Raw genomic sequence first — 1153433 nt, forward strand, 5'->3', positions numbered from 1 at the left:
ATGAAGTGTATGATATTTAATGATTCGTGTATATTGAGCCATCCTTGCATTCTAGGGAGTACTTGATCATGGAGAATGATCCTTTTAATGTGCTGTTAAGTTTGGTTTGCTAGTATTTTGTCAAGCATTTTTGCATCTATGTTTATTAGGGATACCAGCTTGTAATTTTCTCTTCTTGTAGTATCTTTGTCTGGCTTTGGTAAGAGCATAGTCTAGGTCTTAGAATAAGCTCAGAGTCTTCCCTCCTCTACATATATTTTAAAATAGTTTGAGAAGGATTTGTATTAATTCTTTAAATGTTTAGAATTCACCTATGAAGGCATCTGGTCCCAGTCTTTTCCTTGTTGGGAAGTTTTTGAATACTGCTTCAATTTTTTCTTTTTAACTTTTATTTTAAGTTCAGGGGGTACATGTGCAGGAAGTTCAGGTTTCTTACAGAGGTAAATGTATGTCATTGGAGTTGGTTATACAGATTATTTTATTACCCAGGTATTAAGCCTAGTATCCATTAGTTATATTTCCTAGCACTCTCCCTCCTTTCACCCTCCACCTTCCAAAAGGCCTTAGTGTGTGTTGTTCCCCTCTGTGTGTCCCTGTGTTCTCATCATTTAGCTCCCACATACAACTGAGAACATGCCTTATTTGTTTTTTTGGTCCTGCACTAGGTTGCTAAGGATAATGGCCCACAGCTCTATCTGTGTCCTTGCAAAGGACATAATCTCATTTTTTATGGCTGCATACTATTCCATGGTGTATACATACCACATTTTTTTTATCTAGTCTATCATTGATGGGCATTTAAGTTGATCCCATGTCTTCACTATTGTGAATAATGCAGAAATTAACATATGCTTGCATGTATCTTTATAATGCAATGATTTACATTCCTTTGGGTATATACCCAGTAGTGGAATTGCTAGGTCAAATGGTAGTTCTGTCTTTAGGTTACTGAGAAGCTGCTCCACTGCCTTTCACAATAGTTGAACTAATTTACACTCATATCAATGTTGTATAAGTGTTCATTTTTCTCCACAACCTCACCAGCATCTGTTATTTTTGACCTTTTACTAGTAGCCGTTCTAACTGGTATAAGATGGTATCTTATTCTGGTTTTTATTTGCATTTCTTTAATAATCAGTGATGTTGAGCTTTTTGTCATATGATTGTTAGCCACATGTATGTCTTCTTTTGAGAAGTGTCTGTTCATGTCCTTTGTCCACTTTTTAATGGGGTTGTTTGTTTTTTTCTTGTAAACTTGTTTAACTTCCTTATAGATGCTGAATATTGGATCTTTGTCAAATGTATAGTTTGCAAAAATTTCCCCCCATTTTGTAGGCTCCCTGTTTACTCTATTGATAGTTTATTTTGCTGCGCAGAAGCTCTTTAGTTTAATTAGATCCCATTTACCCATTTTTGCTTTTGTTGCAATTGCTTTTGTTGATATTGTCATGAAATCTTTACCAGTTCGTGTGTCCAAAATGGTATTTCCTAAGTTATTTTTCAGTGTTTTTGTAGTTTTGAATTTTACATTCAAGTCTTTTATTCATCTTCAGTTTATTTTTGTGTACAGTGTAAGGAAGGGGTGCAGTTTCAGTTTTCTGCATATGGCTAGCCAGTTCTCCCAGCACCATTTATTGAATAGGGAATCTTTTCCCCATTGCTTATTTTTGTCAGGTTTGTCAAAGATCAGATAATTGTAGGGTATGGTCTTGTTTCTGAGTTCTGTATTCTGTTGCATTGGTCTGCATGCCTGTTCTTGTACAAGTTCCATGCTGTATTGGACTGTAGCCCTGTAGTATAGTTTGAAGTTGGGTAGCGTAATGTCTCCAGCTTTGTCCTTTTTGCATAGGGTTGCTTTGGCTATTTGTGCTCTTTTTTGATTCCATATGAATTTTAACATAGTTTTCTCAAGTTCTATGAAGAATGTCATTGGTAGTTTAATGGGAATAACATTGAATCTGTAAATTGCTTTGGGCAGTATGGCCATGTTCATGGTATTAATTCTTTGTATCTGTGATCATAGATTTTTTTTTTCATTTGTTTGTGTCATCTCTTATTTCCTTGAGCAGTGGTTTGTAGTTCTCCTTGTAGAGAACTTCTACCTCCCCTGCTGGCTGTATTCCTAGGTATTTTATTCTTTTTGTGGCAATTGTGAATGGGAGTTCATTCATGATTTGGCTCTCAGCTTGACTGTTGATGCACAGGAATACTAGTGATTTTGGCACATTGAGTTTTGTATCCTGATACTTTCCTGAAGTTGCTAAAGAAGGTTTTGGGCTGAGAATAGGGTTTTCTATATATAGGATCATGTTATCTGCAAACAGGGATAGTTTGATTTCCTTTTTCCTGTTTGACAATCCTTTATTTATTTTCTTTGTTTGATTGTCCTGACCAGAGCTTGCAATACTATGAATAGGACTGTTAAGAGAGGGCATTCTTGTCTTCTGCCATGATATGGTTTGGCTCTGTGTCCCCACCCAAATCTCATGTCGAGTTGTAACCCCAGGTATTGGAGGAGGGGCCTAGTGGGAGATAACTGAAGCATGGGGGCAGACTTCCCCCTTGCTCTTCTCATGATAGAGTTCTCACAAAATCTTGTTTGAAACTGTGTAGCACTTTCCCCTTTTCTCTCTCTTACTTCTGCTGCCATGTGAAGAAGGTGTTTGCTTCCTCTTTGCCTTCTGCCATAATCGTAAGTTTCCAAGGTCTCTCCAGAAGCAGAATCCTGTATACCCCTCAGAATCATGAGCCAATTAAGCCTCTTTTTCTTTTCTTTATAAATTACCGAGTCTCAGGTACTTCTTTGCAGCAGTGTGAGAACAAACTAATACATTCCGGTTTTTCAAGGGGAATGCTTCCAGCTTTTGCCCATTCGGTATGATCTTGGCTTGAATTGGTCACATACGACTCTTACTATTTTGAGTTATGTTCCTTCAATACCTAGTTTATTGAGAGTTCTTAACATAAAGGGAATTTGAATTTTATCAAAAGACTTTCTATATCTACTGAGATAATTACATGGTTTTTATCTTTAGTCCCGTTTATGTGATGAATCATATTTATTTATTTGCATATGTTGAACCAACCTTGCATCCTGGAGATGAAGCCTACTTGATCATGGTGGATACGTTTTTTGATGTGCTGCTGGATTTAGTTTGCCAGTAGTTTATTGAGAATTTTTGTATTGATGTTCATCAAAAATATTGGCCTGAAGAGTTCTTTTTTTTGTTTTATCTCTGCCAGGTTTTGGTATCAGGATTATACTGGCCTGGTAGAATGAGTTAGGAAGGATTCTGTCCTTTTCAATTTTTTGGAATAGTTTCAGTAGAAATGGTACCAGCTCTTCTTTATGCCTCTGGTAGAATTAATCTATGAATCTGTCAGGTCCTGAGCTTTTTTTCATTTCATAGGCTATTTATTACTGCCTCAATTTCAGAGCTTATTATTGGTTTATTCAGGGATTCAATTTCTTCCTGGTTCAGTCTTAAGACCGTGCATGTGTCCAGGATTTTATCCACTTCTTCTAGATTTCCTAGTTTATGTGCATAGAGGTGTTTGTAATATTCTTTGATGGTTGTTTGTATTTCTGTGGGGTCAGTGGTGACATCCCCCTTATCATTTCTGATTATGTCTATTTGAATCTTCTCTTTTTTCTTTTTTATGAGTCTAGCTGGCAGTCTGTTTTATTATTTTTTCCCAAAAATCCAGCTCCTGGTATTAGTTTATCTTCTCTATCATTTTTAGTGCTGTATCTCCAGTTTCTTTCTGATCTTGGTTATTTCTTGTCTTCTGCTAGCTTTGGGATTTGTTTGCTCTTGGTTTATTTGTTCTTTTACTTGTGATGTTAGGTTGCTGACTTGAGATCTTTCTAACTTTTTGCTGTTGGCATTCAGTGCTGTGAATTTTCCTCTTAACATTGCCTTATTGCCTTATCTGTGTTGCAGAGACTATGGTATGCTGTATGTTTGTTCTCGTTGGTTTAAAAGAACTTCTGGATTTCTGCCTTAATTTCATTATTTCCCAAAAGTCATTCAGGAGCAGTTTATTAGGTTTTCATGTAATTGTGTGGTTTTGAGTGAATTTCTTAGACTTGAGGTCTAATTTTATTGTGCTGTGGTCAAAGACAGTTTGTTATATTTTCAGATCTTTTGCATTTGCTGAGGAGTGTTTTACTTCCAATTATATGATTGATTTTAAAGTAGGTGCCATGTGGCAATGAGAAGAATGTATATTCTTTTGTTTTTGGATGGAGAGTTTTATAGATATCTATCAGGTCCATTTGATCCAGAGCTGAGTTGAGGTGTTGAATATCTTTGATAATTTTCTGTCTTGATGATCTGTCTAATATTGTCAGTGAGGTATTATAGTTTCCCACTATTATTCTGTGGGAGTCTAAGGTTTTTTGAATGAGTCCTCTAAGAACTCGTTTTATGAAGCTTGGTGCTCCTGTTTTGGGTGCATATATATATTTAGGATAGTTAGCACTTCTTGTGGAATTGAACCCTTTACCATTATATAATGTCCCTCTTTGTCTTTTTTGATATTTGTTGGTTTAAAGTCTTTTGTCAGAAAGTAGAATTGTAACCCTTGCTTTTTTTCTGTTTTCCATTTACTAGGTAAATTTTCCTCCATCCCTTTATTTTGAGCCTATGTGTGTCATTGCATGTGAGATGGGCCTCTTGAAGACAGCATACCAATGGATCTTGGTTCTTTATCCAGCTTATCACTCTATGTTTTTTAATTGAGCCATTTAGTCCATTTACATTTAAGCTTAGTATTGTTATATGTGGATTTGATCTTGTCATCATGGTGTCATCATGGTGTTATTTTGCAGACTTGTTTATGTGGTTGCTTCATAGTATCACTGGTCTTTGTATTTCACTGTTTTTGTAGTGGCTGGTAATGATTTTTCCTTTCCATATTAATGCTTTCTTCAGGCAGGTCTTTCTTCAGGCAGTGCTTTCTTTTAAGGCAGGTCTGATGGTAATGAATTCCCTCAGCATTTGCTTGTCTAAAACAAATCTTATTTCTCCTTTGTTTATGAGGCTTAGTTGGGCCAGATATGATATTTTGGGTTGGAATTTCTTTTAAGAATATTGAATATTGGCCCCCAATCTCTTCTGGCTTGTAGGGTTCCTGCTGGGAAGTCTGCTGTTATTCTGATGGGACTTCCTTTGTAGGTGTCCTGGCCTTTTTCTCTGGGTGCCCTTAGCATATTTTCTTTCATTTCAACCATGGAGAATCTAATGATTATGTGTCTTGGTGACGATCTTTTCATGGAGTATCTTACTGGAGTTCTCTACATTTCCTGAATTTGAATGTTGGCTTGTCTAGCTAGGTTGGGTAAGTTCTCATGGATGATATCCTGAAATATATTTTCCAAATTGGTTCCATTCTCCTCATCTGTTTCAGGTGCACCAATCAGTCATAGATTCAGTCTTTTTACATAATCCCATATTTTTTGGAGGCTTTGTTCATTCTTTTTCATTCTTTTTCTCTGTTCTTGTGTGCCTGTCTCATTTCAGAAAGATTGTCTTCAAGCTCTGAGTTTCTTTCCTCCACTTGGTCTATTCTGCTATTAATGCAAGCAATTGCATTGTGACATTCTTGTAGTGTGTTTTTCAGCTCTATCAGGTTGGTTATGTCCTTTTCTATACTGGCTATTTTGTCTGTCAGCACCTGCAATGTTTTGTCATGGCTTTTAGCTTCCTTAGCATTTTACAATATATTCCTTTAGCTTCATGAAGGTCGTTTTTGTCCATAAATAATTCTTCTTCTGTTATTTTAGCCATCTCAGCCTCAACCCAGTTCTGAACCCTTGCTGGAGAAGTGGATGCTGTCATTTGAAACAAAGAGGACACTCTGGCTTTTTGAGTTTTCAGTGTTCTTGTACTGACACTTCCTCATTTTTGTGGCTTCATCTACCTTCAGTCTTTGAGGTTGTTGACCTTTGGGTGGGTCTTCTTTTTTTCCTCTTAACAGTCTGCCACTTTTCTGTAGAGCTTCTGTGGTTTGATGGTGGTCCATACTCACGTTGGGTTTTCCAATACCTGGAGGTATCACCAATGAGGCTGCAAAAAACAAAGACGGCAGCCTGCCCCTTCCTTTAGCAGCTCCATCTCAGGGGGATACAAACCTATTGCTGGCCTGAATGCTCCTGTAGGAGGTGGCTAAAGACCCCAGTTGGGAGGTCTCAGCCAATCAGGAGAAATGAGATTGGGGACATGCTTAAAGAAGCCATCTAGCCATGCTTTCATAGAGCTACTGTGCTGTGCTGGGGTACCTCTTCTGCCCCTGGTCAGGTTGGACTCTTTAAAGGCTGGAGGCTGGAACAATAGCAAAAAAGCCAGCACATTCCTCCCTCCAGGAGCTCTGTCTCAGGAACTTTTCAAATCTTTGTTGGCCAGAGAACATTGGCAGGAATGCCTGGAGGTGCTGCTTGGGAAGTCCTGCCAAGTGAGGAGAAACAGATCAGGGTCCTGCTCAAGGAGTAATCTGGCCATGCTTTTGTAGAGCAGCTGTGCTGTGCTGGGGTACCACTTCTGCCCCAGTTGACTTGGGCTCTCCAAAGGCCGCAGGCTGGAACATCTAAGTTTCCCAAACAGCAAAGATGGTGGCTTGCCCCTCCCTCTGGAAACTCTGTATAGGGAGAAATTAAATCTCTGCTGGGCCAGACAAAACGGGCAGGAGTGGCTGGAGGCTCCAGTTGGGAGGTCCCGCCAGTGAGTAGGACTGAATTGGGGACCTGATTAATGAAGCAGTCTGGCCACGTTTTGATAGGGCAGCTGTGCTGTGCTGGGGGATCCCTTCCATGCCTGGTTAGTTTGGATTCTCCAAAGCCCATAGACTGGAACTGCTCAGTCACCCAAACAGGAACAATTGCAGCCCGCCCTACTCCCCAGGCTCTCCATCCAGTTCCAGGGTAGGCTCAACACTGTTGATGGGGGCTGGTTGGACTTCCAATTCAGTGGGTCTTCTCCTATGAGGTGCCATGGAAGTGGGGCCCACCGACTTGCTGATCAGTCCTCTGGATTCAACCCCCTTCCCAGGGGTAGGTACAGAAATCCAACCTCCCACCTTGCCTGAGTTACAGTCACCTTTGCTGGGAAGCACAGAACCAGAGTATGTAAAGCTCCTGGGTCTTCATGTGTTCCTAAACAGCTGCTCTGCTGAGACTCCACACAGGTCTGGGTCAGACCATAGGCCCTGGTGCATTGGGTTCACTAGGGAATCTCCTGATCCAAAGGTTGCAAAGATCTGTGGGAGAAGTGTGGTTTCCCAGGGTTGCAAATTTATTCACTGCCTCCCTGGGTTGGGGGGGTAGGTCACCTTGGCTCCATGCTACTCCCAGGGGAGCCATTGCCTGCCCTGCTTTTCTTCCTTCTCTGTGGGTTGAGCTGTTTCCCTAATGAATCCCAATGTGAGTACCTGGATGTTTCAGTGGAAGGTGCTGTATTTACTTGCCCTTTTCATTCCTCTCCGTGAGAGCTATGCACTGTAGCTGCTTCTCATTGGCCATCTTGGCTCCCTCCCCAGACATTCTTCTGCTTCAATTTCTTTACTCATTATTAGTCTCTTCTGCTTTAATCTCTTTATTCATTATTGGTCTGTTCAGATTTTCTATTTCATTATGATTCAGTCTTGACAGGTTACATTTTTAAAGAAATGTATTCTTTTCTACTAGGTTATCTATCTTGGTGTATAATTGTTCATAGTAGTCTGTTATAATCCTTCACAATTCTGTGACATCAGTCATTATGTCTCCTCTTTCATATCTGATTTCATTTATTTAAGTTTTCTCTCTTTTTCTTCATCAGTCTAGCAAAAGTTTTGTCACTTTATTTTTTCAAAAAACAATGCATAGTTTTATTTATTGATGCACATTTATGGAGTATATGTGATATGTTGTTACATGCATAGATTGTCTAATAATTAAGTTAGAGATTTAGGGTATCCATCACCTCAAATATTTTTTATTTTTATGTGTTAGGCATATTTTAAGTCCTCTTTTCTGGCTACTTTGTAATATACAGTGCATTGTTAACTGTAGTCACCTTAATATGCTTTTGAATATTATAACTTATTTCTTCTATCTAATTGTAGATTTGTACCCTTAACCAATCTCTTTTTATTCCCCTTTCTAACCCAAAAACCATTCCCAGTCTCTAGTATCTACCTTTCTACTCTCTACCTCCATGAGATCAACATTTTATCTTTCACATGAGTGCAAATGTGAATGTGATATTTTTCTCCCTGTGTCTGCCTTATTTCCCTTAATATAATACCCTCCAGTTCCATCCATGTTGCTGCAAATGACAGGATTATATTCTTTTTTGTAGCTGAGTAGCATTTCATTGTGTATATATACTACATTTAAAAAATTTATTCATCCGTTGAGGGACACAGGTTGATTCCTTATTTTGGGTATTGTGAACAGTGTTGCAATAAATATGGAAGCGCAGGTATCTCTTTGATGTACTGGTTTTTTCTCTTTAGGATAAATACTCAATACTGGAATTGCTGGATTGTATAGTAGTTCTATTTTTAGTTTTTTTGAGAAATTTCAATTTACATTCCCACTAACAGTGTGTAACAGATCCTTTTCCTCCATTTGATAACTAAAATTTTCTTTTCAGAAATCCAAGTAAATCCAGAAACATTTTAATGTTGACATGACTAAAATCTAATTGGAAAAATTTGAAATTCCATTTTATCAACATGTAGAGCTGAAATTTTACTACTTGGAAAATGTGATGTGAAAATGGGATCCTAAAGGGTTTGCTTGTGTTTTCATTGCTTTTCTTTTAGAGAAAATTAAAAGAATTCACCATGACTGAAGAAAAATAATTATAAAATACTATTACTAATGAAAACCTTGAGTTCACTAATATTGTAATCTTCTGTAGGGAAAGTTATTGAAGGTATTGAGGATAATTTTTTTAAAAAAATGTCTAATCTCTGATTCAAATGACACACATAAACTGAAAATATAAGCTTTCAGGGCACATTTTGACAGAAATGAATAATACAATTTGCTGCCAGAACCAGTGTATTGAAAAAAGAAAATAAGACTACCTGCCTTCTGGAGCCATTAAAGCAAAATTTATTGTTCTGTTTAAACAAGTTTGTGTTTTATTTTGCATCACCACACATCTGCATATATAAAATACTACATCCTTTTGCCCACTTTTTAATGGGATTGTTTTCTTATTGCTGAGTTTTTTGAGTTTTTAAAAATGTTCTCTGAATACTAATCCCTTGTCAGCTTCTTAGTTTGTGAATATTTTCCTTGTTCAACAGGTTGTCTCTTCACTTTGTTGATTGTTTCTTTTACTTTGCAGTAGCTTTTTAGTTTAATATAGCCCCATTTATCCATTTTTGCTTTTGTTGTCTGTGCTTTTCAGATAATTAGTCATAAAATCTTTGCCTAGACCAAAGTCTTGAAGTGTTTCCCTTAGATGTTCTTCCAGTAGGTTTATAGTTTTGAATCTTACATTTAAGTCTTTAATCTATTTTGAATTGATTTTTGTATATAGTGAGAGATGAGAGTATAGTTTTATTCTCCGACATATGCAGATTGAGTTTTCCCAGCACCACTTATTGGAAATGGTGTATGTTCTTGGTGCCTTTGCCAAAAATCAGTAGGCTGTAAAGACATGGATTTATTTCTGGACTCTATTCTGTTCCACTGGGTTATGTGTCTGTTTTTATAACAAGATCATACAGTTTTTGTTACTATAGCTTTGTAATATATTTCGAAGTCAGGTAGTGTGATGCCTCCAACTTTATTTTTCCTGTTGAAAATTGCATTGGCTATTTGGGCTCTTTTTGTTGTTCCACATGAATTTTAGATTTTTTTTTCTGTTTATGTGAAAAATGATGATGGTATTTTGATAAGAATTGCATTGAATCTATAGATTGCTTTGGGTATTATGGTAATTTTAACAACATTAATCCTTCTAATTCATAAGCATGGGATGTCTTTCCATTTGCTTGTATCCTCTTCAGGTTTTTAAATCAGCATTTTATAGTTTTCCTTGTAGAGACGTTTAACCTCCTTTGTTAAATTTAGTCTTAGGTGTTTCATTTTTTAGTAGCCATTGTAAATGAGATTGCCCTCTTTATTTTTAGCTAGTTTGTTATTAATATATGGAAACATTATTGATTTTTATATGTTGATTTTGTATCCTGCAAATTTACTGAATTGTTTATTAGTTCTAAGAGTTTTTTTGGTAGAGTCTTTTGGTTTTTCTAAATATAATATGATGTCATGTGTAAAGAGGAACAATTTGACTTCTTCATTTCCAATTTGGATGCCTTTTATTTCTTTATTTTGCCCAATTGCTCTGGCTAAAATTTCTGGTACTATGGTGTGTAGTAGTGAAAGTGGGTATCTTGTCTTGTTCCAGGTCTTAAAGGAATGTTTCTCTGCTTTTCACCATTCAGTATGATGTTGTCCATGAGTTTGTCACATATAGCCCTTAGCATGTTGAGATATGTTCCTTTATTTTATTTTACTTTAAGTTCTGGAATGCATGTACTGAATTTGTTACATAGGTATACATGTGCCATGGTGGCTTGCTGCACCCATCAACCCATCATCTAGCTTTTAAGCCCCACATGCATTAGGTATTTGTCCTAATGCTCTCCCTCCCCTTGTCCCCCACACCCTGACAAACCCTGGTTTGTGATGTTCCTCTCCCTGTGTTCCATGTGTTCTCATTGTTCAACTCCCACTTATGAGTGAGAACATGTGGTGTTTGGTTTTCTGTTCCTGTGTTAGTTTGCTGAGAATGATGGTTTCCAGCTTCATCCATGTCCCTGCAAAAGACATGAACTCACTCTTTTTTTATGGCTCTATAGTATTCTATGGTGTATATGTGCCACATTCTCTTCATCCAGTCTATCACTGATGGACATTTGGGTTAGTTCCAAGTCTTTGCTATTGTAAATAGTGTTGCAATAAACATACGTGTGCATGTGTCTTTATAGTAGAAAGATTTATAATCATTTGGGTATATACCCAGTTACCCAGTAATGGTATTACTGGGTCAAATGATATTTCTAGTTCTAGATCCTTGAGGAATTGCCACACTGTCTTCCACAATGGTTAAACTAATTCACACTCCCACCAACAGTGTAAAAACATTCCTATTTCTCTGCATCCTCACCAGCATCTGTTGTTTCCAGACTTTTAAACAATCATCATTCTAACTGGCGTGAGATGGTATCTCACTGTGGTTTTTTTTGATTTGCATTTCTCTGATGATCAGTGATGATGAGTTTTTTTCATGTTTGATGGCTACATCAATGTCTTCTTTTGAGAAGCACCTGTTCATATCCTTTGCCCACTTTTTGATGGGGTTGTTTGTTTTTTTCTTTTAAATTTGTTCAAGTTCCTTGTAGATTCTGGATATGTTCATTTTATATTTAGTTTGTTGAAAGTCTTTATTATGAAGTTATGTTCAATTTTATCAAAAGCTTATCCTGCATATTTTGAGATTATTGTAGGATTTTGTCCTTCATTCTGTTGATGTGATATATCACATTTATTGATTTATGTATTTTTTTTTTTTTGAGACGGAGTCTTACTCTGTCACCCAGGCTGGAGTGCAGTGGCACGATCTTGGCTCACTGCAAGCTCCTTCTCTGGGGTTCATGCCATTCTCCTTCCTCAGCCTCCCGAGTAGCTGGGACTACAGGTGCCCGCCACCACACCCAGCTAATTTTTTCTATTTTTAGTAAAGACAGGGTTTCACCATGTTAGCCAGGATGGTCTCGATCTCTTGACCTCGTGATCTGCCTGCCTCGGCTTCCCAAAGTGCTGGGATTACAGGAGTGAGCCACTGCGCCCGGCCTGATTTATGTATGTTAAACCATTCTTGTATCCTTGGTATAAATTATGCTTTATTATGGTATATTATATTTTGATGTGCTGTTGGATTTGGCTTGCTAGTATTTTATTGAAAATACATATGTCCATGTTCATCAGACTTATTGGCCTGTAGTTTTATTTTTATTGTATGTGTCCTTGTCTGGTTTTGGCATAGGGTAATGCTGGCCTTATAGAATGATTTTGGGAGAATTGCATCTTCTTCAGTTTTTAAGAATAGTTTGAGGAGAATTTGTATTAGCTCATTTATTTTTAAAATTTTTTGTTGGTACATAGTAGGTGTATATGTTTATGGCACACATGAAATTTTCATACAGGCGTGTGATGTGAAATAAGCACATCATGGAGAATAGGGTATCAATCCCCCTGAAGCATTTATCCTTTGAGATACACACAATCCAATTATATTCTTTAAGTTACTTTAAAATATACAATTATTGTTAACTATATCACCTTATTGTGCTATCAAATAGTAGGTCTTATTCATTCTTTCTAATTTTTTTTGTGCCCATTAACCATCCCCACTTTCCCCCCTTCTGCCTCCCCTACTATTCTTCCTAGCCTCTGGTAACCATTCTACTGTCTATGTCTGTGAGTTCAATTATTTTGATTTTTAGATGCCACAAGTAACTGAGAACATGTGATCTTTCTGTGCCTGGCTTATTTCACTTAATATAATAGTTTGGTACAATTCAGCAGTGAAGCCATCCAGTTCTGAGCTTTTTATTTTTTATGTAATTCAATACATTCTTAATTTTCAGGATTTCTGTTTGGTTATTTTTATGATATCCATCTCTTTTGTAAATTTCTCATTCATATTCTGATTGTTTTTCTGATTTCTTTCTATTATATATCTGTGTTCTCTTGTACCTCACTGAATTTACTTAATATTTTTATTTTGAATTCTTTTTACGGCACTTTGTAAACTTATTTTTCACTGGACTCTGTTGCTGAAGAATTTTTGCGTTCCTTGGAACTGTCAAATTTTTGTTGTTTTTTCATGTTTCTTGTGTCCTCTTCTTGATATCTGTGCATCTGGTGTAATTAATGCTTCTTCCATTTTTGAGGGGATTTGCTTTCTTAAGCAGAGTACTTTTTATTGAAGAATTATCTAAGGTGTGGGTCAGATACGGTACATTGGCTGTGATTGTGGGTGCATGCAGTAGTGTTGTTTTTGTACTATTTCTTTGGCTATAAACACTGTCACTAGTGTCTGTAATTTTTTTAAATTTTTTAATTTTTATTATTATTTTGTTTTTTGGGTGGAGTAGGTTGTGGTGGTTGTGGAGGCTGTGGTGAATTTTGCTGGAAATGGAAATGCCAGGTGAGTCAATCCTCAGGTCCCAGTGGGGGCAGCAGTGGGCCAAGTGTGACTGTTGGGCCCCAGGGTGGTGTAGTAGGTTCAGATGAGCTGATTTTTTGTCCTCCAAGAAGTTTGCTTGGGTGCCAGAAGTGGCAACAATGGACTGAGCATTTGGGTGGGTCCTTGGGCCTCTGAGTAGCAGGCATGGTGTGGGCAATGGTAGTAGCTGTGGCATTATAACCCTCTGGCTCCCAAGTTGTCCACACTGATGTTAGCAGAATCTGTGATGTGCTGAGCAGGCTATTCCTCATGCCCACAAGTGGTGCATGGGGGTGGATGCCAACTGTAATGGTATCTGCTGGCTGGGTGGGCCCATACGCAGGAGCCAGGAGGAGTGTTCAGGTGCCAATAGGGGTGGATGAGGCAAGGCAATCCCCAGGCCCCCAGACAGCATGCTCAGATACTGATCATGGGGGGCTAAGCCAGGTCAAGTGGATCTGTCACCAGGCCCCTCAGTGGTACATATAGGTGCTAATTGTGGTGTGTAAGGGTGGGGTGATCCCCAGGCACCCGGCAGAGTGCTTGGGTGAGGGAGGCTGCAGCTGGACTGCTCACCTTCTGCTGGGGATGGTGGATTTGCTTTCATTGGCCACAGTGGTTGGCAGGTAGTGGCAAGCATGTGCTTCAGCCCCCACTTCCCAACTCTTAGTTTTATTGACCATTTTATTGCTTTTCTAGTCTTTATTTTATTTATTTCTGCTGTGATGTTTATTATTTTCTTTCTTATGCTGATTTTTGTCTTAGTTCACTCTTTTTTACTGGGTTTTCGAGATGTTAGTTTAGGTCATTTACTCTTTATTTTTTTGATGTAGGTGTTTATTGCTATAAGCTTCACTCATAGCTATTTTCTGCTACATCCCATAAATCTTGGTATTTTTTTTTCTACTTTACCTTTGTCTCAAGGTTATTTTTCATTTTCCTCTAATTTCTTTTTTTGACCCAGTGTTTTTATAGAAGCATGCTTAATTTCCATACATTTGTGAATTTTTTAGTTTTTTTTTCTGTTATGTATTTCTAGTTTCATACCATTGTGGCCAGAAAAGAAATTTGATATTTGGTATAATTTCAATCTTAAACTTGTTAAGACTTCATCTGTGACCTAATATACGATCTATTCCATAGAATGTTCCATGTGCACTTGAAAGGAATGTGCATTCTTCAGCTATGTAATAGAATGCTTTGTATATGTCTGTTAGGTTCATTTGTTTAAAAGTACAGTTTAAGTCAAATATAGCCTTATCGATTTTTTTTGGATTATCTATTGTAGAATGTGGGATAATGAGGTCCACTACTATTATTATATTGCTGTCTACTTTCCCTCCAGTTGTTAATATTTATTTTATATATTTAGGAACTTGACATTGAGTTAATATATATTTACAATTGTTATATTCTCTTGATCAGTTGATCCCTTTATCATTATATAATGATCTTTATCTCTTGCAACATTTTTTTACTCAGATTCTATTTTACTTGATATAAATGTAGTCACCACTACTCTCTTATGGTTTTTATTTGCATAGAATATTTTTTCCATTCCTGCCCTTTCACCCTTTGTGTGTCTTTGAAACCAAGATTAGTGTCTCCTAGGTAGCACATAGTTTGATTTTTGTTTTATTATTCATTCAGCCACTTTATGTCTTATTAATTTAATCCACTTACATTTAAAGTACTTTTTCATAGGGAAGGCATTAGCAATGCCATTTTATTGTGTTCTCACAATTTTTAAAGTTTCTTCACTCCTTTCTTACTGTCTTGCTGTCTTTCTTTATGAGTCACTGGACCTTTTTTAGTAGTATTCTCTGAATTTTTGCTTTATTTTTGTGTATCTACTATATGTTTTTGTCTTGTGATTACCATAATGCTTATATAAAACTGCTTATAGAGATAACAGTCTAATTTTAAGCACACAAATTAATTCATTTTTTTGCATACAAAACTATATTTATACTCTCTCCATCATATTATGTGCTATTTATGTCACACTTTACATCTTTTTTATCAAGTATCAAATTACTGTAGTTTAGCTGTTTTTAATACTTTTGTTTTCTAACTTTTATGTGTGTTAAAAGTGATTACACTCTGCTATTAGAAAATTAGAATATTCTGAATTTGATCTTATCTTTATTTTTAGGCTTTATACTTTCATGTTTCACACTGTTACTTAGTATACTTTAATTTAAACTTAAAAAGCTCCCTTTAGCATTTCCTGTAAGGTAGGTCCAGTGGTGATAAACTCCCTTAGCTTTTGTTTGGTCTAGGAATATCTTTATCTCTCCTTAATTTCTAAGTAATAGCTTTGCTGAATATCATATTCTTGGTTGACAGGCTTTTTTCTCCCCTCTGTCAGCACTTTGACTGTATTATACGACTTCTTCCTAGGCTGCAATGTTTCTGCTGAGAAATCTGCTGGATGACCTTATGTTATTTTTCCCTTGTATGTGAAGTGTCCTTTTTCTCTCACTGCTTTCAAATTTATCTCATTTTCTTTGACTTTTTACAATTTGAATATAATGTGTCTAGGGCAATCTTTGTGTTGAGTTTGCTTGGAAACTTTTGAGATTCATAAATCTGGATACTTATATCCCTCTCATGACTTGGACATTTTTCATTCATTATTTCTTTAAGAAATCTCCTGTTCTTTTCTCTCTCTCTTCTCTTTCTGAGAAATTCATATTGTATATATTCATTCATTTAATGAAATGCCATAGATCTCATACTTTCTTCACTTTTTTCATGTTTTTTTGATCCTCTAACTGGCTAATTTCCAATGACTTTTATTTGATTTTGCTGATTCTTCTGCATGATCAAGTCTACTTTTGAAGCTCTCTATTAGGTTTTTTAAGTTCCATTATTGCATTCTTTAGCTCCAGGATTTTCATTTGATTCATTTTTATGATTTCTACTTTTTATTAAACGTTTCATTTTGTTCTTGTATTATTTTTGTAAGTTTGTCTAGTTGTCTGTCTGTATTCTTTTTCATCTCATTGAACTTCCTTGAGATAATTATTTTAAATTTTTTTGTCAGAAAATTCTTTGATTTTTTTTTCTTTGTCATTGGTTACTATAGCTTTATTGTTTTTCTGTGGGTCATGTTTGCTTGATTCTTCATGATCAGTGTAGCCTTGCAATGGTATATGTGCCTTTGAAGTAGAAACCGTCTCTTCCAGTTTTTATTTACTATTTTTAGTAGTTAAAGATCTTTTTATCTTGGGTTCCTAGGCTGATGGGATAACCTCCTCAGTTGCAATCAGGAAGGATTAGAGTTAGGTTGCACAGCTACTGCTGGGTCCACAGTAGGGTCTGTGATTTGTGGACCTGTTACCAGGGACCTGAACATCAATGATCCTGTCTCATCCCTAGGTGAACTGGACTGCCTTTAGTACCTTGCCCAGAATGGCTGGTGCTAGGACAAGGATCTATTTCATGGTCTTCAGTTAGAAGACAGTGAGCCCGTTACTGCATGTGCAGATGGGTGTGGCTCCTGCCAAGTCCCAGAGAGGGCTCCTTCCAGTTCAAGAAGTGGTCCTTGAGCAGGCAGGACACATCATTGTCTGAGGATTAATGGGGCTGGAATTAAGTTACTGGGCTCTTTCAAGATCCTTATTTGGACTGAGGTTAGTAGGCCTGGTTCTGGGGGCATATGCAGACAATGTGCTGGATTACCTACAGATGAGTGTGTCTCCTGCCTTGTCCTTGGGTGGGTAGAGCTGCTCTTGCATCACAGCTGAGAAGGGCCAAAACTGAGTTACAGAGTTATTTCTAGTTTCAGAGTTGGACTAAGATCAACAGCCCTGCCTCTAGAAACATGGACAAGTGTGTCCCCTTCCAGGACCCTGGGTGGGCAGGACTGCTTATGTACGGGGGCCAAAGCCAGGTCATGGTCTACTTTAGGGTCCAGAGCTGGGATTAAATTTGGTGGGCCTCTTACAGGATGCATGGGAAAGTGTGGCTCTTAGATCTCTTGGTTAATGCTGCTGGTGATGAAATGAAGGCCAAATTGGGCTACAGCCAAGCCCCCAGTGGGATAAGGCAACTTCTGGGTTTGTAGTCAGAACTATGGTCAGTGAACCTGGACCTGGGTGCAGGCCTGCTTTCTCAAAAAGGTTTTCCTTGGTCTTAGACTTCACGAGGGATTTGTAAACTCCTATCTAGATCCCAAAGCTCTTGGAAAGGCACTTTTATGTGGGGATGGGTGCCAAATTATTGTTGCTGTGAGGGGATACAAGCAGGAGACCTCATATGCTGTTATATTGCTGCCATTACCCAGACTTTTGCAATTCTTAATGAATTAATGAATTTAGGCAATTAGGTGAAAAGCCATTGGTAGAAAGGTTGATGGGATTTTTATAAAGATTTTATAAAGATTAATGGGGAAATCAGGCTAACAACACTTGCCTATTGACCAATATTAGCATCACTAAAATTGAAAAAGACATATCATTAAGTGGCTTATTATATTTAATATTACCTTTGAAGTATTCTTACCTAAAAAATTGAATCTAAAATCTAATCATTCTTCTAATTATCAATTTATAGTAAACATGAGGGAAAGATCAACAGTCTAAAAGACAGCAGAAAAATACAGAATTTTTTGGGATAAACGACTATTTCTCTACAAATCAATGTCATAAAAAGGGTAAATATTGGTTAAGACTAAAGAAAATTTTAAAAAATTTGCTGGATAACTTGCAAAAATGATCATGGACAGGGGACGTGATTTTTCTTCTTATCAAAGAGTAGAGTTTATTGTTTTACTCTTTGTATTTGGTTTGGCCTTGTAACTTGCCTTGACAAATAGAATCCAGCAGAATTCACAGTGTGCAAGTTCTGGAGCCTACACCTGAAGAAGGCTTATAGATTATATTCTTGCACTTTTAGAGTCTTTTTTTTTTATTTTTTGTGATGGGATCTTGCTCTGTCACCCAGGCTGGAGTGCAGTGGTGCAATCATGTCTTGTTGCAGCCTCAACCTCTTGAGCTCAAGTAATCCTCCCACCTCAGAGTCCCGAGGAGCTAGGACCACAGGTGTCCTCCACTATGCCCAGCTAATTTTTTTTTTTTTTGGAAGATAGGGTCTCACTGTATTGCCCAGGCTGGTCTCTAACTCCTGGGCTCAAGCTGTCCTTCCACCTCAGCCTCACAAATTGCTGGGATTACAGGCCACCACACCTGGCTCAACTTTTGGAGTCCTGAGACTGTTTTACTTCATAAGCCCAGGCTAACTTCCTTGAGGATAAGACTATGTGGAGAGAAAGACCCATATGACAGCTGCATCATTCACTAGATAGGTGATGAAGCCATCTTGGACTATCTGTTTTTGCTAAAGCTACCAGCTGGCTGCTACCACATAAAGGACCCTAGGCAACATTTGCAGAAGAACCACTCATCTGAGCCCAGGCAAAATTGTTGACCTGTGGCATACAGAGCTAATAAATTATTCTTGTTTTTAAGCCACTGAATTTAGAAGTGGTCATTATACAGTAGGAGATTGCTAAAGCAGAGTTATAATAATCAAATACAATATGTGGATCCTACTGGATCGACATTCAAACAAATCACCTGTAAAAAGGATCTTTTGAGATAAATAAGGAAATTTGAGCATGGATTGCATATTAGATAATGTCAAAAAATTATTTTAATTTTATCAGTTGTTTTATAATGTAAACAAAAATGATATAGAGATGCACACTGTAGATTTATCAGGGAAATGCCCTGATATATGGGATTTGTTTTAAAATAACCAAAGAAAGAAAGGCATGGGAGACATAGATAAAACAAAATTGGTAAGATGTTGATAATTATTGAAGTTGAGTGATGTGTTCATGGTTTATATGATATTCTCTCAACATCTCATTTTGTTTTAAATGTCTTTTGTATTAAAGATTTTTTAAAGAAAATATCAATTGTTCTTAGTAGCCTCTCAACAAGCATTCATTTTCAACCTGTGGATCCCTTCTCTGCCTTTTCCAACGTTTTCCAGGGTTGGCTCATTTGGAAAGATCTCTGGGTGAAGCTTCTCGTGGACTCTGTTAATTGTTGTATTAATAGGGTTTAGGAACCATTAAGACTGTCACACAGTAGGAACTGCCAGTTTTATATTAATTTCAGCAGGGGTGCTGGGAACCTTCATATAGGAGCTGTCCACAATCCTGGCAGCCCCATTATTCATGTTTTTATTTTTAAGAAAGAGGTTTTGTTTGACATCATAGAGGAATAAATTAATGTGACCCATCTGCAGTCTAATTCCTGTAGAGAATCTAGTTGTTAGCTAGGTAATAGTCTAGCTCTTCGAGGTGACTAAAGTCCTTAAACTTGTTAATTTAGCTGAGGAAGAAATAGCTGCAGTGAATTCCCCTTTAGGAGTGTTATAGATGTGAGTCTGGATCATGTCATCTTAGCAAAAGCAGGTTTGAAAATTCCGTCGAGGGCTGATTTGTATGTGTAGAAGGTGGCCAGTCTGGTATAAACAGGTTCTCTGGTATGGAAGTGGTGTACCTGAACATCGCTATGTCTAGAGAAAGATGAAGTGAGAAATAATGCCATTATTGAGAATAAGCCACCAAGAGACCTGGATTTTTATAAAATATAAAAATAGAAAGGAGTGAAGCAAAGTAACCTATAAACCTCTTTACTTCCCCATCCCCCGGCTTCCTACAAATTCCAAACAGACAGCTACAACATACTTTGGGCCTGCTGCAGGCCATGTTCCATGTTAAATATTCCACATGCCTGATCTTATTTAGTTCTTACTAAAATCTGCACAGTTTGCATTATTTGTTTCATTTAAAGATGAACAATCTTAGGGCAGAGAGGCTACCTAACTGTCCCAACTCTTCCTTATTCCAGTACTACCTCATAAATACAGAATGGGCTCTGAGCTGAGTCATTTTGCAGAAATCAGAGATCACATTTATTTGATTAAAGCCATAAAATCAAGAGGAGCTGTTCCAATGTTTGGGCCATCCCAACAATCAAGGAAATCATTATCAGGCTTTACTGAAGATGATTGATTTGATTACCGTATATAAACCCATGCAGATTATAACTAGAATATTTTGTGGTTTCACATCCAATTTGAAAAAAATGCTACTTTTTTCAACATATATGACTCACATATATGTATGTAAAACATAAGGCAGGGACAAAAATACATCAAAGTTGGTTGTATTTCTTCTAAACCAGTCCTAATAATAATTAAATAACACTTTGTACAAAATGCTTTCACTTTTGGTTCACCTATGGGCTAGGATATTTTAGGAGAAAGATAAGCTTTTAAATCAGAAGGAAGCTGAGATTCAGTTCTAGCAATGTTCCTTTTCAAAGCGGTATTTTGATGAATTAATATCTCTGAGCCTTGGCTTTTTTATTTGTCTAACAAAAATAATGATGTTTGTAACCCACGAAGGAAGAAATGACATTTTGTAACAAAGCTTCCTGCACAGCATCTGACAAAGAATTTTCCTCTCATTGAATGGAAATATTTGATTTTTTATGTATTAAACTTTATTTCTATCCCATGATCAATGTGTTGTTGGACCATTTTGTACAACTTAATGAACATTGGTAATAACAAGGTTATAGCCAATGATGGTAAGATTAAGGGATGTTAATAAAATAGAATTTTGTGGAACATGTTGATTCTCATATTTGAAGTGAGAATAAAGGTGGTAAAAATAACCCAGGGTAGGCTACTTATGATGCGCCACCATGTAGTCAACTTTCATACATTGGGAAGGGGGTGTCTATCTTTTCCCAATTTAGCATTCCTTCAAGAGTGCCATGCAGACAGTGGAGCAGGTGAGTCAATATGAATGGGCAGCTGCTTGACTTACCACTTGCACTGACTTGAGCAGAGTCTGGTGGAGAAGCACAGGCACAAATTTATCATGATATATGTCACATTCTTCTTATTGTCGATGTGATTTAAAAAATGACAACCTTTTTCCAAACTCCTCAGAGTTTTTCCCAAGAGGAAGCCAAATAGAACATATGGCCATGTCTTTTTCTCTTTCTGTTTTTACACTTTATTTGCATGTGGTAATTCTTATTATAATGCCTTTGAATTTTGACTAAGACCTTTAATCCTATTTCATCAGACCGCTACCGTGTTTTTGGCTTCCTTTAGTGTTGTGGTTTAAAATACTACAAACCTTCCCACATTTTTGCATGTTTTCTAGCCTTATTCGTCTTTTTCTCTCCTATAAGTTCTGACTATTTCATTTGATGCTGACCAGCAACTTTCCTTTAACTTGAGATTTTTCCATATTCTACAAAATAGATCCTCTGATTTCTGTTTAGCATTTCCTACGCAAAATTATGTGGCTACTATACCTTCGAAAACCCAAATTCTTGTTCTCTCAAGTTGCCATTATACATCATAAAATTCTGAAAAAAGATCTTTTTAAAAATTGGGCAACACAATGCAAAGCATAACTTTATTGTTATCTAAGGATGTGTTTTCACACCCCACTCCAGAGGTTCCAGGAGATAGGCAGGTTATGAGGTGCTTCTCATTCTCTTTCTCCTGGGAAAAGTCAGCTGAAAACTGTGACTAAGAGAATTCTGATTTCTGAAATATGGCTCTTTCTTTTTGACCCTCTTGTTATCACTTGCACTTTGAAAGGAAGTGGGGAAATGAGGGGTGAGGGAAACAGAAGAGAATAGACTCGAAATCAAAAGACCTACTTTCTTTCTTTTTTTTGCATTTATTTATTTATTTTACTCTAAGTTCTGGGGTACATGTGTAGAACGTGCATGTTTGTTACATAGGTATGCACGTACCATTGTGGTTTGCTGCACCCATCAACCCATCATCTACATTAGGTATTTCTCCAAATGCTATCCCCAAGCCCCCCACCCCCCGACAGGCCCTTGTGTGTGATGTTCCCCTCTCTGTGTCCATGTGTTCTCATTGTTCAGCTCCCGCTTATGAGTGAGAACATGCAGTGTTTGATTTTCTGTTCTTGTGTTAGTTTGCTGAAAATGATGGTTTCCAGCGTCATCCATGTCCCTGCAAAGGACATGAACTCATCCTTTTTTTATGGCTGCACAGTATTCCATGGTGTATCTGTGTCACATTTTCTTTACCCAGTCTATCATTGGTGAGTATTTGGGTTGGTTTCAAGTCTTTGCTATTGTGAACAGTGCCGCGATAAACATATGTGTGCATGTGTCTTCATAGTAGAATGATTTATAATCCTTTGGGTATATACCCGGTAATGGGATTGTTGGGTCAAATGGTATTTCCAGTTCTAGAGCCTTGAGGAATCGCCACACTGTCTTCCACAATGGTTGAACTAATTTACACTCCCACCAACAGTGTAAAAACATTCCTATTGTTCCACATCCTCCCCAGCATCTGTCGTTTACTGACTTTTTAATGATTGCCATTCTAACTGGCATAAGATGGTATCTCATTGTGGTTTTGATTTGCATTTCTCTAATGACCAGTGATGATGAGCTTTTTATTATTATTATTATTATTATTATTATACTTTAAGTTCTAGGGTACATGTGCACAACATGCAGGTTTGATACATAGGTATGTATACATGTGCCATGTTTGTTTGCTGCACTCATCAACTCATCATTTACATTAGGTATTTCTGCAAATGCTATCTCCAAGCCCCCCACCCCCTGACAGGCCCTTGTGTGTGATGTTCCCCACCCTGTGTCCACTGATCTCATTGTTCAATTCCCACCTATGAGTGAGAACATGCGGTGTTTGGTTTCTGTCCTCGTGATAGTTTGCTCAGTATGATGGTTTCCAGCTACATCCATGTCCCTTCAAAGGACATGGACTCATCTTTTTTATGGTTACATAGTATTCCATGGTGTATATGTGCTACAGTTTCTTAAGCCAGTCTATCATTGATGGAAATTTGGGTTGATTCCAAGTCGTTGCTATTGTGAAAATGCCGCAATAAACATACGTGTACACATGTCTTTACAGTAGCATGATTTATAATCCTTTGGGTATATACCCAGTAATGGGATTGCTGGGTCAAATGGTAATTCTAGTTCTAGATCCTTGAGGAATCACCACACTGTCTTCCACAATGGTTGAACTAATTTACACTCCCACAGACAGTGACAGTGTAAAAGCATTCTTATTTCTCTACAACCTCTCCAGCATCTGTTGTTTCCAGACTTTTTAATGATTGCCATTCTAACTGGTGTGAGATGGTATCTCATTGTGGTTTTGATTTGCATTTCTCTGATGACCAGTGATGATGAACATTTTTTCATGTGTCTGTTGGTTTCTTTTGAGACGTGTCTATTCATATCCTTCGCCCACTTTTTGATGGGGTTGTTTGTTTTTTTTTCTTGTAAATTTGAGTTCCTTGTAGATTCTGGATATTAGCCCTTTGTCAAAGGGTAGATTGCAAAAATTTTCTCCCATTCTGTAGGTTGCCTGTTCACTCTGATGGTAGTTTGTTTTGCTGTGCAGAAGCTCTTTAGTTTCATTAGATCCCATTTGTCTATTTTGGCTTTTGTTGCCATTGCTTTTGGTGTTTTAGTCATGAAGTCATTGCCCATGCCTATGTCCTAAATGGTAGTGCTTAGGTTTTCTTGTAGGGTTTTTATGGTTTTAGGTCTAACATTTAAGTCTTTAATCCATCTTGAATTAATTTTTGTATAAGGTGTAAGGAAGGGATCCAGTTTCAGCTTTCTACATATGGTTAGCCAGTTTTCCCAGCACCATTTATTAAATAGGGAATCCTTTCCCCATTTCTTGTTTTTGTCAGGTTTATCAAAGAGCAGATGGTTGTAGATGTGTGGTGTTATTTCTGAGGCCTCTGTTCGGTTCCATTGGTCTATATATCTGTTTTGGTACCAGTACTTTGCTGTTTTGGTTATGGTAGCCTTGTAGTATAGTTTGAAGTCAGGTAGCATGATGCCTCCAGCTTTGTTCTTTTGGCTTAGGACTGTCTTGACAATGCAGGCTCTTTTTTGGTTCCATATGAACTTTAAAGTATTTTTTTCCAATTCTGTGAAGAAAGTCATTGGTAGCTTGATGGGGATGGCATTGAATCTATAAATTACCTTGGGCAGTATGGCCATTTTCACGATATTGATTCTTCCTACCCATGAGCATGGAATGTTCTTCCATTTGTTTGTATCCTCTTTTATTTCATCAAGCAGTGGTTTCTAGTTCTCCTTGAAGAAATCCTTCACATCCCTTGTAAGTTGGATTCTTAGGTATTTTATTCTCTTTGTAGCAATTGTAAATGGGAGTTAACTCATGATTTGGCTTTCTGTTTGTCTGTTAATGGTGTATAGGAATGCTTGTGATTTTTGCACATTGATTTTGTATCCTGAGACTGCTGAAGTTGCTTATCAGCTTAAGGAGATTTTGGGCTGAGATAATGGGGTTTTCTAAATATACAATCACGTCATCTGCAAACAGGGACAATTTGACTTCCTCTTTTCCTAATTGAATACCCTTTATTTCCTTCTGCCTGATTGCCCTGGCCAGAACTTCCAACACTATGTTGAATAGGAGTGGAGAGAGAGGGCATCCTTGTCTTGTGCCAGTTTTCAAAGGGAATGCTTCCAGTTTTTTGCCCATTCAGTATGATATTGGCTGTGGGTTTGTCATAAATAGCTCTTATTATTTTGACATATGTCCCATCAATACCTAGTTTGTTAGCATGAAGGGCTGTTGAATTTTGTTGAAGTCCTTTTCTGCATCTATTGAGATAATCATGTGGTTTTTGTCATTGATTCTGTTTATGTGATGGATTACATTAATTGTTTTGCATATGTTGAACCAGCCTTGTATCCCAGGGATGAAGCCTACTTGATCATGGTGGATAAGCTTTTTGATGTGCTGCTGGATTCAGTTCGCCAGTGCTTTCTTGAGGATTTTTACATTGACGTTCATCAGAAATATTGGTCTAAAAGTCTCTTTTTTTGTTGTGTCTCTGCCAGGCTTTGGTATCACGATAATGTTGGCCTCGTAAAATGAGTTAGGGAGGATTCCATCTTTTTCTATTGACGGGAAAATTTTCAGAAGGAATGGTACCAGCTCCTCTTTTTACATCTGGTAGAATTCAGCTGTGAATCCTTCTGGTCCTGGACTTTTTTTGGTTGGTAGGCTATTAATTATTGCCTCAATTTCGGAGCCTGTTATTTGTCTATTCAGAGATTCACCTTCTTCCTGGTTTAGTCTTGGGAGGGTGTATGTGTCAAGGAATTTATCCATTTCTTCTAGATTTTCTAGTTTATTTGCAGAGAGGTGTTTATAGTATTCTCTGATGGTAGTTTGTATTTCTGTGGGATCAGTGGTGATATCCCCTTTATAATTTTTTATTGTGTCTATTTGATTCTTCTCTCTTTTCTTCTTTATTAGTCTTGCTAGCAATCTATCAATTTTGTTGATCTTTTCAAAAAACCAGCATCTGGATTCATTGATTTTTTTGAAGGGTTTTTTATGTCTGTATCTCTTTCAGTTCTGCTCTGATCTTAGTTATTTCTTGCCTTCTGCTAGCTTTTGAATGTGTTTCCTCTTGCTTCTGTAGTTCTTTTAATTGTGATGTTAGTGTGTCGATTTGAGATATTTCCTCCTTCCTCTTGTGGGCATTTAGTGCTATAAATTTCTCTCTACATACTGCTTTAAATTTGTCCCAGAGATTCTGGTACATTGTGTCTTTGTTCTCATTGTTTTCAAAGAACATCTTTATTTCTGCCTTCATTTTGTTATTTACCCAGTAGTCATTCAGCAGCAAGTTGTTCAGTTTCCATGTAGTTGTGTGGTTTTGAGTGAGTTTCTTAATACTGAGTTCTAGTTTGATTGCACTGTGGTCTGAGAGACAGTTTGTTGTGATTTCTGTTCTTTTACATTTGCTGAGGAGTGCTTTACTTCCAACTATGTGGTCAATTTTAGAATAAGGTCAATGTGGTGCTCAGAAGAGTGTATATTCTGTTGATCTGGGATGGAGAGTTCTGTAGATGTCTATTAGGTCTGCTTGTTGCAGAGCTGAGTTCAAGTCCTGGATATCCTTGTTAACCTTCTGTCTCATTGATCTGTCTAATATTGACATTAGGGTGTTAAAGTCTCCCATTATTATTATGTGGGAGTCTAAGTCTCTTTGTAGGTCTCTAAGGACTTGCTTTATGAATCTGGGTGCTCCTGTATTGGGTGCATATATATTTAGGATAGTTAGCTCTTCTTGTTGAATTGATCCCTTTACCATTATGTAATGGCCTTCTTTGTCTCTTTTCATCTTTGTTGGTTTAAAGTCTGTTTTATCAGAGGCTAGGATTGCAACCTGTGCTTTTTTTTTGCTTTCCATTTGCTTGGTGGATCTTCCTCCATCCCTTTATTTTGAGCCTATGTCCGTCTTTGTATGTGAGATGGGTCTCCTGAATATAGCACACTGATGGGTCTTGACTCTTTATCCAATTTTTCAGTCTGTGTCGTTTAATTGGGGTATTTAGCCCATTTACATTTAAGGTTAATATTGTTATGTGTGAATTTGATCCTGTCATTGTGATGTTAGCTGTTATTTTGCCCATTAATTGATGCAGTGTCTTCATAGTATCGATGGTGTTTACAATTTGGCATGTTTTTGTGGTGGCTGGTACCAGTTTCTTCTTTCCATGTTTAGCGCTTCCTTCAGGAGCTCTTGTAAGGTAGGCCTGGTGGTAACAAAATCTCTCAGCATTTGCTTGTCTGTAAACGATTTTATTTCTCCTTCACTTATGAAGCTTAGTTTGGCTAGATATGGAATTCTGGGTTGAAAATTCTTTTCTTTAAGAATGTTGAATATTGGTCCCCAATCTGTTCTGGCTTGTTGGGTTTCTGCCAAGAGATCCACTGTTAGTCTGAAGGGCTTCCCTTTGTGGGTCACTCGACCTTTCTCTCTGGCTGCCCTTAACACTTTTCCTTAATTTCAACCTTGGTGATTCTGACAATTATGTGTCTTGGGGTTGCTCTTCTCGAGGCATATCTTTGTGGTGTTCTCTGTATTTCCTGAATTTGTATGTTGACCTGCCTTGCTATGTTGGGGAAATTCTCCTGGATAATACCGTGAAGAGTGTTTTCCAACTTGGTTCCATTCTCCCCATCACTTTCAGGTACACCAATCAAACATAGATTTGGTCTTTTCACATAATCCCATATTCCTTGGAGGCTTTGTTCTTTTTTTTTACTCTTTTTTCTCTAACCTCGTCTTCTTGCTTTATTTCATTAATTTGATTTTCAATCACTGATACCCTTTCTTCCACCATATCAAATCAGCTATTGAAGCTTGTGCATGCATCATGAAGTTCTCATGCCATGGTTTTCAGCTCCATCAGGTCATTTAAGTTCTTCTCTACACTGTTCATTCTAATTAGCCATTCGTCTAATCTTTTTTCAAGGTTTTTAGCTTCCTTGTGATAGTTTTGAACATCCTCCTTTAGCTCAGAGTGGTTTGTTATTACTGACCTTCTGAAGCCTACTTCTGTCAATTCGTCAAAGTCATTCTCCGTCCACATTTGTTCCATTGCTGGTGTGGAGCTGCGATCCTTTGGAGAAGAGATGCTCTGATTTTTGATTTTTCAGCTTTTCTGCTCTGGTTTCTCCCCATCTTTGTGGTTTTATCTATCTTTGGTCTTTGATGTTTGTGACCTACAAATGTGATTTTGGTGTAGATGATCTTTTTGTTGATATTGATCCTATTCTTTTCTGTTTGTTAGTTTTCCTCTAACAGTCAGGTCCCTCAGCTGCAGGTCCATTGGAGTTTGCTGGAGGTCCAATCCAGACCCTGTTTTCCTGGGATAGGGCAGCTGTCTATATGAGGTGTCTGTTGGCCCCTACTGGGAGATGTCTCCCAGTTAGGCTACATGGGGGTCAGGGACCCACTTGAGGAGGCACTCTGTCTGTTCCCAGAGCTCAAACACCATGCTGGGAGAGCCACTGCTCTCCTCAGGGCTGTCACACAGGGATGTTTAAGTCTGCAGAAGTTGTCTGCTGCCTTTTTTTCAGCTATGCCCTGCCCACAGAGGTGGAGTCTTGAGGCAGTGGGCCTTGTTGAGTTGTGGTGGGGTCCACCCATTTCGAGCTTCCTGGCCGCTTTGTTTACCTACTCAAGCCTCAGCAGTGGCAGATGCCCCTCCCCCAGGTAGGCTGTGGCCTCGAAGTTGGATCTCAGACTGCTGTGCTAGCAGTGAGCCAGGCTCCGTGGGCATGGGACCCACCGAGCCAGGCACAGGGAAAACCTCCTTGTCTGCCAGTTGCTAAGACCTTGGGAAAAGCACAGTATTTTGGCGGGAGTATTCTTTTTTTCCAGGAAGTCTGTCACGGCTTCCCTTGGCTAGGAAAGGGATATCCCCCAACCCCTTGTGCTTCCGGGGTGAGGTGATGCCCTGCCCTGCTTTAGCTTGCCTTCCATGGGCTGCACCCACTGTCCAACCATCCCAATGAGATGAACCAGTTACCTCAGTTGGAAATGCAGAAATCACCCATCTTCTGTGTTGATCACACTGGGAGCTGCAGACCAGAGCTATACCTATTCGGCCATCTTGGAATGCTCCCCAGTGAGCTTTTTTTCGTATGTTTGTTGGCTGCCTAAATGTCTTCTTTTGAGGAGTGTCTGTTCATATCCTTTGCCCACTTTTTGATGGGGTTGTTTGTTTTTTTCTTGTAAGTTTGTTTAAGTTCTTTGTAGATTCTGGATATTAGCCCATTGTCAGATGGATAGATTGTGAAAATTTTCTCCCATTCTGTAGGTTGCCTGTTCACTCTGATGATAATTTCTTTTGCTGTGCAGAAGCTCTTTAGTTTACTCAGATCCCATTTGTCTATTTTGACTTTTATTGTCATTGTTTTTGGTATTTTAGTCATGTGATCTTTGCCCATGCCAATGTCCTGAATGGTATTGCCTAGGTTTTCTTCTAGGGTTTTTATGGTTTTAGGTCATACATTTAAGTCTTTAATCCATCTCGAGTTAATTTTTTTATAAGGTGAGGAAGGGATCCAGTTTCAGCTTTCTGCATATGGCTAGCCAGTTTTCCCAGCACCATTTATTAAATAGGGAATCCTTTCCTCATTGCTTGTTTTTGTCAGGTTTGTCAAAGATCAGATGATTATAGATGTGTGACGTTATTTCTGATGCCTCTGTTCTGTTCTATTGGTCTATATGTCTCTTTTGGTACCAGTACCATGCTGTTTTTCTTACTGTAGACTTGTAGTATAGTTTGAAGTCAGGTAGCATGATGCCTCCAGCTTTTCTCTTTCTGCTTAGGATTGTCTTGGCTATGCAGGCTCTTTTTTGCTTCCATATGAAATTTAAAGTAGTTTTTTTCAATATTCTGAAGAAAGTCAATGGTAGCTTGATTGAGATAGCATTAAACCTATAAATTACTTTGGGCAATATGGCCATTTTTATAATATTGATTCTTCCTTTCCATGAACATGGACTGTTTTTCCATTTGTTTGTGTCCTCTCTTATTTCCTTGAGCAGTGGTTTGTAGTTCTCCTTGAAGAGGAAAAGACCTACTTTCTTACTCTGGTCACATGGTGCTATGTACAATTATCTGTGTCGTATTGGGCATGCCATTTTATCCTTGGTAAACCTGTTGCCTCATCTGCCAAATGGATTGGACCAGAACATTTTTAAGATATCTTCAGCTTCCACACTCCATGACTATAAGAAAGGGAAGTAGAATGGGAGGATAGAGAAGAAAGGTGGGGTGGATGGGACTTCCCTGAAGAACAGAGAAAACAATTTTTTTGTTGCCCCTTTCTTCCACCCAGAGAATTTCTTGTGCTTTACTGGAGGATGTGTGACTTAGAACAACCTATTGGAAAGCACTTTGACATTATCTTGTACAGCTGAAAATTCTCATGCTCTAAGACCCAGCAATTGTCCTTCTAGGTTTATACCATGAGAAATCATTTGCATGCAGAATAAGAGACACGTACAGGAATGTTTATAGCAATACTAGTGTGGAAGGAAAAATTTGGGAACCTCTCAAATGTCCATCTGAAAGACTAGAGAAATAAATTATCCCAAAGGAAACAATGGCTTCTGATTGTTATTGTAGCCAATTTGAATTTGTTCATGTGGAAAACCTATTGAGTATGTTCTCTTTGCCTGTCACTGTATCAGCTTTGGGTGTTCAACATATCTCTATGGCTAATGCACATTTCCTGCCCTTGTAGAATCCAATATCCTTTTGCTTTTTCTCACAGTATTGACACACTAGTTCAATTTTTCCATTAGTTTTAGAAATAAGGTACTAATATATCAATAGAGTATCTGATCTTGGTGACACTTTCACTGAAACTGTGAAATGCATTATTGTTTTTCATTTAACAGACTAAACTAATTCCTTCTTTTCTTTCCACCTACTTTTTCTCTACATATTTACCTATTTTGGATATGTCATATAAACGGAGACATATAATATGTGGCATTTGGTGACTAGTTTTTTCACTTAGCATAATCTTTTCAAGTTTCATGTGTGTTATACTGCATATCAACACTTTATTTTTATGACTAAATTTTATTTTATTGTTTTGATACACCACATTTTGTTAATCCATTCATCAGTTGATGGACATTTTCATTGTTTCCACTTTTGGGGTATTATGAATAGTGCTGCTATGAACATTTGTGTACAGGTATTATGTGGACAGACATTTCCAATTCTCCTGGGTAAATACTTAGGAGTAGAAGAGATAGATCATATGATAAATCTGTTTATAGCTTTTTGGGGAATTTTCAAATTGTTCTGTAAAGTGGCTGCACCATTTTACAACCCTATCCTCAATATATAAGAACTTCAATTTCTTCACATCTTTTATAACACTTATTATTGTCTGGCTGTATTTTAATCAGTCTATTGGGTGTGAACTGGTATCTTATGCTTTTGACTTGCATTTCTCCAATGTCTAACAATGTTGAGCATCTTTTTATATGAATGTTAAACATTAAGCTTTTGAAAATGTTTAATTTTATTTATTTTTTTACTTGTATTGCAAATTGACAAATTAGAGTTGTATATATTTATACAATATGTAAATTGTATAAAAAGTAAAAAGTGATGTTATGATTCATGAACACACCGTGAAATAATTAAGTCAAGATAATAAACACATCCATCATCTAATATACGTATTCTTTTGGTGAGAACATTTGGAATTTACTGTCTTAGTAATTCTGAAATTTATAATACCCTATTAACTATATTTACCATACTGTGTAATAGATATTTGAAAAACTTTATTTCTTCTATATAACTAAGGTTTTGTATTTTTTGAATATCATATCCCCATTCCCTCCACCACCAGCCTCTGGTAATCACCATTCTATTCCCTGCTTCTATGAGTTTGATTGTTTTAGGTTCCACATATAAGTGAGAGCATGAGGTATTTGTCTTTCTGTGCCTGGCTTATTTCATTTAGGATGATGCTCTCCAATTCTGCCCATGTTGTTGCAAATGGCAGAATTTCTTTATTTTTAAGGTTGAATAGTATTCTCTTGTGTATATATAGCACATTTTTTGATCCATTTACCTGTTGGTGGACACTTAGATTGATTCTATAATTTGGCTATTGAGAATAATGCTGCCAAAAATATAGGAGTGTAAACATGACTTCGACATACTGATTTCAAAAGTTTTGAGTGAATACCCAAAAGTGGGATTGCTGTATCATATGATAAAACTGTTTTTAGTTTTTTGAGGAACCTCCATAGAGCTTTCCATAATGGCTGTACTATTCCACATTTCCATCAGCAGCACACGAGTTCCCTTTCCTCCACATATTGGCCAACACTTATCTTTCATCTTTTTGTTGATAGCCATTCTAACAGGTGTGAAATTATATCACGTTGTGGTTTTAATTTGCATTTTCTTAATGGTTAGTGATGCTGAGATTAAAAAAATATATATTTCTTGGCCATTTCTATTTATTATTTTGAGAAATGTTTATTCAAGTTCCTTGCTCTCCACTTTTTTAAAGAGATGGTGTCTTGCTCTGTTGCCCAAGGCACAGTGCAGTAGTGCCATTATAGCTCACTGTAGCCTCAAACTCCTGGGCTCAAGTGATCCTCCTGAGGCAGGAGAATAGAGAGTTGGAGTAACCAAGGGTTAAGGAAGATGAAAAGAACCAAGGGTTAAGGAAGATGAAAAGAACCAAGGGTTAAGGAAGAGGAAAGCGTTAAGGAAGCAGGTGCAGCCATTTCGCGTAAGTGAAAGAATAGCAGGTGCAGACAGTTCTAGGCAAGATTAGGCAGCATATAGGCCCCATCCTTGCTCTTGTGATAACAAGACAGAAGTTGCCACTTTAGCCTCTGATTGACTGTAGGCCAAGCCTCCACTTCAGCCTCAGATTGGTTGCAGGTCAATCCTTCATAGGGTGAAACCAATTGGAGGCCTTTAAAAGGCACCTGGGGGTGTTGTTAAGTTCTTTTGGCTTTATAAAAACCTCAGGAGCATTGCAATTCAGAGGCTTTTGGGCCGCTTGCTGGAGCCTGCTCCTACTCTGTGAATTGTACTTTTGCTTCTTCAAAGAATCTGTGTCTTTGTTACTCTGTTCTTTTGTTACATTGTTTGTCTTTCGTTGCTTTGCTCTTCCGTTGCTTTGTTTGTGTGTTTTGTTCGATTTTTTGTGCAACACGCCAAGAATCTGGAAAACTCACAGTCAAGACCTTCTAGCTGACATATTTTGGTGAGCCAGCCAGGAGGTAAGCCCAAATTTTGGCATTTATTTTTCCTTCTCTTTCTTTATCAAAGCCATCATTTACAGACATGGATTGGGCAGTTAAAAGCCAGTAGGGCACCTGCTGCTTGAAGTCTCCCATGATAGGATAACTTGGTTATGGAACAGGACATTTAGGTGCTGCTGAGTGCAAGACAAATCCATGCAACAGACAGGTTTTTGTTTGTACGGTGAAATGTCTTTCAGGAGGTTAGAACCCTCCTATGTTCATTTTTAAAAAAATTTTATTTAATTTTATTTTTTGAGACAGAGTCTCCCTCTGTTACCTATGCTAGAGTGCAGTGGCATGATCTCAGCTCACTGCAACCTTCACCTCCTGGCTTCAAGCAATTCTCCTGCCTCAGCCTCCTGAGTAGCTGGGATTATGGCATGCACCACCATGCCTGGCTAATTTTTGTATTTTTAGTAGAGACGTGGTTTCACTATGTTGGCCGGGCTGGTCTCGAACTCCCAACCTCAGGTTTTCTGCCCGCCTTGGCATCCCAAAGTGTTGAGATTACAGGGGATTACAGCCACCGCGTCTGGCCTCTATGTTCGTTTTATTGATGATTTGTGGGGAAAGCAGTAGTGCAGAATTACTTCTTTTTCTTAGAGTGGGGAAAGGGACTTCTGTTTTATGTATTTTTTTTTTCATGAGAACCCATAATTTTTGTTTGTAGAAACAAACCCCGGACTTTGTTAATAGTTTTAAGCTACATTGCAGGGTCCCTTTTTTCATAAAGGTTACAGGATGAAGAAGCTTATTTCACTTGGTAGGAGGCAAAATAGCTGAGTATTGCATCCTGAGATTAAGGGAGTCATAGTAGGTCCATCACTTATGGAGGGAAAACATTCAGAGTAGTGCAATGGCCCACATAATGTCAGAGACATACATCTGACACTCTACAATCAGAGATATCTGAACTAGCTAAAGACTGAAGGGGCCCAGGGCCTTCCTCACTGCCTCTGTCCAGGAACATTCATTACTACTGAGGAGCCCCAGGTAACTCTGGATGTAATGGGTACACAAATTCAGTTTCTTTTTTATACAGGGCTGATTACCCTGTCCTTACTGTTTATGTGGGAAAATGCTCCACTAGGACCACGACTGTTGTAGGAATGGAAGAAAAAAAATAAAGTCAGGCATTTTGCCCCTTCTTTAACCTGATGATTTGAAAAACAAATCTTCCAGCAGGAGTTTGTTACAGAACCAAGCTGCTGTTCACCCTGTTGGGAAGGGATATTGTGGTTAAAATAGGGACACTGCTACAATTTAAGCACTGCCAGGGTCCAATTTTTTTTTCTGCATATGGATATCCAGTTTTCCCAACACTCTTTATTGAAGAGACTATTTTTTTTCCCATTGTGTATCCCTGGCAACTTTTTGAAAATTGATTGACCATACATGTGTGGGTTCCTTGCCCAGCTATCTACTTTGTTCCATTGGACAATATGTCTATTTTTACATCAGTACTATGCTGTTTTAATTACTATTGCTTTATAGTATACTTTGAAATCAGGTAGTGTGATGTCTCCAACTTTGTTCTATTTGCTCATGATTGCTTTAGCTATTCAGGGTTTCTTTTGTGGTTCCATATAAATTTTAGAAGTTTTTTCTATTTCAATGAAAAATGACAATGGAATATTTATAAGGGCTGCATTGAATCTGTAGGTTGCTTTGGATAGTATGGACATCTTAGCAATATTCTTTAAATTTATGAACACAAGATGTATTTTCATTTATTTGTGTCTTCTATTTCATTAACATTTGTAGTTTTCAGTGTACAGGACTTTCACCTCCTTAATTAAATTTATTTCTAAATATTTTTGTAGCTATTGTAAATAGGGATTGTTCTCATGATTTCTTTCTCAGAATGATCCATATATATAGAAACACTAGTAATTTTGTGTGTTGATTTTTATATCCTGCAACTTTACTATCTTTATTTATTATTTCTAACAATTTTTGATGGAATCTTTTGGGTTTTCTGTATATAAGGTCATGTCATTAACAAACAGCAACAATTTTACTTCTTTCATTTCTATTTGGATGATGTCTTTTATTTTTTTCTCTTGCCTAATTGCTCTGGTAAGGACCTCCAATACTATGTTGAATTTGAAGTGGTGAGAATGTGTATCTTTGTTTTGTTTCTGATCTTGGATAAAAGGGTTTCAGTTTTTCACTGATTAGTATAATATTAGTTGTAGGGTCTATAAATAGCCTTTATTGTATTGAGATACATTTGTTTCTGTATCTAATTTCTTGAGAGTTTTTTTTTTTATCATGGAAGGAAGTAGAATTTGGTGAAATGCTTTTTCTGCATTTAGTGAGATGATGCGGTTTTTGTCCTTCAGTCCGTTAAAATGATGTGTCACATGTATAGATTTGTGTGTGTTGAACCATCATTACATCCCAGGCATAAATTCCACTAAGTCAAGGTGAATGACCCTTTTAATGTGTTGTTGAATTCACTTTGCTAGTATTTTGTTGAAGATTTTTGCATCTATGTTCAGTAAGCATATTGGCCTGTTATTTTCTTTCCTCATTATTGACATTTAAAAAACTTCTTTGGAAAAATGTCTATTCTAGTCGTGGTCCATATTTAATGAGCTGCTTTGTCCTTTTGTTGTTGAGTTGTATGAATTGTATATATGATAAATTCTGTATGAAAGTATATGTCTGATTAATTCTTATCTGCTATGTCTGATAATGTTCTTATCCGACGTATACTTTGCAAATATTTTCTTATTCTGTGGGCTTTCTACTACCTTAAAGTGCCTTGAAGCACAAAATTTTTTAACATTAAGTTCAGTCTGTTTTCTTTTGTTGCTTGTTGTTTTGGTATTATATTTAAGAATCCATTGCCTAATCTGAGACCATGGAGATTGAATGCTAGGTCTTCTAAGAGTTTTATAATCTTAGTTGTTACATTTAGTCTATAATTTTTGCTTGTGGTGTGAGGTAGAGAAACAACTTCAATCTTTTCATATTTTATTGTTGCAGTACTATTTATTAAAAAGACTATTCTTTCCTCATTGAAAGGAAAGAATATTTCCTTTATTTCTGGACTCTGAATTCTGTTTGGTTGAATTATATGTTTATCCTTATGCCAGTGATACACTCTATGGGTTACTGCTATTTTATAATAAATTTTGAAACCAGAAAATGTAAATTCCCAACTTTGTTCTTTGTCAAGATAGTTTTGTGATTCCGAATTCCTTGCATTTCTATGTGGATTTTAGGATCAGCTTGTCAATTTCTGCAAAAAACGAAGTTGAAATTTTGTTAGGTATTGCATTGAATCTGTAGATCAAATTCAGCAGTATTGTCATAACAAAATTAAGTCTTCCAATCCATGAACATGGAATGTACACCCATCAATTTAGGTCTCCTTCTAGTTCTTTCAACATTGCTTTGTTGTTTACACTGTATAACTCTTGTTATTCTTTTTTTAAATTTATTCCTAAGCATTTTGTTTTTATTACGTGATGATAAAATGGAATTGCTTTCTTAATTTCCTTTTGACATTGTTCACTGCTATCTTTCAACCTTGCTCAGCTTGTTTATTAATTGTAATATATATGTATATATACACACATATATATTTCAACCTTGTTCAGCTCATTTGTTCTAATATACATATTTTCTATTTTGGGATTCCTTAGTATTTTTTATATATAAGATTCTGTCATTAGCTGGGCATGGTGGGATGTGCCTTCAGTCCCGTCTACTTGGGAGGCTAAGATGGGAGGATCGCTTGAGCCCAAGAGGCTGAGACTGCAGCTAGCCCTGATGGTGCCGCTGTACTCTAGCCTGAGTGATATGAAACCCCATCTCAAAAAAAAAAATAAAATAAAATTCATGATGTCACCTGTGAATAGACATAGTTTTTCCTCTTCATTTCTAATCTGGATGGCTTTTATTTCTTGTTGTCTAATTGCCCTGGATAGAAACTTCAGTACAAAGTTGAATGGAGGTGACAATCAATAATGGATATCTGTGTCTTGTTTTTGATCTTAGAGGAAAAAAATTCAGTATTTCAGTGTTAAGTATGAAACTAGTGGTGAGTTTTTCCATATATATCCTATGTCAAGTTGAGGAAGTTCCCTTTGTTCCCAGCTTGCTGTGTATTCTTTATTATGAGAGTGTTGTATCTTGTAAATGCCTTACCTGCATTGACTGAGTTGATTTATATGGGTTTTGTCTTTATTTTGTCAACATGGTATTTTACACTGATTGATTTTCATAGGTTAAACCATCATTGCACTCTTGGGATAAAACGTACTTGGTCATGGTATATAATCTTTTTTTTTTTAAATATGTTTCTGGATTCTATTTGCCGGTATTTAATTAAGAATTTTTGCATCTACATTCATAAGGGATATTGCTCAATAGTTTTCTTGTGATGTCTTTTTCCGGTTTTGTAGAAGGTCAATAATGGCCTTATAAAATGAGTTTAGAAGTATTACCTTCTCCCCTTTTGGAAGAAAGTTTTGGAAGAGTTCTTTAAGAATTGCTGTTCTGCTTGTGGGAACTAGGTGAAAAACAAATGGTGTTAATTCTTTAAACATTTGGTAGAATTTATCAGTGAAGCCTTATAGGCCTTTGTTTTTATTGTGGAAAATTTTTGATTAGTAATAAAATCTACTTTTCATAGATGTATTTATATTTTAATGTTTGAGTCAGTTTTGCACTTTTTTCTGATAATATACTGTATTTACATATTTCCTTAATATAATTTAATAAAAATATTTGCTTAGGTGTACCTAACCTTCTGTGTATACCTAACCTTATTTTTTCCCTTCCTTTTTTCCTTCCTTCCTTCCTTTTCTTTCTTTCTTTCTTTTTCTCTTCCTTCTTCCTTCCCTCCCACAAATATTCATTGAGGGTTTATCATATACCAGTATGTGTTTTGAGTACTGAGTATGATGGTAAACAAAACCAACAACATTTTTTACCTTAAAAAATCTGCATTCTCTGTGGAGATATAGATGATACACAAACAAATGAATACACACACACACACACACACACACTCGCACACACTAATGAATGCCAGGCAGTGACATGTGTAATGAAGAAAACTGTCAGAGCTCAGGGTAAAGAGACAAAGAGTTAAGGAGGTGATGGTAGGAAAGCACTTAACCATAAAAATTTAATTAATAGGTGATAGACACAAAAATGGAAAGAGAGATAAATATTAATACATGAGTACTGATATTTGCTTGCTTGTTTGTTTTAAAGCAGAAAATTATTTACTTTTTGGACCAATTTATTAGATTATTTAAAAAGACTTTAAACAAAGTTACTTATACACATTCTTATTGAACATAAATTTAGCTGAATTTATTTAAAAATAAAAAATTGAAACTCTCCTTAGCACTAATTTAGTGTCCCCACTGTATGCTGAGATGAGAGACATGAATCTGAGATTTTAGCAGTTGTCTTCAGTTCTCATGAGCATCTCAAAGTTTGAGCATTTCACAAAGATGACTGCTTTTAATGTTTAGAGTTGCTGGAAAGTAGTATTTTCAAAACTAATTCTGAAGGTACAAAATTTTCACCATGTGTTCTTACTTTAGAATCTAAGGAAACTTTTCCATGTTTCTTAAGGCACAGATTGTATCATTAATGCCATATAGCTTCTCAAGTTACATTGGAGAGTTGTGGACCCTCTGATAGCTTCCCAATTTTATTCCTGTTATTTATACAACTTTAGCTCTCTAAGATTAAATCCAGGTTGATGTAATCCATTGCTCAATAGATATATCCAGCTGGGAGAAAAGAATCTCATTTGAACTCCATGAAGTAAACAAACAAAATAATGAACAAGAGAGTTGATTGAATGGTGGATTATGCCAGTGGTACCTAGCAGGACAATACTGGACACATAGGAAAGGTTAGTGGTTGGTTGAATGACAGCCTGTGAAATGGTTCCATATATAATGAGCTTTATGAATATTTCTGCATGTATGCTTTTACTTCAGGATGAAGGCCCTTAGAGTCATGTTATTTCTCAGTAAAAAACAGGAATGAGATTCCAAAGTAATTTTTTTGATTTTTTTTTGTACAATTTATACCGTAACTAATTTTGATAAAGAATTGTTTTAGAAAGTAGCAACTGAGTACTTCCTGCCATATTGAATACTTCTTAAGAGGTTTAATTGACAATATTGGTATACTGCCAAAGGCTGTTGAATATAGTAGCTCCCTGGTGAACAGGGCTGCAACTTGAAAATTAGGTCTCTATCAAAAGCTAAAGGGTATATTTTTCTAAATTCTATATTTCAAATGCTACATAATTCTCTAAGCTTATTGTTAGAAAAGAAACTCAGAGGCCCTAAACCTCATTTGCTTTGATTATTATGTGAAGAAAATTAGTATTTGAAAATACCACAATCACAGTCATTAGACCTTTAATTCAGACTTTGGATTACTCTATGCTATATCTGCCCCTCTCAACAATAGTCTTGGGTGTTTTGCCCAAGCCTGGAATTGCAGGATTTTGACATTAGAATACACCTAGAATGAACTGCCTCAAAGTAAATCTTTTGCAAGATGGTATCGAGCCCATGCTTGAATACTTTGGGGTAATGAGAAACTTATTAATTACCCAGAATTCATTTCACTTTTGTGGGGCTCTGAACAATGAACCAAAACATACCTCAATGCAACCTACAACCATTGGCTTATTTTTGCTCTCTAGATACATGTCTTCCAGATATTTAAGACAGCAATCATTTTCCTCTAGATTCTCATTTTCATCCTAACTAAATGTCACTCAAAAATTTATAAAGTTTCTAACTTTTAAAGCAAAATGTTTCCCCTTATAACTGAAACCCAAATTACATTTATTCTTGTGTAAAATGTGGGACAGCTGAGTCATACAATTACAGTGCTAAAATCATCTGAACGAAGAGATGGGTCTTCAAATAATCTAGCCAAGTCATTCTCATCTCTTGTTAATAGGTCACAGTGGTTTGTTGATTTCATTTTCTGATGTGACAGAATATGATCTCATTTCAACTGCATGATGTGGGGAGAATTGACTGTGCTTCCAGATTTGCAGAACCAGATTTGAGAGGGAATCCTGGCTTTTGGAGACTCATTTATCATAGGGAATAGAAAGTTTCACTTTCACTTTGGCCCTGTTCTAGATGTGGAGTTTTTCCTCCAAGCCTACTCCAACTGTCACAAAAATGTGATGGATCTAAGACAAGTTTATACTAATGATCTATGGAGGTTAGGGGGAACAGCTGAGCCCATAAACCCTATTCTTCATTAACCACTTTAAAAAAAATCAAGTTTCAAGTCATTTAACCTTCTAGCATGTATGCACATTGTAGCCACACAATTACAAGAGCTAAAGCAACATAACTGTGAGGCTATATCATGGCAAAGCAACTAAAAGCTCAGTGACTCCATTAAAATTTTAAAGGAGTTAATCCTCTGGGAAGTGTTCCTATTAATTAAGTGAAGGTAAAATAAAATAGGTTTTACATTTATTCTCTGCAAGGAAGAAGGAGAGCCATAGCCTGAATGCAGAGGAGCTGTGTGATCATAGGTAAATACATCACCTCCTCAAGCAGTCGAAGGGTGAAAATTTTAGACCATTTATCTGCAAAGCAAACTAGGCCAATATTTGTTCATTCTTTCCTGGAAAAGTGAGGGTTTCATTCAAAAGTTTTTCACAAGGTCATAGGAATTTAACTCTTACAGACCCAGAATGCAACATAGGAGACAGAAGGCCAAGCCTCAGTTGATACTGAGTTCAGTAATGATGCATCATGGAATGAATTAGAGAGGGAAACATTGTCTGGTGGAGTAGATCAATGGCCATCCCAAAAACAGATTTTGGACCTTCTGTTCCCAATCCCCACCACATGTATATCATCTAGATATTTTGCATGCAATTTTTGAATTTATGGAGTAATAGAGGGGGTATCCAATGGAGAAATCTGGTGTGCATGGGTTTCTCAAACCTGCTTGAAAAGATAACCCCTTTGCCAAGGTGTACAATACACAGACCATATATATATATATATTTTTTGAGACAGAGTCTAGCTGTCACCCAGGCTGGAGTGCAATGGCAGGATCTAGGCTCACTGCAACCTCCGCCTCCTAGGTTCAAGTGATTCTCCTGCCTCAGCCTCCCAAGTAGCTGGGACTACAGGTGTGTGCCACCACGCCAGGCTAATTTTTGTATTTTTAGTAGAGATGGGGTTTTGCCATATTGGCCAGGCTTGTCTTGAACTTCTGACCTCTTCTGAAATTTTTCAAGGAAGAAAGACTGCAAAGAAAATGATCTATATTTTCTGTTTACCGTTGGTCTTTGGAGAGAGGAAATGTGTGCTCTATCAGTTTTAAGATGAACAATTAAGTAACAAATGAAATTTAAAAGTGAAGGCAAATGTTAATGAGGGAAAAATGTTGATGGAATGTGTCTTAGTTCAGGTTCCTTAAAAATAGTGTGAGGCAAGGATTCTTAAACAGTTGATTTATTGAAGTAGAAATGTGTAAGGAAACAAGGGAAGCAGATACTACAAGGAAGAAGCAGAGATGTGGGTATAGCTGAAATGAAGCCCCAACCTAATTCATGGGGAGGTGTGAGGTGTAAATGCCACTGCAAAATTGGCCTGTCTCAAGACAAGGACACTGGCCTTTTGCTCCTGTGCAGTGGCCATTCACTGACTACAGGACATCCCACAGGGAAGGCATAACCTTCCAGATATTTCTGAGTGAGGCAGCCTCTATTAGCAAAGGGAAATTTTCAGAAGGGAGTAGTTAACAGCTAACACTCACAACAACTGGGAGATGGGTGTGCTGGCCTGTTAAAGGAAGTCTAGATGCCTCATAAGAGCAGAAGAGTCAGGCAAGCAAATTTATTAGAATATAGATACAAAAGGAAACAGTCAAAATCAAAGTGAAAAAATAATGAATAAAAAGAAACCACGGGGATCAAAACAAAAGAAAGAGGAAGATGTGTCTTAGAAAAGTCGTGATTAAAAGAGTATAGAAAGAAGCAAGTAGCAGAGTAGACAAAAATGAGAGACAAAGAAGGATACAAAGGTCTTGGGGACAGGACCAATATCTGTACTGTCACAGAGAAAGTGAAATGGTCGTTTGGAGGAAAGTAATACTGTTTTCTTTGTTTGTTTTTTTCTTATTTTCAGTTTTTGAGACAGAGTCTCACTCTGTCACCCAGGCTGGAGTGCAGTGGTGTGATCCTGGCTCACTACAGCCTCTGCCTCCTGGGTTCAAGCGATTCTCCAGCCTCAGCCTCCTACGTAGCTGGGATTACAGGTGTGTGTCACCACACCCGGCTAATTTTTGTATTTTTAGTAAAGATGGGGTTTTACCATGTTGGCCAGGCTGATCTCAAACTCCTGGCCTCAAAGTGACCCGCCCACCTGGGCCTCCCAAATTGCTGGGATTACAAGCATAAGCCACCATGCCCGGCCAATGATACTGTATTGTATACTTGAAATTTGCTAAGACAATAGATCTTAAATGCTCTTATCACTCATACACACACACACACACACACACAGAGGCAACTATGTGAGGTGATGAATCCAAGTAAAAAAAAAAAAAAAAGAAATTTGTGTGAAATCCTAGAAGGAAGAGAATTCTAGATTGAACTAACATTTATTAAGAGACAACCATCTGCCAACTGCTTTCTACAGCCACTATCCTATTTTACGGAAGAGAAAATTGAGGCTTGAAAGAAGTTATGTAAAGGACGCAAGAAAGTGGTAGAGTAAGAAAGTGATACTATGTACTTGAACTCTCAGCCCTGGACTTTTTGCAGTTTGCCCATCACGTGATTGATTTAATAAGAACATATGAGCGGTGAAAGGGTTACCTGGTGTGAATTAAGGGTAGAGGAACATGAAGGTTGAGAGTGACCTTGGTCTACAAGGAGAAGGGAGTCTTAATGTAAATTGGTAGAGATCAACATGAAGCAGAGAGGCTGTAGAGGAAGAGTTGTCCATGCCACTGATGTTTTTATGGGAGGATGGCACTCTCTTCATCTTTTGTAATCAAACCAAAGAAAATATATTAGAGAGGGTTGTCAGAAAAGATACCTACATCAGTCTTCTGTTGGATGGCATTAGTTAGGAGCTAGGTTGGAGGCCCATGCTGCTAAATTAATGAATATATCTTAATGATTCTTATCCAGGAAAGAAACCCAAACACTGATTTCAGTGGAAGGATCTTGCAGTAGTAGAAGATGAAATAAAGTGGTGGGCCACAAAGGAATGACTGGATGCTGACATCCCTGGGAGGCATTATGGAGTAGAAGATTGATCTGTAAAGTGGGACAATTCAAGCACCAAAAGGCCAACTATTAACCTGCAAAAAGAGTCATAGAAGTTATATTTAAAATCCCTTGCAATCTAGAGCATATAAGAAACCACATAAACCTTTCTAGGCCAGGCATGGTGGCTCACGCCTGTAATCCCAGCACTTTGGGAGGCCGAGGCGGGCAGATCATGACGTCAGGAGATCAAGACCATCCTAGCTAACACAGTGAAACCCCGTCTCGACTAAAAATACAAAAAATTAGCTGGGCATGGTGGTGGGCGCCTGTAGTCCCAGCTACTTGGGAGGTTGAGGCAGGAGAATGGCATGAACCTGGGAGGCAGAGCTTGCAGTGAGCCGAGATCATGCCACTGCATTCCAGCCTGGGCGACAGAGCGAGACTCCATCTTAAACAAAAAAAGGGCATATAAAACTTTCTAATAAACACTTAAATACAGATTGAGAGACATACCTTCATTCAGGCTATATATCAAATAGTGAGGGCCTCTTGAGAGAAAGTGGATGCCTTACATTCATTTTCTCTCATCATTATGCAATGCCAAGTGGATTCTTAGCTAATGTTTAGTTTTAACCAAACCATCACTCACAAAATGGCTCCTCAAGACTTCTGCAAAGTGTGGATTTAAGAGGATTCTAATAATATAAACATAATAAAGAATGACAAAATAGATGACATGCATTTTTATTTTTAAAATTTTATTTTGAATTCGGGGGTACATGTACATGTTTGTTACTTAGGTATATTGTGTGCTGGTAGGGATTGGACTTCTAGTGAACCCATTACTTAATGAGTGAACTTTGTATCCGATAGATAATTTTTCAACCCCCTTCTCTACTTTTGGAGTGCGCAGTATCTATTATTTCTATCTTTATGTCCATATATAGCCATTATTTGGCTTCCACTTGTAAATGAGAGCATGCAATATTTAATTTTCTGTTTTTGAGTTAGTTCACTTAGGGTAATGGCCTCTAGTTCTATCCTTGTTGCTGCAAAGGACATGATTTCATTCTATTTTATGGTTATATAGTATTCCATGATATGTATAGATGTATAAATATATGTATAGATGTATACACATGTATACATCTATACATACACACATATGTGATACATGTGTATACACACAGATTTTCTTTATCAAGTCAACTGTTGATGGACACTTAGGTTGGTTCTGTGAATTGGCTATTGTGAATAGTGCTGCAATGACGATACAAATGCAGGTGTCTTTTTTATATAATGATCTATTTTCCTTTGGATAGATACCCAGTAGTGAGATTGCTGAGTCAATTAGTTATATTTTTAGTTCTTTGAGAAATTTCCATACTGTTTTCCATAGAAGTTGAACTGATTTATATTCCCACCAACTGTGTATAAGTATTTCCTTTTCTCCACGTCCACACCAACATTTGTTGGTTTTTGATTTTTCAATATTAGCCATTCTGTCTGGTATAAGGTGATATCTCATTGTGGTTTTAATTTGCATTTCTCTGATTACTGATGTTGAACATTTTTTCATATGTTTATGGACTACCTGTACTACTTCTTTTGAGGTGTCTGTTCATGTCCTTTGCCCAACAGTGTATAAGCCAGTTTTTAATAAGGTGTTTTTTTCTTTTTTCTCATTGTTTGAGTTCCATGTAGATTTTGGATATAATCCTTGTCAGAGGCATAATTTCCAAATACATTCTCTTGTTCTGTAGATTATACGTTTACTCTGTTGACTATTTCTTTTGCTGTGCAGAAGTCCTATGTGTCTTTTAAAAATGGCTGTTGCATTTGCTTTTGTGATCTTCATTATAAATTATTTTTCTAGGCCAATGTCCAGAAGAGTTTTTCCTAGGTTTTCTTCTAGGATTTTCATAGTTTCAGCTTTACATTTAAGTCTAATCTAATATATCTTGAGTTAATTTTTCTATATGGTGAGAGATAGGAGTCTAGTTTCATTCTTCTGCATATGGCTGGCCTGTTTCCCAGTATCATTTATTGAATACGGTCTTCTTTCTCCATTGTTTATTTTTGTCAACTTTGCTGAAGATCAATTGTTTGTAGGCATATGGCTTCATTTCTGGCTTCCCTATTCTGTTACATTGGTGTATGTGTCTATTTTTGTACCAGTACCATGCTGTTTTGTTTATGCTAGCTTGTAGTGTAGTTTGAAGCCAGGCAATGTGGTGCCTCTGGATTTGTTCTTTTTGCTTAGATTGCTTTGGATATTCTGGAGACATGAGTTTCATTCTTACTTCTTTACTGGTATTATGATATTTTTAAAAAACTACTCATATTTAAAAAGTGACCTAAAATAATTAGAACTTTATATATTGGGTATCTAGATTATTATAGGTATGACTAATCAGAAAAGTTAAAAAATTATTGGTAGAGCACTATTCACTATCCACTGTTTGCCTCAAGGGCAGACAAGTCTGTGGTGCTGTTTATGACCCAGCAGCTCCCTTGGATCAAACCAAGTTTGACTTTATCCTGCTTCCTTATCTTCTACTACTTAGCTCCCTAAGCAGAAAACATTGTATAAAAAAAGACACCTGCACTAGTTTGCCCCAGGGTCTGAGTTTTAAGTAACCTAGGACAAGTTAGAGAGCTTCTGTGTACTTCAGTTTTCTCATCTGTGAAGTAGGGACAATAATCTCAGATCTTAAAAGAGGTAAAGTTTTAAAAGCACATAGGTTGGTTCCTGGCACAATTGGTATGTAAAAATAAATTAGCTCCCTTTGTTTTCCTTTCTAGCCAGTCCAGTATTGAATTTTATCATGTTTTTGTTTCTCTAATCCAGTATTAAGTAAGCAATGTAAATTAAATCCCAGGAAGATATCTGTAATTTAATTAATTTTTGTCTCATTTCATTTGAAACTAGAATGGGGGCCAGCAGTCATCATGAAATGCATCCTTTATACTGGAGTCAGGCATAAAGAAATGGGTTAATAAGCTTGTATCATTGAAATCAATAATTGCTAGTAGTGTGTTGCCATGCTTGCTGCACTTTTTACTGATACTAATACATGCATAATATTTGACTTGTGGAAACAGACTGAAAAATGTGGGTTTCATCAGATTTCAGGTTGGGTTCTCCAAAAGCAGAGCCTTACACAAGGATTTTGTGCTTGTGGCTCATTGAGGGTATTTTCACAAAACAAAAGACAACCAACAAGCCAGAGAAGAAAAAACTCCCATCATCATAAGGAAGGGAGCTAAGTAGAATAAGGCAGGGGAAGGGACAAAGCAAGGTAAAGTCTAAACATGGTCTGTTCCAAGGGGGGCTCTGGGTCATAAAAGCACCACAGAATTGTCTGGCCTTGAGGCAACTAAATAGGTCAGTAGCCAATAAGATGGCTACTTATTTTGGGGGAGGGAGGTGAGGGAGGACTATAACTTCCCTCCCCAGGTGACTGCTATCAGTCTGGGGTGAATTTTTCAGAGAAGAAGGCAGCTGTGAGCTGCTAGTAGCCAACACTCACTGCAGCTGAGGAATTAGTGCCCAGGTCTGTTAAAGAGGGTGTGGGTGGGGCACACAGTGTCTTCAACCTACCATCAGATGAACAAATCTAAGTTTTCAGGAGAACCTTCTTACTGTCATATGTATGTATCGGCAACACGATGTATTGTGTTTAGTGCAATAGTAAGCCTCCTCTTCATAGCCCACAGTATTGCTGTCCAATAGAATATAAAATGGAAAATAAAAGTATTTTTAAATTTTCTAGTTGCCTCATTAAAAATTAACATGAAACAGATGTACTTAAATAATATATTTCACTTTAATTCAATATATCCAAACATTATCATACTAATATGTAATCTAAAGCTTATTAATGACATTTTCATTCTTATTTTAGCAGTAACTGTTCAAAATCTGGGGTGATTTTAAAATGTAGTTGAGGGCTATTATATTGAACAGCACTGGACCTCAGAGTCTATAGGAGTGGTCGACTTCAAAGCTGTTGCTTTGTTGTCAGATCTTAAGCAATAAATTCTGATTTTATTCTTCATTGACAGCATACACTTGAGGAAGTAGGGTAAAGTGATAGGCATACCTTTTAGGAGAAGTAGGGAAACATGGGCTTTGGAGTTAAGTAGGCCTGGTTCTAAATTCTCATTCTGCTACTTCTGATCTTGGCTAATGTATTTGCCCCAATTTATTAGACTCTGTTTCCTCAAATGAGAAATAGCATAATATTTACACGGCAGAGTTAAGCATTAAAGAAAATGTGCCCTAAGTTTCCAACGCACACCTGGTCTGAAAGAGGTGCTCAGTAAGCCAGCAGTTAGTGCCTTCTCCTATGGCTGATGGAGTGTGTGTCTCCATGTGGAGAAGAAATGTAGATTAATCTTCCTCCATTTTCTCTCACTTGTGTGCTCTCCATCTCTTCATTACTTTTATTTTTCATTGCGTATTCTCACTTTCTGCTTTCTTTCCTATTCTGTATCTTTTCATTCAAAAATGAATTTATTATCATTCTTATGTTTATTTAGAGATAGTGTCTTGCTATGTTGCCCATGCTGAATTTGAACACCTGTGCTTTAAGTAATTGATCCTCCCACGTCAGCCTCCTGAATAGCTGGGACTATAGACGCTTACCACAACACTCAGCTTTCACTCACAAATTTAAATAAAACATTGTTTTGAGGCTAAATTATTTTATTACAAAGATTTTCAAAGATTAAAACTGCCTTAGAGGCCTAGTTCAAGTCCCATCTTATTTTAGAGATGAAGACACTTGTTTGAATGCTTCTTTCCTTTCTTGTTTCCTTCCTTCCCTTTCTCTGTGTGCTGGCTCCCCTCTGTAAGCTCATGGTCTTCACTATGAAAATCGTCTTGGGTTTTGATGTTGGTTATTTTTGCAAGGCAGACCACTGGAACCATAGTTTAACAAATAAAAGATCAGCTCCTCTTACACTTTATGCCAAAACAAGCCTTGTGAGCATTACAGAAAAACAATCAACAAACATTACTTCCATGATTAATCACTGTAATGAATATTAATAACACAGCTGATATGAGCTCAGCTTTCTTTCATTTACTAACATTGAAGGTTCTTAAATGTTTGCAATTTAGTTCACATGCTTCTTTTTAAGTTAATTTTTTGCTTGAGTAATGCTCTAGGAAAGAACAACAGCCAAATCTGAGTGGCTTTGCAATTGGTAGTGGTCTTATGTAAACAGAAGCCTTCATATACATTGTAAATTTGCCCATGGTTCACACTTATTAAGTGTTCTCAGTGAACTATGAGCACATTTACAACACTGGGCAACACTGTCCAATAGAAATATAATGTTGATCACATGTGTAATTTTAAATTTTCTAGTAGCCACATTAAAAAGTAAAAAAAGACAAAAATTAATGTAAAAAATATATTTTATCTAACTTAATATGATCCAATAAGTAACATATTTTCTCAGTACATCTATAGCCAACCCTCCTAGGTTTTCTTGAAGAAAATGAAAATTGTATTCTGAATGATTTACAGAAGTCAAGCCCCATTATAGTAAGCAAAACTTGATAGACAACTTCTCCAACTCTGAACATGAGATGGTCAAAGCAAGGTTAGACCTATGATAATTAGGGTGGTCGGGTTCAGATATATCTAACTTCTGGAGGTTGTGTAGGAGGGCAGGAAGTCATGCTTAGACAAGGAATGAGCTAATTAATGATCCTATTTAAAGGTCAGCCATTTACTTTTTCAATAGCCTAGTGACATTTATCCTAAGTCACTTAAGAAATGTTATAAAATGTCACAGATTCATGTAGCATTGCCATATGGAGGGCTTGGATCCTAAAATTGGTCTGCACAGGACTGTGTCTCTATATTGATAATATAATCAGAGGAAGCTGTTTCGGTTAGAACAGGAATTGCAAGTTAGCATCCGCATTTTGACAGCTTAATTTTATTCAGTAGTCTAATTCTCTGCAGAACTTATAGATCCTCATACTGATTTGCCAGAATGGGGGAATTTTGTCCATTAAAATGTGATTTAGGATTGGGAGCACAAAGTGGCCTTCTAAGATCTCATGCCAGAGACTGACACAGATACAAGGGAATGGATGAATTTAGGGTGTCAAATTGTTGATGCATTCACACTTTTAATATTTGACAGGACTACAAACAAAAACGTTTTTCTGTGTAGTAAATTAGTTCTATTACTAGATAAATTCCCTTAAGTAATGGAGATTGTGAAAAATGTTACAGAAATTCTAGAGGAGGATCAAAGTTGAGGAGGAAGTAACAGTGACCAGAGTTGGAAAATAACTATTAAGGTGGAACCAAAAAACTCAGAAGATTGACAAAATGTCAGACTAGCAAATGTGGTAGACATTTTCTGTGGCCATCCATCATCCTGTTTATCTTCTTTTGGCAGTATTACCCTGAATTCCATAGGAAAAATATTTCTTCCCCATTGCATAGTATCTGTGGTAGGATTGTCAACCGCATGTTCTTGCACTGCACTACCCTAGGAAAGTAGTGGACTCATGTTCCAAGCCATGTTGATTGGTCTTTCCATCCTGACTTTCTGAGTTCTGAGTGGACAGATTCAATGGCAGAAAAATGACTTGGAACTGATTAATTCTGGGAGCATGCTCTGAAGAGACCATAATCATTTTCTTCCTAGAACCCCTGTTCTGTTCAGTTTCAATTCCAGTTTCTAAGTTTTCCTTTGACTAAGAGTTACACAGTATCCTTCCAATAAATTCCCTTTTGTATACGGCAACTAGAGCCATATTATTAGCTTATCACAGGAGTAAGCAAACCATAGCCCAGGGTTCAATATGGCCCACCACTTATTTTTTTGCAAATAAAGTTTTATTAGAACCCATAAATGTACATGCATTTAAGTATTATCTATGCTTACATGCCATAACAACTGAAGTGAGTAGTTGTGATAGAAATCTTATGACCCAAGAACCTAAAATATTTAACACCTGGTCTTTTAAGAAAAAAATTGCTTACCCCTAGCTTATCAAATGTCTTAGAATGAGTTGTCTCAGAAGCAGACCCTGAAACAAACATTTGATTGCTAGTAGTTTACAAGTTGATCCCATGAGGAGTGAGGAAGTGAGATAAGGAAGAAAACGAAGCAATGAACCCTACATTCCCAAGCAGGTTCCTGCAGTGTGCAAATAGCTCAATACCATTGGAAAACAGCGTAGAAATGTTTCAGAGTTTTTCCACCTGTCGATTGAGTGAGACAGGGTATTTACATACTTACTCCTGAGGCCAGCTTGCAAAGTCATTAACTCTCCTGGGCCTGCCTGGAAATTAGCAGAATGGGCTCCAGCAGACAGGACAAAAGCTCTGTGGCACACACCATCTCTTGCCCCAATTATAGAAGCCTTAGAGTTATAATGCCCAGAAATGGTGAGTGCTGAGAGCTTTATAAGCAGGGCACGAATAGTGTCTGCCACTCCAAAAATCTTAGCTGGTAGGCAAGTTAGAAAACAAGCTCTTGGTGAGATTAATGCCCCTTCTCTTTTCCAGGGAACATAATTGTGTTAGTTCCATCATGATGAATGCAACTAACTCCTTGGGGAGGATGGAGTTGGGGAATATGTGTATTAGAAAAAACATTAGCATCAGAGCCTAGGAAGTTGGATTTTGGTCCTGCTTTGGATTCTATTATTTATTGGCTATGGTAAACTTTAACCAAGTTATCTTTTTTCTCTGGGTATCTCAACCTTCAGCAAACTGGTAGGGGTTTATTTACAGAACAGTTCAGCAGGATTCCAAGAGAATGAGCAGAAGAATGTAAACTCTTGAGGCCTGGGCTCAGCTCTGGCACCCCAAAACTTCCATTGTATTCTACGGCTAAAGCAAAATACAAAAACCAGGTCATATTCAAAGGAAGGGGGAGATAAACCACATTGCACACCACTATTTTGCAGTTATACTTCATTGCAAAGGGGTATGGACACACAGAGAGATGGAGAATGGGAGCTATTTTGCAGTTTGCTGTACAAGCCACGGCAGACTGCACATGGATAGTTGCACCACTGCACGCCCTAGTGTGTGAGTACAATTTCTCTTCAAGTTCCTTTTCTGCTGAACTTTTTTTTTGTTCTTTGTTCTTTGTTCTTTGTTTTTGAGACACAGTCCACCTTCTGGGTTCAAGCAATTCTCCTGCCTCAGTCTCCCGAGTAGCTGGGACTACAGGTGCACGCCACCACGCCCAATTAATTTTTGTATTTTTGGTAGAGACGGGTTTCACCGTGTTGGCCAGGATGGTCTTGATTTCTTGAACTCGTGATCCGCCCGCCTTGGCCTCCCAAAATGCTGGCATTACAGGTGTAAGCCACTGTACCTCACCTGCTATGAGTTCTTCTATTAAATACTTTGAAAATTTAGGAAGAGACAGCAATCAGGTTCATGGTGTTCTCAATAGGGCAGACTTCTCCAACTGTCCCCTGAACCTTGTAGTTATGTGATCAAAAAGCAAATATTTTATCTTTTGACCCTCTAACAGAAATATTATGTGTATATATATATATACACACATAATATTTTATAAATATTAATATATATAAATATATGATGTATATAATTATATAATGTATAATATATAAATAATAACTTATATATATATATATTATATATAAAACCTTTCTTCTTGGGGATATCTTTCCCCTTGTTAATAGAATATGGAAATAATCAGAACAAATAGTTTCTCCTTACCAGGGATCTAGCATTTGAGTGCCAGAGTTAAGGACCAGAAACTAGAAGTTTTCAGTTCATTGGCACAGTTATACCTAAAATAAGAAGCACTGAATTCATTAGTCATGCTTCCTGGCTGTCATTTTTGATTTGGGCATCCAGTTTCAAGGAAAGAGGTAGCATGGCAAGGAAACTGGAAAACACATGGGCTGTTGAGTCAAATGGGCTATATTCCATCTACCCCTTGCTAGCTATTTACTTTGTAGTGAAGGGAACATTCCATCTTGAACCCCAGGCTGGCTGACATTTTAGGGTGTATTAGGGGGAGATAGTAGAGCAGGAACAATTCAGGCATGTCTGTAGGGAAAATTTATCCTAGGGAAGTTGAAGTTTAGATCCACAGGCTTGGGCCCAAATTTATTCTAGGGATCCACAGGCTTGGGCCCTACTGATGATTTCATTGTAAGAGATAGGGGATGTCTTGAATGGAAAGCTCATTGTCCGTACTTAGACTTGTCTTCCTGCCCAGCACTATGGACTTAGAGCTAAACTCCATGGAGAGGAGGCTTCAAGTAAAATTCTGAGGGTTGTTATCCCCTATCTGCAAGACATTAGAGTTTCTGGTAGCAATGCTGGTAATTCTCTAATAGGAGAGGCACAAAAGGAAGATGAACACAGCATAACTTGCAGGTGGAGAGGGCTTCAGATGACAGGCCAGAGCAAGAAGTGTGGAGAAAACCGAGGAGTTAGAAAGCAATGGATACCAGCTTTTTCCTAGAAAATGGCAGCAGCAGAGTAGGGTCTGGGGACCTTGTCTAGCTAAGATGTCAGCAGATGTCACTGAGAGTATCCAGATAGATTGAGGAGGAATAAGTCAGCACACATGAGACACTCTCTGGGGGCTAATTTTCAGTAAAGTTTTTGTTAGAAGAGGGCATCCTTCATTGGCAGCTGGTGCAACTGGTGTTAACGTCAGAGAAATATGGATTCTGAATGACTATGTCATGCCAGAGGAAAAAGGCATGGAGCTCGTGCCAACATGTACAGCACTATAGTTGGCAAGTCATTATACCTACCTAAAAAGAGTCCAGAGTCCAGTGGGAGAGACAAGATTGCGAGAGATCTATTCATTAAGGTTGGCAGCAAGGGCAGGGGGGTGGAAAGGAGATCAAGGCAACTCCACCTGGCTGGAAATGGGATGGTCAGGCAAAGCTTCAAAGTGCAATGTGGGCACAGTGCTTGAAGGGTGAACAGCAGTTTGTCAAGCAAAAGAGGATCTGCGAATGTGTGCATATGCATGTGTACACACGTGTGCATGCTCTCTTTTACTTCCCTGTGCCTAAGTCTTATCTCCAGCTTGGGGTTATTTATGCTCTATATGTTGGTTGTGAGAATGGAGCACAATAACATATGTAAAAATTCCTTTGCAAATGATCAAGTATTAAAAAGGTCATTTAATGATGATAAAAGTAGTACAGTGAAAGCCTTGTTAATACTGTATCATTCAATCAAGTCTGTGGCAATGGATAATATTACTGAAGCGTTTAATATGTCACAAGCTTTATTCTGAGAGCTTTATATGAATTAATTCAAATTACTCCTCACAATATTCCTTGATAGGGGTACTAATATTATTTCCATTTTGTAGATGATACAACAGAGGCACAGACAGGCTTACTCAGATCACATTGCCAGTGAATAATGGATCCAGGATTCAAGTTGGCATTTTGACCCAAATCTGCAGCCTTAACCATGATGACACACTGTCCCTGTATGTATTATTTCTAATGCTGCCTGACGCACATATTCTAGCTACCACATAATAAACATTCATTGATTATTACTACCTGTCTGTAATTCTAATTACTGCAGATATTGCATTGAGCAAAACAAAATTTTTCCCTTCAAGGAGCTGACTCTATCTTCTATCCTAATGAAGGATACATATAATTAGCAGGTAAATAATATGTCCAGTTGTGAAAAATTCTAAGAAGCAAAAGCAAAGCAGGCAAAGGGCAGAGATGGAGAGAATGTGATGTTAGCTAGAGTAGATAGAGGGGCTGTCTCTCATGTGATGAGGAAGGATAAAGAAGGGTTGAAGGAATTTGTCTGTCTAGAGAAAGAACATTCCAGGCAGAGGAATGGATGCTAAGACCGTAAGATGGGATGGTGTTTTTAGTGTTTAAGGCATCATATGATGGCAAACATGGATAAAAGGGAGGGAGCGGCTGGGTGCAGTGGCTCACACCTGTAATCCCAGCACTTTGGGAGACCAAGGCGGGCAGATCACCTGAGGTGGGGAGTTCGAGACCAGCCTGACCAACATGGAGAAACCCTGTTTCTACTAAAAACATAAAATTAGCCGGGCATGGTGGCACATGCCTGTAATCCCAGCTACTGGGGAGGCTAAGACAGGAGAATCACTTGAACCTGGGAGGCAGAGGTTGCAGTAAGCTGAGATCACGCCATTGCACTCTAGCCTGGGCAACAAGAACAAAACTCCATCTCAAAAGGAAAAAAAAAATAGGAAAAGGGCAAGGACAAGAATGATAGGAGATATGAGAGACATAGCAGAGGCAAGATCCTGCATGTCTGCGTGGTTAGATTTTTATTTTTATTCAGAGTGATATGGGAAGCACTGAAAGTTATAATGACCTGGCATGGGTTGCTTTTTTTTTTTTTTTTTTTTTTTTTAAGATGGTGTCTCGCTCTGTTGCCCAGGCTGGAGTGCAATGTTGTGATCTCAGCTCACTGCAACCTCTACATTCTGGGTTCAAGCAATTCCCCTGCCTCGGCCTCCCCAGTAGCTGGGACTACAGGTGCCAGCCACAACACCCAGCTAATTTTTTGTATTTTAGTAGAGACAGGGTTTCACCATGTTGGCCAGGATGGTCTCGATCTCCTGACCTTGTGATCCGCCCACCTTGGCCTCTCAAAGTGTTTGCTTTTTTAAAGGATTATTCTGGCTGGTATTTGAAGGAAAACTACAGGAATGCTGAGGTGGAGCAGGGAGATCAGTTAGGAGACAGTGACAAAAGCCCTGGAAAGAGATGATGGCTCAAATTCAGAGTCATATTGGTGGAGACGTAGAGAAATAGGCAGAGTCTAGGCGTACTCTGAAAATAGATAGCAAGACCAGATGGAGGGATAAGTGGGGAAAGAAGGGAATTAAGGGTGCCTTCAAATTTTCGCATGAGAGAAATTCCATGAAACATGGAATTGCAATTTATTGAGAGGTACGGCTGATGGACTAGGAGTTTGATTGTGAATATAGTTAGGGCTTATATGTATACAATTTGAAATGTTTCTTAGTTATGGAAGTGGAGGCAGTAAGTAGGCAGCTAGAAATAAGGATCTGTACTTCAGAGGAGAAATTTTAAATGTGTGTGTCATTTCTTGTAGACGGCACTGAAGTAATGAAACTAAATGAAATTACTTAAACCCAAGGCCTGAGCTTTGAGACATTTTGGTGTTCATAAATATGGAACATAAGGGGCAGCCAGCTGATGAGATTCAGAAGGAGCAGCCAAGGAAGGAAAATGAGAACCAAAGGTGACACTTTGGAGGCAAAAGGAAGAACATGTTTGAAGGAGAAGAGATGACTGAAAAACTGTATTAAATATTGCAGACAAAATAGATAAGATGACATCTAAGAGTTGATATCTAAAACTGGCAACACGGAGATCACTGGAGGCTTGATAAAAGAAGTTTTGTGGAGAGCATAGGAAGAAAGGTTGAGGAGGCAGCAAACTTTTGAGGAGTTTGCCATAAAAGAAAAGAGAAAATGGGTCAGTAACTGGGGAGGATTTTGAGATCAAGGGAGAGGTTTGTTGTAAGATGAACAACTTTAATGAGAATATTTTAATGCTGATGAGAATGGTTCATGACAGAGGGAGAGAGAAAGAGATTTCCTATATTGCAGTAGAGAAGATGAATAATGAAAAAAAAAAAGGATTCCTTGAGGAATAAGAGGGAATGAAATCTAGAATAGAATGGAAGAAATGGAGGAGGTATCTTGGGTAAAGCACAAATATATTTTCTATTGTAACAGGGGGAAGAAAGAGTATATACATACAGATGTGGGTAGACTGACTGACTTGTAGTAGCAAGAGAAAGTTCTATACTGCTTGCTTCTGTTACTCAATAAAATAATCAGCCAGAACATTGGCTGAGATTAGGGACATGGAAGGAAGTTGGAAATTTAAGGAAAAACAAAGAGTGAAGGGAATTTTAGGAGCATGAATGAGTAAATTGTATAAGAAAATATCGTAGGATTGATGGGCAGCTAATGGTCCCTAGGTTTGCATGAGACCAGTCAGTGGCCATTGTGGGATTTTTCTCTAGCTATATTAAGCCATTGAGATGCAGATGCAAAGTAGTCGAAGAATTAGACTCAGCTAAGAAGAGTTCTTTATTTCTAATCAGATGAGTATAATGGAAGGAGATAGGAAAAAGGTAGTTGAAAATGTAATCAAAAGAACAATTAGAATCACCTATTATATTTCAGAAATAAAATAGATAATTTCAGCTTGATGACTGGGTGATTATTACTGGGAAGATAACTATTGTTATTAATATTTTTGTCTGTTGTTTAATGGTATTTTGCCTAGCATGTGTTAGGTGAGGGGAGGCGACAGGAAGCCCTCTTTCTCACTTTTTAAAAAAATAGACAATTCACAATAATTCAATCATTTTAATGATGAATGTGGTTTAAGTTCTATGGATATTTGTTGAATACTTAAATGTGCCAGATGCCATCCTAGGCAGTGGGAGTACAGACAGATACAATATCTAGTGAATGAAGTCAAATGAGTGTATAAACTATAGTGTGGTAAACACAGTGGAGGAGGTATGTGCAGGGGCCTTCTGGTAGAAACTGATAGAAGGGATTTAGATATTCCTGAGGATGGAGAAGGCTTTCTGAGGGTAATGATTAGTGAGATGAATGTTATGAATAGGAGACAACCAAGTGGGGAATATTGGGATGGGGGAGTTAGAAAGGGCATTTCTAATTCAGGGAATGTCATAAACCAGGGCTGAAGGTTTGTAAGAATGGAGTCAGTTCAGGGAATTCAAGGTACAGTGGTTTGATGGCTGAAATGTGGAATACTGTAAGTTAGTGATGACATGTTAGGCTGAAGAACAAATGGGCCCCAGATAATGAAGGGCCTCCATATGTTATACAGAAAGGCTTGAATTACTGTAAGGACAGTGATCGGTCACTAAAGACACTTAAGCAGGGAAGTGACGTGGTCAGCCTATTTTGCATTTTAGAAGTGTCACTTTGTGCTGTGTGAAAACTACATTGAAGAGAATGGTAATACTTTAAGCAGAAGCCAAGTTCAGAAGTTCCTAAAACATTTTAGGTAGAACATGGGCTCACCCAGTGGATCTTTGAAATGGTTAGAAGGGAAGAAGCCAGCTCCACAGATGTTCAGTAGAAAAAGTCAACAGAACTTATGCATATAGTGGCAGATCTGGAGGAGTGGGCAGCCAACTCTGAGTTCCTAGCTCAGGCTGACTGGGCTAGAGGTCCATTCATCCAGGCAGAGAGTGTAAGAGTGGGCTCCACTTTGTTAATGCTCGTTGTGACACAGGCTTCCATGTATTTCCCAAATTTCTTTCCTTTTCTTCCTGTACATAGTTAAACTCTATTTTTCATTCTCTCCTGAGTTGGGTGGGGCCATATTACAGAATTTTGGTCAGTGGAATACTGTTGGAAGTGATATATGTCACTTTCAACTCAATTAGGTATGATCTTCCATGCACGTTCTCTTTTCCATCAGTTCACTAGAGGCAATGGATTCAGCAGAACACTTTGAGCCTAAAGGATGGTAGAGCCACCGGAAAGAAGAAATCTTCCATTGATATAAATTACTGTATAGAGCAGAGACCCTGGACCCTGTTACTATCCCTAACCTGGACTGTGACATTAGTGTGAGGAAAACCTTTATAGTATTAAGAAATTGAAATTTTGGCACTGTTTGTTTTAGTAAGTAGCCTACCATGACTACTATGACCAATAAACTTAGATTCACACAGTTAGAAAGTATGGTTCTGAAGATCATAAGACTGAGAATCAACAGCTTTATTTCTTTTCCACCCCCTACCTTCAGGTTACTTTTGAACCCCTGTTAGATATCATTTAATTACCTTTCTTGGTGGACTATACAACTTTTTATTTAGTTATTCAAGTCAAAATCCTGGTTCTAGTTCTCTACTTTTCTCTTGCCATCCAAAAGGGAGTCCATGACTAATCCTGCTACTTCTGCCTCCTTCACCTCTTGTGTATCTGCTTTATTGCTTCTTTATTTCCAAGCTACCTCACTCATAATTTTTTTTACAAGGAAGCTAAATTTCAGTTGGTTGAGGCAAAAAAGAGAGAAAGGGACTGAAGCTACCAAGAGAGAACATATCTTTTAGGAGCCTGGCTATGAAGAAGAAAAGGGGCTATAACTGGAAGAGGACAGAAGGCTAAGGGAGTTTTATAAGTTGGAAGATACATACACATTGATTTGTTTGGGTAATATCAAAGATGTAGGCTTAAAGAGAATAACTGCTGAAGTACAACTTCAAATTAGGTAAGAAATGGGATGGTGGAATAGGTCTTGAATTGGAGCCAAATAGCGGGAATGTGGTAGAGATGAGCTCAATTGCACAAAGTTTTAGGTATGGATAAGAAGATGAATGATTGAAGACTGATGCTTCAGTATATTCTTCTTTGAAGAACAAATCCAAACCATCTGATGTGAGTGAAAATTCAGAGTGGAGAGTGGGTCAGGATAGTTATTTATGGTGACATGGGAGAAAGAGGTGTTGGGGGGAGAAAAACATGAGCTGAAAAAGGGAGGAAATAATAAACATCTTTGTTGCTGATGCCAATATTTTTGTTTGCAATATTTTATCTTCCAGTTGCTCAGGAGCCTGGGTAAAAAGTTGGGCAAAGTAGAAAATTAGGTTTATCTAGAGGCAGAGATTATTATAAAGAGGATGCTGCTAGCATGAGACCAAAGGAAATTAGTGGGTACTGGTAAGAAATATACAAATTATCCACTATGTTTTTCATTTAAGTAGGAAATCAAGGGATGGTGAGAAGAGTTGATTGGCATAAAAACATAAAGGGGAGAATGAGGTAAAAGAGCAAGTGTAATGATACTAAGGGAGACAGTGCTGGGAGTAAGGAAGGTTGCAGTCAAGGAGCCCATATACTGACATGGATTTGGTGTGAGTTGCTGGAGTGGAAAGTGGCACTAGATGTCTGGAGTTCAAGCAGTTATGGAATTTAAAGGACAGGCTTGTCCTTGGCCTTGGCGACTATTTACTATTCCAGAAATTAAATTTATACTTAGAGTTTCTCAACAGCAGTACTATCAAAATTTTGGGTCAGATAATTATTTGGTGGGGGTGGGAGAACTATGTATACGGGATGTTTAGCAGCATCACTGGCCTCACTAGATGCCAGTAGCTCATCCCCCTCTGGTTGAGACAATAAATGTCTTCAGGTAGTGTCAAATGATTTCTAGGGGCAAAATTGTCCCCCAGTTGACAACTACTGTCATAGACACCACTGACTTAGAATGAGGATGAGAGGGTCTCCATTTCTTGGGGCATTCAATAGGGTTCTTAGGCTCTAGAAGCAAACAAATATCAACTATAACATAAGAAAAAGTTACCCGCTTGTTTGAAAATGCAAGCTTCATTGGAGTAAGTATAATTTTAAAGTAAATTTTTATAGGAATTATTTCTGTGGAGATAACACTTATTAGGGTATATGTATTCAGGTATATTTGTCAAAATTATTTCTCTTTTCTGTACACTTCACTTACACACCTGTATTTTCTGACAATCTCACCTACAGGAAGAGCAGAGTGGCTTCAATACTGGGATAATTACCAAGTTCAGCCTAGGACAGTGGTGGCTGAAGCCTGAAATAGTAATTGTAGTCTCATGAGGTTTGCCCACATGCCTGATGCTGGATGTCCCATGTCTTTTCTACCTTTGCAAAATCTTATTTTCTTGTCTTTGTGCTGACCAGTGGAAAGCAGATTACATTTGGACAAGGAAAGAAGCTAAAACTCTGTAGAGTTAATTAACTAACACTGACTTTGAAGCTGAGTCTAGAGAAGTAATCCTACACACCTTACTTCACGTGAACTGCCCTCTAATTGCCTTGCCTGTGCTTATGATTTCCTCATTTAATTGAAGCTTGAGTCAATTTTTTTCAGTGCTCCAGTTAAGAAATATTACTAGATGTAGCTGAAAGGGATCATCAGGTTAAACCATACAGAATAATTTCTGGGATAAAATTCCAGCAAAGCTGGGGGTAGCAACTTTCTCATACTTTCAAAATGGAAAACAGAAAGAACTGTTGATTGTCAAACTTGTTAGGTAAGCATATGAAAATTGCCTTTAATGGTGCCCTCACTAGGTTCTGTAGGAGGCAGCCTCAGCCTTGCCCCTCAGCAACATCTCCTGGTACCACCCTTTGATTTAGTCATGCCAAGGTCCTCATATATGTTAGAATACACTGTGCCTCTTTTCCTGTACCTTTTATCATGCTGTCATTATCTCTTCCCACAACTCCTGCACCTCTTATTTGCCTAGTAAATTTCAGTCTTTATTCAAAAAACTTCCTGTGCTTCCTGCTCACTGAAGCATCACGGTCTTCCTTTTGTATTTGCTTTCTTCTCTGGTTTCCCACAGCACCCAACTTGGTAACATATCAACTATCTTGAAATTATTATTTATCTGTCCATTTCTAATGCTGGATTGTGCACTCTGAAAATGGGCATCACATTTTGTTTCCCTTTGTATTTCTTTTTAACATTATACCATCAACTGGTTGCGTTAATCAATAATTAACTATATTTTCCTAGATAGAGGACACTAAGGGGGCCCACCGGCAAAGAGTAGGCAAGAAGTTCTACGTGCATCTTGAATTTTCTCCCAGAGAAGAATAATGTGGCCATATACCTCTACTAACTCAACCATTATGTGATGCAATTACAATTTCCACACACACAACATCAAAGTAAACTAGTTCTACCATGGACCCCATTCAGCAGGTTTGAGTCTGCCCTTTGGTCTCTGTCATTAACTTCAGCTATGCAATTGTTGCTGGAGAACACAGAAGCAGGCAGGAACAATGAGGCATGGACATACACCTACTTGTGGGGCAAGTTTAAGGAGACATTTTAATTTTCACTCTTTCTTTTTTTAAAACGTGATGCTATGAGAATTTTTATAAGAATCTAGATGGGTGAAAATGGCATGCCTCCCTTATGACCATACTTGCACGTGGATACACATGCACACAGCTTCATAAATACCCACCCAAAGTTCCCTTGATTCATTCTGGCAGCTGTTTTTCTTCTCCGGGCTTAGGAGTAATTCAGCCAGCTATGACAGAAAACTGCTGCTGATAAATGCAGCCCTGGGCTAGTGACCTTTACCAGGAATCATCTATCACCATGACATGAGCCAGCACATGTGGAAAAGTCTGCATATGAAAGTGTTGGGGAGAATGGAACAGAACGGAGAGAAGAGAGACACCAATCAGGAACACAGTGAGGGCAGGATGTTTGCTCCATGGATTTGGAGGGTTACTGATTTCCTGGACCAGGTGACTCGGGAGAAAATAAAAAAGAGGTCAAAAGGACAACATACTATCCTCCCACTGCTTGCTCTATCACTGGCCAGTCCCAGTTACTAGCATACTTTTTAGCTTTTTGTTACACACATACTATGTGAATCATGTGCTACTCAGGCAAAAGGAGGATTTTTTTTTTTTTTTTTTAGTTAGAAGCTAAATTGTTGAGAAAAAGCTCACCCCTTTGAATTAAGGGGTGGATTTAGGCTTTGCAGGGTTCGATGCTTATACAGTTTGTGTGTGTGTATGTGTGTATAGCTATGTCACAAAACATTTTAAATACAAAATTAGGTATAAAATGAATATTTACCTCTAATGAGAAAAATTATATAAATGATAACTTTAGAATTGCAGAAAAGTACTACAAACACACAAAACCCATAAAAACATACATTTTATTAAAAACTTACCAATTCTTAACTAATTTTGTTGAATAACTGCCATTGTATTTATGTATATATATCAATATAGATATATATTTCAATGTTTATATAAATCAATGAAATTATATAAAACTATTATATTCTGAAATTAATTCTGTAATAAATACAAATAAACATATCCAAGTTGCTGCCATATTATATTGAGATCCATAATTATGTAATCAAATAACATGCTGATAAAGATGTGTAGAAAGTTTGTCATTGAAACCTTGTTTCTTCAGGTGGCTTTGCTGTGTAAGATACCATTTTGTGTGCCTTTTATCCACGGTTACTAGACTTTGTCCCATGTATCAGGAATACTAAGGTCCAATTGTTACACTGGCATATATAAAATATGCAACTAGACTCAGTGATGTGCTCACTCTTTATTGTACTGCTTCATGTTTATACCTGACAGACACAGGAATTTGGTTTGATACATTCTATTTAAATGAACATCATTAATAAAGCATGCATTTATGATTGTTTGAGATACCTTATCAAGTATATTTCTGACAAGATACATTTCTCATTTTGACTTGGAATTGATTAGAATGAAATCCTCTGCTTATAAATGTACATGTCCATTGACTGGAAAAACTTTCCACAGTCTAGCTTCTGACTCCACATATTTTAAACCTATTTAGACTCTATCACCCACATACTTCTGTGGCAATAGCTTTGAGACATGTTTATATTATACTTCCACCTCAAGCCCTGTGTCATGATGCCCAGTGAGCTAGCACAACAGGTGGTAAGAGTGTTCCTAGAAGTTATTCCACCTTCTTGAGCAATAACTTAACCACACATGAAAGGGACTATGAGCCACATAAATATGTCCCACTGAACCCAAATTATAAATTATGATGTAAATTTATATTATGTATATATACTCAACCTCTTCCTTAGCGGATCTAAAAATGCACATGGCCACTCTAAAGTCACTTCACATGAATGCAGAGACAGCAGTTTTAACCTACTGTGATTTAAATTTCTCACTTTTGCAATTTTTTTTCAAAGTTTTGGGGTCTTGCAAACACATTGCTACAGCTCCTGCCAGGGCCTTGGAAGAAACCTTAGAAGTAAAGTTTTCTGAAATTTAAGTTTCATTATTATCATTGTAGACCCTTTTGGCCTGAGCTAGAGTTCTATGGATTGTCTGACTTGCTGGTTATAGCTTTGGGAGAGATTTCATTCATTCATTCATTCATTCATTCATTCATTCATTCATTCATCCATCTGTCCATCCATCCATTTGTTCAGGCATAATTATTCTCTCATTTATTCATTTATTTGATTATCTTGCATTTATAAGCTATTATAGCTGAATATATGCTAGTGCCTGTGTGTCATGGAACAGACAGATGGACAAAAACCTGTACAAAAGTTCAGAGAGTCGGCTGGGCCTGTAATTGCTACACTTTGGGAGGCCGAGGCGGGTGGATCATGAGGTCAGGAATTTAAGATCAGCCTGGCCAACATGGTGAAACCCCATCTCTACTAAAAATACAAAAAATTTAGCCAGGTGTGTTGGTGCACCCCTGCAATCCCAGCTACTCGGGAGGCTGAGGCAGGAGAATCGCTTGAACCCCAGAGGCAGAGGTTACAGTGAGCGGAGATCATGCCACTGCACTCCAGCCTGGGCGACAGAGCAAGGCTCTGTCTCAAAAAAAAAAAAAAAAAAAAAAAAAAGTTTATTCCTGCGCTCATAGCTGATTTGTTCTATGGGGTTCAGGCACCTTGCATTTAATCATCTTCCCTTCCAGTGAATCCTGTTTGATCAGCCCATCTTCCTCCTCCAACCACCAAAACAATCAGAAGTTCTCATACATTGGGAAGACAGTAGAATTTTGATAGAAGGAAAAATAGAAACTTGTACTCATTTGAGGATCTCTAAGAACTTGAAATAAATGGTGCTTCCATCTACCACTCCAAGTCATGGGTATGTGAGACTTCCCACGAGGGACATAATCCATTCTTGAAGGTTTATAATCTCACCACTGGAAGCTTTTCCTTTTCTCCTATAACCATGGGAAAATTACTTATCTTGATAACCCTCTTCTGTATGTATAAAATCTGGGTAGAATGAGGGAAAATGATAGAGCATTTGTGGTGTGCTTGGCAAGCAGGGAGGTGTGAATAAAGATAATTTCCTTTTCATTAAAACTTTGGATTTCAGGACAAAAGCATTCTGAAAGAAGATGAGAACAAGTCTTCTTCACAATGCTGTATCTTCATGCAACCTCACATTATTTCATTTATTTCTCATAGCCCCTTGACTTTAATTGAGTGGGACTTCTATGTACAGTTGAGGAAACAGGAGAATGGATAAAAACCAACAAACATTGAGCATCTACCTGTAGTCAAGGTCCTGAAAGCTATATATTGAAATTCCCCATCTGGCTGGTTATCCAGCATGTGACACATCTTTTAGTAAATCTGTTAATTTAAAATATCTTTCTGGAAATTAAGAATTTTCTGAAGAAAAGGAAAGCTTAGACAAATTGGTAAAATTATTTATTTATTTATTATTATTTTTTTTTGAGGCGGAGTCTCGCTGTCACCCAGGCTGGAGTGCAGTGGCGTGATCTTGGCTCACTGCAAGCTCCGCCTCCTGGGTTCACGCCATTTTCCTGCCTCAGACTCCCGAGTAGCTGGGACTACAGGCGCCTGCCACCACGCCTGGCTAATTTTTTGTATTTTTAGTAGAGACAGGGTTTCACTGTGTTAGCCAGGATGGTCTCGATCTCCTGACCTCGTGATCTGCCCGCCTCGGCCTTCCAAAGTGCTGGGATTACAGGTGTGAGCCACTGCGCCCAGCCAGTAAAATTATTTAGTCCATGGCCTTGCTCCTTGTACCAACCCAGGTACATGGGATTGTCTGTTTATCAGACATATAGAAAGAGCATACTGTTATTTCCCATTTTCTTCGTTGAATACCAAGTCACCTACAATGCTTCTATTAGGGCAGATTGTATAATATTTGGTCCATATTGTACCAAAGAGAGGGATATTAATTTTCATTTGGGTTGGATCTGAAAACTGCTATGCACACACTGAGTGACATCTCATTTTTCCTGATAATGATGTTGATATGTCTCTGGAATACCCATATGCTCAGCATTTGCTGTTTCAAACTTGTTCTTCATTAATTATGGCTATACATAAGCTGCCAAAAATTAAGTTCTATGGAGGATTTAAATTTGAACTCAGAAAGAGGGTGGAATTTATATGTAGATGAAGAAACAGATTAAAAGAGATGAAGTTTCCATAACCAAGAAGTAGCAGAGCTAGAAATGAACCATGTTGTTCTGATCTTGAAGTGTGTTTGGAGTTTCTATGACACCACACTGCTTCCCATCTCAGAGGAACTGATGGGTACAGAAAGTTTTTGTGGTTTCTGAATGAAGAAAAATCAGATAGAATTTTGCAAGTTGCTATTTCATATGCAAAAGGTTAATTTCAGCTGTTGCAGAGTTTAATCTGGGAATATAGAAAGGATTTGCTTTTAAAAATTTGTAAATATCACCATATCTACATTTTAAGCCTGAAATTATGAGCTTTTACTTTAGCTTGCCTAACATTTTGGGAAATAGATAAGAGAAAGGATTTAAGTGAAGGCCAAGAAACAAAGATAATAATACATTCCTTTTTAAGGGCCCTATACTTTCAGGCATCATTTTTATATACATTATTTCAATGTTTGGTAAATGCTTTTTTGTAAAGGGCTACATAGTAAATACTTCAGTCTTTCTGAGCCACATATAGTCTATTTTCCCTCCCTGTCTTCTTTCTTTTTTCCCTCCCTGTGCTCTTCCTCCTTCTTTGTCTTATTCCTCTTCTATTTCCTCTTTCTCTCTTCTTCTTCATTTTCTCTCCTTTTCCCCACTTCCTCCTCCTCCTTCTCATTCCTTACAACCCTTTAAAAATATAAAAACCATTCTTAGCTCAGTATCTTTACAAAAACTGGCCACAGAGTGGATTTGCTGCACCGGTTATAGTTAGCTGACCCTTGCCTTATTTCATCATTTTCTCGTAATCCCTTGACATTCTCAGTGTGGGATTTCTAGTTACAGTTGAGGAAACAGAAGAATGGATAAAAACCAATAAACGTTCAGTATCTACTTATTCAGTAGAGATAAACTCTGTATATGGTCCTTCTTCTTTCTGCAGAATAACCTTGAAAAGTAGGTATTATTTCCCCTTTAGAAGTGAAGAAATGGAGAGCGAGAGAAGTTAAGTTAACATACTTCCCTACAGTTCCAGCCATTTCATGAGTGTTCATTGCCCATGACATCTCTGAATCCAGCTCTAATTGCTGGACTTCTCAGTGGAAGTACTGAGAGCTGAAATAAGTGTAGGAGTTACTTAGGTGGAGAGCATTCCAGGCAGATGTAATATCAAGTGCAATCACTATGGCATAATGAAGCACAGAACATTTAAGAAATTGAGAGAAAGCCAGTGAGTTAGACCAGAAACAAAACAATGAAGATCTTGGTGCAAGGTGAAGTTGGAGAAGAATGTGGGGACCAGACCATAGAGGATAATATTAACGATGCTAAGCACTTATAGGTCTTTATCCTAAAAGCAATAGTTTAAGTAAGTGAGCAACATGAAAATATTTGTTTTTTGAAAAGTTATCTCTGGTTGTAGAGTATATAATAGATTAGAAAATGCAAGTGGTCATGGCAAGATCAGTAAAGAGGTTATCTTACCAATATTTATGAGAGACAGTCAGAGCTTGGACTAGGTTAGTAGTCATGAGATGAAAGGAAGTAGATAAAATTGAGAGATATTTACTTGGAAGCAAAACTCACAGAATTTGATGGTGAATGAATTAGATGTGGGCACTGAAGGCAGAAAGGAATTAAGGATGATTTAGTTTTCTGACTTGGACATTTGAGATGATGTTGGTGTTTATTGAGGAGGAAAATATAATACCTGGGGAGATACATGGATACGTAAAAAGCTGCTATTAATGGGAACTGAATAATTAGGTTAGAGGTGAGGAAAGGAGACTTACATTTTTAAAACCACTTTCCCTTTTACAAGGTTGTACCACCGTTCTTTTCACAGTACTCTGATGTAGATAAAAATATGTTGAAATATATTAAGCACTTAAAATGTTTAAGTTTGCCTCATTTTCTGCTCCTTCCCCTTCTTTCTCTTTTCCTTATAGTGGTTAAGAGCATGGCCTCTACTGAAAAAGTCTGAGTTTGGTTGGGTAACGTTGGGTCATTTAATTAATCTCCCTAAGTTTCAATGTTCTATCTAAAAAATGAAACCCACTCATAGGGTTGTTATAGAGGTTAAATAAGTTAATGCATGAAAACTGTTTATGCTCATGCTTGACAGATGATAGACAAATATCTCCACTTCCCTACTCCTCATCTTTCTTCTCCCCTTTTCTATCTTCCTCTTCCCCTTGTCTTCTCCCTTTCCTCTTTCTCTTCCTCCTCCTCCTCCTCTTCTTCATTGCATAAACAGTTATTCAGGTGCGGTTTTTGGTTTTATTTTTTCTCAAAACCAGAGAGCTTTGTATTCTCAGAAAATTAGTTTATACCTCAGTAATGTTTTTCCAAGGGATAAATTTTCTTCCTATTTTCTCCGACATAAGTGCATATGGTTCACATGTGCATAATGTAATATGGCTAAGTGTTTGCTCAAGGTAGAACCCTCTTAAGGGCATATCTCTTAGGGCCTTGACATAGTGCTCTGGATAGGTTCATCTTGGATGTGCTTATCTCTCAAACATCCTTTTATTCGTGAACCAGTCATTCTTATCTTCTGCTGGATCTGAATTAGTTTATTAGTTCAAAAGATCTATAGCACACCTACTATTATCCTTATTTTTTAAGTTTACACAAACATGCATAATATTAGTGTATTCCCAAATGATTTATTTTATTTTATTTTTTTAGTAACAGTCTTGCCATGTTACCCAGGTTGGAGTGCAGTGGTGTGATCATGGCTCACTGCAGCCTTCAACTCCTTGGCTTAAGCTATCCTCTTCTCTCAGCCTCCCAAGTAGCTAGGACTACTGGCATGTGCCACCATATCTGGCTAATTGTAAAATTTTTTGTAGAGATGGGGTTTTGCTATGTTGCCCAGGCTGGTCTTGAACTCCTGGCCTTAAGAGATCCTCCTACTTTGGCCTCCCAAAGCTCTGGGATTACAGGCAGAAGCCACTAAATGTGTCATATCCCCAAATGATTGAGAATAGAGTTCCTTAACAATTTTTTTTTTCTTAAACAACATTGGTGGTGATGAGGTTAGTGGTATAGTGAACATGCGTGAAATGACAGGCTCAGAAAACCTTGAGTGAGAGACTGATTCCTGATAAACAGGATTGTTTGTGAAAGTTTCACCATAAACTTCCCAAGGGAAGACCACAAGATGCTGGCCAACCATACTCCTCTCAGGACAAGCCGTGTCTGATCTCCACTAGTAACACATGGAAACAGGAGGTCAAGCAGACGGGAATGTTCACACACAAAAAGAGCACTGGGGAAGTTGGCAAACTCATCTTTTCTCTCCTGCAGCTCTTGCTTCTGTCTTTAACACATTGATTGGATCAAGCTTGAGTCTCTTTGATCCTCCCGACACCCTGCTTACTATTGTTTATTTAGCTTATGATTCTTCTGCCTCTAAGGTAAATCTTTATACTCCATGAATCAATAGGCTACAGGGGCCTTAATTAAAGCTGAAGAATAAAATTGGTACTGGAAACTAAATTCCTCCCATGTCTAGAAAAGCAGGAAATGTTATTACCCGTGGAGGCCTTTATATTGCTTTCCATTGTCACTTCTGAAGTTCAGTGAAACATTAGGTATCCCATGGTAGATTTCTTGGACACAGATTAGATGCATAGATAGCCATGTGAAGAAAAATGGGGTCTTTTAACAAGTCTCCTGGATACTTAAGTGTCTCTCTAGAGGAATCAGCATCCAGTATACTGGTGGGTGTTAATATAAAGTCTGAATGCTTCTTGAACTGCAAAAGAAACCACAAATCAGGGTTTTAGGTCCTGTCTGAGGTACAGAAAGATAAAATTGCACAACATGTGGGAGCATAGTATGCAAAGATTTTGATTTCACGAATTTAACTATCTGTAGAGGTTTTATTTTATTATTATACTTTAAGTTTTAGGGTACATGTGCACAATGTGCAGGTTTGTTACATATGTATAAATGTGCCATGTTGGTGTGCTGCACCCATTAACTTGTCCTTCAGCATTAGGTATATCTCCTAATGCTATCCCTCCCCCCTCCCTCCACCCCACAACAGTCCCCGGTGTGTGATGTTCCCCTTCCTGTGTCCATGTGTTCTCATTGTTCAATTCCCACCTATGAGCGAGAACATGTGGTGTTTGGTTTTTTGTCCTTGCGATAGTTTGCTCAGAATGATGGTTTCCAGTTTCATCCATGTCCCTACAAAGGACATGAACTCATCATTTTTATGGCTGTATAGTATTCCATGGTGTATATGGTGTATATGTGCCACATTTTCTTAATCCAGTCTATCGTTGTTGGACATTTAGGTTGGTTCCAAGTCTTTGCTATTGTGAATAGTGCCGCTATAAACATACGTGTGCATGTGTCTTTATAGCAGCATGATTTATAATCCTTTGGGTATATACCCAGTAATGGGACGGCTGGGTCAAATGGTATTTCTAGTTCTAGATCCCTGAGGAATCGCCACCCTGACTTCCACAATGATTGAACTAGTTTACAGTCCCACCAACAGTGTAAAAGTGTTCCTATTTCTCCACATCCTTTGCATATGTCTTTTGAATGAGCCATTTATCCTCCGTGCTGGTGGTAGGACCTGTCCCCAGTCATGGTACTGAAAGGAAAGATGACCTTAGGGATCAGGATAAATATGATCAGAATCACAGGACAGAAGGAGCTGTTTCTACTGAATTCTATTTAAACACACAAGAGCTGGGAGTAAAGCTCATATGTATGCTCACATACTCTGCATCCAACTATTCTTTTCCTTCTATCTAGAAGAGATCTCATTTTTAAGACCTGGCCTGGTTCACAAAGATAAGAGTGGAGTTAAAGGTGAGATTCTACAGGCTCTCATCACTTGTATCTTGATAAAATTGTTGTAGGTACATGCCATAGCAGGCCCTGAGCTTGCTATTACCTGAGATGACTTAATGCAAATCTAGTGGAAGTCGTCTTTGTGAACCAGGTTAAAGTTGGTATGCATGCCTGGGTCTGTTCAGCAGGATGAATGAATGCAGACCTACTCTCTTCATTCTTTCACTTATTGATTCATCTTACATACATTTATTTAGTTTGCATCAGTGTGAGAAATTCTCTACTCTGAAAATATTAAGGAGATGTAGAGATGAATAAGTCAGGGCCTCTTTCCTCTAAATGGTTACGACGTAGCGGAGATAATGACTCTAAATTACTTAATTATGACACAAGGTGAAATGATACAAGTAGAGGCACACACATCATGCTCTAAAAGTGTAGAGAAGTGTATTGGAGAAATAAATGACATCCTTTGAGCATTTATTCCATGAACGACGCTAAACGTTTTATTTATATTATACCTTCACATTCATGAATAATCCTGGCAAAGAGATAAAATAGTCCTTATTTTATTGTTGAGAAGATTGAGGCTCAAGAGTTTAAGGAGGTAAGGAGGCTCAAGGTCACATAGTGAGCTTTAAAGCTGGGCTTGTAAGCTCATCTAGGGCACACCTATGACTTATTCCCATGGGTTCCCCACAGCAGCCATTCTCCAGTGAGTAGGTGAAAACAACATTTGGTCTGATAGTCAATTTCAGTGAGGAGTATGAAGAAAGTGTTTATTGATTTCAGATTTAATAGGCTAGTTGCCTCAAGTGCTTTGATTAGAATCCCAAACCTCTAGAGACACCGAATCTTTTTGGGTTAACATACAGATTTGTTTTCAATCTTGAGTGTTTCATTTTTGGATTCTCTTGACGATAATAATTGTCTTAAATAATATGTCCCTCAAACATTTGCCCCCTCAACATGATCCTGGAGGCACTGTGAAGGAGAAATGAGGCATAACTGGTGAAAGATGATTGATTTTTCTGGATTCAGTGTCCTTGTTCTCCCAAAGTAGCCTATTGTTTCTGCTTGTCAAAGTGTCTGAAAAATCTGGGGTGACAGGTACTGGGAATAAGATAACACTTATCTTTTGGGATGATAGGGTCTCAGTGTCTGATCCAGATAGCAGTCCTCATCCCAGTTAGGTTCCAGGATCTGCATTAGCATTCTTCCTTTATTCTCTGGTGCAGACACTAACTGTACTTCAGGGAGAATCTTTACCTTCCGTTTTCACAGTACTTTGGAAGCACATCTCTTTGTTTGTGCTTTATTCATATTGTGCACTCCTCAAAACCTCTGTCTGATTAACATGCAGATTCGTTTTCACCCTTGAGTTTTTATTTTTGAATTCTCTTGACAATGAAAGCCCTCTTTATTTTTAAAATGGGAACTATCAGTTTAAAATATTCAAGTGACAATGAATCCTTCCTAGGATATGATTTTAAACCTATGAGAAGGAGTGGAGAGTGAGAGCTAGGAAAGGAAGTGGTTGTGACCTCTTTTTGAATTTACATCCAGTGAGATCTGGAGTTTTGTCCTGGCTAAAGCTCACTGATACGAGCATTCCAGTCCTATTTTATATTTTCCTTACATTAAGAAGTATTCGTTCATCATCTATTACTAGTGCTTAACTCTTCCACACTCCCTGACCTCTAAACTTGTACATCTGAATATTTGCTCAGCATCTCCCCTTGGATCTATGCACACCCTGAGTTTAATGTAAACAGAACAGAACTCTAGACTCCACTCTCCACAGTCCCTGATACGATTCTCCTCAGTTCCTCTCAACCTCAGTAAAGGGAATCTTCAGTTACTTACTTGCTCAGAAAAAAAAAAAATCTAGGCATCATCCTCTTATTTTTCTCACATCCCATCTATCAGATAATGGTGTCAGCTTTACCTTCAAAATATATCCCGTTCTACTCTTCCCACTAGGTCTAACATATTCCACCTTAATTCCAAACACCATCATCTCTCACCAGCATAATTACCATAACCTACTAAAACTGGACTTGTTTTATCCTTGCTGGTCTATAATTCATTGTCTGTCTGCTAAAGAGGTTTCTTATAGTCCCCATCATTATTAGTAAAAATAGACTAAAAATCTGTAACATAACAAAGCCCTCCCTGATCTGGCTTTTGGCTTCATCTTGAACTTCATGTCCTTTCATTTCTTTCCTTTCAATGCTCTCTTTCAGCCATGCTTTTTTCCACCTGAATTTCTATCATACTGAGCTTCTTGACCCAGAGTCTTTGCATTTCTTGTTCTTTTTGCCTGGGAAGCTCCTCCACCATATTTTCACATATCTGCCTCTATATCGTCATTCAGTCTCTGCTCTAAAGTGCCTTCTCTGAAAGCTCTTCTGTGACAAACCAAACTAGAGCGTCACCTTCCTGTCGTCATCACATTCCCATTTCTCTACAACCTGGAATTATCTAGTTTATGTATTTGTTTGCATGCTTATTTTCTATTTCCTCTGTAAAAATGTAAATTTCTTCAGGGAAAAGACAATGTCACACTTGTTTATTGCTGAATTTTTGTATCTAGAACAAGCTGGAATATAGTTGGTGATTAATACATATTCTGGTGAGGGAGAGGGGCAACAGTTTGAAAACTAACTATTGGATACTATACTCACTACCTGGGCGATGGTATCATTTCTACCCTAAACCTAAGTATCACCCAATATGCCAATTTAAAAAATCTGTACATGTACTTCTTGAGTCTAAAATAAAAGTTGAAATCATAAAAAATGCAAATTCTCTTGATAAACTATATGGCCTTATATTCATCACTTTATTTAATTCTGACAGTAATTACTTTTATTTAGCATCTTGAATATGCCAGATGCTGCACTAAGATCCTCATGTAATCATCCATTTAATCTTCAAAAGATACATAATATAGTTTTTATTATCTACTTCAGTAGATTATTGTTATAGCGCTAGGAGAAATTAAGCACAACTTGTTTAAGGTGTCTCAGCTCATAGAAAAGCTTGTGTTAAAAGCCCACATTGTCTGAATTTAAGGTAGCAATTGCTTCCTTAGCAACGCTCATTGATGTCCCAGTAGTCCAAAGAGACACTAATAGGGGAGAATTGGATCCTTCTGGCTGATTTTCAGTGAGTGTAAGAATGGGGAAGGAGAGTTCAGGTCAAGTCACATGTACTGGTGAGGTGAAATTTGATTCAATTTTGATTCAGATTCAGATTTTGATTTTTGATTTTGATTCAGAAGGGGCAATAGGATTTAGTCAGAAAATAATCATCAAAGACATAAGAAAATATGGCCTACAGTCAAGAGAAAATTTAGTCTATAGCAACAGACACAGAAGTGAACTAAGTGTATGAATTAGCAAATGAGGGCTTTAAATAAAAGTCATAGTTATATTAGCTAATCTCTAGGAAAAAAAGAAAAATGGGATAAGAGTTTGGGAATTAATACAAATTAAAGCAAGGAGAGGAAAAAAATAAGGAAAAAACCCCCCAGAGTTTTATGACCTTGTAGAAAGATTTAAGTACCTTATTATGTGTGTGTATTAGAGGAGAAGGGAGAATGGATGGGGCAGAAAAAATATTTGATGACAAATTAGCCAAACTTTTTGAATGTAAGGAACAGAAAACCAAATAGCATGTAATCTCACTTGTAAGTGGGAGCTAAACATTAAGCACACATGGACATAAAGATAGGAACAATAGACACTAAGGACTACTGCAGTGGGGAAGGAGGGAGGGGCAAGGGCTTAAAAACTCCTTATAGGTACAATGTTTACTACCTGGGAGACAGGATCCACACCACAAGCCTCAGGAGCACCTAATATACCCGTGTAACAAACTTGCACATGTACCCACTAAATCTAAAATAAAAGATGCCAAAAAAAGCAACCCATAAGTGTAGGATGCTCAGTAAACCCCAATTAGGATACTATCAAAGACATTCACACTTAGGCACATATTATTCAAAATACTGAAAGCCAAAAGTGAAGACAAAATCTTAAAAGCAATCATAAAATTAAGAGTTTACCTAAAAGAGAGAATAATTAGTTATAGATGATGTGTTAGTTTCGTTTTGCTGTGTAACATATTACCAAAAACTTAGAGGCTTAAAACAATGCTCATTTATTGACTCAGTTCTGTAGGTCAGACTACATGGCATGGTATAGCTAAGTGGTTCTTTTCTTAGGTTAAAATGAAGGTGATGGCTGGCTGCATCTTCATTTGGAGCTTGAGGGTTTTCTTCCAGATTCATCATCGTTATTGGCAAAACTCAGTTTCTTGTGGCTATAGGACAGATGCCCTCTTTCATTGAAGGCTGTCACCTTGGGGCTATTCTTAGCTTCTGGGGGCTGTCTGCATTCCTTACCATGAGTCTTCCTCCCTCTTTAAGTCAGCAATGGTGTGTTGAATTCTAGTGCTTCCCATTTCTCTAACTTCCCCTTCTGCTGCTAGCTTGAGAAAACTCATGTAAATGGGTTCAACTCTCCTGATAATATCCATATTTTAAGATAAACTGACTTAGGACTTTTATATGTGCAAAATCTCCTCACAGCACTAGCCCTACCAAGATTAGTGTGTGATAGAAGAAATATGAAATAATGTTAGGTGGGGGAAATCTTTCGATATCTACCTACCATAGAGTATTTTTTATCAGAAACAATGTTCAGTCAGAAGGCAATGGGATAACATAGAGCAGCTTTGTTCATAACAGCCAAAAATTATAAAAAACTCACGAAGAGAATAAATAAATTATGATCTAGTCACTATAATCTGATTCGACAATAAAAATTACCTAAATGCTGAAAAGGTTTAGGGTATGACAGAATGGAATAAAGTATAAGATCATTAGGTGACAGGAGGTCAAGGAACTACATTTATTTCCAATAATAAATGGCTCACCAAGGATTATGACAGGAGCAGTGGTAGAGCTAAGCGCTAAAATCATCAAAGAACGGAGCGTTTGGTACTGGAGTTTATAGGTGACTGCAACAAAGAAGGTAGTTGGTACTGTATTTCTGTGTCTGGAATTTATTCCTTCTTGTGGGTTCTTGGTCTTGCTGACTTCAAGAATGAAGCCGCAGACCCTCATGGTGAGTGTTACAGCTCTTAAAGATGGTGTGTCTGGAGTTTCTTCCTTCTGGTGGGTTTGTGATCTTGCTGAGTTCAGGAATGAAGCTGTGGACCCTTGCAATGAGTGTTACAGCTCATAAAGGTAGTGTGGACCCAAAGAGTGAGCAGCAGCAAGATTTATTGTGAAGAGCGAAAGAACAAAGCTTCCACAGCGTGGAAGGGGACCCAAGCAGGTTGCCGCTGCTGGCTCAGGTGGCCTGCTTTTATTCTCTTATTTGGCCCCACCCACATCCTGCTGATTGGTCCATTTTACAGAGTGCTGATTGGTGCATTTTTACAGAGTGCTGGTTGGTGCGTTTGGAATCCTTTAGCTAGACACAGAGTGCTGATTGGTGCATTTTTACAGAGTGCTGATTGGTGCATTTACAATCTTTTAGCTAGACACAGAGTGCTGATTGGTGCATTTACAATCCTTTAGCTAGACACAGAGTGCTGATTGGTGCATTTTTACAGAGTGCTGACTGGTGCATTTACTATCTTGTAGCTAGACACAGAACACTGATTGGTGAGTTTTTACAGAGTGCATTTACAATCCGTTAGCTGGACAGAAAAGTTCTCCAAGTCCCCACTCTACCCAGGAAGTCCAGCTGGCTTCACCTCTCAATCCCCCCTCTAAAAAGGACACCCCAACTGCTTTTGGGAATTGGGTGATGACCACTCTAGCTACTTCCTGCTGGATGGGGCGAAGTAGGGGCCCTGCAGTTGTAGTGTCCTCCGGAGGGGAACTCTTTAGGCCAGTCAAAGGGCCAGCAGGTTGGTCCAGGGGTCCTTGGTAGAAGTTGTTAGTTGAGCTCATTTGGGGTTCCATTTGTAAGACCATCTGTAGCTTGATGGCCTCGATCCTACAGGAAACAAATTTGACAAGGAGGTTAAAAATACAGGGCCTAAAGGTGAGTAATAGCAAGATGGCTGTCACAGGACCTAGAAAGGGGAGAAGCCATGTTGCCCAACTCCAGAGGTTGGTATAAGAGTTTGAAACGTGTTGTCTGATTTCAGAAACCTTTTCTTGTAAACACTGGGCAGCATCTCATACTATCCCTGACTGGTTAGTGTAAAAGCAACACTTTTCTCCTAAGAAGGTGCAGAGTCCTCTTTTCTCAGCAGTGAGGAGGTCTAGGCCTCAGTGGTTTTGGTAGCAAAATTTACTTTTGTTGAAAACTTTGTAAGTTTGGGATTTCAATTATTCTTCACTATTAATAAGACCTCGTTCAGTCCATATTAACTTAGAATTGGTATAGGTGGCTCCTTCCTGATTCTGTAAGTACTTTAAGGTTTGGCTGAGTGCAAACAGCTTTCACATTTGAGCAGACCAATTGTTAGGCAATTTTCCTAACTCTGCCTCTACAAGAATTTCCTTATCACTTACTGAATACCCATTGTGTCTTTTTCCCTTAATTGCCCAGGAGGAACAATCTATCATCCTGTCCTGAAGGGAGTTCCTCCTAGGTCTGGTGGAACCTTTGTATGGCAATTAATTAAGACATAGATCCCTTGTTAGGAAACCTGCTGGGTTAAGAATTTTTGATAGGAAGGCTACAGGTTGTCAGTGGCCTCAGTGCTTTTGGGCTATGCTCTTGTTTACACTGACAACAAGGTGGTATTGGAGTGTTATAGGGTTACAGAGAAGACCTTCAATTATCAATTATAGATTTTACATTTACCCTGGCTTTTAAAGGAATAGGGTACACTGTTTCTTCTTTACTACTTCTGTCTCTTTCTGTCTCTTTGACTTCTTCTTTCTCTCTGACTTCATGTCTGTCACTTCCTCTCTTTCCTTCTCTCTTTGACTTTCTGCCTTTCTGTCTGTCTTTGACTTTGTCTCTCTGTCTCTTCCTCTCTCTGTTTCTTTCTCTCTCTCTCTAACTCTCTGCTGGTCTTTCCCTGCCTCTGCCAGCTGCTTATGCTGCTGTTCTCCCCTCTCCTTCCCTTTGGATGGCTTCAGCAGTGTAAGACTGCCACCTCTTTGGGTTTTTGCACTGCATGCAGTAACTCCATGGTTTCCTTGTGATATTTAATGGGGGTTCCCCTAGAGGTTAGAAACTCGCTTTTTTCCCATATTGCAGCATGGGCATGTAGGATTAGATAAGCATACTTACTGTCTATAGCAAAATCTCCCAATTACAACTCAGGAGGTGGGAGAAATATCTGGTTACAGGCTGTCCCAGGATTCCTTGGATGGTAATGGACCTTGAGGACAGTCATCCAGGACAGGAGTTTCACACTGAGAAAGCCATGCTAGTGTCCAGGAGGAAGTCATTTTCCTGGCCTTCAATGGTTACACGTACCCGGGGCTCAGTGGGGGTGATTACATGAGTTGTCGCTTGCCCTGGGCACTCTCAGTCCTGTTGTTGGATCATCTGGTTGGGGGCTTTTGGCCCAGAGCACCTTTGTCCTCTTGGGCAGTGCATCTTCCAGTGATTGCCTCAGCATAGTGGACAGGGGGCAGCTGGTTTCTTGTTGGATAATCTTTTTTAAAGTGTCCTTGTAAACCACACTGATAACAAGCCCTACTAGGTGATTGGCCTGCTCCATTTTCTATCCTCTCTGAACCACCAAGGTTTGTTTGTCTGAGGGCCATGGCTAAGGCTGTGGCCTTTCTCTGATCTCGCTTTTCCCTTTTGGCCTGTTCCTCTTGGTCTCTATTATAGAACACTGAGGTTGCCAGGTTTAATTATGCCTCCAGATTTTGTTCAGGGCCTAGGGCTCACTTTTGGAGCTTTCTACTGATATCTGTGGCTGATTGGGAAATAAACTTACCTTTTAGGATCAATTGACCCTCAAGGGAGTCAGGTGACAGGGGAGTATATTTTCTTAAGGCCTCCCATAGCCACTTGAGGAAGGCAGAAGGATTTTCTTCCTTTCCCTGAGTTATGGTGGACATCATTGAATAATTCATGGGCTTTTTCCTAATTCTCCTTAGTCCTTCTAGAACACAGGTCAACAGATGTTTGTGACTCCAGTCCCCATGATCTGAGTCAAGGTCCCAGTGGAGATCCATACTGGGGACAGCTTGCTGACTGGTAGGGAATTTGTCCCTTTTTTCAGCTGTCATTCTATCATTTACTTGACTAAAATACCAGGTATCTCCAAACTCTCAGGCTGCAGCTAAAGCCACATTCTTTTCATTAAAGGCCAGGGTTTGATCTAACAATAGCATGACATCTCTCCAAATGAGATAGAAGATTTGCCCTAGACCCTTTAGGACATCTATATACCTATCAGGACCATCTGAAAGCTTCCCCAGGTCTGCCTTGATCTGTTTTAAATCAGAGAGGGAGAAGGGGGACATGTACCCGAGTTGGGCCAAATTCCCCTCCCCCTATAGCTTGAGGGGGACATAACCAATAGTCTGGGGGTTTTTGTGGTGTTTTGAAGATTTCTCTGCTTGTTTCCTTCTGGGTGGGGGAGATTAGAGGAGGCTTATCATTAATAGGAAGGAGAGCTATAGGGAGGCTAGGATATGGGAGTAAGCTGAGAGGTCCTCCTGTGGGATGTAAATTGCAAGCTTTGTATAGTTGTGTATTCTTCAGTGAAAAGAAAGCTTGGACATAAGGTATTTTACTCCATTTGCCTTCCATCTTACAGAAAAGGTCAAGCTGCAGGATAGTTTTGTAATTTATACTTCCCCCAGGTGGCCATTTTTCCCCATCAGAGAGAGAATACTGGGGCCAAGCTGTAGTGCAGAAAAAAATGAGCTGCCTCTTTTTCAGGGTTTGCGGGTCAAATTGGTCCCAGTGGCTTAAGATGCATTTCAAGGGTGAGCCTGTTGATGTCTGAGTGTTTCCCATCTGAAAGACAAAACCGCCCACGGTTTTGGTTTGTTTGTTTCTCCCCTACCCAAGAACCCGCATTGGTCCCTGGATCCTGCTGATCGGAATAGTTGCACTCACTGACACAGCAGCAGAAATACCTCTTGCCCAAGAACCTGCAACAGTCCCTGGACCCTGCTGATTGGAATAGTTGCGCTCACTGATTTAGCAGCAGAAACACTAGTTTTCCTCCTAGATCACAAGGAGGACTGAGGAAGGTCAGATTTAGTGGCCCTTACTGACACATTCTCGAAAACCTGCACCCTTGCCTGTCCTCCTAGACCACAAAGAGGACCAAGAAAAATTGGATTTAGTGGCCCTTACCAATGCATTCTGAAAAACCTGTTAAGAGTCCTAAGCATTCTCCTGTTAGTATCGGGACCTTACCCCTGTCCTATAAAGGTGTTATGCCCCAAAAATGAAGTGGAGGGCCATACCCTGAGGGAGGGAAGGGATCTCCAGGGTTAGAAGAGTGATGCCTTTGTCCTCACTTCTCATCATATGAATAGGAAGGATATCATTTCTGAGGCTCCTCATATCCTAGCTTCAGTAATAGCTTTTGTTAGGCCTGATAGTCTGGAGGGCTCCTAAAATTCCAGATAGTCCCCCCAACCCAAACAAGGCTTTGGGCAAAAATTATGTCTTTCTGATTGGTGAGCCTGGGTGCCTAAACAATGGAACAGAGTCCTGAAGTTTATACTAGAAATAATTCTTATAGGAGAAACTAGAAAAGCACCAGTGACAGGGAGTGGTTTTTAGAAGCTGGACCAGCCTCGGAGAAGAGACGTGAGAGGAAATTTGTCTGACAGGCATTAGGACCCAGGAGGCAATGGTCAGGATAGATAGGATAGATGAGCGAGTCTCACTTGGGCGACATGACTTTGAGAGTTCTGCCCATGGCCGCAGGGTCAACCAACTTGTTGTCGGGACCCCGGAGCTGAATAGCTTTCCTCTCTGTCGACCCTCAGCTCAGCCTGGAAGTACAGGAAAAGCGGAAGCTGGTTCCAGGCAAACCAATGCTCCCAACTCTGAAGAGTTGGGGGTTGTTAGAGAGCCCTTTCCCAGAAAATCTGACACCTGTGTCTTTAGTCCAGTAGCTATGCTATTTGCTTTTCACTGGCTGACATGTGCCTGGTATTTAGCCCCCAAATTCTAAGGAAAAATAGGACGGAATAGCAAGTGAAAGGGGTCCGATGGTACTCACTGCTTGGTGATAGGTGATAGTCCTTTCATGGTCTCCAAAATATGTCCAGAATTTATTCCTTCTTGTGGGTTCTTGGTCTCGCTGACTTCGAGAATGAAGCCATGGACCCTCGTTGTGAGTGTTAAAGCTCTTAAAGATGGTGTGTCTGGAGTTTGTTCCTTCTGATGTGCAGATATGTCTGGAGTTTCTTTCTTCTGGTGGGTTCATGGTTTTGCTGATTTCAGGAATGAAGCTGCAGACCCTTGCAATGAGTGTTACAGCTCATAAAGGTAGTGTGGACCCAAAGAGTGAGCAGCAGCAAGATTTATTGTGAAGAGCAAAAGAGCAAAGCTTCCACAGCGTGGAAGGGGACCCAAGCGGGTTGCCGCTGCTGGCTTAGGTGGCCAGCTTTTATTCCCTTATTTGGCCCCATGCACGTCCTGCTGATTGGTCCATTTTACAGAGTGCTGATTGGGGCATGTTTACAGAGTGCTGATTGGTGCATTTACAGTTCTTTAGCTAGACAGAGTGCTGATTGGTGCATTTACAATCCTTTAGCTGGACACAGAGTGCTGATTGGTGCGTTTTTACAGAGTGCTGATTGGTACATTTGCAGTCCCTTAGCTAGACAGAGTGCTTATTGGTGCATTTACAGTCCTCTAGCTAGACACAGAGCGCTGATTGGTGCATTTTTACAGAGTGCTGATTGGTGCATTTACAATCCTTTAGCTAGACAGAAAAGTTCTCCAAGTCCCCACTCTACCCAGGAAGTCCAGCTGGCTTCACCTCTCAGTTCGAAGACGTAAGAATCTTCTTTCATTGCAGAATATGTATTTAAATCCTGGGTCTCTGGACTTGGCCATTTCACAGATAAATCTGGTGGAGATGCCTTGTGATTTGACAGTCTATAACTATCCTTTGAATTGCTTTGTCAACTCCCCTATTTTCCTGAAGAAGAAAATAATAATTGCAACAAAATGTCTCATTTTGTAAAGGGGAAAATGAGAAACAAGATCAGTAGGAAGTGGTATGTATCAAACATCATGCCAGCTGGAATAACAAAGACTCATGGCCTGGGTATTGGAGTGAGATTTTTGATCTTTGTTTTCTTGCTCTTAGGAGGGAAGAGCTTCTCATTCATTGCCTTCCATGGCCATATCTATGAGGGGAAAAATGAAGACTCCTCTTCTAGGAGTGGTACTATTTAGAAGATTCAGGTCTCTAGAGATTACTTCTTTTTGAGCAATCCAAACTGTAAACATTTTTGGAAGTTAAAAAAGAAACTTAAAAACTTGGTTGAATTTCTACTTAATTCCATTAGCTAAACTTCAAGAGCTAGTAACCAAAGCTGGAGATCCCACAGAACCATCATTTTTGGTCTGGAATAGGGCCATACCCTGTCCATTCCCCTAGCCTTCAGCCCAATGGTTTGCATCTTGGCAAACTTCTAAAACAAAAGGATGGGTAAGAAAGGCACCATTAATCTTCTCCTGGCTCTCAGACTGCAGTAGTTGTCTATTTTCCACAGTGGGAACATATATTCCTTTCCTCAGTGTGTGTCTGTACACTGTAATATACAGGGGAGGGCTCTTGATGTTTGGTCTCTCTGAATCTCAATGCTCTTCTTTTGTTTTTACCTCCTTATCTTTGTAGTCACTAATCCTAGGCTCAGGCAGAGAATTTATCTTTTCCAATTTTGCTCGGATCCAAGTCACTAGAATCATAACCATTTGAATTACAATCATTCAGCCTAAAGAGTCTCTGATAGAAATGCAGTTTACCTTTCCCCAACCTTATTTTTCTAGACATGCCAGTTTCAACTGAAAACGTCATAATGTGGGAATTTTATCAATATCTTCAAGATCTAAGTATCACACTTCAACATTCCCAACTTTTCTTACTAAATTCCCTAAGACCTTCTGAGATTTACCAGCAGAACCTTTAACTGAATGTTCACTCAGTCATTTTAAAGGTTACCACCTCCTCAGACTAGATTACGTGGTCTCTGCTCTCATTCCCCTGAGACTTGGGATTTACTTCTCATCCACTCTTTCTCTTGCATTAGTGAGTAGAAGTGTGAGTCTTAACTTCAATTTCAAGAACTGCTATCCCATAATAGGTTTCTCCATTACTGAAAGCCCATGAGTATCTGTGGCTATCAGTAGTTTTGAGGGTCTCTTTTGTCTTTCTCCACTTGCCTATCTGGACACCACCACTGGGCAAGGACAACCTCTCTCCCTCCACAGCCACTGCTTCTTCCTGCTGCAGCTCACAGTCTGTCTGCACCAAGACTCTCCTTTCCTAAGGTCACCCCTAGGTCCTAGCCCTGCCTAGCCTGCCCCTCTCAATTTCCTCTCTGGCTTTCTCAGAACATGACAGAGGTTCTCAACATTATCTATTCCTCCAAGCCTTCCTTTTGGTCCACTCTGACCCTGCTCAGCACAGCCACACTCATTTTTCTAAAGCAAAGTTTATTTCATAAATAATAAAGCATGAACAGTAAATAAGTAAAAGAAATAAATATAAAACGTAGCTATAACAAAAGTTAAAAATAAGTACGTAATATATAATAATTTAAAATAAATAAAATAAAGGGACAAAGGATGACATTTGTTTCTTGATATTTCATTTGCTCTGGCTTCACCTTTTCTCTGTTGACAAAGTGCCTATAATACTTTAGGTATAGACTTAGTCCACACAATTCTATTTTTTTGTGGGACAGTATCTTTTTTCCTTGTATAATCATAAAAGTTCTTGTATTTTTGTGTTTTCTGATGCTACTGTGCCTCATGCCTTTATTCTTAGCCTTCCAGAATCTCCCTTACTCAGCCCTTCTCAAAAGTTTTATATCTTTCAGGTCTTTCTTCACTAAGACTTTCTTCACATATGCATGTTTCTTTCTCCTTTAACCTCAGATTCTTTCCCTTTTCCTATCTGATTTCGCCAACAAAGAATATTATTTCAGGAATTGGATTAAATATCTATGTTTTACCTCACCAACAACTGAGTTGAAAAATGAAATTTCAGAAATAAAGTTGGACTGCAACTTTGGCTGCATCATTACTTAAAATATCTCATAAGACTCAGCTTACTCATAAATAGAAACAGGGCTTTTTCTTTGCCCTGGAACACTGAGAATACACACTGACAGTCCTTTAGATACTTCCCACTTATTTCTATTTTCTATATCTCAGCAGAATTCCAAAAGTCACACAGGAGAAGAAACATCCAAAGTGGAGTTTTATTTTAGCAAACTCTCATGAAGACCTTACTGGGTCCAAATCAACACAGTAGTAAAATACCAGCAGGAAGTGTCTTGGTGGTATGTTTAGAAGCCTTATCCGAAGCTGGATAATGAGATCTTGAACTTATACCTGCCCCCTTTGTTTCATTAGGAAAGCAACACCTCAGCCCTGCTTGTAATTAGGTGTAATTATTTTCTTACAAAAATAATCAGAGTGACTTAACCAGTGATCTGTTTTTGGTTTGGATAATTCATACTGCTGTTCCTCTTATGCAGTGAGGTCTGGCAAGGGGTGGGACGAGAAAGTTGATGTGTTTAGTTTCTTAAAGCTCCTAAGTTTCTTATGAATTCCATTCTTTGCTGCCGATTTAATCCCATAACTACACCTGCACTGCAATTACAATGTAAGAACTGGGTGGTTGTAAGGTAGTTTTTCTTCAGAAGAAAAGAAATTCTATCTAGTAATTTTGGCTCAAACTGATTATTCTAGAAACATGGAGGTAAAGGAAGCCCTTTTTTTTTTTTTTTTTTTTTTTTTTTACATAAAGTTGTCAGACAATACCAAGTAGTTATTTAAAAGCAAAACTATTTAGTCCACAGTTTGAATGCTTCCATGGTGAAAATTTGATTTAACATAATAAATGACCCAGTAATTACTCAGAACAAATTGTGTGCCTTGAAACAAAATTTCCGTTTAAGAACAGATTATACGTTGATTCTTGACAAACAAGAATGGTAGCCCTCTATCTCTACAGACCAGAGATGTTTTCATACTGCTAGCATGCCTTAGTTCTTTATTTTTAAAATTAAGACATACAACAGGAAAAAGGAATGGGCAGTGAACTAACATAGTAATTTAACAGTGACTTGTTGCTCTATTGCCATCACCATAGGAGAAAGCACAAGAAAGACAATGCCCATGCCCATTCCAAACATCACAGGGCTGCTGGGTGATAAATTAGCATAAGCATGACTATGTATAAATGCTCTTCTCACTCCTTTATGGCAAAAATAATTCAAATATAAAATATAAAATATAAAATATATTTTATATTTATATAAATATAAAATATATTTTATATTTATATAAATATAAAATAATGGTTTTATATAAAATAATGGTTTCAAATAGAGTTTTAAATCTGCATGCCAATGTCAAAAATAACACAAGAGATAATGCATAACGTAAATACATTATAATAACCTATATTCCAAAATTAAATAATAAAACTTGGGAAGCTAAGAGAAGAGGTTAGGAAAGGAGGTTTGTGTTAAATTCTTCCTTTTGCGTGGGTGAACTTAACAGATATTAGTTTATTATTTAAAGATATTAGAAAATTGTAGGTTCAATTACATTTGATAAACCTTAATGGTAGTAAGGGGCTGAAACCAGCTTGCACTGACTTCTGAGGGCCAACTGTGCACAGCTTTTTTTAGCTGTGTGTTCTGTGATATTACGGTGGTAGCTTGAAATCACTGGCCATGGTGCGAATATCTATACCATCAATTTGGCAAATGCTACAAATCAGGCACTTTTTAAAATTTCAGACAGCCTGTTAAACACACCTAAATCTCCCTAAAGATTACTATTAATAGAAGTGTACCCTCACAGTCACTTCCCCAATGTGACCAAAGACACAATTAAAGAAAAAAGAACATATGGAAACAGAATAAAACAGGATGATATTAGTAAATAGTAGTAAAACAAAGCCTCTCAATATAATGTGAGTGGAAAAGAAGAGGGAGAGGCAAATGTTCTAGGCACAGGAGATAGCCTCCAAAAGATCTGGAGATAGAGACTGAGGTGTGTTTGAGACACGGAAAGCAGCCTGATGTTGAAAGAGACAGCAGTTCAGAGAGACTGATTGGGTAAACAGCCAGATCAGGATGGTCTTTTATGTCACACTATGGAATTCAGCTTTCTTCTTAAGGGGACATGGGAAATCTCTGAATGCTTTAGGCAGGGTAGAGAAATAATCAGATTTGGGTTAAATGAAGATTTAACTAGAGAACAGAAAGCAGTTGAAGCAGAGAGATTGTGAAAGAGTGGTGGTAAGAGCCCTCCCCTCCCCCCAGCCACTGGTACGAAGCTGGTGCATACTCCTAGAAGAGTCATAGCCATAAAGTGTACTCTACTATTCAGTCAACCACTGAAGTTTATGGTTTGGCAATTGAATGATTGCGGTGCTCCTATAAAAGGAAGAAGTGAATTGCAGTGGGCTTTGGATATGTTGAATATGACCTATCTGTGATAACCCAGTGCATATGTCCAGAAAAGAGTAAGATATACGGGTCTCAAAGTCAAGTGGGAAAATTTGGATGGGATATAGATATTTGAGAGTCATTAGCACACAGATAGTATGTACACTGCAACAGGAGATAAAGATTTGGAAGTCCTCAGTATAGAGAGACTATATAATAGTTATGGAATTGGATGAGATTTCCTAGAGACCTTTGAGTAAGAGCAAAAACAGATGTAGAACAGAATCCCAAAGAACACCAAAGTTTAAAAGTTGGTTAGAGGAAGGGACTTTTGCAAAAGTTCTCCGTATATTTAACACCTAGCATAGCGTTCTGCCCAAAGGCACTCAATTAACTATCTAGTAAATGAGCAGGTAAGAAAGTGAGGTTTTCATGTCTGCTAACACAATATCCATTTTGAAGCCTATGAATCAAGGAGTAATGTTGACTTTGAAATCTTATTTTGGAAATACATTTCGTAAGGCTGTAGCTGCCATAGATAGTGATTCCTCTTGCAGATCTGGGCAAAATAAACGGAAAACTTTCTGAAAATGATTTATCATTCTGCATGTCACTAAGATAATTTGCGGTTCATGGGAAAAGGCAAAATATCATCATTGACAAGAATTTGGAAGAAGTTGATTTCAACCCTCATGGATAACATTGAAGGATTCAAAACTTCAGTGGAGGAAGTAACTGCAGATGTGGTAGAGTAGTAAGAGAACTAGAATTGGAAGAGAAGCCTGAAGTTGTGACTGAATTGATGCAATCTCATGAAAAAACTAATGGGTGAGGAGTTGCTTCTTACGGATGACCAAAGTCCATGGTTTCTTGAGATGGGATTTACTTCTGGGGAAGATGCTGGCAACATTGTTGAAATGATAGCAAAGGATTTAGAATGTTTTATAAACTTAGTTGACAAAGCAGTAGCAGGGTTTGAGAGAATTGACTGCAATTTTGAAAGAAGTTCTGTGGATAAAATGCTATCAAACAGCATTGCACACTACAGAAAAATGTTTGGTGAAATGAAAATTCAACTGATGCAGCAAGCTTCACTGTTTTCTTGTTTTAAGAAATTGTCATAGATAACCTTCAGTAACTACCTCCCTGATCAGTCAGCAGCCATCAATAACAAGAAAAGACCCTCCCTCAGCAAAAAGATTACTACTCACCAAAAGCTCAGATGATTGCTAGAGTGTTTTTTAGTAATAAGGTGTTTTAAGTTGAGGTATGTATATAGTTTTAGACATAATGCCATTATACACTTCATAGACTACAATATAGTATAAGCATAACTATTATATGCACTGGGAAGCCAAAAAAATCATGTGACTCCTTTATTGCGATATTTGCTTTATTGCAGTGGTCTGGAACCAAGCCCACAATATCTCTGAGATATGCCTGTATTACTTAACAATTAAAAAAAATTCTTCAAACCACGCTCACTTTGAAGATAATAAAAATGCATATTTTAGTATACTTAAACATAATGGCTAACAATAACAATACTAGTAATAATACTATGTATTAAAAGCCATATAAGACAGCCATTGCTTACATTAATAAGAATAAAGGAAAACAAATATACAAACATCTATATCAAGAAGTTAGTGAAAAGAAGAGCAAGTAACTGAGAAAAAGCATGAGTAAGGGAATAATCAAATTAACACAGAAATGGGTTTCTTAGAGAATAGAACACAGCTGACTTAGTAACTAAACCTAAGAGCTTATTTGGAAAACCAAGTGAAACAATGTAGGTAACCCCATGCTTACTCAGTCAACTAAATTAAAAAGGGGTGGGTAAAGAAAGAAGTGAATATACACAGAATTAGAAATAAGAAATAACCCTTAATACAGAGGCAAGCGTGGGAATTTTAAAAGAACATTTTACAAAACTCTCTTCAGATAAATTTGAAATGGGTAATTTTCTAGGAAAATACAAACTACTAAAATTAAACCTGGGAGATATAGAAGACTTCTGCATGTGCAAACATGCAAGATATCGAGAAACTTTTAAAGACTTCTTCCTCAAAGCAGTGCCAGGCACAGATGGTTTCTCGGGTGAATTCTTTCAACCTTCAAGGAACAGAAACTTCAATACTAGTTAAATTGGTCCCAAGCAGAGAGATAAAAGGAAATCTTCCAAATTATTTTTCAAAAGCCAACATAACATTGATTCCAAAACCTTAGAATAAGAGCGCAGAAAACAAAACTTGAGACAAATCTCAGTTACGAATATCAGAGTTGAAGTTCCAGAGAACACGAAGGAGTCCCGAGTCACTTTAGTTCAACTTCTTAAAACTGCCAAAGGAGTTGGGCACATCAGTAATCATTCACATGAACGAATTTGTATATAATTTTCTTATATTAATGGATAGATACAAATATTATTTTATGGCTAAATATGATTTAATTTTTCTTTTTAAAGATTTTCTATTGCAATGACAATAATTAAATATTAAAGTTCATTTTGCATTCCTTTGTTGCTGGGCCCCATTTTAAGGTCTTTTGCAAGGATTATCTCATTTAATCACCTCCAAAACTCTGAGAGTTGTTATCATTATTCCTTTTTAAATATGAGAAACCTGAGCCTCAGCAAAGGCATTTTATGGCTAGGGGGTGGTACAGTTTTATTTTGGACCAAAGCAGTCTGACTCTGGAGACACTTCTCATTTTTCTAATGAATTTTAGTTTGTAAAACCACTATCATGTGGCATCCTGAGGAACGTTATGTGCTGTGAAGACCCCCAAGTGCTGGAGAAAACACATTTTCATAAGATCTAGGGATGACATTTGTGCTCCCCTGTAGGAAGCATGTCTGCTGTAACTGAGTAGTGAAAAATACAGATTGGTAAAGGGCAAAGCTGTCAACCAAAGCCAAGAGAGTAGAAACCAGAAGAGGGTGAGCTGAGATCAGTAAACAGCAAGGGAATGAGACAGTGACATTTGCACCATTAGTAGAAGGACAATTGTGTGTAGATCTTAGGTCAGAGGATTTGGGCCATGGCACAACTGATGTAATAGACAGACTTTTGGATGCCTGTGCGTATAGGCATGTCTGAAAATAATGCCTGTGACTTTCAAAAGATTCTCAAATAGACTTAAACATCCACAAAAGGTTAGACATCCCTGCTACAGATGGGAGTAAGGTATCAGAGGGTTACATTGGGTTTGGGAAGCAGAGGAAGTGGCCTGGACAGCTGCCCATGTCCAGGCTGTGCCCACCTAAGGGAAGGGTATGTGAAGCTCTAAAATCTTCTACTTACCCATACGCCTCAGGGGCCCCACCTCAGGTCTCTGTTGTCCCGCTCTCTGCTATCTATTCCATGGATATGGCAATGAGGCAAGGGAGTACGTTTTTCTTGTAGTTTAGCTTTTATGCCTGTGCTAGTGTGTTTGTGTACATGTGTGTATCAGGGGGATTTGCCAAGAACCTGGATTATGCAAGTGTTCTGGTGGCTTCTGCCTGGTCCGGACACGAAAGCAGATTAAGAACAAGTAATACAAGCAGGAGACATGCAGGGGCTTTCCTCAGGTGGGAAGAATCAGCTTTCCAAGACTGAGTAGAGACAGATGCAGAGATAGAACTGGGATAAAGGATGAGTGTGCACTTCTTTCACCCATTTAAAATCACAGAGCTTCTCCTATTGACCTGTGTCTTGCCAGGACGAATTATTCACTTATAAGGTGCTTCCATGTTCTGACTCAGTGCTTTTATATAGAACCATACTTATTTGGGGTTAAAAGAAAATGAAGGGTATGGCTGGATGCTCACAAGAGTTATCATGTAGGGTGGGTCATTGGGTAGAAGATTATCTCTTATTGAGGAAAATTTTCTTTTCAAAAATTCTCAGTGTGAAACTTGATATGCATAGCCAGAGAAGGAGTGCTGTGTTGCTAATGCAACAAAAATTAACCATTAGAGGTGGGGTGTGGTGTGCAGTGTATTTATTTTAACCAATACCATATCCTACTTGGAAATAATGGAGCTGAGAGCAGGAGAGAAGGTGATGCAAAAAGTAACAGGAGGAAAAGAATCCAAGCAAAAGTGAAATTGCCTACACTAAGAGAATAAATAAAAAACCATAGGAATTACTTATTTGTGTAGTCTCAAAGGCCTCATAGAAAGTAACTCTTTGATTTACCTCCCTTTTTTCATGGAGTGCTGCCAGGCAAAATTAAAAATGGGCCCATGAAACTAGCGAGACTGAGACAGACATAAAGAATGCTTCAGAGGCTCCAGTTTTTAAGTGCTTTTCACTTAATTGTCTGTGGTTGCCAGCTATGGAGAGATGGAGAAAAAACATGCAGGGCTGGCTTGAAATACTTGCAGAATATATTGAGACTGAGCACTGTGCAGGGTGCATGCTAATGGCTAGCCTCTGCATTGTAGCTCTACTCTGACACTGTTATTCTCCTTCCAACTGTGCTTATGCCAAGACTCAGATATTGTAGATTGTTAGAGCAGGGAACATTTTGCAGAGGTCTATTAGTGTAATTTCCTCCAGCAATATCGATGATTCCAAACTTTTTGATGTTGCCTTGGTTGGACATACTTCTGAAAATGAGAATGGGGAATAAAATTTCTCCTCTCTGCTTCAGTGCTGCTCTTTCATATGGTGTAGTTCTCTGCCTCTTTGGTGATATAACACACTGATTAATATGCAATAAATGTTCATTGCATATCTACTATGACAATTATCTTACCACAATAATGATATAAAATGATCACAAATCATAGTGCTGTGCAAGAATAAGTGATTATTGTTGTGTCTGGGATCAGCTGGAACACAATTAAGTGACTCTGTTGATCTTGGCTGGGCTCACTCATGAGTCTTTAGTTGGTTTGGCTGGCTGTTGACTGATCTAGAATGGCTTTGGTTGGGACATCTGGGATAAATTGGCTCTCCTCTGTGTGTCTTTTATTCTCCACTGGGATAGCCTCACAGTGTTTTTTTCATTGTGATGGCAGAGGCTCAATAAAGCGGATAGAGACACATAAAGCCTCTAGATGCAGGCCCAGAATTGGGACACTGGAACTTCTGCCACATTCTCTTGGCCAAAGCAAGATACAGATTAGTTCAAATTCAAAGGATAGGAAAGTAGACCCTCTCAGTTTAGTGAGAGAAACTGCAGTGTCATATGGAACAAAACAAAGACACAGGAGATGACTAAAAACCAAGTCATCATGGTAATGTACTACACATACTATATGCCATGCCTGTAAGGTGTTTGTAGAAACCCAAACATTCTTTCACCTCAAGCCTATTTTCCTTTCTAGCAAGTGATACACGTTGTCACCAGCCCATCCTTGTTGCTAGGAAGAAAGAAAAATCCTATTTCACTCTATGTCATTCTCATGTTTTCTGGCTCTTTGTGGAAAGCAGTAGTGATGTAAATGAATATAGCAGGAGCTCTTTTATTAAACCTTGCAACCTGGGCTTTAGGCCGAATGACACTGAACTCCACAGAGTGGGGATGCTGTTGATGCCCAGGTCAGATCCTCTTTTCTGAGCTAGTGAACCTATTCCCCAGCTTCCCTGAGTGTTGGCTGCTAATGGCTCATACTTGCCCCCTTTTTCAGAAAATTGCCTTCATTCATACAAAGGCTGCCTTGTTCCAGGGTTTATGCACATACTCCCTTACCCTAGCAGCCTTTAGCCAATGTTGAAATGAAATGGCTATATAAGAGGCTACCCTTTTGCCTCGAGGGGGAGCCAACTCAGTGGGGCAGTTCGCACCAGAGCACCCCATTGGATCAGCATGAAGCTAATCTTTAACTGAAACTACATCCTTGCTCAACTCCTTCTCCTGCCCAATCCTAGTTACTGCACTCCCCTTCTCCTGAGAACACTCCATCAATAAATCAGGTGCAACTGAACACCTGTTTCAGGCTCTGTTTCTAGAAACCCAAACTAAGATAACCATCTAGCATAACATATGTCAAAGGGAAGAAGGCATTCTCCTCTTGTTTTTCAAAGACCTGCTTGTAGCTCTGGCTCTAGGGTAGCACTGGTGTAATAGAGGTGGTTTCTAGTTAAGGGGAAGCAGTGCCCAGCAGGCTATGGAGGTGATGTCTGGCCTAAAATGTTTAGAATTGTCAGTATCCCCTGTGAGTCACCCTGAAGACTTTCAGACAATTGGCTGTGACTTGGAGAAAAAAGAGAATGAAATCCTGTGTAAGTAAGAGAGAAAAGAAATCAGTAACATTGGGGTTGTTAATATTTATGTGAATCACCTATACTAACAACCCAATTCAGTAAGATCCAGTAGAGCTTGAATTACACTGGTATCTTTAGTAAGCCCAGTAATTTTGTTTCACAATTGCCGGACTAAAGCATGTGTCTCCGTATGATGCCTAATGGTGAAGACACATTGGAGTACACAATACGTCAAAAGAGCTGCTGCCTATCTCCAAGTCTCCACAGGGGCCTCAGAAAAGCCCCTGTGCAATTAACAGTATTAGGTCTGCTATTAAGGAGTACTTAAGCTTTGATATTTCCCATCAACCTTCTACCTAGCATTCTGCCTCAGTTTTTATCCTCTAATTCGTTCTCCAAACTTTGGTAGATTGATCTTGTAAAAGTTAATTCTTATCTTGCTATTGCTCTGATTAAATACTTTCTACAAGTTAAAATTCAAACTACTTACCATGGCATAAAAGACATTTACAGACATGGTCTCCATTGTATTTCTAGTCTGCTCCTTCTTCAATTTTGCAGGGTCTAGACTGAGCGACTGGCTGTTTGCTGAGTAGTCCAGGAGTCTTGCCCTACTGGCCCTGCACACACGGTTTTCATTGACTTGGTGTGTCCTTCATATTCTGTGGCTAGTAAACTTCTAATCATCTTTCATGATTTACCTTTACCTTCTGCTTTTTGTGCAGTATCTGCTGGTCATATTAATGTCATTTTTACCTCAGGATAAATTATACACTCATTATATTCATTCTGGGCACCCAGGGCACACTGAACCTCCATCTATTATAGAAATTCATTGATGGATGAATGAATTAGAATGCATAATTCTTCTAAAATACAATCCTAAGCTCTGAAAGCACCATAAACAAACACAAAATACACAAAACGGTTCAAGAGTAGTAAGCCACATAGACTTTCCATTAACTTCAGGCCACAATGACATTTTTATTAATAAAAGATAGATGTTATTACTATTTCAGAGGATTCTTGCCCACCTAGTATGCCTCCTTGATGTTACTTGCAATTTAATGTCTGAATTGCAGAACTTAGAAAAGGTTCATTCCTTCTATATTTACTTTTTGAGATTTTTTATCATAAAAGGATGTTAAATTTAATCAAATGCTTTTTCTACATCTATTGAAATATTCATGTGATTTTTATCATTCATTTTGTTAATGTGATGTATTACATTAATTGATTTGCATGTGTTAAACCAATAGTGCATGCTAGGAATAAATTTATATGGAATTTCAAAAGACTCTGAATAGCCAAAGCAATTTTAGCAAAAAAGACAAAGTTGAAGGCATCACATGCTCTGATTTCAAATTCTACTACAGAGTTATAGTGATCAAAACAGTATGGACTTGAATAAAAACAGATACTTAGACCAATGAAACAGAAGAGAGGGCCTAGAAATAAACCTAAACATATATGGTTAATTAATTTTCAATCAGGGCACCAAAAAGATACAATGGAGAACAAAAGATCTAAACAGGCATTTCTCCAAAGCGGGGGAAAAAAAGGCCAACAGGTAGACCAAAAGGTGCTTAACATCACTAATTATCAAGGAAATCCAAATCAAAACCACAGATCTATGATCTTGCACCTGTTAGGGGTGCTTACTAGGGCAAGGGAGTGGGAAAATTAAGAGATGCTGATTAAAGGTAAAAAGTTGTTATATAGTATGAATAAGCCTAGAGATATAATGTACAGCATGAGGACTATAGTTAATAATACCATATTGTCTACTCAAAATTTGCTGTGAGAGTAGATTTTAGGTACTCTTACCAAAGGAAAAAAGAAAAACAGAAAAAGAGAGCGACGTGAGATTATAGATATGTCAGTCTGCTTTACTGTAGTAATCCCTTCGCTATGTATATGTGTATCAAAACATCATTTTGCATGCCTTACGTTTACACAATTAAATAATGGATTGGAAACAAAAAACATATGCACAATGGTTTGAAGGCAATTGATTGTAACTAACAAAGCAGGTGAGGTCCCCACTCACTCCAGCTTTTTCACTGTGGGCAGTTTTCAATTTTTTATGTGTGGATAAAGAGCACAGAAAGAGGCAGTGGTGCAGGGCCAGTGAAGCCTATGTTGAATCTCAGAGCTTTCAAGATTGTGGGGACTTGAAAGGTGAAATCCCAAGAAAAACATTTTTATCTTTTCTTCTCAAAATAATTCCCTTGACTCTATTTACCTTAAACATCATCCATGAAAGTGCACATCTTGGATGTTCTTTCAAAAAAGAAATTACTGAGGGTGCATGTAGTTCACAAATTTCAGCTGCAGCACCTTCAGGGTCTTCCTCAGTTGTCTGAACCAAGGCTCTGCTCTTTGCAGCCAGACCCCAGACAGAGACTTAGCATGGTGGGGGTAGTTAGGGGCCTGGCCATTTTTGTATAGTATGAAACTCCTGTGTAGGCAGTCATTTCACCACATCTCTCTGATGGGCTAGCTGGGACTTTCTAAGCTGTACTGCAGTCTGAGGCTCTTACTATGTAATCCTCCTTTCTTCCCCCTCTCTTTTCATAGGTCTCAGGCCTGCATCATGGCATGAAGATTCTCTCTGTCTAGTTCTGCTTCCTTTCCCATTTATATATCACAGAAGATACTCAAAATAAATCCATTTCACTTCTAACTCTATCTTCGTATCTATTTCTGGAGACCCAATTGACGTGACCCACCAATTATTGCCTCTATTCTTTGTTCCCTTTTATAGGAAAATGTCTTGAAATAGTTATTAAAGCCACCATCTGTAAGTCCCCTCCTCCCACTGGCTTTTAATTCACTTCAGTCACACTTTAACAACCCCACTACCACTTGCCACATATACACAAATTCATATACTACTTGGAAACTGCTCTCTTTAACGTCATTACTGAGGACTTCTCCATTGCTAAATCTAAGGATCAGTTCTCAGCCATCAGCTGATTTGCCAAAGTTAATCACTCCCTCCACCTTGATTTGATGTGCATTTTTCACTTGACTTCCAGAACTCCATTCTCTCTCTCTCTCTCCTTTGTTTCTTCCCTCTCTTCCCCTGTCTCTCTCTCTTTCTGTCTCTCTTATTCTCACTTCCACTCTCACCCTTTTTATTCTCATAGCTCAGTGGCAACTCCTTCTAGGTCTTCATTATGATTCTTTTTCTTAAGGTTAGAGTGCCCAAAGCTCAATCCTTGGACCTCTTTTCTTGCTTTATTGACATTTTCTAGGCGATTTGAGCCCAGTGAAATACTGATAACTCCCAACCAACCAACCAACCAACCAACCAACCAACCAACCAACTCAGCTCTTTATTTGCTCAAACTTGACACTCATATGCCCACCTGCTCTCTACTTGGAGGTTTGAAAGACCCCTCAAACTCAATGTCCCATTTTCCTCCTACTCCTCAGCTTTCCCCCTCTTAGATTATGACAATTACATCTTTCAACCTGCTCAGGCCCCATACCCTTCAAGCCACTTTTTCTCACAATCTGCATCCAATCCAGTTAGCACTACCTTCAAAATATCCAGACTATATCTAGAATTGGTCCTTCTTTACTTCCTCTACCAATACTCTTCTTGTATGAGACAAATACTATAGGCTTCTGGTATAAGAATAATGCACCAAATGATTCAAGTACAGGGAGAAGTGGCATGCAAGCAAGGAAATTTGGCGCTTTTTTTCTCTTACATATTTAGTGTCTGGTATATAGTAGATGCTTAGTAAATATTTAGTTTAATGAATGAAAAGTTGTTAATCTAAGGGCTCTAATCAAGATGGCTAAATAGCAGATGAATATGGCCAAAAGTGTCTGACCAAAGACTTTTCCACTAATGCATAGGTCATGGGCTTGTTCATTATATTTAGCCTCATCACCTCCTGCTAAACGTCCTCAGCAGGCAACATCTGTTGTCTTTCTAGCTTTTTCTAAAATGATTTCTAAATATATTATCAGTCTGGCATTAAACATACCCAAAGCTTCTAAATAAAGTAATATGTATTTTTGCTGTGTCTATGGGTTATTCAAGAAATAATAACCTTTCCTCATTACTGCTAGATACATAAGATTTGCCAGGAGTAAAGATAATCATAAATGACAATGCAGTAGGTGCTTTTGTTTCATGTTGAAAACTGCACAACTTTCAAAATTCAAGGGCCTTTAGCATAATTTTGAAATGATGATAATGATAATAATATCACATTTATTAAGGAACAAAGTGAGGATTAGATAAATCTACATGTGGAAGCCTTGGTCTGTTTCTTGGAACACAGCAGGACTTTCATACATGTTAATGTCATTTCCTTCCCATAAGAATAAAGAAAAATCTGTACTACTCCCTACCCCAACCCCCTTATCTCATGTTCTTCTTTTCAGGAAGGCTTTCTTGGGATGATAATTTATTTCATCGCACATGGCCTTCCCTTTGGCAGAATGAGTGCTTTTTTATTTGTCACTAGTAATTAAATTTCTTCCACATTTTATCCTTGGAGTGTGCTACGAGCCACCTATGTTTTTCTCTGTTGTTTTCTTACTTTGAACTTGGTATTATAGTGGAACCCCATTCATTTGTTTGTTTATTCATTAATTTAGTCAGCAACATACATATTTATTGTGAACCTATTCTGTGTCCAGCTCTGCACTAAAGTTTGGAGATGAAAATGCAAAGATACAGTTCATGTCTTCCAGGATTTTCTAGTCTAGAGGAGGAAAAAAGGCAGACATTGTAGATATATGAGACATTAAAAACATCATAGAAGAATAACAAAATGCAATAAAAGCCTCAGGGAATTCAAAAACAAAAACCGAAATTGCCTAATTCTGTCTGGGGCTGTCATGAATACTCAGAGAAAGCCTGATCTGAACCACAATTGGAAGAGTAAGTGATTTGCCACAGTGATCAAGAATGAGAGTGTTGGAGAGGGGAGAGGCAAATGAAGGCAAAGGTGTATTAGTATGAACAACCTGGTCAACTAGAAAATGTCCAAATAAATCAATGTGGCTAAAATTAGGGAATATGCAGTGTGGCCTGGACTGGTCATGAAAGCCCTGGAATGTCATCTACCATTTTTGCTTTTCTTCTTTGGGCATTAGGAGCCATGGACAGAAGAGTCTCTGAACTATTGCTTTGGCTAATTGTACCAGAAACTTTAATTATTGATTATATCTACGTCAAAATTTATATTTATCTTTCAAAAATATTATAAATATATAAGAATCTCCTTGTACTATATAGTAAGGACAATGACAAAGGCTCATAAGTATAGGGAAAGGAAGAGTAGTAATAAGAATATAAGAAAGCAAGGACAAAAAACCAAACACCGCATGTTCTCACTCATAAGTGGAATTGAACAATGAGAACACAGGGACACAGGAAGGGGAACATCACACACCGGGGACTGTTGTGGGGTGGGGGGAGGGGGGAGGGTAGCATTAGGAGATATATCTAAGGCTAAATGATGAGGTAATGGGTGCAGCACACCAACATGGCACATGTATACATATGTAACGAACCTGCACGTTGTGCACATGTACCCTAAAATTTAAAGCATAATAATAATAAAAAGAATTTACAAGGGAAAAAAAAGGAATATAAGAAAGCAACTGTGAATCTGAGGCTTCATTTTGAGTTTTCCCCCAAAACAAAAAGGGGAAAACTAAAAGCCTGATAGGTTACCTTTTTCTAACAAGGAACAACTGTCTCTACTTCGGGTTGCATGCTTTCTCAAGTTTGAGTTTAGACAGACCACTCTTTTGTGAATCTTTGCATAAAGGGTCATTGAATAATGGTCAGAGGCATTGTCTTTGAATGTTTTACAGATATGCTGAGGTTTGTACTTAGAACTTCTCATTTTACATTCAGCCTTTCAGTGAAAGGCGAACGTGAAGCTGACATTTTATAATGGCAAAACTTAGGGGGCCAGAGCTATAAGACATGTTCAGAAGACAGGGATATGTGTCTTTTTTTCTCTTGTATTGCTCATGGTACCTAGCACAAAGTTGGAGATGTGATAGACTCTTTAATACAGGTATTCTTATATGGTTTACCATGGCAAAATCAACTTTCAATTTTGTTTGGTTTTCAGAGTACTTTTCATGATAAAAAGGTTCATTTGTTTTACTCTCAGAGCATGCTCTGAGCTGAGAATTATAAACTAAAGGAGAAAATAATGATGAGCAAATAATTGCCCAGGCTCCTATGGAGAGTTCTCAGTAGAGCTGGATTTGGTAACTTGATGAGTTGTCACTGGCAAATTTAGCATTCACATGTCAGACCTAGAATAATGCTAGATGCTTATCCCTCTCGTATGGGAGCAGCCAGGAAGTCAGAAGAGGACCACAGACAGAGCGTTTGTTGGTGACAAGGGCTTTCATATCTTCAGAACTTGGCAATAAGTATTTTTAAATAATGGGAAGAATGAATTATTTGATTTCTGTGAATTTAAATTGCAAAAATGAAATATGTGGGAGAAAACAGGTGCCTCCATCTTTAACTGGAATTGACAAAGCAGCATTCACAAAGTGGCAACAATTTCCTTTGACATTTATGATTGCCCTAATGCTGTTAATCAGTGTGAGATTATTATTTTTCCTTTCACAAATGGAGAAACTGAGGTTCTGAGGGGTGAAGTGAGCTTACCCCATTCCACAAAACTTGTAACTGCTGATTCCCAGTTCTTTGTTCATTTTATTAGGCCATGGATGTTTCCTTAAATATATTTCTCTGGGAATAAAATTCTCTTACAGATCTTCTAGAAATGGGGATCTTGGCTTTCTGAAATGAAATTATGTATGGGCCAGAAGCCAGGAGATGGAACGTGTGCTTTCTTACGTGTTTTCCTTCCAGCTTCCTTAGTCACGATTCTTCATTATAACTTTGGTATCTCTGATATTGAGTTAACTTTGACGATGGTATGGATGATGGTGGATGGGTGGTACATACAACTTTGAAGCACATGATGACTCTCTGGCCACCTACTTTATTCTCGTATTTCCCAAGAGGAGGTAAATACTTCATTTTAGAGAAACTGGACTCTAACCTAAAGTGGCCGAGAAGTCTAACCTGCATTGTAATCTTCATCAAATGAAAACACTTTGTTCTTAAAAGTACACTTGTTCCTTCTTCTTGCCCTTGACAATTTTCTGTTTGAAGCAGCAAGGAACAGAGGAAAGATAACATAGTTTATTCTATGGATTTCTACCAGTTCAATTTTTAAAGTGTTAGCCTCTTAAAATAAATGTTTTCATAAAAGATCATGAAGAAACTCGGATTTTTGTCACTCCATCAATATGTAGGAGGAGGGTATGTCTGGGTAAGAGCCAAACAATTAAGGTGTTACTGACCAGAAGTCTCTTGGTTTGCTGTCATAAAATGTCACAACTATCAGCAACCACAAAATCTTCAATAAATGGCACTGCAGACAGAAATTTTTCTTAACAGTCTGGGTTTGTGAATTCTCTTTTTTCCTTTCTGGTTTCCCTCTGTAGATGTCTCTTTCTTCCTTTGTGCTTGGTCTCTCTGTTTCTCTTACTAACAACACACATATTTCTCCATCTCTGTATCATCATCTTCTATTAGTTTTTCACAAGTGTATTTCTGTGACTAAAAGGATCAACAGATGCTGACTTCAATATTGTGAAGCATCCAGAAAAAGAACAATTAATTTATAACAAACCTGCTTTGCTCTAACACTGACAGCTTTTGAAAATGTATACTGTATGTGAGATCCACATCTCATTTTGTTTTCATTTAGATGGTCAACAGCATTTAACTCGAAGTTAGGTTTAAATTCCCCCCATGAGACTTGTCAGTTTTTGTCAGAAATAAAACCAATGAATATTTCCATTTTAAATATTTAAAAGACCTTTTAAATAATGTGTTGATATTTTTGCTTGCATTTTTGTTATTATCTTAACACTCTCTATTGCTATCTGCTTCAATATAGGAAAAATGCAGTTACAAATGTTTCCTGGTTATAGTTATTAAGAATTATCCCTAATCTTAGGCTAGATATATACAGAAGATAATCGTGTTCTAGAGTGTTCCTGCTGAATAAAGTTGCCACTTAATAAGAAACAGATATCATGACTAGGTTGCCCTTGGAACTAACTGTCCAAGCGTGAACAAATATATATACTACATCACACATACACTCACAGTGCACAACACACTTATACACTTCTCACATACTCGCCTTTCTTTTACAACTTTCTGGCTCAGCATGCCCATGTCATGAGCTAATTCTGACCTAACAGAGAGGCTGTGCAGTCTTTCAGCTAGTGGAGGCTGAGAAAATTGTGCAGCAATAGGTCCAGTCCCTGGAAGATGAAGTTAGTTAGCATTTGGTGCCCAGCCAGCAGCAATGTGACTTAGGCTTTTCGTCCTAGTAGGTATGGAGTTCTGCTCTGAGCAACAATTCATTTATTTTGTGCCAATATTCTGACTAGCTCATTCTAGAATCTTCTATTTTGGTCAGAATCTGTCCTATATTCTTGGCTGTGGTTCAATTCTTTCAATCAAAGATCTGCCTAATCCTGTTTTCCCATAGCTAATGTTGACAGGGTTCACCACGCCATCTTCATCTCCGCCCCCACTTCTCATCTTCAGCCCAAACCAATCTTCATCTCTATCTTCATCTTTACTTCCATCCACACAGCAATCTTCAACTCCATCTACCAATACCAGTCTTAAGCTCCTGTGCCCCACCATCCTCAGTCATAGCAGTGCTCGATGTGATAACCTAATCAAAAATTTCAAACCAAACTGCCCAGCATTCATGGTTGTAAAGGACATGTAGAATCAGTCAACTGATAGATACAAAGTAACACTGAAACTGATTGAGCAATAATCAGAAAGTTGGCGCTGCAATAGCTTCCTCAGTTGTACCTCTCTGTCCACCGCCCAGCTCTTTCCTGTTGCTTCCAGTTCCTCTCACTTGTACTTCTTTATTAACTATTTGTTAACATAACTTTCTATGGTTTTCTTTCACCTAAGACCCAAACCTCTTCTCCTGGCTTGCATTTCCACGACTCCCTGCCCAAGCCTGAGGTTGCACAAGAAACATATCTCTAATTAATGTCCCCTGTTCCAGGAATTTGACTCATTGGGCCTGCAAAAGATTTTCGTGACAAATGAAATATTTTTCTAAACCAAGGACTTGGGGATAACTTCAGGGTCAAAGACATCTTATCATATTTAAGGTGTGACTCTTATCTCTGTCTGTTGTGTTGTAATGTGTCTGTTAGCATTTACTATTAATAAGAAAGTTTCTAAAAGCTATGTAGAAAATTTTAAAAAAGAATGATAAATTTTGCTGTAATAGAATCTGCTCAAGATAGAGCATTGAGATTAGCTGGCACACAAAGAGATAAAAATTTGTGCTAAGAAAGTCATTTAGTAGATAATAAATCTAACCCAAATGAGGCCTCTGGGTCCCACCCCAATGGATACAATACCCTAATTTCAGAAATGCAAATATTATGGGATTAAAACAAAATGGAATAGTGAAAGAAGATTAAGCATAACCTGATGCACTGTTAATCTCAACCTTCCTCTGAGAGTCATGTTTCAGAGAACGTAGCAAAGAACTCCCTAATGAAAGTATTTATGTCTGGGAGGCTATTCAATAGACGCAAACAAGTCTTGCTTAATATGTAGATGTTATGGAAGGGAGACTTGTATCTCCATTCTCTATGGCTTTCTGGAGGAATCATTGACCTATGTCATAGCCAGAATATATCAATATTGTTGGTAATCACAGCTCCCATCACACTACTGACACTGCAGCACCTGTTAATCGAACTTAGAAACACAAGACAAATTATACAATTTGTGAGGTGCCCAGAAAACAGCTACTGTGGAAAGTTAACATTTATAACAGCCTCATTACAAGTTTAGCTTATTCTAAGCTACACTGGATCTTGACTTTCTTACTGATTTATTATATTCTCTATTCTGAAGATTATTTAAATGTATTAGAAAACAGTGGGCTTTTTCAATAACAAAAAGCATTAAATAAAAAAGTGAAAAGAATGACACTTTATAGAATTCAATGATTTTTACAATGCTTCACATCAATAGGGAATCATCAATACTAGTCAAATCCGCACTGAAATTTCCAACAACTGAAAATACAAATTCCAGCTGTCCAATTTCAAGTCAACACAGCTTGTCTAAATTCAACCCTTTGACATTAAAAACAACTTGAAATTTATTGAACTCCTTTAAGCTGCAGTTTAGACTTGTCAGATACCCATAGAGCACAACTGAGCTGAGAAAATCCAACTTCTGTCATATATAAGGATTACAATCAACCAAATTTTCCTTTTATGTCTTCCAATCAGGTTCCTATTCAATGCACTGTTTGGTTCCTGATGTTACTGAGATTCGCAGGGCACCATTTTTATGCACAGTGGGATCAATTTTTTTTTCTAGCCCAACCTAGAATAGACTTTTATTTCTAGAACTTAAGGCCTTTTGGGAGTCAGAAAATAAGATTGTTTTAATTACTATTTGCCTCTTTGAGTACAAAAATATTCTGGACAGGTTAAAATCTTTCAGGCAATATATTATCAAAAGAATTGCTGACTTTCCTATTATAAAGCATCAAAAAAAAAGGAATAGGCAATATGTTATCAAAAGAAATTTGAATTCTCATTTATGGATCTAAAATTCAAGGCTTGCTACATGCCATTGTGTCATAATTTCTAATTATTTTGATATTGTAGGTTCACGGATTTTTCTTTACCTCTGAGTCATTCTGTAGAGCAGGAGTCTTTGGAAACAAAAATTTTATATTTTGTTCAGCTTAATAAACATATTCTTAATATGTATTTTGGACTAGATCTGGAGTGAGGCTCTGACAAGACAGAAATGGAGCAATCCTTGCCGTCATGAAGTGCACAGTTTGGCAAAAGAGCTAAAATAAAAAAGTCTATGAACATGAAGCTCCTAGGATAGAGGGAAGAAAAGATGCTAGACAGTGGATCTGCTGCCTCCCAGCATGATAATGGTGGCTGCACCAACTTCTTTGTTTTTTAAGGCATGAAAACACCAGTCTTGTGTGTGTGTGTGTGTGTGTGTGTGTTGGTGGTGGTGGTGAGGGGTGTTTGAGGGTGGGGCGGTCAGCTTCTATAGATCAGTAAATATCTCCAGATCTCATCCTGCTTAGTCAAGGCTTCTTTCCCTTCCATCTGCCTTTGCCAAGACACTGAAATGTAAAGCAATGGCATGTATAGTTAGTCCTCTCTATTTGCAGATTTCACATATGTAGATTCAACCAACTATGGATTGAAAATATTTGGAAAGTAATTAGATCTTTAGTGAACATGTACAGGCTTTTTTTCTGTCATTATTCTCTAAACAATATGGTTTAACTGCAATTTACATAGCATTTACATTGTATTAAGTATTATGAGTAATCTAGAGATGATTTGAAGTATACGGGAGGATGTGTGTAGGTTATATGCCATTACTATGCCATTTTATATCTGAGACTTGAGCATCTGTAACTTTTGGTATATGGGGGAGGTCCTCAAACTAACTCCCTTCGAGGGACAATTCTCCTGTTAGAGCTTTTCGATAACCTACAGTGGCCATAAAGATTTCTTGTGTGTATATCATGGGCTATAGAGTGTGTACTATGTGCAGGGCATGGGCACTGCATTACATGTGGAGGTAGAGAAGCAAAAAAGTCTCAATCAGTTCTTTTAATATTAAAACTCATAAAGCCAACTATTTGGTGGTGAAGACAGGAAAAAAACAAGTAAAGGAAGAAAATATAGTTTTTTATTGGTTCTATGAAGAAAAAGAACAAGGTATGGCAATAGAAAATGGTCTCTGTAAGGCAGAAACATTAAAAGTGGGATTTGACACATGAGGAGCAAGCCACACAAGGCTATGGAGGAGAGAATGTTTCAGACCATGAGGATGAAGCTAGAGGGAATGGAGAGTGAAAATGGAAGAGAGTAGTAAGAAATGAGGTTTGGTGTTTGGTTAGGATATTGGCAAGGCTTTGTGGGTTGTGACTAAGAGTGAGGATCTTATTCAGCTCCCATATGAAGACACTAAAAGTTTTGAAACTTCTCATATGTCACCACATATGATTTGCATGTTTAAAAAGACTCTTCCAATTGCTTCATGGGAAATGGAGATTTGTGTCCAAGGGATGAGAGGAATACCAGCAGTTGCACTAGCCTAGGCTGTTGCAGTAATTTAGACAAACATTGCTGGTGGCTTGGCCTGGGGCAGAGATCGTGGAAATGCTAATCCTAAGAAACAAGAATGTGGCAACTTATCCTACGTGGTCTGTTTTTCATGTCAAAATATACTCCAGCTTTTCCAACAAAACTGTCCTTCATGAACCTGTTTATTCCTTCAGCCAAAATAGGAATGTGTAGTTGGCACTGCATTACATGTGGAGGTAGAGAGGCAAAAAAGTCTCAATCAGTTATTTTAATATTAACATTCATATTCAAATGGGGGAAGATACAGACTTACAGTTTATAGTGGACTAACAAGGGCAGCTCTATAAGCTTAGGCAAAATGAATCAATTGCATGTAGAAGAGGATGATCTCCCATTAAGAAATGTTACTCTACATTGTGTGTGTGTGTGTGTGTGTGTGTGTGTGTGTGTGTGTGGCAGAATTTTCCACTGAGGAGAGCACCTGGAAATCTTAAAACATCTAACATTCCAGGGATGTTGGGATCTGTTGGTATGTAAATGGCCTCAGCCATCACCTCCTTCACTTCTTGCTCTTAGAATACAATTTGACATAACTGCTGACTAAAAGATTATAAGGCTGTACTTTATTATATAGTTACAGGAAAGAAGCAACACACTGAAATGTTTCATGGTGGAGACTCAATGAGAATGATCAGAATTTAGGATACTCTTTGCCAAGTTATGTCAATAGAAAGTTTATTTTATGAGAAAATGAAAGATGTGGAATCCAGTGATTTATCTCAACAAGTTGCTAGTTTATCAGAGAAAGAGAAATCCCAAGAGAATAAGTAGCTATTAGTGAAATGGAACTTGTGTCTGACTTAGATGCAGTGTCCTCTTGTAGAGTGAGGACAAAGAACTGATTTTAGCCACCCATTCTACACCTCCAAGATACCATGGACAGTCTCAACCCATGGGGCATCCTAATGCCTGGTAAGGGATCCTAGAGAATCATATGATTTGGGAAGCTGTCACTTACCCCATATAATCCAGAGGACTGGAACCTAAAATATTTTTGAAGTGCTGGTAGCCAAAATCAGTTCTCTCATGAGCCCCCTACCATGCTCCCTGTCTTTGTCCGTTTCAGACTCATGTAATCGTGACCTAATTTTTTCCCTCTTGCTACTGAATTTACTGGAGAAAGAATTATTATTGATGCTAAATTAACAGGAGGCAATTAGCACGGGCTTTAGAAATGGCCAGATTTTTATTTGCATCCTAGCTTTACTACTTAGTAGCTGTGTAAGTTTGACCAAATGACTCAAACTCTGTCAGACTCAGCTTTTTTTTTTTAATTAAAAAAAATTTTTTTGAGACAGGGTCCTGCTCTGTTGCCCAGGCTGGAGTGCAGTGGTATGATCATGGCTAACTGCAACCTCAACCTCCCAGGTTCAAGCAGTCCTCTCATTTCATCCTCCTGAGTAGCTGGGACTACAGGCACATCACACCATGCCTGGTTAATGACATGATCTTATATATAGAAAATACTAAAGAATCCCAAAATAGAAAATATATATATTAGAATTAATAATTAATACATGAACTGAGCAAGGATGACAGATATATATTACAAATTTTGAATTTCTTTGTAGTGACAGGGTCTCACTGTGTTGCCTAGGTTGGTCTTGAGCTCCTGGGCTCAAGTGATTCGTCTGCCTCAGCCTCCCAACAGCTCCAGCTTTTCACATCAACAAAATGAGGATAACGATTATGGTTTTGGGAATATTGTGAGGTTTACACTAGATAATGAACGTGAAGTGCCTAGTTAGTCTGATGCTTGGTACATGGTAACACCCAACACATATTAAAATAATGCAATCAGATTTGGCTTTTTCCTAGGCACAAGATATGGCATTCTGTACTCTATTGCACTCCATCTCTCTGGACTTCTTGTCCTGTTTGGACTTCTCTCTTACATCTTGGCCCTTTTGAAATCTATTCTAATTATCCCACAACCCAAACTGTTATTTTGAATCGTTTCAGACACAGAAAAAAGTTGCAAAATAAAGTAACCATCTGTACTCAGTGACGCTTGTAATCCCAGAACTAAAGTAGGCCTAGGCGGGCGGATCACAAGGTCAGGAGATTGAGAATATCCTGGCAGGAGAATGGCGTGAACCCGGGAGGTGGAGCTTGCAGTGAACCGAGTTCGCGCCGCTGCACTCCAGCCTGGGCAACAGAGCGAGACTCCGTCTTAAAAATAAAATAAAATAAAATAAAATAAAATAAAATAAAATAAAATAAAATAAAATAACCATCTGTATACCATCTAGATTCAATAATTAATATTTCGCCATATTTGCTTTAATTTTCTGTATATTTCTGCTTTTTTGTCTAAGCATTTGATACAGACACCATGAGCATTCTCCCTAAATGTTTCATTCAGCTTATATTTTCTAAGAATAAAAATATTCTCCTTCACCACTACAATAACATTATGACTCTTAGGAATATTAACACTAATTTCACATAATCACTTAATATCCAACTCAGAATCAACATTTCTCAGCTGTCCCCAAATGTCTTTTATAGCTGCTGCTTTAGTCTTTAAAGCAGCATCTAATTAAGGTGCATACTTTGCATTTGGTTATATCTCTTTAATCTAGAACAGTTTTCCCACTTTTTTTCCATGACATTAATATTTTTTAGCACGCAGACTAGTTTTCTTGTAGAATGTCCTAACTTCTGAATTTATCTGATTAAAACCCATTCCTCTGACTCAAACCCACATTTCTTACTCAGTGCCCCAATGTTTTTTTGAGTTGCCACCTTGTTGCTATAATAGATGTTAATAACCTTGAAACCTTCTTCTAGCCTGCAAGAAAATCATCAATGGGTCTTCAATATTAGTATTTTTATATTAATTTGATTGAGGGAAGTTCCAAGGTGGAAAGTCAGGCTTGGAGAAGACACTGAGGAGAACTCTGTGCTCTTTCCACCAAGAGGACTGAAACCTGGGAGACAGCCCCCCTTGCCAAGCATAAGGGAAATGCTGCCCTGGAGAAGGGCAGATGGCCAAAGTGACTTCTGGAAGGCCCTTATAGGTTACAGAGTCCACTGAGAGGTGGGCCCCTCAGCAAATTGCTCCTGCAGCACTCACCAGACAGCAGAGAGTTTCTCCTTGTGGTGCCTTGACTGAGGGCTGCAGAATTTTCATAGGTCTAGAGAGGCTAGTTTGCAAAGGGTTCTAATTGAATCCCTTGTGGGACTTTCATAGTTTCCAGACCACATTAAAGTCATGATCCTTGCAGAAGCAGCTCAGGAAATTTGTCTGGCTAGACATATTAAGTTTTGTTTCTGCCTCTTCCCTGTAGACCAGCAATGTCTAATGGAACTTTCTGCAGTGATTGCAATCTTCCTTTCCTTTTGCTGTGCAGTCCAATATGGATCTAGTAGCCACATGGGACTACGAACACTTGAAATGGGCTAGTGTGACTGGGGAACTGATATTTACATTTAATTCAATTTTAAATAATTTTCTTTTAAATATAAATAGCTATGTGTGGCTAGTGGCTACTGTATTGAACAGCACTGCTGTAGATGGTGTTACCACTGAAACCTAATTTCCAGATTTGGAGACAAGTGGCTACTTTGACTAGTTCCATTTTCTTTCTCTTCCCCCTCCTCATTGGTACTATAGGGAAACATACATTATTTTCAACTTCCCAGGTTCTATTTTCTCCTTTCCTAGAACAGCCACAGGATGTCTAGGAGCCAGCAGAGGGGCCAGATATGCTGCAGTTTATGCTGTAAAAGGAAGCCTGCCGCCGTGAGTGGTCCAGTGGGAGCTCTTGCTTTGTGTCCTCAGCCTTTCACCTTTCCATCTGATGACTTGCTCTGAATCTTCACTTCCTGGGCAGGTGAGCTGAGTCCTAGAAAGCACAGCTCACAGGAACTCTGCTTCAGAGTTGACAGAGATTTAATTTTCAGGACTAAATTTCTCTGAGAGAAGGTTAGCAACACTCTGGCTTTGTCTTAATAAGCTGTAGTTTGTGATGCAATTGCTGGATAAGACATGAACCATATTAGAACAGAATGGCAATAAAAATCACCACAAAATGAGAAGGAGAGTAACAATTACATTTTATTATGTGTGAAGTGCTCGGCACTTGTGTATTTTACATATATTTAATCTTTATAATAACTAACATAATAAGTATTTTGACTTCTTATAGATGAGGAAACATGATGTTCAGAAAGGTATATGACTTGATCAAGAACCCACAACCAGGCAATGAGAGGAATATGAGGCAAAATCCAATCTACTTGATTCCACAGGTAGATTCCACAAGCACTTTCTAGGGCTTCTAATTGTGACAGTGATTTTCTACTTTGAATCTGCCCTACCTCCTTCTCTGTCTCCGTCTCTCTCTTCCTCACACACACACGGTCTCTTTCACACACACACACACACACACACACACAAACACACACATTTGTGAATTTCCCAAGTACAAAAATTTACTCCTTCAATTTCCAAACTCTTAAATGGAAAATAACTTATCTTGACAGAATTGCCAAATACATGTATTGACTTACCTTGTCCTACTAAAAAATTAATCCTTTCTTGATGCACATAAATTATTATAGAACTGCAGTGTGATATATGCAAGTTTTAGTGAGACAAGTAGAACAGTTTGCCATACATGAACCAACTGCAGATCACTACAGTGTTTTTTTTAATATTGTGCTAAACTATACTTAACGTTCAATTTACCATTTTAACAATTAAGTGTACAGTTTAGTGGCATTAAGTACATACACATTGTTGTATAACCATCTCTATTACCTATCTTCAGAACTTTATCCAGCATTCCAACTGAAATTCTGTACCCATTAAATAATAACTTCCCACTCTCCTTTCCCCCAGCTCCTGGTAAGTATGATTCTACTTTCTGTCTTTGTGAATTTGACTTCTACATACATGGGCTTGGAGCTTCTTAGTCTGCCATTTTGCTGATATTACTTCTGAAGTCACCAAGTTTTTAAGGCCAATGCACTTCTTGTCCACAAGTGGTAGAGGTAAAAGATGAATTTAGGGTGTGCGTGTGTGTGTGTGTGTGTGTGTGTGTGTGTGTGTGTGTGTATTGCAGGAGGCAGGTGTGGGATCTATAAGGCAGACACAGTAAAACTGAAAATCCTTCATGGATTTAGTTCCTATTTTTCAAAGAACAAAGTAAGAGAATAGTTACCAACTACATATTCAAAATTACACTTTTCTTTCCCTCCTCCTGCCCTTCCTCCTTCCCCAAAAGGCAAGTTATGGTAGTCTCAAAGAGTAGAAACCCAGATAATTCAGGAGACAGATTTTTTTTTATTACTGGAGAAAATCAAGACTTGGTAATCATACTCATGAAATTTCCTATTTACTTCAGTGCCAATGGGGAACTGAATTTTGAAGACACCTGGGCATATTCAAATATCAACTGGTAGAACAAGCTGGGCTCTACTTTAACTCAGACTCACTAATTCGTTTGAATATTCTCTGACTTCTGTGTCCTCCCCTTCTCCCAAGAAATATAGAAGATTAAAAACCGAGTCTTATCCCTAAGATAAGAAGCTGAATTCATAAATTTTTGATTTGGTATATTATTTAATACTTCAGGATCTGATGCACTTTCAGTGAAAACAAGGCTTTTGTAATTTAGAGATACATGAAATTCTCATCACACAAGAAACGTTGATCCCTTTGAGTTATGCAGGGAGGAATAAATATCTAATTATTTTAACCTAATAATTGTCATTCCTTTTCATCTTCCAAAATGCTAGTCATTTCTCATTGTTTTCCCCCACCCCATTGGCTCTTTTAAAAAGTTATCCTTTTGAGTTCAGCAGGGATAAAAGAGGCTTAAAGATAAGAAATAACAGAAGTCCCTGCACTTCATGGGGATTACAAGTAGAATTAACATGGCTATATAAAATGAAGCCACAGCTCAGGGGTTGGGAATGACAAGGTTACTTATTCTCCTAAATCCTGGGCACCGGTTAAGTTGTTATTAATCACAGTGAATTCATGGCTGAGCCCAGGAAACTTCATTTGTAGCTGGCAAACTATTGGGCTTTTGAGTCTCTATCAAAGTATTCTTTCTAAAAGCAATATCTAAACATGGAAAAAATCTAGTTTTTGAAAACTGTCTAAAATGACGTTGTAAAAGTATCAATCTTCCCCCACCTCCATCACCACACCCCAGAGATAAGTACCTTTTAAACATTTTCTTTCTTCATTCTTTTGGCACTTCCCATTAGAATTTTAAATGTTTTTATTTCTGCTTCTATTTATTAAGCTATCAACTTTAGACAGCAACAGTCTACCTTATGCAATAAAAGATGAAGAGAGCCAGGCACAGTGGTGCATGCCTGCAGTCTCAGTTACTCAGGAGGCTGTGGCAAGAAATTGCTTGAGCCCGAGTTCAAGTCCAGCCTCAGCAACATAGCAGTAACATATTTCTAAAATTAAAAAAAAGAGATTTTAGAATTTTTAAAATTACTTTACTGTATATAACTTATCTTTATACTTCAATGTTGCCAATTATATTATTTTAGTTCTTCTAGTAATTCCCTTTTTAACTGTAAAAGATATATATTCATATTTGTATTTCTTGATTTACCAATGCTAGAGATTGTTAGAAGGTAGAATAAATACATATTTAATTGTTTCTATTTCTTCTCATTTCTTCACCTATTAATCTTTGTTGTTGTTTTCCTTTTTGTTTTTTATTCTTTTTTCAAATCAGAATTTCCACAAATATTCGTATTTATTTATTAATACCATATATGTTGTCAAGGCTTATAACATTTATATTGTTCTCATTATACTTGTTTTTTTGTGTGTGTTTTGTCTGTAGGCTGATTTTCAAATTGAAGTTCTCCAAAATAGTATTTACAGTAGAGTCATGATTATGTGACTGTTACTCATTTTGAACCAAGTGAGCAACTCTTCCCACAAAGGAGGACTTTTAATTCTGTGTCATTAAATCCTGCTACCTCCACTCCCAAAATAAATACTTTAGTGTGGAGACCCAGGAGGTTCTGTTTTGGAGCTTTTTTTTTTTTTAGTTTTCTGGGTACAATCCAATGCTGCTGTTCCTTATAATTCACTTCATCTTCTTTTTACATTTTTTCCCCAGAGTACCCTCTTTGATGGGTTGTTTTTAAATACAATTATCTGATTTTAATGCTTTATGAGAGCTTACATTCCTGAAAGGTATTTTGTCCAATATTTGTTTAATGGTTTGGCTGGGTATATATTTCAAGGTTGAAAAAACAAATGTGAAAAAAAATTGCTACATTATCTTTCAGTGTCCATTGTTTATGGTAAGAAATTTGATGTTAATTTGTGTTTCTCCAACTGTGGAAGCTTTTATAATTTTCTCTTTGTTCTAGGACTTCTGAAATTGCTGGAACATTTTTCCTCATTGATTTTGCTAGTCAATCTGAAAATACATTATTTTTTAACTACAAGAAAACTTTCTTCGAGCTTAGTCTTGGTATTTAATGCTATCTATTCTCAATCCAACTACTGAGTTTTTTTTTTTTTTTTTTTTTTGCAATAAAATGTTTATTTTTTTGAAAGTTTCTTTTTTCTGTTTGCTTCATTTCTCCAGAGGCCCATTTTTGGTTTTGGGAGAAAAAACTTTTTGTTCTTTCTGAAAATTACTTACTAGAATAATTTATATTCTAATAATATTATATTCAGAATATTTTATTCTGAATATGGTTATTATTTTATTCTGAATATGCTTATTAGAATAATTTAAATGTTCTTTTCCTTGATCAACTCTAATTTAGCTGGGATCAGATAATTCTTTTTTTCCACTTTAGGCTTCTTTTTTCATGCTGTAAATTTTCTTCAAATGTCTCAGGTCCTTGTGGTTCAGTTTAATGACTGACTGTAACAGATAATTTTTGTGACGTATGCCATGTTCTGTGATCTCCTTTTGGTTTTAGCTGCCACTCTGGTGGACATGACCCTGGCACTGCCAATGACCTACCTCAATTGCTTGCTATTTCTCTCTACAGTTTTGCCTTCTGGGTTTGGAAACATGCTAAGTCTTACTCAGTTCATGGGCCAGAGAGCATGGACATATTCATTGGATGATGCCTCCAGGGACAACCCTACCCATGGTGGGACTGGCAGGGGGATCAATGGATAAATGCCTCCGCTTTCTGTTTTTCAGGGAAACAATTCTGGGTCATGTTCTATGAGGTTCCTAAAGGTTCCCAGCAGGATGGAGTCCTAGTGGCCTACAATGGCAATCCTCAAATAACACATCCTTTATTGAGTTTTCTTGTTCCTCTCTTTTCCTACTGTTGCTGTTCTTCATACCTGCTTCCTGGGATCACCTCCCATATAAATCATGTTCTTGTTTAAGTTTGATTTTGTAGGTATCTAAACTAAGTCAGGGTAATTAGGATATGTAGGAGGCTTGGAATAAGGAGTTTCTCTGGAACTCTGTAAATTTCCCTCTCCAACAACCCTTTTCCTTGGATAGGAGAACTGACTTTGAGTTCTGTGTGTACCGTGGGGTGTTTTAACAAACAACTTCCCTGTAGAATGCCTAGATGTTTTCAGGTGTGTTTTTCTCTCTTCCATTTGCCCTGTCAATATCTTTTATCTATTTTCTATCTACTACAATTTCCTCTCATTTTCTAGTCCATGAATGGCACCTTTTTTATTCGCTTAAATAGACCATGTATTAGGTAAACATACATATGCTGGGTCTATCATCTTGAACAATTTCTCTTATTTTAGATGATGAAATTATAACTGACTTAAATGACTTCTTTAGTCACATAGACATGGAGCCTCAGAATCTAGTAAAACTAACTTCTTCAGATTCTAAATCTTGTGTCTTTCTGTTTCATAATTTTGCTTAGAGCTCTGAGTATAGATGAGGCAAACTTCACATGGAAAAGAAGCCATATTTTGAAAAAACTACACGGAATCAAAGAGAACTAACTCAAAGAAGCAAAATTTTGGAGATAAAACAAGGTATCTGATAGCAGTAGTGATCTCAGGGTGGATGACCCCCTACTGTTGCTCCTTCTTTTAAATAAAACTCTTACTTGCAGGAGACATACTGAATGTATTTGACCTTGGTGGCAGCTGGAATTCAAAAATCCTGGGTTGTGTTAGTTGACTAAGACAACATTGTAGTACTGGTAGAGAATTCTAAAATCAGAAGAGCTTCAATCTCTTCTAATCTAATTGACTATGGAGATTCAGGCAAGTTATTCTGCCTCTGAGCCAGATTTAATTTCCTTATCTATAATGTAAGGAGAAAATCAATAACTTTAATATTCTCTGATTCAAAATGTAAGCAAACAGAGGAAGGTGATTGGCAACTTAGTTAATTGGCAGGGTTATTGGTAAAGAGTGAACACTGGGCATTATCCTTAAAGGTTATGACATTTGGATAACCATCTTGCATCTTGGTCCAGTAGGCCAGCTACAGTAATTGCTGTGGGTTATGCTGAGTCTAGGACTGGATTCCAATTAAGCTGTGATTTTTCACCAGTGCTAACTGTGGAAGGGCAGATCCATACAGAGCATTCCTCAGCTAGGTAGTTTGAATTATTCCTAGACAGATGCCTCCCATTGAAGAGCACCTGGCATTTTTACTAAGAGGAGATCTAGCCATTCTAGCAACTCTGATTCACTCTCCTTTTGTTCATCATCTATATTTCTCCATGGCTATCCTTCCAAAGAGAAGCTATTGCTATAGTACACCTAACCAGAACAACTTTACCTCAAGGACACAGCTTTATTATCTGCTGAGGACCCTGATCTAATACTGTCAGGGTAGAGCCTGGTGTTCTGGGGAAAATTTCAGGTTATTAAAGCCAGTCCTAATGGTTGGCTTAGATATGGCCTCTGTCTTGATTTCCCTGCATAGAACTTCTATCTTTTATTAATTTGGTGCCAGTTGTATATTTTAAAGGGAGAGCTGTGGGTCTTGATTTAAACCTGTATATACATACAAGTACCTTGTTTTGTTAAACTACATTGTCTTGCTCTTGTCAGTTTTATCCTTAGAGGTCTGGACGTGCCCCATCTCTGTACTTGATTCTGCTGAGAATACAGAGGTTGACAGTACCATCATGGCACACTACTCTGTGTGCACTGACCTAGGGCCTGGCACGCCTCATATAGATACCTCCTATCCCCTTTGTGCCTGCATTTGTCTCAACCACAGGCCACAGTAGCTAACATTCTCAGCTTTTGACCCACTAATTTTTGGCTTTTGCCCATCCCCATTGACTCCCATGTAGACCCTATGTTCACCAGAAGGATCCTCATGTCTGCAGACTACATTAAGAGGGAGGATATGCCTCTGTGAATCCAACTGATAGGTATCTCCTGTGTGCCAGGGAATGGCAGGGCCATGGCTCTCTCAAAGCCATGCTCATAAAAAGCCTCCTCTGCATCGACTTCCAGTCCCATTTGATTCTCAAGCAAGGAGTTCCATCCGAGAAGGAAGCTGTCACCTGTCACTCTTTTATGAATTCTTAAGGACAGTGGAAGAGTTGAAAGGTTGGCAATCACAATGACAATAGGCTATTACAAGCAGGTGAAGAGCCTTCTTCTTTTGCTCCTTACCCCCAACTGCTGTTCAAATAATCAAAAAAGGGTCCTCATTGAAACTGATTTAATTCTCAAGAGGAATGAAAGACATTTAAAGGGCAAGCCAACTTCATAAATGACATTAAAAGGTTTTAAAATAGTGTTTTGCTTCTAAAGGGTGTTTGTAAATGTCAGAGGTAACATATTGATTACAGTCCTGGCAGTTCTTGCTCAGGGCTTCTTAGCTGTCTTTGGCTTAACTCATGCTGTTGACTTATGCTCATGGTATGAAATATCTCAGCCATCTTACTTTGTTTGCTTAAACTTTTCCAACCTACCAGACTTTATCCACATGTGAATAAAAGGTACCATCAAATTAGTGGTGTTTATAATTTTTGTGCTTTTTAATGTCTCGTGAATTATATAAAGTTACGAAAATGGCTATAGGAATTGGCCTACAAACTCTTGAGATGTCCTATAAGTTCCTACAAGATATTGAAAGTTGGTTGCTTTGAGGATATAATTCTGAATGTTGAAGCAAATTAAAAAGCCAACTTGGAAGGGGATACATAATCCTCTTTAAGTCAAGATGAGGGGTATAACCTCCCCCATATATTCTGGGCCCAGTCGTCTGTGTTGAAAAGAACTCTGATAGTTTATTTGCTGATACTATTAATGGGAGCCAAAAACATTGTGGAGAAAGGTGATATTGTCATCGTGAATCTCTCTGAACTCCTGTTCCCAATTTGTAGCCAGTAAGAGAGCATGATTGCTCTGACTACAGGATTATACTAAGTCTCTAAGGAAATGAGAATAGTGCACATGTGTACTCTGATTTATAGTTTGCAAAGGCCATTCAATAATTGGTAAAGCCGAAACCAATGAATTTCCTTCTGATTTTCAGCACCATTCAGAATCTGGACATATAATATGTTTATGGCATTTAACCTAGTCAGACAGTAGATATTGCTCTAAGTCATGGCCTACACCTGTGAGCCTACTTATATCAGCATTTGCCAAATGTACTTGTAGCTGTGGTACTGACCTCAGAGAACTTAGCCAAAGAGCAAAGACTGCCTAATTCAAGAAGTACTGGTAAGTAATAGATATATTTTGGTTTACTGTTCTAAGAATTTTATACAATGTGAGGTGGGATAGGATAGACACTTCTTATTTTTATTATAAAAGTGATAACATTCCCATGATAAACTATAACAGTAATAAAATGTGTAATGTAAAAATTAAAATCCTATCCCTGATCACCCTCTCATTCTCTATCGGTAATCACTGTTAACAGGTTTTTTTTTTATATATATTCTCCAGAACCTGTATATTTTGCTAGGAGTAAACACCCATTCATACCCTTCTGCTTCTTTCTCCTCCCTTCTTCCCTTCCTCACTCCCTTCCTTCCTATTTTTTTTCATCTATATCATATAGGACATTTTCTTCTATCTGTACATGTATTAGACCATTCTTGCATTGCTATAAATAAATACCTGAGACTGGATAATTTATAATAAAAGTTTACTTGGCTATGGTTCTGCAGGCTGTACAGGAAGCATAATGCCAGCATCTGTTTCTGGTGAGGCCTCAGGAAGCTTTTACTTATGGTGGAAGGTGAAGGAGGAACAGGTGTCTCACAGGGCAAGAGGAGCAAGAGGGAGCAGGTGGGGATTGGTGCCACACACTTGTAAACATCCACATTTTGTGAGAACTCACTATCTCAAAAACAGCACCAAGCCATGAGGAATCCCTTCCTATGACCCAAACACCTCCCATCAGGCCCCACCTCTAAGATTGAGGATTATATTTCAACATGAGATTTGAGCACGGACAAATATACAAACTATATCAGTACATATAAATGTACTTCCTATTTTAATGACATTACATGGATGTGACATAATTCTTCAATCATATCCTTGTCAAGGTACATTTAGATTTTTTAAAGTTCTCTTTTGTTTCTTTGTTACTAAAAACAGTTCTGTAAATACCCTTAAACACAAAATTTATATGATTTTGCAATTTGGGTAAAAGCCTTACTTTCTTTTGCCCTAATTTTTTATTAAGACATTTCCAAACCTACAGTAAAGTTGAAAAAAAGCATCAAGAATGCTCAGATTACCAAAACAGATATATAGACCAATGGAAAAGAACAGAGCCCTCAGAAATAATACTACACATCTACAACCATCCGATCTTTGACAAACCTGACAAAAACAAGAAATGGGGAAAGGAGTCCCTATTTAATAAACGGTGCTGGGAAAACTGGCTAGCCATATGTAGAAAGCTGAAACTGGATCCCTTCCTTACACCTTGTACAAAAATTAATTCAAGATGGATTAAAGACTTACATGTTAGACTTAAAACCATAAAAAACCCTAGAAGAAAACCTAGGCAATACCATTCAGGACATAGGCATGGGCAAGGACTTCATGTCTAAAACACCAAAAGCAATGGCAACAAAAGACAAAATTGACAAATGGGATCTAATTAAACTAAAGAGCTTCTGCACAGCAAAACAAACTACCATCAGGGTGAACAGGCAACCTACAGAATGGGAGAAAATTTTTGCAATCTACTCATCTGACACAGGGCTAAGATCCAGAATCTACAAAGAACTCAGACAAATTTACAAGAAAAAAACAAACAACCCCATCAAAAAGTGGGCGAAGGATATGAACAGACACTTCTCAAAAGAAGACATTTATGCAGCCAAAAGACACATGAAAAAATGCTCATCATCACTGGCCATCAGAGAAATGGAAATCAAAACCACAATGAGATACCATCTCACACCAGTTAGAATGGCAATCATTAAAAAGTCAGGAAACAACAGGTGCTGGAGAGGATGTGGAGAAATAGGAACACTTTTACACTGTTGGTGGGACTGTAAACTAGTTCAACCATTGTGGAAGACAGTGTGGCAATTCCTCAGGGATCTAGAACTAGAAATACCATTTGACCCAGCCATCCTATTACTGGGTATATACCCAAAGGATTATAAATCATGCTGCTATAAAGACACATGCACACATATGTATATTTTGGCACTATTCACAATAGCAAAGACTTGGAACCAACCCAAATGTCCATCAATGATAGACTGGATTAAGAAAATGTGGTACATATACATCATGGAATACTATGCAGCCATAAAAAAGGATGAGTTCATGTCCTTTGTAGGGACATGGATGAAGCTGGAAACCATCATTCTCAGCAAACTATGGCAAGGACAAAAAACCAAACACCACATGTTCTCACCCATAGGTGGGAATTGAACAATGAGAACACTTGGACACAAGAAGGAGAACATCACACACCGGGGTCTGTTGAGGGGTAGGGGAACGGGGGAGGGATAGCATTAGGAGATATACCTAATGTAAATGATGAGTTAATGGGTGCAGTGCACCAATGTGGCACATGTATACATATGTAACAAACCTGCACGTTGTGCACATGTACCCTAGAAATTAAAGTATAATAAAAAAAAATGCTCAGATTTCCTTTACCTAGAGTCACTAATGGTGATTCATCCTTTACCACTTTTACTTGCACTCTCTCCTCTTTCTCTGCATATATATTGATATTTTTATATATTGCAGAATCATTTGAATGTAAATTGAAGATATAATGACATATCATTCCTAAATAATTCAGCATGTATCACCTAGTAACTAGGCCACTTTCCTACATAGCTATAATACCATTGGCACATGCAGGAAATAAAATTCACCCAATAATGTTATCTAGTATACTCAAGCTTTCTCATATTTTTTCAAAAACATTTTTATAGATGTTATAACTGTTGTGAATATCAGATCCAGGCAAATGCCATTCACTGCATTTTGTTGTTAAGTCTTTAATTCTATCTCCTTCAATCTAGCACAGTTATCTTGGCATTTCATGTTGTTGCTGTTGTGACATTGACTTGTTTGAAATATTTGGGTCATTATTTTACAGAGTACCCCACATCTGGACTTGTCTTTTTGTCCCCTCATGATTAGATTCAGGTTAAAGATTTGTTGCAAAAAAATATTGCACAGATAATGTTGTGTACTTCCCATTGCATCCCATCAGAAAGCAATGAGATTTCAGTTTGTTGGATAATGGGTGATGCTCAGACAATCACTTAGTTAAGGTTGTCTCTCTCCAGATCTCTCCATAGGAGTTTCTAATTATGCATTATATTAACATGTTTATTTTTAATAAGTAATGTATGGTTACTTTGAAGTTGTATGACTGTTCTATTCCCCAACATTTACCCAGCTTTTTGTTCTTCTATTGATGAACACTGCATGAATTAATGATCAGATTCCAATATTAAAATGGTGATTTTGTAATTCTACCATTTTTTCATTGGGTACCACTCATAGATTTCCCTCCCCTATCCCAGTATATTGTAATCCATCACTGTGCTCAAAGTGTACTAATTTTGCTGGTGGAGGCACTGTCTTTTGTCTGTATCCTATGCTCTGATACTTTTTTCTTGCTTTCTAGAGAAGATGTTCCAGGATTACTTCATGCTGTCCAGGTCCTAGACATGGAATCGTTTGCTTCTTCAAAAGTCTGGATCCCTTTAAGATACGAAATGTATTTAGAAACCAAAGTATGGATGCTAGGTGTGCTCATGGCCATTGGAGTGTGTTTCTAGACCCAGGAATAAGCAAACAATGGCCTGTAAACTATATCCTGTCTGTGGCCTGTTTTTGTACATCCTAAGAACTAAAAATTATTTTAAAAATTGTAAATGGGAAAAAGTCAACAACAACAAACAAATCAACAAATAACCCCACAAATAAACAGTTTCTTAAAGACCAGAATGACCAAGAAATCTATGAAACAGAGACCGTATACTGCCCAGAAAGCCTAAAGTATTTACTGTGTATCCCTTTATAGAAAAACTTTATCAATCTTGGTTCTATTTTTAGTATACAGAGCTAGGAAAAATTATTTCATAAATAATACTGAGTTTATAAAGAACTTAAAGGAGAACTACCATTTGATCCAGCAATACTATTACAGTGTACACATCCAAAAGAAATCATTCTACCAAAAAGACACCTGTGCTTGTATGTTCATCATAGCACTATTCCCAATAGCAAAGACGTAGTATCAATGTAGGTGTCCATCAACAGTGGATTGGATAAAGAAAATGTGGTATATCTATATAATGGAATACTACACAGCCATAAGAAAGAGCAAAATTAGGTCCTTTGAAGCAACATGGATGTAGCTGGAGGCCATTATCCTAAGTGAATTAAGGCAGGAACAGAAAACCAAATACTGCATGTTCTCAGTTATAAGTGGAAGCTAAACACTGGGTACACATGGACATAAAAATGGGAACAGTAAATACTGGTGACTCTAAAAATGGGGAGGAAGGGAGGAGAGCAAGGATTGAAAAACTATCTGTTCGGTACTATGCTCACTATCTGGGTGATGGACAGGATCATTTGTATCCCAAATGTCAGCGTTCATGCAATATACCCAGGTAACAAACCTGTACACATACCCCCTAAATTTAAAATAAAAGTTAAAAATATATTTTAAAAAACCTGTTACACATAAGTTTGCATAAATTGTGGCCACTTTAAAAAATATTGAGTTTATAATACCTCAACTTCAATTCTAACATCACAACTTTTTCCTATCCTTCTCACATTCTGTATTATTAATTTCCTTCTCCCAATTATCAGCAGAATTTCAACAACAGCAATATATTTTCTCTTTCCTATAATGTGTTCCAGTTTCAGAAATACAACATCAATACCAACTATTAGCAGAATTTCAACAACAGCAATATATTTTCTCTTTCCTATAATGCGTTCCAGTTTCAGAAATACATCAATACCATCACTAACAACGAATCTACTAATTCAAGTTCAAGATTTATTTACTTATTTGTTGTTCTTATATGCCATTAAGACTGTACAGTCAGGTTACTATGTTTAAAAGTAGGTCAATTAATCTCTGTGCCTTTTTCTATCAGTGTAGTATGCATTAGGTTAATTAGTTTCTTTTTGTATTCAATTTTTGGGTATTCCTTTTTCATACTTTTAAATTAATTTATATTTGAATATTATAAAATATTTATATGATTCAAACATTGAAATAATGTATCAAGCTAAACTTAGACTAATCTTATCCATCCCCAGAAATATTCTTTCTACCCTATTATCCACCCCTACATATAACTGTTTTAATTAGATTTAGCCTTCTGTGTTTACTTTTGTAAAAATGATAAATGAGTATATATACACACACATATAGAAACATATATACAAACATATTGACAATATATATTTCTATATTTTAAATCAGTGTACAAATTAATATATAATTAATATATAATCTGCTATGTATTTTTGTATATACATTTATTTTTATGTCATCTTTCTTATACAAGATGTAACATATTATATGTACCCCTTTATACCTTGACCTTTTCACTTAAAAATATACTTATGGATAGAAATTAATAAAAAAATCTTTTTCATTTTTCATGGCTGCAAAGTACTCCACTGTTTGGATGTATCATGATTTATCCAACCATTCTACTAAAGACAGGGTTGGATTTTTGTTTGTTTCTAATATTTCACTGTTACTGTGAATAATCTTGCATATATCATTTTTTATGGTGGAGGTGAGACTTCAACGTAAAATTTTCAGGATTGAGAAAACTGTCTCAAAGGGTCAATGCATGTGTAATCTTAGCAGACATTTCAAATTGTTCCTCCATGGGGGTCGTTCCATTTTTTTTTTTACTACCACCAGCCATGTATGAATATTCCTGTTTCTCCACAGCCTCACCAACTGAGTGAATTGTGCTTGTTAATCACTTGACTTTTTGCCAAGTTAATAGGTGAGAAGTGATTTCCCAACTTAGTTTTGGTTTGTATTCCTTTTTATTATAAGTTGAACAACTTTTTGTATGTTAAAGGACAGTTTATATTAATACTTCTTTTTTATATAATGACTACTTCTGTTTTTTACTTACCTTCCCACCAGATTTTAGGTAAATGACCTTATTCTTCATTAATTACATCTATATGAGAAGTCATGATTTGAGTCTGGCTCCATGCACTAAAATAAATATATGTTGTAATTACTCTTGGTCACTATGGCTCAGATGAAAAACAGTTTCCCTGCAACAAACAAATGCTTACTTCAGCGATAGAGTTTTGGGCCTGAGCTGATGTGCTAGGACTCATATAAATCAAGAATAATGCAATTGACAGTGATTGTAGACTGGGTGAATGGTTGCTGAGTTAAGATGTTATGAAAATCCACATTGAGAAAATGAGAATGATCTCATGACACAAGGAAAGTGGGAGAGTAGATATTAGCTGCAGGATCAAAGACTCAACTCAGACCCTCGTAGAATAGGTTCAAAACTGCCAGGTCCCATGAGGTTTGGCAGCTGCCCATTCCTGTGAGAGACGCCTAACAACCAGAGACAAATGGCTGCTACTGATTCTAGAAAGGCCTTCATTTTACTTCACAATGCCTGGAAAAATACATTTATCAAAGGACTCAAATCCAGGCAATAATAATGCCTATAAATCATAACAAAAAAGAAAAATACATTAGAAAAGTGGGAAAAAGTCTTAAACAGAAACTTCACAAGTAAGAGTATCAGTGTTTAATAAATAAACATAAACATGTTCAATCTCTTTAGTAATGCCAAAGAAAAATTGCATCTAATGGAGTCAAACAGGCAAGAAGACTTTATTCAAGACTATTGCAATAGGGGAGAGAGATGAAATTCAACTCCTCTGAAACTAAAGGCTGGACAGTTTTCAAGCACTGGGGTGAGCTAGTGGAAAAGTGCTGGAAGACATTAGTGGGGAGCGAGGTCCATATGATTAGGTCATCTGTATTTGCTAATTGGCACTTAGGGGAGTTAGGATTCTACCCTCCCACAGAAACTATAGGAGATAGAGGCTCCATCTTTCTTGATGATTGCATTTCAAAGGGATGGCTCCCAGGTCCTTGAGAAAGACATTTCTGGGTTTTAAAACTGGCAAAAGACAGGAAGAAAATGTAATTCTTAAAGAAGGAGAACTGTTCTGGGGCCTAAAGAAAAAGTGGTTCTGGGACCTAAAACCAGGAAGAAACTTGTCTAAAGTTTAATCAAGTTGAAGGGAATGTTAGTTCATCTTGATCATTTTCAAATTATTCAGTAATCTTTAGCTTATTATTATTTTACTCTAATGCTACTAATGAAGTTCTGAAGTTGGTGGTAGAAATCTAAATGAAATAATACATGCCAAAGTGCCCAACACAGTATGTTGTCTACATAGCATGTGTGTTAAATAAGTGAACGAATGGTTGGATAAGAATTGGGTTCCTGGTGAATTTGTACCTACAACTTAATAGCAGGATGTGAGTTTGGATGAGTAAAGTATCATAAATGAGTGTGTTGGTTAATCTCCCAAGTGTTACCAAATGTGAAATTATATCCTCCATATAAAGTGTAATTGAAGTATAAAACTGAAGGAAGGTCATGATTTAGTTGTAACTGCCACTTCAGGTCTCAAGAATGCAGCTTCACTCACATTATAAATACTAATTGGAGTAACGAAAAGCACACACACAAGACATATTTAAGAATTGACATCTTATCTATTGAAGGATAACAAAAGACATTCCCACCTTCTTGCTTTCAACAATTACTCTACCACTGCTGAGGTGTAGTTAGGGTCATGGCCGAGATTGTGAAAATATAATATTACTTTAAAACTGACATTAATCTGGAAAAGAGGTGGTTTTATCCCCCTATTAAGAAAATCATTGCTCAAAATATTATTTTTCTTACTACACATCATGTAACAAGGTTAAATATGTGTATTTGAACCCATAACTGTCTGACTCCAGGCTAATATTCTTTCTTTGTAGATAGAAAAAAAATCTTCAGTTCTGTTTTGCTGGGGGCATTTGCAAGGAAAATTAGGAAGTACTCAATGTCCCCTGTAATGTTATAGCTTAAAATAAAGTGGGAAAATTCAATAACCACCAACTCCAGCAAGTTATTTGCTCTAATTTTAGATTGCCTACAATAAAACAACAACAGTAACAAAAGTGACTGCTGTCATCACCTTCACTGTTGGAGTGATAGTTCTACATTTGTAAAACAAGGAAATGTGATGATTATTCAAGGACTGTGCTTTTTTATACACAAATGGCCTGCCTGCCTGTCTGTGATAAAAATGAGCTGACAGCCTTTGGCTGTTTTCACATAACATTTGGGTCCAGAATGTCCCTAGTTAACAACAGGCCTCCCTACTTTTAGTTTACGTGCATTTTTTTTTTTCCAGTGTAGGAGTAGGAATTCCTTAAGACTCACCAACTTCTACCAATCATTTGGAGCTCTCTTAAACTTCTCTAGCTTCATTTTTGTGCTATCACATATATACAGAAAAGTGCACAATTCATAAGGGTAAATTTTCACAAATTGTAAACACATTTAGTGATTTTTTTTAAAAAGCCAGATCAAGAATAGAATATTAGAAGAACATAATGGCCTCTCTTAGGCCCATTTTGGTCATGACCCTTCATCCTTATTAAAGTGTGTTTATTATACCATACATTAGTTTTGACTCTTTATTAACTTCACATAAATGGAATCATAGCATATACTCTCTTGTGTCTTGCTTTATTTCCTTCAATATTATGTTTAGGTAATTCACTTATTTACATTACTGTATTATATTTTCTTACAGAAATCCACAATTTAGCTACCATTCAACTATTGATAAATATATAAGTTGTTTCAAGTTTTTGGCTATTATGAACAAAACCTGTTATAAACATATATATATATATATAAAAACATATATATGGCCGAGTGCGGTGGCTCATGCCTGTAATCCCAGCACTTTGGGAGGCTGAGGCAGGCAGATCAGAAGATCGAGACTATTCTGGCCAACATGGTGAAACCCCTTCTCTACTAAAAATACAAAAATTAGCTGGGCCTGGTGGCACATGCCTGTAATTCCAGGTACTCTGGAGGCTGAGGCAGGAGAATCGCTTAAACCTGGGAGGCGGAGGTTGCAGTGAGCCGAGATTGCGCCATTGCGCTCCAGCCTGGGGGACAAGAGCAAAACTCTGTCTCCAAAAAAAAAAAAAAAACAAAAAAAATGTGTACATACATAAGTTACTGGAAAGGGGGTCCCAATGCAGACCTCAAGAGAGGGTTCTTGAACCTCATGCAAGAAAGAATTCAAGGTGAGCCCATACAGTAAAGGGAAAGCAAGTTTATTAGGAAAGTAAAGGAATAAAAGAATGGCTACTCCATAGGCAGAGCAGGGCATGGGATGCTCAACTAAGTATATTTAGTTATTTCTTCATTATATGCTAAATGAGGGGTGGATTATTCATGGATTTTCTGGGAAAGGGGCAGGGATTTCCCAGAAACAAGGGTTCCTTCCCACTTTAGATAATATAGGGTAACTTCTGGACATTACCGTGGCATTTGTAAACTGTCGTGGTGCTGGTGGGAGTGTCTTTTAGCACGCTAATGAATTATAGTTAATATATAATGAGCAGTGAAGACAACCAGTGGTCACTTTTGTTGCCATCGTGGTTTTGGTGGGTTTTGGCCGGCTTTTTGCTCTGTCTTGTTTTATCAGCAAAACCTTTGTGACCTGTATCTTGTGCCGACCTCCTATCTCATCCTGTGACTAAGAACACTTACCCTCCTGGGAATGCAGCCCAGTAGGTGTCAGCTTTATTTTACCCAGCCCCTATTCAAGATGGAATTGCTTTTGTTCAAATGCTTCTGACACATACATATATTTACTTAGTATACACCTAAAATATATTTAAAAATACACAGCTGAGTCATAGTATATAGGGATGTTCAGTTTTAGTAGATACTTCCAAATACTTTCCCAAAATGCTTTTGTTGTTTCATACTTTGATCAACAGTTTTGAAGCATTTCAGTTGCTTCATATTCTCACTGACACTTGATGTTTCCAGCCCTTTATTAAAATAAATTTTAATCTTTCTAATGAAGTAGTAATAAAACATCACTGTAGTTTTAATTTTTCATTTCCTTAATGACTGACCAAGATAGCTTTTTCATTCCCCTGAGCTGACTTAAACTTTTGACAGATTTCTTCCTGGTCTTAGGCCCCAGAACTGCTTTTTCTTGGAACATTTTTCTCCCTCTTTAAGATGTACAACTTCTTCCTGTCTCTTACCAGTCTTAAAACCTAGAAATGTCTTCCTCAAGGATCTGGGAGCCATATCTTTAAAATGTAATCATTAAGAACAGTGAGGAACAATGAGGCCTCTATCTCCCAATTTCTGAGGGAAGGTAAAGTGCTAATTAGCAAACACAGATGACCTAATCACATGGACTCCTCTCCCCACTAATGTCCTCCAGCACTTTTCCCCTAGCTCACCTCAGTGCTTGAAAAGTGTGCAGCCTTTAGTTTCAGAGGAGTTGAGTTTCATCTCTCACCCATCTTGCAAGTCTTGAATAGAGTCTTCCTTTCCTGTGTGACTCCATTAGGTGCAATTTTTCTTTGATATTACTCAACAGATTGAACGTGTTTATGCTTATTTATTGAATAATTGGATACTCTTTTATTTGTGAAGTTCCTGTTTGAGACTTTTTCCCATTTTTCTACTGTATTTTTAAATTTTTAAAAATTATTTGTAGGTGTTATGACTACCTGAATTTGTATCCTTGTTTGATATGAGTATTTCTCTCACTAAATTACAAAGTCACATTTTTACATAAATCGTGACCATATGTATACATGATCTGGTTCTGAACTCCTCTATTCTGTATAGCTTGTTTTCTTGCCATATACCAAAGCCATTCTATTCTTAATTCTTGGAACTTTATAAGATATTATATCTGTTAGTGTAATTGTTCTAAATTTGTTCCTTCACCCCAAATGGTCTTGGCTGTTCTTGGCCTTTTGCTTTTCCATATACATTTTAGAATCAGCATGTAAACTTATGCAAACACACATTAGCTGAGGTTTTAATTGAGATTACATTGAATCTACAGGTCAATTTGGGAGACATATTTTTAAATATTTCACCTTCCATTTCATAAATATGGCATGACCCTCCATTATTTTTAAGGTTTTGACTTTGCCATAAAAGTTTTTAGTTGTCTACAGAGAGATGTTACATGCCTTTTTATAGATTGAGTCCTAGGTATTTGGCATTTCTGATAGTATAGATAATAGTATTTTATTATTTTCATTCTCTAGTTGTCTATTGCTAGTATATATAAATATACACTTTGCAAACATTGACCTGTGTACATGCATGTATGTATTTTTAAATTTATATACATGTAAACATTTTCCTCTCTATATAACCATGCTGTATTAAAATAATGGTGATTTCATTTCTTTCTTTTGCAATCTCTCTGTCTTGCACACACACACACTTTTTGCTTTATAGTATTGACCTGAACCTCTAGAACAATACTGAATGGCATTCCTTCTTGATCAGAAGGAATCTTTAAATATTTAACCATTAAACATGTTTTAGTTTTTAAATTTTATTTGTTTTTGTATATATTCTTTATTATATTAAAGAATTTTATTCTCTTGAATTGCTAATCTGTTAAGATGTTCTAATGAGGACTACTTGAAAATCTGCTTTTTTGATTTTTTTTTTCCTTGATAAGGGCTTGTCTCTTTTCAGTTTGCTTTCACTTTTGTGGTACAATATATTAAAGACTCTGACTCAATTCTTTCATGTTAGTTCATATTTTGAGACCATTGAAAGCTGTACATGGTGTCTTAGCCATTTAGCTGCAACTCCCTTCTGGGCTGCTTAGATTCTTGTCTTATCATCAGGTAGAAATCACAAAAGGGGAATTTCTAGAGGAAACACTGAAAAGAATTTTAGGCTCGTAGCAATGTAGTTCCCACCTCTGGGATCTTGACTCGTCCATTTTTAACTGCCTTTGTTACTTTTAGATCCCTTCAGTAGACTTTTTAAAATGCAGTTTTTCAATTTTCTGAAGGTTTAGTGCTAGAAGCAAATTCTACCATTTTATTTAATTGAGAATTATATATGCTTCTACTGTAAATTCACCTCTGTGTTAGATACAGTGAATATTTAAAGACTAAGGAATTTTCCCCTTCCCAAGAAAGTTGTTATGCAGTAGGGGTATAAGAAACACAATAAAATGCATTACGTGCAAAATAGCATTGCAATCAGAGATTACAGGATTGAGTCACCCTGCTGGGAACACTTGTTAGGACACATGATTTTTACAACTATACTTCTTTGCAGGCTGAAAAACAATGGTTGCCTAGCTCAATTGATGTCATAGGTTAGCAACACGAACACCCTGAATTTGAATCCCAAATCTCACAAAATATTCTGTGTTCATGAACAAGCCAGTCAAGTAGAATTATATACTATGAAGGGTTGTAAGAAACTTAACAGATTATACTATTCAGTTCTTTCACTGAAGTTTCACACAGGCTAAAGTCACATAGCCAGTAGGATAGAAGCAGGAACAAGAATCTGAGGCTTAGCCTTCTTATGTTGTGTTTTCAAAATATTTTAGGTATGTAGTGACAATGTGTAAACATCAAAGGGAAAATCACATTTACATGTGGACTGAAGTTTCATGTCTTGGGAAATATTGATTGATTTCGCAATATTGAAGTGCAAATTCAAGCACTTGAAAACTGGTGATAGACTGCAAGAAAAAACAAAAAAAACCCAAAAAAACAAACAAACACACACACACACACCAAAAACTCAAAGTAAAATGGTTCCTCTAGTTTAATTAGAAACAAACCAAGATAAAACTACTCTTTCAGATTCCAATATGGTAAGCACTTTGTTCCTAGTCTTCCTATCACTGCACTTTGTCTCGCCAATTCATTTTTTCCCAGTTGCTATGGTTTACATTCAGAAATTTTGCATCTGAGTCATTAACATGCAGGCACACACACTCGTAATATATATAGAATCAAAATTTCACAAAGTGATATTTAGTCCTCCAGTATATGATCCAATTTGATATAGGTGATCTCATTTTATTTATTCTATTTCATTTAAAAATTATGCTGGCCTGGACTTACTACATTGATCTGAAGCAGGCTCAGACCTGCTGTCTGGAAAATACTGCTCTATATACTAGCCAGTTGTCTTTTCCAAATGTCAAAGGGTTGATTATATCAGCTCTGAATTAAAAACTTCCATTTTTAATCTCATTCTTCCCAATCATTGCACATATTGCAAAGTCAGAATCATTCCGTATACAAGGCTTTCTATGATATGGCTTCATCCCCCTTGCAGTCCTTAGCTGTACCATTTCTTCCAGCTTGCCTGATCTGTTTGATACAGTTTTCTACAAAGCCCCTTCCTCTCATCAATCTCAATATGCCTTTCAGTATTTGAGTTATGCCACCTTCTTTGGGAAACCTCCCATACTATCCAATCTGATTTTAATTTTCCTCCTTGTAAACTTACCACACTATAGTGGAATATTTAATGATGTTTATGCATTGAACACATAGTTTGTATCAGAGGCTGTTTATTGTGTAGTGCTTTGGTATAGATACTGATATAGTCCCTGTTGATTTGACGAGGGAACTGAGGCTTAGAAAAGTGATACAGTTGACTCAAGTAATGCTGCTGGTGAACTGAAGATGGGTGGCTTGAACCCAAGCACTCTGATCTCAGAGCTCTTTTAAACATCAAGCTATTTGAGGAGGTAAGGGGGTAAAAATGACATTGTGACCTTTTTGGTACTGTCAATCCAAGCTCATAATTTAACTTTCTCTCCGTAGGTTTCTTAGCCTCTGATTAGATGTGTCAGGAATTTTTTTTGTTTGTATTTTCTGAGTTCCATGGTTTCTCTCTATACTTCTCTAGTATGTTGTTTGCATATATGTGAGATGCATAGCCTAAGGGATCTGTATGGTATTATCTGAAGAGGTATTAGGTTGCTCATTGGACTTGTGGCTTTTAAAGTATGGCTAGTCCCATTCCTGGCTATTCTGGTGTTTGCTGCTGAAGTCTTTGCTGGAACTGGAGGTTTGCCTTCTTAGCTCAATCAGAGATCAGTAATTTTCTCTTATAAACTAATCCCCACAGCACTCTTGGATGTTGCAAAGGTCTCTGATCTTGGCTGTGTCTAACAGCTTGCTCTGGGCTCATCTCTAATGTCAGGTTATTTCACAAGAAAAAGCCACTGACTTTCAGCCATATTATTGTTTGCTTTATCAAGGGTCACACAGGAACTTCTCTAGGTATCCAAGCTATGTGAAAGCCAAGAGAGGCTTGAAGACCTAACAAGGCTTCTTTCTGTGTGACTATGTTATCAATGTCTATTTTTTATATTCTAGTGAACACTATTTGAATTCTATTTTAGAAATCTTTTCCTACCCAAGGGTTGAGAAGATATTCTCTTGTTTCATTGTAGGAGTTTATAGTTTCAGTATTTATATCTGGGTCCATGATCCATTCCCTTCCTCTATGCTTCCATAATTCTTTAATCTAGGAAGGCCAGGTTTAGGGCTTCCTACTTCCTCCTTCTTCTTCTTCTTCTTCTTCCTCTTCCTCTTCCTCTTCTTCTTCCTCTTCTTCTTCCTCTTCTTCTCCTCCTCTTCTCCTCCTCTTCTCCTTCTCTTCTTCTTCTCCTTCTCCTTCTCTCCTCCTCCTCCTCCTCCTCCTCCTTCCTTCCTCCTTCTTCCTTCCTCCTTCTTTCTTCTTTCTTCTTCGTATCCTTTGTCTTTACTTCAGGCATTGTGTAAAATTCTTTATGATTTTATCCACCAAGATGCTCTCTGGATATGTTTACAAGAGAGATAAGTGAACTTAGAAAAATTCCTTCTCCTTTGTAATAAAACCTGTCTGTTACATCTATTATCTTCCTATAAAGCTTTTTGCTTGTTTTAGATAACAAAAGCTATTTTAAAACTATCTTTTAAGATATGCCTCTTGCTCAGGCTGTCCCTTGTTCAAGGAGAAGGGAATGTAGACAGAATTTAAAAGAGAAAAAATTTATTTATATTTTTATACAATACAACCTCTATTACACAGAAGTTCCCCAGCATTTGTATAATGAAATAATTATTCATAAATGAAGATATCTGAAGGAGTGTATGAGAATCTGGCTGCACATACTAAAGGATAGTAGAATATAAAAATAGCATGACGAATAGAAACTCCATGGTGGAAGTAGAGCTACAGCTGGAATAATTACAGCTGTATTGGAAAGAAGGAGAACAGAAAATCAGCACTGATGGATAGTAATAGAAAAATAATTTAAGACTAGAATTAGGAGGCTAGTGTAATTGTGAGACAGAAAAAAAATATTGGAACAAGGTAGAAGCCAGGAACCTTACTTCTTCTCTAAAACCAATCTAACTGAAGTTTTCACATTTTTCTGTGTATTTCTATATTTCTATATATATTTCTATATATCAGTTTTCTGATATACAAAAATAGATATTATATTTTGATTATACCTCCAGAAAGCATTGTAGTGCTATAATACAATATAATGCTATTTATATACTAAGAAGCTAAAATGATGGTCATGGATAATATATTTTATTATTTTCATCAAATAAAATTTCAGCTTCTTTAACTCATTTATTCCAGAAATACTTGTGCATTTATTTCTCATCGTATAAGTGCTAGACCCATGAAATACAGAGTGATTTTAAAACATTGTTTCTTAACTGAAAATCGAAGAACCCTGCTACACAACTGGGCAAAATTAAATTACTGTACAAAGAGGTGTGATAAATACATTTATAGGTTATTAGAGCAGATTTCCAGAGTAGGGTATGATTAAATTGAGTACTAACTAATACATGTGAATTTGTCAAGTTTCTCCCCAAGTGCGTTTGGGCTGCATAGCTCTCCTGTTCCTATAATCACTCAATAATTTGAATCCAGAAGTAGCTATTTAGGTGGGTTTCATCATTGGTCAAAGGGAGATTCTTTGCAGTAGAGGAGCTAGGGAAGAAGGTGATGAGAGAAAAACTTGTTTTGTTGGGGGAAACATGATACTTAATTTGGAAATGAATATTGAATAACTAAATTTTCTCACCAAAATGAGTAAAGATAGAAGCTAGGAAGTATTCATGTGATAACTCTTTGGGACAGAAAATGTTATGTGATACACATAAAATATTATTTATATATATAATATTTTATATGAATGTTTCATATATATTCGCTATATAACAAGTGTCCCAAGCCTTTGGAAGATTTGAGTCAGCAAGGGAGTCCTAAAACAATAAAAGATATTTTTCTCTGTGTATAGATTAAAATCAGATTGAGAATGAAATTTATTTCTGCTTCTCTAGAATCATGACAGCAGAGTTTCTCTGTGGTTCAGAAATATTTGAAAAGAACAATAAGAAAGAATTTAATTCCCAAGTGCTTGCTTAGCAAGCATGATGCCAGTTAAGCACTGTTCTTGTGTCGTTGTGCAGATCCCCAGTGGACCAGAAGAGAAACTTCTTAATTAGATTTAAATGGTCCTTGTTTGCCAAGGTGCACTGTTCGGGAATATCTGGTGACTGGCTAGCTAAGCATTTGTTCTAGTTTTTGCCTCTTCTCTGTAGTATTCTGCTGAGATGTGACACTCTCTTGTTACTTTGCAGTTTCCTCTGACAACAGGTTAAGTTAGTCTGCCCCTGTCATATGTGGAACCTGATGGATGTCAAGGGATGAGACCAAATTAATTCAACAGGTGGCAGAGAACCCTGGGGGAGGAGAAACCTGCTCTGCGTGAATATGCTAATACATATTTCAGTGCATGATTATCATTCTGCAGTTCAGGAATAATTGAATTTGCATATCCCCAACGTTTAAGAATTGATTTCCTAAATGAGGAAATCTGGGGCATAATGACCATGTGCCTATGCATCACTGCACATTATTTCAGGATCCAAAGGAATCTGCAGAGAGTAAATTACTTAGTCCCCTTGGATAGATGGAATTTTCATGTTGTTTTAGGAAAGTTGTGGGCATTTTTTTCTCCTAATCAAATGGAATCATTCTCTGTTCTAAACATAGGATCGGAAGTGCCTTGGAGGCAGCTGCGAGGGTAAATAATTAGCTACCCTACTGCCTAGAGAAATAGTTTAGAGGTTTTTAGAGACTCTGCACAAATGGACTGGGATATTATGTAAAATTCGTTTTGGTTAGACTTTAATTTATCTAACTTAATATAATTATTGAGAAAAGCAAACTGTGGACAGTTAGGAACAAGGAATCAAGAGCTTGTGCAAAGGAGATTGGACATGACAGTTCTACTAAAGAGATAATGACAATTAAGTATGGCTGGATTTATTGCTGCCTTTTAACATAGCATATGTAGAGTTTGTTCTATATCCACCCCACTGTATCTTCAATTGTATCTTTATTATTCATAAACTTCATCTTTATCAGGATCAAAGTCCTGTGAATAAAGGTAAATAATCATGTGATATCATCATACTTCTACAGCATTTCCACATATGGCAAAATTTGATTCTGAATCTATTTCTTTAAACTCCCTGGCCATAGGCAGAAGATAACAAACCAGGACTCTGAGGCAAGAAGATTTTATGCTTTAGAGGACATGAAGGGAACAAAAATTTTAGAAGGCTATTTCTAACCAGCCTGGTGCTCCCTTAAGTGTGGTTCAGTTGACTCAAGCAGCAATGTAAGAAAACACGGTAAGGTTTATTATGGGCTGCTGTAGGATATTTAGGTTCATTCAGTGCCTCTGATGACTTTCAGACTTGTTAGGGAAGTTGAGTCACAGGCCTCTGTGTTGTAGGAGGCATGAAGAATAGATTTTGAAGGGATTGGAGATGGGAAAATTTGAAAGAGATATGACATTTGATTAAGTCATAAGTTAACAAAAAAATGGCTCTTGAGACTAACTCATTGGGAAGTAGCTCAGGTTGGGTGGAGATCTAATGGAGTTTAGTCATTAATATTTCAACTGAGCTTTAGTCACATCAGCACTCACATCAACCTTCTTTCTTGTGAACCACAAAACCATTTATTAGGCGAGCCCTTGCCAAGAGAGCTATATCATCTGTCTGAGAGGCTGACATTTAGTAGGTCTTTGTGACATATTCTTTTTTAAGTAGTTCAAACTACAAGTTGAAAACTGATCATGTTGTGGGGCATAGGACCTGCTGAAGAAGCTAGGGGTATTAGAAAAGGTGGGAATGGGCAGGGAGCCTAAATAAACATGCAGAGTCCCAGAAGTCAAATTAGAAGAGTGAAATCTGGGGAGTAGGAAGAAGGATGAAGTGCAGACAAATGATCTGTAGGGGGAATCAGATATTCAGCCCAGATTTTTTGACTGCCTCACAGGTAGAAACATTAAAGAGATGCACTCCTGACAAAGTTCCTAAAATCAGGCTCAAATAAGGTGCTCCCTTTTTTGTCCTTCTCAGTTCTTGACAAGCTTAGTGTTAAGATCAGATGAGGAGGATGACACAAGTAAGGTGTTCCTAAAAACCTTCTTTGACCCTATCTCACTTTCCAAGCTATCTCCATTTTCTCTGCCGTTCTTCATAGACAAATGTCTAGAAATAAGGAGTTTCTGCCTCCAATTCTCTGATTACTCAATATGCTCAGAAGCCTACCCCTTTCAGTTATCAGCTCATTCCAATTTGATGTCTTGTCACCACTCACCTGAAATTGGTTTTGAGTTGTTTCCAGACCCAAAGCACACTTCTTGATCCGTATCCTATTTAACATTTAGGTTGTAGTTAATATAATTTACCAGAACTTTGTTGAAACAGTTTCCTTTCTTGGGCTACACATCACACTTTCTCTCATTTGAGCTCCATTAATCCTTCACTAATCTCCCAGTTTCAGGGCTCTCTGAGCAATCTCTCTTCAGGTGATTTATTCATTCATTAGGTGTGAAAACCATCTGATTGTTATGAATTCCCAAATATATATCTCAAGGTAGAGCTGATTGTCTCAGTTTCAGACTCATAGTCAGTTTTTAATTTTATTTGCATTTGAATAGCTTACAGATATTTCAAATTTAACAAATCCAAATTTCTGGTGATGAATCCACCATTATGACCTCATTTAAACTTAATTAACTCCCAATGGCCCCACATCCAAATAACATAACATTAGAGGTTAGGGCTTCAACATATAAATTTGGGGAATGGGGACACAAACTTTCAGTCCATAACAATTGAATAGCTCAGACACAAGTACAGCATCAAGTTACCCAAGAACAGAACTGTTAGTTGGAAATGAGAGATTCCAGCCTCTTCATTAAGTTAAGGAATATTTCTTATTAGAAGTAGAGTTGGAGAAAGTTGGAAAAATGTGAAAAAAGAGACAAGTGTCTAATATTACTTTTAGACTCAGTGCAGTTGGATTGAGAAGCCACTAAAACCAGGTAGTGCCTTTACTCTTGTGAAACATTCTTTCTTTTAGAGAAATAATTCATTGTGATTTCTCAATGTCTTCTCTTCAACTTTAATTCTATTATTCATCTTTGTAACTTACGTGTGTAGTATAGTATATGGGCATCACTCTTCCCATTTTATAGTGGAAGAAATGGATATCTAGAAAAAGGTATAAATAACTTATCTGAGTTTTACTTTACATCAGAGACTAAGTTGGGAGGAGAATTGACATCCTCTTTGAAGCATGATACAGATTTTACCACTGTACGTTTCTCTCCCATAGTCCTTGACCATAGTCATGTTTATGATCCTGTCAGTCATTCCCTCTTCAGTGCTACTCAGGTTTCCATTGTCATATCCTGGACCTGGTTTCTTCCTCACTAGGACAGGGAAAACAACTCCAGATATCGTTATAGCTGTGCAATCTTGGCTAAGATATTTGACTGCTCTTAGATTTAATTTCTTTATCTGCAAAAATAATACTTTCAAAATGTTATTGCTGGTGCCTGATTTTCTATGATCCTGAAAAGTGACTTGGGAAAGGAAAAGTGTGGTAAATATGGTATTTATTACATCATTAATAACATTATTGACTGCCATCAGTGCCAATATTTGTGGTAATAACCATTTATATCAATACAAATTCAATAAGTACCTACTCTATGCAGAAAACTGGAAGACAAGAGTGAGTAAAATCTAGTGCCCCTCTAAATTAGGAAAATGCAATTACTCTAACACAGTAGCTGGCATTACAATTCCTCTTTGAAGAAGAATTAGAACTCATTGCTGGAGACATGGGTTTTTCTGATTAGGGATTCAGTTTGAACAGAGACATTGGCTAGGAAAGTTTCTAATATGCTCAGGGCACACAGATGAAAGAAGATGGACAGGTGGATGATTTGAGGTGGTTTGACAGTGATATGGAAGCTGGGTCTGCTTCATAGAGAGTCTTGTAATAAAGAGTTAGAGCTGTGGGTCTGTGCCTCTCAATCTGGACCACCGGCAATATGCCAGATAATTTGCAAAACCATGGTACATACCTGGCACATTTTCTTGAAGAAGCAATTTTATGTCATGATAAGCAATTTAAAACATTACTTTCAAATGAAAAATAATATTTTGTAGAAAAATACAATTAAAAAATTTTTTTATTACAGTATGTGTGAAATGTCAAAGTACTGTTGCAGCTGTTGTAAGCTAATTCAAGCTTTAGTCTGAGAAATGCTAACCATAATTCCTTTCCTACCACTGGGGACATTTTGATTAAAATTATAGGAAGCCTGCCAGGAAAACAGAAGATAATGGAGAATTTATAACCTGGGTTTTGAAGAAAGATGAGGGCTAACATAAAGGATGGTGTGGAGGTGCAGGGGAGTTGCTGGAGACAGGAGGATGATATGTTTATAGTGCACAAGTCCAGGCAGAGGCGGTGAGGGTTTTGATTAGGTTATTGCAATTGAGGTGGAGAAGAGAAGCTGGAAGTATGAGACAAGGCAGAGGTGGGATCTATGGGCTGGACTGTGCAGTTGGATTTGGGGAATGAGAGTTAGTAAGATAGAGGCACTGATAATGTTTCAGTTGTAGTCAGCCTTTATGGTTGGAAGATCAAGTCATCTATATTGAAATAGGTTAAATAAAAGAAAGTAGAATACTAAGGTACTCTAATAATCAAAACCGTTAGAGAAGAGTCACTAAAAGATAGAAATTCAGACTGCATCTGAAGTAATACATTTGACTCTATCAATATAACAATAAGCTTGGCTCTGTTTCAACTTTTGAGCTTCTCTCTGCCTCAGTATGATCAGAAGTCCTGGGCCATATATATATTTTTAATTCACCCTATCCTTCCAATTCAGGTTTTAGCTTGATCACAAGAGAGACTGATTGTACTCACTTCATTCTGCCATGAAGCCAGCATCAGGACTATGTGCTGGCAGGGAACATATTGGCAGCTCCTTGCTCATACATGTTTGTGGAATAAGTAAAGACCACTCTAACATCTTCCACAAAACAATTTGTCGAGTTTCTACTGTGTATAGTAAACTGTGCTAAATGGTTGGTATCTGTTAGCTCTATTAATCCAAATAGTGATTGTTATATCATTTTACAAAGCCAAAGATAGTAAGGAATTTACCTGACATTAAACAGTTAGTAGGTTCAGTCCCCTTCATGGGAACATCATATGGGGTCAATATATATATCCTGAATAAATAGATGAAGAAACATTACATGAAAGTGTATGGGCATATACATGAATGAAATAATGGTAAAATTCAGGTCTGTACAACATGAACATACTCTTCCCATGCTAATACAATTCTTCAACAATTATTAAATAAAGGGATTAATAAGTAAATAATAAAATGAACAACATGTTTTATAGTTGCAGAAACTTTGGCTGTGAAGCTGAGTGGCTATATCTGGAATCACTAATGTCATTCATTAGTTATGTGATCTTGTGCAATTTACTTTAATTCTGGGATCCTCAGTTTGATCATACATAAAATGGGCTAATAATGCTTACTGCCTTTACTAAAATGGTGAGGATCTGTTCAGACTAAGGTTGTACCATTAAAATGAGAAATTTTCAGGACTTGAGCTTCTTAATTTGGTGGCCAACAGTGGTCCTAGAGTAGCCTATGTTCCTGTGAATAGTCTTTCTAGACCTAAATTTATCAAAAGGAGGAAGTTCTCAGCACTCAGTATTTGTAACTATCATGTGTTAATTACTTCTCACTATGCTTCAGTGAGTAGCCAAGTTGAAACATTCTTATTTAACACGTGAAGAAACAAAGTTTAAATGACTTGCCTAAATCTACATAATGCCCTTTATTTACAATAAACATAGGCCTGAATGTACAGTATTATACCAGGTTCTAGAAATTTTTGTCCTCAAATTTTGGCAGAGTGCCTCCCTGATTATAACCATAAAAATCGTAATGCTTATAATTTATACAAGTGAAAATAAGTCATAGAAATTATAAGAACTCACCCAAGGTTAAGAAACTAATCAGTGGTAGGCACTGCATTCTAACCTAGACAGTCTGGCTCCAGGGCCAATGCTCTCAACTCCTACAATTTACTGCTTATGCTAATATTTTACTTGATGTTTTATAGACTTTAACATACTTTCTCATAAATTAACTCACAGATAACTCACTTATCTTCATAGTGATCATGTGAACTAAATATTATCCTCACTTAAATTTCATGAGGACATGAAAGCTCTGAGAGGTTAAGCAATTTGTCTTAGGTCAAACATATGGTGACACATGAATCTTCTTACTGTAAATTCCAGATTCTGTCCACTAATTCATTAGGATGACAAGCTGTATATGTTATTAGTCATTTATTGACAGCTGTGCTATGTAAATTAGTCAGCTTTCTCTCTGAACTCTTGGGTAGTGGGTTGCAAAAGACCACAATCCCCCACCCCTGCTTGCAGCTATGTCTTTTGCTAATGACTTTGCAGCTTCTCCCATCAAGAGATGAAATCTATTTCTCCACCTCTTGAATCTGTACTGAACATAAGACTTGCTTTGATAGATACAACACAGCAAAATGATGTGACAGTTGCAAACCCAGGCCTCAAGAGGGCTTGCATGCTTGAGATCCCTCTTCTTGGAGCTCTTCCCAGTTGCCATGTAAATGAGTATGGGATAGTCTGCTGCAGGACTTTCCAAGACAGGGCATCCTAGAGCAGCTACTAACTAGTCAACCAACTGTATAGCTGGTTGCATATGCATGACTGAGTCCAACCAAGACTAGAAGAACCACACAGATGAACTGAGCCCAAATTGCGGACCTGCAGAAATATGAGCTAAATAAAGGGTTATATATTTAAGCCACTAAGTTTTGGGGGTGGTTTATCATGTGCCTTGGTTTTCTTGATACCTCTATGTCTGATTCTTCCATCTTTTACTATGCTCACTGAAGGATTTCTGTTCTTTCAGAGAGATCCTTTAAAATTTGATCCCACTTCAAATGTATGTTGAAAGCATCTCATTCAAAACAGTTTTGAATCAGGGGGATGTCTAAGTTTTGTCTTTTTAAGAAATTTAAAACTCTGCTAAGCTAAAGCCTACATAGAGTCACTTCTTCTATTTTGATTTGCCAGCAAAGTCCAGTTATAGTGGCAAAAAGATTCCTCGAAGGCAGAGAGGCCATGGAGTAAACAGTGCCTCAAGTGTCACAGAAGAATGTGTTTGGTAGTGACATGTGCTTACTGCATATTTGTGCTGGTTGCTGCCAAAGATTAGATAGATAGATAGATAGATAGATAGATAGATAGATATACAGACAGATGACAGATAGATGGATAAAACAGTGCATTTTAATTGTACTAGAATCATGTAGTTATACAATTATTGACATTCTGATTGTACCAAAATAACTTAGATTTTTATCCAACAGCAAATCACAGTGGAAGGTGATGTGATAAAAGCCTTAGCAGTGCATTTCTATTTTTCTTTTTTTTTTCTCTAAAAGTGGATAGTAAAATCAATGAAAGCAAGTGACTATATCCTTTACTTAATAATGCTTCTAGCATTAAGTCATGCCTGGCTTTGTAAAGAACATTTGCAAATGAAGGCAAATTTCCTATGAGGTCACTTGAAAAAATAGGTCTATCTGACTCGGCTTCATTTATTATTTATTGACTTAGTGGTTCCCTTATTCATGCGTTTATTAAATACATATTTACACAGTGTCTCTCATATTCTACTAAACACTGGTAAATCAAAGAGAAATAAAATATACTGCCTAATATAAAGTCATTTATAGAATGGTATAGGATACATCATATATGGTACATATAATAAGAAAGAACCAACTATAATGTATGAGCAAGGATTGGTTTGTGCAAAACAGATCTGCAAAAATAATATTAGACATAATATTTCAAGTTTCTATTTCTTCTTGAACTTCCTGACTCAGACTTGTTTATTCTGGCATTAAAAAAAAAATCACCATATGTTTATTTTTCGTTCCAAATATCATTTCCTCTGTAGCAGTACCCTGAATTTACAAGGTGTTTTTTCCCAGCTGGTGTTACAAGTGACTTTTCGATAGGCCACTTTACCATTCTATGAGGCAAGCTACTTCTAGAAGAGGAGGTACATGAAAAAAAAACCTATTGGCATTAGTTTTCTAAATATCCATTGTATTATAAGTTTTTTGATGGAAAGCATCATTGTGCATGCTACCATATTAATGTTATAAGGATTTGTATGACATTAACAGAAATATGTTTAGCAATTAAAGAGAATTTGAGTCCAATACAAGTGTCATTTAGCATGAGGACAAATTACTGGCTCTTCCATAATTGAAAGGATCCCATGTAATCACTTTGCCACCAGGAGATGAACTGATCATTTTTAGAATCTGTTACCATATTTGGGGCTCCTGGTAGGTCACTACTCTTAGTGAATTACCACTAAGCAAGGGTGGGATTCAGATGAGAATTAGCAAAGCAAAAACAAAAATTAAACCAACCTTTTTTTTGTTTTTCTTCAGGAAGTATAGTAGAACTAAAGAACAACCTTTTAAAAAAGCCTATTTACAATCACCAGCTCAGTTACTATGGCCACATTTTAAGAATCTCAGTGGGGGACTGGGGAGAGGAAGCCAGTTGGCAGACTCAGAGAAGACTATCTTGTTATTTAACAGCCTCTTCTGCAATGGGATCCAGCCTCTTCTGCAATGGGATCCAACCTCTTCTGCAATGAGATCCTGAGGTCCATTGAAAGTGGTACATTCACATATATTTTCCCCAAATCTCCTTGTCATCAGTCTTCCAAACTTGCTCCTTCCAAGGACATGACCTTGTAATCATGTCTATGTGGATCATTACTTCAGCATACCTTGTCTTCTAATCCAAGTAGGAAATGAGTTGTAACACTTAAACTTATACCTACTGGGGATATATCCCTATTCTAAACTCTTTCACATCCAATCCATCTCTGAGTGTGGTTGCAATGGTCCAGCCGTACACTTTTACCTGGTGTTAGCTTATCATGCAGATTTTTTTATAAATTGATTTTTTTTCTCTTTTAAACCAAGTAGTTATAAAAAGGTTTCTCAATCTCAGCACTGCTGATATTTTAAGTTTAATAATTCTTTGTTTTGGGGGAGCTGTTTAGGTACATTATAGAATGTTTGGTAGCATCCCAGACCTTTACCCACTAGATGCCCATAGCATACCCTCTCCCAATTTGTTACAACCAAAAATGTCTCCAGATACTGTCAAATGTTTTAATGGATGGGTAAGAATCACTCCTAGTTGGAAAGTACTGAGTTATAGGTAGGGTGAAAATGCCTAATGATTTGGCTAGGACAGTCCCATTTTAGGCCTGTTTTCCTGGCCTACTTTTTAGCTCAAAAATGTCCCTGTTTATGATAATTACAGTTACTGTAGTCAGAAGGGACTCTCCATGAGATCAAAAGTGTGGGTTGATAGAGGGGAGATCGTGTGCCAAGAGAAGACATGCTGTGTGTGTGAGCCATCTGCTCATGTAACCTTCTTATGCTTTAGGAACTGCTTGGGCCTAGTGTCATATACACCTCTTCCTTTTGATAAAGGTGTGCTGCTGTGTGCATCTGACTTCATTGTTTGGAGTTTCTAGGTAATACACAATTCATGATGTCTAGCTCAGTTTGAATGGGCACATGGATTAGCATCAACTAAGAAAGAAAATGAAGCAAGAGTATTCTTCAAAATAATAGTTACTTTGTAAACAGTGTACAGGCTTTTTTTTTTCCTTGCACAGGATTTTAATCCATAAATCCTAGGAATTGTGATTTTTTTTTCTATCAGGATTGTCACAGGCTCCAGGCAGCATCCCACTGCCACAGATTTCAAGCATCATGGAGTCAGCTGGGTTGTGAGAACCAAGTGGCAGAACTTCTGACATTGCAACCTGGACCAGCTAAATAACTTCCTTTACTCTTGAACTCACTCAAAGATCAAAACATTTTTGATAATCCATTAAATAGATTGGAAAAGCATACTTAAATATGGTATAGGTTGCCTGTAAAATTCCAAAAGTCCACTTGGCATCTTCCTCAGTAATAGGAAGTGAAAGATTTAGGAATCTGTCTTTCACTTAAAGTATATGCCAACATGCTCAAGATTACTGGTTACCTTAAAACTGATGTCTATATTTGCAAGGGATTCACCTCCTAACCACTATCTTGCAAGTGTTTCCAAGATATCTTGCAAGTTGTATTTGCTATTTTCAGCTCCATAGATCCACTAATATGATGAATCAGTATGGTATATTGAGATAGAAGTTCAAGGTTCTTGCAAACCAAATTGTGATACCGAACACTGAAATATGCTAATTATGAAGGGCAAAGCTGTATAGTTATTTCTGCTAGGTGAAAACAATGGGTTCTGGTAACTCTTCTTTTTAAGATAAGAAAAAACAGTTGTTAGATAAATAAATAGCAGCATACTGACTATTGCAGATTAATTAATTTCTTCCAGCAAGCAGACCACATCTAGCAAAACAGCTTCAAATGGATTCATTACTTAATTAAACAAATGACCGTTCATTGTTATTATCAAGGATCTTCATCTTCTGTATTAGCTGAATTGGTGAGTTAAATAGAAATGTGAGAAGAATCAACACGTTGCATCTCTTGAGTCCTGAATGGTTCTGAGACTTCTCCAGGGATGCCATTGTGCTTTTGGTTCAGAATTTTGGTTTATAAAGGGAGTTCTAGATCCTTTCATTCACCTTTCTACCAAAATAAACCTTGGTCCATGGGTCAGATTACAATTTTGATTATGCCAGTTGCTGAGGATATATAGTCTAAAATATACTTGGGAATCAAGGAAATATACATGATATAGGTTCAAGAAACAACTTGGACTGTGAGATAGACTGGAGTTACAATCTATTGAATATTTGACCTCTATAAAGACTTTATTATTTTCTGTACATCACAATGACATTCTACGTCCCTAGGGATTAGCTTTCATTTAAATTCAACTTTAACCTCCAAATGTCTAAATACATCTCTTTACCCAATTCCCACTTAGCTTGGTAAATGGCCACAAAGCCATCTGGGGAATGCTGGAAGGAAGATCTATGATAAGTACCCGTGATGTTATTGCAGAGTCCTCCCTCTAGGTTATCCAGCTTTCTCTTAGTTAAAAAGGGTCTGAATCTGGGAAGTAACTCAAGTGTGAAAGGGTCCTATCGTGAAGGCTTAGATATTGCCTGTGCTAAGCACAAAATTTTGAGGGCTATAAATGTCAAGCAGAATTTTAGTAGACTGCTCATCCATTCCTGTCATGTAGAACCCCGTTTTTAATTAGCCATAACCATATATTCCTGTGAGATGTATGTACAAAACATTTAGTATCCAAATAGCAAAACAAAACTTATGAAATAATTAGTTGTTCTCTGCATCACCTTCCATTCTCTCTCTCTCTCTCTTTAAATTTTAGGTTCAGAAGTAAATGTGCAGGTTTGTTATATAGGTAAATTTTTTGTCCAGGGGTTGGTGTACGGATTATTTTTTCACTTAGGTAGTAACACAGTACCTGATAGGTAGTTTTTTTATCCTCCCCCTCCTTCTACTCTCCACCCTCAAGTAGGCTTTGGTGTCTATTGTTCCCTTCTTTGTGACCACGTGTATGCAATGTTTACATCCCACTAATAAGTGAGAACATGTGGTATTTGGTTTTCTGTTCCTGCATTAATTTGCTTAGGATAATGGCCTCCAGCTCCAACCATGTTGCTGCAAAAGACATGATCTTGTTCTTTTTTATGATTGCATAGTATTCCATGGTGTACATATACTACATTTTCTTTATCCAGTCTACCACTGATGGGCAGTTAGGTTGATTCCATGTCTCTGCTATTGTGAACAGTACTGCAGTGAATGCATGCGTGCACATGTCTTTTTGGTAGAACAATTTATATTCCTTTGGATTATACCCAATGATGGGATTGCTGGGTCAAGTGGTAATTGTTTTAAGTTCTTTGAGGAATCCCCAATCTGCTTTCCATAATGGTTGAACTAATTTACATTCACACTAGCAGTGTATAAACATTCCCTTTTCTCTACAACCTCACCTGTATCTGTTATTTTTTGACTTTTTAATAACAGCCATTCTGACTAGTGTGAGGTGGTGTCTCATTGTGGTTTTATTTGTGTTTCTCTAATGATTAGTGATGTTGAACATTTTTTAATATGCTTTTTGGCTGTGCTTGCATCTTCTTTTGAAAAGTGTCTGTTCATGTCCTTTGTCCACTTTTTAATGGGGTTGTTTCTTTTTTACTTATTAATTTGTTTAAGTATTTATAGATTCTGGATATTACACCTTTGTCAGATGCAGTTTTCAAATATTTTCTCTCATTCTGTAGGTTGTTTACTCTGTTGGTAGTTTCTTTTTCTGTGCAGAAGCTCATTATTAATAGTTGAATTAGGTAGCACTTGTCAATTTTTGTTTTTGTTGCAATCGCTTCTGGTATCTTTGTCATGAAATCTTTTCCAGGGCCTATGTCCAGAATGGTATTTTCTAGATTATCTTCCAAGGTTTTTATATTTTTAGGTTTTACATTTAATTATGTAATCCTTCTAGAGTTGGTTTTTGTAAATAGTATAAGAAAGGGGTCCAGTTTCAATTTTCTGCATATGGCTAGCCAGTTATCCCAGCACCAGTTAGTGAACAGAGAGTCCTTTCCCCACTGCTTGTTTTTGTTAACTTTGTAGAAGATCAGATGGTTGTAGGTGTGTCACATTATTTTTGCTCCATTAGTCTTTGTGTCTGTTTTTGTACCAATACTATGCTGTTTCAATTATTGTAGCCATGTAGTATAGTTTGAAGTCAGGCAGTGTGATGCCTTCAGCTTTGTTCTTTTTGCTTATAGTTGCCTTGGCTATTTGAGCTATTTTTTCATTCCATATGAATTTAAAAAATTTGTTTCTAATTCTGTGAAGAATGTTACTGGTAGTTTGATAGGCATAACATTAAATGTATAAATTTCTTGGGGCAGTATAGCCATTTTACCAATATTGATTCTCCCTAAATATGAGCATGGGGTGTTTGTGTCATCTCTGATTTCTTTCAGCAGTGTTTTGTAATTCTCATTTTAGAGATCTTTCACCCTTCTAGTTAGCTGTATTCCCAGATAATTTATTCTTCTTGTGGCTATTATGAATGGGATTGTATTTTGATCTGGCTTTCAGCTTGGATGTTATTGATGTATATAAATGCTATTGATTTTTGCACATTGATTTTGTATCCTGAAACTTTGCCGAAGTTGTTTATCAGAACAGGCAGCCTTTAGGTAGAGACCGTGGTGATTTCTAGGCATAGAATAATATCATCTGCAAACAGAGATAATTTGACTTCCTCTCTTTCTATTTATATGCCTTTTATTTCTTTTTCTTGCCTGATTGGTCTGGCTAAGACCTCTAGTGCTATTTTGAATAGGAGTGGTGAGAGTGCGAATTCTTGCCTTGTACTTGTTTTCAAGAGGATTGCTTCCAGCTTTTGCCCATTCAATATGATGTTTGCTGTGTGTTTGTCATAGATGGCATATTATTCTGAAGTATGTTTCTTCAGTGCCTAGTTTGTTGAGGATTTTTAACATGAAGAGATGTTGAATTTTATCTACATCTATTAAGATAATCATGTGGTTTTTGTTTTTAGTTCTGTTTATGTTTATCGATTTCCATATGTTGAACCAACCTTGCATCCTGCCTGCTTGATTGTAGTTGATTAGCTTTTTGATATGATGCTGGATTTTGTTTGCTAGTACTTTATTGGGGATTTTTGCATATGTGTTCATCAAATATATTGGCCTCAAGTGTTTTTGTTGTTGTTGTTGTGTCTCTGCCAGGTTTAGGTATCAGGATGATGCTGGCCCCATAGAATGAGGTAGGGAGAAATCCCTTCTCCTAGTTTTTAAAAATAATTTCAGTAGGAATGGTACCAGCTATTCTTTGTACATCTGGTAAAAATTGGCTGTGAATTCCCCTGGTCCTGGGCTTTTTCTGGTTGGTAGGCTTTTTATTACTGATTCAATTTTGGAGCTTGTTAATGTTCTCTTCAGGGATTGAATTTCTTCCTGTTTCAATCTTGGGAGGTTGTATATTTCCAGGAATTTATCCTTTTCTTCTAGGTTTTCTAGCTTGTGTGCAGAGAGTTGTTCATAGTTGTCTCTGAGGGTTTCTTGTATTTCTCTGGGGTCAGTGGTAATATCCTTTGTCATTGCTAATTGTGTTTATTTAGATCTTCTCTCTTTTTTTCTTTATTAGGTTAGCTAGAGTTCTATCTTATTTATTCTTTCAAGGAACCATTTCCTTGATTCATTGATCTTTTGTATTTGCTTTTTCAGATCATAATTTCCTTTAGTTCAGCTCTGATTTTGGTTATTTATTGTCTTCTGGTAACTTTGAGATTTGTTTGCTATTGTTTCACTAGTTCCTCTAGGTGGACTGTTAGGTTGTTAATTTGAGATCTTTCTAACTTTTTGTTGTGGGTGTTTTGCACTATAAACTTCCCCTCTTAACATTGCTTTAGCTGTGTCCTAGACATTCTGGTATATTGTATCTCTGGTCTCATTAGTTTCAAATAATTTCTTGATTTCTGCCTTAATTTTGTTGTTTACCCAAAAGTCACTCAGTAGCAAGTTGTTTAATTTTCATGTAATTGTATGATTTTAAATGATTTTCTTAGTATTGATTTCAATTTTTATTGCACTGTGATCCAAGAGTGTTGTTGTTATAATTTTGGCTTTTCTCGAGCTTGTTTTAGGATTGCTTTATGGCCAGTTGTGTGGTTGATTTTAGGGTATATACCATGTGGTAATGAGAAGAATGTATATTCTGTGGTTTTTGGGTGGATAATTCTGTAGATATCTGTTAGGTCTATTTAGTCAGTTATTGAGTTCAGGGCCCAAATATCTTGGTTTGTTTTGTAATAGATAGATAAGATGATCTAGCTTATACTTTCAGTGGGGCATTTAACTCTCCCAGTGTTATTGTGTGGTTATCTAAGTCTCTTCATAGGTGTCTAAGAACTTGCTTTATGAATATGGGTGCTCCTGTATTGGATGTACATATATTTAGGATAGTTAAGTCTTCTTATGGAACTGAACACTTCACCATTATAGTCCCTTCTTTGTCTTTTTTGATCTTTTTTTATTTCATGTCTGTTTTGTCTGAAATTAGAATATCAACCCCTGCTTATTTCTGTTTTCCATTTGCTTGGTAGATTTTTCTCCATCTCTTTAGTTTGAGCCTATGGGTATCACTGCATTTGAGATGGGTCTCCTGAAGACAGCATAACCTTGGGTCTTGCTTTTTTATTCAGCTTGCCACTATGCTTTATAATTGGGATATTTGGCCCATTTTCATTCAAGGTTAGTATCGATATGTGCAGACTTGATCCTACCATCATGTTATTAGCTAGTTACTATGCAGACTTGATTGTGTGATTGCTTAAGAGTGTCAGTAGTCTATATTCTTCTGTGTTTTTTTTGTGGTGGCTGGTTACAGTCTTTCCTTTCCATATTTAACACTCCCTTAAGGATATCTTATAAGGCAGGCACGATGGTAACAAATTCCCTTAGCATTTGCTTGTCTGAAAAGGATTTTATTTCTCCTTCACTTATGAAGCTTAGTTTGTTTGGATATAAGATTTTTAGTTTGAATTTCTTTTCTTTAGTAATGCTGAACACAGGCTTCCAGTCTCTTCTGGCTTGTAGGATTTGTGCTGAAAGTTCTACTGTTAGCCTGATGGGGTTCTTTTTATAGGTGACCTGCTCCTTCTTTCTATCTGCCTTTAACATTTTTTTTTCCATTTCAACCTTGGACAATCTGATGCCTATGTATCTTGGGGATGGTCATTTTATATAATATCTCACAGGGGTTCTCTTCATCTTGAATTTGAATGTCGGCCTCTAGCGAGATTGGGGAAAGGTTCATGAACTGTATTTTCAAATATGTTTTCCAAGTTGCTTGCTTTCTCTTACTCTCTTTCACAGATACAAATAAGACATAGATTTGGTCTCTTTACATAATCTTATATTTTTCAGAGGCTTTGCTCATTCCTTTAAACTGATTTTCTTTATTTTTTTCTGACTGAGTTATTTCAGAGAACTGGTCCTCAAGCTCTGAGATTCTTTCCTCAGCTTAGTCAATTCTGCTGTTAATACTAGCAATTATATTATGAAATTCTTGAGGTAAGTTTTTAGCTGTATCCGATCAGTTTGGATCCTTCTTAAAATGACAATTTTGTTTTCATCTTCTGTATCATTATATTGTACTCATTAGATTCCTTGGATTGGTTTTGACTTTCTCCTGAATCTTGATCATCTTTATTCCTTTCCATATTTTGAATTCTATTTCTGCCATTTCATCCATTTAATCCTGGTTAAAAACCATTGCTGGGAAACTGGTGCAGTCATTTGGAGGTGAGATGACACTATGGCTTTTTGCATTGGTAGAGTTCTTGAACTGGTTCTTTCTCATCTGTATGGGATAATGTTCCTGCAGTCTTTGAAGTTGCTATCCTTTGGATGGAATTTTTTTTTTTTTTTTTTTTTTTTGCTCTTCTTTGATGCTCTTGGGGGTTTGATTGTGGTGTAAGGTGGGTTTGGTCAAGTGGCTTTGTTTCTGGACGATTTTAGGGGGCCAAGGCTCAGCTCAGAAATCCTGGGTTATGTGCTGTAGCTCTAGGGTGCTGGTACTGGGCCCCAGGCTTTGTTCTCTGGCCCCTTTAGGTTAGGAACATGCTGTACTAAAGGGGCTGTGTTGTTCCCAGTCCACTGGCCATAACACTTTGATGGGTGGTGGCAGTGAGATCCATGCTCACTCATGCATGCCAGCAGCTGTGGAAGTGTGGCCAGGTGCATAAGCATTGGCTGGGGTGAGGGACTGACTGTAGTGGGACTGCAGTGTTCCTACATGTGCTTGTGCCAGTCATGCTCTTTACTCCTTCTCCTTTCAGGATCAGTGAGAAGGCTGGTGAAGCAGTCTAAAGATGAAAGTCCTGGTGGCAAAGCACTATCACCATCTCCCTATTGGAACACTCTCTTTAGTAAGCCATGCTGGGGCACATACCCTTGGAGATATGTACCAGGGACAGAACCACCACAGGAATTATGGACATTGACTACATGTGCTACTGAGTTCTGCTAATCATGAATAATTGCTACCTTGCCATTTATTTGGCTTTCAGTCATATAGCAGTCTAGGTGACAAATCTGTAACTCAACCTGTGCTTTTACATCCTACTCTAGAAATGCAGGGTCGCAGGTTACAGCACTCAACATACCAGGTTTAGAGCATGAGTCCACATATCATGTGCTAGGGGGTGGTGAAGGAGATGTCTGCATTTCCTGAAACTTACATCATAGATGGAAGGACGCTGCCTGAAACTTATCTTGAAGTATTGGCTAGGAAGCAATAATTATGTATGTTCACAGTAAGAAAGTAATGGTATTTCTTTTGTCTTTTTCAGACTGGTGTAGTCAAATCCAGTTTCCCTTCTGGCCAGGTGGAAATGTGAAGAAAAATTAATAAGGGTTTATGGCTATTTCTCCCTCTGCTTTGCACTGTAGCATAAATGTGAGCCCTGGGAGCGTATGAGGTCTTCAGCTCTGAAATCCAGGTCATGGTGCAGTCTTAGATCTAGAAGGGTGGGTTTCACCTAGTGTTTGGCAAGAGCTACATATCTCCTGCCTGGAAGAAAGTGATAGTACTGACTTCAAACTTGAGCCTTGAGAAGAAATGCTTTTGCTTTTCCTTATCTACGTCCCCCAAAGAAAGGTAACTGGCCAGGGCAAGTCTGAGATCAATGGTCATGAACCAACTACATGGAATTTGAACATATTATTGGCCGTAAACCACCTTAGTCTTACCACATAATGTAGACATCCTTTTGCAGTAAACCCAGGAAGGCAAGCTGCATATGTATTGACTGTCTCCTGGGTCCTATTATACTCACCACTGAGGCATATAAAGAAACAGAAACAGCCTTAGAGTGTCTAAGGGCTGTTTGGCTTTAAACATTTTTTATTTTCCAATTGAATTAGAGTAAAAACAGTAGTTAAAATATACCCTTGGCTGTTGTCATGAAAATTCACAATAACAGATTAGCCCAAAATAGCCAATTTTCTGTAGTTTCCAAGGATACAGCCATAGTTAGAAGTGTCATCTGCCAATTTAAAAAAAAATTTCAAGAGACATTAAAATAAGACAATGGAAGAAGAAGGGCCAGAGGGAAAGTTTTTTTTTTTTTTTTCTAAATAAAGGTTAGAAGAAAAGGATAAAGAATAAAGAGCTCTAAAGCAGATTATTTTGATTTTCTTCAGGCTAGTTTAAGGAAAATGACTGAAATGACTCTTAAATTGACTCTGGTCCCTCAGAAGTTTCTTAATTGATAACAAAACAGGATGGGTCATGTTTCTGCTTTACAAAGTCAGGATTGCCAAGTCCTCTAATTTACCAGACCATAAAACCCTTATCTTTCCCCTGTCTGATTTTAGCCTTCATTTATTAAGTGCTCTACTGACAGTCTCTAATTTAATCCCCATAACAAACTTATGAGGACATAATGTTAGACGCTTCTTATTTTGGTCTACTAAACATCCACTCAACTATTTTTTGGCAATATCACCTTGATGTTCTTTTAGAAAATTACCTTTTTCCCATCTGATAGTGTCCAATTAGACAGTAAGTTAAGATACCCTAGCCACGGTAGAAATGTGAAACAATCAGGCCACTTAGAGTCAATCCTGAGTAGATAAATCTTGACCTGAGCTTTAAGATTACTGAATACTGTTCAACTTATTTGCTTTGTGGAAATCCTAGATGAGGCTATAGTGTTCCTGCTAACTTGCCCACAGTGTTGTCGTATTGATTCCCATGTTCCTTTGTTAATTCTGTAAATTAGTAATATGCTTCCACCAACTGTCAATTTTTGTTTGCATTAGCAAAAACTAAAAATAATACCAAGTGTTATTCCCCTTTTTAATTTGATAAAACTGAGGCTCAATTAAATTAAATCATTTGTCCAAGGCTAGTCAGTTAATGATGTAACCTGTACGCCAGTTTATTCCTGCTTCCCTCTCCTCTGCCTCCACTATTTCCTTTTATGTGAACAAACAAGTTACCTCACTGACTACTCCCAAAGTCGAGGACTCCCTTTGCAACAGTGAAATCAAAGGATGACTCTTTCAGAGAAAAATCTCATCGTTCACACTAATCTTTTTTTTTTTTTGTGGTGAGTCTTTTCACATGTTTGGTGATTTTTCTGTTTGGTCTTTCCACCTGAGTAGGGGAAGAATGACAATGACTGTCATGAACTAGGATCAGATACAGTTTATTCCAGAATATACCAGTGTCTCTTTTCTCTCCTCGCCTTTTCTCATCTCATCTCATCTCCGTTTTTCTTCTTTTTTGCCCCAGTGTTCTTACCTAGGATGTGAGCATAAGAATAAACAAAAACAACAACAACAAAATTGGAGGATGGGAGGATGCTTAAAATGAAGAATATTGGAAAGAATATGGGCTTTAAAGTCAGGTAGAGCTAAGTCTAAATTCTAGCACCAGAAGTTTTTAGCTTGTTATTGAGGAGATTTACTTTTCATTTATGAGAACTTCCGATTTATTGTAATTTTTTTATCGATGCCTTAAAGACTCAGGAAGATAGCTGCATTTACAGAGAGGCAGTTCAACTGTCTAATGGCTACCTCTGGTCTGCTTTGACATCCTAGAACCCCTACAGTATTATTGCCTTTGTAAATGCCCACTGTTACTTAGAAGAAAACAAATTCCAAAGTATAGCCACTTCCTTGCACATGTAGACCTGCCTTAGGCAGGCTGTGAATAATCTTCAGTTTTTTTTGTGCTAGGTGAACGTGGTATCCAGATTAGAGGCTCCAAATGACTCTAGGATTACCCCAACTACCTGCCCTGTAGTTCCAGCAGGATTGTTTGTATGATTTGGTTCAGGGGAGAAAGAGGGATGGGAGACAGAAGAGCAGGAAGGGGATCAGGATAATCTTGCTGCTGTGATCCTTCTTATGTTCTTCAATTCAAAGTACTCAGCATGCCAAGGTGCCACACTTTGGGGTATTGTATTCTGAACTCAATAGGAGGAGGAAAACTAGGAAATTACAAATTAAACTGCCACCATACTAAGCTATTTAATTCCTGTTCTTCAAATAGCACTTTGAATTTTTATTGCAGCTATTTCATTGGTCAATATTAAAATTATTTTATGTAAGCTGATAACATTTAAGGGAAGTTGCTCTCAGAGACAAACCCTAAAATCTTGATGACTTAGTATTATAGGTGTTTATTTCTTGCTCATGTTAAATTCAGTTGACAATGGGAAGCAAGGGGAATGGCCAGGGGAGGGGAGCTTCGCTTCTCATGGTCGTTCTGCCATCTTTAACATGCAGATTCCAAGATCACCCTGGGCCTTAGCATTCAGTAGGCAGATGGAATAAAAGAAATAAACTACATGTTAATGCAGGAGATTTTTATGAGCTATATCTGAAAGTGGCACACCTGGCTTTAACCCACTCCCACTCACCACATTTGGTCCTATGGCCACATGTAACTGAAAATTAGAAGTTAAAATGGAATCCTCTTCTACGCCTAGGAGGAAAAGGAACCAGATTTGGTGAAGAGATAACCCATCTTGTCCACAACATATCCATATTTTATGTCAGTTCACTGGCTCTGTCAAGGCAGGGTGAGAGTTTTACTCACGTTTATCTGCCACTTAGTTTAATATAGAAACTGGAGATAATAGCAGTTCAATGAGTGTGCAATTTAATGGGTTTTTTGTTTTGAAATTTAATTGGAATTATTTAAATATTCTCTAATTTTAATCATGGGAAATGCACTTCTAGCAAGGACTTGCAATGGACAAGGTTACCCTAACACAAAGAAGAGATGGCAGATGGACAAAGTGGACTAGGTATGGAACAGATTTTTCCTGAGGCTCTATAAACTGTGAAAAAGCCCTGCTTTATTTTAACTCATCATGTAAAAGGACACATATGTTTAGCTAGGTTAGATCAGACAGAATATGGTCTGTCATCTGCCATGATCCCATGCAGTGTGATGGAGAATAATCCAAGATGACACTAGTATTGCCACTATATTCATACTTAGAATAAATACTTTGAACAGATAAGGCATTGTGTGTATGAGGAGGGTATGGGGGGCTGTTCAACATTAAAAAAATTGCTATTAGCATCTCGAAGTATTATATTTTTGTGGTATTGTCATATTATCATCTAAAATGATGTGGCATATAACACAATGTGTCATTATTTTTAATGATGTGCATAATCTCATTTAGAATAGGCCCAATTTTGGGCAACTTCAGCATGATAATCTCTTACTGAGATACAAATTACCAAGTGACATGGAATTCTTGAATTTTCAAAAACTAAGAAAACATGTAGTTTAACTCTCTTAATTAGGAGATCAGGAAACATGTTCATAAGTTTAAAGATTTGTAAAAGAATACATAGCACAGTGGGGACTGGAAGCAAGTTTTCTTCTTATAGAAGCCAATATTCCTGTGGTCTCATTGGTAGGTGAAGGACCACATGATGTGAGAGTCTCATAAGGTTACAACCAACATGGTTCTCTTGGTGGCCTGTCCTGTGTTCTCAGTTACTCCTGATGCGGAAATCTTTAGGATTTAATCAGAAGAGGCTAGACAAAAGGGCTCTGGAGTCAATGAGTCCAGATCAAGCGTCCTTGCTCCCCAAATTACTTTATTGTTGAAAATTTATTTTCTGATTTTTTCAAAGTCAAAAAATAATAAGCAAGAAAAGAGAGATGAGGGAGAGAAATTGAGGAGAAATTAGAAAGATTTAGACTAAACAGCTATCTCTTTAGCAACTTACATATCACTGAAACTTGTGTTAAATACTTGTGTTAAATAGGCATGTTAAAGACTAGCCTATTTCTAGAGAGATAGAACTATTATTATTTTTACTTCTTTAAAAATTAGCTTTGGTTATTTAGAGAAAATCCTACATCGAGAACTGGAGTTGGTACAAATCAAAATCACAATGAGATACCATCGCACACCCATTAAGATGGCTACTATAAAAAAATCAATAAGTAATTTGTTAGCAAGAATGTGGAGAAATTGAAATTGTGACAGTTGTGCACTGTTGGTGGGAATGTAAAACAGGGCAGCCACTATGAAAAATAAGTATAACAGTTTATCAAAATATTAAAAATAGAGTTACCATATGGTTTTGATTTGTGTCCTTGCCCAAACCTCATGTCAAATGGTAATCCCCAGTGTTGGTGGAGGGGCCTGATAGGAGGTGATTGGATCATGGAGGTGGATTTCCCCCTTGGGTGCTGTTCTCGTAATAGAGTTCTCATGAGATCTGGTTGTTCAGTGTGTGGCACCTTCCCACTGTTTCTTTTTCTCTTGCTCTGGCCATGTAAGACATGCCTGATTCCCCTCTGTTCTATGCCGTAATTCAAAGTATTCTGAGGCCTCCCTAGAAGCCGCTATGCTTCCTGTACCGCCTGCAGAACTGTGAGCCAATTAAACCGTTTTTCCTTATAAATTATCCAGTCTCATGTAGTTCTTTATAGCAATGCGAGGACAGACTAATACACTATATTATATAGCAATTCCATTTTGGGGTATAATGCCCAAAAGAACTAAAAGCGAGGGTCTCAAAGAGATATCTGTACAGCCATGTTCATAGCAGCATTGTTCACAACAGACAAAATGAGAAAGCAACGTAAGTGCCCATTGACAGATAAATGTATAAAAAAGGTGGTATATATATTTACACACACAAATACCCTCATGTGCACAATGGAAAATTATCTAGCCTTAAAAGGGAAGGAAATTCTGACACATGTTACTACATCTGTAAGCCTTGAGGACATTATGCTAAGTGAAATAAGCCAGTCACAAAAAGACAAATTCCGTTATATTCCACTTCTATGAGTTATTTAAAGTAGTCAAATTCATAGGGACAAGAAGTAGAATGGTAGTTGCCAAGGGATGGGGAAAAGGCATAATGGGGAATTGTTATTTAATGGGTATAAAATTTCAGTTTTGCAAGATGAAAATAGTTCTGGAGATTGGTTGGACAACAACGTGAATGTACTTAACACTACTGAGCTGTATACTAAAAATTGTTGAGATGGTAATTTTGATATTATGTGTATTTTACCACAATTTTTTAAAGGTTGAAGTTGAAGGTAAGTATGAAGTCTCATGGTTGACTCCCATCCCCTTTTGAAATAGTTCTGAGACTTAGCTCAGAATGACTTTGTGCCTAAAACACATGAAGGTTTTTAGCATCAGCTAAAACTAAACATCAAGGAAGCAGGCAACTTGTATGAGCTGCTGGTGTTACTACCGCTGTCTGACACAATGGGTTTTAGTGTATGTGTGCATGCATACACTAGTCAGTTTGTATTGAGCACCAGTCTTTACATGCATTCGCTCAGACCTCACATTAACCCAATGATTTGGGCACTGTTATTATGCCAAGCAAACTTTGAAACCTGTGTCTGTCTGATTCCTAAACTCAAGCTTTTAATTACTCACTGTCTTCAGTTCTTCCATGTCAGAATTCCCAATAGATAGAAGGAGTCACAAACCACAGATAAGCCCCAAATCCTCAACTTGTCAATGTTAGTTATCATTATCCAGCATTCATGACACTTTCCTCACTTTTTCTTTCCCCATGGCTGTTTCTCCAAAACTGCACTTTTCTCCTGAAGTTTTTCTTCCCATTGTTCATACTTCCTTTCAATCTTGTCAGGATAGCCACTTCAAGGACCATATAACAGGCATCACCCCAGAGCATGCTCATGTCCCTGCGTCCCTCCTTCACCATTCATCTACATCAGTGCACATCTCTCACTCCTTTACTTCTCTCTTGAACAAAGCTTGGACAACACCTGTGATCTGAGTTACATTTTGCTTGACTCCTGATGATTTTTGTTCTGTTGATTAAAATAATTATAGTGCTTTGAAAACTGACTTATTGAGGTGTAATCGACATACAATAAATTGGTTATGTTTGAGTTGAATATTTAATTAGATTTAACATATGTATACACCCATGACGTCATGACCACATTCAGGACAGTGAGTATATTCATAGCTCCCAAAAGTTTCCTCATGTTTTTAAATAATGCCTCCCTAAAGCTCCTTCTTAACTTCCCATCTCTGAGCAATCACTGATGTATTTTCTGTCATTATTGATTAGTTTACATTTTCTAATATTGTATATAAATAGTACAGTATGAACTCTTTTAGTCAATGGTAAAGGGAGATGATATTTAATGATAAAAGGATTAATTAATGAAGAAACATAACAGTCTTAAATGTGCATGCATCTAACAACAGAGCTTAAATAATGTAAAATAGAAACTGATTGACCTGAGAAAAGAAATAGACAAATCCTCAGTCATAACTGAAGATTTCAACATGCTTCTCTCAATAATTGACAAAACTAGACAGAAAATCAGTCAGAATATGTGAAAACTAAAAAACAAACTTAACCAAATTGATATTTATAGAATATTCTCTCCAAGAAGAGCAAAACATGTTTTTCAAAAGTGAATATGGAACATTTAAGTTAGGATATATCTTGGGTCATTAAACAAACTTTAACACATTTAAAATAATTGTTGCTTATAGTATTTCCTTGTAAATGACAACTCTAAGCCCGTGTTAGTCAACAACCTAGCTCAAGTCCTTGAAACACACAACCTACTCAAAGTCATACATGACAAAATAGATAAACTGAGTAGCGCTATACATTTTAATGTAAATGAGCTCATAGTTCAAAATCTCCTAACAAAGAATACTACAGATCCAGGTGGTTTCACTGGCAATTTCTACCCAATATTTAATAAAGAAACTTTATCAGTTTTACAAAATTTCTCCTAGGAAATTGAAGAAAACACTTAACTCACTTTAAGAGACTAGAATTACCTTGATAGCAAACCAGAGAAATAAATATACAGAAAAAAACTATAGACTAATATTTATTGTAAACACAGATATAAAAGTCTTCAGCAACATATCAGATTGAATCAAGCAATTTATGAAGGGAAAATATAGGACAATCAGGTAGGGTTTATTGTGAAAAAGCTTTGTTTAATATTTGACAACTAATATAATAAACTATATAAATTGTCTAAACAATAACTACACAGTCATATTAATAGATTTAGAAAAGGATTTCAACAAAAGTTACACTCTTAATATGATAAAACCTCTCAACAAACTAAGAGAAGGGGATATCCTTATTCTGATAAAGGGCATCTACAAAAAGCTAACATCATATTTCATTACACTTAGCATCATACTTAATGTCTTCTCTCACCACTACTGTTCAACATGCTACTGAAAGTTCTAGCCAGTGCAATAAGTCAAGAAAAAGAATTAACAATATATTTGCAAGTTAGTAAATAAAACTGTCTTTATTTTCAGCCATGATTTTCTTTGTAACAAAGATCAAAGAATCTACAGAAAAGTTTGTAGAACTAATGATTGAATTTAGCAAGGGCACAAGGTACATAATCAGTACACAAAATTCAATCATACTTCTATATAATAGCAATGAACATGTGGAAACAAGTTTTTTAAAAAGTATTATTTATAATAGCTTTTCCTACAATTTTAAACTTCACAAAATATGTATGGGATCTATATGCTGAATAGTACAAAATGCTGAGGGAAAAGATCAAATAAGATGGTAAATCAATAGAAAGATATACAATATACCATGTGTTCATGGATTGTAAAATTTAATATACTCCAAATGTTAATCCTCCTGAAATTCATTTATAGATTTAACACGATCCCTTTAAAAATTTCAGCAGGATTTCTTTTGCAGGTATTGACAAAATGATTCTAACACGTATATGGAATGTAAAAAAGGAATAGCCAAAATGATTTTGTAAGAGAAGAACAAAGTTTGAGGACTCACCTTATCTGATATCAATACTTAATGCTACTTTAATTAAATCAGTATGTTATTGGTAAAAAGCTAGACATATAGCTCAAGAGAACAGAATATCAAATTTAGATATTGACTGACACATATATGGTTCATTGATTTTTGACTAAGATGTAAAAGAAAATCAATGAAGGAAAGATAAAATTGTAACAAATAATGCTGGAACAAGTAGATGTCCTTATACAAATTAATGATTCTTAATATATCCCTAATATCTCAGGCAAAAATTAACTCAAAATAGATCCTAGACTGAATGTAAATTCTAAAAGTATAAAACTTTTAGAAAAAAACTCTTTATGATCTTTGGTTAGGCAAAAAAAAAAAAAAATAGATCTGATGCAAAAAACCCCTCAATGTATAAAAAAGTAATAAATGGGAACTTGTCAAAATAAAATATAGTTGCTCTGTGAAAGAAATTGATAAAGGGATAAAAATACAAGTTATAGGCGTGAAAAGAGAATACTCACAAGTCAGTTTTCTCAAAAAGGACATATTATGTAACCAACTCTCAAAACTCCATAATAAGAAAGTATAGAACCTAATGAAAATAACAGGCAATCATTTTTACAGACACTTCCACAAAGAGAATGGGAAAATGGCTAATAAACACATGAAAATATACTCTTCATTGTTCGTCATTAGAAATTGCAAATTGAAACTATAATGTGATACTGACACATTACTTAATGCAAAAAAAAAGAAGCAACCAAGTAATCAAATGAAAACTGAAAAAATAGAGAGTTGTTGAAAATTCAGAACAACTGGAACTTTTCTACATTTCAGATGAGAATGCAAAATGAGAGAGTGACAAAAAATATTTTACAGTTTTTTGAAAGTAAAACATATTTACCATTATAATCCACTAATCCCACTTTTAGGTATTTACCATAAAGAAATAAATATTTGTGTTTGTGCAAAAACTAGTACATGAGTTCGTATTATATAAACGAATGTTTATAACATTATGTTTCATAATTCCAAAACTGAAAATAACCCATATTTCATTCAGCGGGTGAATTCTAAACACTCTGTGATACATCCATACAATGAAAACTGTTCAGCTCTGTCAGGGTAATGTATATCACAACATAAATTAAGCTCAAATGTATTGTGCTAACTGAAAGTAGCTGTACTCAAAAAGTTACATGTGGTAGGATTCTATTTATGTGATATCTGGAAGAGACAAAACAGTCAGAGAAAACAGTCAGTAATTGCCAGAGATTGGGGTGGAGAGAGGGGTGTGACTTCAACTGAGTATCATGAGGGATTTTTTTTTTGCTTCGAGAGAACTATTCTGTATCCTGATTGTTATGGTGGTTACATAACTCTACATATTTACTAAAACTCATAATACTATACAACCACCACAAAAAAACTTTCTAGTTTGTAATTTTAAATATTAAAAAAGTTTTAAAGAGATCTTGTCAAAAGATCTCTTGAAAAATAATATTGTCTTTTTTTGAAAAAAGAGAGCAAGCCCCCAGTTTGTGAGATGTTAGAACATTTACAAGGTAAGCTGTATATTATTTCCGGAGTTATGAATGGTTACATTCTAGTTTCCCTTATATGTAGATAAGACCCATCAATGTGATTATTAGAAAAAATAGATGCATTTTTGTCAGAGAAGTGATATGGACAGGATGCAGGGAAATACTAGATAGAAAAGGGTGGGGTCCCTGGCAAGGGCTCCACCCTCAAACCTGGACCCGCAGCCCTAAATGAGAACATGCATTCCTGTTTTCTTTCCTGAATGTTGCCTTTTCCAAAACCACCCTGGCCTGCCACTCCCCTGACCTTGTACCCATAAAAACCCCAAGCTCCAATGGCAGAGGAGCAGAGTGGAGCAGCAAAGAAGGAGAGAAGAGAAGCAGCAGCCAGACATAGGAGAAAAGCAGCTTGACTTTAGAGGAATGGCCAAAGTCCAGGGGATGATTGTCTTCCCGCTCCATCCCCCTTCCAGATCCCCTTCCTGCTGAGAGCCACTTCCATCACTCAATAAAATCCCCCACATTAACCATCCTCCAATTTGTTTGCACTACCTCATTCCTTCTGGACACCAGACAAGGACCTGGGTGTGGGTGCAAAAGGCTGTCACAATGACTCTCCACTGAGGTGTTTAACACTTCAGCCATCCATAGATGGCAAAGCTAAAGGAGTACACTGTAACACACGCCCTCTGGGGCTCCAGGGTTTGCAGGCAACCCCTAGATGTTACCACAGGTCAGTATAGGGTTTGCACCTGTTGGCACCGAAAGGCACTTGCCCTGGCCCCTGCACCTGCTTACCTATATGCTCTCCCTCCTGCAAGGTGTTTGAGCACTGCAGGCTGAGTAAGAAAGCCACTCCTCATGTGAAGGGGTCAAGGGAACTATCCTGTCTCAGAAGAACCCCCAGAATGACCATAAACTTCACTTTTAGGCTGCAAGCACAGTTTATCAGGAAGATGATAATCCATACTGACAGATCAATTAAATGATAGAATCATGCCCTAGGCCCCCAAGAATGCCATAATCAGAGAACATTCAAGGAATATTGGTGGTAACTGGGAGTTTAGGAGCTGCTGGCAGGAGAGTGTTGGGACTATCAATTCAAGTTTTTCAGACCTGCTGGGGGCTATTAGCTACATCACTGGAGATTGGTGTATTTTTTTTCTGAAGCTATCAGCATATTTAACCCCAAAGCTATATATATTATTGCCTTGCTGGATTTCAAGGCCTTTCTCATTAGAGGCATTGAAAATGATTAAAAGTTGTTTACCAGCTCAGGTCCTTTTGCCATAGAATAATTCTTGGCCTCCCTAATAGTAACTAGGAAGTCCAAGACTATAATTCAGATTAATTGGAATAGTATGGAATGAAAAACCTGAGGGAAGCCTCGTTGCTTGAGGTATCAAAGTAAGCTATTATTTCCATCTTACTTTCCCACCCTCCTCTGACTCCTCTCCCTTAAAAGGGCATTGACTACAAACAGAAGTGATAAACCCTCCCTTAGACTGGCCAGTACAGGGATTATTTCCATGAATCATTACCTGTGACCACCTATTTATTTTTGGTGAGCAGTCCTAACAGAAGTGAAGGCTTGATAAGCTCAGGCTTGTGCTGCAATAGTGTCTTTGGAATGCTGGCTCTGCTTCGTTCTAAAAGTATGGCAGAGCCTTTGCTGCCACTAAAATTGACCAGACCGGAAATGTACTCTTTACTAATAGGGTATTCAGTATGGCTGTCCTTCTCTTTCATTGGCTTCTGGTTTCCATCCATTTTGTGATGGAAATGGGGCAGAACCCCACTATGTACCTTCTGCCTTCTTCTGATGCCTAGATATCACCAGTTCTAGGCAAGATGATCGCAGAATCATTTTTTGCTCATATACAGCAAGACTTTTTCTACTCTGTCTAGATACAAGTTGTGTTTTTCAGGAATAATGGTTTATCTGGTTTCCAGTGCAGTTAGCTCACATAAAACTGAGCAGAGGGTTTGGCTGTAGGTAGCGTGCTGTTTGGGGAACTTGAAGAATCTGTGTAAATATTCTTTTGAGGATGAAGAGAGAGAGAGATGAAATCTGAGTTATAGTACTAAGCTTAACATAGCTCCATATGCCATTTCATTGACCTCAGGGTTGCATTGAGAGCATCATCAGGGACTTCTGAGGCCCTTAGTAGAGGGAATTTCAACGTCTCTTATGGAAATACATCTGAGAAAGCACCAGATCCCCTAAGCAGACTGGTGCATCTGTTCTCCAGCTCTGTGAATGTTGGCTGCTGATGACTTACAGCTGCCCTCCTATGGGAGAATTGCCCTTGGCTGATAGGAAACCGGTTTACTATCAGAGGTTATGTGCTGCTGTCCAACTCAGGGGCAACTGGGGCAATGACTAAGTGATATCAGGGAGCATAATTCAAGCCCACTTGTCTCAACTGGGACTATCTCTGTGTTGAGATTTATGTTCCAGAGCCCCTGTGGATAAGACTTTACCTGAGACCACAAGTGTGATGGTTAATTTTATGTGTCACCTTGACTGGGTTCTAGGATGCTCAGATATTTGGTGAAGCATTATTCTATATGTTTCTGTGAGAGTGTTTCCAGAACAGATTAATATTTAAGTTTGTAAGCTGAGTAAAACTCTATCCAATGTGGATAGATATTATTTAATCTCTTGAGGTCCTAAATAGAAGAAAAAGGCAGAGAAAAGGTGAACCCACTCTCTCCATATGACTATTGAGCTAAGATACTGATCTCTTCTTACCCTTGGTACTCCTGGTTCTCAGGCCTTTAGGCTCAGATTGGAATCTATAACATTGGCTTTCAGCTCTCGGGTCTTAAAATATACTACTGGCTTTCCAGGATCTCCAGTTTGCAGATGGCAGATTATGGGACCCCTCAGCCTCCATGGTCACAAGAGCCAATAGCGTCTAAAAACGTCTTTATAGAGATATAAACATTTATATTTATCTACAGATAACTTTATATCTTTATATAACTTTAATTCTAATCTATCTCTCTCTCTGCACATACATACACGCACACACACACACACTCACACACAATTTGTTCTCTTTTTCCATAGAACCCTGACTAATGTAAGTTTAGCCTTTTCCCCGTACAATTCTTCTCTTCTTTTCTCTTCTCTTATAGGATTGTCCTGAAGGACACTCCCTCAGTAAATCCTGTGCACCCAAATTGTTATCTCAAGCTCTGCTTTCTGAGGAGCTTTCCCTAGCCACCAATTCCTTAGAGTTATTGGCAACACCTATCTTACCTGGCTTTGTTTCTCACCTCTTATCTTCTGGCACAGTTTTGAACATTTCTCAGTCTCTCTCAGTCTTTTTTGAACATTTCTCTGTCTCTCTGTTAGCCTCTCTCTCTCTCTCTCGTTTGCGTAGCAGCTCCTCAATTTTATTAAACACATCAACATTTATTCACTATTAAAGGGAAACAAACACTCAGGATGTATAACAATAATAAAAGTGGTTAGATTGTAGATGTTTAAATTTTCTTTGTGTTTTAGGTATATATGTCCCTGTTTTCTTTGTAATGAAGAGGTATTGTCTTTTTTAAATTATTTATTTTTATACTGTCAACTTATTTTAGATTCAAGGGATACATTTGCAGGTTTGTTAAATGGATATACTGTGTGATGCTTATATTTGGGATATAAATGATCTTGTCACCCAAGTAGTGAGCATAGTACCCAACAGTTAGTTTTCCAATCCTTCCCCTCCTGTTTCCCTCCCCTGACTAGTAGTCCCCAGTGTCAGTTGTTCCCACCTTTGTGTTCATGAATACCAAATATTTAGCTCCCACTTATAAGTGAGAACATGAGGTATTTAGTTTTCTGTTCCTGCATTAATTCACTTAGGATAATGGCCTCCAGCTGCATACATGTTGTTGCAAATAACATAATTTCATTCTTTTATTTATGGCTGTGTGTATTTATTATTCCATGGTATATATGTAACACATTTTCTTTATCCAATCCAAAGTTGATAGACATCTAGGTTAATTCCATTTCTTTGCTATCGCAAATAGTGCTATGACGAACATACACATTAATGTATATTATTGGTAGAATGATTTATTTTCTTTTGCATATATACCTAGAAGTGGGATTGGAGGGTTGAGTGGTATTCCATTTTAAGTTATTCGTGAAACCTTCAAACTGCTCTCCGTAGTGGCTGAACTAGTCTACGTTCCCACCAACGGTGTACAAGTGTTTCTTTTTCTCTGCAGCCTCATCAGAATCTGTGGTTTTCAACTTTTTAATAATAGTCATTCTGATTGGTGTGAGATGGTATTTCATTGTGATTTTGATTTACATTTCCCTAATGATTAGTGATGTTGAGTATATTTTGAGGTTTATTGGCTGTTTGTATATCTTCTTTTGGGAAGTGTCTATTCATGTCTTTCGTTTGCTTTTTAATGGGGTTGTTTTTTGATTGTTGATTTGAGTTCCTTACCAATTCTAGATATTAGACCTTTGTCAGATGTGTAGTTTGAGAATATTTTCTCCCATTTTGTTGGTTGTTTACTCTGCTGTTTATTTCTTTTGCTGTGCAGAATCTCTTTAATTAGGTCTCATTGTCAATTTTTGTTTTTGTTGCAATTGCTTTTGAGGAGTTAGTCATAAATTCTTTTCCTAGGGCAATGTCCATAATGGTGTCTCCTAGGTTTTCTTCTAGGATTCTTATAGTTTTAGATCTTAACATTCAAATCTTGTATTCAACTTGAGTTAATTTTTGTATATGGTAAAATGTAGTTTTATGCTTCTTAGTCAGTTATCCCAAGACCATTTATTGAATAGTATCTCCTTTTCTTTTGCTTATTTTTGTCAACTTTATTGAAGATCAGCTGGCCGTAGGTGTGCAACTTTATTTTTGGGTTATATATTCTGTTCCATTGTTCTATGTGTCTGATTCTTTGCTAATACTATATTGTTTTGATTACTGTAGCCTTGTAACATAGTTTGAAGTCAGGTAGTGTGATGCCTCTAGCTTTGTCTTTTTTGCTTAGGATTTCTTTCACTATTCAGGCTCTTTTTTGTTTCCATATGAATTTTAGAACAGTTTTTTTTCTAATTCTGTGAAAAATGACACTGGTAGTCTGATAAGAATAGTATTGAATCTGTAGATTGCTTTGGCCAATATGGCCATTATAACAATATTGATTCTTCTAATCCATGAGCGTGGCATGTTTTTCCGTTTGTTTGCATCATCTATGATTTCTTTCAGCAATATTTTATAGTTCTTGTAGATATCGTTTACCTCCTTGGTCAGATGTATTTTTTTGTGGCTATTGTAAATGAGATTATTATTATTTTTTTTTTTTTTTGGCTGGGGGTGGGTGGTAGGAACAGAATCTTGCTCTGTCACCCAGGCTGGAATGCAGTGGTACGATCTCTCAGCTCACTGCAACCTCCACCACTCAGGTTCAAATGATTCACCGGCCTCAGCCTCCTGAATAGCTGGACTACAGGCGCATGCCCATCACGCCCAGCTAATTATTATATTTTTAGTAGAGACAGCTTTTTGCCATGTTGGCAAGGCTGGTCTTGAACTCCTGACCTCAAGTGATCCTCCCACCTTGGCCTCCCAAAGTGCTGGGATTACAGGTGTGAGCCACTGCACCTGGCCGGAGATTGCATTCTTGATTAAGCTTTCAGCTTGAATGTTATTGGTTAATAGAAATACAACTGATTTTTGTACATTGATTGTGTATCCTGAAACTTGACTGAAGTCATTTAGCTGTTCCAGGAGTCTTTTAGCAGAGTCTTTAGGGTTTTCTAGGCGTAGAATCATATCATCAGTGAAGAGAGGTAGTTTGACATCTTATTTTCCAATTTGGATGCTTTTTATTTTTTTCTCCTATGTGATTGTTTTAGCTAGGATTTCCAGTACTGTGTTGAATTGGAGTGATGAGAGTAGTCACCCTTATCTTGTTCAACATCTCTTTAGTCCTGGAGGTGGTCTTGGAGTTGTGGTGTGTATGGCTGTCTTTAATCTGAGTCAGATCTAGTCCCTTTAGGAGGCATCAGACTAACTCAAACTCACCCACAATATGATATACAGAGATCACATGGAACTGTTTAGGCAAAAGGTGAGGGGCAAAAAAAGATAGGAAATGATATACATCTTTGTTCATAAACTAGAGAACAATCAGTGCAACTAGGAGCTATTCTGGAATGTGTCAATTCTGAGAGAACAAGAGCCCAAAATGTTTCTAGAGAAATGCTCTTTATAGGAGAGAAAGATGCATAATCTCTTACTGGTAGAATTATATATGATATTCATTTCACATAAGGCACAGCAATGTAATAATGTCTTAGGTTGTTATTTATTGTGGATCCTTCAAATCTCCACAAATCACTACAGCTCTTTCTAGCTAGACAGATATTCCCTATTGTATCTTTATTGATCACTCTCCTTCCTCTTTCTTTGCTTCAAAAAAAGATGCTTGGTTTTATCCTTTGTATTTTGGTTATTGCATTTTAATCCATTCCTAAAATATTATTTGAGTCCTACAATTCCTACCCCCTGCATTTGTCTAGACTTTCCTGAATGTGTTGTATTGGCAAGTATTCAAAAGCTTTTGTGCTAATTATAGCTTGACAGTTCATTGGAGAACTTAATTAATAAACCATACACGTGTGTAAGAGACATCAATTAGACCAGAATTCATATACCTATTTTTATGCTACCCTTCATACTAGAAAGCAGGTGATAGAAAGCCCAGGGTAAAAATGCATCAAGAAAATATGCTATTTCTGGAAGACAGTAAATGTATGGGGTTGGGAGAAGAAGGCAGAAGTTCAGAGTGACAGGCCAGCAAGCAGGAAATGTGAAGACCTAAACCATTCATTGACCAAGTAAGCAATACCTAAGAATTAAAAACAAATACATTCTGGTCTGATGAGATGGCTCACACCTGTAATCCCAGCACTTTGGGAGGCCGAGGCAGGTGGATCATTTGAGTTCAGGAGTTCGAGACCAGCCTGACCAACATGGTGAAACCCCATCTCTACTAAAAAAATACAAAATTAGCTGGGTGTGGTGGCACACGCCTGTAATCCCAGCTACTTGGGAGGCTGAGGCAGGAGAATTATTTGAACCTGGGAGGCGGAGGTTGCAGTGAGCTGAGATTGCGCCATTGCACTCCAGCCTGAGCAACAAGAACGAAACTCCATCTACAAAAAAATTAAATAAATACATTCTTTTAGATTTTGTTTTTCTAATTGCTAACATGCTATCTAGTCTACTTTTAGCATTCACCCTTCAAAGGCATGAAGATCATGGGCTTTTAGGTATGTTTTTGTGGTTGTCAACTCTTCACAATGATTTTGAAAGAAATATTTTCTTTACACTCCCAAGAAGATTTAGTCTAATCACATCAATTTTTTGAAGATCAATAGATATTGAGGTGAGAGTCCAGAGAAACAAACTATAGAATTATTAATCATATGCTCTCATTACACAAGCACAGAGGTGCTTAATTAAATAATGTTTCTGTGTGGGTGAAGGTGGGTCAGGACCATAGATTTCTTAGACACACTAGCCTTGATAGACTAGTGAGTAAAGAAAGGAGAGCATATATATGGAACAGTATCACACACCTCTGGGACCTTCCTGACTCCTATCCTCTCAAAATCACCTCTGATTTCAACTGTTCTCCAGTGGCTAGTTCCTTGTGGGCTTCATGTACTGCATTTGGATGTTTCACCTTCAGCATATGCCACATGTGTTCCCCTTTATGTCCCAGGTTTCTCTAATATGTTGGACACTGTCAGGAGCTCATTAGTTTAAGTACATGTACATTAGTTTAAGTCTGGAAGTGCAGAGAGTGAATGACCCAGGACAGCCCTCAACAAATGTGTAATGGGATGGGAGCTGATGATTTAAAACTTCTGGTCAGCTCTCTGGTGGAAAATTCTGTGAGGCAAACTATATGTTCCTCAAAGTCTGCAGTAGAGGATCTTGCCCACTACTCTCAGTAAGTGATCAAGAGTGTAACTTTCTACTGAAGCTTTCTTTCTCCCTCAGTCTCTCAGCTCCTTTACTCCTGCATCCAGGAATAAATATCTGCCCACAAATCCTTGTCACTGACTGCTTTTCAGGAGTACCCAAATTAAGATAGTTAGTGTCAGGAGTGACTTTAGAAATCAAATGCTTACAATGAAATTGAGCCCAACTTCCCACAGCAGTGGACTAAGGAACATGACTTATTGTCTTTTCCTCCTTCCTTCATTCTCTCCTGTTCTCACTCCTCCTCCTTGGATCACCTCCTGAGTCAATGTTGGACACGAGTTCTTACTCAGGGTCTGCTATTGGTGGAAACCCAAACTTAGGGACTGAGCAGGAGTAATAAGAGAAATGGAGCTGGTAGTTTCGCATAAGTCAAAGGATAGACAAATTTCAAAAACAGTAATTAGTAACATCAAAAGCTATAGAGAGGTTAAATGAGATGAGAACTAGCCCGGGGGTGGTGGCTCATGCCTGAAATTCCAGAATTTTGGAGCAGAGAGGATTGCTTTAGTGCAGGGGTTTGAGACGAGCTTGGGTAACTTGGTGAAACCCCAGCTCCACAAAAACTACAAAAATTAGCCAGGCATGCTGGCATGCATCTGTAGTCCCAGCTACTGTGGTGGCTGAGGTAGGAGAATCACTTGAGCCTGGGAAGTCAAGGCTGCAGTGAACCATGATTGCACCATTGCACTCCAGCCTGGGTGACAGAGTGAGACCCTGTCTCAAACAAAACAAACAAAGATGAGAATGGAAAAGAATCACATTTAACAATTGGAAGGTTTAAGGCAATCTTGGAATAGAGCTGTCAATGCAATAAAGAAAGTAGATTTTTTTTCTATTGTTGAATTTTTTCAAAGTCTTCATTTCTCTGGTTTTGAGCTACAAACTTTCTCATCTTCCTGAACCTCCAGGCTATAAACTTTAACACTTCCAATCTACCCAAATAAATAATCTATGTTGAAACATACGAGTTAACCCTATCCCTTTTGTCTCCACAAATTTATTTTGCATTTATTTTTTGACAGCCCAAACACCCACTTCCTTTGGAGTTGAGCCAGTCCACTTCTCTCACTTTAGCCTATACTTTCTGCCTCCTTTTTTCACTTACCTGTGACCCTCTAATTGTTTGATTCCTCTGATTTTACATGACTGACAATGACTTGATTCCTTCATAATCAAAATTGGTTTTCTTGCTTTTTTTTGAATATGTAAATCATCCTTTTTTAAAAAAGTCTTACCATTAAGCTTCTCTAAATTCTGGAGTTTGCTATGCATGTTAGAAGAATATTGAAACAAAATACAGGCTGAGTGTGGTGGCTTATGCCTGTAATCCCAGTACTTTGGGAGGCTAAGGCGGACGGATCACTTAAGGTCAGGAGTTCGAGACCAGCCTGGTCAACATGGTAAAACTCTGTCTCTACTAAAAATACAAGAATCAGCCAGGTGTAGTGGCGTGTGCCTGTAATCCCAGCTACTCAGGAGGCTGAGGCAGGAGAATCACTTGAACCCAGGAGGTGGAGGTTATAGTGAGCCGAGATCATGCCACTGCACTCCAGCCTGGGTGACAGAGTGAAACTGTGTCTCAAAAAACAAACAACAACAACAACAACAACAACAACAACAAAAATCCAACAAAATACATTGGTAAAGGTTTTGATTCATTTTTGGCGTCGAGTAATGAGGGTAAGGAAACTTATTATTTATTAGAAGGATCCAGAAATGGCAGACTCAATGAATAAAAATTATTTTGCTGGTGTTAAAATGCATGTTCTTTAGAATTTTATTTTAATCTTTAATTTGAAATAGTCTTTTCCTTCACAATGTCTCAGACATTATTGTCGATGTCTGAATCATCTATAAATTCCCAGCATACACTACATTGTCCTTTCTGAGCACAGTCAATTCCATTGGCAATATGGATAATTATTCTGATTATTGTAGGTGAATCTGTTCAGTAAGCAATTATGCAGCTTTGGAAATTTTCTAGACACTCTGAGAATGTGAAGTGTAAGAAGTTCATGTGGATGTGGTCTCAGAAGTCAAGACAGTGTTTAACCTTGGGGAAATGGATGCTTGTGACTGAAAAGAGGGTTCAAGGGGACTTCTAGTGTCTTGTAAATGTTCTCTTTCTTGATCTGGGTACTGATTACATGGGTATATTCAGTTTGTGAAAGTTCAGTCAGTTTTACACTTATGGTTTACATACATTTATGTATGTATTTTATACTTAAATACAAACTTAAACATTAAAATGATACCATAAATTTATTAGATGTGAACATAGAATTATTTTAAAACTTGACATTGAAGAAGTTCTTAACTATTACTCATAAATCAAAAGTCAATAGAAAAATAACTAACTAACTTGAGTAAAAAAAAGAAAACATACCATACAAGGTCAAAAGTTAAATGCCAAATTAGAAAATATAGTTGCAACTTACATTATGACAAAGGGCTAAATCTTCTAGTATAGAAAGAGTTCCAAGAAATCAGTAAGCAAAAGAACTACCTAATTAAAAATGCATCTAAGAGATTAAGTCTGTTTTCCACTGTTTAAATCTGGGCTATTTCTGGGACTTGCTTTGGTCAATAAGATGTGGTAGATGGGAGGCTGTGCCAGTTCCAACTCTAGGCCAAGAAGACTTGCATGCTTCCTTTTATTTATTTATTTATTTATTTATTTTTGAGATGGAATCTCACTCTGTCACCCAGGCTGGAGTGCATTGGCACTGTCTCAGCTCACTGCAACCTCTGCCTCCTGGGTTCAAGCAATTCTCCTGCCTCAGCCTCCTGAGTAGCTGAGACTACAGGCATGTGCCACCACGCCCAGCTAATTTTTGTGTTTTTAGTAGAGATGGGGTTTCACCATGTTGGCCAGATGGTCTTGATTTCTTGACCTTGTGATCTGCCTGCCTTGGCCTCCCAAAGTGCTGGGATTACAGGTGTGAGCCACTGCGCCTGGCCTAGGACTTGCATGCTTTTGTTCACCTCCTTGGAACTCAGCTGAGCCACCATGCTAATAAGCTCAGGCTAGCCTATAAAAGGATGAAAGACCATATGGACTAGAGATGAACCCTCCCCTACCCAAGCTGAGTCTGGCCTCTGCTCAACCAAGGATGTGACTGCAGACTTACGAATGGGCCCAGATTAGGTGATCTGAGCCAGGCCAAGTTCTGTAGAATTACCCAGTTACTCAACAGATACAAGAGCACTAATAAAATGTTGTATGAAGCCATGCATTTTGGGTGCTCATTATGCAGCAAGATACAACCGATACATGAGACAAGAACTACTTTTATCTATTGACAAGTCTCTACCTTTCTTCCCAAACACCACACACACACACACACACACACACACACACACACAGAGTTGTGTGTGGTGGTGGGGGAGGCAGAAGAATGTTTCTAACTGAGCTGCACTTAGAAACTCTACACTGCAGTTCTCAATCAAATGAATGGCAGTTCCAGCACCTTTATGAACTTGCCAGTAACCATTAGTACAGCTCTAGGAAGCTGAATTTTTTTTTCATATATTTTATGGCTCACATTCTGCCACTGCAGCCATCATTGCCATCAGAATGCCACAGTGCATGGATTCTCACCTTCAGCATACATTTCCCTTCTGAGAAAAAAAAGGAGATTGACTTACACAATGATTCTGTTGATTTGAAGGAGAAAAAGAAGTCTGTAACTGAGACTATGCAGACAGTGCCATCCAGACTCACGTTTGTATTCTCAGCCCTAATTAGCTCTTTTGGAGCAGATTGTTTGCAATGAGCTCCAGAAAATTGAGTATGATTTACTCAAGGCAAACAAGGTTCAGTTGTTAACCTTCCAGTATTTAATGAGGTAATATCTTAAGGATGAACAACAGTTAACAAAGAATCTCATCAATAAGAATCAAGACTGTGCCAGAATTCAATTTTACACCAAAAAACGAGTCTCTGGAGAAAAATAAATTCTATGGCATGAAGTGAGTGCAGGAAGTGCTATAAAAAAGTATCATTCTAACTTGAAGCCGATAATTTAATTTCAGGGTGTCCAATATTGAAAAGCAAATATAAGGAAAACAATATTTTTATTCTGCTGCAGAAGGCAATGAAAAAACGATGAAAAATGTGACAAAAAGCATTTCTGACTTCATAGAGAGCATTATTCTAAAATTGTGAATTTTAAATACTGTATAGTCTTAGCTATGAATTATTTCATTAATAAAACAAGTGATCAGAGTGAGGTGTGGGAGACTACTCAGACATTTTTGCATATGGTGGGAGGATTCCCGTGCTCCGCCCTAGGTGAGAATGAATCTACAGCCATTCCCACAACTCCTTGTACTCTTCCAACTTAGCTTTCCACACTAAATACTCACTCTTTGCTGAGTATGCTTCGTATTGCTGCAGTTTCTTATCCTTTACCATCCTATTCTGTTTACCTGGACTACCTTTCCTGTCTTTCATGGTCTGCCAAGTTTTAGCTAATTTTTAAACTCCTAATCAAATTATCTTTTTACCAAAGAAAAATGAATCTCTTCTTCATATGTGTTTCTCGGATGCATTTTACACGGAGGTTTCTGGAGAGACTCTGAGCCACTAATAGGTAAAAACTGAACTATTATTTCTGTATTTTTAGCTCTGAGATCATAGCTGCTGGACTGAATTAAAAGAATTTGGAGTACTGGCACCTTCCATAAATCTCAGAATGTATTTTACATAGGTGCATAGAGAAAAATTTGCACAAAGAACATGTAGACACTAAGTAAGAATAAAAAGATGCATTTTAATCACACCTCTTAGGACATCCCAGATACAGGATAGAAATTCAATTTCTGATTCTTGCTTAATTTGAAGAATGGGTTAGTGGAGTGATTGCAAAAATGGCTATAATTATTCCTTTCCTATATCAACACCCCCTTTATAATGTGATTTTCTAGCTTCTATCAACAAAAGGTGACATCTATGTCCCTACTCTGTGAACCTGGGATGACCTTGGAACTTGCTTCAACAATGAAATGCGTAAGTCATGCTGTGCGAGTCCCAAGCCTACACTTCAGAAGACCTTGAATTCTTCTGCTTCCTCTCTTAGGAATTTGCCCAGCTATCAGGTGAAACATCTTAAGCTAGCCTACTAGAAGTTGCCAGACCATATAGACTAGAAACAAGCCATCTCAGCTGGGACCATCTGAGTCCAGTCAGCCTAAGCTAACCTAACAGCTATGCAGAGATGCATGCGTGAATGCAGAGAAGACCAGATAAACCATTCAGCTGAGTCCTGCCCAAATTGCTAATCCACTGAGTAGTGAACTAAATGAATGGTTGTTGTTTAAAGTATCTGTGTTTTGACAACCCCATAAAAAGTGGGCAAATGATATGAACAGACACTTCCTTTGAGAAACTTCTCAAAAGAAGACATTTATGTGGCCAACGAACAAATGAAAAAAAGCTAAACATCACTGATCACTAGAGAAATGCAAATCAAAACCACAAGGAGATACCATCTCACACCATCTCATAATGGCAATTGTTAAAAAGTCAAGAAACAATAGAGGCTGGTGAGGCTATGGAGAAATAGGAATGCTTTTATACTGTTGCTGGAAATATAAATTAGAGCAACCAACATGGAAGACAGTGTGGCAATTTCTCAAAGATCTAGAACCCGAAATACCATTTGACCCAGCAATCCCATTACTGAGTATATACCCAAAGGAATATAAATCATTCTACTATAAAGACACATGCACACGTATGTTTATTGCAGCACTATTTACAATAGCAAAGACATGGAACCAACCCAAATGCCCATCAATGATAGTCTGGATAAAGAAAATGTGGTACATATACACCGTGGAATACTATGCCACCATAAAAAAGAATGAGATCATGTCCTTTTCAGGGACATGGATGAAGCTGGAAGCCATCATGCTCAGCAAACTTTTGCCCATTTTTAATAGGGGTGTGTGTGTGTGTGTGTGCACGTGCTATTGAGATATCTGTGCTCCTTTTATAATCAGGATGCTAATTCCTTGTCAGGGGGGTAATTTGCAAATATTTTCTCCCATTCTGTGGGTTGTCTCTTCACTGTTGATTGTTTCCTTTGCTATATGGGAGCTTTTTAGCCTCATATAATCCTATTTTTCTATTTTTTTGCTTTAGTTACCTGTGCTTTGAGATCTTATACAGAAAATCTTTGCCCAGACCAATGGCCTGTAATGTTTCCAAATGTTTTCTTCTAGTAGTTTTATAATTTTAGGTCTTAGATTTAAATGTATAGACCATTTTCATTTGATTTTTTTGTGTGTCTAATAAAAGATTGTGTTTCCGTTTAATTCTCTGCATATAGATATTCAGTTTTCCTAGCACAATTTATTAAAGAAACTGTTTTTCCCCATTTCATCATTGTTCGACAAAGATGAGTTGGCATAAATGTGTGGATTTATATCTGGGTTCTGTATTCTGTTTCATTTGTCTATGTATCTGTTTTTATGACAGTATGATGCTGATTTAGTTACTATAGCTTTGTAATAAATTCTGAAATCAGGTAGTGTGATGCCTCTAGGTTTGTTCTTTTAGCTCAGCATAACTTTGGCTATTCTGGCCATTTCTGAACATAGGGTTATATTAGTCTGTTTTCATGCTGCTGATAAAGACACCTGAAACTGGGAACAAAAAGAGGTTTAAATGTACTTACAGTTCCACATAGCTGAGGAAGCCTCAGAATCAAAATGGGAGGCAAAAGGCACTTCTCACATTGGAAGCAAGAGAAAAATGAGGAAGAAGCAAAGGTGGAAACCCCTGATAAAACCATCAGCTCTCATGAAACTTATTCATTATCATGAGAATAGCATAGGAAAGACCAGCCCACATGATTCAATTACATTCTCCTGGGTCCCTCCCACAAGATGTGGGAATTCTGCGAGATACGATTCAAATTGAGATTTGTGTGGGAACACAGCCAAACTATATCAAGGGTGTTAAAGTCCCCTATCATTATTATATTGCAGCCTATCTCTCCTTTTAAATTTATTAATGCATGCTTTATATACTTAGGAGCTCATATGTTGGGTGCATAGATACTTATAATTGTTATATTCTCTTACTGAACTGACCCTTTTATCATTATATAGTGACCTTCTTTGTCTGTTTTTATAGACTTTTATTTGTAATCATCATTTTATCTAAGTATAGCTACTCCTGCTCTTTAGTGGTTTCCAGTTGCCTTGAATACATTTTTTTTGCACCCCTTCATTTTCACTTTATGTGTACCTTTATTGGTGAAGTAGATTTTGTGTAGGTAGCGTATAGTTGGGTTTTCTTTCCTTATTCATTCAGCTTCTCTATAGCTTTTTATTGGAGAATTTAGTCCATTAACATTCAGTGTTATTATTAAGAATTACTACTGTCATTTCTGGATTGTTTTCTGGTTGTTTTGTAACTTCTCTCTTCCTTTCTTTTTTCTTCCTGTCTTTTGTGATTAGTGGTTTTCTCTGGTAGCATGTTTTAATTCATTGCTATTTATTTTTTGTGAGTATATTATAGGTTTTGCATTGTGGTTACCATGTGACTTATAAAAAACATAAACATAACAAGTTGTCTTAAAGAGATGAGTACTTATCTTAGATCACACAGAAAATAATAGAAATAAAAAAGAAAAATATTCTACCCTTTAACATCGTACCCCCACATTTTGACTCTTAGTTGTTTCAACTTATTTTTTATTATGTATCTCTTAATAGGTTTCTATAACTATAGCAAAATGATATATTTGCATTTTGGGCTTCATAGTGGAATTATAAGTGGATTACACACTACAATTCAAATATCAGAGTATTTTAGTTTGTCCGTATGTTTAATTTTACCAGTGGGTTTTATACCTTCAATTTTTTAAAGTTCATTTATTTTTTTCTTTAAGATCGAAGAATTTCCTTTAGCATTTAGCACTTCCTGTAAGACAAATCTGGTGATGGTGAATACCCTCAGTTTTATTTGTTTGGGAAAGACTTTATATCACTTTAATATTAGCAGGATAAGCGTGCTGGATACAGTATTCTTGAATGGCAATTCTTTTCTTTCAGCACTTCGAAAATGTCAAGAATATCATTCTGCTCCCTCTTGGCCTATATGCTTTTTGTTGAAAATTCTGTTGCCAGATGAATTGGAGCTCCTTTATATGTTATTTGCTTCTTTTCTCTTGTTGCTTTTAGTATCTTCTGTTTGTTGTTGACTTTTAAGAATTTGATTAATTTAGGCTTGGGGCGGTCTCATTTGGGTCTAATCTGTTGGTATTCTCTGCCCTTCCTGTACCTGGATATTTAAATCTTTATTGAATTTTGAGAAGTGTACTCTTATTATTTATTTGAATAAGCTTTCCACTTTGTGCTCTTGCTCAACTCCTTTTTGAACACCACTAATTCTTATATTTGGTATTTTGATCTAATTTTCTGTATCTTGTAGGTGATCTTTGTTGCTTTTCAATTTTTCTTTTTCTCCTCTCACTGTATTTTTAAATGGGCTGTCTTCAAGATCACTGATTCTTTCCTCTGCTTGATCCACTTTGCTGTTGAGATCCTTTAATGAATTTTTCAGTCTAGCAAATGTATTTTCTAAGTTCCAAAATTTCTGTTTGCCTTCTTAAAATACTTCAATCTCTTTGTTAAATTTCTGTGATTAATTTCAGAATTATTTTTCTGTGTTATCTTGGAGATCACTGTTTTCTTAAAACTGCAGTTTTGAATTCTTGGTCAGAGAGCCCACATATCACGGTCTCTTTAGGGTCAGTCACTGATTCTTTGCTTTGTTAATTGGGGAGATTATGATTCCCTGTTTGCTGTTGTTTCTTGTGGACATATATCTATGTCTTTGCATTGAAGGATTAATTATTTATTCCAGTCTTCTGTCTGGCTGATTTTGTTTTTTATTAAATATGTTTGCTTAGATGTTGTTTGCCACTAGATCATTGCCTCCTTTTTGGCTCTAGGTGGCATCTTAAGCCCAGGTTCACTTCAGCTCTAGTAAAGGATAGGAGCACTGGCCTTCCTCATTGCGGAAGCTCAGGAAGGGGATACCCAGCAATGTGGGAAAACTGGAAAGGGGCTTGTGTCCAGAGGACTTATGGAATAAATCTACAGCGTGGTGATGCTGAACAGCCACTCTGACTGGGCATGTCCTTTGACTGAGTTATAGAGCAGAAGTTCTAGGACTGGGGATGGTAGTCCCATCTTCTCTTTTTGTCTTCCCTGTCCTCAGTGATGCTTAAGGGACTCATGATGCTTCCTGTGGATTAAGGCATGAGCAGATTTCCTGCCAGCAAACTCAAGATGGTGGTACAACACCGTCTTGAGGTGGCCGTCCACCTCAATACGTTTTGTCCTTTTTAAAAATTGTGAGTTGGACGAAAATTTTCCTGGTGCTTGGTGCTTGGCAGAATAGGGGGAGGGACATCACAGATATGCAGGTTACATTCTTTTACTGTCTACCTGGAGTTTTCTCACTTCTCCGTGGCCCTGGGAAGTGTCTCATCTTCATATTTGAATTGTCTAATATTGCTAGTGATGATTTTGGTGCTGTATGTTAGTTTTTGGTTTTCTGTGGTGGGTAGTGAAACCAACTTGCTTCTATTTTGCCATTATGGAACCAGAAGCCAGTCTTTTCACTTTCTTGAAAATGTCCTTTTATGAAAAAAAGTTAGTAACTTTGATGCAGCCTTCAATTTATCTATATTTTGTTTTGATGCTTGAGCTTTTGGTGTCATATTTTAAGAATCTTAAACTAATATAAGATTATGATGATTTAACCCTATGTTTTCTTTTAAGGGCTTACAGTTTTAACACTTAAATTTAGGTTGTTGAATCATTTTGAGTTAATTGTTATATATGGTGTGAGATAGAAATTCAACTTTATTCTTTAACTCTGCTGTCCCAGCACAATTTGTGGAAGAGATTCTCCTTTTACCATTGAACGGTCTTGGCACTCTTGCTGAAAATCAATTGGCTATAGATGTATGAGTCTATTTATGGACTCTTGATTTTTTTTCCTTTGGCCTGTATATCTCTCCTTATGCCACTAAAACACTGATTTGATTGCTAGAGCTTTGCAGTAATTTGAAATTGGGGAGTATGAATCTTCCAACTTTGTTCTTTTTTAAAAGACTGTTTTGGTTATTCAGGTCTCCTTGCAATTTCAAATAAATTTGAGGACTTCATCAACTCTGTAGATCATTTTGTGCAGTATTGGCATATTAGCAGTATTAGATTGTTGAATTTGTGAATACAAAATGTCTCTTCATTTGCTCAGATCTTTAATTTCTTTCAGCAATGTTTTGCAGTTTTTAGTGTACAGATCTTTCACGTCCTTGGTTACATTTATTCCTAGGAATTTTATTCTTTTGGATGCTATTGTAAATGGAAATGTCCTTTCATATGTTAAGGCTAACCCCTTATATTCTTAATTTTCTGAAAGTTTTGATCATGAAAGCGTGTTGAATTTTGCCGAATGCCTTTTTCTGCATCGATTGAAGTGATTATGATTTTTCTTCTGCTTTGTTCTATTTTTGTGGTGCGTTGGATTGATTGATTGTCTCATGTTGAACAAACTTTTCATTCCTGGGGAAAATTCTACTTGTTCATATTCTTTCAATATGCAGTTTAATTTTTTTTTCTGGTATGTTATTGAGAATTTTTGCATATATATTCATAAAGAATGTTTATCTGTAATTTTCCTTTTTTGTGATGTCTTTATCTGGCTTTGATATTCTGGTAATGCTGACCTCATACAATGAGTTAAGCATTTTCTCTTTTTTCATTTTTTTAAATAGTTTGAAAAGAATTGGTCTTAATGCTTTTTAAAATGTTTGCTAGAATTTACTAGTGAAGACTTTGGGTCCTTGACTGTTTTTGTTCAGAGGGTTATTTTATTATTATTGATTAAATCTACTTATTTGTTACAGGTCTGCCGATATTTTCAATTTCTTTTTTAGTCATTTAAATTAATTTGTACATTTCTAGGACCATTCTCATTTCATCTAGTTTATCTAATTTGTTGGTATATAATTGTTCATCTTTTTTCCTCATGATTTTTAAAAATTTCTGTAAAGTCAGTAAAATGTCCCCACTTACATTCTTATTTTATTTGTTTGCATAAACTACCTCTCTTTTTATTTTCAATCCAGCTAGGGGTTTGTCAAATTGTTGATTTTTTTTTCAAAGAACCAGAGTTTGCTATTATTGATTTTCTCTATTGTTTTTCTATTACCTATTTCATTTATTTCCACTGTTACCTTATTATTATTTTTTTCCTTGCTAGCTTTGGCTTACAGGAAAATTTTTTCAAAATTGTTAAGTTGTAAAGTCAAACTATTGAGATGATTTTTAATGTGAGCACTTATAGCTATACATTTTTCTTTAAGCATTGCTTTCTATACATGTTACAAGTTTTGTTCTGTTGTGCTTCATTTTTATTTACCTCAATTTTTTCCTAATTTCTCTTGAATTTCTTTAACTCATTGGGTATTTAAGGCTATGTTATCTAATTTCCAGATATTTGTGGATTTTCCAGTTTTCCTTCTGTTAATAATTTTAACTTTAGTTCATTGTATTTGTAAAAGATGATCTGTATAATTTCAACGTTTTAAAATTTATTGAGACTTGTGGATTAACATACAGACTATCCTGGAGAATGTTCCATATGCACTTATGTGTATTCTTCTACTGGTGAGAAGAATGTTTTATATATGTCTTTTAGGTCTGGTGATATATATTAATAGTATAGTATAGTGTAGTATTTTTGATCTATATTGACCCATCTAGATCTTCTGTCTATTTTTTAAAGTGGGTATATAAAGTCTCTAAATATTATTTTAGAAAAGCCTATCTCTTCCTCTGGTTTTGTCAACATTTGCTTCATGTGTTTTGGGGCTTTGTTATTTGATGCATATATATTTACAATTGTTATATCTTCTTGAAAAATTGACCCTTTTACCAACATGTAGTGTAGTTCTTTCTTGTAGAAGTTTTGCTTATGTCTATTTTTCTGAATTTAGTATAGCTACTCTAGCTCTCTTTTGATTATAATTTGCATAAACATATTTTCAATCCTTTCACTTCCAACCTATTTGCGTCTTTGGATCTAAAGTGAATGTCTTATAGATCTCATATAGTTGGATCCTTTTTAAAATTCCACTCTACAAATCTTTGCCTTTTGATTAGAGTGCTTAATCCACTTACATTTAAATTAATTACTGGTAAGGAAAAACTGCCATTATGCCATTTATTTTCTCTATGGTTTTTACCTTTGTTGTCCTTCATATCCTCTATTGTCATTTTCTTTGTGTTTAGTTGATTGTAGTAAAGTATTTTGAATCATTCTCTGTTCTTTTTGTGTCTATTTTAAAATACACATTTACTTTTGTAGTAACCATGGGGGCTGTCTTTAATATCCTATGTTTATAGGATATAGTTTGAATTAATACCAACATAACTTCAATAGCAGACAAAAACTCTGCTCCTATACATATTTGTTCTCCCCCTTGTTGTGTTGTAGTTGTCAAAAATTACATCTTATAGATTGTATACCTAATAATATATATTTATTATTATTATACATTTGACTTTTAAATTATTTAGAAAATAATAAATTTGAATTGCAAACCAAAAATATAAGAATACTAGTTTTTATATTTGCCCATTTAGTTGCTTTTATTGAAATTCTTTATTTATTCATAAAGAATCAAATTACATTCTTAGAGTTACTCATTTGCCATTTCTTCCTCAGCTCTTGTTATTCTGGGAATGTCTTCATTTCTCTCCATATGAAGCACAGTTTTGTTAGATATAAAATTATTGGTTGACAGGTTTTTTCTTTCTTTTAGCACCTTAAATATGCCATCCCACTGTCTCTCCTGCCATGGTTTCTGTTGAGAAATTGGCTTTTAATTTTATGAAGTCTGTCATATGTGATCATGTTACTGCTCTGTTGCTGCTTTCAAGAATTTCTTGTAGTTTTTGTTTTTGATTAGAGTACATCTCAGGATGGATCCTTTTAGGTTTATCAGAGTGGAGGGACTAAGTTTCTTGAATTTATAGATTTAAACCTTTCATCAGGTTTGGGAAGTTTGTAGCCATTCCTTCAAATATTGTTTATGCACATTTCTCTCTCTTTGTTTCTGGGTTTCCCATTATGCACATGTTAGTGTACTTGATAGTGTTCTATAGGTTCCATAGGCTTTTTACTTTATTTATTCTTTTTGCTCTTCAGATTGGATGATGTCAACTTTGCTGTCTTCAAATTCATGATTCTTTCTTTTGACTCTTCAAATCTACCTGCTTAACCTCTCTTATTTTAGTTATGGTACTCTTGGAACTCTTCAGTTCCAGCATATCTATATCTATATCAGTACATATAGATACAGATATAGATATAGCAGTATATCTATATATACTATATCTATATCATATATATCATATATATATCATATATATCTATATCAGTAGATATAGATATATCAGTAGATATATATATATAGAGAGAGATATTCAATCTTCTTTTTAGCATTCTAATTTTGTTCACATATCTTTTTTTCTTATTTCCTTTGGCTTTTGTCCATCTCTATCTCCAATTTAGTTCTTTGAATATATTGATATTTGACAAAATCTTCGTGTACTAATTCCAATGTCTAGGTTTCCTCAAGGGCAGTCTCTGTCAATTTATTTTGTTCCCTTGAATGGGTCATGCTTCCTGTTTCTTTGTATACTTTGTGTTTTTTTTTGTTTGTTTACAATTGGGCATTTGAGTATCATATTGTGGTAATATTGTATTGTAAATATCATATTGTGTAAATCAGCTCCCTCTCCTCTAGAGTTTGCTTTTTTTGGATTGTTGATAGTTGTGGTCATCCATTTGTTGATTGGCTTTCCCAAACCGCAGCATTTGTGCAAAGTCTGTTTTTTTTTTTTTTGTCGTTTGGGGGTCCCTTATGCCTCTTTTATTTTAGCTTGTGTTTAGAAAGTGCTTTGACAGATATATATATATATATATATATATTTAACATGATGAGCCATACGAGCAAAAACATCTCTCCCAGTCTTTGCATATCGGCTTTGTATTGGAACACTCCTTCAACACTCAGCTGGTACTGCACTGAGCCTAAATATATGATAGATATGAAAGCTTAGCCTCTTTTCAGTACTTTTTTTTAATTATGAGGTCTTGCCCTGGACATGTTCGTGGCTTTCTAAATTCTCTAGTGTACCTGGGTGCTTTTGAATGCCCTAACTTTCCAAATAAACTCTCCCTAGCTTTTCTTCCCATGCTTTTGATAGTTTATTGAATGTCTCAATTGTATCTTTTGTCACAGGCCACTGTTGGTTTTTCATTAGCCTTACAATGTTTTCAAATATTGTTCACCAACTTTCCTTCCTGAATAAGTTCCCATGTTAGGCAAAACAGAGATGACACCTTTGGTCAATCCTTCAGGTATCCCCCAGGCAAGTTAGGACAGACATATTGAATAATCTGTGAATAAGGTATTTTCTGCTTTCCCTGGAAACACAGACTAGGTTCCACACTAGGAATTTGGCCTGCAATCTTCAAGACTGCTGCTGAGCTTGGGAGAGAATGAAGTAAGTTAAATGCCACAAAGCTTTTCTACCATTTAATAGTTGCCTTTACTTGATTTAGTACTTACTGAGTTGCTACAAATCTTTAACTGTTTTCTGTAGTTCTAGCAAAGTTAGTTCTGACAGTTTCTGCTTGGTTCTCAATGTTTCTGTGGAAAGGAAGAAGCTTAAAGTTGCTTACTCTGATATTTTGCTCATATACCATGGGAGCAGTAGAGTTTTCCCGTGTATTTTTGTAATTACTTCTCATCTACAGAGGCAAAAAATAGTATCTCATTGTTTCTATTGTTATTTCTCTGATAATTTGTTAGGTTGTATCCCTCTTCATAAGTTTCTTAGGCACTTTGCTGAGAATTTAGGTTTTTTGTTTCTTACTGGTTTGCAGAATTTCTTTAGATAGTCTTCATATGAATTCTTTGTTATATATGTTGTAATTATTTTCTTCTCCCTTCCATTTTATTTTAATACTGTTTATGATGCCCACACTAAAAAATTTTTATAATTTTTATATAGTTAAGCTCAATAATATTTTCCTTTATGGCTTTTGAGTTGTATGCCTTGCTTAACAAGGTCTTTCCTAAAAATATTTTCTAGAGCAAATCTAATTTTTATGTATTATCTTTTTAAATATTATTTAAACAATAAAATATTTATTAAAATACTTGAATAAATAAAAATTTATTTACATTTTTGATTCCATTACGTTGTACTCTAAATTTTTGCAAATGTCTTTTTATTTTGATTTTTTTTCAACTGCTTTTGACTTTGTTTCAACATTCTTTCTGAGATTTCACTTTTCTTGCATGCTGTAGCCTGCTTCCACTAATTAGAGAATGGCATGGAACAAGCTTATCTGGGTCATTCACCAGTGGCTTGTGTTTGGAGGGAGCATGATCTTGTTCCTTCTGGGTGTCACCACTCACCTTGACACTTCTTGTCCTCTTTCATACAAGTATCCACATCTCTGCCCTAAAGTTTGTGTCACCAAAGTATGAAAGAAAAACTGGTGTAAACTTAGTTCCACCAAAATTCATCATGATAATTCTCAATATATATTCATTTAAATTAATTACATTTAAATTAATTAATTTACATTAAATCAATATATATTTATTGAGAATTATGATGAATTTTGGTGGAAGTAAATTTATATATTATATGCATATATATTTGAAATAGATATATATTTATATACATATATTTCTCTCTATATATGCTTATTGCATCCTTTACCTTTGATTTGGAGAATTTCTAATAGTGTTTCTGCCCTTGGAAGCTGTCTCTTTCTCTTTATGTCCTTTAATCTGTGGTCTTCCTTGTCAAGCTGATTGTTTCTGCATTTTACTCTCATAGATTCTTTAACCAATTTGATTCACTGAAGATAATCTTTTTTGTTTGTTGCTAGTATTATAATTTTGTTTGGTCTATTACATTTTTTATGTCTTCTCTAGGGAAGCAAAAGATCTAAGCATTTGTTCTCAGACTAATATCTTGATCTAATTTTCTATGTATCTTTTTGTTCTTATCACACATTTTTATAATAGGATTTGAGGCTCTTTGAAAGAACACATTTGGTAAAATATAATAAAATACTTGAGGGAATGAGAAGATATGAATAAGTAAAAATGGAAAGAAAACAGCAAGAAATTAGTCTGGTACTTGTAGGAATTTAGACCTTTGGCAGGCTTGGAGCTTAGTCCTGATGAGAGATGGTAAAGCTAAGTGTATACTGGGAAACTCACCTTTGACTTGCCCAGAAATAAATTTCCTAGGATTGGTTTTGCACAGTCTCTAGAACCTAGTGGATAGAAAGGTGTTTAGCCAGAGTTTCCAAATTGTAAATCTTCCACTAGAATGGAAAAGTGGTAGTTCTGATTATGTTCAGGATTTTATTCCACCAAGACAGAATCATTGGCAGCCGGGCATCTCAGAGAGAACTGATTATACATTAGCTTACACATTCTGTGAGAGAAGGTCGTATGCCAGACTTTTCTTCAAGTATTCTGAACCACAATATAATAATGCCAGTACTAAGGAAGTGATAAAGAAACAACCACTGAATTTTCTTGACAGAAATGAAGAGTTGATTATGTAATCTTTTGTGAGCATTATGGTAAGGTTCTCCAGCTGCCTATCTTTGCCCTAGGGCTTTTTGACTTGGCCTTTTTGTGAAAGCAACAGAACTTAGTTGGACAGAAGCTCCAGAGGGCTGGATGATATAGAGAGAATAAAAAAAGATAATCTATGATGAACCTCTGATTCACAGCATCCTTTTATTAATAGTAAGGCATAATAAAATGCAAGCATCACCCAAGGAATTAAAGGATTTTTTGATCAGGAATTATAGATTCTAATTATAGATCTTTAGTTATTTCCTGAGTAACCCCTGGAAATTCAATTATTCTTTTATTTATTCTTCTATGAAAGGGAGTGAAAGGAAATTCTAATATTTTTTAATAGTGTTAAAAAGAGTTAAGAGAAAAATTGGAGGCAAATGAAACTTTTGAAATGGGAAGTAATTCAGATATCATTCTTGACATATTCATGTTCATTTAACAGTAACTCACCCTGTTCAAGTCTTAGACTACTTTCAAGTATGGCTCAGTGTTTTCAGGACTCAGTAGCTTTATGATTTATTATTTTTTCCAGGTCTAATCCACATCATATCCCAGAGTTACTTCTGAGCAAATGTCTTTTCTGTTCTGTGCTTCAATAAATCCCACCACATAATTGAGTTTACAGTAGAAACTGCTTGAAAGAAGAAATGAGTTTAAAACTTGAATTAAGTTTCCTCAGATAAGAACAAATTTTTTTCCTCCCTGAAGAACCTTATGAGCATGTGCTCACTCTTAAGGAAAGTAGCCTGGACTTGGTAATAATTGACCAAGCTGTAACTTGAGGAACTGTCTAACCCCCAGAGGAAAATCAATCGAGGACTATTGTAAGGTTGTGATGTGCTTATTTCTCTTGTGGGGTGTGGAGGGTACTTCCTGAATCATAGTGGGAGATCAATTTTTTGTTCATTCTTTTCAGTGCAGATCCTTAAGAGTATAATCAACACTTTTTGATCCTCCCTGAGCCAAATTGATTGCTCCTTCTTCTACATCCAACCAAAATTTTGTATACTTCTTATTTTAGCCTTCCTGAGATTTAGAAATACAGCAGACTGTGGGCTTTAGAGACAGAGAGATGAGGTTTCAAGTACTGTCTCTGCCACTAATTAACCATGTAACTTAAAACAAGTTGTTCATCAGTAGAGTAGGGATAATAACAACTATTTCTTTGGCTTGGTGTGAGAGTTAAATATGCTACTGAATGTAAATTCCACAGAGAAATGTCTGGCACCTTATAGACACACAGTCAATTGCAGGATGGCCCATGTGTGGTAAGATAAGAGAGAGAGAAGTTAGATCACAACCTCCATCTATATACCATAGTATGAACAAAAATAGATGTCCTATTGCTGCACTGGCCACCATCAAACACATAGAATGGTACTGTTTTACACAGCAGTCTTTAAAATGTGTAAGCCAGAGAAAGAGGAGTACAATAATATCCAAGACTTTGCATGGTTTGTCAATGCTCCTAATAATATTTCCACCCCATAAAGAATGCAAAAAGAAAAGTAGATGGGTGGACAAATTCTGATAAATCTTGTCTATATACTAAAGTAAAAAGTAGGTTCGGTCCAGAGGATGTCAAAGAGGTTGATTATCATCAGTATTATTGTTTTGAATGTCTTAGCTAGTATAGTTATATGAGAAAAAAAGAACTATGAAAGTGAGAATGAAACACATAAAATTATTTTTATTTGCAGACGATATGATTGTGTACTATTAAAATTCAGGAGAATTGTCTGAAAACTATTAGAAATAAAAAACAGAGTTCAGAAAATTCCCTGTTTGCAAAATTTATATTAAAATCATTGGTTTTTCTATATGTCAACTATAAACAGAAAATTTAATAAAGAAAATATCCCATTTATAATACCAGGAAAGAAAAGACTTAAAAAGCTCGTAAGAAGAAATATTCAGGGTTTATGTGAAGGAAACTTTAAAACTCTTTTGAGAGATATAAAAGAAGACTTGGAAAATAGACATAACTTATTCTTAGAAAGCCTCAATATCATAAAGATGTTATCTTGCAAAATTAATTTATGAAGCCTATGCCATCTAAAATAGAATACCAATGAGATGTTTTAGGGAAAACTTTACAAAATATTTTCTGAGAAATATATTTATATAATTGCTACAATTCTGAAAAAAAGAAAAAATAGGGTCAGTGGAATAAAGTTTAGATTCTAGAAAATATTCATCCAGAAATATATGGAAGTGTTATCTATAATAAATATGGAATTGCATCAGTAGGAAAGACGGGTTAAATGAAAAATAGTGTTGTGAAAGTTGAATTGACATTTGTGGAAAAAAATAAACTTGGATGGCTATGATTACTTCAGTTTCAAAATGAATTCGAGATCTGCTAATCATGTAAATACAAAAAATAAAACCTTAGCAATATTACAACAAAGCAATGACAAATGAGTCATTTAATTTATATGAAATATTAATGAAGTAGTTAATTAAAAATGAAAAACTAGAGGATGGCCACAGCATGGTAGTATGAAAAATAAAAATAAAACTTCACAAAATTCTTGCAATATATACACTGGTTTTGAAAAATTATTAATAAATAAATATTGCACCCATAAAATGGGCAATTATTTTACAGAAAATGAGACAAAATATAAATAAACATAAAAATTCTAGTTTTCACTTATATTTAAGTGAATAGAAATAAAATGAGATAGTATTTATGTCTATTTAATTGGCAAAAGTGAATACCATAAATAATACCAATTTTAAGAAGGTCTTGGAATATGGACATTCTCCTTTGATTGAAGTCCAAACTGATTCCACTTTGGAAGTAATTTATCAATATCCAACACAATTTTAAATGTGCACACCATTTCACCCAACAATTTCATTACCAGGGGTTGACCTAGGGACACTTTTTTAAAACTACACAATAATATGGAAGATAGCTTTCTAACAGTTAAAAAAAACTATATAAGTTATGATGCATTAAATAAAATATAACACTGTATAGTCAAGCAACAAAATTCTACACAGTTTAAAAAGTGTGCTACATTGGTATTTACTGTTATCAGTAGATCTTCAAAATATATTATAAAACTGTAAAAGCAAGGTATAGTTACACTGGGTGATCTGGTGATCTTTTTTGCATAGGTAAACTGTGTGTGTGTGTTTGCACATGTGTGCATATTATATTACTTGCATATTTTAACTAAGAGTTAAGAATATTTTGGTACTTTTTTGTTATGTTTCTAATGTTATTGGGGATTGGATAATGAGAAACTATTTTTTAAATACAAACTTTATTTTTTAGAGCAATTTTGGGTTAATGGTGAAATTAAGTGGGTAGAACAGAAATGTTCCACATACCCACTGCCCCAAAACATGACGAGCCTTCTCACCATCATCCTCCTGTACCAGAACGTTACATTTGTCACAATCAATAAACCTACATTGAAACATCATTATCACTCAAAGTTCATAGTTTACACTAGGATGTACTCTTGGTGTGTATGTTCTGTGGGTTTGAACAAAGTATAATGACATGTGTCCACCATTGTGATATCATACAGAGTAGTTTCACTACTCTGAAAAATCCTCTGTGCTCTGGCTGTTCATCTCTGCCTTCCCCTTATTCCCTGGCAATCATTGATTTTTTTTTTTCATTGTTTTGCATTTTCCAGAATGTCATATAGTTGGAATAATAATATATAAAGCTTTGAAGACTGCCTTCTTTCACTTAGCAATATGCATTTAAGATTCCTTCATGTCTTTTGTTGTCAACATCTCTTTTCTTTTTGCACTGAATAATATTTCATTGTATGGAATTCCCATAGTTTATGTATATATCCATCTATTAAAGAACAACTTGGTTGCTTCCAAATTTTGGCAATTATGAGTAAATTTGCTATAAATACCTGTGTGCAGGTTTTTGTCTGAACATAAATTTCTAAATTGTTTGGGTAAATACTAAGACGTGCAAATTGCTCAACCATATAGTAAGTATATTTTTAGTTGTATAAGAAATTGCCAAACTGTATCCAATGTTGGCTGTACCATTTTGTATTCTTACCAGGATTGAAGAACAGTTTTTGTTGCTCTATCTCCTTGCTAGCATTTGGTATTGTTTGTTTTTTCAGTTTTAACCATTCTAATAGGTATATAGTAGTAACTTGTTCTTTACATTTACAATTCCCTAATGATGTAAAATGTTGAGCATCTTTTCATATGTTTGTCATCAACACATTTTTTTGGTGAGGTGTCTTCAGATCTTTATCCCATTTTAAAATCAGATTGTTAATTTTGTTATTGTTGAGTTTAAGAATTCTTGTTTATTTCAGATATAATTTAGATAAATTCTTGTTTATTTTAGATAGTCATTTATCTTATGTTTTTTTTTTAAATATTTTTTCCCAGTCTGTGGCTTGTTTTCTCATTCTCTTGGCAGTGTCTTTAACAGAGCAAAGGTTTTTAATTTTAATGAAGTTAAATTTGTCAACTTTTTGTTTCATGGAACATATATCTTTGGTGCTGTTTCTGAGAAGTCATTACTAAGGTCATCTAGAATTTCCCCTATAGTATATTCTAGAATTTTTATAGTTTTGGATTTTACATTTAGGTCTATGATTTATTTTGAGTTAATTTTTGTGAAGGGTGTAAGGTCTGTATCTAGATTCACTCATTTTGCCTGTGGATATCCAGTTGTTCCAGTTCTATTTGTTAGAAAGACTGTATTTTTTTTCTATTGAATTACTTTTACTCTTTTGTCAAAGATCAGTTGAGTCTGTCTGTGTCTATTTTTGAGCCCTCCATTTTGTTTCATTTATCTATGTTTCTATTTTTTTCTCTAATACCACCCTGTCTTAATTACTATAGTTTTACACTCTGTCTTGAGATTAGGTAATGTCAGTCCTTTGATTTTTTTCTTCAGTATCATGTTGGCTATTGTACTGATTTTCTGGGGTTGCCATAACAAAGTACCATAGACTAGGTGGCTTAAACAAAAGAAAATTATTCTCTTACAGTTCTTGGAGGCTGGAAGTCCAAAATCAAGGTGCTGGCAGGGTTGGTTTCCTCTGAGGCCTCTCTTAAGCTTGTCGATGACCACCTTCTTATTGCCTCTTCACATGGACTTTTGTCTGTACAAAGACATCCCTGGTATCTCTAGTATGTCCTAATCTCCTCTACTTATAATGACACTAGTCAGACTGGATTTGGACCTACTCTAAGATCTCATTTTAACTTGTCTACCTCTTTAATGGCTCTATGTACAGGTATAGTCACAATCTGAGCTATTGGAGATTATGACTCCAATATATGAATTTTAGGGGAGGACACTTCAGTTCACAACAGCTATTCTGGATCTTTTGCCTCTCCATCTAAACTTTAGAATTACAGTTGACCCTTAAACAACATGAGTTTGAACCATGTAGGTCCACTTCTATGCATATTTTCTTTTGCTTCTGCTACCCATGAGACAGCAGGACCATCTCCTACTCCTCTTCCTCATCCTATTAAATATGAAGATGATGAGGATGAAGACCTTTATGATGATTCACTTCCACTTAATAAATAGAAAATATATTTTCTCTTCCTTATGAGTTTCTTAATAACATTTTCTTTTCTTTAGCTTACTTTATTGTAAAAATACAGCATATAATAAGATACAAAATATGTGTTAATTCACTATTTATGTTATTGGTAAGGTTTCTGTGGTCAATAGTAGGCTACTAGTAGTTAAATTTTGGGAGAATCAGGCTGGGCGTGGTGGCTCACGCCTATAATCCCAGCACTTTGGGAGGCTGAGGCAGATGGATCATTTGAGACCAGGAGTTCGAGACCAGCCTGGCCAACATGGTGAAACCCAGTCTACTAAAAATACAAAAATCAGCCAGGCATGGTGGCATGTGCCTGTAGCCCCAGCATCTCAGGAAGCTGAGGCACGAGAGTTGCTTGAACGGAGATAGAGGTTGCAGTGAGCCAAGATAGTACCACTGCATTCTAGCCTGGGGGACAGAGCGAGACTCTGTCTAAATAAATAAGTAAATGAATGAATGAATGTTGGGAGAATCAAAAATTATACATGGATTTTCAGGTATGTGGGTGGGTGGTGCCCTAACCGCTTTGTTGCTCAAGGGTCAACAATAGTTTGTCAGTATCTACAAAGTAACATGATGGGTTTTAAAAATTGATATTATGTAGAATGTATAGATCTGGTGGGAAAAGACTGACATCTTGAGAATACTGAGTCTTCCTATCCGTAAGCATAGAGTATTTCTCCATGATTTAGTTTTTCTTTGATTTCTATCAGAGTTTTGGAATTGCCCCCATATAGATCTTACACTTATTTTGTTAGATTTACATCTATATATTCTGTTTTGGGGGGTGTGATGTAAATGGTATTATGTTTTTAATTTCAAGTTCCAATTATTCATTGCTGTTCTCTAGGAAAACAACTGAGATTTGTATATTAACCTTGTGTTATGGGATGAATTGTGCTCCTCACCCCCCAAAATTTGTATTTTGAAACCTTAACTCCTAGCACCTTAGAATGTGATTATATTTGGATATAGGGCTCTTAAATGGATAATTAAGTTAAAATGAGGCTATTAGGGTGGGCTATAATCCAATCTGACCAGTGTCCTCATGAGAGGAGTTTTTTTTTTTTTTTTTTTTTTTTTTTTTAACAGTCTCACTCTGTCATCCAGGATGGAGTGGCGTGGTGCGATCTCCACTCACTGCATCATCCCCCTCCCAGGTTCAAGTGATTCTCCTGCCTCAGCCTCCCGAGTAGCTGGGATCATAGGTATGCACCACTATGCCCAGCTAATTTTTGTATTTTTAGTAGAGACAGGGTTTCGCCATAGTGGCCAGGCTGGTTTCGAACTCCTGGCCTCAAGTGATCAGTCCGCATCAGCCTCCCAAAGTGCTGTGATTACAGGTGTTAGCCACTGTGCCTGGCCTAAGGAGATTTGGAAACATTGAGAGACACCAGAAATGTGTGTGCACAGGGGAAAGACCATGTGAGAACATGATGAGAAGGCATCTCTATGCAAGCCAAGGAGAGAGGCAATCCTAATGACACTTCATTTTAGACTTCTAGCCCCCAGGACTGTGAGAAAATAAATTCCGGCTGAAACAGGGAAAGTTCCCTTGTCTCCCTAGCAGGCTGTGCAGTGGGGGTGTGGCTCACTTCTTCAGTGCCTCGCTACTCAAATCCCCAGGGGGAGCAGGCAGATAGGCAGGTTGTGGAGCTCCGACTCGACGGCAGCATCTGGGGGTATATGTTTACAGTTCCTGAAGCCCCAGTGGGCATGTGTTACAGTGTGCTCTTTTAGTTTTTCCATCCGTAGGCAGCTTGTGTTAGTCAGCTCAATTAGACCCTTTGCCTTATCACAATGACAGAGGGCTTTCTGTATCCTGGGGTTTCTTGCCTTGGTGTACTGGAAGAATTGGATCACACATGGGCTTGGAGAATGAGTGCAAGGTTTTATTGATTAGAAGTAACTCTCAGCAGATGGAGGAGCCAGAAGGGAGATGGAATGGGAAGGTAGTTTTCCTTTCTGAAGTCGGACCACTTAGTGGCCTGGGCTCTCCTTCGACTGCCCTGGCCAAACTCCGCATCAATCCGCCGGTTGATGGCCTGCCGGCCTGCCGCTGTCTGTTGGTCTGCTCCTGCACCGGTGAGTTCCTCTCCACGTCCAGCTGCTTGTGTGCCTGCCTGCTAGGGTCTCAGGGTTTTTATAGGCACAGGATGGGGGTGTGGTGGGCCAGGATGGTCTTGGGAAAGACAACATTTGGGCAGGAAAACAGAAATGCCTGTCATCACCTAGGTCCATGGGGACAGGCTGCGGGGGGTGGAGCCCTAGCCAGAGACTACACCCTTCCTTTCCCAGCACGTCCCTGTTGTTTAAGAAGCACAATCTGTGGTATTTTGTTATGGAAGTACTAGCAAACTAATAGACCTTATATGCTGCAACTTTGCTCTAATTTCTTAGTTCCAAGAAGTTGTTTTGTTTTGTTTTTTGTAGATTCTTTTACATTTTTGACTTTTGCTTTGAGTGTTTTCTGCTTTATAACGTAAGAAAAACCTAATGTGTATTTCTAAAATATATAAATAATATACATCATTCTTCTTCCATGAATTGCAGTGATGTACATACCCTCCATATAAGAATGTACATATTTAGGACAGCAGCATATGGTTAGGTCATAAACATTATGCACTCAATATTTGTTTAATGAATAAGTTAGAGTTTAAATATACTGTTTGCTCCTATAATTTTCTAATAAGTTTTAGAAAAAAATGACTCCTCAAAATAAGAAAGAATTGTTGAGATATGAAATAAATGAAAAGAGGAGAAAAGCTAATTGCATAGAGGGAACTGTCTTCTGCCAACTGATCCTGGAGAGAAAATCCTCCCAGGAGCTCCATTCACAGATGAAAGAACAAGATTGTCTAAGATATAAAAAAATTGAGGCTCTACTTGATAATCTTCTCAAATTTACTCCATTCTGTTTCTCCAGTTTTTAAATGTGTTCTTGGCCAAGAGGGCACTAGCTGAAGAGTGTGCAATTCCTGCAAGATTTCCTCTATGATCAAAGACAAAAATGAAATATATCTGGCACTTACAGAAAGAAAGTTATATTAGAGGTCTAACTTACTATATGATTTTTTCCTCTTTAAGTGAATTGTTTCTATTAGAGCTAGGCTGTATGTATCCTTATTATCAAAAGTTAATAGTTAACTGGAAAGTAGCCCAAGGTTTGACACATCGTAAGTGCTCAAAATGTATGCATTGGCATGTACGTGGATGAATTACCAGTGCAGGAACAATGCATGTTAGATTTGGGCTTTTAACTCCTTGAAAGAGATCTGTCCAGCTTTGTTGCCTGTAGGACTGAACAAAGAAGCCTGTTTTTATGGGCTGATGAAGTAGACATCCCATAGTTTGTCACAGATGACTAAAATAAATGTCTGCCTTAATAAAAAGAGAAATTATTTATATGGCTAAAAATAATCTATAAGCTACAAAATTATTTCCTGGTGAAGAAAGACCTTATAAATTATTGTTAAATTGAAGTGTCTTTATTACCCCTTCCCTGCTTTTGAGAGAGCAAGAGAGTAAAAAGAATATAGCATATTAAACAGCTGTCTTTATCTATGGGGCTAACTAATGGTGTTTTCTAAAACATAATTCCCTGGATTTTGGAGGTAATGCAAATTAAAAATTAAGTTTGGTTGAAACTTTTCTGGCTAAGGCAAATTTTAATCATAGAAAGTCAATACATATCTGCAGAGTTCTGAAAAGGAAATCATTCGGTCACCTGGCCTCACACATCTACTTCTATGTCTTTTGTCTAAGAAGCCAGGCATGACCTAACCCTTGAAGAGTTTAAAGCCTTTTCTCTGCAGTCCACTCTCTTGTCTATCAGTGGAAGTAAGCATGTACTTAAAAATATCCTATTAATTAAACTGAGTGCTCATGAGGTGCAAGCATCTGTGCTAGATATTTCTAGGAGATGCAGAGTAGATCAAGATAGAATGAGGCCTCATCACCTAAGAGACTTGCAAGCTAGGTGAAAAGTCAGTTCATCTAACTTCTAATAGCTGGTACCAGAAGGAAAGGCTTATTCCTTAGGGGATTGTAATATTCTTTAGAGGGATGTAGTAAGATAATATTAAATTTCTATTGGTACTTATTTTTATCTAATGTCTAAAATTTCTATTGTTATCTTCTTTAATAATGCATATGTTATGTTAATATACTAGCAAATGTTGGTATAATAAACATGAATTGGGTGTATGGGCTTATTTCATGGAAAGTTTATTTTGTAGATAGAGGTAATGTTAAAACCATTTTGGAGAGTACTGGATATACCTGGTACTTGGTCTCACACACTTTAAAAAAATTATCAGTATTTAGCAGAGGACCTGGGACAGTGTAGTACTCCACCAGATGTATAAATAGGGAACAACATTAGAGAAAGAGGTTGTTGAGGCTCATTTTCAGAGTTATGAGATAAAAATACCAAAAAAAATCTAGTGCTAATAGAGTACTTGCAATCAAAATTTTATCTGGTAATGATGCAGGGCAGGCAAGCCCCCATACTGGGCTTAGCGTGGGAGGGTTCTTTGCTTCATCCGGGAAAGAATTCAAGGGCAAGCTGGTAGTGTTAGGAATTTTTATTGAAGCAGCAATGTATAGCAGCAACCGAGGAAGTTCTCCTTGTGGAGCAGAGCTAACTCATAGGTAGTGTGCCCAGAGTAGCAGCTCAGGAGCAGTTCTATAGTCATATTTATACCCACTTTTAACTACATGCAAATTAAGGAGCAGATTATGTAGAAATTTCTAGAAAAAGGGTGGTAACTTCTTGGTCATTGTGTCACTGCCATGGAAAGGGGCAGTAACTTCTGAGTGTTGCCATGGCAATGGTAAACTGACATGGCACTGGTGAGCATGTCTTAGGGAGAGGTACTTTCGCCTCTTCCCTGTTTCAGCTAGTCTTCCGTCTAGTCTTGAGTTCAAGTTCCCACCTCCAGAGTCAAGTCCTGCCTCCTACCTTAGTAACAGCAGAATTATATGCAAAGCAAAACATAGACATTATTTCTCTTGGTATTTAGGTTGGTAACTGGAAGTTCCCTGCTCCTCTCATTCACTTGTCTTTTTTACAAAATTGTAGGAAGCTACTAATGTGTATATAATGTTTTGCTTAGGGTTTTTGTGACTTTTGTGCTAATTATCTGATTCTGAATGCAAAAGTTAACAATACATATTTTTCTGCAATAGAGATTCGGAATTATAGATACCAACATGAATACTTTATTGCTCATCTGTGATATTTCTTCAAAGAAATGTCATTACAAGCACCTTTTTATGCTGGTAGATACAACATTTGGAAAATTGTTATCAGTAATTCAACAGGAATAAAGTGGAAAAAACCACCTTGATCTAATTTTACATAATTTAAAAAATATCTATTCTCTCCTCTATGTAATTGAATCCCTGTGCCTCTTGCTTGTTCTTTCTGGAAATTCACATCCTCTTCATGAAACACAAAAGTTTGGTTGGGCTTAACGCTAAGTTTTCTTTTGCTCTAATGTGCTATGTTTCATGACAACACTTACAGATATTTGTTCCATATATATAAGGAATATTATTCTTGGCTGTATTTCAATTGGTATCTAATACCTTTTTAAGTCAAAAATAATATTTTGCTAAGTGTTTAGGTGCTTCAAATATTGGTAGAGTAATATTGTCATTCTTTTACTCCAGACATCATTTGGCTAATGTAACCATTTTTATTTCTCTTAATATTTCTTGATAAGTCAATTATTCCTCAGCAAGTCTTTTTTATTCTCTGGAACCCTGATTAATGCATCAGAATCTTTCTGTAAGTCAGGTAGAAGAAGAATTCATGTTGATTGTGATTATGTGGCCTTATTAGAAATATGTGTATTTGATGATATCCTTATATCTGAAAAATCATATACTGCCTGATCAGATGCTGAGAGAACATGGTCCATCATTTTTCTCTCAATGATTAATCATAATGTTAAGAAACATTAGCTTATCTGAATCAATTGTAAAGTGTGTCATCATTGACTGATGACAAAATACTTTGCAAAAAATATTAAAGCAGATTCTAGTTGTTTCCTATAATAGAATCACTTTCACTCACACACCTCCATATGCTTTCTTGAGTGGGAGAGAAAGGATTGGAATTATGGGTGTTGCGAAGATTTAAAGATACATTGCAGAACACCTATTAGAAGACATTGGTTAGATTTTAAGCATCATTTCTGAGTGTGTTTCCCGTATGTATAGGTGGAGAGGGTGGGGAATTAAGAATTAATGATCCATATAATATATTATCACGCTCAAGTTTGTGTCATCAGTATTGCCATAATTGCTATGATAGCCTACAAATTTATTTCCCTGTTCCTATTCTCCTCCTTACATGTTTTCTACCTAGCAACCAAGGTGATCTTTTATAAATATGTCAATTAAGCCACCTTCCTCTTTAAAAGTGCCCAGAAGCTCATCATTGTGCTTAAAATAAAATCCATACTTATCATGGCCTATGGCTCCTTAGAATTTGAACTCTTCTTTCCTCTTAGACTTAATCTTTACTAGTTTTCCCTTTGCTCACCATCTGTAATTCAACCTCAAACACATCTCAGCAGATGCTGTCAGTGTCACATCCATACTCTCTGACACTTACATTTGTATACATCCCAGCTGGACTTCGAATTATCAGCCTGTGCATTTATTTGCCTGAAATCTTTCTTTGCTACAAGAGGCTGCTAAGTCTGCAAAAGAGGCAGTCTGGAAGTTATAGGGAATTAATACCTCTTAGAAATAACCCTCAATCAAGAACTGACCAAAGTGAGTATATAAATACACCTAACTTCTTTATCCTTCAGGTGGGGTAGATGTGTATTTTACACTGCCTCCCAGAGTTGCACAGCAGGACGAAGTTGTCATTGACCACTGTAGTAACTTGCTGAGTTATAAAACCTTTACTGACATCTTTACCTTCACTGCATCACCTCTCTTTCATGCGCGTCCATGTGAAGAGACCACCAAACAGGCTTTGTGTGAGCAATAAAGCTGTTTATTTCACCTGGGTGCAGGCGGGCTGAGTCCGAAAAGAGAGTCAGCGAAGGGAGATAAGGGTGGGGCCATTTTATAGGATTTGGGTAGGTAAAGGAAAATTACAGTCAAAGGGGGTTTGTTCTCTGGCGGGCAGGAGTGGGGGTCGCAAGGTGCTCAGTGGGGGTGCTTTTGGAGCCAGGATGAGCCAGGAAAAGGACTTTCACAAGGTAATGTCATCAGTTAAGGCAAGGACCAGCCATTTACACTTCTTTTGTGGTGGAATGTCATCAGTTAAGGTGGGGCAAGGCATATTCACTTCTTTTGTGATTCTTCAGTTACTTCAGGCCATGTGGGCATATACGTGCAAGTCACAGGGGATGCGATGGCTTGGCTTGGGCTCAGAGGCCTGACATTCCTGCCTTCTTATATTAATAAGAAAAATAAAACAAAATAGTGTTGAAGTGTTGGGGCGGCGAAAATTTTTTGGGGGGTGGTATGGAGAGAGAACGGGCGATGTTTCTCAGGGCTGCTTCAAGCGGGATTGGGGCGGCGTGGGAACCTAGAGTGGGAGAGATTAAGCTGAAGGGAGGTCTTGTGGTAAGGGGTGATATTGTGGGGATGTTAGAAGAAACATTTGTCGTATAGAATGATTGATGATGGCCTGGATACGGTTTTGTATGAATTGAAAAACTAAATGGAATAACAGAAGGAGAAAAACAGGTATAAAAGGTCTAAGAATTGGGACGACTCAGGATGTCTGATTAGAGAGTGCTTAAGGTGATTTGGCATAGTCCTGCCAGCAAAGATTATTTATTTACTTCAAGAGTTAAGAGTGGCAGTTTGGGGATAGCATCAGGAGATATCAGCTGTGATGGCTTGGAAAAACAGTGTAAACTGGCAGTGTAAACAAGAGTAGGGCATGTATGAGTAGTTGAGAATGGTGAATAGCAGTATGACTAGACAGAAAATAGTAGGGATGACAATTTTTTTTTTTTTTTTTTTTTTTTTTAGTCACAGTCTAAGTTGGTCTGGTGTCTGTAATGAGACTGGGGCCTAATAAAAAGGAGCGTCCATACAGGACCTTAAATGGGCTGTACCCTGTAGCATTCCGAGGACAGGCCTGCATTCTGAGAAGGGAAAGTGGTAAAAGTATTGTCCAGTCCTTTTTAAGTTGGTGGCTGAGTTTGGTGAGGTGTGTTTTTAAAAGACCTTTAGTCTATTCTACTTTTCTTGAAGATGGAGGACCATAAGGGATATAAAGGTTTCACTGAATACTAAGAGCCTGAAAAACTGCTTGGCTGATTTGACTAATAAAGGCTCGTCTGTTATCAGACTGTATTGAGGTGGGAAGGCTAAACTGAAGAATTATGTCTGACAGAACGGAAGAAATGACTGCGGTGGCCTTCTCAGACCCTGTAGGAAAGGCCTCTACTTACTTTGAGGGCCTCTAAAAGTATTAAAGCAGCGGCAGCCACTGCACGCAGACATGAGGGCTAGGCTAAAACAGTAAGGTCAAGTTGTTTGGACAGAAAGGCTACAGGGTGTGGTCCTGGCTCTTGTGTAAAAATTCTGACAGCGCTAACCATGCCTAGGAAGGAAAGGAGTTGTTTTGTAGAAGGTGCTTGGGTTTGAGAGATCAGTCGGACACGATTGGCAGGGAGAGCACGTGTGTTTTTATGAGAATTATGCCGAGATAGGTAACAGATGAGGAAGAAATTTGGGCTTGATTGAAGTAATGGGGGCTGGCTGTGAAGCTTTGCGGCAGTACAGCCCAGGTAATTTGCTGAGCTTGACGGGTGTCAGGGTCAGTCCAAGTGAAAGCGAAGAGAGGCTGGGATGAAGGGTGCAAAGGAATAGTAAAGAAAGCATGTTTGAGATCTAGAACAGAATAATGGGTTGTAGAGGCAGGTATTGAAGATAGGAGAGTATCTGGGTTTGGCACCACGGGGTGTATAGGCGAAACAATTTGGTTGATAAGGCGCAGATCAGATTGTCTACTAGGTAGGGTGCTCGTACTCAGTCCTTTTCTTTGGGTCTGCTTCTAGAGGGACCCAGACTAAGATAACTGAGTTAGTTTCTACAAAACTTTCTTTTTTTAAATTTCATCATAAATAGCATACCTTTAAAGAATGTCCTTGTCTCCAGTCTAAAGTAGCAACTTAATTATGCTCTAATATCAGTATATTTTAATCTCTACATATCAATTACTATTATGCTTTTTTCTTGCTTGTGTATCTGTTCATTTTCTTACTTTCCAGTAGACAAGAGCTCTGGGGGAAGGAAAGGCCTTTTTTTTTTTTTAAATTATTGTTTACTGTGGAAGCACCACAGAAATAATAAAGTCCATGGAACACTGGGGACTTAATATATGTATTGAGAATTAAGTATCAACTGTCAGTTCTCAGATTTAGTCAACTTCTGTTTTTGTTTGTTTTGGTTTTTGTCAAACAGTTTTGAAAAAGAAATTGCACAAAGCATTGCTTATTTAGAGGCATGTTTTCAAATGGATATTTTTGGTTTGCTTTTTAACTTTCAATTATGTATCTTTGAATGGCTTTCCTAAAAGTGGGACACATTTGTTTGAGCGTATTGATACTTAGCTACCTAGAATGATAAAAATAATATATAAAAATTACATTTTAGAAATTACCTAATTATTTTTCTTACATATTCTTATAAAATCATAAAAATAATATGAAGCTTATTTCTACTTTATAGGTCAGAAAATAGAGGCTTTGCTAACAATAACAAATGTCAGTAAAATCCAAAACTGCTGTTTTAAAAAGATCAATACATTTGGAAAACTGCTAGTCAGATTAATCAAGAGAAAAAGAAAGAACATCCAAATTCTTATCAGAAATAAAGAGGGCTCATCACTATTGATCCCATGGATACTAAAAGGGTAATAAAGGAATATTATGAATATTATGAACATCACTCTGACCGCAAACTTGACAATTTAGATACAATGTACCAATTCTTGCAAGACACAAACTACCAAAACTCATATAAGGAAAAACAGGCAATCTTGATAGGCCTATATTTATAAAAGAAATTAAATCAATAATTAGTAATCTTTTAAAAGAAGAACCAGGTCAAGATGGTTTTATTGGAGATTTCTATTAAATATTTTAAAAAGCAATGATACAAATTGTCTACAATCTCTTCTAGAAAAAGAAAGCAAAGAAGAAGAAACAGAACAACAACAAAAAACAGACAGCCCTAATCTATCTATAATTACATCAAATGTGAATGGCCTAAATATGTTAATTAAAAGATAGGGATTGGCAGAAAACTCACATGATCATATCAGTTTATGTAGGAAAAGCATTTTATAAAATTCAGTACCAATTCATGACTGAAAACTCTTTGAAAACTATGACTAGAATGGAATTTTCTCAAATTTTTAAAAAGAATATTTACAAATACCTACAGCTAACACATTATACTTAAGGATCAAAGAGTAAATGTTTACTCACTGACACTAAGAACAAGGCAAGGAGGTGTACTGTCACCACTGCTCTCCAACATAGTACTGAGTTCTAGCCAATGCAATAAGACAAGGAAATAAAGAGATGCAAATTGGAATGAAAGAAATTAAATTATTTCTTTGTGAAATTGGTATGATAGTCAACTTAGAAAATCCTAAATAATCTTAAAAAATAACTTCTAGAAATAATAAATGATTATAGCAAAGTTGCAGGATATAAAGTCAACCTACAAAATCAGTTGCACTGTTATATATTAGTAACGAGCACCTGGAAAGAAGAATTAAATTAAAATTATAATATGATTTATATTATCTCAAGAAATGCACACTTAGATGCAAATTTAACAAAACAAGCATAATAATACTTCATTATACCTGGGTATTAGTTCTGTAATATCCCAAGAAATGCACACTTAGATGCAAATTTAACAAAACAAGCATAATAATACTTCATTATACCTGGGGTATTAGTTCCAGGACTCCTGAGTGGATACCCAAATCCATGAATGCTCACATCACTTATATAAAATTATGTAATATTTGCATATAATCTATATACTTGCTCTTCTATGCTTTTAACTATCTACATTATTTGTAATACTTCATATAATCTAAATGCTATGGAAATACTTGCTATAGTGTATTTTTATATTTGTATTCTATTTTATTTTTGTATTAAATTATTTTTTCAATTATTTTTGAACCACAGTTGGTTGAATCAGTAGATGTAAAACCTGCAGATATAAAGGACTGACTGTACAGCACTTGCATAATGAAAACTACAAAATACTAATGAAAGAAATAAAAGATGATTATCTAAATAAATGGAAAGCTCTACCATGTTTGTGATTGAAAACTCAACATTTTAAAAATGTCAATTCTCCCTAAATTGATATAGAAGTGTAATGCAGGCAAAATCTCAGGAAGCCATTTTGTAGATATAGACAGATTATTGTTAAAATTTATCTGAAAAGGCAATGAAACTCGAAAAGCTAAAACAATTCTGAAAAAGACCAATACAAATCACTCTATTCAATTTTAAGACATTATTATATAACTCTGGTAATCAAAATCTTATGGTGTTGTTCGAACAATAGGGAAGTAGATCAATGAAGCAGAAAAGAGAAGCCAGAAATATCTCCATACATATACAGTTAACTCATTTTTGACAAAGTTGCAAAGGTCATTCAATGAAGGAAGGATAGTCTTTTCAACAAATGGTGCTGGAGTAACTGGATATTTAATGGCAACAACAACAACAACAACAACAACAACAAACAAACCTTGATCTAAACTTCACGTTATACAAACTAACTAGAAATTGATCATAGACTCAAAATATAAAAGTATAAAATTTTAGAAGATAACGTAGGAGGAAATCTTAAAGACCTAGGCATGAGGAAGAGTTCTTATACATAAAATCCAAGCACAGTCTATACAAGGAAAAACTGATAAGTTGGACCACATTATAATTAAAATCTTTCACTCTGAAAAATATTTTATAAGAGGAGGAAAACACAAACTATTTAAGACTAGGATAAAAATTTGCAATTCAGATATCTGATAAAGGACTTGTATCTAGAATACATAAAGAAGTCTAATAACTCAACATTAAAAAACAAAACAATCCATCTAGAAAATGGGCAAAATGCAGGAGGAAACAATAAACTTATAGGGATATATGGATGGCAAATTAGCATATGAAGAAAGGTTCAGCATCACTAGCCATTAGGAAAATGCAAACTAAAACTGTAATGAGTTATTGCTATACACTTATTAAAACAACTAAAAAGTAGTAACAATAGTAAATGTAAGAAAGTTGCTGAGGGAATGGATTATTCATACATTTCTGGTGGTAATTTAAAATGATACAGCCACTCTGAAAAATAGTTTGGCAGTTTTTTATAAAACTAAATAGCAGAAAAATAAAACACAAACACAAGGAAACTTTTGGAAATGATGGATATGTTTATTTATTGGGTTGTGGTGATGGTATCAGGCATATTTGCATATGTCCAAACTTATCAAATTATATACATTAAACCTGTGTAGCTTTTTGGCATACAATTATACTTCAATAAAGCAGATTAAAATGACAATAACAACAATAACAAAACTAAACATGCAAACATACCATATGACCAGCACGATTGCACTCCTGGGCATTTATGCCAAAGAAATAAACACTTATGCTTGCATAAAGATGTATATATGTTTATTCACATCAGCTGTATTAATAGCCCCAAACTGAAAATAATACAAACATCCCTCAATAGATGAGTGTTTAAACAAACACTCATCTGTTACATCTGTAACATGGAATACTGCTTAGCAATGTAAAGGAATAAACTCTTGGTACATACAAAACAAATAGATCTCAAAAGGTCTCATACTGTATTGTTTTATTTATATAATATTTTGGAAATGACAACATTTCAGAGATGGAAAAGAGATTAGGGGTTTTCAGCAGTTAAGGATGGTAGGGAGGTGGGTGTAGGTGTGATTATAAAGGGGAACATATGGGCGGTGTTTTTGGTGATGGGACAGCTCTGAATCTGGATTGTGGTGGTGATTACATGAATATACACACACAAAATGACATAGTACTATACACACACATGCCAATGTAAAATTTCTAGTTTTTAATATTAGTATAATTATATAAGATGGAACTATTTGTAAAATGAAGGAAAGGTACATAGAGCCTCTCAACCATCTTTGCAACTGCCTGTGAATCATAATAACTTCAAAATAATTTTAAAGTGTTTCAGTTTGTTTAGTAACTGTTTCATAAGAGTCTTCTTCAAAGAGTTAATATCAGTGTTTCAAGTAAGTTGAAACTGGATATTCTAAAGATGAGTAACTAGTAAGAAACATTATTTTTAGTTTTAACATTTAAATGTTAACATTCTACATTTCATAGGTAAATATTTGTTTGCATGCGTTTGTGTGAACAAAATTCCTAGCCTTTGCTAAGCTTATAGTTATATCGTGTCATAAAGAGTTTTTTTTTTTTTTTAAATACAGAGTCTTGCCCTGTCACCGAGACTGGAGTGCAGTGGCTCAACTATAGCTCACTGCAGTCTCAACATCCTGGGCTCAAGCAACCCTCCCACATCAGCCTTCCGAGTAGCTACAGCTACAAGTATGCACCACCATGCTTGGCTAACATTTTTATTTTTTGTAGAGACTAGGTCTCACTTTGTTGCCTAGGCTGATCTCAAACTCTTGGCCTCAAGTGATTCCCCCACTTGGTCTCCCAAAGCTTTGGGATTACAGGCATGAGTCACCACACCCCACCATGTGTTCTTTTATCTATTAATAGTAATGTGAGTGCCTGCAGTTTCATATACAGACATTCACATTTGCACAGCCGTTACAAGTAGATGGCAATTAGATATGATATAGTACATCTATGGTTTCATTTAATTATGCAAATAGAAATAAGTTTAGATACATAAAATATTCCTTCAAGAAATCTGTAAATTTCTACAATAACACTCACATATATTAAGTAGAATTATTTTTTATATATTCATTTTATTTTTAAATTTTTAATTATGATTATATAACAAAATTTATAATTCTAAACATTTTTAAGTTGTGGTTTGGAATTAATGCTTTTAAATTATTTTTATTTTATTGTGTTTAACATTAACCTGAAGAAGTGCCAGAAAGTATATCAGATTCAGCAATCTGAAATAGATTTCATAATATCTCTCTAGAATTAAAGAATTTTTAAAGGTGCCTAAAGGTATAAAAGATAAAAAGAAGATGGGGAGAGATTTTTCTGGAGATAGAGCCAATTTGTTATTGTCCTAAGAGGAATTTGCATAAATTCAAAAGACAAATAGATTAGATAAGAAACAGGAGGACTTAGGAAATAAAACAAAACAATGACCATTAGTAGAAAGCATTGACCTGCTGCTTGCTCACCCTAGCAAATTTTACGGCCTTAAATTACTGTGCAATTTGCAAAACAAAAACCATACTTTATTCATAAATATAATTAGTCAATTTAAAGTGTTTAAGGAGTACTATTTCATATATATAAATGTTTGCTGGCTATTTTTAAAAATATAATGATTTTTTCCCCTCATTCTTTCTTTGTTGTTGCTAAACATCACTCTTTAGATAGATTTCACTTATGAGGGCTGGAAAAAAACAGGGCAGTAAGGTAATTCAATCAATCTACCAGTTTCCTTTGAAATTTGGTTCCCATGTAGTTGTTTATCTCAGGGATTAACACGTTAACTTTGAATATGTGACACTAGCTTTCATCTAGATGGTGATCAAACTATAGTAATGTTCGAAGACAAAAGAAGTTGTACTCCAGGAACAGACTTCAAAGTGTCTTCCTCTGCTGGCATCCTTTGCTTATTCTAGTGCTCATTTCCTTTCTCTTAACTACACATCAACCGAGCAAAACATAATTTGGTAAGGCAGCCTGAAGGCTAATGTAAAGACAAGGAAAATAAAAACTTGTAATCTGCTAAGCTTTGTTTATTCAGTTTGGGAATTATTCATACTAATTACTTTCTTCTTTCGTCCATCCTTAAGATGCCTTCTGACCATTAAAGAGCTCTGAAGTATAACTCAGAATGGATTTCTTTGCTTCCTATTAGTAGCTGCAAAATTATGGAATTGCTGGCTAACAAACCATCCAAAACATAGTGGTATTGTCTGAATATTTCAGTTGAAACTGAAGAACGTACCCCATTCAAAAAAGAAGAGTTCAGCTTAAAGAGAACCACAGGAACATTATAGATAAATTAGAAGTTAATAGCTCTGATTTCACACGTAAGAATTTGAGAAGCCAGGTTTTTTCAGATTAGAATCTCAGCTAGGAAATTTTAAATTCTAATCTGGATTTTAGTAACCAGAGGAATGTGATTAGAGGACATTGATATTAGATATTTTTTTAATTTATGAAACAGCAACTTACATTTCAAGGTTTAATTTACTAGATTGTTTCAAGTAACATTATTAAATCTTATTTTAACAGCAATTCTGGGTCATTACACATTATTATTTCTGTTTTCTCAAGAGAAAACTGAACGTCAGGAAAATTGATTTGTCCCCAAGTCATATAACTAGAGACCTCAGCCCCTGTTGTTTTGACTCTTAATTCAGTGCTCCTTTAATTAAAATATGGTTGTCTCATATTTAGTATTCATTAAATCAGAATATCAGTTTCCCTTTTAATAAATATATATTGAAACCAACTTTGAGGCTGATCCATGACTTCTGCACATCCACACAAAGTAAGTAAGTCTCAATATCCCCTTTCTTTAGGTTTTCTTAATAATTTGTTCACATAGCTATTACAGCAGATGCTTATCACTTCATTTTATTGTTAATTTTGTATATGTTTCCCTCCTTCAGTAAGGAAAGGAGCTTTGCATTGCTTATCATTGTGGCAGTGCCTAGCATAGTGCTTGAGCCATACTAGGTTCAAGACGAATATTTGCTGAACTTCATTTTCCGTAACTACACAGTTATCATTAAACTCAGATTGACTCATAAAGTTACCATTAATCATCAAAGACCAATGAAATTCAGAGTGTAATCCTGATCAAGGCAAGAAAGTTGGATAATTTAGAATTACTTGCAGCAGTCAATATTATGTAATGCTCGCTAATCCCCGAAGTATTTGCTACTTTTAAGGTTAAACTTAAATTAACCAAAACTACAAATTATCCATCTCTGGTCATTACAGTTCAGTAAGTTTTCTTATTTTGAAAGGTTTTAGCACATGAAAATAGATCATTTGATTGAGGGACTAAGTCAGCTTGTTAAATTGACTTCTCAAGGATGAAGTTGTTGGCCTTCTGAGTATTGCTGGCAAGAGGTCCCTAACCTTTAGAGTAACAAACTGAAGTGTGGTAAAATACCAAATCTATGTTAATGAATCAGCACATCAGTTCTGAGTATCTCCAACTTTAACCTCACACAAGGTTAAAAAACGTTGAGAAGAAAAAGAAGTGATGATAAGGAAGGAAAGGTGATAGGAAGAAGCCAGAATCATAAAGTTATAAAGAATAAGAGAACTTGGACAGCATCTAGTTCATCCCTACAATGTTAGGGATGTCCAGTCCTCTTTCATCTCCTTTCACCTGGAAATCCCCAACTTAGAGTCCATCGGGATGTATTGTCTGTCTTCAGAGTTTAAAACTCAAGTCTCCATCCATAACAGCTAGGAGAACTGACAGAAGGCAGTTCTGAAATTTGGAATGAATGAGGCTCCCTCTCAGAAGGTGGCCCAGATGACCAGACACAGAGATTGTGGAATAATGGTAACAGATTGGCAACTGGCCAAAGCAGTCTGCATCTGGATTGGTGCTGGCTGGATCGTCTATTCCAGGAGCTGGAATAGGGCACAGTGCCCATTTTGGCAGCCAGTTTCTGGGCTAGCTCAATCTGATATAGAGACAGAATGGTGATGAGTTCAGGCATTGTTCCTCTGCGGATGCGAAATCCAGCCTAGTTTCCTTTTTCTAACTAACTTCTCCTTTTAGGGTTCCGCCATCTCTACTCTTAAGTACCTGATGGCAAAATATCATCTTCTTTCTTAGAAAGCACAAATGAAAAGACAAAATTACCTTGTATTTATTTAAATTTTTTATTGGTTTACAATAGTTGTTCATATTTTGGGGGTCAAATAATATTTAACACCTGTATACAATGTGTAATGATAAAATCAGGGTAATTGGTATTTTCATCACTTCAAACATTTATCTTTTCTTTGTGATGGCAACATTGCAAATCTCTTCTAGCTATTTTGAATTATATAATAAATTGGTATTAACTATAATTTTCCTACTGTACAATTGAATTCAACCCTAGTTTCCTTTCTTTCAAGTTCCCCCTTTAGGGTTCCACTATCTCTACTTTTAAATAATTGATGCTAAACTATCATGTTCCTTCTCAAAAAAGAAAAAACAAACAAAATTACCTTTTGAAGAACTCAATATTCATGACCCCAAAAGTTTGGGGGAGGGAGATTGGCTGGTAGCTCACTTGACATTTTCTCTGTTTCTCAGCTTAACACAGAAGCTAATTATTTCCCATTCTCTCTCCCATGGAGCTCAATTGCCTTGACGAGGTTCTTATCAAAGAAATACCAAAGAATTTTCTAAAAATATATTTTATTTTACACTATAGCACAAAGAGAAAAATGCATAAAACATACGTATATATATTAATGAATTATTATATATCAAACACTCATGTATCATGACAGAGTTCAAAATAACAGAATATGTTCTGTACCCCAGAAGGCCTCTCAGTACTCTTCATAATCACAGTTTTACTGTTTAAATTGCCTCTTTCAAAACTAGCAAATGCCGTCAAAAGGAAGTCAGGCCCCCATCTAAAGTAAACAATTCCTCACCACCATGTGACAGTGCTCAGATGTCTTCAAGGAGATGTTACTGGTCCAGTTTTTAAATTGCCTGCAATGAGAAAATCAGTTCAAATAATCTAGTACTCTGTTATTAAAATAAAACTCACACAAGTCTCTTCTTAGTATTTGATCTTTTTGTGGCTCAGTTATTCTTTCTCCCAAAGATAATCAGAATGTCTCTTTGACACGTGTTTTGCTAAGGCAGTAACAATAACACATATTTTAGTCTATGACAGGGCTTTCTATCACCTGAATAAGAGAAAATTAATGTCCAGAGAGATGTGGTAAAGTGACTGTTTTTATAGAACTCATATTTCCTGATTCCTGAGGACTTCATAACTCTGTAAAAATCAATCAGAGTTTGAAAAGTAAGATTAAATTTGCTGAAATAATTTAAATGGCGTTCTTTGACTTGCCCCAAATCTGGCTTTGTGGAAATGTCCAAATGTACAGTTAGCCAGGCATATCCAAAATTTCTGTATTCTATTTCCTATTTGTGATAGAAATCTAGAACAGTATTAGGATAGGACAAAAGATAAAAGGCTTTGGGTTATCTGGGGTTCTCCTAGATGAGGTTCTAAAGAGTGACGCTCTGATTATTTTGCGGGAGAAAAAAGAAAACAGTGCTTCTTCTTAGTGCTTCCACTAGTCCTAAACTTAGGGAGTTTACAAAACTGGCGATTTTTTTCTGAGTAGGCTGCTGAACTCTGTAAAGGTACTATAGAAAAAGCTTCACTAAGCTTAATATTGAACTGCGGGTAATACTGGATGCCCCTCCATCTTCTTCCCGAACTTTGAAAGGAGAGAAGAGGAAATTAGTTCCAATTCTATTAAGAAATTTTGCATTGCAATTTTGAGGTGAAGCAATATGTGCATGAAAAGTTGTAAAATGTACCTTTACAATTTAAGTTTATACAGTGTTTTCTTTCTGCTTGCCCATTTTTGGATCTTCTTCTTTCTTCTTCCTTCTTTCTTCCTCCTCCTCCCCGTCCCGCTCATCCTTCCCCTGAAGGGAAATGTTTCAAGGAACTGATAGGGCTAACAGGGTCATTTACACCTTGCTGGTTCCAAAGCCATATTTTCTAACAACTGAAATTAAGTAACATGTGGGATAATTGGTTAATACTTTCTAAGTTTTTAATTACTTTTGTCTTATTTGTAGAGGTTTCTCTTTCATTTTTAACTTATTTGTAGCTGTCATTACTCTGTATTGTTTTATTGTGTAGAGGTGGAATAGTCTAAATATCTGTTGAAAGGGAATTTCAACAACCTGAATGTCCACTCATTCACTCGATGATTAAATAAATTAGGATAGACCATAAAGCAGTAACAATGATAAGAATTTGTATACACAAATGTGATCAATTTATATATAAATCATATCATATTCACATTATAAATGTTCCATAGGTAAGCATATATACATATATGCTTAGATATAAGTAGATATAAATATATATAAATTTATACATATAACTTTTTTTTTTTATTATACTCTAAGTTTTAGGGTACATGTGCACATTGTGCAGGTTAGTTACATATGTATACATGTGCCATGCTGGTGCGCTGCACCCACTAATGTGTCATCTAGCATTAGGTATATCTCCCAATGCTATCCCTCCCCCCTCCCCCGACCCCACCACAGTCCCCAGAGTGTGATATTCCCCTTCCTGTGTCCATGTGATCTCATTGTTCAGTTCCCACCTATGAGTGAGAATATGCGGTGTTTGGTTTTTTGTTCTTGCGATAGTTTACTGAGAATGATGGTTTCCAATTTCATCCATGTCCCTACAAAGGATATGAACTCATCATTTTTTATGGCTGCATAGTATTCCATGGTGTATATGTGCCACATTTTCTTAATCCAGTCTATCATTGTTGGACATTTGGGTTGGTTCCAAGTCTTTGCTATTGTGAATAGTGCCGCAATAAACATACGTGTGCATGTGTCTTTATAGCAGCATGATTTATAGTCCTTTGGGTATATACCCAGTAATGGGATGGCTGGGTCAAATGGTATTTCTAGTTCTAGATCCCTGAGGAATCGCCACACTGACTTCCACAATGGTTGAACTAGTTTACAGTCCCACCAACAGTGTAAAAGTGTTCCTATTTCTCCACATCCTCTCCAGCACCTGTTGTTTCCTGACTTTTTAATGATTGCCATTCTAACTGGTGTGAGATGATATCTCATAGTGGTTTTGATTTGCATTTCTCTGATGGCCAGTGATGATGAGCATTTCTTCATGTGTTTTTTGGCTGCATAAATGTCTTCTTTTGAGAAGTGTCTGTTCATGTCCTTCGCCCACTTTTTGATGGGGTTGTTTGTTTTTTTCTTGTAAATTTGTTTGAGTTCATTGTAGTTTCTGGATATTAGCCCTTTGTCAGATGAGTAGGTTGCGAAAATTTTCTCCCATGTTGTAGGTTGCCTGTTCACTCTGATGGTAGTTTCTTTTGCTGTGCAGAAGCTCTTTAGTTTAATTAGATCCCATTTGTCAATTTTGGCTTTTGTTGCCATTGCTTTTGGTGTTTTGGACATGAAGTCCTTGCCCACGCCTATGTCCTGAATGGTAATGCCTAGGTTTTCTTCTAGGGTTTTTATGGTTTTAGGTCTAACGTTTAAATCTTTAATCCATAAAAAGGCAGGGGTTGCAATCCTAGTCTCTGATAAAACAGACTTTAAACCAACAAAGATCAAAAGAGACAAAGAAGGCCATTACATAATGGTTAAGGGATCAATTCAACAAGAGGAGCTAACTATCCTAAATATTTATGCACCCAATACAGGAGCACCCAGATTCATAAAGCAAGTCCTCAGTGACCTACAAAGAGACTTAGACTCCCACACATTAATAATGGGAGACTTTAACACCCCACTGTCAACATTAGACAGATCAACGAGACAGAAAGTCAACAAGGATACCCAGGAATTGAACTCAGCTCTGCACCAAGCAGACCTAATAGACATCTACAGAACTCTCCACCCCAAATCAACAGAATATACATTTTTTTCAGCACCACACCACACCTATTCCAAAATTGACCACATAGTTGGAAGTAAAGCTCTCCTCAGCAAATGTAAAAGAACAGAAATTATAACAAACTATCTCTCAGACCACAGTGCAATCAAACTAGAACTCAGGATTAAGAATCTCACTCAAAGCCACTCAACTACATGGAAACTGAACAACCTGCTCCTGAATGACTACTGGGTACATAACGAAATGAAGGCAGAAATAAAGATGTTCTTTGAAACCAACGAGAACAAAGACACCACATACCAGAATCTCTGGGACACATTCAAAGCAGTGTGTAGAGGGAAATTTATAGCACTAAATGCCTACAAGAGAAAGCAGGAAAGATCCAAAATTGACACCCTAACATCACAATTAAAAGAACTAGAAAAGCAAGAGCAAACACATTCAAAAGCTAGCAGAAGGCAAGAAATAACTAAAATCAGAGCAGAACTGAAGGAAATAGAGACACAAAAAACCCTTCAAAAAATCAATGAATCCAGGAGCTGGTTTTTTGAAAGGATCAACAAAATTGATAGACCACTAGCAAGACTAATAAAGAAAAAAAGAGAGAAGAATCAAATAGACACAATAAAAAATGATAAAGGGGATATCACCACCGATCCCACAGAAATACAAACTACCATCAGAGAATACTACAAACACCTCTACGCAAATAAACTAGAAAATCTAGAAGAAATGGATACATTCCTCGACACATACACTCTCCCAAGACTAAAGCAGGAAGAAGTTGAATCTCTGAATAGACCAATAACAGGCTCTGAAATTGTGGCAATAATCAATAGTTTACCAACCAAAAAGAGTCCAGGACCAGATGGATTCACAGCCGAATTCTACCAGAGGTACAAGGAGGAACTGGTACCATTCCTTCTGAAACTATTCCAATCAATAGAAAAAGAGGGAATCCTCCCTAACTCATTTTATGAGGCCAGCATCATTCTGATACCAAAGCCGGGCAGAGACACAACCAAAAAAGAGAATTTTAGACCAATATCCTTGATGAACATTGATGCAAAAATCCTCAATAAAATACTGGCAAACCGAATCCAGCAGCACATCAAAAAGCTTATCCACCATGATCAAGTGGGCTTCATCCCTGGGATGCAAGGCTGGTTCAATATACGCAAATCAATAAATGTAATCCAGCATAAAAACAGAGCCAAAGACAAAAACCACATGATTATCTCAATAGATGCAGAAAAAGCCTTTGACAAAATTCAACAACCCTTCATGCTAAAAACTCTCAATAAATTAGGTATTGATGGGACGTATTTCAAAATAATAAGAGCTATCTATGACAAACCCACAGCCAATATCATACTGAATGGGCAAAAACTGGAAGCATTCCCTTTGAAAACTGGCACAAGACAGGGATGCCCTCTCTCACCGCTCCTATTCAACATAGTGTTGGAAGTTCTGGCCAGGGCAATCAGGCAGGAGAAGGAAATAAAGGGTATTCAATTAGGAAAAGAGGAAGTCAAATTGTCCCTGTTTGCAGACGACATGATTGTTTATCTAGAAAACCCCATCATCTCAGCCCAAAATCTCCTTAAGCTGATAAGCAACTTCAGCAAAGTCTCAGGATACAAAATCAATGTACAAAAATCACAAGCATTCTTATACACCAACAACAGACAAACAGAGAGCCAAATCATGGGTGAACTCCCATTCACAATTGCTTCAAAGAGAATAAAATACCTAGGAATCCAACTTACAAGGGATGTGAAGGACCTCTTCAAGGAGAACTACAAACCACTGCTCAAGGAAATAAAAGAGGACACAAACAAATGGAAGAACATTCCATGCTCATGGGTAGGAAGAATCAATATCGTGAAAATGGCCATACTGCCCAAGGTAATTTACAGATTCAATGCCATCCCCATCAAGCTACCAATGACTTTCTTCACAGAATTGGAAAAATCTACTTTAAAGTTCATGTGGAACCAAAAAAGAGCCCGCATCGCCAAGTCAATCCTAAGCCAAAAGAACAAAGCTGGAGGCATCACACTACCTGACTTCAAACTATACTACAAGGCTACAGTAACCAAAACAGCATGGTACTGGTACCAAAACAGAGATATAGATCAATGGAACAGAACAGAGCCCTCAGAAATAATGCCGCATATCTACAACTATCTGATCTTTGACAAACCTGAGAAAAACAAGCAATGGGGAAAGGATTCCCTATTTAATAAATGGTGCTGGGAAAACTGGCTAGCCATATGTAGAAAGCTGAAACTGGATCCCTTCCTTACACCTTATATACATATAACTTTTAAAGATATATCTGTTTAAATTTTGTTCAATATATGAGAATATACATTAAAATGTAAAAATTAATTATCTTTGATAACTGAAATTCTATCTTTCTAGGCTTATGGTTTCTCAGCTATATTTTTCTCCTTATTATGTTATTAAATGCATCAGGCTTTTATAAATAAAATAACTTTTAGAAAGTAATACATGCCCATAAGTATTAAAATGTTAAATAATAACAGTCTTTTTCTCCATTCTAAACATTCCAATCCCAATCCATAGAGGTTACAAAAGTCAACAAGTTATTGTGTATGGCTCTGAGCACTGTCTAAATACATATAAGAGAATGTGCATGAATGTTTGTATTTACACAATGTATTTAATAGAATATACATATGTTATAAATACATATATTTGCATATAAATATGTATATGATATATACTAAAATAGGAATATACGTGCAAGAATATATGTTTTATATATATTATTATATGCATATATACTCACAAATATGTTTACACATACACTAAATGCATAGATTTGATAGCTCCATTACAGATCCTGGCTCGCTCTCATCCTATCTGATGATAGAAAAGTTACTTTGTTATGCCTCATTTTCCTCATTGGTAAAGTGGCAATAACAATAATTACCTCAGGGTTGTGTTATGATTACATAAGAAATTAATATAATAATGTACTTTGGACCCTGCTTATCACATAATAAACATTTAATAAATACTAGTTCTTAATCATTAGAAACAAATCATGAGAATCTTTTACCATTTTCATCACCGACAATGTCTACAATTCAACGTTTACCTTTTGCCAACCTAACAGATGAAAATGGTATCTGTTTGTTGTTTTAACTAATTTTGCATTGGGCTGCACATTTTATGGGTATTTGTTGAATGATTTCATTTTACATAGATTGCCTTTTATGATTTTTATGATTTTTTCAACTTTCATTTTAGGTTCAGGGTTACGTGTGTAGGTTTGTTATATAGGTAAACTTGTGTCACAGAGGTGTGGTGTATAGATTATTTCATCATCCGGGTACTAAGCATAGTACTCGATAGTTATTTTTTCTGATTCTGTCTCTTCTCCCACCCTTCTCCCTCAAGTAGGCCCCAGTGTCTGTTGTTCCTCCCTTTCTGTCCATGTGTTCTCATTATTTAGTTCCCACTTATAAGTGAGAACATGTGGTATTTGGTTTTCTCTTCCTGCATTAGTTTGCTTAAGATAATGGTCTCCGACTCCATCCTTGTTCCTGCAAAGGACAAGATCTTGTTTCTTTGTTTGTTTTTTTTTTTTTTTTTTATGGCTACATAGTATCTCATGGTGTAAATGTACCACATTTTCTTTATCCGGTCTTTTGCTGATGGGTATTTAGGTTGCTTCCATGTCTATGCTATAGTGAATAGTGTTGCAATGAACACATGAGTGCATGTGTCTTTATGGTAGACCAATTTATATTTCGTTGGGTATATACCAAGTAACAGGATTTCTGCGTTGAATGGTAGTTCTGTTCTTTTACCATTTTTATTACATTTTCTTTTTTATTCTTAAGCTATTAGAATAGTAAATTAGATTTCTATGCTGCAAATATTATCCAGTTTTTTATTTATTCTATTATTAATAATTACATGCACTATTCTTTGATGGGCTCTGAGTTTTTACTTACAGTTTAAAACACCATCCCCATTTTACCATAAACATGTTTACCTGTGTGTCATCTTTAGTTTTGATATTTTATATTTACATTTTTGGTCAATGTGATTTTTATTTGCATGTAATAAATTTTGAAAAGCAGTATGAGGAAGTAATTTGATAATATCTAATGTATTTAAATTTTTGCATACCCTATGGCACATAGGAATGCACTGTATGACACAGCAATTCCATTTCTAGGAACATTACTTATTAAGCTCCATTTACGTACTATGAGACAAGTTTGATGATTTTTTAAAAACATTATTGAAAAATAGAAGAAATCTAAGTGTCCATATGCACAAAAGTGGTTTAATTATGGTGCAGCCATAAAATTAAATACTATAAACCTGTGAAAATCAATGAATCAGAGTATTACTTACAGATACTATATTAAATGAAAAAGTAAGTTGAATGTAATGTGATGTTTATATGGTTTTAATCATGAAAAATAAAAGTAAAAAATGTTTAGGAATACAATAGCTCCTTCTTATCTGTGGAGGATACATTCTAAGACCCCCAGTGTATGCCTAAAATCATGTATAGTACTGAATCCTGTACATACTATATATTTTTCCTATACAAACAACTATATGGTAAAGTTTAATGCACAAATTAGGCACAGTAAGAGATTAACAAACATAATAAAATAGAACAATTATAAAATGTATTGTAATAAAACTTAGATGAATGTAGCCTCTCTCTCTCTCAAAATGTCTTATTGTACTGTACCTTGGGTAACTGAAACTGTGAAGGCAAACCAGAGATAAGGGGGAATACTGTACATACTTATATTGTGGAATTATAAAAGGATTCATGAGAATGTTAAACACCAGCATTAAGATAATGCTTACTTCTCAGAAGCCATGGGAGAATGTGATTTGGGAGGGGCACGGAAAGCTTCCACCAAGGTTATGATGATTTAGGCCAGAAGATGGGTACATGAATGCTCACTATTATTCTATGTACTCTTTGGGGCTTTTTGCATTTGCTCCAAGAGTGAGATAGGAATGCACTGCTCTTTTGCAAATGATTAGCCAATTTTATTCTCAAATAATATTTACTAAATAATCCCTCCTACTAATTTGCATCAAATCCTTGAATGTACATTAAATTCTCCATGTGTATTTGAGTCTATTTCTGAATTTTCTACTCTATTGATCTCTTTGTTCTATTCTAGCATCAAATTCTATTACTCTTGTAGCTTCTCACTCCCATTTAATATTTATAATTTTTTTCCAGAATTTCTTGGATGTTTTGAAGTGATGATTTTATCAGATAAATTTTAACACTTTGTCATTTCAAAACCTTTCTGTTACATCTGAATATACAGATTAATTTGTAGAAAATTTTGCATTCCTACTCAAATAGCTTTGCATTTATTTTTCTTCTTTTATGTTCTTCTATAATATTTTGAAGCTTAGTTTCTATCTTTCTATAGATACAATACATTTCTTGCTATATTTATGTTCAGAAAATGTACCATTTTATTTATTTATTATTTGAGACAAAGTCTAACTCTGTTGCCCAGGCTAGAATGCAGTGGTTCAATCTCAGCTCACTGAAGACTCTGCCTCCCAGGTTCAAGCAATTCTCTTGCCTCAGCCTCCTGATTAGCTGAGATTACAGGCATGCACCACCACGACTAGCTAATTTTTTTGTACATTTAGTAGAGATGAGGTTTCACCATGTTGGCCAGGCTGATCTTGAACTCCTGACCTCAGGTGATCTTCCTGCTCAGGCTCCCAAGGTGCTGGGATTACAGGCGTGAATCACTGAGTCTGGCAAAGGTATCTTTTTTAAAGTTATTGTAAATCAGATTTTTTTTCTTTCTTATAATTTCTACCTGGCCATTATTTTAGGAAAGTTTTTCATTTTGTTATATTAAATCTATATAAGCCATTTTATATGTTTCTCATTGTTCTAATAGTATTATAGTTGATTTATTTGCATTTTCCAGTTATATAATAATTTCATATGCAAGTTGATTATTTTGCATCTCACTTTTTGTTTTAGTACCTCTTGTTCCCATCTTGTATATAAGTATCTAGCTACCATTTCCAGAGCAGGAATCCTTGTCTTGTTCCTGACATTAGTTAGAATGGATGCATTTTTTTTTTTTTTTTAGACGGAGTCTCGCTCTGTCGCTCAGGCTGGAATGCAGTGGCGCAATCTCGGCTCAATGCAAGCTCCGCCTCCCAGTTCACGCCATTCTCCTGCCTCAGCCTCCCGAGTAGCTGGGACTACAGGCGACTGCCACCACACCCGACTAATTTTTTGTATTTTTAGTAGAGGGAGTTTCACCATATCAGCCAGGATGGTCTCGATCTCCTGACCTAGTGATCTGCCGCCTGGGCCTCCCGAAGTGCTGGGATTACAGGCGTGAGCCACTACACCCGGCTGCATTGTTTTTACAATGAGAAAAAAATAAACATATAAAAGATGAGAAGTTGACATTTTGTATTTTGGATAATTTGTTGGTATTTAATTATTTTTTATTTGTTGGCATTTTACATTTTTTTCTCAGTAATAAAAGATATTTATTTGTTCCTAATAATGCTCTATTTTGGAACATTTAGAGAAGGCATTATTTTTCAATTTGAGAGAAGTTGGATCACATTTGTGGGCTCCAGTGAAGGGCCCATGGAGGTTGGTGGATTGCTTGAGCCCACAAATTCAAGATCAGCCTGGGCAAAATGGCAAGACCCCATCTCTATAAAAAATTAATAAAATAGATAATTTAAAAAAAAGAAATAATGGATGGAATAATATCCTAGGCTTAGGAAGGGTTTATTCAAAGACCTCAGGTTACTTGGAAAAGAGAGAAGGCATTCTAGAGAAGGGAAGGAAAGTGAATGCAGACATTAATAAGATTTCACGGATAGGGATGGGAAGCAAATGGAATTTGTACTGGACAAATATTCTTCCATGAGAATCAATTTCCTGTGCTGAGTAGGAGGCAAGGTCACTTACTGAGAAACAAAAGATTGGATGGGCTAGGAACCTTGATGAAAAGCCTGAAAACTTGAAAGGCACTTTTAAGATGAGAAGGGTCAAGGCCAGGGGATTGTAAATAAATTGCCACTTGATTACAGGGAAGACTTTTTAATGGCCACTGTCTATATGCTTATGATATTTTGTTTAGTACAACTTAAAATTTGGGATAGTGGAGAGGGTGATTGGATTCATCTAGAATGGGACCATTTGAGTACATGTCAGAAGAGAGAGAAAGGAAGAAAGAGTGAGGAAGGACAGGATGCCAATGGCAATACCTTAGTTAAAAACATATATTGTGACATATATGCTGGGTAGAAAATAAGATTACTTAGGCCCAGTTCCACTTAGTCTCTACTACAGAAAAGATGACACAACTATAATATAATGCAGGATGTGATAAATGCCATAAAAGGTAAATACATGACGTTTTGAGAATACAATTTAGCAAGAATTAAAGCTTTGCTTATGGGATAAGAGCAGGGCAGAGATCATGGATAGAAGTTAAAGGGATCTTTAAAATGTAGATAAATGTAGCTGGACCTGGGACCTCTCTTAATTTGAAGTTGGCTACAAATAATCATTCCTTTGACAAATATTTAATGAGCATGTACTATGCCAGATAGTTTTCTATGTACCTGGGGAGAATATAATGACAAAAATAGCCCCTTTCCATGGTGTTTACATTATTCTACTAAGAGAAAAACCAACATAACGTGATAAAAACCTAACAATATGGTATATTAGAAGATGTGAAGAGCTAAAAAGAAAAAATGGATAAAGAGGAAAGGGGGATGTTGGTGCTGGTAATGGATGGTGTGGATGCATCACTCAATTGATCATGTTCAATAGACACAGCACACTCCTCAAACATGTTGATTCCCATGTCAATGCAGATGCCTTATCTTGCTCACAGCACTGACCTGAAATACAGAGATGTTTAATTTGTTGTAGAGAATACCACAAGATACTGTATAAGTTATAGAAACTATTTTGAAAGGTAATCAATGTCCTTTGAATGACTATAACCTACTAAAATGGGGAACCCCTAAGCTCAGTTGTGCAACTGTTTTAACTCAGAGCTATAGACTATTAAAGATGGAAGGGATGTTGCCCATGACCTGATTCAACCTTCTCATCTTAGAATGACTTGTGGGATTAAGTGGCTTGCTCAAGGGTATGGAGATAGTCGGTGGCAGACCTGATGTTCAAGTCCAGATTGGCTGCCTCCAAGGCCCCTGCTGCTTCCATTAAACCAACTTTTCACTTTACCTTAAGCAGAGAGGCAGAGGCAGAGAGGCCTCAGAGAGAGGAAGCGTGACCTGAAAGAAATAGTACCGGACCAAGAATCATGAAAGAGCATTTAATAAGGTGTCAATTTGTGTCAGGCACAATTTGAGAATTCCCACATTCATTGTCTTATTTCATCTTCTTAACAACAATTTAAGGAATATTTTATGATTCTATATGTCCTTCTGATTTTTTAAAGAATGAAAATATTACATATTTTAATTGAAGACCCCTAAGTACCACTCCTTAATTCCATATTTCTTCTTTTCCAGAAAAAAGTATCATCTTGAAACCTGATACTTCTTTAGGCCTTGCATGATTTTATATTATTACACTTAATAAGTATACATGCAAACAACAAATAGCATATTTTCAATTTTTCTAATACTAATTTTACTCTAGTGTAGATTTCTGCAGTTTTTCACTTACATTTTGAGATTTATTCAAATCCATACATGAATCTATACATTCTATTATTTTTTCCCCTTTAAATATTTTTTATAGCAGTTTTAACTTCACAGCCAAATTGAGCAGAAACTAGAGAGGGTTCTCATAAGCCCTTTCATCAGAATCCTGCACCAGAGTGGTACATTTTTTACAATTGATGAACCAGTGTTAATACATTATTATTAACTAAAGTCTGTAGTTTATATTAGATTCATTCTTTGTGATCTGCAGTTCTGTGGTTTTGACAAGTGCATAATGTTATGCATCCACCATTACAGTATCATAAAGAATAGTTTCAGTGACATAAACATCCCTTATGCTGGGCCTGTGTATCTCTTCCTCTTGCCCTTCAAATTCCCGGCAACCATTGATCCTTTTCCAGCCTCTATTGTTTTGTCTTTTCCAGAATTTCATATAGTGGAAATACCATAGTATGTAGGTTTTTACAACTGGCTTCTTTCACTTAGTAACATGCATTTAAGGTTTTCCATGTCTTTTCACAGCTTGATAGCTCATTTCTTTTTGGTGCTGCATAATATTTCATTTTCTGAATGCACACAGTATATCCATTCACCTCCTGAAGGATATCTTGGTTGTTTACAAGTTTTGGCAATTATAAGTAAAGCTGTTATAAATATTCATATACAGTTGTTTGTATCAACACAAGTTCAAATCATTTGGGTAAATACCAGTGAGCATGATTTCTGGATTTTTATGGTAGGAGTATATTTGGTTTTGTAAGAAACTGCCAAACTGTCTTCAAAATTGATTTACCATATTTAATTCATGTTCACCATAGCTTAGAAATCTATTATGTAAATATTTCAAAATTTATTTATCTGTTCTTTCACTGATGGACAGTTAGGTGGTCTCAAGTCTGATTGGTATTGGTTAATATATCTTCTTTAGTAAATTATGAATTTTTCTAAGTTATGGCTATAGATGCGGAATTTATAGGTTATTAATGCACATTTTCAACTTTATTACATGTTCTCAGAGTGATCTCCAAAGATACTGTGTCAATTTACTCTTCTTCTGCCAATATATCAGAGTTTTATATTTTATAAATTATGATCCTGCACTTGGTATTTTCAGGCCTGATTTTTTAATTCAATTAAAGATTTGTGAACTGGGAATTCAGTGTTCTTTCACCTTGTATGCATCTGATTATGGCGGGTTGAGCATATTCGTGTGTGTATTTGTCATTTTGTCTATATTAAAACCGAGACTGCTTATATTTTTCTAATTGATCTGTAGGAATTTATATATTCTGGATAATAACAGTAATAGCTAACCCTTATTGAGCTTTGTCCCTGGTACTTTCTGAGCATTTGAGATATATGAGTGCGATAAATTGTCTCAACCTTTTAAGGTAGGTAATAACTCCATTTTACAGATAAGAAAACTGAAGTACTAAAAAAGTAAGCTACTTGCTCAAGCTCAGTTTTAAGTAATGCACAATTTCTAACCAGCTCAGCTGGCTCCAAAAGGGTTTATACTAGAATAAACATTTGTCTTTTATGTGAATAGCCACAATCAGTGACTTTCCATTTCAGTTGCTTTATGGTGTTTCATATTATTCAAAAAAATAATTTGAGATTAATTGTATTATTTTATTTCTTTATGATTACTTACTGTGTTTTGTTAAAATATTCCTACGGGACGTCAAGCTTATAAAGATATTGTCCTACATTCCCTTCTGAAAGTTTTAAACTTTTAAATTATGGAATTTATTCTCTCTGTAATTTAATTCCTTGTACTGCGTGAAGTAGTTATTTTACTTTTGTTCGATGTGGATAGAATTATACTGAAGAGTATATACTTTATCCATAATTTATAAAGTCAATTCTCATCTATCTAGTTATGATAGGTCTTAGTTTGAATTTTCTGTTCTATTCTACCAATCAATTTATTTTTGTGCTTTCATTATTCTGGATTTTTGTTATACTTTGCAAAACTTTGCAAAAAGGTTTTATAGCTGGGATGTTTCCCCCTGCCTTATCCTTCTTCAAATACATCTTAGTTCCTATTCTCTTAATTGACACATAATAATTGAATAATACATATTTATGGGGTACAATATGTTGTTTTGATCCATGCATACATTGTGTAATGATCAAGTCATGGTAATTAGCATACCCATCACCTTATTTTTTTGTTCTGAGGACATTGAAAATCCTCTCCTCTAGCTATTTGAAACATACAATGCATTATTGTTGGCTGTAGTCATCTTCCTGTGCCACAGAGTACTAGAACTTATTCCTCCTAACTAGTTATCTAATATTGTACCCGTTGAGCAACCTCTAACAATGTTCCCCTCCTCTCTACCCTTCTCAGGCTGTGGTAATCACAGTTTTACTCTCAACCTTTGTAAGATCAACTTATTTGTTTATTGATTGATTGAGTCAGAGTCTCGCTCTGTTGCCCAGGCTGGAGTGCAGTAGTGCAATCTCGGCTCACTGCAACCTCCACCTCCTGGGTTCAAGCAATTCTCCTGCCTTGGCCTCCTGAGTAGCTGGGACTACAGGTGCCCATCATGATGCCTGGCTAATTTTGTATTTTTAGTAGAGATGGAGTTTCGCCATGCTGGCCATGCTGGTCTTGAACTCCTGACCTCAGGTGATCCACCCACCTCGGCATCCTAAAGTGCTGGGATTACAGGCATGAGCCACCATGCCTGGCCGAGATTTTAGATTGCACACATGAGTGAGATCATGTAATATCTTAGTTATTCTTGAGGCTTTTCTTCTCTGTGAATTTTAGGTTGAGTTTATTAAGTTTCATGAAAACCCCTGTGTAATTTTGAATGGAATTATATTGAGATTATATATTATTTAACATTTAGAAATTTTATGTTTTTATCACATTATATCTTCCCATCCACAAAATAGTATATTTATTATTTTATTCGAGTTTGCTGTAATGACATTTTGTAACTATCTCTAAATGATTTTTCATACATAGAAATATATTCAAACATATCTGATTTTATTCATCTTTTTTTGTTTTCAGAAAGTTATGTTCTTTATTTCTATTCACTATGCAGCAGTGGTCCCCAACCTTTTTGGCACCAGGGACTGGTTTTTTAGGAGTCAATTTTTCCATGGTGGGGGGATGGGGCATTGTGGGGGGTGGGGATGGTTTCAGGATGAAACTGTTCCACCTTAGATCATCAGGCATTAGATTCTCATAAGCAGCATGCCACCTAGATCCTTTGCACGCACAGTTCACAATAGAGTTTGCACTCCTATGATAATCTAATCTAATCTAATGTCCTGCTGATCTGAGAGGCAGAGCCAGGTGGTAATGCGCTCTCATCAGCTGCTCACCTCCTGCTGTGCTGCCTGGTACCTAACAGGCCATGGACAGGTACCAGTCCATGCTCCCAGGGTTGGGGATGCCTCATTTATACGATGTGTCTTTTTCATTATTGTATTTTAAACTCTTCTCTTAGATCTCTTACAGATGTTTCTCCAGGAAGTAGCATATACCTTGACTTAGAAACAATAAACCAATGGGCCAGAGTAGTACTATCATTTTTTATAATATGAAAACCCCTAATTTTTATTTATTTGGTGATTTTAATCCATTTGTATGAATTATAACCACAGATATATTTGGACTTACACCATCAGTAACAGATATTTTTTTGTTTAATTCTCCAGCTTCTTTTAAGTTGATTTTTGTAAAATTTTTCTCTAATGATGTGGAGTGTGTGTGTGTGTGTGTGTCTTTAGTTGTTAACCTTAAATTTAAAAAAGCATCAAATGTGTAAGTAAGTATACTTTCTCCTAACAAGAATAAAGCATTAGTTCTATCCTAGAACATGAAAGGAAAGGTGGGGTTGATGTATAACCCTATCCTCATGTTTTTAAGCTATAGCATTTTAATTTACATTTCTTTTATGCTTAAGGTCCAAGTGTTCTTCAGTTGGCACATGATGAATCCTGCCATGACTGGTTCCTTCCTTTCAAGGCAGCAGCTTCCCTTCTGGCCTAGGGTGTGTCTAGAAATGTCATCCAGGAGCTAGGGACTGGGATGGGGGATCTCATGACTCTCAGGAAGAGCCAAGAGGTTATGACTTTCCTTATGCTTAAGATAAATGTAAATTAAAATGCTACAGCACGATTAGTTTCTTGATGGTCAACAATGTAGAGCACCTTTTCATTTGTCTATTGGCCATTTATGTATCTGCTTTGGAGAAATGTTTATTCAAATCTTTTGACATTTTTAAATTGTCTTTTTATTATTGAGTTGTAATATTCTTATATATTCTAGATACAAGTCTCATCACATATATAATTTACAACTATTTTCACCATTCTATGATTTATCTTTTTACTTTTTGATGTATCATTTGAAACACAAATATTTTTAATTTTGATGAAGTCCAGTTTACCTATTTTTTAAAATTGTTGCTTGGCTTTATTCTGTTATATAAAAGCGTATGCCTAACTGTCATGAAGGTTTTCTCCTGAGAGCTTTAGAGTTTTGGATTTACATTTAGATCAATGATCATGAGTTAATTTTTTTTGTATGATGTGGAGTGGGAGTTCAGTGTTTTGAATGTGAATAAAGTTTCCCAGCACTATTTGTTGAAAAGATTATTCTTTCCCCACTGAATTATCATGGCGATCTTTCTGAAAATCAATTTAATGTAAAACTAAAGTTTGTCTCTGGGCTCTCACTACTATACCATTCATCTATATGTCTATCCTTATGCCAGCACTATGCTTTCTTAATTGCTACAGGTTTGTAATATGTTTTAATATCAGAAAGTATGAGTCTTCCAACTTTGTTCTTTTTTCAACATTATTTTGGCTATTTTGGATCTCTTAAATTTCAAAATGAATTTAGAATCAGCTTGCCTATTCCTGCAAAGAAGCCTGCTGGGATTTGCATTGAATGTGTATGTTAATTTGGGGGTATATTACCACCTGAACAATATTAAGTCATCTGATACATGACCATGGAATATCTTTCCATTTATTTAGTCCACTTTAAATTATTTCAACAGATGGGGGAGGCTGAGCAAGATGGCCAAATAGAAGCCTCTATTGATCATCCCCCCTGCAGGAACACCAAATTTAACAACTATCTGCATAAAAAAGCACTTTCATAAGAACCAAAACTCAGGTGAGCAATCACAGTACCTGGTATTGACTTATTCATATCACTGAAAGAAGCACTGAAGAGGATAGAAAAAACAATTTTGAATCACTAATGCCACCCCTCTTCCATCCGCACTACTATGACTGTGTGGCATGGAGAATCTGTGTATTTGAGGAAGGGAAGTCTCAGTGCCTGTGAGACAGTGCATTGAACTCCTTGCTGCCCTGTCACAGCGGAAAGCAAACCCAGCCTGAACTCAGTGGATGCCCACTCATGGAGAGAGCATTTAGACCAGCCCCAGCCAGAGTAGAACTGCCAATCCCAGCAGTCAGCAATTGAGCTCCAGCAAGCCTCACCACCATGGGCTAAAGTGCTCTGGGTTTCTAAACAAACTTGGAAGGCAGTGTAGGTTACACGGACTACAGTTCTAAGGTAAGTCCTAGCACTGTCCTGGGCATGAAGACAGTGGATGTTGGGGTCACATATCCTAATGAGACACCAGTTGGGGCAGCTAAGAGAGTGCTTGCACCACCCCTCCTCCAACACCAGGCAGCAGAGTTCGCAGCAACAAAACCGACTTCTTCCTTCTTGAGGAGAGAAGTGGGAAGAGTAAAGAGCACTTTGTTTTGCATGTTGAATACCAGCTCAGTCACAGTCTAATAGAGCACTGGGAAGAGCCTTGAAGTTCCCCATCCCAGCCCCTAGCTCCTGAATGACATTTCTAGACACACTCTGGGCCTAAAGGGAAGGAAGCAGTCATGGCAGGATTCATCATTTGCCGACTAAAGAAAGAGCACTTGAACCCTGAATAACGAGCACTGATACCCAGGTAATACATACCCTAGGCTATGGGTGAGACAGACATGCTGGCTTCAGGTCTGACTCAGCACATTCCCAGCTGTGTTGTCTATAGGGAAAGACTCCTTCTAATTGAGAAAGGCAGAGTATAAAGTAAAGGAGACTTTGTCTTGTACCTTAGGTACCAGCTCAGCCACAGCGGGGTAGAGCACCAAGCTCTTGGTGTGCCCAGTTCCAGGCCTTGATTCTTGGATGGCCTTTCTGGACCTGCCCTGGGCCACAGGGGAGCACACTTTCCTGAAGGGTAAGTGTCAGGCCTAGCAGTATATACCACAAGCTGACTGAAAAGATTTGGGGTCTTAAGTGAACATCAGTGGTAGCCTGATAGTACTCACTGTGGGCCTGTGGTAGTGGTAGCCACAGGGAGAGACTCCTTGGTTTGTGGGAAGGGCAGGAAAGAGTGGCCTTAGCCATGGTAGTACGGAGCACCAGGTAGATTTCTAAGGTTTTTGACTCCAGTTTCTGGCTCCCAGATAGCATCTCTGGATGCAGGAGGGCCTGGGAGAACTCACTGCCCTGAAGGGAAGAACATAAAGTCTGGCTGGCTTTGCCACCTGCTGACTGCAGAGCCCTAGGCACTTAGCAAACATAAGTGGCTGGTACGTAGTGGTTACAGCAGGCCTTGAGCAATAACTAAGTACTGTGCTGGCTTCAGGTCTGACTCAGTGCAGTCCTAGTGACGGTGGCCACAGTGGGGGCTTGTGTCACCTGAATCAGGACAGAGAGACAGACATCATCTATGTGGAAAAGTAAGAGTCTCTGCCTGGTAATGCAGATAATTCTTCTAGATCTTATCTAAAACCACCAATGCAGTATCTCTACAAGTCTGCAAGAACCACAGTGTTACTGGGCTGGGTGTGCCCTCTAATGCAGTTTGGCTTAGCTTACAACACCTAAGTCACTTCAAGTGCATAGAAAGCCTTTTGAAGAAAGATGGCTACAAACAAGCCCAGACTGTGAAGACTATGATAAATACCCAACTGTTCAATGCCTGGACACTGACAAACATCAATAACCATCAACATCATCCAGAAAATGAACACCTCACCAAATAAACTAAATAAGGCACCAGGAAAAAATCCTGGAGAAACAAAGATATGTAACCTTTCAGACAGAGAATTCAAAATAGCTGTTTTGAAGAAACTTGAAGAAAGAAATTCAAGATAACACAGAGAAGAAATTCAGAATTCTATAAGATAAATTTAACAAAGGGATTGAAAATTTAAAAAAGCAGCACAAATTCTGCAATAGAAAAATGTATTTGACATACTGAGTAAAGCATCAGAGTCTCTCAATAGCAGAATGGATAAAGCAGAATTAGAATGGATAAAGCAGAATTAGCTCGAATAGAGGCTATTTGAAAATACACAGAGGAGACAAAAAGAAAAAATAATAAAAAACAATGAAGCATGACTACAGGATCTAGAAAATAGCCTCAAAAGAGCAAATCTAAGAGTTATTGGCCTTAAAGAGGAGGTAGAAGAAGAGATAAAAGTAGAGAGTTCACTTGAAGGGATAAAAATAGATAACTTTCCAAACCTAGAGAAAGTACAAGAAGGTTATAGAACACCAAGCAGATTTAACACAAAGAAGACTACCCTGAGGCATTTAATAATCAAACTTGCAGCTGGGCGCAGTGGCTCGCGCCTGTAATCCCAGCACTTTGGGAGGCCGAGGTGGGTGGATCACAAGGTCAGGAGTCCAAGACCAGCCTGGTGAAGATGATGAAACCCCATCTCTATCAAAAATAAAAAAATTAGCCGGGCATGGTGCCTCTAATCCCAGCTACTCGGGAGGCTGAGGCTGAGGCAGAGAATTGTTTGAACCCAGCAGGCGGAGGTTGTAGTGAGCCGACATCGTGCCACTGCACTCCAGCCTGGGTGACAGAGTGAGACTCCACCTCAAAAAAAAAAAAAAATCAAACTTTCAAAGGTCAAGGATAGGTAAAGAATCCTAGAAGTAGTGAGAGAAAATAAATAACAAGCAATGGGGCTCCAATACATCTGGCAGTAGACTTTTCAGTGGAAACCTTATAGGCAAGGGGAGAGTGGCATAACATACTTAAAGTCCATAACATACTTAAAGTCCTAAAGAAAAAAAACTTCTACCCTTGAATAGTTTATCAGGTGAAAATATTCTTCAAACATGAAGAAGTAAAGACTTTCACAGACAAAAGCTGAGGGATTTCATCAACATCAGAACTGTCTGACAATAAATGCTAAAGGGAGTACTTCAGTATGCAAGAAAAAGTTTGTAATGAGCAACAAAAAAATCATTTGAATGTACAAAACAGAAAATCACAGACTATTATAACATTGTAACTGTGGTGTGTGAACCACGCTTAAGTAGAAATATGAAAAGATAAAATAATAACTACAACAACTTTTCAAGACATAGACAGTAAAATAAGATAGAGACAACAAAAGTTATAAAGCAGGGAGATGAAGTTAAAGAGTAGCATTTCTATTAGTTTTCTTTTTGTTTCTTTTTTTTAGATTTTTTAGTTTCTTTTTGCTTTTAGTTTTTATTATTTGCTTGTTTGCTCATGCAATCAGTGTTAAGGAGTCATCAGTTTAAAATAATAAGATATGAGATACTATTTGCAAAGCTTCATGGTAACCACAAATCTAAAAACATACAATGGATACGCACAAAAAAAAGAGCAAGAAAGTGAAGTACATCACCAGATAAAATTACCTTCATTATATGGAAGACAGGAAGAAAGGAAAGAAGATCACAAAACAACCAAAAAACAAATAACAAAATGACAGGAATCAGTCCTTAACTCATCAATAATAACATTTAATATAAATAGACTAAACTCTCCAATCAAAAGACATAGAGTGGGTGAATGGATGAGAAAACAGGACCCAATGATCTGTTGCCTAGAAGAAACACACTTCACCTATAAAAATACACATAACCTGAAAATAAAGAGATGGAAAATGATATTCCATGTTAATGGAAACCAAAAGAGAGCAGGAGTTGCTCTACTTATATCAGACAAAAGAGATTTCAAGACCACAACTATAAGAAGCACCCAGTGGCTCATGGCTATAATCCCAGCACTTTGGGAGGCCAAGGCAGGTAGATCACCTGAGGTCAGGAGTTCAAGACTAGCCTGGCCAACATGGTGAAACCCTGTCTCTAATAAAAATACAAAAATTAGCCAGGCATGGTGGTGGGTGCCTGTAATCCTAGCTTCTCAGAAGGCTGAGGCAGGACAATTGCTAGAACCTGGGAGAAAGGGGTTGCAGTGAGCCAAGATTGCACCATTGCACTCCAGCCTGGGCAACAAGAGCAAAACTCCATCTCAAAAAAATAAAATAAAAAGAAGAGACAAAGAAGGTCATTATAGAATGATAAAGGGGTCAATTCATCAAGAGAATATAACAATTGTAAGTCTATATGCATTCAATTCTGGATCACTCAGATATATAGAGCAAGTATTACTAGAGCTAAAGAGAGAGACCGTAATTCAAAAAAGCTGGAGACTTCAACATAGTGCTTTCAGCATTGGACAGATCTTCCAGAAAGAAAATTAATACAGAAACAGCAGACTTAATCTGAAGTGTAGAACAAATGGACCTAATAGATATTTACAAAACATTTCATCCAATGGCTGCAGAATACACAATCTTTTCCTCAGCACATGAATAATTCTCAAGGATAGACAAAACAAGTTTCAAAACATTCAAAGTAATTGAAATAATATCAAGTATCTTCTCTGATAACAATGGAATAAAACTAGAAATCAATAGCAAGAGGAATTTTGGAAACTAAAGAAACCCATGGAAATTAAACAATATGTTCCTAAATGACCAGTGGGTGAATGAAGAAAATAAGAAGGAAAATGAAAAATATCTTGAAACAAATGAGAATGGAAACACATCAGGGATACAGAGAAAGCAGTACTGAGAGGGAAGGTTATAGCAATAAGTACCTACATAAAAAAAAAAAAAACTTCAAATAAATACCACGATGATGCATCTTAAAGAACTAGAAAAGCAGGAGCAAACCAAATCCACAATTAGTAGAAAGTAAAAATGATTGAAATGAAGAAAACAAAAATAGATCAATGAAATGAAAACTTGGTTTTATGAAAAGATACCAAAAAATATAAACCTTTAGCCTGACTAACCAAGAAAAATAGAAGACCCACATAAATAGAATTAGAGATAAAAAGCAGACATTGCAACCAATACTGCAGAAAATCAAAGGATCATTACCGGCTACTATAAGCAACTATATGCCAATAAATTGGAAAAATTCTAGACACATACAACCTACCAAGATTGAATTATGAAGAAATCTAAACAGACTAATAACAAGTAATGAGATTGAAATAATAATGGAAAGTCTCTCAGGAAAGAAAAGCCTGGGATCTTGTGGCTTTACTGCTGAATTTTACCAACCATTTAAAGGCAGATTAATACCAATCCTACTAAAAATATTCTGAAAGGGAGAGAAGAATGGAATACATCCAAACTCATTGTATAAGGCCAGTATTACCCTGAAAACAAAACCAGAGAAGGACATATCAAGAAACAGAAAACTACAGACCAATATCCTTGATAAATATTGGTTCAAAAATCCTCAATAAAATACTAGCAAACTGAATTCAACAATACATTAAAAATATTATTTCTCATGACCAAGCGGGATTCATCTCAGGGATGCAAACATTGTTCAACATATGCAAATCAGTCAATGTGATACATTACACACATAGAATGAAGGATAAAAAAATGATCATTTCAGTTAATGCTGAAAAAGCACTTGATAAAATTTAATATCCCTTCATAATATAAACCCTCCAGAAACAGGGGATAGGAGTAACATAGCTCAAGATAATAAAATTCATGTATGACAGACCCCACAACTAGTATTAAACTGAATGGGGAAAACCTGAAAGTCTTTTCTCTAAGATCTGGAACATGATAAGGATACCCACTCTCACCCCTGTTATTGAACATAGTACTGGAAGTCCTAGCTAGAGCAATCAGACAAGAGAAGGATATAAAAGGCATCCAAATTGGAAACGAAAAAGTCAAATTATCCTTATTTGCAGATGATATAATATTTTATTTATATAAACCTAAGACTCCACAGAAAAACTATTAAAAACTGGGCCGGGCGTGGTGGCTCACGCCTGTAATCCCAGCACTTTGGGAGGCCGAGGCCAGCGGATCACGAGGTCAGGTGATCGAGACCATCCTGGCTAACAGGGTGAAACACCGTCTCTAGTAAAAATACAAAAAAATTAGTTGGGTGTGGTGGCAGATGCCTGTAGTCCCAGCTACTCAGGAGGCTGAGGCAGGAGAATGGCATGAACCCGGGAGGCAGAGCTTGCAGTGAGCTGAGATTGCACCACTGCACTCCAGCCTGGGTGACAGAGGAAGACTCCATCTCAAAAAAACAAACAAACAAAAACAACAACAACAAAATAACCTACAATATGGTATCATCGTATCCCAGTTAAAATGGTTTATAGCCAAAAGACAGGCAATAACAAATGCTGGCAAGGATGTGGAGAAAAGGGAACCCTTATACACTGTTGGTGGGAATGTAAATTAATACAATCACTATGGAGAACAGTTTGGAGGTTCCTCAACAAACTTAAAGTAGGGCTACTCTGTGATCCAGCAATCCCACTGGCTGAGTATAGACCTGAAGAAAGGAAATCGGTAGGGACTCCTATGTTTGTTGTAGCACTGTTTACAATAGCTAAGATTTGGAAGCAAAAGTGTCCATCAACAGATGAATGGTTAAAGAAAATGTGGTACATATACACAGTGGAGTACTATTCAGCTATAAAAAAGAAAGAATGAGATCCTGTCATTTGCAACAACGTAGATGGAACTGGAGATCATTATGTTAAGTGAAATAAGCCAGGAACAGAAGGACAGACATTATATGTTCCCACTTATTTGTGGGATCTAAAAATCAGAACAGTGAAACTCATGGGCATAGAGAGTAAAAGGATGGTTACCAGAGTTTGGGAAGGGTAGTGGAGGGCAGAGAGGTGGATGGTTAATAGCTACCAAAAAAATAAGAAGAATGAATAAGACCCACTATTTCATGGCACAATAAGGTAACAATAGTGAATAGTAACTTAATTGTACATTTTAAAATAACTTTAAAAGTGTAATTGGGCTGTTTATAACTAAAGGATAAAGGCTTGAGGGGATGGATACCTCATTCCCCGTGATGTGCTTATTTCACATTACATGTCTGTATTAAAACATCTCATGTACCCCATAAATATATACACCTACTATATACCCACAAAAATTTTAAAAAGAAAAATAGAAATGTGCATTTATACTGTCTTTAAAACTTACATTATTTTCCCCAAATCCCTACCCTTACTAGATGTTTTTTTGTGACTCTTTGGTCAATAACTGATTACATAGCCACCTTTGTCTATAAGGGAATCTAGACAAGCTGAGGGCAGGTTTAACAATATTGGCTTAGACAAGTCATGATTTGTCATCACTGGGTGCTGGGCACTTTGGTGCCATCCATACTCTCATTCTCTCAAGTTGTAATTCTATTAACTAGGAAGATAAAGGGGATTGTATGTTAGGTAAGGAGAAAATAGTGCCAGATATATTGTTCCTTAGCCCTCTCCTCCCACCCCCAGCACATAAACAAAACATACTGTGTACTATATAGTCTTAATTTCACCTAGAGAAAATCCATTTTCTAATTGTTTACTGTTCTACTCAGTAAGTGAAACTTACTTCTCCGTAACAAAAAAGTTCTTGCTCAATTCTTAACCATAGTCAATTACTTCATTTACATGAATTCATAGCATACCACTGGTTTTCTCCTTCAAACCACAACTACTGTTTGGAACTGGTATTGAAGTTATTGAGTAAAATTATAAAGAGCATGTAGAAGACTTATGAACCGAGTCTAACTTTACTTAGAGAAGAGGAAAGAGATTGCTGGTCCTGGTTGGGATGTTTTACATTAAAGGCAGGCAGAAGTGCAGAAGGACTGGGGCTCTTTGGAACACAGCTACCTTTTCTTTTTTGTGAAAGAACCAAATGTGTTACATTTCCATTAAAATGGAAAAGTGGGAACACAAGGAATGAGACTTCATTAGGCTATTAGTTTTATACCTAAAATGTTCATACAGTACACTGTGTCTCTACATACTGCCATACCGACCCATTTATTTTAATACCATCAATGTTTGAACACCAGGAGTTTGATCCTGTGGGATATTTGATTGCACACTTGCAAATACCAGCAAGCAAGGTTTATAATTAATCAATTTCAATAATGACCCCCAATTGTTTACTTCTTGTATCCATGTCCTGTGCAGTGTGATTTGCTGCTCTTACCATTAAGAGGTGAAATCTCTTTCCTCGCTATTTGAATATGACTGTGCCTGGTGAGTGACACTGAACGAAAGAATGCAGCAGAAGTGATGGTGTGCCAATTCCAAGTCCAGGCTTTACTCTCTTGAGATTCTTGCAAACAACGATGTGTGCAAATCCAGGATGGCCTGCTGGAGGGAGACAAGTGAACCATCACCATCTTCACCCTGACCAACAGCCAGCCAATCATTAGACAGGAGTGAGGACATCCTAGGCCAGCCACTGACCTGATGACTGCAGATCCATGAGTGAGCTCTGCTCAGATCAGCTAAATATGGCTGGCACCAAAAGAATGACTCAGCTGACCCACAGATTCATGAGTTAAATATGTCCCTTTTGTTTTAAATCACTAAGTGACTTAATGAGTGATAAATGGCATAGGGTTTAAACTATCTTGTTATGAAGAAGAATAGTTGAACCACTTGCTCTGAGTAGAAGTCAATGTAAGTCACATTTTCAATAAAAAATACAGGTTTGTTGTTATATAACTTAAGGTAAATGTGCTGGCCTAAATTATCTTTCCACTCTACTCAAGAGAAATTACAGTCTGTATTTCAAGGTCATTCTGATCAAATTCTCAAAGCCAATAATGTCTCAAAAGTACTTGCAAATATTAATATATTTTTATTTGATTTTATTAGTCATATCAAAAATCACTAAATACTTATGAATATTATAAAATTCTTGAGCTATTTTCCTTTTAAATTAAAACTTTTTAGTTTTAAATATATTACATGTTCATTAAGAAAGAAAAATGCAAAAAAAAAGTGCAAAGAAGAAATTTTTGAAAAAAAGCCTATAATCCCATTGAGCCACAAAGAATTGTTTGACATTTTAAGCTGACTTAGAGTTTCCCTAAATGGTTTCCAAATACAGACAGGGTCCAACTGGCCTCCTGCAGATAGAAATATACTCTATATGCAAATGAGAAAACTTCTGAATTTAGTCTAAAATATAGTATAGATATCTATCATGCATACACACACACACACACACACAAATTCACACAATTACCTCCTCACAGAGGTTCCTCATAGACCTTTTTTTTTCTTTTGGGGGAGGAGGGGTGTTTGTTTGCAGCAGTAAATCAGAATAGAAAGCAGCAGCAGTAAAACGTTTTATCACCTTCTGCCTGTGATTTGAGTGCCAAAGATAATTTTCTAAGTTTTTAATCAAAATTTTGAGGGTTTTGTCACAAGCTGACCCACAAGTTCTAGAATAAAATAATGTCAATAACTATGTTATTTATTTTTTGAGTGCATAGTATACACTAGATCTTCTGTTGCAGTCTCTACATTTATAATTCTGTTTTTCTCTAACTAACACTCTGAGATAGGTAATGTTATTTTTATTATTTCTTTATCTTATAAAGGAAATGAAGCTTAAGAAGGCTGAGACACCTTTGAACATTTTATTTTTAGTAAATATTGGGGCAGGGACTTCACCCAATGCAACTCATTACCAGCCTCATTCTGTTTGCCATTCAGCTACAGGGCTTCTGGGGGTCCCAAGATTCCAGAGGGGTGTCATTGTTGAATTTTGTGTGGTTCTATTTAACAAAGAATGTAGGATTGATGCAGAATATATCTTATCAATCTTATTATGAAAATTCTTCTATTCAGGGTGCCTAATACATTAACTAAACATGTGTGATCATAACTATATATATATATAAAGTTTTGTATTCATATAAAACATCATGTTTTTATGCTTCCTTTGGATGACAGTAGGTAGATCTTATTTCTATAGCCTAAGATCCAAAATGCATAGTAGAAATAATACTGGACATGAAGTTGCATGGACCTGGGTTTAATTTTTAATTCCTACCAGTTCAATGAGATTATGGGCATGTGTGTTTGTTAACTTTCATAGACATTAGTCCAACAATAGATGCAACTCTTAGAACCCTGGAGGTGGATTCTCAGGCACAGTTTTATCTCAACCAGAAATCACAAACCAGTTGACTTAAATTTGCATAATTGCTTGGTTTCAGCATTTAACTTTGACCTATTTGATGTTAAATAGTAAAAAAGAAAGAATAAAAAGAAGGAAGGTACATAAAAGGAAGGAAGGCAGGAAAGGAGAAAGGAGGGAGAGATCTTGAACATATGTGGAAGCTCTAGAGATTTCACTTAAACATCTGTGTGTCTAGGTTCTCTTGAAATACAGAATATCAAACAACACAAGCACACATTCCATTAGGCAAAAAACAAGTAGAGAAGTGGCCATTTCCCTAGTTTGGGCATATGATCACTATTGTGTCACATTCTTCACTGGTTCCTTTTATCTCCCAGGCCCTAAGGCTAAGTGGTAAATGTCAGGCATTGCCAAGTGTGTGCCTAACACCTCTTCTGGTGTTCCAGGCCTTAGGGTTTGAGACATAAATCCTAGCTAAATCCAAAATGAGTAAGAAAAGGGTTATATTACTGTCTTACTGTAAGTACAGTACTTTCTCCTTTCCTTAGAATTATTAATTACCATTACTTAGAGAGGTAATTGATCTTTTTTCTGCTGCTCCTCCCAACCTGCTCAAATAGAAATTATTTTTATTTAAAGACTGGCCCTTGGTTTCACAAAAGAAGTACTCTATTGAAGAAGGAATTAGTGAAATCAACAACTCTAACCTAATAGTAGTAGTAATAGAAATTTTAAAATCCTCTTAAAGTTGCTGCAAAGGGTGACCCCTCCTTACACTCAAGTTAAAAGAGAATACTAACAGCCTGTCTTCTCTCTGTGGACAGTGGACCTTATCTATACTCTCCACCTCCACATTCCTCAGCATTTATTATGGGCCCAGTGAGTTCCTGCCTGGCTGCAGGGTCACAAGACTGATAAGTTTAGGTTGCAAGACATGTTTCTCTCAAGATGTAAGAAATGTTGTAATGCTGCCTTTTTTTCTTGCTTCTATAACTTGCATCCCACCTCACGTAGTTCCTGCCTTAAGATGTTTAAAAGTAGGAAAAGTCCTTTGTTCGGGGTTCAGACTTTCTGGATGTATGTCTGGCTGAGTCAGTGATCACCTTGATTTGATAAACTCTCCTGAACCTTTTTCAGTTTCTCCAGTCTTTGATTGTCCCATAATATTTCTGCGGGCCCGTTTGGGATTGGAGATGGCCTATTTTCTATCTTCTTTGCCTGTGGGCTAGAGCCCCACGATGCAGGAGACCTGGGGTCCTTGGTGCCACCAGGAGAGTTTCAGCCTGGAAGGGGAATGTCCCTCCCTCGTTCCAGAGCCCTCCCCCGACAGCACAAATGGAACTGGTAGAAAGGGTTGCAGGACAGTCACGGGAGCAGCACATAGACATCTGAACCGTGGTAAGGTTTTGGCCCTAAGGCAAGACCTGTCCCATAAAGATGGAAGGGGAGCCTGATCACCTGCCAGGGTATGAGGACTAGTCTGACCTGAGGGGGTTGGGACAGTTGGAGAAGGCCATTGATTTGGATGAAACTCACACCCTAACCGACACCAGATGTGGGTGGGGCTCGTGAGTCGGTCAGAAAGAAAAACTGTTTCAGGGATGGGGAGGTGTGTGAAAGTGAGTGAAAGAGATGGTCCTGGGAGAGACCAATGTGGGGCGTGATGTGGGGAGACACAGATCTCTTAGTGTGTACTGTGTGCTCCAAGGCAAGTGTGGGAAAAACCAGACCTATGACACTGCATACAGCCCATAGGACCAGCTCTATAGCTGCAGCTAGCTGTGACAGGCATGCTCCTGGCTAAGCAGAGTCTGAACCTGCTGTAATAGGACCTGGTCTGGTCTGTCCAGGAGTGAAAGTGAGAGTGAAAGTGCATCACAAAGGGTGGAATGGGAGGAAAAGCATCAAAGCCTACTCCATTGGAGTGGATGTTGGAGAATTTCAAGAAAGGTTTTAATGGATATTATGGAGTTAAATTAACCCCTCAGAGATTGAGAACTCTCTGTGAAATAGATTGGCCTTCTTTTAGTGTTGGGTGGCTGGCCTAAGTAACGATAGACAGAGAGATAATTGGCCTTGTGTTTAGGGTCATAACCAGAGTCAAAGAACAGCCTGGGTACCTGGACCCGTTCCCATACATTGACTCCTGGCTGAGCATCATTCAAACTCACCCCAAGTGTTTACAAGCCTGTTATGAGACTTCCTGTAAGACCCTGGTAGCTCGTGCCAGATCTGAGGTAGCAAAAGAACCTAAAGGGATGGTGGAAAGAAAGGAAAAGCCTTAAGGAAAACATAAAAAACCTGTTCTGCAGGCCTTGCCCGAGAAGAGGGAGTTTCCACCTCTCTATGTCCCAATCTATCCATCTCTAGCAAGGCCAAGGCAAGATGCTGCACAAGCGGCCCCTGAGGAATCAAGTTCAGAGGAGAGTGAGCCTCAGGCATCACCCCGCAGGGAAGAGTCAGAGCCCCCTACCTATAAAGACTAAAGAAGCACTTCAAGGTGACGGGGCAGGCTGTCTCAGATCCGGCCGCACCCAAGCCATGCAGATGTTTCTCCAGGAGACAAAAAGCCAAATTTATCATGCTAAATAAGGTCAAGTACAAGGAGAGCAATGCCTTTTGGTTTACAAGCCTTTCTCCACCACTAACCTCCTTAACTGGAAACAGCATACACCCTCCTACGCAGAGAAGCCCCAGGCCCTCATGGACTTGATGCGGTCCATCTTTGTGACTCTTAACCCTACCTGGCCTGATTGTCAGCAACTACTTTTAACATTGTTCAATACAGAAGAATGCGGGAGAGTTGCTCAGAGAGCCTTACAGTGGTTAGAAAGCAATGCATCTGAAGGCAAAAATTATGTCAAGTGGTATGCACAGGAGAGGTTCCCAGAAGCAGATCCAAATTGGGATCCAACCAGGCAGAACTGCAAAACCTGCAGAGGTATTTGGAGGCACTTCTTAATGGAATAAAGGCTGGAGGGAAAAAGGCAATGAATATGGGAAAGGTCTCAGACGTATGCCAAAAGGCTGATGAGAGTCCCAGTGAATTTTATGAAAGACTCTGTGAAACATTCCAGCTTTATACACCATTTGATCTGGAGGCTGTAGGGAATCAATGCATGGTTAATGTGGCATTTGTGGGCCAGGCACAAGGTGACATTAGATGGAAGCTTCAGAAGTTGGAAGGTTTTGAGGGTATGAATATTATCCAGCTCATTCAAGTAGCTACTAAGGTGTTTGTTAATCAAGAGGAGGAAATCAAGAAAGGGGCAAAGTGCATAAGCCAAGGGAAAGGCTGATTTGTTGGCTGCTGCTCTGGTTGAAAGAGAGACTGGTTTTGTGAGAGGACGTGGACATGGTCATGGATGTGGTCACGGGAGAGGACAAGCTAGGCCAGGGTTTGAAGGCTGGCCTAGGCTTGAGAGGGATGAATGTATGAGATGCAAACAGAAAGGGCATTGGAAGGATAAATGTCCAGAAAGAGAAAAGGAAGAAAGCAGCAGCCAGGGACCTGATGCCCAGCCAAGGACTGCAGCCTCTAGCCATTGTTCTAAAGCCAGACGCTGATCTGGTTGGCTTAGCAGGAGTTGAGGAATATAAGGACTGAGACAGACTGGGATCCATCTCTCTAGGCCTCCAGGAACCCCTGGTCTCCATGAAAGTGGGAGGCCAACAGATGGACTTTATGGTAGATACAGGTGCTGAACACTCGGTGGTGACATGGCCCATTGGGCTGCTTTTTAAAAACTATGCTACTATAGTTGGGGCAACCAGACTATCAGAGAAAAGGCCTTTCTGTCAATCCAGAAGGTGTGTCATTGGAGGACAAGAAGTCCAACATGAATTTTTATATTTGCAAAATTGTCCAGTGCCCTCGTTAGGAAAAGACTTGCTCCAGAAATTGTAAGGACAAATCTTTACACCAGAAGGGGACATGACTCTAAACCTAGGTCAAAGAAAAGCCATGATAATGACCCTTACTGTCCCAACAAGAGAGGAATGGAGACTCTATGAGAGACGCAAAATTTGTAAAGATGCATTTTGACAGTGGGGAAATGAGGCAATATATGAGGAATTATTTCTCAAGCTGCCAGGGGTCTGGGCAGAAGACAATCCCCTGGGGCTAGCCATAAATCAGGCGTCCGTAGTGGTGGAACTGCTGCGGGGCAATTACCCAGTGTGAATCTGTCAGTATCACATGCCAGTAGAAGCCACCCATGGGATTATAAAGCATATAGACTGGCTCCTTAAATTTGGATAATAGAAAGATGTGCCTCTTCTTGGAACACTCCATTGCTACTGGTGTTAAAGCCCTCTGGGGATTACCGGCCACTACAGGATTTGCAGGCAGTAAATAAGGTTGCAGCTACATTATATGCCATTGTGCCCAACCCATATACAATGCTTGGGCAAATTCCTGCTGATGCTGCTGGGTTTATGTGCTTATACATAAAGGATGCATTATTCTGCATTTGACTAGCTCTTGAAAGCCAGGGCATCTTTGCCTTTGAGTGGAGCTCATCACAGTATACTTGGACCAGGCCTCCCAAGGATTTAAATGCTCCCCAACCATTTTTTTGAGGAAGCACTAGCCTCAGACCTGAAGGCTTTCGTGCCACCAAGTGACCGCTGTGTCCTCTTTCAGTACATGGATGATTTATTGTTGGCTGCACCCACAAAAGAAGAGTGCTTTCAAGGCACAGAAAGCCTCCTTCGTGTTCTGTGGAAGGCTGGCTATAAGGTATCTAAGGAAAAGGCACAAATCTGTGGCCAAAGAGCAAGGTATCTTGGCTTTAACATCTCTCAAGGGCAGTATGAGCTTGGACTTGAGCAAAAAGGGACTGTGTGCGGCATTCCTTGACCTGACACTAGACAACAAGTGTGGGAGTTTATAGGGGCAGCTGGTTTCTGTTGCATTTGGATTCCAAATTACTCGCTCTTGGCAAAAACATTGTATGAGGCTACCAAAGTGGGGGAAAAGGAACCCCTCCTGTGGAGGAAAGAACAGGACATGGCCTTCAAAGAAATCAAGAAGGTTTTGATCCAGATCCCAGCATTAGGACTGCCAGACATGATAAAGCCTTTTTACCTATATGTCCATGAAAGAAAAGGAATAGTTACAGGAGTCTTAGTACAAACACTAGGGTCATGGTATCGGCCCATGGCATATTTGTCCAAGCGACTGGACTTGGTGGCTATGGGATGGCCACCCTGTTTCAAGGCATTGGCAGCCACTGTCCTGTTAGTGGAAGATGCTAACAAGCTCACATTTAAACAAAGTTTAATAATTTGGATGCCCCATGCAGTCGTCACCCTGATGGAGCAGAAGGGTCATGGCTGGCTTTCTAACACTAGGATGTTAAGATATCAAGGGTTTTTGTGTGAAAACCTGTATATAACCTTGGAGACTGTGAATGCTCTAAATCCAGCCACACTGCTGCCAATAGAATGGGTGGAGCATGGAAAGTCCCGTTGTGTGGCCCAGGGTATCACTGTTTTGTGGAAACAGTGGATGAAGCTGAAAAGACTTAAAGAACCAGCCCTTAAAGGACCCAGATGTTGAATACTTTACTGATGGAAGCAGCTTCGTATCTGAAGGAAGACTGGCTGGATATGCAGTGGTAACACTGAATTCAGTAGCCAAAGCCTGCCCTCTGCCGGTTGGAACTTTGGCCCAAAGAGCTGAGCTAATAGCTCTCAATAAAACATTGCTCTTGGCCAAAGGAAAGTCGGTATACATCTATACTGACTCAAGGTATGCTTTTGCCACTCTGCATGCCCATGAAGCCATATCTAAGGAAAGAGGATTATTAACAACTGAAGGAAAGGAAGTCAAAAATAAAAAGGAAATAGAGCAGCTCTTAGAAGCTGTATGGGCTCCAAAAGAAGTAGCAGTCATCCATTGCAAACGGCATCGAACAGGAGGAGGTGATGAGGCTAGAGGAAAAAGAAAGGTGGACAGAGAAGCCAAAAGAGCTGCAATGACAGACGTAACTAAGAAGGAAGAGGAAACCCTTACCACGCCCTTACTGGAGCTTCCCCTTACAGAACCCCCTAACTACTCCTCTAATGAAAAGGCTTGGTTTGAGCAGGAGAGCAGAAGTTACCAGAAAGGAAGTTTGTGGAAGTTCTCAGATGGGAGACTTGCCATCCCAGAAACAATAGCTCCCCAGTTCATAAAGCAATTTCATCAAGAAACGCATATGGGAAAAACCGCATTAGAGACTCGTGTAGGATGGCATTTCTATGTGCCGTGCCTAACTGCCATCACTCGAGCTCTTTGTGAGCAATGTTTAACTTGTGCCCAAAACAATCCACAGCAGGGGCCAACATGGCCCCCAGGGATTCAAGAAACTGGAGCTACACCCTGTGAAAACCTGCTTGTGGACTTTACCTAGCTGCCTCGAGCCAGAGGTTACCGGTACATTCTAATGTTTGTCTGCACTTTCTCAGGGTGGGCCGAGGCATTTCGCACCAGGACAGAGAAAGTTCGGGAAGTAACCAGAATCTTATTAAAGGACATTATTCCTAGATTTTGACTGCCTCTAACTTTAGGACCAGACAATGGCCCAGCATTTGTGGCAAAAATAGTACAACAGCTAACGCAGATGTTAAAAATCAAATGGAAACTGCCAACAGCTTATCTATCGCCCACAGAGTTCTCAAAAGTTGAAAGAATGAACCAGACACTCAAACAGCTGTTAAAGAAGTTTTGCCAAGAAACTCATCTAAGGTGGGATCAGGTGCTGCCCATGGTCCTTCTCCGAATCAGGTGCACCCCTACTAAATTAACTGGGTATTCACTCTATGAGATTGTTCAGCCGACCACCCCCTATCATAACTCAGATAAAAGGAGATTTAAAAGAAATTGGGGGATTAACCTTAAGAAGGCAAATGCAAGCCTTAGGTGAGGCCGTGCAGGAAATACAAGGGTGGGTAAGAGAAAGGATACCTGTTAGCCTCACAGATGCAGTACATCACTTCCAACCTGGAGACTCTGTCTAGATCAAATGATGGAACCCATCCACTTTAAGGCCTTTATGAGATGGTCCCCATATTGTGATCTTGTCTACCCCCACTGCTGTTAAAGTTTCAGGTATCACACCTTGGGTTCATCATAGCTGGCTGAAACCAGCAGTAGCCACCTCCCAGGACCAGTGGACCAGTCAACAAAACCCAGACCACCCGACACGGCTGATCCTGCAGTGAAACCAAGCTGCTGCTGACAAGGACAACTGCCCTGCTCCGACCACACTGGAGGCTGGTCGGTCCATGCATGGCTGAAGCTTGAGGAAACATGGAGCCTTGTTCTAGTCACACAACTGGAAGCTGACTAGTCTATGCACAGCCAAAGCCTGAGGAAGTCAACAATAGACAAGAAAATGTGGATTAAATTTACAAACATAGTTATATTCTTACTTGTACTGATTGTTTTGCTGTCATGATATCTTTGCAAATGCTGCCAAACTTGTTATCCAGAAGGGTGCCCGTGCATAGTATAAGTAAGTTTAATTATATTAGTAATACTGAAGCCACTGACACTTTCACCTATGGTTATAAAAGGGGACCAGGATGCCTGTCATCACTGTATGATAGTCACACTTTTTCCAGACCAGCTTCTAAAACTCTGTTATACCAGACCTACTATGAGTGTACAGGGACTCCTACAGGAACTTGTGTCTATAACCAGACTAGTTACCTGGTCTGTGATCCTGGAAATGGGCAGCTCCAAGTATGTTATGACCCAGAGTTCTTGCCCTGTGACTTCTGGTTTGAAGTCCAAATTGGCGAACCCCTAATGCCATCATATACAAACCTCACAGAAACCGGGGTCTGTAAACTTGTAAACAAAACAGACGTATTCCCTTACTCACATAAAGGGCCTGTCTCTGTATATTTTGATGCCTGCCAAGCTGTACATCTCAGTAAACTAAATAATATTGGGACCATCTGTAAAAATCTAGGACAAGACAGTCAGCATCAGAGCCTCCAAGGACATACATACCACCACCCGAATAATGGCTCTGCAAAAGTACCAACCAGTATCCCAAGATGAGTATGTACCCACTCAAGAAGAAGTAGCTAACTATTGTGCTCTTTACTAATTTACATTTGTGTTGAGCACCAAAAAGGAGTAATGAAGAAGGAATTAATGAAATCAACTATAACATAATAGTAGTAGTAATAGAAATTTTAAAATCCTCTTGAAGTTGCTGCAAATGTGACCCCCAACTTACACTCAAGTTAAAAGAGAATACTAACAGCCTGTCTTCTCTCTGTGGACAGTGGACCTTATTTATACTCCCCAGCTCCACATTCCTCAATGTTTATTACAGGCCCAGTGAGTTCCTGCACTGTTGCAGGGTCACAAGACCGATAAGTTTAGGTTGCAAGACATGTTTCTCTCAAGATGTAAGAAATGTTGTAATGCTGCCTATGTTTCTTGCTTCTGTAACTTGCTTCTTGCCTCATGTAGTTCCCACCTTAAGATGTTTAAAAGTAGGAAAAGCACTTTGTTTGAGGCTCAGACTTTCTGGACATATGTCTGGCTGAGTCAGTGATCACCTTAATTTAATAAACCCTCCTGAACGTTTTTTGGTCTCTCCATTCTTTGATTGTCCCACAACACTATATTCTAATAAAATTCCTCATTTAAATTATAATTTTGTAGTTGGGTGTGGTGGCATGTGCCTGTAGTCTCAGCTATTTGGGAGGCTGAGGCAAGAGGATCCCTTGAGCTCAGGAGTTCAAGGCCAGTCTGGACAACATAGTGAGAGCCAATCTAAAAAAATTGTTGTACTTTTCTCTAATTGATTCGATCTGTATTACTTTTTAGGGCACAGGGAATACTATATTTTAGTTGAACCCATTGAGCTGAGTTAGATGCAATAGGTCAAATATGTTAATGTTCATGCCTTCAAAATTAAAATTCTTTCTACTTCCCTCCTCCAAAATGTGGGGCCTATAGATGAGGTGGGTGAAATTAAAGTATCTTCACTTTTTATTCTAGGTGTTTTGATCTCATCAGTGGTGTTTCTGATCTTGCTGGTCTTCTAGGTATTGGTCCCCATTATGTGCTTACACAGCTTAAGTTTCCAGACAGTGGTATGCTAGAGCCAACTTGTACTAGCTTATGAAAGCCAATTGTGTACATCTTGTCCCAACTCTATATTTTGTCATTTTGGCTTGTCACTTGGTAGTTTTAAAGGGCCATGCTTGGAGTATTTATAACCTGGAAATTGGCAAATGCTACAAATCTCAGCTGTTTCTCCTGAAGAGTTGATTGTTAAATATTTACAAACATACCACTCCCTCCAGATGAAGTGGAATTCAAGCTGTGTATTGTCCTCTTCCATTTCCACTGTGGGCTTGTATAACTTGCTTTGACCAGTTTGACATTAGCAAGTATCGTGTCAGCAGATTTTTGTTAAGCCTTGCACAATGGAGATAGTCCTCTTTGGAACCTTGTAACTACCATGCTATGAGGAAGCCAAAGTCACATGAAGAAGCCATATGGAAGAGAACTGAGAAACATAGTTGAGAGCTAGAATGAGAACTCAGACATAGGACCTAAATTTAGCAATCCCAGCTAGCAGCTGTCAGTGTAAGCTACCTCAGGAGAGGTCCCAAGCAGCTTGGAATAGAGATGAGATGCTCCATTTTACCCTTCCTGAATTCCTAACACACAAAATTGTGAGAAAATAAGCTGGTAAGTTTTGGCGTGGTTTCTTACACAGCAATAAAACACTTGAATGAAAATGTTTTTCAGCTTTCTCAAAGTCTCGTGGCTCTTGATAGCTGACTCAATTTTACCTCACATTTTGTTCATATTACATATGTGTCTGAGAATCCTCCATAATTTCCACTTGGTAAATGTCTTAGGCAGTTATGCCATTTCTCTTCATCTAGATCACCAGCACTCAATTCTTTGGTTGTCCTATGCTCAACAGAACCAAAACACCTCAGAGAAACTAGCCTCTGGTCTTCTAAGAGCAGACCACTCTTACTTGCAGGTATCTTTGATTGCTATACCCAGGTTGATGTGAGGACAGACAATAACACAATATCTTTCTAGCACCCTCAGAGTGATTTGGGTATAAAATTTCCTGCCTAAGATAACTCACTTGACTTTAAGATACCATTTAATTTCTGGGCTAAATTTTAAAAATAACCATTTAATGACAACATGTTTGAGAAAAGTCCAAGAAACCTATTCCTTTTCAAATGAAAATGATTTTATAACAGTACAGTCACATACTTTTAAAAAGCTAATTGAGGCTGATAATCTAAATTACTATGCCAGTTATACTGAGAAGTGTAGTCTACAGTAACTTGCATTTGACATGGAGTTGATCTTCTGCTGACTTGATCAATAACTTAGCAGCCAAACAGGTGGCTCTATTATCTTACTTTGATGCTAAGAATCTGATTTTAATCAGATTTTAATTAGTTCCATGGATAAAATCAATTTGGACATGAGTTTGACAGTGCTACTTTAAATCTAACATTATGAATTAGAAATATTGGACATGATTTCTGTAATGTGAAGATTTTAATGCAACCTTATTTTCCCATTATTTCGGTTCATGATTTTAAAGTATACTAAAAAAAAAAACTTGGAGAATCTTAGAAATATTAAACACTGTTTTTTTCTGTTGTTCTTACTATTTTAGGCTTTTGGATGGGAGGCTAATGATATCTCACTGTGGTTTTAATTTGCTCTATCTTGATGACTAATAAAGTTCAGCACATTTTCTCATGCTTACTGACCATTTGGATATCCTCTTTTGTAAAGTTTCTATTCAAACTTTTTGTATATATTTTTTCTATTTAATTACCTATTTGGACTGACTTCTAACATTTTTTATATATTTTAGATAAGAGCCCTTTTTCAGATAGATATATTGCAATTATGTTATCTATGTGGCTTACCTTTTTCCTCTCTTAATGGTATCTATTGAAAATTGAACTATATTAATAAAATTCAGTGTATCAGATTTTATGATTTGCACATCTTTTTTCTGTTTGAAAAATCTTTGCTTATATCAAAGACATAAAGATATTCTCCTATGCTTTCTCCTAAAATAATTTCTTTATATTTCACATTTAGATCTGCAACCCATCTGTAATAGCTTTTTTTTTTTTAATGGTTTGAGGTAGGGAACCAAGATTTTTTTTTTTTAATTCAACAAGGATATTCAGTTCATCCAGTACCATATTGGAAAGGCCACACTTATGCCACTGCTCTGTAATATTCCCTTTGTCATAAGTCAATTGACAGAGAGCCATGTAAGTGTGGTTCTCTGCACTCTATTCTGTTTCAGAGTCCTTTTGTATCTCCTTATGCCAATATCATTGTCATAATTGCTGTAACTATATAATGAGCCTTGATATCGTGTAGTGCGCTTAATTATTTTTGACATTTATATATATATTTTCTTTTTGTTATTTTATTTTTAAATTGACATATAACTATATGTATTGAAGGAGTACAGTGTGATATTTTGGTACATATATTCATTCTCTAATATCAAATCAGCTAAGGAGAGGAGGGGGAAGAGGGAATGGGAAGAGGATAGTCAATTGGTATAAAGTTACAATTAGGAGAAATAAGTTCTGATGTTCTTTTAGAACTGCTCCTGCTGGTCTATGGATTGCATTTTGGGTTGTGAAAGGCTTTTTTTTTTTTTGAATTTACAGACTATATTAATTTATTTATTTGTATTATTTATTTATTATTTTTATTTCCATAGGTTTTTGGGGAACAGGTGGTATTTGGTTACATGAGTAAGTTATTTAGTGGTGATTTGTGAGATTTTAGTGCACCCATCACCCGAGCAGTATACACTGAACCCAATTTGACTAAAGGTCTTCTTAAAATGGCATCAGGACCCATTAGGTGGGTCCTAATTCAATATGACTTGCATCTTTATGAGGAGATTAAGATACAGATACAGCGAGGGAAGACCATGTAAAGACATAGAAGATAAACATCTGCAAGCTAAGGACAGATGCTTCAGAAGAAACCAGCCCTGCAGACACCCTTGATCTCCAGAACTATGATACATTTCTGTTGTTTAAGCTGACCAGTCTGTGGTACTTTGTTACAGCTCCAACAAGGTAATACAACTATTGTTACTTTCTTGTTCAATAATTTCAAAAATGCATTTTTCAATATGTACTCGAGGCTCACTGGGTCACATTGGGAATATATATATATTCCCTATGTATGTGTATATATACAAAATTATTTTTAATCTTTTAATATGTTGGCTTCATATTTTGGTCACTGTAGCTTTGGATTATTTTATCATTTTATTAATTCACCTTTATTCAGAGTGTCAATCTTAAGTTTTCAATGAGATTTTAATATACCTATTGATAAAAGAAGAAATAGGTATAATTAGGGTGAACAAAAAGAAGTCGTTTGGACAAAAAATATAGAGTAGACAAAAGACATGAGTATCCAAGGTCATGAATACTGTAATAGCAGAGAACGGAGGCAGCCTGTCAGGTAACACTGAGCAGGAACCAAACAACAAACTAAAACTTTACATACGTGTCACTTGGGGATTTTGTTTTGTTTACATGTGGATTCTGAATCAGTAGCTCTGGAGTGGTGCCTACGAATTCAGGTGACATGGCTGCTGGTGGTCTATTGATTGCATTTTGAGTTCCAAAAGGCTAGATTATCTGCTTCTTCATACTTTTATCGACTTCCTAGCATTCTCTGGTGCAGACCTGTTTCTTCCACCTGGCTCACACTCATCTCATTGATGTACTTGCAGCTACTGTACATTTTGCCCTCATCTTATTTGCTTAAGTTATACTTGAAAGACTTTTATCTTTCCTGACCCAAGTGAAACTATTTTGTCAATCTGAGTGGGTTTAATAGCATTTCCTGGTGCTATCTCCAGCACCATTCTATGTTGCCAGTCCTCTTCAATGAAACCAGAAGTCACTTTCTGTTTATTTCCAATATAATTGGGCTGTACTTAATGAAAACCTGACATACAATTCTACAATTTTAAAAAGGTTACTTTAAAAAAAGGTGGATATATATATATATATATATATATATATATATATATATAAAATGATGAATTTAGAGGAAAATGTGAGTTATTGAAAAATGAATAATGTTAGATATTCTAGCAGAAATACAAAACATTACTATTTAATAGTGAGCATCCTAGCTTTCATGTTGTAATTATTATATAAGAAGATATTCCTAACATTTTAGTTATTTGTCATTAAAACTTAAAAATTTATTGAGTTAATATGCTATTAGGCAAAGAAATATAGGTTTCATTGTATATAAGTAATATCTTTTGAAATAAATAGTTATTGATATGCATCATCAACTCTTTTGACATTTGTGTTATCTCAATAATGAAGAATAAAAATGGAAATAACTGACATTTTAACTCACTAGTTATTATAGTTAACTGATATTTTAACTCATATATGTATATTTATATATATATATATTTAACTCATATCTATCTATATATAACTCATAATTTTAATTATAATAACTATATTTTGAAGTCTTAACCCCAATATGATCATATTGGGGGGGGGCTTTGAGAAGTAATTAGGTTTAGATAAAATCATGATGGTGGGGCCCCCCTGATGGGATTAGTGTTCCTATAAGAAGAAGAAAAAATTGATCTCTGTCTCCCTTCTTCCCTCTCTCTCTCTCTCTGCCATGTGACAATACAGTGAGAAGGCAGCAGTTTTCAAGCTAAGAAGAGGACCCTTATCAAGAACCAAATCTGGTGCCACCTTGATGTTGAAATTCCAGTGTCCCAATCTGTGAGAAATACATGCCTTTTTTTTGAGTTGTGGAGTCTATGGTATTTTGCTGTAGCAGTTTTAGCTGACTAACACAGAAATTGGTACCACAAGTGGGGTGCTTATTTAACAAATACCTAAAAATGTGGAAGCAGCTTTGGAACTAGGTAATGGGTAGAGCTTGGAATAGTTTTGAGGTACATTATAGAAATGTACACAATGAGGACAATTATGATGAGAGCTCAGAAGAAAGGAGTTGTAGAGAAAGTTTACATCATATATAAGTAGTCATAGACAGAATAATGATAGAAATGTGGACAATAAAGCCCATTCTAGTGATATCTTATACAGGTATGAGGAACATGTTATTAGACAATGAAGAAAAGGCAATCCTTTTCATAAAATGGCAAGGAACTTGGCTGAATTGTATTCATGTTCTAAAGTTTTATAAGAGATAGAACTTTCAAGCAATGAAATTGGATATTTAGCTGAGGACATTTCTAACCAAAGCATTGAAGGAGTGACTTGATTCCTCATGATTGTTCATAATAAAATGTGAGAAGTTAAAAATAAATTGAAGAAGGAATTGCCAAAAAATATTTGTAAAATTCTGAGCCTATGCACATTGCAAAAATTGAGAAAATTTGTTTGGAAGATAACCTCAAGTGTGTAGCTGAACAACTATTTGATAAAAAAAATTTCTGTGGGTATGAGCTATAAACCTAATCAGCCATCTCAACAGAAACCAGAAAGAGATACCTCGCAAGAATTGGACCACGCCTGCACACTGTTAATGAACTCCCAGCCTCCATAACTGTGAGAAATAACTTTCTGTTATTTAAGCCACCCAGTGTATGGATTGAAATTGCTTTCTCCAGCTTTCTTCTGAAATATACACATTGAACTCAGCATAATATTTGCTTCTAACTGGCATCATTTAATGTTGTGTGCCAGGGGGACCTCCTATTCTTACTGTATATTAATTAATTTTGGTTATACAGAAGGGGGCTCTGTGAATCTTGACTTCCTGCCAGTACAATCAAATGTGAACTGTGGTAATGGAAAGCAAATGTTACCTTCAGAATTCTAGTAAGGAAGATATTACTTACAACTTATTTAAAAAGTAAGTTATGTTTTAGTTTAATGATGACAAACTTCTTTAGTGGTTACAGGGTCTGAAATGAGCACCCAGTTAGTATTCTGCTCTTTCCTGGTCCATGCACAATGCAATTTCAAAATTTCATTTTTTAACAGCTTCATTGTTATTGATTACATCATGCCTCTACCCTTCATATGTTGAAGCCCTAACCCTCAATGTGACTGTATTTGAATTTAGGGCCTTTAATGAGGCAATTAAGGTTACATTAGGCCATGAGGTAGGGCCTAGTCTGATAGTACTGGTGTCCTTCAAGAAGAGAAATAGATACCAGTGATCTCTCTCCTTTTGTGCATGCACAGAGGAAAAGCCAAGTGAGAAAACAGAGAAGGTGGCTGTCTATAAGCAAGAAAGAGAGGCTTCACCAAAAACCAACTGGACAGCATTCTCATTCTGATCTTGGACATCTAGCATCTAAAACTGTGAGACATACATTTCTGTTGTGTAAACCTCCCAGCCTGTTTTGTTATGACAGCCCTAGCAGATGAATATGCCTATTTTCCACATTTTATTAATTTTAGAATGACTCTTCTTTCTTTTGAAAGCAACTATTGTGAAAAGTTGAGAGTAAAAGCAAGTGGAGATGGAAAGAAAATGACTGAGAAAATAAGCTTGTTCTTAAACTCTGGCTTGTATTTACTAGAGTTTTTACTAGCTAGAGTATTTACTACACAAGAAGATACCTGCAGACTGCTGTGGTTGCACAAAAGTCTGATTGTAAGGTTTTCTCTTGGGCTGAAATATTTCTTATCCTTCTGCCCCACCATGTATAGGGAGCTAACTATAATTTATAGTCAGAATGTATGCGGTATAGTCAGCTTATATACATTATACATATATGAATATTCATATTGTTTATTAACATATTTAACTAATTTTCACATTGGAATAATTTTTGACATATTTGCTAATGTATCTCTCCCCTCCAAGATACACAGACACCACAGACAAAGACCACACACACATTCACATACACTTAAAACCCTTTTAGGGCCAGAATTTTGTTCTTTTCTTCTTTTCCTTCCTTTCCTTCCTTCCTTTCCTTTCCCTACCTTCCTTCTTCCCCTTTCCCTTCCCCTCCCTCCCTCCCTTCCTCCTTCCGTCCTTTCCTTCCTTCCTCCCTCCCTCCTTCTCCCTTCCCCCTCCCCTCCCTTCCCTTCCTTTCTTTTTCTTTCTGCCTTGCCTTTTCCTTTCTTTCTTCCTCTTCTTTTCTTTTTTTTTTTTTTTGAGACAGAGTTTCGCTCTTGTTGCCCAGGCTGGAGTGCAATGGTGCGATCTCGGCTCACCACAACCTCCACTTCCCGGGTTCAAGCGATTCTTCCGCCTCAGCCTCCCTAGTAGCTGGGATTACAGGCATGCACCACCACACCCAGTTAATTTTGTATTTTTAGCAGAGATGAGGTTTCTCCATGTTGATCAGGCTGGTCTCGAACTCCCAACCTCAGGTGATCCACCCGTCTCGACCTCCCCAAGTGCTGGGATTACAGGCATGAGCCACTGTGCCTGTCCAGAGGAGCTTTCTAATACATAGTTGAATAACAAAATGAATAAATAAATAAATCATACTCCAGTTAAATCTGCTGGAGAGATTTCAAAGTATGTGACCTGCATGAAACAGGTCTAACAATGCAACAGAGTATGATGAACTTGAATAATTTGGTGGGACCACCATGACAATGTTATGACTCTTGATGTGAATCCTACTATTTTCAATGTTTATTATGAAAAGGCCATGACTAAAAAAGCCCTGAAAATTAGCTGGCCAAAAGCTACATAATTTAAGTATACTTTATTCATGTTCAAATACTAAATTGTTATTTCATTAATACTTGACCTTAGGTCAAACACATTAGCCTGCCAAGTAAAGTCTATGTCAGTCAAGGTCCCATGTTCCCCCTAAAAGATTTATAGAATTGTGTGGTACCCCAAATAAATATCATTTCTAAGGTCTTCTCTTTTTCTCCATCTGTTTATCTGTCATCTGTCTCTCTCTCTTTTTCTCTTAAAAAGAAAATTCTCAAGATGCTATCAAAACGATTAAGTTGTATGGAACAAGAACAGCATTGCGATGTTAGTTGCAAATTATATTAGGACTAGGGCATCAACATGAATCAATCTCTTGTTTTACTCTTTATAATGTAACTGTAATGAACAATTAATCTTTGCGTGTTTTTTTCTCCAGTGGAATTAATGCTTAGGCTTGTGTAGAGCTCCCCTCCATACAATAAAGATATACTCTTTTTACTTCTGTTTCAATTGAACTCCTTTATAAATCCTTAATAAAGGATATGCTGATTATGGGATTAAATATTTAATGTTTTTTGCCTATCTGGAATTTCTTTCTCTGAATTCAACAATAGGGTAAGAACCCTAATAAAATAATCTCTTTTACAGAACACCTGTTCCAGGAACTACAGTAGTTTCTTTATATATGGGAAACAATTTAATCCTCATACCCACACAGGAAGTTGAGCATGAGTATCTCCATTTTCCAGATAAAAGACTGTGAGGACTATGCACATTGTCACCCAGGTTGGAAATGCTAGAGCTGGGATCAATATCCAGATCTGTCTGGCATCCTTTTCAGTCTAAATACATAAAAGAAGTATTTCATGGGGATACAGTGAGGTGTCACTAATATATTAGGTGTCATAAGGTTTAGATTTATGATGAATTTAGCCTCCACTTTGCAAATTTCCATTTAAAAAAAGAAGTTGTAATGAATTATTGTCATAACCTTGCTATTCACTGAGTACTTCTTTTGGTGTGCCTGGAAAAATGGGTTAAGCACTTTATATGCATTAGTTCATGTGATCCTCAGAAGAAATTATGTAGGTGCTTTTATTTGTATTTGACAGATGAAATAAGTGCAACTCAGAGAAGTTTATCAACTTGCTCCAGGTTACACAACTTTAAGTGGCAAAGTTGGGGCTCAAACCAGAGCCACATCCTTAACCACCACCCTTTTCTGTAAAACAAGCTCGGAATCCACTTAAAAACTGTTTTTTTACAGTTTTATCAGAGCCTAAGATCAGCCCTGGGAATGAAAGGACTGAGGCTGGAAGTAGGGCTGAGACAGTGTTGTGTTTCTTTTTTCTTTGGTACAGAGTCTCGCTCTGTTGCCCAGGCTGGAGTGCAGTGGCGTGATCTCAGCTCACTGCAGCCTCCACCTCCCGAGTTCAAGCAATTCTCCTGCCTCAGGCTCTAGCATAGCTGGGATTACAGGTGCATGCTGCCACACCCCGCATTTTTTTTTTTTTTTGTATTTTTAGTACAGATGGGGTTTCACCATGTTGGCCAGGCTGGTCTTGAACTCCTGACCTCAGGTTATCTGCCTACCTCGGCCTCCCAAAGTGTTGGGATTACAGACGTGAGTCACCGTGCCTCCCTGGTGTTGTGTTTCTACTAAACAAGCAAAAGAGGAAGACCTTCAGCATACAGTCTTTATGGTAGTGTATGCACCACAGTAAAGGAAAGTTTTTACACTTATTTTCACTTTGTGTGCAATGAATGTCAATTGGGAAGACTGTTTTTATAGGCGCATAGACGCAACCTCCAGACTGGTAAAGTCATAGGGCCATGCTAACTCTTGAAATCTGAGAAATCCATTTTGTCATTCTAGGTAGTCATCAGAAATTTCAAAACACAGACCTTGTCCTCATTCTTGCTTTTGGGGAGAAATGTTCTTTGTATTCATTCCAGAAGCACATAGTCATTTTTCATTATTTAAAAATGTTTTACAGGGTCACGTTAACATTCTGCAATGTCACATCAACATTTTAAAAATATTTTTTAAGCAACCAGCTCTCTTTATGGAGGTATTTGTCAAGAGGAAGTTCTGTTTCGTCACTAAATTCTTGTCACCCATGCAGATACTTTATTGGGTGATTTCCCACTACTTCTCCCATTCTATTCTTTCTCAAGCATCATTATCATGATTATTTTATTTAGGATCTAGTAGTTATCTTTTTTTTTCTTCTCTATATCCGAACCTTAGAGTAGGGCTGTCCAATATAGTAAATTTAAATTTAAATTAATTTAAATTATATAAAACAAAAAATTCAGTGTCTCAGTTTACTAGCCATGTTTAATGTGTACAATAGCCTTATGTGGCTTGTTGCTGCAATATTGAACATTGCAAATATATTTATTTTATTTCTAAAAGTTCTAGTTGTTAGCTTTAGAGCTTTGATTTCCTAAAAAAGATATCTCTTAATGAATATTGCAGTAGATTGCATTAATTTTCATGATATATCTTGTACCTCCATTGTATGTCTCTCCATGGAGTTCCCTGAATATGATGCCATTCCTTGCAAAAGGATTGTATATACCTTTGCCCCATTGTCATCAAACTTGAATAATGGCTTGCTTTGTCCAATGAATTATAAGCACTAGTGATGTGTGTAACTGATAAGAGGAAGCATTAGTGGCCAGTGTATACTTCGCCACAATATCTTTTCCCTCTGTCGTGAGAACAACACTGTTTGAAAATAGAGTTTCTTCTGAGTCCCTGAATTAAAGTGGCACTAAACAGATTGGAACACATCCATAATTAATATTTAATATGGAAGAAAATAACCCTTTATTGTTACAATTACTACTTTATGTATCATTTATTATCACATGATAACTTGACATAAGCTGACTGATACAAATATGGACACTTTTCAGTATTCTAGAGATGAAAACAGGGATACTAAGTGTTTTTCATCAGTGATATTTTGTGCAGGGCTGGGCTCCAAGCCAATGTAACAGTAATAAACCATACAGAAAACACAGTTGCCTATCAAGTTCACATATCATCCAGAGAACAAAAGCTATGCCTCCGGGTGAATTGGTAAAACCATGTAATAGGACGAGAGCTAGTATTTTTGGATTTCATTCTATTATCAAGTGCCCAGAATCTGAGTGGTTTTATCCCTAGGGTGTGAATAGACCTCAGATGAAGAGCTCTCTGTGCTAAATGTGCTTTCTGCAGTCGAGTGACTCCATTTATACTAATGACTTCTCTGGTGTCTGCAAGGGAGAGGTTTCTCTCTTCTTATTTCTAGGGTATTTGTCCTACCATTTCAATACTACTTTTATATTTTGCAGTTAAAATAGGGGAGTAATGACAAGTATGAATACACAATAAGTGATTGAAGAGTTAGGAATAAAGTAGGTTATTAGTTAGTGACCTGCCCTGCCTGAGGAGATGTGGGAGATGAGGGGACTCAAATTTTCAGTTTAATATTTTATTTTGTTATGTGTATTTTGATGCTTGGATTTGTGTATTGAATGAAAAGAAAAAATTAAAAATTGTCATTCCTTGCAGATTAGATCCTGCTATCCATAGTGACTTAGATAATGTTTAAATAAAGAAAGTAACCTATGGAGAGTTAGAGACCCATTTAAATGTCTTGTGTGTCTTAGTCAATAGAATTTTGAGATCATCAATGATGAATCTCTCTAAAAATGAATTCTGGAGCTAAAATACCCAAAAGAAAAGACTATTATCCCATAAGATTGAAAGGGCACTGGCCTAAAGATGTCCTAGCACTGATTTTAACAGCATATTAAAATTCCCCCATATTGGGGGAATAAATTCCTCTTTATGGCCTCTACCCTTCCAGTTTGCTTAGATGAGATCAGTGGCTCTAACTTGTGGGTGGATTTTAAGAAAATCATCTATGCAGTTTAGAAATACATATATCATATGCCTAGGTGTAAAAAATGTGTAAGACTTTACCTGGAAACTAACAAAGTTTATCAATACATTGAACCAAATTTTTGTACATGCTTGAAAATGAGGTAGTATTCATCTAAACCACATTGTCTTAAAATAAGATGCTAATTGTTATGCCCAGGGAAACTGCTAATAAAATAAGTAAAAATATATAGTACAAGAAAAAGTAAGGAAATAAAATGGGATTCTAGAAAGTATCTATTTTACAGAGACAAGGATAAAAATTGAGGGATAGAGGAACAAAGGCATAAGATATATAGAGAATAAAAAGCAAAATGGCAGATATAAGTACTATCTTATAAGTAATTATATTGAATGTAAAGTGATCAAACATTCCATCAAAATGTAGAAATTGGCAAAATGGATAAAAAACAATGATCCAAATTATGCTTCTTATAACAGACACACATTATATTCAAAGACACAAATAGGTTGATATTAAAAGCCTGAAAAAAGATATACCATGAAAACAGCAACCTAGAGAGAACTGGAATCACTATACTAATGTCAGAAAAAATCAACTTTAAGACAAAAATAGTATTAGAAGAAAAAGGGATATTTAGGATGATAAAAGGATCAAGCAAAAAGAAAGATTTGAAAATTATAAACATCTATGCACCTACAAATACAGCCCCAAATACAAGGAGCAAAACCTGAAAGAATTGAGGGGAGGAAAAGACAATTTAATAATAATAGCTGGATATTTCAATACTTCACTTCCAACAATAGGTAGAATAATTAGGAAAAATTTAACAGGGATGTATATATTTTTTTGAAAAGTGTCCGTTTATGTCCTTTGCCCACTTATAACAAGTATATGAAAAAAAGCTCAGTAGCACTGATCGTTAGAGAAATGCAAATCAAAGCCACAATAAGATACGATCTCATACCAGTCAGAAGAACTATTATTAAAAAATAAAAAAATATCAGATGCTGGCAAGGTTGCAGGGAAAAGGAAATGCTTATAAACTGTTGATGGGAATGAAAATTAGAGCAACCAACATGGAAGACAGGGTGGCAATTTCTCAAAGATCAGAGTCAGAAATACCATTTGACCTAACAATCCCATTATGGGTATATACCCCCCAAAATGTAAATAATTCTACCATAAAGACACATGAACATGTATGTTCATTGCAGCACTGTTCACAATAGCAACGACATCGAATCAACCTAAATGCCCATCAATGGGAGACTGGATAAAGAAAATGTGGTACATATACACCATGGAATACCATGCAGCCATAAAAAAGAATGACATCATGTTCTTTTGCAGGAACATGGATGGAGCTGAAGTCTACCATCCTTAGCAAACTCACCCAGGAACAGAAAACCAAATACCGCATATTCTCACTTATAAGTGGGAGCTAAGTGACGGACACAAAGAGGGAACAGACACTGGTGCCTACTTGAGGGTGGAGGGTGGAAGGAGGGAGATCAGAAAAAAATAAGTAACGGGTACTAGGCTGAGTACCTGGGTGATGTGATAGTCTACACAACAAAACTCCATGACACATACCTGCACATGTACCCATGAACCTAAAATAAAGGTTAAAAAAAGTAAATATTTTGCACACAATCTAAAAAAATATTCAACAGGGAAATAGAAGACTTGAATAGCACTATAAATCAACTAGACCTAACAGATATTGTATTAGTCTGTTTTCATGCTGCTCATAAAGACATACTTGAGACTGGATAACTTATACAGAAAAAGAAGTTTAATGGACTCACAGTTCCATGTGGCTGGAGAGGCCTCAAAATCATGGTGGAGAGTGAAAGGTGTGTCTTACATGGTGGCAGGCAAGAGTGAATGAGAGCTAAGGGAAAGGGGAAACGCCGTTATAAAACCATCACATCTTTTTAGACTTATTCACTACCATGAGAACAGTATGGGAGAAACTGCCCCTATGATTCGATGATCTCCCACTGGATGGATCCCTTCCATAATATGTGGGAATTATGGGAGCTACAATTCAAGATGAGATTTGGATGGGGACAGAGTTAAACCATATTATTCCAAGCCTGGCCCCTCCCAAATCTCATGTCTTCACATTTCAAAACCAATCAATGCTGGGGCATTGGTGGTATAGTGGAGAGCATAGCTGCCTTCAAAACCAATCTTGCCTTCCCAACAGTCCCTCAAAGTCTTAACTCATTTCAGCAGTAATGCAAAAGTCTACAGTCCAAAGTCTCATCTGACACAAGGTAAGTCCATTCTGCCTATGAGCCTATAAAATCAGAAGCAAGATAGTTACTTCTTAGATATAATGGGGTGCAGGCATTGAGTAAATACACCCATTTTAAATGGGATAAATTGGCCAGAATGAAAGGACTAAAGGCCCCATGCAAGTCCAAAACCCAGCAGGGCAATCAAATCTTAAAGCTCTAAAATGATCTCATCTGGCTCCATGTCTTACATCCAGGTCACACTTCTGCAAGAGGTACGTCCCATGGTCTTGGGCAGCTCCACCCCTGTGGCTTTGCAGGGTACAGCCCCACTCCTGGCTGCTTTCACAGGCTGCTGTTGAGTGTCTGGCTTTTCCAGGTGCACTGTGCAATCTGTCAGTGGATCTAGCTTTCTGGGATCTGGAGGATGGTGGCCCTCTTTTCACAGCTCCACTAGGCAGTGACCAAGTGGGGACTCTGTTTTGGGGGCTCACACCCCCACATATCCCCTTCTGCACTGCCCTATCAGTGGTTCTCCTGAGGGCTCCACCCCTGCAGCACACCTCTGCCTGGACATCCAGGTGTTTCCATACATCCGCTGAAATCTAAGTGGAGGTTCCCAAACCTCAATTCTTTACTTCTGTGCACCTGCAGGGCCAAAACCACCTGTAAGCCACCAAGGCTTGGGGCTTGCATCATCTGAAGCTATGGCCTGAGCTCTACATTGGCCCCATTTAGCCATGGCTGTGAATGGAGGGCACCAAGTTGTAGGCTGCACACAGCAGGGGGTCCCTGGGTCCTGCCCAGGAAACCATTTTTTCCTCTTAAACCTCTAGGTCTGTGATGGGAGGGGCTGCCACCAAGGTCTTTGACATGCTCTGGAGACATTTTCCCTATTGTCTTGGTGATCAACATTTGGCTCCTTGTTACTTATGCAAATTTCTGTAGCTGGCTTGAATTTCTCCTCAGAAAATGGGTTTTTCTTTCCTACTGCATCATCAGGCTGCAAAATTTCCAAACTTTTATGCTCTGTTTCCCTTTTATTTTTATTTATTTATTTATTTTTTGAGACAGAGTTTCACTCTTGTTGCTCAGGCTGGAGTGCAATGGCACAACTTTGGCTCACCACAACCTCCGTCTCCTGGGTTCAAGTGATTCTCCTGCCTCAGCCTCCCGAGTAGCTGGGATTACCGGCATGCACCATCATGCCTTGGTAATTTTTTATATTTTTAGTAGAGACAGGGTTTCTCCATGTTGTTCAGGCTTGTTTCGAACTCCTGGCCTCAGGTGATTCACCCACCTCAGCCTCCCAAACTGTTGGGATTACAGGCATAAGCCACCACACCTAGCCTCTGTTTCTCTTTTAAAACTGAATGCTTTTAACAGCACCCATGTCATCTCTTGAATGCATTGCTGCTTAGAAATTTATTCTGCCAGATACCCTAAATTATCTCCCTCAAGTTCAAAGTTCCACAAATCTCTTGAAAAGGGGCAAAATGCCACCAGTCTCTTTGATAAAACATAGCAAGAACCACCTTTACTCCAGTTCCCAACAAGTTCCTCATCTCCATCTGAGGCCATCTCAGCCTGGATTTCATTGTCCATATCATTACCAGCATTTTGGTAAAAGCCATTCAACAAGTCTCTAGGAAGTTCCAAACTTTCCCACATTTTCCTGTCTTCTTCTGAGCCCTCCAAACTGTTCCAACCTCTGCCTGTTATCTCATTCCAAAGCCACATCCACATTTTCAGGTATCTTTACAGCAGCTCCCCACTCCCGGTACCAATTTACTCTATTAGTCCATTTTCATGTTGCTGATAAAGAAATACTCAAGACTGGATGATTTATAAAGAAAAAGAGGTTTAATGGACTCACAGTTCCATGTAGCTGGGGAGGCCTCACGGTCATGGTGGAATAGCAAGGGAAGTGTTACCTGACATCAGAAAAGAGAGAATGAGAGCCAAGGGAAAAGGGAAACCCCTTATAAACCATCAGATCTCTTGAGACTTATTCATCACTACTTACTCCCCGAGAACAGTATGAGAGAAACTGCCCCTATGTTTCAATTATCTCCCACAAGTTCCCTCCCACAACATGTGGGATTTATGGGAGCTAACATTCCAGATGAGATTTGGGTGGTGACACAGTCAAACCATATCAGATATCTATAGAACACTCCACCGAACAATAACAAAATACATATTCTTCTGTGTGAGAAAAGATATGGTCAGTGGCTCATTCTTTCAAGTGCACATGGAATATTCTGCAGGATAGTACATATGCTAGGCCATGAAGGAAGCCTCAAAAAATTTAAAACAATCTGAAATAAAATAATTACATAAAGTATGTTTTCTGACCATAATGAAGTTACACTAGAAATCAGCAGCAGAAAAATTTGAGATTTGGATACAGATGACCAAATAAGGAACTCATTGCATATGTTATTCTCATGGCCAACAGACTCCTAATTTGATGTGAATATCTCTTCCTTTGAAAATTTTTCATATCTATGTGTGTGTGTGTATATATATATATTTTAATGTATATAAATATATATAAATTTTTATTTATAAAAATTAATATATCATTATATATAAATATAAATTTATATATGTATATTATATATATTTATATATTATATAAATATATACAAATTTTATATATATAAATTTTATAATATATAATATATTATACATAAATTTTATAATATAATATATATTATATATAATATATACATATATAAATTATATATAAGATATATTATATATAATATAAATTATATATAAGATATATTATATATAATATAAATTATATATAAGTATATATAATATATAAATATAAATTTATATATATTTATGTATATTATATATAATATAAATTTATATATATTTATGTATATTATATATAATATAAATTTATATATATTTATATATTATAGAGAAATATAAATTTATATATATTTCTATATAATATATATACATTTATATATTTCTATATAATATAAATATAAGTTTATATATAAATATAGAAATATATAAAATATATAAATATATATAAATTATATTTATATTTATATATAAAAATTGTATATATTTGTATACAAAAATATATATTTTATATATAAATATATACATATATAATATATAAAAATATATAAAATATATATTTATATTTATAAAAATTTATATTTATATTTATATTTATATATTAAAATATAAATTTATATTTACATATTATATATTTATATATAATAGATATATTTATTTATTATATATAATAGATATATATATCTATTATATATAATAGATATATTATATATAGATATATTTATTATATATAATAGATATTATATATAGATATATTTATTATATATAATAGATATTATATATAGATATATTTATTATATATAATAGATATTATATATTGATATATTTATTATATATAATGTATCTATTATATATTGATATATTTATTATATATTTATATATAATAGATATATTATATAGATATATTTATTATATATATCTATTAAATATATTTATATATAATATATCATATATTATATATAATATATCATATATATTTATATATCTATTATATATATTTATATATATTTAATATAAATGTATATTTATATTATATATTTATGTTATATTTATATTATATAAATATATATTTATATATATTTATATTATATATATTTATATGTAATATACATATAATTTATACATAAATTTTATATATAAAAATTATATATATAATTTATATATTAAAAATTCATATATAAATTATATATATTAAAAATTTATATATAAATTTTATATTAAAATTTATATATTTTATATATTAAAAATTATATATAATTTTATATATTAAAATTATATATACAAATTTTATATGTATAAAAATTATATATATATTATATAAAATGTATATAGAAATATTATATAAAATGTATATAGAAATATATATTATATATAGAAATATATATACTTATACATAAATATATATGTTTATATTAAATACATATTATATATAAATATATATAAATATATACTTATATATATTTATCAAATATGTGTATATTTATATTATATATATTTATATAATATATACATATTTATATTATATATTTATATTATATATAAATATATATTATATATAATACATAAATATTTATATTATAGATATTTATATTATAATATAAATATATATAAATATGTTTTTATATATTATATATAAAATATATTATATAAAATATAATATATGTTATATATAAAATTATATATAAATTATATATAACATGTATTTTATATATAATATATATTATATATAACATGTATTTTATATATAATATATATTATATATAATTTATATTATATATTATATATAAATATATATGTAAATATATATATAAATTTTTGATTAGCTTTACTAATCAGCTCAGATCATAAGGTGTGCACTTAGAGAGTAGAGAATAATTTCCATTTTTGGTTTTCTAGGATTTACGTGGCCTCTCTGCCTAATGTTCAACTGTGTTTTAAATGGCCTCTCTGACTAATGCTCTATTTAATGTTGATCATTAGCTACAACAACTGGATATCAAATGTTCTCATAACAGTAAGAGGCAGACAGGAAGATAAGTTGTTCAGGATACCTGGTTAGAGTTAGTACAGTTATCAGCTAAATGAAAGAGAGAGAAATAAAGCCATGGAGGACTTAATCATGGTTAAAACAGTTTTAGAGTAACCATAATAAAAATAAATTATTTTCGATTAAGGTTATAATTATTATAAAGCTAGACATATTTAGGAGTGGGGAGAAGGGTCCTTATTATTTCATTTTTTTAAAGAAAGACACTGGAATTAGTGACTTATACAACAGACTTGCTTCATCTATGTAACTGAGGACTGGATTAAACCGTTTATATCACTTCTTTTCACTCTTTTTTTTCTCATTATCATTCGTGAGAGAACACTTATAGTTTGAGGGGAAGGTTTATTCCTGAGCCTTTACTTCTGGGCTTATTCTTTGATCCTCTTAATATTACCCTGTACACTCTATGGAATTCAAATTAGAGGTAAAGGGAATTGAGTTCCTTCTGCGACCTTTTAAATAATGAAGTGTCCCTATGTTCTGTACCTTAGACTTTTCAGTCTGAAAAAAAATCTCATCATCTCTTAGCACTCATTCATCTGCCACACTTCCCCAGAATAACTTTAGGGAAGATCTTCAGTTATTTCTCTAAACTAAAGAATGCAATTCCTTCTGGGAACATTTCTGGGTACAGTGAAGCCATCGTATTAAGTAATGCTCTCTTTCAAATTTGAGAAGTAGACATTTCTCTCTCCCCTTCTACATTCATGAGGCTATTATTATATAAAAAATTCATTTAAAAATACAAATGGAATTTTGCCCAAAAGAAAAATAGGAATTAAAGCAATTTATTCATATATATTTTTTCTTTCATTTACAGTACACGACAACCGATCCTCCTAATCTGCACTTCTTATTATTCCTTACATTTACCATATACTCCTTTACAGTGTTTTCATTCCCACTTCCTAAATACTTAAAATATGATTTGAGTGACTATCATGTGGCAGCTACTTTTATTATATTGTTTCTAATCATTGCTAGAGTCCTGTCATTTGTCTACAATGGTCTTTACTCAACAGATGAAAGAATAGCGCTTCAGAAATGTTAGTCACTAGGTTGAAGTGGAATAGTGAAGAGTCATAACTGGGATTAAAACATAGGCTGGCAAATGCAGAAGATTGAAACTAGACCCTTTCCTTACACCATATACAATAATCAACTCAAGATGGATTAAAGACTTAAATGTAAAACCCAAAATTATTAAAATTCTGGAAGACAACCTAGGAAATACCATTCTGGACATAGGAACTGCAAATATTTTATGACAAAGACACCAAAAGCAATCACAACAAGAGCAAATATTGACAAATGGGATCTAATACATCTCAAGAGCTTCTGCACTGCAAAAGAAACTAGCAAAACAGTAAACAGACAACCTACAGAATGGGAGAAAATATGTGAAAACTATGCATTTTACAAAGCCCTAATAGCCAGCATTTATCAGAAACATAAGAAAAAAACAAACAACCCCATTAAAAAGTGGGCAAAGGACATGAACAGACACTTTTCAAAAGAAGACATACATGCGGCCAAGCATATGAAAAGAAACTCAATATCACTGATCACTAGAGAAATACAAATCAAAACCACTATGAGATACCATCTCACACCATCAGAATGGCTATTATTAAAAAGTTAAAAAATAAGAGATGCTGGCAAGGATGTAGAGGAAAGGAAATGCTTATACACTGTTGGTGGAAGTGTAAATTATTTCAACCATTGTGGAAAGCACTGTGGTGATTCCTGAAACAGAATTACTATTTGACTCAGCAATTTAATTACTGGGTATATACACAAAAGAATATAAATCATTCAAATTTAAAGATATAAGCACAGGTATGTGCATCACAGCACTATTCACAATAGCAAAACCATGGAATCAACCTAAATGTCCATCAGTGGTAGACTGGATAAAGAAAATGTGGTACATACACACCATGGAATACTTTGCAGCCATAAAAAAGAACAAGATCATGTTCTTTGCAGGAACATGGATGGAGCTGGAGGCTATCATTGTTAGCAAACCAACCCAGGAACAGAAAACCAAATGCTGCATGTTCTCACTTATGAGAGCTGAACGCTGAGAATACATGGACAGAAGGAGGGGAAAAACACACACTGAGGGAGAACATCAGAAGATTAGTTATTGGATGCTGCACTTAATACCCAGGTGATGGGTTGATTTGTGCAGAAAACTACCATGGCATATGTTTACCTATGTAACAAACCTGTACACACTGCACCCCAGAACTTAAAGTTGAAGAAAAAAAAATACCAGTGTCTGATCATTTATTTAAAAGATCCGTGAAAAGCACGGGCAACTGCAAAAGCATGGTAAGAATTTTGAGAATCTCCTATAAAGAACTGGCAATGTAGAATAGGAAATAGCACTATAGGGTGTTCAAGAAGAATAAGCAAGACTAAGTAAGTGATTAAATAAGAGTTAAGGAAGAAGAGGGAGAGTAAGATGATACAGTGAACATTAGCTAGATGATCATCAAGTCATTTTCTCTCTCTTTGAACAAAGTTAATTGATATTTATTTTATGTACCTTGCAGTTGGGTGAAGCCACATGAAACACTTTTGCCAGTGGAATATAAACGTAAATGATTTGTGGGTTAGAGAGTTAAAGTACATGTCTTTTCCAAGCTCTCTGATCTCCCAGTTATTGAGGTGGATGATGTCAAAATGACTTGGTACCACATTTTGAAGATGGCAGATTCATTAAAGTATCTTGCATCCCTGAATGATTGCATGGGTACAAACCACACCCCACTGATCCACATTTGACTCAAATGTGAATGAGAAATAAATGGAGGGGGGTGTGCATGTGTGTGTTTTGTGCACACTAACACTTTAAGATTTTGAGGTTTTTTTTTTTTTTTTTTTTTTTGGAGATGGACTCTCACTCTGTCACCCAGGCTGGAGTGCGGTGGTGCAATCTTGGCTCGCTTCAACCTCTGCCTCCCAGGTTCAAGTGATTCTCTTGCCTCATCCTCCCATGTAGCTGGGATTGCAGGTGTGCACCACAATGCCTGGCAAATGTTTGTATTTTTAGTAGAGACACGGTTTCACCATGTTGTCCAGGCTGGTCTTGAACTCCTGATCTTATGTGGTCCACCCGCCTTGGCCTCCCAAAGTATTGGGATTACAGGCGTGAGACACTGCACCTGGCTTTGAGTTGTATCTTTTTAACAGAAGTTAGAGATACACTGACTAACACAGCTATCATTTATATTTCTTGCTTGATATTATGAACAGATGAATAATACCTTTCACTGAACTCTGGAATATGGTGTAAGTTTTTGGAGAGGAAGATGACTTCAGATTAATCAACTAATTTTGATATGCCTATGGTTTATGAAAAAGCGCATGCCAATTGAAGGTCTGGATATGATTCTGGAGCTCAGAAGAAAAGATAAGGCTGGACACTTAGTAATGAGAGTTATTAGCATAGATTAAAATTGAAATTGAAATTATGATAGTGAATGATAATACCCAAGAGTTTTTATGCTATGAGAAGAGACATTGTCCAGGACCAATACCTTATGAATATAAACACTGAAGAAATAGAGAAAAAATAACTTCCAAAGGACCCTGGAAGTGGAGTTGAGGGGTGCAACAAAATGGTTGAAAGGAAACCCAGGATAAAGGAGCATCTATAATACACAGAAGGACAGAGTTGTGCAAAGAAAGTAACAGCCAATAAAGTAAATATTTGCAGAAAGGTCAGGGAGTAATCAGTTTATTATTTATTATGTGTGTTATGGCCATATGTCCTATTTGTTTAGAATAGTCACAGTTTATGCTTAATTATTAACAGTGCTCCTTTCACTCTCAAAAGTATTCTGGTTTAGGTGATAAGAAATATATTCACTTTAATCATGAGACTCTTTGGTAAAAATAGTTTCACTAGTGATGGAATGGGTTTGCTGCAGGTTGAGAAGTTAATGGATGAGAAAGTGAGAAGGAAGAAATACATGTTACTGTGAAGAAAAAGAGAGAATTGAGAAGGTTAGTTGAAGACTTGATGGGGGGATTTTTATTTGTTATTTTTGTACTCAAAGGAAACGTGAGCATATTTTGTGCCAAGAGGAGGAAAATAACTACAGAGAGAAACAGATTTCTTGGTAATAAAGAAAGTTTCTTAGATTTAATTCTAAATAAGGCAATATGAATTAAATATCAATTTTTTATCTCCTTTGTTAATCATTGGTTCTCCTTTTTGCCACTCAGGATCACAGATATAACAGGTTTTAGGCCTACATTATGAGTGATATTCCCTTAAAAATGAAACCTTTTAATCAAATCATGGACTATGAAGCCAACACTACTTATTTAATACCTAGAGTATAACCAGAAGCCTATTTATTATCAAATATATTTTTATTTCTTCTCTTTTGGGGATTGTAATCACTATTTGATATTTGGCTATATGTTAATGACCTCAGAAGTCTGTAAATATCCAAAATTTGCAATATAGAAGTAAAGAATAATTTATCCACAATATGCTACTAAATAATCAGTATTAACTGTACTACATATGAAGAAAAGGTCAGAATTAGAACTGGTAAGATAAAGTCAGAATAACCGCAATTAGGATTCTTATCTGCTTAGAAACATGAGGAAATGCAACCTTCAGTATCATTCAATCATGCATCTCTAATTAAATATTTTGTTTAGCAAAGAACTTTATTGCATAAAGAACCATTTTTTAATGAAAGATGTCCTTCTCTCATGGAAGAAAATGAAACTGTTTTAAAACAAATAAGATTTTTTTTTAAGTTTGAAAAGGTAATGCTGCTAGAATTGGTGACAGGCTTATGGGCAAAGCAGGCACAAGCTCAGTGGTTCATGTATAATAGCAATCCAGGAGACTTAGCTGTAAAGTTGAAGTTGAGATCTCATTATAAAAAGGAACTTACTGCTGTTGAAGATCTGTTCCACTAGAGTTAATATTCGGCCCAAGAGAAGCCATTTTTCAGAGAGATGTCAGTGGTAATTGTGATTTTCCCAAAGTAGTAACATTCTATATAAAAGATCATCTCTCATTCTCACTATGAGACTGCCATATTAAAAAATATTTTAGTTTAAGAACTATCTGACTCATCTACTTTAACAGCCAAGCAATATTTGTATTGGACTTTCCTAACTTATTTTTTCCCCCAGGTCTCTGTAAATTTAGACTTGTTGGAAAACAGTTATGTATTTCCTCATGGAGATGAGTGAAACTTGGAGAAAGGAAGTAGGGTCTTAGCAAAACTAACATTAAATAGCATTGGATAGAAAGAAAACGTTTGTCTTAAGTGGACAGGAATATACAAGTTAACATACGAGAGAGGGTAGCAGGCTTGGTTATGCTGAGATAAGTAGACAAACAGAGTCTTTGGGAAAAACACGAAGAGCAATCAGGCCTGCCTGTATTTAGAGGAGCTAGAGGTAAGATTGCAAGATGTTGGAGTGGAGCACCATATTCACTGGGAACAGAATGGAGCTGTACTTAATATCAGACTTTACTGTGGGACTGTAGCAAGCTTATGAATCCTTTATTTCTAGAACTTGCACTTAAGCTACATTTGATATGTTTCTCCTGGGCACTAACTTGGTGTTCCCATTAAACTTGTTTTCTCCCAATCTTGTCCATCTTGTTGAATGAAAGAACCACCCAGATTCCAAGAAAGAAACCTGGGAGGCCGGACGCGGTGGCTCACCCCTGTAATCCCAGCACTTTGGGAGGGCGAGGCTGGTGGATCACGAGCTCAGGAGATCGAGACCATCCTGGCCAAAGTGGTGAAACCCCATCTCTACCAAAATAAAAAACATTAGCCGGGCGTGGTGGTGCAGGCCAGTAGTCCCAGCTACTCAGGAGGCTGAGGCAGGGGAATCACTTGAATCCAGGAGGCGGAGGTTGCAGTAAGCAGAGATCGCGCCACTGCACTCCAGCCTGGTGACAGAGTGAGTCTCAACAAACAAACAAACAAACAGACAAACAAACAAACAAAAACTTGGGAATCATTCTTAATTTCTCTCTTCCTTGTTCTTTTATATCTAACCAATGCCCAAGTTAAGTAAATTGTTTCCTATAAGTATTTGAAATACATGCACTTCTAACCATCTCCATTGTTATGATGCTATTCTATGTCCTATCATCTCTTAACTGGACTTCTGTAACTATCTTTTCACATTTATTCTTATCTTCTACCATATACTCTCTAAATAGCATTTGCTCTAATGTCTGGACAATAAAAATCTAATCATGTTAACTCCCTTCTTTTATTTATTTTTTATTTTTTTGGAGACGTAGTCTCACTCTGTTACCTGGGCTGGAGTGCAATGGCATGATCTTGGCTCACTGCAACCTCCCCCTCCTGGGTTCAACTGATTCTCCTGCCTCAGCCTCCCGAGTAGCTGGGATTACAGGTGCATGCCACCACGCCCAGCTAATTTTTGTATTTTTAGTAGAGACGGGGTTTCACCACGTTGGCCAGGATGGTCTCGACCTCTTGACCTCGTGATCTGCCCGCCTCGGCCTCCCAAAGTGCTGGGATTACAGGGGTGAGCCACCGTGCCTGGCCAACTCCCTTCTTAAAGCCATTTGTTTCCCATTTTCTTTACAATGCTGTGATGGTTAATATTGTCAACTTGATTGAAGCATCCAAAGTACTGTCTGTGAAGGTGTTGCCAAAGGAGATTAACATTTGAGTCAGTGGACTGGGAAAGGCAGACTCTCAGTCTGGGTGGGCACCATCCTATCAGCTGTCAGCAGGCAGAATAAGGTGAGAGAAGCTGACTTGCTGAGTCTTCCCGCCTTCATCTTTCTCCCATGCTGGATGCTTCCTGCCCTCAAACATCAGACTCCAAATTCTTTGCCTTTCAGACTCTTGGACTTAAATCAGTGTTTTGCCAGGGGCTCCTGGGCCTTTGGCCACAGACTGAAGGCTACACTGTCGGCATCCCCACTTTTGAGGTTTTGGGAGTCAGAATGAGCCATTACTGGCTCCCTTGCTCCTCAACTTGCAGACAGCCTGTGTAGCACTTGATGTTGTGATCGTTTGAGTCAATTCTCCTTAATAAACTCCCTTTCATATATCCATATATCCTATTAGTTCTGTCCCTCTGGAGGACCCTGACTAATACAAATGCTTTCTAACATCTGTACTACATGGCCTTCTTCTTTCTGTATTGTGTCTGTCTCTGGAACATTTTATTTCATTTATATATTTATTTATTTAGAAACAGAGTCTTGCTCCTTTGCCCAGGCTGGAGTGCAGTGGCCTGATCTCAGCTCATTGCAGCCTCCGCCTCCCAGGTTCCAGCAGGTCTCCTGCCTCAGGCTCCCGCTATGACCCCTGGCTAATTTTTGTAGTTTTAGTAGAGACGGGGTTTCACCATGTTAGCTGGACTAGTCTCGAACTCCTGACTTCAGGTGATCCGCCTGCCTCAGCCTCCCAAAGTGCTGGGATTACAGGCATGAGCCACTGCCCTGGGCCATTTTTCTTTTTTTAATGCAATTCTGCCAGCCAATTTATATTTACCCTTCTGGTCTCAAATTAAATGGCATATCCATATGGAAAATCTTCCTGCATGTCATTCAAGCTAATAAAGAATCTCCTGTTTTATATTATAACAACCTGTCCACAGCATGTATTATAATGTAATTAACTATGTTTGTTATTTGTGTAATAACTGGGTTAGTCTTTTTCTGTTAGACTATAAAATCCATGAAGGCAGGCTCTATGAAATGTTGGATTCCCTAGCATCTACAATAGGGCCTGGAAGTTGATAGCTACTCATTGTTAAATTAGCAAATCAATGAATACCTGACTAAAGAGTTTAATAACAAAAATATTTTTGTGACTCTGAAATTATTTTACACAATAAGAGTCACTTTGACAACGATTCAAGATTAATCTTATTTATATTTGAAAAAATGTCTGCAGTCATTCTCTTGTTCTGGACCTCTTAACTTCTTAGGATGAAAACACATATTTTTATGTCCTAAAGAGCTCCCTGGCTCTTGTTCAACTTATGTGTGTTTGTGTGTTAGTCAATGTGTGTGTAAATGCTAAGGGTGGGTTTACAGGATTTTCACAGGTTTCTCTCTGGATATAAAGATATTCTAGAAAAGAAAAACTGAGAGAGAATCTCCTCAAAGCCAATCACTTTCCAGATGTTAAGTGACTTGCTCAAAGCCATAAAAGACAGTTATAAGTAGGACTTTCCACTCCAAGAACAGTGCTTTTTTTCTAAGGTAGCATCCTGACCTTCTTTATATTGTCTTATACATATAGCTACATATAGATATTGTAGATGCATGGAATAATAATCTCATAAGCCAAAAAATAATGCTAACTGATGACAACTTTAGAAGCCACGGTATAGTAATTGTTTTAGCACATTGATTTGTTAATGTGGAAAGCACTACAGGCCTAGAATCTGGGACAAACTGGGCATTTATCCTGCATTGAGCACATTCATTTTTGTTATATTTCTCTATTTTTGAACTTAAGTACAAAGTGGTGTTTCTCCTTCTCCTTAGTTCATAGCACATTAATATTATTTGTCCAGTAAATTCCCCCCTTTTAATTTTATTTTACTTCATGTTTTTTTCCTCATTTCTCATTCTCACTCCCACTCTGATTATCAATTCTGTTGTATTTGATATTTATCTTTAGATATGTTTCAAGATCATATATTACTGTTAGGTTATAAATCGCATCTGATGAACAGTTTCTGCACCCAGAACAGTAGTTCTTTACTGAGGGAAATTTTGTCTCCTCAGGAGATGTACAGTGCCTAGAAACATTTTTGGTTGTCACAAGCCAGAGCATGCTACTGGCATCTACAGGTGTGCTGTGAAATGTCTTACAATGCCCTGAACAGACCCCTACAACACACTTATCAATAGTGCTATGGTTGATAAATGATTACCTAGAATAGGAATAAAATTATGTGTAACATCCAATGCTTGAATGTAGTCTATCGTTTACCAGCACTGTGATCTTGGGAAACTTACTTTTTTCTGAGTCTCAGTTTTATCAGAGTGGAAGATTATACTGCTTGCTCTGAAGGATGACAATATATGAGAAGTGAAATGAAGTGAGTATTCAGCAAAAAGTACCTGTTACTGCTTTGCTCTTGACTCTTTTAAAATAAATGTAGGAAAAACATATAAAAATTATTCTGTATATTATGCAGCTGTGCTGTGGAATACTGTGTCCACTGTGTAACTTCCTATCTATGTTTATATAAATTTTCACATAACTGAGGAATTTCAACCTGTTCTTAAGAACATTCTCTGACTGAGAATTTCCTTAAATAATACTGACCTGTTAATTATCTTCTATTACAATATTTCTACTTGGATATGTCTGTTTGATCCTCTTACAATTGGGAGGATTAAAAAACACATTGCATTAAAAAGTTATTTTTCTATGTAGACTTTGTCTCTTTAATTGTGCTGTATGGTTTCATAGCACTTGAGTTACACATTGGTGTTAATATTTATCACTCATTATTCTGATTTATTTAATCAGTTTTCTGTCTTCTACAAAAGTATGTGAATTCATTAAGTGATTTATGTATCTGTAAGTCCCTGGAAATTAGTATATGGAAGGAGGCAGAGTCAGTGCTACAAGGGAAGGGCTCAGGGTGGCATATATAAGAATTGAGGAATAGGCACATTTGGAAGAAACAACGTTCTTGTGAACTAATGGATATAATATTGGGAAGGGTGACTGTGGGAAAATAACAGAGACATGAATATCAGTTAGAGTAAGGAGTCGAAGATGTATCTGATAAGTTAAGGAAAAAATGAATCATTCCAAGGGATAGACATGGTAAAAATGTAGATATTTGGCAAGGCTAAAGTGATTGCAGTATGCAGGGCAGTGTGATAGGGGAAGAAATTGAAAGATGAAGGACAAATTAGGGAGTTAATTAATACAGTAGGTCACACATGAAGCTCCAGTATATCACAGAGAAGGTCACACAGGGGACACTGTGGCAATAGAAGTAGTAATAGGAGCTAGTGACTGATCACTTATGGCAAAGAAGAAAAAGCCTCATTTATAGCATCAAAGTTTTACCCCTGAGAACATAGTGCTGATGACAGAAATACGGAAGTCAGTGGGTGAAGAGAGTTTTGGTATAGAAGACAAAAAGTGAACTAACATGCTTCTGTTGCCTGTTGTAAGCACTGGGGTAGATAGTTTACAGAATATACTTTCTTCTACAAAGATATTTGTAATTCTGAAATTTTGAATTTCAAATTTTTACAATTAAGTGTAGAGTTTATTCAAGCTCAAAGCTTGAGGATGGCCACCTGGGAGCACAGATTCAAGTTGTCCTGAATATACCCTTCCATTAGCAGTAGTTACAAGTGTGTTTTTACGGAAAAAAGAAGAGTTCCTAAGTTGTTACCAATAATTTACATTAAAATAACATAAGCTATTAACTGGCTATACATTGTTCTTTGTAACATAACTTCCAGGAACATGAAGATAACGAGTGAGACAGCTAGTGAGCAACCAAATGTCTTTAACAACTGCCTCTGAGCATGGGGAATAGGGGAGGAAGTGGAGGCATGACTGTCGTCCCATACTCCTGTCTCTCTGGGCTTGATAACAGTTTGGCATACCCCACAGAGCTCAGACTGCTCTGTACTATTTTTCTGTTCTCATTTCCCCCTTTTTGCCAAGATCTTTTGAAGAAAGCATTGTAGATGAACCTAAAGGGTTTTGGCTTCTTTTATGTTCAGGAGCTTAGTCCACCATTGTTAGGAGGACTCCTTCCCAGACAGCCCTGTCCCAAAGCTGGGGTGAGGGGAGGGAATCTAAGTATGGAGAAGCTATCCGTGTGGATATTTATAGCAGATAAATAGAAATGTGGCACAAAAACTGGATATGGCTCAGAATCATTCAGCATAGAAATGACAGTTAAAGCCCTGGGCATGGATGAGATTTTCTAGATAAAAAGTAGAGAGAAAGCATCATCAAAATTAGTTTGGACATTGGAAAAACCCACAATTGAAAGAGGCAGGGAAGGAACATAATATATAAAATTTATTGAATACTTACTATGTACCAAGCATTGGACTTGAAATTTATATATTAAAACATTAAATGTGCCTGGCACAGAACAAGCAAAAATAAATATATATGTTTTAATGAAGTAATGAATTTCTATGAGAACTATTTTATTAAGTACATACTATTTTTGCTTCACGCCAGATAGAGAAACTGAATCTAAAGATGTCTAAATAACTTTGTCATCACATACTTTAACTGTTGTCTTAACATTTATTTGAAGCCAGATTTGTTTGAGTCCAAAATGTGTGGCTTTTCTATTATGCCACATTGTCACCTTAGATATTTCTATGCCAAGACAGGAGGAAGTTTCAATTAAGAGAGGATGACCAAATATGTAAAAATGCTGAAGTGAGGTTAAAAAAAGTAAACACTAAAAAGGAGACAGGGGAAAAATGTTCTATGGATTTGATGATTAACTGCTAGTCTCTTTTTAGTGTAGTATCATTAGTTTTGTGGCAACCAAATATGTCAGAATCAGGATCAGAAGGAAAACTTAAAATCAAGGACTTGGGTGAGGGTCATATTTGTCACCATCACCTCAATGTTTCCCACATTTTCTATTAATATATTTAATCTTCTTGCTAACATATATTCTTCAATTTTTTTCACTTGAAGTCTGCAAATGGTGACATCTCTTTCTCTTTTATAATGTGTCTATTTTGTGCTTATATTGAAGAATAGTTTAGCTGACTGTAAAATTTTGGGTTGAGTTATTTTCCCATAAGACAGTTTCTTTTGATATATATTGTTGCTGGCGGGTAGTCTGCTTTCATTCTAATTATTGTTTATTTGCTCTTAATCTCTCCCTTCTCTCTTTAAATATTAAGATTTTTCTCACCCAGGTATTAAGCCTAGTACCCATTAGTTATTTTTTTCTGATCCCAAAATAATCTATACGACAAACCTCCATGACACAAGTTTACCTATGTAACAAACCTGCACTTGTACCTCAGAACTTAAAGTAAAAGTTAAGAAAAAGATTTTCACTGTAACATGATACCATGCTGTTTCACTAAGATGTTTTGGGATGTAGATTTATTTTTGTTTATTTTAATCTGTACTTATATGACACTTTTTATTTAAAAGGACTTAAGGCTTTCCTCAATTATAGGAACTTATTAGCTTTTTTTTGTCTTCTCTTTTTTTTGTTTTTCTAGGATTGCAGTTGTATGTATGTTGAAGCTTCCTAGCTTATCTATCATATCTCTTCACTCTACTTTTATAATTTTTAATCCCTTGGTCTTCCTGTGATACATTTTGTTTCCATTTCTCAGTTTTATCTTTCACTCTGATGAGCTAATTTTAATTGATTCCTGGCAAGATATTTTTTATATTGAGGATTTTATGTTTTCTCTAATATATTTCACATCTAACTTCTGTCTTAAGTCTTTTTTGTATTACCCTGTATATTCCGATTATCTATCTTCTAATCAAAGCCATTTCTTTACTTTTCTCCAAGTGCACAAAATATATTTTTCATTAATGTCTTTTTCAGATATTTCAATAAAAGTAACTTCATACAAAATAAATTTATTTTTAGATTAGTAATGTTTTGTTCTTGTTTTTAGTGTACCTTAAGTGCGTTTTTTAATTTTTTATTTTCAGGCTCTTTTAAAGAGTCTTAAAGGGTTTTTTTGTTGTTTTCATTGTCACTCAATGTTGATTTTTTTCTGAGTTCCTCTATCAACTCATTCACAATCCAGAAAAATAATAGTTTTTCAGAATTTTCATTGGTAATATTAATCAATAAACTTCATAAAGCATTCAAAACTGATAAGTGTTCAGTACTATTGGTACAATATTTACATCAAAAACTTTTAAGCATTTACATACATATAACCAGGTAAAAATTACAATGAAAAAAGAAACATCATTTTTAACAAGTAACAAGAAAAAATATATGATACTTAGAACTTTACCCAATGACTTTAGGAAAAATAAGGCTTTACTGAAGAGCTCGAGTATATAGAGCTCTAAGTAATATTCATGCATGTGAAGCCTTAATATGTACAATATATCAGCTCTCCAGATATATTCACAGATTTGATGCACTTTCATCTAAAAATCTGAAGGGTTTTTATTTGGTGGAGGTTGCTTGACAAAATGATATTTAAAATATGAAAGAAAAAAACAATTAGTAGCATTTACATTTTGATCTAAAACTTGGGAAGATAGGACTTATTTCTGCTAGATATCAAGACATGTTCTAATTGTATTTTAATTAACAGAGTGTGGTATTTGCATAATAGAATATAACAGAGCACCCAGAAAGAGACCCAGTAATATATGGAAGTTTAGTACACAGTAGATGTTGTATACCATTCCATAAATTATGTAAGAGCATTGACTATTTATATAATCCATACATTCATCCTCACCTTATGCCATATACCAGAATAAATACCACTGAAATGAGGATTTAATTGTTTGGAGAAACTACAGGAGATATTATGATCCTGAAGTAGAAAAGTTTTTTCTAACTGGACACACACATGTGCACATACACTACCACCATGAAGAAAATGATTGAGGTATCCCATTACCTTACATTTATCTTAAAACAATATCATAAAATATGGTTAAGCAGAAAGTCGCGAACTACACAGAAGCTTTGCAGCCACATATAACCAAAACACATAAATTCAGTATCCTTGATTTTGTAAGAACTTCTAAAATTTACTGTGAAAAACAAATCGTTTACTTAAAACATAGACATTGGTTGTAAACAAAGCGCAGAAAAACACTCATGAATGTTATGTATTTGGAACAGCAGAGATTCATAAAAGTGTAATATTTCTGTATCATTTTAAATAGAAGTTTCCTAAATAGAGTCAACAGAAGAACAAGTGATGGAAATGGCTATCACTAATGGAGTCATTCGCAGCTGCTACTCAGATGGGTAAAAAGCTGAGAAAAGCAAAGTTGGAAAAGGCACCAGGCAAAGGGCATTTTTCTTCAGTGTGGGCCTCTGAAGGGATCACTTTGGAAACATGAAAAAAAAAGAAAAAGGCTAAAAGTTATTTGGGATTATTCTTGGGTTGGGGAAAAACAGAAGAGATAACTTGGTGTTGTGAGGAGAGAAAGCCCGTGGAGCTTGTACTGGAGCCTGTTTTGACCATCAGATAGCAGGCCCAGGTGCTTGCTGCTGGACCATGATGATAAGAATGGGGTGGTGAAGAAGCATGGCTGGTGGAAATGGAAAGGCATTAATAGAAATGGACATTAAGGGTAGATGGAAACTTCCAGGAAGGATAGGCATGCCACCATTGCAAATACTCATAATTTGAAAAAAGTCAAGAATTGTTCAGATGTCCTACTTCAACACATAAGATGGTCTGCTTGACAAAGAGTGTCACAAACAGTTTTTAATTTTAATTTTTTGGGTACATAGTAGGCATATATATTTATAAGGTACATGAGACATTTTGATACAGGGATGTAACGGGTACTAATCCCATCAGGGTAAATGGAGCATCCACCACGTCCAGCATTTATCCTTTGTGTTACAAGTGATTCAATTGTACTCCTTTGGTTATTTTAAAGTATACAATAAATTATTGTTTACTGTAGTCACCCAGTTGTGCTATCAAATACTAGATCTTCTTTATTTTATCTAACTTTTTTTTTTGGTACCCATTAACTAGTTTCACTCCTCTCTTGCTACCTTTTCCATCCTTTAGTATCCATCCTTCTATTATCTCCATGAATTCAATTGTTTTAATTTTTTTTTAGCTCTCACAAGTAACTTTTTTTCTCATGGAAGACTGCTAGCATTCTGTTGAATGTTTTGGTAAATATTCATCTAGATTATAATTTGTGTCCTGGAACACTGCCAGGGCTCAGAAAGTGTCAATTATATTTTTAAAAATCTATGTTTAGATAAAGTCTTACAGTAATAGCATTTGTTCTGTGTGGGCCTTGATTTAATATATAGATGGGTGATAAAGGGATTAGCATTATGATAACTCACTGAATCATTGAAAGCATGTGGGGCTGGAGTAGCCTATTTTGGGTGAGGCCAAAGAAGCAGCACTGGTTTCAGTGGAAGACCAACTGCACTTTCTAAAGATATGATCCTATCAAGCATGTGAGTGAGTGTAGAACTGGCTTGGATAAGGTGAGTAGCATGAAGGTAGTCTTTACAGAGAGTGCAATATGATTTTCTCTGTCAGAATAGTGAATTTATTTGATATTAATAACATAATGATCTTTATTAGGTTAAAGATTATAAGGTGATGGCAAATCTATTCCTTTTTATTTTAATAATACTGTGCATAATTATTGGGTTCACAAATAACATAAACAACTTAACTGAATAACATAAATCAGATTTCAAAATGGAATAAAAAGTGATTTGTTGACCTAGTGTAGAGTGTGGCCATGCACTAAGTCCAGCAGAAGACATGATCTCATTCATTTCTGAAGTGTTTGGAGTCAACATCAAAGTGATGTTTGTCATGTGATTGAGGACTTGCAGTGTGCCTCATTGGTCCCAGGTAAATACACAGGAGCATGGAAAAGGATGTGAGAATCATTTTGATAAAGACATACTTGCCTTTTATAACATGTGGATATTCCCCACTCTGACCTCCAGGGGAAAGAACATTCTTTCTTCCCTCAAATTACCTAATTAATCTATTAGCCAGAATAGCCCCAATCCTGGCTAATCATTGGAATAGGTCTAGGTTATTAGGAAAAAGAACCCATAGCAGTGGGATGTAAGCAACAGCTCTTTCATCTCCTCAGCCCACATTCCACGGAGGAGAGTTGGTGAAGGTCAAGGCCAGAGTTGTTGCTAATTTATGCTTCATGGGCATATAATCTATGCAGTCACCTAGGACCCATACCTAAAAGAACCCATACTTGGTTTAACGCCCTGCTGTTGCCATATTGAAATTCTTCATCATTTTCAAATGAGGGTTTCCTGCATCATTATTTTGCATTGAGCCCTGAAAATTATGTAGTCAGTCCTGACCATAGTGTAACACTTGCACATTTCTGTGTGCCTAGGGATTTTGGAAGCTCTTGAGTCTTCTTTGAGCCTTCTTTTTGGATATTGCTGATTGTAGATCATGAATTTGAGGTGATAAGAGAGGCCAGGGACCCCTAATTATTGATAGGAAAATCCAGTAGAAAGGGAAGAAAAGCTGAGGAAGAGGAATAGGAAAAATTAGCCTTACAATATTGGGAAATGAGAACAGACATCCTTTTGAAATGATGAGGTAAGATTATCTGAATTATTCAGCCAAGTCCCTAACGTACGCACATAAAAACACAATTAAATTAGCCTAAATGTTTACTAGTGCTCAGTCTTTAAATACAAACTCCAATATAGAACTCCAGCAATCTAGACTAGTACCTATGGAAAACTGTCCCCCAAACTCAGACTCAATCGCAAAGTGCCCCAGTTTGAAAGATCTCTACATTTCTCAGCATCAGGAGAAAATTTATCATAATTTTATTGATAACTCAAGAATGTGAGCTTTGTATTCTGACCAATAAGACTAATACTCCTTCTTGAAGGTAGATTAATTAGGTAATTTGAGGGAAGAAAGAATGTTCTTTCCCCTGAAGGTCAGAAATATACTTTTCAAATATACATAATTTTTAAAAGCTCCAGTTGTTACCAATAATAAAAATTTTATAGGTGACTGCATTTCTTTTCTCTCTGCAGTCTAGTAGCTGTAGTCCAGAAGTTGGAGGAAGTTTCCCTAAGGGCTAAAACCGTTAGGATCACCAAACAAGAATGTTCAATGTGAAATGCAGTGAGCTCAAACAATTTACAGCTTTCATTCTCTCTTTCCATAAATGGCACTTCATTGTTCCTCAATAGGCTGGAGGGAAATGGGTTTATTGCATTCATTTTAAGAAATATTCCTTCACCTCTTTTGTGGGCCTTCCCACAATTTCAGTTATATTTCATCTTCTTAGAAGTTTGCTAAATGTAGCTTCAAGCAGCTCACTCTGGTAGGTGTGCTCGAGCCATTATCATCCATTTTTCAATAAAGTTGTGGGTGAAAGTGTCATTGATTCTTTTTCACCAGGAGAGAATATTAGCTTTTTATCCTCATCATATTATCTCTCTGCTTGACTGATAAAACTGTCATGCTAGAGGAAAGGTCAGGAATTATCGAGTGGGTGTTCATTAATTCATCTTTCATCCCCTTCTTCCAACAAATGTATTGGGAATGTAGCAGAAAATTTGTGTTTATAAGATGAAAATAGAAGAGAGATAAATAGATGAAGTCCTCATGGATTAATGATTTCATTTTGCTGCCTAGAAATATGTGTGAGCTCTAAAGGGTGTTCATGTTAAAACTTATAGTTTCCCCTTATTTCATTTTCTTATTTTGAGAAAAAGATCTCTCAAATGACATTTAGCTGAGCAATACGGTTTCTTTTATGGGTTAAAAATTCCTGGCCATGGGAGGGGGAGGGAGAATACGAGACGACAGATGCTTCGGATGCCAGGAAAAAGATGTTACCATTCTCATTATTCAACGCACTCAATGAAGTCATAATTAGTGTGAGTTACTTCTAATTATATTTTATTTTCCAGGCAACATTGATTAATGCTGTGATGAGCAACTTAGGATGAGGAGGATCAAAACAGAAAAGATTTGTTAGACCACCAGTGGGTAATTCAGAGGAAACCAAACAGTAAACATGGATAATAACACTAATGGACCAGCTCCAGGTGCCTCTTTACTTTCCATTCCACTTTTTAAAAAATTTTTTATCTTGCCCTATATTTTTCAGATGATGAGGCTGATAGTTTAGGACTTTTTCCACATGCTAATGCTACTCTCTAACTTTAAAACAGCAATCTCACCAAACACCTGGGAGAGAGCATGCTTTTAGTTAGCAAGATCTAGATTGAATCTTAAATTGGCCATTTAATAGTTATATGACATTGGGCAAAATACTTGACTTATCTGCAGCTCATTGTTCTCATGTAAGAAAGGAGAGGAAAGGGTGATAGGTGATTATTCTACAAAGTTTTACATTGTCTCTGAAGTCAGAAACTTAGAAGTCATCTTTGATTTGACCCTGTTTTCCATCCCTCACATCTAATTGACCAGTAAGCCTTCTCCAACTCTATCTACAAAATATCTTTTGAGATTATCACCTGCTAATTTTTCTGTAGACCAGAACTTCACCACATCTGATTTGGACTATTGAAATGACCTTCTAGTTGGTTTTTCTTCCTCTAGTCTGACACCCTTTTCCAATTTATTTCTCACTTATTCAAGATAATATTCTTTCCAGTTCCATATCTTATTCAATTCCTGGCCATTCATTGTAACCAAAAAAGTGACAGTAAAGTCTAGATGGCTTTTAATGATATGTGACCTTTTCCACAGTCTGGCTGTAGCCTGAAACTCTAATTGTTTCTTTATTTATCTCTATAATACTTAATTAACCTTGTTGAGCCAGCTATTGAATTCCTTTGTGCAGGCTTGTCCCTAGGGCTATGGAGTCACTCTACAAGGCGTTGCTTTACTTGTCCAGTAGCTTTACTGTTTACTTTTTATCTACTGAAGCACAGCTTAAACATTTCTTCTCAACCCTTCTTCCTCCTTTGAATAATCTTTATTATTTGAACAAACTTGTATTATTACATTTATTGAACTATATAGGATTTGTTTTACATATACCCCTTTTTAGAGTATATCTTCTAAATGGAAGAGACTATCCATATAATCCTTGTATACTGAGTCTAGAACAGTGTGAGGTTTAGGACATGAATGAATGAATGAATGAAGTCATGAGCATTTGATAGGATCAGTTATGTAAACTGTCATGATCACAGTCCATATTAGGTGCCCAAGGTTAGTCTCCCTATGTCCTCCCCTTTTCTCCTTTCTCAATGTCAGTGCCGTAATTTTTTAAATGTTGTGGAAAAGCCAGGAAAATACCCTTGACAAAGGCTTACTTTAGGAAAACTAAGTACAACAAATTCCATTGCAAGCAGCAGCAGAATAGGTTCATGAAAGCCACCAAACGTGAAGTGAATGATAACGAGTTAAATCATTTACATTAACTTCTCATTGCTGTAAATCTTCATAGGAGAAAATCCATCTCCCATCTTTCACCCCTGAATTTTACCAAGCTATTTGGAAGTCCACTGAAAGAGCCTTACTGTAAGCTGCTTTCTCTTTCTGGGATAGTTTTCTCTCTCTCTTCAGAGAGATTATTCATTTTCCCCTTTCTTCTGGGAAGCAACCCAAATGCTCCAAGGCTGGGTTAATTACCTCTTTTCTGTTCTCATGTCCTCTGTGCTTTCTACTTTCCACACTGTCTTGTAATAATCGATTTACACATTATTCTTCCCCATTTGACTGTCAGCTTCCTGAAAGCAGGATTGATGGTTTATTGATTCCTTTGATGCAATGCCTTATACAATGTAGATATTCACTAAATATTTGAAGTAGTTAGTGAGTGAAAAAATGACTAAATCACTGAGGGAGGAATTTTTCTCTTATTGTTTTATATATACCTCTTTCTAGAGTTTATCCCTCTAGGTGGTAGAGACTGTTCTACATAATCTTTGTATTCTGTGTATAGAACAGTGGTTCACCTGTTACTCAGGACTGATGGGAGACAAAAGCTCTAAATTCAAGGAATACTGAGCCCAGCCTTTCTCCACTAAGAGAAGTGGAAGATATAAAAGGATTAATCAGGAAGAATTCAGAAATGTAATCACACCCTGACAATCCTGACATTCACCTGCAAACATTTGTATTGTCCTCTTTTCAGTTTCTCATTAAAACCTGCAAAAATGATGGGGAAGTTAAACAGCACTTGCCTGGCACTTAATTTTTTCCTCTTTTAAACCTGCAAGTTCTAATTAGCTGTTGCCCACATATGGGTCAGAGTTCACCTCTCTGCTGAGAACAGCCTGTCCACTGATCCCAGACACCCCCACTCCTGCCTTTCTGCCTGCATTTTTAGAATGCCATAACACTTAGGGGAGCTTCTCCTGATTAAAAGGTTTAAAAATGAGTCAAGATGGAAGGCTAAAAATAACTGAAATGCCCCTGCTGTCCCAGTTATTAAATGATGGTCTGGCAGTTAAACCCCCCAGGCAGTGCCTCGGGCAGACTAAGTCCAGCACCTCATCATTATCCTCCCGGAAATCCTTGGGTTGGATGAATCTGCAACCATTAGCTAGAATGGAAAGGTTTTGACCTGTCATTTAAACAAGAAAAATCAACCAAGCCAAGTTCTTCAATATTGGGAAATTTTTAGTGTTATAAGAAACCATGCATGACCTTTAATTTGTACAGGAATATTAGGGGAGCAGGAGCATCTTAATGCTTCTCTTACTGTCTACCTTCCATTTGTGCCATTGCCAGTCTGATGTAGGTGGTGTTCTTGTGCCTTTGAAGACACCTCCACATTCTCTGTGTCATAGCTCTTGTTGTTGTGGGAGGTACCGCAGAGCGGTGGCCAGGAAGGCAGCCTCTGGTATCAAGTTGTTCAGGAGAGGATGTCAGGTCTGCCATTTACCAGCTGTATTGTCTTGAACCAGCTACTTTACCACTCTGTACTTTAGTTTACTTATTAATAAAGTGGAGGTAAATGTAATCTCTACCTCATGGGGTTGTGGTGCAAAAATTAAATGAGATAACACATGTACCTAGTTCCTTTAAGACTGTCTAGGATACAATAAATGCTCAATACATTTTAATGGCTATTATTACTGTAATGTTATTTTTATAATTATTATCATTTTACTCTTTATTTGCATGCCTGCCTTTCATACTGGATTGTGAATATCCTGAGAGGAGGAATGCCATTTTTTGGCTCTGAATCTCCAGGAGATAATATAGGGCTCTGCTCGTAGTAGAAACACAATGAATGAATGTTTGAGTACTTAAAAGAACCTAATTCAACACCTTCATTTTAGAGACAAGAAAACAGAGACCACATATCAGAGAGCAATTGGAATTATAACTCAGATTTTCTGGGTGCTATTACTGTGTGATTTCCTACTACAACAGGAATATCTGTGCAAGAAAAAAAGAAAAGTGAAGTTGGCTTCATATTCAGTGGATTTGGCCAGTGATAGAACTTGAGAAGAGAAGGAGGACTTGAATGTCATACCTATGCAGGGTGTTATCTAAATTCTATTGTGTTAGTGTATTATCTATACTCCAGACAAATTTTCTAGAGATTTCTGGGTCATCAATGTAAAAATCATCTAATTTAATAATGCCTTTTAAATATGTATAGAAAGATAGATATACATTTTAGATATATCTATACACACATATGACAACATAGAAAACCAAATGGTGGCTCACACCTGTAATTCCAGCACTTTGGGAGGCCGAGGAGGGTGGATCATGAGGTCAGGAGTTCAAAACCAGCCTGGTCAACATAGTGAAACCCCGTTTCTAATAAAAATACAAAAATTAGCTGGGTGTGGTGGTGCGTGCCTGTATTCCCAGCTACTCGGGAGGCTGAGGCAGGAGAATTGCTTGAACCCAGGAGATGGAGGTTGCAGTGAGCTGAGACCACACCATTGTCCTTCATCCTGGGTGACAGAGTGAAACTCTGTCTCAAAAAAAAAAAAAAAAAAAAAAAAAAAAAGAAAAGAAAAGAAAACCAAACCAATTGACTGATCCTGGATAAAAAGTGAAAAACTGACTCAGTCAACATAGGTATTAAAATCTGACTCCTATTCAGGGCTCTTTTCCCCAATCATACAAGTTATCAATTATTGAATACCCATTAAATGACATATATTTTCTTAGATTACTTACGTTAATAATCTTACTTTTTTCTTATGCACCTCCCCATTTAACAGATAAGAATCCTACAGCTTACAGTGATTAGGTAAACTTCCAAGGTTATGTAAATAGAAAGTGGCAGAGATGAACACTATGACTCATTAGCAGAATGCCTCAAGATCACTCACTGTCATATCAAACCACCTCTGCAACCATGCTTAGAAACTTTGAACTTGTGTGAACTAGAAGAAAAACTGACATCAATGATAATCATAAATCATATCCGATGTATAAGTTGAACTTCATGTTACTTTGCTTGTTTTCAAAAGGAGCTTTAGATTTCTGCTTTTGGCAAAGATGGAATAATGGGACTGGATTTACTCTCCTGCCTGCAACAACCAATAAAAAAACAAAATATATATTTTTAAGATACTGAATATTAGGCAAGGAAAATGATCTCTGAGAGACAAAATGAAAACATTCAGCACACTAAAAATAGAAGGGAACTTCCTCAATTTAAGAAAGGGAACCTACAAAAACCCACGGCGGTCAACACACTTAAAGACAGGTCAGGACTTACACCAGACCATCTGCTCTTAACATTTTATTAGGTATTTTACTGGAGGTTCTAGCCAGTGTAATATGGCAAGAAAAAGAATAAGTCATTTCAATGGAAAATGAAGAAGTAAATCTGTTTTTATTTGCAGATAACAGAATTTCTACATAGAAAATCCAACAAAATATACAGAAAAACTATTGTAAGTAATAAGTAAATTTAGTAATACTGCAAGAAAACAAGACTCATATAAAATATATTTATATGCACTAGTCATTAATAATCAGAAATTAAAATATAAATAATACCATTTATGAATATGAAGTACTTAATATCATTCAAATATGAAGTACTTATCTTTCAAAAATATGAAATACTTAAACATAAATCTGACAAAGGATGTGAAAGACTTATACACTGAAAGCTATAAAACAGTACTGAAAGAAATTATAGAATATCTTAAAAAATGAAGAAATATACCATGTTCATGGGATAAAAGACTCAAGATTGTAAAGATATCAATTCTTCCCAAATTGGTCTACAGACCAAACAGAATCCTAGTAAAAATTTAAGTAGGCTTGTTTTGTTTGTTTATATAAATTGACAAGTTAATTTTAAAATATATATGGAAATACAAAGATCTTAGAGTAGCTGAAAAATTTTGGAAAAAGAAAAAGCAGCCAGGCGTGGTGGCTCAGGCCTGTAATCCCAGCACTCAGGGAGGCTGAGGTGGGCGGATCATGAGGTCAGGAGATCAAGACCATCCTGGCCAACATGGTGAAACCCCGTCTCTACTAAAAAAAATACAAAAAATAGCTGGGCATGATGGCACATGCCTGTAGTCCCAGCTACTTTAGAGGCTGAGGCAGGAGAATCACTGGAACCCAAGAGGCGGAGGTTGCAGTGAGCCAAGATTGTGCCACTCGACTCCAGCCTGGCAACAGAACGAAACTCCATCTAAAAAAAAAAAAAAAAAAAAGCATGAAGGGTCCAGTCATGATGGTTGAATGGCTGACTAGAAGCAGCTAATATGCACCACTTCCATGAAGAGAAGAGTGGTGACTGGAACCTTCAAGTAGACACACTGGGATTCATCAAGGAAACAAAGTGACCCACAGAGAATGAAGAAGAGCAAGACAGGACAGCAGCCCACCTGGGAGTGGCATAGAGCTTTCTGGACTAACTTGGTCATACAAAAAGAAGAAAAAACAATAAAAAAGAATGAATAAAACCTCCAAGAAATTTGAGGTTATGTAAAGAGACCAAATGTATGATTGACTCCTTGATGTCCCTGAAAGAGAGAGAGAGAAAGCAAGCAAGTTGAGAAACATATTTCATGATATCATCCATAAACATTTCCCCAACCTCACTAGAGAGACCAATATTTAAATTGAACAAATGCAAATAACCCCAGCAACATACTGTTCCAAAAAATTGAGGAGGAAGGACTCCTCCCTAAGTCATTCTATGAGGTCAGTACAGTATCATCCTCATACCAAAACCTGGCAGAGACCCAAAAACAACAACAAAAACTTCAAGCCAATATCCTTGATGAATACAGCTGAAAAACTCTTCAAAAAAAAATATTGGCACACCGAATTCAGCAGCACAGCAAAAAGCTAATCTACCACAACCAAGTAGGCTTTATCCCTGTGATGCAAGATTGGTTCAATGTACACAAATCAACAAATGTGGTACATCACATAAACAGAATTAAAAGAAAACCCACATGATCATCACAATCATTTCAGGAAATGTTTTTTATAAAATTCAACATCCCTTCAATGTTAAAAAAACCATCAACAAACTAGGAATTGAAGGAACATAATTCAAAATAATAAGAGCCATCTGTGAGAAACCCACAGCCAACATCATACTGAATAGGCAAAAGGTTTAAGCATTCTCCTTGAAAACTGTAATAGGACAAGGATACCCTCTCTCACCACTCTTATTCAACATAGTACTGGACATCCTACCCAGAACAATCAGGCCAAGAGAAAGAAATAAAAGGCATCCAACTAGGAAGAGAAGAAGTCAAACTCTTCTTGCTTGCAGACAAAATGATTCTGTATCTAGAAAACCCCATAATCTTTGCCGAAAAGGTCCTTGTTCTGATTAACTTAAGCAAAGTTTCAGGATACAAAATCAATGTACAAAAATCAGTAGCATTCCTATACACCAACAACATTTACACTGAGAGCCAGATCAAGAATGCAACTCCATTCATAATAGCCACTAAAAGAATAAAATGGCTCAAAATACAGCTAGATAGGAAGATGAAAGATCTCTACAACAAAAATTACGAAACACTACTCAAAGGAATCAGAGATGACACAAACAAACGGAAAAACATACCATGCTCATGGATAGGAAGAATCAATATTTTTAAAATGGCCATACTGCCAAAAGCAACTTACATATACAATGCTATTGCTATCAAATTACTAATGACATTCTTCATAGAACTAGAAAAAAACTGTTTTAAAATTCATATGGAACCAAAAAAGAGCCTGAATAGCCAAGCCAATCCTAAGCCAAACAAACAAACAAACAAACAAAGAACCCAAACCTGGAGACATCATGTTACCTAACTTCACACTATACTACAAGGCTACAGTAAACAAAACAGCATGGTATTGGTACAAAACCAGATATATAGACCAATGAAATGGAATGCAGAGCTCAGAAATACTACTACACACCTACAACCATCTGCTCTTTGAAAAAGTTGATAAAAACAAGCAAGGGGAAAGGACTCCCTGTTCAATAAATAGTATTGGGATAACTGGCTAGTCATATGCAGAAGATTGAAAATGGACATGTACAAAAATCAATTTAAGATCGATTAAAGACTTAATGTAAAACCTAAAACTATAAAAACCCTGTAAGAAAAGCTAGGAAATATCGTTCTGGACATAGACCCTGGCAAAGATTTCATGACAAAGAGACCAAAGGAATTGCAACAAAAAATGAAAATTGACAAGTGGGACCAAATTAAACTAAAGAGGTTCTGCACAGCAAAAGAAACTAATGAGGTGTGGTCAGAGGCTCCCAACGAAAAGAACCAAAGTGGCAAGTGAATCCTGCACTGGCAACTGAGGCACCCAGGTTCTCTCATTCGGACTGACTAGGTTGGTGTGATTCATGGAGAGTGAGGAAAAGCAGGGTGGTGTGATGGCCCACCTGGGAGCCACATGGGGCAAGGGGAGCTCCTACCCCCAGCCAAGGGAGGCGGTGAGTGATTGTGCTACCCTGCCTGGGAAACCACGCTTTTCCCACAGATCTGCGGAACCCACAGATCAGATGTCCATTGTGAGCCCACGCCACCAGAGCCTTGGGTCTCCAGCACAGAGTTGTGCAGATTCTCAGTGGCTACTCGGCTGGAGACTGTCTAAGACTACCGAGTTCTTGGGATGGGGCAGGGGCGGGGGGTGGCCATCATCACTGTGGCTGCCTGTTGCCTAAGAAAACTGAGCTCCCTGGGGGAGGGGCGGCAGCCATCACTGCAGCTACAGTCTGCCTTTTTTCTCCTACTGATGCCAGGGAGATTGGACAGTTTGGATCCAGGAGGAATTCCCTCATAGTGCAGCACAGCAGCTATGACAGATCGTGGCCAGACTGCCTCCTTAGGCCAGACCCTGACCCATCCCTCCTCACTGGGTGGGGCCTCCCTGCAAAAATTTCAGCAACTCCAGCCCAGGGTTTAGGGACAGAACTCTGATCTCTCTGGGACTGAGCCCCTTGGAGGAGGGGCGGCCAAGGTCTCTATGGATCAGCAGACCTAGTCGTTCCCCCTGCTGACTCTGAGGAATTTGGGCAGCCCAGATGAGTGGGATTCCCCCAGTGCAGCACACACCCTCCTCCAAGGGATAGCCAGAGTGCTTCATTAAGTGGATCCTGGATCCTGTGCCTCCTAACTGGGTGAGATGAGACCCCTCAGCAGAGGTTGACAGACACCTTATACATGAGCATTCCCTCTGGCATCAGGTCAGTTCCCCTGGGGACAGAGATCCCAGAGGAAGGAGCAAGCAGCCATCTTTGCTATTCAATAGCCTCCACAGGTGACACCTTCTGATGCAGGAGGGAACGAGGTGAATAGAGTCTGGAGTGGACAGCCAAAAAACCACAGCAGCTCTATGGAAGAGAGACCTGACTGTCAAAAAGAAAAACAAACAAATAGAAAGCAGCAATAACAATAGCATCAACAAAAAGTCCCTATAAAAACCCCATCCAAAGGTCAGTAGCCTCGAAGATCTAAGCTAGACAAACCCAGAAAGATAAGAGTGAACGCAAAAATGCTGAAAACTCAAAAAGCCAGCGTGCCTCTTCTTCAAATATTTGCAAGACCTCTCCAGCAAGTTCACAGAACTGAACAGAGGCTGAGATGCATGAACTGACACAAGCGGGCTTCAGAAGGTGGGTAATAAACTTTGCTGAGCTAAAGAAGCGTGTTGTACCCCAATGCAAAGTAGCTAAGAGCCATGATAAAACACTACAGGACCTGTTAACCAGAATAACGAGTTTAGAGAGGAACATAAATGACCTGATGGAACTGAGAAACACAACACGAGTACTTCACAAGGCAACCACAAATATCAATAATCAAATAGACTAAGCAGAGAAAAGAATTTTAGAGCTTGAAGATTGTCTTGCTGAAATAAGACAGGCAGACAAGATTAGAGAAAAAAAAAAGAATGAAAAGGAATAAACAAAACCTCTGAGAACAATTGGATTATGTAAAAAAAGACCTTACCTGAAAGAGTCAGGGAGAACGGAACCAAGTTGGAAAACATACTTCAGGATGTCATTCAGTAGAACTTCCCAACCTAATAAGACAGGCCAACATTCAAATTCAGGAAATCTAGAGAACCTTACTAAGAAACTCCATGAGAAGATCAACCCAAAAACACAAAATCATCAGATTCTCCAACGTTGAAATGAAGGAAAAAATGTTAAGGGCAGCCAGAGAGAAAGGCCAGGTCACCTACAAAGAGAAGCCCATAAGACTAACAGAGGACCTGTCAGCAGAAACCCTACAAGCTAGAAGAGATTGGGGGCCAATATTCAACATGCTTTTATTTATTTATTTTTTAAGATGGAATTTCACTCTTTCATCCAGGCTGGAGTGCAGTGGTGCAATCTCAGCTTACTGCAACCTCCAGCTCCTGGGTTCAAGTGATTCTCCTGCCTCAGCCTCCTGAGTAGCTGGGATTACTGGCATCTGCCACCATGCCAGGCTAACTTTTTTGTATTTTCAGTAGAGACGGGGTTTCACCAAATTGGCCAGGCTGGTCTCAAACTCCTGGCCTCAAGTGATCTGTCCACCTCAACCTCCCAAAGTGCTGGGATTATAGGCATGAGCCACTGCGCCCAGCTCAATGTTCTTAAAGAAAATAATTTTCAAACCAGAATTCCATATCTGGCCAAACTAAGCTTCATAAGGAAAGGAGAACTAAAGTCCTTTTCAAACAAGCAAATGCTGAGGAAATTTGTCACCACCAGGCCTGCCTTTCAAGAGCTCCTGAAGGAAACATTAAATATGAAAAGGAAAAACCATTACCAGCCACTGCAAAAAAAAAACACTGAAGTACAAAGACCAATGATACTATGAAGGAACTACATAAACAAGTCTGCAAAATAACCAGGTAGCATCATGATGACAGCTGGCATCAGGATCAAATTCACACATAACAATATTAACCTTAAGTGTAAATGGGCTAAATGTCCTAATTGAAAGACACAGAATGGGAAGCTGGATAAAAAGTCAAGATCCATTGGTGTACTATATTCAAGACACCCATCTCACATGCAAAGACACACATAGGCTCAAAATAAAGGGATGAGAAAAATTTACCAAGCAAATGGAAAGCAGAATAAAAGCAGGGGTTGCAGTCCTAGTTTCTGACAAAACAGACTTTAAACTAACAAAGATCAAAAAAGACAAAGAAGTGTACAACATAACGGTAAAGGAATCAATTCAATGAGAAGAACTAACTATTCTAAATATATATGCACCCAATACTGGAGCATCAAGATTTATAAAATAAGTTTTTAGAGACCTGCAAAGCGACTTAGAGTACCACATAATAATAGTGGGAGACTTTAACATCCCACTGTCAATATTAGACAGATCATTGAAACAGAAAAATAACACAAATATTCAGGACTTGAACTCACCTCTAGATCAAATGGACCTGACAGACATCTACAGAACTCTCCACACTAAAACAACAGAATATACATTTTTCTTGGTGCCATATGGCACTTACCCTAAAATCAATAATGTAATCCGAATTAAAACACTACTCAGCAAAAGAACTGAAATCGTAAGAGTCTCTCAGACCACAGTGCAATCAAATTAGAACTCAAGATTAAGAAACTCACTCAAAACCACACAACTACATGGAAATTGAACAACCTATTCCTGAATGACTCCTGGGTAAATAATGAAATTAAGGCAAAAATCAACAAGTTCTTTGAAACCAGTGAGAACAAAGAGACAACAACATTCCAGAATCTCTAGGATGCAGTTAAAGTACTGTTAAGGGGGATATTTATAGCACTAAATGCCCTCATCAAAAAGCTAGAAAGATCTCAAATCAACACCTTAACATCACAACTAAAAGAACTAGAGAACCAAGAGCAAACAAACCCAAAAGCTAGAAGAAGACAAGAAGTAACCAAGATCAGAGCAGAACTGAAGGAGATGGAGACATGAAAAACTGGTCAAAAAAAAAAAAAAAAAAAATCAATGAATTCAGGAGCTGGGTTTTTTTTTTTTTTGAAAAAAATCAAATAAATGGCTAACTAAACTAGTAAAGAAAAAAAGAGAGAAGGATCAAATAGACACAATAAAAAATAATAAAGGGGATATCACCATTGACCCCAGAGAAACACAAACAACCAACAAAGAATGCTATAAACACCTCTGTGCAAATAAACTAGAAAATCTAGAAGAAATGGATAAATTCCTAGACACATATACTCTCACCCAAGGCTAAACAGGAAGAAGTTGCATCCCTGAATAGACCACTAACAAGTTCTGAAATTGAGGAAGCAATAAATAGCCTATTAACAACAACAACAAAAAAAACCAGCAGCCCTGGAACAGAGGGATTTGTAGCTGAATACTACCAGAGGTACAAAGGGGAGCTGGTACCATTTTTCTTCTGAAACTATTTCAAACAATTAAAAGGAGGGACTTCTCCTTAACCCATTCTATGAGTCCAGCATCATCCTGACACCAAAACCTGGCAAAGATACAACAAAAAAAGGAAACTTTGGGCCAGTATCCCTGATGAACAATCCTCAATAAAATACCAGCAAACTGAATCCAGCGGCACATCAAAAAGCTTATCCACCATGAACAAGTGGGCTTCATCTCCGGGATGCAAGCCTGGTTCAAAATATGCAAATCGGTTAATGTAATTGATCACATAAACAGAACTAAAGACAAAAACCACATTATTATCTCAATAAACACAGAAAAGGCCTTCAATAAAATTCAACATCCCTTCATGTTAAAAACTCTCAATAAACTAGGTATTGAAGAAACATACTACAAAATAATAATAGCCATTTATGACAAACCCACAGCCAATAACATACTGAATAGACAAAAGCTGGAAGCAGTCCCCTTGAAAACTGGCATTCCCCTTGAAAACTAAAACTGGATGCCCTCTCTCAACACTCTTACTCAACAACACAGTATTGGAAGCTCTGGCCAGGGCAGTCAGGCAAGAGAAAGAAATAAAGCATGTTCAAATAGGAAGAGAAGTCAAATTGTCTTTGCTGATGACATGATTCTATATCTAGAAAACCCCATCGTCTCAGCCCCAAAGCTGCTTAAGCTGATACGGAACTTCAACAAAGTCTTAGGATACAAAATCAATGTGCAAAAGTCACAGCATTCCTATACACCAACAACAGACAAGCAGAGAGCCAAATCAAGCAGAGAGCAATTTACAGTTGCTAAAAATAGAATAAAATGCCTAGGAATACAGCTAACAAGGGAAGCAAAGAACCTCTTCAAGAACTATAAACCACCACTCAAGGAAATCAGAGAAGACACAGAAAAATGGAAAAACATTCCATTCTCATGGATAAGAAGAATCAATATCATGAAAATGGCCCTATTGCCCAAAGTAATTTATAGATTCAATACTATATTAAATTATCATTGACATTCTTCACAGAATTAGAAGAAACTGTTTTAAAATTCATATGGAACCAGAAAAGAGCTTGTATAGCCAAGACAATCCTAAGCAAAAAGAACAAAACTGGAGGCATCATGCTACCTGACTTCAAACTATACTAAAAAGCTACAGTAACTCAAACAGCATGGTACTGGTACAAAAACAAACACATAGACCAATGGAACAGAATAGAGACCTTAGAAATAAGACTGAACATCTACAACCATCTAATCTTTGACCAACCTGATAAAAACAAGCAATGGGGAAAGGATTCCCTATTTAACAAATGGTGCTGGGAATACTGGCTAGCCATATGCAGAAAAATGAAACTGGACCTCTTCCTTACACCTTATACAAAAATAACTAAAGGTGGATTAAAGACTTAAATGTAAAAGCCAAAACTATAAAAACCCAGAAGAAAATCTAGGCAATACCATTCAGGACATAGGCATGAGCTATCATGATGAAATTGCCAAAAGCAATTACAACAAAAGCAAAAATTGACAAATTAATCTAATTAAACTAAAGAGCTTCTGCACAGAAAAATAAACTATCATCAGAGCAAACAGACAACATACAGAATGGGATAAATCTATTTATCTGACCAAGGTGTGATATCCAAAATGTACAAGGAAGTTACATAAATTTACAAGAAAACAAACAACCCATTAAAAAGTGGGCAAAGAACATGAATAGACACTTCTCAAAAGAAGACGTTTATGCGGCTAACAAACATGAAAAAAAACTCGACATCACTGATCATTAGAGAAATGTAAATCAAAACCACAATGAGATACCCTCTCATGCCAGTCAGAATGGCGATTACTAAAAATTCAAGAAACAACACATGCTGGCATAGCTGTAGAGAAATAGGAATGCTTTTACACTGTTGGTGGGAAGGTAAATTATTTCAACCATTGTGGAAGACAGTGTGGAATCCTCAATGACCTAGAACCAGAAATACCGTTTGACCCAGCAATCCCATTACTGGGTATATACACAAAGGAATATAAATCATTCTATTATAAATATTTATGCACGTGTATGTTCATTTCAGCACTATTCAAAAGAGCAAATACATGGAATCAACCCAAATGCCCATCAATGATAGTCTGGATAAAGAAAATGTGGTACATATGCATCATGAAATACTATGCAGCCATAAAGTGGAATGAAATCATGTCCTTTGCAGGGACATGGATGGAGCTGGAAGCCATTATTCTCATCACACTAACACAGGAACAAAAACCAAACACCACATGTGCTCACTTATAAGTGGGAGCTGAACAATGAAAACACATGGACACACGGAGGGGAAGAACACACACTGGGGCTTGTTGGTGGTGTGGAGAGCATCAGGATACATAGCTAATTCACGCTGGGCTTAATACTTAGGTGATGTATTGATAGTTGCAGCAAACCATCATGGCACAAATTTACTTATGTAACCAACCTGCACATCCTGCAGGTGGAAATAAAATAAAATAAAATAAAATAAAATAAAATAAAATAAAATAAAATAAAATAACATAAAGTAAAAAAGAAACTATCAACAGAGTAAACAGACAACCTACAGAATGGGAGAAAATCTTTGCAAACTTTGCAAACCTGCATTCAACAAAGGTCTAATAGCCAGAATCTAAAAGCAACTTAAATAAATAAATAAGAAAAAATGAAACAAAACAAAAAACAAAAAAAAATGGGCAAAGGACATGAATACTTTCTAATAGGAGACATACACAGGGCCAAGAAGTAAATGAAAAAATGCTTACCATAACTAATCATTAGAGAAAGGCAAATCAAAACCACATTGAGATACCACCTCATACCAGTCAGAATGGTTATTATAAAAAGTGAAAAAACAACAGATCCTGTTGAGGCTAGCAGAAAACAGAACACATACACTGTTGGTGGGAGTGTAAATTAGTTCAATCACTGTGGAAAGCAATTTGGAAATTTCTCAAAGAACTTAAAATAGAGCTACCATTTGACCCAGCAATCCCATTATTGGGCATATACCCAAAGGAAAATACGTTATTCTACCATAAAGACACATGCACATGTATGTTCATTGTAGCAGTATTCACAAGAACAAAGAATCAACCTAAATGACCATCAATAATAGACTGGATAAAAAAAAATGTGGTATGTATACACCATGAAATACTATGCAGCTATAAAAAAGAACAAGATCATGTTTCTTGCAGCAACATGGATACAGCTTGAGACTATTATCCTAAGTGAACTAACAAAGAGATAGAAAACCAAATACCAAATGTTCTCACTCATAAGTAGGAGCTACACATTGAGAACACATGGACACAAAGAAGGGAACAACAGACACCAGGGCCTACTTGAAGATGGATGGTGGAAGGAGGGAGATGATAGTTCAAAAACCACCTATCGGTTACTATGCTTATTACCTGAGTGAAGAAATATTCTGTACAGAAAACCCCCATGACACACATTTTATCTATATAACAAACTTGCACAGGCACCCCGAACCTAAAAGTTATAAAAAAAGTATAAATTTGGCAGACTAACATTACCAAATTTCAAAACTTATATTAAAGCTGTAGTAATCAAGAAAGCCATCAATGAAAACAAATAGATCAATAGAAAAGAATTGAGAATCAAGAAATAGAGCCACAAATATGTGGACAACTGATATTGGACAAAGATGCAAAGACAAGTCAGTGGAAAAATGATAGTCTTTTTTTTTTTTAACAATGTTAGTACTATGATTGGATATCAATATGCAAAAGATAAAAAGATATTTGATGTATGCCACAAATTGCATTTAAAAATTAATACTAAATTGATAATATACCTAAATATTAAACCAAAAATATAAAACTTCAAGAAGAAAATAAAAAATGTTTGTGGCTATTGGTTAGACATAGGCTTCTTAAGATATTACACCAAAAGCACTATATATAAAGTAAAATCTTTACCAGTGGGACTTTCTCAACATTAAACTTCTGCTGTTTGTAAAACACTACTAAGAAAATAAAAAGGCAAGCCAAAAATGTAAAAATTATTTCATGTGTCATCAAGAATTTGTAATCAGATTATATAAAGAACTCCTAAAATTCAATAATAGGAACACAAAGACCCAATAAAATATTTCAAAGGGAGCTGGGCATGGTGACATGTGCCTGTAGTCTTAGCTACTTGGGAGGCTGAACCAGAAGGATTGCTTGAGCCCGGGAGTTTGAGGCTACAGGAGTTAAACGATCACGCCCCTGGATCCAGCCAGGATGAGAGAGCAAGACCTTGTCACAAAAAAAAAAAAAAAAAAACCACAAAACAAACAAAGAAAAAAGATTCTTGAAAAATATTCAAAGGATTAAACAGATATTTCTCTAAAGAAAATATTCATATAAGAGATAACATAAAAAGATGCTCAACATAGTCTTGAGGAAAGTGTAAGTTAAAACTGCAATGACATTGTGCACACCTATTAGAAATGCTAAAATTTAAAAGACTGATCATAGAAAATTTTGGTGAGAAATGTAAAAGAACTGGGACTCTCAGTCTATGCTGGTGGACCTGTATGATGGTCTGACTACTTAGGAAAATAGTTTTTTAGTTTTCTAAAAAGTTAAATATACATCTACTATATGAGCCAGTAATCCTATTTTTAAGAATTAACCCAAGAGAAATAAAAGCATATGTCTATAAAAAAGACTTGTGTAGGAACTCAGAACAGCTTTATTTGTAATAGCCAAAACCAATATCCATCAAAAGGTAACTGTATAAACAAACGGAGATGTATCCATACAATGAAATATTATCCAGTAATAAAAAGTAATGAACTATTCATAACATGGATGAATTTCAAAATAGCTATGCTGATGGGAAAAAAAGCCACACAAAAGACTATATATCATGTGACTCCATTCGTATTAAACTCTGAAAAATGTAAACCATTCTTTAGTGTCAGAAAGACAATCAGTGGTTGCCTGGAGGATAAGGAAGAGAGGAACTTCAGGTAGGAAGAAGGTTCTAGAGGTAAAGACTGTGTTCACTCTGTTGATTGTGATGAGAGTTTCATACACGGAAATAAATTATATATTTAAAATATGTTCAGTTTATTGTATATAAATTGTATCTTAATAAACTTAATTAAAAAAAGATTTTGATTCATGGCCATAATATCAAGGAAAACCTGAGTCCTGTCTAAAAATCAGATGTACTATGTCATGGGCTAATCAGGCTTGGATGGGGTACCTGGCAGAGGTTTCACTACCCAAGATGATGAAGATGCTAAGATCTGAAGCCCTTTTGTTATAATTACGTGGTCTAGCTTGTTTTGCTTTTCCTCACTTATTCGTAACTCATTATCTGGTAACCTAAATGTATAGTGACTGGCTGGATCCTGGTTATTGGCTCAAAGATACATGCCTACACTGATGACTAGAGCCTGATGGCTCTTGAGAATTGCAGCTAAACCCAGCAGCAGTGGCCTTGGTGGCTTCTGGTCAAACATGCACTGAGTTTAGCTCTGAGGATTCCTGGTTCCATGAGGGATTAAGATAAATATTGCCTGCTCATCAGAGGATGGCCCAGTGAGAGCCCATAGAGCCTGAATTCACATGCACAACACAAGTTGCCCTCCAACTAAATTTTGACCTGGCTTCTAAAGCAGCCACTAAAGCTACAGAAACAACTTTAATTCGACACACAACTACCAGAGCCAGAGACATACACTCTCACTTGAGCGCCGACATTTTTCCATCTCTGAGGGATGCCACCCCTTGAACTTTTTAGTGGCATGCAGATTTGAGGAAGTCTGATGAAGACACCAGTGTTCCAAAACTGATAATACAGTCAGTTGAAAAAGACACAGCAATCAGGCAGCTGCAGATCAAAATATCAGATTTATTGAGTCTAGATAGGATGATGTGGAGTCTAATGGGGTGGCTTTAAGATTGAGCACTAGGAATGCTGTTAGGGTAAACTGAAAACTTTATAAAAACCTAAAAACCTGAAAAACAAAACTTCAAAAAAGCCTTTTTGTTTTCATCTTAAAACCCTCTCAGCATAGTTATATGATTCAACCAGAAGAAATAAATTTAACTTTCAACAGCTTTCAATCAAGTGTTTGTGGGAACACAAAACATGGAGTTCACAGCACATCACACTGGAAAACTTCTGTATTCCTTTCTCATCCATTTCTTCCATCAGAGCTCTGTAATTTAAAGCAGCTGCTCTACTTTTCACTGACTCTCTGTGTCTCTCGCTCAATCTCACTCCCTCTTTCCCCTGTCTGCCTCCATTGTTGCCTGCCTCCCATTTCCTCAGAGACTTGTGTGCCCTTTCCTTATCGATTATGTGGTTCTAGTAGCTACCCTGCTCCTTCACTCCTTGGAGAATAGGAAGGGTGAAAATCTGTGAATGTTTAGTCTCTGATATTTTCTTTCATCCTTGTTTCTTCACAGCAATAATGTCCCTATATCAATGAACATCTCCCGGACACCTTCATAATCTGCAAATCTCCAATCCTTGACATGAACTTTTCCCATTGCTTGATTTGTTTTTCTCCTTAGTACTTAACATTGTCTAAGTTACATGTATATTTTGATAATTTTATTTATCATCTGTTTCCCGCCCTCCACAGCCATAAATGTAAGCTTGAAGAGAGCAAGGATTTTTGTTTGGTTGTTTCATTTTTGGACTTCCAAAGCATTGAAATGAACTTAGCATATAGCTTGGTTCTCAGTAAATATTTGTGCAGTGAAGATGTAATTATTTCAAAGAGGCACACTGTTTGGTCATTTTGCCTTTCAGAGTGAGTTGCCACCATAGTATCCTTGTGCTCAGTTTTTGGCTGGGAGCCACCTGTGGGAAGAGTGTCTTTGGTACAAATGGCATGATGGATTTCAGCACATAGCAGCTGAGAATTTGAACAAGACACTCCCCAGAGTCAGAGTCTGAAAGGAGCCTTCCCAATGCTGCCACACACAGCATTTTCCTTTGATACCTTGAATCCACACAATCTTGGGATCCCCGAGAAGGGTCAAACACTTTCCATGTCTGATCATTACCCTTGAAATAATGACTTCATTCTGGAAGAAGGTTAAAGTTCTTGAAATATTTTCCATCACATCAACTGATCCTAGATACCAGCTTGTGGAATTAGAAAAGAAGAGGAGATGCCCAAGTGAAATTTTATAGGAACAAAATGCCCCCCACAGACCTTCTGGAAAACTTTCTGAAACAAAATGTAACACATCCTGTTCCTGGCAAAGAGCCTACCTTAGAGGCAGCCCAGAGAGAAGGAAAAAGCACACCCATTGTTCTGACACCTGGTCCCCTTCCTACTCTGCCTGGAGCACCTGGGAGCCCATCTCTGGGCTTGTTTCTTCAAGGTGAGAGCCTGAACTCAATAATCAATATTCACACTGGGCTCAGCCCAGCTCAACGATCCGTGCTACCAATGCTGTTGACCTTTAACTGAAACCATCATTTGGATTTAATTGTAATTTGGCACTATCCAACTCCAGAGGGAGGAGAAGAGAATCTAATTTTTTCATTGTATGCACTTGGCAAAAATTGGATCAGAATGAGAGGTTGTTTCCTAGTGCTGCAACCAGGTCGGACGCTAAGTTAATATATAGAATGAGCATCTGCTCTGCACCAGACACTGTGCTTGCTGGTGATAAAATAGGAATGGATAAGACATATTTGGGTGATGGGTACACTAAAAACACAGACTTCACCACAACACAGTATATCCATGTAATCAAACTGTGCTTGTATCCCCTAAATATATAAAAATTAAAAAAAATTAAAAATAAGACATAGGCCATGCACTTGGGGCATTTACAATGTTACTGTATAGTGTCTTCTTCTGTTGCCATTTTGCTACTTGATCTCATTTCTTAAGGGACAACATTCTCCATGCTAGCCAAGGCCCTCACACTGGAAGACAAATATCTTCACTGCAGTATCCACCAACATCTTCCTTCCCCATATAGCAAAGCACAGAGGAAAAACCATAGGCTCTGGAGTCAAGTCCTGATTTCCTAAAATGTGAACTTAGGCAAGTTACTGAACTTCTGCAGTCATCAGTGTCCTACTCTGAAACCTGAAAAAACAAGCCCTACTTTGCTGGATGTTTTGAAGATTAAAGACAATCTATACAAAGCTATAGTCTAAGCTCTTGGCACATTTCAGGGGCTCTCACTATTATTGTAATACTTTTGCTCTTATAAAATGTTACTGGATCTGCCTGAACCTACTCCTATTATTATGGTAGAGAGTTAAGAGGTTAACTAGTGACAATCTGCTTGCTCTTAATCACCATATGAAGTCACAGTGGATGTGACAGAAGAATCAAGCACTGTAAACACTGCACCCCTTACAAGACTTTGAGTTTGAAATCTGGAATATCAATGAAATCATAGCTACATTAGTCAGCCCTATGCACAGATTTTATGCTTCATTTGTATAATAAGAACATTCAAATTTACTTCTCACTCTCAGTGTTAACAACAGTCCAACAAAACCTTTAAATGATCCATTTGACCATAATTATTTTCTACACTTTGCTGAACTGATTTCTTGATTGATTTATTGATTATTTTCCTCAACTATTTCCATATCATTGGACATTTTATGGAGAGCTACCTCTTTTTTAGAACATCCTCTTTTCTTATGTGTCTGACATTGAGAATACTTAAAAATTCTTTTTATTACCTCTCCTCTGCCCATCCCTGATATCTGTGGCTTGGGGGACCTAGTCAGGCCCCTTCTCTCTGTACAAAATCTCATTATATTCTTTGGTGTGTAGATTACTTATATATTTATAATTTCAAGAGCTCTATCTTCACTTGGGCCCTCTCTGATGAGCTCTTTGCCCACATATTCTACAACTTACCACAGAACTCTAACTGGTTGTTCTTGTTGCCTAGTCAACAAAGACCAGGCAATAAGAAATACACCTATAGCCAAATAAGCTACAGATTTATTTACAAGCTACAATATTTATTTAGCTTGCTGTGGCTCAGGAAATGCACACCACAGACACCATCAGAATTAAATCTAAATTGTGTGCTGTCAAAGACAAGTTGATAATTGTGTATCCTGGTAATTTTTACCTAGGAAACGTGATGATTAATGTGAGGCCTAAGTCACCATTAATAAAGAAGAGTGACCGCTCCTGTCAGTTGGATAAGGAGACATTTAGCTATTTTGGGGTTTATAGGGTAACGTTGACTCTATCTTCTTTTAGACATGGTCCTGGAGTGGCCTTGTCTGATTATTATTTACTTGGCATGAACATAGTTTATACTTGGTTGGGAAATCCTGACCTAGGGCCACTTTCACATCTGATTCCATGGGAACCTCAAAAGCCCCTATCCTTGTTTCTCCAGCAATTTCATTTACAAAGTTACCTCAGTGAGCCTCCTGCACTTTTATTCCCACCTACCTAAACCAACAAGTCTTGCCTCCCATCTCCTCATTCTGACAATTGCTCATTTCAGAAACTTGACACTTCTGTCTTTAATACAAAGATCTTTTAAAAAGTGTTCCTATACCTTTCTATTATCAATAAAATACCCCTAACTTATTTGAATACTGCTAACATAATGAAACTTCTAAATATAAATTTGATCATGCCACCAGCTTGTTTAACAATGTTCACTGGTTTATCTGGCACGCAGGGGATAAACCTAATCATCGTGTATTGTCTTGAAACCTTCTTGATTTTTTCCTTGCCAATCTACTTTGGAAATACAGAGATAGTGCTGCCTAGCCCATGCCCTCAGGCAGAAATCAGTCTGCAAGCCACAGAGGTGGCAATTCTCCCCAAGTATGAGCTTGTTGCAATCACATTTATTAGGCTATGAACATCCCATGAGTGAAAGAAAGATCTGATGAAAAGTTAAATGGATGGAAAGATGGATAGTGGAATTTACATATGGATACAGACATAGAGTAAGAGGTGGGAAAAAATAAGAAAAATTAGGTTGAGAATTGGAAGGTGAGAAAAAAAGTGAAAAAGGGTTTGAGAAAGGAAGAATGATGAAAGTATATGGGAGAATAAGAAAAATATGTGCATTTGTGTCACAGGTATATGGGTTATTTAATGATCACCATCCTATTGCCACAGATGGGCATGGGTTAAGACCCTACCAGGTTGTGTAGAAGGGCTGGTGGCAGGGAGATGTCAGTACTGACTATAGTGTCTGCTTCAGGGTGTGGAGGGGCTTTTTTGACAACCAAACTTTTTAATATCATAAAATTAATCTTCCTTAGTACTGGTACTACTTGCTATGTCATTTCCTTGCAGTAATTTACACTGAAAAATTAAAAAGAAGGAAGGTGTTCTGTACTACACTATTAAATTCAGCTAAAGAGTATGTTCTGCTGAGTGGCTGGCTAATAAAAATAGCCCCAAAATGGTTCAAAGAAAATGCTACTCTGTAGGTCAAAAGTAGTCTTTGAACAGAGCATTATTTTTTCTTACCATCTCAAAAATTTTTTATCCTTGAAAATAAAGTGAAGGCAGTGAAATAGATTGGGTCACAACTACTAAACATGTGCTAATCCTTTGAACATTTTGACATTCTATCAGAGTCTATGAAACATTTTCAAAATGCACTTGTGAGAATAAGGAACATAGTACCATCCAGGTCTCCAAATGTGTGATGTGCTACTGGCTGGAAAAATAATTGTACCCTCTTAATAATCCAAATTAACATGAGATTTAATAATTTCACCTTTTAAATAATCTAAATTAACATTGTGAGCTGAGAAAACTGCTAATTGTTAAAATTCATACAGTATCATTTTCTCTCACTGAAACGTGTACTTCTTGGGAAAATACCAGAATCTTTATTATCTAGTGCAGTAAAACAAACAAATCAAATTGATGAATAAATGCTGCCACGTCTTCAATAGTTTATTGTGGAAAAGATCAATTCCATTTTATCACATATTGTCTGGACACTTTCTTTATGCAAGATGCAAAGTCAAGTTCTGAGGGAGGTAAAGAGCTCTTCTTAGGAATTTATTAACTATCAGAGGGATAGGCACATTTATAAATAGCCATGGTTGAGTAATCTAAAGGATGCAAGAGACACACGAACTAGGGAGCTTCAGAAAGAGGAGACTGTTTCTTTGGTGACCAGGGATCAGGAGAGGCTGTATAGAAGTGGTGGGACTGAGACAAGCCCTGAAAGGCAGAGACGATCTCCATTCTCCCTTTCAATGGTTCATATAGCATCTAGGATGAGCTTTCTAAAATGTATACCTGGTATCATGATTATTTTCCTGCTTAAAACTCTTCAATGGGTTCACATAATTTTCTTTATGATAAAATTAAAGCTCCCTGGCATGAATAATGAGATCTTTTTTTATATGGCCTTTTTAATGCCTTTTCAGCCTCAATGCTTGCCGTTTATCTCCAAATTATCTTTATGCACCAAAAAAGGAACTGTCTAGTAGCCATGTGTGGATACTAACATGCGATGATAATATAAAAGAATGAAGAAAGGTCATATTAAATGGGGACAGGCCTTTCATTAGAGGTCCTGATATTATGGCTTAAGGTAATAGGCAGAGAAAATGATGACAGGACCTAGAGGAATGGAACAAGATCTAGAGCAGTGGTTCTCAACCTTTATTATGTATCAAAATCATCTGATTTTTGACTGTGAGTTTTTGACTCAGAATTTAAATTTTCCATAAGTTCCCAGGTGGTGCTAACGCACTACAATTTGAGAACCACTGATCTAGAATAATATGCAGAGAAACACTGGAGGAAGATTTTCCTAGAAGGTGTGCTATATAGGTGTAGGACATTTTGGAAGAAGGCTAGAAAGTGTGCAAAACCACCACTGTGGATCATTGCCAGGAATCCGTTGCTTTGATTACATCTCTTATTTTGAATGATGGTAGGAAATTACTCTGACATCTAAAACTAAACTCCTTGAAGGAAAGCTCATGAAGAAAGATCAAACTAACATTACCTAACTCATAGTATGGCTGTTAACTTGAAATGAATCAATGCATAGGAATCATCTAGCACATAAGCAGACAAATGTGGCTCTGCAAAAGCAAAGGTCTTCTCAATACTATGAGCTATATCTCAACATTTTCATATCCTAGGTTCTTAGAATTACCATTACACATGGTAAACACTCATACTTGCAGAATGTGTAAAGTAATCTCAATCATGTACTTAGAACAATCTTGGTCCAATTTAGCATCTTTTGTCCTTCTACCAGCCATCTTCAACTCAAATTCTGTCTTCTACCAACCCTTCTCTACAATGCCCATTAAAACTAAATTTTTCTTTATCTACCTGCCATCACCTTGTCCTAGAGCATAAAGGCTGTATACAATTGTTGTACACAATCCCACTGTAACCACCAATCCCCTACCCTCTCTCTTTCTGACTCTGTATATTGCACTTAGTTCTCAAGGCACTAAAGCTGAAAAGCATATTTAGTGGTTCTCATCCCACATTTCATGGATCATCAGTTCAAGGGAGAAGATAGTAAGTAGCCTTGGTGGGATATGAGATTTATTGTCAAAAAATGCAGCGATCCAAAATTAGAGTATGAATATTCAAAGTACTTAGTATATGCTTGACTAAATACTTGTTTTAGCCTAAGTTCTTTGAGGATGTAGAGCTTGAACTCAGGAAGCAGGGACTCCTATGCAGGTAATATAGTCTGGGAAGTGATCCCAGGAAACAGGAATGAGACTGAGAGAGTGAAACAGGAGGAGAGAAGGTCAGGGATAAATGATCAGGTTGAAACCTCCAAAAGATGGCATGGGACTCCAAATTTTTTTTTTTTTTTTTTTTTTTAGATGGAGTCTTGCTCTGTCGCCCATGCTGGAGTGCAGTGGCATGATCTGGGTTCACTGCAAACTCCACCTCCCGGGTTCATGCCATTCTCCTGCCTCAGCCTCCCGAGTAGCTGGGACTACAGGCGCCTGCCACCACGCCTGGATAATTTTTTGTATTTTTTAGTAGAGACAGGGTTTCACTGTGTTAGCTAGGATGGTCTCGATCTCCTGACCTTGTGATCCAACCCGCCTCAACCTCCCAAAGTGCTGGGATTACAGGTGTGAGCCACCACGCCCAGCACAATTTTTTTTATCTCCAAGGGACATAAGAGCATTCACCCACTAATTTCCACTACCTATTGGTTAAGGCTTTCCAGTAGAACTTCTAGGTTGTGTATATACAAGCACCTAGAAAGTTGCAGCAAGGATTCCTTTACTCTATATGTCAGGGATCACTTAGCAAGAAAGTCAGTGATATACGTAGAGCTAAGCCAATGTGCTCCATTAAACAACTGTGTAATGTTGGATGTTGTAGTAATGGTTACAGTAAATGTTAGAAATTATATAAATTAGGGGAAGAGGTGTCCCTTCCAGTCCTTTACATAGGTGTCTCATTTGGCTTTTCAACAATCCTATGAGATTGGCTTCATTATTACAATTTAACAAAAAGTATCCTAGAGGATACATATGGCCACCCGGAGTTTTATATAGCTAGGATTGTAATGCATATATCTAAGTGCAAAGTCTATGCTTTTTCACTGTCCCTATACAAACCTTCCCATACTTCAATAATCTTCAGCCCTGTAGTAGTGACATGCTCTTCATTGTTGACACTTCTTGCCATCAGCCCTCGTTTTTATTTGTGACAGTTTGGCCCATGAGGAGTATTCTGGAATATTTAGAGTTGCTCAGATTCTAGACACCAGCTCATCTCTGCCAAGCGTATTCCTTCTGGATGTCTCATCATGAGTCTATCACAGTGTTATGAGTCTGCCCTAGCCCTGTCCACCTGGGTACCTAGAAATGTCTTTTTTCTTCCAGTGATCCCATGTATGCTACATTTATGAAAATTGAAATTTAAAATTATCCAGTGGTAAAATTTATACTAATAAGATAATTTTATTTCTATTTTATAAGGGAATCATTATTTTAGTTTGCATTTTAGAGCTAGAAAATATAAGCAAATTACTGTTTATTCACATGTTATGCAAACTTAGTAAGTGATAAACAACAGAATAAATACAATCATCCAAAGACATTTCTCAGAAAAGTGAGGTTTTTGACTCAATCTTTCCAGAATCCAAAAATTGTATTGAGACTTCTGAGGCACAGATTAAACAGAAAAATGCAGAATTAAATTTTCTGTCATAGAAGAAGGCAAAGAGAGCCAGGAGAGGAATTTATCACATTTCCTTAGAAGTTACCAGTTAGACTACCACAAAAACACACTCAAGCACATAGCCCAGAGACAATATAAAGCAATTACACCATCAAGTCTACAAAACAAGCAGCTAACCACCTTCTGGCATGATCAAAATCTCACATGTCAATATTAACCTTGAATGCAAATAGTCTAAATACCCCACTTAAAAGACATAGAGTGGCAACCTGGATAAAAAGACAAGACCCAACTCTCTACTGTTTTCAGGAGACCCATTTCACATATAATGACACCTATACGCTCAAAGTAAAGTGATGGAGAAAGATCCACCATGCAAACAGAAAACAACAAAAAAGAGCAAGAATAGCTATTCTTATATCAGATAAAACAGATTGTAAACCAACAACAATCAGGAAGGACAAAGAAGGGCATTACCTAATGATAAAGGATTCCATTCAACAAGAAGACTTAACTATATTAAATATATATGCACCCAACATTGAGACACCCAGATTTATAAAACAAGTTATTTTTGACCTACTAAAAGACTAGGGCAGCTACACAGTAATAGTGGGGGACTTCAACACTCCACTGACAGCGTTAGACAGATCATCAAGGCAGAAAACTAATGAAGAAGTTCTGGACTTAAACTCAACACTTGATCAAACTGACCTAATAGACATCTACAGAATACTCCACCTGACAACCACAGAAGATACATTCTTCTTATCCACACATGGAGCATATTCTAAGGTTGATCACATTCTCAGTCATAAAGTTAGTTTCAATAAATTTAAAAAAATTAAAATCATACCAAGCACACTCTTGAACAATAATGTGATAAAAACAGAAATCACTACCAAGAAGATCTCTCAAAACCACATAAAAACATATAAATTAAACAACTTGCTTCTAAATAACTCTTGAGTGAACAATGAAATTGTTTCTTGAAAAATTCATTGAAATTATTGAAAACAGAGATAAAACCAAAATCCTTAGGATGCTGCTAAAGCAGTATTAAGAGGAAAGTTTATACTAAACTTTCCCTCCAGCATAAACTAATGTTTAGTATATACTAAACTTTCCTTTAGTATAAACTGAAGTTTATACTAAATGTCTTCATCAAGAAGTTAGAAAGATCTTGAATTAGCTGTCTGAAAGTGCACCTAGAGCAACTAGAGAAAAAGGAACAAAGCAACACCCAAGCTAGCACAAGAAAAGAAATAACCAAAATCAGAAAAGAACTGAACAAATGAAATTTGAAAGTCCAAACAAAAGATGAATGAAATCAAGACTTGGTTATTTGAAAGAATAAACAAGATTCATAGACCACTACTAGCTAGATTAAGAAAGGAAAAAAAAATAGAAGATCCAAAAAACACAAGCAAAAATGACAAAGATGACCTTACAGCCAATTCTACAGAAACAAAAAGGCCTTCAGAGACTAATATGAACACCACTATGCACACAAATTAGAAAATCTAGAGGAAATAGATAAATTCCTGGAAACACACAACCTCCTAAGACTGAACCATGAGGACAGTGAAAACCTGAATAGGCCAATTATAAGCTCCAAAATTGAATCAGTAATACCAAACCTACCAATCAACAAAAATCCCTGAACCAGTTAGATTCACAGCTGAATCCTACTAGATGTACAAAGAAGAACTGGTACCAACCTTGCTGAAACTGTTCCAGAAAATTAAGGTGGGGCTCTTCCCCAACTCATTTTCTGAAGCCAGCATCATCCTGATGCCAAAATCTGGGAAAAAACGCAACAAGAACAAAATTTCAGGTCAATATCTCTGGTGAACATAGATGCAAAAATCTTCAACAGAATACTAGCAAATCAAATCTAGCAGCACATAAACAGAATTAAAACAAACATTGTATGATCATCTCAATAGATGCAGAAAAATCTCTAGATAAATTCCAACATACCTTCATCAAAAAAACTCTTAACAAACTAGGCATTAAAGGAACATTCCTTGAAGAGCCATCTGTGAAAAACCCACAGCCAACATCTGGGTAAAATCTGGAAGCATTACCCTTGAGGATGGAAACAAGACAAGGATGCCCACTCTCAGCACTCCTATTCATAATAGTATGGGAAATCCTAGCCAGAGCAATCAGACAAGAGAAAGAAATAAAGTGCATCCAAATAGGAAAAGAAAAAGTCAAATTATATTTCTTTGCTGGTGATATGATTCTATACATAGAAAATCTTAAAGTGGCCTGCACAAGGCCACTAGAACTGATAAATAACTTTAGCAAGGTTTCAGGATACAAAATCAGTAGTATTCTATGCTCCAATAACTTCTAGGCTGAGGATCAAATCAAGAGCACAATTCCATTTGCAATAGCCACAAAGTAAATGAAGCACTGAGGAATATAGCTAACTGAGGACATGAAAGATCTCTACAAGGAGAACTACAAAACACTGCTGAAAAAGATCAGATACTACATAAATAAATGGAAAAAATATTCCATGCTTATGGATTGGAATAATGAATATCATTGAAATGGTCATACTTCCCAAAGCAATTTACAGACTCAACACTATTCCTATTAAACTGCCAATTTTTTTCTTCACAGAATTAGGAAAAAAACCTATTCTAACATTAATATGTAAACAAAAAAGAGCCCAAATAGACAAGCAATCCTAAGCAAAAAGAACAAAGCTTGAGGCATCATACTACCCAACTTCAAACTATACTATAAGCCTACAGTAAGCAAAATAGCATGGTATTGGTTCAAAACAGACACATAGGCTAAAGGATCAGAATAAAACACTCAGAAATAAAACTGTATACCTACAACTATCTGATCTTTGACAGACCAACAAAAACAAGCAATGGGGAAAGGACTCCCCATTCAATAAATGGTGCTGGAACAACTGGCTAGCCATATGTAGAATAATGAAATGGGACCCTTACATTTCACCATTTACAAAAATCAACTTAAATTGGATTAAATATTTAAATGTAAGCCCTCAAACTATAAAAATCCTAGGAGAAAATCTAGAAAATACCCTTCTTGACATTGGCAAGGTTTTTCTTTTCTTTTCTTTTTTTTTTTTTTACTAAGTACCCAAAAGCAATTACAACAAAAACAAAAACTGAGAAGTGGGATCTAGTTAAACTAAAGAGCTTCTGCACAACAAAAGAAACTATCAACAAAGTAAACAGACAACTATAGAATGGGAGAAAATATTTGCAAACTATGTATCTGACAAATGTCTAATATCAAGAATCTACAAGGAACTTAAAGAAATCAAGAAGCAAAAAACAAATAGCTCCATTAAAAATGGGCAAAGAACATGAACAGATACTTTTCAAAAAAAGACATACAAGCGTCTGACAGACATGGAAAAATGCTCATCATTGCAAATTATCAGAGAAATGCAAATTATAACCACATGAGATACTATCTCACACAAGTCAGAATGGCTATATTATAAAAAGTCAAACAAACAAACAAACAAAAAAAGCAGATGCTGATGATACAGGGGAGAAAATGGAGCACATACACTATTGGTGGGAATTAGTCATTGTGGAAAGTAGTTTGGAGATTTCTCAAAGAATTTAAAACAGAGCTCTCATTTGACACAGCAATCCCATTATTGGTTATATACCCAAAGGACAATGGATCATTATACCAAAAAGAGACATACACTTGTATATTCATCGCCATGCTATTCCCAATAGGAAAGACATGAAATTAATCTAGGTGACCATCAATGGTGAACTGGATAAAGAAAACATGGTACATATACACCATGGAATACTACACAGCCATAAAAAATATTGTATCCTAAGTGAATTAATGCAGGAATAGAAAAAGAAAGCCACATATTCTCATTTATAAGTGGAAGCTAAACATTGAGAACACATGGGCATAAACATGGGAACAATTGCCACTGTGGACTACTAGAGGGGGAAAGTAAAGAGGGAAGTGTATGTTGAAAAACTACTTATTGGGTACTATGCTCATTATTGGGTACAATATATCCATATAACAAATGTGCACACAGACCCCCTGAATCTAAAATGAAAGATGAAATTTACAAAAAAATAAAAATAGAAAAGGAGATTCACCAGAAGGAAGACAGACCCTGGATTTGTGTCCCAAGTTCAACACTAGGCTTAAAATTTTGCAATTCTGGAATATAAAACCAAGGCTGGAAATTCCTAAAACTTAGCTACCCCTGGATGACTTCAGGAATAGTGATAAAGCAAGTGATAATGAAATAGTTTACCTCACACACTTCTCTCACTCCATGTACCAGTCTGGGTCTTCTGAGTTTCTGAGTGTCAAAAACAAAAATGGCTTCCACTTGATTTCTATCCTCTAAGTCTTACCTGAAAATATTTTCACATTTCATATTTCATCATATTTTACCACAAAGCAATGTCAAAGAATTAGTGAAAATTTTGAATGCAAGAGATAACAAGGACTTGATTCTTGTCTTTCACAATAAACACACAAGTTGCAAGCAAACACACAAATACAAACAATTTTATCTCAAATTTTCATTTGTGGAAGGGTCAGAATTGCTAACTGACTTTAACTACAAAGATTGTCTCCAGCTGCCTCCTCCCAAACCATGGTTTGCTATAAGATGCCTAGAATAGGGAATTATTTACCAAGAGACAGTACACCAGTATGCAATCAGAGATTGCTTAAACTGGATGACATTGGGGACATTCTGAAGTTTAATTGCAAACAACATAGAAAGAACTTCTTTTAAAAACCTGAGAAATTACCTTTTATTATCAACTATGACCTTGAGTCAATATTCTTCATATACTAAGTGTAATTGCAAATTAATTAAAGAGGGAGATAGGGCTGGACATGGTGGGTCACACCTCTAATCCTAATGCTTTGGGAGGCTAAGGAGGGAGGATTACTTGAGGCTAGGAGTTTGACCCCAGCCTGGGCAACATAGTGAGATCTCATCTCTACAAAATAAAATTTAAAAATTAACTGGGCATAGTGGTGCATGCCTGTAATCCCAGCTACTCATGAGGGTTTGGCAGAAGAATTGCTTGAAACCAGGAATTTGAGGTTACAGTGAACCATGATTGTGTCACTGTACTCTAGCCTGGGTGACAGGGTGAGACTCTGTCTCAAAAAAAAAAAAAAAAAAAAAAAAAAAAAAAAAAAAAAGAGGGAGGGGATGGAGATAAATATAAAAATGAAAAAAAAATGTTTGAAGACAAGAAGAGAAAAATCACAAGAGAAAAACTGTAAATGGTCAATAACAAAATTATAATTCCTACGTTTAATCAAATAAATGCAGATCATAGTGCTCTTATCCTGTCACACTAGAAAAGACTTTATAAATCTTAATTTTAACAGAGGTTAAAAATCATGACCTCTATTGATGAAAGAAAATTTACATATTTATATAGAGCCAGTGGGAATGTAAATCTGCACAGTATTTCTAGATAGTAATTTGAGGAAATACATCAAGTGTCTTTTTTATTCATTTACTTCATATTACTAGGAAGGCATTGAAAGTATATCTTTGTGGATTAGTGCTTACTGTGAGGAAGATGACATTCATCTGTTTTTGTTTCAATGAAGCATCCAGAAAATGGCCTCAAATAGATAACTAGGTGTTAGCAGACAAGAAGGGAATCAAACAAGTTGAAATCACACATCTATGAAAGGGAGAGTACGAGTGAGTACAGAGTAGCAGGGAAAGACGGAAATTGATCGTTGAATGACTGCTAGAATGTGCAATGTAAAAACTCACCTGTGGTTTTATGCGTGGGATAGCATTCAATTTGACTTTGTTTTGTTTGTGGTAAAATATGATATATATGTAAATAAAAAATAAATTAATGCATAAATGAAGTCAATAAGGATGTAATAGATTCTTCCCTTTTTTTTTTTTTTTTTTTTTTTTTTTTGAGACGGAGTCTCGCTCTGTCGCCCAGGCTGGAGTGCAGTGGCGGGATCTCGGCTCACTGCAAGCTCCGCCTCCCGGGTTCACGCCATTCTCCTGCCTCAGCCTCCCAAGTAGCTGGGACTACAGGCGCCCGCCACTACGCCCGGCTAATTTTTTTGTATTTTTAGTAGAGACAGGGTTTCACCGTGTTAGCCGGGATGGTCTCGATCTCCTGACTTCGTGATCCGCCCGCCTCGGCCTCCCAAAGTGCTGGGATTACAGGCGTGAGCCACCGCGCCCGGCCCAGATTCTTCCTGACTGTTAACTACCAAAGAAGAGTGATCAATTCCCTTCCTGGTTCTTTTTGCCCTTTCCCATGATAGAAAAATTTAACTCTCTGTTTTTCTGTGTAATCTGTGCCTCACAGGTCTCAACAAAATATTTTGGTTCCTGTCCTGTGTTTGGAATTTAACTCTTTAGTTGTGAATAGCTCTTTTTCTTCATGGAGATAATCGAGGCTGTAAGTCACAGAATTGGATTTTTTTCTATGATTTCAGGTGGCCATTCTCCTAATGTTCATTCTTCAAAAATGAAAGCCTCTTCTGTGGCCTAGATTTTGGATCCTGAAGTCCTGGACAGATGTTTCTTCTCCTCATACAACTGTCACACTGAAGACTACTGTGAAGGAGGACCTCAGCTTCTAAGGCTTGCTCGCAAAACCACTCCTCCATTTTAAAGTATTGTTCTGGAGCTGAATTAGATCAAATATTTTCCGGCTCTTCTCTCTTAGTACCTCTATTGTGAATGTATTCAATTTGTCCTCAGTATTCATCACTATTTTCTATATTTAGCCAATCATGGCTTTGGTGATTTCTCCTTTAGGCTTTCATTTATTTTTTTCTTATATTCTACCCTATGTGTCCTCTCTTTCTCTCTATCTCTCTCATTCTTATCTCATTATTATGTTTTTTTCTTTTAAAAACACAGGGTTATTTTTTACTATACAAAATAGTTTGAAATATGCACTCCAGGGCATTTAAAATAACTTTCACTCAGAATATTGAATTGTATGGATATATCATAACAAATACAATTTTGCTAAAAGTAAAATTAGTGCATCAATGGATTTTTAATATACAACACAAAATTTCTCACTGAGTTTTAACTTTTACTAACCATATATAGAGCTGGTGGCCTATTTTCCCACACTCTTATCAACACCTTTAAAAAGTCTTGTCAATAAAATGAGGTTCAGTTGCACACAGCAAAAATGCCCAAATTTATTGGTTAAAACACTGTAAAACTGTATTTCTCTCTAAAGTATCAGAAATTTGGAACTATACAATCCACTACATGTTAAGGGTCTCTGATTTCTGTCATCATCTTCACAATTCTAGAGCATGACTCTAATACTTCAAGGTAAACCATGGTACAAACATCTGCTAGAGCTCCCGCCATCATTTCTGCATCACAAAGTGGAAGGAGGAAAAACGAGGGGACAGAAAAGAGGCCCTTTCAAGTGACTTAACTTTCTTTTAGGACTGCTCCCAGAAATTTCATACTAAGCCTCCAGTTACATTTTATTGACCAGAATACCACATGACTATACTCAGATACGAGTGAGATTATGAAATACGGATTTTTTCTTGATGGCAATATTGTCAAGTAAAAAGCAAAATTTTATTGGTAGAGAGGACGAAGAGAACAGATATTGGGGTAGACAACTAACAGACTTCACTACAAGAGAAAAATATAATGTTATCACAGTGTATTAGTTACTAGGCTTTTGATTATCAGTGATAGAAGTTTATTTTTGTATTTGGTGGACTTTTGAAGTTATTCTGCATATTGCTCATGCATATTTTTGGCCATTTATTCTGTTGGGAAGGAATATGAGATATTCTCGTGAAAAGACCTTGACAACAAAAGATACTTAAACTGGATATGAACGGTGAAAGCATGAAAACAAAATTGATTGTGAGTATTGAATTCATTTAAATATAGAACAAAGACTAAATTTCTGTCAGGAATATAGTTCCAGGAAGTAAATATTAGGAACTCTGACAATATAAAAGTGAAAATGACAAAAACAAAACCTGGAGGTGGATGATAAAGGAAGTTGTAAGGAAAGATTTGCATATTTTCTTACAGCTTCTCAAAAAGTCAGCCAATTTCTTCTGCTGAATTTAGATAAGTCTACAATAGGAAAAACAAAATTATAGAGTAAATCAATGGAAGAAGCAATAATACAAATATATTAATAAACATAATGATCTAAAAGGAGTAGGGAAGGTGATAGATGTTATTTTTTCTCCTGCCATAACAGGAACTTTATAGATATGTTGTTCAAAGATGACACAGAGAGTTAAATACACTACAAAAAGTAAACTTATGCACTTAAAAACAAGAGAGACAGTAGATCTTCTAAAATATAAGAAGGAAATTATACACAAACATACCTCATATAGCCTAAAATAATACATACACACATAGCAAAAGACAGAAAACATTAAAAACAAAAGCTAAATAAGAAGACACTGGAGAGGCCAATTCTGTTAATTTAGAAAAATGATATAAATTTTAATCTATTGAAAAGATTAAAGGCTCAGATTTCACAAAAAATTCCAGTATGCATCATATACAAGAAACATATTTAAAATAATGTGAACCAAAAATTTTAAATGTAAAATGACAGACAAGTATCTGCAATATCTTAGCAGCAAAAATAAGTGAAAGATAAAGAGACATTAATATAAACCTAAGTATAAGGGGGAGACTTTATGATGCATCCCTGTTAGATGATACTTTCAAAATTATTTTAACTGACACTCAAAACGTTATAAAGAGTGCAACAATATGGAAAAGTATGAACCAACTTTGCTTGTGAATATTAAGGTGAAACTTTAAAAATCGACCACAGCAGCCAAGATGGCCAAATAGAAACAGCTCTGCTCTTCAGCTCCTACCGAGAAGGATGAAAATGGCAAGTGAAGATACCAAGGTTCAATTGAGATACCAAGGTTCTCTCATTGGGACTGACTAGATGGTTGGCGTGACCCACGGAGAGTGAGGAAAAGCAGGGTGGAGCAAGGGCCCAACCAGGAGCTGTATGGAGCAAAGGGAGCTCTTCCTCCAGCCAAGGAAGGCAGTGAGAGACTGTGTTACCCCTCCCTGAAAAACCACACTTTTCCCACAGATGCCTTCAATCCACAGATCAAGAGGTCTCCTCATGACCTCATGCCACCAGGGCCTTGGGTCCCAAGCACACAGCTGTGCAGACTCACAGCAGCTGCTCGGGTGGGCGGCCACTTGAGCAGGCACTGAGACACAGGAGTATTTGCATACTCCAGCTCTGGGAACTCTGGTGAGGCATGAGATCCATCCACTTCTGTGGGAAGGGGGCTAAAGCCAGGGAGCCAAGCGGCCTCACTCTCATGGAACCCCACAAGCTAAAACCCACTGGCTTGGAATCCCTGCTGGCCAGCGCAGCAGGCTGGAGACTGCCTAACAAGAGCGAGTTTGGCGGCGGGGAGGGGTGGCTGCCACTACTGCAGCTCCAGTAGGCCTTTTTCCCCTGCCACCAGTGCCAGCAAGACTGGGCAGTTTGGACTGGGAGCAGTTACCCACAGTGCAGCACAGCGGCTGGGTCAGTTTGTGGCCAGACTGCTTCTTTAAGTGGAACCCCAATCCACTCTTCCTCATGCACCAGGGCCTCCCTGTGATAATTTCAGCATCCCCAACCATGGGTTTATGAAAAGAACTATGATATCCCTGAGAGGATCCCCTAGGAGAAGGGGCGGCTATGGTATCATGGATCAATGAATGGTTTCAGTCTTTTCTGCCTGCTGGCTCTGGAGAGTCAGGGAAGCCCAGACAAGTGGGATTCCTCCCAGTGCAGCACACCCACTCTGCCAAGGGGCAGCCAGACTCTTATTTAAGTGTGTCCCTGATCCTGCTTCTGCTCCTCCTGACTGGGTAAGACTTCCCAACAGAAGTCTCCAGACACCTCATACATAAGCATTCAGGCCAGCATCAGGTCAGTGCCCCTCCAGGACAGAGCTCCCAGAGGAAGGAGCAGGCTGCCATCGTTGCTTGTCGGCAGCCTCCACTGGTGCAGACAAGCAAAGTGCTTCAGGGGCAGGAGGGAACCAGGCAAATAGGGTCTGGAGTGGACCCCAAACAAACCACAGCAGCCCTACAGAAGAGGGGCCCGACTGGTAACAAAAAAACAAACAGAAAGCAACAACATCAACAACAAAGATCCCCAAAAACCCCATCCAAAGCTCAGCAGCCTCAAAGATCAAAGATAGATAAACCCATGAAGATGAGAAAGAATTAATGCAAAAACACTGAAAACTCAAAAAGCCAGAGTACCTCTTCTCCTTTAAGTGATCACAACACATCCCTAGCAAGGGAACAGAACTGAGCAGAGGTTGAGATGGATGAACTTCAGAAGAAGGGTAATAACGAACTTTGCTAAGCTAAAGGAATACATTCTAACTCATCACAAAGAAGCTAAGAACCATGATAAAACATTACAGGAGTTGTTAAACAGAATAACAAATTTAGAGAGGAACATAAATAACATGATGGAGCTGAAAAACACAACATGAAAACTTCAAAATGCAAACACAAGTAGCAATAGCCGAACAGACCAAGCAGAAGAGATATCAGAGCCTGAAGACTATCTTTCTGAAATAAGGCAGGCAAACAACATTAGAGAAAAAAGAATGAAGGAATGAACAAAACCTCTGAGAACTATGGGATTATGTTAAAAGACTGAACCTGTGACTGATGGGGTCCCTGAAAAAGACATGAAAAACAGAACCAAGTTGGAAAACACACTTCAAAATATCATCCAGGAGAACTTCCTCAACCTAGCAAGATATGCCAACATTCAAATTCAGGAAGTTAAGAGAACCCCAATAAGATACTCTACAAGAAGATCAACCCCAAGACACATAATTCATCAAGGTTGAAAAGAAAAAAAAAATGTTAAAGGCAGCGAGAGAGAAAGGACAGGTCACTTACAAATGGAAGCCCATTAGACTAACAGCAGATCTCTAAGCAGAAACCAGCACAAGCCAGAGAGATTGTGGGACAATATTCAACATTCTTGAAGAAAAGAATTTCCAATGTAGAATTTTATATCCCACCAGACTAAGCTTCATTATGAAGCTTCATTTATGAAGCTTCATAAATTACAATCTTTTCCAGACAAGCAAATGCTGAGGGAATTCATCACCACCAGGCCTGCCTTGCAAGACCTCCTGAAGGGAGCACTAAATATGTAAAGGAAAAACCCATACCAGCCACTAAAAAAACACCCTGAAGTACACAGACTAGTCTGCAAAACAAGCAGCATCATGATGACAGGATCAAATTCACACATAACAATATTAACCTTAAATTAAGTGGCCTAAATGCCCCAATTAAAACACACAGAATAGCAAGCTGGATAAAGAGTCAAGATCCATTGGTGTACTGTATTCAAGAGACCTATCTCACATACAAAGACACACATAGACTCAAAATAAAAGGGTGGAGGAAAATTACCAAGCAAAAGAAAAACAGAAAAAAGTAGGTGCTGCAATCCTAGTTTCTGACAAAACAGACTTTAAACCAACGAAGATAAAAAAGACAAAGAAAGACATTACATAATGCTAAAGGGATCAATTCAACAAGAAGAACTAACTATGCTAAATACATAGGCACCCAATACAGAAGCACCCAGGTTTATAAAACAAGTTCTTAGAGACCTATAAAGAGACTTAGACTCCCATATGATAATAGCAGGAGACTATAACACCCCATTGTCAATATGAGACAAATCACTGGGACAGAAAATTTAAAAGGATATTCAAGACTTGAACTCAGCTCTTGATCAAGTGGACCTGAGAGATACCTACAGAACCCTCCACTACCAAACAACAGAATATATATTTTTTTCAGTGCCAATTGGCACTTGCTCTAAAATCAGTCACATAATTGGAAGTAAATTCCTCCTCAGCAAATGCAAAATAACTGAAATCATAACCAACAGTCTCTCAGACCACAGCATAATCAAATTAGAACTCAAGATTAACAAACTCACTCAAAACCACACAACTATATCAAAAATTGAACAACCTGCTCTTGAATGATTCCTGGGTAAATAATGAAATTAAGGCAGAAATCAAGAAGTTCTTTGAAACCAATAAGAACAAAGATGCAATGTACCAAAATCTCTCAGACACAGCTAAAGGAGTGTTAAAGAGGGACATTTATAGCAGTAACTGCCCAGAGCAAAAAGCTAGCAAGATCTCAGATCAACAAAATAACATCAAAACTAAATTCCAGTACACTTAATATCCTCTCAATACTGAACCAGGAAGAAGATGAATCTGTGAATAGAAGAATAACAAGTTCTGAAACTGAGGCAGTAATAAATAGCCTACCAATCGCAAGAGCCCAGCACAAGATAGATTTAAACCTGAATTTTGTCAGAAATACAAAGAGGAGCTGATACCCTTTCTTCTGAAACTATTCCAAACAATTAAAAAGGAGGGACTCCTCCCTAACTCACTCTATGAAGCCAGCATCATCCTGGTACCAAAACCTGGCAGAGATATAACAAAAATGGAACACTTCAGGCCAATAACTCTGATGAATATCGATGCAAAAATCCTCAATAAAATACTGGCGAACCAAATACTGCAGCACATCAAAGAGCTTATCAACCACAATCAAGTTGGCTTCATCCCTGGGATGCAAGCCTCTTTCAACATATGCAATTTCAATAAACGTAACTTATCACATAAACAGATTCAAAGACAAAAACCATATGATTATCTCAATTGACACAGAAAAGGTCTTCAATAAAATTCAACATCCTTTAACCTTAAACACTCTCAGTAAACTAAGTATTGAAGGAACATACCACAAAACACTAAGAACCATTTATGAAAAACCCACAACTAATATACTGAATGGGCAAAAGCTGGAAGCATTTCCCTTGAAAACTGGCACAAGCCAAGAATGCCCTCTCTCACCACTCCTATTCAACACAGTATTGGAAGTTCTGGCCAGAGCAATCAGGCAAGAGAAAGAAATACATGGTATTCAAATAGGAAAAGAAAATATCAAAGTATCTTTGTTTGCAGATGACATGATCCTGTATCTAGAAAACCTCACTTTTTCAGCCAAAAGCTTCTTAAGCTGATACGCAACTTCAGCAAAACCTAAGGATACAAAATCAATGTGCAAAACTCACAAGCATTCCTATACACCAACAACAGGCAAGCAGAGATCCAAATCATGAATGAACTCCCATTCCCAATTTCTACAAAGAGAGTAAAATACCTAGCAATAGAGTTGACAAGGGAAATGAAGGACCTCTTCAAGGAGAACTACAAACCACTGCTCAAGTAAGTCAGAGGGGACACAAACAAATGGAAAAACATTCTATACTCACAGATAGGAAGAATCAATATTGTGAAAATGGCCATAGTGCCCAAGGTAATTTATAGATTACTTCCATGTTATTCCCATTAAACTACCATTGACATTCTTCAGAGAATTACAAAAAACTACTTGAAAATTCATATGGAACAAAAATTTTAAAAAGCCTATATTGCCAAGACAATCCTAAGCAAAAGGAACAAAGCTAGAGGCATCACGCTACCTGACTTCAAACTATACTATAAGGCTACAATAATAAAAACAGCATGATATTGGTACTAAAACATATATATAGACCAATGGAACAGAATAGAACATCTCAGAAATAAGACTGAACATTTGCAACCATCTGATCTTTGACAAACTTGACAAAAACAAGCAATGGGGAAAGGATTCCCTATTTAATAAATGATGCTTGGAAAACTGGCTAGCCATATGCAGAAAACTGAAACTGGACCCCTTCCTTACACCTTATATCAACATTAACTCAAGATGGATTAAAGACTTAAAGGTAAAATCTAAAACTACAAAAACACTAGAAGAAAATCTAGCAATACCATTCAGGACATAGGCATGTACAAAGATTTTTTGACAAAAACATCAAAAGCGCTTCCTGCAAGATAGCCAAATAGGAACAGCTCCAGTCTACAGCTCCCAGTGTGAGTGATGCAGAAGATGGCTGATTTCTGCATTTCCAACTGAGTTTTGAAGAGAGTAATGGTTCTCCCAGCATGCAGCTGGAGATCAGAGAATGGACAGACTACCTCAAGTGGGTCCCTGATCCCCGAATAGCCTAACTGGGAGGCACCCCCCAGTTGGGGCAGACTGACACCTCACATGGCCAGGTACTCCTCTGAGATAAAACTTCCAGAGGAACGATCAGGCAACAACATTTGCTGCTCACCAGTATCTGCTGTTATGCAGCCTCCGCTGCTGATACCCAGGCAAACAGGGTCTGGAGTGGACCTCCAGCAAACTCCAACAGACCTGCAGCTGAGGGTCCTGACTGTTAGAAGCAAAACTAACAAACAGAAAGGATATCCACACCAAAACCCCATCTGTACGTCACCATCATCAAAGACCAAAGGTAGATAAAACCACAAAGATCGTGAAAAAACAGAGCAGAAAAACTGGAAAGTCTAAAAATCAGAGCACCTCTCCTCCTCCAAAGGAACACAGCTCCTCACCAGCAATGGAACAAAGCTGGATGGAGAATGACTTTGACAAGTTGAGAGAAGAAGTCTTCAGATGATCAAACTACTCTGAGCTACAGGAGGAAGTTCAAACCCATGGCAAAGAAGTTAAAAACCTTGAAAAAAATTAGATGAATGGCTAACTAGAATAATCAATGCAGAGAAGTCCTTAAAGGGCCTGATGGAGCTGAAAACCATGACACGAGAACTACGCGACGAATGTACAAGCCTCAGTAGCCGATGCGATCAACTGGAAGAAAGTGTATCAGTGACTGAAGATCATATGAATGAAATGAAGTGAGAAGAGAAGTTTAGAGAAAAAAGAATAAAAAGAAATGAACAAAGCCTCCAAGAAATATGGAACTATGTGAAAAGATGAAATCTACATCTGACTGGTGAACCTGAAAGTGACGGGGAGAATGGAACCAAGTTGGAAAACACTCTGCAGGATATTATCCAGGAGAACTTCCCCAATCTAGCAAGGTAGGCCAACATTCAAATTCAGGAAATACAGAGAACGTCACAAAGATACTCCTCGAGAAGAGCAACTCCAAGACACATAATTGTCAGATTCACCAAAGTTGAAATGAAGGAAAAAATGTTAAAGGCAGCCAGAGAGAAAGGTCAGGTTACCCACAAAGGGAAGCCCATCAGACTAACAGTGGATCTGTCAGCAGAAACTCTACAAGCCAGAAAAGAGTGGGGGCCAATATTCAACATTCTTAAAGAAAAGAACTTTCAACCCAGAATTTCATATCCAGCCAAACTAAGCTTCAGAAGTGAAGCAGAAATAAAATCCTTTACAGACAAGCAAATGCTGAGAGATTTTGTCACCACCAGGCCTGCCCTAAAAGAGCTCCTGAAGGAAGCACTAAACATGGAAAGGAACAACTGGTACCAACCACTGCAAAAACATGCCAAATTGTAAAGACCATCGAGGCTAGGAAGAAACTGCATCAACTAATGAGCAAAATAACCAGCTAACATCATGACAGAATCAAATTCACACATAACAATATTAACCTTAAATGTAAATGGGCTAAATGCTCCAATTAAAAGACACAGACTGGCAAATTGGATAAAAAGTCAAGACCCATCAGTGTGCTGTATTCAGGAAACCCCTCTCACATGCAGATACACACACAGGCTCAAAATAAAGGGATGGAGGAAGAGCTACCAAGCAAATGGAAAACAAAAAAAGGCAGGGGTTGCAATCCTAGTCTCTGATAAAACAGACTTTAAACCAACAAAGATCAAAAGAGACAAAGAAGGCCATTACATAGTGGTAAAGGGATCAATTCAACAAGAAGAGCTAACTATCCTAAATATATATGCACCCAATACAGGAGCACCCAGATTCATTAAGCAAGTCCTTAGAGACCTACAAAGAGACTTAGACTCCCACACAATAATAATGGGAGACTTTAACACCCCACTGTCAACATTAGACAGATCAATGACACAGAAAGTTAACAAGGATATCCAGGAATTGAACTCAGCTCTGCACCAAGCAGACCTAATAGACATCTACAGAACTCTCCACCCCGAAACAACAGAATATACATTCTTCTCAGCACCACACCACACTTATTCCAAAATTGACCACAGTGTTGGAAGTAAAGCACTCCTCAGCAAATGTGAAAGAACAGAAATTATAACAAACTGTCTCTCAGATCACAGTGCAATCAAACTAGAACTCAGGATTAAGAAACTCACTCAAAACCACTCTACTACATGGAAACTGAACAACCTGCTCCTGAATGACTACTGGGTACATAACGAAATGAAGGCAGAAATAAAGATGTTGTTTAAAACCAATGAGAACAAAGACACAACATACCAGAATCTCTGGGACACATTCAAAGTAGTGTGTAGAGGGAAATTTATAGCACTAAATGCCCACAAGAGAAAGCAGGAAAGATCTAAAATTGACACCCTAACATCACAATTAAAAGAACTAGAGAAGCAAGAGCAAGCACATTCAAAAGCTAGCAGAAGGCAAGAATTAACTAAGATCAGAGCAGAACTGAAAGAAATAGAGACACAAAAAACCCTTCAAAAAATCAATGAATCCAGGAGCTGGTTTTTTTTAAAAGATCAACAACATTGATAGACTGCTAGCCAGACTAATAAAGAAGAAAAGAAAGAAGAATCAAATAGACACAATAAAAAATGATAAAGGGGATATCACCACTGATCCCACAGAAATATAAACGACCATCAGAGAAAACTATAAACACCTCTATGCAAATAAACTAGAAAATCTAGAAGAAACGGATAAATTCCTGGATGCCTACACTCTCCCAAGACTAAACCAGGAAGAAGTTGAATCTCTGAATAGACCAATAACAGGCTCTGAAATTGAGGCAATAATTAATAGCTTACCAACCAAAAAAAGTCCAGGACCAGATGGATTCACAGCCAAATTCTACCAGAGGTACAAGGAGGAGCTGGTACCATTCCTTCTGAAACTATTCCAATCAATAGAAAAAGAGGGAATCCTCCCTAACTCATTTTATGAGGCCAGCATCATCCTGATACCAAAGCCTGGCAGAGACAAAACAAAAAAAGAGAATTTTAGACCAATATTCCTGATGAACATCGATGCAAAAATCCTCAATAAAATACTGGCAAACCGAATCCAGCAGCACATCAAAAAGATTAACCACCATGATCAAGTGGGCTTCATCCCTGGGATGCAAGGCTGGTTCAACATACACAAATCAATAAACGTAATCCAGCATATAAACAGAACCAAAGACAAAAACCACATGATTATCTCAATAGATGCAGAAAAGGCCTTTGACAAAATTCAACAACCTTCATGCTAAAAACTCTCAATAAATTAGGTATTGATGGGTCGTATCTCAAAATAATAAGAGCTATCTATGACAAACCCACAGCCAATATCATACTGAATGGGCAAAAACTGGAAGCATTCCCTTTGAACACTGGCACAAGACAGGGATGCCCTCTCTCACCACTCCTATTCAACATAGTGTTGGAAGTTCTGGCCAGGGCAATTAGGCAGGAGAAGGAAATAAAGGGTATTCAAGTAGGAAAAGAGGAAGTCAAATTGTCCCTGTTTGCAGATGACATAATTGGATATCTAGAAAACCCCATCCTCTCAGCCCAAAATCTCCTTAAGCTGATAGGCAACTTCAGCAAAGTCTCAGGATACAAAGTCAATGTACAAAAATCACAAGCATTCCTATACACCAATAACAGACAAACAGAGAGCCAAATCATGAGTGAACTCCCATTCACAATTGCTTCAAAGAGAATAAAATACCTAGGAATCCAACTTACAAGGGATGTGAAAGACCTCTTCAAGGAGAACTACAAAACACTGCTCAATGTAATAAAAGAGGACACAAACAAATGGAAGAACATTCCATGCTCATGGGTAGGAAGAATCAATATCGTGAAAATGGCCATACTGCCCAAGGTAATTTATAGATTCAATGCCATCCCCATCAAGCTACCAATGGCTTTCTTCACAGAATTGGAAAAAACTACTTTCAAGTTCTTATGGAACCAAAAAAGAGCCCGCATTGCCAAGTCAATCCTAAGCCAAAAGAACAAAGCTGGAGGCATCATGCTACCTGACTTCAAACTATACTACAAGGCTACAGTAACAAAAACAGCATGGTACTGGTACCAAAACACAGATATAGATCAATGGAACAGAACAGAACCCTCAGAAGTAACACCACACATCTACAACCATCTGCCCTTTGATAAACCTGACAGAAACAAGAAATGGGGAAAGGATTCCCTATTTAATAAATGGTGCTGGAAAAACTGGCTAGCCATATGTAGAAAGCTGAAACTGGATCCCTTCCTTACACCTATACAAAAATTAATTCAAGATGGAGTAAAGACTTACATGTTAGACCTAAAACCATAAAAACCCTAAAAGAAAACCTAGGCAATACCATTCAGGACATAGGCATGGGCAAGGACTTCATGACTAAAACACCAAAAGCAATGGCAACAAAAGCCAAAATTGACAAATGGGATCTAATTAAACTAAAAAGCTTCTGCACAGCAAAAGAAACTACCATCAGAGTGAACAGGCAACCTACAGAATGGGAGAAAATTTTTGCAATCTACTCATCTGACAAAGGGCTAATATCCAGAATCTACAATGAACTCAAACAAATTTACAAGAAAAAAACAAACAACCCCATCAACAAGTGGGCGAAGGATATGAACAGACACTTCTCAAAAGAAGACATTCATGCAGCCAAAAGACACATGAAAAAATGCTCATCATCACTGGCCATCAGAGAAATGCAAATCAAAACCACAATGAGATACCATCTCACACCAGTTAGAATGGTAATCATTAAAAAGTCAGGAAACAACAGGTGCTGGAGAGGATGTGGAGAAATAGGAACATTTTTACACTGTTGTTGGTGGGACTGTAAACTAGTTCGACCATTGTGGAAGTCAGTGTGGCGATTCGTCAGGGATCTAGAACTAGAAATACCATTTGACCCAGCCATCCCATTACTGGGTATATACCCAAAGGATTATAAATCATGCTGCTATAAAGACACATGCATACGTATGTTTATTGTGGCACTATTCCCAATAGCAAAGACTTGGAACCAAGCCAAATGTCCAACAATGATAGACTGGATTAATAGAATGTGGCACATATACACCATGGAATACTATGCAGCCATAAAAAATGATGAGTTCATGTCCTTTGTAGGGACATGGGTGAAGCTGGAAACCATCATTCTCAGCAAACTATCACAAGGACAAAAAACCAAACACCACATGTTCTCACTCATAGGTGGGAATCGAACAATGAGAACACATGGACACAGGAAAGGGAACACACACACCGGGGACTGTTGTGGGATGGGAGGAGGGGGGAGGGATGGCATTAGGAGATATACCTAATGTTAAATGACGAATTAATGGGTGCAGCACACCAACATGGCACATGTATACATATGTAACTAGCCTGCACGTTGTGCACATGTACCCTAAAACTTAAAGTATAATAAAAAAAAAAAATCAAAAGCGATTGCAACAAAAGCAAAAATTGATAAATGGGATCCAACTAAACTGCCGAGCTTTGCACAGCAAAAGAAACTATCAGAGTGAACAGGCAAACTACAGAATGGGAGAACATTTTTGCAATCTATTTATCTGACAAAGGTCTAATATCTGGAATCTACCAGAAACTTAAATTTAAAAGAAAAAAACAAACAACCCCATTAATAAGTGGGCAAAAGACAAGAACAGACACTTCTCAACAAAAGGTATTTGTGTGGCCAAGTAACCTATGAGGAAAAGCTCAACATCACTGATCATTAGAGAAATGCAAATCAAAACCACGGTGAGATACCATCTCATGACAGTCAGAATGGCAATTATCAAAAAGTCAAGAAACAACAGATGCAGGCAAGGTTGTGGAGAAACAGGAATGCTTTTACACTGTTGGTGGGAATGTAAATGTATTCAACCATGTGGAAGACGGTGTGGTGATTCCTCAAAGATCTAGCACAAGAAATACTATTTGACCCAGCAATCCCATTACTGAGAATATACCTAAAGGAATAGAAATTATTCTTTTACAAAGATACATACACATGTATGTTCATTGCAGCACTATTCACAATAGCAAAGACATGGAATTAACACAAATGTCCATCAGTGATAGACTGGATAAATAAACTGGTACATATACACCATGGAATAATATGCAGACGTAAAAAAGAATGAGATCATGTCCTTTGCAGGGACATGGATGGGACTGGAAGCCATTATTCTCAGCAAACTAATGCAAGAATAGAAAACCAAACAACACATGTTTTCACTTATAAGTGGGAACTGAATAATGAGAACACATGGACACAGGGAGGGGAAAAACACACACTGGGGCCTGCTGGAGGTGGGGTGGGGGTAGGGAGAGCATTACAAAAATTAGTTAATGCATGCTGGGCTTAATGCTTAGGTAATGAGTTAATAGGTGCAGCAATCCCCGATGGCACACTTTTACCTGTGTAACAAACCTGCACATCCTGCATATGTACCCTGGTACTTGAAATAAAAATAAAAATTAACAAACAAACAAAAATAACAAATGTACTGCTTTGGTAGGGGGTGTTGGTAATTTGGAAATCTATATCTATGCATGTGTGAGGAAAATTGTGTATGAGAAATGTGTAAACCTTCCCTAAATTTTGTTGTGAACCTAAAGCTGCTCTAAAATATAAAGTCTACTTTAAAAAGAAAAAAAAAAACTTTAAAAATCACATATAAGAAAATGTAGTTCAGTGTATGTTTAAAATAAAATATACCATGATCTAAGTGGTAAGTGTGCAAGTGAGGTTTATTGTTAGACTATTTGGTTCATTCAAAATGTATGCCAGCTTCCTTAGGATGAACATGTTGATATCGAAGAGGATGAACTGCTAAAAATCTACATTTTTCACACTCCTCATGGAGAGAGAGGCAGATATGACATTGTGGATTTGGTTGACAAGACCAACAATTATGGAGGTGGTTCTCTCTTATCCAGACCTCAGCATAAATGGTGATTTCCTTCAGCTATCAGGTGTGGAAACAGCTCTCTCTGATTCCAAGATTTCCACTAAGGTGGTGTGATATTGAAACTGGCAGCAGTCACAGAGGCTTCCTGATTCTCTGGCTTCCTGCTATGGCTAAAGGTAGCAGCTGCCTTGATGAGCCAGTTCTGCACAGTTGTTCTAGGAGAGTCTGGAGAGCTAATCTGAAGCTGAACTCCTGGTTTTAAAGACCTTTCTGCTTAAAATCATCATATTGGTTTTGACTATATGCAGTGGTATTCTGACTAGATATTAATAAAAGAAATTATTGTCTATAAAAATTCTTAAAATCATACATTTAGCAAACAAGTATATCTTTGTGTACACTTAAGCAATAGGCAGAATTTTTATAAAGTCACCTCTAAAATTCCAGTGGAGTAAACATATACCCACACTCAGATACACTTACAGACACAAGATTTAAATAAATAGAAAGCCATTATACTTGCAGAAGACTTATCATTGTTTATTAATTTAATTACCTAAAAGTTCTCCTGAATTTTCTGATTGTTTGTAGTAGCATTTTTTAGATTGGAGTTTTACCTTGTTTCTTATGCCCCCAAAATTTTCAGTTAGATCAAATTCTAACCTAAAAAATAAGCCACAAAAATATTAAAATTAAGCATGACTGAATTTACATATCATCTTGAAGCAGACAAAGCATTGTATGTAAGACTCAGAATTTACAAACTCTAAACTAAAATAATAAATATAGTCACATAAAAACTTTGAACTTAATAACATCACAATCGAAACACAAATGAGAAACTGGACAATAAATATCTTAACATATATTTTACCAGGATTCTATAAAAATCCAAAAAACTAGTAAAATACAATAAATGAGAAAGCATCTTAAATGTGTCACAGCTAAACAAATACAAATAATGAAAAAATAAATAAAATATGCTAAAGCATACTCCTAAAGACATTTAAGTGAAAGAAAAAATCAGATACCGGATTTATCGATTTAATTGGCAAAATTTTAAATTTGATAATATTAGTACTGGAAAAATTTGTAGAGTTTTGTTTCTTATCTGAGGAAAATAAAAGTTAGTGTCCTTAGATTTAACAACACCAATCTTTTGATTTGCACCTAAAAACATTGGCCAAGTTATTTCAACTTGAATGCACAGCAGAGCTTTGATTATTATAACAAACAAACAAAAACCAAGCAGTGCATTCTTCACTAGATACTTGTCAAATAAAATATTTTTAAAAATGAAAATAAATATCACAGGAAACTATTTTATAAAAATTAACATATAATAATGGTGTTATGGTTTGGCTGTGTCCCCACCTAAATCTCATCTTGAATTGTAGCTCCCATATTTCCCACATGTTGTGGGAGGGACCCAGTGGGAGACAATTGAATCATGAGGGTGGTTTCCCTCATACTGTTCTTGTAATCGTGATTAAGTCTCACCAGATGTGATGGTTTTATAAGGGGAAACCCTTTTCACTTTGCTTTTATTCCTCTTTGCCTGCCACAATGTAAGACATGCCTTTTGCCTTCCACCACAATTATGAGGCCTCCCTAGCCATGTGGAACTGTCAGTCCATTAAATCTCTTTTTCTTTATAAATTACCTAGTCTTGGGTATGTCTTTATCAGCAACAAATTGTACTGGTAGAGTGGGGCACTACTGTAAAGATACCCAAAAATGTGGAAGCAACTTTGGAACTGGGTAACAGGCAGAGGTTGGAACAGTTTGGAGGGCTCAGAAAAAGAAAGGAAAATGTGGGAAAGTTTACAACTTCCTAGAGACTTGCTGAATGGCTTTGACCAAAATGCTGATAATGATATGGACAATAAAATTCAGGATAAGACGTTCTCAGGTGGAGATGAGGAACTTGTTGGGAACTGGAGTAAACGTGACTCTTATCATGTTTTAGCAAAGAGACTGGCGGCATTTTATCCCTGTTCTAGAGATTTGTGAAACTTTGAACTTGGGGGAGATAATTTAGGGCACTTGGCAGAAAAAATTTCTAAGCAGCAAAGCACGCAAGATGTGCCTTGGGTGCTGTTAAAAGCATTCAGTTTTAAAAGAGATACAGAGCATAAAAGTTTGAAAAATTTGCAGCCTGATGATGCAACAGAAAAAAAAATTTTCTGAAGAGAAATTCAAGCCAGCTACATAAATTTGCATAAGTAATAAGGAACCAAATGTTAATCACCAAGACAATGGGGAAAATGTCTCCAGGGCATGTCATAGACCTTGGTGGCAGCCCTTCCTATCACAGGCACAGAGGCCTATGAGAAAAAAATTATTTCTTGGGCTGGGGGCCAGAGCCCTCCTGCTGTGTGCAGCCTAGGAACTTGGTGCCCTGAGTCTCAGCCACTCTAGCCATGGCTAAAATGAACCAAGGTACAAGGTACAGCTCAGGCCAGGGACTCAGAGAGTGCCAGCCCCAAGCCTTGGCAGCTTCCAAATGATGTTGAGCCTGTGAGTTCACAGAAGTCAAGAATTCAGGTTTGTGAACATCCACCTGGATTTCAGAGGGTGTACAGAAATACCTGGATTTTCAGGCAGAAGTGTACGGCAGGGGCAGGACCCTCATGGTAAACCTCCGCTTAGAGCAGTGTGGAAGGAAAATGTGGGGTTGATGTCCCCCACAGAGTTCCCACTGGGCACTGCCTAGTGAAGCTGTGAGAAGAGTGCCACCATCCTCCAGATTCCAGAATGGTAGATTCACTGACAGCTTGATCCGTATACCTCGAAAAGCTGCAGGCACTTAATACCAGCCTGTGAAAGCAGCCAGGAGGGAGGCTGTACCCTGCAAAGCCACAGGGGTGGAGTTTCCCAAGACTATGGGAACCCACCTCTTGTATCAGCATGACTTGGATGTGAAACATGGAGTCAAAGGAGGTCATTTTGGAGCCTTAAGATTTGACTGCCCTGATGGATTTTGGGCTTACATGGGGCCTGTAAGCCTCTTTGTTTTGACTGATTTCTTCCATTTAGAATGGCTGTATTAACCCAATGCCTGTACCCTCATTGCATCTAGGAAGTAACTAAGTTGCTTTTGATTTTACAAGCTCATAGACAGAAGGGACTTGCCTTGTCTCAGATGAGACTTTGGACTGGACTTTTGAGCTAATGCTGAAATGAGTTAAGATTTTGAGGGACTGTTGGGAAGGCATGATTGGTTTTGAAATGTGATAATGTGAGATTTGGGAGGGACCAGGGGCAGAATGATATGGTTTGACCATGTCCCCACTCAAATCTCATCTTGAATTATAGCTCCCATAATTTCCACATGTTGTGGGAGGGACCCACTGGGAGATAATTGAATCTGGGGGTGGTTTCCGCCATACTGTTCTCATGGTAGTGAGTAAGTCTCACAAGATCTAATGGTTTTATAAAAGGAAACCCCTTTCACTTGTCTCTCATTTCCTCTTTGCCTGCCACCATGTAAGACATGACTTTTGCCTTCCACCATGTTTGTGAGGCCTCCTCAGCCACATGAACTTTGAGTCCAATGAAACTCTTTTTTTTTGATAAATTACACAGTCTCAGGTATGTCTTTATCTGCAGCATGAAAATGAACTAATGCAAGAGGATGTATACGTATGCTGTTATGGAAAGAGCTCCTATATATTATTGAGTACAATAAACAAGAACAAGTAGACATTTTATACTATGATCTGTTGTGTAAATATGATTATATATTAATATCAAGTGTACACTGACTGACACATGCACAAAAATTATCTTGAAAGAATTATATGAACCTATTATCTTGGTTACTTTGTGCCAGAGGAATTGTAATGTGGGGAAGGACACTCTGCTTCACCATATTTTTTTATATTATTTGAGTTTTCCAAAATTGTCCCCAAAATGTTTTTCTTACAAAATATATCCACACAGAGTGTGATATATTTTCTGTGAGATCACAGGCATTTTTGCCTTTTTTATTTTATGTAAAGTTTAAAGAGCCTTTTAAGTGTGTACAGAGGGTTGGAAGGCTCTAACCTTTCTTGAAAACTTACTGTGACCATGAGCCAGTTTTTCATACATTCTCTTTTAAATCTATGACACAATGATGCGAATCACACAAGACAGCCACTCTACGTGTGAAGCTACAGAGACTCAGAGATGTCAATAGGACTTGCTAATGCCACATACAAGGTAGCAAGAGGAGTAAGGATTTCAAAATGCACATTTTATTCTCATATTGTATTTCTTCCAACATCTTTCTCTTCCTATCAACTATGACAAGATGTGTATATTTTCTTTAAACAATACATTTCCAAAGTTAAAATATATTTTAATTTCAAATATGGGTGAGTGCTCAATCTTCCTCTATGAATACAAATGGAATATAATATGCTGAGATGACACTGTATCAATAAAAAATGATAATCTATTATTATAGCATGTGTAGGTGTGTTATACCTCCTTTTTAATGACTTGCTATGCATGAGTGCCAGGAGATGAATTTGACACTTGATACTGATACAACTGTAAGGAGAAGACCTTGTATTATGGCCTATTGTAGCTTCCTTAAGGTTTGAAGAATTTTGTATTCCAGAAATGGAAATACAGGGTTAATCTCAGTCAGAGTAGAGAGGTCAATAGCCCTCTAATCTTTATGTTCTGCCTACCCCCCCCTTTTTTTTCCCTGTCAAATGATCCTACCATCTACATTTCTAATGCTGTGTGCCTCCTTTCCCATCAATCTTTTACAACCTCAGGGTCTTGAAAGGGGCAGTGGCCCTACACAGGATCATAGTAAAATTAGGAGCGCCTATACACGGGATTAAAGTGATGCTTTAATTTGAACCTACATTAACATTCTGTGGTAGCAGTTGTTTGAATTTTAAGGCACTCTTTCATCCCTCATCCAAAGGGCTTTAGGGCAAAAGCAAGGGAAAGAGGTTTGTTTGGAGCTGTAGCAAAGGCATCTGCATGGGCCAAGGGCCTAAAACGCTAGAGGCAGCTTTTGTCTAACGAGTAATTGCTTCTGCTTCAACCTTCCTATAGCCTAGGCATGGAGGTTGGAGGGTAAAACTGGGCTTGGCTCACAGACCATGGATGGGATGGAGTCTGGGCATTACTTACCCTTATGTTCCCTTCAGTCTCACGTTCATATGCTCTTCTCTCGACCACAGTACCATCTCAAATGCCACCTCTTCCAATAGGCCCTCACCTCAGCTGGCAGGAGAAGAAAAAGGAATCAGGAACTGCTCTCTGTAAGCACGCTTTTAGCGACCTTCCTAGCATAAGGTTTCTTCTTCGATGTCTTGGTTAAAAGCCCCCAGTGCCTCCTGCAGCACCTGACTCGGGTGTTCTCCTGATTAGGCGTCCTGTTCTTTTAGTGTCTTGTTCTTCTGATATCCTAACCCCACCCTCTGCCCTCAAACATTATGCAGAATCTCCTAAGACCTAACTGGATAGACATGCCTCCTCCGCTCATGTAAATCAAAGGACCCTCAGGACATCTTTCATTTTTTTAAAAAAGTAATTACATTAAATTGATTCTATAGATTTACATCATGAGCCATCAGCCACCACTTAGCAGTAATATATAATCTCCCCTTGGGATGCTCTAGTTCAATTTCTCTGCGGTGATCAGCAATGCATTTATCACTGTAGACCATGTCCTGTGGTAACCGGCATAAACATTGGTTCTCCTCTAGTGTACTGCAAGTTTCTTGAAGGCATGTCATTATTTGGTTTATGTTGAATGGCATCCCCTCTTTACCAGGGCCTTGCAAATGGCTAAAGAAATATTTGTACATTGGAAATGATTAATAGGAAATAAAGTTCCTCTTTATGCTTAGTGAGGGCCACATTGTGGCCTTCTGCATACAGAGGACATTCTTAGAAAGACCCAATTTTCTGTGATTTTTCTCAATTTCAAAAATTATATTTTAGTGTCATATAATATGTCTTGATTTTGGATTAAAAATATGGTGACATTAGTGGATTTCATCTCTCTCATGTGAAACATACTGCTTAATATGAGAGAATCATTTCTGCTCTGAATTCATGAAACAGTTTTTACCTTTTCTAAATTTTACTTGACTTGTGGTTGCTCCAGCTCACATACATGCACACACACGCAAACACAATTTTGATGTCAGTGGTGTAGTCGCTGAAAATGGCTTTGAAATAAACCCGTTTCATTTTACTATCTCAAATTACCTTTGCTGCCATTGCTTCCCATCACCATTTCTGTAGTTCCTTCCTTAAGGCATTTATGTATGTAATTTAAGCTGCATACCTAGGGGACATAGGTCTCCAACTCTTGGCATTAAAAGCTCATAACCAAAAAGAGAAACCAAGATGATTAGAGTTAATAATAACCATTTCATTTAAAGGTTTTCTAAAGCCAACCATTTTAGCATCCTACAGAAGCCAAGAAGAGAGAGAATTTTTTCTCCCAAATCCCAAAACTGTAAACTTAATGAGGTTAAACACTTCTCACAAATCAATGTCTTAAAACAAAACATCTTCTGCTAAATATAGAAGTGGGTGCATTTTGATATTCATTTCTCTCTTTTCCCCATCCTCTTCCCATCGTCCTTCCCGTCACCTAGCTTCTGCTGTCCCTAACATCCCCAACTTCAGCTCTTTCTTTACTAAACTGCAGCACTAAAGTCGCACACTTTTAAAGGCAGAATTTGGGGCTTGACACAGTGGAAGGGATCCAGCTAACTGCAGAGAGAATCTAATTAGGTAGACGGGATTTGAGAAGCTGGAGTTTTTCTAGGACACCTGGCTCACCCTTCTGTGTAATGGAAGTTGTCACTGGCCTTTTGCTGGCAGCTGAGGCATCAGGACGTGGGTGTCACTTCTCATCTGAATTAAATGCTGCCTCCAGCATGACATATCAGGCAAACAGGAACTGCTGGGTACTCAGGCATTGGGATTTTTACCCAAGTTTCTTTTCAACTCGGAGACACTGTAATTTTGCACAGGGGGAAAGCTGTCAGCTAAGAATAAGGAAGAACTCCTAAAAATCAGAACTACCAATACCAAGTAGACTTTTGCTGAGTAGTGGGGTCTCCACTACCGGCCAGATTCAAGCAGAGGCGTGGCTTGCTAGGAATAGGAAAGGAGGGTTAGCCTCAGCAATAGAACTTGCAACATTAAGCCTCAGTCTCACCCATAACAAAGCAGATACTAAAAATATTAATTAATTCATTTATTTAATAAATGTTAATTGAAAATCTACTGAATGCCAGGCACTCTTCTAGGGATAAGAATGCAATGCTTCCTAAAAGAGACAAAATGTCTACTACCCTCATGGAGTTTGCATTTTAATGAGGAAAGACCAGAAACAAGCAAATTAATAACTGTTTGTCATGTAACAGTGCTATTAGTGGGTACAGAATGATGATGGAAATGGAAATGCTGCAGAATTAAATGAAATTTAGAAATTTCTAACGAAAGTTAAATTAGGTAATAATGAATAATATGTATGAAAAGTTTCTGGGTTCCTGGTACAATAGGCAAATCACTATGCCTTAAGTAAACCTCATATCAACATATCAACATGAGCTAATACTGTCATGTTACAGATACTGCAACTGAAGTTTTGAGTAGCTGTGTAGTTTGTCAAGTAAATGTAGCTAGTTAGAAGTGAAGCTGACAAAGGAATTCAAGTGTGAGCATCTGACTCATAGCAAGCACTCAATTAACGGCGTTGATGAAATTTGCAAATATTTTTACCCTATTGAGCTCTTACGAAGGTTAAAGTTAACATTTTGTATATTTAACAAATATGGCACATAGCACAATGCTAGAAGCTATGGTATATACAAGGAAATAGGGGATGATCCCTTTGCTTTGTTCTTACTTTCCACCTAGTTTGTGGAGCACTGTCCCAAGAAAAAAATAAAGTAGCACGTGACTTAGGGATATAACATTTTCAGATAACAGAAATCACTGTTGTTATTGGCAGTGGGGAAATAAATGGAGAAAGGTCACAGTGGGGTTTTCATGGTTGGAAAATACATCTTGGCTTGGCTAAAGTCTTGAGGGTGATAAATATGCAAGAAAATGGTGGGAAAAAGAAAGAGGGTAAAACAAGTGGAATGGCTTATATGCAAAAATTAATGAAGCTTTAGCAAAAAACTGGGAAGTACTCAAATGTTCATCAACAAGACATTGACTAAACAAATGGTAGTATATTCACCCAATGTGATACCATTTTCTGAAAAAAGATATAAATTACTGACACATACAACAACACTAATGAATCTCAAATGCATTATGTTGAGTAAAAGAAGCTAGGCACAAAAACATACATACTGTATGATTTCATTCCTATGTAGTTCAAAATTAGGCAAAATTAACCTATGGGGATAGAAGTCAGAAAAGTGATTCACTCTTTGGGTATACAGGGACTTAATTGGAAATGAGTATAAAGGAACACACTGGGATGATGGAACTGTTCTATATCTTGATCTGGGTGGTAATCATATAAGTACATGCATTTATATAATGTAATTGAGCTTTACACTTCAGATTGTACAATTTGCTGTGTGTGCATTAAACTTTAATAAATCAAACACAATAGAAAAGATTTGAGTGAGAATATTCTATACATCAGATGCTGTTTGTTATGTTATATATGATAGATATTACAGACATACAATTATTTTTGATGGCTATTTTAACTACAAATTTTAAGTGTATCATAGCTTTTTTTTTTTTTTCATGCAACAGCGTAGGTCCTGGAGAGTTTCTTCTATCAAAATACTGTATATAAATGAAACCTATTCAATTGTAATAGCTAAGTGGCATTCTTAACATCAGTGTCTCTCTAGTTTTTATAATAGTTATCCTATTTGTTACTATACAAACATCTGCACAGAATATCCTTGTGCTATGCATCTGAATGCATACATGTATTTTTCTTGGAACAATTCTAAGAAATGAATTTACTAAACTATATTTACAATTGCAATATATCTCTTATATAATATTTCCCTCAAACATGGCTGAACCAAGCTTGACATTGGCAGATGTCAAGGCAGCACATAAAAGTGCCTGGCACATTTCACAAATATCCTATTTTTATAATTTTCCCATGAGTCTGTGTTTTCCCTAATAATAGAAACATTACTATTAGCTTAGTAACACATAGAAGACATACTTTTTGTCCTGCAAGACCTTACAGTCAACATCTCAGAGGCTGACCGAAAAACAATGGAGGTGATTGAAAGTTAAAGAAGACTGGTCAGGTGTGGTGGCTCATGCCTGTGATCCGCCTTGGAGCACTTTGGGAGGCTGAGGTGGAAGTATCACTTAAACCCAGGAGCTCAAGACCAACCTGTCTGGGCAACATAGCAAGAATCTGTCTCTACAAGAAACAACAACAAAAAATTAGCCAAGTGTGGTGGCACATGCCTGTGGTCTCAGTTACTTGGGAAGCTGAGGTAGGAGGATCACATGAACCTGGGAGGTTGAGGCTGCAGTTAGCTCTGATCATGCCACTGTACTCCAGCCTGGGTGACAGAGGGAGACCTTGTCTCAAAAGAAAAGAAAAAAAAACGACAATAACGAAATTTCCAGAAAAAGAAAAGGAAGGTAATGGTCATTTTTCACAACTTTTTGACATTGATTGAAGCTTTCATTCTTTGGTGATAAAGTCTGCCGAAGTAAGTTGCATCATCAGGGATCTACATGACTAAAAACCTCTGCCATGAATTCAAAGGTATTCCTCTCGGCTGTAGGCATGATGACTGTCCTGTCAACAGCATGGAGTGGTGGAAACACCACTTGTCACTGATGCAGCTGCTGGTTCCAGCATTTCTGTTAATTAGCTGGTTATCCTGGCCATGCCATATATACTTTTGAACCTTAGTATCCTCGTTGAAGAAAGTTGAGAGTTCTCCAAAAATCTTTATACATGTAAAGTTACACTATCCCCAAAGCCAATAAAATAGGTATTTAAATAGCATATTCTTTCAGTATAAATTTTAGTATGCATATGAGTCACCAGGAAAGTTTTTTGAAACAAATTTCATCCCAGCACTTTGGGAGGCTGAGGCAGGTGGATCATCTGAGGTCAGGAGTTCGAGACCATCCTGACCAACATGGAGAAACCCCTTCTCTACTAAACATACACAAAATTAGCTGGGTGTGGTGGTGTATGCCTGTAATCCCAGCTACGCAGGGGGCTGAGGTAGTAGAATCACTTGAACCCTGAAGGCAGAGATTGCAGTGAGCCGAGATCATGCCATTGCACTCCAGCCTGGGCAACAACAGCGAAACTCCATTTCAAAAACAAACAACAACAACAAATTTCGAGGTCCCACTATAAGAGGTGTTAGCTGGGGCATGGAAATTTGCATCTCTTAAATTTGCATCACCACTTCCTGGGTGATGCTGATGCTGCTGGTCTTGGAACCACACTTGGAGAACTACTGCTTTAGCGTGCTTCTCAGGAACTTAAGGAATGCAGGTTGAAAAACAAAGCCTGGGAAAGAACAAACTATTGAGAATTTCTAAATGTCAGTGTGATAGGCTTTAGAGGCAGTGAGTGTGGAACCAACTTGTGTTTTCAAAGAGGCTGTATGGATTTGTAATTCAGGGCAGACATGAGCAGAGTTCAAACTAGGGTGACATTGAAGGGAAAGGATAGAAAGATATTAATTCAGAACAATTCAGGAGTTGGAATCAGAGGATCTTGATTGTATGCTGGGGATAAAGGCTAGGGAGGAGTCATTGATGCCTCACAGATTTCTGGTTCAGACAATAATGAGAATGATGGTAACATTAGGATTGCGAAACAAGGTAAGGATCTTCTAAGAAGGCTAGTCAAGATGGGTATGAGTACTGGAAGAGGGTAGCATCATGGGCAGCCTCATGTACCTACACAAAGACCAGAAAACTACGGGAACACATAGGAATAGTATCCAGAGGCCTACCTAGCGTGACCTTAAGGTATGAATAATTCTGCCAAAACTGATACTAAATCTGAGGATCAGGGAGAAGAAAGTTGTTCAAAAATGGAATTGGTTTTATTTTCAAATTATATAGTTTACTGTATGGATTTTGAGAAATACTCTGGAACATACGTAAATAAATAATAGCAAGGTTTGGGGCATTTATAAAAGAGTGATAAACAGCTAACTGTGGCAGCAGCAGCTAAAAATTCAGAAGATAAAATAACAGAGTCATGAACAGGTCAGAAGCATACACACATGTACTCATAAGATAGAAATGGAGAGGAAAAAAGGAAGGTGGGGTTCTTTAAATAATCTTCTTAAATAGTAGCAGCTTAAAAATCATAAATAGATAAACTAGATGAAGGGATGGAAAGAAATATCTTAATGTCTAAGCAGTGAATATATCTGGGTGTTAGGTTTACGGCTCATGTTTATTTTCTTATATAAACCTTTATTTCCTCAATTATGTATGATCAACATATTATACTTTTAAGACTTGAAAAAGTTACTGAAATGTTTTATAAAAACTTGTTTTTGAAAAATAGAAGAAAAAAAGCATTATGAAATCCTTCAGAGAACAGATTAGCATTTGGTTTCCTGGTTCTGCTCTCTGTGCATCCAAAGACAGATCTAGGCAGCCCCACAAAGAACAGTCTAGAGCTTTCTTTGCTGAATGATTGGCAGGCTAGGGCCCTCTGAGAGTTGCAGCCTCACAGGCAATCTGATCCATTCTCATTGGGAAGCCTGGGGCTAAGAGGTAATATTTAGAGTAACACTTACTGTTAAAACTACTTGAAATACAAAGAAAAATTGTTAGTAATGCAGAGCAGCCACAACTCACAACATCTGCTGTCCCTGAGAAACCAGGACAGATGGAGGTGCTCTGGCAAATTTTCTTTGGGAGCTCTGGGCTCACTTCACCTTACTAGGACTCACAGTAATGGGGAAACAAAAGGCTCAAATCAACACTGATGGATGCCAATAATAAAAGCAGAAAATTTAAATAAGAAATTAACAAGATAATTTCCTGCCTTGATCCTTGCCAAAAAGTAAAATAGGTAAGTCTGATTTTAAGACCCATTCTTTATATGAGACAAGCCATTAGTGGGAAAAGAAAAACAAAGAGGCAGATTTTGCTCCCACCTCACATTGATCCCTGTCCTTTCTTTCCATGGATCAGTTGGTTCTGATTCTGTGGCTTTGTGACTTTAGAAATGGAAACACAGGTGTTCAAAGTTATGTGGAATGCCTTCCCTTACTGATCCGTGTCCTCCACCTTCCTTTTCTCTGGAAGGACTAAAGCCAAGAGCCTGCCTCTTGGGAGCCCCTTCCTACCCAAACACATGCAGCTGCTAATCCTCTCCTTCCCTCTCTTTCTTCCATGTACTCTCAAAAGTGACTCACAGAGTGTTTTAAAAGCTTTATTCATCTGCATTGGATGATTCTCACTTAGGTTGACACGGACATCATCTTCAGTCTCTATTTAAACTCTGTATACTTTACATTTTATAGAGAACATGAAGTGGCTGGCCCACTTCTATTTCTCTTTCAACATGGTCATAAGAGGTGTGAAGTGGCTGTGATCACACAAGGATGAGAAGTTGATGTGGGAAGTTTTTTGCCTGCTTCTCTATAAACAGAATGCCTTTCTAATTTTCACTGGGTCTCAGGCTGGGCTTTACTTCAGCATGCCATTAGGCTGAAATAATAGAAGAAATAGAAGAAATAGTGGTTACCAGAAGGAGAGTTGTGTCTGTAGCCTTTGGTGGTAGAGGAACACTGCTACCAAAAACCACAGAGCAACAGGAAGGGAGCCAGGGGAGTAAATACCCCAGGCTCCCCCTCCTCCTCCATCTAATCTCTAAGTGGTGCCTCCCCTTGGCCTAAACAGGAATCTGGAGGGGTTTCATTGCATATCTGTACTTATGTGCATGAAAGTACATGCACATAGCTATATAATTTTATTTTACCTAAATATTGTCATTATATTTTGTTTTTTGAAATGTTCTTTTTCATCTTAAAATATATGAGAGAAATCTCTGTGATCTCCATTGTAATGGAATGGGACTTGACCAGCAAATACTGATAATTAGTCTGTGAAAAATTTCTGTAATAGTACAAGAAAGTCAACAATTAGGGTAAAGCTGAGATGAGGCCTTTTATTAGGTTCGCGTTTTATCCAGTAATATAAATTCACATAAAGAAAATAAGGTGTTAAAGTATTTCAAATCATAAGAATGTTAGATAATATTTTGGTTATTATTTAACACAGATCATTTTCCCAGTTTAAATATAGAAAAGGGAACTTTTCTGGTTACAAATGTCATTAGGTAATCTCAGTTGAGCAATTTACTGAAAACACAGAAACAAAATATTTCTGAGCTGTCTCAGGGAGCTGAGTAATTTCTGAGGAGTTCACTTGAGCTAGAAAAAGAAGTTGCCTTTATCTATAAGTAAACTGAAAAGGAGTCATGAGTTTAAATTTTTGGGGGGATGGTAAAGAATCATGTTTTGAATATTTTATAACATTTTATATTCTCCACTTCACTTCAGTGTCTTACCTTAGTATCACAGTGCTTAAAAGACTGGATATTATTCCATGTTAATTATGCACTATAAAGCTATTCATCACTAACATATTGAAGGGCATTTACATTTGTTCCAATTTTTCCTTATTCTAAACTGCTTGAAACACCCTTTTGAAAATTCTATTGCATCAGTATAGAACACACATACAAAAAAGTACACATAGGGAGTTCAATACATTCTTACTAGGTAGACACGTTTTAAATAACAGAGCATTGAGAGTCCCAGAAGCCTTCCTCACACCCCCTCCAAAACAGTCTTCTCTCTTTCCTCTTCCACTTTACAAGTGTCATGGCTTCTAACATTGTCTATTAGCTTTTCTATGTTTAAACTTTACATAAACTGAATGATCTAGTTAGTAGTATGTTACATTTGAACTATTTGGCTCAAAATTATGTTGTTAGATATATTTATCTTTCAATGTGTAGTTGCAATTTAGTATTTTCTTACAGTACTTTATCATTTGAAATGAATAGATATTTGTGTGGTTACTAGTTTGTGGTGATTAATAATTCCATAAATATTCTTGTATATTCTTACACACAAGAATGCATTTCTGAAAGATATTGCCAGAATACATTGTATGTTCAAATTGATTAATGACAATATGTTTTCTGAAATATTTGAAGCAAGTAGTCAGTATTAAGCAGTATCCTTGGCTGAGGTGGGTGGATCACTTGAGCCCAGGAGTTCAAGACCAGCTTGGGCAAAATTGCAAAAACCCGTTTGTGCAAAAAATACAAAAATTAGCTGGGTGTGGTGGCGCATGTCCCATCTACTAGGGAGGCTGAGGTGGAAGGATTGCTTGAACCTAAGAGGTTGAGGCTACAGTGAGCCATGATGGCGCCACTGCACTTCAGCCTGAACAACAGAGCAAGATCTTGTCTTAAAAATAAATAAAAATAAAATAAAAGTATCCTACTGTTCCACGTTCTTACAAATTATCAAAATTCTTATTTTTAGACATTTTGGTGAATGTGAAGTGATATCTCATGATTGTTTTATTTTTTATCTTACTGACAATAACTTCATGTCATTATTTTCCACCTTTGTATTCTTTTGTGAAGTATTCCTAATTTCTTACAATTTTTGTTAGATCATGTTACTGCTTTGTAATTAATTTTTAAGTTAAAATTTTTATTAATTTGAAAGTGTTCTTTATATGTCTTAATGGAAGCCCTCCTTTGTTTGTATATATTGAAAACAATCTTTTTCTACTTTGTTTTACTGAATTCTCATGATAAACAGAAGTCGACAATTTAAATGTAGTCCAATTTTAAAGCTTTCCCCTATGACTGGTATTCTTAGTTTTATTTAAACCTTTGTTATTTTGCAAAGTTATATTCTTTTGAATTCCCCAATTTTACTTTTTACCACTTAAAGATTCATCTGAAATTTATTATTTCTGAGTTGTGAAATAGAGAGTAAGACTTTTATTCACATGGACATTCAATTTCCCAAGAAGGGTTATTGAAAACAGTTATTTTCTTCATTGTTCTTGAGTACTACCGTTATCATAATCAAGTGGTTATATATGCATAAGTCTGTTTCTGTTCTGTCATTCTGTTTACAGCGTTTATTTTACTACCCTGATGCTAATAACACAATATCTTAATCATTGTAGCTATAAAATAAATTATGAAAATTAGTAGGGTATGTTTTTTCATTTTCTTCATTGTTCCCCTTGTCCTTTTTCAGTAATATCTTGCTTCTTTTTGATACAATAGAATGTTGAATGGAGGTGCTGTGGGTAGGCACAAATGGCTTTAACCCTGATATTAAATGTTTTACTTTGCATCTAAAATTTATTTTCACGCCTATTAGTTTATAAATATGCTTTACAAGTTTTCTTCTTTTTCTAGTTTGCTAAGAGCTTTCTATCATAGATGTTGACTTTGTCATACTTTATCTGCATCTCTTGAGTATTCATATATTTTTCTTTTATTTTGTAAATATGGAAACAATATATTTTTGAATGTTAAACCAAACTTTCATTACTAGAATATTTTCAATTTAGTTATAAGGTATATAAAGATACAGATATGGATACGGATATGGATAGATTTAGATTTATACATTTTTCGCTATCAATAGCTTCTGTTATTAGTATTCTTTGTATTTACATTTATAAAAAACAATTTTCCTTTCTCATAATGCCCTTATAAGGCTTTGGTAAGAAGGTCATGGAGGCCTCATGTAAATATCCAGGAAATATTTATTTGTAGCTGTACTGGAAGAGATATTGTTAAGTCAGTTGTTTTATTCTCCCTCATAGATTAGGAAGGTTTACTATTAAAACTACCTGTGCCTGGTATAGTTTGTGAGAAGTTTTTTTTTTTTTTTGAATGTCATAGATTGATTTTTTCTCACTAGTCATAGAGCTATTGTATTTTTCAATAATTTTATATTAATTTTGATAAGTTTTACTTTTTCAGGAGTCAATTTCAACTAATCATTCCTCATTATTTTAATGCTTTTATCTTCTTGAACATATGATTCCAATTTACAAAAGCTGTGTGATTATACTCATATTCTAATTCTCTAATCTCTGTCATTTTTAGGTCTGTTTCTATTAATTTTTTTTCCTAGTTATGGGCACATACTACTGTTTTGTTATGCCCAGGAATTTCTGACTTTTGGATACTTCGAATTTTATATTGTTTGGTGCTAAATTTTGGTGTATTCCTTTAAATATGGCTGGACATCTTTTCTGACTTACAGTTACTAAAGATCACTGTATTCTTTTCCATGCATGTTTTCATGCTTTGTTATTGTGAATGTAATCTTTATCACATAAGGCCAATTTAATCTCACTACTAAACCAATCATCATCTGAAGACACTACCCAATGTCACATTTCATGATGTTCTACTGATTTAGCTATGAGAGTGCAAATTATCTCCCACCTGTGATCCTAGATAGAAAAAAGAAGAAAATGAAGCAGTTTCCAGGCTACAGCACAGGGAAGGAAGAACAATCAAAGCCTGGTCATCTTGCTGAGTTGATTAGAGAGATCAGAATTAAGGGCCCAAATTGTTAGATTTTCCAAAGAAGAAAACAAAGGAGAACAATCTGCACAGAGAAAGACTTTCAGAGATTACAGTCCTGAGATGCTATTGCCCAGTGACTAAAAGTGATTGACTCACATAATGTGTTTCGTTTTCTAGTTGTTTATTGTAGGAGTATATAGATCTGGCCCTTCTTACTCCAGCATGGCTCAGAGTGGAAGTCACAATAACCTTTTTTTGGCAAATTGATTCAATTAAGGATCCCATTTTGCACCCAGTTGCCATGTAGTCTCCTTTAATCTGGAACAATTTCTCAGTGTTTTTTCTTAGCTTTACAACCTTGATGTTTTTGAAGATTAATGCCAGTCATTTTGTAAAATGTTTCTCAACTTGGGTTTGTCTAATGTTTATTTATAATGTTCCTTTAGTTATGCGTTTTTGGACAGAATATTACAGAATTGATACTATATTCTCCTTGCATTCTCTTCTGTGGTACACAATATTGATTTGTCCCTAACTGGTGGTGTGAACTTGCTGCCTTACTTAAGGTTGTGCCTGCTAGATTTCAACATTGTAGAGTTACTTCTTTTCCCATTGTAATTAGTATACATTGTAAGAGGAGATACCTTGAGACTATGTAAAACTTTTCTTTCTTATGTCAGTATCACTCACTATTGACATTTCTTGTCTTCATTTATTATAACTATGTGGTTACTAAATGCTGATCTTATAATTCCATCATTCTTTCTATATTTATTGCTGGAAATTCTTTTTTTTTTCCTTTTATTTTTTTGAGGCGCTCTGTCACCCAGGCTGAAGTGCAGTGGCGCGATCTCTGCTCACTGCAAGCTCCGCCTCCCGGGTTCACGTCATTCTCTTGCCTCAGCTTCCCGAGTAGCTGGGACTACAGGCGCCTGACACCACGCCTGGATAATTTTTTTGTATTTTTAGTAGAGACGGGGTTTCACCGTGTTAGCCAGGATGGTCTCCATCCCCTGACCTCGTGATCGGTCTGCCTCGCCCTCCCAAAGTGTTGGGATTACAGGCGTGAGCCATAGCGCCCGGCCTATTGCTGGAAATCCTACTGTAAAAAAGAATATTTTCTGTTTATCTATTTATAGCCATGTGGATTGATAGACTCTTAATTTCTTCAGTGGGTAAGAATTCATTACTCCCATTAATTATTTTGATACATTCCTTCAGATTTGGCCAGTAATTTTTGTGCTGACTTCTGTTCTTTTTAGGTGTCCCCATCATACTTTGTGCCTACTTCCCAGCATAACATATTCCAAATTCATTTTTAACTTTCTTTGCCCCAGCCTTGAAATCAGCCATTTCACCAAAAGCCTGTAGACCTTTCAGTATGGAGTCATTTTACATGTATCTTATACATACGTAATTATGTGCATATGCACATATATATCACATACATTACCTATACATATATGATGCATATGTATTATGCATGGTGCAATGATACATATATGTGTTTACATGTGTATATATATATATTTCTATATCTACATGTATTTATTGAAGACCGTGTGTTTACACTGATACCTCTAACTAATGCAACACCACAGGGTTCATTCTAGCTTTCCACATTTTCATATTTGTATTTTCTTCTCTGGCATTAGAATCTTGGCTTTCATTTTCCTTAGTGTATTTATTTATCTGTTCATTTTCCCTACATATAATAAATCTTCTAACCTCCAGGACTGCTTCCCCTCTTAGAGGACTTCATCACATAAGTTCTGACTCTTTCAGGACCACAAGCCAGCTCTGGCAACTTTCTTGGACATGCCTTAGCTCCTGGTGGGCTGCCTTACTGCCCTGCTCCATTTCCCTCCTCGGTACAGCCAGGAAAGAAGAAAGGCAACCTCTCTGATGATGATGAGTTTAGATTTTGATTTTGTGAATTTTATTAGTCAACGTGCCAGTCATTTTTTAAATAAAGTTTTTATTTTAGAGTAGTTATTTTATATTTACAGAAAAGCTATATGTTGATATGGAGAGTTTCTGTATACCATACCTCATTCCTTTACCCTATTTTCCCTAACCTTATCATCTTGCATTTTATTATCTTACAATTCATAGTATATTTATCACAGCTAAGGAACTAATGCTAGTATATTACTTTTAACTAAACTTGTGGTTCATTTACGTTTCACAAGTTTTTCACCCACTGTCCCTCTGCTGTTCCAGAATTCCATTTAGCATATCACATTACATTTATTCATTTTATTTCCTTGGGCTTCTCAATACTGTGACAGTTTTTGATGACTGACAGTTCTAAAGAGTACTGATCAGGTACTTTTTAGAATGTCCTTCATTTTGAATTTCTCTGATGATTTTCTCAAGATTGGACTGGAATTATTGGTTTAGGGGAGGAGGATCACACAGGTAAAGTGCCATTCTCATCACGTCACATAAAGGGTACATTCTATTGATATGACTTATTACAGATGACGTTAGCTTTGGTCAACTGACCAGGGTGGTGTTTGCCCATTTTCTCTATTGTAAAGTTACTGAAACCACCCCTACAAACTTTATACAATTAATCAGGGAAGAAGGGAGGAGGAGAAACAAAAATAAACCAAGCTTGCAGCACATCAGAATTGATCATTAAGTCAGCTTATTCTCTGACCTCCTTCCTCATAGTTATTTGGTGCCCCTATTGTCCCAGAATCAGGCAGACTCTGTTACAAGATTGTAGTTCTTTTTAGCTGCTCTTTAGATAACAACGTGAACGTTACATAACATTAAGCTTTCCCTTTGAGATATTCCTTCAGGTCTTGCCTACTGATAAAACTACTGACACCAGCTGGTCTGATGGATCTTGCTGACATCAACTGGTCCAAAGGAGCCCACAGGAAGCTGACTCACCAAAAAAGGCAGTTTCCACACCCTGATGTCTGCATCCCCCTTTCCCCAATAATTCAGCATCCCCAGTTTTCTAGCCCATCACCATCCATGGGCCCTTTAAAAACCCCAGCTCAGAGTCCCCTGGGGAGATGGATTTGAGGGTCTCCTGTCACTCAGCACGCTGTGATCATTAAATTCTTTGCTGCAGACCCTGTTGCCTCAGTGTAATGGGTCTGTTACTGCACAGTGGGCATACAAACCTGTTGGTCCTATAACATTACTTTTCACTCCTTTCCACTCTGTACTCTTTTGAAGCAAGTCACTAAGCAGAACCTGTAGCTAAAGACAGAAGGAGTGCATTAAGCTGGAGGGAGAAGCATGTCCATAAATTAGATGGAAATCTGCTGTTAGGGTTGTTTCTCCTTTCATCACGTGTGGTGATTTTACACATGCCTCTTAAATGATGCCTGATTTTTTTTTGTCACATACATTTTCTTGGGTTTTATGTTGGTTTGTTTGCTCTTCCTCATGGTGTTTTGCATTTTTGTGTTTTGTAAATTTTCGGTGCAAGTGTACTATCAGTGGAATCTTATCTGCGGTAATCATGTGCACTATGGTATAGAAGACATCACTGCTGTTCCATTTCAGAGCCTTTCAGCCTAAATTGCTTTTTGTTTCCATTGCCATTGTGGTGACCAGATCTCCTATGAGTCCTACCGGCTTCATGTAGGCACACCCAATATCACCCACCATCACACTCATACCACTTGTCTCTTGCCTGTTGCCTGAAACTTCCCTTTTGATGCCAGGGTTGAGAACATCACAGACCTGGCTCAGTAAACACTGACACAGTAGGGTAGCTAATACCTTATGATGAAAACCTTTGACAAATTAAAAGATAGAGCTGTCCTCTTGCTTCTTCTGGGAAGACTGCCAAGATAAGTCATATGGTTACTTGGAAGAAAGTCCTGTGGGATCAATAAGAAGTCGCACTACCCCAAAACACATCCTTATACTGGCAGCTTTTCTTCCTTTCCAGTTTAACTCACTTAGTCTCTCACTTACCCTAGTAAAATAGTAGCCCCAAGTCCTTTGCCACAGACTTGGCTTCTAAGGAATCTAGGCTAAGACAACTGCCTCTGCAGAGTCCTCTTGAGATATTACCAGCCTAGGACCACCTTTTGTCTAAATTTATCAGCTTAGGGTTTCCTGGGCCATGCAGGCATTGCAAATTTAAATTTAAACTTAAACTCTTACGAGCAGAGTATTACGGTTATACATTCTCAGGGGATTTTTTTTTCTTTTTCTTATGTAGAATTTATGGCAAAATAAACAAGTTATTTTTTCTTTATCTCTGAGGTGCCATTTTGTAAAAGCCTGGTCCATCTCATAACTGAAGATGAAGCATTATCAGCATCACAGGTTTACATGGGGATGTTAGTATTGGTCCAACATTTTTCCTTCTAAACATATATGGCTTGTAAAACTCTAACTCTCAAATATTTCAGCCACCTCTAAAGCAGCAGAAACCTCAGTGTCTACTCATGTCTGATTTCAGATTCTTCACTTTTCATTCCTTGATATTTCCCTTACATTCTTTAGAGCCCTGCTGTGCGTTTAAAATCATGTTTATCATTTCTTCATACAATTTTTTCTAAGTGTTTTATTGGTAGGATGTTCACGATATATTGTCTTCTGTATTCTCAGAAATAGAAACCCTAAGTATTTGCAATTCTGCCAGGCTTGGTGATCTGGTCTATAAATGCACATCAACTTCTAAGCAATAATCAAGAGGGGAATTTTCTACAAGTAAGCACATGTCTTTCCTGATAAATAATATGGAAAAAGAGAATACAGAAAAAGTAGGTAGAGGAAAAGTAGGATGCATTGCAGTCTGAGAAGAGTTAGTGCAGGGACAATCAGCACTATGTATTTCTGTATACCAGAGGGTCATCCATGTCCTAGGCTTAAATTATTATTATTGTTGATAATGTTGACATGGAGTCATCAAGGAAATGCAACATTTAAAAAAGATTCACCATGTTGAAGATAGGAACCCTACATAAGTATATTTAATTCTACTTTTAAAAATAATTGTAAATGCCGTTATTTAAAAGACTGAATAATAAGAAGATAACCAATTATTGAGCTTCTAATAGGTGTCAGGTACAGTGCTCTACCTTTTAACTAGCTTGAACAGCATTAGCCTTAATACAATAAATCTTCAAGATAACTATTATGAGCTTTGCTTTATAATAAGTGCATTAATGATACATAATTAGTAAGTGGCCTAGACAGAATTACAATTTCTCTGCTCTATTTTCCTGCACTGCCATTCTTTCCATCCAGGAAAATCTCTTACTCTGTATACACATTCTCAGAATGTCCCAGGCAGTGAAGGCATTATCATACTTCCTTGCCTAGGAGATTTCCTGACAATCCAGAAAAAGGCAGCATGTCCCCTATGTCTATCCTTTGGCCCCCATTTATGACCCCTCTGTAGCAGGTTCCAGAATGGTCAGATCCTCCATCTGTAATGGAGCTATTTTGTCACACTTGCCAAATTTGTGGCATTGAAACTAGTGAGGAGATAAAGAAAGGGCCTGAGTAGTGATTCAAAAATGACAAAAACAGTAACAAACAGGAGGGACAAGTTTTCAAATATGATAATTCAGCCTGGACAGTTGACAAAGAACAAATGCTCCCTGGATCCCTGTGGAAATGATAATTTTTAAAAGTAGACTGGGGAGCTTCAGATAATTATTTAGTCCTTTTAAATATTTATGAGTTCCGTGTGCTACATACATTTTAAAAGACAGTTGACAACTGCAGCATATATCATCTTGTTCCCTTTGCAAGCTAAAAATAGTCTCTCTTTTTAATGTAAAAACAACACTTTCAGTTTGTTGTTCATGAAATAAAAGACTGTAAAATGCTAATTTACAGGCATGATGGTAAAGATTTTTATAAGACTTTCTTCTTATAAACTCAGATGAGTAATCAGGTCTGTCACTTTTGCCTGAGAGAAAGACAACAGAGGCCACTCTTGATGAGTAGTCAGGACTGGGGAGGTGGTTTTAAGAGCCTGAGGTTAAGACTTCTAGTCTCAACCCATGGGGCACTGGAAGCTTAAGGAATGAACCTAGTCATAGCCCGGAGGAGCAAACTTAGAATCTATCCAGAAATGAGAACCACAAACATGAAAGCATTGGCAGGAGCAGGAGTAAAAGAGCAGAAAGGAATCAAACTGCTGAGAAGTCAGTCTTGGGCTATTGTTTCAAACAGGGCTCATATTTTTATTCCACTTCCAGAGGGCAGATGTACGCATGTAGGTAAGTCTAGCAGATTTAAAGGGACCACGGGGTATACCTCCCAGCCTCTTCTGTGTCTTACTGAGGTAAAAAGCATCATAGATGCTGTCAGTGCCCCGTTCAGATCCACTTTACCAGCAGATATGTCCACTCTCCACCTACTGAGAGTATTGGCTGTTAGCATCCTAGAATCCTTGCTTTCTCAAAAAAATTGCCCTTGGCCTAAAAGGAGCTATCTTGCTTGATAAGCTGCCCACTGCTCGAGTCAGGATTTGATCAATGATTGATTGACACAGGGTACAAAACGCCACCCCTTTTCCCTCAATGTGGGACTTACTCTGCGAGGCAATTCATGCTCCAGAGCTTCCCATGGGATCGGGATGTTGAGAGCACATCCTTACTTAGCTTCTTCGCCTGCTTCATCCTGCTACCTTTATTGCATTCCACGTTTCACCAAAGAGCATTCCCTCAAGAAATCATTTGGATGAGGATCCCCATCTCAGGCTTTTTTTCTAGGGAACCCAACTAAGCCAGAAGGATGGGGGGATACTTTGCTCATCAAACATTAGTGATGGGCCACCCAGAACACAGCAGGAGCTCAGTGAACTGAACCATTCTCCATGCTTAAACTTTCTTTCTCCTCCTGAACCCTGGCCTCGTGCTTTAGATCTCACTTCTATGTCACTCTCTGAGTGAACACTTCCTGCTTGTCCTGACTCTTCTCCTCAGCTCTGGGCTGATCCAGTTTCTCCTTCACTGAGGCTTACATGGTGATTTGCATTGCTTTATGTTATAGACAAATTACAATGTATCATAAAGTTGGCTCTAACTTTTATCGAGAGCCCCGTAAAATTTCTAGCTTGTTTTACCTAGAGAGGATGTGGCAGGGTAGAGTTCCATACTTGAGGTTTTGTTTCTAAGAGTAGCAGTTTCTCCCCACCTCCTTCTGCCAACTGAGGGTACCAAGTTCTCCATTTACCACCTATTTCACACTGTTTGAGGGTGGCAAGAATGTCCAGAATCAACAGGCATGATATCAGGTCTGTCTGGAAGTCAAGTCTCTAGAAGTCTGTCTTACAGGTGGATGTAATGATAGAAGGGCACTGGGACCATCAAGGGAACACAATGTCTCCCCAGACAAGACTGGAGAAGTGGGATGGCTCCAGGCCATCCTCATGACTTAAGCATTGTTGCTAAATTCTGTGCTGAGTCATATAAACAAACCATTTAAAAAAGCAAGGATGGTATACCATCATGGAGCCAGTTATAAAATTGCCAAGGTGCCGGGTTGCCTTGTTACCACCCGTGGAGAAGCTTCCAGGCCTGAGAAAGCCTGAGCCATGGGCAGAAATGTTGCAGCTGGACTAGTTGAACAGACTGCAGAGGGGGAGCTAGACCCTACATATTCCAAAGCAAAGAGCTTTGAAGCCTCATTGAACAACAGCTGGCACATCCCCTTGAGCATCACTGTGCCCTGAGGAGCCTCCACAGACTGGGAGACACCTGTATACAAAAGCATTTGCAGGCATATGTACACACTGAGGAGCACAGGAAGCCTGCCTGCAGATCTGTGCTGAGACCTGGACGTCTAAGTCTGCTGTACTGAGTAGTGGAGAAAGCACCTAGGAGGAAACACAATAAACCTGGCTCAAAGGAGCTTCCCTCGACTCAAAAGTGGAGGTCCTGAACTTGTAGCTACTCTTCCTTCTCACATCTAGGCCAGGAGCCTCCAACTAAAAGCCCTTGATCCAAAGTAGCTAAAGAGTGTTAGGCACATATCAAGAGTCTGATGGGTGGATCAAAAGTGATGGGTAGGCCCAAGATACCCCAGGAACATCTTCTCAGGCAGAGGATAGGGCTCGATGATGGATAGAAGCAAATAAAACTGTAAGAATCCAACACGCACAGGGATTAGCCCTAGCATGGTGGAAAGGCCATACTCAGCCTCAGCTAGCTTATGATTCAGACACAGTCTTTCTGCAATTGGTCCAAAAACCAAGAGAAGAAAAGGTTTGGTAAGTGTATGGAAAAGCACTCAGAGAACATATCTCTCATGTGGGAAACAATGAAAAATGAAAAAAAGTCTGCTTTTGTCCACACAGCAGCTGTGAGAAGTGAGAACTTGCTCTCCTATTCAATTATAAAAAAGAGATTATTTCCTGAGCATAATGCTGTCTTTCTCCCAGACCTATAGTTCTTAGTCTGAGACCCATGCAGTGCAGATCTGCAGCTAGAACCAGTAACTTGAGGGATGGGACAGGGAACATTCAGGACTTACAAGTCATCTAGGTTGCTGCAGAGGTGGGGGAGGGGGTGGTGGGCGTGGTGTTAGATGCTGTGTCAGGACCCGGCAGATTCAACCCCTTTCCAAGCCTGAGTCTCCATGCCAATGTCCACAGGCTTCTGATACCATGAGGAGAATATTGGATTTAGAGACAGAAGACTGAGTATGAATCCCGCTAATAAGTCCAAGTACTAGTTGTCAGGTTTTAAGCAAGTAAATTTAGCCTGTTTTCTCATTGATAGAAAGTATACAATGAGGCCCATGTTTCAGGGTTATTGCGAAAAAGAAATGAGATTGCTTGTAGAAATGTACTCACTATTCTGCCAACTACAAAGTTAAAAATTGAAGCTGTTTAATAAACATCTATTATCTGCTAAATATTTCATTAAGCAAAGTAATGGACATACTAAAATGGAGATAACAAAATCTCTTCCTTCAGGTAGCTCACAATCCTGTTTAGGAGAGATGGCTAAGACAAGCTGCATGGATCAGATCACAGGCAGAATGGGACATATTACATGATATTTAAAACCCTGTAACAGCAATCCCAAATATGCCTTGAGCACAGAGGTCCTACTCTGTTTATGTCCACATCAGTGGCATTAACACCAAGTTAGGTTGCTCCCTTGTTGAAAGAAATAATAAATGAATGCAGGAAAGATTTTACTCTACTTACTTAGTTATATGTTTGTTTTCTTTACTATATTACAAGCCCACAGAATGTGGGGACTACATCTTATTCATCAATACCCACATCAAATTGAAGACAAAAATATTGGTTGAGTTCTGTTGTTGTTGAATGAAGCTATGTATAAAATGCTTTGCCAAGACTGCAAAGCCAACCCTTAATTTAGACTGGAAGGATAAATAAGGGTAGAAAAATAAGCTGTTTAATGTGAAAAGATATGCATCATATAAAATCCACTTAATCAAAAGTAACATGTGAACAGAGGTGTAAAAGATGTTAAGGTTTTCATCAAGTACATGAAACAAGATCAGTTGAGTAGTCACTTTTACTGAAATTTGTGCTTTAAAATTTCATATTGCTTAGTCTTTACACTTCTATCAGGTTCAAATTTAGGCAATTATTTAACAAATGGGGAAACTGACACCTGGAGAGGTCAAGAAATTACTGAAGTTTATCGAATTAGTTGCCTAAAATTTAGGATTAAACTCAGGTTCATACGAGTTCAGAGCTGGCCCTCCCCCTCCTTCAGGCACGTGGCTTATTTAGTGCTACAGCTGGAACTAGATTCGGGTTTTTAAAATCCAAGCACAGAGGTGTTTTCACTACATTGCATGTTTTTGTTTTTCCATCAACACTAAAGCAAGTAATTTTGGTTTCAGAATCTAAATGAAAGCATTGGGGTTGACCCCTTGGGAACCTAGTATTCGACCAAGTCCTTGTTTTCCAAAGCATCACTGGATATTTTTCACAAGCCTAGTTAGAGTTATTTTATTGTGGCCTAATGGCAAAGCACAGATTCCTAACAGATTTCTTTCTTCATGATCTAGGAACAAGTTTTCTGAGGCCTAGTTAGGTTCAAAATGTAGTTCCTTCTCTCCAGAGAAAACAAGAGCACTGAATCTAAAAATCCAGCTTTCTGGTTTGGGAAAAGGTGATTTCTCCTATCAGGCAGTAGAATAAGCTGAGTAGCAGAGTAAATGTCCTAGTTCCTCCTTTGGAAGGTTGGGTGCTGCCCCAGTGGAAATGTGCTATAATATGTCATTTTCTGCCACAAATTGCTCCTGGAGGCAGAAAGGCTTTGAATTCAAAGAAAACCACAGTCGTGGCTGATTTCCCTTGCCCAGGTTGTCTGACTGATCAGTGTTGTTTATCCAAAACCATAAATTATCTGTTATGTTCTTCATGTCTCCTTCCATTACCCTAGAAAGTTGTTCAGGAATAGAAATGAGGTGGCTTTATAATTAAAGCAAGATTAAGAATAATATTTAAAACTGATAAGAACAGTTCAGCCAAATGAAAGGCTGCTGAGCACTTTTGACACTTTCTATTATCATTCACATGGTGGCTTTTGCTTGTGTTAATTAAGAAAAATAAACACTGCTCCATGTTGAAGCATAATGTCAAAGCAAATACACAGTAGGAAGCATAATCCATTTGCCTTGCTACAAGTTCATGCTACTGAGCCAAGCCTTTTGAAGAAATCATTTAGCTCAGCTCAGGGCAACTGTATCAATTTCTGATTCTAACCCCCAATGCTAACATTTGTTAAGCTTCTACTTGGGCCAAAAACTATGAATATGAGGAAAGAGAAAACTCTCCATTTCTTGGGTGTCTTGCAACCTAACTGGAAATTTTCATGATGTACACATTGCAAGCATTTTAATTTTTTCAGTCACTCAACAAATATTTATTAAGCAACTAATATTCTAGAAGGTGGGGATCGAGACTGAACTTAAAATAGACAATTGCTACACAATTTCTTAGGAAAGAACTTTGGACTGTAAACAGATAAATAAAATTTGTACTGTAAAAGAAGCTGATAAATGCTATGAAGGAGAATAAAGGAGTAAAAGAGGGATATAGAGTATTGAGGTTGGGCCTGGGAGTGCCATTTTATATTAGAGTGGTTAGAAAAGTCTTCATTAAAAGACATTGGAGAAATTAGGGAAAAAAGTATGGAGAAAGCAATGTGTACATGAGGGAAGAGGTGTTTTAAGCAGAGAAAACAGGTGAACAGGAAATGAGAGGACAGTGTGCTTGGTCCTAGGGGTCAAGGACCAGCAAGGAGGTCAGTATGGGTCAGAGGGCTATAAACAATGAGAGAGAGGAAGGAGAGCAGTCACATCAAAAGGGACCATGTAGTATTGCTAAGGCCATATCTGTTGCTCTGAATAATTTGGGACATATTGGAGGGAATCAGCAGAGGAGGGATGTGATCTGGGTAAGTTTGAAAAAGATTATTCTGGGTCCTCTTAAAGAATAAATGGACAGTGACAAATAAGCAAGGAAACTAGATAAGTAACTATGGCAATAATCCAAACAGGAGATGAAGGTGGGTAGGATCAGGGTGATAAAAAGCGAAGAGGTTGGATTTTGAATGTATTTTTAAAGATAGAAACAATATTGTTTATGAATTTGCTATAGGGGTTGAGAGAAACAAACTGAGAATGACTCTCGAAGGTTTGGAAGCCTGAATAAATAGAAGTATGGATTTGCCATCTAGGAACCAGTGAAAACGTGAGGAGTGTAGATGAGGAGTGAAATTATGAGTTTAGTTATTAACATAAGTTTCAGATGTCCTATGTTAGTCTGGGGCTCAAGAGAAAGATCTGTGTTCCTGATGTAAATTTGGAAGACATTGACATAAAGGTGTTTTGTTTTGTTTTTATTCTTACTATCATTAAAGAGAACTAAATATGGCCTGAGAAGGACTCAGTACTTCTATATTTGAGTCCTTGTGGACAAATGGTAACCTAGCTTAATAGGCAGACAAGATTGAAAACCTAACTTAGGAGTATGAGCCTATAACAATAGCTGAGTGTTGGCCAGTCCCAGTGGGCATACTTCAACCACTCATAGACTGCTGAGTGTTCAAACTGTGTTCAAATAAGGCAAAGGCCAACCAGTAACCAATCCAGCTGTTTCTGTATCTCACTTCTGATTCCTGTACGTTACTTTACTCTCTCTTTGTTTCTAGATTTTTTTCTGACCATGAGGCACCCATGGAGTCTCTGAATCTGCTGTGATCTTAGAGGCTGCCTGACTCGTGAATCATTTCTTCTTTTTTTGCTCAATTAAACTCCATCAAATTTAATTTGTCTGAAGTTTTAACAGATCTGGCATCAGTAGCGGGATTTGAAGTAAAACTCCAGTGACCCCAGGAACACTAGGTGACCAGGAGAGGTGCCTGCCAAGCCTGTTATGCTCACTGGTCTCTTGATTATAACTGGAGGTCATGGGTGAGTTTTATCTCAGATTCCAAGCTCCACTAACTTGTGTTTGGAGCTCTCTCAGTTTACTTGAGAAATACTTAGACTGATCTGAGTCTCAGGTTGAATTGGATTCAATAATTAACTGGACTGGATTCAGTTAGAGGCCTTGAACCTCCAGTAGGTAACTTATTTTAATAATGGGATCGTCTCCATCCAAGGAGTCTGGGACTCCACAATATGGGACTCCAGCTAATTTTATGTATAATAATTATGGGCCCAGAATGTGTGCATTTTTAGAAAAATGGGTTAACCTAACTAAAGAAAACTTAGAATGAAGATGGCCAAAATAGGGAAGTTTTAATTTAGATAAAATTATTTATTTGCGAGGCATATTAGAAAAAGGGGGATCAAAAAGCCCACAAAAACAGTAGGATGCGTTCTTTCATTAGTTTGCAGAGGGCTCTAAAAGACTAAATGAATCAAAAATTGCCTCCTTAAAAGATTTTTGCAAAAAGCAAATGAAAAGCTTAAGCAAGAGACTAAAGACATGATGAAAGAGGACTGTACTCTGAATTAACCTCGACTATTCCTTCTCTTTATATGTCTCTACCTACGTGCTCTGAGTCCACTAACCTTTTTGCCAAGTTACCCTTTCACACTGAAGATGATAAAATAAAGGAAGTTAGACAGATGCCTTACAAAGTGAGACCTGATCAGGCAGACCTGCCTGCTGTAACTACTTTCACTCCATGTTCTAAAACTAAGCTTACAGTCATTGTGAAGGACTTCTCTGATCCAAGGGAAGACCCTCAAAAATTTACTGAGGATTTAGAATCCTCATAGGAGCTTATGATTGAGGACTTCCTGACCTTTACCAGTTTATTCACATGATATTGGAGCCTGGTGAAGCTCAGAGATGGATGGCAGCAGTAGACTGGGACAAACCTGAGGTAGATATTAAAGATCCCTCCCAAAGCTCCTTATGAGAAGGACCAAAAGTAGCTAGAAAAATTGCTGAAAATCTTTTAAATTCAATTCCTAAATTTTTTCTGCCAAAAATTGATTGGTCCTTCATACAATCGTGTAAACCAAAAAAGGATGAACCAGTTTCAGATTACAGAACTTGCTTCAAATTTTGTTTGTGAAACATTCGTGGGCTTAAAGTACAGCAAGGAGTATTTCCTGATAGGAACTGAAATGACATTAACTGCTCGATTTATAAATGAACTCCTAGCAGTTTAATTAAAAACATAAGTTTGGATAGGAAGTTACAGATATGACTGAATTGGTGGCCTTAACTGAACATTTTGACAGGACTCTACAGCAAGAAAAAACTCAAAAGGCTAACAAGCTTATGCCCCTTCAATTAGAACAGTTACAGGGACCAGGACCAAAGGGACCAAAGGAACCTTCTTGTTCTCATTTTAAATCACAATCAAGAGGTCCTAGAACAAGAAGTTCTTTACCCCAATATGTTTGGCTGTGTTGCAAACAACTAGGGCACTGGAAAAGGGATTGACCATTTTTATATCCATCTGCCAATAGGCCTCCCTTTAAGCCAAACTGTTTCACCACAAGAGGGATTCTAAGAGACCAGCAAGTATTCTCCAGTAAATTGCTCCCCGAAATAACTTTAAATGAACATGGAGAAACAGAGGTTAAGGTAATGGGGAGTCATGTAGGGTCCTGGTGGATACTGGAGCTACTCTATCTACCATAAACCTCACTTTAATAAGCCAACAAACTCCTCGGAGTAAAAAGGTCATTTCTGTGGTAGAGTTGTCAAATCAAGTTCAAGAGGTTCTCATATCTGAACCCATCCAATTAACTTTGGGGCTGTTTTCAGAAAAACACTTTTACTATGTGATATCACTCCAGTAAACTTGTTAGGGTGAGATCTACTTTCAAAGCTAAAAGGGCACATAAAATTTTGCTCAGTAGGAAAAATAATCTTATAATTTCCTGATTCTCCTGAACCAGAATTGTTATACTATCTACAGGTAGAAATTGATAAGATTGAAACTCAGGCCTGTAATACCCCTGATCTTTCAAAAATACCTAAATGTTTATGGGCCACTTCCCTAACTGATATAGGAAGAATTAAAAGTGTGGAACCTATAAAAGTCCAAATAGATCATCCTAAATCTTGGCCTGAATTACCCCAATATCCACTAGAAACTGAGGCAATTCAAGGGCTCTCTCCAATTGTAGAAGATTTAATTAAACAAGAACTCATAATCCCACACACCAGCCCTTGTAATGCTCCAGTCCTACCAGTTAAAAACCAGATGGATGAGGCTGGAGATTTGTTCAAGATTTATGGGCAATTAGTAAAATTGTAATACCAAGATTTCCTGCAGTCCCAAATACTAATACTTTATTATCTAACATACCAACTAATTCCAAGTGGTTCACAGTAACAGATCTCTGCTCAGCCTTCTTTAGCATTCCAATTCATAAAGTAAGTTAATACTTGTTTGTCTTTTCTTGGAAAAATCAGCAGTACACCTTGACTGTAATACCACGAAGGCTTACTGAAGTCCCTTTATATTTTTCTCAGGCATTGCATCAGGGCTTAAAGACACTAGAGTTTCCTCAAAATTTTACTGTCATTCAGTACATAGATGACTTATTGTTACTCTCTCCCACTAAGGAGTGTGCTAAAATTGATTCAATTTACCTTTTATAGCAACTTGCATATAAAAATCACAAGGCTTCAATGGAAAAACTTCAGTTTTTAAGATAAAAAGTCCACTATTTGGAACATGGTTTGACTGCTGACAGGATTTTCCAGTCACCTGAGAGGAAAAAAACTATTCAAAGTTTTCCTCAAGCAGCAACCAAAAATCAGTTAAGAGACTTTCTTAGACTTGCAGGATATTGCAGATCCTGGGTTCCAAATTTTTTCTTAATAGTTTCACCATTTTATGAGCTCACTAAAAATGCCATACCAGAGCCTTTACCTTGGGGAGACAGTCATGAGCAGGCTTTTAGCCTAATGAAGTTGACCTTACAACAGCACCCAGGTTTAGGACTTCCAAATTACACTAAACTTTTCACTTTGTCTGTTCATGAGTGTAAAAATCAGGCATTAGGAGTCCTTACTCAAGAACATGGTGGTGAACACAGGCCCATTGTATACTATAGCCTGCAATTAGACCCAGTCGCTAAGGCATATCCTAATTTGTTTAAAAGCAGTAGCAGCGGCAGCCAAGCTGGTAGAAGCTTCATAAGATTTGGTTTTAGGAAATGAACTTAATTTGCAACTCCCACACACTGTGGAAAGTCTATTACACTCCAACCGAATCCAGCACTTTTCAGGAAGTAGATTAACATCTTATTAATTACTTCACCTATCTCCTTCTAATCTTCATCTAAAATACTGTAATCAGCAGAATGCTGCTACTCTTGTTACCTCTGTCTGATGATGGTGAAGACCACAACTGTGTAGGTGTAGTGTCAGAAATGGTGGCCCCTCATGTTGACTTATAAGATACTCCACTGGATAATCCTGAAGAAATTAATACTTTTTTAAATGGGTTCTCTGCAAAAATCTTAGAAGGAAAATATCAGGTAGGATATGCTGTTACCACTCAAAATGAGTTAATAGAGAAGGGAACTCTTCCTCAATTTAAGTCAGCCCAACCTGTGGAGCTTTCTGTCCTCACCAGAGCTTGCCATATAGCTAAGGATAAGTCATTAAATATTTATACAGATAGTAAATATACTTTTGGAGTAGTACATAATTTTGGCATAATATGGAAACTAAGAGGGTTTCTCACCTCTAGTGGGACACCCACCAAAAATAGACTCTAAATGAATGGGCTCTTTTCTGCTATCTTGTTACCATTGCAGATTGCTGTGATTAAAATTGAAGCTTATACTTGTAGAACTGAACCCAAATAACAGGGAAATGCTTTGTCAGATTTTTATGCTAAATTAGCTAGTGATGAAACTCTTAAGATATGCAATTTGAATGAACCCCATAAGATTAATCCAAGCCAATTCCTTATGATGACCTATTTAATAACTAGTGCAATGCACCTGATTTGGAAAAACAAAATTGGTATCTAAAAGGATGTAAATTTAATGTGAAGTGCAGCGTTACAGAAGGCCAGGATGGCCGCCTAGTCCTTCCTGAGTCTTTGAAGCTTCCATTGTTGAAAGCTCTGCACTCCACAACTCATCATGGAACAGACAAAATGATTCAAATTATGAAAAAATACTCGTGGGGTGACTGTTTCAAAATTGCTAAAATGATTTGTAATCAATGTTTGACTTGTCAAACTCATAATCCTGGGAAGATAATCAAAACTTTAGGTGGTGTATTTCCACCACCTGATGGACCATTTGAGCATTTACAATGGACTTCATTCAATTGCCACCCATGATGGGGTTATCAGTATGTTCTTGTAATAGTTTGCATGTTTTCTGGTTGGATAGAGGCCTTCCCAGGTAGGAAAGCTGATGCTGTGATGGTAGCATAGAAATTATTAGAAAATATTTTTCCTTTATGGGGGATCCCTCTAAAAATCTTCAGTGATAGAGGAATTCATTTTGTTGGGCAAATTATAAAGCAGTTAAATAAGGTGCTACTGACACAGTGGCACTACCGTTGTCCCTATCACCCTCAATCTTCAGGAAAGGTTTAAAGAACAAATGGCACATTAAAATTGAAATTGAAAAAGTTAACTGAATCAATTGGGTTGCCTTGGCCAAAGGTACTACCTTTGGCTTTAATGGCAATCAGATCCACTCCCATTGGAAAGCGTAAATTGACCCCTCATGAAATAGTCACTGGTAGGCCTCTCTCCCTAATAATACCACCTCATGCTTCTCCTGCTCTCTTAAACTCTGACATGACTAAATACTTCAAGACTTTAATACATTATGCCAAAGTGCACTTCTGCTAGGTAAAGGAAGCTTTTGGAGATCCACCAACTGAGAATAATCAAACCCTCATGGTCTGGAACCTGGAGACTGGGCCTTCTGAAAATGACATAAGAAGAAGACTGCTCGTGAACCTTGATGGAAGAGACCATACTAAGTTCTTCTCACCACCCTCACTGTAGAGAAGCTTCAGGGCCTTGAACCTTGGTTTGACATCTCACAACTCAAATGAGCCCCTTCAGACTCCTGGAACTGTACAACTGTTGGAGGCTTGAGGGTAAAGCTGACCAGGGAAATCTCTCGACCCTGAAGCAGATGACATCCTAGTTGTGGATAGCTTTCCCAAGATCACAGATCAAGACTTCTTTACCATCACGAAAGTATCATGTGTTTTTCTGTTTTCCTAATTTTTTGTACTATTTCTTTCCTTTTCCCCACAGGAAAATCCATGGGACCATAATCAGTGGATGGTGTTAGCTTGAGCTTATGGTCTAGCACAAAACCAGAGTAATTGTTGGGTTTTTGGACTAATTCCAAAAAATCAGGAAATGATTCCACTGATGCCAATGCCTCTCCATGTTCTCAATGACAGTCACCTTGAAGCTCCAAGAGAAGAATGGAAAGCTGTTCCTGATATTCTAAACATCACTGCTACTTGCTTTTCTACACTCACTGAAAACAACTCTCTAACTTTTTCAACTTATAACTCAGTCATTAGCAAACATAAAAAACCAATCCAAGTGATGCCTGAAAAAGGCATAGTATGCTTCCAGGCATCACGCACTCAAGATTTGGGAATTACTTATGTTGATACAAGTAATTGCTGGTATAATGTAACCAGATTAAATCCAGTAGAGTCTCTTTTTACTAGATATGGTTATACATCCTTACAACATGCCATAAAGGGGCCACAAAAAGGTAAATTTCTCACTGGATTTTGTTCAGGAGTGATGCAGATTTGCGGTCAAATCTGACTGATCCCTGCTCAAATGCAACTAGGTGGCCGTCCTTTCCAACCTCTGAGGGTCTACACTTGGTCTGTGGAGAAGCTGTGTATTCAGTTGTTCTGCCTCCTTGTTGGCTCAGTTCTTGTTATTTGGCCTGGCTTTCTCCTGCCTTTCTAATGCTTTCACCTAAAAATTCTTGTTTTTTTAGATGGAGTCTTGCTCTGTCACCCAGGCTGGAGTGTAGTGGCATGATCTCAGCTCACTGCAACCTTTGCCCCCTGGGTTCAAACAATTCTCTTGCCTCAGCCTCCCTAGTTGCTGGGATTACAGGTGTGCACTACCACACCCAGGTAATTTTTGTGTTTTTAGTAGAGACGGGATTTCACCACGTTAACTGACTGGTCTCGAACTCCTGACCTCAAGTGATCCACCTGCCTCAGCCTCCCAAAGTGCTGAGATTACAGGCATGAGCCACAAGCCTGGCCACAAAAATTCTTATGATAGCCCTTATCATCAGAGGCCAAAATGATCAATAACTAAAATTAGCACTAGCCTTGAAATAGATGAGGATAAGCTGGTTTCTACTGAGGACAGATTCGAGTGGGGTTCCTGGGGACTCACCTTTGGTTGTAATGGGGTATCAGTTATATGGAATTTAAAGCTAATTCATAAATTGGGAAAAATCTTGGATTTTGTAGCCAATCAGAACTCCCAGGGTTTCAGACAGGTAGAAGCTTCTCTCAGGTAGATGACAACACACATATTCAACAAAAACACGTGGTGGAACATCATGCAGCCTTAGATCTTCTTTTTGCTCAAGCTAGAAGCCTATGTTTGGTGTTAAACAGAACTGAATGATGTACTTATCTCTCCCCTGATTTTGTTACCAAAGAAAACTTAATTAAAAAGGTGGCTGATACTGCTGTTTCCTTAGACACTGCCACCAAATACATTAAAGAACTTTCTCAAGAGAGAGGAACCTATGATGTGTTTACAGGATCAACTAACAGTTGGTTTGCAGGCATCCTAAGTGGTGGATGACAAGCTTGGGTTTTCCAAGCATTTCTAATCTTTATATTTCTTCTAATATATTTCCAGGTTATTATGACTTGTATTACCAGGGTAACAATGAAAATGAGTACCTCTTTGAGTCAGGCTACTTTACAGTGAACTATGGTCTTTAATCGCTATCACACTCCAAAGGAGGACTATGACCAATTAGAACCTAATACTGTTGAACTGTCTATATTGTCTGAACCTAAACTTGGCCAATTGGGTTTGGTTCATTTCATAAGAACTCCTGTTAAGGAGCACGTGTTGGCATTTTGATAATATTATTCTCTTGATAGTCATAATAATAGTCCCCTTGGCACGCTATATCCTCTCAAGTCTTAAATGTTGTGTAGGCAGACATCCATTGAGAGTTGAATGGTCTCACTCCAACTGGGTCAGCAAGAACATAAAAATCATTCAGCTGGTACAAAGCTGTGACTTGTGAATTCCATATTGACACCAAAAACTTGTGAAACTCCATACTGAAACTAAAGAAGACTTGCGACTTCCACACTGAGATTGAATAAGTCTTTATGATGGTGACAGAGAGTGGCATCAATTCCTAAAGTTTTGGTTAATCTCTCTAAATTGAGAGGCTGACCAAAAGGGGGGAATTATTAAAGCAAACTAAATATGGTCTGAGAATGACTCCATACTTCCATATGTGAGTCTTATGGATGAAACCTAACCTAATAGGCAGATGGGATTGAAAACCTTCCTTAGGAGTATGTGCCTGTAACAATAGCTGAGTGATGGGCAATCCCAGCAGTCATACTTCAATCACTCATAGACTGCTGAGTGTTCAAATTGTGTTCAAATAAGGCAAAGGCCAACATGTAACCAATCTAGCTGTTTCTGTACCTCACTTCTGATTCCTGTACGTCACTTTACTTTTTTTTTTGTCTATACATTTGTTGTGACCACAAGGCACTCCTGGAGTGTCTCTAAATCTGCTGTGATTCTGGAAGCTGCCTGATCCACAAATCGTTTTTTTTTTTCGGTTTTTGCTCAATTAAATTCCGTCAAATTTTATTTGTCTGAAGTTTTCTTTTAAAACTGTTGAATGAGATTGTCCAAAGGTTGGGTTAGTAGAGTCAAGAATGAGTCAATGATGATTACTGAGGCCTGGCAATGTAGATTGGAAACAGAAAAACAAATTAGCAAAGGAGATGAAAAAGAAGAGGTTAGGAGGCAGGGCAAAGCCAACAAAGAGAGCAATGTCAAGGAATGCAAGCAAAGTGTTTAGCCCAGGGAAAGAATGGCAAAGAATTGTGTGTGTGTGTGTGTGTGTGTGCATCATGTGACCCAAATACCTGGAATGGATCACACATACCCCAGGAGTTCAGAGGAAATAGTTCTTTTTAAGGCTGGAATATAGTGGAGGAAGCTTCATGAAGATCTTATTTAGAATACAGCTGTAATTGCGAGAGAGGTAGACATTTTATATAAGAGATAGTGTATATTACAAATGTTTAAAAAAGTGCTTACCACGTGCCAGATACTATTCTAAAAATATGTATGTTTATTAACTAATTTAAATATTGAATCCTTAATCCCAGCATTTTGGGGGGCCAAGGTGGGCAGATCACTTGAGGCCCGTAGTTTGAGACCAGCCTGGCCAACATGGTGAAACCTCATCTCTACTAAAAGTACAAAAATTAGCTGGGTGTGGTGATGCATGCCTGTAATTCCAGCTACTCCAAAAGGGTGAGGCACAAGAATTGCTTGAACCCGGGAGCCAGATGTTACAGTGAGCTGAGATCACACCACTCAACTCCAGCCTGGGAGACACAGTAAGACTCTGTCTCAAAAATAAAATAAAATAAAAACAAACAAAAAAAAATTGAATCTTTTTAAAAACCTGTGCTATATACCCCTTGAACAACAGGGGTTTGGGCTGCTCAGGTCCATTTATATGCAGATTTTCTTGTGCCTTTGCAACCCCTGATACAGCAAGACCAACCGCTGAGCTTCCTCCTCCTCAATGTGAAGACAAGGAGGATGAAGACATTTATGGTGATCTATTTCCACTGAATCAATTGTAAATGTGTTTTCTCATCCTATAATTTTCTTAGTAACATTTTATTTTCTCTAGCTTACTTTATTGTAAGAATGCAGTATATAATACATATAACATAAAAATGTGTGTTAATTGAATGTATATGTTATCTGCAAGGCTTCAGGTCAACAGTAATTTAAGTTAGTTTAAGTTCTGGGGAAGTCAAAAGTTATAAGCCAAGTTTCAACCGCTTGCAAATGTACCCCTAAACCCCATGTTGTACAAGGGTCAACTGTACTGTTACTGTCCCCTGTTACAGATGAGAAAACAGACTTGAGGCAGTGGGAGGGAATCCTTGTTTGAGATTACAGTTTTATGTATAGTCATTTCCCACATAACACCATTTCAACCAACCAGAGACCACATATACAATAGTAGTCCCATAAGATTGTAATGGAGCTGAAAATTTGCCTAGTGTTGTCTTGATTATCCTGACCCCATGTAAACCTAGGCTAATGTGTCTTAGTTTTTAACAAACAAAAAGCTTAAAAAAAAAACTCCAAAACCCCTCAAATTTTTAAAATAGAAAAAAGAGCTTGTAGAATGAGCATATAAAGAAAAAATATTTTTACACAGCTGTACAATGTTCACTGTATTTGTGTTTTAAGCTAGTGTTATTACAACAGTCAGAAAAATTTTAAAGATGTTAAAAAGCTTATAGAGTACAAAAGTTACACTAATTTATTACTGAAGAAAGAAAAATATTTTTTGGCTAGGCATGATGGCTCACACCTGTAATTTCAGCACTTTGTGAGGCCAAAGTAGGAGGATCACTTGAGGCCAGGAATTCAAGACCAGTCTTGGCAACATAGTGAGATTCTCGTTCCTACAAAAATATTTTTTCAAAAATTTGCCAGGCATGGTAGTGCATAGTCCTGTAGTCCTACCTATCCAGAAGGCTGAGGAGGGAGGATCCCTAAACCCAGAAGTTGGAGGCTGCAGTGAGCTATGATTACCACTGCACTCCAGCCTAAGCAACAGAATAAAACCCTTAAAACCCCGTCTCTTAAACAACAAAAAAAAAGATTTTAAAATAAATATGTTTCCTAAATGAGAGGGTTTATAAAGTCTACAGTAGTGAATAATATCTTAGGCCTTCACATTCACTCACTATTCACTCACTGACTCACCCAGAGCAACTTCTAGTCCTGCAAACTCCATTTGTAGTAAGTGTCCTATACAGGTATACCATTTTTCATCTTTTATACCATATTTTTACTATATGTTTATGTTTAGATATGTTTAAATACACAAATACTTACCATTGTGTTACAGTTGCCTGCAGTATTCAGTACAATGGCATGTGGTTTGTACCTTAGCAGCAATAGGTTACAACCTATAACCTAGGTGTGTAGTAGACTATACCATCTAGGTTTGTGTAAGCACATTCTGTGATGTTCACACAAAAATGAAATTGCCTAATGATGCATATCTTCGTCCATATCCATGTTGTTAAGTGATTCCTGTCTTTGGTAGTATGGCTCAAGGTTGCATTTTCTTGATGTCTTTATTCTGCTACATCGTTCATGGGTAAAGACATGAAGTCAAGAGAAGATGTAGCTAGATTGTTAAGCCATAAATAGGCTCCTTTGACTGGGGTGGAAGATTGTCTTTTTTTTTTTTTTTTTTTTTTTTTTTTTACAAAAGTGAGTGAGTTCAAAAGCAAGGTTAGGGCTATATCATATTAGGGTGGACAAATCTTGGTGAGTTTGGACTTTATGGTCAGTGGAGGGTCATTCATGTTTGTAATTGGTAAGGTTTTCAGTTAATATTTTCCCATTTTGTAAAAGATATATGACAATTTTACAATGACAGACTGTTAGTCATGAGTTTGAAACAGTCTTAGAAATTTTAAAAGGATGGAAACTGAGAGAGGACATTAACTTCAATTCTCCAAGCTTATTTCCAATAGTTATTTTCAGAGCACTGAGCAGGACCAGACCCAATTCGTTTGCAACTTACCCCTATACTTTTACCAATAGACCTTGATGCTTATGCAATAGCTAACTTAAAACTGGCAAGATTATAGCAACAGAGGTCTTGTTCTTTTATTTCATTTAATTTTACAGTTATTTTATTGTGAAGTATTTCAACATAAAATTCTTAAAACAATAGACATCCTAGTTTCAATTTAAAGCTTTAGGTCTAAACCTTTTGAGAACGTAAGCAATCCAAGGACAATCACCTATAAAATGTTTAGTAGGGATAGCAGGCATAATCAGTGCTCTATCCACATCCTTTCTGATCCATGCACACCAATCCATTATCTAATGGTCATTCCTGCATTTATTTTTGGAGTGTTGCCTTTAGATTTTCAGAACCTATTTCCCTCATGCACTTGGTAGGTTAGAGAGTCCAGGGAGATAATATTTTCCAGAGGCAGCCCTTAAGCAGTGACTTCTGGATGTGTAATATAGATATTGTAGCTCCCTCACCCCAGCTATGACAATTAATATCCCTATATGATTAATAATGCACTCTTTATGGGCTGCCTTTCCTTTTCTTTCCTTTATCATTTTTTCATCTCCCTACCAGTGTGTTATGAGCTGAATTCTTTTCCTCAAAATTCGTATGTTGAAGCATTAGCCCTTACACCTCAGAATGTGACTATATTTGGAGATAAGGTCTTTAAAGAGTTGATTATGCTAACATGAGGCCATTAGGGTTCAACCTAATTTAATCTGACTAGTATCATTATAAGAAGAGAAAATTTGGACATCCAAAGAGACACCAAGGGCACATTCACACACAGGAAAGACCACATAAGGACACAGTGAGAAGGTAGTCATCTACAAGTCAAAGAGAGACCTCAGAAGACACCAAAACTGATGGGCCTTGATTTTGGACTTCCAGTCTCCATAATTGTGACAAAATAAATTTATATTGTTTAAATGACTCAGTCTGTAGTATTTTGTTGTGGCAGCCCTAGTAAACTAATACATAATGTGACTTTTACTTTCTCAGTAAACTTTTTGGACAATCATGGTCTCAGCATTTGCTTCTAGAAAAAAAACTATGACAGTAGATATAACTTATAATGGAGATTAGATCATTTCTGGTGCCCTTTTATATAAATAGAAGTTCTGTTCTGTTTTTTTGCTGATTATTGCAGTGTTGACCTGTAAGGTGGTGGTGAATATGCCAGCTCTAATTTTTAATTTGCATTTCCTGTCACCCAGAAGATGAATGCAGGTCTTGCCTTTTTTCATACATTCAGGAAAAGTCACTAATTTGTGTTTCTTTGTCATCTCATTTCAGTGGTAAGGGCTCAGGTCACTGGGCCTGATGGGGGCACAGCTATTGTTAGCAAGGGGCAACAAAGCAATTTCACTTTCTTTTTTTTTTTCCCCAGGGAGAAAGCACACTAGAATTGCGAAGGTAACTCTCCAGTTTTCATTTAAATCAAAAAGCATTTGTATCTTTGACCAAGTTCTTGCAACCAACCTCTTGGAGTTAGCAATGGTGGGCTATGCAAGAAGAGTCCCTGATGTTCTGTACTCTCCTCTTCTCTGTATGATGACCCTCCATGATCAACACTGGAAATCTTAGTGTTCATCAATGGACAATAATATCAATACCAAATATTATAAGATAAAAATTCTTACTGAGAGAAGAAGAGCAGATCTTCAAACATGATTTATTTGAAGCGAATTTAGGGACAGTAGGTTCATCTCTGATGACGAGTTACACAGGCACATGATTGAAGAAATAAATTGATGAGGAAGGGAATTTAGTTTTCTTAAGCACCTACCATCTATCACGCACAGCTTTAGGCTCTTTCACATACCTTATCTTACACAATCAGCCTTTATAATTTACTGATAGAAAAAAAAAAAACAGGGCTCAGAGAGGTTAAGTGACTTACCCGAAGCAACATGTTATTTAATGATGGAGCCAATATCTGAACAAAGATCTCTGACTTCAAAGCCAGGCTTTTATAACATTATCTTGCCAAAAAGTAGAGGGTGAAGAGAAGAAATAACCTAGAATTTTTTTTTCTACTTTTTATAAAGTGAAGAGAGGCTGAGACAAGGTGTCAGAGGACTTATTAAATGAGAAAGAATGGAGTGTTTTTTGTCTTTCTCAGTTCCAGGAGGCATTCAGAAGCAGACAAGAATGTCTAAAGAACTAGCTCTAATTAAAGGAGATATTTGGCTGTCTCTTTGACACAGAGCTTAGCATAACACAGGTCAGAAGACATCTATAACTATAATCCAAGGAGGAGGATGTTATCAGAATCTTGAGTTTCCCTGAACAGCAAAAGAGCTTACAGCTTTCTGGACACACAAGCCATTCCTTGTAATTCTGAGAATTTAGCCCAGAGGGTGGTCTCAAAAACTTGGGAAATCAGGGAACTGTTTCAGGCTCTGTATTAGATACTTTTTGCTGCACCCCCCTCAAAAAAAAAAATCACAAAACTTGGTACTTTACAACACTGTCTTGATTATTGTAACTATCTTAAAATTGAGTAGGCTGATTCTTCTAGCTTTTTTCTTTTTCAGAATTATTTTAATTATCCTATTTTCTTTGCATTTCCATATACATTTTAGAATAATGTCTATAACTATGTAAAAATCTTTGTGGGATTTTGATTGAAATTGTGTTAAAACTTTAAAACAATTTTGGGACAATTGACATTTTTGAGCCTTCAGGTCTATGAACACTGCATGTTTTTCTGCTTATTTAAATATTTTGTCAATATTTGATACTTTTAAACATACCAAAACCTACACCACGTTTTGTTAGAGTTTTACAGAAGTATTTTATGAGTAATTGGTATTGTGCTTTTAATTTCAATGTCCAAATGTTAATTACTAGTGTGTGTGTGTATATATATATATATGCATATGTGTGTGTATTATATATACACACACAATTGATTTGATTATTTTTCATCTATCTTGTGACCTTGCTGAACTCAGTAATTAGTTCTAGAAATATTTTTTGGTAGATTTTTTTTTAATCTTCCAATGCAGATAATGATGTCATCTAAAAATATGGAGTTTGATTTCTTCCTTTTTTATTTATCTTTCATTACCTTTTTTGCCTTGTTGCACTGGCTAAAACCATCTAAAACTATGTTGAATAAGTGTGGTAAGAGCACATATCCTTGCCCTGCGCTCCATCTTTGGGGAAAAACAGTCTTTTACCATCAAGCATCATGTTAGGTTGTACATGTTTTGATTAAGTTGAGGATATGCCCCTCCATTTCAGTTTCCTGATAGTTTTTCAAATCACAGATTTGTGTGGAATTTTTGTCAAATGCCTTTTCTGTATCAAATTACACGATTTTTTTTTAGCCTATTAACATAATGAATTACTTAGAATAATTTTTGACCATTGAAACAAAATTTCATCACCAGAATTTACCTCACTTTGTCATATAGGTTACAATTATTTTGAGTGTATTTCTGCCTTCTATTTCTTATGTTCGGTTAAAAATTGTGTCTATTTTAATTTTAAAAGTTGATCTTTTTTTTATACAGTTTTGTTTGGTTTTAGTAACAAAGTAATACTAGTTTCATAAAATACTGAAAATCCTTTTCTCCTCTTTGAATTTTTGAAAATGTTTGTGTAGAATTGGTGTTAATTTTTTTGTTTAACATTTGGCAGAATTCTTCAGTAAAAACATCTGAATTTGAAAATGGTTTAATTTATAAATGGAAAAATATTGAACAGACATCTCATCAAAGAAGGTATACAGACTGAAAGTATGCCTATAAAAAGTTGCTTCATATCATGTTATTAAGAAATTGCAAGTTAAAACAAGAAAATATTACACAAAGCCCTACACATCAATGTTTATGGCAGCTTTATAGTTGTCAAATCTTAGAAACAACCAAGATTTCTTTCAATAGGTGAATGGATAAACAAATGAAGGCATATCTATATAATGGAATTATAAAGCCACAGAAAGACATGGAGGATCTTTTAAAAGCATATTTCTAACTAAAAGGAGTCATCTGAAAAGGCTACATGCTATATGATTCAACTGCATGACAATCTAGAAAAAGCAGAACTATAAAGAGTAAAATATGTTAATGGTTACCAGTGTTTTGGGGGGTGGAGGTGGGGTCAACAGGAATGAATAGGTAAAACGTGGAATTTTTAGGGCAGTGAACTATTATGAATGATACTGTAATAGTGGTAGCTTGTCATTAAACGTTTGTCAAATCCCAATGAACATACAACATTAAGAGTAAACTCTAATGTAAACCATGGATTTTATTATAAAAATACTGGCTTGTCAATTGTTATATATCTATCAAATAAAGCAAGATTTTAATTAGGGAAGCTGTGTGTAGGGAGTGTTTGGAGGAGGGGGCAAGACGGGGCATATGAGAACCCTATTTTCTGCTCAATTTTTCCACAAATCTAAAACTGCTCTAAAAAATAAGGTGTATTAACTTTTAAATGAAACAGTTTATTGGTAACACACACACAGACACACCCACACTTGGATCTGTAGTTTTCTTTTGTGGGAGTTTTAAAATTACAAATTCAAGCTTTTTAATATGTATAGCACTATTTGTCAATTTCATGTTCCTTCAGCTGTGGTATTTTGTGGTTTCAAAGAATTGGTTCATGTTATCTAAGTTGTTATTTTTATGGTGTACAGTAGTTCACACTATTCTTTTTTTTAATCCTTTGATGTCTATAGGATCCGTTTTTATATTTCCTGTTTCATTCCTTCTTTTGGGAATTTGTGCCTCATTTTTTCTTTGTCTTGCTGGAGGTTTGTCAATTTTATTGACCATTCAAAAAACAAGCTCTTTATTGATGTTCTCTATTGTTTTTGTTTTCAATATCATTTATGCCTTTTTAAACTTTTGTGATATGATTAATAAAAATTGTATATAGGGTATACATATTTTAATATATACACATTTGTAAAATGATTACCACAATTGAGCTAATTAACATAGCCATTACTTCATACCATTACCTTTTTATATATGTGTGGTAAGAATACAAAAGATAATTTTTTTGAGCAAATTTCAAGTATGTAACACACAATTACCAACTAAACTTATTGAACTTTGTATTTGGTCTCTAGAACTTATTCATCTTATAACTGCACATTTGTACCCTTGACCAACATTTCCCCATTTCTACAATGCCTAGCCCCTGGGAACCACTCTTCTATTCTACTGCTATCTGTTTCTATGTATTAGAAACTTTTAGATTTCATATATGATGTGGTTTGGCTCTGTGGCCCCAACCAAATCTCACCATGAATTATTATCCCCATAATCCCCATGTGTCAAGGACAGGACCAGGTGGAGGTAATAGAATCATGGGGACAGTTTCCCCCACACTGTTCTTGTGATAATGAATCTCAGGAGATGTGATGGTTTTATAGGCATCTGGTATTTCCCCTGCTTGCACTTCTCCTTCCCGCTGCCTTGTGAAGAAGGTGTCTTGTTTCCAACTTCTGCAGTGATTGTAAGTTTCCTGAGGCCTCCCAAGTGACGCTGAACTGTGAGTCAACTAAAACCCTTTCCTTTAAAAATTACCCAGTCTCAGGTATTTCTTCATAGCAGCACAAGAAGAGACTAATACAACATATAGGCAATATCACGCATTAATTTTCTTTCTATATCTGGCTTATTTCAATTAACCTAATGTCCTCCATGTTGTCACAAGTGACGGGGTTTTTTAAGGCTGAATAATACATAGATAGATATCATCTTAATTCATCTGTCAATAGAAGCTTAGGTTTTTTCATATATTGGCTATTGTGAATAATGCTGTAGTAAACATGGAAATGCAGATATCTCTTTGACATAGTGATTTTATTTCTTTTGATATATTCCCACAAGTGGGATTAATGAATCACATGGTTTTATTTTTAATTTTTAAAGCAACTTCTATACTGATCCATAGTGGTTGTACCAATTTACATTTCCAAAAACAGGATACAAACTTCCTTTTCTTCACATTCTTATTAACACTTATTAACTTTTGACTTTTTGATAAGTTATCCTAGCAGATATGAAGTGATATCTCATTTTTTTTATTTCCACTTCCCTAATAGTGATGGTGAATGTATCTTTTCATATAACTTTTGGCCATTTTTATGGCTTCTTGGGAAAAAATGTCTATTCAGTTCCTTTCCCCATTTAAAAAAATTTTTTAACTATTAAATTGTATGGCTTTCTTGTATATTTTGGTGATCATGCCCTTGTCCAGGTATACGACTTACAAATGTTTTCTCTCATTCTGTAAATTGCCTTTTTATTTTCTCAGTTGTTTCATTTGCTGCACAGAAACTTTATTTTTGCTTTTCCTGCCTATATTTTTGGGGTCATATCCAAAATATCAGTGCCAAGTCCAGCGTCAAGGAACATGACATCTAAGTTTTCTTCCAGGAGTTTTATAAATTCAGGTCTTAGGTGTAGGTCTTTAATCCTTTTGAGAGGATTTTTGTGCATGGTGTAAGACAAGGGTTCAATTTCCTCTATTTTGTATGTGAATAGCCAGTTCCCACACCACTTATTGACAAGACTACCTTTTCTCCATTATGTATTCTTGGAACTTTTGTCAAAAATGTATTGACCCATGCCTTAGGTTATTTTTGGGCTCTCTATTCTGTTCCATTGGTCTATGTGTCTGTTATAATTCCAGTACCACACTGTTTTAATTAATATGGCTTTGTAATATAATTTGAAATCAGAACGCATGATGCCTTCAGCTTTGCTCTTCTTGCTTGACATTGCTTAAGCTAGTCAGGGTCTTTTGAGATTCTATACAAATTTTAGAAATTTTTATTTCTGTGAAAAATGACATTGGAATTTTGATAGGGATTAAGTTGACTCTATATCACTTTGGGTAGAATGGATATTTTAATAATATTAATTCTTTCAATACATGAACATTGGGTATATTTCCATTTATTTTTGTTCTCTTCAATATCTTTCACCAGTATTTTATTATTTCTAGTGTACAGCTCTTTTATTTCCTTGGTTAAACTTATTTTTCTTTCTTATATTACTTATAATATTTTATATATTTATAACAATTTTTATAAAATATTTTAAATTATTTATAATTTTTTTTTAAATTGGTAGAATTGTTTCCCTAATTTCATTTTCGGGTAGTTCATTGTTAGTGTATAAGAATGCAACTATTTTTGTAGGTTGTATATCCTGCAACTTTACTGAATTTCTTCATTAGTTTTAACAATCTTTTAATGAAGCCTTTAGCGTTTTCTTTGATGAACCTTTAGGAAATACAGAAGACTAAAGTAAATGGAATTACAAATGAAAGATTAAAATACAACTGATATCACACAAACATAAAGAATCATAAGAGAGTACTGTGAACAATAATATGCCAGCAAGTTGGAGAATCTAGAAGAAATGGATAATACTTAGTAACATGCAATCTACAAAGACTGAATCATAAAAAACTACAAAATAATTTGAACAGCATAGTGATGATTAAGGAGATTTAATCGGTAATCAAAAGTCACCCAATTAAAAAGAGTTCAGGGTCAGACATTTTCACTGGTGAATTCTACCAAGCATTTAAAGAAGAATTAATACCAATCCTTCTCAAACTCCTCTAAATAAATTGAAGAGGAGGGAATATTTCTAAACTCATGTAAGAGTTCAGCATTACCTTGGTACAAAAGGCAGACAAGGATACTACAAGAAAAGAAAACTACAGGCCAACATTAATGCAATGATTTTTCATCATATACAAATCAATATTATATACCACATTAGCAAAATATAGGATAAAAATCATACGATCAGCTCAATAGAGGCAGAAAAAGCATTTCACAAAATTTACCACCCTTTCATGATAAAAATTCTCAACAAATTAAGCATAGAAGTAATGTACCTTAACATACGTTACAAGCCCACAGATAACATCGTATGCAGCAATGACAAGCTGAAAACTTTTCCTCTAAGATAAGAAACAAGTCAAGGCTGCTAGGTCACAGTGCTACTTCAGGATCTACATACAGTTGGGACTGACATTGGCAGGCATGTTACTGGGAGCACAGATAGTTGTGTCTTTCACTGGATCCCTGTGCAGGCAGGACTGACTCTGGAACAGTGGTATACTAGGGCTGGAGCCATGGCATAGGGTGGTTTCAAGATCCACAGTCAGGTATACTATGGGTGATGCCATAACCAGGGGCACAGATGGGCATAGTTCCTCCTGGGTTCCTTGATGAATGGGGCTTGTTGCAGGATCATGGCCAACTGGAGCTGAGGCCAGTTCCATAGAGTGACTGTTGCTTTGGCCTTGCAGCTGAGACATTGCTAACCCTGGCACCAGTGTGTGCCTGCCTTCTCAAGGAAGCTCTCTCCAATCTTGGGCTTCAGCAGAATTTCATAATCTCCTACAGGCACCCAAAAGCTTCCACAAAGATACTTCTGTTCATAGATGGCTGCTAGATTTTTGTGTGTGTTGGAAGCTATAATCTGGGGACCTATTATTCTGTCATCCTACTGACATCTTTCCAATGTTATTTTGGTTCTTACCTTTGTAATATCCTTCCTTCTGCCTCATTTTTCTCTTCTTTTTCTAAGCTCTTAACATCGAAGTTTAGATTTTTGACTGAGACTTTATTTTTTTAGTTTCTTTTTTTAAATTTTAACTTTTTAGATACAGTGGGTGCATGTACAAGTTTTTTACATGGGTAAACTGCATGATGCTGAGGTGAGGGTGCAGGTCATGCTATCCAGGTAGTGGGCATAGTACACAAAGGTAGTTTTCAGCCCATTTCCACTTCCCTCCCTTCCCCCTCTAGTAGTTCACAGTGTCTACTGTCCCCATTTATATCCATGTGTGCTCTTTTCTAATTTATGTTTTTATCACTGTAATTTTGCTCTCCGAAATGTATCTGTGTCCCACAGATTTTGATATATTGTATTTTAGTTCATTTAGCTTCATGTTTTTAAAATTTATCTCCTGACTTATTCTGTGCTGTTTAGTTTCTAAGTGTACAAAGATTGTTCTGCTATTTTTCTGTGATTTATTTCTAGTGCTCTTATTCTATTGTAGTTAGACAAGTCACTCTTCATCATTCCATTTCTTTTAAATTTGTTGAAAATTGTTTGATGAGCTAGTATACCACTCCATGTTCTATGGGCAGTTAAAAAATGTGCATTCTGCTGTTACTGGATGGACTATTTATTCATGTGTATTAGATTATATTGTTTGATTATGCTTGCTAGTTTTCTGTCTATAAATTGTTGAAAGATTGAAATCTCTGTATAATGTAGATTTGTCTGTTTATTCTTTAATTTATATCAGTTTTTACTTTATATTTTGCAGCTCTGTTTGTCAGTGCATACACATTTAGGATTGTTCTTAATGAACTGACCCTTTTATCATTATGTAATGGCCCTCTTTGTACCTGGTAATGTTTCTTCTCTGAATGCTACTTTATCTGTTATTAATAGAAATACTCTTGCTTTATTTTGGTTAATATTCACATGACAGACTTTCTTCAGACATAATTTTAATCATAATGTATTATTGTAGTTGAATTGAGTTTTTTTCTTGACAGTATACAGCTGGTTTATGTCTATTCCACTCTGCCAATTTTTGTCTCTTTATTGCTTTTTGAAACCTTTTGCATTTGTGTAATTATTGATACGTTAGGGCTTAAGTCTGACATCTTTTTCTGTTGTTGGGGCTCAGAAAACAATACCTCAAAATGAAGGCCTCAGAAGCAGCCTCGGTAACAAAAGTTTTTCTTGGACCTTCTCCTGCCTTCCTGTCTCTCAGATCCATTCTCTCCCTGAGGCTAGACATAGAAACTAAAATTCCTCTTCCCCAAGGTGGGCCATAGAAACTAGAACCTTTTTTTCCCAAAAGCCACCCATAAAACCTAAAAATATTACTCCAATTTTCCCTTTGACTTTCTGTGTAAAAAAGTGGCCATTGAGAAATTATCTGACCTATACCTTGTTTGAATATAGGTCTTATGACTGCCATTCCAGAGGGTCCTGTTCCATAGCTAGAAAGAAGAAATTTGTACTCAGAGTGGCCAAGAAGAATCTAGATAGACAGGCCTTGCTGAGTTTCCCCAATTAGTCTATTAGCATTAGCGTATAACCTTTTTTCTCCAATCATATTTCTACATGGTTATCCACAGTTTGTTGAACTTAAGCATAAAAATGAACAATTTCCCCTAGATCTTCGAATCTTCATTCTGAAGGTTGCTGTGTGTACACATTAAATAAATTTGTATGCCTTTTCTCCAATTAATCTGACTTATGTGAGTTGATTTTTCAGCAGACCTTCAGAGGATGAAGGGAAACTTTCCCCTTGGCCACTACATGCTTTTATTTCTCTATTTTTCTTTTCTCTCTCTAACCTTCCTGTGCGTAAAATGAACATTTTTAGAATATCATTTTAATTTACCTATAGTGTTTTAGAGTGTAGCTTTTTGAATAATATTGTGTGTTTGTTCTAGGAATTATATATTTATATAACTTATGACATCCTACTGGTGTCATCATTTTACCAATTCACATGAAATGTAGAAAGCTTTCTTCCCTTTACATCTTTATATCCCACCTCCTACCTATTTATATTTCTAAAAATAATTCCTATATATACATTTAGGACCATATCAAACATTCAGTTTTGTTTTAAGCATCAAACATAATTTAGAAAACTCAAAGAGAGAATAAAAGTCTATTGATTTTTGCTTATCATGTTCTTTCTGATGTTCCAAATTCCTTATTTGTTTCATTTCTATTTTAAAAAATGTCTAGTCATTTCTTAGGGTAGTATGTTGGTGAAACTTTTTTTAAGTTTTCCTTCATCAGATCATGTCTTTATTTCTCCTTTCTTCCTGAAGTATATTTTTGTTGTACATAGGATTCTGAGTTAGCAATTTTTTTTTTTTAAGCAATTAGAAAAATGTTACACCATTTCCATCTGGCCTCTGTGTTTTCTGATTGGATATTTGCTATCTTTTGAATTACTTTTTATTATATTTAAGATGTTATTGTTCTCTCATTGTTTTCAAAATGTTTTGTCTTTTGTTTGCAGCCATTTGCCTATGATGTGCTTTGGAATAAACTTCTTTTTTTTATCCTATTTGAAGTTTAATCACCCCCTTAAATTCTGTAGGTTTATGCCTTTTGCCAAATACAGGATTTTTTTTAGTGGTTATTCGAGTACTTTTTCAGCCCTGTACTCATTCTTCTTCCAGAAATATGTTGGCAAATGTTCGTTTTTTAAAAAATTCTCATAGGTCCTGAATTTCCCATTTATGTTTTCGTCTATTTTGCTACTGTTAAGATTGAGTTATATCTGTTGTTCTATTTTCAAGTACACTTAGTCTCTGCTTTGTATCTTCCGTTCTGATATTAAGCTTCTCCTTTGCATTTGTTATTTTTTAGTTCTAATATATGCATTGGGATTTCTTTCTATCTTCCATTTCTTTGCTAAAGCTTTCTGTTTTTTTCCCATTGGTTTCATGTATATGTGCAATTGCTTGTTGAAGCTGTTTAAAAATCTGTCAAATAGTTCTATCTTCTCTGCCATGTCAGTGTTGACAGCCATGATGTATTTTTGTATTCAGTTTGAGATCTTCCTTTTTCTTGATATAATGAGTGATTAAAACATGGATATTTTGGATATAAATTTGTGAAACTCTCAATCTTATTTAAAACTTCTGTTTCATCTCTTTTCTTCTTACACATCTCTTACAGGAAGAAAGGTACCCTCTTGTTACTGCCAGGTGGAATAGAATGATATTTTCTATTCAGCCTCCATTGGCATCCAAATGCCGAGAGTTCTTGTCACTGCTTAGCAGGGATGGGAGTTGTGGCTCCCCACAAGTCCTCTGTTTATAACTCCCTGGCTGGGAAGTGCTTTATTATTGCCCGTCACATGACCTCCATTGATACCATTGGGCATGACATTAATTTTATTTACACTAGGAAATGGTAAAAGTTCTGATTCATCACAAGGCCTCCTTTGAAACCTCCCAGTTAGGGAGAGGGAAGAATACCTTATTACTGCCAGGTGAAGGTGAGAAGGTAGAAGTCCAGACTCCCTACATGGTCTTCGCTGACAGTGTAGGAGTGGATGTGTCAGTGAAGGTGTGATTGCTACTGTCAACGATAATAATTTCCAGCTCATTGCTCATCTTCTATAACACTATAGCAACAGAGGCACTCAGGCAACTTGTCTACAGCCTGTCAAAGTTGTGAGTCTAGACTGCCCACTTGTCCTTCGATGGCATGGATGGGGCTGGCATCACAGTTATTACTGTGGTGCTTGGATGGAAAAAAAGAGTGGTTGTTGATTACAAGTTTTCTGCCTTGCTAGGGTTCCCTTTCCTTGTCCTTTGGCTACAGAAGGCAACTTGTTGTTAGAATTTTTGTCTGGGCTTGTTGGCATGTCTCGGTTTCTAGTTTATTCAGCCTCAAGTCTAAGGATATCTGAGGCAAAAAGATAACCCAAGGAATTCACCACTGTGTAATTCCTTCTTTAATTTTTATTTTTTGAGATGGAGTTTCACTCTTGTTGCCCAGGCTGGAGTGCAATGGCACGATCTCAGTGCACCGCTATCTCTGCCTCCCAGGTTCAAGCGATTCTCCTGCCTCAGCCTCCCAAGTAGCTGGGATTACAGGCATGTGCCACCATGCCCAGCAGTTCTTAGCCAATACTGCTACTTCTTTCCACCTTTCAGAGTCTTCTTATAATTCTTTAAATAAATAATGTTGAGGGTTTTTACTGGTACATGGTGGGAGGGATAGGGAAAAGCACATTCATTCCATCTTCCTGTAAGCAATAGTCCCATATGTACGTTTAAAGTCTCTGCTTGTGTAAGGTAGCTATTGTCTCACTAGTCATACCTAGTTACAAGACCAACCCTAAGTGGTGGAGAAACAGACGACATGCTTGATGGGAGAATCTTCGAAGTCACATTGCAAATGTATAGACACAGGAAGGGGAAGAATTGCCAGCCATTTTTATAACCTATTGAAACCTGTCTTATGAATGAAGGATGAGGAGGCACGAAGAGAAATGTGGACCAAAAGAGATCAATAGAAAAAGAAAGAAATAGAGAAAGAATGGGGGTGGGGGAGATCAACAAAGCTGTTGAAAAGATCAAAAGGGAAACCATTAATAACACCATTGTTGAGAAAAAAAACTCTATCAGTAAAAACTGCAGTATTACACAAGGGAATAATAAGAAAGTGTAAGAAGCAATTGAAAATGTAAAAGTGTCAAATTGAACAAACACGTCATTTCACATGGATGGTAAAAAGAACATAAGCACGCAGAGATAGTATGGCCAAGGCACTCTTATGGTCTTTTAGTTTCTTATTCTCTGGTGTGATGAAAATGTTTTCCTGTTTCCAATGTTGCAGAAGAAATGAAATAAGGATTAATTTTACATACTTTAGAATAAATTCTGACTTTTTAATATTTCTGAGATCTATTTTTTTCCCCACTTATGGAACATCCATGTTCTTCCATGTTATGTCTATCAGTGACTGGGAATAATTATGATATGGGAGTGCTGGGAAGGGAAGAACATGGTCCCTTTTAAATGATATGGAAGGGGGGAAGGGGGGAAGGGAAGTGCTGGGTAGAAGAGAACGTGGTCCCTGGGTAGGGCTCCATCCTCACCGACCTAGGTAAGGACAGGTCATCCGGCTTTTCTGCCAAAATGTTGCATTTTCCAAGACCATCCTGGCCTCCCACACCCCCATCCTGGGCCTCTAAAAACCAGAGACCCTAGCGGGCAGACAGAGACAGCTGGAGATTAAGAGGAGCAAACCGGCGGAGGAGGAAGACACAAGCAGCTGGTTGTTGACAGAACATCAAGAGGAGCATCCCCACAGAAGAGCACACAGACAGGCACTGGCACCCCAGTAGGCCATCCACCAGCAAGAGGAAATGGAGTTTGGCCCGGGCCATTGGAGGAGAGCTAGAACCTATGAGCGGCCCAACTCCAGGGGAAGACCATCTCCCTTCTGGCTCCCCCACTGGCTAAGAGCTACTTGCACTCAATAAAACTTTGCATTCATTCTTCAAGCTCACCTGTGATCTGATTCTTCCGGTATACCAAGGCAAGAACCTGGGATTCAGAAAGCCCTCTGTCCTTGCAACAAGGTAGAGGGTCTAATTGAGCTGGTTAACACAAGCCACCTATAGACAGCAAACTAAGAGAACCCTGTAACACACACCCACTGGGACTTCAGGAGCTGTAAACATTCACCCCTAGACACTGCCATGGCGTCAGAGCTCCACAGCCTGCCCGTCTGTATGCTCCCCTAGAGGTTTGAGCAGCAGGGCACTGAAGAAGTGAGGCATACCCCATCATACACCCTGTGAGGGGGACAAGGGAACTTTTCTCGTTTTAATTAAAGTTTGAGATTTCTTGCAACTTTCTCACTAAAAACAAACCGCAATGCTCAATCAGTACGTGGATAAGAAAACAGAGGAGATATATATGTAAAATGAAATACTACTCAGCCACCTGGATGGAGTTGGGGACCATAATTCTAAGTGAAGTAACTCAGGATATGTTCTCACTTACAAGTGGGAGCTAAGCTATGAGGACGTAAAGGCATAAGAATGATACAATGCACTTTGGGGACTCAGGGAGAAGGGTGGAAGGGGGGCGAGGGATAAAAGACTAAACATTGGATACAGTGTACCCATCTTGGGTGATGGGTACACCAAAATCTCAGAAATCACCACTAAAGAACTTATCCATGTAACTAATCACCACCTGTTCTCCAAAAGCAGATATAGTTATCTGCTTATATATGCAAAAATAAATATTGGAAAGTGAAACCAAAAACAAAAATAGTTACATATTGGGTCAGGGAAGGAGGGAGATGGAGGGGAAGGGGTAAGAATGAAGGCAAGACTTCTTTGAATATAACTTATTACAAAACTTTGACTTTGGAATCATGCAAATGTGTTATCTCTTTTTAAAAAAATCCAAAAAATAGGATGAACATAAGCAGCTTCCATATTCAGACTATTTTTCACTATTACTGTCATCTAACCTTCATGTCAACTGATTGCAAAACCTACAATAAGTGAACACAATAATCATAACATACAAATAATAAAAATAAATTATTGCTGTTAAACCCCGAAACCTCAAACTCCTTTTCTATTGATTCATTCATTTCTCAAAAACTGGCTCTAAGTTCAGTGTGCAAGAGAAGCAGTTCTGCAGAAACTGAGGAAACTCACTCCAAGTGAAAACTAACCAACCTTACCACAATGTAGCCTAGACAGTCATATGAAGGAACATCTCCGCACCCATAACACACCAACATGTGATTGTAAAGTGCGAAGTCAACTTCATTCTGTTTCTTATTTCATATTAGGTGTTAAGAGCTTTCCTTGTATTAGATACTATGCTACATATTCTACATAAATTATTTGCCTACTTTGATGTAAATATTATAATCACCATTGTACAGAGAAAATTGAGATGTAGAAGAGTTAATGACAAGCAGAAGGTCACCCTGATAGTAACAAAATTAGAAATTAAACTTAGTTTTTTCTAGTTCAAAGGTATGGCCACGTGACCATAAAGTCACATTGTCTCCCCAAATAAACCTCAAATGGCAATAACAGTGAGGCCAGAATCCTGGGAATGAGGGAATTGATGCCACCACTGTTGGAACTTTTGGCATTAAAGCAAAATTTGTGATGCTGAAGTTGAACATGGAAAGACTTCACACTTCTCCAAGGATGCTCAAACAAGCCACTTTAATAATAAAGTTTTAAGAAGAGTTTGAGAGAAAAATTGTGTTAACATGTTTAGCAGGTAGTGTTAGATTCTTACAAACGCTGCAATGCTTTCTTATTCTGAGCTTAAATTAACCAACACTAATATACTGTCCTGAGATACTAGATTCAGAGATACTTTGCAAATAAAAATCTTTAATCTTGTTTCCTTTCATCAATTTATCCTGCTTAGCTAGTACTAGAGCAAATACATTTAACCTGTGACATCTTAAATATCACATATTTTATTAAACCAATAAATACTAACATGTTTGAAATTAATAACTCAATAGGATGTCTGAAACTTAGCTCTACACCTCTATGAAAATAGACATTCCTTACAACTCTGTCCTGCTATAGTTATGAGAGCATCAAAATTGTGAGAAAGAAAATCATTCAAACAACAAAGCACAAATTATCTTAGACTGATTGACACCACTAGGAATCATCTGCATATATGTGAAATATAGAACTGTCTTTTCTCCCAAAGACCCATTGACAATGAAGATCCTATAGTAGGTCATAGTTTGGAAGAGGAAGAGGAGAAAATAAACTACCAAGAGTTAGGAGATGAAAAGACCCTAGAAATTACGTTTATTCATCCATTGCTTCATTTATCAGAATGTGCAGTTATCATTGAGCAGCATGCACAGTGAATGGAGTGAATTTTTGATTCATGCAGACTATGTTTTATACCCAACTCTTCTACTTCCTGGTATATTGTTCATTCTCTATAAGCTTCAGGTTTTCCATCTATACAATAGATTTTATTAAATTATTTTATTATGAAATGACCCTATTTATGGTGATACACATTCAGCATCCTTTGAAAATCCCCAATTCAAAATGTTCCACAATCCAAAACTTTTTGAGTGCTGATATGGCTCCACAAGTAGAAAGTTTCACACCTCATGTAATAAGGTGCAGTAAAAATGCAGTCAAAACTCTTTCATGTTGAAAATTATTTTAAAATATTTTATAAAATTACCTTTAAGCCATGTGTATAAGGTGTACATGAAACATAAATGAATTTTGTGTTTAGACTTGGGTCCCATTTCCAAGATATCTCACTATGTATATGCAAACATTCCAAAATCTTTAAAAAATCCAAAATTGGAAATACTTTTTGTCCCATTTTAGATATATTATACTTAATCCATATTTTTTGTCTTGAGCACTACAATATTCGATGTTAATATAGCAGCACCTGCTTCTTTATGCTTAGAGTTGGAATGGTATATATATGTCCTATCCTTTTATTTTCAATCGTTTATGTCTTTGTATTTAAAAAGTGTCTGCTGTAAATAGCATGTAATTGGGTCTTGCTTTTTGTCTACTCTGAAAATCTTCACATTTTGAGTGTTTAGACTATTTATATTTAATGTAATTATTGCATGGTTAGAGATGTCTACTATTACATTCTTTGTGTTTTACTAGCCTTTTTTTGTTGTTTTGTTTTCCTGTTCTACTCCTGTCCTCCTTTGGGTTAACTGAGTATTTTATATCTCCTTTCCTGGCTTTTTAGGCCAAATAAGGCTTTTTGTTTGAAATATTTAGCTCAGTGATTGGAACTCAACTTATGACAACTATCTCTCAGTTTTGGATAGCTATCTCTTAATCGTTAATTACTGTCAACATAATGAATAATCTACTATTGCTGACATCATGTAAAATCTATATGTATGGAGCATTGTTTTTGCCCTGAAGGGGACTTAGAATTTAGTGAGGAAATGTAATACATGGGTTATATACAAATGACATATGTCAAATTGAAAACACATACAAGCATGTTCAGTAAAGCATTGAAACAGGGTAGGTAGGATTTGGAGAAAAAGCATGAAAAATACATTTTCAATTGAGACATTGAGAAGAAAGGTAGTTTATTTGCAAATATTCATGTGTATTAAAAGAATGGTTATGTTAGCCAACTTTGATTGCTACAACAGGATTGAAATACAATCTACATATGTGACTATGTGGAGAAGATTGGACATAAAAGTGAGTGGATTCTGGATTAAAAGGTACTCTGTGCTCCACTTAGGGAATTCGAACCTCATTTTAGTGGCAATAAGGAGTTTCTAAATGATTTTAAATCATTTGGGCAACAGGATTTAATACATATTTACAAAAATCACACTGGTGGTTGTGTGAAGGGTATTTAAGTGGACAGAGAGAAGCCTGGGGGAAGAGAAGTCACACTCCATTTGTAATTTAAAGAAAATGGGAGTCAAAGAACTGCTGTGATATATCCAAGCCATAAACTATTAAAATTGGGGCATGACATAGACAATCCTGATCCCTAGTACATTTTTAATATGGTTACCTTTACCTGGAAGTTTTAAAAATTATCTATCGTGTACCCACATAATTGTTTCTGATGATATTAAAATGATGATTTCATAATGAAGTTGATATTTGCAGTCAAAATTATACTAACCTGAGTGTGAAATATGTCTCTCTCTATATATTTATATGTAAATTTTAAAGGGAAGAGGAAAAAATCGTGCATCACCTGAGTTATTTAGTGGCTATTTTAAGAGGACAAACTTTCTGTTCCAAACTTAACTGAGTATTACAAATACATTTTTAACCTGTTCCCTGAATAGGTTTCATACACATTGTGTCAGCCGAGTCATTTTTACTGCTTTTCCCTCTTCTCCATCTTAACCTAGACACATGATTGACTGGAGACTATATTTGACTGACAGATATAACAATTTAAATACAAACACTTATTAACCCTGCAAGAGCATCTTAATAAAAGAACATGGAGATAGACATACAAGGTAGATATGCTGATTTTGAAGCCAATTGCATTGTACCTTAATGTGACAGAAGCAATGAATCAAATGAAAGTCTGTGTGAAATAATTCCAAAGATTTTTTTTCCCACACATTTAAATCAGCACCTCCATGTAGGCAAGCAGTGCTAAAGGATTATGCAAAGGCTTAATACTCTCTTTTGCACCATATAGTATTTCAACTTAGACTCCAATTCTCTTGTTATTTTTTTCCATTCTTGCAAACCTGAGATGTCTTCAGGAATTCATTCATTTTAATCTGTTCTATGACCATGGTTGGACCTTGACCCTGCTAGAACGACTTATAAATCTGAGTCATTATTTCTGGGTAAGACAATGGGCAAAAAAGGTATATGATAATAACTGCTAACCATGAAGATGGTACTATATTAGATCCTTTACATTATTAGCTCATTTAATCTTCACAAAAAACAAATGGCATAGGTAATATATTGCCTTTATTTACAGATGAGGAAACTGAAAGTCCAAGATTTTTTAAAATTTGTTTTTTTTTTTTAGATTCAAGGGGTACATTTGCATGTTGTTACATGGATATATTGTGTGCTGATAGAGAGGGCTTCTAGTATATCCATTACCCAAATAGTAAACACTATACCTGACAGGCAATTTTCAATCCTTGTCCCCTTTCCATCTACCCCTCTTTTGGAGTTCCCAGTGTTTATTATTTCCATCTTTATGTACCTGTGTACCCATTGTTTAGCTCCTACTTATAAGTGGCAACATGCAGGATTTGAGAATCTAAAAATTTATGCAATTCCTCTAAGAGCAAACATTTAGTAAGTAGAATCCCAAATTAGAATCTAGGCATCTGCTCCAGTTCCCAAACTTTTAAACTCCAGGGCTCTACTACATATTGGGCATCACGACTGAACAAGTATTTTCAGATGCAAGTTCTGCTGATGGGTGATGGGAAATGACTTTCTAATGGTAGCCATCTTTCATAGTTGCATCTCCATGGAATCTAAAATTCTTCCACATGACAATTTGTTAAATCTTTCTAATAATCTTGCAAAATAAGTATTATTCATATTTCCAATAAACAGTAATAGAAAGCTGAGAGGCTAAGTGAGTTTTTCAAGACTATTCAGGGAAGAAGCATAATTGGTTTTTCCAATAAGTTAGACTTGTGTTCAAATCTAGACTCTGCCCTCTACAATGCAGAAAACTAAATTCAGTGAGCTGAATTTTTTCTTTTGCCTGTGAAATAAATTCCTCTTTAGACAAGTATTCTACTCAATACAGTGCCTGCCACTTGGTATCTGTGCAATACATATTTTTCATTTGTTCAATCTGTGGAATCTTTTCATATCGTCTAATTTGTAGGACTAGAGAAGCAAAAAAGGAAATGCCAAAATCCTCAGCAAGGACTGTATTGTCATAGCCAAACATTCTAAAGAGGATTTCATAACCTTAGAAAAGCAAAGACAAAAAAGGCGAATTTTAGTAAGTGGCACTGTCCTTCATGGACTAGAGAAGACAAATCATCTTAACATTTTTCTATTGTTAGGGTGACTTCAACTTAGTCCAGTTTTAAGTCTAGCTAGTAAAAATCATTGAGCAAGGGCATTCTGCTTCCAGGAAGGTGGAGTAGATATACTTTTCTCTAGTCCTCCTTCTAAGTACAACTAAAAACCTTTGATATTGTAAACAAAGCAAATATCAGAAGACTGAAAGGTAGAGAGAAGACGACAAACCAACCAGGGACCTTAGGGCGTGAGGAAAAGCATAATGATAATTTTTTTTTTTTTGCATTTTTTTCCTCATATACCCCAGACTTGGAGCTGAAGAAGCAAGCAAACTAGAAATGCCAATAGGCACAGGAAAAAGAAAAAAGCTCCAATGGAAGCCTATTGTCTCTAGGCAACAGACCAGGAAAGGAACAGTCTAGGAAGACAGACAACTTTTAGATGGTAACTGTTATACTCTATATAAATACCACAGGAAAACTCATGGCTCTGACCTCCATCCACGCCATTAGTTGGGTAGGGATCTTGGACTTGTATCCTTATAAAGCTATAATGATGTGCCCAACAACCCTGATGTGTTGACATCAATGAATGCCAAGTGGAGACCATGGATGTTCATCTTCTTAGAGTGGTAATAAGCTCCCCTTTTCCCCTCATCCCTGGGTCCTGTATTCCATACCCATACAACTGTAATGAGGTGCTCCTTCCTTCTCTTCTGGGGTTGTGTCAATGGAGGCCCAATAGAGAGTCAGAACTTATATCATTTGGTAATGAGGCCAAACATACCAGTGTCAGGGAAGACCATGAGGAAATCTGAAACTCCTGCCCCAGTGCAGACCAGTGTTTGAGATTTTTCCAACATCAGGAAGACTTCCTGCAGCTGTCTCTTTCTCTGTTTCTGAAAAACTGGCTACCCTACAGTTTAGCCTGTATCTCCAGTGAATCTATAAATCTCCTCCCAACTGTCTTTCAACATGAATTCCACTGTTTTTGAGAGTACTCATAGGCTTGATCTTCTCTACACTTTTGTAAATGAGGTCAGTTGCTTTGGGGAAGTATTTGGAACTCTGTTCTATGGCCTGTAATTTCACTTAGAAAATATCTCTGAACTAGACTCTGGTGCTGGGGGTAGGGAAAATGGCACGCTTGTGTCTGAGTGACAACCTCAGTTCGGGAGCTGAGGACATGGTGGATGAGGGAGTCAGCAGCCCCAAGTCTCCTTGGTTTGCCTGTGTGGAACCTCCAGCCTTTAAGGGCAATTAGGGCCCCAGTATTCCTAGTGGTGCCTCATCCAAGGTAGAGTTCTGTTCTCATGAGTAAGGGGCAGGAGAAGGGATTCCTGACCTCTTGACTGTACTCATCTGAAACTTACTTTCAATGGCAGACAGTGGGGGCATGATAAGAATTTGCTGACATTCTGCCATTCTCAGAAGATAGCCCTCATATTGGGAGCTGAGGAAATTGGGATTCCTACATTCTTGGCTGTGCCATTCTGGCGTGGAATTTCTGTCTTGCTGAGTTGGGAAGGGGAAGTAAAAGAATAGATTTTGGTTCAAATACCACAAACTCTCATAATTCTTACAGAGTTTTGTAGATTTTCTTGATTTTTTTTTTGTTTTTGCTGTATACCCTTAGGATCATTTCAAAAAGCATTAATTTAGTTTTGATAGTTTTCATCAATTTCACTGGCAAGTGGCTCAGCAGAGATCCTCACTGTGTCATGCCAGAAGTGGAACTCCTCTCTATTATTCCTTCCAACTACAATCTACCTGATCTCAAAAGAAAATAACTTAAAAAACTGAATAGTGTCTTAGATTATCTCCAAGACAGGATATTTTTGTGCAAGTGATTTTTGGGGAGAGGCTTTTAGGAAAAGGGGAGTGAGGAAAGGAGAAGGGGCAGGGAAACGCACTAAGCAAGGTTGTGGTCTCAGCTAGAACCCAGCTTCAGGCTGATCCCCTAAGAATTATGGAACACAATTTTTCACTACAGATTGGCTCCATCTTGAGACAGGTCAGTCACTCATTAAATTCAGGTTGTATCTGGGGGATGACTGCCTCTTTGGCAAGGTGGTGTGTAGATACCAAGGGCAATTACCTGCAGGAAAGGCCAGCTGTGACCAATTAGCAACCAACATTGACAACAGGTGGGGAGTGGGTGCACTTGCCAAATAAAGAAGATGTGAGTGACACACCAACAGTACCTATTACTCCTAACCATTCATTTATTCTGTCATTCATGTATCAAGGTGAACACTCTTTCAGGGGCTGGAGATACCAAGATAAATGAGAATCAATCTGTGTCTTCTGTATGTCAAGAAAGTGATTGAAATAACAAATTGTTATTGTAAATGGGCCATGCCAGGTAAATGAAATAATCACTTTGTCCATGGCATATAAAACAATACAGCTGACCCAGCAGTTCTGAGGTGCTCCCTTCCCATTTGAGGAAACATATTCACAACATTGAAATAATTTGTTCAACATCTCACATATTGTTTTCTCATTCATTTTAACAAAGAGCTATTAAGCACCTTGCTAGGCACTATTGTTATAAGGAGAAATAAGCCAAGACCTAAACTTAAGGAGCTAACTGCACAGTGGGGAATTGAGAAGTAGATCAGTGAATGCAGAACAGTCTGGGAAGTGCTACATTAAAGGTCAACTGAGGAACAATGGATTCACAGGGGAGGCTTTGCTTCCAGGCTGAGAATTTGCTTGCCTTTCTTGATTTCTAATTCAGTTCTCCTTTACTAAGCTACAGACAGAACCACTGGAGGGGAAAGAGTTCTTGAGGAATTCCCGAGGGTTTACATTAAATCATAATCATGTTAAATGTATCAGTCATTCCATTATGCACTGCTAGAGTAAACTCACTATTAAAATTTATCATGGTTATAAATAAAAATAGTGTGTTGTTTTGCTTCCATAAATTTAACTATGTGTTCTAAAATAAATATAATCACATTTATTGGCACACTTAGAATGGGTAGCCTTGTGAAAATTATTTCTACATGTTAAAAGAGAGCAGGGGAAAGAAACTATCAGGAAGAACATACAGAGTATTATAACAATTGGAAAATTATTTTTATACTTAATAGAAAACATTATGAGAGCATGTTTGAAAAAATCTTACTTCACAGCACTTTGATTATGTTGCCCATACACTGGAACGCCTCCTGTTATTTCATCATCAATTAAATCAGAGAAAACATTACAAAAATGAAAACATAGTACAAAACAAGAAAAAATCTTTATGCTATGCTTTTTTTCTATTTTATTGAAAATAATAGCACATTTAAAAAAATTTCTTAGACATTTTAAATATCTTCTGATTCATCATGTTTCCTGATTTTAAAATTACTATTTCAGGACTGGGCACAGTGGCTCTGGCCTGTAATCCCTGCACTTTGGGAGGCCAAGGCGGACAGATCACTTGAGGTCAGGAGTTCCAGACCAGCCTGGCCAATATGGCGAAACTCCATCTCTAATAAAAATACAAAAATTAGCTGGGCCTGGTGGTGTGTGCCTGTAATCCAGCTACTTGGGAGGATGAGGGAGGAGAATCTCTTAAGCCTGGGAGGCAGAGTTTGCAGTGAGCCGAGATCATGCCACTGTACTCCAGCCTGGGCAACAGAGTAAGACTCTGTCTCAAAAGAAAATAAATAAATAAATAAATAATAATAATAAATTGCTATTTGATCATTTGGGAAATTTTGAAAATATAAAAATGTATATGTATTATAATCAGATGTTTCTAGGGTTTGACTTGTATCAGGCAAGCTGTTGAGCAGTTATTTTTTGTCAGAATATGAGAGTAACTTTTACTAGTTTGTAAAAAGTATTGCTTTTTGCTAAATTTTAATTGAATTTAGATAAGTGTCTATCATTTGATGTAAGTATATGAATAAATAGATGTACTGGTACAACATATCATATTGCTGAGTTTGGTAAAATTACATTGCTGTTTGTCACGTCTTTTATCCCATCGTGAACTATGGCAGACTGTATCAAGTAGCCTACATTCCTTACTCCTCTTCACAGCCATATGCTTTGCCATGTGACTTTGAAGTATCTTTTAGTGAAGGAGTATCATATGTTTCCCTATCTCTTGATTTTGGGTATAGTCATACAACTTGTTTTGCCAGTGGAGATAGAAGTTATTGGAGCTCAGGACACATTACCCCAAAATATGACTGTAGGAAACCAGAATATGCCAACCCAATACCATACTTTTTTGAAATATTTTGAGCTGGTTATTTTTGAGAAATTGCATACACAGGAGTAGCTCTGAAAAGCTGTTCTTTTGTAAAATAAAATGATGTCTATAGGAAATCTACATTAAAGTATCTGTATCATGGAGAAGCCTGTTTTATCCGCGTCCTCTGTAAACAGCCACAACTGTAGCCAAACTTTAGGACTAAGTTTGTGTAAACTGATGTATAGTCTGCTCTCTGAGTGATGGTCCTAGGGAAGAGGTCCATGCAGACCCTTGAAGTGGGCTTTGGGCTATTTGAGCTTGGAATTTATTGGTCCTAGGTACCTGGATGGTTTAGAAGGAGGGTATGTTTCCTTGACTTTGTGGACTGTGATCTCTGGAGGCTGGTATGGCTGGAGAGAAGAAGAGGTCTCCAGAGTGTGTCATCTGAATCAAAGCCCTGCTTTCCCAAATCTAATAGTAATACTGATGCATACAGTTTGATATACCTATTAATTTATTAATTCTATTATAAGCACTGTATATAAGAGATCTATTAAACGATGAGAGCTGTATTACAATTTCTCACTTCTATTGCATTGCTGTGTCTTACTTTGTTTTATTTTCTTTTGAAAAAACAAATTCTATCACCTTCATATCTGATGTTTGTACCTGTTTTAATCATATTATGAATTATAATAGGAAAAAATATACTCTTCTCCATGGGTACTGTTTTGGATAAGACGAGAATGTGTTTTTATTATCACATTTTATTTTCAATTTGTAAAAACTATGGAGAAGAAAGTTCAGGTGCATTCACCTTGAACTATATCTAATAATGTATTCTAAATACAGTTAAAATAAATAATATGCTGCAATTTCTTTTCTTCCCAAATGGCATAAGTAGATTAAACATGGGCTGGGGCTGCCATAACAAAAAATACAAACCATGTGTCTTAAAACAACAGAACTATATTGTTTCGTACTTTTTCAGGATAGATCTTTAGAATCAAAGTGTCTGTAGAGTTGGTTCCTTCTGAGGGCTCTGAGAGAGAACTGCTCTTGATGTCTGGCAATTCTTGGTATTCCTTGGCTTGTAGATTCATCACTCTGGTCTCACCTCTTTCTTAAGATGATATTCTCCCTGTGTCTTCACATGACTATTTTCTTATAAGGACTCCAGTCATACTGCACTCCAGTATGACCTATCATCTTAATTAATGCGTCCATAATGCCCCTACTCCAAAATAAGGTCATAGGTACTGGAGGTTAGGATTTCAATATACCTTTTCTAGGGAACATAATTCAACCCATAATGACTTTTCCTCTGGCTCACAAAGAATTCATGTCCTTCTCACACGGAAAATACATTCACCTCATCCAAACAACCCCCAAAGTCTTAATGCAACTAAAAAATGTCTTTTTTTTTTTTTGAGACGGAGTCTCACTCTGTCTCCCTGGCTGGAGTGCAGTGGCATGATCTCGACTCACTGCAACCTGCGCCTCCCAGGTTCAAGCAATTCTCCTGCCTCAGCCTCCCGAGTAGCTAGGATTACAGGTGCCTGCCACTATGCCTGGCTAATTTTTGTATTTTTGGTAGAGATGGGGTTTCACCACGTTGGCCAGGCTGGTCTTGAACTCCTGACCTTAAGTGATCCACCCACCTCGACCTCCCAAATTGCTGGGATTACAGTTGTAAGCCACCATGCCCAGCCCTAAATGCCATTTTTAAAACACAACTACATCTGGTCTGGGTGACACTCTTGATACTATTCATCGCGGAACAAAATTCCTTCCATCTTTCAACCTGAGAAACCTAGACAACAAGATATCTGCTTCTAAGATAAAATGATGTGACAGGTATAGGACAGACATGTCCATTCCAAATAGAAAACGTTAGAGGGAAAAAGCATCACTGGTCTAAAGTAAGTTTGGAACTTAGTGAGGCAAATTCTGTTAGGTTCCGAGACATGAGGATAATTATCTGTGCCTTAATGCTCTTTCCTCTGGGATTTCTGGGATGGCTGCACTCATTTGGCCCCAGGCAGTGGCTCCACCCTCTTGGACCTGGGTGGGAGCCCCATGCTCTGGAACCTAGGAAGTCCCATTGGCCCAGGCCTCTGTATCCATGACTGTTCTAGGAGTTGTTCTTCCTTCATTTCATCCCATATCTATTCTTTCAGTACAGGCATGCAGTGTTTTTCGTTTTTGTTATTGTTGTTTTGTTTTTGCTGGTATAAAATTCTCAAAAACCTTGTGGGTCATCTGTGGATGTTGAAGGTATTCACAAAGCTAGACACCAGGGTTCTCAACAAATCCTTCCTGGATAACCACATCTCTATTCCTGGCTGTTCCTGAGATGATTGACTGAATCCGTGAATCACACGCCTTTAGCAATCTCTTTGATAAATGTCTGTCTAGCCATAGTTTTGGCCCTTTTTCCAGAGCATGCTATCTGGATAGTTGAGAATATTGCAAATTATCAAGTTGAGGACTAAATTCTGACCTTGAATTTCTCCTGCCCCAATTCCTAAAAGATCTGAGGAGCCAGACCCTACAAACCATAAAATCTCTTTAGACGGGTTTTTATTAATGCTATATAATGTGACTTACTTTCTAACCTGTCTCTGGTATAGCATCTCATGACCGATAGCAAACCCTGAGGAAAATAAAAATATTTTACCCCCAAATATATTTATTTGACATATTTTGAAACGGGTGCCATAGGGCCACGAGATTGAAATGGCCCTGCAAAGCTTCTTGTTGAAGAAAGGTACACCTGTAGAGAATCTTTATGAATGCAAACAGGCCTTCCCCTTCTAGGCATTTCTCAGATCTAGGAGAGATTAACTGAGAACCTGACACCTTTAGAGTTTGAAAAGAGACATCTGGCATCTATTTTCTCTGAGGGCTACCACCAATAAGTCTTCAACTACAGGACAAGGGTTTGGTCCCCACTCCCTTAACTCAAACGTTCTTTTCTACTGACTTCAAGTCTTTAGACAATAGCTGACCTCTCTCAACCAATTGTCAACTAAAAAAATCCCTAAAATCCACCTGTGACTTGTAAGCCCCACCCCTATCCCCAAATGTCCCACCTTTTCTGGCCAAACCAATGTATAGCTTCCATGTATCAATTTATAATTTTACTGGCAACTTCTGTCTCCCTGATATGTAGACTATGAAACTGTAACCTAGTTGCCTCAGGTGCACTTTCTCAGGACCTCTTGAGATTGTGTAAACCTGGGCCACAGTTGCTCATATTGGCTCAGAATAAATCTCTTTAAATATATTTTGGCAGAATTTTTTTTTTTCACTGATCAAAGTGCTGGTTCCTTTCTGTTAGTAGTTTCTTCTTTGATTTTTCTCTTTCCTTTCACAGTTTACTATTAGCAGAAAGGAGAAATCAGGCCACACCTTCCACTCTTTGCTTGGAAATATGTTTAATATTCCTGTTTGTGACTCAGCTACTTCTACATGTTCCATTGTTTTACAACATCCCACTTCCTTGTACCAGAATCTATTAGTTTCCTAGGACTGCTGTAATGAAGTACCACAAACTGTCACTTAAAACAACGGAAATGTATTGTCTCACAGTTCTGGAAGCTAGAAGTCTGAAATCAAAGTGTTGTCAGGGTTGGTTCCTCCTGGAGGATCTGAGGGAGGATTTTTCCATGCTTCTCTCCTAGCTTAGGTTTACATTGCTTATCTGCCAATCCTTGGTATTTGTATTAGTCAGTTCTCATGCTTCTACTGGGTAATTTATAAAGAAAAAAAGGGTTTAATAGACTCACAGTTCATGTGGCTGAGGAGGCCTCACAATCACGGCAGAAGTCACAGGAGGGGAAAGGCATAGTGTTATACCGCGGCAGGCAAGAGGGAGCTAGTGTAGGGGAACTCTTCTTTAAGAAACCATCAGATCTCGTGAGACTTATTCACTATCACAAGAAGCATATGGGAAAGACCCACCCCCATGATTCAATTACTTCCCACCAGGTCCCTCCTATGATACAGGGGAATTATGGGAGCTACAATTCAAGAGAGATTTGGGTGGGGACACAGCCAAACCATATCAGTACTTATAGATGCATCACTCCAATTTCTGCCTCCATCTTCCCAGAGTTGCTCCTGTGTCTCTGTGTCCTCACATGGTGGTCTTATAGGCTCTTTGTCAAATTGGATTAGGGGCTCACCCTACCCCAGTATAATTTCATCTTAACTTGTTACACCTGCATCGACCCTAGTTCTAAATAAGGTCACAGTGTAAAGTATTAGGAGTTAAGATTTCAACATATCTTTTGGTGGTACACAATTCAATAGTTTCGGAGAAGAGAATACATTTTTTAAATCACTTTTTTTCTGTTTATAAATCTATGGAGAAGGAAGTACAGTATCTTGAACTGTGTAAGGAAGTATATAGTACCTTGAACTATGTATCTAAGAATGTGTTCTAAAATCTGTTAAAAAAGACAGCAACAACAACAATAGTAATTCCCTTTCTTGTTAAATGATATAAGTGGATTAACCTGGGCATTTATTTCTATACTTTTCTGAAATCTCACAAAAATGAAGCAAAGACATAAAATAGAAACGGTTCAGAGTAAAGAATATAAGGAAGGCAATGAGAATTGCAAAACTCAGAAAACTGGAGAGCAGACAGGCAAATTAAAAACCGATTTAACACACCTGGGAAAGCTGGCCCCTAATTAACAGTATGGGAAATCTAGAGGCCAGGAGAGTTATAACAGAGACTCCCTCACCACATGCATAAACAAATCTTAGTGATTGGGGGCTGCAAGAGCGCTGAAATGGGGAAGCAGGTGAAGTTAACAATTTGGGAAATGAGTGAAAGTGTATATTAGAAATAGGTGTCCCAGATCGCTTCGTTGATCCTTTTCAACTGGGCAAATGCCCGTCCCTTATTTCAGCACAGAGCAACGTGCTAATTTGCCTGCAAGTTTGAAACAGAGGGACTCTGAGCATGAGGAATCCAACACAACCGTGAATGTAAAAGCATAGCATGAAATCATAGAGATGAAGAGAAAGTCAGAAAATGGTGACAAGTCAACTTACACCCTCAGTCAAGAGAGGATTCTTCTCTGGAGAAACAAGAAAAAAGACGTTGAGTTACAGAAAGTTGAGGAGTCTCCCCCAAAATGAAGGAGTCAAAGGATCATCCAGGAAGCCACTCCTAGAAAGGCCACAGCTTCCTTCTTACCATATGAATACTAAGGCAAGGACCACAAAACAGTTGAGGAAAAGCCCTAGCATCACAGACAGAGGCCAAAACAGAAACAAACAAAAACCAATAAAAATAATCAAAAAGAGGAAATGGAGATAATGTGGAAAGCAGACAGCAACCTAAAAAATAAAAACAATAAATATCCTCAGAAAATATAAAGGCTATTTTACTCTGAAACAAAAGTAAAAGCAAAGAAACAGGAGCATTCAGATTTATAAAAACAGATCAATGAACTTGAAAATATGATAGCAGAAATTAGAAGGACTAGAAGAGAAAAAAACACTCCAATTAAAAACTAAAAAATAGGTTTTAAAAGTAGAGAGCAATTCATGGACTTTAATATCTGAAAAACAGGAGTTTTAGAAAAGATACAACTAAGAACTAATTCAAGAAAATATTCTCAAATGAAAGGATAAGACTGTTTAGAATTTAAGTGCCTAAATTGTGGCAAATGAATGAAAAGCCACATATGTTAACTAACATTGTCATAATGTATATTTGTTCTCCCGAACACTTTAGAGAAATAAAATATCTCAAATTCCCACAGAGGGAGTAAATTAGTAATATATACAGAATTGGGAATCAGATGACCTGGAACTTATTAACGGCAGCACAGGAAGCAATTACTTCAGAATTTTGAGTGATAAAAAAAAATCCACCAGACATCTATAATTATTCAAACTATGAATCAAATAAGAGAACAATTGATATTTTTATACAAGCAAGTTCTCAAAACTTGTATCACCTCATTTTTATTAGGAAGATACTGGATTATGTGTCATAATTTTGTATCATCAAAATTATGGAATAAGTCAAGCTACAGGAAAACGTGGAGTCCGAGAAAAGGGCCGCAACATAGGACCAAAGAGAAAGACATTGTTGGGTGATGTTAATAAGGGAGTTGCAAAATAGAGAGCTGTGCAGCAGGTCTAGAGAGATGGAGAGATGTGGAGCTATGGGACTTTTGGGATCTGAATGAGGGCATAAGGGCAGTGTGCATCATTCTGGGGAGTAATCTGCCTGGACTTATTCAGATGTACAAACTGTGACCCAGCCCTTTTGCTCCTGGGTATATATCTCTGTGGTGTTTTCACAAAAGACTAGAAGGGAGATGTAGATGAGGCTGATCTATGCAGTGTTTATGAAGGTAGAAGTTTATGAAGGTGTCCATGTCTGTGCTACATCTTAAGTAAAACAAAGTAGATCTGCAGCAATTAGCAGTACATTGCTAACTGCACACATAGCAACATAGATTTTATAAGGAAGGTGCTGAGTAGAAAAAAGTGAGAAACAATGAGATTTAAAAGCCTATACTATTTATGTAAGTTAAGAACATGTATAAATAGAAAGATATACTTTAAACATGTTAGAACACACCAGTAAGTGGTGTAGAAAAGAACTGTGGAAATAAAAGGAAAAAACAAATGAGCAAATAAAACCAGAGAAGGATCTTCTTACAGGACTAGTGCACTCTGTCTTATTCTCACTTCCTTCAACTCTAGGTAAAAGCCCTGTGAGACCTACCCACTGCCTGGCCTTGAGCTTCATCCTGGATCCTCCACTATACCCATGAAGAGAAGACAGCAAAATCTCTTCTTCCCATTCTCTAGAAACTCTATGACACTATTTCCCAGATAACTAAAGGAATTTTAATGAACTTTATCACTGACAGAATTGAGAATGTAAAAGTTTCATCTTTGTAACGGAATTGCATAATCCAATAGCTTAAAAATATAAATAGAAAATGACACCTCTAGGCACATACATAAAATATTTGTTTCCTAACATATAAAACGATAATAAAAGCTTCTGCTTTTAGGGTTATTTGAAAATTAAAATGAAATTATGTATGTAAAATGCTCACCATAATACCTGGCCCAGGGTAATGCATGCAATAAATAGTAGATACATTGAATGAGTTCATTGCAAAAATGTGTTTCGAAGATGGTTTAACTGGAATTCTAAGAAATAATGTTAAAAGAGATGGCTAGATATCTAGGTGAGGGCCAAAACACAAATTTAACCCTTAAATGACTGGAAGTATAAAATTCGAATCCCTAATGACATCATTGTTAATTAATTAACATTTATTAAGAGCCTGCTACTTACCTAGTAACTAATCTCCAAGAGAAGACAATGTGTATGGAGTGCAAAAAAAGGCTTCAGATTTCAGAGAATGTTTCCTTGACCAGCCTATGTATAAGTTACTGTCCAAGCATGGTCTGAACACAGAGGCCTCTGCAGTCTCTCTTGTTACTGATCTGTGTTGAAATTAGAATAGTAATTGAGAGTAAACATTTAGATATTTTTACAACTATTTCATGGAGTAATTTCATTTTTTTATCTACTAACTGTAAAAACTAAACTTGCATTTTTGTATTATTTTTCTGGTAATATATTCATATAATATTTTATAGAAGTTTTGTCCAGTAATGGATTGGGAGAAAATAACAGTTCACATCTCACTTAGACTATGAATAGTTTGGAAAGTGTGATCCAAAGTGAGTCCCTATTTCAATCACTCTATCAGATCATCCTACTTTATTTTCCTTATAGAAATTATAACTAATTAAAATTAACACATTTGTTGAATTTTTATCTTTTCCTTCTCCTTTTACTAGAGGGTAATCTTCTCAAAGAGGGGTATCATTCCTCTTATTCATTAACTAGAACAATGTCCAACATATACTAGATGCTAAATAAATTTCAGTTGAATGAATATATTGATTAAATTTCAGCTGCTGTTTTTATCACGGTAACAACTGTTGTCAGCCAGAGGCCGACTGGCAAAGCTGTATGTGGGTGTAGCTTCTAGCAGCAGTGAGGTGATAAAGACAGTGGCTTCACTCTCCAAACCACAGGACTCTCAGAATCTGTGACTCCAGAAAGCCTTTGGGATTTTATGAATAATTAACTTCTCCGAATGACAAAAGTCTACTTTCTCACCAGTTTGTGGGCTAATTATAAACCTTTTTTAAACTAAAGCTTTCTAACATCTATTGTTAAAGTATCTGAGTTAAATATTCTATATGCTTGTGGTAATAAACTATATTTGAAAAAGATGTTTTTTATTCATTTTCAAATCATTTTCTAATTCAGAACAACCTCTCTTGTCCTATTAGTGTGAATTACAGATTCTTCACTGTCACTGTCATGGTTAAAAGAGAGTAAGTTAATTTAGATTCCTGGATGACTAAAGCTGGAAGGATATTTTTAGTGACTCTAATGACTGGATCTTGTGGCTTGCTGCAAAGACAGTATTAGAAGCTGCTATTCAAGTTAGAAAGGGGTGATGAAGAGATATTGCAAAGGTTTGGGGGAAGATGGGGGAGAGATGGAAAATAGGGAAAACTGCTTTCCAATTACGTAATAGCAGATACCATTCCTGTCCTTACAGAAGGTCAGAAATGCAGCAGCTGAAGCCATCACATAATAGACAATTTGATGATAGTAACTAAGAAAACACAAAAGGCGTCTAATCTCCCCCCTATTGATAAAGCTGTCTGAGGTAGATCAATTTAGTCATGGTTGTTGTTAGGAAATTGCTCTTGTTTGATGTTCCACAAGCAGATCATGTAGTTTCCTAGGAAACATCCTTTTTCACTTAAATCTAATTCTCCCACGTTGCGGGATCTGATGACTCACTCAGCCTGACTTTTCTCACACTTCTCTCTGCCCATTAAAAAGGACCCACCAGCTGGAAATCCGCTAAATGAAATGAATTTATTAGCTCTTTTCACCTTGTTCTTCACTTAACTCTTGTGTTCTTTCCTTATAAGTCTAACTGCTTCCCTGATGTGAAGGGTTAGAAATAAGGAAGGAGCTAGCTGTGTGATGTGAGCAAGTGTTGAGCACTGAGTTCTGTCAATTTCTTGGTTATTAAGCTATATTTCAGCTTCTAGCTTTAAATGGAAAACATTACATGCACAGAGACATTTTTTCCTTGTACCCAGTAGTGGAATTTGATAGCAATTTCATTTAATTTCAGATTCCCAGTCACACTTTATGGTAATGACAGAAAAAGAGAAGAAAGGGAGGGAGAGACAAAAGAAAAGAGTGGGGTGGGAAATAAGAGAGGAACAATGAAACTAAGAGAATTTGAACAGGTGTTTTAATTCTTATCGGAGTCAATATAAGCAATGCCACACACACACACACACACACACACACACACACACACACACAACTAGACACTGAAGCTAATAGAAATATAATTTTAATTTGTTGGTGAAGTGCAGCTATACAACACATTTTTAAGAAATTAAAGCAGCATGTTCACATCTCCTAAATATGCTGAGTCCACAGTTAGTGGAGCTGGCACATTCGAAGCTTAGTTGTTTCTATGGTAACATGGGCAAAGGCATGGGTGATAGAGGGAAGTCTGCTGAGATTTAATGTGAATAAAGGATTTTCAGAGCAAAAAAATCAATGACGTTTTGCTCAGATGGTAGCAGAAACCCACAATAGTGGAAGGCTCAAACTGCTGACAGTGGGTACTCTCTTGGCTGATCTGTGCTCTGCAACAGTCATACTGTTTTTATCCCCCTTTTTGCTATACTCGTTGAATCTTCGCTGTATGCCAGAAACCATACTAATTGCTTTCCTTATGTTATCTTTATGTGATATGAGGTATGGTATCATTACCATCATTTTACAGATAAGAAAACTGAAATCTAGCATTGGTAAACGTTTTGCCTAAACTCATACAGCTCAGGACAGTTTTAGGACTTGTTCTCAGCTCTGATATCCATGATCTCTGTCGCTTCTACATTCTTTCACTCACAGGTAAATTAATTGGTTTTCTTTAGGATGAGAGATTGCAGAGGCTTGTAAAATGCCTGTGGCTGAGCCACCAAGCCACTATTTCATTCAAACAACTGTAAATATATCTCAAGCCTAGGTGGGTCTCACCAATGTGATTCTTAACAAAAGCATGATCGATATAGTCAGGACCTACACTTTTGCAGTAAAGTTACTTGGAGCAGAGTTGTCTGGAAAAGACTTTCCAATATAGCATCATGCAATCTCCAGAAATCATCTTCATTCCTAGGATATGGAAGTAGAGATGACCTGTTTTCCAGCCATCTCCTATGCTGAATGTTCCTAATGCTGTCTGTTGTATCCATATGGAGAGAAGGAGTTGTGGTGGGACACCTTTCACTGGATGACTAGCAGTGAAATCACCTTTGGGTAGAACCATAGCAACAACCTGTATGAATGATCACTTTTATCTGCTTCCAACCTTAAGATTCTCAGTAACACTGATATGTTGAATAGGCTCCATTTATAAGACTCTTCTTGAAAATCAGTTGTCTAGTTCCAAGACCATGCATATCAGTCTTTAATGCATAACAAACCACCATAAAAATTCAGTGACATGCAACAATAAACATGACTATGGAATTCAACCGAACTAGGGTCAGGTTTGGGGCAGACTCACATATCTGCAGCTGTCTAGAGCTCTAGACTCCATCTAGAATTAGGGAGACTATATTCATGTGTCTCTCGTCTTCTTCCTGGGTTCAGTGGACTAACCTAGCCATTTTCTCCTTCATGGTGATAGAAGAGAGTTCGGAGCACAAGTGGAAACACACAAGGTCTAGTGAAACACTATTATTTCCACTGAACTCTATTCGAAAAGCGAAGTCATGCAATAGCACCCAAAAGATAAATATCTTGCTCCCCACAGTGAGAAAGTGCCACAAATTTAAGTGGCAAAAGGTGTAGGTACAGTGCAGATAAAGAATCGCAGTTAATCATGCAATCTACCAGAGACAATGTGACACATTTGAAATTCTATGTCTGACACTAATGGTGTCAAGTTAGGCAATCTATTTATAATCTGAACCTTAATTTCCTCTTTTGTTAAACTGTGTTATTCCTACCACATGGAGTGTTTGTGATAATTGAATGAAGAAAACTGTGTGAAAGTCACAGACAAGAAGATGGAAATGAGGCTTGTCCAGGGCTACAACAAGCTTCATCCTTCTTTCGCTCTGCCTTTCCTATTTCTCTTGTGTTCCCATTTCAGAGATGTTCTCTTTTTTTGATATTCAAGGGGACCTCCTCCTGAGGTTGGGAAACTCAATTACAAAATTCTATATTCTCCGTTTTAGCTTCATTTTAGGCCCCCACATGCTACCATATGACAATAGACTATACAAGCAATTATTTTCCAGTAGGCACAGATGTTGTTTGTTTCATTTGAGAACCCAAATTCTTATTGTTCCTACTTTTAAGGTCCATTTCCCAGGAAACACTTCATGCACAGAACAATAAAGAGCAGCAAATGACATTATTAATATCTAAAGACTCATTAAATTCTACTCAGTATTAAAATGTTTTAAACTCTCTGGAAAGTTCTGAATACAAATGTTCATTTAATGTACCTTTAAACTTCAGTATTTCAACAGAAGGAAGAATTCAGTTTTGGTCAGCAAATGTTAGGTTATAGCTGCTTTCGGAGGGCTGTTGTGTGTTCCCATTTTTTTTTTGAATGCCTGAATTTGCAACTTGAGGAAGAATGCTTTATTTAGGTATAAGATTGCCTTTATCTTCAGCCTCAGATCAGATTTCCTCCTTGCTTTTCGGGGACAGCATTGTATACGGTTTCTGTGTCTTAAACATTAGTGAAAACCCTCCTGGAATCCATTAATGACAGCTGTCTTAGGTGATGTACAAAAAATTAAGTCGGAAAGAATAAGTAGCTGATTGTATATTTTGACATCTAGCTAGGGCATCTTGTGACCTAGATGGATTTGAAGGAGGTTTTTTTTGGTTCTTTGTTTGTTTGTTTTTAAGTTTAGGTGTGTGAATAGGCTCATATGTACTTTTCAGTTTGAGGTTGATTTCGAATGTGATGGAAGAAGGCCAGTAACAGACAGCAGAACGTGGCTCACAAAGCCATGCAGATGCCCATTCAGTAACTTAGGGAAATTCAGTAGGGGTATCTATATTACTCAAATATTGGGTGGATAGAACTTTGTAATGGGAAATAGGAGTGGGATATATGCCAGTTCATAGAAATATGTGGTAAAGGGGTGGGCTTATACCAGGGATCAAGGTTAGGATCTCGCTCATAAATCAAGCCAAAATGTATTCACTAAGCCCAGGATACAAGGCTACAATTAGATTAATAGTCTTCATATCCATTTCGCTTGTTTTGGTGCTGAGTCAAACTGCCCTGACCTCCAGCCCTATTACACACTCATTGGATAGAAACAGATATGCATACATGTGACTTCCTCTCCATCCATCCTCACTTCTGGTAGAGAATATTTGGCACCATTCATTCCTAGTACTGAGACAAAACTGAAAAGTGAGCTGTGGGACTATTTGTGATCTGAGATCTGCATATATCTGACAGGATCTTTAAATGAAAGAGAAATCTTGAATTTGTAAAGGAATATAATTAAGTGACTCTTTATAGAGATGAGGTAGGGGAACACAAATAATGCTGAAACTCTGAGGTACTGGCAAAAGTGGAAAACCGTTACCACCCATGGGCCTGAAGGAACAAGCAGAGGGAATGAAGCCTGGGAAGTGCAGGAGCTGAAAAATTGAGACCACTACACATAAATGTCATTGTAGAGGTGCATGGTTTCTACTAGAACTGAGATACTGAGACATGGAGACAGCTAGGAGACAAGCGCATTGACCTGTCTCTGTCAGAAACTCCTGTTATAGATGCAAATTAGTGAACCCGATCAGGACCCAGAGGGCCAAGAGACCCTGATGATGTAAGGGGTCAGAACGAAGGGCATAGAGCCTGGCAAAGCAGGTGGAAAATGGCTACGAGTGAGGACACGTGCAGGATGATATAAAAAAAAAATCTGTGACATAACTGAGGCTGCTGAAAATCATTTGGTCTATCAGTGCTGACTTTTCTCCTTCAATTGAATTACCTCATTGCCTTTAACTGTCTCCTACTTATCAAAGCTGACGTTTTAGAGATGCAATATTTCACAAATACCTTCATGTTGTTTTAGTGATTTCTTAGTGTAGCATCTTAGATATTTGTTGGTTGCATTGCTTAAAAAAAAATCCCAAACCAAAAACCAAACTGTGTATACTGACATATAATATGATCTCCATTTTACTGAAAAGGAAGCTCAAAAAGCTTACAGGAGCTGAGACCTGTCCACATCCCTAACGTGAAATCACAGTGTGATGCAATGCTTAGGTTAAGAAACACTCTGACAGCTAACACACCTTGTTGCTTCCATTAAGCTCCGTAAATGTCATGGGACTAATTACAATTCAGATTTAATGACCGCCTAACATGTCCTAGGCACTGGGCTAGGGGGATACAATGGCAAATAAGATCACAGAATCATAAATGTTAATCCTTTTAGTGATCTGCCTAAACATGCTTGCAATTGCCATACTATTGTTGTGCCATGGATAATACTTTGCCTGTTTTTATAATAATGGAAATCTAGAGTTTACTAATTTGCTTCAGTAATCCTCTCTTTTATATTTTAGATCCTTCCATGATATCATTTTAACTCCTCTTTTCCACCTCTTCCTTCCTCCCTACCCTGTCTGCCTTCCCACAAATGTGAAAGTCAAGATTTTCAGAGGCAGCCCTGCCCAACTCAAGAATCAGTGCAGTCCAGGCATGGTGGTTCGTGCCTGTAATCCTAGCACTTTGGGAGGCACAGGTGGGAAGATCACTGAGCTCAGGAGTTTGAGACCAGCCTGGGCAATATAGTGAGACTCTGTCTCTACAAAGTATTAAAAGTTAGCCAGCTGTGATGGTGCACACCTATAGTCCCAGTTACTTGGGAAGCTGAGGAAGGAAGATTGTTTACACCTGAGAGATTGAGCTGAGATTGTGCCACTGTACTCCAGGCTGAGCTATAGAGTGAGACCCTGTCTCAAAAAGAAAAAAAAAAAAAGAATCAGTATACAGGGATGAAACTGACTTCTTGATACAAAAGATTTGGGATATTTTTCTCTGAGAGACATTGGTCCTCTGATTGTGACACCGTATAGTTACTTACCAAACATTTCCAGGTATCTGGTATGGAAATAAATACATTATACACAAAATTTTTCTTAATTTGTTCCTATGTGTGGACTTTGTACACATTAGTTCTGTGCTTATATTTCTGCTGTTACTAAAATGATTAATATCATGAAATTAACAAAAAGCAGAACATTTGTGAATTCTAACTTTGAAAGCCCTTAGCCTGTCCGCTCAGGTCTATGTAGTTCTCATTTGTTTTACAATATAGAAATCTGAGCATACAATAAAGCAAACATGGTTAAGTGGGAGAAAAGCCCTTGAAAAGAGAAAATAAGGGATCATGTGGCATGTGCTAGACTAACCTTGAACAAGTTGCATGAAGACAAATAACACTGTTAGGGAGGCAGCCCCTGAAGAGCTGCACTGCAACACTTGATATGCTCCCACAGACCATTATTCTTAAGCACATCTCTGACGGGATATTTCTTTTTCCTTCTGGCTTGGATCTTCTTTCTCTGTAAATACATTTTTTGTCTTTCTGCCACTTTTTTTTTTCTGTACTTTTAACTAAGCTTGGCTTTGGGGAGGGTATGCTTAGCAGCTTTGGAAAAAGGTGCATTCTATTACAAAATCTTAGCAGTTTAGAGTCGAGAGGCAGTTTGGAAATCACCTAGTTTGACTTCCTCCTCTCACCTACCTAGAACCCACAGTCTAGCAATGCAGAAATATAAATTACTGCCATGACAAAAATTTTCTGTATACTATATGCACTGTCTGATATGGTATCCACTCCCTGAATGTTGTTGTTACACACTTTAAATCTGGTTAGTTTGACTAAGGCTAGCAATTTTAAACTTTAATTTAAATTCAAACAGCCACATCTGAATAGAGTCTCCCATATTGGACAGTGTGGGTCTAGAATGTTCTTGCGATGTGACCAGTGTTATATAGCTTTTAAGTGGAAGAAATCACCTTGCTGTTCGAGACTTTTGGCTCAGTGCATGGATCCCTATTGATTTTCAAATACTGGAAAAAATCAGCCAATTAAGCACAGAACATATAATTAAGGTAGGATAGAAGTGTCTGCTGTCTTGGCAATGACAAAGCAAAATGGGAGCTACCTGAAGCTGGTGGCGGAGCGGGGAGGTGGGGGGGTGGTGGTGCACTATTTTCTTTTCTTATAATATGGGTATTACAGTTACATTGCACAAATTGATGAGAAAAGCTTTGGCACATTATTTAAATTTATCTAATTTATTTAATTTTATTTAATTTTATAGAACCATAAAAATTAGGGGGAAAGGCATGAAAGACAAGATGGGGTTGGTATAAGAATGTTAAATTTATATTGAGCAGAAAGTTAATAGCAAATGTTCTAAAATGGAAAATTAAAGAACAAAAAATTAGGGGGAAAGGCAAGAAAGATAAGATAGAGTTATATCTTATCTTAAGATATATCTTAAGATTAGATATATCTTATCTTAAGATATATCTTAAGATAAGATATATCTTATCTTTAAGATATATCTTAAGATAAGATGTATCTTATCTTTAAGATATATCTTAAAGATAAGATATATCTTATCTTAAAGTTAACATGGTATAAGAATGTTAAATTTATCTTGAGCAGAAAGTTAATAGCAGATGTCCTAAAATGGATGAACTAAAGAACAAGGTAGCATAAATAGCCACAAAAACAGCTGTGAGTAGCAAAGGTTAAGGCTGTTTCTGTGTGGAGTGAGGCAGTGAGTAAGGAGAAATAGACATGCAGGGAGTTAATGCTTTTCTGTATTTTATTATTTTTGGCCATGCCTGTGCTTTTTATTTTTTTAATAAATAAAAGCCATTTTTCCAAGCTTCGTGGGTTTGAAATTAAGGCAGAAAATAAACTTACCAGGTACATTTTTTTCTTTTTTAATGAAAAGATGGTTGGAAACAACACTTAAGGAACAATTAAGTCTATCACTGCTTTCCTCTTGTACTTAGCCAGATATACAAAATATTTACTCACAGAATCATTTGTATTTGTCTGATACATAAAGCCAGTAATTTTGTCTGGCAATCTGAGACTCTTGTTGTAATAAGTTGGATCTTCTAAATAATTATTAAATTCAATCAAAGCAAGAAAAAATAGGCTGGAATTATACAAATTCAAACACAGCTCATAACACAGTACAGTCAAAGAACAAGGAACATAAATGCAGAGCTGGTGCTGCCTGATGGAATACCCCAGGCAGAGTGCTCATGTACACTGTCCAGGCTGGCTATTTGTTACACATGCTGACAGTGAATGGAGTAGAGCCAAGAAGGAGCTCATTTATCAGAATTAGGGGAAACAAGGCAGAGATGCCTAAGCAGTTAAGATCTATATTTGAGGTAGGTGTTGGAAATAATAGATATTGGGTTGTAGATAAGGGTTGAGGATGGGCAGATGACCTGCCGCAGAGTGGAGACACAGACATGAATGGACAGCCTCAGAGTCTGGTGAGCCTATGAATCCTCACAAGGCATGGCCACCCAGGCACAAGGTTCATGGGCAGGCAAGACCAAAGTGAAGAGTGGGCCCCAATTATCCAGTGAGCATGTAGAAAGGGCTTGCCAAGAACAATCAGACTGGGTAAGTCCATCCCTACTTTGCAGAAGCTCACTGTCTGATTTTACCTTTGAGAAGGAGTAAGTGGAATACAATGAGGTATAGCATAACATGACCCCCTGGACAATAAGAAGCTGACCTTCTGACCACAGTCAGGTAGAACCATAGATATAATGCTAAATTTATTTTTACATGTTGCTTATACTTACCTTTAGAATCTCCATTTTCAAGTCTCATTCTCTAAAATTTCATCCTGAGTCATTTCATCTTCTTAAATATAACCTATACATTAAACCTCCTACAAAGCCGTTGTATATCTGTAGTCTACATGGTTGCAGAGTTCTCTTCATCCAGGCCCTACCTGGGCAAAGGAAGCACAATCCCTACTAGAAATGAATTCTAGAGCAAGTCTCAGTCCATTGTCACTCTATGCTCGACTGGCTTGCAGACAAAAATGTTCATCCTTAGTAATTCATTCTTCCTCCCTAAGTTGACTACAGGCATACAATCATGTCAAACAAGTGTGCAGTACATTCACCTATTGGACATTTTTATGGGTCTTCAACACAAGATTTTTTTTTTGCCAAAAATTTCCAAGAAAATTGTAAGCTAACCCTCTGTTTCTGATGGAGAGTAGGATGTCAAGGCCTCCTCTCCATCTTCAATTTCTATAGATTCTTTCTATCAAGTGTGGGTCTTTTTTCTAGAAATCCCCTTGCTCTTTTTCCAGGCCCATTACTCTTGAATGATGTCAATAATTACTGCAGGTGTCCTAGTGATCTCAAAACTGATTATGCAAAAATTTGTGCCTACTGTCTTAGTCTGCTCAGGCTGCCATAACAAAATACCATGGACTGGGTGGCTTAAACAATAAAATTATTTTCTCACAAATATGGAGGCTGGAAAGTGTAGCCTTCAGATGCAATATACTGGCAGACTAGACTTCTGGTGAGGGCTCTCTTCCTGGCTTGTAGATGGCCACCTTCTCAGTATTTTCTCACACGGCCTTTCCTTGGTGTATGCATGCTGAGGGAAAAAGAACACTCTCGCTGTTTCCTTCCTTCTCTCTTTCTCTCTCTCTGTTTCTGTCTCCGTCTTCTCCTTCTTGTAAGACCCTAAAAATCCCACTATGAGAGCCCCACCTTGCCAACCTAATATAATCCTAATTACCTCCCAATGGCCCCATCTTCATATATAATTTACAAATTGGTGTTTAGAGCTTCAATATATGAATGGGAAGGTTCACAATATGTACTTAGCATGAATATGAGTATGCTCCTTGCTCATAGAACTGGCCTGCCTCAGAGTGGATCCAGATCATGTTCCCTTGATTTATTATCTAATGCTTTGATTAGGCTAATACATCCCTCTTTATTGGTTTTCCTCCAGCCCCTCTTAGTGTGCATGAGCTTCCATCACACCATCCATCGGAGATGTAGCATGCATTGTGGTCTACACAGATAATTTATGAGTGTAATCACTTTTGTGCCTTCTCTAGAATATATTTCACCTCAAATCCATCATATATGTTTTTCTTCCATTTCAATTACATCTGTTGGCCAGTGTAGAGGTTTCCTTTGTTTGCTGAGAAATAGTACAGGGCCAGAATTCAAGCATGCTTGACAGGTGCATGGTATTGCTAATGAGAATGCCCCTAACAATGGGGTGATCATGGGGTCAGCCTGCCTCAGATTTTATATGAGCTCTGAATCTTATGTTTTCTATTAACTCTATATTATAGTCTCCTGCACTCTGTGTTGCTTGCTTAACTTCTGTCATTCTGACTTTAGTGTTCTGGCCATTTAGAGGTTGGCTCCACCCAGCCAGAAAGCCATCTGACAGTCTAATTTCTTTCATGCCGCCTCTTCAAGTGTCTTCTGATTTGAAGCCAGAGGAAATGTAACACTGATTTTTTTTTCTGTAATTGCTGACGTGTTTAAAGATGTGATGTACATCTTCAATATCAAATGAGAAAGGCTTCCAGCTGGCTAGGACTTCAACAGAACAATTCAAAGCTTAAGTAATGGACCCATGACACAACTCTGCTTTTTAAAGAGAAATACTAATGAGGGAGGTACTATCTTAAAAATTGAGGTAGGAAGGAAGCAGATGAGAGAGGGCAGGGGGAGGAGATGGGCATAGAAAGAGAGAGCAAATATTTGTATACATGGATATTTTATTATTATTATTATTATTATTATTATTATTATTTATTTTTTTTTTTTTGAGACGGAGTCTCGCTCTGTCGCCCAGGCCGGACTGCGGACTGCAGTGGCGCAATCTCGGCTCACTGCAAGCTCCGCTTCCCGGGTTCACGCCATTCTCCTGCCTCAGCCTCCCGAGTAGCTGGGACTACAGGCGCCCGCCACCGCGCCCGGCTAATTTTTTGTATTTTTAGTAGAGACGGGGTTTCACCTTGTTAGCCAGGATGGTCTCGATCTCCTGACCTCATGATCCACCCGCCTCGGCCTCCCAAAGTGCTGGGATTACAGGCGTGAGCCACCGCGCCCGGCCTATTTTATTATTTTAATAATATAGAAGATATGGATAATTTTTTAAATTATTGAATCTGCCTCTGAGGTTAATCATGATTTTATATTAGTTATTGGTTACTGGACATGAGTACTTCATATTTATCTTTAACATCAGGGAAGTTGTGATATGCTATGGATGGAATTGAAAGAACACATGTAGTTCAGGAGGTTTTATAAGTAGGTTTTCAAATATGGAACATTTTGGAGTCAAGAAATTTCTTTCAATTCTAAACCTTTCATTTAATGATAATGATGGTATATAAACTATGTAACCTCTCAGTGCCTTAGTATTCACATTTGCCATGAAAAGATTTGACTAAATAACATCCAAAGACTTCTAGAACTTCTAATAGAAATATTCTTTTTATTCTGTTCTTTGGTATTACTAAAGTTGATCATAGATGAGAAAATCATATAACTTATCATCAAACCAAGGACACTTTTGAAATTCTCCCAAATCAGAATAAAATATAGCTTTGTTAAACAAGTGACCTTTTAAATGTTTGAAAGACCACAACCAGAGATAGGATGTAATTCGGTAAGTTTTCTTGTGAACTCTAGAAACAAAAGTTCCATTGCTCATAGAGGGTATTTTATTTACACGTATGGTAGCACATCTGCACCCTCTTTCCTGACAGTGCCTGGAGTTTCCATTCAAGGAACTTCTTTGCTAAGAATCCACCTTCTCCACTTTTCATTCAATCCTGCCTCCCACTCACTCACGGATTTGAGAATCTTTCCTCATGGTTCCTGCAGCACTGGCTCAAACCTTTATCACTAGTCAGTGCACCATTTGATAATTGTTCATTGCTGTGCCTGTCTCTTCCATAAAATTGAGGGCAGAATCTGATTATTTTGTTTCTGCTGTCCCAGGACACAGGCAGCAGGGCTGAGACTAGAAAGAGACAAGCAAAGCACCAAGATTAAGTGCAGGGCCAGCACTTGCACAAACCTCAGAGTGAACCCATTTCTACATTTCACACATTAGTTACCTCACTTCCTCGCTCTAGTTAAGTGTTGATGAGTAGAGTACTTAGCATGTAATAAATCTCTAGCAAGCCAGTGACATGAAGAAGTACTACAATTTGGAGTCAGGCTTTATTTTAAAATTTGGATTTAATATTATTTTGAAGTCAGCAGGCCAACAGATTAGACAACTGCTATTTGAAAGATAGTTTGTGACTTAGAGTTTCCAAGAGGAGGTGGCGTGCCCTTCCATGCAGGTGCCGTGTTGGGAAGCAGCAGAGTCAAGAGGCAGAGGGAGAAAGGGGAAAATGTGGGCAAAATGCTTTATTGTGATTTCTACAGAACAAAATGGGAAAGCCAGGGCAAGTAGTTTTAGAATTAGCTGGTTTGAATAATTTCAGCAGGCTCAGGAGTTAAGAGCCTGTTTCTAGTTAACTGGTACCTGGCCCTGGGATGACTAGGCAGGCAAATGGTAGCACTGAGAGAACCTGATAAAGGAGGTGGTTGGGATACAGGCTCTGCATTGATTGGTTGGCATGAGAAAGGTACACTTGTGGGGCAGTCTTTCACTATTTCTGGGAATTGACTAGCCAGGAAGGGACAGTCCCTCCAGGGTCAGCAAGTCTCCCAGATGTCAAAGCATCAGAATAAAAAGACATGCTAAATACAGGCTTTCCTGAATTTGAATTTGTGCTGTCATATACAAGTCTCATGGCCTTAGGCAAATCAACTGATTCTGTAATGTGACAACCTTACTGGGTTGTTACGTGGATTAGAGCAAAGAGCCTGGTACACAGTAGGTACTCAATATTGGACAGACATTAGTCAATGACTGAAGTATGCACAGTAAAATCTCTATAACATGACTTATACATGTTACATATTTATGCACCCATGACTAGACAAATCTCAGGCAATAAATACTTCAATTTGTGTGGAGGGGTAGCTTGTTTCATTGCTGTTTTGAAAATTACCTTCACTTTAGGCCACTTCTTTGAATATTATTCTGAATAATCCTGCAAAATAGACTAGCTGCTTCTGGCAACTTGAATCTCTCTTTGAGGCTCCTGAAATCTCTAGCTTTGAACAAGGCTAAAAATAACCCAAGTACCTTCCTTCCCTCGGGGATGGTGGTGCTACAGACTTCACAGAAGTCAGGAAATACAGGGGACGATGTATGTGGATTCCAAAGTAAGCTTCTAGAACTTTCCAAAGCTTCAAGGAAAAATTAGTTTCAGCTGCCTTGCAAGTTTCAGAAGAAGCTCTCTCTAGTCTGGTACAGTGACAGCAGCAGCAGGGATTTTTACAAACATTAGAGCACATTAAAGAGAGGCCCTAAATATGGCATATGGAAGCAGCAGCAGACAAAGGATAAGATTTGTTGTGGAGCATTAGCTCTCCCTTGCCAACGTTTAGGGATTGGAGGTGATATAAGGCTATTAACTTCAGACCTTTGTCTCCTATACCAGGGAAAACATCAGTGAATTCGAAGAGAAGAGAATCACAAATGATGTGTTGTGCGAGTTGCAAAGAAGAGTTAACTGTGTTAGCAGGAGAGACAAACATAGCAGCTTTCTCCGGGGACTTCCTGCTCTTCTTATGCTGTCATTCAGTGTAAAATAGCATTCTGATCAGGCATCCTATGACAGTGAGGAACTTTCCCCTGGGCCTCCTTCAGGGGTTGGAGTGGGTCTTTGCCAGGAAATGTTAGAAGACTGACACTGCTTAAACTTAAATGTATAAGAGACTAGAATGTGGGCAGCATAAACATGCTCTTAACGTTTCTCATTATAACAGCTGAAACATTTCTTTGGAATCTTCCATTTCATTCCCTCCTGAATGAAGAAGCGCCAATGTACCCTGAAACAGTTACATGAGCCCATATACCACTGTATCCTAGAGACTCTAAAGAAGCTGGTCTTTTCACTATTTATAATTTTTTTGTGTATTTCTATAAGAAATAACTAAGGTAACATGTAACTTTTACATAACTAAGGTTAATGTAACTTTTGCATTGTGGAATTTATTGAAAGAATATACACTATGGCACCGACATTTGGAAAATTACTTTCCTCTATGAGAGAATTTATAACCTGTAGAAAATAGTAGGGATCTTAACGTTTTCTTTTAGTTTCTTAGTTTTTCACTTTTTTTAAAAAATTGCATTAAGGAGGTCCAGTACATGCTAAGCTTCTAAGGTAAACAGCTGTGTATTTTTCAAACAGCTTCTATAGAGTAGACTGAGATACAGTACTGAGCTATACCCACTGAACCTGATTAGCCTCATGTTGTTCAAGGAGAGCTCTTAGTTAAGGTAAAAAAAAAAAAAAAGAAAGAAAAGAAGGAAGACGTGGTAAAATAATAATAACATTTTGTTGCTTTTTACTGAATACCAGGTATCTACCTGTGATTTTTACTTATGTTCATGACAATTTCATAATAACTAGATGAGGTAGCTGGTATTATAATCTTTGTTTTATAGATAAATATACTAGAACATAGAGAATTATAAAAATTGTCCAAGGTCAAACTACTGAATCACCCAGAAATTGAGCCTAATTCTGATTGAAACTATTCAGTTAGTTTTCCTTATCAAATATACAAGCAAACTGTTGTTAAAGTCAAATGGCACTAAGGGCCTGAAAGTGAAAAAATTCTCCCCATTTTTCAATCCTGCTCCACAGAAAAATACATTTTTAATGATTTTGATTTTTTCCTGATATATTTCTTCATATTTCTGAAAATGTGATTGTATTGGGTGTTTTAATTTATTAAGTTTAAACTTTATATACTTTGTTATCATATATATAAATTTATTTTGCCAATACATATCCTCATTGCAATTACTCTTTCCTCGTTCTCCCCATTATAATTTTTATATTATGTCTATGCAAATGAAGTCTTCTGCCAAATTAAGTGATTCCTTTTAACTTTTCCCCATTTTTTTAAATGTTGGACTAATATTTGTTTATTACTTAATTGACTTATTTAACTGTTACTTCCTACAAGTTTCTTTTCAAATGTCCTAATAGATCTGTCAAACGTGGAAAGTCTTTATATGCTCTACTACATCACTCTCCCCAGAGGTCATGCTTTCTCTTTTTGTTTCAAGAGAAACCGGTTTCAGTTAGGCCTGACCTCTAACTATCATCTGAAGACCTCTTCTACACAGTTCTGTGTTGGGTCGCATCCTTTCTGCATCCATCTCTTTCTCTTTCTATGCTTATTTACTAATTTTGGTAGTGAAATATCAAAAATACCATATCTCTAGTAATTTCTCTAGAAAGCATATGAAAAGAAAGGATGTTGAGTTGTAGGACTTTGTTATATTTTTTAATAATTAACTTCTTATCAGATATATGGTTTGAAATTACTTACTCCCATTCCATAGGTTGTTTTTTTTCACTCTCTAAAGATGTTTCCTCTGTTGTACAGAACCTTTTTAGTTTAATGTAATACCAGTTACTTATTTATTCTTTTATTGCCTGTGCTTTTGGTCTCATATTCATGGAATCATTAACAAGCCCAAGACCTTGAGGTTTTCTTCCAGGAATTTTACAGTTCATGTCTTATGTTTAAGTTTTTAATCCATTTTGAATTGGCTTTTGTGTATGATGTAAGATATGGGACTAATTTCATTCATTTGCATGTGGATATCCTGTTTTCCCAGGACCATTTGTTTAAGAGAGTATCCATTCTCCAAATCTTAGTTAACACTCTTGTCAAAGATCAGTAGACTGTATACGCATGGATTTATTTCTGTTCCATTGGAATATATGGTTGCCTTTATGCTAGTCCACTATTGTTTTGATTACTGTAGGTTTGCAATATAATTTGAAATCAGGAAGTGTGATTCCTCCAGCTTTGTTTTTCTTTCTCAAAATGCTTTGTATTTGGAATCTTTCCTGATCAATATGAATTGGAAAATTGTTTTTTTCTATTTCTGTAAAAAATGCTATTGGGATTTTGATAGGGAATTCACTGAATCTATAGATCACTTTAAGTGGTATGAAGATTTTAAAAACACTAAGTCTTTCAATCTATGAACATTTTTTTTTCATTTCTTTGTGTATTGTTTAATTTCTGTCATCAGTGTTTTGTAGTTTTCAGTAAAAGTCTTTCACCTTCTTAGTTAATTTTATTCCTAAACATTTCTTTTTGGTGATGCTATAGATGGGATTGTCTTCCAAATTTTCTTCTTAGATAGTTTAATTTTAGTGTATTTTATAAAATGAGCTAAGGACTTGAATAACATTTCTCTAAAGAAGACATGCAAATGGCCAATAGATATATGAAAAAATGCTCAATGTCAGCAATCATCAGGAAAATGCAAATCAGTACCACAATTAAAAATGACCTTATACCTGTTAGGATGGATATCATAAAAAAAGATGACAAATGTTGGCTAGATTGTGGAGAAATCAGAACCCTTGCACATTATTGGTGGGAATGAAAAATTGTGCATTTGCTATGGAAAACAAAATGAATATTTCTAAAAAAATAGAACTACCATGTGATCCAGCAATCTTACTTCTTTGTATCTATCCAAAAGAATTAAAAATCAGGATCCCAAAGAATATTCACAATAGGCAATATGCAGAAATAACCTAAGTGTCTATAGAGAGAAGAATGGGTAAAGAAAATGTTGTGTATGCATACAATGGAACACTAGTCAGCCTTCAGAAAAGGAAATTCTGAAATATGAGACAACATACATGAACTTTGAGGACATTATGCTAAGTGAAATGAGCCATTTACAGAAAGACAAATACTGCATAATTCCACTTACATGAGGTATCTAAAATAGTTTCATAGAATCAAAGAGTGGAATGGTGGTTGCCAGGGAGTGGAGATAGGGGCCAGTGGAATTGCTAATTTGCAGGCACAAAGTTGCAGCTAAGCAGGATGAGTAAGCTGTAGAAATATGCTATACAGTATCGTGCCTATAGTTAACAATAATGGATTTTATAACTTAAAAACTTGCCAAAAAGGTAGATATCATGTTAAATATTCCTATCATAATAAAACATAATTTTAAAAAGGAATATGAAAACAGATTTTTTGTTGTTATTTTCGTTAATTTTGAATGCTCTGTTCTTTACTCTTACATTGTTGAGTAGTTTGGCTGAGTAAGAATTCTAAGTTGAAATCAGAATTTTAAAAATGATGCTTTATTTTTCTTTAGTTTTCTTTGCTGTTATTAAAAAATTCTATGCTATTCTGAATACTGCTCCCTTACATGTGACTTAACTCTTTTTCTTTAAAATATTTTAGGATCTTCTCTTTATCCTCACTGTTCTGAAATATCACTATGATGTCCATGGGGGGATGTATGTGTGTGCATGTGCGTGTGTATGTGTGTTTGTGTAGGAAGGATTTTTTTTTTAATCTTGGAACTTTAGTTAATCCTTTCCTTCTGGTGACTTCTGTCCTTCATTACTGAAAATCTTTATTGTATTATATTCAATAACTTCCTGCCTTCTGATTATTTTGTACTCTTCTTCTGGAATTCTTACTATTAGTTGAAACTTCTTCATTTATTGAAGTATGTCTTTATTTTTAATCTCTCTCTCTCTCTCTCGCGTGTTCTCTCTCTCTCTCTCGCGTGTTCTCTCTCTCTCTCTTTCTCTCCCTCTTTCTGTTGATTGCTGTAGTTGTGCTTTTTGGGAAAGCCCTTAAAATTTTTTATGTTTCTATTTTTTTGAGAATATTCTTGATATAAAATGTTCATATCTATGAGGTTTTAAAAATTATTATTTTTCAAAATAGCCTTTTACTCTTGTAATATATTTTCTAATCTCTTATGGGATATAATAGTTTTTGTTTTAAATTTGTTTTTATTTATCTAATTTATGCTCACTAATTTTCCCCCTGTTTCTTTTAGGTTTCCACCTTTCTTTTTGTTTTGGTCTCTGTGTTTCTTATGTTGAAAACTTTTTTCAATTGTTAGTGCGCTTTGGCTGTCCATTTTATTTTTAAGAAGGAGGAACAAAAAAATTTACTAAGAGCTCTATGTGTAGGCACACAACCTGTAAACTTTGTGGCTTCATTCTAAGATGATTTGGATAAGATAAAATTTTTATTGGGGAATTATCACTAAATGTCACAGTCTGGTGATATTTTCTATGGGACCATTTTGTTCTTATAGAGAGGAATCTTCTCTTTTCCTGGGGTGTGGAGTGGGTGATGGCCTTAGTTTTTAGTTTTCAGATGTGCAGGTAATCCACTGTGTCCAGAGGCATGCCTCATCCAAACTTTACACATGGCCTGGATCCTCCCAGTCCTATACCTTTCTCCGTTCTAAAGGTCAACTGCCCTTTCTCAGTGGTGTCTCCTGCTGCAGAAGCTTTACTTACAGCCGCCATCATTCTGTTAACTGTAATTCTTAATTATCCATTTACTTTACAGCTTCCAAAAGTTTTGTTGAAATACCAATCCCTCGTCTACTATTGTCTTTTCTGCTTTTCCTTTTGGTCTTCTTGGAATGTTATGATGTTAAATTTGTTATTTAATTATAGTTAATTGCAGAAAAAGAGATAAACACATATGGCCTACCAACCACGTTTAACAGTAATCCTTATTGTTTCTCATTGTGTTTTAATATATGCTCTCCTTTTGCTGTACCATATTATCATTACAATTTTGTGTGTATTCTTCATTAAGTATAAGGTTTTACATCTCTTTGATTCTTTACTCTTAATAAGTACATTCTCAGAAACACTACCTTACTTTATTCATATAGAAATGCTTACTATACAGCATAAGTATATTATTCACCCTTGACAGATGGAAGAAACTACACTCTGAGAGTTTAATTAGCATGCCCAAGATCACACAGTCAGGTTTGCAGGCTTCTCCTTTATAGAATTTTGCCTCCCAACCCCTCCAACTCTAAATAGAGTCTAACTTGTGGCAACTTTATGAAATAAATAAAGAGAAGAAAAAGGTGGATTTCAAACACTTAGTTTAAACAATTCTTCTCCCGAAAGAAACTGCGAATTCTCAAAATTAGTTTGGGGTAATTTGATGATTTTAGTACATTACATGATACACAATCACTACCACAGTGAACAATTGAGATTTGACTGAAATAACAGAAAGATGTACACTGCACTGATGTTTGTAGAAACATTTAAAGAAGCAAACAATATGCTGGATGGTGAAGGAGAACTCCAAAAATGAGGAGACACAGTTCACACATTTAGGTGCTTTCACAAACAATGTAAGGCAGGACTGCTCTGTGGCATGAACAAAATTGACAGCCACATCTACAGGGATTTCTCTACCTCTGGACCTAATTTAATGGAACTAATGCATATTTATTACAGCATGGCTCTCATTAAACGACAGCCTGGCCATTAGACATAAAATCCCTGCAAGAGACATGATCCATTTTCTACAAAGGACCTTTTCTGGCCACTGAGACCCTGCTGCACTTACACTGACAACTTCATGTGCTGTGAACTGGAGGGATACGAGGCAGGGGCTCTCGGCCTTCTGTAGCCCAGTCTGTCTGTAAGCCTTCTGGTGGAGTCTAAGGAGGCCTGTATTGCTTTCCTGGAGGCAGAGACCAAGGCTTGTCAGGGCTGACACCTACCTCCCAGGTCCCTTCTTGTCAGATGCTTGGGCTTTGTCAGCTGAGCTCTAGCTGAGATGACAGCTGATACCTTTTGCTTTGGAGACGGCTTACTGGGCTACAGAACTGACTCTGTGAAGGGTGCCCTGACACGCCTTTACCAGCAGTCCCTAAACACTTGTCTCAGTCTCACTGATTCTCAAGCTTTTGCATGATTCCACAAGTCCTTAATCAAAAAACATTCCTTATCTTGCTGAATATTTAGCTAGCCAACCAGTCGATTACATGTTCTCTGTTAGGCTTTGCTTAAATACTGTCACCTCTATTATTACTTTTTCAAACCCAGAAAGACTTAATCTGCCCTATTCTTGTTCCTTTAGTGTGTTATTTGTACTCTAGTACTTATTAGACTGCGGCTTATATGATGAGGATGGTAATGGTGTTGATGTCAGTGGTGCTGTTGCTAGGATAGTATATGCTTGAGAGACAATCTTCTTTCTGGCCTTCACTTGGTCAAATTGCTTATCATCTTAATTTCTTCGTCTGTAAAAGGGTGGAGACAATAATACTCTCCTTTCCAATTTAAAAGATTAAGAATAAAAATGAATTGCATAAAGTGCCTGACACTAACATTGTTTTTATTTCCTTTCTCATTTTTGTGTTACTTGAAAATTATTTGATTTAGATTATACATTTTCATTATATGTGGTATTATATTTAATATGAGAATCTTCCCTTTAAAACAAACCTAACTTTGTAGATCTTATGTAAGTGTGTATATATATAAATGTGTGTGTGTGTGTGTGTGTGTGTGTGTGTGTGTATCTTTATGAGTTTATCTTCTAGTAGAAAAAAATGCTGCTTTATCCTACGTTGGCTGCTTTCTGCCATGGGCCCAGGGTTGGGCTGGCTCATCTTCATTTCCCTATGAGTTCCTCTTTTGGTCAGTTGCCATAATTAGTTTCAGCTGTAGGTTATGGTTGGTGATCATAAGATCAAGCTGGGGCCATCTGAGCTCATGATTTATATGCTCACCAGCCAGGGAGAAGTCTTTTGAGAATTACAGCTTTATTCTCAAAAACCCTGATGCTTAGGTCTCAATGATTTGCCCTGGGAGAAGATGACTGGGTTGATGCTGTCTACCATCAATATCAAGGAGTGGTTCTACCCAGTTATAGTCATAACTACCACTTGTCTTGCATTTTACAGTTATTATAATGCCTTCAAAGGTGCTATCTATTGCAATCCACACTACTGCCCTGGAGGTGGGTCACATACCCATTTTACATATGGAGACACTGAAGCTCAGAGGTGTATGAGATTAGCCCAAGAACACTCAGCTGACGCCAGCCTAAGTCTCAGGTTTTCTGACTCCACATGGGTGCATAGTCTTAGTCTTCTCTATGCTGCTGTAGTGGTTTATATTTCTGGCACCTTCATCTTCTCATACTAATCTGACAGAGTCAGACTCAAAGAAACTCACAGCACACTTGAAGGAAGTGAGTCATTCTCCTTGGAGCAAGGTGACCAAAAAGCATTTTAATTCAGACTATTTTCTTAGAGATATTCATGCCTAACGCTACCCTAGGGGCATGTTTCAGAAATGTGAGGGAGGGTTATAGCTTGAAAAAGCCCCCTTCGTGACTGTTATACACACTCTAGGGGCAGCTCTCCCTCCACTCAATGCTTTTGGCCTTTTAGGAGAACATGTTTCCCCAATTACTCAAAGGCCAGGTCCTTAGAGAAAAATGTACTGCTGCGCATAGTGAATTATATTGATTCTTCCAACAAGTTGTAGAGAAGACTCATTTATCTGTTGGATAGTTGGGAGTTTATGGGGATTTTTACATTTTACCAAAGAGTACCTTTTAACCACTGAATTCTATTATTCTGTTATTTTTACTTCATCTCTTTAGGAAGGTACTCTCTTGTTGACTAAGGCTGTTTGCCACTGTTTACAACATATTCTCATAATTACAAATGGAAGTGTAGGTTCCAGAAACCATGGGTCAGTCTGAAAAGGAAACCCAGGTCCAGCTGGGGAACTGAAAGTTAGAAAGAATCTCAAACCCAGGCTTGCACCAGAGACAGGGGGCCAGCAAGGCAAACTGGAAGCTCCTCAAGCACTCCGGACATGTGTGAATTTCTGTGAGTCTCTGGGTTGATGTCTGGTGAGACATTTCATGTCAGGGTTTAAGGTGACGGCTGGTGTTTGAAGCCTGTGTCCATGGGCACAGCAAGGATATGAGACATTGGTGAATTGGCCAGGGGACTCCTAATAGCCTTGACCAGAAGCCAGTCACAGTTTACACTATCCTTATTAAGAAAGTAAGTTAGGAGATCACCCCAGCTGGTGTTCTGGATTCTCAGTGGGTGTTGAGCTTTATAGCCTATGTAAAGCCCAGCCTCCAAGCCCCATAGGCCTTTGCCAACTAGATTTCTCAGAGATGCTTTTATCCGTTTTGTTCATGGATAGCCTCTGTGAGATGGTGTGTATGAGGAATCATGAGGCCGCATTCTAAACATGGCAACCTTTATATGACCAATAAATACACCTGCTTGTCTGAGGCCAAAATTGGTCTCAGTGGATGTAATTGAAGTTGCTTTGTGTTTTTGATTTTTCATCACTTTTTTTTTTCAGTATGGCTAGCACTTACAGATAGTTTTAGTTGTATCTGACTTTGGGCCTTTAAGGGAGAGAAATGAGAAATAATTCAATTTTACTTTTGCTGCATAAATGAGAGCTGGAGCTTTGGGAATGTGTTAAGCAGTAATAAAAGACAGCACTTGTTTCCTAAAAAGGCATTGCTGGAACAACAGCAACAACAAAACTATTGTAATGGAAGCCTGGGGTGACTTTAAGAAAGTGCTATGCGGGTTTTAGAAGAGTTTTGTTACCTGTAGTTTGAATGAGCAGTAAAATACAAAAACTTGCTTTTACTAATTCCCCAATCTGTGTCTGTTGTTAACTGGGTTGTTCACAAAGATACATCTGTAGCCGAGCCCTTTACTGCTCCATTTATGTGCATCTGAATTCTGGCAAGCATATTTGCAGCACAGCCTCCTATCATTTTCAATAGAACCTTGTCTGGGCATAGAAAAAGAGCAGAAATGTGTTTTTATGAATAAATCCTAAAATATCTGCTTCTGTGACCCATCATCCAGAGATAACCTCTTCTCCCTCCATTGCCTCATTTCCGACCAATAATAGGACCAGTCAGATATGCTAATTCATTATCTTAGAACTACACCCCAGAGGTTAAAACTTACTGAGTCCTTTTAAAAAAAAAGCCCCCTAAATACTGAGAAGCAGAGCCATATCTCACCACTTTGGCTGGAGAGAGAGAGAAGCCATTGACTAAAGTTGAAATGAAGGAAAAAATGTTAAGGGCAGCCAGAGAGAAAGGTCGTGTTACCCACAAAGGGAAGCCCATCAGACTAACAGCTGATCTCTTGACAGAAACTTTACAAGCCAGATGAGAGTGGGGGCCAATATTCAACATTCTTAAAGAAAAGAATTTTCAATCCAGAATTTCATATCCAGCCAAACTAAGCTTCATAAGTGAAGGAGAAATAAAATCCTTTACAAACAAGCAAATGCTGAGAGATTTTGTCACCACCAGGCCTGCCCTACAAGAGCTCCTGAAGGAAGCACTAAACATGGAAAGGAACAACCTGTACCAGCCACTGCAAAATCATGCCAAATTGTAAAGACCATCGACGCTACAAAGAAACTGCATCAACTAATGAGCAAAATAACCAGCTAACATCATAATGACAGGATCAAATTCACACATAACAATATTAACCTTAAATGTAAATGGGCTAAATGCTCCAATTAAAAGACACAGACTGGCAAATTGGATAAAGAGTCAAGACCCATCAGTGTACTGTATTCAGGAGACCCATCTCACGTGCAGAGACACACATAGGCTCAAAATAAAGGGATGGAGGAAGATCTACCGAGCAAATGGAAAACAAAAAAAGGCAGGGGTTGCAATCCTAGTTTCTGATAAAATAGACTTTAAACCAACAAAGATCAAAAGAGACAAAGAAGGCCATTACATAATGGTAAAGGGATCAATTCAACAAGAAGAGCTAACTATCCTAAATATATATGCACCCAATACAGGAGCACCCAGATTCATAAAGCAAGTCCTTAGAGACCTACAAAGAGACTTAGACTCCCACACAATAATAATGGGAGACTTTAACACCCCACTGTCAACATTAGACAGATCAACGAGACAGAAAGTTAACAAGGATATCCAGGAATTGAACTCAGCTCTGCACCAAGCGGACCTAATAGACATCTACAGAACTCTCCACCCCAAATCAACAGAATATACGTTCTTCTCAGCACCACATCACACTTATTCCAAAACTGACCACATAGTTGGAAGTAAAGCGCTCCTCAGCAAATGTAAAAAAACAGAAATTATAACAAACTGTCTCTCAGACCACAGTGCAATCAAACTAGAACTCAGGATTGAGAGACTACAGATTCTCATCATCTTCCCCTAGGTTATCTACTTATTGGTATCTTACTCGTGGGCCAGCAATACTGGTTTCCTTTTTCCTTCCTCCTACAATCCAGCTGCTGAGATAGCTTCTCCCATTCATCTTCACTAATTAATTTATTTTTATAGTGTGATCTGTCAGTTTTTCATCAGCCTTTCCAGAACATTGCCTTATTCTTTTCTAAGAACAACTATATTATTTCTTCTCAGGAACTTCTATGTTGTTAATTTTTCTATTCAAAACAGTTACGTTGAATATAATAACTACTTTTTCGTGTAATTCTGGGCAAATATGCAGGAGGAAGGTGAGGGTGTTGTATAGTTCTAAACACGGGAATTCAGGTACTTTGGAATTCCTCAAATAATCTGTATTTGCACCTGCTGGAATGCTGCTCTTCCCTCTGCAATATTGCTAACTCCTAGATTCATAGGGTCCCAGAGTCTAGAACTAGATAGATTTGACAGAGGATTACAAGCTCTGAGAGGCACAGGGTGCAGGTAAGATAAGTAACTATCATTAATAGCTTTTTCCATGCAAGAAGATGTGAGAGACCTTCCTACCATGTGGATTTCAATACCTTCAAAAGCTGCATTTCTCAAATCACAAAGCGAACACAAATCACCTGGGGATATTATTAAAATGTAGATTCTGGTTCAGATCCTAGGTGATTCTGATGCTGGTATTCCAGGGACCACATTTGGAATAGTAGGGTCTAAAATTTCATTGTCCAATATGGTAGCTACTGCCACATGCAGCTATTAAGCAGTTGAAGTGTAACTAGTTCAAATTCGGATGTTCTATAAATGTAAAATACAAGATTTCAAAGATTCATTTAAAAAAGCATGGATATAAAATTTCTCATTGGTATTTTACATTGATGACATGTTGATAATAGTTTGGTTATATTGAGCTTAATAAAGTATATAATCAAATTAATTTTAGTTGCTTTTTAATTATTTAAAGGAGAACTACAAACTTGTAAATTACATTATTTTATAATTTTAATCCAGTGCTTCTCAAATTTTACTGTGCTTACCAACTACCCAAGATTCTTGTTAAAAGCAGATTCTGATTGCTCATTTTATATTTCTATGAACACCACTGCTTTAATGCTCTTTTCCCTCCATTTCATTGGCTATTGATAGCATTTAGCATATTTTATAACAGTGGCTCTCAAGCTTTATTGTGCTTAATAGTCACCTGGTTGGCTTGTTAAACCAATGATTGCTGTTCTACTCCCAGACTATAATTGAGTAGTTTTGAATGAGGATCCAAGAATTACTATTCCTAACAAGGTCCCAGGTGATACTCATGCTGCTGCATGGACCACACTTAACAGTATTAAAACCCTGAAACTCTTTCCTTTCTTGCCTATTCAGTAGCATTTAGCATCTTCTGTCCCTCTGTTTTGCAGAGTATAGTTTGTGAACGTATTTTTGTATCTTCTGCTCTACTCACACCGATGTCCATTCATATTGCGGCAATGTCCATTCACCCTGTGACATTGTAAAGTCTTTGAAGGGAAACGTTGTGCCTGTTTGTCTTGGTACCACCAGAGCATCTACTTCAACAATTGGCTTGTTAAATTGAAATAAATTGGATTTAATGAAGTAATTCACCTTTTTTCTTCTTTATTCTCTTACTAGGAGTTCTGACAAGCACAAAAGATTAAAATGTTAATGAAAGAAAACAGGTATAAGGGTTGATCTGTCAATTAATCTATTGATTTACTAATTATTGGGTAAATTGTTTGCTTTCTGTTCTTTTTTATTAGTTTAATTCAATGCATATTTTTAAACACTGAAATGCTGATGATTAGGGCAATGAGTTAGTCTGGTTTCAGAAGATAAGTTAATTGGAAGGTCAGAACAACACTATCAAGTACACCTAGGAAATTAAAGCTATGACGTCATGGTAGCCCAGAGGTAGGAGAAAAGCTACCCTTTAAATTATGCTGATTAAAGCCTTACTAACCAAAAAGTTCTCCTTAGACCAGCAGCATCAGCAGAGTGGAGGTAAGAGAAGTAACTATCACTAATAGCTTTTGCTATGCAAGAAGATGAGAAATAACTTCCTACCATATGGATTTCAATACCTTCAAAGGCAGTGTTTCTCAAATCACAAAGTGCACACAAATCACCTGGGGATATTATTAAAATGTAGATTCTAACTCAGATCTTAGGTGATTCTGATGCTGGTAATCTGGGGACCACATTTGGAATGATTCCTGAAACATTGTTACAAATGCATAATCTCAGGCAAAATACCTGAATATATCAATCAGAATCTGCTCGGAACAACTTGGGTAATTGGTAAGCACATTAACATTTGAGAAACACTGGATAGAAAGATAAGGGCAGAATCAGGTGCTATATAAGCCTGAGGTTGACTCTGGGCCTCTTTCCTCCCTTCCCTAAGAGAAGTCTCAGCACTTGGCCTAAGACAAGTCAGATGGCAGAATGGAGGAGGCAGATGCCCCATGCAGATGGAAATACATTGCATGGGGATATGCAGACCACAGCAGAGCTCCACCAATCGGCAACAGCCTTGTTCACAACAGGACCAAATCTCTCAAAGATTTGTGGCTAGGGGAATTAAAAGAAAAAGAGACTCTTAATATGATGGTAAGGCTTTAGCTGTCAAGCAGCAGGATGCTGCTCCTCCTTGACAGCATGAAAGGAAGCCCAGCTCTACCAGCCTACCTGTCTGGGAGCCACCTGTCACATAGGAGTAGGAAGCAGATTTACTGCCAGAATTTGGGCAAAACTGCATCCCCTCTCTCCAAAATCATGGGGATAAGTGAAGTGTAGGACTGAGCTTGCAGGGATGATGCCATCATGTAAACATGTAAACATCTACCTTAATTCATCTTTTTTTTTTTTTATAAGAGGGAGGCATGTGAGGCAACTTCAGTTAAGTTGAAATCCTTGTTATTTTGAAAGGTAGTTGTAATGGTGGCTCTGATATGTGAAAGTTAATATACTTGACATAATGTAATATTTGAGTGTTGGTACTTTGGAGAGGAGTCCATTAAGTAAACCACACACTTTTTAAGTTATTGACCATAGTAACCCTGGGTCCTCCATTTGATGAGTGGAGATTACAGATCTCAGTCCAAATAGATATTCTTGAACATATCCTTTCAGAAATTGTTAAACAGGTTAAATATTCTTTCCTTCTGTAAGTCCTCTAATACTTTAATATGTTTGTTTTCCATTCATTCAATCAGTTGTATAAATAAACATTAATTAAGCAATGGCTATTTAGGCACTAATCTTGGGGCTAAGGAAATACATGTGGACAGGCAACATCTTTGACCTTGAGCTATTATATCATGGTTCAGAGAGAGTGACAAAAACATTAACAGGCAGCACAGAGCTGTCAGTGATAGGATAGAGGACATACTGCCTAATGTGAATATAGGCATAACAGAAAATGATGATGATGTTAACATGTGTCAAATATTTATTACATGGCAAGAACTATGCTAAGTATTATCCATAACTAAACTCATTTATTTTTTATCATAACCATATAAAGTAAATATTACTATTTCCATTTCTTAGGGTAAAAGTAATAAAGCACAGAAAGGTTGAGTAGTTTGTGCAAAGTCACACAGCTAGAGTGGCAGGAATAGACAAACTTTAAAGCTAAAGTGATATTGTTTGGAAATAAGATACTGACGTCCAGAGATAGAAAATTAAATGCATAAAATTACATTAAAATGAACATTTACTAATGGCCTGCTATTACCAGGAACTGTGCTAGATCTGGAAAGTAACAAAGATGGATAAGACATTGTTTCACTAATCAGGAGTTCATCAATAGGACATACAGGCCGGGCGCTGTGGCTCACGCCTGTAATTCCAGCACTTTGGGAGTCCGAGGCAGGCAGATCACGAGGTCAAGAGATCGAGACCATCTTGGCCAACATGGTGAAACACTGTCTCTACTAAAAATACAAAAATTAGCTGGGCATTGTGGCCTACACCTGTATTCCCAGCTACTCAGGAGGCTGAGGCAGGAGAATCACTTGAACCCGAGAGGTGGAGGTTGCAGTGAGCCGAGATCCCGCCACTGCACTCCAGCGTGGTGACAGAGCGAGACTTCGTCTCACAAAAAAAAAAAAAAAAAGATATATAAACACACATAGGGATATATTGTGGTAAACTGTTCTAAGTTTGCTGATGCATGTATGTGCAAGGTACTGAGGACATAAAAATAAGGGAGTGATTGACTCCATTCTGGATGTGGTCAAGGAAGACTTAAGAGGAGGTGATATGTCAGCTGGGCTTTGAGTTGTGAATAGAAATTTGCCAGGTAGAGGCATTTCAGGGAGAGGAAACAACAGGTTAAAAAAAAGCAAGGACACTAAAGAGCAAAGTAAGGGAGGTTTCTTTACACAATTCAGTTGAGTATCTACTTTATATAAGCAGCTGTAACACCTGGTACAAGGTGTAAAACAATGAGGAAAAAGAGTCCTTGGAGTCTGCAAGGAAAGTTACTATTCCTCATCTTTATGTCTGGCAAGGGTGCAATGGCAGAGTGTGGTTAGACACTGCACATGGAATACAGTCTTTCATCTCTTGAACCTCCTGATCCTAGTAAAGTAGTGGTAACATATTATGAACAGATAAACACTTAGAGAAAAGGAACAGAAGACAGAATTTCAGGGAACATAGGACTATAACAATAATTTAAAGATAAAAAAATGTACAAGAAGTGGTACCTGATTGTTACGAGTGAAGATACAACCCACTCTCCTGTAGAAGGAAAGCATGGGACGAGGTAACATGGTGCCCAATCCAGGAAAGTTTAGTGATGAGAATATTCCAATTAATGTAAATGGAATATCTGAATTGAGCCTCATACAGAAGACATCTAATGAATTGTAAAAGATATCCTCAACATTCTACATTAAATGTCATAGGTTTCTTCTAAGTCACATCAACTAGAAGCTGAAACTCTAAAACCAGAATAAATTCCCAGCAAGCAAGAGGAAACTGATCTTCATTCCTTTTATGATAAAATAAGAATTATGTTTACCTTATCATTCAGGCCTTGAGGAAGGACAGAGGCAAATGTACAGACCAACTCTAGCAACTTACAAGACTCTAAGACCATGTTGAATATCTGTATTGAATGTATTTTCTCTAGCTGTGGACATTCATATGTGTATATATATATTTCTTTCTGATTTTGATTTTTACTCATATTTAATACCACGTTAAGATTGTTATGTATTTAGTGGAATGAAGCAATTCAAACAAACAGGCACTGGGAGGGCTACGGGGGCACCACATGAAGTCAGGTGTCCTGGGATATCGGTGAGGAGAGATCCTGGCTGGGCCCTGGCTGGGCTGACACCTGTGGGCGCTGCCATGGGAGGAGTCTGGGACTCGGTGAAGGTTGCCCCGGGAATGTATCGGCTGGCACAAGGCAGCTTGAGGGCCTGTCATCCATAGAAGTGCCAGTCAGGTGTCACAGAAACAGCCCAGTGTGGCCAGGGTGCAAAACCTCAAGTTCAAGTGAAGAGGAAGCTGAAAACTGGAATATTAATGCTAAACATGGGAGGACCTGAAACCCTCTGACACGTTCATGACTTCCTTCTGAGGCTCTTTTTGGACCAAGACCTCATGACACTTACTGTTCAAAATAAGTTTACACCATTCTTTGCCAAATGCAGAACCTCCAAGATTCAAGGGCAGTACCACAGAACAGGAGGTGGGTCCTCCATCAAGATGTGGATTTCCAAGCAGGGAGAAGGTATTATGGTGAAGCTGCTGGATGACTTGTCCCCCTACACAGCCCCTCACAAATAATACTTCATTGGATTTTGGCATGTCCATTCTTTACTAAAAGAAGCAAATGAAGAGATGGAGAGAGATGGCCTGGAAAGGGCTATTGCTTTCATGCAGGATCCACAGTATGCTTGCTGTACCACAGGCGGCAGCTTAAATGCCATTTAAAGATCCTATAATAGAGTGGGACAGAAGTTTACAATGAAGTGCAGCACTATCAGTAGGTGGCCCACCCATTGCCTCCTCACCCACTGCTTTGTTGACTACATTCTGAAAGAGCTGGACCATTTTCCACTGGAGAAGAGAAGCGAGTCGGCCATTCTCTTTTCTGCTCACTCACTGCCAATATCCGTGATCAACAGAGGAGACCCCTATTCTCAGGAGTTAAGTGCCACTATCCAAAAAGTCATAGAAAGGTTGGGTTACTGCAACCCTTACCAGCTGGTGTGAGGATCCAAGGTTGGTTCAGTGCCCTGGATGGGTCTTCAAACAGATGAAATCTATCAGAGGGCTTTCTGAGAGGGGAAAGAAGAATATCCTCTCACTTTTGATAGCATTTACCAACGATAACACCGAAATGCTGTAGAAACTGGATATCGAGTACGCTCAAGTTTTAGACAATGAGTGTGGAGTTGAAAACATCAGAAGAGCAGCCTCTTAATGAAAATCTAGTGTTCTCTAAGGCCCTGGCTTACTTGGTGCACTCACCTATCCAGTTAAACGAGCTGTGCTCCACAGAGTTGACTCTGAGTTGTCTGCTCAGTGTAAATCCTGTCTGCAGGGAGATTAAATTCTTCACCAATTCTAAATTGTCTGCAGAGAGATCGGATTCTTCACCAACTGGCAGCTGTGACTCCCCCAAGGTGGATTCCATGGGATTAGGCACATGACCAACCTCTAGCTCCTGCCCATGTGGAGAGGCATGTTATTTAGAGATCAAGGAAGGAAGTCATCTTAGTATATGTAGTCTTTGGGCACAAATTATGTGTTTTCTTGAGGATTGGACTATTGTGATGAATTTCTGTTTTTATATAACTATACAGTGGGCATTGATATTTCCTCTCTCTAGGTATAAATTACTAATTTGTAATGTTCAATAGGACAGTCAATAAATGAGTGGAAAAATTTATCTTATGAGACACACACCTATTTTAAATATAGATTTTGGTTTTATTGCCTAAAAAACTCCTGAAAAGATGCAGAGTCCCCTCTGTGGGCTTTCAGTGTGAACAGGATCTGTTCAGTCTTGTGCATATAATTGTAGTTATTAAAATAAACATAGTTGAGTATTTGAAATGAATTCAAAAAAGAAATGTTAATCTTTCCCTAAGCCCGTGGGTTATAGAATGCCAGTAAGGCAATTTGGCTACCTACAATGGCTGCTGTTGCCAGCGAGGCCGCCATTCATTAGTCATTTGATATTTGTGTGTCTCTTACTTTCCTCAGTGTAAAATTGAATCAAGTACAGATTTCAGAAGTACTCTGAAATTCCCTAGGCACCCAAGGCTAATAAATGTTATACATGCTTTGGTGGGTGTCTGTGGTTGCATAGGAAAGGGGTTCCTATCTGCAAGGGCAGCACTGCTGGGAAATGGTAAGGATGGTGTTCATCCTTACATCTCCTTCAGGGATCATCACAAGCATTTGCATCCAGCATCTTGTTTCTCTTAGTTGAATGTCTCCTTTCTGTACATTTGTTTTAAGAATTACTTTATATGGTCAACTATACTTTGTAAGGTTGAATTCTTTCTTAATTTACTATTTTTTGTTATAAAAATTATATAGCCAAATAGGACATGTGAAAAATACAGAAAATAAAAATAACTGCTCTAATGTAACACTATTATCATGTTATTGCTTTTCATACCAATCTTGTCCTGTAGATATTTTTAATGCCATTGTCACCTTGGATTTGTGAGTGAGAAGTTGTTATAAAAATGTGAAAATAATGTCATATCAGAATATGATCTTCTATATTTGGATTTAAGTAGGTTAAAAGATCCTTGATGGATCTATGAAGAATTTTTAATGATCACTTTCTCTTTCCTCCAAGCCCTAAAACTTTGTTCTTCAAAAAAGCACTTATTTGATTTTGTATAAGCTAGCTTACAAAGTGGAAATATTTGTGAATTCATAGATCTTCTATATTGAGAATTTGCTATGTTAATAAATATTATGACACCAATCAATAAATAAACATATGAAAGTGGAGATATCGCTAGGCTCGTGGCTCATGCCTGTAATCCCAGCACTTTGAGTGGGGGAGGCGGGCGGATCACTTGAGGTCGGGAGTTCAAAATGAGCCTGGCCAACGTGGTGATACCCAATCTCTATTAAAAATACAAAAAAAAAAAAATTAGCTGGGTGTGATCTCAGCTACTCAGGAGGCTGAGGCAAGAGGATTGCTTGAACCGAGGAGGTGGAGTTTGCAGTGAACCGAGATGTCACCACTGTGCTCTAGCCTGGGCAACAGAGCAAGATTCTGTCTTAAAAACAAAAAAAGTGGATACATCACTGTGGCTAAAAACTTTTTAAGAGAAGAAGACGTTTTCAAAACTGTTTCAATGTAATGGAGATGTACAAATCAAAAACATAGCAAAATAATCAAAGTAGATAGCAATGGCAGAAAAACAACCTAAAACAAAAAATAGAAATTGTGCTTTAATAATATACATTAAATTTCCTGAGTCATTCTAGACAGCAAATAAGTTATTAATATAACTGATAGAAATATTCATTTTTATCAATATACTTTTGGAAGTTTTACCTATAAACATTTATTCATCCAATCATGTGTTCATTTATTCAGTAACTTTTCAATAAGTGTCTTTGACGTGCCAGTCACCAACTGTTTTGAATACATCAGAGGACAAGACAATGCAATTGTCCTACATTTGCAGAGAAACAGCTAATAAATAAATAAACAAACAAAGAAAATAATAACAGGCTATGGTAGATGATAATAAAAAGGAAATACAAAATGTACTTATTAGGTAGTTATAACCACTTAACAAGTCACCCTGAAACTTAGTGGCTTAGAACAACTAGAAATTATTGAATACACAATACTGGGGTTTGGCAATTTGTCCTGGGCTCCGTGAAACAGTTCTGCTTATCTGGGCCAGGCTCAATGGAGCTTGGCCATATCTCATTCGTGCTTCTACAGACAGCTGCGACATTGGTTTAGAGCTAGCAGGTCCAAAACAACTCAGCTGTGATGGCTCATCGGCGTTCCACATGGTTGTACATCCTCCAGCAGGCTACCTGGGACTTGTTCATTTGGTGATGGTGCTGAAATCTCAAAAGAGAGGATGAAAGTTTGCAATGCCTCTTGAGGCCCAGACTTGAAACCCAATAGACTCCAGCTACTGATGGCAGAAGTTCCTAAGAATTGAGGTCATTTTTGCAGTTAACACATTAGGACAGAACACCCAGGACTAAGATGATAATTTTGATGTTTGGAGTTTGGTTATAAAAGCAGCCAGCAAAGAAATCAGGAAACGATGATGTTCTAGGAGTCTCTAGAGGAGAGCTAGAAATAAAATAATTGAAACTAATGAAGTGAAACAGATACAAAGAGTACACATAAGGAGCTCAAAATCAATGATAACTTTTATAGGCTATAAAGGATAAAAAAATATAAAGTACAAAATGTTGGAACATTGTCCTAGAGTTTGCTAAAATTACCAACAAATAAAAACTCATTGGTCCTTCTGGTCTTTTATTTTTTCACCAAATCACCTGTATTAAAACTGTGAATTAGTTATGTTCTTGTATTTTGCACTATTTATCAAAAAAGAAACTATATAACTACTCAAGGGAGAGGAGAATGTTCAAGTGTATCCAGGAGGAAAAAAAATGTCAGTAGGAAAGAAAAAGCTTTTTTAATTTGATTCATTGCCTCTGAATTTAACTGAAGAATTTAGAAATTTAAAATATTAGACTGCTCCAAAAGTTGCAATCTGTTATCTCCTTTCACATTTATTATATATGTGTGTGTATATATATGTATATGTATGTATATTTTTTTCTAAACATATATACACATATAGGCATACCACATGTATATGTATATGTGTTATATACATATAAAACCCTGCACTGTGTTCCCAGAAAAGCCACAGACTCTCAATGCCAGCCTGTGAATGCAGCTGAAATGGGGCTGCACCCTGCAAAGCCACAGGAGCAGAGCTGCCCAAGGCTGTGGGAGCCCACCTCTTGCATCAGTGTGACCTGGATGTAAGACATGGAGTTAAAGGAGATCATTTTGGAAGTTTAAGGTTTAATGACTGCCCTATTGGTTTTCAGAATTGCATGGGGCCTGTAGCCCCTGTATTTTGGGCATTTTTTCCCATTTGGAACGGGTGTATTTACCTAAAGCCTGTAACTCCATTGTACCTAGGAAGTAACTAAAGTGCTTTTGATTGTACAGGCTCATAGGCTGTAAAGTTGTGCTATGTTTCACCTTGGCTACATCTTCCTAAATTTCTCACTGACATATTGCCATGTCCACATATGCCCAAACTTTAACGGACCCAGAAACCCAACAGAAATGCCAAAGCCAATCATGTAAAAGTTTTCTTAATGTCAACCTACCTTCTAAAAGACATTTTTTCAAAAGAGCAGAATCCAAAGGTAAATAATTATTTACAAGGCAGGGACTTGCCTTGTCTCAAATGAGACTTTGGACTTTTGAGTTAATACTGAAATGAGTTAAGACTTTAAGGGACTGTTGGTTGGAAGGGCATGATTGTGTTTTGAAATGTGAGGACATGAGATTTGGGAGGGCCAGGGCGGAATGATATGGTTTGGCTGTGTCCCCACCCAAATCTCATCTTGAATTGTAGTACCCATAATCCCCATGTGTCATGGGAGGGACCTGGTGTGAGGTAATTGAATCATGGGGTGGTTACCCTCACGCTGTTCTCATGATAGTGCATGAGTTCTCATGAGACCTGATGGTTTTATAAGAGGCTTTTCCTTATAAACTTCTCTCTCTTCTGCCACCATGTGAAGGATTTCTTTACTTCCCCTTCCACCATGATTGTAAGTTTCCTGAGGCCTCCCCAGCCATGTGGAACTGAGTCAATTAAACCTCTTTCCTTTATAAATTACCCAGTCTTGGATATTTCTTAATAGCAGTGTGAGAACATACTAATAAATATGTGTATGTATATATGTATGTGTATGTATATATCTATTTCTATACAAATATATGCATAACACATATATATGTGTATGTGTGTATATCCCTTTAATTGAATACAATTCATTTTGGGAAATGTACAATTACTTTTTTCTAGCCTTCAACTGGTCTACTTTATTCCACTTTCCATTGTGATTTGTTGGTGGTGTGACCTATTGCAGACTGCTTTCAGAAGTTTGATCACTGGTATTACTCAAGCATTATGACTGAGCCCAGAATGATGTGTTCTGTGTTGTTAGACATCCAATATGATGATAAATAGCTCTGTGCTCTAAAAGAGAAAGAAACATTTCAATCCAATATAAATGGAGAGACCCTGGCCTTGCCTGATTTTCTAGATAAACAGAGTTTGCTTTCTAGCTCTGATGAAAAGGCAAATTTTGAAATGGAATTAAGAAGCTGACATACACACCTGAGTCAGACTCATACCCATGCTTCAGTGATTTAACCATAATGGAGTTCCTGTTGCTTATATTGCGTGTTCACATACAAGCTAAACTTAGTTTATTCTAAACCCTTTGTGTCAGAAAGAATGAAACAAATGTATAGAACTGAACTCTATGGCCCAAAATAGTTCCTCCTATCTTCTAAAAGATAAAGATGTAGATTCCTTGTTTAATAGTTCATCTCCTGTCACAACTGAAATGAAGGAAAAGTAACTCCATTTCTCTGACAATTTATATCTATAATATTATGCTCAAATAGTCAAAGCTTCTCATTTAAGCATCATATAAATTTTCATGAAGATACTCATGAAGCTATTATTTGAATAAACAAATAATTGAATAATTTAGCACTTCCCAATGTGTTATATTTGTTTATTATACTCTCCATGAACAAAATAAAGTTTCTATCATTAGAAAAACCTGAGAATTTCTGTATAGTACACATTGGCATAATAAAAGTTTTAAGAAATTCCTTATTAAAGAAATCTGATAAATATTATATGTTAGAATGTTTATATGTTTTTTGAACATAGAGCTCTATTATTTCCACAAAATATCATTGTGATTGTTTGTATTACTCGGTGGTCTGCAGAACACAACTGGAAAATTCTGAGTTCTATTTTTTTTTTCTTTTCCTGAACCAAACACTAGCTATCCGGGAAAAGGCCAAGTCGTGAAAGAATTACTGGAAATGTGTGCACACCTCCACACCATTTACCTGAGCAGAAGTGCCTGTCAGATCCACATAGTCCTTGATAGTCCTAGAAGAAAACTACAGAAAACCATGATTATTAGGAAAAAGAGTCCAATGCAAAGAGAGCATCTAGGGATCATGGAAATACAGAGAGAGGCAAGACGCTGTTTTAAAATCCTGAAAAAAATAACACTATAGAGACTCAGTGCCACTTAATGGCACAGAGGCGGGTTCTTTTGATCATGTTGCAAAATCTGCAAGACATGTCGCTGACATCCCCAAGATTTGTGACCTCTGCCAAGTTATTTAACTTCCTTGAGCCTCAGTTTCCAGATCTCCAAAATGGGGTGAATCTGATACCCAATTCAAAAGATTGTTGTGAGGATTAAATTATGACAATAATATCTGACATGTAAGAAGAATTCAATAAATATTACCTATTATTTAGAAGAAAGAAAGAAAGAACTTTCTTGTTTCACTTAGGGTAGATTTTGATATCTGTGTCTATTTTGTCTGAGACTTATTGACAAGGATAGCTAGAAGGGAACTTAAGATCACCTGGCTAATTCCCATTTTTTAACATATAAATAAACTGAGGCCCAGTTTATTTAACTGGGCTGGAGGCATTTAGGTCTGATACATTTAGCTTCCCACTCATGGGACTACAGTAATTTAAATGACTCAAATTCTCATGCATAAAATTAATATTTTCCTTTTGAGCATATATTGACTTTCCCTTTTAATTCCCAAATATCCTAAATACTTCTCAAATATAGTTCTGAAATCAGACATTTCAATTTTTTTTCTGCACTTATTGGTAATGCTTTAAGCTTTTTGCCAGTTAGCTTGAACTGAACTGGATGTCAATTTGAATTGAATATTATTGTAAGGGAGACTCTATTCTCATCGCAGAAGAGTTTTAATTGGGAATGGATGCTAGTTATTTCAGCTAATCTACACTGGGTATCTGGATCTGTCATCTGTGTTCCATAACACCTCTTCTCTAATTCTTGTTCTTTAGCTTTCTCTGTCAAATTCTAGGACACTGCTCCCATTTGTCTCCTATTGCAGTGATACAATTTTCTGCGGTATCAAGTTACTATTCTACATCCCCATTCTCATTTTAAATTCAGCTCTCAGGTTTTCTTTACTTCGTACATATTTCTGACACAGCTTATTTATAACAACTTGGCTTCATAAATACATGAATCTTTTCTCTTTAACATTCTGAGAACAAATTTTTCTAGTTTTCTCCCTTTTTCTTCTGTAACTCTTGTTAACTTTTTTCTGTTTTTATTACTATTTTATTGCTTTGAGTCAAAGAAAATGTCCTTCACATTTCCCAGATCTTGTAATTTTTTGAGACTCCATACATAGTTGATGTAGGTTCATGTTTTAATAAAATTTCAAATTATTTTTATGGTACATGTAGAAAGCACTATTCAACCACTAAATGATTATTATTGGCTACCTTATTATAAAGTTTAGTAGATTTATTTTGTTTTAAACATTTTTGAAAGATTGAGATTTACAAGTTTAAAACTATCATTATTATAAATTTGTCCCATATTTTTATTTTTTCCTATATATTTTTCCTAATTGTCATATAACTATGCAGTCTACTTTTTTATTGAAGTAAACAGCTGCTCTTTCTTTTGCATAATATATTTATTTAAAGCTTACACTTTGTGATATTCATATTGAAACCACTTTCTTACCTTACTATTTTCTAATCCTTTAAAGGTAAAATTTGAGGGTCAGATGTGTCCTTTTTAAGCAATGCATAGTGACATTTGTCTGATGAAGTTAGGTCACACAGTACTGAGGAGTCTGTCATTGGCTGGTGGCTCACTTTCACCTTTACACCCACAAGTTCTCACTGACACCCACTCATTACTTTAAATGATTCTCTTTTGCAAACTAGACCTTCTGAGTATCGTTTCTTGGCAAATTGCACAGGAGTCTAGCCAATTAATGAGTAAGAAAAATTTCCTTTCCATTAAGTCTTAAGATAATAGGTTTTTGAATCTGTTCTATCTAAAAATTAGCTTTTAAGAGAGGTGTTGATATAAATATAATGAATTAATATATCAAATTTCTTATTAAATGTTCTTGATACTGCTGAATATACTGAAAAAAGTATGAAACGCCTCTATGAAAATTTATCCTTGTGACCTCATACAAATCCTTTGTGCCATCTGAGGCTTACTTACTGCATCTGTACAATGAAACATTCGCCTATCTTAGCCATAACATCCCCTGCCCTACTCAGAGGTTTTGCAACTCTGTGAACTCTAAATATAAGGCAGATCCAAGTACTCAGTTAGGATACAAGTATTTGGGGGATGATGCATAAACTTTCAGAAACATGCTTTAGAATTTAGTATGGCTTACCAATAAAATAAGTGATAAATAGTTTGAATAAACAATGATATTCTGTTAAATTCTTTATTACAGTGTACTTTATTGGATTTTTTAATGATGCAAAAATTCCAATGTGATGAGCCAATAACTCAAGACTTTTTTCAGATAAAATATGTATTTTCAGGTTCTAATCAGTTGCTTATGCATTTATCCATTCATGATTATTTACTTAAGTAAAACTGCAAGGTAGATGCAGTGTGGTGATATAAAAATGGAAACATGAGTCCCTGGAGACACTTGTTTGATAACTGTCACTAAGATTTGTTTCTCTGATACCAAAGAAAAGAATTTTGATTTTGGCCCTAACCAAGAGATATTTCATTAAACATTACTTTTATAGGGCACTCTAGGTGTTAGGTCAAAAATATGATATATGTATTTAATATAACAAAGTTCTTTTTATCTTCAAGAGAAATGTATAACGTTCAGCATAACTAATAAAGAAGTACTTTTGTTGTTGTTGTCGTCGTTGTTGTTGTTGTCCTTTTGGCAGAATATCTTGAGGAACATGTGTTCCATGGGAAAGTTTTGGGGATATGATGTGCTTGGTGGGTCTATAAGGTGGAGTTCAGTTGACCACCCTCTCTGGCCAAATGTTGAAGAGCCTTTTTTTATTTAAACAAACAAACCAACAATATCATGAAACAATTGTTTAAACTAAATGGAAATGACTTTTGGCTGATATCTTCTTTCAATGATTTGAACTATAGTGTCCTGCAACTATGAACTAAGAGTTTAATGAAAACATATAGTTAGACTTGTGGTAAACTTATGCAAAATTTCTTCTCTGAGTGGGTCACCAATTATTTTATAGGAAAGCAGGTTAATATCACATTTTTCTTGCTGTGTGTGCAAAACAGTCTAGAAATAAGTGCAAAAATGCCTACTGTACCCCTTTCACACTGGCCCTCAAAATAATTCTGAATAACATAATTAAAAGAAACTTGACAGAGAAGACAGAAGTCATTTTTAAAATATTTTAGATTCTAGGGTAATGCTGAATTAACTTTGTCCTTTCTATGTTTTTGTCCACGATGCCAATCCGTAGATATGATGTTGGCCCACATACTCCATACAGTTCTGCTTTGCAGCTGCAAAGTAGATGAGGGGCCAGGAGGGGGAGTAGAAGTTAAAATATTGCAGACAGAGCTACCCTAAAATTCATGATAAAATGATTAATGCTGATGACAGATGGAGAAGTAAGCAAGGCCAGCCAGAAAACACCACCAACTGGTACCTAAGGACAAAGAATGAGGACTTCCAAAATGACAAACAGAACAGTAATTGAAAAAAAATCACATGTGCAATTATTAAAAAGGGGAAACTGTAGTAGGAGACAAACCATTTCTCAAATATAAATGCAAATGGTGGTTGTATATGTTTCAGCCAGACAATGGTGCTTCAATGTATCACCGTCATGAAAGAACAATGAGGCTTAGGCTAAGTTTGTGTGTTGATTTTCCATGAAATCCACAAAAACAGGCTATAATTTTCAAGTAAATAGCTCTCCTATGGTAAAATACTAATGCTTTTCTTGCATACCTTTTCTTTTTTTTTTCTCTCAGAAAGCACAAGATAGATCCAGGTAGCCTTGCTGATGAATGTCAGATATTTTAAGCTTCCTTTATTATTTTTTATTTCTACGAAGAGTAAGGCAAGAGGGAATAGTGCTCCACATGATGATATCTGCTCCATTCTGAGCAAAAGTGCTTTTAAATCCCCCAAGCCTGGTCTCAAAATACTCTCCTATGTAAAATACCAAGGGAAAAAGAAAACCCTAGGGACAAATAAAGGATGAACCAGATGATGACATTTTTTCTTTTGATATTTTTTCCCTTTCTAAGGTTACATATGCTTGCCTTCACTGTCCATTACAAATATGCTTTGTCCTTTAACTGAGTCAGAATGCCACCTGGGTGTGCCACTTCCTCACAATTATGCTGTAAATATGTTGATTTATGCATACAATTATGCATCTTATATTATATTATGTAAATGTGGCTATAAACCTAATGTAGACCATTCTTCAGAAAGAAATTTTAAAAATTCCTTGTAAAAGTTATCATATATTATCAAACTTTTTTGTTTCTCCACAAATATATGTAAACATTGAAACCCTTAAACGGCCTGGTACATGAAAGTTACTCAATACTATTGACTTTGTTTCTTCTTATTCCTCTTTCCACCTCAGGCAGCAGACAGGAAAAGAAAAAAAAATACAAAAAGAATCCATGGAGATAAGAATTGTATGATTATTATAATGTTAACATTTGTATAATATTTTGGAATGGTGGCTTTTATGGCAAGTTTTACGCATGCATCAGCAGTTAATCAATCATATTAGACAGAACAGTATGAAGGGTAAAGTATTCAGGAGTCTCAATTGCTGCTCTCCACCTTTTCCCTCAACATTTCCCCACACTGTCTGAGATCCTTGTTGCTGTATGGATAATACAGCCCATGATTAGGAAAAAACATTCATCTTGACTGCAAAGTAGTATAGGGTTAGTTTCCAAAAACGAAAAATATGGAGAAAAGGAACATGCATTTTTGCCAGTTCTCCCTCTTACTGAATTTCTTGCTTACCTCAAGCATAAATTTCCTCTTTTGCATAAGAGGGATATGAATGTTTTGAAAATTCAGCAGGTAAAACATTTCAGCATATTTAGTTTGGGCCCTGGCACAGAGTAACTTTTGTAGCTGCTATTTGATTTAATGTCTAGAGAAAAATTCAGTATCACTGCCCAAAATGGTTATTCCTTAAAACGTCTTTGTTTTATTATAAAAGCGGTAAAATCTTGTGACAGAAAAATTGGTAAGTGGAGAATATTACAAAAATAGCTCCCAGTTATATTTTCCATAACACATATAATTTTGGGGTACTTTTTCTAGTTTTTTTCTTTTTTAATCTCATGGTGTTTCATTTTTGTCTTGGTAATCATTCTGTACACACAATTTGGCATACTCCATTTTTGTACTGTTTTTCATATTATTTCATAACCATGAAATTTTAATACCCACAGAAAACTTTATGTAAGAAAAGTGTATTTAATTATTTTAAATTGCCTCATTTAAAAATTTAAGAAAATTTTTAAAGCAAAATACGCTTGTAACAATTATTCTTAGGCAGCTATTAAAATAAGTTTATTGATTACACTATGTATGGGTGATATTAATTCACATCCTTGCCACAGAACTTTTTTTTTTGTTTATCATCGTTTCAGCATGAAGGGATTAGTGAAGTACCTAGTATTCAAAATATGCTATATTTGAATTACTTCTCAGCTAGAGTAAATGCAGTATGCCAAAAAGATAGCCCAAAGCCCTGGATACACTAACAAATGCATTGTATGTGGAAATGATAGATTTTTTCTGGAAGTAAATTATTCATCTGCCTGGATCTCTGAAAATATTAGCCAAGCAAAAATAGTTGCTGAGAACACAGTAAATTTTACAGTATATTTTTTCCCCTGACAAAATATTTTGAGAAATTTGTTGGTCAAAGAAATTTTTATTTCTCCTCCCATTCTTATTAAACATTATTCATAGAAAAAAAATTCATTATCTAAGTTCCATGGACCGCACTGGAGTTTCATGGATGGACATTGGGAGTTTCATATGTTGCTTAAAATTGTGCACCAAATCTAGAATTTTCGAACCTTTCTAGATTGGTCTTGGGAGACGGGCTTTACTTTTTTCATAGCATCTAGTGCTGGACATAACGATGTCAAAGTTTCCTTCCAACTATAAAGAAATGTGTTTTTGATGGTCTGCTGATATGATGGTCTCAATGTCTCCCAAAATTCATGTGTTAAAACCGAATCCCGGTTGTGGTGGTATTATGGGGAGGGGGCCTTTCGGGAAGTGATTAAGTCATGAGGGCTCTGCCCTTATGAATGTATTCGTGCCTCATAAAAGGGCTTGAGGGAACTAGCAAAGATCCTTTTTACCTTCTGCTTTGTCATATAGAGGACGCAGCAAGAAGGCTCTCAGCAGACAGCAAATGTTTGTGCCTTCATCTTGTACTTCCCATCCTTCGGAACTGTGAGAAATACATTTCTGTCCTTTATAAATTACCCAGTCTGTGTATTCTGTTATAGAAGCACAAATGGACTAAGAAATTGGTGCTGAGAAGTGGGGTGTTGCCATAACAAATACCTAAAAATGTGGAAGCAGCTTTGAACTGGGTAATGGGTAGAGGCTGAAGCAATTTTGAAGGTCATGTTTGAAAACATTTAGAATGCCATGGAGCATTAAGGGTGACTCTGGTGAGGCTTAGAAGAAAAGGATAGGTATAGAGAAAGCCTCAGTCTTAGAGATTATCTAAGTGGTTGTGAACAGAATGTTTGTAGATGTATGGACAGTAAAGGCCATTTGAATGAGGTCTTAGGTGGAAATGAGGAAGGTGTTACTGGAAACTGAAGGAAAGGCCATCCTTGTTTCAAAGTGGCAAAGATCATGGCTGAATTATGTTTGTGTCATAGTACTTTGTGGAAGGCAGAATTTAAGAGCAATGAACTAGGATATTTAGCTGAAGAAATCTCTAATCATTTGTTTAGGATACTAGATGGCTTATTTTAAACTACTTTTAGTAAAATATAAGAAGAAAGAAATGAGTGAAAGACTGAATTAATAATCAAAGAAGAAGCAGAACATGAAAGATCTGGGAAATTCTCAGCTTGACTATGTAAAGAATAAAAAAGCATATTTAGGAGAGAAAACTAAGGAGGTAGCCAACGGTCCCGTTGATAAGAAGATTAGTACGGATTGAAGGAAGCCAGATGCTATTCATCAAGACTATGGGAGAATGACCCTGAGGGCATTTTGGAGATCTTCCAGGCTACCTTGCCATCACAGGCCCAGAGTCAGAACACTGAGTGCAGAATGGTTTCAAGGGAGAGACCCAGGTCACTACAGAGTTCCAGGGTGCCTGTGGGACTGCAGGGATCACTGCCCAGGCTGCCTCAAGTCTCAGCTGGCTGCATTCTGGCGTAGCACTCTTTGGCTGCTCCAGATGTGACTCAGGTGGGCTCAGGTGCAGCTTGGGCCACCACTGCAGAGGGCACGAGTTGTAAAGCTTGGTGGTGTCCACCTGATACTAAATCTGCTGGCACACAGAGTGAACAAGCATTGGATGCACAGCTACCTCCACCTAGATTGCAAAGGATGGCTGAGAGTATCCCCACTAGGGAAATGTCTAGTGGAGTTGGGAGAGTGGGGCTGCCCCCAAGATCTTAGAACTGCAGAGACAAGAATGTGATCCCAGCCGCATAGATCTTCAGACACCTGACTCCAATCAATAAGAGCTGCTGTGTGAATGCACCCCACAGAGCTGTGAGGGTGGGCCCCTTCAGGGCCTTAGAGGCCCAACCCTCAACCCAGTGTGTCCAAAAGGTGGGATATGCAGCCAAAGAATATTATTCTCAAGCCTTAAAATTTAATGTTTTTTGCCTTATTGGATTTTTAACTTATTTGGGACTTACTCCTTTCTTCTTTCTTATTGCTCCCTTTTGGAATGGGAATGTCTAAACTATGTTTGTCCCATCACTGTATATGTAGTACATAACTTCTATGATATCACAGTTTCAGAGCTGGAGAACGATTTGCCTCAGGATAAATTGTACCTTTAGTCTCATCCATATCTAATTTAAATGAGAGTCTGGAGAGACGACTTTTGAGTGAATGCTAGAATTAGTTAAGAACTTTGAGTTGTTGATATGAAATAAAAATATATTTTCCATGTGGGAAAGACATAAATGTTGGGGCCAGGGCAGAATGCTACGGTATGAGTGGCCCCCTAAATTTATGTGTTGAAACTTAATCTCCGTTGTAATCGTAGTAAGAGGTAGGGCCTTTTGGGGAATGATTAAGTCATGAGGGATCCACCCTCATGAATGGATTAGTTCCTCATAAAAGGGCTCAAGGGGACTATCCTAGGTCCTTTTTGCCCTTTTGTCTTCTGCCATGTGAGGACACAGCCAGAAGGCCCTCAGCAGACACCAAATGCCAATGCCTTGATCTTGGACTTCTCTGCCTCCAGAACTGTGAGAAATAAATCTCTGTACTTTATAAGTTACTCAGTCTGTGGTATTCTCTTGCAGCAGCACAAATGGAATAAGACACCTGGCTCACCCCTGTGTTTGGAAATACGTGCTCCCATGTGGAGACCAGTCCTAGCTCTCCCACTTCCCTCTAAAATAGCTTAACATTGACAGGGCTGCATAGAAATAATCTGAATGTGGAAATTACAGGTGGTGGGAGATCCTTGACATTTTGAAGACATAAATTAGACAGGTTTGACATGGGGTGCTAGAAACAAACAAACAAACAAACAAGCATATAAAACATAAACCAAACTCTTTCCCCAGTGGTAGAATGCCCAAGCCACAAGTTGTTCCATTTTTCCTTCCTCAGGCTAAAAATAGTGGTTCTGTTTGGAGGGGCTCACAGCTTTTAAAATGTGAATGTGCCCAGTTATTCTAACATTCTGTTTTCTTCTTTATAACCAGTAAGATGCCTTAGAACATTCTACCATCCAGAAATTGGGACCAAATCAATAAATTGTAAACACTTCACAATTCCTTTCCCTTATTCTTTTTCACAAATAATATCTGTGCAAATAAGTAAAATCTTACTAATGCTTTTCTTCTTTTTCCATTTTATACTTTTAAAATGTTTAAATTTCTATGATAGTCACAGAAAAATGTTTTCTAAAAATCAGAGAAGCTGCACTACATTTCTAGAATATAAAATCAGATCTGGAGATTATCAATTTTTATTTCAGTGCCTAAATTTTTCAAAACTGTGTAAAAGGGAACCAACATATGCATGCTAGTGACGTACCAGAAACTGAGCTAAGAGGATTACTTACATTATTTCATGTGATCCTCAGAGCAACTTCAAGTTGCTATTTTCAACTTATTTTATTTATGAGGAAGCAGGCCCTAGAATATTAGGTAACTTGTCAGAAATCCCAAAGCTGGTATACAGATATACTAGTCCATTTGTGTTGCTGTAATAAAAATATTATCAACTGGGAGGTTTGAGCAATGCACATTTATTTATCAGAGTTCTGGAGGTTGGGAAGTCCAAGGTCAAAGCACTGGCAGATTTGGTGTCGTGTTAGGGCCCATTCCTCATAAATGACATTGTCTTGCTTCATCCACACATGATGGAAAAGGGAAAGAGAACTTTGTAGGATTTTTTTATTAAGGGCACTAATCCCATTCAGGAAGGCTCTACACTCATGACCTAATCATTTCCCAAATGCCCCACTTCCTAATACCATCACATTGGGGGTTAGGATTTCAACACATAAATTTTGAGAGGACACAAACATTCTGTCAATAACAATGGCAAAAATGAGAGTTAATCAAGAGTTTTCCTATTTCATCATCATTCTAAACCTTACTTTTTTATTACAGGGACTAGAGATTCTTTTATAATCACATGTCAGAAAATGAGTATGACAGTATGCTTCATTGGAATAAAACTGGCAGAGAATAGCATGATTATGCTGTGGTTTCTATTTGAGATTGGAAAGATATTGCTGAGAATAAGCCATTTTGATCAATACAATATTGGGGGGATGGTGTGAAGAGCAGAAGCAATTGACTTGAAGGTCTACAATGCCATGAATTTACCACCTAATTAAGGATGCTTGAGTTATGCAAATTATTAATCTAAAAGAATCACATCATTAATATTTGAGCCATATTTATTCGTTAGGCAAAATGGATCTACTTAGATACAACACTTACCATTACTTCAAATGTAGATGTAGCAATGCTTTCATTTACCTCAAACTTCTCTCCACACTGACAACTCATTCAGTCTTAATGATTCTCCCACAGATTTGCTTATAGGTGCTTTCAGCTGTGGGGGGTCAACTGAGACACAAAGCTTTAGTGAACACTGGTATGCCATTTCCTCCATTACAGTGAGCAAATGAGGCGCTTTGTCCAAGACAGTTTACTAAATGTGCTCGGTGTAATGAGCTCTGCATTATAATACACTGAGCATGTGGCTACTTTTGGCTTAGAAAAGAGCCCTATCAGAGCTGGTGGCTAACCTCAGTAGCTTTCACAGTGGTGCTGTGATATCACAAGGGCTCAGGATAGCCTGGCAAGACATTTGCTTTTGCCAGTGCTAAATTAAGGGCTACTGTTCTTATTTTTATTGAGTGTTAGGGAAATAAAAAGATACACACCTTATTTTCTTCTTTCCTTTCTCCATTCCATCTCCCCTCCTTCACTTCCTTTTTTCCCACAACCTAAACCGAAACCCTTTCTCATGCTTGCTCTTTCCCTCCCTCCCTCCCTCCCTCCCTCCCTTCCTTCCTCCCTTCCTTCCTTCCTTCCTTCCTTCCTTCCTTCCTTCCTTCCCTCCTTCCTCCCTCCCTCCCTCCCTCCCTTCCTTCCTTCCTCCCTCCCTTCCTTCCTTCTTTTTCTTTCTTTTTCTTTTCTTTTCATTTTTCTTTTCTTTCTTCTCCTTTTCACAAATATGTTTTATATTAGAAGTAAGTGTGGAAAGAGCATGGTCTGGTCCAGGGACTGGTACTCTTTAACTATAAAGTGTCAGCAAATAGTTTACTTTTGTGGGCCATGTGATCTCTGTCACAATGACTCAACTACGCTTTTGTGACATAAATGCAGCCATAGACATACTTGTAGGTATTAGTGTGGCTGTGTCCTAATAAAATTGTATTTATGTGTATTATGTGTCCTAATAAAATTGTATTTATGAGTATTATGTGTCCTAATAAAATTGTATTTGAATTTCATACAAATTTTATGTATCAAGAAATATCATCCTTTTGAATTGTTTCTAACAATTAAAAAATATAAAAAATAGAAATCTTAACTCACAGACTTTACAGAAAGAGGCATCAGTGTAGGTCTCTGGTCAGAGGCCAATTCAGCTCTGATGTCTGCCTGGTTCCATATGCTAAAATTTGGCATTTAATGTTTCTCTCAAAGACATTACCTCTGTCTAAAAGATCACTTTCACAATTTCTACTCCATGCTCAAAATTCCCAGACTTATCTTTTATTCTCTGACTCTGCATACCCTTTGACCCTTAACACTAAACTCAAGTGATTTATTTTTCATGAAATCTCTTCTTATCTTTCTTCTTTCCATTAGCTTTTCAGCTGAGGCTGTCATAACATAATAACACAGACAGGGTGCCTTAAAGATCAGAAATGTATTTTTCACAGTTCTGGAGGCTGGAAATCCACGATCAAGTTGTTGGCAGGTTTGGTTTCTCCAGAGGCCTCTCTCCTTAGCTTGCAGATGGCTGCCATCTTGCTGTGTCCTCACATGGCTTTTCCTCTTTCTGCGTGCATGCCTGGAGTCTCTCTCTTATTCTAAAGACCCTACCCTTATGACCTTGTTTAACTTTGATTATCTTCTTAAAGGGCCTGTCTCAAAAAACAGTCACATTGGGGGTTAGGACTTCAGTGTCCTAATTTGAGGGAAAAGGAATTCAGTCCATAACACTCTCAATTAGATGTATGAAACTTAAGGAGAGCAAAAAACTCAGCAATCAAGACAGATAATATTTTAATACGATATTTTAAAAATAAAAATCAATGCAAAAAATCAATGATAAAAAATCAAAATTTTAAATAAAGGCAGGATCAATATTATTGATTTTTCTTTTTGTCTCAGACTTTAATATGGCTCAGCATAACACTGACTTCTTCCTCTTTGCTACTTCAGCCTATCCTTCATTTTGGTCCTGTTTTCACTTATGATATGTAGCATCCCCTTCCTTGATTATGCATTTTTGAAATCGGGGATTCTAACTATAATTACTTCCTCAATTTTTAGCACACTATCTAGCATATAATAAGTACACAATAATGTACTTTTAAAATGTGTACCCTCTGGTGTGGCATAAGGGTCTAATGTAGCCACTCAAATATTTGGAATACTTTTAAAAATCAGAAATGTGTAAAGAAGTACACTGCAAGGACCTTTCTCATGATGTTTATGATGAAAACATTTTGTGTTAGGCAAACATTTCTGGAAAGTGTGAAGAAAATGGAAGAGGATGCAAACAATGTGAATGATAATATGATGGTACCTATGAGATAAGAGGAAGAGCAAAATCTTTTCGAGAAATATACTATGCAGCAAAGTCATACACGAGGCTTGTCATATGGGATACTTCCTTTAAACTTCACATCTTTAGTTTAAATTTATAGGTGAGAAAACAAAGGAGTTAAGTAGTTAAGTAACTTATAGCCCATAGCCAAATGCAGATTAGAGAGGATTAAATCATTCTGAATCCCGTAAGACTCACTTCCTAAGATTCTATTTTGGTACATATTAAGGAATAGACATTATTTTTCTCTCAAGGGATTTACATTAACATAAGAGAATAACAAAGAGTAATGCAAATCATTAGTGACTTGAGGATTCTGGCACAAAATTATCTCTGAAATTAACCATACTGCTCTTTCAAATTTCTCCTACCAGACAGTGAGCTGCTGGAGCATAAGCGCTATCCTACTAAACTGTATTCACCATGACGCCACAGATTATAACGAATGCATTTTGACTTTTTCATTACAGTCACACTTGGTTTGCAGCAAACAGGGAGTTCATCAAGTCTGGAGAAAGGGACATTTCCCAGATCAGCACAGTGTACCCACACTTTGGAGGTACTCAGCCACAAGACCTCATGAAGTACATCCCAACTATGCTTATAGTTGCTGTGAAGAATTTATACCCCATCCTCCAAAAATCTGGCAATATTACTATGATTCTACCTTGATGTCCATTCACCAGAGGACCTGTTCTTGGTCTTCTGTTACCCTGCATTTATGTGTTACAATTTTGTTATTTCCAGCCTCATAAACTTTTCACCACCACTACCATTCAGAAGTCTGAATGTAATTGCTCTTTGCTTCCTGTCCTACAGCAAAAGTCTTCTCTGTGTTGACAGAAAATTTTTGACATGGGTTAGCATGTTAACATGCCCAATGCTGGCTTCTAAGACTAAATTCTTAGACTTACTGTTTACCTTTGCCTACATGGGTGGGAAGATGAGATAGAGGGGGGATCTAGAAATATGAGGTCACCTGCTGTTATAACTTTGATAACTGTGTTTGTCAGATAGTCATCACCTTCTTATGGGGGTGGGATATTTCAATTCTCAACAGGTTCAAGAGAATGAGAAGCTTCCCCATGTGCCCTTTAGTGGCAGCAGCAGAACCTGAAAAGAAACTGGGAAAAAATCATATTCATGATGTGTATAAATATTGAGAAAGAAGCAACTGAACAAATAAGGTAATCTTTGGAATCCTGACTTCCTTTCTGCCTATAAGGATAGAGGCAGCTGGAATATAAAGGTAAAGGACACGGGCCTTAAATCCAGAAAATTTGGGACAAATCCCAGCTAGATTGCTCAACTGCCTATGTAGCCATTAGCATGTTATTCCATGTTTCTTCATTAGTATGTGGGGGATAATAACAAGCTCATTTTAGGATTGTTGAGATTATTAAAGGAGATGCTAATGAAGCTTAAGCTTCAAGGCCTCTCACTTGCATAGGTCTTGTAACTCATTTTATACTAAAATTGTGTATTTTCTAAAAATGTAAACATTTTAGGTTCTAAAAAAATCTGAATCCATGCTTGTTTGAATCTTTCTCTTTTTAAAACACATTTAATATCAGATACTAGCAAGAGGAAGACAACAACTTATGGCAAGAAATGACATACTTATATTTTTAACCAACTCTAAAATAACATAAAAGCATATGAGGTATTTAGGTAGGAAGAAATTTATTTAGAAACCTAACAGCATAATAGAAATTATAGTGATTTATTCCATTTACCTTACTATTTGTGTTAATCTATATATACGACATTTTCTATACAGTTCTTGTTATAACTTGTTTGCATTTTGGATTTCAGCATGATCTGTTGAATGCAAAACTTGGAATTAAATCTGGAGCACAAGAGGAAGAGTTGGCTCTCTGTAGCAGCAAGGACAATTCCCTCATTTTAATAATGAATTAGTAATATGTCTAATATTTAGTAATCACTTACCATGTGATGGGAATTGTTCTTAGGATCTGAACAATATTAACTCACTTAACTTCCAGAAGTAATTTGAGAGGTAGATTCTATCACTGTTTTCATTTTACAGGGGAAAAACAGGGATACAGAGTAGTTAAGCCACTCCCCTATTCTCACAGATCTCAGCTATTACATAGAGGAGCCAGGACAGAAAGCCAAGATGTCTTACTGTACAGGCGATATCCTCAACCATCATGACAGACTGCCCTCTGTAACTAAGGAGAAGGCACATTATAAGAGTAAACATGAGGGCTGGGCATAGTAGCTCACACCTGTAATCTTAGCATTTTGGGAGGCTGAGACAGGAGGATCACTTGGAATGTGGAGCTTGAGGCTGCAGTGAGCTATGATTTCACCATAACCTGCGTGAAAGAATGAGGCCTTGTCTTGAAAAATAAATTTTTAAAAATAGTAAAGATGAGGAGGATCCAGAGATTTGGAGTTGGGAAGAGGATAATACTTTCATGTTATGATATTGATTTTGTAAGTTAAAGATAACACAAAGTCAATAGTTGAGTACATTGGGACAAAAAGAAATATGAAGTAGTCATCTTGGATTAAAAAATGAATTTACTAAGAAAACATTGGGATTTTGGGGTAGTTTAGTTTAACGTTTGTGGCTACACATGTAAAAAGAGATCAGCACCATTTTAGGATTTTTCTTCAACAACCTTTAGCTCCTTTCTTATCTATTTGTCCTAGGTTGGTGTATTAGTCTATTTTCACACTGCTAATAAAGACATACCTGAGACCGGGTAATTATAAAGGAAAGAGGTTTAATTTACTCACAGTTACACATGGCTGGGGAGGCCTCACAATCATGGCAGAAGGCAATAAGGAGCAAGTCACATATTACATGGCAGCAGCAGAGAATGAGAACCAAGCAAAAGGGGTTCCCCCTTATAAAACCAACAAATCTTGTGAGACTTCTTCACTACCAAGAGAACAGTATGAGGGAAATCACCCTCATGATTCAATTATCTCCCACCAGGTCCCTCCCACAACACATGGGAATTATGGGAGCTACAATTCAAGATGAGATTTGTCTGGGGACACAGCCAAACCATATCAGTATACATTTGGATTTCATTCATGATTGGTTGTTTTCTCATGAGTGTGTCAAAGTGGAAACTAAAGAAAACGTATTAAAAGTATTTGCAAGGAGCTGGTTACAATTCTGGCCCATGCATTCTATAGTTCTGTGTTAGTAAAGAGGACATAACATGTGCAGACATGATAAAGTAATAGTTCCAATGAGGATAAAGAGTTATTGGAATAGGAGACTAGAGTAAGCAAGCTGGAAAGACCAGAGTTAGTGATCTAAAACTAGAATTTTAGCTTTCAAGGCTTTGAAAGAAGCAATGTTATTGTTGATGACAATGTCTAAGTTTGAACCATTCGTGTGAGTGACTTAAGTAGGAGTGCAGAAAAAGCATGGCTCTTGAGGTAGTCGAGGAATTGAAATGCTAGGGGTTCTGTGGTTATCAAAAATGGTGGAAGGACCAGTAATGGAGAGCAAATTAGTGAGCTAGTTTGTAATGCCATCAAAGGATTAAAGGGAAATAATCAGAGAATGGTAAATAATAGCAGATTAGCTGTCAGAATGACTAAAGTGTCAAAAGGCATAAAGTTTTCAAGGAAGAATGTAAAACAGTGACTTAGAATAGGGACTGGCAAACTATGAACTGTGAGCCAAATCCTTCTCACACTTTTTTTTGCAATAAAGTCTTATTGGAACACAGCTAAGCCCATTCATTTATGTATTGTCTATTGTTGTTTTGGAGGTACAATGGCAAAGTTAGATAGCTGCAAATATTTTCTATACGTATCATTACAGAAAACATCACAGGCCTCTGATCAAAAAGTAGTATCAGGACACTTACTACACATTTAAAGTCCAAGATACATGGAGGGGGAAAACGCTATTTATTTGAGAGAACTGCAGGGAAAGCATTGTCCACAGAATCCCTCCAAGTTTTTCTTCAATGAGGTGGTATAGAGTGCAGAGTATAGAGTTATAGTTTTATCACTTAGAGTTTTCTCTGTATAACGAACTCTACAGCTAGAGAGTTACTGACACAAGTTCAGCCATCTGCCAGTATCATGACCTAATATGTTTTCTGGCATTCTTCTCTGCCATCCTTGGCAGGTTTGTTTGGGGCACTTAAGCTTTTCACTGCATGATCTCAATATTATAATAAAACAACATTGAATCCAGGAAGCTGGAGTTGGGTGTGGGGCAGCTAGAAAGTGGCCTTTTCCAAGTAGTTCTTGCTTTATGATAGTTAAGTAAATTTCTCAAAAGTCTTTTAGAAGACATCATGAACTAAATCAATGTCAAGAATTGCATCAATGTCAATAACTGCAAGAATTGCATCGATGTCAATAATTGCAGTTGATGCAATTCTACTCTACATCTGCTACAAATAATGCAGGGAAATCAAGTACTTTTCTATATATGTCCTGGCAAAGGTGAAGGTGACTATCATGACTGACTTAGACTAGCAATGATTCATTTGCTTCCCTAAACAAAATGGGAAGTTAACAGCAAGGGAAAGATGGAAATGAAAATAGAATAGAGACCTTAAGGTGTGCTGCAAACTTTAGAGGAGTTTATTGTTCTCTTACACCCTGAATTTCAGAGAGCACACGGGAGAGGTTGGGTAAAATGGAAAAGAATGAGAGAGGTAGTCAGATCATTGAATATATAAAACCTTATAGGACTAAATGATCTGGATAATGGTTGGTGACCTGGGTGGCTTAGATTAGCGGTACTGATTAACATAATGGGGGTGTGAAGTGTGGTGGAATTGGTCCTGTTAGACTCTCAGTTGATGGCAGACAATTCGTGTGATAGCCTAAAGCAGGGCTACTCAAAGTGTGGGCTAGTTTGTTGCCCATTAAAATGAGATACGTACAGGAAGCCAGGTTAACATTTAGAATCTTATATTACAACTTGACACTGCCAGATATTTTTATTGTATTTCCAAAAGTAATGATCTACAATAGACTAATAGGAGCAACAACAAAACAATAAGTAACAAAACAAGACACTGTTTCTTTACTATAGGAGTTTGAAAAGACTAGCTTACTTAAACTAGGAGAGTCTGGGTTGTACTACCACAATTTTCTTTTGGGGTGATGAAAATATTTTAGAATTAGATAAAGGTGGTAGTTGCATAATTTAATTTATTTATTTAATTTTATTCTATAATTTATTCCTTCATAGATAACCAAAATTTTCTGTCTGGAAATTTGTGGGAATTTAAAATAATTCTTGCAATTCAAAAAAATTTCCGTATGTCTGTTTTTATTTCTCTTTATTTTATTAAATTTGCCAGAGTAGATGTATTAGTTTACTATGGCTATCATAACAAAATACCAAAGACTGGGTGGCTTAAACACCAGAAATTTATTTTCTCAGAATTTGAGAGGCTAGAAGTCTGAGATCAAGAAGTCAACAGAGCTGATAATTCTGAGCCCTCTCTCTTTGGCTTGGAGGAGGCCATTTTCTCCCTGTGTCTTCACATGGCTGTCCCTCTGTGTGCTCCTGTGTCCTTGTTTTCTTTTTTATAAGGACACTAGCCACACTGGAATAAGATCCACCCATATAACCTTATTTTTCTTTAATTACCTCTTTAAAGGACCCAATGTCAGATACAGTCACATTCTGACGTTCTGAGGGTTAGAATTTTGTTATGCTAATTTGAATTGGGAAGACACGACATAGCTCACAACAATAGGGTTAAGCCCTTTAGAAACAGTTATATTCTAAAACTGAAAATTTTTCCTGCACTGTTTCAAATTTTTGTTCATTTTATAATTTTTCCCTTTTTCATCAGTTCAACCATATTTGTTCCATTGGATTCCCACCTGCACTTTGTACCAATTATTCATATGCTTTAAATTTCTTTAAATTTTGATCCACATACAAAATTCTCAGATTTGAATTACAGATGTATGGCTTAACTTTTCTATGTATGTCTGCTTAAAGATTCCAATGTACTGATATGAATTTTAATTCTCATACTGTAATTATCTTACGGCAAGCATACCTTAACTCAGCCTCATTAGGTTCTCATTCTGTTGTGTAGGTCATATTGCCATTTTTTTTCCTTAATCTTAGCCTGTTTTAGATTTAAAGTTTTTGTGTGGTTCACAATGTCTTTATTCATTATTTTATCTGTCTATCTACCTACTTACTTATTCCAATTTGAGGTGGTTTCTCATTTTCTTTTAGAATTTTCTCCTTATACTACAGGAGATAGTATTAAGATACATTATTCCGGTGTCCAGGTCAGAGTTCCCAATTCCATGTTCCAATCTCTTCTTTGGTACAACCCATAGTGACTTTTTTCCCCTTTTTAAGATGAGAATTCATCTTGGCAGGTATAATTTTTTCAGCATGCAGGTAGGGATATGGATCATACTTCCAGGGTCTTTTGGACTCTGGCTATTTCACTTTCTAGTCTATAGTTTGAAGGGTGTTAATTTGCATAGTTTCTAGCCCAACTCCCAGTGTCTAGCAGGATTCTTTCCATAAGGCTCTGGCCATTTGAAGAATTGTCTCCTATCCTGATGTTGATTAAACTTTGAACCAGTGGGCACATTTAAATAAATCAGCAGTCATCACGCATTGCTGCCAGGAATCTTCCAATCTCCATGTGCTCATAATTCCCTCACCACCCTGCCCCCCAGGGGATTACGGCTTTAAGGATTTAACACACAGCTTCAACTTCTCTGAAAGTGTCTTAACATTTATTTTCAAGGAGTTACTTTCTCTAAATATATCTGATAAAGATGAGATAAAAGAGGAGAAGTATCTTTTCAGCCCCCCAAAATAATATCCCTGCTTAATTTTTCCATTTGGTATAGTGACTGCTGATAACGCCAAGTCCCTCATGGTAACTTGTCCATCACTGAAGGGAGCTGATTCATTAAAGAATAAGCACCCTTCCTGGAGACAGCCAGGGTACAATGACTGATGAGTATGGGGGTACAAAAGCCCTGTTCCCAGTTCAGGACGTCTCTGTGGAGCCATCCAAGCTCCAAAGCTGATAACTAAATTACAATTAAACTCATCTCCTTATCTGAACCTATTTCCCTCACTCCCTTGCTGGTGTTCTTCTAAAAATTCTTCTGTCTAAAGCTCCTGCATGCAAATTTCCATTGAGGGAAACCTGACTTAGGAAAAATCTTCCTACCTTCTTCCAGCTGGTTGACGTAGTTTTATCTCTGGTGCCAAATGTATGTTTACATTGCCATTTCTTTTCCTCTCAATCCTGTTCTATTGTTGGCATTAGTAAAATTTTTTCCTGGTATTTGGTAGTAGATGATTTTCTGATTTTAGTGTTTACTCTTATGAATTTTGCTTTGGCGACATGCCTTTATGGTACATTAGCAGGATGCCAGATGAGGTTGCTCCAGGTACTACTAGCTGGTTGACATTTCAAACTCATCAATTCCATCATGAGTCTCCAAATGGTACAAAATATGTGGGGACTCATGGCAGTTTAACACAGTGGAAGTGTTAAGAAGTCCTAACCAGGTGTCGATTTTAGTCATTTTCTTTTGTACTTCTAAACTGTCCATGAAATTTCAGAGTGTGTGCGTAAACCAAACTCCTACTAGTTTATTTCATAGAGATTGTTCTACACCTTAATAAAGGCAGGAAGCTGACTAATTCAAACTTAAAACTTTAGTTCTAGTAAGTTCCACATGTAGCCAGCCCTAAGACTTACTGAGTGAAGTGTGGGCTAAGGAATAGTCACGCACTTCTTCTAAAATACTTTTACATGTGTACAGAAAGATACGGCATAATGGCTTATCCAGGTGAAAGAAGGTAGAAAATTTTCCTAAGTCAGTTTTCCTCAATGGCAATTTGCATGCAAGAGCTTTACAAAGTAATCTAGTGTGTTGGAGCCTAAGGGGTAAGGAGTAATTAAAATAAAGACCTGGGTTCAAATTAAAACTGCATTGACTAGCTAAATAATTTGGGGCAATTTTCCTAAACATTATAATCCTCCATTTCTTTATCTGCAATATGAGAATCACAATTCTTATGTTATTGGTTTACTGTGAGGATTAAATGATATAAGGTAGGTAAAACACCCAGGACAATCATACTATCTTATTTTTATATAATAGGTGTGGGATACATTAGAAACAGGAAGAAGCTCAAGGTCAAAAATTGTAGGCATATTCTGGGTCAATCTTTTCACTCTTCCTGGCCTAATTTTTCCATCCTTATACAGGGGGAATTGGGATTGAGTGAGTTTATTATTTCCTAGGACCTTTCCAGCTGTAAGTTTTTATAAACATATACAAGAATATATTTGCATATATACAATTATGCGCATTTTTAACAGGACACTGATAAAACTAAAAACCCAGGTAATTTGCCCATAGTCACACAGATAGAAAGTACCAGAGATATAGTTGGAAATTAAATTTTTGTGCTTCAAATCCTTAGTTCTCTGAAATGTATCTTGCTTAGTGTGTATATGATACATTACATTCTTATTGAACAATTGGATATTCTTATGTGTCTGCATTTATCTTTGGTTATTTATTTATTCAGTTGCACAAATTTCAATCATGCCCATCTACCTGGAGGACTTCAGACAACGAGTACATAATTTTTCAAAATAGGGGACCTTTTCTTTTTCTTTGTCCAAAAGCACACCATTAATAAATGAAGCTGCCATTCTACAATTTCCCTACTCTCCCAGTATGTGAGTTATATGATTTGCTGCATCAGGCAAAACTGTAAGTGACTTGCCTCATTATGTTCTGTCCTGAGATGACAGCACAAGTATCACGGGAGCATGAAAAAATGAGGTAATACATTTGTGCTTTTTTCTTTTACCATTAGTATCAGCACTTTCGTTCAATTCACAATTGTACCAATGCAGGTGTGTGTGATTCAGGAAATGGCATTTAGCCTATCTAAACCTTCACTTCCCATTCTGAAAACAGATATTTCAATTAATAATCAATTTATCCTGACCTCATAAAATATCAATTTTTTTTTTTTTTTTTTTTTTTTTTTTTTTTTTTTTTTTTACTTCTCTTAGAATAAAGGCCAGAATCTTAAGCTTAAATGATGGTGCTTAATCTGGCCCCTGCCAACTTCCAAAATGGCTGAACATGGCCATTTCTCCGTTACTCACTATGGTTCAGTTACAGTGACCTTCCTCTTTATCCTTGAAATCCCCAGGCCACCTCCATCTGCTGGACCTCTGCATCTGTGTTTCATGTGCCTGGAATATCCTGGATCCCTTTCTTGCCAACACCTACTTATTCTTCCTGCCTAAACTATTTATTGGAATATATTCTCTGAGCACCAAAACTAGATTAGGTTCTCATTTATAAGCTTTCAAAGCATTCTGTAATTCCTCTTCATAATATTCATAGACCTTTAATTATATTTTCTGTGACTGTCTTCCTAGCTAACTTTACATTCTAAGGTTGTAGATAAAAAGTCTGGCTTGTCCATCCATCATTGCACTCTGATTTTCTTTCATGGTGCCTTTTGATGAGTGAATGAATAAATGAGTAACAGCACAGTAGAGGGGGAAAAACAGTAGAAAAAAATAGAGAATACTAGAGCACCTAACCACCAGCATCTTCAAAGAGAAAATTAATTAACATTCATTGAATGGCAAGTTTTTAGATTAGCATATCATTTAATTTTCCTAATAACTTGTAGATATTAGGTGAAACTAACGCCATTTTACAGACAAAGAAAAAAAAAGCCCTCGAAGATTATAAATCACCCAAAATCACACAACTCACAAGTAGCAGAGATGAGCTTTCAGCACAGCTTGGCCCAAGTTCAGTGTTTTTCTTCTTTCTACTATTTCTTTAAGGCTATGATAATTATAATGAACTGAGCTGCTATCATTTATTGTACATTTTCTAAATGCTAGTGTTTACTCTGAGTGTAATGTTCATTTTCTTACTTAATACTTGCAATAATCCTTTGACATTAATTAATTTTTCAGTTCATAAATAAATCAACCGAAGACTACTGAGTACTAAGGGACTGTAACTTGCCCAACATCACAAATATAGCAAATGTTAGAGCCAGAATTGAAATCTACATCTTCCCGATTCCAAAGCATATGGCCTTAAACGACTATACTGTATTACTTTTCAATAGCTTTGGAGCTGTTACATTGATTTCCTCGTTTATTTGTTAGCAAGTTGAGACTCAGTAAGGAGTAATGTCTTGGCCATGATTCCACCAGATTTTATAAAGTACATGAAACATATTCCAGGCAGTAGAGTCAGCAGGATGTAAGCATTTACATTTATTGGGTAACTTCCATGTAGAAATAAGTTATATTTCTCCCATGTCCTGAGACATACCTTGAGTTAAAGACAGGCTTTCCAGGTGTTGTGGGCACTGTGCCAGAAATGATGCTGGAAGTGTAACTTGCATGATAAACAACTCTGATGATCTAGCTTCTTACATTAATTAGCAAATCCACTCACAGAACAAATGTTTACTGAACATCCACTTGAAACACTTTCTGATAGCTAGAAACCAGTTCCCTCCTCATGGAACTAAATTCTAGAAATGGAAGCAATTTTTTTGTTGTTGTTCAGTGTGAACGAGTCTACAGTCAATTAATCAATAATGAAGTCTACAATATGCCCAGCAGAATGATGTGTTAGACCTAAAACAATATAGGTAATATGGATATGAAAATGACAATAACAATAATAACATTAATAATAATTAGAATTTATTTTATGTCTCTTTTTTTCTTTTAGTAGAGACTGGCTTTTTCCATGTTACCCAGACTGCTCTTGAACTCCTAGACTCAAGTTATCCTCTCACATCAGCCTCCCAAAGTGATGGGATTATGGGCATGAGCCACTGCACCCAGCCTATTTTAGTATATTTTGGTTTCTGTCTTCATTCTGTATTCTAGATATTTCAGTGAATAGTAGAGATAACAATTATGAATCTCATCCTAAAGATGGTGGTGCCAGGACTCAGAAAAGTAAAGTTACTTTCTAAAGAATGTCTCTTGGCTATTTTATGACTGAGCCTTTTTTGTACAGCTGGGTACCAGGATAGTGCTGCCAAAGTCAGGTCCTCCTTCCACTATATGAAGATACTCTCTAGACGAGGTGTTTTAACCAATTATAGCATTGATAATTAACATTTATCCTCTCTCATTCTTACTCTTTCTCTATGAAATGCTATTATTTTACTTTTATAAAAAAAAAAAATAACTGGCCAAGAGAGATGAGTTGACTGTAGCGTCATAAAGCTGGTTAGTGACGGAGCAATAATGCCAGCCAAGGCCTGTGTGACTCCACAACCATAGTCTTTCCACTGTGTTACATTGCCTTTCCAGTACAAAGTGTGAAATCTGTATCTTTTCAGGACAATAGGATATTCATCAGTTCACAATGGCAGGCACTAGCGAATGAATTTCTACACACTGACAGTGCAGATGTGTCCTATAAAATGAGTCACAGAAAACTTGCAGAGTTACCATTATTTTGAATAAGCGTTGAGTGAATTATACTGATTGATTTTCAAATGTTAAATCAACTTGCTTACCTGAGATAAACAGTTCAATTTTTATGTATTGTCCATTCTCGTTATTACTGTATTTTATGTAGAATGTTTGAATTTATGTTTATAAAGGCTATAGATGTGCAATATTTTTCTTGTAATGTGTTAGTCTTGTTTTGCTATTGGGACTATTCTGGCATCATAAAAATTTGGAAAATAGTCCTAACTTCTTTAATTCTTTGAACAATTGTGTGTAAAGGTATCATTATCTCTTTCTTAACTGATTGATAAAACTTAGTCTTGAAGAAAAGAGTCATATTTTTTGTGGAAAGTTTTTAATTTGAATTAATATCTTTGACAAATACAAGACTGTAAAAGGTTTCTATTTGTCTTTTGTCAATTAAATCAGTCTGAGTTCAATCAGAGAAACAGATGCAGCAGACTATACATATTAAGAGATGTATTGTTAGGAATTCTTTTATGTGATTGTGGGGACCAGGAAATTTCAATATTCTTAGGCCACAAGGAAAGACAGACTGTAGCCTTAGGCATAAACTGAAGCTTCTGTCCATGGGGGGATTTTATTCTTTTTTGGGGACACCTCAGGTCTGTTCTTAAAGATTTTCCACTGATTGAATCAGGCCCAGAATGTCTAGAGTACTCTCCCTTATTTAAAGTCAATTGATTCTGGACTTTAATTAATACAAAAATGCATGGGAGTTCCAAGATGGCCGAATAGGAACAGCTCCAGTCTATAGCTCCCAGCGTGAGTGATGCAGAAGATGGGTAATTTCTGCATTTCCAACTGAGGTACTGGGTTCATCTCACTGGGGCTTGTCAGACAGTGGGTGCAGCCCATGGAGCAGGGCGGGGCATTGCCTCACTGGGGAAGTGCAAGGGGTTGGAGAATTCCCTTTCCTAGCAAAGGAAAGCTGTGACAGACGGTAACTGAAAATTGGGACACTCCCACCCTAATTCTGCACTTTTCCAATGGCCTTAGCAAACGGCACACCAGGAGATTATATCCCATGCCTGGCTCCGAGGGTCCCACGCCCACGGAGCCTCGCTTACTGCTAGCACAGCAGTCTGAGATCCAACTGCAAGGCAGGTAGCAGTGAGCCTCGGGGAGGGACATCCACCATTGCTGAGGCTTGAGTAGGTAAACAAAGTGGCCAGGAAGCTTGAACTGGGTGGAGCCCACTGCAGCTCCAGGAGGCCTGCCTGCCTTTGTGGACTCCACCTCTAGGGGCAGGGCATAGCTGAACAAAAAGCAGCAGAAACTTCTGCAGACTTAAACATCCTTTGAAGTAAGTAGTGGTTCTCCCAGCATGGAGTTTGAGATCTGAGAACGGACAGACTGCCTCCTCAAGTGGGTCCCTGACCCCCGAATAGCCTAATTGGGAGACACCTCCCAGTAGGGGCCAACTGACACCTCATACAGCCAGGTGCCCCTCTGAGACAAAGGTTCCAGAGGAAGGATCAGGCAGCAACATTTACTGTTCTGCAGTATTTGCTGTTCTGCAGCCCCTGCTGGTGATACCCAGGCAAACAGGGTCTGGAGTGGACTTCCAGCAAACTCCAACAGACCTGCAGCTGAGGCTCCTGCCTGTTAGAAGGAAAACTAACAAACAGAAAGGACATCCACACCAAAAATCCATCTGTACATTGCCATCATCAAAGACCAAAGGTAGATAAAACCACAAACATGGGGAGAAACCAGAGCAGAAAGCTGAAAATTCTAAAAAGCAGAGTGCCTCTTCTCCTCCAAAGGAACATAGCTCCTCGCCAGCAATGGAACAAAGCTGGATGGGGAATGACTTTGATGAGTTGAGAGAAGTAGGCTTCAGATGATCGGTAATAACAAACTTCTCCAAGTTAAAGGAGGATGTTTGAACCCACCGCAAAGAAGCTAAAAACCTTGAAAAAAGATTAGACGAATGGCTAACTAGAATAAACAGTGTAGAGAAGTCTTTAAATGACCTGATGGAGCTGAAAACTATGGCATGAGAACCACGTGATGCATGCATAAGCTTCCGTAGCTGATTTGATCAAGTGGAAGAAAGGGTATCAGTGATTGAAGATCAAATGAATGAAATGAAGCAAGAAGAGAAGTTTACAGAAAAAAGAGTAAAAAGAAAGGAACAAATCCTCCAAGAAATATGGGGCTATGTGAAAAGACCAAATCTACGTGTGACTGGTGTACCTGAAAGTGACTGGGAGAATGGAACCAAGTTGGAAAACACTCCTCAGGATATTATCCAGGAGAACTTCCCCAACTTAGGGAGGCAGGCCAACATTCAAATTCAGGAAATACAGAGAACGTCACAAAGATAATCCTCGAGAAGAGCAACTGCAAGACACATAACTGTCAGATTCACCAAAGTTGAAATGAAGGAAAAAATGTTAAGGGCAGCCAGAGAGAAATGTCAAGTTACCCAAAAAGGGAAGCCCATCAGACTAACAGCGGATCTCCTGGCAGAAACTCTACAAGCCAGAAGAGAGTGGGGGCCAATATTCAACATTCTTAAGAAAAGAATTTTCAACCCAGAATTTCATATCCAGCCAAACTAAGCTTCATAAATGAAGGAGAAATAAAATCCTTTGCAGACAAACAAATGCTGAGATATTTTGTCACCACCAGGCCTGTCTTACAAGAGCTCCTGAAGGAAGCACTAAACATGGAAAGGAACAACTGGTACCAGCCACTGCAAAAACATGCCAAATTGTAAAGACCATTGATGCTACAAAGAAACTACATCAACTAATGAGCAAAATAACCAGCTAACATCATAATGACAGGATCAAATTCACACATAACAATATTAACCTTAAATGTAAATGGGTTAAATGCTCCAATTAAAAGACAGACTGGCAAATTGGATACAGAGTCAAGACCCATCAGTGTACTGTACTCAGGAGACCCATCTCACATGCAGAGACACACATGGGCTCAAAATAAAGGGATGGAGGAAGATCTACCAAGCAAGTGGAAAACAAAAATAGCAGGGGTTGCAATCCTAGTCTCTGATAAAACAGACGTTAAACAAACAAAGATCAAAAGAGACAAAGAAGGCCATTACATAGTGGTAAAGGGATCAATTCAACAAGAAGAGCTAACTATCCTGAATATATATGCACCCAATACAGGAGCACCCAGATTCATAAAGCAAGTCCTTAGAGACCTACAAAGAGACTTAAACTCCCACACAATAATAGTGGGAGACTTTAACACCCTACTGTCAACATTAGACAGATCAATGACACAGAAAGCTTATAAGGATGTCCAGGAATTGAACTCAGCTCTGCACCAAGCAGACCTAATAGACATCTACAGAACTCTCCACCCCAAATCAACAGAATATACATTCTTCTCAGCACCACATCACACTTATTCCAAAATTGACCAAATAGTTGGAAGTAAAGCACTCCTCAGCAAATGTAAAAGAACAGAAATTATAACAAACTCTCTCTCAGATCACAGTGCAATCAAACTAGAACTCAGGATTGAGAAACTCACTCAAAACCGCTTAACTACATGGAAACTGAACAACCTGCTCCTGAATGACTACTGGGTACATAACAAAATGAAGGCAGAAATAAAGATGTTCTTTGAAACCAGTGAGAAAAAAGACACAACATACCAGAATCTCTGGGACACATTTAAAGCAGTGTGTACAGGGAATTTTATAGCACTAAATGCCCACAAGAGAAAGCAGGAAAGATCCAAAATTGACACCCTAACTTCACAATTAAAAGAACTAGAGAAGCAAGAACAAACACATTCAAAAGCTAGCAGAAGGCAAGAAATAACTAAGATCAGAGCAAAACTGAAAGAGATGGAGACACAAAAAAAACCTTCAAAAAATCAATGAATCCAGGAACTGGTTTTTTGAAAAGATCAACAAAATTGATAGACCACTAGCAAGACTAATAAAGAAGAAAAGAAAGAAGAATCAAATAGATGCAATAAAAAAAGATAAAGAGGATCCCACCGATCCCACAGAAATACAAACTACCATCAGAGAATACTCTAAACACCTCTATGCAAATAAACTAGAAAGTCTAGAAGAAATGGATAAATTCCTGGATACATACACCCTCCCATGACTAAACCAGGAAGAAGTTGAAGACCTGAATAGACCAATAACAGGTTCTGAAATTGAGGCAATAATTAATAGCCTACCAACCAAAAAAAGTCCAGGACCAGATGGATTCACAGCTGAATTCTACCAGAGGTACAAAGAGGAGCTGGGACCATTCCTTCTGAAACTATTCCAATCAACAGAAAAAGAGGGAGTCCTTCCTAATTCGTTTTATGAGGCCAACATCATCCTGATACCAAAGCCTGGTGGAGACACAACAAAAAAAGAGAATATCCCTGATGAACATCAACGCAAAACTCCTCAATAAAATACTGGCAAAGTGAATCCAGCAGCACATCAAAAAGCTTATCCACCACAATCAAGTTGGCTTCATCCCTGGGATGCAAGGCTGGTTCAATATATGCAAATCAATAAACGTAATCCATCATATAAACAGAACCAAAGACAAAAACCACATGATTACCTCAATAAAAGCAGAAAAGGCCTTTGACAAAAATCAACAGCCTTTCATGCTAAAAACTCTCAATAAACTAGGTATTGATGGGATATATCTCGAAATAATAAGAGCTATTTATGACAAACCCACAGCCAATATCATATTGAATAGGCAAAAACTGGAAGCATTCCCTTTGAAAACTGGCACAAGCACAGGGATGCCTTCTCTCACCACTCCTATTCAACATAATGTTGGAAGTTCTGGCCAGGGCAATCAGGCAAGAGAAGGAAATAAAGGGCATTCAATTAGGAAAAGAGGAAGTCAAATTGTCCCTATTTGCAGATGACATGATTGGATATCTAGAAAACCCCATCACCTCAGCCCAAAATCTCCTTAAGCTGATAAGCAACTTCAGCAAAGTCTCAGGATACAAAATCAATGTGCAAAAATCACAAGCATTCCTATACACCAATAACAGACAAACAGAGAGCCAAAGCATGAGTGAACTCCCATTCACAATTGCTTCAAAGAGAATAAAATACCTAGGAATCCAACTCACAAGGGATGTGAAGGACCTCTTCAAGGAGAACTACAAACCACAGCTCAACGAAATAAAAGAGGACAGAAACAAATGGAAGAAAATTCCATGCTTATGGATAGGAAGAATCAATATCATGAAAATGGCCATACTGCCCAAGGTAATTTATAGATTCAATGCCATCCCCATCAAGCTACCAATGACTTTCTTCACAGAATTGGAAAAAACTACTTTAAAGTCCGTATGGAACCAAAAAAGAGCCCACATTGCCAAGACAATCCTAAGCCAAAAGAACAAAGCTGGAGGCATCACGCTACCTGACTTCAAACTATGCTACTAGACTACAGTAACCAAAACAGCATGGTACTTGTACCAAAACTGAGATATAGACCAATGGAAGAGAACAGAGCCCTCAGAAATAATACCACACATCTACAACCATCTGATCTTTGAGAAACCTGACAGAAACAAGAAATGGGGAAAGGATTCCCTATTTAATAAATGATGCTGGGAAAACTGGCTAGCCATATATAGAAAACTGAAACTGGATCCCTTCCTTACACCTTATACAAAAATTAATTCAAGATGGATTAAAGACTTAAATGTTAGACCTAAAACCATAAAAACACTAGAAGAAGACCTAGGCAATACCATTGAGGACATAAGCATGGGCAAGGACTTCATGACTAAAACACCAAAAGCAATGGCAACAAAAGCCAAAATTGACAAATAGGATCTAATTAAACTAAAGAGCTTCTGAACAGCAAAAGAAACTACCATCAGAGTGAACAGGAAACCTACAGAATAGGAGAAAATTTTTGCTATCTACCCATCTGACAAAGGGCTAATATCCAGAATCTACAAAGATCTTACAGAAATTTACAGGAAAAAATCAAACAACCCCATCAAAAAGTGGGCAAAGGATATGAACAGACACTTCTCAAAAGAAGACATTTATGCAGCCAACAGACACAGGAAAAAATGTTCATCATCACTGGCCATCAGAGAAATGCAAATTAAAACCACAATGAGATACCATCTCATACCAGTTAGAAAGGCGATCATTAAAAAGTCAGGAAACAACAGGTGCTGTAGAGGATGTGGAGAAATAGGAACACTTTTACACTATTGGTGGGACTGTTAACTAGTTCAAGCATTGTGGAAGACAGTGTGGCAATTCCTCAAGGATCTAGAACTAGAAATACCATTTGACCCAGCCATCCCATTACTGCGCATATACCCAAAGGATTATAAATCATGCTGCTATAAAGACACATGCACACGTATGTTTATTGTGGCACTATTCACAATAGCAAGGACTTGGAACCCAGCCAAATTTCCATCAATGATAGACTGGATTAAGAAAATGTGGTACATATATACCATGGAATACTATGCAGCCATAAAAAATTATGAGTTCATGTCCTTTGTAGGGAAACCATCATTCTCAGCAAACTATCGCAAGGACAGAAAACCAAACAGCGCATGTTCTCACTCATAGGTGGGAATTGAACAATGAGAACACTTGGACACAGGTTGGGGAACATCACACACTGGGGCCTGTAGTGGGGTAGGGTGGGGAGGGATAGCATTAGGAGATATACTTAATGTAAATGACGAGTTAACGAGCATAGCACACCAACATGGCACATGTATACATATATAACAAACCTGTGCGTTGTGCACATGTACCATAGAACTTAAAGTATAATAATAATAAAAACATGCATGGGAACATTTTGATTAGCATTTGATTGGATAACTGAGGACTGCAGCCCAGTCAAGTTAAACATAAACTGATCATCACTGCCTATCCTTGGTCAACTTTGCACCCATATACATCTCGTTAAACCATACATAATCTCCCATTAAAGACAATACCAAAGTTGTTCTTCCACCTAACGTGACATAAGTTTCCTGTTTACAACTGAAAACACGTTATTCTTTTTCCTCTAAAGAGGATGTAAAGTTTTTAGGTAATTTTTCACCCTTCTCCTATGATACCCTATTAAATAAATACTGTAAAATAAAGTTAGCTATTTTTAATACATTTTATGTTACATGATAAGGGTATAAGAAGGAAGAAAATATTATATGCATACATACACATATCCATAACAAAATAAAAAGGAAATATTTATAATTATTATAGTCCTTATTTCAACTAACTGCATGGTGATAGTGTGTGTAACTGTTACTGTAATTACGTACTTTATATTCTCTTTTTCTGCAGGAAGCTCCTCAACTGGTCTTGCTTTTTGGCCTGGTGGGGTAAACCAAACCTTCATTCTAAAGATTCTGAGCCATTAGGTGTCCTGTTTAAATTGGGATATTATAGTTTTCCATTAGCTTTAATCACAAGATATGGTAATATTAAGAGACATCTAAGAGAGCTCCTGTATTCTAGACATACTCTTTGCAGTCCAATATCCCCTTGGTAATCAGGATCAATTACCCCAGAGAGTACATTCATCCACTTCTTTACCAGTTAATTTAGAGACATAAGGAGCCCAAAGCGGCCAGATGGTAGTCTCAACTTCCAGTTCAGTGGTGGTTGTGTCTCCTAGTGGAAGCATTTCCTTTTTTGGAGCTAAAACTTATAGACCAGCAGAACTAAAAAACAGGAATCAACAAATTTCACTATTCAGTCTTTAGGGGTATCTGCTAGTGGAGGCAATCTCATATCCACTTCTTGCTTGATTCCTGGACCCATGAATCCTGACTATGGGAGAAACAGCACAATGTATTAGATGCTGATTCAAAGGATATGCAACATACTGATAGACACAGCTCCAGCCCTGAACTCTTGCCACATAGTTGACTGTGTAATTGACTCTTCAAAAGGCGATCCTGTTATATCAAGACAGCTGAAGCAGCTGCTTCAGGGTGATGGAAACATAATAGGAATAGTGAATTCCCTGAGTATGGATTCATTGCTGCACTTCATTTGTTGTGAAGTGAATTATTTGATTAGAAACAATGCTGTGTGGAATACCATGATGATGGATTAGGCATTCTGTAATCCCATGGATGCAAATTTTGGCAGAAGCATTGCATGAAAAATCTATATTCAGATTGAATATCTACTCTAACAAGAAAGAAGAGCTTCCCGTTTTATGATGGAAATGGTCCAATGTAATCAACTTTCCATCAAATAGCTAGCTATTTCTCTAAGAAATGATGCCCTATTAGTGACTCATTGTTGGCCTCTGCTGTTGGCAGATCGGACACTCAACAGTGGCTGTAGCCAGGCAAATCTTGGTAAGTGAAAGTCCATGCTGCTGAACCCATGCATAATCTCCATCCTTGCCACCATGGTTAGTTTGCTTATAAACTTATTAGGCAATGATAGAATGGCTGGGGTAAAAAACTGAGTGATATCTTTAGTACAAATCATCATATTCACTTGATTATCAAATTCCTCCTATGTTAAAGTCACCTGTAGCAAGCATTGACATAGGATACAAATATCTTTGTATTATTTGCCCCTTGATGGATGTCTTTCTGCATATCTCTTCCTCTGACCTCCTGGGCACCAATTTTCCAATTGTGTTTCTCACAATTTTTTTGGCCTTCCAGTCAAACCATTGACCACAGCCAGTGAATCAGCATAGATAGGTACCTCTGGCCATTTCTTCTTCTAGACAAAATTAACAGCCAGATATACTTCTTGAAGTTCTGCTCACTGGGTAGGTTTCCCTTTTCCTCTGTCCTTCAGGGTTGTCCCAGAAAAAGGCTCTACTGCTACAACTGTCTGCTTCTAGGTGGTGCCTGCGTACTGTGCATAACCATCTGTAAATAAGTTCCAAATTGTATCTCTCGTAGTCAATTGGTAATAGAGAACTCCTCATGAGGCCATAGGTGCAGGCTGGGAGAGATAATGTAATTTACCAGGAGCAGGGACTATGTGCATTAGGCCAGTTCCTCATGTATCTTACTTGTGTCTTCAGGTACTGCTTGAGCTTTTCCATTTGGTAAGGGAGTGCTGCTGTGCCCACCCAACTTTAGCGTAGGGAGTCTCACGACACCCTGTTCATGATGTAACAGCTAAGTTCAAAAGATAACTTGTCTCATGGTTAAGCATTTGATCTCTACTAAGGACCAATAGCAATTTAAAAGTTGTTTCTCAAAATGAGAGTAATTATCCATAAAAGATAGCGCACAAAAGGAAGAATATGGTGCCTGCAGTGTCCAAGGGGGTTCGCTAGATATTGTGCCTCTTTTGGGGTCAGTAGGGGCCAGATGCAACAACCTTAAGAAAACATATCTTAACACGTCTCCACATACCTGGAATCCTAGAAATTTCACTGAGGTAAAAGTTTCCTTAAATTTTAGTAGTATTTATTTCCCAACATCTGGCAAATATTTTTTACCAACATTTCTAGAGTAGTTGCTACATCTTTTTCACTAGGTATAGTCCCTCATAGGAGCAAAAGATAATCAAGGCTCCTGTGGGCTAGATTACGACATAGGGCTGGGAATTTGATATACCCCTGAGATGGGAGAATCAAAATGTATTGATGGCCTTTCCATGCCCATGATGGTCTTTAAAACAAATATCGATTTTTAAAAAGCATTTTCCAGGCCGGGCGCGGTGGCTCACGCCTGTAATCCCAGCACTTTGGGAGGCCGAGGCGGGCGGATCACGAGGTCAGGAGATCGAGACCATCCCGGCTAAAACGGTGAAACCCCGTCTCTACTAAAACTACAAAAAATAGCCGGGCGTAGTGGCGGGCGCCTGTAGTCCTAGCTACTTGGGAGGCTGAGGCAGGAGAATGGCGTGAACCCGGGAGGCGGAGCTTGCAGTGAGCCGAGATCCCGCCACTGCACTCCAGCCTGGGCGACAGAGCGAGACTCCGTCTCAAAAAAAAAAAAAAAAAAAAGCATTTTCCAGATAAATAGCATATCAGGTACCAAGCAATGTGATAATTTGTGGAAGCAACAAATCCACATTTGTACCAGCAGCTGCAATTCGAGTCACCACCAAATTAACTATGATAATCTACTGTCATTGTCCAACATACATCTAGTTTCTGCACAAGTCAAGTGGGTCAACTGAATGGGGACGTGGTGGAAATCACCACATTAACATCTTCAAGTACTTGATAGTAGTAATAATGTATGCAAGCCCTTCAGACATAACGGTATTGCTTTCGTTTTAGTTTACTATTTTTATAGAGAGAAGCTGTTCTAGTGACTTCCACTTAGCTTGTCCCACTATAATAGTACTCACTTCAGAGGTTAGAAAACTAATGTGGGGATTCTGCCAATTGCTGAGTATGTCAATTCCAATTTTGTATTCTGGAACTGAGGAAATGAACACAGGATATATTTAGAGACCCACTGTGCCTACTGTGAGATGCTCCTGAGCTAATACTCTATTGATCACCTGACCTCCATAAGCTCCTTCTCTGACTGGTGACCCACAGTGACAATTTGAGTCTCCTGGAATTAGGAAGTAATTAAATTACTAACTTAAATTAGTAATTTAAATTAAAATACTGCTTTGCCTTTTCTGTTCATATCTCTTCACACTCAGAGCAAAATCACAATGAAAACAACATACATCAAATATGCAAGCATAAAACATATTCCATAAAATGCTTTATGGAAATCTATATTGCTAAATATATATACTGGAGGAAAACTGAAGATAATAATTTGATGAGCTAAATCACTAATCAAGAAGTTTGAAAGTGAACAACAGAATAAAGGCAAACGATGCAGATGAAAGGATAATAAAGATAAAAGAACTAGCTATTGGGGTTCAGTGTACACTATTCTGGTGATGGGTACACTAAAATCCCAGACTTCACAATTATAGAATTAATTTGTATCGCCAAAAACCGCTTGTACCACTAAAACTATTGACATTTTAAAAAACATTAAAAAAATTGAGAATATTAAGAAAATCAAAAGTTGTCTTTTTTTTCTTAAAAACATAAGAATAAAAAATAGTAAAATATTGGCATATGTTTAATATGTATGTTTGGTACATGAATGTCAGTTCATTTTTTTTCATATTTTTACATTTGATATGTTTTATAACTGTAATTTTTAAGTGAGAAAAGGGAGACAGCGTAAATATTTTTCCTGTTCTTCTTTCTTTATTTTTAACAAATTAAAGAATTAAGAAAATAATGGAAACCTCAGGTATGCTATCCTCAATGAAAGGAGTGTTTCTGTATGAGGTTAGACAGAAACATGAGAAAGAGTATCTGACAGAATAATATAATTTAAATTAGTTTTCTTTATGTAATGAAAAATAATAACTTTGTCACTCTATTCCTTTTTGTCTTTGTTGAGGAAAAATACATATATTTTTTTAATTTGGAAGATTGCATTGTTTACCACAAACTGCTTTTCTGACTGGTTTGATGACTAATTATCCATTCTGTTCTAATATACTATACTGTACAGTCAGTTTATCTCCATTCTCCTGACCCCAGTTGAAGCAGCTCAAATAAGGGAGACTCAATTCTAGTCCCAGGTCACTTTTCTTGATTTCAATTATAAATTTTCTTTCTTATATTACTGTGAAAAATTAGGGTTAATTCATGCCATGTGGGGGTGTCATTGTTAATTAAATTATTATCATCTGATGTTGTTTACATCTATTCATTGAAAAAAAAGTACAGAATGGTTATTACATGTCTGACACTGCTAAACCGTTTGTCAGTGTTTCCTGTATGATATTTGACACAAGGAGACTAATCTAATTTTTCTTTGGCCAGAACAAAGTTTATTATTATTTTTTTTAAAACTTCAGTGTCCTTCCTTTCTTCCTTCCTTCTTTCCTTATTTATTTCTTCTTTGCAGGTTTTTCAAAGCATAGATAACCTAACACTGTCATTTATTACAGAGGAAAACTGAATATAAAGAAGTTTCATATCAAATACTGCCAGGAAGATACATTTAATTACTAAAGTTTATAAGGCCCTGTTTTAATGTAATTTCACTCATTTAAAGTGATATTATGTATTGTTTTATAATTTAAAAAATGTTTTTTCATGTACTTTATCATTTCAATTCAGTGTTGTGAGGCAGATACATATCTCTATCACAAATGAGAACATTAATTTTCCATGCTTTAAAATGTACACATTTATATTGTTTTCAGTAGTAGAAGTAGGACTCAAGCCCCAGGGTTGCAATCTAGGTCCTGCGTTTTACGCATAATACATTATTTTTCATGTAAGGGACCTTGGGCCCAGGGTGGAAGCAATGTTTATTGGAGGCTTCTGTCATGCCCTCAGTGATGTTTCCAGATGAACCTTTATGTTACATAATGTATTTTAGGGCTTTAAAGTTCTTTCTTGGTTTAGAGAAACCAAGAGACTTAAACTGTTAAAACAATTTTAAGAAATATATGTACATTCTAAGACCATTTAAACAGAACGTGAATGCCTGGAAAATAAAGATCTTGGTCTTCACACCAATCATTCTTTCCTCTCTAATTTAATCATGGGTAGAAACTTCTGGTGTATCTTTCTAGAAATTTAATTTATCAATCAATCGTTCATTTATTTATTTATTTATTTATTTATTTTTGAGACAGGGTCTCACTCTTGTCACCCAGGTTGGAGGGCAGTAGCACAATCCCGGCTCACTGCAATCTCTGCCTCCCAGGCTCAAGTGATCCTCCCACCTCAGCCACCTGAGTAACTGGGACCACAAGCATGCATCACCATGCCTGGCTAATTTTTTTGTATTTTTGGTAGAGATGGGGTTTCACCATGTTGCCTAGGATGGTCTTGAATTCCTGAGCTCAGGTAATCCACCCAGCTCAGCCTCCAAAAGTGTTGGGATTACAGGTGTGAGCCACTGTGCCTGACCTATCAATCTATTTTTTAAATGCAGTAATTACTTAATGAGGACATGTTCTTAGAAATGCATCATTAGGCAATCTTGTTGTTGTGTGAACATCATAGAGTGTATTTACACAATTTGTATGGTAAAACCTACTACACCCTTGGCTCTATGGTATAGCCTATTGCTTCTAGACTACAAACCTCTACAGAACACTGTGTACTGAATATTATATACTGAATACTGTAGACCATCATAAAACAATTGCATTTGTGCATTCAAGCATATCTAAACATAGAAAAGTACAGTAAATATATAGTATGAAAGAAAAAAAATGGTATGCCTGTTAGGTACGTACTATGAATGGAGCTTGGAGGACTCAAGGTGAGTCAGAGTGACTGGTTAGTGAATGTGAAATCCTCAGACATTACTCTATACAACTGTGGACTTTATAAATTAGTGTTTATAAAGTTTTATAAATGTAGGCTATACTAAATTTATAAAAATTTTTATTTTTTCAATAATAAATTAACTTTTGCTTACTATAACTATTTTGCTTTATAAGCTTTTAACATTTTCGAAATTTTTGATTCTTTTAAAATAATATTTAGCTTAAAACAGACATTACAATGCTGTACAAAAATATTTTCTTTCTTTATATCCTTATTCTATAAGCCGTCTTCTATTTTATCTTTTTTTACTGCATTAAAAATTAAGACAGAAACACGCAGATTAGCCTATGCATATACTGGGTCACTATCATCAATATCACTGTCTTCCACCTCCACATGTTTTCCCACTGAGTGGTCTTCAGGATCAGTAACACACATGGAGCTGTCATCTCCTATGATAACAATGACTTCTTCTGGAATACTTTCTTTAGGATCTGCCTGAGACTGTTTTACATTTAACTTGTATTTTATAAGTAAAAGAAATATATTCCAACGTAACAATAAAGGCGTAGTGTACTAAATACCTAAATCAGTAGCACAGTCATTTATTATCATTATCAAATATTATGTACTGGACATAATTGTATGTGTTACCCTTTTATATGACTGGCAGGACAGTAGGTTTGTTACACCAGCATCACCAAAAACATGTGAGTAATGCCTTGTGCTACAACATTATGAAAGCTACAACTGTCACTAGGAAATAGAATTTTTTCAATTCTATCATAATCTTATGGGACTACCACTGTATATGCAACCTGTCTTTGTTAGTCAGAGCCTGACTGCATTTTTATCACGTGTGTGAATGTGTATGTGTCTGTGTGTGCTTAGCATGAATGTACTTATTACATGTTATTTTTATAAAAGAGGCCATATATTGCATGCTGTTTTTTACCTTATTTCTTTCAATTAATATATTTTGAAGACAGTTTCATACTGGGCCGTGGTTTGTGAGGTCAGTATCAAATCACCATTATGGCTTGACTTGCTCTGGCCTTGGTCCTCCTTATTGTTTTCTGCAGAATCATCTAATGTTGTTATTTGTAGGTTATTTCTAAGACTTTTCACTCTGGGGATCAAGGATGAGTTCGCCCTAATATGGCCCCTACTGCATCCGTGGTACCATGTGTTTGTAGAGTCATCTGTGTGTACTTTATATCCCAGGGGAGGGTTTTTTCCTTAGTCCTTCAGTGGTAAATTTCATATTTCTTGTCCCAATTGTTTAATATGTCTAAGGGTCCTTGGGCAAAGAAGCCATTACTAGATGCTATGGACTGATTTGTGTTCCTCCAAAAACCATGTGTTGAAGCCTTAATCTCCAATATGACTCTATCTAAAGATAGGGTCTTTAGGAAGCAATTACATTTCAATGAGCTAATAAAAGTGGGGTCTTCAGTCAATAGGACTGTGGCCTCATAAGAACACCTCTCTCTTTCTCTGAAAATACAGCAAGAAGGTAGCCAACTACATGCCAGAACAGATCCCACAATAGGAAATTGATTGAATGTCACTTTGATCTTCAACTTCTATCTTGTAGAACTGTGAAAAAATAAATATTTGTTGTTTCACTCACTTAGTCTATGATATTTTCTTATGGCAGCCTAAGCTGACTGGGGACTGGGTTGCTGCTGTAACAAATACTTAGAAATGTGGAAATGGTTTTAGAACTGGGTAATAGGTAGAAGCTAGAAGACTTTTGAGGCATATACAGGAAATTCGAATGTTAAGAGTAATTCTGGTGAGGTCCCAGATGAAAATGAAAAACATGTTATTGGAAACTGAAGTAAAGGTGATCCTAGTTATAAAGCAGTAAAGAACTTGGCTTAACTGTGTTCTAATATTTCGTGGAAAGTACAACTTGTGAGCAACGAAATTAGAAATTCTAAATAAAGTGTTGATGAGTGCCTTTATTTTTCCTGACTACTTAGAGTAAAATGTGAAAGGAGAGTGATGAGTTGAAAAAAATATATATTATTCAAAAAGGAGCCCAAAGTTGGAAATTTGGAAAATTACCAGCCTATCCATATTCCAAAGAGTGAGAAAGTTTATTCAGAAGAAAAAACAAGGGTGTGGCTGGAAAAATCATTTGACAGAGATGATGGATATGATTAATGAATTAATCAGCCATCTCAGCTGAAGCCAGGAATATAGATGGGATTATACCAGCAAATATGTTACCACTCTAAAATAAAGAGAACAGAGAAAATAGATCGGAATGAAGGAAGGCTGCCATACTTTTTGGATTCTACAAAACTGGGACATAGAACTATTTGGCTTTAAGCCTGAACTATTCTTCAAGGAGAGGGAAGAATGACCCAGAAAGCAATTTGGAGATCATCATCATTCTCACCCCAGGAGGCAAGGCTGTTTCTTCCTCAGTTTCAAAGGGTAAGGCTGCCTCTCTGAATTCAGCAAGCTAGAATTACTATACTTAGTGCCTCAGGGGCAGAGTATCTTTGCAAAGAGCCATGTGGCTAGGGCCCTTTCAGAGAGCTGAATGGGTAAGCTTGTCCCCAAAAAGCTCTGTGGTTGGTGTTGCCACCCATGGTCCTGGAGAGCAGAATATCAAACCAGAGGGGATTATTCTTGAGTCTAAGATCTAAAATTTGCCTTTATTGGTTTTAGACTTGCTTGTGACCCACCAGTCCTTTTTTTATTTTAATTTCTCCCTTTTGGAATAGGAATGTCTTTCCTATACCTGTCCTACCACTGTATTTTGGAAGCATATAACTTGTCTGGTTTCACAGTTTTGTAGCTGGAGAGGAATTCTGCCTCAAGAATAATTATACCTGCGGCTCACCTTTATCTAATTCAATGATAGTTGGATTAAACCTTTTGAACTTAGAGTTGATGTTGAAATCAGTTAAGATTTTGCAAGCAGTTGGGGTAGAATTAATGCATTTTGCATCCAAGAAGGACATGAATTTGGACTGGAATGCAGAAGCAGAAAGCTACGAGTTGAATTGTGTCTCCTGCCTCAAGTTTATATGTTGAAGGCCTAAATGTAACTGTGTCTGTAGATAAAGTATTCAGGAAGCAAATAAAGTAAGAGGAGATTATAACAGTGGGGCCCTAAGGCTATGGCCTTATGAAAATTATTGGTGGTATGTACAATGAAGTTGCAATAATGAGGCAAGAAGTTAAAAAAGTGCTTTGCTATGGTGGCTCACACCTGTAATCCAGCACTTTGGGAAGCCGGGGTGGGCAGATACCTGAGGTCAGGAGTTCAAGACCAGCCTGGCCAACATGGAGAAACCCTGTCTTTACTAAAAATACAAAAATTAGCTGGGTGTGGTGGCACGTGCCTGTAGTCTTAGCTACTCGAGAGGATGAGGCAGGAGAATAGCTTGAACCTGGGAGGCAGAGGTTGCAGTGAGCCGAGATCACGTTATTGCACTACTGGCCTGGGTGACAGGCCGAGACTCCATCTCAAAAAAATAAAAATAAAAAATAAAGGACTATGCTAAAAATAAAGTTTATTCGGGAACTAAAATTTACAAATCCTTGTTTGTAAGGAGATAGTTCCCTTTATCTTAATCATGTTCATCTTAGTAGCACTGAAGTGGCCCTTTGTATACCAGGAATACTCAGATATTTTCAATACATACTCCTACTAGTAGTGGAAAATGAAGCCACATCCCAATAGTTCTAGGCAAAAAGCTAGATGTGTAAGTAGCTTATGTGAGGTGGAAGCTAAAATCCTAGCTTGTTTATTTTAATGCATATGCCATTCTCATTCTCCTTCTTAATATGTCTGCATCTTGTTTTTACATGAAATAACATTTTAATTTACTTATAATGGGATAAAATTGGTGCTTCTAACAGATAGAAAAATATGCTGTGTTTATCCTGTACTTTATATGTGGCCTTCCCTTGCTACTATCCATCTGCAGCATAATGTTGTGTATCTCCTGGAGGCATGCATTCTGGCTCAAGAAGTCTTGTAAAGGAATTCCAACAGGCTTAGAGGAAAAGAAAACCTTTTCTTTGCAGAGAAGGACATTTTACTGGCATCTTACAAAACTAAAATACAAAATAGATTACATTACCTTTCTAGATTCTTGCCAGAGATACTTCTTCAAAATTTTCCACTCTTCTGACTTTTCTCCTAGTACAGCAGTCACAATGATGGAGCTTGAATTTAAACAACAACCCCTGAGACAAAGCACTACTTGAGAGGGATGGAATGAAAAGAACTGAAACACAGAAATTATCTGAAGCCCTGGAGCTGCTGCTACTTGTCTGAATCAGTTTCCAAGCACAGACATGGGCAGAAAGCTCTTTTGTCATTTGAACAAGAGCCAGAAAGTAAGTTGGCTTCAATTGTACTAATGCCATTCATCTGTTTTAAAAGTTCCACTTTTCAGTGGCTTTTCAGTATTGGTGTGCTGATGTGTATGCACAGGATTTAATGTGATCAGAAGGACTGGAATGATTTGCTCAAGCAATGCAATGCTTATTCTTTGTCATTGTATAACCTTCGCTCAGTGTCTATATCCTGGAAATGCAATACTGCAAATATTCCTCACAGAAAATTATTCACAGTACTATAGTGCATACTCATCTATTTCAGTTACATCTAGCTTATAAAAACTGCCTGACATTTTTCAAAACTAAAAATGATGATAATTTAACACAGTTAATTTTTTATTAGTTATGGCAGAAAATAGGTAATGTCTCAGTGTGCTGAGGGAAATGTGTATTGTCGTGTTGTGATGATTATAAGTTGTGAAGTCCTCGTAATTCTCTTTCTAACCTTGAGCGTGATAAGCATTTGGTATCAAAACTAGATAGGCTACAGAGAATTCTCGGTCATGCTAGGAAAATTTTCTCTCTTTGTTCCTGGTTCTCAAATTTAAAGGTTGCATCAGGTTGAGGAATGAGGAGCAACTTATTTTGCAGAGAAGTTGGAACATCTAGATACAACATGTACGCAACTATCCATTCAACCATACATTCTTCCATCCATCCATGATTCCATTAATTTATTTTTTCATATTAAACAGTTTATTGAGGCCAGAAAAAATTACTCCTTCTCTCTCACATAATATAAACAACTTTCCAGGCTAATTCCTGACTTTAAGAACCACAGACATGAAGACCTTTTAGGTGTCTAAACTTTTTTTTAAGCAAAAGTAAAATCTGTAAAATCACTAAAAATTGATAGAACTGATTTATTTTATTTTATTTTATTTTGAGACAGAGTCTCCCTCTGTCACCCAAGCTGGAGTGCAGTGGTGTGATCTTGGGTCACTGCAGCCTCCGCCTCCCAGGTTCAAGCAATTCTCCTGCCTCAGCCTCCTGAGTAGCTAGGATTACAGATGCATGCTACCATGCCTGGCTGATTTTTCCATTTTTAGTAGAAAGGGGGTTTCACCATGTTGGCCAGGCTGGTCTTGAACTCCTGACCTCAGATGATCTACCCACCTCGGCCTCCCAAAGTGCTGGGATTACAGGTGTGAGCCACCGTTCCCAGCTGACAGAACTGAATTTTAAAAATAAAACAAAAATGGTATCTTAAAATATATTTGCAATGAAATGCAAAAACCAAACTAAACCAAAACCAACCATTACAAAACTAAGTACATTTTAAAGAGTATTGTTTTGGGAATTGTGTATGTATGCGTCATGTATTCAATACTTAACAGTGGTTGTCGAACTGTTCCCTTGAAACAGTGATGTTAGGCCAGCTGGAATAAAGTTACCTATTCTTAAAATCATAATTTTCATACTTTTTCAATGATGTGAATTATTTATTACCAGTACACAAGGAGATAAATGCAGAAATTAAGAATAACAGTTGGAAATTTTGGTGGCAAAGTAATTTAATGTTCATTTAACCTAGTAATAAAACTGACTGGGGTTTGCATTTAATTTATCTTTATTTTTATTTAATTTTTCTAATTATTAATTTATATTTTATTTTACTAAAATATCAGTCCATGGTGGACTGGGGATAAAACAAAACAAAGCAATGATAATATGAACAAAAACTACCTTCATCACATTAGTCTGAAAAGCATTGTTCTAAAATTGTCTTGATTAATTTGAAGTTTAGGAAACAAAAGTATATTTTCCAGAACTTCACATTTTCATGGCACAAGCTCATACTCATTCAGAATAATGATTTATTTCCATGCAAGGCCAAAGGTAAAAGTGCGTCCTCTAATATGATCTTAGCTTTAATCACATTTCATATATTCACTTAACAAAGACTACTTAATTTTCTTGTTTTAAATAATTTTACATAAAGAGAATAGTTATTTAAAAGCCATTTTCTTCTCACAAAGTATACCTGACCTTGAAGTGACATTACACCACAGCCTATAAGCCATAATGATGCTACATTTTAATAAAAAATATCTTCCACACTTCCTGACAAAGTAACAAAATCCTTGCTGATACCCATGACACATTGTCTCTGTGATGATGCCAATGAGGGGAGTTGCCTGGTTAAAACTGCAGAAAAATCTGCCATTAGCAGCTCGCTTCTTTGGGTGATAGTGTCCCCAGAGGCTGCTCCACTCATCTGCCATCAAAGGTGTCTGAGGGCCTGCCAAAGCTTTGTCATATAGGGGGTGCAGAGAGCCTGAGACCCCTAGGAACCTCTGGGATTTCAAACCAACACTCCCTGCTGATCTATTAGGAGTGGAACCTCACAGTCCTCATTGAATTCACACAAGGGTGCCTCACAAATAAGTCTGTTGCACAAGACCATGTAGGATGACCATTTTTCAGCCTGAATGTGGAGTGTTTCACCCAGAGAAGTCAGCACTTTTCTAACAAGACTTAACGAGAGTGTCAGTTGAAGGAAGGTGGTTGAAGATTGTACTTCAGCCATGATTGTGCTGGAGTGGCTGTTTGAAGTTCAAGGTACAACCATCCCATTCCTATCTTCTCCCCATCCTGTAGAGATCTTCAAAGGGGAAGACCCCTTTGAAATTTGTGAAAGTTCTCCTATACGATCAGCTGAATGGGGTGTAGGACAATATAAAAGATAGGATATCATCAGAAAATAGCAAGTAGGTAATAAAACCAACACAATACTGTTCTCCATGCTTTTCCCACTAATATGGACTGACTTGTGTCTGCCCAAAATTTATGTGTTGAAGCCCTAATCCTCAGTGCCTCATAATGTGATTCTATTTGGAGATGGGAACTTTAAATAGGCAATTATTATTTTTTATTATACTTTAAGTTCTGGGATAAATGTGCAGAATGTGCAGGTTTGTTACATAGGTATACATGTGCCATGGTGGTTTGTTGCACCCATCAACCCATTATCTACATTCGGTATTTCTCCTAATGCTATCCCTCCCCTAGCCCCCCAACCCCTGATATGCCCTGGTGTGTGATGTTCCCCTCCCTGTGTCCATCGGTTCTCATTTTTCCACTCCCACTTATGAGTGAGAACGTGCAGTGTTTGTTTTTCTGTTCCTGTGTTAATTTGCTGAGAATGGTGGTTTCTGGCTTCATCCATGTCCCTGCAAAATATTCATCCTTTTTTATGGTTTCATAATATTCCATGGTGTAAGAACTTAAACAAATTTACAAGAAAAAAAACCAAACAACCCCATCAAAAAGTTGGTGAAGGATATAAACAGACACTTCTCAAAAGAAGACATTTATGCGGCCAACAAACATATGAAAAAAAGCTCATCATCACTGGTCATTAGAGAAATGCAAATCAAAACCACAATGAGATACCATCTCACACCAGTTAGAATGGCGATCATTAAAAAGTCAGGAAACAACAGATGCTGGAGAGGATGTGGAGAAATAGGAACACTTTTGCACTGCTGGTAGTAGTGTAAATTAGTTCAACCATTGTGGAAGAAAGTGTGGCAATTCTTCAAGGATCCAGAACCAGAAATACCATTTGACCCAGCAATTCCATTACTGGATATATACCCCACAAATTATAAAACATTCTACTATAAAGACACGTGCACACGTAAGTTTATTGCAGCACTGTTGACAATAGCAAAGACTTAAATAGGTAATTAAAGTGAAGAACTTAGGATGTGCCCTCATCTGATGTAACTGGTGTCCTAGTAAAAGGATGTTATTATTGGAGTGGAGTAATCATTTCACTGTGCATATGTATATCAAAACATATTGTACACCTTAAATATGGACAGTAACTGTTAATTAATTAATTTTTAGAAGAGGAGATTATGACACAAGGAGATACTCTGCTTGCAGAGAGGAAAGACCATGTGAGAACACAGTGAGAAGCAGCTATCTGCAAGCCCAGGACAGAGGCCTCAGAAGAAACCAAACCTAGCAACATCTTGATCTTGGCTCTTTAGCCTTCAGACATGTGAGAAATAAATTCCTGTTTTTTAAGCTGCCAATTCTGTAGTATGTCATTATAGCAGCATCAGCAAATTAATACATCTACGTATGCTAATTGCAAATGAAACCATGCTTTATTTTTGTGACTCATGTTGTTTGATCTGAAGGATGAACAAAATATAAACACAAGAATGAAGATGTAAATATACGGGTACATGTGCAATGTGAATCTTAGTTACCCTAAGGGGCTGCCTTTGGCCTTCACCCATGTCTTACCTTGTGAATGACCACATACTAAGAAATGGTTTATAGTAAGAGAAATGGTTTATGAGGATTTTTCTTTGTGAGTGGCAGTGAATAGAGAGGGGTTTAAAACTCCTGCAGTTTATGTCAGCAGCTGCAATCTGAACAGAGCATAAAAGATAGCTCAATGTGTCATCAATGTAAAGGGCCACGCTTCTTGTTTAAATGGTCTTTCCATTTCCATATTTAGGTTGCTAGTATTTTTTTCCTCATTTTCACTTTTGAACAACCAAAAAATGCATCATAGTTATTATGACAAAAGAAGAAAATCAATTTATTTAGGCTTCAGAGGCCATTTATATATTCATCTACTTATTCATTCAAACAATATTTGTTTAGTACCTACTATGCGCTGAGCATTATGGTGATTCCTGGAAACATGGTTCATGTCATTATGAAGATAACTTTCTGAAGTGTCTCAGAGGGATATGGGAGTTGAGGAGTGAAGAATTGGCAAGTAATCCATTGAGTAAATACAATTATAATAGATTCTCTAGGAAGAGAATACTGGATGAGAGCCTTTTTATAGAAGATCTAAATAATGAGAATAAAAAGCCATGTGAAGAGCTGAGGGAAGACAGCTCCAGTGAGGGCAGACATAAAAGAAACATGATTCAGCTGGATATGCTCAAGGAATAGAAGTGAGAATAATGTATCTGAAATGGAGAAGATGGAGAATGATGAAAGATAGGGTCAGCCATGTCAGACATAGCCATATTGTTTGTAGTTGTTCTAAAAGCATTTTGCAAGCCATTGAAGAGTTTTATGGAAGCAGGTTAATAGGTTAATTTAATTTTTAAATAACTTTTTAATTTCGCACATATTCATGACATACTTACTGTCTTGTGGTGATGTTTGTGAGGGGGCTGCCCAGTTAAAACTGTAGAAAAATCTTCCATGAGAAGCCTAGTCACATAGAAGGGCCAAGAGCAAACGATGAGCTGTTTAAATATGTACACTTCACCATTCCTTGAACATCTGCTTTGTATGAAGCCTGTAGTTGGTTATCTGCAGAATTCATTTGAGAAAAATACAACTTCCTGTCCTCAAGGAAATTCCAGCCTCTCTAGGGAAGATGGAAATATGCAAATCACTATTGTTTTGATTTGAGAAATAAAGTTGTAAATAGTTTGGGTAATATTTTTTTTTTCAACTGAGACAAGGTATCTGTCTAACTCAGATGGGTAATTTCTTATTTTATCATCAATAATCAACTTATTTATGTATTTTCTTGTTTCTTTTACTATATTTTTACATTATTATATTATTAGTTCCATGGTGATTACAATTTATATCTAATTTTAAATACTCTATTTTGGATTAACACCAACTTAATAGTATATGAAATCTGTATAGGTCCACGCCAACTCTACTCCTTTGTGATACTGTTGTACACAAATTACATCTTTATACGTTATATGGCCATCAACACAGATTTATAGTTACTGCTTTTGCAGTTGTTGTTAAAATCAGATAGGATTTTTAAAAAGAGTAACAAATAAAAAATAAATTTCTATGTCTTTTATATTTACCTTTTCCAGTTCTCCTTATTTTTTCATATAGATTCAAATTATTCTTTAAGGGCAGAACATGCAGGTTTGTTACACAGGTATACATTGCCATGGTGGTTTGCTGCACCTATCAACCCATCATCAGATGGGTAATTTTTTCAGTTGCTTTCTCTGGTTCTTCAGGGCATTTATTATTTTCTTTTATTTAGAAAATAGTATAAAAGTAGGCATATAGACCATGGGACAGAATAGAGAACCCAGAAATAAAACCAAATACATATCGCCAACTGATCTTTGACAAAGCATACAAAAATATAAATTGGGGAATAGACACTCTATTTAATAAAGGTGCTGGGAAAACTGGCAAGCCACATATAGAAGAATGAAACTGGATGCATGTCTTTTACCTGATGCAAAAATCAACTCAAGATGGATCAAAGACTTAAATCTAATACCTGAAACCATAAAAATTCTGGAACACAACATTGGAAAAACTCTTCTAGACATCAGCCTAGGCAAAGAATTCATGAGTAAGACCCCAAAAGCAAATGTAACAAAAACAAAAATAAACAAATGGGACCTAATTATACTAGAAAGCTTCTACACAGCAAAATAAATAATAATCATAGTAAACAGAAAACCCACAGTATGGGAGAAAATTTTGCAGACTATGCACCTGACAAAGGAATAGTGTCCAGAATCCACGAGGAACTTAAAGAAATCAGCAAGAAAAAAAAACAAATCATCCCATCAAAGAGTGGGGAAAGGACATGAAGAGACATTTATCAAAATAAGATAAACAAATGATCAAGAAACGTATGAAAAAATGCTCAACATCACTAATCAGGGAAATGCAAATTAAAACCTCCTCTTACTCCTGCAAGAATGGTCATTTTAAAAAAGTCAAAAAACAATAGGTGTTGGCATGGATGTGGGGAAAAGGGGATGCTTATACATTGCTGGTGTGGTGGGAATGTCAATTAGTACAACCTCCATGAAAAACAGTATAGAGAATCCTTAAAGAACTAAAAATAGATCTGCCATTCAATCCAGCAACTCCATTACTGGGTATCTCCCTAAAGGAAAATAAGTCATTATACGAAACAGACACCTGCACGTGTGTGTTTATAGTAGCACAATTTACAATTTTAAAGATGTGAAACCAACCTAAGTGCCCATTGTCTAATAAGTGGATAAATACAATTGTGTATAAATACACCATGGAATACTACTCAGCCACAAAAAGAAATGAAATAATGTCTTTTGCAGCAACTTGGATGGAGGTGGAGGTCATTATTCTAAGTGAAGTAACTCAGGAGTGGAAAACCAAAAATCTGTATGTTCTCCCTCACAAGTAGGAGCTAAGCTTTGAGTACCCAAAGGCACATAGAGTGATATAATAGAATTTAGAGACATAGAAGTGGGAGGGTGGGAGGAAGGCTAGACTACATATTAGGCACAATATGCACTACTCAGGTGATGGGTGCACTAAAATTTCAGAATTCACCACTATAAAATTCATTCACGCAACAAAAAAACACTTGTAACTCTGAAAACTATTGAAATAAAACTTAAAATAAACATTTTACTGTGTATATTTGAAGTTTATAATGAAGACATAAAAACGGATCAATAGATATATAAAAAGACGCTCAACATCAGTAATCATCAGGGAGATGCAAATTAAAGCTACTGAGATAGCATCACGCAGCTTTTAGGTTGGCTATTATCAGAAAGACAAGAGACAACAAATGTTGATGAAGATTTGAAGAAAAGGGAAACCTAGTACACTGTTTGTAAGAATGTAGGTTTGTGTAGCCCTTATGGAAACCTGTACGAAGTTTCCTAAATAAATTAAAAATAGGCTGGTTGTGGTGCCTTATGCCTATAATCCCGCAATTTGGGAGGCCGAGGCAGGCGGATCATTTGAGGCCAGGAGTTCAAGACCAGCATGGCTAAAATGGTGAAACCCTATCTCTACTAAAAGTACAAAAATTAGCCTAGTGTGGTGGTGCTCGTCTGTAGTCCCAGCTACTCAAGATGCTGAGGTGCGAGAATTGCTTGAACCACGGAGGTGGGAGTTACAGTGAGCTGAGATCGCACCACTGCACTCCAGCCTGGGAGACAGAGCTAGACTCTGTCTCAAAAAAAAAAAAACAAAACAAAACAAAACAAAAAACAAACAAAACTAACATATGACCTAGGATATATATTCTTGATCAATCACTGGTAATGTGTGGTAGGCTCACAGGAGTAAATAGGTTTATATAGTTAGAAAGACTGTAAAATAAAAGACCTTGGACACACTCAGGAACCCAGCAGAGATGGGGATCATTGCTTTCCAGAAGGATGAGTCATCTAATGTGTGAGAAAAAAAAGCTAGGGCTACACAGGCATGTAAAACTTCTCTATACAAGTGAGTCCATGCTAAAGGAAAAGGCTAATTAATTGTAGGTTTCTTTCAGTTAGTTTATTCCAGCTGATTAATCTATCCTTAGTTACATAGCAGTTTAACAGACTTATTAAATACCATTCACAGTAACAAGAGTTCTAAGAAAGGTGTATATATTACACAAACACAGGGAGAATTAATCACACTTGCATTAACTGTAAAACATGAAATAAAATAGCTACCACCTTGATTGACAAAAAGAGGTGGGAGGATGACATTTCAGAGAGAAGGGCTCTATGATCATTGACATATGTAGAAAAACATATTCAAAATATGCATTAGGGGCTGGAGTAAAAAGTGTATAAACAAAAATAATACATGACATTTATAAAGAGCACGTTATAATCCTCAGATACTATATTTTATATATATTATCCTATTTAGCCTTTAGAGAAACGTAAGTGGGTAGGTAATATTATAACTGTACTTTACAGAGGAGATAACTAAGATTAATAAAATTTATATAATTCACTCAGGTTTTCAACAAAGCTCTAAAAGAATTGTACACCTATGTTGAGGAATTTGAACTGCATTCAGTACTACCCAGGGAGCAATTAAAAGTTTCAAGTAGAACAATAATATGATCAGAGTGTGCCATGGGAAAATAAATAAGGCAGAGAAAAATGTGGTAGATTGAATGGGTTACATTGGACTTGAAAAGGCAAGTCAAGTGGTTTTTTCAGTAAGTCAGTAGGAGAGGTGATAAAGGTCTCTGCCAAAGTAATGACAGTCAGGAGAAAAATGAGAATATGGGTATTAGAGTAATTACAAATGTAGTAACTATGGGATTAATAACAGGATGATGGGTCAAGGGAGGGAATGAATCTAGGCTTTTGAACCCCTGAATGTCTTAGTTGATAGTAATGTCTTTAACAGATAGGGAAACATCTGTTATATTTAATCTAAAATTTGCATGTCAAAAACACATAAATATTGCCTGAATTTGCTGTATATGAGAGTAGGATGAACATCCTAGCAAAGCAAGGGTACTATTAATGTTCACCCTCATCTTCACCTCACCATTAGAGAATATTTATGGACCTGCAACATGGCACAGCAGCCATTTTCTGCAGGTCAGTAGGGGACTGAGATGCAAGAAACACTGCTTGTTTTACTATTTTTATCATTTTCAATTTGTATAAATTTAGGTGAGTGTGGCCAATTATTTGCAAAAGTGACTACATTTATATAATTCCCAATATGCATAATCCTTTGAAATGTGACTAAAGTTCCTCTTATAAAGAGGTAGAATGTATCTCTCTATCTCTTGAGTTTGGGCTGGCTGTGATTTGCTTTGACCAATAGAATGTGGGGGAAATAACTTTGTACCAATTTTGATACTAGGCTTTACTCTCTCTCAAAATTCTCCATCAGCCATGTGAAAAAAGCCTGGGCCACCTGCTGCACAATGAGAGATGTGTTGACCAGGTGTACCTGGTGCCCATCCAACCATGCAGCACGTGCATGAAGCTGTCTTAGACCAGGTAGGCTCAATCAATCTGTCAGCAGACAGCATACAATTGGTGGTTCCAGTCACGATCATCCAAGCCTGCCTAGATAACCAGAATTGCCCAGCTGACACATAGAATTGTGAGCAATATAATTACTGTTTTAGGTAACTCAGTTTGGGGATGGTTGTTACACAGCAATAGATAACTAATACACTATGATACATATTAATAGTGTAGAAAAATTTTGAAATTGCTTAAAAGAGAAAAGATAATTAAAATCATACATGTTCCCATTATATGGTTTGGCTGTGTCCCCACCCAAATCTTACCTTGAATTGTAATAATCCCCACACGTCAAGGGTAGGGCCAGGTAGAGACAAATGAATTATGGGGGCTTGGCTGTTTCCCCCACACTGTTCCCATGGTAGTGAATAAGTCTCAGGAGATCTCATGGTTTTATAAATGGGAGTTCCCCTGCACAAGCTCTCTTGCCTGCTGCCATGTAAGATGTGCTGTTACTCCTCCTTCACCTTTGAAGTGCCATGATTGTGAGGCCTCCCCCACTATGTGGAACTGTGAGTCCATTAAACCTCTTTTTCTTTATAAATTACCTAGTCTTCCGTATGTCTTTATTAGCAGCATGAGAGCAGACTAATACCGTAAGTTAGTACCAGGTAGTGGGGCACTGCTGCAAAGATACCTGAAAATGTGGAAGCAACTTTGGAACTGGGTAACAGGCAGACATTGGGACAGTTTGGAGGGCTCAGAACAAGACAGGAAAATGTGAGAAAGTTTGAAACTTCATAGAGACTTGGAGGGCTCAGAAGGCAGGAAGATGTGGGAAAGTTTGGAACTTCCTAGAGACTTGTTGAATGCCCTCAAATGCTGATAGTGATATGGACAATAAAATCCAGGCTGACGTGATCTCTGATGGACATAAGGAACTTGTTGGGAACTGGAGTAAAAGTCACTCTTGCTATGCAAAGAGACTGGTGGCATTTTGCCCCTGTCCTAGAGATCTGTGGAACTTGGAACTTGAGAGAGATGATTTAGGGTACCTGGCGGAAGAAACTTCTAAGTGGCAAAGCATTCAAGAGGTGACAGAACATAAAATATTGGAAAATTTGCAGCCTGATGATGCAGTAGAAAAGAAAAATCCATTCTTTGAGGAGAAATTCAAGCGGGCTGCAGAAATTTGAACAAGTAATGAGGAACCAAATGCTAATCATCAAGACAATGGAGAAAATGTCTCCAGGGCATGTCAGAGACCTTTATGGCAGCCCCTCCCATCACAGGTCTGGAGGTGTAGGAGGGAAAAACAGTTTCACGGCTGGGCCCATGGCTCCTCTGCTCTATGCAGCCTCAGGACATGGTGCCCTGCATCCCAGCTGTTTCAGCTCTAGCAGTGGCTTAAAAGGGCCAAGGTACAGCTCAGGCCATTGCTTAAGAGGATGCAAGTTCCAAACCTTGGTGGCTTTCACATGGTGTTGGGCCTATGGGTGCATAGAAGTTAAGAACTGAGGTTTGGGACCCCCTGACTAGATTTCAGAGAATGTATGGAAATGCCTGGATGTCCAGGGAGAAGTTTGCTGCAGGGGCAGGGCCTTCATGGAGAACCTTTGCTAGGGCAGTGTAGAAGGGAAATGTGGGGTTGGACTCTTCACACACAGCCCCCACTGGGGCACTGCCTGGTGGAGCTCTGAGAAGAAGGCCACAATCCTGCACATCCCAGAATGGTAGACTCACTGACGGCTTGCAACGTGTGCCTGGAAAAGCCACAGACACTTAACACTAGCCCATGAAAATAGCCAGGAGGGGAGCTGTATCCTGCAAAGCCACAAGGGCAGAGCTTTCTGAGGCTTGGGGCCCCACCTCTTGTATCAACATGACCTGCATGTGAGACATGGAGTCAAAGGAGATCATTTTGGATCTTTAAGGTTTAATGGCTTTCTATTGGATTTTAGACTTGTATGAGGCCTGTAGCCCCTCTGTTTTGGCCAATTTTTCCCATTTGGAATGGGTGTATTTACCCAATGCCTGTGCCTCCATTGTATCTGGGAAGTAAGTAACTTGCTTTTGATTATTCAGGCTTATAGGTGGAAGGGACCTGGTTTGTCTCTAGTGAGACTTTGGACTGTGGACTTTTGAGTTCATGCTGAAATGAGTTAAGACTTTGGGGGACTGTTGGAAAGGCATGATTGGTTTTGAAATGTGAGGACATGAGATTTGGGAGGGGCCAGGAGCAAAACAACATGATTTGGCTGTTTCCCCACCCAAATCTCACCTTGAATTATAATAATCCCCACACGTCCAGGGTGGGGCCAGGTAGAGATAATTGAATCAAAGGGGATGTTTCCTCCATAATGTTCTTGTGGTAGTGAGTAAGTCTCAGGAGATCTGATGGGTTTATAGATGGGAGTTCTCCTGCACAAGCTCTCTTGCCTGCCACCATGTAATATGTGCCTTTACTCCCCCTTCACCTTCCATCATGATTATGAGGCCTCCCCAGCCATGTGGAACTGTGAGTCCATTAAACCTCTTTTTCTTTATAAATTACCCAGTCTTGGGTATGTCTTTATTAGCAGTGTGAGAACAGACTAATACATTCCACTTAGTTCAACTCTGTTTTGGTATGATTAAATCTTTTCACAATTATATACTCACAATAAAAATGTGTTAAGACTTTCTATCCTTTTTTTGAAACCTTATTTTTTCACTTAACAATATGCATTAACAGCATGTGTCTTTCTGTGAGAATGGATACGCTTATACACGTAGTTTAGCACTTACATATAAGTCCACCCATGATCTGTGAATAGACATCTGGAATTATTTATTTGTGTTATTCTACACTGAGTGTAATTTTTCTGCCAAGCATCTTCTTTGACAGAAAAGGAAGACGAGATAATATATATATTATCTCCGGTTTCATCTGGAGTAGGTCTTGTAGAATTTTTTTTAATGAAAGGAAAATATAACCTAAGTTATATATTTATTTTTATTTTTGTTGAGATGGAGTCTTACTCTGTTGCCCAAGCTGGAATGCAGTGGTGTGATCTCAGCTCACTGCAACTTCTGCCTCCTGGGTTCAAGTGATTCTCCTGCCTCAGCCTCTCAAGTAGCTGGGACTACAGATGTGCACCACCACACTTGGCTAATTTTTTGTATTGTTAGTACAGATGGTATTTCTACATGTTGGCCAGGCTGGTCTCAAATTCCTGACCTCAAGTAATCCGCCTGACTTGGCCTCCCAAAATGCTGGGATTACAGGCATGAGCCACTGTGCCCAGCCCCTAAGTTATAATAAAGACACCAACTTTGGTGAAGCGTGATCCAGTGAAGGTCATTGACTATAATAGCTAGAACATCCAAAGGAAGGAAGGAGCTGACTAATCATTATTTTTCATTTGTCACATCAATGGCAGTGTTTTCTTTTTTAATAGTGAAGGAATGATAGTTTTAAAATACTACAATTTGCCCCTTTGGGAAAGTGGTGAAGGCAGAGTCTCAAAGTTGACATATGACATTAGAAAGAGATTCAGTTTATTTGATCTTTTCTAAAGGATGGGTTTGACATGAATAGTCAAGGGGAAATTACTTTTTCAATAACTGTTTATTAGACACTCTCATGTTTATGGTCTTTCAAGGTGCTAAAAGGAATACAAGTAGGTGGATTGCATGATAAATGAATTGGTTTCATACTATGTGCCTCAAATAACATGTTTTACATTGTAGCTCTCTGAAGTCTCCCCAAATCTCTATGCCAAAGGTCTGACTTTCATGACTTCCATAGGAGAAGCTGATGGTCTAGCTATTATTTCTACACAGCTGTTGTTCTGATGGGAATAAAATACCCAAGGAGAAAATTCAGCCAACAAATAAGCCTTTACTGGGCATACATTTTTAGTGATATATTAGGAAGAATAGAGATTCATGAAGCAAAAAGAACATAGGGTCTTTAAAGATTTCCTGTAGATGTGAGAGCATGTTAAAATAGTGAGTGGCCCATTGGTATGCCTGAATGGTTGGCATTTGCCTGAGACATTCATATTTTCTGCCTGACAGCAGAGGGGGCAGGGCCTGTTGTAGCCAGTGTTCCTCACTGTTTTATCTTCAGTTCTGTCTGGGAATAACTTTACACATTTATGCCAGGGTGTAAGTAAGATGTCCTAGTGGGTATGATATGAGGAAATTTGGAAATAATTATTTTGAACTTTGAATTCTATGTTGGAAAAAGAAATAAGTATTGAGAGTCTTGATAAATGTATATAAGTATGTATAAAATGTATATAAGTATGTATAAAAGTATGAAGTATGGGTCTAAATCACAAGAATGAATTCAACCCTGACAATGGAAGGAAAAACAGGAGAAAAAGTGACCCATAAAAGTTATTATGAGCAAATCCAAAACAAAATAAAATGTCTAAAATAGATTCAAGTTAATTAGTTATTATAGATGTAAATGGGACTAACTCACTAATCAAAAGATAAATATAAAATGATCCAATAAAATCAGATCCACAGACATATATTTAAAATAATAGTACAGAAAAGTTAAAATAAGAAAAAGTTGTGTCAGAAAAATATAACTACAAATTTTGGCTGAGCAGTTTTAATATGAAACTAAATAGATTTTAATGGCAACATTTTTAAGGGACAAAAAAGAATACTCTTGAATGTTAAAGAAAACAAGTCAGTGCTATATGCTGGTTTTTTAAAAATATCATAAGATGTACACATCTCTGAAGAGACTGAGCAAACAAAAAAGATGAGAGAATGAAAATGGTAAAATGCAAGTATTTGAAAAATAGTAAAATATCACTATCAATACCTATATGCTAATGTTTTAAAATCTAAATGAAAAATATAAAATGTTCTGATAATAGATAATTTCAATAGAAAATTAAATATTAAAAATTACAATCTTTTCCTCACATACACTTACAAAGTCCCCATATGTCACAGATATGACAAAAATTTTTTCTATCAAATATTCAAGGAGTAATGAAACATGAAGAGGGAACTCATTATTTCAACATTAAAGGCATTCTATAGGCCAAAATACTTAAAATGGATGGTATTAGTATAGTAACAAAAAATAGACCAATGGAAAAAAATAGAGAACCCCTAAAATATGCATACGGTGAAATGGATATATGAGAGAGTTCACTGCACAAACTGTGGCTAAACAATAGATTTAATAGAGATATTAAGAAAACTGAGTAAATATACTAATAAAAGTATGCTCTCATTCCGACCTCACACAATAAAAACACAGGGCTAAAACGACAGAGTTAATAGAATAAAAATGTTAGGAATTATCTGTAGGACCTTAGAGTGGAGAATGAGTTCTTAAAGAAATCCAACACAGAAAACATACAGGAACAATTGATTAATACATAGAATATTCAGGGAAATATTAAAAATTGTGACGAGAAAAGGGGAATACACACAGACTGACATCCTCACCTTAATCCCCTCACCTCAACAACCCCATCCACAGATGGTACTAGACAATTTAGAGAGGTGGAACTCTAAATGGCAAGTAAAGGCTTTCTCTCTTTCAATATTAATCAAAAGAATAGTAATGAAACAATTAAACATCAGATTATAAATATTAAACTTCAATTATTGCAAATATTTATAAGATAGTGGGAAATAGGAACTTTTGGTTGACTTCTGATGTTAGTCCCTTAGTGACGTTGCAAGTACTTAGTAACATTAAGTACTTATTTGACCTGTCACCTGAGATTTCACTCCACACAAAATCAAACATGTTGATTTTGTCCCCTTTAGGGACAGGCATAAAGATTTTCCTCATTACATTATTTGTAATATATATTAAAAATAATATACATTGCTTTGTATATTGGTGGGCAGGGAGGTGGAATCTGCCTAGGGCAATGGAAATATAAATTATGATAGATGAATTTATGGAATTCTCTGCAATAGTCAAAAGCAAATTATAGGTATACATAATAATAAGAATGAATTCTAAAAGCATATTTTTGAGTAAAAAGTATGAATATGAACAAGATTTATAGTGCAAAAACATATACATGAAATTACAATACACACACTCATATTTAAAACAGCACGGTATGGTTTTCAAAGACACATGCATAAGCAAACATTTATACCAAATACCTATGACATAAATTAAAAAAAATTAGAGGAGCCTCAGAATGGGGAAGAAAATGCAATAAAGCAACAAAGGAAATGTGGCAAAACAAGAAATATCTTCTCAGATGAAAGAATACCTGAGATATGTACAGGGAAGTTCATTGATATCACATCTACCTTGAGTCTTATCCATCCCAGATCAAATTAAGTTTGCCTTGGCTTTCACCTGCTAAAACTGGCAGGGAATCTAATTTCAGTCATTTTTAAAGCTGTCATTCTTGTTACTGTGGATTTACCAGAACCCCATATGCTTCTATGACCCAACAAAGTTTCTGGACTTTACCTTGACATGGTCACTGATCCTCTAGCTTCCCACCCCTCTGTCAAGAGCTAGACTTTAATTTTTCTTGTTACTACTGCTCTTCTAGATAAATAGGCAGAGACATCTGCTTTCAGTAGTTCTCCCTATTACTGTCAGTAGTTCTTAAAGTAGTCATTACCAACACCTGCTTCTCCATAAGGTTAGGCTCTTTCATATAGTTGGGTACTTCTCTATTTTCAATCTCCCAACCAACATTTATTAATTCTTCTTCCAGGGTGGACCAGGACAAATACAGATGAAACTAAATCTTGGAATTATTAAGAATCTGAACGACGTAAAAGAAAACCCCAATTCACCTTTGAGAAAGGAAAGAGTGGGGTGGAATAAGAGGAAGAATATCATCATTTTATATGGAAATACCTTATAGCTAACAGAACCCGGCACAAATTAATGTCTTCACGTATCAGCCAAGCACAGATGTGAACCTGGCTTCTTTGCTTCAGTACTTCCAATACTGTTTATTATGTTAAAGAAGATGTGTAGATTTGCAAGGGATTCTATAGACAAAATTTAACAAATGTATTTGTCCTCAAATTTTTTTTTCTTGGAGTATATTATAAAATACTATTTTGAGAATTCCAGTATAAGACATTCTAAAACTATGGAATTGCTTTTCCTCAGAAATTGTCATTGTACCACTAACCTCAACTCAGAAACTGAGCCACACATAAATTATTTGATCACCCAGGATTTTATACAAGCCTTGAAAACAGTCGTTGTCTGTAGTGTCTTTCTTGTATTGTATACTTTCAATGAGGAAACAATTATATTTTCTAGTTTTTTTCCAGATACAGTTGAAGAGACTGATGTTGCCACTTGGCTAATTAGAAATCAATAATATTTGATTGTATACAATTCACTGGTAATTTGCTCAATTAGCTCTTACAGAAGCATGTTATTCACTCTGATTCCCTCTGTAGGATGTAGAGTCATTTTGTGTTAAGTACAATTCAGGGATAGAAGCTGAGGTTTTCTTATCAGTAAAAGTGTTTTTTCTTCTTATTCCAGCTCTTTACAGTAATATTAAGAGAGAGGGTCCCAATAATTGTCAATAATAAATTAGTATTAAAAAACTTTTACCTTATATTTATAATTTTCTTGATAAAGACACAGGCTTTTAATTGTCAGTTTATTCACGTCTACATCAAATATGACCCAACTGAGCAACACATTTGAAGAGAAGCAAGATCAAGTTGAAAGCAAATCCTTTTAAATTTGACTTGTTAGATGATAATAATTTATATTTAAATAGCATATAATTTTTCCAAAACAGTTTTTGTGGAATTCTAGACTGTGTAATTCTAGCTCATCTAAAGATGAGCTTACTTACAAGGAGAAAAAATTCTTCCTGAATGCTTTTCATGGAATAATGAAAAGTTAAAAGAAGCTAAGGACCTACTTTCCCCTATTCAGCTTGTGTTTTTGCTCAGAGACCAAAAACTAACAGCATCATCTGTATTACAAATTGAGTGTGGGGAAGGTGATAAAACAACAACTATATACATTTATTTAAAAAATCCGTGATTGTCCAAAACCTAAGCAATCATGGTGTAATTAAAAATCATACACTTTTATATTCAGAAAGAGGCATTTACAAAATTGAGCACAGCAGTATGATTTTAACAGCTAAAACTTAGAAACTACCCAAATTCCTATTAGTGGTGTAATAGATAAATAAATTGTGGTATATCTATGCATTGGAATATTACAGAACAATGAAAATGAATGAACTACAAATACATGTAAAAATATGGACAAATTTCATAGGCTATAATAAATTAACTCACACACAAATATACAGTTGGCCTTTCCTATCCAAGGTTTTCACATCTGTGGATTAAACAACTGCAGATCAAAAATATTAAAAAAATAAGAATGGTTGCATCTGTACTGAACATGTACATACTTGTTTTTCTTGTCATTATTTATTAAAAAATACAGCATAACAACTATTTACATAGTATTTACATTGCATTACACATTATAAGTAATCTAGAGATAAAGTATATGGAAGATTGTATATAGCTTATATGCAAATACAATGCAATTTTACATAAGATACTTGAGCATCTGTAGATTTTCGTATCTGCAGGGGTTCCTGAAACCGATTTCTCACAAATACCAATGGACGGCTGTATTTCATACATGAGGTTATATGCGTGCATATGTGTATTCTTGTAGTACAATTTATATCGGCAGGCACAAAGAAATTATGTTTGAAGTCAATATATAAAACTACTTTGGGGAAAAGAGAAGGGAAATGATGATGTGGAGATGACACAGGTAGGAGGCATCGTCTGGAGTACTGGCTATATTCCCTTTTATCACCTAGGTTGTGGTTACAAAGGGTATTCACATTGTGGATAATCCATTCTGCTGAACAGTTATTTTGTGTACCTTCCCTATGAACATCATATATATATATTTTTAATGTTCAAACACCACTAACTCAAAAAAAAAAAAAAGAGAGAGAGAGAGAAAGAGCAAGATTTTCAATTCTGAGTTAGCATCTTTGGACTTGGTATAAAGTTATTTAACTCTAAGAATCTTGTTTACCTCTCTTAAAATGAATTTTAAAATGGAATTTATTATCACTATCCAAGATTTTGTCACAGGATTTAACGGAATTCTGCATAACAAAGGCCTTCCAATGAGTGGGACTTTAATAAATTTAATCAAAGTAATTCCTTCCCCTCTCAACTTTTAACATGCTATCGCAAAAGTACACTGATAGCTATGGGAAGGAATGCTAGGTATATCTCACGTAAGGAAATAAAAGTGCTCTCACTATTCCGCCATGTGAAAAAATGTGGAGATTCTAAAAGGCGTCTGGCCTGAGAAAACAAAGTTCAATACATCGTTCAATAAATCAATAGATTTATTTCATTTTCCAGTAAATTACTGCCAATCTGTTCAGCAGTAGCCAATCAGGAGGCAAAAGGGAGGGCTTGGCTACAAGATTGAACAGATTAAGAAGTCCTGGCCGAGAATATCAATTTGATTCACAGACCCACATTAATGTATCAACTTAATTCATGGATTAGCATTGATCTATAAACGAGCAAAAACTTCATGAATTTGTTTGGATCAAAATCTTCAGTTCCAAGAAAAGTTTGCTCTTTTTTGCATGTTAACCTCATGCATTGACTCTTACCTTCAGGGACATTTCTAAATAATGATGGGTTAACGTGGCAAAAGCCATTTATTGATTGATTGATTTAATCAACGAATATTTTTAAGCATTGATTTTGTGTTAAATCACAATTCAAATTTCATTTGGAGATACAAGCCATTATTAAGGCATAACTTAAAAATGCCATTTTCAATTTGCCCTGTAGGTGAATCACATCAGCTTTTTTGTGGTTTTCCATTTGAATAAAACTTACAAGTTGATGTATACTTGGAGCCTCATATACATTTTGAAAGGTTGTTTGATACTTCTTTGTGAAAGGTAGCACAAATATTATTACAATTTCATAGAGAACTGACTTGCAAATATATACGTTCTTAACATACATGTTTTTACTTCTATATTTAACTAGAACCAAAGTCTTTTTATTTGAATCCATAATTGTGTCAACTAATATATATTCAGAAACAAATAAAAAAATAGAAGCCTTAAAAATAAATACTACAAAAAATCTTGTATATATATATATATATATAATCTTAATTTTATTTTTAAATGAGGCAAGGGATAGTGTTAGTATATATTGCAAAATTGGGATAGCCTCTTAGCCTCAATGAAGCTAATTATATGTTTCAAAAGTTTTGTCTTGTTTTGGGTAGACAGCAAAGGCACATTAAACCAAACTTAGTCTCTTCTTAACATTATGATTCCTGTGAGAACTATGGAGTTATTGGACTATATAATGGCTAATTTATGAATCTCTGTATAAGCCTCATATCCCCAGTTACCTCCAAATAACCAGGGTGTCTCTGGCTAATCAAAATGCTTAGTAATGAAGAGATCCCATTAGTGACAGCTCATACCTAATTATTACAATGACTGTGAGAGTGGTATAGTTGTAAGGCTCTCGAGTCGGACTATTGGGTTAATTCTACCACTCTGTTTCTTATTAGTTGTGAACTATGGGCAGTTAATTTATTATTTCATGACTTCAGTTTTATGTCTATATAATAGGATTTACGATAGTGCTTACCTCATATAATTATTTTCGGGATTACATGAGATAATGGATGTGAAATGAAAAGTCAGAAAACTCTGATATTAAGTCCAGCACTTACTTTTGAGTAAAGTTAAAAGGGTAAACTCCCACATGAGCTGGGTTTGGTCTAACATTCTTTTTCTTTAAACTTGTTATTTTGAGATAAATTTATACTTACAGAAAAGTTCCAAAAATAATATAGCGCTTTTGTGTACCCTTCACCCACTTTCCTATCATGTTCGTATCTTGCATAGCCATAGTATAGTTATGCAAACTGAAAAAACATTGGAATATTATTAACAATAATCTTTCTTAGAAGTTGCACTGTGTTTACTTGTTATGTCTTCTTAGCGTTCTCCAAACTGTGACCATTTCTCAGTCTTGTCTTTTATGACTGACACTTTTACAGAGAACAGATAAGTTATTTTACTGAATTACCCTCAGTTTAGTGTTGTCATGATTAGATTGAGGGTATGCATTATTATGATGAATACCACAGACATGATAGGCTTTTCTGAGTGCATTGTATCAGTGGCTACGTTGTGTTGGTATGTCTCACTCCTGGTAATGTTAACCTTGATTACTTGGTTAAGGTAAAATCTGACATAATTCATGACTGAGCTCCAATTTTTCCCATTGTAATAAATAAATATTGGGATGAGATATTTTGAGACTACAAATATCCTCTTTTTTCTTACACTTTTATGTATTTAATTTTAGTATTCATTGGTGGATCTTGACTGAAGCAATTAGTAGTTATCATTATAGTGTTCTAATGGTTAATGTTGATTTTCTTTTTTCACATTTTGTCTACATTTAATACTTGAAATTATACCTCAGGATGAGCTGTTCCTTCTTATTTATGTATTCATTTACAAAAGTATAAGCTGATGGATTTTTTTCCTTTGGCTATAATCTCATTCTATCATATATGTTCCCCTCAAATGACTTCAAGTTTGGCCATTGGAAACTCTTTCAGGCTTACTCTTGTGCTTGGTTTTGTTTGACATACCCCATTTCCTCCTTCCCTCCCTTCCTACTTCCTTCCTTCCTTCTTCCTTCCCTTTTTCCTTCCCTCCCTCCTTCTTTCCTTCCTTTCTTCCTTTCCTCCCTCCCTCCTTCCTTCTTTCCTTCCCTCCTTCCTTCCTTCCCTCTTTCCTTCCTTCCTCCTTCCTTCCTCTCTCTCTGCCTCCCTCCCAACCTCTCTCCTCCTTGTCTTCTTTCTTTTTTTCCTTCATAATTGTTTCCTGGCATCTAAAGATGCTCTAAACTCATCTTGGCTTTTTCCCACCCCAATCCTAGAATCAATTACTTCTGAAATAATCTCTTGCTCCGTTGTTAAAGAATGATATGTATAATCCAAGATCCAGTTACTAAGTATACTCTTCAATAATGGGGTGTCACTGCTTCCAAACTCACTCATTGGACACAGAAATATATATATATATATATATATATATATATATATATATATATATATATATATACACACACACACACACACACATATGCATACTAAGTATACACAAAGAGCTATATTTATTTATAAATCTATGTGCTTTTATATGTTTTTAAGAAAATATTAGTTTATACTCATACATCTGATTCTTATGTAGTGCCAGAAGATCCATTCTAGCCGTTCCCCTTTCTTATAACTTCTTTTTTCTGACAATGAGAAGCCTAGGTCTCATTATCTACAGTATATTTGCTCCTATGCTCACTCAATTCTAGTATAGCTCAGAATTGCTAACTCACACACCCGTGAAAAGAAATTCACCGTGTAGTGCTCAGTGTTGACATGCAGTTCTTTTTTTCTCTTAAGCTTTACAGCATCCAGTCAAAACACTGTTTTCTAAAGTTAATTAGACCATCTTTCTTCTTCATGGTTATGGTTATGCAATAGTTTCTGTATGGTTTTTTGGTATGGTCATGCAATAGTTCTGTATATGTCAAGATTTATTTGTCACAGTCCATCTTAGTTTCCCCCTCACATATAGGTTGATTTTTTAATGTACATATATTAAAATTCAATATTTGTGATGTAAATGTTTATGAGTTTCAACAAAAGCACCATAACTGTCCTATAAAAATAAAGTTCCATATCCTGCAGAATTTCCTTAAGTACTTCCTTCCTAGTCAATCCAACAATTAGAAACAACTGGCAACACTGACCTGTTTCTCATCCTTATGGTTTTGTTTCATTTTCCAGAATGTTATATAAATAGAATGATATAATATGTAACATTTTGGGTCTGTCTTCTTTCATTTAGCAAAAAGCATCTAGGATTCATCCATGTTGTTATATGAATGAATATTTTATTCCTTTTTAGTGATGGATAGTATACCATTGTGTGGATATATCACAGTTGGTTCAGTTTGTACAGATATCCCAGTTTGCCAACATTTATATTAAAGCATTTAACATATGGATCATCATAATTTTAAATTCCCTCATGAATAGTTCCAGCCTGTGTTTGAATCTAAATCTAATTCACACCTGAGACTGTTGTTCTTTTCTTGTCTTTTTGTATGCCTCATAAATATCGTTGAATAGCAGAAATAAAATCTTATGTAGAATAGTAGAGACTGAGAGAAAGGGTTATCAGCTCTGAAAATAGGCATACTTTTTAGTATGAGATTTCAAGTAAATCTGGTTAGGAATTGAGCTAGTTTTTGGTAGGCTGCTTTTACGTTTGCAAACTGTTAACCACCAGATTCAACTCCCTTTAGTAATAACTCATGTTTAATGTTGGGGCTGGTTTGACAAATGTCAGCTCCAATCTCAGCTACAGGTCTTCTCTGTGCTGTTCCTCAGAGAGCATCTTTTCCCAAGCTCTTAGCCTTCACCTTCCTCTCTCTGTCCCATCTGTATTCTGATGTTATTTGTTACTGCATGCTTGCTATGTGAGAGTTGAAAGGTAATGATGGGAAAGTGTTTTCTCTTTTTCTGTTTAAGAGAATAGAGACCCCTTTCTTTTTGTTCTTGGACAGATATAGTGTCCTTTGGGCATGGAGGTGTGGTCCATTTCTGTATTTCTCCTTCTCCTCTGGCTGTCCTTCTGAGTTCAGTTCTCATTTCTGACTCTCCACCGGAGATAGGTTTATCTTTTTCCTGCCCTAACTACAATGAGTTTTTATAAGCATGACAAAGATTATAGTACTTAGATTAAGGTATTCTTTTTATAAGAGAAATAAGGAAAACCAATTTCAGTTGAGGGTTAAGTGGAGGTTCCCATCCCCCAGATATGTACTACAAAAGGTGATTTATTAAGACTCTATCCAGTCTTTTCTCTAAACATCAGCTGGGATTCATGAAGAAAGAGCCTACAAAACGGTGCAGACTCCCCAAATGTTGTGGTCACCAGATGTCCCCCTGGCTTCTGCAAACTTTGCTTGTAATAATTAACCAACCACTTTAGCAAAATTCTTCTCACCACTATCTGCTTACACTGACCTTACATAAGACATTGTTTGGGTCTCTGGTAAGCACCAGTCTTTCCCTAGATCTTGACTGCCCTGTAACCTCAGCTATCTGATAGTTATAAGAAAAGTTATAAACTTGTAGTTTATCCAGCATTTCCATTGTTTTAAAGGTGGGAGCATTGTCTTTTTACTACTCTACACCCCTAAGTATAAACTATAAGTTCCTCATATTCTTTGAATGTTAACTTTCTGATAGAGTTTAGGTAAGAAGTGATTTCTAATTAACTGAATTATAATCATTTGAGGGTCACCTGGTACAAAAATAGTATATGATAACACATGGATTTTATGTCATCTCTTTTCAACCAGCATGGATTCTCCATCAAGATATCTCCTCTTTGAAGGGAGAGAGCTGAGAGAATGGGTAAGAAAGGTTAATTTATGCACTCTATGTGATCCAACTTTATAAAGGAATTCTTTGGAGAATCACAGAATCTTGATACTTTTATGATATGGGCATAAGTCCAAAATTCAAGTTATTAAAAACTAGAAGGCTTCTGTATCTCCCTTCTTGGCCTTTGAATCCAGTAAGTTACATCTTCAGTAGCTGTGTACCCCTGGGGTTCAGAGTCCAACTGTACACACAAGGCAGCAAGAAGACAGACTCACACAACAGATGAGAATCCTACTGTAAAGACATAACAGAATGTCTAGCACATGCTGAGGTTTTGGAGATTACTAGAGAGTAGTATTATCAGGATGGCAGTTGTCTTTGCCTGTTATGGCTTTCTCCTCTATTAGATCTCTAACTCCTTGATAAAAAGAGACTGAATCTTAATTACTTTTGCATCCAAAATTCCAAGCCAATGCCTTGTACATAGTAAGCCAAGGATAAATATTGGTTAACTGCATTACACAAACAATAAATGATTCTCATGCTCAATCATGTTTGCCTCATCATCCCTTCTGAAATATTCATGAAGGCAGAGATCTGTCTTATTCATTATTCTTATTCAATGTTTAATATTACATCTAGAAAATTATTGATACTTAATAAATGTTGCTTTTTGGAAACAGTCTCTTTTGACAAGTTTCTTCGACTTATACACCTTTTATGTGCCAAAAAATGGTTGCTCCAATATTTAAGCCAGGATGGTATTCTAGATTCATCACCAATGAAAAAAAAATGCAACTCTCATATTTGTTTGGTAGTGAAATGGGTCTTTATTTCTTTAACAATGTGTTATCTCTGTAGACAGAATTACTTGTTATGAAACATATATATTGCCTTAGGATGGCTCACCCAAGAAGGAAGAACTCTACAAGGCTGCATAACAGGATTCTCAGAAAGAAGTCGTTTACAGATTTCAAGTATGCAGCTATATATCCTCATTAAATGTAATGTTGGCAGTAGTCAGTTCTACTTCACTGAACTTTTCCCACAATCCAATTTGAAAAGCTCATAAGAATAATTGATACCTAACTCACTGGAGAGAGATATTAGAAAAGTTGAAGAACGTAGCATTTATTTTAGATGAGTTTATGACCTAGTGGAAAGAACAAGGAATATACCCTTGAAATGATGTTAGAAGTAAAGTTCCATGGACCGAACAGAAACAAAGTTTGAACTGTATTGAAAAATGCTCAAATGTCTCAAATTTTGATAGTGAGTGGTAAATTGACGCAAACTTTTGACAACCTAGAAACAAAAAACACAAGCAAATATGGAAGTACAAGATACGTGAAATCATTTTATGAGTTATGAGATTTTTGATAATGTTTTTCTTTCTTTTGATATTTGTTTAACAAATGATGCAATAGATATTTTACTTTTGAGGGGACATAGTATCAAGGATTCATACATTTCAGGATAAACAATTTCCCAAATCAAAGGCATTTGGGAATAGATTAAAAGCATTATTATTTTATCAAGCAATTACTCTATGGCAGGTATTTTCCTATGTTCTTTGTCATTATCATTCTATTTAGTTGTCATAACACTGTAAATTGAAACATTTATTATCATGATTTTAGAGATGAGAAAACTGAGGCATGGAGAAGTTAAACAAGCAAGTAAGGGATCCATGATTTGCACATGACAATCTGAATCTAGTGTCCCTATTTCTAACTATAACAGTAGAAAGGTTACCCTAGTTCACCCCCAGCATTTGGTGGATGGTGGCAGATGACAGGAACCAGAAATCTGTATTTGGGAATTTTAAGAGAACTGACTCCTAAAGAAAAGAAGGGAGAGGAACAGGTGCAGAATTTATGTAAATATTATAAAGAGTGGAAGATACCAACTCACGGCAAATGAGACTTTTTGAGCATAGGCCAGCTGTAACAATTCAGAGGTAGGAGGCAGGAGGATCCTGTGAGATCCTCTAGCCCAATAGGTATAGAAATTCAGGCTTTTACTGGTAAAAGTATTTTGGAAGATTTCACTACTTTGGGGTGTAGAGACAATTTGCTAGATCCCAGCTAGCTCCTTTTGTAGCTTCTTGGATTCAGACATGCTGTGAGGTATGGGAGGTGGCTGATTATCAAAAACAAAATAAAAACAAGCTTTTAAAATCAGACATAAGAATTCAGAAATAAAGTTTGTGCAACTGAAAATTACGGTTATGTTATTCACACATCATATTGTTTCAAATTTAATATTGATTTGATACAATCTCTTACTGTATCCACCTAAATAAAACCTTTGAAAAAAAAAGTGGTGGCCAATTAATTAAAGAGTCTGGGGTTATGATTTCAAAAGAGACATGCTCTTGAATCACACAGCTGAAAGTGAAAATGCAACTTGATAAATACTTAATACGATTATTTAACTAAATAGATAAGCAGAGTTGGTAACAAAGAATGCAGCTATTTGGAGACTTAAGTAAAAAGAATTGGATGCCTAACTTGTTTTCATTTTTTGAAACCCATGTCAGACCTTTTTTTCACTGTAAATGTGCTTGCTTTTATGTACTACTTTAAGCCTTCCTTAAAATCTGCAGGAAAAAATTAGCTTCAGTCTTTTATTTGCTATGTATCATGGAACCTCATTACTATATACCTGGCATTCTGACAGAAGCTAAAGAAAATTAGTCCCAGTAGTTTAGCAATGCTTTCATAGATGAGGTCACACTGAAATGTTCCTTCCATCAGCCTGATTCTCCTTGCATTCCAAAGGGAGAACAATGCAATCTATTTGTGGCTGCATAAACTGTGTGACACATTGCAATGAAAGAATTCCCTGCTCCTTGCAGAACAAGCCTGGGAGTAGCTTATTCTATGGAGTTGGGGGACATAATTATCTCACTATGTTTTTGTTTATGAAAATATTTTTTATGAAGAGATAATTCCCCTATGGAACAGCTCCTAAAGAAAGTGCTTGATTCATTCCTATTGATAAAACTGTCTTATTTTATTTTCTGCATGAGGTTATAGCATTACATCAAGCCTCATGTTTTATGACTAATTTGTAGCTGTTTGAATAAAATACTGCTAAACTTAGTATTTTTTTCCTGATCAACCTTTCTCAGCTTTTTAAATCCATCAAATTAAAAGTGATCAAGAAGGTGTAAATAATTATGTATTCTTGTATTTATTTAACCTGAATCTTTTATTGGAAGTGAGACCACATGCCTGGAATTTCACACATTTTCCACTTTCACAGATGAACCTTTCAGAGAATCTTAGCCTGGAACTAAATAATGAACTGCACTGGAGATGAGAAATCCTTGAAAATATATTGGAGAATAGCCAGTCAATGCAAAGGGTCAAAGACAAGGAGTCCAACAGCTCCAGTCCTGGGAACAAACTTGGCTTTTCCTAGTTATGGAATTTTAGGCAAGGGAAGTTTGCTGACACTCATTTCCCTTTACTGGAAAGAAAAAAAAAAGAGGCATGGATGTTGTATTAGTCAGCTCAAAGCTCAAGCTGCTACAATGAAATACCCTATACTGGGTGGCTTAAACAACAGGAACTAATTTTCGCACAGTTCTGGAGGCTGGAAAGTCCAAGATTAAGGTGCCAGCTAATTTGACTCCCTGGTGAGTGCTTTCTTCCAGGATTGCAGATGGCTGCTTCTTGCTGTGTCCTCACAGGGTAGAGAGAGCACTGGTGTTTTTGTCCTCTTATGAGGTACTAATCTCATCATTATGTCTCTACCCTCACGACTTTATCGAAACCTAGTTATCTCCCAAAGTCTCATCTCCAAATACCATCATGTTGGAGGTTAAGGATTCAACATATGAACTTGGGGGAGGGAGCACAACTTAGTGCGTAAAAGCTGTTTATATCAAATGAGGTTATGATTAAAATTTCAAAATACTATAAATTGTTGAATTATCATTATTATTGCTTTATCTTGTCCAATTGTTATTCCTTGTGCTTTATTGAAGTCGAAATGTCAAAGTGATTCACACATCCTATGATTATGACCACAAACTTGAACCCAACATTGTTATAGGTTCTAGAGAAACAGCAATAATCTTTCATTCAGCTCCAATACTTGACATAATATGTGAAGTACCTTCAACTGTTAAAAATAAAGGAAAAAAGTAAGAAAAGAATGAATAATAAAGGAGGATGCCATTTTGCATTGGATAGACAGGAAAGACCTCTCCATTTGCAAAGACATCACAAATAAGAGAGGGAGTGAGCCAACTAATGGAAGAGTTTGACAGCAGAGGGAATAACAAGCACAAAGGCACTGAGTCAGGGGCATGTTTGCAGGTTTCAGGAAGAACAAGGAATTCACTGTATATGGAGCAAGATAAGTAGCTGTAACTTGGTAGAAGATAAGGTCAAAAAGTTAGCCAGAAGCAGGATGACATAAGAGCTTATGGCCACATTAAAGAGTTGGAATTTTATTCTGGAGAGATGTGAAGCATTGGAGAATTTTTGAGCAGAGGAATGACATTATCTGACAATAATCTCTCCATCTATCTTGTAGAGAAGAGACTTCAAAGGGGCAAGGATCAAAACAATTATAGGTAAAAGGACCAAAAACAGATGATGAAAATAGTGGCAAAGATAGTGACAAAAAAAAGTAATCAGAATATATTCTGGAGGCAGAGCCGATATTATCTCCTAAAAGACTGCACTGTGGGCCATGAAAGTACTTACAATGTAAGTGGTGAACTTACATCATTGCCTATAAAACTTATAAGTGAATAATCTGAAATGACTTTCCCAACCCACACCGTATCACTCTACAGAGAAGTGTTTGTCCTAAGATATATACTGTGTTTAGTTTTTTTCTATTTACTTGAGTTTTTATTTGACTTGAACTTTTTTTTAAATTTTACTTTTATATTATTTTATTTTAATGTTTTAGGATCTTAGGTCTAGATAATTGAAATAATTATATACTTTTGTTCCTGGAACATCATTATCACTAAGGCAGGCAAGCCCTATTTAACTTAGTTATTTAATTTAATTTTCTAGCCTTTTAATCTGTGATCCCTATTCTCCTTTTCACCTTTTCTCTATAGTACCCAAAACAATAAATCTGATTTTTTTCTTGTATATTTATCTTTGAAAAATCTGTGGTAGCATTTGTAAATCTATGCTTAAACTTTTCCACAAAGGCATAAATCAAGAAGTTCTTTGAAACTAATGAGAACAAATCTACAACATATGAGAATCTCTGGGATACGGCTAATGCAGTGTTAAGAGGGAAATTTATAGCACTGAATGCCCACATCAAAAAGTTAAAAGATCTCAAGTTAACAACCTAACATCAAAGCTAAAAGAACTAGAGAACCAAGAGCAAACAAATCCCAAAACTAGCAGAAGACAAGAAATAACCAAAATCAGAGCTGAGCTGAAGGAGATAGAGACACAAAAATTCATTCAAAAGATCAACAAATTCAGAAGCTGGCTTTTTAAAAAACATTAATAAAATACATAGACCACTAGCTAGACTAATAAAGAAAAAAAGATAGAAGATTTAAATAAACACATCAGAAATGATAAGGGGGACATTACCACTGACCCCACAAAGATACAACTATCCATCAGAGAATGTTATAAACACCTCTATGCACATAAGCTAGAAAATCTAGAAGAAATAGATAAATTTCTGGACACATACACCCTCCCAAGACTGGATCAGGAAGAAATTGAATCCCTGAACAGACCGATAATGAATTCTGAAATTGAGGCAGTAATTAACCACCTACCAACCAAAGAAAGCCCAGGACCAGAGAGATTCACAGCTGAATTCTACCAGATATACAAAGAAGAGCTGGTCCATCAATCCTACAGATTTGTTTTTTTTATTTGGCTCTTGTCTCCTCAGTATGTTCTTAAGAATTTATTTATGTTGCTTCATATGCTTTTAGAATATTGCTTCCCACTGCTGTGGAGCATTCCATACTGTGCACCAACCTTGTCTAACTTATCCATTCTCTTCATTGTCCCATGTATCTTACATCTAATGCTTCTAGGAAGAATCTCCTTTTATATGCCTGTTTGTAATCTTGGGCAGCAATTTCTATAGGGCAAATGACCAGTAGTTAGTTTGTGTTTAAATAACATTCATCAATATATTCACAATGAATTGTACACAGTTAATAACAATTTCACATTTACAACAGAAAACAATGTTATTTGATAAATTTTTGAAGCTTAAATAAGTAAATGTGTTTACTTTTTTATTTATATAGGGACAATTTCAAAACCTATAGAATGCTTCGGTACTCAGCTTCAGAAATTAAGAACTGAGAATAAGAATTCTACCTAGAAAATAATATGAAGATAAACATTCCATTATGAGAACAGAAAAAAAGAATTAAAGATAATCATTCTAAATTTCAGATTAAATCACATTAAGAATCAGATCCATTCCTTAGATCAGCGTTTTCTCTCCAGTAGAAAGTTATTAGCCCTAAATCAGAAATTGTCCTCTCAAGACCAGTATTCTTCCAAGTTCACGGAATAAACTTCCAGTATCTCTTCCTAAATCTTACAATATACATTTCTGTTTTATTTTTTCTTTTCTTTTTTTAATATGGAGTCTCACTCTGTCACCAGGCTGGAGTCCAGTGGCACGATCTTGGCTCACTGCAACCTGCACCTCCCGGGTTCAAGCGATTCTCCTGCCTCAGCCTCCCGAGTAGCTGGGACTACAGGCACCTGCCACCACGCCCGGCTAATTTTTTTGTATTTTTAGTAGAAACGGGGTTTCACCATGTTGGTGAGGATGGCCTCGATCTCCTGACTCGTGATCTGCCCGCCTAGGCCTCCCAAAGTGCTGGGATTACAGGCATGAGCCAACACACCCGGGCGATATACATTTCTTAATTATATAAGTACCCACAGAAAAAACACTAATGAAATACACTCATACAACTATGCCAGAACAGATCCTAATAACTCATGCTATATGACACATCATACCTTGACTTCAAAGAAAAAGCTTCATCAATATCCACATACATAAAAACAGGCTTTATATTTTTTATAGTTAAAAACCAAGTTGCTAAATGTCATGTATACCATGTAGCATATCAACACTGCAGACGCACCATGATTCTGCGTAGCTCATAATTTGCTGCTGTGTTCCTAAATAATAGATATAGCCTTCTTCCTAAAGTTTTCTATGTGTGTTTGCTCATAGCAAGTTAAGGGCACAGACCCCTCCCCTGCAACCCAAATCCTTGACAATCCCCTGAATCTTCTTCAGTATGGGCCACAAAGATGCCACGCTTGAGGTTATCCAGGACACTAAGCCAAATGGCCAAAAAAACTGATTTTACTGGACACCCCTGCCCTCATGCTAGTCACATAGATTTTTAAGGGAAAATGAGATAATGGATGTTGGTGATGAAGATATTGATGCAGGTGGATACAAATAGAAATGTTGATCCAGCAAATGGAGGGGCCGTCAGAGGAGGCCTGAGAGTGGGTAAAGTCCTTCATCTCTGATGTTAAACATCTTCAGACCTCTCCAGCCAAAGAAAAGCATATGGCATTAATATTTGGACACAACAGTTAACTGTCAGGATTTAGACTTAATGTCTTTCTGCTAGTTCTGTGGTCAACGCAGTGGAAAATAGATTTTAAGAATTAGAATGAAATTTGAAACAAAGATTCTAAAATACTAAAATACTGGCTGGCTTTAGCTGAGCGGAATTAGCTGCTTCCAGATTTGCTGTGTTGCACGGTGACGGGGAACCTAACAGTGGTTAGGAGGGTACATTCTAGGGCCAGATTACCTGGGTTTAAATTGTGGCTACGTCACTTACTAGTGCCATGTCCTCAGGCAAATTTCTTTTCTTTTTACATTATTTTAACATTTATTGTAGATTAAGGGGCACACACGCAGGTTTGCTACATGGGTACATTGCATGATGCTGAGGCTTGGGGTCCCAATGATCCCACCACCGAAGCAGTGTACATAATACTCAACAGATGGTTCTTCAGCCCACTCCCTGCTCCCTCCTGCCCCCGTCTAGTGGTTCCCAGTATATTGTTCCCATCTTTATATTCATGTGTACTCAATGTTTAGATTCCACTTATAAGTAAGAACATTTAGTTTTCTGTTCATGCATTAGTTCACTTAGGATAATATTTTCAGCTTGAAATTGAATAATTTCAATAATGCCTATCTTGGGTTTTTATGAGAATGTAATGAGTTTGTCCAATACCAGTTCCTCAAATAACATCAACAAAACTAGTTGATAAGACAAAACTGAGTTTAGGCAGGGTGCGGTGGCTCATGCCTGTAATCCCAGCACTTTGGGAGGCTGAAGTGGGTGGATCACCCGAGGTGGGGAGTTCGAGACCAGACTGGTCAAAATGGTGAAACTCTGTCTCTAGTAAAAATACAAAAGAATCAGCCTGGCATGGTGGCACATGCCTGTTATCCCAGCTACTTGGGAGGCTGAGGCGGGAAAATTGCTTGAACCCGGGAGGCAGAGGTTGCAGTGAGCCAAGATCGTGCCACAGCACTCCAGCCTGGGCGACAGAGCAAGACTTTGTCTCAAAGAAAATAAAAAATGAAGAATTTTTAAAAATTTAATTAAAAAAAACTTAGTTTATTGATCCTGCAACATGGAAGGAAGGAGACTATCTCTACAGAACTTTGGTAGTGTCTCATCACAGGGAAGACAAGGTCAGATTTATGGATAATTTTGAGTTTGGTTTAAGGCAGGCATTTGATAAAGATGGGGTAAGGGTCATGATAAGACTGTTTAGAATGAGTGGAATAAGAAAGTGTAGGATTTTGAAAAATAAACCCCCTGATGATGCTTCTCATTGAAAGTAGGTGGGTCATTGTGGGAGTTTCTGTAATTAACAATCAAGTTTTTTTCTTGGGGAAGAGTATCCTGAAATAGTAAAGCCACACTAATACAGACAATAAGCTGTGTATGGGGAAGGAGATAGGAAGGTAGATGGTTTCAGGTTTTAGTTAATATGTACAAAGAACTTATTACCGTGCCTAGCATAAATTAAAGCTCAAAATATGTTAATTGCTATCTTTCTCTTAGATGTCTTTCAACTGAAGTAGAAAACTATTTTAGCACTGATGAAGCCAAGGCCACTAGATAACCAAAGTTAGTCTCCTCTTTCCATAAGCTCAGAAGTGATATCAGCAGTTACTTGCTGAAGAAGTTTGATTACATGATGTCAAGTTTCTATTTTTATTTATGTACTATTAAAATTAAAACTAATAGAAATGAAGATGTTTAAGAAGCCTAAAGAAATAAAGCATTGAGTGAGCTACATATTCTGGGGCATGAAGTCTCCTAACAGACAAAGGAAGGTGCTGCTGAAACCACAGGTTCTTTTTACAGTCTTGAGGGCATCATTTAAGATAAAGGAGGACAAACTTTAAAAGTGTTCCCCAAGTAGTTTAGATTAGCTGAAGTGAGAATGTAGAAATTTAAAGACAAAAGCAATCTAATTTATGAAGAATTGTTAGATGGAATTCACTTAAGTTGACTAATCATTTCTTTAGTTTTAAAAAATGTTTAATAAATAAGAATTGTTTTCTCTGAATGCTGTATAAAAGTCTTGTATTAATTCAAATATATGTATGTGTATATGTATGTGTGTGTATATATGGGGTATATATAAGTGTGTATACACAAATATGTGTGTGTGTGCACGCATGTGTACAATATACTAGAAACTCTGTAACTAACACAAAATCCATTTTGGGATGTATTTTGGATATATTCACTGGGGAAAACAGACAAGGAAAAATAAGTAAAGGCATTGATATATTTGAGGTAAATATAAGTATTATGAAGAAATATAAAATGGAGGTCTTATAAAACAGAATTAGAGAAGGACTTATGGCAATAAACTATCTACAATTGAATATGAGCAAGATTATTTTTCTGAACAGATGATGTTTGAACAACCACCTAATAAAGTAAGTGTGTGATGCTAAAATTAAGAAGAACAACATCCCAGGTAGAGGGAGTAGCAAGTAAATAGGCTCCGAGAAAATAATATGCTGGTATGTTCAAGGACAAGGAAGAAGTCAGAGGCTAGATTGGGATGATTAGATCATGACAAGAAAGGTAGCTAGGATCCTGCTTATGTTGGGATATTTAGGAAAATGAGAAAGGATTGTATTCTAAGGACATTGAAGAAAGCCATTTGAAGGCCTCAACCAATAGTGTTAGATGATTGGTTAAAGTTCTAAAAATACCACTCTGATGATGTGGAAAACTGATGATAGAAAGGAAAAATGGAGATCAAGAGGTCAGTTAGGAGGCTCTTATAGCCTCCAGGGGAGAAAGAGAAGCTTGGGCTAGATGATAAGGTAGAGGCGGCAGAAAAGTGATCAGATTTGGGGTATATATTGAAAATAGATTGACTGCTTTCTAGAAAAATCAAGCACACCATGAGAGTTTCAGTCCAAACAGTTGAAAGGTGGTAGCATTGACACTGATGAAAGATTGAGGGAAGAAAAGATCAATGAAACCACTGCAGTGAGAGGGTGAGGTTTGAACAGCCTTCTTCCTTGCTGCCTTCTCTGTGTCTGCTGCCACTCTGCTACGGTTTGCTTGCAGCACCCCACACCTGGCCTCAGGATGTTATTTTGTATCATTACAAAGGCAATTACCCTCCTCAAGTATCTCCCCAGGATGCCTAAAAATCTCCAAGTGCTTAAACCAAAATAATTGGTTGGCACATATGAGAAAAGCTTAAAGTGGTAAAGCCCTCAGCAGTAAACAATGATGAACAATCCTTTCCTTGAAGGGGAAAGAAAGGAAATGATAACTAGAAAGTAGGAAAGTGGCAAAATCCAAATACATGAAGATAAACATCATTTGACTCACAGCTTTTTCTGAAGCAAGGCCCACGATAACCTACCAAAATCAATGCTTCATCGTCTACTTTGTGGTAGCAACCTGTATGTAGGGGAATATTCCACTTTTAACTATTATATATTCTGTTTCAAATTGATAGTGAAGAGTAGAAAATGTGTTTTTGGTTGGGCAAATTTTATTTCATTTTTAATGTGGAGACAATGCCTTCACTATTTCGTAGCACCATAACCTGTGTCAAACTAAATAACAGAGGCAGGCTCTCTAAGAGAAAATGATATTTATTTGGGATTAGGCATTGCAATGGTATTGAATATATATGCTATAGTAGACTATGTGAATATTCAGGGAGGTAAGGAAGACAAAGAGTGTTAAAGGAAAAAAAATGAAGAGAATTACATGATCTCTTTGAGATAATTATTCTTGGCTATAGAGATCAATAAACAGAGTGACACTAATTCAAGGTTGAACAGGCAGTTGCTGGACAGATGTCCTTGCAAAAGTATTTTTTTGCATAAGATTGCAAAGACCATTGTGCAAGGTTGTGGTTTTGTCTTCTGTGACAGTTTTTGTTATTAGACATTTATGCGTAAGAACCTTCTCTTCATGGCCTTCCCTGGCTGTATTGCAGTTTAGTTTAGTTTTGTTTTTAACACAAGTGACTCCATTTTGATTCTGATGATTTTTATACCTATAAATGGCAAATAGTGCCTAACTAACAGAAAATTTGGAATTATCAAGTTAACAAGATAAGTAGAATGCTTGGCAGAGCTCACTCAATAACTGTTGGTTTTCTGTCATCACACATTTCTTTGTTCAAAAGAAATCACAGTCAGTTCTTAGAACACTACTGCTTCCATTCACCTTGCTGTTCCTTGCTGGTTTAGCATTTATTGAACTATCTGAAGGAGCTATCAGGTAACTCAAATGATACATTTTGGCCTTGGAGTACAGCAAATGATTTTTTTTACACAAATAAGAGCAATTCCTGACCTTAAGAGATGAACAGACGGAAGTGACACTGAATAAGCTCAGAGAGCTGAAGATCTGAAGGTTTCTGTTGCATCTAAAATTCCTGAAGTCATTTTGCATATTCACTTCAGTATTTATCTAGAAAGAATTGTTTAAAGATGCTATTGAACTTCTTGGAACAGAGAAAATCTGGCACGCAAAAGTGAACACAAAATTTTTACTTTCGCCACACAGATTTTTTTTTTTTGCCATCATAACTTTGCAAAAAAATTCCACAATAACACAATAGGCACAAATAGATCATCGAGCCCATTTAGAAAAAAAATGCCTTTTTTTTTTTTTTTTTTTTTTTTTTTTTAGCACAATTAATCCCATACCTTAATCGTGCTCTGGTAGAACATTTAAGAATGTAAGGTCTTACTAGCTATAAATCCCTCTATGAAGCAGAATTCATACAGACTCTCCAAGTTAAAAGAGTAAAAGTGCCCACAGGGGATTTTGAATCCTAAATTTGTCAAAAGAAATTAGTGCTAAGCATTATTACATTTTTCTTTCTCTTTTGATTTTTTTCATACAATTTATCTTCCCCCCAGATCTCTCTCCCCACCCCACAAAATAAGAAAGTAAAAAGACAAAAATAGTTGTCAAAGCCACAAGCTTCTTTTCCCTCAAAATGTAAGAAACCACAAGTTCCTGGGTGAAGATTAAGAATCATATGCCAAGTTCTTTCAAAGTTGTTCATATTTCACTCAACAACATTAGTCACTGAGCTATCAGCTCCAGTGGGCAACCAGAAAGAATTCATTTGAAATCACATCGCCTAGCTCCTGTGCATCTGTTCCTATTGCTGGGAAATCTACAATGTGGCTTTGACCTTTTCTGAGTAATTTCTCAAGTCAATCCAGTATGATATGGGAACATGACTCTTCAAATATATTCTTCCTTTACGAAGTCTTGTGTGAGGAATTTTAATGACATTATTCAAATTATTTGTATTATACTAGCTCAGGTTTGGATAAGTTAACCAGGTTTGTATAAGTTTTGCCAATTGCAGAACTTATTTTTGTAGATGTTCTATCTAAATTCTTTCATTGAAGAATAGCAAGGCTTCCTTTGAGCAATCTCTGTGAAATTCTCCTAGTGGTCACTAGATAAGCATCATTATGAAAGCTCACAAAAACATATCATCAACAAACAGAAATTTGCTAAACAGAGTTTTTGACTTGAACTTTATATTAGAAAATATATTAAGTTTCTTGAGTTCTACTTTGTCTTCCATTTTTTTTAGTAATTTCAATATACTGTGAATTAATCTTGGTATTTGTATATAGGAATTAAGGAAATAAAGTTTCTCTTCTCAAAGTACTCATAGTCAAAAGGTAATTAGATATTATTTTTGAAAACTGCCAATTATTCATACTTTTTCAAATAATTCAAATAATAAAATATTGTTATAACTCAACAAGAAGAAATAACTCTTTGGGCAATGTCTTTTTTCATTTTTAAATATTTTTTATATATTTAGGTGGTACAAATGCAAAGTTCTTACGTGCATGTATTGTATATTGATGAAGTCAGGGCCTTTATTGTATCCATCACCCAAGTAGTGAACATTGTACCCAGTAGGCAATTTTTTAACCCTCATTCCCCCTCTAAGCCTTGCACCTTTTAGAGTCTCCAATGCCTATCATTCCACTCTGTATGTCCATGTGCATCTTTTGTTTTGCTCCTACTTATAAGTAAGAGCATGCAGTATTTGAATTTCTGTTTCTGAGTTATTTCACTTAGGATAATGGCCTCCAGTTCCGAGTTCCATCCATGTTGCTGCAAAAGACAATATTCGTTTTTATGGATGAGCGCTATTGATATATCATACTGATGACATATGATGATATATCATATATGTGATATTTATCATACACACACACACACACACACACACACACACACACCATAGTTTATTTAGTCCTCCATTGATGGGCACTTAGATTGGTTCCATATCTTTGCTATTGGGAATAGTGCTGTGATAAATACATGAGTGCAGGTATCTTTTTGACATAATTATTTCTTTCCCTTTGGATAAATACCCAATAGTGGGATTGCTGGATCGAGTGATAGTTCTGTTTTTAGTTGTTTAATAAGGAATGCTTGTTTTGATACAGAACCCCTCTGAAAAGGCATCATAGCTTAAAATCCATGTCACTAGACATAGCTCATCAGAATATCAGAATATTTAAAGCTGGCCAGCCAGAAATCTCCATGTAAGTTCAATACAGGAATTGTAAAGAAAACAAATACATTGATTTTAACTTAAATATCAAGTGAAACATTTTCAGTTTTCTAACAGGAAGGCACATAGACTTAGAGGAAATATTAGAACATATATCAAGGTTGAATAACAAACAGTCTTTATCAAGTTATGCTGAGATATCTGGTCAAGAGGTTTCTCTGAAAGAGGTCAATAATTTACACTTCTTCATTACATTGGTCCTGTCTTTGCTTCTTCTGAATTGTTATTCTTTGACATTGTCTTAGATTGTATTTCCTAAAAGGAGAATCTAAGATGCGAATTTTGGCTGATGTGCTTTATTGTGGGGGTGCTTTCATGTGAATAGGGTGTGAGAAAAGCAGGATAGGGCAGTCGGAGGGTTTTCTGAAAACTCAGTTTGCCTGATCCAAAGGGAACAAGGGGGGATGGAATTAAATCACAGAATAACGTCACCATGTTACCCCTGGCTGACTCACTCAATTTCCATGGGCTACTCCTTGGGATGGTTGTAGGAAATAAACTGCTGGATGAGCCAATTTTCCAGGAAAAGTGGTAGACTTGAGTAACAGCAGCTTGGAGGTGGGTGTGACAGCCTGGTAAAGGTGATGTAGGCAGGGCACAAACAGCCTCAACTATACATACAGCACCTACATCAGCCATTCCAATATAGCAACCATGGCCACATTATGTCAAAGTTGTAGCTTCCTAATGTCTAGAGAGCAAGGCTGTACAAAGCAAGAATAGAAGATAACTCATGCTTTAGAAAATTCTCCAACTATCCTCACAGGCCCAAGAAACATTACAGTGCTGCAGCAGGAAAACACATAGACCCTTCTGTTATATGTACAGTTAAAAAAGACAAAGGAAATCTCTCAGCTGAATGCTTCTAGGAAAACTCTCTTCTATAATTCAGACATCATTTTCTTTGTAACTCTTTCCTGACTTTCACATTAAAAAAAAAAATCTGCTTGGATCTAGTAATTTGGATTAAAAGATTTTCCTTACCAAATCATAACAATAGCTGATATATATTGAGTGCTTACAAGATTGTAGACTTTGTTCTGAGCAATATATTTGTGTTATCTCATTTTATCTTCAGTTTCAGCATATAATGTTAATTTATTATCCCTAGTTTCTAGGTGAAGGAATTGAGGCATGGGAACATTAGTCAACTTTCTGAAAGTCACCCGGCTAATGGCGAAAATTGGAACCCAGAGCAGTGCTTCTGAAATTTTAATAGATACATGAAGCACCTGGGCATCTCAGTCAGATGCAGATTCTGATTTTGTCTAAGGTAGGGTCTAAGATTCTGCATTTCTAACAAACTCCCAGATCATGCTTCTGCTGCTCATCTAAGGACCACACTTTGACAAAGAGGAGTCTAGAGCTCTGTACCAAAATGGCCTTCAAAAAATGCTTCCTATGAAAATGTGGCCTATATTTGATTCCTGCTTACTGTAAACATGTAAATTATATTTGTTTCTTATTTGCTCATCCTTATCATGATGTAATGCTGTGAATTTGACTGTTTGTCTTTACCCAAAAATTATTCTTTACTCTAACTCTAAATTTTAGGATGAACAAAGCGGCCTTAAACAGCTAAACATCTTCACCAACAGGCTGAATTCATGAGTTCTTGGCTTGTCTTAGATTTGACTGCTAGTGCTACACTTTAATTTTCCAGAAAATATCTAACTTCCACTCTTAATCACTAAGCTACATATCTGAGATGGTTCCTTGGCTACTCTTGGTCTTTTTCCTTTTTATTCCAGAGTGCCCAAACTATGAGGAAACTGCGAGTGTCCTATTTATATTCGCACTGTACTGATATAGCAAGGAGACCATGCGGTTCGCTGGAGGTAGATTTGCTACCAAGGCTTTCTCTTGTTTAATCACAAACCAGGAATTATGAAAAAAACTTTAGCAGGATATAACTGTTCTCAATACGTAAAAGATGACTAGATGGGCACAATTAATTCAACAGCTAATTGCCAAGTGTCTACTTATGTGCTAGACACTGTTAGACAATGAGGATTTGATAGTGAACAAGAACACAATGTTTAATAATATGTGATGATGAAGCTAGCTTTAAATTTAGCAGTGTACAATGCTCCTAATAGTCCTAGTTCTAACACCTTTATTGGCCAGTTACAGCAGCATAAGGAGAGGAATCCTTTCTCATCCCCAAACCATGATCTGATTCCTGGCCAGCTCTCTGTTAATGCCACTGTTAGGCTGAATTTAGAGCTGCCATACCATTAGGATGTTTTCCTACTTTATGAAAAACTTGTTCTTCTGTTTAGAAAGATGGGGGTTAAGTGCAGGATAGCAATTACAGATTTGGGCTTATCTTTGATGCTTTGAACCAGGTTCCACCAAACTGATGAGATCTGCTACTTGCCTAGGCCATAGTGGCTCTATTCTGTCTGCTCTCTAAGTGGCCAACATAGCAGACTCACAGATGCCAATGAAAAACCCACTCAAGTCTCTGAATATTACTCACAAACAGGTGAGATGTTTCTCTAGGGTTGATATAGTGGTATTTCGTTCAGTTTCTAATTTAACAATTTCTTCCCCCATTCTTTCCAGCAGGAGCTATAGAGATACTGATTAAATAGTAATTAAAGATCCTAACACTGTCATTATCTTTTCTTAAGTAGCCACTGCAGCCACGAGGAGAACATTAACTAAACCAGAATGTAATTTTCTGAGGGTGTAGGTAAGCTTTCAATTTTCCTGATTCTGAGTTTGTCAAGAAGGAACAGAGAGCCATGTGTTTATTCTAAAAGACTGTTCACATTGAATGTAGAATTCATGGGGTTGGAGTTTGTGTCTTCAGATCATAATATCTGTAAGATTTATTTCCCATCCAACAGAATAGCAGTATCTGCAGGGAAGAAATCACATCTTGTGCAGTCTATTCATGCTGTGTCAGGTCAGAATTGATTGGGCAAGCAGATGGCCAATTGATCAGCAGTGACTCTGCCAGGGCCTACAAACTTCTCAGGACAGCTTCTGTTGCTTCCTCAACTGATAGCAAATTCTGGGCTCAGAAAGCCTCTGTAGGCTGCTCTAGAGGGAGATTGGCTCAATTGTCTCCATTATCCTCTTGCCTAAATCCCCATTCTAGTTAATTCCTCACACTACTCCAAAATAGGTCTTACTTAATGGCCACACTTCAATCTGGTAAGGTGTTACTAATGCCAGAACCCAGTTTTCAAGGGCTGTGGCATTTGGAAGCCTGAGGTATTCTATAAAGGAAAAAGAGGACAATTTGGTTTGTAGAATCTAATGTGATTTTGTTCTGTGGCATGGCCTCATCTACTTTTCTCAACTCTTCTTGTGCCTCCAATTTCCCTGCCCACACCAGTCACATAGATTTTTTTTTTGTCTCTACACCTTACCAAGATGGTTCTTACATCAAGACTTTTGTAGACTCTGTTCCCACTACTTATAAATGTTCTTTCTTATGACATTTTCACATCTGACTTGTTCCTTTCATTCAGATTTTAGCTTCAATGCCTTCTTAGTGATACTTTCCCTGAATTCCCAATCAAAAGTCACCACCTCATTGTTCCTTTTATTTATTTTGGGGCCTTTTTACTATAACTTTTAATTTTACTTCTATGCTTTGAATTTCATGAATTCAATATGTGTCCTTTTTTATATAATTTCAGATGAGATGAAGATGAAGAAATTATTGGGTTTATTGGTAAAGCTCAGATAGGACTTCAAAGTCATATATTATTCCAAACGCTTTTGGTAATTAAATAATATGGGAGATGTCCCCCACCCCCACCCCCACCACTACCCAAACAAGTGATCCTGAATCCGGAAAGATCAGCCTCCATGTTCAGGAAAACTGCTTTTAGCCAACATTATTTTTTAGAGTACGACTTGAAAGAGTCCCAGTGTATTGAACATTAGGTAATTCATTAGATTATAATAAATTATAAATTACATAATAAATTAAATAATTATGATAAGTTATCCTGGTTACTACAAAGATTCCTGCTTGGGTCTCTAATGAGCTTGAGAGCCTCCAGATTGGTATAAACCCCCAGTGTTCCTCAGGGCCTTATCAAACACACGTTCTTGAGATCACTGGGAAAGCTTCTAATGAACTTCCATTATGCAATTCAATAAAATTTAGCAGACATTCTTTATATCATCAATGTCCTGTGGGATGATACAAGCAGGAAGAGGACTTGGCCCCTGCCCTCAAGGAGAGCACAGTCTAGTGCAGGAGACAAATACATAGATATATAATTAGAGCACCAAACACATTATAAGAACAAGGTCTAACCAAAGCACTAATGGAAGACAGACCAAAATAGAGATGGATCCTAGATGATGCATCCGGAGGGCACCAGGCCCTTTATCACACAATGTATTAGGGAAAATGGTTTAAAATAAAAGTCACTCATGTGCCAGCATTGGAGGGTTTGTCGATCTCTGACTCAGCATTTCAGATGTTCCTAGCTTCTGGTGAGCTTATCATTCTTCATGTTTGGCTAAGACTAGCACAAAGCAGGCAGTGATGCCAGAATCAGTTCTATGATTCCATTGCCAGAGACCAGGGAAGGAGTGAGGGACTCCAGACTTTCTTCATGAAGTCCGATGATCCAATACCCTTTTGTTTAAAGAACTGTTTACAATTCCAATCTGTAAAACAACATCTTTAGTTCAACAAATTCAGCAAAGGTGGTCTTTATCCAAATTTAGTTTACTCTTTCTCTACATTCTTATCATTCCAAAGTCCCAAAGTATTGATTAATAATTGTTACTAAAATTATTTTGCATGTATAGTATAAAATTATTTGCACATATAGTACAGAATTTTTATTCATGCTAAGAATTATTTCTACTTTAAAACTCACACATTAACGTGCTTCCCTCCATACTATCTCATTGCTTACTTCTGTTAAGCATAAGTCATTAGCAAATGGTATAACTCTTTATAGGAGTTTTTGGATATTTGTCCTCTCCCTGAGGAGGTTTTATGCCTGTATTTCCTCAGTTGACTATATGCTATTAGCTTAAGATATAAACAGATTAGCTACTTTGGGTGGAGGTTATCTGAGGGCTCTTTTCTTTCTAATTAGCCACCTTCTTTTATATGTATGTCTCTAGTACAATTTGATAACACAGAGTTCCAAGGTGTCCAAATGGTGGTGTCCAAAATTGTTGATGCTGTGCGAGGATGGATGCAATTGCTTCACCATATAGAGTGTCTATGGAGAATATGAGTTAGAAATAGTCATGTCAGAGTTGAGCCTGGGAAAAGAATTCACAATTGTATGCTTTGCAGTGGAAAATTTGACAAATAAAACTATTATTTATATCAAGTTAAAGTGACTTTAAAAAAATCATTATTTTCCATATATTAGGAATATAAAACACATACAGTTGAATATTTAAAGTAAAGTAATCTTGATGTGGGGTCCATAGGTTCTACTGAATTTTATAACTTGCTACAAAATATTTTTTCTTACTATCTCTGATCATTCCTGTTATTATCCTGGATAATAACAACATCAGATATGTTTTCATTATCTTGTAGGAGTGCAATTTCCCAGGCCTACTTCTTATGCTACCAGATATATTTAGGGCTGCACAGTGTCAAGTCTTCTATGAAATGCAGAAAAACAAAAGACTGTATATTTAATTGAGCTATGAGAACAATGGGAGAAATATTAATCAGAGGGACTTTGAGCATATTCCCATCTTTAATTTGGGGATTAGTGTAGCTTTCTCAATGATGATTAAAGCCACAATCAAAGCAAGAGTGCATAAGGCTCTTAACAATCTTTTCTTCATGTATATTTCCAGCTATGATTTACAAATGAACCCAAGGTGGTATACTTTTCCTAATTTTTTGTGGATGAAAACTTGCCATTAAAAATTTAAACCACATTTTTTATTTCTCTACATTTTTTGTTCATGTTGTTCCTCTACTTTGAATAAGTGTCACTCTTTCTGTTTTTTTGTACATGAAGGTCCAGCTCCTTTGACATCTCTGTAAAGCCTCCCTCCATTTATGTGAGGCAGTTCTATTCTATTCTGTTTCAGCAATACTGACCCAACAACACTAGGCTTAAACTACTGACATAATGCTTACTTTGAGAAGTTAGTATAAAATTCATGATGTCTGCTTTTTAACAGCTTCCAAGTCTCATATATTTTGTATTTTTATGCCTTGCAAAATAACTAATACCCAGTAGAACTAGAAATAATTCAATGCTAATTCAATTGATAGATTACTTTTAAAAGAAAAAATATGACTTATTATGGAGTAGATTTATCTATTTCAAAGTAAGTAACATTTTATGCATTTATTCTACCACTATATACACACACATATAATCAGAGTAACAGTAGTCTGCATAAATGACTTTCCTAGTGAGAAGTTAAACAATTCAAAGAAAAGAAAATGACATTTTGTAGTCATTTGTAGTCATTCATAAAATCATTCAGTTCTGGAGCTGGATAACAATCTCAGAAATTGAATAGAATGAGCTCCACATCTTTCAAGAAAGAGACTCAGAGAGGTAAAATAGTATATGATATCATGCATGCCCATGATTTTGATTACTAAATGAAAGCCAGCAATTAAAACAGAGCCAGGGCTTCAGTCAAAACCTCTTCTCTAGGTTTCACAAACATCTATCCATGTCCTTCGTGAATATCTCCATTATGAAGATCCAAAGGAACCCATGTTTCGCCTGAATCATCTTTCTATGTGATCATATTTTTTTGTAAAATACTTTATTAGCCCCTGACAACATTCTCTGCAAGTTTTTCTTACATATATTTTCTCTTCTCAATCTCCACTTACTTAACCTTGGTTTACTCCCACTTACTCCTGTATTACATGGGTTAATTTAGTAACTTCTTAGTAGTCTCTCTTCATCCAAAACTGTTTCCATTCAGTCCATCCCATGCATTGCACCAAGAATGATCTTGTGCCTTCACTCCTCAAAAATAAAGCCATTTTTTAGCGTGATTTTTCATTATTTTGTCCTACCTCTCAATATATCCAGACCCTTTTCTTGTCTCTGGGCTTGTGTATCTTTCGACTTACTAGAAGTTTTTTTAAAATATGCCATGGCCATTCACATACCCATGCTTCCAAAAATGCTCCTCTGTCTTTCTCACAACATTGCTCACCTAGGAAACCCACATTTATCCTTAATCTCATATCCTAGACATTATCTATTTTTGGAATTCTGTAGTAGACCTTTTGGTGTTCTGCATTATCCCCTCCAAGCTCATTCACGATTTTAAACATGGTTGTGGTAGACAATTCCTTGTGAGTTGAGGTTTTCCTCCAGATAGCAGTGTTCCCACTCAAACATCTTTCTATTTTCTGAGTCAGGACATTTTACGGTGTCATACAAGGCTGCTTCTTGTTCTGAGTGTGCACAGACTAAGAAAAAAGAAAAATTAACACTGGACAACCCTTAACTAACAGGGCTTAGGAACTAGTGGGTAACTCTACAGCTTCCTGTGCTTTAGAAGGAAAGTTCTGGTAGATATCGAGGGGGCCTTTATGGAATGAAGTTTCCATTGCCCAGAGCACAGCATTAATAACAAACAAGTGTATTGACTCTCTCGACTTTTCTTGACTCATTTTTCTACCTCATCACTTCTGCCTCCTGGAATTATCTAACACACTACATATATTTCAGTCCTAATGCCAGTTTCTGCTTTGGGAGAAAGACAAAAGATGAAAGGATCATTTTTATAACCCTCACCCTTAACATATTTTTAATTCCTCTCTACTATGCACTCTCTATATGTTCATGTGCATAAGCTTGTATTAGTCTTTTACATTATTTTTATTATTGTTTGCATTTCCTTTTTCTTACTAGATTGTAAGCTTATTGAGAGGGAAGTTTCTGAATTTTATGCATCATTCATTCTATTTCAAGCCCTTTATCCTAATATATAGCACATAATGAGTTCTCATTAAATATTTGTGCAATTTAAACTAGATAAGGGGAGGGGGAGACATGTCTTCAACCAAGTTTTCTGATTTCAAGATCATGTCTCTTTTTACTACATTGTGTTAACCTACCTGGAGGATAGAGGCATCTACAGTCACTTAGAAGGGACATTCAACTACCAGTGCTCAGAAGTATAGCATTCAAACTGTCAAGTCTTCCAGATCATTTTGTCCCTCTTGCTTCATTTTTCTGTGCTTGTGTTTGGGTGTTTTATAGCCAGTGAGAGAGAGTATAGTAAAAAATAATGATAATTACCTTATAGGGTTTTTTACAAATTAAAGATAATAGCATATGTAAAACATGTGGCACACCAAAAACAATAAATGTTTGTTTCCATTTTTATTATTTTGTAGGCATAGTCTATTTTGGCTTAAGAAATATTAGAAACTCTGAAGCAAGTTTTATTTGAGAAGATGTTTGAATACTGCCAAAAGTAGAATCTCAAAATACATGGCCTTCAATTATTCATTCTCTTTCATCTCCTACATTGATTTAGGTATTCATATATTGTCTGCATTGCCAAATACACATTAGGATGACAAATTGAGAGTGACAGGAAGTTATCCTAGAACAGTATGAAGTACTCAACAATGCTGTCGAATGTGTCCTGGGAATGATATGTGTGGTTTAGTGCACCATGTTGGAAAGAACACTGGATGATATTATGGACACTGGAGCTTTTATTCCAACTACTATTCTCAGTAAATATCCGTGCAACTTAAACTAGAGAGCCAATGAGAAAAATATGCCTGGAACTGAGTTTTCTGATTTCAAGATCATGGCTCTTTCCACTACATTGTGGAAAACAAAACAATGCAAATGAAAACAAACATTCAGTTACTACTATTACCTGAGATTGGACAAGTCAATCATATTTGGGGGACTAGGTTCTTCATTTGTACAATAATAGAGTAGATGACAGTTGAGGGGAGGGGCTGCCTACTGCACAAACATTTAAAACTATTGTGATTCATTTAGTGTTTGTCAAATAGAGTCAGCCATATTGGTCATAAACAGATAATTAATTTTTAAATAAGAATATAATAAGATAACACTATAACTACAATAGATGATTTCTACTCTCCTTGACAATTCAAAGGTGTTTTAGCTTACAAGGACCACTTTGTCAGAGTTATCCATTTGTGCATATATAATCATTAATCTAAACTAAAATAAGAAGTGATTTTAGGGGAAAAATGTTCCCAGTAAGAAGATGCTGATTAAATTAGTTTTTAATGCAATTGGGAGGAAATTCCTTAATGTATTTAAGAAAAAAAGTACTTTTTTGTAGACTATTCTGCAACTGTTTTGTTTGATTCACATTTTCTAATGAAAAAAATACATTACAAATGAAGTGAATGGACCATAATACATGCCCTATGCCAGTGTGAATGATGGATGGGCTCCAAGAAGAAACAACCAATGTCCACGATAGGCTTGTAATAATAGAATAAGTCTTTGGTTTTCTGAGGCCAATGGAAGTGAAAGTGTTTAATGATCCCATTTTACAAATCAATAATTTCCACTATCTGTCAGTATTCTTTTGTTTTCTTTTCATTCTATTATTCTATTCAATTTGGTTTTCTAGTTTTATAATTAGAAGTCCTTGAATATGAGTAGAGGGGAAAGAAAAAATACTAAAAGGGAATAATTTTGTAAAGAAAATAATTGCTTTTCAGAAAATTTAGGAAATTATCACTCTGCAGTAAGCAAGGAATGTATTTTGATTGAGTGATGGCAGATCTGTCTGAATGTAGTGAAAGATATTTATTTCTTGTTAAATGCAGCTCTTCATAACTTTAACTGTAGCTTTTTATGACCTTCAGTCAACAAAATTTTGTTTTGGTGTGCTGAGTGGTGTGCTGAGTGAGCTAATTATAGGTACTAGACAAGCCAGGGAGCTCTGATGAGGTAGCCTTGGTTTGGGGAAGGAGACTTGGTTGAAGGACTTGCCCTGAAATTGTGTGACCATGAAGCCAAACGCAGTATCCAGAGAGACATAGTTGTGTTGGACTTTGGGAGGTGTCCAATGAAGACCTATCCTGAGAAAAAGAAGGCCAGGATATTTTCAAACAGAATTCATATTTGAAGTTATTAGGTAATAATGCCATAGTTTTGCAGAAGAGCCCTATCCTGCACTAAAGTGGAAAAGAAGAATGCATCTCTATGGTCTATGCTGGTCGTTAAACCATTTTCTTTTAGCTATAAACACCCTTCTCTACACCATGATGCAAAGGCTAAGATTTTGCTAACCACTTTTCTCCATTTGATTAGGTTTATGTCAGATTCTGCCAATAGGGGTGCTAGAGGAAGATCAAAAGTCTGGTGGAATTAAAAGGATAACAGCAAGCGTTACCAGTAGAAACACTAGATGCTTTGGCTTTACATAGATGCTACCATGAAGATACTTCCTATTTTCTTTTTCACTTGGGTGTAAAAACTATGCTGTTCATACTCTGTACAAATGGAAAAGATGTATATTGCTCACTTTTAATTAAAAAACATTCCAGCCTATTTCTTACTCCTACTCCTCATCATACCTCCTCTCATGCTGCATCCAGAGACTATCTTGGTCCCAGATGAACACATCCTAGGCTTCTTTTGCAGCCTCCTCATAGTTGTGCTCTTCCATGGGTCAGTATTCATACATTCCATTCTCTCTCTAAAGTCCAGAGATTTCTTGAATGGTCTCATCTATTGATTCCAGTTCTCTTTACCATTATGGGTTTATGCCTTTTAGGAATTCTAAACTTTTATTTTGTTTGAATCCGGCTGTGGGAAAGAGGTAAATATTATGTACTCTATCCTCCGTCTTAAACCCTAAGTTTTAATTTTCTTTAAATAAATTCTTACAAATTATAATTGCCATTAATTTTTGCTCCCATGTCTTATTTATTCAAGAAAAGGAGTTTGATGATGTCTCCTTTCATTTTTCAATATTGTCACATTGTTTACAGATACATAAATTATTGCCATTTAGTCAGAAATTACAGATAAGATTTATACTCTGTGCAAGAGAAATATGTAAAGATAATGCATAAAACAAGCTGTGACTTCTTATGTGTCTTCATGTCTGGGATTTATTTCTTATTTGCTATTTGACCTTAGCAAATCACTTAACCTGACTGAGCTTCTGATTTCCTCATCTGTAAAATGATGATAATGATACTTATCTAATAGATTCATTATAAAAATTCAAGTAGATAGTATATACACTGCAGCACATAAATTATCAGGAAACTGTGGAAATTCTAAAAGAAAATATATTAATTAAGGTTATACAGATGATTTTTCTGGTACAATTGTGGATATAAGGTGATAAATGTGGCCCTAACTATTGAAGACAATAAAGACCTGGAAAAGCTAAATGCTCTTAAATGCACTCTTTTTTTTTCTTATACAACAGACATTACCTGAAGAAATTACCTGAGAAGCATAGAAAGTCTTCATATTCATTGAGATTATTTTGGAAGAGAAGTTCTGTTTTTTTTTTTTTTAACTACAGAGGAAGTTTAAAGGAGGGAAGAGCCAGCCACATAAATATAACTGCATAAGCACTGATGGCAGAATGATTCCCTAAAGATGTTCATGCCCCCATATCTGGAACCTGCAAATATATTATATTACATAGCAAAGAAGTCTTTGCAGATGACATAAAAGTTATGGATCTTAAAATAGGGAGATTATACTAGATTATTCTGGATAACCTAATCACATGGAGTCTTTAAAAATGGAGACTTTTCTCCTGGCTAAACCCAGAGAGATTCAGGGGAAAAGAAAGGCAGAGAGATTTAAAGCACAGGAAAGATTCCACATGCCATTGCTGGTTTTAAAATGGAGGTGGCCAAGGACTTCAGTCCTACAACCACAAAGAACTGAATTCTGTCAACAATTTGAATAAGCTTGGAAGTGGATATTTTCCCACAGCCTCCAGAAAGCAACACACAGCCCTCTCAACACCTTGGTTTTGCCCTGGAGACACTAGGCTGAGCCTGCCTGGACTTCTGACCCACAGAACTACAAGCTAATAATGAGATTTTTTTAAAGCTCATTAGTTTCTCATAATTTGTTACACAGAAATAGAAAACCAGTACAATAAAACTGTGAGCAGAATGTGTACAGCAGGCTCTGGATCTACAAAGGAGATCATTTTAGTCTGGGTAGAACAGTGGGTAGAAGGGACAATTTCAAATGACAAGACATATATAGGAGAAGACTTTTATTATTATTTTGTTAACAATGGGAAACTATTGAAGAATTTTAAAAAGAGAAGGAATGAGATCAGAACTTAGTGAAAGAAAACTATGCTGTGAATGAGTCAGATAGCTATGCAATTTTTTAGAAAATAATTTTGGATCATTGCATGGGCATGGAGATGTGAGATTTAAGGAAGTAAGGAGTGGTGAAAGAAAGAAGAGCTGAAATGTTTCTAACTAGTCTCAGTAGATGATAAAGTGGATAAGTAGGACAGAAAATGCAGAGATGCATTTTTATTACTAAGAGCATAGTCTGTGTGGTAAACTGTACCGAGATATCAGCTCACTCCGTGCCCCAGTGGTCTTATCTGAAAATGAGTATTGTAATGCCTAATTCTTAAGGCTGTAACAAGGATTAAATTAGATGATAAATATGCATTTTTAAAGATTATTGTATAATTAGATGAGGTGACTCGTGCAAATCTTGTATCAATGTGCTGGGGAGCACTAAATTAAGATAGGATATAATCATCTTTATTTCAACAATTTCTCCAGCTAATTAGAGGCAAAAAGCATAGCTAGAACTAGCTCTCCCGACATGTGATCACAGCTGTTTCCCCACATAGGATTTCCTGCCTCCAGAAGAGGATGGATTAACTATCTTTTCTCAAAATAGATAACTTTTCTTAAAATAGATTCTCCATTTACAAGAGTTATCTCAGTCTGGAAGCTATTTTTCTTCCTGAAAATCTTAGGGTGCTAGCTAAAAAAAGGGATGACAAATTGTTTTTCAGAGAGGAATAACTCAGTAATACTAGCCATTAACTGACTTCTTTGAACTTCTCATTTTCTCCATCCATTGGCAAATTTGCATCATGTCCCATAACATTAATTACAATATATTTGCCAAATGTCTTTTGCTAATGAACTGTTTTCCAAGCTCAAATGGTGGAGTTGTTGCCACTTGAGAACTTAGACCTAGAATTGCAGCTGGAGTGTACTGAGAGGGAGGAGATTCACAAAGACACATAGCTCTGACTGCTGGGAATAGTAAAAGTGCTATTTTCCAAAAGGAAAAATATTTGCAGTGTGAACCTCAAGATATATATTAAAAATACTTCCAACTCATTGCTGAACTATTTTAAACAATTAAATTCTTTTCAAGATGTTAGTCATGGATTTCATTTCTTAAAATACAAATGTGGAAAGGGAATAACACTGCTTATTTTAAGATACTGAGATAATGCAGGGATGACTGGCACATTAATCTCTTGGTTATTGGTGCTTTAAAAAATGCGAGAAGGGTGCTCAGAGTTTTATAAATGTAAACTTTCTTAACTAGCTTTAAAAGAGTTCCCAGGGATACAATATTTTCCAACATAAGAAATTCAATTTTGGTCCAATTTGCTTGTCTATGTTTATTGTTTTTATTTATTCATAACTTGACTTGTTCAAAAAATAATTCAAGATGTTTTATAAAGATATATATCTTTAAGCAGAATAAAAAACATGGAGAAAAACGTGAAAAAGGTGTAATAAAGGGGAAAATGTAGAAAGTAAGGCAGAACCAGCTAATAGCAACTACTTCAAAGCTTATATACTTGTTGAAGATGTCACACACTTGAATTTAAACCTTGCTCAGGGAAAGCACAGATATTTCCTTGTTTTGAGACCATAAATAAGTGTTCTTCTCTGGTTTACCATGAAAAGAACACTGTGTGGAATCAACGCCCATCCTCAACAATATCCACGTGTAAAACCTGACTGTAATTTGCAAAGCACTGTTGTTTTGATTTTCCTAAATATGGATAGTTGGCATGGCATCGATTCACATTTTGAAAAACACAATTTCTTCAATAGTTTGATGTAATACTGTCTATGTTACCTAGGGATATATTGCAGAACAATTGGGAGAATGGATTGGTATGCTTCTATTAGCCTCATCCTCCCTAAAATCTCTTCCCAGATAAGCTTTTTAAAGGTCTTGCACAGTGGGGAGTTCAATATTATGCTCACAGAGAGGTTCCTAAAATGTAGGTCCTCTGTGCCTGCTTCAAATTATATGAGCTAGGGAAAGGATTGACCTGCTTTTAAGAGACAAAGTAATGTGTGTTACAATTGTATTATTAAATTTACTGTAGAGAGTTGCTTTTAGTGATTTATAATTCAATTTACTTATCTAAAAATATTTATTAAATCTCTATTAGCTCCAGGACAGTTTTTCTGGAGGTCACAGTGATTATAAAACAACCACAGTTTAAGATCTCAAAAATTTTAGTCTTGGAAGAAAAACATACACAAGATACATTGCACAAGGACAAACTTGATGAGTGTCGAAAATGAAGATGGATTTGTCAAAGACAAGCTGAATGTAAATGCATGGATTTATATGTGCTCTCTCTTCTGTTCCACTGGTGCATACGACTATTTTTTATGCCAACACCATGCTGATTTGGTTACTATAGCTTTGTAGCAATTCTTGAAGTCAGGTAAAGTGATGCCTCCAGATTTGTTCTTTTTGCTCAGGACTGCTTTGCTTACTCAGGGTCTTTTTCATTCCATATATAGTTTTTTTAAAAAAATTATTATTATACTTTAAGTTCTAGGGTACGTGTGCACAACGTGAAGGTTTGTTACATATGTATACACGTGCCACGTTGGTGTGCTGCACCCATTAACTGGTCATTTACATTAGGTATATCTCGTAATGCTATCCCTCCTCCCTTCCCCCACTCCACAACAGGCCCTGGTGTGTGATGTTCCCCACCCTGTGTCCAAGTGTTCTCATTGTTCACTTCCCACCTATGAGTGAGAACATGCCGTGTTTGGTTTTCTGTCCTTGCAATAGTTTGCTCAGAATGATGGTTTCCAGCTTCATCCATGTCCCTACAAAGGACATGAACTCATCCTTTTTTATGGCTGCATAGTATTCCATGGTGTATATGTACCATATTTTCTTAATCCAGTCTATAATTGATGGACATTTGGGTTGGTTCCAAGTCTTTGCTATTGTGAATAGTGCCAAAATAAACATACGTGTGCATGTGTCTTTATAGCGGCATGATTTATAATCGTTTGGGTATATGCACAGTAATGGGATGGCTGGGTCAAATGGCATTTCTAGTTCTAGATCCTTGAGGAATCACCACACTGTCTTCCACAATGATTGAACTAGTTTACAGTCCCACCAACATTGTAAAAGCATTCCTATTATAGTTTGGGATTTTTTCTATTTCTGTAAAGAATGTCATTAGTTTTTTGATAGGGGTTGCATTGAATCTGTAAATTGCTTCAGGTAGCTTTGCCATTTTAACCATATTAATTCTTCTAATTCTTCCAATCCATGAACAAAAAATATCTTTCCATTTTCTTGTTGTCCACTTTAGTTTCTTTTGTCAGTGTTTTATAATCCCCCATGTATAGATCTTTCACTTATTTGGTTAATTGAATCATCAGTATTTCATATTTTTTGTAGCTATTACAAATTAGATTGCTTTCTTGATATATTTTGCCAATTGTTCATTGTTAGCATATATAAATATTACAAGTTTTTGTATGTTAGTTTTGTATTCTGCAACTTTACTGAATTCATTTATTAGTTTTAACAGTTGTTTGGTGGGGTCTAAATATAAAGTATAAAATCATGTCCACTATCACCAAGGCTAATTTGACTTCATCCTTTCTAATTTGGAAACCCTTTATTTCTTTCTCTTGCCTAATTGTTCTGGCCAGGGTTTCCAGTGTTATATTGAATAAAAGTGGTAAAAGTGGAAATCGTTGTCTTTTTCCAGGTTTGAGAGGAACACACTTCAATTTCCCCCATTCAGTAGATTCTTAGCTGTGAATTTGTCATATATTACCTTCGCAGTTTTGGGGTTATGTTTTTTCTATACCCAGTTTGATAAGGATTTTTTTTTCATTAAGGGATGTCAAATTTTATTGAATTCTCTTTCAGCATCTATTGAAATAATGACATGGTTTTTGTACTTGGTTCTGGTTTTTCTTTTTTCTTTTTTTTATTATACTTTTTTTCTGGGATACATATGCAGAACGTGCAGGTTTATTACATAGCTATACACGTGCCATGGTGGTTTGCTGCACCCACCAACCCTGCATCTACATTAGGTATTTCTCCTAATGCTATCTCTGCCTTTGCCCCCTACCCCCTGACATGCCCCAATGTGTGATGTTCTCCCTATGTCCATGTGTTCTAATTGTTCAACTCCCACTTATGAGTGAGAACATGTAGTGTTTGGTTTTTTGTTCCTGTGTTATTTTGCTGAGAATAATGGTTTCCAGCTTCATCCATGTCCCCACACAGGACATGAACTCATTCTTTTTTATGGCTGCATAGTATTCCATGGTTGTATATGTGCCACATTTTCTTTATCCAGTCTATCATTGATGGGCATTTGGGTTAGTTCCAAGTCTTTTCTATTGTGAATAGTGCTACAATAAATATACGTGTGCATGTGTCTTTATAGTAGGATGATTTATAATCTTTTGGGTATATACCCAGTAATGGGATTGCTGGGTCAAATGGTATTTGCAGTTCTAGCTCCTTGAGGAATTGCCACACTGTCTTCCACAATGGTTGAACTAATTCACACTCCTGCCAACAGTGTAAAAGCATTCCTATTTCTCCACAACCTCTCCAGCACCTGTTGTTACCTGACTTTTTAATGATAACTATTCTTACTGGTGTGAGATGGTATCTCATTGTGGTTTTGATTTGCATTTCTCTAATGACTAGCGATGATGAGCTTCTTTTCACACATTTGTTGGATGCATAAATGTCTTCTTTTGAGAAGTGTCTGTTCATATCCTTCACTCACTTTTTGATGGGGTTGTTTTTTTCTTGTAAATTTGTTTACGTTCCTTGTAGATTCTAGGTATTAGCCCTTTGTCAGATGGATAGATTGCAACAATTTTCTCCCATTCTATAGGTTGCCTGTTCACTCTGATGATAGTTTCTTTGCTGTGCAGAAGCTCTTTAGTTTAATTAGATCCTGTTTGTCAATTTTGGCTTTTGTTGCCATTGCTTTTGGTGTTTTAGTCATGAAGACTTTGCCCATGCCTATGTCCTGAATGGTATTGCCTAGGTTTTCCTCTAGGGTTTTTATGGTTTTATGTTTTATGTTTAAGTCTTTAGATCATCTTGAGTTAATTTTTGTATAAGGTGTAAGGAAGGGGTCCAGTTTCAGTTTTCTGCATATGGCCAGCCAGTTTTCCCAACACCACTTATTAAATAGGGAATCCTTTCCCCATTGTTTGTTTTCATTAGGTTTGTCAAAGATCAGATGGTTGTAGATGTGTGGCATTATTTCTGAGGCATCTGTTCTGTTCCATTGGTCTATTATCTGTTTTGGTACCAGTACCATGCTGCTTTGGTTACTGTAGCCTTGTAGTGTAGTTCAAAGTCAGGTAGCATGATGCCTTTAGCTTTGTTCTTTTTGCTTAGAATTGTCTTGGCTATATGGGCTCTTTTTTGGTTCCATATGAAATTTAAACTAGTTTTTTTCTAATTCTGTGGAGAAAGTTGATGGTAGCTTGATGAGGATAGCATTGAATCTATAAATTACTTTGGGCAGTGTGGCCATTTTCACGATATCGATTCTTCCTATCCATGAGCATGGAATGTTTTTCCATTTGTTTCTGTCCTCTCTTATTTCCTTGAACAGTGGATAGTAGTTCTCATTGAAGAGGTCCTTTTTCTTAAATATTTATCATAAGCTGTTTTACTTTTATTTCCATTTATAGATTTAGGGGCTACAAGTGCAGTTTTGTCATGTGGGTATATTGTGTAGTGGTGAAGTTGGGGCTTTTGGTATACCCATCACTCAAATAGTGAACACTGTATCCAATAGGTAATTCTTCAACGCTCAGCTCCCTTCCCCCTGACACTCCCACCATTTGGAGTCTACAATGTCTATCATTTTAATCTGTATGTCCATGTGTACCATTGTTTAGCTCCCCTTTCAAGTGAGAACATGCTTTATTTGACTTTCTGTTTCTGAGTTATTTCACTTACGATAATTGCTTCCAGTTTCATCCATGTTGCTGCAAAAAAACATGATTTCATTCTTTTTCATTTTTTCTAATAACTGAGTAGTATTCCATGGTGTGTGTGTGTATACCTGCATTTTCTTTATCAAATTCTCCACTGATGAGCACTTAGGTTTATTCCATGACTTTGCTGTTATGAATACTGTTGCAATAACATATGAACACAGACATCTTTCTTATATAATTATTTGTTTTCCTTTGGTTATATATCCAGTAGTGGGGTTGCTGAACCAAATGGTAGTTCCATTTTCAGTTCTTTAAGAAATCTCCTTACTTATTTCCAAAGAGGTTGTACATTCTCACTTCTGTTAATGTGATACATCATTGAACCAGTTATGCATCTCTAAGATGAATCCCACTTGATCATGGTAAATGATCTTTTTAGCATGTTGTTGAATTCAGTTAGCTAGTATTTTGTTGAGACTCTTTCCATTTATGTTTATCAGATACTGGCCTGTAGTTTCCTTCCTTCATTGTATCCTTGTCTGGTTTTAGTAACAGGGTAATGCTGGCCTTGCAGAATGTGTTTGAAAGTATTCTCTCTTCTTCAATTTTGTTGAGGAATTTGAGTAGAGTTGGTATTAGTTCTTCTTTAAATGTTTGGAAGAATTCAGCAATGAAGCCACCAGGCCCTAGGTCTTTCTTTGATAATGGACTTTTTATCATAGCTTAGATCTCATTACCCCTTATTGATGCATTGAGGTTTTCTATTTCTTCATGGTTCAATCTTGGTAGATTGTATGTGTCCAGAAATTTAACCACTTCTTACTAGATTTTTCAATTTGCTGACATACAGTTGTGCAATGAGGAAAGGACAGTCTCTTCAATAAATGGTGCTGGAAAAACTGGATAACTAAATGCAGAAGAATGAAACTACACTGTGATATTTCACCATACCAAAAAACATCAAAATGAATTGAAGACTTAATTCATTAAGTTCAGGCCTCAAAAGTACAGATAACAAAACCAAAAATAGACAAATGGAATTACACCAAATTTAAAAGCTTCTGCACAGCAAAGGAAACAATCAACAAAGTGAAGAGATAACCCACAGAATGGGAGAAAACATTTGCACACTACCCATTTGACAAGGGATTAAATATATAAAGAGCTCAAATAATTCAACAGGGAAACATCATGTAATCCAATATAAACAGGGGTAAAATATCTAAGTAGACATTTCTCAAAAGAAGACATAAAACAACCAATAGGTATATGAAAAAGTGTTCAATATCACTAATCATCAGAGAAATGCAAATGAACACTACAATGATATATTAACTCACCCCAGTTAAAATGGCTTTTGTCAAAAAGATTGGTAACAGTGGATGCTGGGGAAAATGAGGAGAAAAGGGAACACTCGCACACTGTTGGTGGGAATATAAATTAGTATAGCCATTATGGAGAACAGTATGGAGGCCGAGCGCAGTGGTTCATGCCTGTAATCCTAGCACTTTGGGAGGCCAAGGCGGGCGGATCACGAAGTCAGGAGATCAAGACCATCCTGCCTAACAGGGTGAAACCCCGTCTCTACTACAAATACAAAAAATTAGCTGGGTGTAGTGGCGGGCGCCTGTAGTCCCAGTACTCGGGAGGCTGAGGCAGGAGAATGGCGTGAACCCGGGAGGCGGAGCTTGCAGTGAGCCGAGATCGCGCCACTGCACTCCAGCCTGGGCTACAGAGCGAGACTCCGTCTCAAGAAAAAAAAAAAAATAGAACAGTATGGAGATTCCTTTAAGAAACTAAAAGTACAACTACTATATGATCCAATTCTACTACAGGGTATATATTCAAAAGAAAGAAAATGAATATATCAAAAAGACATCTGGACTTCCATATTTATTGCAGCACTATTCACAATAGCTACAATATGAAATCAACCTAAGTGCCAATCAGTAGATTAATCGATAAATTAAATGTGTCATATATAATGTATACAATGAAATATTATTTGGCCATAAAAATAATGAAATCCTGTTATTTGCAGCAACATAAATGGAACTGGAGGTCATTATGTTAAATGAAATCAGCCTAGCACAGAAAGGCAAATATTACATGTTCTCACTCGCATGTGAGAGCTAAAAAACATGGAACACATGAAGACAGAGAGTAGATTAGTTGTCAGGAGCTGAAAAGAATAGGGGCGGCCGGGCGCGGTGGCTCACGCCTGTAATCCCAGCACTTTGGGAGGCCGAGGCGGGCGGATCACGAGGTCAGGAGATCGAGACCATCCCGGCTAAAACGGTGAAACCCCGTCTCTACTAAAAATACAAAAAATTAGCCGGGCGTAGTGGCAGGCGCCTGTAGTCCCAGCTACTTGGGAGGCTGAGGCAGGAGAATGGCGTGAACCCGGGAGGCGGAGCTTGCAGTGAGCCGAGATCCCGCCACTGCACTCCAGCCTGGGCGACAGAGCGAGACTCCGTCTCAAAAAAAAAAAAAAAAAAAAAAAAAAGAATAGGGGCGAGAAGAGATGAATTAATTGGTTGATTAATTGGTAAAAACATACAGTCTGATAGAAGAAATAAGACCTAGTGTTAGATAGATTAGTGGGGTGACTGTAGTTTACAATAGTGTATTGTATATTTCAAAATAGCTAAAAAGAGAGGAATTTTAATGATTCTAGCACAAAGACAAATATTTAAGGTGATGAACATCCCAAGTACACTGATTTGCTATTTACAAATTATATGAGTGTATTAAAGTATCACGTGTGCCTTAAAACTATGTACATCTATTATGCATCAATGTTTAAAAAATAACTATGTTAATGAAGAATGAATAAGTTGCTTTGTAAGTTCAAAGGAGCATTTAAAAATCCAAGGCATATGTAGGCCGGAGGCCGGGTGCGGTGGCTCATGTCTGTAATCCCAGCACTTTGGGAGGCTGAGGCGGGCGGATCACCTGAGGTCGGGAGTTCAAGACCAGCCTGACCAACATGGAGAAACCCCGTCTGTACTAAAAATACAAAATTAGCCAGGCCTGTTGGTGCATGCCTGTAATCCCAGCTACTTGGGAGGCTGAGGCAGGAGAATCGATTGAACCTGGGAGGCAGACAGGGGTTATGGCAAGCAGAGATTTTGCCATTGCACTCCAGCCTGGGCAACAAGAGTAAAACTCTATCTCAAATAAATAAATAAATAAATAAAATTTTTAAAAAGACATATATATATTTAGGGGCCAGAGAAAGATAATCTATAGAAGAAGACAGACTAAAAGCAGAAAAAGAATAATAAAAACCAAAAGAGATTTTGATGATCTAGATTATAGGGCAATGGAAACCTTTGAGGAATAGGCTGAGTCATCTGTGTCATAAAGCTCTAAAGAAGTAGAGAAGAGTAAAATGTAAGGAACCTCCATTGACTGTGATAAGAGACTTACTAGATGTCTAGTAATGTAATAACTAACAAGAGAAGAATATTTGCCGTTTTGAAATCATGCTTTTTTATTACTTAAAAAGTTAGTTTTATCAAAGGCATTTAGTAAAATTCCATTTGTTGGAAGTATATTTGGAGTTCCTAAAGTGTGAACTCCAACTAGCTGCTAAAATAGAGCCAGAAAATTATTTCAGCTTTAATTTGGAATTATCTGCAGTGCTATAGGGCATCACATAAACATTGTCCTTCCTTGCTGACTTCTGATGCTCCCTTTGTAAATCAGGGCTTCCCAATTTATGTACTCAGCACACAGGGATTCTGTAAATGGGATTCAGGTATGTCATGAGACAAGAATACCCCATCAAATCTCTATACCCATATTGAAGTTGGTTCCAGAATAAAGAAAACATGATTCATAATAACCAGCTATTGCTACAGTGCTGCAACACTGGGTGCATGGCCAAGGAGAAGCGCTATCATTCTACCTCTATTTCAGTAGCTGGCAGCATAGTGCTACAACCCATATAGACATAAGTATCATGAAACTGCTTGGGTTAGTTCATGGTTCTCATGTCCAAGCTTCCTGGTTCTCAGCCAGGAAGGAATGGGTATACTAACCTTCAACTATGAAAATAAGTTGACCTAATGTCTCCAAAATTCCTTTGAACATTCTTTAGAGTAATATGCCATAATTTCATTTTCCTTGCATTGAATTCTAGAGCAGAAAATTTAAATGTTTACTATTTTAAGATGTTCTGTCAATGTGATGTAAGTTCTCTGCGTGGGCACACAATCTTTCTCTCTCTACGTATCCTTATGTACTATGTGGATATGTGTTCTACATATATATGCATTCTGTTGAAAATATATTCTATATTCTTTCTGTATGTGTATATTCTAAACATATAATTATCCAATATAAAATATTAGAATCTAAATACATACATTATTCCTATATATTCTGTAAAATATGTAATATAGAGAGTATTTAAAGATAAATAGAAAAAAATCATGGAAATACATTAGAAAAAGTAGTAAACAAAGTTATTCATTCTACCTTTGAACAATTCAGTGGCACAAAACTTATTATGAGTTCATAGTCCAAGCAGGTAATGTTTTTAATACCTCAAAGTTATCTGATGTATATAGATGTAATGAAAAGAGGATGATACTGGGAAGTACAACTGATTTTCCATGAAATCTTCTTTTTATTTTATTTTATTTTATTTTAAGTTCTGGAATACATGTGCTGAACGTGCAGGTTTGTTACATAGGTATATGTGTGCCATGTGGTTTGCTGCACCTATCTACCCGTCATCTAGGTCTTAAGCCCTGTGAGCATTAGCTATTTGTCCTGATACTTTCATGGAATCTTCTGCAGATATGCTGACTTCTGAATGAATTTGAAGCAGTTATATCAATATATATCTGTATTATATATAATACAATAAATCTGTTTCTGAAAATCCTTTCAGAAACAGATTTTCTGAAAGGAAGATGAACATTTTAAAAAATAAAGGCTATTAACTTTTATATTAATTTAAAGTTATTTCAATAAAATTGATTTTTAGAGCAGTTTTAGGTCTACAGAGAAATAGAGCAGAAAGTACAGAGAGTTCCCACAAACGCCCTCTTCCCTTACCCCACACACAGTTTTCTGTATTAATAACATCTTGCTTTGTGGTACATTTGTTACAAGTGATGAACCAATATCGACACATTGTTATAAATGGAAGTTCATAGTTTATATTCACTCTTTGTGTTGTACAGTTCTATGGGTTTTGCTAAATCCACAATGTCACTTATCCACCATTACAGTATCATACAGAACAGTTTTACTGTCATAAAAATCCCCTGTGCTGTACCTATTCTTATTTCCTCCCCAAGCTCCCAGCAACTACTGATCTTCTTACTTTCTCTGTAGTTTTGCATTTTTCAGAATAATTGGAATCATACAATATGTAGCCTTATCAGACTGTCTTCTTTCACTTAGCAGCATGCATTTAATGTCCTCCCACATATGTTTGTTGCTTGATGGCTCATTTCTTTTTATTGCTGAATAATATTCTATTGTAGGGATGTACCACAGCTTATTTATCTATTCAACAACTGAAGGACATTTAGTTGCTTTCAAGTTTTGGAATTATAAATAAAGCTGCTGTAAACATCTATGTGCAGGTTTTTGTGTGGACATAAGTTTGCAATTCATTTCACAAGGACTGTGCTTGTTGGATTACGTGGTAAGACTATTTTTCTTGGCCTTGTGTAGATTTCAGTCAGGGAAAAATATAGTCTTTTTTGCCTCTGAAAAATCTGTTCACAAAACCCAAGAATGCTACCTACATGTGTTAATAAGTCAGTGCAACATCAAGAGAGTTATAGCCACCAGTATGAGTTCTGCAAGAATACAGAACACTTGGCCAGTGTCACAATCAGAAATACAACAAATCCCATATCTTTTGGAGGCTAAGAAAGTGGAAAAACAGGTTGTGAATGTGCACAGAACTTGCTTGTATTCTCCAGAAAATTCAAATCCCTTACACACAGTAATCATTAAAATGTGATAGCAAGCACATTTAACCTCTAAAAGGTGATGATGGTGTTGCCTTCCTGACATTTGGTGAAAATACATTAACAGCTTTTCAACATATTCAACTTTTATGATTCTGACAAAGAAAATGAAACTCTAGGATGCTGTACGTTAAATATTCTCTAAGTATTCTAAACTAGCAGCTGCTGCTTTCTCCACATTTCAGTTCTCAACATGGAATCTTTGGATTAAAGCCATTGCACATTTCCCGTCAAAATAAGGGTTAATTTTAAACTCATTTTCACTCACATTCTCCAAGACCTCTGAAGAAAGAAATACCAACCCGTTATCTATCCTAAAATGAGGTGGTAGTTTACGTATCTGTAGAAGAAACAATCTGTGGAAGGAACAATATAGGACTTAACTGGATTTGATTTACATGAAATTGGTCCTCTCTAAGGTAGTACTCTTATAATGCTTTTGTTAGTCTGTCGATCAAAGCATTTAAAAATAATACTTAATATCTCCCACATCAGAGTTAACATTTAAATGTTTTATCTTAAGTGTAAAGTTTTAAGTTTATAATTTTTGTAGATTTAGGAATATTCACTTTATAACAATAGAACTATTATTTATTAAATGTTTTATTGAATTCTAAATGTAAATTTAATATAATCAGGAAACATATTTAAGAAATGTTTTAGAAAAAATATGAAGGGAAGTTTATGAGATGTGGAATGTATGATATTGTCTTAATTTTACCTTCATACTAGGTTCATATTTCAAATGATTTGTGCTCAAAACTTATTTTGTGCTTCTTATTTCAAATGATTTGTGCTCAAAACTTTAAAAATATTGCAGCATATTTGTCTTGAATCTCATCATAATCTAATTTAGATAAAAGTAAAAAATTATTTTTAGATAAAGATAAAAAAAGAAAAATACCACTTAGAAACATTTGAAATTTTTTTCATTTTTCTTTTTTTTTACTCTATGGATACTTTTAAGGTTTTCTTATGATCTTTTAAACAGTGGGGGAAATTGTATTTCATTACATTTTTCTTCATTATTCTTTTTGTGTTGTGCTTTGGAAATTCATAGTACACAGATGTTGGAACTTCCAGATATAACTTTCGTGTTCCTACATCTTTTCTGTCATGTTTTTCATTTTTTTTTTCTTTTATACTTCATTCAGAGATGACACTGGCTTAGTGTTCCAGCTTATTAATTCATTCTTTAGTGTTTTTTTTTTGTCACTAAACCGATCTGTTTAATTTTGTATTTTAATGGTTCCATTTTTGTATTATAGGATCACTAATAGTTTCCTTTTCAGGATGTGGTATTCCCCCACTGTGTTATTGCACTATGCATATGCAGTAAGCCCACTTTTAAATATTCTGTTGCTGCATAAATGGTTGCTTTTGGTGTTATTTCTTCTATTTACCTAGATGCCCCCTTTTCATAGTGTTGGCCTTGTGAGTTTCATAATTACCCCCAACTACTTGCTCATATTTGCATTTTGGAATTCCTGATCCATTCTTTAGATGCTAGTTCTGATTACAGTGACTTGTTTTTGGAGATTTTTGATGCAGTATGGAGTTAGTGGGGTGGAAGGATCCATGGGACTCTGCCCAGTCTCTCCAAGTTTAAGATAAACACTCCTAGCTTTAATCAGAGTTCAAGGCCCCTATGTCCCACAGGTGAACTCAAGTTGGGAGTGTCCAGCAAGTCCATCTTTTCTGGAATGTTGCCGCACATAAAACCACCTAGAGTACTGCAGAGGTTCCCCACTTTGTTTCTTGAATTCATTCATATTCTGAATTTAAAGATTCCCTGAAACCAATCATACTTTGCACAGCAGTTTCCTGCTCATGGTTTCAGATCAGATCTTTTTCAATTATTTCTCCAAAGGTATAAGTCAGTATTCTTAAATTCCTTAGAATGACAAGGCCTGCTATTGTACTTTTTTTCTGTTAGCCAGCTTTATAACAAATTTAAACTTTTCTAAAATATACTTTCTGTCATTTCTTATGATTTTATGTGAGAAATACATAGACACATGTTCTCAGTTGGCTCTCCTGATTCAATTTCCACTTTATTCTCTAAAGAAACTCTCATGTCAAATTAAAATGCAATTATTTTCTTATCTTGATAATACCCTGTAATTTCTCTAATGCAGTTTCAGAGGAATGATAAAAGCATATGGGTATTGCATCTCCTAAAACAGCTGTAAGCCAAAGGGAACAGAGTTGCATACGTCAAGGATTTAACATTGATACATTTTATGCCATCTTAAACTCCACCAGGAAGCATCATCCTGATGAGTTTCTTGGGATCAGCCATTTCAATTAACTTGTTTATATTACCAAGCCATTTGTATAAGCACAGGCTTAGCTGCCCTGCATGATGGCATAATGGACAGGTTAAATGATAAAGATAAATCTTTCTGTCTAGCTGAAGTCTTTGCATGTGTGTATTCACACACAGATCTAGACACATATAAATATCCATTCAAGACTAGACACACTACACACACATTCCTTTGAGACAATTCCAGTATCACCTACTATGGGAGGCTATTTCTGTTCCCTTTAGAATTTGATATGTGCCTTTTCATTGTGCTCCCAAGCACTCTATTCTCTCAATTTATATGGTTCACATAAGCCTGGAATGTAATTTTTTTTGTTTGATCTTCGCTATCCCCTCACCTTTCACTGAATCTGAGCACTCTCATGGCAAGAGAAAAGGGTATTCTTTATTCTTCTTTATCTTTCAAAAATGGTTTGCAATGATCTGTCTCATACTGAGTATTATGGGCTCAGTAAATATGCTTTTAATATCGATACACTCATACACATATATACACACAGACATGGGTATTCACATGTAACATCAACTATATATAAAGTGAATGAAATTGTGATAGTAAACACTTCTATCTTGCTTAACTTCCTCGACCATATGTATACTCAAAACTATTTGTTTCTAGGTATGATCAGCGCAAGTGCTCCTTGACCTATGATGGGGTTACATACCAACAAATTCACCATAAGCTTAGAAGATCCTAAGTTGAAAGTGTGTTTATGACTGATGATATTCTCAATTTACAATAGATTTATCCATATGCAACCCCATTGTAAGTCAAGGAGTGTACTGAAAGTGTATTATTTTCACACCACCATAAAGTTAAAAAATCATAAGTTAAACCATTGAAAGTTGGGGACTATCTGTACATATTTATACAAATATACTTTCTCTTTCCCCATGTAAAGACACACAGATTTAAGCTACACAGAGTGATTCATCCTAATAATTTAATTTATAATACAAAATTTATAGTTTCCCCACATAATCATAGTCATATATCAGTTTTTACATATATTTAAATATATACATCTACATGTACACATATTGTATATTTGCTAACATATAGTATGATTAGAAGTGTGAGGAAAAGAGAAAAGGAGCTCTTCTTCTTACTTTATTGCTATGATAAATTGGGTGATGATGACTCAGAAAGTTTGTGTGTTGGGTTGTTTTGATATATTGTATATTTTTCTTTGATTCTTTTCAAGGATCAGGAATTGACAGAGTAGAAAAGAAATGTCCTGCACTAAAAGGACCTGTATTGTAAAGCATGTATTACAGGCATACCTCATATTATTGTGATTCACTTTATTGTACTTTGCAGAAATTGCGTGTTTTACAAATGGAAGGTGTGTGATAATCCTGCAGCCAGCAAACCTATTGGCACTATTTTTTTCAAGACTATGTGTTCACTTCTTGTTTCTGTGTCACATTTTGGTAATTCTTACAATATTTCAAATGTATTATTATATCTGTTAGGATGTTCTGTGGTCAGTGATCTTTGATGTTACTATTGCAATTGTTTTGGGGCACCACAGATTGTGCTTATATAAGACATTAAACTCAGTCAATATATGTTGTTTGTGATCTGACTGCTCCACTGACTGGCTGTTTCCCCATCTTGCTCTTTCTTCTTGAGCCTCCCTATTCGCTGAGACACAACAATATTGAAATTATGCCAATTGAAAACCCTAAAATGCCTCCTGGGTGTTCAAAAGAAAGGAAGAATTGCACTTCTCTCATTTTAAATCAAAAGCTATAAATAATTAAGCTTGTTGAAGAAAGCATGTTGAAAGCCAAGCCACTTGCACCAAAGACTTCGTCAACTTAGTCAAGGAAAAGTTTTGAAGGACACTTTTAAAATTTGCTCTAATCGAGGTAGAATGATAATTACCAGAAGCTGGGAAAGATGTGTGGGGGGAGAAGGCGGATGAAGAGAGGTTGGTTAATGGATACAAACATACTGCTAGATATAAGGAATATGTTATAGCATTTTGATAGAGCACTAGTGTGACTGTAAGATTTGAAATGTGCCCAACTCAAAGAAATGTTTGAGGTGATGAATATCCTAAATACTATGATTTGATCATTATACATTGTATGCATGTATCAAAATATCACATGTACCCCATAAGTACGTAAAAATAGTATGTATTAATTAAAACATTTTACTCCAGTGAACACACAAATGATAAGAAAATGAAAGAACAGCCTTATTAGTGATAGTGAGAGGTGACAGCGTCCTGGCAGTCCTCACAGCCCTCGTTCACTCTCTGAGCCTCCTCTCCCTGGGCTCCCACTTTGGCGGCACTTGAGGAGCCCTTCAGCCCACCACTGCACTGTGGGAGCTCCTTTCTGGGCTGGCCAAGGCCGGAGCCAGCTCCCTCAGCTTGCAGGGAGGTGGGGAGGGAGAGGTGCCAGCAGCAACCGGGGCTGCACGCCGCGCTTGGGGACCAGCTGGAGTTCCAGGTGGGCGTGGGCTTGGCGGGCTCCGCACTGTGAGCAGCCTGCCAGAGCATCCGCCGGCCCTACCGGCCCCAGGCAGTGAGGGGTTTAGCACCCGGGCCAGCGGCTGCGGAGGGTGTACGGGGTCCCCCAGCAGTGCCAGGCCACCGGCACTGCGCTTGATTTCTCACCGGGCCTTAGCTGCCTTCCGGCAGGGCAGGGCTCGGGACCCTGCAGCCCGCCATACCTGAGCCTCCCACCACCTCCCTGGGCTCCTGTGCGGCCAGAGCCTCCCCAATGAGCGCCGCCCCCTGCTCCACGACGCCCAGTCCCATCCACCACCCAAGGGCTGAGGAGTGCTGGCACATGGCACTGGACTGGCAGGCAGCTCCACCTGCAGCCCCAGTGGGGGATCCACTGGGTGAAGCCAGCTGGGCTCTTGAGTCTGGTAGGGACGTGGAGAACCTTTATGTCTAGCTCAGGGATTGTAAATACACCAATCAGCACTCTGTATCTAGCTCAAAGTATGTAAACACACCAATCAGCACCCTGTGTCTAGCTCAGGGTTTGTGAATGCACCAATTGACACTCTGTATCTAGCTACTCTGGTGGGGCCTTGGAGAACCTTTATGTCTAGCTCAGGGATTGTAAATACACCAATCGGCACTCTGTATCTAGCTCAAGGTTTGTGAACACACCAATCAGCACCCTGTGTCTAGCTCAGGGTTTGTGAATGCACCAATCAACACTCTGTATCCAGCTACTCTGGTGGGGCCTTGGAGAACCTTTGTGTCCACACTCTGTATCTAGCTAATCTGATGGGGACGTGGAGAACCTTTGTGTCTAGCTCAGGGATTGTAAACGCACCAATCTGTCAAAACAGACCACTGGGCTCTACCAATCAGCAGGATGTGTGTGGGGCCAGGTAAGAGAATAAAAGCAGGCTGCCCCAGACAGCAGTGGCAACCTGCTCAGGTCCTCTTCCACACTGTGAAAGCTTTGTTCTTTCGCTCCTTGCAATAAATTTTGCTACTGCTCCCTCTTTGGGTCCACACTGCTTTTATGAGCTGTAACACTCACCACGAAGGTCTGCAGCTTCACTCCTGAAGCCAGCGAGACCACGAACCCACTGGGAGGAACGAGCAACTCCAGACCTGCCGCCTTAAGAGCTGTAACACTCACCGCGAAGGTCTGCAGCTTCACTCCTGAGCTAGCGAGATCACGAACCCACCAGAAGGAAGAAACTCCGAACACATCTGAACATCAGAAGGAACAAACTCCGGACACGCCTCCTTTAAGAACTGTAACACTCACCGCGTGGGTCCACAGCTTAATTCTTGCAGTCAGTGAGACCAAGAACCCACCAATTCTGGACACAATAGGGAGAAAGCTTTAACAGTCTGGATAGATTAAACTAGCAGTAGTATTCCTTTAAGCCAAAGCCTAATCCAGAGCAAGGCCCTAACTCTCTTAAATTCTGTGAAAACTGGGAGAAGTAAGGAAATTTTAAAAGAAAAATTTGAAACTAGAAGAGGTGGCTGTGTGAGGTTTCAGGAAAGAAGCCATCTCTATAATATAAAATACAAGGTGAAGGAGCAGGTTCTGATGCAGAAGCTGCAGCAAGTTATCCAGAAAATCTAGCTAAGATAATTGATGAAGGTAGCTACACTAAACAGCAGATTTTCAGTATAGATGAAACAACCTTCTTTTGGAAAAATATGCCATTTATGACTTTCCTAGGTAAAGAGAAGTCAATGCCTAACTTCAAAGAACAAATTGACTCTCTTGTTTGGGGCTAATGCAGCTGGTGACTTTAAGTTGAAGCTGATGCTCATTTATCATTCTGAAAATATTATGGCACTTAAGAATTATACTAAATCTACTCTGCCTCTGCTCCATAAATAGAACCACAAAGCCTAGATGGCAGTACATTTGTTTATAGCATGGTTAACTAAAGATTTTAAGCCCACTGTTGAGACCTACTGCTGAAAAAATATTCCTTTCAAAATATTACTGCTCACTGGCATAAATATCTGGTCACTCAAGAGCTTTGATGGAGATATACAAGGAAATTAATGCTGTATTTATGCATGCTAACATATCATTTATTCTGCAGCCCATTGATCAAGGAGTAATTTTGACTTTCAAGTTTTGTTATTTAAGACATTGTTATTAATACATATTGTAAGGCAATAGCTGCTATACATAGTGATTTATTCGTGTCTGTGACAGTAACATGGATGTAGCTGGAGGCCATTATCCTCAGCTCATTAATGCAAAAACAGAAAACCAAATACTTCATGTTGTCACTCATAAGTAGGCACTGGGTACACATGGACACAAAGATAGGACCAATAAACATTGGGAATTCCAAAAGTGAGGAGACAAGGATGGGGGCAAGGGTTGGAAAACTACCTATCAGGTACTATGTTTACTACTTTGGCTACATTAGAAGCCCAAATCTCAGCATCACTCAATATACCCAGGTAACAAACCTGCACATGTATCCCCCTGAATCTATTTTTTTTAAAGATGGTGATATCTCTGATGGATCTGGACAAAGTAAACTGAAAATCTTCTGGAAAGAATTTACTATTCTAGATGTAATTTAGAACATTCATGATTCATGAAAGGAAGCCAAAATATCAATATTAACAGGAGTTTGGAAGAAGTTGATTTCAGCCTTCATGGATGCTTTTAAGGGGTTTAAGACTTCAGTGGAAAAATTAACTATAGATGTGTCAGAAATAGCAAGAGAACTAGAATTAAAAGTGGAGCCTGAGATGTGGACTGAATTGCTGCAATATCATTATGAAATTTGAATGGGTTAGTTGTTTCTTATGGATAGGCAAAAAAAGTTTCTTCAGATAGAATCTACTCCTAATGAAGATTCTGTGAACATTGTTGAAATGACAACAAAGGATTTAAAATATTGAATAAACTTAGCTGGTAAATCAGTAGCAGGATTTGAGAGGATTGAGTCTAATTTTGAAAGAACTTCTACTGTGGTTAAAATGCTATCTAACAGCATCTTGTGCTACAGAAAAAATCTTGCATGAAAGAAAGAGTCAATCGATATGGCAAACTTTATTGTTATCTTATTTTAAGAAATTGCCACAGCTACCCGATACTTCAGCAACCACCACCTTGATCCACTAATTGATCAATCAGAAGCCATCAACATTGAGGCAAGACCCTCCACCAGCAAAAAGATTATGACTCACTGAAATTTTAGATGATCATTAGCATTTTTAGCAATAAAGTATTTTTAATTAATATATGTACATTTTAAACACAATGCTCTTGCACATTTAATATAGTGTAAACATAACTTCTATATGCACTAGGAAACCAAGATATTGGTGTGACTTATTTTATTATGATGTTCATTTTATTGCAGTGATCTGGAACCAAACCTACAATGTCTCCAAAACATGCCTGTACATGTATTTATACATACTCTATGTAGTTTGGTTTATACTTTATCAGTTTTTGTTTTGTTTTAGGCAGAGGAGCTGAGTGATTTATTAAAATGAGTCCAAAAAGGAATCATTTTACGGTAGTTGCTGATGAGTCTCCAAAAGTTCAAAAATTTTCATATTGACAATAAGAGTTGGGAAACAATGAAAAGAACCAAAAGAAACGGTGTAGGAAACTTGTGATTCTCCCTTTGGGGTATGCTAGAATCTGCCTGTAGTTATACTCTCAAGACAATAATGGGAGCTAAAGGTCCACCATGAGGAGAATAGGCATCTCTTTATAAAGTTATCTCATATAAGGTTATCACAGTTTTTGTAAAAAGACAAGGCTATTTTACTCAGACATGGTTATGGGGGTTGGGGGGAGTTTTAAGGATTTCAAATCTTGTCATTCAGTGACATAATTTTCAAATATAAGATTTATGAACCTAAATTTACATTTTAAACATGCAGTATTAAACATGTGGTCTGATTTTCAGCTATGTCCACACTGCGTAATAATGGTATAATTTTGAAGATTCCATAAAAGCGCTATAGTTTTCTGACCATGCCTTGAGTTTATTTTTTTCACTGTGATTTTATAAGCTCTTTGGTTAACCACATGTAGCATATTATCACAAAATCTTTGTAGACAGCATATTATAACAGTTGAGAATAACCGAACATGGTACTCCAAAACCCTGTATTGATGTGCACTTTATCTCAAGCACATACAAGTGATAATTTAATTGTTTTGCTATTGCATGTTGTGCACTAGTGTAATATTCCATTTTCTCCTGGCAATTGGGTCATAATTTATCCTCGATCATATCAGCATCTAATCCAAAATCCTGCTGTTGAAAGCCTGGTACCTGATACTAAGCAGTGTTTCTGTCACAGTTTAATATGACAGAAACCACTTCAGGTATTTCAAACAAAAAATTAGTATGTTGAATTCATGACAGATTGTTGGATATACTGGAAGAATGAAGGTTAAAAAAGATAGGAAGAAAAAACAAAACAAAAGTAAAAAAGGGCAAACATCAAACATCAGACATTCAGGCATCAAAACTTGTCAATGCTCTCATTCTCGTTGTTCATAAAACGTCTTTTCCACGTTTCCTGTGTTCATCAGATGTTAACTGAGACTCTGCTTCCTTCATTATTATCAACAACTTCCCTTGCTAAAAGCCAAATGCAGCAATGCTCCTGCTTATTTTAATAGCATTTTCAAGTTAAGGATAAGTATTATTTTTAGCTCTCTATTATACTCCTTACATTTCATTAGTTGTATCAGAACATTTCTCTCATCAACTTTCTTACAGTTTTCAATTGCCTACAGTGCCAACCAGACTCTTAGGGGATGGGACGTTCTGGATTAATTATCTTTAAAATTGATTTTTATCTGTTTCTTTTTCTGGTGTCCTATAGGGACTTCTCACCTGGGCTGACTTGTTTATATGCTGTTTTTGATATGGTAGCCCTGAGACAGAAGGGCAATGGTTTTCTTAGGTGGAAATAATGTGGATTGCTTCCTACATCTTGATTGTTAAGTCCAGAAAAAAAATCGTGATTCTGTGTGCATCAGTTTTGTATCCTACAATGAGGATAATGTTAGAGGTTTTCTCTGTCTCCAAACCTAGACCAGAACAATACACCCCCTACTTTAAGCACTGACTTTATAGGTGAGGAACTAGAGTATCTATGTGATTCTGCTGGACAACCCACCTATTTAATGCCCAGGTATCGTTTTTGGTTTTGTTTTTTCCTTGGACCTTCATAATTTGTGACAAAGACTGATCCCTTCCTTAATCTTCTTTCTTCCATTAGAGTTTGCAAAAGGTCACTCAGTAAATAATTAGACTATGAATAATAATGATGATAATAAAATAAAATAACAACTAGCTATGAATCATTACTATGTTTCAGCCTCTGTTCTTAATATGTACTACCATTAATTCTCACAACAACAATTTGACATAATAATATGATGGTCTCTATTTAAGAAGTGAGAAATATGAGGCATAGAAAAGTAAATTTTTTGCATTCTAGGTTTTGCATCTAATAAGCTATGTTACTTTATTTTCATCTGCTTTATTTTTCCCAGCATGAACACTCACACACATGCAGTCACACACACGCACTCACACACACATACATTTCATTTGGGATTTGGCCAAAAAAAAAAAAGTTACATGCAAGGCTTTGATGACTATCTTAAATTGGATCTACAGATTCATTAGTAAAAATATTTACTAGGGAAATTTAGTATAACAGATGTATATTGTAGAATGCAAAACAGACTTCTAAAGAATGATTTAAATTCACATATGCTTAAAAGTTATGCTTATTAAAATGACTTAGCTATTACTCATTAGAGGCATAGAGAAATCTTGGTTTATATAAAATTTATTTCTAGTCAATTGATATTAAAATAGTTACTTGGAATTAATACATAATATTTCAAAAATATTCCTCATTCACTCAAATTATGGACATATATGTATATATATTTAGATAAATTTTATATTTAAAGTGATATATAAATCAATACATATGCTAATAATGGTAACTTCCCTTGAGATAAATATCAAACATTGCCACAATAATTTTCTATCTTGCATATTTATGATTGTATATAATAGTTTTCTCACTGTACATATAAGATAACTGTCCTTCACTGTAAATAAAACCATCCTAAGTTACATTTTTCTTCGGGAGGAAAACTAGTACATATTATGCCTTCTGGGAGAAAATTCTCATTTCCAGATAACTAAATAACCTTTAATATTTTGGCATTTCCATCTAGCTAGTTATTATACCTTATGATCTAATTAGCATTTGGTATTTGATATCTCCAGTGACTAACAAGACCATCTAAATTAAAGCATTTTAAATCCCAATGTCATGTTAGAGAATTCTATTAAAATGGAAGAGAAACAGTGGCTTCCTCCATTTCTCAAAGTTTATCTTTGGGTTTGTTGGTTAATGTTTAATTCTCCAATGAAAACTTAATGATCTTGGAATGTCACATACTGCGAACTCTCAGTTTGCTCCTTTCTGTCTCATCTCTCTACTGAATTATCCAAAGACTTTAAGAATCTGAAAATTTCAGCCTTAATTGTTAGGAAATTTTTTTAAAACCTGAATACAATATCCAACAACCAATTTTTTTATGTATTCTAAAATCTCCTATAATATAGAAAGCAATTTAAAAAGTCCTGAATTATTGTAGTCTTTTGAAGCTCTAACTCTTTGAAATTAATTATATGTAGTATTTTTTCAGAAAACATTTTATGATATGGCCATACATATGTGCACACACACACATATCTTATGAAATCCTGAATAAAGTTTTCTTGATTACATTTTGCCATAAATGTGCCTTCAGAATTTTTTTTGTAGATAAAAATACATGGATTTTAGAAGAATTGGTACAAAACTCTGCTGCAATGGAATATGTCCCGTAAGAGAAATTAAGAGTACTTTGAGTAATTTACTGGGTATCTACATACTATATACCATGATACATACACAGGCATGTACATATAATAGTCCCACAAAAGACAGCAAGCAATTATCACAAGCAGACTTAAAATATCATCAGGTCTGCTGAAAATCAGTTTAGCCCATAAACTTTCACTAGAATCATCTACATAGCTCTACAGCTTCTCCTTCTGAAACATCACCAACTTTCTTTAATCAATATCCTGAAAAAAAATAACTATTAAGTACATGTGGTAAAAAGAACAATAGATGTTGGTGGTGAGAAGAAAAGAGAAACAGCAAGTACTAAGATTAAATATAAAAAGTCCTTGCCCTCAAGGAGTTTAACAGGATAAGGGGATAAGAGGTAACCAATGCAAATAGACATTAAAGAATGCAGTGGGACAAACTTTTCCTGCAAAAAGGATACAAATTAGTGCTTTCACTACAGCTGCTTCAGCTATGGAAGCATTGCCATTGTGGCATAGAAAGTGTTGCAATAGAAAATTCTGAAGGCACTTTGAAGTAAAACTGAGTTTGAAAGTTCTTTCCTGCAAAATCAAGGTGGTCATTCAACAAGGTCAAGGAAATTGTGCTTTGGGAATTCACAAGTGATCACATCAGATGTTTACATAATTAGGTAAACATAACCATGATTTTTTGCAGAAATATGTGCAGTGACAAAAGTGATCAGAAAGAGCATGTACTGTAGAAATTCTTTACGAAGATTCTTATCTTTCTTTGAGCAATTCTATTCTAAGAAATTAGAACAACAGCTGTGACTGAAGGAGATTTTTCGTTTTTTACATTTTGAAACTACTTTGGTCAGCATGCAACATAGAACAACAGGAAGCATGGAGAGTTTAGAGAATGTTACTGAATAATGGCAAAGGAAAAGAAAAGATCATGCTGAAACTTGTCCTTTAGAAACCTCTTGCTCAGGATTTCACAATGTCCCAGGAAAAAGAGATGAATAAATTAATTCTAGAACCATTCTATAGTTATAACTCTTGTACTTAAAGCTATATATTTGTTTATATTTAAATTAACAGTTATATTAATATAAATACATGTTAAATATGAGTGATATTCATTTAGTCATTCCCTACTATGATTCAGTTCTCAAATAATCCTTCTCGTCTTAGTGAAATAAAAAGGCTAAATCGCACACACATAAAAACATGGGTTCTGAAGTATAAAATATCTGGATTCAAACTGTATCTCCACCATTTACCAGATGTGTGATTTGGAGTAAGTCTCTTTGCCTTTTTATGACTCAGTTTCCTCAGCTATAGAGATAACAATACTATCAGCATTTTATGTAGTTGTAATGAGTAAATATGACAATGCCTGCGATATACTTTCCAAATGACTAGTATGAATAAGCACGTATTAAATTTACCTATTATATTTATCATCATGATTTGCTGCCTTCTTTCCAAATTTACTACAAATTGTATTGTCACATGAGGCACATGATCCCATTAACCCAAATAGATAAGAGTCTCAGTTATCCTTAGTAAAAACGGAGGAGGTAATTTTCCTTTCAGATTTTTTGCCAGGCTATATCACCTGTTCAAAAAGTCATAAAAACAGCAGAAATATTCCCAAGAAGACATAAACAAGGACCAAGTGAAAAAAGCAAATATGGTGTTGGGAAGTCTAGGGATAAAGCTAATAAGGTGTTGGGGGAAAAGGGAAGAATTAATTGAAGATATAGCATTTGAATAGGCTTTTACAGAAAGGTCCAAGGAAATGAGAAAGGGCTATCAGACAAGAAACAACAAAGATCACACAATTGGAAAATGTCAAGAGTTGTCTCTGTCATGAGTCTTTCAGTTTCCCTTGAATGAGTGAAAGAAACTTGTAGCAAGAATTCTTGGAATGACAAGTCTAAAGCATTCAATGAGGAATCTTGAACATAGGCTTGTGCTTTATTCTGTTGTTCAACCTATGTTTCCTCTTATATAGTCATAGAATTGTTAATTGCAGGTGGAGGTGGGCAGTAAAAGACAGCATTTTTTTTTTACTTCCATTGGAGTTAGTGGTAGCCATGCGCTAAGCTCCAAACAATAGGGTGGAAATAGATGTAATATGGATAACTTATTTTTGTATCCATCAAAAACAAAACAAAACAAAACAAAAACAAAACATGTCCTCCCTCCCTTCTATTTTTCTTCTGGTAGCTTGGATGCAGGTGAATCCCTGTTGGACCATGAAACCAAAACAGTATATTTAGGAAAATAGAGTAATCTTGGGTTTCTAAAGATTAAGAAGTCATTATACCATCCCCGAACCACCAACCTGAATTGTCACATGGACATAAAATAAACTTCTCTCCTGAATAAACTATTATTGTTATACACGTCTCTGTTACAACAGGAAAAAAGCCTAGATTTTGATTAACATAATTTATATGAGAATCTTTAAAGAAGTGCTTCTAATCATGACAATTTAACTTAGAATGTGACAAATGTTAACAGTGTCTCAAATATAGTTGACCTTCAAAATGTTAGTTCAAAATATTACAGTTTACTCACAAAATATGTTGTCATAAATATTAAATTGTGTATGATAAATTTTGCAAATGTTCAGCACTCTCTGGACCCCTTCTTTTTTTGGGGCTTATGAAAACACTGCACTCCTATTCCCTTGAAGCTAGGCATGGTCATATGACCTGCACTGGCTAATGAACTACGAATAACAGGTGTTGGTGTTAGGACGTGGCATTTAAAAGCTTCATGTGAATCTCCTACTCTCCTTTGTGGTCTCTATTCCAAATAGTGGAACCTCTGTCAGTCTGATGCTGGAGAGTAAATAAGCCCACTACCACTCTTACCCTAGGCAAGCAACAATTAACATATAAGGGAATGAAGAGAGAAATAAATCTTCACTGAGAACTGGGAGTTGTCAGTATCCCCAATTTAACCTAGAGCATCCTGACTTACACTTGGAGGAATTCAAACTATGCTGCCTGTGAACTAGAGAGGAGATTGCTTTTGCTGAAAATATTGTTAACCCTCTATCCCCACCACTAGTTTCTTGTCCTTATGTTTTCAATGACAGAAATGAGGGCAAGATTTCAAATTTTTTTATTGTAATCCAAGGGGAAATAGTAAAATCAGAACTTGTTTGCTGACTCAAAACCCAGGGTACAACTAATGGAAATTGCACCTGGTTTTTATCATAGCAAAAAATTTCCCCCACTGCATCATATTTATATGAATACTGAGCAGAAATAGGTGCAAAAATGACATAATTTTTCATAAGGCAAGAACTTCTAAAATATATTTAAGAACATATTTCTTATATATTGCTTTATTCCATTTGGAAATTTAATTCTTCCATAAATTAATCTTTTCTTTTGCTTATGAAGCATTGATGTGAAGTTATTCAGAGTTAACTCAGTAAGTTATCAAGACACCATTCCTTCCATCTTCTGCATGTAAATACCAATTCAAATTGGGAATGGCTGAATATAAAATAAATGTGATGAGGAACCATGATTGAAACAATAGGTTGTGCTTTTGGTATCCTCTTATTTTTTTAGACCAAAAATACTATAAACTACAAAACAAAATGATAGTACACAGGTGTTGTTATTGCATTACAGACCAGTGTGGTTTTTAAGGTGGTTGCTATGGTGACATGATCATTTATAGACTATAATCCCATTAGGAGAAAGTAGTGATAAAGTAAGCTCATTATAACAAACCTTATATTGCTTCACTTCCGGTTCTGTTTGTTTTATGGCAAATTACATTAGTAGAGCTATGAAATAACAAACAAAGAATGCCATACTTAGTCATAAAATATTTCCGGACAGAGGAAATGAGGATTTTGAAAATTACTGCAGATGATTTTTTGAAGTGTTAGCAAAATTTGGCAAATAAATGCAAATTATTCAGCTTTAAAAGACTAAATATGGATGTAGTCCTTTCTCCTACAACATGATCTTAGGGTAGCATTTTTGGATATATAAGCCAATGGATTATTTATACACAACACAACTGGGACCTGACAGGATCTATGACTAAAGAAAGAAGTCAATCAGTGGGTTGACTGTCTGAAAATTAAAAGCAGATACAGTTTTACTGTTATGTGTTTTCTCTTGCTTTATTTCATTGTATAATTGTTTCATTGGTCAGAATTACACTAAAAGTTTTGGTTTTTTATTTTAGGAATGCTGATTCCACTAAGAAAAACCAGATTCCCACCAACATATCCTAATGAGCATACACATTTTTACATAAGAAGATATAAGAAATCAGCCACCTGACTAGGAGGGTCTGTGCTGAGAGAGTTGAGTGAATTAAAAACTTTATGTAGCTTCTATTCCAGGAAGATGGGGTAGACATACTTTTCCTATTCCTACCATCTAGTACAAACAAAAACCCTGGACACTCTATGTAAAACAAACCTTTGAAGATTCTGAAAGGTAGAGAGAGAAGACAGGTCAGTCAGGGGCCCTGGGACTGAGGAACAACCCAGTGCTGTGTTTCTCTTTTGTTTGATCGTTTCTTTAATTTTTCCTTTTATATCCTGGACTAGAAACTGCAGAAGCCAGCAACCTGGAAACATTTATGAGTGGGAACCTCAACAGCCTTAAGAGTAGCCTGCTTGCTGTAGTCATGGGGCCAGGAAAGGGGCAATCTAGCAAGAAAAAACAAAAAACAGCAGCAACAATAAAACCCTTAAGCTTTTAAATAATAACTGCTCTACTCTAGTCAAACACTCCAGGAAAACTGCAGCCCACCCCCACTCAGGCCAGCAAAGCCCAAGTGAGAGCCTAGACCTCTACACTCACCTTCATCAGGCTGGGATGAGGTGCCAGTAGGTCTTGTAGGGAGCTGGGACACCAGCCCTCCTGGACCACACCAAGCACCCTCCACAGAAGAATCAGTAGAGACCATCTAGGAATCTAGGCTTTTACTTCTACTCAGCAGGAATGAGGAAAATTGCAGAGGTCAGAGAAGACCAAGTGGAAGATCAAAATTTTCACTATCATGCAGCAGCAATAAGGCCACCTACTTGTGGTATAAGTTGGAGCCTTGTGGGGAGAAGTCAAAAGGTATTCCTGTCTTTCTTTGCTAGGGTAGTGAAAGCCAAAACTCCCACACCTGCCTAGAAGCAAGGAACCCAGCTATGCCCCTTATGCATCAAAGGAGGCTGAGAGGGGAAACTGGACTCTACCACCAGCTGGCAGTAAAGTAGTAGTGCTCCTTTGCCTACCTGAGGAGAACTCACGTTACCTTCATGGTAAAACAAATAGAATGACCACAGTTTTCTCAACAGAAACAGAGGAAGCTACAAGAAAGTGACACAATATTTTTCAAGTGCTGAAAGAAAAGATCATGCTGTACATTAGATCTCTAGAATGTATTCATCTCATAACTAAAAGTCTATACCACACATACACACGAATGGTGACTATGGGTGGTGGTGAATGTGTTTATTAATTTGATTGTAGCAATCATTATACAATGTATATGTATATTGGATCATCATGTCATAAACCTCAAATGTATACAATTTTTGTTAGTTAAATATTTTAAAATAAAAAAAAATTAACAGAAAAACAGTCAAACCAAAATTCTATATTGAGTGAAAATATCCTTCAGAAATGAAGGGGAAATTGAGTCTTTCTCAGATGAAGAAAAGGTTACATACTGTATACTTCCGTTTATGTAACATGTTTGAAATGACACATTATAGAAATGGAGATCAAATTAGTGTTTGTTTGAGGTTGAGAAGGGAGTGAGAGTGAGAGGGAAGTGGGGGTGGTTATAAAAAGACAATGAGGGCCGGGCACAGTGGCTCATGCCTCTGATCCCAGCACTTGGGGAGGCCGAGACGGGCGGATCACAAGGTCAGGAGTTCAAGACCAGACTGGCCAACATGGTGAAACTCCGTCTCCACTAAAAATACAAAAATTAGCTCTACATGGTGGTACGTGTCTGTAATCTCAGCTATTCGGGCGGCTGAGGGAGGAGAATAGCTTGAACCTGGAAGGCGGAGGTTGCAGTGAGCAGAGGATCACACCACTGCACTCCAGCCTGGCTGACAGAGCAAGACATCATCTAAAAAAAAAAAGGGCAATGAGAAGATGGCATTGCACTGAATCTTGAATATTCTGGTTGTGATGGCTGGGATGTTATACTGTAGATATATAAGACGTTGCCACTGGGGAAACAGGCCAAACAGTGCATGGGATCTCTTTGTATTGTTCCTTACCACTGCATTTGAATCTATATCCTTTAAAAAATGTCTAATTTAAAAAATCTTATAGAGACATAATCTCCTCTTTTATCCTGGGACAGGATATTATCCTGTTTGTTTCTGGAGGAGAGATGTATATTCTGTCTGCATACGCTCTGAAAATGCACTCTAAAAAGCAGAATATTTTCAGCCTTGTTCTTCAAAGTATTCTTGCATTCTAATATAGTGCCTATGACAGTCCTATATGCATTTGTTGAGTAACTGAATTAAGGAAATGATTAATGACGAAATTACTGTCTATACGATATTAAAGTGAGTCCTATTATCACACAGGCAAATCTCCTGAGCTAGACAGAGCCAGCTTACTCCTACTTCCAAATGACAATCCTCAAATGACAATCTTCCAAATGACAATGACCATAACATTCCATCCTCCCTTTCAATATTTTTTTCTCAACTCCTGGGACTTCAGTCATTCTCTACATGCAAGAGATTTTTTATACCATTAGGCAATATGGTATTTTCTTTTGAAGGTGCTCTAATTTGCCAATATCCCAGATAATCTGAGACTCCATAACTGAGCATCGTAGGGAAGATACAGTCTTAGAATATGGAGCAGAGTTAGACTGTGGTCTTCCTTCTATATTTTAACTATATACTTATTAATATTTTATTTGCTAATAGCACAAATAAACTTTTTTTTTTTTTTTTTTTTTTTTTTTTTTTTCTGAGACAGAGTCTCTGTCGCCCAGGCTGGAGTGCAGTGGCGCGGGTCTCGGCTCACTGCAAACTCCGCCTCCCGGAAATAAACTTATTTTTTAAGAAAAACCTAAATTTACTAATAATCCAAAAGTTCAGAAACACCTTTGACATTAAAACGACAAAAATAAAATCGCATAATGTATTAAGTAGCAAAAATTTCATCCCTGAAGATAAACACTCTTAATAGTTTCTTGTTTATACTTTCAGAAACTAAATGTGTGTATGCTGGTAAATGTGTGTATCCTACATACATTTAAATATATAGTATATTTATAGATATATATTTATATTGAAATAAGTATATAGTTAAATGAATAGTATATATTTGCATATTTATTTGTATAATACATATATTAATATTATATTTCCATGCCAATTTGCACAGCAACCAAAAATTTGCTGAGAAACCTAGTGAGGTAAACAACATCATCCCAAAGGAAGGTGCATGTAGTATGACTACCTAACGTTTACTAAGTTTCCTTAAATGCTAAGTGTATGCCTATATGTGTGCGTGTGTGTACGTATATAAATTTTCTCAACAACTTTATGAAAAGGGTACAAGATCCATTGTGTTATTTTTATATATGAGTAAAATGAGTTCAAGAGATATTTAAAAAAAATTGCACATGGTGTCCCATTTGGCATATAGTGGTTATAATGTTAACCTCCTCTAATAAGTTGGTAGAAGGTTGTAGAAATTAAATGATACAGAAATATGTTCCAAAATGAAAAAAAATAATAAGGAAGCTAGTGACCGGATAATTCCTATGCCTATAATATGCAAAATTTATTTAGGGAAATTCACAAAAGTTTAATGCCAGTCTTGGATCAAGGATTATAACTATTTTTGTTTCTTTCTTCATGCTCATTTATATATTTACCATATATATGCACAAGTTTTTTAATAAGAAAAAGTGTGAAATCTATAAAGAAGTCAAAATAATAAATTTTACACATAATTTTATATATGGCTTTTAAAATTTACTATTCTATATAATAATGAAAACTCAAAAAACATTTTAAATGCAAAGCTAAATGGGAATTATAAAACACTTTCTACATATTTCATATGAAGGACTAAGTAGCTATTCAGAGGACTGTTAATAAAAATATTATTGACTGATAAAGTACTTAAATATATAGTAGAACTTTAATATATCAACAATTATTTCTACTACTTTTCCTGGCAAGTTTTTGTTTCAGTAAAAATCTAATATAAATATATAATAGAATACAAATATGTAATATAATATATGTATTGCATATATATATAAAATTTGTAAGCATGGATTCATATGTTTGGGTAGTAATAGTATAAATAATTTTGTTTTCTCATGTATAATTTTCTGTTCTTTGCATTTGTTTTATGAGTGTATATTATATAATCAGAAAGCAACCATAACTACAAACTAATTTCTCTGGCAATAAAACATATTAATGGAAAGTAGTGTTTCAATAGAAATGAAATAATATTCTCTAAAGTGTAATGTTTTTTTGTGAATATTATTTATATCGTTTCACTTTTATTTGCAAAATTGAGTCTCACAATATGACACTGATCGTAATGCTCTTTAAGCACTTGACCAGTATGCTATTTCCAGACTAAGCATTTCAGAATTGGAGAAGCAATATCCTCTTTGACATAAGAAGCTGCTACATTTGAATGTTTAATTATCTACTTCTATCTCATATGCAGGGAAATACTTTTAACTCTGTAAAGTTTTTATGTTGGAAATTCTCCCATTTGCCTTGCCATTGCCATTGCAGGCATACCATCTATCCAGCTGTTACAAGGCTTTCTTATGAAAGTTTTTTTTTTAATAGAATGCATCTATTGCTTTGTTTTTCTTCTTGAACACTGAAATCCTTGAGGACTAGGGGTGCTCATTAAGACTGAAATAGAAAATGAATGTGCTCTGCTTGCTAAACAAACATGGCATCTCTTTGTAAAGATTTGTTAATATAAAAGACATACATTAGCCTCCTTTAGCTAAGTATCTGAAAAAAAAAATGACCCCCAGTTGATATCACAAAATCCTGCAAGTAAATATATAACTAAACTGTTCATTTTCCAAATGACAATAATCTGATAGCAGATACTAATCTCCCACAGTGCCCTAGCACTAGAGTAGATTATTTGATTAATTACCACCCTACCTGAAAGACAAATGCTTTGCCCTCCATTTGAGCCTCTTAAATATACTCTAATTGCTAATTTCCACTTTTAAGTTCAAAGCTGTTTACTGAAGTCAGACAATTTTGCATAATGATGATTTCCTAGACCCAACACATAGGAGAGTCAGTGCTGGGTAATTATAGCAAAACAAAATAAAATCATTTACAAACACATATAAATGATTTCATATAACCTAGATATGGTCAATATCTAAAGTAGGAGATACTGTGATTTAGCAAATTTTTCAGTCTTATTGGATACCAATGGAATCTCAGTGGCCTGGAGGATGTTTCCTTCTTGTATTTTTGTGTGATGGACTAGAGAATATTCTGTATTTTATAATCCTGAGTATCTCACGAGACATTTTATGCACGCATTGAAGAGGACATCTTATCTTGGTGTGGGATATGATGCAATGTGCCCCAAAGTAGGTTCCACAGTACGCTAGTCTAGCATGATGCTCTAATGAAGAAGTGTTGCATGGTGACATATGTTGGGAAGTACATTATTCTATTTATACCCTCATACACACACTCATATTGAAGATTCATACTGCATTTGTAACATCAAGAAGTTTTGATAGTAATAAACCTGTTTAGCTTGCTTCAACCTCAAGTTCCCTAAATTTGTTCAAACATAGACCCTGTTTGAAGTCATACATTTTTATGTCCTATTGAAGAAATATTCTTCGGAACACAATTTAGATAATGTTATTTTAAAAATTTTACAACCAGGAGCATGCAAACATCATATGAAATCTTGGTCTACAGCAAACACTGACATCATTTTGTATATAACAGCTTCTCCCAAATTCTCATACAAAAAATTGCTTGGTAAGTTTTTTTCCAACTGGTTGACAGCCCACTCATTTAAGGGCACATAACTAAAGTTTATCCATCTGACATCATCAACTTCCAAAGCACATTACCAACAAAAAAGCCTGTGATAAAGTAGAAGGTACACCAGATGTAGATTCAGATTTTAGTTAGATTTCAAGTCCCAGTTATGCCTTGAGACCTAAAGAGAAACTGAGTGCTTTGGGTTTTTTTCATCTGTAACTAGGGATAAGATCAACTGACATTTAAGATTTTCTAAGGTTAGAGGGCAAAATGTTAAGATGTTATTACTCTTATAAGACCCTCAGAATCTTATGCTGGGTGCACAGCAATACACCAAAACAATGACACAGCAGAGTTTGTCACAGAAAGTATAATGGTTGCAGGGCAACTGAGTGAAGATATGGGAGGAGACCCTCAACTCTATCTCCCTGAGGAGTTCTGAGTTGGGACTTTTAAGGGGATTGTGGAGGGTAAGGGATTGGAAAATTGGAGTTATTGATTGGTGGGAGTAAGAAGGATGAAATCATCAGAATGTGGAAACTGCATTCTTTGGTGGGTCTACTTCTTGTGGGGTCCTTCAGATCAGTTGACGTCAGTAGTTTTATTAGTATGTAGGACCTAGAGAAAATATCGCAAACATCTTTCACACTGTCTATGTTTTTATCTATAGAGCAATTAAGGGGAACTGTAATCTGTGAGAAGATTTGCATAATTCTGGGGCAATAGGCACCAAACAACTATGAGTAAGCAGGTCAGAGAATAAGCTGAACTAATGATTATTGCTAATGATGCTGCAGGCTTGGTTTAGTTTTGTTTCTCCCTGTCCGTTCTTTCCTGATTAATTTTATAAAGTTTATAGGGGCAGTTTCACAACGTTAAGGGCAATCAATATGAAACTGAGTTCTACTGTAATTGCATTCTGAAGGAAACTTCATTGGGCTGGAAAGTTTGCTTCACTAAAAGAAGTTCAAACTTCTTCTTTATGCCTAAAAACATTTAATTAGATTAAGACATAAGATAAAAATATGTAGTAGTGACCAATTTGAGGACATTAGGGGAGCAATAAAGGGACTCAGGGAGCTATAGAACCAAATACCTTTGAGTATATAACCACATATTCTGCATGGCAACTTTCAACCCAAACCAACTGTTGTCTTACCACTAATGGAAGATGGGTTCCAGTGCTTGGGTTCTAGTGAGAAATATCCCCTTGGATATGTACAAAATTTTAAAGAGAGAGAGAGAGAGAGAGAAATATTTTTGACCAAATGATGGATAGGAGAAAGGAGAATGCATCTGATCTCAACACTTGAAAAAATTTTCTTAGAGAACAATCTTGCTGTGAAAGAATTACTTTTTTCTAAGATCCCAGTGTGTTAGAGTGAATGATATTTATGTAGTAATAGCAACAAAACATTACTTTTGGATTTTCAATTTAAAAAATCAGGCTGGGTGCAGTGGCTCATGTCTGTAATCTCAGCACTTTGGGAGGCTGAGGCAGGTGGATCACCTGAAGTCAGGAGTTCAAGACCAGCCAGGCCAACATGGTGAAACCATGTCTCTACCAAAAATACAAAAATTAGCCAGGCATGGTGGTGCATGCCTATAGTCCCAGCTACTCGGGGGCTGAGGCAGGAGAATTGCTTGGATCCGGGAGGCAGAGGCTGCAGTGAGCAGAAATCACGCCATTGCACTCCATCCAGTCTGGGTGATGGAGCGAGAGATTCCATCTCAAAAAAAATTAATAAATAAAAATAAATAAATAAATAAAAAATCAAATGAGAGACAAACACTGGTGCCTAAAGCAAAGTTATAGTATAGAAAACAAATGTAAACTTTTAATGGAAGTAATGATATAGTTAAAAGAGTTTAAGCATTAGATGGAAGAAGATAATTGAAAGAGTAAAAGAATGTTAAATGATCTTTAATAAAGGGGGAGTCAATTACACTGTCTAAAAGCTTAATGAATTAAAAAGTAAATAAATGTGATAAATAGATGTATGAAAATAAAATTATAATGAACCTGGGAGGTCGCTGAGGAGACAAAATAATGACTAGGGGAAGTTATCAAAATTCTTCATCTTATATAAAGTTACCTAAGTAGACCTTAAATTTGATAACATTAAGAAATAAAGTGATGAACATATGCAGAAACTCACCAGAAGAATTACAACAGAAATTCTAAAAATTAACTACCTCTAAGGATGAGCCAAAGATAAACAACTTTTCACTTCATACTCAAGTGTATTGCTTGCACATTTTGTGCAGACTTAATTTTAATTAAAAAATTGTTTGCTCACTTGGAGATTTGGATCATTTGAGGTAAATGTATTTTTATTTCTTTTTTCTCCTCTCTTACTGAAATATTTTCCTAATTACCCAGCAGTCTCAACAGACTGTTTTTGTTTTGTTTTGTTTTGTTTTAATCATCCTGCATAGGTTTATCGACCTTTACCTGAAATTGAACCATATCAATTGATGCATCCTGCCCCTGCTGAGTGCTGTTTTCCAATTCTGCACATAAAAACTTCTAGGACATGTGGCAATGGTAGGTATTAACAAACCTAGCAGAATCCCTTTGAATTCAGCTGGGATTCAGGAAGATACTCTAGGACAAAGAAACACTTTTGTGTACTTGATCAGAAATAAAAGAAAAAGACTAACAATAATTCAATAATACAAACCATAAATCACCACCAAAGTATATTAGAATATAACAGCAACAATTTATAAAATAACAATTATAGCTGTCATTTACTGAGTTCCTGTACTGTGTCATTGGACCTGGTAATGGATGTTTTTTATACGATGTATGCCACACACACACACACACACACACACACACACACACTCATACACAGGACTTTAAATTTTTTAAACTCTGTAATTAATATCTTGATATTTGAATATTGCCAAAAAAGTACATCTGAGATCATATAACTTTGTTAAAAGCACACAGCTAATAAATTCCAGGTCTACCTGGCTCTATTAGGAGCATTGAAGGGAAATAACATGAAAAGACATGGAACACATGGACCAAAATAAGAAGAAATAGTATTATCACTCATTCAAACGCTTGGCAAAAACCTGGCACCCAGTATTATCACTCATTCAAATGCTTGGCAAAAACCTGGCACCCACACCAACTGTGCTCTTTTCTTCACCCTCTACATCCAATCAACAAGTCCCATGATTTCTACCTCTGACATACAGCCAGGATCCTGCTACTTCTCATGTCTCTCCACATCCAGTATCCTGTGAGAAGCTGCCATTGCTTCCCTTCTTGGTTGTAACAACCACCACCTCATTTGTTCCCCTGCTTCTACTCCTGCCTCTTCTCCCATCCACTCTTCTTTTTTTCCCATCCACTCTTTATAAGGTATGTAGAATAAACTTTTAATTATGTAAATCAGAAAAAGTCCTCTGCTTAAAATGGCTCAAGAATTTCTTTCTGCACTTGTAATAAAATGTTACACTTTACCATGATTCATAAAGCTCTATGTAGTTAGTATCTCCTTTGCTCACTAAGTCCATCTGTGTCATCCTTCACATATTTCCTTGAAAATATTTAGATATCCTTCTACAGAGTTGTTGTTTTTTTTCCTGTGAATTTCATTTTGGAAAAGGAAACACCAAAATCACCACATGATGGAGATCCAATGGCACAGAGAAGGCTGGTTGTTCTTTAAAAAAAATATTCTGGAAAGCACATTTGAACCTGAAACAGATATCGCATTCTCACCCAAGTCTGCTTTCCATAAGGTACTGTTCAGTGGGGGAATACAGACTTCTCTGTAGCTAAAATCATTACTTCTGACAACTCATTGAAAGTTTAAATCTTTTCCTATCCCTGCATTTACCATGTTACTGCCAATATGGCAATAGATTCACCTTAGAGCTAACACCCAGAAAACTCCTAGAGGAATATTTTTTGTTACTTGTAGGTATATTTAGATTGCAGCTGTGTTACCTAGAAACTAAATTTGGGTGTTTTTAATTCACATTTTAATATCAGCCAAGTCCCCCTGTAATCCACATCATGTGCTGCAAAGGAAATGAAGTCATAGCCAGAGGAAGCTTCTCAAAAATATCCTTCCAAAATGAATTTTAAACAATACACACATGGTTCTTAATTATTTTATAATAATAAGCAGGGATAGTACAGAGTCCTCAATTAACCTTTGGACTCCTTTTTGAGTTTTGTTACTCTTATAGTACCTCTGAATTCGCCCCCTGCAAAGGAATCTTTTATAGGCAATCTGATATTTAGCTTCTCCTGTATCTCATTTTTAATCATGAATATTAAGACGATGTTTAAAAAAGTGATGGTTTTTAGTGGTTTTAATGTTAATGGTTATCTAGCTTTCCAAAGACAATGCTTAAATCACTCCTTAATAATCCACATTTCCTTGCTTTCAGAAGAATTCATGAGATTCCTGATCTCCTTGCACCCTTCAAATCAATTATCAAATTTACTTTTTATCCTGTTTAAATTTCAATCATCATCCCAAACTTTGGATTTTCCTAACTTTTCTCTATATTTGTTTTCCCATAGTAATTACTATCTTCTAACATACTATATAATTTATTTATTCATTTGTTATGTTTACTGCTTGTCAAGCTATTCTACAATCTAAACTCCATGAAGCCATGGTCTTTGGATGCATTGTATTCTGAAGTCTTCTCAGCATCCAGAAGAGTGTCTGATACACGGAAAGCCCTCAATAGATATTTTTGAGAATAATTTTTTTTTAAAAAATCAAAAAATATATTAGGCAATTTTCAGCCTATGGGAAGATGTTTTTCGAGGTATTTAAAGAAGGTATATTTAAATTCTTTTTTTTTTTTTTTTTTTTTTTTTTTTTGAGACGGAGTCTCGCTCTGTCGCCCAGGTCGGACTGCGGACTGCAGTGGCGCAATCTCGGCTCACTGCAAGCTCCGCTTCCCGGGTTCACGCCATTCTCCTGCCTCAGCCTCCCGAGTAGCTGGGACTACAGGCGCCCGCCACCGCGCCCGGCTAATTTTTTGTATTTTTAGTAGAGACGGGGTTTCACCTTGTTAGCCAGGATGGTCTCGATCTCCTGACCTCATGATCCACCCGCCTCGGCCTCCCAAAGTGCTGGGATTACAGGCGTGAGCCACCGCGCCCGGCCTATTTAAATTCTTTATTTCCCTAAATACACAAAGAAGATTAACAAGTACAGGATTTAGATATTTTTCGAGCAATTTAAAAAATAGTACTTAAGCTTTAACTTCAAATGCTCTCATACAGAATTTCAATTTATAATATATTTGTCACAGAGAATCTATTTCTCTCTCCTCTTCTGCTGAACTCTGTAGTAGGTACTCCCCTGATTATGCTGTTCCTCTGAGGTACCTGCCCTGACAAGAGTTGTAGGTGAATTACACTAACACCTTCGGGCTCCATGAGCTGTTTATCAACCTTCTTCTGGAAAACAGTAAGGCCTTCAAGTTTCAAGTCACCTTCACTGAATGCCCTCTGCACCAGTCAAAGGGCATAAAGAGTCCCCATCAAGCTAATTTGTATTCTGTTCTTCCTTTCCTCATAGTGTTTACACTTTTCACCATTTCCTCTATCTCCACGCTGTTCAAAATGTGGTTCTTGCAACAATGCTCCTTCTAAAAACTCTAGCATCAGGAAGATGGGACTTGGCTCCATACATTTTAATATGTTCCCCACATGACACTTAAGAAATCGGATATTTGAGAACCAACTACAGTATTCTTAAATCCAAAAGGACCTACATTCCAGTAAATACAAAATCAAGTGACTTATAAATCAAAAACAGATGGATTGATTTTTTTCAACTCAATGTGGCATTAAAACATATCTGTCAAAAAGTAATTTAAAAATAGTTAGTCACCCAACCAAATAAGCATACTCTTGTCCTTATTTTCACCTACCAAGTGATGCTTTCAGTTTTTCTGATTTAAATTTCCTCTTGTCGTACTTCACTTCCTCATAATGAAAATGAATTAGAAAATGAAATGAAAATGAAATTCCTTTCATTTTCTAATTCATTTTCAGTATGATGGATCTCTAGTATGCAGGGATCTATAGATAATCCTCCTGTTTTTGGTTTGTTTATTTTTGGTTTTGTTATTGTTGTTGTTTTATAGTCTATCTATAATCGTGTTAGGGATGCCATAACAAAGTGTTAGAGACAGAGTGGCTTAAACAACAGAAATATATCTTCTTACGGTTCTGAGGCTGGAAGTTCAAGATCAAAGTGTCAGCAGGTTTGGTTTCTTCTAAGCCTTCTCTCCCTGGCTGTGATTGGCAATCTTCTTCCTGTGTCTTTATGTGGTCTTTCTCTGTACCTGCATACAGATTTCCTATTTTTATAAAAGCACCAGTCATATTGGACTTGGACTCACCATAATAATTTCATTTTAATTTAAAGACCAAACACTCTCCAAATATACAATTTATACATGGAAGTCCTAACCTTTCATAATTACGTGGTATGTGGTATGAGGGGTTAGGACTTCCATGTACAAATTTTGAAAAAACACAATTTGATCGATAAAACTACCACAGCTTTCACTAACAAGCTTGCAGTTAATGGTTTGTCACTACTATTTTTTCCAATATCTGCACATCTTTTCCCATTGCCTTACTATCACAGTGACTGGGAAAATCCTAACTGATGAATCCAACTTTCCACCTTTTGCTGGACTGCATCTAAGTAGCTCAGTGACTTGAAAGAATTTGATAAAGATGCAGATTGATACCATGATGAATTATCAGATTATAATTTTTGCAGCCCTCTAATATAAAACTTATAAGCTTACTAGATTCTATACCCATTCTCTTTTTATGTTGTTATCATGAAAGAATTACCTCTTCATGTCTAAAGCTAATAGTTTTGTGTTCTTGATGTTTAACAATCTCACTCTTATTTTAATATTTTAATTCAACTTTCCTTTATCTAGCATCCTGTTTTCATGAGGAGTTTCACAATTAAACATGTGTAATCCCTTCTTACGTAAAAATACTTATCAATATTTAACAAATATTGATTTAGCCCTGTGTGCCAGGCAGTCTTCCAGGCATGGCAATGCAATGCACCAGTGTGCAAGACACAATGACCACTCCCAAATAATTTAGATTCCATTAGAAGGAAACAGCTAACAAAACCAAGTCATATATAAGAAAATGTATGACAAAGCATTAAATAGTGTATGGAGGAAAATAAGAGTGTGTAAGGGAAAGAAATAAAGTACACTATTAGGGAGGATGGTTGAAGATGTTCTCCAAGGAGGTGACTTTTTAGGAAAGATTTGGATTAGTTGAAGGAGTGAGCCCTTCACTCCTTTAGAAAATTCCAAACAAAGGAAATAGAAACTTCCCTCAGGAAATACTCTTGGAATGTTTAAAGAACAGCAATCAACTGCAACAATGAATGTGAGAAAAGGATGTTGGAGATGCAACTGAGGGTCAGACAGTATAGGGCATTATGAGCCATTGTAAAGATTTTAAATTTGGCCCCATATGTGGTGGAAGGTTAAATATAGTGTGCATTTTTCTACATTTTTATGATTATATTTGACATTGGCAATACTTTGAAATTTATATACAGGAAATATTTTATCCCTATTACAATAACACACATATATGTATATGAATATGTGTGTATATTTTGTTGTACAAAAATCTTTTATATGTCTGGTTGGATAACTCTTTTCCTTTGTTATTAATATGAAGAGTTGTATTATTAATTTTTCAATGCTAGTCCACTAAAGCATAATTGAAATGCTTATATTTTACTTTAATACATTTTTTAATCCATTGACTTCTCTTTCTGATTTTTAAATGTGTATTTAGAATGCATTCTTTTTCATTATCTGGGAAAACATACAAGTCACGCTCTTGAACTTTCTTTAAAGAATTCACCCTAAATAATTGTTATTCATAACTTTATGAATCCCATTTAATCTATAACACAGAGCATTCGGCATTCAATAGAAAATTAATCCATGAATTGACTGCAACTTTGCACTTTTTAAAGGCTCATTTGAGGTAATTGAAAAGAAAACAAATCTAAGGCATGTGCATTACCTATCTCAGTCAGTTCTTTAAGCTTAACTCTTATAGTTTAGTAGGTTATTAGGAACAAATGACCATTAAGCACATTGTTCTGACTTCCTGAAGAATTAATGACATTCTGTCATTATTTTGAAATAAGAAATACCCATTTGAGGCTGGGCGCCATGGCTCACGCCTGTAATCCCAGCAATTTGGGAGGCCGAGGAGGGCAGATCAACTGAGGTAAGGAGATCGAGACCACCATGGCCAACAAGGTGAAACCCTGTCTCTACTAAAAATACAAAAATTAGCCAGGTGTGGTGGTGGGCACCTGTAATCCTAGCTACTCAGGAGGCTGAGGCAGGAGAATCGCTTGAACCTGGGAGGTGGAAGTCGCAGTGAGCCAAGATGGCTCCACTGCACTCCAGCCTGGGCCACAAAGCGAGACTCCATCTCAAAACAAGCAAACAAACAAACAAACAAACAAAAGAAATACCCATTTGACATGGATTATTTGTAATGTTAAAAAATAACAACATAGGCCGGGTGCGGTGGCTCATGTCTGTAATCCCAGACGTGATAACATAAAATTCCAGGTTACTTATAAACCCTCCCATAATTTATCAAACCTTATGGAGTTCCCAGTAGCTCCTTTATAATATACATACTTGATGACTATTTTTTTCAGCATTGGAAATTCAATGAATTGATAGTAATCTAAATGCCTGTATTACTGACCCATCCCCCTGGAGATATTTTTATTTACTTTAAAAAGTGGCTTATAAAATTAATTACAGATAAAATAAAGTACCACTTGGGAAAATTTAGTTATCGTACTTGATATTGAATACAGGTCCTGCTTATGTAACAAATAAAAAAATATATAAAAATCCCACTTTCAGAAATACCAAGCTTATCTTGAGATTTATTTATTTATTTATTTATTTAATTATTATTATACTTTAAGTTTTAGGGTACATGTGCACAATGTGCAGGTTAGTTACATATGTATACATGTGCCATGCTGGTGTGCTGCACCCGGTAACTCGTCTTTTAGCATTAGGTATATCTCCTAATGCTATCCCTACCCCCTCCCACCACCCCACAACAGTCCCCAGAGGGTGATGTTCCCCTTCCTGTGTCCATGTGTTCTCATTGTTCAATTCCCACCTATGAGTGAGAACATGCGGTGTTTGGTTTTTTGTCCTTGCCATAGTTTACTGAGAATGATGATTTCCAATTTCATCCATGTCCCTACAAAGGACGTGAACTCATCATTTTTTATGGCTGCATAGTATTCCATGGTGTATATGTGCTACATTTTCTTAATCCAGTCTATCATTGTTGGACATTTGGGTTGGTTCCAAGTCTTTGCTATTGTGAATAGTGCCACAATAAACATACGTGTGCATGTGTCTTTATAGCAGCATGATTTGTAGTCCTTTGGGTATATACCTAGTAATGGGATGGCTGGGTCAAATGGTATTTCTAGTTCTAGATCCATGAGGAATCGCCACACTGACTTCCACAATGGTTGAACTAGTTTACAGTCCCACCAACAGTGTAAAAGTGTTCCTATTTCTCCACATCCTCTCCAGCACCTGTTGTTTCCTGACTTTTTAATGATTGCCATTCTAACTGGTATGAGATGGTATCTCATTGTGGTTTTGATTTGCATTTCTCTGATGGCCAGTGATGATGAGCATTTTCTCATGTGTTTTTTGGCTGCATAAATGTCTTCTTTTGAGAAGTGTCTGTTCATATCCTTAGCCCACTTTTTGATGGGGTTGTTTGTTTTTTTCTTGTAAATTTGTTTGAGTTCATTGTAGATTCTGGATACTGGCCCTTTGTCAGATGGGTAGGTTGCGAAAATTTTCTCCCATTTTGTAGGTTGCCTGTTCACTCTGATGGTAGTTTGTTTTCCTGTGCAGAAGCTCTTTAGTTTAATTAGACCCCATTTGTCAATTTTGGCTTTTGTTGCCATTGCTTTTGGTGTTTTAGACCTGAAGTTCTTGCCCATGCCTATGTCCTGAATGGTAATGCCTAGGTTTTCTTTTAGGGTTTTTATGGTTTTAGGTCTAATGTTTAAGTCTTTCATCCATCTTGAATTGATTTTTGTATAAGGTGTAAGGAAAGGATCCAGTTTCAGCTTTCTACATATGGCTAGCCAGTTTTCCCAGCACCATTTATTAAATAGGGAATCCTTTCCCCATTGCTTGTTTTTCTCAGGTTTGTCAAAGATCAGATAGTTGTAGATATGCGGCATTATTTCTGAGGGCTCTGTTCTGTTCCATTGATCTATATCTCTGTTTTGGTACCAGTACCATGCTGTTTTGGTTACTGTAGCCTTGTAGTATAGTTTGAAGTCAGGTAGCGTGATGCCTCCAGCTTTGTTCTTTTGGCTTAGGATTGACTTGGCGATGCGGGCTCTTTTTTGGTTCCATATGAACTTTAAAGTAGTTTTTTCCAATTCTGTGAAGAAAGTCATTGGTAGCTTGATGGGGATGGCATTGAATCTATAAATTACCTTGGGCAGTATGGCCATTTTCATGATATATATTCTTCCTACCCATGAGCATGGAATGTTCTTCCATTTGTTTGTATCCTCTTTTATTTCATTGAGCAGTGGTTTGTAGTTCTCCTTGAAGAGGTCCTTCATGTCCCTTGTAAGTTGGATTCCTAAGTATTTTATTCTCTTTGAAGCAATTGTGAATGGGAGTTCACTCATGATTTGGCTCTCTGTTTGTCTGTTATTGGTGTATAAGAATGCTTGTGATTTTTGTACACTGATTTTGTATTCTGAGACTTTGCTTAAGTTGCTTATCAGCTTAAGGAGATTTTGGGCTGAGACAATGGGGTTTTCTAGATATACACTCATGTCGTCTGCAAACAGGGACAATTTGACTTCCTCTTTTCCTAATTGAATACCCTTTATTTCCTTCTCCTGCCTAATTGCCCTGGCCAGAAATTCCAACACTATGTTGAATAGGAGTGGTGAGAGAGGATTTAAACTGTTTTGGGCCAGGCACAGTGGCTCACACCTATAATCCCAGCACTTCGGGAGGCCGAGGCTGGAGGATCACGAGGTCAGGGGATCATGACCATCCTGGCTAACACGGTGAAACCCCGTCTCTATTAAAAATACAAAAAATTAGCCGGGCATGGTGGCACTTGCCTGTAGTCCCAGCTACTCAGGAGGCTGAAGCAGGAGAAACGCTTGAACCAGGGTGGCAGTGCCACTGCACTCCAGCCTGGGCCACAGAGCGAGACTTCATCTCAAAAATAAATAAATAAATAAAATAAAACCAAAAATGCTTTTTGGAGAATGTATGTGCATCTTTAAAATGGTAAATGAAGACATTCACATTTTATTCAAATATATGTATGTACCAACTTACCCTACTTTTGAAGAACTTTGTGTCATGAAACATTTTTTATTTTTTTTGAGACAGAGTCTCGCTCTGTTCGCCAGGCCGGAGTGCAATGGTGCAATCTAGGCTCACTGTAACCTCCGCCTCCTGGGTTCAAGTGATTCTCCTGCCTCAGCTTCCTGAGTAGCTGGGACTACAGGCCCCTGCCACCACGCTCGGCTAATTCTTGTATATTCAGTAGAGACGGGGTTTCACTATGTTGGCCAGGATGGTCTCGATCTCTTGACCTCGTGATCCACCCACCTCAGCCTCCCAAAGTGCTGGGATTACAGACGTGACCACTGCGCCTGGCCCGAAACAGTTTAAATCTCACGATAAGCTTGGTATTTCTTAAAGTGGGATTTATATTTTTTTTTATTTGTTACATAAGCAGGACCTGTATTCAATATCAAGTACAATAACTAAATTTTCCCAAGTGGTACTTTATTTTATATGTAATTAATTTTATAAGCTGTTTCAACTCACTTTTTAAAGTAAATAAAAATATCCCCAGGGGGGATGGGTCAGTAATACAGGCATTTAGATGACTATCAATTCATTGAATTTCCAATGCTGAAAAAAATAGTCATCAAGTATGTATAAAGGAGCTACTGGGAACTCCATAAGGTTTGATATATTACTAGAGGGTTTATAAGTAAGTAACCTGGAATTTTATGTCTTGCCTTTATATGGAAAGTATAATTAGATGTCATTACATAATATTTAAGTATTGAAATATTTTGAAGAAAGGAGAGATGGGTTTTTCAGGGAGACTCCATAAAACTGCAAATAATTTAAGGTGGCCAAGAAGAAAATAAAATTGAATTAAGATACGTAAACATATTCTCAGTAGCTGAAACAATATAAGGAAAACAAAGTCTACGTGCTGTTTGTAGGACAATGTAGACATGAAGGTGAATATTTATATCTGAGTGAATTTCTGGTGAGCTAAGTAAGGAACTGGGCCTTCAAATTGATGCCGCCTGTGACAGACAACACATTAAGCTGTTCTTCAATTGATACTTTTTTTTTTTAGTTACTATATGTGAAAGTTCATCAGGCCATCTTTATGCACTGTAGAATTCAAAATGCAAACTAACTTTACTTTTAGCGGAAACATATTTTTTTAACTTAGGGGGTTAACTTTCAGAGGCCCAAATCCTTTCTGATTAAAAAAAAAGAATAGTCTATTGCCAAATCGTAAGCATTCACTGAAAAATGAGTTCCATATGCTGTTTCTATGAGTGTCGATATCAGGTATGAGGTCATGGGGCACTGTAGAAATTTAATCTAGAAAAGGGCATGGCACAAATAAGTAGAGAGAATCAGTATCAGCTGGGTCTGAAATGGCTCCCAGTTGAGCATCTGAGTGCATTCAGTTTTGCTTGTGACTGCACTTACATACTTTTCCTGTAATATTTGTCCTTCCCCTATTGTCCCATTCTCCATGACAGATATCAAATAGCATAAACACATTTGGAAGAAAGAATAAGTCTTTTGTTTTATAACTAAACATTAATCTGCAAATTATAGCATTTGTTTCCTGTGTTGGTTCCATAAGGAGTATCCTAATAGACTCATAATAGACTGCCATTAACTCATCAGCAAAAAGTAAGGTGCCTACAGTAGAATAAACTATTATATTACAATTAAGTAAGTCCAGTGGACTCATTGGTACTTCCACAAAATTATACTCAAATGCTTGATTATGAAAATCATTGAAGGGGGACCATAATTAAAATATCTCTCTGTCTCTAGCAAGGAGGAATGCTTCCAGAAAAGCAATATGGCTTTCATATACAAACTTTTTGTTTTATGATTCAAAAACTATTGTTTTCTCAAGTGGGAAACAATTTTGAGAGCTTACTATGCATCAAGCATTTGTAAATTGCTAATGTCAACAAAGTTTAAAGCAGTGCTTTACCCAAGGAGAGGAACTTCCAGTGATGGCAGATAGATGAACATTTAGCATTTACTCTATGTCCGTGGTTAGAAGCACAGGGTTCTGCCAGATTCCACAGAATCTATGAAGGTTAGAAAGCAGAGGTTAAGGAAGGTTTTTAAGAGAGAGCAATAACTGGACTCAGGATTTGAGGATGTGCAGGATTTAAAACACGTATAGTGGTTATGTTTACCACTCAAGAATGGTTGATGAGATGAACCCTAATATCTTTCAGGCAGAGAAAGTCAGCCTGACTCTTGAAGTCACAAGAGAGAGGACATGCAAAGTGGGCTAAGAACAGGTACTTTATTGTGAGAAGCATAGAGTGTCAGTGACACACGGGTGAGGAGACCCTGGACAGCCAAGCAGGGCATGGGAATGCACATGGGGCTAGTTCTAAGGAGTGGGAGTCTATGCTGTAATCAGTGAAGGCCGCTAAAGAATTGTAAGCAGAAGAACGGCAGAATCAGATTTCTATTTTAAAAATCAGATGCATGGTCACTTTTAGAGCAGAACCTTTCTCTATTAATCTTTCAGAAAGAGATAATTGACTCCTTAATTACAAAGGACCTCCTGGTAGGAATGTTATCTTCTTTCCTAGTAGTTCAAACAATCTTATAGATATTATGACCTAATTTTTTGTTAACATTACCGTGATTTCATCTATTTAGCTGTGTTTTATGTCTTCAGACTCATGATTTGTGCTGGGCTTTGTACCAGATAGATTAAATATGTGGAATTTACCATACAAGAGTGTTTTTGAACCTGAGATGAAATGTTCACCAGATTTCCAAACCAAGTGCTTTCATGTAATTGCCTAAGTGCCTGGAACTCAAGATTAAAAGAAAAAAAATCAAGCCACCTCTTTTGAAATCTGTGAAGAGGCACTGTTAATCACATTTTCCTAGTACCTGGGCTTTTGGAAATGTGATATTTTAAGTTCGTGCTTTACCGACTTGACAATTTACAAATTACCTTTCAATAAAAAAGAAATATATTGGATATCTCTGCCCTTGCTAGCTCTCTGTACCCTTAAGTAAAATAGCTTGAGTTGCTTCTATAATGAGACAGCTCAGAGATTTCTGTGTTGCTGTATGAATTTACAGAGAAAATAAAAATAAACATCCAAAAGGATAATTCTTATTCAGCCCATTTTGCCAATTGTATCAGTCATGTTTTTGAAATACAAATGTGAATATGGTATTCTTGGTCAAAGGCAATAATTTTCTTTCCAGGCACATGTATTGATCAGTGTTTTTTCTCTACTAAAAACATTTTTATTGCCCAGCATCTTCTAGAGCCAACACTTTTGCTCTCTCCTCAGTTGGTTTGATAAAACTTCCCACTTCAAATTACATTTAGGAATAATCTACACCTCATTCCCCAAAAATATCTAGTGCTATAGGCTTCAAGCTGTTTGGAAATACGACTTCTTATTGTTTTCTTTCTACTTTCTCCATTGTAGATAGAAAACAATGTTTGAATCAGTAACACTCGTCAGATTAAGTTAATACACAAATTTGTAGAGTGCTTATTATGCTTCAAGTAGACTCTAAGCCCTTTCCATATGTCTTGTTAACTTATGTAATCCTTACAATGAGCCTATAAGGGAGCTATTACAATTATTGGCATCACAGAAGAAAACACTAAGGCAAAAAGGTAAGTAATATACATACATATAATATATATATGTTATATATGTAATATATACCATATATAAGTAATATATATTATATAAGTTATATACAAGTATATGTTATATATGTGTATATATAAGTTATATATAACATATATGTATATGTATATATAAGTATATATAAGTAATAAGTTAAGTAATATATACGTTAAGTTATATTAGAGGCAGAGTCTAGCTATGTTGCCCAAACTAAATGCCAGTTCCTGCCTGAGCTTTAAGTATCCTCTCAACTCAGCCTCCAAAGTGGCTGGGGCTATGGGCACATACCACCACTCACAGCTGCATCACTATGTACCCCATAAGTATGTTCAATTATTATGTCAGTTAAAAAATAAAAATAAATAAATTGGAAATGCAATTAAAAAAACCCTAACTTGCTCAAGTTTACACAGAACGTAAATGAAGAAACTCAGAAACTAGCTCCACTGTCTGTGCTCCTAAAGGCTATTCTAATACTGAAAATGGAACTTATTTGTCACCTTCTTATTCTCAAGTACAGCAACCATCAGAATAAACAGCATATAAATTCACATTTTCCAATGAATATTGGCTTGCCCTACTAACATTCAGATTTTTCCTTTTTTAAAAAACTCAGTATATACCAAATAGAAAAACAAATTATGGTCTCATTTTCCAACAAGGCAAAAACTGTATTTAGTTGTGCATGTGTAATTTTAAACAGATTGGAGATAAACCTTATTTAGTTCTTGAAAATTTCACAAGACATGCATTGAATTAAATCAATCTTGTTGATTTGGACATAGAAATTTGCTTTTAACCACACACACAACACATGTAGGTTTACCATTAATACTTTACAAACACACACAAATTTATTTGCAAGGAAATTTCCCATGTACTTTCTGAGGTCATCTTGTCAATAACACTCTTGAGCAGACAGTGAAGTTACTATCACCTCCTTTATATACAGGTAGAAACTGAAGTTCAAATAAAGAAAGGAACTTGTCCAAGGTCACCCGCTAAATGAGTTGCTGAGGCAATATTTAAACTTCAATGTTCGAGGTGCTAATTTACTCCCACAAAACCAGACATTTTCCAATACAAGTTATATAACCTCTAATCTTTTCATGACTTTATTTCTCTTTTTTTAGCTCACATATTTAAAATATATCTGGTGAGCTCATGGTGTTGATTTTATTTGCTCCAGCGGTCATGCTTCACCCATAGATTTTCATGCAGGATTTGGATGTTATGAGATTTGAAGCACTTACATTTTTGTTTTCCTGAAGACTCATTTTTTTTTTTCCCCTTGCCTGCTATCAAAACCTCATGTTAACCCTTCAAATTCAGACTTAAAATCTGTGGGATTTAGCTTATTTTTTCAACCTAATCGTAAGTACTTAGTATGACATAGGGTACACAAATAGTAATAAATTGTAATTTTGTATTTGTCACATGATAGAATCATTAAAGCTCACCTAACTCTAATGTTTACAAGCTTTTTTTTTCTTGATTAGTTTATCAAACAGGTTTCGTTCAGCTTCACCATTCCATGTCCTATGGAATTTGCTTTTTCTTTGGTTATTCCTATGAAAATGCCAAAATGCTATGGAAATATGCTACTGATACTGTAATCCACGTAGCTGTTTATGTGTTCAGACAAACCCTTATGGGAGCAGACACTCAGCACTCTGATTATAGTGATGTTATTCACATGCAGAAACTCACTAAGATTTTTGCATTTCTTCATTCAAAAATTATTTCATCTTCTTATTAATAAACTTTGGCATCTTATGTTACCCTGGATTGTTCAAAATTTTTCTGGAGAGAGAAGTAGAAGTGTTTGCCACTGACATTTTCTGGTAAAAATGAAAGATACACTGCATTAGGGAAGGGATGTCATAGCAATGTGTACTAGACTATGCTGGGGTTTATTTAATGTTCGGCATTACTGAGAGGACATAATTAAGGACAATGTAGACCATTCAGACAAGTTTCTACCCTTGGGTAATGAACACAAAATTCTCTTCTTTTTCTTTCTTTTCTAAAACCTGTCACCAAGGTATTTTTAGCTCACCAAAAGTGAGTGATTCTGCTCTCTGAGCGAGTGGCTCATACTCTATACTGTGGAAAATGCTATTTATTATTGATTCTGCTATGCATATTCTATGGAATATAAAACACTCTAAATTTTCTACTGGTGCCATTGGCACAATACAGAAGAGAACTTTTTAAAAGGAAAACATTGCCTCATCTATAATAAATTAATAACAACCCAATGTGGGATTTTTTAAAGTAACTAAATGCATTCCAGCTATTTTTGAAGAGATTTTAAGCTATATGCAAATACACAGTTCTAAAAATTTCAATTTGGGGATTAGCATTTTGACACTTTTTCTCCCACAGGTTATGCTTGCCCTACCTAAAGTGTTTATATTTTCTCTGACATTCTGTATATGAACAGACAGGAAATAATTAACTCTCATTTATAAAGTGTTTTATAGTTTACAATTTTGTGTTTTAAAGTGTACATCTATTTTCTCTTGTTATCTGCAGAAAAATATAACAGGGTAGACTGTTATTAGTCCCATTTTCCAGAGGGTAAATTGAGTCCGAGGAAAAGCATGGGTCAGGCCGGGAGCAGTGGCTCACGCCTGTAATCCCAGCACATTGGGAAGCTAAGGTGGATGGATCAGCTGACGTCAGGAGTTCGAGACCAGCCTGGCCAATGTGATGAAACTCCATCTCTACTAAAAACACAAAAATAGCCAGGCATGGTGAGGCAAGCCTGCAATCCCAGCTACTCGGGAGGCTGAGGTAGGAGAATTGTTTGAACCTGGGAGGTAGAGGTCGCAGTGAGCCAAGATCATGCCACTGCACTCCAACCTGGGCAACAGAGCAAGACTCCACCACAAAAAAAAAAAAAAAAAAAAAAAAAAAGAGAAAAGAAAGAAAGAAAAAAAAGTATGGGTCAGCATGCTGTATGTACTGCTTTGCCTCAAACTGAAGGAAGACTTCATACATATCCCATTCCCTTTGAGATTTCTTTTTCAGGCTTTAACTTCTATCTGCTTATTCCTTCCCTGCACAACATGTTCAGACATATACTTCATTCAACCCATCTGTTTCTTAAACTTGCCTTCTGATACTTTGCTGTTAGATTATTTCTGTGTCTCCTGGCTCCACTGAATTTCTCGAACCCCATCACTACTCTTGGTCCTCAAGATAAGTGAGATAGAAAGTCACAGATAAAGCAAGTAAAGAAGAAACTAGGTCTCTGTCTCCATGTTGTCTGTCTCTATCCTCAGAGTTATATCAAGAGAAAGTAGAACCACAGTATTCCTATACCTGTATCTGCAGGGCAAGATAGGGGTTCTAAAGTCTTGGGGTTCTGACACATTTTTAGTATCTGCTGGATGTGTTAATATTTGCAAGTCATATGAGCCACCCTGGTTCTCATTCTACTGATAGGAAATGTTAATAATCCCTCATTTTCTGACAAAGTTAATATAAGACACAAATGATCTGTGAAAGTGAGTATTTTTTTGCTTTATAAAGCTCTATGTAAGGATATATCAGCTACTGTAATTATTATCGTAGACTTCCCCAGAGCAATCAGTGGCCATTGCTTATTGCTAGTGGAAAAAAAAAAATGTGAAGCCACAATGAATCTGAAGACATATACAAAATCTGAAGACATGTGCAAGCACTGGATCAGCAAGCAATGATCTCTGTCATCATTAATCTATTCCACACTTTAACCTCTGATTTACCTGTTGTCTCACCATTCATCAGGTAAGTCTTCTTGTTGTGCTATTTCTTTGCCAAGCTTGGGCACAAGATTACTTAAGATGCCTAAAAATCTAAGCATCTTGAGTCAAGCTGTCCTAAATATACCAGGGGGTCAATCCTCAAGAGATCTTAACACCTCCCAAGGTGGCGCTCAAGTTCTCAGCTAACTGCAAATTTACTAATCTCCAAAACTTCTGAACTTTTCCTTGAGTTAAAGTTCTCTTTCTTTCCAGACTTAAAACACCATCTTCAAGTCCCTTTCCATGTGGATCTCCTATCATCATCTTTTTAAGGTATTTTGTCACTTCAAATCAGGTTCTGTTTTTTTTTATCTTTTATTATTATTTTTGTACAAGCTACTAAAGGAGGAAAATAGTAGTAACCTGATTGCCTTCTTGTAAAGGTAGAAGAGAGAAATGTAGGAAAGATAAAAAAAAATAATTAAAGTGTCAACAGCTACATGTATAATTAAGGACTAGAGGATAAATAATAAAAACACCAAATAAAGTTGCCTGCCTGCCATCCTGGTTTGCAGAAAGGTGCTCACTAATATTTTGGCTTGATGGTAAGTTCCCTAATTTTTATACCAAATTTTGCTTATAATACCTGCTATAAAAAGAGGATAGCATCACAGTCAATTAGGTCAGAAGTATGCATGATAAAGTTCATGGTGGGAGAGAAAAACTGAGACAGAGAAAGAGAGAGAGAGAGAGAGAGAAGGAAGGGAATAAAGCAGGTCAATAAAACATACAGAATATTGGTTATAAAGAACAGGTGCTAATTGATCTTCAAATAAGATGATTGAGGAACACTTTTCTGGGGGAAAGGATGTTTCTATACTTCCAATCTTTCAGTGAAATAATGGACAAGTAAAGATAAAATGTATGAAAAAAAGTAATGTGCATCCAAGACACAGATAACCTTAAATGCTTAAAAAGTTGTTTCCATTCATTTGGCATTACAAATTACACTGAATTAAACACCTGTGTACATAAGTTTTGACCCATTTCAATCACTGGAAAAACAGATTCTTGGAAGTGAAATTATTTAATCAGGTGAATGATTGTATTTATGACTCTCTGTATGTATGGTAAGAATGCTTTGTCATTGATTAATGTTTTAAGACATATTTTAGTAGATATTGTAAAGATATGAATCCACTTAACTCTACAAATGTAATCTTTATGAAGAATCTGGAGGCCTCTGAAATTAGCCATATCATATATTTACTTATATTTCTTGTATTAGTCAGGATTATCCAGAGAAGGAGAACCAATATGATACATAAGAATATATAAAAGAGGAAATGTGTTATGGGAATTGGATTACTCAATTATGGAGGAGCATAAATCCCACAATCTGCTATGTGCAAGCTGGAGAACCAGAAAAGAAGGGGCAGGTTTGGGGTGCATTGCAAGTATCAAAATCTGAAGGCCCAAGAAGCAGGGGCTCTTATGTCCAAGTGCAGGAGAAGGTGAATGCCCCAGCACAGGGAGAGAGAACATCTACCTCCCCTTCACCTTTTGTTCTATCTGACGCTCAGCTTAACGGATTAGACAATGACTGCCCACACTGATGAGGGTGGATCTTCTTTACTCAGTCTACTGTTCCAAATGCTAACCTCTTCCAGAAACACCCTCACAGCACATCAGAAATAATGTTCTAAGAGATGACTAGGCATCCCTTATCCAAGTCAAGTTGACACATAAAATTAACTATCATATTCCTCTTTTGTCCTCCTCGTCTTCTGAGTCAAATTGGATAAGCAGATTTCAGGATTAGTGTCTTCTGACATAGAAAAAAATTCAATGTTCTCTCATTTGCTGATAATGTACTACGAGTAGAGATAGCATTAACTCTCAATTCTGAGTCACAGCTCTCTGAGAAATATATAATTTCTAGTGATAGACCAGCTAGCTTTCTAACACCAAAGCTTATTGTATATTAGACCCTGGTTAATGTGCATTGAAATGAAACCTAGAAAGTGTGAAGCCTAAATCTTTGGTAACAAACATGCAGTTTAGTTTATTCTACATGACCCAAATCCAATATCATGGTTTTCCCAAAATGGTGAATCTACTGACAGTCTGGAGATTAATTCAAATGTAAAGGAATTCTAATAATACCGTATGTCTAATTTTATCTTGCTTGGGTCTTCCACCTGAGTTTCTCCAGTGATTCTATCATACAGAAGGTGAAATAGCTGCTCTAAGCAGGTGGAACTCAACCTAAAAATATTCAAAAGACATTACGAGTAAAGAAAAGACCAAATGGTCAATCCAAAGTTTACTTTAAGAATCAGAATCTGAAGTACTTTTATTCGTGAAATTTGTTTCCTGAATATTACATGCTGCCTTAAATAAGAGAAGAAGTTGTGCTCGCATGCTGTGGATGATTCTCAAAAAAGCATTGAACTTGTCAAAATATTTTAATTTTTATCTGTTTGACTGTTCCCTGGTATTTTAGCCATGAGGAAGTTATCTACCCTTGAAAATTCCTCACATGGAAAATTGGAATAGTTATATCTTATTGTGAGAAATCAATATGGTAATATCTATCACAGTATTTTCAAATCTGCAAAGGACCTCAAGATAAAAGGAAACAAACATGCAGAATATCCTTTGCAGTAAGTCAGCAGTCCAGCTCCTGCCGTGAGACATGCCTGCTGTTTTCACCTTCCGTTATGAGTAAAAGCTTCCTGAGGCCTCACCAGAAGCCAAGCTGATGCTGTTGCCATGCTGGTACAGACTGCAAAACTGTGAGCCAAATAAACCTCTTTCCTTTATAAATTATGCAGTCTTGGGTATTCTTTTATACCAATGCAAAGGGGACTAAAACAGCCATACTGTCATTGTATTAGTCCATTCTCATGCTCCTGATAAAGACATAAGTGAGACTGGGAAATTTACAAAAGAAAGAGGTTTAATGGACTTTCAGTTCCACGGTGCTGGGGAGGCCTCACAATCATGGAAGAAGGTGAAAGACACATCTCACAAGAGAAGAGAGCTTGTGCATGGAAACTCCCCCTTATATAATCATCAGATCTCATAAGACTTATTCACTATCATGAGAACAGCATAGGAAAGACCTGGCCCCATGATTCAATTACCTCCCACCAAGTCCGTCTTACAATACATGGAAACTCAAGATGAGATTTGGGTGGGGACACAGCCAAGCCATATCATTGCATCCCTGGCCCCTCCAAATCTCAGGTCCTCATATTTCAAAACCAATCATGCCTTCCCAACAGTCCCCCAAAGTCTTAACTCATTTCAGCATTAACTTCACAATCCCAAGTCTCATCTGAGACAAGGCAAGTCCCTTCCACCTATGAGCCTGTAAAATCAAAAGTTAGTAACTTCCTAGATACAATGGTGGTACAGCCGTTGGGTAAATACTGCCATTCCAAATGGGAGAAATTGGCCAAAACAAAGGGGCCACAGGCCCCATGCAAGTGGAAAATTCAGCAGGGCAGTAGAATCTTAAAGCTCCAAAATGATCTCCTTTGACTTCATGTCTCACATCCAGGTCATGCTGATGCAAGAGGTAGGTTCCTATGGTCTTGAACAGCTCCACCTCTGTGGGTTTGCAGGGTACAGCCTCCCTTCTGGCTGCTTTGCTGGGCTGGTGTCGAGTTTCTGTGGCTTTTCTAGGTGCATGGTGCAAGCTGTCAGTAGATCCACCATTCTGGGGTCTGGAGGGTGGTGGACCTCTTCTCACAGTTCCTCTAGGTGGTGCCCCAGTAGGGACTCTCTGTGGGGGCTTGACCCCACATTTCTCTTCCACACTGCCATAGCAGAATTTTTCCATGAGGGCCCCACCCCTGAGGCAAACTTCTGCCTGGACATCCAGGCATTTCTGTACATCTTCTGAAATCTAGGAGGAGGTACCCAAACCGCAATTATTGACTTCTGTGCACCCACAGGCTCAACTCCATGTGGAATTTGCCAAGGCTTGGGGCTTCTACTCACTGAAGCTACAGCCTGAGCTGTACCTTGGCCCCTTTAAGTTGTGGCTAGAGCAGCTAGAGCAGCTGGGACACAGGGCACCAAGTCCCTAGACTGCACACAGCACAAGGACCCTGGGCCTGGCCAAAGAAACCCTTTTCTTTCCTTTGCCTCCTGGCCTGTGATGGGAGGGGCTGCTGTGAATACCTCTGACATGCCCTGCAGGAATCTTCCCCATTTGCCTGGGGATTAACATTGGGCTCCTTTTTAGTTATGCAAATTTCTGTAATGGCGTGAATTTCGCTTCAGAAAATGGGATTTTCTTTTCTGTTGCATTTTCAAGCTGTAAGTTTACTAAGCTTTTATGCTCCATTTCCCTTTTAAAATGGAATGCCTTTAACAGCACCCAAGTCACCTCCTTTTTTTTTTTTTTTTTTTTTTTTTTTTTTTTTGAGACAGAGTCTCGCACTGTCACCCAGGCTGGAGTGCAGTGGCATGATTTCTGCTCACTGCAACTTCTGCCTCCCGGGTTCAAGCCATTCTCCTGCCTCAGCCTCCCAAGTAGCTGGGATTACAGGTGTCCACCACCATGACTGGCTAATTTTTTGTATTTTTAGTAGAGATGGGGTTTCACTATGTTGGCCACGCTGGTCTTGAACTCCTGCCAAGTCACGTCTTGAATGCTTTGCTGCTTAGAAATTTCTTCTGCCAGATACCCTAAATCATCTCTTTCAATTTCAATGTTCCACAAATCTCTAGGGCAGAGGCAAAATACTGCCAGTCTCTTTGCTAAGACACAACAATAGTCACCTTTGCTGCAGTTCCCAACAAGTTTCTCATCTCCATCTGAGACTACCTCAGCCTGGATCCCATTGTCCATATCATTTTCAGCATTTTGGTCAAAGCCATTCAACAAGTCTCTAGGGAGTTCCAACCTTTCCCACATTTTTCTATCTTCTTCTGAGCCCTCCAAACTGTTCCAAACCCTGCCTGTTACCCATTTCCAAAGTCACTTCCAGGTTTTGGGATATCTTTTCAGCAGTATCCCACTCTACTGGTACCAATTTATTGTATTATTTCATTTTCACGCTGCTGATAAAGACATACCTGAGACTGGCCAATTTACAAAAGAAAGAGGTTTAATGGACTTACAGTTCCACATGGCTGGGGAGGCCTCACAATCATGGTTGAAGGTGAAAGGCACATATCACATGGTGGCAGACAAGAAAAGAGAACTTGTGCAGGGAAACTCCCCCTTAAATAGTCATCAGATCTTGTGAGACTTATTCACTATCATGAGAACAGCACAGGAAAGACCTGCCCCCATGATTCAATTACCTCCCACTAGGTTCCTCTCACACCACATAGGAATTCAAAATGAGATTTGGGTGGGGACACAGTCAAACCCTATCAGTCATGCATTTATTTTTTCTTCAGTATCTCTACTCCAGGAACCCTCATTTGGAGGTCCCCTGATGGGGGGAATCTTGAAGACACTTTTCTCCACTGTGACTCTGTACTCAGTACCATTCCAGTCCTAGCTTTCCCCCATCTCCTTCTCTCTGGCCTGGACTAGAACTATTAGTCTTTCTCTTTTGCCCATGACACTACACCTGAGCTTTCTTAGTGAGTCAGATTAGAATCCCAACAGAGGGCTGTGAACCTTATGAAGAATATGGTCTAACTAAAAATGCTAGTTTAAATGCGGAATCATAGTCTCTTGAACTTTGTAAAATTGGAGAATTTTATAAATTATTTTTTCATTGCCTATCTTCTATGTAATCATGGGTTCACCACTTATTGCCTATTGAAAATAATTTCATGAAGATCTTTATTCAGAACTTCTTGTTTTATCATGTAGATGTTTAGAATGTTTATATTTTCTTTTGACATTATCTGCTTCTTTTTGATATTGTTTTTTTCTGTGACTTTAATATAGTTTTCTTTATAGCTTTGCTACTTTGAAGAATTTTCAATCACAATTTTTGGCTTTATGGGATTTCTTCATTGTTAAAAAGAATAAATTTAATATAAAATGTTTATCTAATCTCTTTCCATCTATTAGCCTATTGGGTATGTGTTTTCTTCTCTGGTATAAATCATATAGTTCTTCTTATTTTTTTCCTCTTTTTTATTAAGATTAAATTAACATATGGTAAAATTAACCATTTTAAAGGATACAATTCAGTGGCATTTACTATAATTACAATTTTGTACCACTCCCACTCTCCCTAATTCCAAAACAGTTTCATCATCTCAAAAGAAAACCTGTACACACTAAGCAGTTGCTCCTCATATGTGATATGTGTCTATCTTCTTTCACTTAGCACATGGTTTTTAAGATTCATTCATATTGTACCATAATCAGTACTTTAGTCCTTTTTATAGCTGAATAATATTTCATTTTATGAACATTCCACAATTTGCTTACCATTAATTCATTGATGGACATGGAAGTTGTTTCTGTATTTTGGCTATTGTAAATAATGCTGCCGTGAACATGTCATTATATGTATTTTTCAGTATTTTTTTTCAGTTATTTTGGATATATTCATGGGAGTGGAATTACCGGGTCATATGGTAATTCTAAGCTTAAGTTTTTGAGGAACCTCCAAAGTGTTTTCCACAGTGGCTGCAATATTTTACATTCCTACCAGCAACGTCCAAGGTTTCTAATTTCTCTATATCCTGGCAAACATTTATATTTTCCTTTTATTTTTTATTTATCACAATTCCAGTGGGTGTAAAGAGGTGTCTCATTGTGGTTTTGATTTGCATTTCCCTAATGACTAATTACATTGAGTATCTTGTCGTGTGTTTGTTGGCTTGCTGGTTCTTCTTGAAGAAATATCTATTCAAGCCTTTGGCCCATTTTTTAATTGCGTCTTTTGTCTTTTTGTTATTGAGCTGTAAATATTCCTTAAATATTACAGATACTAGACATTTATCATATATATAATCTGAAGATATATGATTTGCAGATATTTCTTCCATTCTGTAAATCTTTTAACAATATCCTTTGAAGCACAAGATTTTTAATTTTGATGTAGTCCAACTTATTTGTTCTCCTCTTTCTTGCTCTATGATGTAATTTTCTTTACCTTCAATTTAGTTGGTTTCCTGGTACCACATTTTCACATTTTGAAACAATAGTTGTTTCTTTCATTTTTCTTTTTAACCATAGCAACCACATTTTTTTTTGTTTTCCTAATTAACTTTTTCACCTATGTTCTGTCTGTTCATTGTTTTTTATTTTCATCATCATCCTCTTGTTGTTTTTCTAACCAAGGTCCATGTAACTCTTTCATTTTTAAAAGAATCACCTTACTCATAGTATTTAAATCTGTGTTATTCAGAATAATTCATGATAGGAAACTAGAATCATCACAAGTTTAAAGAAGACTGTGAACTTACTTCCTCTTGTTTGTTCTTATTCTCCTCTCATTCATGACTTGAAGTGACGAGTACTAAATAAGGCAGGAAGGGAAGTGAGGAAAAAGGAAGAACAAAGGTAGTAAATAGCCTACCACTAATAATGTGGCACCCAAAGGACTTTAACCAATATATCCTAAAGCACCGACTTGATAACAATACCTTTGAATCCAAATTTATTTCAAAAAGTACTTTAGGGCAGCTAATTAGTTTAGAAGGACAGAAGGCAATATGGGTCTATAATGGAATGGAATGGGCTTTTAAGAGCTGGCTTTGAAACCTGGCTCTGCTCCTTAGGAACAGGGTGTTCTAGCACACTTCTTCTTAACCTATCTGGCCCTTAGTTCTTTTGGCTGTGTTTTCTTTATTTCTTCTTAGTTCTGGCATTTTCTAAGGACACAACAAAATCCTAAATTGTGAAGCTCTGCATGTGGTACTCACCAAATGTTAATTTCATTTTATTATTATTATTTTATTTTATTTTATTATTATTATACTTTAAGTTTTAGGGTACATGTGCACAATGTGCAGGTTAGTTACATATGTATACATGTGCCATGCTGGTGTGCTGCACCCATTAACTCGTCATTTAGCATTAGGTATATCTCCTAAAGCTATCCCTCCCCGCCCCCCCGCCCCACAACAGTCCCCAGAGTTTGATGTTCCCCTTCCTGTGTCCATGTGTTCTCATTGTTCAATTCCTACCTATGAGTGAGAATATGCGGTGTGTGGTTTTTTGTCCTTGCCATAGTTTACTGAGAATGATGATTTCCAATTTCATCCATGTCCCTACAAAGGACATGAACTCATCATTTTTTATGGCTGCATAGTATTCCATGGTGTATATGTGCCACATTTGCTTAATCCAGTCTATCATTGTTGGACATTTGGGTTGGTTCCAAGTCTTTGCTATTGTGAATAGTGCCGCAACAAACATATGTGTGCATGTGTCTTTATAGCAGCATGATTTATAGTCCTTTGGGTATATACCCAGTAATGGGATGGCTGGGTCAAATGGTATTTCGAGTTCTAGATCCCTGAGGAATCACCACACTGACCCCACAAGGGTTGAACTAGTTTACAGTCCCACCAACAGTGTAAAAGTGTTCCTATTTCTCCACATCCTCTCCAGAACCTGTTGTTTCCTGACTTTTTAATGATCGCCATTCTAACTGGTGTGAGATAGTATGTCATTGTGGTTTTGATTTGCATTTCTCTGATGGCCGGTGATGATGAGCATTTTTTCATGTATCTGTTGGCTGCATAAATGTCTTCTTTTGAGAAGTGTCTGTTCATGTCCTTCGCCCACTTTTTGATGGGTTGTTTGTTTTTTCTTGTAAATTTGTTTGAGTTCATTGTAGATTCTGGATATTAGCCCTTTGTCAGATGAGTAGGTTGCGAAAATTTTCTCCCATTTTGTAGGTTGCCTGTTCGCTCTGATGGTAGTTTCTTTTGCTGTGCAGAAGCTCTTTAGTTTAATTAGATCCCATTTGTCAATTTTGGCTTTTGTTGCCATTGCTTTTGGTGTTTTGGACATGAAGTCCTTGCCCATGCCTATGTCCTGAATGGTAATGCCTAGGTTTTCTTCTAGGGTTTTTATGGTTTTAGGTCTAACGTTTAAGTATTTAATCCATCTTGAATTAATTTTTGTATAAGGTGTAAGGAAGGGATCCAGTTTCAGCTTTCTACATATGGCTAGCCAGTTTTCCTAGCACCATTTATTAAATAGGGAATCCTTTCCCCATTGCTTGTTTTTCTCATTTTATTATTTTATAATTCTTATTGCAAAGGAAAGATCAAGTTATAATGTTATAGTCACAACTTTGTTGTTGTCAGAAATATTTATATTATATTTCTCTAAGATTTGATCATAGAACTTTTAAAAACAAAATGTTTACCTCTCTACAAATGACAGGGAAGCATAGGGTAACCTATAAAAACAACATTTAATACATGGAATAACCAAATAAAATTGCCTAGTCATTTTAAAGCTGTTTACTCTCTTACTTCATCTTCATTTTCTGAGCAAAAATTTAGAACATTTCTCAGCTATAAAACAGAAACAGGAAAGAAAACACTCCTAGATCTCACATTGTGATATAGGAGACAAGGAAAACAAGCACAGAGAGGCAGGAGCTATTCAAATGGGGAAATTAAAGGTGACTGGTGTCATAAAATATTAAAACATGGTTTAATCAGCAGTGAGGTATGTGAGTGAGCTTAATTAGAAATACATATTATTATTTGACTTTAAAGTACAAAATTAAAAATTAAAGGAATCTTACAGGATACGTAATCAGTGAGGAATAGTATGTTGGAAAATGAGTCTGATGTTAAATTTGTGTGCGCAATTAAAATTAATTAATTTTAGTTAGCATCCATGCATACAAATATGAAATCAACAAATTTTAAATATTAAACTCATAATTATAGTGACACTGGTATGTTGATACCAAGAAATGAGAGACTGCTCTATGGCATGTAGTCACCCTTTGCTGTAATGCACTGCTTTTGATCAAATCAGGGAGGCATCCTGTCTACAGGACAATTGTGATTATATAAAATGTGTCCACTTTTAAACTGATTTAAATTAAAATTCATAGTGATGTTTTGCCTGTGTCAAATTTTCTTTCTTATCACATTCTAAATGTAAAAGGGACTTAATTTTAATTAACACATCATTACAGGTAGTCTAATATTAATGTTCACTAAGCCCTTTATAAGATTCATTAACAGCCATTTTGTGATGTAAGGACCCAGGAGACAGATAGAAAGTTGGGAGGCTATTTTTAGTCATTTCACTATTGATTTTACAAAATACTGAAAACTGAAGCACAATCCTTTAGCATTCCATAGTTAGGAAGGAGTGAAGTCATCCTAATACGTAAGGAAAGAGAGGAAAAGAGAGGGATAAGGGATACATATCTCTCTCTCTATGCATGTGTTTGTGTGTTTGTAGACATACAGATGTACAGATGCATAAAGAGAAAGCATTTTCTGATGCAGGATTAATATTGGTAGACTTCAAAGAAATTGTCAAACAGGGCAAGAACCAGCATATGAACAAAACTATTGGAATGAATTTGAACCTATTATTTAAAATTGACGGCCAGGCGCAGTGGCTCACACCTGTACTCCCAGCACTTTGGTAGGCCCAGGCTAGTGGATCACGAGGTCAGGAGATGGAGACCATTCTGGCTAACGCGGTGAAACCCCATCTTTACTGAAAATACAAAAAAAAATTAGTGGGGCGTGGTGGCGGGCGCCTGTAGTCCCAGCTTCTCGGGAGGCTGAGGCAAGGGAATGGCGTGAACCCAGGAGGCGGAGCTTGCAGTCTGCCGAGATCGCGCCACTGCACTCCCCTGGGCGACAGAGTGAGATTCCGTCTCAAATAAAATAAAATAAAAATAAAAATAAAGTTGACCACAGATCCGTAGATTACACAAAAGATGATGAATCAATATCCTTGAACATTAAAACAGGTGACTGCTATTATATCTTATTAACCTTTCCCCAGCCAATACCAGCTTATAAAGACAATCTGAAATTTCTAGGCCATTCATCTATACTTTCTGCTGTGCTACCGTCTACTTCCACCATCCACTATACCTTTGATTCTGACATGTTCTATTTGTTGCTAGACTGCATCTTCTTGGCCTTCATTAAGCTAATTTTCGTCTCTGGTCCAGTGGTGAAATGGTGCTTACAGCTCATGCCCCACTCGCATAATGCCCCATGGATTATTTCAGGACTGGACAGCCATATTTGAAGGCAGATGCCTTTCTCAAAAGGTGAACTTATGTCACATTTTGTCAACCTCAGCAACATCTTCCTTCACTGCAGCCTCTCAGAAAGATACTGGAATGTGGAGTCAAACAAGATAGAAGAGGGGAAAACAGCAAGGGGAAGGTTCTCAAGGGAAGACAGTAAGATTCATGTGGTCTTTCGAACTCCAGTGTATTTTCTGGTCATCAGGAATAGATTGATGGAGACCAAGGGGGTGTGAACTGAATTTCACACAGATTGGACATCAGCTTCCATGGAGACATTTAGGATCTGGCTCTGTGTCCATTGACCTTTTGACTTATGAGCTAGGTTTCAACACCAAATACAAAAAAAAAAAAAAAAAAAAAAAGGTGGGGGAAAATGATTGTCTGTCTATTCTACTCTATTCCATAACCTACATGTACTATTCTCTTAGACCATCATACTTACCCTGCTCAAAAAGCAAGCAGTTTGGGTTTAAAAATATGTTTATTTCTTTAAAACAGTAGTACTATTGGACTTGGTCTTGCTGCATATTTTTTAGCAGTTACCTGTGGCTCAGACGCGCTCCATTCAGGCCCTTTACATCTTGGACTTGACTTTTCCTCATGGATTTGGAAGGCTGTTTTAGCTTCAAAATCTGCCTTTCCTTCAAGTAAAGAATTTCTATTCAGAAACTTTGAGTTTCCATAACTCACCTTCAATTATCTAGTGTGGAAAATAATTTGAATCTCATGGCATGGGTATGAGGGATTATGAGGGGTAGAAATGAAGTGTTTCCGTGGGAGACATGGCTGACTAAAATAAACACAGAGAGAATGTCTTCTTCGAACTTCCCTTCTCTGTGCCATAGTAATAGTCAGGACTGACTCTCTCTCTCTCTCTCTCTCTCTCTCTCTAGAGAGAGAGAGAGAGAGAGAGAGAGAGAGAGAGAGAGAGGGGCTTCCAGCCAACACAAAAAGGAATCTACAAAAACTTCTAGAACTATCAGTGAATTCATTAAGTTCACAGGATACAAGACCAATAAAAAAAACTCAATTCTGTTTCTATAAGCTAGCAATAAACATCTGAAAACTGAAATTTAAAATATGATACTATTTACAACAGGTCCAAAAAAGTGATCCTCCTAGATATAAATCTAAGCAAATGTACAGAATTTCTGTGATGAAAACTACAAAATGCTGATTAAAAAAATAAAGATCTAAATAAAGGGAGACACATGCTGTGTTCAGGGATTGGAAAACTTAACATAGTAAAATATGTCAATTTTTCCCCCCTCGACATACAAATTTGACACAATTGCTATAAAATCTCAATATTATTTCATTTGACATAGAGGCAAGATTATTTTAAAATTTAAAAAAATTGGCAAGGAAGTAAAATAGCAAAAGTTCAAAAAAAGAATAAAATAGGAGAAAAAAATGCTACCTGATTTCAACATTATTATAAGACTACAGTAATCAAGATTTCATGATTGAAGGGATAGACAACATGGTCAATGGAAAATGATAGGATATCTAAAAATAGCTTTATGCAAGTATGGATAACTCATTTTTTAACAGCTTCATTGAGATATAGTGCAATACTTAACAATTCGCCCTTTAAAATAGACAGCACAATTGGTTTTAGAATATTCACAGATATGTGCAACCAGCATCACAATCAGTTTCATAACATTTTAATCACCTCACAAAGAAACTTCATAGCCTTTAATTATACCCTCCATTCCCAGTTCTCTGTCTCTCTCTCTTACCCCTTACCCCTAAGCAACCAATAATCTATTTTCTGTCTCTGTAGATTTGCCTATTCTGGGCACTTCACATAAATGGAATGGGATCTTTTGTGACTGGCATCTTTTACTTAGCATAATGTCGTCAAGTTTCATTCGCCATGTACCAAGTATCAACATTTCATTTTTTATGATCAAATAGTATTTTATTGTATATATATGCCACATTTTGTGTATGTATTCACCAGTACATTACAACTGGGCTGCATAGCTAACTGATTTTTTACTTCAATGCTGAATTCAACATTGGACAGATAGTCTCTTCAACAAACGATGTTGAAGCTTTTAGTCTGTTTGGGCTATTATAACCTATTATAACAAAATACCTCAGACGAGGTAATTTATAAACAATAGAACTTTATTGGTCACAGTTCTGGAGGCTGGGGAGTCCAAGATCAGGGCAAGCAGATTCAGTGTCTGGTGAGGACCTCTTCTTTACATTTGGTGCCTTCTACTTCCTCACATGGCAGAAGGGCAAACAAGCTTCTTTGGACCTCTTTTATAAGGACATTAATTTATGATAGCAGAGCCCTCATAACCTAATTACCTCCCAAAGGCCATATCTTCTTATACTATTACCTTGGTGATTAGGTTTCAACATATAAATTTGGGAGAGATGGCACAAATATTCAGATCATAGCAGACATAGCCAAAATGATGAACTTCATTTTAAACCTCACAATGGATAAAAATTAACTCAAACAGATTAACTCATCGATTTAAATATTAAACATAACACTATGAAACTTTTAGAAGAAAACACAGAAGAAAAATCCTCAGGACATAAGGCTTGCTGAAACATTTTTAGACATGACATTAACAGCATGATCTATAAAATAAAAACTTGGGAAATTGGACTTCCTCAAAATTAAATATTTTTCTTTGCAAAGGACCCTTTAGGATAATAAAGATAAGAGACAGAATAGGAGAAAATATTTGTAAACTAGGACTCACCTACAATATATATAAATTAGCCTTCTCAAAAGTTACCATTAAGAAGCAATCTAATTAGATTATGAGCAAAAGACAGGGACATTTCACTGAATAAGATATAGAGTTGACAAATAAGCATATGAAAAGATGTTTAATTTCACTAGCCAATTTCTAGTTTAGACAATTGTTTTCTACAGTCTTTAAAGGTAAGAAAAACTAGACATAAGCTTAAAATTAAGCATACATGAACAATCAAATTTACCAAAAGTATTTCTGAAACCATTGACGTTATTTCTTTTTTTCTGACTATTTAAGAAAGCATGCTGGCCAGGTGTGATGGCTCTTGTCTGTAATCCCAGCAGTTTGGGAGGTGGAGACAGGTCGATCACTTGAGCCCAGTAGTCAGAGGCCAGGCTAGACAACATGGTGAAACCCCATCTCTACAAAAAATACAAAAATTAGGGGAAGAGGTGGGCAGATAGGAAGTTGAAGCTTCAGTGAGCCATGATCAGCCACAGAAAGAAAGAAGGAAAAAAAGAAAGAGGGAAAGAAAGAAAGAAGAAAGAGAGAGAGACAGAGAGGGAGGGAGGGAGGAAGGAAGGAGAAAAAGAAAGAAAGAAAGAGAAAGAAAGAAAGAAAGAAAGAAAGAAAGAAAGAAAGAAAGAAAGAAAGAGAAAGAAAGGAATCATTTTACAATTGATTTTTATAGGTCTAGGGGCTGCCAGAGCAGTTTTAAAACACGGGTATATTGTGTAGTGGTGAAGCCTTGGCTTTTAGTATACCCATTACCCAGATAAACAGATAATTTTTCATTTTTCACTATATGGATTTTTCTATGGAGAAGACATTTAAAAGCAAAATTTCATGGTGAACACGATTTGGTATAAACTAGTTCCAGTGGTCCCTGAACCTATGCTTCTGTAGTGTGTTTCCTACCTAGTTGTCCTAATTCATTTCTTCAAATGCTTTAGGAAATGTTAATTAACAAACCTAAAATTCCTTAGAGTAATACGACATTTAGGTAGGAGGATTAGCTTCTCCCTGGAAGTTTCGTAAGGCCTCTAGAGCTGTTTTTTTTGTTTGTTTCTTTATTTGTTTTGTTTGTTGTTTTTCCAAACATTTCTATCTTGAAGTAAATATTTGAATGGCCAGTATCAACTCTTTTACTCTGAGGTCAGGATCAAGAACCATCCAAGTCACTGTCATTAGGGTTTACTTGCAGCAACTATGACTAAGATTACCAAAATTCAGCAATGTTTCTATACTTCCAGCGAGTGACCTTCTTTACTTTTGTGAAGATGAAATATCATAAATCAGGTCCCAACATACTTTCCTGAATGGACTTGGTCAGTATTGTTTCCAACATATAAAGTGCAGTTATTTGGATAAAATTTACCTTAAAATTTTTCATGTTTGACAAGATCATGGTTACCAGTAAGATTGCTAACTTATATACAAAATGAAATAAGTTATGTCCTACATAAATTATGTACAATTAAAAAGCGTAACTTTTGGGGTTATCTTTTCTACCAGACAGAAAAAAAAATCATGATTATTATTGTTTTGTTTTGTTTTCCTTTTTGATTTTACAAATTAACATCTAAATTTACAGGCTTCTAAAACATCTGGGCTCAAATCAGTTGTTCCTAGTGAATGAGCAAACTTACATTCTTAAGAGGCTTACAATCTTTGTTGGGCTTATTGGAAGCTCTGGCACAATATTAAATAGTCACATAATTATCATTTTGCCTAACTTGCAGTTTACCTTGAGCACAGTCTCTAAACAGCATAAGTTTTCATGTTTTTAAAATTTATGTAACTCACACCTCCCATATATATCCTTGTGTCTTGTTCTTCTGCTCAATGTTGTGTTTGTATCATCTGCATTGTTGCTTAAACTTCAATATTTTTATTTCACTTGATTGCTGTATTGTATTCCATTGTACAGATATATTTCTCATTGTACTGATGAACAAGTTTAGAGTCTTTTCAATGTAAATTTTTATATACATATGTATTAGTTACCTATTACTGCACAATAAATTACCACTTGTGCCACATTGTATTGGTTTAGAAACAAGCAACAAGGCCAGTGTTCACTCAAAGGGAGGGGATGACACAAGCACATGAATAACAAGAGGTTGGTCTTTCTAGAGGCTCCCTAGAACCACACGTAATACCCATGTTTTAAATAAATGGAATCTCATTTTTCAAATTGTCTCTGCAAGACTTAAGCCTGAATAATAGTTCTGCAGTGGGAACTTTGCTTAGCACTGAAGTCAATTTCTAATCCTCTTAAATATACTCCAAGTATTAGTACCCTCCTTTTACAATTTTAGGAAGTGTAGCTCAGCGGGGTTAAGTGATTTGCCTATGGAAATTCTACTGTGTGGGAGAACACATACTGCATGCTTCAAAACTAAGCTATCAGCATGCTGTTGAAATATAATCATGGTAAGCACTGATGATAATAGAAAATAAATATTGCTGTTGCCCATCTTAAATTATGATGGTCACCCCCTATCTCGGCCAAACATAAGATAAAAAAGCATTGATGATAATAGAAAATAAATATTGCTGTTGCCCATCTTAATTCACCCCCTATCTCTGCCAAACATAAGATAAAATCAAATGACTTTTCCCTAGACTTCACAGTAGATGTGTTCACAAGGGTAAAAAGTGTCAGTGTAGCTGCAATTCACATTGCCATACATGAGTAATTCTATGACCTTTCGATTCTTTGAACTATCTGCCTAGAACCTATACTTCAATAATATGTAGGTATTACTAGCCAATATTATGGTAATGATATTATTTACTACAAAAAATAATGCTGCTAGTTTTGAGTAGCATTTGACCAATCTAAGTGCAGACAGTGCTGGCAATTAATTTCATCAAACATTTGGACAGAAAAGTAAACTGTTTATCGTTGTATTTTTAAAGTTAGAATAGAGGTAAAATCTCCTTTTTACCTTTGTTTTTGTTTTCTGTTTTAAGTTGTAGATGCTCTTCTTACATAGGTATTCTTTGAAAGATGGCATGGGAGAATCTGGAATTGACAACCATTTCCAGCATTACCCACCATATTTTATGCCTAATGGAAGGCCATAAAAGACTGGATATAGATTTGATAATGTATAAATATATATACTGTAGAATGTTTTTCCAGCTCTCGGCATCTCTTCCTTGAGCAATTTTAATAACCTCCTAGCTGTATTCTTTGTATTCTTATTCCTCCAATTATTTACTCATTCAATGAATATTTATTATCCTCCAAGGTGCTTGCTTCCAAACATCTTTTTAAAATGCATATCTGATCATGTCACTTCTCTGCATGATTCTTTATCATCTTCAGGATGTAGTCCAGAGAGTATAACAGAAGGCTTTAGACCTACCTGTCCACCCCATCTGCTATTGTAAACATACAATGGTTGGGGCATATCGAACAACTTGTCTACCTCAACCACTTTATTTTTCTATGTTTTTTTATTGTCATACACTTTGTTTTTTACCTTGTAAACACTTTTTTTTTGTATTTTAAAGCTCAGATTAAAACCTTACTTCTTTTCTTTCCTTTCCTGCTTGTTCACATAAGATTTTGTATGTAATTCTATTCAGAATTTATAATTGTTCAATTTTTATAGATGTTTTAATAAAGAAATACTCATGAGCAGATTACTACCCAAAAGATTTAAATAGCAAATATAATCCAGGATAATCACTGAGGTGATTTACTAGGGCATCAGTTAATAATGTTAAAGTTCTAAATGTCCTCACATAAATAACCTGGGCTCCAAAAAAATCTTTCTTGCACCTATTGTGTAGCAACAGTGCGATTCCCTTTGACAAATGGAACCGTTCACCTCAGACTTCTACTATGAGTAAGAGTTCAATAGCATAAGAAGACCAAATTGGCAGATTAATATTCTCAGACTTCAATTTTGGGGGGTACCATGGACATGTTCTCTGATAAAAATATTCCTTTCTTAGGAAGTAGGCACTAGGAATTCTAAATTAACCAAGTTCATGGATTTAGGAAAAGAAGCAAAAATTCTGTAAATTCATTATTAGATGAGTAGGGCCACTCCTATATCAACCCTGAATAGGTGGATTCATATATTCTTACTATATGGAATTTATGATATATTTGTCACTCTTTTCAAGAATATTCCACATTATTTAAATAGAATCCCAGTCTTACATGGTGGTATCTCTCAGCTGGTACTAGAACTTTTCCTTCAGTAGGCCATTTCACCATTGCAGAAAGCCAATTGCCTTTGGATGATGGGACACATGGTAGATCAATAAATGCCAAAGGTCTTAAGCTTCTTGCCTACTTCCATTGTAAAATGATGTTGTCCAACATTGTGAAATAGTGGAGGGTACTACTGAGCATCATTTTGTGACAGAGATGAAATCATTCTGTCAGGGTGAGATGGGGCTGATGGAAAAATCATGCACAAGGAAGAAAAATTTGCATTCAGAATACATATCTATTTCTATAAGGACAGATTGCTATTCTCTGCAGTATGGAAAAGGTCCAATGTAATCAACCTATCACTAGGTGGCTGGCTGATTCCTCCTCTTCCCTCACCATTCCTGGGAACAATGCCATATCAGTGCTTGAAGTTGACCTGTGTTATTGGCAATTTGGATACTCAGCAGGTGCAGCAGTCAGATCGGCTATGGTGGAGGGGGATTTCATGTTGTTGAACCTACATGAAGCCTCCATGGCTGCCAAAATGGACACTTTGTTCATAAGTCCATTAAGTAAACATTGAGCTGACTGAAAAAAGAAGTTTACTGACAACCCCAGGATAAAGTCCTCTTGTTCATCTGGTTATTTATAGCCCGAGCCACAGTGAATGTGACCTGTGAGCCTTTTTATGGTGCACAAATATATACTTATTCTATTTCCATTCTAAGAGGAACATGTACGTACTTCTTCCTTAGACTTCCCAGGCACTGATTTTCCAATCTTATTCAGTAACTATGGAGATTCAAATCAGGTTTAACTCTACAGATCTAGGATTTATCTGATTACATAGAATAAATAACATCTTAGAAGGCTACTCATTTATTTTTCTTCCTATAGGCCCTGTGAAAAATTAGTCACTGTCACATATTACTGAATGTCAAAACACTTTGATTACTACTCTGTCCTTGTGGATTATTGCAGTAATGGCAGCCACCTTGCCAGGAATAATTAAGTGCCTCTGTCTGGCATTTGCCACTTAACGATCATATTATTCTCAGTAAAATATGGAACTCAAATTTGTAATGATGAAAGGCAAGCCCCATTTATACCTAGACTGAAGCAACTACAGAAGACAACCAACTACAATAGAGGTTTACGAAGGATGCTGGTATTCCCTTCATGAGAATTTTTCATAATGCCTTGGTAAAGACAGTTTTCTTCAAACTCCCTGAGAGGTAGGTCTATTCCAACATTCCTACTGTCCTGTGTATTCTAATTTCTTTCTCTGTTTTATACTAGAGAAGTTCTGGTCTCTCAGTCTTGTTCAGTATACCGAGAAAACTTATAGATTCACTCCCAGGTCCTGAATCCCTGGTCTAACACACTGAAGATCTAACTTCCACCAGTGTGTTCCCTGGATTCCTCTTGGAGCTGAATATAATTTTTTCTGTTTCTCCTCCAATCACTTTTTAACTCTGAGCTGCTCCAAATCCCTGTTCTTCAGTGACTAAAGATGTTATGAAACTTTAGCCCTAACCTGGGAAGAGGAAGAAAAGGAGGGAGAGGAAGACGAGGAGGAGGGAGAATAGTTGTCTCTAAAGGAGGAAACCTCTATCAAACATGTCAAAGGTGGGGGACCCAAGAAGCTGACAACACTGCTAAGAGCGAGGAGCTGGAAAAAGGATTGAGATCCATCTTAAAGACAAGAGCCCTGTGAGAAAGAACAAACCCATACTCAAACCTAAGAAACCAGGTTCCAAGAAATAAGGAGCCAGGAACTGCCTGACTGCGGTGATCAAGAGAGGGCCTGTGAGACCAGCATGCAGAGTGGGCCTTCCTTGGGCTGTGCTGTGGTCATGGGGTGTACCCCTACCTTGCCCCTTCCATCTGAGTCTAAATAGAATGGGAGTGTTTTGGAGAAAGTGACAAAAGATCCTCTTCTCACTCAACTCTCCCATGTGAGGAGGCCCTGGTGAGAAGAGCCTGACCACAGGGAAACAATAAAGTTTGCTTTGCCAGGACCTTTCCTGCTCTTCTTCCCTGAAGCCATCCTCCTTGTCAGCTGCAAAAGCCCATGTGCAGAGGACAGCTGTGAACCAGCACACCTGGGTCCTGAGATCCCATCTGCCACCCTGCCCCCGTTCTGATCTGAGGTTGCTGTGTCCCAGGCAGACTTCAGCTGGGTTCTGCTCTGCTCTTCTGCCTTCCTACTTTTTGGCACACCAAGCCCCAACTTTGAGGGAAACACCAAATGTCTCAGCTTCTTGCCCAGCCTCAACCTTTGCCCTCTGCTGAGCTGTGTGTCAGGCCTGGCTACAGGGAGGAACCAATGACAACAACAAATGTAGGCAGTTAAGTCACTTTGTCACACAGGAAGCAATAGAGGGTAGCACATTTGGGCCCAGAGGTGAAATAGCATCCTCTTGTGAAGTACTTGCCCTGGGTAAGATCATTAAAATGTCTTCATGCAATACAGTATATGGCTAGTTTTCTATATAATGTGGAGGAATTGCTTCTGCTGGCAAGGGAGATTGAGGAGGATTTTCAGTTCAAAGTTCTCGACTTCATTTGTATCTGTTGAAATGTTCCCATCTTAAATATCAGGGTCATCATTTATTCCTAATCAATATCTTAACTTTAGCATAAGAACCTTAGCAAAGGCAGTGGACACACACACACATACATACATACACACCCATATATGTATATAGTGTGTGTGGAAGAGAGAGAGATTCTGAACAAGAGAGAGAGATTGTGAACATTGATTCATAATAATGCCCAATATGTTACTGTCAACTTAATCTTTTCATAGGGAAAATAGTAGAATGGTGTTTTGATTTACAATAAAAAATAAAACGGGGAGGGAAAAACCTTTTCAAAGAGTGGAAGATGGAGGCAGAAGTGATTTGTGTTATTAGGGAAATGGTCTTGTAAGAAGTGAATGACGAATTGCATATATTATATGCCCCTTTCCTATTTTTTATTCCAGAGAGAGATTTTTGCTGGTTATGAACATGAATTTGTATTTCATATCTATGTCACAAACAAGTCTCCACATCTGTCATATGTCAAACTCTTATGGTAATTTCTACAATTCATATGATATGTGTGAAGTCAATTCTGTCACCACTTTACTTTTTTACTTTGGGATTCTGCATCTTAAAATACTTTGCTATCACCAAGTTACATGTATTTTATCCCCTAAAATACTTTAATACTACCATATATTCACACAGCGTTACTTTTATTTGTACCTTCTCTTTACTCTATATCCATCTACCTATCTGTCATCAGTCTACCTCTCTTTTTCAGCCTATGTGTGCAGTAGTCAAACTTCATGTCAACACTATTTAATGACTTCCCTAAATTTTTGATAATAATTTGAAATTTCACTTTTATAATTAATTAAATTTCTATAAACTAGTGGGCCTAATTCTGAACTCAATTATGTTCTATGTATCTGTTTTGTGTTTTTTTCACTAATACTTTTAGTTATATATAGTAACTATATAGCAATTATAGTATATAGCAATTATAGTACATTTTAAATTGTATATAGCAATTATAGTACATTTTAAAGCCTGAAAGGTCAACCCTGTCTCTTATCATTTTATCACGATAAAAGTTTGCTTTTTGACATCTCCAGCATAAAGTATCCCAGGATGTTGTTGATATTTTTTAACATTTTATTGGGACTTTGAATTAAACTGAACATTAAGATTCATTGGGGGGATAATTGACATCCCTAACTGTATCCTAACCCTAACCCTGAATAACAGTAGTGACAATTTGCAACCAGAAATATGGTATGTCTATTTATGCTAATCTCTTTCATCAAAGGGTCCTTGCTTTTATGACAGACCCTTCATATTTATAATTAAGTCATTCCTGAATTGGCCAAAGTTTTAGTTTTACTCCGAATGGCTCACTTTTCCAGTTAAATTTTCCAATTTAGCTGGCATCCAGGAAAGATTTGATTCAGTTATGTTGGCCTTTTTGTTTCCACCTACATCCCTAAATGAGTGTATTTTCTATGTAGAAAATCATATTAATTGAAGTGACATTTTTTCTACTTCTCCAATGTTTAATAGTATTTATTTATCTTGCTATTTTCTATCTACTATACACTTCATTGCAATTTAAAAAGGTAGTTGCAATAGTTTTTGTTATATTTCTCCTCATTTGAATTTGATCAGAATGTATGCACTTTAATCTTTATCTGTATATCTACCTATCGTCATTTCAGCATTAAATTTTTATTTTATTAAATTTCTAGTAGAAAATGTTTTTGATATTAGGAAATATATAAAATTCCCTTTTTTTACCTAGTAAAATAAATTTTGGCTACATATGTCAAATGTTTAATTTCTTTTGGCCTCTGATTGAAATCATTATGTGCTTTAATTTCTCTGAATCTATTAAAGTATTAGAATAGCTTAATATTTGCTGAAATTAAACTACCTTTGCATTCCTAAAATAAATCCTGCTTGATATAGTAATCCTTAAATATACATATAGATTTGTTGATTAGAGGTCTATTTGTATGTTTTATTCTGTTCATGTCTGTATTTGGCTTATACATTTGAGTTTTTGTGTTATCCTTGTAATAATTTGGCATCAGGTTAGGATAGACATATAAAACAAATTGAAAGGGGCTTTCATTATATTTTATGACTTGCAACACTTTATAAAGTAGTGATATTGTATATGTTCAGGCACAGATTTGCAAAACAATATATAGCAAGTGTGTACTCTTTGCCAGGAATCATGTTAGGCTGTGTGATGAACAAATTTAATATCTTAAAGGAAAACACTGATGCTATTATTACATCCAATGTTAGAGATAAGGCAACTAAGGAATACAGAAGATCTGTTATTTGTACAGATCACACATAACAGATTTGTACAGATTAGAAATCAGATACCCAAACTGACATTGCCACCTCAAGCTGTCTTCATTCCCATTTACACCTATCCAAAGAAGTTCTTTTTCAAAAATATAAAATATTCATTTATAATCTATAATGCAAAAGACACAGTGTAAAGAATAATAACTAAATTATTGCTCGTGTATCCATTACTTGTTTAAGAAATGGGATAATAATATTGACTCTGAAAGTCTGTTTGTGTTCCTCTCTTATGTCTTCCCACCTTCTCTCCAGAGATATTTATCTTCCTGAATTTATAGTTAATTAGCCTTATAATTAATCTTATACTTTACAGTTTTATCTGCTATTTATTTTTTCTTAAATATTTATCAACTTGTTTGTCAATTTTGGCTTTTGTCTTAATGGAGTCAAGAAGTAGGTTTCTTGTCCTGCCCCCCCACCCCATCCCACTTTGTTTTCAATACTGCTCAGTAATTGATTGTACTACAATTTATTAATCCATTCTTCTATTGATAACCACTTGGATGTTAACAATTCCTTGCTAAGAAAAACAATACCATTTTGAATATTCTTATACATGTCTCCTGGGGCACATATTCAAACTTTGTCGAGTTTTATTGCTGGGTTATTGGATATGAACATTGCCACATTTGCTAGGTGATGCCAAACAATTTTCCAAAGTAGTTGTACCTGTTGACATTACAGCAGAAAGTAAGGGTTTGGACTGATTCACATTCTTGCTAATGCTTGTATTTTTAAAATTGTAACAATTTAAACTATTTAACCCATAACAATTACTGGATATAAAACTACGTTTTTTCACTTCTCTAATGATATTGAACATTTTTTCCACATATATGTTGTGGAACTCTTTTTCTGACAATTGCCATTCCTTTTTTGACAATTGTCCATTTTTCTCTTCAGATAATTTGTTTTATTTATATGTAGGCATTATTTATATATTCCAAAGGTTAATTCTTTGTGATTTATTTTGTTTGAAATGATTTATCTTGATTTAAGTCATTTTTTATTATTTCTCTATATGTTCTTATTATTATAATTATTATTGGTATTGTTGTTATGTGCCGGATATTGTGTATAAAAGGGCCAGACCTGAGGTCCCTTTTATTTCCCCATAGAGACTACACATCCTTTCTACTATCACTTACACACAATAGAAGCTGATCATCTCAATCCAACAAAAACATTGACCTTTGTTGAGCTGGTGGCAGCTTATTTATTTAACTCACTTTTAGTTACAAATGTTTTGAGGGCAAAATGCCCTCTGTGTTTACTTTAGGCCCTTTTGTCTATCTTGTACGATTCATGAGATTTTAGGAGATTCTCCACCTTCACAGTTAAACACCCCAGCTTCCCTCAAAACCCCAGTATTCATCAAAAATCCCAGGGCAAAAAAAAAAAAAAAAAAAAAAGTAAAGAGATTGCTTGTGATTTGAGAATCTCCTGGGATTTAAATCCATTTCTATTGACATGGCAACGAAAAGCTCTGGCCTGTTTCTGTTTCTCCTGAAAAGTCTTTTTGCCTGTCTGAGCTCCAAGGGTCATGTTTAATGTCCTACTCAACATTTACCCTACTTATATATCCCAGTTTAGGGATTGATGCCTTCACATGGATTAGGAACTCAACACTTCAACGCATGTTTGGTCTAATGAACAAAGGGAATCAAAGGAAGCGATGTTACAGACACAGGGCATTATATTCCTGATTCTAATCTGTAGAGTTGAATCATAAACTCATTCTAATCATGATTCTCTTCATATCTATAGTAAAAAGTCAATTTTTACACTGACAGATATAAAGGTTTCTAGCTTCCAGACGCTGAAGCTTCCTGAGGGTCTTTAAATGCTGCTGACAAAACTGATGTAACTGAGTGAGGAGAGAAAAGGACAAGAAGAAACTAAGTGGTTGGTCTGCCTGTTCTGGGCCAATTCCCATGGCAGGGGTGGTATTTGAGCTTCTCAAAATTCTTCTGCACAAGGACAGCCTCTGTCTTTCCTTCCACTTCTTTTCATTCCACAATAACCTCTTGAACAAAACAAGACTCTACGTGAGCTAATACTGATAGACTCATAGCTCCACACACTTAAAGTCTGTACTTAATAAAACATTTTTATGTGGGGCTCATTGCACTGAGAGCGAGTGTGTGAATGTCCGTGTTTGCCAAAACACAGTAGAAGTTTATAACATTATATGTTTTTTTATTTGGCCAAGTTGTAAAATGCCATTGGTTTATGAAAAGCCTCAGGATTATATGCAATAAAATTGCATTAATTGGAATATGTAAACCATTTGAAACTAATGACAGGTACACAACTACACAGAACCACATGAAAGCAGCCAGAAAAAAATCATATGTGTTTACAGCTATCTGGAGATAGCTGAATTTTAAAATGTTTTATACTCTTTTGGGAAAAAAATGCATGCCCCCCCCCCACCACACATAAAACACTGGTATTCTTTTGAGACTAAGAGAATACAGATACTTATTCAACTCACAAAGCTACAAAGCTAGAATTGTGCTTATAGTACATACAAGAAATCTAAACTGAGGTCCTCAGTAGGATTTCCTGAGGACATTAAAAACATGTTAATTGATTAATTAATTAATTCAGCAGATCTCAGAGTTTTGAAAGTCAGGGCGCAGGTTGGTTATTTGTTATTTATGCTTAAACATATGTACATAAATATAAGGTTTACATATATATGTGTGTGTATGTGTGTGTGTATATATATATATATATATAGCTTGAAATGTCACCACTTATACAAAAGCTATAACTCAAATCCTAATTTGTCTCACGGGACAATGGACTCCCCTAGCGCTGTCATGAGTTTTCTCAGGTTATATGGTAGTGAGAGTCATGTTGACAGTTGCGATATCTGTCATACATCACACTCTTCTGGAAATTTTTACAATTCATATGATACATGTGAAGTCAATTCTGTCACCACTTTACTTTCTTACTTTGGGATTCTGCATCTTGGGGAATGCTAATCTCTTATTTCCTTGAACTAATAGTGTGCTTTCTCATATGCATTTATTATTTTTTCCAGATAATATAATTAAGTATATGTGAGAAATACAATAAAATTTTAAGTGTCTTAAACAGGGGAGGTTTAATATATAGAACTGGCAGCCCAGGTTTGGAGAGCTGAAGGAGTGAAAGGGAGCACTGAAATATCTCAAACTAAACATTGGTTAGAGAACGTGAGGGGCAGAGTTGGGTTATCAAACCTGGGGGTACACAGGAGTGACCCATTGGATTTGGTGCCCACAACTCTCAAGACCTGGCCTCATCTGACACCCCTGATGAGGCAAGGGGCGATCATGAAAGGGCTCCATAGTTTATGTTCAGATCTCTGAGGAGAAAGAATCTTCTTATTGCCATTAAGCACCTCTAGGAGGTTGTGATGAGGCTAGTTTTAAAAGCTCTAAAAGGAAATAACGTTTGGAGCCAACCAGAATACTTCAGTTTCTCTAAACTCCAGCGAGACTGCCTCAAGGAAGTTACTGTACCATTAACCAACCGCTTCTTGACTGTTCGTTAATTGGAATACGGTGCAATAGTACGCAACTTATTATATGCATGCAGGAAAGTATACATTTATGTCTTACTCATTCTGTACCTATGCTGTAGTCCTCCAGTCCACACTAAATACTGTAAATACACAATAAAATTTCACAATCATAATTTTCAACTTATCACAGGCTTTAATGAGTTTATGATTCTTTCATAAATATGTATTTTAAGAAAAATTAAACTTATATTATAAAATAGTATTTCAATATAGTAAAATAATTTTTTAGAAAAGTAGAGATACTTTTAGTCACATGATTGAATAAAAATGCAGCAGCAGCACTTTTATTTTTGCTGGTAGTGTGTTTGTATTTTTACTTTCAAATTCAAAAAACTACTTAGGCCTATTGTATATATTTTATCACAAAATTAGTCATATTTGGTGTATTTTTAATACTTTTATAATATTTTTAGTTATAATTGTAAACATTAACAGTGATTGAAAAATATCAGTCAGGAAGTGATCTCCAGAAATTCCACATTCCTGATACAACTGCCATTAATATTTTTATGCCTATTCTCTCACGTATCTCTTTGGGGAAATAAGCTTATATATATATATATTTATTTATGAATATAGAATCTTTTTAAGTGTACTTTTGTGTGTGTGGAAGTGGCTAACCTTTTCCATTTATCCATGGCGTCCCTTCTCCCTGTAACTAATGGTAACCTGGTGTATATCCATACACAATTTTCCCACAGTTATGTAATAGTATGCTGATTTGTGCAAGGTCTTCCGCATTGTTTAGTTAGGATCATATACTTCTATGTAATACTTCTACAAATCTACAGCTAGTTTAGAACCATAAAACAATTTATTCCACAATTTCCTTAGCAAAAGAAAATTGCATATCTTGTTTTTATCCCTTTCCATATATTAAACATATTTTATATTATTTTGACTCTGTACACTTTGCTTTTGAGGCCTAGATTTCATGGATGAGATTCCTGGATTTTAAAAATAGATACATTCTTAATTTTAATAGATATCACCAGATAGCTTTCTCAAATGTCTGTATCAATTGTTTCTCCTCCAACAGGATATAAGAGAACCCATTTTTCCAATCACTTTCAATAGTAGATGCTAGCACTCTTAACTTTTGTGGATCAGATGGGTTCAACTGCTCTTTCATTATTGTTTTAATTTTCATTTCCTTTTTCACTGGTGGGATTAAACATTTTTGTAAATCTTTACTGACCATTGGATTTTTCTCTTTTTTTTTGGAGTGTATATTCACATCTTCTCTTTTTCATTAAATTTTTATCAATTTAGCACAAATTTGTTAGAATACTTAGTATATTATAGACATTAATTTTATCTTGTTTCAAGTATTTTTACCAACTAAATGTTTGTCTATTGAAATTGTCTATGGTCTTTACTTATCTACCTATCTATCTAGATATCTGTCTTCATGCATATATGACTATATAACTGTAAACACACATATACACATACCTTTTTATTAAAATTGATACTTTATTTTAGAGCAGTTATAAGTTTACAGAAAATGAAGAGTTCCTATATATTCCTTCTCCCACTTTCTTAGTTTCATCTATTATTAATATATTGCATTGATTCGATACATTTGTTGCAGTTGGTGAACTAATATTGACACATTAACTAATGTCTACAGCCTACATTAAGGCTCACTATCATGTTGTATAGTCTATGGGTTTTAACAAATGCATAATGTCATATATCCAGCATTAATTACATCAGAATACAGAATACTCTCGCTCTCCTAAAAATCCCCTATTCTTGACCTACTCATCCCTCTCCTCAGCTTCTGATCCTGACCCCAGCACCCTGCCAATCCCTGACAATCATGGTCTTTTAGTGTCCCATGAGTTTGCCTTTTCTAGATTGTCATGTAGTTGTAATCATATAGTATACAATCTTTTCAAAGCGTTTTTTTTACACTTTGATTCATTCACCTGCTCAAACACATTAACTCATTTATCAATAGGCATTTAAATTTCCCCTGTCTTTTTATGGCTTGATAACTCATTTCTTTTTATTATAAATAACATTACATGAATGTACCACAGTTTGATTATCCATTCACATATTAAATGACATCTTGGATGCCTCTAACTTTTGCCAATTATGAATAAAGCTGCTCTAAATATTAAGGTGTGGATTTTTGAACCAAAGTGTAAATTACCCCTGGTAAAAGAAGTCAGAGAACCACTACACCATATCTGCTTTCTCTGCCTCCACTTTATATTGCCTAAACTGTATATTCTGTTCAGTAGCTGCAACAATTTTTTAAAACTGCAAGTCAGGTTATGTTGTTCCCATGATCAAATATGTTGTTTCCATCATACTTGATGGAATAGTAATATAATACTAAGACATTACTATTACCCTCAAGACTCTACTTGATCTGAGTTTCAAATTTTCCTTATAACTCATCATCTACCACTGAGGGGGAGATGCTATCTAAAGCACATGTTATCAAGTAAAAAGCTCATACTCCAAAATACATAAAGGACTCCTACAATTCAATATAAATAAAAACAATTCAATAAAAAAAATGGTAGGAAATTTTTAACAGGCTCTTCAGAAAAATTATCTTTATCCAAATATTCAATACAAATAGAGAAAAAATATTCTCTATTTTTTTTAATGGAGTCTCACTCTTGTCGTCCAGGCTGGAGTGCAGTGGTGAGATCTTGGCTCACTGCAACCTCTGCCTCCTGGGTTCAAGCAATTCTCCTGCCTCAGCCTCCCAAGCAGCTGGGATTACAGGTGCCCACCACCATGCTCAGCTATTTTTTTTTTTTTGTAATTTTAATAGAGATGAGGTTTCACCATTCTCTATTTTTTAAAAGTAGGAATTTAAATATAAACAAGTAGAACCATGTACCTACTAGAAAGTCTAAAAGAAAAAGATGGACCACACCAAGTTTTCATAAGGAAATGGAACATTAGAACCCTTATACACTGCTGGCAAGAATATAAATTAGCACAACTATCTTGTTAAAATTTTAGGCATTGTTTATTAAGTTTGGACACATCAATGCCCTAAAAGCCAATGTTTGCACATCTATGTATATTTCTAATAAATTCTATATATGTATATATACATATACACATGTGTGTTTATGTACCAAAATATTTGTGAAAGAAAAATTTTATCAGCATACAATGAATAAATACAACAATAAAAATAAACTAAAGCTACATATGACGACATGGATAGATTTTCTCCAATACAATGTCAAGCAAATGAATCCATAAACAGAGGAACTCATATGGCCTATTTTCATTATTGTGAAGTTCAAGAACAAGCAAAGCTTAGGTATGAGATAGTAGTATAAGGTAGATAGGAAAAGGTAGGTAGAAATTAGAGGGGTTACAAGAAGGACTCTGGGATATGGGTAATGTTCTTTCTTGACTTGGGTGATGTTTTAATGGTATATTCATTTTATGATAGTTTATCAAACTTTACAATTATGATTTTGTGCATTTTATGTACATATATGTAATAAAAAGTTAAAAAACAAAATAATAAATTAGGAGAAAATATAAGCACTAAAATCTAACCTATGAACAAATACAATGTCAAAAGTATTCTAAAAAACAGTAATTTTAAATAAATGACCTCTAAATATGTTGCATATATGTATCTTTCCTTTTATTTTTTAATACCTGCTAATTTGTATATAATTGTGTATTATATTTTATATTTTTTGAATAGACTAACCACAGATATGCTTTTTTTATACTATTACTTCTTTTCAATATTAAAAATGGATGTTATTAATGATTACTCACTGTCTAAAGCTTTAGTGAAATTGTTGGAAGGTATTGTTCTAGAATTAAGGTATTTACAGTAATCAGGTATTTGTATTTCTTTTCAAGCATATGGTCTCAATCATATTTTTTTAATCTACGATGTTTCTTGCCTTGATTATTTCTGATTACAATATTTTTTCACCAAATTGTTGAAGGATTAAGAAGCTTTCTAAAGTGCTGGATATATAACATTCAATAGAATGTAAATACCTTTTTATACTTGCCCATCTCATTCTTGACAGGAAAGAGAGTTGCTAGTTATTAAAAACCACATGGTCAAGATATTGGGCTATATTTTAATTTTAATCAAAATTCATTAATCTGTAGCTTGAATTATTTCACACAAGCACATACATCTGCACGAAAGACCTGAGGTCAAAACGGAAAGAGAATGGGCTTGTAGAGCATTTGTTCCTACAAGGAACTCGAAATACAAGTAGGCTGAAAATAGCCATTCTTTGTAATCATCAAAAACCACCACATCAAATCAGTATGCCATTTCAAGCCTCCCTTAAAAGAAAAATTGTTAAATGAAGTTCAGAAGTTCCACATTTATGACAACATTGACAACAGCAATTGGTCACTAAATCTCAAACGGCAAATGATTAGGTAGATGTTGATTTCAAAGAGACCTATTTTGGTCTCCACAATGTATTTAAAGCCACAGGGAAATCTCTCTCATATCAAGTTTGTTTTGCAGAAGGCCTTTATTTCTACCCTTTCTCGGGCTTTGGGGAGCAGGTCTCATTTTAAAATCCAAGTCAGCATCTCAGCAAAAGGCAAGATATCAGCAGATCCTGATACACCTGAAGAAGAGTGAGGCAAGTTGGGGAAACTCTCTCAGGGTTTCATTTTCCAGTTTGCCTTAGATAATTCTTTAAAAGTTTGATGCTTACTTGAGATTTATCTGAGGTACCTCTAGAGACTCCAAGATTTCTCTGGAAACTGTTTTCTGCAGAATGTTTACTATTTTCTTCTTATTCAACACATATAACACCAAAATATTTTTTTTTTCCCTCTCAAGCAAGTTCTGTTGTGCTTTTCTTTACAGGTAGGCTCTGATTGAGTTAGAAAACATTTTAAGAGTGAAACTGGAAACAGTGTGTGAATTTTAAATAATTTAATTAATGTGCTTTGCAAAACAAGCTATGAGTTAGAAAGACAATGTTTCTAATTGCCTTCTGATTATTGCATTCTTATTTATAACTGGAGCATTTTACTGAGATAAAACAATAGCTAGATATGAAAAATGGAACTAAGCAATATTCTGTATAGTATTATGAAAATATTTTATTCTTGGACCTTTTTTTTTTTTTGAGAGGGAGTCTCGGTCTGTTGCCCAGGCTGGACTGCAGTGGGGTGATCTTGGCTCACCACAACCTCTGCCTTAGGGGTTCAAGCAATTCTCCTGCCTCAGCCTCCTGAGTAGCTGGGACTACAGACATGCGCCATCATGCCCAGCTAATTTTTTTTTTTTTTTTTTTTTTTTTTTGAGACGGAGTCTTCCTGTCGCCCAGGTTGGAGTGCAGTGGCGCGATCTCGGCTCACTGCAGGCTCCGCCCCCCGGGGTTCACGCCATGCCCGGCTAATTTTAATATTTTTAGTAGAGATGGGGTTTCACTATGTTCTCCAGGCTAGTCTCGAACTCCTGACCTCAGGTGATCCGCCGGCCTCGGCCTCCCAAAGTGCTGGGATTACAGGCGTGAGCCACCACGCCCAGCCTTATTCTTGGACTTCTTAATATACTCCTGTTACTTGCTTTCAGATATGGGCACATTTTGAGTAGGGTGCTATGACCCAATAAAGAAACAACTGGGCACAAAATATCATTAATTTTTATTCTTAGTTTGTAATTGATATTTTTCCTGAAATAAGAACCCCCAAAATGTTTTGACCTATCTTACCCTCGTCACCTGCACAGGCTAAAATAAACTTGGCCCTAGAAATATAGACGATTTTGACTCTATATCCTATATGATGTAAGAGTAACTATCTTAACATGTAGTCTGCATCTATGTAGCTTTTGTTGAATAATAAAACACCACAAAACTGGTGGCTTAGAACAACTGTATTTTCTTCTTCTCACAAGTCTGTGGGTTGGGTGACTAATTCTCCTGGTCCTGGCCCCTTGGCTGATTTCTACTGATTTGTCTGTGGTCAGCTAGGAGGTGAGCTGATGAATGAATGATGTAAATTGGCCTCACTCATACATCTGGTGTTTGAGAGGCTAATAGCCAGGGAGACTTTGTTCTCCTCCTTGTAGCCTTTTATTTTCTAGTGGGTTAGTGTATACTTCTTTCATGGTATCCTCAGAATACAGAAAAAAAAAAGTGCAAAATGAGCAAGTACTTTTCAAGTATCTGCAAGCCACATGTTCAAGTAGAGGTGTGAATGAATTGGAGGGCATTACTGCAGATATCAACTCGATAATCTCTGCTTCAGTTCATAGATAATAAAGCTAAAATCCAAAATTCCCACACAATTTGGAAGACCCAGTTTCATGATATCTCTCTCTCTTTCCAAATTCCTCCTTTTCTAAGTTAACTAGTCCCTATTCAACTCTACAAAACGTCTCATTTCTTTTGTGACAGTTGTTTACATGTTTGTCTTCCTTATAAGATTCTGAGCTCTTTGAAGAAAAGAGACTCAACTTAGTATATAATACAAGTAAATGAACGAACATGTAAAAGAATGGTAAACAACTTTTTCAAAAGTATTTCTGTATGCTGAAGAGACATACATATGTTATTATTCCATTTGTAGAGCCACTGAGTAGTTCAGAATTAACCTTATGCAAAGAAAGTTCGGTCCCTTGCCTTCGGCTCCTGGGAGGTGATCTCTAGATCCTTGATACATCTTGCCTGGTAAAAGTATCTTTGTTTTCATGGCAGCCTTGAGGCACATTAGATAGTCAATTTATGATGGGATCTGTTGTACCTCTGGGAAGAGTTGTAGACTAAAGTTCAGCCATATGGAAAGCCACTCGTGTGTGTAATCAAGACCCAGTGAAAACTCCAGACACTGTCTTGGGTGAGCTTCACTGCTCAACAATACCCAAGTATACAGGCACACATCATTGCTGGGAGGAGTTATTGTTGTCCATGACTTCATGGGGAAAGAACAACTGGAAGCTCCATGCTTGAAATTTTCCTGGACTCTGATCTAGGCAACTTTTTCTTTGGCTGATTTTAATCTGTATTGTATTAGTGTATCAAATCATACTGAGAGTATAACAGCTTTGAATATCTTCTGTGAGTCTTTTAAGCAAATTATTCAATATGGGGCTGGTCTTGAGGACCCCAGAATTCTGTGGTTGGTGTCAGAAATGAGCATGTTTTCTGGACTGTTCCTTAATTTTGCAGCTATAAATGTTAAGTCAGTACTAGCTTCCCACCAAGTAGAGGTAACAATTCCCAGACTTTTTTTCTAAACTACTATCTTATTATCTGATAATAAATGTTCATTGATAATAAGGGTTTATGTCTAAATTAGGCTTTAAAGATACAGAATGGAAAGACAGATAAAGTCCACGCTCTCACAGGTAGTATATTTTAGTGGGATTGACAAGAATAAAACAATTTCAGAGTTAGAAATGCTATAAATTTAATAAAACAGAGCAATATGATAAAAATCAGTTTCTAGGGCCTCTGGTAGGAGAGCAAATATAGAAAGGGTGGTTAAGAAATATGGGTCTGAAGATGTGATATTTGTCTTGCAATTCAAAGACAGCTTGGAGCTAACCATGTCAATATGTAGGGCAAGAAATTTCAGGAGGAAAAATGTGGTTGGAAGAAGGCCAGCGTGGCTGTATCCTAGTAATAGGGGGCAGCAATCAGGGGACCAGATAAGGAATAGAAGGAGAAACCTAAACTTATAGGATAGTGTTCCTCAAAGTGTGGTTCCTGGGCTACAATCATCAGCATCACTTGGTAGCTTACCATAAATGCAAATTATCAAGCTGTCCTTGACTTACTGAGTCATAAATTTTGGCAATGTTGCCCAGCAATCTGTTTTTACAAGCCCTTCAAATAATTCTGATGCATGGCTCAAATGTGAGGTCCATGGTCATAGATTCTTGAAGACCTGGTGAAAATATCATTTTATCTGAAATATAATAAAAACTGGTTGAACCATTAAATAATTTTTAAGCAAAAAAAAAGGCCTGATTTATGTCTGTAAATGTTGGCTTTGGTGTATATAATTGCAGATATGAATAAAAGTGAAGAGATGAATGCTGGTGCTGCTGTCATCATCCAGGTGAGGGATGATAACTGATAAATATGCTCACAGAGAATAGTGGAGGGAGATGAGATACACTTGTAAGGTTAAAGAAAATTAATTTGTCTTTATAAGAGAAAATTATAAGAGCTCCTGCAATCGTAAAGTGCATTGTGAATCTATTAAAATATATTATAAAAGTGTTCCAATTTTTATTTGATAATGGAATTTTTTTCTTTTATTCCATTACAAAGTTATAAAAAATCTCTCAGTATGTTAGTCTCCATGGAAAAGAAACACAACTTGGAAAATACTGCATTACAGGTAGGAGAGAAAAGATTAAATGCTTTCTAATTAATTAAGTCATAACTATATAATTTACTTTTCAAATGCAGTTTTCTGGAGTATTCAGCAACTAGAACCAAGCTAACCAAGTGGTTTTTTAAAAATAAAAATCCCATTTCACTGAATAGGTAAGGGTAATTTACTTTTCAAAGAACTCATAATTGCAGTTATTCTTTGCCCAAGTGGTCATTTTACAACATGTCAGAGCATTATAATCAGATTATAAAAAATATATTTACTTAGCCATTTTAATAATTTATTGAGCAAGTCCCTCAAAAAAAGTAGAATAAGTATTTGGCCCAGGAACTATCCAAAGTATATATATTTTTTTAGTTTAGCTAAATATGGTTTTGAAATCATTTATTCTGTGAATGTTTAACACTTACTACATTTCTCAGCATGGTGCAGGGTAACTTAATGTTTTACTTTTAGGATAACTGTAACTAATACTCAGAATTTTTCTTTTTATGCTAAAATGTCCAGCAAAATGTATTGAATCTCATCTCTTCATTCTGAACACAAAACATTTATAATTTATGATTTTGCTTATTTTTTATTTAATGCATATTACCTCATCTCCCAAAATGATTCAGAGGAGACCAGTAAAATAAAATGTAGACCAAGGTCCTAGTTTTAACTAAACAGATCATTACCTGTGCTAGGCCTCACAGCCCACATTTACAAGATGGAGTCATGGGTTAAATGCTTTCTTAGGTCTCTTCCAATTCTAATGTGTTCATATTTTAGAAACATGTATATTCCCCCAAAGTCCAGTGATCCTTTGCAAATGGGACCAGGAAAAATTTAACACAGCAAAGAAGCTGCTTTGCAAATACTCCATAGACTATTTTAATCTTCTCTATTTCCATTTACTTGTTCCAAGGTTAGATAATAAAATGTTCTCTTAAAAGTTACATGCGTCTGCACAATCAAAATGCTCTCATATCATCCTGAAACTGCCAGCATGTCCTACTTTGCCAATCTGAGCCTATCTAAGTCCCAGGTTCCCTGTGTCCAATCAACTGACAACAGGTTTATGAGATACCCAAGAAGTCTGCAGAGCACTAGGCATTTTAGAGATTGACATGTTCTTTATCTTCTCCAGAATTGCTGACAATACTTGTGTCTTTTAAAAGGAGCAATATTCACATAATCTCATAGCTCTTGAAAGAAGTTGACCAACTTTCAATAGAGCACCAAATAACTATTTACCTTGGAGGATCTGTTCTTCATTATTTAAGGAGATAATATATTGTAGCTGTCCCAGAATTCAGGAAGACTTTCAGATTTATCTTCTGTGAACCAGGTAAAGTATGCACTTCACCATATTTTTGGAGAAATTAAATTACATAGAATTTGTAAGTGTGGGACACAATGCATAGAATGCTGTGAAGGCTTAGTTATCTAATTTAATGAGTGTATAAATTAATCAATCCATCAACCAATCACCAGGACATAAGTGCTGTATTATTTTAATTTCAATGGGTTGGAATATGACAGAATGTTTGACTTTTAGGTCACTTTATATTAGGAAACAAGCCTTAGAGACTCTGGTCCATAAAGCAGGGATATTTGAGATATTCCTGTGGAGTGTAGAACCAATCCGGTTCTGGCCAACAGTGAGGGACTTAGTTTGTATAAGAAGATTCCTAGGTCATATCTACGCCTGCCTACAATATTTCATATGAACTATGAAATCTTCTCTCTGAGTAAGATTTGACTCCTTATCCTACCTCTCCCCTAGGGGAAAAAATTTGTAGCAAGGCCAGAGCACTCTGCTTGCAAGGTTATCTAAGAATAACAACAAAATTGTGTGAATGGCTATTATAATCATTTTCAGATATTGAAATCATAGCCTGAGATTTTAAGTAATAAGTTCACATACTTAGTGACAAATCTAGAATTTACCCCTTTATATTTATTTTTCCCATTTCCATATCTTTTCCCTATTATATACTACTTTTCTCTTTAAATGTACTGAATTTCAGTTTCTTCATATAAAAAATGGGCTAATAACGCCTGTCGTAGAGTATCATTATTAAGATTAAATTCAATAGCAAACAGGAAATGCGTTGAGAATACTAAAGTGCTATACAAATGTGAATTGTTACTCTCCATGGTTACTGATATATCCTCAAATCATCAGTGTTCATTGTTGTCTAGAATAGAGAAGGCTCATTTTTGAAACTGGTGATTTCTAATATACAACTTATATTTTCTATCATGCCCCAGTATATCTGTTCCGGAGATAGGAAAATAATTTACCAGTCATTTTTCTACTGAAAGTTGCCTTTGGCAATATTTGAGAATGTCATAGTTTTTAGTCTCAAAACTCCATAAGGCACATTTAAGTCAAGGAATCATCATTTCCTGTACCTCAATGTTATCATTCATCATTGTGAATAATTAAATACATACATCCATCACTTAAATGAAAGCTTGGAAACTTTATTAGAAGGGTGTTTGAAAGATTTGGCCTTTATAAATCACAAGGGAAACCTATGTTTTCTGTTTATTTTGTTTCCACGTTGAGATAGGTAGATATAAAAATAGCCTTAAAAAAGTATGCATGGAATATAAGACTTCCTTAATCCAGTTATGTTTCTGGGAATGTTTTTAAGAGGTGAGGATATTCAGGTGCCATTTTGTGACCTGGAAATGTCCTGAAGCTCCACCTGTTGTGTAATAAATACCTACTGATCACCAAAGATGTGATGATGGCTGGCATTTTGAGTTTCTAATCCTGTAGAACTGCCTGAAGTTTCTGGTGAATGCCTTAGCAGAGCAATACTCCATATACCTCAAAATTAGCTGGGATGTATCCCCTTTTAAATGACACTGCATGTAATTTAGAATTGTGAGACTCATAAGGTTCATGCTATCATGAAAGTTCACTATAGATAAAAGATTTGTCCACTCAGGATTCCTTTTCAGAATGCTTGAGGCATCATTATTTTGTATGAAGGCATTTAAAAAAAAGCTGTGCACTGCTTCAATATTGAAGTATTTCCTGATTTTTACGCTTTTATATTGACAACAACTTCATCTTTTCTCCATACAGCAGTATTTTCTTTTTCTTTTTGTGAGTTTTCTTTTGAAAATGCCAAGCTATTATTAAGGTATGGTAAACAGAACTCTCCTGTGAAGAATGCCTGTTTCAAGCAGGTCCATAGGACTTCAGATAGGACAATGGAACAAAATCCGTTAATTATCATTTTCCAGACTGAATAGGATGAACTTTGACAAAGCATACTTGTGGAAAAGCTATCAGCACCAAGCGCTCCTCTTCCTGTTTAGGGTGTTTGACCCTAGGGAACCACATAGAGACTGAAGGTATTTTTTTTCTCCTTTGTTTATATTTAGACAGTAATTTAAAAATAGATTAGAGACATATTTAATACTCCAGAGTGATTTGCTTTCCTAACAGGACTCTTAAAAGCATTCCAGATTGTTAACAAGTATAATTGTACCTCTACTATGGGATACCAGAAATAATAGCACTGTTATTACAATGATATCGTTTTAGTTCAGATTGAAACTTGCACAAAAAGTATAAGGTTAAATTGGAACTTTAAAATGGGTATGTTGATTGTAGTGTTGTTGAAACCAACGTGGAAAATATTGAACATTTGTATAGTAAGAACATATCTTAACAGTGCAGAAAAATTTAATTGGCAAATAGGGCTGAGTACTCATACATACTTGTCTGATGATGCAGTTATAAGTAGAACAAACTACTGTTTTAGGTAAATGTTCAGATAATTCAAACAAAAAGTGCATTTGATTACTTAACTGAGACAAGTGTTTCCATTCATCAACACAAAATTTTTGTGTACTTAGAACTAATGTATTAAAAGAAAATTCATTAATATTTAAGTTTAATTCAAAATCTATTCTTACCTTGGTGTAAAAAGTTTGAGACAAAGAAATGTAATTGGTCTGTTCCTTTGGCCATAATTTAGACTCTAAAAATGATTGTAGTGAGTGTCTGTTTGACCTTTGCCATATTTATACACACTCACACACACATGTTCATTTTGGACTTATTCTTATTTGCACTACTATCATTGTACCTGTCTTGTTCGGAAGTCAGTATGGGACCAAAACAGACCAGAAATATTCTCCGAATTTTTCCACATTTGAACTAGGGCTTAAAATCTTATCATTCTCTGGTGATAAAGCCTTAAGCATGAGCTTCGTAAAACTCTTCTTTATTATTTTTATTTCCATTTAGAAGGAAGAATTCTGAGATATTTAAGTGGGCCCGAAGAGAAAAGCAGAAATGAGAGACAAAAAAATAAGGCATCTCTTAGCACTCAAGCCAGAGGCCCAGCTTGTCACCTGACTGCAGTGGTTATAAAAAATACCACAGTATCTTTCCAATAATTTCCTGTATTGGTTTAACTCAACTTAAATGGGCTTTCTATTGATTACAATTCAAAGAGTTCTGGCTAATCCAGCAAGAAAGGATGCTTATTTCTGATTGGAGGGAACTGTGATTTTGGTTCCTGAAAGATACCAATTTAAATACCAGATTAATAACTTGATTGGCCTGGTAGTCTTGAGTAAATTATTTGATTCCTCTAAATTTCATATTTATTTTTCAAACAAAGAAAAAAATTAGAAATAACAGTGCCCAGTTTACTTTTTTAGAGACTAACATATCAAAATGATTGGAAATTTGAAACATTGGTTTCCTTTCTCATACTTATCTAAATATTTCTAAAAATACCATAACAGAACAGAACAAAACACATTGGTGGTAGAGGAAAAACGGAAGCAATAATTCTGCATCTTTTTATTGATTTTAATGATAGAACATTTTTCTTATAAGTTTACAAGCACTACTAATATGCTCCCAATGACAACAATATTGTTTGCTCAAAATTAAAAGTCATTCGTTGTGAGTTCCAATAAAAGATTGAAAATATCATATTTAGATAAAATTAAATGTCACTGGGTGCAAGTTCCAATAAAAGATTGAAGAGATCATGTTTGGATAAACAGAAGTCTTTAGAATGATTTTCTAAATGAACCACCAATAAGCAATGAAAGAAAATATCTCCCTCTAAAAAAAAAAGGAATATCTGTAATATTTTGGAATCAGAAAATTTCAAAGTTGTAGTGAATGAATGGTCATGAGTCCCAACTTTCAGGCTGGTGAAGTGATCTCTCATATTAGTTTTTTTTTTTTTTTTTTTTTTTTTGCTAATGACTTACAGAGTGACCTGGTATATTTCATTTAATCCCCCCCTTACCTTTCTGCACTTTATCCTCAAAAGAGAAATAAAAAAATGGACCACCACCTGCCACACAGGAGATGGTAAGATTAATGAACTGCTGTGACAATTCTTTGCCAGACAAAGCTGTGTGAAAGATGAGGGAGAAAGCACCAACGAGCACCTGGCTTGGAAACAGGAAAAGGCAAGAGAATTTATTACTGTGGAGTGTTAGAAATGGATAAAAAGCCTTTGAAAAGCCTTTGTTTGATGACAGAAAAAAACTTTTTTTTTTTTTTTTTGAGGTAGCAGGACACTCATTTGTGGGCATCATGGAGAAAAGGCAGGGACCTTAACAGTGGTTACTGTAAACTGTTATATAATGTCAATTACAGGTTACAGGTAATATCAACTTACCTCAGCACTTCACTTTACAGTGTGAAAAATTCTTTCTCATACACGAGCTCAGTTCAGGCTCTAGCAGTCCCAGTAATAAGTAGGTCGGGAATTAAAGCCTCATTATTTTACAGGGCTTATATACTTCGTCCAAAGTCATAGACAGTGAGTACTGGAGCAGATCTCAAAGCCAAGTCTACCAGATCCAGCCCAGTTTTATCACAACCCCACGCTGCCTCCACCTGAGCGTGTGTGGCAACCTCTTTATGAGAGAACCCTTAAGGTGAAGTATGTGTAGCATTCTTTCTTCACCATGCCAGTCTGTTTTTCTCTTAATTTTCTTTCTTTCCTATTTCTGTTTAATTCATATTTCTCCCCATGGTTATTCACACTTTTTACACTTTTCTCTATTTTGAAGGTGTATTTTTATTTTTATGTACTTATTTTATTTATTTTGAGACAGAGTCTTGCTCTGTTTCCCAGGCTGTAGTGCAGTGGTGTGATCTTGGCTCACTGCAACCTTTACCTCCTGGGTCCAAGCAATTCTTGTGCCTCAGCCTCCTCAGTAGCTGGGATTAAAGGTGTAAGTTAAGGATAATTTTTGCATGTTTTTGTAGAGCCGGGTTTTCACCATGTTGGCCAGGCTGGTCTCAAACTCCTGGCCTAAAGTGACCTACCCACTCAGCCTCTCAAAGTGCTGGGATACAGGTGTGAGCCATCATGTCCGGCTTGAAGGTGTATTTTTAACGTATTTTTAAAAACACAGCACCAGTGGTTTTTGCAGCAATCCTGTAATGGAAAAAACACAATCTTCAGCCCCATTTACCTGTGAGAGAGCCAATATGCAGAGGTGTTCCAGGATCATATTAGGGACAACTTGCAGTATTAGGACCAGTTTCCCAGACACATGAGGGCAACCGGAGCCTTAGTGCCTTTCACTGTTTTAGAGCCTTGATTTAAGAAAACTATATTCACAGCCAGGCAGGCTAAGAATCCATTCAAGTTCATCCATCCACCCATTTATCAATCCACATTTCTATCCAACAAAGAGTGTTGTTTTTGACCATGAAATTACAGAGGTAAAAAAGTCCAGCAATCTCTGCTGATAAAGAACCCACATTTTACAAGAGAGATGCTTTGGTGGATACTATGGAATAAATATGAAGAATGAGACCCCTGTTTTTTTAGCATAGAATATCCCTTGTGGGTGAAATGCACAGATGCAAGCATAAACAAGGAGAACAGTCAAGTTGAGAAATCAACAAGGAGAACCGTAAAGTTGAGAAACAGTAAAGTTGAGGCCTTGGTATCAAAGGACTTATGCTCTGGCATTATCTAGCTGTATGACCTTGGGCAAGTTATCCTGCCTGAATTGTTAGGCAAAGAAAACAACATTGGGTGGTGGTGTGGAGCAGGGAGTGGTAGTTTGGGCAATTACCAAATTAAATACTATGAGAGTCTAGTTCTTCTATAGTTTTACCATCTTGCTCATTATTTTTTGGTAATCTGCATTTTCTTATAGCTTCTCCTGAAACTTATGGTTCTGGAAAACTAGTTTCCTACAGTTTTTTAAATGGTAACTTTCTGATGTACATTAAATAGCTAGCTGCACTTTGCTTATTTTCTCTTTTCTTCAAGGTCTCATTGATGATTGTTTTATGAAAGTGAAAGGCAGCTAGATCTTTTGCAGAAGGCCTAAAAGTAACTTCCATTTGCTTTGTTGAAATGATTTGGACGTTTGAATTTAATGCAGTCTTAATTGACATTCCCTAGAAGCAGAGCTGGATAGAGGAATTCAGACTGATATCATTGCTTGAGGGTGTCTTTTACTGGGAAAACCTGTAGGGTAAGAGGAAGTGAAGACCTAATGATAGTAAAGGGGAAGGGGCTGAGTGAGGATGGTGTGTCAGGCAAAGTCTATTCCAGTGGGTCTCCAAGTGTGGTTCCCAGACCAGCATCATTAACATCAACTAGGAACTTGATAAAAAAGCAAATTTTCAGATTGAAGCTGGATCTGATCCAAAGGGGCCTCAAAAGCATAAATTATCCTGAAGGATTGTCCTTTCTTGAAAGAAGAGGTCTGGCCAGATGTCTAACATGTGGAATATTAGACAGTCACTACTTGTAACCAGCTGGTAGTTATTGCTAATGGAGCCAATTCTCCAGAGAAGGGTAGCAGGTGTGAGCTATGAGCAGATAAACTTCTGAGCAATTGGGAGATGGTCCACAGTCTGAGAAAGAGAACCTAGGGACAGGACCAAGGCATGTTAGGTTTGGCACTGCACAGCCTTGACCCCACCCAATTTTTTGTATAGCTGGTTTTAGTTTACAAGTTTTTCCAAGGTTGTTATAAAACAACATTTACTGTAAAACGGCACTTATTCACTAGCCCCTTAGTCATGCTCAATAAATAAATCAAGATGTAATTTAAAAGCCATAAAATTGTCCATTTCGAAATGTGAAGTTTGTCACTTTTAGTACATTCACAGGGTTGTATGACCACTACCTAAATCTAGGACATTTTTATTACTCCCTAAATAAGCCCAATGCACTTTGATAGTCCCTCCACATTTCGCCCTCATGAGTCCTGAGAACTACTACCTCTTTTATGTCTGTATGGATTTCTTTCTTCCAGATTTTTTTTTTGAGACAGAATCTTGCTCTGTTGCCCAGGCTGGAGTGCAGTGGCATGATCTCAGCTCACTGCAAGCTCCGTCTCCTGGATTCATGCCATTCTCCTGCCTCATACTCCTGAGTGAGCTGGGACTACAGGTGCCCATCACCACGCCCGGCCAATCTTTTGTATTTTTAGTAGAGATGGGGTTTCACGCCATACATATATGGCTCTATTTCAGGACTCTATTCTGTTCCATTCTTCTATATGTTCAGTATTCTAACATAATAAATATAATAGAAATAAAAGAATAGGAAGGAAAGGTAAGGAAAAAAGAAAAAATATATAAGTATGCATTATTCCTGGTAAAAATAAACATTATTTCATGAAAGTTCTTGTTCAATTAAAAGAGAGTGTACGTATGTTTATTAGATCATCATTATCAAAACTCAATACTTTTGAGTTTTCCATCACAAATGAGAAATTATTGAATTAGTTTTATCCTTTTGTGATACTCTAAAATCCAACTTACCTAAGTGCTAATAGACCACAAATATATATTTATGTGTGTGTGTATGTATGTGTGTGTGTGTGCGCGTGCGCGCACACGTGCACTTTTTTTCTCTTTCAGTTCTCCTTTTCTACTTTTGTTCTCTGCAATGGTTGATGATGGTGCCAATGTCTGCTGTCTTTCCCACAACATATGTTCTCTGTTTCTTCTACAATAGCTAAATTAATGGCTAGACATATACTCATTCAGAAAAAAAGGTGTATTTTCCTGAAGCCCATGCAGCTATGTGTGTCGATGTGATTATGTTATTACCAATGAGATTTAGACAGAGTATCATATGGGATATTCAGAGAACTTTTAAATTAAATTAATGTTTTTGTTTTTCTCTGAAGGAAGTGCTTGCATGAACTCTATATGTAATTCCTTCTTTCTAATTTTTTCTGGTGATTGGAATAGGCATATAAGCTTACAAGTTTGAAGATGAACAACCCCATTCATCCACTCACTGGTGTTGAAAGGAGCTGACAGAATTTCTTTCTTTTTTTTTTTTTTTGAGACAGAGTCTCTCTCTGTCTCCCAGGCTGGAGTGCAGTGGTGCGATCTTGGCTCACTGAAACCTCTGTCCTACAGGTTCAAGCAATTCTCCTGCCTCAGCCTCCCTAGTAGCTGGGACTACAGGCACGTGCCACCATGCCCGGTTAATTTTTTGTATTTTTAGTAGAGATGGGGTTTCACCGTGTTAGCCAGGATGGTCTCCATCTCCTGACTTCGTGATCTGCCCTCCTCAGCCTCCCAAAGTGCTGGGATTACAGGCGTGAGCCACTGTGCCCAGCCCAGAATTTCATACAGTGAAACTCACATTCCCACTGTAGGCAGCATTTAGGTAAGTAATAACTCAACGTAAATCTTGTTTAATCTTTTGCCAATTAAGTTTTCTCTGTTACTTACAAGGAGATCTCCATCATTTATTTGACAGCATTCCTGATTTCCCTTCACCACTAAACCTGACCTTTGTCTTCACCATCTTTATAAATCACAACACCACATTGCTATTGGTTTAGATCAACACAACTTGGAGTTCTCTTTGACTCTTCTCTTTCTCACTCCTAATCCAATCAATCAGCAAATGGTCTCTTTCCTACCTTTACAGCATTTACAGAAATCACTGTCTCATTATTTGGTCCAAGTCATCATCCACTGTCCCTGTGGATTGCTACAATTGACCCACAACTAATTACCTTTCTTCTACCCCAATCCCCTTCATTGAGTTCTTATCAGAACAACCAGAGGGAGACTATTCGAAATAAGTTGTATCACTTCATCCTCTGTTCAAATCCTGCTGAGGGTTCTTTCTCATTCAGAGTAAAGTCCAAAGTCCTTACTCTGTCTTTGTAGGCCTCACAATTTCTCACCTCCAGGTATCTCTCTCTGTCTTCTCCTCTCTTCTCCCTTATTATCTTATTCCCACCCACCCTGGCCTGCATGCTGTTTTTTTCCCTACCAGATATCCTCTCTTAGACCAGATAACCCTCACAGTTGACTCTCTCCCTGCATTCAGGTCTCTGCTCAAATGTAAACTCATCTGAGAGGAGGTTTTTTTCCCCACTTATATAAAATATTACTCCTCCAATACTTTATGTCTCCCACACTCTGTTTTATATTCTTTATGTCACTTAATCTCACAGACATTATTTTAAAAAAAAATTCAGATATTGCCTCCTTCCCTCACAGAGTCTGGGGCTTTGTTGCTTCGTTTTGTTCACTGATATCTCCATAGTATCTAGAAAGGGCATGGCCTGTAGTGCCCCTCAAGAAATACCTGTTGAATGAATGAATAAATTAATGAGAAAAAGAGGATGGGAAGTGAACCTTCAAATCATGACTATGATACCTGCTACCCATAAGATAATAACTAACTGATCTCTGATCCTCATTTTAATCTTCTCTTGAGTGGGCATAATAATATATAACTGAGGATATTCACGTGAAGATGAAATAAAATTATCCTAATAAACATCCCACACAAGGCCCTACACAAAAAAATGGACTCAATATGAGTTTGATAAATCATCAAATTTTGAAAAAAAAAATGCAACCAAAGTCATCTAGTGATCTTGAGGGAAAGTACCTTGCAAGATTTTTCAGGCTAATGATGTAAATAAATTCACATAATCTCCAAGCATTAAATGGAATTTACAATGCCTTAATTCAATTCTCTAAAGCATTAAATATCCACGATTAAGAAATATCTGTGTTATTTATGCCTTGTAAAAATGGCATTTATTATAAACCTGAAACATTGGGCAGAATGTTTGGGAGCCTTTGCGACTTTTGACTAACCCGCTGAGAACAATCTTGATAGAAAGAGATTGGCACTTCTCATACCTTGTCCCCCAGGGAAGGCTGCTGTCACTCCTAACATGCAGAGAGTGCCCTTCTGTAGCTCAGCTGACATGAAGCATGCCTCCTTTGAGAGTGCAGTCAGCCCAGGCTTGAGTTCCTTTTTCACCAGAATTACCCTGAGAAAAATGCATCTGGAAACCTTCATGCCACCCCTGATGCAACTGCCAGCCTTCCACTCCTAGGGCAGATATTTCTTCCTCACTTTGCTCAAGCTCTTCTTGTCTTCCTGTAGCATCCCTTGCTTCCATTCTTTTCTTCCTTCCCAAGATTTTTCCATTGTGCCTAAAGGAATTCACTTTCCCCTTTCACTTCTTGAAATTTCCCTTCTCCTTCTGGCTTATATATATACATTTATTTATAAATAAATCATAATTTATTTACATATATTCTAAAATTATAATTTTATAATCTGTAAAATCTATAATATAAAAGTATAGATTATAAAATTATATTATATATGTAGAATTATAATAGGTAGGTTGGAATCTCTTATTAATTCTATTTAACAAGACTTTGTGCAATACTGAAAATTTTCTATGTCTGTGCTGCTCAACATGGTCGCTACTAGCTATATGCAACTATTTAGGACAGGGGTTCCCAACCCCTGGGCTGGGGACTGGTACCTGTCTCTGGCCTGTGGCCTGATAGGAACCAGGTAGCACAGCATGAGGTGAGTGGCCAGAGCAAGCATTACCACCTGAACTCTGCCTCCTGTCAGATAACCAGCGACCTTAGATTCTCACGGGAGTGTGAATCCTATTGTGAACTGCTCATGTGAGGGGTCTAGATTGCATGATCCTTATAAGAATCTAATGCCTGATAATCTGAAGTGGAAGTTTCATACCGAAACCATCCCTAACCCTTCTGTGGAAAAAATATCTTCCAGGAAACCAGTTCCTGGTGCAAAAGTTTGGGGACTGCTGATTTGGGACTTTAAATATGTTTAGTGTAACTGAGGAACTGATTGTTTCATTTTTTATTAATTTAAATTAAATAGTGACACATCGCTAGTGGCTACTATATTCAACATCATAGTTCTAGCCCCTTTCTCTTCCACCCTAAAATGAAAGACTACTTATGATTCTGGAGATAATACTCTCGACTCTTTACCTTCTAACTAATTCCATTCATCAATTAAACATATCAATTTAATTTTTTGTCTCCTGGTTTTTCATCTTACATCCCACCTCAAGCCACACCATTACAGTGGGAAACTTCAACTTTTTATACATGTAACCTATCTTCAAACCCTGAAGCTGCAATCTATAATATTCTTATTTTAAATGTATTATACTCTATAGTCTCTCACATATGAAATATTAAATTTGAACCATGTTACCTTTTGACCACCATAGTTGAGAGAAGTGTTAAATAATGTCTTGTGTAGTAATATGCCATCTATTTAAAGTTATCCCCTGGTGCTGCAGTTAGGATTCAGTGCTTTTCTACGCTATGCATCACCAGCCACCCGGTCTGTAATCTTGTAGCACTTAATACACTTCCAATATAATACACTGTAGCACTTGATAGCACTTATTGTAACCATCTCTTGATTTTTCTATATTCCCATTAGAATTTGTAGGGGAAAACTTTCTCATTTACATTCACTACCCAGCACTTTAGATGGTACCAGACACATAAAAGGCTCTCAATAAAGGAGTAAGTTAATGAATGAACTCATTTTATTGGCTGATGCGATGAGTCACAATATTTTATAAGATCCCTGACAACTGCTCTACACTCACATGAATTGTCAACAGTGATCTGAACAGAGAAATAGGGTTGTGGTGTGTCCCCTGGTAATCATACAGAGCCTAGACAGATCACAAATGCATTAGGATAGTCTCATCCTGATGAGGATTTGCATTTCTAACTAGAATTTAACCCATCTAGCACTTCAATTTTGTAGGTGATAATTAGTAATTTCATCACAAATTTGGAGCTTGGAGCTATGACAGAGTCCTTAACTCAAGTTTCACAGCTTTTATTGGATAGAGATAACACTTTAGGATTTTTTTTTTTTTTGGTTGACTTTTGTTTGAATGATTGCTTGTTTTTTTGTGTTTGTGTTTGTTTTTATTTTTTTGAGATGGAGCCTCACTCTGTCACCCAGGCTGGAGTGCAGTGGCACAATCTCAGCTCACTGCATCCTCCGCCTCCCGGGTTCAAGCGATTCTCCTACCTCAGCCTCCTGAGTAGCTGGCACTGCAGGTGCATGCCACCATGCCCAGCTAATTTTTGTATTTTTAGTAGAGACAGGGTTTCACCATGTTGGCCAGGATGGTGTCAATCTCTTGACCTTATGATCCACCCACCTCAGCCTCCCAAAGTGCTGGGATTACAGGCATGAGCCACCATGCCCAGCCAATTGCTTGAATTAAAAAATATTGCTGTTTCAATAGCTTGTTTTAGCTTAAACACAATGCAGAAATGGCTCATCCTTACCAAGAACTTGATATGTTTTCTGTGAATGAACGCAAAACCCAATTTCAGATGATAGTTACAACATACACCATTCAGTCTCTATTTTTACAATATTAACATGTAGAAATTTTTTTCTGAAAATATATGAACATTAAAAAAAGAAAATATGTATCAACTTAAGTATTGTGTTCTGTGAGACCAAGGTTCTAACCATGTCAGCTCTCCTTGTATTTTATGGACAATGTGTTTTAAAATTCTAAGGCAGAATGCTATGATTGAAAATACTTAACACAGAAATCTTAGTATGTTCTTCAGAAACAGATAGAATCTTTGCAAGCTCTAAGAGATTCTTAAGAAATTTTGAACATTACTTGTCTTCTTTATACTTTATTATTATTATATTTTTAAAGAAAATAAAATTATCTAATTCCAGTCCTACTCCAAGTGTTTTAAATACTATTCCTATTAAATAATAAGAATAACAAATCATAACAGCCTAGCATTTTGATTGCTTCCCTTGGGGAAATCTCTGTTAAATGCTCTGTGTAACTTATCTAATTTAATACTCATATCAACACATAAGTTTAATATTAATGTAATCGTTTTGCAGATGAGGAAGCTGAGGTCCAGGGAGGTTAAATACATTTACCAATAATATAAAAATTATACATTTAATCAATTCTTTTAATTTGGTTCCAATGCCCATGTCATTAACGGCTGAACAACATTGCCCTGCTCTTAAGCTCTGCTATATGTAATTACATGAGCCTCATATCATCTGTTTTTCTCCAGTGCAAATATTACATTGTTCTAATTACCATAGATTTATAGACTATAAAGCCATAGAACATCTGGTAGGGCAAGACTTTGCTCCTAATATCTGGAAAGGTAAATCGTTCCTCATTTTTATTTACTATTTATAATACATTATGTATTCCTCAAGTGAGAAATACATAATGTAAAATTATGTATAATGTATAATACCTCAAGTGAGGAATACATCATGTATAATAGTATTTTATTATGCTAATATATACTGTATAAGTATAGTATATGCTTGATATACAAATATAATATATGCTATAATACATTATACATATATTCATTGTATGAATACATATATAATGCATATATTCATTTAGCTCCATAATATATGCTATAAGAATTTGAATTAGAATTATATTGAATTTATAGATTGTTTTATGTAAAATGCATTTGCATATAATTTTGAAGCTTTATATACAGAAATATGGTATATCTCTTTATTATGAGATCTTATTTGCCTTTTACAAAGTTTTATACTCTTCTTTATTTAGCTCTTAATGTGTCTTGACAGCTGTCTTTCAAAGAATTTAGTAGTGTTTTTATTGTTTTTAATGGTATTTTTCCATTATTAAGAAAATCAATATTTCTTTTCAAATGCATCAATATGGAGACTAAGAAGACTTGATTTTTAAACTTTGAATTTTGAAATAATTTTAAATATAAAAAATTTTGCCAGTATGATGTAGGGATATTTGACCTACCCTTCACCCACCTCTCCCTAATGTCAACACTTCGCACAGCCATGGTATAATGTTCTAAACTACAAAATTAGTATCAGTACAACATTATCAACTAAATTAAAGACTTTATTTAGAATGCATTAGTTTTTAAGGTTCTTTTTCTCTATCAAGATTATACAAAAAATTTTATTTTTTCCTTCAATCTGTGACCATCAATTTTTTATTGTCTCTTACAACTTTGACACTTTCTAAGAGTACTGGAGAGTTATTTTATAGAATGTCCCATAATTAAAGTTTGCCTAATATTTTCTTATGATTAGATGATTATTTTTTAAAAGGATACAGACACATGATGCATTCTTCTCAGTATATCTCATCAGGTTACATGATGCCAACACATCCTTTTATTGGTGATATTACCTCAATCACTTGGTTAAGGTGGAGTTTACTGGGTTTCTCCACGATAAATCTACTATTTTCCCCTTTGCAATGAACAAATATCTTGGGAGATATACTTTGAGACTTTGTAAATAACCTTTTTCTCCTCAAACTCTGAACCCCTAATGTTACTATTCATCATTAAGTCTTGCAGACGGTAATTATTAGTATTGAGTTCTGCTGATAATTTTTTATTCCATAATTCCTTCTACATTTGATGTTCTTTAAACAAGAGATAACTCTGCTCATTTATCCATCTCTCTATCTCCGTACCAGTCTATCTACCTATCTATCACCTACCTGTCTATCTATCTAAATCCGTTTATTTATTTATTTCCATTTGGATCCCTATATGTATTACTTTTATTGGATGTCTTTTAATTCAATAATATTGTTATTTACTTTGTAGCTCAAATTATTCCAGCTTTGTCTCTTGGAAACACTTCCTGGTTGACTCCTGTTCTCTCTTCAATATATCTCCATACCATTTTGAACGCTTTCTTACTTTCTAGTACCAAAAAATGATCCAAGATCTCTGCTCTTTTTTTCATGGAGCTGTAGATCTGATTTTGTGTGTTGGTGTTGAATTTTAGCTTAAAGTGTGAATTTTAGAAAAATTTTGGTAGGTTATTTTTTATTCTGAAATACATTATAAAATGTTTTTAGAAATATTTTTAATCTTAATTGCAGTATATAATTGTATTTGTGTATCTCCATTTTACAGATTATCTAAAAATATTAATGTGGTATTTAAAATGTTCTAGGTCACATATCTATGGAATGGCAAAAATCTAGACTTGATACAACTATTATAATTCCAAAATCCATGATCACTCTTCATACCACTGAGCCTATCATAGGAAGAGATAAATACTATCTGCTTATCATGACATTAAGCATTTAACACACGGTTCTTTGTAAACCATGATGTTTATAGCGTCTGTAGCTCCCTGAAAGATACCTGTATGGGGCCTTGTACAACCTTTACCTCAGCCAAGGTTATACACCAAATATCTGGTAAAAATGAGATTCACACTCAGATTTGCCTTGCTTTAAATGCTACCCCACCTTGCCATCCTTAAAATATAAGCAATCTGCTGAGATGTTAAATTTCAAAGTTGTTTTGGTGAAAGAGGTGGATAAGACATGAGTGTATATGTATGTGTGTGTGTATATATACGAGTGTACATTTTTGTATATACATATATATGAGTGTACATTTATATATATACATATATGAGTGTACATTTATATATATACATATATGAGTGTACATTTATATATATAAACATGCATATAAGATGTGTGTGTGTATGTGTATAGAATGCAAAAACCTCCACCAAAAACTGGTTAGAAATAATAACTGAATTTAGTAAAGCTGCAGGATATAAAATCAACATGTAAAAATCAGTAGTGTTTCCATATGCCAATAATAAGCAATCTCAAAAATAAGTCAATAAAACAATTTCATTTACAATAGCCAAAGAAAAATACCTAGGAATAAATTTGACCAAGAAGGTGAAACATCTCTATAATGAAAATTATAAAACGGGATGAGAAAAACTGAAGAGGACATAATAAATAGAGCAATATCTTGTGTTCATGGATGGAAGAATTAATATTGCTAAAATGGTCCTACTACCCCAAACAATTTATGGACTGAATGCAATCCTGATCAAAATACCAATGATATTCTTCACAGAAACAGAAAATAATCTTAAAATTCATATGGAACCACAAAAGAACCCAAATAGCCAAAGCAATCTTTTGCAAAAAGAACAACGCTGGAGGCATCACACTACCTGAATTTAAAATATACTACAAAGTATAGCAAACAAAACAGAATGGTACTGGAATAAAACAGACACACAGAGCAATGGAACAGAATAGAGAACCCCAAAAACATATCAATGCATTTATAATCAACTGATTTTCAACAAAGTTTTCAAGAACACATATTGGGGAAATAATGGTATCTTCAATAAAAGTGATAGGAAAACCAGGTAGTCACATGCTGAAGACTAAAACTGGATCCCAGATTTTCACCATATATAACAATCAAATCAAAATGGGTTAATGACTTAAATATAAGACCCCAAACTATGAAACTACTGGAAGAAAACAGATGAAATGCTTCATGGAATTTGGCTGGGCAAGCATTTTTATATAAGACCTCAAAAGCACAGGAAAAAAAAAGCAAAAAGTAGACAAATGAAATTATGTCCAACTAAAAAGCTGTTGCACAGCTGGAAATAATAAAGTGAAGAGACAACCAACATAATAGGAGATAGTATTTTCAAACTATGTGCATGATAAATGTCAATATCCAAAATATATAACAACTCAAAGAACTCAATAGAACACACACAAAACATAACACAATTTAAGAATAGGTGAAAGATCTGAATAGAAATTTCCCAAAAGAAGGCATAGAAATGACCAACAGATATATGATTAAATGTTCAACATCAGGAATCATTGGAGATTCAAATCAAACTTACAATAAAATACTACCTCACCCAAGTTAGAATGGCTATTACTAAAAAGACAAAAATAACAAATGCTGGTAAGCATGCAGAGAAAAGGAAACTTTTATACACTGCAGGTAGCAATGCAAATTAGTAAAGCTATTTTGAAAAGCAGTATAGCAGTTCCTCAAAAAAATTAAAAATAGAACTACCATATGATCCAGCAATCCTGTTTTTGAATATATATCCAAATAAATGCAATCAGTACATTGAAGATACATCTGCATTCCCATGTTTGTTGCAGTGATATTCACAATGGCCACGATATAGAATCATTTTAATGCCCATCCACAGATGAATTGATACAGAAAATTTGGTGTGTGTACACACACACACACACACACACACACACACACACACACACGATTCAAAATGGACTATCATTCAGCCTTAAAAACAGAATGAAATCCTGTCATTTATGGCAATATATATGAACCTGGAGGACATTATGTTAAGTAAAATAAGCCAGGCACAGAAAGACACCACATGTTATCATTCACTTGTATAGTCTAAAAAGTTTATTTCATGAAAGTAGACAGTAGAACAGTGATTGTAGAGGCTGGAGAAAGGGGAGGAGATGTGGTATTGGGGGAGATTGGTCAATAGGTACAAAGTTAGAGTTAAACAGTAAGAATAGGTTCTGGTGTTCTATTACACAGTAGGGTGACTATAGCAAATAATAATGTGGTATATATTTCAAGATCACTAGAAAAGAGGATTTTGAATTTTGTCACCACAAAGAAATGATAAATGTTTAAAGTGATAGATATGGTAATTGCCCCTATTTAATCATTATATGATGTTTACATACATCAAAATATCATATTGTACCCCATAAATAAGTACAATTATTATGTGTCAATGAAAAATAAAATGATTAATGGGAAAATAAGCATCTTTATTAAAAAATAAGTTTAAATATATTATGCAGTGACTATCAAAAAAGTTGGAATTTGTATATATACTTTGATCAGTCAAACATCAAGGAAATATAAGTAACACAATCTTAAGTTATCAAATAGGGATGAGTTTATTTTGTCTGTAGCTAATATGATCTTCCTAATTTTAAATAATAATAAAGACAATTCAGTCCTAAAGTTCTATGTGCAAGAAGACATATAGTTGACCCTTGAACATGTGAAGGTTGGGGGTGCCACCTCCTGCACAATTGAATATCCATGTGCAACATTTGACAACCCCAAAACTTAATTACTAATAGTCTACTGTTGACTAAAAAGCCTTACTGATAAAATAAGGCATTGATAACACATAGTTTGCATGTTATATGTATTATATACTCTGTTCTTACACTAAGGTAAGCTAGAGAAAAAAGTTAAGAAAATCATAAGAAAGAAAATGTCTTCACCATTTTTTTAGTGAAAGTGGATCATCATAAAGGCTTTCATTGTTGTCCTCATGTTGAGTAGGCTGAGGAAGAGGAAGAAGAGGACTTGATCTTTCTGTCAGAAGTGGCAGAGGTGGAGGGGTTGGAATAGGAGGCAGGAGAGGCAGGCACATTGGCTTAACAAACAGAAATACATTGTAATTTCTAACTCTTCTGGTTTTCCATTTCTTTGAAAATGTTTCTGTATGGTATCAATCCTTCTTCACCAGTTGCTTTAGTTTCAGTGCCCATATCATAGAAGCGTCCATGTCATAAAAGAAGTCAAAGCAGTCTTGAACAATCAAAACCCTCCTGACAGATTGCCTAATGTCAATTTGTTTTCCAGCACTGCTTCTTCTATGTCTTCTTCCTTATCGTCAAATACTAATTTGGAAGCACTCATTTACATTATGTAATCTGTTAATTCATCTGCTGTGGTGTCTATTAGCTCTTGCATTTCTCCAAGATCTATATCTTAATTCCCTTCAGCTGTCCCCACTCTTTTTTTTTTTTTTGCCATATCCATGATCTCTTTCATGATTTTCCTGACTGGCTCCATTTTAAATCCTGTGAATTTATGCACAACATGTGAGCACAGTTTTCTTCAGCAAAAATTCATTGTTTGGGACTTGATGGTTTTAATAGCTTTTTATATAATAATGATGGCATTTTCGATGGTGTAAATCTTCCAGAGTTTCATGATTTCCCCTCTATCGGAGTCTTCCTTCATAGTGTTGATAATCTTTCCCATAAAGTGTTGTGCGTAATGGACCTTAAAGGTCATTATGACCTCCTGGTCTAGAGGTGTAATTACAGACATATTTAGGGACAAGTAGATCACTTGCTCACTGTTGGTGTTTAACTCATGGGGTTCTGAGTTGTCAGGGGTGTCCTTCAATATCTAAAGAACTTTAAAAGGTAGTCCCTCACTGGTAAGGTACTTCCTGACTACTTCAGGAACAAAATATCAATGGAGCTAGTGTAGAAAAAGGGCAATCGTTGTCCAGGTTTTCTTGTTTTACAATGAAAGTACTGGCAGCTGGTGTTTACCTTTTCCCTTCAAATCTTGGGAGTTAGCAGTTTTACAGATAAAAGCAGCCCTGACCATAAACCTGATGATTGCATTTACATGAAAGAGTAAATGTAGCCTATCCCTTCCTGCCTTAATTCCTGGTGCTTAATCTCTTACTTGCTTATAAATGTTATTTGTGACATTTTTGCCAGAATAAGTCACTTTTATCTGCATTAAAAACTTGTTCAGAAAGATATCCTTTCTCTTCAATTATTTTCTTAATGAATGCCATGTGGGAACTTGTCTTCACCTTCTTGGTCAGAAGCTTCTTCTCCTGTTATCTCAACATTTTGTTTTTTGTTTTTTTTTTCAGTTGGGAGTCTCGCTTTGTTGCCCAGGCTGGAATGCAGTGGCGTGATCTCGGCTCACTGCAACTTCGGCCTCTCGGGTTCAAGTGAGTCTCTTTCCTCAGCCTCCCGAGTAGCTGGGACTACAGGCACGTGCCACCACGCCTGACTAATTTTTTATATTTTTAGTAGAGATGGAGTTTCACCATGTTAGCCAGGATGGTCTCGATCTCTTGACCTTGTGATCGGCCCACTTTGGCCTCCCAAAGTGCTGCAATTACAGGCATGAGCCACCGTGCCAAGCCCTATCTTAACATTTTTTAAAAGTTAAATCTCTTTCTAAAATTGTTAAACCATCCTTTGTTGGCATTAAATTATCCAGCTTTAAAGCCTCATCATCTTTTTTCTTTCAGTTTTTGTATAATGACTTTACTTTTTCTTAAATCTAGAGTCTATAAGTAGGTCTTTCTTATAGCAATCCTGCATCCACATAAAAGTTGCACTTTCAATAGAATGGTATTTTAGGAAAAGTGCAGGTTTTCATTTTTTGCTGGCATAAATGTAGCAATGAGTACACATTTTTTTCTTTTTCTTTTCTTTTCTTTTTTTTTTTTTTTAACAATGGTCCTTATGCTGGATTTATTTAAGTTGAAATGTGGTCAACCACAGCTGCAAATCTCAATCTACCATACATATTAAATAATTCAGCTTTTTTCTTGTCATGTCATGACCTTCCTCTGCTTCTTGAGAGCACTTCCAGCATCACTAGTGGCACTTTATATGGGACTGTGATTTTCAATGCTTATCATATTACATTAAATATGATGAAAAATTATGATATCACATTAAATATTATGAAAAATACACTAGAACGGCGAGAGATCACTTTTAACTGAGATATGCTACTTACTGGAAAGATGAACTTCTCATGTAGAGATCAGAGTCATAGGGCATTTTATGCTGACACTTGCAACATTTGAGCTGTCTGCAGTAGTCACAGAGGGTGGCTATGAAATATTAGAGCAGTAATTTTATGCATTTACAATTTAATACTGCATCTTTCCATTTGTTTACATTTATCTCAACTTTGACACCATTTCTGGTAAGTGTGTGCATAAGTTTTGATAGATATTTACTTTTTATAATAGGTTTGCCTATAGTTTATGGTAGTAAATGATAAAATAGACTAGTGTCTACATATGTTTTGTGTATGCATAACATACCTAATCTTTTCTTCATTTTTTCAGTATTTCTAGGCTACAAGATTCACCTATGAGTTTTTTCAAATTGTTAAAAAACTCTAAAAAATGTTTCAATATATTTACTGAAAAAAATGTACATATAAGTGGGCTCATGCAGTTTAAGCCCAAGTTATTGGGTCAACTGTATATACATGTATATATAATGCATATGTATATGTATATATGTAGGGACAGATCATGCTAATTAAATATATCGCATATATATATCATACTCATTATTTTCCAAATCTCTATAAGAGTTCACATGTCCTGACAATGTGAATTTTTTGCAGGGTCACATTGAATTTGGGACTGTCAAGCTATTGAGGATACAGATCTCTATAGAAATTGCACAAAAGTGGCTACAAATAAAAGATAAATCAATAACTTTCTCAAATCTGAGAGAGAGAAAAAAATTCCAATGTACTTTAACAGTAACACACGCTTTGGAGCATGAAATCTGCCACAGATTTTACAAGTGACTGAATAATTTTGATCTTTGGTTTTCTTGTCATTGAAATCATTTTGGTAACATCTACTCACAAGGGTAATTGTAAAGATTAAGTCAGCTGGTATAGGTAAAGCCATCAGCACACTGCTTAGCATGTATGAACTGCTCTGTTAATGGTAAGTGTAACTGCTGGTCTTATCATTATTATCATGAGCAACACTGTCATTACTAATATTAAGATTAATTATAGCCTTCCATGTATGTTGCTATTCTCTTCTCTGGAATTATATTCCCTCTTAGTAAAACAGGTTTAGCTAATCTAGTACAGCTATACCCAGAGATGCCTGCATGTGCTTTGCTAAGACCTGAAGTTGGTGTCTATGATGCTGGTAATGATTGAAGAAAGAACAAGAACCCACTTCACTCAGCAATACTTTATAACACAGCCTCAGAGAGGACAATTTCCTTCCCCATGACAGTTTTATTATTACAGCTTTCATCTCAACAAGCGGAATAAATACAACCTTCATAAGAAGTGCTCCAGATAGGCCAGCAAGTATTACACTGACTTTTGACACAGGAAACACTGAAATTATGAATGTAATATTGTCATGTTTGTTTTGTGCCTTGGAAAGCCAGCTAGAATATTGAATATAAAGTTGTATTGTAGAAATGTAAATCAGCTGTTAAACTATATTAATAAGAAGCAGTCTCTCCTTTCATTATCTAGCTCCTGTTCTCTTTTTCTTTGTCATGTAAACATTTAGGTTACAGATGAAGTGTTCCTTACATTAATGTACATGTGACTTCTGGATGAGATTAGAAATCATGCTGCTGCTTTAAGATATTCACATGAATACATTTAGGGGAAATGCTTCTATTTTATAATACTAAGGTAAACCTTCCATTAAAGTTTAAAAAAGCAATCAAAATTATTTTTCCTGCGTCCAATTTGCTCACATTATCAATCATCAATCCCATTATTCAGATACACTATTTTTTTTTTTAAATTTTGGAGAGTCTTGCTCTATCCCCCAGGTTGGTGTGCAGTGGCATGATCTCGGCTCACTGCAACCTCCGCCTCCCGGGTTCAAGCAATTCTCATATTTCAGCTTCCTGAGTAGCTGGGATTACAGGCACCTGCTACCATGCCCAGCTAATTTTTGTATTTTTAGTACAGATGGGGTTTCACCATGTTGGCCAGGCTGGCCTCAGACTCCTGACCTCAAGTGATCTGCCTGCCTCAGCCTCCCAAAGTGCTGGGATTGCAGGCATGAGCCACCATGCCCAGCCTCAGATACACTATTAAAAATAAAGTTGACAATTTTATGAATATGCATTGTTGAGGGACCTATATCATATTGATTATATGGTTAATCTTTGAGCTCTTGCTTAAATCTGCCTGGGATCATATTCTGCCTTATGTTAAACACATTACTGAACTTCTCTCTGCTCCACTCATTCAACAGATGTTTAGTGACCCTGAACCATGGGCTGCACACCATTCTAACAAAACATTGAACAAAGGAGAATAATCTGTAAGCAAATAATGCTTACACATTAGTGGGAGATCAATAAATGATTAAAAAATGTGTATCAGGTGATGTGTCATCATCCGGGTTCTCCAGAGAAATAGAACCAATTTATACAATATTGGTTATACAAACCTGCACATATGTGTGCATATATAGACACATGCACAAAGATACAAATATACATACATATATATACATAGAGAGACAGAGAGATTTCAAGGAAATGGCTCACAAGTTTGTGGAGGCTTCAGCAGGGAGTCAGTCCTTTACTGAAGCTCTTCAACTGATTGACTGCGGGACACTTACGGAGAATAATATTTTTACTTAAGAAACAATGATTTGAACATGTATCTCACCTAAAAAAAAATTCTTCACAAAAATATCCAGACATATCTGACCAAATATCTGGGTACTGTGGCCTAGCCATACTTCATCTCTGATTTAAGACATAAGTCAGTTATGTTTCCACTTAACGTGATAAAACTATTTTGCTTGCAACTAAAAATGCATGAAACTTTTCCTAGGAGGGGATTCAAGGTCCTTGCGTAAGGATCATTCTTCTCCTTGATATCCATAGTAACTTAAATACTATTACATAAAATCACTACATGTTATGATACATGATAATGCAATAAGAGAGAGAAGAAAATGAAAAGAGTTGCCACACACACACACACAAATATATATATGTGATGAAATAAGGAAGAAATACTCATAAATACTCCTGACAATTACAGTTCTAATTTCTGTAGCTGATGACATCTTCCTGCATAGCTGTTATTTATAACTAGTTTATTCTACTTCTCATTCTCTATTACCTTTACTATCAGCAAGTAACTCAACTGGTTCTGGCTCTTTACCAGATGGGTTGACCCAACCCTTCATTCTTAATGGGTCTGGGCTTAATAATTTTCCCTGAATTTAGTAGTTGTAGTTTTCCATTGACTAATAACAGGGCACAGTATAACTAAGAGACACCCTAAGAGATCTCCTGTATTTCAGACATATTTATTCAGTTCCATTGTGAGTAGCAGTACAATTTCCCCTTGGTAATTAGGATGAATTACCCCAGCCAACGCTGTAACCTCCTTCTCTGCCTGTTAATTCAGGGAATGAGTAGCACAAAGTAGTCAGATGGCTGTCTTAATGTCCAATTCAATGGAGTCATTGTTTCTTCAAGTAGAAGCATTCTTCCCTTTGGAATTAAAATTTCTAGGTCAACAGAACATAATTTTGCAGTGACAGGATGGAAAATTTTGCTGGTGAATTACCAGGAATATCGTGAGTGGTGCCACTCCCCTTTCTACTCATTGAATATCCCCCTTTCTACTCATTGAATACTGGACCTGTGAATCCTAACTATGAGAGAAATAACACCATGTATTAGGTGCTGATTCAGATTATATACAGCTTCCTGAAGAGCCTTGCCCAAACCCTGCATGGTACTTCCATCTAGCTGGCACTGCAACTGAGTCGTCCAAGGCCATGAAGCCATTCCAGCATTCTTTCAAGTCAAGTGCTTCAGGATGCTGTAGAACATACTAACACACTAGTACATGTCATGATCATGGGCCCATTGCTGCATTTCATTTGCTGTGAAATGAGCGTCTTGATCAGGATAAAGCTGCATGGAATATCATGATGATGGATAATGAATTCTGTAATTCATGGATGATAGCTTTGGCAGAAGCATTGTATGCAGTGAAGGCAAATCTTTATTCAGAGTAAGTGTCTATTCCACTAAGAACAAAACAGTGCCTCTTCCATGATGGAAGTAGACCACGAGGCAACCAGATCTACCACGTAGCTGCCTGACCACCCTTGAGAATGGTGCTATATAGGAGACTCAGTGTGTCTGCTACTGGATGATGGACACTCAGCTGTGGCCATAGATAGGTAAGACTTGTTGAATAGAAGTGCATGTTGCTGAGTCTATGCATAGCCTCTATCCCTTCTGCACATGCTGAATAGGTGAGTTGAATGGGGATGTAATGTGAATGGGAAACCTGCGCATTCTTTAAGTCCTTGATGATGAAACTAAACTCTGCAATCCTTTCAGGATTGTGGCATTGCTCTTCATTTACTATTTCCCTAGTTAGAGGTAATTCTAGTGGCCTCCACTTGGCCTTTTCTACCACAATAGCCTTTATTCTATGTTATAAAGGGTAATCTTCTTTAATCAATGTTTACAGATTCAAATGTTCATTTTATCTTCGAAATACCTTTTATAGAAATATCTAGAATACCATCAGTAAATATCTTGTACCACGGCCTCACCAAGTTGACACATAAAATTATCATTACACAATGATACCAAATGAGGCCACTTCATAATTTTAAGCTACACAAAAACAGGGTCAACATACCACCCATGAAATGCCAAGGATCTTCCTTCTTGGCTAAAACAAGTGACTACTACTTTTTTTTTTTTTTTTTTTTTTTCCTGAGATGGAGTCTTGCTCTGTCGCCCAGGATGGAATGCAGTGGCATGATCTTGGCTCACTGCAACCTCTGCCTCCCAGGTACAAGCAATCTTCCTGCCTCAGCCTTCTGAGGTAGCTGAGATTACAGGTGCCCACCACCACATCTGGCTAATTTTTGTACTTTTAGTAGAGACAGGGTTTCTCCATGTTGGGCAGGCTAGTCCTGAACTCCTGATCTCAAGCGATGCACCCACCTTGGCCTCCCAAAGTGCTGGGATTACAGGTATGAGCCACTGTGCACAGCCGTGACTACTACTTCTTTACAAATTACAACTTTATCTTCATTCTCTGTCTCTATAAATAAGATTAATTGAGATACTCAATCACAAAGTTGTTCCCACTTTCTGAAAGCATCCAGTCTAGAACAAATCCCCATTCCCTTAGACCCACACTCAAGTCACCCAACCAAAGTCCAAATATTACACAATTCCCCATGGTGCATAGTCTCTCTCTCTCTCTGCAGAGAGTGATTAAACTCAATTTATTCAACTGTTGGTATGCTCTTGATGGTCTTTGGTTAGAAGGCATTGACATGAGTAACATGTCAAGTAAATGCACATATCTGATGGCTTGACAATAAAATATATATCAAGTTATAATCTGTGATTTACAAATAGCACACTGTAGTCTGCTTAAGAAAATGTAACAAGAGTGATGAGATAAGGCTAGTGAAAATGATAGGTCTAATATTTCATGCCTAAGCATGTATATTTTATCCAAGGAAAAAGGGAGCAATAAAAAATGTTAAGAAACACAATAGAAGTTTAGAAAGATCACACTGGAAACACTAGGACATATAATGTTAGTTACTTTCCATTTGTATTATGTTGGTCACTTCAGGACTAGTTACCATATATCAAACATGGAGGACATTACTTCAGTTTTTATAGTAAGTAGCTGAGCCCAGACAGAAAACTAGTGCCAAGTTCAGTCCATATGCCTAAAATTGAGACCGAGAGGAAGTAGATAAGGCAATGTAAGTTGATTGTATAGTATCATTTCTTCTTCTAGAGCATGAAAAATGAATCCATTAGAAAACTTTCATACATTCTGTAATGATGGAATATCAAGTTATTGGAAGAAGAAGAAGGATAGATTTTATTTTAAACAAAGAAATTGAAGTTCTAAAAATTAAGAGTGTGAGTTTTCTCAAAACATTTTAAAATCTTTTTTCAAATCCCTGGCCCTACCATTGATCTACTCATTCTTTGCAAATGGCCTTGTTATTTCATCAAATTCCCTTTGTTGCAATTGAGTATGATTATTTCTTCACTACCTCTCTGCTGTTACAGAGATTAAGAACTGTCACTACGTCTTGGACATCATCATTTTGTACCTTCTTTTGTGCCATGACAAATCATTTATTTCTCATCCCTTTTCTCTTGAATTTTTGATATGTTCATATTTGAAATGATAGAACCAAATAAGTCGTCAGGGAAGAGAGTTACTACTACTACTGAGAATTTTTAAGGCCAAGAGAAAGCCCTGAATGGTCAAACACAACCTTAGAAATCAGCATACCAGTAATTTTTATAACATAATTTAGAATTTTTAAATGACAATAAAATATCAGATTTGTTTCAAATGTTTTGCGTTCAGTGTTTTAATAATTATAACTATCAATATATTTTCTGAGATTAAACTTTTATTTTTTATTTTACAGCTAAGGAGCTTAGATTCCTAATATTGAAAAATCAAAGGCAACATAAGGATTGTGTAAACTTTACATGAAATCCCATTTTCAGTTCAATTCTACATTATCAATATTACTAAAACATCAATGAATCAACACTTGCATTTCAAAATACAGTACATAGAATCATTCATTGCAAGCAACTACAGAATTACCTATAAGATGTATAAAAAGGGGATAGGTGAGGGGGGGAGGAGAAACAATAAGAAAATTAGGTATTTTAGGCTAATTAAAGGGTCAGGATAATATATGTTGAAGGACATAGAAGTCAGCCATGTCATTCTGGCTGTCTTATATTTCGGGAAGACCTGGGTTTTGATATAAAAGTTATTCAGTTTCCCGGATTAACTGCTAAAACATGGGAGACTACAGGCAATTCATTTAACATCTCTGGGACTGAGTCTTGTCATCTGGAAAATAGGGTAATCACAGTAACTACTTCAAATAATTGTTGCCACATTTTCAATTAGAAAATGTGTGTGGCAATCATCCTATTACTGGAAAGAACTAACTAAATAATACTGTTTGTTGTAATATTAGTGCAATTAAGTGGATATTGTTAGGAAAATTTATAAAGACATTGAACCTCAGCAGTTGTCAAATACCCACAGTAAACAATGCACTATTTTGGTACAAAAAATTCTCAGTCTCTATTTACACTACTGATGAACCAAGAAGATGTCTTCCTAAAAATATTAAATAAAAAATATTGTCATATGTAAGTATTTTAGGAAATTGTTAAGTGACATAAAGACATATATTTCTGTAGGTATGTGAAAGTATATATGTGTGTGTATATTTATATATACACAATTACATAAGGCAAACTTTTTTAAAGGTCAATGAAAAAATGTGTTTTTTTATATATATATATATATTATATATATATAGTTTTCCTGTGTAATAAACTCCTTTAATTTGAAAATATATCTTTGAAGTGGGAAATATGACATATCTAATTATGTCAGGGAGTATCTTTAAATCACAAAAATGCATAATTCAGCTTTTTCTGAGATCATGGCGGACGGGAGGCAGGACTAGATTGCAGCTTCCATGCGGACAGACAGAGCAGCCTGTGGAGGCTCGCATTGTGAACTTTTGTTCCAGAATGACTGCAGGAATACATTAGGAAAGCCAAGAGAACCTAAAGACCCTCTAAAGGAAGCAGATTGCTCCTGCAGGACCTGGGAGACACCCCAATTACTGTGAGTTCCCAAACTGTGGAAGTGGGAAAGGGAGAATGTCTATCCCCAAACACCCATTCCCCCTGGGGAAACTTAAGTTCTAGATTATGGGAAAATATTCTGATCTCACCTGAAGCAGAGTCAATTTAGATAGCAGAGTGAAATACAGGGGTAGAGGAAGCAGATGAAAAAGTCCTGTGGTCTCACTGGGTCTCCTAGCAAGCCATTTCTCCTTTGCCTCACAGGGGTCCTTCAGGAGGGCTGCCAGAGGAACTAGAAAAATGCTGCAGGGAGAAGGAAACCTCCAGCTGAACTTTGTAACAATTTGAACCCATCCAGAAGTCTCCTGGTCAGAACCTGGGGGAGGGCGAGAATCTGCTATGCAGACTCCACAGGCAGGGAAAGAACAAAGGCCATGCTGGCTTTTGAAGCTGGCAAGCAGGTAGCTGGGGTGGGGTGGGGGGGATGGGGCACAGTGGGAGTGAGACTGGCTCTCTGGGTTGTGTGGGAGCTATGACTGCTTGCTTTCCCTCACTTCCCTGAGAGCCTATGTGACACAGTAGAGGCAGCCATAATCCTCCCAGGAACATAACTCCTTTGACCTGGAAACCACACTCCCATTACACACAGCAGCCCCAGCAAGACCTGCCCAAGGACAGTTGAGCTCAGACATGCCTAGTCCTGCCCCCACCTAATGGTTGTTCCCTACTCATGCTGGTAACTGAAGACAAAGGGCATATACTATTGGGAACCCACTACCTGTTCCTCCTCGTACTACCACAGCTAATGCTCTCTTGAAATCACCACCTCATGGCATGAGGCCAACCAGCACAAAAATAGTGCATTAATCAACCAAAGTTAAGGACCCTCAGAGTTCATTTCACTACCCTGCCACCTGCACTGGAGCAGGTGCTAGTATTCATGGCAATCTCCAGTACCAGCTTGGAGCCTGGTAGACTTCCTGGGTGGCTAGATCCAGAAGAAAGATAATCACTACAGCTCGCCTCTCAGAAAGCCACATCTTTAGGAAAAGGGGGAGAGTACTACATTAAGGAAACACCCAATGAGACAAAAGAATCTTAACAACAGTCTTGAGCCTTAGACCTTCCCTCTGAGAGAGACTACTCAAATGCGAATGAACCAGAAAACCAACTCTGGTAATATGACAAAACAAGGTTCTTTAATGCCCCCTCAAAATCACACTAGCTTACCAGCAATGGATCCAAACCAAGAAGAAATCCCTGATTTACATGAAAAAAAAAATTCAGAAGGTTAATTATTAAGTTAATCAGGAAGGCACCAGAGAAAGGTGAAGATCAATGTAAGGAAATTTAAAAAGAAATGATATAAGAAGTGAAGGGAGAAATATTCAGTGAAATAGAGCGCATACAGAAAAAAAAAAAAACTTCAGAAAACAATGGACGCACTTTTAGAAATGCAAAATACTCCAGCCTCAGCAATAGAATCGAACAAGCAGAATAAAGAACTTCAGACCTCAAAGACAGGGTTTTTAAATTAACCCAATCCAACAAAGACAAAGAAAAAAGAATAAGAAAATATGAACAAAGCCTCCGAGAAGTCTGGGATTATGTTAAATGAGCAGACCTAAGAATGATTGGTATTTCTAAGGAAGAAGAAAAATCTAAAGGTTTGGAAAATATATTTGGGGGAATAATCAAGGAAAACTTCCCCAGTCTTGCTTGAGACCTAGGCATCCAAATGCAAGAAACTCAAAGAACACCTGAGAAATTCATCACAAAAATATTATTGCCTAGGCATATTGTCATCAGGTTATCTAAAGTTAAGATGAAGCAAAGAATCTTAAGAGCTATGAGGCAAAAACACCAGGTAACCTATAAAGGAAAACCTATAAGATTAATAGCATATTTCTCACTGGAAACCCTACAAGCTAGAAGGCACTAGGGCCCTATCTTCAGCCTCCTCAAACAAAACAATTGTCAGCCAAGAATTTTGTATCCAGCAAAACTAAGCTTCATAAATGAAGGAAAGATACTGTCTTTTAGAGACAAACAAATGCAGAGAGAATTCACCACTACCCAAGCCAGCACTATGAGAACTGCTAATAGGAGCTCTAAATCTTGAAACAAATCCTGGAAATGCATCAAAAGAGGACCTCTTTAAAGCATAAAGCTCACAGGAACCTATAAAACAAAAATACAATTAAAAAATAAACAAAAAACAAAGGTATACTGGAAGCAGATAACATGATGAATAGAATGGTACCTCACATCTCAATCCTAATATTAAATGTAAATGTCCTAAATGCTCCACTTAAAAGGTACAGAATTGCAGAATGGATAAGAATTCACCAAACAACTATCTGTTGCCCTCAAGAGACAGACCTAACATATAAGGACTCATATAAACTTAAGGTAAAGGGGTGGAAAAAAACATTCCACGCAAATAGACACCAAAAGTGAGCAGGAGTAGCTATTCTTATGTCAGAAAAGAACAAAATTTAAAGCAACAGCAGTTAAAAAAGACAAAGAGGGACATTATATAATGATAAAAGGTCTTGTCCAACAGGAAAACACAACAATCCTAAATACATATGCACCTAACACTGAAGCTCCCAAATTTATAAAACAATCACTAATAAGCCTAAGAAATGAGATAGACAGCAACACAATAATAGTGGGGAACTTCAATACTCTACTGACAGCACTAGACAGGTCATCAAGGCAGAAAGTCAACAAATAAAAAATGGATTTAAACTATACCCATGAACAAACAGACTTAACAGATATTTACAAAACATTTTACCCAACAAATGCAGAATACACATTCTATTCAACCGTGCATTGAACTTTCTCCAAGATAGGGCACATGACAGGCCATGAAATGAGCATCAATAAATTTAAGAAAATTGAAATTTTATCAAGCACTCTTTCAGACCACAGTGGAATAAAACTGAAAATCAACACCAAAAGGAACATTCAGAACCATGCGAATACATGGAAACTAAATAACCTGCTTCTGAATGATCACGGGGTCAACAATGAAATGAAGATGGAAACTAAAAAATTCTTCAAACTGAATGACAATAGTGACACAACCTATCAAAAAACCTCTGAGATACAGTAAAGGTGTCACTAAGAGGAAAGTTCATAGACCTAAACACCTACATCAAAAAGTCTGAAAGAGCACAAACACACAATCTAAGGTTCCACCTCAGGGAACTAGAGAAATAAGAACAAACCAAACCCAAACACAGCAGAAGAAAGGAAATAACCAATATCAGAGCAGAACTAAATAAAATTGAAGCAAAAATATAAAAAAGAGAAATGAAACAAAAAAATAGATCTTTGAAAAGATAAATAAAATTGATAGATCATTAGCAAGATTAACCAAGAAAAGAAAACAGAAAATCCAAGTATGCTCAATTAGAAATGAAATGGGAGATATTACAATTGACACCACAGAAACACAAAAGATTATTTTGGCTGCTATGAACTTCTTTCTGCACATAAACCAGAAAACCTAGAGATGGATAAATTCCTGAAAAGATACAACCTTCCTAACTTAAATCAAGAAGAATTAGATACCCTAAACAGACCAATAGCAAGCAGCAAGGTTGAAATGGTAATAAAAAAAATACCAACCAAGAAAAGTCCAGAACCAGATGAATTCACAGCAGAATTCTACCAGACATTCAAAGAATTGGTACCAATCTTATTGACACTATTCCACAGACAGAGAAGGAGGGAACCCTCCCTAAATCATTCTATGAAGCCAAGATTACTCTAATACCAAAACCAAGAGAAGACATAACCAAAAAAGAAAACTACAGACCAATATTTCTGATGAACATAGATGCTAAAATCCTTAACAAAATACTAGCTAGCCAAATACAACAACATATCAAAAAGATAATCCACCATGATCAAGTGGGTTTCATGCCAGTGATGCAGGGATGGTTTAACATATGCAAGTCAATAAAATGTGATACACCACATAAACAAAATTGAAAAAAACAGATGATCATATCAATAGATGCAGAAAAAGCATTAGACAAAATCCACCATCACTTTATGCTTAAAACTCTCAGCAAAATTGGCATACAAGGGACATACTTCAATGTAATAAAATCCATCTATGACAAACCCACAGCCAACATAATATGAAATAGGGAAAGTTAAAAGCATTCCCTCTGAAAACTGGAACAAGGCAAGGATGCCCACTCTCACCACTCCTCTTCAACAAAGTACTGGAAGTCCTAGCCAGAACAATCAAATAAGAGAAAGAAATGAAGGGCATCCAAATTTGTAAAGAGGAAGTCAAACTGTGGCTGTTTGCTGATGATATGATTGTTTACCTAGAAAACCCTAAAGACTCCTTCAGAAAGCTCCTAGAACTGGTAAAAGAATTAAGCAAAATTTCTGCATACAAAATTAATGTACACAAATCAGTAGTTCTCTTTTACACCAACAGCGACCAAGCTGAGAATCAAATCAAGAACTCAATCCCTTTTAAAAAAGCTGAAAAAAAAAATCAAATAGTTGGGAGCACAGCTAACCAAAGAGGTAAAAGACCTCTACAAAGAAAACTACAAAACATTGTTGAAAAAAATCATGGATAACACAAACAAATGGAAACAAATCCCATGCTCATGGATGAGTAGAATCCATATTGTGAAAATGACCATACTGCCAAAAGCAATCTACAAATTCAATGCAATTCTCATCAAAATAACACCATCATTCTTCACAAAATTATTTTTAAAAATCCTAAAATTCATATAGAAGCTGAAAAAAAAAAAAGCCCACAAAGTCAAAGCAACTAAGCAAAAAGAACAAATCTCGTGGCATAACATTATCTGATTTCAAACTATACTTTAATGTCTTAGTCGCCAAAACAGCATGGTACTGGTACAAAAATAGGCACATAAATGGAACACAATACAGAACCCAGGAATAGACCAAAATACTTACAACCAACTGATCTTCAACAAAGCAAACAAAAACATAAAGTGGGGAATGGACACCCTATTCAACAAATGGTGTTGGGATAATTGGTAAGCCACATGTAGGAGAATGAAACTGAATCCTCATCTCTCAATACAAAAATCAACTCAAGATGAATCAAGGACTTAAATCTAATACCTGAACCTATAAAAATTCGAGAAGATAACATTGGAAAAACTATTCTAGACATTGGCTTAGGCAAGGATTTCATGACCAAGAACCCAAAAGCAAATGCAATAGGAACAAAGATAAATAGCTGGGACTTGATTAAACTAAAGCACTCTTGCATGGCAAAGGGAACAGTCAGCAGAATAAAGAGACAACCCACAGAGTGGGGGAAAATCTTCACAATCTATACATTTGTCAAAGGACTAATATCCAGAATCTACAATGAACTCAAGCAAATTATCAAGAAATAAACAAACAATCCCACCAAAAAGTGGGCTAAGGACCCAAAGGACAATTCTCAACAGAAGATACACAAATGGCCAACAAACATGAAAAAGTACTCAATCACTAATGATCGGGGAAATTCAAATCACAGTAACAATATGATACAACCTTACTCCTGGCAAGCATGGCCATAATCAAAACATCAAAAAATAATAGATGTTGGTATGGATGTGGTGGAAAGGGAACATTTCTATACTGCTGGTGGAAATGTAAACTGGTCCAACCACTATGGAAAACAGTGTGGAGACTCCTTAAAGCACTAACCATAGAACTACCATTTGATCCAGCAATCCCACTACTGGTATCTACCCAGAGGAAAAGAATTCATTATATGAAAAAGATACTTGCACATGCATGTTTATGGCAGCACAATTTGCAACTGCAAAAATGTGGACCCAATCCAAATCCCCATCAATCAACAAGTAAAGAAACTGTGATATACATACATATTGATAGATGATAGATAGGTAGATAGATAGATAGATAGATAGATAGATAGATACACACACATATACATATAAACTGTGATATATATATGGAATACTACTCAGCCATAAAAAGGAATGAATTAATGGCATTCACAGTGACCTGGATGAGACTGGAGACTATTATTCTAAGTGAAGTAACTCAGGAATGTAAAACCAAACTTTGTATGTTCTCACACGTAAGTGGGAGCTAAGCTATCTTGATGCAAAGGCATAAGAATGACACAATGGAGACTCATCGAGAAATGGTGGGAAGTGGGTGAGGGATAAAAGAGTACAAATTGGGTGCAATGTATACTACTGGGGTGATGAGTACACCAAAATCTCACAAATCACCACTAAAGAATGTATTCATGTAACCAAACACACCCTGTTCCCCAGTAACTTATGGAAATAAAAAACTATTATTATTATTTTTGTTTTTGAGATAGAGTCTCGCTCTGTCATCCAGGCTGGAGTGCAGTGGCACAATCTTGGCTCACTGCAGCCTCCACCTCCTGGGTTCCAGTGATTCTCCTGCCTCAGCCTCCTGGGTAACTGGGATTACAGGCACATGCCACAACACCTGGCTCATTTTTGTATTTTTAATAGAGATAGGGTTTCACCATGTTAGACAGGCTGGTCTTGAACTGCTGACCTCAGGTGATCTGCCCACCTTGGCCTCCCAAAGTGCTGGGATTACAGGTGTGAGTCACCACACCCAGCCAAAAAACAATTTTAAAAAATGCATAATTCGGTGCTATAATTACAGGGCAAGACACCATTACTTTATTCTAGGGTTCTGAGCTTTCTTCCAGAAATTCAAGGATAGAGCAGTATTAGGAAATCTATTAATAAAATCTACCATATAAATGGATTGAAAAACAAAAATTCCATAGAAATCTGTGTATGTCCTAAGAAGAAATTTGAAATGACATCTGCTTTTAATAGAATACCCCAATAAAATTTATAATATAGATATTTCCTTACCATGAGGAACACATGTGGCTATTGGGAAAATATTAATTTCTAATAAAATATGAGAAACAGAAAAATGTTTCAGAGGTCTATTAAAAGAAAAAGACATAAATAAGAGAAAAAATAGCCAGGAGTAGATGGACAAAATATCCAGTATAAGTACTGAGAAAGAGTAGTTAACATTACCACAATTTTCAGATGATTTGAGTGATTTCCAATGGAAGCAAAAAATTTCACAAATGATAGAAAATATAGAAAGATGGCTGGATAAATATAATTACATGTTAATGTGGAATTTTATGTATAATAAATGTATAGCATATTTGTAACAAAATCTCATTATTTTTCACGACTGAATAGTACTCCACTGTACCCTAAGATATTATTATTAGACAGTACTTCATTGTGCATATGTACATTTTCTTTATCCATTCTTTTGTTGGTGGACACTTAGATTGCTTACAAATCTTGGATATTGTGAATCGTGCTGCAATAAACATGGGAGTGTAGATATCTCTTTGATATACTGGTTTCCTTTCCTTTGGGTATATAGCCAGGAGTGGGATTGCTGGATCATATGATAGTTCTGTTTTCAGTTTTCTGAGGAACATTCATATTGTTCTCCATAGTGTTTGTACTAGATTACATTCCCATGAACAGTGTACTAGGGTTTCCTTTTCTCAACAACATTTCCAGCATTTGTTATTGCTTGTCTTTGGTATAAAAGCTTTTTTAACTGAGATGAGATGATATCTTATTATGGTTTTGATGTGCATTTCTCTGATGATAGAGATGTTGAGCACTTTTTCATATCGTATTTGCAATTTATATGTTTCTTTTGAGAAATATCTATTCAGATTTTTCTGAATTTTTAGATCAGATTACTCTGGTTTTCTATTGAGCTTTTTGAGTTCCTTAGTCTTGTTATTAATCCCTTCTCAGATGGATAATCTGCAAATATTATTTCATTCACTGAGAAGTCTTTTTTATTTTATTGATTGTTTTCTTTGCTATTCAATAGCTTTTTATATTGATGTCATCCCATTTTTGCTTTAAGTGCCTGTGCTTGTGGGGTATTACTCAAGAAGTCTCCCCAGAGCAATGTCCTGGAGAGATTCCCCAATGTTTTCTTTTAGTAGTTTCCTAGTTTGAGGTTTTCAATTTTTCTTCAATCTATTTAGATCTCATTTTTTTGTATGTGGTGAGAGATAGGCATCTATTTTCATTCTTTTGCATATGATATCCAGTTTCCCCAGCAATGTTTACTGAAGATACTGTCCATTCCCCAATGTATGCTTTTGGCAGTTTTGAGATAGGCATCTATTTTCATTCTTTTGCATATGATATCCAGTTGCCCCAGCAATGTTTACTGAAGATACTGTCCATTCCCCAATGTATGCTTTTGGCAGTTTTGTCAAAGATGAGATAACTACAGATGTATGAATTTATTTCTGGGTTCACTATTCTGTTCCATTGGTCTTTGTGTCTGTTTTTATGCCAGTACCATGCTATTTTGGTTACTATAGCTTTGTAGTTTAGTCAGATAATGTGCTTCTTCCTGTTCTGTTTGTTTTGTTCAGGATGGCTTTAGCTATTCATGGTCTTTGTGATTCCACTTAAATTTTTATTATTTTTTCTACTTTCTGAAGAATCTTATCAGTATTTTGATAGGAACTGCATTTAATTTGTAGATTGCTTTGGGTAGTATAGACATTTTAACAATATTGATTCTTCCAATCCATGAACATGAAATGACTTTCCATTTTGGTGTCCTCTTCAGTTTCTTGCATCAGTGTTTTAGCATTTTCATAGCAAAGGTCTTCCACTTCTTTGGTTAAGTTTATCCCTCAGTAATTTGTTTTATTTGTAACTCTTGTAAACAAGATTACTTTCTTGATTTCTTTTTCAGATTGTTCATTGTTGGCCTACAGAAATGCTTTATTACAGAAATATCAGTAATATTTGCATGTTAATTTTGTATCCTGCAATTTAACTGATTTCAGAGGAGAAATATTTTTATTATTTAAAGTGTGAATAACCTCCTAAAATAGAATAAAACAAATGTTTAAAAATAATAAACTTTTTTTACATACAACATGTAATATGATACATACAACATATGTAATATGGCGATATGAGGATGTAAAAGATTCTTAAAATAGTTACGGTCTATAAAGAAGAGAAATTACTGGCTAGATGAAATTCTTTTTTAGTACACATGTATGTAACTATTGAAAAAAAAAGTTTTTTAAGAAACAAAAATAACATAACCCGACATTTGTAAGAAAAAGTTTGAATAAACTTTCCAAGTAAAGATGAATTATATATTATACCAAATGTAACAGGAATTGTAAAAAAGGGGAACACCCAGCAATTAAAAAGGACAAGCATAGTCTTCATGTAAATTCAGATAAGAAGACAGAAAGGTATATTAAAGGCCAATCAAACACACAAATAATTCTAGCAGACTAAATCTAGTACTTTGGATTTGTTAAATAATAAAATAATAGCATATTATTTAAAAAAGATCTATCAAAAATACAACTCAACATGTTCATTGATTAAAGGGGAAGTTCACATTATCACATAATCAGATGTAGAACGTGTTTAACAAAATTTAACTCTTGTTTTTGAGCTAATTAAACATTTTAACAGACTAGGGAATGGTAACAGTCATTGATAGTACAATGTTATTCTACTATTTTAAGTATTTATAATGAAAAATAGGAACAATCAATGGTAACTGCTATATTACTGTCTCTTCAACATTGTACTAGAGATACTAGCCAATATAATAGGGCAAGACAAATAAATGAGTTTCAATTAGAATCTCATAAATTGCAAAATATATTGCTATTATTGTATAATGTCTTCAGATAAACTATTCTAATTATAATGAATTTTATTATAGTCATTGGATATAAAATATATGTAATATATAAACACCTATAACATCTAATAGAAAGTGAGAAAGAATTAATATTAACAATGATGTACACATATTTAGAAATATATTATTCATAAGATATTACAGAATCTTATAGAAAAAATAATTAGAATACTTAGAGACAGATAATGGTTCTCAAATAGATTCAGATATGTGTCAGTATAGAAAGACTCAATATCCTAAAGATGATTTAATCGATATTAATCTATGAATGAATAAATGAATTCATAGGTTAATGAATAAATTTGGATTTAATCCAAAATAACCTATGAATAAACTATATTTTAATCACTTTACCATAACAATTGTTTATGGAACGAGGCAAGATAGTCTTTGGAGGTAAATTGCTAAGCAGCAGGTCTGTAATTCAGTCTTTTTTCACTTGAGGATGATGCTGGTAAAGAAAGGAAATGACTACGTCTAATATCCTTATAAATGTTCTAGTGAAAACCTACATACAAATAAGGCAATGGCACTCGCTGGTGAGGAACACTTTATGCAATTATGTTTTCAGGATATACCTGGTTATCTGGGATTTCTTTTGGTGAAAAAACCAAAACCAAAACCAAACAAACAAAAACTATGTTTTAGACCAATAGGGCATGACTCTACGTAAACTGTTTAAGGAACTGAGCATAATATGGAGATATTTCATAGCTTCACATCTTGCTTAGAGATTTATTATGTTTATCTGGGCCCAGAGAGCATTTTGATGCTGACAGAGGGAACCTGGTAGGTTCTCGATTTCTCCCTGCTTGACCTGTGCTTTGAGATTATTTATAGTCTTGAAATTTCTTATAAAATTTGATACTAGGTAAGGTTTCTGATTCATGTGAGTCTGATGTGACAGTGTGATCCTTTGTATTAACTCGAATCCAAAAATTAACATGGAGGAATAAAGAGGAAAAATAGCCCGTTAATTTCTTAAGAAGAACTAGGAATATTGATTAAAGGCATAGCCAGATATCAAAGTTCATTTTAAATCCATTGTATTTAAATCACGTAATATTGTGTGAAACAAACACAATGGAGCTAAAATAGTACTTCAGACTACATGAAAATCAGTAACTCCCATTCATAAAAGATACCACTCACAGAGTAAAAGGTGAGTCTCAGAATGACAGAAAATATTTTCAGGCATATTTTTATTTTATTCATTTGTCTGCTCACTGAGAAACTAAATCACTTTCGAGATTTTTTAACAAGTTCATTCTTAGACAATAGCTTACTCAATACTATACTTCTTTATGGTATATATTTGTAAAATACTCCCCTTTTAAGCCTATTGAAGAGTCTTATTTAATTTATTGAGTATTAGAAAAACACCAAATAAATTGTAAAATAATCAATGATGTTTCATCTAAAATATTTATGAGAATTCATTTCCAACGACAAATCATAGCTGTAAGTTAAAATTTAAAAAAGATTTTCATTTCTCACAAACGTGTGTGCATGTGTGTTCTTTGAGGTATACTTTAATGCTTCCATGATTTGCTACATTCGGATGGTTTCCATGGAGACAATTAATTTCTGTTTAGGCTTAGGTGAGAAGGCAGGTTAATTTTAAATGAGCAGAAGAAGTGAAAATTTCATAGAACAAATAGTAACTATATCTATCTAACTGATCAATTTGAAACCCCCAGGTCAGTAAAATCTTTTTTAACCATGTTTCTTATATTTTCTGTCCTTTTCTATATCTATCTTTTCCTCAACCACTTCTCTTCAATTTTTTCTCTTCTATCTCATCCCATTTTCTTCTCCATTATTCCCTTAGTTTCACACTGCACTTCTCTCAACTTCTTGATGAAAATTAAAAATTTAAGTATAAGTTATAATAAAGAACTGGGAAAAATAATTTTGCCTTTCTAATCTTAATATGTTCTTGTATTGTTTATTTGGTTGTTTGTACCATTTACAATGACAGAAAATACAGAAAATCAGTGGGATTTTTTTTTTTTTTGAATGAAGATTGCTTCTCTTACCTCAGTGTAGAAAAAGAGACTTCAGAGATCTACCTGGAGATCTGGATAGCGTGTGTTGGAGTTTTGAGCCCCAGGAGGTCAGACTCACTTCTAAGCAATAAGAGAAAGAGGCTGGCCACAATTCTGTGCCAGCAAAGGCGAGGTCTGCCAATTGGAAAAGAATTCACTTGAACCTGTGGCAGAAGAAAAAGGCAAGTTTCCAGTGAAGCAAAGATGGAGGAATTAAGATTGTATAAAAGACAGAGAGAGGCCAGATGCAGTGGCTCAGGCCTGTAATCCCAGCACTTTGGGAGGCCAAGGTGGGCAGATCACTTGAGGTCAGGAGTTTGAGGCCAACTTGGCTAACATGGTGAAACCCTGTCTCTACTAAAAATACAAAAATTAGTCAGGCGTGGTGGCACATGCCTGTAATCCCAGTTACTTGGGAGGCTGAGGCAGGAGAATTGCTTGAGCCCAGGAGGCAGAGGTTGCAGTGAACCGAGATCATGCCATTGCACTCCAGGTTGGGCAACAGTGAGATCCATCTCAAAAAAAAAAAAAAAAAAAGGAGAGAGAGAGAGATATAAGACATTGTGAGCAATGGGACCCCAAGGGAGAGATTCTGGTGGAGATAAAACTGTGGAGGATTAAAGAGTGAGACTTGAGTGAGCAACCAAAGAATTTCCACATTAGAGAATCCCCAGAGATAGTGGAGATCTTCAGAGAATTTATACTATTATTCCACATGAAACCGACTCAACTCTAAACACGTGCCTCAAGAAGTTATGACAGACACATTTCAAAGTGGACCAAGTAAAACGGTTTGTGCTCTCTTTTATTCTCCCTTCCCATTTCAACAGTGGAGTAATCAAGAATTGAAGCTTAGTTAGGAAGCTGAAGCAAGCAGAGAAACTAATGAAAAAGCCAAATTTTGTCCCCTATTCTCAGCAGGCTTTCCACCTTCAGTGGGCCTGAGCTGGCTGAAAGAGAAGCTTTAACATTAAATTATTTCTGAAGACTAGATATGTAAAATATCAAATTGAGACTACAGACAAATTTTTTATTATACTTTAAGTTTTAGGGTACATGTGCACAAAGTGCAGGTTTGTTACATATGTATACATGTGCCATGTTGGTGTGCTGCACCCATTAACTTGTAATTTAACATTAGGTATATCTCCTAATGCTATCCCTCCCCCCTCCCCCCACCCCACAACAGGCCCCAGTGTGTGATGTTCCCCACCCTGTGTCCAGGTGTTCTTATTGTTCAATTCCCACCTATGAGTGAGAACATGCGGTGTTTGGTTTTTTGTCTTCATGATAGCTTGCTGAGAATGATGGTTTCCAGCTTCATCCATGTCCCTACAAAGGACATGAACTCATCATTTTTTATGGCTGCATAGTATTCCATGGTATATATGTGCCACATTTTCTTAATCCAGTCTATCATTGTTGGACATTTGGGTTGGTTCCAAGTCTTTGCTATTGCGAATAGTGCTGCAGTAAACATACGTGTGCATGTGTCTTTATAGCAGCATGATTTATAATCCTTTGGGTATATACCCAGTAATGGGATGGCTGGGTCAAATGGTATTTCTAGTTCTAGATCCCTGAGGAATTGCCACACTGACTTCCACAATGGTCGAACTAGTTTACAGTCCCACCAACAGTGTAAAAGTGTTCCTATTTCTCCACATCCTCTCCAGCACCTGTTGTTTCCTGACTTTTTAATGATTGCCATTCTAACTGGTATGAGATGGTATCTCATTGAGGTTTTGATTTGCATTTCTCTGATGGCCAGTGATGATGAGCACTTTTTTCATGTGTCTGTTGGCTGCATAAATGTCTTCTTTTGAGAAGTGTGTGTACATATCCTTCACCCACTTGTTGATGGGGTTGTTTTTCTCTTGTAAATTTGTTTGAGTTCATTGTAGATTCTGGATATTAGCCCTTTGTCAGATGAGTAGATTGCAAAAATTTTCTCCCATTCTGTAAGTTGCCTGTTCACTCTGCTGGTAGTTTCTTTTGCTGTGCAGAAGCTCTTTAGTTTAATTAGATCTCATTTGTCTATTTTGGCTTTTGTTGCCATTGCTTTTGGTGTTTTAGACACGAAGTCCTTGCACATGCCTATGTCCTGAATGGTATTGCCTAGGTTTTCTTCTTGGGTTTGGATCCCTTCCTACACCTTATACAAAAATTAATTCAAGATGAATTAAAGACTTAAAAGCTAGGCATAAAACCAGACAATTCTTATGGATTGAAGGGACCAACAACTTTCTTCCTCACCTTCTTCTTCTTATTATTTGTTGCCTAAAGGTAACTAAGGAGGTGATGTTTCTTGGCTAAGTAGTTACTCAAGCACAAAGAAGGGGCTAATTTTAGAAGGAAGTTTGGAAAGAACCAGGTGATCTGAGAGAGCTGGGAGGCTAGAGTAATTTCATTATAATATCTTACTTATTCCATTCTTTAAATGTAAAGGCTCACTAAAAACACTTCAGTTCAAGCCATAAGCTCTTAGCAATCTCTAGCAAGTGTTTATCTGTTATTTTAGAATCCATTGGTTTATTTATCTAATCCCTAAATTTGGAGTCCCAGTGATGATCTAGCATCTCTTGAAATTTAGTTATGTAGAAGTTGTTTTTACCATGCACACAGTGAAGTTTCAAGTGCTGCTATCAGGATAATTATCCTAATCTACTATTTCCATAAATATGGGCTTCCAGATAATATTTCCTTTAAGTGTTAATTTACTAACATGTAGACATATCATATAATCAATAGTCCAGCATGTTGCTGTTATACTGACAAAATGAAATTCAATATTGAAAAATCCGAAGTACAACCACTTGCATGCATAAGAAAAGGCACATTTCCAAACTAGTACTTCCAAATTCATAACTGCCTTATAAAAGAATCATTGCTCTTTAAAGAAACAGAAAATCATTCAGAGTGTCTAATGAGTGAAGTGTAGAAAGTTTACTACATACAACTTATTATTAAATTAATTATGTTTCTATCAGGAAGAAAGAATTAAGAAATGAATTTCAGAAAAAGTACCATTACAAAAACATCAAATGGCTCAAAGGAATAAATTTAATAAAAGTTGTACAAATCTTCTATCTAACTTTTAGTGTTCTTAAACTAAAATCATTAAGAAAAAGTAAAGAACATCAAAATATCATGTTCATAGATGGCACAACTCAATACTGTTATGGTACAACTCTCCTCAAAACGATCTATAGATTTAACGCATATCAGTCAGCATCCCAGCAGAAAATTATTGAAAATTAACAAATCAATTCCAAAATGCAAAATGGAAAGCAAGAGATCAAAAATTTTCGAGGCAAACTTGAAAAAGTGGAACAAATTTAGAGCACTTACACTACAGCCTACTACAAACTAATTAAAACACAGTTTTTACAGTCTATTTGTCCATCTAATTCTCAGTCAACTTAAAAATCTGACCTAGCCTTTTGTTGGCCCCCAAATAATTTCAAGTACATTAATTCTACATTTTCCATTGTAGAATTGATTATCCTTTGCATATTTTCATTAATTATTTGTAATATTTAAATATATTATAAATTTTTTAAAGTAGAGAAAATATTATATGTACCAGATCTCATTGACTATATTGAACAAATATTGGGAGGAGCCAAGATGGCCGAATAGGAACAGCTCTGGTCTACAGCTCCCAGCGTGAGTGACGCAGAAGACGGGTGATTTCTGCACTTCCATCTGAGGTACCGTGTTCATCTCACTAGGGAGTACCAGACAGTGGGTGCAGGTCAGTGGGTGCGTGTAGCGTGCGTGAGCCGAAGCAGGGCTAGACATTGCCTCACTTGGGAAGCTCAAGGGGTCAGGGAGTTCACTTTCCTAGTCAAAGAAAGTGGTGACAGACAGCACCGGGAAAATCAGGTCCACTCCCACCCGAATACTGCGCTTTTCCCACAGGCTTAAAAAACGGCCCACCAGGAGATTATATCCCGCACATGGCTTGGAGGGCCCTACGCCCACGGAGTCTCACTGATTGCTAGCACAGCAGTCTGAGATCAAACTGCAAGGTGGCAGTGAGGCTGGGGGAGGGGCGCCCGCCATTGCCTAGGCTTGCTTAGGTAAACAAAGCAGCCAGGAATCTCGAACTGGGTGGAGCCCACCACAGCTCAAGGAGGCCTGCCTGCCTCTGTAGGCTCCACCTCTAGGGGCAGGGCAGAGACAAACAAAAAGACAGCAGTAACCTCTGCAGACTTAAATGTCCCTGTGTGACAGCTGTGAAGACAGCAGTGGTTCTCCCAGCACGCAGCTGGAGATCTGAGAATGGGCAGACTGCCTCCTCAAGTGGGTCCCTGATCCCTGACCCCTGAGCAGCCTAACTGGGAGGCACCCCCCATCAGGGGCAGACTGATGCCTTACACGGCTGGGTACTCCAACAGACCTGCATCTGAGGGTCCTGTCTCTTAGAAGGAAAACTAACAAACAGAAAGGACATCCACACCAAAAACACATCTGTACATCACCATCATCAAAGACCAAAAGTAGATAAAACCACAAAGATGGGGAAAAAATAGAGCAGGAAAACTGGAAACTCTAAAAAGCAGAGCGCCTCTCCTCCTCCAAAGGAACAGAGTTCCTCACCAGCAACGGAACAAAGCTGGACGGAGAATGACTTTGACGAGTTGAGAGAAGAAGGCTTCAGACAATCAAATTACTCCGAGCTACAGGAGGAAATTCAAACCAAAGGCAAAGAAGCTGATAACTTTGAAAAAAATTTAGAAGACTGTTTAACTAGAATAACCAATACAGAGAAGTGCTTAACGGAGTTGATGGAGCTGAAAACCAAGGCTCGAGAACTACATGAAGAATGCAGAAGCCTCAGGAGCCGATGTGATCAACTGGAAGAAAGGGTATCAGCGATGGAAGATGAAATGAATGAAATGAAGCGAGAAGGGGAGTTTAGAGAAAAAAGAATAAAAAGAAACGAACAAAGCCTCCAAGAAATATGGGACTATGTGAAAAGACCAAATCTACGTCTCATTGGTGTACCTGAAAGTGGCAAGGAGAATGGAACCAAGTTGGAAAATACTCTGCAGGATATTATCCACGAGAACTTCCCCAATCTAGCAAGGCAGGCCAACATTCAGATTCAGGAAATACAGAGAACGCCACAAAGATACTCCTCGAGAAGAGCAACTCCAAGACACATAATTGTCAGATTCACCGAAGTTGAAATGAAGGAAAAAATGTTAAGGGCAGCCAGAGAGAAAGGTCGGGTTACCCTCAAAGGGAAGCCCATCAGACTAACAGCAGATCTCTCAGCAGAAACTCTACAAGCCAGAAGAGAGTGGGGGTCAATATTCAACATTCTTAAAGAAAAGAATTTTCAACCCAGAATTTCATATCCAGCCAAACTAAGCTTCAGAAGTGGAGGAGAAATAAAATCCTTTACAGACAAGCAAATGCTGAGAGATTTTGTCACCACCAGGCCTGCCCTAAAAGAGCTCCTGAAGGAAGCACTAAACATGGAAAGGAACAACTGGTACCAGCCGCTGCAAAATCATACCAAAATGTAAAGACCATCGAGACTAGGAAGAAACTGAATCAACTAACTAGCAAAATAACCAGCTAACATTATAACGACAGCATCAAATTCACACATAACAATATTAACTTTAAATGTAAATGGACTAAATGCTCCAATTAAAAGACACAGACTGGCAAATTGGATAAAGAGTCAAGACCCATCAGTGTGCTGTATTCAGGAAACCCATCTCATGTGCAGAGACACACATAGGCTCAAAATAAAAGGATGGAGGAAGATCTACCAAGCAAATGGAAAACAAAAAAAGGCAGGGGTTCCAATCCTAGTCTCTGATAAAACAGACTTTAAACCAACAAAGATGAAAAGAGACAAAGAAGGCCATTACCTAATGGTAAAGGGATCAATTCAACAAGAAGAGCTAACTATCCTAAATATATATGCACCCAACACAGGAGCATCAAGATTCATAAAGCAAGTCCTCAGTGACCTACAAAGAGAGTTAGACTCCCACACAATAATAATGGGAGACTTTAACACCCCACTGTCAACATTAGACAGATCAACGAGACAGAAAGTCAACAAGGATACCCAGGAATTGAACTCAGCTCTGCACCAAGCGGACCTAATAGACATCTACAGAACTCTCCACCTCAAATCAACAGAATATACATTTTTTTCAGCACCACACCACACCTATTCCAAAATTGACCACATAGTTGGAAGTAAAGCTCTCCTCAGCAAATGTAAAAGAACAGAAATTATAACAAACTATCTCTCAGACCACAGTGCAATCAAACTAGAACTCAGGATTAAGAATCTCACTCAAAACCTCTCAACTACATGGAAACTGAACAACCTGCTCCTGAATGACTACTGGGTACATAATGAAATGAAGGCAGAAATAAAGATGTTCTTTGAAACCAACGAGAACAAAGACATAACATACCAGAATCTCTGGGACGCATTCAAAGCAGTGTGTAGAGGGAAATTTATAGCACTAAATGCCAAAAAGAGAAAGCAGGAAAAATCCAAAATTGACACCCTAACATCACAATTAAAAGAACTAGAAAAGCAAGAGCAAACACATTCAAAAGCTAGCAGAAGGCAAGAAATAACTAAAATCAGAGCAGAACTGAAGGAAATAGAGACACAAAAAACCCTTCAAAAAATTAACGAATCCAGGAGCTGGTTTTTTGAAAGGATCAACAAAATTGATAAACCACTAGCAAGACTAATAAAGAAAAAAGAGAGAAGAATCAAATAGACGTAATAAAAAATGACAAAGGGGATATCACCACCAATCCTACAGAAATACAAACTACCATCAGAGAATACTACAAACACCTCTACGCAAATAAACTAGCAAATCTAGAAGAAATGGATAAATTCCTCGACACATACACTCTCCCAAGACTAAACCAGGAAGAAGTTGAATCTCTGAACAGACCAATAACAGGAGCTGAAATTGTGGCAATAATCAATAGCTTACCAACCAAAAATAGTCCAGGACCAGATGGATTCACAGCCGAATTCTACCAGAGGTACAAGGAGGAACTGGTACCATTCCTTCTGAAACTATTCCAATCAATAGAAAAAGAGGGAATCCTCCCTAACTCATTTTATGAGGCCAGCATCATCCTGATACCAAAGCCTGGCAGAGACACAACCAAAAAAGATAATTTTAGACCAATATCCTTGATGAACATTGATGCAAAAATCCTCAATAAAATACTGGCAAACCGAATCCAGCAGCACATCAAAAAGCTTATCCACCACGATCAAGTGGGCTTCATCCCTGGGATGCAAGGCTGGTTCAATATACACAAATCAATAAATGTAATCCAGCATATAAACGGAACCAAAGACAAAAACCACATGATTATCTCAAGAGATGAAGAAAAGGCCTTTGACAAAATTCAACAACACTTCACGCTAAAAACTCTCAAAAAATTAGGTATTGATGGGATGTATCTCAAAATAATAAGAGCTATCTATGACAAACCCACAGTCAGTATCATACCGACTGGGCAAAAACTGGAAGCATTCCCTTTGAAAACTGGCACAAGAAAGGGATGCCCTCTCTCACCACTCCTATTCAACATAGTGTTGGAAGTTCTGGCCAGGGCAATTAGGCAGGAGAAGGAAATAAAGGGTATTCAATTAGGAAAAGAGGAAGTCAAATTGTTCCTGTTTGCAGATGACATGATTGTATATCTAGAAAACCCCATCGTCTCAGCCCAAAATCTCCTTAAGCTGATAAGCAACTTCAGCAAAGTCTCAGGATACAAAATCAATGTACAAAAATCACAAGCATTCTTATACACCAACAACAGACAAACAGAGAGCCAAATCATGAGTGAACTCCCATTCACAATTGCTTCAAAGAGAATAAAATACCTAGGAATCCAACTTCCAAGGGATGCCAAGGACCTCTTCAAGGAGAACTACAAACCACTGCTCAATGAAATAAAAGAGGATACAAACAAATGGAAGAACATTCCATGCTCATGGGTAGGAAGAATCAATATCGTGAAAATGGCCATACTGCCCAAGGTAATTTACAGATTCAGCCACCCCCATCAAGCTACCAATGACTTTCTTCACAGAACTGGAAAAAACTACTTTAAAGTTCATATGGAACCAAAAAAGAGCCCGCATCACCAAGTCAATCCTAAGCCAAAAGAACAAAGCCGGAGGCATCACACTACCTGACTTCAAACTATACTACAAGGCTATAGTAACCAAAACAGCATGGTACTGGTACCAAAACAGAGATATATATCAATGGAACAGAACAGAGCTCTCAGAAATAACACCACATATCTACAACTATCTGATCTTTGACAAACCTGAGAAAAACAAGCAATGGGGAAAGGATTCCCTATTTAATAAATGGTGCTGGGAAAACTGGCTAGCCATATGTAGAAAGCTGAAACTGGATCCCTTCCTTACACCTTATACAAAAATCAATTCAAGATGGATTAAAGACTTAAACGTTAGACTTAAAACCATAAAAACCCTAGAAGAAAACCTAGGCATTACCATTCAGGACATAGACATGGGCAAGGACTTCATGTCTAAAACACCAAAAGCAATGGCAACAAAAGCCAAAATTGACAAATGGGATCTAATTAAACTAAAGAGCTTCTGCACAGCAAAAGAAACTACCAGCAGAGTGAACAAGCAACGTACAAAATGGGAGAAAATTTTTGCAACCTACTCATCTGACAAAGGGCTAATATCCAGAATCTACAATGAACTCAAAGAAATTTACAAGAAAAAAACAACCCCATCACAAAGTGGGCAAAGGACATGAACAGACACTTCTCAGAAGAAGACATTTATGCAGCCAAAAAACACATGAAAAAATGCTCACCATCACTGGCCATCAGAGAAATGCAAATCAAAACCACAATGACATACCATTTCACACCAGTTAGAATGGCGATCATTAAAAAGTCAGGAAACAACAGGTGCTGCAGAGGATGTGGAGAAATAGGAACACTTTTACACTGTTGGTGGGAATGTAAACTAGTTCACCCATTGTGGAAGTCAGTGTGGTGATTCCTCAGGGATCTAGAACTCGAAATACCATTTGACCCAGCCATCCCATTACTGGGTATATACCCAAAGGACTATAAATCAGGCTTCTATAAATACACATGCACATGTATGTTTATTGCGGCATTATTCACAATAGCAAAGACTTGGAACCAACCCAAATGTCCAACAATGATAGACTAGATTAAGAAAATGTGGCACATATACACCATGGAATACTATGCAGCCATAAAAAATGATGAGTTCATGTCCTTTGTAGGGACATGGATGAAATTGGAAATCATCATTCTCAGTAAACTATCGCAAGGACAAAAAACCAAACACCGAATGTTCTCACTCATAGGTGGGAATTGAACCATGAGAACACATGGACACAGGAAGGGGAACATCAACTCTGGGGACTGTTGTGGGGAAGAGGAGGGGGGAGGGATAGCATTGGGAGATATACCTAATGGTAGATGACGAGTTAGTGGGTGCAGCACACCAGCATGGCACAAGTATACATATGTAACTAAGCTGCACATTGTGCACATGTACCCTAAAACTTAAAGTATAAAAAGAACACAAATATTAATATGTATTAATATTGATTTTAATATTAACATTATGTTCTAATAAACATCATTTACATGTAATCACTATACCTGTCCGTATCTATCTGCACATATACATGTTTATGTATGTGTCTATATATACTAATGAGAAGAATGTAAGGATGACACTAAATAATAAACAATGCATGATTAACTACCAAAGAATTATCTAACTCAAAATGACCCTGATACACACATCACAGATATATGTATTAATGCACGTGTGTGAATATATATATGTGTGTGTGTGTGTGTGTGTGTAAGTATAAATTCTCCAATCTCATTCCTTCTTCCCTCACCTGCCTGAAATAGCTATGTTCCTGAAGTTAATATGCACATTTATTAGTTTAAAATACTTATCTTCTTTTCTGGATCATGAGTCCCTTGAGGGCTGAGATTGTACCTAGCCAAGTCTTTGGTGTACTCCAGTATTTAACACAATAAATTCCATGCCTAGATACTTCATATATATATATTTTTTGTCTGGTTGATTAAAATTTTTTGAAATATGTAGATATTTTTCAGTATTTCATTTTAATTTATTTACTGGCATTTTTGCTCAATCTCTGTGTTATTTTATTCATGCTCTAAAAAACTGTATTATGCATTGCCTTTCACAATCTACTTAAAGTTAAGATCGTACCGCTTCAAGATGTAGAAGACTTGCAACCTTTGATCATCCCATGGTAATTTATATTTAGTTTTTCAGATAGGTTACATCTACATACATCAACACCTCTATCAACATTTGCTTTAAACTGTCATGCATAAATTAAATAACTTAAGAAATATACTTTATGTTTACACCGATACTTATCCTGTTTCTCTTTCTTCTTGAAGATACAGGTTTCCCTTCAGTGTTATTTCTCTTCAGCCTGAATAACTTTCATTATTTTTTATAGATCATATATCCTGAAAAACAATTCTCCCAGTTTTCCTTCATTTGTGAATCTTTTTATTTCATTTTCACTCACAGGCACTTGCCTTCTTGAATATTTGATTCCTGTTCAATGTAGTGAAACGGAAACCCCTCAGAAGTTTTTTATAACCCATTAATTACTTGCTTAAAGATGTCTATTTCTTCTGGGATGTAAGATCACTGAGAGTAGGGTAGAGTATACTTTACCTCCATATCTCTACTGCTTAGCACAGTGCCTGATAATTATGTGAAACTCAAAAAATAATTTGCTGAACATGGGAATGAATGAGACTTAGAAAAAAACAAACGTCTAACACCAAGGCCTGGCATATTTCTACTAAGCTATTTTATGTTTATTTAGGATTTTGCCACAAAGTTGTGTTATTTGCTAGAATATAAAACACACAAACATACACATGCACAAACACAAAGAGATTTCTTCAAGTGGTTCTTCTATAGTGTTTCTGCCTGGTAAATTTTTCAATTCACCCTTTCTGCCCTCATCTTCACCTGACAACCTTACTATCACCTTTATTGAGTCACAGGAAATTGAGCATGCATTTTCATCTTTTCTTTTCCTTCTCTAACTCCTGCTATTAAATTCTCACTGCCAAAGAATCATCTTTCCATATTTTATCATACTGAATTGTACAAAAATTCTTAAGTAGAAGAGGAGGGCTGGTATTCCTTAGATAGCTATTTGTTGTCAAATGCTTTACTCAGTATTACCTTATTTCTCACAATCCTATAGAACTACCATATTTATATTCACTTTACAGATGGTGAAGTCGAGGCTAAAAGGCTTTAGTATCAGAGGTCTGCTGAGTATCAGTTTTGATTTGAAGCCACACATGCCTGCTTTTTAAGCTTGCTTCAGTGCATCATTCTATGTGGTTGCTGTTAGGAAAAGGAGGTGTGCCTAAGAATATTTACTATAAACTTACTACGAATCTTAAATAAAATTAGACCAATTGAGAAATTGGGGGCTTCAGCTCAAATAAAAGGATTAAAATGTAAGTTGAAGCCCAAGGACCCCTTAGAAGAAAAGAATTATGAGAATTGAGACTGAGACGAAATCTACAGGGGAATCACAGGAAACTGATTTTCTTCTTGTTGGTGCCCTTCTTTCTACACTTTTACATCTGTTTGGAAACTTGTTTCATCTGGTGGTGTTTTTTTCTCTTTCTTCTCTTATTCTGGCTCTTTTCTGTCTTACAATAATGGACTTATATCCCTTTAAGAAAAAACTATCTGGCTAGTGATATATTCTTAGCTGCTGTCTATTATCACATTATTATTTTATTGTCAAACATTTCAGAAGGCTAATTAATTGCATATGTGCCTCAAACATCCAAATTTCAAGTTCAAACTCTTTTCCTTTTTCCAAGACTTCTTTTCCTTTTTCTGAGGTTGTAAGCCTCTTATAAAATTCATCCAGAGCCTGACAATCACAATCACTAAATCAAATTTTCTTTTCCATTCCTTTCAACAATTCAATAAGATATGTTAACACTAATATTTTTATTCAAAAATATTTATTCCCTGGGCTGCTCTGTCATAAACTTTCCTGGATCTTATATCTCTCAGATTTTTACTTTACTAGCTTCTTCTTAGGTACTTCTTTTTCCTCCCACCCTTATAAGTTGGCCATTTTCTACTCCCCTGTGCCAAGTTTTTTTTTCCCCTCTTTTACACAGATCCCTTCTACTCCGATGCTTCCCATTGCTTCTGAACTCTAAATGATCCTGAGATGTATCCATAATTCTGATCAATGAAGCAATACATAATGAACGCTGATTGACTTTCTTTTCACTCCAGAATCCATAACTTTGAACCCGACTCTAAATCTCAATCTCTAGTTTCACATTTGCAACGAACATTGTCCTACATGTCTTTTGAAGAGTTCAAATAAAAGATAACTTAAACAAGACTTATCTTCCTTTCCCCTAAACCTTTTTTTAACATATTGATTTTCTTGATGGCAAAATAGTAATTTTATACATCAAGGCTTGAAACCTCTGATTTATCTTTGGTTTATTTCTACCTTCACTTTAGAGACATCCTTAGTTACATTTATTCCTGAGATGTCACATCCCCTACTTCAGATGCAGTGGGGTATAGCTCTTCAGAGGAAGAGTTTGGGGGTTGACTATCTGGTCTCAGGTGCTATTTGCACTACTTTTTAGATGCATAAATCACTTAATATAAACAATTTGAATAATAAAGTTTAATAGGCTAGCTGAAAAATCAAACAAATTAAGTGATATGAAGTACTTGGCAGGACACAAGGAATGTTAGCTTTTATTATTGGTCAGGTAATTTTTATTAGTTTTCACATAGGTTTTCCCAATGTCCTCCTAAATGCCATTCTGGCCTACAGACTTTTATCTATACCAATTTATTCCATATGTTTTTAGAGAGGAATAATTATTTTCCACTCCTGAAATTGTGCTTACAGTCTTCTTTCACTTATCTTACTCTTGCTCAGTGTATGTAGGTGGTATGACATCTCGTTGGTAAATGAGCAGATAGGTCTATTTTGCTGGACTCAGATCAACCTCTCTTTTGGAACAAGTTGACAACTAGCCTACCTAGATTAAGTGTTCTGAAACTGGCTGGGTATATGGTGCTACTTCTGAAGTTCAATTAGCAGGTCCATTAGGTTCTTACACTGAGCTCTAATTTGGAGCTGTCAGTAATAATGATCCTATTCCAATCAGTATCTACCACTCCATTGTTTTGTTTCTCGAAAGTTGAGAAAATCAGTTTCCTCTTCTGAGGAACTCACTTAGAGAAACTCATATATAGGAGTAGCATTTTCACTACCAAATGACAATGAGCATTACCAATGCCCATTCTCATCTTGCCATTCAAAAAAAAAAATAAAGGCTTTGTTTAAGTCATTCACTTAACAAATATGAGCTAAAGAGGAGGATCGAGTGGCTGCTGAGGTGACAGCATCTAAATAATGTTCTGGTGCATGTTGGAAGAGAGATGATGTATAACCACTTGGCTGGCCTAATGTTCATCCTCACAAATCCTTCAACCTAGGGCTGACAATCTTATAGAGTCTGTATAATGCTGAACTTTGTCACATGAGACAAATCACAGAGATGTGGAGCCTTTCTTTTGTACTTCTTGCATTTAGGTTGTAAAACTCCCGTCAAATTTATCACATAGTTCCCTGTATTATAATTGTTAGAGTTTTCAATGTAGCTATACAACAAGAGAGAGGCTTCTTGATAAGCAATACTGTATTTCAAATAGCTATACTAAGAACTATTACACCAAGAGGAATGTCAATAAATATTTGATGAATGAACTAATGTATAGCAGTAGAAACAGCATTATCCTTTTAATCAAACAGACATGAGCTTAATATCAGCTTCATCCCTCACTGAGCAGTTTTCTTTCTTATATATAAAATTGGAGTAATAATACAGAACTGACCTGAGAATTACATAAAATAGTATATATTAACACACAAATCACAGTACCTGGTGGATAACAGATAGTCACTGCATGTTAATATGTTTACATATTGCCTAAATACTGGTTGAATACCTATAATTTGTGAGACTATTCTCTGTCATGCAAAGCACAGGAGTCTGTTGCTTTTCATTACCATTTCTGAATTGCCCAGAGTTAAAACTTGGGGGACCTACTTTGATATTGACATTATATTTTCTCTCTAAAGTCTACTTTGTACCAGTTAATATCACAACAAATTTCACACTTTGAACTATTGGTTTATCAAAGAATTCAGGATGGCTGACAAGTGCCCAAATGACTGTGTAATGAAGACTTCATTAGAAGATATGTCGCTGCGTAGCAATGATGACCTTTAGTGAGGCAGTAGGGGATGCTCAGTGTGTTCTCAAATCTCACTAACAAGATGACATGATTTAGATTTTTACTTCAGTTGCTTAGTTACCAGTCTCTGTAAATCTTTTTCTGTTTCTTCTAAGAGTTTTTTTTTTTTTAAGGAAATAGCAACAGTTTTATATTTTTCTTAAAAATAGCACTCACACATATGGCTTGAAAGAAGAAATCTCTCTCCTTAGGGAAGAAAAGGGGGATTGTAGGTGATTGGAATGGGCAATAATGTCTAGAGAGATTTCTGGGTAAGGAAAAGCTGATAGTGACAGACTGTGTTGGAAGAGAGACAACGCAACCTTGAAATGGGAATTAACCAGCAAGAGAACATGACTGGAAATATCCTAATGTCACTAGAAACAAAGCTAGAGTCATTTTGTAACCAATATAAGATTTAAACTTCTATTTGAGGCACTTTATTTTGACGCTTTGTTTTTTTGATGTTTGTTAAATGTTATTATTTTCCTTATTGACTTGCCTGGTAAGTTGGTAAAGTGATTTCTAGCTTCTAAGAATCCATTTAAGCCATGTTGTGTCCATGGATGTCAGAAATAACTCAATTAAGGCCGGATGCTGTGGCTCACGCCTGTAATCCCAGTACTTTGGGAGGCTGAGGCAACCTGACTTTAGGTCAGGAGTTTGAGACCAGCTTGGCCAACATGGTGAAACCCCGTCTCTAGTAAAAATACAAAAATTATCTGGGCATGGTGGCATGCGCCTGTAGTCCCACCTACTCAGGAGGCTGAGGCAGGAGAATCACCTGAACCCAGGAAGCAGAGGCTGCAGTGAGCCAAGATTGCTCCACTGTACTTCAGCCTCGGTGACAGAGCAAGACTCTGTTTCAAAAAAAAAAAAAAAAGAAAAAAAAGAAAAAAAAAAGAACTCAATACCTTTGACTTTAGTTTTTACTCTGAATCTAAGATTGAAATTAAAAGAAATGATGTATCTTCCTGTTTTTATTATGGTAAACTTTACATACAAATTACCAAGTTAACTATTTTTAAGTGTACAGTTAAATTACACTAAATACATTCATATTCCTATGCAACCATCACCACCATCCATCCCTGAACTCTTTTACGAAAATTTGTACCTCTTAACCAATAAATTCCGATTCCCTTTCCCCCACAGTCCTTGGCAACCGCCATTTTACTTTCTCTTTCTGTAATTTTGACTATTCTAACTACCTCACATAAACAAAATAATACAGTATCTATCAGTTTATGATAGGTTTATTTCACTTATCATGATTTCCTCAAGGTTTCTCTATGTTGGAGCATTTGGCAGAATTTTCTTCCTTTTTAAGGCTGAATAATCCTACATTGTATGTATATATTACATTTTGCTTATCTATCCATTTGTGGATAGAAACATTGGTTGCTTCCACATTTTAGCAATTCTGAATAATGCTGCTCTGAACATGGGTGTACAAATATCTCTTCAGGATCCTTCTTTCAGTTCTTTTGAATATACCCAGATATTGTAATTCTATTTTTATTTTCTTGAGGAATTACCATACTTTCCAGAGTGACTGTACCATTTACATGATTACCAACAGTACATAAGGGTTTCAATTTCTACACATACTTGCTAACACCTGTTGTTTTTAAAAAATATATACAGTAGTTATCCTAATATAGCACTATATTGGTATGTGAGGTAAAATCTCACTTTGGTGTTCGTTTGCATTTCCCTAATGATTAGTGATATTAAGCATCTTTTCATATGATATTATTAGTCATTTGTATATCTTTGTGGAGAAAAGTCTATCTAAGTTCTTGGCCTATGTTTGAATCAGGTTATTTGATTTTTTTTTTGTTTTATTTTGTTGTTGAGTTTTATGAGTTCTCTATATATTGTGGATATTAATCCATTTTCATATACGGTTTGTGAATATTTTCTTCTATTCTGGGGGTCGCTTGTTTACTTTGTTTATAGCGGTTTTGAGTCACAATTTTTAAAAATTAATGAAGTCCTATTTGTCTATTTTTGTTGTTTTTGCTTGTGTCTTTGGTGTCATATCTAAGAAAGCATTGCCAAATCCAGTGTTGTGAAGTTTTTGCCCTAAAAGTTTTCTTCTAAAAGTTGCATATTTTTAGTCTTACACTTAGGTATTTCATCCATGTTAAGTTTGTATATGGTGTTAGGTAAGGGTTTGACTTCATCTATTTGTGTGTGGATATTCAGTTTTCTTGGTACCATTTGTTGAAATAAGATTCCTTTCTGCATTGTATGGTCTCGATGCTCCGATTGAAAATAATTGCCACACATATGAAAGTTTCTAGTATTTCTATTTCCTTTTGTTGGTCTATATATCTGTCTTTATGTCAATATCAAATTGTTTGGATTACTGAAGATTTGTAGTAAACTTTGATATCAGGAATTGTGAGTCTTAAAAGCTTTGTTTTTCTTGTTCAAGATTGTTTTTACTACTTTGGGTCCTTTGAGATTCCATATGAATTTTTGGATGGGTTTTCCTATTTCTGAGAAAAAAGCATCATGGGAGTTTAATAGAGATTGCAGTGAATCTGTAGATTGCTCTGGGTAGTATTGACTTCTTTACATTAAGTCTTCCAATTAGTAAACATGGGATGTTTCTCCATTTATGTCCTTTAAAAATTTCTTTCAGCAGTATTTTGTAGTTTTCATCGTACAAGTCTTTCACTTCCTTAAGTTAATTCCTAAATATTTTATTCTATTTGATGCTATCATAATAGAATTGCTTTTTAAATTTCCTATTCAAATTATTCATTGTTCATGTATAAAGTGTAAATTTTGTGTTGACTTTTTATCCTACTTTTTGAATAAGTATATCGGTTTTAATGTATTTTTTGTAAAATATTTTTCTACATACAATATCACATATGAATAGACATAATTTTACCTTTTTTTCCCTAATTTGCATGTTTTTTATTTCTTTTTGTCTAATTGGTCAGGGTGAAACTTCCAGTACTATGTTGGATGACAGTGGTGAAAGTGGGCATCCTTGCCTTTTTACTGATTTTAGAAGATAAGCTTTAGTCATTTACCATTGAATATATGATGTTCATTGGTATTTTATGTACATGGAGGTTTTCTTATGTTGAGTTAGTTCTTTCTACTCCTAGTTTGATGAGTGCTTTTTATCATAAAAAAGTTTTGAATTTTTTTTTCAACTGTCTTTTTTTCTGCATCTTTTGAGATAATTATGTGTTTTTTCCCCCTTTAACTCTGTTAATCTGGTGTATTACATATATATTTTCTGTGTTGAACAATCCTTGCATTCCAGGAATAAATCTCACTTGCTCTTGCTGAGATTTTAATATGCTGCTGAATTAAGTTTCCTAGTATTTTGATGAGAATTTTTGCATTGACATTCATCAGAGAAATTGGTCTGTAATTTTCTTGTGGTGTTCTGGTCTGGCTTTGGTATTCAGGTAATGCTGGCCTCACTAAATGCATTAGAAAATATTTCTTTTCAACTTTTTGAAAGAGTTTGAGGAAAAAATTGGTTTTAGGCTTTTGTTTTTGTTTGTTTGTTTTTTGTTTTAATATTAAGTAGAATTCACCAGTGTAGCCATCAGGTCTAGGACTTGACTTTACTGGGAGATTTTGATTACAGATGCAACTTCCTTACTAGCTATAGGTCTATTCAGATGATCTCATTTTTGTGATTTAGTCTTGGTAGGTTTTGCATGTCTAGAAATGTGGCCATTTGATCTAGGTTATCAAATTTATTGTCACAAATTCATAGTACTTTTAAAAAACTCATAATATTTGTGGCGCTTTCTATTTTATGATCTTCCCAGTATCCTCTAGAAGTTTTAAGATTTTAAAGTCAAGATTTAAATGGAGAAGAAAGGGACCATCAGGAGAAAAAGAATAGAGCACAAGAAATGAGGTAGAAGGTAAAGATAAAATGTAAAGTAGAGAGGATCTGAGCAGTGATTAAGAGCTTACTCTAGAGAAGGACTTCCTGGGTTTGAACTCTGGCTTTTTAACACTGAACCAGTAAATTTTATCTCTCATTTTCAGTTTATTTTGTGTGTAAAATAAAATAATAATTATGATATTTATCTCACATGATTGTTAAGTGGATTAAATATACTAGTACTTAAAAGTAATTAGAATTATAAGTGGAACATTGCATATCTCAATAAATATTAGCAACTAATAGTTATTCTAGGAGAATCTACATTAAGGAATTTATAATAAAGATTAAGGCATTTACCAGTATAGAACATGTATTAACATTTTAGAAAAGAAGGCTGCACAAAACTCCAGAAGACATCTACAAAAATGCTCTCATAATGTGAGAAATGAATAGAACTACAGCAGCCCTGCTTAAAAGCTGTAGCTGAGAAAGAAACAGGAACAGAGCTTTAACATAAAAGGAAAAGAACCCTAAGAATCAGAAAATCATAGCATTACATCTGACTATACCTTAGAACAGCTTTCTGACCTTGGTCATCATGTCCTTTCACCACTGTGAATATTGCCCTGTTATCTATAAAATTTAGGACATGGGCAATATTATCTCAAAAATTTCATCATCGTTAGTATTCTCTGAGGATCACCTGCCTTTTTTGTGACACATCCTTTTAGGAAAGTGAATTTAAAACTAATTGTTCATTATTTATTGCAGATTAATTGTCCATTTATATTTCTTCCAGACACTGGGTTTGATGTGCTTAGAATCTGTCAGTGAATAAGGCAGACAAAATTTGTGATAATATAGAACTTTCACTCTAGGAGAAGTTTTAATTGTTCTCATCTGTTTCTTAACCCCCTACAATATTTTATGATTTTGGTATGTAACTTATTTAGTGGCTTCTTTTGTTGTATCATGTTTCATTTTAGCCATTGCTTTTAGCTCTCTGAGTGAAAGTAAAAGTTAAACTGAGAATGATGTAGTTTCACACATTTGACCCTCACCATTAATAGTTAAGAGCAAAAGAGAGAAAAGAACTGTATAATCTCTTAGTTGCAGCAGAGAACTCTGTGGTCAATCAATAAACGTTTCTCTTCCATAATAAAGAAAGAACCAAGTTGTAGCTGGGTACATGGCTCCAGGGTTATTGGAAAATGTGTTTCTACATTTCTTGTCATTAGTGTTGCCTTGTGAATAAGTTCTGGACAAAGGGAAAGAAACAAAGCATACGTATCACTTCTCGGTCATGATGTTCAAACAAAGATATATGAACTACCCTTGCTCATTACTTCTTCTTGTTGGTTGGAGATGACATAAGCCAAATCCACATCTTAGATTATAAAGAGAAAAGCCATGTGTTGAAGACAGCATAGCTGCCCTCATATGTTCAATAACTGAATAAATTTATATCCTACTTACATCACTGTATTTTGTGGCCTGTCTGTTATAGCAGCTTTATTTGTACCCTACATAACAGATGACTAAAACATACCATGGCAAAAAAATTAATAATAATAGTGTTGAAAACTTAAGCCACTGAAGTCTTTGTCTCTTAGTCACTCTCTTATCCTGGATCATCTAGAAAATTACACAATGTTCTTTTTTTTTTCTTTCTGCAATTCTAGTTGGGCTTCATGCTGAGATTCTTTGATCAATGTTTATCAAGAGCCTATGTGTCAGACATTGTTTGGAGATTATATGTAAGCAGGTGAGACAATCAGTAGAAAAATAAAGTAAGAAATATAAAATATTAATGGTGATAAATTTGATAATGGAAGAGAAGGTATGTGCAGCCTTATCAAGAAGAAAAAATAAAAATAGTTCGCTGAATATAGGGCATGAGAAGGAAGAGTTAAGGACAGGGCCAAAGTTTTCTGGATGAGCATATAGAAGGATAAAGTTACCATTATCTAAGATAGAGAAGACTATAGGAGGGGCAGAAATGGGATGGAAGAAGAGACTGAACAACCTATCAGATATCCAAGTAGAGAATGTCAAGTAGGCAGTTGAACATACATGTAGTTTCACACATTTGACCCTCACCATTAATAGTTAAGAGCAAAATAAAGAAAAGAACTGTATAATCTCTTAGTTGCAGCAGAGAACTCTGTTGTCAATCAATAAACATTTCTCTTCCATAATAAGGAAAGAACCAAGTTGTAGCTCGGTACATGGCTCCAGGGCTTAAGAGGATAAGTAGCAGGTTACAAAACTGTGCCTGTTGATGGCACACAGATAATTTTAAGCCATATAACTTTATGAAATTAGGAAGGGAATAAATGTAGGTAGAAAAGATAAAATGTTCAAAGACTGAAGTGGAGTATGCCAACATGAAGGAGTCAGAGAGATGTGGAAGAACCAGCAAAGGAGACTGAGAGGGAGCAGAAGAAAAGCAGAGAATGTGGTATCCTGGAAGACAAGCAACAGGAAGGTGGAAAAAAGATGAAATTGCAATTATATTATCAGATGCTGCTTGACAGAGCAACAATAGAACTTAACATTACCGTTGAATCTAGCAATACAGTATTCATTGGAGGCCTTGATAGAAGAAATTTTAACAGAGTTGGGGGAGCAAAGCCTGACTGACATTAAGAGTAAGAGAAAAGCAATGGAAGTTATGACAGATAACTTGTTCAAAAAATTAGCTACAAGGGGAAGGAGAGAAATAATACTGTATTTGGAGATAAAGTCTTTCCAGAGAGGTTTTTGTTTGTACTGTTAACGGCTTGTCCACGTGTTCAAATAAGAAACTGTTTTAACATGGATAGGAGTCATCCAGTAGTGACAAAAACTATATTGTCAAACCTAGAGCACAAACAGAGGAAGTAGCCTTCAATAAAAGCATAGGTAGTCCATCCTGATGTGGAAAAAAGGTGAAGCATGTGAGCTCAGATGTAGGTGGCTGAGTTTATTTAGTAGAAGCTTGTTTATATGTTCCTCTGATAGTTTCTGTCCCTTCAGTGAACTATAAACAGGGGCATCTGTGAAGTGGAGATAGTGATAGATGGAGAGGAAGTAGTGATGTCTTCATTTGTTTGGCATTTTTAATTTGTTTTTTGCTTTTTTGTTTTCATTATAAATATATGGATGCTGGGAAAATATATCATGTATTAATAGAAGTGAGATGTTTACGATGTGACTGATACTGTTCAAGACAACTTCTATACCTTCCTAAAAGTCTTTCAGACTGAGAGGATGAGCTGGTGTCAGATTTGGAAAAGCTGTCTCCTAAGACTACTGAAGGCTAGACATGCTAAGCAGAAAACATGGAAGAATAGTCAAGTGCAGTCATGTATTTACCAACACATAGAAATCTCTTCACCTTTATAGAGACAAGAGAGAAAATAGCCAACCACACAGTATTTAAAATTATTGAAAAAGTATGAGACTTTTCAGAACATACAATTTCCCAACTAATAACAGCTTCATTTGATTTGTCAGGGATGAGCTCTCATCTATCTCAGATGATAAAATATCACAGAAAGATTTCTAGACACAGAAAGGTTTCCATTTAAACAATAAACTCTAGACACTATTTCTAGGTAAATGACCTGAAATCTATTCTGTAATTATGACAAATAGGTGACAGCAGCACCGCACATCGAGCTCATCAGCACCCTGCATCTCCACCGGAGACAAAATTCAAAAGATCATTCATCATTTCAATTGTATTAGCCACCATTTGCCAGCATTATTTTAACATTAACCTTTTTCACCTAATATCTTTCAACTGAGTTTTCTTTAAATAACTCAGAGAGGAGGTGACTAACTTCTTTCAATTTACGTATTTGGTGGGAAGGTAGAGGCACATTTAAAGGAATACAAATTACACAAATTGTTATTCAAGGGGAAAGGTAAATAACGAATTAACACCCAAGAATTACTTGTGACTAGTGGATTTATTTTAGGAGAGGATAGAGATGACAACTATATCATATATTTTATGTGACATTCATATATGTTTGTGAATATATGACATAAAAATTTCAACGTGGCATATAGAGTACTGTATACACATCAACATAAATGTGGATGTAAGGAACAAAACCTAGCTAGTGATCATTCTTTCTCCCAAAGATAAAATTGCTTATTTTACCAAAATAAGAGAATCCTTTAATCCTTTCAATCCTTTTCTTACTTGGTTGGGAAGAGTGTGGCATTTGATTAATGGAAGCATTTCCTGTTCTTTAAGGTATCCTTGGGTAGATAGTGGTTATCATATAGTACAGGTGCTCACTTGACGCCCTACCCTGGAATAGAAATCAGGTGAGAGTAACAGACAATCTAAAAGTGTGCAATCTTTTGGCCCAGCGTATCAATCTTACAGCCCATAGGTCAGCAAACTTTTTCTGTAAAGGGATATATAATAAATATTTTAAGTTAACCTTAGGAGATAAGAAACAAGCAATAAAACAAAGTTCATGTAATTTATTTCATACAAAGTGAGAGTTTGCATGAAAATGTGGGATCTTTATCAGCACTGAATGCAATATGTATCAAGGTGGTGAAGGGTTATTGGAGATTCAAACACTGAGCATAACGGCTATCCATCACTGGATTCATGCTTACCTGAATCTTTGTGATGGGTCTTAGGAGAACATGCACAGGACATCAATTCTCTGTTGCACTCAGAATGCCTTGGGGAAGACAAAATCTGAGGGAGAAGGTACCTGTGATCCTAGGCTTCTGATGTCTTTTGTGTGTCTGTTGTAGGGAAGAGGCTCAAAATACAGATGTTTCTAATATAATGTCACATATGTGTGTGTTCTGGAAAAACATAGCACAGTAAAAATTGCAGGGTTTATTGGAAAAATAGAGTAGAATAAAACCGTTAAAACTTTATGAAACTTTATAACCATAGCACTGGAAAAAACTATTAAAGATGAAAACCAACCTAAACCAAAACCCTAACACAATTAAATCTCTACTGTCATCAACATCATTATGATAAAATCTCAACCAGCTGATCCTTTGCAACTTTAGACTGGGACTTGCGCTTCTTCCTTAAAAATGAGGCCCTTGAGGTCATTTACTTATAAGAAAGAAAGTTTCTTCAAAACTAAATATCTAATCTACAGTGTAGACTTCTTCACATTCAATTAACTTAAATCTGAGGGAAATACCTTTGCAGCTCTTTCATCTGTATTCCCAGGTTTTCATATAATTTAGCGTGATGGAAGGCATGGTAGTTTTTCAAGCCACTAAAACAAATTTGTTAGTTTTCTATTGCTATGTGACAAATTATCATAAACTTTGGTACTTAAAGCAATGCACATTTATTATCTCACCATTTCCGTGGGTTTGAAGTCTGCATGGCTTAGTTGGATCTTTTGTTCCCGGCCTCTCAAAACTGCAATCAAGGTGTCAGCCAGACTATTCTTCTTTCTGGAGCTTAGAGTCCCTTCCAAGCTCACATAGTTATTGGAATTCAGTTCATTGCAATTGCAGGACTGAGACCCCTAAACCCTATTTCTTGCTAGCTGTCAGTGAGGGCTGTCTTAGCTTCCAGAGACTCCGGAGTCCTTTCCCATGTGTCCTTCTCGTAGCCCCTCTCACAACATGGCAGCTTACTTCTCCAAGGCCAGCAGCATAATCTCTTACTCCTTACAGTCTTAAGGAATGTAATCATTGGAACTACTAACCCATCACTTTGCCACATTATATTTGTTTGAAGGAAGTCATAGTTTTTAGTCACATCCAAGAAGCGGGGATTATATAAAGATGCAATTCATTGGGGATCTTGTTATGATGTGTGTGCCACAGCAACTGAAAAAAAATAATTTCCGTAGGACTTCCCTTTTTAAAAATGTGTCTTTATATACTGTTAAAGCTATCTTTTTACATGTGAGGAAACACTCCTAGATGCTGCAAATCATTAATGCATTGGGAAGACCTTCTATGAACTTACATATTTTCATCTTGTAATAACATCACTCCTCTCTTTACCAACTGAATATGTGGAAATCTGGGTTGAAAAAAAAAGGAGTTTCAGCAAAGCAGTCATATTTTTCTTTGTTTTTAAAATGGCCTCCAAATCTTAACAGGGTGGGTGAAAAAATACTGAACAATTAGAAGTCAGTGGGGCACTGCTGATTTGGGTAGCATGGGGTAAAATAAAGCTCAAGCTTCTGTGGTTTGATCATTTGAAACTCCAGTTGTTATAAGGATGGGTAGAGGTATACGGGCTGAAAAGATACACTGAAGGATGCAAACTCATAAAATTAATAAGAATAAGAAAATCTTAAATGTAATGTATCATTTTTCAGGAGAAAATTCTCAGTCATTTCCAAAAGAGAGAAGAGATGTATTGATCCTCCTGTGCTAGTAAGGAGATGTATTTTTTTCTAATTCCTACAGCCCTTTGTAGATTCCTGCTTTGTGCTGGTATCTCAATTCCAATATCACTCCTGAGGTAATCCCCAGGCCTTGTTTCTTGTCTTTCCATTGGCACTGAAACCCAAACCCAAATTTGATAGAGGCAAAGGACCTACTTGTCATTCTTCCCTTCCTCTCCATCCCCATGGAAGAAGAGGGGATGCTTGTAACTATGGTTTTAGTTTCCTCTTCATTTCAGCACTGGCTGATTTATTTTTCATTCTTGAGTGCTCTTTTATGCATTTAAAATATGTTTTGTTATTTTTGCCCTAGCCTTTCTAGATTTTTGTACCAGAAGTATATTCAGATCATCATAGTGGAAACTTTGTTGTTTTTCTCTTTAATACATGCCAGATTAAAATTACATTTTAGATCTGTGATTCACGAGGTGCAGATTTGTTTCATCTACTGATTTTTAATATTAGTGTATTTCTTCAAGTGCTTTGTAAGTTTCTGCAATCTCCCCTTTAGCTGGAATTAATCTTCAGGTTATTGTACTGGGTTATGGAAATGTTCCTGTGAGTTACTTATGAGTTCTCCTCTATGGGAGCCCTATATATTTCACTTGTTCAGGATTAACTTTCAGTTAGTTTCTTGGATTCAGGTATCCACAATTTTAGTAATCGAGATTAGCACTCCATACCAAAACCTAGCTTAGGCTTGATGTTTCCTAGCTGTGGCCTAATGAGAGTGTTCTAGTCATCTTATTATCTAAGGCTTTCCTTGTAGCAGCTACTGCTGCTGTTGTTGTCTTCTCTTTGGCATTTGAGAGGGAAGAAGATTATTACCTACTCTCCACTACATAGGAATTTCTTGTGGATATTTCATCCCAGATTCAAGGTATATATCTCTTTGCAATAATCTACATTTCTTTTGGCTTCATTTCCAATTTATTGCTAAGCCTTAGAAGTCTATCTTCACTACTGGTACATTGGAAATTCATACTTATGTTGGCAATTATCTGAATCTCTTATAAATATTTCTTGTTATATTTAATCTGTCATTTGTATGTATAAAAAACACGAGGGAGGCAGAGGCTTCTTGTTCAGCTCGGTTTGTATACTAACCAGAAATCAAGAGGCCATGAACAAGGCCAAGCAAATATAAGAAACTACAAAGGTGACTCCAAAGCAGACCTGGACTTTGCTTTCAAGTAGATTTTTGTAAGTAGTGGCACTCATCTATCCTACAGCAACATCTAAACAGCCCCCAAAGCCAAAAATGTGGATACACCACATTATCAAAGATATAAGAAAGCTGTAGAAGCAAAGAAAATTGGATAAACTAAAATTCTAGACAAGAAAGAACTTTCCTAGGACAGCTGAAACAACAGATTTGCCAAATCTGGAAACAGGTAGAGAATCTATCTGGTAATAGCGTGGCTCTGCTATGAAAACAAGGAACCAGCTGAGTTTTGACAGCTACATGGGCTAGCATGGCAGATTGGAACCTGGAAGACCGTCGGTTTTCTCCACATAACGGTTTTCAGGGGGAACGGGGCACCATGGGATATTGGAGGCCTAGAATAGGTATGTAAAATGATGTCTTTCTCAATCTCCCAGTATGAACACAAAGTCTCAATAGAGGGAGGGGCTAAACAAACATATCACAGGTATTTCCCTAGACAGAGAAAACAAGAGGTGAAATGAGCCTAGATAATGACTCATCTTAACCTCCATCTGCTTCCATTCTGGAATGAATGGATGTGAGCAGCTACCAATCTTATCTGTCTAGCAGAGAAAAAGGTAAACTCTCTGAGGATAATGAAGGGGGATTGGGATGATAATGAGCATTTTCTCTGAACAGAGTAAAATTAAGCTAGAAATCAATAATTCAAAGTAAGTTTAGAAAGTACTAAATCACCTTTTGATCAAAGAAAAATTATTAAAGAATTAATTTAAATTCTGACAGATAAAATAAAAAATATGTATCAAAACTTAAGAGATACAGCTAAATTTCTAACTATAAATACATACATTAGAAAAAGATGGAAAACTAATGGTCAAAACTCTCGGCAAGTTGAACAAATAAGTAAGAAATGTAAAACCAGAAATAAACAAAATAGAAGGCAGAAAATACAATAACATGTATAGTTTAGTAAAAAAAACTTTAACTGGTTCCTTGAAAATCAATAAAATTTATAAGCTATTTGGAAAACTAATCAAGAGAAAAGAAAGATAATACAAATTTCCAATATTAGAAATGAAAAAGATGATATGTTACAGATCTTTAATACATTAAAATGATGAGATTATAAACAACTTTATACTTATTATTCAACAATTAATGAATGAAAAAGGTCAAAAAAACATTACTTACCATTATAGAAACAAGAATAAATAGAAAATGTAAATATTCTTGTAACTCTTTAAAAAATAATTTAGAAACTTTTCTACACAGTAAACTTTAAGACAGAATAGCTACTCTGGTAAATTTTCCCAACTGTTTAAGAAACAAATGATACCAAATCTTCTTTCAGGAAACAGAAAAACCACACTTCCACACTTATTTTATATAGCCAATGTATTGCAGACACAAGAAGCTGACAAGGAAATTACAGCCATCAAGAAAATTGTAGGCTGATATATCTCAGAAAAATAGACACAAATATGCTAAACAAAATATTATCAAATTATAATAACACACAATATTATAAAAGCTATATATAAAATATATCATAACCCAAGTGACATTTATTCTGGGAATTCAAGATTGATTTAACTTTTGAAAAGCAATCAGTGATTTGCATTTCTCTGATGGCCAGTGACGGTGAGCATTTTTTCATGTGTTTTTGGCTGCATAAATGTCTTCTTTTGAGAAGTGTCTGTTCATGTCCTTCACCCACTTTTTGATGGGGTTGTTTGTTTTTTTCTTGTAAATTTGTTTGAGTTCATTGTAGATTCTGGATATTAGCCCTTTGTCAGATGAGTAGGTTGCTAAAATTTTCTCCCATTTTGTATGTTGCCTGTTCACTCTGCTGGTAGTTTCTTTTGCTGTGCAGAAGCTCTTTAGTGTAATTAGATCCCATTTGTCAATTTTGGCTTTTGTTGCTATTGCTTTTGGATGTGGAGAAATAGGAACACTTTTACACTGTTGGTGGGAATGTAAACTAGTTCAACCATTGTGGAAGTCAGTGTGGCGATTCCTCAGGGATCTAGAACTAGAAACACCATTTGACCCAGCCATCCCATTACTGGGTATATACCCAAAGGACTATAAATCATGCTGCTATAAAGACATGCACACGTATGTTTATTGCAGCACTATTCACAATAGCAAAGACTTGGAACCAACCCAAATGTCCAACAACGATAGACTGGATTAAGAAAATGTGGCACATATACACCATGGAATACTATGCAGCCATAAAAAATGATGAGTTCACGTCCTTTGTAGGGACATGGATGAAATTGGAAATCATCATTCTCAGTAAACTATCGCAAGGACAAAAAACCAAACACGGCATGTTCTCACTCATAGGTGGGAATTGAACAATGAGAACACATGGACACAGGAAGGGGAACATCACACTCTGGGGACTGTTGTGGAGTGGGGGGAGGAGAGAGGGATAGCATAAGGAGATATACCTAATGCTAAATGATGAGTTAATAGGTGCAGCACACCAGCATGGCACATGTATACATATGTAACTAACCTGCACATTGTGCACATGTACCCTAAAACTTATTATAATAATAATAAAAAAAGAAAAGCAATCAGTTGAATTCACCACATTAACAGATTAAAGGAGAAATAAATAGAACCATCTTCATAGATGCAGAAACAGACTGATATTATTCAACACTATTTCATAATAAAACTTCTAGCAAAGCGACAAAATTAAAATTAAAAAATGAAAGCCCTCTTCATGCATCACCTCAGACCCTTGGAAATCCTCTTTATTCCGGTGAACTTAGAAGATAACATGTGGCCCTAGGTGTTTGCATAGCACTTTAGTTGCCCCAAACCTCATTGACCTAAATTATCCTACAGGATCCTCCCAGCAACCATGAAAATTTGTCTAGTTCAGTTTAATAAAATTGTAAAAAATATATAAAATTATACAAAGAAACTTTATGAGAATCCACTTGTCAGTAATGTGCCAGCACTGAACTTCATGAGTTTCTTTTATCAATATAGGGAAAGAGGAAAGTGTAGAGCCAAAGAGATGAATACTTTAACAATAAAAATTAAAAAATTTTCTGATTTAAAATAATTATCAAGAAAAATGAAAGGACAAATAATCCAACTTAAAACTGGATAAAGAATATGAATAAACATTTCTCCAAGTAGATGTATGAATGGTCAATAAGCACAAGAAAAGAACTTCAACATCATTAGTCATCAGGGAAATGAAAATTAAAACCACAATGAGGTAACTTTTCAAACCCATTAGGATGGCTAGGATTAAAAAGTCAGATAATAACAAGTGTTGGCAACAATGTGGAGAAATCAGAACTGCTGGGGGGAATGTAAAATGGTGCATACACTAGAAAATAGTCTGGGAGTTCTTCAAATGACTAAACAAAGTTACCTTATGACCCAACAGTTTAATTCCTAGGTATATACCAAAAAGAAATGAAAACATATGTATACACAAAAACTTGCATATTAATGTTTATAGGAGCATTATTCATAATAACCAAAAGCTAGAAAGAGGCCAGATGCCCATCAACTGATGAATGTGTAAACAAAATGAGGTACATCAGTAAAATGAAGTCGTATTCAGGCATTGAAAGGAATGGAGTACTTACACGTGCTGCAACTTGGATGAACCCTGAAAACATTATGCTAAGTAAAAGAAGCCAGTCAGAAAAGTCCACATATGATATAATCTATTATATAATTTCATTCATATGAATTTCCAGAAGAGGGAAATCTACAAACATAAAAAATTGATTAGTGGTTACTCAGATCTGTGTAGTAGTCCGTTTTCATCCTGCTAATAAAGACATACCGAAGGCTGGGTGATTTATAAAGGAAAGAAGTTTAATTGACTCACAGTTCAGCATGGCTGGGAAGGCCTCAGGAAACACAGCCACGGGAGAAGGGGAAGCAAACACGTCCTTCACAAGGTGGCAGCAAGGAGAAGAATGAGAGTGAAGTGGAGGGAAAGTCCCTATTAAACTATCAGATTTCATGAGAACTCACTCACTATCATGAGAATAGTATGGGGAAACTGGAAACCACCCCCATGATTCAATTATCTCCACCTGGTCCTGCCCTTGACACATGGGAATTATTACAATTCAAGATGAGATTTTGGGTGGCGATACAGCCAAACCATATCAGTCTGGGAGAAGATTGATAACTAAAAGGTGATAGCTAAAAAGTTCTTTTTGACTTGATGAAAATGTTCTTTAAATGACTGTAGTTATTTTTCACATATCTGTATATGTAATAAAAACCTTTAAATGCATACTTTAGAGAATTGTATGTTACATAAATTATATCTCAGTTGAGCTATTTAAAAAGGAATGCCATATATATGAAATCTTAAAAAAAATCAAGAAGGATATTTAATTTGGAGTAAAAAAAGAATGAAGCAACACACTGAATGCTATTTAGTGTAAAGAGAATAGTCTCTGGCGTCTGAAATAAAGAGTAATGTGAACTCTCCTGATCACTAGCTCTATCACTTTAACCACCAGAGGCTATTTTCTCATTTGGATAATAGGAGATATCATCACCTACTTAAAGTTTTGGTATTAATTGAGAAAATGTGTGAATATCATTTGCACAATACCTAGCACACAACAAGCTCTCCAAAGATGTGTTAATATCCAATTCTACCTCCCCATTCTGTTACAGTGGTTATGGTATTATATACACAGGAGCAACAACTTCTGCCAAATAGGGCCTAAAAATGTTTCCAAAGGGAAAACTCTGAGATGGGTTGAAAAATGCCAAGCAGTTTACCAAGACATAATGGCCAGGGTCGAGGGTCAAGCAGATAAAAAGTTGAGCAAAAATAGCTTATTTCTCCTGTGGCACTGGGGTGATAGTGTGTGATAGGTATGCAAAGTTGTACATTTCCATTTTAGAGGCAAGTAAACTGAGATTTAGGATGGTGAAGGATGAGATCAAATTGACACAACTGCTACGAGACAGAGGTGAGGAATGACCACAGATCCACATCTGGAGCATCTGTAAAGTGAAAAATAGAACTTCAGTTTTTCTTCAAAGCTTCTGCAGGTAGAAACAGTTGTCATTCATGACCCAGAGCCCCCGATACCCAATTCAAGAGTTACTCCATTCCAGTTAGGATGAGTGGTCTTCACTCTGCATTCTGTCATAGACATTGCTGCTATTTCCTGGGTGATACAGTGAGGCTCAGAGCAGGAACTGTGTCTAATTCAACATCCAGCAAGACAAAAATATTCATGATCAGAATAAAATTCAAGTAAAATGTATTCAATTGCAGAAGGTATAATAATAAATCTTGAGTGTTTCTGAGCCAAAAGCAGCTCCAAGATGTCTTAAAAAACAAATAATTAAAAAAAAAAAAAAAAAGACTAGCTGAGGCTTCAGAAAATCAGGATTATTTCCAAATATTTTGGACCTAAAAAAGTAGTTTCTGATGCATTTAGAGAGGTAAGGAATGAAAAACAAGTGTTGGTATCAAACATTTATTTGGATATGTAATGCAAAGATTTCTTTTGCTACAGCATAATATTGTAATTCCCCTCCTGTGACTACTCAAAATAGAAAATTCTGCAGCAATTCCAAGAGAATCTCCTGTATAATAAATAGATGATGCCCTGTGTCCTTCTTTTGTAAGAGCACTTAATGATAGTACTTCAGTTTGTCCCTCTCTATTGTCATAAAAACATATTTCAAACCTTTTTGGAGTGAAATGTTCAAAGATACCTAACATCTTGATGCGAACATATTTAAAATTCATTCACTGTAATACCCAATAATTATGACATCCAAGCACAAGGTCACAAAAGTATCTATACAAGCTTTCTGTAAGTTTATTTCACAGTTTCCAAATACATCCACAGATAAACAGTAGCAATAATTGTACTTAATGGAATATTAAAAGAACATTGTCCTTTACATATTCCAGTACTGTCACTTCAAATATGCTATATGCATGCATTTTAAGAAAATTGTGTACATGTGTGCATTTGTGTGTGTATGTGTATGTACACTACATGTTAGGGGATGGAATCTTTAGCTAGTTCACTTTCTCTGACTGGCTCTATGTTATCATTTTTTCTTGCCAATTCTTTATCCCTTTCTTCCACAGTCTGATATGTATAGCCTCCAGTATTTGAAAATAAATTATATTTTAAACATGTATTTGTATCTTATATTCTAATAGTATATTTCAGTGGAATACTATCTTTATTTTATATTTAAATGTTAAATTGGGTTTCATCTGTCACAGATGTATTGGTGCCTTTCCTAGTCCCTTTTCCTGGACCAATGTTCCCAGTGTTCCCATTCCCTGCCTATTGTGTGTGGTGTGTGTGGCTGCTGGTAACTCACAGTCTGCTCCCTTCTCTGAAGAACTGTCCGCAGATAAATGGAGATACCCCAACCTGGTAGTTATAACCTTCATCCACCTGCGAAGCCAATGCCTGACTCATGGGGTATACCAGAGGCTATCTCCCTTGCCGAAAGACCAAAAAACAACAACAACAACAACAACAACAACAACAACAAAAAACTTGTGATACAGATTATACTCCAGAGTCCTTCATGGGTAGAGCCAAGGATAGACTCAATCTGAGACTCTAAGACACCTTTGCTTTTTTCTTTTACTCTTTCTGTCCTCCTTCTTTCCCTCACAGATGTGTTTTTCTAAAAAGCAGCTCCTTCAGTAAATCATTTTGTACCCATGTTCCTGTCTCAGCCTCTGATTCTGGGAAAACTAACCTTAGTCACAATCTCTCTATATGACTATTTCTATCGACATGTATTTTAATCTGCTTATTGAAACTGTATTCTAGGGCCAAGAACTGTATTAAAGAGGTTTCAGTCAGGTTTAATCAACTGAAGAAAAAAAGGCAAAATAATTTTGGAAACAGATCAGAATATGTGAAATATTCAAGAAAAAAGGAGAAACACCTGTTCAAGCAACATGAACTAGAAGAAAAGTGAGGGCCAGGAGTGATGGCTCATGCCTGTAATCGCAGCACTTTGGGAGGCCGAGGCGGGTGGATCACCAGGTCAGGAGATCGAGACCATCCTGGCTAACACAGTGAAACCCGGTCTCTACTAAAAATACAAAAAATCAGCCCAGCGTGGCGGCGGGCACCTGTAGTCCCAGCTACTTGCAAGGCTGAGGCAGGAGAATGGCGTGAACCCAGGAGGCGGAGCTTGCAGTGAGCCAAGATGGCGCCACTGCACTCCAGCCTGGGCAACAGAGCGAGACTCCATCTCAAAAAAAGAAAAAAGAAAAAAAAAAAAAAGTCTGATTTACTTCCATGCCATCTTTTCCTCTCCAAGTGAGTTACTTCGTTTTCAAGGATATTACATATGCTCTCTCTCTCTCTTTCTTGAGAGGAGTGTATGAACTTATTTCTAAGGGTGCCATGTTCTGCTAGAGTGAACAAAGAAAAACAGTTGAGACCCAGAACCAGCAGAATTTCTGCCATATTTTGCTGATCAAATCAAGTCTCAGGACAGCTGAAATTCAAGGGGTGAGGACAAAGACCACCTCTTAATGGGAAAATGATTATGCATATATAGAAGATCTTGCTGACAGTCATCTTTGCAGAATTTACAATATATATTAAAATGTATTTTAAAATTTTTATTTTGGTAGATGGTAAACAAATGAATTAGAGGACCCAGAAAAGATCAGTCTTTAAACACCATAGTAATTCATCCTAGAGATAATGATACCTTTGTTTAGCATGATGGTAGTAGAGATGTGCTGAAGTGAAATGATTGTAAAAATATTTAGCAAGTAGAATCAGCAGTACTTGAGAAAATTTTAAATACATTTGGTAAAAAGATAAAAATTTATTTAAAAGATATATATTATTTAAAACAGGATTATGTAAATGTCAACTTTTTCTCATTGGCTCCGAATAACATTAGTGCATTGTTAACAGATGGGATTACACTGAATCACTCCATTCCCAGAGGAAATTATTAGATTTAGCAAAAGTATAAATTAGTGTTACTTTAAGAAGAAAATTGGTGAGTATCAATAAAAAATGAAAATGCACATACATATTGACCTATTAAGTTTACTTTTAGTCATATGCCCCAGAGAAACACCATCCTTCACTTATACACAGAATAGAATGTATGAATGTGTTCTTGGGATGCTATCTATAAAATAAAACCAATGAAAATCACTTAAATATCCTTCAATAGAATACTGGATAAATAAATTACACTACACTGACATGAAATATTCTTCAATCATCAGAGGAAGTGCATTTATGCAAACTGTTGTGACAAATTTTTGGAACCAATGACATTTTAAGTGAAAAAATAAGTTGCAAAAATCTACATAGTATATATTTGCCTTTATGACAAATATTATTTATACACCCAGTAGATGTTACTAGAAGCTCAGAAATGATATATGCTAAAAGAGTGTGACAAAGTTAAAAGTGGGATTTTATTTTCCACCTTATATATTTTTAAAACTTATGAATAATAGAATTTGTAAACTTGAAAACAATATAAAAGAGGAGAGAATTTCTAAGCATTTTAATTTAAAATAAAATTATTTTTTGAAATTTCTGAAGCATCCTGATGCATGCTTCTTGGATGTATTAACTATCTTTAGTCCAAAATTTATTTTCTCTAGCCTTTTAATAATGTTGTCCACATTTTGCATTAATGATTACAAAATTATTTCCTATATGTACATCATTGGTGATATAGGTGAAAAGTTGAATGATGTATTTTACTTTATGAACAGATTTAGTAAGCTAATATTCAGACTTGGAGTTCCCAAGTTTACTTCTATTTCAAGTTAACGAGATTATGTACCTGATAATTACTTTCATTCAGGGCTTCCTTCACTATTACTGAAAGCTAATTTAAAGGTATGAATTACTCTTCCTCTACTGTGAGGCAGTAAGAAAGGTAGACTCTATTTTTTAAAAAATCACTTGAAGCTTTCTTTTTTAACACTTTCCAATTTATCTAGACATGTGTCAGTGGAAATTTAATTGTGCCCACTTGCTTTGTGAAAGTAGAGAGGCCACCTATTTATTTTATAGAAAATCATTCTTAAATGTTATTATGTGAATAGCCTCACACTAAGCTCTCATTTTAGATAGGAGTGCTGAACTCTATTAGTTAAGTGCATTTCATAAAAGAGTTGCAAATCTTTGGGGGAAAACTAATCCCCAGAAACTGTTACAAAAGATAACACTGGAATTTTGTATTTTGATATATCATCAGTAATTCTTGCCAAAGGAATATACTTACATATGTCACAAAATTTGCTTAGTAATGCTGAGTCTAGGCATCAGGTTCAACATTCTGAAAGTTTAAAAATTCCATATTGTTGATTACATTGTCATTTTATTTTATTTTATTTTTTAAATTTTTTTTTATTATACTTTAAGTTTTAGGGTACATGTGCACAACATGCAGGTTTGTTACATATGTATACATGTGCCATGTTGGTGTGCTGCACCCATTAACTCCCCATTTAACATTAGGTATATCTCCTAATGCTATCCCTCCCCCCTCCCCCCACCTCACTACATTGTCACTTTAATAGATTTTTTTTTTACAAATTCTACTGTAGCTAGACTATTTTGGCTAATAATATTTTTATGATTCAGGAATATACATTATAACAATCCACTCAACAAGTTTATTATTAAGTCATTAATAAGTGATTAGTAAGATTGGTTTATTTTATTTTATGAGACAGAAGAAAAAATATGTCAAGCATAATGACGCTCCTTTAGGACAGGGCAATTAAAAACAATAGAAGTAGGCATTAATCAAATGTTAAACTATGAGATTTTTTTAAATAAAGTCTGTATAAAGCAATTGAAATGAGGTCTTTATAGAAGCATTCCCCAAAGTAAATTTATTAGGTTTTTATGGAAAAATTATATGTGAAAGAGAGCTCCAGAAGTCCAATTTTAGTTACAAGAACTTGGATTAATAAAGTTAAACAGGGTATAAGAGATCCTTTAATGAAAAAGTACACAGTATGTGACTATTCCAAAATACTGGAAATGATTCAAGAAGGGGTCATGCCAAAACTCTATAAATGCAAAAATATTTTCTACAGAGAATTATTTGAAAACAAAAATTGGGAATCATAGGTAGATAAATAGATATATTAAATAAGAGATAAATTGGACTCCTGAATAAGTTTAAATAATATAACCTTAAGAATTGTTTTAAATTAAGGCTTGATATAACAAAGTAGCAAAAGTAAATCAGGAAATAAAGCCACAGAAAACAATATTCTCATTTGAAAACATTTATCATTGCATTAATCAATGGTCACATGCAGTTTTATATTATAAACTTACTTAAAATTTTTGTAGCAAGAATATAGCTAATATGTTGCTTCCTTTCCTCTTTCAAGTAAAAATCAGGCTTCTCTGCTTACACTGATTTCCAGAAAACTTAGAATTAGATTTAATATTCAACTGCGTTTACAAGATTTACTTAGGAAGTGACTGCATTTTACTTGTCTTTCTACAATGTGAATCAGACTTTTACATGTATATGAAAAAGGATATATTAACTATTATTAGTCCAAAAGGTGTATGTGTTGAGGGCATGTACAACACACCTGCTATATACATTTACAGTGTAAATCACTACTCAATTTTTTCTTCTATGATGATTAAAACTATAATTTAATCATTCAAGAACAAGTAATATGAAATACTGCCTACACAATTATAACACAATTATTTTAGTCTTAATGTTATTTGATATTTGCTATGCATTTTGGCAGTGAAAACAGGTTTTTTTCAGAGCAATTATGGGGCAAAATATATTGGGGAATCCCAGCTTTAAGGATATTCAATTCTAGATAGTAGAATGCAACCTCTAAGCAGTTGAAGGAGCAAAACTGAACTATTAAACTATATTATCTTGTAGTCCCTTCCATGTTAAATGAAAACAAATAAAATGAGTAAACTTACTTCATACCCATTTCAAGCATTAAGAAGTAAAACATAAAAGCCATCATAAAAGTCCAATGCTGCAGTAAGATAGCATTGAAAAATAAGTCTTAAATTAAGGAGAAATACTCTGATATGGGATGGTGAAAACCATCACCCTATCCGCTCCTTTGATGCCACCATCCCATTACTCAGCATCAGTGTTTGAGAAAGGCTTAATCTTAGAGTTTTCATATTGAGAGTTGTAGCTCCAGAATAAGGAATTTTATCTTTTTTGGTATTCAGAGAGAAGGAATTAATTAAATATAAAATATTTACTTATTTTAAAGCAAATAAAGGAAATGTTAGAGACTATAGTAAAATTTTAAAATTTCTAATTGGTGATGGGATTCAGAACACACTACCCCTAAATACAGCACCTTGACATACTGAATATTTTAAGCTAAAGAAATCTGAGTCACTAGCCAGCTTCCCCACCCAGCTCAGGTGTTCTCCTTAAGCATCCCCCAGCCTGGCAGACAAGTATAGGCCATCAATTGTCCATGGAGACAGCATTTGGTTTCACTCAGATCCAGAGGCTGAGCTGTGACACAGCAAAGCCTTTTTGTTCTATTTAAGGCTATCCTAGATCTGGAAACAAGCCTAAGTCCATGCATATCTGTGAAGCAGAGGCTCTGGCCTACCAAAAGTGGCTGATCAGCAGCTGCAGAGACCCTGCCTACACAGAGGCAATCACAGACCCAAGCCAGCTGCTACACCTGACCACAGAGTCCTGCCAGTAGTCTCTTCAGACCACAGAGCACAAGAAAATTTATAGCAATGAAGGCATACACACACACACACATATACATACACATATATGTATATATACACATATATATCTCAGTGGAATTACACACACACACACACACACACACCCAGATATATCTCAAATAAGCCAACAAATGTTATACCTCAAAGCTCTAGAAAAATAAACTAAGCCCAAAGTTAGCAGAAGGAAGAAAATAACAAAGATTAGAACAAATATTAAAAAAAAAATACAGAATAGAAAAAAAAGTAAAAATTGGTTTTCTGAAAAAATAAATAAAATCAAGAAACCCTTAGCTAGCCTAACTAGGAAAATAAAGAGAAAATATGCAAATAAATAAAATCAGAAATGAGAGAGGAGACACTACAATTAATCCAACAGAAATACTAAGGATCATAAGAAAGTACTATGAACAATTATTTTAAAAATATGCCAACAAATTTAATAATCTAAAAGAAATTAATATATTCCTAAACATAGACAGCCTACCAAAACTGAGTCATGATGAAATAGAAAATCTGAACAGGCCAATCATGTGTAAGGACATTGAATCAGTTATAGAAAGTCTGCAATCAAAGAAAAACCTAGGGTTGGAAAATTTCACTGCTGAATTGTACCAAACATTAAAAAAAACTAATGATAATTCTTGTCAAATTATTCCAAAAAATAAAATAGGGGGAATATTTTCAAACTCACTTTCTGAGGCCAGCATTAGTCTGATACAAAAGCCAGGGAAGGACAATAGAATTAAAGAAACCCATAGGCCAATATTTCTAATATATATAGGTGCAAAAATTCTAAATAAAATATTAACATACTAAACTAAAAAACACAACAAAAGAATAATTCATAATGTTCAAGTGGGATTTATTTTTGGGATTTATTTTTCGGATTTAAGGATGGTTCAACATACGCAAATTCATTTTCTGAGGTTATATATAAATAAGTAAATGTGATGTACCACATTAACCAAATGAAGGATAAAAACTATGTGATCATCTTAATAAATTTTAAAAAAGCATAACACCCTTTCATGATAAATACTCTCAAAAGATCAAGTATAGAAGGAATGTAACTGAATACAAGATGGCCATATATAACAAGATGATAGTTAAAAACATACTCAATGGTAGAAAGTTGAAAGCTTTTTTGTAATATCAGGAACAAGGCAAAGATGTCCTCTCTCACTACTTTTTAACAATATTGTATTGGAGTCCTAGCCAGAGTAATTAATCAAGAGAAAAAAATAAATGGTATCCTAACAGGAAAGGGAAAAGCACAGTTGTCTCTATTTGCTGACTGTATGATCTTATATATAGAAAACTCTAAAGACTTCACCAAAAGAAAAAAAAAACTGTTGGAAAAAAAAAAAAAACCTGATGAACTCATAAACAAATTCAGTAAAGCTGCAGGATACAGAGTCAACATACAAAAATTAGTAGTGTTTCTATAAGTAACAGCAAGATATCCCAAAAGCAACTTAAGATAACAATCCCATTTACAACAGCAACAATAACAAAAACACACATACATGTAAATGTAACCAAGATGAAAGGACATGTCTACTGAGAGCTATAAAACACTGACAAAAGAAATTGAAAAAGGAAAAATAAATAAAAATATAACATATTCATTGATTGGAAGAATAACTATTGTTAAAATGTTCCTACTGTCTAGTCTACAGATCCAATGCAAGCCCTGTGAAAATTCCAATGACATTTTTCACAGAGATAGAAAAAACAATGTTTAAATTTGTATGAAACTACAAAAGACCCCAAATAGTCAAAACAATCTTGAGCAAAAAGAACAAGCTAGAGGCATCACATTCTTTAATTTCAAAATGTAAAGCAATTGTAATCAAAACAGCATGGTATTGGCCTAAAAACAGAAACACAGGTCAATCGAATGTGATAGAAAGCCCAGAAATAAACCTATACATTTGTAGTCACTTGATTTTTGAGAAAGATGCCCAGAATATGCAAAGGGGTAAGGACAGTCTCTTCAATAAATGGTGTTGGGGAAACTTGATATCCACATACAGAAGAATAAAATTAGATTCTTATCTCACAATATATTAAAAAAAACTCAAAATAGATTAAAGACTTAAATATAAGATGTAAAACTGTAAAACAGCTAGAAGAAAACATAGGAGAAAGCTCCAGCACATTGTTCTGGGTGATTATTTTAAAAATATGATCCTGAAAGCACAGGCAACAAAAACACATACAAACAAATAGGATTGCATCAAACTAAAAAGCTTCTGCACAGCAAAGGAAACAATTAATGTGATGAAGAGACAACCCTCAGAATAAGAGAAAATATTTGCAAACCATATGTATAATGAGTTAATATCCAAAATGTATAAGAAACACAAACACTTCAATGCAAGGAAATAGCCCAACTAAAAAATAGGCAAGAAACTTGAGCAGACATTTTTCAAAAGAAGACATACAAATAGCCAATAGGCACATGAAAATATGCTCAGCATCAGTAGTAATTAGAATAATGCAAATTAAAACCATTTTATTAGAATGGCTTTTATCAAAAAGATGAAAGAGAAGTGTTGGTGAAATGCAGGTAAAAGGGAACTCATACATTCATAGTGGGAATGAAAATTAGTATAACTATTATGGAAAATAGTATGGAGGATCTTCCAAAAACTAAAATTAGAACTACTATATGATCAGCAGTCCCACTACTGGGTACATAGACAAAAAATTTAAAATCAGTATGTCCAAGGGATAGCTACATTCCCAAGTTCATTGCAGCAATATTTACAATAGCTGAGATATGAAATCTACCTAGGTATCTATTAACAGATAAATGAATAAAGAAAATGTGGTATATCTACACAAGGGAATACTATTCAGTCTTAAAAAAGAAGAAAATCTTGTCATTCATGATAACATTAATGAACATAGAGGACAGGTTATTTCATGCTAAATGAAGTAAGCCAGGTCCAGAGAGAACAAATACCACAAGATCACACTTGTATGTGGAACCTAAAACAGTTGAACTCATAGAGTTAAAGAGTAGAATGATGGTCACCAGAGGCTGGTTGAGGGAGGAAGGAAAGGAATGTGGGGTTGTAAATCAATGGGTACACAGTTTTAGAGAGAAGGGAGGAATAACGTTTGAAATATATTGCATGGCAGAGTGACTATAGTTAACAATACTATTTCAAAATAACTAAGTAAATTTCAAATGTCTCACCACAAAAAATATGAGATGATAGATATGGTAACTAGCTTTATTTAATCATTTCCCATATATCAAAACATCACATTGTATCTGACCAATATATATAATTATTTGTTAATTAAAAAGAATATTAATAAAAATAATAAAATAGTAATAAATTTAATAAAGTCACAATCACTTTATTGGTAAATATAAAATAATTCTGAGAATAATTTAATAAGACAAATAAATAGAGAGGTATACCATGTTTATAGATTGAAAAACTATCAAAATTATATATAGGGGAGTTTAGAAAGTATTAACTTACATAATCACAAGGTCCCACAATAGGCTGTCTGCAAGCTGAGGATCAAGGAGAGCTGGTCCAAGTCCCAAAACTAAAGAATTTGGAGTCTGACCTTCGAGGGCAGGAAGAATCCACCATGGGAGAAAAATGTGGGAAGATTTCCCTTCACCACTGTTCTTCAGGAATGTCCTAGAAAGCGATTGTAATGCTGCAGCTGTTCACTTTGGAGTGGTGCCTGCATATCATGCAGAACCGTCTGTGAACCAGGCCCTAGTCTTCCTTTCCTCTGTCAACTGGTCATAGGGAGCAGCTTCCCATGAGGCCATTGGTACAGGCTTGGGGAGAGAAGGCAGGGTGGCAGGAGCGGAGACCATGGGCATTTGAGCCACTTTCTCATGTAACTTACTTGTGCCTTCAGTACCTGCCAGGGTCTGATCACGTATATACCACTTCCATTTGATGATGGAATGCTGCTGTGCATGACCCACTTTCTGGCAGGGTGGGTCAGAAAGCACCCAGTTCATGATAGGTAGTTCAGGTCACATGGTGACTTGATGACCCATAGCCAAATGTTCAGTTTCCACCAAAACCCAGTAACAAGCCAAGGGCTGTCTCAGAAAAGGAGAGTATTTATCTGCAGAAGATGGCAGGCCTTGCTCCAAAATCCTAGAGGCCTCTTCTGTGATTCGCCAATGGGGCCTGCCGAAGGCTCCAAATAACATCCCTATATGCCACTGACACTTCAAGCACCATTGGATCTGCTGGGTCATATGGCCCAATTAGCAGAGCAGCTTGCATAGCAGCCTGGACCTGTTCCAGAGCCTTCTCCTGTTCTGGACCCCACTCCTGGTACCAAAATCTGTATTAGTCAAGGTTCTCTTAGAGGGACAGAATTATATATATATATACACACGCATATATATACACACATATATATATGTATATACACACCCTATATGTGTACACATATATATGCACATATATATGTATATATATATACTTGATCAAAAGATCAAGTATAGAAGGAATGTATGTATATATGTATATACATATATATGTATGTATATATGTATATACATATATATGTATGTATATATGTATATACATATATATGTATGTATATATGTATATACATATATATGTATGTATATATGTATATACATATATATGTATGTATATATGTATATACATATATATGTATGTATATATGTATATACATATATATGTATGTATATATGTATATACATATATATGTATGTATATAAAGGGGAGTTTATTAAGTATTAACTTACACAACCACAAGGTCCCACAATAGGCTGTCTGAAAACTGAGGAGCAAGGAGAGCCAGTCAGTCTCCCCAGACTGAAGAACTTTGAGTCCAATGTTCAATGGCAGGAAGCATCCAGCACGGGAGAAAGATGTAGACTGAAAGGCTAGGCCCATCTCTCCTTTTCACATTTTTCTGCCTGCTTTATATTCACTGGAAACCGATTAGATTGTGCCCACCAGATTAAGGGTGAATCTACCTTCCCCAGCCCACTGACTCAAATGTTAATCTCTTTGGCAACACCCACACAGATACACCCAGGATTAATACTTTGTATCCTTCAATCCAATCAAGTTGATACTCAGTATTAACTATCACAATCCTGGTACCAAAACTTGGCAGAAGTACAACAAAAAAAGAAAACTTTAGGCCAAAATCCTTGATGAACATTGATGTAAAAATCCTCAACCAAATATTGGCAAACTGAATCCAGCAGCACATCAAGAAACTTATCCCCCACGATCAAGTTTCTTCATCCCTGAGATGCAAGGTTGGTTCAACATACGCCAATCAATAAGTGTGATTCATCAGATAAACAGAACTAAGGACAAAGGCACATGATTATCTCAATAGATGCAGAAAAGCTTTTGATAAAATTCAACATCTACATGTTAAAAACTCTCAATAAACTAGGTATTGAAGGAACACACCTCAAAATAATAAGAGACATATATGACAGACCCACAGCCAATATCGTACTGAATGGGGAAAAGCATTCCCCTTGAAAACTGGCACAAGACAAGGATGCTGTCTCTCACCACTCCTGTTCAACATAGTATTGGAGGTCCTGGCTGGCGAAATCAGGTAAGAGAAAGAAATAAAGGACATTCAAATAATAAACGAGGAAGTTAAATTATCCCTGTTTTTAGATGACATGATCCTACATCTAGGAAACCCTATTGTCTCAGCCCAAAAGCTTTTATAAAAAAACCAAACGGCAAACCAATGACCTAAGTATCCAACTAAAGATGATAAAACACATAAAACAAAAAGAAATTTAAAAAACCTAAATGATTGACAAATACGAAGCAAGACTACTTAATCTGAAAACAGTATAAATAATATATAATAATGCAAGCAAAATATAATTTAATTTTAAATGTATAGAACTTTAATTTACTAATACTGTAAATAACATTGCAATATGTTTACAATTTAGATAAATTGGACAATTACTTAGTAATGTATAAATTCATAAATTGGATCTAAGAAAAAAAGTAAAACCTGAAAAGGCTTTTATTTCTAGATACGACTTGGAGAAGACAGTGCTTCTGTTGCAGCAACTAGCAAATGCTCAATATATTACACACACTCACAGGAACATCCATATTTAAATACATCAGAGTGCTTTGGAAGCAGAAAAGTTCCAGACAGGGGAGAAGTTTTTTTTTGTAAGTCAAAGGATGGCCAGCAGATTTCTTCCTGAAGGCATTTGCAGATTCTGGTTTTTGGCTAAGAATCAGTTTTAACTTTGGCAAGTGCCTCTTCTGGAAAAAATATAAATCAGCAAAGCATTTGGTCATTATGCAGGGCTGGAGTGACAATCTGGATACTGGAAGGGCCCAAGAGCATGGCTATTTTTTTCTAGTGAATATGTGTTAAATTATGAGGTATTATGGAGTTCTTGGGAACTTGAGTGAAAGCTTCTAGAAGACACAGTAGAATCTCCCTTAGTCTCAGGGAATTTAGAAGACCAAGGTTTGCCAGGAGTGAGGGCTTGTGTCAAGTACACATCAGGTTTCCCGTTTAAAACTGTATTCAATTAGGTTGATCAGAAGCATAACCAGAGGCAGACGATCTTGTGAAAGTGATTTGTTTGGGGGATAGGTTGCTCTCATGAGATGGGAAATGAGAGAAACACCATGGAAGACAGGGAGAATGTTCCCCTCCACTCCTGCAGGCATAGACAGCAACTGATGAGTAATTGATATGAGAGTGCAAACAGCAGACCCCTCAACTCAAGGTGGTACAGCTCTGTAGTACAACTTATGCACCAGAGCTCCTGTGGGATCAGGCTGAAGCAGATTCCAGTCATGAATATATCTAACCCTGCAGGATTGAGGGGTGCATTCTCCATGTCTTCTATTCCTATGGTAGTTCTCTGGGGATAAAGGAAGCTCTGAGCCTTTAGCAAACTCTCAGCAGCTGGGTGTGGGGGGAGGCACTGGTCTTATAGAGGGGATCTTCAGAGAACATAATACCATCCACTAGAAACAGTTAACAGCTTTTCTATGTGTTCTCTTCTTTAGTGACAATAAGAAGATATTTATACATAAAAGCAATATTTTCTTTTTTCTAAGCTGTGGGTGACCTTGAAAAAGCTCTCATATTTTCTAGGCCCTTTCTAAATCAAAGGCTGTAAGGAGATTCAAATGATGATTATAAAATTAATAGCCCCCAACATAGAGGAAGGGTTGATATTACCGCCTAATTACACGTGAAAGTTCTCTTCCTTTTATATGCTTAGGCAATGTATTAGCTTGATTTCACACTGCTGATAAAGACATACCTGAAACTGGGTAATTTACAAAAGGTTTAATTCAACTCAGTTCCACCTGGGTGGGGAGGCCTCACAATCATGGAAGAAGGCAAAAGGCACATCTTACATTGCAGCAGGCAAGAGAGAGAATGTACCAGAAGGGGAAACGCCAGATGCTTATAAAACCATCAGATCTCATGAGCACTCACTCACTATCAGGAGAATGGTATGAGGGAAACCACCCCCATGATTCAATTATCTCCACCTGGCCCCACCCATGATACGTGGGGATGACTACAATTCAAGGTGAGATTTGGGTAGGGACACAGAGCCAAATCATATCATTCCCCCTGGCCCCTCCCAAATCTCATGTCTTCACAATTCAAAACCATTCATGCCTTCTCAACAGTCTCCCAAAGTCTCAACTCATTCCAGCATTAACCCAAAAGTCCACAGTCCAAAGTCTCATCTGAGATAAGGCAAGTCCCTTCTGCCCATTAGCCTGTAATATCAAAAGCAAGCTAGTTACTTCCTAGATACAATGGGGGTAAACACAGCCATTCCAAATGGGAGAAATTGGCCAAAACAAAGGGCCTACAGGGCCCATGCAAGTCCAAAATTCAGTGGGGCAGTCAAATCTTAAAGCTCCAAAATGATCTCTTTTGACTCTATTTCTCACAACCAGGTCACACTGATGCAAGAGGTGGGTTCCCATGGTCTTGGGCAGCTCTGCCCCCGTGGCAGAGTACAGCCTCCCTCCCCGGGTACAGCCTCCCTCCCAGCTGCTTTCACAGGCTGGCGTGGAGTGTCTGTGGCTTTTCCAGGCACATGGTGCAAGCTGCAGGTGGAACTACCTTTCTGGCGTCTGGAGAACGGTGGCCCTCTTCTCACAGCTCCACTAAGCAATGTCTTAGTGGGGACTCTGTGTGGGAGCCCTGACCCCACATTTTCCTTTTGCACTGCCCTAGCAGAGGTACTCCATAGAACCCTGCCCCAGCAGCAGATTTATGTCTGGGCATCCAGGCATCTCCATACATCTGAAATCTAGGTGGAGGTTCCCAAACCTGAATTCTTGACTTCTCTGCACTGGCAGGCCCAACACCACGTGGAAGCTGCCAAGACTTGGGCCTTTCAGACCTCTGAAGCCACGGCCCGAGCTGCACCTTGGCCTCTTCTAGTCATGGCTGGAGCAGGCGGAACACAGGCCACCAGTTCCGTAGACTGCACACAGCCTGGCCCAGGAAACCATCCTCCAAGGCCTCTGGGCCTGTGATGGGAGGGGCTGCCATTAAGACCTCTGACATGCCCTGGAGACATTTTCCTCAGTGTCTTGGAGATTAACATTTGGCTCCTTGTTACTTATGCAAATTTCTACAGCCAGTTTGAATTTCTCCTGAGAAAGTGGGATTTTCTTTTTTTTAATTGTAAATTTTTTATTATTATACTTTAAGTTCTAGGGTACATGTGCACAATGTGCAGGTTTGTTACATATGTATACATGTGCCATGTTGGTGTGCTGCACCCATTAACTCTTTATTTACATTAGGTATATCTCCTAATGCTATCCCTCCCTCCTCCCCCCACCCCACGACAGGCCCTGGGGATTTTCTTTTCTATCGCATTGTCAGGCTGTAAATTTTCCGAGCTTTTGTACTGTTTCCCTTTTAAAATGGAATGCCTTTAACAGCATACAAGCCACCTCTTGAATGCTTTTCTGCTTAGAAATTTCTTCTGCCAGATACCCTAAATCATCTCTCTCAAGTTCAAAGTTCCACAGATCTCTAGGGCAGGGGCAAAACGCTGCCCGTCTCTTTACTAAAACATAACAAGAATCACGTTTGCTCCAGTTCCCAACAAGTTTCTCATCTCCATCTGACCACCTCAGCCTGGACCTTATTGCTCATATTAATATCAGCATTTTTGTCAAAACCATTCAAGTCTCTAGGAAGTTCCAAAATTTCTGACATTTTTCTATCTTCTTCTGAGCCCTCCAAACTGTTCCAACGTCTTCCTGTTACCCAGTTTCAGAGCTGCTTCCACATTTTTGGGTATCTTTTCAGCAACACCCTACTCTGCTGATACCAATTTACTGTATTAGTTCATTTTCACAAGGTTTATAAAGACATACCCGAGACTGGGTAATTTACAAAAGAAAGAAGTTTAATTCGACTCACAGTTCCATGTGGCTGGGGAGGCCTCACAATCATTGTGGAAGGCAAAAGGCAAGTCCTACATCGCAGCAGACAAGAGAGAGAATGTACCAGCAGAGGAAATGCCAGAAGCTTATAAAACCATCAGAGCTCATGAGAACTCACTAACTATCACGAGAACAGTATGGGGGAAACTGCGCCCATGATTCAATTATCTCCACCTGGCCCTGCCCTTGACACATGGGCATTATTACAATTCAAGGTGAGTTCTGAGTGGGGACACAGAGCCAAACCGTATCAGGCAAAAAAAGTTAAGTTTATACATAAACTATAAATTAATTACAAACACACCATGTCTTCAGCACATCACCTGGTATTAACACTAATAATATGAGAAAGCTGACAAGATGGACATATTTCTGTGAGCAACTGTGAAGAAAATGTTCTTGTTGAGTTGTTTTGCTGCTCTTGGTTTTCAATAATATTGTGTTTGCTGGCAGAAATTGACTGTTGATTTGATTGCGGTAATGTGATTTCATGCACATTTCAAACTGTCTTACCCTCTTTTTTATTCAATAATTTCATTATGAATTACTTATTAAGTTTTTCATATATATGTAGTATTATTCTAAGTATTCACCAACTTCTCCCACTACTAACTTTTCACACCAATATTTTGGTGGCACAGTCTCAGAGAATTGGATTTAAATAATAATTTATGAATTAAAGAGTTGAAAAGCATATCTGAATTTTCACAATGTAGAAATACACAAGTGTTCGTTTTAGCCTAGGAGGATCTGTGGTCTTCAAACTGATCCTGAGGAATAAGAAGCTGAGCAAGTTCAGGTCTTAGAGCAATTACATTTCTTTAGTTTTTCTTTTGTTCTCACAAAAACTGACCTGAAAACAACAGGAGGATTTTATGTGATTTTTGCTTTTACACATCCCATCTTGCTTTAGCTAACTGAAGTTCAATAAAAATAATTTTGCTTGAATTCCAATTATTTATTTAATGTCACGGAGCCTCTCAATTATATTTGTACTTAATAACTGTTTGGCCCAATGTATTTTACATAATGATTCAAAGGATTTATTACTAGAGTTTACCATATATGGAGTTTGGGCTCTTCATTTTGATATTGTTTCATTTAGTATAAAATGAGAAATTTGCATTGGAGACAACAGCTAAATTAATCTTTTGTGAAAAATATTATATTTCAATTTTTATTTATTAAGAACAGATTTAAATTTTCCATTCTCATCAAAATTATCTAGAACTACTACAAGCATGGATCCCTGATTAGGTGTTCTAAGTGATATTTCTCATCTAAAGTTTGCAGTCCCAGCTATGAGACTTTAGGCAAGTCCCTTTAGTGGTCTGACCATCAATATTCTCTATGGAAAGGACTGTTGGATGAGGTAAAAAGCTCTATCTAGTTTTAACACTTATTCTGCAGTGTTCTTCACATAATAGAAATTGGCATATGTTCAGATACACATAACAGCAAATTCAATGAATTTTTCTTAATGAATACATCAATATATAAAACTAGAAGTTTTATATACTATACAACTGGAAGAGTTAGTGCACTTACAGGGTGACTCAGTGTGTCAATCATATCATCAATAATTTGGTTTCTTCTGTGTCTCTTCTCGACCCAAACTTTCTGGCAAACCTCTGCAGAGGTGTCCAAGGGAGAAAATACTAGTCATGGGTTCTTAGTTTCTGTTTCTGGTTGGTCCAGTAAAGCCCCTTCCTCATCCCTCTCTTACCCTCATCACTAGAGACAGAAACTAAAAATTGTGGCTTCAGGCTGTTAAAAGCCTAAAGCAAAACAGAACAACAACAACAACAAAATAAGGCGGGTTAGACAAGCTTGGAAGTATTTCTAATTGAAGTGTAGGAAGAGGTAGCTTGACCTCTGCTAATTCTTTTAGGATAGCAAAAGTCTGTCTTTCCAAATCCACTATAATTTTTGCTATAGTTATTATTGGCCTAAACTGGATATATATTCATAACTGCATGAAAAAAAAACACAAAACTTGTTGTCTTCAGAAGCAAGGGACCTACCAAGGACTACGAAGACTATATTTTAAAAAAAAACAAAACACAAGAACGGATTAGAATATTTCTCACTAATTTAAGATCAGATAATTTAAACATAAAAGAGAATACTGAGGCTATCTATTCTGGAAAAATACAGCATCATTTTTCCCTGCTTGTCTCTTCTAAATACAACTAAATATTCTAGAAATAATTCAACTTTCAATGAAAAAAAGATTTTGAAAGCTGGAAAGAAGAAGGTGGACTGACTCAAACTCTACCTCAGGACTTGAGAACACCACCATGATCAATTTCCTGGGTTTCCTTTTTATTTCCCATTTTATTTCCCATATGAGGCTCTAGAACTGCCAGAAGACATAGACAGAGAAAGAAAATAAGGTTTACTATCTCTGGGGTGGGGAAAAAAAGGACCAGAGAAAAGCCCAACTAAGACCTAGTGGAAAGTCCAACCTTAGCACCACAACCACGGTCAACACCTGATTTGACTATCTACCTGCAGAAACAGCTTCAAAGTCTCAATGGGGAGTTCAGATCTCCTGTCTTAACCCCCACTCCACAACTCGGGCAATGGCAGGTGGGCTGATCCACCCACAGTACAGTCATTAGCAATGGAACCCAGCTTTTCCCTGCTGTCTACTCAGTGGCATGAGACTCAGGCTTAGCAGCTCCTAAACCCCCACCACCATCCCCACATCACAGCGTGGCCCAGAGACAGCAGACAACAGACATACCAAGAATGGAGGAGGTGAAACCTCATATTATGATGATAAAATTGCTTTTTGCTTCATGTATATTGAGGCTTTGTTTTTATTCACTTATATTGTTATGACTTTCTGATAAAAATCTCTTATCATTTTGAAATGTCCCTCTTTATTTTTGATAATATTCTCAGTCTAGAAGTATACTTCATCTGATGCTAATAGAGCCAATTTTGTCTTATTTTTTTTTAAATCATTTTCTTTTACCTAATATGTATCTTTATATTTAAAATGCATCTTTTCTAGACAACACATTACTGGATATTGTCTTCTTTTGCTTTTTTCCCCCAACTTTATTAAGAGATAGTGAATGATATGGTTTGGCTCTGTGTCCCCACCCAATTCTCATGTCAAAATGTAATCCTCAAAATTGGGGGTAGGGCCTGGTGGGAGGTAATTGGATCATGAGAGGTCCTTCATGAATGGTGTAGTACCATCTCCTGGTGTTGTTTTCATGATAGTGAGAGAGTTCTCATGAGATCTGGTTGTTTAAAAGTATTTAGCATCTCTCCCTTCTCCTCTTGCTCCTGTTCTGGCAATGTAAGATGACTGTAATTCCTCTTTGACTTCCGCCATGATTGGAAGCTTCCTGAGACCTCCCCAGAAGCAGAAACCGCTATACTTCCTATACAGCCTGCAGAACCATGAGGCAATTCAACTTCTTCCTGATGAATTATCCAGTCTCAGGTATTTCTATATAGCAGTATGAGAACAAACTAATACTGTGGATAAACAAAAATTGTATATATTTATGGTGCACAACATGACATTTTAATATATGTATATAGAAGTTTTGAAATGATTAAAATAAGCTAATAAACGTATCCATCACCTTACATAGTTATCTTTTTTTGTGGTGAGAGTATTTAAGATCTACCCTCTTAGCAATTTACATGTATGCAACATATTATTGTTAACTATATTCTGGATCTTGTCTTCTTATACACTCTGAAAATCTCTGCCTTTAATTAAAATGTTTAGACCATTAATACACAATGTAATCATTTGTTTGGTGGGAATTGGGTCTATTTTCTTAGATTTCTCTATTTGTTCCCTTCCATTTTTGTCCCTCTGCTCCTCTTTTCTTAACTTCTTTTTGGGTATTTGAAATATTTTTATTACTTTATTTTAACCCATCTCTTGCCTTTTGGCTATAAGTCTTTATATTATTTCTTTATTGTTTTTCCCCAGGAACTAAAATACATATTCCCAAACTTTCAAATTCCACAATCAGGTAATATTGTATCACTTTATAAATATATATATATATATATACTATAAAGGTCATTCTAGTTACCTGCTGCAATGTTTCATATTATATTGTCATATATCTTACATTCACATACATTAAACTTCAAAAAGACAATTTTATAATTTTTGCTTTAAATAACCATATATATTTTAAAGAACTTGAAAAGAAAAAAAAGTATTTTATAATTACTCAGATATTTACCATATCTGATGTTCTTCTTTTTTTCTATAGAGAATTTTTTTTTTTTTAGGGCAAAAGAAATGGAAAATAAAAGATTATTTGGCATGTTTAGCAACATGGAAAAATTAAACAGAGAGATAGTTTACAGGGCTGATGGACAGATGAAGACAGCCTAAGCCAGATATTTAAACTAAAACTGAATGACAGGTTAGTGATCATTAAAGCCAGAACAAATAAAATTGTACAATAAGGTGATTTAGCACCAAACAATATTTACATCATTTTATTTGTCCTCTATGGCCACGGTAACAAATTCCCACAAATTTGATGGCTCAAATTAACACACATCTTATTCTCTAACTTCTCTGGAAGTCAGAAGTCCAAATCAGTCTCTTTTTCTTTTTTTCCTCTTTTTTAACTTTTATTGTAAGTATAGGGACACATGTGCAGATTTGTTATATAGGTAAACTCATGTCATAGGGGTTTGTACAGATTATTTTGTCACACAAGCACTGTGATAAGTCTAATATCCAATAGTTATTTTTTCTGATCCTCTCTCTCCTTGCACCCTCTACCCTTTTAAGTAGGCTCTGGTGTCTATTGTTCCCTTCTTTGTGTCCATGACTTTTTCCCATTTAGCTTCTACTTATGAGAACATCTGGTATTTGGCTTTCTGTTCCTGCGTTAGTGTGCTAAGGATAACAACCTCCAGTTCCATCCATGTTCCTGCAAAAGACATGATCTCATTCTTTTTCATGACAGCATCATATTCCATGATGTGTATGTACCACATTTTCTTTATTCAATCTGTCATTGAGGGGCATTTAGGTTGATTCCATGTCTTCCTCTTGTTAATAATGCTGCAGTGAACATTGATGTGCATGTGTCTTTATGGTAGAACAATTTATATTCCTTTGGGTATATACCCAGGAATGGGATTGCTGGGTCAAACAATAGCTCTGCTTTTAGCTCTTTAAGGAGTCACCACACTCTACAATGGTTGAACTAATGTACATTCTCTCCAGCAGTGTATAAGCATTTTCTTTGCTCTGCAACCCTGACTCATCTGTTACTTTTTGACTTTTTGATAGATATTCTGACAGGTGTGAGATGGTATCCCATTGTGATTTTAATTTGCATTTCTCTAATAATCAGTGAAATTGAGCTTTTTTAATATACTTGTTGGCCACATGTATATCTTCTTTTGAGAAGTGTCTGTTATGTCCTTTGTTCACTTTTTAATGGAGTTGTTGCTTTTTCTTGAAATTTTAAGTTCCTAATAGATGCTGGTTATTAGACTTTTGTCAGATGTGTAGTTTGCAAATATTTTCTCCTATTCTGTAGGTTGTCTGTTTACTTTGTTGATAGTTTATTTTGCTGTGCAGAAGCTCTTCAGTTTAATTATATTCTATTTGGCAATTTTTGCTTTTTTTTGTGATTGCTCTCAGCATCTTCATCATGATATCTTTGCCCGTGCCTATGTTCAGAATGATATTGCCTAGGTTGTCTTCCAGGGTTTTTATAATTTTGTCTTTTACATTTAAGTCTTTAGTCCAACTTGAGTTTATTTTTGTATATGGTGTAATGAAGGGGTCCAGTTTCAATCTTCTACGTATGACTAGCCAGTTATCCCAGCACCATTTATTGAATAGGGAATCATCTCCCCATTGCTTGTTTTTGTCAGTTTTGTCAAAGATCAGATGGCTTCAGGTATGTGGCCTTATTTCTGGGTGCTCTATTCTGTTTTATTGTCTATATGTCTGTTTTTGTACCAGTACCATGCTGTTTTGGTTATTGTGGACTTACAGTATAGTTTGAAGTCAGGTAATTGGAAGACTCTGGGTTTGTTCTTTTTCTTTAGGATTGTGTTGGCTATTTGAGCTCTTTTTCCCTTCCACATGAGTTTTTAAATAGTTTTCTCATTCTGTGAAGAATGTAACTGGTAGTTTGATAGGAACAGCATTGAATCTGTAAACTGCTTTGGATAATATGGCCATTCTTTCTTTCTATGAGCATGAAATGTTTTTCCATTTTTTTGTGTTATCTCTAATTTATTGAGAAATGTTTTGTAATTCTTACTGTAGAGATCTTTCACTTCTCTGATTCCTAGCTGTATTCCTAGATATTTTATTATTTTTGTGGCTATTGTGAATGGTGTTGTGTTTCTGATTTGGTTCTCGGCTTGGCTGTTATTGTTGTATAGGAATGTCAGTGATTTTTTTACATTGACTTTGTATCCTGAAACTTTGCTGAAGTTATCAGCTGAAGGAGTTTTTGGGCCAAGACTATGGGGTTTTCTAGATAAAGAATCATGTAGGACCATGTAGGACACGCTCATGCGTGTAATCCCATCACTTTGGGAGGCTAAGGCAGGCAGATCACTTGAGCTCAGGAGTTCGAGACCAGCCTGGCCAACATGGTGAAACCCTGTCTGTACTAAAAATACAAAGATTACCCAGTTGTGGTCGTGTACACCTGTAATCCCAGCTACTTTGGAGGTTGAGGCAGAAGAATCATTTGAACCCAGGAGGCGGATGTTGCAATGAGCTGAGATTGTGCCACTGCACTTCAGCCTGGGTGATACAGCAAGCCTCTGCTGCAAAAAAAAAAAAAAAAGTAAAAGATGAATCATGTCATCTGCAAACAAGGATAGTGTGACTTCTTCTCTTCCTATTTGGATGTCTTTTATATCTTTGTCTTACCTGATTGCTCTGGTCAGGACTTCCAATACTATGTGGAATAGGAATGGTGAGAGATGTCATCCTTGTCTTGTGCCAGTTTACAAGGGGAATGCTTCCAGCTTTTGCTCATTTAGCACAATGTTGGCTGTATATTTGTCACAGATGACTCTGATTATTTTGAGGTATATTTCTTCAATGCCTTGTTTATTGAGATTTTTTAGCATGAAAGGATATTGAATTTTATTGAAAGGCTTTTCTGCATCTATTGAGATAATCATGTGGTTTTTATCTTTAGTTGTTTATGTGATGAATTACATTTATTGATTTGCATATGTTAAACCAACCTTGCATCCTGAAACACCCGACTTCACATTTCTTGGAGATGGAACCCCAGCCCCAAGGGGCAAATGATAGTCGCCCTACCACAGCCTCTATAGGAATCTACCCCTGCTACCTTCAGACTAACAATGGAGCAAAGACCCTAAGTGTCTTATCCATACCTCCAACAAGCTGCAGCTGACTCAAGAAGAGGACGCCAGTCCATTTCCTATGGGTCTCACTCACTCCCTCTGCTCATCACCAGGCAGGGAAACCCCTGGATTATGCCCACAGTACAGACCACCCACCTTGGGCTGATCGCACTGAACAATTGCTGACCTTCATCTCTTTGGAGTGGAGCCCCCAGGAGACAGGCAGAAGACCCTTAGCCATAACCACTACCAAAGTCCCTTCCTCTGCTGCCTCCAGGTTGGGGAGGAAATGTAAACCCTGAGATCACCCCAGAGCCATGATGGGCCTCCTAGGAGTACTAAGCCATGATCTACAGCCAGAACTCAGCGGGGAGAGGGGCCCATACTTCCAGAGCAATGAGAGCTGAAACTGTGAGGAAATATAGGGGAGCCACGCAACTGAGCAAGAGGCCACCTACTGACCACTATGGCTAAGCAGCGCTTCCTGGATAGATAATACTCCAAAGTTTCAACATCAAAAATACCTCACTAACATACATCCCTGTGAAACCAAAGACAAGAAACAAGCTACAAATAAAGACCCTGCACATAGCCTCAGCTCTGTGAAAACATCCAAAAGAGAAGTCTACTGACTATTCAGTCTATACTGCAGTTAAAGGAACACTTACACACAGAGATGAGAAAGAACGAACACAAGAACTCCAGATACTCAAATGGCCAGAGAGTCTTATGTTCTCCAAACAAATGAACTAGTTATCGAACAAAAGTTCTTAACCAGGCTGAGTTGACTGAAATTGCAGAAAAAGGATTCAGAATATGGATAGGAATGAAGATCTTTGAGACTAAGGAGAATGGCAAAACCCAATCTAAGGAAACTAAGAATCACAGTAAAACAATACAAGAGCTGAAGGATGAAATAGCTAGTGTAAAAAAGAGGATAATGAATGTGACAGAGCTGAAAAACACATTAAAAAATTTCACAATGAAATCACAAGTATTAACAGTGGAATAGGCCAAGCTGAGAAAAGAATCTCAGAACTTGAAAACTGGTTCTCTGAAATAAGACATCCAGACAAAAATAAAGAAAAAGAATAAAAAGGAATGAATAAAACCTTTGACAAATATGGGGTTATATAAAGAGGTGAAATCTATGAATCATTGGCATCCCTATAGGAGACAAAGACAAAGCAAACAACTTTGAAAACATGTTTTAGGATATCATCCATGAAAATTTCCTCAACCTTGCTAGAGAGGCCAACAGTCAAATTCAGAAAATACAGAGAATCCCTAAAAGATTCTACACAAGAAGTTCATCCTCAAGACACACAATCGTCAGATTTTCCAAGGTCAAAATAAGGAATGTTAATAGTAGCTAGAGAAGAAGGACAGGTTACACACAAAAAGAATCCCATGAGGCTAACACTGGGTATCTCAGCAGAAACTCCGCAAGCTAGAAGACACTGGGGACCTACATTCAACATTTATAAAGAAAAAAATTTTCAATCAAGAATTTCATATCGAGCCAAACTAAGCTTTCTAAGTAAAGGAAAAATAAGATCCTTTTCAGATAAGCAAATGCTGAGGGAGTTTGTTACCACGAGACCTACCTTAAAAGAAATCTTGAAAGAAGCACTAAATATAGAAAGGAAAACCGTTACCAGCAAATTCAAAAACATACTTGAGTACACAAATCAGTGCTATAAAGCAACCACACACAAAAAAAGCCAGCATAATAACCAGCTAACAACACAATGACAGGATCAAATCCACACATATCAATACTACTCTTGAATGTAACTGGGCTAAATGCCCCAATTTAAAAGGCAAAGAGTGGCAAGATCTAATGGTATGCTATCTTCAAAACACCCATCTCACATACAATGACACACGTAGGTTCTGATGTTCTTAATTTGTCATCATTTTTTCCTAAAAATCCGTATTTCTGTTTGGTACAATTTCTCTTCTGCCCAAAGAATTACTTTTAGCATTTATTTCTTCTCAAGATATAAATCCTCTGGCTAAAATTTTTAAATTTATTTTTATCTGAAAAGGTCTTTAACTGGCCTTTTTTTCTGAAATATATTTTTACTGGACATAAATTTCTGACTTACCAGTTTTTTCTTTTTTCTTTCAACACTTTAAAGTTTGTGTTCCACTGTCTTCTTGCCACCATAATTTGCCATGAGACATAGGGGGTCATTAGAAATGGTGCTTTCTTGTATATAATATGTAATTTTTTTCTACCTGCATATAAGAATTTTTTTATTTCTTGGTTTTTAAAAGTTTACCATAAACGTAGGCTTTTAAAAGCTATATTTATTTATTCTCTTTGGATTTTACTGAAATTCATGAGTTTGAAAATTAATGTCTCAAAAAAATTGGAGAGTTTTTGACCAATATTTCTTCAAATATGTTTGTTCTGCTCTCTTTCTCTTTTCTGTTTCTGGTACAAAAATTACACCTACATTAAACCATTAATGTTGCCTTCAGTAGTCAGCAGCTCCATTTATTCATTTTCAATAATTTCTACTTTATCTTTTTTGCAGATTGGGTAATTTTCATGGATTATCTTTTCTTGTCTACGTTCTACTGTTAAGCCCAGTGGAGATTTTATTAAATATATTTTATTTTTTCATTTTAAAACTTACATTTCACACATTTTCATGTTTTATGTTTCTTTGCTGAGATTTCTTATGTTTTTATTCATTTTGAGTGCATTTATCTTTACTTCACTGAGCACTGCTTTTGATTCATTGACTAACAATTCCAGCATTTAGATTATTTTGTGGTTGCACTCCTCTGTCTTTTCTATTGAGAATGGGTCACATACATTTCCCTTATTCTTTGTATGTTGAGTAATTTTTTGTGTTTTTCTAGGATATTATGAATGTTCTGCTGTGGAGAATCCAAATTCTGTTATACTCTATTAAACAATGTTGATTTATTTTAGATTGTTGTTTTTGTGGGTAATTGATTTGTTTTCATTCCAGCTTCAAGTTTTGTCTCCTGAGTCACAATTAAATTCTCAGTTCTGATCATTTAGTCTTTAAAGGATGCTTTGAGCCTGCCTTGCACATGCATCATTCAGTCGACATTCAGGTATTTGGACATATTTTATGCACATAATTTACGGATCCCCTTCTTCGGTTCTTCCCCCTGAAATAACATATCGTTTTCCAATATTTGTGATTGCTTTTTGATATTTCTTCTTGTTTTTCAGGTGAGAGAGACAGCATGATGCTCATTAATGCCCCAGCAAGTTTTTGCACTACTAAGTGCCTCCTATTCTTCAAGTAAAACCTATAGAAACTGGAAAATCACTTTGTGCCACTCCCTTTATTCAAGTGTCACCTTTCTACAATATTTACTTTCTTTTTACACTTTCCAGAACTTTCTAGTAGTTTTAAGAATATTTTTATAGACTTTGAACGTCTGGTTTATTTTGAACATGTAAAGAGCTTGAAAGTTATTTTTCAAACCTGTCAATAAGAAAAAGCTGGAAAAACTAAAAATCAACACATTTTCCTGGACCCAGCAGAGAAGTAAAGATGCAGTAAGTATCCTAAATCTGGAGACATGGGCATATGTAAAGAGAAACAGGAAGCAAATTTACTTACGAAGAGGAGAAGCTGCTAGAGCCATGAACTGGTGGGGATACTTAAATTATAATTTTGATGAATATTTGTTGGCTGACGGTAGACTAGCAGGGGAGTGAAGAACTCTTGGGAGCTGCATTCTTGTGGGATTATCTTTATACTATCTTAGGCTTTCCATCCAGAACCCCACTATGGTCTCATAGTGAAAATTTGAGAAAGATCCCCTTAGGAAATAATCTTCTAAAATGCCTCCATCTGTCCAATCCCTTCTATCCTTTGTTCCCACCCAAGGAAAAATTATATCAACAGGAGATGGGACTTCAAGGAAATAGATTGGGAAGGTATTGGCCAGGTAGAGAAGTGGAAGGAAAGGGAAAAATAAGCTATACCACGTGAGGATAAACAAAAATATTTGTGAAGGCCACAGCCATGGAACACAACAGAAGACAAAAAAGCTGAGATTAATCAGAAAATTATAGAACAATCCCCCTTAGCCACATCCTACTACCAAATCCCCACAGGTTGCTACTATAATGAGGGTGGATTGCAGCTGAAAGATCTTCCAGTCAGACTCCCTCCAAGGGGCAGTAACTTGAGAATTTCACCAAGCCAAGAGAAGATGTAAAAATAAGAATACTAGATGAATTTTAAACCCCTAATAACTATAGCTACATGGAACATTAAACATAGCCCAACTCCTGGCATGATTAAAATAAATCATCACAGTAAAGTCTTATTTACTTTAGTTCACATTAGTCAATACAGAATGTCTGATTGTCTGCCAAAAATGACAATATGTACAAAAAGGTAAGGAAAAATATTATCTAAAAAGACAGAAAATACCAGAACCAGACTTAGATACAATACATATGTAAAAATCTTCAGACAGAGAATTTAAAATGGCTATGATTATGCTAAGGAATCTAATAGAAAAACTGGAAAACATGCAAGAACAAAGAAATAAAGCAATCGGAGAGACATACACTCTAAGAAAGAATCAAAAAGAAATGCTAGGAAAAAAGTCCCGACAGTAACAGAAATAAAGAATGCCTTTGATGTGCTCATCAGAAGACTCAAAAAAGAATTAGCAAACTTGAAGATAGGTCAATAGAAACTTCTCACACTAACATGCAAAAAGAAAAAAAAGCATTAGAGAAGAAACAGTACAGATCATGCAATAACAGGGAGACAGTTTCAAAATGTATAAAATACATATAATTTGAATACCAAAGAAGAAGAAAGAGAAAATGGAACAGAAGAAATATCTAAAGAATTTGTGTCTAAGAACTTTCCAAAATAGACTATAAAAAGCAAACTACATATCTAGGAACACAGAGAACACCAAACTGAAATAAATCAAAACAAACAAACACAAAACCCCAGCACCACCACCAACTGAAAACCTACCTAGGTATATCATATTCAAACTGTGGAAAACTGAAGAGAATAAATGAAGAAAGCTATAAAAAAAAAATTTCTTACCTTAAGAGTAACAAGTATGCAAATTGCAGTGGGCTTCTTATCAGAAATCATGCAAGGAAATAGAAAGTGATGGACAACCTTTAATGTTTTGAAAGTAAAATCCCACCAAACCCAGAATCCTATATCCAGTGAAATTATCCTTCAAAATTGAAGAGAAAAAGGCTGCCTCAAAAACCCAAAATGAGAAATTTATTGTCAGTAGCCCTGTCCTAAAATAAATGTCAAAATAAATTCTTCAGGCAAATATAAAATAATATAGATCAGAAACTGAGATCTTAATTTAAAAAGGCAAAGTGCTGACAAATAAATAAATAAAAATATAATGTATGGTTTCTATTTTAATTTATATTAAAATAATGGTATATTTAAAGCAATAATAACAATGTATTGAGTAATTATGGGATAAGGATTAGTGAAATGAAGACCGTAATGTCACAAGTGATAGGAGAAATGGATTGGAAATATTGACTTTGTCATAAAGTACCTGCACTACAGGTGGAGTAGTATAGCGATATCTTAATAGAATTTAGACCATTTTTAAAGATGTATTTTGTAAACTCTAGGGCAACCACTAAATATTTTTTAAAAGAAATATGATGAATGGGGCAATTATCTAAGAAGACATAAAAATCCTTAACAAAACATGAAAATGCACGAGGCAAAAATTGGTAGGATCAAAAGAAGGAATTAAAACATTAGCTATAATAGTAGGAGACTTCAACACCCCTCTTTCAATAATTGATAGATCAAGTAAGCAAAACATCTGTATTAGGTTGGTGAAAAAGTAATTGCAGGTTTTGCAATAAAAAATAACTGCAAATTGATTAATTTGAGGACCTGAGTATCACTATCAATCACCTTGACCTAACTGACATTTATAGGATCCTCCATCTCAAAACAGCAAAACGCACATTCTTCTCAAGCTCACATGGAACCTTCATCATGATGGAGTACATTCTGTGACATAAAACACACCTTAACAAAATTAAAATAATCGAATTCATTCAAAGTGTATTCTCACACCACAATTGAATTAAATTAGAAAAAATACCAAAAATAGACATCCTCCAAATATTTGAAAATTAAACGACAGATTTGTGAATAAACTATGGACAAAAGAAGAATTCTGAAAAGAAATTTAATACTATATTGAACTAAATAAAACTGAAAATACAATTTTTATATCTTTGTTGTCTGTCAGAGGGCCATTCTAGTAAGAGTTCACTTATCAAATTTTATAACTGCTTCTTAGAATTATTATGTAACTTGATGGGTGGGTTTTAATACAAATAGTTATTTCATGACATTTATCAGGTTAAGTTTACTTTCTTTTTCTCTATTATTTTTATTTTTTTTATTTTTCTCAGAGACAAGGTCTTCCTTTGTTGCCCAGGTGGGAGTGCAGTGGTACTGTTACAGCTCACTGCTGCCTTGAACTCCTGGCCTCAAGTGATCCTCCTGCCTCTGCCTTCCAAAGCATCGGGATTGTGGGCATGAACTACCATGCCTGGCCTTCTAAATTTTCAATTGATCACTTTGTTTTTCCGCTTCTTTTATTTTCCATTTATAGCTTTCCTGAATTCACCTAATTTTCATTATTTCTTCCCATTTTCTATTTTTAGTGGTGCTTCCAATAGTTAGTATAATTATTTGTATGTATTTATCATATTGAACGTAATTCTAAAAATAAAAATTAATATTACAGGTCCATAACTGCTTATGTAGATCCCTTGGTGCCAGATGTCTTTCCAATTCAGCATTTTTTCATATTTTAAAAAGATAATGCAGGTTGGGCACAGTGGCATGCACCTCCCAGCTACTCAGAAGGCTGAGGCAAGAGGATTGCTGGAGCCTAGAAGTTTGAGACCAGCCTGGGCAACATAGCAAGACCCATCTCATTTAAGAAAAAGGTAAATCCGCAAAAGCACGTATTATATAACAAAACCCCAGAAGCAGAATCTGGAACACATTAATATGCCTATTCTGAATCATGTGGTTAATGATACTAAGTAGGAGAAATAAGGACTTTGCATATCCACATATATTTGTTCAGATCACATTTTGCTGCCAAATTAATTTTACTTTAATGTGAGGGAAAATATTTTGAAAAATCACTTTTGTAGGTTTTTTTTTCATACTTCAGAATATCAAATTAAAGGTTGTAGACCTGAATCTTTAATTTGATCTATGCATAGCTGTAAAATTAAAGATTAAGGTCTATATATATATATTTGATTTGGGTTTCCCACATCCAAATTCTATGCCACCCTTTGCTAATATTTTGCCTCAGTTTTGAATTTAAATTCCCCAAAGTAGTAACCATTAATTTACAATAACAATTTGTTTGGATTCTGCAATATGGTGCCTATATTTTTGTCCATCATTATTATTTACATCCTACTCTCTTCTTGGGCAATCTTATTTTGTGCTGAGGACAACATTTTAATGTTTTTTAAGTTAGTCTATGATTGGTAAGCACTTTCAGTTTTTGTAAATTTGAACTTTTTTTTTAATTTCACCATCATGCTTAAATGACAGTTTAGTCGTGTGTTGAATTCTAGGTTTACACTTACTTTCTCTAAATGCTTTAAAAAAATATTTGTTAGATTTTTATTATTGCTAAATACATGTATTGATTCATGATCTTTCTTTGATAGAAAAGTTTGGGTTTGTTTACCTCTGATAATTCTTAATATCTTCTCCCATCTTTTGAGCTCATTTGTCTGTGTTTTTAAGTTGAAAGACTATACTTTTTATCTCTAAAGGGTTTTTTTTTTTTTTTAGTGCTGCTTAGGATATGCTTATGCCCTCCTATTATTGCTTTCGATTACCTTTCTTTATCTACAGATTATCTGAAAGTGTCTTTCAGATTGCGTTTATAATTCAAGTGCTATGAATACTAATTCTTGTGTTTAAAGGGTTTATCATCTTTCTTGATTATCTCTGCGTATTGTTTGGGAGCCACGTAAGTTATCGCATGTGGTGCATTGGTTTGACCTGTGCTTCCCTACTTTTGTCCCTGTGCTGACTCTCCTATGCTGAGCCAGAGTTTTCCAGTATTGTCTCCATGATCAATGACATCCAGCATCAGCACCTTCTGCCATGACCACTACCATCACCGCAGATGCAGAGGCTCCGACAACTCCGTTTAATAATGCCAAACCTCAAATCAGTTATACGCTATCCTCTTTGGCAATAAATATTTTTTTTCAAATTTACATTATCATGGATGCTGTAACTAAGTGGATATAAAAACACTTTCTCCTTCCCGATACGTTGCCTATTATATGAAAATCATAATGTGGTGTTCGGGGCCTCATGATGTTTTAACATTTAATAAGTTATATTTTCAATTTCACAAAGAGACTTTTTTTGTGTGTCCAGGAAACACACAGGTAACTTATTGAAAATCTCTAGGCCATGAAGCTTTCACATAACATCTATTATGCACGGTCCAGGACTTTCCTTTGAAATTTCAACTCTGCTGAATTTGGTTCTTCGTACCTCATTTTCAGGGCCTGTGGAAAACTCATTGTGATTGGACATTTGTGCTCTTCTTCCCCCAACTCCACACACACAGAAAATCCCAGGTCAATAGATATGCTTGTTTGTTTCAGAACAACTCTTTACATGATTCAAATGTTTATGTCAGAAAGCCAGAAAGCGCTACTAACTTCACATATGTATTGGAATACAAATAAGTGTTTCTATAGGTCAGAACTATTCTAATATAACTTTGATATCCTCCTTCACAAAGCAAAAGACATTTTCTCCTAGAATTGTTCAATATTTACTAGTGGAGGTAGATGGAGGAATAGATCACTGTAAAACTACTTGTTAAGTGCTGTCTTGGAGATAGATCCAGTCAGATGTGCTCAGAATACAAAGAACTTACTCCTTTGTAGGATATGTCAATGGGGTTTAATGTTATATTTGCATTTGGTTTCTTTTGATTGACTTATTAAGCATATTATTTGATAAAAACTCAAATTAACTTATTTGTGAAAATGTTTTACTTCTACTGTTCTATGTACCCATAGTGATTTCCAGGGGAAAGAAATGTAAAATAGAAAGTGATAACTGAAATTTCTGACAAGATTTCTGCTATGCCAGTTCAACTTTTAATTTAGTTTCATATGCATTTTTTTTCCTTTTGCTAGGGATAGTAATGAAATTTATAAAGCAAATGAATAATATAACTTTCTAATAATAGACAGAGCTACATAACACATTGTAGTTTAATACAAACAGTTATCATTACCAAAAGCAAAAATTAACATGTCTAATTTTTTTTCTATGGGATGAAAATGTCCTGTGAATAACAGGGGTGTGAAAAAGGCCATGTAGTGAGTCTGGATATTCAAAGTAAAATATTGAGACAAGAGAAAATCTGATAGCAAACATTTATTATTTTATTTAGTTATTCCAGAAACATTAAGTATCTATTATTGGCTATCTCCTGTTCTAGATGCTGGTGAAGCAGCAGAGAGTAAACTAGGTAAGAGTCTATGTTTTTCTAGCACTAATATTCTAGTGTGGAGAAAAAGTAAAGAATCAAAGTTAACTAGTAAAATATGCGTATTATCCTAAGTGATCACTATTATGGAGAAAGATTAAGTAAGGAAACAGGACAGAGCAGGGGGTCATAGATGGCTGTGATTTTACATTAGTTGGTCAGGATAATTCATCACTGAACAGCTTAAGTAAAGACCCAATGGAGGTGAGGGGAGAAAGCCACAGGCCTATCAGGAGGGTGGATATTTTAAGCAGAAGGAATGGTAAGTACAACGACAGTATTCTTTCTTTGATTTAAACAGCTTTCCTGAAATATAATTGACATATAAATAATTGTACATATTAAAGAATTGCAAATATTTAACATATACAGTTGGATGATTTGGGGCCTATAGGAACCCCTGTTTATCCATGATACCATAACCAGAATCAAGGTAATCGATACAGCCAATACTTTCCAGTTTCCTGGGTCTCTTCGTCATTATTTTTGTTTATTTTGTGGTAAGAACACTTAACATGAGATGTACACTCCTAACAAATTTTGAAGAGCACAATACTGTCTTATTGACTATAGGCCCTATGTTGTACAGCAGATCTCTAGAATTTATTCACCTAGCATAACAGAAACTTTATGCCCACTGAACAACTTCCCAGTTCCCTTACCTCAGACCCTGGTAATAGCTATTGCATTATCTGCTTCTATGAGTTTGACTATTTAAGATACCTCATGTAAACAGAATCATGCAGTGATTGTCCTCAAACTGGCTTACTTTACTTGGCCTAGTGTCCTCCAGCTTGGTGCATGTTGTTGTATATGGCAGTTTTTCCTTCATTTAAATGCCTGAATAATATTCTCTCTCTCTCTCTCTCTCTCTCTCTCTCTCTGTGTGTGTGTGTGTGTGTGTGTGTGTGTATCATGTTTTCTTTATCCAGTCATTTATTGATGGACACCTGGACTGTTTTTATATCTTGGCTATTGTGAATAATGTTGCAATAAGCATGAGAGTGCAGATATCTCTTTAAAATAAAAGGCATGAACTTGTGTGTAGAGTTTTCTGAATAACAGGGAGAATACTGTGGCTATGGAGAGTGAGTGAAGGGGAAGATAATACAATTCAATAAGTGTAAAATCAGAGAAGATATTTTTAGTGTCATGGAGTCCTTACTAATATGCATATATTACCTCAGTATAAATGCTTTTGATTAAAAGGATAAAAATGCAGGTTCCATCTCACTTTGGAAGCTAGCTCCATCTTAATAAAGAAGTCTAATTTCTTCTTGCTTCCCTCAAGCACTCTATGCTCTAATATTATTCAATTATTCAATTATTACTATTCTTCATATTGTGCATGTTCTTACTACACTAATAATTTTCACAAAGAAATTCCATTGCTTATAAGCTTTTTCTGATCTTTCTCACTTTAATCCATATACTATTCTTCTTTAAGAGCTTAAATATACACATAGTCTCCTCTAGATTTTCCTTTGTCCCTAGAATTGATTAGGCACATCTCAGTATGCTACCATAATGCACTGTACCTAACCCTTTTATCACTTTAGTCATGCTGTATATTAAATGCTGGTTTACTTACCTATCTATTAGGTTATTGAGTGTAAGGGCTTTGTCTTATTTATGGTGATTTCCCTGTATCCAGTGCAAGCCTTTGCACAAGTATTTGTGAATAAACAAAAATTCATTTGGCCTTAAAATGATAATTGCTATGATGATTTTAACAACAAAAATCACAATAAACTTGCTTTATAATGAAGTTTTCTACTCCAAAAGTGGGAACAGTGTCATGAAAATAATTACTTTGCATTTACTTCCCTATAATTAGAAAAAGAAAATACGCACAAAGGAGAACTCTAACATCTTCAGACATACAAGGAAAGCAAATTGTTCTTAGTATGAATAATTTCACTCTTCAATACATTTATCTCAAAGTAAAAAATTCCACTTGAAAAATAATAGGCAGTTGATTAGCTACTAATATGATAGCAACATTTCTTATGTGTTCAAAATCTGTCTTGTGTTTTACTGAATACTTACACCTTCTACTTGCCAACACCATTTTTTATTTGGAGTACTTGGGCTTTTAATTTGCTAAGATAAGATCCTCAAAAAATGGTGTAAAGAGAAAAATAAAGTAGCTCTGTTACTCTAATATTTTGTTAATAAATTAACATGGTTCATGTAAAACTTTCTTATGATGGATATTAATTTTTCTTATTTTAGCACTTTCAGGTATAGTTATAAGTCTTGTTGGCTATTACTGAGAAATGGTTTTCTAACAATTACAGCAAGAAAGGTTTCCATTAGTTAAATATATTTTATGCCTTCACTTTTTTCCATTACTTAGTATCTTTGGCAAAGGTGAAATTAAATGCAAAATGTAGCCTTAGAATTAATCATGTCCAGATATAAACATGTATGTCCAGATATAGTTTATGCCAGGACATGATGATTGCTCATAGAAGTATTACCTACTTTTAACAGAAAAATACATTGTCTGGGCAAAAAAACACCTTTGATGTAAATAACCAGCTCAATGCAATGTACAAATAAAAATATATGTGAATATATTTATATATATATGTAAACATATATACTGTGTATATATATTTTTTGATGGTGATAAAATATTAATTTATTAACTCGATTCCTGCTGTGTGTGTGTGTGTGTATATATATATAATGTAAATTTATATAAGAAATACATATGTATTTTTTTTCTTTCTTTCTTACTGTCTGTCAGGGTGCTGTAAGGAAACACCCTTAAGATTTTTTTTTTTAATTTTTATTTTACTTTAAGTTCCAGGATATATGTGCAGAAGGTGCAGGTTTACTATATGGAAATACGTGTGCCATGGTGGTTTCCTACACTATCAACCCATCATCTAGGTTTTGAGCCCCGCATGCATTAGGTATTCGGCCTAATGCTCTCCCTCCACTTGCTCCTCACCCCAGAACAGGCCCCAGTGTGTGTTGTTCCCCTTCCCGTATCCATGTGTTCTCATTGTTCAACTCCCATTTATGAGTAGGAACGTTCAGTGTTTGGTTTTCTGTTCCTGTGTTACTTTGCTGAGGATAATGGCTTCCAGCTTCATCCATGTCCCTACAAAGGATATGATCTCATTCTTTTTTATGGCAGCATAGTATTCCATGGTGTATGTGTACCACATTTTCTTTGTCCAGTCTATCATTGATGGACGTTTGGGTTGATTCCATGTCTTTGCTATTGTAAACAGTGAGGCAATAAACATATGTGTGCATGTGTCTTTATAGGAAAATTGATTTATATTCTTTTCGGTATATACTCAGTAATGGAATTGCTGGGTCAAATGATATTTCTGGTTCTAGATCCTTGAGGAATCACCACACTGTCTTCCACAATAGTTGAACTAATGTACACTCCCATCAACAGTGTAAAAGCTTTCCTATTTCTCCATAGCCTCCTTAGCTGTGTTTGTAAATTTGTTTAAGTTCCTTGTAGATTCTGGATATTAGAACTTTCTCAGAAAGGTAGATTGCAAAAATTTTCGCCCATTCCATAGAATGTCGGTTCACTGTGTTGATAGTTTCTTTTGCTGTGCAGAAGCTCTTTACTTTAATTAGATCCCATTTGTCAATTTTGGCTTTTGTTGCAATTGCTTTTGGTGTTTTTGTCATGAAGTTTTTGCCCATATCTATGTCCTGAATGGTATTGCCTAGGTTTTCTTCTAGAGTTTTTTATGGTTTTAGGCTTTACATTTAAGTCTTTAATCAATCTGCAGTTAATTTTTGTATAAAGTGTGAGGAAGGGGTCCAGTTTCTGTTTTCTGCATATGGCTAGCCAGTTTTTCCAGCGTCATTTAATAAATAGGAAACCCTTTCCCCATTGCTTGTTTTTGTCAGGTTTGTTGAAGATCAGATGGCTGTAGATGTGTGGTGTTATTTCTGAGGTATCTGTTCTGTTCCTTTGATCTATATGTCTGTTTTGGTACCAGTACCATGCTGTTTTGGTTACTGTAGCCTTGCAGCATAATTTGAAGTCAGGTAGTGTGCTGTCTCCAGCTTTGTTCTTTTTGCTTAGGATTGTATTGGCTATACAGGCTCTTTTTTGCTTCCATATGAATTTAAAGTATTTTTTTCTAATTCTCTGAAGAATGTCAATTGTAGTTTAATGAGAATAGCATTGAATCTATAAATTACTTTGGGCAGGATAGCCATTTTCATGATATTGATTCTTCTTATCCATGAGCATGGAATGTTTTTCCATTTGTTTGTGTTCTCTCTTACTTCCTTGAGCAGTGGTTTGTAGTTCTCCTTGAAGAGGTCCTTCACATCCCTTGTAAGCTGTATTCCTAGGTATTACAGTCTCTTTGTAGCAATTGTGAATGGGAGTTCATTCATGATTTGGCTCTCTGCTTATCTATTGTTGGTGTATAGGAATGCTTGTGATTTTTGCACATTGATTTCGTAGCCTGAGACTTTGCTGAAGTTGCTTATCAGCTTAAGGAGACTTGCAGCTGAGACGATGGGGTTTTCTAAATATACAATCATGTCATCTGCAAACAGAGACGATTATACTTCCTCTCCTCCTATTTGAATACCCTTTATTTGTTTCTCTTGCCTGATTGCCCTGGCCAGAACTTCCAATACCATGTTGAATAGGAGTGGTCAGAGAGGGCATCCTTGATTTTTGCCAGTTTTCAAAGGGAAGGTTTCCAGCTTTTGCCCATCCAGTATATTGCCTATGGGTTTGTCATAAATAGCTCTTATTATTTTGAGATATAGTCCATCAATATCTTTTTTAACATGAAAGGATGTTGAATTTTATTGGAGGCCTTTTCTGTATCTACTGAGATAATCATATGTTTTTTGTCATTGTTTCTGTTTATGTGATGGATTACGTTTATTGATTTGTGTATGTTGAATCAGCCTTGCATCCCAGGGATGAAGCCCACTTGATTGTGGTGGATAAGCTTTTTGATGTGCTACTGGATTTGGCTTGCCAGTATTTTATTGAGGATTTTCCCATCAATGTTCATCAGGAATATTGGCCTGATGCTTTCTTTTTTTGTTGTGTCTCTGCCAGGTGTTGGATGATGCTGGCCTCATAAAATGAGTTAGGGAGGAGTCCCTCCTTATCAATTGTTTGGAATAGTTTCAGAAGGAATGATACCAGCTCCTCTTTTTACCTCTGGTAGAATTCAGCTGTGAATCCATCTGGTCTGGGTGTTTTTTTTTTTTTTTGGTTGGTTGGCTATTAATTACTGCCTCAATCACAGAACTTTCTATTGATCTATTCAGGAATTTGAATTCTTCCTGGTTTAGCCTTGGGAGAGTGGAAGTTTCCAGGAATTTATCCATTTCTTCTAAATTTTCTAGTTTATTTACACAGGTGTTTATAGTATTCTCTGATGGTACTTTGTATTTCTGTGGGGTCAGTGGTGACATTCCCTTTATCATTTTTATTGTGTCTATTTGATCTTCTTTCTTTTCTTCATCATTAATTTAGCTAGTGGTCTATCTATATTGTTAATTTTTCAAAAAAACCATTTCCAGAATTCATTGATTTTTCTGAAGAGTTTTCATGTCTCCTTCAGTTCTGCTCTGATAGTTATTTCTTGTCTTCTGCTAGCTTTTGAATTTGTTTGCTCTTGCTTCTCTAGTTCTTTTAACTGTGATGTTAGGATGTTGATTTGACATATTTCCAGCTTTGTGATGTGGGCATTTAGTGTTATAAATTTCCCTCTTAACACTGCTTTAGCTGTGTTCCAGAGATTCTGGTACATTGTGTCTTTGTTCTCATTGGTTTCAAAGAACTTCTTTATTTCTGCCTTAATTTTGTTATTTACCCAGAAGTCATTAAGGAGCAGGTTGTTCAATTTCCATGTAGTTTTGTGGTTTTGAGTGAGCTTCTTAATCTGATTTCTAATTTGATTGCACTGTGGTCTGAGAGACTGTATGTTATGATTTCAGTTCTTTTTCATTTGCTGAGGAGTGTTTTACTTCCAATTGTGTAGTTGATTTTAGAATAAGGGCTATGTGGCACTGAGAAGAATGTATATTCTGTTGATTTGGGGTGGAGAGTTCTGTAGATACCTATTACATCCAATGGATACTTGATCCAGAGCTGAGTTCAAGTCCTGAATATCCTTGTTAATTTTCTGTCTTGTTGATCTGTCTAATATTGACAGTTGGGTGTTAATGTCTCCCACTATTATTTTGTGGGAGTCTAAGTCTCTTTGTAGGTCTCCAAGAACTGGTTTTATGAATCTAGGTGATCCTGTATTGGGTGCATATATATTTAGGACAGTTACCTGTTCTTGTTGCATTGATCCCTTTAGCATTATGTAATGCCTTTCTTTGTCTTTTTTATCTTTTTTGGTTTAAAGTCTGTTTTATCAGAGACTAGGATTGCAACCCCTGCTTTTTCTTGCTTTCCATTTGCTTGGTAAATATCCCTCCATCCCTTTATTTTGAGCCTGTTTTTGTCTTTGCATGTGACATGGGTCTCCTGAATACAGCACACTGATGGGTCTTGTCTCTTAATTCTGTTTGCCAGTCTGCATTTTTTACTTGGGGCATTTAGCCCATTTACATTTAAAGTTAATATTGTTATATGTGAATTTGATCCTATCATCATAATGCTAGCTGGTTATTTTGCAGATTAGTTGATGCGGTCTCTTCACAGTGTCAATGTTCTTTATATTTCGGTGTGCTTTTCCAGTGGCTGGTACTGGTTTTTCCTTTCCATATTTAGTACTTCCTTCAGGAGCTCTTGCAAGGCAGTCCTGATGGTGACAAAATCCGTTAGCATTTGCTTGTCTGGAAAGGATTTTGTTTCTCCTTTGCTTACGAAGCTCAGTTAGGCTGGATATAAAATTCTGACTTGAAAATTCTTTAAGAATGTTGAATATTGGCCCCCACTCTTTCATGGCTTGTAGTGTTTACGCTTAGAGATCCACTGTTAGTCTGATGGGCTTCCCTTTGTAGGCAACCTCTCCTTTCTCTATGGCTGTCCTTAACATTTTTTGCTTCATTTTGACATTAGAGAATCTGATGATTATGTGTCTTGGGGTTGATCTTCTCATGGAGTATATTAGTGGTGTTCTCTGCATTTCCTGAATTTGAATGTTGGTTTGTCTTGCTAGGTTGGGGAAGTTTTCCTGGATGATATCCTGAAGTGTGTTTTCAAACTTGGTTCCATTCTCCCCATTTCTTTCAGGTACTCCAATCAATTATAGGTTTGGTCTTTTCAGACCGTCCCATATTTCTTAGAGGGTTCATTCATTCCTTTTCATTCATTTTTCTCTAATCTTGTCTGCATGCCTTATTTCAGTAAGGTGGTCTTCAAACTCTGATATCCTTTCTTCTGCTTGATTGATCCATACTTATGTATGCTTCACAAAGTTCTCGTGCTGTGTTTTTCAGCTCCATCAGGTCATTCATGTTCCTCTCTAAACTGGCTATTCTTGTTTAGCAGTTCCTGTAACCTTTTATCAAGGTTCTTATCTTCTTTGCAATGAGTTAGAATATGCTCCTTTAGCTCAGAAGAGTTTGTTATTACCCACCTTCTGAAGCCTACTTCTGTCCATTCATCAATCTCATTCTCTGTTCAGTTTTCTGCCCATGCTGGAGAGGTGTTGTGATCATTTGGAGGAGAAGAGGCATTCTGGCTTTTTGCATTTTTGCACTGGTGTTTCTTCATCTTTGTGGTTTTATCTACCTTTGATCTTTGAGGCTGATGACCTTTGGCTGGGGTTTTTGTGGGGAGTCTTTTTTGTTGATGTTATTATTGTTGCTTTCTGTTTGTTAGTTTTTCTTCTACCAATCAGGCCTGTCTTCTGTAGGTCTGCTGCAGTTTGCTGGAGGTTCACTGCAGACACTGTTCACCTGGGTATCACCAGTGGAGGCTGCAGAACAGCAAATATTCTTGCCTGCTCTTTCCCCTGGAAGCTTCATCCCAAAGGGGTGCTCACCTGATGCCAGCTGGATTTCTCCTGTATGGGGTGTCTGTCGACCCCTGTTGGGAGGTCTCTCCCTGTCAGGAGGCATGGGGGTCAGGGACCCACTTGAGGAGGCAGTCTGTCCCTTAGCAGAGCTGGTGTGCTGTGCTGGGAGAATTCCCCCTTGTCAAGATCAGCCTCTCTCTTCAGAGCAGGCAGGCAGGAAAGATTAAGACTACTGAAGCTGCAACTGCAGCCACCCCTCCCACAGGATGCTCTATCCAGGTAAATGAGAGTTTTGTCTGTAAGCACCTGAATGGAGCTGATGGATTTCCTGCAGAGATGCTCTTCCCAGTAAGGAAGAATCTAGAGAAACAGTCTGGCCACAGCTGCTTTGCTGCATTGCAAAGTCCAAACCTCCTAGTCTTCTTAGCACTGTCAGGGGAAAACTGCCTACTAAAGCCTCAGTAATTGTGGTTGCCCCTCCCCCCACCAAAATCCATCCTCCCAGGTTGACTCCAGACTGTTGTGCTGACAGCAATAATTTCAAGCCAGTATTTCTTAGCTTGCTGGGCTCCATGGGAGTGGGACCCACTGAGCGAGACCACTTGGCTCCCTGGCTTCAGCCCCCTTTCCAGAGGAGTGAATGGTTCTACTGTCTCACTGGAGTTCAAGGTGCTGCTGGAGTATGAAAAAGCTTTTGCAGCTCAGTGGCTGCCCAAACAGTCACCCAGTTTTGTACTTGAAACCCAGGACCTTGGTGGTGTAGGCTCATGTAGGGAGACCCCCTGAAACTATTGCTATGGAATAAAAGATGAAATGCTCCTGATTATTGTAAATGCAAAATTGCATGCAGGATTGTGTAAAGACAACGCCAGGTTGGATTGCCAGAATGAGCCAACAGCGTGTGATGTCCTTCCCCCTGCAGAGAGCCTATGAATGGATGTGCAGTCAGGGAGGTTTCACATCACCAAGATTCCTATCCCAGAAAAGGAGATGTTCATAGCTCTGGGAATAGTTCAAGCGACCCTGGTGGAGAGCCTATAAATGGACGCATGAGGGGTGTCTGTTCATACGGATAAGATAGGGCTATAAATGCCCTCATCTTGCCACAGCTCTTCTAGGCCTCTATAGGGTTAAGGCATACTCCCTTCTGAGAATTTCTGGTCTAACTGGTTGTCTAGCTTCACGTCCTATTTCTATTGATTGTTTGTAACCAGCTTTTGCTGCAACTGTTACTGCTGATTAATATCTTGCTAATCATAGGTTATGGAAAGACTGTTTCTGTTTTAAGCCTGTTAGAAATTACTGATGCACACACTATATTGTAAATTCTTATCTCTGTATACTGGACTTCTGCATACAGATATTATGTTAAAGAATTACTTCATCCCCATGTGACCATCTCACCTCATAATCAAACGACCCTAAATCCCTCACTAACCTACCCCCGCCCTCACTAAACTTAATAACAAATGCTAATATATCCAGTGCATTGATGGCATTGCAGGACCAGAAGGCGGTGACCCCCCTGGACCCAGCTTTCACTATCTTGTGAGTGTCTATTATTTCTCGACCTGCTGATCCATCAGGGAACAAAGAAGGAGCCCCATTGCATTGCAGGCTGCTGGCCAGATCCCGCAATAGGCTCACAAATTAATATTCTGATCCATGGATTGCAAAAATCTCTGGGAAAAGCATAGTACCCAGGGTGGGTAGCACAGTCCCTCATGGCTTCCCTTGTCTGGGGGAAGGAGGTCCCCGGCTCTGTGCACTTCCTGGGGGAAGTGACGCCCCACCCTGCTTCTGCTCACTCTTTGTGTGTTGCATGCACTGCCTAACCAGTCCCAGTGAAATGAACTGGGTACCTCAATTGGCAATGCAGAAATCACCTGCCTTCTGTGTTGGTTTTGCTGGGAACTACAGACTGGAGCTGTTTCTATTTGGCCACCTTGGCCTCTCAAGATTCTTTTTGATTGTCTATTTTTTTTATTTTTATTTTTTGTTATCTGTGCTTTTGAAACTTTAGCCATAAGTTCCTTCTCTGGATCAATGTCCTAAAGCATTTCCCCTATGTTTATTTTTGATTTTCTTATTGTTGTGGGTGTTATGCTTAAGTCTTTAATCCAGTTTTAGTTTACCTTTATATATGGTGAGAGATAGAGTGTCTAGTTTCATTCTTTTACATATAGATACCTGGTTTACACATCACTTATTGAAAAGGGTATTCTTTCCCCACCGTATGTTTTTGTCAAGATCAGTTCACTGAAAATCTGTGGCTTTATTTCTGGGTTCCCATTTCTGTTCCACTAATTTATGTATCTGTTGTTACACCAATACCATCTTTTTTGGTTACTATAGCTTTGCAGCATATTTTGAAGTTAGGTAGTGTGATGCCTCTAACTTTGTTCTCTTTGCTTAGGATGGTTTTGCCTATTTGGGGTCTTTTGTGGTTGAAAACAAATTTTATGATATTTTCCCCTATATTTGTGAAGAAGGTCATTGGTATATTGACCAGGATTGCACTAAATGTTTAGATTGAGTAGTATGGTCATTTTAACAATATTAATTATTTGATCCATGAGCATAAGATGTTATATGTTTTTTCCGTTTTTTTGTATGTTCTCTTAAACTTGTTTCATCAGTGTTTTGTGATTTTCATTGTACAATTTTTCACATTTTTGGTTAGATTTATTTTTGCATTTTTTGGAGTTATGGCAAATGGGATTGCTTTCTTGATTTATTTTTCAGCTAGTTCATTATTCATTTACAAAAATACTACTTATTTTTAATGTTAATTTTGTATTCTGTAGCTTTATTAAGTTCATTTATTCATTGTAAGAGATTTGTGGCGGTGTTTATAGGTTTTTCTGTATAAAAGATCCTGTTGTCTGCAAAGAGGGACCATTTGACACCTTTTGTTATATGGATGCCTTTTATTTCATTCTCTTGCCTGATTTTCATGACTAAGACTTTCAGTACCATAAGAATGATGAAAGTGGGCATCATGGTCTTGTTCCAATTTTTAGAGGAAAGGCTTTCAACTTTTCTCCATTTAGTATGATGTTAGTTGTGGGTTTGTCATATATGGTCTGTACTATTTTGAGGTATGTTACCTCTATGTTGAGTTTGTTGAGAGTTTTTATCACAATGTTTTATCAGATGTTTTCTCTGTGCCTATTGAAATAATTATATGGTTTTTGTCATTCATTCTGTTGATGTGCTGTATCAGATTTATTGGTTTGTTTAAGTTGAACCATTCTTTCATCCCTGGGTAAATCCTAATTTATCATAGTGGGATTACACTTTTTTAGGTGTTATTGAATATGGTTTGCTAGTAGTTTGCTGAGAATTTTTGCATTTATATTTACCAGGGATATTGGCCTATAGTTTTCTTTTTTACTTTTATGTCCTTTGCTGATTTTGATATCAGGTCAATGTTGACCTCATAGAATGAGTTAGAAAGAATTCCATCATCTTCAGTTTTTTGGAATAGTCTGAGAAAAAAATTGCTCTCAGTTCTTCTTCCTTTTATGTTTGGTATAATTCAACAGTGAAGCGTCTGTTCCTGGGCTTTTCTTTGTTGGGAAACTTGACTACTGACTCAATCTCGTTATCCATTACTGGTTGGTCCAGATTTTCTATTTCGTCTTGATTCAACCTTGTGGTTGGAGTACTCGGAATTGTATCCATTTCTCCTTGGTTTTCCAAATAGTTATAGTTCATAATAGTATCTCTAATGACTCTTGTATTAATTATAATGTCTGCCTTTTATTTATGATTTTATTTATTTGGGTTTTCTCTCTTTTTTTCATGGTTAGTATAGCTACTGGTGTATTGAGTTTGTTTATCTTCTCAAAAAATCAACTTTTTATTTTGTTCATGCTTTGTTCAGACATTTGTAATTGTTTTTTAAGTCTCTATTACATTTATTTTTGGTTTGATCTTTATTATTTCTTTTCTTTTACTAATTTGGGGTTTGGTTTGTTCTTGCTTTTCTAATTTTTTGAGTTGCATCATTAAGTTATTAATATTTTTCTTCTTTTTGAGGTAGATGGTTATTGCTATAAACTTTTCTCTTAGCACTGCTTTTAATATATGTATAACATGTTATATTTTGATGTTACATTTCCATTTTCATCTTTCACAGAATTTTTTATTTTATTTTCTTAATTTCTTCACTGACCAACTAATCATTCAGGAGTATGTTGTTTAATTTTCATATATTTTTATAGTTTCCAGAGTCCCCCGTTTTAGTGATTGCTAGTTTTACTCCATGTGATATGAGACAATAATTAATGTGATTTCAGTTTTTAAAACTTTTTGAGACTTGTGTTGTGACCTAACATATGTTCTATGCTGGGTAATTTTCCATATGCTAAAGATAAGGGTATATAATCTGTAGCCATTCAATAAAATGTTCTGTCAATATCTATAAGATCCATTTAATCTATAATGCATATTAAGTCCAATGTTTCTTTGTTGATTTTTTTTGTTTATATCATCTGTCCATTGCTGAAAGTGGGACGTTGAAGTTTCCAATTATTATTGTATTGAGGGGTCTGTCTCTCTGTTTTTAGCTCTAGTAATATTTGCTTTAAATATTCGGGTGTTCAGGTGTTAAAGGCATATATATTTACAATACTTATATTGTCTTGCATAATTGATCTCTTTATCATTATATAATAATCTTTGTCTCTTTTTATATAAAGTCTATTTCATCTCATATATATATGTATATATAGCTACTCATGCATGCTTTTTGTTTCCATTTGTGTGGAATATTTTTTAATCTTTTAACTTCAGTCTATCTGTGCCTTGACAAGTGAGGTGAGTTTCTTTTAGGCAGCTTATAGTTGGGTTATTTAAAAAAAAGTTTTTCAGCCAGTCTTTATCTTTTAATTAGAGAATTTAAACCACCTACTTTAAAGTTGTTAATGATAAGTGAAGACTTACACTTGTCATTTGTTAATTGTTTTCTGATTGTATTGCATATCCTTTGTTCATTTCTTCCACTTTTATTATTTCCCTTTATTATATGGTAATTTTCTTTTCATAGTGCTAACATTTGACTCCTTTCTCTTTCTCATTTGTGTATCTGCACTGTCAGTGGATTTCATGTTTCTTGATAATAGATATCGTCCTTTTACTTCCATGTTTATGGCTTCTTAAGCATTTCTTGTAAGTCTGATCCAGTAGCGATGAATTCCCTCAGTTTTGCTTTTATGGAAAACACTGTATTTCTTTTTCATTTTAAAAGATAGATTTTCTGAGTATGGTATTATTGAATGATAGTTTTTTTCTCTTTCAGCACTTTGAATGTATTATCACATTGTCTCCTGGTACCTAAGGTTTCTGCTGAATAATCTGCTTTAAGTTTGATGGAGATTCCTTTATATGTGAGCTGATATTTTCCTGTTGCTGTTGTTAGAATTCTCTCTTTGTCTATGATTTTTGACAGTTTGACTATAATATGTCTTGGAGAAGACCCTTTTGGGTGGAATCTATTTGGGAATCTTTGGGGTTCCTGTACCTAGATGTCTATATTTTTTCAACCTTTCAGAAGTTTTAAGCTATTATTTCATTATGTAGATTTTCTCTGCCTTTGCCCAATCATATCTTTTCCTTCTGGTACTTTCAAAATTTGAATATTAGCTTGCCTAATGATGTCCCATATGTTACATATGTCTTCTTCATTTAAAAAAAGTGTATATTTATTCATTTTTTTGGTCTGTCTTGGTTATTTCAAAAGACCTGTATTGATGTTCAAAAATTATTTATTCTGCTTGATCTACTCTATTGTTTAAGCTCTCAATTTTATTTTCTATTTCATTTGCTACATTGTTTAATTTCAGGATTTCTGGCTTTAAAATAAAATCTATCTCTTTGTTTAATTTCTCATCAGGATCATGAATTCTCTTCTTAATATTTGTGTTGTTTTTCTGTGTTCTTTTCCATCTGAATGAGTTTCTTTAATATCATTACTTTGTTAATAACAAGTTAAGTTCTTGTTAAGGTTTTTCATAGATTTCCTTTCTTTGTTACTTATTATCGAAGAATTATTGTGGGGTTTTTTTGAGGTGTTGTGTTCGCTTGCATTTTCATGTTTTTATGTCACATTGATATGTGCACATTTGGTGTTAATAGTAACTTCTTCCAATTTTATGGATTGGCTTTTGTAGGAAACAACTTTTCAGTAGATGTATCTATTATGCTGTTTGAGTTAGATACTTTGACTCTGATTCTGGGTGGATGTAGTAGTGTAATCTCTATGTAACTTCCTCAGCTGTAATCAGTGTCAGTGATGTCCATGAGTGCTTCAGTAGCTTAGGCTGTGATAGTGGAGGTTGGGATAAGGCTTTGCTCGTCTAACTGTCCCTTGCGCATGAGTGGTGGCTATGACAGGCTAGGCATGTCAGTTGTTTGGAACCTGAGTGATGTATGCAGGCATTGGTAGTGGCAGGTCCTGGCAGGCCAGTCATTAATCCTCTAGGAAGCATGCTCAGGTACCTACAGTGACAGAAGCAGGCAGGTCCTTGGGCCTCTGAGCAGGACTCATGACATTGTCAGTGGCAGTAGTAGTAGCAGATCAACCCTTGTTGGTACTTCCAGATATCAGCAGTCAAGGCAGCTAGCTGAGCTGTCTAGTCCCTGGTTTCCTTGAGATGTGCACAGGTAAACATTGGCATTGGCAACAGCATGTGAGGTAGGCCAGTCCCTAAGCATCTGTGAGGCATGTGTAGGCCCTGGCAGCTGGGGTTTGGTCCCATCATTAGGCCTTTAGATGGTGGGCATGTGCACTAGTGGTAGTAGGCAGTGTGGACCAATCCTCGGCTCCCAGATAATGCACATGGGTGCTAGCAGCAGTGGCAGCAGTGGGCTGGGTGGGCCTCTCTTTTTTGCTTGCTTTCTTGGTTTGTGTTCTTTCTCTGTAAATGCACTGGGTTAACAAACTTCACTTTTGGACTTGCAAAAATTTCTTTCTACTTTGTTTTGAAATGTAATGTGCTTCTGTAAGATTTGCAATAACACATATAAAGTGCTATTAAGTTTTTCAGTTTATTTGTAGATGGAGTCTTCAGGGCAGTGAATAGTTTTCTAATGCCAGGTCTGAAAACAGCAGGGTATAATTAGAATATTATGTGGATAAATATTCCTAAAGTTATTTCTAGATGATAAATCTCTAAAAGCCCTACATGGATCTTGTAACTGTCATCCAAAGTGTTGCCTAATATCTCTTGGAATGTTTAAATGATCTATTTTCAAAAGAGCACTAAGTAGATAGAAATGTTCATTATATACTATTAGCTCACCTAAGGCAAAAGAATATCAAAGGAATCCAACAGGGCAGCTTTGAGTGTCTTTGTGCACGCACCCAAAATTGAATATTAAATACTGATGATGATTAAAAGAACCATCCTAAGAATTATTCATGATCAACTCAGCCCACTCCATACAACAGACGTACAAGCTAGGTGGTAACAGAGGTACTCAGAAGTCTATTATGTGTGCTATATTTAATTACCAATTCCAGGGATTCATCAGATACAACACTGAATCTCACATTTGGACTTCAAGAGATATCTACCCTAAAGTTATAAAAAAGGCTATAATTAAAATGACTAAAAATACTACATTTGGTGAATATGTAAATTAGAGAATGTTTATATATTGCTAGTGGGAGCATAAATATGTAAAAATATTCTGAAAAAAATGTTTGGCCATTTCTACTGAAGCTAAATATATAAGAATTATTTGACCCAAGAATTCTACTCTTGGGCATGCAACCAAGAGAAATTGAAAGCTACATACGACAAAAAAGTACAAGAATATTAGTAGATATAATAGATGCTTCAATCATAGTAAGTAAAGGCAGGAAAATACTCTAATTCCCATCAGCAGTAGAATGTGTAAATAAATAGTAACATACTGATATAATAGAATACTACAGAGCAATGAGAAAGAATGAACCCTCTTACACTCTGTAGCTTGAATTACTTTCACAGACACCACATTAAGTGAAATAACTCAACATATAATAGTGTATTTTATGTGATTCTATTTATATCAAGTTCAACAATAGGCAAAAATAATCTCCAGTAATAAAATTCAGAATCACAATTATTATCCTTATAGTAAGGAGATGCAATGAAGCATTTGTGGATACTGGAAATTATATACATGTTGAGTTGGATGGTGTATTAGTCCATTCTCACACTCTTATAAAGAAATACTTGAGACTGGGTAATTTATAAAGGAAAGAGGTTTAATTGACTCCCAATTTCACATGGCTGGGAGGTATCAGGGAACTTACAATCAGGGCAGAAGGCACCTCTTCACAGGGTGGCAGGAGAGAAAATGAGAGCTGAGCAAAGGGTGAAAGTCCCTTATAAAACCATCAGATCTCGTAGGAACTCACTCTCATGAGAACAGGATGGGTGTAACTGCCCCCATGATTCAATTACCTCCTACCGGGTCCCTCCCATGATAAGTAGGATAATGGGAACTACAAATCAAGATGAGATTTGGATGGTGACACAGCCAAACCATATTATTCCCCTGGCCCCTCCCAAATCTCATGTCCTCACATTTCAAAACACAATCGTGCCTTTCCAACAGTCCCCCCAAGTCTTAGCTCATTACAGCATTAACCCAAAACTCTAAGTCCAAAGTCTCATTTGAGATGAGGTGAGTTCTGTCCTCCTATGAGCCTGTAAAATTGAAAGCAAGTTAGTTACTTCATAGATACAATAGGGGTACAGGTATTGGGTAAATACACCCATTCTGAATGGTAGAAATTGGCCAAGCAAAGGGCTACAGGTGCCACAAAAGTCTGAAATCCAATTGGAGCAGTCATTAAACCTTAAAATTCCAAAATGATCTCCTTTGACTCCATGTCTCACATCCAGGTCACACTGAGGCAAGAAGTGGGCTTCCACAGCCTTGGGCAGCTCCACCCCTGTGGCTTTGCAGGGTACAGCACCCCCCCACCCCTATCCTGACTGCTTTCATAGGCTAGCATTGAGTGCTTGTGGATTTTCCAGGTGCATGATGCAAGCTGTCAGTGGATCTAACATTCTGGGGTCTGGAAGACAGTGGCCCTCTTCTCACAGCTCCACTAGGCAGTGCCCCAGTGGGAACTCTGTGTGGGAGCTCCAACCTCACATTTCCCTTCTGTACTGCCCTATCAGAGGTTCTCCATGAGGGCTCCGCCCCTGCAGCAAACTTCTTACTGGATATCCAGGCATTTCCATACATCCTCTGAAATCTAGGCGGAGGTTCCCAAACCTCATTTCTTGACTTCAAGAACTGAGAACCCAAAGGCTCAACACCACATGGAAACTTCCAAGGCTTGAGGCTTCTGCCCTTTGAAGCAATGGCCTAAGCTGTACCTTTTAGCTCCTTCAAGCATGGCTGGAGCTGAAGCAGCTGGGACTCAGGGCACCATGTCCTGAGGCTACATAGAGCAGGGTGTTCTGGGCCCGCCCCATGAAACCATTTTTTTTCCTCCTAGGCCTCCAGGTCTGTGATGGGAGGGGCTGCTATGAAGGTCTCTGACATGCCCTGGAGACATTTTTCTGATTTTCTTGGTGATTAACATCTGTCTTCTTACTATGCAAATTTCTGCAGCAGGCTTGAATTTCTCCCCAGAAAATACATTTTTTGTTGTTGTTGTTGTTGTTTTGTTTTTTGTTTTTTTTCTGTCACAGTCAGGCTGCAAATTTTCCAAACTTTTATGCTTTGCTTCCTCTTGTATGCTTTTTCCACTTAGAAATTTCTTCCACCAGATACCCTAAATCATCTCTCTCAAGGTCAAAGTTCCACAGATCTCTAGGGCAGAGGCAAAATGTTGCCAGTCTGTTTGCTAAAGCATAGCAGTAGTGACCATTACTCCAGTTCCTGACAAGTTCCTCATCTCCATTTGAGACCAGCTCAGCCTAGTCTTCATTGTCCATATCACTAACAGCATTTTGTTCAAAGTCATTTAACAAGTCTCTAGGAAGTTCCAAATTTTCCCACATCTTCCTGTTTTCTGAGCCCTCCAAGTCTCTAGGAAGTTCCTAACTTTCCCACCTTTTCCTGTCTTCTTCTCAGCCCTCTAAACTGTTCCAGCCACTGCCTGTTACTCATTTCCAAAGTCATTTCCACATTTTTGGGTATCCTTATAGCAGCACCCCACTCCTAGTACCAATTTACTGTATTTGTCCATTCTCATGCTGCTATGAAGAAATACCTAAGATTGAGTAATTTATAAAGGAAAGAGGTTTAATTGACTCACAGTTCTGCACAGATAGGGAGGCCTCAGGAAACTTCTAATCATGGCAGAAGTCACCTCTTCACAGTGCGACAGGAGAAAGAATGAGTGCCAGCAGGGGAAATGCCAGACACATGAAACTATCAGATCTAGTGAGAACTTACTCAATGTTATGAAAACGGCATGGGGGTAACAGCCCCCATGATTAAATTACCTCCCACTTGGTACCTCCCATGACATGTGGGGATTATGGGAACTACAATTCAAAATAAGTTTTGTGTGGGGACACAGCCAAACCATATCAGATGGCATTCATATAAATGGCATTCTATGAAAAAGACAATCTATACAGACTTAATATTGTGTATTTTGCTATGTGTAAACTTTATCTCACCAAATTATTTAAAACAATAATGTATCCCTACACTTTATCCCTACTCCATGAAGGCAGGAAGGAGCTCTGTGGTCCAAAACAGGTTGATGTGGTTGTAGACTTGGAATGGTCAGTCTGTGACCTAGGAATATGGAATCTAATGGAACCAAGTAAAGGTGAATTAGGAGGAGCCAGAAAGTAAGAAACAGAGTAGAGATAAAATACAAATGGGACATGGGACAACAGGAACCAGGTTCCAAGCTAAGAGCAGGCAATAAAGAGGAAACAGAAGGAAGAAGTTTCCAGAGGTTTATCCTGGACATGGGAAGAGGGGAGTGCTTATAGAGCATATGAGGACAGGAAAGGATGTACCAATAACTCTGAGTCAAGATAAACACAGATCTCCTTCTCATCCCCTCTCTCGGTTAGAGAGGAGTTCTGATTTTCTTTACTTCTATTCTGTAGGGTTTCTGAAATTTAGAGTAAGAAGTATTTCCCACATACTTTCTCAGGGAATACCACTAGATAAATATGTGTTGAGTGTCTATAATTTGCAAGGTTAAGTATTCATCACAGCATCATTAAGAATTCAGCATCTCCCTCAAAGCATTCTCACATTCTGTATCTTAAATGACCCTCATCTGTCACCAAGGATAAAGGGTAGTGTGTAGGTTTGTAAGTTGGCATGCACACAGGTTCCTGACCTTTTACTGGAACTATAACTGTGAATCTTAACAGGTCTTGTCTTAACATCAGATTTACATGGATTTGAAGTTCAAATATTAAGCCTCATACAATGTCTTTCCCATCCCTTATCTCTGGGGTGACCATATATGTGAGGTAGCATGATAGAGCCCAGGATTTAAATTGTTATCCAGGTAAATTATTAATGACATCTGTTTTGTTCTCAAATGTGTTCTGATTTTGGATGATAAAATGTACAGTGACCCTACTTATCCCACAGCTCACCCTGCATCTGCTCCTTACATATAGACATATATGATTTTACTGATTCTCATGTAATATTGAAGTGTATTCCTTTTTTGTCTACCCTTATCCACGACAATTTCATCTTGGTACTTGTCATGTGTTCAATGAGTATTTACTGCATGAATACATGAATCACCAATAAGGAAGCTATTATTTTGATGGTTTGGTTAAGTGGAAAGTGACTATGGATGACTAATATGGGAGAAAATTGCCTTGACATATTATAACCTCTCTGGGAAGCTGGCTGGAGAGAATAGTAGCTCAAAGGAAGAGAAAAACTAGTGACTGCCATGGGCATCCAGGAGAAGCATTCATTAGCTAAATTGATCTTACTGCAGGAAATAAAACATCTCTAGGATATTTCAAGTTTGTACTAGGTAAAATTAATGATCAACCCATCATCATTCATCTATCTCTTTTCAAAAATAGGTAATTACACCATCAAGTTTAGGTTAAGAAGCTTGTTAAGTAGAGATTATTGGGATGATGGTGTGGAAAAAAGGCAAAACCATCCATCACTTAAAGCTATATTAAGAAAGTTAAGCCCTCACCACAAGTATGTGCTTCATCAGCATGACTGCATACTTTTCTTAACATTTTTAGCTTCAAAGATTCTTCTTTTAATTGAAACCCAATATGTGTTTATTGCTGATACGTGTTAAAATCTTGCTTATACAGTACATAGATCTCTTTCCAAAGCCAATAGTCCTACATTGTTTGTTTCCTAATTAGCACAGACACTACATGAAAAATGCAAGAGACATCTGCTAGGTGGAGATGCCTATCAGTTTTAATTGATATTTTTTTGTTGTTCTGGATAGTCCGGAGGCACTGTTGGTTTGGCTTGTCTTGAAGCTTTTTAAATAAGCACTTTTGTTTTTTGCAGGTGCATTTAACATAATACTACTAATTTGGAGATATTTTTAATAAATTCTAGATCCACTTGACATAGTGCTTGGTAACTGAGTTGACCAGCAGTGACCATACATTCTTTTTGCCTGGAATGATAGGGTTTGAAATAAAGCCAAGCAGTGTCATAAGTTTCCTGACGTCAGAATTCAACATTGCGTAAGCTGCACAGTATAAAGAACTGATTGCAAAATGTGCTACTGAGTATGAAGCCTTTTAAAAAATTAAATAATATGTAGCAGAAATTGAGGAATAGACTTCAAATAAGCTAGAGAATAATTTTTAAAAATTATGATTCAGTTTTCCTATGTTCTAGCCACAACCAGACAGTCAACTGTAGCCTGTGTACTGTATTTGTGGTTCCATGTAATATTCTTGCTTTCTCTTCTCCCCCACAGAATGTATATACATCTACTCTACATGCATAATAAACTTTGTACCCCTATGATAGCACTGCACACTATCAGTTTATTTTCTGTTTAATCCACTAACAGGCCTACCGTCTAAACCCACAGCCATTTCTGCATCCACCTCTGTATTCGTAATGCCTAGCATAATACCTGGCCAATAAAAAGGGGCTCAGTGCTGGGTGCAGTGGCTCACGCCTGTAATCTCAGCACTTTGGGAGGCCAAGGTGGGCAGATCATGAGGTCAGGAGATCGAGACCATCCTGGCTAACACGGTGAAGCCCTGTCTCTACTAAAAATCCAAAAAAAAAAAAAAGTTAGCCAGGCATGCTGGCAGGTGCCTGTAATCCCAGCTACTCGGGAGGCTGAGACAGGAGAATCACTTGAATCAGGGAGGTGGAGGCTGCAGTGAGCCAAGATCGCACCACTGCACTCCAGCCTGGGTGGCAACAGAGCGAGACTCTGTCTCAAAAAAAAAAAAAGTGGGGGGAGGTGGGCGTTCAGTAAATAATTGGTGAATCAATAAAGTCTTGGGCAAAGCTATGATAAAAATGTTTTCTCATCTATAGAATGGAAATAATAATAGTACCTTACCCATATTTATTTTGTTAAACAAATACCTCACACACAATATTTAGCTGTATATCTAAAATATATTCAGTGTATTAGATAATTAACAGTTATGTTTTTGAAATAAAATAGTATGCCTTTCCTTTTGGCACTTTCTTGTATCTAGTCTCCCTGAATTTAGCCAGAATTATCCATGGCCTCAGAAAGGATTAGGATTATTATAACAGGAATGGAAAAACTAAAGACAGTTGATTATTTAATTCAAAGAAATTTTTATTGCAGGGTGGTAAAAGTTTAGTTGCATACAGATCAAGATTAAATATCTAAATCAATTCTCTATATGTGACCAATGGCAATTAGAGGGGGAAACTGATATATATTGAAAGTCACCCTATTCTAGTCACAACACTATTTTATTTACAAATATCCTTCTAATTAATCATCACAACAGATTGTAAGTTGGGAATTATTATCTACATTTAATAAATGAGCACACTAGGTGAGAGATTAAGTCAAGTTTAGATAAGGGATTGATATTTGAAACCTAATTCTCTCAGAATCTTGTTCCTTAGGGATTCAGTAGACTGAGATAGAAGGAACTAAAGTGTTTGGGGCAGGCAAAAGAACTGACAGAGTTCACAATGAATAGCACAATATATCTATGGACTGACTCTTCTAGTTTGTGTTCTCTACAATCTTTAAATCAAACTAAAGTAAATTAGACAGGACTTTATTAAATTTGGCATAACCACTTTACGTCATTCATGTCAATAATCAGTCATTCAGTGGAAATTGTTTTGTGTCCTTTCTTCAAACTTCTCCCTTTTCTCATCAAGAAAATTCTCCTGTTTCTCACTCCATTAGTCCAATCATAGCAATCACATTATAGCTACCATTTGCTTAGTGCCTTTACTGAGCAGCACCCATTTTTTTAAATGCCAAGCTTGTAGGATAATTATTATCTTCATTTTATAAATGAGTAAACTGAAACTTAGAGACATTAAGTGGTTTATCCAAGGTCAAAATTTAACAGGGAGAAGCTTCTTTCTGACTTTAAAATCTCTTTTTATTATAACCTGCTCCAATTCAACCTCTAAGTCTTAGCTCAAATTCTTCCTCCTCTTTGATATCTTCCTTAACTATCCCATGAGAATTTAAGGATTTCTCTTCAGTACTCAAATAGCATATCCTATGGGCTTTTATTCCAAGTATAATTCCAAGTATATTATCATCCCCATCTTGGATTCAGAGTTACTTGAGAATCGTGATGGTTAATTTTATGTGTCAACTTGGCTAGGTCATGGTATTCAGATATTTGGTCAAAAATTATTCCAGGATGGGCCTCATACAATCGCGCGCACACACACACACACACACACACACACACACACACACACACACATATCTTGTTGGTTCTGTTTCTCTGGAAAATTCTGACATACACAAGAACAAAACCCTATATAATCATCTTTGTATTCCTAGATACTAGTTCATAGAGGCTGGTGCATAGCATGCTCTCAGTACATGATCAAAAAATGAGGTGTCATAAGAAAGAAGAAAAGGTGATGGGTACTAGGTAGTGAGAAAAAATTAGATATATTAAGTATAATAAGTGCAAATGTTTGGGTTTGTTTAGTTTACATGGGAGTAGTTTTAATATTAACACTTAAAATTATGTTCTAGTTTGTTGCCATATACGATCTGCTTATACTTTTTACAGTATTTTCTTTTCATATATAACAAAGATAGTCTCTAAATGACTACTCAAAGTACTTTGTAAAATAAGAATGAAGAGTCACAGAAATCTCTAGGAGCTCAAAACTATGGAGCAGGTAAATGGTGTCTCATATGGAAAGTCAGTTTGCCATAGGCCGTTTGGAATCTTGGTCTAAGTAAAAACCTGGGAAAGATTGTGTAGTTATCCAGTGATCCTTCCTGCATACATTGTGCTATATTTGCATAGAGTATAAAAAGCATGATTCCTGAGTACATTTGAGACATAAGAGCAAAACATCTTTCTTTTTCCTTATTGAATTTATGCATATAAAAATATTTTTAAATTATACGAAAAATATAAAATATTCATGCCAAATCACCCTTATTATAAAGAACCAAATTACACAAAGTTGATACACTATGAGAGAACTGGGGACCTGCAGTCATATTAGCTTAGAGCCTACTAACACTCTTATAGGATGAATGCACCTTAAAGGGAAATAAGTTCAAAACTCCTCTAGGACAATCATTCTCAAATGGAGTGTGGTTTTGCTCTTCCTGGGCAGTATTTCGCAATGTCTGGAAATATATTTCATTGTCAACTTGGGAGGTAGTATGCTATTAGCATCTGGTGAATAGAGACCAGGGATGCTGCTAGATACTCTGCAATAAACAGGAAAGCCCCTCACCAAAAAATACTTATTCAGTCCAAAATGTCATTATTCCTAAGTTGAGAGATAAACTCTACCCTAGAAATTTTGATGATATTAAATATTCAGATTCCTCTAGACCACCTCAGTGGTCTAGGCGGTCTAGAGAAATCTGAATAATTAATATCATCATTCCCAATGTCTTTATAGAAGCAGTCTTAAAGATTACCTATCTTTTGAAGATGGATTTCTTGATTTCCTTTTCTCACTTGTGGAAACAAATTAAAACCACTCAAATGAAATAAAGCAAAGGCTATGTATTCAGAGCAAGCGAGTCAGTCCCCAACACTTACTTATGTCCAAGAATCAAAGGCAAGACAGAAGAGCGGAAAAGCTTCATAGCAGAAAAAAAAGAGGCTTCAGGTATGCCCTTGCATAGGGAGCTGAAGGCAGGATCCCCCTGCCCTGATTAGCCCTCTGCCCCTCTGCCCTGCGTTCTTAATCCCTGATTGGTTAAGGATGTATACTGGTTTTCTGCAGTTTGCTCTAGGATGGAAGCAAGGAGAAAAATTGGAGGGGCTGCTATTATTAATCAATTTCTGACCATTTGGAGCTGTTTACTACATGAGTTATTTTTTTCTGTTTTTTGTTTTGTTTTGTTTTGTTTTGTTTTTAGTTTTCGGACTGATTGATGCAGATAGTAGTTTGACTTCTAAGATTGATTACCACAGACAATACGTTGGCTTCCTGGGATTGCTGCAGATTGTGGGGAAGAATTCTAGTTTTATGTGTCGTCTGTTCATTATCAGTTTACGAGTTCAATCTCTCATACGCTTCACTCATAGACATATCAACTGCGTGGAATTCCATGTTTACTTGAATTCAAAACTAAGAAAGTTTAGCAATAGATATCTGCAGCCAAACCCAGAAAGTAAAAGTTGAGAAAAAGATTATACAAATGAATTCCCAAGAAGAAGATGGGAAAGACAATTTGTAAAGCAAAGAGTCATACTATTTACATAATTCTGTGTTGATTTATTTCTTTATTACTTTCTATACCCTGCTTTTTTTGCTGGGAAAATAAGTTCTTAAGCTATATTTTCCTGATTGCCTTGCCTGCTGACTTAATATAAGCTCCTTCCAATAGGAGAGTTTCATTAGCAATTAAAACACAGGAAGTAAAATTAAGAACAAGAAAACAATAACTTTCTGCTTCTGGTATCAATAGGAAAGCAGCAATTGCCAGCAACTCTAGGGACAACATGAAGAAGGAGTGATTCTGGAATCTAGTAGCCCAATAAGAGGCAGAACTTTTCTGATGGAACTTAAAAAAAATTAATTGGATGGCAACAAGTTCAGAATTTTCAATCCTAACCCAGAGGCATCAGTGCTTCTGATCTTCAGAAATGATCGTTTTTTCTCTTTTTTCTTCAGTCCCCATAATCACTTTTGTGCTCCATACCTTCCAGCACCAAGTTCTCATATTAAATTCCTTCAGTTTGATTTATAGGGAGGATTTATATATTCTACATTCATGATTCTAACTGGTATAGGTAAATGTTGAAATTTTAAAAAATAAGACTTTTACTTATTATAATCTATTTAAGTCTGATATCTATAATGACTTATGATTAAACTAAGCCCTGTCAACAGTGTATTGCCCAACTCAAGTTAAATGAAAACTCTTAGCTCTTTAATTCTACCTGTTTGTCTGTTTCAGGTTTTTCAAACATCTTCTAGGCAAATTACTTCCATTGATTTCTAAAGTATTGTTGGTGCACAAGAAACCATGCTTGCTCAGCAAAACAATTCATAATACTCACTTGGATACTCTGGAAAACAAAAGATTGTCTTTTTGGTTTTTTGATCATGTTCCTGGTTAATGAACCAAAAGCACTTGTAGGCGATAAGGAATTGTGTTATAATATCAGCATCTTTTTAAAGCTGTATCTATGAAGAGCTAGATACATATCCCTAGAATGCATGTGCTTTGTAAAGAGATTTAGATTTCCTAGTTGCCTTTCCTTTAAATGTTATATTTTATGCTTTGAAAGCAAGCAACAAATTTTCCATTTTTATGTCTCTGTCTCTCTATCTATCATTCTCTCTGCCTGTGTCTCTGTCTCTCTCTCTCTCTCACACACACCCCTTTACCTCATTTCACAAGTCTTTCTTTTGTTTAAGTTTTCCTGGTAATATTTAAATCAGAATACACATTCAGAATTTAATTCCAGTAAGACTGAAACAAGGTATGAGTAACACCTAGGGTGGGAAATTTTTGCAGTAATCTTTTCATTAAAAGAATCCGTAAAGCTGGTGTGACAGCAAAAAGAAAAACAACTTATTTCTTTTCAGCCTAATCAACTTAGGGAAAGCAATAATCCTTTGCTAATTTCTTCCATCAGAACAAGCATATGTTGTAAGGAATCACATTTAGAACAAAAAGTAAGCTAAATTAAGTGCCAAGAAATCATGCAAAGAATGGTTTGCTTTCTGAGTATGCCACATTCTCAAGGTTCAACGAAAGGGCCTTTGTTTATGGGATATGTGAAATCTTCCTAAACAAAGACCAGAAATTCTTGAGGAATCCCAATCTTGCTGTTTCAGATTGTTTCAGTGTGATACTGGCTTCTTGCATTGTGAACTGTGTAGTTTGAAAGTTGCAATAAAAGTCAAGGCAATTGGGGTTGCAAAAAGAGGGTTTTCAGAAAAAGGTCTATTTGTTTAAACTGATAGAAATATCTCCTCTCATATCAGCTGGCTTCTACTGCAGAGCAAACCTCCCCAAAACTTAGTGTCAAAAAAATAAACATTTTTATAGACCAGGAGTCAGCCAGTTATGGCCCGTGGGCCAAATCTGGCCTATAGCTAGTTTCGGTACAGCCATAGACATAGGGTTTTGTTTTTCACATTTTTTAAGGGTTATAAAGCCTACATTATTTATTTTCTGGTCCTTTACAAAAAAAAAAAAAAAATGCCTAACTTGGATTTAGACAAGGCTTTTATCGGTCAAAAATTTGCCCTGGGCTCTGCAGGGTGTTTTTTATTAGTTCAGCTGGTTTCAGCTTTTCATTTTATTTCAACTTATATTTTAGATTCGGGGGGTATGCGTGCATGTTTGTTACATGTGTATATTGTGTGATGCTGAGGTTTGGGATTCAAATGATTCTGCAACCCACATAGTGGCATGGTACCCAGCAGTTAGAGTTTCAACCTTTGGCTTTTTCCCTCCCTTCTCTCTCTACTAGTCCTCAGTGTCTAATATTGCCATCTGTATGTCCATGACTAGCCACTGTTTAGCTTCCACTTATAAGTGAGAATATGTAGTATTTGGTTTTCTGATTCTGCATTAATTTGCTTAGGATAATGACTTCTAGCTGCATCCATGTTGCTACAACAAACATGATCTTATTCTATTTTATGGCTGTGTAGTATTTCATGGTGAATATGTACCATGTTTCTTTATCCAGTCCATCATTGATGAGCACCTAAGTTAATTCCATGTCTTTGCTATTGTTAATAGTGCTGCTATAAACACACAAGTGCATGTGTCTTTTTGGTAGAACAGTTTATTTTCTTTTGGATATATACCCATTAATTGGATTGTTGGGTCAAATTGTAGTTCTGTTTTAAATTGTTTGAGAAATCTTGAAACTGCTTGATGATTAGTGTTGTTGAGCATTTTTTTTTCAGAATGGTTTGTTGGCCACTTGTATGTCTTCTTTTGAGATATTTCTGTTCATGTCTTTTGTCCACTTCTGTTTCTTTTTTGTTTTGGATAGGCTCCATCACACATCTGTGGTCAGCTGCCTGTTTGTTAACTCGCTCAGTTTCTGGGGTTTAGTGGCTGTTGGCTGGGGTGAAGGGAACAACTTAGCTACATGTCTCTGATCATCCAATATGTAACCCAGACTTGTTTGCGTGGTGGCTGACAGAGTTCTAAGCGGAAGTATAGAAGTACACAAGGCCTCTTGAAGACTGGACTTCAAGCTGTCACAATGTCCTCCCCATGCTATTGGCCAAAGTAAGTCAAGGAACAGAAAGGGAGGAATGTGTCACTGTTCTTGCAAAGGAACACACACAGAAACTAAGGGCTTTAAGAGTCGTGGCACCTTATTTGGAGTTTCAATGAGGAAGAGGAGAGCTGCCTTCACCCTTAGATTCCCTTGTTTTCAGATTCACTTTTTTGCTTTCTCTATCTCTGCCCAATTTAGTCCTTAATCTTGTGTGGTCTCAATGCCTGTTTTACTCCTATCCTTCTGTGGTCAGGCTTTCTCTGCCTCTCTTTGTGTAGATGCCAACTATATCTATTCCATACTGAGGCATATGAACTCATATAGTGCCTCTAGGGGAATTAGGAAAAGGTAGTCTTTTCTCTGGCAAATGGCTTGGCAAGTAAAGCACAGGATGAGGATTGTAGGCTAGACATCCTTACACAGGATAAAACCTGCAAACTCATTTTTGAGGAACTCTGGCTCTAACCATGCTCTCTGTGTATCTGCAGACTTCATGCTCTCTGTGTATCTGCAGACTTCAAATGTCAACTGAGACTGACTCCAGAGAGAGAATCTGATTGTGTCTTCTTTCAGGTATCTATTCCTAGTTCAGTTAACTGGAACTCACAGGGTAGCAAGTGGCATCCTGTGTGCCACCATATACCTTGAAAGAGGACACGAGCAAAATCTCTGAGAAATAGGACTGGTCAGACTTTTTAAAGGGAATGTGAAGAGGAAATGATTAGGGAAGAATGGTGTGGGCTCATGAGTATATTTTGTGCTGGATATTTGAAGAAGGCTAAGCTTTATTTTGTATTTACTCGAAGATTGTAGTAAATATCAAGAGAGTAGATTCCTACCTCTGTTATATTTTACATGTTAATATATGAAGACTACATACCCCATACCTACTGTGTAAAAAGCCCAAGTTTTAAAAAAGATTTTGCTCCTATGCCTTTTTCTCAGTGAGCACCTAAATATTAATATATATTTTAAATAGAGTGCTCTCAATCTATATTTCATTACATCGATGCCTGAAAGGATATAACACCTAGGGAGTTTAATAAAATAATACAAAGATAAGCTAATATTACTAACATCACTCACAACAAAAATTATACAAAACTTACTAGACAGATTACTTAAGCATAATTGCATATAATTAAAACATACATTAAGTTCTGTTATGAATTTCCAACTACTGAAAACAATTTTCAAGTATTTACTCAGTTTTATTCAACTGTGTCAAAAACAAGAATCTATGATACGGTTTGGCTCTGTGTCCCCACCCAAATCTCACCTTGAATTGTAATCCCCATGATCCTCATGTATCAAGGGCAGGACCAGGTGGAGGTAATTGAATCACAAGGGTGGCAAACACCATGCTGTTCTCATGATAGTGAGTGAGTTCTCACTAGGTCTCATGATTTTACTAGGGGCTTTTACCCCTTTGCTTGGTACTTGTGTTTCCTGCAGCCCTGTGAAGAGGTGTCTTCTGCCATGATTGTAAGTTTCCTGTGCCTCCCCAGCCATGTGGAACTGTGAGTCAGTTAAATCTCTTTTCTTTATAAATTACCCAGTCTTGAGTATTCCCTTACAGTAATGTGAGAATGGGCTAATACATGTATAACCAGTATAGATTTTATTTGCTTGTCTAAATTCCACTGGTATGCTGCTAAGTGATCCATGTCCTATTTATCCCATGCCTACTGTATGAAATTAGCATCTACTCTTAGGCACTGCTCTTCCTGTGGCTGTGTATTACTACCCTCATTTTCTAAATGTATTATTAAGTCACATCACATTATATAACATTAAACCACCAGTATTTATTTGGGGAATCTTCTTTCTACAGGAAACCAAAAATAGCTTCCCATTCTATTCTCTCAGTACTGTCTAATATGCTGGCCAAGGAAAAAGGAGGGAGACTGTGTTTAATAACTTTTTCTCAAAAAAAAATCAGTTGGTTTTTCATACCTATTTCTACAGTTTTGTCTCTCTGTATCTTTGGTAGCAAAAACAAGAATCTTAAACATGTTCTCACTGGGTGGGGCCCATTTTATTTCTTGCATCTTTTATAATCTTCTTAAATCACTTTAGGAGTATACCAAAAGGCAGATTTTTGAGCTAACAGACCTGGCTTTGAATCTATAACTTATAGCTGGGTAAATTTAAGACATTTATGTGCCCTAATGCTCCACTACCATGTATGCAAAATGGAAGTAAAAACTATGTGTCTTTATTACTGTTGGGAAGATTAGAAAAGAAATTTATATTAATTACCCTGTGCATTATGCAATTTAAAATTACTACAAAGCATCCCATTTTGTATTTTTAAGTCTATTTGAAGTGAAATCTTCCTGTTAGCCCTGTCCTTTACACAGAGTTTAACCATACTCAGCTTCTGTTAATATCCCACTAATAGAGACTTAATATTTGAGCATCTTAATACTATATGAAGGATTAACCTTTTCTTGTATGTGGAACTTTAGATTTCAGCCATATGTAAAAGAAACCCAAAACATGTGACTCAGTCATGTACAGCCTTGATTTATTTTATCCGAACTTCCAAGGAATCTGAAGGTAGAAGGTCCAGGATTTGTGCAGTGGCTCTAACAATATTTGTTTTTTCTTTCTGCTATGCCATCCTTAGCTTTTAGTCACACAACAGCTGTGGAACCTCCAGGCAAGTGTTTGCATAATAAGCTGGAAGAAGGGATGATGGGGGAAGCAAAGGCATGCCAACTGAACCTGCCATATTAATCATCAGAGCAATAGCCTTCTTGCATGCCCTGGTCAATCAGCTCCTGCTCATGTCACATAGCAATGCCTATACTTTATTTGTTGGCTAAATTTTGTTTTTAAGATGAGCATTTTGCACTACTAAATAACACTGGAGTTATGTTAGCAAAAAGGAAAATGGAAAATAGTTTTTAGTAGACAGGTAGGAGTTTTTGGCACAGATGTCTACAGCAACTTCAAAGTCATCTTCTCTAAAAAACATTTAGCTCTCTCATCTTCCTATGAAACTGCAATGCTGATATATTCTGAGTAGAACAATTAAGACTTTGGAAAAATATAAATGGTAGGTAAGACTCTGACTATACGTTGAGTTGTGAGAGAAAGGTAAGGATCACTCTAGGTAAGGGAGATTGTTCCCCTAAAGAACAGTGTGACTATTCCCAAAATGCAGGTGTAAACTAGGAATTTTGGCAGGGTATCAAGACTAAGAACTGAAACATATCTGCAAGGGCATTCATTTAAGATGGACTTAGTTTTGGAGCAATTTTTTCCTCTTGAATCATGAGGAGTGTCAGAATAAGTTTACTATTTAAATTTTTATCCATTTAGTTATTTTCTTTACTGATATGCCATCTATTATTACATGAGTATGTGTATTCAATACTTCTAGAGCCTAATATGATGATGTGGAGAATAAAGTGATGAAGCAAAAAACAAACAAAAAAAAACACACAAAAACTCTGGTCCATTACAAGTCTTCTCCTCTCCTGCTGACACTGGGATGAATTAACTGCTGTCAACAGAACTGTGGACAGTAACTCCAAGAATGCCTCATGGTGAAGGATGAGGTGGCTCACAGGAAGAAATTATTACAGGGAGCTTGCAAAGGGTAGACAGCCACTAGGTAGGCAGTTCAAGAATTGAGACAAGTTCCATCATTCCCAAGATATGGTAGAGGGAGGTGGCTCTTGAAAAACAGAAGCTGGTTTAGTGTTATAAGAGTAGGAGGAGCAGGATTTTAGAAAGGACTAAGAACTGGGTATGAGACCCTGCACTGCCAAAAACAGGAATATGACTTCATTTCTCTTGGCCACAATTTTTACTTCTGCTAAATAAAGGCAGCTCCAAGTTCCTTACCTGGAAACATTTTTTTTTCTAGGATTCTGAATTTAAATGTAAATATTATGTGCTTGGAGAGAGTCTGAAATCCTTTGCAATAATGAAGGAATGGAATGAGCTGCAGATTATCTGATATAGCTTGTTATCCAGCATTGTTTTGAATTGATTCATCTGGAAGCATGAAAGAACACTGCATCTCTGTGATGTGTACCATAAGTAACATTACTAAAAATGTCATATCAGGTATTAGCCACCCCTCACCATGTTTCCCAATTCAGACACCATTTTGTTTGTTCTACAACTCTTTGTAACAAGATATTCTAGGTGAAATTATATATTCACAGATTGCCAGAGAAAGTTGACTGAGAATCATTAACTATAATATGAATTATAGAACAATTGCTATTAAGTGGTATTAAAGCAGAGATGGAAGAAAATTGTATTTACTTTGGGAACTTAAAACTTTGTTAGGAAGGTGGCCTAAGAGTTGAGCTTCCAACTATGTACAGAGGTACAAAAGTTTTCATAGGTACTGAGGTTGAAAGAAACCTGTAAGATGACAAAAGAATGATAGAGAAGACATGTAGTTGTAAATCAAAAAATGTAAACAGAAAAAGTTACATGCCAGATCATAGTGTTAATTGGAAAAAGAGTTGGAGCTGTTTTTTCCCATCTCCCTCCTTTCCTCTGTTTCTTCTTTTGTTCTTTCCTTTGGATTACTTCTTAACATACGAGTAAGCTGATTGTGGAAGGAAAAATGATTTGTCTAAGAACACATTGCTTATTACTAGCCACTAGGAATTGTTCTGACTATTCTGACTCCCAGGCTAGAGTTGCTGCTAAAAACTATGATGGAGTTTGATCATAAAGCACCTTGAGTTATACATTAAATAGTCATTACTGTTGGTAGTCACAAGCCAAAGGAGTGGCGTGATCTCGCTGAGGATTTAGAAAGATAATTCCATAAATAGTGGGAAAAATATGATGAGAGTGAGAATATCAGTAAGAAAGTGGTGGTAATTTTCTAGGCAAGGTCTGAGAAATATCACTGGAAAAGAATGAAAGAAGTTGGATACTCACATAATGAAGAAAATTTCCGAATTGCTAACATGTCCTATGTATGGGACCTGGAAAACTTTACTGCAATAATCTATCCCCCACAGGTCTAGTTTTCTATGCAACTCTATAGTGGTATAGCGGTGATGTGAATGTGTTTCCTCTTCAATTCCCATTTGTGGGAGGGAAATTTGGGATACAAAGATGGTGGTTCAATACCATAATGAACATTGTGAATCTCTTCTTATTCTACTGGCAGACTGCTGGCTGGGTGATAAGGACCTATAGCTATTATTTCTACTGCAACATTTATTATTAAATATCCATTCTTGACATCTGTGCTAGATTAACTATTCTGTAACCTTCTTTTTTGCTGTCAAACATACCAACCTTCTCAACCCTAATATCATCACTATCAACCCAGGCTTTTAAAAGTTTCTACAGAGCTTCATAACATAAAACAAACACATGTATTAACAAAAAAGAGAAGCAGCTGAATCATATGTCTGATAAAGAGTACTGGTGACTGTGCTAATTGCTCAGCTGAGTCCGGCATCATTTTATAGCCTGTCTAGCGTGTTACCCAGAAGTAATTTCCCCAAACATGTTTTCTGTCCTTCAACAGCTAGTACCATGCTTCTAAGCTTCTGTTTTCTAATTTGGATGAATGAGTGAACTTGGCTGAGGGGATGCATTGTCAAAGCTGATTTATGTTGTTGTCAATCCAAACTGCTTAGCTCTGCAGCTGAAATTATCCTTACATGCCCATTGTTCAGAGTTCAGAAAAACACCTTCTGTTCTATTGTTCAGCCATAGTCAGAATACAGATTTTTCTGTGCTGTTGTTGTTCTTTTCCCTATGTATCAAGCTTTTTTACAATAATGGATGACTCTACTGCGGAGTTGTTTTTTTAATCTCACAGGAAAGGACAGAGCACAGTTACAAATTGACACAGTGGGCTGGAGGTGATATTAAAAAAAATCTCTAAGAGCGTAAATAACTACCAACCATTTTTTTATTTTCATAGAACCCATTTCTAGCACTAATGGGAGAATATATGTGTGTGTGTGTGTGTGTGTCTCCACACATATATAGTGTAGTCAATGATTGTCATCTGTGAAGTCCTGAGTAATTTATCCAAAAGTGAAGAACAGGCTTTTCTATATATACCTTTCCCTGTTTCATTCAGGCTTTAAATAGAAAACCAAAGGTGTTCTCAAATTAGAATAATTTTATAAAAGTTTACTTATTGGTGGATTGTAAAAGCAAAAAGAGTGTAGTGATCTTAAGAAAATTTGCCACTCTTAACCCTCCAAGTCCACTCGAAGGCCTAAGTGAATGGATTAAGTTATTGGAATCCAGAATTGGAGAGCTATGCAGAGGAGTCCACCTGGAGAGAAAGTGACTTTTGCTCATGGGACACAACTAGCCCAAAGTAATGTCTCAAGGGCGGGAGGTAGAGAAATATATAACTACCTACTCTCATCCTCCTTCCATGCCCTACTGAGACCCTCTATTGGCCTAACACAACAAGGAACCACAGAATGAAATATCCTAGAGCTGCTGCTGTAATGGGTACAAGGTAACCTCTATGACAAGAAGCTGGGTGGGATGTGAAGGGGGTCAGTCTACAGAAGCAAACAAAAGATATGTGATGCATTATTTGTCAATGTTGCCATTACATAGTTCTTGAACTAATCTCTTAAGGTTAACATCTTCACCTATAAATTGATCACTTTATTTAGTTCAAGGTCAAAAACCTAGTTATCCTAGTTATGCTCTGTATTTGGTGTTTTAAACTAATATTTAGAAAAAAGCTCACGGCTTGGCCTATGGCAGGGGTGGAGCCAAGGACTTTGACCAGAAAAGCAGAAAGGACTCTCTTCAATCCCATTCCCTCTTAGCATGGTTTATCCAGACACAGTTCCTTTTCAAGCATATGCTTACACCTCCCCCAGGTTTCTGTGTTTCACACCGGTGCCTCTCGTCCTGGATGTTGTAGGCAATCAGGCCTCTGAGACCAGATACATCCTTCCAGACTTTGGAACACAGACTTGTTTATAATGGCACCTTCCTACATTGATCCCACTGCTGTTGCTTTAGGACTTGAGAATATTACCAAAAACAATACTCTGCCTAGTTTCTTTTTAGGAGACTGTATGCTGTAGGAGCTCAGAGAGGCTTCATTACCAGGAGAGAAGCATCAATGCTACACAATCAGGTCTTTAACCCCAAGCAGCCCAAAATAAACACAGAAAAAATTCTGCCATTTTCAGAAAGTTTTTTGTACTTCCATGGGAGTGTGTGTGTGTGGAAGTTGGTATGCCCACATATTCCTGAAGTGGGGTATTTTTACTGGAGAAAGACATAGAAGACTCCTGGTCTGGTTTGAGTTCTTTACCCTTTACCATTTCAGCCTTGCTTTTTATCATCTACATCCCTAAATCTTAAGTTTCATGTTTTTCGACGATGCAAGTGATAGATACTAAGACTACTTTGTAAATTTACCCAGTGAAATGTTTTATACCTTAATCACCAGGTAGATTTTCCTTGTCTAGTTATATTATTTTTTAGCCTATGTAAGATCTTTTTTAGAATCATCTTAGTATTTGTTTATGCAGACGTAAGCTGTAAGCCTTCCCAAAATAGTTTGACTTTGGACCGTGGAGGTATTTTTTTTTAGTTTCTTTCACTGGGAACAAACTTTAATCAAAATAGACACATCACAATAAACAATATTTTTATTGAACTTCCTAAGTTATAGATCACTTTTTAATTCTTTACCTAATTTAATTCTCTCAGCAAGACCATGGGATAAACAGTTTCATCCCCACATCCAGGATGAAAAGGATCGGGCTAAGAAACTTGATTTTTCTCAGAAAATGTGGTCTTTTGTGTTTGTCCACCCCAGGTTCCACATTCTTGGTCTCTGTGCAATATATGGGCCTAGGGAAGCTGTTAACACAATGTAGTCTCCAATGTATGCCACTATTTAGAACACTTAATAACTTCTTTTTAAAATTTCACATTAACCTCTTTTTTAAATTTCACATATCTTGCTTAGATATGCCAAAGTTTCCCCTTGATGCCTGCTCAAATCTTGAAAATTGAGTCATTTATAACAAACAGCATGAGTCAGAACAGTGGCATCTAGGTTGCTCAGAGTTACAATACCAGATGCTGAACTGTAATAACTTATCTTTAGCCTCAGCATTACTGAGAGACCTCATATTACAATGGAGCCAAACTCTCCTCTAAATGGTCTTGGATGAATCTAGCAAGAGCTTTTCAACTCATATCTTCAGACACAAAGACAGCCTTAGGAGCTGTTTTACTCATGCCCAAATAGAGGAAGGAAGAGAAAGAAAGAGGAAGACAAAGGAAGGTGGGAGGGGGGAAGATGTGGCTTTTAAAATATGAAATATGCATATATTTCCTATGTATATATGGGCTTCTTGTTTAATAAGTCAAATTAGACTCTGCTAAACTAATTCGACTTTTTCTGAGATCATCATTTTTATTATGGTACTAGTAAGAATCTTAAAATCTCATCTCTTTCTACAATTGATTACAAACACAGTGTACAGAACTTGTCAAGCCTTTTGGAGATCTGCTCTTGATTAATGACCTGATAGAATCTCTGGATGTAAAGATGAGGGTGTTATATTTTCATTCAATTTAGTCACAGCTTAAATAATTTTTGTTGTTAGCAATGCTTATGTTTCTAAAGCAAGATCTTGTGCCTCTCTTATTGTGTGTGGAAAGATTAGACTCAAATTCAGAGGACATTTTGTTGGCCTTAATATAAGGAATTGGGAAACATCAGATATGAATATTCACCTGGAGACACAGAATATTCTGTAAGCATGGTCTTTTTCTTTCCATTTTATAATAAAAATCAAACTGAAGAAATTCCTGGGCTTTTCCCTTTGACAGTCAACTTTCAAAGGTCTCTTAGTAAAATGTATTTCAGAAACAAATTCAGTGAAGTCAATTTTTGAACTTTCTTCCCACATTTGTGCTAACGAACAAGAAACAATCACAGCAATGAATTAATTACTCTAATAACATCTCTCATAATCACATTCTTTCAAGAACAAGGGTCTTTTTCCTTCTGGTATTGAAGAACAGCCAATCAAAATCCAGATATAATTATTCTAAAAACTCCTTGCTCTCCCTTTTAATATAATCATTTTAAATATCTAGGGAGAAAAACTAAGGAGACACAATCAGAGGAGGAATTAATTACTTGATTAACTTTGCTTTTACTTGGTTTCATTTATTCACAGTTCTGGAAGGGGCCCTCCAGAGGTCATTTTTCCATGTATCTGCCACCTGTCAGGGATGCTTCAAAACCATGCAGACAGATGGATAGCTTCCTAATGTTTTTGCTCCCTCATTTAGGGTTTAGTTTTTTTCTTTTCTTTTTTTTTTCCTTTCTTTCTTTCATTATTCCTTTTCCCGTGCCTTCTGGTCTGTAATTGCCTAGAAGAATTACACACACAAACACGCACACACACATTCAGGATTTCTCCAATTCCTTAAAGATAATACACTTTGTCTAAAACATACTTCATTAAATCTAGAACTTGTTTTTGGAAAAGTTATATATCTTCAAATATCCATTTACATTTTGAAGAGGTGAGCTTAAGTACTACAAGATGGATAATGATAGGATTCTGGAAACACTCCAGAGAGTAGAAAAAGGGGGAAAAAAGACATGTTGAGAATGATGCCTCATTTCTACTACTGGCCGTAAATTACATTTTGAACAACGACACTTATTATTATGTTTTTCTTTTTAGTTCGCTACATGTTTATAACATTTTAAACATTCCCTTTAAACATTTTAAAGAAATAAAAGTAAATTGTTGTTCAAAATAAAGGTAGTCATTTTTGTTTGTTTTGTTTTGTTATCTAGTGCAGTAAGTAACATTCTTTTGAAGAAAATTGCAGGATCAGTGAAAGAGGTTCTGTTTTTAGAAATATTTTGGGGAAAACTTCTCTTAACCTTGTCCCATAAAATGAATGACCATTGCAAACTAGCTCTATATCCATTTTCTTATATTTTCTAGGAGTCCATATTTTTATGAGTTAAAAACTGAGCAGATGTAAGTGGCAACCATTGGGTCAACATGTAGGGCCATGATTCTGATTTTGCAGTGTTTTGAGGCAGAGAACACGTAATAATTACCTGTCCAGTAATGCTATGTGGTCAGGAGCTTCTGTGGAACTAAATTCAAAGGATTATATATTATAGATGTCAATCTGGATACATGTTCAAATATGTGTAGTGGGCCGGGCATGGTGGCTCATGCCTGTAATCCCAACACTTTGGGCGGCCAACACTTTGGGAGCAGGCGGATCACCTGAGGTCAGGAGTTCAAGACCAGCATGACCAACATGGTGAAACCTTGTCTCTACTAAAAAATACAAAAATTAGCCAGGTGTGGTGATGGGCGCCTGTAATTCCAGCTACTCGGGAGCCTGAGGCAGGGAGAATTGCTTGAACCCAGGAGGTGGAAATTGCAGTGAGCTGAGATCAAACCACTGTATTCCAGCCTGGGCAACAGAGCAAGACTCCATCAAAAAAAAAAAAAAGGGAAGAAAAAAATGTGTAATGATCTCAGACATTGCCTTTATGTATCTTTTGCTCTTGTGTGTAGTTATCCTGGTGGATTAGTTATCAATACTAAAGTATCTTCGGAACTGCTTTTATTATGTTTGTTTCTCCATCTGACCTCTTCAAGAAGGATGTTCACATATTTGTACAGGTAACAAAACTAAAGTTGTATTCTGTCTTATTGTTTAAGGGGATTTGAAATCAGACCTGCCCCTAGGATACTGAAAACAGATATGTCAGCTTTTGCTATGAGGAGACAAAACACCACATAGTGGCTTAAAACAACCACCATTTTCTTTAGCTCAGCTTTGAGGGTTGGCTGAGTTACCCTTCTCATATATTTGTGGTCATTTGGTAGGTTGGCTTGTGGCTGGATGTTCTATCTAGAACAGCCTTATTTGCAAGTCTAATAGTTAGAATTCTGGTTTATTTATGTGGGCCTTAGCATGGATTGCTTCTCTCTCTTCCACAAGGTCTCCAATCTTCAAGCAGCCTAGCTCAAGCTTTTCTACTTCATATATATTGGGTTGAATAATATCCCCCACCCAAATTCTTGTCCACCCAGAAACTCAGTACATTGCAAATGCAATTAGTTAAAATAAGGTCATACTGCATTAGGACAGGCCATAACATCAATGACCAACATCCTTAAAAGAAAAGGAGAGGACAGACAGAGACAAATGGAAAGAAGAAGAGAATGAGAAGGTGGAGGTGGAGATTGGAGTGATGCAGCTACAGGGCAAAGAAAACCAAGAACTGCTGGGAGCCACCAGAAGCTAGGACAAAGCACAAAACAGATTTCCCTTCATAACACCTCAGAAGGAACTAACTTTGCTGATACTGTGATTTCAGATGTCCAGCCCCCAGAAGTGTGAAAGGATAAAAAAGTGTGGGTTGTTTTCATCAACTCAGTTCACGGCACTGAGTTATAGCAGCCCCAGGAAGCTAATACGTGGTGTTTTCAAGGTTTCAAAGAAAAAAAAATGAGAACAAGCCCAAGGTAAAAGAACTCATCAAGTTTTTGTTTGAGGCATGTTTCCTGATATTCCATAGCCCAAAGAAAGTCTCATGGTCAACCAAGTCAAAGAATGAACAATACAGTCTTCACCCCTTAATAGGAAGAGCTGTAAGCCATATTGAAAAGGGGCGTGGACACATAGGAGGAGAACATGTGACTCTTTTTGTTGCCGTCCACCTCTGCACCTTTAACATGTAGTCCCTATCCTATGATCCATGGGTAGCATATCCTAATATAAGGTTTAGGTATGTTTCTCTGGTGTATGTTCTTTCAAAAATGTCATAAAATACATTATTAGATCAACTGATGAAAAAAAAATCTGGTTGAATTGACTTTTGAGGCTCTTGAATTCACAGACCAGAAATACAGCTTGGTGCCAGGTAAAGAACTGAAATTTAGATTCCAGTTGGACTCTTTGTTGTGTGAATGATTACACCCAGAAATTTTCATAATTACTCTTTTAATGTAGAGACCTCTTAGAAGGTAGATTAGACCAAGAAAAGTTTCCTAAAGTCATATTTTTCTGGTATTTTGTTCTGGTATTTTATTTCTTCCTAAATAACTACTAGTTTCATGAAAAGGCATACGTAGTAAATGACAGGGCATCTTTGTTACTGCCAACTTCTTTTGGTGCACTGGTTCATTAAGAAAAAGTTAATTCTGTAGAATTTCTTATATACGCTTGTTCTAATGGTCTACTCCTCACTGAAGCTTAAACATCAAAGGATTTTGTTCTTCGGAAAACCCTATAAAAGACATGAATAGACAAACTACAAAATGAGAATGTAAATCATTATTAGACAAACATACTGTATCAATGTAAATTTATGAATGTGTCAATTGTACTGATGGTATGTAAGAAAACATTCCTATTCTTAGGAAATACTCATTGAAATATTAGGGGTAAAGAGTCATTATATATACAATGTATATTTTGTTCAACTATTTCAAATGTTTCAGAAAAATAATGAAGTAAACACATATACAGGATATGGGGTAAAATATTAACAATAGGTAAATATGAGCAAAAGGAAGGCAGGTGTTCTTTATACTATTTTTATTTTTGCAGAATGTATAACTAAGATTATTTCAAAATGTAAAAATTATCATTAAATATGTTTTCCTTTTTTAACAAAATCAAATGACAACCAAGTTATATCCATTTTAATTTCTTCATTTTTCCTCTCTGACATTACACAGTTGCTGTTTTGTTCCTGGGAAGGAGATGACGTTGCCTTCTGTGGAAAGGTTTTTATCAGGTCAGCTCCACTTTGGAAAGGTCAAGTTCTTATGCGTATTTTACTTGTGCGGAGGGTCTAAGTAGGCAGACAATCTGTCTGTTAGGCTACAGCAGATGTCCTAGCTATTAAGATTATCTACTACACAGTGCCCACACTCTCTCAAAGGCAGGCTAATGGGTGAGGAAAGCAGGTAAGTGAAATGTCAAGGAAAATGGCAGTCAAGGCTGCGAATCATATTCTAGTCTGCTTTGTAAACAGGGAGATGGATAGAAAGTAGAAGCATTATGTTCAGTGGCTCTCACTTAAACATGAAAAATAACTTCTGCTTTATTAATAAATGACATTAGATATATTCATACATCCCTTTTATCACAGCCAGCACAGTAATGCAGCCACAAGCTCAATGATGAATAAGAAAAACTGTCGATGTCTTAAGTACCTTTTATTCAGTTTGTCAAGGAGGCTCAACATGGTGGGGTTTAAAAATGAAATGGCTTTTTTTTTCGATCACTGCTTTGTAGAATATATGTTGCTGTCCATTAATAAATCATGTGATTTCCACAGCTTTCCATTTACTCACAGTTATTACAATTTGGACCATGTTAAAGCTTAAAAATCTAAATTGCTCACTAGTAATTATTAAAATTTGGTAAACTCGAAAGCTTCAAATCAAACTCAATTCAAAACTCATTTCCTCAGCATACTCTACATTGCTTCCCCATCCCCCATGCCCACTTCCACCGACACTGCCACCAATGCAAACCTGAGATGACAGGCTTACTGTGGAGTGACAGAGGCTTGGAAACCCATCCACCTTTTGCAATCCAGCTCTTCTGGAGAGCTGCACCTGGGTAGAGGGGAGGTATAAGTGAAATTTCTCCTTACTTTACTAGGTAAGGTTTTAATGTTTTTGTAGGCCATCTCTGTTGCTTTTGCAACACTGACTGACCTTTGTTGTCCTCCAAATGGCAGACCTGTAAGGCCTGCTTCTCTCATGGGATGTGTGCTTAAGTTACTACATTGTGTGGTTCCCCCACTCCATCTTTCCCTGATCCTATGTTTGGAGACCTAAATGGGGCCAGGTGCCTCAAGCTTCACCACCATTTGACCCATGGCAGACTCTCATATACTTCCCAAACTGCCCACTGCTTGTGTCAGTTTACTCTAATTCTCTTCTTATCCCCTCTGATAGACCCAGCAGTAGATTTATGTGTCTCTTGCCCAAGCAAGTGTCCAACTAAGCAGTGGAAAGCTAACCCTCTCCCCATCTTGAAACAACCTCTAGCTACTTTGAGTCTCCTTTCATTTTGTTTCAGAAGGGAGGAAAGCCTACTCTTTCCATCAACAAACCTTGAAAGATTTAAAATCCAAATCAAATATAACATGGTCATTTTCATTGGATTTCAGATACAACATAATTTTATTCTTCTGTACTCAGTCCAAAAGGGTCCTGAAAATTCCTCATGGGGATCCTAGAATTCTGCATTATCAGGCTATATAAAAAGGCACCTCACCACCCACTCCCATTCCTACCAGGGCGATGTCAAAGTAGGGATGAGTAGGGAGCTAAAACGTTCATTCTTGGTGAGCAATAGTAAATATGCCCCTGACTCTCCCACCCTCTTCATTTTTCCTCCCACAGCACTGCCATGTCAGAGGAGATGTCTGTCTCCACTGGGTGGTGACAAGTATTGAATTCTCCATTCCTTTCACCAATGGGTTAATGCCAAAGGAGTCCTAGTGGAGAGTTAGGACTTTCTCAGCCATTATGTGGTAACTGGGATATCCACCCCATAGTGTCACCTCCTGCTCTCATGTGGGGACCCAGACCTTCCAACCCTAATAGGTAGATGAGAGTGGATATCTGCTTGTTCTTAATCCAGGAGGAAAGAATCAAATCTTCCACTATTTAGTATGATAACAGCTATAATTTTTTTGTAGATATTCTTTACCAAGTTGTGGGAGTTTTTCCATATTCCTACACTACTGAGAGTTTTTATCCTGGTATTGGATTTTGTGAAATGCTTTTTCAAAATCATATAATTTTTATTCTTCAGCCTGTTAATGGTGGATTACATTGATTTTTAAATGTTGAACTAGACTAGCATACCTAGACTAAATCTACCGGGCATAATGTATAATTCTTTTTAACACACTGTTGGATTTTAATTACTCATGTTTTGGTGAGGAATTTTGCATTTATGTTCATGAAAGATACTGGTCTATAGTTTCCTTTCTTTCTTTTTTTTTTCTTTTTTAGGTGGAGTCTCTCTCTGTCACCCAGGCTGGAGTGCAGTGGCATGATCTCAGCTCACTGCAAGCTCCGCCTCCTGGGTTCACGCCATTGTCCTGCCTCAGCCTCCTGAGTAGCTGGGACTACAGGCACCCGCCACCACGCCTGGCTAATTTTTTGTATTTTTAGTAGAGATGGGGTTTCACTGTGTTAGCCAGGATGGTCTCTATCTCCTGACCTTGTGATCCACCTGCCTCGGCCTCCCAAAATGCTGGGATTACAGGCGTGAGCCACCACGCCAGGTCCTAGTTTCCTTCCTTGTAATGTCTCAGTATAGTTTTGGTACAAGGATGGTGCTGGCTTCAAAGAGTGAATTAGGATGTGTTCTCTCTTCCAATTACATTAAATGATCTAATATACTAATCAGAAGGAGATTGGAAGAATGTATTTAAAAATCATGATAAACATGATCTAACAAAATGACTACAAGAAACTCACTTAAAATAAAACAATATAGGTAAGTTTAAAGTAAAATAATGTACAAAGGTGCACCATTCAAACATTAAGCCAGAGAAAGCAACAGTGACCATCATATTATCAGATAAAGTAAAATCAACACACACAATATTAATAAAGGCAGAGCGAGTATTACATAAGAAACATCAATCCCCAAATATTTCACAGAAATCCTAAAAGAATATATACCAAAAAAGGGCCACAATTATTTGCATAAAAATGATAGAATTAAGAAAACAAAAAGGCAAATAAACAATCATAGGAGACTTCAACATCCATGTCTCAACAATTAATAGAAAAACTAGACTTGAGTTTAGCAAGAATGTAGAAGAACTCAACAACATCATTAATCAATAAGATCTGATTGACATATATAGAACATTTCATTTCAAATCAGCATAGTACACTTTTCATTAGTGCATACAGTGTACATGTAGCATGACACACCATATGCTGGGCTGTAAAAAATAAACCCTCAACATATTTAAAAGAATTAAAACATCTGAGAACAATGGAATCTGGAACTCAGTAACAGAAGTATATGAGGGAAATCTCCAAATGCTTGGAAACCAAATGACACACTTAATAATAAACAACATAATTAAGTAATCCATGAATCAAAGAGAAAGTTTCAGGGAAGAATCACATAGTACATTGAAGTGAATAAAACTACAAACTTATTAAAATATGTGGACCACAGCTCAGAAGGAAATTTATAGCACTAAATTCTCACATTAGAAGAGAATCAATATCTCAAATCAATAATTTAAGCTCCCACCTCAGTAAACTAAAAGAGGAGCAAAATAAAACCAAAGAATGCTTAAATAAGTAAATTAAAAATGTAAGATCAGAAATCAATGAGACAAACAACTGGTTCTATTAAAAAGACCAAAAAAAATTGAAACTGACCAAAAGAAAAGAGAGAAAGATAAGAGACACAAATTACTAATATCAGGAATGATCTGGAAGATACCATTACAGACACTGCAGTCATGATAAGGGTTATAAGGCACTATTACAACTAATTCTATACACACAAGTTTGACAACTTAGATAAATTGGACCTAATCTTCAAAAGCACATACTACCACCACTTATTTAAAATAGGTAAGTTGAATAGCCCTAAAATATTAAGAAAATTGAATTTGCAATGTAAACTCTCATAAAAAAGAAATCTCTAAGTCTGGATTGTTTCATTGGAGACTTCATCAAGTATTTAAAAAGTTAATGTCAGCACTACACAATCTCTTCTGGGAAACAGAAGAGAAGGAAAGACTTCCCAAATCATTTTATGATTTATCATTAATTTATTGTACTGACACCAAAACCAGACAGAGAAAATACAAACAAAACAAAACAACAAAATACAGTCTTTCTCATAAATACAAAAATTCTTAAGAAAATGTTAAGAAATATGTTTTAGCAATATATATGAAAGAATTATACACCATGACCAAGTGAGACTTAATAAATGTCTCCGAATAGTAGGAACAGACAGGAGCTTTCTCAACTCAATAAAGAACATGTACTGATGAACTATAGCTAATATTCTAAGGGTAAAAGACTGAATATTTCCCTCCAAAGATTACGAACAAAGAAAGAATGTCCACTTTCATCACTGCTGTTCGACATCATACTGGACGTCCTAGATGGAGCAATAAAACAAGAAAAGGAAAAAAGGAATATAGACCAGAAAGGAAAAAAAAGTTATATTTGCAGATGATATGAAAGTCTTCATAGAAAATCTCAAATAATCTCAAACAACCCTTCTAAAACTAATAATTGAACTCAGCAAGTTTGCACTACATAAGAACAATGTTCAAAATCAGTGGTATTTCTATATGCTTGCAATGAATGCATGGAAACTGAAATAACCATTTACAATAGCTCAAATAATGAAATATTTAGGTGTAAATCTACAAAAATATATAAAGGACTTGGATTTTGAAAATTAGCACTATATTATTAGACATAAATTGTATTTAGTTGTCCACATGTCTGTCCTTCACCGATTACCGTTCCTTAGCAGAAGCCATTTAAACATCTTTGTGTGGCAGTACTCATCATTCTTATTGTTGAAATGTTACAAATGTTTTGCAAAGAGACAAAGAAGTTGAAATAAATAGTGACAGGCATGTATTTAGAAGTTTGGAATGTAGAATTTAGTTTGGTAGTTAAACACCTTCTAATCACGAAGGAAACCGATTTTGACAGTAGATGCTAACACTGTCGTCCAACTCCTGTGTCATTGTGAAGGCTGGAATTCATCGTGATTGGAATCTCCAAATTGCCTTATAGCTTTCTCTATGACACTTCTACATTCTCTGCTAAACAGTCTTGAACTTTAGCTCTGCAAAAAGGAGTGGTATTGGGGGACTAATGTAAGAAGGTAAGAAAAAAAAAGTTTGGATATGTAGGAAGCTTGTGGGAGGGAAGGTAGTTGTTCAGATACAGAGCTGTGTCTCCTGACTCACTATTTGCCTTTTTACGAAAGGAGCTACCTCCTCATCCTAAGAACAAAGAGCAGTTGGCTAATTAGTGTCCTTAAATTCCCTCAAGGAAAGTTATTTCGATAGCTGTGACCTTTGTTTCAGTTGAAATTTTTGATCTCTTTCTCCTGTGACTTCAATTTTTGCTTTCAGTTATGATAACTTATATAATTTCACATTTTTAATTATACAGTTCTTAAAGGCAGAAGTGTGGCATTATACACCTCTATAGCCTTCACAGCACCACACAGCCACAGGCTTTCCTCATAGTAGGGGTCCAAAAATATTGGAGAAAAGAAATAATAAGTGTTTATTTATATTATTGCCTAGCAAAGCACTGTGTTACATTCTGGGATCACACCAGTGAATAAAGCAGGCATTTAAGTGTCAGAAGGCACACATCAAAACAATAATCACATATGCTAATGTAAACTCATAAAATGTTATAAATGGCATTAAGGGAGATAAATGATAAGTATAATATGGCTAGAGTTGGAGTGAGGATTATGGCCAGATTTAGAATAGGCATCTATGAAATGATATTTAAAATAGAATCTGGTCTGAGAACTTAGCCAGGTATAAGCCAAAGAAAAGAGCATTCTAGCAAGAAGGAACAACTTTAGTGAAAAGTAGACAGGAGCTTGAGGAACTGAAATAAACTAACAGAACTAAATTGGGAGTTTAATTTCTCTCTCTCACCTTAATCCTCCATTATTCCTCTATATAAGAAATGAGAAGGTGCTCATCCCCCAAGGAAATTAAGTAGTTCATCAGGAAGCAGCACCAGTGCAAAATATTAACATGTATCCCCTTGATTATCTAAAGAAATATTTCTCTCTGTTAAAAAAGAAGTCTTATTATTCCACAAAATTGGGGGAACTTAAATAAATATTGAGGTGACTTTGATGTAAAAATGGTTGAAATGTCTTTCTTATTCTAATTGTATTGTTGTCTTCAGAAGATAATCACTGACCATTACTGCCCTTAGCTGCAGCCTACACATTCTTTCATATGTTGTGAGGTTCATTTTTCTCATTTGGCAATTTTAAATCAAATGAATTCGAACACTTTTTAGTTTTCTGAGGTAGAAATATAGTTAACAAACTGCTCATATCAAATTTGTAGAAGACTAAAATATATATGTAAAGAGATTTGTTGTGACTGAATTGTATATGATTTAAAATTAGTTATGAATGGATTTAAAATAAATTGATTTTTTCACATCCTTGATATTGTCAAAATCTATTCTTTTTTTAAGCGACATTTTAAAAGGCTTTATCATTAAGAGAAATAACTAGTGAGACCCTAATCAACCTTAACACATACATAATAGCCATCCCTGCTATTATTATCAGCCATCAATGTTCCAAATAATTTGAAAACATAGAGAAGACACAGTTTTCTCACAGTGGGAGTCAAGCCAAGTAGAATAAATACCAGGTGAAAATTCTAGAGAATTTTAGGAGAGGTAATTTGTACATTCTTTCATTTCTTTTTGGTTTCTTTTTCAACTTGGGAAATTATCTAGACTAGCCTTTTGTATCTGCTTTTATAATAATTCTCAAATAAGGCCCATAGCTTAGTATCCTCATAGAAACAGCAGCTTCTATTAACCATCTGTTGTTCCTTTAATTATGGTTTCTGTGATAATTGTGAAAGAATAGAGATGAAAATTTGATAAATTGGGGAGCATTAGACCAGAAGCATTCATGTTTATTAGTCTGAAAAAAGCACTTCTATTAGACAACTTTCTATTCCACATTCAAAAATTCATCAGAAATTATATAAAAGAAAAATTGACCTGCCTTTGACACTGGGTCTTAATGTATGATTGTGATCAATATTTCTTAGATTTGGACTATGTTGAAGGAACCTCACACAAGCAGAATATGGTAAGTAGATGAGAGTTTTCTAAATAATAATTATAACTATTTGGGCCTCATAGTTAATTTCTACCATGCTCCGTGAAAAAGATATGCCGATGAATTTTCCCTCCTTGCTACAGTCAGAAGAAATTGAATTAGAGATAAGCCAGATAAATGTTTTTTTTTTCCAGAAAATCCCTGATGCCACCATAAACTTTCCATGTTTTCCTGGAAGTTTTAGAAAAGTACAACTGAACCCACACTTTAAAGATACCCCATTTCACTTGGCAAAAATAGAAAAAATTACTACCATTGTAATCAGGCCTCCTCAACACTCTCAGGCTGTGAATAAATCAGTCATGGATTTTGAGTTTCATTTCACATTTTCTTCTTCAAAAACAACTGTTTAGGCAATATATTATGGTGAAAAGATAATTGGATAAAAATATGTAATTCTGTATCCTGCTTGAAAAATTTAATGACTGTGAGATGCTGGGAAAGTTATTCTTGCTCTTTTAGTCTAGGTTTTCTCAACAATTAAAAACTATCAGTCAAGGCTTCAAAATAATCTGTGATTTTTCTTTTTACTTCTTTCAAAATTTTATTTTTGTCTTTGGTAGCTGAAGTTTCATTATGATGCGTCTTTTTGTGGTTTTCTTGCTGTTGGATTTTATTTTGAATTGAATGGCTTTATAAAATCTTGCCTTCATTGTTTTCATATGTTTTAAAAAATTCTTTGCCATTGCTTTTAAAATATCCCTTTGATCACATTTATTTCTTTTTTTCTGCTAGAAATCCATTTGGAGGTACCATTGGTTATGTCTCTGTCATCACTGTTTTTTATTCATATTTTTTGTTCCCCTGTATGTCATTATATGTACTATTTTTTTCTTTCAATATATAATAGCTTTATTGAAACATAATTTATATATCATATTACTTATCAATTTAAGGTATATAAATCGGTGGTTTTTAGTATATTCACAAAGTTTTTCAACCACAATTTTTGAATATTTTCATTGCCCCAAAAAGAAACCTCATAATCATTAGTAGTCACACCTCATTTCCTATAAATTGACCCCCAGCCATAGATTATTACTAACCTACTATCTGTCTCTATAGATTTTCATATTTTGACATGTAATAAAAATGGAATCATATAATACAAGACCCTTTGTGATTACTGTTTTCAGTTAGCGTGTTTTCAAGGTCTATTCATATTGTATCATGTCAGTACTTCATTACTTTTTATTGCCAAATAATATTTATTATATGGGTAGAACACATTTATTTATCCATTCATCAGCTGACGGGGCTTTGGATTGTTTCCACGTTTTTGACTATCATAAATAATGCCACTATGAATATTTGTTATGGACTGTCCCTCCAATGTTATTTGTGTTGGACACTATGAATATTTGTTATGGACTGTCCCACAATGTTATTTGTGTCCCTCCAATGCTCATATGTTGAAGCCCTAACTCATGTTCCTTAGAATGTTTTTCTGTTTGTAGATACGACCATTAAAGAGACAAGTTAAAATGGAGTGCTCAGGGTGGGTCCTAATCAAATATGGCTGGCATCCTTATAAGAGGATGTTAGGACACAGATCACATAGAAAGATTAATAATACCATGTGAAGACACCAGAAAAAGAACACTATCTACAAGCCAAGGAGAGAGACTTCAGAACAAACAACCTGTCTGACACCTTGATTTCTGGCTCCCAGCTTCCTGAAATGTGAGAAAATAAATTTCTATTGTTTAGGCTACTTTGTGGTATTTGTTACGGCAGCTCTAGACAAATACATTATTCACAAACAAGTTTTTGTGTGGAGGTATGTTTCATTTCCCTTAAGTATATACATAGGAGTGAAATTCTTGGTCATATGCTAACAGTATGCTTAAGCTTTTGAGCAATGGTCAGACTATTTTCTAACATGCCTGCACAGTTTAAATTGCCATCAGTAGAATAAGAGGATTCCAAGTTCTCCACATCCTTTTTTTTTTCCCCCTCTCTCTCTCTCGCTTTTTTTTTTTTGGTATAAATGTCTTAGCAAATATGAAGTGTCATATTGAAGAAGACCACATAACTCAAGATTATGAAGACTTACTTCTATGTTTTCTTCTACAATTTTTATGTTTTTAGCACTTACTTTTAAGTCTATGATTCATTGGGGGTTATTTTTTGTGTATAATGTGAGGAAAGAGTATATATTCCTGGTTTTGCACATGGATATCTAGTTCTCTCATCACAGTTTGTTGGAAAGACTATTCTTTCCCTCACTGAACTGTCTCCGGCTTTTTGAAAATTAATAGTTATATGAAAATTTATTTCTGGACTCTATTCCATTACTCTTTATGTCTATCCTTCTGCTAGTATCGAACAGTCTATACTACTGTAGCTTTGTAGTAATTCTGAAATACGGAGTGTGATCCAAATGTTGTCTTTTTTTTTTTTTTTTTTTTTTTGAGTATACTTTAGTGATTCTAGGTCCCTTGCAGTTCCATATTGTATTAGTTCATTTTCACACTGCTATGAGGAATACCTGAGACTGGGTAATTTGTAAAGGGAAGAGTTTTAATTAACTCACTGTTCTGCATGGCTAGGGAAGCCTCAGGAAACTTACAATCATGGTGGAAGATGAAGGGGAAGCAAGGCACATCTTACATGGTGGCAGGAGAAAGAGAGAGATGGGGAAGTGCCAGACACTTATCAAACAATCAGATCTCATGAGAACTCACTCACTATCACAAGAACAGCATGGGGGAAACTGCCCCATCATCAAATCACCTCCCACCAGCTCCCTCCCTCAAGGCCTAGAGATTACAATTCCAGATGAGATTTGAGTGGGGAGAGACAAACAATATCAACATGAATTTTAGGATCAATTTGCAATGTGCACCAAAAAAAAAATAGCTTAGATTTTGATAGGAATTTTGTTGAATCTATAGATAAACTTGGGAAGTATCACCATCCTGACAATATTAAATCTTCTGATCTATAAAAATGGAATGACTTTTCACTTATTTAGGTCTTCTTTAATTTCCTTAACAATGCTTTATAGTTTTCAGAATAATTTTTGCATATCTTTTATTAAATTAATTCCTAAGTGTGTTGACCATGTAGATTTTTCACAGATGCTTGCCCTTCAAGCATTTTATAAATGAGGGTTGAATTTTATAAAATTCATTTCCTGAACATATTGGGAAGTTTTTGTATTTTATTCTGCTGAAATAGTGTACCAGTTGATACAAATTAATTGATTAATACATTAATTGATTTTAGGGTATTCAAAAATTGCATATCTGGGATAAATCCCAGTTGGTCATGTATAATCCTTTTATGTTGCTGGATTTGGTTTTCTTTTTTTTCCTTTTTTTTTTTGCAGAGCCAGCTGAGGTTTTATTTTGCACCAAAAACAAACAAACAAACAAAAAAACAAAAAAACAAATTGAATTGTTTTGTAGTTGGAGGCATGGGCAAAGGGGTCCCCAGGGAGTAAACTACCCCCGAGGGTGGGCTGAGAGCTAGGGCTGAGCCTTAAGTGGGTCTCCTGTTCCCTGTGCTCCCCTGCACTCTGGGGCAGCTGCAGGAAGGGCAGGCTGGGAGGGACTGCTGCAGCTGTTCACTTGGGCAAAACGTCGGGGGACTCGGACACCAGCTTCCCATCGCAGGTCTCGACCTTCTTCACAAGCACGGCCCTGGTGGAGCTGGTGCGGCTGAAGGAGCTGGAGCCCGCACCAGAGCCAAAGCTGGAGCCTGGCCCATAGCCGAGGCTGGGGCTTGTGAAGCCCCCATAGGACGAGCTCAGGCCACCTACATAGCAGCTGGTGGTCTTAGTATGGATACTCATGTTCTGCATCCCAGACTCCAGCCGGCTCTCCTCACCCTCCAGCAGCTTCTTGCAGGTGGTGATCTTGATGCCCAGGGCCAGCTTGACGTTCATCATCTCCTGGTACTCATGCAGCTGCTGCCCCATGTCCTGCTTGGCCCGCTGCAGGGCGGCTTCCAGCTCGGACAGCTTGGCGTTGGCATACTTAACTGCCAGCTCCCCAGGCTGCTCGGCATCTGTGATGGAGGCCTCCAGGGAAGCCCTCTGGCCTTTGAGGCCCTCAATCTCAGCCTGGAGCTGGCTGATGTTCTGGTTCATCTTGAAGATCTCAGTCTTTGTATGCTGCAGATCATCCTGGTGCTTCCCAGCCAGCGTCTGCAGCTCCTCATACCTGATCCGGTGCATGCTCTAAGCCTCGGCCCGGATGCGGTTGGCGATCTCCTCCTACTGCGCCTTGATCTCAGCGATGACACTGTCCGTGTCTAGGGAGCGACAATTGTCCATGGACAGCACCACAGACGTGTCCGAGATCTGGGACTGCAACTGCGAGATCTCCTCTTCACACAGCTGCCTGAGGAAGTTGATCTCCTCAGTCAGCCCTTCCAGGTGAGACTCCAGCTCTACCTTGTTCATGTAAGTTTCATCCACTTCCTTCTTGTTGAGGAAAAATTCATTCTCCATCCTGTACGCTTATTGATCTCATCCTCATACTTGTTCTTGAAGTCCTCCACCGGCCCCTGCATGTTGCCAAGCTCCGCCTCCAGCTTCAGCTTCTCCTAGACCAGAGTCTCCAGCTGCCGCCTAAGGTTGTTGATGTAGCTCTCAAACATGTTGTCCATGTTGCTCCGAGCCGTCTTCAGCTGCCGCAGGAGGCTCCACTTGGTCTCCAGCATCTTGTTCTTCTGCTCCAGGAATCGTACCTTGTCGATGAAGGAGGCAAACTTGTTGAGGGTCTTGATCTGCTCCTTCTCCTGGGTGTGCACAACATGGATGTTGGGGTCCATCTCCAGGCTAAGGGGGCTTAGCAGGCTCTGGCTGACCGTGACGGTGGTGATGCCTCCCATGCTGCTGGCCCCAGCATAGCTTCTGCCCAGGCCACCCTGGGAGCTTCTGCTGCCCACTGGGGAGAAGCTCCAGGAGCTGATGTGGGCACCGGGCCCTCTCGTGTAGGAGTGGCTGCTGAAGGCTCGGGGGCCAGAGGTGGATACCTTGCAGGACTTCTGGGTCACCGCGTTGGACATGGTGGAGGCAGGAGTGGAGGCAGGCGGGCTGAACCAGGCAGAAACTCCAGAAGGAGCAGAGAACCTGCTTCTTGGTCTGGGTTTGGTTTTCTAGTAATTTGTTGCGGACTTTTTTCTCTTTATTTATTAAAATTTTGTTCTCCAGTTTTCTTATAATTTGTCTTGTTTGATATTAAGATAATAATTTTCTCATCCAACGAGTTGGATGAGAAAATTTTGTTTCTCATCTGAGTGTTTTGTTTTTTGCAAGAATAGGTGAAATATTGTTATTAACTCTTCTTGAAATGTTTGGAAGAATTCACCAGTAAAACTATCTTGGCTTGGAAACTTTGTGAAAAGTTTTTAAAACTATTATTCATCTCTTTCCTTGTATAGGTCTGTTAATATTTTTATTACATCTTGAATCAGTTTTGATCATTAGTATCTTTCTAAAACTTTGTTATTTTTAAGCTGATTTTTCTAACTTTATGGCATATTTTTTTCATGGTATTTTCTTATAATTATTTTTATTTCTATAAGCTCTGTATTAATGTTCCTTCTTTTTCAGATTTTTGTAATTTGAGTTATTCTTTTTCTTGGACAGTCTAGCTAAATAGCTAAAAGTTGGTCCATTTTCATTTCTATTTTCAAAGAATCAACTTTCAATTTTGATGATTTATTTACTCTTTATAAAAGTTAAACAAATAAAAAAACAAAAAGAATTCTCTATTTCATTAATTTTTACTGAGATCTTTATTATTTGCTTTTTCTGCTTGCTTTAGGTTTGGTTTGCTCTTTTTTCCCCAATAGCTTATGGTGGAAAGTTAGATTATTGATTGAAGTTTTGTCTTCTTTTTTAACATAGGCATTTAGAGCTTTTCTTTTCCCTCTAAGCACTGCTTTAGCTGCATCTCCTTTGTGTATGCATATACATGTGTTTCAATGTAGAATTGAATTACTTTCTAAGATTACTTGATATCATCCAGAAGTACTTCCTTTAACATTTTTTAAAAGATGAGTCAGTTAGCAATGAATTCTATCAGTTCTGTTTACCTGGGAATAGCTTCATTTTACCTTTATATTTTTCAACTTTTTAATATCTTATATTAGTATGGTATGTTTGTCACAATTAAGTAATCAGTAATAATATAGTCTTATTAACTAAAGTCCATAGTTTATTCAGATTTCCTTTGTTTTTACCTAACATTCTTTTTGTTTCCCAGGGTTCCACCTAAGCTATCATATTACATAATTTTTATGTTTCCTTACGTTTTCCCCTAACAGTGACAGTGTCTTAGAACTTCCTTGTTTTTAATGACCTTGACAGTTTTCAGGTATACTGATTAGGTTTGCCACAGCATGCCACTATTGGAGTTTTTCTGATGCTTTACTTATGAGTAGACTGGAATAATGCATGTTTTTCTTCATTTTTGAAAGGTAGTTTTATTGGATATAAGATTTTTGATTGACAGTTGCTTTTCTTTTCTTTTAGTAGTTTGAATATTGTTTCTTATGAGAAGTCAGCTGTTATTCTCATTGGGATTCCTTTTATGAGTAGTCATTTGCTCTTACTGCTTTCAAGATTTTCTCTTTGTCTGTGTCATTGATGCCATGATGGCTCTGATACAGATCACTTTGTTGCTAATCTACCTGGCATTTCTCTCAGTTCTTTTATTGGTTGGTTGTTTTCTTCATCTAGTTTGGGAAGCTCTCAGCCTTTATTTCTCGAATATTTTTTCTGCTTTTTTGTCTCTCTCCTTTCCTGCTACTCTTATTCTTGGTAAACTACATGGAATCCTGAATTTCTCTGAGCTCCGTTAATTTATTTTTAGTTTTATTTTAGTTATGTATTTCTAACAGTATAATGCCTAATGATCTCTCTTTAAATCCACTGATTCCTTTTTTGCCATTTCAAATCTACTTTAGCTCCTCTAGCAAATTTTTGAATTTTACTTGTATTACTTTTTAACTCTAAACTTTATATATTTTTAAACAATTTCAGTTACTTCACTAATGTTTCCTATTCAATGAAACACTGTAATCATGGCTTTTCTTAATTCTTAAACATAGTTTTCTTTAGTTCTTTGAATATATTTATGATAGATAGCTGCTTTGAAGTTTCTTCTGTTGAATTGCACACCTGGGCCTCTTCACAGTCAGTTTGTGTTTTCTACTTTTTTTTTTTTTTCATGCATGGGTCATATATCCCTGTTTCTTTGTATGCCTTATTTTGTTGTTGTTAAAAATTGGGGGATTTTAGGTAATATATTATGGCAACTCTAGAGAGCGACCGCACTCCTCTAGAGCTTGATGTTATTATTGTTTGCTTGTTTATTTGTTTAGTGACCTGGCTGGACTATTTTAGTGAAGGCTAAATCCCTGCAGTGTGAAGCTTCTAATATCACTCAAGCTTTGGGCTTGTACAAGGTTACCCTGGGATGACTGTTGTTTTAACAGAACTGTCTTTAGCTATCTCTTTTCTTGATATCTCTATTTAGCTGTCTGCCTCTGTTGGTATCACACACAGCTGTTAGACTCCAGAAAGAGCCAGTAAATTGCTGTATTTTTTTCAACGATGCTCTGGAACATAAATTGCTCCACGATTATAGCCAATTAAATTCAGGTCCCCCTGTAGGGGTAGTTTTTGGGGCCAGTCTTTGGTGTTTCTTCTAACACCCAGAGAGCTCATCTAAGCTGCCTTTCCCCCTGATTCTCTCTGGTAAAATAACTGAGCTATAGTTTAGCTTGGTGCTTTTGTGGAGTTACAAGCCTCCACTTAATTAACACCAAAAATCACTGTTTTCAAGAGTACCCTTAGTCTTGAATTCTTCCATAGTGTGTTCTAAATAATGTCAGTTAGTTCTTTTAGGGAGAACTTCAGAGATGTCTGTTCTTATGACCTGCCTCGTCCTGAAGAAAATCTCCATCCCATTACTCCTGACCTGCGAGTATGACTTTACTTAGCTTGTCCCTTTGGGCATGGAATCTCCCCCTCAAGTGGGCTAAGGAGAAGGTGACTGAGGACTTAATAATCTGGCCTGCCACTTCTGAAATAGAGATGGAACCTTGTAAGCGGGGAGTAAATATAGGAAGAGAGCCCCTACTCTAAACTGCCTCATCTGAAATTTAATCTCTGCATTACAGAGATAGGTGATTAGAGTGAGAATGATCTTCTTGGCCATGCCCATTTGGAGCAAAGTTTCTGTCACACTGAGCTAGGGTTGGAGAGAGCAGCAGTTTTGCTCTTCTTACTTTTGCTCTTCAAACAGTTTTGCTCTTCAAACTTTTGCTCTTCTTACTAAGATGTACTAGATTTTCTTGAATAAATATTCTTCACATGCTGTATGCCATTATGACAATTTCTGGGGACTTTAAATAGTTGCTTTAGAAATTATTTTCATCACTTATGATTGTTTCACTGAGTAATAGGTCTACAGAGCTCTTCACACTGATATGCCATAAGTAGATTCTCTTTTTTCCCTATATGTCTTTCATTTATATAATCCAAGCTTTAAATATCCACAATACTCTAAATGTGTAAATATCAATTGCTGTGTGGTTTATTTCTAGAATATCTCTAGCTCATTTTCAGATGTTTAGGTAATTTTTTATAGTCCCTAATCCCTACACTTATTTTCGAGTTTGCTTCTAGTTTATTTAAACTTGGTCATTATAGACTGTTTTATAATCTCTCTCATATTTTTGTGGTAAAATATATATACCATAACATTTACCATTTTAACAATTTTAAGTATACATTCAGTAGTAGTAAACACACGTACTTTGTTGTGCTCTCATAATTTTAGTATATGATTCTTTCTATGTTATTTCTGGTTTTGTTCATGATACCTACTTTCGTGTGTTTGGTGAGTTTTTAAGGTGAATTCCTGATTTTCCTGCAAACATATTTTTAGGGAAACCCACATTAGAAATCCTGTAAATGACCTCTGTGTCCCTGCCTTCTACTCCATGAACCTACATCCTTAAGAAGAAAACAAACTTGTGTATGCACTGGTCAATATAATCCTATCTTCTCTTCCTCCTTTAGGAATTGTGCACAATTTCGGAAGCACAAAGAAGTCTATATTTTGTATTCCAGCAAATAGTAATAAACTTATTTATTTTAATAGCTTTTGGAAAATAATAGTAAAATTTAACATGTGTTTGGGCAAATAATTTGAAATCAATATATGACGTATTGATAATATATGTATGACTTCGAAAATCAGAAAGTTAAGAGTGAATTATTCAATAAATTGTGTTAAGGCAATCATGTAACAGTTTGAACAACTGGGAACAATTTTTAGATCAAGTTTAAGAGGCAGGCTTCTTTAATCATAAAACAAACAGGAAAAAAATGATATATTTGACAATGTAAAATTGAATATTTCAACATCAAAAATGTCATAAATAACTGCAAAACACATAGAATTGGGAAAATAAGTTTAGAATATTTGTTTTCATATTGGAAAATCTTAATAATACAAATGATACAATGCAAGCTGTAAATATCATCACATTTGAGAATAATTATTATTTGCAGAAAACATAATTGAATACAATGATACTGTATATAGATATCAACTGAAAAATTACTTGAAATAATAATGCTAATGTAGCAAAGTTTAATCATATTAATGTTTAAAACATAAACTTTCCTGTATATGGCTTAGTTTAGACATATGATCAGATAAAGTTCATTTGACCTAATATCGAAAATATAAATTATCCAGAAAAAAATATTAAAAAGAAATATATAGGACACATACTAAAAGAAGCTTTAATTTACTTCCTAAAAGAGAAAAATGGGTAAGTTAAAACATAGTTTTGGACAAAAATATTTTAAACATGCCAGTTCTTCCTAAAATAAAATCACTTACAAACACGTATATATAATTAGGACACCCACAGGAGAAGAAGGAATATTGAGGGAGGAAATTGAAAAATACTACTAAAGATTACCCAAAAGAATATAAAGCCCTATAAAATATGAGTAATGGGAGAAGTCTAGTTTTAGTAAATATCAAAAAGTTAACAGTATTACACACAACCAAAGTAGATGAATGAACTGGACTAGAGAGTCTAATAATAGATCCTAATCTATGTGGAACATAGAATATGAGCTTTAAAGCACTGTGGGAAAAAATGTATCAAATTAATAATAAAAGAACAGGGGACTAACTAGCTCTTTGAGGGAAGATTGTACAGCTGGATATTTTTACCAAAATCATATGGATGATTCCAATTTTAAAATAAAGAAATGTAGAATAAGCAGAAATTATTGAATAATTAATTAACCTTCAATATCTCACAATCCTTATACCTTTGAGCATGTTGTGAAACTAGAACATATTCTAGTTTCTATGTTCTAGAAGAATATATAGATACATTGAATATATAGATACATTGAGAAGAATATATAGATACATTGAGATTCACATGATAAAATGATCTTTCTGGCAAAAACAATACCACAAACAAAGTCAGATACAAAAATACAAATTGGAAAAAATGAAAAACAGATAGTAGACAATGGGTAATATCTTCACATGCAATAATCCTTTTAAATCTTAAATCATAAAATAAACCTGCATTTACCAATATCAAATTGAAGAAATTTTATGTTAGACATTCCACTGGGCAAATATCAATAGAATTTAAACATGAGAAAAAATAGTCAACTTTATTAGAACTTCAAAAGTGGTCAAAGTAATACCAGTTTAAAATATGCCATTTTTCAATGACAAATATTTAAAATTATAATACACAGTAGGGCAAAACTTTGGGGGAAAAAACACATTCATTTATACATGGTAATACATGACAGGGATGTAAATTGGAACAATCTCTGTAAATGGCAATTTTTCATTGCATATTAACAGAATTAAAAAGTGCACTCAATTTGACCTAACAGTTTCACTTTAATTCTTGCAAACGTAATAGGCATCATAGTTCTTCACTGACAAACATTTATTGAGTATGTTCTATATGCTAGTCACAGTGATGAGCATATTACAAACATCATCTTATCTAACACCTGAGAAACTACTATGAAATAGGAAACTCATGCTATCTTGAGTTTCACCTGAGAACACTGAGTGAAACAAATATATTTCTCAAATATAGTAAAGCTACTTAGATCCAGAGCAAGATAAACCCAGAACCTCTTAACTTCAGAATGCATAATTTAAACATTATTCTATACTACTGGCACATAGCATGCACTAGAAAGTAGTAACAGTTATTGTATTGGAAATTCTTGGAACTCTATAGATAATACGTGTGTATGTATATATATATGCATATATATGTTTGTGTACATATAGCTATATACATATGTGTATATATGTGTAAAGATCTATATGTGTTTATGTATATGTGTTTATCTATCTATCTAATATGATATTCTGTAGTCATATACATAGTGGAAGCTGGATGATGACTTTAAACAATGGAGATAATTTTTGAGTAGGTAAGTGACAGGGTTAAGCAGTGTGTGTGTGTGTGTGTGTGTGTGTGTGTGTGTCCATGCATGTGTGCGTGTGTGATGGTTAGTATGGTGAGACTACATAAGAAGGATCTGATATACTAAAAATTGAATGTGAGAAGAAAGACTAGCAGCTGCACATATAACCTGAAGTACCATAATAAAATTTGGGATAAGGAAGCAAGGCCAACTCTGAGAGGGATTTCACAATATGAGAGCTGATGTGGTAATTTATTGACTCTCACATCAGAGGGACAAGAAGAGTGAGAGAGGAATTAACATTGTTTGTACCTGCAGATAAGTTTTCTTAGAAGTTTTTCAGAATACTTCTGAACAACCTCTTTGATAAATGATGATAAGAGTAAAGCCAGAGTACTGCTTTTTTTCTCAAGACATATATTCTGCCAAGAGTAGGAAACAGGTAGAAACTATTTCCATGTTTTATTTTTATTTTTAAAAGGTTCTAGTGTTCCAATGCAAAAATCACAATGATTTGAGCAATGTACAGTGAAAGGAAGGCTTCATTGAATTAGCAATTTAAACTTGTGTTATGTTAGCATCCTGTTGAATTATTACTCATCCTTGCTAATATAGCATTTAACAAGGAATTACACTGTCATGCCAGACTAGTGTAAAAAGAAACTTTAATGGGGCATGATGTGAAAGCTATTATGACAGATACTATTATAAGTATATGCAATCTTTCCAACAATACTATTTTGGATTTTCCTATAGGTATTGTGATCAAATTGGGGCTGGGGGGCACTGAGACAATTGAGAATGAAGAGAATTTGTGTAGCTGAGTAGCCTGAGTGCCCTTGAATACGATATTTTTGAGAGAACTAAATTATTTTTGTCAGCCCTCCTTGGAAAATTTCCAGATGTATTGAAATAATAAAATTTTGGGCTTCTATTAACCTGTTTATTATTTTATTTTCTTATTTGAAAATCAATGCAATAACTTGTAGTCTAGTGGCAGGATGGCTAATGGATTATTCTTAAACACTTTGGATGACCCGAAATGTGTAGGATATTTTTATTCTAAATAAAGAATTTACAGTGGGCCAAGTGACTCAATAAGCTAGTGATGTGGAACTTAATTTGGTTAAGTAGCAAACAGCCCTTGTGTTGTTTTCATATGTGTACAGTGGGGAATAATTAAGGTGACGTCACTGGAAATCTGCTGACCTTCAGGAAAAATGCTGCAGTTTCTTTCCAAGTGTCTAAAAGTGAAGATAGGCAATGTTTGGTTTCTCTCATGATCACTCAGTTTTGTGATCTATATGAATGATAAAATTTGAAGAAATATTGGAAAAACATTAAAAATTTCTTAATGTTTAAGAACTCAACTTTGTCATTCTATCATTAATATTATCTCCTTTCCTCTCCTCCACATAATACCAAAGCATGCAATTCCAACTCGTCTGAATTCCTTTCTCATGCTCCTCATCTGAGACTGCATTCTTACAGTATTTACCTTCAGAGGTTGGTACACATGCCATTCACTTTAGGAAACATTATCCACCTCTTCCTTTCATTTACCTCTTCCAAGGCCTGATTTAAAATCATCCTTCTTCAGAGATATTTTTCCAATATTTGTTTATTTTCTTACTCTGCACCCATGGCCTGCCTCATCTTTCATTTGATATATGACCTTTCATTTTTTATAGAATTGTGATTGCCCTAAAGCTTAGTCTCCAGATTTGTTCCAATCCATTTGTTCTCATTGTGACTGATACCAGCCTCTCTCTGAGGTACATTCAGCTTTGATGGTGCTAGTTGGTCCCATTTCAGGGATGCTTCCTTAGAAAATAGAACACAAAATTATGAATAAAATATTGGTATAAATTAGCCTTTACTTAGAATGAGAAAAAAAATCATGCCAAATATATGTTTTAAAAGTTGGGCCGGGTGCGGTGGCTCATGCCTATAATCCCAGCACTTTTGGAGGCTGAGGTGGGTGAATCACCAGAAGTCAGGAGTTCCAGGTCAGCCTGGCCAACATGGTGAAACCCTGTCTCTACTAAAAATACAAAAAATTAGCCAGGCATTGTGGCAGGCGCCTGTAATCCCTGCTACTTGGGAGGCTGAGGCAGGAGAATTGCTTGAACCTGGGAGGTGGTGGTGCAGTGATCTGAGATTGTGCCATTGCACTCCAGCCTGGGCGACAGAGCGAGACTCCATCTCAAAAAAAAAAAAAAAGGTGGAGCCAAGATGGCCGAATCGGAACAGCTCCAGTCTACAGCTCCCAGCATGAGCGACGCAGAAGATGGGTGATTTCTGCATTTCCAACTGAGGTACTGGGTGCATCTCACTGGGGAGTGCCGGACAGTGGGTGCAGGACAGTGGGTGCAGCGCACCATGCGTGAGTCAAAGCAGGGCAAGGCATTGCCTCACCTGGGAAGTGCAAGGGGTCAGGGAATTCCCTTTCCTAGACAAAGAAAGGGGTGACAGACGGCACCTGGAAAATCGGGTCACTCCCACCCTAATACTGTGCTTTTCCGATGGGCTTAAAAAACGACACACCAGGAAATTATATCCCGCACCTGGCTTGGAGGGTCCTACACCCACGGAGCCTCACTTGTTGCTAGCACAGCAGTCTGAGATCAAACTGCAAGGTGGCAGCCAGGCTGGGGGAGGGGCACCTGCCATTGCCCAGGCTTGATTATGTAAACAAAGCAGCCTGGAAGCTCGAACTGGGTGGAGGCCACCACGGCTCAAGGAGTCCTGCCTGCCTCTGTAGGCTCCACCTCTGGGGGCAGGGCACAGACAAACAAAAGGCAGCAGTAACCTCTGCAGACTTAAATGTCCCTGTTGGACAGCTTTGAAGAGAGGAGTGGTTCTCCTAGCACCCAGCTGGATATCTGAGAACAGGCAGACTGCCTCCTCAAGTGGGTCCCTGACCCCCGAGTAGCCTAACTGGGAGGCACCCCCCAGTTGGGGCAGACTGACACCTCACACAGCCGGGTACTCCTCTGAGACAAAACTTCCAGAGGAACGATCAGGCGGCAGGATTTGCGGTTCACCAAAATCCACTGTTCTGCAGCTACCACTGCTGATACCCAGGCAAACAGCATCTGGAGCAGACCTCCAGCAAACTCAAACAGATCTGCATCTGAGGGTCCTGACTGTTAGAAGGAAAACTAACAAACGAAAGGACATCCACACCAAAAACCCATCTGTACGTCAGCATCATCAAAGACCAAAAGTAGATAAAACCACAAAGATGGGGAAAAAACAGAGCAGAAAAACCAGAAACTCTAAAAATCAGAGCACCTCTCCTCCTCTAAAGGAACGCCACTCCTCACCAGCAATGGAACAAAGCTGGACAGAGAATGACTTTGACAAGTTGAGAGAAGAAGCCTTCAGAAGATCGAACTACTCTGAGCTAAAGGAGGAAGTTCAAACCAACGGCAAAGAAGTTAAAAACCTTGAAAAAAAATTAGACGAATGGCTACCTAGAATAACCAATGCAGAAAAGTCCTTAAAGGATCTGATGGAGCTGAAAACCATAGCATGAGAACTACGTGATGAATGCACAAGCCTCAGTAGCCGATGCAATCAACGGGAAGAAAGGGTATCAGTGATGGAAGACGAAATGAATGAAATGAAGCGAGAAGAGAAGTTTAGAGAAAAAAGAACAAAAAGAAATGAAAAAGCCTCCAAGAAATATGGGACTATGTGAAAAGACCAAATTTACATCTGACTGGTGCACCTGAAAGTGATGGGAAGAATGGAACCAAGTTGGAAAACACTCTGCAGGATATTATGCAGGAGAATTCCCCAGTCTAGCAAGGCAGGCCAACATTCAAATTCAGGAAATACAGAGAACATCACAAAGATACTCCTCGAGAAGAGCAACTCCAAGACACATAATTGTCAGATTCACCAAAGTTGAAATGAAGGAAAAAATGTTAAGGGCATCCAGAGAGAAAGGTCAGGTTACCCACAAAGGGAAGCCCATCAGACTAACAGCAGACCTCTCGGCAGAAACTCTACAAGCCAGAAGAAAGTGGGGGCCAATATTCAACATTCTTAAAGAAAAGAATTTTCAACCCAGAATTTCATATCCAGCCAAACTAAGCTTCATATGTGAAGGAGAAATAAAATACTGTACAGACAAGCAAATGCTGAGAGATTCTGTCACCACCAGGCCTGCCCTAAAAGAGCTGCTGAAGGAAGCACTAAACATGGAAAGGAACAAACTGTACCAGCCACTGCAAAAACATGCCAAATTGTAAAGACCACCAAGGCTAGGAAGAAACTGCATCAACTAATGAGCAAAATAACCAGCTAACATCATAATGACAGGGTCAAATTCACACATAACAATATTAACCTTAAATGTAAATGGGCTAAATGCTCCAATTAAAAGACACAAACTGGCAAATTGGATAAAGAGTCAAGACCCATCAGTGTGCTGTATTCAGGAGACCCATCTCACATGCAGAGACACACATAGGCTCAAAATAAAAGGATGGAAGAAGATCTACCAAGCAAATGGAAAACAAAAAAAAGCAGGGGTTGCAATCCTAGTCTCTGATAAAACAGACTTTAAACCAACAAAGATCAAAAGAGACAAAGAAGGCCATTACATAATAGTAAAGGGATCAATTCAACAAGAAGAGCTAACTATCCTAAATATATATGCACCCAATACAGGAGCACCCAGATTCATAAAGCTAGTCCTGAGTGACCTACAAAGAGACTTAGACTCCCACACAATAATAATGGGAGACTTTAATACCCCACTGTCAACATTAGACAGATCAACGAGACAGAAAGTTAACAAGGATATCCAGGAATTGAACTCAGCTCTGCACCAAGCATACCGAATAGACATCTACAGAACTCTCCACCTCAAATCAACAGAATATACATTCTTTTTAGTACCACACCACACCTATTCCAAAATTGACCACATAGTTGGAAGTAAAGCACTCCTCAGCAAATGTGAAAGAACAGAAATTATAACAAACTGTCTCTCAGACCACAGTGCAATCAAACTAGAACTCAGGATTAAGAAACTCACTCAAAACTGCTCAACTACATGGAAACTGAACAACCTGCTCCTGAATGACTACTGGGTACATAAAGAAATGAAGGCAGAAATAAAGATGTTCTTTGAAACCAATGAGAATAAAGACACAACATACCAGAATCTCTGGGACACATTCAAAGCAGTGTGTAGAGGGAAATTTATAGCACTAAATGCCCACAAGAGAAAGCAGGAAAGATCTAAAACTGACACCCTAACATCACAATTAAAAGAACTAGAGAAGCAAGAGCAAACACATTCAAAAGCTAGCAGAAGGCAAGAAATAACTAAGATCAGAGCAGAACTGAAGGAAATAGAGACACAAAAAACCCTTCAAAAAATCAATGAATCCAGGAGCTGTTTTTTTTAAAAGATCAACAAAACTGATAGACCGCTAGCCAGACTAATAAAGAAGAAAAGAGAGAAGAATCAAATAGACACAATAAAAAATGACAAAGGGGATATCACCACCGATCCCACAGAAATACAAACTACCATCAGAGAATACTACAAACACCTCTATGCAAATAAACAGAAAATCTAGAAGAAATGGATAAATTCCTCGACACATACACTCTCCCAAGACTAAACCAGGAAGAAGTTGAATCTCTGAATAGACCAATAACAGGAGCTGAAATTGAGGCAATAATGAATAGCTTACCAACCAAAAAAAGTCCAGGACCAGATGGATTCACAGCTGAATTCTACCAGAGGTACAAGGAGTAGCTGGTACCATTCCTTCTGAAACTACTCCAATCAATAGAAAAAGAGGGAATCCTCCCCAACTCATTTTATGAGGCCAGCATCATCCTGATACCAAAGCATGGCAGAGACACAACCAAAAAAGAGAATTTTAGACCAATATCCTTGATGAACACTGATGCAAAAATCCTCAATAAAATACTGGCAAACCAAACCCAGCAGCACATCAAAAAGCTTATCCACCATGATCAAGTGGGCTTCATCCCTGGGATGTAAGGCTGGTTCAATATACGCACATCAATAAATGTAATCCAGCATATAAGCAGAACCAAAGACAAAAACCACATGATTATCTCAATAGATGCAGAAAAGGCCTTTGACAAAATTCAACAACCCTTCATGCTAAAAACTCCCAATAAATTAGGTATTGATGGGACGTACCTCAAAATATTAAGAGCTATCTATGACAAACCCACAGCCAATAACATACTGAATGGACAAAAACTGGAAGCATTCCCTTTGAAAACTGGCACAAGACAGGGATGCCCTCTCTCACCACTCCTATTCAACATAGTGTTGGAAGTTCTAGCCAGGGAAATCAGGCAGGAGAAGGAAATAAAGCGCATTCAATTAGGAAAAGAGGAAGTCAAATTATCCCTGTTTGCAGATGACATGATTGTATATCTAGAAAACCCCATTGTCTCAGCCCAAAATCTCCTTAAGCTGATAAGCAACTTCAGCAAAGTCTCAGGATAAAAAATCAATGTGCAAAAATCACCAGCATTCTTACACACCAATAACAGACAAACAGCCAAATCATGAGTGAACTCCCATTCACAATTGCTTCAAAAAGAATAAAATACCTAGGAATCCAACTTACAAGGGATGTGAAGGACCTCTTCAAGGAGAACTACAAACCACTGCTCAATGAAATAAAAGAGGATACAAACAAATGGAAGAACATTCCATGCTCACGGGTAGGAAGAATCAATATCATGAAAATGGCCATACTGACCAAGGTAATTTATAGATTCAATGCCATCCCCATCAAGCTACCAATGACTTTCTTCACAGAACTGGAAAAAACTACTTTCAAGTTCATACGGAACCAAAAAAGAGCCCACATTGCCAAGTCAATCCTAAGCCAAAAGAACAAAGCCGGAGGCATCACGCTACCTGACTTCAAACTATACTACAAGGCTACAGTAACCAAAACAGCATGGTACTGGTACCAAAACACAGATATAGATCAATGGAACAGAACAGAGCTCTCAGAAATAATGCCGCATATCTACAACCATCTGATATTTGACAAACCTGACAGAAACAAGCCATGGGGAAAGGATTCCCTATTTAATAAACGGTGGTGGGAAAACTGGCTAGACATATGTGGAAAGCTGAAACTGGATCCCTTCCTTACACCTTATACAAAAATTAATTCAAGATGGAGTAAAGACTTAAATGTTAGACCTAAAACCATAAAAACCCTAGAAGAAAACCTAGGCAATACCATTCAGGACATAGGCACAGGCAAGGACTTCATGTCTAAAACACCAAAAGCAATGGCAACAGAAGCCAAAATTGACAAATGGGATCTAATTAAACTAAAGAGCTTCTGCACAGCAAAAGAAACTACCATCAGAGTGAACAGGCAACCTACAGAATGGGAGAAAAATTTTGCAACGTACTCATCTGACAAAGGGCTAATATGCAGAATCTACAATGAACTCAAACAAATTTACAAGAAAAAAACAAACAACCCCATCAAAAAGTGGGCAAAGGATATGAACAGACACTTCTCAAAAGAAGACATTTACGCAGTCAAAAAAACACATGAAAAAATGCTCATCATCACTGGCCATCAGAGAAATGCAAATCAAAACCACAATGAGATACCATCTCACACCACTTAGAATGGTAATCATTAAAAAGTCAGGAAACAACAGGTGCTGGAGAGAATGTGGAGAAACAGCAACACTTTTACACTGTTGGTGGGACTGTAAACTAGTTCAACCATTGTGGAAGTCAGTGTGGCGATTCCTCAGGGATCTACAACAAGAAATACCATTTGACCCAGCCATCCCATTACTGGGTATATACCCAAAGGATTATAAATCATGCTGCTATAAAGACACATGCACATGTATGTTTATTGCGGCACTATTCACAATAGCAAAGACTTCGAACCAAGCCAAATGTCCAACAATGATAGGCTGGATTAAGAAAATGTGGCACATATACACCATGGAATACTATGCAGCCATCAAAAAGGATGAGTTCATGTCCTTTGTAGGGACATGGATGAAGCTGGAAACCATCATTCTCAGCAAACTATCACAAAGACAAAAAACCAAACACCGCATGTTCTCACTCATAGGTGGGAATTGAACAATGAGAACATATGGACACAGGAAGGGGAACATCACATACCGGGGACTGTTGTGGGGTGGGGAGAGGTGGGAAGGATAGCATTAGGAGATATACCTAATGCTAAATGACGAGTTAATGGGTGCAGCACACCAACATGTGTAACAAACCTCCACGTTGTGCACATGTACCCTAAAACTTAAAGTATAATAATAATACAATTTTTTAAAAAGTTATGAATACCATAAACTTTGTGAGCACAAAATACTGTCATTACTGAGTAACTGCCTGTTATATCTCTATGATGCTTTTCCATATATTTTGGCTCTATATTCTTTGATTATTTGTTAGTCTTTTCATATAGAAATTGTTTTGTGCTTTGTTCTATAGAAAGAATGGGAAAGTAATTCAGTACTTTCTCTCTACCACAGTTCCTTAAAAATCTGTTGTTATTATTTGTTGTGGAAGTAACAGTGGTAGTAGACATAAAAATTTAGAAAATTTTTCTTCCACTTTAGGACCCATTTTGGATAATGTCATGTTTTTAGAAATATAGTCAAAAAGACTTTATCAAATCTATTTAATACATAAATTGTAACATTGCAAGTCATTTCAAGTTTTCTCATGCAGTGTAATAAATATGCTTAGAAATGACCACACTCATAACCAATGTGTTTTCAATGTCCTTATTTAGTGGCATATACTTTTTGATGTTATCTGCACTCATGTTAGTATTTGTATCAAATCAGCAAGAAACTATTATTTTTTCAGTATGTTCCCATGTTTCAAATCTTTTCATCAAAGGGGATCATTAAGCAATTCAAAGATCTCCACATAACTTCTATTTGAGAGGGATCTCTTTTTCTTAATGAACTACTACTTTTATGTGATGTAACCATTGTAGGTTCACATTTGCTTCTCTAAGTAAAAATATTTATAGTTTTATTATTTTGGATTCTTAAACGAGATTCATGCAGGCCAGGGTCTTGAAGCATAAGTTCCTTTTTTTTTTTTTTTTTTTTTTTCAAATGAAATTTCGCTCTTGTCGCGCAGGCTGGAGTGCAATGGCACGATCTCAGCTCACTGCAACCTCCGTCTCCTAGGTTCAAGTGATTCTCCTGCCTCAGCCTCCTGAGTAGCTGGGATTACAAGGACGTACCACCAGTCCTGGCTAATTTTTATATTTTTAGTAGAGATGGGATTTCACCACGTTGGCCAGGCTGGTCTCAAACTCCTGACCACAGGTGACCCACCTGCCTCGGTCTCCCAAAGTGCTGAGATTACAGGTGTGAGACACCATGCCCGGCCGAAGCATAAGTTCTTTACTGTCATCAGAGATCATTTACCTCTGATTCTTCCCTTCTCATGTGACATGACATTTTAATCTGGTGTAGAGAGGACAGAGATTGATTGGGCATAGAGAAACTTAAGTAAACTTACTCAACTTGTCAAAAAGTGTGTCTGCAACAGATGAGAATATAAATGAAGGTATCATTAGGCAAGAGTATGATTTTATCAGCCAAGTTTGAAAAGGACTGAATAAACACAAGAAATCAGAGATATGATATTATGTAAGAGAATGAGAGTTCATGTGCATGCATTCAAAATATTTTATAATAGTCTGAAGATGTGATTGGGAGAATTTCATAACATGTCTTGATGTGCATGAGAGTGGGGATATATAAGAATATGAATTAGTAAGGGTATGAATGTATGTAGAAAAGACACTGAATGTGACAGAATGTTACTTTGAAATGCATTGTGATCAAGTACAGCAGTGATAAATAAAACAAAGCAAAAAAAAAATGAGTGAAACCTTCCTACTGGTGCATTGATTTCAGCTTCTCTGCCCATCATCATGAGAACTTAAAATATATAACAAACAGCCATGACATTATAAGGAAATATAGGAAGTACCAGTTGCCAATGCAAACACTTCTACAATTTGAATATATATATTTTAGAATTTCCACTTTCTTTTCTTCTTTCAAGATCTTTGCTTTTCCTTTCATTTATTTTGTTATCCATGAAAACTTGTTTTTAGAATAATATGAAAAGTCTTGATGCCTTCTCACTAAGGGTATCTAACATGAATAGAGCATATAAATTCCAAAATTAAATAAATCTTCATGTCCACCAGAAGGAAGTTGCAGGGGAACGATTCCAAGATAAAATAGAGTATTTGTTTTCTCTAGATATGTTATGAGAGAAGGCTGTGGGAAGCCCTGATATACAAAGTTTGCATATACTAAGTAAATTACCATGATTCAGGTCTCTCCATCCTTATAAAATTCTAACTGAAGTTCTCAGAAGTAGCTTCTGCTCCATATACCATAATTCCAACTATATATTCTTAAAGCAGGCAGACATTTGAAGATTTATTTTTCTGTAACAAAATACATTTGGATGTAAGAAACTTAGGGCTGTTTTGCAAGCTGTGTGTCATCAGGTACCCAGGCTCCTTCCAGTTCTTTTCTTTGCCATCTTCAGGTCACCTATCGAATATTAAAGATGGTACAAATTCATTGCATTTCTCTCTTTAAGAGATGAGGTCTGGCTGGGTGCAGTGGCTCACGCCTATAATTCTAGCACTTTGGGAGGCCGAGGTGGGCGGATCTCCTGAGGTCATGAGTCCGAGACCAGACTGGCCAACATGGCCAAACCCTGTCTCTACAAAAAATACAAAATTTAGCCGGGTGTGGTGGCATGCACCTGTAATCACAGCTACTTGGGAGGCTGAGGCAGGAGAATCACTTGAACCTCAGAGGTGGAGGTTGCAGTGAGCCAAGATCATGCCACTCTACTCCAGCCTGGGCAACAGAGGGAGACTCTGTCTCAAAAAAAAAAAAAAAAAAATCAAGGGATGAGGTCTCTGTACTCTTCTCTAAAATACGGTAGAAACGACAGTGTGCCAATTTCTAGGCACATGTCTCAAGGTACTGTCAAATTCTTCTTTCTCCTTCTTGAAACAGTTTCTTTCAGAGCTCTCAGCTGTCATGTAAGAAATCCAATGAGCCTGTTGAAGAGAGAAGCTGGACAGGCTCTGAGGCTACATAGAGAAAGAGAAAGGCTCTGCTGGGCTCAGGCTTTTAGCCACTCCCAACTAAGTGCCAGACAGGAAAATAAGCTGTCACAGTTCTTGAAGATCAGCCTTATTGTCCACTAAATTTTAATGAGTCACTTCAAATGATGTTCTATGGAACAGAAGAATCATCTAATCCACATAATTAGGAGGTGTAATTAAATTTTTGTTTTTTAAACTACTAAATTTGGGGGTGTTTTATAATGTATCAATAGATAACAATATTGCTTTACAGTTCAGAATGGCTCCCAGAGCTTTAGCCATCATATCACATTACAGAAAGCTATGCAGTCATGCAGCAGGAAGGAGAAAAGGACAAAAAAAGTGCATCTCTTTCACTTTTAGGAAGACTCTCAGAATTCACATAACACTTTGTTTCAATATAATTGGCGAAAACTTGGTCACATTGTCATTCAGCTGTAAGAGGGACAGGGTAAAGTCTTTTGGATGGCTACACTGCCAAGCTAAACAAATGCACAATTATTTTTCTAAGAAAGAAGAATTGGATGTTGGATTGGCAACTAGTAGTATCTACATTCCTTCAACTCTCTCATTAATATCAACAACATTTTTGAACACTTAGTATGTTCTCAAATTCTCATTAGAAAAAAATTAAGATAGCCAGAAATAGTATTAGTTTTCTGTTACCAAACACTTAGTGGATTAAAAACAATATCCATTTAGTAGCCAACAATTCTGAGGGTCAGAATCCAGGCAGAGTGGGCTGGGCTTTCTGCATAGGGTTTCACAGGGCCGATATCAAGATTTCAACTAGTCTGGGCTTTTATATGAATGCTCTAGTAAAGACTTTACTTCCATAAACATCCAGATTCTTGGCTGAATTCAATTTATTGTGGTTGTAGGACTGATGTCCTTGTTTTCTTGCTAGCTAACAGCTGGAGGAGTCACTCCACTCCTTAGGCAAGCCATATTCTTTCTCACATGACCCCTCTATCTTCAGACCAGCAACAAAGTGTAAAGTCCTTCTCACATGTTAAATCTCTGTGACATTTTCTACCTTCAGCCAGATAAAGCTCTGCACTTTAATGATTGATATAATTAAATCAATCCTACTCAGATAATCTTATCTGAAGTTTAACTTTGCTATAGAGTATCATATAATTACAATATACTCACAGGAATGATATTGTATCATATCTATAGTTTTTGTGGATTAGTTAGAAACACTTTGGGGGGAGCTACTTAAAAAATTCTACCCACCACACAATTCAGTTATGTCCATATTTAGATAAACATTGGCACTAAGTTCTTCACCACAATGTAAGATGAAAGAGAGAATGGGGAAGAACCTCACTGTCAATTCTGTGCTCATCTGGTCTTTTGGGAGGACAGAATTGTTTTAGACTTTCTGTTTCAAATTTCTGTATACAACAAAGTGGTTTTAAATATGCTCACACCTCTGCCACATTCTTAAGAATTTGTTTTCTATATTTCTGTTACTGACCCTGTTTCAGAATTCAACTCAACTATTTTTCCCTCTATGAGTAACTTCTTAATTTCCCTCTTTGGCCTTATTGAAATTGAGTCTTTCTTTATACCTTTACTGCATGTTCTACAAACTTTTGTCCTGAATTATCACTAAAATTGTTTGTACCACATTCTACCTCTCCCATGAAACTGAAAACTCTAGGGATGCACTGGTGTATGACTATAGCATTAAGCACAGTTCCTAATACTTGTGCATTTGATATGTATTTGTTGCTCAAAGGAAAGGCTGGAAGACATCGCAGCTAGTTCAGGTGGCCTTTAGGAGGCTTCCACTCACCTGCAAACATGGATAGAGGAATTCAAGGAGGGAGAAGCTTGCCTTATCCAACTGTAATTTAGATATCCCTCTATGGCATCCTTCCAGTGCTTGAGCTTAAGAATAACAGTGACAGTACTTTTTATTTAATTTTTGAATCTAGACATGTATTTCTTCAAAGTGGCTCCTGCATACTATCCTTTATTATTATTATTCTTTTTAATTTTTACAATTGCATTGGAATAGATGTACAACAAACCGTTCCCAGTGTCATATTTTTCAGTGTATGATTTGGGGACATAACCTTCTCTCAAAAATTAGGCATTTGGTTTCTACTATGTGCAAGACTGGAGTTAAGGGGATGGGACCAGAGATGTGGTATATGTACTTGAGAGTCACAGAGTACTGTGGGGAAACAGACAAGGAAAGAATTGAAGCTAATGTTATTTGGCTTGTTTTGGTAATGGGACTATGTTGGACACAGAAGCAGTGCCTCTGACCTTAGCAAAAGGCAAGGGAGAGGTTTCTATGAGAAGTGATAGCAGAATTAGCATTGTAGGACTGGTATGAGTCTTCAGGTGAAGGAGTGAGAGAGAGTTTCATACAGAAAGTTTATTTTCTCTGTAATAAAAGTACAAAAGTTTGTTGTTTGGAGTTCAAAAGGATATCAAGCTATACATAAGGAAGCAAACACAGAATACTGTTACCTGCCCTGCTGTTATTATTGAATCTGTACTCCAAAGGCAAGATTATCACAGGAATTACATTAAAAATTCTTGTGAATAACAATAAAGGCACTTTGTTTCCTTTTTGATGCTAAATACCTTTTTTTTTAAATTTCCCCCAACATTGTCCCATATTACTTTTTAAATTTTTTCACTATTAAATGTTTGATCTATACTTGAATTGCAAAAATAAACCAAAGGAGATGGTTATTGAATAGAAGTGGCACATTAGTTACTTGTAATAAAAAACTCAGCAGACCAAATAATAGGACTTCAATGGGCTTAGAAAACAAGAGGTAGATGAGGCTAGAGTTTGAATTGCAGCTCATGGTAAACTTTTCTTTGGGTCTGCTTAGAAAATATTTTTTTTCCTGACTACCTGAAGAGTTTTAAATTTGTCCTCCCTTTGACTTTGAATCTCTGTGTGTGGTGGTTTTCAGAAATTAGCTTTTATGTGATCAAACCGCTCCTTTTTGATTCTTGATTCAAAGCTTTTGTAATTATGTTCAGAGCACTGTAAAAAAAGTATAAATGCATCTCTAATGTATGGAGATTGGGAGACCAGCAGCCAAGTGAAACTCTGCAGCACAGGGAGAGAGTGTACAGAGGTCAGCGGAGCTGTTGAAAAGAATAGAAATTAGATCCTGTCAGAAAGAGGTGAAGGAATTAGACTCATCCTAAGAAAAGAGCTGGCGAAGAGGAATTTAATAATGTATCTCCTTATTTGTAGAGGCAGAATATTAGACACTTATAAGAATGTAGACAATTTGAAACCTAGCAATACCTACTACCTACTTTCCCACCTACCAACTCATGAGAAATCCAATTATTGGATATTTACTAAGTTCCTATTGCATACATAGCATTTGCTGGATATTAGCAGAAATTAATAGCAGCTCATATTACATTAATGAATATTCATGACTGAAAAGAAATAGGCACATACAAGGCAATATAGGTTGAGAGATTTTTAGACCTCAAAAATTAGAAAAGCTGTAGAATTAAGGACTCTTCTAATTATGCTCTGTGGTGTGAAAATCAATGTGTTGCCTAGAGAAGAAATTTTGAAACAACTGTATCTTGCATTTGATGTATTATTATTATTATTATTATTATTTGGTTTCTAAAATATCTACCTTTTTGCAATAAGCTCCTTGGCATATGCTCATTACTGAGGAAAATAAAACAGGTATATGACTAATTAGACTTCACCTTATCAGTTCAGGAAAAGCCTGACTACCCATTCCTTGTTATAATAAACTAATGATGCCTCCCTGCATTATATGATACGGTCAGGGTGGTTCATTACAACTTTGTTGTCTTATTCCATAAATGTCAAGCAATTAAAGGTGAAAGCTTTACCTTCACATTTGTTTTGGAGATGGGTTTTAAATAGTTCAATGTGGTCACATTATTGTAAGATAGCAGCAACAGTTTCTTCATGATACCAAATGTCTAGTAGAAAAGTCTAAAAACCTATTTTAGAACATCTATTTATTTTTGTTTATAAAATAAGAAGTAAGAAATTAAAATATGCCCTTATATTCTGATTGTTTGTATATGTCAGGTGTTCAGCTCAATATTTCTACTGGTAATTTTGAGTTTCTGCTAATATATCCTAAATTAAAGGTTTTTAATATTCCACATCGTCTAACTTGAGGGGTCACTAGTGGATGCCTACATGTGGATTATCTTTAGTATGTTTTATTTTTAAAAAATCATTTTCCTTTCATTTTCTTCCCTTCATGTTGAAATTAGTTGTTTCTATGCTAATACGAGAATAATAAAATGAAAAAGAAAGGGAACTGAAATTAGCCAGACCTGGGTTTGTGTCCAATTGCCCCATTTCTGTGTGTAAGATATTGAACAGTTTACATAGGCTTTTTGTGATTGAGGTTAACCTGTAATATGGGAATTATTAGCATCCAGCCAAAATGAAGGATGTGTGGTAAAGCTTAACTGATATAATAATGTGTTGTATTTAGAAGAATGTGTTGTACCTAGCAGGTATTCAATAAATATTACTGTTTCTTCTCTTGTTATGGTTGCTATTTCATTTTGCTTGGCCTGTCTCCTTTAACTTACAGTGTTTTTTTAGGTAGTTGAACACTGAAATAATAATTAAAAGACAAAGTATATAGAAAATGTGGTTTTCCTTTCTCATTAATCTGTCAGTCACAGAGTTAGGTCACTGAAACATCAAATTTAAAGCTCCAAAAGATCTCACAAATAATTTTGTACACGTTCCCCATTTTTTAGATGAGGAAAAATTTCTCAAACCTCCAAACTCACCCAGCCTGTCATCTCTAACTTCCTATTCAATTCCAGAAGGAACAGTTGGGGAGCTGAAATAGGAGAGGGATTTCTATGTCAGCTTTGCATTTTTCAACTCATTATTATAGAAATCTATTTCAGTGAGACTTTAATAATTTTATGGATAATCGTATGAGCCAGTCACACATATTCTATAACCATAATCTAAAACATCTTTTCCAATAGTTTGTTTTAGGAAACAATATTTCTACAAGAAGTTACACATAGAGAGATCGCCATAACTAAAAAACTTTGAAAATATTAAACTGAACTAAGTTGAACAAGTTTGTCCATAGATGACATATGGAAAGTCATGAACATCTTCAAAGAACTGTGCCTGCCGGTGGGTGTACAAGTGTGTGTGCTGGAGGTATTATACTATTGTGTAGTTCACAAAGCTAACCATAAAGTGGGGTAAAACAAAAATTGTCTTTTTGTCTGCTTAACTCTAAACAGTTAGCTTATCCTGTCAGTGGATTATTTTAATTTTTAAAAAAGAAAGTCAGTGAAACAGTATTCAACATATATTATAAAAACTATTTAATTATATTTATAAAAACTATTCATTGATTATAGAAACTATTGTTTAGGAAACAACACATATAACAGAGGAGTAAGAAATGGTGTTATGGCATTTATTGAATTCTGAAGAAACATGTACTGATAATATGAGGCTACGTCTGAACTGGGGCAGCAGCAGGGGCAGTGGGCTTAGTTGCAGAAATTTAATGTTTGGTGAAGTAAAACAACTACCCAAATAGTAGTTGTTTTTAAGCATCTGGGCAGTCCTTTTAAAATTTAAGTTTAAAGATATTAAAGTCACTATTCACAATAGCAAAGACTTGGAACCAACCCAAATGTCCAACAATGATAGACTGGATTAAGAAAATGTGGCACATATACACCATGGAATACTATGTAGCCATAAAAAATGATGAGTTCATGTCCTTTGTAGGGACATGGTTGAAGCTGGAAACCATCATTCTCAGCAAACTATCGCAAGGACAAAAAACCAAACACTGCATGTTCTCACACATAGGTGGAAACTGAACAATGAGAACACATGGACACAGGAAGGGGAACATCACACACCAGGGACTGTTGTGGGGTGGGGGAAGGAGGGAGGGATAGCATTAGGAGATATACCTAATGCTAAATGACGAGTTAGTGGGTGCAGCACACCAACATGGCACATGTATACATATGTAACAAACCTGCACGTTGTGCACATGTACCCTAAAACTTAAAGTATAATAATAATAAAATAAAAAAAGATATTAATGCTGCTTTCCCATAGAAGACATTTAGAGCATTTTTACAATTCTTTTAAAAAGTTAGCTATACATTTCCCGTGAATAAGAAAACTTAAAATTCAGCTTGTAATAATGCAGACTGTTCTGAAATAATTTTTTAGAAGAAAAATGTAAGAACATTTATTCTAAGAATAATGAGAAAACAAATACAGTATCAGTTGAGATTTTATTCTTGTTACCATGGGAGACATGACAACGGTCCTGCTAGAGCATGATTAAAGGGTTAAAGTGAATGAGAAGATTAAAGAAAAAAAACCAGACAGACCCAGAGGGAAAAGAAAGCCACAAGAAAATAGGTCCACTAATGAATGAGGAAGGGCATGAAATTAATGATGACTCTAAAACGTTTGAGTTATTGAACTCATTTTTAAAATCTGCCTTTAACAATAGAAATGAAGCAAAGAAATATAGACAATTAGGGAGTAATGAAGATGTTGAAAATATTGCTCTAGCCAATGTGAAGATAAGGGAATTCCTTACTTGGTAGTCATTACAAGACTCACATCACCCTGAGTTATTTAGGGGATTAGGCAGCATGTTTACTGATCCACGAATATTTATTCTTAGAAAATGAAAGAATGTTAGCATATTGAGAAATATGGAAATAACAGGCTCTTGAAAAGTATTGGAAACTTCTGCTCAAGAAGGTGAGCATCAGCAAAGTGTAGCATTTGATACTCCTGGAAAATATTAAGCATGAGAAATAGGCAGAGTGCTTTCAACGAGAATAAAACAGGCTCAATGAATGTACAGTTTTTTTCATCACAAATCCACGAAAGATATTGAAAAGAAAATATGTAAGTCAAACACTTGGACATCAGGATAATTTCTGATTTGGTGAGTCACCCAATTGTGCATACAAAATTAATCAGAGTGAATTAAAAAAGTGGGGTTTAATCATGGTCTTGGAATCAGGTTAAAGATCATCATGAGTGATAAAAATAAAGCAAATTATATAAATGATTAATGGGCTCAGTATGGGCCAGTACTAATTCTGTTTTGTGTAAAGGCTTTATTGTTTGTGACTAGTAAAACATTTAATGAATTGTTTGAAATATTTTTAAGTGGTTATTATTCACTTAAAGCCAGGAAAACTTACAAAAGCAACAAAGAGACAAAAATAATAAAAGCAAAACTATAAGTATCTAAGTAAAGAATTATATTTATAAAAAGAAGGAGAATAAGAGTTCTCAAGAATTCAAGAGTCATTCTTACAGGTGGAGAACTTATGCGGCATCTTGCAGTTTAAATGAGATAGAAGTTCAACAATGTCAAACAACCTCTTCCCTAATAATATGATTCTATACCTAGAAAACCCTAAAGGTGCTGCCAAAAAGTTCCTAGAACTGATAAACAACTTCACCAAATTTCAGAATACTAAATCGATGTAAAAGATCAGTAGCATTTATATACACCAATAGCATTCAAGCTGAGAGCCAAATAATGAAAGCAATCTCATTTACAATAGGGACACACACACAAAATGCCTAGGAATACATCTAACCAATGAGTTGAAAGGTCTCTACAGGGAGAACTACAAAACACTGCTGAAAAAAATATTAAATGGCACAAACAAGTGGAAAAACATTCCACACTTATGGATTATAAGAATCAATATCGTTTAAATAGCCATACTGCCCAAAGCCATCTATAAATTTAATGGTATTCCTGTCAAATTACCAATGTCATATTTCACAGAATTAGAAGAAATTATTCTAAACTCATACGGAACAAAAAAGAGTCCAAATAGCCAAGGAAATTCTAAGCGAAAAGAACAAAGCTGGAGGCATCACACTGCCAGTTTTCAAACTATACTATAAGTCTGCAGTAACCAAAACAGCATAGTTCTGGTATAAAAACAGGCCAGCCAGGTGCAGTGGCTCATGACTGTAATCCCAGCACTTTGGGAGGCTGAGGCGGGTGGATCACTTGAGGTCAGAGCTCAAGACCAGCTGGGCATGGTGGCCCACACCTGTAGTCCCAGCTACTCGGGAGGCTGAAGCAGGACAATCACTTGAACCCAGGAGGAAGAGACTGCAGTGAGCCAATATCACATCACTGCACTCCAACCTGGGTGACACAGCAAGATTCCATTTCAAAAAAAAGCCAATGAAACAGAATAGAGAACCCAGAAATAAGTCTGCTATTTGATCTTTGACAAAATCAACAAAAATAAGCAATAGGGAAAGGACTCCCTACTCAAAAGCTGGCTAGACATATGCAGAAGAATGAAACTAGAACCTTACATTTCACCATATACAAAAATTAACTCAAGATGAATTAAAAATTTAAATGTAAGATCTCAAACTATAAAAATCCTAGAAGAAAATCTAGGAAACACTATTCTGGACACTGTCTTTGGGAAAAAAATGTATGACTAAGTCCTCAAAAGCAATTGCAAGGAAATGAACACTTGACAAGTAGGATGTAATTAAACTAAGGAGCTTTGGTACAGCAAAATAAACTAACAAGAGAGTAAACAGGCAATCTACAGAATGGGAGAAAATATTCACAAACTATGCATTCAAAAAAAGTCTAATACCCAGAATCTGTGAGGAACTTAAGCGATTCAACAAGTGAAAGCCAAATAACCCCATTAAGAAGTGGGAAAACAATATAAACAAACACTTTCAAAAGAAGACAGACAAATGGACAACAAACCTATGAAAAAATGCTCAAGATTACTAAGTATTAGAGAAATGCAAATCAAAACCACAATGAAATACTATCTCACACCAGTCAGAATGGCTACTACTAAAAAAGTAAAACAAACAAACAAACAATAACAACAACAAAATTGTCAGCGAGGCTGCAGCAAAACGGGAATGCTTGTATGCTATTGGTGGAAATGTAAATTAATTCAGCCACCGTGGAAAGCAGTTTGGAGATTTCTCAAAGAACTTAAAACAGAACTACCATTTGACCCATCGATCTCGTTACTGGGTATACATCCAAGAGAAAATAAATTGTTCTACCAAAAGACACATGCACTCATATGTTCATCACAGCACTATTAACAATAGCAAAGACATGGAATTAACCTAGCTGTCCATCCTTGGTGGGCTGTATAAAGAAAATGTGATACATATACACCATGGAATACTACAAAACCATAAAAAAGAAAGAAATTATGTCTTTTGCAGCAACATAGATGCAGCTGGAAGCCATTATTACAAGTGAATTAATGCAGAAACAGAAAACCAAATACATGTTCTCACTTATAAGTGGGAGATGAACACTAGCTACTCATTTATATAAAGATGGCAATATTAGACACTGGGGACTGCAAGAGGGGAGAGGGAGGGATGGGGACAAGGACTGATAAATTAGCTATTGACAAGTTTGCTCACTACCCGGGTGATGGGATCAATCATACCCCAAACTTCGCATCACACAATATACCCATGTAGCAAACCTGCACATGTAACCCGGAATCTAAAATAAAAGCTGAAATTCTATAAAACAACAACAGTGTGACAGCAGCAATAATGAAAGGATATACTATTTTTTTCCTTGCTCTTATATTAAATTCTCTCAATGCTAGAAAGACTAGTTGATGTTTTTCTCCATCTAATCAATAAGCAGCATGAGAAACATTGTATCCTAAGAACTACAGAGTCATAGCTACGCTGTGAGAAAGAAAAAGCAGAATTATACATAAGAAATTCTAAAAATGAGTAAGAAAGTGGCATTCACAAGTTAGACAATCATGAGCATTTTAGTTTACCTCTGGGCTCTAAGCTTTTTCAAGGAAATTTAGAGGAAATACCCAAATTATAAAGTAGCAAGACTAGGAAAAGGAACAACAGATGAAAACTTTTGGTTGGATCGCTGCAAATAAATGCTGATTAACATAAAAATGAGAATCATAACATTTGAAATGGAGCAAAAGATTAGAACAAGCAGTAATGATTTAATATTTCAAAGGAATAACTCGTGTATACGATGAAACTTGCTGTTATATGGGAAAGCTAAGATGTGACTGCACTAACCCTGAGAGAGTGACATGGTGAGCCTTTTGAAACCTCTTCTATTTCACTTGTGAGATGGGTGCATATGCTACCATTAGTTACTCTCCAGTTCAAGTGTTTTAAGCCTCTGTTGTTGAGGAAAAGTCACAACTTTTTAAAGGGGATGTATTATATATTTTTTCTATTATATTTAACCAAAACACTTCCTCTGTGCTAATGAGAGCTCTATTGCATCAAACACTTGCCATGGCAGATACACCACGCCCATTATCACAGCCGTTCACATCACCCCTCCAGGGCAGGAATTGTTATCTAGGCATCACAAATAAGAAGAATGACATAAACTCTAAGTAGCATTTCCAGTGTCACCCAGCATGGAGGTGGTGAGGCTGAACAACAAACTCAGGTAATAGGCTCCCAAACCCTTGTTCTTGCCCCACCCACTGCCTAATACCAAGACCAACTTAAAGATCACAATAAAGACTTAAGGAGCTCCTTTCACTCTCTGACAATGTCCTCACTTAAAAGGAAGTGAAATGGGTTTTTGTCAGAGTCTGTGATCTAATTGGAACAGCCCAAAGGGATTGCTATTAATGAAGACATATTCTTCTCTTGAAATACCTTTGTCGTAGTGGTCTAGTAGTCACAGTTCTCAGGATGGCCTTTGACCATACCATTGCAGCATTTCCATACAAACATATTTGTAGCAGTTCCATACAAACAGATGCTGCCTGGAACTCCCAGGGCAGGACAGTTGCAGTTGTGTGCTAAACAACTATGGTTTTCTGAATGAAATGTAGCAAAAGAAATAGAGGAGCTTCTGCTTTGTATACCTGCATGGCAGATTTATATACACATTATATTACACATGCATGTCATCTCAGCAACCTGTGATTTCAGATTTATGTATGTATGTATGTTTGAGATGGATGAGTCTCACTCTGTTGCCCAGGCTGGAGTGCAGTGGTGCAATCATGGTTCATGGTAGCATCAAACTCTTGGGCTCAAGTGATCCTCCTGCTTCATCCTGCCAAGTAACAGAGACTGCAGGCAGGGACCACCATGCCTGGTTAATTTTGAAAAAAATTTTTAGAGATGGGGTCTCACTGTTACCCAGGCTCGTCTCGAACTGCTGGCATCAAGCAACCTTCCTGCCTCAGCCTCCTGAGGTATTTTAGATTCCTAATTCAAGTTTTTGGGGATTTAGACCACATGTCTTATTATTCAGAACATTTGTTGATGGAGACTTAGATGTCACTAGGTTCCCTAGAAGTTCAATGCTTTGCTGAGCATACTGCTAAATACAAATATTAAGTTAATTAACCAAGTAGTCAATTCATGCATTATTCAGAGAATCACTCTGCAAGCATGTCCTAAGCTCCTACAATGTGTCAGGCACTGCTTCCAGCCATGCAAACACGAAGCAAAAAGGCACTGACTCTGGGAATCCTTAGCCTCTAACCAGTGAACCTACTACATTATGAGACAGATCACAAGACTTTCTTGATATTTGTCAAAACACCAAAGCTTACTAATAATTTTCCTATTATATAAAGTGAAGTAAATTCAAGGTTTTTCTTTCAATAATGTAAGTTTTACTACCATGGTTTCTAATATAGTTTCCTGCATGTGGAAACAATTGAGTTATTGAGATAGGGTAAGAAATAGCTTATAACATTGAATATTACTGGGACTGTGTTGGGACTATGTTGTATAAGTGGACTTTGTGGATAAAACAGGAAAACTAAAACTAAAATTGAAACCACTGGTTGTTGGAAAGAAACAGGTATATGGATGACAAGGCAACCATAAGCAATATGTCACACAAAAGTTCTGTGGAAGCACAGAGTAGACTGGGAAAGTTTCCTACAGAAGGTAGAGTTTAAAGTAGTCTACAAAAAACAAATCAGAATCATGAGCCCACCAGTGCAATAGTCTAGGGCAGGGAAATTGATCGCTACTGTGAATATATGCAATGGTTTTGTCTTAATGGACCATAGTTTGTAGATAAAAACTGAAATGAGCTAAGTTGGGAAGGGTTTCTGAAGACATTTTAAAACCATGCTAAGGAAATTTTGGACTACACAGTGTAGTCATTGGCAAGCCCACATATCACCGTAAAAAAGGAGAAGACATCACCTTTTTCATATGGCTTCTTTTCAAGATGCAATTATAAACTAGTTCTTCTGGGTGAAGAAGCTTTTGGGTTTTTCCAGTCAGCTCTTACAGTATGAGTGAGTGGAGTCTCAGACTGTGAATTGCCCTCCTTCAAGAGATATTTGAGTCTCATCGACCACAAAATGTCTATCCCTCTGTCCATCATTCACTGCCCAAGGTATAAACTCCCAAGCATTTCACCCCCACTGCACAATCAACTCAAACCACTCTAAATGTCCTGCCCCACCCAAAGCCATTAATGCTACCTCCAATTCTCAGATACTTTTCTATGCCCTTGAAGATTCTACCTTTTAACTAGAAAATTCTCATAGATACTTAACCCCTTCCCTTGAGAGTATATTGACTAAAACATGACTCTTACCTCGTACACTTTCTTTTGAAACCTCTGCAAGCTGCACACCTCACTCATCTCAGAGAAGCCTGAATATTTTGTAATGAATTAGGTTTCCAGATAGATACGGGAGGATTATGGATTTTCAGGCAGGTTACATTTAGCCCACATAGAAGATCAGGGAAACTAATGGGGACCAACCTGTTTAGGAAGTCTTATGCAGGCAGAGAGGGCCTAGCACTTAAGAAATCAGATATTCCATAAAAGCAATAATAACAAACAGACTTAAATCCTAACTGCGAGTCATTGATGCTCTTCTTTCCAGAATGCCAACACTTCTGTATAAAGACCAGATTTAATAAGGTTTGTAAAGCCCCTGGTTTGCTCCCAAACAGGTCCAGTTTAAACATTGAGCCTTCATGGAGTTGTGTGCTATATCCATAGTGAATTCCTTTTAATAACCCAATGTGACAAAATATGTGATATTCTTCCTGTTCTTCTGTCTGAAACATCCTTTCCCATCCAACACTTTTTTTACTCACCTGTCTAACTCCTACTCACTTTGCAAATGGAAGTTAAAAATGTTACTTGATGCTGACAGGCTGACCTGATTCCCCAGGTGAGGATTAGATGTCCCTGCTGTGAGATTTCATACAGTTTATACTTTCCCTCATTTAATTAGCTGACATGCTGCACCACCATTGTTAGTTTCATGCTCCTTGATTCCCAGCATTCAAAATAGTGTTTGGGACCATCAGTGCTCAGTACATCATTTTTCAACAATTAAATTAGTTGAACAAATATATAATTGAATAAATGAATGGCTAAATTAGTGAATTGATGGATATGAAGATACTTGCTACTGGCTTCTGAGTGTAAGTTTTGCCACAGAGATAGTTATTATGTATGAAAATAAGGAAGTCAGCAGAACGATCTCAGATCAAAAGAAATATACTAACTTTATACTCCATTAATTCTTGCATTTATTCATTCATCCAATGTTTTTTGAATGCCTAGTTGTTATGGCAAAAGTCAGCTTTACATTTTTTATTTATTTAAATATTTATTGGATGCTTATTGTTATGTGACAAAGTATCTTTGCTCCTTTGTTCCAACAATTTATTTGTTGTTTTTTGTATATTCTAGGAGCCAATAATTAGCTAAATCCATAAAAAATCTGCCTGTTGTACATACAGCTCAGATGCTTAAGAGCTTGTTAAAGATTTCTTTTCTCTTTCTTTTGAAGTAATTTAAAAGCAAGAGAAAAACTGTCAAATTAAGGCAGTGTGTACTTTTCAATGAAGAATTGACCTGCACATGCATATATAAAATAAGTGGTTGCAAATCAATAGGTACATTAGCTGCTCTTTTTTCTGTATGAAATGCTCATAGGTGGTGTGTTGATCAGCATTCAGATCAGCTTCAGGCCTGGGACTGAAGCAAAGCTCTGTTGATATATAGAATGTTATATAAGCTCCACCATACACAAGAGCTACTTCAAGAGTTGAAACATTTTGTTTAATATAGAGATTTTAAAAATTCAAGGAGAAGCTGGGCACGTGTAAATGACACTAGTTATTTTAAATTAGAGCTTCAAATTCCAGATATTTAGTCAAACAAATTAAATTGTCTTAAAGGTAGAGGGAAGTTTCTAGATAGAAGGAGGATTCCTGAAAATACTAGAGTCCATTTCTAATAAATCCCATGCCTTGTCGGTACCTGCAGCATCATTCTCCCTGAGCTTGGAGCTAGGTGATTACCTGTCTACGAATGACTTACTGACTTACCTTTGACATACATACCAAAGCATGGAAGAAGCAGATTTTGTCCAAAGAAACATATAAATATCTTGGCGAATTTATATAGTGTCTTTATCAGCATAGCAGGCAAAAGATAGAGGAAGAAAAACATAGAAGAAGGTTGCATGTGAAATGATTAATACAAGTCTACAACCTGAGGTGGGTTTGGATTATAACTGCTTATACATTAGATGGGATTCTTCATTCCAACCAGAAGCAATTTTCAGCATTTTTCCAGGTATATACCTAAGTAAGAGCCCTCCTTCTCTTGCTTAGACTGCAGATATTATACCTTTTCTTGTTTTTGACTTATGTCTTGAGAAATAATTATGGCGAATATTTCTACCATGAACATTCATCCATAGTTTTTGTTGGAACAACTATTTTCAATTACTTTGGATATATATGTAGAAGTGAAGTTGCTGGGTCATAAAGTAATTGTATGTTTAACTTTAAGAGGAACCACAAAACTGTTTCACTGAATGATTTTTTATCAGAGAAATAACATGGCATAATTTATTATTTAAAAGGTCATTATTATTGCTATGAGGAAAATAGACTGCAAAGGATCAAGGCAGAAGCAGGAAAACAACATGGGATTTAATTGCAATAATCCAAGTGAAAGATGATAATGCCTCAAACCAGGATATAAGCAATGGAGAAGAGTGAGAAGTGGTTCAGCTTTTTACATTAAAAAAAGAGTTGGGCAGGGCACAATGGCTCATACCTGTAATCCTAGCACTTTGGGAGGCCAAGGCAGGCAGATCAGGAGGTCAGGAGATCAAGACCATCCTGGCTAACATGGTGAAATCCCGTCTCTACTAAAAATACAAAAAAATTAGCTGAGTGTGGTGGCATGCACCTGTAATCCCAGCTACTCAGGAGGCTGAGGCAGGAGAATTGCTTCAACCTGGGAGGCAGAGGTTGCAGTGAGCCAAGATCAAGCCACTGCACTCCAGGCTGGGTGACACAGCAAGACTCTGTCTCAAAAAAAAAAAAAAAATAGTTGGCAGGATTTATTGATGGTTTGGTCATGAGAGAAAAAAAGAAAGTTTGAAAAGATGACTGAAAGGTTACTGGCTTGAGAAATTAAATGATTCAAATATCCAATTACTGATAAAGGGGAAACTGTGAAGCACTACATTCAGGGGGTTAAACAAGGGTTCCTTGTTGTATTTGCTAAATTAGTGATGTTTATTCAACATTGGTATCAAACATCTATTACTATGTAACAAACCACAATACCACTTAATGGCTTATTTGATCATGAATCTCTGTATCAGCAATTTGAGCTGAACTCAGCTAAGTAGCTCACCTGGCCTCACCTAGGGTCACTCACATGGGTGGAATAGACTGATGGATTAATTGGGGACTGGTTGACCTAGGAGACCCCTTATGGATTGACCACATCTCGTCTTCATGATTTTGCCCACTTACAAGATAGCCCAGGCTTTTTTCACATGGAAGTCTCAGAGCAGCAAGAGAGATAAAGAGTAGAAACTGCAAGGTCTTTTGAGCCTTTGGCTTACAACTCCCATAATGTCCCTTCCACTGCAAGCAACTGGTAAAATCAAGTCACAAAGAAGATTAATTCTCTTGGTGGGATCATCAAATAAATGCTGCATAGCAAAGGGGGATGCAAAAGCAGAAGGATTTAGTACCTTTTTTAACTTTTTTTTTTTTTTTTTTACAATCTACTACACCATCAAAGTGGAGATATTAGGAACATATTTAGTTACATACACCTGAAGTCGAGGAGAGAAGGCTGAGTCTTGATGTCCAAAATTTAAAAACCAATGGGATAACGAGGACATAAAAAAGTGCATTCGATAGATTATCAGTAAGGTAGGAGGAAACCGAGACAAGTATGTCCAAAAGTTAAATTTCATGTTGCAAATTGCACCAGAAATGACTGTGCATTTGTTGTTTATATAGTCTTTAATGGCTTTTCTGGCAGTTAAGTCTCTTTGAAGTTATCTGACCAGTTTATAATGGTAACTGTTTTCTCTTTGGCCTTAGGCTAAGAGAGGGGAAGTAGTTTATTTGAATACCAAAATTCTTCCCTATTAAGCTCATTAAAAGAGATCTGAACTTCCATTAATATCCAGGGAAACTAGGCCAGAAATTCTCTGCAATGCTAATGGGAGCTGTGAATTTGAATTTTCATTGAAGTAATAAGGCCATGTGTTTTAAATACTGGTAAAACTTTGTGGTGAGGGCAACTGAAAGACATTCACTTTAAAAATATGTTAAAATGTGTAATATTTATGAAGCATCTTTCTATACATAAGATCATTTTAGGTCTATACAATTATGCAAAATTGAATGAAGCATTTAATCTGTTTCAAACAAGTTGCCATTTAAATAAGACAACATAGGTAATAAAATATGCTAATGGAAGAGTGATCATGCTCACACACAGGCATATATATGCAAAGCATAGAAAGATATACTCAGCAATAGAATACAGAAAAGAAGTCATAGAAAATAAAAGAGTATCAGGTAGTCAGAGCAAAGTTCCTAAAAGCTAGTAATGCCCATCAACAAAGGTCTTAGTCTAATAAAAGCCCAAGTTGTTATGGCTTTTATGTAATGAGCCAAGCACCATCATTCTAAATACATCCATATATTAATTTACTTAATCTTCATGGCAACCAACATTTTTTGTGCCTGCACCACATTGAATAGGTACATCTGTTTTCAGTGCATGTCACCAGCCCCTCCTGAGACAAACATGCTGTGGTATCTCTCTGTTTTCCTGCCTTTCAGACTGTCTCCGAAGCCTTGGAAAGTCACTCAGCCTGCGTACAGATGCAGATTGGGAGCAATTCTCAACCAATGGGAGACAGGAATCCGTAGATAGATACTTCAGCTTTCCTTTCCTTAGAAGGATCATTTTAAGATGCATTCTATGTGGGTTCTTGGACAATCCTCAGAGGGATTAAGCTTCAGATGTCTACCACAGAAACTAGCTCAGGGATGCATCTTCTATTGCCTTTTCTCCCTGCACTGTTTCATTATATTCTTCTCTTTACTTGCTGTGATTATCTCTTTCTTAAACTAACTGCATCCAAATTCATGTCCATTGCATCCACTGTTTTTGAAGAATTCAAACTGAAACATGAACAAATCTTCCATACTTCAACAGATTAAAAAAATGAAGTTTAAACATTTAAGAGCTTGATCAAAATCACCTACAGAAATAATTGGAATCCAAATTGGCCTCTGATCTTCTAGCATTAAGTAATACCAAATCTCTCAACCTCAGGATTTTTATTATTTAATTGTTATAGGCAATTAAATATGTATAGACTCAACCGTGAAATTCTATAGCTTATAATTTCTTGTGATTAAAAAAGGAGAAAAACATTTCTCTATAAGAATTTAACATCTAGATTGAAGGAACACATCTCAAAATAATAAGAGCCATAAATGACAAACCCACAGTCAGAATCATACCCAGTGGGCAAAAGCTGGAAAGCATTCCCCTTGAAAACAAGCACAAGACAAGGATGGCCATTCTCACCACTCCTATTCAACAAAGTATTGGAAGTTCTGGCCAGGGCAATCCGGCAAAAGAAATAAAGGGTAATCAAATAGGAAGAGAGGAAGTTAAATTACGTTTGTTTGCAGATGACATGATCCTGTTTCTAGAAAACCCCATCATCTCAAACTAAAAGCTTCTTAAGCTGATGAGCAACTCTAGCAAAGTCTCAGGATAAAGAATCAATGTGCAAAAATTGCTAGCATTCTTATACACCAACAACAGGCATGCAGAGAGCCAAATCATGAATGAACTCCCGTTCACAATTTCTACAAAGAAAATCAAATACCTAGGAATACAGCTAACAAGGGAAGCGAAGGATCCTTTAAATGAGAACTACAAATCACTGCTCAAGAAAATCGGAGAGGACACAGACAAATGGAAAAACATTCCATTCTCATGGATAGGAAGAATGAATATCGTGAAAATGGCCATCCTGTCCAAGGTAATTTATAGATTCAATGCTATTCCCATTAAACTCTCATTGACATTCTTCACAGAATTAGAAAAAAACTATTTTAAAATTCATTTGGAACCAAAAAAAGAGCCTGTATAGCCAAGACAATCCTAAGCAAAAAGAACAAAGCTGGAGGCATCATGTTCTCCAACTTCAAACTATACTACAGGGGTACAGTAACAAAAACAGCATGCTACTGGTACAAAAACAGAAACATGGACAAATGGAACAGAATAAAGAGCTCAGAAATAAGACCACACACTCAGAACCATCTGATCTTTGAAAAACGTGACTAAAACAAGCAATGAGGAAAAGATTCTATTTAATAAATGGTGCTTGGGGGAACTGGCTAGCCCTAGGCAGAAAATTGAAACTGGACCACTTCCTTACACCTTACACAAAAATTAACTCAAGACGAATTAGAGACTTAAATGTAAAACCCCAGCTATAAAAACCCTAGAAGAAAATTTAAGCAATACCATTCAAGACATAGGCAGGGGAAAGATTTCACGATGAAAACACCAAGAGCAATTGCAACAAAAGCCAAAATTGACAAATGGGATCTAATTAAACTAAAAAGCTTCTGCACAGGAAAAGAAACTGCCATCAGAGTGAACGGACAACCTACAGAATGGGAGAAGATTTTTGCAATCTATCCATCTGACAAAGATCTAATACCCAGAGTCTATAAGGAACTTAACTAATGTACAAGAATTAAAAAGCAGGCAGAGGACATGAACTGGCACTTCTCAAAAGAAGACATACATGCAACCAACAAGCATATGGAAAAAAGCTCAGCACCACTGATCATTAGAGAAATGAAAATCAAAACTACAATGAGATACCATCTCACACCAGTCAGAATGGTTATTATTAAAAAGTCAAGAAACAAGAGGTACTGGTGAGGCTGCAGAAAAATAGAAACATTTTTACACTGTTGGTGGGAATGTAAGTTAGTTCAACCACTGTGGTAGACAGTGTGGTGATTTCTCAAAAGTTTAGAAGTAGAAATACCATTTGACCTGGTAATTCCTTTACTATCTACCCAGAGGAATATAAACCATGCTATTATAAAGATACATGAATGCATATGTTCATTGCAGCACAATTCACAATAGCAAAGACATGGTATCAACCCAAATGTCCATCAGTGATAGACTGGATAAAGAAAATGTGGTACATATTCACTATGGAATACTATGCAGCCATAAAAAGGAACAAGATCATGTCCTTTGCAGAGACATGGATGGAGCTGAAAGCTGTTATCCTCAGCAAACTAACACAGGAACAGAAAACCAAACACCGCATGTTCTCACTTGTAAGTGGAAGCTGAACAATGAGAACACATGGACACATGTGGGGAGCAACACACACTGGGGCCTGTTGGAGGCGTAGTGAGAGGAAGAACATCAGGAAGAACAGCTAATGGACACTAGGCTTAACACCTAGGTAATGGGTTGAACTGTGCAGCAAACACTCAGGTACACGTTTACCTATTTAACAAACCTGCACATCCTGCACATGTACCCCAGAACTTAAAATAAAAGTTGATGAACAAAAAAAAAGAATTTAACACCCAGGACACTGAATATTCTGGAGCAGAAGAGCTGTCACATTTCCTACTATTTGCTAAAGGAATATCTTCATATTTTAATATTGGAATGTTTTATTTCAAGAAATGCTGCATTGAAAAACTCTATTTTTAGGACTTTTAAACACAGTGTACTTTGAAATCCCTGACTCTTAGTTAAGATGCTTCCTCTCAGATTTACAGGAACCTAGTACAACAATTATAACCTACATTAGTCTAGTGTTTTACTGCTTGAGTGCAAGCACATATGTTACTTCATTTAAGTGTTGCAACAAGCTGAGAGGGTACATGGAGTCGTTTTACAGATGAGGAATCTCAATTGCAGTGACTGTGTCTTGTCCACGCTAATGTTCTTGGCAAGTGCCTAGCCAGGTAATGAATCTAGGTCTTCTCGTAAATCCAGGGCAGCCCTCTGTCTGCTGCAGCACAGCCATTTATGAAGTCTTTGATGATAGCAATGCCGAGGAAAGCAGTAAAGAATGAACTCTAAGTGGGCAGTTTAGAAAGGAGATGGTTTAACTGAGTTTATAGATAGCTGCTTCTCATGAATTGGCATCTTTTATTCTCTGCATTTCCAGAGAATAAGTAGATGCATAGAGAAGATTGGTTCTAATGAAAGTTATAGAAAAAAATATGGTGCTGTCATATCAAGTACTCAAATTTTAGACCCTGACAGGAATAGAAAATTACTTAATTCCTCCACTATTAATTCCTACCACTTATCTTTCTTCAATCTCTGGACCCTCAAGGCTTATCTTTCAAGTGGGACTGATAACACTGTATCAAACAACGTAAGTGAACTTGCTCATCTACCATAAAGCAGAGTCAAATCGTAAGTTGCTGTATTGTTACCTTTTGCTAATTTCAAGTTGCTATCTCTCAATAAAATTGAAAGGGGAAGAAAAGAATCTGTGTAAGAGTATTTAGCATTTGTCCTTTCTTAAAAGTCAGAGAAAACATTTTTAAATTAGTCTTTCAATCCAACTAGTTGCAGAGGGCAAGATTTTCTATGTTCTTCATCTTTTCACCTCACCTGAGGAGCAAGAAATCCTTTAAATCTGCACGACATTTTTATGAGGTCTTAACAAGTCAAAAATCCCTAGCTTTTCAATCTGATCTTCCATGTCATAGCCTCTGCTCTGTTCTGTTGACACTGTCTCCTTCCTCTCTACAAGTGCTTTATTTTTGATTGTGGAAAAATACATAACATAAAATTTACCATCTTAACCATTTATAAGTGTACAGTGTTCAGCAGTGTTGTTAAAAATATTCGCATTTATTGCAAAATGTTCCAATTTTTTCATGTTACAAAACTTAAGTTTTATACTCATTTAACAACAACTCGCCATTTTCCCCTCCTTCCAGCCCCTGGCAACCATCATTTCACTTTCTGTATCTATGAATTTGACTATTCCAGATACCTCATATAACTGGAATCCTACAGCATTTGCCTTTTTATGACTGGGCCATTTCACTTAGCATAATGTCCTCAAGGTTCATCCATATTGTAGCATGTGTCAAAATTTATTTCTTTTTTCCTTTTCCTGAATGATATTCCATTGCGCACATATGCCACATTTTATTTATTTATTTATCCATAACAAATGCTTGGTTTGCTTTCACTCCTTGGCTATTTTAGTGCTGCTATGAACATGGTATTCAGATACCTCTTTAAAATCCTGCTTTCAATGCTTTTGCCTATCCATCCAAAAGTAGAATTGCTGGATCTTATAATACCTATCATTAATTTTTGGAGTAACCTCCATACTGTTTTCCAGAATGGGTGCACCATTTTTTATTTCCACCAAAAGGGTATAAGTGTTACAATTTCTCCACAAGCTCACCAACAACTGTTATTTTCTGTGTATTCTTTTTGTTTATGTTTTGTTTTTCTTGTAGCTATTCTAATGGGTGAGATGTTAGCCTCATTGTGGCTTTGATTTGCATTTTCATAATGATTAGTAATGTTGAACATCTCTTCATATGCCTGTAGGCCATTTGTATTTCCTCTTTGGAGAAATGGCTATTCAACGTTTTTTTCTCATTTAAAAAATATAGAATGCTTCATGAATTTGTGTGGCACCTTTGCACATGAACTGTGCTAATCTTCTCTCTGTGTATCCAATTTTAGTACATGTGCTATCAAAGTAAGCCCCCAAGTTGTTGATTCTTAATGAGACTTTTCAGTGCTGAATCTTTCTCTTCTTAAGAACCCCCCACTATCCACCTACACTCAATAATTTTCCTTACTAAAAATATAGAAGGAAATGTGTTTATATCATAAAATTTATTTTTGCCCATGTTCAATTTATCAGCCCTGTTCATTGCTTGATCATTTAGTCTTTGAGTTTTTGGTTTTGTTTTGCCTTATGCTTGTTCGTGTCACTAGGTTTAGGGGATTTTAAGATCTGGCTTAATTCTGCCACCTTAAATGGCTTGATACAGGTGAATATGAGTTAGAAGCAATATTTCAACCTGGTATTTAAATGATTCTTTTTTTTTTCATTTTAATCATAAGTTCTTAATTTTCTCAGCATTGATGTAAAAATCATTCATGCTTGCACTGCAACCAACATAAATCATTAACACTCCAAAAAAATAGTAAGCAACATTGAATCATTATCATTTTCTTCTATGAGACACTGTGGAAATGAAAGAATACAGTTTATCATTGATCAGAAGTCTCACAAACATTTAGCCTGGGCCTCATCTCTTTACAGTACTTACTTTGCTCCAACCACACAAGTCTTCTTTATGGTTTTAGGACAAGTCAAGGTCCTTTCTTCCTCCAAGAACTTCACACATCTTGTTCTTTTTCATCACTCAGGTCTCAGCTCAGTGCCATCACCTCAGAAAGGCTTTTCCTACACCTAACCCAAGGGTGTTGCTCCTCATGGTCACTTTGTATCACTTTATCTGCTCAGTATGAATCACTTTTTGAAATGATCTCATTATTTACTTGTATGCTTGTTTATTGTCAGCCACCCCCTGCCCTCATTCAAATGTATTCCCCATGACTGAAGAGGTTTGTTTCATTTGTTGACCTCTATATTCTCAGTGCATGAAACAGTGCCCTGGGCCATAGTTTTTACTGACTGCTAGTGTAGGTCATGTGTTCTCAACTTTGGTATCAAAGCACTCTTGGATGTTGATTCAGCTGCAAGTGTTTACCAAAATGCCTGCTAAAAATAATAAAGAACCAAAGATAAAGTTTAATTTACTTCTAAGATATAGAAACAAGATAAAAATTCAGAGCAAATGCCAGATTTTCTTTATAGTATTATGACTCTTATTCACTTTGAAGCTTCACTGAGGAGAGGAATATTAGCCTTAATGATAATGTGTATTGGAGGAAGGCCATGTTTGATATAATCTTTAATGTAGAGCAGTAGTTCCCACACTGTGCATCAGAATCACCAATGATTACTTGATTACACCCACAGAATACCGATCCAGTAAGTTTGTGATACACCTGAGGATCCAGTTCCAGATGATTCTAATTCTGGTGGGTAGAAGTTAAAAAGTAAAGAGGAGACTCTACCAGCTGAGATGCATATTAAGATGTAATTGAGGTGACATAGGTAAGAAATAAAGGCCTGCCTGTGGCATGGTTTGTGGAAATGGTAAGCAGTACATGAAGGAGAGGGAACTATCCAGAATTGTAGCATAAATAGTAATTAAATATCAATGGGGTATACAGATAAGGAAAAGTAGGAACCATATGATGTTATCTGATGAAACTAGGTGAATAATAAATTCATTAATTGAAATAAGGTATTTGAGCAGCAGGTTCAAAGGAAAGATCATAAGATTTTATTTTAATATGCTGTGTTTGTGGTGCCTGTATCTATCCAGTGGGATTATCTAGAGGGCCTTTGAAAATGTGAATGAAGCTCAGGAGCAAAATTTGGGACCAAGATATATACGTTCAATAGCAATCAGCATATATGTGGTCACTGAAATAATGAAAAAAAGATAATCCTTGGGGAATGTATAAAACAAAAGGAGAATAAATTCTCAGGAATTCTAAACTATGACAGCCTAAAAATTGAACTCTTAGAAAACTGAATTTTCTTAACTGAGGTACTAGACTGGACGATCAAGAAAATTTAGTAGTTTATATAACAGCACTTGATTAGGTGTGGAGTTTAACACTGTAGTTCCTGGTAGTATAGTGGATAAAATGAGCCACTCACTTTGACAGTGCACAGGGTTAATACAGGGTTTTGTGAATGTACAGGAGGATGCCTAATAGTGTACCTGTGGTCTCTTCCTTCAGATGCATCCCATCAACAAATATGCAGGATAAGTACATTAATGCTTTTCAGATAAAGCTGGATGAAATATGTTGGATGAGAAAATATCCTTAACAAAATTAAGTGTAAGGTTAAATCTTAAACCTTACCAGAATAATTTTTGAAAAACAGTTAAGTCGAGCACTTCCTTTGGAAAAGAAAAAAGAAAAAATAGGAAAGGAAAAAGAAACAAACAAATGAATGCATGGAGCTAACAGATATCAAACATCAAGATGGAAGACATAAAGTTAAAAGTTTCAGTAATTTAATCAAGTATAAATGGTCCAATCCTTACAACTGAAAGAGAGAGCTTCATAGTACATTAGAAAATAGAAATTGAGACTAAATTCTATACTGTCTATATATAAGACGTAAAAAGGGATAGAAAAAGATATGACATGCACACTATAATACAAAAATGTTTTAGAAAAAGTAGAGTTTAGCACAAAAATTATCAAAAATTAAGTGGGAATTATATAGTAATAAATATGGCAGTTTACTGGAAAAATGTAATAATCTTAAATGATTACATTATCTAAGAGAGCCTTAATAAAACTAAAACTATCAGAATCAAAGGGAGAAATACAAAAATCCACAACTAAACTTATTAATTATTTTTGTTCAGTAATTAGTAGAATAGTTGGGCAAACAATTCAGCAAGTAGATAATGTACCTGAACAATACAGTTAACTTGAACTAATTGACATTGACATAAGTTCTTCCTTAAAAGCAAAAGCTGCATGCTTTCACATGAAAAGCAGCAAAGCTTCAAGAGGTTCTTCCACGTTTACTATTTTCCCAGATATATGAGAATTTGGCATTGGGGTGTGTGTCCTCTTTGGATCTATGTGCTTTTTGTAGCTCACTTCCTACTGAGGTCTATTTTAAGGCTTTCCAAAAAGGTCAGGCAAGGTGGCTCACACCTGAATTCAGGTGTGATTCAGTATTTTGGGAGGCTGAGGTTAGCGGATTGCCTGAGCTCAAGAGTTCGAGACCAGCCTGGGCAACACAGTGAAACCCAGTCTCTACTAAAAATTGCAAAATATTAGCTGGGCGTGGCACCGCATGCCTGTAGTCCCAGCTACTAGGGAGGCTAAGGCAGGAGAATCGCTTGAACCCGGGAGGTGGAAGTTGCAGTGAGCTGAGATCATGCCATAGCACTCTGGCCTGGGCAACAGAGTAAGACTCCATCTCCAAAAAAAAAAAAACTTATCAAAAAATGATAGAATTCCGTGGTGTATCTGCGCTACATTTTCTTAATCCAGTCTATCATTATTGGACATTTGGATTGGTTCCAAGTCTTTGTTATTGTGAATAGTGCCACAATAAACATGTGTGTGCATGTGTCTTTATAGCAGCATGATTTATAATCCTTTGGGTATATACCCAGTAATGGGATGGCTGGGTCAATGGAATACTATGTAGCCATAAAAAATGATGAGTTCATGTCCTTTGTAGGGACATGGATGAAGCTGGAAACCATCATTCTCAGCAAACTATCACAAGGACAAAAAACCAAACACCACATGTTCTCACTTATAGGTGGGAATTGAACAATGAGAACACATGGACACAGGAAGGGGAACATCACACCCCGGGGACTGTTGTGGGGTTGGGGGAGGTGAGAGGGATAGCATTAGGAGATATACCTAATGCTAAATGATGAGTTAATGGGTGCAGCACACCAACATGGCACATGTATACATATGTAACAAACCTGCACATTGTGCACACGTACCCCAAAACTTAAAGTATAATAATAATAAAATTTAAAAAAAAAATGACAGAATTTTCAGATGAGGTTAGAGTTCTTTGGTGACTTATTCTCAAAACCTCATTAGGCTTCTCATTTATTTACTTCTAGTCAGTTTCATGTATGAGTAACAACACTAAAAGTTATTTTTGAAATAATTCTTAGTCTTTATTTCCTCTCTTCCTGGCTCCCTTAAGCTACCTTGAGGAGATGAGGCCTGAATAGGGTATGTTTCAAATCTAATCACTTTATTGAAATAAGTGATGGAAAAAAGTACAAACTACATTACATCTTGTCTTTGCCAATAAAACAATATTTAAAATGCTGTCTTCTGTTATTTAGGGTCTAGAAGCTGTCATTGTTTTTAAAATCCTGTAAGTCCCAAATATATGCTTTCCCTTTATCCTTGCATTTCTGCTTCTAAGCATTCTTGTTTCCTTCTCCTATATTGCCAAACAGATCCAGTGGCAACGAAGACATATGAAAGTGAACTTTTTCAACTTCCTTTCCCCGGCTCAGTAACCATTTGATTTGTCTTCCAAGTTATTGCAAGCAAAAGATGTATTATTATTTTGCATGCAAATGACAAAGATCAAGAGCTAGCTATCACTTTATATGTGTTGCCTTCCTCCATTCAACCACTGGGCCAATGTTTCATATTTTTAAAAATGCTAGTGATGGCTCTCCAATTTTAGTATCAATTTATGTATTAACACTAATTAATTAATATTTTCATAATTGATTGTAATATAGTTATAAAGAACATATAGTTAGAATCAATAAACATTAATTAATATATTAACATTATTTATTAATTTAAGTATTAATAAGAATGAGCCATACTAGCTGCTAAAACAAACAATACAGAAGCTCAGTAGCTATAAACAATTAAGATTAGGGCGTGTGTGTGTGTGTTTTCACATACCAAGATTCAACATTGGGCAACAGAGGAAGGTGAGGAACTCTGCTCTACAGAGAAATTTTGGGAGCAGCCTCTTTTTCATGGTGTGGTTTTATTACATTCAAAATGTGACTTCAATAACTAATTTATCAGATAGGAGAAAAATAGGAAGAAGGTAAAGAAAATCTTAACTACACATTTCTGCTGTTATATTGGTAGGAACTAGTGCTATGGTTTGGCTTTGTGTCCTCACCCAAATCTCATGTCAAACTGTAATACTCACCGGTCTGGAGAAGGATCTGTTGGGAGGTGACTGCTTCATGGGGGAAGTTCCCCAATGTGGTTCTCCTGATCATGAGTGAGTTCTCATGAGATCTGATGGTTTAAAAGTTTGTGGCAGTTCCCCCTCACTCACTCTTCTCTCCTGACACCCTATAAGATGCGCCTTGCTTCCCTTCACCTTCTGCCATGATTGTAAGTTTCCTGAGACCATCCAGTCATGCTTCCTGTCAAGCCCGCAGAACTGTGAGCCAATTAAACCTCTTTTCTTCATAAATTACCCAGTCTCAGGGAGTTCTCTATAGTAGTGTGAAAATGAACGAATACAACTAGCTACAGAGATATTTCATGCAACAGAACAGTCTGGGAAACAGAAAGTTAAATATGTACAAAGGACTCACAGGAAATGAAGAATACACTGTGATAGGAGAGAAAGAAAGATAGCAGATAGCTCTGACTTGTACTGGTATTTGTGACAAGACAAATTTTGGAGGGCTGAAAGAAGCTGAAACTGCATCCAACTGCTATTTGAACCAATTACTGTTGCCAGGTTGAATAACCATTTGCTCATTTGTTGCTTACAGGAGCCATAAGCCAACAAAGAAGAAGCTAATCATTTTTTCCATTACCTAGTGTCCCTAAGGGCACAAATAGCAGCAAGTCAGTTTAAAAGGACAAATGTCTGTAGATTCCCAGTTCCAGCATCACAGAGATAACTATAGAAAATGGGTGGATTTTGAGTTGAGTGAGTGAAAATAGCTTAATAAGTGGTACAGTTTTTCTGACCTATCATTTGAAAAGGTGTCCCCACATCTTGCCCCAGTTCTGGTAACTAAGAACTAATGATACCCACTAACATTATTACACAGTGCATTGCAATTTACAAATTAATGGTTTCTCAAATGATGCTCCTTGACTGCAAATCTGTACTTGGTAACATTATTAGAACCATAGTTACATTAAAAGGAAGCCCTTGCGTTATTAATTTTGCCAGCATATATTTTACCCGCCACTATCTGCAACCACCAGAAATAGGTTGCATTTTAGGGGCACCGATTTTGCTGGTTGATTTCCCCAGTGATGATTATTGGCTTGAAAACCACATACCTGTGACTAATCATCATCATTTCATTCAAGGGAGCATCTTCTGCTGTTTGTCTTCAATTCTGCTCATCTCAAGAGCTGATTTTGTCCAAATGTAATCATCTAGCTCCAATTCCTAGTTCATTTCTGAAAACAAGTTGCCGAAGAAGTTCCATATCCAAGATAATTATATTTTTAAACCATTGGCAAAGGAAATAAGTTCAGCTTAACAGATGTTTCATCTATTTATTGCTATTAAACAAACATTCCACCTAACAACAACTTTATTAGGTCACATGGTTTTATGGGTCAGGACTTTGGGCAGGGCTTCTGTGAGCAATTCTTCTGCTCCATGCAAACCCCACTGGGGTCACACAGTACTCTTTAGCCATTGGGGTTGCCTGGAGGGTACACGATGGCTACAACCATAAGGCTGTCATCTCCAAGGCTCACTTCAGGTGGTTTCCTCCCTTTCAATGGAATTTTAGGGATTTTCCATGGTATCTCTGCAGCAGGGTAATGGGACATTTTTCATGTTGACTCAGGTGAGTCAGATCTCCAAGACCTGACTCAGGTAACTCAAGTCTCCAAGAAACAGAAACCAAGACAAAAGCTGTCAGTCCTCTTAAAAGCTAGATCCAGAGTTGGCACAGAGTCACTTTGCAGTAATCAGTGGAAAGGAGATATTCTTCATGTTGCCTATGCCTTACATAAGAGAGAATTTTGTAGAAGAGGCATCTTGCTTCACACCTAAGCATTTAGGCAGAATTAATAAGATTCACACATGCTGATGAAAGGACTAATGAGGTTTTCTTGAACATGTCAGCCTTCTCAGAAACAAACAAACAAAAAAAATTAAAAACAGTCTATGAGTATGAAGTTTTGCTTTTCCGATAATTTCAAACCATAGGAAAAATAAGAAACATTGCCCATGTGCTAGACAATTTCTCAAATAGCAGTCTAAAATTGTATCTTAATTTCAAGATTGAGAAGTTGATCATAGCCATACATGAAGCTCCACATGAGTACAATCCAGGGAAAAGACTGTTCAATTCAGCCATATGGTGAGATTTAGTGCCTCCCTCAACAATGCAGAGAATATGGGACTTTCAAACAATATACTCAGGATTTAATTTGGGCTGCAAAATTTTAAGTCTTTTAACTTGTATCAGAAGTGTAGTCATCCCCATCTTTTAGCTTGCAACATCCTTAACTTGCTATTTGTCTCAATTCACCAAACCTTCCTGATATATCCCCATCCTTCTTTTAAGAAGCTTATTATTATCATTATTATTATTGTGCTTCAGTAAGAGGTGGGAAAGAAGTCTTCATTATGTAAAATGTGATATATAAATCTAAGTGGAGTGCTTCTAAAAGTAGAATGTCTGCCAAGTTCTCTAGCAGCTTCACCAGTGTATAATTAAGTACTCATTTAAAGTATATGTTTGTGTGAAGGGAGAGTGTGGAACTCAAAAATAGAATTTGTTGTGTTTTTCTTCTGTATTTTTAAATTATATGTTAGATTCTAGTTATGACAGCTATGGCTTTTAAAGTAACAAAACTGGATTTTCAATTCTAGTAATATGGTGGATAAAGGACCAGAGAAATCCTCTTGATACAGGATACATAAAAAGTCCTGCATAAAATGTAGGTCTAGTATGAAATAAGATAATCTTTAGAGGATAAAGATGGAAAGAAAAAGCAAATTTACAACAGTACTGAGGACTGATTATGTTATATTTCCTGGAGCATCTGATTTTCTCTGATGCTCTAAAGCTGATTTTTGAAATAGTTGTTTTTGTGGTAAACGGGACATGAAGCCTGAGATCCATGCAATGCAAGTGGGTTTAATATAAGACCCTAATATTAGGTCTGCATTTACGAAAGCCAACACCATAACTAAATTGAAGGATAAATAACACAGAGGGAGATGGACAAGACAGCTGAGTATCTCATCTTTAGCTTTGAGTGGAGGGTAAGGTAAGATAAAAATGTTTATATAGAACTGTGTGTATATGTGTGTGTATACATGTATACATGCATGCACACATGCACACAAACATGTACACAAGTACTTTGTGAATTTCTAAACAAAATCATGATTTTATATAAGTTAGGGACATGTTTAAATATCTCTGTGTTAAAACCTTCTCAAAGCTGATAATTTAGTGTAAGGGCAGAAGGAAAACATAATTTAACACCAGGATTGAAAGATCTTTCACAGATGAGGTTTAAGTAAAGGTAATTTCACAATAGTAGCAATGACAAAAGAATAAATAAAAAATATCCAATATACAAGAAAAAAATTACTGTGACGAAAGCTAATGAAGAAAAAACCATGAAATTAAATACATAAAGGCGGTGTATTCTGAATTCATCAGAGAGAAACTAAGTGTATTACCCATATTTAAAGATTATGTAATATTTAAATAAAGAAGGAATAAGTAACCATCAAATTAACAGATATATTTGTAAAAGAGTTGAATAGATCTTGTAAAAATTATGTGTATATATGTAATTTTAATTTTATATACATAATATACATATATGAACAATATATATGTAATTGAACAATCAATGAACCATTTCAGTATGGTGTTAGACACAGCAAAAAAGAGAAATAACAAGTGATATATTTTATAACGCAGAAAAACTGCAGATATAAACAGATGAAAAAATATATAAAACATATTAAGTGACACTTATGGGTGAGAGGGTCAAAAATAGAGACACATGAAGTTCTGAGGAGAAATCCTCAAATAGGAAGAGTTAATATTTAGAAAAATGATTACTGAGAATTTTCCAAAATTTATAAAACAAATAAATCATCGGATTCACAATGACTGAAGAACCTTATAAATCCAAAAGTTGAAAAGAAAATCAACTAAAATAAGACAACAAAATAAATCTACAGCAATATTTCATAATTTAAGTATAAAACCCCAAAGTAACAGAAAATATCTTACAAGTAGCCAGAAAGAAAAATACATTATAAGAAAATAAACAACATATAAACAGAGCTGACTTCTCAAAAGTATAAAAAGACAGAAATCGGGCCGGGCGTAGTGGCTCATGCCTGTAATCCCAGCACCTTGGGAGGCTGAGACGGGTGGACCATCTGAGATAGGGAGTTCCAGACCAGCCTGACAAACATGGAGAAACCCTATCTCTACTAAAAATACAAAATTAGCCGGGCGCGGTGGTGCACGCCTGTAGTCCCAGCTTCTGGAGAGACTGAGAATCGCTTGAACTCAGGAGGTGGAGGTTGCAGTGAGCCGACATCGCACCACTGAACTCCAGCCTGGCAACAGAGCGAGATTCCATCTCAAAAAAAAAACAAAAGCAAAGACAAAAACAAAACAAAACAAAACACAAATAGGTTTAACAATATTGTCAAAATACTGAAAGAAAATAATTGAAATACTGGAAATATATTTAACTTTACATTGGCGGTATAATGATAACATTTTTAAAAACTGAACATTGCTCTTTAAAGACTCATTGATAGAGCATCTAAAAATGTACATTTGAGATTAAAGAAGCACTGTAAAGCAAGAGAAATAGTAAATATGTGGATAAAATATAAGAAAATGTTTATAGTGTCTTTTGGTGTTAAAATTTATAAGATACATTTTAAATGTGCACAATCTAAAACGTGTAAATAAGGAAGGTGTTCAATTGTGAATTAACATATTCTAAGCTCTTCATTGGAACTTTAGAATTGCTCATGTGTCTCTTAAATTTTCATCAGCATTATTATCTTTTTCCTGCCTGAATTTGCACATTTTCTTATTGAACTAGTCCGTCCCATTTTCCTAATCATGCCTTCTGCTGTGACTAATATTTTTTAAATACATTTCTTAATTTGGATATTGTATTTTTCATTTTTGGAATACCAGTTTGATTCTTTAATACAGCTCCAATTCTTTGTTTAAATTCATCCATGTTATCTACCTTTTCCTCTATTTCCTTAAACATAATAATCATGTATTTTTAAAATTCATTATCCGCTACTTCCAATATCTGGATTATCTCTGGCCTGTGTATACTGTCAGCCCTTTCTTTCAAACATCAGTTATGTTCAATTTTCTCTTTGCCCAATTTTCAGATTAGCCCACCTGGGATTTTGATACAGAGTCTTGTGGATCCTCAGCCTTGTGGGGAATTCAAAATTCAAACAGCAGGAGACAATGTTCTGCCATTCAGAGTTTCCAGTGCAGTTGCTTGTCTCCTAATCCACGTAGTTTAAGATATAGGAATGTCTTGGGTTAAAACAAGAATTGTGTTTGATGACTTCTGCCTTGTAAGACTCACAGGTCTTTGCTTCCCAAACCTCACAGACCAGACGAGATTATTCTGACTTTTAGAAACTTTCACCTTAAATCCCTAGCTTCACAAGCAGCAGCAAACCCCAGCCAATATGCCATGGGAAAAACTGACCATGATTTCTGTTGCCTCAAATTTCTAATTCGTCATGCTAACACTAATAACTGTTCAATCATTTGCTTGTTTCTTTTACCCCTAGCAGAGGTTTTCTGCCTGAATAAGGAGGATCCATAATTCGAATCTAAAAACAGGAGATTACCCCAGGACATTTTTAAGTTGGAGATGTTCATTTTGCCTCAGAAAAATTCTCTCTTTTCTGAAATTTTAATTTCTAATTCTGATTGCTTACATAGTTCTATGATGCCTTTAAATAATTAAATTTATAATTCAACTTCCTAGTTGTAAACGTGTTGTTCTGCCATGAGCTTCTGAATCCAACCCAGAATTCTTGTGAGCCTCTTAAGACTAAGAATATTGAAGCACATTTTCATATATTTACTGACCGTTTGGATATCTTATTTGTATTGCTGAGCTTTTCATATATATATATATATATGTATGTATGTATATATATATATATTTTCTTATTGATTTACAAGCTTTTAAAAGTATACTAAATATGATTCAGTTGATGTTTATATATCTTGCAAATATCTTCTCCTGACCTAAAGCTTGACTTTTTACTTCCTTAATTGGTAAACAGAAAATTATAATTTAGTTCAACTTGCAAACAGTTTTCTTCATAGTGATATGTGAGTCTAGTTTAATATAACTTTTCCTATCTCATGATCATGAATATATTCTTCATTGCTGCCTCTTTGAAGGTTTATTGATCTATTATCCTCATTTAGATAAAAAACTCACCAGAAATGATTTCATATGGTATAATGACCAAGGTATGCTACATTATTATTCTATGTACATATCCAAAGGATCCAATGCAATTTGGTGAAAAGGCTGCCTTTTCCTACTCTTCTACTTGCCAACTGTATAATAAATCAAATGTTCATATTCATGTGTGAGTCTATTACCAAACTCTATTGTGTCTCATTTGGCAGTTTGTCTATTCTTCGGCAAACATTATGCTGTCTTAATTAACTTTAAATTTATTATGTATTCATATAAAGTATAATAAGTCTTCCAACTTAATTCATCAAGATAGCCTCTTTAGATGCTTCAATAGCTTTCTTAGTCCAGCCTATTTTTGTTTCTGTATGTATTAAGGTAATATTTATTCAGTAAAATGCACACGACGGTAAGCACAGAGCTCTATTAATATTTACCTACATATACAACGATATAACTACTACAATAAGCTTGTCAGCTTACACACACACACACACACATACACACACACACACAATACCTGTGGAGATTTTGTATGTGTTTCGTGATAGATTGACCATTTTGGTCCTATTTGGTCATATCTCTAAATCCATGCAATGTTACTCTGCAGTTCATCTCTCCAAAAAAAAATATAGTTTGTTTCCATTCCTCTAAAATCTGAGTTGTCTTCATTACTTACATGGCCCAAGATGTAGTGAGTTAACACTGTGTCAGTCACCCAAGTGATGCTGTGCCAGTCCAAGCCTAGGCCTCAAGAGATACTGTGTGGTTCCACACTGCCTCATGAACAATTTATTATCATAAAAGCACTTCCAGGCTAGTCTATATTAGGGATATAAGAGCAGAGCCACATTGCTCTAGCCAGCAGTCAGTCAACCTCCAGAAGCAGAGCTGCCTAACTGTAGAAGCATGATGAAGCCTAGCTGAGATAAACAGCATCCAGCTAGACCCACAGGCCAATCCATAGTAAAATGAGCTTCACAGGTGATTGTTACTTTATATCACCATATTTTGGAAGCACTTCTTTTCAGGGCATTATTTTGGCAATATGTGACCAATATAATAACTGGCATCTTCATAATATTGAATCCTCTATATCATAAACATAATTACTCTTAGTGTACTATTAATTCAAATCTTTAACTTCTCTTAATAAAATGATTGTGTACCTATGTATGTGTGTGTATATGTGTAGGGATCTTACATATATCCTTTTAGATTTACTTCTTTATATTTAATAATTTTTATGCTATGTCAAATTATGTCTTTTACATTCCATTATCATTTCAGTATATTTTTGTATTATACCCATATAATATACATAGTAATTGTGTATTGACATTGCACTCCATAAAATTGTTAAATTCAGTTATTCAGTATACTGGGTATATACCAAAAGGAATATAAATCATGCTGGTATAAAGACACATGCACACATATGTTTATTGCGGCACTATTCACAACAGCAAAGACTTGGAACCAACCCAAATGTCCAACAATGATAGACTGGATTAAGAAAATGTGGCACATATACACCATGGAATACTATGCAGCCATAAAAAATGAGGAGTTCATGTCCTTTGTAGGGACATGGATGAAGCTGGAAACCATCATTCTCAGCAAACTATCGCAAGGACAAAAAACCAAACACCACATGTTCTCACTCATAGGTGGGAATTGAACAATGAGAACACTTGGACACAGGAAGGGGAACATCACACAATGGGGCCTGTTGTGGGGTGGGGGGAGGTGAGAGGGATAGCATTAGGAGATATACCTAATGTAAATGACGAGTTAATGGGTGCAGCACACCAACATGGCACATGTATACATATGTAACAAACCTGCACGTTGTGCACATGTACCCTAGAACTTAAAGTATAATAAATATATATATAAAAGCAATATATTTAAGAATTTTTTACTGTCTATGTAAAAATAATCTTTGCAGTTAATGACAATCTTCTTTATTTGTTTTCAATCCATTTATCTTTTAAATATTCTTTTTGCTTTATGGTCCTGGCATAGATTTCTAGTCCAATGAAGAACCAACCATTGAAATGATGTTTTTGTCAATTGTTCATAGACACTCCATATCAGATTAAGGAAGTACTCTCTTTTATTTCTGGGTTTCTAAAATTTAATTTGTAAGCTAAATTGCTGATAAATTATATCAAATCCTCATTTTGTACATACAAAATAATTATATTATTTTGCATCCATGTCCATGTCTATATGTCTCCTCTTTTCTGTATTATTTTCGGGTGTTGAGTGTCAGAGTTCTGCTGTCCTCATAGAATCAGCCGAGAAGACTTTATGTATCTGGAAGAATTTACCATTAAAGACATTTAAGCACAGAATTGTCTGTGTTAAAATGACTTAATTGTAGAATCAAGTAACTACAGAATAAGTTGATATTTTGTTTCTTCTTGTATCTGTTTTTAAAATTTACTTTTTGTAAATTTTCAGTTGTGTTTGTTTCATAATATGTCTTTTTAATGTCAAAATAATCCATAATTTTGCCTCAATTTTTCTTCCTGATATCTGTCACTTTTTAAAAAAATATGTCTTGGAAAATGTTTATGACTTAGTAATCTTTTAAAGCATATCCATTTGATTTTAGTGGTCTTTTCTAGTATTGTTCTATATTATATTAATGAATACTTATATATTATTTTCTTCCCTCCATTTAAGTTTAATTTCCTATGCTAATTCTAACTTTTGTAGATGATTAATTTTTAACCTTTCTCTTCTTATAATATATACATTTAAGGCTCTATATGCCTTTCTAACCACATCTTTATTTTCCAGCTTTTCTCATATACAGTATTTTTCTGTCACTGAATTTAATGTTTAGAATATTGTTTAATAGCAATTGTTAATCTTTTATCCATTCATTATTTACAACCAGTATTGCTAAATTTCTTATTATTTTTTAGTGTTTATGTTTCCCTAATGGTTATCAATCTCTGTTTAATTCGATTTCATGAGAGAACATTTTAGTATAATTTCAATCAAGTGAAGTTTATTGAAATTTGCTTTATGGTCCAGTATATTGTTAATTTTTGTAAATATCTTATGTGCACTTACAAAATATGTATTCTTCAGTTTTAAGGAGTGGTCATTTATATTTCAATTACATTTAATTGTGTTGCACATATCTAGTATACGACTCTTTTTTTTTTTTTTGCATTTATTTGATGAGTTACTAAGAGATGTGTGTCGAAATCATCCACTATGTTTTCAATTGCTATGGTGGGAAGAAGGAATGTCCAAGAGCTGCAATATAACTTTTGGTGGTGATAGACATGTTCATCATTTTGATCGTAATTGTCATATGGTGTATACATATATTAAATATTATCATACAATATACTTTAAATATGCTAAATGTGTTGTATATAAACTACATCTCCATAAAGGTGTTAAAATGAGCCACTATATTTTACCACCTAATAAAGGAGAAAATCCAGATGATCATCTTAATAGATACAAAAAAATTTTGATTAATTTTAACATTAATTTGTAAAATAATGTTATTAGATAATAATGTATATTAGAACTTTACATAAAATTTCTTAATCTATTTTAGAAAATAGGATGTACACACAGACACACACACACACACACACATACCACTATTTAGTGGCAAAATATTCAAAACCATTCCCAATGGAATGAGTTAAGTTCACTTGATATTGCTACATATATCAAACACAGTATTATTAAACCTAGATACAGTTAGCTATATAAAAAGTAGTAACTTAATAAATATTGATGGATAAGTAAATAAATTCATAGGTAGAGGGTAAGACAAATGTGTTTAGAAGAATACTTCCAATCTTTAGCAGACTTTCTCAACTGCAGTTCTTGAGAAAAGTGTGCCTGAATACCCTAAGTCATCAACTATGTGTAAAGAATAAACTTATCTCCCATGCATGTTGACTGGCACGGATTCTGTACCATCCTTGGAAGAACCTAATTGTTCTGCCATCATTTTCTGTGTACCAAGGCTTAGATTAAGAATTCTGGGTGAGTAAGGCTAATAGAAGCAAGGACTCAAGATTCTAATGAACATTTGTGCAGATTTCTAAGTACTGTATGTCTACGAGTAATTCGTATGTTTTGTGAATTTTCTTGAAAAGTTGACTTTTTTTGAAGAATTTTCTTGTTGACAAGACAGAACACCATGTGCTGGCACCTAAAAGGTAATAAAAGAGCCATCGACCACTTTACTAAAAGATCCTCAAGGGTATTTATAAATGTTTCCTTTAAGGAGTGACTATGTCTTGTTCTGAATTTCCTCCACCTGCTCAAAAAGTCTTGGAAATAGTTCACTGCCCTCAGTAAGTTTTGTCAGCAAGAGAGAAAGTTTGTAAGTTAATGCTCAAATGCAGCAATCATTACTTGTTATTTTTAATTTAATTTTAGTATAAATTAACTTATCTCTGTGCAACTATCATTAAAGCTAATAACCCTAAAAAGGATTAAGATTAGAAAGTAATGCTGTCAGTGACAAAGCTCATTAACAGCCTACAAGCTGATGAACTACATCTAGGATAATTGGCCTAATTATAATACATTTGTTTCTTTAGCCAGGTATTCCTTGCTTCACTCTCTACTGATTACTTATGGGTCTCAGTTTGGCCAATTAACTTTCTCTTCCCACTCTATCCATTTCTAAAATTGATAGTGTATAGCTTAGGTGTGACTTGCTGTCAGTGTGCCTGTGCTCTGGATAGTTAAGGGCTGAATTAAGAAGACAAGAAGTAGAGAGACAGAGGTAGCTTTATCCTAGAATGCAGGACATAAAGTAGATATAGAAAGAATCATAATTATTTTGGGGTTTCTACCTATTTAAGTGAGGTTGTTAACATCGGGTTTTTTTTTTTTGTTTTTTTTGGTTTTTTTTTTTTTTTTTTTGAGACGGAGTCTCGCTCTGTCACCCAGGCTGGAGTGCAGTGGCGTGATCTCGGCTCACTGCAAGCTCCGCCTCTCAGGTTCACGCAATTCTCCTGCCTCAGCCTCCTGAGTAGCTGGGACTCCAGGCGCCTGCCACCACACCCAGCTGATTTTTTGTATTTTTAGTAGAGACGGGGTTTCACCGTGTTAGCCAGAATGGTCTCAATCTCCTGACCTCGTGATCTACCTGCCTCGGCCTCCTAAAGTGCTGGGATTACAGGCGTGAGCCACCACGCCCGGCCTGTTAACATGCATTTAAACCTTAACAGTACCGTAGACTTCTGATATATTCTAGCCTATTCATTCTCACAAAGCATTTTAAATTATTTTATTTTTATGATAAGTAACAGGCCACCCAACTACAACTGGCTTAACAAAAAAAATAGTTTACATTTTATGTAAAATGTAGTCTGGAATTACAGAATTACACATTTGGAAAAGTAGCTAACGAATAACTCTAAGGAACACTTTGCTTAAGTTCTCTACCATCCTCAGGATATCAGTTTTTATTTCCTTTGTCTATAGTCCTTTATAGTTTTAGGATGGCTTCCATAGGCTAGAAACAGGACAGAAACCAGGACAATGAAAGCAAATCATCACATGATTTCCCCTTCTATTACCAGAAAAAAATCCCAGAAGAACTTATCTTACATCTCATTGGCCAAAAAATGATGATCCATTCATGCACAGATGAGCGGGAGATTGGTATAACACCTGAATTTTTCATTATTTGTCAAAAGAAAGGCTTAGAATAAAAGGTGCTCAGTAATGACTTCTGACTATCCAACTGCTTACCTTTGAATATATGTATACCTCCAAAATTCATGTGCTGGAACTTAAACCCCAATGTGATAGCATTAAAAGATAGGACCTTTAGGAGATAATTGAGTCATGAGGTCAGAGCACTCATGAATGGAATTAGCCACCTTATGAAAGGGCTGAAAGGAACTATCTAGGCCCTTTATACCCTTTCATTCCTTTTTTCTCTTCCATTCCTTCACCCCATAAAGACATAGTGTTCATATCCTCCCCTCGATGAGGCAACAAGGTACCATCTTGGAAGCAGAGACTAGGTCCTCACCAGACACTGAACCTACTGGCTCCTTGATCATGGAAGTTCCAGCCTTCAGAACTGTGAGAAAACAAAATTCTATTATTTATAAATTACCTAGTCTGGGACATTTTGTTATAGCAGCAACGATGGACTAAGACACCAACTGAAAGTGTAAGCAGGAATACAGTCCCTTTTCTAGTAAGTGGAAATCTCTATGGAACTTTGTTTCTCTCTGCTTATCTTGATTATATGGTGTAAATTTCACAGAGGGACAAATTTGAATTAAAGTACTTGGAGGTGTGTCAGTGTTTTCAGCTGAGTTCTTATTGAATATTAAGGTCCACTATAATGAGAATGATCAAGTAATCCATTGTCCATAATACACGTTTGAGAGTGAAAAGGGGACTAGTAATAATTATGCTTGGACAAGTGAGAGCTCAGCAAACCAAGCAAACTGGTACATAAGGTCACCTTATTTTTAATAACCATATTTACATTTCAAAGCCACAGTATCAGTGACTCCTGACTGTTGATTTTATCACCGATACAGGAAAAAGTGACATAATTAAAAACAGAAAAAAATAGGCCTATGTGCAATTTTGAGAAAAATGTAAAATTCCTAATTCAATAATTGATAGAACCAATAAAATGCTGCACCGGTTTTTCCTGTCTGAAGCTCATTTCTCATATTTTGCATGGCTGACTAAAGCACTCTAATCAATTATGTTTTCTTAGCATATTGTCTCATCCTAAACAAACTTCCTTAAGAAATCATTTATAGGAGCCAAAATTGACTAATATTTTCCCATGTTTACATTCTGCATAGAATGCATTAGAGTTAGATATTTTTGTTATTTATTTAATCACTGCTAGTCACTCCCCTGCTCAAATGTAAGCCCCTGAGAGCAGTATTTTCTGCCTTCCTAACTGTTGTTCCCCAATTTTTTGACCAGTGTTTCAAAAAGAGGATGTACACAATAAATATGTCTTGAATGAATAGATGCCTGAATCAACAGTGATAAGCTCATTAAAAAATAGAATAAAATTGGTCAGACTCTAATGAAGAGACACAATATAACATAAATATTTAAAGAAAAGCTGCATAATGAAAAAAATTTTTAATGTGTGTGTAAGAGAATACGGACTACAACCACATGAACAGAAAAAAATTAAGAATTTAAAGAAATATAAATGTGCTAACTCCTTCACCTTCCATAGCAGGAGATTAAAAGTTGACAATCTACAAAATATAAATTTCAGCCTATTATTACAAAATAGAAAGGCAACCATTCATAAACTAAAATTCAGACTCTACACATTTAAAATAACTCGAAGAGGGATAAAAGAAAGCAAGCATAAATAATATAGAAATATAACAAATATGGCAAATATTGATACAAAGAAATTAAACAAATTAATCTAAAAACAGAGGGGCTGCAAGACGGCTAACTAGGTACATCTGGAACCTGCCACTTTCACAAAAAGGAATCAAAATAGCAAGTAGATAAACACACTTCAAAGAGATCTTTTAAGAGAGAATAGTGGAACTCAGCAGAGAAGTGACAGAAAACACGTAAAGTAAGGAACGAGAGACAAGCAAGGCAGCCTGCTTGGCTAGGATAGACTGGAAACCTGGAATAGCTCCCCAATCTGGGGAAAGGGTAAGTGAATGACCACCAGGGGTTCACATTCTCACTGAAAACTCCTACAGTCCTAGTCATGGGACAGCCCTGAGACTAACATAAGAAGCCCCTGGGAGATCATGGAATGGCATTGCTCCAGAGAAGCAGCTTCCATTGAATCCCACAGACTGCCAAGTTTCAAGCAGCTATGGCATTGCACCATTCTGAGCATCCAGCCCCTACCAGACTGCATCCTGGTCTGGGGTAAAACAGCCCCTGCATCTCCACAGCTCCAGATCCCCATAGACATTCCTTGCCCACACCCACCTTTGCTGCCAGCAGCTGCCACCAGGGCCAAAGTGGGAGCCACCGGCAGCAATGAAACCCCCACAACAGAGGGGCAGCATTAATGAGAGTCTACCCTATCCACAGCCACTGCTGCTGCTGACTGCTGCTGCCACCAGGCCAAAGCACAAACCACCCCATCCCTCCAGCAGGACAATCATATGTTTGTAAATGCTCTGAGGACAAATGCAACTGCTACTCTGGGCTGCCACTATCAGGCACAAAGTGTAAAAGAAGCATATACCTCCAGCTGCCTGTCTATGGCTATTTCCACAGAAATAAATCCTGTACAATGCAGTAGCAGGGAAACAGCACAGCTGCTGCTGTCCCCACCTGAACCTTCTGCTGGTAGCCTGGAGATCATCCCACCTCTGTCTACCACAGCTAACACCTGCACACACTTCCAAGGGGCCTGGCAACAGGTCTTCCAAGCCGAGTCTGCCTCCTAGTACACAAACATGCTATCTTGGGCCTGGGGATCACCCAGTCAAATCCATAACCACTAGCACCTAAACACTCCTCCCAGAATACTGAGAATAGGCTACAACCTCAATCTGCTGCAACCACCACAGCTGACACCTGCTACATGTGCCATCTATGGGCCTGGGAACTGGGTCACTTAGCCCATCACAACCACTGCCAACACCAATACACACTGCTTGGGACACAGAGGTTGTCCTACCACTGCTACTGCCACCACCAAGACAATACCTACTGCCTAAGGACTTGAGAATCCACCCATCTGCCCAGTCCACTGCTGTCATTCTTGGCACCTGAGCAAGGTATCCAGAGGCCCAAAATCGGCCTACCTGGGCCTACTAATATTGGTGTCAGCACATGCCATCCTGGGAAATAGCAACAGGGATGCTTGGTGCAGTGTTGCATCACTGAGGCCAAATGGCCCACCAACCTGGTATCCTAGTCTCCAGTAAAACATCATCACAGCCACTAACAGTAAATATGCACTCTAAGCCACTAAGAAAGTCAGAGACACCACTGACTCTGTTTATAGCCAAAGAAATCATATTGAGACTACACTACAGCAAACCCAGAATCAAAGCTAAAGTGCAGTGCTCTATTCAACCAATACCATAAATATATCTTCAGGAGAATTCATCCCCTATAAAAGCAAATTCAAAAAATTGGAAGAAACAGCTGTTACACTCGGTGTGCAGATATCAAAGTAAGGACACAAGAAACATGAAAAAGTAAGGAAATATGACACGTCCAAAAAAACAAAATAATTATCCAGCGACTGATTTCAATCAAAAAGACATTTACAAAATCCCAGAGAAAAATTCAAAATATTTTCATAAAAGAAGCCCAATGACACATGAGAGAATATTGAAAACAGTACAAATAACTCAGGAAAACAATTCAGGATACAAATGAGAAATTTGTCAAAGAGATAGAAATCATAAAAACGAACAAAATAGAAGCCCTGGAACTGAAGAATTCATTTAATGTAGTAGAAAATATACTCAAAAGTGTCAGTAATAGACTAGATCAAAGAAGAAGAGAAGAATCTCAGAATGTGAAGACAGATCTTTTTAAATTATCCATTCATATAAAAATAAAGAAAAAAGAGGAGAGGGGCCAAGATAGATGATTGGAAGCAGCTGCAGTCTGCAGTGTTCATGGAGCGGAATGAAAGGAGGGAGTGAATTCGGCACTTTCAACTGCCATATCCAGGTTCTTGCATTGGGACTGACTAGGAAAACAGCTCAACCCAGGGAAAGCAAAGAGAAGCAGACTTGGGTGATTGCCCACCCAGAAGCAACATGGAGCCATGAGAATCCTACCCTGAGCCAAGGGAAGCAGTGAGTGATTTTGCAACCCACTCTTGGAAACCATGCTTCTCTCACAGATCTTTGCAACCTGCATATCAGCAGATCCACTTGTGAGCCAACACCACCAGGGCCTGGGGTCCAATACATGGAGCTGTGTGGAGTCTTGGCAGAGGGAACAGTTAGGCACACACAAAAACCCAGGAGTTTTGCATACTCTGGTCCCAGACTCCACTACAACATGAGAGATTCATCTGTGCATGACCCTAGGAAGGAGGCTGAGTCCAGGGAGCCAAGCGGCATTGTTCTGCAGGCCCCACTTCCAGAGCACCTCATGGGTTGAGACTCACTGGCTTGGATTTCCAGCCAGCCAGTAGCAGCAGATGGAGTTGGCCTGAGTCAGGACCAAGTTCCCAGGGGGAGGGGTGGCCACCATCTGTGTGGTTTGGTAGACTCACTCATTTCAGCCTGTGGGCTTTGGAGAATACAAATGGTACAGACGATTAAGAGTTTCACCTCAGTGGAGTGCACCTGCTCTACCAAAGGGAAGCCAGACTGCTTCTTTGGGCGGGTCCCTGATCCCATTTCTCCTAAGTTAGACCTCCCAGCAGGGGTCTCCAGCCACATCCTATAAATGCATTTAGACCAGCAACAGGTCAGTGCCCGCCCTGGAACAGAGCTTCCAGAGGAAAGAGCAGGCTGCCATCTTTGCTGTTTCACAGGCTTCACTAGTGATACCTCCAGGTATGGAAAAAAACCGGGGCAACTAGGGTCTGGAGGGGGCTCTAGGCAAACTGCAGCAGCCCTATGTAAGAGTGGCCTGACTGTTAAAAGAAAAACAAACAAACAGAAAACAACAACAACAAAACAACCCCACAAAATCCCATTCAAAAGTCAGCAACCTCAAAGATTGAAGATAGATAGGCCCATAAAGATGGGAAATAATCAATACAAAAATGCTGAAAACTCAGAAAGCCAGAGTGGCTCTTCTTCTTGAAATGACCACGAAACCTCTCTGGCAAGGGCACAAAACTGAGCTGAAAGTGAGAAAGTTGAATTGACAGAGTACGCTTCAGAAGGTGGGTAATAGCGAATTTTGCTGAGCTAAAGGACCATGTTGTAACCCAATGCAAACAAGCTAAGAATTATGATAAAACAATATAGGAGCTAATGGCCAGAATAGCCAGTTTGGAGAGGAACATAACCAGCCTGATGGGGCTGAACAAGAAAACACAAGATCTTCACAATGAAATCTCAAGTATCAATAGCAGAATAGACCAAGTGGAGGGAAGAATCTCAGAACTTGAAGATAATTTTTCTGAAATAAGATAAGCAGATAATAATGGAGAAAAAAGAATGAAAGGAATGAACAAAATCTCAGAAAAATATGGCATTATGTAAAGACACCAAACCTATGACTGATTGGGGTACCTGAAAGAGACAGGGATAAGAGAACGAAGTTGGAAAACATACTTCAGGATATTATCAGGAGGACTTCCCCAATATAGCAAGACAGGGCAACATACAAATTCAGGAAATGCAGAGAACTCCAGTAAGATACACCACGAAAAGATCAACCCCAAGACACATAATTATAAGATTCTCCAAGGTCAAAATGAAAGAAAAAAATGTTAACGGCAGCCGCAGAGAAAGGCCAGGCCAACTACAAAAAGAAGCCCAACAGACTAATAGTGGATCTTTCAGTGGAAGCCCTAAAAGCCAGAAGAGATTTGGGGCCAATTTTCAACATTCTTAAAGAAAGGAATATCCAACCCAGAATTTCATATCTGGCCAAATTAAGCTTTATAAACAAAGGAGAAATGAAATCCTTTACAGACAAGCAGATGCTGAGGGAATTCATCACTACCAGGCCTGCTTGCAAGAGTTCCTGAAGAAAGCACTAAATATGAAAAAGAAAAAACTGTTACCAGCCACTATAGAAACACACTAAACTACACATAGTAGTGACACTATGAAGCAACCACATAAACAACTCTGCAAAATAACCAGCTACCATCATAATAACAGGATCAAATTCACACATATCAATAATAACATTACATGTAAATGGGCTAAATGCCCCAAGTAAAAGACACAGTCAAGCTGAATAAAGAGCCTAGCCCCATGCATATGCTGTATTCAAGAGACGTGTGTAAAGATGCACATAGACTCAAAATAAAGGGATAGAGGAAAATTTACCAAGCAAATGGAAAACAGAAAAAAGCAGGCATTGCAATCCTACTTTCTGTCAAACAGATTTCAAACCAACAAAGATCAAAAAAGACAAAGAAGGACATTACATAATGGGAAAGGGTTCAATTCAACAAAAAGAGCTAACTATTCTAAATATATATGCATCCAATACAGCAGCACTCAGATTTATAAAGCAAGTTCTTAAAGACATACAAAGAGATGTAGACTACCACATGATAAGAGTGGAAGATTTCAAAACCCCACTATGAATATTAGACAGATAATCAAGACAGAAAATTAACAAAGACACTCAGGACATGAACTCAGCTCTGGATCAAGTGGACCTGATAGATATCTACAGAACTTTTCACCAAAGAACAATAGAATATACGTTCTTCTCATCACCATATGACACTTACTCTAAAATTGATCACATAATCAGAAGTAAAATATTCCTCAGCAAATGCAAAAGAAGTGAAATCACAACAAACAGTCTCTCAGACCACAGTGCAGTCAAATTAGAACTCAAGATAAAGAAATTCACTCAAAATCACAACTACATGGAAATTAAACAACCTGCTCCTGAATGACTCTTGGGTAAATCATGAAGTTAAGGCAGAAATCAAGAAGTTATTTAAAACTAATGAGAACAGAGAGACAACGTACCAGAATCTCTGGGATGCAGCTAAAGCAGTGTTAAGCGGGAAATTTAGAGCATTAAATGCCCACATGAACAAACTAGAAAAATCTCAAGTTAGCAACCTAGCATCTCAACTAAAATAACTAGAGAACAAAGAGCAAAAAAACCTAAAGCTCCAGAAGACAAGAAATAACCAAAATCAGAGCTGATATGAAGAAGATAGAGACACAATAACCCTTCAAAAGATCAAGTCCAGGAGCTAGTTTTTCTGAAAAAAAATTAATAAAATAAATTGAACATTAGCTACCCTAATAAAACAAAGTAACAATCTAAATAACAAAATCAGAAACGACAAGGAGGATATCACCATTGACCCCACAGAAACACAAGCAACCACTGCAAAATACTATAAACACCTTTCTGCACATAAATGAGAAAATCTAGAAGAAACCAATAAATTCCTGGATATATATACCCTCACAAGACTGAAACAGGAAGGACTTGAGTTCCTGAATAGACAAATAATGAGTTCTGAAATTGAGGCAGTAATAAATAGCCTACCAAACAACAACAACAACAACAAAGCCTGGACCAGACAGATTCACAGATGAATTTTACTAGAGCTACAAAGAAGAGCTGGTGCCATTTCTACTGAAACTATTCCAAAAAATTGAAAGAAGGGACTCTTCCCTAACTCATTCTATGAGGCCAGCATCACCTTGATAACAAAACCTGGCAGAGATACAACAAAAAAAGAAAACTTCAGGCCAATATCCTTGAAGAATATCGAAGCAAAAATCCTCAACAAAATACACGCAAACTGAATCCTGCAGCACATCAAAAAGTGTATCCACCTCAGTCAAGTTGGCTTTATCCTTGGGATGTAAGGTTGGTTCAACAAACACAAATCAGTAAATGTGATTCGCTACATAAACAGAGCTAAAGACAAAAACCACATGATTTTCTCAATAGATGCAGAAAATGCCTTTGATGAAATTCAACATCGCTCCATTTTAAAACTTCTCAATAAGTAGCTATTGAAGGAACATACCTAAAAATAATAAGAGCCATTGGCCAGGTACAGCAGCTCATGCCTGTAATCCCAGCACTTTGGGAGGCCAAGGAGGGTGGATCACCTGAGGTCAGGAGTTTGAGACCAGTCTGGCCAGCATGGTAAAACCCCATCTCTACTAAAAATACAAAAATTAGTCAGGCATGGTGGAGCATGCCTATGATCCCAATTACTCAGGAGGCTGAGGCAGGAGAATCACTTGAACCTGGGAGGCAGAGGTTGCAGTGATCTGAGATCACACCACCGCCCTCCAGTTTGGGCAACAGAGTGAGATTCCATCTCAAAAAAATAATAATAAAATAATAATTATAAGAGCCATATATGGCAAACACACAGCCAATATCATACTGAACAGGTAAAAGCTGGAAGCATTCCCCTTGGAAACTGGCACAAGACAAGGATGTCCTCTCTCACCATTCCTATTCAACATAGCATTGGAAGTTTTGGCCAGGGCAATCAGGCAAGAGAAATAAATAAAGTGAATTCAAATAGGAAGAGAAGAAGTCAAATTATCTTGTTTGCAGATGGCATGATCCTATATCTGAAAAACCTCATCGTCTCAGCCCGAAGGCTTCTTAAGCTAATAAGCAACTTCAGGAAAATCAGGTTAAAAAGTCAATGTGCAAAAATTGCTAGCATTTCTATTCACCAAAACAGACAAGCAGAAAGCCAAATCATGATAGAATTCTCATTCACAATTGCTACAAAAAGAATAAAATATGTAGAAATACAGCTAACAAGGGAAGTGAATAACCTCCTCAAAAAGGACTGTGAGCCACTGCTCAAAGAAGTCAGATAGGACACAAACAAATGGAAAAACATTCCATGCTCATGTATAGGAAGAATCAATATGGTGAAAATGGCCATACTGCCTAAAGTTAAGTATAGATTTAATGCCATTCCCGTTAAACGACCATTTACATTCTTCACAGAATTAGAAAACAACTATTTTAAAATTAATACGAAAACATAAAAGAGCCCAAATAGCCAAGACAATCCTAAACAAAAAGAACAAAGCTGGAAGCATCATGCTACCCGACTTCAAACTATAATACAATGCTAAAGTAACCAAAACAGCATGGTACTGGTACAAGAAGAGACACAGAGACCGATGGAACCAAATAGAGAACTCAGAAATAAGACCACCCACCTAAAACTATCTTATCTTCGACAAACTTGACAAAAACAAGCAATGGGGAAAAGATTCTATTTAATAAATGGTGCTGGGAGAACTGGCTAGCCATATGCAGAAAATTGAAACTGGACCCCTTCCTTACACCTTATACAAAAGTTAACTCAAGATGAATTAGAGACTTAAATGTAAAACCCAAAATAATAAAAACCCTAGAAAAAAAAATCTAGGCAATACCATTCCGGACATAGGCACAGGCAAAGATTTTATGATGAAAATGCCAAAAGTAATTGCAACAAAAGCAAAAATTGACAAATACGATCTAATTAAACTAAAGAGCTTCTGCACAGCAAAGGAAACTATCATCAAAGTGAACAGACAGCCTACAGAATGGAAGAAAATTTTTGCAATCTATCCATCTGACAAAGGTCTAATATCCAGAGACTACAAGGAACTTAAACAAATTTACAAAAAAAAATACAAACAACCCCACTAAAAATTGGGCAAAGGACATGAATAAACAATTCTCAAAAGAAGACATACATGCAGCCAACAAACATGAAAAAAGCTCAACATCACTAATCATTAGAGAAATGCAAATCAAAACCACAATGGTATACCATCTCACACCAGTCAGAATGGCTATTAGTAAAAAGTCAAAAAACAACAGGTGCTGGTGAGGTTGTGGAGAAAAATGACCACTTTTACACTGCTGGTGGGAGTGTAAATTAGTTCAGCCATTGTGAGATAGTGTGGTGATTCCTCAAAGACCTATAGGCTACAATACCATTTGACCCGGCAATCCCATTAATGGGTTTATACCCAAAGGAATATAAATTACTCCATTATAAAGTTACATGCACACATATGTTCATTGCAGCATTATTCACAATGGCAAACACATGGAAACCACCTAAATGCCTATCAATGATAGATTGGATAAAGAAAATGTGGTACATATATACCATGGAATACTATGCAGACACAAAAAGAAATGAGATTATGTTATTTTCAGGGACATGGATGGAGTTGGAAGTCATTATCTTCAGCAAACTAATTCAGGAACAGAAAATCAAACACCACATGTTCTCACTTAAAAGTGGGGGCTGATTGATGAAAACACATAGACACATGGCAGGGAACAACACACAGTGAGGCCTATCGGGGGGTGTGAGGGGAGAGAGAGCATCAGGAAGAATAGCTAATGGAAGCTGGGCTTAAAACCTAGGTGATGGAATGATATTTGCAGCAAACCACTATGGCACATGTTTACATATGTAACAAACCTTGATATCTGGCATATGTACCGCTGAACTTAAAATAAGAATTGAAGAAATAAGAAAGCATGAGCAAAGCTTATGTGATATATAGGACATCATAAAGCAATCAAATATTTGAGTTTCAGTGCTCCAGAGGACAAGGAGAAAACGAAAGTCTAAGCAAACCTATTTAATTAAATAATAAATGAAAACTTCCCAAGTGTAGCAAGAGATTTGACTACCAAGATTGAGGAAGCTCAGAGATCCCAAAATAGACACAGTTCAAAAAGGTCATCTTTAATGCATATTACATTCAAACTGCCAGAAAACAAAGAGATAATTCTAAAAACAACAGGATAAAAAAGTCTAGTCCCTTATAAAGGAACCACCATCAGAATAACAGTAGATTTCTCAGCAGCAACCTTACAGGCCAAGGGAGAATATGATGATATATTCAAAGTGCTGAAAGCAAAAACCTGGTAGCACAAGATACTATACCCAACAAAGTCAATCTTCATAAATGAAAGGAAAATAAAGTCTTCCTGAAACAAGCAAAAGCTGATGGAAGTCATCAGCACTAAGTAGAATGGTCCTACAAGAAGTGCTTAAGGGAGTCCTATACCCAGAAGCAAAAGAATGATATCTACCGTCATGAAAACACATGAAAATATAAAACCTACTTGTAGAACAAACATACAAACAGAAAAGACTTAAATACTACCACTGCAGAAAACCACCAAATCACAATGATAAACAATATTAAACAAAGGAAAGAACAAAGAATATACAAAACAACAAGAAATCAATTAATAAAACAACATAAATAAGCCCTCACTTATTAATAATGAACTTAAATGTAAGTGGATTAAACTTTCCACTTGATATAGAATGGCCAAATGTATTTAAAAAATGAGCCAACTATATGCTGCCCACAAGAAATTTATCCTGCCTATAAATACATATAAAGTGAAATATAGAAAAACATACTCATGCAAATGGAAACCAAAAGAGAACAGAAGTAGCTATAGTTATATCAGATAATACAGGCTTTAAGACATAACAGTAAAAAGAGACAAAGTTCATTATATAATGATAAAAGAAATTAATTCAGCAAGAAGATATAACAATTATAAACATATATGCACCCAATACCAGAGGACCTAGACATATAATACAAACATTATTAGAGATAGACCCCAACACAATAATAGTGGAGGACTTCAGCATCCAGTGCTTAGCATTAAACAGATAATTTAGACAGAAAATTAACAAAGAAATGTTGAGTTTAAATTGCACATTAGGGACAGGCGCAGTGGTTCCCATCTGTAAACCCAGCACTTTGGGAAACCAAGGCAGGTGGATCACTTGAGCCCAGGAGTTCACGACCATGCTGGGCAAGATGGCAAAAACCCTTCTCTACCAAAAAAAAAAAAAAAGCAAAAATTGGCCACGTCTGGTGGCATGTGCCTGTAGTTCCAGCTACTTGAGAGGCTGAGAAGGGAGCATCACTTGGGCCTAGGAGGTGGAGGTTGCAATGAACTGAGATTGTGCCACTGCACTCCAGACTGGGTCACAGAGTAAGACTCTGCCTCAAAAAAAAGAAAAACAGAAATTCAAATAAATTGCACATTAGACCACATGAACCTAATGGATATTTACAGAACATTTTATTCAACAGATACACAATACACATTCTTCTTGTATATTCAGTGCAGGGAACATTCTCTAAAGAGACCATATGTTAGGAGACAAAAAAATCTCAACAGCTTTTTTTTTTTTTTTTTTTGAGACAGAGTCTCACTCTATCACCCAGGCTAAAGTGCAGTGGTGTGATCTCAGCTCACTGCAGCCTCCATCTCCCAGGTTCAAGTGATTTTTATGCTTCAGTCTCCTGAGTAACTGAGACTACTGGCATGCACCACCGTGCCTGGCTAAGTTTTGTATTTTTAGTAGAGTCGGGATTTCACCATGTTGGCCAAGCTGGTCTCAATCTCCTGGCCTCAAGCGATCCACCTACCACAGCCTCCCAAAGTTCTGGGATTACAGGCATGAGCCACCATGTCAAGCCAAATCTCAACAAATTTTTAAAATTTAAAATAGTGTCAGGTACATTTTTAGACTCCAATGGATAAAATATAAAATCAATAATAAGAAAAACTTTAGAAACTGTACAAATACACTGATATTAAACAACATGCTCCTGAATGGCCAGTGGGTCAAGAAAGAAATTAAGAAAGAAATTTTTTAAATTTCTTGAAACAAAAGCCTAAACATACCCAAACCTATGGGATACAGATAAATCAGTACTATGAGTAAATTTTAATAATAAATGCCTACATCAAAAAAAAGAGAAAGATTTCAAATAAAATTCTAGGATGCACCTCAGGAACTGGGAAAGCAATATACATTTTCTATATACTCAATATAATTTTTCTATAAAAATAAAAAACAGAAATATGTAAGAGAGAGAGATCCAAAACTGAATGAAATTAAAGGAGAACTAAAAGTGCAATAATTCCTTCAACGAATGCTTTTTGAGAAAAATATTGAAATAGGCAAGACAACAGAGGCTTTGATTAATAAGTCTATGGATAAACATACAGTCTTTTAAAGCATACCTAAAATGATTCAAAAATATCTAGTAAGCCACAAAAATACAATATATTCCAAAATTTTTGCATGATATAATCTTTTTGAAAATTAATAGTAAAAGGTAGTAACAAATTAACTAAACCAATATTACATAATTTAAAAAACTATTTTGAAAAACTTCAGTGAAAGAAAAGTTGAAATTTTACAATTTACCTTTTAAAACATATGATATATATCCAAACTCACGGAGTATATCTAAAGTCAATCTAAAAGGACAATTATTTATCTCAAACATTTATGTTACTGAAAAAGATATAAAGTTTCTAAAATGGTAAAATTAATCTGTTTAAAATGCAAAATAAATTTTAAAAAATCAAGAGGAAGAAATTCATAAATGTAAAAACAAAAGATTTCTTTGTAAAGATAATTACAGGAAAAATATTTTAAAACACAATTGATTCTTAAAACAAAGCAATAAAATAGGTCTCTAGATAAAGTAACAATGAAACACAGTTGATAAAATAATTGAGAATGCAGCAATTATCACAAACACAATAATATAGAAGTATCAGGAAGTACTCTTCAAAGTTATACAGATAAATTTAAGAATCTATGTAAAATAGATGATTTCTCAGGAAATATCAATGACAAAATATTTACTCAGAAATAATAAAGGATTTGAAGTGAAAATAAAATATTAATATTTTTATCAATGATTACACAATGTATCAAGAAGGTTAAAAAATAGTACCAAAGATGTTTTCACAGTTCAATTCTTTAAAATCCTCAAATAACAGTATTTTAAGTGCTATCCAAACAAGAGATAGAGAAAGCAAGCTTTAAAAAATATTTCTAGGAATCCAACAAAGAACAAGTAACAAAGTATGCAAAATAGTTCATGGAAAATTTAGACTTGCATTGTCTAATACGGTACTTGCTAGTACAAAGTGGCTATTTAAATTTAAATTTAAGATTCAATTTCACAGTTGCACTGGTCACTTTTTTTTCCCTTTTTTTTTTTTTTTTTTATCTCGCTCTGTCACTGAGGCTGGAGTTCAGTGGCATGATCTTGGCTCACTGCAACCTCCAGCTCCCAGGTTCAAGCGATTCTCCTGCCTCAGCCTCCCGAGTAGCTGGGAAGCTGGGATTACAGGCGCCTGCCACCACCCCCAGCTAATTTTTGTATTTTTAGTAGAGACAGGGTTTCACCATGTTGGCCAGGCTGGTCTCGAACTCCTGACCTCAGGTGATCCTCCCGCCTTGGCCTCCCAAAGTGCTGGGATTACAGATGAGTGACCACATCTGGTTGCACTGGTCACATAATTGCCTAATGGACACATGTGGCTAGTAGCTGCTATATTAGACAGTGCAGAAATAGAACATTTTGACAGGTAGTTCTAGAATAAATGCCCCAGTGAGTTTCTCTCCCTGGACACATCACTGAGGGTGGAAAAAATGGGGACAGCTTAATTGAATAAACCTGCTCCATTTACCTACTTCTGGGGATAAGGGACAGAGACACAGGGAGACATGGATTTATGGTCCCTGTAGAAACTCAAGAAGAGATAAGCAATCCATGTCACCACATACTTTCGAATACATTATATTTCCTTGGCACAATACTGCACCCATCTTAAAGAGTGGAAACTGAGACTCATTAAGATTAAGAACTTGTTTGAGTTCACTGTTCTGATAAACATTAATGCTGAATCTTAAATCCGTACCTTCCAAATACAAGCCTACCATACTCTTGACAATGTATCACCCAGTTCTTGCCCAAAACAGGTGCTTTGATCTGTTGCTATAGTGCTGTGCCCACGTACCTGAAAGCCAATTTGTAATCCTCAAGGGCCTGCAAGCTCTAAGTGTTCTTAAGCATTCAGCTTGCAGATTTTCAGTAATTATTAGCTCTGGCTTATTTGCCAGACTTAATAAACATTACAACATTTAATATACACTATACAAACAGAAAGAGACAGAGGAGACAAAGAAATGCTTTGTTTAAAAAAATATAAAGTAGATTAGAGAACATAATTTTGATCCAGTTTTATACGGAAACGAATATATGGTTTGGAATAATAAAATACTGCGTGTTAAAGTATCTAACCCTGTCACTTACACATAGTAGGTACTCAATAAATGTTTGTGGTTGTGCACTGCTGGTAAACTGTAGAGAGCTGAAATGGCATTCCCCACATTCTACAAATAAGCAATGGTCTGTTTTTCTTGGAAACTGTATATCTAAAGGTAGACCCTAAGAAGAAATCATGGAGTAAATATAAAGTAAATCTCGTATTTATAACTCCAGTGAACTAATGTTTGTCGCATTAGGCAGGAATTAATGTTGGTGGAGCATTTGTGCTGATCCCCAAATGACCACAAACTGAACTGTAAAAACAAAAACAAAAACAAACAAACAAACAAACAAACAAAATATATATATATATATTCTCATCACATTTTGCTGCTGTTTATCTCAATGAGCAGCATCCACTCCTAAAACCACATAAATGGCAGCTCTGATGTTAGGGAGTAGAGATGACCTACAGAGTATCAAGCTCATTTAATAAATGTAATCCTATTCTCAGTGATGGTATTGATAGAGCTGCAGTATGTACTACCTGGAAGCCTATTTCTATAGAAGGACCTAGGAGAGTTTTTTTGCTTAGGTATCTGTGGCAGGCTCAGGAGTATAGTTAACTCTTTTTTAATGAAACTAACTGAATTATTGGAGTGAGGAAAGGGAAGGAGTTACATTAAAGTATTATTCTCCAAGAGTGATGAAGTCTATCATTCTGAGAAATTTGAAATTGCTCCTCCAAGGTCTTAGGCATGGCTCAGAAAATGTTAAACTGACAGTCACTTGCCAACAAGGTTGAAGAAGAGAGTATCCTAGATAAAGAGACCACTGAGAAGACTGACAGTTGCAAAACGAATGCCAAAATGAGAGCAAGACGGAAGAAAAAATGACCTGTTTAAGAGACATTAGCAGTTTGATGAATCAAATATCTCCTATTGCAAAACTGTTCTCAGGAAGATGGTATGACAAAGAGAGGAAAATGAAATATAAACAAAAACAAAACAAAATGGTACCTACGTTTCAAGAAATCACAGATTGGAGTAAAGATATCAGCAAATAGTAAAACTATACTAACAACTTTCTTTCTTTCTTTCTTTCTTTTTTTTTTTTTTTTTTTTTTTTTTTTTATGAGATGGAGTTTCACTCATCGCCCAGGCTGGAGTGCAATATCACGGTCTCAGCTCACTGCAACCTCCACCTCCCAGTTTCAATTGCAGCCTCCCGAGTAGCTAGGATTACAGGTGCCCACCACCTGCTCAGCTAATTTTTTGTATTTTTAGTAGAGATGGGGTTTCATCATGTTGGCCAGACTAGTGTCGAACTCCTCAGGTGATCTACCCACCTTGGCCTCCCAAAGTGCTGGCATTACAGGCATGAGTGGCCACATTTGGCCTACTAACAACATTCATTTGGTAAAATTGGTGATGATTAAAAAGAAACAAAATACAATAGTGAGGTTTCTAGGCCACATGATGAGAACTGACCAGGCAAAGGAGCAGGCTCCCTGTAGCAGTAGAAAAGAGATTTGCTTTTGTGGGCAAGCTTAAGGTACCAGAACAGTCATGGCTGCCAAGTGTATGATAAAAGGAAGAGACATAAACAGGTTGGATCTAAGAGACAAAATCAGCACAAAAAAGCCAAAATTTATTTTTAGTTTAATTTTAACACAGCATATTGCATTTGAAGTACCGGGAAAAAGCACATATTCCTATCGGTGTCTAGGGGTGAGGAGGAAATATTTAGGGCATAATAAAAATATGCAGTTCTGATGGTATGTATTGTGATCTGAGAGAAATTCTTAATTAACATCAAAAATTCTTTCAAAAAGTATGCAATAAAGATATCCAACTATGCCATTTTTGTGAATAAGAAAAGTTAAATGTTACGCATAAAAAGTAGGCACAGGTGGAGAATCCAGGCTGCAGTAGTTGCTGTACCACTTTCAATTATGATCATAGATGATGCATTTATCCTTAATGGGCTCTTTTTTCCATGGGTGTGAAAGAAGTACAACTCAGGGCACTTGCCATGCTCCTGTGGGTCATTGAAAACTTAAAATGTATATAAAATTAAGAAAGCAAACTCATTCACTTAGAAGCATGTTTTTAATTGAAAATAAGTATATTCTATGTGACAACCATTATACTTAGGCAACTGGATTTCAAAGATAAATAGGACACCATCCAAATCCTCAAAAGTCCAATAAAGAATAAAGACAAAACAATTATGTACGAGAAAACAAAATGACTTGTTAAAGAAATTTGCCTGTTTACACAATACTTTTTATTACTTTACTCCACTTGATCCTTACACCAATGCTAGGAGCTAGCAATGTAGTAAAAAAATGTATTATTCCTATCTTGTTAAAACAAACGAGAAAACTGAGTCTTAGAGAGTTGTAGTGATTGGACTGTGGTTAGAATTTTGTAGGTGAAGACTCCAGGTTTTCTGACTGTGAATGATTGATTTTTTTTCCACTGAAGTAATAACAGTCTTCCAAAAAAGAAATGGATTTCTCCTCTGTTATTGCAACAGTGAAGATACAAAACAAGACTCCGTGTCTATAGAAAACCAAAACGTCAATCATGTCACTCAGTGATTCAGTAGATTATCTGGAAATGTTGTCCCCATGATGTCATTTATCTACATTGTTCACCTAGTTTACTGTTTTGGCCAGATATTTTAGCATGGCCTCAACACAGACTTAGAGCCTAGCACAGCACACTGGTAAAATATTTTACCCAATGACTCAAAATGTCAATTACACGGTTGGTCCAGATTGCCTTGCTACCACCAACATATTTTTTAAATGAAAACGATCAGAAAAGGCAGAAATAACAGCATATTAATGAAGATCATTAGTAAATGATAAAGATTAGGCTTTGGCCCAATCATATTTTCATCTTAATGATGGCAGAGAAGAGATAAGGTAGTAAGAGGGTGGTAGAGACAACTATGGAATCTACACATCCCCTTCAGTTCCACAACTCACTGCTTACCTTGGAGGAAACCCAGATCTATGACATGCCAGTGACTCCTAGTGATAACATTTTTGTGTTGCAGGAATGCTGCCAAATCTTGTCCTTGGAATTGACAACCTCAGGTAAAGAGATAATAAAACTGCTATTTAGAGTGTCTACTGCATGTTAGGCTGTTTTAACCATTTAAAACATTGCAATATAAGTGTGCATTTTCATATATGGAACCCAGGGCTCAGGGAGGTTACATATTTTATTCATGGTCAAATTTCAATTAACAGTAAAAAACTGTCTTAGATCTGGGCACCTTCTATAATGCTGATCTGCAAAATGCTTCTAAAGGGCTTAATTGAGAATGCTTGTCATGGAAAAGTCACAGGATGAAAGCAGACACTGAAGAGGCAGGAGCTATCTGTAACAGTGAAAAAGAAACAACCTGGCATTATGAAACAGTATGAGTTTGGAATTTAGGATTAGATAGTGATATGTATTGGTATTTATAAACTCAAGTGTTTAAGGGATCATGTAAGCCATATAGTTCAACTGCCCATTTAATACTTGAGTTTCCTCCATAAGGTCCCCACTAAGCTGATCCAGCTAAGTTTCTCTACTTTGAGCTTCCCTATTATTTGACACAATATCCTTTACCTCCTGTGTTACGCCTCACATTCTCTCAATCCTCCTGTACCCTATTCATTGCCCAGCAGGCAGCTGGGTTCAGGAGTAACCTAACCACATTGCTCAGCTGTTCAGTGTATACATTTCTTCTATAGGAGTTCTTGAAGACCACAACCAGAGATCTGAAAGAACACCCTGGCAATCACTCATACACAAATATGGGAGGATGAGGGATTTAATACTTCATGTGGCAACTCTGATCATCGTGGCGTGGGACCTAGAACCATTCCTTGAGCAGAAAATTCTGAATTAAGTTAGACTTGACTGCATCAAAGAATCAAGTAGAATTTTGCCCCTGTTGCCAGAGCAGTGGCAAGCTTGACAATGTACCCTTGTATTTGTTTTCTTTTTTCATTTTCCATTGTTGTCCTTTTTCCACTCCTGTTCCCCTGAGTTTCTTCCTAAAGCGAACTACCTAGACACACCTTCTTTGGCTCTACTTTCTGAGGATTGGTCACTTCGGGCTGCTATAAAGAGAGATCCTTTCCAATCCTGACCTAATATTCAATGTGGCCTCAAGGTTTTTTTTGTCCTCATCTTCTTGTGTTTTATTAATTTCCATACACCTAGCACCTAACACAGACTTCAATCCCATAAAAAGGAATCACAATATCTAATCAATGGGTATATAGATGAATAAACAGTTGAAATAAGTGTGGTCAAGGTAAATGTATTTAGGATTAAAGTGCTCTCTAAGGTTGAAGGAAAGTTTTGCCCGACTAGTTAAAGGTAAAACTAGTTACAGACAAAGTAGGAAACATCAAGAGGCTTAGGATTTATCCATTTCTTATCATGATAGTTTAGGACTCCAGTAACCTAATCCTAGCATAAAGTCATTGAATCTATATTGTTGATCATAAGAATACTAATTTTTAACTATCCTATGTTTACATTTCAGAGCCATATTTTAAAAATATAGACTCAAAGCCAGGCATGGTGGCTCACGCCTGTAATCCCAGCACTTTGGGAGGCTGAGGCAGGCAGATCACTAGGTCAAGAGTTCAAGACCTTCCTAGACAACATGATGAAACCCCGTCTCTACTAAAAATACAAAAATTAGCCGGGCATGGTGTCAGGAGCCTGTAGTCCCAGCTACTTGGGAGGCTGAGGCAGGAGAATCACTTGAACCCGGGAGGCAGAGGTTGCAGTGAGCCAAGATCGTGCCACTGCACTCCAGCCTGGGCGACAGAGCAAGTCTCCATCTCAAAAAAAAAAAAAAAAATATATATATATATATATATATGTGTGTGTGTGTGTGTGTGTGTGTGTGTGTGTGTGTGTAGTAAGAGAGAGAAAAAAAAGAGAGACAGAAAGAGACTCAAAGACTGTCATAATAAAATCCTTAGAGGAGTTGTCTCAGGTTACACAAGCTGATATAAGAAACAGAAAAGTGAAAATAGAAATATTAGAAGACTATGAGGTAAGGTAGAATTCATATATTAACATATATGGCAATTTGTTTCTACCTGAGGAAGACAATTTCTAGTCTTGGATGCACATATGTTCATGGATGTGCTAACCCTATTGAGACATGGAGCAGTATTATGAAAAAATATCTAAGCCTTGCACTTGGAAATGTGCCAAAAAGGAAATATTCCTTTACTACTATGTTGAACGCATCTACCAACTGGAAGGCAATTACAAAAAAAAAAAAAGTGTGTATGGGGAGGAGATAGATTTAAAGATCCTATACTTAAGAAGAAAGGATTGGCTAAACTTTGAGTCAAAATACATGGTTTTAGTAGCTTAGTAGCTGTGTGCTTTGGTATTGATAAAATTCTCGGTCTACTTGTCTTACTGGGTTGATGATAGTATCAGATAAGTAAATAAGGAAATCTTAATTGTATGGTATCATATATATTTAAAGTATTATGGATAATGTAAGTCCCTCTAGATTAGGCACTATGCCTGATGTTTGTATTTTCCAAAGCACCTGGGGTGAACTACTACAGAAATGAAGCTTTTTCAACTGAGTGCTCAGAAGATTAAGAAAATAATTCAAAGCCTGAAGGGCCTGATCTACAGGGCAAGATTAAATGAGAACATGTACTTCATCATTCTGTTAGGCAATGCCTAATGGAGGGTCAGGACTGTAAACATATATTTCAAAGAGGTAAACGCAAAGATGGAGAATAATTTCAGTTGATACAAAAATAAATAAGTGAGAACATTGAGAATGAAATTAAAAAAGATCTGGGCACCAAAAATGATCAAAATTATCTTATTTGGAATGTTTCAAGTGACGATAAAACAACCTAGATTTTTTATCTTTATTTTATCATTGAGGTGGTCTCCAAAGACAAACATATACTTTTTGATGACATACTTTTCCTCCCACATTAGATAGAAACTCATCCTGAATTATTATCTTTTTAATTCAAACTATCATGGGAGAAAAATAATCACAAAATATATTGTTTTTTCCAAAATGCCAATTTTTTTACCACTTGATTTTTTTTCTTCTTACCCACCATAAACTTCCTATTTCACAGTTTCCTTGAGGAATGCTTCTGTGAGTGTACAAGTGGAACTAATTGAAAAAGATCAGATTTAATAGAATTTAAACTAACTGAAGGGAGAGATAACTTCAGTCACAGTAGTATCAGGGGAAATGAGACAAGACCAAGGGAGATTCTGAAAACTAAACTACTACAAATGCACTGTAAATTCTGCAAAGGCAGGTGTCTGTTCATATTTAACTTGAAAGAAGATAGAAGTGAGTCAACATAATATGATAATTTTTTTAATCCAGAGAAGCAGTTAGTAATTTTTCTGGCAAAGATATTTGATTCAAAGGAGGAAGAAAAGAGTATATTATTTCCTTTCTGAAAACAGCAAGATTCTGTTTACTTCAGACTCAATAAGAAATTGGCATTTTACTAAAATGAGACTATAGCTTAATTGTTCTTTTTCAAAGAATAACCCATAAGCAAGAATGTGGTATTTGAGGAAATTTGTCTTTAGAATGGCTTTGAACATACATTAGTTGGTCTTGAGCCCTATACTTCTTTTCTCACATTTCTGGGAGTCGCTTACTGGCATTCCCCTGAGGCCTGATCTCACTGGGCAGGTATTGCTGATAATAATAAATGATGACAGGGCCATGCTTTGCAGCTTGGAGTAGTCCCGTTTGTATTCGATTTCTGCACTATCCTAGGAATTTAGATAACTAAGGCAGAGTTCCCTTTTTTTCCCACTTTCCCCATTACCAAAAAGTTCTTATGCTCAGGTTCTTTTGATCCTGGCATCTTCATTGCCATCAAAATTAGTTATTCTGTGACTCTTGTCATCTTGGAACTGTCTAGGAATATCATATTTAATTACCACTTTGCCAAGCTGTGAGTCCTTGCATCAGTCACCCACCCTCTTTGATTCTATTTCCTCATCTGTTTAATCAGACAAGATGATCTCGAACCTTTGATCACGTGACCCTAAATCAGTCTTTCTCAACCCCAGCACTACTGACATTTTGAGCAAAATAACTCATTGTTGTGAGGAGCTGTCCTGTGTGTAATAGAATATTTAGCAGCACCTCTGACCTCTATACAAGATACCAGTAGTAAATAAGACCCCTTCCTAGTTATGACCATCAAAGATATCTCTAGACATTGCTGAATATTCCCTGGGTAGGGGCAAAATCACCCACAGTGGTGAACCATCATTCTAGACCCATATCAAGAAAATTGTTTATTTTTACAAAATACTAAGATAGGTGCCATGCAGTTGTCTAAAAAAAATTTTTAAGCATAGACTATCCTAAAATATAAATCTCATATTCAGTAGAATTCCACTGTCTCCCTTACCATTCCCACAAAATTACATGTTCTTTTTCTTCTCTTTCTGCCCTGTTTAAATGCTGGTTCTGCACCACCAGATGTGGTCTGATCAAGGCTCTCCTGACAGTGTGCCTCTGACCCATGCAATCTACCACAGCTGGTGCTGCTACGTTCAGTTACATCACTTTTTCTGTTATTGCAAGTGGGCCTGTTTCAGTCTCAGTCTTTGTGACATCTGGTTGTTCTCTCCTTTCTAAAATCCTGTTTGCACAGCCACTTTCATCCCACTCTGTTCCCACAAGAGAAAGAGGTTCACACTTTCTTTTTTGTGGTTGACCCTATTGTGAGAACTGGTGACTGTTGCGGTGAGCCATATCAACGAAGAACTGTTTCTTCATGTGGGCTTGTCTGAAAGCAACTACAGTGTTGTCTTCTCTCAATGTGCACGTCTCTGCACTGGGCTAGTTAAAGAAGTTGTAGAAATAATAATCAATTTATATGCATTCTGATGCAATGAAATTAGTATTTGAAAATTTATGTTTTGTATTTATACAATTTTTGATAGTATAATTCAAGGCAAGTTATTTGATGTCAAAATTGTAAAAAAATAATAATAATTATTTTTTGAGTTGGAGTCTCACTCACTCTGTTGCCAAGGCTAGAGTGCAGTGGCACAGTCTCAGCTCACTGCAACCTCCACTTCCTGGGTTTGAGCGATTCTCCTGCCTCAGCCTGCTGACTAGCTGGGATTACAGACATGTGCCACCACACCCAGCTAATTTTTGTATTTTCAGTAGAGATGGGTTTCACCATGTTGGCCAGGCTGGTCTTGAACTCCTGACCTCAAGTGATCTGCCTGCCTCAGCCTCCAAAATTGCTTGGATTATAGGCGTGAGCCACCATGCCCAGCCAAAAAGTATTTACAACCATTTATTTTATATTTTTAAGTAATAACCACATATTGATTAGAAGGGTGTTGATGCACGTTAAAAATACAACAGAAGTTTTTGGTTCTATTTTGTCAATAATGCTAACCTTTTGGACTTTAAAAATAATTTCCTTTGTAGGACATTGTTAGAGGGACTGTTTAATTTGTATTGCTGGGGGGGGATACAAATTTATAATTTGTGTTATAAAAATAGTCTCTGGAAACTTGATCTGCGTATATTTATTCAAAATGACAATCAGGCCATGAGGTATTACAGGCAAAAGAGATTTCTGCCACTTAGAAATTTGGTAATTTGTGCAATCTCTGACGTGAAATAATACTTTCACTCCTAATGCCTTCATTCCTCTAACACTTCTGCTTCCAGTGGTAAATATTAATGAGAAAAAGTGTCATGACCAGTAAGCACACTTGTGCCTCTTAGCACAATTACTGGTTTTAATAACTTCAGAATTGATTAATAGCCTGTTTGTTTTATAGAACCTGCTCAAAACAAGACTAACTGGGACTAGACTTTTACATCATTTTCACTGGGACACAGCCCAGTCCAAGGAGGACATCTTGTCATTACTGAGCACAAGACAGGATTCTCAGTCTGAACTATATGAAGCAGAAGTCTGAATCTGGCCATTTATGTCTTTTCTCAATTCCTCAATCCTGTGTGCAAAGAACTACCAAGTAATGCATAATCCAAGGACAAAAAGGGAAAAAACACAGGAGGAAATATAGTGAAAAATTGAGCAATGTATGTCTGCAACCAGGCCACATTCATCTAAATTAAATGATCCCGGTAACTAGAAATGGTTATCATGAAGAAGACAGCCTTAAATAGGATTCATTTTTTTCAAAGATCATAGAATGACTCTATTCTTAAAATCCCATGAACTAATGTTTTTTCATCCTTGTGAAAGGGCTTTCACAATGATAAATTCTTTGTGTATTGTCCCATGGCTGCTTTTAAATCACTTTTTGAAAAAAAAATTATTGAAATGTAATACACCTATCATATAATTCATACATTTACAGTGTAGAATGAAATGCTTTTTGGCATATTACATCACTATAATTTTACATGGTGCTAAAATATATGTAACAAAACTTGCAATTCTAACCATTTTTAAGTGTGCAATTCAAAGGTATTAATTATATTCACAATGTTGTGCAATCATCACTTCTAACTTTTTTTTTTTTTTTTTTTTTTTTTTTGAGACAGAGGCTCACCCTGTGCTCAGTCTGGAGTACAGTGGCACAATCTCGGCTCACTGCAACCTCTGCCTCCCAGGTTCAAGCGATTCTCATGCCTCAACCTCCCAGTAGTTGAGACTACAGGCACGCACCACTGCAGTTGGCTAATTTTTGTATTTTTAGTAGAGATGGGGTTTCGCCATGTTGGTCAGGCTGATCTTGAACTCCTGATCTCAAGTGATCTGCCCACCTTGGCCTGTCAAAGTGCTGGGATTACAGGTGTGAACCAGCACTCCTGGCCATTTCTATTTCTAAAACTTTTCATCACATCATGTAGAAACTCTGTAACCATTATGAAAAAATTCTGCATTCTCTCTCCCCTCAGGTTACCCTGGTAGCCTCTAATCTACTTTCTGTCTGTATCAATTTACCTATTAACTATTTCATATAAGTGGAATCATATAATGTTTTTCTTTTGTGTCTGGCTTATTTTTTGTAGCAGAATGTTTTCAAGGTCCTTCCATGTTGCAGCATATATCAGAGTTTCTTATCTTTTTAAGGCAGAGTCATATTCCGTTATATTCATATTGTACATTTTGTTTATCCATTCATCTGCTAATGGTCATTTGAGTTGTTTCCACCTTTAGCTACTGTAATAATGCTGCAATGAATATTGATGTCTAAATATCTGTTGAAATCCCTGCTTTCTATGTCTTTGGTTATATACCCAGGAATGGAATTGCTGGTTCATATGGCAATTGCATGTTTAGTTTTTTGAGGAAGTGCCACACTAACTTCCATGGTGGTTGCATCGTTTGACTTTTCCACCAGCAATTTGTGAAGGTTCCAATTTCTCCATATCCTTGCCAACATTTCTTGCTATTATTATTTTTTTAGATTATCCTTATAGATTTGAAAAAGTATATCGTGGTTTTGATTTGCATTTCTCTGACAATTGGTAATGCTAAGTATTTTCTTCTGTGCTTATTGTTCATTTGCATATACTCTGGAAAAATGTCTATTTAAGTTATTTCACCATTTTAAAATCAGGCTGTAGATTTGTTGTTGACTTGCAGGAGTTCCTTCTGTGTTTTTGATACTAACCCCTTGTCACATATACGATTTTCAAATATTTTCTCCCCTTCTGTAGGTAGTCTTTTCACATATTCTTTTTTTAAAAAATTATTTCAACAGCTTTTGGGATACAAATTGTTTTTTCTTACATGGATGAATTATACAGTGATGCATTCTGAGGCTTTAGTGTACCGAGTAGTGTACATTGTACGTAATGTGTAGTTTTTTATCCCTAGCCCCCCACCACCCTCCCGTTTCTGAGTTTCTAAAGTCCATTATATCACTCTGTATGCCTTTGCTTACTCATAGCTTAGCTCTGACTTGTAAGTGAGGACATACAGTTTTTGGTTTTCCATTCCTGTGTTACTTTGCCTAGAATAATGGCCTCCAGCTCCATCCAAGTTGATGAAAAATACATTATTTTGTTCATTTTAATGGCTGAGTAGTATTCCGTGGTGTATATATATCACATTTTCTTCATCCACTCATTAGTCAATGGGCACTTAGGTTGGTTCCACATCTTTGCAATTGTCAATTGTGTGCTATAAACTTATGTGACTTCATACTTTCTTAATAGTGTACTTTGATACACAAAAGTTTTCAATATCTGTGAAGCCCAATTTACATATTTTTCTATTAAATAACTGTCAGTGAAGCAGAAGTTAAGTAAAAAATGGCATTGGGAATTCTATTTTCTTCACTTTTGAGCAATATTATTTGAGGTTACTGTTCCATGTGCTTATCAAAAAACTTAAGGCCTGTGTTAAAGTAACCCATGGAAATGTCAGGCGGCTTCCCAACCAAGTAGTCATTCTTATACTTATTTTTTGTTCAACAAATTTAGTTATGTATAACAAGGGCTTAACACTGCATTAGGCATTGAAGGAAAACAAGAAATGGAGAGAGAAAAAATATGTAAGGTTTCAATGTACTTTGAGGGAGCCCACAGAAGAGCAGGAGAAAGATGGGAGTCAGGGGAATGGAGTGTGTTGTGGCCCAAATACTACAGATTTCTAGAGTTCTTACTGACATTTAGTCAATTTTCTTGGGTAATTGTTTCTCTGTTTACTGTGTACTTCTAGGACAATGTTCAGAAATTTTAAATGATTTTTTTTTATGATTTCCACCAATTAAATCACTGTTATACTAGGGCAAGGGCCTGCCGAGTTCCTCATGCCTCCATTCTAGGAGCCCCACCCCACTGTTGGTTGTTTCTAATATGTAGCCAAGTAAAATTGTCCTGCTTGTCATCATCTCTTAATTTCACACTCCTGATTTATTTCACCTCTCCTTCCCTTATTGAGGCTCTACATAGCATAGTCTTGAATTCAGTAGACTCTCATTCCTAGAGGCTTCCTATCTTGGCCATATTGCTCCCAACTTCTCCACTTCTACTTTGCTTACTATTTGGATTTTGTTTTTCCCAGTTCCTCCACATCCTTCTTAAACTTATTTTTGACTCCCTAATTTACCCATAAGGGTAATGTAATGATATCTGCTTTCATTATTCACAACTTAAATATATCATCATGTACCCTGTCAAAGAAGTCCCAAATCAGTTTTGTAAGATGAGCATCTTTCTGTTATCCGGAAGGGTTATAATTAAGGGTTTTAAATCCTTGAGTGAAGAAGAATATCACCCTAACTGCATAACAGTTAACTTGGCCTTCTAGTTGGTAATAATTTATCACCAAGCTAAAGGTGTTAATTTTTTTTGAAAATAGACACTTTTGCAGTAATTTTCCTTGTCTAACATTTTATGTCCAGTATCTTTAGAAAATATTTGCCAGTTATGCTATGGTTTAATATTTTCTATCAAGTAGAAACATTCTTATGATTTGAATAAACCTAATAACAATGTTCACATAATAATTAACCTTCACAACAGCTCTATAAATCATATATTGTGCATCTTTTCTGATTAGGAAATTTAACTCTAGATCACTACCAAATTCTGCATATTGGTGGCAGAAATCTGTCTGAAGTCTCTCTGTATTCAAAGCCTGTACTCTTAACCACGGTATTCTAAAGTGGTTGTTATGAAAACGCACTTGCCTTCAATATTATCGTACATTTACAAAATAGAGAATAAAGCCCATGTGCAAAGGCTCAGAGGGATAGGAAACAATCTGCATTATAGCAAATTGCTGATAAACCAAAACCAAGCAGTTTATAAGGTTGCTTCACATCAGACTCCTTCCTCAGAGACCCTAGATATTACCGCCAGTCTATGGAAACAAATTATTTTGGAAAATGTGATCATAGGACCACAATCAAGCAATGAATTAATTAAACAATGTGTACCACAAGACACTATCTCTACTCTTGCTATTATCCTTGGCCCCTGCCCTCTTCATCTGGTAAGATATACTCTCTTCACATCTCACTTAAGACTCTCTCTCCAACAAGTCAGCTGTTCTGCTCCGGGTTTACTTCACTGTATCCACCTTTATGGTACTTGTCACATGACACTAGACTAGCTGTTTATTATTTTCATGCCTTGACCTGACTGTGAGCTCTGCAAGGAAAATCCCTGAAAATTAGCATGTCACATTATAGGCATTCAACACAGAAAACTTCTTCAATAAACACATGAATAAAAATATCTCCTCATGTTATTAACTGCTGAAGACAACTGCTATCTCTCCTTTCATGAGGTATAGAAACACTTGCAACTTATTCTCCTTTAGCCTGATTTTTCTTGTAAGTTTTCTTCTTCCCTTCCCATGCTTCTATATCTGAGTAGTGAAGTTATTTGGCTTTATTTTGTCAAGTATCCCTTTCTACTTAAATATAATGAAGAATGGAAATATTACAGACTTCGATTAGACTGTCTAGCTCAGCAGACTTTATCACCCAAAATATAAACTTAAATTTTTAATGATAAATGTGGACTCTTTCCTCTCCTATACTTATTGTATATCCATTTGATTTGTTAAATAATTAGATTCTTAAAACCTTTCTTTTCTTCTTTTATCTTATTAGTTAGTAAGTACTCATCATTTTTTTAGTCCAATAAACATTTATAAATGGCCATCATATGAAAAGTACTTTGGTTGGTGATGCTGGTGATAAAAAAGATAAATAGTATATACATTTGTTCTCCTGGGTCTTATTATCACAGGGGAACCAGAGAAGCATAAATCACACACACACACACACACACACACACACACACACACACACACAGAGCAAGCTGATACAAACTTTCTGAAAGACGGTCTTCCATAAAAGGAGAGGTACTCTAACATCAATCATGCAATCTCTGACTCCTGATTCCATGCACAATCATGTTAGGAGAAATATATGATTCTTAGCTCCAGGGGGATGTGTCCTGAAAATATCATGACTCCAATGAAGGGAAGTGAAAGTCATTAGGCATGAAATGTTTACAAAAAAGAAGAGTGACGGACTAGATACTATGCTTTGGAGAGTGGAGAAGGGAAGGCACTCTCCTGTTTTGACATAAAATTTCATATACCTTCCTTTGTATAGGTAACTGCATTTCCTCGACCAGGTATTATGAGAGCATTTAAAAAAGAATAACAATATCTGTATGCTTCTGACAAAATATACATAAATCTATACTTTACATCCTGCTTTAGATTAATTTAGTTCATGTTAAATTTCTCTGTTGCTTCAATTAACCCATGCTTTCATTTGGCTTTCAACCTAAATATTACTTGGACTTGGGTGAATTTAGCAATGATGCCAAGCTTTAATTTAGCTCATTTCCCTAATAATCCACTCCTCCATCTCTTCTGGGATCATACAGCAGAGCACCTGTAAAGACAGGTTTCCCAGCTTTACTTGCAGGATTCAGAGTAAGTCTTCTGCTTCAAGCTTTGGAAATATTAAAACCAGCCTGAGTCATTTCTTTAATATATACAGAATATTCAAAAACAGTTCTCAATTGAAATTTCTATTCAACGTAAATTGAGTCTTTCAACACTAAAACAAAACAGAACTAACTTTGAATGTTAAAGGCAGAAACCATCTTTCTACTGCTCTTGGTTTTCTTGGTTATCAGTTTAGTATTTTGAAGTTATACACAGCTTGTTACTCAGAATCAGAGCCTTATTATTTTTTGTTATTTTTTCCTTTCTAAAGCAGATCTCAAGCTTCATTTTCTTCTTTCGACATTTAAAGTCATAGTCCTTTCATTCAGCTTAATTGTCCTGATAAATCCTAAAAGTATTAGGAGAGTTTATTTTCCATGACATGGGAATTCTTAATGGATCTGACTTTCTTAAGAATTATTACATCACCATCTCACACCAGTTAGAATGGCAATCATTAAAAAGTCAGGAAACAACAGGTGCTGGAGAGGATGTGGAGAGATAGGAACACTTTTACACTGTTGGTGGGTCTGTAAACTAGTTCAACCATTGTGGAAGTCAGTGTGGCGATTCCTCAGGGATCTACAACTAGAAATACCATTTGACCCAGCCATCCCATTACTGGGTATATACCCAAAGGACTATAAATCATGCTGCTATAAAGACACATGCACACATATGTTTATTGTGGCACTATTCACAATAGCAAAGACTTGGAACCAACCCAAATGTCCAACAATGATAGACTGGATTAAGAAAATGTGGCACATATACACCATGGAATACTATGCAGCCATAAAAAATGATGAGTTCATGTCCTCTGTATGGACATGGATGAAAGTGGAAATCATCATTCTCAGTAAACTATCGCAAGGACAAAAAACAAAACAGTGCATGTTCTCACTCATAGGTGGGAATTGAACAATGAGAACACATGGACACAGGAAGGGGAACATCACACTCTGGGGACTGTTGTGGGGTGGGGAGAGAGGGGAGGGATAGCATTAGGAGATATACCTAATGCTAAATGATGAGTTAATGGGTGCAGCACACCAGCATGGCACATGTATACATATGTAACTAACCTGCACATTGTGCACATGTACCCTAAAACTTAAAGTGTAATAATAATAAAATAAAATGAAATAAAATAAAATAAAAACCTAAAAAAAAAAGAATTATTACATCTTCGGCTTTGAGCTTCTTACTTTTCATTTCAGATTCACTCCCATTAGACTAATAAATAGTTTGTTTTTTGCCATTGTTAAAAATCCAGAATTGGGCTTCTATGGAAAATCTCAGAGTTGAATATTGTTATCAGCAAATATTTAGCTGTATCTTGTTCCTTCTTGGCTTAGAAAGTCCTAAGGTGGTATTTCACTCTAAAAAAATACTCTTTAATTCATATGTTGCATTCCCATTTTTTATTTAATTGGGAATAAGTAGAATCCATCATCCAATGTTTTTATGACTTCTATTATAAGTTTTTGTTTCAGACATATTTTGATCTATAATGTAAATAGAAGAATAATTTCACAGAAGATTGTAGCTTCCATTGGGTTAAGGAGAATCTAGATCCATCAAAGGCATACATAATTAATGGAAAAGAAATCTTCCCATGTATATTTCAAGAAAACTATTAGAAAAGTAAAATAGATGCTTAAAATTGATCATTATTTCATTTCTTCCCCACTCTGCCTCAAGTACAGGTTTCATTGTGTTGCTCATGCTTTAACCCAGAAATAGTAAACTTACCAATTTATGTGCATTTCCCAAATCTGTGGATTTTGCTAGACTGTCATATTATCACTATAATTAACCTCAGCCCCAGGTGACAAAGAGTTAGTAGAGATAAAGAAAATTCACCCTCACACCCAATGGGTTATCCCTCATCCTTGAATCTTTGGTATTATCTATAGGGAATGCAATTTTTAATGTGAATCCCAGTTCTTCTCTTAAAGAAAGCATAATAACAAATAGCTATTTTAAAAAATATATTGCAGACTGGTTATCAACCTTTTAAAGGAATCCTTTGAGAATTTGAGAATGCTGAGTGATTCCCTTTCTTGCTTTGTGAAGCATGCATAATATACAGAATGCTGACGAGAAACTCTGCCAATCTGGCACCTCCAGATGGTTGGAAGATGGGAATTTATAAATTGGATTGCTACCTTCTCCAAATATATCATACATTTCCTGGTCATTTTTTTCCCTATAATATGCCTCATTAAGTGAAAAGTTTTAAAGACAGTTGGATAAATTGTGCATAAACTCGTATCCAGGTGCCCTGAATAACTTGTCTCCGCTTCTACATAATTCTAACTTAAACTTGAGGATTTTCTGAGGCCCTTGGACATTCTAGTTCTCTGAATCTTTGAGGCACTAATTAAACATGTGTGTGCTCTTAATAAACATTGAGGAATATTAGATCGACTTGAGAATATTAAGCTTATCTTCACATGCAATGTCATTGAGTTTAAACCCTTTAATATTTTAATCTATCTTTCACATTGTAGCTATAATAGTAAATTCTGACCAACTTGCTTATTCTTACTTATGGGAATTTTATTTGCAGAAATGCAAAGGTAATCTCTGTTCTCTAGGCCACACATTCTGGTAGCAAATATAGGGTTTTTGTTAACAATTGCAAAACAGAATCTCTACAATCTACCTCCCACTCACTGAAATATACATTCTGCTGTCTTTTGTTTTTTATTGAATATTCTCTTACTGTATGATTCATGATAGCACATCAGGACCAGAACCAGGCTCAAGCAAATGAGATATGTATATCATGCATAGAATTTAAGAAAGTAGTAAAATCTTATTAATCAAGCTGATTAATATCTTAATACAATTCCTTATTGCAATATTTTAAATTATCAAAAATAATGCAAAATTCATATTGTACAAAATATCATATTTTAAAATAAATATAGGGTCCAACTCTAATCATGCAAAATGCTGCCTCACATTTCTTACCTTAATTCTGGCTCAATGGCAAAACATCTGCCTTCTTGTTTTCCTCAAATTGCACTGTAATGGCAAAAAGTTATTTTAAGTATGAAACAAAAACAATTATAAACAGAAAGGAGTGCAATTCAAGTTTTCAAATAGTTAAAAGGTAAATAGTCGACAAGATTAACTTTAAAGGAAAATCACATTGAATTTCAGCCCAGACATAATATTTACGAGCTGAGTCCACAAATGTTCAGAGCTGAATCAACAAATACAAAGACAAAAATATTCAACAAATATCGAATGATCAAATGTAAAAAAAAAGAAAAAAGTTGATGTTAACAAATGTAAAGAGTAAGGGAAATCTGACAGAGAAGAGTTCATGCCAAACAATTGGGTATTTTTCCTCAATCATTTTAATCTAATCTAAGTTAATCTGTATTTCAATATGTCTCAGGAATGGGGTATTTTTATACTTAAAAATTGAAATCATAGAGAAGAACATAAATAAGAGAGAGGGACCAGGATGAATAAACAGAATCATAAATGCTAAATAAAACAATAAAATAATTCAAGGAACAAAATCTTAACTTGATAGATGCTAGGAGATATTGCAGACATAAAAAGTAGGAATAGTGAAATGAAAAATAGCAAATAGAAAATAAGGAAAACATTTTTAAAACTAGTATTATAGTTGCCAAAATCATTTAAGATAATTAACACATGGGTTGCATAAATACATTTTTAGAGTGGACATCTGAATTATTTATCTGGAATATAAATTCAGTCATATTCCCAGAATCCAGATTACTGAGGCAAGAAGTACTTGCTAAGGTAATTTAAACTAGCTGCTATATAAAACCACTTTGCCTAAAATTCATCCCTTGCTAAAAGTCAGTGAGCACTTCTGGAAAGCTCTTCTTTAAGCACTGAATCAGAAATCAAATCGTTTTTCATCTTTCATTCAACATCTTTTGGCTTCCAAGGTGCACTGGCATCTGTCAGCCTTCAAATATGAAAGGAAAAGACAAATGAGATAGACCACTACCTACTTACACCAACTTGTACTGAAAGGGACACACATGCCCCAGTTAGCTTACTTTTGGCCAGAACTGGCCATATGGATCTTAACTACATGAAACGGGTGCTGGGAAATTATGCTTTACTGTATTCCAATGGAAAATAAAATGGTTTTGTAACTATATGGGTTTTATCTGACATTTTCTAACTAGATCACTTGCAACAGAAATTTAGAGGTACGAAGGGAAATATCTAAGTAATCCATCATCCATCTAATGGAAATTCTAAATGGAGAGGAGCAAAAATAAATGAGGAGAAGAAATAATAAAAAAATAGAAAATAAGTGTTTGGAAATGAAGAAACAGTTATTTAATTGAGGTGGCATGTTGAATGGAAAGCAGGACTAATGAAGTATTATCCATATGTACACATATTGAATTTCCATTTCCTCAAAGATAAAAAGAAAATTCTAAAAGCTTTTAAATAAGAACAGAAAGTTATTTACACAGAAAACGTTATAGAAACAGCCATACACTGTCTTAACAACATTGAATACAGAAAATAATTTTAAAAGTCCTCAATTCTGAGGGGGAAAAAAAATCACCTTTAAACCTAGAGTTTCATCCCCAATCCAATATGAGGGCAAAATAAAGATGTTTTATTTATGAAAAAGGTTACAACATTCATTATTCTCTAAGTACATTTTTTTGTTTTGGTTTGTTTTGAGCAGGAGTCTCGCTCTGTTGCCCAGGCTGGAGTGCAGTGGTGTGATCTTGGCTCACTGCAACCTCCACTTCCCAGGTTCAAGCAATTCTCCTGCCTCAGCCTCTCAAGTAGCTGGAATTACAGGCCCATGCCACCACGCCTGGCTAATTTCTGTATTTTTAGTAGAGATGGGTTTTACCGTGTTAGCCAGGATGGTCTCGATCTCCTGACCTCATGATCTGCCCACATGGGCCTCCCAAAGTGTTAGGATTATAAGCTTGAGCCACCATGCCTGGCCAAGTACATTTTAAAAACATATTCATCAGGATGTAATTTCAATGAAATTAAAAGTAATTTAACTCAGGGGTAACATGAGCTAAAATAAACAATGACAATTGAGCATAATGCAGAATGGGAATGCTAGCAAAAAATAAAGTGTAATCTAACACACTGAAATACATATACAGTTCATACACTCTAACACACTGAAATACATATACAATTCATACACTCTAACACACTGAAATACATATACAATTCATACACTCTAACACGCTGAAATACATATACAATTCATACACTCTAACACGCTGAAATACATATACAATTCATACACTCTAACACGCTGAAATACATATACAATTCATACACTCTAACACGCTGAAATACATATACAATTCATACACTCTAACACACTGAAATACATATACAATTCGAAATTTTGTAAGATGTGAGGCTGCATTTTCTTTTACATGGTTTCAACTACACAATTTCATTATTGTATGAATGTGATGTACATGTACATAATCATAATATTATGAATACTATTATTGCTTTCTTTTTTGAAAATCAAAGTACCGACAAACCACAAATAATTCAATGCTATTTAATGAAATAGAATGTATATTCTATAAACCTTGTAAATGTAAAATACAATATTTATAGTAATAGGAAGGGGGAAGAGAGATGAAAGAAATAAAGTCCTTATTCCATTCTCTTTTATAGCACAAAATTAGTAGGTATTTTCAAAGCTTGATAAATCAAGAAATAAATATTAAATTTAGAATTTAATGCTAGAAGTGTCAATCTCTGAAAATAATAGTAATATATCCAACAATATTGGGATTAGAAGTTAGAAGGGAGAAAATGGGAAGGTGGGTAGTAACATATGAATGTTTTCTAAAGCAGGGAGATTGTAAAGCTTGTCTAGAAAACAATAATCAGGAATGAAGATATATATATACATCTTATATATATATATAATATAATCTTAAAATGTTAAACATTTCTTAATCTTAAATGTTAAACATAATCTTAAAATGTTAAACAAAGAAAAACTAAATACAGACATATTTTCGGTATTTTGTTATCTAATGAATGGGGTTAAAGGAAAGACTTTAGTAAAATTTTATTTCCCTTTCAATGGTTAGTATTTTTAATATGTGAAAACATTAATTGTATACCTGTTAAATAAAAATAAAATACCACATATATTATCCCAACATAAAGTAGTCCTCGGGAATTATATGCAATTTGCAGATTCTGTCAGGTTTCTCAGGAAGACGTGCTCAATTTGTAAATTTATGTGACCAGGGAATATTTATTAATAATGCCTATTTTTAACCATAAGACACTGTGTAACTATAAGTGCTATATGGTTAAATGGTACTTATGGAAATTGTCTATTATTCTAAACTATCCATTTTTTAAGTATGCAGTGAAGAGAAACTCTTAGCTTGGTGCTTTAAAAGGTGAAACAGAACTTGAAAAAAAGTGAGGCAAACCACTGTGACATTAAAGCAGAGTGTGAAAAACAGCAGAAAACTAGTGTCCAAAGGGGAGGAATTTGAAAATCAGTGAAACTTGGAGTTTTGAGAAGTGCGGAAAAGACTTAGTGAAGCCCTGGAAGGGATACTGGAAGTGCTTTGCCTAAATATCACTGGTTGCTATAAATCTCAGTCTCAGGAACCAAGATCAGCTTTCTTTTCTAGGCTAATATTAAAAACTTGTTTATAAAAAATACATACATACATATATGTCAAAAGATTGTAATATTCACATTTCTGACAATATACACAGCAAACATGTTATGATTATATCTTTCTGTGGTTTCTGTTTTTATCTTTGGCAAAAGATATACACTTCTGAAATTAAATATTTCAGATGTAAAGCTGTTGAAACTTTAAATTATTCGAAGCCTTGTGAGAAATGTGGCTATGTGGCCTGAGTCAGGTGGCATGCAGCTGCAACTTCTGCCTTTTGTTGCTGCAAATAATTAGGAAGACCAAATGGTACCAGAGATGATACCCCTTCTGATCACTACTGTCCTCACAGAGTAATACAGTTATCTTTCTTGGAATGTAGCAACGTGTAACCAATAGAATTCCTGTAACATGCACTGGTCTTGTGTGGGAAATGTTGTAATCCTGCTAAAATTTATCTGTCTCTGCCTATATAAGTGAAACCTTAACTTCTTTATTTTGGAACACTGACCCAATTTGAGGTTGGTGCTTCACAGGTGATCACCCTCAAGCTTTGCCCTTCAATAAACTCTAAACTTAATCATATTTTCTGAATCTTATTATTTAAGGTTAACATACTTATTTTTTGTTTTCATTTTTACCTTCACAGATATTTATGGTTTTATAGCTGGTCCTTTTTGGGTTGCCAATTTATTTTCTTACTGCATTTCATTAGGCTGGATTACTAAGGTTTGTTTTAAGGCTTTCTATAGGAATAAGTTTTTAAATTCCTTGTGAGTAGCTAAAAAGAAAGCTTTTATTAAAGTGTAACATTTTCAAATATATCCACGAATCAACCTTATTAGTCATTGTATTCAGACAATCTACTTCTTATTTTCATGATACATATAATATGCTATGAGTGGATGCTTCCATTGTATTTCCGTCAATTTATCCTTGCAATATCTGAGATATCTGAGTTATTTATTTAAATCAATACATACTGTGATGATGATAGATGGGTCCAAGTTGTATATATTACCTTTATCCTTTATCATTTTACATTATCTATTTTTATTTTGTTTCTTCTTTGGTGTGTTTGGTTTTTTTGTTTGTTTGTTTGTTTTTGAGACAGAGTTTCACTCTTGTTGCTCAGGCTGGAGTGCTGTGGTATAATCTCAGCTCACTGCAACCTCCAGCTCCCAGGTTCAAGTAATTCTCCTGTCTCCGCCTCCTGAGCAGCTGGGATTACAGGTGCAGGCCACCATGCCCAGCAAATTTTTGTATTTTTAGTAGAGAAGGGGGTTTCACCATGTTGACCAGGCTGGTCTCCAACTTCTGACCTCAGGTGATCCACCTGCCTTGGCCTCCCAAAGTGCTCGGAATTATAGGTATTAGCCACTGCACCTGGCCTCGATTTTTATTTTATTTGATATTTTATGCCCCAAACAAACTTAATTGACTGTTTATCATATACCAACTATCTTGTTTAATATGTCAAGCATTTTTTAAAATTAATTTTTAAAAATTAAAATTATTCTTTTAATCTTGAAATTTCTAAGATATATTTATTCAATATATGGGGTTAGTTTAAAATTTTCATCTATTAGAATTTTGTTATTTTAATGAGTACAAATTTTCCATTTATATTAATATAATATTTATATTTTGAATTAATTCTGCCTTTATTTCTTCTTTTAAAAACACTTTTATGTTTACATTGCTCTCTGCCATTTTACTATATAATTTTTTCTCCAGTTGTTTTGTGGTATGCTTTTGTTTGAATAAACATTTTTATTCCTGCTAATTTGTAACATAAGATTCCTTTTAGAACTTGTAATGGTTGCTGTTTTAATGGGAATGTTTTTAACCATCTAGTCTCTGATTTAGTAGACAGGATACATAGTCTTCATTAGGAGAGCTGAGAAAACTAGCACAGCCACATCAATCTCTCTTTTCCCTTTTTTAATTTATTGGTCTTATGTGGTTATTGTCTTACTTTCAGTTTTTTGTTATTGTTATTACTGTTTTCTGTAGGTTCCTCTTATTAGTTTATATAATATACCTAAACCTCTGTTTCTTTCTTTTATTCAGTGTAAATATTATCTATTAACTTTTGGGTAAGGAAGATATGAAAACCAGCTCAATTACCTTTTTTTTCCTTTCTCCTGTCCACTTTGAGAATTTTTGTTGTTGTTTTTATATTATTGTTCAAATTTATATTGTAAAGATAATAATTTGTGATATATTAAACAACATATTGCAGAATTGATTTCTTACTTGTTATACATTGTATTGCAGTGATTCTCAGCCATGTCTACCAAGTGTTTTTCTCTCAACACTTGATGAGTGGACATCCACTCTAATTTGTGCATGTGTATGTGTGCATGTGTGTGGGTGTGTGTGTATCATAATTTACCTTGTTGCTGTGGTTTTGAGCTGTTTCGATTTGAAGAAAATTACCTGACAATTTTATATGTGAATTACAACTTAACTATCTATAATATGCTTTTCACATGGTTCGCCTTGAAACTGTTTCTCAAACTGAGCTACATGTTAGAATCAACAAGGGAGCTTTTAAAAGCCCAGGTTATACCCCAGAACAATTAAATCAGAATCTGTGGAACTGAGGAACACACACTAATTGATTTTTGTTTGTGTTTGTTTTCTCAATAACTCCTCAGGTGGTTCAGTGTTCAACTAGTTATCAAACCAGTGTCTTAGGATATGGTGAGCCTCACTCAGCTACACCTAACATTGGATTTGAGGCCGGCCCAAATTTGCACAGGCTGCTCCCCCAGTCGCAATCCCACTACAAATTGCATTTGACTTCCTTTTTCCTAAATAACTTTTTCATTGTTTTAAAAATTCAATTGTTAAACATTTGTTTATGTATTGATTGTGCACAAATGTTGCTAGAATGTGATATGCCTTTTAGATCTTAAAATTTTATTCTTTCTTCAATTCAGAAACATTTTTATTACTTACCTATACTCTTTTTAAATTTAATTTTGTCCTGATCCGAATTTATACTTGTTAAATGGTTCAATATTATTTTAAATATGGTCAATCTAAGAATTAAACTGTCTTTTAAAAATTCATTAGAGTATATCTTTTTATTCTATGCTCTGATTCTTCCACTTTTTCTTTTCTTTAGAGCTATTTTCCTATATCTGGCCATGTATTTTCATTTTTGTTCGCAACTTATAGGAAGTATTATTTGGCTGTACAGTATTGGAAATTGCAGTTCTGTTTTGTCCATGTTAGACATTTTCTCACGTGTTTTTTTCTTCATAGCTATATTTTGCATATTAAGAAATTTAGTGGCTTGTGAGAGGCAGGAAGCCATTGCCAAAATAATTTCTTAGGAAACAACTTCATTCCTTGTTCTCACCAAACACCAAGTGAACAGCCATGTCTTTCCCCCAACTGGTCAGCCTTTCCTCTCTCTGTAATAGCTATGTGAATATTTTTGCTTTATCTAGCAGGCTCCCATGTTAGTGAAGCTGGATGTGTTTACTAAAGCTAACAGCTCCTCAGCTATTGCTAGTACAAGTTGGGTTAAAATCTACCCACATCAAGTGGATCTGAACCTGCCCCCTTCTCTGTCCTAACTGTAAGCCACACATTGGCTGTAACTTTCTTGCTCTCTGTACCTCTTTCACTTGTATTCAGTTTTTCTGGCATCAAAGAGTTAGTGATGCACCCATGACATCATTAGAAGTTATTTTTGCCAGGCAGGCATGGTGGTTCATGTCTGTAATCCCAGCACATTGGGATGCCAAGGCAGGTGGATCACGAGGTCAGGAGGTCAAGACTAGCCTGGCCAACATGGTGAAACCCTGTCTCTACTAAAAATACAAAAATTAGCCGGGTGTGGTGGCATGCGCCTGCAGTCCCAGCTACTCAGGGGCTGAGGCAGGAGAATTGCTTGAACCTGAGAGGCAGAGGTTGCAATGAGCCAAGGCCAAGCCATTGCACTCCAGCCTTGGCAACAGAGCGAGACTCTATCTCAAGAGAAAAAAACAACAAAAAAAAGAAGTTACTTTTTCCTTGGCCATCATTAAGTCAAGAAAGGATTGGTGAATAGCATAGGAAAATATGATGATATCTTTTGACAGCCCAGATTTGTTCTCTTTCTCTCTTGACTTGAGTTTGCCCAGGTCTGTAGCTCTGCTTATCATCTTATCACTGCTTCCCAGATGGGCTTTACTTCTGCAGGTGTGAAATTGCTGCTGCTCCAAACTCTGTCCATCCTATCACAACTGCACAATACCTCCCAGAAATACCAAAAAGCTTCTTGCTTATTTGTTGTGCTCTATTTGTTGGGTCATTTCAGATAGCATTGGAAGACAAGGAAGGTAAATGTGGGACCAAGTCTCCATTTTGCTATGAAGTGATCCCCTTCCATTATTATAAAATGCTCATAAACTTACACACAGAAGTAGCTATTTCTTCAAAATCCACTTTTGTGTCATTAATCATCTCAGCCCAGCAAAAAAAGAGTTTTAAAGTTATATGAAAATAAAAGTTGATCACAGAGTTAGTGACCTCTATTTCAGAGCTGAGGAAATCCTGTGAAATCAAACTTCATATGCTATGACAGAAGTATGGGATTTTAGTCATGCCCTCACTCCACCCACTCACGACTGGTAGCAATTGTTTAGAGTCATTTGTTACTGACTAGTGGCCTGACCCATTATCTTCACATTCCTGGAATTTGTGAAACAAACAATGTATAACCAATCAACAGTTTATGTCATTTTAATGGAAATTTTTAGTAAATAACTTAGGGAATTGCCTCTTCTTTCTCTTTAAAAATTCATTTACAATTGCTGCTAATGAGACTATATATTCAGAGCAACTTGAATGTATGCTCCCAGATTGCACCCCTCATGCTTGGCCCACATGAACTCTCATATATTTTGTTTTAATTTTGGCTCAGCTTCTTCCTTTTAGGTTGACAAAGACAAGTTGAACATGATGTATTTGATGAATGATAACCTTCTTTGGCATTGCAGAAATTGCCACACACACAGGCATACACACACACGTTTTGTAAATGATTACAAAATGCCATTCTTCAAAAGCTGTCATTCTGAAAAGCAGGTCTTTTCAAATGCTTGACATTTTAAAAAGTACAAATTGAATGATGAAACTGTTTTTAACCTTATATCAATATAGGCATTTGTTGAAAAGCAAATTGAGTGGTATGCTTGGTAAAAAGTGAAGATTATTAAAATGTTGAAGACTTTTAGGAATCCTCTAGCAGCCCTGGAGCCTATAGGAGGTCTAGCATGGACCATAACTGCGTGAACAGTGAGTGTTATTCAAATCTGGACCAACCAATTCCAAGCAGTCTAAGGCTCCAATCTGTGGTCATGGCCCCCAGAGGAAAAAAAAATTATCATTCAACTGCCTTGTTATACAAATAACAAAACCGAGGTCAAGAGATGGTAGATTACAACGCAATTGCTAGTTACATTGTTATCCTAGATAAGAGTAACTCCTGTCTTATTTCCTGATTCTTCCCCCAAGATACTTAGTGAGAGAATAGAGGACCTATGTAGACATCTTCCAGACAATCCAATCAAAGTTTTACTATCAAAACATTACAAATCCCATACCCAAAACAGAAGAATTCAAATGATCTCTAAAGTCCCTCACAGTGTGCAGTTCAGAGAATGAGAAACATTACTATGCTAAGGCTTAACACATTGAAAAGGAGATTCTGAGAAGAATGAATTTGTTTTATCCTCATAATAAAGATACAGGAAATTAATTTGTTTTAGAAAGAAATGCTGATAGACCTGAAGTAAACACTGTTATGGAACTGTGTAAAGCCCTGAAATTGATTCTTTGTGCCGAGTTGTGTTAAGAATATAGATTGCACTACCTAATTCATTAGACAATTAATACAAAGATAAGGTTATATTATTTTGGACACTATTTGCAGAACTGACATTTACAAACTTCTGATAGCTAAATAAATTTGAGTTAAAAACAAAAGAAATATGATAAAATACATCTGAGTTAAAAACAAAATAAATATAATACTATACAGTGAAATATGCTTATATAAATACACACTTGAGACAGATGATATCATACATAGACTTAAATATATTTCAGAATCATCGTTGGGGTTTTGTTTTGTTTTAGTTCAGTTTTTGGTGGGGTAGTGAGATAAAGCCCCAGGAAAAAGAAAAATGTTAAGGAAATCACAAAGGAAATCCAAAATTAGGTTGCTAAGAAACCAACCCATTAGAGGAACAGGAAGTAATCCAATAGTGCAAACCTTACATCTTTCAATCAAAAGTTTCTGTATTATTCTTAGCCTGAATATCCCAATTAGCTATGCAGTGAAAAATAAACACATGACATTTAACAAACCAGGTCACGAGTGAGTGGTAGACTGAGAATCCCAATTTTTAACAACAACAACAAACCAACTTTGCTTTAAAAAAAGAAAACTTGAAAATAGATATACATAAAAATGTGAGGAGAAGTCATATTTACATTGCTATTGGGGGTAGGAATGAATTAGGTGCCAGATAACATTGTATTTCAAGATAAGGACCAGGCCAGGTGTGGTGGCTCACGCCTGTAATCCCAGCACTTTGAGATGCCAAGGCGGGCAGATCATGAGGTCAGGAGTTTGAGACCAGCCTGACCAACATGGTGAAACCCCATCTCTACTAAAAAAAAAAAAAATACAAAAGGTAGCTGGGTGTGGTGGCACACACCTGTAATCCCAGCTACTTGAGAGGCTGAGCCAGGAGAATCACTTGAATGCGGGAGGTGGAGGTTGCAGTAAGCCGACATTGCACCACTGCACTCCAGCCTGGGCAACAGAGCAAGACTCCATCTCAAAAATAAATAAATAAATAAATAAATAAATAAATAAATAAATAAATAAATAATAAGGACCTAGAATATGCAGAGCTTTGTACTGTGGATTATTTGAGTTTCTTCTACAAATTGCTAGCAAGATTAACCAAACTCAGCTAATTCAGTCAATTTAAGACACAAAGGATTTAAACAACAGATGGCTGGTTAAACTATATATATGTATAATATCTGTAAGCACAGATTGTACTTTCTTTTCAAGAGACTACCAACTATTCAATTTTAAGATGTCTATTAAGCTATGACACCAATTAAAAGTGTTTTAAAGAGGAAAAAAGCAATTATCTCCATAGATGTAGAAAGTTATTTTATTAAATTTGATATCAGTTCTTGATGAAAACTCTTTTTTAAAAAAGTAACAGTTGCTATTTTAACATGGTAAGTATATATGTCAAACCAAGATATATATATTCTAAAATAAAAGTTGGCAACATGCTTGTCATTATGTAATGGGAGCATTCCTGTTAAATACGGAACATGACAAGTAAACATTTTATCACCATTAACAGTGAAGAGCTTTGAAGAGCTTCCAGGAGTGTGCTCCAATGCAATTACACAAGAAAAAAAAAAAAAAGCAAGCTCTGCTAGAATTTAAGTTCCATTAGGGTCATGATTTGTCTCTAATTCAATACATATTTACTGACTTAATTTTCAAAGTAATAAATGAAGACAAAAAAGGCAAAATCATCTATATTTGAAAATTACTATGATCATTTATTTAAATACTCTAGAAATGCAACTAATAAGCAATTAGATCTAAGAGGGGAATTCAATATGTTGGCTGGTTACAAAGACATAAATAATTCACAAAAAACTTCTAGAATTTATATGAAGATGATTTTAAGACTCTTAAGGCAAATGAAGAATATTTGAATAGATGGCATAACATACTTAATTTGAAGCTAGATGGAATTCATATTTTTAAAGTAGCAATTAAAACTAAGTTAATCAATAAATTTGATCTTTAACTATTAAAACTGAATGTATATTAAATATAAAAACTGGAATAAGTAAGAATAACCAGGAGCAAGGATACATCCTGTCAAGTATAAAATATTTCAGTTAAAAGAGTTTGTTAATATTTCCGGAATACATTCAGTAAAACAGAAAGTACAGAAATAGATTCAAAGAAAGATATAGCATAAAATGAAATTTGTACCTTAAATCAATGAAAGAAAATGGACGAATTAACAAACTGAGGAATAAAAATGGAGAATAATTAAAGTCAATTTACCATACTTCCAAAATAAAATGTTATAAACGATGATATATGAAAGGCTGAAAACAGAAGAAAATGTGTGAGAACTCAGAGCCATAACAAAATGAGAAAGTGAAGATGACTACATTCGTTTTAAAAGGTAACAAACATAATGTCAAAAGACCAATGATAAACAGGGAAAATTGCAGTTTTTAGCACACATACCTTACACAGGATTAATTCCAGTTATATGTATAATCAAACATACTCCTTGACATTATAAGAAAAGAAACAAATCCCATTTAGGAAAAAAAGGGGGGAAAGAATTTCAGAAGAAATTGTATAGAAAATAAGAAAAATAAAAGATATCTTTATAACATATAATAAATATTTAAACATTTTAATGCATTCACAACTTTAAAATATGTATTAAATAACAATGAGACAGCACTTTTAACGAAACAGACTGACAAAATGTTGGTTATACAAGTGCTGGTAGACATGTGGAAAAACTCAGCCATCCAATATGGTAAGGGTATAAATTTTGCTTGGAAATTTGGCATTGTCTATTGCAATTTAAACTACACATTCTCTTTGACTTATATTTGGCTTATAGGAATCTTCCTTAGATCACATGTCCTGTGTCAAAGGCTGAATGTCATTTAAGAGAAAGAACTCTCTCAATTTAAGCTACTCTAATGTAATTCTATATTTTAGTACAATAATATTGAAACACTAGGTCTTGTTCCTTAACCAAACCAAGGCTCCTATACAAAGGACATATTCCTAGGAGAGTGCTGAGCTTAGTCGGGTAGAGGAGTGAAGTTAATTTGGCATTTTCTCACCTCCAAAGACTTTAGCAAACTCACTTATAGTGGTAAAAGCCATTCTCTACTAAATAGCTAGAAGGCAGAAATTGTCCTAGACATTACATACACATCCCTTCTAATCTTTCCATCACTCATCAGGGTAAATAATCTTATCTGCATATTTAAAACAAGGGAATTATCTTTTCATGAGTGGAAGATAAATTTTAGACCCCACAGGAGAAGAGAGATGATAACATAGTAACCCATTTTGTGTATGAAGGGAGTGAAGGGTATTAGCATTCCAGCAATAGCTGATCTCTCCTTCTGAGCCTGGAGACAACTCAGTATCACCTTATGTTAATCTCTAGGTCAATGCAATTAGTTTCACCCTGAGAAAAACTGCTTTCTTTAAATTTATATAACTTAACACCACAAGCTAGAAGTCAGCAGAAGTTAAATTTCGATTTATAAAAGTATACTTTTAATCATCTTGCAGTATAAAGAAAGAAGCTTAGAGGTTCTTTATACCAAAGCTAGGCAGAAGAAAATCTTCCTGAGTACAAGATTTGCTCAATGCAGTAGACTATTTCTGTGAAGAAGATCGGATAATTCTTATTTATGAAAGTCTGGGTACCATTTAGGATATGTACAGCTACAGAATCTTTAAATCCTTCAGACACTGGCTTCAGAAACAGGAACTTACAGACTTATGTAAGAAGAAACAGAGGTGGAGAGTAGGTTCAGGACAACTTAACAGATTGGTTTGATGATATTAGAGCTTCCAGTCAGCTTCTCTGTGAACTTCCCTCAAGGTTTTAAAATGACTGCTAGCTAATAAGCATCATATGCTAAAAAAATAGAGTGGGTGGGGGGGATTTTAGATATGTATTTTTTCTTAAGAATAAAGACAATTTCCCAGACGTCCTCACAACACTTCCATTTATATCCCATTGACCAGGGTGGTGTTTCATGCCCCTATCAAAATAATCTCTGGAATAGCAAAATAATCTCTGGTCAAGATTCTGGAATTCCCACAGGTAGTTCACTTTAATCAATATAATGTATGGGATTGAAGAGAAGCCCACAAAACACATATGGCCAAGCCTGAGCAACTAGTATCCGAAAATCTCTCATTGCATCACATTGTTTTTTCAATGCAGAAGAGCAAATAATGACTCCTCAAGACATTTTTTTAATGTTTTATTTTTTCTATTTATTTCTCATATAATTCCTTGTGTAAAATTACTAAAATTGATGCATTTTCTTTTTTATTTTGGCACATTAAGTCTTATAAATATATCTTATAAAATTTCATAACTATTAAATTATTTCTCCTTCTTAATTTTTTGCCAGTAGGACCAAGATTGCTAGCATAATCCCCAAAGTAACTCTAATAGTTGAAATGATAGTACATCCTGGTTGGTAAATCTCTTATATAAGTAAATAATAAAATATTACTAATTAGCTTTTTTATTCACTCTTTTGCAAATGAAGCTTTCAATTCAGGTGATTCCACAATCTCAGTTAATTTCAAAACCACAGAACTGAAGAAGCCAACTAATTTGGAAAAAAAATCTGTGGATTTATTTTATTTCTACTGATTGAAATATATTGGGTTTTAGAGGAAATGTCTTTTAGTTCCAAATTATGTATATTGTGCAGCCTCTGTATGTATTTTCTGAGTGATTTAAATGAATTTGAATCAGCTCATTAGGTTCCAGACTGGTGCTGAACATAATGACTCATTCCTAAATTAATATTGTCTGCCCTGAACTACTCCTGTCTAAATCACTTTAATCACTGAAAAGATTCATACTTTTCAAAAGGATGGCCACATTCAAATGAATTCTGCAACAGTTCATTAGGTAATGATGTCATTTTTGTTCCCTGGGTCAGCAAATGTGTTCCTGCTTAGCTGTAAAAATGGACTGACTGTGAGCAGATAAACAGGTACTTTGTATGCATTTGACATTCATACATGCACAGAAGGGAGGCATTATGTTGGCATGGAATGTTTCAATTTGGGGCATTGCTATGTTTCAGATTCAGCTTCCCCCAACCCCGCTTTTTCTTTCCTTTCTTAGCTTAGCAGCTGTATAGGACACATGTTCCTGTCTTTCAGAAGCAGTTAGGTGTCAAATCCTTTGTCACATCTCACTGACATTAGGCCATTGAAAAGGAGTTTCTTACAGCATTCTAGCTGAGGCATAATATAAAGCAAACTCTTAGGAAGAGCACCATGTTTGACACTAAAATTCAATGGCACTCAAATGAAGGCTACTTCAGGAAGACCCTAGAAGCAACAGACATGATCACAGCCTTATGGAATAGTAGGTTAGCAGGTAAATAATCTCAAACTTTCTCCTGTGCCCCTTGAAGTTGTCAGCAATGACAAGAACAAAATGACAAACTGAATGTGCTTAGCAACTTAGCATATTGATGAGTTACCTTTGAAATCAACTCATCCAATGGTTCTGGAATGTGTATCAAAGAATAAATACGAGGCCAGTTCTATATGCATCACCAGGGGAAGAGTATTCCGCCTTATCCTAGGAGGTTCTCCTTCAAGTGAGAACCAAAAGAACTAGCAACTTAGCTCACAGTTCCAGAAGTAAGATAAGAACTTTAACTGTAGCCTCAATAGTGAATTCACTGATTGACTAATCTATTAATTCATTCAAAACATTTAGTATGTAAAACATCCATGTGTTATTGAGTGCTTACCATGAGCTAAATATAAAACAAGTATTTTTTAAATATTCTGTCTCACTTTCTCTTTATAATAATTCTATGAAGCAAGTATTAAGAGTCACTATTTTAAAGATAAAGGTATTTAGAGATGTCATATTGTAATTGCCAAATGGGTTCTTCCTGCTTGCTGCACAAACAAAACCAATTCACTGAGACCATGGTATTGCAATAAACAAAGAGTTTAATTAACACAAGCCCAGCCATGCAAGAGAAGGAGTTATCACTGAACTCAATCTCCCCAAAGGCTCAGAGGTCAGGGCTTTTAAAGGATAGTTTGGGGAGCAAACTAGGAAATGGAGGCTGCTGATTGGTTGAGGATGCAATCATAGAGATGTGGAAAACAGTCCTTGTGCACTAAGTCTCCCTATGGATGGGGGCCACAGGACTGGTTGGGTCACGAGTCATAAGTCTGGCTGTGGTCAGTCTGGAAAACATTAAAACACTAATTTCCGGTTCTTAGTAGTGATGATATCTACAGGAACAATTGGAGAAGTCACAAATCTTGTGACCTCTGGTCACGTGACTCCTGAGTAGTAAGGAATTATAAACACTATGCCTACATCTTGGCAGAATTCAGGCCCCTCCCATAATTATAATCTTGTGGTATTTTATTATCGTACAAAGGCAATTTTAGGACAAGGAGAGAATCAGTTTTAGGGAAGCACTATTATCATCCTTGCTTAAAAGTTAAACTGTAAACTAAATTGCTCCCATGGTTATCTTGGCCTATACCCAGGAATGAGCAAAGACAACCAGCCTGTGAGGATAGAAGTAAGATAGAGTCAGCCATGCTAGATTTCTCTCACCATCATAATCTTTGCAAAGGCATTTTCAATTCCCTTCTTGGGTTTCAGCACACCTCAATCCTGAGGTGGGAGCTACAGAGATGGGAAAAGGCTGATGATGCTCTAACTTCTTTCTGCTGACAGAGAGTATAGCTGTGGTTGAGACTGGCCCTGGGGTGAGAAAAATGAAATCACTTTGCAGTTGTCTGCATGTATTCAGGGTGCCTGGTTGGGGTCCTAAGGTTTGTATGATAAATATTAATATTGTTACGCACAGCTTTGGTACAGCACTTAAGTGAACAGTGGACCGTAAGACAAATAATGAGCCCTCAAATAAGGAGTGAGATTCTTAGCTTCGGGAGTCCATGTAGAACTTACCTGAAGTCTTGAGGCATCCAGGTGAGTATCCTCAAGAACTAATCAGATATGCAGTCATAAGCAGAGAGTCAAAGACAATGGACAAGGCTGGAATCTAATAATAGGTATAGTTTTAATTTGCATTTCTCTAATGATCAGTGATATTCAGCTTTTTTTCATATGCTTGTTGGCCACATATATGTCTTCTTTTCAGAACTGTTTGTTCATGTCCTTTGCCCACTTTTTAATGGGGTTGTTTGTTTTTCTCTTGTAAATTCATTTAAGTTTCTTATAGATGCTGGATAATAAGCTTTTGTTGGATGCACAGTTTGCAAAACTTTTCCCCCATTCTGTAGGTTTTCTGTTTACTCTGTTGACAGTTTTTTTTTTCTGTGCAGAAGCTCTTAAGTTTAATTAGGTCCCATTTGTCAATTTTTGATTTTGTTGTGATTGCTTTTGTTGTCTGTCATGAAAGCTTTGCCCATTCTTATGTCCAAGATGGTATTGGCTATGTTGTCTTCCAGAGTCATTATAGTGTTGGGTTTTACATTTAAGTCTTTAATTCATCTTGAGTTGATTTTTGTATATGGTGTGAGAAAAAGGACCAACTTCAATCTTCTGCATATGGCTATCCAGTTATCCCAGCACCATTTATTGAATAGGGAGTCTTTTCCCCATTGCTTGTTTTTGTCATCTTTGTCAAAGATCAGATGGCTGTAGGTGAGATACCATCTCACACCAGTCAGAATGTCTATTATTAAAAAGTCAAAAAATAACAGATGCTGGTGAGGTTGCAGATAAAAAGGAATCCTGATACATTGTTGGTGGGGGTGTAAATTAGTTCAACCATTGTGGAAAGCATTATGGCAATTCCTCAAAGAGTTAAAAGCAGAGCTACCATTCTCCCCAGCAATCCTATTACTGGGTATATACCCATGTGAATATAAACCATTCTACCATAAAAACACATGCCCATGAATGTTCACTGCAACACTATTCACAATAGCAAATACATGGATTCAACCTAAATGCCCATCAATGACAGATTGAATAAAGAAAATGTGGTGCATAGACACCGTGGAATACTATGCAGCCATAAAAATGAACAGATCATGTCTTTTGTGGGAACATGGATAGAGCTGGATGCTATTATCCTTAGCAAATTAACACAGAAACAGAAAATCAAATATTGCACATTCTCCCTTATAAATGGAGCTAAATGATAGGAACTTATGAACACAAAGAAGGAAACAACAGACACTGGGGTTTACTTGAGTGGGGAGGGTGGGAGGAGGGAGAGGAGCAGAAAAGATAACTATTGGGTACTGGGCTTAATATCTGGGTGATAAAATAATATGTACAACAAACCCCTGGGACATGTGTTTACATAAGTAACACACCTTCACATGTACCCTTAAATCTAAAATAAGAATTTTAAAAAGTCTTTATGAAAAATAAATAATAAAATCACTTATGAAAAGTTAAAATAAAATTAATATGTGTATTACAGTATTTTTCTGAAACATAATTTTTCTCTCTTCAGTTTTCCATTTTTACCAAAGACAAATCATAGTAGGACAAGTTTCTTTGCAAAATCAGTTTTAGTCTTATTTTTCTTGGTCTAATTATTCACAGACAATGCAACCAGAATAATCATTTGCCATATAGGCTTGTTTAAATAGGCTTTGCTGGAACTTTTTCATAAGGAATCTCAGATTAAACCTTTTAAAAGCCTCCCAAGCCTAGCCAAGGATTTATCTGTGCCTGCAGATACCTGTATGAATTGGATGAATTCCTCTCTTCTTAAGGTCCCAACATAACTTAAGGTTCCTGGGTCTGTCAGAAAATGACATTTTCTAATCACCACAGGTCAAAACCCTGTACAGGACAAAGTATTAGGCCAGTCTCCCCAAGGGAATGTTATTGGCTTTATAAGTCCACCTCAATTCCTCAAAGTAGTCTGAATACATATCATTCTAGTCAAAGCCTTGGTAAATAAAAAACAAACAACAACAACAACAAAAATCTAATTATATACTGTTACAAAGGAAACTAGATGCTTATTGAGCTTATACAAATAACTGTATTGCCATAAATAAAGAATACTTACAAATAGTTTCCAAGTTCTGGAGAAATTAAGTAGACAGAAAGAAATATATTTTACATTTTGCCCACAAGAGTAAAATTTACTCAATAGCTTAAAAGCTGTAAATATCTCAAAAGTAAAGAAGATTTTTGAGTCTAAAAACAAAACAAAAACTATCAGTAATGTTTCAAGCAAAAAGTCATAAAATGATTATTTCAGTTTTCTATTAGTTCAGTCTGTGCAACTAACTCCTGTTCTGTGTTCTTGATATTTATGAATGCATCAGCCCTCCACGAGAGTCCGGGAAGTTTGTTTTCACTATTCCACTGGCACAGTTACTGAAGTTATCAGAAACCTGTATTCAAAAGTACCTGTTAAAGTCCTACAGCTGATTATAAAACCACCCTTTGAAGAGGATCAAAGTAAAACAATTGTGGATGATGAAAGTCTCAGAATAGCCATTATTAATGATGCAATTGACATGGAAATTTTGATATTTTTATGGTGTATAATAATTTAACATAACAATCATAATTATTACTGATAACATACGCTAAGTCACATCAGAATTATGGGAGCCAGAGCCAGGTGTGGTGGCACACCTCTGTAGTCCCAACTACTCAGGTGGCTGAGGCAGGAAGATTACTTGGGGCTAGGAGTTTGAGGCTGCACTGAGCCATAATCATGCCACTGTACTCATCTGGTGACAGCAAGACACTGTCTCTAAAAAGAAAAAGAAAACACAAACAAACAAACAAAAAACCAAAAACAGAATTATAGGAGTCTCACACAATTCTGGAATGCACACTAATAACATATTTATACAAATACAGCCCAAAAAAAACAAACACCATTTCATAGTTGACAATGCTTCCTCCATGATTTTCACATACCAGATAAGCCAAATATCTCTTCTGGACTTCAGGGAAGCTAGTATCTAAATGTTAATGATGTCAACAAGGGCTGCATTTATAACTTTAAATTTTGATTTGGGAAGGTTTATCAAATATTATAAGTTTAAAACACTTGATATCACAAAGTAATATCACAGATCATTCATCTATTTGAAGTGATAACTCAAAAATTTCAAAAGGCAAGAAGCTTTTGTCTTCAATAGAGGAGGCTCAGCTTTCCAAACAAGACCAAATAAGACAACATGTGGCCAAGTAAACCTGTCTATTCGCTCTTTTCTTGTTTTTTCCTTGTTTTCCTACAATTTACTAGAAAGGCAAACAAAAATATTTCTTTATCTCTCAATATTACACAACAATCTTGTTCAAAAGAGAAATGCAAATTCCACCTTTGCATTAGTGTACTATTAATGTTAAACACAATTTCTAATGAAACCTTATAAACAAATCTATCCATTCTTAATCATTTTGACCATAAGGTAAGATTTTTATAAAACTTTTGTAACTTTTTACAATTTTCTATTAAAGAGCAGATCAATGCTCCAAGGAAACCATGTTATTCTGACATATGGGCCCAGATTCTGGTCCTGTATCAGTGTGCTTTCTATCTTAATGTATAATTTATAGAAAAACTAACTAACTCCCTTTAGGTTTTGGCCAACTTGCTCATGCCGACAAAACTTCCTTTAAAATACCAGTTTTTCACAAATCTACTTTTTCTTTGGTTTTATTCTACCATTCTTTTAACTTAGGACAATCCTTAAAATCTCTAAATGAGACTGAATTACTTTCCCTTTAACAAAAACTATATCCCCATGCCTTCTTATAATCTTTTACCAAAACACATTCCATTTTCCTTATACTCCTCACATGTAAAACTATGTCCCTACCAGTCTCAATTACATATGTTACAATGTTAACTCTTAGCAACTTTTATTTTTTGTGATGAACCTAGTAAATAAGCAATTTTAACCATATATCAGATTGCAGATCCCAAGACAAGGACAGAACTGTAGACAATGTCTGACTTTTCCCAGCATAGTAAGGTGCTTGGCTGACACCATATGTCCACGGGTCTTACCTAGAATCTAATGGCTATAAAACAGGCAAGTCAAACCATTATCAAAAAGGTCACAGAAGAATTTTTTGTCCTTAAATCGTCTAGCAAAGACAATATACAACATGCCCAATTCAAATGAAATGCCTAAATTTTGAGGACATAGATTTCTCTCACTATCACAATCTTCGCAAAGGTGGTTTCAAAGTAACCTGCCTAACACCTTAGAATGCATAAGGGGCAGAAATAAGATTTCACCTTAGGTCTGTCTAACATTAAAGCATTCTCATTTCTCTATTTTCCACTATCCTTTTATGTCAAGACTGGAGTTGGTGGAGTGGAAAATACAAGAGGTATGAAAACTATTACTTGTATTCAAGGGGACCACTCAATACTCAATTGATTATATTTATAAAACAAATTACTCCAAAACATAGTGGCATAAAGCATCTATATTGCTATGATAGCAGACTCTTTGTGACAAAAATTTGGACAAGACACAGTGGGGACGGGTATTATCTGCTTCATAATATCTGGGATCTCAGGGGTGGGAAGACTCAAAGGCTGGGGTATGACTTAATGGCTAGGGGCTAAAACCCTTTGTTAGGCCATTCTTGTGTCACTATAAAGAAATACTGGAGACCAGGTAATTTATAAAGAAAAGAGGTTTAATTAGCTCATGGTTTTGCAGGCTTTACAGGAAGTATGGTGCTGGCATCTGCTTGGATTCTGGCGAAGCCTCTGGGAGCTTTTAGTCATGGCGGAAGGTAAAGGAGGAACATTCATGTCACATGGTGAAAACAGGAGCAAGTGAGAGTCAGAGGGGAAGTGCACACTTCTAAATGGCCAGATATTTTGTGAACTTAGAGTGAGAGCTCACTTATTACCAAGTTGATGGCCCAAGACATTCATGAGGGATTATCCAAATACCTCTCACCAGGACCCACCTCCAACATCGGGGATTGCATTTTAACCTGAGATCTGGATGGAGAAAAATATCTAAACTATATCAAACCCTTTTGGAATTGTCTGCATTACAAGTTTGATGAATGATGCTGGAAATCTGATAGGAGTACAGCTAGAGATATCAGCTATGACATCCACCCATTGCCTTCCTATGTAGCCTGAGGTGCCTCCTAGTATGATGGCTGTGTTCCTCAAGCGAACACTCCAAAGAAAGTAGGAAGAGGATGAATTACCTTTCTGTGACCTACTCTTAAAAGTCAAAGTTTTATGTCTGCTCTGATCACAAGCCTGCCTAGATTCCAGATGAGAGAACACAGACATACTTCTCAATAAGAGGAGGGTCAAAACTGCACTGAAGAGCATAAGGAATGGAAGACAGTATTAAGGCCATATTCAGTAAATGAAATCTGCCACATTCTTCACTTGACTAAAATCCTATAAAGAAGCCACTAGATTGGAGAGCATAAGCTAAGCAAGTAACCAAGGGCTACGAGGTATCTCCGTAGACTTAAAGAAGTAAAACCCCAAGTAACCTCTAGAATGGAATTCTAAGCCGCATGTTTAAACTGCTACTGATTTGAGCTAGTGGCTGGTGGTTGTTTTTCATGCAATCCTTTCTTTTATTCAGGAACTTAATTTTATTCTGTGTACCCTTGTGCATAGTGCAAAAGATCTCAAGTGATCCTAGGGCTCTTTAAGCAGAAAAGCTGTCAGTTTTTCTTTGTATTAAGTAGAAAAATGGTTTGAGGAAAGACACATAAGATAAAGCTGCAAGGCAAAAGCCCATGTGTATTAGTCTGTTCACACACTGCTAATAAAGACAAACCCAAGACAGGGTAATTTATAAAGGGAAGAGGTTTAATTGACTCACAGTTCCACATGGCTGGGGAGACCTCACAATCATGATGGAAGGTGAATAAAGAGCAAAGTCACGTCTTACATGGTGGCAGGCAAGGCAGCATGTGCAGGGGAACTCCCCTTTATAAAACCATAAGATCTTGTGAGGCTTACTCACTATCATGAGAACAGCTTGGGAAAGACCCATCCCCATGATTCAATTACCTCCCACTGGGTCCCTCCCATGCCACGTGGGAATTATGGGACCTACAATTCAAGATGAGATTTGGGTGGGGACACAGTCAAGCCACATCACCATGTGAACATCTGAAATGCAAGTGCCATTGTAGAAAACATACAGCATTGAAGAAATGAATTCTGCTATGAATTTATTTCATAATAACTTTTATGATTTTTTTTTACAAAGGTTACAATTAATATGTGAAACATGGGGATATTTCTGCAATGTGATTCTAACTGCAGCTAATGCATGTTTTTTTTTTTTTTCCTTTTTTAGGAGTGATTAAAATGGAGAAATCTCTTTTTAACCTGCCACCACACCAAAACTTTGTAGGCCATTTTTTTCCGCTCTGCCATCTGGAATAAGTGGCAACATACAAAACATCTGTAGGAGTCAATAAGGTCATGTTAGTAAGGAAAGTGGCTGTTGGAGAGGCAAGAGCTTTCTTTATATGAGAAGTGTGCTAAGGAGGGATAAATGCTAACATGGTGTGTGTGTATGTGTAAGAGATAGAGAGGGAAATTACCTAGAAGTGGAAACTATTCGGCTAAAAGAATGCATTAATCATTGAACTTCAGATATTTTCTGCCTTGTGGGAAAATGATGTTTCCTGATCTATTGAAAGTTTTAAAGAAGCTAGAAATATAGATTTTAACTTAAAACTCATATTAATTTTTGAATATTTATAACAAATTCACTTTCTCTAAAATACTCTGGCAGAGAATGGGGTTCCTTCATATTCTGTTGTTCCATAGTATAATACTTTGGACAAAGCTCTATTTCCCCTACTTTATCCTTTTTTAGGAGTGATTACCACATTGCATTGAAAGCTTTTATGTATGAATCAATATCTTGATTATAAAACAGCTTAAGGATGGCACTGTACATTATTTAATCCTGCATCATTGAAAACCAGCATAAAGTACAGCATAAAATGTTTCTAATGAAAGCATTAAAAATGATACTTGAAGATTGTTTCAAAGTTAAATGACTTGTACAGCTTAATTTAATCCCCAAAGACCAAGAAATGGCCTTCAATCGAAAGTGTCCAGGGTTAGCAAATCATATGAGGTAAACCTTGATTTCTTCACAGCCCTTGTTGGCAACATAACATTTATTGGTCAACTGGTCCAATAAATTATTCTGGAAAAAATTGTATAAACACATTCTCATTTCAAACAGATTCAAACAAAAAGATTTACACACGCTGATACATCAAAGCCTCTCTTTTGCTTCCTTACTCCCAACCCCTCTTTCAAGGACAATCATGATTCATATTTAGACATGTACATCTCAGCTTCTTTTTCTACACATTCATGTGCATGTATGTATGTATCACATTTATACAATACTCAAATGAATCCTTTTACGTATTGTTCTGAAATTGGCTTTTTAATGCCACTTAAAGTGTTGGATTGCTTTCTTTTCCAGTATGTACCTTCTTTTTTGAGATTGCATAGTATCTAATACGTCAATATATTTAGAAAATAATTGAATAGTGATAGATATTTAAGATGTCCTGAGTATTCCTCTTACAAATAAACTTGCAATAACAAACATTACACATGCCCTTTATGCACATATGAACTTGTGTATGTGATACATTTCTAGACACATGTTTTTGGCTAAAAGAAGTAAATTCTTAAAAATATTAATTCATTAAATATTAAATTTATTTTACTAGTACCAATTAGTATCCCTTTTAAATATTTTAAAAGTTAATATGTATTGTAAGTAAATTAGAATATCAGTTTTCTTGCATTCTTATCAACACAGAGATTTTCAGTGCTTACAATTTTTTCCAGCTTAATGAATGAGAACTGATAATTCATTATTGATTTATGTTTCTCTAGATGTTAGTGATTTTAGGTACTATTTTATATTTTTATTTGAAATATCTATTTTCCTTTTTATTAATTACCTGTTGATATTTGTCTAATTATCTGTGGGCTGTCTTATTTTTATTAGCTTTTAATAAATTGAACATATTAATCCATAATTTCATTTTTATTGGCATTTTCAAGCTTTATTTAAGTACAATTGACAAATAAAAATTTTATATATTAGAGTGTACAATATGATGTTTTAATATACATATACATTGTGAGATGATTGTAACAATAAAGCAAATTAACATTTCCCTTCACCACACATAATTACCTTTTATGTGTGTGTGATGAGAATACTTAATATCTTACCTTAAGTGATACTTAAGATCTCTCTCAACAGATTTCAAATATCCAATAAATTATTAACTGTAGTCACTACGCTGTACATTATTAGGTTTCCAGAACTTATTCAACTTATAACCAAAAGTTTGTAGGCTTTGACCATCTCTTCTTTGCCCCAGTCTTCGACACCTAGTAACTACCATTCTATTTCTATAAAGTCCATGTTTTTAGTTTCTATATATAAGTGAGATAATGTGATATAAGTCTCTCTGTGTCTGGTTTACTTCAGTTAGAATAATGTCCTCCAGGTTTATTCATGTTGTCATAAATGACAGGATTTCCTACTTTTAAAGGCTGTGTAATATTCCACTGTGTATATATACAACCTTTCTTTAGCCATTTGTCTATCTGCAGATACTTAGGTTATTTCCATACGTTAGCTATTGTGAATAATGCTGTAATGAACACAAGAGTGGTATGAGCCACTGTGCCTGGTCAATAGTTCTTTTTAATTTTTAGAGGAACCTCCATAACATTTTCCACAATGACTGTACAAATTTACATTCCCACCACAAGTATTTAAGGGTTACCTTTTCTCCTGCTCAAAACTTGTCATCTTTGAACTTTCTGATAAAAGCCATTCTAACGGGTGTGAGGAGATAATCTAATTGTGGTTATAATTTGCATTTTCCTGATAATTAGTGGTGTTAAGCACCTTCATGTATTCCAGTGGGCTTTCTACATGTCTTTTATGGAAAAATGTCTATTCAGGTCTTTGATCATATTTTAATGATTACTTGTTTTTTATGCTATTGAATTACGTGAATTCCTAACATATCTTAGATTGAAACCTTCTATCAGACATATAGTTTTTAAATATTTTATTTCATTCTGTAGGTTTCCTTTTACTTCATTTATTGTTTACTCTGATATGCAGGAACATTTTTGCTTAATGTAGTGTCCCACTTGTTTACTTTTGCTTTTGCTGTCTGTGCTTTCTGTGTCATATCAAAAAAAAAAAAAAATTCATTGCCAAGACTAATGTCAAGGAGATTTTCCCCTACACTTTCTTTTAGGAGTTTTATGGTTTCAGGTTCTCTTTGAAGAGTTTCACCTCTTTAACCCCCTTGGTTATATTTATGCTAACTATTTTACCTTTTTGATCCCATTGTAATTGTTTTTCTAATTATTTTTCAGATCATTTGTTATTAATGTAAAGAAACACTGCTATTTTTTGCACGTTAATATTGTGTCCTGCAACTTTAGTGAATCTGTTTATTGATTGTAACAATTTTTGGGGGAAGTCTTTTAGGTTCTATACATATAAAATCATGTTATCTGCAAATAGAGATAATTGTACTTCTTCCTTTCCAATTTGGATGTGTTTGTTTATGTTTCTTGCTTCACAGGTCTGTCTAGAACTTCCAGTGATGTGTTAAATAGAAATAGTGAGAGTGGACATCCTTGCCTTGCTCTTCATCTTAGAGAAAAAGCTTTCAGATTTCAGATTTTTACCATTGAATATGACATTTCCTGTGAGGTTGTCATATATTACCTGCATTGTGTTGAAGTTCATTTTTTCTATTCCTAATTTGTTGAGATATTTTATTATGAAAGATGTCGAATTTTGTCAAATGCTTTTTCTGCATCTATTGAGATGATCATATGATTTTCATACTTCATTCTACTAATGTAATATGCCATATTTATTAATTTGCATATTTTGAACCATATTATCCCAGGAACAAATGCCACTTGCTCATGGTGAGTGATTCTTTTAATGTGCTGTTGAATTTCATTTGCTTGTCCAGTTAAACATCAAACAACACGAGTTTGAACTGTGTGGATCTACTTATACATAGATTTTCTTCTCCCTCTGTCCTCACTGAGACAGAAAGACTCCTATTTTTAAAGGCTGTATAATATTCCGTTGTGTGTGTGTGTGTGTGTGTGTATATATATATATACATATATATGTATATATATATATACATATATATGTATATATATACCACATTCCATTGTGTATATATATACCACCAATCCTACCTCTTTCTCTTCCTCTTTTGTCTAATCAATGTTAAGACAATGAAGATGAATATTTTTGTGATGATTTCCTTTCACTTAATAGTAAATATGTTTTCCCTTTCTTATGGTTTTCTTAATGCTTTTCTCTAGCTTACTTTATTATAAGAATACAGTATTTAATATAAATATAATATACAAAATATGTGTTAATTGACCTGTTATTGGTAAGACTTCTGATCAAGAGTTGGCTATTAATAGCTAACTTTTAGGGGAGTCAAAAGATATACATAAATTTTCTACTGTGAAGGATATCAGCACTCCTAACTCTTTCATTGCTTAAGGGTCGGCTGTATTTTGTTGAAAGTTTTGCATACATTTTCATATAGGGTCCTTGTATGACTTTGGTATTAAGATAATGCTGGCCTTATAAAATAATTTTGAAAGCGTTCTTTCCTCTTCCGTGTTTTGGAAACATTTGAGAAAGATTTGTATTAATTTTTCTTTAATGTTCAATTGTATTCACCAGTGAAGCCATCAGATACTAAGATTTTCTATGTTGGGAGGTTTTTATATTATTATTACTGAAATAATTTTTTACTATCCATCAATTAAGAATTGATATTTCTTCACAATTTAGTCTTGGTAGGTTGTATATATCCAGGAATTTATCCATTTATTCTAGGTTATCCCATTTGTTGCTGCATTATTCTTCATAGTGGTCTCTTATGATCCTTTGTATTCCTGTAGAATCAGTTGTAATGTCTCCTCCATTTCTGATTTTGTCTATTCAGGCTTCTCTCATTTTTTCTTTGTCATTCTAATTAAAGGTTTGTCAACTTTATCATTTTTAAAAAACAGTTCTTTTGTTGATCTTTTCAATTGATTTTCTACTTTTTATTTCTTTATTTCTGCTCTGATCTTTTCATTTACTTTCTTGTACTTTGTGTTTTGTTTGTTCTTTTTCAAGTTGCTTGTAGTATAAAGTTAGGTTGTATATTTTAGATGTTTTTTTCCTTTTTGTAGGCATTTATCACTTTACACTTTCCTTTTAGAACTTCTTTTCTAGCCTCCCGTAAGTTTCAGTATGTTGTTTTTCCATTTTCATTTGTCTGAAGATTTTTTAAAGTCCCATTTGATTTTATTTTGATCCATTGTTTGTTTAGGAGCATGTTATTTAGTTTCTGTTCATATGTGAATTTTCTAGTATTTATTTATTTTTCAGTAATAGATTTCTGGAGTCATACAATTGTGTGGTTGGAAATGATGCTGGAAATAATTTCGATCTTCCTAAATTTGTTAAGGATTGTTTTGTGTCCTAACCTATGATCTCTCCTGGATAATGTTTCATGTGTGCTAGAGGAGAATGTATATTCTGCTACTATTGGATGAAATGTTATAGACATGTCTTTTAGATCCATTTGGTCTAACATGTAGTTCAATTCCAATGTTGTCTGATTGATTTATGTCCGATCTATCAATTGTTGAAAGCAGGGTATTGAAGTTTCCTACCAATATTATATTGTTGTCTATTTCTCCCATAGATTAGATAATATCTGGTCTACATATATAGGTACTCTGATGTTGGATGCATATATACATTTAAATTTTTCTATCATCTTGATGAATTGACTCTTTTATCATTATGTAATGACCTTATTCTTTGTCCCTTGTCACAGTTTTTGATTTAAAGTGTATTTTCTCTGATATAACTATAGGTACCCCTGCTCTCCTTTGGTTTTCATTTGCATGGATTATCTGTTTATATCACTTCACTTTCAGTCTATATATGTTTTTAAAGCTGAAATTTGTGAGGTTATTAATTGGTCTAATTTCAATATTGTTTTATCTCAAGGAATAGGCATCCCTGAAAAGAGGAAGAGACATGAGGATTGGCCATTTGGTGGACCAGTCAGAATACAAACAACATTTATCAATTCAGTTTGTCATTTTATATTGGTTCATGGGGCCCCGAAACAATTACAATAATAATGTCAAAGATCACTGATCACAGAGCACCATAAAAGATATAATAATGAAGAAGGGTTTGAAATATTGTGAGAATTGTCATCATGCGACACAGAGACAAGAAGTGAGCACATGCTTTTGGAAAAATGGTACTGATAGACTTGCTCAATGCAGGATTGCCACAAACCTTCAATTTGTAATTGTAAAATGCAATAAGATGAGATATGCCTATAATTATTGAGAAATAATTATGAAGAGATGATCTCCTAATGAATTGGTAAATTTTAATTATCAATTTCAATATAGTTTAATTAATTTTTATTTTAAATTTCTTTCATAAATTTATTGAGAGAAAATAGAAATATATTCTGTATTAAACTTTTAAGTGTTCAAATCATGTTGTTAGGGTAAAAAAGTAAATTCAGTTCTGGAGCACTTCACTTTCACGTAAGTTATGTAGATTGTTGAATGTTCATTCAGCTACTAAAAGAAACTACAATATATGAATTCATTACAATACTCACATACTAAAATCATAAGAAAGCTGTAAAAATCATGACTAATGGAATAAAATTCCAGAGAGGAGAGAATCATTCAGGGGTGAATTGAGGATCCCAGCAGTTTTTATTCTGGTAGTACGTACTAATTTTTAGTGCAGGTTAGAGCCTGAGAACTGTGACTCATTCTAGGAAGAGGAATCTTCCTAGAGAAAGAGTAACCAGCAGATCTTTCGCAAGTTATGCAAAGCTAGAATGCGAAAGAGCAAGAGTGGGGAGAGCCCCTATATTGCTCTGCACCCACTTAAAAATTACTTTGTTGTAGGGCTGCAAACTTTGAATGTCAGGGTAAATTTTGTAGGAGTGTACTGGTGGTTATTTAAAAAAAAAGTTTTTTCATGGGGAATAGGCCAGCTAGTGGGTGAAACTCAGGTTTGGCTCTGGTAGAAAGCTTCATGATCTAGAAAGCAGAGCAAACCAGAGGTAAGATGACTTTACTGAAATCATAATCTAATTTGGATTGAGGTCAACAGCCCTCACATTCTCTGCCTAACAGAGATAAGAATTAACCCTGTCTGGTTGAGGTTTACACAATCTGGAGTATCTATGGTTACTTTTACACAATCCAAACACAAAACTTGCAAAATATCAAGACTATATGACCAATAATAATTTTTAAGGAATTGATATTAGAACAAGAACATGGATGTCCGCATGAACAGAACTGGACTTTAAGATGATTATGATAACTATATTAATGAAATAGATTAAAAATGGGATAAAGACATAAAATAATGAAAAAATTTTCAATTAAAAACTGGGACATATAAAAACAAATTAAGTGGACATTTTAAACTAAATAAAATATCTGAAATTAAGAACTTCAGTGGTTGAATTCAATAGCATGTTAGCCAGAGAAGATTTAGTGAATTAAAAAACAGATAAATTAAAAAATGCAAAACTGATGTTCAGAGAGAAAAATTCAGAGAAAATTGGTGAAAGACACATGGAACAAACTCAATAAGTCTGGTAGTTGCATAAATCTATTCTCACAGGGAGAAAAGAGAGCAAATTTGGCAACAGAAATAGTGAAGATGTAATGACTGAAAGTTTTCCAAAATTGATGGATGACATTAATCCAGACTCAAGAAGTTCAACAAACTCCAAGCAATATATATCCAAGTTACAGTGTAGGAATCCAAAGAGAAAATCTTAATACCAGCCAAGCAAAAAAGACAAATTACATTCAAAGAAGCAGGGATACTGAAACTAAACATAAAAATAATAAAAGCTAGAAAATGAGGACATGGCCTTTTGAAAAGTGCTAAAACAATATAACTTAGAATTCTATATCCAGTGGAAAAATATTTTATGTATAAAAAGCCAAAAGAAAAATGTTTTTAGAGAAAAGATCAATTAAATATGGTTTTTAAAAAATCTGTTAGAAAGGAGGCTGAAAATCAATATTTACACATCCATCTCAAGAAATTAGAGAAAAACTAATTCAAATCTCAAACATATACAATCTATAAAAATATTAATTTAATTCATAAGTACCTACAAACTGATCAATAAAAAAGAAAGAAAAAACAGTTGTCAGTATTAGGAATACAAAATAAATCATCACTAGTATCATTCAAGCATCAAAGAAATTAATATTATTTACAACCTAATGCCAATTACTTTAGAAAATTGTATGAAAAGGATATGTTTGAGGAAAAATCTATAGCCTAAATTGATAGAAAAAATTGAAAATCTTAATAATCTCATATCTATGAAAGAACTTAATCTATCATTAGAAACATTCCCAGAAAGAAAACTCCAGATCCATATAACCTTATCAGTGAGCTCTTCCAAATATTTAAGGGAATAACACCACTATTAAACAAACTAATTCAGAGTAGGAAAAAAAAGAGATAACACTTTCCAACCCATATTTTATAAGACTCAGGAAAACCCAATAAGAAAACTTCACAAAACATTAAAGGAAAGGAAAATTACAGACTAATTTCTTTTAGTCACATAAATGCAACAATCCTAAATCCAATCCTAGAAAATCAAATCCAGCAACACATAAATAGGATAATATATCACGAAAAGTGTGGTTTATTCTAGGAATATAAGATGGGTTTAACATTTGGAAAAATGCATACATATGTTATCCAAAAGATGTGCACATGAATATTCATAGCAACAGTATTCATAAAGCCAACCTCAAAACTACTCAAAGGCCTATTAACAGTTGAATGGATAAATAAATTTTGGTGTAGTCATACAATGCAATACTATACAGCAATGAGAATGAACAAAATGTAGCTACTCACAAACATAGTATTGAGGGAAACAAGCCAGAATGAAAAAAATAACTATTTAATATGCAATTTGCATAGAGTACAAAAATTAGCATCCATGATGTTAAAAGTTTGGCTAATGGCTTCCCTGGGGTGGAAGTAAGATCATGATTAGAAGGGAGTATGAAGGGCTTCTATATGTTGGTGTATGGGTGAGTTCCATTTGTAAAATGAATCAAACTGTACACTGAGGCTATATGCACTTATCTGTATGTGCATTCACATCAAACTAAATTAAGGAATGAGTGTGTTCTAAATTGAAAGACTGGCTCATGTGATAATGCCTCATTTCAGCAGTGTATGGCTAAAAAAATATTTAGTTTCCTCCACTGCCCCTGACACCCATCGTGTTTGTTATTTTAGTGACAATGCTCAACAGAACAGGGGGTGTGGGATGAGAGTGTAGTATTTGAAGTAAAGGACATTATGTTCACGATTCATTTATCTTATCTAAATAGATAAAGTACTGCCTTTATTTTTCACAAATGATTATAGGTTTACATTTTATGCAGGTAGAATTATTTGCTATAGGATGAAACAGAAGTTATCCATTGATCAAAAGTAAGAAAATAAAAAAATATGGCTGGGGAAAAAATCCTCTCTAACAAATCCATCAGAGAAGTAGTTTAACTCTGAACACCATCATTTACAGAATCAATCTTATAATTTTCTCTTTTGGCAGATTTTCAAAGTTTTCAAAATATAGCTGATTCTATAAATTAAGTCCCACAGCTGTGGTGCTGAGTGAATTTTCTAATTTCCTAGTAGGAGAATCAATCTGCATAATTACTTTCTGAAACAATGGTGTGTATTTCCCCTGTTAATATCTGCTTAAAAGGGAATATTCTTTGATCTGTGACTTATGAGGGAAAAAGATAATGAAGTTAAATATGGTCAATTCAAATGGACACATATTTAAAAGCATCTAAAGTATGCTGAGTCCAAGCATTAGAGATGCGGTAATGTTAATAGTGGCTACCAATTTCTAAATAAATTCATTAAAGCAAAGAATAATAATTGAAATAATAATTTAAATTGAAACAATAATTTAAGTACAGAATGTGCAGGTAGAGAAGAAGCAAGGATTTATGCTCATAGTGTAAAGTGGGAAACATGAGACCAACCAGGAAATGCATTAACATACATTTCTCTGCCAGAAAAACTAAGAGTGGCCCTTCTAAAACAAATGGCATTTTGAAAAGTAGTATGATTTTATGGAAATATAAAAATGATAGTATTGACCAATGAAATTGGTAGTTGGGAATAGTTTGTGAGAAAAATTTGGCTTTTAAGTGTCATCTTTAGGCAACAGGTACCTAAGCAAGAGTTTCAAGGGCAGAGCAATAATTAGATTTGTCTTTTAGTAAGATAAGTATGGCAATAAATTCAAAAAACAGGTTTTAGATGGTGAGGAGCTGATCAAGAAGAATGGAAGTGGATTTATAGAGAGAACTCAAAATGCACACTAACGTTAAACATCAAGTGAAATTTGGATGTCACGTTCTCCACTGTATTCTTATGTTTGTGTGTTTGTTGTTTTAACTTGCTTTAATGGCCTATAAGTTATGGAATCCTAATTTTAGATCTGTGAGTAAAACTATCTGGAAATCATTTCAGTATAGCTGTGATATTCTCTATAAATGAAACATTTCAATCACTGGTGTATTTGATGTGTTTTGTAACCATCCACATGAGAACTCTGTCCACATCTGCAGATCATTATGGGTGTACATTCCTAAGCTTCCCAAAGTATTGATCCCTCACTTTGCATCTCACAATAATGGAAGACATGCATACGCCTTGAAAAGCACTCACCATTACTCTCTTGGCTCATTACTCTTATCCACTGGACAGTAAAAGTAATCTATTAAAATCATATGTAAAACCACTGCTTCCCTCTTACACTAGACATTTTAATGCAGTGATATAACATCATTTAACTGGAAATAATAGAACTCACTGCATTCTAAGATAGAACAGCTGAAACAAATATAACTTAAAATAAGAGTGTATTAGCTGTGCTTCTGTCTTAGACTATGTGGTCAGTATCCAAGAAACTAGCACAAAAAATGGTGACATGTTTGAGAGTCAGTACACAACCTGAAGGACTGAACCAACTGGCAGGACCTATATCCTTTAACATATCAGAAGACTTTTTGTCTTACTAATTAGAAGTAGCTTTGAGTTCTTCCACAAATTGGCCAAGCTAAACCTACTCCAATGTTTATATTATTATTTTCTCCCTGAGCTTAAGTTAGTAAGGTCTGGTAGTTGATTTACTAAACTTCATGGGAGCAATTTTGTCACAGTGAAGTAGAATATCATGCTGGGGTATGAAAATCAGAATTTCATAACCGTCTATCCAGGACTGTGGTTAAGTCACTGGCTTTTCTGATCCTGAGGCTTGCCATTTACATATGTCTTTCCCATTTCTGAACCATTTTTAGCCAGGAATTTCTGCAAGGGGTAATGTGGTTATTAGTAGGATTTTTGAGATTTTTTAAAATAAAAGCTTTAGTATGTGAAACGCTATTGTTTACTTAAATCAGAGAGACAAGGGAAAGGTTCTAATTTAAGAAATTACCAGCAAATAATACCAAGAAAGCTTCAAAGAGCAAACATCTAGAAAACAATATTAGTGCAGCATATTTTTATTTCCATTTTTATTCTTGCTTTTGTATAGGCGCAGTAAAAACTAGCTCTAGCAAGAGTAACCTCCCTTAGAAATTATCACTTTTGCAAAACAAGAAAGTTTCATCTAGATAATTAAAAAAGTCATCAGAGAGTTGGGTTTTGGTAATGATAAACATTAAATATTGAAGACTAATTTCTTTGGTCCATTTTGTACCTTTTTTCACAGAATTACAGCAAAAAAATGCTTTATTTTTCTAATTCTCATTGAAATCTTTCCTACAAAGATAACCTCCTTTCAAGTCACTCTTGAGATATTAGTTTAATTGCCTCAAATAATTGAGCTGTTTTGCATATACAGATAGCATATTATTATTTGGCTATGATGTAGCTTCCATCCTTTGTAGAAAAAAATTATTATAATCTAACTGTAAAAGATTAGATAAATTAGTGCTAGATCCAAATGTTAAAATCAAGGCCCTATTAATACTTTCTAGATCAAATATTAGCCTGCTAGATATTAATTACTTTTCCGATGCTTAATATATCTAGAAATTCATGACACTGTTTGCTTTTCCTCTCTGCTCTGCCACTTTATCCACTGTTGTATTTACTATCACTGACAATGGAGTTTGGTAAGCTGTGCATTCCTTATGCCACTCTGCTGGATTGGCTGTTTAGTTTCTTTTTTAAAATGCAAGAAAACTGAAAGCACAGAAAAAGATAACATAAAATTGACCTCAGCCTAGTAACATGCTATGCAGTTGAGTTATATTCTAGAATTGCTGCCTGTACTCAAATTCTTTTGACCTACAAATTGTCAAAGAAGAGATAACACACTGCCTACACTATTGATTTTATTCATCATAATTTTTGCTTTAACATCCCAAATGCCCAACACATTATAAATCATTTATTGTGCCTGATACTAATCAATATGCCATGGACAAAAGTTAAAAAATAGTATCATTGGTGACACAGTGATGATGGTGATGATGATGATGATGATGATGATGATGATGATGATGATAATGATGACTATGAAGATCAGCTTATGTTATGAAAAGGGCTTTCTGCAAGGGATCAGTCTAGTTACCAAGTGTTTCTAGAAATTGAGCATGCACCAAAGAATTTAGCAAGTTACCAAAGAAAAAAATCTGGTGTAGAAATGGTATAAGTTGCAGTACAATTTATGTAATGAATTATAACTTAAATATTAATTTTATGGTACATAATTTAACTCTTTGCAGCTGTTCCTAAATTTTTAAGTGTCCTTCAGGTGCCTGCAAGTAGCACTACTTCAGAAATGGAATGAGGTAGGGTTCTTTTGTTTTGGTATCCTGTCACAATAGCTTTCACCTGCCATCAACAACATGGGCCTACAAATAAAAAGATGGCAGTACCTGGAAGCCAGTTGATGATGTGTTTTTGAACCTTGAATAAGCTGCTTATTTTGAAGAGCTGCTGCCAATATCTCTTCCCACCACCAAGCTGTCAGGAGCATTCTGTAGCTGTGCTTAGGATAGTACAGTTGTGGACATGTCTGCCTGGGTGTTTGGATGATGAGATCACAGGCCTCTGTGCAACTTCAGTAGGAGATCTAGAAGACAGTCCTGCCTTGGTCAGTGTTAAATACACATTAATGGTTAGGTTTGTTTTTTAAGGAGAAAGAAGCAAACGAAAAAGGAAGAATGGAAAAAAGGAAGAAGTGGGGGAGGGGGGAAGAAGGAAAGATGGAGGAAAGGAAGGATGGAAAGAAGGAAAGATGGAGGAAAGGAAGGATGGAAAGAAGGAAGGAAGGGAGTGAGGGAGGGAGGGAGGGAGAGAGGGACATTACATGACTGTATTATTTTCCTGATTAAAGTAAATTCAGACGATCATTCCAAAGCAGTGTAGCTCAGTAGAAATACAATGCAAACCACATATGTAATTGAAATTTTTCTAGTAGTCACATTTAAAAAGTAAAAAAAAAGTGGGTGGGTGAAATATTTTAATAATATATTTTAGTGAACCCAATATATTACTTCAATATGTAATCAGTAAAAAAACACTATTCATGAGATATTTTACATTTCTGTGCTGCATCTTTGATCTGATATGTATTTTACACTTGGGGCACATTTCAATTCAGGCTAATCATGTTTCAAGTGCTTAATTGCCACCTGCGGCCAATGACGACTTAATATATTGGACAGTGCAGCTCTAGAACGTCTTACAAGATCAGGCTGAAGCTGATTTCCAGCTGAGACCACATCATTGTTTGGCTCCTATCCCTGTCTTATCCTTCTTTTCTCACCCATTTCTCCCCAAATACATCACTTGTACAGGAATCCTTATCTCAGACTTTGCTTCTGAGGAAATTGACCTAAGCAAATGCTTAATAAAATGTAGCATTTCTCATTTAATAATGAATCAGACAGGTTTCTTCTTGATATTACCTCCTCCTTACCATGCCTCCTGTCTCTTTTACCCTCAAAGTCTACCTATCTCTCCATATCCCAACTGATTTGAAAAATGAATATTCTGTAGAAACTTGTGGAGCCAGCAGCGGTAACTTCTTAGTATCTACTGACATTTTAACCACTTGGTGTGGTAACAGACTACAAAAACTCCTGATCTGGAGTTTGTTTTTTAATCTGGGGACTAATACATGTGCAAAGTGTTTGCAGCACTTCTGTCTATGGAGTGGGCTTTCCATGTTCTTAGTTTCCCAAAATGGGACCCCAGCATTAGGGATAAGCGCATTCAGGTAAAATGTCAAAACAAAAGCCATTTTCAAAAGACGTGTCCAAAAAAGAGAGAGAGAGTTTGACAATTGCCGGTAAGATGTATTGAATATATATTTTAGTTTGTTTCTTTTTAATATCTCTCATTCAAATTCTATTAAAAAACAACAAGCATTTGGTCTCTCTTATCTTTTGGGAGTAATTTTTTTAAAGACCTTTACAAGGTGCTGTTCTTTTTATGTACCCCAAGCATAGTGATGGATGGATTGCTAGCTGTTCTCAAGATGGCAGAAAATTGACTATCAAGGACAAATGGTATGCATCCCCAGGCAGCACTGACTCTGGAAAAACATTGAAGTTGTCTCTGTGTGAAGTAGCTATGCATTTTTGCTTTATTGTATGTTTTTGCTTGCTTTTTGTCTGTTTCTTTTTTTTCAGTTTGAGCAGAAGCACGGAACTCTGCGGACTGGCAAGTTGGTAAGGATATTAATTGCATTTTAACATCAGTTCAGTTCAAAAAAGATTGAAAGTAGAGAGAAAAGAAAATCTTTCAACAATCAGTGAATTAAACTCCAAATAGTTTTGCAGTTTGTTCCAATCCATTCTCATTCATGGTGGATCTCAAGTGACCTTTTCCTAGGAAATTCTTTAAACTTGTTCACAACGAGAGAGAAGAAAGTTGGTGAATGCAAATTCTTCTGTTTCATCAGTTAGGACAATCAATCAATAGAGGATAAAGATGAAAATATAAAAAAGAAAAAAGAAGCTGTATTAAAGCAAGCCAAATTGTTAAGTGAGAGGTAGACTATTGTTATGAATGAGTATTGGAATTAGAAGAGTTGGGTTATAGTTATAATATGTGACCTTGAGGAAAACACTGCACCTCTTAAAGCCACAGCTTTTATCTTTAAGTGGGGTGATTGGATTAAATGGTTGTTAAGCTTCCCATCAGTACTGTACTATGGTTCTATGGTTCCAAGCAGCTTATATAAAGATACTTTAAATTGTGCTGCTTGCTTTATGCTGATTGCAAGCATATTTCTGGGTCAATGGGTATGGTGGAAAGAGTTTTGGGAGCAGATAAATTTAAGTTTAAATTCTACACCTACCACTTAACTACTACTAGCTCATCTGAGAGACAGAGATAATAATACCTACTTCTCAGAGTTTTGTGGATGTCCTTGAACAATGTCTGGAACAAAATAGCTTTGACAAAAAAAAAACTTTCCTTTCTTTTCAGCTATTGGGAGGATATCTTTCTGACACATCTTCCCTGTATTCTAGAAAAATAGCCCTTAACTGGAAACTGACTTTTCCCTAAGCATATGCAATGCATCTGGGTAGAAGAAGGGAGACTGGGAATTGTTATACTCCCGGGAAACAACTTCTGGTGCTCCAGGGGAAACCCACACCTTATTAAAGGTCATCCTACAAGACCAAACGAACGCAAGGGGACCATATTGCTGTTCAAATAAATAGCAGAGAAATACAAGTAAATGTTTCCTGAGAATCAACATATAACAAAAAAGACCCAGAGAAATAATGCAGAGCATTGCATGGGAGGGGCAAGAGAGAGAAGGGGAAACTGACTTGTGGATCTGTCTGACTCTACTGCAGGAATCTTAGCAGTTTTTCATGTGGGATCAGGGCACAAGTGACTTTCATCAAGGTTGAAACTGGCAGAAGAAAAAGCTTGGGACTTATCCATATTGAAATTGCAAAAAGAATACTCCTTTACATTTCTCGTAATTTAAAATAAAGTCGCTGCCACTGTGGTCCATCTCCCCTTGCAATTTTCTAGTAGATTAAAAAGCACATCAGGTTGTGATGGTTAAGCTATTTGCATAAATTTTCCATATAGTTGAAGGTATTTCATATGTCAAATTATCATTCTATCTAATATTTTCTGTTTAATGTTTTCATTAACATGATTTTTGATTTCAGCAATTTGCATATGCATATTGTCTCATTATCTTAATATAATACTATTTGGAAAGACTGATTCCTAAATAGATGGTGTGAATACAATTACCCTGATGAGGTCTTGCTTAAATTATCAGAAAACTTTCAAAACGTGTTTATATTCTGGCTTATATAAATTAATCATTAAAACAAGAATTAAGGATTTATCATTATATTCTGATTTGTATTAATTAATCATTAAAACAAGAATTAAGGATTTATCAGAGAGGTTGTATGGGTTCTTAAATTGGTTTTCTTTTATTCCTTTTACACATGTATCCCCGATCTTGCTCTGTTAACCGTGTGTTATGTCTAGACTCCTAATGCACTGTCAGAGAAGAGAGTATAGCAAAAGAAGCCTGGTATTCAGAAGAATTACTTTAAGGTAGAAAAAGGTAGAGTACGTTATTTGTTTTTAAGAAAAGTATGTTTTTACAAAACATATAAATATTAAACATAATTTCATTATTTTTAGTGAAAGTTAGTGATAAGCACTTCACTTTACATGTGAGTCTTAGCTCAGATACCTTATATATGTTTTCAACTGCTTGAGTAACAACCATCAATGATGACCAAAGAAACATAGGGTAGCTATCATCTCATATAATAAGTCATTCATGTATCCACTCATTCAGGAAGACATTTACTGATCACAAGCTTTATGCCAGGCATAGAGCCAGAAGGCAGGTGTGTAATGATAGTGATGACACAGCCCATCCCTTCAGATACCTTCCCCTAGCTTAGCAAGACAGACAAAAAATGAGCAATTATCATTGACTTTGCATGGCCCAGAGTTGATGAGCAAGTTTCCTGCTAAGTAACCGTGCTCTCCTAGTCATAATTAATATGCCTTTTTCCCCTACCAAATACATACAGATACTTAGGCCTTAAAATGCATTATGTTCAGAAAGATATGAATATGTTGCATTCTCATTGAGATTTGTGTCTTATATAAGTTGTATCCCACCGAGTGCTGTTTCTATTCTATAAAAATACTACATAAATTTAAAGAAAGAAATGGATAAAGAGAGAGTGCAAGGGAAGAGGGAGAATTATTCTACCATTATATACAGTTTGAGTATATAGAGCTTGGAGTCAGAAACATTGTTTATTGAATTCCCTGTCATCAATTTCTAATCGTGTGACCTTGAACAAAAGCATTTAACCTTTCAGAAAGTCATTTTCTTATTCATACTATGAGGATGAGCATACCTATACTGCAGGGTGTCTGTAAGGTTTGGAGATGTGTCATATGCATGAATTCTGGCAGAGTATATACCACTGAGATACAATAGATGCAGGAATCTTACATAGAAAATGTACAATTCAGCATGTGTATCAGCATTTGACTGCTTAAACCATAAAACTGAGTTAGGATCCCAGTCTCTCTCCCCTTGAAAAGCATGCTTAGACCTCTATGTCTATGCAAATCCTATTGAAATTTCAAAAGCCAGCTTCAGCTCCATTCCCTCATGGAAGATATCCTTTCATGCCCCAGTACTCCTTGAGCTCCTCTTTTCTGAACATCCCAAAATCAGCAGCACATCGTTGTAAGAGGAATAAATCCATGCCCAGGGAGTTCAGGGTGATGAACTTAACAGAAGAAACAGGAACTCGACCCCTGATGATTATTTGCTAAGAGATTGAAGTTATTAACCACCTTGAGCTTTAGTTAGTTTCCTTGTTTTTTATCTCTGAATTTCTGGGTTTCTCTGTGACAGGGATAGAATCCCTATAAGGATTCAATGAACAATTCAAAGTCTAGCACAGAATCGGCCCCATAGCATGGATTCCACAAATCCTTGTTTCTTTTGTGTATTCCTTCCATAGAGATCCTGTGACAAATTACCATAAACTGGGTGGCTTAAAACCACAGAAGTCTTATTCTGATACAGTTTGGGTGGCTGGAAGTCTGAAATCAAGGTGTCAGCAGGTTTGGTTCCTTCAGGAAGTTCTGAGGGGGAATTTTTTCCATGCCTCTCTCCTAGCTTCTAGTTGCCAGCAAACCTTGGCATTTTTTGGATTGTAGCTGACTCACTCCGATCTCTGACTCTGTGTCACATGACATTCTCCCTTGGGTACCTGTGTGTACCCTTTGTGTCTAAGCTTTCTCCCAATTCTCTTATAAATATACCCATCATTGATTTCAGGGCCTACCTTAACCAAGTATGACCTCATTTTAATTTAACTAATTATATCTGCAAAGATTTTATTTCCAAATAAGGGTGCATTGGGATTCCTGATGGACATGACTTTGATGTGAAGGGGGCACTATCCAACCCACTTTCTTTCTACTTTTGTATTCCCTCATAGCATCTGACATGATGTTGAACATGTCACAAGTGTAAACAGGTAGAACTTAAGTTAATAAGCCAGAGCCTTCCTAAGAAATCCTTGACTTCATAGCCAAGGACTACATTTATTAAGCCTTAAATATACTCTCTGAAAAATTCAACCCTATTGTTCACAAACAAGAATGAACTATTAGCACAGCAAGGCTAAAAGCATATTTCAAGATACATACCCTAGTTACTATTAGTAACAACTAAGTAACAGCATGAATGCAAGAGCCAGGAACATTTTCTGTTTAAAGTGCGTATGAACACCAGAGTTTTTCTTATGCTGGGAAAATGTGTTTAAAATTTAGAACTGTATCCACATGCGTGCAGTAATGATTTTTAAAAATTAATTAGATTTATTTATACTCATGTCTCGATACCTACACTTTAGTGATATGTTTGCCCATGATTTTGGTGGTGTCCTTTCAAAAGATGAAAGGTGTGAATTAGAGGACTGAGTTAATTAAGTTAATCATATGTTCTCTATCAAAAATAATGGGTCCGTCTAGACATTTATTTTACCATTATCTGTGAAGGTGTAGGAGTGTTTGAATATCTAACCTTCTTTTGAGAATTGCATAGACACACTTTTGGCAAAATGGTCTTTGCACAAGCTGCTTGAGGTTTAACTGTCCCTCTCACATTTATCTTCCAAACCACCACCACTATTCCTTAACATTGTAGTAGAAAATCCTAATATCAATGTTTAAAATAATATGCACAGATAATAAACAACATATTGTGACTGAAAGTTTATTATTAAATAAGGGAATTAACCTTTAAACTTACTCTAGCAAAAAAAAAAAAGCCATGAGTGTTTTTCAAATAGGATTAATAGAATCATCTTTGGGGACTCCTCATAGAGTTCAAGGTTTTACTTCTGGGATAAAATTTATATAATTTTGGTATGCCAAGCAAAATATTTCATAATATGTTTCTAATTTGACATTTGCCTGCCTATTGCCACCTACTAAAGCTTTCATAATTATTCCTTCCTGAAAACTAATAGACCTTGACTGTTCTTTAAAAATATCAGGCTCTCTGACTTTATACTTTTGCACGTACTGATTTTTCAAACTAGAATGTTTTCTCTTCCTTTGGGTTATCTGTTATGTGCACTAAAAATGTATATAAAATGTATGTCACTCCAGGAAAAAAATATATAAATAAAAATTACTGTATTTCATCTTACCTTCTTTATGTAAAAATTAATTATAATTCTTGTTTATAAACCACAAAAATGATCTTTATTATATAACTAAATAAGAAATGACTAGGAAGGTGGCTGCAGATATGGAAGGAAGGGCTCTAGGTCGGCTATTCTGCCATGCTATTGCATTGGCTGCATTCTCAGGGTATACGACTCCCAGGTCCATCCGGGCATATCTAGTAGAAGAAAATACGTCATGTTTCTCTTGTGCCTCTTTTATAGGAGAGAAAATAAAACTTTCCCAGAGCTCACAGCAAAGGCCCCATAATATGCCTGTAAATAAAATTCTGTCTTATGATCCCCATTGCGGAACCAAACACCAGAATTGTCAGGATTCACACAGTCTAATTATTTGAGGTGAATAGCTGTTGAGGTTCTACTATATTACCACTTTTAGAGCCCACAATATCCTGAAAATAAGGACAGAATAAATCCCAGTACATTTACTATAATCTTTAAATTTCAAAATCCAGATCCAGGGATATTTTATGGTCTTTTGGGACAAGTTCCTAATTGTGAGAAACAAGGCAAGGGCTTAATTTGAATATCTTATTAATTGTGTAATATTAAGCAACTAATTTTGCACCACTAGAAACTTGTGCCTTTGTGTTTATAATAAAGGGTTCTGGCAAAAAGCTATGTTCTCTATGGGTTGTCTGTGTGTGTGTGTGGCTGTGTGTGTGTTTTCTATGATTCTATTAGGTTGGCACAAAAGTAATTGCAGCTTTTGCAAAAAAATAATTTTGCACCAACCCAATACATCTATATCTATGTTAAAATTGAAAACTCTAGTGCATTTATGCTGCTATAGAAATATGCTTAGCAGCTTTAAATAAATCAGGATAAATATGAAAAAGATTAATATGCTGAAGACAGGACTGATAATATGGTTCACATTTCTCATTTTACTTTTCATTTAGTTGCTCTTCATTTTGCTATATATGAGCCTATACAATTATCACTTGGCCCTTGTCTGTCTGTGGTGATCTTTTAAAGAAGCTCCTGAAATGAAAGAATTACTTCATTTCTGTGGTATCCATTATAGTGGCCACTAGCCAAACATAAATACTGAGCACTGGAAATCAGGCTAGTGTCAACGTGAAACTGAATTTTTAATTTTATTTTGTTTAAACAATGACATAGTGCCAGTGTCTACCATATTGGACAGAGGGATCTCAACTTCCATTTTTGTCTCAATTTTTACTATCTACTTCAGCTATAATTAGCTATAATCAGTTCCCACAATTTCCAAACAATGTCATGTTTAATGTGCCTTTTCACAATCACCTGGTTTGCTTCAATGAAAGCCCTTACCTTTTAAACCACTTGAAAAACTTAGTTCTTTTATAAAATCTAATTTCACCTTCCAATTAACCTATTAATTCTTAATCTCTTCCTCTTTGAAGTTTCATGGTAGTGTTCATTAGTAGTTTACTGCTTATAATTATTTTAGGTGAAAATATTATCACTGACCATTGTTACTCATCTCAACGTTCTTGCAAATAAATGCAGCTTTTGTTAGTGTTGTTTTTAACAATAGCATCATTTTTACAGTATTCATTGATATTATAATTTCTAATAAGGAAATGTCAGTATTTGTTTGTAGGTTTAGGACCATATTATCTGGGAATCCACAGGGACAGTGGAAATAGCTTTGCAAAATTCACTAATAATAAATAAGTTCACCTAAGTTAGATTAATGAAAAAGAAAAAAAGGAAAATTGACGGTTGCTGTTATAACTACAAAAGGACAGAAAAGAGGTTTTGTGGAGAAGAAGCATAAAACACGGGCCATTAACAAGAAATGTTGTGTAAAGATATTAAATGACAATTACCCTAAATAGTGCTACACTGTCTCTGTCCATCTGATGCTGGAATATTCTGGAAAGATCACTGAAGCCCCAGCATCAGCTCAACATTTGTTTTTGAGATAATTGGTATATTGAAAAGCAGAAAAATGTTTAGACTCTGTGATCTTGGGAAAGTTCTTTAACTATTTTGAAGTTTTCTTAATTATAAAGTTATCTAGATCACAGAGAATCACAGGAGATAATACATGTAAATTTTGTTTTGAATAATAAAAATACTGCCTTTATAAGTATTACCATGATTATTGTTATTATTATGATCTTCTGGTCAATTTGTTCAATTACAATTTCTGAAAACCTATCCTTTATCTTACATGTGTTGGGTACAAAGAATGTCATCTTTTCCAAAAAGTCTAGTTTAGTAGACATATAAAGATTTAAATTCATGAAACATATCTAACAAGTTTCCAGATAACCATAGTAAAAAATAAAGTGTTTAGTTTCTAACAACTTGAAGAATGAATCAATTTTATGTAAAAGTTAAGTACAATATTCTAGAGTATTTTTAATACTTCTCAAAAAATATGATAATTATGCTTCAATTTCTCTTTCTATGCAAATATAATCTTCAAATAATTGTTGTTCATAGCATATTCCTCATTTCCAAAGTACATAAACTTTGTTCATTCCTCTCAGATGCCACTCTAACTTCTCCATTATCTCTCCTCCAGATTACAGATTTTTGAAGGATTTCTCGTTCTCCCAGGATTTCTTTTTGGATCTATTTTCCCTGATGTTTACTGGGTGGAATTTACTTTCCAAAATTCATATATGTCACTATTTTCCTCTATAAACACTTTTATCACTTCTTAAAGGACTACTAATGTTTCCTTTAGTAGTTTCTTAACTGCTTGTATGTTTCTTAACTGGCTTTATGTTTCTTCACCTCACTTCCAAATTCATGCCTACAACTCTCCAACTAACCAGTTCAACTTATCCAAATATTGCCCTTTTCCCATGAATAGAGTTCTTGAGAGTCATTTGGGTAACTACTCCCTCTTCAAGAGCATTCTTTACTACCCTTTTTGACTGATGATCTTTTATCATCAAGATGTAAATGAATATAACCTCAGTTATGTTACTCCATTTTAAAAAAGGACTAACTTATCAGTCTTGCAAGATTCTTCTTAATGTGCTGTTAGTTCTTAATATTGAATACTTTCCAGTGGCCTTTCCATTTACAAATCATTGCAAAACTCCCTGTCAGGTCCTCAAGGACTTAAGCTATAATAACACAAAATAGTACACTTGGTATTTGGAAGCAGAAGTTTGTAATGGGGATACCCTCAAACTTTCCCTTTATACTTGTTCTGGCTAATCATAATTTAAGCCATTATTAGGCCTCTATAAGATGCCAAAAGATTTCTCTACAAATGTTTCCCAGAGGAAAACTAAAAAGTTGATCCAAGATAACAATTCTATTTTTATTCCTACGAAGTATAGGATAAAGCAGCGAATAGCATCATCCCATAGTTTTAGTGTTCAGTAATTTGAATTTTAAAAAGTAATATGTTAAATTTCAGCTAAAGTTTGACCCACTACTTCTCAAATAGGATCAATAAAATAAAGGCAGATTTAGAGTTTTATATCAAACCCTATTTGAGTACGACTGTGAAATAAAAGATAGAATTGAATATTTTTTTACAGAGTTAGAAAACCTGTACTTCTCTTCAAAGGCTTATAACTTAAAAATGGTGTCTATGTTTCAGTCAAAGTTTCTTAAAGGAAATTTTCTTCTAGCCAGAGATTTTACAAGAAAATGTTCAAATGGGTAAAAAATAAAGTAGAAAAAGCTTTTAACAGAAAGTTAATAGGGTGGCCTAAATGGAACCTAAAATGGAAGCATTCACCCCCTTAATGTGACTCTTCATGGAACTTCAAAAGAAAAGACAGCATGACAAGCCTTCACTGAATTCCAGGATGAGGGTGGGCTGCAGTTGTCATTGGCTGAGATGGTTACTTCATTTCTGAATATATTTTATCCACAACTAAAATAGTGGCCCATGGTACTTGGACTTTTTAAGCACAAAAATGATCACTGGCTTAAAAATCAATATGCCTTGCTATGGACATTGTTCTCAGCTTAGGTGAGAAAACAATCACATTGAGTTGTCATTTTTCATCTTAAAGAATACATGCTAATACTGACACAAGATATTAGAGACACCTTCTTGTACTCACAAAAAGGAACCAGTAGTGTGACATTTTCCATTCTTTTTCTAAGGTTTTTCATGAAAATGAGAGCTCCAAATGTGAATATTGATTATCTAAATGCCAATAATGGCATTTTACATTTATAAATATGGATATTGATAGAGGATCCACTTATGTGAACCAGGTAGCTCTTTGTTTGGTATGAGGTGTCACTTTGAATTATTTCAACCTCAACTAGAATTTGACTTGAGTCTTACTCAAAGCCTATGACATAAAATACTATTGAGAATCAACATTGTTTAATTTACTTGTTCTGTGTTTTTTAACCTGACCTCAGCTTCATTTATAGCTGAATAGTTTGTATAGGAACATGAAATATTATATTGTATTTATTATATTTAATAACATAATATAGTCTTCACTCAATATTTATCCTCATTTGATTGGCATCCAAATGCCTAATAAATAATATGTCTAAGCTATTATTGCTATATCCCTGTTGTCATCCACAGTCCTTATCAACAAAAAAGCCTGGAAAAGACAAAAGATCCCATGGCCAGGAAAAGGGCATTCCATTAACCAGGAGAAGCACGAGATAAAGCTTAGTGAGATAGGTATGGGATAAAGGAAAGCCAAATCTTTCTTTTTGTCCAAGCACAGGGCTAAGACAGGAGGGTTCTAAATCAGCTGAAGCTAGGAAATCAGACAGATATCAAAGGGAGAGGATGATCAGTGGAGAGAGTGTAAGACCATCAATTTTATTGATGCCAAGGAATGGTGGTATGATACATGGTACTATCTGAAAAGGCACAGGATGGGGCGGACATAGACTCTGTTATTCAAAAATTGTTTGGAAAAGAAACAGCCATACATAGGTTCTGAAAGAGCAAAGAGATGTTAAGATCTTTTCTAGATATCATTTATGAATAATTCCAGTCCCCAAGGCAGATGAAATAACTTTCCTGGGGTAGTCCTTCTGAAAGTCAACTTGACACACTGAATACAGAGCATTAATTTCATGTGAGCAACTTACTAGCTGTGTGCCTCTGGGCAATTTTTCTTTAAACACTTTTTTGTTTCAGTTTTCCCATTTCCAAATGGAAATTGTAATAGTACATTACCCACAGTGTTGGAAATAATAAATAAGTTAATATATGTAAGTACTTAAAACACTGTCATTATGGATTATATTTCCCAGGGCTTGGCTAAGGTAATGAGAAAGTGTTAAGAGTTGTAATGGTTTTTTTTTTTAGATGACAAGAGAGATTGAAATCTAGAAGTTCCACAAATATACATTTAATTCTCAAAACATGCCTATTCTGTTCTACTGTATACCATTGCAGGAAAGGTGGTAGGTGGAGGTGGCAAGAGGTGCTAAAAGCAGAATGGCATCTCTCCTAGTCCTGTGGTATTTGTATCCCCAAAGCCTGAAAGACGAAGAGGCCTAAATGAAAATAAGGCAGATCTCAAAATGAAGATTTTAAAAACTGAATGTGAATTGAAACTAACTCAAGTTACACACAGCTCAAACTCAGCTCTATATCTAAAGGAATAAAAGGAACCAACCTCTCTCCTGGTTTCCTGACAGTGGAATGGGAATGCCCCATTTGGGGAAAAATAATATTAACTTTAGTCTCTATTATGATTTCTATTTAAATCTAATTCTCAGAATACAACAAAAAGTCTGAAAATATGACACATAGGTAGGCAAAGGAAAAAAAATATGTAATATAAGCAGAGCCAGAGATTCTGATATTAAAATGAAAAAACAATGTATTAAAAATAAGTATTTAAATGTGGTCAAAATTATAGAAAAATGGACAAAAATGAATAAAATGATGAAGAAATTTAGCAGAGAAGATATAAAATCCATATATAAAAATTTATGTTGGTGCAAAAATAATTGTGGTTTTTACCATTACTTTTAATGGCAAGAACCACAATTACTTTTGCACCAATCTAATATATATATATATATAACATATATGAGACAGTATATGTATAATATACATCATATATAAACATATAAGGGAAACTACACAATTCTGATGAACTAAATCAAAGAAGGTCTAAATTAATAGAGAGATAGTTCATGAACCTGAATAGGAAGTCTTGATATTGTTAAGATGCTGCCTACTACCAAACTGATCTATAGATTCAATGCAATTCCAATCAAAATTTCAGCAAGTTCCCCTGTGGATATGGACAACCTGGTTTTAATGCTTACATGGAATGGTAAAAGACCCAGAATAGCCAACACAACTGTAAAGGAGATAAACAAAGTCAGATGACTGACACTATCCAACTTCAAGACAGACAATAAAATTACAAAGGGAGTGAGGTATTGATGAATAAATAGAGAAATAAATCAAAATAGCCTATAAGTTCACTCACATAAAGGTGGTCAACTGACCTTTGAAGAAAGAGCACAGGAAACTCAATGAAGAACAGATAATATTTTCAACAAATGATGCTGGAAGAACTGGGTAGGAACATGGAAAAAAAAGAATCTAGACACAGACTTTATACTTTTCACAAAAATTAATTAAAAATGGATCATAGACCTAAATATAAAATACAAAATCATAAAACTTCTAAAAGGTAACATAGAAGAAAATCTATATAAACTTAGGTTTAGTGATGACATCTTAGGTACAACACTAAAAGCACAATTTATGAAAAAAGAAATTGGTAAGTTGTAGTTCATTAAAAGTAAAAACTTCTGCTCTGCAAAAAACACTACTAAGAAAATGAAAAGACAAACCACACACTGCAAGAAAATATTTCCATTATATATATGATAAAGGATTGATATTCAACATATAGAAACTCTTAAAACTCAACAATAAGAAAGCAAACAACCTAACTGAAAAATGGGCAAAAAACCTGAGCAGACATGTCACCACAGAAAGCCACCACTTCTTACCTATTACTATGGCCAAAATCCAAAACATTGACAACATCGAATACTGGTGAGCATGTAGAATAACAGCAATGCTCAATCATTGTTGGTTGGAATGCAAAATGGTATAGCTACTTTGGAAGGCCATTTGACATAACAAAAACTAGATATTCTCTTACCATAGGATCCAGCCATCATGCTCCCTGCTATTTACCCAAATGAGTTAAAAACCCTACAGCCATATAAAACTTGTACATGGATGTTTATAGCAACTTTATTCCATAATTGCTGAATCTTGGAAGCAATTATGATGGTCTTCAATGTAATAGGTAAATAGATAAATAAACCATGGTACATCTAGACAATGGAATTTTTTTCAGCAATAAATGAAATGAGCTATCAATTCACAAAAAGACATGGAGAAATCTTAAATGCATATGGCTAAGTGAAGAAAGCTGTATTAGTCCATTTTCATACTGCTAAAAAGAACTGCCCGAGACTGGGTAATGTACAAAGGAAAGAGTTTTAATTGACTCACAGTTCGGCATGGCTAGGGAGGCCTCAGGAAACTTTCAATAATGGCAGAAGGCAAAGGGAAAGCAAGGTACCTTCTTCACAAGGTGACAGGAAAGATGCTGAGCAAAGGGGGAAGAGCCCTTTATAAAACCTTTAGATTTGTGAGATCTCACTATCACAAGAAAAGCATTGAAGGAACCACCCCCATGATTCAACTACCTCCACCTGGTCTCTCCCTTGACACATGAGGATTATGGGGATTACAATTCAATATGAGATTTCGGTGGGGACACAAAGTCAAACCATATCAGAAGCCAATTTGAAATGCTACATAGTACATAATTCCAGCTATACAAAATTTTGGAAAAGGCAAAACTAGAGAGATAATAAAAAAAATTTGTGGTTACCAGGGTTTCTGGGGAAGGAAGAAAGGAAGGAATGAACAGGTAAAACACAGAGGATTTTAGGTCAGTGACAATATTGTTAATGTTACTGTAATTGTGGATATATGTCACTTTACATTTGTCAAACCCATAGATTGTATAATACCAAGAGTGAACCCTAATGTAAACTACCGGACTCATGTTAGTAATGTGTTAATATTGGATCATTAATTGTTAACAGATTACCACAACAATGCAAAATATTATTAATAGGAAAACTGAGAAGGGAATTAATAAATTATATAAAAACTCAACTTGCTTTGCTTAATTTTTCTGTAAATCTAAAACTTATATCTAAAGTAAAGTCTATTAATTAAAAAAGTAATCAGTGCATAGAAATTCTACAGCAGAAAAATGCAACATCTGACGGTAAGGATTTGTTCAAAGTGTAGAATAGACAGAAGCAAAAAATAAAAAATAATTGATGAGCTCAAAAAAGTTTATTATTAACTATTTAAACTAAAGACTGATAGAAAAATTAGTGAAGAAGAAAATAGTATAACAGAATTGCTTCAAGTACTCTAGTACATTATTTACTGATGGGGAAGTTAATGAAATAAAAAGAAAATAATAGAGATTTATTTCAAATGGCCAAATACATGATTAACTGAATTGTGAGAAGATTAGAGAGAATGAAACAGAAGAAATATTTAAGGAAGTAATGACTGAGATTTTCCAAAATTGGTGAAGAACATTGATCAACATATAAAAGAAGCTTAACAGATCCCAGCGAAAATAAATTAGTAGACAGTCCAACCTAGAACATAATAATCAAGCTACCAAAAGCCAAAAATAAAATAAAATTCTGAAAAATAACCAGATTTAAAAATAAACAGCATAAATACAGTGGTATAATAACAACAACTGACTTCTCATCAGAAACCATGAAAACCAACCAATAAATTCACATTTTTTAAATGTTGAAAGAGTCCATGTAATTTTCCATAGATTTAGTTTACTTTCTTTAACTGCTTTTAACTTTCTCAATAGGAAACATTGGAACATTTTTAATTTGTTTATCATTCCCCTATTGATGAATATTTGGTGTTCCTACACTTTTGCTAAAAATAGATAATATTTCTACAAAGTTTACTTTGTACCAGGCATTGGTCTAACTATTTTACATGTGTTACTATTTTATTCTCTCAACAAAAATTGGCCACGTGGGAGTTTCTACAGCATGGAAATCAGCAAATGTAACAGATAATTTTTTTTTGTTGTTTTTTCTGCCCATGGAGAGCTAGTTGTTAAATACCAACTAGCACATCACTGATTATACAGTATTGTTGCAGAAGAAAATTCCAAACTGAAAACTCAATGGAGAAAACAACACTCACAATTTTCTATAATTAAAAATTCAAAGAAAATTTTACTTAGGCCAGTGATATAACTCCAAATTTGTATTAAATAGAATAACCAGGTATTTACTTTAATCCTAGGTACTTATATTTTAAATCTTGCTATTTATTATAACTGCTAATGTCTAACAAGTTTTGTGAGACATATTTATATAAGGAATAAGAATAGACAGGCTGAACAACTCTTACTGATGTTAATCTACTAAGCAGCAATAAATGTAAACTCCAAGAATTTGACCCATTTCATTTGTGTTGAATTTCCATATTTCTGTCTCCCCTCTTGGCACACAATGAAGAATAGAAATGAAAACTAAAATGAAAAGACGACTAATCTGTTAACAGTCTCTTTTTTCTTTGTTTTCCACATATATGAAAAGGAAAGATTAAAAATTAGCTCATTCACTATGCTGTATTTCTCATTCAGTAAAAGATAAATTGGTGCAATACAAAACAAACAAACAAATAAACAAAAAACCTCATTTGATGTCTTACTTCTTAGCTGCCTCCTGTAGCTTTACAGCTCATACCTCCATTCAAAATTATTTCATGCATCTCTTGGTTTGTCCCTTGCATTTGCATTTAGCCAGACATATTGGTGACAACAACAAAAAAGGCAGTAACAAATTGCTCACTAGTGAGGCTGGGTTTAGAGAGGCAGGGCTTAGTTAGCTTCAGACATAAGAAAACATTGCAACTCAATATATCTATTCCCGGAGTACGTTCCACTAAGCAAGGGATCCTCTCCATTACTTGGGTCCTTGAGAGGATTTTTGCTCCAAACACCAAGTTTAGTGCTAAGAAGGCCAATACATCCGGATTCTGAAAAAAAGCAAGTAAATTTATAGGGACAATTTACCCACATTCTTCATTTACTTTCCCACTCAGAAAGATAATACCATGTACTGGACCACCATGGACTTTTGGCCCACAGAAGGCCAGACATCTAACACAAAGCTGCCACTTGCTATCTGCAAATCCTTTATCATCTCTGAGTATCGGTCATTTCTCTTATAAAATGGGACCACAAGTCCTACTTCACAAGTTATTTGGGGATTAAATATAATGCATATTAAGCACTTGGCATATAAAACATGCTTAATGAACCACAGCTGTGTTGTTATATTTGCTGTTGCCGTAAGTTATTGTAACAGAAAGAAAAAAAAAGAATTTTGTCATTGTTAAAATTTACACATTTTTGGTGATGGCCAGGCTTTAGTCCAGTACAAATTACATATCAAGATTATCTTTGGAACTGGGAGGGGCCTGATGGATAACTTGTTTTTACTATAGTTATTTTAAAGTTTTGGTGGCATAAGAACCTCTTGATATATTTGGTAAAAATTCAAGTTCCCATGTTCCAGTCACAGAACTTTTGATTCATTAGGTCTGAGATGGGAACTGAGAGTCTGCTTTGTAATCAATAATCATGTGATTCTCATGTAGGGAATTTCAGAAATATATCTGGGGAAAATATTAATTTGCCTTTACAATGGGCCATGTATTCTACATCTGTGATCTCATTTAATTTTTACAATAAACTTGTAAAAATTGAAAAGAATGAAACTGAAAGTTTTTAGATTCATTTAAATACATCCAAATAGAGTGTGTGTTTCAAATAATTGCTTAACCTGTTCATAGCAAGTCTGAAAAAAGCAGTATGAAGTTCACCAGACCAGTGGCACAAAATCACGTATCAACTTGTGTTTGCTCTAATCTGGGTCTTCTTGGACCGTATTATCCCCTAGGTTCTCAGAGATGAATCATCTTGCAGACAATGAAGCACAGGACTGACTTCATGGACATATGACTTGCGCAGCCCTACAGGACTCTGCACGAAGAAGGGACCTGTCTAATGCTCTTCTTTTGCCATCCTGAAATTCTCAATAATGTTTGAACAAGGGGTCCTAGAGTTTTATTTAGCTCAGGGATCCACGAATTATGTCACTAAATTTGTTGAGGTAACTTGGTTATATCGAGAAATTAAGTCACTAATATTGCAAATAAAACAACAGAGTCTCAGATATAGGCTTATTTGCTTAAAATTGGTATGTCCAAGATTTAAATAGAGGTTGATGATTCACAACTCCATGAGGCTTTTACTCTGCAAGAAATTACAAGAGTCATCTGGAAAAGGTCTGCATCCAGGAGAGGTCTTCAGGCAGTTTAAGAATTAAAGATCCTCAACTAAGTAAGCAGGAAAGATCATTCTTTAAGTCACAGCAACTTAACCAGGAGAAACATAACTAGCAAACCAGGCCCTCCTTCCTAACTTTATCGTACTCAAATCCTTCCTGTGGCAACTTTATGACCATTTCCCAAGGGTGCTGTCTCCGGAGAAATAGATATCAGACCATATTCTTTCCTTTGCAATCTATTCTAAAGTTAAAAAGATTAATTATTTTTGTTCTCTGCATATTTTGATTAAAGCATAAAAATGTACTATTCCTTTTTATATGCTCCATTTTCCTCCTTTGTTTTACATTTGAACTTCAAAGCATATGCCAGCATAAACCCCATCTTTCTCTCCTTCCTTGTCATGAATGGCATTTCCCAAGGATGTTTTTAAAATACAGATAAGAAAGTGAAACAAGAGGAGTATGAAAAAAGGGGAAAGAAATGCTAAGTGAATAAAAACTGTTTTACCTTTTTTCCCCATTAGCTACATCTGAAAAAATAGTAGTTGGCCTTGTTTTATTTAAAAATATGACTAAGCAAACTCAGAGACACCTATAATGTTCAAGCCCTGAATATCTGTCACTACAAACCAGAAATATAGTACAGACAAAACAAGAGGCTAACACATATAGGACAGTGTGGCGAGGAATGAATAACCATACATTTTCAGGCAGGCAAAAATGGATTTGGTTCCTACATCAAGCATTTGAGAATTGTGCCACTTTGGGAAAGTTTTTATCTTCTCTCAGCCTCAATCTCTACATTTTTGAAACGGTAGTTTCATTAGGTACATCAAAGGGTGGATTCTAATTATAAATAAAAATGGATTGCAAGCAGACAGTGCAGTGTTAATTCTCCTTCCTGTGAAGTGCTCTCTTGGACATTTGCCATCACTCCATCTCTCACAACAGAAGCAACCAATGAAAGCTTCTGTTGTGAGAGCTGAAGTGATGGCAAAATGAAGGAGGCAAGCAGAATTGAGAACAAGAGACCAATGTAGATGGGAAAACCATGAAAGATGGGAATTTAGGCTGGTCGCTAAATGAGAATGAGGCCAGAAGCAGGTAGGAAAATCAGTAGGAACAACGCCAGTAGGAACAAATCAGTAGGAACAAAGCCAATAGGAACAAAGTCCCTATCTCTCACCTGTAAGGAGATCAAAGGCCTACGATGGGACAGTTAGAAAAGCAAGCGTTGCTTTCACTCCCATTCTTGGTAGTTTAGAGATTTCTGGCCGGGCACGGTGGCTCACGCCTGTAATCCCAGCACTTTGGGAGGCCGAGGCGGGCAGATCACGAGATCAGGAGATCGAGACCATCCTGGCTAACATGGTGAAACCCCGTCTTTACTAAAAATACAAAAAATTAGCCGGGCGTGGTGGCCGGCACCTGTAGTCCCAGCTACTGTAGTCCCTGAGGCAGGAGAATGGCATGAACCCGGGAGGTGGAGCTGGCAGTGATCTGAGATCGCGCCACTGCAGTCTAGCCTGGGCAACAGAGAGAGACTCTGCCTGAAAAAAAAAAAAAAAGATTTCTGCCAGCTCTTTAGAGCTCTATGTGCGCATTGTTTAATCACCAAGAGAAATATACATAGGAGAAATGGAGACAATCTAAAAGGAGAGTAGGGGTGGCTATGAAATTTAATGCCATTCTTTCTAGAGACATTCTCCAAGATAATGGTTCTTAACCTGTAGTATGCATCAGAATCCTGGGGGTGGGGGGTGCTCATTAAAACTGATGGAGGGGACCCACCCCCAGAGTTTCTTATTCAGTAGATAGATATAAAGTACAGCCTGAGAATGAACATTTCAAATAAGTTCCCAGGTAATGCTGATGCTGCTAGTCCAGGGATCACACTTTGAGAACCACTGCTTAAAGAGATTAGTGAAACTGCAATCAGAAGCAACCATAGAGATCCAAGATTAGCATATTGATACTATCTCATCTGCAAGTTTCCTGTCTTCAGTGTCCAGCTCCAGGTGCCATCAAATTGCCTTCAGAATTTACTGCTGGTCCCTAAAAATGCAGTCCTAAAGTTGGTATTAATTTTCCAAGTTTGAAATCTTTCTTTTTATGTCTTAGATGTTTGATTTTTTCCCACTTCAAAGTCCTATTTTGTTTTGCTTTCAGCAATCTTTGCTTAAAGAGAAAGGGGTAAAATCTTTACATGGGAATATAACCTTTTAAAAACCATTACAGAACACAGCTGAGCCTCTGAAAGGTGCATTAGGAGGACAGCTGTGGAGGAGGCATTTTGAGGAAATCTCTAAGCCTGCAATTTGAAGGCCCTTTTAACCACCTGCTGTGTCCCAAAGACTTCAGGCTTTCATCCTTACAGACAAAATGATGTTTCAGCCTTTTCCTTTGGTTGCCTAGAACTTCAATACACCAACACATGAAACTCATTGTGTGTGTGTGCATGTGTGTGTGTGTGTTTGTGTGTATGTATCTAACTCCATTAAAGCTTTACTCAGTGCTAGCTCCACGTGGTCTGCTACTGATCGACATGAGGATGGTCAGTAAACCCTGACCATCTTCCAAAGAAATAGCAATCATGTGACATCAAGGATAAAGTAAAAGGGTGAAACCTGAAACAAGAAAGTGATATCCTGGATAAGACTTGGAATCCTGGCTGATATTTGCATCTCAACCCAGTGGGTAAATATGGCAGGTTTATGTAAGCATTGTTTGCTTTGAGTTTGAGGCTATGTAGACATTCGGCTACATCAATATATGTTTCTAGGAGGAAAAAAATCATGAGTCAACTTTTGTGATTCCACCAGATAGAAATTAAAGTTCTGCAACAGGTCAGAAAAAGACATATTTTGGTCTTGCATGCCTGTCCTACATCTTGCTTCCTATCAAATGGACAGAGGCATCCTCCTCTGATTCCTCAAAAGATTCTTCCTATAGCAAACAGGCAGATAAAAAGAGATACCAGCAACTCTCAACCAATATAAAAATAGCAAGGGCTTCCAAACTATTATTTCCTAGCCAGCTTTTCAAGACTATCAGAATGCTCTGTCCATACTCTGCAATTATTACAGGTAAATATGACATTTATATTATTTAGCAGCAAACATGACAGGGACACAAACCAATCAAAATAGATACTGATCATACACAGATAATGTGGGTGTCCTGGTGTATATCGGCTGAATATCCACTGTGATTAAAAGGCATTCTCTTCATCATTATCTATCACTAATCTATCCTATGCTCATACATTTTGCAATATAGGTTCTAGGATCAAGTTGTAGAGCTTAACACATATCCTTCTGCCTCCTCACCCTCTATCATTTAAAGCATGCCAAATTTGAAGTATAAATGCTTAAGACTCTCTAAGAGGTGGAATTGATGAGACACAGTTGATTGAGAAAATGGCCTGTAACAAACAGAACAGGACTGCTATGAAAAATGGAGTGAGAGGAAGGAGTAGCTCCATTGGTACTTCAAGTCTTGAGATGACAGAGACCAGGAATAGGATATGAATAACTTGTAAGTAGTTCAGCAGATAGCCCACAGCTCCATGCTCCATGCTGGTTTCAATCAACCAGGGCAGTGAGTTGGAGCGCTAAGGCCAGTGGAAGGACAGTGCCCTGTATAGATAATAAAGAAGGAAAAAACAACACTCAGGCCTAGAAGTAAGCTACATGTAGGTACCCATAAGAAGCATATCCTATCCCTCTTGCAAAATTTCTTAAGATAGGCCAAACCGCATACACAGGTAGGCAAAAGAATCTCAGAGACAAACATGAGCACATAACTAACACAACAAAAAAAGAAACAAACTCAACATGCTAGAATATATGGCAGAAAAAAACAAAGGTAAGAAGGAAATAAAAGGTGAGATTCATAAACTTAAAGGCATAAAAAATGGAAATGGCTCTTTAAACAATAAGCTGCTGTAAAACAGAAAAACACATACAACTTGAGAATAATAAAATTGAATCATCAAAAGAAAACTGGAAAGACAAATTTGAGCATAATCCCAGAATGCTTTTCAAAATAATGAGAAATTAGAAAAGAAAATAATTTAATATACAGAGAACAGATCCTGAAGTATACATATTTATTTAATAGTTAAATAAGAGTGCAAAGAAATAAAAGCAATAAGGGGATTAGAAGGGAAAGGATTCCCAAAGACATGACAGAAATTTTTTCAGCATTGAAGAAAAACAAGTATTAATAATAAAAGGTCCTACAGAATGTAACAAGCAGTACAGTACAGTGACCCTTGAAAAAATTAAATACATGAGAATATATCCGTAATTACCCGCCTCTTTCTGCCTAAGGGTATACACCTGCTGTTGTGGAGAAGTGGAGCTCAAATAGGGCATGCTAGTCTTGTTGAGGTGAGGAGACAAGGATAGGAGTTCTGCATTGCTGAACCAGCTTGAGTTTGCAGAGCAGAATACTAGGTGAGAGGGAGCTATGCCTTAGAAGAGAGGAAATGCCACAGAAGTCTGAGAATTCATACGGGCTTTTGGTCAAGGGGTTCTCTGTAATGCTTAGCAGATATAACTTGCTGCGAGGGTAAAAATGGGACATTGACTGTAGAGGAGTCAAGAAATACTGGGAGATATTAATGTTATAGACCCGCCGGAATGGACAGACCTTTCTGAGAAATGCAGACATTCACTTGAGATTCTGGAAAGGCCACATGTTTCAAGTAAGTAATATGCCATAGAGTAAGCAAAGGGCACTAACCTAGAACTAAATTGAATACTAAAATAGATCCTCCTTAATAAAGAACAAAACCAAGTCTGACAGGGGTAACAACAAATAGCACAAGTAATCTAATTACCTATAAAAATAAAATCCAGCACTATTTAAAGGAAGGAAACATATTCCAAACTCCTAACAGTGTGTCATAAATAATTCCCAGCATTGAATAAAAAATTACTAAACATGAGAGAAAGCAGGAAAATATGACCTGTAATTATTAGAGGGAGAGGATATAAATCATAAAGTAGTACAGCACTAAGAAGATTGTGATGATTTAAGAATGTATGCTGTAATTGCTACAGAAAAACTAAAATAAATAATGAATGAATTAATATTTAGAATAGATTAAAAGCCAATAGAGGAATTAAAATGGAAGATATTTTTAAACTTGAATAACCAAATATAAGGCAGAAATAGAGAAAGAAAAGATCCAAAACAGAAAGATGTCTAAAAAAAAGCAAGATAATAGAAATAACCCAAACATACCAATAAATCTTATATCCATTAAATGTAAATTGACAAACCACTAAAATTAAAAAAAAAAAGATTAGTGGAGACATTAGGAAAGGAAGACTTAATTATACACTATCTACAAAAGACATTTTACATATAAATTATCAGAGAGGTTGGATGTAAAATCATACTAAAAGATATACTATGCAAATAGTAAATATATAAAGGGCATGGCTATATTAATAGTGAAGTAGACTTAAAGGTAAGAGTATTACAAGCAATAAGAAGGGTAATATATAATGATAAAGGCTCATCAGGAAAACATAGGAATTCTAAATGCATATGCACTGAATATACCATATAAGAAATAGAAGAAGAAATTAACCTGCAGAACTAAATGAAAGATACAAATTCCCTATCAAAATAGAAAATTTTAACACTCTCATCTTAAAAATTAGTAAAACAGACGAAAACTCTGTAAGAATATAAATTATTGTAATGACAATATGAATCAAGTTTACTAATGTGTATTTTACAAATACTACACTCAACATAACAGAATACACATTTTTTTTGAAGTCCACATAGAATATTCATTAAAATTAATTGTTTGAGTCTATTTTCTGTTTCTGTAACTGAATACCTGAGACTTGGAAATTTATAAAGAAAATAAATTTACTTCCTACTGTTCTGGAGGCTGGGAAGTCTGAGGTCAAGGGGCCACATCTGATGGGGGCATGCTTACAACATCATAACACGGCAGATTTCATCACATGGCAAGAGGGCCAAGAGCATGCCAAACTGGCTTTTAAAATAGACCTACTCTCCTGATAACTAACCAGCTTCCATGATAACCCATTAATGTATTAATCCATGAATGAATTAACCCATTCGTGAGGGCAGAGCCATTATGACCCAAACACCTCTGAAAGCCCTCAGCTTTCAATACTGTGACATTTGGGATTTTCAATATAAGTTTCAGAAGGGACAAACATTCAAACCATAGCATAGATCATGTGTTGGCTATAAAATATGTATCAATGAATATCAAAAGATATAAATTTTACAGAGTATATTTTCTAATGATAAGAAAATTACATAAAAGTCAGTCACAATAAGAAACAATAAAAGCCCCACATATTTGGAAATTAAAAACAACACATAAATAATCCATAGATAAAAGTAATTACAAGTGAAGTAGAAAGCATTTCAAACTGAGTTATAATCAAGATACAACATATCAAAACATATTGGGTACAATTAGATAGTGAATTAAACACTTTTTTGCATTACAAGAGCATGTTAATAAAGATGGGAAGTTTAAAACCAAAGATCTAAGTTTTCACCTTAAGAAGCTAGAAAAATAAAAACAAATTAATCCCAAAATACAGAGAAGAAAAACCAATAAAGAGCAGAAATTAATGAAACAGAACACAGACTGACAATGGAATAAATTAATAAAGCCAACACTGACTCTTATAATAGATTCAGAAAAAAAAGATATTCTCCCAACCAACTTTATTTTCATAAGGTTTTATTATTTTTATAATAGAGAAAATATCAATTACCTATATCAGAACTGAAAGGGTGAATCCTATAAATCCTATAGAAAATAAAATTATAACAATGTACTATCATGAAAAATTATGTGCCTATTTATCTAACAACACAGCCCAAATGATCAAATTTCTATAAAAACAATTCTTATGGAAATGAACACAAATAAGAAAAAATTATCATATCCCATATCTGTTAAAGAAATTGTCAAGCAGGCATGAAGAACTTCTCCCACCAAGAGAGACCAGAATATTGAGTAGACTGGCATACTCTGGATAGATCTTCAGAGAGAATTTACTGAGCAGATAGACAGACAACACGGGCATTGAGGCCGAAGGGGAAGGAAGCCGGAAACCCCACATGGGTTTGCTGAGTACCAGGACTTGTTCCCGTTCCTGAATGACTCCTAAGGAAGGGGTGTGTGAAATAAATGCACAGCAGCCCACTCTCAACATGGGTCACCAGGGTTCTAACTGCAGGAATGCACACAACCCCCATTGAGATTTGAGTTCACAGGGGGAACTGCCCAAGAAGTAGGCAGTGGCAGAGCTTGAATCTGTGGAGCCCAAGCAGTTTAGCATGGAAACAGCTGCAGTGGAACACAGCCATAGATGCCCATTCCTAAATGTTCTCCATACTTTTGTAGGTAGCTTTAATCATCTTTATCTGACAGAACTGGAGAGAGTAGTGCAGGAAGAGGGCTTCCTGTCTGCGGACCCCTCCCAGAGCTCCTGCCTGGGTACAATGGCTTGCAGTGCAGCCTCAGTGGCCCTGCCAGAGCACTTTTATTGATGGCCCCCTGCCATAGCACATTCACCTGTGACATACCTGCTGCCCCACCAGAACATGTTCACTCACAACACTACTACCGCCCTTCAAACTGCTTTCACCTGCAGGCTCCTGGCTGCCTCACCAGAGCACTTTCACCCATGACCCTGAGATTGCCCCTCTGGACTGCTTTCACCCACAGCCGCCTGCCACCTGCAAGGATGCTTTTGTCCATGTCCCCAAACAAACCCACCAGAGTGGTTTTACCCTTGGCCTTCTCACCAAAGTGCTCTCACTTGCAGCTCCCAGTGGAATATTGTTGCCAGTGGTCTGGGAGCACCTCAGCTCCCCAAGAACAGTCTGTGCTTGACCTCAAGGGGCCAGAGGACAAAGCCATGGGCCTGATCATAGACCCCCAATGTTAGAGCATGCAGTCTAGGAGTGCTGAGTGAGCCTTGGCCCTTTGAAACCATCCAGAAATAAAGCCATTTGACTATACCCAGCTTGCACCATAGTCGAACTCTCAAGGGCAATAAAGAACATAAAAATCAAGTCTCCTACAAGGGAAAGCAACTTCAAAGGAAAATGGAACATCAGCCCCCACAGATGAGAAAAAACCAGTGCAAGAAATCTGGCAACTCTAAAATCCAGAATGTCTTCTTATGTCCAAATAATCACACTAGCTCACCAGCAATGGTTCTTAATCAGATATAAATGGCTGAAATGTCAGAAATAGAATTCAGAATCTGGAGGTAAGGAATCTCACAGAGATATAAGAGAATGCTGAGCCCAATTCAAGGAAGACAGTAAAATGATCCAAGAGTTCAAAGACGACATAGCCATTTTAAGAAAGAGCCAAAATGAAATTCTGGAAATAAAAAAACTCGCTACAGGAGTTTCATAATACAATCTGAAGCATTAACAAGAGAATAGACCAAGTTAGGAAAAGAATATCAGAGTTTGAAGACTGCTCCTTTGAAGCAACTTAGGTAGAAAAACATAAAAAAAAGAATAAAACCTCTGAGAAACCTCTGTAAAGAGATATAACCTATGACTCTGCATTCCTGAAAGAGAAGGAGAGAGAGCAAGCAACTTGGAAAATGTATTTGAGCATATAGTCCATGAATATTTTCTCCAACTAGCTAATGAGTTTGTCACGCAAATTCAAGAAATTCAGAGAATTCCTGTGAGATACTATACAAGACAGCCATCTCCAAGACACATAGTTAACAAATTCCTCAAAATAAAAAATCTTAAAGGCAGCTAGGAAGAAAGAACAGGACTTTCTGTACAAAGAAAACTATATCAGGTTAACAGAGGAACTTTCATTAGAAGCCAGAAAAGATTGGAGGCATATTTTCAACATCCTTAAAGAAAAGAAATTTTAACCAAGAATTTCATATCCCACCAAATTAAACCCCATAAGCAAAAGAGAAATAACGTTCTTCTTTTTTTTTTTTTTTAAACAAGAGTTTTGTTTGTTCTTGTTGCCCAGGCTGGAGTGCAGTGGCGTGGTCTTGGCTCACTGCAACCTCCGCCTCCCAGGTTCAAGTGATTCTCCTACCTCAGCCTTCCAAGTAGCTGGGATCAGGCAACTGCCACCATGCCTGGCTAATTTTTGAATTTTTTTTTCTTTTTTAGTAGGGATGGGGTTTCACCATGCTGGCCAGGCTGGCCTTGAACTCCTGACCTCAGGTGATCCGCTCTCCTCGACCTCCCGAAGTGTTGGGATTACAAGTGTGAGCCATCATGCCTGGCCCAATAAAATTCTTTTTAGACAAGCAAATACTAAGGGAATTCATTACAACTAGACTTGCTTTAGGAGAGGTCTTAAAGGGAGTAATAAACATGGAAACAAAGGAACAATAACCACCACCACAAAACACCCTTAAATACTTAGCCAATGACAATATAAAGCAACTGTACAATGAAATCTACATAGCAATCAGCTAATAATATGATCACAGGATTAAATACTCACATATCAATAATCACCTTGAATGTAAATGGGCTAAATGATCCACTTAATAGGCATAGAGTGGCAAGTTGGATAAAGAAGCAAGATCCAACTGCTATCTTCAGGCGATCCATATCACATGTAATGACAACCATAGGCTCAAAACAAAGGGATGAAGAAAGATCTATCAGGCAAATGAAATATAAAAAGGAGAAGGGGTTGCTATTCTTTTACAAGATAAAACAGACTTTAACCAACAATGATAAAAAAGGAAGACATTACTTAATGAGGAAGGGGTCAATTCAACAAGAAGACTTAACTATTTTAAATATATATGCATCCAATGTTGGAGCACCCAGATTCATAACAAAAACTATTAGAGATATATGAAGATATTTAGATAACCACACAATAACAGTGGGAGACTTCAACAACCAACTGACAATGTTAGACAGATCATTGAGGCAGAAAGCTAACAAAGATATTCTGCACTTAAATGCAACACTTGACCAATTGGACCTAACAGACATTTAGGAGAACACTCCAACCAATAAAAACAGAACATACATTATTCTCATCTGCAAATGGCAAATACTCTAAAATTGGCTATATGCTCAGCTATAAATCAAGTCTCAACAAATTCAAAAAAATCCAAATCATACCAACCACGCTCTTGGGCATTAGCATAATAAAAATAGAAATCAATACCAAGAAGATCTCTCAAAACCATACAATTATATGCAAGTTAAACAACCTGCTTCTGAATGACTTCGGGATAAGAATGAAATAAAGGTAGGAATCAAAAAATTATTTGAAACTAAGAAAAACAGACACAATATACCAGAATATTTGGAACAGAGCTAAAGCAGTGTTAAGAGGAAAGTTTAAAGCAATAAGTGACTGTATCAAAAAGTTGGAAAGATCTCAAATTAATAATCTAATGTCACACCTAGAAGAACTAACAAAATAAGAGCCAACTAAACCCAAAGCTAACAGGAGAAAAATAATAACCAAAATCGGAGCTGAACTGAATGAAATTGAGACATGAAAATCTATTAAAAAATCAATAAATCCAAAATTGGTTAATTGAAAGAATGAACAAGATTGGTAGACTGCTAGCTAGATTAATAAAGAAAAAAGAAAATCCAAATAAACACAATCAGAAATGACTAAGGCAAAATTACAATGGACCACATAAAAATACAAAAAATCCTCAGAGATTACTGTGCACACATCTATGTATACAAAGTAGAAAACCTAGAAAAAATGGACAAATTTCTGGGAACAGACAGCTCCCAAAATTGAACAAGGAAGAAATTGAAATACTGAATGGATCAATAACAATTCCAAAATTGAATCAGTAGTAAAAAGCCTACCAACCAAAAAGAGCCCAGAACCAGATGAATGCACAGCCAAATTTCATCAAATGTACAAAGAGCTAGTACCAATCTTACTGAAATTATTCCAAAGAATTGAGGAGTAGGCACTCCTCCCTAATTTGTTATACAAATCAGCATCATTCTGACAATAAAGTGTAGCAGAGACACCACAAAAAAAGAAAACATCAAGCCAATATCCCTGATGAATATAGACACAAAATTTCTCAACAAAATGCTAGCAAATCAAATTTAGCAGTGCATCAAAAACTTAATTTGTCATTATCAAATAGGCTTTATTCCTGGGATGCAAGGTTGTTTCAATATATGCAAATCAATAAATGTAATTCACCACATAAACAGAATTAAAAACAAAAACCATATGATTATCTCAACAGATGCATAAAAGGCTTTCAATAAAATTCAACATCTCTCTATGTTAAAAACTCTAAACAAATTAGTCATCAAAGGAACATACTTCAAAATAATAACAGCCATCTAAGACAAACCTATAGCCAACATGAACACATTGAATGGGCCAAAGCTGGAGCATTCCATTTGAGAACTAGAACAAGACAAAGATGCACACTCTTACCAATCTTATTCAAGATAGTACTAAAAGTCCTAGCCAGAGCATCAGCAAGAGAAAGAAATAAGGGCATCCAAATAAGAAAAGAGGAAGTTAAACTATCTCTCTTTGCAGATGACATGGTTCTACATGTAGATTTTCCCATAGGCTCCACCAAAAGGATCCTAGAACTGATAAACTACTTCAGTAAGGTTTCAGGATACAAAATCAATGTACAAAAATCAGTAGCATTTCTATACACCGATGGCATGCAAACTGAGAGCCAAATGAAGAATGCAATCCCATTCAAAACAGCCACAAAATGAATAAAATACCTAGGATTACAGCTAACCAAGGAGGGGAAAAATCTCTACAATGAGAATTACACAACACTGCTGAAAGAAGTAAGAGAAATCATGAACAAATAAAAATATTTTTTGAAATGCAATATAGGTAACAAAAATACTGAAGACCTTTACAACAAAAACTATGGAACATCACAGCAAAAAATGAAAGCCTGAATTACTGTTCATCTTCATGAAGACTCAATATCATTAAGCTGCCAAACTGATTTATAGATTCACAGCAACCCCAAATCTAATTTCAATATGATTTTTGATAGATATCAATCAACATTTCAATATTTACAATAAAACTACAGTATTTCAATATTTATACTACTGTAAATATTATAAAATCAATATTCACCAGATTTTTTTTTACATAGGCACCAAGGAAATTTAATGGATTCAACGGTCTTTTAACAAATGGTTCTAGAACAACTGTGTATTGGATAACCATGTAGTTAAAATGAACTTCAACCTTCACATAATGTACAACACTGAATTTCAGACAGATCATGACTCCCTTGGCCCTGAGGGATAGGCAAAATTTATAGGAGAAGATAAACAAAGTACTTACAAAAAATATATATGCTTCTTAGGCTTTATTAATTTTTAAAAATTAGTTTATTAACAGCTTTTGGGAAATGAAAACACGTATCATAAACTGGAAGAAAATATTCACAATAAATATATAAAATAAGGGAAACTTTACCAAAACAAAGGTTTTCACGTTTTTGTTCTCAGAATCCTTTTATACTTTTAAAAATTACTGAGAACCCCAAAGGTCTTTTGCTCATATGGGTTATATCTATTAATATTTCATGAATTCAAAATTAAAACTGAACAATTTTGAAAGTATTTATTTAACAATTAAGTTAAAATAGCTTTAACAAATCCATTACATTTTAACAGAAATTACACATTAAAAACTATAAAAACTGTATTTCTCCAAACTGAAATGAATTTAGTGAGAAGAGAGTTTAGTTTTGCCTTTGGTAAATTCCCTAATTTCTGGTTTAATAAAAGATAACTGGTTTTTCATTATCTGCTTTTGCATTCAATCTGTTATGACACAATTTTGGTTGAAGTAAGCTGAAAAAAATTAGCCTCACACATTGTCTTAGTTTGTTCGGACTGCTATGATGAAATTCTGTACACTGAGTGGCTTGTAAATAATAGAAATTTATTTTTCATTATACTGGAAACTGGAAAATCCAAGATCAAGGCATCAGCTAGCTAGTTGTCTGGTAAGTTTCTACTTCCTCATATAGGTAGCCATCTTCTCACAATTAACTCACATGGTGGCAGGGGCGAGGGAGCTCTCTGGGGTCTCTTTTATTTACCTATTTATTTATTTTATTATTATTATTTTTTTGAGACAGAGTCTCGCTCTGTCACCCAGGCTGGAGTGCAGTGGCGAGATCTTGGCTCATCGCAACCGCCACCTCCTGGGTTCAAGCGATTCTCCTGCCTCAGCCTCCCGAGTAGCTGGGACTACAGGCGCGCACCACTACACCTGGCTAATTTTCCTATTTTTAGTAGAGACGAGATTTCACCATATTGGGCAAGCTGATCTCGAACTCCTGACCTTGTGATCCGCCCGCCTCAGCCTTCCAAAGTGCTGGGATTACACACGTAAGCCACCGCGCCTAGCTGGGGTCTCTTTTATACGGCACTAATACCATTTGTTATGGCTTCATTCTCATGATCTAATCACCTCCCCAATGCCCTCAATTCCTGATACCATCACATTGGGCGTTAAGATTTAAATGTATAAGTTTGGGGGCACATACCATTTAGCTCACTGCACACATATATGTGGTTGGAAAAAGGTGGAGGATTTTCAGCCTTCTTAGGTAAATATGAGTATTCTTTTTTGATACTCTAACACATTTTCAAAAGTGGTTATTTTGTAGCTAGGTGTGATGATGTACAACTGTAGTCACAGCTATTCAGGAGGCTGAGGCAGGAGGGTTGCTTCACCCAGGAGTTTGAGTTTGCAGTGACTTATGATTAGGCTACTACCCTCTATCCTACACAACAAAGCGAGATCCTTTAAAAAACAAAAAGAAGAAAAAAAAAAAAGAAAAAGTGGTCATTTCTTAAATGTTAGCTGTAATAAAGAATGTGAAATTATATTAGTGAACTTTTCATACTGTTTCATTAAAACTAATTTGTCTCTTTGGCATTTTAAAGGATTTTGTACTCAGGCATGATTTTATAACACAGCGCGCGCACACACACACGCACACACTGTACCAAGGAAATGATAAACAGAAAAGACTGAGGCAATGTTAACATTAGAAAAAATTGATTTGAGGTAAGTAGGATAAAGGATACAATGAGAAATATTTCATCTTAATATTCAAGTTCCTAGCAACATATGTTTTATATTGAAAAAGCAAAAACTGTAATAATAATAATAATAGAGACATTTCACATTCTTCTCTCAGAAGTTGGTAGGTAAGAAAAGAAAATATCAAGCAAAGGTGGAGAAAATTTGAACTTTTTGAAGTCTTATTTTATACTAAGAGTGGAAGGAACAAAGAAGGGATGAAGAAAGGAAAGAATTTGTGAATCCAATAAATATGGCCTGTTAATTGTTACCAATGTGCTTAAGAAATTAAAGGCATGTGATACGATATCATGTAAAGATGCAGAATAAAAGTTCACAAACAAAGAGCAGTAATCATAGTGGTCATGCCACTGACCATGATGCAAAAAAATAATAAACAGACATGAAAAGTAGAATTCTCAAGTACCCATTTATTGAAAGTTTAAAAGACCATCACCAGTGACATAAAATGTAGCAGAAGTAACCAGAAAGAAAATACTAGGCAAACTGCAAGAGTTTTAATGTAAATCATCCCTATGAGTTTTGTGTCTATGCTCTTGCAAAATGGAAAGTATCTGCTCCTGTTTTATCTTTACAATGATTATTTTTAAATATCTAAAAATTGAACACAAAACACTATATGCATGTCTCTTTCAGTGGCACCTGGCAATCACTTAAAAAAATAAAAGATTTTTGATTCATCATATTGAGAATTCCACTAGGTAGATTAAGTTTAGGCATGAATTAGTTCAAGTTCTACAAATTATGTCCTCAATCTTTGTCTCTTCAGCTTTAAATTATCGTTTATATTGTGTGGTCTTTTCCCTCAAATATTGTCTTGGATATGTTGGCAAATGGTAGCTAACATTTCTAGATCACTATCCTATTAGTTTAGCAACTCTAGCAGAATGACAATTTCTCTTTTCTAACAGCTCTAGCAGAAATTCCGAGTAAGAATCACAGCCCTAATATAATTTCCTACAATAACAAAATAAAGTGTTTTTAGAAAAAGTGGCGATATGATCATCTGAGATCTGATGAGAATATAATTGGTGGTTTTTAAAAATCATCATTTGGAAAGTTAGTTTTTACTGTGAGAATAGGAAATTCCATATTTTAATGAAAGCCACAAGAGAAAACAACTGTGAAACTTTACTGAAGAGGCATAAAATAAGATTGAAATGAAATTTTACATATACATTATGAGCTGGTAAAATGCAAAATTATAAACATATCAATTCTGCCAAATTAATTATGTTTTAAATCTTAAAATAATGTTTAAAGATTTTTGGTATGGATATAACATTTATCTGCCAAAAAAGTAAAGGAAAAACTCAAGAAAATGTTCAGAATATTATAAGGATGGAATATTTGTACCTGCAAGGAAAAAAAGAATTATACTAAAGCTATAATAATTAGTCCTATGTAATATTGGCATGAGAAAAAATGAGTAAATGTTAGAAGCCCAATAGAGAAAAACTCGTAAATAACTGGAAATGGTCTATGTGCTAAATTTCACACTTTAAATTATTGAAATCAGAACAGATTCAAATACATTTGTCTATTAATACAATTGGCTAGTCTCTTGGGGGGAAATGTTAGATTTCTTTTTCTCACCATGTACACTGGACTTCTCATAGCAGCTATATCCTTGTAATTTCTTATATCTTCCTGTATATATATTCATATTTATAAAACCACACATTACTTTATCTTCATAAAAATGATTAAGAGCCAAACCGAAGGAAAGGAGGAAGGAAAAAATAAGAAGAAGCAGGGAATGAGGAAGGAAGGGAGGGAGGGAGGGAGGAAGGAAGGAAGGAAGGAAGGAAGGGAGGGAGGGAGGGAGGGAGGGAGGGAGGGAGGGAAAGAAGGAGGGCCGGAGGGAGGGAGGGAAAAGAACGGTAAGAAGGAAGAAAGGACAGTTCTGGACCAGAATGGAAGTTTGATTGGATGGTAAGGTTATAAGCTAATAGAATAGATAAAGTATAATTTTCATTCTCCTGCTACAAGCTTTGAAAATTGGAGAAAAGAGAAAAAAGGTGATTTAGAATTTTATTATATTTAGAGAGGGAGAAGTTGATAATTAATTTGAGGTACCTCAATTTCTTTTTCCTTTTTTTCCCTGATTTTAAGAGAGGAGTCCAGGTTTTACAATTTAACATCCAAAATAAAATTTTATACTCAAGAATTCTAGAAATTTTATATCCAAAATAATCCAATTTTTATAGTGCTTTAAATTTATAAGATTATAGAAGATAATCCTTTCTGGAGAAGATGGGTTTTTGAGTGAGAGTGAAAAAACATATGATACACACACACACACACGCCCACACAAATACACAAATAATTGCTGTTTGCCAGTTTATCAACAATTAGAAAAGCAGAATTAACTTTAACTAGAAATACATCTGTTTTCCAGAAGGAAGCACCCACAAATCCTTACTACCCACGTCCTTATTCTCCTTCTTATGTTGGTTTTCTGACTCTCATTGGCTTTCATAGTTGTCTCGACTTTTTAAATGTCCTGTTCTCATAAATATTATTTGCCCAGATCAGATGCCTGGAATTAGAGTCATTGGTAACCACGAGGATGAGTTTCCTGGGACCAACCTCCAATTTGGTAGAATTCTATTGAAATGCCAATCAAAGTTCCAGGCAGCAGGGGAAGAAGGCCTCCGTGGGGCATTTATATTCTGAAATTTAAATTATGGTTTTCCTTGACTTCCACTGCAATCGTTAAGGTGTCCTCCTCCTCCCTTTGTTCAGAAAACATTTTCAATGCAGCTGGGAGTGAACAGACAAATCTGCACACAAGGAAAGTAAGACTATTAACCAACATTCTTAATGTTAAATTTTAATGTTCTCTCATATAGCCCATGTCAGCTTTTTAGTACTTTGAAAAAATCATGGATTGGGGATAATATGATACATTCAAAATGGAATAATTTTTTACTATGAATTGTGCTTGTTAGAACTTAGGAATTATGACCAAGAAACTCATTCTAGCCTGTTTGAATTGTCTATCATCATAATTAATGAACACTTTATAAATACAAACAGATAATCTATTTTGTAATTCAAATCGTCACTTTAAATTATTTGTTTTCCTTTGAGAAATGTTTGAAATAATGAAGAAAAAAATGTTGCTTTTGAGAAAAATCAAAGTAATATATACTAATTCATTCACATACATAAAACACTGATTTCCCTATTTATATATGCCTTTTGTATCTTTTCCCAACTATGGTAGATTGAATTATTAGCCTCAATTCTTCAGCCCTCCCTGTAGATTCACCTTGTCTTGTAATATTGCAGTGTCTTTCACTAAAGGTAGAGTGTATTTCACCATTGTTTGATTTTGATCGATAGGATATTTGGAGAACTGATGTGAGCAAAGGCTCAAAATGAATGGTGTGCTTAAAAATGTGTAACAACTGGCTCTCCAGTTACTAAAGAGCTTGGTTTGAGAATCAGTTAAACAAGATGAGGAAGTTCCTGATTTCTCACATTTGATGATATTCATGGTATAAATACTTTCACCACGGCCAACTTCATGTTAACAATGAGACATTAGTAAATGTGGAGATGGAAAGAGATGCACAGTAACATATCATGTTATAATATCTCTACTGTATAGACATACTAGATGTAAATGACCTCAAGATCCCAGATTAAAATAATGTAGAAAATAATTAGGAAGTGGTGAGTTTTTAATGTTTATTATTTTCTTTTTTAATATAATGTGTTTATCTATACCTTTATGTAATTTAAATTTTAATAATGGCTGTGTTTAATAACCACCTCAGAAAATGCTGAACATTTAACAATCAGGTCTTACGAGTAAATAAAGCCAGCTGTGGCACATGCCTGCTGGAAATATACTTTTGAGGTTGTCCAGGCTCTTCTGCACCTCTGCCATTGCTCTGAGAAGAAGGTGCCCTGGCTATCCCACTGGTTCAAGGAAGATAAAGACACATGGAACAGTGTCTTTATCCCCCAGCTAACTCAAAGGCCTCCAATTCAAAGAAGAGACAAGGTTGCTAAGTCTTGTCTTCATCAGTAGACTCACAGCTGCAACAGCTCCAGGAATGAAGAGGGGCTATGTCTTTTCCTTCTTTTTTTTTTTTATTATACTTTAAGTTCTTGAGTTGGAAGGTAGTTCGTTACATAGCATCACTGTAGTAATAGATGACTAATATATCAACCTCTTCTTGAGAGGTAAAAAGCAATGACCATTTTTTTATTATTAAAAGGACCACTGAGATATTTATTATATTATTAACTGAGATTATTATTTAATTTTGTATTATAGATGGAATTTAATTTACAAAGATATAAAGGCATATACTGGATCATCTGTTTGATCAACCAATTAGCAGAGATTATCTCATAACTTCAATGACTGTGTTTGATTGGCATTTGTGATTATTTTGATGCCAAGTGAATATTCACAGTAATAATATTTAACTATTAATGTATCAGTAAGCAAATATGACTGACATTAGTAGGGCATATTTTAATGTCAACTTGACCAAAGTCGCCTCAGGCTTATGACTATATTACATTACCAGTAATAATGATGTACTTTCTTTGCAGTAATAAATAGCAATTGAAGATCTGTCCACAGAATGAAACTTTGTATTTTAAGTTCTTTAATAATGTAAGACATTGGTTTGACATCATAAAAAAAAGTAACAGAGGCAATAGAAGTAATTTTATTGCAGTTGTCTAATGAAAAAGGAATAAAAGAGAATTTAGTGTGTGATGGTCTATTTGCAACAAGTGGAGTCCATTGTAATCAGTGGTGCCGGGGCGTAGGATATTGCGAGCATACTGGCCTCAAAATTACATATCCATTAGCAGGAAGTTCATAGTCACATCACAACTGACACATTTTGTTCCAGAAAAAATATCACTTCTTCAAACTCCTGCCTGCTTCTTCCCTGGGTACCACTTGTTTCCTGTGCTGATCCTGCTATAATGTCACTCAAATCTGGTCATATCTCTGCTCAGAACCTGTCAAAGCCTTCCTGTCTCACTCAGGGAAAAGGAACAATTTCTTCTAAGGCCCTCTAAGTCTCCCCACGATCCTTCTCACCTCCCTGGCTCACCTTCTCTCCCTTTTTTGTCTCCAACTTTATTTCTTCATACTCTCCACCCTCTAGAGAGTATAGATCACACTGCAGACACATTGGCTTCCATACTGCTTTTCAAAGCCTAAATTAGAAGAGCTTTTGTTCTTGCTGTTCCATCTGCTGTGAATTTTCTTCCCACATACATCCTCACTATCAAAGCCTCTAATAAAGTCATCTTGTCAACAAGGCCTTCTCTGATCATTCTACTTGAAATGAAACATTGCCCCAAGAAATTTCAATCCCACTTCCCCTCATTATTTTTGCCAATATTCTAATATACTATATGTTATATTATACTAATTTATTTTGTTCATGGTCTATTTTCCCCCATGAGAATATAAGCTTCATGTGGTCAAAAATTGGAATCTATTTTTCTTATTGTGTATTCTCAGCAGCTAGAGAGTGTCTGCACATAATAGGTGCTCAATACATAGTTTGCTGATTAAATAAGTCCTCACTGATAAAGTTGGGGGACTAGATAAGGTCATCTATATAAAATGTCCAGCATTACTTCTTGTCATATAGAAATCTCTTAACTACTGTAAGTATCAGTCATAATTTTCTTTTTCTATTTGAAGGTCAAATGTAGCTGGTAATGTGTAGAAAACAGAAGGGGGACTTTAAATGTAAGAAACAGGCACATTTTAAAATGTGCTAAATAAATCTCTAACAGACCTTATGATTTCTCAAAACTATTTAGAAGCTTTGGACTTAACATTACAAAATAACAAATTTCAAATTCGCTCAGATCTCTCTCCATTTAAATTCTCAAGAGAAAGTAAATAAAGTGACAGATGAAACAAATGTGATGAAAGCCTTACATTCTTGGGTACTTCTCCTTATGTTCAAACTCAATAAAGAGCTGACTTGTCCCTGGAGCTTTTGCCAACAAATAAACACTTTTCCTTTGCTGATCCCCTTTCTAGCAGGCTCACTAACCAGGTATTATTTAGGGCTCTTTAGTTTCTTTCTTAAAATTCTGTCCCTCAATTATCTCACTGCTCATGTTTTCAGCTATCACCTGTGCTCAGATTATATCTAATTTTCTCTGATTTTTTTCCTGGTTTCTTATTCTTTCTTCCCTTGTTGTTTCCACAGTATATCTATATCTAACATCATAACTTTATTAGAAATATGAAACTGCGAGAGTAAAGCCCATTTTATAATCCCTAATGGTCACTCATAAACTAAAGGTTGGTCATAAAAGAATATATAAATATTATTTTACATGAATATACAGGGAAGTACTTATTCTATTCAATAGGTACTTATTGAACATCCACTGGAAGTAAGAAGGATTCAAAGATCGGTACAGAATCAAACATAGCCTCTGTCCTTGGGGACTTAGATCAATTATATGTCCATAAAAAGACAAGAGGATTTCATCATGACAGACATCATGTTCAGATTTTATATAAAGTTTTATGGAAACATAGAACATGGGCTCCTTGCCTGGCTACATGGATGAGGTTAAAACAGGCTTTTTTTGGAGACTGTAATTTTTGATATGCCTGTAACTAGTTTTAAAGGATGAACAACCAGTTAAGACAATGAGATGGGAAGGAAATAGAAGTCATATCAAGCAGAGAAAATAACATGCACAAAATCTCTTGAAGTATAAGGTACCTCACATATGTACAACATGTAGTGAGAATACAAAGTTTTTGAAGTTGAAAGTAAGGCAGTGATAAAATAGCACTTCCCTCTTAGGAGTGTCTCCTGGGGAGACATGGAGACCCTTAGAAGCCAACAAGAGAACTAAAGCACTTAGAACAGTGCCTGCCACCCAGTAAATTTAACTGTTAGCCAAATAATATGAGATTTTATATTCTAGGCTGCAGAACTTGGATTATGAAGAGTGTCCAGAGTTTTAAATAAGGAAATGACATGATAAGTTTTGCTTTCTTGATAAAATACTATTAAGGCATTTTGAAGAAGTAAGACAGGAGACAGGGAAACTAATGAGGAAGATACTCCAGTTTCCACTAGGAGATGACAAAGCCTAGGGCAGAAGTAGTAGCAGTGGAGATGAGGGGATGGATTCAACAGCTATTTAAGCTATTGAATGTGGAAGCTGAGGGAGAGGAAGACAGACCCAAGGTTGATAGATTACATGGCTAGATGAAAGAAAGTACCATCAACTGAACTGAGGAAATTCTCCTCAGGACACTGGGGCATTTCCTGTGCATTCTGCACTAAACTTTCTAATACATTGTTCTCAACACTGTGTATGATCGACAAATATGGCTGATTATGACTGAGACTATAAAACAATATTCCCTAACAAGGTGTATTATGACACATGACATTAATGGATCATGTGCATTAAAAGCGATGAGACCAATGCTCACCCAGTAGAATTAGCATGGCTTTGGGTACTTAAAGAAAAGGCAGATATTAATTTTCAAAAACAAAAACATACTTCTGACGATGATTTCTGGATTGAGACTGAAAGCAATTTGTTTTGTGATTCAGAAAATTTTATCTCCAGAGTACTATATACTAACTGTGTCTGTCAGATTCATATTCTTTAATTTTTCTGTGAGATGAATACATGCTTTATAATGGTAATTTCACATATAGGGGAAGCTACAACAGCAGTATATCATGGCAGCTTCTTAATATGGAGACCAAGGCCTAACTATTCATCTTAGTTCAATAACTATTAACTCAACTTTCTTTGCCTTATTTCACATTTACCAGATGCAAAAAGGTGTTTTAGGGAGTGGAGAAAATGATAAAATCATAAGCTCTGTCTTGGATTAGGGCACAATTAAGCTAGACCAAATAGACAATTACAATAGAGAAAAACCTAACTGTGGCAGCAGTGTGCTTAAGACACAGGGATAGCTTGCTAAATATTTGAGAACCAACAGGAAGACAAAACAAATCATTGCAAGATTTTAAAATAAGAGTGAAAAAGGGCCGGGCGCGGTGGCTCAAGCCTATAATCCCACCACTTTGGGAGGCTGAGGCGGGCCGATCACAAGGTCAGGAGATCGAGACCATCCTGGCCAACATGGTGAAACCCCGTCTCTACTAAAAATACAAAAAAATTAGCCGGGCATGGTGGCAGGCGCCTGTAGTCCCAGCTACTCGGGAGGCTGAGGCAGGAGAATGGCGTGAACCCGGGAGGCGGAGCTTGCAGTGAGCCGAGATTGCGCCACTGCACTCCAGCCTGGGCGACAGAGCAAGACTCCGTCTCAAAAAAAAAAAAAAAAAAAAAAAAAAAAAAAAAGAGTTAAAAAAGATCTTAGATACATTTTAGAAGAATCACTTGGTTGCAATGTGGAGAATGGATTGAACAAAACCAACATGGGAAGCAAGGAGATACAATATGTGGATGCTGAATTTCCCAGTCAAGAAAGAATTAGGGCCAGGTGCAGTAGCTCACACCTGTAATCCCACCATTTTGGGAGGCCAGTGAGTGAGGATCACTTGAGGTCAGGAGTTCAACACCAGCCTTGCCAGCATGGTGAAATCCTGTCTCTACTAAAAATACAAAAATTAGCCAGGCCTGGTGGCATGCCCCTGTAATCCTAGCTACTTGGTAGGCTGAGGCAGGAGAATCACTTGAACCGGGAGGCAGGGGCTGCAATGAGCTGAGATTGTGCCACTGCACTCTAGCCTGGGTGACAAAGCAAGACTCTGTCTCAAGAAAAATAAATAAATTAATTAATTAATAAGTTAAATAAATAAGAATTAGTATCTTAACTAAGGCAGCAGTGTAGAATATGAAAAGAAGGAGATAATGGCCAAATGCATTTTGGATAGAGCAGAAGAATGTGAAAGTAGTGGCCTATTCAACGAGTCATGATGAAGGCATATGATGCCATCTAGCATCAGCCAGCCAGACAGTCATACATCAGTAGAAGTGGGTTGGCATGATGGGTCAGAGTGTAGGCTTCCTGAATTCACGTGCTGGCACTGCCACTGATTTAGCTGGGTGTCCATGAGAAGGACACTTTACTTCTCTAGTACCAACTTTATTAAATTATTGTGATGATTTAGTGAGTTAGAATATAAAAATGCTTAGAATAATGTCTGACATATAGGAAGCAAGTGAGAGTTAGTAATCATTATCTTGTTCCAACATTCAGGTACACAGGTTCTGCAGGCATCATGATGCAGTTCTGAGAATTTACAGATCCTATGCATTTTACGTATCCTAAATTTGGATGATTTCATGCCAGAAGGCGAGTGGTTACCTAGGGAGAGGCTGGCACTTTGCATGGCTCTGAACAACACAACCTTGCTCCCACTCACCAGAATTTCTTCCTTCCTTTTAATTAAGGCCTTGCTCAGCATCATTCAGAAAAGTCCCTCCTGTTTAATCTGTGACTCATAGTCCAACCATTTGAACGGTACAAACATTTCCTCTGCAGGAAGGAGCAGATGCATTGGTGAAAAACAAGTAGGGGAAAATAAAGCAAGGAGCCTCACAAATGCGGAGGTAGTTGGGACTAAAGAAATCACATGTTTTCATAGACATGTTAGCTTGTACAAGTCCCTTATTTTTCATGGCACAATAATCATCGGAGACCTTTGTCTCTAAAAGAAACGAAACCAACCACAGTTGCATCAGTTACCATCCCTGGAGTGTTGATCTGCCATTGGAAGAGACACAGGGCAGGAAAGGCTTCTCTCCAGGTAGCAATAAAAGAGTTATCAACTCACTCTGGTACTCCTCTGGGACCCAGAAAAAAAAAATCTAAGTCTGGCACCTAGGCTCTTTCCTGAGTGGGTTGTCATGGCAACAGGATATTAGCAACTGTTTTCAGGATTCTAGGGCCTTGGCAATTCTCATGAGTTTCTCTGCCTCAGCTTCTATGTATGCACGGACATATGGATACTAGAACTGATGCCAGAATTGAGGAGAGGATTTAAAATTCATGCCAGGATCCCTCTGGGTTACAGAGGACCTCAGCCGACCTCACAGAGTTTAGCTTGCTCTGCACCACTGCTGATACCATGACCCATCTGGTTCACTGCCTGCTGGAGCTCAGTTGCTCCAGCTGTAAAATAAGGGGGTTGGAGTCAGCAAGCTCAAAGGTTAATGTCAGCTCCAGAATGCTTTGAATCTCAGTAGTTTTACAGAATTTTCTTCCAGAGTTCATGGCTGATCTTGATCATGCTGTTTGAGAAACAAAAATCATCTTCATTAGTACTATTCTAGATAGAATCATTTGCTCTTGATCAAAGGCTTTGTCATAATTCAAATAAAATATTTAACTCATTGTATATGATATACATATTAAAGAAGGCTATATATTTGTGTGTGTATATATTCACAGAAGCTTTAGTATACAGGCACTTCAATATTCATATATTTTATTCCTTCATTCATGATTTAATTTACTTGATCTATGACTATATGGCATGAAATGTTGTATTAACTATAAATACTTGTTTCTTTGTGCCTGGATGTATGGCTTTAACTTGAGTACAAGTTCTGTTCCTCCAAGAATTCAGAAGAAAGCTGTAATTTTCATGAGTTCAGCTATTGTGTCTGTCTTACACGCTATTGTATCCTCATTACTTTGAATAGCACTTGATAAATGATGGATGATTAACAAATATTTGAAGAACGAGTGAATGAATGAATATATGAAAGACATAAATTGGGCCTACTTGAGTTTCTTTATATTATAGCAAAAAGTACCTCTTGATAAAGAACACATTAAATGTTCCAGTTACCTATAGCATAATAAATAGTCTTAAAACATAGTGGCAAAAACAAAGACAACCAATTCAAAATTTTATGCTCATAGATTCTACATATTAGAAATTCAAGAGGGGTACAATGAAGATGGTTCTTCTCCACTTCATAATGTCTGGAGACTTAACTGGGTTGATGAGATCAGCTGACAGTGACCAACAGCTGGAGGCTGACAGATTTGTGGCTGAGAGATCTGCTACCACAAGAAGATTGCTGAAAGGTTGAGATCAACTGGAACAATTGACCAGAGCTCTTAAATGAGGTTTGAATATCTCTCTCAGATGGTGACTGGTTTTTGAGAGGGAACATCTAGAGCACAGGCATTCAAAGAGATCAAGATAGAACCTGCAAGACTTCTGTTGACTTAGCATCAGAAGATACAAGAAGTGCTACTTCTGCCATGTTTTACTGGTTGTAACAAATCACTGACACCAATCCTCCATTTTTGACTTCTCTGGAACTTAGTCATCAGTTGTTGCCACTTCTACTGCAACAATTCCTACCTTTTATGTTTGATTTTTATCATGTTCTGCTATCTTCTAAAATAATTCTTTCATCACATCTTTCACCTTACCAATCCATGTTTCAGTGGTGTTCTTTCTGGTAATTATATCATCTATTGAACATTTTATTTTATATACTAAGTATTTGATACCAAAATACTTCTAGTTGTATTAATTTAAAACTTCCTAACTTCATATTGCCAATATCTCCCCTTTTAAAATTATATTTGTTGTATTTATTTTAAATAGCCATATATTTAAAGTTTTCTTTTTTTGTAAAGTATTTATAAGCTTCAAGTGTCTAGTCATATTGGTCTGGGGTGCCAGTTCTATGATAATGTACAATGTAATAGGTCAAAGATCTGGCCTTGGTCCGCATCCTAACTGAGGGCAAGAAATAGGTCCAAGACTCCACAGAATGACTTTGTATGTTCCTCTCTCTGCCACTCTCAAAGGCAACTCTGTCAGTCAGGAGATCACCTTTAAACTTTTAGAGAAAAATAAAGAATATCATAAAGAGGTATGTTTCATAGTTCTAATCCACCACCCATGAGATTTGGAGGAAAGGGACTCAAGTAGTAAATACTAAAGAATTGTTTTCATCAACCCTCATCCTAGCAGTTATTTTGTGCTGCTTTCATATTGACCACTCAATACCAACAGCATGGCCCTTGCAATTTCTGTGAGAAGTGGTCAAGAAATAGACTCTTAAATGTCTAGCTCCTCAATTGCCTTAAGTCCGCAGACCATTCCATCACACCACACACGCACACACACACACACACACACGCATACATACACTCACACACGTCTACACACACACACATAAACCAAGGCATGATAATTGCCTCACATTTCCCAAAACGTCTCTCATTCCTTTATTTTTCTAATTTCTCCAGGGTTCATTTTGAGGGAGAGGCCAGTAGCTCATGTTAATTTTTTATCTCATTAGGAATGGAAAGCTCCTCCAATATTTTTTCTAATGAAATATATTTTCTGAGGTGATCCACATACGGAAGGGATGACAAAATATCCATTTTTTTCTAAGTGCTCCAATTATACAAGTCTCTCTAATGATATGTTCATAAGACATGCCTATTCAATGAAGCTTTTGCTGGAATTTTACTCCAGATACAACCATCATCATTATATTATTATTATTATAAAAGTTATTGTTTATTTGGGATTTTCTATGAGCCATGTTCAATAATAATTACTTTACATGTCTAATCATATGTAATTTAGGGCATCTAAATAGGTTCCTTAGTAAGGTCATATGCAAAGTTTCAAAGTAGAACAGTCCAAAATGAAATAAAATAAAATAAGAAGCCCAATTCTTTTTTCCAATCCCTCAAAGAAAACAAATACAAGCTTCTGGTAGCTACTTTTATTACTTTCTTAGCTCTTGGCATCCCTACATTCTGCAGACTCTCATTCTACACTCTCCTTCCTTGCCTACTTCTTTTTTCTTTTGTATCTGTTGACTTCATTTCTTTGCTAAGTCCTCCCCATGTTCCTCCTGAGTCTTAGGCTCAATCTCTTTTGGATTATACTGCATCACAAAAGGTTTCTCTGGCAGAGACAGATTATACAGAAGGAATCTAAGACTTGAAAGCTGGGTTAGCAATGAAAGCATTCTCTCTGGTAGACTGGGGTGGGGAGACAACATCTCTGAGCATTTCTTTATTAATATTTTTTCCATCACATATATATGATCTCATTTGTTCTCTCAACAACACTATTAATTACATATCATAACTGTATTTTTTTCTGTTTTCTTTTTTCTTTTTTTTTGTTTTTGAGATCGAGTCTCACTCTGTCACCCAGGCTGGAGCGCAGTGGTGCAATCTTGGCTCACTGAAAACCCCGCCTCCCAGGTTCACGCCATTCTCCTGCCTCAGCCTCCCAAGTAGCTGGGACTACAGGCACCCGCCACCACGGCTGGCTAATTTTTTGTATTTTTAGTAGAGACGGGGTTTCACCGTGTTAGCCAGGATGGTCTCGATCTCCTGACCTCGTGATCAGCCTGCCTTGGCTCCCAAAGTGCTGGGATTACAGGCGTGAGCCACCACACTCAGCCAACTGTATTTTTTATGTGAGGTCAGCAAGTATCACCGAGGTAAAATTGCTTGTCCAAAGTTACAGTAGATGTTCTTGAAAGTAAAGAAGTGAAAATGTACAGCCAGGGTATCTGATGTTGATGCCCACACTTTTAACTATTTACTAAGTTTGCTATACTTCTTCCTATTAAGATATATTTCCAAAACAACATCAAAAGTTAGACCTTCATAGGAACTCTCCTCTTCAACTGAAAGAGTTTGGGTCAAGGGAGATAACATATTTAAAAGAACCTGTCTGAGCATTCTGAGTTTGTTTCTGCTTGCTCAAGTATATCTCCATTCCCAAAGAGTGGCTCACCTGAGGCCATCAGTATAATTTTACATAATTATACACATAACCGGTGTAACAGCTATTAGCAACCAATTAGTAATAATTTGGGCAATGCTAGACATTCTCTTGCACTAAATCTTTTATCATGAAATTTTAAGTGATTAGATTCATAAATAATAAACTACCTACCAGAGATATTCATTATAAAAGACTGTACTTCAAATATGCTGTCACAAGTTCTTTAAATATAAGCAAATTATCCAACTGAAGCACCATTCCTCAGAATCCTGTTATGTATATGAACTTATCACCAACTCAGAAAAGCCAGTGATCATCATCTGAAACACAGAACCCATTTCCAGCTGTCATGAAGTCTAAAGCAAGGTCTGTCTACTCACTCAAGAGACACTCCAGGGAATATTGACAGTCACCCTACTGCAGAAATTCTGTTGTATTGGTAAAGTGAAGAATAAAAAGGAAAAATGGTGGGGGAAACTTTTAAGATATGATGATTTATCTTTATCTGTGGACCAAATCTCTTAACAGCAAAGAAGGAGCAAAAATTTGGAAAATTGCCTAGATGATGTCTTACCTGCCTCCGTAATCAATTCAAGGCAGTGTATCCTAGAAATAAAGCAGCTGCATTTTTGTTTCCAACATGAAATAGAAGGAAAATTGAGGCTACTCAATTCAAATGTTTAAGACCTGCAAATCTGTGAAACTTAAAATCAAAATGGCCAGTTCCTTATTCCCCAACCCCACAATATTTCAGATAAAAAATAGTTGACTTCCTGATGCTCAAAAAGTAGTTAATGAATTAAAAAATAAACAAACTTTATATTTCTGTTGTGTATTTGTAGCTTAAAGTGCATTTACTACCATTATGCACTAAAGACGAATGGTAAGAATTAGTGCCATTACTACTTTACAAATAAAAAAGCCAAGGCACACACAAAATAGAGTGGAGGAAAAAAAACAAAGATTTTAGAGCAAATTCTAGAGCTAAATTCTAGCTCTATTGCCATATAAGTTTTTAATTTGAGCATTACTCTCCAAATTCCATTTGCTTAGCAATCAAATGATAATAAAAATAGTTCTAGACATCTTGAAGTTTAAAGGATCATATGAAAAGTAACAACAGGTATCTAATAAATCTTCCTTTCCACTACCCCACTGTCTCCTTTTGCTTTGCAAAAAGTATGTATGTTGATCTTGCTTGCTAAGACAATTAGGAAGATGTTTCTTTATACATTTTTCTCAGTAACTATGTTTGCTGTCAGATATAGCTTCTTAGAATTTTCTCAGCTTGAAAAACATTAGTCTAATGGAAATTGTCAATTAATTTTTACTGTTGACCTAATTTTTTCCTATCACTCCTACATTGGAATTCCATCCCACAGTGCTTTGCCTAACTGTCTTAGAGTCTAAGGTAAAAGAAATATTCAGTAATGCTGATCTTGCCTTTATTTAAAATTTTGATATTTTGTTCATCATCAATTTTTTGCATTCATTTTTTAAAAATACTGCTTTAAAATATTGTTTATCTCAATTCCTAAGTTTTTTGGCACCCTTTAAAATTTTTCAGACAATGCAAATGCCCCACTTGCTTCATCTCAGTCCAGGCCTTGCCATTCTGCTTCTATTTTCATATGTTTAGAACACTTTTTTTTTTTTTTTTTTTTACCTAGTATGAGGTGAGTCTAAATCTGGCTTAAGCCAATGGAGGATACCAGAATTATCCAAAGAATAGATAAGGCCCCTACCATCTGGCTTTATAAGGCCCTGGAAATAAAATATCCTGTTTACTTTTTTATGACACCAAAAATATCAAAACACAACAGGAGGCATGTTAAGCCCAGAGTTTACACTGGGAAGATTTGATTTAGTTTCATTGTTCGCAGATTTTTGTTTGCTTTATTGTCTACTTTCAGTTTTGTTTCTATTTATGTCTTTCTTTTGGCAGCAAGCAATGGATAATCTCAATTAGTGGTTCAGGAGAGATGAAGATATTCCCTTCCTTTAAAATCTGACATCCGATATTGTTGTACCCTTCACTTCCCCAGAGGAAGGACTTACAAGAGCAACAGACCCAGCAGCAGCAGCTCCATTAAATATCTATCCTTACACTTTCTTCAGGGCAGCAAAAATTGAGCTTCTCAAGGTTGTCCAGAGCTTTAGATATCCCCTCCTTTATTTTCCCAAAAGCATGCAAGTTTAGTAAAGAGGAACTTAGGTGCCACTGCAGGAGCTGGGTCCTACTGCTCTAGGCCCAGCTTAGCTCAGCTGGAGTCAGAGCAAGATGTATCTATGGCTGGTTTGCAGAAGGTCACTGCATTGGTTACCTTGCTGACAAAAAATAAATCCTAGACTTAACACTGATAAGAAACATCATTTTGGCAGAAGCTTTAAAAAGAGAAATATTTAAAATTGACTATGTAGGAAAAAAATAAACAATGTGACTAACAAGAATAATTTAGGACTTCCAAAAATATAGTCTACATACGAATTAACAATAATTAATTTTCATTACCTGCTTACAAGGAAACTGATGTTGTTTCTAGCTCTTTTGTTATATTGAACTTTTGCAACAACTTTTTAAGATAGTCACTATTTTAAAACTTGCTGAAGGTCACTCTGCTAGGCCATGAGCTCTAGCTACTATAATATATGCTTCTCAAGTAATCAAGAAAAACCAGCTTTAGGAAAATGCAAGTGAGAATTATTTGCCCAGAATTCTGGTTAATGGGTGCTACATGTATGTGTGTTTATGTATGTACATATACTTAGGGAGCTATCTGTGGAAGGTAAGGAGTTCCAAGGTCAAGATGTTTGGAGGACACATGTCAAAAAAAGTTAAACAGATTTTTATTGCAAACATTATCAGTGTCATGAATAGGCTGAGGTGAACAGTGACTCTCCAAGGGAAGAGTTTTAATGGTAGGGTTTATATAGTAGTCCATTTTCACGTTGCTATAAAGAAGTGCCTGATCCTGGGTAATTTATAAAAGAAAGAAGTTTAATTGACTCACAGTTCTGCATGGCTTGGGAGGCCTCAGGAAATTTACAATCATGGTGGAAAAGGAAGTAAACACATCCTTCTTCACACGGCAGCAAAGAGGGGAAAAGTCCCTTATAAAACCACCAGATCTTGTGAGGACTCACTCATTATCATGAGAACAGCAGCATGGGGGTAACTGCACCCATGATTTAATTACCTCCCACTAGGTCCCTCCCATGACAGGTGCGGATTATGGGAACTAAAATTCCAGATGAGATTTGGGTGGTAACACAGTCAAACCATATCGTTCTGTCCCTGACCCCTCCCATATCTCATGTACTCACTTTTTAAAACACAATCATGCCTTTCCAACGGTCCCCCAAATTCTTAACTCATTCCAACACTAACTCAAAACTCCAAGTTCCAAGCCTCATCTGAGACAGGGCAAGTCCCTTCTGCCTATGAGCCTGTAAAATCAAAACCAAGTTAATTACTGCCTAGATACAACGGGGGTAGAGGAATTGGGTAAATAAACCCATCACAAATGGGAGAAATTGTCCAAAAATGGGGCTACAGGCCCCATGCAAGTTTGAAATCCAATAGGGCAATTATTAAACCTTAAAGTTCCAAAATGATCTCCTTCGACTCCATATCTCACATCCTAGTACACTGATGCAAGAGTGGGCTCCCAAGGCCTGGGGCAGCTCCAGTCCTGTTGTTTTGCAGGGTACAGCCCTCTTCCTGGCTGCTTTCACAGGCTGGCATTGAGTGTTAGCAGCTTTTCCAGGCATGTGGTGCAAGCTGTCAATGGACCTACCAGTCTGGGATCTGAAAGATGGCAACCCTTTTTTCACAACTCCACTAGGCCATGCCCCAGTGCAGACTCTGTGTAAGGGCTCCAACCTCAGATTTCCCTTCTCCACTCCCCCATCAGAGGTTCTCCATGAGGGCTGTGCATCTGCAGCACACCTCTGCCTGGACATCCAGGAGTTTCCATACATCCTCTGAAATCTAGGCAGAGGCTCCCAAACCTCAATTCTTGACTTTTGTGCACCTGCAGGCTCAACACCACGTGGAAGTTGCCAAGGCTTGATGCTTACACCTTTTGAAGCCACGGCCTGAGCTGTACTTAGGCCCCTTTTAGCCATGGCTGGAGTTGCTAAGCACAAAGCACTAAGTCCCTAGGCTGCACACAGCAGGGAGCCCCTGGACCTGGTCCTGGAAACCATTTTTCCCTCCTAGGCCTCCGGGCCTGTGATGGGAGGGGCTGCCATGAAGGTCTCTGAGATGTCCTGGAGATATTTTCCCCATTGTCTTGTCGATTAGCATTTGGCTCCTTGTTCCTTATGCAAATTTCTGCAGCATGTTTGAATTCCTCTCCAGAAAATGGGATTTTATTTTCTACTGCATTGTCAGGCTGCAAATTTTCAAAACTTTTATGCTGTGTCACTTCTTAAATGCTTTGCTTCTTAGAAATTTCTTTTGCCAGATACTAAATCATCTCTCAAGTTCAAAGTTTCACAGATCTCTAGGGCAGGGGCAAAAAGCTGCCAGTCTTTTTGCTAAAGCATAGCAAGAGTGACCTTTACATTAGTTCCCAATGAGTTCCTCATCTCCATCTGAGCCCATCTCAGCCTGGACTTCATTGTCCATAACACTATCAGCATTTTGGTCAAAGCCATACAACAAGTCTCTGGGAAGTTCTGGTAGAGGCAGGGGGCAGACAAGGAAGGGTCCCCAGAGAATCTCTGACCTGCCCCACAAGTGTTTATACCAGATGATTTTGTGCAGCTAAAGGAACCTGCACAGGGGGCTTGCCTGGGCATCCCCACAATTAACTGGAGGCCCACATGCACTGTGGGAATGGGGTGGGGCCACCAGGAATCCATGTCTTATGCAGGAGAAGAGCTTGGCCTCCTCAGCTCCTCAGCTTGGCCTCCTGAGCTCAGCTCAGCTCAGTGTGGTAGCCTGGTATTCAATCTGTGAGGTGGGAGTTGGCTGGCAGGAACCCTCTCTTTGCTAAGAGCTCCCCTTTCACTTAATGAATTTCACCCTTCTCACCCTGCAACGTGTTCTCATGCCTAATTTTTCCTGGTTGTGAGACAAGAACCCAGATTTAGTTGAACTAAGAAGCAAAAAATCCTGCATCAGTTCCAAACTTTCCCACATTTTCCTGCCTTTTTCTGAGCCCTCCAAACCGTTCCAACCTCTGCCTGTGACCCAGTTACAAAGTTGCTTCCACATTTTCAGGTATCCTTGTAGCAGCACTCCACTTTCTGTGGTGCCAATTTACTGTATTAGCCCATTTTCATGCTGGAATAAAGAACTGCCTAAGAGTGGGCAATTTATAAAGGAAATAGATTTAATTAACTCATAGTTCTCCATGGCTGGGGAGGCCTCAGAAAACTTGCAATCATGGAAGAAGGGGAAGCAAACATGTCCTTCTTCACATGGCAGCAGGAGAGAGAAGTACCAATCAAAGAGGGAAAAGCCCCTTATAAAATCATTAGATCTCATGAGAACTCACTCACTATCATGAGAAGAGCAGCATGGGGGTAACTGCCCCCATGATTTAATTACCTCCCACTGGGTCAATCCCATAACACATGGGGATTATGGGAACTACGATTCAAGATGAGATTTGGGTGGGGACACACCAAATCATATCAGTTTAAGTATAAGGTATTTGACTAGGACCATACCTTTGTGATGGGGCATGACTTCTTGGTTGCATTTCATTTTGTCCTGGCACCTTAGTAGTTAACAGCTGCTGACTGAATGGCAGCCAGAAGTTCACTACCAACAACAGGTGCATGAGTGCCACCACAGTACGGATCTCCGCCTGGTCCCCAGCTGTCACACCAACCTCATTGTGAGTGTGGAATGTTTAACAATGCGTGGCCATGCATACCAGTCCTGAGGGAGAGAGAGAGACCAAGCATGAGGGAGTACTGGTGAGGCAGCCAGCTGAAAGAGCAAGTGATGACTCAGAAAAGCATACAGAGCCGTTGGGGTTTCTTAACAGGCACTCACTGCACCTAGGAAAGGATAAGGAGAAATTTAATGGACCCTGCTGGGTCTGTTGCTATGTAAATCTCATCTCTGGGGAAGTGACTGGCACAAGAATATCAGATGTCACTGGTGCAGACATTTGGCAGATGTGCCTTGTATTTACCAGCGTGCAACCTGTGAGCAAATTCCAAATGTGTGAGCTTGGGAGTGTGGGCAGATGGGTATGGATATGTGCATATGCCACTTCTTACATCCACTGCCCACAAAGCAGGAGCAAGGTTTAAGAGGTGAAATTTGACATGACATTTGGTGTGCACTGATAGAGACAGTTTAATTTTTGCAAATACTCATTGTCAGCTGCATTTTAGAGGCAAACACCCCATCCATACACACTCTCTCACAAATATGTGAAATGAATCAAATTGCCCATGGCTCCCATGGGAAAAACGTGCTATTACTCTGTTTCCAAAGCAGTTGTCAGATCTCTGGTGATACCTCAAACCAGATACTTGCATTTATGTGACAAGGACTCTTAAAAAGCCTGATAGCTTGTTCCAGGGGAAGGGAAATAAAATAGATAAGTGGAGTTTATTTAAAGTTGAGAGGAACAGAAAGACAGAATATTTATATTGATATGTGATATTTTATCCTTATTATGCATTTTTATCCTGTTTGGTCAATGGACAAATAGTGCTGAATGTAGGACTAATCTTAAAGAAAATGCCCAGAGTACTTGAATTGTATTGAATTAAATTGAATTGGATCAAATTGAATCAAATAGATTTTGTGAGTGCTCACCTATGTCCAAGAATAGGTTATTTAAGACTGATCTTGGATATAGAAGAGACAGCCTTAGCTTGCAGTGTGGCACATAAAGCAAGGAGGAAATGAGATTTATGTCTGTCCTGGGTAAGAGCTGGTAGAAAGCAAGGGGAAGTCTCAGTCTTCAAGGCAAGATCAGAACCAAAGTTAAGTTAAGATCAGAAGCACAGTTTCAGACAGGAAATATATCTGGCTGAGAAAGTAATTTGGAACTTAGAGGCTGGGGAAAATCCCAGAAGCCCGGTACCCAGGGATAATGTTGCTGGGGGTAGGTGTGGATATTAGGGTAGAACAACTGTGATATCTAGACACTTTGGTCAGGAATTGATAACAAGGAAACCCTAAGATACAGACTATGCAACACCAGTTGTAGACCATCATGGTGACCAATATTTCCTGAACTACAGGAGCAGTGGCCAAGGGAACTATTAGGGAAGATGAAATAAAAGCAAGACATGGTTTTGTGCCCTGATCGTGAAAATCCCTGACTCTTTCAATGTACATAGCAAAAACATTGTAAAATGTTTAGATTTCTTTTGTATGCAGTCATAAAACTGAAGCAGAGAAGCCAAGAAAAACACTATTAATATTAAATAAGATGATTTTCACATAAATAATTGCCACATTATTTTTTGCTGTTTATTTTCATATTCACAAGAAGGAATGCATTTGAAAATGAAGGTGGAGTTCTGCTCTCTTTTGCTAAGTAAATGACAGAATCAGATGTCTCTCATGCTCTTGAAAAGATAGTGAATCCATCCTGCCACCTCAAAGTTAAATTGTATAAGCCCCAGCATAAAAGTGTGCTAGACTCATTTTAAAATCTCCATCACTGCATGACCTTGAGCTAACTGTCACTTCATCTTCTAAACCTTCCATTTTCTTTCTTATAAAATTTCCTAAGAGTGATTGCCAGCACTTGCTCAGTGGTCACTGTGTGCCAAATACTGTTCCACATATTTTATCTAAATTCTTCCATTTTAATCCCCATCATTACCCAAAAAACTCAGATGAAAACTATCTCAATTTTAAAGAGGAGGAGTTGAAGTATGTAAAGGATAAAGAACCCATCCAAGTCACATAGTTTCTAAGGGAGAGCACCAGAACATAAACCTAGGCCACTGGGTTTCTAAGTCTGTCTATTTGACCAGCAAGCTATGCTTTCTCCCAGGGAAAATATTTCTTATGCAATATGAATATGATAAAGGTGAAATACATAACAGGTATACAATAAAACCTAGTAAATGTTGTTTTTCTCCTTAGTTTGTCCAGCACTTACCTCCCAACCTCACCCCAGGTTATGGAAAGGGAAGAGGGAAACTGCAGGTATACATGGGTCCTAACTCCTCGGGTGATTCTAACAGACTTCACGAATGAGAACCTTTCCTTCTATGAACCCATTCCCTGGTTTTGTAGCATTCAGCCTCAAGAGATTCCTTCCTGACTTCTGACTTAATTCAAACAGGGGAGACTATAAGGTATTTTCCCCTTGTTTTATTAAAAATTCTGTGTTACAACACTCCTAGGAGTTTATGACTAAGTCCAACATGTCAAAATTGTTTGGTCTAAAATTATTTGGCTTTCTGAAGTCTCTATTTTCTTTCAACTTTGACTTGTGCAATCATTATATAGTTATATCAATGAATATCTCCTGAGTGTAAGTACATTCTGCTTCTTGAATTGCCAGGTACTGTTTCCAAAAATTGGATCCCAATGTGATGTGCTGCTGCATTCAGATCCATTACCTGTTGCTGAGCTGGGCTTATGTGGTCCATCGCTGTATTTGCCTCCTTCCCACCAGAGGCTTTTTTACAGAGAGCTTCAGCATTAGCTGCAATCCTAGTAGACATCTTAAGAGTATGAAAATTGTTACACCAATCTAGAACCATTCAATGTAGCCACAAATTATTGTGGGTTTGGGTGACTAGGTGGCTTTCCGATACATACTTAGAAATGTCAATGTTTTATCATAGCTACATGGATCTAACTTCTGTGCATGCTTATGAGCCATTTTTTATTTTTATTTATTTATTTTTTTATATGGACTCTTGCTCTGTCGCCCAGGCTGGAGTGCAGTGGCGCGATCTCGGCTCACTTCAAGCTCCGCCTCCCAGGTTCACGCCATTCTCCTGCCTCAGTCTCATGAGTAGCTGGGGCTACAGGCACCCGCCACTACGCCCTGCTAATTTTTTGTATTTTTAGTAGAGACGGGGTTTTATGAGCCATTTTAAAGCAATTTGGTACAGTGGAACATGAGAAAAATGAGGAAGAATGACAATTTCTATGAGGAACTTAAAGACTGATATTTTATTTGAATAAAATTGTATAGTGGAAAGTCTCTAGCATCTTAAACGTATGAAGAGATTACTGTTCTCCCAATCCCTCCCCACAGTGGATTATCAATTTTTTGGATGAGCTTTGGAGGATTCATGAGCCCAAAAATGAGGGTAAAATTTTGTAGCTGCGTTTTGGGGGAAGAATTTTATACCTTTTTTTCCCCCAGATTCTCCAAATGACCTGTTCCATGATAAATTAAGGATACAGAGGTAGAAAAAAAAATGGATGTGAGCTCAGTGTCCATGTCTGTACTGAACGGAAATGTAGTCTACATCTATTTTGTTATTTTTACCTAAATAGTTAATTCAAAGTTATTTGCTGAGTGTCTAAGATGCATCATGCATAGTACCAGACACTAAGAATGTGACCAAACATCAGATCCCTTTCTTTGAAAGCAGAAACTTTTTAAAGAGGGAACTCTTTGCTAGGTCTACATTGACTCTTTCTTTTCTTGACTCTCAAGTGTACCTTCTACTCCAGCCTCCCAATACTTTCTTTTCACTTGCAGTGTATTCTCCAACTCCCATCTACCTCTCTGTTTTCCTGGGACTCACTGAGGCTAAGAAAATAATGGGATGGATTTTTGACATGTTTCAATTCTGGGAAGAATCTACACTCTTTCTGGCGTGGTAAGATACAGAAGTTATAGCAGAAAAAGTTTATCTTCATGATGCAAAATCTTTTGTTATATTTTGCTACTCCTATATGATTTCAGACCTCTCTGAAGGCTTCTGTTCTTGTATTCCTCCACTGTCAGATCTCAAAACTCCCATCTCCAACTTAATTAAACTAAAGAGCCTCTGCACAGCATAATAAATATAAACACAGTAAACAGGTAACATAAAGAATGGGAGAAAGCATTCATAAACTATGCATCTGACAAAGATCTAATGTCCAGAATTAATAAGCAATGTAAAGAATTCTACAATCAAGAAACAACCCATTGAAAAGTGAGCAAAAGACATGAACAGACAGTTCTCAAAAGAAGACATATAAGCAGCCAATAAACATATTTTAAAAAAATCCTCAGTATTGCTATGCATTAGAGAAATACAAATCAAAAATCACAACGAGATACAATCTCACACAACTGAGAATGTCTATTATTAAGCCTGGGCAACATGGCAAAACCCCATCTCTACTAAAAATACACACACACACAAAAAAATACCTGGGTGTGGTGGTGCATGCTTGTAGTCCCCACTACTTGGAGGGCTGAGGTGGAGGATCACTTGAGCCCAGGAATTTGAGGCTGCAGTGAACCGAGATCGTGCGACTGCACTCCAACTTGGGCAATAAGAGTGAGACACTGTCAAAAAAAAAAAAGAAAAAAAAGGCTGGGCATGGTGGCTCACACCTGTAATTCCAGCACTTGGGAGGCCAAGGTGGGTGAATCACTTGAGGTCCAGAGTTTGAGACCAGCCTAACCAACATGGAGGAAACCTGTTTCTACTAAAAATACAAAATTAGCCGAGCATGGTGGCACATGCCTGTAATCCCAGCTACTAGGGAGGCTAAGGCAGGAGAATCACCTGAACCCAGGAGGCAGAGGTTGTGGTGAGCAGAGATCACACCATTGCGCTCCGGCCTGGGCAATAAGAGTGAAACTCCATCTCAAAAAAAATAAAAAAAAGAAGAACGTCTATAATGAAAAATAAAACAACAACAGTTACTGGCAAGGCTACGGAGAAAAAGAAATACTTACACACTGTTGCTGGGAATGTAAATTAGTTCAGCCATTGTGGAAAACAGTTTGAAGATGTCTCAAAGAACTTAGAACTACCATTCAACCCAACAATCCTATGACTAGGTACATATTCAAAAGAAAATAAAACATTCTACCGAAAAGACACATGCACACATATGTTCATCACTGTGCTATTCACAATAGTAAAAACATAAAATCAACTTAGGTGCCCATCTATGGTGGGCTAGATAAAGAAAATGTGGTACATGTACACCATGGAATACTATGCAGCCACAAAAAAACTAAATCATGTTCTTTGCAGCAACATGGATGCAGTTGGAGGTCATTATCCTAAGTCAATTAATGAAGAAACAGAAAACCAAATACTACATGTTCTCACTTATAAGTGGGGGCTAAACACTGTACTCACAAACATAAAGATGGAAACAATAGACACTGGGAACTACTCGCAGGGAGACAGGGGACAAAGTTTGAAAAAGTAAGTATTGGATCCTATGCTCACTATCTGAGTGACAGGATCATTTGTATCCCAAACCTCAGCATCACACAATATACTCACATAACAAATCTGCACATATATCCCCTGAATCTAAAATAAAAGTTGAAATTATTTATAAAAGCCACCTCAATTGGATGAGAACTGGACATGATGGCATAATATTTTCCGTATCTCAAAGAACTTATACCAAAATAGTTGGGCTTTAAAGTTTTAGGGAAGAAGATAGGGCAATGGAGTGAATCATTGGAGGAAGTGTGGAATCTCTGCTGACAGAAGCAGTTGGCCATAGGATGCACTTTCATAAGCTAGAATGAAGGTTCTTTTCTCATGGAGTGAGCAAAACCAGATTTATGTGTTAAGTAGTAAGGAGCTATTTTAAAATCTCCACTATCCAAATGACCATGTGTAGCTTGTAACACTTGAACCTGAGATAAAAAGCAGACTAAACATTCTCTAAGGATATGTATATGCCCAACCACTTTTTACTTTTTTGATACAAAAATTCAATAACCAACTCTTAAAGTTAAAATGTGGGATTCAGTCAACATAATAATTTGTGAACAGTTGATTGAATTGTGCATTTTCCAAAGTTAAAGAAGTAGGTGATCTATAAAGGGAGGGAATGAGCATAATGGTACAAGAAAAACCTGAGCTAAAGATAATTACAGCAACTATCAGTTTAGCTCTGAGCTTTGTGGGAGGAAGGATGAGGAAAATGAAGCATACAGATATTTAACATGTTACTGAGCCTGATTTGCAGCATATGGAAGGAGAGAACTTACAGGATAAAATTCTTCTTCATCAATTTACTCTGAGGAAACTGCTAAGCTAGCTCTGAGAGTGCAGTTAATTGCAATGAAAATTTCACATTATAAAATCAATTTTTCTCTAATTTTTATCCATGTAATTGACTCAGAAATATTTAAATATGGTGCTCATTTTTGCTTAAGACTTCACCGCTCATGGACGATATGGTGGCTGCTGCTCTCAGGTCTGATATTGCCCCAAATTTTCCATTTTTTTACTCTACACAAATCCTCAGTTTGGATATTTGTAGGGGTAGAATTTGTCTTAGTATGCCAATATTTGCCTCTAAAGTGGGAGTTCATGTTTTTCAGTCAAAGTACTACTTTGTACACTTATGATTTTATAAGATGAATTAAGGAAAGTTTCCTCTACTCAAAGATGGAATTTGAGATTACAGTTAAAAATTGATCTATATTGATTCTGTAATAATTAGCTTTGTCCAAGAATATAATTGTAAATATTTATGTGAACTATATAATAGTCTGTTTTGGAGACAGGGATACTTTCTGAAGAAAATCTTGATTCATATCTATAGAATCTCTAGGATGCTTACTATTATATAGGACACCATGAGGGAAAACAAAATGGAGCAGCTATTTTTTAATCTTTAAAGCATGAAAATATCATACAATCTTCCCAGTTAGTTTATATCATAATAGATTTGGAGTGATTTTCATTCTTCAAATCTGCTAGTTATGGAAGATGCATGATTCTGAGGAATGGATTCTGAGTTCTTTGAACTCATCTAAGAACACATTGCTAGGACTAAGACAATTTTAAGTTATTTACACAGGTCATTTTGTTACCCCACTGTCTTGGAGGAGACCTTCTGTTCTTGATTCTCTAGGCCAAGATAAAATTTCCAAGGCCTCAGGATCTACCTAAAACCAATTGAACATTCTAGGCTCACTCAGGCTGAAAACCATCCTAAAACTGGATCATAAACCACTAAATAAGAATATGTTTGTCCAAAGCTCACCTTTCATCTAGGCTGGCCTCCAGTATGGTATATATAGTAAGAGATAGCTTATATTTTAATTTTAAAGATTTAATTTGATAAGATCTTAGGATGATTTTTTAGACAGAAATGCTAAAGAAAGACAAGATAGTCACCTTTCTTAAAGAGGGCATATTCTGCCAAACTCTCAAGTATGAAACTTAAAAGAGAGAAAGAACATGGTCTCCTGCATTTAAAGCACAGCAACTCCATCCAACAAGAGCTAATCTCTAACCAAGGCTTTGATTATAAAATTGGCAACTCTGTTTTAGTAAAAGAGCAATAGCACGTTCAATATTATATAAGAGAAAGCGAATTAGCCTCTGAAAATCCTTCCCATTTTCTTCTTTTAATTCATTTAGCTTAACATTTGAGCCTGTACTGAACTGCTGAGGGAGAAGTCAGAGGATTTTCAAAGGACCATGCTCTATCATCATGAGATGTTTCCCCAATTTATAACACTGCACTTCTGTATACTCATTTTTGTCATTCATACTTTACTACAGCACAACTGTAACTACAGAGCCCACATGAAAGGCAGAACATAAGAAGAACATAAAATTCCTGTCTCACATGCATATTTAAGGCAAACATAAACCCCTGAGTGTTTTAGTTGGACTAAAAAAGGCAACAAAGAGTGGAAAATAAGCAAGTTGGTGTTCTATTTGTCATAAGTGACTATGAATTCTAGATTGAGGGTTACTGACTAGGTAAGATTGGAGGCCCCTCTAGGATTATTTGTCCCCAGCTAAAAGAGAGTCTGCTCTGCGTATACCAGCATTTTTCTTTATATTCCAAGATGCCATTTCCACAAGTACCGTCATCCCCAAGTAAAATTCCACTCTGGGGATTTATATATAGGACATAAAGCTGCAGTTAGCCTTTGCCATATTTTCAAATCTGGCTCTTGCTCTTTCATAACCAAGCACACCTAATATCAGCATATTTTTCTCTAAATTTTTCTTTTCTATTTTTCTTCCCAAGGCAGAAACTTTTTTTTTCCTCCTGCTAACCTGAAAGAGCTGGAGATGCTGAAAATACCATAGAGAAGTTGATATTTGCTTCCTTTCACATTTAAATCTTTTTTACTTCTCCTCCTATTTTTCTACCTTTACTCCTCCTTCCATCCTTCAATTCTTTCTTTTCCCAAATTTAAAATATCTTGACTTCTTTGAATTATGCTTCTTTCAGGTCCTTCAAATATTAAACTATATCAAAGAATGAGTAAGGGCAGGTAGCTCACATGAAAATACAAAGGAAGCCCTGTAGCTTTTTGCTACATTTCTTATCCTACAGTGTCATTTTTCTTTTTTCCTACTGTTCAAGGATATGGGTATTCTTCTTTTAAATTTTTATCAGATAATATAGCATCTATTTTTTATTTCTTCTTGAGACATTTATCAGTCAGGCTGCATAACAGGTCATGCTAAAACTGAATGACTTACATGTATTAATCTAACAGTTCTATCATTGCCAATTTGCACTGGGCTCATTTGGACAGTTCTGATGATCTGTGCCAGGGTTGGTTCGTCTCAACTGGGTGCATTCATTTGTCAGGAGTCAGCTTCCAGACTGGTTGAGGGCATGCTGTTCAAAGATGGCCTAGATGGAATGGTCTGTTTTATGTACTCTCTCATTCTTCAATAGGTTAACCCCAGTGGCCAGGGCAAGATATTCAAAGGGTGACAGGAAAGGTTCAGCCTCAAAATTCACAAAAATGGCATTTGGCTGCATTTTATTGAATCATTCAAGTCAAAGATTAGAAGGAGAAGGAATACATAGGCCCTACCTCTTGATGTCAGGTGAAAAGTTTGCAACCATTTTCATAATGTACTACAGAAAATGGAGGTAGTGTAATGTGGCTCTGATGTTTGAGTTTGGAGTCAGAATATCAGGGTCAAATCACATCTCCAAACTTATTACTTTTGTATCAGTTCCTTGTTTTCTATGGCTTCATCCCACATGTAAGTGCTTGGTGCCTAGTAAGAAAATATATTTTAGCTATTGCCATACTATTGTCATTATTTTTATTATTACAGTTTTTAGGCCTGACTCTTAATTTACATATACAATGATTAATCCATAAATTTTTAGATAGCTTTTACATTAAGGCCTTGTGAATTCCATTGAGACCCACAGCATCTTTGTCTTGAAGAAATACTATTGTTATATCTATGAATCACATGTTTACATGATCCACAGAGGGCAAAGGTGACTCTACTCTCCTGACTGTATGATGAACACAATTAATTGATTTTAGCATTTTTTTCCAGATTGTTTTGAACAGACCTGCAGAAAGCCACTACAAGTTGACCAAAGGTGGTATATATTTACCTCCCCAGCAATAATTTCAAAAACCTGGGTAATGTTTCCTTCTATATTTATTTAAAAGTCCATTAATTCTATTGACTTCTAAGTAAGTAAAGGTAATCTAAACTAGTGGTTCTCAAACATTTTGGTTTCAGTATTTATTTTCAGTTTTACAAATCATAGAGGATGCCAAAGACCTTCTGTTTATGTGCATCATATCAACATTTATCATATCAGAAATTAAAACCCCAAAGTTATAAGTAAATTTTAAAATATCTATAATATACTAATTATATGTTGATTCATATTTTATGTTAAATATCATGTTTAACATAAAATAGTACCATATTTTTATGTTAAAAAAACTTCTATTTTCTCAAAAAAAAAAAAAGGTATTGAGAAGAGTGGCATTGCTTTATACTTTCCGCAAATATATTTGAAGTCTGACCACAGACAACAACTAGATTATCATGTCTATTTCTGTAGTCAATTTCTCGTGATATTTTGTTTTGGTTTAAGTACATGAAGAAACACCAGACTTACAGAGTTATATTATCGGAAAAGCAAGGACCTCATGACAGGGCCTCAGGAATCCTCACTGGTGCTCAGACCACATGTTGAGAGTAATTTATTTAAACAGTCTATTCTCCAAGTAATTGGAGGGAGCCCTAATGGTAACATAGAGGAAAGGGTAGAATAGAGAATATTTTCAGGTGGGAGCATGGCCTGTCCTCAAGGAGCAGGAGCTATCATGGACATTGACACAATTGTCTTCCATACTGCCTCCACCTCCTGAAAACTACTTTCCCACCAGCCACCTGAGCTCTGTGAGGCCCCCCCAACACCAGCTATGGTTGCTAGGGCCATAGGTAGATATCCACACCTGACTGTGCCAACCAAAGTCCTCTCAGAGACTTGGAATTGATGGAGTCCACTTCTCCAATGGCACAAATTATATGCTGCTGAAATTGCTAGCAGTTGTTTCCCACTAGAGGGAAAATGCCAGTGTGTGTTTGTAAAAATGAAGCAGCACGTAGGGGTGAAGGAAGCTGGATTAACAGTTTCACAGAGGGTTCTTGTATCACTCGATTCCCTAGATCTAGAAATGAGATTTAAACAAATGTTCTTATTGTCCTGGAAAGGGTGCCTGAAGGCAATCGACAGCTGGCATGGGGAGAATGAGACAGTTGATTTAAAGAGGAAATTTAAGTTGCAAAGGCAAAAGTTCTTGTGAAGGATAAGGACTCATCATCAAAAATCAGGGTGATTATGAGGGAGCAGCTTGGCTTATAGGTAAGAGAATATGCAGGGCACACATTCTGAAAGTTAGAACTCTTGCTTCTTTCATACCACTGACACTTTCACTAAGTCAAAGAACAGCAAATAAACAAATGTTAATATAATTTTGTGAAGATTCAGCGATGCATTTATAGAGGAATGACGTTTGTAAGCCACTTAAACTCCCTGAATCTGATTACTGATCTGTTAAATGAGAGTCATAAAATAGAACTAATAAATTAAGGCCTACAGAGGAAATGTAAATAAACTGATTATGACACTTGCAGGAAATAAGGGACTAGGGATTTGATTCAGCTGTGTGTCTAAAATATAACACATTTAGATTTAAAATTTCACCAAATACCTTAGTGCCATGCATTTCATAGACAAAACAGGTAGCAGACGTTTAGCTTTTCACTGTTTAGGTGAACATTTTTGATAGCTTATGTAACCAGGGTTCTAAAGAACTCTTGGGTGGTCCTGAGTTTTCTACCTGAGATGAAAAGGAAAATAACCTCTACATTTCTCCTTGCTCTCTCTTGCTCTCAGTGAACTTGATGGGCTTGACTGTAGTTGAGGAGATCCCTTTCAATAAAGCCACATATATATCACATCATTACAACAATCTATGGATAGAGAGTGCTATCAGATATGCTGGTTTTTATTCTTCACAGAAAACTCAAGCAATCAGTTCGTTGTTGTCCCCATTTATAAATAAATCTCAGAAAGTAAAATGCCTTTCCAAAGGTCATGCATCAAGTCCCTGACAGAGCCAGACCTCAACGGCAGCTTTTCTCTCACGTTCTTGCCTGCAGCTACAGTCCTAAATGGGACAACATGACCACTTGGTAGGCTTATAAGTGTTGTTTGATTATCAGAGTGTCAGACGGCTGCTTAGAAAAATATTTTCAACACAAAATTCCTATGGTAAAATTTGCTTAACATTTTCTTTAGAAAAAATTAATTTGAGTCTTTTGTTAATTTCATATTTTATTTAGCACTTATTACATATATGCACCAAGTTTAGTGAACAAAGTCATTACCAAATTAACAGTAAACAGAATTTAAAATGTTCTTTTTCATTTCTATGATGGAATTATTGGCTTTTATTCCTAAGGGTTCCAAAGCACTAAGATAATTATATAGTATAAGATGATGATGATGATAATGATGATTATTATTATCTTAAATACATGAATAAATCTTCTTTTTGGACTTGATTCCAAGCCTCTCCAGGCTCTTTTATGCTCATATCTAAATAAAGTAATTAAAATTGAGGTAAATTAGTTTGTTGTTGTATCTTAATATTTATGTGTCTTGAAGTATATTTAGAAAGGTGGCATTAATACCTTATTACTGGGCTTTTGGACATTTGTCACATCCCAATCTCTCCATCTATAAAGTGCAAATCACACTGACTTAACTCACAGAATTGCTTTGTAACACAATGTATGACATCAAGGCATTTTGCAATTACAAAGTGCCACATATTGACATATTGAATTTGAGGGTCTCTAATGCATTTAAAGAGCCCAATTTGGAGGTAGCTTCTAAGAATACAAAACATGAAGAAGAACAGATGCATTGAGGCCCTGATACAGCACATGGTCTACTGGGTGACACAAAGATGGATCAAACATTAAACAAATAAATAAATGTAAAATTGAAACTAGGATGTTGTGGGAATCTGACTTAATGAAGGAAGGTTTTCTAAGAATATAATGGTCAAAGTGAGTTATAAAGTTCTGTTAGAAGTGAAGTTATCAGATAGAGAGACAGAGAGGGAGGACCTGCAAATAAAAAGCACAACATATATTGAGTTCTGCGGATAGGAAAAAGCACTGCATGAACAGCAGAGTCGGAAGACAAAATAAGTGGAGGATGTCCTGTGAGATGACACTCACAAAAAGGCACACATGGACTTCGATGTCTGTAAATGATTTTAACTTTATCTTAAAAGAAAATGCAATTATTTTAATTGATGGTAGATGCAGACAGTTAATCATATAACATTTTGAAAATATCTCTCTACTTTTAGTGTGGCAAAGAACTTAGAATGGGAAGAGGATATGAGGAAGAATATGAAAGTATTGTGGTGCTCTGATGCTGGTAGATATGTCAAAGAGTACCTGGGTGGAAAAGGGGAAAAGCAGGGTGATTAGAGAGATAATTAGGAGTAAAAATTGAAAGAACATGGGACTGCATCGAATGGCAATGGTTACTGAGAGGGAAGCATCAATATGTTTCTGGCTTATCAAAGTACATGGATGGTGATAATATTCATTGCAATAGAGAGAATTAGAAGAGGCTCTGGCATATCCTCTGAGGGGGGAGCTGGGAGAGGATATGGGCATATTGAATTTGAGGGTCTCTAAAACGCCCCAGAGAATATGTGAGATGCTCATTTGACTATTTGAGGCTGTAATTTGAAGGAGATATCTAGAAGGAGGTATAAAAAATGGAGTTACCTATATACGGAGGAAGTCAGATTAAACATTTTACTGACCATGGGTTTCAATGTTTAGAAATTCCAACATTTAACCATGAAAAAAATAATGTAAATAAGGTAGACAAGGAATGTTCAAGAGGAAAAAGGAAAAATAAGAGAATATTATGCCACAGAAGGCCAGACAAGAGTCTGTTTCAAGAAAAGGAAAGGATCCATAATTCTGTCCAGTAGATTTTGCTTTTGCCTTAAAGATGGTTAAAATTATAATGTTTATGATGATTATAATCATAATTTGCATTCTAATAAGTCCTAAGGAACAACCCTATCACTTTGAAAATATTGCATTTTATATTATACATAATAAGGATACACTGAAGTGTTTTATTCAGAGGGTTGTAATAAAAAGTTTGTATTAAAGAACCATTATTCTTGTGCCTGTGTGAAGGATAGATTTCAGAAGAACAAGACTGGAACAGAGAACTTTTATAAGATTATTGTAATACTGTAGGTAATAGTTTATGAGGGATTGGAGAGTATTAAATGTTGACATAAAAAAGAATAAACTCTAAATACAATTAGATAGTAAAGTTATCAGAATTTTATAGTAATTTATCTGTTTTGTGTCAAGAAGAACATTGAGACAGAGATGAGGCCAAATTTCTAAGATAGGGTTAAGTAAAAATGCCAATTGACGTGGAATACTCAAGAAATACAGGATTAAAATGATAGTATTGAATTGGGTTTGGAGCATATTAAGCTTGAGATATTAGCATCTCTGCAATTATTTCTAGTGAATAACTCAAAATGACTCTGAATATGGAATGAGGGAAGAACTGTACTGGAGTTGGGAATTATCAGCATATTTGTTACAAATAAATTTATGAAAGTTGTGAAAATTCCCACAAAAATTGCAAAATGAAGAGAGCTATATGACAGTCCACTAGAAAGCTGCAAAATTTAAGGACCAGATATCAGAAGAGGATGCCACCAAGAGTCAAAGGAGGAATATCAAAGAGGTAGGGAGATAATCTGTAGAGGATGCTTTCAGAACAGAAAAAAAAATTATTAAATTATTAAAGAAGTACTCCTACCAGCCGGGCATGGTTGATCACGCCTGTAATTCCAGCAATTTGGGAGGCCGAGGCGGGCAGATCACAAGGGCAGCAGATCAAGACCATCCTGGCCAACATGGTGAAACCCCGTCTCTACTAAAAATACAAGAATTAGCTGGGCGTGGTGGTGCATGCCTGTAATCCCATCCACTCGGGAGGCTGAGGCAGGAGAATCGCTTGAACCAGGGAGTCAGAGGTTGCAGTGAGCCAAGATTGTGCCACTGCACTCCAGCCTAGTGACAGAACAAGACTTCATCTCAAAACAAAAACAAAAACAAAAACAAAAACAAAAACGAAGTAGTCCTTTAAAAATCAGCTTTAAAATTTAGAGAGCAAAAACAATATTTGGGGCATTATAGTTTGAAAATTGTCAGATATCTGGAATTATATTAGTAGACATATTCTTAATTGAATGAAAGACTAACACAAACTTGCAGATTTAAACATTTAGAGAAAAGTTCCCCTAAAATGTCATTTCTCTCCACAGATCATTATTAGAAGCTTCCAGGGTCATAGAAATGCTTATAAGAAGTGAGACACAAAGTCTCAAAGAAAAGTACTTGTGGTTAGAAGTCTTTCCTTTCTTGTCCTCATGGTTAGGCTTTAGTGTTGTGTTTAAAAGAGAAAGAGAGTGTGAAGGAGATGTTGTCCAGAGATATATTTTAAATGTGAAGACAATTTCAAAGGCAATTCCTCATTTGGTCACCGCAGTCATTGAGTCTGGAACTCAGCTTTGCTAGTTAGGAAATATGATGTCTTCAAGGTACTAAAAACTAACTCAGAAGAGGTGACTTTATTAACCAAACTCTCAAATGAATTATTAACAATCAGGAAACTAATTTAATTACTTTGACTTTGAATTTACGAATTTCTTTTATGTCCACCAATGTAGGCACTTTTCTAGGGTAATCAGAAGTCATATTAAACTAGAAGGGATCTGGTAAGGCTTCAGGGAGCAGAGAGTAGAAAGGTTTTAGGCATAAGTCGGACAATCCCTGGAAACACCAGTTAAAATATTCTTGCCCCACATTACAGTTTATTTCCAAGATCCGTAATTTTCATTGCTTTGTTCAGTGGTTCTTCCTTAGATAGTCTTCCAAGGACACTGAGTACTTCTTTTGTTTGTTTGTTTGTTTTTGTTCATCTTTCTCTGAACACCATTCAAACTACTTTCTTTTATAAGCACATCAACTTATAAAATAAAATGCATTGTTAGAAAGTTTGGGACTCAGGCCAGCATCTATTTATGGGTTGAGTGACCTTGAACAAGTTAAATTACTTGAATTTTTTTTTTTTTTTGGTCTTCAGTGCTATAGGTGAAAAACAATACCTAGCTTTCAGGTATATTGTGAGATTAAAGGAGATAATGCATCTAGTCCTATACTTCACACATAGGAGACATTCAATAAAATATAGACGTTGTTTCTTCATAGATCTTATTCATTCTCTTTCTGACTCCTTTCTCTTGCTAGTATTTTGTCCCTAGTTTCAGCTGGGCATTGTTTCCATATAGCCATTCACCTCAATAAACATGCAAGCTTCCAGTGATCATGTGCTGATACTAACAGGTGAAAGGTAGGAAGTGACTATAAGAATTGTATGCATTTAAGTGTTATTTCTTTAATTTTTAAAACATGTCAACTATTTTGAAATTAATAGAAATCAAAATGTGTAATAGCATCATATGAAATGCTGACTGAGCATGTTTTTATTTCATGAAGTACTTCTAAATTTTAGGAGTTATAAAAATGTGTAAAAAATATAAGAAACTCTAGAATAATTTTAGTTCTTAGTAAAATTAGGAGAACTAAAATAGACCGTAACTCTCAAAAACAAAACAAAAAAAACCTCTATAATCATAATAAGGATAAGACAATTCTAAAAAAAGAAAGAATAATTGCAAACAAAAGTAATAAGAAAACAATGTGGTACTAATCAAAGAGGAATGCCAGATGTGAATAGTCAATAAATTATAATCAACATGGAAAAACAAAACAAGAGAAAAGTATATTACAACTGTGATGTAATGCTAGCTTCTAAAGACACAGCTAATAACAGCAAATAATCGTTAAATGTTCCTATGATGGCAGATTTTTACTCAAATAACTCTGTCTGATATTTTGTCTATTCTGAGACAAAGTGTTCACATGTGAAACATCATCTATAGTGATGCAATTTAGTAAAAGTCACTGAGATTAATTTATCTCCGGTATCTAGTCACAGATAACTATAGTGTTACTCTCATAAGAATTTAATCATGTACTCAGTGTATTCGAATTTGAGAACAGAACTGTTGTCTTTACAATTTAAATATAGACATAAATTAAAGGTATTAATATGTAATGTTGTGTATGAGATGATGGTAGACCTGTGCATTTTAACATAAATAAAACCAGTTGTTCCTGTTGTTAATGGCTCTTGGTATTGTTAAAATTATCATTGATAAAGGATAACTCAGGAAAATGATTAGAATTGATTATGACTATGTCAATTTTATCCATGTATTATAATTGTTTAAATTATAGCTTTTTTTAGTTACAACTTCAAATATATTGATAAATTTTACCTTCCAGAGATTTGCCCTGGGCATTTTAACTGATCCCGGCTCTGTTATATATTCTCAGTCATAAATTTCAGGACTCTTCCTGAGGGTAGGTCATTTTAATTCTGATTTTACGTGAGTTTGACTTGCTTAACATTCTGTGGTTGAAATTATTTTTATATGTACTTAAAATACTCCATATTCCATGAATCATTTCAAAGATGGTCACAATGGAATAAAATTGAAACTAAAATTATATATTTTAAAATATAATGTAATATATGCTGACAAATATAAATAACCTAAATAACCTAAAAATATAAGACATTTTTAGGTAGATGAGTAGGGTGAGGCTTTTTCTGCAAATTCCTAAAACTGGGATGCTCATTTTGCTTTGAGCAAAAAGAAAAAAAATGTGGTTAATTTTAGTTACATTGGCCTTGATAGGGGAAAAATATATATGTATATATAGAAATGTATATATATAAAGAAATATATATAGAAACATATATATATATATACACACATATATATAGTTTTGTGTGTTTGTGTGCATATACATATATATACCTGAGAAGCAGATCTTTTTTGGGGAAGACTATTTAAAGCTATCCTAATTTCAATCTTTTGTGATATGGGGATGGGGCTAGCTTCATCTCAGGAAGTCAATTTAGAGGATATAATATCACCCATTACATTTCAAAGCACTACAGGGTGATTCCACTAGGTTTTTCAAGTTTTACTCGTGATACTGCTGCTTGTAGAGGTTTTGACTTTGAAAGTTCAGGCATTTTTTTTTAACTTTTATCCATGTGCAAAGCACATCTTGAGTTTCTTTAATGTAGCTTGCAAGCTTGTTCTGTATTTATTTCACCCCTGCATAGCTCAAAAGTAGCGGAACAGATTGTGCTCAGATTGGGCAAAAGCAATTACCAAATTCTTAGACTAGGACTAGTCATGGTCCCAGACGATAAGTTTGGGGAAAGCCAGGATAGCACGTAAATACAGGGTTATTAAAGGTTTTCATTGACAACTTAGCAGCACAGTGCTTCCTAGCACAGATTTTCTCATAAGGGTCTGCAATGTCACTTCAGAAGCTGGGCAGCACATTTTACACTCTGCACTAACTTTGGTTTTAACATATGCTCCTGGTCTTATGCTCATTACAAATTATAACAGCATGACAATAGTCAATAATAAATATTAGCTTAGCACTTGAACATTGGCAAAGTGCTTTCATTATTATGTTCTCCAAGAGATCCTCATAACCCATTGTGTCATAAATTATTTTTTGCTCCTTTTACAGGTAAGAAAACTGAGACTCATAAGATTAATAAAATATTCCACAGCCCCTTCAGCTCATAAGAGATAAAGTCAGGACTCTAATCTAATTCTTTATTCATTCCAATAATTCTATCATGAAAGTTTACTTTGTGTTAGGCACTGTACCTGCAAGGAAGATGCAGCAATAAATGAGACAAGCAGAGCTTCTTTCTTCATGAAACGTACAAAGCTGTGAAAGAGATGCACAAAAAAAAATCATGAACTATTATACTCTTATTCATCATAATAAATGTTCTAAAGAAGGAGCTCAAGACACTCTGAGAAGAGAAAACATGGAAACTATTGAGATTGAGTGAACTCTATGAAGAAGATGCAATTAAGTTGAGACAAGAAGGAGTGGACAGGTTTCTAATTCCACAGCTCACGTTTTAACATTACCCTCAGACTAACTTGGAACAATATTCTGACAATGACACAAAGAAACTTCACATGAGAAAATAAAGCCCTCAACTTTGTCCTTATTGAAAAATAAAAAGGACCTTGCTGGTGTCTACAAAATCCTTCAAAATGAATCCTTCAAACTGAAAATACATGTTTTTATCCCTCAGTCTACATATATAGAATCTATAGATCCAGTTATGTAGTCAAAACTTACTTCGTTTTTAACAATATCCAGATTAATAGGAAAGAATATAATTGCATTTCCTTCTCTTGAAAGAACTTCTGGATTCTAAAACCAGATGTGAGAGATTTCCTTTAGAAGTCCATGTAACATTTTGTCTAGTGTCCCCTCAAGACACTTTTATCTGCCTTTGGTACACTTATTTCTGCCAAGTTATACTGTCCATAGAAGCAGAGACCATGATGTTTTCACATTTGCATTCTGAAAGATGAGCTGTGTCAACATTTAGTGTGTAATTGAATTGATGGATGGAGATATATAACATGTATATGGGAAAAATACATGCATATTAGGAACATGGTTTGGCATATAAAGCAGGGGCTGCAGCATCTGATTGATCTAGATTCAAGTCCTCATTCCACCTTGTCTTACCTTGTTTACTTAAACGTGTCTCAGCCTTGAATTCTCTGTCTGTAAAATGGATACTAGCATCTTCCTTATAAGGCTCTTAGTTTGTTGTAGAGAGAAAACACAATTTACATGAAAGGGAGATTCAACCTCCCACAAATTGGTAGCAACTATTGATTTCCTATAATCATCTTTCAATATGGTTGTTCATCACTTATAGCTATTTGGAAGCTGGTCAAGGAAAATAGGGGGGATGTCCTGAGTGTTAGGATATTTAACATATTTGAAGATGTTTGTGCTATAACAACATGTAATAATGAAAAAGGTGCTGAGTCATTAATAAGCAAATTACTAGATAAGGATTATATTTCACTCTGAACAACAATTAGCCGGTCTAGCATTGTTAACTTATCAAAATGCATTATGATATTGTGTTAGCCCATTCTCACATTGCTATAAAGAAATATCTGAGAATGGGTAATTTGAAAAGAAAAAAAGTTTAATTGGCTCTTGGTTCTGCAGGCTGTACATGGAGCATGGTGCTGGCATCTGCTCAACTTCTAGGGAGGTCTCAGGAAACTTACAGTCATGGTGGAAGGTGAAAGGGGAGGCTCATCACTTGGCCAGGTCAGGAAAAAGAGAGAGAGGGAAGGTGCTACACACTTTTAAACTACCAGGACTCATTAGAACACACAAACTATCACAAGGACAGCATCAAGGGGATGGCGCTAAACCATTCATGTGAAATCTGCCCCCATGATCCAATCATCTCCCACCAAGTCATACTTCCAACATGGGGGATTACAATCTGACATGAGATTTGGTGGGGACACAGATCCAAACCATATCAGATATGAATGATACTATTTTCTAGGTTTGTAAGATTATTGTTGGATATGTCTAAAAATAATTACAATGCCATTGGATACAGACTGAAATCATTTAAAAATCTCTCTACTTATATAAAATCACCTCTCCTCAGTTTTTATGGATATCTTTAACACCTTTTATCCCTAATGAATCTTTCTGCTGGCTTTGCAATTGATTAAAGTAAACAAATATTCCATGCCAGTCTCTGAGCCCTGCCCTGACTCACAGAGAGAGAAAGGGAGTGGGAGGCAGTCAACAACATGAATTGAGGGAGAAATGTGAGTTCATGCTGTTAAGCTGAAGCAGGGATGCTAATCCTCAAACTGCATGGGGAGAAATCAATAAATCCAAACCAATAATAATAATAATAATAATATATCTTTGGTGTTTCACACTGGCAAAAGGTAACATGAGCAAGAGAAATTATAAAGAGACAACATCTTTTCTGTAGCATATCATCATCACCAATACTAGCTGCATTTGTCCTTATAAAGAAAAACAATACAATAGACTTATTTAGATTATCACAAACTTCTAGCTGTTGTTTACGCCACTTAAATGTTGCCTGTCTGGAATGTGGTAGACAATGGCCTGATGATTATCATCATTATTACTATTTTCAGTCTTTCCACTTTCCTCTTGAGATAACTGCTGTCTAAGATCATATTCAAGTAAATGGGACCTAAGTTGGTTCCAGCCATGCCTGGGCATTTCTTTGTAGTCTTAACTGTCACACACTGATGGACCACACCACAGAGCTCTCTTAGTAGAATACTTTGGCTCATGCATTTAATACACTTGGGTGTTCCCACCAGCTTTTGCTAGTAGATCCCACTTGGTGCTTAGCTGATAATTGCAGGGAAAACATGGATCATTCTCATGTTCAGCTGTATCAGTCATGGCTTTCATCCATCTGGCTGACACAACATCTGTTCAGGAATCTTTTGAAAGACAATATTTTCCTTGGTTTGTCATCACCAGCAATCAAAAAGGATGGCAAAGTCCTAAATACTGGTTGCCCATAAGTAACAGATTATAGGAAAAGGGCTTCAATATTGGGGACAGTATGCTTCAAGTGTTTTGGTACCAGTTGAGCAAAAATATTTGAATTGAGTGTACCTGACTCATGCTTTCCTTCTCAGTGACTATGGAAACCTCAGCCCGGTCCACGCTGTGCACATGCAGTAGGGTAAATATCTGTTAGAAATGTCTAGGGAAAGAGAATCTTCTAAAATTTGTAATCCAAAGTTTTGATGAAGGGCTGAATCAGGGTTTAATGAGGCTAGAAACATGCCACTAAAATAGCCTGGAATTTTTCTCTGACATTGCAGCCAAAGTAGTTGAGGCTGTGAGTACTCTGAATCACAACAGGCACCTACTGTACCTCTTCAAGTAGATAGGCCAAAGATCACTTCATGGATGCTCAAAGATTCATGGATGCACACACATGTGAACACTCATGACCTTGGCCCTGTTGCATGCATTACCTTCCTCCCTAAATTCCCTTCTCTCCACTCTGCTCTCACTACAAACTCTGCATGCCTAGAGGCTACTTATTTTTAAAGCTCAACTAAAACCTCACTTACTGTACGTAGTTAACCTGGTTATCTTCTGACAGATGCAGTTCTTTCTTCCTCTGAATCCACAGAGCATTGTTTCTGATCTGATTTTCTCTAAGGGCCTTTTTTTGCCTGTGTTAAAGTTAAAAGTGAACATAGTTCACTCATTTCCCAGTAGAATAAGACTATCATAACTCCTGTATTTGCCATATTGTTGGCCCTCAGAAAATGAATGTTAAAGGAATGTAAATCACTAATGAACACAATATGCAAATTCAAGCCCTAATATGTGCAGTAGAGATAACAAAGATCAATATGCCAGTGCCAGATTAAATCCTCAAGATTCCTAAAAAATCTGAGTGGGTTCTTCAAGCATTGTTAGTGCTTCAGTGGAGGAATATGTGTTTGTCACATCAAATCCTGGCTGATTAATTAGCACAGCTGGCTGTTTTGGATTTCCAATAATGAGTCAGCACTACCCCTATCAGACAGTGTAGCAAGACCCAGGAAAGCAGAGTCTTCACTGGAGTGGGACTCCAGGAACAGATAAACAGATGATCAAGTACAAAGGCTAAGTGAGAAAAAGACTTCTTAATTCTTTGCAAACTGGTTGTGGCTTACTTAATGTTGAGTTTAGCTATATTGGCAAAGTGTGTACCGATTTGTTCAGCAAGCCCTTATTTTTTATTTTTTTTTTATTTTTTATTTTTTTTTTTTTGAGACGGAGTCTCGCTCTGTCGCCCAGGCTGGACTGCGGACTGCAGTGGCGCAATCTCAGCTCACTGCAAGCTCCGCTTCCCGGGTTCACGCCATTCTCCTGCCTCAGCCTCCCGAGTAGCTGGGACTACAGGCGCCCGCCACCGCGCCCGGCTAATTTTTTGTATTTTTAGTAGAGACGGGGTTTCACCTTGTTAGCCAGGATGGTCTCGATCTCCTGACCTCATGATCCACCCGCCTCGGCCTCCCAAAGTGCTGGGATTACAGGCGTGAGCCACCGCGCCCGGCCTCAGCAAGCCCTTATTGATAACATTGCTGGGTTCTGTGGGAGGGTATCAAACAAACAACAAAAAAGATCCATCATTGCCAGCAGGATTAAATGCTGTGAAACAACTGGACTCATACATACACATCATTTAATTCTTTATTATTTTTAAGACACCATTTTCTTTCAAAGCACTCAAGTTCTAACCTAATAGTCAATGCTATTTGTACCTTACTTCTAGCATTTATTTTGTTGCCATATCCAGTTTCATAGTTTGCTTACCTATTTGCTGGTTTATTTATTACTTCTGTATTCGTTTAATATGTTAGCTGTGGATTGTGGGGGTTATGCAGTGCAGGTGGTCAGACTTTGACCATGTTTTGTTGTCCCTTCTCTGCTATGATAATACTCCTGTAACATTTGTCTACAGAGTGGACGTTTTTTTTGGCTCCTGGAATCTCAGAGTTGTAACCTGTTTTAATGTCAGTTAGTTCAGGCATCTCTCTAATGGATAAGTGCCCTTCCAGGAAGCAGACACACACACTCTGATTGGCATGTGCAATGTGGCAGCTTCCAATGTCAGGAGCTTACTAAATCCCTGTGTAAAAATGGCAAAGTCCTCTTACAGATTATTTTCATTTTAGAGACTATTTTGCTTATGTGGTTGGTTGTGTTTTGTTTACTTTCTTCATTTATTTGCCATCTTTTTTTTATATTGGGCTCCAATCGACCTGATTTCAGGATTAGACTTTACCTTATCTGTCTACAGTTCATCTCTAGTCAGAATTCCCAAACTAAATAAGTCAGAAATTCAGTAAGTAGTCTTGAAAAGGAAAAGTACCCGTTTTTCCACGAGAATGGAACCCATGGCTTTAATCATATTATTACCATGTACATTTTGACTCTGAGTTTAAACTGCAGCTTCTCATTTAAAATGTGGGTCCTTGGATAATATTCTTAAATTCTCTAAGCCTCAGCTTCTGAGAATTTATCTTCAAAATTTGGTTAGTGATATCACCATTGTCTTCCTCGCATGATTATTGTGTTGGCCAAATAAATTAATGCTTATAGAAGTGCTTTATAAGCTGCCTGTATACCTGTGAAATACATGCTAATTTTCATGCAGATTATTACCCTGAAACAGAGTTCCTAAGTGTCTATGTGACTGTGGAAGAGAAGAATAATTCCAGACCTGCAATCCACCAGAATACACTTTCATTAGGAATATTTGGATGACAAATGTCACTATTAGTCTCAATGTAACCCCTTTAAATGCCTCAGGAACATTTGGGTATGGAAGGTTCAAGAAAGGCTGCCTCAGGTGTCTTCTCATAGGCTGAGTTTTATCCTGGCTATCTTGATACTCCAGCTCTGTTTCTTTTGGCCCTGTATCTTGTCCTCTATTTCCATAGATTCTAGAATCATGTCCAGGCTGTAGCCGGAAAAAAAAAAAAATCTTTTTTTTTGGCTTATTGATCTATTCATAAAAATTGCATTGCACTTAAAAGGTACCTTTAGCATGTGCCTAAACACTCACACTTTGACACGTTCCCAGATTTGTCATTGATGTGTGGATAATTACTTACAACTAGAAACCACTTAACAGATACCTGAGGTGCCTCTCCTTTTGCTCAATTGGCTGCTGCATGGATGGTCCATGTTTTTTGCTAGGAAACACCCTTTCCTCCACTTGAGTCTACTCCCCTCCATTTGCAGACCTTGCCCCTGATATGACATCCATGGGAACATATCTGTCATGTAATTGAGGAGGTCGCGGCCTTGGGAAATGCAAGTGTTTGGCCTATACCCTTGCGTTGCCTGTGCAGTGAACACTGAAGAAATCACATTATTCATTGTCGTGGTTAAATGAGGAGCAGTGTGTCTAGGATTTGCTGGTGTAGGATTTTTCATTTAATTAAATCTGAGTTTATATCTGCCCAAGAGACCTCACTGATAAAGGGAGGGTGCTAAAATAGCTTTGTCGGTATTGAAGTCCCACAATAACTTTTTCCTGATATAATTAAAGTTTGTCCATTGATTTCAGTTCACAGGGAAGGTTATTGTTTTTGAGCCAACATTATCATTGCTACTTCACATTTATGGAGAAGCTTTATTGGTTCTGTGACCTTGGGCACGTTACTTAACCCCTCTGACTTTTCGTATAAAGCAGAGTTATTAATGACTTTCAAACAGAGCTGTTGTCAGGATTACAATACATTTTTAAAGATGTAAAAGACTTGCTACCTAAAAAGGTAACTCACCTGAATTATCTCAGTTTATCCTTACAATCTCAGTGGGTGGAGAATAGGTTGTGTGTGTGTGTGTGTGTGTGTGTGTGTAAACTCACAAGAGGATTCGAGTTCAGAGAAATGGAGTAAACTGTTTAATGCCACAAGGCTGGTAGGCTGCAAAAATAGATTTCCCTCTGGCAATTTTGACACTCATAGCACGTTGGACCTACATGTGTTTCCTGAGACCAAAACCTGACCTTTTCCAGGAATCTCCTATTGACTCTCAATAAGTTTCAAGAAATGAGACATTCAAAAAAGCACACAAAAGACACCATTAAGAACATTTAAAACAAAGTTGGAGTAGAACCAGTGGTGTGCTGTGACAGTTCTCTCTTGAGAGAGCTGTTAATTGTCAGCAATTTTGTGAGCCATTGTTAAATATATCCATTATTACAACTTATATTGTACAAACATAACTAAAGTATGGTAAAAAAAAAAAAGATATTTAATGCTCAAAATTTTTCACTCTCTATTCTTTTTTTAAAAAACTACATTTTACAGTTTATCTACACTCCTGAACACATTGTATCCATCTGGTAGAAATACTAACTTACCATTATATGGTAAGTTACTCTACATATAAAAGAAGTGATGGCATGTCACTTCTGATATTAGGTTATGAAAGACTTCAGCTGTCATCTTTGGTTTCTCTGTCTCTTGGATCACTCACTCTGGAGAAGCCAGCCAGTGTCTTCGGGACACTCAGATGGCCTATGGAGAGTCCCATGTGGTGAGGACTCCAGCCTACAGCCAGGGAGAAACTGAGGCCTGCCAATAACCACATGAGCTTGGAAATCTTCAAATGACTGCAGTCCCAGCTGACAGCTTGACTGCAACTTCATGGGAGACCTTGAGCCAGAAACAGCTAGCCAAGCTGCTCCCAACAACAGAAAGATGACTATTACAGTTGCAAAGCTTCTAAATAATCTCCCATTCGATTCTGATTTTATAGGGGTTTCTATAGCAGTCAGTCACTCTCTATTTTTCTGAAACACTACAAAGTAGTAGGCAAACCTGAAATAATACCCACTATTAATATAAATATCTGCCATTTTGTCTTTTGCTAGCTGGTAGATACAGGCAAAGACAATTAACTCTGCTATTGGAACCTATTGAATTTTGGGGAAAGGCTTATTATTTCAAGTGTAAAATTAGATCTAATATAATACTCTGCTTGACGATCTTTATTTTTTATTTTTATATAATGAACCCTCAACATACACAAATACCTCGGTATTATCCCAGAAAATCCCTAGAAGCTCTATACAGGGTATGGATAGTTTCTTAACTGAGGTAAAAATTATGGGTTGTCTGTATTTGGGTAGGGGAAAGATGGTGGCTGATAAGAGTGTTACAGCCATTCATAGTGGTGTGCAAATGCAATACTTTACAGAAGTTCAGGCAACTAGGCCAGAAGTTTAGGGGTTTTTTTGCCCACAGAAGGGTCAGTAAACCATTTAGTGGAGACCTTAAAACTAAACTGGAACTTTAATACATCTGCCATCACTGCTATAGCACTTAGATGGGTGGATATTTTTTGACTACTGGAGTTAAGTAAAAAAAGACTGAAGTAAGCAATAAGCCTCTGATGATATCAATGTAATTGGGTTAATAGCCTTAGTCCCTGTCCAGATCTTTCGTAAGCCCTCTTTTTATAAAAAGAGTTTGTTAATCTAAAATCCTGGAAAAAATTACTGATGTAAAAAGTTATTCTACCAGTCTCTGTGCTTAAATATGAATATATTTCTTTTAACTTGAAAAGCATATAATCATTAAAGAATGTCAACATATTTTATTCATGCAGGATTAACCTAGAAGGATAAAATCTCTTTCAGATTCACCAGTTTTCCCCCAAATTTGGTAAATAAACGAGTTCTTATACAGTCTTGAATTAATTAAAATTTGGAGAATGCTAGATAGAACAACATATTCATATTCTTCTTTATTTTACAGAGTGAAGAAGCAAAATTTTGTGTCATTTACTAGCCCTTTTAGAAAATCAAAACTCTGTTTAAGCATAAAAGGTATAGTAGTAGATTTATTATTCTGAATTCAGGGTCTAAATTTGGAAAAGGCACATAAAAATATTATCAAAGTAGACAAGATTTAATCATAAATATCTAGAGACAAGAAATATTTTAAAGTAGCATTGCCAAAACTATACAATAAACAAAAGTGATTATCAGGAACTTAACTTTTTTAAAGTAAAAAATAATGATATTTAATTATTAAAGAATATAAAAGGATACAGAGATTAAAAGAATATTTTTGGTCTAAGGAGGAAACTTTACAAATCTGGGCACAAAATACTCATTTACAGAAAAAATATATTTTGATTTTATTCCTTTTGTATATTACTCATGTAGTAACTTTCAGCATACAATTTATTAATATGTCTTTTTTTGGCATGAATATACACATAAATATTTAAATAGGTAATAAATTTAAAGTTTTGACTACATTTTAAAATATAATTGTCAGAATGTTAAATAATACATATCCTATGGAATCAATCTTATTCATAAACTACAATAACTTTAGAAACAAATATGATATTTTTATACATATTAAATATTGAATTATTGAACTAGAATAGTTAACTCCTTATACTATTTATACTTATCATATTTAATACTTACTATATTTAATTAAACTGTTCTCTCCAAGCACAGGGGAAAACTAGAGAACAGAAATTCAATAACTGGCTATTATAAAAAATGACTACTTTTTGTAATTTTAATGATTTTGAGTTGCAATAATAATCATAAATAATATGTAAAAAACATTTAAATATTTTATAATTTCTAGTTATTTAAAAGATAACAGTAAATTAATGTTAGATTAATGAATACTGTTTTATGTTTTTTTTTTTAATTTAGAAATTGTCCAGGTACCCAAAGATTAAATGTCTAAGGTCATAATATGAAATTTCTGAAAATTACAAATGTAACTTACACATCAAATCCTTATGATTTGTAGCACTGTAAGAATTTCATAAAAGTAAACACTTTAGAAAGATATCCATGATGAGTATTCCATCTAGTTGAGTCTCCTCAGCCTTGTGTGATCTCTGAAATTACTATTCAGCTTTCAGCTTCCCAGCAACTGTACTCAGCTGGGCCTCCCACATCACCCTGATCATGAACAGCATATTTTGACACAGATTTTCATGACTCCTTCGCTCTGTTTCTATTTTCTGTAGTAGCTTGCCCCCCAAATACCATCTGCCCTAGTATCCCCAAACTCTAGTTGCTGTTTCATATGTCCAGTCCTCTGTTTAGGTTCTATTTCCATACAGACACCCCATATGGCAGATGCCTGCATTACCACCAGACTTTAGATGTTTTCTAATTCTCACTTCTATATTAAATCATGAAATAAAAATTTCTCTTTAAAGAGCATATTTCCTTTTGGATTTCTTTCTGGGAGAAAATCTCAGAAGTTGGGTTCCTACACAAAAGAATGAATACTTTTCAATGACTCTTGATATGGCAAATGCTCTCTGATAGACCACTGGGCACCTTTGCTACTTTATAGGAGTGACAAAAGCGGTATCTTCTTAAATTCAGCATCCAAGGGCCTACATCCATATGTTTTTGGAAAAGATACATTATTAGACTAGAATTTTTCCTCCATCATGTCCTGCATGCCTAGTGCTACAGAAGACACACAGATATATATTATAAATGCACTTTATTCCACAATAAAATTAGGGCAGGTTGTGTCATTGGACCTCACTACGTTCATATTGCTGAAAAATAAAATAAATCATCTACAACTCCATAGGGCAATCTCTCACTTTCAGTTGTGCAAAACAAAATATTTTCAATATTTCAGAAAAGTTAAGAAAGCTGTACCAAATTTTGAAATGCCTTAAAGATTGCTAAATGAGATCACTTTCCGACTTGAAGGACTATTCCAAGGGCATTTCAAAAGATAACATCCTGAATAAGGAAGTTATTGAGTCATTAGTTATTCTATAGCCTCATAGCAGAGGAAGTTAAAGCAGCCCAGATGCAGTTATTGAAGTAAGTCCAAGACCCCCAGCCAGCCTTTCTCTCTTGTTCTGGTGGTGTTGTTTGTTTTGTTTTGTTTTGTTTTGTTTTGTTTTGCTTGTGTTAAGGTAGTAATTTGGGGGTGGGTGATGGGAGGGTTTTCTACTCTAGAACCTTTAAGCTCTGTTATTTTTAGAAAGTGGAATTTTCTATAAACAATTTTTTGGCAGGTGAGATGTAGGGAACTACAGTGAGGCAGCGTTCAAACCTAGCAGACATTTTATTTTTTTACACATATTTATGCATGTGAGTCATTTCAGTCGTTTATTTTTCCCAGCCAAGGGAGATGGACTGCTGTGAGGTTGTTTTCTAGGCAAAACCACTTTGTTTCTCCCCACAAATAGACAGACTGCTTCTTCCAAATTTGACTTACTTGCGGGAAACCTTATTCAGCCCTCCGCCTCTGGTTTAAAGCACAAAACTAGGTCTAGAAAAGATGTTCCCTCGACTGTAAGCACCTCATTTTCACTCTTGAAAAGGAGAGATTTTTTGTTTGGCCCTCCAGGTTATGCTCCCCACCTTTAGCAGTGTAATTGGCTGGCTCCTTCTGAGCTCTGCCACTGCATGTGTGCATTCAAAAGTTTCTTCTCTTATGCCTCTGTTCCGTTTCAAGTACTTTGGGCAGTCATTTCTCTTATCTTGTAGTTCATATTTTCAGCTTTCTTCATGTTTCACTGAATACACATTTACATTTTTATTTCTGATTCCCCTTGATATTTTGAGAGGATTTCTCAAAAGAAAAAGGGGCAAATGCTGATTTTTGCCACATTTTCAAATTAGATGTCTAGTTCTTTTACTTTAAATGTATTGTATAAATCACACATAATCAGATCATTAATCCAATCCAAGGACTCTCTTTAGATTATTGAATAAATTTTTCAAAAAATACTGCAATACCAAGACCTAGTTCTTACATTTTTATCTCGCTTTATTTAACACTTTTCCTATTTTTAACTATATATATATAAATTTTGTCTGCTTGTTTTATAGCTATATATTGTATTTTTTGTCTATTCTCATAGGCTAAAATTACTCTTCCAGTAGATTCTTCAAAAAAGGCTCAAGAAAAATCTGTCCTTTAAGATGTCTTAGGTATTTTTAAATGTCGTTTCTTTGCCCTCATGCTTGAATGATAATCAGTAATTCCAACTTGTAGGTTCTAGGACAGCTTCAAAGAAAGATGGCATTTGACATGGTTCTTTAAAGATAATAAGAGCTTTGATAGAGGATGAGAGATGAGCCCTCTGTGTTGATGGAACAGCATGTATTAACTCAGAATGAGGTTGGCAATTCTTTACTGAAATGTAGTTTACAAGAGAATACTTATTGTGAACTGAGTATAGGAAGGAACCTTCCCTGACCATTCTCTATATTCCTCATTACTTACAATAGTATCTATAACATAGTTATCAAGGTGTTGAATGATGGCATAACTTAAAAGTTGCTTAGAAATAGATAATGCCAAAACGAATTTAATGTTAGACTTCAAATATTACTATTCAGTGTTTTCATGTATATCATGGGTATTTGTAAGATCATTCTGGCATCTATTCTGTGATAGATGGATGGGTTGGTGTGGCGCTGCAGAAAGGGAGGCAGGGAAGAAGTCTTATTTAATAGTCCAGGCAAGACTGATGAGACCTGAACTACAGCAAAAGCAGCAGCAATTGGGAAGGGAAAAAGAAACTGATTTTAGAGGAATACAGGAGGTAAAATTAGCAGGAATCAGTGACTGATTGGATGTGGAGAAAGAGAGGGAGAACTCTGAGATGATACTGAAATTTTCTGGCTTCTCTTGGGGAAATAGTCATGAAAATGGCACTCATGCTGAAGCCCAGGCTATTCCAAAAATATAGATACACATACCCTTCCCAGGGGCTGCACTGAGGAAGCAGAGATGCAGAAAAAATTTTACCAGTGTTTAAGGGGAAACAGGAAACAGAATTCTTGGAAGATAGGCTACAGAGGTGTGGCTGTCAGTGTATACCAGCCCTGGCCATGAGTTCAAAGTGATTAAATGGTCAATGCCAAACACAATCTATGCAGCTCAAGAGGTTTCTGAGACCATGGAGAGCTTATAGGTGTGGGATTTAAATGACTGGAAATATAATCTATGGTATACCACTAATGCTGTGGTCAAAGCATCTAGATATGGACGTTTTAAAGCCCAGAGATACTCGAGGCCTTGCCTCTTAATGCAAGTAGCTGTTGAGAAAGTATAACTACAAGACTGGGAAAAAGCACAAGGAAGAAATAAAGGTAAAAACTGTCATACTGAGATGTCATTCAAAAGCTGAGGCAAAAGTACTGTTGAATAGTAAGTAGATCCCTATCCAAAAACAACGGGACTCTGGTCTAAGAGTCCCTGGTTTTATCTCACAGAATTGTTTAAGTGAACCACTAGTGAATGATGTATGCAAAAATCACACACAGATAAGTAGCCATTAACTTATGCACTAATATGCAAGAATGTAAATATGTATGTACATTAATATTAATTTACATATTTCCTCCTAGTCATCACGCACCTTTCCCATGGCCCTGGAGTTTCCTGGATAACATAATCAAGACAAGGGCTGGTCTGGTTAGCAGTTGTGTAGGAAGTATTGTTTAGTGAGTAGTACAGTTTAGATTATGTCTTTTGAGACTAGGTCAAATAAAGATATTTTATGTAGATTTATGCACTGCAATGGATTTTCTCTCTTCCCTTATAATTCAGCACCCCCTTCCCCATCATTAAAATGAGGACTTTTACCAAGATAATTTTTTTAAAGCAGCACTTAATATTTATTTTTGAAGATCTTTTTGGAGAATATTGGCATCTTTACGTGAGATTCAGCATCTTCCAGATAATACTGAATATGTTTTCAAATAGATTAGTAACTCCCAACATTTCAATTCAGGAATCATCTTTCATGAGAGCATCTTCTAGCCTGTAATCCCAGCACTTTGGGAGGCTGAGGCGGGCGGATCACGAGGTCTAGAGATCGAGACCATCCTGGCTAACACAGTGAAACCCCATATCTACTAAAAATACAAAAAATTAGCCGGGCGTGGTGGCAGGTGCCTGTGGTCCCAGCTACTCGGGAGGCTGAGACAGGAGAATGGTGTGAACCTGGGAAGTGGAGCTTGCAGTGAGTCAAGATCGCACTCCAGCCTGGGCAACAGAGTGAGACTCCGTCTCAAAAAAAAAAAAAAAAAAAGAATTCTAGCACTAACTGATAATTTCCTCATTACAGAAGAGAATATAAAATCTTGAGTCAAAATGAAATGGACAAATGATACAAAATGACAATTTGATTAAATGAGGTTGATATTCAAAATTTGCAGGTAAGACATGAACCCTGAGAGCTCTCTCAGTACACAGCACATCTTTCCCTGCTGAGCTAGAAAGCAGTTTGTGACCAGGAGGCTGAGTGTGCCATAGCTTCACCCTCTTGTTCCCAGTGCCGCCCTGGTAACGACCTGTGTACTGCCTGTGAAAACACAATTTAGAAGATGCCATTTGACTGTCCTCAGAAAGGCATCATTAGTTAATTAAACTGTAGCTATTTAAGCCCCTGTAACAAGTAATGGGAATTTCAATTCTACTGATAAAAGGATATTATTTATAATGAGCTTCACCACCAAATGTGTTCTGAATGTGAAAGGCTAACCACTAAATTGTGACTCAGAACATTACCATAAAATCTGAAGCTGCACATACTGATTGCAAAGGGAACTAGAATATGGAGAAATGATGAGAGCTAATGAGCCCAGCCTGTTAGGAATATCAGGCTCTAAGAGGGACAATCTTCTAGGTTTGTTGGGACAAAAATGGAAGAAGGGAAATCGATTGAGAAAGGGGGCATTGTTGTTGGTTTTGTTTCTTTTTTTATTTTTCCCTATATTGTAATATCCAAAGGAGAATTGGTTAGTTTTTTTAAAAAAATATTGCTTGAGAATGCTTAGACATTGCTGTTGGATATGTAAATGTGTACAAACTCTATGGAAAACAGTATGGAGATTTCTCAAAGAATTAAAAGTAGATCTACAATTTGACCCAGGAATCCCACTACCAGGTATCTACCCAAAGGAAGAGAAGTTATTACATCAAAAACACACCTACATGCATATGTTTAATATGATACAATTCACAATTGAAAAACATGAAATCAACATAAGTGCCCATCAAAGGATAAGTGGATAAAATGTGGTATACATACACTATAGAATACTACTCAGCCATAAAAAAAAGAATGAAATAATGTATTTTGCAGCAACTTGGATGGAACTGGAGGCCATTATTCTAAGTGAAGAAACTGAGGAATTGAAAACCAGACACTGCATGTTCTCATTTATAAGTGGGATCTAAGCTATGGGTATGCAAAGGCATATAGAATGGCATAATGGACCTTGGAGATTCAGAAGGGGCAAAGATGGGAGGAAGATGAGGGATGAAAAACCACCTGTTGAGTACGATGTATACTACGTGGATAATTAGTGCACTAAATTCCTAGGCTTTACCTCTATATAATTCATCCATGTAACTAAAACCATTTGTACCCCTAAATTTGTTGAAATAAAAAAATTAAAAATAAAATAAAATATTGCTAGAATATTCAGCACTTTTCCTCTGGGAAATATCAGTGGCCACTGTAATTTCTTAGAAAAATAATTCAATAATATAAAATGGCTAGGATAAGTGCTTTTTGGTCTTCATGTCTTTTATTGACCACTTCATTTCCCTCTACCATCAAAAGCCAAATTTAAGTTTCATATTTTCACATACTGTCCGCTGCCTTTGTTATTAGTCAGTCAACAACAAATAGAGGATGTTTTCTCTTCCTTGAAGATTTTGGCTCCTAGCACAGGCACTTTCCATTATATTCTGCTGGTCATAATCTTTGATAACATCATTATTCACCTAATCTTCTGATACACTGATCTCTCAGTTCCTTGACTTCCTCTTCTCAAATGAGCTTGTCCTTCACCCTACCTAAGCCATGGTCATACCTAAACCTTCCCATTGGCAGTGATTTAAATTCTTCACAGTCCTTTTTTCTTTTGAGAAGGAGTCTTGCTCTGTCACCAGGCTGGAGTACAGTGGCACAATCTCGGCTCACTGCATCCTCTGCCTCCCAGGTTCAAGCGATTCTCCTGCCTCAGCCTCCCGAGAAGCTGGGAATACAGGCACCCACCACCACACCTGGCTAATTTTTTGTATTTTTAGTATAGATGGGGTTTCGACATATTGGCCAGGATGGTCTTGATCTCTTGACCTCGTGGTCCACCCTCCCAAAGTGCTGGGATTATAGGTGTGAGCCACTGCGCCTGGCTGGCCAATTCTTCACAATCTTGAGCTTAACCTACTCTCTTTCAAGTTGACTTAATTTCTTACCCAACAATAAACGGTATTCAACCCCACAAGGACTTCTGAATCATTCATTTCTGATCATACCATCTTTTCACCTCTGACCTTAACCTTTTCATGCTTTCGAATGCTTCCTTGCATAAAACAGATTCCACAGTCAATTTTGTATCTTGAATATATGTTTCCTTTCTCTTCTTATTTCATTTACTCAATTGGAAAACCAATAACCCTGGTGAAATATAAATTTTCATCTACTTATACATAAACCCCCATAGCTATGTATGGGAGGAGAAAAACACACTTATGCTGACTGTTCTCACTTTAAAGTCATAACCACCAATCTCAAGTAGACCTATAATAGCCAAGCCATAATCTATCCCTCTAATCTTTCTCCTCCTCCTCCTTTTTCTTCTTCTTTTGAGACAGGGTTTCAGTCTGTCACCCAGGCTGGCATGCTGGAGTGCAGTGATCATAGCTCACTGCAGTCTTGAATTCCTGGGCTCAGGTGATCCTCCCACCTCAGCCTCCTGAATAGATTTTTTTTTTTTTTCAGAGATAGGGATCTCGCCATTTCCTAGACTTATCTTGAACTCCTATTCTCAAGTGGTTCTCCTGCCGTGGCCTCTCAAAGTGCTAGAATTATAGGCATGAGCCACTGTACCCAGACTCTAATCTGTTTTCTTCTTCTCTGATGACGACCTTGCTACTTCACTGACAAAATGCAAACAATCAGAAGAAACTTTTTTAAGACCCCACCCATACCTGCCTACTAACATCCATGCCCATAAATTGGCTTTCCCTGCTGTTACTGTGGATAAGTTCATGGTGCCTTTTGTTAAGGCTACCTCTATCTTTGCACAAGAACACATTTCCTCCCAAATGTGAAATTGGAAAGGAGCATCACACTGGCACTCCTCCACTTTCTAATGCAAAGTTTCACGTCATCCAACTTTCCTTTCTACTGCCTTATTCCAATCAGCATACAGACATGCTGTTTTTTTCTATCTCTTTTTAAAAAAAAAGTATTTCCTTCCCTATTTATGACTCCAGCTACTGCCTATTTCCCTGAAATCTTTTATGACAAAATGCCTCATGTCTTTTATACTCACTGTCTCTAATAACTCTCCTATCATTTCCTACATCTTCTCAAATCAGTCTTTTGCCCCTGCCACCCCTAAGAAACTGCTCTTTTCAGGCTTATCTCTGACTTCCACACTGGTAAATCCCATGATCAATTCTGTTTCCATAGTACAATACAGTAAGTAACCATGTGCCCTGGTTAGGCTGTGACAATCACTGATTATAACCATTGTCCTATTACAGGTACTAATAGTACCAGTACTCATGCTTAAAAGTTTTCAAATTTGGACACTAAATGAGTACCCTACCTATCAGTAGGACTGGATAGAGTTGAGCACTCTCTCCTCTTTGAAAGACATTGCTGCCCTGCATCTTTCCACCTACTGTCTTCCTCCTAACTTATTGGCTTCTCCTTCCGAATGTTGTTTGGTTCTGAATGCCACATAACTTCATACCTGGATTTATGTTGTTAAATAAATATATACACCTCCTTGGTAATATCTATGTATTCATGGCTTTAAATATTGCTTGACATGTATATTTCTAATAGAGACCTCTCTCCCTCAAATTCCAGCCTTATGTATCTTGCATCTTGTTTATTCAGAAAATCCACTTGAATATCTAATTGGGTTTTCACACTTAGTTTCTCTAAAACCAATTCCTTCATCTTCTTCCCCTTCCAATGCACTTTCCCTTGCTGTCTCCCCAATCTCAGTTATTGGCAACTTCATGTTTTCAATTGCTCGGGTCAATATGCCTTGAAATAAAGTTTAACTGAAGTCTTTCTCTCACTTTTCACATCCAATCCCTCATCAAACCTTGTCAGATTCTCCTTCAAGTTGTATCCAGAATCTGCCTCCTGTCACCAACCCCATTATTTCCAAGTCACCATAATCCAAGTCACCATTTTCAAAGCAAAAATTGCACCAGACAAAAATTAAACAGGGCAGAAAGACTATTGCAATAAAGAAAGAGAAATCAGTCTGAATTCAATTTCACCAAAACAAAGTATTGAAGTGTTCTTTTATCTTTCAACCCAACAATACACATGGGAATTTTATTAAAGTGCAAATTAGGATATATCAAATATTTCAAAAGTGTGAATCATCATAGGCGAGCTACCTTCAAAAGAGTATCCCATAAACCCACATTTGCATATAGTCAGAATTATTCTTAAAATGTCTTTAATTTTAGCAATAAATGTTATTATTTTGATAGGCCTTTTGATATGAATGTACATTTTAAAAATTAATAAATTTTACTTTTTGGAACACATTTACATTTAGGAAAAAAATGAGGGAAAAGTACAAACAATTCCCAAATACCCCTCATCTCCCACCAATTTTCCCTATTTTTAACATTTTATATTAGTGTGTTACATTTGTTACAAACAATGAGTCAATATTGATACTTTATTATTATATTAAACCAAAGTCCATAGTTTAGGGTTCACTCTTTGTGTTATAGATGCTGTAAGTTTTGACAAATATATAGCATATACCCACCATTACAATATCATGCAGAATAACAGTTTCTCTATTACTTCTAAAAATCCCATGATTCACCTACTCATCCCCTTTTTCATCCCTCCAAGCTTGTGCCAAACAATGATCTCCAAAGTTTTGCATGCCATAGGTCTTATAATTGGAATCAGAGTATATAGACTTTTCAGATTGCCTTACTTCACTTATTAATATAAATTTAAGAATCTTTAAGGTCTTTTAGTGGCTTGATAGCTCATTTCTTTTTGTCACTGAATAATATTCCACTGTATAGATGTACCACATTTTGATTACCATTCACCAGCTGAAGGACATCTTTAGTGAATCCACTGTCTTTAGTTGCTTCCACGTTTGGCAGTTATGAATACAGGTGCTATATAATGTACATGCAGGTTTTTTGTGTAGATGTAATTTTTTAACTCATTTGGGGAAATACCAAGGAGCATAATGCTGGATCATATGGTAAGAGTATGCTTATTTTGTGAGGAACTACCAAACTGTCTTTTGAAGTGGCTGTATCATTTTGCATTCCCATCAACAATGGATGAGAGTTCCTGTTGCTCCACATCCTGGCCAGCATTTGGTGTTGTTAGTGTTCTAGATTTTGACCATTCTAATAGGTGTATGGTGGTATCATATTTTAATCTGCATTTCCCTAATGACATATAATGTTGAATATCTTTTCATATGCTTCTTTGCCATCTGTTTATCTTCTTTATTGAGATGTCTGTTCAGATCTTTTGCCAGTTTTCTAATTACGCTGTTTGCTTATTGGTGAGCTTCAAGAGTTCTTTGTATATTTGGATACAAACATTTTATCTGTATGTGTTTTACAAAAATATTCTCCCAGTCTATGCCTTATCTTTTCATTCTCTTAACTGTGTTTTTGGTGCAGCAGAAATTTTTAATTTTAGTGAAGTCCAACTTATCATTTTTTCTTTTAGTAGATCGTATTTTTGATGTTGAATCTAAGACATCATAACTAAATCCAAGGTCACCTAGATTTTCTCCTGTGTTACTGTCTACTAGGGGATTTAACTGTAAAAAGAGTTTTTACATTTTACAGGTAGGTCTATAATCTATTATTAATTAGTTTAGGTGAAAGGTCTGAGGTCTGCATCTAGATTCATTTTTTGCATGTCAATCTCCAGATATTTCAGCACCATTTGTAGAAAATACTATCTTTTGTCCATTAAAATGTCTTTACTACTTTGTCAAATACCAGTTGAATATATCTATATGGGTCTATTTCTGGATCTTTTATTTTCTTTCCATTGGCCTATCTGTCCATTTATTTGCCAATACATGCTATCTTGATTATTGTAGCTTTAAAATCTTTAATTTGGGTACTGTCAGTTCTCTGATTTTGTTATTCTCATTCAATATTGTATTCGCTATTCTGAGACATTGCCTTTCCATATAAACTCTAGAATCAGTTTGTGAATATCCACAAAATAAAATCAGGATTCTGAATGGAATTGCATGGAATATACAGAGCAACTTGTGAGGACTGTTATCTTGATAAATATTGATTGAGTCTTCCTATTCACAAACATTCAATATCTCCCCACTTATTTATGCTTCTTCAGTTTATTTCATCAGAATTTTACAGTTTCCTTACATAAATCTAGTACATATTTGTTAGGTTAATAACTATTTCATTTTGTATTATATATGGTATTGTATTTTTAATTTCAAAATTTTATTGTTCATTATTTATAAGAAAGCGATGTACTTACGTATATTAACTTTACATTATGCAAACTTATTATAGGTGCCTTTTTGTTTCAGGATTTTTTGTGGTGGTTAATTCTTCTGGATTTCCTATATAGACAATTATGTCATCTGTGAATGATGACAATTTGCCTAATCTGTATATCTTTTTTAAAAATGTTTTTCTTATGACATTAGCTAGAACTTCCAATATAATGTTAAATAGGAATGGTGAAAGTGAACATTCCTGCCTTGTTCCTGATCTTGGTGGGAAAGTATCTAGTTTCTCACAATTAAGTATAATGTTACTTATAAGTTTTTTTGTAAATGTCTTTTGTTAATAGAGGAAATTCTCCTCTCTTCCTACCTTGCTGAGAAGTTTTGTCATGAATGGCTATTGGATTTTATCAAATGCTTTCTTTTCATCAATTGATATGATAGGGTTTCTTCTTTAACCTGTTGATGTGATAGATTACAATCACTGATTTTTCAAATCAGCCTTGCATACCTGAAATAAATCCCAGTTAGTCATATAACTCTTTTCATGCAATATTATGCATTGCATACCTGAAATAAATCCCAGTTAGTCATATAATTCTTTTCATGCATTGTTATGTTATATTGTTAAGTTTTTTGCATCTATTTTATGAGCAGTTTGGTCTGCAGTTTACTTTTCTATAATGTCTTTGTCCAATTTTGGTATTAAGATGATACTGGCATCAAAAAGTGAGTATTTATTCTGTTTCCTGGAAAAGATTGTAGATAATTGGTATAATTTCTTCCTTACATCTTTGGTAGAATTTACCAATCAGTCTATCTGGGCTTGGTGTGCTCTGTTTTAAAAGGTTATTAATTATTAATTCAAATTCTTTAAGGAGATGATATGGTTTGGCTGTGTCCCCACTCAAAACTCATCCTGAATTATAATTCCCACAATTCCCACGTGTCATGGGACGAACCCAGCAGGAGGTGATTAAATTATGGGGGCGGGTCTTTCCCACACTGTTCTTGTGATAGTGAATGAGTCTCATGAAATCTGATGGTTTTAAACATGGGAGTTTCTCTGAACAAGCTCTCTTTGCTTGCTGCCAGCCATGTAAGATGAGACTTGCTCCTCCTTGCCTTCCATCAATTGTGTGGCTTCCCCAGCCATGTGGAACTGTAAGTCCATTAAACCTTTCTTTTGGAAATTGCCCAGTCTTGGTATGTCTCTGTCAGCAGCGTGAAAATGGACTAATACAGGAGATCAGTAGTGACGGCCTCTTCTTGGTTTCTGATATTAGTAATTTGTGTGTTCCCTGTTTCCTTCTTAGTTGGCCAGGCTATAGCTTAATCAATTTTTTTATGTTTTTAAAAAACTAGTTTTTTTATTTTGTTGTTTTTCTCAATAATTTTCTGTTTTAATTGTATTAATTTCTGCTCTATTATATATCTTACTTTGGGTTTTTTTCTTCTTTTTCTAGTTTCCTAAGTTAAAGCTTAAATTATTGATTTTTAATTAGTCTTCTTGTCTAACATCCAGTGATATAAACTTCTTGCTATACACTACTTTCATTGCATCTTACAAATTGTAACGTTCTATTTTTATTCTTTTTAATTCAAAATACTTTTTAATTTATCTTGAGACTTATTCTTTGACTCATGTGCTATGTATAAGTGTGTTTTTTATCTCTAAGTATTTTGGGATTTTCTAGCTATCTTTCTATATTGATTTCTAGTTTAATCACATTGTGGTCCAAAAAGATTTTTGTATGATTTATATTCTTTTATATTTGTTAAAGTGTGTTTTATGGCCCAGAATGTGGCCATATGAGCTTTAGAAGAAGGTGTATTCTGCTGATGTTGGATGAAGTATATTGTGTAAATGTAAATTCAATCCAGTTGATCGATGCTGCTGTTCAGTTCAACCATGTCCTCACTGATTTTCTACCTTCTGGATCTTTCAATTACTGATAGGGGGGTTTGAAGTCTCTACAATAACAGATTTATTTACTTCTCCTTGCAGTTTAATCAGGTTTTGTCCCAAATATTTAGATATTCTCTGCTGATAGGTACATATACATTGGGATTTTTGTGGGTTTTTTTTTTTTTTGGAGATTTGATTATTTTGTCTTTATGTAATGCCCCTCTTTCTCCCTGATGATTTCTATTACTCTGAAGTCGGTTATCATGGTCAACTTTATGTGTCAGTTTGACTGGGCCACAGAATGCCTAGATATTTGGTCAAGCATTATTCTAGGAGTCTCTGGATGTATCTGTGAAGGGTGAAATGAACATTTGAATTGATAGACCAAGAGAAGCAGATTGCCCTTCTTAATGAAGATGGGGTTAATACAAATAGTTGAAGGACTAAATAGAATAAAAAGTATAAGTAAAAGGGAATTCCTTCTACTTGGCTGGCTTTGAGCTAGGACATTGTTTTGTTGTTTTTTGTTTTTCTCCTGCATTTGCATTAAACTAAACATCAGCTTTTCTCCTAGGTTTCAACCCTGCCAGCAATTGGACTGAAAGTACACCTTTGACTCTCCTGCTTCTTAGGCCTTGGGACTCAGACTGAACTACAGCATTAGCTCTTCTATTTTCCAGCTTGCCAACTGCAGTTCTTGGAAACCGTCAGACCCCATAATCATGTTGGCCAATTTGTTATAATAAACCTATCTCCTTATGTATCTGTCTATCCATTTATCATCTATGTATGTCCTATTGGTTCTGTTTCTCTGGAGAACCCAAACTAATACATCTGCTTTGTCTAATAGTATAAATCTACTCCAGCATTCTTTTGATTAGTGTTAGCATGGTATATCTTTATTTACTTTAGAGATATTCATATATATAACATAAGTTTCTTGTGAACAGCATATAGTTAAGTCTTATTTTTTAAACAACTCTTGAAAGTCTCTGTAATTGGTGTATTTACACCATTTTTATAAATTAGGACTGATATGTACCATATTTTTTACTGTTTTCTATTCATTGCCCTTGTTCTATTTTGGTCTTCTACTTTTTTCTGCATTCTCTAATTTAATTATTTTGTATAGTTTATTTTTTCTCCGAATTCTTGTCATTTATTTCATGTATTCATTAGCTATAATTACTAAAAACATTTTTGCTATTATTATTTTGAACAAGTGGTCATCTGATAGATTAATAAAAAATAAAAACAAGGATTTTTTCATTTATTCATTTTTTAATGCTCTTCCTTTCTTTATGTTAGTACAAGTTCCTGACCCATATAATTTTTCTTCTTTCTGACAAACTTCTTTTAACATTTCTTCCAAAGCAGGTGTACTGGCAACATATTCCCTTAATTTTTGTTTTTCCTTTAAAAAAATCTTTATTTTGCCTCCTCTGTAAAAGGATAATTTCACTGGGTACATAATTCTAGGCTGGCAATACTTTTCTTTCTGTTAACACATTGACTAATTCACTCTATTCTTTCCTTGCTTTTATAGTTTTTAAGAGCAGTTCACACAGTCCTTAACCTTGATCATTAATAGGTATGGCATTTTATTTCCTCTGTCTTCTTTTGAAATGTTTTTGTCTTTTATTTTTGGTTATGAATTTTTATTGTAATACGCCTAGCATAGATTACTTGATATTATTCTACTTGGTGTCCTCTGAACTTCCTGTGTGTATAATTTGGTGTTTATCATTAGTTTGTGGAAATTCTCTGTCATTATTGTTTGAAATTTTTCTTTTGTTCCTTTCTTTTCTCTCCTTGTTCTGATTAATTTTATTATGTTGTACATTTTATAATTGTCCCACAGATTTTGGATATTTTTTCTATCCTTTTTATTCTTTTACCTTTCTTTTGAGATTTTAGTTTTAGAAGTTTCTATTGGCATCAAGTTCACTAATTCTTTTCTCAGTCATTACTGGTAGAACCATCAAAGGCATTCCTCTTTTTTATTATGGTGTTTTTTTTAAAAAAAATTCTAGCATTTCCTTTTTATTCCTTCTTAATGTTTCCATCTCTTTGCTTACAGTATCCATCTGTTCTTGTATGCTGACCACTTCTTTCATTATAGTCCATAGCATATGAATTATAGTAGTTTGAAATTCACTGTCTGATAATCCTCAAATCTACTATATGAGTCTGGTACTGCTTGTGCTAACTCTTCAAACTGTGGGGTTTTTGTGTGTGTTGTTTTTTTCTTTTTAGTATGCCTTGTAATTTTTGTGGCAAGTCAGGCTCCTTGTACTGTGTAAAAAGAACTGAGGAAATCAGCCTATATTGTGAGGTTTTAGATTTATCTGGCTAGGGGTTGGGCTGTGTTTACTGTTTGCCATAGCTGTAGGTATCAGAGGTCAAACTTTCCTCTGGTGTTCTTATTTTTGTCTTCTCTGTTGTCTTTCAGTTTCCCTAGTGACTTCTTAATTATTGTCTGAAAATATTGTTCTTTTAATTGTATCCCTCTATCATTACAAAACTGCCATCACAAAGTTATAACTGAGACAGTGAAAGGAATCTGACCTAACCAAAAACATCTTGCTTCTAACTTCCAAGCTGTCCTTGTTCATTCCTGTGCATAGTCTGCACTAACTTTGGGAGGAACATAGTTTATAGTTTAAAATAAGGATGACAACAGCTCTTTCCCAAAACAAACCCCCTTCTTGCCTGGGGACCAGTCTGCCTTTGTAGGACTAACAAATTAGCTAAAGATTAGAATTTACAATTTAGGAACTACACAATGTCTGGTTGCAAGAGTCTGAATCTCCCCAAATTGCTCCTGGTAATAACATCATTGTTGTAAAACCTAAGATCAGTACTTCAGATATTTTGCAGACCCTGCATTCCAATGCACAGCTAACACCACCCAGATCTGACTCAACCAGTTCCGTGATCCCCTCTGGGAACAGAAGACAGCAAGAAAAACTCACTTGAACCCCCTGTGATTCCATCTCCAACCTGACAGTCAGCAGTTTCCACTTCCCCAGCCCCTATCCACCAAATTATCTTTAAAAACTCCTATTCTCAAGTTTTTGGGGCAACTGATTTGAGTAATAATATAACTCCAGTCTCCCACATAGTAAATGATTCTTTCTCTATTACGGTTCTGCTGTCTTGGCAAATAGGCTCTGCATAGGCAGAAGACAAGTTGAACCTGTTGGGTGGTTACGATTATGCAGGAGCCTTATTAATGTGGTGGCAAGGTTTGGGGGAGGCGGAGAAAAGCATTCTATAATACTGATTAGCTCTCTGTCTTAATCTTTTTGTATGTGAGATGGGGTCTCACTATGTTGCCCAGGCTGGTCTTAAACTTCTAGGCTCAAGCAATCCTGCTACCTTGGCCTTACAAATTGCTGAGATTTGGGCTCATATTGGCTCAGAATAAACCTCTTTAAAATATTTTACAGAGTATCTTTTTTTCATTAAAAGTCCAAAACAAAACTATAAGCCATTGTGAAGGCCCTAGCTAAGGGATACAGGCTCAGTAAAAGACAGAGACTTGAGCTGGTCTTGGTGGCTCACACCTTGCAAGAGTCTGAATCTCCCCAAATTGCAAACCCCAGGTGGGGTCACAGAACTGGTTGAGCCAGATTACCGGTCTGGGTGGTGTCAGCTGGTACATTGGAATGCAGGGTCTGCATAATATCTGAAGCACTCATCATAGGTTTTACAACAATGATGTTATTACCAGGAGCAATTTGGGGAGGTTCAGACTCTTATAAGGTGTGAGCCACCAAGCCCAGCTCAAGTCTCTGTCTTTTACTGAGCCTGTATCCCTTAGCTAGGGCCTTCACAATGGCTTATAGTATTGTTTTGGACTTTTAATGAAAAACAACATACTCTGTAAAATATTTTAAAGAGATTTATTCTGAGCCAGTATGAGTGACCATAGCCCAGAAAAAACACAAACCAAAGAAGCCTTTAATAAGCAGCCCCAAAGTGGTTGGATTACAGTTTGGTTTTATACATTTTAGGGAGACAGGAGCTACAGAAAATGACATAAATCGATACAGGGAAGGTATACATTGATTCAACCCAAAAAGGCAGGACATCCCAATGCAGAGTCTTACTAGTCATTAGGTGAGTTTTAGGAATTCTTTAGTTGACAATCCATTGAGATAATTAAGCTATTAACTAAAGACTTGAAGACAGTTAAAAAAAAAATGCCTAAGTTAAGATAAAGGAGTTGTGGGGGCCAAGGCCTTCGTTACGCAAATGAAGACTCATAGATCACAGCCCTCAAAGAGAATAGATGTCAAATGTCTCTTTTCAGATTTTTAAAGGTGTCAGATTCTCAGTTAATCTCTCCTAGATCCAGAAAAGGCCTAAACAGGGAAGGCCTGGCTGCATTTATGGAGATCTCCACAGCCTCAAATTTCTCCCACCAAAAATAGCTTTGCAAGGCCATTTCAGTCTGCTGGCACTGTGGCAGTCATTTCAAAATATGTCAAAGAAATATATTTTGGGGTAAAATATTTTGATTGCTTTTAGGGCCTGCTGTCATGTGATGTTATAACAGAGTTAGTTTGAAAAGAAGCCACATTATACCAGGTTAACAACAACAAAAAAAACTTGTTTAAGGAGATTTTATGGGCTGTAGAGTGTGACTTAACCTTTACTTGAATGGGCTTAAGTCTTGTTTATAATTTAGTATATTAATGCTGCAAATGTCCATTTTGCCAGTCTTATGATCTCTATTTTAATTTTAATGTGGGTGAATTGTGTCTAAACTCCAAAAGGGAGGGAGTGTAACAAGATGTGTTTGACCTTCCTTCCTTCCTGTCATGGCCAGGGATCCAGTTTTTCAGGTTTCTCTGGGCTCCCCTTGGCCAACAGGGGGTTCACTCAGTCAGTAGGGGGCTTAAGGTCTTATTTTTGCCTTACAGTATCCTTACCCCTAGACCTTAAGAGAAAGAAAAAAGCTAGAGAGTGCTAAAATTGAGTACTTCCCTGCTGCTGCCTTGAAGGCCACATCGGCCTGGAGTTGGGTATTTCCCTTCCCTAGTGAGAGAGGAGAAAGGAAGAAACCAGTCAGGCAGTCAGTTAGGGTGGATCCTTGGTTAGATTCTCTCAAACAAAAGAAAAGCCTAAAAAAATCAAGCTGCAGGCACAGATAAGGGAACTTGTACAGATGGGCTTGCCTAAGACATGCTCGCAGCTGCATAGATAAGAAAGGCTACAAAGGTGACTTGCCCAGACACACCTGCAATGGAAAATTCCATCCCTTAACACATGCACAGTAAGTGGAGCAAAGCAATATGGAGTAACTCAAGCTAAGGGCCCACATGCGCATTTGGACGATGGGGTGGAGCTACCAGAAATTAGCACCTTACGCAAATGAGATGCCCAGCCCTCATCAGTTTCTTATGAAACTCTTTGCATTGAACTGTTAAAATGGCAACCCTTTTTTGGAACCCCTTTCTATGACAGATAGCTTTCTCTCTTTCTTTCTCTTATTAAACTTCTGCTCTAAACTCACCCTTGGAGTGTCCACATTCCTGATTTCCTCAACTGTGAGACAAAGAACTTCGGGTGGCACCCCAGACAATGAGGCTGCTTCACCAGGTTAGTTATCTGGTAAAACTACAATAGGTTAAGCTCTGGTAAAATACTTTCTCGTGAAGGCAGACCTTATCAAAAAAAAAGGAAAATCTGGGTGTATTTAAAAATGGTTACTTTCCTTTCTCCCTACTGGAAGCATGAAGGACGTTTTCTGAGATCTTTCATGTGAAAACCTGTTAGGGCTCCTGGAGGTGTTACCCTCCTCCCACAAGGCTAAGCCTGCAGGAGGATTTTTAAATGCAAGTTAAAGAAAAAAAACCTGTGGCCTTGGGAAGCCCATGTGTTTACCTATGCCCTTACATTGCCTGTGCAGTGAACACTGAATAAATCACAGTACAAGTAAAAGGAAAAATACTGGTGGACCTTAGAGAAGATGTTGATCAATGGAATGTGTCTAGTACATTGAGTTTTGTCCTGAAGTTTGCTAAAAGTTTCTTTCTGTGGTTCAGCCACCTGTGCTTGCTAAGTGCACTAAGGAGCACCCATGAACATTAGGCCCTTACCCTACCAGAGAGACTGGGGAATAGAGGCACTGTCTTCCTTGATGTAATTATCCTTGGTGATTACATTTCAAAGGGATGGCTCTCAGGTACTTGAGAAAGATAGTATTGATTGTAATATTGGCCAATGTCTTTTGAAAAATATTTATATCTCAAAGGGATAGAAAAAGTATGTACAATTACATGTTGTCTAAAGTAAAGGTTCTAAAGAAAGTAGGTCAGGTGCCTAGAGCCAGGAACTCTAAAGTCAAATAAAACTGTGGAAAATGTTAGGCAATCTTGGTCACCATCATGTCTCACTTAGATTATTGCAGTAGCCTCCTTGCTTTTGCCCTAAATGACCCTGTTAAAGATAATAAAATGGTAACTCCTCCTTAAAAAAAAAATTAAAAATTTAAAAACAAACAGTTTATATCTTACTCTGACAAAAAAAAAAAAATCAATGGAATGGCCATCCAGATATTTCACAATCTGCAGCATATCTCAGCACAAAATTCTAGCAGCATAAAAACATATATATTTATTTAATTAACAAGCATGTGGGTCAGTTGAAGGATCTGATTTATGCTGAGCATTGCTGGGTGACTGCTGAGCTAGGCTGGGTCCGCTGGATAGGCTCTGTTCTGCCTCCTGGGGCACTGGTCCTCTTTCTAGAAACACTGGGCTAACCCAGGCATATTGTTCTCATGACTGTGGCAGAAATGCAGGAGGGCAAGTAGACAAATGTGAGGACTCTCAAAAGGATAAAGTTGAAATTGGCGCACTATCATGTCTGCTTCACATTACTGGGCAAAGCAACTCACTTAGTCAAACACAAGGTCAAGGAACAGAGAAATGAGCACCACCCTTTTAAGTGGGAGATACTGCAAAGTTAATAGCAAATGCAGCGAGTATAAAGAGGGGTCCAAAATTGAGGCCCATTCACTATTCATCCCAGAAATTATACAATATGTTTTGCTAATTTGTTCTGTTTTCCGTGTCTCTACTTTCACCAGAATGAACCATGAGGAATTTCCACTTGTTTTGTATACTGCTTTGTCTTCCATGTCTGAAACAGTGCCCATTGAAAGTGGTCAGTAAATATATTTAAATATATTAATGTATAAATGATTACCTAAAATTATAACTAAAGTGATAAATTACATTAGGTAAATATGTGTAAGACATATAAATAGAATGGAAGAGGTTGTTTTGGAAGGAATATCAGAGAAGGCTTAAATAAAAGATGTTGCATTAAGTCCATCCTGAAATTTGAAGAAATATTATGGGACAGAGAGTGTTGGTCACTGTAAGCGACTCAAAAGAAACCTACTTCACAACTTACGTATATTTGGATCAGGTTTACTTTCATAATCAAATTAACATAAACATATTTCTTATGAATCAGGAAGCTAAGCGTCCCTCAAGAGTCCGTCTACAATTTGGCAACTGATATTCCATGCAATATCTTCATATTTTCCCCTCTACCCTAGCTACCACGTGTCAACATCGGGTCTCCTTAACACCTCTGTTGACAGTATCAGTGCTGCCATCACTAACTGAACCCATCATAGGAGGTCTATTGTCCTTGTTAAGAGAAATAATACCCAGGTCCTGAAGCTGCTCAACCCACCAGATCTTGAAGAAATAGGTCAATGTTGAGTTCCAGGCAGAAGCAGGGCTGCTTATTGCCACCTGTGTCCTGAAGCAACCAAGCCCCTGCCCAGTCCCACAGAGCCTTTCAAGAAAGGAGCTCTATTGGCTCCCAACCTCTTCTAGTCCCACTACAGAAGCTTAAAGACTATCCAAGGCAGAAGGCAGGTGCATATCCATTCAAACTCATTTTTCAGTCCTCTCTTCTGTAGCCCCTGCTACCAAACCATTTCCCATTTACAAAAGAAAACTCTTCATGCATCTCAAAAGATAGGAGGCAGTAAGAAGTATGAGAAGTGAGGTTGCCAGATAAAATATAAAACACTCTGTTACTACTTAAATGATTTCAGATAAATAATGAAAACATATTATCAGAATAATAATGTTCTATGCAACATTTGTTACATACATATACTAAAAATTATTCATAATATTTTGAGAATTTAAATTTTTCTGGTGTCTTGTATTTTTATTTACTAAACCTGGAAACCCCAATAAGGAATTGTGCATTATTCACTTGAATATTGCCTTATTAACAGCTTGGCCAGACAAAAGGCCAGTTGCATATTTTTCGTCTCTATGTGTCTTGAAAATTGCAGGTGGTTGGCCGGGCACGGTGGCTCACACCTGTAATCCCAGAACTTTGGGAGGCCAAGGTGGGTGGATCAGGAGGTCAGGAGATTGAGAGCATCCTAGCTAACACAGTGAAACCTCGTCTCTACTAAAAATACAAAAAATTAGCCAGGCATGGTGGTGGATGCCTGTAGTCCCAGCTACTCAGGAGGCTGAAGCAGAAGAATGGCATGAACCCAGGAGGCAGAGCTTGCAATGAGCCAAGATTGCACCACTGCACTCCAGCCTGGGCAACAGAGCATGACTCCATCTCAAAAAAAAAAAAAACAAAAAAATGCAGGTGGTCAAACTTTGTTAAAGTTTGTTAGTATAAGTTTAACAAACTTTGTTAGCATAAGTTGTTAGTTTAGAGAATCAAGTAGAGTGATAGGTCTGTGCAAAATGAACTGGGTAGGATGTTGAAATAGTGGGAGATTCAGGAAAGAAACTAACAATCAGATTGACGATGGAGAAAAAATAATTTTGAAAGCAGAGTTTCAGACTATTTAAATCCATGAGATCAACACAAAAAAAGTGAAGATAGAAAGATAGAATAAAAGTAAATATGTTGAAATTGGTAATATTGTGAGGTAAGGGAAAATACGATTTAATAACAAAGATTTAAATCTAAGAAAAGAGGAATAGCAAGGGTCCTCCAAAGTCTTACAAGAAGTGGATATTTGAAGGCTTTTAGTTTTAGTTAGCAATATTCCCCAAACCTGCTTTAAACCAATTCTATGCAGCTTAGTATTTTTCAGGAGAGATGTATTCATAAGCATTATTGCAAGGAAGTACCAGGTCCCAGTGGTCACTGAGAAGCTGTGCCATCTTAGGCAGTCATTTAATATCTCTCAGCCTTTGTTTCATTTTAAAAGTAATTCAATATATGTGTATAAACCACCAACTCTCTGGGCTTGGTAGTGCTCTAGATATAGAGGATATTGCAATGAATTTTAAAAGTTTTCATTTATGGAGCTTAGAGCTAAATAGGAGAAAAAGAAAATAAATCAGCACACAGATATTATGTCAGATAGTGGTAAAAAGCTATGAAAAAAAATAGAGTTATACTGGTGGGGTGGGGATTGGGATTGAAACTTTATAAGGAGACCTGATGCAGTGAGACAGGCAAATGCATTTGAAGATAGGGGATAAGTGCAAAGGTCTTAAGGTAGCAGTGTGCTAGGAAGTGCACTAGGAACAGCAATGAGACCTGGTGAGCAGTAAAGAGAGTGGAAGAAAATGTCAGTCAGAAGAGAGAATCCAGCATGAAGGGAGCCTTCAGGACAAGAGATGGCTTCAGGATTGAAACCGAAATGCGCCACGAAGCCTTTGGAGGGTGAAGATCAGGGGATCATTCAGGCTACTGGGCAAATAACAAACTGTAGAGTTAGAGAATATCCATTTGGGAGATTTTTGTTGTAATTCAAATTAGAGATAATGATTGCTTAGAGGAGGGTGGTAATGGTGGAGACTGTCATACATGAGGTGGGTGGTAATGGTAGAGACTGTCATACATGGTACAGTTCTGGGTGGATTTGATGTACAGTCTGAGAAGACATGAACAAATAAAAATGACTTACTCCAAATTTTTAGCTTGAGAAACTGTTCAAAAACTGTTCAATTTACTAAGATGGAGAACATGAAGGATGGAGCAGATTGGAACTAGGGGTTGGGAAGACAAAGTTCTGGTTTAGATAGGTAAAATTTGAGTGGAAATATTTAGATGGAAAATTAAGTCAATAGCCCACTGTGTATTTCTGCAGCTCTGGAGGTAGGTTGGAGCTGGTAATATTAGTTGGGAACCATTAGCATGTGACCCTCTCATAATTGTAAAAGGTATTACAAGACCCCTAATCTGATTTATGTATTTTGTATACATTGTTTCATAATCTCCCTTCTAAATTTTCTTTCTGGAAACTTTAAATAAGAAGCAACTCTTTAATTCTCAAAAGATTATACTCTGAAATTACATTAGCAGTTAGATTTTTAAAAAATTGAGTAAAAATTTGATTTCCTGAAATATTTCTTGGTTGGTCATTATTCAGTCTTAACAAATTACACAGAAAGTCCACATAAGAGACTTTAGAACATACAAAAACAGTCCTTCTGATGTACAGCTTCTCTGTTCTGCATTAGACCCTCTCACCTTTTGTTTGTTTGTTTTTGTTTTTTTTTTGACACAGAGTCTTGCTCTGTCACCCAGGCTGGAGTGCAGTGGCGTGATCTCTGCTCACTGCAAACTCCGTCTACTGGATTCAAGAGATTCTTCTGCCTCAGCCTCAGCCTCTCAAGTAGCTGGGATTACAGGCATGTGTCATCACGCTCAGCTAATTTTTGTAGTTTTAGTAGAGACAGGGTTTTGTTCTGTTGGCCAGGCTGGTCTCGCACTCCTGACCTCACGTGATCCACCCCGCTTGGTCTCCAAAAGTGCTAGGATTACAGTCATGAGCCCACTGCGCCTGGCCACTTCTCAACGATTCTTCTATACCCTGTAATTTTAAGTCGTCTAGACCTTCTACAGTAGTCCCTCCTTATCCACAGTTTACATTTTCCATGGTTTCAGTTATTTGCAGTATAGTACAGTGAGATATTGTGTGAGAGAGACCACATTCATATAACTTTTTATTACAGTATATTGTTATAATCATTCCATTTTATTATGAGATACTGTTCTTAATCTCTTACTGTGCCTAATTCCTAAATTAAATGTTATCACAGGTACCTGTGCATAGAAAATATAAAATATAGAGGGTTTGGTACTATATGCAGTTTCAGGCATCCAAGAGGAGTCTGCAGGTTAGGGGGAGCGACAGTACTACTTTAAACTTCCCTTACAGATATGCTAATGGTTAACGATGCCCCTTGCAAAGTTTATGGCTCTTCGCATCATTTATTCTGAGCTGAAAGAAAAATGGACACCCAAATCTTTTGCACAGCTCCACGATCCCATGTCTCTCCATGGAGGAAAGGTCTACAATATTTAAGAGAAAATAAAAAATAAAGAGCAATATTTTTTATAACCACGATAAAGTTTCATTTTACATAGGAAGTATACTTTTAGTTAATTGAAAATGAAATTCCTTAGGCTGCTGATACCCTCTGGTAAATACTTCTACTTCATTTGAAGTAAAAGTGATTCTACTTCATAGAATTTACAAATGTAGTAATTTTTTCTGAATCTGCCAAACTGACTTAAAACCTCTATTTTTTAAGAAAAAACGCAATGGAAGATTCACTGCAGAAAAAAATAAATAAAACAAACAGTTGTGAATGGCTAGTGAAGGAGGATGAAAAATATTATCTTGCGTGCAGAAGCAACAATAGAAAGCCTTGAATAACTATATTTAATTGTCTATGTTAAAAACAAATTACTGTTGTTTCCTTAAAAGCTTTTCTTATCATGTACAGAAGAAGGCACACAGTAGATGTTCTGCATTTTGACTTCAGTAAAATGCCTGTTAAAATGTGTCGTGAAATATAACCCAGAAAATTGGTTTAAATTGACTTGCAAAAAGACACTGTAGTATGAATTAAAAACTAGATAAATCATGAGAAAGATCAGTGATCATTGCAACTGTGGCCTCTCTGTTTGAGGTCTTAGTGTTTAGTTAACCTTTTTATTAGGGATGTTTTTATCACTGCAGTCTGCAAATGTAGCAGTTTAGAAAATGCCTGATTCGCACTGGTACTCAGATGAGCTGTATATTGGATTAAAGATGACCACAAATCATGTGACACTATTTCCATCAAAATGTGGAGTTTATTTCCCATTCCCATAAATGTGGGCAAGTTCCGTGACTGCTTTGACCAATAGGATACAGAAGTGACCCTGTGATAATTTTCTGATCCAGAGCTATAATCTCCTACTCCTATTTCACAGAATATGTAATTTTTGACTTGTTCCCTCTGGGATCTCAGCCATTCTCCTGTGAGAAACCCAAACTGCACAGTAAAGGCACACATAGGAGCTTCAGAAGACAGACTAGCTGAACTGCAAGATGATAGCAAGGATCAACTGCTGCCTTTGTGGTAAAACTACCCAGCCCAATAGTGTCAATGCATGATGCCAGTCCCAGCCGCCATCTGATGACAATTGCATAAGGAATCCCAGGCAACAACTCCAAAGAAGCCCTGCAACCCACAAAACTATGAGAGATTATATGTTTCAGGTGGAGCTGGGGGTGGTTGTTCAACAGCAGTAGACAACTGCAACATCCTGTCAAATAGAGGCCAATGTCGTATATAAAACATAAAAATATCATCCCTCAGCACAAGGAGATGCTCCCATTGATTTACATTGAAAAGCATTTGAGGATACATATACTGAATATTGAGATAAATCTGCATACAAATTTAATCTCTAACCCTCCAAAAATCTTTCATAAATCTATTTTTTAAATTTCTCTTTGAAAGTCAGTGAAAGGAGAAAATAGTTTTGCTGTATCTGCTTTATTAGATAGTCTGATTTATTTAGTTATATTAAAAATATACATATATTATTTTAAAAGGTTAATAGGACTTATTTTTATTATTTTACTGATGTTGGATGATATTATACAGATGTCAGATTATATTTTAATAGGCAAACGGAATTTAAGCTGTATTTAAATTTATAAAAAAAAAAGCATTCTAAAGCAAAACAAAGTATCTCCTGTGTAAACAGTATTTACCATTTCAAAGAATAAGTGTGACACTTATGAAATAGTGGTGAACATAGTAGCCTTTTAGCCCCTAGTAGGCCCTCAACAACAACCTGTTAATCAACTGATTGATGGACTAGTCTACACACAGAGGTTCCATGTCATAAAGACAGACAACTTTGTACATCTTGGTTATATCCTGCATGCAAGGAAATGCTTCAGGCCACAAGGCAAACGCATTTATATAAATCAACATCTGCAGGACTCTTAAGTCTTTCTATCATCAATCTTTATCTAACTCTTTGACAGTTTATGTCATAGTATTAAACACCCCAGTACAATCTGGGTCTGGATTTTAGACATGGCAATTGATTCCAGACTGTCTTTAATTCTTTAAAAGAGTAAGAGAGAGATTTGAGTCAACTTGCTATTCTTTTTCCATAGAAATTATACACAGGAATTAAAATGCTGACATTTAAGTATCTCATAATGCTTTGAGAACTAATTTAGATTTTCTCTTTGCAAAAATCTTTTGAATAAAAAAATTGGAAAGAGCAACCAGACACTTCAAATACTATGAACTTTGAAATTGCCACCTCCATTTAAAAAAAAAAATTCTTTATCTCCCTGCATTCTAGAACTCTGATCAGCAAATGCAGTCTGTCACCAACTTTGACTGGGACTCATGCCAACGCTGAAAATTTTCACCTTATCAAGACTCTTTAACCTCTTTCTATGTGTGCCACTTTGCTTAAAAGGGATGAGTCTGAAAGAAAAGACAGTGGGTTTATATATAAAGTCAGCCTGGTGAGAAGAATGAGGAAGGGAGTAATGTGAAAATGTCAGAAAAAAATGATGCTTTCTTGGCATTCCCCGCCTTTTGGTATGTGTGGGAGACCTTTTTAGTATTTCCACCAGAATAGAGGGACACAAATAAAATTGGGATGAGATACAGAATTTCTCCTCCTGATATTTCCTTTATCCCAAAATATACTTGAATCAGAGGAAGAATAAAACACTTTTTCTCCTTTCTGTAGGTCCTTATTTTTCTCTCAGTTGCTTTTTTAACCACTGCTTATATTGAATCTCAGAATACAATGTGTGTGTTGTGGGGGTAGGGCATGTATGGAGTGTATGAAAGTATTTTTTAAACAAGTTAAATCCTGAAGTTTTGAAGTAGATAGCAAGGTTACAGAGGGTGTCACATTGGGAGACATTTGGCAGCAGGTTTTTTCATGCTTTATCTATTAGATGGTAAACATGACTGTTTTGGAAAGTTTCCCTAATTCTCTGTTGGATGTTGTTTCACAGAGATTATCAGCCTAAGTGAGACAAAAATGAATCTGCAAAAATGAAACATTATATAGAGTTGTACTACATTTAAGGTCCTAGAAATGTTTCTCGAGACATCTGACATAAAAACCAAAATGCCAAGTTCAGACTCAAAATTTCACTGATGAGTTTTATCAAATATTTAAATAAGCAGTGTTATACAAACTCTTCTAGTGAAGAGAAAAAAGAGAAATATTGACCAATTTGTTTTATGGTCAATAAAAAATACGCAGTAGGTAATTACATGACAGGAAAATTGCAAGTCGATTTTTCTCATAAGCAGAGATATAAAAATGTATATATACATAAAATAAAACCTTAAAAATAGAAAATTTAATCTAGAGATACATAAAATGGATACCACAATTCAGTTTAGAAATAACATTATTACGAGAAAAACATCTAAGCATGTGGAAAGATATATTAAGAAAATAGATTAGAATATCAGGATTTTCAAGATGAATCTTCTCCCAAATAGCATTTACGCATTTATTACAATTACAATTAAAATACTAGTTTTTTTCTTCCTGGCATAAGTGGTTGGCTTATTCTAAAATTTACATGGAAATGAAAAGGGCCAAAAGAGCAAGAGAATCTTGAGAAAAAAAAAAGGGGGCAAGCTTGAGGTATTACCAAAAATTAACATAATATTAAATCAACAGTACTTTATTAAGACAAAACATAGGCCAATGAGACAGAACACAGAATGGAGAAATAAAATCATACATATATGAAACAGCATTCAGAGTTGAGCAACAGATCCCTACATATATGTCACTTGATTGATAATAAAGATAACACTGAAATTTAAAAGTCAAGTTAAGTCTTTTCAATAAAATTTCTAGGTCTTGGATATCAATATGAATAATTTTCAATCTTGATCCACAACTCACACCATGCAGAAAACACCATCTGGACTGTAGATCAAAATGTGGAAAGTAAAACAACGAAGCTTCTATAAAATAATACAGGAAAAATTCTTCATAAACTTGAGGTAGGTAAGAATTCCTTAATCAGGACACATAAAGCACTAATTATAAAGGATGAAATGATAAGTAATACTATATCAAAATTTTACATTTTTATCTATCAAAAGATGTCATCAAGTAAAAAGGCAAAACACAAACTGGGAAAATATAGAGCACATATCACACACACACACACACACACACACACATATACACACACACGCACACAACTTTTATCCAGAAAATATTTCTAAATTAAACAAACAATAAGAAAAAAGATAACACAGCAAATATTTCAAAACCAAAAGGAATATCCAACTGGTTGACAAACGCATAATAAGGTGCTCAAGATTTTTAGTCATCAAGGAAATGCAAATTAAAACCAAAATGAGATATTACTATATACCCACTAGAATGACAAAAATAAAAATATTGACATTAATAGGTAGTCAAGCAACTAGAATTCTCATCAACTATTAGAGTATTTTTGTTATTATTGGTAGAAAATGTTATTGGTGGAATTATTTTGGTGGAATAATTTTTATTGGTGGAAATAAAAATTTTTTGACCACTTTAGTAGGAATAAAATTTGTTGAACCTTTTGGGAGAACAATGTGACTTTCACATTATCTAGGTAAGTTGAACACAGGTATATACTATGACCCTAGAATTTTACTCCTAGGTATATACTAAAGAAAAAAGTATGAATTTTTACCAAGACATGAAAAAAGAATGTTCATAACAGCATTATTTATAGTACATCCCAGACAGAAAACAATCCAAGATTATCAAGATTAAAATATAAACATATGATGATACACGATGAGAACTATGTGACAGTGATAATGTATGAACTTCTTTTACTTGAAACAACACAGGTGAATTTTACATATGCCATGTTGAGCCAAACAGTGTATATATTATATGGTTTCCTTTGTATAAAATTCAAAAATTGGCTAAACTAATTCAAGATAGTGGTTGTCTTTGGGTGAGGGGATAGTGACAAAAGGATCAAGAGATATTTTCTTGGTAGTGGCAATGTTCCTCTTTTTTTTGTCTTCATCTGTTATAGTAGTTACACTATACACCTTTTTTTGTAAAGTATCAAACTCTGTATCTATGAATTGTGTATTTTTCTACTTGAAGGTTATACTTCAATGCAAATTTTGTTTAAAAAAATATTAAAGCATTGTCAGTAGATTTACTTTTGTCAGATTTGACAATTTGATTTGATACTTTATATACAAATGCAAATGGCAAGAAAATTCAAGACTCTCTTGTAAGAAACAAGGCAAGAGGATTTATTATACATGAAATGAAGACATTTTATAGAAAAACATAGGTAAGGCAAGATAAAATTGGTGTAAGAATAGGGAAATAAACCAAGGAAATACAACACAATAATCCAGAACCAAACCCACATGTATATGACTGCTTGAGCTACAAGGAAGGTCACATGTCAGAGCAGTCTTTTCAATAACTGCTAGTCAAGGAAATAGCTAACAAAAACAACAAGAATGATAATAACAACTCATCTAACAGTCAACAATAAACAACAAGTGGCTCATATTCGGAATATAGAGGAACTCTTATAAACCAATAAGAAAAAGCAAAATAACCAATAGAAAAAGAATAAGCAAGAAGCCTAAACAGAAACATCTCAAAAGAATACATCCAAATGAAAAATAAACTCTTGAAAAGGAGCTCAACTTCAGACATCAGGGAAATGATACATGAAATAACAGTGAAATATGATTACAGATTGATAATAATTTTTAAAACTTTCAATATTAATGTTAGAGATCATGTGACACAAGTAGAAATCTCACAGAATATTAGTGGAAGTATAAATTCTCTACAACTACTTGGGAAAAACGTTTTGTCTGTGTCTGCTAAATTTAAACATACTTATGCCCAATGACTAAGCAATTTCACTCCTATATATATACAACAATCATATGCACATATTCTTGCAAATGTTTTGGTGTACATATCTATGAAATAATTGTTAAAATCAGACTAAAATGTTCATCAATAATTCAATGGACACATATGTTGTAGTATAGTCACACAATTGAAATACTACACAATGACAATAAGCAAACCAAAGCTATACACACAAAGATAAATGTAAACAAAATGCTCAATATAAGAAGACACAAATGAAAATATATTAAATTATTCTCTTTATAGTAACTTTTAAATGTGCACAATTGATCTATGGTATTCAAAGTTAGATTACAAAGCTAAAAAGCTTCTGCACAGCAAAGATTAATAACCAGAATATATTAAGAGCTCAAATAGCTCAATAGCAAGAAATCAAATAATCTGATTTTTTAAATGGCCAAGGACGAGGGGACCAAGATGACAAACTAGAAGAAGCTCATGTGTGTCGCCTTCACGGAGAAGAAACAAAAGGGCTAGTGAACACTGACCCTGCAGGCCAATTATCTGAGAAACCATGTTGGGAACCATCAAAGCAGGAGTGAGACACAGAAAGCACACAGGAATGAAGCTTGACACCAGATTGGGCTCAGCATGGAGCCAGGAGAACCTCTCCAACATGGGAAAGGGTGAGTAAGAGACCCCAGGGAGATTCATGCGCTCCACAGAGACCTGTGTAAGACTGGAAATGGGAGAATCCCCTGCTCCACACCCCGTACCCTCCCGGCATGCTTCTAGACTGAGGCAGAGAGCCACAGGACATTTTGCCCGGGCAACTCTTGAGTCCAACAGGACATTTATAAGCCTCGTGCCTTGGAGCAGACCAGCACCGGTGCCATAGCCCAGTAGAGACTGCAGTTGTGGTGCCTGAGAGCAGTAAGATTGCTCCACCTCTAGCTCCTCACCAGATGGAGCTGACAGCTTTCTACTCAGTGGTCCCACTTTGGCCTAAAGTCAGCTGGACACTTTACACACCCCTGCCAGTGGTGGTCAAGCAGACAATGCCTGCTAGAACTTCTGGCCCAGTAGTCACACTTCTGTGTGGACCCAGTCATAGGGCACAGCCTCTTGTTGTTGTGGGACATGCCTGGACTGCAGGGCAGGTAACTCCAGCCACCCCCACCAGTAGAAGCCAGGTGGGCAATGCCTGCTAGAGTTTCTGGCCAAGTGGTCCATTTCTGTGGGAACTTAGCTAAAGCGCAGCCTCCTGTTGTCCCTGGAAGCACCTGGACGCACCTGGACAGCAGGGCAAGCGACTCCATCCACCCCTGCTGCTGATAGCCAGGCTGGCAATGCCTGCAAGAACTTCCGGCTCGCTGGTACTGTTTCTATAGGAACTTAGTTAGTGGGCAAAGCCTCCTGTTGTCTGAGAGAGCACCTGGATGGCAAAGTGGGTATCCCGATTCAACTCTACCACTGGAAGCCAGGTGAGCCACGCCTCCTAGAGCTTTCAACCCAGTAGTCCCACTTCTGCCTAAATTTGCTGAAGGGTACACCCTACTATTGCCCTGGAAACATGCAGACAGCAGAGCAGGCAACTCCACTCACCCCTACCTTTCACAGCCAGATGGGCTATACCTGCTGGAGTTTCCAGCCCAGGGAGCCTGCTTCTGCCTGAGCTCTGTGGGCAGGCACAACCCCGTGTTTCCCCAGGAAGCACACGGACAGCAGATTAGGGCTGGCACAGCAAGGATATAGCTTGTCTGTCCACTGTGGGTCCTGCCTCAGGGAGCTCCATGAACCAGAACACCCAGCAAAAGAAATGTAGGCAAGGAGATAGTAATCAGAGGGGCCTCCTTCATGATCCAGGAGTGCACTATAATCAAAACAAGTCAACAGAACCCACCTTATACCGTAACCAAACAATCAAGAGCATTGAAGAAGATAAAAATGAATGAACAAACACATCTAAAGGATAGCAACATCCAACACTGAAGGAATATTAGCTCACACAGATGAGAAAGGACCAGTGCATCACAATAGTTCCCCAGCAATGGTTCTTAACTAGACTGAAATGACAGAAATAGAATACAGTAAATGAATAGGAATAAAGATCATATTCAGGAGATAGATGAAACTCAATCTGAGAATTCTAAGGAATATGATAAAACAATGTAGGAGATGAAAGGTGAAATGGCCATTAAAAAAAAAACACAACAAACTGAGCTGATAGAGCTGGAAAACTAACTTCCAGAACTTCAGAATACAGTAACAAGCATTAAGGGCAGAATTGACCACTGAGGAAAGAATCTCAGAGCTCAAAGATCTGTTCTCTGAAATAACTATCAGACAAAAATAAAGAAAAAACAATAAAGAAGATCGGAAAAAAAAAAAAAAAAACACTGACAAATATGGAATTATATAACAAGACCAAATTTGCAATGCATTGGCACCCCTGAAAGAGAGAAAGCAAGCAACTTGGAAAACACATTTCAGGATATCATTCATGAAAATTTCCCCAACCTTGCTAGAGAGGCCAACATTAAAATTCAGGAAATGCAGAGAAGCCTTGCAAAATATTATACAAAAAAACCATTCCCAAGATACATAGTCATCAGATTCTCTAAGGCTGAAATGAAACACAAAATGTTAAAGGCAGCAAGAAAGAAGAGGCAGATCACCTACAAAGGGAAGCTCATTAAACTAACAGCAGACCTGTCAGCCAAAACTCAACAAGCTAGAAGAGATTGGAGGCCTAGGTAGGTGGGTGCTGGCAGCCAAGATGGCCGAATAGGAACAGCTCCAGTCTACAGCTCCCAGCGTGAGCGATGCAGAAGATGGGTGATTTCTGCATTTCCATCTGAGGTACCCGGTTCATATCACTAGGGAGTGCCAGACAGTGGGGGCAAGACAGTGGGTGCAGCGCACCATGCGTGAGTCGAAGCAGGGAGAGGCATTGCCTCACTCGGGAAGCGCAAGGGGTCAGGGAGTTCCCTTTCCTAGTCAAAGAAAGGGGTGACAGACAGCACCTGGAAAATCAGGTCACTCCCACCCTAATACTGTGCTTTTCCAACAGGCTTAAAAAACGGCGCACCAGGAGGTTATATCCCGCACCTGGCTCGAAGGGTCCTATGCCCATGGAGTCTCGCTGATTGCTAGCACAGCAGTCTGAGATCAAACTGCAAGTTAGCAGCCAGGCTGGGGGAGGGGCGCCCGCCATTGCCCAGGCTTGCTTAGGTAAACAAAGCAGCCGGGAAGCTCGAACTGGGCAGAGCCCACCACAGCTCAAGGAGGCCTGCCTGCCTCTGTAGGCTCCACCTCTGGGGGCAGGGCACAGACAAACAAAAAGACAGCAGTAACCTCTGCAGACTTAAATGTCCCTGTCTGACAGCTTTGAAGAGAGCAGGGGTTCTCCCAGCATGCAGCTGGAGATCTGAGAACAGGCAGACTGCCTCCTCAAGTGGGTCCCTGACCCCTGACCCCCGAGCAGCCTAACTGGGAGGCACCCCTCAGTAGGGGCAGACTGACACCTCACACGGCCGGGTACTCCTCTGAGACAAAACTTCCAGAGGAACGATCAGACAGCAGCATTCACGGTTCACGAAAATCCGCTGTTCTGCAGCCACCACTGCTGATACCCAGGCACACAGGGTCTGGAGTGGACCTCTATCAAACTCCAACAGATCTGCTCCAAAGGAACGCAGTTCCTCACCAGCAATGGAACAAAGCTGGATGGAGAATGACTTTGACGAGTTGAGAGAAGAAGGCTTCAGACGATCAAACTACCGAGCTACAGGAGGAAATTCAAACCGAAGGCAAAGAAGATGAAAACTTTGAAAAAAATTTAGACAAATGTGTAACTAGAATAACCAATATAGAGAAGTGCTTAAAGTAGCTGATGGAGCTGAAAGCCAAGGCTCGAGAACTATGTGAAGAATGCAGAAGCCTCAGGAGCTGATGCAATCAACTGGAAGAAAGGGTATCAGTGATGGAAGATGAAATGAATGAAATGAAGCGAGAAGGGAAGTTTAGAGAAAAAAGAATAAGAAGAAATGAACAAAGCCTCCAAGAAATATGGGACTATGTGAAAAGACCAAATCTACGTCTGATTGCTGTACCTGAAAGTGACAGGGAGAATGGAACCAAGTTAGAAAACACTCTGCAGGATATTATCCAGGAGAACTTCCCCAATCTAGCAAGGCAGGCCAACATTCAGATTCAAGAAATATAGAGAATGCCACAAAGATACTCCTCGACAAGAGCAACTCCAAGACACATAATTGTCAGATTCACCAAAGTTGAAATGAAGGAAAAAATGTTAAGGGCAGCCAGAGAGAAAGGTCGGCTTACCCACAAAGGGAAGCCCATCAGACTAATAGCAGATCTCTTGGCAGAAACTCTACAAGCCAGAAGAGAGTGGGGGCCAATATTCAACATTCTTAAAGAAAAGAGTTTTCAACCCAGAATTTCATATCCAGCCAAACTAAGCTTCACAAATGAAGGAGAAATAAAATCCTTTACAGACAAGCAAATGCTGAGAGATTTTGTCACCACCAGGCCTGCCCTAAAAGAGCTCCTGAAGGAAGCACTAAACATGGAAAGGAACAACTGGTACCAGCCACTACAAAATTATGTCAAATTGTAAAGACCATCGAGGCTAGGAAGAAACTGCATCAAGTAACGAGCAAAATAACGAGCTAACATCAAAATGACAGGATCAAATTCACACATAACAATATTAACTTTAAATGTAAATAGACTAAACCCTCCAATTAAAAGACACAGACTGGCAAATTGGATAAAGAGTCAAGACCCATCAGCGTGCTGTATTCAGGAAACCCATCTCATGTGCAGAGACACACATAGGCTCAAAATAAAAGGATGGAGGAAGATCTACCAAGCTAATGGAAAACAAAAAATGGCAGGGGTTGCAATCCTAGTCTCTGATAAAACAGACTTTAAACCAACAAAGATCAAAAGAGACAAAGAAGGCCATTACATAATGGTAAAGGGATCAATTCAACAACAAGAGCTAACTATCCTAAATATATATGCACCCAATACAGGAGCACCCAGATTCATAAAGCAAGTCCTGAGTGACCTACAAAGAGACTTAGACAACCACACAATAATAATGGGGGACTTTAATACCCCACTGTCAACATTAGACAGATCAATGAGACAGGAAGTTAACAAGGATACCCAGGAATTGAACTCAGCTCTGCACCAAGCGGACCTAATAGATATCTACAGAACTCTCCACCCCAAATCAACAGAATATACATTTTTTTCAGCACCACACCACACCTATTCCAAAATTGACCACATAGTTGGAAGTAAAGCTCTCCTCAGCAAATGTAAAAGAACACAAATTATAACAAACGTCTCTCAGACCACAGTGCAATCAAACTAGAACTCAGGATTAAGAAACTCATTCAAAACCACTCTACCACATGGAAACTGAACAACCTGCTCCTGAATGACTACTGGGTACATAACAAAATGAAGGCAGAAATAAAGATGTTCTTTGAGACCAACGAGAACAAAGACACAACATACCAGAATCTCTGGGACACATTCAAAGCAGTGTGTAGAGGGAAATTTATAGCACTAAATGCCCACAAGAGAAAGCAGGAAAGATCCAAAATTGACACCCTAACATCACAATTAAAAGAACTAGAAAAGCGAGAGCAAACACATTCAAAAGCTAGCAGAAGATAAGAAATAACTAAAATCAGAGCAGAACTGAAGGAAATAGAGACACAAAAAACCCCTCAAAAAATTAATGAATCCAGGAGCTAGTTCTTTGAAAGGATCAACAAAATTGATAGACCGCTAGCAAGACTAATAAAGAAGAAAAGAGAGAAGAATCAAATAGATGCAATAAAAAATGATAAAGGGGATATCACCACCAATCCCACAGAAATACAAACTACCATCAGAGAATACTACAAACACCTCTACGCAAATAAACTAGAAAATCTAGAAGAAATGGATAAATTCCTCGACACATACACCCTCCCAAGACTAAACCAGGAAGAAGTTGAATCTCTGAATAGACCAATAAAAGGCTCTGAAATTGAGGCAATAATTAATAGCCTACCAACCAAAAAAGTCCAGGACCAGACGGATTCACAGCCGAATTCTACCAGAGGTACAAAGAGGAGCTGGTACCATTCGTTCTGAAATTATTCCAATCAATAGAAAAAGAGGGAATCCTCCCTAACTCATTTTATGAGGCCAGCATCATCCTGATACCAAAGCCTGGCAGAGACACAACCAAAAAAGAGAATTTTAGACCAATATCCTCGATGAACATTGATGCAAAAATCCTCATTAAAATACTGGCAAACTGAATCCAGCAGCACATCAAAAAGCTTATCCACCATGATCAAGTGGGCTTCATCCCTGGGATTCAAGGCCGGTTCAATATACATAAATCAATAAATGTAATTATGAGCTTTTTTTCACATGTCTGTTGGTTGCATAAATGTCTTTTTTGGAGAAGTGTCTGTTCATATCCTTCACCCACTTTTTGATGTGGTTGCTGGTTTTTTTCTTATAAATATGTTTAAGTTCCTTGTAGATTCTGGATATTAGACCTTTGTCGGATAGATTGCAAAAATTTTCTCCCATTCTGTAGGGTGCCTGTTCACTCTGATGATAGTTTATTTTGCTGTGCAGAAGCTCTTTAGCTTAATTAGATCCCATTTGTCAATTCTCACTTTTGTTTCAATTGCTTTTGGTGTTTTTGTCATGAAGTCTTTGCCCATGTCTATGTCCTGAATGGTATTGCTTAGGTTTTCTTCTAGGGTTTTTATGGTTGGAGGTTTTAATTTCAGACAAAACAGACTTTAAACTGACAATGCTGGAAAAAGACAAAGAATGGTATTACATAAAGGTAAAAGGCTCAATTCAAGAAGAACATTTAACTATCTTAAATATATATGTACCCAATCCAGGAGCACTCAGATTCTAAAGCAATTTCTTAGAGAGCTACAAACAAACTTAGGTAACTACACAATAATAGTGGGAGACTTTAACACTCCACTGACAACATTAGATCATTGAGGCAGAAAATTAACAAAGATATTCAGGACCTGAACTCAACACTTGAGCAAATGGTCCTAATAGGCATCTATATAGAAGTCTTTATCCAAAACCGACAGAATATCCATCCCATCTGTACATGACACATACTCTAAAATCAACCAACCAATAAGACATAAAACAATCATAAAACCAAGATTATACCACCCACTATCTTAGACCATAGCACAATAAAAATAGGAATAAATATTAAGAAAATCGCTGAAAGTCATATGATTACATGGAAATTAAACAACATGTTCCTAAATGACTTTTGGGTAAATAATGAAATCAAGGAAGATACCAAGAAATTCTTTTAAACTAATGAGAACAAAGATATAACATACCAGGATCTCTGGGACACACCTAAGGCAGTGATAACAGGGAAGCTTGTACCACTAAATATCCACATCAAAAAGTTAGAAAGAGCTTAAAACAACAACCTAACATCACAATTGGAGGAACTAGAAAAACAAGAGCAAACCAACCCCAAAACTAGCAGAAGGCAAGAAATAACCAAAATCAGAGCTAAACTGGAGGAAATTGAGACACAAAAAGTTATACAAAAGATGAACAAATCCAGGAGTTGGTCCTTTAAAAAAATTAATAAGATAATTAAGCTAGACTAATGAAGAAAAAAATCCAAAAAAAACACACTCAAAAGGACAGGGAATAATAGATTCTGGTGAGGATGGATGAAGGGAGCCCTGGTACACTGCTGATGGAAATGTAAATTAGTACAGCCACTATAGAGAATAGTATGGAGGTTCCCTAGAAAACTAAAAATAGAACTGCTATATTATCCAGCAATTCCACCACTGGGTATATACCTAAAAGAAAGAAAATCAAGAAAATCAATATTTCAAAGACATAATCTGCAATCCCATATTTATTACAGCACACTATTCACAATAGCCAAAATACGGAATCAAGCTAAGTGCCCATCAGTACATGAGTGAATAAAGAAAATGTGATATATATATATTTATATATATATTTATATATATACACACACACACAAATAATGGATTACTATTCAGCCAAGAAGATAATGAAACCATATCATTTGCAGAAACATGTATGAAACTAGAGGCCATTAAAGTGAGATAAGCCAAGCACAGAAAGTCAAATGCCACATGATCTCAGTCATATGTGGGAGCCAAATAATAAGTGGGTCTCATGAATATAGGGAGAAAATTGGTTACGGAAAAAAATAATTGGTGATTATCACAGGCCAGAAAAGTGAAAAGGTAGGGAAGAGGTGGAAATAAAGAGAGGTTGATTAACGGGTACAAATATACAGTTTGGTAGAAGAAATTAGAGCTAGTGTTTGACAGATTAATAGGATGAGTATAATCTATTGTATATTTCAAAATAACTAGAAGATATATATATATATATCACATTTTCTTTATTAGAGAGGTATATAACACCTATCAATATTTTTTTAAACAACTTGACAATAAATTATTTCAATTACGGTTTCAGGAGTAGACGAGTCCCTGTAGCTGTATAAAACGTAAACATCAAATTCATATAATTAAAAATTAATTCTATTCAACCATGTGAAATATGGCCACAAAACCAATTTTGAATAAAAACCTATACCATGTTAAAACACGAAGTGACTAGTACAATCAGAATCTGAGGGGGAGGAGAAGTGAGAACATGTGAGAGTGAAATATATTCATCTTTCATTTATAGTATTGATTGATGCCGCTAAAATTGAAACATGTAGTTTCATAAAAGAGACCCCAACTTCTTGATTTTTTTCTTCCTTCCCTAACCTAAAAGAGATTGTTTAGGGAACTATATCACTTGAGATGAAGACACATATTTAAAGTTGAGCAATTTCTTCATTTTCTTTTTGTCTAATAAAAACCAGAAAATTAAGTTTGTGCTTATCATTTAAATGATTTTGGTAATATGATCCAATTTTAATAAAACATTTCCATTTCTCAATTTATCTATTTATATATACTTTAAAATATGACTGAAATCACATTCATCAAATGTTAATAAAGGTTATTTCTGAGTGATTGAATCTGGACTGATTTTTTTAACCTTTATATTTGCTAATTTATGTATTGCTTAAATTCTTCATAAATAGTATACTAACTTTTTTTAACTGAATATAGAAGAATACTATTTTTTAAAGTGAAAGCACACATGTCAAGATTGTATGTTTGTGTTACATTAGCTATATGGATTGTGTGGGGTCTTGTAATTTTTTTATAATTCTAAATGTTTTTAACTTTTGTTAAAAATAATACTAAGAGAAAAGATTCAATGCAAATGGCACAATTCCTCCCTCCCAGCAGGCTCTGTAGACTGACATGAGTGTCCGTTCTTTGAATACACTAGAAAATGATCCAAACAAGCAAAAAATGGATTTTGTTTAGGTTATAAAGAGGGAAGATTTACCTTATGGCACCTGATTGGTTCACAGAGAAGTGGTTCAGGAAGAAACTCACGAAGTGAAGTCACAGCCAGGATTCTGATGCTGCCACCACTGGATGCTAACCAGCATGCTGCCTGATTGTGGCCCCGTAACACTCACCATTGTGCTTTCATTTATACCATGGCCATAATCTCTAATTGACCTGCAACTTTGGGTTACCCTTTGAAGATTCATATTCACGAGCGGAGCATGCAGGTAGTTGGGTTTTGGTTTTGTGCCCTGGCCTAGATGCAAAGGGGTGTGGATAGGAACCATCTTGCTACCTCTTATTTATTTTAGTATTTCTCCCAAAAAAAGAAGTGTCCAAATGACAGGCCTTATAAGTTACATCTTTAAGAAAAGACAAAATGCCAACTATCCCAGGCCTTTTCAAATTTAATGTGCACAGGGATCAGCTGGGTATCTCATTACAATGCAGATTCAAATTCAGAAGGTCTGGGATGGGGCCTTAATTCTACATACCTAACAACCCCTCAGGTGATGCTGATGATAATGAAACACACTGAGTATCAGGGCCCAGCACTACTCTGTCTGCTTCACCGTACTTGGCATATTCTACTTTTTGTTATAATCTCTTTGTCCCCAGCACCCAGCACAGGAACTGGAAGAGCAGGTGCTCAACTGTTGGCTGAACAACTGATTGAATGACTGATTGACTGAATTAATGACTCCTTATCAATGTTTAGGTCCAATATCAAGTTGTATTTTCCCTATAAAACTTTCTCTCATCTCCAAAGGTTTCTGAGTCATGAATAAAACTTCTTTCTCCAATTCCTATAGTACTTATCTTTTGACTATACAGCCATCAATAAATTATTATATCTCATGTAGAAATACTTTGTTCCTTAACTAAATGTAAAATGTCATATAGCAACCAGCTGTGACTAAAAAATTTATTCCTACTGAGTTTGTGATAGACTATGTTTATGTCTATACTCTGGTACTTCTGTGGAGTCTTGATTAAATTATTTAATCTTCAAGTCAGGTAGCACAGTAATGAATGATGTCAACTAATGATTTGATGTTCCATTTTAGTAGATTCAACCTTTAATACTATTCATCTTTTTTAATGAGGTGCAAACAAACAGTACAGGTGTCCTCTTTTCACCTCCCAATTCTATTTGCCCTGGCTCTCCTTCTTAACAGGTTATAACAGACAGTTAATCGATCAATGTGTGAAAGTAGTCAGGAGGAAGAAATAATTCTTGATTGTTTTCAACATCCTAGTCATTAGCATTTTTGTTTCATAATTATATAGCATATTTTGTATTCAGATTTATTGGAAATCATAATTGATCTATGTAATAATGGGTGGGGGCTAGTAAATAAAGAATATAAAATACCTTAATTTAGATAAAATTCTGATTTTAGGACCCTTAAGCTTAGTTAATGTAAACATTTCTAATTTTTTTCTCTTCCAAATTTCCTTTTTATATAGTTTCCAAATGCTCTTTTTAGAGAGCTTGTTTTTCTCTCCTTTCATGTCCAACTGCTTTTTGTTTTCCCAAATTCTCTTATTAGCTCTCATTCTGTTTTGGTGACCACCACTATACAAACGAAATGTATTATGTTTTCCAAACACTTTCTCAATGTCATATCCAAATGTTCATCTTTCACGTTTATGCTGCTTGTCAATTTGATTAAGTTTACCTCCAGTATCTGTCCTCAAAACCCTCCTAAATTCAGCTTCTTGGTCGATAATTTCCTTGCTTTGGTTCTCACTAATGATCTAACTAATCCTCTGATCTTTGTCTTTTCCACCTTATCTCTGCCACTAGAAATGGCCATTCTACAGATTGCTGAACCTTATATAAGATAACTTGTGAACCTGATATTTACTTCAAAAATTTCAATTACTTCTACTATCAAAAGAATGAATTAAACGCTTCTTTGTTTTGAATTCGAGACCTCTATGTTCTAACCATATAGTACCTTTCTTGCTTTATAGCTATTAACCTTTCCTTAAATCAAAATTCCCATTTCTCATCTATTACCCATTCTGCGCTTTTGAAAGTTGAGTCATTATTCAGTTCTCAACACTAATGCTCCCTCTTTCTTAAAGCATCTCCTAATTACAATAGCAGGAATTAAACTTTCATTTTTTTGTTCTCTCACATATTTTTTAACTTTTCATGTTATCCTACTACCAATGTTATTTTTACTCTGCATTATATTTAGTTATTTGCATGCAAGCCCTTCAGCAAGATCTTTGTCTAATCTTTTTATAACTCCCCAAAATACCTAGAATACTGTTTTGCAAATATTAAATACTATTTTTTGTTGAAAAAATAGAATGAGTGAATTAAATTCCTTTGACTGATTTTTAAGACAGACTCATTGAATATGAATTATTTTAATATGACCTATATTGAAAATTCTGATTAAACTTATAATTTAGCTTCATGAAAGCTGAAAATTGGATTTTCCATTAATTTCCTATTACTTAATTTCCCACGTAATTTTCTATTTAATCTATAGGCTACTTAGATGGGTTAGTACTTGTATTAGTCCGTTTTCACATGGCTGTAAAGAAATACCCAAGACTGGGTAATTTATAAAGGAAAGAGATTTAAGTGACTCACAGTTTCACATGGCTGAAGAGGCCTCAGGAAACGTACAATCATGGTGGAAAGTGAACGGGAAGCAATTATCTTCTTCACAAGGCAGAAGTGAGAGCACAGGACAAAAAAAAAACCTACCACTTTAAAAACCATCAGATCTCATGAGAATTCACTCACTCTCACGAGAACAGCATGGGGGAAACCGCCCCTATCATCCAATCACCTTCCTCCCTCAATACATGGGGCTTACAATTAGAGACGAGATTTGGATGGGGACAGAGAGCTCACCAATATCCGTACGTTCCTATTTATAGTAGACTATTGGCATAAAGACTGAAGGCATACAGTTATTCAGGTAAGAAGAATGATATAAATAAGTAAAAGTGGACAGGCATGCAGTTATTCAGATAAGAAGAATGATATAAATAAGTAAAAGTGGACAAACACAAAAACTGTTAAGAAAAGATGAAATGCAGATTTAATTAAAATATGAAGAAAGATAGATTTATCCATAACGAACATGCAGGTAGTCAAGTTTGGCTTTGCTTGAACCTAGACTTTATTCAGTGTAAAAAGTGCTTAGTTAACACTTGTCTGTGTCACAAACTTATGGATCCATGAGTTTAAATATTCTACCATGAACCGGCCAAGTGGATGTGACAGGAATGTTTTGGTTTGCTTTATATGGGCAAATATATGTAAATATCTTAATTCAAATCTTCCCTGCTATTAAGAAATTTCTTTCTGAATCATTTCAACCCAATACACTTGATCAAAAGACCAAAACAACAGGCCTAGCTGTATCTACCAGACATGACAGGATACAGGTGTTTTTAGTTTTTTCCCATCAATTTTTGGAATATGGCTCTATTAAAGATTAAACACAAAAAAACATAAAAACAGACAATTTCAACATTGACCTTCAAAAAGTAGATTAAAATGAAACATTAGTATTCATATTATTTTGGTATATAATGGGCTACTGCAAGGATGACATGAGTTCTTGGTATTTACTGCTCTCCTCTTAAGGTTTTTTCTTGTACTCATCATAGAACTGAGGTCAAGAGGCAAACTGTCACCCCCATATCTGGAAAGATGGAAGCACCCAGAAAGATACAGCAGAAAGATCCGCTTAGCTGGAGCAGAAGGTGTTCCAGCCGAAGCTGCTTAAGCCATAAAATGGTAAGAACTCTTAAATAGTAATTTTGATGAATTGCTAAAGGCTGAGTGTGGAAGAGAATGAGACTGAGAAACTTCTAGGGGCTGCAGTCTTCAGAGAAGCTCTACACATTTGTGGATTTTCCCTCCAGGAACTCTACCAGGTTCTCCATAATAGTAAAGAAAAATCCTCTCATGGCCCTGCCAAGGGTGCAGAAGAATAAGCTGTTGTTCAATTATACCCAGAGCCTCCCTCACAATGAAGTGTTACTCTCCAGGGAAGAATTTCACAAAGCACAAGATTCAAACCTTATCCCAGCTGGTAGAAGAAAATTCTTATCCCAGCTGGAGGAAGGAAATCCTATCCCATGTTGTGGAAGGGAATTCCTCCCCACTCTAGTACTTCTCAACTTTCATGATAAAAAAGGTATAAAAGGCATATTGCTTTTCTCCTCACTTCAGGTACATAGGTAAGTAGATAATTTGTTTTAATGCTTAAAGTTTATAATACAATTTATTTTATCTGAAACCTATTAACAGCCACTAAAGTCCTACATTTTAAATTTAGACTTTTTTTTTTTCTTAAAGCCCCTAAAAGTGAGTTTTTTTGTTGAAGTTAAGACAACTTGGATACCAAATAGAAGACAACAATGTGAGCAAATTATCTTTCTCTTGTTAACTGGACTATTTGTTTGAGTTGTTCAAAACTCACCAATTTATGTTTTTTTAATATGGAGGAAATTTTTAAATGCTACTCTTATTGGAAAAATGAATTGTATATATTAAAAATCGGAAGCAACACAAAGTATATAAGTCAGAAAGCAAACCGCACAAGATTTTATCCTACAGAAATATCCATTTCCAACATTTGAAGAACATTATTGGAGGCACTGCTGTTTACATATAAAGACAAAGAAAAGAGAAAGAACGGAAGGAGCGAAATAAGGAATTTAAAAATAAAATCATAGACATGAGATTTCTATAAACGTTCATTAAACTTAATTAAAAATTAAAGAATATACAAATGGCTACCAAATACAGCAGATTAAACATTTTAAACTCTGTTGACTCTTAAAAGATTATTAAAAGAACAGTACATGGCACAAAAATGGTCATAAACTTGGAAGCGGAAAGAAAGGAGGCAAAACAACAGGAGATGAAAGATATCAACAAATTTTGGAGTTTAGAAAGCAGATGTTAGAGGGATTAAATTTTAAGCATTTATAAATCTTAAAGCTGAGTCTCTTGCAAAAAAGTGCCTAGGATACATGTAAGAAATAGAATTTTATATATATATATATACACACACACACACGCACATGCAGAAACACGGAAACATGCAAAGGCTCTCATTACAAATTTCAAAATGGTGAAGCTAAAAGATCAGTTATGAAAATAGCATAATAATTCTCAACAGCAGCACTAAAATTTAGGAATTTTTGAAGCAATAGATTGAAAGTGAAATGATTTGTCTCCTAGAATCATGTACTCACCGGAACAATCACTCAATAGTAATATGTGAAATGTCTTAAAGTTTCTTTCCATGCACCCATTAACCAGAAAAAGTTAATGAAGAATTATTTTACCCAAAAGAAAGAATCAAGAAGTGGGAAGATATGTAACTTAGAAGTATGGCTTTCAGAATGTAAGGCTGGAGAGGGAATTTCCAGGATTTTCATAAAAGGGAAATCTGAGACTGTTGTAGAGCAGGTCTAGAAAACAAGTGAATCTGAGATTTATCAGTGTTAAGTTCACAAGGAAGTATGCAAACGAAGGAATATGTGAGGACATGAATACTTGGTTCAAATTTGCATAATATTTCTAATAAGTTCAGTTTGTACAATGATTAAATGAAAAATTGACAATAACTACAGTGTGGTATGTTGAGAAGTTAGAGGTTAAGAATTCATTTGTGGAGGGGGGAGTAGAGAAAGTTACATTCTCCTTATTTATATTACATGAGCAAAAGACAACATGTGACCTGAAAAACGAATGTGTTATAGAAACTATGAAAATTAAAAACGGCTAAAAACAAACGTTGAAAGTAGTAAATTCTAGGGTGTGCGGGGAAGCAGCAGAGCTAGCTGGGACAGGGAAATGCTATCTTTTTTTTATTGTCAACCTTGTAGAGAAAATTTTAAATATTATGCACGTGCATTTTATATAAAAATCAAATTTCAAAAAACAAAGAGTTAAAATGAAGCTTAAGGGATAGCTGAAATTCAAATATATGGTTTTCTACCAGAACATTTGTTCCTAAATTTATTTTTTAAATTAAAAATGAAAAGCTTTAAGTAAAATATGGAATTTAAGATCGCTCAATTTTTTTCTATCTTAATGCTAACAGATTTACTGACCCTGTCTTAGTTATAATAAAGAATTAAATACTTTTAAACTATCCCTGACATTCTTCTCTCCTCTACCAGTTTTTGGTTGGTGATATCATTACTTTAACAATCAGGATTTATAGACTTTATGTTTGGTTTTCTACCCATATTTGAGGAATAGGTTAGTTTTAGTTTAACATGTAAATTCATTACTGTGTACTGCTAGTCCTTTTACTATGACTTTGATATTTCTGAGTTCCTTATTTGTATTCATCTTTTGGGTTGTTTTGATTTCATCTCATCGTTTTGTTATTGTTTTTGTTTTAATTCAAAAAAGACAAACTTAAGGCATATTTCCTAAATCCTTCGTGTTTTACCTTGCTAGATCATCTTTACAACTGAAGCATATTTTGGTTGGATACAAAATTCTTATGTCATATTTTATTTTTTGATACTAGCTATTACTATAAAACCATGTTCCTCTGTGATCTCCGGATGCTAATTATTATCATATAGGTGCTGTCACAATTCAGATATCTCTGTTCCTGTTTTTCTATTTACTTAATTTCATTTTTAGGAATAATATACTTGCATCACATATGCTCATTTTTCTTCATCTTTCTTCGTATTTTTTTATGTCATCTCCCTTTCCTAGAAAACTTGTTTTCACTATTTTTTCCTAGCACTATGGAGAACTAATTGAATTCTTTTGTGTCCTGGAATAATTATTCTCCTGATGTATACTTCCCTTTTAATTTTGTTCTTATATTTCTCTTTCTAATTTTTAAAATGTCAATGTCTATGCACAGGTTTTATACTGGTACCATTCTGCTAATTATAAGTACTTGAAATGCATCATTTGGCTATATGCTGGAAAATACTGTGGGGAAATGTAGGAGAGGAATTAGTGGGGGTGGCCTCCAACTCACAGTTCAGTTTGTTGCCCCTATACTTTCTTATAGGATTGTATGTGCCCTCTGTTCTGAAGACACATTTTCTCTGGGTTCCTTCTGGATTTTTGCTGCTAGCATGGTGTGTGAGGCTTGTGAGGAAGCCCCACTGTGTCCAGAATTTGTTCCTTCCAGTGGGTTCTTGGTCTCACTGACTTCAAGAATGAAGCTGCGGACCATCACGTTGAGTGTTAACAGTTCTTAAAGATAGTGTGTCCGGAGTTTGTTCCTTCAGATGTTCAGATGTGTCCAGAGTTTATTCCTTCTGGTGGGTTCATGGTTTTGCTGACTTCGGGAGTGAAGCCTTAGACCTTCGCAGTAAGTGTTACAGCTCTTAAAGGTGGCACATCTGGAGTTGTTTGTTCCTTCCGGTGAGTTCGCGGTCTCTCTCACTGATTCAGGAGTGAAGCCGCAGACCTTCACAGTGAGTGTCACACCTCCTAATTCCGGAGTTGTTTGTTCCTCCCGGTAGGTTCGTAGTCTCGCTGACTTCAGGAGTGAAGCCAGGGCCCTTCACAGTGAGGAGCTCATAAAGGTTGTGCTGACCCAAAGAGTAAGCAGCAGCAACATTTACTACAAAGAGTGAAAGAACAAAGGGGACCCCAGTGGTTTGCCACTGCTGGCTCTGGTGGCCAGCTTTTATTTGCTTATTTGGCCCTGCCCATATCCTGCTGATTGGTCCATTTTACAAAGTGCTGATTGGTCCATTTTACAGAGTGCTGATTGGTGTGTTTTTACAGAGTGCTGATTGGTGCATTTACAAACCTTTAGCTAGACACAGAGCACTGATTGGTGCATTTTTGCAGAGTGCTGATTGGACCGTTTACAAACCTTTAGCTAGACACAAAGGGCTGATTGGTACGTTTTTATAGAGTGCTGATTGGTGCATTTACAATCCTCTAGCTAGACAGAAAAGTTCTCCAAGTCCCCACTCAACCCAGCAAGTCCAGCTGGCTTCACTCCTCACTACCAGTTACTGAAAACTATTGTGATATGGTGATTTTCTTTACCCATTCCATCCTTTACCTGGAAAACTTCCAGTCAGTGTCCCACAACCAGGACTTTGAATTACAAATAAAATGATGTGCCTTTAGTTTCTTTGTCTTTCTGCTCCAATTACCTGCCATTCTCTACTCTGACATTCATCCTGTCCTTGGTGGCCAGTAGGATTAATCACAGACTGAGAGAATAAAGAAAAACTATAGCAGAGGGAATTTTTAATCAGAAACTACAGAGGCAGAAATGTCAAAGAACTTCAAATTTTGAGCTCTGACTGATACTTTTACTTCCTGAGAATGATGTTCTGTTTGATTTATATTGATTTCACAATGTATCATAAAGGTAGAATGGGACTCAGATTCATGCTGAAGACCACAAGTGTAAGATAGTGAAGGGAAGTTTCGAAAAACTCCTCACCAGATACTAGCATGAAATGTATGGATGCTGTCATCAGAACTAGTAAAAATGTATCTTCCTGGATCAATGTGGATGCTGACTATCACAATGACTTTATACGTGGAGTTCAGTTCCCATGCTTGTTTCTGTGGCACTCAGCACATGTAATAAAATTCTCAGGCTATTAAATATTGATGAACATCAGGATTTTGAACACAGATAAATTTAATGGTGCTTCTTATCCATCTTATCCGGTTAAATCAGGTCTCAGCATGTCACTGTGAGAAGACTACAGCTTACGGGTGTTTGCATTGAATAGTATAAATATGCGACGTAATAGCACAGTTCTTAGTGTAGAGGGTTTATTTAGATAATAGTTCTCAATCTTCCTGAAGTGGTTATTTACTATTGTAAACTTTGCTTCCACTAACTTTATTTTATAATTAAGTTTTGGAGAAAACATTAAAAATATACATAAGCAAAAACAAAATAAAAAGCAAAGATATGTTCAGCCTAATCCCATCACCATTCCTCCCTACATTAATTTTGTATATATACATCTGTATTTCTTCATAATTTTATGCATATACATATAATGAGATCATAATATAACTATTGTTAATTTTCTTTTCTCAAATAACTATATGTAGAGTAATATGTTTATTTTTATACCAAAAGCAGCCTTTTACACCATCATGTTTTAAAATTCCTAGTAGTCTCTTATATTCTTTAATGTATTTCTCTTATCTATCACTTACATTTACTTTAGAAATGTTCTCCTTAATTATTATTTTATAAATCTTTGAAATATTTTGCTTCGTCACTTAATGAAGTAAACTTAGAAGTGGAAATTTTAGGCTAAAGAACATATAAATTTTTAAGACTTCTATTACATTTCATCAAATTGCCTTCTACAAAATTTGCACTGATCTGTAATTCTAACTTATGTGAGGCTGTCCATCACCCTACACCATCTCTGGCAGTAGCTATTAATCAATAGTTATATCTTCGCCTAGTTAAAAACTAAACATGAGATAGCTTTGTTCTTTAATGTTGTATTTTCTAAATTACTGTAAATGAGAAATTACCATGATAAAATTAATAGTGGTTGATAGTTATTTTCAGTTAATTACCTATGTAAATCCTTTCACCATATTTTCTAGTAGAATCTGTTTTTTTAAAATCCATACATGATTGTGTGTGTGTATCATATAATATCACCCTTTGAAATTGACCCTACCTTATTAAATATATCTTTCAGTTTATCGCTTGCTTTTTAATTTGCCCACAGAGATTTTATATTAAAAGAATTATGTTAGTTTTTATGTAATAAATCTATCGGTATTTTATATTATTATTTCTGAATCTACTGTCATAATATGAACTACTTTCAGCAACCCAAAATGATAGATCTGCCTTAGTATTTTTATGAATTTATTTTATTACATTTGAATATTAATACATTTATACTTAATTGGATGTTAGGATTCTAACATACCTTACCAACTGGCCCAAACACAATTTATTGAATTTATTATTTTATTCATTGCTTGAAATTCCATTGTATTTTATAATAAGTGATTATAATAAGTTCTTGATCATTCTACCAAAAAAATGCATGCACTCATACGTTCATTGCAGCACTATCCACAATAGCAAAGACTGGAATCAACCTAGGTGCCCATCAGTGATGGATTGGATAAAGGAAATGTGGTATATATGCACCATGGAATACTGTGCAGCCATGAAAAAGAATGAAATCATGTCCTTTGCAGCAACATGGATACAGCTGGAGGTTTTTATCCTAAGTGAACTAGCATAGGAACAGAAAACCAAATACTACGTGTTCTCACTTATTAGTGGGAGCTAAACATTGAGAGCATATGGGCATAAAGATGAAAACAAGAGATACTGGGGATTACAAGAGGGTGGATAGGGGGAGGACTGTGGGCTGAAAAACTATCTATCTGGTACTATGCTAAGTACCTGAGTGATGGGATCATCTATACCCAAAACCTGAGCATCATGCCTTATCCATTGTACCCATGTAACAAACCTGCACATGTTTGAATTCAAAATAACAGTTGAAAAAAAAAGAAAAAAAAATAAGCTTTCGAGTCTATTTCTCAAGTGCATAGGCACTTTCACTGCTCTGTTTGTCTTTTCCTGCACCAAATTTTGCCCTCATTCTTCTTTTTTATTTACAAAGTTTTCAGCTTGCTCTTTTATTTTTATTTTTTTGCAGATAAACTAAAGAATAATTTTCTGTAATTTCTCGTATAATCCCAATGGAATGTTAAGTAGAGTCAACTTGGATAGAATCAGCATCTACACTATATTGAATTTGTGCATCTGTATTAGTCCATTCTTACGCTGCTAATAAAGACATACATGAGACTAGGTCATTTACAAAGGAAAGAGGTTTAATTAACTCACAGTGCAGAATGGGTGGGGAGGCCTCAGGAAACTTACAATCATGGCAGAAGAGGAAGCAAATATGTCCTTCTTCACATGGTAGGAGACAGAAGAATGATAACAGAGCGAAGAGGAAAGCCCCTTATGATACCATCAGATCTCGTGAGAACTTACTGACTATCATAAGAATAGCATGGAAGAAACTGCCCCCATGATTCAATTACCTCCCACCAGGTCCCTCCCAAGACGTGGGAATTATAGGAGCTACAATTCAAGATGAGATCTGGGTGGGGACACAGCCAAACCATATCAACATCCAAGGATATAATAAGCATCTGTTTTTATGTAAAATTTTTCCATTGATCAAATAATGAGCTGTGGTATTATAGTCATTTCCAAGGAGATCCTGTACAATTATTGTTAGGCATTTTAATTTTTCTTGCTATAATGACTGGGGCATTTCCCCATTCTATTTCTATCTAATTTTCTTACAAGCTCTTCATCTCTGTGCATCATTTTAAAAATTATACTCCCATTGAGTTATCTTAATTTGTTTTAATTGTATTATAGTTTAATTTATAAATAAATATCATTGTTAATAGTAACTTTTATGCATATATGTCAAACTCTACATTAAACATTTGGCACACATTCAATAAAAAGATGTGATAATTTATGCCACTTATTACATCTATAATCTGAGCACAATGTTCTAGACAACAAGAGCTAGATCAATGTCAAGCCACAATGTTTGTTCACTATTTTTATTTTTAACTTCATTGGGAATGCATCACTTTACTATTAAGCTAAATGTCAACTATTTATTTGAGAGATAATACATAATATGCTATTTTTATACCAAGAATTTTTAGAATATATAGATGTTAAATATAATCAAATGTGTTTCCAGGATTTATAGCATCTCTTTAGGGATTACATTTTTTGTTGTAAAGTATCAATATACTACAGTCCTATTATATCTTATATTAATATATCTGTATAATTAGGTTATATCAAGACTTTTTAAAAATAATTTTTTACCTTAAAATTATACAGTATTTTAATATGTCTTATTAATTTCTTGGGTAGAGAGTTTTCTCATTTTATAACTTATTCCTTTAATAAATATACATGAAGTTGTTGAGTACCTGGATTACACTAAAAAATAAAAACACAATTATTTCTCCAATGAGATTGGTTACCAAGAAATTTTACCTTCATCAGAATTAATTGGAAAGCATTATATCATTTTCTTTCAGAGCACATAAATAGCAAAAAAAATTTTTGACATAATTTATTCATAAAATCATCTGGATAGAATAATTTAGGCCATTATATTACTATTTTTAGATGTTTTGAATTCATATATTATTTCCCTGTTCAGGTACATACAGTTGATTGAGTCAAATTTGGTAATAAATTCATATATGTTCAATATCTATTTACACCTGTGGTTATATTACCTTTCTAATTGGTAACATTGTGGGTTTTTTTGTTCCTGGATAATTCTATTAGTTTTTCTTAAGAATAAACCTCTGAGTTTAGTTTTCAGTTTTACTATTGTGTTTAGAAATTAAATTTTTGTGTTTTGCAGATATTTTTTCTGTGGCTTGTCTTTTCTTTCTTTTAACACTGTCTATCACAGAGCAAAGTATTCATTTTTTTAAAGTTTACTTTAAAATTTCATACATCATTCTTTTTGCTGTAACTAAAAAGTTACCATCAAACCTAAGACCACCTAGATTTTCTTCTAGAAGTTTTATAGTTTTGCATTTTATATGTAGGTCTATGATCCACTTAGAGTTAACTTTGTAAAAGGTATTAGATCTGTGTCTAGATGGTTTTTTTTTTTTAAATGAGCATCCAATTTTTCCAGCACCATTTATTGAAAAGACTGGGCTTTCTCCAGTGAATTACCTTTGTTCCTTTGTCAAAGATCAGTTGGCTATATTCGTGTGAGCCTATTTCTGGGCTCTCTTTATTGATCTATGTGTTCATTCTTTAACCAATACCATGCTGTCTTGAAGTAATGTTATAGTAAGTCTTGAAATCATTCTTTGTAATTCATTCTTCTAATTCAGTATTGTGTTTGCTATTCTAGGTATTTTGCCTTTCAACATAAGCTATAGAATCAACTTGCCATTATCTAAACATAACTTGCTGGTATTTTGACAGGGATTATGAGAATCTTTATACCACACTGAGAGAATTGACACTACTGTCAATTACACAATCTATATATCACACTGAGAGAAGAGACAATACTGTCTTCCAATCTCCATTTATTTAGATCTTCTTTGATTTGTTTCATGAGTTATATAATTATTAACATGTAGGATATGTTCATGTTTTATTAGGTTTATATCTAAGCATTTAATTTTGGGGGTAGTGCTACTGTAACTGATATTGATTTTTAATTTCAGATTCCAATTGTTCGTTGCTGATACAGAGTAAACAATTTTATTTTGTATATTATATTGTCTCCTGTGACATTACTATATTCATTTATTTGCTCTAGGAGTTTCTCTCCTTTTGGGGGAATTTTATACACAATCATATTACCTGCAAATAAAGACAGTTTTATTTCTTTCTTTCCAGTCTATATACATTTTATTGCATTTTTTATCTAGGGCTATCTAGGGCTTCTAGTAAGATATGAAATAGAATGGTAAAATAGTTTATCCTTGCTTTGTTCTAAACCTTTGGGGGACAGCATCCTGTTTCTCATGAATAAACATGTTGCCTGTAGGTTTTCAGTGCATTGTAGTAGACCCCCCTTATCCATAGGGCATACATTCCAAGACCCTTAGTGGATGTCTGAAATCATGGATATTAATGAACCCTATTTGTACTATGTTTTTTATATACTTATATACCTATGATAATGTTTAATTTACAAATTGAGTGCCATAAGAGATTAACAATAACTAATAATGAAATAGAACAATTAATATACTGGAATAAAATTATGTTAATGTGGTAATTGAAACTGCAGAAAGCAAAACCATGATTAAGGTGAGACTACTGAAGGTTCTTTATGGAGTTACATAAATTTCTTCTCTATTGTATCTGGGATTGGGATTAGAATAATGCTGGTCTCGTAGAATTATTAGTAATTGTAGTATCTACTTCTATTTTTTGGAAGGAATTGTGGAAAATAGATATCTTTTCTTTCCTGTATATTTGGTAGAATCTACCAGTGACTCCACCATGGGGGCATGCTGGGATTTTTTGTTGTTGTTATTTTTTATTCAATTTATTTGATATAAACATATTCAGATTATATGTTACTTTGAGTGAAGTTTGGTAATTTGTGTTTCTCAATAGTTCATTTTATCTGAATTATCAAATATAAGGCCATAAAGTTATTTGTAGTATTGCTTCATTGTCCTTTTAATATTCAGGGAATTAGTATCACTTCTGATATTGGCAATTTGCTTATTCTCTTTTCTTCTTAGCCTACCTAAAGATTTATTGGTGTCCTTGATCTTTTCTTTTCAGAGAATCAGCTTTTGGTTTCATGGATATTTTTTATTGTTTTCTTGTTTTCGATTTTACTGATTCTTGTGGTATTTTTCATTATTTACTTTTTTCTGCTTTCTTTAACCTGAAATTGTCTTTTTAAAATTTTTATAATGTGAAGTCTTAGGTTACTGATTGCAGGTCGTTCTTCCATTTTAATATATGCACTTAAAGTTATTAATATTCCTCTAAGTACTGCATTTACTGCATCCCAAAATTTTGATAGGTTATATTATTGTTTTCATTTGAATTTAAATTAAATTTCTCTTGAAACAGTTTATTTAACCCATGTGTTATTTGGAAGTGTGTTGTTTAATTTCCAAGTACTTGGGATTTTTCAGCCATCTTCCTGTTATTGATTTCTAATTTAATTTTATTGTAGTCTGAGGACATATTTTGTACAATTTCTATTACTTTAAAACTGTTAAGAATTTTTTTGGTGAGTGTTCCATTTGAGTTTCATACGGACATATTTTGCCACTGTTGAATGAATTATCCTATAAATATCAATTAGATCAAATTGTTTGATAGTGCTCTTCGTATGTATTATATCCTTTTAAATTTCTGTCTGCTCGATCTATAAATTACTAAAGAAGTCTACTGGAGTCTTCAACTATAATAGTGGGTTATCTATTTCTCCTTGCCCTTCTATCAGTTTTTGCCTCAGTTATTTTGACATTCTGTTGTTAAGTTCATAAACATTAGAAACTGTTATATCTTCTTGGATAATTGACTCCTTTATTATGAATACAATTATAACTGAAACTTTATACTTTTGACCTGCATCTTCCCACATCCCTACAATCTCCCTTCCACCCTGCTCCTGTTTTACTGTTTCTAGGTATTCATATTTTAAATATTTCACATATGAGTGAGATCATGTAACATTTTTTCTTTGTGTCTGTCTTATTTCACTTAGCATAATAATCTCTAATTTTGTTCACGTTGTTTGAATGTCAGGTTTGCCCCCTTTATAATGCTGAATAATATGCCATTATATATGTATACAAACACACATGCACATATATATGAGATATATATGATATATACATATATGAGATATATATCTCACAGTTTCTTTATGCATTCAAACATTGATGGACATTTTGGTTGTTTCTATATCTTCGATATTGTGAATAATGCTGCAATGAACATGAGAGTGAAGATATCTTTATGAGGTGATTATTTTATTTCCTTTGGTTATATACTCAAAAGAGGAGTGCTAGGTCATATTGGTAGTTCTATTTTTAATTTCTTTAGGAAGCTGCACACTGTTTTTCACTGTAGCAGCTCCAGTCTATGTTGCTATTAATAGCGTGCATGGATTCTTTTTTCTCCTTACCTGATATGATTAGACTTTGTGTTCCCACCCAAATCTCATCTTGAATTTTAATTCTCATAATCCCCACATGTCAAGGGAGAGACCAGGCAGCCGTAATTGAATCATGGGGGTGGTGTCCCCCAGGCTGTTCTCCTTATAGTGAGTGAGTCCTGGGTGGGCTCTTCCCCCTTCACTCAGCACTTCTTCCTGCTGCCTCTTCACCTTCCACCATCATTATAAATTTCCTGAGGCCTCCCAAGCCATGCTGAACTGTGAATCAATTAAACCTCTTTCTTTTATAAATTACCCAGTCTCAGGCAGTTCTTTTATTATTATTATTATTATTATACTTTAAGATCTAGGGTACATGTGCACAACGTGCAGCTTTGTTACATATGTATACATGTGCCATGTTGGTGTGCGGCACCCATTAACTCGTCATTTACATTAGGTATATCTCCTAATGTTATCCCTCCCCCCTCCTCCTACCCCCCGACAGGCCCTGGTGTGTAATGTTCCCCTCCTTTGTCCAAGTATTCTCATTGTTCAATTCCCACCTATGAGTGAGAACATGCAGTGTTCGGTTTTTTTCCCTGCAATAGATTGCTGAGAATGATGGTTTCCAGCTTCATCCATGTCCCTACAAAGGACATGAACTCATCCTTTTTTATGGCTGTATAGTATTCCATGGTGTATATGTGCCACATTTTCTTAATCCAGTCTATCATTGATGGATATTTGGGTTGGTTCGAAGTCTTTGCTATTGTTGAATAGTGCCGCAATAAACATATGTATGCATGTGTCTTTATAGCAGCATGATTTATAATCCTTTAGGTATATAACCAGTAATGGGATGGCTGGGTCAAATGGTATTTCTAGTTCTAGATCCTTGAGGAATCGCCACACTGTCCTCCAAAATGGTTGAACTAGTTTTCAGTCCTACCAACAGTGTAAAAGTCTTCCTATTTCTCCACATCCTCTCCAGCACCTGTTGTTTCCTGACTTTTTAATGATCGCCATTCTAAACGGTGTGAGATGGTATCTTATTGTGGTTTTGATTTGCATTTCTCTGATGGCCAGTGATGATGAGCATTTTTTCATGTGTCTTTTGGCTGCATAAATGTCTTCTTTTGAGAAGTGTCTGTTCATATCCTTCACCCACTTTTTGATGGGGTTGTTTGTTTTTTTCTTGTAAATTTATTTGAGTTCATTGTAGATTCTGGATATTAGCCCTTTGTCAGATGAGTATATTGCAAAAATTTTCTCCCATTTTGTAGGTTGCCTGTTCACTCTGATGGTAGTTTCTTTTGCTGTGCAGAAGCTCTTTAGTTTAATTAGATCCCATTTGTCAATTTTGGCTTTTGTTGCCATTGCTTTTGGTGTTTTAGACATGAAGTCCTTGCTCATGCCTATGTCCTGAATGGTATTGCCTAAGTTTTCTTCTAGGATTTTTATGGTTTTATGTATATCAGTTAAGTCTCTAACCATCTTGAATTAATTTTTGTATAAGGTGTAAGGAAGGGATCCAGTTTCAGCTTTTTACATATGGCTAGCCAGTTTTCCCAGCACCATTTATTAAATAGGGAATCCTTTCCCCATTTCTTGTTTTTGTCAGGTTTGTCAAAGATCAGATGGTTATAGATGTGTGGTATTATTTCTGAGGTCTCTGTTCCATTGGTGTATATCTCTGTTTTGGCACCAGTACCATGCTGTTTTGGTTACTGTAGCCTTGCAGTATAGTTTGAAGTCAGGTAGCGTGATGCCTCCAGCTTTCTTCTTTTGGCTTAGGATTGACTTGGCAATGTGGACTCTTTTTTGGTCCCATATGAGCTTTAAAGTAGTTTTTTCCAATTCTGTGACGAAAGCAATTGGTAGCTTTACGGGGATGGCATTGAATCTATAAATTACCTTGGGCAGTATGGCCATTTTCATGATATTGATTCTGCCTATCCATGAGCATGGAATGTTCTTCCATTTCTTTGTGTCCTCTTTCATTTCGTTGAGCAGTGGTTTGTAGTTCTCCTTGAAGAGGTCCTTCATATCCCTTGTAAGTTGGATTCCTAGATATTTTACTCTCTTTGAAGCATTTGTGAATGGGAGTTCATTCATGATTTGGCTCTCTGTTTGTCTGTTATTGGTGTATAAGAATGCTTGTGATTTTTGCACATTGATTTTGTATCTTGAGACTTTGCTGAAGTTGCTTGTCAGCTATAGGAGATTTTGGGCTGAGATGATGGGGTTTTCTAAGTATAAAATCATGTCATCTGCAAACAGGGACAATTTGACTTCCTCTTTTCCTAATTAAATACCCTTTATTTCTTTCTCCTGCCTGATTGCCCTGGCCAGAACTTCCAACACTATTTTGAATAGGAGTGGTGAGAAAGGGCATCCCTGTCTTGTGCCAGTTTTCAAAGGGAATGCTTCCAGTTTTTGCCCATTCAGTATGATATTGGCTGTGGGTTTGTCATAAATAGCTCTTATTATTTTGAGATACATCCCATCAATACCTAATTTATTGGGAGTTTTTAGCATGAAGGGCTGTTGAATTTTGTTAAAGGCCTTTTCTGCTTTTATTGAGATAATTATGTGGTTTTTGTCTTTGGTTCTGTTTATATGATGGATTACGTTTATTGATTTGCATATGTTGAACCAGCCTTGCATCCCAGGGATGAAGCCCACTTGATCATGGTGGATAAGCTTTTTGATGTGCTGCTGGATTCTCTTTGCCAGTATTTTATTGAGGATTTTTGCATTGATGTTCATCAGGGATATTGCTCTAAAATTCTCTTTTTTGGTTGTGTCTCTGCCCGGCTTTGGTATCAGGATGATGCTGGCCTCATAAAATGAGTTAGAGAGGATTCCCTCTTTTTCTATTGATTGGAATAATTTCGGAATGAATGGTACCAGCTCCTCTTTGTACCTCTGGTAGAATTCGGCTGTGAATCCGTCTGATCCAGGACTTTTTTTGGTTGGTAGGCTATTAATTATTGCCTCAATTTCAGAGCCTTTCATTGGTCTATTCAGGTATTCAACTTCTTCCTAGTTTAGTCTTGGGAGGGTGTATGTGTGGAGGAGTTTATCCATTTCTTCTAGATTTTCTAGTTTATTTGTGTAGAGGTGTTTATAGTATTATCTGATGGTAGTTTGTGTTTCTGTGGGATTGGTGGTGATATCCCCTTTATCATTTTTTATTGCATCTATTTGATTCTTCTCTCTTTTCTTCTTTATTAGTCTTGCTAGTGGTCTATCAATTTTTTGATCCTTTCATAAAACCAGCTCCTGGATTCATTGATTTTTTGAAGGGTTTTTTATGTGTCTATCTCCTTCAGTTCTGCTCTGATCTTAGTTATTTCTTGCCTTCTGCTAGCTTTTGAATGTATTTGCTCTTGCTTCTCTAGTTCTTTAATTGTGATATTAGGGTGTCAATTTTAGATCCTTCCTGCTTTCTCTTGTGGGCATTTAGTGCTATAAATTTCCCTCTACACACTGCTTTAAATGTGTCCCAGAGATTCTGGTATGTTGTGTTTTTTTTCTCATTGGTTTCAAAGAACATCTTTGTTTCTGCCTTCACTTCGTTATGAACCCAGTAGTCATTCAGGAGCAGGTTGTTCAGTTTCCATGTAGTAGAGTGGTTTTGAGTGAGTTTCTTAATCCTGAGTTCTAGTTTGATTGCACTGTGGTCTGAGACACAGTTTGTTATAATTTCTGTTCTTTTTCATTTGCTGAGGAGTACTTTACTTCCAACACTGTGGTCAATTTTGGAATAAGTGTGATGTGGTGCTGAGAAGAATGTACATGCTGTTGATTTGGGTTGGAGAGTTCTGTAGATGTCTATTAGGTCCACTTGGTGCAGAGCTGAGTTCAATTCCTGTATATCCTTGTTAACTTTCTGTCTCATTGATCTGTCTAATGTTGACAGTTGGGTATTAAAGTCTCCCATTATTATTGTGTGGGTGTCTAAGTCTCTTTGTAGGTCACTCAGGACTTGCTTTATGAATCTGGGTGCTCCTGTATTGGGTGCATATATATTTAGGATAGTTAGCTCTTGTTGTTGAATTGATCCCGTTACCATTATGTAATGGCCTTCTTTGTCTCTTTTGATCTTTGTTGGTTTAAAGTCTGTTTTATCAGAGACTAGGATTGCAACCCCTGCTTTTTTTTGTTTTCCATTTGCTTGGTAGATCTTCCTCCATCCCTTTATTTTGAGCCTATGTGTGTCTCTGCACATGAGATGGGTCTCCTGAATACAGCACTCTGATGGGTCTTGACTCTTTATCCAATTTGCCAGTCTGTGTCTTTTAATTGGAACATTTAGCACATTTACATTTAAGGTTTATATTGTTGTGTGTGAATTGGATCCTGTCATTATGATGTTAGCTGGTTATTTTGCTCATTAGTTGATGCAGTTTCTTCCTAGCATCGATGGTCTTTACAATTTGGCATGTTTTTGCAGTGGCTGGTACCAGTTGTTCCTTTCCATGTTTAGTGCTTCCTTCAGGAGCTCTTTTAGGGCAGGCCTGGTGGTGACAAAATCTCTCAGCATTTGATTGTCTGTAAAGTATTTTATCTCTCCTTCACTTATGAAGCTTCATTTGGCTGGATATGAAATTCTGGGTTGAAAATTGTTTTCTTTAAGAATGTTGAATATTGGCCTCCACTGTCTTCTGGCTTGTAGAGTTTCTGCCGAGAGATCAGCTGTTAGTCTGATGGGCTTCCCTTTGTGGATAAGCTGACCTTTCTCTCTGGCTGCCCTTAAATTTTTTCCTTCATTTCAACTTTGGTGAATCTAACAATTATGTGTCTTGGAGTTGCTCTTCTCGAGGAGTATCTTCGTGGCATTCTCTGTATTTCCTAAATTTGAATGTGGGCCTGCCTTCCTAGGTTGGGGAAGTTCTCCTGGATAATATCCTGCAGAGTGTTTTCTAACTTGGTTCCATTCTCCCCGTCACTTTCAGGTACACCAATCAGATGTAGATTTGGTCTTTTCACATAGTCCCATATTTCTTGGAGGCTTTGTTCATTTCTTTTTACTCTTTTTTCTCTAAACTTCTCACTTCATTTCATTCATTTGATCTTCAATCACTGATACCCTTTCTTCCAGTTGATCAAATCGGCTACTGAAGCTTGTGCATTTGTCACATATTTCTCATGCCATGTTTTTCACCTCCATCAGGTCAGCTTTTCTGCTCTGATTTTTCCCCATCTTTGTGGTTTTATCTACCTTTGATCTTTGATGATGGTGACATACATATGTGGTTTTGGTGTGGATGTCCTTTCTTTTTGTTAGTTTTCTTTCTAACAGTCAGGACCCTCAGCTGCAGGTCAAGTGGACTTTGCTGGAGGTCCACTCCAGACCTGTTTGCCTGGGTCTCAGCAGCAGAGGCTGCAGAACAGTGAATATTGTGGAACAGCAAATGTTGCTGCCTGATCGTTCCTCTGGAAGCTTCGTCTCAGAGGGGTACCCGGCCGTGTGAGGTGTCATTCGGCCTGTACTGGGGGATGCCTCCCAGTTAGGCTACTCGGTGGTCAAGGACCCACTTGAGGAGGCAGTCTGTCCGTTCTGAGATCTCAAACTCTGTGCTGGGAGAACCACTGCTCTCTACAAAGCTGTCAGACAGGGGCATTTAAGTCTGCAGAGGTTTCTGCTGCCTTTTGTTCAGCTATGCCCAGCCCCTAGAGGTGGAGTCTACAAAGGCAAGGAGGCCTCCTTGAGCTGCTGTGTGCTCCACCCAGTTTGAGCTTCCTGCTGCTTTGTTTACCTACTCAAGCCTCAGCAATGGCAGACACCCCTCCCCCAGCCTCGCTCCCACCTTGGAGTTTGATCTCCGACTGCTGTGCTAGCAATGAGTGAGGTTCTGTGGGCATGGGACCCTCTGAGCCAGGCACAGGATATAATCTCCTCGTGTGCCATTTGCTAAGACCATTGGAAAAGCAGAGTATTAGGGTGGGAGTGACCCAATTTTCCAGGTGTCATCTGTCACAGCTTCCCTTGGCTAGGAAAGGGAATTCCCTGACCCCTTGTGCTTCCCAGGTGAGGCAATGCCTTGCCCTGCTTCAACTCATGCTCGGTGGGCTGCACCCACTGTCCTGCACCCACTGTCCAACAAGCCCCGGTGAGATGAACCTGGTACCTCAGCTGGAAATGCAGAAATCACCCATCTTCTGCATCTCTCATGCTGGGAGCTGTAGACTGGAGCTGTTCCTATTCAGTCATCTTGGAACCACCCCAGGCAGTTCTTTATAGCACTATGAAAACGGACTAATACAATACTCATGCCAGCACTTGTTATCTCTTCTCTGTTTTATAAAAAACATCCTCACAGAAATGAGATGATATCTCATTGTGGTTTTGATTTGCGTTTCCCTGATGATTAGTAGTATTGAGCACTTTTTCATAAACCTATTGGCCATTTTTTATGTCTTCTTTAGAGAAATGTCTATTCAGGCCCTTTGCTTACTTTTTATTGGGTTATTTGTGGGTTTTTTTGCTATCGAGTTGTGTAAGTTCTTTATACAATTTGGATATTAACCTCTTATCAGATATATAGTTCACAACTATTTTCTCTCAATCCACAGGCTGCCTTTTACTGTGCTGTGTCTTTTGCTGTGCAGAAGCTTTTTAGTTTAATGAAGTCCCACTTGTTAATTTTTGCATTTTTGTCTTTGCTTTGGTTTTCACATTCTTTTTCGTATCTCTTTGCTTTTTAAAATTTTATTTTTTGTATTGTTTATATTATATATACTCTGCCTTATTGATTTATAAATTATTAGTCTTGTTTTTATTTTAGTTTTCATTACTTTTAATATAAAGTAGTCATATACATATGTATTTACAAAAGGATAAAGAATAATTGATCATTTAATATCAATTTTTCATATTATACTGCTTTGTGTCAATTTTCCCTTTTTAAGAATGTGGGATTTCACAGAAGTTGCTCTTCCGTTTTGACTCACATTTGGTCTCTGTCAGAAATTATTTTGGTATTTCTATGTCTCATAAATTATCAGCAAATAAGGCATAGATTCTATGTTTATAGGTTTTATTTTCCATAATCCTTTTTCCCCCAATGGTGTGTCTTCTCATTCGTAATATTTTGGTTTTCATTTAGTCCTATCAATCACTATATTTCTTCAGGTAACACTTTCAGGAAAGGAACAAGGATGGTAAATTTTCTGAATTCCTGGATATCTATGGATGGCTTTTTTTCTCGGCATAAAAACAACAACTTGCACATAGAATTTTTCCCTCAGAAATCATAGAAATTTTCCTTTTTAGCCAATACTTATTATTGCATAAATTCTGTTGTTGATAATTTTTATTTTTATTAGAGATAGCTGGGCAATAATTAATATTGTGTGTTTGTGTGTGTGTGTGTGTATTCCTACATAAGTGCTTGGAGAAAAACCATTTGGACTTTTCAAAATGTTACCATGTTTTGGTTTATTTTCTTTCATTTGCCTGAATTTCAGTAATTTCTGTTAAACATATTCTATATTCTATTCTCAGAAATGCTCAGTATTATTTTTAAATATTTTCTTCTATCTTTTTCACATACTTTTTCATTATATACACATAATGACCCAGACTTGTGAGCTAAAGCACAGAGGATTTCATAGCTTTTCAAGACTGATTATATTACAATGCCCTTCTCTATTCTATGAGAAAATGAATACATTCAGTTAATATTTTATAGATAGACACATAGATAGGAAAAGTAAAACTCAGAGAGTTCAATAATTTGTGTCAAGCAGTGTCACATAGTATGTGGAAAGGGAAAATACTGAGGTTATAAGTCTTTAAACATGGGGCCATTTTTGTCTAATAGTTCTAATTTTTCTAATTTCTAACATTAAAAAATTTTCTAAAGAAAATCTCTTTAGAAGATTTTGGAGGAAAACTCTAATTTCAACTCTGATACATCTCAGGAGGGACACTTTGGAGAATGGCAGGTCTGAGTGAATAGGTCTCACACACCACTCACAAGGAAAAGAATCAATTGTAAATTCCTCTGCATGCAGCTTTGCAACTTGGCTCCTAAGTCAAACTTATGCTTTTTCAGTAAGGAGTCATTGCACTAGCTAAGGAGTCATTGCACTAGCAAAGCAGTCATCAGCTTATGTAAATTCCTGTGGTACAAAAAAGAGATCTTTAAGCTGCTTATTACTTTATTATTGCTGAAAGAAAAAAAAAGCAAGGCATAAAGAGAAAAGGGGGTGGGAGAATTAAGGATCTAATAACAGTGAAAGCTTGCTGCCGAACTTGTGTCTCTTGCTGTGTTTGAATGATTTTTCTTTGTCAACAGCCTTGCACTGGGCTATTTTTAGTATCTCTTTAATAATTGAGCTGTAGCAATTGTGCTCAGCAGCTGGAACAGGCAGGGAAAATAGCAGCTCAAAGAAATAGTGCAGCAGGGTCATAATTTAAGTCAAGCTGCATTATGGAGCATACCTTTCTCAAAGGTAGAATGCTGAGGTTAAAAGAACTGTGGAAAGTGGAAGGAAAGAAAGACAAAAATAAGTGATGGATGCTGCTTTTATTATTATTATTATTATTTGTATATTTTTAAAACAAGCCTGAAAAGATGTCTCCTTGGGCAGGTTCTTTTGATGGCAAAGAAAGTGCAGATGGAGGGCCCTACTACTTTATGTGGCAAACAGGACAGGGAAACTTGGATTGCCAGCAGAATTGATGCTTACCTTATTCCAAGGGCTGATTCCTGCACACCACAAACCTCACAACATTGTAAGTGGCATGACAATAAAGTTGAAATAGTTTACTTTAGCCACTGAAAAGGAAACTGACTGTGATGAAGAAAGGAAAATCTTACATTCCACAGCATTTCCCCGTCCACTTTTGGATGATATAGTTGGGTTTTGCATAGTCCAGTTCTCAGATGCATCATCAAATACCTGATTTAGGTCATTAATCCCAAGGGAGTGGTATACATCTCACTTTGCTGAAATACTTGGCTTTATGTTGCCAATTCTCTCCTAGTCTCAGCCTGCTTAGCTCAAAGTGACATAGAGGCTTGCCAAATGAAGACTTATATATGTCCATATATTTGACCAGTGGAGACATTCAACTTGGATAATTAGAAAAATAAAAATAACAAATAAAGAAGATCAACAATTAATTAAATGATCAGATCAACTAGACTGCTGCCAAATTGTTTATGTCTTTGGACCAGGAAAAGATTGCTAAAGGTTAATGAGGTCATGAATGTTCTTCCTTGGCACTTCAAACTTTTCCCCACTTACATTTTCCCTCTTTTCTTTGCTTTTCTATAAACTTCTGTGTGCTTCACTACCTCCATTTGTTGTCCTTACTTGCCTCCCTTCTTTACTGTGTTTTCCTCTGCCCTTTTCCTTTCCCTCTGCTTTCTGCCTGGGGTTTTATACTGGAGCCCTAACCAATAGGAGGAAGTTTTTAGGCTGAGTTGGGTTGATGTGACATTTCATCCGATAGAGGTCAATGTGACAAAGGGAATTTCTGCAAATACCCATGCATATACACAGCCTATTAGCACAATATAGGAATGGTGAATGGCTACTCATGATTGCTTACATGACAGAGAAACAATTTTCCCACAAGTCTGTGTCCTTTAATTATCAAAATGGCCATTTACTTCAAAGCTAGTTTGGGGGATTTTTTAAATAGAAAGCCAGTATAATTTTTTAAAATTGCACACATTTCTTAAACATCAGGGTAAATGTTAACTCATGCTTTATTTTAAGTTTACAAAAAACAAGAACGAAGTGGAGGGAAGGACTGGTTAAAATGTCAGTCCTGACATTGGTTTAAATACCTAATATATGTTTTTAGATCTTTAGGTGACCAAAAAAGGAGAGTTTTCAGGTGTGACAAACAAAAACCAAAAGAATGCAGTTGGATCAGTGTGAAACCTGATCTATATCAGAACTCCCTTTTTTATATGAACTCATTCTGTAAGAATTGGTCTGTAATGTAGGAACAATTGGATTGGACTGCTTGGATGAAAACATTTTCAGGAGATACAGCGAGGATGAGGGGACATTTGTAAGGCTGTCTTTGGATTTAGTCTTATTTATTTATTTATTTATTTATTTATTTATTTATGCCTCTGAGTTGTTCAACACACAAGGCATGCAGGTGCTGACTTCTTCTGGCAGGCAGGGAGAGATATCCATATATCATTACACTTGCAGGCATTTACGAGAATACCAATTTTCAACCTCACAGACTTTCCTGAAAGTCCAGCACAGCAGCCAGTTAGATCCATAAAATTGAAAATGAGATCCGATGGGTTCCAAGGGATTAGAACATCAGAGTAGAAACCTGTCCTCTATGAATTGCCTAACTCTGGCCACAGAATTTAGTTGCATTCTGTATTACTTTCCCAGGGCTTCTGTAACAAACTACCACAAACTTGATAGCCTCAAACAACATAAATTTATTCGCTCACAGTTCCAGAGGCCAGAAGTTCAAAATCAGCATCACTTGGCCTAAATCAAGGTGTCTACAGGGCCAGCCTCCCTCTGGAACTCTAGAAGGGAATCTGTTTCTTGTCTGTTTTTAAACTCTAATGGCTCCTGGCATTCCATGATTTGTAGCACTTCACTCCCATCTCTTCCTCCAAGGTCACATTTCTGCTTCCTCTTCTGTCTGTCAAATCTCCCCCTGCTTCTCTCGTATAAGAACACTAATCATTGAACTTGGGGCTCACTCAGATAATGCAGGATAATCTCCCATTCTCAAGATCCTTAATTTAGTTACATCTTCAAAGATTCTTTTTGCAAATAAGGTAATTTTCACAGCTTCCAGGGATTAGGAATGAATATATTGTTTAGGAAGGCACTGTTCAGCCACTGCACCCTCTTAGTCCAATAAAATGCCCCCCAGATCCATTCAGACTCCATTGACATCCTAGACAAGACATTTTACTCTGCTGTTGTTTTTTCCTACATAATGGTAATAATAAAAAGAATAGCTAACATTTATTGAGGGATTGGCATTATGTACTCTTGTAAGAGAATTTTGTATTAAACTAAAACTTATGAAATTGCTAATGCTTATCAGGTTTTGGCCCACAGAAACAGCAATTTCATTTTATTTAGTCACTTATGTTCACTCATTTAAAATTCCTATTTACTCTATAAGAAACTGACTATTATTATTCCCAGTTTACAGATAAAGAAACTGAGGTACAGAAATGTTAGGAGACTTACCCAAGGTCATATATGAAATGTTAGTAACATCAGTATTTACCCTAGATGGCCAAAGTCCTGCACTCCTTTAACCTTCCTCCAACTAGGCTTTTCTTCGCTCACTAAAGGATCTCAGCCTTCAATTGCTATTGTTATACAGGAGACATTTCTGTGGCTCATGCAGGATGATTAACTGGAGGCCAACTTTGGTTCATGTAAGTGATCAGATCATTTTGTACCCTTTGTCTAATCTGCAAAGTACAGAAAATGAAAGAAGGTGGAATGTATGAAGGAGGTGAAAAAGAAAACGGCAAAAAAAAAAAAAAAAACAAGGTACAGACAAAAAGACAAAAAGTCAATTAAAAATGGAAGAAAATAGAAGAGGACATATATATCTTGAATGGTGCTCCAATCCCAAAAACTCTTCTAATGATTTACTTTACTAGTTGTGTAACTGCACAATATCCTTGTGAGGCTTTAATTGCTGTCCCAAATTTATAGCTGGGAATTTATGTTTGTCATCAAGTGATTCAGCTACTAGAAACCAGATATCCAAAGTATAAAAGTGAGAAGAAAAAGGAGGAGGAAGAAAAAGAGGAGGAGGGAAAAATGGTCATTAGTTCATTATTTTTCAAATCATGAAGAAGCAGACAAAATACTCAACAATCTATAAGTCTGCACTGGATCTCTGAAAGCAAACGCCAGCATTCAGTTTCTTAATTCAGAGATTAAGAAGTAAGGGGGACAAAATCATAATCATACAGTCCATGGGTAAGAAAGGGCAGATGGTGAAAGAAGACATATACATGTATACACATATGTACACAGAAACATGTATATACGGATGTGTGTATATATGCACATACATGTATTTGTGAATGTGTACACATGTGTATATATACGCACATACATATACAAACATTAAGATTTTCATAAATTGGCTGGGTGTGATGGCTCACGTTTGTAATCCCAGCACTTTGGGAGGCCAAGGCGGGTGGATCACAAGGTCAGGAGTTCAAGATCGGCCTGGCCAACACAATGAAACCCTGTCTCTATTAAAAATACAAAAATTCGCTGGGTGTGGTGGTGGGTGCCTGTAATCCCAGCTACTTAGGAGGCTGAGGCAGGAGAATCACTTGAACCTGGGAGGCAGAGGTTGCAGTGAGCTGAGATGGTGCCACTGCACTCCAGCCTGGGTGACAGAGCTAGACTCTGTCTCAAAAAAAAAAAAAAAGATTTTCATAAATTATGTTAATTAAATAGGAAACAAAAAGTAAAAGAAGAACAGGCTCAGGGAGAAATGTCTATTCCACACCAAACTATGTTTCACTAATCTTTAATGAAAACAGTAAATAAGGCCACAATAAGAAATATGACATTTTTTTTCTCTGATTTTCTTAGTGTCTTATGTTTTATATGGCAGCAAGAACTGGAGATGGAGGATGTCTGGTCCCCTGGAAATAAGTCTCTTTAAAAAGAACATCTACAAATATGTAGAGAGTACACTGTTCTTGGGGAAAAGAATGGGATGCCCTCAAATGTCATCTATTTTCAATGTCAACTTTTGGAAAAATTGTATCTCCGCCTTACATTAAGGTACAGTGATTTCTTTCCTAAATACCATCTGTTCAGGTAGCATACCTGCTGAAAGAAATTGTTACTTCAGTTCTTTGACATATGCTTTGGTTTTGTTCTTATGGGAACTGCAATATTCTTCATTGCAAGCAACAAAATGTTAACTATGGTAACTGTCTTTTAAACTGATTATATTTTTGTTAAATAATGACATATTTCCTACCAATTAAGAAGGAAGGTATATTCACTATAAAGAATTTACAAAGCTGGACAATTAAAAAGAAAAAAATGAAATGAATCCCAACACCCACAGATGACCACTATTAATATTTTCTATATTATTTTCAATTCTTTATATGTAGGTACACATATTATATAATGTAGTAATGCTGTATATAGAGTATCAGTTTCATCTTTTTTACTTTACATTAATCTTTTCTGAGCTTAAATACTCTTCACAATGTGATTTTAAGTATAATAGGGTTTCTCATTAATGTGCATATTGGTCAGGGTTCTCCAGAGAAGCAGAACCAATAGCATGTGTTTATAGATACAGATATAGCTTTATATTATGGAATTGCCTCAGTTAATTATGGAGTCTGCTAAGTTCAAAATCTGCAGAGTGGGCCAGTGGTTTGGGAGACGCAGGCAGTGCCAGTGTTCCAGCTTGAAGTCCCTTAAGCAAAAACAGCCCATGTTATATATGAAGTCTGAAGACAGTCAGTTGGAGAATCCTCTCTTACTTCAGGGAGGATCAGTAATTAAATTCTATTCAAGGCCGGGCGCGGTGGCTCACGCCTGTAATCCCAGCACCTTGGGAAGCCGAGGCGGGCGGATCACGAGGTCAGGAGGTCGAGACCACGGTGAAACCCCGTCTCTACTAAAAATACAAAAAAAAAAATTAGCCGGGCGCGGTGGCGGGCGCCTGTAGTCCCAGCTACTCGGGAGGCTGAGGCAGGAGAATGGTGTGAACCCGAGAGGCGGAGCTTGCAGTGAGCCCAGATCGCGCCACTGCACTCCAGCCTGGGCGACACAGCAAGACTCCGTCTCAAAAAAAAAAAAAAAAAAAAAAAAAAAAAAAAAAAAAAATTCTATTCAAGCCTTCAACTCATTGAATGAGGCCCACTCACGTTATGAAGGGCATTCTTCTCTATTCAGATCCACCAATTTTAATGTTAATCTCAGCCAAAAACACTCTCACAGAAATACGAGGAATAATGTTTGACCAACTATCTTGACATCCCGTGGCCCAGTCAAGCTGAAACATAAAATCAATTATCAGTTATAAGAATGTATATTCCTTTATTTATTAAATCAAATTAGATGAGTGAATATTTAGGTAATTTTTAAATACATGGAAATTTACAGTAAATCACTCCCCTTCTCCCATTATATACACTGGTATTTTATCACACAACTCTTCCTACTAAGAAAGGGCAGAGCTTTTTAAAACACAGCAAGCACATCCTGCTCCACTTGCTACCATCAGCTAGACTTGATGTGTCATTGGAAATGTATTCCATATTTTTTATTCCATTGTTTCTGATCTCCTCATGTGAAATCATCTGTTTCTAGCTCCCATTTTTCTATTACCCTGAGGTGATACAGTACATGGACCTTCACTGTACCCAGCATGCCCTAATAGGTCCTTCTTGACATTTTCTCCTGCTTTAATTGTAGGAGCTAAATTCTATCAATATTCAATGCCTGTCTGACCATCTTTACCGTATCTCTTAAGCCTATTTTTTCTTTGATTCTTGCTTTCAATGAATAAAAAATAAAAAGTAAGGACAAGGTGTGGAAATGGGAGGCACTATTGAGGTAAAGAGAATAAACAATGCTCAGACATCTTGAAAAACAGCACATGTGCAGGAGAGGTATAGCTTGGCATGTTATTTTTCATTATTAAATTTAAAATTATTTGGTCAAGGCAAAATAGAGGGAGATATGCCAATTTTCTTTCTAACTCTTGCAACACCACCCACCCACCTCCAAAACTATTTTTTATGAAGTATAGTCTAGTTATTCATCAGAAGTATTTCAGATATGTCTGCAGCTGTGTTTTTATTTTTAATCCGGCTAAACTGGCCTCTTTATTAGAATACGTTCTCTCTAAAATCTGGAATTAGGTTTTCTATCAGTGTTGGTAATACTGTTATCTGCATTCATATTTTCATATATATATAATTTGAGAAAAACTGCTTCAGAACCTGCAAATCAGACACAATTTTAACCAATAACATGTTTTAAATATGAATTCACTTCACTGTCATCTTGAGCTGTTACGTGCACACTACAATCCACAAAGGCTAGTGACCTAACAAATTGAAGTGACTTGATAGACTTAAAGTTATTTCTTAATGCTCTATTGTAGATTTTACATTTGCAACAGTAACTAATTGCACCTAATATGAAATCTAATTAAGACTTCATTGTACCATCTGTGTTCTTTCATTAAAAGACATGTACTATTAAACATGTATTGAAAAGGAGATACTGAAAGAGTTACTTAAAATTCATTTCCTTCCATTCTCAAAGACTGGATAGTGGCAGAGTGTAATACACTATTGTTATATCCAGTCTTTAATAGCTCCTCAGAGTCATAGCTAATTTTCCTATTAGTTACAGAGTAGAGATTGCACCACCAAATTAAACCTCACAATTTCAGCAATAGGGAAGGGAGAGAAATACACACATTCACATTATTGAGAAAAAGGAAAACAGCTTTGGTAATGCACACACACAATAATTTTCTGTAGGTGAAGTCTTTTCTTCTCTCACCTCATTTAATGCAAATAATAAATATTTTGTTTATTGTACTAGAAAGTTTTAAGATTTCCTCTGCCTACAAATGGACCAACCTCTTAATTGTTATCTCTTGGTGTTACATGATGCAAAAGTTAGCAGGTAAAAAGGAAGGAAATCAAGAAACACATTATTGGAGTGAAATCCACACACCTGCAAAAAAAACTGACTACCATGATTAAACCCACACTAGCATGTCCTATATTTGGTTTGTTTCTCCTCTAATGGTCACTTTATATTTACAAAGAAATTACTGTTTTTCAGTGTTTGTCAAGATGCTGAAATCACTAGTAGAGGATGTTCTCACAGTCTCCTAGTCTTTTTAAAAAGCTAAAAAATAACTGACATTCCCCCTATGTAGGTCTTAGACAAAAAATGCCCTAAGTGGCCTCCAGTTTATTTATATACCAGCAGCTGCAGTCACGTCATCAAGATGCAATAAAACCATCTCTCAGTTTTGCATGCACCTGTTGTTAAAGGGAAATCTGAAACAAATGATCAGGGGCTGTGGGGTCTTAAGTGACAGTGGGACACCAAAATAGTGGATCTCTGGCAATAGTTATATATTTTCAGGGAAGCTGAGCTGGTGATATAGGCATCAGTCGTAAGGGGTTTCCTCCCTTGGTCCTGTGTTAAACTGACCTCCTTATTCATACATGGGTAATCATCAGTTTTCTGGTGTAAAACACAAGAAAATTATGATGGACCAAAGCCTATTTTCCCTTGTTTTTTAAGCTTTGTATCCTGTTGCAGAAGACCCAGAAGCATGTAACAGACTTTTGACAAATTTCAGTGACTGATGGAGCAGCAGGAACTTTAGACCCTGATTCAGGACAATTGCAACCCACACTTGTGAAAGGTGGTTGTCCCATTAGAGTATCCAACAGACTCATTTATGATCGTGGTATTCATAATAACCATATCTAATAAAGCAAGCATTGTTTAGTGACCCTAGAGGATACTTAGGTTCCCAGATGTTGAGTGATTTGCTCAAAGTTACAGAGTACATAGCTGATGCAGAATTAGCATCCAATTGTTAGAGCAACTCTGAAACACCTGGTCTTTTACACACCCCTGAGTTTGAATTCTGACTTTATCATGAGTTTTCTGTCTAAAACTCAGTCTCCTTGTCTGCACATGGTTTGCTATGGGAATCAAATACCATAACTTATATCTGACAACAACGAAGCAACAGCAACAAGAACAATGTGAAAGATGTCTAGAATTATATCTGGTATGTAGCAAGTTACCTTTACAGGCTAGTTCCCACCATCTCTATGAGTGAGCACACATATATACATAAAGGAAGTTTAAAGGAACCTGTAAGGTTCCAGGTCTCCTCTGAAGCAGGTATCTCAGCTCAGACACACCCACCACAGTGAAGATTAGGCTCCGGATCTGGGAGCAGTCAGTCTGCCCTTTGATATAAGGTCCTCAATGTGAGGTGCTCACCACCTTCCTGACCACCTCCTATTCCCTCCCTTTGGGAAGCTGAAATGGAGCCCAAGAGGGAGGAGCATTAGTGGTCATTTGAAGCCATTCTCATGAGAACAAGTGAGAAATATTTGATTCTGCAAAGAGAATTCCATGCTTTTCTGGTTTATTTTTATTTTCAAATGAAGAGAGTTTGATAAATCTTTTGACAATATGTGACTTTCAGACTTGAAGTACATTCTAAAAAGAATATCCCACAGTAGACCCCTTACATCCAAACACACATTAAGATGCTGAATCTCCTTCATCCTTGCAAAGTAAATTCTGTGGCTAAAATGCCTAAGTTCTCTTTATCAACTGTCAGCAATAAGCCATACTTTATTCATAAGCTAGGCTACAGGCAGGACCTGAGAAACCTTAGCATTTTAAGCATATTTAGAAATTCCTTATTTCCATTGCTTTTACATAAAATATAACATTACGATAACATTGATGATGTATAAATGCATTGGGCTCTTGCTATTTGGCAAGCACCGTACTATTCTAAAACATGACAAACAACAATATTCTGTGATAGGTAATATTAGTACTCCCATTTTATAAGGAAAATAAAAACCAAAAAGTGCATAGTGGTCACTCATGGCAGCCACTTATATTGCACTTACCGTATGCTATCATTGTACTATTTATCTTTGCCTCTACCTACCTATGCATATATGTCATATATGTATATATAGTATCTATGTATTCTTCACAACAACCCTATAAGAAAAGAATTTTTTTATCCTCATGTGACAAAATGGAGGTAAGTAGATAATAAGTCACTTGCTCAGACTCACACAGTAATAAGTGGTGCAGAACAGACTTGGGCCCAAAAGTCCAGTTCAGAGTCCATACTCTTAATCACTGTGCTATAATGACTATTAAGTGTTCAGAAAATATTTTTTTTAAAAAAAGGATAAATGTAAGGCCAGGCTCAGTGGTTCATGCCTGTAATTCCAGTACTTTGGGAGGCCAAGGCAGGATGATCACTTGAGGCTAGGAGTTCAAGACCAGTCTGTGCAACAGCAACACCCCCTCTACAAAGAAAAAAAAAAGTATAAAAAATAATTAGCTGCATGTTGTGGCTCATGCCTGTCTTCCTTGCTACTCCAGTGCCTAAGGCAAGAGGATTGCTTGAGCCCAGGAATGTGAGGCTGCAGTGAGCCATGATAGTACCACTGCCCTCCAGCCTGGGCAAAAGAGCAAGACCTTTTCAAAACAAAAACAAAACAAAAAACAAAGAAATGAATGGATGGGTGTACTTTCCCATGGTGATGATGATGTAGCAAATAAAGAATGGAGCAGAAATTCCTGCTCTTATCCACGATGCAATTATGCGTCTCACTTTATTCTAAAATGATTTCAGTTGGCATGGATTTTCCCTTAAAAAACAAAATACTCAGTTTTCTGCATTCATCAGTGATATGGTGAGACATTAATTGCAAGGTGAGCGTAGAGCCTCCTAGAGAGTGCAAATGTATTTTACCTGGTGTTCTTTTCAGTAATTGGATAAAATATTCTAAATATATTGTGGAAAAGTTAATTTAGAAATCAGAAATTAGCTAACAAACTCTCCTGTGAACAGAAGGAAGAAAGTCACTTGGTTTAACATGACCAATTTTAATATTTTAAGATATCAGAAAGGACAAGAGGGGCTGATAGAGACAGAATCTATAGGGATTGCCTGTGATGGGAGATCCAGTGTAGTATGAAAAGCTAAGCTTTTATTATTCATACTTTTCAATTTGCAGGTAATGCCCGGTTCCTTAAAACTGGGAAATCTTTGAAAATTTTAATCCTTTCTAAAAATATAGACTTTATTTTTAGACCAGTTTTAAGGTCACAGAAAATTGAACAGGAAGTACATAGCTTTTCCATATAGCCCTTGCCCCTACACATGAATAGCCTCTTCTGTGATCAACATCCCCCCATCAGTGCTTCATCTATTATAATACAACTGATGAGCCTAGGTTGACACATCACCACCCAAAGTTAATTCTTTATATTAGGTTCCTTTTTTGTGTTGTACATTTTATGCGTCTGGAAAACTGTAAAACAACATGTATCCACCTTACAGTATCATACAGAATATTTTCACTGCCTTAAATATCCCGTGTTTCGCCTATTCATTGATCCCTTCACCCAACCCTTGACATTTACTGATCCTTTTACTGTCTCCGCAGTTTTACTTTTTCCAAAATGTCACGTATTAATAGTTGGAATCATACAGTATGTAGCCTTTTCAGACTGGCTTCTTTAGTAATATGAATCTAAGTTTCATCCATGTCTTTCATTTCTTGATAGATCATTACATTATTTCAGTGAATAACATTTCATTTCATGTACCAGATTTTATGTATTTATTCACTTACTGAAAGACACTTGGTTGCTTCTAAGCTTGACATTGTGGATAAAGTTGCAATGAACATCTATGTGCATGTTTTTTTGTGGAGATGTGTTTTCAGTTCCTTTAGACAAATACCAAAAAGTGTGATTGTTGAATCATATGGTAAGAAAACGTCAAGTTTTGTAAGAAATAGCTAATCTGTTTTCCAAGGTGGCTACCCCACTTTGCATTTCCACCAGCAATGAATGGGAGCTCTTGTTGCTCCATATCCTTGTCAGCATTTGGTGTTTGTGTTCTGGATTTAGCCCACTGTAATAGGTGTACAGTGGATCTCATCTTTGTTTCGCTTTGCATTTCCATAATGTCATACAACGTGGAGCATCTTTTTATATGCTTGGTTGCCATCTGTATATATTATTTGGTGAGTTATTTGTTAAGGTATTTGACTCATTTTTAATAGTATTTTGTTTCTTATTGTTGAGTTTTAAGAGTTCTTTGTATTAGGTTGGCATAAAGGTAATTGTAGTTTTTACCATTACTTTTGTACAAACCTAATATATTTTGGACAACAGACTTTTATTAAACATGTCTTTTTCAATTTGTTTTCTATACTGTAGCTTGTCTTCACTTTTTATTCTTTTTGTACCATCATTCACAGGTCAGAAAAATTTAATTTTAATGAAGTTCAGCTTATCAGTTCTTTCTTTTATGGCTCACATCATTGGTGATGTATCTAAAAAAGTATAGCCAATCCTATGTCATGTAGATTTATCATACGTTGTCTTCTAGAAGTTTTACAGTTTTGTGTTCTGAAAAAGCTGCTATAAGATTAATTAAGAATAAGAAAAATAGGCCAGGTGTGGTGGCTTACACCTGTAATCCCAGCACTTTGGGAGTCCGAAGCAAGCAGATCACCTGAGGTCAGGAGTTCGAGGCCAGCTTGGCCAACATGGCGAAACCCCATCTCTAATAAGAATACAAAAAAAATTAGCCAGGCATGGTGGCACACACCTGTAATCCCAGCTACTCAGGGGGCTGAGGCAGGAGAATCGCTTGAACCCAGGAGGCAGAGGTTGCAGTCAGCTGAGATCACACCACTGTACTCTAGCCTGGGTACAGAGTGAGACTCCATCTCAAAAAAAAAAAAAGAAAAAAAAGTTTTTTAAAATTTCATTTTCACTTATTTGTTCTCCAATACTGTTTCTGTATGTAGACCTGAGTTTCTGCCCAATGTCATTTTCCTTTTCTCTAATAAACTTCTAATCTTTCTTTCAAGACTAATATACCAGGAACAAATTCTCCAGATTTTTATGTCTGAGAAAGTCTTTATTTCTTCTTCACTTTTGAAAGATAATTTCACAGAATACAAATTTCTAGGTTGGTAATTTTTTTTCTCTCAACACTGTAAATATTTTATTTTACTCTCTTCTTGTTTGCATAGTTTAATCAGATTTAATTCTTATTTTTGCTCCTCTAAGTGTAAGGCATTTTATCTTCTGGCTTCTTTTAGGATTTTCTCTCTTTAATTTTCTGTAGCTTGAAAATGACATGCACAGGTGTAGTTTTGTGGCATTTATTCTACTTGGTGATTTCTGAGCTTCTTGGATCAATGGTTGGGCATCTGGCATTATTTGGGAAAATTCTAATTTCTTATTGTTTCAAATATTTTTTGGTTCCTTTCTCTTTCTCTTTTTCTTCTGGTAATCCCATTATAGATATGTCATACCTTTTGTAATTGTCTCGCAGTCCCCTTGGATATTGTTCTTGTTTTGTGTTGTTGTTGTTTGTTTGTTTGTCTTTTTTACTCTTTGCTTTTCAGTTTTGGAGGTTTCTATTGAGTTATCCTAAAGCTTAGAGATTCTTTACTAAGACATGTTCAATCTGCTAATGGTAATCTATGCCCATCAAAGACATTCTTTATTTCTGTTACAGTGTTTCTGATATCCAGGATTTTTTGTCTTCTTTTTTGCTTAGAATTTCTCTCTCTCTCCTTACATTGTTCATGTGTTCATTCATGCTGTCTACTTTATCCAGTACAGCCTTAGCATATTAATCATGGTTGTTTTAGTACCCAATTTGATATTTTTAACATTCTTACCATATCTGAGTCTGGTTTTAGTGCTTGTTCTATCTTTCAAACTAAGTATTTCGTTTGTAGTATGTCTTGTAATTTTTTTCTTCATAGCCAGACATGATGTATTGGGTAAAAGGAACTGCCAGAAATAAGTCTTTAGTATGTGACAGTGAGGCGTGGGGGAGGGAAAGTGTTCTATATTCCTTTGATCAGGCCTTAGTCTTTTAGTAAGCCTGTACATTGGATTGTGAATTTCACAAGTGTTTCTCAATATCCTTCCTGCCCCAGTGGGACAAGATGGCTAGATTGGGCTGGAGCTCAGTATTTTCCTTACTCCCCATAGAAGGCTAGAGCAGCTGGAGTGAGAGATTTCCCTTTCTCCAGGTAACTTAAGCTCTGAGAAAACCCCAGCAGGTTAGACTCTGTTTAAATAGTTTCTCCTGAGGGCAGATTTTGTTAAGAAGAATAGAATGTTCTGGTGTGTTTCAGGATGGTTATTTTCCCCTCCTCCTGCCAGAAGCAAGACAAGATTTTTCTTTGATAATCACTGTGACGTTCTGGTAGAGCTCCTGGAGGTAAAACTCACAGAAACTCACAAAACCGGGTTCCCCTGGAGTTTTTAAAGCTAAGTTGTCTACACTAAGCCTCAAGCAATTGAGTTGTCTACACTAAGCCTCAAGCAATTGTTAAGTACAGCTCAGGTTTTCCTACTCCAGCACTGTCTCCTACAGAAGTTGATGCTCATGGGTTTCTGTTTCAGAAAATTGTGATTCTCTATATTTACCATTGGGTTTCTCCAATTTGGTGGGTAGCAGTTTGCCCTGGGACCTTACTTCTCATATAGCTCTAGGAAGAATTCTTTATTTTTTTAGTTTTTTCACATTTACTTGTTGTAGGATGGAGTGGCAACTACCAAGAATCTACCAGAACCAGAAACCGAATGCCCTTTCCCCCTCTAGATCCTCGATATCTCCTAGATACTGGAGGAATAGATTATTTTGGTCAAGTGAATTCAGGTTTAAAATCTAAATTTAAATTTATGTAGATATGCTCAGCTGGCTCTTCTTTTAAAATAATTACTATTTGTATGACTATCAGAAAATATAGAAAAGCAATAAGATGAAATTTAAAAACCAATATTTAATTAATATATGGATGTATATTCTAACCAGTGTTAATTGCTTATTTATGTCTGTATTTTACAAAGTAAAGATCATACCTTCATATTGATTTGTTTATATATAGTCATAATTTATAATGTAATATATTTTTCAAAACAATTTCAATGAAAGCAGAGTATTTTATCAGGTAGGTGACCATACTATGTTGACTTAATCCCCAATTAAACATTAAGTTTTCCTGTTATAAACAATAGTATAGGGAGCATTTCTGAGCACTGTCTGCATCTTTTAAAGGATCTTCACATTAACTGTTTCTCAATAATTTAATGAGGGATTAATATCTTAAGAAAAAAGCTTATGAACACTATTTTTGCAAAGTATATCAAAATAGAAAAAACTAGAAGTGCTATGTGCTATTTATTTCATAAGCAAAAGCATCAGTCAGGTCTAAATTCAATACATGGTTATCAAATAATAGTAGTCTAAATTTTATCTTTATTGCAACAGTTGAAAAAAAAACCTTATTACTCAGATTATTCCAGTTTCAGTTTAGCGTATTTGAAATGATAATTTCATGATGTTTATATATATTATTAATGAGCCCATGTAAAAAAAAATAGAGAGATAGCATATTCTTTTCAAAAAAATTTCCAAGTAATCACCATATGCAATTAACACATTTTAAAGGAAATTGGAATTTTATGGAATGACATAAACACCATCCATGTGCATAATACTTTAATCTGTATTAAAGACCATGTAAAATTTGAAAAATCACTTACTATCCAAAGATAATTTAAAATTTACAAAAGCACTTACATGTTCACACATTAGTGTTCATTGAAAGTACAGTGAATAAAATGAAACATATACTCATATAAAACACCCGTATTCCCCAAAAAGAACAAACATACTCAAGTTTATATTACCAGTATAGTTCCACTTCACTATTTCTTGCTGTCACTTAGCAATTTATATTGGTTAACTAATACCTCTTTTAAAAAGTAACTATCCCAAGGAAGTTTAAGATAAATGTTCTCCTTAGTGTGATTTAGTTTGGTTGTTTGTTTTTAATATTTAGCTGAATTTATTGTTCCTAATGTGAACAGCTGATACTCTTTGGGTAAGAGGAAGGGTTGAGTGTGGACAGAGAAGGTTGCAGTTTGTAGCTCTTCATGAAAGTCCAGTCCTGGCTGTGGTATGAGATTGGCATGTAACCAGACAACAGCTGGAGGACACTTTCTTAGTGTTGTTACTCTACAACTACTCACTCTATTAATGAGTTACCAAATAAATACTTGCTTTTCTAAGAGGGAGTGGTAAAAAAAAATGAGGTAAAAAAAATCTAAAAGACAAACTATTTTATCAAGCACTGATTTCTCATCATTTTCTCTGTTCAGGAAATACCCACAAAAAGGTAAAACATTTCTCTCTCAAGAAAGTGACTTTGAGAGATTCTGGGCGTGAAAGCAGGCAAGAGTTTTCTGCACAATCAGAGACTGAGTCCAAACGTAGCCTCAGCCATTCAGTCTTAGGCCAGGCGTGGAAAGTCTGTTTTGCAAGCTTCAGCTGTTTTGTAAGCTGATGCTGGGGAGCATAAGGGAGGCTAGTGAAGCTGATGAGATGAAGAGCAAAGCTGGTGGAGTCCAATCAGAGTGAGGTTAATAAGGAAATTCCAGCCAAAACATGGTAAGGAAGAACTGAAACAGTGCCCAAATTCTGGCAATGAGTTTTGTGGGAATGAGTTTGAAATCAAACTCTAGCTAGTTGCCTGGAGTATCTTCCTGGACTGCCAAGTGGTTGCTCGTGCTTTAGATGGACACCTTGGTTTTCCACATGGAACATATAGAGTGAAGAATAACTCATGGGTCTTCTACCCACCAGGAGTGTACAGTTTATTAGTTCTAAACCAGAGACTTGCTGGCTTTCACAGGTGACATTGTGGTAATGTTGGAGAGCACTTCTTGTCCAGTGTGTGATTATGTGGCATACATCTGTAGTCTCAGTTACTCAGGAGGCTGAGGCTGGAGGATTACTTTAACCCAGGAGTTTGAGCCCAGCCTAGGTACCATAGTGAGACCCATGTCTCTAACAATAACCAACAACAAAGTTGGACTGGAGTTTCCATTAAAAAAAAAAGACAACACCACTCTTTTACACTGCCAAAGTCTCCATGTTTTCCTTATTTCCAGTTATCTCATTGTTCATATCATAACCTCTTCCTAAATTCCTTCACAAGACTTTTCTTACAAGGATTTTTAAAAAGTCTATGACATCAGGCTGCTTCTGATATTGCAAGCAAGGTCTCTAGTCCTCTAAGTTAACTTGGATGTAAGGCTTTAATCATCTATTACAGTGATTTGAAATGGTAGTGGGTATAAAATTCACCTGGACAGCATATTAAAACACAGATCATTGGACCCTATGCCCAGAATCCCTGATTTAGTAACTTTAAAATTGGGCCTGAGAGTTTGCTCATCTAACAAGTATTTAATTGATACTGATGATGCTGAATGAGGGACAATTTGAGGAGAATTGATTGAAAAGACCCTTGCTTATTATGGCATATAAGGATATGTCTGCATCTTCGTAGCTGTATGTATATACAAGTGTCTGGCTGCATGTAATATATAGCTAGACACATACAGTCAAAATGCCATGAATTACAGAATTTTACACATTTCATTCAGCAAAACAGAAAACTGGGAGACTAGATAGGTCACTTATGAAACTTAGACAATGTATATTTTCAGTTTTCTTATTCTTCAGTCAAGCATGTTCATTGAGCATCCAGTTAACACATACTGAGTGAGAATATATAGAAAACCCTTGAAATATAGGGTGACTAAACTCAAAGAGCAAAAGGATAAATCAACAATGGCTAACCCAATGATCGGATATTACTGATTCTTATCTAATAGTAACCATCAGAAACATCAGGGAAGCTTTTACAAAGCATATATACTCAAACCCTACTGCAAAGTTTTAAGATCCTTGGAAGGTAATGAATTAGTGAAAACTGCTATAGAAAATAATAATTGAGGAAACTGAATAAGGACTGTAAGTTTCTCTAAACTTACTAATTCCATTTGTTTTCATCTAGGTTATTACTAAGTAGGAATCACACTTTCTCTCCTGTTATTGAGAAGTTCATACTGTCATCATGCATGTGTGCCAAATGCCTCTAGTGCTTTGTGACACACTCCCATGTATTTCACCCACAGTTGCAGAGGGCAGTTCTTTGAAAGTTCAGACTCACCTTGCACTGCCAGCCTGCACCAACAAGTACTAAGTCCTCCTGAATTCTGCCAAGGGCCTTCTGTTATATTCCAGTGCTCACTGGACCCATGTTTGTATGCTCTTTCTGAAAGTACAAGGGAGGTAATACCCAAGGGATAATCCTCATCCAATAGGCAATGAAGCCAGTGGATAAATGCCAAGGCTGGCTATTCATCTGCAGGTGGGCAGTTCTGGAAGCTCTTCTACCTGCTCCTCAGGAAGCCTCAAGAATGGAATGAAGTCCCTATTATTCACAGGAAGCACATTGATGACAACTTTTTATCTGACTTTTCTTTTACTTCCTTGTTCTATTCACTCATTCCTGGTTCTTGAGGTCACTTCCCAAATTAACCTCCAGTACTCAAGTCCTTTTCTCAGACTCTATAGGGAGCCACAGATTAAAACATTTCGTGGTGTAGAAAATTGGCAAAATATGTATTACTAAAAAAAAAATGCAGCTTCCTAGTGAACTTTTTTTTTCAAAAGATGGTGTGCATGAAGGCAGAAGCAATATAAGGATATATAAATATTAGTAGCCATTTGTTTAAGGATTAATAAATTTGAATTAAAAATCATGGATTTCATCAAAAGGAACAAGATACAAATTTAATAGATTGCAAAATTTGACTCTTATTCTTACCTAAAAGGAATCTGAGCAAATAACTGGTCTCAAAGTAATAGTTAACAAAGCTTCAAAGCTTTTAGGTTATTCGCTATCACAAACTAAACAAAGCAAAAGAGACCAGACATTCCCTTTATGCTGCTGGCTTCTGCCACTTTTCTTAAGACCTCTATTGCCCCTCCTAAGCAGATAATAAGACCTGTGATGCTTCATCTAGATGCACAGAGCTTATGGTGAGAACAACAATTTAAAGGGAGGCAACTCATGCTGATGTAATTGGTGTAAATCTTGGATTGAATCATAGTGTCCTAAGATTAATCTAATTTGTAAACCAGTGGCATTTTTTGTTAGTCTTTTTTTCCTTAACCTTATGTATGTCACTAGAATTTATCAAATCAATATAATCAACATCCTGGTAATGACTGAATTTGAAGGGAAACCAGTAGTATGCTGGATATTAAGAGCAAAGCCATACAAAGATAGACAATTAACAAATCACCATACATGTCTGAACATCAAGGCTTATTTTGAAAAGCAAAAGGTCAACAGTGATTATTCACTTTCTCATGAAGCTTGTCTGTAATCTGCCAATAGACAGGAAAAATGAGCCACTCATAAGTAACATAAAACATAAGACCAGTCTGCCCTTTGGAGATCACCCAGTCAAGACATTTCAAATACAGCTGTTCTCACTTTCCAACCCTAATTGATTAATATCATCTGCTAGATTAGTCTTGTTCAGAATGATTCTGGGTTTGCGCTTCCACATCTAGAAGAAGTTATTAATTCTTTCTTACAACATTAGGACTTAGATTTTGAAGAAATTATTAACATTTTTAAATTAAAAAATTTAAAAATAACTGGGTTAGGACTCAATCTAGTGGCTCTGAAATGTGACTATAGCTTATCTAGGACATGTTGGACGTCATTTTTAAAATTGAGCTACAATAAATATAGCATAAAGTATATTAAGTATATTAATTTTAAGTATATAGCTTTGTGAAGTTCTGCATAAGAAAACAATTGTGGTGACTATCACCTTGATCAAGATGTAAAACTCTTGCAGCACTCCAGAAGTTTCCCTTAAGCCCTCTCCCAATCAATAACTCATAGGTAACCACCATTTTGTCTTCTATTATCATTGATTTGTTCTATATGTTCTTAAACTACATAAAAATGGAATCATAGATGAACTTGAAGATATTTCTATCAGTGTGGGCTTATTATTTGTGTCTGCGCTGGCAACTGATTATTCACAGTAAGTTGATTGAGAGCCCAATATCTTAGAAAGAGAAAACTTATTCTACTTTACAAAAGAAATTATTATGGAGAGAGGGTTATATTAGATCCTACGCAAACCTCTACTAATGTCAGTGCAATGCCTCTTTAAAACAGGTCTAAATTGGCACCTGTACCTAGAAAAGACTTTCTTAAAAACCAGATACTCTGAACAAACTCACCATATGGATAACTAGAAATGTTAGATAAAATATATAAAACAGCCTTGTAAAAGCAAAGATGACCTCAGAAGCCTCCAAATAAAATTGCCAAGGACCAGGAAGAAATTTTTAAAAACCTAAAAATGGCCAGGCGCGGTGGCTCACGCCTGTAATCCCACGCCACTGGGGCCTAGGGTCGCAATACTGGAGCCGCTCAGATTCTCAGCAGTCTTTCAGCTAGAATCTGCTTAAGCCTGCCGAGTTCCCAGGGGGACAGACGACAAGCACCACAGCTGTGACTGCCTGCTGTCTAAGCTGTTTGAGCTCCTTGTGGGAGGAGCAGCCAGCCAGCACTAGGACTGATAGCTACCTAATATGCTAAGCTCCCTGGGTGCGGGGGAGGGCGGCAGCAATCTCTATAGCTCCAGGCCACGCTTTTTCCCTGCTGGAGCCAGGGAGGCTGGACGACTTGATTCCAACAGGTGTCCCCCATATCCCAACACAGGGGCTGTGGCAGACTGCAGCCAGAGTGCCTCTTCAGGCCAGACCCTGACCCATCCCTCCTCACTGGGCGGGGCCTCCCTGCAGGAACTCCAACAACTCCAGCAACTCTAAGAACTCTAACCAGTGGCCCAGGGACAGAACTCTGATCTCCCTGGGCCTGAGCCCCTAGAGGGAGGGGTAGCCGCAGTCTCTGAGGACCAGCAGACTTAGCCTTTCCCCCTGCTAGCTGAGGAATCCGGCAGCCCAGACAAGTGGGATTCCCCACAATGAAGTACACCCCCTCCACCAGAGAGAGTTAAAGTGCTTCATTAAACAGGTCCTATTCCCTGTGCCACCCAACTGGATGAGACCCTCCAACAGGGGTTGTCAGACACCCTATACAGGACCGATCCTGCTGGCATCAGGTTGGTGCCCATTGAGGTCAGAGATAGCCAGAGGAAGAGCAGCTACCCATCTTTGCTGTTCTCCAGCTTCCTTGAGTGACATCTCCTGGCCCAGCCACTAACCAAATGAATAGGGCCTGAAGTGAACCCCCAGCAAACCGCGGTAACCCTACAGAAGAGGAACCTGACCACTGAAGAAAAACAAACAGAAAGCAACAACAACAGCATCATCAACAACAAAAAGTCCCCACAAAAACCCCATCCAAGAGTCAGCAGCCTCAAAGATCAAACCTAGACAAACTCATGAAGATGAAAAAGAATCATTGAAAAAAAGCTGAAAACCCAAAAGGCCAGAGTGCCTCTTCTCCTCCAAATGATCACAACGCCTCTCCAGCAAGGGCAAACAACTGGACACAGAATGAGATGGGTGAATTGACAGAAGTAGGCTTCAAAAGATGGGTAATTACAAACTGCTGAGCTAAAGGAGCATATTCTAACCCAATGCAAAGAAGCTAAGAACCTTTAAAGAAGCTTAGAGGAGCTGCTAACTAGAATAACCAGTTTAGAGAGGAACATAAATGATCTGATGGAGCTGAAAAACACAGCACAAGAACATTGTGAAGCATACACATGTATCAATAGCCGAACTGACCAAGTGGAAGAAAGGTTATCAGAGTTTGAAGACTACCTTGCTTAAATAAGGCATGCAGACATGATTAGAGAAAACAGAATGAAAAGGAGCAACAAACAAAGCCTCTGAGAAATATGGGACATGTAAAAAGACTGAACCTATGATTGATTGGAGTACCTGAAGGAGACAGGGAGAATGGAACCAAGCTGGAAAACACACTTCAGGATATTATCCACGAGAACTTCCCCAACCTAGCAAGACAGGTCAACATTAAAATTCAGGAAATCCAGAGAACACCACTAAGAGACTCCAGGAGAAGACCAAACCCAAGACACATAATCTTCAGATTCACCAAGGTCAAGAGGATGGAAAAAAATGTTAAGGGTAGCCAGAGAGAAAGGCCAGGTCACCTACAAAGGGAAGCCCATCAGACTAACGGCAGATCTCTCAGCAGAAACCCTACAAGCCAGAAGAGAGTGGGGACCAGTATTAAACATTCTTAAAAGAATTTTCAACCCAGAATTTCACATCCAGCCAAACTAAGCTGCATAAGCGAAGGAAAAATAAAATTCTTTCCAGACAAGCAACTGTTGAACAATTTCATTACCACCAGACATGCCTTGCAAGAACTCCTGAAGGAAGCACTAAATATGGAAACAAAAAACTCGTACCAGCCACTGCAAAAACACACCAATATATAAAGACCAATGACACTATGAAGAAACTGCATCAACTGGTGTGCAAAATAACCAGATAGCATCATGATGGCAGGGTCAAATTCACACATAAAAATACTAACCTTAACTCAAGATAGAATATAGACTTAAATGTAAAACCCAAAACCATAAAAGACCTATAAGAAAACCTAGGCAATAACATTTCAGGACATAAGCATAAGCAAAGACTTCATGATGAAAACACCAAAAGCAATTGCAACAAAAGCCAAAATTGACAAATGGAATCTAATTAAACTAAAGAGCTTCTGCACAGCAAAAGAAACTGTCATCAGAGTGAACAGGCAACCTACAGAATGGGAGATGGGAGAAAATTTTTGCAATCTACCCATCTGACAAAGGTCTAATATCCAGAAGCTACAAGGAACTTCAACAAATTTACAAAAAAAAACCCACTCCATCAAAAACTGGGCAAAGGATATGAACAGACACTTCTCAAAACAAGACATTTATGCAGCTAACAAACACATAAAAAAAAGCTAAACATCACTGATCATTAGAGAAATGCAAATCAAAACTGCAATGAGATACAATCTCATGCCAGTCAAAAATGGTGATTATTAAAAAGTCAAGAAACAATAGATGCTGGTGAGGCTATGGAGAAATAGGAATGCTTTTACACTGCTGGTGCAAATATAAATTAGTTCAACCATTGTGGAAGACAGTGTGGCGATTCCTCAAGTATCCAGAACCAGAAATACCATTTGACCCAGCAATTCCGTTGCTGGATATATACCCAAAGAAATATAAATCATTCTCCTATAAAGACACATGCACACGTATGTTTATTGCAGCACTATTTACAATAGCAAAGACATGGAGCTAACCCAAATGCCCATCAATGATAGGCTGGATAGAGAAAATGTGGTACATATACACCATGGAATACTATGCAGCTGTAAAAAAGAATGAGATCATGTCCTTTGCAGGGACATGGATGAAGCTGGAAGCCATCATCTCAGCAAACTAACACAGGAACAGAAAACCAAACACCACATGTTCTCACTTATAAGTGGGAGTTGAACGATGAGAACACATGGACACAGGGAGGGAAAAAACACATGTTGGGGCCTGTTGGGAGGTGGCAGATGAGGGGAGGAAACCTGGATGACAGGTTAATATGTGCAGCAAACCACCATGGCACATGTGTACTTATGCAACAAACCTGAATGTTCTGCACATGTATCCCGGAACTTAAAGTAAAAAGAAAAAATAAGTCTCAAAATAAAAAAATACATTTTTTTTTCTTAAAAAAGGGCAAAACATCTTTTAGCTGGCACAGGGAAAGGACGATAGTGTTCCAATCTGAATGGGTTCCGTGTAGACAAAAACAAAATGTCCTTAGAGTCTTAAATGTCACAGTCACCTTTCCTGAGTTTGAGATTCCAATGTAAACAAACTGTGTGGTCTGGAAACTCTTAGCAAAGAAACTAACATAAAAATGGCCATACGCCTGGGCACTTGCTGGAGGCAAGCATACATCCTTTTGGAAAGGTAACTCCTTAGCCTAGGATCTACAAGATCCTCATAGATAAATCCCTTCCAAACATGGGTCAAGATCCAAATCACAATAAGAAGATAAATGAATAAAAGTATATATATATATATATATTTATTTATAAAATATAACAATGTTATTGTTATTCAGGTGATTTTGATTATTAACCAATCTGTTAAAATAGGATAAAAAGGTTAAAGCTAAAAATATTAAGAAATGAATCAAACACTATGAGAAAATATCAACGAGAGGAGAAAAAAACAAAATTCTATAATTAAATACATATGTATATAGACATATGTAGGCAAACATACATTTAAACATTTACATATAAAATATGTAAAGTCATCGATGATGTAAAAGATATATTTAAGGCAATTATTTAGAGATATGAATTTTTAAATATTAAATACATGAGAAAATTTGAGAGAAGTGGAGAGGAGGACGTAGTAATAAAACTTAACTGTGTCTAATGAGTGTTGCATGACAAGAGAATGCAGTTAATGGAAGCAAAACAGTATTCAAATATTTATAGAAAAAGGCATACACCATTCTAGAATTGAATAAAAAGCATAAATTCTTAGATTTACAAAGCATAATGAATCTCGAGCATAGTAAATAAAAATGAATTTACTCCTAAGGAAAAGTGTAGAATACTAAAATAAATAAATAAATAATAAATATTTAAAGGGAGGAAGTAAACTAGATTACAGAAATGATACAGAAGATATCTCCAAAGCAAAAAAAAAAAAGAGTCAAAAAGTTTCTCTAAAATTATGAGGAAAAAAATCATCTGGAATTTTATGTCCAACATTATTAAAGAATAAATACCAAATGAAGATATTTTCAAATAAATCAAAAGTGACAGTGCATCTGTGTTCTCCTTTTTCTTGTGTCATTCTCTGGCTTTTCTCATTCAAATAAAATCAACTTAGCTACATAACTATAAAATTATTAAACACTATATTAAAAATCAAGGCTACCATTGTACCAAAAACATTTATTCTTCTAAATTTAAAGTTACATGACCAAGTTTGGCTTCTCCCAGAAATACAAGAATACAACACACTCAAATTTGTGTTGAATAACGTAAATCCCCCTCTTTTGAGTTATATACTTTTGCTCATTTTTCAGATTAAATATTGTAGTAATTAAACAACCTATTATGATGTCTGACATATTTTATACTTAAAATATATATTTATATAAATATATTGAATGTTTTCTTGTATATTGCTGTATAATAGTGACTGAAAAAAAAGAAAAAAACACATGTATTGTCTCACTATTTGGGTGGATGTTGGAAAAGCTCAGCTGGAATCTCTGCTTCAGGATCTCACAAGGCTGCAGTTGAAGTACTGGCAGGACCTGCAGCCTCATCTGAAGCTCAGTTGAGGAAATATTCGCTTTCAAGGTCATGTGGTTGTTGATGGCCATTAGTCCCTTATGGGCTACTGGACTGGGGACCTCTATATCTTGCTGGCTGTCAACTGGAAGCCTTCATCAGTTTCTTGTCATGAGGGCCTTCCTAGAAAGATAACAACTTGCTTCCTCAAAGACTGCCAGAGAGAGTGTCCCCTAGCAATATGGGTTTTGGTTTTATGAAACATTCACATGACAGTGACATCCATTATTTTTGCCATGCTCTATTGATCAGAAGCAAGTCACAGGTTCCATCTACATTAAAAAGGCAGAAAATTTATAGGGCATAAATCCCAGGAGCTAGAGATCTTGGGTACCACCTTAGAGTATGTCTACCACAAATATATGTATATATTTAATATATTTTATAGTTAGAGCAAGGTGACAATAAAATTAATTTTTCTTCTTTTTCTTCCTTTTCTTTGCTTTTTCTCTTCTTTTCTCTCTTAACTTGCATTTGTCCTGCTATAGCGCTTTTGCTATGAATTTCTTCCGTTGGGGTAGCTGGTATCCAAGATGAGTGCTGATCATAGCCAACTGTCCACATCATGACATCTATTATGACTTGTGTGTTATTATTTTAACTAAGTAATGCCACTAGAATCCTTGGAGTGAATGGTGTTTTCTAATATTAAATAATTTAAAGAAACAATGATATGCTTATAGAAAAAAACAGCCAACTGAATTGAAAACCTGAGGCTCTGAAGATATGTCCAAATATTTTGGAGCTTTAACTAATAAAATACAGTATTGAAATAATGAATTTATACATCCCGTTGAATACAACTAACTTAAGTTGGGGCCTACTAGACTGGCAATAAAATTCTTTACTTGGGCCTTAGTCTGAGATTTCATTATTATGTATCTGCAGAATGAATTTTTCAGGGAGAATGATCATTTATTTTTATTCCATTGTGCCTTGGACAAGCCTAATTTCTTCAAACAACCAGGGCTCATTAATTTAGACTACTTCTTGAAAGTTCAGCCAAAATATTCAGAAATAACTGCATTCATTCAAAAAGATCACATAGGTTCTTACTCTATAAAACCCACTACAATTTAGATTATGGAGCATATGATGTTACAATTAATGAAGTTTCTATATTAAATAAGAGTGCCATCACTATGCATAATTATATATGGTAAATCAAGCTATGCTAACAAAGCATTGTTTAGTTTTGGAATCAACAATACCTACTTTCACAATGTATACTTTCCATATTAACTTAGTTTCTTTCTCCACTATTAATTGTGTTGGGCTTATTGGTACTAAATGAAGAATTGCTTTACCATTTTGCTAATGTTAAATTAAATAAGGGATTTTTATTATTTCACTCCAAACCATGTTATTCTCTGAAAAATTAGCTTATAGGCTTCAAATTATCTTAGGTTCATCTCATAATAATTAGGATGTCTTCAGTCAAAAGTTGGGGGAAGTCTGGGTGACCTACTTAAGAATCAGGAACCTGGAAATTTAGGCAATGTTTCTACTCCCTAATAACTTATGTTAAGCAATTATACAGCTCTTGAATCTGCTCTCTATTAAACAGAAGCACCCTGTGATAGTCTCAAAGCGTTTTGTCTTAGAACACTTACCAACTTATTCCAAAGTGATATGAGGGATTGCTATCTCAACCTGGAGAACGGACTGAAGCACTAATGCATTAGGAAAGCCTGGACAAATCAAGATAGACAGGTGGATGCTGAAGAAAATAAGATGCCACATCTGGAAAAAAAAAATAGATGGAGTTTAGCAGGGTGATGAGTAGTTTACTACAGAATATAACGTATCCTTCATTCTTCCAATCCTTTATTCACCCAGCAGCTTAATTGTATTTTCAAAAATCTTTCTCCTTTCAATTTCTTTCTTATTATTTTCCATCACTTTAGGATAAAGTACAAACTTTGTAAAATGTTCTATAGAATCTTGAACAATTCTGCTTACACCTGCTTCTGCCTTTAATTTATATCATGTCCACCACCCACACCTGAGGTCTTTTATTTTAGCTGGTCTGGCATTTTTCACAGTTCCTCAATGCAACATGCTCTTTTCCACCACAATGCCTATGCACATATTCTTCCATTTACCTAAAATACTAAAAACACTCTCCCCTAACACACAAACTCACTTTCTTTCCTAGGTTAACTCTATTTCATTAGCCCTTAGCTCAATTTTTACTTGTTCAAAATAGCCTTCCTTGATTTTCCAGATAAGATCTAATCCCAACATTAAAGCATTTCAAAGCAACGTGTCCCTCTTTTTTGCTAACAATTAACATGATTGGAATTTTCTGTTCTTTGTCTTAATATATGGTTAACGCCAGTCTATTTCACTAGATGTAAACTGCATCAGGGCTATGTCTATTTTGTTCATCATTTCCTAAGTCATATCCCATAGTAAGGATTCAATAAATGTTTCTTACCGAACTAATTTATAATGTCTTTACCATAATGTTCTCTCCAACTGTCACCATTTCATGTGGATAGTTACTCTGTTATAACAGGGGAGAACAATAATTTGACAAGATGGCGCTTAGTATCTGTACTGTGACAAAGGGTTTCTTGGGATATACAGGAATCATTTAAATGGGCTCAAGGACCATCAAGGACCATGATGAAAATTATAGCTTTCCTGATTAGTCTTTCTTATTGCTTAATGACCAAGAACAAGATAACAAAAAAGGGATAATTCAATGTGGAAGAAAATAATGGCATAAAAGCAGGTTTACACTAGGTATTTCGAAACCTAATACAACATACCAAATATGAATTTAAAATGTACCAACAGTGTAAGACCTCACATAATACAATTTTGCTATCTGAATCCTTAAGGAAAAAATAAAGCAGAAAGAAATTATGTAAATGGAGGAAATTGAAATTATGGCTCAGATGTAAAAAAACTGAAAGATTCTTTAGAAAAAATAAAAAAAGTACCTGCCACTATGGATAATTAATGACTCAAAGGAGAAGAAAAATTTTTTTTTTTTTTTTTTTTTTTTGCCCTGGCTGGGAGAAATGCTCACTAGCACAGAGAAAGTTCCCCCTAAACTAATCATTAATAAAAACACATGGAAAATGATTTTTGACAGCTTCTTTTCCAATGATGATTAAGCGTTCTATAATCAAAACCCTAAAACGTTGGCTACCTTCTCTTTTACCACTGCTATGCCGTTCTTAGCAAGAGACACACACAGCATAGAGAGGTTATAAAATTAGTCAAGGATAAGCTACCCAAAATATATTTGAACATACAGATAATGTAGTTAGAGAATTACACATTTTTTTGTTCTAAATAGAAATGCTATAGACTGCAATATAATAAAACAATAAATCATAACACAGAAAGTTTTAGATGCTTATTCAGAAATATTTTAAAATTATCTCTTAAACAATTTTTACATCAAAGAAAAAATCAAAATCTCAACCTTACACCAACAAATAGCAACATTAGTTTCTGAATATAAAACCAAGTATTTAAGACTCTGCATGAAATAACATTGTAGAGTTTTAAAAACTTGCATTATTAAACAAGAAAGAGGAAAATAAACAATTTTATTTCAAAATTATAATGAAAAAGAACACAATAAGGAAAACAGAAGGAAACCAGGAATAAAAAACCATGAACATTAATGAATTAAAATATAGTAAAGTAATGACAAATAGACTTTTTTACATTTTTAAATTGACACATAATAATTGTACATAATTATGGACTACAATGTGATATTTCAATATATATATTTGTTATGTAGTAATCAAATCAAGGTTGTTAACATACCCACCATTTTAAACATTTATTATTTCCTTGAGGTGGGACATTCAAAATCCTTCCTTCTAGTAATTTTTCTATGTATAATACTTTATTGTTGTCTATAGTCACCCTAATGTGTGATAGAACACAAAAATTTATTTTTTCTTTCTAATTGTATATTTGTATTCATTGCTCAACATTTTCCCATCCACTCTATCCTCCTACCCTCCCCAGTCTCTGGTAACCACTATTCTATTCTCTACTTCTTTGAGATCAATTGAAAAGTAACCTTGATATATAAATTCAGGCACTGATGATTTTTAAATCTAATGACATCTGGCTTTCTGAAGCAGATTTAAAAAGAAAAAAACAGTGAAAGTCAGTGAAAAAGAAAAGGTAAATAATCCCATCTACAGAAATAAAAATATATAGTGTAAATCATATACAAAGTTGTAAAGTCTTGGTGTATTTTTTAGGAAAATAAAAATCAATTTAACTCTAAAGGTTACTAAAATGATTTTTTAAATATTCAACAGTAATAAAATATAAATAAATGGACAATCTTGATATGATCTCTCTTATTCTTCCTCTCTTTCACACATATATACATAATTCTGGGAAACATTAAAAAATTCCTACACTATAACTTAGCAACTACTGTATTAGGAATATACTAGTTGAGATGTTAGTTAAGAGTATAAAATAAGATATATAAATATTGGGTTGAAAGAGAAAAATTATTTGAAGATATTATGAATAGATGCCTAGAAAACACTAGGAAAAATAAGAAAAAATAGAAAACCAAGAGATTATCTGGTTCATAAAATTGATATAGAAAATCAAAATATTTTATTTCTGCAAACAATTAAAATGATAAAACATAATGAGAGAAGATATTTCTTTAATGTTGGCAACACAAAAGGTAATATGCCTAAGAATGAAGTTAGTAACATATAAAGAAGTATTTTTAAAACATTACTTAAGAATATCAAAGAAAGTTTGAATAAAAAAATCACTTAAGTGGTCTTGGATAAGAGGACAACATTACCAAGACATCAGTACTTCCTGCCATAATTCTTACCTTTTCACTTCAAGTACATTTATAAGAAGCATATTCATTTATTATTGTATACATGAGTTTGAAGGTGACAGCATGCATGTGTGGGTGTGTGTGCATGTGTGTTTGTGTGTGAGAAAATGGCAGAGAGAAGAGAGACATGAAAACAGAGAAAGTAAAATATAGGGGTGAAGAATGAGGAGAGAAATAGACTAGAAAATAATATAGTAAAACTGATAGGAAAATATGAGAATAGCAGGTAAAAAAAATAAAAATAAATGTGACAAAGAGGGAAGATATCAACCAGATATAGAACATTTAAAGCTTAATTATTTGATTCTAGTACTGGAAGAAACATAAACACTAATGAAATAACTAAGATTTCAAATATAATCTCAAATAAATATTGGAATAAGTACTGATAAAGGTGTTATTTTAAACAAGTGATGTAAGTGTCTATGTTTGGAGAAGAAGAAAAAACCATGAAACCTTCTCACTCTTTCAACTAAAATAGTTGCTATGTTAAAGTGTGCGATATAATAAAATGTTTCAAAGAATTCAAAGAAAGCATGTGTGACGTGTTTGTGTTTTCTTTGAGACAGGAAGACATTTCTAACATCAATTCTAGAAAAAACTTTGATGTAAAATCAAATATGTTTATACTAAAAACAGATTTAGTAAAAAGACAGGTGAGAAACTAAAGTTATAATATAAATATAAAATATATATTTTGTATTTATATTTTTATAATTAATTTATAATTAAAGATAAAAATATATTCAGACAGAGAGCTTTTACAGGTAGCAAGAAACAGGTACCCTGTAAAGAAAATATAGACAACATGAGAAGTCAGTACACTGAAAAAGGAAGCACAAATAACAAATGAAGATAAAAAAATACATTTTATAAATAACTAAATGCAAATAAACTAATTAAATACACCTTTCATAGTTAGATATATCTATGATTATTAAAATTTATTAAAATTTAAATAGGCCAATTGAAAAACAATATTTTTGAGACAACAGAAAAAAATATAGACGATATAAGATTGTAATAATGTATTATTAATTTGGCTGGGGTTGACAATGACACTGTGGTTGTATAAAGAAGTATCCTTATATGATGTAAACACAAACTGAAATATTGAGGGATGACATGGCATGATATCAGAATTTTTAATAAATATTTCAGAAAAAATGGCAAAATGTTTGTGTTATGTCTGGTGATGTATATATGGAGATTCATTATGCCATTCTCTCCACTTATGTGCCTTTGAAAATTTTCATTATAGACAGTTAAATACGATAAATTGCTAATATAAAATGGGAGTCAATATGTGAAGATGCCAGCAGTCTTTTATACATATTAGCCAAGCTAAAATTCGGTTTCCCTTTCTTTTTTTTTTTTTTTACTATACTTTAAGATTTAGGGTACATGTGCACATCGTGCAGGTTTGTTACATGTGTATACATGTGCCATGTTGGTGTGCTGCACCCATTAACTCGTCATTTACATTAGGTATATCTCCTAATGCTATCCCTCCCCCCTCTCCCCACCCCACAACAGGCCCTAGTGTGTGATGTTCCCCGTCCTGTGTCCATGTGTTCTCATTGTTCAATTCCCACCTATGAGTGAGAACATGCGGTGTTTGGCTTTTTTGTCCTTGTGATAGTTTGCTGAGAATGATGGTTTCCAGCTTCGTCCATGTCCCTACAAAGGACATGAACTCATCCTTTTTGATGGCTGCATAGTATTCCATGGTGTATGTGTGCCACATTTTCTTAATCCAGTCTATCATTGTTGGACATTTGAGTTGGTTCCCAGTCTTTGCTATTGTGAATAGTGCTGCAATAAACATACGTGTGCATGTGTCTTTATAGCAGCATGATTTATAATCCTTTGGGTATATACCCAGTAATGGGATGGCTGGGTCAAATGGTATTTCTAGTTCTAGATCCCTGAGGAATTGCCACACCGACTTCCACAATGGTTGAACTAGTTTACAGACCCACCAACAGTGTAAAAGTGTTCCTATTTCTCCACATCCTCTCCAGCACCTGTTGTTTCCTGATTTTTTAATGATTGCCATTCTAACTGGTATGAGATGGTATCTCATTGTGGTTTTGATTTGCATTCCTCTGATGGCCAGTGATGATGAGCATTTTTTCATGTGTCTTTTGGCTGCATGAATGTCTTCTTTTGAGAAGTGTCTGTTCATATCCTTTGCCCACTTTTTGATGGGGTTGTTTGTTTTTTTCTTGTAAATTTGTTTGAGTTCTCTGTATATTCTGGATATTAGCCCTTTGTCAGATGAGTAGATTGTAAAAATTTTCTCCCATTCTGTAGGTTGCCTGTTCACTCTGCTGGTAGTTTCTTTTGCTGTGCAGAAGCTCTTTAGTTTAATTAGATTCCATTTGTCAATTTTGGCTTTTGTTGCCATAACTTTTGGGTTTCCCTTTCTTAATCCTCCTCCTGGTTGACATCTTAGCAGTCTTTAATACTGCTGGCTGCTCGTTTCTTCATAAATCTCTGCTTTCCTCAGGTCCTGGGATAGCACTCTGTTCTGGAGTTCCTCCTTACCTCTTTAAATATTCCTTCTGGGTCTCCTCCCCTCTCTAGAGGGGTCATTCTTTCTTATTGGTCATTAACTGCAGTAGTTTCTCAAGGCTCAGTTCTGAACTTTCCTTCTCTCTCCCTCTAAAATCTCTAGAGAAGCTCAGTTTCCTTCTTTCCCACACTTCAGTTACATCTATACACAGAAAGTCTCAACTTATCTAGTGGTTACAAGCATTGGCGTAGACTATCTTGTGTAAAGGTGAAGGGTCATCAGTGTACACATTCCACCAGCTATAGGATTGTAAGCCCCTATAGGCCTTCTATTTTCTCATTTGTTAACAGGTCAACATTAAAATGTTGTTAAGATTTTGCATGTACTGAGGGAGAGAGAGAGAGCTTATGAAAGTGTCTGGGGTGTCCAATCAGTAAAAGCTAATATTATTCCCAAACATATACCTCTATACCTTATTTTCATGTAGTTATATGCCTACTTGAGATCTCTAAACACATCTTTGGGGATATTCAAATTTAATTTTTCTTCTTACCCTCAAACCTCTTTCTCTTTCGATGCCCCTTATGCCAATAAATACTACTCTCCAGGTGGTGCACAAGCGAGAAACCTAGTGCATTAGTTTCCTATTGCTGCTGTAACAAATTCCCACAAATTTGGTGGCTTAGAAAAACACAAATTTATTATGTTACAGTTCTGGCAGTCAGAAATCTGAAATAAGTTTCACTGAGCTAATGTCAAAGTATTGACAGGGCTGCATTCCTTCTGGGGGCTGTGAAGGAGAATTCATTTCCTTTTTCAGCTTCTAGAGGCTGCTTAGGTTCCTTGGCTCATAGCCCTTCCATCTTCAAAACCAGCTGTGCAGTACCCTCAAATCGCTCTCTTACACTGACTCTTCTGCCTTCCTTCTCTACATTTAAACCCTTGTGATTACATTAAACTCACACTGATAACCTAGGACAATTTCATTTTAAGGGCAGCTGATTAGAAACCTTAATTCTATCTACAACCTTAACTCCCTCTTGTCATGTGGTCACAGAGTCTGGAGATTGGGGCATAAGAACCCTTAGGGGGCCAATACACTATCAAGAATGCCTAGTTACCCTTATTGTGATATACAATCTCTTATTCAATCATTTAGATTTTCTTTGTTTTTATATGTGTTTGTTGTTGTTATTGTTTGTTAATTTATTTTAAAGGCTTTATTTTTTTAGAGCAGTTTTAGATTCACAGCAAAACTGAGCAGAAGGAGCAGAGATAACCCATATGCCTCTGCCCCACACAAGCATAGATTCTTACATTATCAACATCCCCCACCAGAGTGGTACATTTATTACAATTGATAATCCTACACTGACATCATTATCACCCAAAGCTCTTGGATTTCATAGGGTTCACTCTTGGATTTGTGCATTCTACGGTATGGACAAATGTATAATTGCATTATCCACTATTATAACGTCATACGGAGTATTTTCGCTGCCTCCAAAAATCCTCTGTGTTCTGCCTTTTCATCCTTCCCTCCCCTCTATACCCTGACAACCATGAATTCTTTTATTGTCTCTATGGTTTTACCTTTTCCAGAATGTTACGTAGTTGTAATCATATAGTAGTTAGCATTTTTAGACTGACTCCTTTTACTTAGCAATGTACACTTAAGTTTCCTCCATGTCTTTTCATGGCTTGATAGCTCATTTATTTTTAGTGCTGAATAATATTCCATTATTTGGATGTACCCTAATTTATTTATCCACTCACCTACTGGCAGACATCTTGGTTGCTTCTAAGTTTTGACAACTATGAACATGCATGTGAAAGATTTTGTGTGTGCATAAGCTTTCAGCTCCTTTGGATAAATATAAAGGAATACAAAAATTCTTTAGTTTTTACATTCCTTCTATCCAATGATTAGACTCCTATCCAATCAAGCAGAACACAGTTAGCTTGACAATATCAAAGTTACTAATATCTCCCTAACTCCTTGTGCCTCTCTATCAATCAAGTTTATACTAACCAAAGTGATACTTTCAAAACAAATCTTAAATAACATCTTGCTCCACTTTAAACCTTTTATTGGTTTCCCATTACCTATTGCTCTTAGGATACAGCCCAAAATCCTTATTATGTTCTACAAGTTCATCAACATTGCATATTAGAATCTACCCAAGGAGCTTAAGAAACAGAAAAACAAAAACCACTCCCGGAGAAGGGTAATATATTAATCATATCCCCCCTGAAAGAGGACACATTCAAATTAGAATAATTTGAAGAATGCTTGTTTACAGATGATCTAATTACAAAGCCGTGTAAGCTGAGGCAAAGGATAGTGCAATAGCACAAAGCTAGTTGCAGCAGTGCTGTTACCATGCTGGGTGTGAAGGCATGAGGAGTGGCAGAGGTTATACGAACCATCCCCCTCCACCGACACACAAAAACATCTTACATTAAGCAGCCCATCTTGCAAAAAAACAGAGTTCTTCCTCAAGGGGGAAAAAGCAGCCTAATCAGGAGGAAATATATACCCTTAACCTCACTAACCTCTAACCTCCTACCAGATATCCCCTTTAGCCAAACCCTACAGATGGCCAGTAGACATAGGAGCCTGTGACTTACCCAAGCAGATTAGCCTTTGATGGTGAAGAGCAACATGGACATGGGTGGGAAGTCTTTATGGAAGGGCAAACAGAAGATATCTGGTCTAAATAGGCAATAAAATAAGTGAACAAGATTTAGAGGAATCATTCTGAAAAGTAATGAGACATATCCCTGAGTGAGAGGAGTCAAAGAGAGCAGGGAAAATAGCCAGATACATTTGGAAGTAGATGCTTTAGCTAATGGACATGCACAACAGGTTCTTAAGCAAGGGAAAGAAAGTTTAGCAATTTAGGAATAAAGTATCAGGAATATTAGTTTGGCTAGCATGGACAGAGTAAATAAGAAACCAGGAAGTAGCAGTTGAGGCTTGAAAAACAGGCATCATGGACAGGGTGAATGTGAAACCAGGCTTGAAAAAAAAAATGTCAGCATGTTTTAAAAGTAGAAAGTAAGTGGTTTACTGAGACAACGTTTATCCAAGTATCTGTGAAAATTATCACATTACAGCCTTAGGGCCAATTTTTCCTAGAAGTCTTTCAAAGGGTAAAAACCACTTTAAGATTGTGAATATAAATTGACAAATCGCCTTTCAGACAACTTGTATTGATTTATACTTTTCACTATTAGGCATGGAAATACTAGTTTTCCCATTGATTATCATCACTCTTTTTCTTTTCCTACCTCATAGACCACTGAAAAGTCCCTTCCAAGTACCTTATAATACCACATAGGCACCTCTGTCACCACACTTATCATATTTTTAATCTGTCTGTGTGTTTGTCCTAGGTCTTCAAGTGTTTTTTACTTTTTCTATTGTCTCTCTAATTGTCTCTCATTCTTTCAACCTGAGGATCTCAAAACATACAATTAAAGAGAGTGTCTCAGAGGACAAGATGATTAAAGAGATGATATTCTTAGGATCAATTGGAAGAATATGTCACATAAATGCATGGATTTGATTTAAAAATGAAATTTTTTTTAAATGGGATTGATAGAATAAGGAAGAAAGCCAAATTCAATAGCATCCCTAATATATACGAAGTAGGGAAAAATATATATCTACATATATGGAATGAGGGTCAGCATGAGGAATGTATTCACTGTTAGCAGGACTAGTAGATGAGGTCCCTGATTCTGATGATAATCAATCAATTTATAGAAATATGAAGAAACAGACAAGGTAAAAATAGGTAATGAGTCTGAGTAAGTTGAGTAATTGCATGAAGTTCCAAGGTTAATAGATTGTTTTCGTGAAACAAGGGTAGATCCTGATCCGGCATCATTAGTTAGGAATGCTGGCATGTACCAAAGTAGAAGAGAGAGAGGGTAAGATGAAAGAAAAAGCTATTGCCTGGGAATCACATACCTGTTTCTAAACAATACTGAAAACCATCAGCTTTATTGTAAGACCGAAGAAGATTGAGAAGACATAATAAGAATTTCACAAAATAATGAGGACCTAATTAGAGGATACAACTGTATGAGAAGAGGCAAACATATTCTATGTAGCTGAAGAAATAAATTGAGATACTGCAATTTAAGAGTTAAGACCGTTTGACATAGTAACTAGCTTAATAGTCATATTGTTATATAGTTACTTTTCTTATAATTAAGAGATGTGATATATTTTAAATAAACCTGTAATATCTGGATTATTAGTCTGTTCAATTAACATTTAGTATAGAATTTAATAAAACTTTTTTATTAAAGTTCTTTCTTCATTAAAAATGAAAATAGGGAAAGAATTTATTAATGAAGGCAAAATGAGATGGGATTTGCTTACACAAACCCAAAGTCTCCCTAAAATCAGAAAACTTCAGTTAATTCCACTTGTATATCACCTTCATTTACACTAAAGACAGGCTGTAAAGCCCTCTATGGAAATAGCTTATTGCAATAATTATATACTATATCATAGCCATTAGTCTGCAGGCTACAAAATTAGAATTGTATTGACTTGGGTTTTCTTCACTGGAAAAAAAGCAGGCCATTAAAAATAGAACTGTGTGTGTGTGTGTCCATCAGCCAAAGCCCTTGCAGCAGCCCCTCTGGGAGGGGCACCAACAGTGACTTCTAATCAAGTATTCAAATATGTGTATTAATCAAGCATCAACTCAGACAAGAAGTATCATAACGAGACATCAAGTGGTGAAAGGACATCCCTTATCTCTGTGAATTGTTTTGTGGTGTCCAGGTTTCTGGATCTAATTGCTCCTGCTTTTGGCCACTTGTTCTCATGCCTGATCCCCCAACTGCCCTTCTGAGTGGGAAAGAAGCTAATGTTCACCTCCAAACCCTCACAAGAGAAAAACACTTTCATTCTGGCATCGATTTATTTTGATGTTAATTTCCTGTTAGTTTCTCAGTGTGCTGACTTGCATTTCTTTGATCTTTACCTAGTCTTCATTCTGTTAAACATCCTTATCCTGACTGGAAGATTGTAGCTGTAGTAACCAAGTCTATTCAAGTTTGACCAACCAACACAAATACCCACTAATACAGGCTTTCCTCACACACCCCGTCTCCTGCCTCCTCTGCCTCATTCTCTTTCTCAGTTCTCCTTTTCCTGCTTCTCTATTTGCATGAATTGAAAACAGTAAAATCAGGAGATAACACAGCAACAAGACGAGACACTGAAACCTAGTTCCTACATTAGAATCTGATTTTGTTGTGAATACAAAATTCCTTCAGTTGGTATCAGACGTCCAGAGCATGTTGGGGTAGGGGAAGGCTGAGGGAATGGTTTCAGGATGAAACTATTCCACCTCAGATTGTCAGGCATTAGACTCTTAGGGAGCGTGCAACCTAGATCTCTCACATGTGTGGTTCATGCTAGGATTTGTGCTCCTATGAGAATCTAATGCGGCTGCTGATTATGGCCTGAGGTGGAGCTCAGGCCATAATGCTCTGCGGCCCGCTACTCACCACGTGCTGTGTGGCCTGGTTCTTAACAGGCCACGAAGTGGTTGTGGCCCCGGGTTTGGGGACCCCTGGTCTAGAGACCTTAATTGAGAAGGATCATGAGGCTTCATTTGTACCCAATGGAAAAGAGCTTTATGATCCATTATGATGTCTGGCTCAGTGATGGGACACCGGACTGAGGTCTCTTGTACTGGAAATGGGACAGACTGGTTCAGTGCCCCACCTTCTTTTCGACACTTGCAGAGTCTAAGATATGTAAATAATGCTTTCTCACACAGCTAGTGAATGCCACATACTGGAATGAGAAACCAGATTTTCTGAGTTCCAGGAACCCTGATGTTCAGGATCAAAAACCCTCTAATACCAAGAGTCAAATTATCTTTCCTTTTTTCTTGTTCTAGCAAATCATTTTTACAATTATTTCAAACCGTCTCTTGATACTTTTATTCTTTCTAGCACCTCAGTTAAATTGCTTTTCTTCTCACACAACCATTATGACAATCCCTTTTTAAACTGGTTTCTTTGTCTCTCACTGATTACTATACAATCAGCCCTGTTCTCAGTACTAGATAAATCTTCCAAATGCATTGTTATCATAATCTCAATCTCCAGCTTTAAAAATTCAACAACATAAACATTTGCAAGAAAAAAATGTATTCCTCAAACTACATTTTAATCCCTTTCATGACCTCAAACTACCAGTTGGGAACATGTATTTCCTACTATGATCCAGCATAAAAAATATCCACCAGCTATTTTAGTTTTGTCATACATTAAAATATGGCATCATAATCTCTACCTAACAAAACCCTTAATCTGTTTTCTCTACCTCGTTGTCAGTAACTGCCTCCCTACCTCTTTCCGGTAGTTTATCCTACCTCACAACAGAAATATCTATAAAACTTCTAAAATTGTCTAGTTAAATAAAAAAAGACAAACATCTATACACATAGATTCACAGTTTGCTTTTACCCAACAATAGTCTCATTGGCGGTGCAGCAGCCAGCTGAAATAATTGGAAGAGTGAAACATTACATTACGTAAGGATCTTGGAATGTGAAGAACAACAAAGAATGTTCACTCAAATCTATTCTTTACACAGTAATAAAACCCAATAAATATTTTTCTGATAACAATGTTGATATCAAAAAATTGTAGTTACTCAGTTTGGCCATAATTTTATTAGCCTGAAGTATATCTACATACTGATTTTCCCCTAAAATAGATCCTTTTGAATCCCTAGCCAATTCTTTTCATTACTTTTCTGAAATTGATCAATTTCATCCCTGGCTTGTTTGACAGTCAACAAGGAAATTGAATTGCTCTTGAACAAGTAAATGGGTTCCCACTCTTTTCCTACTTGAAAGAAAATACTTATTTGTAGCACAAATAAACACCATACATGTTCATTTCCACAATACAAAAATTCTTTGAAGAATTCACTGAACTGGAAAATATAGTGGGGGTAAGAAACTGTACACAAGCCTGGAAAATGAATTAGGATAAAAAATCTGACACCGTCTGTACCTATTTTTCTCCTTGTGTAAGAAACAGCTTTGGCACCAAAAGTTCCAGTTATTTTATATAGCTCTTTACCAGAAGACCGGATCTGGTGAACTTGCTGGGAATCTATTCTAGAAGTGCTAGAATTTTTTTCATTGAATGTTCTTTGATATTGTTTCTACTTTAATTAATTTTAAGAGAAAATCAGAAAATACTATTAGTTAATACAGGCAAAATTCTGGGTATATGTAATTCCACAGATTACTACAGTTTATCTCCAAAAGCCATAATCAAATGTCACCTCAAGCCTTTAGAAACCTAATTTCACGTGACTGTTTCATCGGTCTTTGTCATGGAGTCTGCACCATGGCCTCCTGCTGTGTGGTTGGCTCATAGGACTCTTCCCCTGAAGAGACCATAGAGATAACTCTGTGATGTACTCCCTCTGTGCTATAGTCACTCTGCTCTCTGTGCCTAGCAGGGTCAGCTGTGTTTTCTTTTCCTGAGAGTTCTGTATTTTAAATGAGATTCCAGTTGTCTATGGTGTACTTCTATTAACCTAAGAGTTGCCCTCCTGGTGTAATCATTAACTACTGCTCTTCTGTGGCAGTTATTTTGAGAATGAGGTGTCCATTTAGGAATTCCAACTTCAGAATTCTATTTATGTTCTCAAAATGGTAACTGCTTTAAATCATCATCACATTAATGTATACTCTTTAAATTGTTAAAATACAGCACTGTATTAAGCAAAAAGGAAAACTGTGTCTCCCCAGCTGCATCATCCTATATGTTCAATTCTTCAAAATTAGCTACTGTTAACAGTTCAATGTGTATACTTCCAGCCATTTTAAGTGTGTATATGTTTGTGTCTCTGTATATGTGTGTATGTGTATACATGGGTATATAAAGGACACACACATATATAATTTATATTCATATTACTACATTTCAATGTTTATCATATAAAAACATATATAGCATATTCTTCTAAAAATATCTTCATTTAACTCTAAATACAGGCATACCTCAGAGGTATTATGGGTGTGGTTCCAAGACCACTGCAATAAAGTTAATACAGAATAAAGTGAGTTGCATGACGTTTTTGGTTTCTCGGTTCATACAAAAGTTATGTTTACACTGTACTGTAGTCTATTAAGTGTATAAAAATAATGTAAATAACCTAATTTAAAAATATTTTATACCTAAAAATGCTAATGGTCATCTGAGACTTCAGTAATTTGTAATATTTTGGCTGGTGGAGGGTCTTTTGTCAGTGTTGATGGCTACTGACTGATCAGGGTGATGGTTGGTAAATTTTGCAGTGGCTGTGTCAATTTCTTAAAATGACACAATAATGAGATTTGCTGCATCAGTTAACTCTTTTACAAAAGATTTCTCTGTAACATGTGATGCTGTTTAATAGCATTTTGCCCACTGTACAACTTCTTTCAAAATTAGAATCAATCCTCTCAAACTCTACCACTGCTTTATCAACTAGTTCATGTAATACTCTAAAACCTGTGTTGTCACTTCAACAGCGTTCACAGCATCTTCACCAGGAATAGCTTCCATTTCAAGAAACCAGTTTCTTTGTTCATCCATAAGAAGCAAATCTTCATCTATTCAAGTTATATCATAAGGTTGCAGCAATTCAGTCACATCTTCAGGATCCACTTGGAATTCTAGTTTTCTTACTATTTCTACCAAATCTGAAGTCACTTCCTTCAGTGAAGTCTTGAATCCCTCTAAGTTATCCATGAGGACTGGAATCAACATCTTCCAAATTTCTATTAGTGTTGACATTTTGACAACAGTCTGTAGCCAATAGATCAAGGAGTAGTTTTAACTTTCAAGTCTTATTATTTAAGGATATCTGTCCCAGCTATGGCCTTACAAAATTTATTTCTTAAATAATAAGACTTGAAAGTCAAAACTGTTTAATCTATGGGCTGCAGAATAAATGATGTGTTAGCAGGCATGAAGATAACATTCATCTTTGAATGTACAGCCTTATTAATGAGCAATAATATTTTAAAAGGTATCTTTTTTTTACTGAGCAGTAGTTCTCAACAGTGAGCTCAAAATATTTGGTAAACCATGCTATAAACAGATGTGCTGTCATTCAGGCTTTGTTGTTCCATTTATAGAGCACAGCTAGAGTAGATTTAGCATAATTCTTAAGGACACCAGGATTTTCAGAATGATAAATGAGCATTGGCTTCAACTCAAAGTCATCAAATGTATTAACACCTGATAAGATAGTCAGCCTATCCTTTGAAGCCAGGCATTGACTTCTCCTCTCTAGCTAGGAAAATCTTAGAGGGCATTTTCTACTATAAAGCTGTTTCATCTACATTGAAGATCTGTTATTTGGTATAGCCACCTTCAGCAATGATCTTAGGCAGATCTTCTGAATTACTTGCTGTAGTTTCTACATCAGCACATGCTGTGTACCTTGCACTTTTACGTCATGGAGCTGGCTTCTTTCTTTCTCTTTCTCATGAACCAGCCTCTAACAACTTCAAACTTTACTTCTGCCACTTCTTTGCCTCTTTCAGCCTTCATAGATTTGAAGAGAGAATCTTGTTCTGGCTTTGGCTTAAGAGAATGTTATGGCTGGTTTGATCTTCTATCCAGACCATTAAACATTCTCCATATCAGCAATAAGGCTGTTTGGCTTTCTTATCATTGATGTATTCATTTAAGTAGCTCTTTTAATCTTCTTCAAGAACTTTTCTTTTGCATTCACAACTTAGCTAACTTTTTGTTGCAAGAGGCCTAGCTTCAAGCCTCTCTCAGCTTTCAATATGCCTTCCTCATTAAGTTTAATCATGTCTAGCTTTTGATTTAGTTGACAGACCTGAAAATCTTTCTTTCATTTGAACACTTAGAGACTATTGTAGGGTTATTAATTGGTGTAGTTTTAATATTGTTATGTTTCAGGGAATAGGGATGTGGGATGGAGGGAGAGAGATAGGGGAATAGCCAGTCGGTGGAGCTGTCAGAATATGCACAATATTTATTAAGTTTACCATCTTGTATAGGTGGGATTGCTGTTGCCCCCAAAATAATAATTACAGTAACATCAGTAACATAAAAGACCACTGGTCACAGATCACCATGATAGATAGAATAATAATGAAAATGTTTAAAATATTCCAAGAATTACCAAAATATGACACAGAGATACAAAGTGAGCACACGATGTTTGAAAAATGGTGCCAATAGATGCTCAATGCAGGTTTGCCACAAACCTTCAATTTGTATAAAACACAGTATCTGCTAAGTGCAATAAAGCAAAGTTCAATTAAATGAGATATGTCTGTATCTTTAATTTTAATATTTAATGCCAATATATTCAGGTCTACCCTTCTGATTTTTAAAACTGCAACAGATTTTATGAATATAATCTGATTTATTTAATTATTTAAATAAAAGGATTATTTTTAAAAAGTTCTACCTTTGTTCTTAGAAATCATTCAAGGAAGAATAAAGTGAAATATTTTCATTTGAAGTATTGTAAGTGAAAAGCTTACCAATGTGTAATTCTGCACCCTGGGAAAATATTCTTCAAAACTGAAGAAATAAAGACTTTTTCAGACAAATATCATTAAAAATATTGTTGCCAGGAGACCTTACTAGTAAGAAATGATAAAAAGAATCTCTTATGAGACAGGAAAATTGATAGAGGTCAGGAACTCAGATCTACATAAAGAAAAAAGGCATTAGAGAAGGAATAAGTGAAGATAAATAATATCTTTTATAATTTCTTTAAACCTCATGAACCAACAACCTCTGCTGGATATTTTTATTTTTCTTATTCTTAATTGATATAACAGATAAGAGTTTGTCCAAAATAATAATAGCAACCAGGTATTTAAATATATATATGCTTATATACAAGTGATATGAATGACAGAAATGATATAGGGAGGAGAGAAAGGAATTCAGATTATTTTATTATTATAAGGTACTTATAGTTCCTCTCAAGCAATGTAAAATTATTTGAAAATATACTTGGATTAGTTATAAATATATATTGAAAACTCTAGGACAGCCGCTAAAAAATGTAAAAGAAGAAAGCATAATTAATATACTAGAAAACAGAAAATGTAATAATATAATGCTTAATTAAAACCACAGCAGAAAAATTGTGGAAGACAAAATGAGAACAAAGAACAAGGGCAACAAATGGAAAACGGTAACAAAATTGGTACATATTAATCCAACTATATCAATATATGTTGGCTACAAAAAAACCCACTTTAATTATTGACACATGTAAATTAAAAGAAAAGGAATGGACTTTCGGTTTCTGGTCTGGCATGTAAGAAGAGTACAAGTAAAAAGTGAAACAAACTGAAAAGTCAACAATGTTTTGTAGATTCAGCAAAGACGCGAGGTCACAGGGCAAACCACTGCCACAAAAATTAAAGAGAAAGGTTGATACAAAGAACTAAAACTTACTAGAGCAGAAACTCAGACAACTTGCAACCTCCTCCGGAACCAGTGCTGGGTAGGAAAACCTGAACTGTAATTGACAAATTGCTTGAAGCTCAGTGTAGGCAATTCTTGAGAGTTAAAATCTTCCGGTGGACCCAGTCACAGTGACCCCACTTTTTTTGTAAGTTTCACCTCCAGGAGCTTTATCTCACAGTGAATATCAGAGTTAAAAAACCCATCTTGCTTCTAGTCAAAGGGGACATGGGGTAGGAGGAGAGAAGAACCATCTTGAAATATACCAGAGCATTCCGTTCTTGTTAACAAGATCTGTCCTTAGGAGAAATTATTCAGGCAGAATCTCACCTCTGAAGTTTTACCGGAGCCTAATCTACCTGAGGAAAGGGAAATACCCATCTCCACACCCTCCAGGCATCTGGTCACACCTGAAGGGGTGGAAAAAAAAAAGTGGGGAGGCACAGGTGAAGATCATCTTTCCAAAGCACAAGGTCACCCAAAGATAGAGACCTAATCGTGGTCACCGAAAGAGGGAGACCTAGTTGTGGAAGTACAGAATACCTTCCTTCACACCTTACCACCACATTACTAAAAGCCTATTTACAAGGTTGCTTTATCTAGTACATCAAGTCTGGCTTTCAGCAAACAATTACAAGGCATACCAAAAGGCAAAAAACGGAGTTTGAGGAGACCGAAGAAGCGTCAGAATCAGAATAATGTGACTGTGACAGAAGTGTTGGAATTATCAAACCAGAAATTTTGAAAAACTAAGCTTAAGCTGTTAAGGTCTTTTAGTGGAAAACACAGGAGACATGCAAGAACAGATGGAAAATGTAAGTGAAGCGATGTAATCAAAAAGGAGTGCTGGGACCAAAAGCATTGTAACAAAGGGAAGAATGTCCTTATTGGACTAATTTGTAGACTGGACAAAGCTGAGAAAATAATGTCAGCTTGAGAATATTATAATAAAAAACTTCTAAGACTGAAAAGCAAAGAGGACAAAAACCCTGCAAAAAAAGCAGAACAAAATATTGAAGAACTATAGAACAACTACAAAAGGTACAACACACACAAAATAAAATTTCAGAAAGAGAAGAGAAAAGGAAGAAGATAAATATATGAAACATAAATGAGTGAGGATTTTCAGCAAATTAATGTCAGATACCAAACTACAAATCAAGCATGTTTGAAAAACACCAAGCAGAAAAAAATGTCAGACATAGACTACATCTAGATATAACATGTTCAAACATAAGAAAAAAAAAATCTTGAAAAGCCAGGAGGGGCTCAGTGGTGAGGGTGGAGGGTGGTGGGGGCTGGAAGCTTCCTTACAGAGAAGCAACAAAGATAAGAATTACATCCAACTTCTTCTCAGGAACCATGCAAGTAAAAAGAGAATGTAGTAAAATATTTAAAATGTTGAGAGAAAAACCCACCAACCTAGAATTTTATAACCTGCAAGAATTTTTCAAAAGTAAAAGTAAAATACTTTCTCAAACAAAAATTGAGAGATTTATCATTAGCAGAACAGCCTTTGAAGAATAATTAAAAGAAGTTATTTAAAGAGTATAACAATGACATAAAGCAGATACTTGGATCTACATAAAAAAAGGAAGAAAACTGGGGGAGAAATAAGTGAAGGTAACAAAACTTATTTGTCTTATTCTTAATTGATCTAAGACATAAGTTCAAAATAATAGCAACAACATATTGGGAGATAATACATATATATGTATATATGTAGGTATCCTTAAGTATAAATGAAATGAATGACAGCAATGATATAAGCACAAGAAGAGAGGAATTGGTAAGATTTTGTTATTATAAGTCACTAGAATTACCCATGAAGCTGTGTAGTGTTGTTTAAAAACAGATTTGAATTAGTTGTAAATGTATATTGCGAGTTGTAGGGCAAGCAACCAAAAAAGGTAAAAACTATTGATATATGCCAAGAAAGGAGAGAAAATTGAATCACATAAAATGCTCAGTTCAAACCACATAAAGCAGAAAAAGTATGGAAGATAAAATAGAAACAAAGAACAAGGAAATCAAATGGAAAATAGTACAAATATGGAAGATATTAATCCAGCTATATCAGTAATAACCTTAAGCGTCAGTGGTCTAAATATACAAATTACAAGACAGATTTAACAAATTACAAGTCAGAATGGATTACAAAATATACAAATTACAAGTCAGAATTGATTAAAAAAAATAAGACCCAGCAATATGTTCTCGAGAAGAACCCACTTTAAATATAAAAATATAGTGAGATTAAAACTAAATGGGTGGAGAAAGGTATAAAATTCTAAGACTAAAGAAAGTAGAAGTAGCTATATTAATTTCGTACAGAGCCAACTTCACAGCAAGGAAACTTATCATGAATGAAAGAGGCATTACACAATGAGAAAGGGATCAAAAGTATACAGGTTGGAAACAAGGAAATAAAACTGTCTTTGTTCACAGAGGACATTCTTGCTTATGTAGAAAACCTGAAGAAATTGACAAATAAACCTCTGGAACTAATAAGCATTTATAGCAAGGTAGCAGCATACAATATTAATATACATGTATCATCTCTTTTCTAAATACCAGCTATGAATAAGTGAAATTTGAAATTTAAAACCATACCATTATATTATCACACCCTCAAAATGAAATCCTGAGGTGTAAATCAAATAAAGTATGTGCAAGATGAATACAAAACACACTACAAAACTCTGATAAAATAAGTTATAAAGCTACATAAATGGAGATATACTACATTTTCATTGATAGAAAGATTTTCAATATTGTGATGACATCAGTTTTTCCCAAAATGATCTGTAGATTCAGTGTAATCCCAATCAAAATTGCAGCAAGTTATTTTGTGGATTCAAAAAAATTGATTCTAAAGTTTTTATATTTTATTTTTTATTTTAAATAAGAAGCCAAAGACCTAGAATAGCTAACAAGATATTCCAGAATAACAAACTTGTAGTACTGTACTACCTAACTTCAAGTCTTACTATACAGCTACATTAATCAAGACAATGTGGTACTGGCAAAAGGATAAAAATACCAATCAATGAACAGAATAGAGAGCCCAGAAAGAGACCCACATAAATATAGTCAACCGATCCGTGACAAAAGAACAAAGGCAATGTAATGAAGAAAAGACAGTTTACCATCTGTACAGGAACAACTGAATATTTACATGTGAAAAAGAAATAATCACAAGTTTTGCATCCTTTACAAATACTAGCTCAAATAGATCACAGTTCTAAATGTAAAACACAAAATTATAAAACTTCCAGAAAATAACATAAAAGAAAATCTAGGTGGTCTATGGTTTGTTGATTACATTTTAGATACAACACCAAAGGCATAATCTATAAAATAAATAATTTATAAGCTGGAAGTCACTAAAATTTAAAATGTTCTGTGAAAGATACTATGAGAGAATAAAAAGAGAATCCACAGACTAGTAGAAAATATTTGAAAATGCCATATCTAATAAAAGATTTGTATTCAAAGTGTAAAAAGCAGTCTTAAAACTCAACAATAACAAAAATGACCTGATTAAAAAATAGGCCAAAGGCCTTAAGAGCACCCCACCCAATAAGATCTACAGATGGCAAATAAGCATGTGAAAAGATGCTCCACAGCATATGAAATGCAAATTAAAACAACAGAGATACTTCTACATGTCTACTGGAATGGCCACAATTCAGAACATTGTCAACAAAAATGCTGGTGAGGATATGGAACAACAGAAACTCTCATTCATTGCTGCTGGGAATGCAAAGTGGTACAGTCACTTCAGAAGACAGTTTGGCAGTTTCTTACAAAATGAAACATACTCTTAATATATGTTTTAGTAATCACACACTTTGATATTAACCCAAAGGAGTAGATAACATGTTCACACAAAAACCTGCACATAGATGGCCATTGTAGCTTTGTTCATAATTGCCAGACTGTGAAAGCAATCACTTGTCCTTTAGGAGGCAAATGAATAAATAAACTATTGTACATACAGACAATAAAATAGTATTCAGTGATAAAAATAAACTATCAAGCCATGAAAAGACATGAAGAATACTTAAACACATATTACTAAGTAAGAGAGGCTGATCTAAAAAAACTAGACCCTATGTGACTCCAACTGTATGACATTCTGGAAAAGGAAAAAATATGGAGACAATAAAAATATCAGTAGTTGCAATGAATTAGGGAGTAGCAACAGATGAATAGGTGGAGCACAGAGAATTATTAGAGCAGTGAAAATACTCTGTATGATGCTATAATGGTGGATACATGTTATTATGCATTTGCCCAAACCCGTATAATGTATAATACCAAGAGTGAACCCTGATAAAAACTACAAGCTTTGGGTGATAATGATGTGTCAACAGAGGCTTAGGTTTATCAATTGTAACAGATGTACCACTGAAGTGTAGTTGTTGACAATGTAACAGTCTATGCATGTACGGATATAAAGGGGTATGTGGAAAATCTCTGTACCTTGTGCTAAATTTTGTAGTGAACCTAAAACCCTTTTAAAAATACAGTCTATTTAAAAATGCAGAAACCACAAGTGAATATATTTAAAAATTTTATTCTAAGAATGATACAATTTACCATATAAAGGATAGTAACAAACTCAGTAGAAAAGATCCCAGTTAAAAAGTCAGGAAGGTTGATCCATTGACCTATCCTATAAATACACTTTGCTTCCAATTAGCTCTTTAGTTATTTAATTTTATGTATAAACAGGAATTACCAGACCTAGGAAAATCTATAAACTGTTACAAAAAACAAAAAACAAAAACAAAAACAAAAAAAAACAAACAACAATGAGGAGATTGAGAGGAAGCCAAGACAATGCAGGGAAAAAATTAAGAATGTCATATTAAAAACCCTCTGAATGATGGAATGTTGCACCTTTATGAAAGAAGAGGATGTTACAAAAAATAATCAAAGTACATAAAATATCTCTGCAAAGTAAAAAATAATTCCAAAATATTTAATAAAATGACAGCATGGTAAATTTGAGGTAACTTCAACAAGTAAGATATATCTCCATAACAAAAGAGAAAAAAGTGGAAACTGTATCTAGAAAGTATAATGCCCAAGTAAATTATTCCTAATAAAAAAAACTTAAAAAGCTAAAAAAAGGAAAAAAATCCTAATTAAGAAAGAGGAAGAAGATAGGATAAATTTACTATAATTTTAATATAGCAGCATTTTCAGATTGAAAACCCCCATAAGGTTATATGCACTATAAATAGAAACAACTAGTGGCAAGACATGTCATTGAAAAACTTCAGAACATTTGAACTAAATACAAAGTTTTAAAGTTCCAAGAAAGAAAAATAACAGGCTACATACAAGAGGAAGAAAATCATGATACACCATACTTCTTATGATAAACATTGGGTGCCTGAAAACAATTTTACAATGTTTACCAAATCTGAGAAAAAGATGTTAATGTAGAATTGTGTACCCATATGGCTAAACTATTAAAAGCAGAAGATATATTTTCTCAAAAAAATCATAAGCAAAATGTTTAAGTTTTCAAAATGCAATTCAAAAAATAATTTTAAAAACTAGTAAATAAAATAAGGCAGTGAAAATTAATATAAAACCTAGGAAAGCAATTGACAAAGGGAAGAAAATGTACAGGAGTCCACTCTTGAGAAGATGTGCTCCACCATAGCAAGTGACTAAGCCAAAGGGATTAAAATAACAGCAACAATAATGAGATAGAACATTTCCAGAATAAAATTGGCCCAGAAGGACAATAAAGTAACAGGCCCAGAGAGTAACTTGTTTGGACTGAAGCAAGAGGATGAGAGTACCAGAGAGATAGCTAGGGTGGAACTGAGGAGAACAGAAAAGGGAATTGAGTGATCAACAGATATATAGACCACCTGGAAAAGAATTTGGAGCAAGTTAGTGACATGTCAAGTCATGTAAGAAGCCAGTAAAAAATGAAGCAATTTTGCCGGGCGCAGGGGCTCACACCTGTTACCCCAGCACTTTGGGAGGCTGAGGTGGGCGGATCACAAGGTCAGGACATTGACACCATCTTGGCCAACGTGTTGAAACCCCGTCTCTACTAAAAAAAAAAAAAAAAAAAAAAAAAAAAAATTAGCCAGAGTGGTGGTGCATGCCTGTAGTCCGAGCTACTTGCAAGGCTGACGCAGGAGAATTGCTTGAATCCGGGAGGTAGAGGTTGCAGTGAGCCGAGACTGCACCACTGCACTCCAGCCTGGGCCACAGAGTGAGACTCCCATCTCAAAAAAAAAAAAAAAAGAAGGAACTGTTAATTGTATCAAAACATGAGATAAGAAAGGAAATCTCATTATAGATTTGCTGAGGCTTACCTGTGAAAAATATGTAAAGTCAAAATATTATAAATGCTGATTAATGAGTTAACAGAACTGTTTTGATATAACTGTGTTGAAAGGATGAAAGGAGAGAAAGTGTAGCATAGATTTGAGAAAAACATTAAAAAAAAAGAATTATCAATATCCAAAATAGGAAATCACTACATCTTGTAAAACACTAAAAATCATGAAATAGTACCATAAGAATCTGTTTAGAAATATGGAAAAAATACTGGAATAAATAACTAAAATTTTAGAGGAAAATGTAAGAGTGGAAGGAAAGAGTAAGGTAAGATACTATTTTTTAAATTCTAAGCCTTGCGATTCTTTTTTACTTTTTTAAGTTATGATCTTATAATAATTTGATAAAATAAAATTTAATTTTCTTGTCATAAAACAAAAGTTTGATAAAATTGGAAAACATATTGCAAACCAATAAAAATGTCCAGCACATACAACAAGCAGGTGTTTAAGGTCATTAGTACATTGTATTTATTGAGAAATAAAAATCACAATAAGAAAATGGAGAAAAGACCCAAAAAGTTTGTGAAAGAAAAGAAATGAAAACATAAAAATGTTCAATTTTAACAGTAAGTTAAGAACATTCTATACCATTGTTATCTATTAAAAAGTTTTTTTTTAAAGGAGTCTATTTTACACAGTGGGTTACTCTGAAGGATAGAGTCTATATTGAATAACATTACTGAAAAACAATTTTCAGGATTTAAAAAATTCTCTTAATAATGTGTATATATTTTTAACATGGTCATTCTACTCGCAGAATGTATCCTAAGAAAATGATAAGAGCTGGATACTGTTGTAAATAATGAAGGGTTTTTACATACTTTCTGGCTACAATGATCATGCTTGTAATCTTGGACTCTTAAAACTAAATAGCCAGTGATGTGAATTGGTGAATATATTAGGAAACACTGTAAACGGTATATGAATGCTTAAGCATGTTTATCTGTGAGAGACCTTCAGATAGTATTATTTTCCATATCATTTTGCTAAATTTCTGAAAGTCTGTCTCCCATACCTCTGTTTTCCACAGCAGTGCAATTTTTTTTCTGCTTTCAACACAACTTGCATTCTGTTAGAGCTCCATTAAAAACCCATTCTCCATGAGTCCAGATTTTCTATAGCTCCATGTCTGTAGAGAGAAAACCTCCAGGACCTTGTGGATGGAGAAGAAATAGCTAGCTTTAAAATATAATGGACCAATATGAATGGACTAAACCATTTTGTTTAAGGAATCTGGGTGAATTCCCTCAGGTTCAATTTGTGTGCCTCAGCCCTGCCTCCCGATAGACCTAGTGTGTGAAACAATAAATCTTTCTCTAGTTCTGCAGGAAGATTCTGCTTCCTTCATCTTCCCCTTGGTGGACACTTCAGTTTCAGCCTGTATGCTTTTTGAATTGAGGTGATGTTATTTGAATAATAATTACAAAATTAGCATGAGGGAGGAGAGCTGAAAGTGAATTTTGTGGCATCCTTTAGGCTTATGTCTCTCCCTTGCCCCAGGATTAAGAGCGGTGTTGCTTCTTACCACACACAGCTTCTCTTCCACCCTACCACAATAATGGCCAGCTCCTTGCAAAGAGGACATCTCTGCATACTCACTAGGTAAGCTAGGCTTCTCTGACAGTCCATGAATTTCACACCAGCTTCAGAGAAACTCTTGAGATTTAATCTTGCTATTTAAAGCAAGGCGCCATTGGACTTGCCAATCAGAATACCACCTACTTTGAAGTAGCCTTCTTTTAACAGTTTGAACTGTGTGGTTCTATATTTTTTAAAAAAATAGATGGATAGCTGGCTTGGGAATATATAAGAGGTATGTTCTATAGGATGGTGATACGTAGGGTTATGATTTGGGGTGTGTAGCAGACTGCCAGTGCTGCACCCAGTTCCCTTTGAGCCAGGTTTTGATCACTTTAGTGCATCCTCCAGGTTGGTTGTGCTTTCCCTCCCAAAAGCCAGCACCTATGACTCGTTGTCAGTGGACTGCCATCAGGCTGTTATAGCCTGTTTTGCCTAAATGGGTAGAGATTGAGAAGTGCCTAGGGATTTCATTCCCCTGAGCTGGCCCCTAGCCAATGACTGCTGATGCAAGTGTATGAAAGCACAATTCCCTTGCATTGTGTCAGTATAACTGATGCACACCCTACACTTCTCAATTCTCCTATGGGATAGGACTGCAGCTATTCCTCATGGAATTCTGACTGAGATTGCACCATTGATTGCCTTACTGTGCTTCCCTGTACTTCTCCCTAACTCTCTAATGTTCATGGTAGCACTCCTTAATACATTGCTTGCATAAAGATCTCAAGTGCTGGTTCTCAAGAACTTCACCCGAGATGTAAGGAATTTATTTAGTTTACTTTCTTATTTCATATAATAAAAGAGCATATGTTAATTTTAAAGTGAAATTGTACTTCTGCATCAACTTCCTTTATAAGTGAAAGCACTTCTAATGATATAATACCTACTGGGTTTTGAGAGGAAATGGTTTCATTGCAAAGCTCCAACAATAGGGAAGGCAACAAAAAGACATTCTCAGATGTATAAGTATTTAGAAAATATGGCATCTGTATATTATTCTTTGAAAATTTTCCTGATGTCATAACCTTTTCTCCTATGAAATAGAATAAATAGAATTTGGCCAGGCGCGGTGGCTAATGCCTATAATCCCAGCACTTTGGGAGGCCAAGGCAGGCGGATCACCAGGATTTCGAGACTAGCCTGGCCAACATGGTGAAAACCCCGCCTCCACTAAAAATACAAAAATTAGCAGAGTGTGGTGGCACATGCCTGTAATCCTAGCTACTCGGGAGGCTGAGGCACGCGAATAGCTTGAACCCAGGAGGTGGAGGTTGCAGTGAGCCAATGTTGTGCCACGGCACTCCAGCCTGGGCAACAGAGTGAGACACTGTCTCAAAAAAAAAAATTTTTTTTGAATTCAAGAATATCAAGAATAGGGAACCTGTAGTAGGTTTTTTTTTTTTTTTTTTTTTTGAGACGGAGTCTGGCTCTGTCGCCCAGGCTGGAGTGCAGTGGCGCAATCTTGGCTCACTGCAAGCTCCGCCTCCCGGGTTCACGCCATTCTCCTGCCTCAGCCTCCCGAGTAGCTGGGACTACAGGCGCCCGCCACTGCGCCCGGCTAATTTTTTGTGTTTTTAGTAGAGATGGGGTTTCACCGTGTTAGCCAGGATGGTCTTGATCTCCTGACCTCGTGATCCGCCTGCCTCAGCCTCCCAAAGTGCTGGGATTACAGGCGTAAGACACCGCACCCGGCCTGTAGTAGGTATGTTTTAAAAACTTATTCATCAAGCAGATTGGAAAGAAGAAAACAGAATGTTCTGGTCATTCAGTACATTTTATTATTAAATGCCGCAATATACCTGGCAGGCACTGCTACATCAGGAATACAATGTTGAGCAAATAAACATAGGTCCTGCTCTTATGAATCTTACGTTTTAGTGAAGGAGATAAACATTAATTATAAGAATAAATATTAAATTATACCTGTCCTAGACACTGTAATATAAAATTTGGCCTAATAAATTCAAGGACAAATATAAATTCCTCACAATTCCCTTTACCTTCTATGCTAGTTACTTATAGCTGATATCTACAAAACTACCCAAGAATTCTAACACAATACCTTGCTGATCATCAAAGGAGGGTTATACTGACATTCATTATAATGCTACGTGAGCTGTATTTCCGTCCCCAGAAATTGACGAACACTGATGTTAAAGTCATCATTACCACCAATCACCAGATCCAATAATCTCTTTTCACAAGCCTTCAGTATTTCACACCACTGACTCCTTACTTGAGAATTTTTTCTCTTTTGACTTCACTTGTACTGTGCTCTTCCCATTTTTCTTTGAGCTTCCTGACTGAATCTTCTTCTTTCCCTGTGGGTGTTTCCCAAAGACTTCCACTCTTCCTCTTGCTACGTTCTCGCTTAGCAATATTATGACTTCAAGTGGCATCTCCAAGAAAGAATTCCTATCTTCCCAAGCTGTCTGCAGCCCTCACCTCTCTCCAGTGTTTCATCTAGAAGCCTGTCTGTGTGGATATCAAATATAGAAATTTACAATCTGTATTGTTGAAGTCCACCATTGCTATTAAAAATTTTACTTTTTTTCCAGTAACATTTCCTCAAAATTGTTATTGCAATGTTCGTTCTTTCTTATATATTTTTTCTTATTTTTTTGTAATTATCTGTCATAGACTTTGTCCTTAATACTACATTGTATCTTATTTCTGCGTGTGTATACATATCACACACACAGAAATAAGATACAACCTATTATATATGTTTGTGTGTGTGTATTTATACACATACAAACACATTAACATATATATGTTAATAATATATGTAAGTTTTATATATATATTTATATATATGTTTTATATATATTTATATATATAAGTTATATATATATTTATATATATAAGTTTTATATATATTTATATATATAAGTTTTATATATATTTATATATATAAGTTATATATATATTTATATATATAAGTTTTATATATATATATAAAACTTAGGACAGTATCTTACACATATGAAGAATATAAACATGTTGAATGAATGAAAGAAATTGAATGTGCAGATTCACCAGGTCATTTGCTTATTGTACATCAACATGATTCCATATCAAGAAAGAAATCATGAGCAATCAGTTCAAAAAGCATTTACGATGCACACATGCATGTCAGGGACAAAACTCTTTGAGAACCCAGACATGAATAAGTCATAGGCCTTGCCCTTGAGGAGCTCACAGTCGAAGAAAAGATAACAGGTCTGTAATGTACACCTATAGTGGATTTGCTTCAAGAGGAAAATTATTTTTCTATTACAAGAGTCACTTTCACTAGCAGTAAAGTCCTGCCTTAATTTAAATCCTCAGCAGAATACCCATCACATAAATGACAACTTGGGGAAGTATTTCACTTTGGAGTGTATGCCTGGATTTTGAATTTCAGCTTCCCCTAAGCCCAGTTCTGTGGATGATAGTGGATTGATTCTCACATCAAAAGGAACACAAAGCTGTACATACTTAACCTTTGTAACCAGCTACTGCTGGAGAAATAATAGGAAAGTCTTAGGAGGAAAAAGAGTTGCTTGAAATTCTACAGTTCTTTTAATCTTGTGAAGAATGAGATATAAATCAATAAATAACAATAACATCAAGAGGTGCAATTACATTTTCTGTCCACTTAAAAACATTGGAAAGAAGTGGATGGTTCCAACAGCTTTCTTCCTTTAAAAGTAATAACAGACTAAATCTTTGCTTCTGGAACTAGGACATAAGTCTGATCTGGGTTAATATCCTTTCACTGGGCTAGAAACATTCCAACAAAAATAAATTGAAAAATAAGACTATGTCAAGGATTTGTTTTCCAAACTTTCTCAAATTAAGAAACATTTACCTTTTAAAAATAATGTCCCACATAGCTCCGCCAAGTAGATATTTATTCAAGAATTTTACGAATAGTTAGAATATTAGCGGTCTAATACATATAATAGTTAGAATATTAGAAGTGACTCATTTCAAGTGAGGAAAAAAATGGGTTACCCAAATCAATATAGCTACCTTTTGGTATTATCCTATTATGACTTTGACCTAAGTACAAAATATTCTGCTAAGAATTTGACCAAATTCAGCCCAAGGTCAATCAATGTTGTCTTTTTTGTAGTTAATGCATTTCCCTCTAGGGCAAAGATATTTTGTTTTCTTAATCTAGAATTGTTGGATTCTTTCCTCTGATTGGTTTGATTAAAAAGGTAATGAGATTTACTTTTATGAAACAAGGTTCTGTCATAATGTTTAATTATAGGTATAAAATAATTTGTCTAAATATTCAAATGATATTTATTGGATTTGTACTTACAGTTCATCAATATGTTTTCTTCTTTCTTTCCTGTTATTTCACTTAGTTTCTGGATTTTTAAACTGGAGTTTTGAGAGGTAGGACCCAAGGAGACTTTGCTAGAAGACTATTTATTTCCCTGGATGTAGGTTTTCATATTAGTATAAATCCTGACACCCAAATCATAACAACCCAGGAGGAAGAAAGAGTTCATCAGCAGATTTAGTGGAATGAGTTGTAATAAATAAATATAGTTAGAATTACATCAGTGACTGATGGAAACTTTGTTTAAATTATTAAAAATCTGAGCAGAGCAGATACAATGGAGAATACCCTGCGGTGGCTGCCAGGACTTGTTTTTTATTTTATTTAATTTTTAAATCTGGTATTAACATGTTGCTGATCCTCTCTTTTCATAATCTGCTTTATCTCAGGAACTTATTTTCTCAGCTATTATAAGCAAATCAGACCCAGAATTCCCAGGTTCTTTTACTTACAGTTTCACTCATCAAGTAGAGAGAATCCCAGATGAATGCTCCACTTGGTAAATGGTCCTTTTAAAGAGAAATAAACAGATGATGGCAGCAACTTAACACCTGTGGACAGGAAAATTAAGGACCAGTGTTCCCTGGGCTGACCTTCTCTTCTATACCCCATGGGTCTGAGGTTTGGGCTGGAATCAACTATGTGACTTAGATACCATCGCTCTTTCTTCCTCTCTCTTCTCTCTTCTCTCTCTCTCTCTCTCTCTCTCTCGCACACGTGCCTTATTATAAAATAAAACTCATACAGAAAGCCACCATAACAAATGAAGTGACTTCTTATGAAGCAAACACTCTTATAACCACCACCCAGCTAAAAGAATAGAACTCGTAAGCTACCACAGAATTCTTTCATATAGTGCCCCCTTGCAATCACCTAGTCCCTTCCTATCTCCAGATGTAACCACCCTCTTAAGGTTCAATGCAGTATTGCCTGTAATTGCATAATAAATAAATAAGGTAAAAGGGGGAAATTGGTAATAAGGCATAGATATTCAGTGGAATGTTACAGAACATTACTAAAGATTGAGACTGAATCATTCAGGCAATCCTTCATTCATAAATGTACACACACAGTCCTGGCCTCTGGGGGTATGGTGATGAACAACAACAAAACATAAAACAGATTCATGCCCTTTTAGAGCTGACATGGAAATGAGAGAGGCAGACAAGAAACAGGCAAACAAAAGTAATTAAAATTAAAATAGTACAATTGCAGTTACTGGGCAATAACTTCAAGCAAATTAAAACAAGACAAGGAGATGGAGAAGATATAAGTGTGTTGTCCAAGGAAAGGCTTTCAGAGCCATGAGCATTTGAGCCGAGTGGAGTGAGGTTGGGGAATACAATTCCAATCAGAATGAACAGCAAGCTAAAAGAAATAATGGAGTAAGAGCAAGGAGGCCAGAGTGGTAGAATAGTGAGAGAGAAAGTCATGAGAAGGAAAGTGCAGATCATGTAAGGGCCTTGGAAGCCACAGACAGTAAAGGAGTCTTATTTCCGTTTCATTGGGAAATCACCGAAAAGTTTTGAGCAAGAAAATAACCATCATTTTTTTTTTTTTTTTTGAAGACACAGTCTCGCTCCGTCACCCAGGTTGGAGTGCAGTGGCGCGATCTCAGCTCCCTGCAAGCTCCGCCTCCCAGGTTCACGCCATTCTCCTGCCTCAGCCTCCGAGTAGCTGGGACTACGGGCACCCGCCACTACGCCTGGCTAATTTTTTTGTATTTTTAGTAGGGATGGAGTTTTGCCGTGTTAGCCAGGATGGTCTCGATCTCCTGACCTCATGATCTGCCCTCCTCGGCCTCCCAAAGTGCTGGGATTACAGGCATGAGCCACCCCACCCGGCCCATCATATGTATGTTTTTAAAGATCATATTGGCAGCTAGGAGGAGTAATAGGAGAGTCCTTGCTGTAAGATTGAAGAAAGACGATGCTGGAAGAAAATTCTGTCTAAAATGATAAAAAGTCTCCATGGCATAGTGTTGATTTTTTAAAAAAGAAAAACATTTCTCACTGTGATCCTAGTTATGTAAATATAGCAAAATTAGTACTTTCAACCACATAATATAGACTGTATATGTGCGTGAATGTGAGTGTGTAAATGCCTATTTTAAAAGCTCTCAGGAGAGACATGGAAGGCAACATGCCCAACAGACAAGAGAGTTAATACTGGGGTACAGGGTGGGCTTGACTGTGGGTGTGGATGAACTACTCTTGTATTAGTTGTTTCTATTTTTATTTTTGCAACGATAATTTCACATCTCAAATCTGAATTATAAAAATTATAAAGCTGAATCAAACAGTTGGAGAGTTGTTTACATAAAAATTAGAAAGATTGCTTTTTAACTGCTACCTTAAAAAACGATAATTTTTTTTAAAAAAATCAGTGATTCTGGAGACATGAATACAATCTAACCATTTTAAGTTTACAAATTTACTGTTGAATCATTTTGCTACAAAAATAACTTGGGAAAGTTTATATATATGTTTACATGGAACATGAATAGAACATGGAAAAAGTGTGGGAACAAGTATGGGTTTAATACAGTTCATGCAGAAATTTTGATCTAAAATTGCTAATGAAGAATAGCAGAGAGGCAAAAGCTAGTTTTAAAAGCGTAGGATTAGGAAGAAGGAGAATCCTGACATGGAATCCCTGCTCCTTCATATTCTAAAGGACTGATCCAGGAAAAGTCACTAAACTCTCTAAACTTCCATATCCCTCTGCTAAAATGTAGCTAACATTTCTACCTGATAAAATTATTATAAGAATAAAAGGAAGGAGAGAGACAGGCAGTGCAAAAGGTTGTTATTTAAAACCATGACTACAGCAGCTTCTACTTCCTTAGGGAGTGGTGTCATTTCTCTCTGGAGAAAATAACCTTCTGAATAGCAAAACACAATGAGGGACATTTGGCTCTGACAATATAGTTCTCAAGGCATGATTAAAAAGAGAATCTATGAAATAGAGGATTAAATTGTCCTACACAATAAATTATAATTTTCAAGTTTCCAGGAATGGAAAGAAGAAACCTAGTAGGATGAGTAAAGTGGGGCCTCTGTAGGCTTTCAGTCAGGGAAAATATCTTAAGGCCTTATTCAGAAAACAGCTGCTAATAATAATCAGTCTTAATCTGTTCACTGGTTGTACTACAATATGACATCCTTATGCCCAGAATCCAGAAATTTCAGTCAAGAATTATTCCAGAGAAAGCCTTCAATCCATGGGACTCTGGTGAATGAATGCTTGGGAAGGTGTCTTTGGAGGGATAAATAGTAAACAACATGTAAAAATCTACGAGAAACTCCAGATAAATTTTGGGCTTCCTACTATAGGCATTCAAAAGTTTCTCACCAATGTTGGAGATCCACCAGGTAGCATCTGGGCTGCATCTGGGGTGTTAATGTAATGCAGGTAAAGAGTGGTCCACAATGCCAGGAACAGAACAAGTCCTCAACGAATATTAGTTCCGAATGACCTACAGAGTAGTGCTTGAAAATGCAGCCTCATTGATTGGCTTCATAATCATAGTTTGGCCAGTAAGGTTGTTGCAGGACTTTCTCCTCAGTTCAGCTAAAAACTGGGTTCTTGTCACATGACCAGGAGGATGGAAACATAGAAGGATGAGAAAAATTGAATTTATTGGGTAAAAAAGGAAAAAGAGAAAAACTTTTAGCAGAGCAAGGGGGAAGCTGGTTGGAGATTCTCCAGTGAGCCCTTTTTACTTGGCTGTCTCATTCCCCCCTCTAAAGAAGTACACCTAACTGCCTTTAGAAGGATAAGGATAAAGATAAGGATAAGGCTAAGGCTAAGGCTAAGGATAAGGATAAGGTTAAGGCTAAGGCTGAAGACCAATCTTAACTACTTCCTGCTGACAGGGGACGCTGTTTTGGGGAAAAGGCAGTCAGAGCTCCCTCAGAGGCCTAGCTAAGGGTCCTCAACAGAAGGGGCCATCATCCAAGGCCCAGTTGCATGACTATTTGGAGTTTGATGGCCTGAGGCAAGAAGAGACAAACTGAGTTATTAGAAAACAAGTATCAAAACAAAACAAGGGGTGTGGGTATAAGGATAGCTCACAAATCCTGAGGCCTTTTACCAGTTTACACTGGTAAAAGAGGGAGGCCAAAAGCCAAAATGGTAAAAAAAAAAAAAAAAACTTTTACACTTTTTCTGGCATGTCAGGCTTCTGGGTTCCCTTCCCCTGAGCTCAATCCTAAGCCAACTGGTTTAAGGTTTGGGAAATTAACTTTTTCCAGTTTGGAAGATGCATCCAAGGGGAGTGTCCAATAGTATGGAGACACAATTACCTATCAGCAAAGAGAGGACAGAGGAGAAGAAAAGAAAAAAGAAGGTGTTTTTTTCAAAGGAGTCCCAGGGTTTCAGGATGCATTTGAAAGGCAAACAGACTGAAGATGGATGGCTACTCTCTAGAAGGAAGACAGCAAGCATACCTCGTTCCCTTCTCTTCCTAGCAGATACCTGGGGTACGTGAGGGAGGGAAAGTGAGGTGTTCCTGTTACTTTCCTCTGTCCTTGTATCCCCGAGTCCTGGTGACCGGGACAGGGTACCACCCATGGGTGCCAAAGTGGCTTGCACCCATGAAGCAGGGAGGGCCTAGAAAATAGGAATTATCCACTCTCCCCTATGCCTCTACCCCCACTACTCTCAGTAGTCTCAGAGCTCCCTAGACCTCATTTATGCCATAGATACTAGCGTGAACTTTATCCATGAAATGTGAGGCTTGGCTTAATCGTCAAGAATTAGCCATGCTTACCTGCACTGGGCCTTTTAAACTTTGTTATTGTCTGCCTCTGGATCCCTTAGATCCAGTTTTCTTTCCTAGGGCTTTGACTCAAAGCTTGGAATTGAGTTTGGGACTAAAATGTGTCTCGGGCAGGGGCGGGTTGGGGTTGCATAGACTCCTTATCATAAGCTGAATGGTGAGACTGTGGAATTGAGTCCTCCCCCAACAAGGGAGAGAAAAGGATGTCTTGTGACATATCAAGATAACTGGTGGCTATAGTTATGCTTTCTAGGATTTGGGTGCATGGTGCTTGCCTTTGGTTAGCTCCCTTGGTCTTACTTTCACAAAAGAGAAACCTCTGGGTGATGGACACCCTATTTATTCTCATCACCTGGCAAGATTTGCAGGATAATTGCTCAGAACCAGAATACTGATCCGTATTTCTGCATTATTCATCCCTTTTGCTCTTTGTGAGCTGCAGCCGGAGATTGCTGGTTGGTTAACAGGAACCAGCAGGGTTAGTCTAAATTTAGGCAAAAATTTAAAAACAACGAATGAGTTTAGAATTTAATGACCAATGTGTGATAAGTTTTGAAACATAATTTCTCTCCAGTCCTCATTTTTGTTAAAAAAAAAAAAAGTATTTTGTTAAAAAATCATGATAGGACTGAGTTGTTTGCAAAATAGACTTTAGTCTTATACTTGGCCTGATTATTTGCATAAAATGCAGCAAGAATAACTATTTCTACATAAGCCTTTTAGATTGGCTTTGATGGAACTCTGTTCCACAATGAATCTCAGATAAGACCTTTTTAAGCTGAGCCCAGCCATGAGTCGGGTTTGTATCTTCAAACACCTGTGAGATGGGTGATCATCTCCTCTTAAGGGCCCAAAATGAACTTGGAGTTCCTGGGCCTGTTAGAAAATGACATTCTTTACTAGCCGCAGGTCAAGAACCTTGAATAAGGACCATGTAGACAAGGTTATGAGGCCAGGTTTCCCCCCACCGGGGGCTTTTATTGGCTCTGCAAGTTGCACTTGACTCCTTAAAGGGAAGCATACCCTTCCAATCAAAACCTTGGTAAAACAAGTGTTTCTCGAATTGTGTCCTGTTGCAAAAGAAAATGGATTCTTATTGCACTGATGCAAACTACTATATTGCCATAAGTTAAGAATACTCACAATGTCAATACCATATGTTGCCTTTGGGCAATGTACTAAACAACCAGGGTCTCAGTTTCCTTACCGATGACATATGGATACTAATTTAACTTATACTTTTTTGCAAGGATTAAATAAGTTAACATAATGAAGTAATGTATATGTTAATTAGCTTGATTTAGCCATTCCATTATATATATATATTTCAAAACATATTGTATATAATAAACATAGACAATTTTTGTCATTTGTTAAACAATTACAAACAAAAGCCTAGAGAGAAAATAATTTACATACATAATGTGTTTAGAACATGCCATAATTGCTGAAGTAAACATTAAATATTATTATTAAATATTTATTTTCCATATCTATTGCACTGCAAATAGTTTTAGAACATTGCATTGCGATGGAGACAGTGAGGCATTTTGGAAAGAGCAGTAGCCTCAGGAGATCAAAAGTCAAGTCCCACAAATGCCATTGACTTACTGTGGGATGCTGAGCCCAGTAGATTTTGAGGCTAAATTGCTTCATCTATAAAGCATACACATTGAACCAGAAGATCCCAATATGTTATTTCTATTCTATAAAATTTTGAATATCTGATTCTATTTAAATATATTCATTATCAAGTTTCATATGCATTTTATTAAAATATCTTATATAAAAAGACAATTAATCTTGTTTTTCCATCCTTTTGACAGAATTCTACAAAGGACCATAAATGTGAAAAGTGGATTTTTATCCAAGTCATCTGTCTTTATGGAAATACCTTTGCCTTTGTGAGTCTTAGGTTGCTTGTTCATAAAAAATAAAAGGTTGTTTCAGAAGAATGGGAAGGTCCTTTCTCAACTCGACATGAGAGGCAGACTATGAATAAGGTATGGGGCACCACTGGGCTTTGGGGGGAACCACAGTGGCAAGTCATAGTTGTTGGAGACCAGTGAGAAACCCAGAGGCTCTAGGAATTGGGAGGAAACAAAATTGCTTATTGAAAGAAGGTAGCAAAAGAAAGGAAAGGATCAGGGCTTGAGTGAATCAGAAGACAACTCCTCAATTTTTCCCCATGACTAATGAATGGAAAAGTAATTTCCATGTGTCTTGAAGAATATTACTTTTCACAAAATATATCACGCAAGAGATGAGAGTGCCTTAAAGTGTTGGCAGTAGCAATAAAGAAAAATGGGTGTAAATACAATAGCTTTGTAAGTGAAATTGACAGGACTTAGTAGAGTGGGAGTGAAGGAAAAAAGATGTAGTGGATTAGGAGTGCAGGATAAAGGAGAAACCGGGGTGTTTCTAAATTTCTGACTTAGGCAACAGAATGCTTGTAGGTGACATTTAACTACATGGGAAAGACTAGAAAAAGAATAAGCATGAAGAAGAAAATAGGAAAATTAAAGTTTCTGTTTAGGACCACTTAATTTGAGATGCAGGGGTTACTTCCAAATAAAAAAATCAAATAGTTCAATAAGAAAATCTGGCACACAGAGGCAGATTTGAGGTAAAAATATCCTTCTTGTTGTGGTCCACGTATACATGACATTTTAAAGCCTTGAAAATGTATGAAAAAAATAAAGTAAAGAGAAGAGGATCTACCATCAAACCCAGGACACCAGAATTTAAAGTGGGAAAGAACAAGGAGTTTATTAAGGTGAGTGAAGAAGAATGGCAAAAAAGGTAGGGGATCACTTTAAGGAGGTTAGAGTATTCAGTTCTACGAAATACAGTTGTTGTTTTTACTAAAACTAACTAGTAATGGTGCTCTCTGGACCATTCCTAGCCTTCATTTAATGCTAACTTACTTGCAACTCATGGAGCCCTCTAGTCCATTATGGCTTATAGAACCTCACTTGGTAGCCCTGGGTTGCTCTTTATTTGGATCCAGAGCCTAAGGATAGCATTTAGGCAAATTGAGTTGGGAGAATCTCAACTCAATTTCTATGACATAGAAATTGGGTTGATAAAGAAGGACATTGTTCATTCTACCTAGGGCAGTATAGCAGAAGGACATGAACCAAGGCTGCAGCTAAGAGCAATATTTGTGCTAACCCTGAAGGGAAATTGACTGTGAAGACAGCTAAGTGGTGCCGAGCTCAAACTATTAACCAGTGCTTCCAAAGCCTGTCTCATGCCTTAAATTTTTTTCTAAAATTTTTGTGATTCCTAAATAATTTGGCTTTGACATAGCCTCGCAGATCCCAGAACCACTTTCTCTTTTGACCAAACTCAGAGACAAGCACTCTTGACCCAAGGAGAGACTCACATGACTGGTCTCTGGTAAGACAGGGCCTGAGAGGTGGAAGTAACCATGGGACCTTTATTTAGAGAAGGAAGAGTTCCCCGATTCAGTAGATTGCTTCTACTGGAGCCCAGATGGGTCTTTCTAGCACAATTTATAACCTAGAAGGCCCCAAGAAAATATTATGTTTTAGTTAATAGATTTCAGATAGCGTATAATATTTATTGTTATTTCAGAGTTCAAGGCACACTGTTTTATGTCTTTGGCTTGCATTTTCTTGTTTTATTATTATAACAATCCTATGATGTAGAATGTAGAACATGATGGGAAGAATCTGAAACTTAAGGATTGTGCCAAGTCTGAAGAATCACAAGAGCAGTGAGCTGAGCAGGGTATGGCAGGCAGCAGGCCTGGGGATGAATGCAGTGCAGGAAGACTGGCAGCTGGCCATGAGCCCAGGCCGTAAAGATACAAGCTGCATAGTTATTCTCTTTTATTTGGCTACTATCAATTTTTCTTGTCAATCTACACCCTGACTTCCCTTTTGAATAAATAAGCCTAATGCATTGGAATCAGTCTGAAAGTCCACAATTTGTGGGGCTTTGTTCTAAAAAAAAAAAAGGGGGGGGTGAGCATGTGAACAAATTATGTCAGTTGAAGTTTTTTCCCCTGGGATTTGAAACTTAGAGGAACAAAAAGACTGAAATATCTGGGGTCCACTCTGTTTCTGTGATTGTTTCCTGACCCATTGGGACTTTCTGCACTGCTTCTTTAACATTTTGTCAATTCAATGAGCCCCTAATATCCTTATGGGAGATTTCATTTAGTTTAAATTCATTAAAGGTAAGTTTCTGTTACTGGGAACCGAGGATCCTAGACTGGTTCAGTGGACAAATGCCATCAAAAGTTAAATGAGAAAGTTAGAAGGTGAATGTCAACACATATTCTTGAGACTGAAAGGGTATTGAGGATGAATACATTGGGATGACAGTAAGATATCACATAACAAGTTGCCAAGTGTGTCTGTGAGGTGGCTCAGGCAGGTTGCTGATGAATAAAAGAATGGCTAAACTTCTTTTATCTGAGTCTCATACTACTAGGAATTTCCCATAACTGTGAAGGCTGTCAATGCAACTTTTGATGGCTGATTCCATGCAATGCCATAAAAGTTACTGGAAAAATTGCTCATAATTATGCAATATACATCTCAGAAAATCGTCCCCTGCTCTTAAGCTCAATAGGACCTCATGGGGTCATCTGTTCCAATCTCATCTCTCGAGAAAGAAATTGAAATAGACTTCCCAAGCTACCACAAGGAACTCATTATTTTTCTCCATAAGAAAGTATATATTTTTCTCAAATAAACATAGTAGATAAAAGTAACTAGCCAATCTTGTGAACTGTGATTCAGGATTTGGAAGAGTGCTAGTGCTAATACCCTGGGAGTCAAGACAACAACTGGCCATTTTAGGATATGATACAGAAATCACAAATGGAAATGCTGGTCTCTCTATAGCCTCCTCTCCATTCCCACATTCCTTGCTAATTATTCCTTGTTCTCTGTTCCTACAAGTTATATATAAACATAATAGATATAGCTCCAAATTTTAAGTGTGAGAAATGTCTCTTTTTATTTCTTCTAATTATATGTACTCTTTACAGAGCCCCCTCTCTTCTGAATGACTGGCTATTCAGTCTTAGTTATTATGAAGGCCTCGCTCCTTCTACATTGAAATATATGAGAAACTGGAACTTACATATTAGCAGAAGAGAAAAGAAAAGCCGTGATCCTGGACTGGTGTAGTCTCAACCATCTGTCCCTTTAGCACCATTAATTGGTCCACAAAACTGACCACAGACACCATATCACATCTATCCTTCTGTCATCCCACCATCTAGAGCACCAGGTATCAGGAGCATACCTCACTACAGTTCCCATCTCCGGGCTCAGCACTTTTAGGAAGCTCACATTTTATGTTCAGACATTTCAAGGTCTCCTGCTCAAAAACTTTGCTACATTCCCTCTCTCTGCCCCAGACAACCCAAATCTAATACAATCCCCTTCCATCAGACTTTAGATCCACAATGATGACTTCTTTCTTGTAGGTGGATATAGAAAGGAAATGCTAACACCACTTGGATTTTTTTTTCAGAATAACATGCTCTATTAAATAACCAATATAACAATATAATATATATGCCATTGTGTTATAATTATTTTGTGTTTGTCTTTAACTGTAAAATTCTTGAGGATATGAAAAATTTTATCTACCTTTATACATCTAACCCCCAGTTCTTGGACCTATTGAGTTTTTTATACATGCTAGTTAAATAGAACATCACAAAAATTCACTATGTAGGCCCATGTTAATTTTTTTGCCCAGTTCTGAGAATAGATTTTGTGTGAAGTCATGAAAATGCATTGATGAGTATACAGCATCCTCAAACCAAGATTTTCAAGTGCTTTTTAACAATTAAATTCTGAGGAACAATTTAAAGCTTGCATAGTTTTCTGTCAAATACTTTCTAAAGACAGCTGGTGCTCATTGGGGTTCATTGGCTTCATTATGAGTTCATTTCTTTGTCTTCAACGTTGGATATTGTATTAGCTAGTTCTTGCACTGCTATACAGAAATACCTGAGACTGGGTAATTTATTAAAGAAAAGAGGTTTAATTGGCTCATGGTTCCACAGGCTATACAGGAAGTATGATGGCTTCTAGGGAGACCTTAGGAAACCTTCAATCATGGTGGAAGGTGAAGGGGAAGCAGGCACATCTTACATGGCCAGAGCAGGAAGAAGGGAGGGTGGTGTATTACATACTTTTAAATAACCAGATATTGTGAGAACTCTATCACGAGAACAGCACTAGTGGGATGGTGCTAAACTAATAGACCCAATCACCTCCCACCAGGTCCCACCTCCAGCATTGGGGATTACATTTCAACATGAGATTTGGGTGGAGACATAGATCCAAACCATATCAGATGTATTGGCTGAAATAAAAAGGAGGGAAAGGGAAGCACATGTTAAACAGATTGAGAAAGGAGCAGAGGCCTCATCAGATTGTTAAATAATAGGTTTTGCCTTCAGCCTTGACCATGCTAGGCTTTATTCTTCTAAGTGAAATTATGGGCATATGATAGCATTTAAATCATGACTAAGGTTCTAACATCAGTTCAATCAATGCAGGGCATCCAACGAGTTTATCATGTATATAATGCCTCCTTTTCTCTCTCTGTAAAATGGGTTTTCTAAATTGCTATCCCAATGAAACTGAGTAAGAAATATCTTCAGATTTTCCACATGCTGAACGGCACATGGATCATACTAAAAGTTTAATCCAAGCGGGGATTTGGCTTGCCCAAGTTAGAATTTAATAAAATTAAGCCTGGAGCTTCTTGTATTTCTATCCACTCAGATCCCTGAGGCCTTGCCATTGTGTTACTGCTGCTCAGAACTAACTCTCCACCTTCGTCTTGAACTCCTTATAATAAATCCTTTCAATCCTGAACCATTCAGGCACACCCTCTTCCTCCACCTCTATGAAGTGTTTCCTGTCAGATTCTTTCTTCCCAGTCCTTATTAGTCATTAGTCGGCATTACTTATCACTGTTGATTATAGCAATGCTTATTGCTGACTATAGAAGAAAATTGTGTGTCTTCAAGATGACAGCATCTAACCTTAAAGAGGGATCACTGGTGAAAATTCTTGTCTGTAAGGTGTGGACAATAGCGAAGGTACCAGGTGATTAGACTTGACATTTTGGGGGATAGGGAGAAAGGTTACAATTTATTTCTAGAAAACATTTTGGTGTTCTTCCCAGTGATTAGAAAATGCTTAAAATCATATTTGATTTGAATAAAAGACACTGCATACTTAGAGAAACACAAAGGATTAAATATCTCACAGTTTACTTTTCAGAGGACATCTCATTAATTATCTAATTTGATTCTTACTAACAGAGTACCTCATAAATTAGCCAGGACTAATCATTAAGCATAATTTTCAAAGTGAGGAAACTGCATCATAAAGGAAAAAAAGAAAAGAAAAAGGAGGTACCATTTTTATTATCTCTCTGCCATTGCTTTATTGGGGACTGGCACTGTGAGAGTTAAAGCCTTAAATAATGCATGTGAAGGCTGCAGGCCTGGCATACCTACACCTACCATGGGATGTGCAATCCACGGGATAACTGAGCTACACCTAAATTTAAACATCTTGAGACTCAGGGAGTCTCATAAATGTTTTGTAAGTGGTCAATGTTAGTTGCAACATAAAATTCTTACCTTTATTAAGTTCTTCAACCCAGATCAACTTGAAAATAGAAACTGATTAAAGAAAATTACAGTGCCTTGTTTGGCCTTATCACCTCTGATTTAGAATAATTACTTAATAAACATTATTAATTTATTCCTTCATTTAGCCAACAATTATTGAGCTCTGCTGATTTCCAGCTACTATTTCAGCTGCTGGTGGTTCAGTAATAGACAATATAGGCAAGATTTGTACTCTCTTAACACATATGTTCTAGCGGGTGACAAGTAATTGAAGATATTAGGCATTAATTATGGCCTGATGGCTTCAAGGAAAGAAGAAACAGGTAGTAAATCACCAGCCCCGGGATAAAATTGCTATTCTGTGGTGATACTTAATCCAGTATGAGTACCACCTTTACCCAATTAGAGAAGGTTTGACTGCGACAGGGGAAGGTGGCCTGAGCACAGTTGAGCACAGCTGGGAGGAAAGTGGGGACAACATGGTTGATTTAAATATTTGATCAGAAAATAGGTGAATTTTTGGCTTGTTCTTAAGTTTCCAGTTGACGTTTCAAATCATTGAATTAAAATCTTAAAGCTGGACCTTTTTAAGTGTCTTCATCAGATGTCCTGATCTAAACTCTTTACTGTAATGACATCAACAATGGGCCCTAGACATATCCAAGGAAGTCATTTATAAAGTACCTTGAATAATGCTTAGCACATATCACATTCTTAATAAATGTACATTTCTGTATCTATTTTCAAGAACTGGTGGAATCCTACAGGATTATGTTAGGATCAAGGACTGGCTCTTTTTTTTTTTTTTTTTTCCTGAGACACGGTCTTACTCTGTCACCCTGGCTGGAGAGTGCAGTGGTGTGATCTTGGCTGACTGCAACCTCCGCTTCCCTGGTTCAAGTGATTCTCCCACCTCAGCCTCCTGAGTAGCTGGGGTTACAGGCAACTGCCACCACACCCAACTAATTTTTATATTTTTAGTAGAGACGGGGTTTCAACATGTTGGCCAGGCTGGTCTCGAACTCCTGACCTCAAGTAATCTCCCTGCCTCAGCATCCCAAAGTGCTGGGATTACAGGCATAAGCCGCCATGCCCAGCCAGGACTGACATATTATATTCAGTGTGTAGCGGCAGGTGTGTTATTCATCTATTAATTTGTTATGAGAACAACTTCCTCAAGCTATTCTTGCTAGCTGGAAAGGGGCCTAAACTAGGAAATGAGAAATCTAGATTCTAGTCTTCTTGTACAACCTGAACAAGTCATTAATTCCTTAAATTCACTGTTCTTGTCATTAAAAAGATAATATTTAACTTACCTCCTTTATGGAATTGCTGTGTGGTTTGGATATAAAAGTTAAATAAATGTAAAAGTTAAATAAAATATGAAACACTGGACTAATATTAAGTCATCCTAGTAGTCTATAAACATAAAGAATTGAGTATGTTAATAGGTTTATAGCTAGGCTAGTATTCATGTCCATCATTCATTGGTATTTCCAAATACCTCTTTCAGTTATACCTTGCCTTCAATGCAAGAGATCCATAGACTCCATTTCAGGGACCATGCAGACAGGCTTATGAATATGTCCCCCATCATGTCATATCCTCAAAGAAAGGAAACCCTAATAATGGTGCCTGGAATTGAGAGCTAGACACTGTTGGTATGGTCGTGCTGTTGAGCATGTAAAAGCAGCTTCTATCTTTAAGTTGGTTATTAGGTTAATAACTTTTTTAAAATGGAGGGCTAAAAAAATATGTAATTTGCTATAAAGCACAAGGTGATTTGGGGTCAGAGTGATTCTCTTCTTTATCCATTATAGTCATTGTAGGATTCCAAATATTTAGTGCCATATTGAGCACAGATATACACAACAGCAACCCTTGGTTTTATATTTACCTGGAGAACCAATTTGAGATTTATGTTTGCTCTCTATTAATGGTGGATTTTTTAAAATGAAAGCAGAATACTAATAAATTTCCTCTGCTTTCTCTGGTCTGTATTATCTATGAATATTTGAATCCCCTTACCTTCACTATCCCCTTTGCATAAGAATTTTGCTGCTTTGAGAAGATAGAGGACACAATATTAAAATATATGTGTGGAATCCAAGGCAGCTGATGGAGATGGCAGCAATTTTGAATGACTTCATCAAGTATGACGTTTTTTAGCAATATGTTATAAAAGCTGTAACATAATATGGCATAAAGATAGATAGGTCGTTCATCAATATTTCCTTGAAACCAGCATATATACAGTTTCACATTAATTATTTGACATGTCAGGTGGAGTTGCTGCCTGCTGGGGAACATCAGTTAGGTGTTGTTTTGTAAGCTTTTCATTTGCTAATACAAAAGTTGCAACGACATAGCTTGGTTCATACTGAAATAAATGTTTCATTGGGTATCCAGGAACTTTTTCTGTTTTATTATTTATTAGAGGCCACAAGGGCCTATAGAATGTCACTGAACATGCCAGAAGTAAGCCCCAAGCTCTGAAGTCATGTGCCAGAGCTAGTAATGCAATAAGATAGTGTGGTATGAGAAAAACAAAATAGATAAGACTAAATTTTCTTTCATGCAGTGGTTCAGTAGGAGTACATTTACTATTTGACTTTTCTACTTGTAATGTAAGAGGTTTCTAGGTAAAAGATCTGATATTTCGCCAAATTACCTTGTTTATAATTTCACCAAAATCAAGTCACAGAAAAGCAAACTGAAAACTACTTGGGCATATTATTCTGTTATTTTAATCAACCACGTTTTTAGAAGCAGTTGTCTTATATGACACTAACCAGCACTGTTTTCTACATGGCTCACTAGAGAAAAACAAAACAAAATAAACAACAACAACAGCAAAAACTATTACAGCCATCTTTAAGACAAAGATCCCCAGCTATATAGCCAGAAAAGTCTAGAAGTTTAGATGATTCTCTAGGTTAATTTTTTTCATAGTGACTCTTCTGAGTTAAATACTTTTTCTCTGTTTTTTTTTCTTCTATTACCACAGCTTAATACCACTCTTATGTGGGAAAGTCTCCTCACAAAATATCTGCATGATGAGGATAATGCCTTATCTTTGGGTTGCCAGAGCCTAGCAGATGGAGAACTTTGCACTGAGGAGAAAATAAAAACAAGGTATGTTTGGTTCAATGGACATATTTGTTCCACTTAATTACTGTGAAAGGTATGACTCCTTTCTGAACACATGATCCAATCATTTGCATGAAGGACAGGCAAATACCTATAAAACTCAAGGGAGGTATCCTTCTGGAGTGACATCAGCAGAATAGGAGTTTCCAGAACTTGTTCCATCACAGAAACATATATTTGAACAACCATTAATGAATGAAGATACCTTCACAAGAACTAAGGAATCTAAATAAAAGATTATAGTATCTGGATGCAGCACAAATGTGAGAAAAGTCACTTTGAAGACACTAGGAAGGACAATTTCACACTACCCCCTTCCCATGACCCCTTGCAGTATGGCTCAAAGAGAAATACTCTCCATGTGGAGGAAGAAAGTGAAGTGGGCACCTGAATTTGTCTTTGATCCCAGCAACAGGCCCATTCCAGTGAAACCAAGAAACAGACCATCCTACTCCCTAGCCCCCAGACACACTCCAAGTAAACCTCAGAGTAAGACCAGGCCTTGCATCCCCATGCTCCAGGACCACCTCAGTACCAGGTTAGCTCCCATGACCCCAGGCTCCAAACCAGCATCCATGGAGCCGAACTCTAGATCCAACCTAGTTCCAGGCTGACTCCTGTGGCCTTGGCCCCAGGCAGGTGCCTATGGCCCCAGGATAAAGAACTGCTTTTGTGGATCCAGGCTCTAGAACCATCTTCTTGGATCCAGACACAAGGCTTACACAAGGGGACGCTGGCACTAAGTCAGCACTGTGGACTCAGAACCATGCAGATCCTCATGGACACAGGTACTAGGCCTGCTTCAGTGATAGTTGTGCCTCTGTGAACCTAAGTTCAAGGCCTGGCCCAGCACCAGGTCAGTTCTCATGGACCCAGGCTTCAGTTCAGCTCCCATGTACCTAAGTTCCAGGTACTCCCCAATGACTCCAGTCACCAGGCCCATCACAGAGGACTCTAGTGCCATGCTGACCCTCATGGACCGAGATTACAGGCAAGCTCCCTCAGACCTAGGCTCTAGAACCATACAACAAATCCAAGCTTCAGGCCTGCACCAGTGGACCCAGGCTCTGGGCCTGTCCCTACAGACAAGGTACTAGACTGGCCCATGTGTAGCTAGGCACCAGACCCATCAGCCCACTGATGCAGGCACTAGGCCAGCATGCTTGAAGAATTTAGGCAGCAAGTATACATTTAGGCCCCACTAGCCAGCCCACCCAGAATCTCTAGATAAGATTGCTGAAGAAGTGCTTTCCTGCCAAAGCTAATCTGTAAAGACTTAAAGAGGTGCTTATTTCTTCGAACACACAAGGCACCAATTCAGGACCACCAGGAGGGTCAGGAATAATCAGAGATACATGACACCACCAAAGGAAAAATATAAAAGCACCTGTATAAGGAAATGGAGAACTATTAACTACCTGACAAAGACTCCAAAATAATCTTTTTTAAGAAGCTCAATGTATTACAAGAGACTGCAGATATATAACAAAACGAAATCACAAAAACAATACAAGAAATAAGTGTAAAGTTCAACGAAGGTATAGCAACCATAAGAAAGAACCAAACACAAGTTCTGAAGGAGGACACAATTACTGAATTAAAATATGTAACAGACAGCTTCAACAGCAGATGCAATCAATAATAAGAATTAGCAAACTCAAAGTCAAGTCATTTGAAATCAACCAGGCAAACAAACAAACATACAAAAAAGAACAAAAATAAATGAAGAAAGCCTATAGGACTTATAGGGTGCCATCAAATGGACCTATATAAGCATTATAGAAGCTCTAAAAGGAGCAGAAATAAGAAATAATCTGGTTGTTTAAAAAAACAATAATAGAAAACTTCAAATATGGAGAAGAAAATGAACATCTAGATTCATGTTGCCAAAAGGACCCCAAATAGGTTAAAAATAAATAGATCTTCACTGAGACACATTATAATCAAACTTTCAAATGTCAAAGGCAAACAGAATTGTGTAAGAAGCAAGAGAAAAGTTATTCATCAAATACAAGGGAGCTCCCCAAGACTATCAGTAGGTTTCTCAACAAAAACATTGTATGCCAGGAGAGAGTGAGATAATATATTCAAAGTCTGAAAGAAAGCAACTACCAACCAAAAATAATATGCCCAGCAAATATGTCCTTCAGAAATGGAGAAATTAAAAAGACTTTTCAAAACAAACAAAAGCCAAAGCTGCTCACCACCAGTAGGCAACCTTTACAAAATGTGCTAAAGCTAGTTCTTCAAGTGAAAATAAAAGGACTCTAACTTAAAACATGAAAACATATGAAAGTATAAAACTCATTGTAAAAGTAAGTATGTAGTTAAATTCAAAATAATCTAATACTACAATTGTGATATATAAATCACTTTTAACTCTAGCATTAAATTTCAAAGACAAAAATATTAAAAATTACTGTAGCTACAATAATTTGTTAATGGATACACAATGTGACATCAAAAACATAAAATATATAGGGAGAAGTTAAATGATAGAATTTTTGTATGCTGTCAAAGTTAAGCTGTTAGCAGCCTCAAGTAGACAGTTATAACTATAAGTAGCTTTGTGTAAGCCTTGTGCTAAAAGACCTTTACACATACACAAAAGAAATCAAAACCTACCACAACCAAATATTATCTAATCACAACGGAAGACAGCAAGAGATAGAATAGGAAGAAACTCCAAAAAAATCAGAAAGCAATTAATAAAATGGAAATATTAAGTTCTTAACTATAAAGTACTACTTTAAAGGTAAATGGAATAAATTACCCAATCAAAAGACATAGAGTAATTGACAGACCACAAAAAAAAAAGAAAAAGAAGGAGACCCAACTATAAGAACTATATGCTGCCTACGAAATCCTCACTTTACCTTTAAGAACACAGATAAGCTAAAAGTGATGGGATAGAAAAAGATAAACCATGCAAATAAAAACCAAGCAGATTGGAGATGGCTATACTTACATAAGACAGAGTAGTCTTTTAATCTTCAAAAATTTTAATAAGAAACAAATTTATTATGTAATTATAAAGGGGTCAATTCATCAACAGGGTTTAAGAATCATAAATATGTACATGCCCAACATCAAAGCACCTAAATATATAAAACAAATATTAATAGAACTGGAGGGAGAAATTGATGGCAATACAATAATGTACAGGACTTCCATACTTCACTTTCAACAATAAATATCCAGACAGAAAACTTATTTTAAAAAACAAGAGTGGGCTTGAACAACACTGTAGAATAAATGGACCTAACAGATATATACATTATAAATACACAACAGAAGAACACATATTCTTCTTAGGTGCACATGAAACATTCTACAGGATAAATAATGTGTGAGACCACAAAACAAACCCTAACAAATGTAAAAAGATTGAAATCATTTCAAGTATTTTTTCCAACAACCATGGTATGAAACCAGAAATAATAACTAAATATGCAAATTTTACATATATGTGAAAATTAAACAACACATTTTTGAGCAACCAATGAGTTGAAAAAAGTCAAAAGATAAAAAGTATCTTGAAATAAATAAAAAGGGAATCACAACATAGAAAAACTTATGTGTTGTAGCAAACACAGTTCTAAGAGGACAGTTTATAGCAATAAATTTATATACTAAGAAAAAAATAAAGATCTCAAGTAAACAACCTAACTAAATACCTCAAGGAAGCAGTAAAAGTAATAAAATAAATTCAAAATCAGCAGAAGGAATGAAATAAAAATCACAGCAGAAATAAATGAAACACTGACTAGAAAAGCAATTGAAAATATGAACAATTTTGAAAATGTCAAACATTTAAAAAATGTTTTGAAAACAACATTTTTAAAACAATACTGAAAAATCTTTAGGTAGACTAAGAGAAAAAGAAAATAATGCTCAAATAATATAAAATTATAAATGGAAGAAGAGACATTACAACTGATACCGCAGAAATATAAATGTGTTTAAGAGACTACTACAAACATTTATATGCTAACAAATTGTATAATCTAGAACACATGTATGAATTCCTACAAACCCACAACCTATGAAAACTGAATCAGAGGAAATAGAAAATGTGAACAGACCAATCACCAGTAAGAAAATTCCATCAGTAATCAAAAACCTTCCAACAAAAGAAATCTCAAAACCTGATGACTTTACAGGTGAATTATACAAGACATTTAAAGAAGAATCCACACAAAACTTTCTCACACACTACCAAAACTTTGATGAGGAGGAAACAGTTCCAAACTAATTTTATGAAGTTAGAATTACCCTAATACCAGTTATAGACAATGACATCACAAGAAAAGAAAATTATGTAGGCCAATATGCCTGTTGAACGCAGATGCAGAAACCCTCAATAAAATTCTAGCAATAAAATTTAACAGCAAATTAAAAGGATCATAAACCAACATCATGTGGGATTTATCTATGGGATGCAATGATGATGTTTCAACATACACAAATAAATGAATGTGATAAACCACATTAACAGAATGAAGGCTAAAAATAATATGACCACCTCAATAGATGAACAAAAAGCATTTGACAAAATTCAATATCCATTCATAATTAAAACTCTCAACAAATTAGAATAGAGGAATTGTATCTCAACATAAAAAGGCCATATATGACAAGCCCACAGGTAACTTCATATACAACAGTAAAAAGCTGAAAGCTTTTTATCTGAAATCAGGATGCCCACCCTGATCATTTCTATTCAATTCAGTATTTATAGTCCTACACAGAGCAATTAGGCAAAAAAAAAAAAAAAGAAAGAAAAAGGAAAAGAAATAAAAGATATCTGACTTGCAAAGAAAAGTAAAACTGTCTATTTGCAGATAATATTTTATATATGTATAATCCTTAAGATTCCACTAAAAATCATTAGCTCTAATAAGATCAGTAAAATTGCAGGGTACACTAGCCATCAGTTGTGCTTCTTTACACTAACAACAAACTACACAACAAAGAAATTAAGAAAACAATCCAACTTAAAATAGCATTGGTAAACCCTGAGGAATAAATTTAGCTGAGGAGGTAAAAGAACTATATACTGAAAAATCATAAAACAGTGGTGAAAAACACTGAAAAAGACAGAAATAAATAAAATGATATTTCATGTTTATTAATCAAAATAATTAATATTTACTTAAATGTCCATACAACACAAAGCAATCTAGGCCAAAGTCTCTGAAATTCGAAGTTGATAGATTAGATTCTAAGAATGGACCATGGCTAGAAAGGAGGCAATTCAATACTTAAAATTCTGTGTTTATATTTCCAAGTTGCATTTGAGTTCATGTTTTGCTAGGATTCTAGAGTTGCTTGTTTTTTGACTTCACAGGAAAGCTGAGAAAATCACTAACATTGGGGAACTAAATAGGCTTAAATACAAGTCATCGCATTACTACCAAACTTCCCAGCTGTTATGGTTTGGGTGTTTGATCCCTCTAAATCTCATGTTGAAACCTAATCCCCGATATGGCAGTACAGAGTGGTGGGACCTTTAAGAGGTGCTTAGGTCATGAGGGCTCTGCTTTCTTGAATGGAGTAATCCTTTCATGTATTAATGGGTTAATGGATTAATAGGTTATCATGGGAATGAGACTAGTGACTTTTTAAAAAGAGAGAGACTTGAGCTAACCCCACTCAGCTGCCTTGCCCTGTGATGCCATCCATCATGTTATGACACAACATAAGGCCCTCACCAGAGGTGACCAGGTGTAGCCACCCAGTCTTGTATATCTCAGACTCCAGAACTGTAAGAAATAAATTCTTTTTAAAAAATAAATTACTCCACCTCAGGTATTCAGTTATAGCAAAAGAAAACAGACTAAAATAGAAAATTCATAACAGGAGTGGTGGTGTCACTATAAAGATACTTGTAAAAGTGAAAGCAGCTTTGGAATTGGGTAATGGGCAGAGGTTGCAAGAGTTTATTCTGGTGAGATCTTAGAAGATTAGGGAAAGGTTAGAACTCCTTAGAGTTTAATAAATTGTCATGACCAGAATGGTAATAGAAATATGGAAAATAAAGGATATTCTGACAAAGTTTCAGATAGAACGCTAAGAAACAAGGCATTAGAAATTGGAGTAAAGGCTATCCATGTTATCAACTGGCAAAAAACTTGTTTGGATTGTGTTCATGCTCAAGGGCTTTATGTAATATAGAGCTCAAAAACAGCAAATTAGAACATTTGGCAGAAGAAATATCTAAGCAGCAAAGAATTCAAGTGCTGCATCCTTTTAACTGCTTACATTGAGCTGTGAGAGGAAAAAATGAGGCCTTGAGGGCCCATCCATTGCCCCAGTGTATCCCAGAGGAGGCACATAGAGTCAAAAGAGATTATTCTCCAGCTTTACGATTTAATGTCATCCTTGTGGGTTTTAAACTTGCTTGGGGCTGGTTACTCCTCTCTTCTGTCCTTTTTCTCAATTTCGGAATGGGAATGTATAACCTGTGCCTGCTGCACCAATTCTGTCTTGGAAGCAGATAATTTGTTTTGATTTTACAGACTCCCCGATGAGATCTGGATTTTGGACTTTTAAGTTGGTGCTGGAATAAGTTAAGGCTTTGGGCCTAGAGAGATGAAATAAATATATTTTTATATAAGAAGGATGTGAGTTTTGAGAGGCCGGGGTGGGATTCAATGTTTTAAATGTGTGTCTTCTCTAAAACTCATCTTGAAACTTAATCCCCAACGTGACAGTATTGAAAGATGGGGCCTTTAAGAAGTGATTGGGTCATGACAGCTCTGACCACATGAATGAATTAACTAATTCATGAATTAATGGGTTAATGGATTAATTGGTTGCCACAAGAATGGAATTGGTGGCTTTACAAGAAAAAGAGACCTGAGCAGAGACATTCAACCCTCTTGCCTTGTGATGCCTTTCACCAAGTTATGACAAAGCATGAGGCCCTCACAGAAGCCAACCAGGTGCAGCCACCAAACCTTGGACTTCTCAGCCTCTAGAATGATAATAAATAAAGCCATTTTATTTATAAATTATACAGCCTCAGGTATTCAGCTATTGCAACAGAAAATATAAATAATATAAATATATTATATATATTTAATATAAATAATATAAATATATATATTTAATATAAATAATATAAATATATTATATATATTTAATATATATATTAAATATATTATATATATTTAATATATATAATATAAATATATTATATATATTTAATATATAGAATATAAATATATTATATATATTTAATATATAGAATATAAATATATTATATATATTTAATATAAAGAATATAAATATATTATATATATTTAATATAAAGAATATAAATATATTATATATATTTAATATAAAGAATATAAATATATTATATATATTTAATATAAAGAATATAAATATATTATATATATTTAATATATAGAATATAAATATATTATATATATTTAATATAAAGAATATAAATATATTATATATATTTAATATAAAGAATATAAATATATTATATATATTTAATATAAAGAATATAAATATATTATATATATTTAATATATATAATATAAATATATTATTTATATTTAATATATATAATATAAATATATTATATATATTTAATATAAATAATATAAATATATTATATATATTTAATATAAATAATATAAATATATTATATATATTTAATATAAATAATATAAATATATATTTAATATAAATAATATAAATATATATTTAATATAAATAATATAAATATATATTTAATATAAATAATATAAATATATTATATATTTAATATAAATATATTTATATAAATTTATTTATATTTATGTATATATAATTATTTTCTCAGAAATAAATCACAAGTAGCATAAATATTTTAGGTTATACTAATTGTGCCATGTGTTAGAGGTCCTAATGACAGGATCTGAGGTATTTTAAATATTTCAAACAAGAATTTCCTACTAATGTTCATGGAAAAAGGTTACAGAAGAATCACAGATATCATAGTCAGCCACAGTTTTAACTGCTATAATCCAAAGAGGAGTATATGATTATGAAAAAGATATTAAAAAAATTAGAAAATGCAAATGGATTAAACCCCAGTATCTATCATAATTAAATGTATTATTTCATAGGAAAAAGACAACATAATACAATCGGCAGTAGTAGGGAGTGATTTTTATTTTCTTCTCTATAATACTTGTACTTTCTATGTTTTTAAGCAATGTGTATTAATGTCTGACATAAGTAGAGGGAAAAAAATCTATTAAAATCAACTTTGGCTAGATTTCCAGAAAGCTACCTCTTCTTACAGAGATTTTATTTGTGATTCTGCTATAAATCATTCCAGATGACTATGTCTTTTGGTTCATGCAATAACAAAGAGATCTTTATTTTTAACATTCAGCTGTGCATTCCTGACTTGTCCAGTTAATATTCTATTGGGACTGGCTCTCTAGAGTCTTCTTTTTGAAGCCTTAGGTAGATTCTTTGGTTAACTCAAAGGGTATAAATAGACTGCCATAAATTTGAAAATCCTCTTTATGGAATGAATGACTACCTCTTTAATTAAATTTAAAATAATTTATATTCTGGGCATGATTTTTTCAAAACATTATTAGTTTATTTAAATTTTCTTGTTGTTTTATTAACTTCATTAGTCTCATCATAAACAGCATCTCCAAATGTAACATATGCTAGAAAATTTTGTGTCTTGAAAGCATAGCTATGAAGTAATCTCAGGCAGGGTCAGAAAAAGTAGTTGGGCTATCATTTACTTGCTTCAGCCATCCTTACTCATTCAAATTATTAGTCTGCTCAAGGCAAAGTAGTAAAGGAATCAAATGTGATCGTTAGTGGTCCTCCACTCTTTCACCCAATAGCATCCTTTTGTCTTGAGAGCCTCAGGATTCCCCTAATCAGGCAACCACCTTTCAGCTTTACTCCTTAGACAATATCTCAAAAGCTGTATCATATAATACTTCCTCCAGCTACTGACAAAATTCCCTGTTCTATAAATTCTGAGGAACCATGTTCTCTCCATTCCATGGTGCTGGAGAGCTAAGTAGATGAACCAATTCAGGCTGTTATTAAAAAGAAAGCAGCTATTTCAATATCTTTTTTCTTCTGAATACATAAAAACTTCAATGACTGTTTTAATATACACAGCATGCTTACTCAAAGCTTTAGTCTAGTAATGGAAATTCCAATAAACAAAGGGAAAAAAATGACCAAAAGACAAATGTGGATTATATTTTTAAGAAAGGATGGTCTCATATTGAATCTCAATGCTCCTCCAAAATAGGAGGGGAAGGTCTTTTTCTATCTATAACTCTATAAAACTCAGAGGCACAAGATGTGAGTTGAAAACAGAAGCCCTTTCGTTCACTACAAACTGCCACTTCACAAGATAAACTATGCTAACTGCATAATTTAGTCATTTATTCTTAAAACTTTCTGTCACATAATTGAATCATCTGCAAATAGACAATGACCATCTATGTTACATGATTTCATGATTATGGTATGCCTTTATAGATATATTTTCTTATACAGGAAAATATCACTACTCCATTCCCAAATGCCTGAGAAGGTGCTCAAATTATAGAAACACAGATTGCACAGCAACTAAAAAGGATTTTAAAGATGAACAAACAATAATAGGGAGGTTATATGACATTAGTCATTAGACAGTGTCAGGGGTGAGTTAAAACTCTTAACTGCTTTTTCTTACTACTCCACTCAATTTACAAAAATTAAGATCTGATAGGAATGAGTGAGAATACTATTGTATGTGAGGACTGAAAGCTCTGGAAGTAGCAAAGATTCTTCTGCCTAGTTCACAGAACTGACTAGAATGTACCAGGGCATTTCTTAACTCACTTTCTATTTAACCTCACATCCTTCAGCTTGGAAAATATCTTGTAAGGTGAGTTTTACAAGATGTCTTGTGAGAGAGAGAGGCCAGGCATGGTGGTCACACCTGTATTCCCAGCACTTTGGGAGGCCAAGGTGGGTGGATCACCTGAGGTCAGGAGTTTGAGACCAGCCTGGCCAACATGGTGAAACCCCATCTCTACTAAAAATACAAAAATTAGCCAGGCATGGTGGTGCATGCCTGTAATCCTAGCTACTCGGGAGGCTGAGGCAGGAGAATCACTTGAACCCAGGAGGCAGAGGTTGCAGTGAGTCTAGATCGTGCCACAGCACTCCAGCCTGTGCGAGAGTGAGACTCTGTCTCAAAATTTAAAAATATACAGACAAACAATTATAGAGAGATAAATAGAGAGAAACAGAGAGACAGACTGAGAAAAGAGACCAAGAGAGAAAGAGATTTGAGAAAGTCTGTGGCACAAACATTTGATTTGCCAAGGCAAAAAACAAACAAACAAAATCCCTCTGTGTGGATATTCTCATCATTCTAAACCTCATTAGGGTATTAAAATCTGATCCTGTGGGCTTTAGAACTTTTCATTCCACTGTCTATTCCAAGTCAGATGGTTCTTTCATTTTGCAGAACAGTACCTGAGATAACTAACAAGTAAAAAATAAATCTGACTCTGCTAGAGGATTAGAGATATCATATTATACAGTTAATAAAATGAGTTCACACCTGTTAAACACCATCATGACATTCCTATAGATTTATTTCCTAAGGTTTAAGTGAGTCTTGTATTATTTAATAATTCTTCAAAATCCTATAACTTCAGAATGCTCATCAACTTAAAAGATAGCAAAAATCGAAATAACATATAGAAAAGTGCAAACACTTTCTGATGTTTTCCCACTTTTTACCATCTTCTTACTACTAAGTCTTCATACACATTGTTTCCCTTTCCTTACTTAATAGTATTTATCAGCAATGCCTAGCCCCCTCCATTTCTCTCACTAGTTCTGTATGGCTTTTCTACATCCAGAGATGGGGTTCACTTCTGTAATAACCAGCCTCCAAGATGCCTTCCCCAGATTCACGTCTCTTGGTATTTACACCTTTATTAGTCTTCTCTCAGACTTGATCAAGAATGGTCATGACTGACAATGTATGACTTCCAAGTGGACTTCACAGGCCACTGCAGCTTCTGTTTTGTTCTCTTGTATTGCTTGCTGTGGGTATCTGTGCAACAGATACCATGTTGCAAGAAAACTCAAGAGAACCACATGAAGAAGATCTGAGCCATTGCCAACTTGGCAGCCATGTGAGCGATCCACCCTGAAAGCCAAACCTCCAGCCATAGTCCAGCCTTCAGATGATTGTAGCCCTAGTCAACATCTAGCTGCATCCCACATTAAACCCAGAGCTAACAGTGTCCAGCCACACCATTCCTAAATTCCTAACCCGCCAAAATGGTGAAAGAGTACCTTTTCTTTTTTAAGTACTAAGATTTGTGATTTGTTATGCATTAATAGATAACTAATACATCATTGTTTATGTGGCTCTGAGGATTGCCCCAGTGTGGGCTAGATGGCACCTCACTGTGATTCCATGGCCTCTACTTCTTTCAAACATCATTCTAACCATAGTAAACTTAGTCCTAGTTTACTGAATTTTCTTGTCTGTCTCACTCACTAGCTTCAAGATTTTTGAAAAATTATCTAACTCTCTTATTTGTGAAGGCCACATGTCACAGTAAAATTTAATTGTCCCAGATAGTATATATTATATATTGATGAGAATGAAATAATAATTTCAATCTTGCCGTATGTGATAAAGGAAGAAAGATGAGAAAGTATCATCTGATTCTCCTGTACCTTGATTCCCAAAAGCATAAAGCATTTGATTGAAGTTAGTAACCATGTTTTTCCTAGACATTTCCCCTGCAATATGTGGTGGTGAAAAAGCCCCGTCAGGGCACTAGTAGGTAAAATTTATAGATTAAACACACATATTTATCTTTTTTTACCAAAGCGATTACAAGACATACTGAGAGCAGACAGTGGACGAGAGATAGCAGCTAACTGTTGTAAGACACAAAATGGTCCAATGAGTATTGATGAATTAGTAGTTGGTGAAACTCTCTACCTGGATAACTGTTTTAAAACTTGCATGGAAGAATGTCCAATCCCTAGCTCCCCTTCAAATCCCATATAAGCAGGCCCAACACAGCTTCTTAAAGAGGGAGTCTGAAGAATGCAAAAGGGGGCTGAACTACAAATTGTGGCTGCCTGAAATGAGGCAGGTAGGCTTATATCTCCACAGCTAAGGACATAGAAAAATGTCTCATTATTTGGGGAATCCCAAAGTTGATCCTCCCTCTCTTAACCATATATACATAGCTTCTGACTGGCAGTTTACACTAGGAAAGTCAGTGTAGGGTCAGGCACTGTTGCTGTTGCTGCATTTGTCATAGATTTGCTTGCTCGACTTTTTGGCTAACTGAGATAGCAGCCAGATCCATGTTTCCTCCAGTTACCAACAACTTTTCTCCTTCAGTTTCTTCACTCCTGCTCCAGGTATGTGTTTAACACCATGGTGTATGTAACCTGAATCATTGAATTTGTACACTTTTAGGAAGTGAAAGCCTGATGTGAACTCCAGATTGTCCACGTGGATTTTAGCACATCTTTGCAGGCTTCCAGTTTGTTCGTCCTCTCGCTCGCATCCTATCCATCTTCCCAGTGGAGTTATGGTATCTAGCTACTCACAGTTTAACAAATTTCTGAGTATTTATTAATTGGTATTGCCTGCCCTGCCCAGTACCAGGGCAGAAGCCAATTGTGTAAGGTCAAATCCCTATAACAAATCCCCTATTCCTGAGATTTTATGGATGGTACAGACAAAGATATAGACATAGATGTAGACATAGATCCTAGTAGTTCTGCTTCTTTGATCAAGTCTTCCTTGTTAGTCTATGTAAGAAGGATATTAATCAAAGATTCTAATCCTGAACAGTTGAGGTCAAGTTTTGCAAGGAAATTTAGCAAATTGAGACATCTCTAATTTTCCAAATGTTATGAGGTAAAATTCACATTAATTCATCTCAACAGTGTTCATTACAATAAATTTGTTAGCAAAGGCTGACAGTTATAAACACATAACTTCTGCAGTAGTTTTTTTAACTTAAATTAATTTGTTGGTAATATTATCATGAATGCCATTAACAAATTCAGGATGATGAGTGTTCTAGATTCTATAAAGCCCACATCAGGCAGTCACTGCCTAGAGAAGATAAATCAGATACTTGATTGGTGAGAGATGTTCATATCTCTGCAATGTCTTAGATGGGTTATGCCAAATCTGCCCTGTAATTCACTCTGGGAAGTAAGGATAGGCCTAGATGTGGTAAACACAAATGCCCTTTATTTTTCTTTTTTTGACTAAGTTAATTTGTTTTAAACAAACTAACAAAAAATCTATACTATTGGCCCCCAAGCATAGGTCGTAGAAGGATTGTGGCACATCTTGGATAAACCACTGTCCTGAGGCTCTGTCACCTGGGCACCTATGTCTACTCCAGCAATCACACAGCTCAGCAAGATAGAGCTGGATAACCTAGTCATGTTCAAGGAGGATGATATTTTGCTTTGTGAATCAGACTTATAAATTCTGGTTTAAATGGAGTCAAATAAATACAATTAGGGCCTCTTGACTTTGAGATGTATTCTATTTAGATCATGCTTTTCTATATAAATTTTATTACTCTCCACTCCTTTTCCTGCAAAGGACTTAGCATGTCTAGCAGAGGGCTTTGGGATAACTAGGTGGTGTTTAATCTGAAAATATCACTGAGTATATAAATATTTCAGAAAGCATTTGTATGCTATGATACTGCATACCCTAAGTTTTAGACCCAGCTAATGTAATGGGCTAGTGTAACTGCATAGTTTTATTTGTTTTTACTACTTTGGCATGGGCCTAAAAAGATAATGTCTTAATTACTTCAAAACAGTTTGCTGCTATTTGAGTATTCAGTGGAATTTCTATGAGTACTTAAGATGCTATCTCTGGGTGAAATAAACGATTATAATGGAAGAGTTTTTGATTTTTATGACCTCCAAGCCAGTATCTTTTGGCTAATTTGGATATGGGTACAGCATACTATGTTATTTGTGGCTTCAAACATTGGCCAATTACCATTTTGTCTGTTGGCATGAACTTAATATATAAGAATGCTGGACAGGAGCTGCACCGAGGTGTTCTAATGAGGCTAACCAACACATTCTCTGTGACTGCTGAGGAAGATGGATTGTCGAATAAGCTACCCAGTGCTCTGACAAGCTAGCTTGGTGTGATAATCCCGTTTAAGATCTTGTTACATTATTCATTTCTTTTCTGTTGCACTAATCTTTGCAGCATATTTCTGTTTTGTTACTGCCTGCATTTTCGGAGCTACAGAGATTATTGTTTTATGATAAAGATAAAGCTTTCCATTAATTTCTTCATGCTTTGCAGGGAGAACAAGGCAAATCAAAGATCTATAGTAGTTTGCTTTTCACAGATTGCTTGTTATACCCGGTAAGTTGCACTGGCTATTGGGGAATTAACTGTACATGAGTAGAGATCACAGCAGGTTCAGACTGGGTCATGTCAAGTAGTCATGGTAAATGAGAACAAATGAAAAGGCTCCTGAGCACAGACCTTTTCACCAGGTTTTACCGTGTTAATATGTTTACTTATGAGGAACTGGACACATGGATGTATAAACATGCACACTGCTGCTTTATAGGCACCCAAATTCCACTACCTCTCAATATCAGCATCATTGCAAGAAAAGCAAGTGTTAGCACAGAGATGCAGTTAAGGAATCACAGAACAAGAGCTGAAAAGTTTATCAAGAAGTTATCAGAATAAGCCCAAAATAATATAAAATTATAGTAACAAAATTATTAAAGGAATTAAAATGTTACACTAGAACTAATTCACTTAGTACAAAAAAAGCAATGAAGGAGACATAGAGGAACAAAAAGGATATTTTTTTTTTCAAAAAAGTTAAATGACAGACATAAATAAAATTACATCAATAATAGTATTAAATGTTGTTGGACTGAATAACCCAAAAGTCAAGGATTGTCAGACTGGATTAAAAAACATCCAAATACATGATGTCTAAAGTAAATACACTTAAGATTAATAGATACAAATAGATTGACAGTAAAAAAATGGAAAAGATATATAATGCAAATAGAAGCCACAAAAAAGCAGGAGAGGCTATGCTAATGTCAGACAAGATAGACTTTAAAATTTTAAACAATTATTGCTAGAGATAAAAAGGAACATTTTATAATGATAAAATAGTCAATCCATTAGGCAGCTATAACAATTTTAAATATATACAGACATATTTCAATTGATTAAATTTTGCAGATATTGCTTTTTTTCTTTTCTTTTTTTTTTTTAATACAAATTGAAGACCTGTGGCAACCCTGCAAAGAACAGGTCTATCAGTACCATTTTCCCAACAGTATGTGCTCATTTTTTATCTCTATCATATTTTGGTAATTCTCACAATATTTCAAGTCTTTTCTTTATTATTATGTCTGTTATGGTGATTTATGATCAGTGATCATTGTTACTATTGCAATTGTCTAGGGGCTCCACAAACAGTGCTCATATAAGATGTTGAAAGTAATTGATAAATCGTATTCTGACTGCGACACCAGCCAGCCATTCTCTGTCTCTCTTCCTCTCCTCAGGCATCCCTATTCATTGAGACATAATATTGAAATCAGGCCAATAGATAATCATATGAGGCTCCTAAGTGTTCAAGTGAAAGGAAAACTTGACATCTATCAATTTAAATCAAAAGTTAGAAATGGCTTAGCTTAGTGAAAAAGATAGTCAAAAACCAAGGTAGGCCAAAAGCTAGGCCTCTTGTGTCAGAGAGTTTGCTAAGTTGTAAATGCAAAGGAAAAATTACTGAAGAAAATTAAAAGTGCTACTCCAGTGAACACATGAATAATATGAAAGCAAACAGCTTAATTGCTGATATGGAGAAAGTTTTAGTGGTCTGGATAGGTGATCAACCAGCCACAACATTCCCTTAAGCCAAAAGCCTAATATAGAGGCACTCTGTTAAATTCTATAAGGGCTGAGAGAGGTGAGGAAGCAGCAGAAGAAAAGTTTCAAACTAACAGATGTTGGTTTATGAGGTTTAAGGAAAGAAGTTGTCTTCATAACATAAAAGTGCAAGGTGAAACAGCCAAGCGCTGATGTAGAAGCTACAGCATATTATCCAGAAGACCTAGCTGAGATAATTTATGAGTGTGGCTATTCTGAACAACAGATTTTCCAATGTAAAGCCTTCTATTGGAAGAAGATGCCATCTAGATCATTCATAGCTCAATAGAAGAATGCTTGGCTTTAAAGCTTCAAAGGACAGTCTGACTCCCTTGTTAGGGGTTAATGCAGTTGGTGATTATAAGTTGAAGCCAATGCTCATTTACCATTCTGAAAATCCTAGGACCCTTAAGAATTATGCTAAGTCTACTCTGGTTGTGCTTTATAAATGGAACAACAAAGCCTAGATGACAGTACATCTATTTACAGCATGGTTTATTGGATATTTTAAGCCCACTATTGAGACCTATTGCTCAGAAAAAAAGATTCCTTTCAAAATGTTACTGCTTATTGACAATGCACCTGCTCACCCAAGAGGTCTGATGGAGATGTGCGAGGAGGTTAACACTGTTTTCAGGTCTGCTAACACATCTATTCTGCAGCCCATGGATCAAGAAATTTTAACTTTCAAGTCTTATTTAAGAAATACGGCTGTAGCTGCCATAGATACTGATTCCTCTGATGTATTTGGGTAAGTAAATTGAAAACCTTTGAAAGAATTCACCATTCTAGATACACTTAAGAACTTTCCTAATTCATGAAGGGAGGTCAAAATATCAACATTAACTGGAGTTTGAAAGAAGTTGATTCCAACTTTCATGAATAACTTTGAGGGGTTCAAGACTTCAGTGAAGACAGTAACTAAACATTTGGTGGAAGTAGCAAGAGAATTAGAATTGGAAGTAGAGCCCCAAGATGTGACTGATTTGCTGAAACCTTATAATAAAATTTTACTGAATAAGCAGTTGCTTTTTATAAAGGAGGAAAAAGGGAGCTTCATGAAATGGAATCCACTCCTAATGAAGTTGCTATGAATATTGTTGAAATGACAACAAAGAATTGAGAATATTACATAAACATAGTTGATAAAGCAGTGGCTGGGTTTTATAAGATTGACTCCAATTTTGAAAGAAGTTAAAATGCTTTTAAATAGCATCACATGCTTCAGATAAATCTTTCATGAAAAGAAAAGTCAAAAAATTTGGCAAACTTCATTGTGTCATCTTATTTTAAGAAATTACCACAGCCACCCCAACTTTCAGTAAGTATCACTCTGTTTAATTAGCAGCCATCGAGACTGAGGCAAGACATCCTGCTAACAAAAAGAGTTTGGTTTGCTGGAGGCTCAGATGATTGTTAGCATTGTTTAGCAGTAAAGTATTTTAAATTATGATATGAACATTGTTTTTTAGGCATACTTAATACTACACACTTAATAGTCTATTGCACACTTAATAGTCTATTGCACACTTAATAGACTACAGTATAGTGTAAACATGACTTTTATACTTTAATTCTTGTGAAACAGAAAAGTTTATGTGACTGGCTTTATTGCAATATTTGCTTTATTGCAGTGGTCTGGAACTAAATCCACAACATCACAAAGGTATGCTTGTACGCAGAGAGCCCCAAAATACATGAAGCAAAATGGACATAATTGACAGAAAAATAGACAATTCAACCGAAATGATTGGACACTTAAACAGCCACTTTCAGTAGTGGATAGAGCAACAAGACAGAAAATTAACGGATAATATTAGACTTCAAAAACAGTATAAACCAACAGGACCTGACAGACATTTTATAGAGCACTCCACCCAACAATGGTAGAATACACAGTTGTCTTGAGTTCACATTTAACTGTCTCTAGAATACAGCATGTGCTAGGCCACAAAACGAGCCTCAATAAATTTTAAAATATTTAAAATATGAAAAATATCTTCTCTGACTATGATGGAATGAAATAAAAATCAACAACAGGAAAAATTGGGAAAATTCACCAGTGGAAATAAAATACTACTTTCTAAGTCACAGATTATGTAAGAAAGATATCACAACAGAGATTAGAAAATACATTGGGATGAATGAAAGTAAAGAAACACCAAAACAAAATGTATGAGATGTAGCTAAAGCACTGCTTAGAGTATAGTTCTAAATGCCTGTATTAAAGAAGTTAAAAGATCACAAATAACCTAACCTTCTACCTTAATATATAGGAAAAAAGAAAATTAAGATACTTCTAGAGCAAAAAGAAAAAAAGAACCACTAAAGATTAGAGTGATATTAATAAAATAAACATTTTAAAAAGCAATAGAAAAAAATTGTTTCTTTGGAAATGTTAACATAAGAAAACATTTAGCTAGACTGCTGAGAAAAAGAGGAGAATTAGGAAGTAAAGAAGGAAGATTAATATTGACCTTACAGAAAGAGAAAGATCATAAGTAAAGAAATGTAACTCTATGCCAAAAAATTAGATAGCTTGGACAAAATACACAAATTCCTAGAAAGACACAAACTTTGAAGAATTAATACCAAGCCTTCACAAACTCAAAAATTAAAAGCAAGAAAAAACACTTCCAAGCTCATGCTATGAGCTATGAAGCCAGTATTACCTTGATACCAAAACTAAATAAAGACATCATACAAAGAAAGGAACTACAGACTAATATTTCTTATAAATACAGATGTAAAACTCCTCAAAAATACCAACAAACCAAATATAGCAACATATAAAACAGTTATACACTATGACCAATTGTGATTAATTCCACCAGTGAAAGGTGGGTTTAACATCTGAAATTAATTAATTAATGCAATATACCATATCAACCCTTATGGATTGCTGATAGGAATGTAAAATAGTGCTTTGGAAAACATACTGTTTCTTTCAGTATATGTTCATGAAATATTTTTCTACTTATTTGTTTCTTCTTCAATTTCTTTTATCAGTGTTTTATAATTTTCAGTGTACAAGTCTTTCATACTCTTGGTTAAATTGATATCTTAACATTTTAATCTTTTGCAGCTACTATAATTGGGATTGTTTTATTGACGTCTTTCTTGGATAGTTTCTTGTTAGTGTATAGAAATACTACTGACTTTTATGTGTTAATTTTGTATACTGCAATATTACTGTATTTGTTTATTAGTTCTAACAGATTTTCAGTGGAATTCTTAGAATTCTCTTTATATAAGATCATGTCATCAGCAAGTAGTGACAACTTCACTTCTTTTATATTTGGATGCCATTTATTTCTATCTCTTTCATAACTGCTCTGGTAAGAGCTTCTAATATTATGTTGAACAGAACTAGTGAGAGTGGCCATCCCTGTCTTGTTCCAGATCTTAGATTAAAAGCTTTTAATGTTTCACCATTGAGTATAACGTTAGCTTGGGACTTCTCATGTATGGCCTTCATGGTATTGATGTACTTTCCTTCTATACCTAATTTGGTGAGAGTTTTTATCATGAAGGTAGGTTGGATAATGTCAAAGGCCTTTTCTGTATCTAATAAGATGATTATATAATTTTTTTCCTTAATTCTGCTAATATGAGGTATTATATTTACTTATTTGCATATATTGAATCATCCTTGAATTCCATTAAGTGGAATAAATCCCACTTAATTGTGGTGGATGATCCTTTTAAATGTATTACTGAATTTAGTTTGCTAATATGTTGTTGAGGATTTTTTGCATCTGTGTTCATGAAGGTGATTGGCCTGTGTTTTTCTTTTCTTGTAATATTATTGTCTGGCTTTGGTATCAGAGTAATGCTGGCCCCAGTTTGGAAGTATCTATTCATTGTTGAAAGTGGTATACTGAATTCTGCTACTGTTATTGTGATATATCTTTCCCTTTAGATTTCTCAATATTTATTTTATATGTTTAAGTGCTCCAATATTGAGTGCATATATATTTACAATTGTGATTTCCTCCTGAGGGATTTTTTTTTTTTGATACAGGGTCTCACTCTGTCACCCAGGCTGGAGTGCAGTGGCAGGATCTCAGCTCACTGCAACCTCTGTCTCTGGGGTTCAAGTGATTCTTGAGCCTCAGCCTCCTGAGTAGCTGGGATTACAAGAGTGTGCCACCACACCTGGCTCATTTTGCATTTGTGTGTGTTTTAAGTAGAGACAAGGTTTCACCATGTTGGCCAGGCTGGTCTTGAACTACTGACCTCAAATGATATGCCCACCTTGGCCTCCCAAAGTGCTGGGATTACAGGCATGAGCCACCGTGCCTGACCAGTTTCCATTTCTTTACTTTTAGTTTTAAAAGTGAGGTGACTGGCCAGGCACAGTGGCTCATGCCTGTAATCCCAGCACTTTGGGAGGCTGAGGCAGGCAGATCATGAGGTCAGGAGTTTGAGACCAGCCTTACCAACATGGTGAAACCCCATCTGTACTAAAAATACAAAAATTAGCTGGGCCTGTTGGTGCATGCATGTAATCCCAGCTACTCAGGAGGCTGAGGCAGGAGAATGGCTTGAACCCGGGAGGCCGAGGTTGCAGTGAGCTGAGATTGTGCCACTGCACTCCAGCTGGGTGAGGTGAAACTCCATCTCAAAAAAAAAAAAAAAAAAAATGAGGTGACTCTCCTGTAGGCAGCATATAATTAAGTCTTTTTTTTTTTTCTAATCAACTCAACCACTCTGTCTTTTTATGGGAGAATTTAGTCTATTTAAATTACAGGTAATTATTGATAGATAAGGACTTACTACTTCCATTGTGTTAACTGTTTCCTTGTTGTTTTGTAAATATTTTGTCTCTCTCTTCCTCTGTCATTGTTTTCCTTTGTGGTTCTATGGTTTTCTATGATGGTATGCTTTGAATCCATTGTATTTTTGTTTTGTGATTCTACTAAAGACTTTTGTTTTGTGATTATCTTGAGGCTTTCATAGAACATCTTATACATATAACAGCCTATTTCAAGCCGATGGCTACTTAACTTTGTGTAAACAACTTTACACTTTTAATTCTTCCTCCACATTTTTTATTTTTGATGTCAGAATTTACATTATTTTGTAATGTGTATACCTTGACAATTTATATGACCTATGCTTTTAATTAATAGTTTTGTTTTTTAACACTCATACTAGAATAAAATTGCTTTGCAGAACATCACCATGGTCCTGGAATATTTTGAATATAGCTGTTTCATGTATGCCATTGAGTTTTGAGCTTTTATGAGTTTCATATTATTAATTAGGAGTCTTTTGTTTCAGCTCAATGAACGCCTTTTAGCAATTCTTGAGTGATGATAAATTCCCTTTATTTTTGTTGTCTGGGAAGTCTTTTGTTCCTCCCCTCATTTCTAAAACACAGCTTTACTTGGTAAAGCATTCTTTATTGGCAGAGTTTTCTTTTTCCCTTAGCAGTTTAAATATATCATCCCACTCTCTCCAGGCCTGCGGAATTCTGCTGAGAAATCAGCTAATAATTGTATTTGTACTCTTTTGTTTGTGGTGTGTGTCACATTGCCTGCTACTCTTGGATTTTTTTTGTCTTTGATCTTTTACAGTTTGACTATTATGTGTTTTGGTGAACTATCTTTGGGTTGCATTTAATTGGAGATTTCTACACCTCTAGTGCCTGAGTGTTAGCATCTAATCCCAGATTAGGAAAGTTTTCAACCATTATATTTTTTAAAAAATACCTTCTTATTCTTTTTTTTTTCTTTTTCTTTCCTTCTGTAACTCCATTATATGACTGTTTGGTCTCTGATGGTTTCCAACAATAACTATAAGATTTATTTATTATTATTTGTCATTTTTTGTCTTATGGCAACTTTGGATAATTTCATACATTCTGTCTTCCAGCTCACTTATTCTTTCTTCTGCTTGAACAAATTTGTTGTTATTCTGCTGATTTTTTCAGTTCAGTCACTGTATCCTTCATCTCCAGAAGTTTTTCATTCTTTTTTATTGTTTCTATTTATAAAACTTCTCACTTTGTTCAAGTATTATTTTCCGAATTCCATTTAATTTTATTTTTGTATATTCTTATCATTCACTGAATTTCTTTAAGACCATTATTCTCAATTCTTTATAGCCATTTTAAAGATCTCCATTTTTAGGGTCCGTTTTCAGAGCCTTACTATTTTCTTTAAGAGGTATCATGATTCCTTGATTCCTTATACTCACTGGGTCCTTGTATAGTTAATGGTATATTTGAGGAGGGAAAAGAGCCTCTAAAATGCTTTGGGCCCCTAAATGAACTTGACAGGCAGTCTAGGCTACAAGAACTGCAACTCCTAGGAGAGTAGTAGTGCTGAACTTGGCCCAGAGACAGTGGACTCTGGGGTCACATAACCTACTGAGACACCAGCCAGGGTGGCTAAGGGAGTGCTTGCATTACCCCTTCCCTAAACCCAGGCTTCACAGCTTGCAACTGCAAAAAAGATCCTTTCCTTCCACTTGAGGAAAGGAGAGGGGAGAGTGCAGAGAACTTTGTCTCACATCTTGGATACCAGCTTAACCACAGTATGATAGGGCATGGGTCAGGGTTGTGAGGCCCTAGGTCACAGATGACATTTCTAGACACACCCTGGTCTAGAAGGGAACCCACTGCCTTGGAAGGAAGAACCCAGTCCTGCCAGCATTCATGGTCTGCTAAGTGAAGAGCCCGTAGGCCCCAAATAGCCAGCAGTGATAGCCAGGTGCTATGTTGAGGGCCTTGGGTGAGCCTCTGAGACTTGCTGGCTTCAGGAGAGACTCAGTACACTCCAAGCTGAGGTGACTACATGAAACTCCTTCTGCTTAAGAAAAGCAGAGGGAAAATTAAAGGGGACTTTGTCTTGCACCTTAGATACCAGCTTAGCCACAGGGGAATAGAGCACAAAGTGGGTGCTTGGGATCCTTAGTTCTAGAACTTGGCTCTTGAACAGCATTTCTGGTCCAGAGGGAAGCCCACTGCTCTGAAGTGAGCCTCAGTCAGGCAGCATTCACCACAGCTAATTGAAGAGCCCCTTGGCCTTAAGAGAACATTAGCAGTAGTCTTGTAGTACTCACTGTGGGCCTGCGGTGGTAATGGCCCCTGGGTGAGGCTCCTCTGCCTTTGGAAAGGGAAGACTCCTCTGCCCTGGGAAGAACTGGATCTTACGGTTTGAGTGTAGCTCAGCCACAGTACGAAAGAACAACAGGTAGATTTCTAAGAATTTTGACTCCGGTCCCTGGCTCCCAGACAGCAACTCTAGACTCACCCAGGGCCTGTAGAAACTAACCACCATGAAGGTAAGGACACAGACCTGGTTGGCTTTGCCATCTGCTGATTGTAGAGCCCCCAATCCTTGAGCAAACATAGGCAATAACAAGGGAATGATTACTGTAGGCCTTAAGTGAGGCCCATTGCTGTGCTGGTGTCAGATATGACCCACACAGTCACAGTGGCAGTGGCCACAGGAGTTGTTTTGTTAACCCATGCCCAATTTTAGGTGGCTCAGAACAGAGAGACTCTGTTGGTTTGAGTGAAAGTAAAGGTAATCCAGAGAATACTCCCACATCTTGTCCAAGATTATAAAGACGATATCTCTACAAGTCTGCAAGAACCACGATGATACTGGGCTTGAGGTGCCCCTAAAAGTAGACACAGCTTAGAATACAACACCCAAATCTTTTCAAATATCTGGAAAACTTTCCAAAGAAGGATGGGTGTAAAGAAGCCCAGACTGTGAAGACTATAATAAATACCTAACTCTTCAATGCCCAGTCACTAATCGACATCTACAAACATCAAGAACATCCAGGAAACCATGAACTCACCAAATTAACTAAATAAGTCACCAGGGACCAATCCTGGAGGAACAGAGACTTCATCTGTACTATAGATCAAATTAACCTAATAGATATATATTTTTTATTCAATTGCTGCAGAATACATATTCTTTTCCTCAGTACCTAAATCATTCTCAAAGATAGACCATATGTTAAGTCACAAAACAAGTCTTAAAATGTTCAAGAAAGTTGAAGTAATATCAAGCATCTTCTCTGACCACAGTGGAATAAAACTAGAAATCAATAACAATAGTAATTTTGGAAACCCTGCAGATACATGGAAATTTTAAAATATGTTCCTGAATGACCAGTGGGTCAATGAAGAAGTTAAGAAGAAAATTGAAAAACTTCTTGAAACAAATGATAATGGAAACACAACATACCAAAACCTATGGATACAGCAAAAGCAGTAGTACCACGAGGGAAATTTATGGCTGTAAGTGCCTACATCAAAAAAGAGGAAAAAATTCAAATGAACAATCTAATGAAGAATCTTAAAGAACTAGAAAAACAAAACCAAACCAAACCCACAATTAGGAGAAGAAGAGAAATAATAAAGATCAGAGGAGAAATAAATGAACTTGAAATGAAGAAAATACAAAAGCTTACTGAAACAAACCTTGGTTTTTTGAAAATTTAAGTAAAATTGACAGACCTGTAGCCATACTAAGAAAAAAAGAGAGAAGACCCAAATAAATAAAATCAGAAATGAAAAAGGAGACATTGCAACTGATAATGCATAAATGCACAGGATCATTAGTGGCTACTATGAGCAATTATATGCCAATAAATCGGAAAATCTAGAAGAAATGGACATATTCCTAGACACATACAACCTACCAAACTTAAACCATGAAGAAATTAAAAACTTGAACAGATCAATAACAAATAAGATCAAAGCCATAATAAAGTCTCACAGTGAAGAAAAGCCCAGTACCCAGTGGCTTCACTGCTGAATTCTACCTAACATTTAAAGAGAATCTAATACCAATCTTACTGAAACTACTCCGAAAAATAGAGGAGGGACTACTTCCAAACTCATTCTATATGTCCAGTATGACCCTAATACCAAAACCAGACAAAGGTACATCAGAAAAAGAAAACTACAGGCCAATATCTCCAATGAATATTGATGCAAAAATCCTTAACATATTACTAGCAAACTGAGTTCAACATTATATTAGAAAGGTAATTCCTCATAACCAAGCGGGATTTATTTCTGGGATGCAAGAATCTTTCAACATACGCAAATCAATCAATATGATACATCATAACCACAGAATGAAGGACAAAAACCATGTAATCATTTCAATTGATGCTTAAAAGACATTTGATAAAATTAACATCCCCTCATGATAAAAACCCTAAAGAAAACTGTGCATAGAAGCAACATCCCTCCACACAATAAAAGCCATACACGACAGACCCACAGCTAGTATCATACTGAATGGGGAAAAACTGAAAGCCTGTCTTCTAAGACCTCTCACATGACAAAGATGTCCACTTTCACCACTATAATTCAACATAGTACTGGAAATACTGGAATATATCATACTGGCTAAAGCAATCAGACAAAAGAAAGAAATAAAGGGTATCCAAATTGGAAATGAAGAAGTCGAATTATCCCTTTTTGCAGATGACATGATTTTATATTTGGAAAAATCTAGAGAGTCTACCAATAGCTATTAGAACTGATAAGCAAATTTAGTAAAGTTGCAGGATACCAAATCAATATATTAAAATCAGTAGCATTTCTATATGCTGACAGTGAACAATCTGAAAAAGAAATAAAAATGTAATTTCATTTACAATAGCCACAAATAAAATTAAATACCTAGAAATTAACTTAACCAAAGAAGTGAAATCTCTATAATGAAAGCTGTAAAAAACTGATAAAAGAAATTGAAGAAGACTCCAAAAAAATGGAAAAATATTCCATGTTTAGAGACTGGAAGGATCAATATTGTTAAAATGTCCATGCTACCCAAAGCAGTCTGCAGATTCAATGGAAACCCTATGAACATACCAATGCTATTCTTGACAGAGATAGAAGAAACAATCCTAAAATGTATATGGAACCACAGAAGACCCAGAATAGCCAAAGCAAACATACAATCTCTTGCCAATGACTTAAATCTAAGATGTCGTACTGTGAAGTTACTACAAGAAAACACTGGAAAAACTCTGCAGGACATTGCTCTGGGCAAAAATTTCTTGAGCAATGCTCCATAAACACAGGCAACCAAAGCAAAAATGGACAAATGGCATCACGTCAAGTTAAAAACCTTCTTCACAGCAAAGGAAACAATCAAGAAAGTGAGGAGAAAACCCACAGAATGAAAAGAAACATTTGCAAACTGCCCATCTGACAAGGGATTAATAACTGGAATATATAAGGGGCTCAAACAACTCTATAGGAAAAAATATAATAATCTGATCAAAAAATGGGCAAAAGATTTGAATAGGTGTTTCTCAAAAGAAGAAATACAACTAACAAACAGGTATATGAAAAGGTTCTCAACATCACTGATTCTCAGAGAAATGCAAATGATAACTGCATTGAGATATCATCTCATCCTAGTTAAAATGGCTTATATCCAAAAGACAGACAATAACAAATCCTGGCTAGGATGTGGAAAGAAGGGAACCCTCATACATTGTTGGTGGGAATGTAAATTAGTATGACCACTATGGAGAACACTTTGGAGGTTACTCAGAAAACTAAAACGGAGCTACTGTATGGTCCAGCAATCCCACTGCTGGGTATATTCCCAAAATAAAACATATTAGTATATTGAAGATATATCTGCACTCCCATGTTTGTTGCAGCACTGTTCACAATAGCCAGGATTTGGAAACAACTGAAGTGTCTATCAACAGATGAATGGATAAAGAAAATGTGGTACATATAAACAACGGAGTACCATTCAGCCATAAAAAAGAATGAGATCCTGTCATTTGCAACAACATGGGTGGAACTGGAGATCATTACGTTAAATGAAATAAGTCAGTCACAGAAAGACAAACATTGCATGTTCTCACTTATTTGTGGAAGCTAAAAATCAAAACAGTTGAACTCACGGAAATAGAGAGTAGAAGGATATTTACCAGTGGCTGGGAAGGGTGCTAGGGGAGTTGGGGGAGGTGGGGATGGTTAATGGGTAGAAAAAAATATCTAGAAAGAATGAATAAGATCTACTATTTGATAGCACAAGAGGGTGACTATAGTCAATAATAATTTAATTGTACATTTTAAAATAACTAAAAGAGTATAATTAGATTGTTTGTAATACAGAAGATAAATGTTCGAGGGGATGTATATCCTATTCTCCATGATGTGATTATTACACATTGCATGCATATCAAAACATCTCATGTACCCAGTAAATACATATGCCAACAATGTACTCACAAAAATTACAAATTAAATAAAAAAAGAAATTACAGTTAGTTTTAATTTCTCACCTTGCTTATGAAAGCAATCAGCTCATCTTTGCAGGTGAATTATGAAGTTAGCTGTTACCTCTGATCTTGTGCCATAGTTTGCAAGAACACAGAGTTACCACCAAGATCTACAAACCGGCAAATATGCCCTTTGCCTTCTCTATTTCTACCAGACCTGGGCAGGCTAGGTGGGCCTTTACTGCTAGTGTTCCCTGTGAAGGAATAGGCTTCCTGGGAAGCATCTCAGAATGCTAGGGAAGCTATACAAATGCCTCCAGTGCTTTTCTCATCCTTTAGAAACTGTAGGCCCAGAGACATCCCCTTTTTCTGGCACTGTGTCTACTTGCAGGAGTGAGGGGTGTTATGTCATCCTGAGACCATCTTCTTACCCTTCTAATTCTGTTTTCATTAAGTTGGGAAGACCACACAAGTGTCTCAGGCTTGTTCTCAAGTATTGGCGTTTTCAGAAAGTTCTTCTAGGTTACAGATAGTTGCTTTTTAAATTTTCTTTGTGTAGAAGGAATAAAGCCTGAGACCTCCTATTTCGCCATCTGCTGATGGTGATGCCATCTTGGTGATATCACCTCTTCATTTTTTTTTTTTTTTTGGATTTTCATTTTCCTGTTGCCTTTTGCAGAGCAGAGTGTTTTTTGTTTGTTTGTTTTCATTTATTAATGAAATCCAGCTTAATGATTATTTCTTTCATAGATTATGCCTTTGGTGCTGTATCTAAAAAGTTATTGCCTCTCCTGAGGTCATCTAGGTTTTCTCCTATGTCATCTTCTATGACTTTTATGGTTTTGTGTTTTACATTTATGTCTGTGATTCATTTTTAGTTAATTTTAGTGAAGGTCTAACTAGATTCATTCTTTTGCATATGAATGTTCAGTTGTTCCAGCACCATTTGTTGAAAAGGCTATTTTTTTCTCCATTCTATTTCCTCTGCTCATTTATCAAAGATCAGTTAACTATATTTAGGTCAATCTGTTCCTAGGCTTTTTATTCTGTTCTGGAATGTATCTATTCTTTTGCCATACTATCTTGATTACTGTAGATCCATGGGAAGTCTTGAAGTAGGATAATTCCTGTCCTTTGACTTAGTTATTCTTCTTCAATATTGTTGGCTATTCTGAGTCTTTTACATCTCCAAATAAACCACAAAATATCTTACTGAGATTTTTATTGGTATAGCATTGGAACTATAGACCAAGTGGGAAAGAGCTGACACCTTTATGATAATGAATCTTCCTATCCAATGAAAATTGAATATATCTTTATTTGTTTAGTTATCTGATTTCCTTCATCAGAGTTTCGCAGTTTTCTCATATATGTCTTATACATATGTGAGGAAATATATACATTTTACTTGATGTGTACCAAAGTATTTTATTAGCACCAAAAGGTCCTAATATAAATGGTATTAAATTTAATTTCAAATTTCACTTGTTCCTTGCTGATATATAGAAAATCAAGGGATTTTTGTATATTAACCTTGTATCCTGCAACCTTGCTACAATTGCCTATTAGTTCCAGGAGTTTATTTGGGTTATTTTTTGATTTTTTAAAATTTTCTACATAGACAATCATATCACTATGCTACCATATGTTTATAAAAGTTACTTGAATTTTAAGGTAATAAACGTGAAATAAAACCACTGTGCAAGTAGATACTTTTCTTCAGCCCCTGTGTAACAAAGACGAGTACAGGTGAGATGTAGTTGATGAATGGAGGGAGGCCTACCACACAGCTGAACAATAGATCCCAAGATACGCCTTGAATAGTGACTCAGGATTGAAACTTCAACCTATAATTCTGGAATACTCTGCTTGTAATATTTTTTTGTATGAAGAAAAGTGAAATAAATGTTATTACCAACTCTGATTCAAGAAATCACTTTAAGTCATGTTCAGAATCACTGTTCATCATATTCTGAGTACTTAGCATTGTAATGATTTGGCAAAATTATGAGTTATTCTGGCATTCCTAGATAAAGTTTAATTACATTTATCTTATTTATCAAGCAATCTAGCATAACTTGGCAAACATGGAACAGCAAGTTAATTCACTATGTTTTACCCCCTTTTTGAGTAAATGAAAGATTTTCTGTGCATAAGATTTAATTTTATGCACAGTATGACAAATCCAAAATTCCTTTGAAAATCATCATTACAAAGGCAATATTAAATATGATACACCTAGTTACCTGATGACAAGGCTTATTAATATGTTTGTAATAAGAGATTAAACTTTAAGATATTTATAAAAGAGCTGAAAGACCTCAAGATCTCCATTCCCGTTTTTTACCAAGAAGATTTTTTCACTTGAAACCCTATAATTTCAAAGACCTGAGAGCTCATTACTGCATTTTAATAGAGAAAATACCTTTGAATTGTATGGCTCTCTGAAACTCTGATTAAAAAAATCAGAATTGGTTTACATTATCTAAATAGCCAAAATGAAAACTAGGCAATATTCTGGTAATCTGGGAATTGTGTAGTAATATTTTAACTGAAGGATTAATGTTGCTAAATTTGGGACTTTGAAACATGAGCCATTGTTTTGAGTAAGCTGTTTTTTTGTTTTGTTTTGTTTTGTTTTTTTTGTTTTTAGCAGTATTATGAGATTACTAGGTGAAATGGGAATGGGTGGACTCAACATAACTTCTACCTTTCCCCAGTTAGCAAGGGTGAGTTTATTAGAGTAGCAAAATTGTCACACTGAAAATTGTCATGGGCCAGACCTCAAATGTGAGATGTAGTTAGCTTTGATGGACTATTTCAGCCAAGTATAAGTAGGCAGAAGCAAGCAGGGTGGAAAGCTTCCAGGCATTGTGACATCATGGAAGGGTAGGTTTTGATATACCAGGCCCTGACTCCCTATCCATAATTATGGCAGTAAGCCAAGAGATATATAGTAACCTTTATTAGGAGTTTCTGCTAGATACTGTGCTAAGAATTTTATATACAGTAACTCAAAGGAAACATGTTATTCCATTCTACAGAGGGAAAACTGATTAATTAACACATATAACTTACCTAAGGCCACAGATAGCCAGGATTTAATTTCAGGCACTCTGATTCTGAAGTTGAGGTACTTTAATGCCACCTTACAGTTAGAAATGGGAAACTAAAATGCCCATTTTAGCCAGGAGATGTTGTGAGCGAGTGACACAAATTGAGTGAAAAACAATCAGGAGTGATGGGCCTTATGGAAAACAGACAACCTCATGCTTATTCCTTATAAATGTTTTATTTTAATGTTCTTTGTCTTGTTATTTTCTTTTTTTTTTCTTTTTAAATTTAACTATAACTTCTGGAATACATGTGCTGAACTTCCTCATTTGTTACATGGGTATACATGTGCCATGGTGGTTTGCTGCACCTATCAAACCGTCATCTAGGATTTAAGCTCGCATGCATTAGGTATTTGTCCTAATGCTCTCCCTCCCCTTTCCCCCCACTCAAGATATATTAAAGACTTAATGAAACATAAAATCATAAAAACCCTAGAAGAAAACCTGTGCAATACCATTCAGGACATAGGCATGGGCAAAGACTTCATGACTAAAACACCAAAAGCAATTGCAACAAAAGCCAAAATTGACAAATTGGATCTAATTAAACCAAAAAGCTTCTGCTCAGCAAAAGAAACTATCATTAGAGTGAACAGGCAACCTACAGAATGCGAGAAAATTTTTGCAATGTATCCATCTGACAAAGGTCTAATATCCAGAACCTTCAAGGAACTTAAACAAATTTACAAGAAGAAAAAGAACTCCATCAAAAAGTGGATGAAGGATATGAACAGACACTTCCCAAAAGAAGACATTTATGCGGCCAACAAACATATGAAAAAAAGCTCATCATCACTGCTCATTAAAGAAATGCAAATCAAAACCACAATGAGATACCATCTCACGCCAATTGGAATGGTGATCATTAAAAAGTCTGGAAACAACAGATGCTGGTGAGGATGCAGAGAAATAGAACACTTTTACACTGTTGGTGGGAGTGTAAATTAGTTCCACCATTGTGGAAGACAGTGTGGCGATTCCTCAAGAATATAGAACCAGAAATACCATTTGACCCAGCAATCTCATTACAGGGTATATACCCAAAAGATTATAAATCATTCTACTATAATGATACACACATACATATGTTTATTGCAACACTATTCACAATAGCAAAGACTTGGAACCAACCCAAATGCCCATCAATAATAGACTGGATAAAGAAAATATGGCACATATACACCATGGAATACTATGCAGCCATAAAAAAGAATGAGTTCATGTCCTTTGCAGGGACATGGATGAAGTTAGAAACCATCATCCTCAGCAAACTAACACGGGAACAGAAAACCAAACTCTCATGTTCTCACTCATAAGTGGGAGTTGAACAATGAGAATACATGGACACAGGGAGGGAAACATCACACACCGGGGCCTGTTTTGTTATTTTCTAAATTTAAGAGCATCTACTGGCCAAAGAAAACTTCAGCACGGTTTGCCAATTAGCAGCCACACAAAGAGGGGATGAAGTCCATGAACTTTGTCAAAAGTCAAACCTGGACAATCAGTCTTACTATTTTTTTTTCTTCTGAGAAATAAGTGGATAATTTCCGATTAACACATGCATCAACTATGAAAACAATAAATGGTTGACAGTGCTCACAAAGCTTGCCCTATCTCTTTGTCCTTTGTTCTCGTACCTTCCAGGTGCAGATGTGTCCTAGAAATAAAAAAAAAGCCTGAAGTATTCACTTCATTGGTGGACTTCCGCCCTCTAAACTTAAGAATTCAAACATTGAGATTCAAAGACGTAGAGATGGCTCTTGCTATTTCCTCCACCACAAGCCTCCAGAGCGGCTTTTCCTTAACCGTCACTGCATGGAGTAGAATGGGCAGAGGAAGAGGAGCTTTTTCTTTGTAAGTACAAAATAATAAGCTGAAATATCGTTTTCCCCAACTATGCCCTATACTTACTGTGCTGTGCAACTCTGTACTTATTCTTTCTCCTTTACTTCTCATTATTGTCATGCCCTTCTCCTCATAAGAGACAGTACAGACTAGGATCTATAAACCTAGACTCTACAGTCAAACAAACTTAGGTTTGATTCCCCTGCTCTTAAATGCTGCTTGTGTGCAACTTATTTCATTTATGAGAGCTCTGGCTTTCTTATGTGTAAAATCAAGATAGTAGTACTTGTATACAATTGTTGTAACAGTTAAATGAGTTAATGCCTTGTAATTGCACATGTTCAGTAAAGGGCCCTTGTTATGATTATGTCTATTTTTTAATCTTCTCAGCCCTGGACACCCAATTCTACTGTTATTTGCATCACCAAACCTTAAAGTCTTAATAGACATATTTTCTCTGCATCTCCCATGTGTTTATTAGTCCCATGTTTCAATAGATGTCAAATAAATAGTTGTGCAGTATAATTATTCTTATATAATTTTAATACCTATTCCAATATGTCATAAAAAGTTGTGTCATTTATTTTTCTATATCTTAAATTATAATGCTGTAAAGGTAAAATCCATATCTTATTTACCACTTATACCCATTGATGTCCAGTGTTGTAACTTGTTGATATTAATTACCCAAAAACATGTATTGAACAACTTCCACACCCTTTCAAGCCTTATATGGAAGTATAACGTACAAATATTTAGTCGTTAAATTTTAGGTGTACAAGATGATAATGAGATGTAAATGAACAAACCCACATAAACCACCACGAAGGTAAAATAATAGATATTACTAGCATATCACCAGCACTCCAGAAACCTCCTCTTCAACTCTGCCAATCAATGCTCCCACCTCCCACACTGATAATCACTATCCTGACATCTAACAACCTACAGTAGTTTAGTTTTGTCTGTGTTTTAACCATGTGTATCTATGTATAATATACATACACAGATAAGAGTGTTTATTATTTTTTCTTCTGATTAACAATATATATAAATGCATGCCACTGTATGGAAAAAAATGTTCCTTCATTGTAATTGTCAGTAGCATTTCATTCTGTGCATATTCCATAATCTATCCATTCCAGTGCTAATGGAAATATGTTTTGTTTTCCTATATGGAAAGTTTAAAATACACTCCTAAGTAACACATAGGACAAAGATGATATAATGGAAATTAGATGTCATTACTTTATAGTCTTTGATGTATACATTAGAAAAGAAGAATGCTCAAATATAAATCAATAAGCTGAGAGGTTATAGGTATAAGTCATTTATTCTGAGAAATTGGAAATTGCAAAAAGAATAAATTTAATTAAGAGAAAGTAGAGAAATAAAATAGTTAGATTAAAGGAATATAGAGAAATAATAATAAATATTATAAGCTTAGGATATAATGAAACCTTTAAAACACACAATAGAGAGTATCAATAAAATCAAAAAGAACACTTTTTGAGAAGTGTTCCAAATTGACACATTTTGGCAAGAATAATCAAAGAGCAATAAAAAATATTTTATTACCAATATAAATAAGGGAAGTGGGGTCTTCACTACAGATTCTATGTTCACAAAAATAGTAATAGGTTATTCTGGACAACTTTATGTTAATAATACATAAAATTTTTATATAAAATGGGCAACTTATCTAAAAAGGCCACAAAAAGTGACAAACAGAAATTTAAAACCTGACTTTTTAAAGATCTATTGGAATACAAGAGTCAGGAAGGATACAAAAGCAAAGAAAATATTTCCTTGGTTGCAAACAGCATGTAATCTAGTGGAGTAATTGACTCGTAAGATGGAGAATATAATAGAGAATCAAAGACATATAGATATTGTATTTTGAGAACTTCTGATTTTCCATAATTTTTTCAAACCAACTGAAGAAAACCAAAAAATTCTAGATGGCATAGTATTCTTAAAAGAAAATTGACAGCATCCAAAACCTGGCAAGCTAATACAGTATTATTTCTACAAAACCTGAAGGGAAAATGGAAACTCAGGGATGAACAAGTTAGTTTTTCCTTCAAGATATTAACTCATCCTGAAAATTTGGATGTTCCTTTTTGCATTCTCTCATGGGTAACAGAAAAGAAGTTAAAGAGCAAGACTTACACAATGTAGGAAACATAACCCCACATTGTCTAGTTTCCTAAAGCTCTACATCTTCTAGATAAGGTTGGATCAGATTGTCTTGGGTATTTTTGTTGCCTAGTTTCATGTGGACTGAGTAGTCTAAGGAATCTCATTATTTGAATTTTGTTTAAGGTGACTTAAGACAAATAATGGCTCTAGGTATGTGAGAAAATCAAGTATAAATCATCTGCAGAGGAGTACCTATTCATCCATCACCTGATATTATTTATAAATATAATTCTACAAAATATAATAAGCATCACACCATGAAGGCATCAAAGCAAAGAAAGGAAGAAGCTACTATGATAAAAGGTGATGGAAACAGACCAGAAAAGACATTAGAAATGGAAATTATCACACATATTTTAGTGAAAAAATACAAACCAAAAATATCTCTAAGCAATAAACTATAAAAGGTGATCAACACTCTGTTATAACTGATTATTCAGAAGAGAAATAAATAAAATTCAATTGACAGTGGTATAGGCTTACTGAATACAGCAGCATTTTAGGTGGTCAAGGAGGGTTTTTACAGGGAAGGATAGGATAGAAAGTGCTTTTCAGATGGGAAAGATCTCCTGAGTAAAGACATGAGGGCGTGAAGGCATTATATATCTTTTAAAGATGAAGCATAGTCCAGTTTGGTAAATGGAATATATGAGAAGGAGAGCTGAAAATGAGGTTGGTGAGGAAAGTTAAAGGTGAGGCCCCACAAAGATTGAATAGACGTTACTAGTATTATCACTTTTCCTAACCCAAAATCTAACAACTTCTCTAATCTAAAACCTAAATAAAATTTATCACCTAGCCTTGTCATCCAGAGGGCTCCTAATCCAATTATTTCAGGCAACTGGAGAAAAGACCTGGAGGTAATCTCCCAGAAGCAAAAAGAAAGAAAAACTTCTATTACTGTGTAAAATAAGAAGAAGAAGAAGAAGAAAAGCATTGGATCCTGAATCAACTTAAAGCATATTTAAAATTTTATGGTGGGTAATGAAAAAAGATATCTCTGGTAGACTTTTTAAAATTCTTAGCATGCTCATGCATTCATGCAATAAACAAAGGAACAAATCATAGTGCATGGCATGAGAAGATACCACAGCTATATATTTGTTATTCTAGATGTAACTGTCTGTTAGAACAATAAAATGTGCTAGGATCAGGGACTTTCTTGATATATCTATCATCTCATGTAATTTCAATGTTAAAGATATGGTAAATAACAATGATCATATATTTGTAGTCAAAGAATGTCTTCTATTTAAGCTGATAGAATGAAAACCACACTGAGAAGAGAGAAAAGGTTTATGTCCTTGTCAGCACTGAGAATTTAGACATATTTCTAAAGATAACAAATGGATAGAAATGGATTAATGGACAAACTAAAGCAGAGAGAAACAGGAAATAGTGTCCTTGGGAAACGGCTAAAGATGAGAAATGTTTCTCTCTGAACAAAGAAGTTCAAATTTGAAGAACTGAGATTGAGAGAGTGGAAACGTGAGGGACAGAAATAGAACTTTAGGTTAATTTTAGAACCATTTATAGAACAAATATGTGTCACCATATCCCTTTCTTTTCCTACTCTTGTGTATGAAGAGTGACTGATACAGCTCATTTCACCCCCAGAATGAAATCGAGGGAGCTCTCTACAAACAAATAAGATAATCTTCCTGTGGGAAATTAAAGCTGCCAGAATGATGATAGAAAATTGTCCCTGGAACAAATTCCCTCATATTGCAATGACTGAAAACAGTGATTTATTTGTTATTATTTCTCTTGAGTCTGTACGTCAGGAATTAGAGCAGGGCTCAGCCGTGTGGTTCTCCTACACATGACACCAGCTGAGATGGCTCACTCAGCTGCATTCAGCTGGCAGTTGGTCTGAGCTGTAAGGCTTTAGTGTTCCTCCATGTGGTCTCTCTCTCTCTCTTTTCCTCTCTCTCTTTAGTGTCTGCCATCATTCAGTAGTTTATTCCAAAATCTTTCACATCTGGCTTCTCAGGGAGATCATTTCTCATGCACAAACCCTGATTTCAAGGCCTGAACAAGTCTTGCTCACTTCAAGTTTACTGGCATCCCATGAGTCAAAGCAATAGACTTTTACAACAACTTAGAAGAAGATACACTTTGCTTACTTTTGGAAACAGGTAGCCTGCCTGTTTCTTCCTCCAATCCCCAATAGTGAACTAGTATGCATAGAACTTGTAACCAGTTCTTGCATTCCAGTGAAAGGGTCATGTGGGGATACTAAATCTGTCCCCATCATATGCTCTTGTTGCATGAAATAGTTAAAGAAAACAAAGAACAGAGAGAAAAACAAAGATAGACTGTTGGTACAACCTACCAGCAGCGACTTTTGAAATCAAAGGTTTTTAAAAACTACATTCTAATTAGTAGACCGAAATTATCAAGGAAAGTATTATATCAATAAAACAAGATCAGATTGCCATTAAAATGGAAGAATCACAGAAGAAATAGCTATTGAAAATTAAAAATATGTCCCATCAATACCTAATTTATTGAGAGAAGGATATGAACAGACACTTCTCGAAAGAAGACATTTATGCAGCCAACAGACACATGAAAAAATGCTCATCATCACTGGCCATCAGAGAAATGCAAATCAAAACCACATTGAGATACCATCTCACACCAGTTAGAATGGCGATCATTAAAAAGTCAGGAAACAGCAGGTGCTGGAGAGGATGTGGAGAAATAAGAACACTTTTACACTGTTGGTGGGACTGGAAACTAGTTCAACCATTGTGGAAGACAGTGTGGTGATTCCTCAGGGATCTAGAACTAGAAATACCATTTGACCCAGCCATCCCATTACTGGGTATACACTCAAAGGATTATAAATCATGCTGCTATAAAGACACATGTATACGTATGTTTATTGTGGCACTATTCACAATAGCAAAGTCTTGGAACAAACCCAAATGTCCAACAATGATAGACTGGATTAAGAAAATGTGGTACATATACACCATGGAATACTATGCAGCCATAAAAAGGATGAGTTCATGTCCTTTGTAGGGACATGGATGAAGCTGGAAACCATCATTCTCAGCAAACTATCGCAAGGACAAAAAACCAAACACCACATGTTCTCACTCATAGGTGGGAATTGAACAATGAGAACACCTGGACACAGGAAGGGGAACATCACATACCGGGCCTGTTGTGGGGTAGGAGGAGCGGGGAGGGATAGCATTAGGGGATATACCTAATGTTAAATGACGAGTTAATGGGTGCAGCACACCAACATGGCACATGTATACATATGTAACAAACCTGCATGTTGTGCACATGTACTGTAGAACTTAAAGTATAATAAAAATATATAAAAAAAGAAAATTAAAAATATAATCACTTAAACAACAAACTTAAATAACAAAAGATAACCAGTAGCAGAAAACACTAAGAAAATTATTGAACATAGAGAACAAGGAGTGAAAAATATGTGAGGAAAATTAATGGAAATTAAGATTCAATATAGGATCTCCAAAAAAAAATCCCAGAAAACAGAAGAGAGAAAATAATCAAATAATAATATAAGAAAATTTCCCAAAGGCTAAGAAAGACAGGAGGCCTTAGATTACAGAAGACACACAAAGCAGTGAACAAAAATGAAAGTGATTCATGCCTAAATATATCCTCATGAAATTTCAGAAATTCAAATTAAGTGATCTTATATTAGATACACCAATAGTAAGACTGCTTGAGCTAGACAAAAATGCAGCAATGTCTTTGAACTCCTTAGGGGATAAATATTGTTAGCTAAGATTTCTATATGCAGCCAAACTAAAAAAAAAAAATGTGTAAGAGCAAAATAAAAACTTACTCAGATAGGGGCTCATAAGTTTAATTTTAATTAGCTTTCTTGGAAAAAAAAATAAGTAAGCTACAGTGAAACAAAACAAAGAAAAATGAAGATGAAGAAAAGAGAGTAGATAATATGAAGGATCCAACTCAGAGATCCAACAGATCAACCAAGAAGGACAATGAAAAGAAATTCCACATTCAGTTATGGCATTGATCACATGAAATGATTGTTTACTCTTAGGGAGTAAAAATAGATTGGAGAGAGAAGGGAGGCAAGTTTTTAAATCTTGTTTAATTTTATCAGTACACATTGAATTACAAAATATTTGCAGTACTTTATTTTTACAGTAATTTTAAAAGGAAAAATAGCAGAGAAACTTTGCAAATAGTTTTCTTCACTAGTAAAAATAAAGTGTCTTTTATAGTTATTAAGCTTTCTATGTTATGATATTCTTCTCATTTATATTTCTAAGATTATCTTTCATATAAATCTTATACCCTTTGGAATGTTTATTATTTCCTAGATTGGGCCAGAAAGTGGACTTGATTTTTATCTTTCCCTCTAAATCTTTTGGTCTTTTTTTTTTCTTCATGACCTGCCTTCTACTCAGTGTTTCTTTGATTAGATGTAGAATTGCTGACTGGAAGGTATTGCTCATGACTTTCTTGTTCTTTCTTTCTGATTAAGGACTAATTTAAAAAAATTAGGCTTCATCAAAAGAGCAACCTTATTCAAAACAGAAGAACATAGGCAATCAGCAAAGCTGTTCCTTTATAATCACAATGGACAATTTGCATTAAAAAGAAAAATAAAAGAAAAATTAAGGAAAGGGGGCAGGATGAGAAGAAAGGAGGAAGGGAGAGAGAGGACAATGGGGGTTGAAAAACATGTAACACTTCTTGTATAAAACATCTAAAAAGAGAACATTTCTCTGGGGAAGAAACTGGTTTTTGTAGGCATTATCTTATTAAACATGGTAACATACAACAAGCTGAAGACAATAAGAAAGTTTGTGATATGATAGAATTGTGATTCACAGAATGACAGCAAGGCTTAAATCATATTTTCCTTACCCTCCAGCTTTTATTTTGCTACTACATATTATAATTCAAAACCCTCACTTTGCAACTCTATAGATGTATCTAGGGAGGGCTCGAGGATTTTATGAAAGAATAAGAAATGAAAGTGTTTTTGCATATGTGCAATTGTGTGTGTGTGCATGTGTGTGCATATGCGTGATAATTGTGAGGATCTCACCATCCTTTATAGTAATCTGGAGGTTTAGTTTTTAAATAGGAACACAGTTTGAGCTATGTAATCAAGCCAAATCTATCTGACTCCTGTACTTAATTATCAGTCCTTTCTGAGTCAGAGATAATATGTGATTATCTCACAACAGAAAAATCTGGTTCAATATACATATGAAAGTGTCCAACAGTATTCCATCAGTTACATTCATGCAGAGCAGAAACCCCTACTTCATGGGGTTTCTGTGAAATCTTCAATGGCAGATTTCAAAACCCATGCCTTTTGTATTAGTTAGCTATTGTTGCATAACAAATCACCCCTAACTCAGTAGCTTAAAACAAAAATCATCATTCAGCTCACAGTTCTTTGGGTTGACAATTTAGCCTAAGTCAGCTAAACGGTTCTTTTGTTCTCAGCTGGACTCCTCCTTGAATCCGTTATTAGCTGCACTTCCACAGAATAATTCTGCTTCTGGGAGTAGGCCAGCTATTAGCTGGGTTGATGTGGAAGCAGTAGGACAATGTGTCTCTTATCCTTAACAGCCAAGCCACAGTGAGTCTCAAAATGGCTAGGCAGGCTTCTGAGAGAGCGAACATAAGCATGGAAAGCCTCTTTAAGGACTAAGCTTGAAACCCACACTTACTCATGTCTGCTACATTCTAATGTCCAATACCCCTAAACTG

General features: G+C 36.3%; 4 long non-coding RNA genes and 3 pseudogenes across 11 annotated transcripts, besides 9 other annotated features; 4 read left to right on the forward strand and 3 right to left on the reverse strand.

The window, feature by feature from the left end:
* Nucleotides 1-45235: 45235 nt before the first annotated feature.
* On the forward strand, nt 45236-53776 carry LOC124909364 (uncharacterized). Its single transcript, XR_007095864.1, has 2 exons — nt 45236-51291; nt 53582-53776. It is a non-coding gene; the product is annotated as an uncharacterized LOC124909364 (long non-coding RNA).
* Nucleotides 53777-97467: 43691 nt separating this feature from the next.
* Nucleotides 97468-119505, forward strand: LOC102724048 (uncharacterized). Of its 8 annotated transcripts, none has more exons than XR_007095865.1 (6): nt 97468-101096; nt 107812-107980; nt 108296-108398; nt 112998-113112; nt 115589-115779; nt 119186-119505. It is a non-coding gene; the product is annotated as an uncharacterized LOC102724048 (long non-coding RNA). The 8 variants fall into 8 exon arrangements; XR_002959624.2 differs by lacking the exon at nt 108296-108398 and having other exon boundaries at nt 99796-100286; nt 100988-101096; nt 114393-115779; nt 116232-119505; XR_001740646.2 differs by lacking the exon at nt 108296-108398 and adding an exon at nt 116232-116352 and having other exon boundaries at nt 112998-115779.
* Nucleotides 176508-176731: a silencer, noted in NCBI's record as "fragment chr3:34661590-34661813 (GRCh37/hg19 assembly coordinates)". NCBI's record gives its function as "represses an EF-1alpha promoter that drives an FKBP-Casp9 reporter gene in an ReSE screen in K562 erythroleukemia cells {active_cell/tissue: K562}" and the evidence as "EXISTENCE:reporter gene assay evidence [ECO:0000049][PMID:32094911]".
* Nucleotides 197093-197727: an enhancer, noted in NCBI's record as "OCT4-NANOG-H3K27ac hESC enhancer chr3:34682175-34682809 (GRCh37/hg19 assembly coordinates)". NCBI's record gives its function as "activates a minimal SCP1, AML or CMV promoter by ChIP-STARR-seq in primed H9 embryonic stem cells {active_cell/tissue: H9 hESC(primed)}" and the evidence as "EXISTENCE:reporter gene assay evidence [ECO:0000049][PMID:30033119]".
* On the forward strand, nt 224547-233874 carry LOC124909365 (uncharacterized). Its single transcript, XR_007095867.1, has 3 exons — nt 224547-224665; nt 225621-225743; nt 232836-233874. It is a non-coding gene; the product is annotated as an uncharacterized LOC124909365 (long non-coding RNA).
* On the forward strand, nt 428991-431638 carry FECHP1 (ferrochelatase pseudogene 1; annotated as a pseudogene).
* Nucleotides 432205-950433, reverse strand: LOC101928135 (uncharacterized). The gene is made up of 4 exons (NR_110817.1): nt 950282-950433; nt 862881-862934; nt 435823-435876; nt 432205-432984 (listed from the first exon to the last, which is right to left on the reverse strand). It is a non-coding gene; the product is annotated as an uncharacterized LOC101928135 (long non-coding RNA).
* Nucleotides 702137-702638: an enhancer, noted in NCBI's record as "H3K4me1 hESC enhancer chr3:35187219-35187720 (GRCh37/hg19 assembly coordinates)". NCBI's record gives its function as "activates a minimal SCP1, AML or CMV promoter by ChIP-STARR-seq in naive H9 embryonic stem cells {active_cell/tissue: H9 hESC(naive)}" and the evidence as "EXISTENCE:reporter gene assay evidence [ECO:0000049][PMID:30033119]".
* Nucleotides 702639-703138: an enhancer, noted in NCBI's record as "H3K4me1 hESC enhancer chr3:35187721-35188220 (GRCh37/hg19 assembly coordinates)". NCBI's record gives its function as "activates a minimal SCP1, AML or CMV promoter by ChIP-STARR-seq in naive H9 embryonic stem cells {active_cell/tissue: H9 hESC(naive)}" and the evidence as "EXISTENCE:reporter gene assay evidence [ECO:0000049][PMID:30033119]".
* Nucleotides 771868-787044, reverse strand: KRT8P18 (keratin 8 pseudogene 18; annotated as a pseudogene).
* RNU6-243P (RNA, U6 small nuclear 243, pseudogene) lies at nt 813250-813356 on the reverse strand (annotated as a pseudogene).
* Nucleotides 1011088-1011588: an enhancer, noted in NCBI's record as "H3K4me1 hESC enhancer chr3:35496170-35496670 (GRCh37/hg19 assembly coordinates)". NCBI's record gives its function as "activates a minimal SCP1, AML or CMV promoter by ChIP-STARR-seq in primed H9 embryonic stem cells {active_cell/tissue: H9 hESC(primed)}" and the evidence as "EXISTENCE:reporter gene assay evidence [ECO:0000049][PMID:30033119]".
* Nucleotides 1038954-1039488: an enhancer, noted in NCBI's record as "NANOG hESC enhancer chr3:35524036-35524570 (GRCh37/hg19 assembly coordinates)". NCBI's record gives its function as "activates a minimal SCP1, AML or CMV promoter by ChIP-STARR-seq in naive H9 embryonic stem cells {active_cell/tissue: H9 hESC(naive)}" and the evidence as "EXISTENCE:reporter gene assay evidence [ECO:0000049][PMID:30033119]".
* Nucleotides 1061243-1061744: an enhancer, noted in NCBI's record as "NANOG-H3K4me1 hESC enhancer chr3:35546325-35546826 (GRCh37/hg19 assembly coordinates)". NCBI's record gives its function as "activates a minimal SCP1, AML or CMV promoter by ChIP-STARR-seq in naive H9 embryonic stem cells {active_cell/tissue: H9 hESC(naive)}" and the evidence as "EXISTENCE:reporter gene assay evidence [ECO:0000049][PMID:30033119]".
* Nucleotides 1061745-1062244: an enhancer, noted in NCBI's record as "NANOG-H3K4me1 hESC enhancer chr3:35546827-35547326 (GRCh37/hg19 assembly coordinates)". NCBI's record gives its function as "activates a minimal SCP1, AML or CMV promoter by ChIP-STARR-seq in naive H9 embryonic stem cells {active_cell/tissue: H9 hESC(naive)}" and the evidence as "EXISTENCE:reporter gene assay evidence [ECO:0000049][PMID:30033119]".
* Nucleotides 1149258-1149317: an enhancer, noted in NCBI's record as "active region_19659". NCBI's record gives its function as "activates an Ori minimal core promoter by ATAC-STARR-seq in GM12878 lymphoblastoid cells {active_cell/tissue: GM12878}" and the evidence as "EXISTENCE:reporter gene assay evidence [ECO:0000049][PMID:35858748]".

This window comes from Homo sapiens, chromosome 3, assembly GCF_000001405.40.
Source record: "Homo sapiens chromosome 3, GRCh38.p14 Primary Assembly".
Taxonomy (NCBI): domain Eukaryota; kingdom Metazoa; phylum Chordata; class Mammalia; order Primates; family Hominidae; genus Homo; species Homo sapiens.